The 1,108,552-nt window shown below is 42.1% G+C and overlaps 1 protein-coding gene, 6 long non-coding RNA genes and 1 other non-coding gene across 10 annotated transcripts in view; 5 read left to right on the top strand and 3 right to left on the bottom strand.

Annotated features, from left to right (window-relative positions):
* Nucleotides 1-6,012, top strand: part of LOC138737553 (uncharacterized) — a 31,572-nt gene extending 25,560 nt beyond the window's left edge. The window contains exon 3 of the long non-coding RNA XR_011341019.1: nucleotides 5,882-6,012. This is a non-coding gene — a long non-coding RNA (uncharacterized lncRNA). The remainder of the gene's footprint in view (nucleotides 1-5,881) is intronic.
* Nucleotides 6,013-123,859: 117,847 nt separating this feature from the next.
* LOC138736323 (uncharacterized) lies at nucleotides 123,860-132,094 on the bottom strand. The gene is made up of 3 exons (XR_011340232.1): nucleotides 132,028-132,094; nucleotides 131,203-131,320; nucleotides 123,860-124,169 (listed from the first exon to the last, which is right to left on the bottom strand). It is a non-coding gene; the product is annotated as an uncharacterized lncRNA (long non-coding RNA).
* Nucleotides 132,095-133,771: 1,677 nt separating this feature from the next.
* Nucleotides 133,772-856,075, top strand: LOC138737314 (glutamate receptor ionotropic, delta-1-like). Its single transcript, XM_069888067.1, has 16 exons — nucleotides 133,772-133,901; nucleotides 134,656-134,811; nucleotides 440,275-440,559; nucleotides 523,148-523,353; nucleotides 710,767-710,820; nucleotides 732,122-732,295; nucleotides 737,338-737,499; nucleotides 745,766-745,885; nucleotides 784,196-784,297; nucleotides 785,221-785,418; nucleotides 794,494-794,824; nucleotides 805,079-805,217; nucleotides 843,551-843,746; nucleotides 847,166-847,332; nucleotides 853,492-853,732; nucleotides 855,494-856,075. Exons 1-16 carry the CDS (start codon nucleotides 133,772-133,774, stop codon nucleotides 855,920-855,922), a joined length of 3,090 nt encoding a protein of 1,029 aa, XP_069744168.1. The 3' UTR covers nucleotides 855,923-856,075.
* Nucleotides 613,698-621,478, bottom strand: LOC138737551 (uncharacterized). The gene is made up of 3 exons (XR_011341015.1): nucleotides 621,207-621,478; nucleotides 617,551-617,726; nucleotides 613,698-613,886 (listed from the first exon to the last, which is right to left on the bottom strand). It is a non-coding gene; the product is annotated as an uncharacterized lncRNA (long non-coding RNA).
* Nucleotides 695,007-695,112, top strand: LOC138737801 (U6 spliceosomal RNA). Its single transcript, XR_011341243.1, has one exon. It is a non-coding gene; the product is annotated as a U6 spliceosomal RNA (small nuclear RNA).
* Nucleotides 812,380-834,299, bottom strand: LOC138737552 (uncharacterized). Of its 3 annotated transcripts, XR_011341016.1 has the most exons (5): nucleotides 834,228-834,266; nucleotides 832,756-832,884; nucleotides 821,331-821,385; nucleotides 818,725-818,882; nucleotides 812,380-813,142 (listed from the first exon to the last, which is right to left on the bottom strand). It is a non-coding gene; the product is annotated as an uncharacterized lncRNA (long non-coding RNA). The 3 variants fall into 3 exon arrangements; XR_011341017.1 differs by lacking the exon at nucleotides 832,756-832,884 and having other exon boundaries at nucleotides 834,228-834,299; XR_011341018.1 differs by lacking the exons at nucleotides 832,756-832,884; nucleotides 834,228-834,266 and adding an exon at nucleotides 821,887-821,936.
* Nucleotides 856,076-870,902: 14,827 nt separating the features above from the next.
* On the top strand, nucleotides 870,903-877,477 carry LOC138736322 (uncharacterized). Its single transcript, XR_011340231.1, has 2 exons — nucleotides 870,903-871,565; nucleotides 876,101-877,477. It is a non-coding gene; the product is annotated as an uncharacterized lncRNA (long non-coding RNA).
* Nucleotides 877,478-1,003,277: 125,800 nt separating this feature from the next.
* On the top strand, nucleotides 1,003,278-1,011,532 carry LOC138737550 (uncharacterized). The gene is made up of 3 exons (XR_011341014.1): nucleotides 1,003,278-1,003,501; nucleotides 1,008,766-1,008,963; nucleotides 1,011,233-1,011,532. It is a non-coding gene; the product is annotated as an uncharacterized lncRNA (long non-coding RNA).
* The last annotated feature ends 97,020 nt before the right edge of the window (nucleotides 1,011,533-1,108,552 follow it).

The following is a 1,108,552-nucleotide window of genomic DNA, read 5'->3' as shown; positions in this document are numbered from 1 at the left end:
GATCAGGCTTTTATTTGGCTGGAGGTTCAGGCCAGAGCTGTTCAAAACCTTTCTTCCTCTGTCACCCCTCAACTGGAGCCATCAACAGTGCTTTGCTCTGTGGGCAATGCTGGACCTCACTGCAACCATGATGGAGCCGCCATAATGGAGCCAACATGAGGCTTTCACCAAGGATGCCAGGGTCTGCGGTGTGGGGGGGGGGTGTGATGGAGTGTAACATGGGTCTTTTTCTGCCCACTTGTGGTAATCCAATGTCACAATTTCTGCTCCTTGTCTGATGTTTGTGCAATTCTTGGGACCAAACTCTCCCAGACTATTGGCCAGACTTAAAAAGGTGTTCACAGCTAGACCTCACAATAATGAAAACATCAGAAAAGGAGTAGCAGCTGGCCATCAAGCCTGCAATAAGATCATGGTTGATCTGCCCATGGACTCAGCTCCTCTTACCTGACTTTTATCCAAAACATTAATTCCCCTACTTAAATAATCCCTATGTCATAGATGCATTATGATTAGTAAGGGATTACTTAAGATGGTATGTGAGTGGAAAGAAAAGGTTTGAAAACTATTGCTCTTGGAAGAGCAGTTCTTCCCCATCTCCATCATAAATCTATTTCCTGAATTGAGACTGTGTCCTTGTTCTAGTCTCACCTACAGGTGGAAATAACTTTCCTGCCTCCATCTTATAAAAACAAAATTTTGTAAAGGTTAGATAAGAACTTCTGTCATTCTTTTGGGTTCCCATATGACTCAATCTCTCCTCATTGGGTGACCTCATCTCTAGAATCAACTTGGTGAGCCTTCAAAGCCAGTAATTTTTTTTTCAATGAAAGAGATTAGAACTGCATGCAGTACTCCAGTTGGATGGCATTAAATATCTTGCAACTCTCCACCTGGATGGCATTATGCTTGGAACTCTCCAGCCAAATGGCATTAACATCAACTTCTCCAATTTCTGCTAGCCTACTCTCCACTTTTCCTTCCTTTCCTTCCCCTGTCTTCTTTCCCTCAGCCCTTGACTCCCTTCCCTCTCTATTCACTTCGCCACCCCTTCTCCCTCTGCTTGGTGCTGTGCCCTCCCTCCCTTCTCTACCTTTTACCTCCTGATCTTGAGACTGCTCCTCCTCCACTCCTCCCCTCTTTACTGTTTTTTTTGGATGCCTGTTGACATTTTTCCATAGCTTGATGGAGGGCTGAAGCCCAAAACATCAGTTATGAATCATTATCTTTGGTATATAAAGTACAGGTACACCTTTTGATCTGCTGAGTTTCTCCAGTATTGTCCTTACTTCAGGTGCAGCCTCTTCAATACTCTACAGTTGCAGCAGATGCTCCCTGCTCTTAAATTGATTCTCTTGAGCAATTAAAAAAAATATAAAAATACACCGGTGTAACTCAGCAGGTCACATAATCAACGTTTTGTGCCTAACCCTTTCTTCAAGACCATAACTTTATTTCTGGTCACCTCATTGGAGAAAGGAGGTGAAAGATGTGGAGAGAGTGAAGAGATTTATCAGGATGTTGTCTGGATTGCAAGACAAGGTTAACAGAGCTAGGGATTTTCTCTGGAATAAAGAAGGATGAAAGAAGACTTGATAAAGGTCTACAGTATTCTATATAGCGCCATTTTCCATGGGGGTAAGTAGCAAACACCAGAGGACATCTGTACAAGGTGTGGGGAAGAAAGTTTAAGGGAGATGTTGGGGTTAGGCTTTCTATTTATATAGAGAGTAGAGGGTGCCTGGAATGCATTACCTGGGTGGTGGAGGAGGCTGGACACAAAAGGGAAATTTAGAAATCTGAGATGCAGGAAAAATGGAGGGTTATGGGTGTGAGGTAGGGAAGATTTTTTTGTTGAGTAGGTTTATACAGGATGACAAAACATAATGGGCTGAAGGGCCTGCAATGTTCTGTATATCTTTATGGATGCAACGCGACCTGTGGAGTTCTTCTAGTTTTATTGGTGGTTTTATTTTTCTCAAGGAATTTCCTGTGTGGGACCTCCTCAACAAGTTTACTAAAATCCATCTAGAAATCAAACACAAAAGAAATTGTCTGACTATTTCCACTGAGAAGCGCACACAAGATTTTAAACTATTTGCCAATTATCATCCAGAAAGCAGCCACATATGTCCAACAGAACAATACCATCAGCCCCATTCCTTTCTGCTTATTCCTATGTAGTTGTTTAATCTATTCCCCCCTGACTTGTCCATTGATTCCTTCTTTCTTCCTTCCTTTGCCACTTACCTACACCAGGGGTGATTTACAATACAACTGAATCTACCTTTCTTTGTGTTCACCCACCACAACCAGTCCTCATCTCTGCTTCCTCTCTCTTCCCCAGACGTGTTTCAGGAATTGGTTGTAGTTCAGAGGGACAGGAAGCACCTGAATGATGCACCTGAACACATCAGAATAGAAAATATATCTCCAAACTGTTGAACAAAATATTAAACTTCATCAACACATTAAACGTTATCACTGCTCACAAAACCAGGTGGAATTTGTATTAAAATTAATCAAGAGAATATTAATTAGCTAATGGGTGAAAAGCCATGTCCCATGAATCTAGCAGTTACCCCACATACTAGAATTCAGGATTCATTATTTTTACCATAATATTTGGGTCCTAACATGTAGTGATTGAGTACAGGTTTCCAGACAGCTGGGCATTGGATCACTTTATGTTGCTGGCATCGTGAAATCTATTGGGAATCCAATACACTGCCTTTTCTTTCACTCAGTGCATTTCATGTTGCCTGCTGTTGTGAGTGAGAAAGCAGGCTTGGTAGGTCTCAAAGGCAAGGACACTGGACACAGTTTTTGTAGTGAAGAATCTTATTTACAGAAGGAAAGTGTGGGGAAATGGTAACAGATGCAGCGCACACAGTTTACAGCAGCTGTGGGAAAGTAATATTGGCAGTGAAACATGTACAATTAATAATGAATGTGGGAAAAATAGCATGGGAACAAAATATACACATGCACACAAAATATGAACTGGTGCAAAGTGTGTTCAAGGAAAAATCACTATGATGCCCACCACTCCTTGACTCGGTGCTATAAGAGACACTAATGCTCCCAACCCTTTTAAACAGTGCACACCTTACCAATGGTTTCTCCAGTGTCCTTCCACATTTCTAGGCCTGGAGTAAATTGGGCAAGCTGGCAAAGAGGGAGAACAAAGAACACATGGCACCTTTATAGTGCTGGAGGGTCCAGCCCAGATCATTTGCAGGAATATATGGCTTAGTGTCAGGAGAGTTAATCCAATTACAACAGCCAATGGCCCAAGGCTAAGTAAAGACAGGCTGGAGAGTCTGGTCCAGGTAATTTACATGGTACCAATGGCAAGGTGTGCTGTAATGGGTGGAGCAGAACCAAACCTTGATTAGCAGCTGGTGTGTCCTCCAACTAGGTAGGGTGCAGTGCTGTCACGTGACAGCCACAATCCTTCCAAATTCTCCTGCATTAATCCATTGGGAGTCTGGTGCGCTTCCTGCATTTTTCATCGATCACTGCATTTTATTTAACCACTGAGATAACTAAAGGCACTTCCAGATGGCCACAATACCCGACCGTAAAACCACACATTATACTCCTGTGCAGTTGATTTGTGGCCATCTGAAATGGGAGAAGCCAGCCAAGAGGTCTACTCACTTGACCCTTCTTCAGGAGGTATAATATCCTGCTTGGAGTATCCTCTTTTGCAGCTGAAAGCAGCCGGGCTGCCAGGGGGTGGGCTGATGACATTGTGGTGATGTTGTCAGCCATTGACTCTTGGTTCGGGGGAGGCAACGGCAGCACAAGTTGGGAGGGCGAGGGGAAGGCAACGGCAGCATGAGTCAGGCAGGCGAGGGGGGGGCACTGGCAGTGTGAGTCCGGAGGGTGAGGGGGAGACAACAGCAGCATAAGTTGGCCGGGCGAGGAGGAAGCACCTGCAGTGGAAGACCGGCAGCGGGAGTCGAGTCATTTGTCAATCATGCCTTGACGTGCTATAAATAACATCAAGGCAGTGTAGGCGGGACTAGGCCATAGTAGCTTTCACTACTAAACTATCAGTCAGCTGGCACATTCAAGTACCAGAAAGGCGTTCACTCCATGGCCACCAAAACGTGCCAGCTGAACTCTGCTAGCCGCGCTTACTGGTGCATAATCTTCTTGGGATCACCTAAAAGCAACTTAAGACAGATCTGTGAATCCATGTAATCTAAAGGGAAATCAACACAGGCTGAAACTTTGCATGCTTAATATGGAGTCCAAATTCCCTTTGTTACCTTTTCATTGTTAAGTTACTGAAATCTAGCTAGCTTCCACTGGTTGATGGATGCTTGATTTTTGTTGAACTCTTTTGTGTTTGGTAGAGATATGATTTTACCTGAAATGACTAAATTTGAGACTTTTCTTGTGAAGGTACCAGAGAAGGGTTATATTTCATCTATGTATCAAATATTACAGGATGGTATGGATAAAAAGGGTTGGGATAGATCTAAAAGTAAATGGGAAGCGGATACTGGTTTTATTTTTTTCGAATATGATTGGTTAGATATCTGTAATGACAGTGTAACTAGATTGATAAATGCACGTTATGCAATGATTAACTACAATTTTTTACATCAATTATATTTAACACCTGAAAAATTAAAAAAGTATAGTTTTCATGAATCAGATTTGTGTTTTAGATGTGATACGATTGGAACTTTTTTTCATGCCGTTTGGTCATGTATACATATACAATCTTTTTGGAAGAAAATTCAATCGTTTTTAGAATATCTGTATAAGATTAAAATAATTTTAGATTCAACAGTATTTTTATTGGGTAGTTTACAACCTCTGAAAGGTTTGGGATTAGATAAGTTTCAGCTTGCTTTTGTATATTTAGCTTTATCTGTAGCAAAAAATGTACTGCTAGTACGTGGAAAGATACAAATGTGATTGATATTAATAGATGGCATAATGAGATGAAATATTGTTTAATAATGGAAAAAATTATGTATGTTTCGCATGATAATTATAATTTTTTAAATAAGTGGTTATATTCAGAATATTTACATTTCAATTTACATTGATTAGATCTTAATATGTATATTTAATTTTTATGTAATATTTTTTCTTTTTTCTTTCTTTATGGCTCTCCTTAGGAGAGTTGGCTGAAGGTGGGGGGTTCTTTTCTTTTCTCTTTTTTTTCTATGTATAAAAAATAACATTCATGTTTATGGTTAATTGTTGTATATGTCATTTGTTTTTTGAATGAATAAATAAAGTTTTTTAAAAATTCAACCTTCTAAAATGCATAATTTCATGTTTATCCAATTGAACTCCATCTATCACTTTTCTGCCCATCCTGTTTTAACCCACGACAACCTTTCACACTATTTTCAACAGAGCTGAAATCTTCGTGATGTGAATCTTCGTGTCATCTGCAAACTTACTGACTTATCCTTCCACCTCTTTGTCCTCATTTATAAAAATAACAATGTGGAGGGGTCTCAGAACAGATTGCTACAAAGCTCTGCTAGCCACTGACCTCCAGAAGAATAAGTTCCATCCATGACTATCCTCTTCAATCTACAGGCAAATTAATTCTGAATCCACACAACTATGATTCCATGCGTCACGACTTTCTGAATGAGTCTCTCATCAGGGACCTTCTCAAATGCTTTCAAAATCCATATTCATCACATCAACTGCCCTACCTTCATAAACTTCTTTTGTCACTTACTCTGAAAACTCAATTAGGCCCACCAGGTAAGGTTTTTCCCTCAAAAAGCTCTGCTGATTGTCCCTGAGAAGATAGTTGTCTTCAGCTCGAGACTACACTAACAAAGTTCCTCTTCCAATTCCACTAGTACTCATGATTACTGTTACTTTTCTACAGATTTTATGGATGATTCCTTGCATACAACGACTACCATTGATTTCACCACTGTGGACTGAGGTGGTAGGAGGTCATTCCTATCACTGACATCTCTGTGGAGACTGGCGTGAGGGCTTTTGTGGATCGTCGACTTCATGGTGAGCTGAATGAAATGAGTGAGTGTATTCTTTGTTTGTAAGCTGTGGTAAATCGGTGCAAGATGTAGTATGCTAACCTGACTTTTAGTTAGCTATCCTCTATCCACAAAAATACATTACTTTTATGAGCTCTTGCAATATTTAGGTGGCTTGATATCAAATTCATATCTAATTCTCTCTGTAAATCCAATTACAGCACCTAATGGCTTGAATACACCTGGGATTGTCTGATCTCGGAAGCTAAGCGGGCTTAGGACTGGTCAATACTTGGAGGGGAGACGGCCTAGGAAAACTAGGCGCTGTAGGTTTCTATGAGGGGCGCTGTAGGTTTCTATGAGGGGCGCTGTAGGTTTCTATGAGGGGCGCTGTAGGTTTCTATGAGGGGCGCTGTAGGTTTCTATGAGGGGCGCTGTAGGTTTCTATGAGGGGCGCTGTAGGTTTCTATGAGGGGTGCTGTAGAAAGTGGTGACTCTCTGCCTTACGGTAGACAAAAGTTTAAAAAAAAACTCGTTACATTCTAAATGCGGTATTACATGACAATGGAACAATCTTTAAAAACATCACATCTACATATTCCCCTTTGTCTACTCTGCTCACTTACATCTTCAAAGAACATGATTTTCTTTCAGTAAAACAATGAAATTCCTTGATTGACTTTCTAACTGTCAGAGAACTACTCCTTATGATAAGTTTGTCTGATGCCAGATGTCTAACTGGCTTATTGGTGCTCTATGTCTCCCTCTTCTGTGAACAGTGACATTACATCAGTGGCTTTCCAATCTGCCAAAATATTTTCCAAATCTAGGGAATTTCGGAAGGTCACAACAACCAGCGTCACTACTATCTCTGCAGCCTTTTCTTTTAAGAAACTAAGATCTAGTTCCATCAGGTCCAGAGGATTCATTGGCTTTTGTTCTCATTTCTCCTCAGTAGGACTGAAGTAAAATATGAAAGTCTGCAGACACTATGGTTGAAGTAAAAATACTATGCTGGAGAAACTCAACAAGTCATATAGCATACTTGATATAGCAAAGATAAAGGTACATAACCAATATTTCGTGCTTGAGCCCTTCATCAAGGTATGGACAAAATGAACAATGTGGTGGGGATAGGGGGAGGAACACGGTCCTAGAGGCAGGAAGAAATAGGTGGTTAAGGAATAAGGGACGGAAGGCACTGTATGGAAAAAATGTCTGCAGGTGCCCAAACAATGGGGCCGTGCTCCTCCCCCTTCCCTCTTCTCTTCCCCCCCCCCCTCCACATGATTTTGTCAAGCTGTTATAGAACCATGGAACTATAAGAACACTACAGCACAGAAGCAGGCCTTTCTTGGCTGTGCTGAGCTATTATTCTGCCTAGTCCAATTGACCTTCACCCAGACCATATCTCTCCCATCCAGATACCTGTCTAAATTTTTCTTCAAAGTCAAAATTCAACCTGCAGTTACCTATTCAGCTGGCAGCTCATTCCACATTTGCACCACTCTGGGTGAAGAAGTTTTCCCTTGTATTTCCCCTAAACATTTTCTCCTTTCACCCTTAACCCATTCCCTCTGGTTTGTATCTCACTTAATCTCAGTGGAAAAAGCCTCCTTGCATTTATCCTATCTATGCCCATCGTAATTTGTATATCTCATTCTTCTACACTGCAGGGAATAGTCTGAATCTTACAGTCAAATGTGGCACAGGTCGTTGGGGATGCAGCTGAGATCATAGCAGCCACATCCCTATTGACAGGTAAACAATTAGCATTTGCAGTTTTCAAGAGTGCAAACTGAGACAGATGTCAACAGCTACTGAAAGATGATCAACTCAAACCAATATGTTCTTGCTCTGAAATGTGCTGGTGTTCCAGTATGAAGTGTGCACACAGTGGAATATTATTGATTGGCACATTCCAAAGTGCACGATCACATGCTAAGGCACACACTGAATCTTGACACACCATTGCAAAGGCCCCATGTGTCAAGCCATGATCTAAAGATCTATTGCAGTGGTTCTGATGAGCAATCAAGTGACTCCACGAGGCAATAGATTGGAGTAGAAAGGCTTTTATTAGCTTAGACATTAGCTGGGGCTCAGAGAGCATCTGGCCTGGATCTGAGCAGGAAGTGATCTGGGGTCAAGGTCTTGGGTTGGGATCTTTATTAGAGAATCTCCTGGGAGGGGTCAGAGGGAAGGAAGGGGTAGTCCAGGACCGTAAATACAGTTATTACAGTGGTGTAATACCTCATACCACCACATTCAACCCTTCTTTTAAATGAAAGTCCCTCAGGATGAAGGTGGGTTCTACCTTTATTTACAATTGTTTTGAGAATCATGTACAATTTACAAATTCAGTTTCTCAGGTGGCTTTCTGCTCCTGGTGGAGCGCCACAAGGACTGCTGGAAATCCGTCCTTCTGTTGAGTGTCCCACCTTGAAGGATCTGGTGGTGTAGTGGACGTTGCCGATGGTACCTCTGTTGCGGTGGCGGGTTATGGTGTCACTGGTGCTGGTACAGGAAAGAATATAGATGGTGGTTCATTCTTCACCTCATTGACCAACAGGTGTGTCTTATGGGGTCGCACAAACCTATACAGCAATACTGGCAACATGGTCCCCAATGCCAATCTCCTAGGGAATGATAACATTTTTTTGTGGGGAATTGCATTAGTTACTATGCACACAGGTTGCACACAGGGCTTCAGGGACCCAAGAGGAGTGTCCTCCAGATTGCGCCGTTCTCTTGTTCCACCTGACCATTCCTGCAGGTTGTGGTCCTACTGGTGGCTATGCTCCTGGTCAGGAGGTACTACCACAACTCTTCACTTAGAAAGAGGGGCCCCTGTCACTGTGAATGTAAGCAGGATATCCAAACAAGGTGAAGTTCTGTAGGGCTTTGACCATGGGTGTGGTCATATCCGGACAGTGAATGGTGAAAGGGTATCACAAAAACTCGTCCATTACTGTCAGGAAGTGGGCATTGTGATTCGTGGACAGTGGGGGCTCTCGAAGACTTTACTTACACATTCGAAGGGTTGGGTGGCCTTAATTAGTTGAGCCCTGTTTGGTCGGTAGAAGTGCGGCTTGCATTCTGCACAGACCGAGCAGTTCAGAGTCGGCTCTCTGACCTCCTCAACTGTATCGGGGAGGTTGCAGGTCTTCACTAGATGGTCCATCCTGGTAACCCTGGGGTGACAGAAGCTCTCATGAACGGCTTGCAGTCTGTCCATTTGTGCAATGGGGCATGTTCCCCGGGACAGGGCAGTGGTCGGCTTGTTGAGCTTCCCGGGCTGGTATTTGATCTGGTAGTTGTATGTGGACAATTCTGTGCACCACTCAAGATCATGTTGCTTTTGATTTCCCCCCCCCCTGCCTTTTATTATTAAATATAAATGCTACAGCTTGTTGGACTGTTAGTAGGGTGAGGGGTCTACCGGCTAGATCGTGTTTCTAATGGCACACAGCTTCCACTATGGTTTGGGTTTCCTTTTCTATGGACACATTTCAGAGTTCTGAACCTTGCAATGTCTGGGAGAAAAATGCCACCAGCCTGCCTGCTTGGTTTAGCATGGCGGCCAGTGCTATATCCAAGGCATCACTTTCCACCTGGAAAGGAATAGATTCATCAATGGCCTACATTTTTGCCTTGGAAATCTCACTTGATGCTCTCAAATGCTCTCTGGGCCTCTGCAGAGGGAGGGAAGGTGACTATATTTACTAGTGATCAGGCTTTGTCCATGTAATTGGGTACCCTCTGTGCATAGTATGAGAAAAATCCCAAACAGCACTTTAATGTCTTAAGAGTCTGCGGCATCTGGAGTTCCAGTAGTGGGAGCATCTGCTCAGGGTCCAAGGCAGTGACACCCTTTTCCACCCTAATATTACCAATTTAGTAATGTGGAAGAGACACATTTTCTGATTGTATGTCAAATTCAGGGCTTTAACAGTGGCTAGGAATCTATTGAAGTTGGCATCATCCTCCTTCTGGTTTTGACTGCAGATGATGTTATCCAAATAGGGAAAAATCATTCACCATATGGTCCATTTCCCTCTGAGACCTGAATACACCATTGGTTAGGCTGAATGGCACCCAGAGGAATTGGTAGAGGCAGCCATTGGCCTCGTAGGAAGTGCATTGGCAGTCCTCTGGGCAGATAGGGATCTGATGATGCACTGACTTCAGGTCAGTGGTGAAGAAGACCTGGTAATGGGTGATCTCATTCACCATGTCAGCTATATGGGACAGGGGGTAGGCATCTAGCAAGGTGAACTGGTTGATAGTCTGGCTGTAATCTTATCACCTTCTTGTGATTTTTTTCCCCTGTTCTTCACCACCACCTGTGCCCTCCAAGGGCTGTTGCTGGACTCAATTACTTGTTCAGCCAGAAGCCGCTTCACTTCAGCTTTAATGAATGCCCTGTCCCCTGAGCTATACCTCCAGCTTTTAGTAGCTACGGAGGTTTTCAAACAGAGTGAGGGAGGGGGGAATGTGCAGAGTGGACAGCCCACATGTCTGGGGCATGTCTGAGGGTGGAACTTCTTTAAACTGTTCCCTTTGTACTGTTAGCGAAGGGAAGGGCCTGTCAAATTGCATCACCATGCTCTCATCTGGCACTGAAAATCCAGATCCAGTATTATTGGTGCGCAGAGGTGAGAAATCACCAATAATTTAAAACTTTTATATTCAACTCCCTGGACCTTAAGGGTCACCAAACAGTAACTTTTAATGCAAGTAGTGTGAGACTTTTCTGCCAAGGAGATGTAGTAATCAATGGGATATTCAGTAAGGGAGAGCTTTTGGACAAGGCTTCCACTGGTAAATCTCTCCGTGCTCCCCATGTTGAACAGACAACTCACCTATTCCTCGTTCATCTCCATGCTCATCATCGACCTGGCCAGCTAATGGGGTCTGTCCTGATCGAGTTGGATGGAGGCCAAAGTCAGCTCTTCGCTGGATTCGCTGTCGCTGCTGCTGCCATTTGGAGTAGAAGGTGGGTGCCCTTGGGATCTTGAAGATAGCCACTGCTGTGGCTTGCACATATTGTGGACTGGAAGAGAAGTTAGACGTGACATCTCCTAAGTACAGTCGCAAGATGGCCACACCCTGCCGATGTATGAAGGTATTACCAGAATTGGAGCTGGAAGTGATGTTCATCTTCCTGGAAGTGGGGTCCTTGGGTATGGCTGCTCCCACCCCAGCTGCTCATAGCACAGTGGGAAGTGTTTTTGGAGTGGCACACTTTGGCATAGTGCCCTTTCTGCAATTCGAGCAGACCACACCCCAGGCTGGGTAGTTCTGGCAGGGATGCTTCCCCTGGCCGCAGTAGTGGCACTTGGTTGTATGGCAGCAGCCATGATTTGGGAGTCTCTCCATGGCACCACACATGCATCGCGTGGTGGTTGAGGCATAGGGTTCCATGCTCTTCTGGGCCGATTTGAGCGCTTGCGCCAGCTTCAAGGTCTCCGTGAGTGTCAATTCTTCAGTCTCCAGGATTCGCTCCCGGATGTGACAATACCAAAGTCCAGTGAACATCCCAGCTCTCTGGAGCTCATCCTGGTTCACAGCTGTTACCAGTCAACACCCATGGTTTCTTACCAGGTCTTGCATCGCTCTGGTGTTATCATTGATGGATTCAATAATCTCCTGTTTCCTGGTCTTCAGGAGGTAGCGTGAGTGTAGGTTGTTTAGCTTCATCGCCCCTTAATAATTGGGGGTTAATACATCTCTGACGATCCTGTCGGCTCTGTGCCCAAGCGACGAGAACAACAGTCTGAATTTCTAGAGGTTGCTCGGTTTCTCATGCAGTCCAGCAAGCCACGTTGCCACCTTTTGAATCGGAGGGAGGCCTCAAGTTCTTCGGGTCGAAGTCCAACTTCTCCACCCTGATGCCATAGGTAGTCTGTGGATTACTTCAGGTGGTATCGGAATGGAAATTTGAAAGGTTGAGAACCACTGGTCCTGTGCAACTGGGCCAGGGCTCTGTGTAACGTTTGGGAGTGAGAACTGGCATCCTATTGTAAGGCTTTGTACCATAAATTACGATAATTCAAATTAATAGATTGTATAACTATATTATGAATAAACTATTCTTAAAATGCATTTATTCAATATCTTCAATATAAAAAAATCCTTTAAGCCTTTTTTACTGGTAGATTATCAAATTAAATTTCACAGTAAACCATACAAAGCAAATTGAAAATAGAGGAAGAAGGTTGGTATTAAAAAGATTCTTAATGGAAGGGAGAGATACTGAGGAGATGGACTGCAGACAAGAGGCCAAGGAAGCAGGTCACAGTGGAGATGTCATGATTGTACTGTGGAGATGAGCAATGGATCACAGAGAGAGTGCGGAACCAAAGGAGGTTGTGGAATTGAGATGGATGAAGTCACAAAGGACTTCTGAAAGCAGGCTGAGAATGTAAAAATCAAATCATTTGGACACCGTGATGTAGATAATGTATGTAACCACATGCAAGTTTCCAGGCTGAGCAATGATTTTTCTCCTGCCACAAGCTCACCTGGAGTTCTGATCTGAAAGATAATTTAAAAAAAAAACGAAGCCCTGGAATCATTCAGCATGTCGGGGAATCTGCAGAGAGAGAGAAGTGGGGTTAACGATTCAGCTTCACATCCTTACATCAGAAATTGAGTTACATGTGCACCAGTGTTCATGCTGGAATTTGGGAGCTGCTGAGCTTCTGGGCAGTGATCTGCCACAAAATGAGATTGTTTTCTAAAAATAAACTTCATTTACAATAAATTGCAGTATATGCAAAAAAGAAACCTTTCAGTCTTTTCATACCTTTGTCATATTCATACATTTCCATCAATGTACTTTGTTACATTCTTTCTGTATTTAGATCACAAGATATAGGAGTAGAAGTAGGCCCATCAAATCTGCTCCATCTTTCTGTCATGAGCTAATCCATTCTCCTACTCAGCCCCACTCCATGGCCTTCTCCAGTAACCTTTGATACTCTGACTAATCAAATAACTGTCAACCTCTGCCTTAAACACACCCAACAACCTTGTTTCCACAGCCACCTGTGGCAATGTTCCACAGACTCATGACCCTCTAGCCAAAGAAATGTTTCTGATTGATACCTATCTATCTTGAAAGTGTGCCCTCTTGTTCTGGACTCCCCTACCATGGGAAATATTGCCCCATCAACTCTGACCAGGTCTTTCAGTATTCAAAATCTCTGTGTCTCTCCTCCCCACCACCCTCACTCCAATCCTTCTGTACTCCAATGAGTACAGTCCAGGAACTGACAAAGGTTCCTCATATGCTAACCCTTTTATTCCTGGTATCATTCGTGTAAGACTTCTCTGAACTGTACACAGTATTCCAAGTGAGGTCTCACCAGTGCCCCTTTGAGTCTCAACATTACATCCATGCTCTTACACACTATTCCTCTAGAAATGAATGCCAACATTGCATTTGCCTTCTTCACCATTGACTCAAACTGAAGGTTAACCTTTAGAGTATCCTGCACAAGGACTCTCAAGTTCCTTTGCACCTCTGAATTTTGATTTTTCTTTTCCCCCATCTAAATAATAGTCTGCCCATCTATTTCTTGTACTGCACATCTTATGGCAACTTGTCATTACTGCCCCCTGTTGTTCCTCAATGTCCAAAAATGGAAGTGCTCTAGACTAGTGGTTTTCAAACTTTTTTATTTCCACTCACTTACCACCTTAAGTAATCCCTATGCCATACGTGCTCTGTGATTAGTAAGGATTACTTAAAATGGTAAGTGAGTGGAAAGAAAATGTTTGAATAGTACCTAATTGACTCATTATGTGCATGGTTTCATAACTCCAAAGGAAATGGCCAATGACAAATTTTCTCAAGCAAAATATTTCAGTAAGAATTGGGTCTAGAGCAGTGGTTCTCAATCTTTTTTTCCATTCACCTACCACTTTAAGTAATCTCTTACTAATCACATAGTGCCTATGGGATAGTTCAATGGCACTCAACCTTTTCCTTTCCACTCACATACCACTTTAATTGGTGCTCTATTGGTGCTCTGTGATTAGTAAGGGATTGATTAAGATGGTCTGTGAGTGGGAAGGGAAAGTTAAGAATTACTGCTGTAGACCCAATTGTTATTGAAATAGTTTGCTTGAGAAAATTTGTCATTGGCCCATTTTCTTTGGAGCTATGAAACCGTGCATATAGCAATTCAATTAGGTATGATTAAAACAGTGGTTTTCAACCGTTTTCTTTCCACCCACAAACCATCTTAAGCAATTTCTTACTAATCACAGAGCACCAATGGCATAGGGAATACTTAGTGGTATGAGAGTGGAAAGAAAAAGGTTGAGAACCTCTGGCATAGTCAGATGTTGTACTGGCTGTAGTCTTCTGCTGAGAGTACAGTCTTGATGGTAAAGTTGCATGCTTAGGAAGTGTAATAATTGTACTATAGCATATGGTCCTCACTGCAGCTATTGGGGAGAATGAATATTTACAGTGGTAATTTATATTAAATGGTGATCTGCATTGTCAAGCCTCTTGAGGCCTGAAAGGTGACTACATATCCAGGTAAGTCGAAAATATCCCATCTCAATCCATCTTTGAGTATGGACCAGTTGAGCTTTGGGTCACTGGTTACGTCCCATTGAAACTGGAATAACTAGCAAAGGGAATTGCATTGTTGAATGTAGTCATTCCCTGGTATGTTGTGGCATAACTGGGACTTGCCACTTGCTACTGAAATGTTGTCTTCATCTTGTCATTAAGCTATAGATTGCTCTGATTGCAGAGGAATGGAGGATGGAATTTAACATTGCACACATCTCTTTAATGGGATGCCAAATGAAAATGGTCAAAAGACCAATAGATAATCCTGAGTGAAACACAAATGTCTAAACGTTGTGATTGTAGTAAAACACAGAAATATTGGAGTAACTCAGCCGGTCTCGCAGCATCCAAAGGAGTTAAAGATATTACTGACTTTAAGAGCCTGACCCCTTCTTCAAGGAATAAGCAAAGAACAGGAAAGCGTAAGAATAAAGAAGCTGAAAGCCGGCAGGGGGAGGAGTCCAGACCAATAAAAGATGTTAATTGGATGATAAGAGGAGAGGTGAGAATTGATTTTGGCTCTGAAAGGAGACCGAGGGTAAAGGGAGACATAGCAAGGGAAGAGGTGTCAGGGAAAAAAAGGGGTGAGTAATATAACAGAAGTCAGAGAAGTTGATGTTAATGTCATCTGATTGGAGGATGTCCAGATGGAAGATGAGGTGTTGTTCCTCCAATTTGTGGGTGGTCTCAGTCCAGCAGTGCATCAGACCACAGATAAATACGTCAGCAAGGGAATAGGATGGGGATTTGAAATGAGTGGCCACTGGGAGATCCATGTTAGATTCTCCTGAGCAGCCATCAAATGTCTTTCCCTAGTTGTGCCAAGGTTTCTCCAGCCAGCTCAGAATCCAAGAAATGTTCCAGCCCAAAATATTGATCGTTGTTTCTCTCCCATTGATACTATTTGACTCGCTGAGTTCTTCTGGCAGGTTATTTCAGAATCTCTGCATCTTCAAGATCCAAACTGGAGTGAAGCAAGTCATCTTTCATCCTGAGAGACTGGAAAAAGACTCTTAGAGCAGGGGTAGCCAAATATTTTTGGTGGTGAGGCACAAGCCTAAAAATATAAGAAGTCATGGGGCCAAACAATATTAAACCCAACAGTTACACTGCAACAAGAATGGGGCTTAGACCCAAAAACCCCTGTGTCATTGAAAATTAATCTTCTATCAAAATAACAATATGGCACTACTGAACAGTTTAACTGCTGACATTGCAATAGTTTATTGATGTGCTCACGTATTATAATAGGAATTTCTGTATCTATTGTTCTATAATTTAATTTTTTTTTAAATTTCGACATACAGCACTTTTACAAGCCAATTTGGCTCTGAGTCCATGCTGCCCAACGAATACAATAAAACTCTTTAAAACTCTCATTCAAAAAGCAAATTAGATCAAATTTGAACCATGCCATTTAATTCCTTTATTTGGTATTTCTCAAGAAGATATTATTGACTTCAACTCAAAAGTGAATTTTAGCTTTTACTTATCTGATATCCAGATGGGCAATTATGATGAAATGGAAAGGTAACACTTCACCCACCGATATTCAATGGTTACATGATATTGTCTTTCCTAAGCTTAGAAAAAAAGCAGATACAGTATTAAAAAGTTTAATTTTCATTAGACGTGGTGCCTATTCATGGATTACTATCACAATTTAAAGAATTAAGATGTTTGGATGCTCTGGAGATGTGTTGTCTGGTTTCTGTAAGTTGTTATTGGATTCACATGTTTACTATTTATACAAGTTAACCTTGTTTAGAGGGAGGGAAAAATAAAAAGATTTTTAAAAAATCAGTGCAAAATAAAAGGATAGGTGCGAAATAAGAACAGGAGAAAAGATCATTGGACCCAGTGGTCTCCAAAATTCATCCAAAACTCTGTGAATACAGTTCATGGCCCAAATGTCTACCATTATAATTATGATACAATCTTAAATCTGTAGATAGGCTATTAAAGATTTTAAAAAATCAATCAAACATACTTCCCTTTCTGTGAAACAGTATTCATTTACCCTGTCTGAAATTTTCAGCACTCCTTTAATTTCTGTCTTTTCTGTTCTGTCATGTTTAATCAACTGAGTTAAACATTTTTTGTTTTAACTGAGGTTAGCATCTTAATCAATGAGCAACATTTTAACGGTTAGTGTAGTAGTTGTTCAAAATGGCAACAACATCTAGTGTTGAAACTAAAAAGTGCAATGTACATACAGAGCAATTTATGGTTAGAGGCGTTGCTGTAAAGCAGTGGTTCCTAACCTTTTACTTTCCACTCACATCCCACTTTAAGTATTCCCTATGCCATAAGTGTTCTGTGATTAATAAGGGATTGCTTAAGGTGGGATGTGGGTGGAAAGAAAAAGTTTGGAAACCACTGTTTTAATCATTACAAATTCGTTATGTGCACAGTTTCATGACTCCAAAGGAAATGGGCCAATGACAATTTTTCTCAAGCAAAATATTTCAGTAATAATTGGGTTGAGAGCAGTGATTCTCAATCTTCCGTTCCCACTCACATCCCACCTGAAGCAATCACTTACTAATCACAGAAAACTTATGGTGTAGGTAATAGTTAAAGTGGTATGTGAATAGAAAGCAAAAGGCTGGGAATAACTGCTCTAAATGGATATATTCCATTTTATTTTTAAAATTCACCCTGGTCCACTTAAAAATAGGCAATGGACCACAGCTGACCCTGTGGCCATAGTTTGGCCACCCCTGCTCTAGGAGCACTGCCGAATTGTGAGTTGACCCTTCCACGTGGAAAGAACTAGCTGCTGATGGCATTTCTACCACGAGAGGAACAACTGAGCTGTGATTTCACTCTTGCCATGGGGGAGCGAGCAGGTTGTGATTTGAGTTTTGCCACTGGGGAGGAGTTGGTGTTGAGCCCTGATCTCAGCAGAGAGTATTTCATGGAGGCACAGCTCTTTCCCACAGGTGTTATAATTTGAGACAGGAAGCCATTGGTGGGGGAGGCTAGAACTGGGGGACATTGCCTCAAGATTCAAGGTAATTGAATTAGGACAGATATGAGGAGGAACTGCTTTTCTCTGAAGGTGGTGATCTATGGAATACACTGCCTATTGAAGCAGTGGAGGTGACCTCAGTAAATATATTTGACAGGGTTGGATAAATTTTTACATGGCAGAGGAATTAAGGGATTTGGGGAAAAGACAGGTAGGTGGGGATGTCCATCATCAGATCAGCCATAATTTAATTGAATGGCAGTGCAGGCTTGATGGGCAGAATGGCCTCCCCTGCTCCTATTTCTTATATTCTGTCAAAGGTGTAGGAGTGAAAACCACCTTTTAAGAAAAAAAATAACACAAAAGTAAAAGCAATTTTGGAGCAAAAAAACAAGCTGCTGGAGGAACTCGATGCATGGAGCAGCTTCGAAGGAGTTTTTCAGGTGTTTTAGGGAGATACCAAAAAAGTGTAAAGTGAGGGAAAGACATTGACAAGCCTTGAAAATGAGTTGGCCCTTGTGGTGGAACACACCATGATAATTCTGGAGGGGACCTCACTGAACTGCTCAGGCTGGCCTGCCTCTGACCTGGTAACGTCCCCATAGTTTCCCAATAAAGGCTGATAGCCCGAGTCTCCTCCTTCAATACCTGCCTTGGATCTGGGCAAGAAGCATGGAGTTATGTGCTGGAGATTTAGGATATTAAAGCCTTTAATCACTTAGTTTGTGTCTGCTTGTGGTTATTGATTGCGCTACAGGCCTCAAGTCGAGATGATTGAATATTGGAGCCAGAGACTGCTCGACCCCTGATGAATGCAACAGGACACGGTCCCATGTGGTCAGCGCCCTAGAAGGAAACGCGACGTGAACAGGCTCATGATGGTTTTTGTAAAGCCAAGATACAATATATTTCAATCAGTGGGTTCATTAAAGAATTGATAGTGGTACATCTCTTCATATTTAGACAAGTTTTCAAACCAAGCTGGCAGTACTACTACAGACACAAGTTGGAATCTGTGAAATGGAACTTTCTGGAATGGGTGATCCTGCCAACTTCACTATTCCTTGTTTGAAAGGAATTGATGCCATCCATGGAATATATGGAAACAAAATGGTTCTTTTCCAGAGGGAAAGTCACCATTAAAACTGATCATCTTCTTCCACTGATGGAGGCTGTTGTAGATTAACCCCAAGCAGCATCGCTCTCTGCAAGCAGCATTCCTGTTAGAGGTGCATAAATCAACACAGTGCCTTATGTTGCCAAGCTGCTGGTCTCTGCCATTTGGACAATAGTCAAGTTTATTATTATCCGATGGTACAAGTCCAACCTAATGATACAGTGTTCTCTGCTCCTCTGTGCAAAACACGCAGACTCGCAACCAGACACTGCACACGTGCAGACAAAAAAAATACATGCAGGACAAATATTCATAAATACAAATAAATAAATACTGTTTTGTGAATATGAGAGTCTTGGATGGTCAGTGTGAGCAGTTCCTTTGGTTCAGAATTATCACTACCCGTGGGAAGAAGCTGTTCCTCAGCCTGAGACTCCTGTATCTCTTTTCCGACAGGAGCATTTGAAAGATGTAGTGTGCAGGGTGGAAGGAGTCCTCAATTCTTTCTTTAAAAAAATTTTTTTTTAAAAATTTCAAAATACAGCACAGTAACAGGCCATTTTGGCTCATGAGTCCATGCTGCCCAATTTACACCCCATTAACCTACACCTCCGATACATTTCAAACGATGGGAGGAAACTGACAGGAGCAACTGAAAGATGCTGTGTGAGGGGTGGAAGGACTCATCAATGATTTTATGCGCTGCCTTCAAACAATGATCCCGGTAGTTCACATCGATGGGAGAGATCGGCCTGCCTCCTATCCCCTCACCTTCAAGTGAATTGAGCATACCGAGTTACCAGGAGATGCTTCAAACATAATTCAATTTCCATCACTTTCCTGGAATCTAAGTTTCTTCACCACTATTACTGATAGTTATTCCAGATTAATTTGATCAATTGATTTCAAACTTTCCACTTGATTTATGGGGACGTGAGGTTGACATTATGAGATTAGACCTTGGTGCTACCAAAAGCAAAGAACTGCAGATTCTGAAAATCTGAAATGAAAAGGCCAAATGTTTGAGATACTCAGCATCTGTTGTGGGAGAAACTGGGTGAATGCTTCAGTTTGAATACCTGATGAAACATTAATTGTTTCTTTACGGAAGTAAAAACATATAGAATTGTTGGAGGAACTCGTAGCATCCATAGGACAATCACAGCATCTGCAGACTTTCATGTTTCACTCTTATTTCTTTACAATGCTGCCTGACCTTGGATTGCCTGTCCTTTCATGGTTCTTTATTCCAGGCAGCTTTATTTTATTTCATTGTCTGAGGGTCAAAATCATGTGATCTCCAATTAAACACTGAGCAATGCCCAGAGTTCGATGAGATGCATTAACACTGCAGATGGTGGTCTTCAATTACTCTTGAATTTGGAACGGTATTTTTTTTGTGTGGATTTGATTTGTTGCAGCTGAACAGACAATTTGTTTTATTAAAACAGAAAGAACTGCAGTAATATCCATTCAATTAAATTAAAAATGACAATTAATTCAGTAAGAAATATAGATAATAACTATTCACAGTTACCATAGTGCATGAAACAAGGTAGCATTATAATCATGTAGGCAGGCCTTTTTGTGTTGTCAGAGCAGTCCATGATTAATGCAACAAGGGGAGGCTCAAGAACCTGAGAGCTGTTGAAAAAAATTGTTCTGAAATCAAGAAGAGCTGCTTTTCAGGCTTCTGTACCTTCCTTCTTCCTGAAGGTAGCAGCGAGAGCATGTCATGATGTTGGCTGCCTTCTGGGGGCAGCACCTCACATAAATGGCTTCAGTGGACGGGAGGTCAGAGTCTGTGACCTTCAGCTTTCCCGGGGACTCAAATTACCAAAGCAGACAGTGATGCAACCAATACTTTTATACTTTTTAAAAAGTGCACTTGGAAAAGTTTGATAGTCACTCACGACATGCCAAATAATTCTCAGATCTCTGAGAAAGAAGAATTGGATTGCTGAGGAAATTTCTGATATAGCACTTGAATGAAGTAAAATAAATTAAATGTTCTTGGTCAGTGATAGTCAGACTAGGCTCCTGAGCTGCATGTGGTTCTTTAATTTGCAGCCTGTGACTCTTCAGGCCTGTGTTGCTCCTCCTGCCACTCTGCTCACCCCCACCAACATTTTATTCAGGCACCGCCTACATGTTGCTCATACCTTGAAGGGCTCAAGCCCAAAACATTGGTTATGTATCTTTATCTTTGCTATATGAAGGACAGTGACCTGGTGAGCTTTTCCAGTATTGTGTTTTTACTTCACCTCAGATGTCTGCAGACTTTCGTGTTTCATTTGATGCTTCAAGTCTTATGCACTCGAAAGGCATTTTTAGAGTGAACTATTTTCACTTTTGTGGTGGTACACCACTGGCCTACTGCAGGGGGCAACTTCTGTACCTGCAGGAGTGTAAGGGGGACAGGACAACAACTGGCCAGCTGTCAATCAATCGACCTGTATGGATCAAGCCCCACCCGGTCAGATGTCAATCACCCTTGCGCTGGCCTCCGAAGTCTGACTCAGAGTTACTGCAGCAACAGCCAGCCTAGCTCTGTGGAAGTCTTTGCTGATTAAAGCCTGTTGTACCTTGTGTGTGTCTGGTTCTGTCTAACAGCACACCACAATTCAATCAACAAAAACTTTTTCCCATGGAAAAACTCCTGAGCGCAGGGAGCCTCGAAGTTGACTCACGCCACCCGGAAGCCCAGACATGCTTCGAGATCTGGAGGCACGCTGTTGAAAGCAATCAGAGAGGTGGACGCAGACAGCATCTTGGATTTCGATCAGAAGCTCGTTCTACTCTGATTAAAGCTGGGTCCCCACGCTTTCCAGGCAACCAAAGACTGCTCCAAGTACAAAGAAGCAATGGACATTCTTGAGACCTTGTACAAGCTCCCCATGAATGCAGTCTTTGCAAGGTACCTACTCAATACCCAAGCCCAGCAACCCAGGGAGAAAGTGGAGTCTTACCTGGGACACCTGCGAGAGTTGGCCCGACTGTGTCGAGCTGAACCCGGGGTAGGCACAGAGGAGGCCGAGAGGCTGATTCAGGATGCCTTTGTCCGAGGGCTACACTCGAGGGCCATCTGGCGGAAGCTGCTGGAAGATGGCATGTACGACCTGGCCAAGACTGTGGAAGTGGTCCAAACCCTGGAAGCTGCATCCCTGCACATCGAAGCCTTCGATTCCAGGCTCCCTCATGGCCGCCTCACACTGCAGCTGCAGCTCTAGACCAAGCTGGGAAAGAGAACATGAACAAATGTGCTATCTTTCTGCCCAGCTAAATATGTCTGATTAACACTCAAGGATTCAATGATTCAATAATTAAAAAAAAATTCAAAGCAATAGGCAAAATCAATTTTCATTCCAAAGCACTAAGTACTTCGAATTTCTATCTGAGGCACAGAACCTATCCTCAGCGTTTGACTCACTCACTCACTCAGTGTGTGTCTATGCCTCTGTCTGTGTATGTGTGTCGGGGTGGAATGTAATGCAGTTCCCCTGCTGATTGCAAATGTTGCTCCATTATCATATAACCATTGATGTAGGTTAATGTGCTCTCCAAGATAAATCCCCATCTGACCTAGCTGCAGGGGTAGCAGAGATGGTGGGAAGCTTTTCTTACTTCCAGAGGCTTGATCATTTCCTTATGGTGCAACTGTCTGCTTTTATTAGTTCTGTCAAGAAAGTGACAGAACCTACATGCATTTAGTTCATGTCATCTCATCAGTTCACGATGCGATTTCTGGTCAGTTAAGTAACCTGATTGGTTTGCTTGCTGCTTCCGGTCAGCCTGTGTATCAGGTCAAGTCAACATTTGAAGTTCATATTTAAAGATTAATGGCTAATGGGCAGCACGGTGAGTGTAGCGGTTAGCGCAAGGCTGTTATAGCGCTAGCAAACTGGGTTCAAATCCAGTGTTGTCTGTACGTTCCCCTGTGTCTGTATGGATTTCCTCTGGTTGCTCAGGTTTCCTCCCACGGTTCAAAACATACAGGCGTTGTAGGTTAATTTAGAGTAATTGGGCTAGTGGGTCAAAAGGGCCTATTATGTGCTGTATGTCAAAATTCAACAGATCTTCAAATTTTATTTTAAAAATCCAATCATAAATTCAGATATAGGTTTTGATCATGTGACTTAGAACTCCCCCCCCCCCCCCCCCCCCAAGCTGAGAGTGCGTCTCTGACAACAGTTTGTTGACTTTCACAGGAAGTGCAGCCTTTGAAGAAAGTTCATGAGTCCTGTTCGTGGATTTTGGAGGAAGTTGGTGCAGGATTGGTGTACTGTGCGCCTTTAAAGGCAGAGAGCGAAAGGCGTGGTTTAAGTTGATTTCCGCTAGACAAAATACTTTGTGGACTTCTCTGTCCTCTTTCAATAACTTTTATAAAGCTTTGGAAACTGATCTAGGAAGGCAAGGGCATAGAGCTTCTACAGCACAGGCCCACCAATATGGGATTATTTCTATCCTCCTGTGCTGTCTGTGTGGTATTTTCACGCTCTGTGACCACGTGGGTTTTAGTGTTCATACCAATGACACACAGGTTGATGGGTTAATTATCCACTGTAAATTACCCTTAATGTGTAGCCATGTGGTAGAATCTAATGGGAATGTAGTGAATCACAGAAGTCTGCAGATGCTGTGATTGTAATAAAAACACACAGTAAATGCTGGAAGAACGTTGAGTCCTCCCCCTCCCCCCTCTCTCAAGAATCCTGTTTGTTCTTTCCTCTCTCTCTGCTTGTAAAAACTTCATCAACACTTGAGCACGGACTTTCCATTTGCAAAGTTCTTTCCCAAAGCAGTTCCGTTGTCTTTGTAAAATCATTGGTGTTTGCGTCTCTGGCTTCAGCAAAGATCTTGCCTTTTTAATGAGATGTGAAGTGTAAGTATTTGTTTGTGAAGTGACCTACCCTAAACCCCCCGCTCCCAAATGATCTCTTTTAAAGACATGTTTTTATATATAGTACTTAATATAACCCGTAACAGTGGCCACTGGGAGATCTACTCTACTGGAGCGTCAGGGCTGAGATGCTCAATGAAAATTAAATGGAACTAGTGTAGAAAGCTGATTGTGCACACTTGGTCAGCCAAATAGCCTGTTTTTTTTTTAAGCTGTAGGATGCTCTGACAGATCATCATTTAGAATGTGACATCACTTAGTATCTGCAATATGCCCAATCAACCAGCTGAACTGCAGTAGATCAATCACAAGATTTTAATTAGTTTTGTACTTTTTAAAATTGAAACACTGTAGAATCTATCATAAATGAGTTCCAGAACATTGCATGTTCAGTGTTCAAGAGAAACCTGGTTTGTGTTTGAAATCCAAAGTTAACATGCACTATGACAGCTTGTAAAAGTTATTTTAAAAGGAAAATTGCTGTATTTGTCAGGTTGTTGTAATGTATGTATTTTCCACATTGTACTGACAATAACCACACCAGCAGTGTGAGTATAAGAGAGCTTTAATAAACTAATATGTACACTAAGAGGTCTTGTCTCTCTGCAAGACGAACCTGGAAGGCTAGACTGTAGTTCTGGACTGCTTGATAGACAAGGTCACCAGGATGACTCCTGGTGGCCGAGTAGTGTAATTACATATCACCACACACCATTCAAGAAAGTAGCTCTCATGAGTGAAGTGGTAGTTGATTGGTGAAGATCCCTCCAACAACAGACTGTCATCACAGATAACCTGGTGGATTTCTCTCCTTCAGAGTTAGAAATGTTATCCTTGATGACAGGAAGATTCGCCAACTCCACATTGCGCAAGGCTTTCGCTGTTGTTTCGCAGAGCTCCCTCAGGCTCGGAAGCAACATGTAAGCAAGTGGATTTAGTCACTGCTTTCTGTGTGCAACAGTGCAGTGTGCACTTTGGACATTTCCTTTTGCAGGCGCTCTGTCTCATTGCACTGCAGCTGGCTCCCAAATATAAAATGCTAAAAATCACTGAAACTGACCCTACCAGGTCCTCCTCTTAGCTAGCTCCAGTAAATCTGGCAAATGTATTCTTGATCCTGGCTGGATAAGGTGCATCTGTCCAGAGTCAGCCAGCAAAATGCTTTCAATTTTGAAAATTGAATTTGTTTATTAAATAATTATACTAATTTGATTAGAAATTGTGCCTCACTGCAAACTGTGCTGAAGTTACACTGCTGCAAAGCAAGGCTTAAGCACCTCCTCACATCTCAAAGCCTTTCAAAGAGAGCTCAGGTGCAATTGTATCTGGGTGACTTCACCTTGGGTTTGGCGCAGGTTTATTGTTTTAAATTCCATCTTTTTATGCAGAAATTCAGCACAAATTAGCAACATTTGTTTGCAGCTGATGCCTCGTTAGAGGAATCGGAAAGGATGATAAATACTTGTGTTTGGGTAGGTTTGTGTAAAGAAATGACAAATGCAATTTAGCAGGTTACTGGACGTGAAGAAATTGACATAAGAACTTCATAAAATGGCTGTATGGGAGCTAGGGTCTTAATACATTCAACAGCAATCAACTGATAACACAGGACAATGAAGAATTTGCTTTCTGAGCACTTTTGGGTGTTCTATTGAAGTTCTGTGAGTCAAACACATCTAATTTTAATATGCAAATTTACCAATGCAATTGGCTTTTTTTAAGCTGGAATTTTTTCTTAGAAATACAAGATACTACAGATGCTGGAATTCGCAACAAAAATCAATTCCTTGGAGGGTCTCAATGGGTTGAGCAGCATTGATGGAAGCAAAAATTGTTTCAGGTTGGAACCATTCATCAATTGTGTTTTTAGTTGAATGGTACGCTTCAATTACCCTGCACAACAAAGATTCTTCTTCCTGAGCACTTTTGGGATTTTTGGGCTGCTGGTCATGAAAATCACCTTAAAATTTTCCTATCACATACCAATATTTTTAGATATAACTTGTTTTTTGAGATTTCCTGTCCTATTTTAAGTCTCCTTCAAGCCTACAAAACCACAAAGTGCAGCGTGTCATTGAAAATTCATTTTCTGCATTCGCACTCGGACATCTACCTTGTAGTCAGTGACGAACATGGTGATAGGTTTCACTAGGATATTGGGACCATGATAAAGCAGTAATAGAACAACTGGAATCCATCAGTGGTGGGCGACTATTGTTGGACACTGACACAAGAGGCATCAGATGCTGAGTACAAATGAAAATCAGTGGCAAAACATTTTTAGGACTGTTGATTTAATGCAATTTGTCAGCATCATTAAGCAATTAAATGTGCTAAATTAAATAAATATTAATGTAATGTTTCTCCAACTTTCTAAGTGATACAGCAAATCTGAAATTATCTTTGTATTCATCTTGACGTTGTCTGTCATAATTCACAATATTTTTCAGGAAGCAAATCTCTTAGGGGGAAAGAAAATTGTTGTTCAGTGTAATAGTGCCAAACCAAAGGCCACAAGTGAGTAAGGTATAACTCAGAAAGTAAGTTTAATCTTATCAATTATAACCTGAGTTCATGACCAGAAAAAATTATACCATTGAGGAGGTCCATGATAACCATATAACCATATAACCACTTACAGCACAGAACAGGCCAGTTCGACCCTACTAGTCCATGCCGCAGCAAATCCCCACCCTCCTAGTCCCACTGACCAGCACCCAGTCCATACCCCTCTAGTCCCCTCCTATCCATGTAACGATCCAGTCTTTCCTTAAATGTAACCAATGATCCCACCTCGACCATGTCTGCCGGAAGCTCATTCCACATCCCCACCACCCCCTGCGTAAAGAAATTTCCCCTCATGTTCCCCTTATAATTTTTCCCCTTATAATTTTCCCCCTTCAATCTTAAACCATGTCCTCTAGTTTGAATCTCCCCCTTTCTTAATTGAAAAAGCGTATCCACATTTACTCTGTCTGTCCCTTTTAAAATCTTAAACACCTCTATCAAGTCCCCTCTCAATCTTCTACGCTCAAGAGAAAAAAGCCCCAGTCTGCACAACCTTTCCCTGTAACATTCTCGTGAACCTTCTCTGTACTCTCTCTATTTTGTTTATATCTTTCCCATAATTTGGTGACCAAAACTGTACACAGTACTCCAAATTTGGCCTCACCAATGCCTTGTACAATTTCATCATAACCTCCCTACTCTTGAATTCAATACTCCGATTTATGAAGGCCAACATTCCAAATGCCTTCTTCACCACACCATCTACCTGAGTATCAGCCTTGAGGGTACTATTTACCATAACTCCTAAATCCCTTTGTTGCTCTGCACTCCTCAATTGTCTACCATTCAATGTATATGACCTATTTAAATTTGCCTTTCCAAAATGTAGCACCTCACATTTATCTGTATTAAATTCCATCAGCCATTTCTCAGCCCACACCTCCAGCCTTCCTAAATCACCTTTTAATCTACGGTAATCTACCTCACTGTCCACAACACCACCAATCTTTGTGTCATCCGCAAACTTGCTTATCCAATTCTCCACCCCTACATCCAGATCGTTAATATATATAACAAATAATAGTGGACCCAGGACCGAATCCTGAGGAACTCCACTAGTCACCGGCCTCCAATTGGACAAACAATTTTCTACCACTACTCTCTGACACCTCCCATCCAACCACTGCTGAATCCATTTCACTACCTCTTTATTTATACCTAATGCCTCCACCTTTTTTCCTAACCTCCTGTGGGGAACTTTGTCAAAAGCTTTACTAAAGTCCAAATAGACAACATCCACAACTTTCCCTTCATCAACCTTTTTTGTAACCCCCTTGAAGAACTCAATCAGGTTTGTCAAGCATGATCTACCCCTGACAAAACCATGCTGATTACTCCCTGTACCTCCAAAAATTTGTAAATAGCATCCCTCAGAACACTTTCCATCAACTTGCCCACCACAGACGTCAGACTTACAGGCCTATAATTCCCAGGTTTGCATTTGGACCCTTTCTTAAACAGGAACCACATGCACCACCCTCCAATCCTTTGGCACCACCCCCGTGGCCAGTGACATCCTAAATATCTCTGTTAATGGCCCCACTAACTGTCCACTAGCCTCCCTGAGTGTCCTAGGGAATATTTTGTCCGGTCCGGGAGATTTATCCACCTTTATCTTTTCTAACACAGCCATCACTATCTCCTCAGTTATCCTTATATGCTTCATGACCTCCCCACTATTTTTCTTTACTTCAACTGGTTCAACATTTTTTTCCCTAGTGAATACCGAGGCAAAGAAATCATTCAAAAAAGATGATGATGGAGATTGCTTTTCTGAGCCAGTGGGAAGTTGGGGGGAGAGAGAGAGTAGGATTTGCGTAGTGATCCAGCCTGTGTACACAACTCTCCGTAGTTTCTTGTGATCTAGGGTGGAGCAGTTGCTGCCCAGTGCAATGATGCACCTTGACTGGATGCTGCTTTCAAGGGAGCACCTGTAGAAGTTGATGAGGAATGCAGGTGACGTGCCGAATTTCATCAGGCTTCCAAGGAAGTAGAGGCATTAGCTCATTTTCTGGGCAACCGCATTGAAACAGGTGGACCCGTTTGGAGATGTTTACTTTGAGGAATTTAAACCAATCTGCAACCTCTACCTCAGTGTTGTTGATGTGAAAAGAGGCAAGAGATATGATGGCAGCTGGGAATTTAAATTCAAATTAAATAAATCTAAAATTAAAGTACCCAGAATCAATAACGTTAACCATTCTCACCTTTGTTCTGTCTGCATCAGTGCCATGGGTTTTCCAGTGATCTTCCAACCATTTAAATCTGTGCTCCACTTTCTCGCTGGCATGTCTGCAATGGCCTTATGCATTACCAAACCAAGGCTGCCTGTAAATTGGAGGAGCAACCTCTAATACTCCGTCTGGGCACTCTCAACTGGACGGCATTAACATTGACCTCCTGTTTCTGCTAGACCACTCCATGTTCTTCTCTCTTCCTCATCCCTCTGTCTCCTTTCCTCCAGCTCCCTACCCTCTCCATTCAGAGCCATCCCCTGTTTGCTGGTGTACCCACCCTCCCTCATCCACTATTACCTCATCTTTGGGACTCTTCCCTTCCCCACTCTCTGCCCCACCATTTTATTCTGCCGCTGCCTACATGTTGCTCATACTTTCATGAAGGGCTCAGGCCTGAAATTTTGGTTACATTTCTTTATCTTTGCTATTTAAAGTTTGACCTGTTGAGTTTCTCCAGGACTGTGCTTTTACTTCATTCACGACTTCTGTAGACTTTCTTGTTTTACTACATTAGCCATAAAATTACTGGATGTCTTAGGACTCAGCTAGTTAATTAATGTCCTTCAGCCAGGGAAATATTTTTGTCCCTGCATAATCTGGTCCACTTGTTCTCCAGACCCACCACTGCGATTGGGTGGAAACTGCCTCAACAGGTTTGGAAAAATGGGGAGAAGCAATAAAAATGCTCACACCTAACAGCTGATACTCCCAAAATTACAAACTTGCTCACTGGATCAATACAGTGATTTTACGCCAATTTTATGATGCGCGATTTAAAACATCAACCTGCTAAACCAAAGGCAAGAATCACTGCAGGCATGGAGTATATTACATTAGCAACAAATGCATACTCAGTGTGATAAATATTTACACAGTGAAGAACATTGGGTAATTTATAACAATTCATTTTGGTCAACCTCAGAAGCTGAGTGATTAATCATATTGTACTCATGGCCTGCAGCTATTTATAATACTTGGAGGATTTTTCCAATTGAAAAAAAGTCATTATTTGTGCAGTTTTTAATAATCACTTTGGTTTACTTTTCTTATATCATTCATCAGTGAAAATCCATCATTAATGTACATCATTATTGTAAGAATGTACAGCCCAAGCCAAATTTCATCTAGTTTACCTGTTGTACACAGCCCATGATGGGCTTTAAAGTAATGGCCACTCTTAGTTCAGGTAATTCCAGAGAATTACATTGAGCCGATGACATGTGCTGCCTCCACCCAAAACCGATCTTCTCCCGAAGAGGAGCGATATCTTCTCAATTATTAGAATTGTGACAGGAGGAGAAAATAACAGGAATCCAGCTCAATTTTGTAGATAGGTTCATTCTATTATTTATTGTTAGCTTCACCTGCCTTTAGTTTTTGTTTGTTTATTTGTCATCCAATTGTAACAGTCTTTCTTCTTTGGCTTGGCTTCGCGGACGAAGATTTATGGAGGGGGTAAAAGTCCACGTCAGCTGCAGGCTCGTTTGTGGCTGACAAGTCCGATGCGGGACAGGCAGACACGGTTGCAGCGGCTGCAGGGGAAAATTGGTTGGTTGGGGTTGGGTGTTGGGTTTTTCATCCTTTGCCTTTTGTCAGTGAGGTGGGCTCTGCGGTCTTCTTCAAAGGAGGTTGCTGCCCGGCAAACTGTGAGGTGCCAAGATGCACGGTTTGAGGCGATATCAGCCCACTGGCGGTGGTCAATGTGGCAGGCACCAAGAGATTTCTTTAGGCAGTCCTTGTACCTTTTCTTTGGTGCACCTTTGACACGGTGGCCAGTGGAGAGCTCGCCATATAACACGATCTTGGGAAGGCGATGGTCCTCCATTCTGGAGACGTGACCCACCCAGCGCAGCTGGATCTTCAGCAGCGTGGACTCGATGCTGTCGACCTCTGCCATCTCGAGTACTTCGACGTTAGGGATGAAAGCGCTCCAATGGATGTTGAGGATGGAGCGGAGACAATGCTGGTGGAAGCGTTCTAGGAGCCGAAGGTGATGCCGGTAGAGGACCCAGCGTTCTCCAGTCCAAAATCAGTGAAATCACACACAAAGATATAACTTGACTGAATTCTATACAGTAATATAACATAACAGAACTGGCCGGGTGGCAATGGCATAGTTTTTCAATGTTTGTTCCCTGTCCAACGTCCTGAAGAACGATCCGCAGAATGTGAGGATCTTCGGAGTGGTTTAGATCAGGGTGGGACTGATCAACTTGGGGTTCTGGGCCCCCTTGTATGACAGAGCCCCCTACCTCCTTGCCCTGGCAGGCTGGGGGTCTGTTTGTCATCTCTGGGACTCTGACGATGCTGAACGTGGATACTCCAGAAAAATAATATTCCTGATCTCCACCTTCCTGGCTCGCTCTACGTGGCATTAGCCCCGTTTCTGTTCCTGATCCTCCTATTCTTGTATGCATTATTGACCTGATCGTTGCTCTTATTGTTTCCATCATCAAGAAGAAATCAGGACAGATATACCAACTCCAGCACATAGTTGAAACCCCGGTGTCCCAGGATCCTGGACAGGGATGGGGTCTGCCCCACAAACCCCAGAGGGATGGTCATTGCTGGGGGTGTGGGGTCGGTCGGAGTTAGAACCAGGTCCCAGGAAGGACATTCTTTCACCCCATCCCCAGCCGCTGGACCCCATCCCACATTAAACGTTCATTGATCACTCAAAAAAATCAATCATATGCACAGAACCTATATAGTGTATCCTATATACTGACTTATATACATATATAAAAATAAATATTAATAAATGGTAGAGTCACTGGGATTTGTTTCAGCAGTTTCACTGCCTATGGGAAGAAGTTGTTCCTCAGCTTGGTGAATCTGGCTCTAATACTTCTGTATCTCTTTCTTAACAGGAGTAGCTGGAAGATGCTGCTAGTGAGATGGTAGGCACCCTGACAGATTTTTCAAGCTCTTTAAGTAATGATCCTGGTAAATCGCATCGATAGGGGAGGGAGATATCTGTGATCATCTCTGCTGCTTTTATGGTCCTGTAGATTGACCTCCAATAATGATGATTTACAGCAATGGTTTTCAAACTGCCCTCCTTAACTCACACTCCACCTTAAGCAATCCCGATGCCATAAGTGTTCTGTGATTTACTTAAGATGATATGTGAGTGGGAAGAAAAAGTTTGAAAACCAGTGTTTTAATCGTACCTAATTGACTCGTTATGTGCATGGTTTCATAACTCCAAAGGAAATGGGCCAATGACAATTTTTCTCAAGCAAAATATTTCAGTAACAATTGGGTCTGGAGCAGTGGTTCTCAACCTTCCCTTCCCACTCACATACCACCTTAAGCAATCCCTTACTATTCACAGACCACTTATGGCATAAGGATTGCATGTGAGTTTTTTTATTTATAATTTTTTATTTTTCACACTGAACCATATCAACTAAAATATGTACAAACATTTCTCATTAAATATACACGGTGGCATTTTCCCCCTTTCCCCCCTTCAATAAATATTCAACATATACAATACAATAAAACCATAAAACAATGTCTTCACACAAAGGAAAATCAAACAAGAAAAATGTGTCATCTACTTTTACACACCAAATCAAATAGTTTTGTCTTATCATTTTAGGGGATGGAGGTCTGAGGCAAGCTCTCTCTGTTATGTTCCATGTATGGTACCCAAATTTGTTCAAACAATGTGACTTTATTTTTAAAATTATATGTTATTTTTTCCAATGGAATACATTTATTCATTTCCATGTACCATTGCTGTATTCTCAGGCTCTCTTCCATTTTCCAAGTTGACATTTTACATTTTTTTGCTCCTGCTAAGGCTATCATAATGAAATTTTTTGCGCTTTATCCAATTTGAGGCCTAATTCCTTACTTCTTATGTTACTTAAAAGAAAGATCTCTGGATGTTTTGTAATTTTATTTAATATCTGATTTAGTTTTTGCCAAAACGTATTCACTTATGTACATGCCCAAATTGCATGTACTGTTGTTCCCATTTCCTTCTTACAGCAAAAACACCTATCTGATAATGTTGGATCCCATTCTTTTAACTTTTGAGGAATGATATATAATCTGTGTAACCAATTATACTGTATCATCCATAAGCTAGTGTTTTCTGTATACTTCATAGCTCCAGAACATAACTTTTCCCATGCTTCATTTTTTATCTTTATGTTTCAGTCCTTTTCCCACTTTTGTTTGTGTTTATTTCATCATTTTCCTTATCTTCCAGCTTAATGTACATGTTTGTTATAAATCTTTTAATTATCATTGTGTCTGTAATCACATATTCGAAGCTGCTTCCTTCTGGTAATCTCAATCTGTTTCCCAATTTATCCTTTAAATAAGCTTTCAGTTGATGATATGCAAACATTGTACCGTGAGCTATTCCATATTTGTCCTTCAACTGTTCAAATGCTAATAAATTATTTCCCAAAAAACAATTTTCTATTCTTTTAATTGTTTTTCTCTCCCATTCTCCAAAGGGAAGATTATCTATTGTAAAAAGGGATTAGTGGGTTTTGTGTCAATAACAATATTGGTATTTGGTAATTTGTTTTTTCCTTTCTACATGGATGATCTTCCATATATTAAGTAAATGATGCAATACTGGTGAGCTTTTATATTGCACCAGCTTTTCATCCCATTTATAAAGTATATGTTCCGGTACCATCTCTCCTATTTTATCTAGTTCTATCTTAGTTCATTCAGGTTTTTCTCTCGTCTGGTAAAATTCTGATAAATACCTTAATTGTGCAGCTCTATAATAACTTCTGAAGTTTGGTAACTGCAAACCACCTTGGTTATATCTCTCTATTAATTTATCTTGCACTTACCTCAGTTTCACCCCCGCCCCCCCCACCCCCCTTTCCACAAGAATTTCCTTATTATTCTCTTTAGTTCATCAAAGAATTTCTCTGTTAAGGGAATTTTAACATTTGAAATAAGTATTGTATCCTTGGGAACACATTTTAATGCAGTTCACCCTCCCTATGCATGTTAGCAGTAATTCTTTCCAATGTTCTAAGTCTTCCTGCAATTTCTTTATTAATGGCTGATAATTTAGTTTGTACAAGTGACTTAAGTTATTATCTAACCTGATACCTAGGTATTGAATTGCTTGTGTTTGCCATTTAAATGGTGATTCTTTTTAAAATTCTGTATAGTCTGCGTTACTCATTGGCATCACTTCACTTTTATTTGCGTTGACCTTGTACCCCGATATTTCTCCATATTCCTTCAATTTCTTATGTAATTCTTTTATTGATATCTCTGGTTCTGTTAGGTATGCTATGATGTCATTTGCAGACGATGCAGAGTCTGGAAAAACAATCACCTGAAGAAACACACAAAGATCAGCGTGTACAGAGCTGTTGTCATACCCACGCTCCTGTTCGGCTCTGAATCATGGGTCCTCTACCGGCATCACCTATGGCTCCTAGAACGCTTCCATCAGCGGTGTCTCCGCTCCATCCTCAACATTCATTGGAATGACTTCATCACCAACATCGAAGTACTCGAGCTGGCAGAATCCGCAAGCATCGAATCCACGCTGCTGAAGACCCAACTGTGCTGGGTGGGACACGTCTCCAGACCATCGCCTTCCCAAGATCGTGTTATATGGTGAGCTCTCCACTGGCCACCGAGACAGAGGTGCACCAAAGAAGAGGTAAAATAAATCTCTTGGTGCCTGCCACATTGACCACCGCCAGTGGGCTGATATCGCCTCCAACCATGCATCCTGGCGCCTCACAGTTCGGCGGGCAGCAACCTCCTTTGAAGAAGACCGCAGAGCCCACCTCACTGACAAAAGACAAAGGAGGAAAAACCCAACACCCAACCCCAACCCCAACCAACCAATTTTCCCTTGCAACCACTGCAACCGTGCCTGCCTGTCCCGCATCAGACTTGTCAGTCACCAACGAGCCTGCAGCAGACGTGGACATACCCCTCCATCAATCTTCATCCGCGAAGCCAAGCCAAAGATTTGCAAATAAACTGATTTTATACTCCTTCTCCTTTATTTTTATCCCTTTGATTTTATTTTCTATTCTTATCAGCTCTGCCAATGGTTCTATTGCTAAGGCGAACAATAAGGGGGATAGTGGACATCCCTGCCTAGTTGATCTACTTAATTTGAATTGGTTCATTACATATCTATTTACTACAACCTTTGCCAATAGTCCATTATATAATGCTTTAATCCAATTAATGTATTTTTCTGGTAGATTGAACTTCTGTAATACTTTAAATAAGTAGTTCCACTCTATCCTGTTAAAGGCTTTTTCTGTGTCTAAGGCAATAGCCACCGTTAGTTTTTTATTTCCTTGAGCTGCATGAATTAGATTAATAAGTTTACTGACATTATCCGCTGTTTGTCTTTTCTTAATAAATCCAGTTTCATCTTGTTTTACTATTTTTGGTACACAATCGGCCAATCTGTTTGCTAATAATTTTGCTATTATCTTATAATCTGAGTTAAGTAGAGATATTGGTCTATGTGATGCTGGTATTAATGGATCCTTCCTCGTCTTTGGTATTACTATAATTATTGCTGTCTTACATAAGTCTGCCAAGTTTTGTGTTTCTTCTACCTGATTCATTATTTCCAGGATAGGAGGAATTAATAACTCTCTAAATGTTTTATAGAATTCAATTGGGAATCCTTCCTCTCCTGGCGTTATATTGTTCGGCAGCTTTTTTAATATATCCTGTATTTTCTCTAATTCAAATGGTTTTATCAGTTTGTTTTGTTCCTCTTGCAATTTTGCCAGTTCAATTTTAGCTAAAAATTCTTCTATTTTATCACCTTTCCCTTCATTCTCAGTTTGGTATAATTGTTCATAAATTCTTTAAAGTTCTCATTAATCTCTGTTGGGTTATATGTGATTTTTGTCCTTTTTCCTTGATGCCAATACAGTTCTTTTAGCTTGTTTTGTTTTAAGTTGCCAGGCCAATATTTTGTGCTTTTTCTCCCAATTCGTAATACTTTTGCTTTGTTTTCATCATGTTCTTCTCCACCTTGTACGTTTGTAATGTTTCGTATTTTGTTTTTTGTCCGCCAATTCTCTTTTTCTTTATATCGTCCCTTTTCACTAGTTCCTTTTCTATACTTGCTATCTCCCTTTCCAACTGTTCTATTTCCCGATTGTAATCCTTTTCTATTTACCGATTGTAATCCTTTTTCTATTTCCCAATTGTAATCCTTTTTCTATTTCTCGCTTGTAATCCTTTTTCATCTTAGTTACATAACTTATTATCTGTTCTCTAATGAAAGCTTTCATTGCATCCCATAGTATAAATTTATCTTTCACTGATTCTGTTTTTATTTATTTCAAAATATGTTTTAATTTGGCATTCAATAAACTTTCTAAATTCCTGCCTTTTAAGTAGCATGGAGTTTAACCTCCATCTATATATTCTTGGTGGGATGTCTTCCAGTTCTATTGCGAATAACAGGGTGAATGATCTGAAAGTAATCTAGCTTTATACTCAGTTTTCCTGACTCTCCCTTGAATATGAGCCGACAACAAAAACACATCAATCCTTGAGTATGTTTTATGCCTACTTGAGTAATATGAATATTCCTTCTCTTTTTGGTGCTGCCTCCTCCATATATCCATAAGTTTCATTTCCTGCATTGATTTAACCATAAATTTGGCGACTGTATTCTTTTTGCTTGTCTTTTGTCCAGTTTTATCCAACAATCAATCGAAATTAAGATTAAAATCCCCTCCTATCAATATATTTCCTTGTGTGTCTGTAATCTTCAAAAAAATATCCTACATAAACTTTTGATCCTTATAATTAGGTGCATATATATTGAGCAAATTCCAAAGTTCTGAGCATATCTGACACTTTATCATTACATACCTCTCTGCTGGATCTATTATTTCCTCCTCTATTTTCACTGGTACATTTTTGTTAACTAATATGGCTACACCTCTATCTTTTGAATTATATGATGCTGCCGCTATGTGTCCTACCCAGTCTCTTTAATTTGTTATCTTCCACTTCAGTTAGATGCGTTTCCTGCACAAATGCTATATCTATTTTTTCATTTTAAAGTAAATTTAGTAGCATCTTCCTTTTAATCTGGTTATATGTTCCATTAATGTTTATACTCATATAGTTTAATGTGGCCATCTCATATCTTGGTTACATCTCTTTTCCGCCTCCAAGCTACCTCCATCCCCCCTTTTCCCATTTTTATCTTTTAGTTTTCCCTTTTTAAACTCAATATATGACAACACATTTAAAACATAAAATACTCCAACAATTCCCACACCCAATAACACCTTAACCCCAAATGCTCCCCCCCCCCCTCTGAGTTGCCTCTTATCCTTTGCCGGGCAACCACAACTCCCCTTTCCATTTGGTTTGCGATTTTGCTCGCAAGCGTCAACTGATTTTGCAATGACGGTTATTCTCTCCCACTCCCCCCCCCCCAGCCCCCCCGAAAACACTTTTTAAAAAATACAGATAACAAAGCTCTTTCTTTTTCCCCTTCTTCCTTCCTTCCCTTCTTTTTTTCCATCTTTAGTTCTTTACATATACATTATTTTTACATCTTTATATATACTTTATTGCCATTCTTCTTTCTTTTTACATCTCTTCATTTCTTTTTCTGTCCTCCAAACGTTCTGTGAATTCTTGTGCTGTTTTGCTCCCCAGGTATAAATATTTTAAGTACGGCTGGATGTCTTAACATGAATTTATAACCTTTTTTCCATAAAATCGTTTTCACCGTATTAAATTCCTTCCTCTTTGAGTTCAAGACTTGTGTCTGGGTAAAAAAATATTTTTTGTCCCTTTTATTTCAATGGCTTATTTTCTTCTCTAACTTTATTCCTTGCCCTCTCCAGTATATTTTCTCTTGTCATGTATCTTAAAAATTTTACTAAGATGGATCTTGGTTTTTGATGTGTCTGCGGTTTTTGTGCTAGTGCTCTGTGTGCCCTTTCTATTTCCATTTCTTCATGCAATTCTGTCATTCCCGAAGCCTTCGGAATCCATCCTTTTATAAATTCCTTCATGCCTGCACCGCCTTCATCTTCTTCAGGCCCACTGTTTTTATGTTGTTTCGCCTACTATAATTTTCCAACATATCAATTTTCTGAGATAACAACTCATTTGTCTCTTTAATTTTTTGTCACTTTCTTCCAATTTTTCTCTTAAATCATTTACTTACAATTCTCCAGCAGTTTCCCGCTCCTCCGCATTTTCTACTCTTTTCCCTATTTCTGTCATGATCAGTTCTAAACTTTGCATTTTATCTTCTGCTCTTTTCATTTTTCTTTTAATTGCACTAAATTCTAATGATAACCATTCTTTTAATGATCTCATTTGTTCTTCAAAAAAGGGTTTATCTATATTCTGTCCCTCTGTTTTACCTTCTATTTCCCTCTGAAGATCTTGGCTGCCTTCTTCCTCTTCTTCTGTGTCTGTACTTGTGTTTGTGTCTTCTTCTTCTCTTCTTTGTATCTGTGTCTCTTCTGTTTTTCCTCATGAACTATGTCTTTGTTGGGCCTCCTTCTTGCTGTTGCTGTCTGTCGGGCCTCCAGTTGTTGATCCTCTTGTTGTCGGTCACCCTGCTGTCGTTCTCCCTCATCCGACTCCTCACTCCTTTCCTCACCATTATTTTTATCCTCCAGCTCAGCGCCCTGACGCCAGGCATCCCTCAGCTGGTTGTGTCGTAACTGCCCGCTCCTCGGCTGAGCCCCCCTCCCGCCAGTGTTCACTTTTTCCTTTGATTGCGCACTTTTGTTTCTCAATGAGAACCACTTTGAGATCTTCAGTCTGAGCATTTCTCCCTTGGCAGCTTCCAACTGCAAATCAGCAAGCAGTAAGGAAACCGCTGCTGCTACTCTTGTAAGCCACATGTTACCATGGAGATGCAGACCTCAACTGAACTTGTTTCTCTTCTTTAATGATTATACATTGACAATTTTATTAGTTATTACAATAAACAGTGATAATGCTTAGATTTATGCATTGCATCAATAATTTTCAAAGTAAATGGATTGCATACCATACCAACAACTTTCCCAGAATAGCTGTGTGTTGGATGACTAGATAATGATGGATAAATGAATCACAACAGGAAACATGCATTAGAATTATAATGTGCCATTATCCTCCATTAGCTTAGTCTGGGGCAAGTTTCCTATAAAACCTGTGTTCCTAATTACAGTGATTGTAGAGTTGGTGTCAACTGGTGTGTACAGGTGTACCCTGCTTTATGAAACTAGTGCTTTCCTGGAGAACATTTTGTAAGCTGAAATGGTGTAAAGCGAAGAAGTGATTACCATTGATTTGTAGGGGAAAAATTTTTGAGTGTTCCTAGACCCAAAAAATAACCTACCAGATCATACCAAATAACATCTAAAATAACATTAACATTTATTAAAAGCAGGAATGATATAAATACATAGCCTATAAATAGAAATAATATATGTACAGAGTAGGTAAGCTGAATCTTCAGAGAATGGGGTGGTGGATGGTATTGGGGAAGGAGCTGCTCGGGGTGTGCACGCAGCCTCTATTATGGCTTGCTACTTTCGCCACGTTTTTTTTGTCAAAGCAAAATTGCTTTCGTAAAAGTGAACACCGGTTTCTTCATGAAAGTCAATTTGTGTAAAGCAAGTATTCGTAAAGCAGGGTTTACCTGTACCAGATTTACATGCATGAATGAGTGCAACCTTGCAAGGGGAAAGCAACATTTAAAGGGGGATCAATCTGGACTGCAACATATACATTTCCGCATTTTTTCCAACTAGTCCTGGAAATCAATTTGAGAGGGTTGGAAGCTTGCAGACATTCATGACAGAATCCTGAGTGGCTTACACCTCAGTGGGTCAGATGGAGAAATGAGAATAATAAGAACCATTCAGGTCCGTATTGATTTGACAGTAGGACATTTAAAACCAGAAATAACATGAAAGTGACACAGGTGGTCAGACAGGGGAAAAGAAGACTCTTTCCATTGATAACACTGGACAATGAAGATTTTGCTTCCTGAACACTTTATGTATTCTGGATTTTTGGCTGCTGGTCACGAAAATCACCTTAAAATTTTCCTATCATCTACCATCTTTTTAGATATGACATTTTTTTTTACGATTTTCTGTCATATTTTTAACATGCTTCAAGCATAAAGTGCAACTTGTCATTGAATTCATTTTCTGCTTTCACATTTGGACTTCTTCCCTGCTGCTCTTGGTACAGTCAGTGACGAACATGGCGAAAGGTGTCACCAGTACATTGCGACCATGGAATAGTGCAACTTGTTAGTTGCTGACACAAGAGGCATCAGATGCTGAGTACAAATGAAATTCCGCTGCAAAACATTTTTAGGTCAGTTGAACTAACACAATGTGTCAGCATCATTATGCGATTAAACATGCTAAATTCAAGAAAAGTTAATGTTTCTCCACCTTCCTACATGATACTGCAAATCTGAAATAATTTTCATGTTCAGCTTTAAGTTGTTTATCATGACCCCAAATTTTTTTTTCAGTAAGCAAACTTTAAAAAAAAATTGTGCTGTGTCATTTCACACATGACTTCCCGCTGTTTATCCTGCTTTTTCAGGCAACAATCACTCGTGAGCAAATGACTTTTCACACTGTCACTCACTTGTCCCTACTGCAATACTCTCACCCTTATCACAATGTTATGATGTATTGATTGTTGTCAGCTCAATGACAACAACCTTGCACTCAATGTCAGCAAAACCAAGGAGATGATTGTGGCCTTCATGAGGAAGTCAGGGGTACATGACCCAGTTCTCATCGAGGGCTCAGTAGTGGAGAGGGTCAAGAACTTCAAATTCCTGGGTGTGAACATCCCTGAGGATTAGTCATGGAAACTCTATATTGATGCAATCACAAAGAAGGTTCTCCAGCAGCTATACTTTGTGTGGTGTTGGAGGATATTTGGTATGTCGCCGAAGACTCTCGTAAACTTCTACTGGTGAACTGTGGAAAGTATTCTGGCTGGATCCAACACTGCCTGGTACAGAGGTATCAATGCTCAGGACAAGAATAAATTCCAGAGGGTGTTAATGTGGCCAGTGACACCAGATTTAACTCCATTGAGGACATTTACATGAGGCAGTGACTTAAAAGAGCAGCCTCCATCCTCAAAGCCCCCCACCATCCAGGCCATGCCTTCTTCATTTTACTACCATTGGGAAAAAGGTACGGGAACCTAAAGATGAGCCCTCAATGGCACAAGGACAGTTTCTTCCCCACTGCTCAGATTCCTGAATAACCAATGAACCAGACACTGCCTTACTTTTTGTGCATTATAATTATTACTATTTTTCTAATAATGTCTTAAGGTAGTTATAATATAAATATTTGCTTATGACACTGCCACAAAACACTCAATTTCATGTCAAACATTCTGATACCAAGCAGATTACCAATCATCAAAACCAAAGAACCAACTAATTATTTGTCAGTATACTGAGTGCCTCTCTTACATGTACAGGTGTTCTGACTGGATTGGTCGTAACTCAAAATGTGTCCATTTCACTGTACCCATTTTATTGTTTGTCAACTACAACATGATGACCACTAAAGCCAGCTCTCACAAGAGGTTGGCCACCCATGCCATAGGTGCTATTTTCCATAGGTAGGCCCCTACTTTCACCCAAAAGTGTAATTTTTATATTCACATATTTTTTCTTTAGTTTTTGGTATTTTTTGGTTGTAGGTATGGATGGTCATAAGTTACATAAATCGTAAATCAGGGATTACCTATACTTGTCCTTTTTGTTTTTTTACACACTGGATCCCTAATCCTATCATCAGCTGCTATCTCTGCTACCTACTTATCAAGAAAGAGCTATAGGTGCCACAAGACTGGCACCACCAGTCTCGCTGCTCACTCTCCATTGTTAGACACCTCAACTATAAACTCAATCAGGGACTCATTTAAGGACTCTTACTTTTGCATTTTATTTTTTTTCTCTCTGTATTGCACACTCAGTTTATTGAAATTTCTTTATCTGTTCACTTTATTTGTTACATATATACAATGTGTATGGTTTTGGTATTAACATTTGGTGATAATTCTGCCTCACTCACAGGAAAAAGGATCTCAGGGTATGTATGTGATGTATGTACTCTGACAATAAATCTAATCTATCCAATCCCGCTGAAATGTTCCCATTGCACATCTGGCTGACTCCCTCACCTTCCACAGGATCTGCCCTTCCTATCATGCGGTAACCAGGACTTCACACAATATTTTAGTTGTCACCTAACTAAAGTTTTATATTGTATGTCCATGTCCTCCATGTACTGTCAAACCCAAACTACCCATATATTGGAGGAGCAACACCTCACTCTCCAGCCTGAGACATTAACATCAACTTCTCCTGTGTCTGCTAGCCACTCCCTGTTCTCCCTATCATGTATCTGTCTTATTTCCTCTACCTTTCCATTCCTTTCCCTCTCCATTCACTCTCCATCCCTCCTCCCCCTGTTTGCTGGTGTGCCCTCCCTCCCTCATCCACCTATTACCTTCTACCTTTAGAACCATGCTCCTCCTCTCTACCCCCCCCCCTCACCCTGACAATTTTGTTTGGACATCTGCTGACATTTTGTCTTGATGAAGGGGTTGGTTATGTATCTTTATCTTTGCTATATAAATTCAGGTTCGTAGACCATTACCACATGTCTAAATTTTAAAAATTTATAAAATTTAAAACATAAGAAATTCAACAGTGGGCAGAAGGACTATACTGACCTGCTGAGTTTCTCCAGCATTGTTTTTATTTCAATTGTGGTGTCTGCAGATTCTTGTGTTTACATTAAAGTTTTATAAAGTTGTTCAGAACACATTGCTCATGTATTCTGTGCTCCAGCTTAGCGTTCCATATATCTTCACCATATTAACTACCTTTGCCATTACCTTAAATATTTTGTTGTACTATTGGTTGTAAAAATGTCATTGCTGCAATGAGGTTGATGCCTCTATAAATACTACACTGTAGGCTGATGGGAATGTCTTGGACATAGAGTGTGCAGTCAGGGCTGAGTAATGTGTAACATTCACAGTGGAGAATTCATATAAATGCATGCAAGTCGAGCAGAAAATTCAGTTACTTCAGTTCTGTGGAGTTTTATCTTTGATTATTTTTCACTTTTTGGGGATGATATTCAATCGGCAGAATATTGGCAGAATTTCTCCAAGCATGATCACGGACAATTGGATTGAATTACTTGTAATGCCCTATCATTTTCACAATGAACTTTTCATTTTTTGGATCAGTGAAACTGTTTCAAAGCACTGAATTCATCTAATTTCTGGCTGACAGAAATGACAACAGCCTGACCCCAATACCATTGAGGTTTAACCTAAACCATCAAGGAAGTGGAATCTGGAGTGAAAGTTCCCTTTGCCCACTGATCACCTTCTTATCCCTTTTAAATTTTAAATTTAAATTATTTAAAAAAGAAATTAAACATACAGCATGATAACAGGCCCTTTTGGCCATGAGCCCGTGTCACCCAATCACACCCAATTGACCTACAACCCCCATAAGTTTTGAGGGGTGGGAGGAAACTGAAGCACATTTAAAACTGGAGCACAGGAGCAACTAAAGTTTTTTTTTAAAAAAAGGTTATTGAATATCCAAGTTCAATTTGGGTGGGGTTTTGTAGGAAGGGGTGCTCCTCTGTCTTGATTTACCTTGGCAGTTTCAGCAAGTTTTGTTGGGATGGCGTGGACAAGGAACTGCACTGAATTTGGTAAGTGGCTTACAGCAGCAGCTCAGCTTGAGTGAGGGAGGAAATTAATGTTTAGGCTGTTGAAAGGGGTGAGAATCCAGCAGGATGCTTTGACCTGGGTAATGTTGAAATTCTTGAGAGTTGCTAGAGCTTTATTCATTCCAGTGAATGTCGATGGTGGAAAGGCTTTTGGGTCTCGGGTTAAGTCCATTTGAGTTTCTGGTCAATTATAACGTCTGCGATATCTTCAAATAGCACTCCAATTAATCCTACTTCTTTACCAGAAGAATCTTGATTTAAAAAAAAATTTAGTTTTGTCTTCAATTCTCTTTCAATACTTGAATTTTTCCAATTTTTTTTTCAGATACTTATGTTGACAATTATTCAAAAATTGGTTGTTATCCAAACTTTTTTCGGCGACAACATGACGTCACAAGTTGACTTTTTTTTCACCGACATGTCATGTGGGGCTCTGACTCTGTTGGTGCCAGTTTGGTAACAGCAGAGCTCAGAACCAGCTGGGAAGACAGATGCTGAATGTCTGGATATCAGCTCAGAGAAGATGAGGTGTCAAGGATTGGTAGCAACTGTGGGGAGATGTCGGGGATCGACGCCAGTGGTGGGGAGGTGCTGGAGTTTGGCAACGGTGGTGGCCATATCTCGGGGATCTACATTTATTTGGTAAGCAGAGCTCACTTTTTTTGGGTAAGAATTAAATATTATTTCATGCTTGAAAAGCCTTCCATTGTTTTTTGTTGTTTAACCACTGATACAAGTAATTCTGCTGATGCTACTGAGCTGTTTAAAGCCATTATTCAGTTACCCTAAAAATCCAGTTAACCATAAAATGTCTAGTCCCAAGCTTTTTGGATAACCGAAACTGTACGTACAACTTTACAGGTAGAAACAATTCCTTGTGAAAATACATGATTGCTTTTCTTATGATATAAACGATATATTAATTTCTTCACTGGTAGAGACCATTCAGCCTATGATGTTCTTGCAGGCTATTTGAAGAGCAATCTAGTCAGCGTGGTTAGCTAGTGGTTAGCACAATGCTGTTACAGCACCAGCGATCAGGACCAGGGTTTGAATCCCGCACTATCTGTAAGGATATCTCCCCATGCTTTTGTGGGTTCCCCCCCCCCCCCCCCGGGGCTCCGATTTATTATACTGGGGGATGTAGGTTAATTGGATATAATTGAGTGAAACAGGCTCGAGGGCCAAAAAGGCCTGTAACTGTGCTGTATGTTTAAAACAATAAAAAGGTCAGTCCAGCTCCTCTGTTATTCTCCTTTAGCATTATAACTGTGCATCCAATATGATGATGATCATAAGTTTGTTGTGTGACAGTATATAGATAAGTTTTTGGGAGGCAGGTTTGTTAGTGTAGGTCACATACAAACACTTCAACACAGATCTTATTTAAAATACTGGAGCTCTGCTAATGCTAGATATGTTGGGGCCTCAGAGCCTTTCCAATAGCTTTGGAGAGTGCACAAGAGACTTCACTAATGGAGTGTTTACAAAAGGCAACAAATGAAAGAGCTTGTCAATGCCACATTCTGTCTGCAGTAGAACTTGCTGTTCTCAGAGAGTCATGTGGTTTTGCAAGCAGAGAGAGTCAAAGAGGCTTTCTTTTTCTCTCTCTCTCTCTCTCTCCCTCTCTCTCTCTGTGTATGTGTGTGTATGTGTGTGTGTGTGAGAGAAAGAGAGACACACACAGACACACACACACAGATCAGTTCTACAGTGTTACAGTCAGCAGCAGCAACTGGGACTGGAACAGGACAAGCTGGCAAGCTTGTGGAAAACCCCATTTGGAAGATGGGTTGTGAATGATTAATTCAGCCTGGTCAAAGCCCTTGTGGTTCATGCAAGAGGACTGGCTGTCTAATGTTTCACTTGGAATAAGAGAAACAAAAAAGCACTCTGTGGTGACCTGAAAGAAGGTGGTTATCATCGGGAGAAACCTGAGGGGGCAAGTTTCTTTGGCAAGACGCTGAAGTAGCTGATGGAAGTAAATCAGTTCGTGTCCTGGAACAACAGATCTCTCTCTGAAAACCAAAAGAACCTTCCTGAGTGGTAACCATTTACCTTTCAAGCACCAAAGCCTGGTGAACGTTATAAATGTTAAATTTTGAGCACAGTATAAGCATTTCCAGCCACCAGTGAACTTGGAGGATTGAGAAGTGAGATTGGACCGTGAACCAAATAACTTTTCTGAACTTGTACGTACACTACATATACATGCACTTAGAATTAGAAGGGGGTTAAATTAAGTTAAATAAGTTAGTGATAAGTTAAAGTTTGATTCTATTTTCATGTTTTAAGATAATTAAAAGCAACTTTTGTTTAAGTAACCATTTGTCTTTGTGAATATTGTTGCTGGGTTTTGGGGTCCCCTGGGCTCATAACAGTTGTCACACACATTGTATAATGTACAAATGTACCAAAATTCTTACTTGCTGCTTCCTGTAAAGAAAAACTGTAATAATGAGCTACGTAAAGAAAACCTATAGTAGTAACCTATTATAATTTCCTTTTGAAATTCCCTTTGGAAATCACTTTTGGCAATGTTTTTTCCCCCAACAGTATAGGCATGAATTTATCACTCATTCCTGTAATTTTCCTCATTTCCACTCTGTTTGTCCTTTGTCTTAAATGTATGGTCCTTGAACTGCTCAGTGGAGGGAACAGCCTTCTTCAATTAATCTCTAAATCGACCATGACCCTTTGCACCTCTATCAAATCCCACCCAACCTTTTGGATTTAAAAAAATAATTTATCATAAAATTTGCTGTCATTTGATGCTTGATCTGGGAAAATAATTGGTTCTATGTCATGTACAACTTTGACCACATCCATTACATTTTTCACTGCCCATTTCTGCTTTAACGATAACCAACCCTATTAAAAGAAATCTCTGCCTTTTACAATGTCCAACACTCCCAATACCATGACGGTAATTCTTGCCAATGCCTTGATATCCTTCCATATGTGTGCTGCACACATTTAGATAGAATGCTCCTTCTGGAATCTCACTGGTAATTGATTTAAAAAAATTCCTTGCTTTTGTATTTTATGCCTCTGTTTATAATGCCAAGGAGCCTATATACTCTTGAAGGCGCCCAACCAACTTATCCTGTCATCTTCATTGACTGTGTATTATCCTCTAAATCTCTTTGCTCTGACATTGTCTCAGAATTGTATGATTTATTTTTTTTATTCTGCTCATACTCCCAAATGTATCACTTCACACTTCTCTACATTAAATTTCATCTGCCATGAGTCTTTCTGATTCACTTTTTCATTTCACAGATATCTTGTATCTTCCTGACACCACTCTCCAGGGAACATCACAATGTGGTTTTCTTCAACTGAAAAATATTCATTTTCCCTCTACTATTTGCTCTTGAGTCCATAGTTAATTTCATATGCTTACAAGCCCCCTTATCCATCATTTTACAAAAATCCATTCTGTAGTGTTTTTAATCAAATAACATTTAAATGCCCATCTCAGAATCAGAATTTATTGTGATGAACAAGTCATAAAATTCATTGTTTTGCAGTACTATATCATAGTGTAAACATTTGTATTATAGCCATCTTACAACATTACTATAAAATAAAAATAACAGTGAACAAAAAGTTCATTGATTATTCAGGAATTTGATGGGAGCAGAGAAGAAGTTGTTCTTGTGCCATTGAGGGTATGTCTTTAGGCTCCTGTACCTTTTTCTTGATGGTAGCAGAGTGAAGAGGGCATGGCCTGGGTGGTGGGGGTCTTTGAGGATAGAGACTGCTTTTTTAAGACACGCCTCATGTGGATGTCCTCGATGGAGTGAAGTCTGGTGCCTATGATGTCACAGGCTGAGTTAACAATCCTCTGGAGTTTCTTCTTGTCCTGAGAGTTGGTGCCTCCATACCAGTCAGAATGTTCTCCATCAGAATTTTCAGTGAAATACCAAATCTCCTCAAGCACCTCACAATTTCATCATTGTGAAGGCTCCAGGACAAATCCTCAGAGATGTTCACACCCAGGAATTAAGCTCTTGATCCTCTCTACACTACTGAGCCCTTGACAATGACTGGGTCTTGTTTCCCTGACTTCCTCCTGAAGTCCACAATCATCTCCTTAGTTTTGGTGATGCAGAGCACAAGGTGGTTGTTATTAGACCACTCAACGAGCTGATCTATCTCCCTCCTGTACGCTTTCTCATTGCTGTTTGTGATTCTACCAATAACTGTAGTGACATCAGCACACTTGTAGATAGCATTGGAATTGAGCCTGGCCGCACAGTCATAGGTATATAATGAGTAGAGCAGTGGGCTTAGCACACATACTTGGGGTGCACCTGTGTTGATAATCAGTGAGAAAACGCTGTTTTCAATTTGTACTGACTGTTGCAGAGGTGGGTACAGAGGCCTCTTGATCTTGTAGCTTCTTCACCAGCACTGAGGGAATAATGGTATTGAAGGCCAATCTGTAATTGATGAAGAGCGCCGTATGTATGAATTGCTGTTTTTGTGGTGATCCAGAGCTGAGTGGAGAGCCAGCAATATTGCATCTGCTGTGGAGCTATTGAAATGATAGTGAATTGCAGCGGGTCCAGATCTTTGCTTAGGTATGTATTAATTATTGGCTTGACCAGCCTCTCAAAGGATTTTGTTACATTAAAATTTAATACTACTGGGCAGTAGTCATTGAGGCAGCTCACACTACTCTTCTATTGCTTCATCAGAACCCTAATCAAATTCATTAGATATTATTTTCCTTTAACAGCGACCCTGCTTCTCCATTATTAACTAGTGTTGCCAAGTGACATTTCACTACATCTCAAAGGCTTCCCATCGCCATCGTTATGCTGGGGGGGGGGGGGGGGTGGTGGGAGGATCTGCAATTGAAAGGCTTGACTTCTCCCCACTTTTTGTTCAAGGATAATTGCTTTTGACCACCAGGACACAAACCGTCCTAGCATCTTGCCCCCACTCTTTGAAATAGAGTAAAATCCCAACTATCTGGAATTCAAGCAACCGGTAACCCAAACCAACAGGCAAAAATAAAATTGAAGGAATAAATAAATAAAATAAGATACATAAGAATAAATTATTATAAATTAATGCAAGTTTAAAATTGTAAAAATACATTTCTCTGAAGCAACACACAACCCTTTGCTGAATTAAAAGACGTAAAGTCTGCAGACCCTGTGATTGTGTTTTTACTTCTCAATGGTGGAGAAACTCAGCAGGTCACACTGTGTAATGTTTTGTCCACGCCTTTTAATGAACCCCAAAACGTTTATGTATCTTTGCTACATGAAGAACACTGATAAAGATACATTACCAACATTTCAGATTTGAATCGTTCATAAATGTGAAGCTGTGAGCAAATATTCAGCTTGCTGAATGCCCTGGTCGTGACCTGCATGCAGAAGCTGTTTGAATAAAGTTGTTTGAATAAAAAGGCATTGCCCAGGATGAAGAGCTGGCCAATGCCACTTGCCTATTGGACGACTCTCCCAAAGTGTCTCCCTATCCCTGCCTAGTAAGAGTTATTATCTTTTATTAGTGTATTATTAGTAAGGCTTTCTCTGTAAACTTGGGGGGGGGGTGGGTAATTATGATGGCGGCACGGTTAGTGTAGCGGCTAGTGCAACGCTGTCACAGCGCCAATAACCGTGGTTCAATTTTAAATTTTGTAAGTTACAGGAATTACTTAATTAAAGTAAACTTTGCATAATTAAGGACCACAATGCTGATTTTTTTTTCAAATTACATTTTATGCTGTCTTTTATCTTTTAAGCTGTTTATTCTTAATGCAGGTGTATTAGGCATTGTTAGAGTTTGTCTCAGTCAACCAGAAGATTTGCATATCTGGCATTTGCAATCCCTGTAGGTTCCGGATACCAGGGATTTGACTGAACTGCACTTCTACTTGGTTTAAACCCATGCAATTTTTCTACCACTTTATTTGCTATGACATTATTTTCAAAGTACAACCTCAGCAATGTCTTCTGTTTGCACTCCAGTATCAAACAAGCACTCCACTGTTTGTGTTTGTTAAATATCTTTTTATTTTTTTAACCTGTGGTAACCTTCGTGTAGCACCTTGCTGTAGTTAATGAAATACGGAGGTGCAGTGACTTTATTACTGGCACGGTATATCCAACATTCTCTTTTAAATCAGCTTTCCAGCAGCTGTTGTGTCCTGGAACTTCCAGCATATTCTTTTGTTTCCTGCACTCTTTCCAGTTGCCCAAGATTGACTTCTAACGAGATGGCTCAGAAAGCCTTGTGAAACTTGTGTGACCTTGATCACCACCTAAATGCAGAACTTCTGTTCAACTCTTCCCTGCTACTTTGCACACAGTTGGCTATTTACTTCTCCAGTTCTGATGAATTTAACTGTTAATTGTTTGCTGACGCTGCATGATTCACTGAGTATTTTTTAAATCATAGTACTCTTATGGTTCAGATGGGGGCTATTCACCCCATCTATGGCAGCTCTCAGTGCAGTCCCATCCATCTTCTCCCCTTCCCCACTTTTTCCCATCGACCCTCCTCTTTCTTCAACCCACCTGTAACTCAGAACAATTTACAGAGGGCCATTAATCTTCCAATCTGTGCATTTTTTATAGCGATGTTGTAAGATGGTTATAATATGAATATTTGCACTAATGATGCTGCCATGAAACACAATTCCATGACAATAAATTATGATTATGATCATTAGACAGGGCATCGAGGGTCACGGAGAGAAGGCTGGGGAGTTGGGGGAATGGATCATTTCATGATAGAATGGTGGAGCAGACTCGATGGGCCAATTGGCCTACTTCTGCTCTTATATCTTGTTATCATTGGGAAATGGGAAGAAAGCAGAGCACCTTCAGGGTCACAGGAAGAAAGTGCAGCCTCCACACTTTCTCCAAAAGAAAGTGGACACGGCAGCAGAAGTCAGGATTGTTGATCCTGTGACCCACTGTTCCACTCCTATATTTCCACCATCTTTCTAATTTATCATCAGTATATTATATGACATCAAATACAACTGAGATTCTTTTTCTGCTAGCCAGGAATTACCACTTATTGGTAGTGCAAAGAAAACTGCACGATGTACATATGTAAACATATAAAGAAATGTAAACAAACTGCAATATAGAGAGGAAAGAAAACAAAGTGTAAAAGTAAGAGTTAAATGAGTCTCTAATTTGTTGTTGAAGAGTCTGATTGTAGAAGGGTAGCAGCTGTTCCTGAACATAGTAGTGTGAGTCTTGAGGCATCTATAACTCTTTCGTGATGGTAGCAGCGAGAACAGAAAGTCTGTTGGGTGGTGTGGATCCTCGATGATTGCTGCTGTTCTCCAATGGCAGCGTTCCCTGTTCATCTCGATGGTGGGGAGGGTTTGCCTATGACGTCCTGAGCTATGGCCACCAGCTTTTGCAGGGTTTTCTGCTCAGAGGAATTAGTGTTCCCACACCAGACTGTGATGTAGCTGTTTAGCACTTTCCACAACATATCTGTAGAAATTTGCTAGGGTTTCCAATGTCATACCAAACCTCCGCAAACCCCTGAGGAAGTAGATATGCTGGCGTGCTTTCTTCACAATGCCATTAGTGCCATTTACAACTATTCTTGCTTTCACATCATGGTGCCAATGCTTGGAGTGATGTCTCAACTCTCAAATTGATTGATACTTTAAAATAAAATCGATTCCTCTACCTTGACAAATATCTTAACCAAATAAAATGAGGAACAATTTTAAAATATTGGATAAAGTAATATCTTTTCCTCTAAAATTAAACCATGTAACCTCCAAGTTTCAATGTCACTGAACAAAGTTAATTCAGGGTTCCTCCTGAATCAGAATTAAAATTTATTGTTGTGAAAATATCACAAAATTTGTTGTTTTGTGGCAGCATTAGGTGCAAATATTCATTACAGGTGCCAATATTAAAGCTATGTTCAGTAAAAATAAAAGACAAGAATGTGAGGTAGTGTCTCTGGGTCATTGTCCATTTTGAAATCTGATGGCAGAGGGGAAGAAGCTGTTTTTGTGTCACTGGGTGCTCATCTTCAAACTGTTGGATCTCCTTCCTCATAGTAGCAGGGTGAAGAGGGCATGGCCTGGGTGGTGGGGGTCCTTCAGGATAGAGGCTACTTTCTTAAGATACCACCTCTTGTAGATGTCCTCGATGGAGTGAAGACTGACGCCCATGAGTGAGTTCACAACCCTCTATTCTTTTTCTGTCCTGTGCATTGACACTTCCATACAAGACCATGATCCAGACTAGACAGTGATGCAACCAGTCAGAATGCTTTCCACAGTACACCTGTAGAAGTTTGCCCTTGACCATTTGTGGTGATATTCATTCAAATAGATAAAATAATGTAAACTTTTAAAATATTCAAAAATAGGCTTGTGGTTCATCACTACATGTGCATCTTTTTAAAACAGACCTACTTATAAATAACTGTTAAATATTTACCTAAAATACACATTTTATTCAGACAGCTCAAAGTATTTTTTCCTCACAAGATGTTTTAGCTTGAAAAATTGAGTTTAAAACTAAAGGATAACCAATATGTGTGGTTATGGGTACTAAAAATATCCCCATTGGGCAATATTTAGTGTCTGACTCTTTGAATAACATTACAGATGTGTTGAGAAGAGAGGCCAAGATTTCACTTGTAACATTGATACTTTGAAGAATAGTTTATCAATGTACAGAAAACCCTCTGGTATCCAAAATTCAAGGAACTGACAAAAAATAAAAAATAAAACAAATTAAAACATATTAGAATAAAATAATGTCAAATACAAACTTTTAAAATTGTAAAAGTAAATGTTTTCTGAAGTAACAAATAAACCTTTGGTGAAGATGGGAGCAAATATTAAGCCAGCAGAGGGTCTGAGTCATGCTTTGCATGTAGCAGCTGTTTGAATAAAGTTTATGTGAAGTGCTGGTTGATGCCACTTGCTGTTGGGGTCACTCTTAAAGTGTCTCTTGCTTATTAAGAGTTGCCCCAGTCAGAGGGTTTATCTGTAAACTTAGGGCGGTGTCATGATAATGAATATGTATGAGATGTACCGGAAGTCATGTGGTATGAGAGGGAGATAAGAGCACAAGCAGGAGAACAAAGGAAACTGGAAAATAAAGACACTGAGAAGTTTACCTAATAAAACTTGTGTTGGATGTTTTATTAACATCACATTTCGGGCCACAAATGTGACATTGGCGACGAGGATGAAAGAAGCTTGAAGAAAATTAAAGACCAAACAAGATTACAGAAAACTTCAAGGTGATAAGAAATTTTCTCTTTGACTCAGTACTTTTGGGGCTGGAATATTTCCTCATGGCTGCGGCAGACGGTGACTTTCTAACATGTAGTGGAATTGCTCATTTTGACCCAATGGGTGATGCAAGCACTGTAAGTGTGAAGTGGAAGGCATGGCTGGAAGAATTTGAATCCTACGCCGACAGTCGTGGCCTATTTCTAGATACCGGTACAGTTGAACTAAAAGCGCAGAGAAGGGCGTTACTTCTTTTCACTGCTGGACCCGCAGTTCGGGAAACGTTTAAGGCACTTTTGAATACTGAAAGAAAGGATGAGTACCGGAAAGCGGTAGATGCATTAAATGCACACTATGTAGTGACACCGAATGCTACATTTCAATGCCATTTGTTTCGGAGAACGAGACAAGAAGATGGCCAGACAATTGCTCAGTACGTGATGAGACTACGCCAGCTAGCTGTTGGATGCAATTACATGCCAGCTGATTTGGACAACCAATTATTGGATCAAGTCGTACAGCACTGCAGATCAGATAAACTCAGAAGACGTCTACTGGAAAGAGGGAGTGAGTTGGAACTCACCGATGCTTTAGCCATTGCTGCTGCATTAGAGGCTGTTGAAGGGCAACTTCATACCATGACCCTGAAAGACAATTCAAGCCAGCAAATTAAGAGGCTCTCACATCGCCATAACCAGCCAAGATATACGTCGACACAGGACGTGGAATGTTATAGATGTGGAAACCGAGGTCACTTTGGAAAAGACCCATATTGCCCGGCCAAAGGCAAAGTTTGCAGAAAGTGTGGAGGTAAGGACCACTTTGCAAAGAAGTGCAAAAGCAAGTCCAATGCAGACCAGAAGAGGAAGAGTACAACTTCCAAAGGCAAAGCCTGGGGGAAAGGAAAGTATCCTGGAAAGAAAGATACCATTCGCCAGATAGACGATGACGATGATGATACCCAGGAGGAACAGAGTTGTTACCAATTTACGTTGAATGAAGTACATCATGAGAAGGTCCCAGTGATCATTGGTGGAGTGACAGTGCAGGTCATTGTAGACTCAGGCAGTGACAGTAATGTGATTGATCGACATTTATAGGAGAAGTTGAAAAGGAAAAAGATCATCTGTACCTCAAAGAAGTGTTCCAAGAAACTGTATCCATACACAGCAACCAAGCCATTGCAGACCATTGGATGTTTTACTGCAACTGTTGAAGCTGGAGATAAGTACACCGAAGCAGAGTTTATGGTCATAGAAGAGAGGGGAGAACCATTGCTGAGTAGAAGCACAGCGCAAGACCTGGCAATACTTCATATTGGAGCTTGTGTCAATTCAATTCAGTCATATGAGGATATGAAGCAAGAATTCCCCGCAGTCTTCCAAGGAGTAGGAAAGCTGAAAGGTCGACAATTGAAGCTAGCGGTAGATGAAACGGTCAAACCCAAGGCACAACCAATGCGCCGAACTCCGTTTGGACTTCGTGGGAAAATCGAAGCCAAAATTAAAGAATTGATCGAACAAGACATTATTGAACCGGTGGAACATTCGACACAATGGGTCAGTCCCGTAGTGATTGTGCCCAAACCAAAGGGTGACATAAGACTATGCGTTGACATGAGAATGGCCAATGAAGCTATAATTAGAGAACGACACCCTATACCAACAGTGGAGGAAATACTTCAAGAACTAACTACCAGCAAGGTATTCTCAAAAATTGATCTGAAATGGGGCTATCATCAATTAGAGCTGGATCCAGGTTCCCGAGATGTAACAACATTTGTGACTCACTGTGGATTGTATCGTTACAAGAGACTATCATTTGGAATTAATGCAGCTTCGGAGATCTACCAGTATGAAATCCATCGAGTGATTCAAGGCATTCCTGGAGTTGCCAACATTTCTGACGACATCATAGTCCATGCACCAATGAAGGAAGAGCATGACAAACGGTTGAGGCGTGTACTATCTAGACTACAGGAGGCAGGCCTTACTGTGAATGGAAACAAGTGCCAGTTCGGTGTGTCAGAAATGGACTTCATGGGACACAGACTTACATGGGAAGGATTAAACCCTGCAGAGGCCAAGGTGAAAGCTATTGCAGAGGCACGTGCACCTCAGAACGCAACAGAGGTGAGGAGTTTCCTAAGATTGGTCAATTTTTGTGCAAAGTTCATTCCTAATTTCGCTACAGTGGCAGAACCACTAAGGAAACTAACCAGGAAAGGTGTACCATTTCATTTTGGATCTGAGCAGAAGAAAGCGTTCACAGCGCTGAAGCAAAGCCTGACAGATGCAAAAACTCTTGGATATTACGATCCGGCGGCATCAACCAAAGTCATAGCGGATGTCAGCCCGGTTGGTTTAGGAGCCGTGTTGGTCCAGATGCATGATGGAGGACCAAGAATCATTGCCTATGCCAGCAGATCGTTATCAGATGTGGAGAGAAGATACTCTCAGACAGAGAAAGAAGCACTCGGACTTGTATGGGCCTGTGAGAGGTTCCATGCATATTTAAACGGCATTGAATTTGAACTCATCACAGATCATAAGCCATTAGAGGTGATCTATGCACCAGATCCAAACCACGTGCCAGAATAGAGAGATGGGTACTCAGACTACAACCCTACAAATATAAAGTAATCCACATTGCAGGGAAAACAAACATTGCAGATCCGCTGTCCAGATTGGTGAAGGATGGTGGTCCACATTCCAAGTCAGAATTGGGAACAGAAGCAGAGAGCTTTGTACGCTTCGTAGCTATTCAGTCGACACCGAAAGCTGTGACTACGAAGGAAGTCGAGAGAGAATCCGAACGTGATCCAGAACTCATGGAAGTAAGAGAATGCATACAGAGTGGACAATGGGACAAGTGTACTCACAAGGCTTACATTCCCATTAGAGACGAACTTTGTTGCATCGGACAGTGTGTATTAAGAGGTTGCAGATTGGTGATACCACAAAGATTGAGACCGAAGATCGTATCCTTAGCGCATGAAGGACACCTAGGTATTGTTGGTACCAAGCAAAACCTCAGGACCAAGGTATGGTGGCCAGGTTGTGATAAAGACGCAGAGAAATTTGTTAAAACTTGTCACGAATGTCAAATCACAAGTAGGAGTAATCCGCCAGAACCGATCCGGAGTACGCAACTCCCGACAGGACCATGGATCGACGTAGCTGTTGATTTTCTTGGACCTTTACCGACGGGTGAATCAATTATGGTAGTGATAGATTACTACAGCAGATACTATGAGTACGTGGTGTTGAAGTCCACAACCACTGAAAAAACAATACAAGCGTTAGCAGAGATATTCGCAAGATATGGATTACCTGTTACGTTATACTCTGACAATGGTCCACAATTCATTTCAGAGACATTTGCGGAATACATGAGGACCACAGGTATCCACCATCATAAAGTAACTCCGAAATGGCCGCAAGCCAACGGAGAAGTAGAGAGACAAAATCAATCCATTGAAAAACGATTGAGGATTGCACACGCAGAAGGACAAAATTGGCGAGAAGCATTGCTATCTTATGTGGCTGTCTATCGAGTAACGCCTCATGCAACCACTGGAAAAAGTCCTGCAGAAGCATTTTTTGGGAGAAACATCCGCACAAAAATGCCAGAAATAAAGGAAATCCGAGACGACCAGGAGATGAGGGACCACGATGCTGAAAAGAAAGGTGCAGCAAAGCTGTACACAGATTCGAAACATGGAGCCAAGTACTCAGACATCATGCCAGGAGATAATGTTCTAGTGAAGCACGAAACTGGTGGTAAGCTAGACACACCTTATTACCATCAACCCTATACTGTCGTATCCAGAAGTGGCAGTATTGTGACAGTCAAGTCTCCGACTGGAGTCCTGTATAAAAGAAATGTATCAGGTGTAAAAAGGTACCAGTCCAGAGATACATCGAGCGAAGAGGTTGAAAGGCCAATACGAGATGCTGAAACTGAGAGACCCGATGATGTTCCAGAGGCAGTTACCAGCACTCCTGATGAAGTGACTAGAGCGCCAGAAACACCCGAAACCGTGGCGAGCAGTATTTCCGACGCTGTGAGTGAACAACCGAGAAGCGACGACAATATCACAGGCAGGCCAAAACGAAACCGGAAAGCGCCCAAACGATACGAAGACTTTGTGCCATAGTTTTAATAAGAACTTTGGGACAGTATTTAATCTTATATCATAAAGTGCATGTAGTAGTGCTAGGAAGTAAACTTTATGTAGTTGAGTTATAGTATTACCATTAGTTACGATGTTTGTAGGTTTCCGAGGGATATTGGTAAGTGAAGGTAAAGTTTATTTCTGATTAAAGGAGGGATGTCATGATAATAAATATGTATGAGATGTACCGGAAGTCATGTGGTATGAGAGGGAGATAAGAGCACATGCAGGAGAACAAAGGAAACTGGAAAATAAAGACACTGAGAAGTTTACCTAATAAAACTTGTGTTGGATGTTTTATTAACTTCACATTTCGGGCCACAAATGTGACAGGCGGGGGGATTAATTAGCTATAATGTAATTGTTAGTCTTTTGGGCAGCTCTGTGGAGGGAGAGGAACCTGCATATGCAGCAATGGTTAAATGTTTTAAAGGAATGTGATTGAAAATAAAATGCTTTAAGGTTTATATATTCAGGCAATTGAAGTTTGTTCTGTGTAGGTACAGTAGAGTATTTTTGTCTTTTAAATTGTTTGTTCTTAATGCAGATGTATTAGTTAGGCATTATAAGAGCAAGTCTCAAGCAAACGGAAAATATACCTAACCGGCATCTAAACCAATCACCATTGGTGCCGGATACCAGGGATTTCACTGTTCTTGAATTATTAATTTGAGATCACAGTGGTCTTGCACAAACTGTATGATGTCTCTCCAAAATCGTATTTAAATTATAAATGCATGGAAACTATAATGTCAGGTTCATTAGTAAATTGATAAACTTCTTATAAAATGTATAACATCGCAAAACTACATTAAATATTAGTCAAAAACTTAGCATGTGGTGACCTCTGTGCAATTAGCTATTGGATCACTTATTTGTTTGTCACAGAAATTATTGACAGCCATTGTGTTATAAAGGTATTCAGATCCTTGAGCAGGACGAGTGGTTGAACAATCAATCTCGACAATCCTGGAATGCTACAGACTCTAATGGCTCTTATGCTATCTGTCTCACATCACTATAGCCTTTGATGGAATCAGTTTTACACACTCAATTCTCACTGAACTCTATCCATTCAAGGGCCCTTTCGAGTTACTAGTTTCCTCTTGGATGCCTTTTGCTGGCTCAAATTCTGTTCATTCAGGGGTTCCCCAGACTCCTTTTCCATATCAATGGCTTCTGCTCACCACTAACGTGTTATTGATGACTTCACTGCATGACTGCTCATAAAATCGAGGTCCGCCACTCCACAGTGGCTGAAGCACTTCATCTGAGTTAAAACACCTCACTGGTTCTGAGATTCTCACATCACATTGTTTATTTCCATGGTCAGAAATAGCAAGTGGTAATAATGGACTCCAGCAAGATTTTACGAGTAGCCTTGAAAATTCATCAGCCAACTTATTGCAATAACTTGAAGATGCAAAATATTTCAATCAAAAAGCTTGGGTCAATAAGAGAACACAGTTAGGAACACTTGATGGATTGGAAGCTGAAGTAATCATGATGTGTAAGCATACAGTATCTTGGTGCAAGGTGCTGACCGAAATATTAGTGTTGCTTCTTGGTGAGGTGTCAACATGCCTGATTTTGAACATTTTACTGAGGTGTAACAGCACTGATTTACCACAGCTTGCAAACAAATAAAGAATACACTCATTCGTTTCTTTCAGCACACCGTGAAGTTGACTTTTTTTTTATTATTCTCTTGACACATTGCATCTTCAACTCCCCAAACACAATCCAGCTAAACACCTCTGACCTTCTCATTGGCTCACTGCCATATGGATGATCCTGATACTCTTCTCCCGATGAAGATAAGTACGCAACCGCGACAGACCACCCCCTTCAGCCTCTGAGCCATGCAAGGAAGTGACTGGAACTGTCCCGGTACGTAACGGTCTGGAGGGCTGACTGTTTGGCTGACCTCATACAATAGTGCAAGACAGGCGATGCACGGGCTTGACTGGTAAGGGTGCGACGTAGAATGTGGGCCATCAATATACGCTGGCTTCAACTTGTGGATGGAAACTTCGTCAGCTTTTTCATTTTAATTTAGATGGTACTGTGAACTCAAGGGGTCACCATTTGCCGTGGCGGTGAAATCAATGGCGGTAGTCAGCCATGGAATTCACTTATCATCAGATGTGCTGTATGTCTAATGAAAATTGTAGGATGAAGTCCAAGTGCCGAATCTCTCTGGGCAAGTAGAGATGTTTGCTTGTTATCAGTATGCGTAAGAGGTTGATAGTCTGTATAAATAGTGAAAGGACGACCTTCCAATGAAAGGTGGAAATGTTTCACTGTGAGATAGATGGCCAGGAGTTCCCAATCAAATGTATTATACTTTGCATGAGCTGGTGACAGCTTGGTTGAAAAAAAAATGGCAGAGGTTCCTATTACCCATGGACTCGTTGTTCTAAACTGCTCCCACAGCACTGAGAGATGCAACTGTGGTAAGAGAGGGCACGGCGTTAGGCTTTTGATGTACAAGCATCCGTGGCATTTGCAAACGCACTTCACATTAATGAAAATGCACACAGCATCATCTCCCAAAGTTAATGATCTTTAAGAAACTTAGTAAGCTGCGGTAAACCAGTGTCGTTACAAGGGTTATATTAATGAATATGGAGCAACAGGAAATAGACACGGAATGGAAATTTGTGGATAGGAAGTTACTTGCTAGGGTCTCTCTCATTCTGTAATTGCTGTATATGATTCTCTTCTCATTCCTTCCAGTTGAAATTACTTCTTGAAATGAGTATTAAATGATGTAGCAATTACCAGAACCAGGGCTACACATTTCTATCTGTCTACAAACGTCATTGTGACATGTGGAATAAAACATTTTGATAACTTGGCTGATTGTCATCAGTGGGATTAAAAACATCACAAATTAGAATGTTTGAATAATACATGCTGTTCATGAATACATGCATGCACACATATTGAAATTTGAGGTAGTTAAATGTTTTTCTTTGCCAATGTTTAATTATTTTGCAGTTTTCCAATTGCAATTTGCTTATAATGTTAATTGCCAAAGAGAAGGAACAGTTCTAAAACCATGAGGATGTGTTTGGGAAATTACAGACATCTGATACCTTTCTCAGGATGAGGAATATCAGAGCCAGCTCCACCAGGCTGAGGAACAGCTTCTTCCCACGGGCAGTGAGAATGGTGAACGATCAAAGGAACTGCTTACACTGACCATCTGACACTCTCATGATCATGAAACAATATTTATTTATTTGTATAGATGAACTACTTGTCCTGCACATGTATTGTTTGTCTGTATGTGTGTTATGTCTGGTTGTGTGTCTGGGTTTTGCACCGAGGACCAGAGAACGCTATTCGTCGTGTACAATCAGATGACAATAAATTTGACTTTCTCAATGTGCTTTTACATCATACGAACTGGAAACTGCTGAATATTATCTCGAGGGAAGGAATTTGATGACCAAAACCTGGAATAAATAAGAGGAGGTGAATATCATAATGCATCTTTCAAATTTTAAATTTAAATTTAGGCATACAGAACAGTTACAGGCCCTTTCAGCCAATGAGCCCTTGCTGCTCATTTTCACCCAATTGACCTACAACCCCGATATTCTCTGAATGGTTAGATGACACCAGAGTGCCTGGAGGAAACCCATGCAGACATGGAGAGAACGTGCAAACTCCTTACAGACAGCATCTGATGTGAATTCCAGTTACTGGTGCTGTAACAGCATTGTGCTAACCATCACGTTAAATGTGCCCCCTTTAATTCTATCTTATAAGGCAGAATTAAAACAACAATAACATCATTAAAATAGTGTAGTCCTGATACAGCCAATAAGGTAGGCATTGACTTTTCCTTTGAAAAGGGTCTGATCATTTTCCAATGAGAAACGATATATTGCCATTGATGAGCATTCTAGCTGCTGCCATTGATGAGAAACTTAAGTGGACCATGTAATGATAGTGGTAGTGATAATTTTGACCACTAGAGGGAGTTGGAGACAAATTGTTGCAGCTAGGAGTAGATTCAAAATGGATGCTTCCACGAGGTCGTGAGTTCCATAGCTAATAAAGTATAGTTGTTTTATTACAATAAAAGAAACATCATAGACAAGTCATGTAATTCTCAGAGTGGATATTCTGGTGGGCTCCTGCATGTTTTGCCAGTCATTTCCCCATTTGTAAGATGAAAGCCAGTGGTGGGGAAGAATGCTTGCTATTTCAAATTCAAAATAAAGCTAAAGATTTGGGAAATCTAAAATAAAAACAGAAAATTCTGCAAATGCCAGCAGATCAAGCTGTATCTCTGGGAAGAAAAGTGGCATATTTTTCAGTTTGAAGAACCTTTGTCAGAGTCCTTCCCAGTTAAGGCAAAGTGTTTTCAACCTGGAACATTAAATCTTCCCACGGTAGAGGATTTTCAGCAATTTTTGAAAGATCTCCACTTACCTGGATGTGTGCAGCTTCAACAGTGCTCAACAAGCTCAGTATGGGGGTTGATGGTCACCTTATCCAAACATTCACTCCTCCCAGTAGATAACCTTTACAATAGCCATTCTCAGCCTTTATCATTTCGCTATGGGGTCCTTAGGACTCTACTCAAAGTTTATGGGCCTCCTTCCTTGTGAAGCAGTCAAAAACATAAAAAAATACGAGCAGAAGTAGGCCTTCTGATCCATCAAGACAACTCGACTATTGTATAAATACATATTCAACTTTGTCTTAAATATATTTACTGAGGTTGTCTCCACTGCTTTAATGGGCATCGGATTCTGCAGATTCACCACCTCTAGGAAAAACAGTTCCTCCTCATCTCTGTCCTAAATCTACTACCCTGAATCTTGAGTCTATGTCCCATAGTTCTAGTCTCCCCCACCAATGGGAACAACTTTATTATCTATCCCTTTCATAATTTCATACATTTCCATATGATCCCCTCTCATTCTTCTAAATTCCAGCCAGTACAGTCCCAGATGACTCAATCTGTCCTCATAGACTAACCACCTCATCTCTGGAATCAAGCTGGTGAACCTCTTCTGGACTGCTTCCAAAGCCAGTACACCCTTCCCCAAGAAAGGAGACCAGAACTGCTCATAATATTCCAGGTGCTGCCTCACCAGTACAATCTTTCTACTCCTAACAATGATGGCCAACATTCCTTCTTGATAGCCTGCTGCACCTGCAAATTAACCTGCACAAACCCTCCAAGTCATTTTTCTGTTCTTCTCTCCAACCGACCTCACACAAAACACAAAAAGAAAAATTTGCTCCATGAGGGTAAGACGGAACAAGGCTTTTACTTCAATGTGCTGTGTCCCCAGAATGGCTGTTTTACAAATTGCACTGGCAAAATTGCTGTACCTCCCAAATGCTTAGGGGAAATGGGAAGGGGGATAATGGAAGCAGTATCTCCTCTAATTTTCCTTCCAGTATATGTGCCATCCTGACTTGGATGGTAAGTATCTGATCCCACATCATGCCTGGTTCAAGATCTCAGAGTTGTCTGTCCATCAGCACTGTTGGAATGATTCACAATGGCTCATCACCACTTATCAAGGGCAATGAGTTGGGGGAAATAAATATTGACATTTCCAGCAGTGTCCCCACCCCATGAAATAACAAAAAGCAGATGTAATAGAACGATACAGCAAAAAAGATGAAATAACAAATTATAGGACATAGGTTAGTAATAATGAGTGATAAATAAATTGTCAGTATTAGTCAGTAATAATTTCACAATATTAAGGAGTCACAAATGGCTCACTGAGTCCACAGTGACGACCAACACTAATCTCATTTTCCAGACTTTGGTCTGCTACATTCTGAGCCTTGGTGATTCAAATCTTTATCTGATAACCTTGTCCAGATTCATCGGAAAGAATCAGGGAAAGCCCTGGAAAGTCAATCTTATCCTCTCTCATACCTCCATAAGTGGTGGGGCCCAGGGTACCGAATAGAGACGTAAAACCAGAAAAAAGCCCCAGGTGAGCTGTGATTTACAACTCAGGCCAAAAGTCTCTTCCATATTTTTTTATGAGAGGAGCAGTGTTGACACATCGTATTCAACGGATCTTATCAAAGATTGTGATGAAAAATACTCAATGTGGTTTTACGTTACTATTTGGTACCCTGGGCCCCGCCACTTATGGAGGTATGAGAGAGGTTAAGATAGACTTTCCAGGGCTTTCCCTGATTCTTTCCTATGAATAAGGTGGATAAGGTAAAGATTTGAACCAACGTGGTAAGGATGGTGTAAAGGGTGGTGGTGAAAGAAGATGTTTGAGGACCAGGGATTTAGGGAACAGTTGGATGCTTCAAATGGAGTTACACCAAGGTTAATTTACTGAAAGTTCAATTTGACTGAAAAGGCTTCCTCATCTGCCCTGAGGTACGATCCACCTTCTAGTCCTAATGAGAATGAATAACCTTAGGTAAATGTATTCAGAAAAAATATTAATGTCTTTAATATGATTGTATATCACAAAGTGAGTATGTCAACAGATGTGATTTATGTAGCACATTGAGCTGCATAATAACTCACTCACAATGAGAGGCACACCTGAACTATTCGATCAGCATTATAATCGGAATGTAAATCAGATGAATACAGCTAACCTTAACATATCCTTGATTATTTTCCATCATCTGTGGCGATTTTATTACAATACTTTTACTCACTGTACAAGATTGTAAATCTTACTCAGAACCACTGTTTTTAGAGTACCGGTAATTGTTTTTTTTTGCTTTAAGATTTCTAGCTACTGTACAGCTGTGATATGTACCTGAGCCTCACCATCAAGTCTGGAAACAGGCAGGGTGGCTTACTCCTCTCCTGACACATTTGTGTGATGCACAAAGGCCTTTCCAGAATCCATTGTGAAGGATGAGGGCAGAAGAAGTGTGACTTTACCTCGTAGGGGACACAATCCAATCAAAGTCTCACTCTGCACACAGGATGGAGACAAGGCTCAAGACTGGCTGAAGGAGAACCAGGTTTCAGAACTGGGATAAGAGAGTGTGCCAAGGGCACTGAAGGGTTCCTGCTCATGTTGGAGGCTCAGATCTGGAACTTGGACTGCTGATGGTCTGGACTGGATTTCTGCTGATGGCAAAAGCAACTTTGGAATAATATCACACTGTCTTTATTACATGACGATAAATTGAATCTTGAATAATACCACAAGTCCAAAGGATTAAAGAGCAGAAATAGGTTTTTCAGCCTGAGTCTGCCCTGCCATTTAATCAAGAGCTGATCCATTTTCCCACCCATCCCCACTGCCGGCCCTCTCACCATAACCTTTAATGCCCTGGCTAATCAAGAACCTATCAATCTCTGCCTTCAATGCCCCAAATATCCTGGCCTCCTCAGCTGTCCGTGGCAACAAATATAGATTTGCCACCCTTTCGTGAAAGAAATGACTCCACATCTCTGTTTTAAGCAGACGCCCTTCAATCCTGAATTGTGAAAAGTAAAGTGAATGCACTGCATTGCGTGCAAGGTCGTGAGCTCTTTGTGGCTGGGCTAAATATCACTGTTTTTCACATTCTAGTTTCATCAGATGTTAGCTCTGTCCTTTAGTGTGAAAGTACTCTCTCACCCACTACTCAGTGTACTGAATTTATGTTGACAGCAACAATACTGCTGCCTTTTCACCAAGGTTTTTCAAGGTGTCCAGTAAAATGTGCATGGATTGCTCTCCTTTAATGCAATCAAATAAAACCTGAATATGAAAAAAAATGCAGATGCTGGATATCTGAATTAAAACCAAAATTTGCTGGGAGAGTTCAGCAGTGTAGGTCACATCTTTGGAAAGAGAAACAATCGACATTTCAGGTCAGTGACCCTGAGATTTTCCTGTAATCAGGCCTGATATGTTTTTAAGTTGCAACCATGTACAGTAAGATACCCATTATCTGAAATTCAAACAACTGGCAGCCTCAAGCAACATGCAAGCTTAAGCAAGCGGAAAGTTCACTTATCCAGCATCTATCAATCCCTATAGGTGCTGGATACCTGGGGTTTTACTGTAGTTAATTTCCAAGTAATTATAGGCTGGAGAGCCTGATGCCTGTAGTAGGTAAATTGTTAGAAGGAGTTCTGAGAAACAGGATATATGGGTATTCGGACAGTCATGGACTGACTAAGGACCGTCAACATGGCTTTGAGCGTGGTAGGTCACATTTAACGAAAGGTAGAAATTTTCGAGGAGTTTACCAAGAACAATGTAGGAAAGGCTGTGAATTTTGTCCACATGAACTTTAGTAAAGCCTGTGACAAGATCCCACATGGGAGGTTAGTTCAGAAGGTTATGACACTAGATATCCATGGAGAGGTTGTAAACTGAATTTGTAATTGGTTGTGTGGGAGAAAACAGTGGTAGTGGATGGTTACTTCTCATACTGGAGGCCTGAGACAAGTGGTGTGCCTCAGGGACTATTGTTGTTTGTTGTATATATTATCAATGATCTGAATGATAATATGATAAATTGCATCAGCAAGTTTGCTGATGACACAAAGATAGGAGGCGTTGTGGACAGTGAGGAAGATTTTCAAAGCTTGCAGAGGGTTCTGGACCAGCTGGGAGAATGGGCCAAAAAATGGCAGATGGAGTTAATGCAGACAAGTGTGAGGTGATGCATTTTGGAAGGGCAAACTAAGGTAGGACATCTCTTTGGCTTGACTTCGCGGACGAAGATTTATGGAGGGGGTAAAAGGTCCACGTCAGCTGCAGGCTCGTTTGTGGCTGACAAGTCCGATGCGGGACAGGCAGACACGGTTGCAGTGGCTGCAGGGGAAAAATGGTTGGTTGGGGTTGGGTGTTGGGTTTTTCCTCCTTTGCCTTTTGTCAGTGAGGTGGGCTCTGCGGTCTTCTTCAAAGGAGGTTGCTGCCCGCCAAAGAGTGAGGCGCCAAGATGCACGGTTGGAGGCGATATCAGCCCACTGGCGGTGGTCAATGTGGCAGGCACCAAGAGATTTCTTTAGGCAGTCCTTGTACCTTTTCTTTGGTGCACCTCTGTCACGGTGGCCAGTGGAGAGCTCGCCATATAACACGATCTTGGGAAGGCGATGGTCCTCCATTCTGGAGACGTGACCCACCCAGCGCAGCTGGATCTTCAGCAGCGTGGACTCGATGCTGTAGACCTCTGCCATCTCGAGTACTTCGACGTTAGGGATGAAAGCGCTCCAATGGATGTTGAGGATGGAGCGGAGACAACGCTGGTGGAAGCGTTCTAGGAGCCGTAGGTGATGCCGGTAGAGGACCCATGATTCGGAGCCGAACAGGAGTGTGGGTATGACAACGGCTCTGTATACGCTTATCTTTGTGAGGTTTTTCAGTTGGTTGTTTTTCCAGACTCTTTTGTGAAGTCTTCCAAAGGCGCTATTTGCCTTGGCGAGTCTGTTGTCTATCTCATTGTCGATCCTTGCATCTGATGATATGGTGCAGCCGAGATAGGTAAACTGGTTGACCGTTTTGAGTTTTGTGTGCCCGATGGAGATGTGGGGGGGCTGGTAGTCATGGTGGGGAGCTGGCTGATGGAGGACCTCAGTTTTCTTCAGGCTGACTTCCAGGCCAAACACTTTGGCAGTTTCCGCAAAGCAGGACGTCAAGCGCTGAAGAGCTGGCTCTGAATGGGCAACTAAAGCGGCATCGTCTGCAAAGAGTAGTTCACGGACAAGTTTCTCTTGTGTCTTGGTGTGAGCTTGCAGGCGCCTCAGATTGAAGAGACTGCCATCCGTGCGGTACCGGATGTAAACAGCGTCTTCATTGTTGGGGTCTTTCATGGCTTGGTTCAGCATCATGCTGAAGAAGGTTGAAAAGAGGGTTGGTGCGAGAACACAGCCTTGCTTCACGCCATTGTTAATGGAGAAGGGTTCAGAGAGCTCATTGCTGTATCTGACCTGACCTTGTTGGTTTTCGTGCAGTTGGATAATCATGTTGAGGAACTTTGGGGGACATCCGATGCGCTCTAGTATTTGCCAAAGTCCTTTCCTGCTCACGATGTCGAAGGCTTTGGTGAGGTCAACAAAGATGATATAGAGTCCTTTGTTTTGTTCTCTGCACTTTTCTTGGAGCAGTCTGAGGGCAAAGACCATGTCAGTAGTTCTTCTGTTTGCGCGAAAGCCGCACTGTGATTCTGGGAGAATATTCTCGGCGACACTAGGTATTATTCTATTTAGTAGAATCCTAGCGAAGATTTTGCCTGCAATGGAGAGCAGCGTGATTCCCCTGTAGTTTGAGCAATCTGATTTCTCACCTTTGTTTTTGTACAGGGTGATGATGGTGGCATCACGAAGGTCCTGAGGTAGTTTTCCTTGGTCCCAACAAAGCTTGAAGAACTCATGCAGTTTGGCATGCAGAGTTTTGCCGCCAGCCTTCCAGACCTCTGTGGGGATTCCATCCATACCTGCTGCTTTGCCACTTTTCAGTTGTTCGATTGCCTTATATGTCTCATCCTGGGTGAGGGCCTCATCCAGCTCTAGCCTTAGGGGCTGTTGAGGGAGCTGGAGCAGGGCGGAATCTTGGACTGAGCGGTTGGCACTGAAAAGAGATTGGAAGTGTTCTGACCATCGGTTGAGGATGGAGATCTTGTCGCTGAGGAGGACTTTGCCGTCTGAGCTGCGCAGCAGGCTTTGGGCTTGGGGTGAGGGGCCGTACACAGCCTTTAGAGCCTCGTAGAAACCCCTGAAGTCGCCAATGTCCGCGCTGAGCTGGGTTCGTTTGGCGAGGCTAGTCCACCACTCATTTTGGATCTCCCGGAGTTTGCGCTGAAGATGGCTGCATGCGCGACGGAAGGCTTGTTTCTTCTCTGGACAGGACATACACAGCATATAATAGGGCACTGAGGAGTGTAGAGGAGCAGAGCAATCTGTGAATACAAATACATTATTCTCTGAAGGTGGCAAGGCATGTAGACAGTATTGTAAAGAAAGCTTTTGGCATTTTAGCCTTTATAAATCAAAGTGTTATATACAGAGGAAACTTGGGACTATTTTATGCTGGAGCATGAACACTGGAAGACTGTAAGAGCCATATCACACTTGAGTGGTGAGCATGCTCAGTGTGTCAGTATATCAATACATAACCAGTAACCTGAGATGTGAGTAAAGGTTTGTGCTCTAAACGTACAAGCTTTCCTTAGTGTTTATTAAGACCTCCGATGGTACAATCAAGGACATAACATGGTGGCAGTAGTGGGATTGATAGAAACCTACACCATATAGAAAAAATTCCCTATAAACCAAAATAAACATGAAGAGAAGGAGACAAAGAAAAAGCACCATTGCCTGACGACCAGAGCAGGAGAAGAAAATGGCCGCAGCAGCAGCAACAACATTACGTTCAGTCATGGACGGGGAAGCTGACGACGTCATAGAGGCTTTTAAAAAGTTCAAGCAGAAGTGCAACCTGGCTTTCAAAAGAGATAGAAGGGTCGATGCCATAAAGCGCATGCAGAGAAAGTCGCAGACATCTGAGAACTGCAGGGGGTGCGGCAGAATATACCCCTTCGATGACTGCAAGAAATGCCCTGCATATTGTTCGAAGTGCAGGACCTGTGGGAAGGTCAATCACTGGGAAAAGATGTGTAGGTCTGACATGAAAAGAGAGAGAAACCAAGAATACAGAAGGAAAGTACACCACGTCGAGGGAAGTGACAGCAGTGACTCCGATTCACTGACACTCGGCATCGAAACAATACTCCTCCTTCAGATGTCCAAGAAAGGGAAGGGAGAAAAAAATGAATTGCTCACCACGATCCATGTAAAAAAAAGATCAGAAACAAACCAAAAATGTTCAACTTGAAAATAAAGTTGGATACAGGATTACAAAGCAATGTCCTCCCACTTAGACTCTACCGCCAGATGTTCCCCAAGCACAAAAAGAATGGGTACCCGGAGGAAGGCATACTAGAAGCTGTAAATGTCATGCTCACAGCCTATGGTGGCCCTGTGATTAAACAACTCGGAAAAGTCCAAATAAAAGGCAAACATAAAGGAAAGAGCATCATATGCACATTTTTTGTGGTTGACGCCAATGGACCATCAATCCTAGACCTGAATAGTTGTCAGAAGTTACAGCTAATCTCTGTAAACAATGAGATCAGAGAGAAGAAAATGTCCAAGAGGATCAATTCCGACACCTCGCTTGAGCAACACCCTCCAATCACAAACAAGACCGAGCTCATGGACATGTACCTTGAATGGTTTGATGACATAGTCAGGTGCTTTGGGAACTTTGAATTCCACATTGCTATAGACCCAAAATACAAACCAATAATCGATGCTCCACAGAAGGTGCCAATAGAGCTGAAACAAAAGCTAAAACAGGAACTAGAAAAAATGGAAGAAAAATTAGTAATACCAAAAGTAGTAGAGCCAGCTGACTGGGTAAATTCTATAGTAGTAAAAGAAAAACTGAATGGCCACCTAAGAATATGTCTGGACCCCAAAGACTTAAACCAACCAATCAAAAGAGGGCACTATCCAGTACCAATGCTGGAAGACATCACTTCTGAACTACCGGGATATAAAATCTTCAGTAAGCTAGATGCCAAGAATAGGTACAGGAATGTGAAGCTGGATGAAGAATCGACACTGCTAACAACATTCACCACTCCATTCAGCCGGTACAAGTTCCTGCACCTACCTTTTGGCCTAAAGGTGAGCCAAGACATCTTCCAGGAAAAGATGGATGAGACCTACAGGGGATGCAAGGGCGCTGTCGGCATCACAGATGACATCCAGATCTTTGGCAGAGACGGGAAAACCCATGATCTCCACCTACATGAGGCCATGGAGAGGACAAGAGGGGCTGGCATCAAACTCAGTGCAGACAAATGCATCATTAAGATGGAGGAGTGCCAGTTCTTCAGAATGGTGGACACACCTGAAGGGGTCAGGCCAAACCCAGAGATGATAACAGCCATTGCTGAAATGGACCACCCAAAGGACATAAAGGAACTAAAAAGCTTCCTTGGCCTGATCCAATAAATGAGTTCCTTCATCCCACACATGTAAGACCACACAGCCAACCTCAGAGAGTTGCTGAAAGAGGATGTGGAGTTTCAGTGGTCACCATCGCATCAGCGAAATTTCGACAAGCTAAAGGAAGTGGTCTGCAGAGAAGTAGAACTGAGCTACTATGACAGAAAAAAAACCTCACATTACAAGTAGGCGCTTCCATCAGAGGCCGTGGGGCAGCACTGGTGCAGGAAGGAAAACCGATAGCCTTTGCTTCAAAAGCCCTGACAACAGCAGAGACCCGATAGGCCAAGATCGAAAGGGAGCTGTTGGCAGTCGAATATGGATGCGAAAAATTCCACAAATTCCTCTATTGGAGACAGTTCGTGGTAGAGAGTGATCATCGCCCACTGGAACGCATCCAGAAAAAGAATCTCAGCAAGGCACCAGCCAGAATACAGAGGCTACTCCTCCAGCTCCAATGTTATGACTTTACCTTGAAGTATAGGCCAGGGAAAGAAATGTTGCTTGCTGATGCTTTGTCACGTCTTTCCCCAAATGAAAAATACGAAATGAAAGACATGGAAATCAAGATAGATCACCTCGTCAGGCTAACCAATAACAAACTAAACCTAATTAAAGAAGAAACCACAAAGGATGAAAGCTGCAGCTGCTCTCCCAACAGGCAATACACGGATGGCCAGAAAGGATAAAACAGGTACATCCTACAATATGTCAGCATTGGTCTGTCAGGGACGACATATCCTTGGAGAACAGTGTACTACTGGCAGGGTCTCGGCTGATAATACCAGAGACTATGAAAAAACATTCCCCAGAAAATACACCAAGGCCACATGGGAATGGAGAAATCAGACAGAGCAAAGTCAGCAATTTATTGGATAGGGATGTATAAGGACCTTGAAAACATGGTGGCTACATGTCTGGCATGCCAGAAATACAGAACAAAAGGAAGAGATGATACCCACAGAAATACCCGCCAGGCCATGGCACACAGTAGGAGCAGACCTGTTCACAGAAAACCAAGAATGGTATCTGATTGTGTCCTGCTACTACTCCAAATTCCCCTTCATCAGGAAAGTGAAAGACCTGAAAGCACCAACCATCACTGCTACAGTACGTGCACTCTTCACAGAACAGGGGATACCCAAACAAGTGATATGTGACAATGGGATCCAATTCTCATCGTGTGAATTCAGAGAAATGGCTGCAGAGTATGGGTTCACCATCACAACTTCATCACCACATTACCCCAAGGGCCATGGATTAATTGAGGAGCATGTGCAGACAATTAAACACACTCTCACAAAGTGTCGAGAGACAAAGGGAGATCTCTATCTCGCTCTTTTGTCACTGTGAGCAACACCCTTGAGGGCCGACATGAAATCCCTGGTAGAGCTTCTGAATGGCAGAAAGTACAAGACACTCTCTTCTTCACTCTTTGGCTTGGCTTCGCGGACGAAGATTTATGGAGGGGGTAAAAAGTCCACGTCAGCTGCAGGCTCGTTTGTGGCTGACAAGTCCGATGCGGGACAGGCAGACACGATTGCAGCGGTTGCAAGGGAAAATTGGTTGGTTGGGGTTGGGTGTTGGGTTTTTCCTCCTTTGCCTTTTGTCAGTGAGGTGGGCTCTGCGGTCTTCTTCAAAGGAGGTTGCTGCCCGCCAAACTGTGAGGCGCCAAGATGCACGGTTTGAGGCGTTATCAGCCCACTGGCGGTGGTCAATGTGGCAGGCACCAAGAGATTTCTTTAGGCAGTCCTTGTACCTTTTCTTTGGTGCACCTCTGTCACGGTGGCCAGTGGAGAGCTCGCCATATAACACGATCTTGGGAAGGCGATGGTCCTCCATTCTGGAGACGTGACCCATCCAGCGCAGCTGGATCTTCAGCAGCGTGGACTCGATGCTGTCGACCTCTGCCATCTCGAGTACTTCGACGTTAGGGGTGTAAGCGCTCCAATGGATGTTGAGGATGGAGCGGAGACAACGCTGGTGGAAGCGTTCTAGGAGCCGTAGGTGGTGCCGGTAGAGGACCCATGATTCGGAGCCGAACAGGAGTGTGGGTATGACAACGGATCTGTATACGCTTATCTTTGTGAGGTTTTTCAGTTGGTTGTTTTTCCAGACTCTTTTGTGTAGTCTTCCAAAGGCGCTATTTGCCTTGGCGAGTCTGTTGTCTATCTCATTGTCGATCCTTGCATCTGATGAAATGGTGCAGCCGAGATAGGTAAACTGGTTGACCGTTTTGAGTTTTGTGTGCCCGATGGAGATGTGGGGGGGCTGGTAGTCATGATGGGGAGCTGGCTGAGTTTTCTTCAGGCTGACTTCCAGGCCAAACATTTTGGCAGTTTCCGCAAAGCAGGACGTCAAGCGCTGAAGAGCTGGCTCTGAATGGGCAACTAAAGCGGCATCATCTGCAAAGAGTAGTTCACGGACAAGTTTCTCTTGTGTCTTGGTGTGAGCTTGCAGGCGCCTCAGATTGAAGAGACTGCCATCCGTGCGGTACCGGATGACAACCCTGCAAGCAAAATCCATCCACCAGACGACCAAGAGGAAACAAGAAGAAAGTTGACTAACATACAAGAGGAAAGTCGTCAACTTTATAATAAACATGCATAATTACTACTGGAACTCTTCCAAGGGCAGCATGCGCATGTTCAAGAGCCAGTGATAAAAACCTGGAGCCCAGCAAAGATTGTCAGAGAAGCTGAGACACCAAGGTCATACGTTATTTTTTTTTAAATATATTTTTTTTATTGTCCATATCAACCAAAGTATATACAAACTTTTCTCATTAAATATACACAGTGGCATTTTCTCCATTTTTTCCCCCTACCCTCGCTCCCCCCTTCCCACCCCCCTCCAAAACCAATAAATATTCAACGTATACAACACAATAAAACCATGAAACAATGTCTTCACACAATGAAAAATAAACAAGAAAAATGTGTCATCTGCTTTTATACACTGAATCAAGTTGTTTTGTCTTCTTATCATTTTAGGGGGTGGGGGTCTGAGGCAAGCCCTCTCTGTTATGTTCCATGTATGGTTCCCAAATTTGTTCAAATAATGTGACTTTATTTTTTTAATTATATGTTATTTTTTTCCAATGGAATACATTTATTCATTTCCATGTACCATTGCTGTACTCTCAGGCTCTCTTCCATTTTCCAAGTTGACATTATACATTTTTTTGCTACTGCTAAGGCTATCATAATAAATCTTTTTTGCCCTTTATCCAATTTGAGGCCCAATTCCTTACTTCTTATGTTACTTAAAAGAAAGATCTCTGGATTTTTTGGTATGTTATTTTTTGTGATTTTATTTAATATCTGATTTAGATCTTCCCTAAACATTTTCACTTTTGTACAGGCCCAAATTGCATGTACTGTTGTTCCTATTTCCTTCTTACAGCAAAAACATCTATCTGATAATGTTGGATCCCATTCTTTTAACTTTTGAGGTGTGATATATAACCTGAGTAACCAATTATACTGTATCATGCGTAACCTGTGTTTATTGTATTCTTCATAGTTCCAGACATCATCATTATTATCACCTTAGAGTACAAATTCCATAGCTTGATGACAACAAATGGGTAGGGTAATGAAGAAGGCATTTGCTATATTGTCTTCATAAGCCTGAGCACAAGAGTGGGGATGTTATGTTGTAGTTGTACAAAATATTGAGTAGGCCACTCTTGGAGTATTGTGTTCAGTTCTGGTTGCCCAGCAAAAGTAGTAGTAGACAGAAAATATTTTACCTGGAGGTCAGTGAATAGTGGAGCTCCTTGGGGATCTGTTCTGGGATCCAGAAGGTTGGAGAAGTTGTGGAGTGCTGAAGCTTGTGGTAGGTTACAAAAGGATGTAGAAAGGATGCAGAGTTGGGCAGAAAAATGGCAAATTAAATTCAATCCATACAAGTGTGAGGTGATGAACTTTGGAAGGTCAAACCAAAAAGCTGAGTACAGGGTTAATGGTCAGATATTTAACCACATGGAGGAACAGAGGGATCTAGGGGTCCAAGTACATACATATCTCAAGGTTGCTGCCGCCACCAGAGGCCCGAGGACCAGCTGCCGCCCGGGGGGGGCCCCGAGGTCCTGCCTGAGTCCGCCTGAGGTAACGGCCGCATCGCAGGGAGAAACAGCCAGTCGAGACCGGGCCTACCCGCACCGCTGCCCGAGCACCGAACACAGGCCGCCGTCGCCAAGCAAACCCCGGCAGCCCGCACAGCCCAACCGTTGGCAGGCGAGCCCCGGGCCGGGAGTGGTCAATGAGAACTGTTTAGTGTATTTCAGAGTTAAATACACACCTCAAAAACCAAGTCTAAACACTAACAACTGTGAACTCCATTGCAGAGTTCTCTCCAGTCTTAAAAAAATTTTCGACTACAACTTTTCTTTCTGATCCTCAACCAATGCTGCATCCATCCCCTTTACTCGGCCGCGGCAGGAGTAAACGCACGCAGGCCGATTCCAGGGCGCACCACTCCATAACTGGGGACAGTGGTCGTAGATCTCCAGAAATGGTTCGACCTAAAAGGGGATACAGGCCTCTTCAGCCCAGTTAAGCAACCTGCATAGGAGAAAGTCACTCCGATATAAAACCTACGACCCAAGGACCTCGCTGCCACGTCCCAGCTTGCTTGGCCACGGCACACGAACCATGGGTATAAAGGGTGGGGCCAGTACTGCGCACACTGCACTCCACCTAAAAGCTCCTTTGCGCAGGCCCGAGGACAGGTCCACGTCTTCCCCCTCAAAAGCAGACGTGGACATACCCCTCCATAAATCTTCGTCCATGAAGCCAAGCCAAAGAAGAAAGAAGAAAGTTATGTTCCAGAACATAACTTTTCCCTTGCTTCATTTTTTATCTTTGCTTAAATCCTTTTCCCATTTTTGTTTAGGTTTATAGCTTATTTCATCATTTTCCTTATCTTGCAGCTTAATGTACATGTTCATTATAAATCTTTTAATTATCATTGTGTCTGTAATCACATATTCAAAGCTGCTTCCTTCTGGTGATCTCAGTCTGTTTCCCAATTTATCCTTTAATTAAGATTTCAGTTGATGATATGCAAACATTGTACCATGAGTTATTCCATATTTGTACTTCAACTTTTCAAATGTTAATAAATTATTTCCCAAAAAACAATTTTCAATTCTTTTGATTTCTTTTCACTTCCATTCTCTAAAGGAAAGGTTATCTATTGTAAAAGGGATTAGTGGGTTTTGTGTCAATAACAATTTTGATATTTGGTAATTCATTTTTTTCCTTTCTATGTGGATCTTCTTCCATATATTAAGTAAATGATGCAATACTGGTGAGCTTTTATATTGCACCAGCTTTGCATCCCACTTATAAAGTATATGTTCCATTACCTTCTCCCCTATTTGATCAAGTTCTATCTTAGTCCAGTCTGGTTTTTCCCTTGTCTGGTAAAAATCTGATAAATACCTTAATTGTGCAGCTCTATAACAATTTTTAAAGTTTGGTAACTGCAAACCACCTTGGTTATACCTCTCTGTTAATTTATCTAACACTACCCTTGGTTTCCCCCCTTTCCAAAAGAATTTCCTTATTATTCTCTTTAGTTCATTGAAGAACTTCTCTGTTAAGGGAATTGGCAGCAATTGAAATAGGTATTGTATCCTTGGGAAGACATTCATTTTAATCAAATTAACACTCCCTATCAATGTTAGCGGTAATTCTTTCCAATGTTCTAAGTCTTCCTGCAATTTCTTTATTAGTGGCTGATAATTTAGTTTGTACAAGTGGCTTAAGTTATTATCTAACCTAATACCTAGGCATTGGATTGCTTGTACTTGCCATTTAAATGGTGATTCTTTTTTAAATTCTGTATGATCCGTGTTACTCATTAGCATCATTTCATTTTTATTTGCATTGATCTTGTACCCCGATATTTCTCCATACTCCTTCAATTTCTTATGTAATTCTTTTATTGATATTTCTGGTTCTGTTAGGTATACTATGATGTCATCTGCAAATAAGCTGATTTTATATTCCTTCTTTTTTTTATCTCTTTTATTTTATTTTCTGTTCTTATCAGTTCTGCCAATGGTTCTATTGCTAAGGCGAACAATAAGGGGGATAATGGACATCCCTGTCTAGTTGACCTACTTAATTTAAATTAGCTTGATACATATCCATTTACTGTTACCTTTGCCAATGGTCCATTATATAATGCTTTAATCCAATTAATATATTTTTCTGGAAGATTGAACCTCTGTAATACTTTAAATAAATAGTTCCATTCTACTCTGTCAAAGATTTTTTCTGCGTCTAAAGCAATAGCCACTGTTGGCTTCTTATTTCCTTGAACTGCATGAATTAGATTAATAAGTTTACAGACATTATCTGCTGTTCGTCTTTTCTTAATAGATCCAGTTTGATCTTGTTTTACTTTTTTAGGTACACAATCGGCCAATCTGTTTCCTAATAATTTTGCTATTATCTTATAATCTGAGTTAAGTAGAGATATTGGTCTATATGATGCTGGTGTTAATGGATCCTTCCTCATCTTTGATATTACTGTAATTATTGCTGTCTTACATGAGTCTGGCAAGTTTTGTGTTTCTTCTACCTGATTCATTATTTCCAGGATAGGAGGAATTAATAACTCTCTAAATGTTTTATAGAATTCAATTGGGAATCCATCCTCGCCTGGTGTTTTATTGTTCGGCAGCTTTTTTAATATATCCTATACTTACTCTATTTCAAATGATTTTATCAGTTTGTTTTGTTCCTCTTGCAATCTTGCCAGTTCAATTTTAGCTAAAAACTCTTCTATTTTATCATCTTTCCCCTCGTTCTCAGTTTGGTATAATTGTTCATAACATTCCTTAAAGTTCTCATTAATCTCTGTTGGATTATATGTAATTTGTTTGTCCTTTTTCCTTGATGCCAATACAGTTCTTTTAGCTTGTTCTGTTTTAAGTTGCCAGACTAATATTTTATGTGTTTTTTCTCCCAGTTCGTAATACTTTTGTTTTGTTTTCATTATGTTCTTCTCCACCTTGTATGTTTGTAATGTTTTTGTCCACCAATTCTCTCTTTTTCATTATATCATCCCTTTTTACTAGTTCCTTTTCTGTACTTACTACCTCCCTTTCAAACTGCTCTATTTCCCAATTGTAGTCCTTTTTCATTTTAGTTACATAACTTATTATCTGCCCTTTAATGAAGGCTTTCATTGTGTCCCATAATATAAATTTGTCATTCACTGATTACATGTTTATTTCAAAATATGTTTTAATTTGGCGTTCAATAAACTCTCTAAATTTCTGCCTTTTAAGTAGCATGGGGTTTAACCTCCATCTTTCTCTTCTTGCTGGGATGTCCTCCAGTTCTATTGCTAATAACAGGGGTGAATGATCAAATAGTAATCTAGCTTTATACTCAGTTTTCCTAACTCTCCCTTGAATATGGGCTGACAACAAAAACATATCAATCCTTGAGTATGTTTTATGCCGACTCGAATAATATGAATATTCCTTCTCTCTTGGGTGCTGCCTCCTCCATATATCCATAAGTTTCATTTCCTGCATTGATTTGACCATACATTTGGCGACTTTATTCTTTTTGCTTGTATTTTGTCCAGTTTTATCCAACATTGGATCCAAGTTAAGGTTAAAATCCCCTCCTATCAATATATTTCCTTGTGTATCTACAATCTTCAAAAAAATATCCTGCATAAACTTTTGATTCTCCTCATTAGGAACATATATATTGAGCAAATTCAAAAATTCTGAGTATATCTGACACTTTTATCATTACATACCTCCCTGCTGGATATATTATTTCCTCCTCTATTTTGATTGGTACATTTTAATTAAATAGCTACACCGCTATCTTTTGAATTATATGATGCTGCCGCTACGTGTCCTACCCAGTCTCTCTTTAATTTGTTAAGTTCCACTTCAGTTAGGTGCGTTTCCTGCACAAATGGTATATCTATTTTTTTCTTTTTTCAGTAAATTTAATAGGCTCTTCCTTTTAATTTGGTTATATATTCCATTAATGTTTATAGTCATATAGTTCAATGTGGCCATCTCATATCTTGTTTACACCTTATTTCTGCTTCCTCACCACCTCCATCCCCCTTTTCCCTATTTTCATCTCTCAGTTTTCCCTTTTTAAACTCAATGTATGACAACACATTTAAAACATAAAATACTCCAACAACTCCCACATCCAATATTACCTTAACCCCAAATGCGCCCCCCCCCTCTCTGAGTTGCCCCTTATCCCTTGCCGGGCAACCGCAACTCCCCTTTCCATTTGGATTGCGATCTTGTTGGCAAGCATGAACTGATTTCGCAGTGATGGTTATTCTCTCCCCCCCCAACCCCCAATAAAACACTTTTTTTTACACATATAACAAAGCTCTCCCTTTTCTTCCCCCTTACTTCCTTCCTTCCCTTCTCTTTTCCTTCTTTAGTTCTTTACATATAGATTGTTTTTTACATCTTCATATATACTTTATTGCCGTTCTTCATTCTTATTACATCTCTTCATCTCTCCTTCGGTCCTGCAAATGCTCTGCAAATTCTTGTGCTTCCTCTGGATCCGAGAACAGTCTGTTTTGCTCCTCGTGGATAAATATTTTAAGCACAGCTGGATCTTAACATGAATTTATAACCTTTTTTCCATAGGATCGATTTTGCTGTATTAAACCCCTTCCTCTTCTTTAAGAGTTCAAAACTTATGTCTGGGTAAAAAAATATTTTTTGTTCCTTGTATTGCAATGGTTTATTATCTTCTCTAATTTTATTCCTTGCTCTCTCCAGTATATTTTCTCTTGTCGTATATCTCAAAAAATTTACTAAGATGGATCTTGGTTTTTGATGTATCTGTGGTTTCGGAGCTAATGCTCTGTGTGTCCTTTCTATTTCCATTTCTTCATGCATTTCTGTCGTTCCCAGGACCTTCGGGATCCATCCTTTTATAAATTCCTTCATATCTGTGCCTTTTTCATCTTCCTACAGGCCCACTATTTTTATGTTGTTTCGCCTACTATAATTTTCCAACGTATCAATTTTCTGAGATAACAATTCTTGTGTCTCTTTAATTTTTTTGTCACTTTCTTCCAATTTTCCTCTTAACTCATTTACTTCCATTTTTACAGCCATTTCTCGTTCTTCCACATTTTCTACTCTTTTCCCCATTTCTGTCATGACTAGTTCTAATCTTTGCATTTTTTAGATCTTAATCTTCTGTTCTTTTCATTTTTCTTTTAATTGCACTAAATTCTAATGACAACCATTTTTTTTAATGCTCTCATTTGTTGTTGAAAAAAAGCTTTATTTATATTCTGTCCATCTGTTTTACCTTCTAATTTTCTGTGAAGATCTTGGTATTCTTCTTCCTCTTCTTCTGTGTCTGTACCTGTGTTTTTGTTTTTTTCTTCTCTTCTTTGTATCTGTGTCTCTTCTGATTTTCCTGATGAGTTGCTTGTATCACTTTGCCGGGCCTCTTCTTGCTGGTCCTCTTGCTGTTGGTCCTCTTCTTCTGAGTTGCTCACCTGTCAGGCCTCCTGCTGTTGCTCCTCTTGCCGTTCACCCCATCAACTTTCTTTCTCGCCTGGTACTTCACTCCCTCTCCTGCCGCCTTCCTCATTTTCCAGCTGAGAGCCTTGGTGTCGGGCGTCTCTCGGCTGGTCACGCCTTGGTTGCCCACTTTTTGGCTGAGCCCCTCTCCCGTCGGTGTTTTCTTTTACCTTAGGTTGCGCAGTTGCGCACTTTTGTTTGGCTCAGAGAGCCAATTTTGCAGTCCACTGGTCAGGGGGTCGCGACTCAGCAGGGCCGACACCAACCTCAGAGAACGGGCATTCTTTGCTACCACAGCTCTCTGTTCTTTCGTACAGGTAAGGCCTTCTTTCTTTTCCGGTGACTTTTCTTTTTTTTTCCATGGTTTTTACTTTTTCCTTCTTGGGTGCCATCTTCTTTCTCTTCTCTGCAACTTTATCTTTTATGTCTTATGTTTTATATTTGTTGAACTTTGTCTTTTCATGACTTTTCTTCTCAACCAACAACACCATAATGACTGAACAGCAAGCAACAGGAGAACCAAGGCAAACAACACCACCACCCACAAGCATACTAGCACCACTGAACGAAACAGACGCCACAAGGAAGAGAAGCAAAATCCTACCACCAGTGCGATTTCTCTGAAAAGAATATAGAACTGCATTTGTGTCATTAGAATAAATAATTCTTAATGGTAAGTGAGGGAAAAGAAACAGTAACAATTTATTTTTAAGAAATTTTAATAAATAATTTAACTTTTTATAAATTTTTTTAAGAAGGAGAGATGTTATATACAGAGGAAACTTGGGACTATTTTCTGCTGGAGCATGAACACTGCAAGAATATTAGAGCTGCATCACACTTGAGTGGTGAGCATGCTCAGTGAGACACATTGTGAAAGCCACATCACACTTAGTGGTGAGCATGCTCAGTGTGACCAGTCACCTGATGTGAGTAAAAATTTGTGCTTCTAAACTTACCAGCTTTTCTTAGTGTTTATTAAGACCTCTGATAGTGCAACCGAGGACATAACACAAAGTGTTGAGTTTAGGAGTTGGGATGTTATGTTGAAATTGTTTGAGACATCGGTGCGGTGGTACACCACTGGCCTACTGCAGGGGGCAACCTCTGTACCTGCAGGAGTGTAAGGGGACAGGACAACATCTGGCTGGCTGTCAATCAGTCGTCCTGAATGGATTAAGCCCCACCCGGTCGGGTGTCAATCACCCTTCAGGATATAAGCCTGCGCCGGCCTCCCGAGGCCTCACACAGAGTTGCTGCAGCCACAGCCAGCCTGGCTCTGTGGAGGATTTGTGGATTAAAGCCTGTTGTACAGTCTTTAACTTGTGTGTGTCTGATTCTGTCTAACAGCGCACCACAGTCGGTGAGGCCACATTTGGAATATTGTGTGCAGTTCTGGTTGCCAAATTATAGGAAGGATAGCAATAAGATTGAAAGAGTGTGGAGAAGATTTACTCAGATATTGCTGGGTCTTCAGGAAAAGATTAAACAGGTTAGGACTTTATTCTTTGGAGTGAATAAAAATGAAGGGAGATTTGATACAGGTTTACAAGATTATGAAAGGTATAGACAGAGTGGATGCGAGTAAGTATTTTCCACTTGGATTGGGGAAGATAGATATGAGGTCATAGTTTTAAGCAGAAAAGGGAAACGATTAAAGGGAACATTGGGGGAAGTTCTTCACTCAGAGAGTGGTGGGAGTGTAGAATATGCTGCCATGTGATGTGAATACAGGCTGAATCATGTGTTTTAAGAATAAATTGGATAGATTCATGGATGGGAGAGGTCTGGAGGGTGGTGGAATGGAAGGAGGTCAGTGAAGCTAATGAGATCATGGTCTGAACAGACTAGAGGAGCTGAATGGCCTGTTTTCTGTGCTGTAGCATTCTATAGAGAGTGCAGTTTGGTCAATAATTTAGAATGGAACAGGGCTACCCCTTTGATCATAACTCCAAAGCTCTCAATATATCAAAGGAAATAGAACAACTTGTGACCCGGATGGTGTGATCGCATTGCTGAAACATTGATATTTAACTTACTCGATGTTTTACTATATAATTTATTTCTGAAGTATCTTGGAGTGGCTGAACTAATTGTAGGTCACCAAACACAACATGAATCTTCTGCAGGAATGCTGGCACTTCTCTTGGCAGTGCAAGCAGAATTTTGACATTCCCAAATGAATGTAGAGATTTTGAACGTTCACACAACTGCTCTCTGAGGATTTGCTGATTCCAATGAACTTGCTGGCTCATTGTGTGTAATGTGCACAGATTCCCTTGTACCTATCTGTAGGACTGATGAAGGCTTCACCTGTTTGCAGCAAAGATGAATAGATCTAAGGCAATTTCATGTAAAAATTGGCTTGCATATAGAAAGCAGAGAGTAGTAGTGGATGGCACATATTCTGCTTGGAGGTCAGTGACTAGTGGAGTTCTGCAGGGATCTATACTGGGACCCTTGCTCTTTGTAAAAATTACAAATAAACTTTGATGAAGGGCTCAGCCCCAAAACGTTGGTTATAAATATATCTATAATTTTTTTTAGTTTAGACATACAGTGTGGTAATAGGCCATTTTGGTCCATGAGTCATGCTGCCCAGTTTACACCCCATTAACCTTCATCCCCAGTACATTTTGAACAGTGGGAGGAAACCAGAGCTCCTGGGTAAACCCACGCAGACACAGGGAGAACGTACAAACTCTTTACAGACAGCATGGGATTTGAACCCCAGTCTGGTCCTGATCACTGGCGCTGTAAACACATTGCACTAACTGTTATGCCAACCGTGCCTCCCATGGATGCTGTAGGACCTGCTGAGTTTCTCCAGCACTTCTTTGTATTAATTTTAAACACTCAGAACACATTTTCTTTTCTATTTTTAGTCAAAATCATAAAATAGCACCCACTTCAATCTAGGAATTGTAAAAACTATAATAAATGAAGCAAATAAGAAACTAATTTCCCTTTATATGTTACCCTTGTGTGCTGTCAAAGTTCTAAAGCATTTTCTTTTTGAGAACTCTTATGTACAGAAACACTTCTGCAGCAGCTTGGAAATAACTGGACGAAGGAAATGGCCAGTTCATTTTATTTGGTCGTCATATCTATTGGCTTCCAAAAACAGAACAAGAACTTGCAACAAGAGCAGGCAGCTGGTTCTCTTCTACCTAATGCATTGCCTGTGGAATGCACAACCACACACCCCTTGGTGCAGTTCCAGCCTATAGGTTGAGTATCTTACTTAAACACATCACCCTTTGGGCCTTCCTGGCCCTGGAAGGAATAGTTCTCATCCCTGGTCTTCATTCAGTGTTAACATGAGGTACATGTCCTTTCCTGTGGCTTCACTGAGTTGCCTCATCATTTTTGGGTTCACCACACTTGTTCCACTAGTATCGGAACGTTTTCATGGCGATAACGGTTGGTAACAGGCTCTTTCAGTCCACGAGCCCATGCTGCTCAATTACACCCAATTGACCTACAGCACTGGAACATTTTTTAAGGGTGGGAGGAAACATACGTGAAGAACATACAAACACCTTATAGACAGCGTGGGACTCGATCCCTGCTCACTGGCTGTCATAGCGCTGCACTCCGTGCTGCCCTTTGAGCAACTGGACTTGTTTTGAATTCATCTCATCTAGAATAGTGGGTATTCTACACAATATGACGAATTATATCCTTAGTATGTCAAGAGAATTTTGTCTCCACGTGGGTTGTGTGATGGTTACCTTTACAAATCACTTTGTAGTGAAGTTGGATTACCCCCAGTGCTGCACAAAACCGTGGAAAGCCATGTTGCAGTGAGATCATTGTGTGAATTAGATAGATTGAATAATCCTGCAAAAACTTGGCAAATGGAGTTTCACATGGATTAGTGTGAGGTCATCCAGATTTTAATGAGGAGAAATTGGTTGGATTTGGTGTGCTTTCAGATTGGATTAAGATTCAGGAAGGGACTTAAAGTGAAGTCACTCAACATGAGAGGTAAACGGCTGAAGTAGAATCAGAAGGGGGCAGAATTATTTCACTAAAACCTTCACTCACTTGAACTGTTTACATTATTCTGAGATGTTAACTAGGTCCAGCCTAATGATCATGTTCAGGAAGATACTGGCAATTAAATACAACATGCTCCAAGAACACTGCCAGTCAATTTCTGTTTCTCATATGGCTCATTGATGAGATCATTCCAGTGGGAACGCCACATGGATGATTCATTTATAGGTCAACTTTTGTGATGGAAATTCTGCCAAGCTTGGCTGGCATGATGGTGGAGTCCAGTGCTGAGGAATTGCTTGAATTAATTAGCACAGCGTCACTTTAGAGGACTGGAGTTCCCAGAGACTCAATGATGAATTGCCCAGGAAGAAGGTTCATTATGTCCAGTCTTGAGAATGTTGTACCAGTATTGAGTTCATTGACAGCAATGCAAGTCATTCATTGATTAATTACATTTACATATTGTTTTCAGTCTATAACTGAATATCCTCAAAGTCAGAAAATGATTTCATTGTTATTAAATGTCTACATTTTGCAAAACATGCATTGTAGAATGATCCAAGTTCAGGTGCCAGTTTAGCTTTGAATTTTCCAGGCTCTGTGAAGTAAATACTAACCAAGTACTTTTAGTGATTGTATCTTTCTTTGGCTTGGCTTCGTGGACGAAGATTTATGGAGGGGGTAAATGTCCACGTCAGCTGCAGGCTCATTTGTGGCTGACAAGTCCGATGCGGGACAGGCAGACATGGTTGCAGTGGTTGCAGGGGAAAATTGGTTGATTGGGGTTGGGTGTTGGGTTTTTCCTCCTTTGCCTTTTGTCAGTGAGGTGGGCTCTGCGGTCTTCTTCAAAGGAGGTTGCTGCCCGCCGAACTGTGAGGCGCCAAGATGCACGGTTTGAGGCGAGATCAGCCCACTGGCCGTGGTCAATGTGGCAGGCACCAAGAGATTTCTTTAGGCAGTCCTTGTACCTTTTCTTTGGTGCACCTCTGTCACGGTGGCCAGTGGAGAGCACACCATATAACACGATCTTGGGAAGGCGATGGTCCTCCATTCTGGAGACGTGACCCACCCAGCGCAGCAGGATCTTCAGCAGCGTGGACTCGATGCTGTCGGCCTCTGCATATTGCTGTGTGAATATGGCTTCACTTCTACCAGCAATCCCAGTTTATGTAGAATTCAATAAGAAATAACAAGTACTGAACTTGTTTTACAACGTAAATCACACCCAATTGAAGAAATCAAAATATATTTATCTTCTCTAAAATAATAGGTATTTTATCTTTAAAGATCAGTGGAAATGATTGTGAAATAAGAATCCAACATAAAACTCAAGTGCTAACAGCCTTCAGTAACTGCAACCTTTACAGTAAATGAATCCAAATTAATGAAATTCTTTCTTGTCTTTAAAGCTTATGTTCAAATCCTAAAGTGGTCAGGTACAATTCCATACTTAAAGAAAGGATCCAAGTGAATAAATTAATCAATAAGGGAGTCTATCGATTATTCCAATCACTGGGATGTGGACTCTTCATGGCATTAAAAGTGAAGACGTGTCAAGAATAATGCTAGCCAGCTGGCCTATTGAGGTCAAAAGTTAAATGAATAGTCCCATTAGCTTTCTTATATTAATGGTGCTTTAATGAAGCACTTTACCACCAATGATGCAACAACATTAAGAAGAGGTCTTTGCAAAAATCTAGCTCTATAAAATTCAGACTCGTGAGTGAGGACTGCAAGGACATTTGTAAAACAAAGCTACAGTGGAAGTCCAAAAATCCGGATGTCAGAAATCCGAACCAAGTCAAGCCACCTTCATTTATCATTGATATGGCTCACATGGTAAAGAAGAGATAGTATTTCTCCAGGACCATGGAGAGTATTTACATAAATACAAGTTAGAATAGTTAAACACATTGAAATATTAAAAATATTAAGATGCATACTGTAAAAGTCCAAAGTACATTATCTACATATGTTCTAGGAATCCAGGATCCTGATGGCTTGGGTGAAATCCCAATCAGAGAAGCTGGACTTTCCAAAAACTCTCAAACTTTTAAAATTTAGCAGGATCTTGTCTGCATGCACACATAGATAAATGACACAGGTGCATCGTGGCAACAAGTGACCATGCTTGTTGACTTTATTTTTCTGTAAACCTGCTCATTTTGATAAATGAAACATGCTGTATTTGCTAATGAATAAACTAACAAAATTCACCTGTTCGTCTCTTTATTCCTCCTTAAATTTGAATTTTAAAAGTACTGCCCGAGAGTCCAGAAAATCCGAGCAGTCTGGATTTTTGGACTTCTGCTGTATTTGTTAGGGAAAATTGAACCAGTTGCCTCTCAATTTACATCCTTTACTTTTTTATTGGCTTGATCATAGAATTATCATTGATAACATAAATAGGATTCTTGTCCATGTCTTGCTGAATTGTTTGCCAGGATTTGCGAATAATACTCTTTAGAAAAGTGGTTTTCAAACTACCGCCCCTAAACCCACATTCCACCTGAAGCAATCCCGATGCCATAAGTGCTCTGTGATTGGTAAAGGATTGCCTAAAATGGAGTGTGAGTGGGAAGGGAAGGTTGAGAACCACTGCTCTTGATCGATTTACTGAAATATTTTGCGAGAAAAATGGTCATTGGTCCATTTCCTTTGGAGTTATGAAACGGTGCACATAACGAGTCCATGAGGTACGGTTAAAACAGTGGTTTTCAAACTTTTTCTTCCCACTCACATCCCACCTTAAGCAAACCCTGACTAATCACAGAGCACTTATGGCATAGCGATTGCTTGAGGAGGAATGTGAGTTTAGGGGGGGCAGTTTGAAACCCACTGCTTTAGAAGATACTCCTGGTTTACGTTTTTATCCTGGACTGAGATTGCTGCTGTTGGCAACTCATAGTTTTTCAGTCCCCTTCTTGCCATTTTTTAAAATTTCACTCCCCAGGGCATCAATTTTAAATTCATTTGTAATCTTGCAGCAATGAAAGATGAGAAAGAGAAGAAGAGAGGAATGAAACTGAAGGGAAATCACTATGATGCTGGTCTTCTTGTGGAGCCTTGATGCCAGCTGGGATGCAGTGCTGCTGGAACTCACCAGAGTACCGCTCTGGCTCCTCATGGGGCTGCTCCGGCACCACATTGCTCTGGGCAGTGGCGGCCTCCCCCTGCACCCACCCCGCACTCCCCACCCTGGCTGAGCTCTATTCTGGACATACAAGGTACCTGTTTCTTCCACAACCAATCTTCCACATTGATCGTCCTACCATTCACTCTCCATTATACAATGGCAAATAGAACATAGGACCTCCTTGTCGCCATTTTTGAATAACTTTGGCACCTAAAAATTTAGCACTGCATCCCTGGATGCCAGTGCCTGGATTCAAAACTGAATTTTTCTTTTCAACCACTTGCTGTTAATCAAAGAGTGTTAGCATGAGAAGGGTTTTTAATCCAGTGCTGTCTGGAAGGAGTTTGCATGTTTTCCCTGTGACCTGTCTGGGTTAGCTGATCTAACCATCTGAGATGACTATCTGAGGAATGCAAGACCCTTTGGAAAACCGACATCACTCTGGGAGAGGAATTTTTTGCTTGTTCTAGATTTGTATGATCAACTCACTATGAACGTAAGCATTACTGTTAGTGAATGGCCAGTCGAATCACAGATGCAATATTCACGTAGCGTGTATACTTCAGTCTCAAGCAAAATAAAACTGTCTGGGATGTTTAATGGTAAAAAGCTTTTAGATTAATGCTTTGGTCTTTTATCCTGACACAGAATATTTTCATGCTACATTAGCAAATCTTGCATTTCAGGCTTTTGTGGGAGCACATTCAGAATGAGTGGGCTGGTTGTGATAACAGGGAGATCTGTCTGAGACAAGAGCAAATTTAGAATGTGTTTTAAATAACCTACTGACAAATGTAATGCCTCAGTTTGGGAGCTTATCACTTATTATCGGCTTTGCAGTGGTAAAATGTGCTGCGGGTTGAAAAGATCAGACAGTGCTGTGCCACGACAAAATAAGTCTGATTGCCATTTTCCCATTTACTGTGTAATGTGCAGGTTGAAAGTAGATAAAAGCAGTAAAAATGCATGAGGAATGCCTAAAGACTCCAAGGTTTAATCCTGATTTCAGGAGCTATGTGGAGTTTCCCTGTGACTGCTCGAGATCAGATGTGGAGAGGGTGAGCAAATTTAAATTCCTGGGGTTCACTAACTCGGAGGACTTTCTTGGATCCATCATACTCATGTCGACAAGAAGAAAGCATGTCAGCATATCGACTTAGACAGGAATATGCGGAAGTTCAGCATGATATCAAAATCCTTGGCAAATTTCTACAAACGTGTAATGTAAAGTGTCCTGACCAGCTGCATCATGGCCTTGTATGGAGACACCAATACCCCTGAGCGGAAAGCTCTGCAAAAGGAAATGGACATAGCCCAGCATATCACAGGCAAAACTACCATTAAGAAAATCTACTTGGAATGCTGCCATCAGAGAGCAGCAGCAGTTATCAAGAGGCCCTTTCAAATTGCCTTGCAAAACAGGGCTAACCGGGCAATTTAATAGGTTGAAGGCCCAGGTAAAGGGCTATTTTAAAGGGCTGAACTGGGCAGGCCCGGTCAAAATCTACCCTGGTCCCACGCCTACCTCGGAGGTGGTCAGGGAACCTAGTAAAACTTACCTGGGTGTCCTCCACCTATTTGAAAGGGGAAATGGCTCACCCGGTTACTCTGGAATTTTAAACAGAAAGGGAACCGGAAGAACACAGAACAGGGGATTCTCTGTGGCTGCATAACACGTCACTCACCACGTCATTGCAGGGGTGGGATTCCCCCTTAAAAATCTGGGTTAGCGATTTAACACGTAGGTTAGGCTGCTATTCCCACTAACCAGTAATCTTGCCCAGGTCCCAGGAGAGCTACCTGGGTGCTGCAATTTGAATGCGCCTAAGGATTCACACTACCCAGGGCATGCCCTGTTGTCATTGATGCCATCAGGAAAGAAGTATAGGTACCACAAGACTCATACAAGTCTTGCTACCCCTCCACCATCAGACTCCTCAATGACAATTTCAATCAGAGAATCATTTAATGCCCCAGGTTGCACATTATTTATTAGTGAATATTTATTTTTCTCTATATTGCATAGTCAGTTTGTTTACATTTATTTCTTTGCATACATATCCTACTTTTCTTTTTCAATCTTTTTATTGATTTTATAATAATAAAACATAAATATGTATATGAAATACAGAATAAGTACAGAAAGTAATACTGTATGCAAAGCTATTATAATCAGTACCCATATCACTGATCACTTCTAAAAACTAAATTAAAGAATGATATGAAATATTTTATTCTAACATATAATATCTATCCCCACTACCTAGACCAGAATTGTATGGTGAAGATTATTATTCTGTCTTGGTCTCTCCGACCGAGTTGGACATTAAAAATCTAATAGAGGAACTAAAGAAGCGGGGGCTGGTCTGCCTGTAGGGGTTGAATTTTAAACAGCTCGCCCAGAGCCTGAGTCGAGGCAGTCAGTTAGTTAGTGGCACTCTTGTTGTGGGTGCGGAGCCACTGGGCTGGATCACTGGGTGATATTGAGAGGCCAGTGAGGTGGCCTCTCAGTCAATCACAGTGGTGCCCACTAGAGTGCCACTAATTACTTAAGAGTGTGGTTCTGGACAGTCTCTCGGGTGAGTGAACTGCTTTTCAACCTGCCCCCTCCCCAATCATCCTCGATTCCTCCACCTTCCCACCAAGCTATTAGATTTTTAACATCCAATTCAGTAAAGACTGAACAATTGGATGTTAAAAATCTAATAGTTTGGTGGGAAGGTGGAGGATCATCCATTCGCAATCATCGCACACAAGGGACACATCACACGCTGTAATTCCACAAAAAAATGCAAATTTTCGTCATGATGCTGGCAGCCCACCACCACCAGTTCCAAGAAACCACCATGTTCGTGTCACCCCAGCCATGGCACAATGCCAACTTTGGCCATGCCCTCAGAACCACAGGCTTCTAGTACCACGATGAATATTAAAAGTTTTAGATCATTGAAAATTGGTAAGAATGGAAGCTGTCAGACAAATATAATAGCTTAACCTATATAGTGAAGCCAGATACAAATATTTCCACTCAACCCAGTCAAAAGCATTCTCCGCATCTAAAGAAATAACACATTCCAGAACTGCAGTGGAAGGTGGATATATAATATTCAATAACCAACATATATTAAAGTGTAAGTTACAATTTTTAATAAAACCCATCTGGTTTTCTGAAATTATAGATGGCATGATATTCTCTAATCTATGGGCTAAAATTTTAACATCTACATTTAATAAAGAATTTGGCCTATAAAAAGCAGAATTAAACAGGTCTTTGTTCTTTTGTGCAATTACAGAGATAGAGGTTTCATAAAATGTCATTAACAATTTGCTTATTTAAAAGAGTCAGAAAGGACAGAGCTTAAGTATGGTGCATGTACATAAGAAAATGCCTTGAAAACCTCCCCAGGGAATCCATCAGAGCCAGGTGCTTCCACAGATTGTAAGGAAAAAAAAATGCCTTCACTATCTCATCTTGTGATCTAGCATCATCTGACCGCTTTTGATTATCTGAAGATAATGTTGGAATATTAAACTGATCTAAAAAGCTATTCATTAAACTGCTATCATTAGGAAATTCAAAAGTATACAATTTAGAATAAATGTAGGAGGATGAGTTGTCTAAGATAGGGCCAAACCAGCAATTAAAGTCTCCCCCCAGCACAATGGAATATACACTCAAATCAGGCAAAAAAGAAAACAAATGTTCAAAAAATCCTAGATCATCAATTTTAGGAACATAGACATTGGTGAAAACCACTACTTTATACAATATGCCTGATAAGATCACAAAACAACTATTAGTAACAGACACAGCATTATGCTGGTCCATAAGAATCAACACCCCTGACTTTAGCCTGAAATGATGAATCCTTCCCTCTCCACTGTCTGATAAGCCACAAATTATCACCACATCAAACATGTGTTTCCTGCAAACATATAAATAGCCTTAAACTTTTTAATGTGTGGAAATATTTTGCTTCTTCTTACAAGATGGTTAAGACCATTAATATTCCAACTAATTAAGTTAATAACTTTATTCTTTTTCTCAAATTAATAATAAAAGTTGTTCTAAAAACACACACACAAATTCTGATTGGCTAACATTAGCAGAGGAATCAAAGTAAGCCATAAAGGACTAAGATAAACATGTCTTTGAAAGGCCAGTAGAACTCCCAAAGAAATTCCAATCCTCCCCCCCCACTCACCACCCAAAACCAGAAAGTTGTCCTAATGGAGGGCAACATTCTATAAACAAACTGATCTAACTCCCAATCTTCCTACTAGCATAGCTTCAATTCTAATGTAATCTTGTTAGTACTTCCAAACTAAACAAACAGACTGCTTTGCACAACCAAAGAAATCCAAGGACAATTTATGACCTTTTGAAATTCTTCCATAAATACTGAACACTACTTAAATGTCCTTCACCTAAAAAATTATTACCACTTATATTATTATCGAAACAGCAAAGAAATACTTAAAAACTGTATTGATTTTAAAGGGAACTTAAAAGGAAGTTATCAGACAGTGTAGACAAATACATTTTGCACTTTGAACTGAGTGGATTCCCTTTAGATATCCTGTTTCCTTCCACATTCCAAATACGTGCTAATTTGGAGGTTAATTTTCCACTCCAAGTTGCCCTTTGTGTGTTTTTAAGTAGTATAAACAGTTGAAAGTGTTGGGAGAAGAAAAAGATGGGATTAATGTAGGAGTGGTGTTAATATTAAAGAGCATTGCTTTGCTCTTCTGGTTAACTCTGGAGGAGCCTGATGCCAGCTCTTAAGTCTGCAGACTGATTGTATGTCTGAACAGAAGGCAGTAGAAAAAATGAATGGGCAAACTATTTTCTAAATGGTGAGAAAACTGAAAATTGGGAGTCCTCGTGCAGGATAGCCTGAAGCATGTGAGTTGGTGGTGAAGAAGGCAAATGCAATTCAAGAGAAATAGAATATAGCAACAGGGATGTGGTATTGAGGCTTTATAACACACTGGCGAGACCATACTTGGAATATTGTGAGCAGTTTAGGGCTCCTCATTTAAGAAAGGATGTGCTGATGTTGGAGAGGGTTAGGAGGAGGTTTCCAGGGATAATTCCAGGAATGAAAGGGTGTTTGACGGTCTTGGCCTGGACTTGTTTGAATTTAGGAGAATGAGGGGGGATCTCATTGACACATTTTGAATTTTGATAGAGGAGAGGAGGAGTCTAGGACAAGAGGGAGCAACTTTAGGATAAAAGGGTGTCCACTTAAAACAGAAGCCTCTTTCACACTGGCACTTGAACTAGTAATTAACTACCAAATTACCAGTTCACCTGCCAGGGTGAAATTCTCTTGAACCTGTGAGGGGGTGGGGGGGATGAGTTCCAAATCGACCTGGGAATTAACCGCTGCATGCAGAGGCATTCCTTTAACCAGAGGGTGGAAAATCTGTGGGTTATGTTGCCACAGGCTGTTGTGGAGGCCAAGTCATAGGTGTATTTATGTTAGAGATTGTTAGGTTCTTGATTAGTCAGAGCATCAAAGGCCGGGCAGTGTGGGGCAAGGAGGGAAAATAGATCAGCTCATGATTAAATGGTGGGGCAGACTCGATGGGCTGACTCGCCTATTTTTGCACCAATGTTTATGGGCTTCTCATTCTCTTTGTACAGGGAGGCTTTAATCTAAGTGCCTCTACTGCTGGGCAATGTCACCCTTCTGCCTTCGCCCTTCATTATGAATTCAGGAAAGACCTTGATGCAGCACACAAATCAGTCAGGGGACAACAAAAAACCATGCCTTTCTCCAGACTTGATGGGGAAGCTGTTTCCAATCCATTGCTTTGATCTCCACTATGGATGTCCATGGAGAGGAGTTGATTCCAGTTAATTCCCTTCCATAAGCCTACAATGGAGAGTGCCCCCATCAAGTAAATTAAATTTAATTTTTAAAAATTAGGACATACAGCACGGTAACAGTTCATTTTGGCCCATGAGTCTATGCTGGTCAATTTACACCCAATTAACCTACACCCCCAGTACGTTTTGAATTGTGGGAGAAAACCAGAGCCCTCAGGGAAAACCCATACAGACATGGGGAAAATGTAAAACCTCTTACAGACAGCGCAAAATTCAAACCCTGATTGCTGCCACTGTAAAGGCATTGCACTAATCGCTACACCAACCGTGTGTGATATCCTATCCAAGACCTCCTCATAGTCTAAGCTAACCAGACATGTGTTCACCTTCCTGCTCTGCACTTGGGTGATGGGTATTTCTGAGCAGCGCAAGGCTGTTGAAGATTTTTGTTCAATCTTGTTATTCGATGGCTTGCAGTGTGGAAGCAGTAGGATGCATCATCAGGCATGTCCTTGTTCAAGTTCATGCTGTGAGTGGCTTTGATTATAGGGAGTCAGATGATAGTGTAGCCAAGTTAAATGCTAAAAGAGATTCCTGTAATTGTTGCAGCAATTTTGTTTGTGAATTAAGTGAATCACTTGAAAGCGATATTAATTACTGTCTACAAGTGATTTTTCATGGGTCCTCCTAGTTTTTTGACATGAAAGAACAGATAAGTGGAAGCTATCTGTAGTGAAGATGTTAAAACTACAGTACAGATTTTCCAGCTTATTGTGATTCAGGCAGATGTGGAGTCAAAAATGAAGCAGCCACATTCCACTGAAAGCTAATCCATTCAAACTGTGTTTGGACTGTGATTCTGTGTGGTTTAATCCCTTTTATTAGATGAAAGTCTCATTTAACGTGTATGCCATATCAAGGGATTTACATCAAGTGAAGTCAAGTTTATTGTCAACTGATTGTACATGTACAACCCAACAAAACAGCATTCCCCGGTCCTCAGTGCAAAACACACAAGCAGACATAACATACTTACAGACAAACGATACATATGCAGGACAAGTATTCATATATAGAAATAAATATTGTTTTGTGAATATGAGAGTCTCAGATAGTTAGTGTGAGCAGTTCCTTTGGTCGTTCAGCATTCTCACTGCCCATGGGAAGAAGCTGTTCCTCAGCCTGGTGGTGTTGACTCTGTATCTCTTTCCCGACGGGAGCAACTGAAAGATGCTGTGTGCAGGGTGGAAGGGAGTCTTCAATAATTTTGTTTGCCATTTCCGGAATAACGTTGATGAAGGGAAGGGAGATTCCAATGATCCTCTCTGCCACTCTTACAGTCTTGTGGATTGAGTATCGATCCATTTTTCTACAGCAAGAATACCACTCTGAAGCAGCCGGCAGGACTCTCTCAAAAGAGCTATAGAATGTTAACATAATGGTGGCAGATAGTCTTGCCCAGTACATGTAGCCATACATAGAGAGTTTGACCTGCCAGCCATTCATTCTCTTCGTTTCAATTACGTGTTGTTTAGCTACATGGATAATTCAAATAAGAAAGCCTTTTGAAATTATTTAACATTTATTTTCCTGGATCAGATCATGAATGAATTGTTTATGTTAAGTAATGAGCAGCCGAATCATTGTTCACAGAAAAACCAACCTTCATTAACAAAGGAAAACCACAGTCACCATTTTTCATTTCGACACAAACTGCATGAGGACATTTCATTAGGAGCTCTGGTATTGTGGATAGCTTCTGAGAGGATAAAGACATCATTCAGTTATGTAAGAAATGGAATCATGAATTCCTTGAAATTTACAGAAAGAAAGCATGCAATTGACCTATTAAGACCATGCTGGTTGATACACAGGACAATGAGGATTTTGCTTCCTGAACAGTTTGGGGTGTATTTTATAGATTTTGGGTTGTTGATCATGAAAATCAACTTAAAAATTTCCTATCAAGTACCATTTTTTTACATTTTTGTGATTTCCTGTCATATTTTAAATCTACTTCAAGGATACAAAACCATGAAGGGCAACATGTCATTGAAAATTAATTTTCTTCATTCGCACTTGGACGTTTCCCCTGCCGATCCTGGTGCAGCCAGTGACGAACATGGTGAAAGGTTTCACCAGGACATTGCAACCATGGAAAAGCAGTATCAGGTCAACAAGAATCTATCAATGCTGGACGACTATTGTTGGACACTGACCTGAGAGGCATCAGATGCTGTGTACAAATGAAAATCAGCGACAAAACATTTTTAGGTCAGTTGAACTAATGCAATGTGTTGGCATCATCATTCAATTAAACATGCAAAATTCAATAAAAGTGAATTTAATGTTTCTCCAGCTTCCTATGTGATTCAGCAAATCTGAAATGATCTTTGTGTTAAGATTGAAGTTGTCTATCATAATCCCAAGTTTTTTTTTTCAGGAAGCAAACCTTTTGTAAAAAATTCTGTTGTCCAGCTTAATTGCAAGTTTTTAGATTGCTCCTTCTCCCAATTCTTGCTTTGTATCCTTGTAGACTGCAGCTCTGTTTCAGTGATATGTACTGTATTTGTGCTTAACCTTTCAAAAGTGGTTTTTAGACATTTCTTCTTTGGCTTGGCTTCGCGGACGAAGATTTATGGAGGGGTAATGTCCACGTCAGCTGCAGGCTCGTTTGTGGCTGACAAGTCCGATGCGGGACAGGCAGACACGGATGCAGCGGTTGCAGGGGAAAATTGGTTGGTTGGGGTTGGGTGTTCAGGCCTACAAGCCTGTGCCATCCAAGTACACCAATTAATCTACAACTCCTGTACAATTTTGAAAATGGGAGGAAATTCGAGTCCCGGAGACTCACAGAGAATGTATAACCTCCTGACAGGCAGACTTAGATTCAAAATGGGGTCTCTTGCGCTGTAATGTTGTTGCACTAACTGCTACGCTAACCGTGTCACCCCATTATTCAACCATTTTGTCTTCCTGATCATTGGGATGTAAAGCTGTGGAGAGTTTCAAAAAGTCTGAATCAATGCTTCTCAAATTATTACCGTATTTGACAGCATATACACTGACATATAGGACACCCCCCCCCCCCCACCCCATTTTAGCGTGAGATTTCAGGAAAATTTTGTTTTGGTGTATTTACCTTTACTCACCTCGATGGAAACCCTCCAGACTTGCATGGCCGAGACACCGAAGCCTCCTTGCACACGAGCAACAGCAGCAGCATCCGCCTGTTGCTGCAGGCTGTTCCCCCCCCACTGTACAAATACCGATTGATTGAGAGGCACACCGGGACCTGTAGGCATGCCAGGGTGGAAGGAGAGAAGCCAGGGCAATGGGCAGGGCCCACCGTCACAGGGACACCAGGCTTGCTTTTAGTGGATGCTGGGCCTCAGTGATCAGGTTCCACTCTAATCCTTTGTTTGACAAGTACGGCCCCCTGACCAGATTGAATGAGGCAGGGGTGTGGGTGGGAATGAGCGGGTGACCTATTGAGCCAAGCTGGACAGGCCACTTGCTCATTGTTACCCACCCCCACACCTCATTCAATTTGTATGGGAGCTGTGCTTATTGATCAAAATCTGATCATTGAGGCCCGGTGCTCCCCTCAAAGCACAGAGCATGAGCGAGAAAGCAAGTGGGAGGGAGGGAGAGAGTAAGCAGGCGAGATCGAGCGAGCGGGCCTTCTCACTGGGGGAAGTGAGTGGCAGCAGTGACTCCGGAAAGCACGGGCCACCTAAGGTAAGGTGGTCCACGAAGCTGCGTGCCCATTTCTTGGACAGCTGCAACATCTCTGCGGGTTTCTTGAAGGTTGGTGAGTCATTTGGGTGCTTTCCTCCGGTTGCCATCTTGCAGAGGAAAGCCTCCACTATGTTTGTATTTCGGTGGTCAAAATGGCGGCACCATTTGTCATCTTCATATATAGGTCCCAGGGTGGTTTTTGAGGCAATTTTTTGGGGAAAAAAGGAGTCCTATATTCCATCAATTACGGTAACTTACAAGTGATTTAGATGACTAATTGTCCCATTATCTTTATTCTGATAATGGCTACCACCCACAGATTTTTTTTCCATCTTAATTAATCTGCAAATCACATCTATTTCTCTTGGAACTGATCCTTAATTTAATGCACATTTTGGTCTATGCTCCAAATCACTAATAGAATGATTTTATTCCTCAATTTTTCATCTGGCAATATCATAAACTTGGCATGCTCATCCCGGTTTTTTCCCTCCAATTATTTGACCACTTGCTCATAACTTTCTGATGGGAATGGCAGCTTGAGTACAAGATAATCCCAGGATCTTGTTCAAATGGCTAATGTTGATGTGTAGATCTCAACCAGCCATTCTCACCCTTTTATGGCCAAGACTCCCTTAGGACTCTGCTCAAAGTTTATGAGTCCCCCTTCTCTGTAAAGCAGTCATTTAATTTGTTTATTCTGTACTTCCCTCTGACTTAGGTCATAAAATACATTAAAAAAATTCACAAGTCTCATTTAACGTGTATGCCATATCAAGGGATTTACATCAAGTGAAGTCAAGTTTATTGTCAACTGATTGTAAAAATCCACAGCCGCCCCCCTTAAATGCGTTGTGCCCCGCCTCCCCCATTGAGAATGGTTGATCTCAGCCATGACATTTGCATTTAGGTAGAGCAGTCATTCCCAAAGTGGGTGGTGCTAACCCCCCTGGGTGCGCTGGAAAGGTCCAAAAGGGTGGTGAGGAAAAAGGGGGGCGTTCCAAACCTTCAGTCTTGTTATTATTCACTCTGCTGCAAAGTTTATTGAAGAAACCAATGCAATAATTTTCTGGCATTGCAGTCTCCAGAAGGGAGACTTACTGTGGCCAGACTCGGAGTGGCAAAATAAGTGGCCATAAGGAGGTCATGCGAGAGCTGGCCTCTGTGGCTGCCATCTTGCACTGGCATCGCTAATCACTCCACCTCTCAGCACCACCGGCAACACCCATCCCCCCCTCAGCACCACCACCCCCCCCCTCACTCAGTTCCATTGTATGGTGGGGGGCACTAGGGATGTGGGAGCCAAAGGGTGGCAGCCCAAAAAAAAAGGTCAGACTCAGGGTCAGAGGAGACAGTGAGTCAGTGCCTGGTGTCGGGTGAGAGGAGGAGGAGGAGCCAAGAGACAGCGTCAGAGGGTGAGTAGAATAAATAGATGGACTTACTAATTTGGTTAGTCCAATCTATATGTAAATTCGAGCTGGGAGTCGAAGGAGGAGAAGCTCGGAGAGAGTGATGTGGAGGTAAGCAGTTAAATACAAGGGCTTACTGGGGCTTGGGCCTACTCAAATCAGGCTGGGAGTCTGAGGAGGCAGCAGCTGGAGTTTGAGCTGTGAGTCAGAGGAGTAGGAGCTTGGAGAGAGTGACTGGGTTAATTGGTCAAAGGTTAATTGGTCAAGGTTAATTGGTCAAGGGGCCAGTAAAAGGAGTAAAAGGGGAGGGAGCGGCCAGCGAGGAGCGGTGCACTGAGTGAGTGGGGCACTGAAGGAGTGGGACTTCCAACCTTTGGCTCAACAGGCTTAGGCAAAAGCAGGCGAGGAGAAAGGTAAGTGGCATTATTTTAGCTCAGTCATGCCTATGGGGTTAGTGCTTTGTACTGGATGTCAGATGTGGGAACCATGGGTGAGTCCCACCCTCCCAAATAGCCTCATCTGCATCAGGTGCACCGAGATGCAGTTCCTTAAGGACCGAGTTGGGGAACTGGAGCTGCAACTTGAGGACCTACGGCTGGTAAGGGAGAGTGAGGAGTTGATAGATTCAACTTTCAGGGACATAGTTACCCCAAGACCAGGTAAGTGGGTAACTGTCAGGGGTGGGAAGAAAAATACCAGGAAAATGGAGAGCACACCTGTGAATATCCCTCTCAGTAACAGGTATATTTTGTTGGATGCTGTTGAGGGAGATGACCTGACAGAAGCTGGCAGCAGTGACCAGGTTGCTGGCACTGAGCCTGGCATGGTGGACCAAAAGGTAAAGAGGAACGCAGTGGTCATTGGGGACTCCATTGTCAGAAATACAGACAGGAGATTCTATGAGCCAGATAGGTATGCCCGCATGGTGTGCTGCCTCCCTGGTGCAAGGGTGCGGGATATCTCAAATTGGGTCCAGGGTATTCTAAAAGGGGAAGGCGAACAGCCTGATGTCTTGGTACATGTGGGTACCAATGACATAGATAAAAAGGAGGAAGTACTGAAAAAGGATTACAGAGAGCTAGGACAGAAACTAAGAAATAGGACAGCCAGGGTTGTAATCTCTGGTTTGCAACCTGTGCCAAGTGCAACTGAGGACAAAAATGGAAGGTTAAGAAAAATGAATGTGTGGCTGAGGGGCTGGTGTAAAGGACAGGGTTTTGGCTTCTTGGATCATTGGGATCTCTTTTGGGGAAGGCATGACCTATACAAGAAGGATGGGTTACACCTAAACCCAAAAGGGGTCAATATATTGGCAGCTAGGTTTGGTACAGCTGTCGGGTGCAGTTTAAACTAATTTGGCAGGGGGGTGGAAACCTGTATGATAGGGCAAAGTACAGAAAAGATAAAACAGGAAAAGTTAGGTTAGGTAGCGAAAGTAAAAAATCAGAAAGAGCAAGGAGGGTAAAAAAAGCAAATCTGAAGGCTTTATATCTTAATGCAAGAAGCATTCGGAACAAGGTAGATGAATTAGCTGTGGAAATTGAGATAAACAAATATGATTTGATTGGGATTACAGAAACATGCTGCAGGGTGGGCAAGCCTGGGAACTTAACATCCCGGGGTATACAATATTTAGGAGGGATCGGCAAGAAAGAAAAGAGGGTGGGGTAGAATTGATGGTTAGAGAAGGGAGCGACACGATTGACAGGAAGGATATTAACTCAGAAGATGCGGAATCTATATGGGTAGAACTGAGGAATAGCAAGGGGTGGAAAAAGTTAGTGGGGGTGGTATATAAGCCTCCAAATAGTAGTATAGAGGTGAGGGAAGGCATTAAAAGAGAAATTAGAAAAGCGTGCAATAAGGGAACAGCTGTCATCATGGGAGACTTTAATTTGCATATAGATTGGACTAGTCAAATTGGTAAAAATACAGAGGAGGAGGAATTCCTTGAATGTTTACGGGACGGTTATCTAGACCAATATGTCAAGGAACCAACTCGGGAGCAGGCCATTTTAGATTGGGTATTATGCAATGATAAGGGGGTAATCAGCAATCTTGTTGTGCGAGGCCCTTTGGGTAGGAGCGATCACAATATTATCGAATTCTCACTCGACATGGAGAGTGATGAAATTAAAACTGAGACCAAGGTCCTGAATTTAAATAAAGGGAATTATGATGGTATGAGACGGGAGTTGAGTAAGATTGATTGGGTGGTGTTTATGGGGGAGTTGACTGTGGATGGACAGTGGAAAGCATTCACAGATCTAATGGAGAAATTGCAAAAATCGTTTATACCGGTTTGGCATAAAAATAAACCAAAAAAGGTGACTCAACCGTGGATAACAAGGGAAATTAGAGATAGCATTGGGTCCAAAGAGAGAGCACATCCATTGGCCAAAAAAAGTACCGCAACCAAAGACTGGGAGCAGTTCAAGATGCACCATAGGAGGACAAAGGGATTAATCAAGAGAGCAAAAATAAATTCGAAAGTAAGCTTGCGGCAAATATAAAAACCAACTGCAAAAGCTTTTATAAATATGTCAAGAGGAAAAGATTGGTGAAATCCAGAGTAAGTCCTTTGCAGTCGGAATCAGGGGAATATATAATGGGGAATAAGGAAATGGCAGACCAATTAAATTCTTACTTTAGTTCTGTTTTTACAAGAGAGGATACAAATAACCTCCCAAGGATGTTGGGAAACATAGAGACTAATGCAAGGGAGGAACTGAAAGAAATCAGTATCTCTAAGGACATGGTCTTGGGGAAATTGATGGGATTGAAGTCAGATAAATCCCAAGGGCCTGATAATCTACATCCTAGGGTACTCAAGGAAGTGGCCATTCAGATAGCAGATGCTTTAAGAATTATTTTCCAGAACTCGATAGACTCAGGATCAGTACCCATGGATTGGAGGGTAGCTAATGTTACCCCACTATTTAAAAAGGGGGGTAGAGAAAAAGCGGGGAATTATCGGCCTGTGAGCCTTACATCAGTAGTGGGCAAAATGATGGAATCCATTATTAAGGATGTAATAGCGGAGCATATGACTAGCAGAGAAGGGATCGGACGGAGTCAACATGGATTTACAAAAGATAAATCGTGCTTGAAAAATCTATTGGAATTCTTTGAGGTGGTGACAGGTAAAATAGATGGGGGAGAGCCAGTGGATGTGGTGTACCTGGACTTCCAAAAGGCCTTCGATAAGGTCCCGCATAAACGACTGGCTTCCAAAATCAAGGCTCATGGGATTGGGGGCAAAGTATTGATGTGGATTGAGAACTGGCTGGCAGGTAGAAGACAGAGAGTTGGGATAAATGGCTCGTTCTGAGTGGCAGGCGGTGACCAGTGGGGTACCACAGGGATCTGTACTGGGACCCCAGCTGTTCACAATTTACATTAATGATCTGGATGAGGGGATTGGATGTAATATCTCCAAATTTGCAGATGACACTAAGCTAGGAGGGGTTGTGTGCACGGAAGAGGGGGTCAGGAAGCTCCAGTGTGATTTGGATAAATTGAGGGACTGGGCAGATACATGGCAAATGCACTACAATGTGGATAAATGTGAGGTTATCCACTTTGGTAATACAAACCGGAGGGCAGATTACTATTTGAATGCCAATAGATTAAGAGATGGGGAAGTGCAGAGAGACCTAGGGGTACTTGTACATCAGTCTCTGAAGGTGAGCATCCAGGTACAGCAGGCGGTTAAAAAGGCAAATGGTATGTTGGCCTTCATATCAAGAGGGTTTGTGTATAGGAACAAGGATTCCTTACTGCAGCTGTACAGGGCCTTAGTGAGACCCCACCTGGAGTATTGTGTGCAGTTTTGGTCACCTTATCTAAGGAAGGATGTTCTTGCAATGGAGGGAGTGCAGAGGCGATTCACCAGGCTGATACCTGGAATGGCAAGAATGACTTATGAGGAAAGATTGCACAAATTGGGATTGTACTCGCTGGAGTTTAGAAGATTGAGAGGGGATCTCATAGAGACATATAAAATTCTGGCGGGACTGGACAGAGTGGATGCAGATGGGATGTTTCCAATGACGGGAAAATCCAGAACCCGGGGCCATGGTTTGAGGATAATAGGCAAACCATTTAGGACCGAGATGAGGAGGAATTTCTTTACCCAGAGGGTGGTGAATCTGTGGAATTCATTGCCACAGAGGGCAGTAGAGGCAGGTTCATTAAATCTATTTAAGAGGGAATTAGATCTATTTCTTCAGTATAAGGGTATTAAAGGTTACGGAGAGAAGGCAGGGACGGGGTACTGAACTTTAAGATCAGCCATGATCTCGTTGAATGGCGGAGCAGGCTCGAAGGGTCGAATGACCTACTCCTGCTCCTATCTTCTATATTTCTAAGACGTTTGGGAAGCACTGAGCTAGAGTTTGGCCAAGAACTTTGTTCACACAATTCCCCATAAAGACATGTCATTGATGACCTCCACCTATAACCTCTCTTTTGTTGGTCTGTGCGATTCAGATGCCTGCCTGCATTTTGCTCATACCTTGATGAAGGACTCAGCCCGAATCATTGGTCACTCTTTACTTTCTATAGATGCTGCGTGACCTGTTGAGTTTCTCCAGCATATTTGTGTATTGGACTCGACCCCAGATATTGCAGACTTTCTTGTTATACTGACATTGATGGAGGTGGCTTTAACCAAATGTGGACATTTCTGGGTGGTCTAGCCCCATACAGGAAGTCACAGACTTCTACCTTTATCCACCCACCCCTGTGACAGAACAAGGCCAGAGTTCCTCTGGTCCTCACTTTCCTACCCACCAGTCTCACAGCTGACACATTATCCTCCTACACTTCTGCCAACTTCAGTGCAATCCCACCACCAGCTACATCTACCCCTCTCCACCCCTCTCCACTTTTTACAGGAATCAATGTCTCCAAGACTCCAGAAGTCACTCTTCCCTCCTCACCCACCTTTCCACCCCCTCAGGCACTTCCCATTGAAACATTCTTCCTGGGTCTTCCTTTGGAGAATTTTGTATGCTTCAATTAGATCTCTTTTTCTTCTAAGCTGTAGCTGATGGAGGCCTCGCCTAGTCTGTGTCTCCTTGTTTGACAGAATGCCTCTCATTGAAACCAATCTTATAAATTTCCCCTCTATTGCAACTATATCCTTCTTTTGGTAAGGGAACTGTATTCCAAGAGGATTTCATCAAAGCTCTATGTTCTCTTGTACTCAAATCCTCTATCAATAAAGGACAACATATCAAGGCCATTTATTGTCACATATAGCAAAATGCAGTGATAAAATTTGTTTTATGAGCATCCCATATATGGAATATACAGTACAGAAGTGCACAGTTAAAGAAAGAGATTAGTTGGTACAGAGCAAAGACATTGAACTATTATGAGGATCATTCACAAGTCTGACAACAGCAGGAAAGAGACTTGAATCAGGAGCTGTGCGATCTCATGCCAATTGCTTTCCACCTAAATGTTATCTTTCAGTGCACAATAACCTTGTCCCTTGGTATAAATCTTTCCCTATCTCTCACCATTTTAAAAGAACTGAGTATTATTTTTACTTAAGTGGCAGAACCCACATTTTTTAACATCGCATTCCAAATGTTCTTACTTAATTTTCTCACCTCACATTCCCATTTAATGCAATTAATATTTTATTTGATTTTATAAACATTGCCAACAATTATGTTTTACCATCAGTTATATTTACATCTTTTACTGTTGTACATCTTGCTCCTCTGACACATTTATCTTTAAGTAATGAATTCAAATATTTAGTATATTGCAATGAGATATTCTGTTTGCATTGCTGTCAAGTTTCACTTGGCCCTACTGTTGGGTCTGATTCACAATTAGTTAGGCCGCCACAGTTAGTGTTGCGGTTAGCACAATACTATTACAGCAGCAGTGACCCAGCTTCATATATCAGTGCTGTCTTTAAGTAGTTTGTACATTCTCCCAGTGCCTGCATGGGTTTTCCTCAAGTGCTCCGATTTTCTCCCACTTTCCAAAATGTACAGGGTTGGAGGTTAATTTGGGTGTCATTGGGTTCCACAGGTTTAAATAGCTGGAATCAGCATCTACTGTGATGTAAAATAATTCTTTATAAAAATTTTAAAATCTGTACCACATGATCGAAGCCAGAAGTTTTTTGCTGCCCACCTCTCCAATGGGGGCATCAAAATGAGTTCCTTCCAAGGGAATGGAATCATTCCATCGCAAAGTTCGAAGAAGATAAAAATTCAGAAGGAAGGATGTAAACACCCCCTTTAAGGGAAGCTGACACGAATTAATTGATCCCATTTCTCACTGACACTTGTGTCATCTAGCAACGCACACAACTATTTTTACATAGCCATTAACAAATTTTTTTTTAGAAACACAAGCAGGTAATCTTATAAATGCAAATGGCATTTTTGGCTCTTTAAAAACCACCTTGGCTTGAATCCCTCATGGTATTAAGTTATTTGATTAAAAATAGATTTCACTCCTCAGACATACTGAACCAATTACCATATATTTTGGCATGTACATTGACCGGTGTATATGTAAACCCCCACTTTTTCAGCCTCATTTTAAGGGTTTTATGGTCTATCCGGTGTATATCGACCCCAATTTTCTGGCTGCCTGAGGTACCCCATTGACTGGTGTATAGTTGACCCCCAAAGCCTGAGATGGGCCATTGATCGACGTATATGTTGATCCCCATAGATCACGCTGATTGATCTGCTGGGTATTGGCTGGAGGTGATTGCTATCATGGAGGGTCCATCGACATAATGCAGCACGTGATGAAAATGTGAAGCGAGCTTTTTTTTAAAAATTTTTTTTCACACCATAAATCACATTAGCCATGCTACACACTTTTTCTTTTTCACACATATACAGTGACTTTTTCACCCCCCCTCCCTCCTCCAAAGCCACCCCCCCACCCACCCCCCCTCCCATCCATTTTAGGTATACAATCTAGATTACATTAAACCAGTCAGATAATGTTGTCATTCAACAAAAATACACCAGAGTTTCTACTGAGTCCATTCTTTTCTTTCCTTCTCCTTCCATCAACTTAGGCAATGATTGTCCCCGGTAGGTTTTCGCTATTGTATTTAGTGTAAGGCTCCCATATTTGTTCGAATATTTCAATATTATTTCTTAAACTATATGTAATTTTTTCTAATGGAATACAATATACCATTGTTGTATTTTCAGATTATCTTCCAATTTCCAGGTTGACATAATACATTTTTTTGCTACGGCTAGGGCTATCTTAACAAATCTTTTTTGTGCATCCTCCAAATCAATTCCAAATTCTTTGTTTTTTATGTTACTTAGGAGAAAGATCTCTGGATTCTTTGGTATATTGCTTTCTGTTATTTTATTTAATATCTGATTGAGATCTTCACAAAATTTTTCTACTTTCTCACATGTCCAGATTGCATGAATTGTTGTTCCCATTTCTTTTTTACATTGAAAACATCTATCAGATACTGTTGGGTCCCATTTATTTAACTTTGAGGTGTAATGTATAGTCTGTGTAGCCAGTTATATTGTATCATACGTAGCCTCGTATTTATTGTATTTCTCATCGTTCCAGAACATAATTTCTCCCATGTTTCCTTTTTTATCTTTATATTTAAATCTTGTTCCCATTTTTGTTTAGTTTTACCATTTGTTTCCTCATTCTCTTTTTCTTGCAGTTTAATATACATATTTGTTATAAATCTTTTGATTAACATTGTATCTGTAATCACATATTCAAGGTTACTTCCCTCTGGCAAACTCAAATTGCTTCCTAATTTATCTTTCAAGTAGGATCTCGGTTGGTAATATGCCAGCGCTGTATCTCCAGTTATATTGTACTTATCTCTCATTTGTTCAAAGGATAAGAATCTACTTCCTGAAAAACAATTCTCTATTCTTTTAATCCCTTTTTTTCCCATTCTCTAAAGGAAAGGTTATCTATTGTAAAAGGGAGTAACTTATTTTGCGTCAATATTAGTTTTGCTAATTGATAATTTGTTTTATTTCTTTCTACATGAATCTTCTTCCAAATATTGAGGAGATGATGTAATACTGGAGAAGTTCTATGTTGTACCAATTTTTCATCCCATTTATATAATATGTGTTCAGGTATCTTTTCCCCTATTTTATCTAATTCTAATCTCGTCCAGTCTGGTTTTTCCCTTGTTTGATAAAAATCTGATAGGTATCTTAATTGTGCAGCTCTATAATAATTTTTAAAGTTTGGCAATTGTAAGCCTCCTTGTTTATACCATTCTGTTAATTTATCCAGTGCTATCCTCAGTTTCACCCCTCTCCATAAAAATTTCCTTATTATTTTCTTTAACTCTTTGAAGAATTTTTCTGTCAGTTGTATTGGCAATGCCTGAAATAAGTATAATATCCTTGGAAAAATGTTCATTTTAATACAGTTTATCCTTCCTATTAGAGTTAGTGGTAGATCTTTCCAATGCTCTAAATCGTCCTGTAATTTTTTCATTAGTGGATAATAATTGAGTTTGTATAATTGGCCGAGATTTTTGTTTATTTGTACACCTAGGTATCTTATTGCCTGCATTTGCCATCTAAATGGAGATTCCTTCTTAAATTTTGAGAAATCCGCATTATTCATAGGCATTGCTTCACTTTTATTTACGTTTATCTTGTAACCCGACACTTCCCCATATTCCTTCAATTTCTTATATAATTATTTTATTGATAGTTCTGGTTCTGTTAAGTACACTATAACATCATCCGCAAATAGACTGATTTTATATTCCTTGTCTTTTATTTTTATTCCTTTTATATTATTATCTATTCTTATCAATTCTGCTAGTGGTTCTATAGCTAACGCAAACAATAAAGGTGATAGTGGGCATCCCTGCCGCGTTGACCTGCTTAAGTTAAATTGTTTTGATACATGTCCATTTACTGTCACTTTCGGTAACGGTCCCTTATATAATGCTTTAATCCAATTAATATACTTCTCCAGTAAACTGAATTTTTGCAATACTTTGAACAAATAATTCCATTCTACTCTGTCGAAGGCCTTCTCTGCGTCTAAAGCAACTGCTACTGCAGGTGCTTATTTCCTTCTACTGCATGAATTAAGTTAATAAATTTACAAATATTGTCTGTTGTGCGTCTTTTTTTGATAAATCCAGTTTGGTCTAAATTTACCATTTTCGGTACCTGCTGTGCTAATCTGTTTGCTAATAGTTTAGCTATTATCTTATAATCTGTGTTTAGTAAAGATATTGGTCTATATGACGCTGGTGAGAGTGGATCTTTCCCTTGTTTTAGTATTACTGTAATTATTGCTGTTTTACATGAATCTGGTAAGCTTTGTGTTTCATCAATCTGGTTGATTACATCCAGGAGGGGCGGAATTAATAAGTCTTTAAATGTTTTGTAGAATTCTATTGGGAGTCCATCCTCTCATGGTGTCTTATTATTTGGTAATTTTTTTATTATCTCTTGTATTTCTACTGTTCCAAATGGTTCTGTTAATTTATTTTGTTCCTCTATTTGTAGTTTTGGTAGTTCAATTTTAGTCAAAAATTCATCTATTTTCCCTTCTTTCCCTTCGTTTTCAGTTCGGTATAATTGTTCATAGAATTCTCTAGTTTTCCTTAATTTCTTTTGGATTATATGTAATTTGTTTGTCTTTTTTCCTTGATGCCAATACCATTTTCTTAGCTTGTTCTGTCTTAAGCTGCCATGGTAGGATTTTGTGCGTTTTTTCACCCAGTTCATAATATTTCTGTTTTGTCTTCATTATATTCTTCTCTACCTTATATGTTTGTAATGTTTCATATTTTATTTTTTTATCCGCCAATTCTCTTCTTTTAGTTGTATCTTCCTTCATTGCTAATTTTTTTTCTATATTTACTATTTCCCTTTCCAACTGCTCTGTTTCCTGATTATAGTCCTTCTTCATCTTGGTTACATAACTTATTATTTGCCCTCTAATGAATGCTTTCATTGCATCCCATAGTATAAACTTATCTTCCACTGATTCCGTATTTACTTCAAAATACATTTTTAATTGTTTTTCAATAAATTCTCTAAAATCCTGCCTTTTAAATAGCATGGGGTTTAATCTCCATCTATACATTCTTGGAGGGATGTCCTCTAGCTTTACTGTCAATATTAAGGGAATATTAATATTCTAGCTTTATATTCTGTTTTTCTTACTCTATCTTGCATACTAGCTGATAACAAAAATAGGTCTATTCTTGAGTATGTTTTATGTCTAGCCGAGTAATATGAATATTCCTTTTCTTTTGGGTTTTGTTTCCTCCATATATCCAAAAGTTGCATTTCTTGCATTGATTTAATTATAAATTTGGTTACTTTGTTCTTTCTGTTAATTTTTTTCCCAGTTTTATCCATATTTGAATCCAAATTCAGGTTGAAATCCCCTCCTATTAGTATGTTCCCTTGCGTATTAGCTACCTTCAAAAAGATATCTTGCATAAACTTTTGATCTTCTTCATTAGGTGAATATACATTAAGTAGATTCCAAAACTCCGAATATATCTGACATTTTATCATTACATATCTCCCTGCTGGATCTATTATTTCCTCTTCTATTTTAAATGACACATTTTTACTAATTAATATAGCCACTCCTCTTGCTTTTGAATTATACGATGCTGCTGTTACATGTCCTACCCAATCTCTCTTTAATTTCTTGTGCTCCAATTCAGTTAAGTGTGTTTCTTGGACAAATGCTATATCAATTTTTTTCTTTTTTCAGTAATGTGAAGCGAGCTTTAAGTTGAAAGTGATAGAAGTGGCAAAGAAAACCAACAACTGGGCTGCTGCAAGAAAATTTGATGTGCCTAAGAAGTTGGTTAGAGATTGGAGGAAGAAAAAAGAGACTTTAAGAAAAATACCCAAAAGGCAATGTTCTTTGAGAAAATGAATCACTTGTTGGCCAGAGTTGAAAAATCAGGCTGCAGAATGGGTACGTGAACAGAGGCCAGATTGCAACATAGTCAACCCGAAATAAAATCAGAATTTTAGCCCTGCAGTAGGCCAAGTCGCACCCATACGTCAAAGATGATTTTGAGGCTACAGTAGGCTGATGCAATCGATTCATGAAAAATCTGGAATTACACCAAGAAACAAACATTGCACAAAAACTACCAAAAGATCTTTTTTTTAAAAAACTTTATTTATTCGTTCAAAATACAAATAGTAGATAACATATACAACAATTAACCATAAACATGAACATTATTTATATATATATATATATATATATATATATATATAGAAAAGAAAAAAAAGAAAAGAAAAGAACCACCCCCCCTTCAGCCAGCTCTCCTAAGGAGAGCCATAAAGAAAAAAAATTAAAGAAAAATTGAACATACATATCAAGATCTAATCAACGTAAATTAAAATGTAAATATTCTGAATATAACAACCACTTATTAATAAAAAACCTGTAATTATTACACAAAACATATGTAATTTTTCCATTATTAAACAATATTTCATCTCGTTATACCATCTATTAATATCATTTTTATTTGTATCTTTCCATGTACTAGCAATACATTTTTTCACTACAGATAAAGCTAAATATACAAAAGCAAGTTGAAATTTATCTAATCCCAAACCTTTCAGAGGTTGCAAACTGCCCAGTAAAAATACTATCGGATCTAAAGGTATTTTAATCTTATACAGGTATTCTAAAAACAATTGAATTTTCTTCCAAAAAGATTATATATATATATATATATATATATATATATACATACCAAAAAAAGTTTCAACAGAATTACCACATCTAAAACACAAATCTGATTCATGAAAACCATACTTTTTAAATTGTTCAGGTGTTATGTATAATTGACGTAGAAAATTATAATTAATCATTGCATAACGTGCAATTATCGATCTAGTTACACTATCATGACAGATATCTAACCAATCATCCTTGGAAAAAATAAAACCAAATATCCGCTTCCCATTTACTTTTGGATTTATCCCAACCCTTTTTATCCATAACATCCTGAAGTATTTGATACATAGATAAAATATAATCCTTCTCTGGTACTTTCATAAGAAAAGTCTCAAATTTTGTCATTTCAGGTAAAATCATATCTCTACCAAACGTATGTAAAAAGCAACATCAGTTTTCATTTTCTTAATATATGCCAAGACTCACTTACACTTAATCGGACTGTTTAAACCTCGAACATTAAAAGTAGCAAACCTCAACTTTGACATATTATTATTACTAAATACCAATAATATCTTAATATGAAAACTCAAATCAATGTATATAGGCCCTGCAATAGGAAAAAAAGTCACAAATTAAAAGCTAACTAAAATGAAAATAAAAAGAAATAAAGAAAAAAAATCCCCCCCCCAAAAAAACTACCAAAAGGTAGTAATCCCTAAACAAAAATTGGGTGTGGGTCACCCACCAGTGGTTGATGACTAGTAGAACTTAGAGAAAATCTCTCCCTCCCCAGCCGAACAAAGAATAACATCAAAATAACATAAAAAGTAAAATAAGAATAGGAAAATTCTTCTATTCATCCAAGAGATTCCAAACTCGGAGATCCCATTTCAAAATAAGTTGGACCCCTTCCATTCCTGTTTTTCCCATTTCTGCCATTTCTTCCGTTTCCAGAACAACCAGATTTTTCTTTAGCAGACAATGGTGGACTACGTCTTTGTCCTCGTATATCTGGCAATGAATCAACAAAAATCATTGCTTCACGATCATTCTCAAAAAACCGAGATTGATAGTCTCCATAAAACACCTTCAACACTGCCGGGTAGCGAAAAGTAGACTTATAACCTTTATGCCACAAGACTTCTTTAATTGGATTAGATTGACGTCAATGTTGAATGACCTCTTGACTCAAATCAGGATTTAAAAAAACTCTGCTATTCTGAATCAATAACGGAGTTTGTCGTCGTCTCGCATTTTGCACTGCTAGTCGAAGTATTGCTTCTCTGTCCAAATAATTCAAACATCGAATTATTACAGGTCTCGGTGGTTGACCAGGTAAACGTGTTCTTCTTGAAGCTCTATGAGCTATTTCTAATACCAAGCCTCCAGAAAAAAAATTCTTGCCCTAATACTTGGGGGATCCAGTCTTTAAAAAAACAAAGAGGATCTTGTCCTTCCATACCTTCGGGCAAACCAACGATTTTCACATTATTCCTTCTGCTTTGATTCTCCAAGTAGTCTATTTTCCTCTCTAACTCCTTCTCATGTTCTCGCAATTCTATAACTAATTTTTCAACCTTCAACACTTTTTCTGTGTTAGAAACCACTTGCTGTTTACATTCCAAAAAAGCAGACTGAATTTTTTTTAAATCTTCACAAGATGCTTCCACATGTGTTTTAACTGTATTCAATTTTGAACTTATATTAGCATTCATTTGGGCCATCTCATTCAGTAAAGGTTGAATGACAGCGTTTAACTGCATACATTGTAGCTCAGAAAAGCTCAGCCCTGCTTTCTCTGACGTAGTGGCAGAACCAGGTAACTGCAGTTCCTGCTGCAACTCAACAAAAGGCATTTTAGAGGTTTTACTGCGGGTCTGGACTCCCAACGACGGCATCCTCAGGGGGTCGCCGCTGTTCTCCCCCAGCAGCTCATTGTGTTTTTGCAAAGTCACAGAGGAAATTGAAATCTTCAGGTTGGAGTGCTGCCTGAAGCATTTCAGGCAATGAAGTCGTCCTCCCAGTGCTATCCTTCACTTGGTGAGTAGTAGACATTTTTTTTTCAGCTCCCACAGGCAATCTTTGTAGTTTAGGCACTGAAGAAATTAAACCTGAGGCTGTAGCAAGTTGTTTAGGCCCCAAATCTTCAGTACTTCGAAAATGTAACTTCTGCACTTGAGGTTTAATCTTTTTACCATTAATGGCTGTAATAATTTCTTAATACTAAAATTTAAGAAGTTTAAACTTGAAAACAAAGGGTTAAAAAATGGGTACTTAAAAGTCCGGCCAGAGAGGTCAAGATTACATGTTTAGACTCTACGCCATCTTGCCACGCCCCCCCCAGAAGATCTTGATGATAAAGTTTCATCAGTTTATTATAAGGAACTAGCAGAAACATCAATTTGCACTGGCAAATATTGGAAAGATGGATGAAACCCCCATGAATTTTGACATGATAGGCAATAGGACAGTGGAATGGAAAGGGATTCAAACTGTGCAAACCAGAAGTACAGGCCACGAAAGGACCAGGTTTACCGTGGTGTTATCATGTATGGCCAATGGGTCAAGGTTAAGACCCATGGTAATCTTTAAACACAAAATTAAACTGAAAATAAAATTCCCTGCAGGTATTTTGTACCTTTTCATGAAAAGGATGGATGGATGAAAATGGTGTAAAACTATGGATAGACAATGTTTGGAACAGGTGGTTTACGCAGAGAACGGAGTTTTCAAAGTTACGGGTGTCAGGGTCTGGGAGCCTCTGATCATGTGTTCTTTTACTGCATCCAGAACAATAGAGGTGGGTGGTGCTGTGTATATTTAAACAGCACCAGTGGGGGGGGGGGGGGTGAATTTCTAACTTATTACTAATTATGTATTAATTAATGGTATGGCTAAATTCATTATTACTTTTTCTTTTTATACTTCAATTTCAAGAGAAGTTGAGAGGAATTTGGAAGTAAAGATTTTAATTATTGGAGGAGATTTATAGTTTGGGCAGATTCAAAGGGAGTAAAAGTACTTCTGGGGTAATCCTCACTTTCTTTTTTTTCTTTTGCTATATCTATTCTAGCCTTTTTATTTCCCACTTCCTTTTTCAGGGTAGGCAGATGGGGGTGGGTGGATTAAATACAATGTAATATGATATGTATTTCTTTGGCTTGGCTTCGCAGACGAAGATTTATGGAGGGGTAATGTCCACGTCAGCTGCAGGCTCGTTTGTGGCTGACAAGTCCTAAAATATTCATAGAGAACAGAATTTTCTGGTCTGGGGTAGGTTTTTAGCCACTTAACTAAGGCTAAAAGTAGATTAGCACTAAATAATACTTACATGGTGGTTATGCTGGGGGGTGGGGGGGGGGGTTGACATCTATATTGCGACCTCTTGATGTCTTTTTGAACAAGCCATTCAAAGATCGTGTGCATGTAGAAAGGACTACATGGATGTCGGGAGCAGAAAAGTCGGTTAAAAAAGGTGGGGTGGTGTGTGCTGCATCACTTGATGTGCTGTGTAACTTTGTGCTCAAGGCATGGGATAAAGTGAAAGTAGAGACTGTGATCAAATCATTTAAATGTTGATGGCATGAAAGATGATTTATTGTACAACACTAATGATGGAGCTGAAGTCACCTCATCAGATACAGACTGAGACCCATATGATGACTGTTTAAACAGAGAGAGTATGGATGTGCTTGCCGCCATCTTTGCTACAGCCAATAACAGTGAATGATTTTGAAGGGTTCTAAATGTGTTGTTTTCAGACAATGATTGGGATTTTGAAAGGTGCAAATTTGTGTTGTTGTTTTCAATGAAAATCTGTCACAGTCAGGGTATTTTTTTTGGGGTTTCTCAAGGGTCGACTTATTCGCCAAATCGGTTTTTCAAGGGTTGACTTATACACCAGATCAGTGCAGATTGGATTTTGAGTTGAACTTAGGATCTCAAAAGTATATCTGGTGTATAAGTCAACCCCCATTTATGAGAGTTTTTTTTGGGTTTCACAACTCGACTTGTACGCCAAAATATACAATAGTTAAAAATTTGTATACATGTAGGCAGTTTTTTGTGTAATGTAATAGGCAAGTACAGTACATTCATTCTGAAGTACAGTATTTTCATTCTGAACAGAAAGTTCAACAGCTACTTGTTAACATCAACTCTTGGACCACTATCAAATTAAGAAATCCTCATGTCACGCATGGAAATATCCTATTACTTTTCTTAGATTCTGCCAAGTACAACACTGAAGAAGAACAATTACTGTATATATGAGTGTAATAGTTGATGCCATGTAAATGTCAGCCACCTGTTTTTTTGGCCCTGGCCGCCCACCCATCCAAGCTCCTGATGCCCCGAAAGTGGACTTACCACCCAGTCCCCGCTGCCCACTCACCTATCCAAGCTCCCGAAGCCTCAAGTGACATAGGGCCTTCTGCAATCAAAAGTAGTATGCATGTAATAGTTGACTCCCTAAAAATTGGTTCACAAAATTCAACTATTACACACATGTAAATGGCAACACATTGGATCTATTTCGAGTCATTGTAGAATAATGGAATCAGTTCCAAAGCCCCATGTTTATTGTCCTTGAATGTCTACTTTACCTTCAAACATTTAAAGGTAATTTTTAAATTTAGACATTCAGCACGGTTACAGGCCATTTCAGCCCAAGACCCCATTCTTTTTTTTTTTTGGCTTGGCATCGCGGACGAAAATTTATGGAGGGGTAATATCCAAGTCAGCTGCAGGCTCGTTTGTGGCTGACAAGTCCGATGTGGGATCGGCAGACACGGTTGCAGTGATTGCAAGGGAAAATTGGTTGGTTGGGGTTGGGTGTTGGGTTTTTCCTCCTTTGTCTTTTGTCAGTAAGGTGGGCTCTGCGGTCTACTTCAAAGGAGGTTGTTGCCCGCCGAACTGTGAGGCGCCAAGATGTACGGTTTGAGGCGATGTCAGCCCACTGGCGGTGGTCAATGTGGCAGGCACCAAGAGATTTATTTAGGTAGTCCTTGTACCTCTACTTTGGTGCACCTCTGTCTCAGTGGCCAGTGGAGAGCTCGCCATAGAACACGAACTTGGGAAGGCGATGGTCCTCCATTCTGGAGACGTGACCTACCCAGCGCAGTTTGATCTTCAGCAGCGTGGATTCAATGCTGTCGGCCTCTACCATCTTGAGTACTTCGATGTTGGAGATGAAGTCGCTCCAATGAACGTTGAGGATGGAGCGGAAACAACGCTGGTGGAAGCGTTCTAGGAGCCGTAGGTGATGCCGGTAGAGGACCCATGATTCGGAGCCAAACAGGAGTGTGGATATGACAATGGCTCTGTATACGCTAATCTTTGTGAGGTTTTTCAGTTGGTTATTTTTCCAGACTCTTTTGTGTAGTCTTCCAAAGGCGCTATTTGCCTTGGCGAGTCTGTTGTCTATCTCGTTGTTGATCCTTGCATCCGATGAAATGGTGCAGCCGAGATAGGTAAACTGGTTGACCGTTTTGAGTTTTGTGTGCCCGATGGAGATGTGGCGGGGATGGTAGTCATGGTGGGGAGCTGGCTGATGGAGGACCTCAGTTTTCTTCAGGCTGACTTCCAGGCCAAACATTTTGGCAGTTTCCGCAAAACAGGACATCAAGCGCTGAAGAGCTGGTTCTGAATGGGCAACTAAAGCGGCATCATCTGCAAAGAGTAATTCACGGACAAGTTTCTCTTGTGTCTTGGTGTGAGCTTGCAGGCGCCTCAGATTGAAGAGACTGCCAACCATGTGGTACCTGATGTAAACAGCGTCTTCATTGTTGAGGTCTTTCATGGCTTGGTTCAGCATCATGCTGAAGAAGATTGAAAAGAGGGTTGGTGCCTTGCTTCATGCCATTGTTAATGGAGAAGGGTTCAGAGAGCTCATTGCTGTATCTGACCCGACTTTGTTGGTTTTCGTGCAGTTGGATAACCATGTTGAGGAACTTTGGGGGGCATCCGAGGCGCTCTAGTATTTGCCAAAGCCCTTTCCTGCTCACGGTGTCAAAGGTTTTGGTGAGGTCAACAAAGGTGATGTAGAGTCCTTTGTTTTGTTCTCTGCACTTTTCTTGGAGCTGTATGAGGGCAAAGACCATGTCAGTAGTTCCTCTCTTTGCGCGAAAGCTGCACTGTGATTCTGGGAGAATATTCTCGGCGACACTAGGTATTATTCTATTTAGGAGAATCCTCGTGAAGATATTGCCTGCAATGGAGAGCAGCGTGATTCCCCTGTAGTTTGAGCAGTCTGATTTCTCGCCTTTGTTTTTGTACAGGATGATGAAGGTCCTGAGGCATCACGAAGGTCCTGAGGCTGTTTTCCTTGGTCCCAACAAAGCTTGAAAAACTCATGCAGCTTGACATGCAGAGTTTTGCTGCCAGCCTTCAAGACCTCTGGGGGAATTCCATCCATACCTGCTGCTTTGCCACTTTTCAGTTGTTCGATTGCCTTATATGTCTCATCCTGGGTGAGGACCTCATCCAGCTCTAGCCTTAGGGGCTGTTGAGGGAGCTGGAGCAGGGCGGAATCTTGGACTGAGCGGTTGGCACTGAAAAGAGATTGGAAGTGTTCTGACCATCGGTTGAGGATGGAGATCTTGTCACTGAGGAGGAGTTTGCCGTCTGAGCTGCGCAGCGGGCTTTGGACGGGGTGAGGGGCCGTACACAGCCTTTAGAGCCTCATAGAAACCCCTGAAGTCGCCAATGTCCGCGCTGAGCTGGGTTTGCTTGGCGAGGCTAGTCCACCACTCATTTTGGATCTCCCGGAATTTGCGCTGAAGATGGCTGCATGCGCGACGGAAGGTTTGTTTCTTCTCTGGACAGGACGGCTTTGTAAGGTGAGCCTGGTGGGCAGCTCGCTTCTTTGCCAGCAGCTCCTGGATTTCCTGGCTGCTTTCGTCGAACCAGTCCTTGTTTTTCCTGGAGGAGAAGCCCAATACCTCTTCAGTGGATTGCAGTATGGTAGTCTTCAGCTGATCCCAGAGGGTTTCAGGGGACGAGTCCGTGAGGCGGATTGCATCCTCGAGCTTTGCTTTGAGGTTTGCCTGGAAGTTTCCTCTCACTTCGTCTGACTGCAGGTTTCCAACATTGAACCTCTTTCTGGGGGCTTTACTGTTCCTGGGCTTTGGCTTGAAGTGAAGGTTGAGCTTGCAGCGAACCAGCCGGTGGTCAGTGTGGCATTCCGCGCTGGGCATGACCCTGGTGTGGAGCACATCTCGTTTGTCACTTTCTCGCACCAGGATGTAGTCCAGGAGGTGCCAGTGTTTGGATCGGGGATGCATCCAGGTAGTCTTAAGGTACCGGATGTACCACTTTAAGTAATCCCTATGCCATTAGATGCTCTGTGATTAGAAAGGGATTACTTAAGGTGGCATGTGAGTGGGAAGGTTTAGAATCATTGCTCTAGACCCAATTGTACTGAAATATTTTGCTTGAGAAATATTGTCATTGGCCCATTATCTTTGGAGTTATGAAACTGTGGAGATAGTGTGTCAATTAGGTATGATTAAAACAATGATTTTCAAACTTTTTCTTTCCAGTCACTTACCACCTTAAGCAATCCCTTACTAATCACAGGACATAGGGATTACTTAAGGTGGTGTGCGAGTGGAAAGAAAAAGTTTGAAAACCACTGATTTATTCATTTAATTCCCAGAAAAAAATTCTTATTTAATTCAAAGACTGCACCTTCTCAGCATTATTGAAGTCTTTCTCAACTCTTGTTCATGAATCGACCACATTCACTATTCCTTCACTTAGCCCGAACTACCTGTTGTGCACCTGCAGACCATTGCTGGTGCTGGTGGTGATGGGGGGAGCTGGAAAACTTGAGCCCCTTACCAGTCCACAAATGGCATTTTTCTTTTCCTTTGGTGGGAAATTTTTCTGGACTTTAGAAGGAAGTAAATGAGGGCAGAGGACAGAGAAAGGAGAAAATATTTTGGAATTGAGAAGTACAGTATAGCAATTGCTGGTAAACTGGGACAAAGGGGAACGTTAGAAGCCTTGCAGATGAGGAAGCAGGCTGTGGAACGAGAAGAACTGGGGGAGTGTGAAAAGCTGATCACCTTTCATTGAACTGAAAATGTACAAAAAAAACCTGCAAATGCAGGAAATCTGAAGCCAAACAGGAAATGATTGAAATACTCAGCAGATCAAGCAGTATCTGTGAACAAAATATTTCACATTTTAGGTCATATAGGGGTGTCTCCCTTCTGTTACCATTGCCCAACCTGCTGAATATGATCGTTGGTGGATGGCAAATGGTGACAAGATTTCTATCCTTGTTCTGAGTGAAGAGAAAGTGAGAGCAGAGGTGAAGGAAATGGAACGGAATGCAGTTTAGAGACTTGTAAAACTACAATGCAGGTAAAGCTGCATAGTAAGACATAGCACTGAACATGATGCCTAAATTAAACCTCTGCTGCTTGCACATGATACATATTCCTTTATTCCCTGCATATTGTGTTAATGTAGGAGCCACTAGGGCCATATCTGCTCATTTCCTTTAAACGTTCTATCCCTCTCTAAATTCATGTGTTATTTTTAAGAACATAGGACATCGAATATTACAGCAGAGAACAGGCCCTTCGGCCCATGATGTTATGCCAACCAATAGCAACCTATTCAACAAATTAAAACTTCTCTACCTCACACCCATAACCCTCTTTTTTTTGTATCCATGTTCTGGTGTAAATGCCTCTATTGTGCCAGCCTCTACAACCATCCCTGGAAAAGCATTCCAAGACTCCGCTTTTGCATTTTTTTGGTAATATTTTATTTATCATTTTAAATATAGATAACAATCAATAACCATACAAAATACAAGATATCAAGAAAACCTATCCCTGGGATGAAGGGGTTGACTTATGATGAAAGATTAAATCCTCTAGAATTGTATTCGCTCGAGTTCAGAAGAATGAGAGGAGATCTTATAGAAACATATAGGATTATGAAGGGTATGGATAGGATAGATGTAGGAAGGTTTTTTGAGCTGGCCAGGGAAACTAAAATGAGAGGACACAGTCTCAAGATTCAGGGGAGTAGATTTAGGACAGAGATGAGGAAAAATAGTTTTTCCCAGAGAGTAGTGAATGTTTGGAATTCTCTAACCAGGGAAGTGGTTGAGGCTTCTTCATTAAACATATTTAAAATTTGGTTAGATAAATTTTTACATGATAGAGGAATTAGGGGATATGGGGAGAAGGCAGGTAGGTGGAGTTAGGTCATAAATTAGATCAGCCATGATCGTATTGAATAGCGGAGCAGGCTCGATGGGCCATTTTTGGCCTACTCCTGTTCCTACTTCCTATGTTCCACCCTCACCCCTCTGCATGTCTAATTAAACATGGGAAAGAATTAAGAAAATGAAGCAGAAAAATCCCATCGTTAGTGCATGCAGTAAAACACATAGAGACATGATGGTATCACAATGGTGTGAGGGCGATCCGGCTGCGACTAGGGATGATTTGGCTGATCTGGCTGGCTAGGCTATGGGTCTTCCCTCACAGCTCCATGTGTGTCCCTCCTGAAGCTCAGCGCTCAGTTGCAGAGGATGGCCCCCTAGAAGAGGACCACTCTGCCGGTCTAGGGTACATGATGTAGCTACTCCCCTGCTAGATGCCACTTCTTTCTTTGAAAAAAACTTAGCACTGTCACCTTCCCTAAACTTTCTACCCCTCACTTTCTTCCTCTGATGTTTGCTGCCTTATCTATGTCCACCTTATCTCTGCCTCTTGTAAACTTGTAGACCTCTATTAAGTCACCTCTTATCCTTCTTCACTCCAAAAAGAAAATCCATAGGTCTATCTCATCGGACACATTCTCTTATCCAGGCATCATCCTCGTAAATCTCCTCTGCTCCCTCTCCATAAGTTCCACATTTTCCCAGTAATTTGGTAGCCAGAACTGAACACATTATTCTAAGTATGATCTAATCAAAGTTTAAAAGAGCTGCAACATTACTTTGGATTTCAGTTTTGCTAACTAGCCTTTTAAATAGGACTTTATCGAATGCCTTCCAAAAGATATACGCTCATTTTATTCCCATTATCAATCTTCTTTATTACCTTATCAAAATGCCAATCAATATATTCAAACAAGAATTTTCTTTAATGGGTCTGTGTTTCTTTAATAATTCAGAGTTCAGTGCCTATTCATTTTGTTGCTGATCATTTCTGAAAATCTGCCTCCCTCCAAACCCTGCCCTTGGATTTCATGCATTGATTACCTTTCTGATCACTTGTCAACCCCACATCTATTATACTCCTCCTTACTCCTGCAGATAGGTGACTTTTATGTTCCCTGATATCCTAACCAGTTCTTTTCTCAAATTCTCAAATTGTTTATATTTTATCTCAACATCCTCCTACTCTGCCCCCTTCTACATTCTGCCTGGTTCTCAAACTCCTTTCTCCACTCCACCCTGCACCCTACAATAGTTCATCCCCCTGGAGGCCTTTGTGCACCACCTTTCCTTCCTGTGAAGATGGATTGAACATTGCCAAATTTGATTCCTTTTCATGTTTGGCCTTTTAAGAGATTGGGAGGCTCAGTTTACATATGTTGCTCGATATCTGTGTTTGTATATGTTAACTGTTGCTAATGCAATCCCCAGCCCTTTTATCATTCTTATGTTTATTAATCCAAAACTTAATAAAAATACTGAAAAAGAAAAGATTGGACATTGCTAAGTAATGTCCTTTCTTTCAAAAGATGCCCATTGTTTGATTACAGTTTTGCAAATTGTTCATTCTTAATTTCTTCAATTAAGAAGCTCTACTCAAAAATAAGATACCAAAAGATCCAGAAATTTTTCTGTTAAACAACATAAAAGACAAAGTATTAGGCCTAAAATTAGACAGGACTCAAAAAAAAATTATTATGATTGTACTTGCAGCAGCAAAAAAATGCATAATGACAATTTGGAAAACGGAAGCAACCTTAAGAATACAACAATGGTCCATAGAAATGAACAAATGTATTCCATTAGAACAAAATACCTACGATCTAAAAGACAAATATACTTTATTTGAACAAATTTGGAAACCATACATATAGTATACTAGAAACCACCAATTTCAGACCTCCATCTCTTAAAATGATAAACGACAAATACGAAAATATTTAAATATAGAATTTTTGAAGAAGCTCTACTCCAGGTTACTCCTGGCCTGTGGAAGGATTTAATCCATTCAATCCACAGATTGTACAGAGGGTAAGTGAACGATTAGGAAATAGAAACAGGCCTTAAGTGGAGGCACCAGAGATCACAGACTCTAGAATCTAGAACAAAAAAAACTGCTGGAGGAACTCGATTCATTGAGCAGCATCTTTGGAGGTTGGGGGAGGATAGGGGTGTCAATGTTTCAGGGTGTTACCCTGAATCAGAATCTCGATCCAGACCATCGAGTGCCAGCCACTGGGTTTGAATTCAGCACTGTCTGTAAAGAGTTTGTATCTTCTCCCCATGTCTGTGTGGGCTTCCTCCGGGTGCTCCTGTTTCCTCCCACCCTTCAAAACATACCGGGGTTTGTAGGTCAATTGGGTCTATTTGGGCAGCAGGGACATGTGAGCTGAAGGGGCCTGTTACTGTGCTGTAGGTCTACATTTAAATACATTTAAATTTAAAATGCAAAATTCCTTCTGCTCCACCCATGGATGCTGCTCAACTTGCTGGTGCTTCCAGTAATTTTTCTTTTGCTTGAATTATATTGGTGTTTTACTGCTACTCACCATGATGAGAAAACAGTATAACCAACAACATATAGGGGGCAGCACAGTTAGCGTAACGCCTTTATAGCGCCAGTGATTGGGACCCGGGTTTGAATCCCATGCTGTCTGTCAGGAGTTAGTATGTTCTTCCTGAGTCTGTGTGGGTTCTGCCCACTGTTCAAAAGGTACTGGGGGGGAGGGGTAGGTTAATTGGATGCAAATTGGGCAGCATGGACTTGTGGTCCGAATTGGCCTGTTACCATGCTGTATGTCATGCATGCTCTCTATAGATGAACAAGCAATGAGAAGCTGGAAGGACTCAGCAGGTTGGGCAACATTCATGGTGAGGTATAGACAGTCAGTGTTTTGCCTTGGAGTGCATTTTTCAAGACGAGAATGGAAGGGGAAACATCAAGCATAGTTCCTCTAGCTCTTTATATGTTTTAGTTTTAGGCAACTTATCAAAGAGATTATGATGGTGCTGGTTGTGAGATCCAAGCTAGATGGTGGGTTGAACTTCAATGACCATGCTTTGATCTCATGAGCACACCCATTACACCTCACATCAACTATTCTCAGGGCTGTCTGGGTGATTAATGCTGGGAAACAGAAAGGTAGTTTTACTGTAGAAATGTACTGTTTAAAAACTGGATGGAAACTCTGCAAATAGATTTGACAGATAGGAGACGGGTCTTTTTCTCTTTTGGATGAATCCATGCCTAACTGCTACTATCTCAACATCTCCAACGCACCACTGCATCTTTGCCACTGTTTCCTCTTGTTACTTAGAAGGTTCATTGTGATGCAATTATAAAGCTGCACATTCACAAGTCAGTAATCTCAGAATGTAATTTTTTCAGCCACTCACTGTAGATCTCGCCAGCAGGTGGTTTAAAAAACACTGCAACACCGGAATTTAGGATGGGTGAGTTTGGATGTTTCATGGGGTGCATGAAGCATCTTTCTCAATAGTCTGGCTGGTTGAACTCATTTTTCAGTTGAATGGAGCTCCAATCAATATTGGGGAATATTGTTCCTTTTGTGTGAATCTATGCACTGTGTGAGATAACTCAAAATGAATGAGCTTGTGGCTAGAATGCAGAGGGGTTGGTGGAACAAAGGGGAACAAATTGCTGCTCTGTTCACTATCCACCCACGACTGGGTGTCTCAATAAGAGAATAAGATCATCTACAAATTCGCTGACGCTACTATGGTAGTGGGTTGCACAAAAAGGGGCGATGATCAGCATTCAAGAGGGAGATTTAAAACTTGGCCGCATTGCGGACCCATCAACAAGCTTGCACTCAATGTCACCCAAACCAAGGAGCTGATTGTTGAATTTGGGAAGGGAAGACCAGAGTTGTACCATCCAGTGATCATTGGGGGGATCAGAGGTGGAGAGGATGAGAAAATTTAAATTTTTGAGAATCACTATTTCGCAAGATCTTTCCTGAACCCAACACCCTAATGACATCATGAAGGAAAAAAAAGTAATTGTCTCTACTTCTTCAGGAGTTTGCAGAGATTTATAGGACATTGGATACACTGGCAAATTTCAACTGAAATTGTAAAGTGTAAAGTGTACTGACAGCTGCATTACAATCTGGTATTGGGAAAACAATATCTCCAAGTGCAAAGCCCTCCAAAAGATAGCAGACACAGCCCAGGACATCACAGGCAAAACCCTCCCCACTATTGAGAACACGTACAGGGAACACTGCCGTCGGAGAGCAGCAGCAATCATCAAGGATCTGCACCACCCAGCACACATTCTGTCCTCACTGCTACCATCAGGAAAGAGGTACGGGTGCCACAAGGCTCGCACCACCAGGTTCAGGAACAGCTGCTACTCCTCCACCAATCGACTTCTCAACGACAAAATTAAGGACTTCTTTTTCATTTTTTGCTGTATTGTTTGCACTGTTTTTTTATTCACGGTGTAGGTGTGTTCCAGTCTTGTGTAGTTTTGTCTTGTTTTGTCTGGTGTAAGAATGGCATAGTCTTGTGTTTTTTACGTTGTTTTTCTGTAATCTCGTGATATGTAGATAGCATTATGGTTTGGAGGAATGTTATTTAGTTTATTATGGGTACTGTTTTACAGTCTGGCCTTAAGTGACAATAAAGGCATTGTATCGTATTTTATTTAAGGACTCTTACTTTTGCACTTTGATTTCTTCCTCTCCGTATTTCACAGTCAGTTTAGGCTTTTTCAGGTTCATTCTATGCTAAGAATGCACCTGAAGAAGTAGAAGCATCCCTTTAAATTCCCGTTCAGGTGGCAGCTTTTAAAGCGCAATGCTGGCCACCTGAAGGACACAGCTGCACAGGATGCGGCTCTGAGCACCCTCCGGCTCCTGCCCAGTGTCAGCAGTTCTTTAACGTCTTTAACATCCGCTTTCAGCCAGCTGCATTCAGGTGGCTGGGGGAGCCACTGAGCTGAGCTGATTATCACTCTAGGAGGAGGGTTACATAGCGCGTCTCAAGAGTGCCTCCTGCACATTCAGGTGGCCTCAAAACAGCTGCATATTGCCTTAACATGCGGCTTTACATACGGGGCAATTGGCCACCTGAAAGTGCCTTTGGTTTACATTTCTTTCTTTGTTTACATGAATATGTTGAGCACAGTCATTGCACTGCTATTAAGTGGTGATTCTGCTTCACCCACAGGAAAAATGAATGTCAGAATTGACTGTGATATCATGTATGTATTCTGACAATAAATCTGAATCACAGCGGGGAGAAAGTCAGGGCTGGACGAACATGGACTGAGAACAAGGGAAGCAAAGTTTTCGGCTATTGAATTATCACCCGGTTACTGGAGAGGATGAGTTGGTTTTGAACATTTAAATCATGGTCACAAAACCAAACCACGTTCTAATTTTCTTTGTGGATGGCCTTACCCTTTTAGGATTCTATTTCTGTCTCTTTATAAGAACATTAATTTGGCCCTTTTGGAAGTTTTAATTAATGTAGTTTTCTTCTAATATTCCTGAATCCAGATGCTTGAAGACCGAAACTGGTGAATGGTAGGAATGTAATCTTTGCTGTTGACTTAAACTCCGAGCAACTTGCAACATTTGCAAATCACTGAACTGGGCAGAATGTGCAATGCTGCTTCATTTAATGAATCTATCATCCTGGTTATAGTAAGATCAGTTAATGTCACTGCAAAAGGTTCATTAATCAGTTTCTGATCATCAATTATTCTGTCTCTATCGAGTATAAATTAGATTGCTGAAAATATAAACAGCACCTCGATATTCACTTTCAATTCGGCTGTGAGTAGAAGCTTTCGATCCTGGCAAGTGCAATTTGAACACGTTTGATTCAGGTCATGGTGAAGTGAAGACATCCTCAGAGTTTCTTGGGGTGATCTGGTTTCTTCCCACATCCCAAAGACATGCGGTTTGCCCTCCGTAAATTACCCTGTATGTATGTTAATACAATAAAACTTCCGGTATCGAGAGTTCAAGCAATTGGCAGCCTCAAGCAACTACAAAAAAAATCAAAGAAAATAAATAAAATTAATAAGAATAAAATATTAGGTAACAATACATAAGTTTAAAATTGTAAAAGTAAATGTTATCTGAAGTAACACATCAAGCTTTGGTAAAGATGGGAGCAAATATTCAGCCAGTGGAGTGCCTTGGTGGTGCATTGCTCATAGCAGCTAGAGTGTAATGTATGGAAATTATTTTTGCTTTTTATCAAACTTAGCCTGCCCTGAAAATGTTTAATGGAACATTTTTGATTAATAAGTGCTGGAAATACTCAGCAGGTCAGGATGCATTGTAGGAAAAAGTTGTGAAGATTATCATCCGATTGCACAAGTACAACCTGACAAAACACCGTTCTCTGGTGCTCACAACACAGACACACAACACATATGCGGGATTAGTATTCATATATACAAATAAATATTGTTTCATAAATATGAGAGTCTCAAATGGTCAGTGTGAGCAATTCCTTTGGTCATTCAGCATTCTCACTGCGCTTGGGAAGAAGCTATTCCTCAACCTGGTGGTGTTGGCTCCGATACTCCTGTATCTCTTTTCCGATGGGAGCAGCTGAAAGATGCTGTGTGTGGGGTGGAAGGAGTCCTCAATGATTTTGCGTGCCCTCTTCGAGCAACGATCCCAGTTGATCGTGTTGAGTGGGAGTTGAAGTTTCCAGTGATCCTCTCTGCCAACCTTACGCTCCTTTGGATTAACATCTGATTTATTTCTATGCCGCATCCACACCGCATGGTAATGTAGCCGGCCAGGACAATCTTGATAGAGCTCCCGTAAAATATTGATATAATGGTGGTCAGTTGCCTTGCCCGATTGGTCTTCTCAGCAAGTACATTCACTGTTGTGCCTTCCTGACAAGTGAGGAGATGTGTGCCAGGATAGGTCACTAATTAAGTTGACTCCAAGGAACTTGGCACTTTCTACTCTCTCCACTATAGTTATATATGTGTAGTGGAAGGGTCGTCTGGTCCTCCTGAAGTCCATGATCATCTCCTTCGACTTGTCCATGTTGAGACTCAGGTTGTGAAATATGAAAGTCTGCAGATGTTGTGTTTACAGAAAAAAACATTGAAGTGCTGGAAGAACTCAGCAGATCTTGTAATGTCCATAGAAGGAGAAGATGAAAAACTGGCGTTCTTCAAGGTTTAAGATTTTTTTAATCAGAATCAGGAAGGAGATAAGAGATGTGTATTCTGCAGAAATGCTGACGTGGAAGGGGATGCCTTTGATTGGGTGAAACCAAGGGTTTAGCTGTAGACAAATGTATCTGGTTACTGAGTGGATGGGAGTAGTTTGTGAGTGAGAACAGATACAAAAGAATGTAGGAGTTGTGAAATGCAGAGCAGGAGGACATGCCTGGAAGGTCACAGTTTATTTGTTATCCAACTCAATCCATACCTGCCTTGAGTGAGTGATGGAACAGCATAGAGAAAGGTTTACATTTCACTTAATCCATCGTGTACTTATCCAGATTTTTAAATGGAATAGTGCAGAATGAAATTGACTCTTTTCAGACTATTTTGACCTGATAGTGTTTGATGGGGCAATGCAGAAGGACACTTTCTGGGCTTCAAATCCATGCTATACCTTACCTGAGAGTAATTGATTGGACTGCGGAGAAAGTAACTTACATTTTATAAGCATAGTTAATGCTGGCACCGATTTCCCCAGCACTGATGCCCCTCATTTAGGATGGGAAAAAGACATTGAAGATGAGATGAATCTTTCCAAAAAAGGACCCAAGATAGTTGAGTGTGCAGATGGAATTAAATGAAATTAGGAATTTATCTCTATACTTTATTTTGATAAATGAATAATAAAAATGGGACAAAATGGCACTGATAAACTTTTAATTGGATTTGCAAAGCAGAGCTGAGGTATTGTAAAAATATGTGACTATGAGTTTTCTCAAGTGTCTCTGGAATCCTACAATATACTTAATACCTCTACAAATAACTATAATTTCCTGATAGCTGGTCTTAATAGATTTGTAACTAACAGTGGAATTAAGGTTTTTTTTAACCTGCCCAATGAAATTTGTTTTGTAGTTGAAGAACATTAATTGCTTTCTGAGGTCATGCGTCAATATGTGAAGAATTTATATTTCTATAGCGTTCTGCAACACATCTCATACAAATTATTGTTGTAATTGTTTTATACATGACATAATTAGATATATAGTGAATCTGTTTCTGCTGATTTGATTTGAAGAGAACATATGATGTAACTTGCATTTTATTCAGTCATAGGATCTATATTATGCATATGAATTGTGAAAAATGCATGCAGAGCCCTGAGTGTGATGTCTTCTTTACTGCAGGAGCATTTAATGAAATGCCCATCCGCTGGGACCATTTTGTTTGACATCGAGAGTTGGGCTTGAACCTACAGATTCAAGATTGAGACGTTAACAGGTGACCATTTTTAATTTTCACACGGTGCTGAAGTAATGGCCGTCTATAGGAACTGCAGATGCTGGAATCTTGAGCAAATGATTCGAAGCTGGAGGAACTCAGCAGGCAAGTCAACATCCATGGGTAGAAATGGTCAGTCAATGTTTTGGGTCCCAAGCATTTATTAAAACTGACCAATTCTTTTCATGGAGGCTGGCTGATCAATCAAGTTCCTCAGCATTTCATTGTTCATCAATAGCTGTCTCTGTTGTCTAGCCTGATCACAATTGTTTGCCCCATTGGAAGGCAACAGATGAAATACTGCTTTAAAGGATATTTGAGGATCTCCCTGCACAAGCCATGCAGTTACAGCATATCTGTCTCTACGCACCTGAGGCAACATTAATTAGACCATTTGAAATTCCAGTGGAAATATACTCACAGGACATACCATAAATATTTGTGTATAATGCGTTCCGTGTATAATGCTACCACACCCCCCCCCCCCCCATTTTTGAGGGGAAAAATTTTACCCTCACCCACCTGAGATCTTTCTGGCCGCCTGCCCTCCTGAGTCACGCTACCGTCTCTCACCTGCCTGAGTCACGCTGCCGTTTCTCACGACCCCCCCTCTCCTTATCTGCCCAAGTCACGCTGCCGACTACCGCTCGCCTGCCCAGCCGCATGAGTTGCATTGCTGACTACTGCTCGCCTGGCCGCCTGAGTCATGCTGGGGTCTACCGCTCGCCCGGCCACCCAAGTTGCGCTGCCAACTACTGCTCACCCGCCCGGCCACCCGAGTCACACTGTGAGTTGCAGAAATTTTAAAAAATTTACTCTCGTGTATAATGCGACACCCCCCCCCCCTATTTTTGAGGGGGAAAAGGGGGAAATTTTTTCACATTATACTCAAATATTTATGGTAATCACAATAAGACATATCACACAAGAATCTTCAACTAGTTGTATTTGGGAAATGCCTGAGTAGAATATTCATTGCAGTTAATTTAGTTTTGTAGTTGAACATGCACTGCAAAAGATTCATACTGCCTTACACTGATATGAAAACAAAGGCAAGGTGCCAGAGGCAGGATACTGCTTTGTTGAAGCTGACTTGGTTTGCTTGTGCCAGAAATATACCTTTACATCGGTCAGGCTGGATTTGAGTACATAAATGTCCTGAGGTATGACTGCTTGGATCACCAGGTTTAGCTTTTGATGTATCTCCTTTATAAATCCTTGCAAATATCTGTTGACAATGTAAAGAAGCCCATGAATATATTCACATTATAGCCAGAGGGGTTAAGACCAAAAGGTTTAGTTGGGTTCTTACTTATACTGTTTAACTGCTGACTGGGCTATCCTGACTGTTTTTTTTCCAGAGATCAGTCACCTCAGAGAATGTTAACTGTCGAATCCATTCATCTGAGCATTGTACTTTATATTGAAAGTCATTGATGTACAAGATTAATATTTTTCTCTCCATGGATACTGCTTGGCCTGCTGAGTGTTTCTAGTTGTATTTCAGATTTCAAACACATGCTGCATTTCGCATTGTAGACTTAAAAGATGCCAAGATCCAATGAACCTTGCAAAAATATGCAAACCAGATGTAGAATTTATAATAAATTAAAATTCCACTCAGCACCAGGCCTACACAGAATCTCATTCTGATTTTCTCAAGAATTATCTTCAACTGCTGATCCCAGCTATTATAGGAGGAAATTTAATAATTTTTCTCTACTCTAAATTGATTTAAATTAAGTATAGTACAGGGATAAACAGAATAAAGGAATTGAAGCTAAAAAGCGGCATTAAATTAAATTTAAAATGTACATTTTCCCTGACTTCACCTGTTGGTTAAGTGTCTGGTGAAGTAGGTGAGAGGATTATGGTGAGACAGGGTGTTGCAGCAGAGATTGTTGGACAGCTGACAGGAATAGATCCTTTAAATAATTCCCATTCCCAAACTGCTTCCACACAGATCCAATCATGACTGGACAAGTCTTTCATGCTGCTAAATTGGGTAGAATCTGGCCAATAATGGACCATTGCTATTGCACCTGTCCAGCAGCCAGTGTCTGAGACACAAAAGCCTGGAGATGCCAGCATTAGATCTACCCCGGCATTAATCATGGCTTGCCGCTCCATGCCATGCATCCTTCTTATGGTTCCATGCCAGATCATCAGAGATGCCCTCCTTCTTCATACAATGTAGATTTCCCTCAACTACCATCACCTCACCTGCATATCCTTCATTATTTGCACATGTATCCTGGCCCCTTCTGTTGCCACACACAAGGATAGGATTCCCTTTGTCCTCACCAACCCCCACCATCCTCTGTGTTCACCATATTCTCCTCTGACATTTCCCCCACTGATTATGTGATCCCACCACCAGACACATATTCCCCTCTCTTTCTCTCCCCACATTCTCCAGGGATTGCTCCCTCCATGACTCCTCCCTCCCCATCAATAATCCCCTTGGGACCTACCCCTGCAACAGCAGAAGATGCTCCACACGTACCCATTCCTCCTCCCTCATCACCATTTGGGACCCAAAACAGTCCCGAGTTAAGTGATATTTCACTAGTGAATCTGCAGGGGTCATCTACTCCTGTTGTGGTCTCCTCTACTTTGAAGAGGAGACTGGGAGACAGTTTTGTTCAGCACCTCGTCTCTGTTCGCTGGAATAGTGTGGATCTTTCAATGACCACCCCATTTCAATTCCCCATCCCATTCTCTTGCTGACATGTCTGTCCATGGTCTCATGCTCTCTCAGACTGAGATAACTCTCACGTTGATAGAACAACATCGCATCTTCTGTCCGAGCACCCTCCAACTGGATGGCGTTAACATCAACTTCTCCAGTTTCTATTAAACCCCCCTTCTTCTTCCTCCTGTCACCTCCCCCCCAGCTCTGTCTCTCTTCCCTCCATCCCTTTTCCCTCTGTCTCATTTCACAGAACCAAAATCGATTTTCACCTCTTATCATATCCAATTAACACCATTTGGCGGTGGTCTGGACTCCTCCCCCTGCCATTCTTAAGTCTTTATTCAGGTTTTTTGCTTATATCTTGGAGAAGGATATCTTTACTTGCCAATGGATGCTGCGAGACCAGCTGAGTTCATTCAACATTTCTGAGTGTTTTTCATTTTTACAGCTACCTACACTGCCCAATGAAGCAGTGGAGGCTGCCTTATGCAACTTAAGAATCAGATGGGTAGATTTTTGAATAATGGGGCAACAGGCAGGTCGGTGGAGTCCTTGGCTAGATCAGCCATGATCTTATTGAATGGCTCGATGGGCCAGATGGCCAACTCCTGCTCCTATTTTTGATGATCCTATTTAAGCAGTTTTCCATATTCTCGCAACCTCCGGCAAAATATCCAGCAGATTACTTCCATTGGGAAAAGCTCATTAAAAGCACAAACTCTGAATTTCAGATTCAGATTTATTGTCAGAGTACATAGGTGAGATCGCATACAACCCTGAGATTCTTTTTCCTGCGGGCGAGGTGGAATTATCACTTATTGGCAGTACAAAAAAAAGACTCAACTGTACACAAGTAAACAAATAAGGAAATGGAAACAAATTGACTGTGTGATACAGAGGGAAAAAAGTGCAAAAGTAATATTCCTTAAAGAAGTTCTTGATTGAGTTTGCTGGTTGAGGAGTCCATGGTGGAGGGGCAGTGGCTGTTCCTGAACCTGGTGGTGCATGTCTTGTGGAACCCGACACCTCTCCTCATGGTAACAGCTAGAGCAGAGGGCGTGTTGGGTGATATGGGTCCTTGATGATTGCTGCTGCTCTCCAATTCCCTGTTGATGTATTCAGTTGTGGGAAGGGTTTTGCCTGCTATGTCCTGAGCTGTGTCCACTCCCTTTTGCAGGGCTTTTCGCTCTGGGGCATTGATGCAGCAGGTCAGCACACTTTCCACCACACCTCTGTTGAAATTTGGCAGCGTTTCCAATGTCCTGTCAAACCTCCGCAAACTCCTGAGGAAATCAAGGCGCTGATGTGCTTTCTTCGCGACGCCATTAGCACTGGGTGGAGGAAAGATCCCCGAGATGGTGACTCCCTGCAGAAACTGTAATATACCAATGAGCTGGAGAAACTCAGCAGGTTACACAGCATCAAAGATCTGCTGAGTTTCTCCAGCTCATTTGTGCATTTAGCCTTTCTTGGTGTCATGTTTGATATTTTAAATCCAATGTAATAGGTCAGAACGAGCCACACCGTCAGCTGATAATCTCTTACATGATTTAACATCCATGTCCTATGTCGTCTCCTCCTGACCTTGACCTCATGGAAACCTTTCAAGTGTCCCCATCCACTGAGGGCGCCGTCAGTGCATTAGCAATGATCATTCTTTGCTGCCGGATGGTTTACCAGATTCCTCAATTTAATGCAGCTCCCTCCATTCTCCCAGCATTTTAGCACGTTATTAAAGCACATTCTCGATCTCTTGATGGACTTAAAGGCCTTCCTACAAAGTGAGAGTCTTTCTCCAAAAGAATTTGCCCCTCTTCTTCAATTGTCTCAATTTTCGTTTTTGAAGTTTCTCTCCTCCCCCCCAGCATTAAAATAATATTGGCCCCTGAGAACGCCACGTCCTACCTGGGTAGGCTCATCAGCGCCCTTAGTCTCACGGCCTTTTCTCAACACACACCAAGAAATTGACATGATTAATGCTGATGTTTCCATGACATTCCGCAACGCATCCACGCCAGTGAAGCTGGAGGAAGACAATTTCAAATTCACAACAGACTTTCAAAGCGGCCAGGCGGCGAAACCTTCTATTTACAAACATTTCCCAGCACCGAACAATTCCGACTGCCGAACTTTTGGTTGGCAAGTTTGTGGCCCATCCCTCGAGTTCCACTGGAAAGCATAATCACCGGACGTTTGGTGATGCTTGGGTCCCACACATCTCCCAATATCAGAGACACACAACAAATACCGCGATGTTGTTTGTATGTGAGACTGACAGCAGTACTCTCTCCCTCTCTTACTGGTGAATACAGTTTCCAACCACTGACTCGTCCCTCTCTCTCTCTTTCTCATACACACACCCCCCCCCCTCCACCGCCCCGAGATAGGATTCAGCGTTACACTCATGAATCACCGCAGAGGGTCGGTGGCGGCGGTCACACAGTCCCTTCCACTCACCCATCTGTTACTCAGACATTCCCTCTCCCCTCCCCAACCATAAATCAAACTTGCAGGGCATCCAGAGGCCGTCCGCCCCAGGTCTAATGTGGGGAACGGGGCAGAACGCACCCCCTCCTCAAAGTGCCACCTCCTTCTCACCGTTAACACTTCAGACCCCGAATGGACCAAATACCTCCCGTGTAAAGCCTTCTGTTTTCTGACACGAACTCCGGGAGAACCCTGGAAAGATGTTCGACTGGAAATCCCAGAAATAACAGATCAGACCCTCACCCCCGGCTCCTAATCGTCTGTCTCTCCCCTCCAGTGACTCGCTCTTTAATCTGTCTCCATCTCTCCGTGTAGTTCTATGTCGACACACAAACGCACACACACAAACACACACTGCAATCACGTGGCACAGAGACACCTCCGCAATTTGGATGTTATGTCCGGGAGCTGGTGGCTAGAAGCGCCGGCTCCTCGCACTTTGCCTTTTCTCTTTGCCCCCCTCTCGCCCACTTTGTGTCTCCCTCCTGGTTATTAATGATCGCGGTCGTACTGTGTGTGTATGTGTGTTGCGTGCGCGCGTATCCGGGGTGGGGGTGCTTTAGGATTTTACCCGAGTCGGCTGATGCGCAAAGGAAAAAATGGAAGTTCTACCCCTGTGCCTGTTAGCCGCCTTGTCTTGGATTTTTGGAAGCGATTTAGTGCGAGCAGATTCCATCATCCACATTGGTAAGAAGCCGGCGACATAATAAGCAGTTGCCTGTATTGTGACTGGGTCGATGGGTTGGAGACTGAGGGTTCCGAGTCGCAGGGGAAGGTGGGGAGGGGTAAAGAGATGGGGTCGGGGTGGTGATGGTGGAGAGGAACTGTATTCGCCGCAGACCCGGCGGGAGCTGGAAGGCGGTGGGATTGTGGCTGCATCTGGCATCCGCGCCCCAGCGATCGGCGGCGGGGTGGGCAGCGAGCCGGAGCTCAGTGCTGGAATGCAGAGCGCGCACCTCCAAAACCTCGCCAGGCCAGACTCCGAACCCAACAAACTTTCCGCCCCCGAGCGCCGGCTCGGGTGCTTCGAGACCAGTGCCTGACTGAGCCATCGTTAGACTTAGACAGCTTCGCCCGCAAACGCCATGGAAAAGTTTAAGGAGATCCTTCCCTGTCTTCATTTTCACCCCGACCCCCTTTCATCTATATTCCCAATATTACCGTCCCACTCATTCCCACCCCATCCCAATCGCTCGAACTGTAGCCCACTCGTTCTCCCCTTACTTCACCCTCCCCATGGGATTATCCCCCCCCCCCCTCTCCGCCAGCGACTGCGGCCTTTCTCCGAGGGTTCCCGATGCGTTACAACAAAATCGAACGGTGGACCCAAGCGGGCGAAACCGGAGCTCGGCTCCAGCGACCTGTAGCCCGCCACTCTACAGTTGCTTTTCGCCGGTTTACAGAATGTCAGCTTAAACGCCAGGAGCAAACGGGCCACAGAAACCAGCGACCGAGCCATCCGCCACAGAACGGGGCTTGAGGGTGCTCTCCCCCGAGACGGCAATGCTGCAGTTGCTGACAATACTCCTTGCGGAGTGCAGACAGACACCTGTACATTGCAGGCTTCCCGGGCTTTGGACAGCAAAATCATTTTGTGCCACTGCAATCGGCCTGAGCCATTCACCTCCCAGCTGAAGATAAATAAAACATCCTTATTTTTTTGCTTGTAAGAGAGTTAGCGATCATACACATAGTCAGATAGAATTAAGGTGTATGTACAAGATTCACTTGTAAGTAAAGGCACCGATGTAGATTTGCTCTCTCTCACACACACACTTTGCGGACAACAGGGATCTCTCGAATGGGGATCCAATTCAGTAACAATCCCACGGATGGAAATTCAAAAGACTCAAATAATATGCAAATATATAACTGCATCCAAACAACTTCTGCCGTTGTACTGGTGGATTTTATTTCTTTTTACCTCCCAGTCAATCTTTAAAAATCAGTCGTCTATTTTTCAATCTAGTGTAGAAACCTGGTGCGCATGAGACCCTGGTACTACTGTACACTGGCGAGGTCTGCGCCAGATTTTGATTTACAGGCCTGGAGTTGCAGGATTCATTGCACAAGCCTTGGAATCCTCGAACACCAGATTTCACAGGATATGTCGAGTTGTACCTTATGGGGTTGATGGTCACGATGGAATGTCACCTGTTTTACTTTAATGGGAAGTGAAATCAGTCGGGCAACAAGTTTAGTCTAAATAAAACCACAAGGCTGGAGAAACTCAGCAGGTCACACCGTGTCCTTCATGGAGCAAGCATAAAGACAGATAAACAACGTTTCGGGTTTGAGCCCTTCATTAAGGTGTGGACAAAACATTGAGTTTCTCCAGCCTTGTGGTTTTACTTCAATCACGGTATCTGCAGACTTTCTTGTTTTACCCCCAACAGGTTCATTCGTTTAATAATCACTTTGTCACGCGTTAGTAACTTTTTTTCTCGCTGAAAATTATTTATTGGATTAAACCGCTGCAAGAATCTTCAATGCAGTCTTCAATGTAATGTCATAGACCACTGATATATACTTTCCTTAACAATAGTGTGACATTGCATCCGGAGAGACTAATTTGCGGGTTTACTAAGCATATGATGATGTGCTAATGTTTTTTTTAATTGTTTTAAACATTTTTCGTCCTAAGCTTCTGGTGGAGTGACTGAGTGCTGAGCAGTACCTGGGCATTCTTTCCCAGGCCTGGGCGGACAGTTCCCTGGTGCTGAAATCATTCTCAGTCAATCCCCAATGTTGGGGATTCCCAACGCCCGCTTCCCAATGCCCAAGCCGCACTCCCCACCCTTAAACTCTTTCAATTTCGGAAAGCAAGGCCTGTAACTGGACCCCTCGTCTGCGTTTACCCCCACCCCGCAGGTGCGATTTTTGAAGAGAGTGCGGCGAAGGACGACGAGGTTTTCCAGCTGGCCGTCTCCGACCTCAGTCTCAATGACGACATTCTGCAAAGCGAGAAAATAACCTACTCTATCAAATTCGTGGAGGCGAACAATCCCTTCCAGACTGTGCAGGAAGGTAGGTGCACGAGAAAATCATCCAAATAAAGCTTCCCCACTCGCACCCCTGCCTGGCCCACGTACCGAAAACTACAAACACAACTGCAAGCATTTTAATTGTTCGCCCTTCTCTCATTGTCCTCATCCATGGGAACTGGTGAGTGAGGGGATCTCTCCTCTGCGGACGCGGCCAGAGGTGGGCGCTGTTTGACAAGGAATGGAAGGGTATTTGGCGGGGAGGTGGGGAGAACGATGGGTGACATCCTCAGTGGTTGTCCTGCAGTGACGCAGGGTTTCCAAATGTGACCCCCTGAAGCCTTTTGCAGGAAATGCCTTTCGCGCCCCCCCCCCCCCAAGAGAACTCGTGCACCACAAGCGCCGAGGGAACCTGTGGGTGCCAGTGGATCTGGTGCGTTTCACTCTCGGACGGATTATTGCGCGCTTCACGCCTTCCTGCCTTGTTCGGCATTGCATTCAAACTAATAATCCTGGAGAGGTTGAGAAACCCCCACCCCCCACAGATGATCTGCACATACTGGGTCGTGTCCAGCTTTGCAGTTACACTGGCAGCTGAGGCTGGAAAACCCGAGAGTAGCTGGAAGAAGAGTTGCCCATTTGGATCCCCTCCCCTGTGGTGTACTCACTTTTACCCTGGGATTACCCATGCCCGTGAATACTAAGCGGATGTGCCTTCCAAACCTAAACTCATGATAGATTTTGAGCAGTGGATTATTGTTACTTAACTCGTGAGGCGTATTAATCACGGTGTGTGGGCAGTTGCCTTACGGAGGTGGGGGGGGGCATTGACGCTAAATTTAATTTAATTCTGCGGGGTTTGCTTAATTACACGATAAAGCAATCGTGTCAGAGACCGAGTTGGCAGAACCAGCAGATTGGACTGCAGCGTCAACACCATGTTTGCGGGAGGAATTGCTTGATTACTGGACATTCGTCAGAACCACACCGCGCTGATAAAGGTCATGCTGGTCTCCATTCCTCTTCTGTGATGGTTCCCCACCACTCTCAATTCATTGGTCTAACTTTTTGGGGGGGGGGGCGTGGAGTGTTGTTGATGAACTTACAGCATTTTCTACGTGTTTTAGGAAGAGACAGTTGACAAGGTAGTGGTCCCCACCAAGTTTAAATTGCATGGGATAGCCGGAAAAGTTGCTCCACTTAATATTCGTTGCAAAGAGGCCATTTGCCTCTTCCTTGCCAGCATCAAAAGGCATCTCCAGACCTTCTGCTTTCAACGATCTCCCCAGAATCTGTTGCACTATTAAACTCTCTCTCTCTGGCCAGAAGGAATCCTTGACATCGGTGCTGAACTAATTTTAGCCGATTGTCCTTTCATTTTATTCTGCTGCAAGGTTTTAATATTACAGTTCGATTAACACTCATGAGAATCAATTTTAAATGATTCAGCACGCCTGGATGGTTACACCAGAAATAGCAATAGATTTCTGTGACAGGAAATTCTTGTCTTTGCAACGGTTCTTGGGAAGTGTGGCACTGCTGACCGAACTTTTTAATAAATAACATCAACAATGAGCTGAGAAAATGTACTTATTTACCCCTGTTTTGATCTGTTTCCAAGAATATATTTGCAGATGTAGAAAATTCAGGTTCCACATGCATTAATGTTTACAATTAATTTTCATTCTTTGAATCATTTTTCACGATCTTATAGTGATAGATTTATAATGTCTCCCATGTGTCAGATCAACAAAATGGAACCATAGAGAATGTTGTTGGCAGTGATTTCAATATAATATTTTAAAAATGTTAATTTATTGCTGTTTGCTGGTCAAGTTCAGATCTGGAATAAATTAATAATAAGACTTGGAAATAGTTTTTCATTGTCTTGGCCTAGATGGTCCCTTGCAAGGGTTTTAACTGTTCTTTTTCAGATATGAGAGAAGTTTATCTTGAACCCTTGCTTGGTTAGAGATAATCCACATGCAGAAATATAGGATGGTACATACAGGCAAGAGAAAGCAAAATAACTCGTGAGGATATCAAAATCCTTACTGCTAAACAAGTTCTGAATTTCACCTGCATCCACCTCATGAATCTGGTGGGTGCAGGTGAAATTCAGAACTTGTTTAGCAGTAAGGATTTTGAAATCCTCACGAGTTATTTTGCTTAATCTTAATGGTAAAATTGGAAAAATGTATTATTTGATACATTGCTATAAATAATTTTTATGAAGTATTTGTAATTAATATTTTAATTTAAGAACTGGAAAGAGTAATCTTTTCACCAGGAAGAGGAAAGCATAGTGACAGAGAGGAAGGGAGGTGAAACCTTTGAGTGAAAAGGTAACATTGATATAATGATTGACAAACTCCAATGTTTTCAGGAGGCATCTTAAATGTGACTGTTCCAAATTTTGATGACCATTTCTTTGTCATACATCCATCCAAATAAGATTGTTTAATTCATAAATAATTATTCTTCCATAAGTGAGCTGAACTAATTTGTTGCTTGCTCATGTTCTGTGCTTTGCTTCCAAGAACCTGATTCTGAGAATACATTTGCAAAGACCTTTAAACTCAGAATCTTGCCAATGGCAAAAAAAAAATTAGGTTGAATGTGATCATTAATGTTCATTAATGCTTGAAAAATTCCTCATTTTTTTTCTATAGATATACGGTGCCCTTCATGTCAGTGCATCAGTTGATTTTTGGTTTACATGATGCCCTATTAATGAATATTTGGGGCCAGTCTCTGTATCCAATTTGACATCAGATCATCTGAAGTGAAGATGAGTGTGAAATACAGATTGAGCTTTTTGCCTGCTGCATGTTAACATGGCAGTCCTGGTTAGTTTGAGGTTTATGCCCTTGATTGTCTGCATTCTTAATGTTTATTTCATCACAAGTGGTGGATTGGGCTCATTTGCTCCACCACAGGGAAGGATTGGAAACCAGTTAAGTCCTTCCAAATCTATTGGCAAACATGTACAGCTTTCAGAGAAGGATTGCTGCAGATTCTGTTCATGTGCTCTGTACCAGTGGAAATGTATACCTCGTGATGATCGTTTAAAAAGTTTGATATGTCTTCAGATATGATTCAGTTCAGGTAATTCAAGAAAGCTTGGGTCATTTCAGTGATGAGCTGCAGGGAGTTCAGATACAGAAAGTACAGAGAGAGTGTCGAGTTCAGATGGAAATATTTATCTAAACCATCTCCATCGAGTTATTTGGTCAAGGCACATGTAAGGATATTTTACAATTAGTCAATCAGAGACCAAATGAAAGAAAGCAAATGGTTCCTCAATGGGATCAGTATTGTCATGTCCTTGAAGCTCACAGCATGTACATATTCTGTACAAGCTAAAGTGGTAAAAGCCTGTCGCCGGGGTTCAAGTTAAATGAGTTTATAGCCAGTCACAGTATGAGTTCACACTAAAAAAAAATTCAAAGTTGACTCAACATTTGCAATCTTTCTTTGAGCTTCTATTGTGATACACAGTGTGAAAAATGAAATATTATTAGTACAATTCTACTTAGTGTTCCTTTCATGAGTTAACATGAAAAAGCATTCTTCCTCTGATAGTGAGTGAGAAAGTACTGTTACGAGCCCAGAAGACCCCAAAACCCAGCAGCAATAGATATTCACCAAGACAAAGTTACTTAAACAAAACTTGTTTTTAATTATCTTTAAACATGAAAATAAAATCAAACTTTAATTTATCACTATTAACTTATTTAACCTAACTTAACCCCCTTCTAATCAGAAAAGTTTTTTGGTTCACAGTCCAATCTCACTTCTCATTCCTCCAAGTTCACTGGTTGCAGAAAACTCTTATGCTGTGCACAGAATTTAACATTTATTAATTTCACCAGGTTTGAAAGATAAATAGTTATCACTCAGGAAGGTTCTTGTCAGTTTTCAGAGAGAGATCCAGGACATCCATAACTGATGTACTTTTATCAGCCACTCCAGTGTCTTGCTGACAAAACTTGCCCCTTCAGGGTTCTCCAAATGATAACCTCTTTTTTTCCAGTCACCACAGAGTTCCATTTTGTTTCTCTGTTTCCAAGTGAAACGTTAGACAGCCAGTCCTCTCCTTTTGCATGAACCACAAGGACTTTGAGCAGGTTGTCTTTCAAATGGGCTTTCCATAAGCTTGCCAGCTTATCCTGTTCCAGTCCCAGCTATTTCTGCTGGCTGTAACACTGTACAAGTGATCTTACTCTCTCTCTCTCTCTCTCTCTCTCTCTCTCTCTCTCTCTGAGAAAGCCTGTTTGACTCTCTCTGCTTGCAAAACCACATGACCCTCCTAGAACAAAAAGCTCTCTTCCAGAAAATCTGCAGCTCTAGCAAGATCTTTCATCTGTTGCTTTTTGTAAGTAACAATCCATTAGTGAAGTCCCTTGAGCACTCTTCAAAGCTCTTGCAAAAGCTCTGAGGCCCTGATATGTCTAGCATTGGGCAGAGCTCCAGTATTTCAGAGAAGATCTGTTTTAAAGTGCTTGTATGTGACGTTTATCTCTCAAAAACATATCTATATATTCTGTCACAGTACCCATGCTTTCCATAATGACAATGGAATACCAGCCAACAACAAAAAAAATGACGAATGGTTTCCACCTGAAACAACTTTTTCTCCCACCATCAGTGCTCAATCCATCGAGACCCTCCAGCAGATTGTTTTTTTTTTCGCTCCATATTCCAGCATGCGCAAACTCTATAATATAAACATTCGAGCATAGAAAAAAAGACCCAATTAGGCTGGTAAATTTGCATATGAAACTTAGGTACTGTTTGACTCCAAACAGAACTTCAAACCTTGTCAATAATGTTTGTTTCCATCCTTTGAGTATAATCTGTTTATGCCCTGGCCTCAACCACACCATCAGTTCATCTTTGTTCACCTAAAGACTTAATTTCCCAGTTGGCTTCACAATCTATAGCAAAATCCACTTCTGCTATCTCTTGCATGTGTACATCTATTTCTGAAGACCTTCAATGGGTTTTGATTTTTTTTTAGGGCATCACAGTTTGTAGCCAAACTCCTCTCCAGGATAATAATTTCATCCTTCTCTTTAGAATTCCATAGATTCTGGAATGTTCCCAGTGTTCAGCATGGTGGCAAATGTATCATGACCATTGAAAAAGAACAAAGAATGAAAATAGGAACTAGTCATTTTAATATCAACTCTCAGAAAGTTGCACACATATGTAATTCAGAATAGGGTTGCAGAGCAGTTAGAAATTCATAACAGAATACAATCTCGATATGTGGAGCCCATTGAGTCATGATTGTGGATGCACTGTGGGGAGTGTCAAGTTTCAAAATGGAAATTAGGTGGTTTGTATAAAAAGGTTGTTACAGTTGTTCCTGACACCTGAGTTACAGTGAGATTGCTCTGTATTATTAGCACCCTGGGTACTAATACCTCACTGACAAAAGGCAAAGGAGGAAAAACCCAACCCCAACCCACCAATTTTCCCCTGCAACCGCTGCAATCGTGTCTGCCTGTCCCGCATCGGACTTGTCAGCCACAAACGAGCCTGCAGCTGACGTGGACTTTTTACCCCCTCCATAAATCTTCGTCCGCGAAGCCAAGCCAAAGAGAAAAAAATTAGGCAGAGTCATGGACCCATAGAACATTACAGAATAGAAACATGCCCTTCAACCCTTCTACTATGTACTGAACTATCATTCTGCCTAGTCCCACTCATCTGTACCCAGCCCATATCTCTCCATTCCCCTCCCATCCACGTATCTGCCCAAATTTTTTTTAAATATTAAAATTGTTTCCACATTCACCACTTCAGCTGGCAACTTGTTCGACTCTCCCACTACTCTCTGCGTGAAGAAGTTTCCCCTAATGTTCCCCCTAAACTTTTCCCCTTTCACCCTTGACCCATGTCGTCTGGTTTGTATCTCACCTACCCTCTGTGCAAAAAGCCTACCTACATTTAATCTGTCTATACCCCTCATAATTTGAAATACCTTCATTCAATATTGCCTCATTCTTCTACACTCCATGGAATAAAGTCCTAATCTGTTTCACATTTGTTAACATTTTTTGATGATACAAACTTAATGTGGGCAAACGGGATTCATGTAGGTAAGCAAAATGGTCGTCGTGGATGTGGTGAATGGAAGGGCCTACCTGTGTGCTGTATAACTCTTTGACTGTTTTAAGATAAAGTAGGTTCGACAAATCTCGCCATTCTAAAAATAATCAAAACTAATGGAGTAGATGAGGGGAAACCAGAGGATATAGCATCTCTTGCTTTTTAACATATTTGTTACCCAATCAAAAATATTTTAAAAAATCTGTATGTGCCACAATTACTGGCCCCTCTCACCAACCCTGCTGGTTTAATCTTTAATGGGCCTAAAAGGTTATTATATTACACAGGAGATCATGGGATATGGGAAGACATTGGGATAGGTATGTGGATAGGAAAGAAGGATGTGTTCCAAATGGAGGAGGCAAATGAGACAAGTTGGGTCAAGGAGTCTGTTTCTGTTCTATGGAACTCTTATCATGCTTTAGAGGTTCGAAGGATTCATTAGAGGACAGGGAACAAAGAGTATTAATTTATAATAATTTACATTGTAGAGATTAGTAGTGGAGCACCACAGTGATCTGTACTCATTCACAATTTATACAAATGACTCAGATAGAAAGATACACTAAAGATACACTCTCACCATCCAAAGAAAATAATAGGCCACTGTGATAGAACAGATCTATCACCAATGTACATAGTGTATATAGTTACTGTATCTAGACTGTGCTTACAGCGATTGGCTGAGAGCTAAGCCACGCCTATTGTCTGGGCATTAAAGGGTTGTGTCCCTAGTCAGGTCGGATCATTCTGGACTGGTCGGCCACCTGTGAAGAGCTCCTGTCTTTTGCTAATAAAAGCCTTGGTTTGGATCAACAAGTCTTTGGTTCTTTTGACGAGCTCTACAGCCACTTAGTTCCTCATGCCTTCTCTACCTCTCATTATGATTACGCCCCAGACCTCAACTCCTTTTCTGTGCCAGTTCCTCAAAGCCCTTCATTCCCTGATTATCCAAAAGAAAAAAAAAACATTTTAGGATGTCAGAAGAATGGTAAAATCCTGATTTGTTGAGTAAGTAGCCAACAATGCAGCAGATGGAGTTGAAAGTCGAAAAAATGAGGTTATTTATAAGGAAGAACAAGAATGAAGTGTATTATTTAAAATGAATGTATGTTGTGCAGAAGATTCATGGTGTCCTTGTATCTGAAACATTGGAAACCCTTAAGCAGATGCAGCAAGCAATTCAAATGGCAAATCTTATGTTTGGCTTTATAAGTTGAGGTACAAGTAAGTTTTTCTTTAACTGTGTAGGATTGTTTCCTGGTCTCCGGTCACAAAGGATAGCCAACTTGTATCGGGTTGGTGCATCACAGCATCATTAGTTTGATTCCTCGAGCGAGAATTGTCTTTTATGGAGGGAGTTTGTAAAATGATCATTGGGAATTTGAAGATTGAAAAATTATCTTATCAAAGTAAATAAAATCTTGAAAAAGATGCTGAGAAATGACCTCTTTTAAAGAATTTGGAGCGAGGAAGTGTAGTCGTGGGAAGAGCAGTTGGAGATTTGGGACCAAGGGGAGATGAAACTTTTTAACTCATTAATCTTTTGAATTCACTTTTCCAAAGGACCTTAGATTCTCCCTTTAGATTTTATTCAGGATTTCAGATAGTGGAGTTTTAGATAAAGGCGAATCAAGGGTTTTGGGATCGGAAGAGCATCAGACATGATCATTTGAAGGGTAGATGAGGATCATAAGGTCTTTTACAGTCCTTTTCTGTCTTGTCTCAACTTGGATCTTTGCTCTTTGAACTCTGATGTTTTGTCACTAGTTCACTCAACCTTTCTTGGAGCATTGGTGACAAGCACTGTAGTTATCTCACATTTCCAAATGTGTTCACTCATCAGATCCTTCCTGCTTTTTCTCCACATTTATTCTTTACACTTGATACTTTTTTTAACCTTCTCTCGAGACACATTAATCTACCTACTGTGCCTTCAAGGTCAGTGAAGGCGATCTTTGTCCAGAAGTAAAGATAGTACCACATTAAGTTGTAGAGCTGCATTATGATACTTTCCCTTTTCTAGTTAACCATTACTTATCAGACAACTATAATCCTGAATAAGATTCTGTAGCTTCAATCAGCCAGGGATGGGAAGAATCATTTGGATCTGTTTGGATCAATATCAAAGTTTGTATTTCCTTTATGAAATAAGCCAGACAGCAAGAAGAACCTCTACTAACATTTCCTCTAATTCCTGCTTAGGATAATAGCTTCCTGTAAATTTCCATTGAGTGTTTTTTATTCAAGACCCATGTTCTCAAGTCTGATTATTACAAAAGTACAACCTGACGAAACAGCGTTCTCCAGTCCTCGGTGGAAAACACAGAGACATAACACACATACAGACAGACAATACATATGCAGGACAAGCATTCATATCAGCAAATAAATAAATATTGCTTCAGAAATATGAGAGTCTCAAATGGTCAGTGTGAGCAGTTCATTTGGTCATTCAACATTCTCACTGTCCCTGGGAAGAAGCTATTCCTCAGCCTGGTGGCGCTGGTTCTGATACCCTTGCCCGACAGGAGCAGTTGAAAAATGCTATGTGCGGGATGGGAGGGGATCCTCAATGATTTTGCGCACCCTCTTCAGACAATGATATCCGATAGATCACGTTGATGTGGGGAGAGGTTTGTAAAGGGAGGTGAATAAATGTGAGGTGTTATTACCAACCGTGTTCTAACAATAGCTTCCTATTAACTGCTTTGGATTTCACTGTACTTCTCATTGTTTGTTGGGATGTGATGATGGCAATATTATTTGCTTTGTTTAATATTGGTTTGGTATAATAGATTCTGTTGAACTCAGACAATATTTCTTTGAGATTCTTATTGCAACGCGGATGCTGCATTATTTAATGTCACATAAAAGAAGCCATTAAGCAGCTGTTGAAATTCTCTTGAGTTGGCTGCTTGGACATGCCTATACCAGGCAGGCAATCATTAGGCTTTTACATTCAGTGATACTTGTCTTTTGCAAGGAAAACTGTAGGCGATAACCTTAATATATCCAGCACAACACAAGTAGAATGACATTGTCTTCCTACAGAGATAATAGGACTCTGAATAAATCTTTTTTAAAATTTCAAACGGACTGTGTTTTTGATATCGTGGAGATTGTTGCTGTCACATTAACGTGTAAAGTGAATAATCAGAGAGTAAATTGGTGCGTCATAAAGGAATACTTCGCCCACATTAACAAAGCTGCTTCTTTCCCCAGTGTAAGATTAATTTTATCATACCCTGTTTCTGCTGCATAACCATTGACATTTAAGGTATCTATTCACTTCCATCTTGATACCTTTCAGTATCCCTGAATCAATAGGCCTTTGGGGACAACAGCTCACTTTTCACCACCCAACATATCAAAATTGCTTCCTGATGTCTTTTCTGCCTTTGGTTTTGATATTATAATAAAACCCCTAGTATCTGGCACCATTGAGGATTGGTAGATGTCGCATAAGTGAATTTACCAGTTGCTTGAGATTGTGTGTTGCGTGTATGGTGATCTGACTGCTAGGGATGCCAATTTTAAACTTGCATATTTTTTACCTATTTATTTTCTGCAGTATTTTTGCCAGTTGCTTGAGGTTTCTGGTTGCTTGATTCTGGATAACTGGAATTTTATTGTACATTAAATCATTCATGATTCATTTATTCAAAGCAATCACTTCTGTCTAAAAAGGTATTTTGCCAACTTGAACATCTCAGTTTATTATTCCTTAATCTTTACACAAGCTACATTAGTCTAATAATTTAACCCCATAAGCATGGGTATCTTTCAGGTGATTCCACCCTATAACTCTTCCATAGCCTTCTGGAGGGTTGAGTCCTGAACCAAAACGTCTGCCAGTGTCCATATACTTTCCCCTTTTCTGGCAATTAATTGTCGGTGAGACATTGAGCTGTAGCCATGCCTTAGATCATTAAGCTAAATGTAGGGAGACTCCGTTGATCCTCTGGCTATGCCATGGTCCTGTTGATTGAACTCTGACCCATTTCTCTGCAGCAACTGTACCAACTGTGATGCACCTGGCCGGGATGTTCTCAATATACAACTCCTATTAATGTTGAAATGATGGCAGCCCATACACGTAGTCGTAGACATAGACATAGAACGTTCCAGCACATGAACAGGCACGTAATGTCTGCGCCAAACATATTGCCAAGTTCAACTTAATCTTCTCTGCCTGAACATGATTTATATCCCTTCACTCCCCCCATATTCATGTATCTGTCTCAAAGCCTCTTAAGTGCCAAATGCTTCATTTTAAATGGCAGCTACGATCCAACATTTAATGCTAACAAAACTATAATATAAAAATGTTAAACATTTACAGTTCACTAACACTGTAATAGCATTTAAATAAATAATTGACTTGCTTAATAACCTGAAAAGCTGGTGTAACCAATTATGATGAGGAATGAATAATATTACAACATTACTGTCAATATAGAAGGATCAGATATTAATGTTTGGCAATGTTGAATACTGAATTGATACTAGATCCAATTAAGGGATGTTTTTATCAACCAATCATCCATGTTTTGACCATGCAACATCCTTATTGAGTCCGCGAGCAGACCGTCCCCTTACTTTGTATTAGTTCTGACATGTAAGATTGAAGTACACCATGAGTAGGAGCCATTGGTGCCCAGTTAGTGCAAGTTATTGATATTCAGTGGACTCACTTCCATCCAAAGGGAGCAAAAGTGATTGGCATCCAGATGGCGAGAGATTCTCTGGGACCTCGTGGATGTGTGTCACTGGAATCCATGGCAGATATTTATTTTGACCAGAATATTCACATAAATATTGTGGCTGCAAGAGAAAGTCGTAGGTTAGGCATTAAATCAGAATCAAAATTTATTGTCACGAAATTGTTTTGAGGTGTTATCACCATCTTACAAAATAAATAAAAATAGCACCACAAAAAGGAAAAGTCAAAGTGAGGCAGTGTCTGTGGTTCATTGCTCTTTCAGGAATCTCATGGCAGCAGGGAAGAAGCTGTCCTTGTGTCGCTGGGTGCTCATCTTCAGGCTCCTGCACCTTTTTCCCCCCTGAAGGTACCAGAGTGAAGAGGGTGTGGCCTAGGTGGTGGGGATAGAGGCTGATTTCTTAAGACACCGCCTCTTGTAGATGTCCTTGATGGAGTGAGGACTGGTGCCCATGATGTTGCTGGGCTCTAATGCATTTTCTTGTCCTGAGCATTGGCTCCTCCATACCAGACAGCTGTGCAACCAGCCAGAATGCTCTCCACGCTACACCTGTAAAAGTTTTTGAGAGTCCTCGGTGACACATCTCGTGGCTTGACTCTTTTTACGGCAAGTCAGGTGTATGACCATTTGTTTCAGATGGCTGCTTCGGTGCAGCCTCAATGCCACTCAAGAAGTTCAGTTCATCCATTATCCAAAGTGTTCATCCACTTCACACTGGAAGAGTGCAGATGTTCCATGTACCACCTAGAAAATGCATGCAGCATCACAGGAAACCTTGTTCAATAGCACTGCCACCACTAAAAAGGTGAAAGGAAATGGCCTGTGAGATATCACAGCCTCTGTGAGTTCCCCTCCAAGTCTTCATGACATATCATTGTTGTTGCAACACCTCACTCAACAACACTCTCCAAGATTATTGAGGAGATTTGTGGGCACTAGTGATACTGCCATCCAGTGGGTGTGAAGGTGAACAGAGGCAGGGGGAGGTAACCAGAGTTTACTGCACCTTCCAGTCAGGTAATATCAGAGCAGCAAATGCTTTGGAAATGGACATTGGTGCAATTGCATAGAACATACAGGCTATCTTCCCAAAATTGTTGGGGCAGATTTTCATACACTGCCGAATCCCCTCTACCCATCTCATCTCACCATTTGGAAGACATTTTATATCTTTTGTGTACTTATTTCTATCTTAAAGCATCTATGCTATGGATTCCAATGTCTTCCTGTAGTACTGATTTTTTTGTTGGTTCGGACACAACTTCACCACTTTGGAATACAAACTAATGGAAAAAAAAATCCATTTGCATTTTTATTGCTTTGATAACCTTTGATGTTGTTTATAATAATTTGTTTACTTGTACTCCTGCTTCCCTTTGCTTTTCTGTAAAATGTAGTTTTTATTTCCAGAGTTGTTTCTATTGGCTTGTGTTTTCAAATCCCAGTGTAGAAATTTTCAATGGTTTCTTGAAGTGAGTGGAATGCAAACTGTGAATGCAAAGGGCTGGGAGATGTCATTGTGGTTTAGGCCAAGCAGTTTATTCATCATTTCAGCCCCTTTTCCACTGGCATCCCAAGAAATTGACTGTGTAGTGTCCCAGGATAGGAAGCCCTTTGTGCCATTTCCACTGGGCCATCCTTAACTGGGACACTAATTGCTTTTTCACTGAACACAACTCATCCCCAGGGATCATAGTGTTTTATTTTCAAATGGAAATGGGTGGCTTTCTGCTGTCCCTTTTCCACTGCTTTTATCAGCATGCCGGTGTCAGCAAACACTGGCGATATGAGTTGGGGTTCGAGATGGTTAATCTCCTGTGTGAAATGATGTCATTTGATATCAGCGTTTGGACAGTGTTCCTATTCCACTGGACCCTGCACCAGTAAATTCCCCGTTAATTCTTAGGACAGGGTGCCAGTGGAAAAGGGGCTTTAGCTTCAATTATTTAAATTTTGGGCAAATTTAACTATCTTCCCAATGCATGTGCTTAAAATATCTACCCTTACTAACATACCTCACTATCTCACGCAGTGATTTTTTTAAAATGAAGGAACTAGTTAAACTGTTGCAGTAGGATTTCCTTGATACTGCTTGTAAAATAATTTGATACAATTCTTTCCAAAAGTTCTTTAAATTTGTTTCTGTTACAAAAAGTGGATTTTTCATGTTATAAGCATCGTTATTATGTTCTCTCTTGTCTTATTGGCAGCAAGTATTAAAAAATCTTCGAATATCAATCATTGGGCACTGTCGATTGTTTCAATTAGATTAACAGAGAACCCATTGAAGTTCAATTTCTCCAGCACATTCGCCCCGTAATAATATGCTACTTCATGGATGTGCATGAATAAAGAGTGCCAATTTCTCTTTGGTCTGTCCTTGCACTCCAGTAGCCAGAGCTAGGAAGAATTTTCACCCAATACCTTGCTGAAAATGAGTTATTCAGACTTGGTACCTTGGTATTCAAGTCATTGCTTGTGTTTTTTATATATATGGGTGGCATCTCAGAGATTGAAAGCTGAGTGCATTTTGACATTGCTGCAGGTAATGGATTGTTTGAAGCTCAGGTCAATAGTTCTGCTGGAAGCAAAATTAGCCTCCGGCTGTAGTCATTCTGGAGGGTTAAATTACAAACTAAAAATCATCGATGTGTGCATGCAAAGAATATTCTTTACAGAAAATTCTGCTTGATCAATGGATATTCTTCTGAATTCCAAAATATCTGTGGTATGAAAGACTACTGATATGGTTTGACCAACTGTGTCTTCTCCCAGAGGTACCAACAAACCAAAATTTACAATGTACAATGTATAAATAAATCTGTTTGAATATGTGAGAAGAGTGGTGCAGGTTTGCAAGCCTGCTGCCTGACTTTTGAATATTACATTTTGAAAAGGGCCATTTGAGACTCACTCCCTTCACTAGATCCAGTGAGAACTTTTCTGAGAATTGAATGACCCACAGACACTTGCTTCCCACCCCCGCCCCCCTTCTGCTGTTGATCATTTGTTTTTTTTCTCTCCTTCGCTTAAGCAGGTGCTGGCTGATCTTGTTTGTGAAGTTGTAAGGGTAAGGCTTGAGCATTTTGGCCATGAGAGGACAGAGGTGATGGATGCTATTAAGTTATTCAGTAGGAAATGTCGTCCTTGCTCCTATTTCCATCTTGTAAATTCATATAAACGATGATAAGACTTATAGGTAATCTCCCCAATTGTGTTGAAATCCCAACAGTGTTTCACTGTTTTAGATTAATTTCCTATATGTCTTTGTGCACCTTGCACTGGTGAGAGACAAACTGTAGCCTCGTGTTCCCTCCAACGACCCTCACCACCACCCATAAGCCCCATAAACCACCAGCCACAAGCCCCCACCAACAACCTTTACCACCATCAACCATAACCAGTGGATCTAAATCTGAAAGATTTGCAATTTTAGGTTTGATTAACATGAATGATGAACTAAAGTTATAATGACCAGCTGCTATTACTTTGAAAGATTGGCAAAACTGGTTATGTGTGATGAACAGGTTGCGAATCAATGATTCTTATGCCATTGAGATGTCCCAACAAGCAGAAAGTTGAATAAAGTAAAATCCTGGGTAAAGTTAAACACAGTTTAATTGGAATTTATGGGTTGGAATTCTGCTTTTTCTACATTTTTAAGGAATAATCAGGTTATTAACCTCGACTTTGAATAAATAGTTATGACAGCTATAATCTTCAGATGAAGTAGGGTTTGAAACTGGAATAATTCAGGCGTGATTATTAAGTTATAGTCTTTCATCATTATGTTATTTTAACATTTACAATTTACTATCAAATCCTGGCAGTTTGTAAAAGGTCTACTGCTTGAGACACAGCTGGAGGTTAGAAAACCAAAATATTACAGCAACAATAGTGCATGCCGTCATTTCAATGTGATTTTTGGAGAGGCATTTCCCATTACATATGTGAATATGGACATTGCAAAATATTGGTACACAAATAAATGAAGCACAACACTGAGAAGAAATAATTTGTGGGTGGGATGTGTGCATGAATATTATTTTTAAAAATTGTCATGTAGGTAAGTGTGAAAATATAGAATTGCATCACAGGTGGAGTAATATACATACAATGTATTCTTCTGATGTTCAAATACAGCTATCTTTCCTATGTTCCTTCCCGATAAGATGACAAACACTAAAACACAAGCCAAGATTCAAGGTGCGAGCACATTACATGTTTGGTAAGGGACATCAGTGATTGATAGTAAATTTTCAGCTGTTGATCAGAATAGCCTGGAATAACAGCCTTTTTAATTTCTGAGCTTTGAAACTTTTTGTTGAAGAGATAGATATTGTTCAAAGTTCAGATTTATTGCCTGAGTACAGACATGACATCACATACAACACTGAAATTCTTTTTCTGCAGGCCAATGTTTAGTAATCTGTATACCAGTAATTGTAAACTATATTTAAAGAAAGAACTGTAAACAAAGAGACTGTGCAAATGTAAAGGTAGGAATAAATATACAGCAGTGGTTTTCTTTTCACTCACATACCACTTTAAGTAATTCCTATGCCAGAGGTGCTCTGTGATTAGTAAGGGATTGTTAAGGTGGTATGTGAGTGGAAAGAAAAAGTTTGAAAACCATTGTTTTAATCATCTGTAATTGACTCGTTATGTGCACGGTTTCATAACTCCAAAGGAAATGGGCCTTTTCTCAATTGATAATGATAATTTTTCTCAAGCAAAATATTTCAGTGACAATTGTGTTTAGAGCGGTGATTCTCAACCTTTTTTCTCCACTCACACATGCCACAGGTGCTCTGTGATTATTAAGGGATTACTTAAGGTGGTATGTGGGTGGAAAGAAAAAGTTTGAAAAACCACTGATATACAATAATAAATAAATAGCAATAATGAGATCTTAAATTAGTCTTTTAATGAATTTGTTGTTCAAGAATCTGAAACTGGTAGGTACCACACCTTGCAGAGCGAGAGGCCGAAGATATCTGTGAGTGGCCTAGCTAGTAGGCTAGCACAGGCTTTCAGTGCATTCCCATGTATCAGAGAAAGATATAAACATGCTAAGGGAGACATAACTTCAAAGGAAAATATGGAAATCAATCAGAAAGGCACAAAATGCTGTCAACAAATGAAAATCAAAACACTGCAAATGCTGGAAACAACAGATCAGGACGTATCAAGATATAGATTTGAAATGTTCGCTGTTTCTCTTTCCACAGGTGCTGTCTGTCCTTCTGAATGTTTCCAGCATTTTCAGTTTTCACTTCAATGATTTTCACATTTTGGAAACATTTTGAAAGAGAAATTTCCCCACTCATTAAATCAATGTAGAAAAGGTTACTACAACAGGAAATAGGCAAGCTGAGGTGCGGTGATTCGCCGTTAAAGCATCCCCTGTTTCCTGGGGGTGCTTGTTTTGTATTTGTCAATTCATAAGTAATAATTCTGCACAGAAAAAAAAGTCAACCCTGGCTGAATTACAGGAATATGATTGGATTTAATGTGTGTTGAAAGCAATGTAAAGGCCTCTCTGCTGAGTCATTCACAGAGAAGCCTTAGGTAAGGAGGAGAGTATTAGCAGCAATTTAATTGTATAGCAGGAAGACCAGCCTATTCCGTAATTGTGTGTTGCATTGTATTTCCCAACTAAATTAACTTGCGCTTTGATGAACTGGGTTTCTAACGGTAGCAATTTGTGAAGCAATCAATAAGTCTTTTTATTGGAACAATTGAGATAAGAAGAAGAGATTCTGCATTTGTAAATGAGGGACATTACATGAAATGGTAATTTATTTAGTGACTAAGTTGAAACACAGGCTTTTTCCTCTGGAGTGCCAGTCAATAATTTGTTCCTGTACTTAAGCTGAATATAAATTATTATTGTGCTGGGGGGTGTAGCTATTAATAAAATCATGGGTGGGGGTCACTTTTGTATTTCCATCCAAGTGGTTGTGGATGGAGGGGGGAATATTGAGGAGGATTAACATTTACTGAAGAGCCACTATGGATCAGGAAAGGCTGTGGGTAGTGGCGTTCATCCCAAGATTTAGTGAACATAAGAAATAGGAGCAAGAGTAGGCCATTCTGCCCATCGAGCCTGTTCCACCATTCAATTAGATCATGCCGGATTTAATGATAGGCTCAACTCCTTTTACCTGCCTTTTCCCCATTTCCCTTAATTCCCCTACTATGTAAAAATCTGTCAAATCTTGTCTTAAATACATTGACTGAGATCATCCCCATTGCTTCAATCAATGGGCAGCAAATTCCATAGATTTACTACCCTCTGGGGAAAAAAGTTCCTCCTCAAATCCATCCTAAATCTATTACCCTGAATCTTGAGGCAATGTCCCCAGTTCCAGTCTCCTCCTCTGGAACTCTCTTTGGATGGAGTGTTTAATAGAGGTCCTGCTTACTCTGTTGGGTGTAGGTCAAAGATTCTATGACAATGCTTGAAGAAGTCCAATATGGCTGACTGATGATTAACACTTACTAAAGTTCTTTCTTTTCAACAAACTTCGACCTGCCTGCAGATAATCCTCTTCGTGAAGTTGTGTGTGTACCAGGGCTGGTGCTACCATTGGAATGAATTTCAAAGAATTAGCAACAAAACCTTTGATAGCAACACATGCATAATTTGGGGAAATGGAAGCTGCCTCATGCACTGTTGGAGCTCCTCTGTATCACGAATGATGTGGTTCTGACTAATGCACTATAAGCACGTGTGTTAGTCTAACAAGGCGGAGGGAGGAAGTGATACAGCGCATGTCGAACATTACATGAGGTCTTGCACTCACCATTCATTCCAGTCAGCTACCACCGTCCCCCCCCACCCACGCTCAGCTCGGCCTAGGGGGCAAAATAGTCTGGGACCGGTTCTGTGTGCACCAGCTCTGGCCGAACATGCTCTTCCCCAAACACACCACACTGCTTTGCCTTCACTCCCTTTCGTGCTCCTTCGCCCTTCCCTGTGTATCACCATTATTGGCACCACACAACTCTTAGGGGTGTTTTTTCACTCTGATTTTTTTTTTTACATGTCTAATATATAAACATGATTGCTGTGTATTTGTAATTAATGTCTTCAATTTCCTCCAGCACCATTCTTACTTTAATAAGAATTTAAATAAGATTTATAAGAAATATGTGGAATCATATTTGTAAAGAAATTAATGCAAAGAGACATCCCCTTGGAATGAATTGCAAAGAATTAGCAGAAGAACCTTTGATAACAACATGTATAATTTGGGGAAATGGGAAAAGCTCTCACCCTATTTTAACCAACAGAATATTTCACTATATTTTGAAACAATTGGATATCCACCCTTTACCATTGCACATTTTCTTTGATATGAAAGTTTCTGAAAAGTTTGGAAAGTGTTTTGAAAGTAATGAGTGAAATAAAATTGGTCTGTGAAACAGCATCAAAAGTTCAACAAGAGGATTCTTACTGAAAGCATATTACCAGATTTTGCTTTCATACAGACACTGTTGGAAAATGAAATACATTACACTGAGTGTTTATCGAAGATGTCAATTCCACAATTTAAGAAGGACTTAAATTCATCAAAACCACTGGAAATATATTGGCTCGGCCATTAAGACCATGAGTCCTCAATAGAGTTAGTCTCAATGTAGAATCAGTACACCCATTTAATTTATTTACCACCATGATAAAACTCAAACTTCTTGAGGCAGTTTTCAAAAAAAAAAAATTACTTTCGCCTTTAAGGTTAGATATTAAGCTTGTACTCATGGTTTCAGATTCTGATTTCTGATTTATTCTCAGAGGACATACCTGACATCACATACAACACTGAGATTCTTTTTCCTGCGGGCCAGGCAGAATTACCACTTATTGGTAAAGCAAAAAAAAACGGACTCAATGTACAAATGTAAACGAATAAAGAAATAGAAACAAACTGACCATGCAATACAGAGAGGAAAAAAAATCAATAAAGTGCAAATGTATGAGTCCCTCAATGAGTCCATGATTGAGTTTGTTGTTGATATGTCTTCATGATGACGGCTGATCATCATCAAGAGGCACTTGTACCTCTTTCCTGATTGTAGCAGCGAGAATCGAGCGTGTGTTAGGTGGTGAGAATCCTTGATGATTGCTGCTGGTCTCCGACAGCAGCGCTCCCTGTACATTCTTGATGTTGAGGAGGGTTTTGCCTATGATGTCCTGGACTGTTGTCCACAGCCTATTGCAGGGCTTTCCACTCCGGGGTGTCGGTGTCCCCATACCAGGCAGTGATGCAGCCGGTCAGCACACTCTCCACCATACATCTATAGAAATTTGCCAGGGTTTCTGATGTATTGAACCTCCGCAGACTCCTGAGGAAGTAGAGGCGCTGGCGTGATGCCATGCTTTGGGTCCAGGAAAGATCCTCTGAGATAATGGCTCCCGAAAACTTAAATTTTCTCATCCTATGAAAGTTCAATCCTGTTCACTCTTAACTTGATGAATAGTTTTCTGTCAACTTCCTTGAATGGCCTGACGCAAGGTTGTGCCCTCTTGTTGCAGATGAACCATTCACAGAAAAAGAATTTCTTTCAAACTATCCTATCAATTCCTTAAATCTTGGATCAAACCAGCCCTCGAATTTTTCAGTATTCCATGAAAACCCTGGTTAGGTAATCTTTTTCAATATTTTTGCTGGATTTTACAGAAAGAGTACATAACAAGAAGCATTAATTCAAGGTAATATATAAAAAAACAATATACAGAAAAAACATTATATAAGAAAAATAAAATTATTATATGTAAACTCAATCTCATAACAGTCAAACAGAAAAAAGTAGCAAACATTTAAACAATTACAACATTTGGCTAATTGAAAAAGATTTTTAAAAAGTAACTATTATACTGTCTTACAAATTCTACTTTCCCTTCTGAAGTGATCAGGTAAGTACATATAATTTCACTACCATTAAAAGAAACCACAAGCCCACAAAACAAGATCTAAGTGATCTTACAAATTATGAAAATAATTAATAAAGGACCCCATCAACTTAGAAAATTTAAAACAATTACGATAGAAGAACATTCGATTTTTTTTTTTTTTTTTTCCCCCCCCCCCCCCAAAGTTAGGCATGCCATCATATCAGATCGCCATTGAGTATAAGTAAGGGACAGCATCTTTCTATCTCATCAGTATTGAGCGTCCAGTAATAAGGGAGGCAAAAGAGACTACATGGGTTTGAGACATAGTTAAATTCAAATCAATTATCTTAGTTGATCCAAAAAGGGCAATTATAGGATTAGTTATCAGATTCACATTGAAAACTAAAGATAAAGTACAAAAGATATCTTTCCAAAAAGTGGGAAGAGAGGAACAAAACCAAAACATATGTAACAAAGTACCTTCTTCAGTCTTACTCCTATCCTCAATTTCTCCCTTTTAGATAGCCTTACATTGCAGTTTCAGGAATTGTTCATGAGGCTAATGTGGGAGCCAGGGACTCTGCCCGATGTCTAACAGGGTGGTGAATGGGTCATTTGGGAGGTTGGACCCTGATTCCACCATTTAGATTGGGATTTTCTGTGTTCCTCATGAATGGGACTCGAGGTTCTCAAAATCTTTTGGAAGGCATTTTGACCAGGTGAGTTACACTTACTTGAAGGCTTTGTGAATGTCCCTGAATCTTCACTGCCTGTCTGGTAGTCTCTTCCCATGAGAGTGCTCAAAGTGAACTGCCTACTATCTAGAGTCAGAAGACCTTTTTCCACTGCATCCCAATTAATTGGCCGTGTAGTATCGTGGTTAAAGAAGCTGTTTTTGCTGTTTCCACAGGGCCATTTTTAACCAGGACACAAACTGCTTTCCCACTGACCGCAGGTCATCCCTGGGGATAGGAGAGTTTACCTTCAACAATAGTCTTGGGATGCAACTTGTCCTTTTTCCACTGGTTTAATCGGCACGCCAAGGATGTGAGTAGGGGTCAAGGCTGTCAATCCCCGGCGTGATTAGACGTCATTTGACACCGACATGCTGATCGTTTCCCTTTTCCACTGGACCCTTAACTGGTAAATTGGCCATCAATTCCTGGGACAAGACTCCATATCTGAGACTTTCATATTTACCAAACAATATTTATTTATTTGTATATAGGAATACTTGTCCTGCATATGTATTCTTTGATTGTATGTTTGGTTATGTGCATGTTTTGCGCCGAGGATTGGAGAACGTTGTATCATCGGGTTGTACTTGTGCAATCGGATGAGAGTAAACTTGACGAGACTTGAGCACAGGTCAGATATGCAGATGACGTGGCTTTTCTTTTGAGGCCAGTTGAGTGCAGTTTGGGCAGCAATCCCATGGGTGTTGTCATGGAAGAGGTTGCTTGGCTGGTGGATTTAAGGATTTTACAAAGGCGTTGTGCTTTAGCTGAAAGTATTCCATGAGATAGGAGTCCACTGGAGTGCAAGGAGGATTCTGTCTACTTCCAACACCATTATCAGTTAGCACATGGCTTTATAATTTCATGTCTGTCCACAGCAACAGCAAGATTAATAATTTGCTGTGGGAATTGTAGGCCATGGATTGCCCGTGGATTCATGGTACAGTCTGCACTCTACTCGAATTTACCATTAATTTTTGCAGATAGTTATTTTTGTGATCTGTATTCATGAGCCTACTATTTTTAAGACTTTTTATTTACTCAGTTAATCTAACATGATCTCGATAATTATATGTTCCTATCTGTATTAAGCCACTATTCTTTATGCCATTAGCAAAACATTAATTTCTGGATTTTTTGTTTTGATACTTAAATTATTAATTTGGTAATTGTTGACATTTGTGGAACATTGATCTATTCAGATATAGGTTCTAGCTACTTTAATATTTATTTGAACTACACTCTCTGATGGGGTTCTTCCGTAAGACTGTATGGATTAGGAGATAATGAATTCCCTGTGATTCAGATAGATATTGTTCAAAGTTCAAATTTATTGTCAGTGTACATACATGACATCACATGCAATCCTAAGATACTTTATCCTGTGGACCAGGCAGAATTTCTACTTATCGGTAACCATAAACTGTACTCAAGAAAAAAAGATACTTATACAAAACAGAGAAATGTAAACAATACAGAAAAAAAAAATTCTGTAATAAATAATGTGATAATGTAATAAATGAGTCTCTGAGTCTATTGTTTTGGAGTCTAATGGTGGAGGGGTAGCAAATGTTCCTGAACTTGCTGGTGCAAATCTTGTGACACATACACATCTTTCCTGATGGCAGCAGCGAGAATAGAGCTTGTGCTGGGTGGTGAGGGTGATGATTGCTGCTGCTCTCCGATAGCAGTGGTTCATGTAAATTTTCTCGATGGTGTGGAGAGTTTTGCTTGTGATGCACTGGGTTACATCTACCAGCTTTTGCAGGGCTTTCCCTTCTGAGGGATCCCCATCAGTGTTCCCTCTCATTTTTAGCAGTCAGCGTGTGCAAAAATCTTACATTGTGCAAATTTTTTTTCCCCGTGACAAAAGCATGGGTGCACTGAGTGCTTGTGCAAATGTAAACTTGGAATTGCCTATCTCTCATGGCTAATAAAACAATATTGGCATGTTTTAATATAAAACAAGTATGATTACATTCGATGAAGGTACAAATTTAGTTAAAATTTTATTCTGTACTTTGAACTACTTGGTTCAGTTTGTGCGCATATTAATTTCTTTTGTGCGCTGGTTGAAGAATGGGTGTGTGCACGCACACAGCTTAGAGGCCGTGATGTAGGCGGTCAGCACACTTTTCACTCCACCTCTTTGACATCAGAAACCTTGGCAAACTTCCATTTCAAACTCCTGAGGAAGTAGGGGCACTGATGTGCTTGCTTCATAATGATATTCATACATTGGGTCCATGAAAGCCGCAATGGAATAGTGACACCCCCCCCCCCCCCAACCCCAGGAATTTAAAGTTTCTCACCCTCTCCCCCTCTGATCCCCCAGTGATCACTGGATTGTACACATCTGTGTAGGATTATTGTTGATAGACTTGACTTTATAGATGCATGTTGATCTCTCTATTCAACTCAAATATACCAAAGTCTGTTAATGTGTTCACAGTTACAGATTCATTTTAACTACAGCTGATGATTGTGTGTATCATTTTCTGATTTCCTTTCTCACCCTTCTTATATAATGGACATTACTTAATTAAAGAAACATTTCCCGGAAAGTCATGACTGAACCATCCACAATTCCTTGCCAACTTTTGTCAGAGCTCTTGAGTTGAAAGCAAACTTGGGGATCTTTCAGTTTGGGACAATTACTCAATATAATACTGTTTACATCCTTAGCTTCAATTTATTGAGGATTCAGTAATAATGACCCTGAAAATAAGAACTATTATTCTCTTCTTTCACTATATGACAGAAAAAATACAGAAATTCAATTGGGGAGTCAGAGAATGAGAAATGCATACACTCTGCCGGTGACGATAAAGACTGGGTAGCCAGTTGGTTTGCAGCAATTCGATAACTGATTTAATGGTGGACCCATACTGGCATTACCAAGTTTAAGGCATTGTAAGGCATTCACTTGGTGTTCTTCTTCCTGACAAAACTGGTGTGAGAAAAGAAAATTCTCTGAGGCACTAACTTCATGGGAGTAGTGGGGAAAAGAGGCCTCAAGTTGGGCAAGAAGGAGAGTTGGTGCAGGAGCCAGTGCTGACAAGTTAGTATGGGAGTCTGGGTGAAGACTAGACAAGGATTTGCGGGGTGGAGGGGGGGGTGGTGGTCGTGTTGTGCATTGAGTGGTGGAGAGATTGGTGTGTGATTTATTATGCTGGGAGCTGTGTGATCCTATAAGATTATAAGGAATAGGAGCAGAAATAGGCTATTCAGCCCATTGGGTCTATCAATCGTGAGCATATCCCACTCAGACTCACTGCCCACCCTTCTCCCCAGAACCTTTGATGACCTGGCTAATCCTGCTTCAGGAGGTTTGGATGGGTGGTTGGAGAGAGTTAAAGGGTATAGGCAGTATAGAGGTCAGGAGAAAGAGACAGGTAAAGAGGATCCACCTGAATCGATTTCTAGTACCTGACTGGAACCTGTTAAAATAGAACCCCAATGAGTAGTGATGAGGCAGACTCACATCCAGCTTCTACCTGAATGCCCATGCAGATGCAGACAGGTGTAGCTCATCATGGGGCACCAGTGAGAGTAATCGAGATGCTACATCCGTTCGAGGGTCAGATGCAGAGAGCATCAGAAAGGGAAAGGCCGTGCAAAATCATCAAGGATCCCTTCCACCCCACACACAACATCTTTCCAATGCTCCTGATGGGGAAGAGATCCAGGAGGATCAGACCCAGCTCCACCAGGCTGAGGACCAGCTTCTTCCCACGGGCAGTGAGAATGCTGAACGGCCAAAGGATCTGCTCACACTGACCATCTGAACCTCTCATATTTACAAAGCAATATTTTTTAAATTATTTTTATCTATGAATACTTATTGTTTGTCTGTATGTGTGTTATGCCTGGTTGCATGTCTGCATGTTTTGTACTGTTTCGTTGGGTTGTACTTGTGCAATCAGATGACAATAAACTTGACTTGATTTGAAATCCTCATGATCTACACAGTAAGAAATTGATTTTCAAATATGATTCAATTCCATAATGCTCCAATATCATGGTGAAACTGACTGAGGTTCTAGATTTGTGGCAGCACGGTTGCCGCCACGCCTTCACAGCAGCAGCAATCAGGACTGGGGTTCAATCCCCACGTTTTCTGTAAGGAGTTTGTACATTCTCCCCATGTCTGCGTGGGTTTTCTCCTGGGGGCTCCAGTTTCCTCCCACCATTCGAAACGTACTGGGGCAATGTTCATGATCACACTCCATTGCCACCTCCTCCCATTGTCCTCATCAACCATTTTCTTTCTTCCTGTGACACTCTCCTCAATGATTCCCTGTGGTATTAGTTCCCATTCCAACCTCTCACGAGGTAAAGAACTTTTTTTTTCTCTCCATCAGATTTAAACACACTGTCTTATGTTAGTTGGGCCAATTTCTGGTTTCACCTGCATCAAACACTTACTTCCTCTGAGATGCTGCCATCAGCTTATCTCATCTTCATTTTTTCTAAACAACAAAATTGTTCGACCTTTTCTGATTATAATCTCTCAGTTCTGTGATGATCCTGGCAATTTTTATTGCATTTCCTCGTCTACTTTTAATAATGTGTTCGAAATTCTTTGCAGTATTGCCATTTCACTTGCCAAGATTTGATATAATTTAGATGGACTTACCTACTTTACAATTCCGTTACTTTAGAGTTGAACTCAGAATGCTTTGATTAATTATCATTATTGTCTTCTTTAATGTGTCCCTACTTTCAGTATTATTGTGAATCTGTGTCTCCACATATTGATTTCCTCTTTAATTTTCCTGATAAAATGTACCCTTATGCATCGAGTTGTCAGGAAGTTCACTTGCCAATTCATTCCAGGAGACTATTAACATCAGCTGAATGTTAAAATATATTTACAGCACTGTCGAAGCTGCTTCCAGCCATTTAAACCTGTGCCACCTGATTGCATCCAAATTAACCTGCAACCCTGTATGTTTAGGAAAGCAGACAGACAGGGGGAGAACATATAAACTTCTTTCAGTCAGTGCCGGATTTGAATTGCATTGCACTTTGCTGCTCTGCAAAGCATCCTGCCCCTTGCACTATTGAAGTTTTCTTCAGCATTAATACAAGTAACGGAATTGAAAAGTAGGTAAGTCCATCTAAATTATATCAAATCTTGGCAAGTGAAATGGCAATACTGCAAAGAATTTCGAACACATTATGAAAAGTAGACGAGAAAATGCAATAAAAATTGCCAGGATTATCACAGAACTGAGAGATTATAATCAGAAAAGTTCGAACCATTTTGTTGTTTGAGGCAAAACTTGAATTTGCATTTCAATTTTTAATTTTTAAACATTTTATTTCTATTTTCTTTTTTTTCTTTGGCTTGGCTTCGCGGACGAAGATTTATGGAGGGGGTAAAAAGTCCACGTCAGCTGCAGACTCGTTTGTGGCTGACAAGTCCGATGCGGGACAGGCAGACACGATTGCAGCGGTTGCAGGGAAAAATTGGTTGGTTGGGGATGGGTGTTGGGTTTTTCCTCCTTTGCCTTTTGTCAGTGAGGTAGGCTCTGCGGTCTTCTTCAAAGGAGGTTGCTGCCCGCCAAACTGTGAGGCGCCAAGATGCACGGTTTGAGGCGACATCAGCCCACTGGCGGTGGTCAATGTGGCAGGCACCAAGAGATTTCTTTAGGCAGTCCTTGTACCTTTTCTTTGGTGCACCTCTGTCACGGTGGCCAGTGGAGAGCTCGCCATATAACACGATCTTGGGAAGGCGATGGTCCTCCATTCTGGAGACGTGACCCATCCAGCGCAGCTGGATCTTCAGCAGCGTGGACTCGATGCTGTCGACCTCTGCCATCTCGAGTACTTCGACGTTAGGGATGTAAGCGCTCCAATGGATGTTGAGGATGGAGCGGAGACAACGCTGGTGGAAGCGTTCTAGGAGCCGTAGGTGGTGCCGGTAGAGGACCCATGATTCGGAGCCGAACAGGAGTGTGGGTATGACAACGGCTCTGTATACGCTTATCTTTGTGAGGTTTTTCAGTTGGTTGTTTTTCCAGACTCTTTTGTGTAGTCTTCCAAAGGCGCTATTTGCCTTGGCGAGTCTGTTGTCTATCTCATTGTCGATCCTTGCATCTGATGAAATGGTGCAGCCGAGATAGGTAAACTGGTTGACCGTTTTGAGTTTTGTGTGCCCGATGGAGATGTGGGGGGGCTGGTAATCATGGTGGGGAGCTGGCTGATGGAGGACCTCAGTTTTCTTCAGGCTGACTTCCAGGCCAAACATTTTGGCAGTTTCCGCAAAGCAGGACGTCAAGCGCTGAAGAGCTGGCTGAACAGCAAGACTCCAGCCAAATTTCCTGTGGAGTATAACTTTTAATCCTCTTTCCATAATGCATAACTATATTTAACAGTTGCGCTGTATTTTCAGTTTCTTCGCCAGCTTGCAATCATTTTTTCTCCTTGAAGAATCTGGTCACGAATGGTCTCCACTTGAACAGGTTGATGGAGGGTTTGGGTGAGGGGGTCATTAAAGTTTGGGTTGGCGAGCATGTTTGGGAATTGGGGAAGTGGGGAAACATTCAGGCACAGTTTGGCTTTGCTTAACTCTGTGCATTACTGAGGTTCCCCTTGTTGCCTGACATCCTGTGTCTTCAATGCCTGGTATAATTCTGAGCCTCTCTATTCTGATGATTTCTCACCAAGGAGAGCTGTAAGCCTTGTGTGGAGGAAAATCTGAACACAAAGGGTTAAGGGTTCACCCATAAGTTACTTACAAGAACATACAAGAGTCGGTTACCATACTGCTTAAGTGGAGTCAGGGAACCTCAAGGTTGTGATTTATCTGCAGACATGATAAGCTTTGGAATTCTGTGAAACAATGATTAAATTATTGCCAAATGTTGACAACGATAAACTATTGTCAGATTGACCGCAACAGGAAGCCTACATGCAGGAAGGCATTGTATAGAAACTCTGTTAAAACTGGCTGTGAGCAGAGGAAGCTCAGGCTGGGTGCTGGGCATGCTCTCCAAGATATCTTGCTAATAAAACTCTTCCGAAGCGTTACCCTGGTGTTGATAGTTGATTCTTTCTCCGGAATAGCTTGTCACTGAATATTTGACTTTGGGATCACATGACAGCTCCATATTCCCTCATTGGCACTGTGGTGAGCAGAGGAGAACCCCAGCTAATGGCCTTAGGACTCTGGAGACTGGTGGTAGTCTTCGAACCAATCTTCTGACACAACCAAAACAGACAATGCTCTTTGGGGCTTCCATCCTCTGACCCGTGAACGAGAGGCTGGAATAGGTCCCTCTTGGTCCTAAAACCAGTTTTACATTTCAATGTGATCAAGGTTTACCTATGCTGGCTTCAGACCCTTTTCTGTGTCAGATCCATGCAGCTATCAATTCCCTGTTTATCCAACAACTTATAACTTCAAAAGATTTCCATGATATTCAAACATATCTCAATCATATATATCCTTACTTAACTTTAGATGTACAGCACGGTAACAGGCCCTTGAGCCCTTGCCATCCAATTACACTCAATTGACCTGCAATTCGGAACATTTTGAAGGGTGGGAGGACACCGGAGCATCTGGAGGAAACCCATGCAGACATGGGGAGAACATACAAACTCTTTAAAGACAGTGCTGGATTCGAACTTGGGCCACTGGCGCTGTAACACCATTGCGGTAATGGCTATGCTAAACATGCCTCCCCTGGCAAAAGACATACCAGATTTGAAGGTGGTGAGAGAAGGTTCACCAGGTTAATTCTGTAGATGAAAGGGTTAGCCTTTGAGGAGAGACTGATTTGCCTGGTTCTATACCAGCTGCAATTCAGGAGAGAGGTTCTTATAGAAATATATAAAGTAATAAAAGGGGTAGAAAAAAAGTAGGAAAGTTGTTTCCACTGGGGTGAAACTGGAACCAGGTGATGCAGCCTTGGAGGAATAGATTTTGGAATGGAGATTAGGAGGAAATGCTTTTCCCAGAGTAGTGAATATGTGAAATTCTCTGCTCAAGGAAGCAGTGGATGTTGCATCATTAAATATTTTTATGATACAGATTTTTGCCCAGTTGGATAATTAAAGGTTATGGAGAATGGGCAGATAGGTGGAGCTAAGTCTAAATCAGCCGTGATCTTATTAAATGATGGAGCAGGCTCGACGAGTCAGATGGTCTACTTGTACTCTTATTTCTTATACCCTTGGTTTCATCCATTGCCAGCCTGAGGCCAAATGTAAGCTTGAGGAACAACATTTAATGTTCCTCCTGGGCAGCCTGGAACCCAAAGGCATGAATGTCAGCAAAATCTGGAAATGCAGTGATTGAAGTCAAAATTCTGTTGCTGAGAAACTCAGCAGGTCAAACTGAATTTTATTCAGCAAAGATAATGACATATAACCAAAATTTCAGGCTTGAGCCCTTAATCAAGGTATGAGCAACATGTAAGCAAGCATCTGAATAAAATGGGGGTGGGTGAAGGGGAAGGAGCCCAGGCCTACAGGCAAGAGTTTTTAGGTGTGTAAGAGAGGAGGGCCTACCAGCAAACACGGGCAGGGTTTTTTTCTCCCAATTGTAGATGAACCCCAGCCTGATCCATTACCACTGTTTGTATCTTTCCTTTACCTTCTCCTCTTCAACCTCTCAACCCACACCCCCTCCATGGACTCCTCCCCTTACCCACCTCTCATCACCTTAGTCCTTCCTCAGTCCAACTCCCCCCTTTCCACTTTAGTCTTGGCAAAGGTTTCTGACCTGAAAAGTTGACTATTTCCCTGCATGGATACTCCCTGACCTGTTGACTCCCACCACTTCTTATTGTTTGCTCCTGTGCCAAGATTCGTATTGAAAAGAACAAGCCTCAACAGCCCATCCCTCCAACATCATTAATTCCATTAGCTTTACACTGGACTGTAAATGCGAGTTAAGGGATCATTTGCTGCAGTGAGATTCTGTTGTTCTAGACTCCGTGACTTTTATTAACAACCCCAGAGTAGAGTATGATTCATTTTATTGCTATATTACTTGTTTACATAGAGGGATTATTTTTGGTTTCATGGTTTTGCTTTTGGAAAATAAATGTAATATAATTGTTCAGAATTTCTGTAATTTGCAAATACAGGGTGATTTTATGTGGTTTCTGTCACTGATGGACGGGGCTGCAGGAAGGCATTATAGGATAATTTTTTGGGGGAACAGCATTTATTATAGAGGATGAGCATTTTTAAATTCCTGGGAGACACTATCTCAGAGGACCTGTCCGAGACCCAAAATACAAATGCCATCATGAAGAAACCACGTCAACTGTCTCTTCTTCCTCAGGAATTTGCAGAGGTTCAGTATGACATTGGAAACCCTGGCAAATTTCTACAGATTTGTGGCAGATAGTGTGCTGACCAGCTGCATCACGGTCTGGCGCTAATACTTCTGAGTGAAAAGCCCTGCAAAAGGTGGTGGCAAAACGCTTCCCACCATCGAGAAAATCATGGAATGCTGCCATCAGAGAACAGCAGCAATCATCAAGGAGCCACACCACCTAGAACATGCTCTCTTCTTGCTGTTGCCATCAGGAAAGAGGTACAGGTGCCACAAGACTTGTCCTACCTACCAGGTTAAGGAACAGCTACTATCCCTCTACTATCAGACTCCTAAACAGTAAATTCATCATTTATCAATGAATAATTATTGTCTGTATTGCACAATTTGTTGGAACTTCCTTCTTGATTACATTTGCATATGTATCTTGAGTACAGTTTTTTTTTGCTCAACAGGTAGAAATTCTGCCTTGGCTACAAGTGAAAGAATCTCAGGGTTGTATGTGATATTGTGTATGTACTCTGACAATAAATCTGAACTTTGAACTTTATTACTGGTTAGAAATTAGAGAATTGGACTTTTTCTGGAGTTAAAATGACTTGAAGGATCAGAAAATATAAATCTCTGTGAGAGTAATGGGAACATGTGACTTTGAAGATATGTTTAGCAATTTGTCTGCAGTGGCAACTGGACTTCAGAATGATTCGTGAGACTGATTAATGGATCCAAGTTCATACACTGAGCACACAGATTTGAGCGTGTTAGATTAAACTGGATAAATCCATCTGGATTTGGACATTGCTTTAATTAACACCTATGTTAAAGAGCTGCTATGTTGTGAGAATGCTATTGCCAACCAGAGTGGGGATGATTGGATAATTTCCCCATCATTTGAGCTGGATGACCACACTGCTTTCAGTAAATGAGATTGATTTAATGACGTGATCTGTGTGTAACTATTTTACACTCACTGCATTTCCCCAAAGAACTACTTTGCTTTATTGGAAGAACTTGCAGTAGATTCTACCTTTTTCCGCACATTAAATAGACAGTTTTCTGAGTAAATTGACTGCTTTACAACTCTGCTGTACATTGCTTGTTGTAGTGTGGTCGATAAAATCTCTGGTGTTCAGATGAAATGTAACAGACTGGGAACATTTTTATTCCAACTGAGAAACGGACCAAAAACCACTTAAAATGTTCCTCTTGCAACACCAGAGATCTGTGCAGCTATTTATAACAAACCCTGAAATTTCCAGTGAGGATACCTATTTGAAATTAGCAGCCAAATAAATTCTTTCCTTAAACATTTGTGCAAAGGTATGCAGTAATTGTTTACATAACAGATCTTAAATCGAGTGGGAGACTTTCATCAATAAAAAGTGTGGAATGAATGTTGTAGCAAATGTCCATGAAATATGATTTAAAACACCCTAAATGATTGCACTGTCTATATGCATAGGATATACTTTGAAGCACTGCACTACTAATCAGGAAATAATATGAATTAAAAGTGACAGCCAATCAGTGGATCGTCTGATGAGTACCCTAGAATCAGTTTTAATGAAGCAGATAAGAAACACTGAAACACTGGCATTTTACTGATTAGTTGAGGCCCAAAAGATGCTGTCTCAGGAATAAAATGTCATTTATCACTGAAAATTATGTCCAAAATGCAGTTTCTGGACAATCTATGAAATTCAATTAAATAAATCTATTTGAAATAAAAATATTTAATTAGTGACAATGGCCGTAATATTGCTGAATTATTGGAAAAATCCATGCTTCTCCACAAAGCTTTGGGAGGGAAACCTACTGGCCATTGAGTAATTCCAGGCATCTTATTGACTCTTAATTCCTTGGGCATTTTTATAGAGCAATCCATTACATTGGACAACAAATGTTTTTAAAAAGTTTTGCTTTCTGAAAAAAATGGGGATTACGATAGACAGATTCAAACTGAATGCAAAGATAATTTCAGATTTGCTGTATCATGAAGGAAGTAGGAGAAATATTAAATTAACTTTTATTGAATTTAGAATGTTTAATCCCATAATGTACTGTACCTCTGAACCAAGCTCTCAGGTTGACTGCACATGTTGCACAACAAATATGAGGAGCCCAGGGTCTGTCCTAGTCACCAATTTTACACACAAATCTTGAGCCTTAAGCATATACTCTCCACAAACGTTACAGCTGTTGTGACATTGACAAGACATTTCTGTTGTACTGAATCTTCTTGAAGGCCATCAATGCTATTGTTAAGTACACTGACTATGTGATAGACTGAAGAACATGTGTATCAACATGCATTTAATCTATATCAATGTAATGGGCAACATCTGTACATGTGAGCTGCTTTTTTAGTCTGTCTGCATCTATCGTGACCAAGCATGGCCAGGTCTAAGGCAATATTTGCATCGCACCTGACTGAGTGCTTGGACTGACCAAAACACTTGCTTTGAGGGGAATATACCAGTAGACTTAAAACGTGATAGGAATTCACAAAAATAGGTTATATATTTAAAAAAAGGTACATGATGGAAAAGTTTTAGGGTGATTTTTGTGATCAGAAGACAAAAAACCATAAAATACACCAAAAGTGTTCAGGAAGCAAAATCTTTGTTGTCCAGTGTTACCTGCAATTCAAAGTTCTTGATTTGTGAATTTGACAAACTTTTTTTTACCAAAATTGCTGAAAGAATTGGAATGTACATTGGTACCCGTGATGATGGTCTCGCATATACTTCAGGGATTCGGTTGAGCTGAGGTGCTGAGTGTTTATGTCACATAACTCCCTGTGACAACATCAGACAAAGGACAACGCTATATTGTGGCTCAGCGAGACTCCTGCTTTTTCAGAAAGCTCCTGTCAACAATGATTCTGATTTTTTAATGTTTTTTTTGGGGACATGGATGCCACTGTGCCCAGCATTTATTTCCAATAGATGGGTGATTGAGTTCAATAGTCATGAGATAATCTTGACCTTCTATAAAATCCTGTGCCGAACATAAATTGAATATTGTGTTTAGTTCTGGTCACCTCATTACATAAAGATATGGAAACTTTGGAGAGGGGTCAGAGGAGATTTAAAAGGACGTTGCCTGGATTGGAGAACCTATCTTATGAGGTAAGGTTAATGGAGTGAGGGTTTTTTCCTTTGAAGCAAAGAAGGATGAGAGGTGTCTTAATAGAGGTCTCTAAGATTGTGAGAGGCAAAGATCAAGTGGACAGCCAGCAGCATTATTTTTTCCCAGGGCAAGAGTAATGAAAACCAGAGAACATCCATCTTTTTAAGAAGCTGGGCACATGGTCTCTGCCTCAGGGCTTCTCCCCTTCTCTGTGCAAAAGGTATCAAGAAAAGAACATGCTGTCTCCAAAGCCTGCTGCTAGTTCACAGTCACTTTCCAAAATCTGCAGGCTTTTGCTAAGTCTGGTCTCTTAAAGACACAAAAAAAAGAACTGGAAAATGGGGGAGGGGGGGTTGGGGGAGGTGGAAACTTCACAAAGAGATAATTCACGGCAGTCACTTAACCATATCTTGAGAAATGGGAGTAAACCAGAGCATCTGGTGGGTTTTCATGGAGAGGATGTGCAAATTCCACACCAGCATCATCCAACATCAGGATCAAACCCAGGTCCCTGGAGCTGAGACCACAGTCATCTTCTCCAACACCATTCTGCTCTATATGTCAAGAAGCATGTTTTTTTTAAAAAAAACACCTGGGATCCTTATGATTAAAAAAAAATGGACATTATTTTACATTCTTTATGTATCACTGATTAAATCTCTGCTGGTATTGAGCTTTGGAAGGTTCTCAGCAACTTAAGAAGGGATACAGTGTGGTAACAGAGATGCAAGATTCATTTGTGCACAGAAAAATTATATTTCCAGGGGTGGGAGGATTGGTATCCATTTGGAAAAGAAGGAAGAGGAACAGAATATCTTTATCATTTGACTTGTAATGATCTGAAATATGCTGCCTGCAAGGACACTAGAACCAAATTACTTCAAAAGAGGTAGGGTGAATGCTTGAAGGGGATTATTTTTGTGTTCTGTGAGGAAAGAGCAACAAGATAGATACATTAATAAACTAGTACACTAAAACCCCTGGTATCCGGCATCTATGGGGATTGATAGATGCTGGATATGTGAATTTTCCAGTTGCTTGAGATTGTGTGTTGAGTGATTGGCGAATTAATGGCAAGGCGCACCAATTTTAAACAATAATTGTATCTATCTATTTATTTATTTATTTATTTTGCCAGTTGCTTCATGATGCCACTTGCTTGAATTTTGGATAATTCAAGACTGAGATAAAAGTAAATTCAAGATCTGCTGCACTAGTTGCAGAAATTAAATTCGGATAAATACATGGAGTAAAAGAATGTGGCAGTATTATTGGCCATGTAGCAACTGGATTGTGATTCAGATTGTCTCTGATTTCTTTTAAGAAGGAAATATGTGGTCTTTTCCTGGTCTGGTCCAGAGTACCTTTGTATGTCTTAAATTTCAGCACATCGAAAGGAGAATGTTTAATGTTCATTAAAGTGTACAGGAATGGGCCATGACTATGATGACCAACATATCGATCTAATTCATCCCATCTGCCTTCACGTGCCCCTGCATCTGTCTAAATGCCTCTTGAATATTTCCGTGTAGCTGCTTCTCCCACCTCTCCTGCCAGTGCATTCCAGGCACCTCTGTGTAGAACAACGTCTTACACATCTCTTTTAAACTTCTCTTTACCTTCAAGCGATGGCCTCTGGTAACTGACATTTCCACCCTGGGAAAAAGACACTAAATATCTACCCCGTCTCTGCCTCTTGAGATTTCATATACTTCCATCAGATGATCCCTCAGCCTTCAATGCTCCGGTGAAAATGTTCCAATTTCAGATTTATTGTTAGAGTACACACATGACATCACATACAACCCTGAGACTCTTTTACCCTGTGGCCGCGGCACAATTACCACTAACTGGTAGTGCAAAAAATAAAACTGTAAGCAGATAATGAATGTAAACAAACTGACTGTTCAATACATAGAGAACAAAAAGAAAAATCAATAAAGTGCACAAATAAGAGTCGTTAAATGAGACTCTGATTGAGTTTGTCATTGAGGAGTCTGATGGTGGAGGGGTAGTAGCTGTTCCTGAACCTGGTGGTGCGAATCTTGAGGCACCTGTACCTCTTTCCTGATGGCAGCGGCGAGAACAGAGCATGTGCTGGCTGGTGTGGATCCTTGATTACTGCTGCTCCCCAATGGCAACGTTCCCTGTAGATGTACTCAGTAGTGAAAAGGGTTTTGCCTGTGATGTTCTGGGCTGTGTCAACTACATTTTGCAGGGTTTTACGCTCAGGGATATTGGTGACCCCATTACTAGACTGTGGTGCAGCCGGTCAGTACAATTTCCATCACACCTTTGTAGAAATTTTCCAAGATTTCTGGTATCATATCAAACCATAAACTCCTGAAGAAATGATCCAGTTGGTCAGATCTCTTATTTCTAATGCTCTCTAATCAAGGCAACATCTGGTAAACCTCTTCTGCCACCTCTCTAAAGCTCTCTAATCAAGGCAACATCCTGGTAAACCTCTCCTGCCTCCTCTCTAAAGCTCGCTAATCAAGGCAACATCCTGGTAAACCTCTCCTGCCACCTCTCTAAAGCTCTCTAATCAAGGCAACATCCTGGTAAACCTCTTCTGCCACCTCTCTAAAGCTCTCTAATCAAGGCAACATCCTGGTAAACCTCTTCTGCCACCTCTCTAAAGCTTTCACATCCTTCCCAATGCGACCTAACTAAAGATTTATACAGTGCCGTGTCTTGCTAATTTTTTTTTTATATACTGATGAGGACAAGGATGCTATACTTCTTTACCAACCTATCCACCTATGGTGTTACTTTCAGGGAGCTATGGAAATGAATCCCAAGAATCGAATACCTATCCTGGTCCAAAGAGTCTCACTGTGACCACACTCTCTTCTCCCTCTACTCTTGAGCAGGAGTTACATGGCTAACAAACACAAACTTCCAGATTCAAGGACAGGTTCTTTCCCATTGTTATCCATCATTTTTGAATGAACCTCTCAAAAGATGATGCTCCCATGCAGTGTTTAACTGAATTTCTGCTTTAACCTGCTGTTGTGTGAGCAAAAGCAAGTTTGATGGGCCCAAAGAGCAGCGAGTGTGAACACAGGCTGTTTATAACAGTGATCTCTTAAGTGTACTACATGCCAGCTCCCCACCCTTTGTCAGTGCACACCTTGCCAATGACTCTCCAGTGTCGCCCACATGTGGCCGGCTTTATCATGCAATCGGCTGGAGTGGGTGAGGTGCTTAAAGGGGCCAGTGGTCAGGTGTGTGCTAATCTGTGGGCAGAGTTTGACATTGATTGGCAGGTGAAAGGCCCACCGTTAGGATCACATGACACATGTAATCCTCGGTATTATAGCTGCTCTCCATCCTTGTATCTGTTTAACTGTACTTTTTTTTCGATCTGCATTTTTTTGTAACACTCACTTTGTTTCATTACTGCATCACCTACTGTACTTAAGTTCAGGGTGACTTGCCTGGATAGATGGTGAATCAAAGCTTTTCACTGTATTTTGGTACACATCTAGAAGCAATTCACAGTTCAATAGTGCATCTATTATTTGTATTCCCTTTTGTCCGGCTCACACTAGAGCCTCATATCTTACTGTCTTGACTGCAATAACTTTGGGCACTTTGTGGTATCTAATCCACATCACGTAGGAAAGCCTAAAGGAAGTGAAATTGGAAAAGCTCACTTGGTTCATGAGAGAATGCTTTGATATTGAGATGAAGGCAGTGTGCAACAGTGTAGGAGTTCTAATCTATTAATTCATGTGGTGTAAGCACAGAAAGCCTAGAGCATTTGGTGTTGATGTGGAATGTGGAAACATGCTTAATTCTTTGACTCTCACTTTGACAAACACACAATTCTTTTTTGTCAGGGGGAGTTGCAAGGAAATTAAGCAGCTGAAGACTTTGGATCAATCTCTATCCTTGATTATATTAGTTCTTCTCACCCTCCTACTGGCACATTATGCAGTGTATTTTCATAGCTGTAATTTTTCTGCTGATTAATGTTAATTAAAGTGTGTTATTTATGGAAACAGTAATTTGCTGTTGTATTCTGCAAGCAGAGGTTGGTGGCTGAATGCAGTCTGAGTGTGCAGGAATTAGTTGAAAATTAATACCAGGCAGCATTGCCTGATCTCGATATGCCTTTAGTTAAATTTAAATTTGAACATACAGCATGGTAATAGGCCCTTTTGGACTATGTGCCCATGCCGCCCAATTACACCCGATTGATCTAGAACCCCCGGCATGTTTTGAAAGGTGGGAGGAAACTGGAGCACCCGGAGGAGACCCATGCAGACACGGGAAGAATGTACAATTTTCCACCTTTCTATGGATTTCCACATTTTTAAAATTGATTTTCTATGCTTTTAAAATGATATCCATGTTTTTTCACCCACTTACCAGTAATGGTGAGATCTGCATTGAAAATATCGTAGTGAAGTAGAGGCAAGAGGATATCGCTCTGTACACAGATTAACAACAGACAATAGCACGGCACTGGGCTCAAAGCAATGGTATTAGTCCTGCATTTTGTTCAATGTTACCCATCACATGTTCCCGCTGAAACTAATTTTTAAAAATCAAGCCTGACATTACTAACCCTCGATGGCAGCTCACTGTGTTTGTTCCTCATATAGTCTCACGTACAAATCTCCTGTATGTTTCCAACCATGTGGTCCTACATTAAGGACTCCTTCCCCATCCTCCGCCCACCTACCCCAGGAGCAACTAGTCTAGGAATTCACAGCAACTCAGCAGCGCTGAGTGGTGGAAGCTTGGGCTACCAAGCCTGTCAAGGAGCCCAGCGACCTGGTCGGTAGCCCGGAGATAAATGAGCCACTTGGTAAGAAGGCTCACTTGGCCGGACTTTGGCCCATTTGGATGGGGGTGGAGAAAGTAAATGAAAGATGATGTTGCTAACTGAAACATAAATTGCAATCCTGTTATCACGTCCTCTTTAATTTCTATACCAAGTTAATCAATGATGGAATAATTTTATATAATCGCTATTCTTCAAGGTGGGAGAGAGCGCAGTGGTTCTCAACCTTTTTCTTACCACTTTAAGTATTCCCTATGCCATCGGTGCTCTGTGATTAGTAAGGGATTGCTTAAGGTGGTGTGTGAGTGGGAGGGGAAAGTTGAGAATCACTGCTCACTTTAACCCAATTGTTACTGAAATAATTACTGCCAAATGTTACTGCCAAAAGCCCATTTCCTTTGGAGTTATGAAACCGTGCACATACAGAGTCAATGAGGGGTAATTAAAACAGTGGAAGGTGAGGAGATATTTCAGGAATTGCTGGAGCAATTCCAGCGGTGAAAGCCCAAGGGCTCGGAATGGAAAGGGGAATTATTTTGTGTTCAAGTGCATTGGAGTTTCTTCTCACAGAAAGTGGCAAACTTTTGGAATCTCTCTCCATTGGAGGATTATGGAGGCTTGATGTCTGGAGGGATTCTCTTTTGCTTCTCTTTCTCCTATTGTAAGGGGCATTGGGCACTGCTCATGGTGACCTCTTTGCCTTAAGGCAGACAAACATTAAGGTATATCATATATGTGTAATGGCACTGATTTACCACTGTTTGTCATGTGTTCCTTTAGCCGTGAATGATTCTCATATTCAAACATATGTTCAGAGGTCACTCATGTTGGATTTCAGTCTCAAGAAACTCTATCGATGGCTTTTCACGGTTGTAAACATGGCAAATTCCATTTTTGGAGCCGATTTCTTCTCACATTTTTCTTTGTTGGCGAATTTGAAAAATTGCTATGTCGTGGACTGCAGCTCTTGTATGCAAATGAGCTGCATTCGACTACCCTCCAATATTGTCAGCCACCTGATGAGCCTTCAACCTGGCTCCTGCCCTTTCTGAGCCTTGCTCAAGGGTTTCTCTCACCACATGACTCCATCGTATTGTCACACAGACATTCTTTGGCTTGGCTTCGCGGACGAAGATTTATGGAGGGGTAAAGTCCACGACAGCTGCAGGCTCGTTTGTGGCTGGTAAGTCCGATGTGGGACAGGCAGACACGGTTGCAGCGGTTGCAAGGGAAAATTGGTTGGTTCGGGTTGTGTGTTGGGTTTTTCCTCCTTTGTCCTTTGACAGTGAGGTGGGCTCTGCGGTCTTCTTCAAAGGAGGTTGCTGCCCGCCAAACTGTGAGGCGCAAAGATGCATGGTTTGAGGCGAGATCAGCCCACTGGCGGTGGTCAATGTGGCAGGCACCAAGAGCTTTCTTTAGGCAGTCCTTGTACCTCTTCTTTGGTGCACCTCTGTCTCGGTGGCCAGTGGAGAGCTCACCATATAACACAATCTAGGGAAGGCGATGGCCCTCCATTCTGGAGACGTGACCTACCCAGCGCAGTTTGATCTTCAGCAGTGTGGATTCGATGCTGTCGGCCTCTGCCATCTCGAGTACTTCGATGTTGGAGATGAAGTCGCTCCAATGAATGCTGAGGATGGAGTAGAGACAATGCTGGTGGAAGCGTTCTAGGAGCTGTAGGTGATGCCGGTAAAGGACCCATGATTCGGACCCGAACAGGAGTGTGGGTATGACAACGGCTTTGTATACGCTAATCTTTGTGAAGTTTTTCAGTTGGTTGTTTTTCCAGACTCTTTTGTGTAGTCTTCCAAAGGCGCTATTTGCCTTGGCGAGTCTGTTGTCTATCTCGTTGTCGATCCTTGCATCCGATGAAATGGTGCAGCCGAGATAGGTAAACTGGTTGACCGTTTTGAGTTTTGTGTGCCCGATGGAGATGTGGGGGGGCTGGTAGTCATGCTGGGGAGCTGGCTGATGGAGAACCTCAGTTTTCTTCAGGCTGACTTCCAGGCCAAACATTTTGGCAGTTTTCGCAAAACAGGACGTCAAGCGCTGAAGAGCTGGCTCTGAATGGGCAACTAAAGTGGCATCGTCTGCAAAAAGTAGTTCACGGACAAGTTGCTCTTGTGTCTTGGTGTGAGCTTGCAGGTGCCTCACATTGAAGAGACTGCCATCCGTGCGGTACCGGATGTAAACAGCGTCTTCATTGTTGAGATCTTTCATGGCTTGTTTCAGCATCATGCTGAAGAAGATTGAAAAGAGGGTTGGTGCGAGAACACAGCCTTGCATCACGCCATTGTTTATGGAGAAGGGTTCAGAGAGCTCATTGCTCTATCTGACCCGACCTTGTTGGTTTTCGTGCGGTTGGATAACCATGTTGAGGAACTTTGGGGGGCATCCGAGGCGCTCTAGTATTTTCCAAAGTCCTTTTCTACTCTCGATGTTGAAGGCTTTGGTGAGGTCAACAAAGGTGATGTAGAGTCCTTTGTTTTGTTCTCTGCACTTTTCTTGGAGCTGTCTGAGGGCAAAGACCATGTCAGTAGTTCCTCTGTTTGCGCAAAAGCCGCACTGTGATTCTGGGAGAACATTTTCGGCGACACTAGGTATTATTCTATTTAGGAGAATCCTAGCGAAGATTTTGCTTGCAATGGAGAGCAGCGTGATTTCCCTGTAGTTTGAGCAGTCTGATTTCTCGCCTTTGTTTTTGTACAGGATGATGATGATGGCATCACGAAGATCCTGAGGCAGCTTTCCTTGGTCCCAGCAGAGCTTGAAAAACTCATGCAGTTTGGCATGCAGAGTTTTGCCGCCAGCCTTCCAGACCTCTGGGGGGGATTCCATCCATACCTGCTGCTTTGCCACTTTTCAGTTGTTCAATTGCCTTATATGTCTCTTCCCGGGTGAGGACCTCATCCAGCTCTAGCCTTAAGGGCTGTTGAGGGAGCTGGAGCAGGGCGGAATCTTGGACTGAGCGGTTGGCACTGAAAAGAGATTGGAAGTGTTCTGACCATCGGTTGAGGATGGAGATCTTGTCGCTGAGGAGGACCTTTCAGTCTGAGCTGCGCAGCGGGCTTTGGATGGGGTGAGGGGCCGTACACAGCCTTTAGAGCCTCGTAAAAACCCCTGAAGTCACCAATGTCCGCGTTGATCTGGGTTCGTTTGGCGAGGCTAGTCCACCACTCATTTTGAATCTCCCAGAGTTTGCGCTGAAGATGGCTGCATGCGCGACGGAAGGCTCGTTTCTTCTCTGGCCAGGACGGCTTTGCAAGATGAGCCTGGTGGGCAGCTCACTTCTTTGCCAGCAGCTCCTGGATTTCCTGGTTGTTTTCGTCAAACCAATCCTTGTTTTTCCTGGAGTAGAAGCCCAGTACCTCTTCAGTGGATTGCAGTATGGCAGTCTTCAGCTGATCCCAGAGGGTTTCAGGGGACGAGTCCGTGAGGCCGATTGCACCCTCGAGCTTTGCTTTGAGGTTTGCCTGGAAGTTTCCTCTCACTTCGTCTGACTGCAAGTTTCCAACATTGAACCTCTTTCTGGGGCTTTACTGTTCCTGGACTTTGGCTTGAAATGAAGGTTGCAGCGAACCAGCCGGTGGTCAGTGTGGCATTCCGCGCTGGGCATGACCCTTGTGTGGAGCACATCTCGTTTGTCTCTTTCTCGTACCAGGACGTAGTCCAGGAGGTGCCAGTGTTTGGATCAGGGATGCATCCAGGTAGTCTTCAGGCTGTCCCTCTGCTGAAAAAGGGTGTTTGTAATGACAAGCCGCGGTTCTGCGCAGAGCTCCAACAGGAGGCGCCCGTTGTCATTGCACTTGCCGACACCATGCTTGCCCAGGATTCCTGGCCAGGTTTCTGAATCTTTGCCGACGCGAGCGTTGAAGTCGCCAAGGATGACAACCTTGTCGGCTGTAGGGGTGCATTGAATGAGGTTGCGCAGATCAGTGTAGAACTTGTCCTTTTCTGCTGGTTCTGCCTGGAGGGTTGGAGCTTAGACACTGATGAGGGTGATGCGATGCTTGTTTTGAAAGGGGGGTCGCATGGACATGATCTGGTCCGAGTGGCCTGTCGGGAGGTTTTTGAGTTTGGAGGCAATGAAGTTCTTGACCATGAAGCCTACACCAGATGGGCGTCGTTCATCCATAGGCTTGCTAGACCAGTGGAGTGTATAGCCTGCGCCGTGTTCTTGGAGGCTGCCTACATCTGCAAGGCGGACTTCACTGAGAGCGGTTATGTCTGAGGAGTTCATGTGCGATGAGGGCAGACCGACTTTCAGGTCGGTGGCTGTCAGCTTTGTCTAGCATGGTTCTGATGTTCCAGCATGCTAGCTCGAGTTTGTGAGCATCTTTTGAGGGGGAGGACATGGAGGGGGAGGACGTGGACCTGTCCTCGGGCCTGCGCATAGAAGCTTTTAGGTGGAGTGCAGTGTGCGCAGTACTGGCCCCACCCTTTACACCCATGGTTCGTGTGCCGTGGCCAAGCAAGCTGGGACGTGGCAGCGAGGTCCTTGGGTCGTAGGTTTTATATCGGAGTGGCCTTCTCCTATGCAGGTTTCTTACCCGGGCTGGAGGGGCCTGCCTCCCCTCCTAGGTCGGACCATACCTGGTCGCAAATCACCTGTGGACATGGCCTAGGTAAGTTTAATTGGGTTCTCTAACTACCTCTGAGGTAGGTCAGGGACCCGGTTGGATTCTGACAGGGTTGACCGAGTCACACCCTTTCTTTCTGCTGTGTAGCTGGGGTGTAAAATGTAAAAAGCGAGGTGGAGCCGGCGGCCCCGGCCTCGGTCGAGCGAAGCAGGCGGAGGCCCCGGTCCAGGCAGAAAGAAGGAGGCAGTGGCCCCGGCCTCAGTCCGAGCAGAAGCGTTCATATGTAAACTTGATAGTATTAGCCTTTGCTAAGTTTCCCCATTCCCAAATGTATTGTTTTAGTTGGCATTAGCTGTTAGATTATGCAGGTCCCAGCTGCTTGATGGTCCGATCAACATACAGTAATCCACCATATAGAGACTTTGGGTTCTCTGGTGGTAGCACAGGCTCGTAGATTACCCCTGGACCATCAAAATCATTAAATCAGCTTACCATCCACAGGCCAACAGCCTCATTGAGCATTTCCATCAACCAGGCAGCATTAACAGCAGGTGGTGATGCATCTACGTGGAACGAACCTTTGTCCATGGTCCTCCTTGGAGTGGGTACTGCCATTAAGGCAGATCTTGGATGTTCAGTGGCAGAGCTAGTATATGGCAATACATTAACTATGTCTGGAGAGTTAATGAACCTGAGTTCAAGCACAACGCTCTATGATCTGGCTAGTGAGATTGATCGTTTTCAGGAAAACATGAGATTACGCCAACCTACTCCTATGCAGCAGGTGTCACTGTAGTATATGTGCTGAATGATTTACTACACTGTACTCGTGATCCTCTTGCTTGATGCTGTTTGCAAACCACTTTAGCCCATTTATGATGGTTCTTTTCAGATCTTACGACACCACCGAAGACTTTTGTCTTCATCAGGAATGGAAAAGCTGACATGGTTTCCATCAACAGGTTAAAGCCGGTGTATATCAATGGTCTATGTTCTGCGTCGGATCCAGGGTCAGAGGGCCGGTTTAACCCTTGCCAGTCAGACTGTACATCACCTGTCTTGCACTATCATACGAGATTGGGCCAAACTGTCAGCCCTCCAGACTGTAACGGGACAATTCCAATCAGTCACCTCCTTGCATGGCTCAGAGGCTGAAGGGGGGGGGAGGTGGGGCATTGTCACTGTCGCATGCTTACCTTCGTCATGAGGAGGAGAGTGAAAGTGTCAGGATCACCCGTGTGTTTGTGTGGCCATGTAACACCGGTGTGGACCTGGGAGAGTGGGGAGCAGAGACTCGGTGCTGCTCCTCAGGGCCCAACCACCCAAAGTAATGTCAATGGCTTCATATAGGCTTTAAATGGCCTATTAAAGGAGCCAAATGTGTTTTAATAAAAATCCTGCAACCTCAGGGTCTGTGCCCGAAATGGCAACGCTCGTGCTCGGCACCAGCTATGATGGGTTGCACATTCCCAGGAGCAGCAAAATGACGCAGGCCACCACAAATAGGGAGAAACAGTATCCTCCCTCCCCCCCCCCCACTGAGAGGAAAAAGTAGATAAGACACCCAAACAGGAAGGAGGCTACAAGGGGCTCAGAGTTTGAAGGGCCCACACAGGCTGCAAGCTGCTAGAGACTAGTTCATGTGATTCGTGAGGATGCTGAGGCTCCCTAATCCTGTTGGAGGTTTGGATCTGGCACTCGGGTTGCCAATGGATCGAACAGGGATCTGTGCATTTGCAGCGGCTTTGGGAGTGCCGGAGGCAAATCCATGGGCATTTGGTGTCTCTGAAAGGATTTTGTTTCTCTTTCACTTTCTGTAAGGAGCACTGGGTCATACTAACGGCAACTCTTTGCCTTTCGACAGGCAAAAGAAAATTTTGTGTAATACATTTTCTGTATCAGCCATCGTTATATTGAATGTCAAGGCAAAAGCCTCAGGGGCAAAGGAGCCAACCTATATTTTTATGTTCTTGTAACTGAAAGTTTACGGCCCCCCCCCACCCCACCCCATGCTTCCCCTTTCTCCTCTCCATTCTCTGTCTCCTTTCATGCAGACATGATCAATTCAATCTAGTCCTTTAACACATCCAATTAACGCCTTTTGTTGGTCTGGATTCCTCCCCTCTTGTTTGGATTCTGAGACTTTCCGATATCTCCCGCTTCTGATTTTTCCTTGAAAAAGGGCTCAGGCCCGAAACGTCGGCAATGTATCTTTGTCTCCGATAGATGCTGAATAGCATTTTGGTGTGTTCAAATTCAGATGAAGGGTCCTCATTTCCAAATGTTGACTCTGTTCCTCTCTGCACAGATGCTGCCGAACCTGCTGAGTGTTGCCAACATGATGGGTTTTTTTTTGTTTTGCATTTCCGTCATCAGCAAACTTTCCATTCCAATTAGAAGATAGTTATTTGGTAAAGCTTAAAATGAAGAGAAGAATTAGTTTAAGCCCTCCCTGATCCTTCAGCTGAATTAAGAATGAGGAAAATATAATTAACTCACTTTGCATGCTTGGAGCTAAAATACTAATGCAGATTAGGCAACAGGTCTGTTGACATGTTGTAATTTACATGTTTGAAATAACAGTTTAGTTCAGTAACAGTACCCTCATTACTGCCCCAGCACATAATTAGACATGCACCTGAAGTGCTCTCAGGATATAATTACACTGTTCTTTGCATTGAAAGTAAAACAGGACTAGATTCCCTGGAATTATTGACCAACAAGCAAGGGAATTCAGGCAAATAAAATGATTGAAGATAAAGAACGGCTGATACCTGGACAGCCACTCTGAATGCTGGGGGAACGAGAACAGAGCTTGATCATTTTTGAACACACAAGACCACATAACAAAGATGGGTCTGGAGTCACTTTGGTCAGAAGTAATAAGGACAGCCAATTTCTTCCTTTTATTAATTTAAACATACAGCACGGTAACAGGCCCTTCCAGCTCACGAGTCCATGCCCCTCAGTTGCACCCAATTAAATGACAAACCTGGTTCATTTTGAAGGGTGGGAAGCAACCAGAGAACTAGAAGGAAACCCACACAGACACATGGAGAATATACAAACTCCTCACAGACAGGTACGGACCCTGGCGCTGTAACAGCGTTGCACAAACCACTATGGTGACCATGCCACCCATTCCCGTGGACATTAAGGATTGTATTTCAGATCAATCTTACTTTATTAAATATGTTATATAACTCCAGAATTTAAATTCAGATGGGATTTGATTTTGGATGACACCTCAAGAGTGGAGCCACCTTGGCCCCAAGAAAGAGAGGGAAATGAATTGATTGATTGATTGCAATGATTTCCAAACACAATTCCAGACTAATTCACAATTTGGTGGAAGATGCTGAGTTAAATTCATAAATTACTCATGTAAACAGTAGTCATAAAAGAGACAATTTACTACACAGATAAAAGTCAGCTCAATGACTAGGTCTACCAATTGTTTGTTCCAAGAATCTCAAACTAATCCTACTTTCCCAAAGCATTTATCAGTCCCAAATTAATCCCACCACTGCACACCAACCTCAGAATTCTGAACTAGTCCCAAATTAATCCCACTGCCCCAGTCTAACCTTGGAGTGTTGAACAGGTCCCAAACTAATGCCACAACCTTATTCTAATCTCAGATGTTCTAATGCATTATTCTAATGCTCTGTTTTCACTCTACAACACATGCCGGCTGAAAAAATAAAGAATTTGGATGTAAAATAAGGAAATTGATGAACAGAATGCTGAAGGAGCAATTTCATAGAGTATTTTTTCAAGATAATTTGATCACATACTGAGAGCCAGGCTGATTTCCCTTAACATTTCAGCTATTAATTTTATAACAGCTCCAGTCCCAAGCAACACTGTCACCTTCGATCCTTAGTACTGCTAAACATTACATATTTACCTACAACCAGTCAAGACCTACAAACCATTTGCAATGAATTCTTGTCATTGAAGTAGGCAAATGATGCAAAATTGTTGTCTAGGGATAAGCAATGTTATGAAATGTGTTCAGCCCATTACAGGGACTTTTCATTTCCACTTCTGTAAATTCATTCTGCTTTGTCCCTGCCTTTCTTCATATACTGCTGGAATTCTTGGCCAATTTCTCAATTCCCATTCTTCACAATGGCAGCCCAGTGAGTGGGTGGCATGGTTGGCCTAGCAGTTAGAGTAAAGCCTTTACAGCGCCAGCTCAGGACCAGGGTTCAAAACCTGTGCTGACTGTAATGAGTTTGTACATTCCCCGTGCCTGAGTGGGTTTTCTCTGGGTGCTCCGGTTTCCTCCCACCATTCAAAACATACTGAGGTTTATAGGTTAATTGGGTGGCGCGGACTCATGGGCTGAAATTGCCTTTTACTGTTGCTGTATGTCTAAATTAAAATTATAAACAAATATGGTACAGGCTGCAAAATCTCAACAGGCCAGGCAGCATCTGAGGAAAGAGTTGACTTTTTAGGTCTGCGCTTTTGTCTTCATCGTGAACTTGACATTGTGTCCTGCTAGTGTAACTGAGTTTCAGTTCCTCCTTTCATCCCAGACTTGAAGAGCTCATCGTCATGCTGATCTATCTACTGTATATACTCGTATAATAGTTGAGTTCTGTGGACCAAATTTTGGGAGGGGAGGGTGGGTCATAATTTTGACCAGGGTAAGTTCAAGGCATCAGGATCTAAGGACAGGGTGGTAAGTCTGAATTTGGGGCATTGGGAGGTCAGATGGGTGGCCGGGGCCAAGGAGAGAGTCTGTGGCCAGGGAATTGGAAGCTCGGATGGGTGGGCGACCAGAGTGAGGGTCTGTGGTTGTGAGGTTGTGAATTCGGATGGGCTGATGATTGAGGTGAGGATTCGCAGATGGGCTGTTGGAAGCTCGGATGGGCAGGTGGCCAAGGCAAGGCTTCATAGTCAAGGCTTTGGGAGCTTGGATGGATGGGTGCCCAGGGCCAAAAATGTGGAGGGGATCCACTTTTATGTGGGTCATACAGTAAACATGATTTTTGGGACAAAAAAAAGAGGGTTGACAATGAGATGGAATTGACTTTTATACAAGCATATACGGTATCGCTGTAGTCTCCAGTTCTGGAACACTTATATATCAATCCTTCTCCAATGCTGTCTCTGATTGCTTCATTATTGATGGCCTTGTTTTCACCTGTCAAGATCCCAAACTCTATGGTCCTGCCACAATGCATTCATTTGTAGTGCATGAAAGCAGAGGAGCTTTTCCCATGTAAAAGGATGGTCTGGGCTGTGTCTGTGTTCCTATAATTACCCTGGAGCAATAAAACAGATACATACCACAGGGAACACACCTTTAACTTCAGCCTCATTTGAGCAGGTATCTGTGGTAAGTAAGAGATCCATCCTATTGGTTTGCGGCTGAAACATAGCAGGAGTGCTCATTAGTGTAATTGGCAATCTTTAAGAAAACTATTTACTGCTACGCATGGACACACATTTCCAGACATCCATTGATCAGGGCCTCACAATCCTCCCTGGGTTGCTGTCTCCTTTGGTGAGGTTGGAAGGAACCTGGTTGAAGTGATTAAAAGTGGAAGAGATTGTACAGAGCTTGTTTAACCTTGTGAAGAGGGAATCTGCATCCCTGCAACCAGCTGAAAATTAACATCAGAGGACTGCAGTTAAAATAACAGTGTCATGTGCTGAGCTCCCATTCTTGTGACTAACTGAAGAGGTGGGAGATGGAAAATGTTATTGCTTATGCTCAACACAAGATTTCAATGGTTCAGGAAAAAAGTAGGTAATGTATCAGATGTGCAAAATGAACAATCCAAACCTGGACTGATGATAGACCATGAAATTGGAATTCCAAGTCTTTGAAATTATTATCCTAAATCTGACAATTGCACTGTTGTAACTTCCACTGTTGATGACCTATCATCTCCATTGGGCTCTCTGGGGTTGTCTAGAAATGATGGGTTTTCTCTTTGAACTGCTGCAGGTGACGAAGTGTTTGGGTGTCCATGGTGTATGGAAAAGAATTTGAGGACATTGCTCAATGATGGTGAAGGAACAGTAAGATGTCTGACTCATAATAGGCACACAAAACTCAAAACGGTCAACCAGTTTACCTATTTCAGCTGCACCATTTCATCGGATGCAAGGATCGACAACGAGATAGACAACAGACTCACCAAGGCAAATAGCGCCTTTGGAAGACTACACAAGAGTCTGGAAAAACAACCAACTGAAAAACCTCACAAAGATCAGCATATACAGAGCCGTTGTCATACCCACACTCCTGTTCAGTTCCGAATCATGGGTCCTCTACCGGCATCACCTACGGCTCCTAGAACGCTTCCACCAGCATTGTCTCCGCTCCATCTTCAACATTCATTGGAGCGACTTCATCCCTAACATCGAAGTACTCGAGCTGGCAGAGGCTGACAGCATCGAATCCATGCTGCTGAAGATCCAACTGTGCTGGGTAGGTCACGTCTCCAGAATGGAGGACCATCGCCTTCCCAAGATCGTGTTATATGGCGAGCTCTCCAGTGGCCACCGTGACAGAGGTGCACCAAAGAAGAGGTACAAGGACTGTCTAAAGAAATCTCTTGGTGCCTGCCACATTGACCACCGCCAGTGGGCTGATATCGCCTCAAACCGTGCATCTTGGCACCTCACAGTTCGGCGGGCAGCAACCTCCTTTGAAGAAGATCGCAGAGCCGGAGATGGAGAAGTACTCGAGATGGCAGAGGCCGACAGCATCGAATCCACGCTGCTGAAGATCCAACTGCGCTGGGTAGGTCACGTCTCCAGAATGGAGGACCATGGCCTTCCCAAGATCGTGTTATATGGCGAGCTCTCCACTGGCCACCGAGACAGAGGTGCACCAAAGAAGAGGTACAAGGACTGCCTAAAGAAATCTCTTGGTGACTGCCGCATTGACCACCGCCAGTGGCTGATCTCGCCTCAAACCGTGCATCTTGGTGCCTCACAGTTCGGCGGGCAGCAACCTCCTTTGAAGAAGACCGCAGAGCCCACTTCACTGACAAAAGACAAAGGAGGAAAAACCCAACACCCAACCCCAATCAACCAATTTTCCCTTGCAACCGCTGCAGCCGTGCCTGCCTGTCCCTCATCGGACTTGTCAGCCACAAACGAGCCTGCAGCTGACGTGGATATTTACCCCTCCATATATGTTCGTCTGCGAAGCCAAGCCAAAGAAAGAAGAATAGTGTGTAACTTGTGGTGGAGATTGGATGTGATGAGCTAACTCTCCTTTGCAACAAACATTCTGACTTGATTATTTGTCAGTAAATGGAGAAGACACAGGGAAAATTAAATAGATATTTGACTGATAAATGGCACGCCAGGGGAGCTAGCCACTCCCTCACAGTATCGGGGATCAATGTCCTATCCTTCCCTCGGGTGCCACTTCTGTGGAGTTTCCATGTTCTCCCTGCGGCCATACCTGTGGTGCACCCGTTACCCTCCACAAGACAAATACATTCAGGATGGTAGGTTAATTGACATTTGTAAATTATCATGAAGAAAGCGTGTCAATGTCTCTATTTCTTCAGGAGTTTGCGGAGGTTTGGTATGACAAATTTCTACAGAGGTGTGGTGGAAAGTGTGCTGACCAGTTGCATCATGGTCTGGTACGGGGACACCAATATCCCTGAACATAAAGCCCTGCAAAAGGTTGTAGACACAGCCCAGGACATCAAAGGCAAAACCCTCCCCACCATCAAGAACATCTACAGGAACACTGGTGTCAGAGAGCAGCAGCAATCATCAAGGATCCATATCACCCAACACATGCTCTATTGCTGCTGCTACCATCAGGAAAGAAGTATAGATGTCTGGGGTTGAACACTGTAATACATGCATTGTATTGGTTGGCATGCCCCCGATAACTCCTCTCCCTCAGGGTTCATAATAAAGGTGGTACTGCCCAATCCTCTCCCTCAGTTCTGCCTTGGAATTGAGCCAACAGCATGTAAGATATGCCTGTAAGTTTATAGTGAATAAAGCCTATTAATCTCGAGTTGTGGCCTGTCAGCTCTAATTATGAGCATTACAATGCCACAAGACTTCACACCATCAGGTTCAGGACAGCTGCTACCCCTCCACCATCAGACTCCTCAACAGCAAACTCAATCAGGGACTCATTTAAGGACTCTTGCATATTTTTCTCTCTTATTGCACAGTCATTTATTTACATTTCTTTATTTGTTTGCATGTGTACGCTTGCATGTGTTTTATTTTGCACTACCATTAAGTGGTAATTCTGCCTCACCCACAGGAAAAAGAATCTTCAGGTTACATATGATGTACTCTGACAATAAATCTAAAATCTAGATTGACCCATGTGTGTGAGTGAGTGGTGCAATCTAAGGCTTGTTGATGAGAATGAAGGGAGAATATGAAGAATTGCTGAGAATGTCGGGAGATACAGATAATTTTTTAAAAGGGGATTAATGTACAAAGGTGATTGGTGTGGACTTGATGGGGTTAAGGGGCTGATTCCATTAATGCAGATTTTCTCTAACAGTGGGCATTTGTTAATTGAATCATTTATCATTGACTGAAGGTATCCCACATATTTGGTTGTGCCCACCTAACAACACATCTCTACCAGTTACAAGGCCTCTGATTGCTTCCCCCTTCCCTCATGTCGCTCATTTAGATCTTTCAAGGTGGATCAAATCAGGCAAAGTTCTGAGGGAGAAGTAACACATTTAAAAATCACTAGTTTTCTGCAAAAGTCTTTGCTCTGTGGCAGATAAGATTCTTAGGATGCACACTTCTGCTTTAAGGGAGTAGAGATGAGGCAGAATGTGCTGAGATTTAGAAAGCACAAACGGAGATCACCCCTGGTAAATACAATAGATGAAGCAATCGGATTTCAATAGTTGGCATACAGGGATTGAGCCTTCAGAGAGACCACTTGCAAATTTTGCATTCCACAGCAAAATTTAATTCCACTGATGCAAATTGTGAAATCAAAACATAGATTATGAAGACTGGTGATCGAAAAAAAAAATCATACCACGCATGAGGTATTTGACCAGAAAGAAAACAATCAGATTAACTGGTGTGTGGTCGATGTGAAGCTGTACAAGAGATGTGTAAAAAGCAAACTCCAACTAAGCATACCAAAATGCAAGCACCGTTTTGTCCAGGTCAGCTGTATTTCTGTGCATTGTGTATCATTAGGAGCATTGATTGCAGAAGAGGTTCTTTAACCTGAGAACGAGGGGCCTTATCCTTCATAGAGGGTGTGGATGGAGGCTCTTGTTAGATCTTAGGTGGGCTCAACAAGAGGAGCTGACCTCCAGTGCTGTCTGTGTGGGGGTTGTAGTCTCCCAGCAATTGTGTGGGTTTCCCCAAGTCCTCCGGTGGCCGCCCATGTCCCAAAAAAATACATTGGTGGTGAATTGGCCTCTGTATGTTGATCCCAGAGCGGAAGTGAGTGGTAGAATTTGAGGGGAGCTGATTGAAATGTGAAGGGAGGAGGGGTGAATAAAATAGGATCATTGTAAATGGATGCTCAATGGCTAGCATGGGCAGAGGATACTACTCCTGTTTCATGCTACGTAACTATGACTCGCAGATAGCAATGTATGAGGAGGCTCGGACAATCACATCAGCTATGTAGAGTCTTCTTGATCTCTTGTTTGTTATACAATGTTGGTAATTGTATTAATGAACACAACCCTCAACTTCCACTCTTTCAGAATGTGCCAGGGAGGCTTTTCAAGACCCAAATGGATGTCTGTTGTGAGTGTAATAATGTACCCTTTTCTGTGCATGTGGCTAGCCAGAATGAGATGATAGGTGGGTTTGCAGCTCTTAGTGGATTGCAGTGACAATGGGGAACAGTCAAATGTATTTAGTCATACAGCGCAGTAACGGGGCGGTGTATGGGACCAGTCACTCACAGGGTGGGATGATGCCCCGTCCCAGGATAGCAGCACCCATGACGACCAAACTGCTGAGTAGTCATCAGGGTTCTGGAGGGCCACCTCCAGCGTCTCTGTAAAGTTTGTTCACCCACTTTATCTGAGCTATCATGGGTACATTCGCTGACTGGAAATTATGTTGGATTGTGTAAACCATCCATTGTGGGGGACAATGGAAGAAAAGATGTTTAAATCTTTAAAGCAGTATTCTCCTCAAAGGTTCAGAGTTTGAACCAGTGGAAGACTGAGGTAAATAAATCACTGGAATTTTTGATAGATTTTGTAGCTGGACAATCATTCCACAGAAGAGAATATATTGAATTTCATTCACAAAATTGATGGTCTAATTTCAAAATATGGTTTGATATGAGTGTTTAAGGTTTTATTGAAGTGTTTCATGGAAAAATGACTGCAACCATCCATGAAAAAGTAAATCATAATTTATGTATTCATTCACCAGTCCAAAATGAGGGTCCTGGGTGGACAGTTATCTCCGTGAAAGAATTGAGAAATCCAATTGTAGCACAAAGAATGAAAGATTTGATGATTCACACTGATCCAGTGATCTTTTGCTTCTCTTTCTCCTATTGTTAAGGGTGCCAGACCATGCTCATGGCAGCACTTGCAAAAGTTAAAGAATGTTGCATTTTGTATGTATTATTACTTGACAAAAGAAACCTTGCACCTTGGGGAAAAAAAAACCCACAATTGTCAATAAAGTAGAAGAAATGAAGGCTGGCAGAATGGGAATCAAGTCAAATAACGGGACATGTAATTTGAGTCATTAATAACCAATTAATGAATTCAGCAGTTGTCCAAATAGTAAACTTAATTTTTATGAGCTAATTGAGTTGACTAAGAAGTATTACCTTTGGAAGGACACAACTAGAATCTAGAAATGGATGAAGTCATTGAAAACATGGATGTTAAAAAGGAAATCTAATCTTCCGATGAATGAATTAGTTGCATGTTCTTCTAATTGTGCAGTTACATAATTTATAATTTTAGACTTTATTTCTGTGTTGGATGTGGGTGTTGGTGGCAAGGCCAGCATTTATTGGCTATCTCTGTTTGCCCTTGAGAAGATGGTGCACTCTCAAAGACGTATCAGGTCCAGAGTTCATGGATTTTGTCCAGAGATGATGAAGGTGGAGTGAGATATCAGTACGATGTTGTTAAATGTGAAGTGATTCACTTTGGAAAGAAAAGTGAAAGATCAGGAGATTATTTAAATGGCAAGTGATTGCAGCATGCTGCTGTCCAGAAGGACCTGGTAGTGGTTGCGCATGAATTGTAAAAGGTTGGTTTGGTGCAGCAGGTGATCAAGAAGGCAAATGGAACAGAGAGGATAAGCTACAGCTGTACAAGGTACTGGTGAGGCCACATCTGGAGTACTGCCCACAGTTCTGGTCGCCTAACGTGAGGAAGGATTTGCTTGCTTTTGAGGTGGTCAAGAGGAGATTCACCAGGTTGATTCCAGAGGTAAGAATGTTAGCCTTTGAGGAAAACTGAGTTGACTGGGACTGTACTTACTGGAATTTAGAAGAATGAGAGGGGATCATAGAGAAACATATAAAATTGTGAAAGGCTCAAATAAGATTGAGGTAGGTAAGTTATATCCATTGGTGGGGGAGATTAGAACGAGGGGACATAGACTCAAGATGCAGGGTCATAGATTTAGGACAGAGATGAGGAGGAACTTCTTTTCTCAGTGGGTGGTGAATCTATAGAATTTTCTGCCCATTGAAGCAATGGAGGCAACCTCAGTAAATATACTTAAGACAAGGTTGCATAGATTTTTACGTAGAAGGGGAATTAAAAGATATGGGAAAAAAGGGAGAAAGGTGAAGATGAACCTATCATCAGATCAGGCATGATCTCACTGTATGGTGTGCAGGCTCAATGGGCCTTTTAGTCTATTCCTGCTCCTATTTCTTATGTGCTTATATTTTCAAGGCCACTTGATATTGAAGGTGAACCACCTGCTCCTGCTCCTGCTGCCCCGGCCCTACTTTATGACACAAGTTGCGAATTTGGAAGAAGATGCCATCGTGGTCTTAAGGATCACCCTCTGTGGTCCACATTGTGGCTACAGAGTGCTGGAAGTGAACACTTAACAGATTGTGGGGAGAGGTGCAATCAACCAGACTGCTTTCCCTTGGAGTGGAACTGAGATTTGCTGGCAGACAGCTAGATGGAGTCTCTGCCATCATACTCCAGAGAAACTAGAAAGGATTTGGGGAATCACAATTGAGGCAGTCATCATGGGGGATACTCAGCCTTTAACCTTTGATCCCACATTACCAGTAATGACCTCTTGTCCAGATGAGGATTCAGAGATGAGACTATTAAGGGTAGCTAATTCGACTCTACCTTTTTGAAAGTGAATATTGCCTGAGACCAGTTTGGTATGACTGTCACTTATGCCACTTTATGGCCCATTTGGGTTGTTCTAGTCTTAATTTTTTAATTTAGTAATTGGGACAAGAACAGGCCATTTTGGCGCATGAGCCCATTTTGCCCAATTGTGCTACAACCCCCCCCCCAGTACATTCTGAAGACTCCGGAGCCCCCAAGGAGAATCTACACAAACACAGAGAGAACAGACAGCGTGAGATTCGAACCCCGGTCACGATCGTTGGCGCCGTAACAGCGTCACGCTAACTGCTACACCAACCTTATTGTGAGCAGGAATGGACAGTTACATTATTTAAGGAACTGAACGTTGCAATCATTACTGAACAAACACAGATGTGACATTATGATGGAAGAGTATTCGCCAGCACAGCTGGAGATGGATGGGCCAAGGACGCTGCCTTCAGGAATTGATGTTGTGATGTCCTGATGCTGAGATGATTGCTTGCCAGTGACCAAAGCCATCTTCCTTTGTGCAAGCTGCAAATTCAAGCCACAGTGAGTTTTTCCTTTGGATCTCATTGACTTGCACGGCCTTTTGATGCTTCTTGTGGTGAAATGCTACTGTAGCAGCACTACAAGTTCCAGCAAACAGGCTGCCAAACATCATGATGCCACGACACAGTGACAACATTGAGGGCACGCGATGCGGGGTTTTTAAAAAGGTTGGACGCATCTGTAAAGTAAACAATTTTGTTTGAACTTCCTCTCAATTATGACTCGTAACTCTCTCCTCTCGAATTACTCACTGCGACATCAGGGCTACACTACCTTGATATTGAGAGCTTCTTCTCAAGAGCTGAGAATGCTGAATGACCAAAGGAACTGCTCACACTAACCATCTGAGACTCTCATAATCATGAAACAATATTTATTTGTAGATATGAATACTTGTTTTGCATATGCATTGTTTGTCTGTATGTGTGCTGCATGTTTTGCACCGAGGACCAGAGAGCGCTATTTCGTTGGGTTGTACTTGTGCAATCATATGATAATGTATTTGACTTGACCCTAAGCATTAATCCTCTCCAGTAGTTATGCACTGTAGCTGCAAGGTGTACCATCTACACAATTCATCACACTTACTCACACAGGTACTACAACAGCATCTCCTAAATCCACAACATTTATCACCAACTTGATAAAGGCAGTAGGAAGACAATGTTCCCTTCCAAGGTGCATACCAACATGTCTTGGAAATAATTTCCCCTTCCTTTATCATTGCTGGAAATAAACCCTGGAATTCTCTCCCAGGAATTTAAATCTGGATAAATTTAGACTTACAGCACGGAAACAGACTCTTCCGACCCACACGCCCAGGCCCCCCAAGCACCCCAATTAACCAACAAACCCTTTTCATTTTGAAGGAAACCAGTGCCCCCAGAAGAAACCCATGCAGACATGAGGAGAACATACAAACTCCTTGCAGACTGCGCCAGATTTTAACCCGTGTCTCTGGCATTTTAACAGCATTGCTCTAATTGCTGCACTAACTGTGCCACCCCTAAGAAAGACTACATGAAGATCTTTTTCAAGTTGTAGAGCAAAGACTATTGTTAACATCCATTTTATCGGTGTGGCCTACACCAGGCATTCTCAATGGGGGGTCACAGCACATTTAAGTAAAAGCTTTGTTTTCTTTACACCTCAAGCAACAAGTATTTTTTAAAATCTTTTTTATATAATCGGTAGGTAAAAAGTTGGAAGAAACCAATCCTTGACTGCAGATGGGGGACCCATAAGTTTTGAGCAGAATCCTAGGGGGTGCCATAGCTGAAAAAAGGTTCAGAATAGCTGACCTACATAAATCTATAAGGAGGAGAAGGAGGTGACACAGTTATGAAAAACTCTATTAAAATTGGGCAGAGTGTACCAGCAAGATGTTGCACTAATAATGGACGTGGAGTTACTAATGAGTGGTTCGGAATTGTATGTGAAGATACCAGTATCATTGCCATTAATTCAGTGGCTGGGAGCCCATTTAGTAATTGGGTTTATGATGGGCATCATGCCGTGATTGATGACATATTGTGTAAAGGTTTGGCTGGTTATCTGAATACATATTGCCAACTTTCTAAAAAAAACCTCCAGAAACAGTTGGAAGCTAAAGTCTATCCCATGTGATCTGTGGATACAACTCCAGATTGCCTTCTGTTCTTTATTCCAGCTTTCCACGCCAAAAGGTGCTGCAATTAGCATTGTTTCTGAGCATCTAATGCTTTACATGTAGGCAAGGATGAAGCAGCAATAAAACATGGAGAGTATTAAAATTGGAAGAGAGCTTTTTTTGCAAATGGCAAAATCTGGGTAATCGATTGTGATTCTAAAGTAGTCCATGTTAAGGTTCAACCTTGACGATTGTGCAATTATTTGTAAAATTTATTTCTCTGGAAAGTGCAGCACGGTTAGCGTGGTGGTTAGTGCAACACTATTACAGCGCCAGCAACTCGGGTTCGAATCTGGCACTGTCTGTAAGGAATTTGTACGTTCTCCCTGTGCCTGTGTGGATTTCCACTGAGTGCTACGGTTTTGTCCCACCATTCATTCTGGGGGTGTAATTGGGTGGCATGGGTTCATGGGCTGAAGAGCCTGTATGTCTAAATTAACTGAAAAATAGAAGTCATATTGTGACTTGGATATTCAGTCTTCCTGAAGAACAAAATGAGTTATTTCAAGTTTTGGAAAGTGCTCATATGAGATATCAAAAAATGCATAAGAAGTCATATCAAATCATTTATAAATGCAGGTACCTGAATGTGAACCATGTGTATAGGAAAGATCTCAGAAGGTTGAACTTATTGTTTAATGTTCAGGATGTTGGGCAAGAGGAAGATCCTTATATGGGTTCAATCCTTTGAACCTTCTTCCTCATGGTGAATGGAGATCCCTCTGCACTCTGTCCACACGCAAGGTCTTGGAACGAAAAAGTCAACCATCTCTTTGCCTCAATAAGTGCTGCTTGACCAGCCATTTTTCCAGCAGTTTGGTCATTTTCATAACCTTCCTCAGGAGAAGATGAACAATTGCCAATGAACCTATTAGGACATTGATGGAATGGGGAAGAAAAACATTGGAATTTCATATTAGTCAAGACAGGTCTTTATTTCCATTGGGATGTATAAGGCTGAAATTGGGTTCGATGTGAAACTGGGTGAATTGAATTTAAAAATATTGTAGGAAAAGTAATTAAAAATCAATTTAGACTCGCCTACATAATCATGTGTCGGTCAATTGGTATAAAGGCTGTATTTCATCAGGGCGTTAGTTTTTAGAGAGGAAGTGTTTCTGAAACAAAACAGCAGCAGATGGGATATTATGAACTTTGAAATATAATGGATGAGGTGTGAAACAATGTGGGTCTGGTATCCTAGTCAGAATATCAGTCTGAAACTGGTTTATCAGTATTAAGCCATCATGGGAAGTGTGTAGTGTGAAGAAATAGAGCAATTGCAAAGCCTGATTAACCAGTTGAATACAATGTGCATTCAGATTAAACCAGATTTAAATATCCACCTTCTGGAATTAAGAACAGTACAACTCCGATTATCTGAAATGGTCTGGACCTGACCTATTTCAGATAAACGATATTTTCGGATAACTGGTCATTTTTTAAAGACAGCCCAGTAGCAACAGCAAATCACTTGGAACAGTGTTTAAACAAAAAGGGAAGGCTTTTAAAGCATTAAATAATGTTTAATTCTCACAAAAAAAAAACCTGAACAAAATAAGATAAATCCCACACCAAAAACTCGAAATTCTACTCGAAGTTTTTTCAAAGTTCCAAAATCTTTTTCAACCTGTGACATCAGATTGGCTGTGAAAAGAGATTTCTGATTGTTTCGGATATCCTCCTTTATCCAAAATTTTTTGGAGACTAAATGACATCATTTTGGCTTTGAAATTTTTTGGTTAAATGGGGATTTCCCCAGGTTCTCCACCTTCCGTGCATCTTCCGAAACAGAGGGGTTGCAGGTTAATTGGGTGTAATTGGGCTCGAGCCTGCAGCTGACGTGGACATTACCCCTCCATCAATCTTCGTCCGCGAAGCCAAAGAAAAGAATTGGGCTATTTGAATCCCAGAACACATTCTCCACTTGGCTGTTGTGGTGTTGAATAAAGTAAAAAAAAATAATTGCAATGAGATCTAATTGCATTTCTGTTTAATTGGCCTCTCAGTTGTTTTATTTACTGTTTCGTCAATCATGATTCACCATGGTTCTATTCCCAAAGAGACTGACCTTTTCTTTTCTCGAACATTGAGGGTCTTTTTTTTAACCAGAATCCCTCGACAAGGCTTCATTTTACCTCACTCCAGAATTACGCTTGCAGTCAAATAATGCTTGTTTTTATTGTTACCACTGTCAAATGTAATGACTATCTGACAAGAATGCTGAAATTAAAAGATACTTTAGTCAACTATCCAGTTCATTGCATTTCAGCATTAATTGGATCACTTATGATTTCTGGGAGGGTAATTTTATGCCCCAGTTGCAGTTCAATGGTTCTACAAGTGGCCACAGTGGAGTCATGTTGGCAAAGCTGGTTATAAATTACTTCAGGGACTCTTTCAGAAATAATAATTTGATGAGGCCATTTATCATCAATAATCCTACAGCTACTCCACTTTTTTTTCACCATTCTCTCTCCACTTTATTCATCTCCCTGCAATGTTCACTGTTGATTTGTCCCCGTACATTCCAGTTGATTTTTGCCTTCATTTGTGAAGAGAAGACGTGGAGATACAGGCCTGTCCATTGGAATTCTATCTACTTTACATTCTAATATCGTGGCATTTAACTTGAGACTGGTCATAAATATTGCATAATTTAATATTTTATTTTATCCTGAATGACATTGTAGCTTTTGGTGTGCCCATTTAAAAATTATTTTGCCCATCGAAGGAAAGGATTTGTCAGCAGTGATGTTTGCACCAATGCTTCTGCCTTCGGAAGCAGGGAGGCTCTGACTCGTACATAAGCAAAAAGTGAAACACGAAAGTATGCAGATGCTGTGCTTGTGGTAAAAACACAGAAATGCTGGAAGAACTCAGCAGGTCTCACAGCGTCCATAGGAGGTAAATATATATTACTGATGTTTTGTACATAGCATAAAACTATTAATCACACTGGACAACAATTTTTTTCAGAAGGTTTGCTTCCTGAAAAAACATTTGGGATTATGATAGACAACTTCAAGCTGAACACAAAGATAATTTCAGAGTTGGTTTAACATCCAAGAAGTTGGAGAAATGGTAAATAACTTTTATTGAATTTTGCATTAGCTTATAGTTGGCACAAATGTAATAGCTGTTGCGACTTGACAAGAGATTTTGATCTTCCTGAAGACAATAATGCTATTGTTAAGTGCTATGAGGCTTTTTCAGGTGCATTCTCCGGTAAGAATGCACCTGAAGAAGCAGAAGCGGCCCTTTAAATTGCTGCTCAGGTGGCAGCGTTTAATGCGCAATGTTGGCCACCTGAAGGACACAGCTGCACAGGATGTGGCTCTGAGCACATTCGGCTCCTGCCCAGTGTCAGCTGGGATCAGCAGCCTGACCCTTTAGCATCTGCTTTCAGCCAGCTGCATTCAGGTGGCTGGGGGAGCCACTGAGCTCAGCAGATTATCTCTCTGAGGAGGGTTATGTAGCACGCCTCAAGAGCACCTCCTGCACACTCAGGTGGCCTCAAAACAGCCACATATTGCTTAAACATGTGGCTTTACATGAGGGGCAATTGGGCACCTGAAAGTGCCTATTGATTGAAGAACATATGCATCAATGTGCGTTCAATCTAAATAAATGTAATGCACAGTATCTGTATATGTGAGCTGCTTTTATAGCCTGTCTGCATATATCCTGACTAAGCATGCCCCAGCCTAAGACAACATTTGCATAGCATCTGCACTGAGTGCATGCCCAAGCATGCTTGAACTGACCCAAACCGCTTGCTTTGTGGGCAATGTTTGAATAGACTCAAAATATGACAAAACCACAAAATACTTCTTATTTGAAAAAAATGTGATAGGAAAGGTTTCTGGTGATTTTCGTGATCAACAGCCCAAAATCCATAAAATGCATCCAAAAGTGGTCTGGAAACACAATCTTAGTTGTTCAGTGTAATTACAAAGGCACCCATCACACTGAGTAACCTGTATGCAGATTTTGCAAAGTGCATGCTTAAGGTTTGGTGCATCTGTTTTATGTGGCTATTACTGATTGTTGTAGCTATAACAGCCTTAAGATTGTTTTGTATGATGTGGCTACTGACATTGCAGCACTCCCTCTGTACTGCACACAAACAGCTATGGTGAAGGTATCTTGCTGATGACTGCAAGGGTCTTCTGTGAATTAATTCCTTCAGTATGAGTATGATGTGTGGGGTGCCTGTAATGAGATTGAGATTGGTGGTTGGATCTGGTTATAGAAAGGCAGCTGAGCATCTGATTCATGGCACTCACAAGATCCATATCTTCCGGCCCAAAACATCAGTAATATACCTTTACCTCCTATGGATGCTGTCAGACCGGCTGAGTTCCTCCACCATTTCTGTGTGTTTTTACTACAATCACAGCATCTGCAGACTTTCATGTTTCACTCACCAGATCAATCCCATTCTTTGAATGTGTTTCACTTATTTCACCGTCAATGGTGTGATTATATTGCAATATCAACTAGAATTGCTGAACTCAATATTGTACAGTTAACTGAAAGATTAAGAGAAAGTAAATCGCACAAAGAAAGCAGATATGTAAATCTAGCAATCCAGATTATTTTAAAGACATGGTGAATGAATTTGAATCCCTCTGCAGAGGACTCCAGTGCCAGCTGGTCAACCAGAGGGCAAATAAAACTGACACAAGTAGAAATTTATTTTTAATTATTTAGACGTACAGCACTGTAACAGGCCATTTCGACCCATGAGTCCGTGCCGCCAAATTTACCTACACCTCAGTATGTTTTTGAACGGTGGTAGGAAACAAGCCCCCGGAGAACCCTGGTCCAGGCCCAATCACTGGCACTGTAAAAACTCCTGACCTGATTTGAACCTGAGTCGCTGATGGTGTAACAGCGTTGCGACAACCATTACACTAAACCGTGCTGCCACTAGTTTTTCATCAGTTTTGTTGCAGAATAATTTGATCAAATTGAGTTAAAAGTGTAAATGTTTTCCCATCCTTCTATTTCAATCCAGGCAGTTGTTTTATTCTTTGAGTGAGTTTTAAACGTCAATAAAATTAACAGCTAATTAATCGGAAGATGTTCTTCAAGCTCGGAAAGGGGCATTTCATTAAGAGATGGATTTGAAATTTGGGACACTCTCTTGGGATCGGTGTTAAAAAGGTGATGATGATGGCAGGGTGTCTGCCAGTGCTTCACTTCCCAATATGTCATCAGTGAAACCTTGCTTAGACTAGGTGACTGCCTTGCAGAGCACTCGGATTCTGTCCTCAATGCTGCCCTGAGCTCCCAGTTACATGTCATTACAAGTCCTTTTCCCACTCCAACCTGTATGTGCTTGATCTTCTCCATTCGCAGGGTGAGGCTTAATCCAAACCAAGCCAATGCACATGATATTCTGACTGAACAGTTTACAGCCACTGGTCTGAACAAAGAATTGTCCAATTTCAGGTATCCCTTGCTACCTCTGTTTCCCTCTTTTTCTCCTTCTGATCTGGCTCTCCCATTTTTTTGTTCCTTTTCTCACAAGTCCCCATGGAGGAGGATTTGGAATTAAACCTGGAGAACATCTTCCTTCTGAGCATATGTCACTGCGTGAGGATCTCTGGTGGATCAGAATTGACAGCACATAACTCATGCTTGGGGATTGATAATGGAGGACTCAAGATATTGACTGGTTTAAAGAAACACAAGAACTACAGATGCAGGAATTTTGAGTGAACAAAGAAAGAGTGGAAGGACTCAGTGGGTCAGGCAGCATCCATGGAGAGAAATAATCAGTCTCAATGCAATACACAGAAGCGCTGGAGAAACTCAACAGATCATGCAGCATCCATAGGAAGTAAAGGCTGACTAACATTTCAGGCTTGAGCCCTTTGTCAAGGTATGATGACACCTCACCCACCTTCACTTGTCCAGTATCCTATCACAGGGCAGTAACATGAGTGTAGTGGTTAGTGCGATGCTATTACAGCCCCAGTAACCCAGGTTTAAATCAGCACTGCCTGTAAGGAGTTTGTACATTCTCCCCATGTCTGTGTGGGTTTCCTCCGGGCATTCCAGTTCTAAAATGTACAGGGGATAACCATATAACCATTTAACCACTTACAGCACAGAACAGGCCAGTTTGGCCCTACTAGTCCATGCCACAACAAATCTCCACCCTCCTAGTCCCAATGCCAGCACACGGTCCATACCCCTCCAGTCCTCTCCTCTCCATGTAACTATCCAGTCTTTCCTTAAATGTAACCAATGAACCCGCCTCAACCACGTCTGCTGGAAGCTCATTCCACATCCCTACCACCCTTTGCGTAAAGAAATGTCCCCTCATGTTCCCCTTATAATTTTCCCCCTTCACTCTTAAATCATGCCCTCTAGTTTGAATCTCCCCCACTCTTAATTGAAAAAGCCTATCCACATTTACTCTGTCTGTCCCTTTTAAAATCTTAAACTCTATCAAGTCCCCTCTCAATCTTCTACGCTCCAGAGAAAAAAGCCCTAGTCTGCACAACCTTTCCCTGTAACTCAAACCTTGAAATCCTGTCAACATTCTCGTGAACCTTCTCTGCACTCTCTCTATTTTGTTTATATCTTTCCTATAATTTGGGGACCAAAACTGTACACAGTACTCCAAATTTGGCCTCACCAATGCCTTGTACAATTTCATCATAACCTCCCTACTCTTGAATTCAATACTCCGATTTATGAAGGCCAACATTCCAAATGCCTTCTTCACCACACCATCTACCTGAGTATCAGCCTTGAGGGTACTATTTACCATAACTCCAAAATCCCTTTGTTGCTCTGCACTCCTCAATTGTCTACCATTCAATGTATATGACCTATTTAAATTTGCCTTTCCAAAATGTAGCACCTCACATTTATCTGTATTAAATTCCATCAGCCATTTCTCAGCCCACACCTCCAGCCTTCCTAAATCACCTTTTAATCTACGGTAATCTTCCTCACTGTCCACATCACCACCAATCTTTGTGTCATCCGCAAACTTGCTTATCCAATTCTCCACCCCTACTTCCAGATCGTTAATATATATAACAAACAATAGTGGACCCAGGACCGATCCCTGAGGTCACCGGCCTCCAACTGGACAAACAATTTTCCACCACTACTGTCTGACACCTCCCATCCAACCATTGCTGAATCCATTGCACAACCTCCTTATTTATACCTAATACCTCCACCTTTTTTCCTAACCTCCTGTGGGGAACTTTGTCAAAAGCTTTACTAAAGTCTAAATAGACAACATCCACAGCTTTCCCTTCATCAACCTTTTTTGTAACCCCCTCGAAAAACTCAATCAGGTTTGTCAAGCATGATCTACCCCTGACAAAACCATGCTGATTACTCCCTATCAATCCTTGTACCTCCAAATATTTGTAAATACCATCCCTCAGAACACTTTCCATCAACTTGCCCACCACAGACGTCAGACTCATGGGCCTATAATGTAGGTTAACTGGGCAGCATGGGCTTGTGGGTCAGAAGTGCCTGTTACCATGCTGAATGCATGTCTCTAGACCCCTCTACAGCTCTCCCCCCCCACCCCCACCATAAGCTTTCTACTCTATTTCCCACACCAGTTTTGACAAAAGGTTCTAACCCAAATGCTGACTCATGATTTTTTTTCTCTCCCTCACTTTGTGTTGTTTTAGAGTGGGATACAGATGATCACAGGGCACAATTCCTTTGCGAGCTCTCTTTCTTGAGGACTGGGCTATCTTGCATATAACTCCAAGCATTTCATGTACCTCAGTGAACAAGTCAGTGTTTGTCTATGCAGGGATCAATTCACTGTCTTTGCTTGCAGTCTGATCTCACGAGTAATCAAGCCTCATACTCTGACATTCTTTTTTGCTGCTGCCAAACAGGTACTTCATTTAAAAAATGACAATAGCATACATTAAAATAAATTAAAATGAGATCATAAATACCAGAAATAGATAATAAATATTCATAGTTACCATCATGTAAGAAAAAAGTTGGTATTGTAACAGTAAAAACAAGTCATTGTTGGGTTGGAGTAGTAAATATTTAGTGCAGAAAGGAGAGGTTCAGGGGCTTGATCAATGCTCTATAATTGCTTCTGGGATATGTGTGCATGTGTTAAATCACAGGTTTGGGGAAGATAGCAAGATCTTTCAGAGATCTTTACCATAGCCTGAAAGCCTTTGGCCATACTAGGCTGAAAACGCCCAATCTCGTCTGATCCCAGATGCTAAGCAAGTTCAGGCCAGGTCAGTACTTGGATGGGAGACCAGCTAACCAGGTGCCATATTGGCATCATCTGTAAGGAGTTTGTACGCTCCCCTCGTGTCTACATTGGTTTCCTCCCACTCTCCATAAAACATTCAAAGAAAGAATGAATCTGTGAATTGATAAGTGATCAGCCGATCCTAAATCTCTCAGCTGTTTTAAGACTGACATCTTTTTTAATTCTGATTATGTTTTTTGACTGACTCCCACCCTATGCAGCTTTATGCCCACCTCTTCACTCTGTCTGCAGAATCATAGATACATGTTTCAACAACTATAGCTGCTTATATTTATATGGCATCTTTAATGCAATAATATTTCTCAAGGCAGCTCCCAGTAGTACAACTAAGGGATCTTTGAAATGGTGACCGAAAGCTGAGCGAAAGGTTTTTAAGGAAGTTCTGAAGGAAAAAAAGATCAGAGGTGAAAGACAAAAGTCAGTCTTTCTGACAATCCTAATACCTGCACCACACAGTTGAACATTTACGCTGTAAGCACTCGTAATTCGGAAAATAAATGGCAGAAAGGGTTGCCGTTTATGAAAATAATTTGCGGTGGACCATCTTAATATGTATTTGATTTTCTCCAGTTTAATAAAGAAAATTATATCCTTAACCCAATAGTTGAACACCTATCAAACTTCCAATGCAATAAAATGAGACGCTTGGCTAATAAAGATCTAAATGCCATTACATCTGTCTGCAGAGAATTTATGGAGTTGTCAGAGATTCCAAATATTGCAGTCGATGGGCAGGGTTAACTTTAAGTATTTTGGATGATGTGCTAGAGACTCCACTCCAGAACCCCTGTAGTTTGGAGCTCTGATAGAACATGTGGAAGGGGAGCCATTACACCTAATTGCATTTGTCCTCTACTTCTGGATAAATGGCTGACCATTTGGATTGAGAAATGTGAACCCTAAATAGCATCTTAAACTGATAAGTCCCAACCAAGCCCAGGCGGTGGCAGAGCGGATTCTATCCATCGCCTCTTCCTGCGGTTCCTCCTCAATTTTCATTTCCGATTCTTGCTTCCATTCTAACTTTATTTCAGAAAGTTAACGTCTTTTGATTGACAGAATAGCATGATAATTTTTTTTTTAATTATCCCTCTCACTCCTGGATTAACTAATACTACTAGATCTGCCCAGGATTATTTGGAAGGTAACTGATTGTTCAGCTTATTTCTTGAAGAATGGCTCAGGCTCTAAATGTCAGCGATATATCTTTGTCTTCTATGGATGCTGAAAGTCCGGTTGAGTTCCTCCAGCATTTCAATGTGTATTTACTACAATCACAGCATCTGCACTGATTATTTAAACTGGTTGTTTCATCCAGTGGTTCTCAATCTTTTTCCATTCACATGTCACCTTAAGTAATCCTATAACATAGGTGCTCTGTGGTTAGTAAGGGATTTCTTAACGTGATATGTGAGTAGAAAAAGGTTGAGAACCACTGGTTTAGTTAGTAACATTCTGATGATACGGACCACAAAGGTGTCAGGGTGGTCAGGGAGTGGGGGACTCTGCGTGTATATCTGAGGGTGTATGTAAATATTCATGTATATGTGTGTTGGTTTTTCAGTTTAAAAAAAAAAGGGGCACAATGTGCATTTGTATCTTCTTTGGCTTGGCTTCGCAGACGAAGATTTATGGAGGGGGTAAATGTCCACGTCAGCTGCAGGCTCATTTGTGGCTGACAAGTCCGATGCGGGACAGGCAGACACGGTTGCAGCGGTTGCAGGGGAAAATTGGTTGGTTGGGGTTGGGTGTTGGGTTTTTCCTCCTTTGCCTTTTGTCAGTGAGGTGGGCTCTGCGGTCTTCTTCAAAGGAGGTTGCTGCCCGCCGAACTGTGAGGTGCCAAGATGCACGGTTTGAGGCGATATCAGCCCACTGGCGGTGGTCAATGTGGCAGGCACCAAGAGATTTCTTTAGGCAGTCCTTGTACCTTTTCTTTGGTGCACCTCTGTCACAGTGGCCAGTAGAGAGCTCGCCATATAACACGATCTTGGGAAGGCGATGGTCCTCCATTCTGGAGACGTGACCCACCCAGCGCAGCTGGATCTTCAGCAGCATGGACTCGATGCTGTCGACCTCTGCCATCTCGAGTACTTCGACGTTAGGGATGAAAGCGCTCCAATGAATGTTGAGGATGGAGTGGAGACAACGCTGGTGGAATCTGTAATTAACAACATGTTTTTCCACTCACATACCACTTTACACAAGATCGCAAGATAAAGGAACTGAAGTAGGCCATTCAGCCCATCAAAGTCTGCTTTGTAAATCCACTCTGAGGTAAACTTGTATCTAATTCCAAATTCTGGCCTTTTCTCCATATCCCTGGATACATTGACTAATTAAATATCTATCAATCTCCCCCAATGATCAGGCTTTCACATCTGTATGTGGCAACAAATTCCCCAAATCCACGACCCTCTGGCTAAAGATATTACCCCTCTGTTTTAAATGAGTACCTTCTAATTCTAAGATGGTGCCCTCTTGTCCTGGATTTATCCACCAAGAGAAATATGTTATTCATATCTACTCTAGCCAATCCTTTCAGCATTCAAAATGTTGCTGCAAGATCCCCTCTCATTCTTCTATACCCCAATGAATACAGTCCAAGAAGCGCTAAACGTTCCTCATATGTTAGCCCTTGCATTCCGGAATCATCCTAGTAAACTTCTCTGTACTCCCTCCAACATTATTACATCCCTTCTAAGATAGGAGGCCCAAATGAGAACCACTGCTCTAGGGCCAATCGTTACTGAGATATTTTGCTTGAGAAAATTTGTCATTGGCCCATTTCCTTTGGAGTTATGAAACCATGCACATAATGAGTCAATTAGGTACGATTAAAACCGTGGGTTTCAAACATTTTTTCCATACTCACATACCATCTTTTAGTAAGTAATCCCTTACTAATCACAGTGCACCTATGGCATAGGGATACTTAAGGTGGTATGTGAGTGGAAAGAAAAAGTTTGAAAACGGTGAATGATTTAGAAGGGAAATTAGGAAGATCTTTTCCAGGGAAACAGTGTAGGGAATCGGGAACTAACTGAAATTAACTAGAGGCTCATCACTTGTTGCATTAAGAACCAGTAGAACACAAAGTGCAGGAAGATGGAATTATTCTTGATGGCTCTTTTTAATTTTATATCAAGCTTTATAAGAAAGTTCCAGATTGGAGCGTTTTTACATTCAAGCAAGGCAAAGACCATTTAAAAAAATAGTCATAAATAGCCGTTCAGCAACCTCATCAGAACACTCTAGACTGAACAGAACAATCAACCTTGACTGGGTTAGTCATTAAATTTACGCTTTTTAAATTAAATTTTAAAAATTTAAATAGCACAGTAACAGGCCATTTCGGCCCACAAGTCTGTGCCACCCAATTTACACCCCAATAACCTACATTTTGAATGGTGGAAGGAAACTGGAGCCACTGAGGAAAACCCATGCAGAAACGGGGAGAATGTACAAACTCCTTACAGACAACGAGGGGTTTGAAACCGGTTCTGCTCCCGATCCCTAGCGCTGTAAAGGCGTTGTGCTAACTGCTATGCCACTGATCCAACTTTTTTTGAACAATGTTCGAGTTGTTTTGATTCTTAATTACTTTTCATTGGACATGAAGACTAAAAGTTTCTTTGCATGTGCATGCTGTAAATTTACGATTTGGTCACAGTTCCTTATTAGCTCAGCAGGATTGCAGTTCACCTCTCTTGATTGTTGGAAACTCCCAAAGTTGAGACATTACTTGGGATAGGGAACCACTGAAAGTGGATTTACTGTTCCTTACTTTAACAAATCTCGTGCTTAGAATGTTAGATGCAAGAATGTAAGAAATTGGGTTAGAATTAGCCCATACTTCCACCACATCCTGTCATTCAATAGGATTACGAATGACACTCAACCATAGTTTCCCACTTCATCGCCTATATTCCTCGCAAAGCGCAAACCTCTGGGGGAACTTAGCAGCCTGAGCAGCATCAGGGGGAGAAAAAGAATTGTCAGCGTTTAAGTCAGAATCTTACATCAAGTTCCCCAGATCCCTTGATATCCTTTCATGTCAAGAATTAATTGATCATTGTTTTGTATAAAAGCAGCAAAGGAGGAATTACAGTCCTCCCATGTCCACATTCCAAATCCATGGAAAAGCTTTCATCCAGGCTTATTCCAGTCTTTTGCTGGAGGAAGGAGATCTATTTTGTTCACCCCTCTGAGAATCTTATACTTTATTTTTTAACTCTGGGATCACCAAAACGAATCAGGAGTCAGACACAGAAAGTGAGACGAGATTGAGGCCCAGCATTGGAGAAATTTTCATTCAGCAAATGATTAATCAAGTGTTTTCCTGCCCCCTGGGCATGAATATCCTTTCTCCTTTCAGTGCCTTGTTATTGCAAACTACAGTAATGTCCAAGACTTTTGCTGAAACAGTTTATATTTTTTGCTGAAGGATCATATGCTGGAAGTGAATAAGAATTGGGGCTTCAGGGGAGTGCAGTCAAGGTAATTGAGAGTTGGGGCATCAGAAGAATAGGGATATCATGTAATTTGGCCATTTTAGAGCTGGAGCATCAGGGCTCTGGAGGGTCAGTCGGGGACATTGGAGGGTCAGATGATTGTTCTTGAAGGGCATTCCAGATAAGGTTTGAACTTGACCCATTTCAGAGTTGAGGATAAGACTGATAAATGGTTCATTATGAGGAGGTGGATGAAAGATAGTAAATATGAAAATAAATCTGCTGGGATCCCAGTTGTCACTTTTGATGGTTGCTCCTCGGACAAATTGGACAAATTTCATAGACAATGTTTCAAAAGAAGTAATTGTATCGGAAATATTAATTCTGAATTTGCCTCAAACAAGAGAAGATGTCAAACTTATAAAATGACACAGAATATTGCAGGAAATGTCCATTTTTGTGTTTTGCTCATTGTGTTAATTTTCAGCTGTGTCATTCTGATATAAACAATGTTCAAGTTTCAGATTGATTGTCAGAGGACATACATGACATCACATACAACCCTGAGATTCTTTTTCCTGCCGGCGAGGCAGAATCACCACTTACCAGCAGTGCAAAAAAAACTCAACATACACATGTAAACAAATAAAGAAATGTAAACAAACTGACTGTGCAATACAGAGAAAAAAAATATCAGCCATGTGCAATAGTAAGAGTCCTTGCATGAGTCCCTGATTGATTTTGCTATTGAGGATTATAATGGAGGACAGGTAGCAGCTGTGGCTGAACCTGGTGGTGCAAGTCTTGTGGCACTTATACCTCTTTCCTGATGGTAGCAGCAAGAACGGAGCATCTGCTGGGTGATATGGATCTTTGATGATTGCTGCTGCTCTCCGATGGCAGTGTTCCATGCAGATGGTCTCAATGGTGAGGAAGGGTTTGCTTGTGATGTCCTGGGCTGTGTCCACTACCTTTTGCAGGGCTTTACACTCAAGGGTATTGGTGTCCCCAGCCAGTCAACTCACTTTCCACCACACACCTGTAGAAATTTACCAGGGTTTCTGATGCCATACCAAACCTTCACAAATTCCTGAGGAAGTAGCAGTGCTAATGTGCTTTCTTCATGATGCCATTACAGGTAGACCCTGACTTATGATGGGGTTCAGTTCTGATACTTACATTGTAAGTCAAAATTATCATAAGTTGAAACAATACACATTCTACCATTTAAAAAAAGAACTTATTTAAATGCAGAAAACCTTTATTCAAAAGCCATCTGAGAAGTACATTACTGCAATGAACACAGCTGAAAGCTCAGATGTGCGGGCGTCTGTGGAGTCAGGAGTTAGTATGTGTGGTGGCCTTGACATTGGGAGCTCAGATGTGCAGGTGGCCGTGGCATTGGGATTAGTATGCACAGGCGTCCATGGAGTCAGGATGAATATGCACGGGCGGCCTGGGCGTCGGGAGCTTGGATGTGCGGGCGGCCATTGCTTCAGGAGTTAGTACGCGTGGGCGGCCAGGACATCATAAGTGCGGATAAACATTGAAAACAGAAATCAAAAGTACGGATCCTGACCACTGTAACTTTGAAATATCATGAGTCAGTCAGAACATCGTAAGTTGGGATCTACCTGTAGTGTGTTGGGTCCAGGAAAGATTGTCCAAGATAGTCAATGCCAAGAATTTAAATTTGCTCACCCTCTCCACCTCTGATCCCCCAATAATTACTGAATCATACACCTCTGGTACGATTTTCCCTTCCGGAAGTTTCTTGTCATGAGTATATAAAAACAAAATTGTAGCGGGAAAGGTTATTTTTCAAGCAGATCAGCTAAACTAAAGATCTCATGATTAACACGTTAGACTCGGTACCAAAGTGGGGAGTTACAGAATGAGAACATTTACTATCGTGGAAATTCTATGCTGCACACTCAAGTTTTGAAACTTCAATCTTCTGTCCTTCCTAACAAATTGATTTTTCAGTAAACATGGATACATTACACCTGATCCATTCATCAATTTATCTCTGTAGATCATTAATAGCTGAATCTTCAGTTCTGATTTTTGTGGCATCTTACTAGTGACAATCTGCCAGACTATAAATGACCCATTCATTCAGTTCTACTTTTATTTTCTGTCCTTTACTTAATCCTCTATCCTTGCCAGCACATTGCCACTCTGAGATTTTATTGCTAAAACATTTTTGCATTATACTATCAAATGCTTTTATGAGTACAGGTTTATTTTATTCACTTTTGTCCCATTTCTAATTTCAAATTGTGTTATTCTAAATATCTTGGTAACATTTCCATAATATGAGGTTCCATGAACTTCCTGACAATTGATAACACACTAATTGGTTTGAATTTTCCTCTCTCCCTTCATTTTTTGATCACGAGGTTAAACGTGGTCCCTCCCAATTTTCTGGAACTGCTCCAGATTCCAGGCAATCCTGGAAGATCACAGTGAATTAATCCACCGTTTCTGCAGGCAGCCTCTTTCAGAACCCCAGTGTTTGCCATATGGTCCTAAAGGGATGTGTCAAAGTTTCATTCCAATAAATTTTCTGAACATTAGTTTCAGTGCCCCTGAATTTGAGTGTGTTTGTTGTTTCTTCTGCTGAGAGAACAGATGAACCCTGCTCTTTTCATATTTTAATTTCTTCCATCTCCGCCTTTTAAGGATAACTTTGTTGGTTCGCCACATCTTCTGAAAGCTCTTGCAATGTTTATTTATTTCTGGATCGCATATTTCACAAGTTATTTCATTCCTGGTTGCCAATTTTTCAGCAATTTTGCCAGAGTCCAAAACTCTCTCAATTCTCGTGGTTTCTGCTCCTTCATCCAAGAGTAGGATTCCTTTAACCCTAACCCTTAACCTTTTAGTTAGTATGGGTTTTTTTTACATGGAGATGTTATGTAATTTATGTTTAGAACTTTTCAATTTTCTTAAATATTGATTTTCTCCTGTTTTCCCTCGTAAATTAATTTTCCAATCTGCCTTACCCATTCTCACTTCAAAATCCAAGGTATTGATTTTATCTTTAATTCTCTGCATAAATGTATCGTTCTTAAATTCAATTGAAATTTCATCACTCGAGATAAGTATTTCCTGGTTGATACTGTGGTAGGAGATTAATAATTAATCCCATCTCATTACACACACAAAAATTTAAATCTGTAAGCACCATGATTCAAAACTCTAAGGAGTCTAAATCCATTCATGAATCATTCCCCAAAGCAACATTTGCTATTTTGATTTGTTCAATTTACACAAAGATCAAAGTTCACCATGACATTACGTGGATGTAAGAATTTCTGATTACTGGATGAATAATCATTTATGCCGATGTTGTGGGTCTTATAATCCAATCCCACCAGTGTCCTGTCATATCCTTTATTTTGATTCATTATCTCTTGGTGGTGCAAATCAAGTTTGCTCTCCATTATTGTCCTTCGTTATGGGAACTATAACCTGCCACCATGAACCACCTTGTATCTCCAATTCTCCACTGCGTTTACCCTGAATGATTAGTTCCCAACCTTTATCACCACTGATCGGGATTGCTGGTGTTTTGATTAAATAAAACCTTCAGACCACTCATCTGTTCTGGCTTTCTTGATCTGACCTGATCCAGTATGACTAATCATCTGCCTGACTTAAAAATCCACTTTAATCTGCAAGGTGCGCCAAAGAATATCTTGGTTGTGCATTGGCACCAATTGTCCAAGGTATGGAGCACTGACATATTACCCTTGCACAAGGGTAAACCACTTCCTTCAAGGGCGGAGCTTGTGCAGGATAAAGGCGCTGATCTGAGATCTCAATGAAGAGACGGCCTCTGGTTGGAGGGAAGGAGATACGGTGGGTAGGTAGAGGTGGAGGAGATGTTTTGTTGAAGGTCAGCTGCCAGCAATTGGTGATGTGGTAGTCTGTAGTTGCTCATTAGGGTTTCTGCATCGGGGGGGGGGGGGGGGTAAAATCTGGTCAGTATTGGTTGTTGTTGAGTTGGGGATTGAGAGGCATTTTAAGGAGGGTAATGTCAGTTAGGTACATAAATAAAAGCAGTATTTTCCCTTGAATACTCTATTCTCATGACACTTGCATGGTATGAACAACAGCAAAGTACACAGACATTCTCCTGTTAATCTCATTATCCAAGCATAAGAGAATTATTGGTTAATTATGCCAACTAATCGCCATCCAAAACAGGCTCAGACTGAGCCGAGAAGTGATGAAGTGTTTTGGGAAACCTATTTAACTTTCCCATTTCTTGCAAACGTGATCTAGTCAACACATCATGTGTCAAGGATCCCTGGATACTAGTTTATGAGAAAAAAAACTCTGTTAATTTAATTAATGTTTTCTTCTTCTATTGTGTCTCTTGATAGCCTTTTTGCATGGATTGATCATACAATGAGATGTTGTTTCTGTAGATCCATTTTGATTTTCACCCCTTTCAAGCAGTTAATTTACTGTTTCTCCAATTTCCTAAGGTGAAATAGTTTCCCAGGAGTGATGTTGTCTGGTCCCTTTAGAATTCCTAAAATCAGCTGCCATTTTATTTCTCAACCCTTTGTTTTGTTTTGGAAGGTAAATGTCCATTGAAAATTGCCCCTTGTGTGTTGCTAGGTGGTAGAAACTTAGTGGCATTGATGGGAAGAATGGGAGACAGGGAAAATGAGTGAGAAGCCTTGGTCGCGATTGCCGAAATGGCCTCTTTTTATGTTGGAAGAAAATATGAAACAGGGAGATAAGAATATTAGTTGCTCACCAGAATCCAATTCCAACAGTTCTCAATCACTCCAGTAGATTTTTTCAAAAGCTGCCGACGTCCCCCTGGTACTCAGAATTGTGTATTGTTCCATTTGCTACAACAATTGACAAAGTCAGGTGATTACCTTAATATTGACCTTTCACAGAATTCCAACATCGGATTTACTTTGCTCATTGCATTCCTGTAATAGCTTCAATTTACTGTCAGCCAGGACTCCTAGATATCTCATTTTCCACACATAATGGATTAAACCTGTTGGAGTCCAATCTGTGAGGCTGAACGTTGAAGTCCCCAGCACCATCTGACGTGGATTCCATTGAAATGGCTGCTGGGAATAATAGGATAGTCAGCATTAACCTCGACTTCTCTGGTTTCTGCTGGCCTACTCCCCATTCTCCCTGTCTTCCCTATCCCTCAGTCTCCTTTCCTCCAGCTCTTCATCCCTTCCTCTCTCCATTCTCCTCTTCCTGCTTGCTGGTGTGACTTCCCTCCCTTGATCACCTATTACCTCCTGCCTCTGGAACTGTATTTTCCCCCTGCCCCTCCCCCCCCCTGCCCCCACCAGTTTGTTTGGGCACCTGCCTACATTTTGTTCATACCCTGATGAAGGGCTCACCCAAAATGTTGGTTATGTATCTTTATCTTTGCGACATAAAGTACGGTGTTTGACCTGCTAAGTTTCTTCTGCACGTGGTTTCACTTTTACCATGATTGATTTCTTTGTTTCCTTCAGTTTCTGCACTGTAAACACAGAATATTTATTTAAGATCTCACCATTTTCCTCTGGCTCCAGACATAGATGACCTATTCTTTCCTTTGTTACTCTTATGCTCTTGGGATTCTCCTTTACCTGATCTGCCAAAGCTCCCTCATGTTCTCCTGCTGCCCACACGATTTCCTTCTGAAGAGTACTCCTACATCTTCTGCACTCTTTAAGGGATTTGTGTGACCCCAGCCACCTACACCTGACATATGCATCCTTTTTCTTGACAAAAGCCTTAATATCCCTCAATAAGCCTATGAGTTCACTCATCTCCACATGTGGTGGGTGGCTTATTACACTTAGCAAATCCTGCACGTTATAGTACTATTAATAGTTTTTTTTGCCTCAAGTGAAACACTTTGCATTTCTCTACACTGAATTCAATCTTGTTTCTGCACAGATCTTGTGACTTCATATTCTCCTGTTCAACTTTTCAATGATGAGCACTTAATTAGATTTCCATCATCTTTATATTTAGCAGCAGTTAACTTCACCCAGGAATCTTTGCACTCAGTGTCACCAAGGAGCTGATTGTTGACTTCAGGAAAGGAAAGCCAGAGGTGTACAATCCAATGATCTTTGGGGATCAGAGTTCGAGAGGGTGAGCAAATTTAAATTCTTGGGAGTCACTATTTTGGAAGATTTTTCCTGGACCCAACACACCAAAGGAATCATGAAGAAAGCACGTCAGTGCCTCTACTTCCTCAGGCGTTTCCTCAGAGGTTTGATATGATACCAAAATGCTGGCAAATTTATACAGAGGTGTGGTGCAAAGTGTGCTGACCGGCTGCATCACCGACTGGTATGGGAATACTAATACCCCTAAGCATAAAGCCCTCTAAAAGGTAGTGGATTCAGATCTGGACATCACAGGCAAAACCATCTCCACTACTGAGTACATCTACAGGGAACACTGCAGTCAATGAGGAGCAACAAACATTAAAGACCCACACCACCCAGCACTACCTCTGTCTCACTGCTGCCATCAGAAAAGAGGTATAGGTGCCGGAAGACTCACACCACCAGGTTCAGGAAGAGCTGCTACCCTTCCAACATCAGATTCCTCAACAACAAACTCAATCAGAGACTCATTGAAGAGTCTCTTACTTGTGAACTTTATTAATTTTCTTTTCATTCTCTCTGTAATGCACAGTCAGTTTGTTTACATCTGTTAACTTTTTTCAGTTCATTTGTTTACATGTTTGTGCTGTGTGCATTTTTTTTGCCAATTAGTGGTAATTCTGCCGCGCCTGCAGGGAAAAAACGAATCTCAGGGTTGTAAGTGATGCCATGTATATTTTGAAATTTTGATACATCAGCTGGTGCCCAATACTTGCCAGTCGAGGTCTTACCTATAGAGGTTTTTTGGGAGGTTCTGCTGGCCAGTAGGATAAATTAAAAAAATTTTGCACATTCTTTTACAATGTGAAAGGGGGCTATTCATATGGAATACTCAGAAGTACTGGATAAACACAACAGGTTATGTAGTATCTATAGAAAGTAAGGGGTAACATTGTTTTGGGCCTGAGCTCTTTAAGTACAAATTCAAGTTTATTATCATCTGATTGCATAAGTGCAGCTCGGAGAAACCGTGTTCTCTAGCCAATGCAGGCACACAATCAGGCATAATACACATACAGACAAACCAAGGTATGAGCAAAAAGTAGGCCTGAATCTAATTCATCACTGGACAATGAACATTTTTCTTCCTGAACACTTTTGGGTGTATTTTATGAATTTTAAACTGCTGATCACAAAAATCACCTTAAAATTTTCCTATCACGTACCATGTTTTTTTAAAGATATAACCCATTTTTGTGATTTCTCATCATATTTAAGTCAGGGGTGGCCAATCTTTTTATTTAAAATTTTTAATTTAGACATTCAGCACGGTAACAGGCCATTTCATCCCATGAGTCCATGCCACCCAATTAACCTTCACCCCCAGCATGGACTCGTGGGCCAAAATAGCCTGTAACCGTGCTGTATGTCTATTTAAAAAAAATAAAAATTAAAAGGTTGGTACCCCTGTTTTAAGTCTACATCAAGGATATAAAACCATGAAGTGCAATGTCATTAAAAAATTATTTTCTGGATTTGCACTTGGACATTTTCCTTGCTGATCTCGTTGCAGTCAGTGACAACTGTGGTGAAGGGTTTCACCAGCACATTGTGACCATTGAAAAGCGGTATCAGGGCAACTGGAATCCATCAATCTTGCACAATGACATGAGAGACATCAGATGCTGAGAACAAACAAAAATCAGCGGCAAAGCACTTTTAAGTCAGTTGAACTCATGCAATGTGTCGGCATTATTCTGTGATTTAAATATGCTAAATTTATTAACAGTTAATTTACTGCTTCTCCAATTTCCTAAGTTATACAGCAAATCTGTAAGTATCTTTGCGTTCAACTTGAAGTTGTCTATCATAATCCCCATTTTTTTTCAGGAAGCAAACCTTTTGAAAAATTTTGTTGTCGAGTGATCAGACAGCCTCATTGAGTTCCCTACAACATATTTCCTATCACAAACCTGGCGACTCTCCTACCCAGCCAGCCACACCAAGGGTAATTTACAGTGGCCAGTGAGCTATCAACCAGCTTGCCTCTGGGATGTGGGCAGACGCTGGAGCACATGGGGAAATCGTAAGTAGTCACAAGGAGAATGTACACTGCACACAGAAGCAGAAACTCTTGAGGTCAGGATCAAACTGAACCACCGGACCAGTGAAACAGTGGCATGATCTGCTGTGCCATTGTACACTCAATCTCAATTAAGTCGACAAAAATAACCAGCATTTATTATCACAAATATGCCTCTTTTCATTTTGTTTCCTTTCCTTCAAGTTTTGTCAAAGCAACAGAGCAAAAGAGTTCATGTTAACAAAACATTGATTGCGATATAACCTTTGGGTTTGGCTGTGAATCTTCAATCTGTAAATATTTTCAGTGACTTGGAAATGTCAAAGGCTGAATGTTTATAAATGCCTGAAGAAGGGTAATCCTGTACTGTGCAAATAACTGATTGTTTATAATCTATTTGTTGTAGATGGGCTGTCTCAATATTGAGATATATAATAGGAAACAATCACAATGGACATTGATTGCCAATAAAGAACTGATTAGGATTATAACTGCCTTGTAAACTGGTGATTTTCTGGTGTCAGGAGTGTTTGCAACTGTGTCAGTCATTAGACTGGCACAAGCTGTGCTTGGTTTGACAGCCTCTGGTTAAATCATTACTGACTGCCAACTAATGACCGGAGGAGCAATATCCTCCCATTTTAGAGCATGTTCACTTCTTCAACTCCCCCAACTCTCCTGCTTTACCTGTAATTAAAATTGGCCAGTCAAACTTTGAAAAGTGTATTTTTACAGCTTATTACTGCAAGGATTCACACTGGCAGCACCAGGTCAATGATGGGAACAAGGGCAGTGTCGCCATCACGTGTGGGAGAAGGAGCAAATTGGGCAGTGCAGGGGTAGAATAGAGGAGGGCAGGCTGGGAGTTTTTGGGATATTGGTGGAAAGCAGAGAATAAATAACTCAAGGTTGTTTGCTGTACTGAATAATATTAATCCTTTTTCCTGCAGTGGGAGTTTAGAAGTTCCTATGAACTCTTTATTGAAGTTTGCAATGATACAAAAATTAAACAATACAATTGTATATTGAAATACAAATAACAAGAAAAAAAATACTCCTGTTAATTCAAAACCCTGACCATTATATAAGGTTGTAAAAAGAAACTGACGTGCGGGTATCAAGTGGAAACAACCTGGAAATAGACAGTATAAAGTTTATAAAAACCCTAAAACTTTAAATTGTAGTCATGGTCCATAAAGGGCCCCAGGTCTTGAGGAAATTAGTATTTGATTCTTTAATGGCATTTCTATTTTTTTTCTAAACTTAAACAATATCATTTAACCATTGTGTGTGGGCAGGTGGAGTGTTATCTTTCCATTTAATCAAAATTGCACGTCTAGCTATCAGTGAAATAAAAGATAAAATTTTATTTTGAGTTAAGTCAATAAAACATCATCATTTTGAAATGATCCGAAAAGAGTAGTTAAAGGGGAAGGTCCCAATTTAACCTTAAGAATCACTGATAATGTTTGAAAAATATTTTCTTACAAACATCTAATTGTAGATAGACCCTATCTATTTATTATTTAAGCAGAGAAATACCGTATATACTCATAATAGTCGAGTTTGGGGACCAATTTTTGGGTCAAATTTGGGGGATGGCCTTTTACACAGGGCATACTTTTGATCATGGAAAGTACCTGCATCGTTCAAGGCTTCATGGGCTCGGATGGCTGGGACTGAGTGAAAATCTGCATTCAGATTCAGGGCATCGGGAGCCCGGATGGGCAGACAGCTGAGGTGAGGATCCGCAGTCAGGGCGATGGGAGCTCCGTTGGGTGGGTAACCAGGGCAAGGATGCAGCTGGGGTGTCAGATGCTGGATGGGTGAATGTCTGGGGCGAGGATCCACAGTAAGAGCATTGGGACTCAGATGGACAGACGACCAAGGCGATGGTCCTTAGTTGTGGCATCGGGAGCTCGGCTGTGCGGGTGGCCGAGATTATGATTCATGGCTGGGCGTTGGGAGCTCAGATGGGTGGGCGGCCCGAGTGAGGATCTATGGTAGGGGCATCGAGAGCTCGGATGGACAGGCGAGGGTCTATATTCAGAGCATCTGTGGTTAGAGCACCAAGAGCTCAGTTGGGCACTCAGTTGGGCACTCAGTCAGAGACATAAAATAGGTGGGGGGGGGGCAACTTTTACATTATTATACAAGTATATACGATATTTTACAAGGCAGTTTCTGCTTCTCTATTTAATTTCCAATTATTTGCTGGGAAATCCCTCATCCAACCCCTTGTCTCCCTGAATATGATCTCACTTTAGTCTTGGAGTCGCCTCTTTGCTTTCTGAATTCTCACCAAGCATGAAACTCCCATTTGCATGGATCCTATATTAATCCTATTTTTCATTCATCACATATTTCATCAACTCCCTCCAGATTCCACGACCCATCTACACACAAGGGGAAATGGGCAATGGACAGTGGCCAATTAACTTTGTAATTCACATGTTTTTGGAATAGGGGTGGATTAATATTTATAATAACTTGATGGATCTAAAAATATGTTCAGAGAGGGGAATCAAGAATGAACAGGAATGAGAGTTAAAAATATCAATTCCAGATGAAGACTGGGAATCCATGCTTGATCTGATAAATAATATCTCATTCTGTGCATGACATTTGTTTATTACAATTTAAAATGGTACATAGAATATGTAGGAACTATTTCATTTCTGACAAATGTAAAATCTTTGAGATCTCTCTGATTCATATGTTTTGAGAATTTCCAAAACTAAAAGAATTTTGGGAACAATTTTTCCAAACTTTATCAGGGAGTCTTTGGATTAAATTGGAACCGTGCCCTTTTATTGCTTCATTTGGATATTCTCCAGAGGAACTCGATTCAAAACAGAACAGCAGCTTTTACTTCATTGACAGCCAGACGAGCAATTTTGATAACAAGGAAAGGGTACGGGCCATTGTCTTGCTTGAGTTTGGAGAAAATTGGATATAACATTAAAGAGTAAGGGGCAGGGTTTTAAGTTTCTGGATAACTGGGACCTTTTTTGGGGGAGATGTGACCTGTACAGTAAGGACGGGTTACACTTAAATCCCAGGGGGACCAGAATCCTGGCAGAGGTATTTGCTAGGGCTACTCAGGATCCTTTAAACTAGAATGGTTGGGGGGAGGGAACAAAATAGTACAGAGCAGAAAGGAGAAGGTTAGAATGCAAACAAAGAAGGTTTGTAGTAAGTATTTGAATATGGATGGGCAGGTGATAGAGAAGGGAAATGCTCTGGAAGAAGATGAAGGGCAATTGGCAGGAAAAGTAAATAATGTTGTTATTAAAGATGAGGGAAAACAGGGATTAAAAATTGGGAAATCTCTGAAATTCATATATTTTAATGCCAGGAGTATTGTAAAAAAGGTGGATGAGCTGAAGGTGTGGATTGATACTTGGAAGTATGATGTGGTAGCGATTAGTGAGACATGGTTGCAGGAGGGATGTGATTGGCAACTGAATATCCCTGGGTTTCGTTGTTTTAGGTGTGATAGAGTCGGAGGGGCAAGAGGAGGTGGGGTTGCATTGCTTGTCAGGGAAAATATTACAGCGGTGCCTAGGAAGGATAGATTAGAGGGCACATCCACGGAGGCTATTTGGGTGGAACTGAGGAGTAGGAAAGGAGAGGTTACACTTGTAGCGGTGTATTATAGACCACCCGGAGGGGACCGAGACCTAGAGGAGCAAATCTGTAGGGAGATAGTAGATATTTGTGATAGTACAGGGTTGTAATTATGGGAGATTTTAATTTTCCACATATAGATTGGGAAACACATTCTGTGAAAGGACTGGATGGGTTAGAGTTTGTGAAATGTGTGCAAGATAGTTTTTTACAACAATATGTAGAGGTGCTGACCAGAGAAGGAGCAGTGTTAGATCTACTGTTGGCAAATGGGATGGGTCAAGTGACGGAGGTTAGTGTTGGCGAGCACTTCGGGTCCAGTGATCATAATGCCATCAGCTTCAATGTCATTATGGAAAGAGAGAAATCAGGGCCAAGGATTGAGGTTTTTGATTGGGGAAAAGCTAGATTTGAGGAGATGCAAAAGGACTTGCAGGGTGTGCATTGGGACAATTTGTTTTATGGGCAAGATGTAGTAGAGAGATGGAAGTCTTTTAAAGATCAGATTTTGAGAGTGCAAAAGCTTTATGTTCCTGTTAGGTTAAAAGGAGGGGCAAAAGGTTTGAGAGAGCCGTGGTTTTCAAGGAATATTGGAAACTTGGTTCAAAGAAAAAGGGAGGCGTACATTAGATATAAGAAGCATGGAGTTAAGGAGATGTTTGAAAGATACATTGAATGTAAGAGGAATCTTAAGAGAGGAATTAGGAAAGCTAAAAGAAGGTACGAGAAAACTATGGCAAGCAGGGTGAAAACTAATCCAAAAGAGTTCTACAAATATGTTAATGGTAAGAGGAAAGCTAGAGACAAAATTGGTCCCTTAGAAAATCAGAGCGGAAAACTGTGTGTGGAGCCTAGAGAAATGGGGGAGATATTGAACAGTTTCTTTTCTTCGGTATTCACTAAGGAGAAGGATATTGGGAGATGTGAGATAAAAAAAGCAAATTGGGTAAATATGGGGAATATAGAGATTACAAAAGGTGTAGTTTTAAGGCTTTTGAAGAATATAAAGGTGGATAAGTGTCCGGGACCAGACGGGATCTTCCCCAGGACATGGAGAGAAGTGAAGGAGGAAATAGCAGAGGCTCTGGCGGTAATTTTCCAAATGTCATTAGATATGGGGATAGTGCCGGAGGATTGGCGCATTGCGCATGTGGTTCCGTTATTTAAAAAGGGTTCAAGTAGGAAGCCTGGCAACTATCGGCCTGTAAGTTTGACGTCTGTGGTAGGTAAATTAATGGAGAAAATTCTTAGAGATAGTACTTATAAACATCTGGATAGACAGGGTCTGATCAGGAGCACTCAACATGGATTTGTGGGAGGAAGGTCATGTTTGACCAATCTGATTGAATTTTTTGAAGAGGTGACTAGGAATGTGGATGAGGGTAGCGCAGTGGATGTTGTCTATATGGACTTCAGTAAGGCCTTCGATAAGGTACCACATGGAAGGTTAGTTAGGAAGGTGCAGTCTTTAGGTATAAATTTTAAGATAGTCAAATGGATTGAACATTGGCTGAAAGGGAGAGGCCAGAGAGTGGTAGTGGATAATTGTCTGTCAGGTTGGAGGCCAGTGACCAGTGGTGTGCCTCAAGGATCTGTATTAGGCCCATTGTTGTTCGTTATATACATTAATGATCTAGATGATGGGGTGGTGAATTGGATTAGTAAATATGCAGACGATACTAAGATAGGTGGAATAGTGGATAATGAAGAAGGTTTTCAAGGATTGCAGAGGGATTTGGGCTGCTTAGAAAAGTGGGCTGAAAAATGGCAGATGGAATTTAATGCTGATAAGTGTGAGGTGCTTCATTTTGGTAAGAAGAATCAGAATAGGACATACGTGGTAAATGGGAGAGCATTGAGGAATACAGAAGAGCAGAAAGATTTAGGAGTGATGGTACATCGTTCCCTGAAGGTAGAAACTCACGTGAATAGAGTGGTGAAGAAGGCTTTTAGTATGCTGGCCTTTATCAATCATTGCATGGAATATAGGAGTTGGGAGGTGATGTTGAGATTGTATAAGACGTTGGTGCGGCCTAATTTGGAGTTCTGTGTGCAGTTCTGGTCGCCTAATTATAGGAAGGATATAAACAGAGTGGAGAGAGTGCAGAGAAGGTTTACCAGAATGTTACCTGGGTTTAAGCATCTAAAGTATAGGGAGAGATTGGACAGATTAGGTCTTTATTCTTTGGAGCGTAGAAGGTTGAGAGGGGATTTGATAGAAGTATTTAAGATTATGAAAGGGATAGACAGAATGGATGTGGATAGACTATTTCCGTTAAGAGGAGGAAAGATTAAAACAAGAGGACATGAGTTAAGAATTAAGGGGCAGAGGTTTAGAGGTAACATGAGGGGGAACTTCTTTACTCAGAGAGTGGTAGCCGTGTGGAATGATCTTCCGGGAGAAATAGTGACGGCGGAGTCAATTGTATTATTTAAGAAAAGGTTGGACAGGTATATGGATGAGAAGAAGATGGAGGGTTATGGGCATTGTGCAGGGAGGTGGGACTAGAAAGGGGTGTTTGGTTCGGTGCGGACTAGAAGGGCCTAATGGCCTGTTTCCGTGCTGTAATTGTTATGTTATGCTATGAGATCAAGATAGAATTTGACAAGATATGGGGTTCATTTAGAGACTACTATTGTAATTCGAATACATAGGTTGGGGTGCTCAGAGGGTTTGCTGTCTGATGTCCTGGAGTTGAGACTTGACTCTTTACATACTATTCATTGGTTGTATTTGGTCCCTTATAAATTTACTAAATTCAGGATTTTTTAACAATGAAGTTACTATTCACTGGTGACCGCGTTTAGTGGGAGGGGTCGGAGTAGAATGCGGGGGATGGGGGTTCTTCTTTCCCTTTCTCTTCTCTTTATAAGTAGGATATCAGTCCAATTAGGTAACCAACAATTTTATGAAGATTTCATCAGGGAATTTTCATTTTACTCGAGCATTGTGTACAAGACAATGTATAAATCACTTTTGATTCATATTCTGTATTGCATTATATAAAAGTAATGTAACTAATATGAGGACAACATACAACATATACTATTTCTACCAAATCAATAAAAATATTTTAAAAATAAAAGAAATAGAGGTGGAAACTGGAGCACCTGGCGGAATCCTAAGAAGTCACAGAGAGAACCTGCAGACTATAAACAGAGAGCACTTGAGGTCAAAGTTAAATTTAGACATACAGCACTGTAACAGGCCCTTTCGGCCCATAAGCCCAATTACACCCAAATAACCTACAAACCCAGTACGTTTTGAATCATGGGAGGAAACTGGAGAGGACATGCAGACTCCTTACAGACAGCACTGGATTTGAACCCCGGTCACTGGTGCTGTAACAGCGTTGCGCTAACCATGCCACCCCGGTTGAACCCAATACTTTGGCACTCTTCCCAAAAAGGACAGGAATCATTCCGATCTTTCTTGTGCAAAAGCTTCTGGATAGAAGTAAAACAGTCAGTGGTGGAGGAACTCAGCTGGTCTTGCATAGTATACAGAACAGTACAACACGGTACAGGCCCTTTGACCCTACCTACCACATAACCCTCCACCTTAAATTCCTCCATATGCTTCTCTAGTCGTCTTTTGAAATTCACCAATGTACCTGCCTCCAGGTAGTGCATTCCACCCACCAACCACTCTCTGGGTAAAAATAATATCTTCCTTGAACTTCCCACCTTGCCCTCTTGTAATGAGCAGTGGTGCCCTGGGAGGGAGGCGCTGGATGGAAACCCTCAGTGGTGACATTTCTTCTCTGAGGAAACCATTTCCAGTTGCTCCGTGCAACATGACCTGTCAACCCTGTAATCATTGCATAGCATTGACAGTCCTCTCAATGTTGTGTTTGGCAGACTTCTAACCCAACTTCTGTCGAAGATTTGCTGTAATTTTCTTGCTTTGCTGTTTCTATTTTTGTCAAAGTTTGCAACCGACTTTTTGGTTTTTCTTATCGTCGTCATTTGCAGCACTCTCAAATTGTTGCATTTTAGTCTTTTATAACTCTCTTTATTTCTACTAATAAAATGCATGAAAATTCACCTCCCAGAAGTAAATTTTTATCCTGCTGCACAGTTATAAAGATGACGTTTAGGAGAGCATCACAAATCAAAGAAAGGACAATTTTCTCCCTCATGGCTGCAGAGAAACGACCTTTTGTATCAGAATCAGGATTTACTGTCATGAACAAGTCACGGAATTTGATGTTTAGAGGCAGCATCAGAGTGAAAATGTTCATATTATATGATAAAAAATTAAAATAATAGTGAACAAAAACTAAGGCAGTGTGTGGTACAATAATTAACCAGAAATCTGATGACAGCAGGGAAGAAACTGTCCTTGTGTCGCCAGGTGCTCATCTTAAGGCTCCTGTACCTTTTTCCCGATGGTAACAGAGTGAAACGGGCATGGCCTGGGTGATGGGGGGGTGTCCTTGAGGATAGAGGCTGCTTTTTTAAGACACCGCCTCATGTAAATGTCCTCAATGGAGTGGTCTGGTGCCTGTGATGTCACCACCAAGGTAACACCCCTCTGGAGTTTATTCTTGTCCTGAGAGTTGGCTCCTCCATTCCAGGCAGTGATGCAGCCAGCCAGAATGCTGTCCACGGTACACCTGTCAATGTTTATGAGAGTCTTTGGTGACATATCGAATCTCCTAAGACACCTCACTAAATTATCAGTGCTGGTGAGCCTTCTTTGTGATTGCATCAATGTGGAGGCTCCAGGACAGATCCTCGGAGATGTTGATACCCAGGAATTTGAAGTGCTTGACTCTCTCCCCTACTGAACCCTCGATGACTGGGCTGTGTTATCCTAACTTCTTCCTGAAGTCCACAGTAATCCCCTTGATTTTCCTGACATTGAGTGGAAGGTTGTAGTCATTACACCATTCAGCGAGCTGATTTATCTCCCTCCTATATGCTTCCTCATTGCCATTTGTGATTCTGCCAACAACTGTGGTGTCATCGCCAAACTTGTAGATTCATACTGACTGTTGTCTTCCAATGAGCAAGTCAATGATCCAGTTATGGTGGGGGGGGGGGGGGGGGGGGATGGTGTAGGTACAGAGGCCTAGAGTTTGTGGCTTCTTCATCAGCACTGAGGGAATAATGGTATTGAAGGCCCAGCTGTAGTCAATGAAGAGCAGCCGTATGTATGAGTTGCTGTTTTCAAGGTGGTCTAGAGCTGAGTGGAGAGCCAGTGATATTGCATCTGTTGTGGAGTGATTATGACAATAAGTGAATTGCAGTGGGTCCAGATCTTTACGTAGGTACTTGTTAATTCTGGTCTCTCCAAGTATTGAATCACAGTAGAAGTTAGTGCTATGGGGTGGTTGTAATGGAGGCAGCAGGGAAGAAGCTGTCTTTGTGTCACCGGGTACTCGTCACACTCTCCCATTCTTCTGATGATTCACTTCATTAAAGCTTGCTGTAGGTTTGTTTATTTTTAAATTTATCATTCAAAAAATGTAGACGTACTGCACAGTAACAAGCCCGTCGGTCCACGAGCCCATGCCGCCCAATTACACCCGATTGACCTCCAACCCCTGTGCATTTTTGAAGGGGGTAGGGAACTGGAGGAAACCTACACAGACACGGGAAGAACATAGAAACTCCTTACAGTCAGCAGCGGATTTGTACCCCTATTGAAGATGGAAGATTGTGTGCTGGCACAGTGATCAGCACTGTGGCCTCACAGAGCCAGAGACCAGCATTCAACCCCGACATCTGTCACTACCTGTGCAAAGTTTGCATGCATTCCCCATGACTAATTCAGGTTGCTGCAGTTTCCTCCCACATTCCATGGACATACTGTTGGGTAGGTAGGTTGGCAACAGTAAACTCTTCCAAATGTAGGGGGGTGGCAGGAGAATTAGAGAGGAATGGATTAAAACCATTGTTTTAATTGTACCTGATTGACTTGTAAAGTGCTCCGTTTCATAACTCTAAAGGAAATATTCGAGTAACAATTGGGTCTAGAGCAGTGATTCTCAACCTTTCCTTCCCACTCACATCCCACCTTAAGCAATTCTTACTAATCAGAGATCACCGATGGCATAGAGATTACTTAAAATGGTATGTGTGGTGGTACACCACCGGCCTGCTGCAGTGGGCATCCTCTGTACCTGCAGGAGTGTAAGGGGACAGGCTGCCAATCAGTCGGCTTGAATAGATCAAGCCCCACCCGGTCAGGTGTCAATCACCCTCCGAGGATGTAAGCCTGTGCCGGCCTCCCGAGGCCTCATATTGAGTTGCTGCAGCCACAGCCAGCCTGGATCTGTGGAGGATTTGTGGATTACAGCCTGTTGTACAGTCTTTACCTTGTGTGTGTCTGATTATGTCTAACAGTGCACCACAGTATGTGAGTGGAAAGAAACAGGTTGAGAACCACAGGCCTAACCTCTCCCTGCTGACCAGGTTGCCTGCCTGACCTTGTCCCATTAGACTGTGTTTGGCCCAAATAAGCTCTAAATAATTTCCATGCATTATAGTCATTCTCCCTGGTTCGACAACTTTCTCTGGCAGTTTGTACCTCCAGCTCCAAGTGAAAAGGTGCCCATCAAGTATATTTTAAACCTTCCCATTCTCACCTGAAACGACTCATTTTGGACTCCACTACTCTGGGGAAAAGACTTTACCTTCATCATTTTGTATCCCTCTCTGAGGAGAAAGGTCAGGGCATTTCTTCATAAATGTTATGGAATGAATGCTTTATCACATCTCCATCGTCCCCGCGACTCATTACAATTCCAATTTTCACCTTATCTTGATGAATATATCCAGATGAATACATGTCATTAACGCAGAGATGTGGTCCTGAATCTGCGGAAAATATACCCAGACTTCTCAATTTTTTTAGACGTACAGCATGGTAACTGGCCTTTTCGGCCCAAGAGCTAGTGCTGCCCAATTACACCCAATTGACCTACAATCCCTGGTATGTTTTGAATGGTGGGAGGAAACCAGAGGACCCGGAGGAAACCTACACAGACAAGGGGAGAACATACAATCTCCTTACTGAAAGAGCTAGTTTTGAACCCCCGCCGCTGGTGTTGTAACAGCTTTGCTCTAACCACTGTGCTGCCCTTTTATCTGATTTGGATATGTATCTATTCCTCTTTGCTTTTTGAAGACCAAGTCCTTTTATACCACCCTGCAATGAAGTTGCCTCATCAAAGGACATTATCAAATTTGTCAGACTGTCTGATTTGTCTTTAATAGCTCCCTCATAATGGCTCCTTGTATATCTAGTATGTATTTCTTACTGAGGTGTGTGTATGAGGTCCCGTTCTCTGAATGAATTTAGCCATAAATGGAGTGGGAGATATCAGAAGGAATGTATTTTGCTTTGCTCTATCTTACCATGAGCTCTCCCAGCAACCTCTAGTTTTGTCTGTTGCCAGAATCGGGCGGCTTTTTTTAGTCCTATTGCTTTACCTGTATATTACATCTGGGAGATTGACAGTAAGTTCAGGTTTGGCCAAATTTGTCTCCTTCATCCTGCTGGCAGAATGTGGATTTATGAACCCATAATTCCAATAATGCTGGATTTAGCCGCATAAACCATCTCTCACAGCTGTTTTAAACTCAGTGTTTGCAGCTCAAGGACGACCTCTTAAATTCTTCTCAAGTCAAGTCAAAGTTAATTGTCACCTGATTACACAAGTACAGCCCGACGATAAAGTGTTCTCCGGTCCTCAGTGTAGAACACACAGACACACATCCAAATATACCACTCATACAGACAAACAATACATACCCAGAAAAAGAATTCATAGATACAAATAAATAAATTTTTTTTTGTGAATATGAGAGTCTCGGATGGTTAGTGTAATCAGTTCCTTTGGTCGTTCAGCATTCTCACTGCCTGTGGGAATAAGCTGTTCCTCAGCCTGTGCTAAAAGATGCTGTGCGCAGGGTGGAAGGGTTCCTCATTGGTGGAAGGGGCCCTCTTCAGACAATTATCCCAGTAGATCACATCGATGGGGGTGGGGGAAAGCAGACTCCAGTGATCCTCTCTGTCACTTTTGTGGATTGACCTCTGATCCATTTCTCTGCACACTGTGATGCAGCTGGCCAGGACACACATGATAGAAGGGTGACATAATGATGGCCAGTAACCTTGCCCGCTTCACTCTTCTTAAGAAGTGCAATTACTGTTGCATTTTCCTGACAAGTGAGGAGATTTGAGTGTCCAGAATAAGTCACTGGTTAAGTGATCTATCATGGTACAGAAAGCTTTGGAGAGTTCAGCTTCTGGTTTGCTTTTCAGCATTTTTCTGCACTGATTCAAACAGGTTTATCACACTTTAAAATCTCAAGAGGACAAAAGAGAAAAACTGAAAGCCAAAAAACCGCTGATGCTGAAATAAAAGTTGGAAATTCAGGAACACCCAGCCAACCGAATAGCAAACATTGACTGATTGGAATGAAACAAGAAAGTCTGCAGTCGCTGAGATTGTAGCAAGTGCTGGAGAAACTCAGTAGGTCTCACAGCATCCATAGGAGGGAACGTTTTGGGGCTGAGCTCTTTGTCAAGGTATGAGTGAAAAGCAGGGAGGTTAGATGTGTCCAAAAGGCCTGCATTTTGTACCTTTTCTTCCTCCTCTGTATGCTCACATCCTCATCTACAGTGGTGCAGTTAGTCAAGCCTCTTCCTCGGAGCACCATCAACTGCTGCCTTGGAAAAGTTTCCAAAATATTAAAAGGCTCATCACACCCCTTCACCCCAACCCCATCTCGAAGAACCATCAGATCAAAAGACACTTTCCTGCCATTTTTGGACTCCTGAATAAACCTCACATGAGTAAAATCATATGACCTTTGCTTCGTATCAACTGATCTCTCTCTGTAACTTAAGCCTTGGCTAAATTTGTCTCCTTTATCCTTGAGGCAGAGTGTGGATGTATGGACCCATAATTTTTTTAATTTTAAAAAATTTAGACATACATCTTGGTAACAGGCCCTCCCTGCCCATGAGCCTGTGCCATTCAATTACATCCAATTGACCTAAACCCTCCCCCCATATATTTTTGCAGTGGGAGGAAATCAGAGTACCCGGAGGAAATCCATGCCAACATGGGGAGAAGATTCAAACTCCTTACAGACAGTGCAGGATTTGAACCCTGGTCCCTATTGCTGGCACTGTAACAGTATTGCGCTAACCACTATGCCATCTGTGCTGCCCTTAAAAATCCTTAGATTTAAATTTATTGTCAAAGTACATACATTACATCTCGTACAACCCTGAGATTCTTTTTTTTTCTGTAAGCGAGGCAAAAAAACTGAACACAGTGTACACATGTAAACAAATAGACAAATGTGAATGGTGACTGTGATTGAGTTTGTTGTTGAGGAGTCTGATGGTGGAGGGGTAGCAGCTGTTGCATTTATACCTTTTTTCTGGAGGTAGCAGCAACAAAAGAGCGTGTGCTGGGTGGTGTGGATCCTTGATGATTGCTGCTGCCCTCTGATGGCAGCATTCCCTGTAGATGTTCTTTTTTTTATTAAACTTTATTTATTTGAAGAATCATTAATAGTAATATAGAATACATTCCATTAAGAGAATTTTATATGAATATATAAAAAAAAAAGAAAAAAAAATTAAATCAAATCCCCACCCTCCCCACCCCATCAGCCAGCTCTCTTAAGGAGAGCTAAAAATATATAAAAAGAAACTAAAAGTATTTAATAAATCAAAATATATCTAAATGCATATATTCCAAATATGGTAACCACTTATTAACAAAAAAAGAATAATTGTCATGCAGATTCTATATATTTTTTTCCATAACAATACAAGTTTTCAATTCATTATGCCATCACATTATATTAATCACTATATTATCTTTCCATGTACTTGCTACACATTTTCGAGCTAGAGACAATGCTAAATATATAAATGCAATTTGAAATTTATCCAACCTTTATCCCTTTAAAGGAATTATATAACACATTAAACAAATAGATGGATCTAATGGTAACTTAAAATTATATAATTTTTCCAAAATTAACTTCATTTCATCCCAGAATGGTTGTACATGCACACAAGACCAAACAGCATGTAAAAAAGTTCCAGAACATACACCAGATCTAAAACAAGAATTCGAATTGCTAAAACCATATTTTTTCAATTTCTCTGGGGTTAAATACAATTGATGTAAAAAATTATAATTAACCATTCCATACCGCACATTTGTCAGTTTAGTAACACTATCATGACACGTAACTGCCCAGTAGTCCTCAGGAAAAACAAAAGCTAAATCATTTTCCCATTTAAGCTTAGACTTCTCCCATTCCAACTTATCCATATTGTCTTGTAATACATGGTATATAACAGAAATATAACCCCTTCCTCAACCTCCTTTGAAGAAGACCGCAGAGCCCACCTCACTGACAAAAGACAAAGGAGGAAAAACCCAACACCCAACCCCAACCAACCAATTTTCCCCTGCAACCGCTGCAATCGTGTCTGCCTGTCCCGCATCGGACTTGTCAGCCACAAACGAGCCTGCAGCTGTCGTGGACATTTACCCCTCCATAAATCTTCGTCCGCGAAGCCAAGCCAAAGAGAAGAAGAGACATGGTATATAACAGAAATATAACCCCTTTTTGTTATAGAAGAAATCAAAGACTTGGATTCCATCAATACATGTAAAATCATCTCTCTGCCATCCATATTTTTCACTGAAGCTCAAAGTTCATAATAAACAAATAAAGAATTTTCAGCAATATCAAAAAGCTCTTTCAATTGATTAAAAGAAAGAAATTGTCCTTCTACAAAACAATCCTGTAATGTTTTTATACCCTTAAAATCTCAACTCTTTAAATGACTATTAAACATTGAAAAAGAAATAAGCTGATTATTATGTAATGGAGTTAAAATTGACAATTTACCTTTTGATCCTAAAATCTTATTTTTTTTAATCCATAGTTTTAATAGATGTTTTAATATCGGCATATTATATTCCCTCAACAGATTTACATTCCATCAAAATATAAATTGATACACCTCGATTTCAGAAATACAAGCCATCTCAACTTTAGCCCAACTCGAGGGCTGGTCCAAATCCATCAGTCTACTAATAAATTTCAACTGGCTGCTTCATAATAATTTTGAAAATGAGGTAATTGAAGCCCACCTAATGCATACTTCCAAGTAAGTTTATATAATGCTACCCGTGGCAGTTTACCTTTCCATAAAAATTTTCTCATAACTTTATTTAAATCCTGAAAGAAACGCTTTGAAAGAGAACACGGTATTGATTGAAATAAATATTGAATACGAGGAAAAATATTCATCTTAATACAGTTAACTTGACCAATTAAAGTTAACAGAAGATCTTTCCACTGAATTAAATCTCCTAAGTAACATAAAAAACAAAGAATTTGGAATTGATTTGGAGGATGCACAAAAAAGATTTGTTAAGATAGCCCTAGCCGTAGCAAAAAAATGTATTATGTCAACCTGGAAATTGGAAGATAATTTGAAAATACAACAATGGTATATAGAAATGAATAAATGTATTCCATTAGAAAAAATAACATATAGTTTAATAAATAATATTGACATATTCGAACAAGTATGGGAGCCTTACATTAAATACAAGAGCGAAAACCTACCGGGGACAAACATTACCTAAGTTGATGGAAGGAGAAGGAAAGAAAAGAATGGACTCTGTAGAATTTCTGGTGTATTTTTGTTGAATGACAACATTGTCTGACTGAATTAATGCAACCTAGATTGTATACCTAAAATGGATGAGGGGGGGGGGTGGTGGGGGGGTGGCTTTGGAGGAGGGAGGGGGGGGGAGAAAAAGTCACTGTAAATGTGTGAAAAAGAAAAAGTGTATATCATGGCTAATGTGATTTATGGTGTGAAAAATAAAAAAATTTAAAAAAAAAATCTTTTTTAATAATGGAACATAATTTAACTTGTATAATGATTGATGCTCAGTATTTACAATTATTCCTAAATATTTAATTTTATCAGACCATTTCAGTTTTATAATATTTTTATACTCTGAATAATCTCCTTCTCCGACTAGCAAAATTTCACTCTTGTCCCAGTTAACTTTATATCCAGATAATGTTCCATATTGTAATAAACATTCCCGCAAATTTGGCAATGATTGTTCTGGGTTTGTTAAATATATCAAAACATCATCTGCAAATAAATTAATCTTATACACTTCATCCATAACTCTCATCCCTCTTATCTGTTCATTCTGCCTTATTGTTTGAGTTAACGGATCAATAGCCAATGCAAACAGAGCTGGACAATGGACAACCTTGTCGAGTTGAACGCATCAATTTAAACGATGATGAAACTTGACCATTTGTCACCACCCTAGCAGTCGGGTTCATATATAAAGCTTTAACCCAACCAATAAAAAAGGGCCAAATTTAAACTTCTCCAATACTTTAAATTTAAAAAATCCCATTCGACCCTATCAAAGGCTTTTTCCGCGTCAAGCGCAACCACCATTGGATTGTTGGGTTGCTGTCGATATGCATTGACCAAACTGATCAATCAAAGAATATTATCTGAAGCATTTCTATTTTTAATAAAACCTGTTTGATCAACATGTATCAATTTAGGTAAATACTTAGATTTTTTTTAGTATTGGCTCATTTACAAGGAAGGGTATTTCAGGCAGCATATAAAAGCGGGATTATATCAGATCATTCTTTATTATTTTTTTCTTATGTAAGTTCAGAAGTCGTACGTTCATCTTATAGCTGTAGATTTAACACAATGTTGTTGAAAAAAAAGAGTTCATTATCTTTGTTAAAGAACAGATTACTTTTTTTGTCTGAAAATGCTAATTCAGTAAAATGTCATTTTGTGTTATTGGACCGTTAAGAGCTTATTTAAGAGGACAGATTATTAGCTATACCACGAAAGTTAAGAAGCAGTATATGGCAGAAAGTTTAGAATTAGAAAAGCAAATTGATGAATTGGAGAAAGAATTTCAGAAGGAAGTGACAGAAGATTAAAAAAAAAGTGGCTTTGACTAAATTGAAATTGTGTTATAATACGTTGCAGACTTATCAATTTGAATGTTTAATTAATCAATCTAAGCAGCGTTATTATGAGTTGGGTGAGAGGGCACATAAGGTACTTGCATGGCAGTTAAAAAAGGAACACGTTTCACGGATTATTAATGCTGTAAAAAAGAATTCAACAATTACCTATAAACCTCAGGAAATTAATGACCAGTTTTATTCATTTTATAAAAAATTATATACTTCTGAGGGGAAACAGGATAGTGGTTCTATTGATTCTTATTTATCCAAGTTAATGTTCTTAGCATTAGAAGAGGAGGATGTTATGGACCTGGAAGCTCCGTTTACAGAATTAGAGATTAAGGCGGCTATGTTGGAAATGCCAGGTGAAGATGGATTTTCGGTGGAATTTTATAAAACTTTTTATGAAGATTTATCTTCGGTGTTTGAGGAGGTATTACAACAAGTGACTGAACAGCATGAGTTACCAGAATCTTGCTCTAGTGCTTTAATTACTGTAATCCCGAAAAAAGATAGAGACCCGTTGAAAGTGGAATATGGACTTATTTCTTTATTGAATGTTGATTATAAAATTATAGCAAAAGTGTTAGCAAATCAACCTGAAGATGTTCTTGATGGTGGGGAAGGTTTTACCTGTGATGTCTTGGGCTTTCTGCTCTGGGGTATTGGTGCCCCCATACCAGACCATGATGCAGCCGGTCAGCACTCTTTCCAACACATCCGTAGAAATTTGCCAGGTTTTCTGATGCCATAATGGTGCACTATGCACACACACGTTGCAAACTCCGTGGCCTTCTGAGGCTGTGTCTCATGGTGGTTTGGGATTTGAACTGACACATTAAGGAAGTGCATTCCTTTTCCCTCCTAATTTACCCTCCATTTTCTGTCTTCCCCTCATCCCAATGGCAGAATGCACAGTGGAGAGTGTATTTAAAGGCCATTGACTTGTTTCGCTGCAGTCCTTGGAAATGGCACGGCAGTGTGTTCTGCACATTACTGCCAAGGTGAGACATACAGATGATGTGATAACACAGTAGTTGGGTGGGAAGCATACCAGCCATTATTTGAAGGTATATGTTGACTCTATAGCATTACCTCCACTGGAATGATGGCATTGAGAGCACCACGAAATCCAATTTCCTGGCAATTTTTTTCTCAGAGAGAGCTGATGAAAATATCACTGCAGGCAAATTTTGCGAGCAGCATTGTTGTGACATTATTTACTCCAAAACAAGTATTAGGAGAAATGGAAAAAAAATGAGGAAAGGAATTTCCATCAGTCGTCTGAAATTTCACTCAGATCTGTGTGTAAAATCGTCCTGTTCCTGGGGAACTGATTTACAAACTCCACAACAACATTTTTTCAGAGTTGTTCATGGTATTACAGTAAAACCTCTGGTACAGGTATTCGGCATCTATAAATGTATTTTACGGTTGCTTGAGACTTACTTTTACAATGCCTAATTAATACACCTACATTAAGAATGAACAGTTTAAAAGACAAAAGACAAAATTGCTCTTCTGTATATGCACTGAACAAACTTCACTTGCATGAATATATAAACCTTAAAGCATTTTACTTTATTTTCAATCACATTCATTGAAAGCATTTAACCATCGCTACAGCTGCAGATTCCTCCTCCTCCATAGAGCCAAACGATAACATTATAAATAATTAACCTACCCAAACCCCCGTCCCCATCCCCTAAGTTTACAGATAAATCCTCTGACCGGGGCGATGCTTACTAAGCAGGGATAAGGAGACATTTTAAGAGAGTCACCCCAACAGCGAGCAGCATCAAACCAGCTCTTCATCCTGGGCGAGGCCATTTTACAACTTTATTCAAACAGCTGCTACGAATAAAGGACAAACAAGGCACTCTGATGGCTGAATATTTGCTCCCATCTTCACCAAAAGTTTATGTGCAACTTCAGAGAATATATATTCTTTACAATTTTAAACTTCACGTATTTTACCTATTATTTTAATATTATTTATGTTAATTTTTAAAATGTACTTTTTTTCTTGTAGCTTGAGGCTGTCAGTTGCTTGAATTCCATATTCCAGGGATTTTATTATATTTTTAGCATTGATGGAATCAAGGTGGTTACTGCAGGAAAGTGATACTTTAACTTGTTATGATCTTACTGAACAATAGGGAAAACAAGAATGGGCTTCTATGGACACGATGATGTTACCAATGTATTTCTGGCCCTAGGACTTTAAATACTGATCAATAATAATAAACTTAAAATTATTGTCAGAGTAAACACAGTGTTATACAGGAGAGACAATCATCGGAGTTTGTAGCATTGCTGAAACAAGAAAATAAAACTCCAATTTTACTTCGGAGATGACATTACGAAGAAGACAAAATTAGATTAATCTATCTTGACATTTATCTTTGCAGTTTCTCTACACAATGATAACTCAATGAATTTCCCTGAAGTGCAGAAATAGTTGATATGGGAGAAAATAGAGCAATAATCCAGTCCCCCGCAGCATTCAATAAATGGCAATGAAATGCATGGCTGGTGAAGTTATTTGTGTTGGTATTAATGAGGGATGGTTGTTGCTCAGAGTACTGAGACAAGTCTCCTTTGCTTTGAATAATCCTGTGGGGTCTTTCATACTCTTCTGAGGCATTGAAGATGGCTTGCTTTTACCTCTGGTGCTGTGGAGTCTGAAGAGACCCATGAGGTTGGATTGAGAGCAACAGAATCTTTCACTGATGGTGTAGATGGTAGCCTGCTGGGTGGGTGTTCTACAGCTTACACAGTGATCCATATATCCAGGACATCTTCATACTCTGGCCTGATGCTTCCAAATGTTCCTTAACTTCGAGTGCTCACTAGCCAGTGATTTACAGTAGCTAACGAGGAAGTTGCAATTTTTCTAGAAGGCTTTGAACACATCCATGAATGTTTTTCTTATCTACTCATTCCTCCTCTCCTTCAGATTCACATCAGATTCAGATTTATTGTTGGAGGACATAGATGGTACATACGTTTTCCTGTGTGTGAGACAGAATTACCACTTACTGGGCAGAGCAAAAATAAAACTGACTCAATGTGCACCTGTAAACAAATAAAGAAATGTAAACAAACTGTGTAAAACAGAGATAGAAAAAAAATCAATAAGAGTCCTTAAATAAATCCCTGATTGAGTTTGTTGTTAAGGAATTTGATGGTGGAGGAGTAGCAGCTCTTCCTGAACCTGATGGTGCGTGTTTTGGGGCCCCTATACCTCTTTCCTGATGGTAGCAGCAAGAACGGAGCCTGTGCTGGGTGGTGTGGATCCTTGATGATTGCTGCTGTTCTCAGATGCAGATGTTCTCGATGGTGAGGAGGGTTTTGCCTGCAGTGTCCTGGGCTGTGTCCACTACCTTTTGCAGGGCTTTACACTCAGCGGTATTGGTGTCCCCAGTCCAGACTGTGATGCATCTGGTCAGCACACTTTCCACCACACATTTGTAGAAATTTGAAAGGGTTTCCGATGTCATACCAAACCTCTGCAAACTCCTTCCTTATCACTTGCACTGTTTTCTGCAGCCAAACGCAGAGTCACACCTCTCCTTTCAGATCCCGTGCATTCCTTCGAGGTGAGGCAGAGATTCACACGCTCCTCATATCTGGTCTTCTGCATTTGGTGCTTGCAATGTTGGCCTCCTCTACACCAAGCGTAGACAAAATAACTGTTTTGTAGTGCACCTGAACTCTGTCAGCAGTGGCCATCTGGAGCAAATGGTTGTATGACATTTTAACTCTCCTTCCCACTCCTACAACCACCCTCCATGCTTTGCTTTCTTCAGCACAGAGTAGAAGGGCTGAAGGGCCTGTTTCTGTGCTGTAATGTTCTATGGTTCTATTGTTCAGCACTTCTATATAAAGGCCACATGCAACCTAAGAACAGAATCTTATGTCCCTCTTGGATAGCTCACAACCTAACAATCGGAACACTAAATTTTCTAGCTAATTCCTGGAGTTTTTCTCCCACACACAACCATTCCACCATTTGGTTTTCATCTCTCTGTAACTGAATTCTGGATTTCATAATGGTAAGACCACAATCTGTCCGGGTCAGCAGCAGAATGTTGAGTACCGTCACACTGAGTACTGGCACACCTCAGTGCTGTGTGTACAGCCCACTCCTGTTCATTCCCCTGACCCATCACTGCATCACCAGATCCAGCTCCAAAAGCGTCATCAAGTTTACAGATGATACAACAGTAGTTCGCCTCTTCAGCAACAACGATGAGTCGCATTACACAGAAGAGATGGAAGATCTTGTGATATGATATGAGAGTAATGACTTGAGTCTCAATAGGGACAAAAGAAGGAAATGATCTTGGACTTCAGGAGGACCAGGAACAACCTCCCTCCACTACACATCAACAACTATGTAGTAGAGAGTGTGGAGAGCATCAAGTTCCTTGGAGTTCACTTAATTAGTGACCTATTGTAGACACTCAACATCTCCTCACTTGTCAGGAAGGTGCAACAGTGACTTCCCTACTTGAGAAAACTGAAGTGGGCACCATCATGTCAACCTTTTCCAGGACTTCTATCGCAAGCATCCTGGTGGGCTGCATCATAGTCTGGTATGGTTTCTGCAGAGAAGTGGATTGGAGGACAATCCACAGGACCAAAAGAGTGGCAGAGAGGATCACTGGAGTCTATCCCACCTCCCCATTGATGGGATCTACTGGAATTGTTGCCTGAAGAGGGTGTGCAAAATAATTGAGGACCCCTCCCACCCTGCACACAGCATCTTTCAGCTGCTCCCTTCAGGGAAGAGATCCAGGAGGATCAGAGCCAGCACCACCAGGCTGAGGAGCAGCTTCTTCCCACAGGCAGAGAGAATGTTGAACAACCAAAGGAACGGCTCACACTGACCCTCCGAACCTCTCATATTTATGAAACAACATTTATTCATTTATTTGTGTATCTGAATACTTGTCCTGCATGTTCTTGTCTGTCTGTATGTGTGTTATGTCTGGATGTGTGTCTGCGTGATTTGCACTGGGGATCAGAGAACGCTGTTTTGTTGGGTTGTACTTGTATAATCAGATGGCAATTAACCTGACTTAATCTCCCTATTGTTGGACTTTCCTTTCCTTACCACATCTGGAATATATGGGCAATCTGTTACTCTTCGTCCTCAAGGAGGACCTAGATCTGAAATGTTAGCCTTCAGCCTTTGCTCCACAGTTGCTGCACAACACACCGAGTATCTCCAATGTTCAGTTGATGCTCCAGATTCCAGCAGCTGCAGTCTCTTGCGCCTTGATCCTTCATGTACTGCTGCAGGAATAGAAGGACAGTGGGTGAGAGGGGAGTGTTGTCTGAGGTGAGACACCATCTGGCTGGAGACAGAGGGTGTGGAGCTTGCCGGAAATGGAAATCCAAGTCAATCCTCACATCACCATTTCTCCAGGAGTCACATTCCAGAGTGGTATTTCTGAACTGGTGTCTCTGGCTCGCTTCAGGCCATCCACGATGAAATGGTGACAAATATTACTGACACATTTTTAAAAAAAAAGAGTTGTATTTAAAACAAGGTTGAGGACAAAAGGAAGGAAAAGATTTGGCATCAAAAATTTCTAGCCAAGCAAAACAAATCCTGTTGGTGGGTTTGGAACAGGACTCGAGCCTGCCAGCCTCCCACCTCGACCTGTGGTCTGTGGGTTTGTTAGATGTGGTCCGCAGCAAGTAAGGGAACATTTGAAAAAATCCGTGGTTTTAAAAATGGTTGAGAAGCACTGCTGTGAGGATTGCAGTGAAATCAAATGCCATTACAAATCACTGGCTGATCACACAGCACGTTGGTTGAAACTCCCTCGGGTTTGCCTCAGGAAGCAAGATTATCCTGCAGGTCATTATTGTGATCAAAACATAGCACTGGAGAAACTCAGCAGGTCAAACAGAGTACTTTATATAGCAAAGTATGAGCAAAATGTAGACAGGCCCCTCCCCCCCCCCAAGTAAAATGGCAGTGGGGAGGAGCCAAGCCCACAGGCAGGAGGAAATAGGTGGATCAGGGAGTGAGGGCACACCAGCAAACATGCGGCATGGGGAGGGAAGGGGTTGGAAAGGTGGAGGAAGGAGACAGAGGGATGGGGAAGAGATTAGTAGTTGCCAGGTTATTTAGATTGGGCTGTAAGGTGCACAGTGGCTTCCATGGGGAACCTGCTGACACAAGAAGACCCTGCCTTGGAAAAGAAAATTCTCAGAAGTGAGTTGCTCTCACCCGAATATGATTAGCAGGACATATGTCTAAAATGCTGCAAGTTGTGGCTTCATGGGGAAACTGGAATTCTCCGACCTGAGGTAAGGATGGTAGCCATAGCAACGCAATAAAGGTAGTTAGTCTTCTCCCTTCATTTGTTTTCATGTGCCATGAAAGGAATTGCACATCATTCTATTTGTGCTTTAGCAGAAATAAATTCTCATCTTGTAGAAGTGTTTTCTGTCATCTGGATAATGGTGGCGACTTGCTGTGTCAGTCAATTACTCGAATAGTGTGGGACAAGCTGCTGAGGTGCTAGTCTGCATTACATCTTCAATAGCACTATCTGCAGTGCGCCCCCATTAACACTCTTCCATATTGATTGGCTGATATTCCACTTCAGACTGTAATTTGGAATGCTCTGCAAGATTGATTGTTCCTCCACATTGAGGCATGTTTTGGTTTTCTGCTTATTGAAGACTGACTCAAATATCCCAGTGCTCCCCAGTCCTCTTCAAAATTAATGGACCATCTGTCAAACATTGAGAGGGTTTCAGAACCACACAGATTTTGAAAACCTTTTTCCGTTTTTGGAAATTGATTGGTGTGAGATTTTGAAAGAATTATTTTCTGTTTTGATCTTTGAAACTTGCTTTCCAAGATCTAACAGCTCAGTGGAAGATTAGAAAAAGATCATGTTTGTCCACCTTTTAGAGGGATTCTCGGCCAATTGGGGGCTAAAATCTTGTTATCTTGGACAATCACCTTCTTATTGAGGCAGCACGGTTGGCGTAACGGTTAGTGCAATACCTTTACAACACCAGCGATTGGGACTGAGGTTTGAATTCCTGTCTGCTTGGGTTTTCCCTGGGGCCACCGTTCAAAACCTACTGGGGGTGTAGGTTAATTGGATGCAAACGGGGCAGAATGGACTTGTGGGCCAAAATGCTGCATGTCTAAATAAAAAAAATATTAAAAAGAAAGCTCAAGTAATTTATGGCCATCATGAATTTTGAAAACTCACCTTGTCCATGAACAGTGTTCAGGGAAGAAAATATCTGAGCTTTCTATTCTGCCCTTGTCTGATTTGAGACTTGGAACCAACATCTAATTATCCACTGAAATGGCCATTCCATTGTATCGGATTCAGGTAGGTGATTTTTCACCTTTTCAACAGCACTTGAGGATGGGCAACAGAATGCACATCCACCTCCCCACCATCAAGAAAATCTACATGAAACGCTGTCGTCGAAGAGCAACATCAGTTATCTAGGGTCTGCACTACCCAGGACATGCTCTGTTCTCACTGCTGCCACAGAAAGGAGCTGCAGGTGTCACAGGACTTATACCACCAGGTTCAGGAATCTTCCTACCCCGCAAATATCAGACTCCCAAAGAATAGACATACAGAGACTCATTAAAGACTCATGTTTTACTTATTATATTTATACCCAGTGGTGTCACTAGGGTTGGTGTCACCCAGTGCTGGGTATTTTACCCAGAGGTAACTCATGGTGTCACACCCCCCCCCCCCCCCATATAGACCTCCTCCTGCAGCAAGTATAAAAACACCAGCAGCAATGAAAACAACAGCGCATGCTTGTAGCTCATGCAGACGAAACCATCACATGATTCAAAGCATCGTCATAATTGGGGAATAATGACAGCTCTGACTAGAGCATATTAGAAGTTTCAAAAGGTAAATGAGCATGGAGTTTTAGCCTTGTGGGTATATTGATACATGTAAGCTGGGCCTACAAAAAGTGTTTTTTTTGTTTTAACTAACTACAGGGATATTTTTATTAAAAATTAATACATTTCTAGTGAAACACTCTTGAAAATGTTATAGACAGTCATTTTGGTGTCACCCCTCTGATGGTGTCACCAGGTACAGACCACACCTCCCACATTCCCCATGTGACACCAGTGTTTATACCCACATCTGCATTTGCACAGACGGTTCTTTCTTTTCACAGCACAGTTTACAGTTTCTGGTAATAGAAATTCTGCCTAACCCACAGGAAAAGAATCTCATGTATGTACACTGTCAATAAATTTGAACTTTGATTTTTAAAGTCAGAAATTCATCAAAACCCCAGAGCTTTGAATTGAGATAGTCACTGAAGAGGGCCGGAATGGATGTAACACCCAATACAATACCTAAACTCCAGCTGCAGTGAAATATCACTTGTCTCTTCACCTCATTGACTCCCAAAAGCAATAACCAGAGATTAAAAGGGAAATGGGTGCTTCTCATAAATTGCTGAATTAACAGTGAAGGTTTGGAATAGATCCTCTTCTGAATATAGAAAGTAATGAAAATCCACGTTTATTCAACATTCATCCAAATGTAACTAAACATGTTTTGCAGACCGAAGCAAATTTTACAAGTTAATAGCATAAAGTGTCAAACTGCACACGTTTCGATATCTATGATTAAATTGGAAAATGCTTTCTGAGATCAGTTACATGCAATGAGGAGAAAATGGTCCCCTCTATCCATTGTGAATATTGAAGGTGTGCACTGATCCTGACTGATGGGATTCCCATCGATGATTCCTCTTTGGCTGATTTGGGCATGAATCTGCACCTGCAATTTGGAGCTTCTCAGACCAACGCAACAGGATTTTAATTGATGGCTTTGGCTCTGCAATTTTCTTCTGTCACAATCTGAGCAGATGATGAACCTTTATTGGTTACTTGCAGGTGAGGCAGACACTTTCGCTTTCATGCTGAATGAACCAATTAGCTGATGCATTAATCAACTGCAATGCTAACATAACCCCAGCCCCAGATAGTCTGCCTCCAACTGTTCAAGATATTTTTAGTGATACAGCGCGTTAAGTGACGCTTTTGCCACCCAAATTCACCAATTCACTTACAAACCCTGTGCATTGTTTGAACGGTGGGAGGAAACTGGAGCACCCACTTAAGACACAGGGAGAACGTACATACTCCTTACAGATAGTGCTGAATCTGAACCCAAAGCTGTAAATGAATCACTCGGCAACTCTGAAGTACAGTACAATGTGATGTAAGCTCACTGGTTAACTCAAGTACATTATGTGGTTGCTCCTTGGAACTCTAGTCAGGCATTTCTGATCATATTGTACTGCCATGTCAAATAATCAGTGTGCAGAATTAACATGGAGTGGTACAATTCTTCGTTAATTGAGCGAGCATTGCTTGGAGAACCTTGGGGCACAATTTTACCTTTCACAATAATTGGTGTTTCAATGTTTAAGAAAAAGATGGGACAGATGGGTTTAGGGGGATTTGGGCCAAATGCAGGTTGGTAGGACTCGTGTTGGCAAGTTGGGCTGAAGAGTCTTGTTTCCATAATATGTGACCGTTTACCAGGACCACATATTTCCTGCTCTCAATTCCCTGCGTCAGTGTAATTTAATGAATCTCTCAAACTGTTGCCAGTGGCCTGCAGTTTGCTGCACAATTCTCTCATTGACTGCTAATTCAGAGAGCTCCAATTATTGATTACAAGCTCTTTGCTCTGCTAGTTCTCCACATAACTGTTACCCTAGATATTCCTGTACTGTTCCTGTTGGATGTGCTGCTGGAGCTGAGAGTGCAGGTCATGTGGGTGAATACATCCAGGAAGAAGGGGTCGCTGCTGCAGGCACTATCCTCAGATATATCTTCTTTTTTCCTGAATTGTGGCTTCTTCTCAATAAAGTGGACAGAGCCCTGGATTGCATTTAATCTGCTTCATGAAGTTTACATCTTGTCCCTTTCCTCTCCTGAGCCAAACTGAATTTCACTGGTCCTTAACTTCCATATCATAGCCTCTACATCCAAATGTATCACCTTTTGCAATTTTTATCAGCTCCAACACAATTCCACCATCAAACCTATACCAAAAAACCCCTGGGTTTCTGGCACTTATGGGGATTGGTAGATGCCAAATAAGTGAGTTTTCTGGTTGCTTGAGACTCACTCTTACAATGCTGAACTGCATTGGTCTTTTTAAAGACCAAAAATTCTGTATTGTACTTATACTGAACAAATTTCATTTGCATGAACAAAAACTTTAAAGAATTTAACTTTATTTTCAGTCATATTCTTTGAAAATATTTAACCATTGCTGCATCTCCACAGAGCCAGTGAAAAACAACTAACTCACCCCCCTTCCCCAAGATAAAACCTTATTAATATACTTAATAATATACTAAGAAAGATCAAGACTCTTACTAAACAGGGAGCCAATGGCGAGCAGCTTCAATCAGACCTTTCTTCTGGATGACGCCATTTTATTCAAACACAACTTTATTCAAACAGCTGCCTTGAGAAAAGCATGATCAAGGCCCTCTGCTGGCTGAATATTTGCTCCCATCTTCACCAAAGGTGTACGTGTTACTTCAGAGAACACTTGCTTTTACAATTTTAAATCTTTATTTAAATTTTTATTCTTATTTATTTTAATTTATTTATTTCCTCAATTTGCTTGGGGTTGCTGGTTGCTTGAATTCTGGATAATGGGTATTTTACTGTATTCCCATTTTGAAAGGATCATTCCCCTTGTGACTCCCTGCTCCACTTTTCTGTCCCACCTATGACTTGCTCCCCATGGTATGGCACTATCTGCAGGATGTGAAATACCCCCTCCCCTCCCCCATTCACCTCTTTCCCTCCAATCATCCTACAATGCTCTGTCTCCACCGTAACCTTACATATTGCTATTCCTGCAAATAAACAGAGGGGGGAAAAAAACCTTCTGAATGTTGGAGGTGTTGTGAATACTGTAGAAGGTTGTCGTAGGTAACAGTGAGATATAGACAGCATGCAGAGTTGGGCAGAAAAGTGGCAGATGGAGTTTAATCTGGAAAAGGGTGAAGTGATACACTTTGGAAGATCTAACTTGTACATGGCTAATGGCAGAATTATTATCAGTGTGGAAGAACAGCGATATCTTGGGGTCCAAGTGAATAGATCCCTCAAGGTTGGCACACAAGTTGGTAAAGAAGTTGTATGAAGTGTTGGGATTGAATTCAAGAGCTGTGAGGTAATGCTGCAACTATAGAACTAGAAAACTCTGGTTAGACCATTCTTGGAGTATTGTATTCGGTTCTGGTCCCCTCATTATTAGGAAAGATGTGCAAACTATAGAAGGGGTGCAGAAGAGATTTACCAGGGTGCTGCTTAGATTGGAGAACACATCCTATGAAGAAAGGTTGAGTGAGATAAGGTTTTACTCTTTGGAGCGATGGAGGGATGAGGAACAACTTAATAGAGGTGTACAAGATTATGAAAGGGTGGGCAGCCAGCATTTATTTCCCATTATCAGAAGACATCTGTGGAGGAATGTTTAGGGGTGACATCAGAGATAGGTCTTCGAGAGTGGTGTGTGCCTGGAATGCATGCATGGTGGATGGGGGAGGGGAGCTGGTGGTGGTGGAGCCTGATATAATAGGGACATTTAAAAGACACTTAGATAGGCACATGGATGTAAGAAAGTGGAGGGTTGTGGGCTTTGAGGGCAGAAGAGTTGAAGTAGGTTTACATATATTGTGGGCTGAGGGGCCTGTGCTGTTCTGTGTGATACTGTTCTATGTTCTATATATCATACCAAATACTATTGTTTTTATCAACTCCTGTATGAAATGCTGTCGAAGGAAGCTTTGGGCATTCCAAATAAATTAAAATTTAGAAATACCATATGTTTCAGCATATAAGTTAACCATCAGATATTGGGTCCCCATTTTCAACCTCATTTTCATGGTTTTATCATATATACCCCACCAAAATTATTGACTGAGCTGTTGGGTGTTGCTAGAAGGTGATTGTTATCATGGAGCCTCCAGCAAAACGACGAAAGTATGAAGTGAGTTTTAAGTTAAAAGTAATAGAAGTGGCGAAGAAATCCCAGTTGGGTTCCTTTTTGTGTTTCGAGTTGTCTTATACGCCGAATCTACATCAAATGTTTTTTGAGTTGAATTTAAGGTTTCATTTTTACATCTGGTGTATAAGTCGACCCCTGATTTTTGTGTGTTTTTTGAGGTTTTCAACTTGTACGCCAAAATACGTGGTACATTTTAGAATAACAGAGCCTTCTGGACCATTAACCCATGCCACTCAAGTACACCGATTAACCTATAATCCCCATATATTTTTGAAAGGTGGGAGGAAACTGGAGCATCCAGATATAACCCACCCAGACATAGGGAGAATGTACAAGCTTCTTCCAGACAGCGCTGGATTTGAACCCGAGTTGCTACTGCTGTAACTAAAATGAACATGTTTTGCTTTACTGAGATTAAAATTAAAATCTGTGTTTGAGCTGTAAGAGCAAGAGCTAGATTAGGACTTGGGTCTAGAAGCAAGTCCAGTTTCTGGGTGCACAGCTCACATTGCCGCCTGGTATTAAAAGCATGACCAACCCTTACCAACTCTGGATATCATACTGGGAATTAATCTGCTGCAAACAATCCTTGGAGATAGGTCCCAGGACTATTTTGAAAAACTGCTTTTCTTTGTTATTTTTAAATATTGGAAATGGGATAACTGGATACAGAATTTTGTTGCTTTTGTTTTGAATGCATTGATCTGAAATTTGAACAAGCCATGTGGAGAAAAATCTTTGAGTCTGCACGTTACTTTCCAAACTTATTCTGAAATGAGTTTGTTTTTCCATATCACCTCAAGATTAGAAAATAATCACAAAGCATCCACCTCTTTCCCATTTCTCTTCCTGGCCATAGTTTTTATTTAGACATGCAGCATGGTTACAGGCCATTTAGGCCCATGAGTCCGTGCCGCCCAATTTACACCCCATTAACCTACACCCCGGTACATTTTGAACTGTGGGAGGAAACTGGAGCCCCCGGAGAAAACTCACGCAGACACAGGGAGAACATACAAACTCCTTAGAGGCAGCGCGGGATTTAAATCCCGGTCCAGTCCCGATTGCTGGCATTGTAAAGGCATTGCACTAATGGCTATGCCAACAGTGCCGCCCCTAATGTGCAGAGAAATGGCTTCATACGTCTAAACAGAGCTGATATCACTATTGTGTATTGACAGTTGTTCCTTCATCGATTCATGCCTCTGGTTCATCATTCGGGCAATTGGTTTAACTGATTGAGACTGTCAGCTGATGATAACACACTGTGCTTGACACTCTAACCTTGCCTGAACCTTTAGTGGGAAGTTATGTAATCTGTATGCCGGACAAGTGCATACCCAAGCAGCTCCTTTTTTGGGGAACTCTGCTGGTAGACACTCATATGGAGAGCAGAAGAAACATTACAAAGACACTCTAAAGGCACTGAAAATCACTTGAAATGGTCACGACTATCTGGGAAGCACTGGTCAAAACCGCCCTATCCACACGGGCTGTCAAGCTTATGAAGCAAGGCCCACTGCCGAAGCACCACATAAACACATGCTACCAAGTCCAGAGCCATCAGCGCCACAACTGCAGGGCCTACACATGTCTGTTCAACATGTGTCAGGACATTCTAGGCCTAAATTGGCTTGATCAGTCATCTTCAGACACACCGCTCCCAGTCTTAAAGTGACTATGGTGTAGAGGTCTTCATCGACAACGATGGATGAATGACAGTCCAAAATAGTTCTCTGGGATGCTGAAAAAATGGAAATTAGCACAAAGGTACAGCTGGTAATAAAGAAGGAAAAATGAATGTTAGTGCCTATTGCAAGTCAGATGGAATATATCCATGTGTATAAAAAAGGGAAAAGTCTTCCTCAGACATATAGTTTTGGGCTCCTTTATAAGAAAAGATGATCTTGCTTGGATGCTGTGCAGAGAAGTTTTGTGCAATTAATTCTTGCGATGTTGCATGAAGAATGATCGGGAAGATTAGGCCTATACGCATTGCTGTTAAAAACAAGAGGTGATCTTATCGGAACATTTTTGATTGTGAAGGAGATTGACAGGGAGGATGATGACATGTTTCCCCTGGTGTGGGGTGTCTGGAACCCAAATGGAAAGTTACTTATTTGAGATAGAGATGAGGAAAAATACAACTGCCTTATAGGGTTGTGAAATTTGACAGTGGCCTATCCCTGGGAACTGTAGTGAAGGCAGTGAAAAGCACTATTTTGTGCACTATCCAGTAAAGTCACTCCATACTTATGTACACGAAAGGTAAAGGTTCTATTATTGTCATGTAATGCTACATTTTGAATGTAACATACATGAAATTCTTTAACTTTGTCGACCATAAGGAAAACAGGGAGTCACCATTTTGTCAAGCGCCCCTCCCAGCAAGGAACAAACTCGCAGTCCGTGGTTTGCAAGACCAATGCTCTAACCACTGAGCTATTGAAACCTCACTATGTTGTGCAATTAAAAAAAATATGTCGGGTCTGGTGTTACAGTAAGTGCAAGATATTGTGTTACAAGGGCAAGGGCAGGATACAGAGGAAGGTAGGGTTAAACAGTGCAAGGTCAAGATTAAAAAAATATTTTTGTCATAGATAGGAATCCATGGTTATGTGTGTCAGACAGAAAACAGAAAATAAGTAAAGATCAGCACATCCACGGCCATCGAACAATGATATGACCTGTACCTGCTCTTATCTTTTGTGTTTTTAGAGGTAGATATAATATAACTCAGATTAGTAAGCCTTTCCATGTTCCCTCAATCTATTATAGCTTATCTGGACATTATCACATTGCTGTCGTGGAACATTGCCACGTGGAGATTGGATACCACATTTTGTCCATCGCATCAGTGACGACTTTTTGAAAATATTTTGCTGGCTGAAAGAATTGCATGCTGCCCTAAAATCATAAAGGATCATGTAAATGTAACTTAAAAATGACCTAGTTACGGATTAAAAAAAACCTCCCCCTTGATTGTCTGACCCTTTTAAATGTTTAAATAAGTGTGAAACTGAAGGTTTTCCCTTCTTCAGGATGAAGAAATGAACAGGGGCCCTTCTCTCAATGGTTAGCGTAGCGGAGAGTGCAACACTATTTCAGTGCCAGCGGCCCAGGTTCAAATCTGGCCCTGTCAGTAAGGAGTTTGTACGTTCTTCCCGAGTCTGTGTGGGGTGCCCCGGTTCCCTTCTGCTCTCAAAAACCCGCGGGGTTGTAGGTTAATTTGGGTGTAAATGTGCAGCACAGGTTTAAATGGCTGGAATAGGCTTCTACTGTATTGTAAATACATTTTATAATTAATAGTTTAATTAATTGTGTTGACTTTAGCTTGCTTTCCATTCATGAGATTGCGTCAGATGGTTGCATCTTTTGCTGCATGAGTGGTGGAAGCACAACAGCTTCATTATAACTACGTCATGGAATAAAACACTTGGCCCTCTGGTCATTGGTACTTTAGTTGAAACTTGATCACAGGATAAACTTTGTCAATGAATGCCAATGGGAATGGTGAAGCAGACGCGATGTACTGATGACCTATGTTCCGTTGTTGATCCCCTTTATCTTTTGGTCAGATTGGTGCCAGAATCAAAACTGGATCTGCACTGTCTGTAAGGGGTTTGTACGTTCCCCCAGTGTCTGCATGGGTTTTCTCCAGAGGCTCTGATTTCCTCCCACCCTTCCAAAACCTACCGGGTGAGTAAGTTAATTGGGCAACGTGGACTCGTGGGCCAAAATGGCCAGTTACTGTGCTGTGTGTCTAATAAATAAATAAATAGAAATGAATGGGTGCAGCTTCAGGGGCTGAGGCATTGGTGGAGTATGGGCCAGATCAAAAGCCCCTCCTGCCCCCTCTCTCTCTTTCTTTGACAGCAGTTGTGGACATTGGCCAGCTGTACCTATTAGAACTCTTGGGAAAGGATAGTTGCTTTATAAAGAAACCTATCAATTTATTTAAAAGGAATTCCAGCTCTCCACCACGCTCTACTCACATCTTCTTCTAATGAGATAGTTCTTTGAAATTGAGGATGATTTATTTCCTCTCTAGAACAGTGGGTTCTAAGATGAATGATGGGGACATATTGGAAACTGCAGACTCTTTCACTTGCATCTGCTTCTCTGGTGATCATTGATGTCTCTGCACGTTCATCCCTGTGCTGTTCATAAGTGACAAATGGACAGATCAATGGCAAACTGAGCCGAAATGCAAAGGAGAAGAGATATTCAATTACCTATCATCTTCCCCATCCTGTCTCTTTCTTCTTTTCCTTCTTTCCAAACGAAAGACAGAAAACAGGACCTTTCAAGACAGGTGGGAGGCGAACTCTGACCCCAGAGTTTGATGAACTTGCATCTAAGAAGAGATGCCATGTATCTGGTTTAGACCCAGGTGCATCAGAGTAAATCACAGTGTAGCAAGCTAAGCTTGGATTCATATTTTCTTTGGTTAACTTTGGACTGTTCATAGTTGAAAGATTGGATTTTCATTGAAGCAAGTTGTTATTTTTTTGACTTGTTGGCTTGTGAAAAAAAATACATTTAAAAGGAGCTTAAAGGCTATAAAGAAATATTATTTATTGAATATTTTATTTCTCATTTGTTAATGCTTCTTCTGGAAAGAGTTTAACCAAAACTATTATTAAACATTTATTTTAATAAGAAAAAGTTTAACATTACATATGTTGAAAGAAGAGAAAACATGCAGATGTTGTTGAAAATTATCAATAAATATTTAGTTTGGCCCACGACTTAGTCCAAGTTTTTAATTTTGGCCCTCTGTGAATTTGAGTTTGACACCCCTGGACTAAAGGAACTACTCATACTGACCACCTGAGTCTCTCATATTTTTGGAGCAATATTTATTTATTTATTTGTATATATGACTACTTAGCCTGCATGTATAATGTTTGTCTGTGTGTGTGTGTAGGTTATGTTTGGATGTGTGTCTGCGCGATTTGCACTGAGGACCGGAGAACGCTGTTTTGTTGGGCTTCTTTTGTACAATCAGATGACAATAAACTTGACTTGACTTGAAACCATGGGGAAATCTGGAGCCACACAGGAGACTGCAGATGCTGGATTCTGCACGTAAACACAGTTTGCTGTAGGAATTGAGCAGGACAAGCGTCAGTGCTGAAACGTCAACCATTCTTTCCCTCCCACTGATGCTGCTTGACGGAAATGTCTGGAATCAGCTTCCTGTGTGCTGTAAATTAAAAAAAAAAATTAGGTCATTCCACCTGGCATCTCAGGATCTGCCACCTGAGGCTGAGTTTCCCCTCAAAGATTGCCCCATCGTGCAAGGCAGATGATGAAACAGGGCTCCCAACATTTTGTTAACTTTACCTTCAGTGCGTCTGCTAGACTAGAAAGAAGATTGTCCTTGAGACATGGACATTCTAGAGCAGAATTTGGACCCTTCATCCGTCTGGTTGTGTAAGTCCAAGGTGATGCCTTATATCCGCGTTTCTATGCTGCCCATTGCAGAATGACCAACTAACATCGTCGTCTCTTGCCACAGAGTTATTTTACTAATAGAACTCTGCCTGTGTCCAGCGCTTTAACATTCTTTATTCCTTCATTTCAATAAAAAAGATTCATGAGGAGTTTTCTCTAAGTATTCCACTTTCACTACCCTGTACAGAGGAGCGAATCCAATTCCATTATTTTTATCACATCACTTAGCTCAGTTGATGGTAAGTTAACCAGGCATTCACACTGAGCTTCACCACTGCTGTGGATTCTGATCAACAAAAGCATGAAAAGTTACTGTTGTTAACAACTTGATTTTCCAATAAAACCCAATAGAGAAAACACAGAATCTTACCTTTCATGTTCGCTCTTGGATGTTTCAACACTTCTCTCATTCTACCTTGAAAGTATTCCAGGATATTTAGTGACCCTATGAATTTTCAGTGCCATGGAAATGTGCACTTCAGTGTGTAAATTATGACAGTCTAATTGACTGTGAGGCAAGTGTTTTAGTCCACATTTGAATTTCTGGGGAAACATCATTCTAATTATGCTTTCTCTGAGACACTTCCATATGTTAATGCTAAAACAGGATTGGATAAGAAGGGCTCAAGCCCAAAATGTAGGTTTTGTATCTTTATCTCTGCTATATAGAGTATACTGTTTGACCTACTGAGTTTCTCCAGCATCGTATTTTAAATTCAACCACAGCATCCGCAGACTCTACTGGATAAGAGAGCCATTCAACATCAAAATCATGGAACACTTTACAGCTGGAGACTCTATTTTTCAGTGCTTCTTGTGGAGGTGAAAGATAAAGTTGTCCGCAATACTTGATTCGTTATTTGATCAAAAGAGGAGCTGCTTTATTTTTGTTGTTGTTGATTTTATTAGAAATGTTGTGGTTTCATCTCGAGTATCCACCTCTCTTTGGAAGCAATGCAGCAGGCAGGCAGCAGTGAGAGATTAAACACGGAGCAGTTTCATGTTACACATACAAATTGGATTAGTGTCATTGTCAAAAGAATTTATTTGGCACCTTGGCTTCATTATTACATTCACCTCTGCAAGGCATCTTCTCCCATTGTGTATTCATCCTCGATCTAGACTCCTTTGTAATCTCAGTCAATGGTAAAAACGTCTTTTGCATATATACCCTGCAGAAATGTTAATATATTTTTCTCTGCCTTTCTACTGTGCTTTAAAATATCTTATAAGTATCTTTGTTGGAGGAATCTCCTGGAAATATCAGGGAATCACATGGTTATATCATGGAAGGAAATCATTTGTTCCATCAGTGCTATGCTAGCCCTATGTAAGAACAATCTAGTTAGAGTCCTTCTCTCTGTAATCGAGCAAATTCTTTCCCTTTTTCGATTTCAGATTTATTGTCAGAGTACATACGTGACATCACAAACAATCATGAAATTCTTTTTCCTGCAGGCGAGACAGATTACCACTTATTAAAAATAACCTGACTCAATGTACAGATGTAAACAAATAAAGAAATTGAACAAACTGACTGTGCAATAAAGAGAGGAAAAAAATCAATAAAGTATGTTATGATCTGTACGTAACGAGCGGCAATAGATAATGAACCAGACAGTGTTTAATTTTAAAACACCAATTTTGATTCTGACTCTTAAACTATAATCTTAATTCTTAAACTATCCTTAACACTAAATATCTCCCCAACTATGCGCAGGTGTACTAGTGTGTGTGTGTGTGTTTGTGAACGCCATTACAGTCCAAGCCAAAATCTAGAAAGTTACTTCAAAGATCAGTTCTTTTAAATTCACTGTTGAAGCGTAGGGCTTTGAAATTTGATGCCCAGAATTAATGTTGAATTGATGGGTAAACTGAAGTTACATCTGTTACAGATTCACGAATTCTCCTTGCGTTGCCTTTGAAGAAATGTCCATCCACACGAGCTGTGGTCATAACCCTGCTGGTCCTTTTGTAGGTGAGGCTCAAACTGGGCGACCTCCACGAAGCTTCCAAGACCCTGGCACCAGTCTCTCCAGGTGACCCTCATTGTTGGTCACAATCAAAATGAAGAACTTTGCTTCCACCGAAAAGGCCCAGTCATTTACAGAGCATGCTTTGCTCTGAATTCCACAAAATGACTGGCCACAAACTGCTATCTCTCCAGCAGCCAGAATGGTTCTTCCATGCAAAATCACAATGTCTTTACAAATGCTTTGAATCTGGAACAGACTGTGACAAATCTTCCCTCAGTTCTTCCAATGTATCAAATTGTTGCTGGGCTGTGATTTGTGTTGTGATGGTGCTTGTGTTAAATATGACCATTCAGTTCCTCCTATCTATACTATCAGTGATCATCTTATTTTACTAAAACAGGAGCTTGTAATGTGCAAAGTGAGAGTCCTTAAATGAGTCCCTGATTGAGTTGGTTGTGGAGGAGTCAGACAGTGGAGGGGTAACAGCTGTTCCTGAACCTAGTGGTGTGGCACCAATACCTCTTTCCTGGTGGTAGCAGCGAAAACAGAATGTGTGCTGGGTGATGTGGATCCTTGATGGTTGCTGCTGCTCTCCGACAGCAGCATTCCCTGCAGATATTCTTGTTGGTGGGGAGGGGTTTACCCGTGATATCCACATTCTTTTGAACACTGCAATTGCTTCCAAAGGTCTTCTAGCAATGCATTTCAGATACTAATGACTTAGTATGTGTTGAAATATAAAAATATTTTTTCATGTCCCTTTAAGGTTCTTTTGCCAATCATCCTCATGCTGAGATCCATCTACCTTGGGAAACATGTCTTTCCATCCACTCTATCTTTCCCTTTCACAGATTTGAATGCCTATAACAGATACCCTCACGGCCTTCTTTGCAACATGGAAAACAATGCTACTGCATATCCAAAGTTAACCTGATAATTAAACTTACATGATACATGAATTATTTTGGCAACATTAATCATTTTAACAAATCACTTTTTCACTCTCTTTAAAAGGTTTACTTCCTTCCTGAAGCATCAGGACACAGTTTTAAATTTAGTCATACAGCATAATAACAGGCCCTTTAGGCCCACGAGCCTGTACCTCCCAATTAACCTACAACCACCATGCATTTTGAAGGGTAGGATGAAATGGGATAATGTATAAACTCTTTAAAGGCAGCATGGGGTTGAACCCTGTTGCTGGCCTTGTAACAGTGTTGAGCTCACCGCTACGCTAACTAGCGTCCTATTGTGACCAGAATTGTATTATACAAAATTGAATTGACTGCTTTTCCCTTGTGTTCTCTCCATTCATAATGTCCCAGATCCTGTATGTTTTTTAATCCTTTAATCTGCTTTGTCACCTATTTCAATTGATGTTTATGATCATCTGACTCCATAGGTTCAACCCATCCAAATAGCACCTACTTCTGGATCCATTTGTTCAGTTTTCATTCATTTTACTCATGCTTATTACCAGAATATAATTATTGAACATATATTTCCAGGAATAAATTTCTTCTGCCACCTATCTCCACATTTCTCCAGCCTATTACAATCCACCTCACATCATACGGTTGCCAAAATTTGTGCCCTCTGAAGGTTTGGAAATTGTGCCTCGCATACCATGCAGCATATCCCTCGTGATAGGGGGCAGCATGGTTAGCATAGGTGTTACAGCACCAGAGACCTGGGTTCGAATCCCACGCTGTCTGTAGGCTCTTCCCGTGTCTGTGTGGGTTTCCTCCAGGTGCTCCTGCTGCCCTTCAAAACATACCAGGGTTGTTGGTTAATTGGGCAACACAGGCTCATAGGCTGGAAGGGCCTGTTATCATGATGTATGACTAAATCTAAATTTAATTTACTGTAGGTCAAGAGAAACAACTGTTCCTGGGCACTCCCAACTACTCAGTTTCCTATTTATTAGCAAATATTATCTTCCTGGTCCTATAAACTCCTTTACTTTGTGAACTTCAGTCTCATGACAAACACCTATTGAAAGCCTATGTATGTTGCATCCACTAGATTTTCCTCACTGACCCTCTCCACAACTAAAATTTCTATTAAGCCACGATTTGCCTTTAACAAATCCATGCTGATTCTCACCTGTCCAAGTGACTGGTAAGTATCACTGATTTTTGCTTTGAAAGCTTTTCCTATTGGGTCTCTGTAGGACATGTGACTTTTTCCAGCTGCCTCACCCCATGACTTTTTTTTTGTTAAGTGTGACTATATTTAAAGCTTGCTGGAACAATGCAGGCTTTCCTGAAATACTGAGTGACTTCAGTGTTCTTGGGATTTTCCAGTACTATGTTGAGGAATCAGATCATCTAACTTTATCTCATCAAGAGTTGGCAAAGTGTTCATTTGCATAGGATTCCTGTTCTGAAGTTTCAGCTGAACAAAAGGTACAGTTCATTTTTTTTCTTATTGTAAGACCTTTAATGAACAATAGAATACTACAGCATAGAAAATAGGCCCTATGGCTCTTTTAGTCTGTGCTGAACTATTAATCTGCCTAGTCCCACTGACCTACACCCAGTCCATTGGCCTCCATACCACTCCCATTCATGCACCTGTCCAAATTTTTCTTCAGTGTTAAAATTAAGCCTGTAGTCACTGCTTCTCCTGGCACCTCATTTCACACTCCCATTACTCTGTGTAAACTGCTCCCCTTTCACCTTTAATCTATGCTCTCTGGCTTGTACCTCATCTATCATCAATGGGGATAAAAAGTGTGGCTGTATTTACTTTATCCATACCCCTCATTATTTTGTATACCTCTATCAAATTTTCCCTCATTCTTCTCTAAATTAATTAATTTATTGAAACTGTCTTTTTATAAAGTTAACAATTTTCACTTTATGATGTTTTAAATTTATAAATTTAGATGTACAGTAACAGGCCATTTTGTCCCATGCTGCCCAATTAGCCTACAACTTTCGTATGTTTCGAAGGGTGGGAGGAAACTGGACTCCCTGGGGGAAACTCACACAGATGTGGGAAGAACATATAAACTTCTTGTGGACAGTGCAGGATTCAAACCATGGCCCCAATCGCTGGTGCTATAACAACATTGCGATTACCATGGTACTAACAATGCCACCCCATCTTCATTCAAAAGAACTGAGTAATATGAAATGTGCCAATCACAAATATGGTCTAAACCAGGTGCTGGTAGGATTTGAGTGTTAGAAATATTGACTTTTGGAATTGGTAAGTAAATTTATGCAGCATTTTATTACATTCTCAAACACCCAATGAAATACATTTTGAAGAATGGCAACTGTTGTGATAGAGCCAAATGAGAGGGCCATTTTGTTACATGGAAATGAATGTCTGGATAACACTTTTTCCCAGCAGCTGTTGGGGTGGAATGTTGACCAGGAGATCAAGACACTCCTTTGAGATCTTGCAATAGAGATGTAAAATGTTTTGTCTGTACATAGTGGGAACTTTTCAAACCCATGAGTGTGGGGACTTCAGGAAAGGTGGTGAGAAAGGTTGGTGGGGGGTTCCTGTATGAGTAAAAGGTGGCAGGTGTGAAATTTGTATTGACTAGTTGATGTCAACTGTCAAGAACCCACAGAATTGGATGGAGCCCAAGTGTGATTACAATTGGAAAAGACTAGGGAAGTGGATTGGAACTATCCATCTGTTAATTCAACAATTCCAACTTTATCTCCAATTTTGGCATTAAATACATGGTGCACAGGTTTCTCAAACTCTTGAAAGCTGGTGAGTGACACTGAAAACTGCAGAGTGGGATTTCACCGAGGTTGATTCATCACATGCACGGGGAGATCCCCCGGTTGCTTCCTTCCAGGGGATGCGAGTGTTGAAGTTCCGCTAAACGATAGTGCGTCCTCACTTCCTCAGAATCGTGAGCTGTCTCAAAACTAATACGCTCAAGACTTGAAGTATTCATATGGCTCTGGCAAACCTCTCAGCAGTGAGCCACATTGACACGTATAAATTCCCTCTGTTCAGAGCACCTCTCAGATTTTAGATTTTGCAGCCTTTTTGACTGTTGTTCAGTGATGTTTGCCTGCCTTAAATCCTTTGAAAGGTGAATGCTTCACAATTTCTACAGTCCTTGTCATTTCTCAACGCCTTGAGATTGACATTAATTAAGATGATCATTATTCTTGATAATTGAGCAAAATCTATAATGGATGTCAAACTGACAAATGTAACAATTAAACTAGAATCCTGTCTAAGAAATATTTGCAAGTGTTCTTTCTATACAGTGTTTCCAAAGCAGTGAATCATTTAAGTATTTTTAACAATGGACCATCTAACTAGCACTAGTTTGTATTCAAAGGAATCTATTGCTTTCCATATCGTTTCTACATCTCCACATTTTTCTGTTTTGGTCATACCTTGATGAAAGGCTCAAACTCCAATGCTATCTACAAGTTTTCCGATGGCAGAATCACAAATGACAATGAGGAAGTGTGCAGGAGATGGATCAGCTCTTTGAGTGGCATCACATCAACAAACTTGCGCTCATTGTTATCAAAACCAAGGAGATAATTGTGAACTTCAGGAGGGAGTCAGGGGAACATAACCCCAATTCCAATTGAGGGATGAATGGAGAAGGTCAAGAGCTTCAAATTCTTGGGTGTCAAGATCTTTGAACATCTGTCCTGGAACTGCCATATTGATGCAATCATAAAGAAGGCTTGCCAGTGTCTGAGGAGATTCAGTATGTCACTGAAGACTTGAAAATTTCTACATTCTAGCTGATTGCATCACTGTTTGGTCCAGAGGCAGGAAAATGGTTCAGCATGGACTAGAAGGGTTGAAGGGGCCTGCTTTTGTGCTGTAATGGTCTATGGTTCTTAATAGGTTATATCTATAAAACGGTTCCCAATAGAAAATATTTAAGGTGATTTTTATGATCAGCTGCCCAAAATCCATAAAATACACCTAGAAGGGTTCAGAAGCAAAATTTTCACTGTTCACTGTTCTTGACAAGGTCAAAAGCCATCCTGACTCCATTTCTCCCAACCTGAGAACTGATTTTTTTTTGGTTCAGTGCTCTGGAGGACTTTGAAATAATCCTGGATTGTATTACTGTGTAAAGCTATGGCTTACTGGACACTTCAGCTATCGGGAAATAGTTGCAGAAAATAAGAGGTCATTTTGAGTAATCTTTGATGTGCTTGTAAAACAACATATTTCAGTAACTATTAAATATCTATTTTTCCATTTGGCCTTATAGGATGGGCAGAGAAAGTGGCAAATGAAATACAATGTTGGAAAAAGCATGATAATGCACTATGGTGGAAGAAATAAATGAGCAGATTAGTTTTCAAATGGGGAAGAAATTGAAACTTTCTAGATGCAAAGGGACTTGAGCGTCCTTGTGCAGGATAGCCTGTTGATAAACTTGCAGGTGGAGCCTATAGTGAAATGCTGGCATTCATTTCATAGAATGTAAAAGCACAGATGTGTGATTGAGACTTTATCAAGCACTGGTGAGACCTCATTTGGAGTACTGTGAGCAGTTTTGGACTTCTTTAAGAAAGGATGTGCTGACATGAGAGAGGGTTCAGAGGAGATTCACAAGGATGATTCCCTGAATGGCAGGGTTATTGTATGAGGAATGTTTAATGGCTCTTGGCTTGTACCTATTGGAATTTAGGAGCATGATGGGGATCTCATTGTAACATTTTGAATGTTGAAAAACATGGAGAGAGTAGATGTAGAAAGGTGGTTTCCCATTGTTATGTCCTCGTTTGTACCATCGGAGGGTTTAATAAACACTCGGAGAAGCTTGTAAGTTTACAGCACAAATTTTACTCACATCTCAGGCTGCCGGTCATGTATGAATACACTGTTGCACTGAGCATGCTCACCACGCAGTGTGACATGGCTCTTACAATGTGTCTCACTGAGCATGCTCACCACTCAAGTGTGATGTGGCTCTTGCAGTGCTCCTGCTCCAGCATAAAATAGTCCCAAGTTTCCACTGTATTTAACACCCAGGGTGGGAGAGGTTAGGACGAGAGGACACAACTTGAAAGGGGTCTGCTTCGAACAGAGATGGGTATAATTTCTTCAATGAATCTGGAATTTGTTGCCACAGGTAGTTGTGGAGCCCAAGTCATTTGGTGTATTTAAGACCGATATTGATTAGTTCTTGATTAGCCAGGGCATCAAAGTTTATGGGGAGAAGCTTGGGCAGTGGGCCCGAGTGGGCAAAATGAATCGGCTCATGATTAAAAAGTGGGGAAGACTTGATGGGCTGAATAGCCTGTTTCTGCTCCTATGTCTTGTGTCTTATGATTTTATAAGCCAAGGAAATCACCTTGAACAAAACACTTGTAGGGTGTGTTTGCTTTCTCAAGGTTACATCTTCAATCTCAAGTCAAGTCACTTATTTATCGTTCATACCATGCCTGTACGGTAAAGATGGAATGGCATTTCTCCAGAACTATGGAGCATATTTACATAAATATAAGTTAGAATAGAAGTTAAATACATTAAAATAATAAAATGTTAAGTATACAATAAAAGTCCATGGTACTCTATTCACAAATGTTCTGGGAATTTAGGAGCCTGATGTCTTTGGGGGGGGGGGGGGTAGCTGTTGCCCAATCTGGACACAAATGCCTGAGTGCTGCGGTACCTCCAACCAGACGGCAGAAGGGAGAACAGTTTACGTGAGGGATGTGAGGAGTCCTTCACAATGTTTATTGCCCATCGGGTGTTATAGACGTCTTTCGTGGAAGGATGAGAGCCCCCAATGATCTTTTATGCTGACTTCAGTGTCCTCTGCAGGGTCTTGTGGCCTGAGGTGGTACAGCTTCCAATCCAGGATGGAGGGTGGAAAATGAACTTTCCTCATCCTTCGCAGGAAGTAGAGGTACTGCTGGGCTTTGTCTATGGATCTGGTGTGAAGGGACCACGTAAGACTCTCCGCCAAGTGCACTCTCAGGAACTTGATACTCTTGACAAACTCAATGGTGGAGCCATCAATGGTTAGTGGAGCATGATCTCCCCGGGCCTTCCTGAAGTCAACAACCATCTCTTTTGTTTTATTAATGTTCAGATCCAGGTTGTTGGCTCTTCCCCAGTCTGTTAGCGACTGCCCCTCCTCTCTGTACCTGACTCCTCATTCTTACTGATCAGGCCCACCACAGTCATATCATCAGTGAACTTGGTGATGTGGTTCAAGCTGTGTTCAGTTGCACAGTTGTGGATCATCAGAGTGAATAGTAGTGGACTAAACATGCAGCCCTGTGGGCCTCCTGTGCTCAGTGTGATGGTGTTGGAGGTGCTGTTATCGATCTGGACTGCCTGAGGTTTACCCAATAGGAAGTTGAGAATTCAATTGCAGAGGGAGGTGTTTAGACTCAGCAGGCTCAACTTCCTTATCAGGTGCTATGGTGTGATTGGGTTCAATGCTGAGCTGAATTCGATAAACAGCATTAGAACATCAGAGTCCTTGTTTTCCAGGTGGGTAAGTGCGAGATGGAGGGCGGTGGTGATGGTATAGTCTATAGAGTTGTTTGGTCTGTATGCAAACTGCAGGGGGTCTAGTGACGGGGCAGAAGGAGCTTGATGTGCCCCGTGACATGCCTCTCTAAGCACTTCATGATGATGGACATGGGTGTGATAGGGCAGTAGTCATTGAGGCACGACACTGACTACTTCTTAGGCATGGGGACAATCTTTAGCAGGAGATGAGGTTTGTGGTTTCTGCCACCAGATTTCTAATCTAATCATTTATTTGGGAGCAAGATGTCTGTTCTGCATGAACTTCTAAGCCTTTTATATTCTTGTGGTTCCCATGTGGTAAGTGCTCTGATCAGTTTCTTTGATTCAAAGAATCTCCTTGGACTCGGTCTGTCCTGATTTTGCTCACTGTTCAGGTTATTAAAGCTCGATACTTTCCTGCTGTTGTCACTTTACTCACTCTGCTACATATCAATGGACTCGCAAGCAAACTTGGACTTTGGGTGCCTGTGCCCACCCGTGAACAATTTAGAGCATGGTGAATGCCAGTGTTGTAATTCACATCCTGCCAGTTTTGGCTTGAAACCTTATCCCTATTCTCTGCCTCCTAACCAGGATGCATTCATCAATAATAATGATGTCCTTCTATTATTTTTAATATTCCCTTCAATAAACTAATCAAATACCCTCTGGAATGGCAATTAAATTTCACCAACAGATACTTCCAATCTATCAATTTAATGAACTGAGCTAGCACTGTACTTGTGCTCACACCACCTCCCTCACCACCATTTGGGACCCCAAACAGTCCTTCCTGGTGAAGCAACACTTCACATGAGAATCTGCAGGAGTCGTCTACCGTACCCCGTGCTCCTCCTCTACATCAGAGAGGCTGGACGCCGGCTGGGAGATGACTTTGCTGAGCACCTTTGCTCTGTTTGCATCAATGACAGGAACCTTCCAGGAGCCAATCACTTCAATTCTGCACCCCACTCCCGTGCCGACGTGTCTGTCCATGGACTCGTACTTTCAGAGCAAGTCCACGTGTAAATTGGAGGAGCAATACTTAACATTCCATCAGGGCACTCTCCAACAGGATGGCATTATCATCAACTTCAGTTTCTGCTAGCCCACTCCCAATTCTCCCTGTCCTGTTAACTTCCTTCCTCCAGCTCTGCATCCTCCTCCTTTGTCATTCCCTTGCCTCCTCCTGTTTTCTCAGGCCCACCCTTCCTCCCTTATGCACCTATTACCTCTTGCCTGTGGGACTGTGCTTCTCCCCCTTCCCCACCCCCACCATTTTATTCCGGTGCCTGCTTATATTGTGCTCATACCTTGATGAAGGGCTCAGGCCCAAAATGTTATATATCTTTATCTTTGCTTTATAAAGTACACTGAATGAGCTGCTGAGATTCTCCGGCATTGTTTTTTTTTTAACTGCAATCACCGTCTTCAGACCTTCACGTTTCTCTCTAATAACATCCTTTACAGATCTATGCTCACTCTCTTTTGCTCTCCCGAGTTCAAATTAATCCAAAAACTCAGTTACTCCATCTTAAATAGAATTCTAGTTTGTTTTCTGCTGACAGACCAATGGACATTTAATTTAACTCTTCTTAAATAAAAGAATTATATTAATATTCTTCATTTGATGAGGGCATTTTCTGTACTGGGACAATTTTACAAAGATTCCTACTTCTCGCTAACTTTGGGCAATTGATCCGGAGAACAACTTCAGTCTCATTCCCATTTATAGCCTATTAGATTGAGTGACATCCTTTTGGTTTATTTTTAGATTCCATGCTGGTAAGACTGATATAAAGTAATTATTTACTTTAGACTGTTATTTGCAGGTTCACAGGTACAATACCAGGAGGAAAATCCAATTAAGATCAATGATCAGGTGTGAAGGATTCACGAGGAGTACATTTCGGAAACAGACCATTTAACTCACCGCATCCAACTAGACAATCTGATCCATCCCATCTTCCAGCACTCTTTAAGGTAGAGCTAGCAGACTGAATGTGGGCAGATTTAAGGGGAGAAGGTACAGACTTCATTGGTGGGGTGTTTAATGTCTGTAAAGAGAGCAAAATTGAAGGAGACCAATTTTGGAAGGAAGTGATTATATTTCAGATTTATTGGTATGAAAAATACGTGATGTCATACACAACCCTGAGATTCTTTCTCCTGTGGGTGAGGCAGAATTACCATTTATTGGTAGTGCAAGGAAAAACCTGTACTCAACATGCACATGTAAAAAAAAATAAAGAAATCTAAACTGTGCAATATAGAGAGAAAAAAAATCAGTGCAGGGTGGTGTGAGTCTTGAGGCACCTAAACCTCTTTCTGGTTAGTAGCAGTGAGAAGAGAGCATGTGCTGGGTGGTGTGGATCCTTGATGATTGCTGTTACTCTCCGACAGCAGCTTTCCCTGGAGATGTTCTCGATGGTGGGGAGGGTTTTGCCTGCGGTGTTCTGGGCTGTGTCCGCTACCTTTTGGAGGTCTTTACTCTCGGGTGTGGGTTCCCATACCAGACCATGATGCAGCCAGTCAGCACACTTCCCACCACACATCTGTAGAAATTTGCCAGGGTTTCTGATGTCATACCGAATCTCTGCAAACTCTTGAGGAAATAAAGACGCCGACGTGCTTTCTTCACGATGCATTTGTATGTTGGGTCCAGGAAAGATGCTCTGAGATAATGACTCCAAAGAACTTAAATTTGCTCACCCTCTCCACCTCTGATCACCCAATGATCATGGGGATTTCCCTTCCTGAAATTGATAGCTTCTTGGTTTTGGTGACATTGAGTGTGAGGTTGTTGTTCAGCTTGACTCCCTCCTGTGTACTGACTCATCGCCTCTTTTTAGGAACTTGAAACCCAGAGTAGAGCCTGGAACTTATAAATTTGGGAAGAGAGGTGTTTCTGTGGGACTTGTATGTCCATTTGAATTCTGAATGCTAATGACCTGTAAGTTGGATATCAGTGAACATTAGTGGTTTTCAAACTGCCCCTAAACTTTAATTCCATTTTAAGCAATCCCTATACCATAAGGGCTCTGTGATTAGTCAGGGATTGCTTAAGGTGGTATGTGAGTGGAAAGAAAGTTTGAAAACCACTGTTTTAATTGTACCAAATTGACTTATGTGCACGGTTCCATAACTCTAAAGGAAATGGGCCGATGGCAAAATTTCTCAAGCAAAATATTCCAGTATCCATTGGGTCAAGAGCAGTGGTTCTCAACCTTCCCTTCCCACTCATATACCACTTTATGTAATCCCTGACTAATCACAGAGCACTTATGGCATAGGGATTACTTAAGGTGGAATGTGAGTTTGGGGGCAGTTTGAAAACCACTGGTGTAGATCAAATGGCAAAGTTATGATTATTCAATGGGTGGTGTGAGTTAGACATAGACAGCAGAGTTTTGAATGAGTTGGTATTTGTAGATTCAGAGGTGCAAGGTAGCCCAGGAGAATCTTCAAATAATTAGATGCAGTCTGCAAAGGTACAACTGAAGATTTGAACAGCTCCCAGCCTGCTCCCCACCCTTCCCAATCCGTCTGCATGATGGTGAGATATTGATCAGCACGAGCAGAGTAGTGACTGATGGAATTTAATCTTGATAAGAGCAAAACTATATTCCTTGAGAGTTCAAGTGCAGTTTAGACATGCACAGTGAATGGCAGGAACTGGGGGACTGTTAAGGGACTGGGTTTGAGGCTAAAGATCTCCCAGCGCTGGCAGGGAGGGTTGTAAAGAAAGCAAAGTGGACACTTGCGTTCATTAGCTGGGGCACAGGATAAATTTATGCTGCAGTTTGTAGAACATGGGTAAGGTCACATCTGGAATAATGTGATCAAAACCAAGCACCATGGAATACAAAGGACACAAGTGTTCTGAAAGGGGCGATTCACCCCTTGTTGCTTGGAAGGAATAGCGTGCCTCAATTCAGAGAATGTGGTTGATTTGGAGAACGCTGAGGGTAGAATCTGATAAGGATGCACAAAATTATGAAGAACGGCAGGTTTGACATGAGTGTACTGATACCCAATGCAGAGATATCTATCTACAAAGGGAATAGGTTTAAAGCAAGGAGTTAAGAGGTTTAGTAAGGAATGAAGAAAGCTTTTTTCCCACCCGGGGTTAGTTGAAGTTCGGAACACAGTCTGAGACGGTGATGGAGACAGACTATTGCAACATTTAAATAGAGAAGCACTTCAATTTCCAAGTCAGAACAAGCATTGGTGAATGGATTTGGCATCGATGGATACTTGATACCAGAAATTAAAGGGTTAGCATATGAGGAATGATGGTCAGCTCTTGGACTGAACTTGTTGGAGTCCAGAAGGATGAGGGGGAACCTTGTAGAGTGTTAGGTCTGCTTTGTTCATGAATGAGTGAGACAAACACCAGGCTGAGTCGAAATCAGGGTTCTTTGTTCTTTATTACCGGATTGTAACACTTGCGACTAAACATGTTAGTCGGAGAATGCATTCTGCCGTTATCAGCAAAATGGTGATTTTTTATACCCTTGGATACATGCTTAGAACATCATCATATCATTACTTGTCCAATGACTAAAACTGTTGCTATCCTTTCCCTGCTAGCTTCCTGCCTCTCAATCCATCAATGTCTCTCTTATCTTGTAAGTACAAGGATGCATTTACATCTTGTTACAGCCCTGTACAGGGCAGGGTAACTCCTTACACATTCCCATCTCATGATGTTTTACCTTACAAGAGGCATTTTGAATGCTGAAAGACCTGGACAAAGTAGATGTGGCAAATGTTTCCCATGGTAGGGGATTCTAGGACAAGAGAAGGGAGTTGAGTATGTTTAAGGCAGGGATTGACGGGTATTTGAGTAGTTAGGGCATCAAGGGTTTCAGGGAGAAAGCTGGTAAGTGGGGCTTAGTGGGAGGGTGGATTAACTCATGATTAGAGTGGCAGAGCAGACTCAATGGGCCTACGTTTGCTCCTATATCTTGTGATAGAGAGACAGATGTCTGAAGGCCCTGTTTTTGTGCTGTATGATTTAATGACTCCTGTAGTTAAGATAAACACAATTAGTTGCTGAAGTTCTGACCTGACTGAGTATTGTTAGGTCTGCTTTGTTCATGAATGAGTGAGACAAACACCAGACTGAGTCGAAATCGGGGTTCTTTGTTCTTTATTACCGGATTGTAACACTTGCGACTAACAATGTTAGTCGGAGAATGCATTCTGCCGTTATCAGCAAAATGGTGATTTTTTATACCCTTGGATACATGCTTAGAACATCATCATATCATTACTTGTCCAATGACTAAAACTGTTGCTATCCTTTCCCTGCTAGCTTCCTGCCTCTCAATCCATCAATGTCTCTCTTATCTTGTAAGTACAAGGATGCATTCACATCTTGTTACAGCCCTGTACAGGGCAGGGTAACTCCTTACACATTCCCATCTCATGATGTTTTACCTTACAGTATGCACCATTCTCTGGAGTGGTAATGGAGATAGACTTGCTGTTAAAGTCAGCCTGTGCAGTGAGAAAACAAACAGCAGAATCAATTTGGTGTACAACAGTTTATTTATTTCACCCTGGTAACGCTAGTGGGAGTGAGGGGGAAAGAGTTCAGTGACTTATTCTCTACACTGATCCCCACATTCAAAGCTTCAGAGTGTTCACCAGAGTCTTTTGGCGGGGGTCTTTTTGCATGAGACCCTACAAGTTTCACACAAGTTTTCACACATCTGGTGGTTTTGTGTTTATATCAACACGTGGTGTCTGCAAACAGCTAGAAAAGGCATCAGGGTGTCCTCTTTAGTTTGTATATCTTTGCTTACATTCTTGTGGTAGTTACTATCTCACAACAGTACAGAAAAGGCAATTATATTCCCACCATCTTACAGTGGCGACAACTGTATTTTCTCACCTAATGCATTAACCCTTTAAGCATTCGTAAAACATTCTTTGTATTATTACAAAGAGACCCTTGAGGTAGAAGCTGTGTGCAGGTGCATGGCCGTGAGTAACATTTATTGGATGACTTCCCAGAGAACAAAATTCAATTAGGTGGAAGTGTGGTTTTTAATTAATTAGAATATAATCAAAGGCTTGCTTTCACTTTTGCTCCAATCGTGCACTGCAGCATTTTAATTAAGGGTATTGCACTGAGAACTGTAACAGCATTATTACGTTCTTTCACTTCATAATCGGACATATCCTACCCATAATTCATCCATGGTTTAGTGACTGGGATTGGAATCGTTCTTCAGGCAGTGGGCTGGGATATCATGAAAGCATGAGTGTGCCCTCGAGCTGTCCTGATGCAGTCAAGGTCACGGTGGTTCTGTATTCTTTAGCTGCAGGTTCCAACCGCAGACATTTTTCACTGCTATGCCAAGGAAGTCACTTGGAATTACTGCTGCGGAAAAGCGGAGTTCAAATGCTTGCCTCTCTGAGGTCAGCTGCAAGTTGTGTGTTGACTTGTGAGATTGCAGGCTTTTCTACTGCAAAGCTTTGAGAATCCAATCTGATAGCATACGCACATATTTTGGAGATGGAGGTTTATTTGCTAGACCTCGCAGGCCAAGGACAATTGAATACTGGCTTTGCCAGGCGATGAAGTTGCATTGTTAAGAAGCAGGCACCCTGTGTGACCCTGCTGCAGCTGGCACAGTGGACTTGCCATGCAAGGCAGCTCACAAATGCTGTATTAACAAGTGACAGTGTAAAAATACAATTCAATTATTATTGCTGAGTACTCAGCCCTTCATATCCAGGGGGGTTAACATTGAGCAGAAACTCAACTGGATCCGCCTCTTTAATACTAAAAGCAGTCAGAGAACGAGTTTCCTACAGTGAGTGAATCATCTGAGGTACCCCAAAGGCACGAGAATTTGCAAGGCATGGGTCAGTAATGTAAGGGAACATTCTCCACATGCTTGGATGATCACAGTATGAGCAACAGGCCAGGACAAAACCCCCCTCACCATCGAGCACATCGATTGGGAACGCTGCCATCAGAGAGCAGCAGCAATCAAGGATCTACACCACCCAGCACACGCTCAGTTCTCGCTGCTGCCATCAGGAAAGAGGTGTAGGTTCCACAAGACTCGCACCACCAGGTTCAGGAACAGCTGCTACCACTCCACCCTCAGACTCCTCAACAGCAAATTCAATCAGGGACTTATTTAAGGACTCATTCTGTCTGTGTCTCTGTGTGCCTCTCTCAGCTTGCTTATATTTTCTTTAAATGTGTAATTTTTTGGGACTGCCAATAAGTAATAGTTCTGCCTCGGTCACTGTGATAGTACAGGATACTATCACTAATATATATATTTACATATAACTATTATGATTGGCTGAGAGCCATAGCCACGCCTACTGGTAGGTCATAAAGGGCTGCTCCATGTCAGTCTGGACTGATCGACCTCGATGTAATACGCTCCAGTCTTTTGCTAATAAAAGCCTTGGTTTGAGCCAACAGGTCTTTGAGTCATTCAACACGCAACAGTCACAGGAAAATAATCTTGGGGTTTTATGTGACGGTCATGGAATTAACTTTTCAGGAGGTGAAAGAGCTGTTGATCAAGTGGCTGCTTTGTCCTGGATGGTGTGAATTTTTTTAAACTTTATTTATTTCTTCAAAATACAGATAATAAGTAACATGTATAACAATAAACTAAACATGCACGATATATTATATATAATACAAAAAAAGAAAAAAAAAGAAAGAAAAAAGAAACCCCCTTTCAGCCAACTCTCCTGAGTGCCATAAAGAGAAAAAATAAAGAAAAATTAAGCATACATATTAAGATCCAATCAATGTAAATCAAAATGTAAATATTCTGAATATAACAACCACTTATTAATAAAAAATTATAGTTATCACGCAAAACATGTGATTTTTTTCCATTATTAAACAATATCTCATCTCATTATGCCATCTATTAATATCAATCATATTTGTATCTTCCCATGTACTAGCAATACATTTTTTCGCTACAGATAATGCTAAATATACAAAAGCAAGTTGAAATTTATCTAATCCCAGACCTTTCAAAGGTTGCAAACTACCCAATAAAAATGCTGTCGGATCTAAGGTATCTTGTATAGGTATTCCAGAAACAATTGTACATTCTTCCAAAAAGATTGCATGTATATACATGACCAAACCACATGAAAAAAAGTTCCAACAGTGTTACCACATCTAAAACACAAACCATATTTTTTTAGCTTTTCAGGTGTTGAGTATAATTGATGTAAAAAATTATAATTAATCATTGCATAACGTGCATTTATCAGTCTAGTTACACTATCATAACAGATATCTGACCAATCATCCTCGGAAAAAATAAAACCAATTTCCGCTTCCCATTTACCTTTAGATTTATCCCAACCCTTTTTATCCATACCATCCTGTAATATTTGATACATAAATGAAATATAACCCTTCTCTGGTACCTTCATAAGAAAAGTCTCAAATTTAGTAATTTCAGGTAAAATCATATCTCTACCAAACACATGCTTTGCCAAAGATCGAATTTGATAATAAAGAAACAAAGAATTCTTATCAATACCATAACTGTCCCTCATCTGATCAAAAGATAAAAATTTACCTTCTTTAAAACAATCTCCCAAATTTTCCACATCTTTAAATCTCCAATGTAATAAACTTTGATTATTATTGAGAAAGAAATAAGTTAATTGTTATACAACAGAGTCAAGGCTGACAATTCACCACTAGAACCTATCATTTTCTTTTTCTTTGTCCATAACTTCATTAAATATTTTAGTATAGGCACATTATGTTGCTGTAACAAATTTACATTCCATCTAAACAAAAATTGATGTATTTCAAATTCAAAAATGTTTGCCATCTCAATTTTGGCCCAACTAGGGGGCCATTCCAAATCCATCAATGAACTAATAAATTTAAGTTGGGCTGCTTCATAATAATTTTGAAAATGTGGTAAATGTAGTCCCCCTAGGTCACATTTCCAAGTTCATTTATTCAAGGCTACTCTTGAAAATTTACCTCTCCATAAAAACTCCCTAACCATTTTATTCAAATCTCGAAAAATAATATAAAGAAAATACGGAATAGATTGAAATAAATATTGTATATGTGGAAAAATATTCATCTTAATTGTATTTATTCTACCCAATAAATTAATAGGTAAATATTTCCATTTAATCAAATCAGTTTTAATTTTTTTATTAACGGAACATAATTTAATTTATATAAAGATTGATAATTGACATCCATGATTATACCCAAATACTTAATTCGATCCGTCCATTTCAAATTAAGAATGTTTTTATAAGATGAATAATCTCCTTCACTCACCGGTAATATCTCGCTTTTTTCCCCAATTAACTTTATATCCAGAAAGACGTCCATATTGCATCAAACACTCCTTCAAATGCAAAAGTGATTGAGCTGGATTTGTTAGATACACCAATACATCATAAGCAAATAAATTAATTTTATACTCCTCATCTAAAACTCTCATACCCTGTATCTGTGTATTCTGTCTTATCAACTGTGCCAAAGGTTCGATCATTAACGCAAACAAAGCTGGTGATAAAGGACAACCTTGACGAGTAGATCAGGTCAGTTTAAACGATTCTGAAATCAAACCATTCGTCAGTACTCTAGCTACCGGTTTACTATATAAAGCTTTAATCCAACCAATAAAAAAATGGACCAAACTTGTATATCTCCAAAACTTTGAACAGAAAATTCCACTCAACTCTATCAAACACTTTTTCGGCATCTAAAGCTATCACCATCGGATGGTCTGAAGATTGTCGAAATCTATTAATCAAACTAAGCACATGTAGAATATTATCCGAGGCATATCTATTCTTTATGAATCCTGTTTGATCCATATGAATCAACTTGGGTAAAAACTTAGCCAATCTATTCGCTAAAATTTTAGCTATAATTTTATAATCTACATTCAACAACAAAATCGGTCAATATGAAGATACTTTCAAAAGATCTCTATCTTTCTTTGGAATTACTGTAATTAAAGCACTAGAACAAGACTCAGGCAATTCATAATGGTCTCCAACCTGACATAGTACATCTCCAAACACTGTAGAGAGGTCATCATAAAAAAATTTATAAAATTCAACCGAAAATCCATCATCACCAGGTGATTTATCATTCGGCATTTCCATCATAGCCATTTTAATTTCCAAGTCAGTAAATGGTGCTTCCAACTCCTGTATATCTACATCCTCTAATGTCGGGTAAGTTCATCTGTGATTAAAGATCAATCGATCTGTTTTCTTGTTTTCCATCATATATATATATATATATAAAACTTTTTATAAAATGAACAAAATTCATCATTAATCTCACGAGGTTTATACGTACTAATGCAAATTCCATCTAACAGCATTAATAGTCCTTCAAACCTGTTCCTACTTTAATTGCCATGCCAATACCTTATGTGCTTTCTCTTCCCATTCATAATTTTGTTGTTTAGTCCTGTTAATCATACACTCAAATTGATAAGATTGCAAAGTATTATATTCCAGTTCCAACCTAGACAATTCTATTTTCTGATCTTCTGTAACATCTCTCTGAAACTCCTTTTCTAACTCACTAATCCATTTCTCTCACTCAAGACTCTGATTTAATCAATTCTTTTTTATTTTAGAAGTATAACTAATTATTTGTCCTCTCAAATGAGCTTTCATAGCGTCCCATACTACAAATTTACTGTGAACAGAATTAGAATTTTCTTTCAAAAATAAATTAATTTGTTCTTTCAAAAAAATCAATAAATTCCATATTTCTTTAACATTATATTAAACCTCCAACAATAAGCCACTTGAACTTTCTCAGAAGTTATATATGTAAAGTATAACAAAGAATGATCTGAAATCACCCTGCTTTTATATTCCGCTTGTTGTATTTTCCCCTGTAAATGTGCCGATACTAAAAACAAAGTCAATCCTTGAAAACGACTCATGTCTAGCTGAATAAAAGGAGAAATCCTTCTCTGTCGGATTAAGACATCTCCAAATATCCACTAAATTGAGATCTTTCATCAACGCTTGAACCTGAACTGCCATTTTAGATTTCTTAACCTTCTTTGGGAACTTATCTAATAAAGGTTCCAAAACACAATTAAAATCACCACCAACAAAAACATTCTCATTAGCCTGACCCAGATATAAAAATGCATCCGAGATAAATGTTTCATCATCTTCATTTGGGGCATAAATATGCTGCAATTCACTAAAAATCTTACAATTTAATTTAAGAATACATCCTGCCTTTTCCTCCATTGATTGTAATTCAAAAGATAAATTTTTGTGTATCAAAATTGCTACACCTTTAGCCCTGGTGTTAAATGAAGAAGAATATACATGCCCTACCCAATCCCTCTTCAATTTCATACTTTCCTTGGCATTCAGATGTGTTTCTCGTTTAAAAAAAAAGTGAGATCAATTTTCATTTTCTTAATATACGCCAAAATGTGTTTACGCTTAATCGGAGTGTTTAAACCTCGAACATTAAAAGTAGCAAACTTTAACTTTGACATATCTACTAATATTACTAAGAACTAATAATATCTATATATAAAAACTCAAAACAATGTAAATAGGCCCTCCAGTAGGAGAAAAAGAAACCACAAATTGAAGACTAAATAAAATGAAAATAAAAAAATAGAAAAAAAGATAAAGTAAAAAAATAAACAAAAAAAACTACCAAAAGGTAGTAATCCCTAAACCAAACTTGGGTGTGGATCACCCACCAGTGGCTGATGACTAATAGAACATAGAGCAAATCTCTCCCTCCCCAGCCAAAAAAAGAATAACAACAAGATATCATAATGACATAAAAATAAAGTAAGAATAAGAAAGTTCTTCTATTCATCCAAGAGATTCCAAACTTGGTGACCCCATTTCAAGAGAAGTTAGACTCTTTCCATTCCCATTTCTACCATTTCTTCCATTTCCAGAACAACAAGATTTTTCTTTAGGGGACTATGGTGGACTGCGTCTTTGTCCTCTTACATCTGGCAATGAATCAGCAAAAATCATTGCTTCACGCTCATTCTCAAAAAACTGAGATTGAAAGTCTCCACAAAACACCTTCAACACTGCTGGATAGCGAAAAGTAGACTTGTAGCCTTTATGCCACAAAACTTCTTTAACTGGATTAAATCGAAGCTGACGCTGAATAACCTCTTGACTCAAATCGGAATAGAAAAAAACTCTACTATTCTGAATCATTAACGGAGCTTGTCGTTGTCTCTCATTTTGCACTGCTAAACTAAGTTTTGTTTCTCTGTGTAAATAATTCAAGCATCGAATTATCACAGGTCTCAGTGATTGACCAGGCAGAGGTCTTCTTCGTAAGGCTCTATGAGCTCTTTCCAATACCAAGCCTCCAGAGAAAAATTCTTGCCCCAATATTTATGTGATCCATTCTGAAAAAAAAAACAAAGAGGATCTTGTCCTTCTCTACCTTCCGGCAAACCAACGATTTTCACATTATTCCTTCTACTTTGATTCTCCAAATAATCTACTTTCCTCTCTAACTCCTTCTCACATTCTCGCAATTCTTTAACGGATTTTTCCACCTCCATCACTTTTTCTATATTAGAGGCCACTTACTGTTTACATTCCAAAAAAGCAGACTGAAATTTTTTTTAAATCTTCAGAAAATGCTTCCACACGTGCATTAACTGTAGTGAATTCTGACCTCATACTATCTTTCATTTGAGCCAATTCTTGCATTATCGGCTGAGTAACAGTACTTAACAGGTTAAATTGTAATTCAGAAAGACTCAACCCTGCTTTCTTTAACATAGTGTCAGAACTAGATAACTGCAGCTCCTGCTACAGCACAACAGCAGGCATTTTAACAGACTTACTACGAGTTTGAACTCCCAGCGACGGCACCCCGATTTACTCAGGGGGTTGATGCTGATCTCCCCCCACAACTCGCTGTTGTTTCAAGAACTCACGGAGAAAACCGAGCTCTTCAGGTTGGAGTACTGCCTGAGTGGTTTCAAACAATGGAGTCATTTTCCTGCGAGCTCCTTCTGTTAAAGTTGGCAGGCTGCCAGAATCAGGATCCACTTCTTGGGAACACGCACCTTCCTCCTGAGAACGGTAATTCCAGCGATATCCTTCTCCTGGTTAATAGTAGTCATTTTTTTTCAGCTCCCACAGGCAATCTTTGTGACTTAGGCACAGAAAAAAATCAAATCTGAAGCTGTAGCAGGCTTTTTAAGCCCTAAATCTTCAACACTCCGAAAATGTTGTTTCTTCTGCACTTGAGGTTTAATCTTTTTACCATTAATGGGCATAACAGTTCCTTGATACTTTAAACTAAGTTTTTAAAAAAAGTTTAAACTTAAAAACAAAAAGTTAAAAACGGGTTCTTAAAAGTCTGGCCAGGGAGGTCGAGATTACACGTCTAGACTCTACGCCATCTTGCCACGTCCCCCCTGGATGGTGAGAACTTGTTGAACATTGCTTCAACAGCACTCAACCATAACCATTAATATCCCCTACTGTGTAAAACATCTATCCAGCCTTTTAAATCTATTCACTGAGGTTGCCTCCCTTACCTCAATGGGAGTGATTTCCATAGATTCACCACCTTCTGGGGAAAGTAGTTCCTCCTCATCTCTGTTTTGAATCTATTCAACTTAACCGTGAGGCTTTGTCCTCTGAGTGGAGAGCATTCCCTCTTTCTCCCAACTCCAACAGCTCCTCCTAAATCTGTGACCTCTGTAACTGAGTTCAGGCATTTGGGTCTTATTTCTCTTGGCAGAGGATTACACAGGGTCCCCTGGGAGTGACAGAAATTGTTGATGGTTCCTGGATTTGTGTCAATAATTGCCCAGGTCCTGGGAGTTACAGACATCATAAGAAGGCCATGGTTTTGTCACTGATTAGAAGGGAGTCCCTGCATGTGTGTCAGTGATCCAAGGTGGTCCCCAGGTGTACGACAGATCACAAGGGGTCCCTGGCAACTTGATGAGTACTTGAATACCTTCTCCCTACCCCCCCCCCCCCAAGCCTGTTCTCTTCTGATAATTATTTACTGACACAAAGTTTACAAATACTGTAATACTTAGAATCACAGCATTTACTGCAAAGGAATTTTCATATTGCCTGATTCAATCTCACAGCATTCCCACCTACACACATCAATTGCATACTTGTTCCAGACATTGTTTAGCTGTTTCAGAGTTGTGGCTTGAAATGTTTTTTCCAATGCTCTGTGCAATTATAATAATACAAAAATAAAATTACAACTGACAGTTACATTTTGATTAGACCAGTTATCCGGATAACTCAGTTCGCTGGATGCATCCAGAATTGGACATTTTGGTGAAAAAAGGCTTTTGTAGCCCTTTGGACATTTTGACGTCCACAGTTTGGCACTAGCCCAGCTCCCCGGCCCACACGGCCATTTTATCGCAAAAGCTTGTCAAAAGCTTGTCAGCATTCTTGTCAAAAGCTGTGTTAACGACTCCTCAGAGAGAGACAATAGTTATAATTAGTGGTTGCAGTGAGTTGCTTGGAGAAAGGTGTAGAGCTTGTCGAAAGAATCAAAGACTTTTTGATCCAAACCAAGGCTTTTATTAGCAAAAGACAGGAGCTCTTCACAGGTGGCTGACCAGTCCAGAATGATCCGACCTGGCTAGGGACACAACCCTTTAAGGCCCAGACAGTAGGCGTGGCTTAGCTCTCAGCCAATCGCTGTAAGTACAGTCTAGATACTGTAACTATATACACTATATACATTGGTGATAGATCTGTACTATCACAAAAGGTTAGATTAATTTTTAATAAACAATTTTTAATCATTTAATTAAGTTTTACAACTAGATTAACAATAAATATATTGCTAGAATTTACCAAATATAAGCTACAACAAGCTCTTGTTTGCTGGGGGAGTAGCTTCCTGGAGGGGAGGGGGTTTCTGCAATGCAGGGTGTTCTGGCAGAGTGGTGGGGCAGAGTTGGCCAGTTGACAGTGAGTGGGGCAGCAGGACTAAAGGTCCAGTGCCAAACCGTGGGTATCAAACTTTCCTGGACCCCAATGCAACTGGCACAAAATAGTGGAAAGAGGGTGAATACATGGAGACCTGTAGTCTGTCCTGCAGACACCACCTTGCAGCTAAATCAGACTGCCACTTGGTCATGAAAGGAGGATCATAACATGTGGGAGCAGAGGTAGGCTATTTGGCCACTCCCCTGTCGTCTCCCCATCATATTTGATTCAGATACCTATCAATCTCTGCCTTCAATACACCCAACAGTCTGGCCACCACAGCCGCCTGTGGCAGCAAACTCAAGGTTCACCACTGACTGGTAAAGAAATTCCTTCCCATCTGTTTTAAATGGGCACCCTGCAATCCTGTAGCTGTGCCCTCTTGTGGGTTGCACAGTTAGTGTAGCGGTTAGCGCAGCGCCATTATCTCACCAGCAACCAGATTTTGAATTTGGCGCGGTCTGTACGATCTCCCCATGTCTGCGTGCATTTTCCCCGGGTGCTCTGCTTTCTTCCCACCCCCCAAAAAATATGGGTTTATACGGTGATATTGTGGCACAGATTTAAAGAGCCAAAATTTATGTCTTACAGTGTAGTAATTTTTTTTAAAAAGAACTCTTGCTATGTGGAGGTTGAACTATTAAATTTTAATTGCAGAAATCAGCTGAAGCTTCAGGAGATTTTTTGCATTTTTTATTGAATTTTCTCAAAAAGGATGTGCATTATAGTGCAAATTATAACAAAGAAATATTTGGGATTTCCTTAGATCCTCTGCAAGGAAAATCCAAAGTACCAGTAATTGTTTTTCTCATCTCACCATAAGGTTGATCATTCATCTCTTTTACAAAAGGGGTCTGTCTCACACTGATCTTGCTAACCTGTCACCATAGTCTCATTGGATCATTTAATTGGGAAGGGGTGGAATGTTTACCAAGTGCCGAACATCCATTTGTTAATTGCAACCTAATGGATGGGGTCTCTCCAGGACATTGTATTTCAGCCTTTAATAGAGAGTGCTGAATCTTTGCTTCCAGCAGTTGGCTTCTAGTCCCCAAGTTGCCCTTGTAGGATGGTAATTTTTACTTCACTGTTAACAAACGGCAGGCATGGTTACAGTGTCAACGACCCTGGTTTGAATCTGGCACTGTCTGTAAAGAGTTTGTACGTTCTCCCTGTGTCTGCGTGGGTTTCCTCCGGGTGCTCAGGTTTCCTCCCACCCTTCAAAATGTGTGGAAGTTGTCGGTCAATTGGGTGGCACAGGCTTGTAGGCAGAAAGGGCCTGTTACTGTGCTGTATATCTAAATAAATAAATCCATAAGTTCAATCATGGGCCAAGTTGCAACCTTGTAATATCCAACAAGGTCTGGATGAGAACCAGAGGCGAGTTCTCTGTATTTAGTGACTGTTTATAAAAAGCCTCACTGTTTCTGGAATCATTAGAACTCGTTATAGAGACGTAACTTTCAAATTAATTTTGGTTCCACCGACTTGGTCTGATCACAATTTTGTGCAGTGTATTGGGAGTAATTTAACAGAGAAAAAGAGGATTAACAATGCAGAAAATGACATGACAATTTTTGAGAAACAAAATAAATATTTTATTTCCATAGTAAATACAAGGAATAGCACAAGAACTATTCTCAAACAATCGGTCTAAGTGTATGTGCCATATGTTCAATTTGTACCCCTGGACTTTCACATTCTGACTTGAATTTGGCTCTGTTAAAACTATTTTAAATTTAGACATACAGCACAGTGACAGGCCCTTCTGGCCCACGAGCCCGTGCCATCCAAACATCCCAATCATTTTGAAGGATGGGTGGAAACTAGAGCACCTGAAGGAAACCCACACAAACAGGGGAGAAACGTACAAACTCCTTATAAATTGCTCTGGATTTGAACCCAGATCTCTGGTGCTATAATAATGTTGCACTGATGTATTATCTGGCTATTGAATTAATAGAATAAAATGTGTGCCAGTGACTGGTGTCTCTCAGGACTGATTTTTTTTAACCTCCCAGCTGTATCATGTTCATCATATTTGATTTTGAGGCCTTAACATTAGTGAAGGACTAGCAGTGAGGTTTGTCTGCACCTTCTGAAGTTAAAGCAGTATTTGCCAACCTATTTAGCCAAAGGTGTTTCTGCCCTGAGGTCTGCTTGGATCAGAATAAGAAAGAATGGTGTCAGAGGTAAAACAATAGGGCAAAATACCCTGCACAAGAACTGGAAATGATTAGCAGGTCAGACAGAGCCTGTGGAGAAAAAGGACCAAGACGTGGCAGGTATGAAATTCCCCTGAGCGTACATGGCAGTACAGTTATAACAACTACTATCCATAAAAGCCACTTGGAGGCTCGGTAGGGCTCTTGTTTGTGACGTGTTTTGATTGATTAACCATGAAGTCCAGATGAGTTTTAAATGGTTTATTTGTTAACACACAAAAGACTTGTAGCAATCTATAATAATGTGATGTTCCAATAATAGTCAATAATAACTGTTGTAACAATCTTATTTAATGTTCTATGAAACATTTAAAAAATATATCGACAGTAACAAAAAATATTCGCGCCTCACTCATCCTCCAAATTTTTAACCCACCTCCCCAGTTGGCAGACGAATGAACTATGGAGTTGCGCCCGAACTCCTGCGTATGCGCCAACTGCCCTCGGTGTGCAAAATCCAACACACTTGCGGGATGCATCATGGCCCTAGAAAATGGCAATGTTGACCTCAGGGTGCCGCCGAAGCCTGCAACAAATCCAAGAAAGGAATATCGAGTACTTTTGGCTCCTACAACAGTGGTGCAGTAGTTAATGTTGCCTCAGACTTCAGGGTCCTGGGATTGATCCTCAAAAAAACATAGAAACATAGAAGATAGGAGCACGAGTAGGTCATTCGACCCTTCGAGCCTGCTCCGCCATTCAACGAGATCATGGCTGATTTTAAAGTTCAGTACCCCGTCCCCGCCTTCTCTCCGTAACCTTTAATACCCTTATACTGAAGAAATAGATCTTATTCCCTCTTAAATATATTTAATGAACCTGCCTCTACTGCCCTCTGTGGCAATAAATTCCACAGATTCACCACCCTCTGGGTAAAGAAATTCCTCCTCATCTCGGTCCTAAATGGTTTGCCTATTATCCTCAAACCATGGGCCCGGGTTCTGGATTTTCCCATCATTGTAAACATCCCATCTGCATCCATTCTGTCCAGTCCTGCCAGAATTTTATAGGTCTCTATGAGATCCCCTCTCAATCTTCTAAACTCCTGCAAGTACAATCCCAATTTGCGCAATCTTTCCTCATAAGTCATTCCTGCCATTCCAGGTATCAGCCTTGTGAATCGCCTCTGCACTCCCTCCATTGCAAGAACATCCTTCCTTAGATAAGGTGACCAAAACTGCACACAATACTCCAGGTGGGGTCTCACCAAGGCCCTGTACAGCTGCAGTAAGGTATCCTTGTTCCTATACTCAAACCCTCTTGATATGAAGGCCAACATACCATTTGCCTTTTTAACCGCCTGCTACACCTGCATGCTCAACTTCAGAGACTGATGTACAAGTACCCCTAGGTCTCTCTGCACTTCCCCATCTCTTAATCCATTGCCATTCAAATAGTAATCTGCCCTCCGGTTTGTATTACCAAAGTGGATAACCTCACATTTATCCACATTGTAGTGCAATTGCCATGTATCTGCTCAGTCCCTCAATTTATCCAAATCACACTGGAGCTTCCTGACCCCCTCTTCTGTGCACACAACCCCTCCTAGCTTAGTGTCATCTGCAAATTTGGAGATATTACATCCAATCCCCTCATCCAGATCATTAATGTAAACTGTGAACAGCTGGGGTCCCAGTACAGATCCCTGTGGTACCCCACTGGTCACCGCCTGCCACTCAGAAAACGAGCCATTTATCCCAACTCTCTGTCTTCTACCTGCCAGCCAGTTCTCAATCCACATCAATACTTTGTCCCCAATCCCATGAGCCTTGATTTTGGAAGCCAGTCGTTTATGCAGGACCTTATCAAAGGCCTTTTGGAAGTCCAGGTACACCACATCCACTGGCTCTCCCCCATCTATTTTACCTGTCACCATCTCAAAGAATTCCAATAGATTTGTCAAGCACGATTTACCTCTTGTAAATCCATGTTGACTCCGTCCGATCCCTTCTCTGCTAGTCATATGCTCCGCTATTACATCCTTAATAATGGATTCCATCATTTTGTCCACTACTGATGTAAGGCTCACAGGCCTATAATTCCCCGCTTTTTCTCTACCCCCCTTTTTAAGTAGTGGGGTAACATTAGCTACCCTCCAATCCATGGGTACTGATCCTGAGTCTATCGAGTTCTGGAAAATAATTCTTAAAGCATCTGCTATCTGAATGGCCACTTCCTTGAGTACCCTAGGATGTAGATAATCAGGCCCTTGGGATTATCTGCCTTCAATCCCATCAATTTCCCCAAGACCATGTCCTTAGAGATACTGATTTCTTTCAGTTCCTCCCTTGCATTAGTCTCTGTTTCCCAACATCCTTGGGAGGTTATTTGTATCCTCTCTTGTAAAAACAGAACTCAAGTAAGAATTTAATTTGTAGGCAATTTCCTTATTCCCCATTATATATTCCCCTGTTTCCGAATGCAAAGGACCTACTCTGGATTTCACCAATCTTTTCCTCTTGACATATTTATAAAAGCTTTTGCAGTCGGTTTTTATATTTGCCGCAAGCTTACTTTCGTAATTTATTTTTGCTCTCTTGATTAATCCCTTTGTCCTCCTTTGCTGCATCTTGAACTGCTCCCAGTCTTCGGTTGCGGTACTTTTTTTGGCCAATTGATATGCTCTCTCTTTGGACCCAATGCTCTCTCTAATTTCCCTTGTTATCCATGGTTGAGTCACCTTTTTTGGTTTATTTTTATGCCAAACCGGTATAAACGATTTTTGTAATTTCTCCATTAGATCTGTGAATGCTTTCCATTGTCTATCCACAGTCAACTCCCCCATAAACACCACCCAATCAATCTTACTCAACTCCCGTCTCATACCATCATAATTCCCTTTATTTAAATTCAGGACCTTGGTCTCAGTTTTAATTTCATCACTCTCCACGTCGAGTGAGAATTCGATTATATTGTGATCGCTCCGACCCAAAGGGCCTCGCACAAGATTGCTGATTAGCCCCTTATCATTGCATAATACCCAATCTAAAATGGCCTGCTCCCGAGTTGGTTCCTCGACATATTGGTCTAGATAACCGACCCATAAATGTTCAAGGAATTCCTCCTCTGTATTTTTTCCAATTTGGGTCCTCGAGCTGAGTATTCACACTCTCTCCTGTTGCTGCATTGTACCACTGGGTTATCCACATCCGCGAGGAACCCATGCAGGCTACGGAGCCTGTCTCGAGTCTTGCTGAAGGGGTAACCTGTATTGGAGCCAGGATGCAAGAGGGCACCAAGGGTGCTGGAGACACCCAGATCATGTCAGAGGTTTGCATCTGGAGCTTGGGTCGCTGATGGTTTGGACTGGAGTCTGTGCGACTGCAGAGGCTGTGGGAGTGCTGGAGGTGAATCCATGGAATTTAGTAGGTGGGGGGGGAGGGAGGAGACTCTCTTTGCCTCTCTTTCTCTGACTGTAAGGGGCACTGGGCAATTTCTGTTGATAGCAAATCTTTATCTGACTTGTGGTAGACTGAAGGAAATGTATAATATCATTTTTTCTATTATTACATGACAATAAAATCTTGAATCCCAAAACCATGTTGGTAGTTTAATTTGGTGTAAATTGCACCTTTTTGTAGGGTAGTGACTGCAAGAATCAAGAGGGAGTTGATGGGCAACTGAGAGGGAAGAAGTTCTAGAGGTACCAGGAAAAAAGATGGGGTTGCTATTCATGGACCTGATGGGTTGAATGGCCTCTTTCTACATTGTTTTTAAAAAAATACAAGACATGAGCAGAGAGGAATGACTTCTGATGAAATTGAAAGTGAGTGGTGGACTACAAAACAGAAGGAAGTTTCTTCAGTTTTCAAGCTGATTCAAGCATGATTGATCTGTGACTTAACTTCAAATCGCTAGATGCAAGGATTAATAAAATACTGAACTATCAGTTTGTACTGGGGATGGAGTTAGAAAATTGTCAACTTTTAAGTTCTTGAAGCAGATGTAATATTGTTATATACTTCATTCAACTGTGAATATTTATAATTTTGACTCCCTTTTATATCCTTTTGTCTCTCTGATTACTTGTTGTAATGCATGTTTTGCAAACTAGGGAAGATGCAGGGACTTTATTGCATCTGCATTGTACTTGCTGTATATACTTGTGTAATAGGCGATTTTTTTTAAATTTAAATCCCCCCCCCCTTTAATAGTTGACCTTGGCCCAATAATCATGTTTTCTGTATAACCAGTGTAACAATTGATTTCTGCCCCCCCCCTTATTTTTGGCCCCGACTGCCTGCCCAACTGAGGCCCTGACTCCAGACCTTTTCTCTGCTGCCCAACTATTTGAGCTCCTGACGCTCTGACTGTGGTTCCTTGTCTCGGCTGCCCGCCCGCCCACTTGTGCTCCCGATGCCCCAAACACAGACTTACTACCTGGTTCCAATCATCCGAGCTCCCGATGGCTTGAATGATTCAGGTACTTACAGTGATCAAAAGTATGACCCATATAAAAGTCGACATGCCCAAATTCGATATGTTAAATTGGTTCTTAAAAAACTCTACATCATATATACTCATGTAATAGTAAATAGACATGAATGAAATTTATTGTTATATATAAAATGCAGGAAAGCATTGGTAAGAATTTGCTATACTCCTTGATTGAGGAAGCTATTTAGCCCAAAGCATCCCGACTTGACCAGGCCCTTTGCAGTAGCATTGCTTTGAACAATGTTATGGAATGGCACTTGCAGAACAGAACAAGCCTCCCACTCAGATCTGGCAGCAAAGCCCCTCCTCCAGCTAAACCAGCTGTCAGTTTTTTTAAAAATAGTTTTGAATGTCTCTGACTCAATGGGGAGCCTGAGGCTGATGTACAATTGAGAAATTACCAGGAGGTTTGAAACTTCTTTATGTTCCGAACACATTCATTAAGAGATACAGGCGATTATGTTCCCTTGAAAAGATTGGATTCTTGGTTTTAACAACAATGAAGTAAGAGGGCGAGTTTGCTAAGCATGTTCGAAGCTTTAAACAAAATGGACATTTCTTACACCTTTGAACTGCATTAAATGCCTCTATGAGAAGGCTCTTGATCCTGTAATTACTATATCAATTCTTCTGTGCACAAAATTTTAGACAAAGCAATATCAGCTGTCAGTGCCATTATATTTTCTGTAACCCTCACTATGGTTACCTCTCTTTGTCTGATTTATATAGATTCTGGCACTCGTTTGATTTTTTTTCCTTTGGTCACTATTTAGCCTTTGCCCACAGGGTTCCTGCCTTGTATACTTTGTTCTAACTGACTCTCAGATCTCCTCTTCTGTGAGATGGATGAAACGAGGGTAATGTGGACTCAGTACAACAGGATGAAATGGGTATGTCAGTGGGCACTTTACTTGAGTGCCACTCTAGTCTTTCCATGACTGAAACTACGGGCACGTTTACTATCGTTCATTTTACAAGATCAAACTTGTCAATATCCACTCCAGTTTTTATAACGGCATCAAAGTAAGCTAAGTAACTATTATTCTGCCAAGATGAAGTTCAGTCCAACCAGCATTGTCATTCATCGAGGATCAATGCATGTTTTCTCCTGTTAATTAGCATTTACAAGATATAGGAGCAGATGTAGCCCAAATGACCTGTCGAGTCTGCTCCACCATTCTAATCATGAGCCAATCCGCCCCCCCCCCCCACTCTTGCCTTTCTCCCCATCACTCTTGATGCCCTGACTGATCAAATACCTACCAACCTCTGCCTTAAATACACCTCTCTTCCATAGTCACCTGTGGCAACATTACACAGACTCGTGGCCCTCTGGCTAAAGAAATTTCTCCACCTCTTTTTTAAAATTGTTGCCCATTTATCATGAAGTTATGCCTCTTGTCCTAGAATCCCCTACCATGATGGGGGGGGGGGGGTGGTGGAAAGAAAAGAAATCTTTGTCACATTTATCCAGGATTCTAAATGGCTCTGAACTCCCTCTCCCCCCCCCTCACCCCACCCCCATCCAAAGAGTGCAGTCCAAGAGTCAACAAATGTTCCTTATATGCTAACCTTTTCATTCCTGGTATAATTCTAGTAAATCTTCTCTGAATATTCTCCAAAGCCAGCACATCTTTTCTCAATTAAGGAGCCCAAAACAATCAATCTGCACTTCAGTGAAAGGTTTTATTTAATGTTTGCTTAACTGGGTTTTGCTCCTTGTGAGAGGGTGGGGAAATGCATTGAACTTCTAACACAACTTGACCTGATCAAACTCTCTGTATTGTAGACCATGCAAGGCAATTGTTCTCCACCTTAAAATTGGTGGGCAAAGAGACATTGAAAGTGAGCCACTTGCCATGGAATTGGCACTTGTGTCAATCCAACAATTGGATTAAATCACTGGTGATCAGAGATCAGTGAACTGGATCTGCACCAACACCTAATGGCCAGCATTGGTCAGAGCATCTCTTCCTTCCTCCTCCATCCTCCAAACATCAGGAACCAAGCCAGATCATTCCTTGGGTCAATAATTGAGAGACTTGCTATTTAACAGCTTCTCGCACAATGAAGGTTTATTTGAACCAGTGTCCGAATTTATCGTCGTGAACATATTGTGAAATTCATTGTTTTGTGGAAACATTACAGTGCAAATATCGCTATATAAATTTAGACATACAGCACGGTAACAGGCCACTTTGGCCCACGAGTCCGTGTCACTCAATTTACATCTTGTTAACCTACACCCCCCAATACATTTTGAATGGTGGGAGGAAACTGAAGCCCCCAGAGAAAACCCACACATATGGGGAGAACATAAAAACTCCTTACAGCATTGGGTTTGGACCCCTGTCTGGTACCAATTGCTGGCGCTGTCAAGGCATTCCGCTACACTAACTGTACAGCCCTCAAATAGATTTGCATTTCATAGTGCAAGAAAATAAGTGAAAGTGAGATGCAGCCTGATGACAGGGGAAGAAGCTGTCCTTGTTCCATGGAGTGCTTGTCACCAGGCTCTTGTACCTTTCTGATGGTAGCAGTGTGAAGAGGGCATGGCCTGGGGGCTGGGGGTCTTTGAGGATAGAGACTGGTTTCTTAAGACATTACCTCTTGTAAATTTCCTCAATAGAGTGAAGTCTGGTACCTGTGATGCAGCTGGTCGAGTTATTAACTCTCTGGAGATTTTTTTCCTATGCATTGGCACCTCCATATCAGACAGTAATACAACCAGACAAAATGCTCTTCACGGTGCACCTGTAGAAATTTTCGCAGCTCTTTGATGATGTATTAAATCTCCTCAAATTCCTCATGAAGTATAGCTGCTTTTTTTCATGATTGCATTGACATAAAGGCTCCAGGACAGATCCTCAGAGTTTGGCACCCAGGAATTTGAAATTCTTGATCCTCTCCATGGCTGAACCCTTGATTAGGACTGGGTTGTGTTCTCCTGATTTCCTCCTGAAGTCCACAATCATCTCCTTGGTTTTGCTCATGATGAGCACAAGGTTGTTTTGGTGACACTACTCAACTAACTGATCTATCTCCCTCCTGTATGCTTCCTCATTGGCATCTGTAATTCTGCCGATGACATTGGTGTCATCGGCAAATTTGGAGACGGCCTTTGAATTATGCCTAACCACAATTTTCAAGTCAGTCATGGCTGTAGAATGAGTAGAGCAGTGGGCCAAGCGTGCATTTTTGAGGTGGGCCTCTGTTGATCAGAGTGAGGTGACACTGTTTCCAATTTGTACTGACTGATCTTCTGATGAAGTCCAGGATCCAGTTGCCTCTCCAATCCAGCCCCTCCGTTAACTGGGAGAGAAAAATAAACTGTTGGAGAAACTCAACAGGTCAAGCAGCATCTGGGGTGGGGGGAAGAAATTATCGGCAACTTGAATCGAGACCTTGCACTTGAGCCCAGGTAATGATTAGTTGCCAATTTGCAAATCCTTGGGTGCTTGTAAGGTCTTGAATCTGGGTGGAGTTCATTTTTTGTGATTGGCTTTCCTTAAAGGCTTTTGACAGCTGAAGATGTAACAAGGATGTAAAAATGTGTCAGAACTGCACCTCATATATAAATTTTCCTGAACTTCCACAGTGGTTGCAGAAGCCTTCTCTCTTCCCCGCTCCATCTCTCCACTCTCCCACCCATCTATCAACAACAATTTCCACCCCTATCCCCAATTTGTGTCCTCAGTGTCCTGGTCTCTCCTTCAGCTGCACATCACTTGCTTGAATTTGCAGAAATTTTCAAGTCAGTATTAGAATTCTTTTGCCTTTCTATCCTTGATCCCATGCTGCTTTTAACACTAATATAGATTTTTAAATGCATTTGAGTGGTTGGGAATGCTCTTGAATTGATGTGTCACAAGTTAACAGGATTCTTGATTTTAAAGCTTGTGCCCTGTTTTAAAAAAAAATATAGGCTGGTGACCAGGAGGGTGAAGATTCGGAATTGTCAATGAGTTAACATTGGTTTAAAGGAGCTAGATTGGAAACACAAGTCTGCAGATACTGTGGTTGAAGTAAAAACACAATGCTGTGGCAACGCAGCAGGTCAATCAGGGATAAAGATAAAAATACATCATTGACGTTTTGGGCTTGAGTTAGCCTGATTTTCTGTCTGGCCACTCTCCAGCCAAATGGCATTAACTGACTTCCCAGTTTTTGCTGACCTGCTCTCCTCTTCTCCCCCCTCTTCTCTTCAAGCTCTCCTCCCCTCCCTTCCCTCTCTATTCACTTAGTCATTCCTACTCCTATTGCATCCTGCTATCCTCACCCCCCCTTCTCCAGCTAACACCTCCTGCCTTGCAACCGTGCCTCCCCCTACTCTTGTTTGAACACCTATCGACATTTTTCCATACCTTGATGAAGGGCTCAAGCCTGGAACATCAGTTATGTATATTGACCTTTGCTGTATAAAGGGCACTGCTTGACCTGCTGAGTTTCTCCAGCATTGTGTTTACAAAGGAGCTGAACCTGTTGGAGGGAAGAGGCAGATATGGCCTGAGGGAAGAGGTAGGGTCACTGGGAATGTAAAGAGGGAGGAAACAGTGGAGGAGCATTTTGGTGAGAGTGACCGCGATTCCCTTAGCTTCAGCATAGTACGGAATAGGAGTAAAAACAGAGTGGGAAAGGGCTAATTATGAAGGGATGAGGCAGGAACTACCAAGAGGAAACTGGAAACAGTTGTTCAATGGTGAAAGAACAGAAGTAATGTGGAGGAATTTTTGGGTCCACTTGTGCCAGATTCAGGATAGGTTGGTCCCAATGGGACAAGGAAAAGGTGGTAGGAAAACAGAACTGGTTGACAAAGCAGGTGAGGCAGCTGGTCAAGAGGAAGAAAGAAGCAGACATTAGATATAGGCAGCAGGAAACAGGAAGGGCTTATCACCAGTATCTGGTAGCCGGGAAGGAACTGAAGGACTTGGGAGAGCTCAAAGGGGGCATGAGAAGGCCTTGGCATATAGAATTAAGGAGATCCCCAAGGTGTCACATGCATATGTGAAGAAGAGAAGGATGACGAGAATGAAGGTGGGGCTGATAAAGGAGGCAACATGTGCCTGGAGGTGGAGGAGGTTGGGGAGGACCAAAATGAATACTTAGCTTTAATATTTACAAGACCTGATCAGAGTGAAGTCAAAATAGAATAGATAAAGGAAGAGGAAGCATTGGATCTTCTTAAAAACATCAAGATTGCTAATTCCCTGGGGGTGGACACAATATACCCCAGCTTGCTGTGGGAAGTAAGAGAAGAGATAGCTGGTGGAGTAGCTATGATCTTTGAGTTCTCTTTGGGTCGGGATTGGAGAATGGCAAATGTAGTCTCTTTTTAAAAACAAAAAAAGAAATGGGGAGAATCCTGGGAGTTAAAGACCCCTGAGTCTTGCATCAGTGGGGTGCAAACTATTGGAAAGTATCTGAGCATTTGGAGAAGTACAGTCTACTCAAGGATAGTCAGCATAGCTTTGTGAAGGGAAGGTCAGGCCTTGCGAGACGAATTGAGTTTCTTTAGGAAGTATCAAAATGAGAGTGGAATAGTGGATCTGGTCTACATGGATTTTAGCAAGGCATTTGACAAAGTCCCCATATGAGAGACTCATCCAGAAAGTCATGAGGTATGGGATCGGTGGAAACTTGGCTGTGTGGATAAAAAAAATTGGCTTACAGGAAGAAAGCAGAGAGTAGTAGTGGAAGGAAGGTATTCTGCTTGGAGGTTGGTGACTGGTGGAATGCCACATAGATCTGTTCTTGGTTAAAAGAGGATATAGTTAAGATGGAGAGATGGGCGGGAAAAGTCGCAGATGGATTTTAATCTGGATGTGTTTAGGAAGGACAAACAAGAAGGCTAAGTACAGGGTTAATGGTTGGTTGCTTAAGAGTGGAATCTTGGGGTTCAAATGCATCCCTCAAGGTCTAGTGAAGAAGGCCTAGGGGATGCTGAGCTTCATTAAATGGGGGACTGAGCGCAGGATTTGAGAGGTAATATTGCAACTCTATAAATCTCTGGTAAGACCACACAGAGGATTGTATGGGAGCTTGGTGATAGCTTGGTGATTCACCAAGATAGCTTGGTGAATAGATAGGGAAGAGGTTAGAGAGCTGAAGGAAAGAAGACGGGGAAGGGAAGAGATGGAGAAAAGAGAATAGGTTAGTATGGAGAAGGTGCAGAGGAAATTTACCAGGATATTTTCTGGATTGTAAAATGAGTCTTATGAGGCAAAATGAGCAGAGCTGGGAATTTTTTCTTTGGCGTGTAGAAGGATGAGAGGAGACTTAATAGAAGGTAAAGGGAAGAAAGTTTGGGGGAGACATCAGGGGTAAGTTTTTTTAAAAAGAGTTGTGGGTGCCTGGAATGCATTGCCAGGGATGGTGGTGGAGGCCAAAACATTAGGGGCATTTAAGAGACTCTTAGGCAAGGCACATGGATGGAGGGAAAATGAAGGATTATGAGGTAGGGAGGGATTAGTACTTTTCATTTAGGAATGTATTGGTTGGCACAACACCAAGGGCAGAAGGGCCTGGACTGTGCTGAAGTGTTCTATGCTCTTTAAAAGGATAGGTAGCCTGAAATTATTGGGGAAGACCTGAAGATATATAAACTGGGGATGGCGACTAGGAAGCAGCCGACGGAGAGCAGAAAGAATGGTCATAAGGTGCTGATGGAGCTGGATCCCCGCAGCTCCAGCAGATTGGGTTCGATGGTGTTCTCCAGTGCTGCCCGTGTGGAGTTTGCACATTCTCCATGTGACCACGTGGGCTTCCTCCAGAACCTTCCACGTTCAGAATAAAAAGGCGTCAATTTAAAACGGATCCCGAAACTGAGATGCTGAAACATTTCTTCAGTCAGAGGAACTTGTTGCTGCAGGTGGCTGTGGCTGATTTAAGGCAGGGATTGACAAGTCATTGATAAGTCAGGGAGGGAATTGATGGCTTTGGGGAGAAATCCAGTGAGTGGGGCTGAGTGGGGAGATGGATCAGCTCATGATAAGAATGGTAGAGAAGACTCAATGGGCCTACTTCTACTCTTCTATCTTGTAATTCTAAAGATGTGCAGATTAATTGGCCACTTTAACTTTGCCCTCCTTGTGAGTGTAGTCCAGGTGAGTTGATGTGAATTTGGTGAGTTTTTAGAAATATGCCCTCCTTGTTTGGCAGAGTGGGCTAAAGGGCTAGTTTCCATTCTGTAATATAATTGGAGAAATGAACCAGTCTGAGAAAGCGGGGGAGGGAACTGAATAAAAGAGGGAAGCAGGAGACTCAAAATTTGCCTGAATTTGAACAGTTGGAATTTATGTGAAAGCTCCATTTGGTGTTTGGAAGGAGGCAACATTATGCAGAGGGCATCCTTGATTGCACTGCCCACAGCACGAGGAGCAAATCAAAATAAGATTACAATTTTGTGTATGCTTGAACTGTAGCTCCAGGCAAGACAACGGCAAATATTCAAAGCCTGTACTATCACCAAAGGGGATTTTTGTTCTTCTGAGGTTCTAATTAGGATGCAGGAAATAAGCACCTCTTTCTGGCTGCTGTGCAGTGCGAGTCGCATTTTGACGAATCCTCCGTTCACTGGAGGATTTAAAGAAATAAACATCCTTTTTGTATAATTAGCTGCCAACATTAATTGAGAACACACACATATCCTGATAATTTTTCTTCAGGAGTAGCTCACGTTTGATATTAGCAGCAGGCAATGCTAAGTATAATTTAATACAATAAAAGTATCTCCAAATACTTCTTAACACCTTTCGAGAAGATGCAAGGCTGTGCTTTTAAGATTACTGCAAGATCCAGTTGTGCTGATAGTTCTTCGTTGGGAATGCCAGATTATAAAGAAAACAGCCCAGGGCATTATTATTCTAAGCTTCTCGTTAATGAAGCTTTGGTGGCTCTGTTGGTTAAGGGCCTAAGCAATAATCAATGAAGCCTTGCCCTGTACTCATGGCTTCATTATGCTTTCAAACTTGAGCAGGGCTGGCTCTTATTCCTTGTGAAATCAAGGTACCTAAACAGAGAAACATTCTATTTAACAGAATTGTCAACTTTAATTGGAAAAGGAGTAAAACACAAAAATCTGCAGACACAGTGGTTGAAGTAAAAACACAACAATGGAGAAACACAGCAGGTCAAACAGTGTCCTTTATAAAGCAAGGATAAAGATGCATAATGTTTCGGACTTGAGCCCTTCAAGGTACAGAAAAATGTCAGCAGGTGTCCGAATAAAAAGGGGAGGGAGGGGAATGGGGAGGAGCACAGTCCCAAAGATAGGAGGTAATAGGTGGAGAAGGGATAGCACAGCAGCAAGCTGGGGAAGAGAGATAGCTTGGTGAATAGATAGGGAAGAGGTTAGAGAGCTGAAGGAAAGAAGACAGGGGGAAGGGAAGAGATGGAGAAAAGAGAATAGGTTAGCAGAAGCTGGAGAAGTCTGTTAATGCCACCTGGCTGGTGAGTGCCCTGACGGAAGAGTGTTATTCCTCCAATTTACGGGTGGGCTTGGATAATAAATGAAACTACATGAGTATGGGTCTTAGGCAGAAGTGAAATAATTGACCACTGGGAGATCCCAGTTGCTGATGCGGACAGAGCAAAGATGCTCAGCGAACTGATGTTCCAGTCTGCGCCCAGTTTCTCCAATGTAGAGAAGGCCATGGGAGAACTAGGTGCAGTAGACGTGGTGAGGGAGGAGATGGGCACACATTTTGCACTTTCTGTGCCCATGGGAAAGTGCCGGGGGGGGTGGAGCAGCATGATTAGTGGGGAGGGATGAGGGCCCATGGGAGTCGCACAGAGCAGTCCTTATTGGAAGAAGGCGAGGGGATGATGAATCTGGTAGTGGGATCATGTTGTAAGATCCGGAAATAGTGATGGTGGAGTGACATTTAACTTTCTTAAAAATGTAGACATACAGCACAGTAACAGGCCCTTACGGCCCACGAACCTATGCTGTCCAATTACACCCAATTGACCTACACCTGCAGTTCATTTGTTTTGAAGGGTAGGAGGAAACCCAGTCAAACGCCTTACAGACACCGTAGGATTGAAACTCTGGTTGCTGGCGCTGTAATAGTGTTTCACTAACTGTGCCACCACATTATCTGTTCTCACTTCTCACAAGTCTTAAAAGTGGAGAAGCATTGTAGAAATAGTGTGTCAACAGTTCAGGAGCCGAGCAGCAGATATGAATGCGTGTTCAATTCACCTGTTTTTGTTGAGATGTTAATGCTATCCATACCACTGCCTACTTTATAGTCTGGAGGCACAAGAATCCGGAACATCCATGTGGGGTGAAGGGAGGATGCCCCTTGGGATTTTTCACATATGACCCTGCAATAAAAGGAAAGGATGGCCAGACCAACTCATAACCTGAATTTGTAAAGCGAGCACAAATCTATTCAAAACCTTCATTAAAAATAGCAGTAGAGAAATACTTGCATGAACACAGGCAACATTCTTCCACTCTTCCCGGCGACATTAATTCCAAGCTCGTGCTTCAGACTGAGTAGTTATAGATTAGGATGAAGTACTGAGATTAGTTCTTTGCTACATCACCTTAACACAAGCATTTGCCTCCCAGGCCAGTTTAATTCAGTTAAAGATAAGATGTACTTGAATCATTTATCAGAGGACAAGCTTGAGAGGGATGAATTTAAGGACACAAAAGATTCATAATTGTACATCTAATAGCTGCTTAGGGATTTTATAAGATACATCTGAGAAATACATGGCAGAGGAAGCAATCATTTAAACTAGTGTACCTTTTGCAAATTTTTTGGTCCCAATTAGTTGCACTCTCTGCTCTTTCCTCTTAGCTTTACAATTTTTTTCCTTCATAAATACAGTAGAAATCCTCATTAACTGGAATTGAAGTGAAGAGTAGCCTCAAGCAACCAGGAAGTTCATTTATTCGGTATCTACCAATCCCCTTGCCAGATACTGGGGTTTTTTTTTACTGTACAGGTAGTCCTCAACTTACAACCGTGTTCTGTTCTGACCGACCAGTTGTATCTTGAAATGGATCAAGTTTTAAATTCATTATCTGTTTTATTGTTCATCAAATAGAACCATAGAACACTATAAGCAAAGGAAACAGGCCATTTGGCCCCTCTCAACTGTGCTGACCATTATTCTGCTAGTCCCATTGATCAGCTTTCATAGCCCTCCAGATCTCTTCCATCCATGTATCTATCCAATTTATTCTTAAAACTCAAGATGGAGTCTGCATTCACCACATCAGATGGCATCTCATTCCACATTCCCACCACTCTTTGAGTGAAGAACTTTCCCCAAATGTTTCCACCTAAACCTTTCCCCTTTCAGCTTGAAACTATTACCTCCTGTATTTATCTTCCTGAATCTATGTGGGGGAAAAAAACCTACTTGCATCCATTCTGTCTATACCTCTCATAAACCTCGACACCACATGGCTGCCACCAAGGCCAGTTCTCACAGGAGATTGGGCACCCTGCCATAGGTGCTATTTTCCATAGCTAGACTCCTAAAAGCATAATTTTTATATTTACATTTTTCTTAGTGTTTTTTTTTTTCGGTTGTATGTACCCAAGATGGCCCTAAGTCACATAGGCTGTAAGTCAGGGACTAGCTTTATGCATTCTTCATCATGAAAGTTATTAAATCTGTATCAATTGTCTTCCACTCATGTACAAGGAAAGGTTCTTTGAAATTTCTTCCAGCTATTTGAAACTTGCACCTCTAGTTTTCTGGAGTAAAACTGGAAAGTCTGCAGGCACGTTGATTGAAGTAAAAGCACCATGCTGAAGAAACTTAGCAGATCAGTGTAATGTATATTTCTTTCTTTGGCTTGGCTTCGCGGACGAAGATTTATGGAGGGGGTAAAGGTCCACGTCAGCTGCAGGCTCAATTGTGGCTGACAAGTCCGATGCGGGACAGGCAGACACGGTTGCAGCGGTTGCATGGGAAAATTGGTTGGTTGGTTGGGGTTGGGTGTTGGGTTTTTCCTCCTTTGTCTTTTGTCAGTGAGGTGGGCTCTGCGGTCTTCTTCAAAGGAGGTTGCTGCCCGCCAAACTGTGAGGCACCAAGATGCACGGTTTGAGGCGATATCAGCCCACTGTCGGTGGTCAATGTGGCAGGCACCAAGAGATTTCTTTAGGCAGTCCTTGTATCTCTTCTTTGGTGCATCTCTGTCACGGTGGCCAGTGGAGAGCTGGCCATATAACACGATCTTGGGAAGGCGATGGTCCTCCATTCTGGAGACGTGACCCACCCAGCGCAGCTGGATCTTCAGCAGCGTGGACTCGATGCTGTCAGCCTCTGCCATCTCGAGTATTTCGATGTTAGGTATGAAGTCGCTCCAATGAATTTTGAGGATGGAGCAGAGACAACGCTGGTGGAAGCGTTCTAGGAGCTGTAGGTGATGCCGGTAGAGGACCCATGATTCGGAGCCGAACAGGAGTGTGGGTATGACAACAGCTCTGTATACGCTAATCTTTGTGAGGTTTTTCAGTTGGTTGTTTTTCCAGACTCTTTTGTGTAGTCTTCCAAAGGTGCTATTTGCCTTGGAGAGTCTGTTGTCTATCTCGTTGTCGATCCTTGCATCTGATGAAATGGTGCAGCCGAGATAGGGAAACTGGTTGACCGTTTTGAGTTTTGTGTGCCCGATAGAGATGTGGGGGGGCTGGTAGTCATGGTGGGGAGCTGGCTGATGGAGGACCTCAGTTTTCTTCAGGCTGACTTCCAGGCCAAACATTTTGGCAGTTTCCACAAAACAGGACATCAAGCGCTGAAGAGCTGGCTCTGAATGGGCAACTAAAGCGGCATCGTCTGCAAAGAGTAGTTCACGGACAAGTTTCTCTTGTGTCTTGGTGTGAGCTTGCAGGCGCCTCAGATTGAAGAGACTGCCATCCGTGCGGTACCGGATGTAAACAGCATCTTCATTGTTGAGGTCTTTCATGGCTTGGTTCAGCATCATGCTGAAGAAGATTGAAAAGAGGGTTGGTGCGAGAACACAGCCTTGCTTCACGCCATTGCTAATGGAGATGGGTTCAGAGAGCTCATTGCTGTACCTGACCCGACCTTGTTGGTTTTCGTGCGGTTGGATAATCATGTTGAGGAACTTTGGGGGGCATCCGATGCGCTCTAGTATTTGCCAAAGCCCTTTCCTGCTCACGGTGTCGAAGACTTTGGTGAGGTCAACAAAGGTGATGTAGAGTCCTTTGTTTTGTTCTCTGCACTTTTCTTGGAGCTGTCTGAGGGTAAAGACCACGTCAGTAGTTCCTCTCTTTGCGCGAAAGCCGCACGGTGATTCTGGGAGAATATTCTCGGTGACACTAGGTATTATTCTATTTAGGAGAATCCTAGCGAAGATTTTGCCTGCAATGGAGAGCAGCGTGATTCCCCTGTAGTTTGAGCAGTCTGATTTCTCGCCTTTGTTTTTGTACAGGGTGATGATGATGGCATCACGAAGGTCCTGAGGCAGTTTTCCTTGGTCCCAACAAAGCTTGAAGAACTCATGCAGTTTGACATGCAGAGTTTTGCTGCCAGTCTTCCAGACCTCTGGGGGGGATTCCATCCATACCTGCTGCTTTGCCACTTTTCAGTTGTTCAATTGCCTTATGTGTCTCATCCTGGGTGAGGACCTCATCCAGCTCTAGCCTTAGGGGCTGTTGAGGGATCTGGAGCAGGGCGGAATCTTGGACTGAGCGGTTGGCACTGAATAGAGATTGGAAGTGTTCTGACCATCGGTTGAGGATGGAGATCTTGTCGCTGAGGAGGACTTTGCCGTCTGAGCTGCGCAGCGGGCTTTGGACTTGGGGTGAGGGGCCGTACACAGCCTTTAGAGCCTCGTAGAAACCCCTGAAGTCGCCAATGTCCGCGCTGAGCTGGGTTTGCTTGGCGAGGCTAGTCCACCACTCATTTTGGATCTCCCGGAGTTTGCGCTGAAGATGGCTGCATGTGCGACGGAAGGCTTGTTTCTTCTCTGGATAGGACGGCTTTGTAAGGTGAGCCTGGTGGGCAGCTCGCTTCTTTGCCAGCAGCTCCTGGATTTCCTGGCTGTTATCGTCGAACCAGTCCTTGTTTTTCCTGGAGGAGAAGCCCAGTACCTCTTCAGTGGATTGCAGTATGGTAGACTTCAGCTGATCCCAGAGGGTTTCATATATATATATATATATATATATATATATATATAGCAATGATAAAGATACATAACCAATGTTTCAGGCTTGAGACCTTCATCAAGGAATAAGCAAAATGTAGGCAAGTGCCTGAACATAATATGGGGAAGCGGCAGGGCCTGCATACTCTTTCTTCATTCCTTGATGAAGGTCTCAAGCCCAAAATATTGGTATGTAAGTTTATCTTTGTTACATAAAATGTGCTTCTTGACCTGCTCAGTTTCTCCAACTTTGTATTGTAACCCCTAGGTTTCTGGTCTACCCGGAAGTTTCAATGCTTTTGTTCCCCAGATCTACTATCTCTCGACTTTATCAAATCTCCCTTTTATCTGTAAGGCAAGCATTGCCTCTCTTTACAAGAATGTTGTTCCCCCATCCTTGGGCAGTCTGTTGCATTCTCAACACATTTCCCAGGGATGGCATTCGTTCTAAAGTGTACGAAAAGAAGAACTTGGTCAAGAAAATCAAACTGTGAAACTCGGGTGAAAATTTATATAGAATGGCACCATTACGAGGTATTGGTCAGGATTGATATTCAGTTCGAGACCTTCATAATTAAATACATTACAGCAAAGTTCCCAGAACTCAAAGATTAGGTGAGTTCAGCAATGAGATGCTAGCCTTTAAATAAATGGTGGCCTTTACATTGTCTGGCTTTAGAAAATCCCCATTTTCGAAATGTGAATTCACAAGTCTTGCTTCATTTTTACCAGGACACAAGCGTATGGGAGAAACTCAGCAGGTCGTGCAACATCCTTTTATTTCCTCTAGCATATTTGTGTATTACACTCAATTCTCGGATCTGAAGATTTCTTGTTTCCCTTCATTTTTAGTGTGAGGTTGTAATTACAAATCAAATAAGTGCAATCTGAATCCGTTAAATCTGTATGAAACAGACAGGAAAATATTGTATCTGGAGCACATGCAAGGTTTACATGTAATTATAATGTTCAACACCACCTGTGTCCTTCACAACATCTTGGTTTTTTACCCAGCAAATCATTACAGATGTAGGAAACCAGAATATTGACTTCATTTATTTATCTATTTATTATTTATAAGTTTAGACATTAACACATTAACAAGCCATTTCAGCTCACGAGTCCATGTCCAGTTTACACCACATTAACCCACTCCCACAGTATGTTTTGAATGTGGGAGGAAATCAGAGCCACCAGAGAAAACCCATGCAGAAATGGGGAGAACAACTCCTTATAGACAGTGCGGGATTTGAGGTCCAGACCTGATCTCTGGTGCTGTAAAGGCATTGCGCTAACCACCTCACCAACTGTGGTGCATTGAATGCCACTATAAAACATCATGGGGATACACCACTCGTCTGCAGATGCTGGAATCTGAAGCTAAAAACAAACTGCTCCAGGAACTCGATGGGGGAAGGGGTGGTGGAGCAGCATCGTATGAGAAAAGGAATGGTCAACTTTGCGGGACAGTACACTTCATCAAAATTTGTGAACAATAGATCGCCCAGTGGCCATCCATTTCAAATCTGTACCCCAATCCCATGCTGACATGTGTCCCATGACGTGCACTGTCCAACCACAGCGATCCGTAAATTGGAGGAGCAACACCTGATGTTCTGTCTGAGCACTCTCCAACCAGATGGCATTAACATTGATTTCTCCAGTTTCTGCTAGACTGCCCCCTGTTCTCCCTCTCTTCCCCATCCCTCTGTCTTTCTTCCTCCAGCTCTCCATTCACAGCCATTCCCCCTCCCCACATTTCCCTTATCTACCTATTACCTCTTGCCTGTACTCCTCCCCACCACCATTTTGGTTGGACGCCTGCCAACATTTTTCCATACCTTGAAGGGCTCAAGCTAGAAACATTGGTTATGTGTCTATCTTTGCTCTGTTTGACCTGCTGAGTTTCTCCAGCATTGTTTTTGCTGCAACCATGACGTCTGCAGACTTTCAAGTTCTACTGAGTTCAATATTTTGTGAATTAATCTTTATAAAGAAAAATCCTGATATTAAAATTTAAGTGCAAACTGTTGCATTTTATAAAATTATGCAGATTAGAAAGTTGTACGTTAGTAACTGGAGTTAGTGTGGTTTATCTACTCACAAGTCAACTCGATAACGAGTATTTCTTCCATATCTCAGGCTTTAGATGGAGCACCTGTTGTTATTCTTCCTTCTTTCTCTGACCCCTTGCTGTCTGATGTTCAAAGTGTTGCCACATGTTGCCAAGTCGATGGTCCTTCCTCACTTAAATGTCAATCCTTTCTGGACATCCCGTGCAAATGCAGATTTGAAAGCAGCACTGACTCAAAAGCAGGATCCAAGTAATTTGCATCCTTGCAATTTTCTGTGAAACAACCAGCTAGATATCCTCTCCAAACACTTCTCTCAATATTCAGCACTTGCTCTCTGACTGATTTAGCATTCATTTTAAAATAGAAATCCAAATTCATTGGGCGAAGACTTTAAACTGAAAAGGAAACAGTCCCATATAGAAAGTGAAACACGAAAGTCTGCAGACATTGTGATTGTTATAAAAACTCAAATGTGGAGAAACAGCAGGTCTCATAGCATCCGAGATAAAGATAGATAACCAACACTTGGGGTCCGAACCCTTCAGGGTACAAAGGACTCTGACCCGAAATGTCACTGAACATCTTTACCTCCTCTGGACACAGCATGATCTGTTGATTTTTCTCTAACATTTGTATTTTTAGACTATATATAAAAACCGATTATGTTGAAATACTGCAGCACTTGCTGGATGGGTGTGTCACACAATCATGTTTTTCCTGTTGTCCTTTGTCTTGATTTTAATTTTTTTAAAAATGTAGACATACAGAACAGTTATGGGCCCTTTTGGCCCATGCTGCCTTATTAACCCACAACCGCCATATGTTTTGAACAGTTGGAGGAAACCGGAGCACTCGGAGAAAACCCACATAGACACTGGGAGGACGTACAAGCTCATTACAGACAGTGCCGGATTTGAACCCAGGTTTCTGTCAGTATAAATGCTTTGCTCAACTGCTACACTAAATGAGGCTCCCCCTCCCCCCAGCCCCAACTCGAACCTTGCCACACCTGTTTCTGCTTTAGGGCTTAGTAAGAGAGGACGAAGAATGTTTGGGAGGACAGAGCTCAGAAGATCCTCACATATCCTATAAAATACTGTCTGCAGAAGCAGTGGGGATGAAATTTCCCTTCAGTTGTGCATATTTAGTGTGAGTATCAGCCCCAGGTTGACATCAGTGGATGGGTGGTGGAGGGTTGAGGACTGTCGGTTTCCAATAGTCCCACTTTCACTTTGTACGAACCACCAAAGACGAATTAAATTCCAGTCGGAACATTGCTTGTGGCTCACTGACCTGTCTGACTCCGCTGTTTCCAGGGAGAGGAGCTATTGTAGAGCTTGTGACTATTTATTGCAAAAGGCTTTTGGAGACCATAAGCATGCAATTCTATTAATGTCGCCTTATCTGATCTGTTGCTCCATACTTTCTCTGCCAATCATTCCCTGGAGTCATCCGCCAACTGAGTTGAAGGACATTTATATTTGTACTTCATATTTCTGTACAGATGGAATCCTGTGCCTTTCAATTGAAGGTTCATACTTAGCTCTGACCACCTAATCTCATCAGCAGGAATCTACTCTTGTATAACACCTTTAATAGTTGAAGACTCTTCCATTATTTTATCAGGTAAAGTCTGACTGACCCATGGATAGGGGTTTTAAGGTCGATAAGTAAAGGTTATGCCAAAACTGGAAGTGCTGGAACAATTCAAAAGCCAGACAGAATCCACTGTAAATGAGTTAAAATTCTAGGTCAGTAACATTATATCAGAGGTTTTGTGGGGTGGAAAGTTTTAAGGAGCACTTTGAGGGGGGGGTGGAAAATAAGGAGGGCATGCAAGCTTTAGGTCTTGGACAACAGAAGGCACGGGGAACAAATTGGGGCTAATCAAGGGGCTATAATTGGAGAAGTGCGGATATCACAGTGTGAGAGGGCCGGAGCAGGTTACAGTAATGGGGAGGGCCATGAAGAGGTTTAAACATGAGGGGAACAATGCTAATATCATAGCCAGTTGGTGAAGCCAATGTGTTCTGGGGTGACAGGTAAATGGCATTCCAAACCTGGCAGCAGGGTATTGGAGGCTGAGGGAGGATCAGACTTGTCAGGACTGCAGTGGAGTGGTGTCATCAAAGGGCAAAAGGTGGAATAAAAGTCTGAACCTGGGAAACAGTCTGTCCCTACCCCATTCAAGGATAAGAAGTTCTCTTATTGTTTCTGCTTGCCAGATGTTATTTTTGGATGCAATTATTTGTAAAAAGTTTGAAATAAGCATTCACTGTAGGGATAAATTGCCTTTCTTTCAGCTGGTCATGAAGTCAGATTAAGATTTCAGATTTGTTGTCAGAGTACATATGTGATATCACATACAGCCCTGAGATTCTTTTAGTGCAGGTGAGGCAGAATTACTATTTATTGGTAGTGCAAAAAACCTGACTCAACGTACACATGTAAACTAATGTAAACAAACTGCAATGTATAGGGAGAAAAAATAATGAAGTGCAAAAGTAAGAGCCCTTAAACAAGTTTGTTGGTGGAGGGGTAGCAGCTGTTCCTGAACTGGATGTGCAAGTTTCATGGCCCCTGTACCTCTTTCTTAATGGTAGCACAAGAACAGACCCTGTGATTGCTCTCCGACGACAGTGTTCCCTGTAGTTGTTCTTGATGGTGGGGTGGGTTTTGCCTGTCATGTTCTGGGCTGAGTCCACTATCTTTTGTAGGGCTTTCGGGTCTTGGTGATGTAGCCGGGTAACACTGGAAACCAGAGAACTCCCTCAACTCCCTGGGTGGGGTTCTATCGATGACTGTTGCAGGCTTCTGAACGTGTATGCTGTTCATTACTAGTTAGGAGCTGTAATAAATCTGCGGTAGTAGTAAATATGGGAGAAAAATGCTGTCATCTATTATTTAGCTATTTAGCAACCAGTTGCCTGGAGAGATTTTGAAAGATTGAGAAAGCATGGTAATTAAAGCAGTGTTTGCAGAAAATATGAATGAATCTGTGTTGCTTGGAGCTATTACAAGGACCCCATGCAGTTATCAAACATTGGAGATTTGCATTCTGACTTTGCATTCTGGTCTGAAAGAAATTCACATGTATTTATGATGCTGGGAGCATTTCCCTCACCCATTCCAAATAAAGGCTGGTGTAAAACACAAAAGTCCGCAGACACCTTGATTGAAGTAAAAACATAACGCTGGAGAAACTCAGCAGGTCAAACCATCTACTTTATGTAGCAAAGATAAAGATACAAATCCAATGTTTTGCGCTTGAGCCCTTCATCAAGGTATAAGCAAAATGTAGGCACGGGCCTGAACAAAATGGCGGGGGAAGAGCACAGTCCCACAGGCAGGAGGGAAGGCACACCAACAAGCAGGGGGAGGGGGGATGGTTCTGTGAATGGAGAGGGAAGGGGGTGGAGAGCTGGAGGAAAGAAGACAAAGGGATTGAAAAGGAAGGAAGAATGGGGAGTGGTCTAACAGAAACCAGAGTCATCAGCGTTAATGCCATCTGTTTGGAGAGCGCCCAGATGGAAACTGTGTTGCTCCCCCAATTTACAGATGGTCTTAATTTGACAGTAAATGAGACCATGGACAGCCGTGTCAAATGTGGGAGTGGGGCACAGAATTGAAATGGTTGGCCAATGGGTGATCCTTTGATGCAGACAGAACAAAACAGCTCATTGAAGTGATCGCCAAGTTCCTCAGGAGTCAAACTACAAATGCTTTGCCATTATATTTAAATGCTCTGACTGAGGTGCAACTGTGCTACTTCTTCCCCCCCCCACCCCCCACCATTTTGTGTGGAGCACCCACCTATTTTTTGTCCGCACCTTGATGAAGAACTCAAGCCTGAAACATTGGTTGTGTACCTTTACCTTTGCTACATAAGGACACTGTTTGACCTGCTGAGTTTCTCCAGCATTTTTTGTTTTTACTTCAACCACAGTGTCCACAGATTTTTGTGATTTACTTTTCATTGGAGATTCTATTCAACAAAGCTAATTTTTATGATTTACAATAAACACCCTTTTCCGTAGGTTGGTTTTTAGTGGATTCTGAAATGATAAATATTGCAATTTACCAATGTATTTTGATATTGATTTGTGAGCAAGGACCAGTGTGTCTGATGTCTGTTTGGGAACACCTAGAATTTCCCTGGGGATTCCACTGATCTCCTGGTACAACTCCAATGAACAACTGATGGGCCACTACAAGCTGGTTTTGCTGAGTTTCAGCTGATTCTGCATGCCTTTCATTTCCCATGGAAGGTTGAGAAATCTCTGCCCATTCCAGACCCCCAAGCAGTAATTAGTGTTCCTTCGGATCACACACGGCAGTGCAGGCTGCAGCAGTACGTGAGGTAGCACTGGTTGGTTTGGTGGAGACCAGGAAATTGCCCCCATGAGATTACATAGGATATTTTTTTTTAAAAATTGGTTTGCTTTCTGAAATAAAAATGTGGATTATGATAGATGACTTAAGCTGAACCCAAAGATTTGCTGTATCATGTGGGAAGTTGGAGAAACATTAAACATGCTGAATTCAATAAAAGTTAATTTAATGATGCTGACACATTGCATTAGTTCAACTGACCTAAAATGTTTTGCCGCTAATTTTCACTTGTACTCAGCGCCTGATGCCTCTCAGGTAAGTGTCCAACAATAGTCGGCCAGCATTGCTGGATTCCAGTTGCCCTGATATTGCTTTTCCATGATCGCAATGTCCTTGTGAAACCTTTCACCATGTTTGTCACTGACTGCACCAAGATCAGCAGGGAAGACACCCAAATGCATTTGCAGAAAATGAATTTTCAACGACACTCTGCACTTCATGGTTTTGTACCCTTGAAATAATTTAAAATATGACAGGAAATCACAAAAATAGGTTGTATCAATTTTAAAAAAGGTATTTGATAGGAAAATTTTGAGGCTATTTTTGCGATCAGCAGCTCAAAATCCATTGAAACACACCCAAAAGTGTCCAGGAAACAGCATCTTCATTGTCCAGTGTTATCTACCATTGGACTTTGGGGGGAAAAAAAATTGAAGCTCTGAAGAAATAAATCCTCCATTCAAATGAGGAACTTTATTAAAACCTTGAAAAATACACCTTGCTGGAATCCCGGTCCAATGCCTGCTTAAAGTGGAGAAGGGGCATACAAGGTGATCCTGCACACCTGGTATTCATGTTTCTGGTCAGCACAGAAGCACATCTCCTGAAAAATACACCCACGCTCTCTGGCATCTCCTGCTTCATCTAAGAAGCGTCTTTGGGTCCCATTTTAGTCCCTGAACCAATGGAATCAGAATGGAAGCAATTAATCTCCAATGCTGAGGGACTGCCTTGGAAAAGGGAAGGAAAAATGTTCTCGTGCAGAATGTCCAGGCAATGATTGATTACAGCAGCCGCACTCAATCTTGTTTGGCTGTGTCCCCAGCCCCAGGACTTTGCCCAATGTTTATGGGCCCCTTACCTGTGAAACAGTCAAGTTTTGGTTTCTTCTGTATTTCTCTCAACATGAAAAAATAATTAAGTTGTGTGAGATGAAAACGAGCTTTTACTAAAATGTTCTGTGGCCCCCAGGGTGGATTGTAGGGCCCCTGTTAAGAATGGTATAAATATTGACTCATTGTTTCCTTCAAGTAGGAAACTTTAAGTTGCTTGTAGATCTCCAGCCTAATAGAATATCAGATGACTGAGTGGTTCCCTCTTTTAGTGAATGCCACATACTGTTATTGTGGATTTGTTTACCTGCATGCACCATTGGGCAATTGAAGTAATATTGATGTTCCAAACTTGTGGATAAATTCAATGTGGCACTGTTTTGCACTGCCAGAAAGAAATTTCAGTGCTAAACAGTATTTAAATCATGGATTATGATGTAGTGGGAAGCCATTCATTCAGTCTTTCTGTGACTTGGGCCTTGTTCAGGCAGAAGAAATTTTATTTAATTTGGTGTCATTAGGGTGGAACGGTTGGCATAGCGGTTAGCACAACACCATTAGAGTGCCAGTGATCAGGACTAGGATTTGAGTCCAATGCTGTGTGTAAGGAGTTTGTACTTTTCCCCCTGTGTCTGCTTGGGCCTTCCCCTGGGGCTCCAGTTTCCTCCCACCATTCAAAATGTACCATGGGTGTAGGTTAGTAGGGTGTAAATTGGCTGGCACAGGCTCATGGACCAAAATGGTCTGTTATGGTGCTGTCTGTCCAAATTTTTTTTCAAATTTAAATTTTTAAAAATTTAATGTGCAGCACACTCAGGGCTGAAGAACCTTCTGTGTGCTTCTATGTCCTTACTATCTAAAAGTAGAACTTGTTGGTTTTCATCAATTTCTGGCACATTGTAGATTATAGAGCGTCAGGGAATTGAATGTGTTGAGGGATCTTGTCCTCCAAACCCCAAACAGTCCTCAGATGAAGCCATCTTCCTTAGTTTCCTCACATCCTTCCACCAAGGAACAAATCTTTCCTGTTCATCTAGGCCTTTCACTCTCAATGCCCCCACCAAACTCCTGGCAGTCTCCTTTGTTCCACAGGTAACAAGGCTAAACCAAGTCAATTGCTTCTCTAACTATAATTTTTCAGTCTTGGCAGCAACCTTGTAAAGCTCCCTCAGGTCCTTCCTGTGGTGTGGTAATGAGAAGGATACACTATAATACATTATATGACAGGTCTCTCCATGGTGTCATGTACTGTCAAACCCAGGCCAACTGTAAATTGGAGGAGCAGCACCAAATATTGCATCTGGGCACTCTCCAATCAGATGGGGGTTAACGTCAACTTCTTCTGCTAGCCTACTCCCTGCTCTACTTCTGCTCCCCACTCCTCTGACCTCTTTCCACCCCTTCTCCATTCTCGCCCTGCCCCTCCCTGGTGTCTGTTACATTATCTTTACTATAGAAAGTCCACTGTTTCCCCTGTGGAGTTTCTCCAGCTTTGTGTTTTTACTTTAACCACGGTGTCTGCAGACTTTTGTGTTTTACTTGAGGATATGCTACAATCTAGCAATGGCCTAACTATGATTTAGTGAAGTTCAATGACAACTATCCTGATGTTGTATTCTTTGCATTAAAGTAAATATTATTTAATTGCCTCATCTATTTGCCATTCCCACTCTCAGGCCACCTTTCAAGAATCCTCCATTTGTTAGCGTTGCACCTTTAAATTGAGTATTCCCTCACTTCATGTATCCTTGCCTGTACAATTCCTCCTCGTTCTCTAGACAAACTTCCAGTTGACACCTTTGAGCAGTTAACCATTGTAGAGGTCCTGGAGAACATCCATTAATATTGATGAGTTCCTAAGCAGCCTCCGTGTAATATTTACACACCTGACGAATCTTGAGCAGTATTTGCATGCATCTTGGGATCTGACCATTAATAGTCATATACAGCTGAGTTACAACATTCATGTGAGGAGTCCCTTGTCAATAATCATACACATTTGGGGAACCTTCAGTGAATATTTATACACATTTTGGAAATATTATGTGAACATTTACACTCACCTGAGGAATTTTGGATAATATTTGGAGCTCCATTAAATATACACATCTTGGGGAGGGGGGGGGGGTGTGGCAAGATGTTGTAGAGGGAAGATGTGCAGTTCCACCTTTCCCCAGTTAGACTTATAAATACCCGATTTTAAAACCTGTAAAAGTGGTTAAAAATAGTTTTTACAGACTTTGGAATAACGGAGGATTGAAATAGCTACAAAAGTGAAGAAATCAAAAACTCAGTTACAAAAGAAATGATCTTATAAAAGTGTTGAAGAATTGAGGACTACCTACCAAGTTGAAGCCACGGAGTCATTGACTGGAGTTCCCAAGCCTCAAAGGACCCCTGCTTGGCTGAGTATTACACCGGCTCCGATCGCGTGTCCGCAAAATAGCGCCGGTTCTGTGATGAGCTTGACCGGCCCTGACTCGAGCCCCCAGGCATGCGGGCAGATCGTCTGAGCTGGGACAGACTCGCAAACCTGCAGTAATGCCTGTTAGAATAATGGAGCATTGGAAGTTGCACCTGTGCAGTCGGTCACTCTTCCGGGCATGCGCGGTGCGTCACGAGATCGAGAATTACTAGAGAAGGTGTGGGCTGTGGGGGAGCCTGAAAGACGGCGGGCTGACGACTGGTATCCAGACCTGCAGACACACTGGAAGAAGAACCATTGTGCCAGAAGAGGAAGAGAGCCCAGGGCTATTGGAATCAACACAAGAAGAATATATGGGGACTGGGACTAGAGAAGGTGGGCCTCAAGGGGAAGTGATGGAACCTTGTGATAACAATATTGGAAGGGATTGCTCATCAAATGAAAAACGTCAATGCAGGTGTCTACTCAGATAAATCAAGGATTTAAGGAAGTGAAAACTAAAATGAATAATATGTGTGAAGAGATGACTTCTATGAAGAAAGATACGACTGTAGTTAAAAGTGATGTTAGATGTATAAAAACAGTGGACACTGTACAGGATGATTTTTTTAAAATCGAAGCTTTTTTGAATGTAAGAATCAAGTGGATCATAATAGAGAAAAAAAATGGAAAAAGTGGAGAATTGTTTCGTGGATTTGGAATTACAGCAGAAGGAGTTATTGAAGAAGATTATTTCTTCAAACTTGATTCTCTAATGAATCAATGTTAAAATTGTAGGTCTTCCAGAAGATGTGGAAGGTTCAGATCCAGTAAAGTTTTTAAAGAAATGGATTCCTGAGGTACTGGGCAATGAATTTTTTCCGGGTGGTCTGGAGCTACACTGAGCCCATAGAGCGTTGAGGGAAAAACAGTTTCCAGGTCAACCACCGTGGCAGTTTTGATTCGTTGTTTGAAATATCAGGACAGAGAAATGATATTACGAGTTGCGGTGCAGAAGGTGAGGCAAAGTCAGATTCCAATGATGGTTCAAAATAATGGTGTGTTTTTATGCTGATTTGAGTCAAGAAATAATTAGAAGGCGCCGAGAATTTAATTCAACTAGAAGTATTGTGGCGAAAGGGTTATAAATTCGCTTTTCATTACCCGGCTGTATTGAAAGATTTTTATGGGAATTTTCAATCTCAATTTTTTGAAAATTACCATGATGCATTAATTTTTGCTAATCCGTTGCCAGATTTGCGAGGAAGTGGACAGTTGCCATTAACGTCGCCTAAAAGGAGGGTAAATGGGAATGGGAAACATGGAAAGAAGGGAAAGAAAGTTGAATTGACGCAAAGTCTTCTTGATATTGAAGACCTGGAACAATCATTGGGACTGGAATCCTTGGGTTGAATATATTTGATTAATTAGAAAGGGGAGCAATTTTATAGTAGAGTGAAATTTATTATTAAAAAAATGTCTAATTTGAGCTTTTCAACTTTTAATGTTCAGGGATTGAATAATCCCATTAAGCATAAACAAGTATTGGCTTACATAAAGAAAATGAAAGTTGATATTGCTTTTTTGCAAGAGACACGTTTGACTGAAAAAGAACATTTGAAATTGGAGAGAGTGGTTTGGTCATGTTTTCTTTTAATTCTAAGGCAAGAGGTGTAGTGATTTTAATTCATAAGAAATGACCGTTTGAATTGAAATCATTTGAAGTAAATGGTGGGAGGGTTCTGATGGTGAAATGTAACATTTATGCTGAATCATGGACCTTATTAAATATCTACGCACCTAATGGAGATGATGAACGGTTCATGTCAGAGGCTTTTTTACTGTTAAATCAAGCCAATTAAAATATTCTAATTGGGGAAGATTTGAATTGTGTTTTAGATCTTTTATTGGATAGATCTCTGAAAAGTATAAGGAAATCAAAGATAGCAATACAAATAGAAGATCTGATGAAAGATTTGAATTTGGTTGATATTTCTTCTTCTTTGGCTTGGCTTCGCGGACGAAGATTTATGGAGGGGGTAAAAGTCCACGTCTGCTGCAGGCTCGTTTGTGGCTGACAAGTCCGATGCGGGACAGGCAGACACGGTTGCAGCGGCTGCAGGGGAAAATTGGTTGGTTGGGTGTTGGGTTTATCCTCCTTTGCCTTTTGTCAGTGAGGTGGGCTCTGCGGTCTTCAAAGGAGGCTGCTGCCCGCCAAACTGTGAGGCGCCAAGATGCACGGTTTGAGGCGATATCAGCCCACTGGCAGTGGTCAATGTGGCAGGCACCAAGAGATTTCTTTAGGCAGTCCTTGTACCTTTTCTTTGGTGCACCTCTGTCATGGTGGCCAGTGGAGAGCTGGCCATATAACACGATCTTGGGAAGGCGATGGTCCTCCATTCTGGAGACATGACCCACCCAGCGCAGCTGGATCTTCAGCAGCGTGGACTCGATGCTGTCGACCTCTGCCATCTCGAGTACTTCGACGTTAGGGATGAAAGCGCTCCAATGGATGTTGAGGATGGAGCGGAGACAACGCTGGTGGAAGCGTTCTAGGAGCTGTAGGTTGATATTTGGAGAAGAGTAAATCCTACAGAGAAAGACTTCTTTTCATTCATCTAAACATGATTCATTTTCTAGAATTTTTGGTATCGGCACATTTACAAGGTAGAGTATTACAGGCTGAATATAAAAGTCAGGTTGTATCGGATCACTTTTTTTCTTGTGCAAGTCCAGAAGTGGTGCAATTGTCTTATAAATGGAGGTTTAATACAATGCTACTGAGGAAACCAGAGTTTATTAATTTTAAGGAACAGATTGCTTTATTCTTGGCAGAGAATATTCATTCAGTATGTTGTAATTTTGTACTGTGGGATGCTTTGAAAGCATATTTGCTTGGGCAAATTATTAGTTACACTATGAACGTTTAAAAAAACAATATGTGCCAGTAAGTTTAACATTGGAGAAACAAATTACTGAGTTGGAAAAGTAATTTCAGAAAGATGTTACAGTAGATTAAAAAGCTGTTTTAACGAAGTTGAAACTACGTTATAATACATTACAAACTTACCAGTATGGGTGTTTACCAATCTAAGCAAATTTATTATGAACAGGGTGAGAGCTCATAAGGTATTAGCATGGCAATTTAAAATGGAACAGACATCGCAAATTATTAGTGCTGTTAAAAAGAATTCAATAATTACCTATAAACCTCAGGAAATTAACGATCAGTTTTATTCATTTTATCAAAAATTATATACTTCTGAGGGAAAGCAGGACGTTGGTTCTATTGAATCTCATTTATCTAAATTAAAATTACCTGTTTTGGGGGAGGAAAAGGTTAAGAAATTGGAAGCTCCATTTACAGATTTTGAGATTAAAGAAGCTATACAGGAGATGCCGAATGGAAAGTCGCAAGGGGATGATGGATTTTCAGCTGAATTTTATAAAGTATTTTATGAAGATTTATCCTCTGTATTTGTAGATGTATTGCAGTAAATAACTGAGGATCAGTTGTTAGCGGAATCTTGTTCGAGTGCAATAATTACTGTGATTCCAAAGAAAGCTAGGGATCCGCTAAAAGTATCTTTGCAAAGGGCTATTTCTTTATTGAATGTAGATTATAAAATTATAGTGAAAGTGTTAGCGAATAGACTTGCTAAATATTTACCTCAGTTGATGCATATAGATCAAGCAGGTTCTATTAAGAATAGAAATGTGTCTGACAATATCCTTAGATTGATAAGATTGGTCAATGCATCTAGACAGCAACCCAATCACTGGTTGCACTGGATGCAAAAAATGATTTTGATAGGTTCAGAGAAGTTTAATTTTGGCCCTTGTTTTATTGGTTAGGTTAAGGCTCTATATACAAATCCAATTGCTAGGGTGGTGACAAATGGTCAAACTTCTTTACCATTTAAATTAATGCCATCGACCCGGCTAGGTTGTCCATTATCACCAGCCTTGTTTGCATGGGCTATCGAATCATTAGCTCAGACAATATGACAGAATGATAAGATTAAAGGGATGAGAATTGTGGATGATGAATATAAGATTAACTTATTTGCAGATGATATGTAGTGTATTTGATGGAACCGGAACAATCTTTGAAATATTTGCAAGATTGTTTGAAATTTGGAGAGTTATCTGGATATAAGATAAACTGGGATAAGACTGAAATATTGCCAGTTGGGGAAGGAGATTATTCAGAATATAAAAATATTATAAAATTAAAGTGGTCAGATAGAATTAAATATCTAGGAGTAATAGTAAATGCAGATGATCAATCTTTATATAAATTAAATTATGTTCCTTTATTAAAAAGGATTAAAATGGATTTGATTAAATGAAATTGTATTAAAATGAATATTTTTCCTCGAATCCAATACCATGTTTACTTTCAAAGGGTTTTTTCCAGGATTTGAATAGAGGTGCAGAAATTTTTATGGAAGGGAAAATTAGTACGAGTAGCCTTGCAAAAACTTGCATTGAAATATGCATTTGGTGGACTTCATTTACCTCATTTTCAAAATTATTATGAAGCAGCTCAGTTGAAATTTACTAGTAGATTGATGGATGTAGACCAACCCCCAAGTTGGGCCAAGGTGGAAATGGCTTGTATTTCTGAAGTTGAGGTACACCAGTTTATATTTAAGTGAATTTATTGTGGGAATGTAATATGCCAGTATTAAAACATTTGTTAAAGATATGGGTTAAAAGAAATATGGTTTTAGGATCGAAGGGTAAATTATCAATTCAAACCCCATTATTTTCATAATCAGCTTATTTCGTTTTCAATGTTCAATAATCATTTAAAGAGATGGAATTTTCAGGGTATAAAGATAGTTCAGGACTGTTTTGAAGAAGGCCAATTTCTTTCTCTTAATCAATTGAGGGAGAAATTTGATATACCTCCAAATTCTTTATTTGTGTATTATCAACTTGGAGGTTTGATAAAAGATAATTATGGTAAAGAGATTAATTTGAATGAGGGAGCTCCAAGTTAATTATATACATCAAGGGAACCCTCAGTTGATATTTACATACTCTTGGGGATCCACAGATGATATTTACTCACACCAAGGTAATAGTCCTAGATGTCTGGGGAACTCTTGATGAATATGTGCAGAAAGCTGAAGAACACCCTGTTTCATGCTGATCAACTGTTCCACAATTCTGGTGAGGATTAATCAATGCTGCATGCACCAGAAAAGCCCCAATTCATATTTTTGCACTTTTGGAAAATGTTTGAGCCCAAGAAATCATTGTCATTTCATCCTTGCTGATTTCTTGACATATCTGGGACCCCCACCCCTATCTGTAGATACCCACAAATCTTCAGGGAACCTCTGAAAATGTGGGAGTGCTTCCGGGATAACTCCTCAAATGTGCAGACCTTCTCCTAAAACATTCAGACAAACTCCAGCTACTTGGAGTTGCCAATAAGGTTAAGGGCAGCAGACTGATAGTTGCTGGGTTGCAGTGGTTCCCATGGAGATGCAAGCAAGATCTGGAATAAATGAATTAGTGTTTCTGGAATGGCTTGGCAAAGAATGAATGAGAACAGGCAGTTTGTGATTTACACAGAGGCTGATGAGGATTATTTAAACAACAAACTAATTGAAAAACAAAAAAATCTAATCAGTGTTTATCTAGGAATAGATGGTGCAACTTCATAGCTCTTAGACAGTGCTTCTCATTTAATGAAGCATATTTCATTATATGATAAACGAGTTCTGGAAGCAGTAATATTGATAGGCAGTTGCCTTTAGGGAAGTGTCTGATCTCTGGGATCTGTTGGAATTCTGGGTTCAGCTGCAGCATTGCTCAGGTCATGCTGGCACAGAGGCCAATTCCTGTCCATCGCTCTCGGCTGCTTTGGCCCAAGTCACCTGGCAGGGAGACTGTAGTGAGGGTGCAGATGCTCCAGGTCAAATCGGCCACAGACACTGCCAGTCTCATCATCTTTGTACATCTGAACTATCTTCTTCAACTAATATGGCGATGTTGTTCCCAGTGCAATGCTTGTTTAAAGCAGAGTATGGGGTGCTGCTCTACTTAAAATAGTCTGAGTTACGATTTTTCAAAATGACGATGTTTCAAATCTGTACTTTCAATTTTGAATTCAGATCTGTTCCTGCGCTTGTGATATGCAGTATGCTACTCTCTTGCGATGCTGGGCAATGCTTCAAACATTCTTCATGCCCAGTTTACTGGTAGCTGTATACATTAATGTTTTTTCACTGTGTGGAATAAAGGTATTTAAAAAAAAATATATTATTTTTTGACTTCTGATGGATTTGCTGGATTGTTACCCCACCATAAGTTGAGGAGCACCTCATTAGTTAATTTATTTATGAAATTTGACCATCCATCCTGTTTCTAAATTTAAAGATACAGCAAGGTAACAGGATCTTCTGGGCCATGGGCCTGTGCCATCCAATTACACCAATTAGCCTACAAACCTGTACACTTTTTTGGAGGGTGGAAAGAGTCCCTAGAGAATATCCAGAACATGCAGACTCCTTAAAGACAGCACCAGATTATAAACCGGGGTCACTGGCACTGTAATAACATTGCCCTAACTGCTATGCTAACCATGCTGCCCACTTCCTGATTTAATTTTGATGACAACGACCTGTCTCCAGGAAATCGTACAACTAAAAACATACTGAAATGCTGGAGGATCTCGGTCAGTCTTGCAGCGTCCATAAGAAATAAGGATATAGGGCCAACGTTTCAGGCCTGAGGCCTTCTAGGAATAAGTAAAGATTGCTGCAAGGCTGGTTGAGTTCTTCCAGCATTTTAGTGTGTTCTCACTACAATCACAGTGTATGCAGACTTTCATGTTTCACTCGTATAAGCAACTGTCTCCACCAATCTTTATGACACATTTTTGTAATGGGCTTGATGCACATTCCCTTGCTGAATGTCCGCCCTGTCAGACTGAAACCACCTTCAAATTGGCCTCCTCTTCTGACTGGGCACTGTCCAACTGGATGGCATTAATAGTGACTTCTTTGGCTTTCATTATCTCCCCCTACATCTGTTTTTCCCTTCCCTGTCTTCTTTTGCACACATGATAAATTCTCACCTCTATTGTATCCAATTAACATGTTGGTCTGGATTCCCCCCACCCCACCCCTGCCAAATTCTGAGATGTCCTGCTTCTGGCTCATTCTTGCTTATTCCTTGAAGGGCTCAGGCCTGAAATGTCAGCAATATATCTTTGCTTTTTATGGATGCTGAAAGACTGGCTAAGTTCCTTCAGCATCTCATTGATATCGCATGTCCATCTGTACCCTCGGTTTTTTATCTTTATTTCTTAGATTCCTTTCTTGCCTCAATGTTTCCCCATAGGGGTTATGTAGGATTCTTGGACGCAGAGTATAGTGTGCAACTATGTAGGACACTTAGCCACTTGCCACACACTACATTAAGTACTACCAAACCTGAGCAGACAATAAAGACCTGAATGAAAGTAACAGTTACCAGTAAACGTAAGAATGCGATAGACTTGTGTAATATAGGAAGATGCTCTTTGACTCAGCAATTCTATCAAGCATCTATTTGCAGTGTTGACACCAGAAAGTGGGTTGTATTTTCCAATTTCAGGCAACCCCAACCCTGATCCAGTTCCATTTTTCCATGGCCTGTTCCCATCCTCTGAGCCCACTGCACTACTTGCTTTCAACTCACACCTTCTCCTCCCAAATCTTTGCACTGCCTCACTGCTCCCACCTTCATCTGTCCTGTATCCTATTACCTCTTGGCCCCTTCCTAGACCTCTCCCCCTTATGCTTGCCTCCTTCCCACCTCAGTCTCGATGAAGGTTCTTGACCCAAAATATTCTCATTCTCTTTCTCCCCCACCTCACCCCTGCTTGACCCACTGAGTCTCTCCAGCTTCTCAAGGTCTGCTGCCCTGTTTCCAGTTTTATTTTGCACACATTCCCATCAACTCTTGTCTGATTCTGCTGCTCACCTACATGCCTGGGGAAATTAAGTGACCAGTTAACCTGCACATCTTCGGGATGTTGAAGGAATCTAGAGCATGTGGAAGCCCAGCAAGTATTACAGCTCCTTCCTGTTTTTTAAACTTCCTGCTGCCTTCGACTCGTGCCCATTTACTCCCCCCACCCCACCCCGCCTCTGAATTTACATACACAAATACACCACACTGTTTTCCCACTTTGAAAGTGATGAGAATGATCACTTTTCCCAGCTGTACTCGATCTTTCAGGTTCAGGACTGTTAAATGGATTCCGTTCTTGGTTTGATCTCTTCAGTAGGATGCTTGTTTCTGATGTTATCCCCACTCTGCAAGTGAAAAACGTGCAACCTTTTAGCTTGAGTCACTCCTTTTCTGTGAGTCTTGGTTGAATTAGGGTGTGAATGTGATAAATATGAGCAGGTTCAGGTCATCATCTCGAGCCTGAACCAAAGCATTTAGAGTTGTCTTAGCCCAGTGACATTTTTGGTTGAACAGGATGGAATTCCCTTGTGTTCTTAGCTGCCATTTTAATGGAACTCACAGTCCTACAGACCAATTCAAATGTAAGACTGTCACAGAACTTTCAGTTGCTTCATTTGGTCCTTGGGCCACACATGTACCTCTCTGTCCAATTGGTAAACTTTGATGTTGTCTCATGCTTTCCCCAGCTTTGGACGATGTACATCAAATTTATCTAGAAACGTGTCAATTGAGGTATTCTGACCTCTGAAATCCCTCTGCATAATGAGCATTCTGACATTCACTGGCAACTTTGTAAGTGAGTGTGCAGGAGATTTTGGAACGGATTTTTCCATTATTGTCTTCCATTCCTTGACTGCACTAGTCAACGCCTATGCTTTACAGCGCTACCTTCTAGTTCTGGGATTTTGCTGGCTATGCAGAATATCTCCATCTTCTCCATATAGCAGGAGAACAACTAATACACTGTTACATGAACGCATCCCTCCACCTATCTCTACCTCATTCACCTTGTCCAAATTCCTATCATCCCCTCATAAGCTCCTTTACTTGCCCTCTCTTCCCTCCCCCTTTGATATCTCCCCTTTCTACTTTAGACTCGATAAAGAGATCCATATTCCTTGACCCTCCATGTTGATGCAAACATGCTGAAGGCTCACCAGCAGCTGTAATTTGTGAGGAGTTGGAGGAGATTCAGTCTGTCACCAAAGACACTCAAACTCTTCTACAGGCGGACTGTGGAGAGCATTTTGCCTGGTTCCATCACTTGTCTTCTTTGGCTTGGCTTCGCGGACGAAGATTTATGGAGGGGGTAAATGTCCACGTCAGCTGCAGGCTCGTTTGTGGCTGACAAGTCCGATGCGGGACAGGCAGACATGGTTGCAGCGGTTGCAGGGGAAAATTGGTTGGTTGGGGTTGGGTGTTGGGATTTTCCTCCTTTGCCTTTTGTCAGTGAGGTGGGCTCTGCGGTCTTCTTCAAAGGAGGTTTGCTGCCCGCCGAACTGTGAGGCTCCAAGATGCTTGGTTTGAGGCGATATCAGGCCACTGGCGGTGATCAATGTGGCAGGCACCAAGAGATTTCTTTAGGCAGTCCTTGTAGGGAAGGCGATGGTCCTCCATTCTGGAGACGTGACCCACCCAGTGCAGCTGGATCTTCAGCAGCGTGGACTCCAGCATCGAGACAGCATCGAGTATCTCAAAACAGGTGGACTGTGGAGAGCATTTTGCCTGGTTCCATCACTTGTACAAAGGTGCTAAAGCTCAAGGCAAAAGAAATCTCCAGAAGGTTGTTGACTCTGCCTGTGACATCATGGGCACCAGTCTTCACTCCATTGAGGACATTGAGAAGAGGTGGTGTCTAAAGAAAGCAGCCTCTATCTTCAAGAACCCCCCAGGCCATGCCCTCTTCACTCTGCTACCATCGGGATAAAAGTGCTCAGTGACAAAAGAACAGCTTCTTCCCCATCTGCCATCAGATTCCTGAATCCACAATGATCTACAGACGCTGCCTTGCTGTCTTTTTCTTGCACTATTATTATTTTATAAGATGGTTTACATAAATGTTTGCATTGCGATGCTGGCCTCAAAACAAGGACTATCGTGACAGGTTCATGACAATAAATTCTGATTCAGTCCAAAAACCTATGAGCCCCTCCCCAGTTTCTTTCTTCATCCTCTTCCCCCCCCCCCCCTCCCTTGATATTGCCCCTTCTTCCTTTAGTCTCAATAAAGGGATCCAGCCTGAAACATTGACTGTCCATTTCTACCCATGGATACTACCTGACCCATTGAGTCATTCCAGCTTCTCGTGACCTGTTGTACGTGAAACTATCCACTTGAGCTTCCATTTTTCTATTTTCTGCCAATGTGGTGCCTGTGGTGCACCAGCCTCCTGTGTATTTGCTCTTTTACTGCCAGTTCATTCCACAAAGTGACCCCCTTTTTGCTTTAATTTGACCACAACTTGACTGGTACAGGTCTTAGACTATTAAAGTCCAACAAGCAAAAACCTCTAATTCTCTGAGCTCTAGTAAAACGCTAAAGTCTGCAGACATCGTGGTTGAAGTAAACACAATGCTGGAGCAAGTCAGAAGGTAAAACTATGTACTTTGTTAGCAGAGATAAAGATACATAACCAATATTTTGGAATCACTACAGCACTAGCATTAGGCCAACTAGGCAGCTGCCTAGGTTGCATACCTCAGAGGAGTGGTGTTGAAGAGAGATTCCATCAGCTCTGGCATAAATGACGTGGTTCTGACTAACGCGGTATAAGCATGTGTTAGTCTGGTAAGGCAGAGGGAGGAAGTGGTATGATGCACATCGAATATCGCATCAGGTATTATGCCCACTGCTCAACCCAATCAGCAGTAGCACCCCCTCCCCTTACGTGTCAGCCTGGCCTAGAGGGCAAAATAGACTGGCACAGGTTCTGACTCTGACCTGTTGAGTTTCTCCAGCATTGTATTTTTACTTCGTTCTCTGGCTCTCTCACCTCTGATGCTCGGCACCCATGCTGAATGGATTTACACAGGCTGCAGAGTGAAATTGAACTTTCATGGTTGATTTTCTGCTTTTTGTTGCTTTTATCCTCAGCCCTGAGCTTGTATTGTGCCCACAAGGTGAGAACTCTGTCCTTGAATGTGCAATGTTTCCTTTTTGATTTATTTTTTTTATCACAGTTGCCAATTGTAATTTATCTGAAGCTAGATCTTGGATACCACTGGAGTAATAACTTCAGAACACAAGAACTTTATTTTTTCCAAGGGCAAGAAACTTTGCACAAAGTCCTTGCCTCATATAGACATGAGATGATGTCACAGCATCCCATGACTTATCCGCAGTGGTTCTGATTTTCAAGATTCTCTTTTCCCCTCCTATCCAACTTTCTTGTATATGACTTTGATCAGGTCCATTAAACAGGTTGTTCTCAGTTGTTTGTGTTTGAAACTCTGCAGGAAAGATGGCAGTGAATATTTACTATGGTGTTGCCAGGACTTGAACGGAGTTGTAGAGAAAGGTTAAACAAGACCTAATTCCCTGGAGTGTAGAAGAATGAGGGGAAATTTAAGTGCTCCCCTACTTACAATGATCTGACTTAGGATTTTTCAAAGTTATGATGGTTCGAATCCGTACTTTCAATTTCAAATTCCAATCTGTTCCCCTTCTTGCGATATGTGGTACGCTACTCTCTTGCGATGCTGGGCAATGGCATCAGAAGAGAATGAAATTTGATGCCCAGTGCATGGTGATGTTTTTTTCAGTGTGAAATGAAGGTATTCAACATTTAATTATTTTTTAAAAATGGTAGGTGCAGGATTCTTTTTCGACTTGCAATTTTTTCGACTCACATTGGGTTTTCTGGAAAACAATTGGAGGAGCACCTGCAGATACAAACAAGATTTAAAGATAGAGGAAATGCAAGCAGACAAAAAGTAGAGGACTTGGGTTAAGTGTGAAAGGTAAAATGTTTAAAGGGGAAAATTGGGGGAAATTTCTTTGTGCACAGAGTGGTGAGAATGAGCTGCCATGTGAACTGGTAAATCCAGGATCAATTTTGACATTTAAAAATTTGGATTAATCTGTCAGTGTATGGAGGGCTATGCCCAGGTGCAGATCAATGGGACTTGGTGGAATCATAGTTTGGCACAGTCGAGATGGGCCAAAAGGCCTGTTTCTGTGCTACTGTTTTCTATGGTTGTTTTGAGAGATTTTTTTTCCACCACAGCTGCTGTATCTTGTTATCAGACATCCTTCTAACATGCCCTGCCCATCTGATCTGTTCTTTCAATTGTATGTAGATGCTGAGGAGGTTTGTCAGGGACAGAATCTGAGGGTCTAGAATCTGGTTTTACCACTTGATGTGAAGCATGCTGAGCAGACAGCTTTTATGTGGAAGTAGTTAAACTGTCTGGCAGGTCTGCTGTACACCTTCCGGATCTCATAGGCATAGAGTTCAGATTAGAGATTTATTGTCAGAGTACATACAGCTCGTGCAAACCTGATACTCTTTTTTTTCCCTGTGGATGAGGCAAAATGACCACTTATTGGTAGTATAACATATCAATGTACATGTAAACAAATAAATAAATGCAAAGAAACTGCAATACAGAGGAAAAAGTCAAAGTGCAAAAGCATAAGAGTCCTTAAATGAGTCCCTGATAGTTTGTTGTTGAGTCTGATGGTGGAGGGGTGGCTGTTCCTGAATCTGGTGGTGTGAGTCTTGACTCCCCATTACCTCTTTCCTGATGGCAGCAGCGAGAACAGAGCACATGCTGGGTGATGCAGATCCTTGATGATTGCTGCTGCTCTCCAATGCCTGTGATCCCTGTAGGTGTTCTTGATGGTGGGGAGGGTTTTGCCTGTGATGCCCTGAGCTGAGTCCACTACTTTTTGGAGGGATATCTGTACCAGGCTGTGATGTAGCCAGTCAGCACACACTTTCCACCATACATCTGTAGAAATTTGCCAGAGTTTCTGATGTCATTACCAAACCTCTGCAATCTACTGAGGAAGCAGAGGTGCTGATGTTTTTATGCCGATTGGAACGTGTACTGAGATGCGGTGGTAAGGTTTCCTTTGCATGCTATTCATCATTTCTATCCATGCAGAATAAACAATACAGAGTCAGGGGCTTCAATCAGCTCTGTTTGAATGGACTGAGGGCAATACTCGTGTTAGGTTCGTTCAGCAGTCTGGTCACAGGAAAGAAACTGCCTTTGAATCTGGTGGTGCGTAATTTCACTCTTTAACTCTTCTGGAGGAGGGAGAAGAGTTGTAGCCAGGGTAGGATGAGTCCTTTTGTGTGTTGGCTGCTCTTCCGAGGCTTTGGGAGGTGCAGAAGTTGGAGTTGATGGAGGGAAGGAAGGTTCGTGTGATGGTCTGAGCTGTGTTTGCAATTCTGTTTGGTTCTGTGATGGCCTCTGTTTTCTTTGTGCTAATTGTGAGGATGAAGGTGCTACAGGTACTGATAAATCTGTTCAAGTTCTCCTGTAAATCAGCTTCTGAGCTTCCATTGAGATTCGAGTCATCAGCAAAGAAGAAGTCATTCAAGGTAGTTGATCATATTTTGATTTTGGCTGAGAGTTGCCTTAAAGTTTAAAAAAAAGGTCTGTCTTGTTTCTAGTGTTGATTCCATCTTCTTTATCAGGCAAAACATCAGACAGCATTGCAGAGAATATCATCAAACACTGCTGGGAAGGACACCACCTCAACATCACACCACTGATGATCGGAAATGGGTCTGATGGCAGTCATACCATCATGGAGTGTTTGGACGATTGTGATGAACTTTTCAGGCCACCACATTTGCCTGAGGTCTCTGACGGCATCCAAGGCTTCAGTGAGATCAACAAGCTGCAAATTTGGTTTGGGCACTTCTCTCCGGGTTATCTTGCTGTGAACATCATGACCACTGTCTTGTACCTTGCATGGAAACCACTTTGGCTTTCTGGAAGTCGGACTCCCTCAATGACAGTGATCAGTCTTAACAACAGCATTTTTACCAGCAGTGGAGAGTAAAGAGATTCCTCTGTGGTTCCACTTGTTGATAAGTTCCCTCAAGAGAGAGGCTCATCTCTGCCTACCTCCCCTAATTCCCCTACTACATAAACTCCTATCCAACCTTGCCTTAAATATACTTACTAAGGTTGCCTCCACTGCTTCAATTGGCAGTGAATTCTATAAATTCACCACCCTCTGGGGAAAAGCAGTTCCTCTTCATCTCTGTTCTAAATTAACCACCCTGAATCTTGAGGCTATGTCCCTTAGTTCTGGTCTCCCCCTCCAATGCAAACAACTTACCTACTTCAATTTTATCTATGCCTTTAATAATTTTGTTTCTAAGATCTCTTCTTATTCTTCTAAACTCCAGCAAGTAGTCCCAGACGACTCAATCTCTCCTCATCTTTGTCAGATACAAGTTGAGGTAGTTGATCGTACTATTAAGTAACAACATATTTGTAAACAAGTACCATCGGGTGTCATAATCTATTGGATGTCATGCTCATCTTCACCACTGACTATTTATGGAATACTGAACCCTTTTGGCTTTCACGTCTCCATCATATTCCTTCAGGAATCAACAGATGATGGACAGTCAGATCTTATTATTGAGAAATGCAACTGTTTTTGTAAAACAACTGACTCAGCACTGAAATGCACCATCTCAGGATGACACAACTGTCATCCTTACAAGGAAATTGGTATAATATGAATGTCTAGAATGCTTGTTTGGAATACATCTCAGGAGGGCAAGGATTTTTGGATGATTTATCACAGATACAAACAACACTAATGAACAGATGAATGCTAAATGACAAAATAAAATCATTATATTAAACAATGATCAAATGCAGATTGTAATTTTTTAGAACTTACTGCTTTGTTAAGTTCATAAATCTTTGACTTTATTAGAACATGCAGGGTTGTTTGTGTACCTGTCAATCAAGTCAAGGTGGAAACACCATTGCAAATCGCATTTAATCTTTTCTCCTTCCTCTGCCCTGTACACTTATTTCTAGTGTTCCTCCCACCCCTTAGTGGTGACCATCTCTGGGCTGTGGGTCCCTAAACACTAGTTGACTCTATGCCCTCTCCAGTGCCTATTCTATGAGTCTGGAAAGTTTGGAGCAGAGAAGTCTTTCAAGTTCATTATTATCTGATTGTACACAGACAACCCGATGAAACAGTGCATCTCCAGGCCATGGTGCATGAATATGATGAGCAGACCACATGCCTCACGCCAACTCGTGTTATACAAAATGCACTTCTGTGCATTTGCAAAACATCACATGAATTTACATCAGCTGATTTCATCCCTTCACACAAATCTTTTTGCTTTCAAATATTCATTATTCTGGTCGCATCGTGGACTTGCATCCTTCTCAAATTTCACTACTTAATGTCCTCATGATCTTTTAAGGTTACCATTCCCATCTTCAGCTCTCTGGGCCCTATGTCTTCCAAATTCATTTAAAAGACATTAAAGTTTAGACATACAGCACAGTCACAGGCCCTTTCATCTCACGAGCCCGTGCCGCCCAATTAACATACAGCCCCTATACGTTTTGAAGGGAAACTGGAGCATTCAGAGAAAACCCACGCAGGCATGGGGGAAAAGATATAAACTCCTTACAGACGGTGCTGGATTCAAACTCTGGTCGCTGGTGCTGCAACAGCATCACACTAACTGTGCCGCCCCACTACATAAGCTTACCTCATAAACATCTGTCTCTGGTGGATATTGCAAATGGTTCTAAGGCCTCAGTACTCACTCCCACTCCTTCAACTCTGCTGAATTTATCTCGCATCTGAAGAATCCAATCCTTGAGTTGTCTATCCCACCTTAAAGAAGGGAAACGTAAAAGAGGTGGACAACAGAAAAGATTCAATCATCTTAAAATCCAACATGAAGAAATATAACATTGACCTCAGTAATTGGGGAAACCAATGCCTAGGACAGGAAACTGGCAAACCATCATCTGAGAAGGAACAGATGTGCAAAACTAAGAGAAAAAAGAATGAATGGAAAGGGAGGCAGCAACAATCAAAGCCCAATCTGCCACCTGGAACAACCTGTCCTGAATGCGGAAGATCATTCAAAGCCAAGATTGGACTTGGAAACCACTTGAGAGCCCATAAATAGATCAACGGAACAAAGTCCATCATCCTCAACCTCGAGGGGTGGCCACGACGACAACAACTAATCACAGCACTTATGGCATAAGGATTACTTAAGGTGAAATGTGAGTTAAAGGGGGGAGTTTGAAAACTACTGACAAACCTTTAAAGGGGAGCTTTAAACAGAAGTTTGCAGAGATATGGGAAAAGTGTGGACTTACTGGATGGCAGTATATTCTTTTGGAGGGCAAAATGGCCTCCTCCCATGATGTTCTGAATTATGTTGCTGTGATCTCCTCAAAAGGAAATCACAGCGAAGAAAACTTTCTGGCTGTGGTAACCCTTCTAATGCAGATCTGAAAGTGCTTGGCATTGTGCCCAGACTGAGATATTAGACATAAGTAATGTGTTTTTTTTTTTGAACCACTTATTTAATGTGTGCATAACCATGACACCTGATTTCCCCTCTGCTTATGTAAAGACATCAAAGATTGTGCCTTGGAAAAGAAGAAATTAAGGCACAAGAGGTTAATTAGCTTCCAGTTTGATATGGAGAATTTTGCTTTAATTATTTTCCTTGATATTGTGGAGAGGGGGTATAATTAATCTTTTTTTATTTCCCTGTACTCTCCTCTTGGTCACCTTTTGCCCTGCAGAGGCAGGCAGAGAATATCCTCAAAGCAAGAAGGTGTACTCAAAAGAAGCTGAATCCTCTTCCTGCTGTGAGCTAGCAGAGGCAAGATGCACAGGTGATGTTTCGCTTTGGCGGATAGCTCTTTGATGTCCCTGCTATAGAATAAATTGTCACGTTCTAATTAGGATCAATCAGTAATATGAATGAGCCCTTTTGGCCAATGAGCAGCTTCCTTTGTTCAGCAACACGTTGCCTCTTGTCAAGTGAAATTTAAGTGTGAGTGCTTGACAATGCCTCTTAGTTGTGGCTGATAAATCATTATGACAGGTAGTACATTTTCCTCTCAACCACGCATCATGAGGAAACCGTGCACGTTGCAACATCAGATTTCCAACAGCTACCAATTCATCCAAAGTTCTGAACCAATTCTAGGGGTCTGATGCCATCAATAGCTAAAGGGAGTTGAACCTCACGGGATTTCAGTTATGCCAATGGACTGTTGATGGTTCTGATATTGTTCTTCCGACTGCATTGCCAAGCTCAAGAGAATCACCAGCCCGATTAAAATGGGAAGACGGTTTGTTCCTGGCTTCGAGCAAAAGGCGATCAACTGTTCCTTCTGGGACTGGGATCTTGCCATGTGTAAAAATATTTGCCAAAGGGAGCATTTTGTGTCGTGCACTAATGATGTACTCAGAACTGCAGACAGTTTCCAGTAGTCGGGGAGTCACAAACTAGATAGAACTCAGACCATGAAAACTTGTAATTACAGAGAGCTCCTGAACTGGAATTCAGTTCCAAGAATAACTCAAAAGGTTGGATAGGCAGATAATGAAAAATAAAGAAGTCTGTGAACTTGGCAAGTATTATTTTCCTGCAAGGAGAAGAAATGAGGGAAAGGATTACAGAAAAAAAATAATCAGGTTAGGACTTTATTCCCTGGAGTGTAGAAGAATGAGGGGAGATGTGATTGAGGTGTTTAAAATTTAGAGGGATTGACAGAGTAAATGGAAATGTTTTTTTGAACCGAGTGTAGGTGAGATAAAAACCAGAGGACATGGGTTAAGGGTGAAAGAGGAAAAATTTGGGGAGAACATAAGGGGAAACTACTTCACACAGTGGTGGAAGTGTGGAACGAGCTTCAAGCTGCTGAATGCAAGCTCAATTTTAACATTCAAGGAGAATTTGGACAGGTACCTAGATGGGAGAGGTATGAAGGGCTATGGCCAGAGTACAGCTCAGTGGGACTGGACAGAAAAAAATGGATTGGCACACACTAGAAGGGCCAAAGGGCCTGTTTCTGTGCAATAATGTTCTATGATTGCTGGGGCCAATTGAACTTTGTCCTTTACAATTCTGTTTCATTTGAAAGCCAATTGGAAGAATGTTTCCCAGCTCCTCCTTGAAGAAGGTTCTTCTTCAGAACCCAAGAACCTCTAAATTATTTTTGCAACTAATATTATAAAAGAGACAAAGACAACTTGTTAGGTGAACTAGAACATAGAATATTACAGCACAGTACAAGCCCTTTGGCCCTTGATGTTGTGCTGACCTATATAATGTACCTACCAGAAAAAAGACTAAACCCTTCCTACCTTATACCCTTTATTTTTCTTCCATTCATATGCCTGTCTAAGAGTTTCTCAAATACCCCTATTGTTCCAGCCTCCACCACCATCCCTGGGCAAGGCATTCCAGGCACCCAATACTTTTATATAAAAAAAAAACTTACCCCTGATGTCTCCCCTAAACTTTCCCGCCTTCACTTTCTACAGATGGCCTCTGGTATTTGCTACTCCTGCCTTGGGAAAAAGATGCTGGCTGACCATCTTGTCTATACCTCTCATAATCTGGTAGACCTCTATTAAGTCGCCACTCATCCTTGTCGATCTCTTTCTGGAGATACCAGATAGACGAGCATTGGCCAGTGTTCCAGAAGATTTCCCTCCTTTTGCAATTTTCACATTTGCTTATGACACCAGAGACCATTTGGCTCATAGATTCTGTGCAGTCATTCCATTCCCCATTAATCTCTCTTGCATGCATATCAGTGGTTCTGAATTTTCTACCACAATTTGCTATAAGCAATCAAACTACCGACGAATGTATCTTCTTTAAAAAGTTATGTGCTGTTTTCAGATTAAACATTGACAATTGAACTTAACACACCCTGTTCCACTGCTTTTCCTATCACCTTTTGGGTAGGATACATTCCTTACAGAAGTTGACAGAAATCTCCCTATACTAAATCTGTGATTGCTCACATCCCCTTTCCATCCTGTTCTGAGCTCTAGCTCATTGGAGACAGGAGCGAAGGTCTCAAAACTAAGGAGGGTGTACGTGGAGTTTGTTCAGATGAAGATTTCACTACTAGTCCGCAAGGTTACACAATTATGTGAATGGTTTCTGCCCCTTCTGTATAAAAGACCAGCCTCTGAGGTATGATCATGTTGAATGATGAGCTGAAGTCCATGAATAGCCTGATGTTTGAGGCATCGTTCTCTAGGTAGATCAGAATGGAGTCAGATATGGACACAATGACAGAAATGATGCCGATTGTTTTGATGTAAGAAAAAAGCTGTGGTTTTTTTTGCAGTTATTTCAAAGACAATAAATAAACCAAGAACCTGCACACATTTACTTGCTAACTCATTCATTGAGATTTACCGAGAGCTGAGGACCTGTCACAGACACTTGGTCTGGGTGTGTTGTCACCTTCAGTGTAGCTGGAGCTGTGATTGCTGTCTGCAACATCTTCTGGGTTTGTAAGATCACATGTTTTGCTTTTTGCAAAATCAGAATTCTTAGCACATACTTATGCCATTTAGCCCATCAGGTCATGTCCTCTATCTCTGTAGCTTGAAAAGCCTTATTCATAAAGTAAGAAGCAGATCAAATTAAGCCTGTTCATTAACATCATGGTTGACCCAAACATGGGCTCAACACCTCCTTAGAATGCCCTCCACACCTATTAATTCCCTTGTAGCCTGTCAATCTTCTCGTGTTGCCATATTCACAGTTCTCTGAGAGTTGCATAGCCTTCCGAGGGAGAATTTCTGGCTACTGTCCATCTCAATTGAGTGATCTCTTATTCCCTGGTTCCAGACAAGCCAACAAGAGGAAAAATCCACTCAGATCAGTCTCTCTCAAATCTTGTTTCTCGTAAGCACATTAGTTATCCTTCTAACTCCATTGAGCATAATCTCAATTTTGTTCATCTCCCTTTAATATGTCAATTGCTTTAATTAACCCAAAGAAATTTCTCTGCATTGCTTCCCAAGTCTTGTTGATCTAGGTGAATCAAGCTCCATGTACAGTATTCCAAGTGCAATCTCAGCAGCAAGTTTAGGCACCCTTGCAATAATTTTTTAAAATTTAGACATAGAGCAGTTCAGTCCACAAGTTTGTGCTGCCCAATTAACTTACCCTCCAGTATATTTTTAATGGTAGGAGGAAACTGGAGCCCATGGGGAGTACAGACAAACTCCTTACAGACAGCGCGGGACTCAAACCTCAGCCCAGACCCAATCGCTGGCACTGTAAAGGCATTGTGCTAACTGTGCTGTCTGAAAGGCCACTATTCCAACAGCCTTCCTAATTATGGACAGAATGTATACTTTGTTTCATGTATGAGGACTCCAAGTTCCCTTTGTACATAGAGATAGATGATGCGGATAGGCCTACCTTTTCTCTTGCCCTTTCTTCCGTCTCCTTAACGAGCCAAGCCACACTTGTTTTGCATCATTGCCAGCTTTGACTTCAGTACCACTTGTCTCTTCATCCAAGTTATCAAAAGAGATAGATGATTCCAGCACTGATTCTTGGAGGTGCCTATTAGTTACTGGTTGCCAATTTGAAAATGAGCTTCTTTTTTCCTGATGGCAAGACAGAGTGCTGGAGAAACATCAGCAGGTCACAAAAAGTTCAGATTTATTGTCAAGAGTACATCCATGACATCACACACAATCATGAGATTCGTTATCCTGAGGGCTAGGCAGAATTTCTGCATATTAGTAGTGCAAACTGTCCTCAAGAAATGTAAACAAAGAAATTTAAATAAACTGCAATACAGAAAATAAATATTCAATTGTAGGTAATATGCAAAATGAGTCTTTAATAGGAAGTAAAGGGTAAACCAACTTTTTGAGCCCTGAGCCTGAGTCCTGCTCCTTCCTCACTCCTTACCTCTCCTCTTTCTTTCCCCCACCCCCCACTTTTATTCAGGCACCTGCATGCTTTTTGCTCGTACCTTGACGAATGGCTCAGGTCTGAAGCTTTGATTACTTTTAGTTCCAATAGACTGCATGACTTGCTGAGTTTCTCCAGCACTTTTTTTTGCACTGTACAGCAATCACAAGGCTCTTTCAGGTAACCAGAATACCCCGATGTAAAGCCGCATATTCTACCCCTATGCGGCTCTCGGGGAACCCACCCAGGTCCCTCTGAGGTACACTTTCCAACCCTCCTCTGGGAGGGATAATCGCTGGAGCACTGAAGTCCCCCTTGGCACCTGAATGCAGCTGCCTGAAAGTGGCTGCTAAGGGGTGGGCTGATGACATTACAGTGACAAATTTAGAAACACAATGTGCAGGCTATTGCAAGTTCTGAACACTGAGAAAGGCTGAAGCCATCAGTATTCCTCTTGCCTGCTCCGGGTCCACCACAATCCTGTGTTCCTTCTGCTTCTCCTGTGTCGTGCCTCAAATGACGTCACGTCAGTGGGCGGGAGCACAGCTACAGTGGACAGGAACCGGAATGCTCTCCAAGGCGCCTCCCATGCAGCTGGGAGGCGCCACCTGAACGACATTTCCAAAGCTCTGCATCTACTTCTGCAGCTGCATTCTTGGCGGAATGTCCTGTTTAATTCTGATTATCCTGATTCTGTTTTTTGTAGCTTGCCAGATCCCTATCCATGCAAAAATATTACCACCCCACTCTCAATCTCGTACATTCCAATTTACTTAGTTCTCTCTCTCATTTCCCCTTGCACTTCCCACATTTGGTTTGCAAAATCATTTATAATTAGTATTTCTTAGTAGAACCTACTGGACAAGCTCATAAATAAACTAGAAAAGCATTTTTTTTTAAAAAAGGATGGGAATTAAAGGAACAAGTAAAAGGCAGTTGGATCTTGACCTGTCTCATCACACAAGATCGTGGCTGGTTTCTGCCCATCACCAGGACCCCATATCGAATACATTCAGTTAAACATCTCAAGTTTGAAATGAACAATTGATCAACCATCATTTACCTTTTAAGGAAAAGAGACAAAGATTTCTGCAGTCATTTGTAAGGAGAAGTGGTGTGCAACTTCATTCCTGAAAGGCTTGGCTTTGAGACCTGGACCCTAGTCCTCAGCTTCCTGACTAATGAGAATACCCCTTAATATCAAGTCATCTCTTAAAGTTTTCAAATTCTGGTAAATCAAGGCTTCCAGGCCAATATATCCTTCCTAAGGGTACTCATCTTATTCTAAATGTAAACTCATTGGGACTTCCAGTCGCTTTTGCATTGTGTAATATCGTATTTTAGATTTATATGCTTGTCCATGATGTTTTAATGTCCAAGTATACTGTACATGGATCCTGAAGACTCCTTGCACATCTTAAATCTGAAGGTTTGTTTAACCACCTCCATGTTCAGTTAACTTGAGCAAGTTGAGTGTTTTTGTTTGAATCACAGATTAAATCTACTTGCATTTTTTTAAACTTCAGGAGTAGTTTTAATGCTTTATGCCCTTCCACGCTTCCCTGTACTTCTTCATCTTCTCTCCCAGTTGATCACCAAGTTGCAGCTACATTTTAACGTGGAAGAACACCACAAAAGATTGGGTTGGGGATCAGGAGCAGAGGTCTGAGGCAACAGAGGCAATATTGGGAAATGTTTTTAGAAAAGATTATGAAGATAGGGAGTAGTCGTTGATAGATCTAAGACATAAAAACTCAGCAAATGTCTGGTTAACGTTTAGTCCTGGGAGTGTTAACACCTGGTTAGGTTGAGGAATGCTAGTCTTAGTATTGACAAAGGTACAGAATACCCCGATGTAAAGCCGCATATTCTACCCCTATGCGGCTCTCGGGGAACCCACCCAGGTCCCTCTGAGGTACACTTTCCAACCCTCCTCTGGGAGGGATAATCGCTGGAGCACTGAAGTCCCCCTTGGCACCTGAATGCAGCTGCCTGAAAGTGGCTGCTAAGGGGTGGGCCACTGTGAATATTAATGATTTGGCAAGACTAAAGGTGATTATGAAGAACAATTCCTTATTTGGCAAAGATAGTAATAGACTATTGACCATTAGGTAAGGGACATGACCTGATGTATCAAATCCTAAAACTTCCTAAGAAACATGGACATGTGGAAAAAGAATTGTGAAGTCTATTCAAATGTTCTGGAAAGCTTGAATTTTATTTGTATAAATATGCAATTTGCAGCAGACTCCCTTGTCAAGAGACTAGTTGCATGTGGCATTGCATCTTACTGTAACAGTTCTCATGCTTTGCAAAGCAACAATAAATTGAAATTTGTATCCTCATTTGTGTTCATTTGTCAGTAATCTCAGGTCCATTTTCACAAGGTCTACCTGCTTTTGAGACTTCAAGTGGTAGCTAAGGCCCTTCTGTAACTTCATCCTGACTGAAGCATCATGCTGGAACTCTCATTGAAATAAACTGAGGATCCTTCAAGTAAACATTCAGCAGGAATTGGTTTCCACTGTATCAGTGACATCATGATAAGGCAATCAAAGGAATTTTCTTGGAATCATTAGTAGCTAATAAGTTTTAATCTTTTTTATGAAAGAATTGTGCTCTACAAATCCAAAAACATTGTTTACATGTTTGGAGACATAGGATTCAGGGGTCTGAAGCTAAACACAATCTTCCAGAGGAACTCAAGTGGGTTGAGCGGCATCAGTGGGAGAGAGTCTTGTCGAAGGGCTCTGACCCCAAACATTGACCATTCCTTTTCTCCCACTGATGCCGCTCAACCTGCTAAATTCCTCCAGCAGATTGTGTTTCGCTTGTCTACGCATTTATCTGGATGTCCAGTTTTATTCTCATGCTATCAGGTTTTATTGAGCAGAATTATCCTTCTCTCACAGCCTATGATCCCTTACTGTTGCATCTTCAGGATGTCAGTTGAAAGGTTATGCCTGTATTGAATAACCCAAGGATCTAGATGAGCAATGAGGCAATTATTGATCAGTTTGGTTGGTGAGGGAGTCTTGTGCTGTTTGAACCAATGATATGCAGTGTATGTAAAATGCCAGAACCAATAAAGTTATCACATGGAGAGTCAACATTAGTTTGCAGCAGTGGGTACGGAGAGAGTACGATGCAGCTGCCTTGTCCTTTTGCCTCTACAGTCTGCATTTGAATTCAGCCAAGCCAGTTTTGCTTCGTTAATGTGTTCAATGTCTGCACCTTTGGTCAAGTTTTTGCTCAGTTTATGACTGACATGTAGCTTGGAGTCAAGCTCGAGAATGATTGATAGGAAACCAGATAATCTTTGTGGCCTGTTTATATAAGATTGCAGATGACACATTTTCTTGGAGCAGTGTAAGTGTTTTACCTGACTGTCACATCAAACCTGTCTCAGTTAGCAGTCTGGCTTTCCTGACACTGTCATGATGCCTGAAGTTAAGTTTCCTTCAAATACCACTGGAAGTAAGTGTATGTTGACAAGGTATATTATGACATTCAGTAGGGTTTTGGCTCGCAGGTAAAGCAACATTTAAAAAAAAATGTGAGAAGAGTGAAGGGAATTCTGACAGGGGCAGAAAAGTGTTGGTTTCTGAGGAATTGATGGGAAATATGTAGTGGAAACAAAGTTTAATGCAGGGAAAGTTGTTAAAAGAAGATGTGCAGTTGTAAACTGGAGACACCACAAAGGAACTAAAACCTTCAGTCAACTTTTTGTCAGAAATTTGCATCATTTATAATCTAGGTTGTCAAGTTAAGTTTATTGTCATTTTATTGTATATGTACACCCCAACGAAAGTGACATAAAGACAAATCAGAATTTATTGACATGAACAAGTCATTAAATTTGTTATTGGCAACATCACAATGCAAACATTAATATAAAACTTTATAAAAAGTATATAAAAATAATCCACAAAAAGTCAAAGCAAGGCAGTGTCTTTGGTCCATTGATCATCAGGAATCTGATGGGAGCCGGGAAGAAGCTGTCCTTGTCTTCAGTCTCCTGTACCTTTTCCCCCATGGTTGCAGAGTGAAGAGGGCATGGCCTGAGTGGTGGGGGTCCTTGAGGATAGAGGCTGCTTTTTAAAGGTAGATGTCTTGATGGAGTGAAGTCTGATGCCTATGATGTCACAGGTCAAGTTAACAACCCTCTAGATTTTTCTTGCCTTGGTCATTAGTGCCTCTGAACCAGACAGTGATGCAACAAGCCAGAAGGCTCTGCACTGCACACCTGTAGAAGTTTTTGAGAGGCTTTGTGAGGTGTTTGAGGCAATTTGGTATGTCACCAAAGTATAGCCACTGGTGGTTATTTTTGTGAATGCATGGACATGGAGGCTCCAGGACAAATCCTCAGTGACGTCGACACCCAGGAACTATAAATATGCAGGACAAATATTTTATCTATGCAAATAAATAAATTAATATTGTACATACAAGAGTCTCGAGTGGTTAATCAATTTCAAATGTGGGGAGCAGCTCATTGTTCCAACTACGTTTGTTTTGCGCTCCATTGAGCTCTTCATTTTCTTCTCTGTGTACTTCTGAGGATTTTCCCAGAGGCCCTGAATGAACCAGTGCCTCTCCTGTTAAGCCTACTGCAGATACACAATAGAAGTTTCACACCTCTTTATTTTTCTCCAAAAGATCACACATCTGTCCTTATCTATCACTGTGTTGTGTTCAGATTGGGTTTGATGGGTTCAAAGAGAATAGCTGAGGTTATGAACAAACAGTGGTCTTTATTTTTGCACTGAGGAACTCACAAAAGGGCACACATTCACAGAATAGCCAGGAAGAATAACTACACATGGGTACAAATAAATTGCTGTTAAACATTCTCTTCCTTTTTCAATATTTTGATTAACATTGAAATTTCACATTCAAAAATACAGACACATGTTAAAAGTCAAAAAGATACATCACACTTAAATCAGAGGTAAAACACAGGATTCTGTTGACACTGTGGTTAAGTGGAAAAAAAACACACAAATGCTGGGGAAACTCAGCAGGTCAAACAGTGCTTTTATATAGTAAAGATAAAGATACATAAAGATACATCACTAACATTGATGTACCTAAATCTACTACCAAGAAAGAAGCTGTTTGGCCAAAAAAAGGACAATTTTTATCCAAGTGAAAAATTCTCATTAGTCATAATTTCTACCTTTGTAATAAAAGATTATAAAAGTAATTCAAAATGGTCCCCACAGTGTTTGAAAATTTACATTCAAATCATAAATTTAAACATGACATGAATGTCCTGTAGCTATTGAGTCCCTTCATCTGAGCAACACCGCCCGCCTAGCCATAAGAGAAATAAGAGCTACTAAATATAGCTCAGATGCTGTTAAAGTTATATCATTCCAACAATACCAAATCTGACATTTATGATATGTTGATCGGAATAAGAGCGGCTCCTTCAGATAAAATTTTTAAAAGCCTAGGAACAGACAGAACCTACGGCTTTTAATTTCTGAAGAAACTTGGAATTTAATTTTCAAATTGGTTAATACTTAATCTTTATGTGCCCACCTCTCCCTCCTACAATTTAAAGTAGTCCATCGGGCTCACATGTCTAAAGTCAATCTATCACATTTTTATGGAGATGTATCTCTTCATTGTGATAAATGCAACAATGGAGATGCTTCATAAATACATATGTTCTGGACATGTCAGAGCCTTTAGAAATATTGGAACAAAGTATTTCAAACTTTCTCAGCACTTTTTAAAGTTAATTTTAAATCTAATGCCTTAACTGCTAAATATTCTCAAACCCCCCCCATTGGGAACACAAGGATTAAACACACAATACCCACCACCCCTCTCTAACTCTAGCAATCACAGCACATGAATAAACAGTAAATTAATTATATCTAACAAATATATCAAATGAACCTGGTCTTCAGCATCACCCACTGCTCAGGGTCCAGGAAGGGCTCATGTTTGGAGTTCAGTGATGGTCTCCATGCACCAGCAAAAAGACAGACCAGAGAAGCTCCTTCTGCTGCTCTTTCAATGCAGGGCTTGTCCACATGACGTGCGTCAGCCTCACCTGTGATCAGATCTAACTATTGATTATCACCTGGAGGACCAATCTCACGTCAGCTGCAAGGGTCAATGACACATCAGGCTCACAGGTGGCAGACCTAACCCTTGATTGGCAAGTGAGGTGACTTTGGACTAGGCTTCAGTTGGAGAGGACACATAATCCTCCACAATTCACACTATCCTCAGTGAAGAAGTGTTGACTGGATAAAATTAAGCAGGGAAGCATGCCATCGCTGTGATTGTAGTGTAATGAATAAAAGTACTGGAGAAACTCAAGTCTGGCGAATCGAGGCTAACCCACAAATTGGAGGAAAAGCACCTCATATCCTGCCTGGGCATTCTCCAACCAGATGTATTTAACATTGACTTCTCCAGTTTCTATTACACCCTGTCTCTCTCTCTCTCTCTCCCCTATGCAAGACTGGCTGAGTTCCTTTAGCATTTCTGTGTGTTTCTCCCACAAGAGCAAACATCTCCTCTGCAGCCATTCACTAAGGACCATTTTTTTTGGTAGATATACATGGGTTGGCACAACATTGTGGGTCGAATGGCTTGTACTGTGCTATAATGTTCTATTTCATGTTTCAGTCCCTTTCTAGAAGATCTTCCTTGCATAAAACAATAAACTGACTTTGCCTGTGAAGAAAGGACGATGTGATTTTTAGAGTCATTCTTTTGCCAAAAGAATGTAGAGTATTATCAGGCTTTTTTAAAAAAAAACACAACCAAACCAGAGAGATAGCTGGGTATCTGATGATTGAATACAACAAGCGTCTCAAAAGAAATTAAAACTTGAAATGGATGTTTCATCATCTACAGTTCTGAGAGAGAAAAAAAAATGGTTTAAGATTGGAGCCTTTCCAAGCAAAGGAATTTAAAAGCTTCACTCAGCTCTTTGTGAGCTCCCACTTCATTTACGATGCAGACTCTGTTCATCAATTTTAAATTTGGGAAGCAGCCACAATCTCATTGTGCTGTCCGCTAAAGGTACGACACTGCTTCTCCTCTGTTCCTCCTGATTACGTCTCTCATTTTTTTCGCAGCTTACCTCCTGGCAGACGTGAATCAATCTGTGCCCCACGTATGTAGCCAACACTACCACAGAATAATTCCAACATTAACCTTTTGACTGAAATGATTGATGGGTACATTGGAACATGCTGTTTGCACAAGCTACCTTGGTGTTGAGGTTGAATGCTTGGTGCTTGTGCTGTTGTCAGGCACTCTTTGTGTCAATGTCCTTGGTTGGCTTACACCCTTCATTAGAGATTCAGGATTCATTGCATGACGTGGCGTTTGTAACAGCTCAAATCACATCATCAAGTTTGCTGACAACATGAGTGTGGTAGGCCTAATTAATAAGAATGACGAGTCAGTGTACAGAGATGAGGTGCTGTCACTAATGGACTGGTGCACAGCCAACGGCCTGTATCTGATCATTAAAGAAAACAAGAGATGGTTGTCGACCTCAAGAGGGCCCGGAGGAACCACGCTGTGCTGACCATTAATGGCTCCACTGCTGGCTTCATCAAGAATGTCAAGTTCCTTGGAATGCATTTGGGAGAGAATCTCACCTGGTCCCTTGACACCAGCTCCAAGAAAGCCTAGCAGCGCCTCTACTTCCTGCGAAGGGTGAGGGAAGTTCATCTCCCACTCTCCATCCTCACTACATTCTACAGAGGATGTATAAAGAGCATCCTTTGCAACTGCATCACTGCCTGGTTTGGAAGGTGTACCTCCTCTTACCCCATGACCCTTCAGAGGATAGTAAATTCAGAGGAAAAGATCATTGGGGGCTCTCTTCCTACCACGAAGGATATTTACAACACTCAATGCAGGCAAAAGGGCAATAAACATTGTGAAGGTCTCCACACACCCCTCATGTAAACTGTTCTCCTTGATGTTTAATATCTGGTTTCTTTCCTGCGATCAGCAGCCTTTGCTGTAATGTTCACTTTACATTTTTTTTCATAAGCACATGTACAGATACCAACTCTGAATGTTACAGATGATTTTAAATAATCAGATACTTTGGTTAAGAAGGCTCTATTTCAGCAATTGTCATGAATTTGTGGAATATTGCTTGGTGCTCATAGTTTGAATTGTTGACAAGTGTTTGGCATCTTGGAGTGAAGCACAAAAGTATGAAGATGTTGTGATTGTAGTAAAAACACAGAAATGCTGGAGGTCTCACAGGTATATTAATGACATTTGGGCCTGAGCCCTTCCTCCTGAGTTCCTCCTGCATTTCTGTGTTTGGCATCTTGGCACTGACGGAAGTTTGGGTCTTTGAGTAGAACCCATTGCATGTCAGGCTTGAGTGAGGTCTTCCTAAATTACGTCAAAACCTTGGGTATTTACCAAATAGACTTAGAGCCACTGCCCCTCCTTCCTCCACTCCCAAATTCCTGCCATTGGGCATCATAGGGCATGTGGAGCAGAATCGAGTCCAAGTTAAGTATGCAGTCCACAGATCAGAACATTTGGAAGATGGTTGCTTTCCTTGTGAAGTTTATGACTCACTCTGGAGAACTCGGTCGTGAAATCCAAGGAGATGGTCAAAAAAAGTACCTAGAAAATGCTGTGATCTCTGTGGCCAGAATTCGATTCTAACTGTACAGTCAAATCCAGAAGAAGTTCCCTCCCTGAACTCAAAACTAACTTGCTGTCATATTTTTTTCCAAATCTGACCAAGGATTGTCAACTCTGTTCCTCTTTCCATAGATTCTGCCTGACACATTGAGTTTTTACATCACTTTAAGGTCGAGACCATTATTTCAAATCTGGCATGAGCAGTCTTGAACTTATGACTTCTCAACAAGCTCATTAAAATGGCAACTGACTTTACTGATTCCTGAAAAAGGATGATCTTATGCTCTGTGTGGATAGTCTGTGGCAGTTTTGTGTGATCTGCCTACCATATTTATTTCATATTCTACTGTAAAATTCTGTCAGGAGAAGGGGGTGGGGTGGAATAAAGAAGTGAAAGTAGTGAGCAATTTGATTGGGGCTTGTATCCTGAGTGTCAAAGTTCACGAACAGTAAAACCCCCAATATTGGCAACTATGGGGATTGGGAGATGTCGGATAAGTGAATATACCAGTTGCTTGAGAACGTGGATTGATGAACAATCCGATCCAGGGTGCCAATCTTAAGCTTTCGTATTTTTTACCTATTTATTTTCCACTTTTATTTTACTGGTTGCCTGAATAATGAGGATAATGAGGATTTTACTATGAAAGAAATGACACAGCATATCATGGAGTCATTTAGCACAGAAGCAGGTCATTCAGCTCAGCAAGTGCACGTGCTCCAGTTCACAATTACCCTATACTTGTTCCATTTATTCCCCACATTACAGTCAACTCCTTAGTATTCTACCACTCACCTACAAACTAGAGGGAATTTACAGTTGCCAATTAACCTTTCAACTCCCACATGCAATTGAAGTCCGATATCTGAACTGCTTGGGGATTGGGTGGATCCAGATTTTGCAGATTCTTGGGGAGGACTTTGAAAATTGAAATTTAAGGAGGAATAAAGAAGCGATGAACAGGTAAATGTTGATAGTTTATTAATGAGCAAAAACAGCACACTTCATTTATCAAAATGAGCAGTTTAAAAAAAAAAGTCAACAAGCATCTGTGGCATGTTCGCATGCACGCACGCAAAAGGCTGCTAAATTTAAGAAGTTTCAGAGTTTACGAAAAGTCCAGATTCTCGGATGATTCGGATTTAAACACTTCTACTGTATAGTGACGTGGAACCAGTTTTAACCAGGAAACCTGTGCTGTCACAGAAAGAACGTGCAGACTCCACACAGACAGCAGTGGAGGCCGGGTTGAATCCAGGTCTTGGGGATTACAAGCAGCAGCACTGCCTCCTACACTGTTCTGCAGGCTACCCCCAATTTATTTTGTTACAGATCTCATGGTCATGGTGCCATTGTCCTGGGAGTTAGGGACAATGAGGGAGCTTCAGTATTCTGTGAAAAAATTTGAGAATCTAATGGAATATCATTGAAACTGAAAAGCTTAAGAAGTGAGAAAGAACAAGCCCATTGGCATTTGAAAGAGGAAGCTGGAAATGAGATTTGAGAAAGGTTAAATGGAGCAGTAATATAATAGAAAATGTGAACTAATTAGGGATATTCACAGATAGAAGAGTTGAAGAGGTTACAATATAAAGTAAGAAGAAGCACTTGGGTTTTGTCAGGAATCATATGGATAGAAATGAAGACAGCTGAAATAGTAGAGGGTAGAGAATTATTTGTCTATAAAATAGCATAAAGCTGGAGTTGAGAGATAAGTTGCTGCATTGTATCCCTTTCAACAATGCAGAGTGGTGAGAGAGAGCGGGGAAGGATGTTACTGCAACCAGATCCCAATCAGACTTCATAAAAAGTAAAGTGGAAGACGGGTGATACCATGTAAATGAAATAGGGTTGTCTTAAAAATGTTTGGGTGCGCTTAAAACAAAAAGAGAGGGTGGATTGTGTTCATTGGGGGCCTTGAGACTTCAGTGTGCTGAGGTTCTTTGGAAATATTATGGAAGCTCCGAATATTATTTAAATGGCAAGTGATTGCAGCGTGCTGCCATGCAGAAGGACTTGGGAGTGCTTGTGCATAAATCGCAAAAGGTTGGTTTGTGGTTCAGCTGGCTATCAAGAAGGCAAATGGAATGTTGGCCTTCATTGTGAAGGAGATTGAATTTAAGAGCAGAGAGGTTATGCTACATCTGTAGAAGGTAATGATGAGGACGTATCTGAAGTAACGCGTGCAGTTCTGGTCTCCATATTTGAGGAAGGATGTACTGGCTTTGGAGGAGGTTCACCAGGTTGATTCCAGAGATGAGAGATTTGGCCTTTGAGGAGAAATTTAATCGTCTGGGACTGTACTTGCTGGAATTTAGAAGAATAAGAGAAACATAAAAAATTATGAAAGGTAGAGATAAGTAAGTTATTTACATTGGTAGGGGAGAACAGAACCAGGGAACCTAGCCTCAAGATACAGAGATGAGGAGGAACTGCTTTTCCCAGAAGGTGGTGAATCTATGGAATTCGCTGCCCATTGAAGCAGTGGAGGCAACCTCAGTAAATATGTTTAAGACAAGGATGGGTAGATTTTTTTTACATTGTGAGGAATATGGGGAAAAGGCAGGTCGATTCAAAAGAATTTATCAGCCATGATCTCATTGAATGGCAGAGCTGACTCGATGGGCAGAATGGCCTCTCCTGCTGCTAATATGTTCACATGTAAAATTAACATAGAGCACGCCTCAAAACAAAGTTAATTTAAGTTATTTGTGAATTTATATAGAATTATTCAATAACACTCCCCCTGGGCTCTGCTCAGATCACCAGATAATTTGATTTAAAAAAAAATAAAATTTCCTTTTAAATTACAGGAGGAGATTGTATTCTCTAGATATGGATATGAAGCGTGCAAATAAATAATAAGGTTAGCATCAGTTGGAGAATCTATTTTTGAAATTATCTTGAGTGATCCAGGGAATAAGCACTTAAATAAAATAATTGGTTAAAGGAGGCAGAGAAGTTTATTCGAAAAGTTAATGAGCTAAATTTCAGAGAAATTTTGATAAGGTTCTAAAGTGATGTACATTAACTGCGTTGAATAGGAAATTGTTGGATAATGGTAAAGTGATGTGTGTGAATAGGGTCTTTCATAAGCTCTCAGTGATAGATTCTAGCATAACATTGTATTTTACAATATATTATTATCAAGGAAATCATATCTTGTTGTAAGATTGTTCCAAATAATCAAAGCAAATAATAAGGACCCAAGAAACAAGGCTGAGGAAGATTAAGACGCTATAGGATATTGAACCAGTAGGTGGCAGTTGTGGTTCTGTATAGTTGTTGGATTATGTTAGAGCTGTTACCTTGGCCAAGCAGGAACTGCCACCATACACCAACTCCAGCCATGCCAGAAATGCAACTACACAGGAACTGCTTCCATGGAGTGACACCAACCATGCAGGAACTGCTACCTTGCAGCAAAAGCGACCATGTAAGGACTGCTACCATGAAGGGACTGCAACCATGCAGGAACCATTACCATACAAGGTTTACCATCATGCAGAAAATGCTACCATGAGGCTACAGACAGAGAAGAAGCGAGCAGGCAGCTTGGAAGTGGTTGCAGACAAAGACATGTCAGATAATGAGGGATTTAAATGCAAGGACCTGTGCCTTAAATCTGAAACTGATATTCTAATGCTGAGTTTGTGGCACCTTTAATCAAGTAGCCAGCCAACTTTGCCTGGATCCTCTAGCACAGAAAGGTCACAGTCACAACAGGACTAAGTTGCTGGTAAAAGAATCAAACAAATTAGCATCTGAAGTAGATCATATCCCATAACATTGAACAAGCTAAGGACAGCAGAGAAATAAGCTCTATAAATATGCAAAAGTTCCTTTTGTTTTGAAATTATATCCAGAAATACAAATGAAAAAGGCAGATACTGAATTCCCATCAGGAATTCACAGTTTATCATGGCTAATGTGATTTATGGTGTGAAAAAAAAATTTAAAAAAAAAGGAATTCACAGTTGACATTTGTAACTTTAAGGTGATACTTGTTTGTCAAAGGTCTGGGTTGAGACGTAAGAAAGGATTGGATGGAGAGGAATCGCTTTCTTTAGATTAGGGGAGGCTGAGAGAAGTTTAATTGATGTCACCAGAAAAACCTCCATTGAAGCAGAGGTGAGGAGATTTTTTTTTCATCTGGGAATTGAAAGGAGAGGATAGTGATGTGGAACTCACTGCCTTAGTCCCCAAACCTACTCACCAAGTTCCTAAGAAAGTACAATCCACGATCGAGTGAAAGGTGGGGTAAGAGAATGGGATTGGTCTACCTTTAGCTGCATGGCCAAATTGATGCTGGAATTGTGTACAATTCTTTGATTTCTATGACTGTCACTGTCAGCTAGTGACTTGAGCTTTGAGCCTGCTTACATAAAGCACCTTGCTCAGTGGTTCTATCGGCTTCATTTGCTGAAGGACCTTCTCTCCAACACCGAGTTACTATCTCCTGGTAATAGATTACATTGGGCAATGAAGAATTTGCTTCCTGAACACTTTTATGGATTTTTGGCTGCTGATCACAAAAATCGCCTTAAAATTTTCCTATCACATACTATTCTCTTGGCAACTACAGAGCACCAAACTACATCCAGCTGATTGACAATATTCTTCAAGCATACAAAACCATGACGTGCAACACATCATTAAAAATTAATTTTACACATTCACACTTGGACTTCCAACATAGAACAGGGAACATAACAGCACTGTATAAGCCTTTCAGCCCTCAATGTGGTGCTAACCTATATATTCATACCAAACAAAAAACTAAACCCTTTCAATCTCAAGACCCTCTATTTTTCTTCCATCCGTGTGCCTGTCCAAGAGTTGAGAGGTTATGCTACATCTGTACAAGATAATGATGAGGACGTATCTGAAGTAGCGTGTGCAGTTCTGGTCTCCATATTTGAGGAAGGATGTACTGGCTTTGGAGGACGTTCACCAGGTTGAGTTCAGAGATGAGAGAGTTGGCCTTTGAGGAGAAATTTAATCGTCTGGGACTGTACTTGCTGGAATTTAGCAGAATAAGAGAAACATTAAAAATTATGAAAGGTAGAGGTAAGTAAGTTATTTTGATGTCCCTAATGTTTCAGCCTCCACCATCATCTCTGGCAAGGCATTCCAGACACCCACAACTCTGTGTGAAAAACTTACCCGTGATGTCGCCCCTAAACTTTTTCTCCCTTCACTTTGTAGAAATGTCCATTGGTGTTTGCTATTTTTGCCCTGGGGAAAAAAGGTGCTGGCTGTCCAACTTATCTATGACTCTCAGAATCTTGTAGACCCTGATTAAGTCTCCCCTCTGTTCTTCCCTGCTGATCTAGGACTTGGTGAAAGGTTTCACCAGGACATTGCAACCGTGGAAAAGCAGAATCAGGACAACTGGGATCTGTCAATGCTGGCTGACTATTGTTGGACACAGACATGAGAGGCATCAGATGCTGAGTACAAATGGAAATCAACAGCAAAACATTTTTATGTCAGTTGAACTAACGCAATGTGTCAGTATCATTATGTGATTAAACATGCTGAATTCAAAGTTAATTTAATGTTTCTACAACTTCTTATGTGATACAGCATATCTGAAATTATCTTTGTGTTCAGCTTGAAGTTTTCTATTATAATCCTTTTTTTTCAGAAAGCAAACCTTTTGAAAAAAATTTGTTGTCCAGTGCTATTGTGTCTTCTTCTATTGCTGAAGATGGCATAGTGTCCATGCAATGAACTGGGCGACTCTGGGCCTCAGCAGAATGGGTGAATGAAACCATTTGCCTTCTGTAATCTGACCAACAAGAGGCTGACCAGCATTAACATGTAAACCAAATGCAGAATTCATTACACCATCTGGCAAAGATTTTGTACTTTTTCGTGTCTGATGTCAGTGGGTGAGAAAACCTCAGCAAGCAGAATAAGTGGATGAAATGTAAGAGAAGCAGAAGTAATAAACCGGCCTATTTGAGTGCTGCCTTTGTTCTGATGCAACGGTCTACCATTGGTTTCTATCCATCTCCGAAGGCTTGCCTTGTTTATTAATGTGGAGTGGGATGATAAAAAAAACTTAGAGCAGAGTACTGTTGATTTCTTATCCCCAAACGGACAGATATTGAATGATGTCTGTTGAACTGAGGAGTTCAAATCTGTGAAATTAAAATCCTAAATTTGGGTGGCATGTTTAGTTTAACATTTAGCGCAATGCTGTTACAGCAATTGGGACCAGAGTTCGAATCCCATATTGTCTGTTAGGAGTTTGTACGTTCTCCCTGTGTCTGCGTGGGTTTTCCCTGGGTGCTCCAGTTTCCTCCAATCATCTAAAAAAATTCCAAAAGTGAAGGTCACTTGCATATAATTGGGTGGCACAGGAGCTGTATGTGAAATAATAGGTTAGAAATTCCAGGCAAGACTCCACAACTATATTAAATATAATGTGTGTGTGTGTGTGTGTGTGTGTGTGTGTGTGTGTGTGTGTGTGTGTGTGTGTGTGTGTGTGTGTGATATATATATCCACGCTGCTGAAGATCAAACTGCGCTGGGTCGGTCATGTCTCCAGAATGGAGGACCATCGCCTTCCCAAGATCGTGTTATATGGTGAGCTCTCCACTGGCCACCGAGACAGAGGTGCACCAAAAAAGAGGTACAAGGACTGCCTAAAGAAATCTCTTGGTGCCTGCCATATTGACCACCGCCAGTGGGCTGATATCGCCTCAAACCGTGCCTCTTGGCGCCTCACAGTTTGGCGGGCAGCAACCTCCTTTGAAGAAGACCGCAGAGCCCACCTCACTGACAAAAGACAAAGGAGGAAAAACCCAACACCCAACCCCAACCAACCAATTTTCTCTTGCAACCGCTGCATCTGTGTCTGCCTGTCCCGCATCGGACTTGTCAGCCACAAACGAGCCTGCAGCTGACGTGGACATTACCCCTCCATTAATCTTTGTCCGTGAAGTCAAGCCAAAGATGTATATATACATATATGTATATATATGTATAAATATACATGTATATAAAATTATTTTTCATTTATTGTGTGGGAGCCCTTTTTTGGGGGCCTTAGTTCAGCTACACCATGGTAAATCCAGCACTGGAAAAATCTCTGTGGGGCCCCCTTCCCTTGGTGCCCTAAGCACGTGCTTATTTTACTTAACAGTTAATCCAGGTCTGACTTTAAGGCTTGCTAGAGGTATTGGCTCCAGGAGATAAGCAGTTACTCAGCTCACTAAGCCACCTTATTTCACTGGAACCAAGCTGTGGACTTCCTGGAGTTCTGCTGTTTTGTTCTTTTATTTCAGGAAGGTATCAGTTCACTTTGTTGCATCTCACAGGACCCATTGCTTCCCTCCAACACCAGCAAGGTTTGTAGCCTGTTTTGCCCACCGCTTCCCCTCCAACTACACTTCCAAGCAAGATGGTTGATCACTAACTACTCAGCCAAGTCCGAGTCTGAGATGTTTTGACATTGGGGTTCACAGTCCACTGTTGCTTAGACACAATGCACTGTTAAAATCTACTGAATGCGGAATATTTCTTCCATATCAATTTGTCAACATATTCCTGAAGTGAACCTAAGAAACGGGAGCAGGAGTAGGCCGTTCGGCCCATCAAGCTAGCTCTGCCATTCAGAGATCATGGCTGATCTGATGGTAGGCGCATCTCCACCTACCTGCCTTTTCCCCATATTGCTTGATTCCCCTGCTATGTAAAAGGCGATCAAACCTTGTCTTAAAATATATTTTCTGAGGCATCCTCTTCTGCTTCAATGGGCAGCAAATTCCACAGATTCACCACCCTCTGGGGAAAGCAGTTCCTCCTTATCACTGTCCTAAAAGGCCTCAATGAAATAATTTTGGGTTACTAGGTTTTACTGAGCTTTATACGTGAATTTGTTTTGTATGATTTTGTAGCAAGTGAAGCAATGTTGTGTGTCTCAGAAGAGCTGATTTCCTTGCATGGTGATGAGCACCTATCTGTAAGAAGCATCAGGTTTCAGATTTATTGTCAGAGTGCATCACAAACAACCCCGAAATTCATTTTTCTGCGGGCGAAGCCGAATTACCACTTATTGGTAGTATAGTTAGAGTAGAGCAACGGGACTAGGGTTTGAATCCCGTGTTGTCTGTAAGGAGTTTGTACCTTCTCCCCATGCCCGCGTGGGTTTCCTCCCACCATTCAAAACGTATCGGGGCTTGTAGGTCAATTAGGTGTAATTGGGCGGCACAGGCTCATGGGCCAAAAGGGCCTATTACCGGGCTGTAGATCTAAATTAAAAAAATTTAAAACGTGCACATGTAAACAAATGAAGAGATGTAAACAAACTGCATTACAGAGAGAGAGGGAAAAAATCAATAAAGTGTAAAAGTAAGAGTCCTTAAATGAGTCCCTGATTGAGTGTGTCGTTGAGGAGTCTGATGGTAGAGGGGAAGCAGCGGTTCCAGAACTTGGTGGTGCGAGTCTTGTGGCATCGGTACCTCTTTCCTTATGGTAGCAGCGAGAACAGAGCGTGTGCTGGGTGGTGTAGATCCTTGATGATCGCTCCTGCTCTCTGATGGCAGCGTTCCCTGTAGATGTTCTCGATGGTGGGGAGGGCCTTGCCTGTGATGTTCTTGAAATATACTCGATGATTCAGGTACATTGAGGAAAGAAAGAACATTGGCCCCTGCTACAATCTGTTGCTCAAGTCACAAGGAATACAGCAGGCAGGTGAATGGCATCCTTCCTCAATTCTGGGCAACATTTCTTTCATTTTGAGTAGGAAATTCCTTTGGTAGAATGATCTGAATTCCTGCAGGCACTGAACCCTAATGGTTTCGACAATACAATCTAGTCAACACAAGATAAAATGGGAAAATGGGATTAATGGTATTGCTGGATGCACAGTTCTCCACACTGAACATGGGGTGGAACAAAGTTGCACTCATTACTACACCGCAACATCCCCAGAAGGAAACCTAACTCCTGACTTCCTGCTAAAAAAAAATTGAGTTCTAGAAACTTCAGAATCAGAATTTATTGTCATGAACAAATCATGAAATTTGGTGTTTGCTGCAGCATCAGAGTGAAAACATTCATAATATAATCATCTTACGACAATACTATAAAAAAATTAAAATAATAGTGCACGAAAAGTAAGGCAGTGTCTTTAGTTGATTGATTATTCAGGAATCTGATGGCAGCGGGGAAGAAGCTATCCTTGTTTCGCTGAGTGCTCGTCTTTAGGCTCCTGTACCTTTTCCCTGATGGTCGCAGAGTGAAAGGGGCACGGCCTGGTTGGTGGGGGTCTTTGAGGACAAAGGCTGCTTTTTTAAGACACCATCTCATGTAGATGCCCTCGATGGAGTGAAGTCTGGTGTCTGTCATGTTGCAGTTCGAGTTAACAACCCTCTGGAGTTTATTCTTGTGCTGAGAGTTGACGCCTCCGTACCAGGCAGTGATGCAGCCAGCCAAAAAGCACACCACAGTACACCTGAAGAAGTGACATACCAAATCTTCTCAGACACCTCACAAAGTATAGCCACTCGCGAGCCTTCTTTGTGATTTCATCCACACCTCCCTCAAATAATGTCAACAATAGTGAAATGATAAAGAAATAATTTTTATTCAATGTGCTTTTCAACTTCATTCAATGTGCTTTTCAACTTCAGTGATCTAAAAATCAACTTTTGTTCACAGAAAGACCAGCTTTCCTCTGAAATCACTTTTCTTGAAGGGCTGTTTGTATGCATAGGTCTCACTTAGATCAGGACCTCCTGTGACCTCCAGTGCTGCCTCAAGTACATGGTTTGCCTTTGGAAATTTAGATCAGTCACTCTCCACTTGGTAGTCTCGGGATCAGTGCAGACGGCTGAAGCAGATCTTTGCCCCATCTCATGGCTTGCTGCTCAGTGCTGCTTGAGGGTGGTTAAGCTTTGCCATGAAATATCATTTACTGAAGAGCAGGCAGGATGGCATTGAGATTAGTCTGTATTGCACATTTCCCCAGAGTGCACCCAATCATGCACTGCTCACACAACACGTGACCCCACGTTACAGGGAGAGGGTTTAAAATTGAAATTTATGTGCAGCTCAGTTGAAGCCAATTCTAGCCCTTTAGTTGATACGGTCAGTGTAATGGTTAGCGCAACGCTGTGGCAGTGCTAGCAGCTCAGGTTCGAATCTGGCACTGTCTGTAAGGAGTTTGTACATTCTCTCTGTGTCAGTTTGCATCTCCTCTGGGCGCTCCAGCTTCCTCCCACCTTCCAAAAATGTACTAGGGTTGTAGATAAATTGGATGTAATTGGGTGGCACTGGTTTGTGGGCGAGAAGGGCCTGTTTAAAGTTGATTTAATTTAAATCCATGCTGACCAATTTTATCCAAATTATCCAACAACCCTCGTACATCTTGGAGCTTGGAGGAAACAGGAACACCTGGACGGAACTGGAGGATTGCGCTAACTGTACTGCTCATTCTGTGAGAATGGGCAGCTTCGTGATTTTCCATCTGCACATGTATCCAGCAATGAGTTTAAAGAAAACAATGCTTATTTATTTACTTCCTTGCACGTGAATGACACAAGAATAAATGTTATTCCATCTCTCACAATTCTGGTGAGTGATTTGTTAATGGTGTCAGGATGAATTTGTGTTACACAAATGGCCATAATGCTGGGGTTCTGCAGTATCCTTACAGCCTACCCCGTACCAGGAATAAATGACAATCCTTCTGGTCTCCATGCCCTACTTGCTCAAAGGAGAAACTTCATGCAGGTGGTCTTCACAATGGTGTAAAGGTCCTTCTGATTCCCTTGGGATCATCCTTTCACCCCCCCCTCATCAATGCAACATGTTGTCTTGAAGCAGAATCATTCTCCAGTCACTGGAAGAATGCTACTTTAATGTGTTTATGTCTCTAATGGCTGTTGCCAAGGTTATAACATTCAGACTAAATACCAGTGGCTGCAAGATCTTGTGGCAGAAAGGTGCTGGGCAGCATTGTGACATGAATGCTGCTGTTCCACTATTCCAGTAACATGGGTTTGATCCTGAACACCAGAGCTGGAGTTTTCATGCCTTCCCTGGATATTTAATTTAGACCCAATGCTAACCGTGCTGCCTCTACACTAACCGAGTTGCTCCCATGCTAACTGTGCTGCCAAATGCTAACCGTGTCACCCCTCCGCTAAATGTGTTGCTCCAACACTAACCGTGCCACCCCTACACTGTGTTGTCCCAACGCTAAACATGCCGCACCAACAGTAATCGTGCCACCCCTACACTGTGTTGTCCCAACGCAAGCTATGCTGCCCCAATGCTATCTGTGCCACCCCTACGCTGTGTCACCCCAGTGTTATCTGTGCCACCCCATACATTAATTGTCCATTCCCTACTGTGGTGCTTCACTGCTAACTGTACTGCCTCAATGCCAACTGTGCCTCCCCTACATTAACCATGCTGCCCTTACACAAACTGTGCCAGCCATACTTTGGTTCCCCCTCCCCACATCCCAAAATTTTCAGGTTGGTAGATTTTTTGGCTTCTACATAATACCATCTACTTACCAACCTGTAAGTTTAGGTAGGTGGTAGGAGATTCTGCATGGAATTAACATAGATATGAGAGACATTCAGCTTCAGAGAATCATGGAGGAGAATGGGATTGCTGAGATACTCTGTAATAAGCTCGAAGCACTAAATAGTTTCCTTGTATGATATATAGAGATACAAGAAATGAAGAGAGCCACAATATACTCACACTGACACTGAGCAGCATAATGCAGAGAAACTCAACACGCTTCCTGTGTGAAACCCGTCATGGAAGATCATAATATTTATGGGATTTAGCATTAGGCTTCACCAGCAGTTCATTAAAAGTAGTCAAGCTATTTCTTCACCAAGAAGCTTTAGCAGCAGTACAGCTGTAGCAGTGATTGTAGACAAACAACATATAACAGGGACAAATAGCCTTGGGACAGGAAATTGGCCAATGACCATTTTTCTCAAGCAAAATATTTCAGTAATAATTGGGTCTAGAGCAGTGGTTCTCAATCTTCCCTTCCCACTCACATCCCACCTTAAACAATCCCTTACTAATCACATGGCACCGATGGCATAGGGACTACTTAAGGTAGGTTGTGAGTGGAAAGAAAAAGTTTAAACCTTACACAATCAAGCACCTGCCCAAATGTCTTTTCAATGTCCAAATGATGCCTTCTGCTGCTCACTCAGCCTGCTCACTCCATCTGTTTGGAAGGTCCCCCTCTTCCCTTTTAAATCCTCCTTCCCTCATCTTGAAGCTGCGCCTTCTAGTTGTAGATTTGTCTACCCTGGGGAAATGACTGTGTCCACTTTATCTCTGACCCCCTTGATATTCCACTCTAAAGTTACCTTATAGCTTCCTGCATTCCTGGAAAAACAGTTCCAGCCCATCACGTCATTAGCTCCAACCCTTCAGACCTGGTAGCATCCTTGTGAATCTTTTCTGTTTTAATGTCATTCTTCCCCTAGTAGCGCAACCAAAATTGTCCACAGTCATCTAAATGTGACCTTAGCAATATCATACAGTCGTAACATAATGTCCCAACTCCTGTACTCCATGACCTGACTAATGAAGGCCTCCTTCACAACCCCGATGAATGGCAATGATCTCATCTCAATCTATTGGTTCCCAAGGAGCTTTGAGGTCCTTTTCTTTCTTTCACCTTCTCTCCCCCTCTGCTTCCATCTCGCCTTCCTTCTCTTTAATATTTTAGACCTACAGCACGGTAGCAGACCCTTTCAAGGCCATTGATATTTGAGGAAAAACTTGTTTGATGAAGCCCCTGCCTGGTGTGGTCTGGTAAGCTTAAAGTGTAGTTCCCCCCTCAGCCTCTGTTTTCCTTAGGGCCCTAGGTGCTGGCCATATCATGCTTCAGTGAAGTTCATGTTGCGATGTTGACTTGCATTGTATTTATGTATCTGAATCTTCTTATCAATCCTCATTGTAAAGAGTCCTAGGTGGTTAAGTTAATCCAGGGGCCTCCAAAAGTTTTAGACCATCGACCCCTTCATGGAATCCTTGCTCCCTCATGGACCCCAGGCATGGAATCTCCCCAGCAGGAGGGGTAGGGGGGGAGTGGCGGCACTGGATGAACGGCCGGGTTGGGCACTACCAAAAGTACAAAGAACACTTACCTCTTTTTTCTACGCTCTGTCCATCCTCCTGTTCGCTTGCAACTTATTAAAAGGCCAAAGCCAACTACATGGTGGCCACCAAGGCCCTCTTCCGCGAGAGGCTGGCCACCACTGCCATAGGCACTATTTGTTGTTTATATGCCCCTGCTTTTCCCTGAAAATTTTCAATCGACCCCTCCCCCTGGGTTTTATCGATCCCCTTTCGACTCCCTGACATTTATCGACCCTTTTGATAGTCCCATCAACCCCCAGGGGTCGACATCGACCACTTTGGGGACCCACGAGTTAATCCCTATTACGTGCAGAATGAGTAATACAGTAAAACCCCTTTTATCTGGAATTCAAACAATTGGTAGCAAATAAATCTCAGAAAAAAGGTTTAAAATTGACGTACCTCACTGGTAGTTTGCCAGTCATGCAACTTGCAATCTCAAGCAACCAGAAAATTCACTTAACCGTCATCTACCAATCTCCATGGGTGCCATATACCAGTTTTACTGTATATCTGAATGAGAAGCGGAGCGCATCGAGTAGGTGTCAGGCAATGTGCGTGCCTTGAAGCCAAAGGTCCAAATGGCTGCAGACCAGTAGTAGAGATAGCAGTCAGGCCCCTGTACACTCATCTTTCAGTTTTGCTTAGAAGCCAAGGTGATCAATAATGGCGATGATTGATACAGACTCTTCACTGCTGAGAGCAAACCCTCCTGTGCAAACAATCTCGGAGAACATTTCCTGAGGACCTGTAGCCATGACAACAGCACCTCTGTGAAGGAGCTTCATGCACTCTGTGGTAAATGGGCACTGTGCAGTAAGATGTACACCCAAAAGATACAAAAAGGATTAAAAAAAATGTTTTACTTGCAAAGTACTGGTCTGAGAGAGAGAGGGAGTTAATGATATGTTGTAGAGCACATCTAGAGCAAAAAGTGTCCACCAAGAATAGAACTCAGGATTATAGACTCTGCATGATAGTGACTGCCTCCATCCCACAACCTGATAGAACCCCTTCCAATGAGGAACCTGCTGGCTTTAGAATCACTTGACATTGACACTGCCCGATGCAAATTATAATGAAGGATCAATGGTTGCCATGGATCCACTTTGCAATAGTCTTGACCGTGGATACCCTGCTTGTTGTGAAATGTGCATGGATCAGACACAGACATAAACCATCACTGATCCTTCCCCTCGTAAAATCTGCCCGCGATGGAGCCCTGTCAATTTAGTCCCAGCCTGAATGTGAATTTGTCTAGTGTGGTGCTCACCAGATTAAAACTTGCATGTTTTAGAATTCGCAGGAAATAGATTATGTCAACATAGACCCACTCTTTTACAGTGTTGGCCTGGTGGAGCCTTGTCTACCCGAGAGTCAATTTTGGAACCTGCCCCCACTTGTGATAAATGATAAGCTTGTGTTTTAGGGTATTGTTGGATCTTTAAATTACCTAGTCACTGAAGTGCAGAAGGAGTCATCCTGAACATTGTGGCCAGCAGAGAGGTGCAGCAAGTAGAACTGGGTTCACTCCTGCTCTTGGGTTCTGTCTGTGTAGAGTTTGCAGGTTCTCCCTGTGAGTGCATGCTTTCCTCCAGGTGCTCCAGTTTCCTCCCACATCACAAAGAATGTGCAGTTAATTAATTGGCCAGTGTAAATTGCCCCAAATCTATAGGTGAGCAGTAGAATTTAAGTTGATGGGTATGTGGGGAGAATCAAATGGGATGATTGTAAATGGCTGCTTGATGTTGGCATGGCTACAGTGAGCCCGGTGCGGACTCTGCAGACTTTGACTCTCCCTGACCCTTCCTTTTTCTATTAAGCAGGTGCTGTTTATTCTTGAGCTGTGGTTTTCAAACTTTTTCTTTCCACTCACATATCACCTTAAGTAACCCCCATGCCATCGGTGCTCTGTGACTAGTAAGGGATTGCTTAAGGTGGTATGTGAATGGAAAGAAAAAGTTTGAAAACCACTGTTTTAATCATACCTCATTGACTCATTATGTGCACTATTTCAGGGCTCCAAAGGAAATGGGCCAATGGCAATTTTTCTCAAGCAAAATATTTCATTAAAAATTGGGCCTCGAGCAGTGATTTTCAACCTTCCCTTCCCACTCACATTCCACCTTAAGCAATCCCTTACTAATCACAGAGCGCTTTTGGCATAGGGATTACTTAAAGTGGTCTGTGAGTGGAAAGAAAAAGGTTGAAAAATCACTGTTTGAGAGCAAGCCAGTTCATTCCAATCTTAGGATCTTTCTTTTCAGCCATGTAAACATTTGTTGTCCTTTTTCACTTCCTTCTTGAAAGCTGTGACCATCTAATTTTGTCACGATTGGTTCTTTACTCTTCAGTTCACGGCCTTTTAACCATCCTCTAGTTTACTTTAAATGTTCAGTTTTGATTCTATTAGATCTGGGGGTTCATCATTAGCCAAGGAACCTTAGCTGTCCACCTTAACGGCGAAACATGAAAGAAGTAATTTCCTTGTCTGAGAGTTCAGCTTTTGCTTTGCATTGGTTTTCACGACCCAGTTCCATATTTTGAGCTTGAGTCTATGCTGGGACTCAAATCAATGTACATTCTAGCTCAAAGATGGTTCATTCTTATCCGAATCAAGTTTGGCTAGATGTATCTAACCTGGATTAGGCAAACCAAGTAGATCTGAACTGGGCCAACCAAATCGGGGAACGGGATTTAACAGAGAAAAAGATAAAACACACCATGTATCAAAGATAAAATGGGAAGTTTACATTGGAGTCAGTGTTCCTGCATTAGTTTATAAGGAATTTAAAATTTTTACTTTCAACAATACAGCATGGTGGAAGGCCCTTCTGGCCCATAAGCTGACAACCCCAGAACACCCAGAGAAAATCCACGCAGGTCACGAGGACAAGGTACCAACTCCTTACAGACAGTGCCAGATTTGAACCAGGATCTTTAGCGCTGTAGTAGTGTTGCACTAAACGTGTCGCCCTGACTGTCTCTTCACAGGGTACCAGATCCTCTGCTCGTGTTCACAGCTCTATGGGAGACAGGTGCTAAAGAAAGTGGGGCAAAGCACCGCAATGACTTTGAATGTAGCTCTGAGAATGAGGAGTGATGTTATTCAACCATGCAAGCTGCTCAGAGCGCTTGTCAGGGCAGCTGCAGAGGTATTCCCATTCAACTCAACCAAGGGGGACCCTCAATTACAAAATAAGTGTCCTGTCATTGAAAACTGATGTGTGTCGAAAATTTCCTCTTGCATGCTGGTAAATCTTTGGAATGTTCTGCTCCCAGGGGTGGATCATTAGAAATCTTCAAGATGGAGATAGACAAATAGTTGAAAGACCAAGGAGATGATGGTTATGGGGAGCACACATAGAAAAGGAGTTGAAACTGGGATAGATCAAACATGATATTATTGAATGGCAGGGTTAGCTTGGGGGGGGGTTGTGGGGGGGTGCTGTTGCTCACTCCTGCTCTCATTTTCTTGTGTTCTTATACTCTGTGGAATTCACAATAAAAAAAATCCAAGTATATTTAAACCTGCAATAATTTGTGTTCCTGGGTATAAATAGAACATTTCCATCTTGAAAGCTGGCTTGGATTTTCTAATATCTAGTATTTACACCATAGAGGCTAACAAAACTTGCAACATTAAAAAAAATTCTGAAGATATTTGAGCTATAATTTTGCAGACTTATTATACTAATGAGCATCAAGACCTTTAAATCAGTGAGCTTAATGTCAACTGTTCCTCTGTGATGTGAACAGAATTAATCATAGGTCAGGGCTAACATTCTTTATCAGTCTCTGCCGTTCGAGAGGATTAACTCATTCATTGATATTCACCCAGTTCTGAGAGTTTGGGTATTTAAAGACCACCAGTACAGAGATGGATCACCCAGTCTTGCACCCTGCAGTACAGATATTAACTGTGTGGAGAATCTCAGTGGCCAGCCTGAGGAACATGTGCTGTGATGTCCTAGAGATGAAATTATTGACCTCCAGCAACCACTGCTGCGATAAAGATGGTTATTGTCATGTACATTTTACAATGCGCATTTGCACAGAGGTTCTCACTTGGTTTCCTGGTGACTTCAGTCACTTTGGAAACCTTTACATAGGCTGTGGTTATATGGTTAGACTTGTATCCAGTCTGAACAGTTTTCTGGGAAATAAGGAAAGGGCCACTCAGTTCAATAATGACTATGTATTTTGCTGGTTCAAAGAACTATGAAAGAATCCTGAAAAAGGGCTCGGAACAGGGTTACATTTCACACTCTATTCATTTTGATATTGCTGCTCTAATTTCACAATGGTGAATTTTATGTAACAATATTAAATTTATACCCAAGTTTGCTTATTTACCACCAACTCAGTTATCATTAGTTTGAATAGTCAAGTGGGTGTTGATCTTTTCAAGTACATAATGTTAGGGGAAGCATGAGAGAGAGAGAGTTGCAGTGACAAACAAACATTGCTTGGTTGAAAGATGATGGAACTCCTGAACAAGATCATCAGGATGTGTGCCCCTTAAACTTAAATTAATTTGGACATACACCATGGTAACAGGCCATTTCGGCCCACGAGTCCGTGCTGCCCAATTTATACCCAATTAACCTACATCCCCGGTATGTTTTGAACGGTGGGAGGAAACAGGAGCCCCTGGTGAAAACCCACAGAGACACGGGGAGAATGTACAAACTCCTTGCAGACAGCATGGGGTACAAACCATTGTAACGATCGCTGATACTGTAAAAGCATTGCGCAAACTGCTATGCCAACTGCACACTTCCTGGCAAATTTGCTCCAGTGACTCTTGGGTGACTATATACTAAGGAAATCAAGAGATGTGGGGTTAGTGTGGGAGGTGTTGAAGTGGTTGATCAGTCAGATATCTTTTGAATGGTACAGCAAGCATTAGATGGTGAATAGCCTTTTACTTTTATTCATTTTCCTACTCTTTCAACATTGCAAGGTCTTTTTATTCTTGTATCTGTCATGTAATAATAATTCTCGTTTCTATGTTTTAAAATGTGTTTCCTATCTGCACTGTATTAATTACACTGGACAATGAAGATTTGTTTCTTGAACACTTTTGGGTGTGTTTTATGGATTTTGGGCTGCATATATTGTTTTATAGATACAACCTATTTTTGTGAGTTCCTGTCATATTTTAAATCTAATTCAAGGATACAAAACCATGGCGCAGCGTGTCATTGAAAATTAATTTTCTGCATTCGCACTTGGACGTCTTCCCTGCTAATCCTGGAGCAGTCAGTGATGGACACGGTGATACGCTTCACCAGGACATTGCGACCATGGAAAAGATTCAGTTGGGCAACTGGCATCCATCAATGCTGGCCAACTATTGTTGGACACCGACACGAGAGGCATCAGAAGCTGAATCAGAGGAAAAATATTTTTAGGTCTGTTGAACTAACACAATGTGTTAGCGTCATGATGGATTAAACATGCTAAATTCAATAAAAGTTAATTTAATGTTTCTCCAACTTCCTACGCGATACAGAAAATCTGAAATTATCTTTGTGCTCAGCTTGAAGTTGTCTATCATAATTCCCTTTTTTATCAGGAAGCAAACATTTTGGGGAAAAAAAAATTGTTGTCCGGCATTATTTAAAGCTAACCTTAAAACCAGTGGTTGCCATGGAGATGGAGGATTGGAATGCAAAACCAAATATGCTTTGAGAACAGAAAGATTTGAGTAGCAGGCAGGTTTGAGTAACGAGCAGTATTCCCGTCTGGAATGTAGTGAGGCACCTTGCTTTCCCATTTGCACTTCTGTCTGGAATCAGAAGGTGGAATGTCATGACCCAAGGTTCTTGCTGATAATCTGTATCTCTCTTTCAGCCCACATGGAGTTAACTCATGCGATTGCCAGCAGTAGCTCTTATCACTGATAGTCAGATTGCAGTAGGCAACAGCTTGTAAAGTTGGTGTCAGATGAACACTGAAGTGGGTTGTCTCATCTGGGTAGGCGTGACTACATGTGCTGTCAGTCTTTCGCGGCAGGATTCTAATTGTTCATAGTTTAGAAGAAGCAATGTTGATTGCAGGTTGAGAGGAGAATCCTTCAAATTTTTCACAAAAATTTGAAATTGAGTCAACAAAGGCTTTTTTAAGCAGAGCTTTTTGACATTCTGTTTTGTGTGTGCGTGTGAGCACCTGCGTGTGCATTTATTTTTGTTCATGGATGCATGTGTTCACATTTCCAATTTATGGTAGATTTATTTTCCATACATACATGACATCAGATACAACCCTGGCATTCTTTTTTCTACAAGCGAGGCAGAATAACCATTTATTGGAGGTCCAGAAAAAAACTGTACACACCGTACACAATTACAATAGTTTTTGGATCTAGTTGCATCAGTCAGGAACTAGACAGGCTGCTCCCAGTCATGCCTCAAGCTTACATCAGTGAGCCATTTTCTGCGTACAATGCGCTCACCATGACATCAGTTAGTTTGCAAGCCACAGTTTGAGTGTTTGTTGGAGAAATTAATCTACAGGATTCTGAGGAAATTAGTAAATCAGTAAGTATGATTCTGAGGAAATGAATCCATGTGATTCTGAGCTATGCCAATTGGTTGGTACCCATGACCCAACTTGTTTATAAGAATGGTGCATTCATTCCCAGCAATGGATAATTTATCGGGGGTCTCTCTGAGTAGGTCCTGGCCCAGTACTGAAAACCCAAGAAAGGTGGGTTCTTTCTGACAGATTTACTTGTCCTCTTATTTCCTGTCCTCCTTCCCACTAATCCCACCATCAACCTGTTACAATGTCCAAACTGACAATCATCCAACAGGCTCAACATATCCATCCATCAGTTCACCAGTATCAGTGTCCTGTTGGCCAATGCGACCATGCCCTCCCACCCCACCAAAAGCACAATGAAGTCTATCAACTCCAACCAAATGATGGCTGGACTCAACTCTGCAGACATCATCAGTCATCTGACCCTTGACCCCATGCCCAGATTCTGACCTTAGACATTCCTCTGATTGAATCAGTTTCAGATTTATTGTAAGAGTATAGGTGGTCCTCTACTGTTAACCTATGCGACTTACGACCATCCATACATACGACTGATTTAAAAAATACTGTATAAATTTAAAAAAATATATGTAAATATAAAAATTACACATCAGGTCCCGGGGATCCAGGGGCTGTTTATTTTGATGGACCAACATGGCAGCAGCCACGGGCCAGGAGGGTGCCGAATGTGTTCTATTTTTTGGACTCGAAGCAGAGATGGGTCTAGTGTTTGAGGTGGGAGGTGTGAGCGCAGGCCAGGTGGTGGTGGACAATGTGTCTTTTCAGTGTGGACGAAGTGCCATGGCTCCTATTTAAGAATACGTCGGCCCGAAGTAACATAAGTCCGATTATGTCCATTTCGAGATCTGACCAGTCGGTCAGAACAGATCTTGGACTTATGTCGGGGACCAGCTATATATAAATGACACCACAAACAACCCTGAGAATTTTTTTACCTGCAAGTGTGGCAGAATTGGTAGTTAAAAAAATTGTAACCAATCTACATGTAAAGAAATAATAAAATGTAACAAAATGTGAAATTCAGAGGGAAAAAATATCAATGAAGAGTCCTTAAAATGAATCCCTGATTGAGTTTGTCGTTAGGAGTCTGATGGTGCAGGGGGAGCAGCTGTACCTGAACCTGGTGGGGTGAGTCTTGTGGCACCTACACCTCTTTCTGATGGCAGCAGCGAGAACAGTGTGTGTGCTGGATGGTGTGGATCCTTGATGATTGCTGCTGCTCTCTGACGGTAGTGTTCCCTATAGATGTTCTCGATAGTGGGGAAGGTTTGTATTGGGCTGTGTCCACTTTCTTTACAGGGCTTTATGCTCAGGGGCATTGGTGTTCCCATGCCAGTCTGTGATGCATCCGGTCATACCAAATGTCATACCAAAGCTTTGCAGGTGAAGGATGGGGCCTTACCCACCCCCCCCCCCCTCAAACCTCTGTTAGCTGGCAGGAGCGCACTGAAGGAGCTGTTTATTGACCACCCATGTCTCAAGTGGTCAGTAGCTCTCTGTGCACCCTCTCCTACAGGCATGCTTTGTGTCCAGTTTTGAGCAGATTGCTGTTACTGTGCACATTTGCTGTGCATTTTGAACTCGTGCACTGCAAGACTGAGACCACCCACAAATTGGAGGTACAGTACTTCATCTTCCATCTGGGGACCTCCAACTGGCCAGCATTAAGATCGACTTCTCTGGTTCCCATTAAACCAACCCCCATCTTCCACCTGTCACCTTTCCCCAAGCTCTGTCGCTCGCTCTCTCCCTCTCTCTCCACTTTCCCTCTGGATTCCTTCACAGAGCCAAAATAAATTCTCAACTTTCCTCTGATCATATCTAATTGCCACATTTTGTGGATCTGGATTCCTCCCCCTGCCATTCTTCAATCTTTATTCAGATGCCTTCCTGTTCTTTTCTTAGACCTTGAAGGGCTCAGGACTGAAATGTCAGAAATATATCTTTAACTCCGAGGGCGCTGCGGGACCAACTGAGGTCCTCCAGCATTTCTGTGTTTTTGCTATAATCACAGCGTCTGCAGACTTTCATGTTTCTCTCATTTTGGGGTCTATCTATTATGTCGCCAGCCACTATTGGTATTCACGGGCTGTGAAGAACTGGGTGCAGCTGCCTAAATATTTATGGACCGCCAACAGTGGACAGACTGGAGAGGGCGGGAGATGCAATCAGTGAGTTACACAGTAAGGTTCCAGCAGCACTCAGCATGCAGCCCACGAAGAGCTCAGCATTCATCTGGGAGACTGCTTTGCCCTGCGTTTGTTCCCTTCCCTTTGTGAATGCTCTCTGAAGGCAGCTTCCCTGATATTTTAACCCTTCCTTTTATCCTCTGAGTCCCATCTTACACCGACCGGCATGCTTCAAGTCCAATTGCCTCCTTCATGTTACAGAGCTTCTGTTGATGCTGGCAGAGCAGACTCCATGCTGTGTCTTTCTCCGCCTCTGGGTGTGTACTTGAAACCTCTGTCTCTTATTCATGATGTGGGATAATTAAGCAGAACCACATTATCTGATGAAATGTTAGCCCTCACTCTCCCCCTTGCTATTCCTCAACCCCCTATTGTCTCACTCTTCACTTACTAATGAGTCCCATTCATAGCTTGAATATTGTAGAGAATATTTAACCATGTGATGTTGCCATGGTAATGTGTCTTGCAAGGATGCATGTTTACACTCAGGTGAGAGACATTCTTCATCATCATTCCAGTAATAGTTTTGTTTTGAATTCTTAGTTATATATTGCTGGCTCCTTAATGTAGCACAGTTGAGGGAGTCAGTACAGAAGCTCTCATTGCACATCTACTAAAGAGGTAAAGATATGCTCCTTATTACCCAGTTAAAATATCAGGTTATATACAAGGTAAAAGCATCCTCCGTCTCATTGCACATCTGTTATCGAACCCTCTCCACCTCTGATTCCCCACTGGATCGTACACCTCTGGTTTTCCCTTTCTCAAGACCACAATCAGCTCCTTGCTCTCGGTGACATTTGTTGTTGGCACATCATGCAGCCAAGTTTTCAATCCTCAGCAGGCTGACTCATTGCCTCTTTTTATACAGCCCACTACCGTGGTATCATATAACAAACGCAGGGCACAGAAACAGGCCAGTTCGGCTCTTCTAGTCCATGCTGAACACCTTCTCCCACCTAGACCCATTGACCTGCCACATAACCCTCCAGACCTCTCTCATCTACATACCAACTTATCCTCAAATATTAAAATTGAAACCGCATCTACCACTTTGGCTGGAAGCACGTTCCATACTCCCACCACCCTCTGTGTGAAGAAATTCCCCCTAAACTTTTCCCCTTCATTCTCTTGTTTGAATCTCCCCGACACTCAACGGAAAAAGCCTGTCCACATTGACTTTATTTGTTCCCCTTATAATTTTAAATACCTCTATCAAATCACCCCTCAATCTTCTATGCTCCAGGGAATAAAGTCCCAACCTGCTCAATCTTTCCCTGTAACTCAAACCCTGAAACCCAGGCAACGTTCCTGTAAATCTCCTCTGCACTCTCTCTATTCTGTTTATATCCTTCCATAATTCGCCAACCAAATATTCCTAATTTGACCTCACCAATGCCTTATACAATTTTAACATGACTTCCCAAGTGAATTTGTTGATGGCATTATTGTCGAAGTGTAAAGTAAGTAAACCAGAGGTGGTTAAGTACGCAGCCTGGTGGTGCCCCAGTACCGATGGAGATTGTGGAGAAAATTTCCTCTAACAGGCCGTGCCACCCAATTAACCTACAACCTCCCAAATATTTTTAAAGGGTGGGAGGAAACCAGAGCACCCGGAGGACATCCACGCAGACACCGGGAGAACATACAAACTCCTTACAGACAGCACCGGATTCGAACCAAAGTCATTGATGCTGCAATAGCGTTGCGCTGACCACTAGGCTAACCATCCTGTCCTTTATGATAACTGTTCTGGCCTTGGTTCTTACCAGTCCTCACTGATTGGGATTTGGAGGTGAGGAAATCCAAGATTCAATGACAATTCATAAAAATTAAATGTATTCATAATAACAGAAAACCGTTTAAAGATTTTCTTATCCTTAGTGTCATATCCATACATTTCCATCAATGTACATTGTTACGTACATTCTCTAATTAGCACCATTGCCACCACTGTTGCACCTTCTCATTTCTCCCCTCTCTGTTGTTTAAGTCTCAGCCCCTCACATTTCTCACAGAACAGCTCACTTCGAAAGTGACAGCAGGACATTCATGCAATAAAGCCAATTGCAGCTGCAATTTAAAAGCTGGGTCTTATGAAAAAAGATTTGGCTTGCAAATATAATCAGAGCAAAAGCTATTCCGATGTTGGTTTGCAAGCACAGAAAAGCTTCTCAATATTTCAGCTATCAACTACTGCCCCCCCCGCCCTTGTCAGAGATAGCTGGTTATTAATAAATGATGACTTGCAGTCTGCAGCTGTGAATGCTGATCCCAAAATCAGCAATAGACACACAGACAGGCTCAGTGTTTGGATTGTATTAGTTATCTACCGTAATTGGCTCGATGTGACCCACTCATAAGTCCTAATCAACGGGCTTCATATGCAGCAACTCAATAATCTATAATTATCTTTAGTTAATCTGGTTTGCTTGATTCATGTTTTACATGCTAAGTAACCCACAAACAATAATGATACAAGTGCTAAACTGTTCTTTCACGCTCTTGAGCAGTCAGAAAATCTGCAGGGACCCACATTGCAAACCTTTTTTCTCTGTCATCCTTCCATCCTGTACTGCTCTATCAATCCAGACAAGTGCTTCTAGATACTCAGTGAAGCAGGGAAGTCTGTGATTTTAGCAAAAACACACAGTAAATGCTGGAGAACTCAGTCTGCGCTCAGTCTGAGACCACTTCAGAAGAGACTTCACTAAGCACCTCGGCTCTGTCCGCTTCAACAGTGCGGATCTCCCAATGGCCACCCATTTCAATTCCCCACCCCATTACCTTCTGACATGTCTGTCTATGGTCTCATGCACAACTGGACTGAGTCCATCTGTAAAATGGAGGAATGACACCTCATTCTCCACCTGGGTATCCTCCAACCAGATGGCATGAACATCGACTGTTCTCTCTCTCTCCTTTTCCCTTTATCCTTGCGCAAAACCAAAATCAATTCTTTCCTCTTATATCCAATTAAACAGCTTTAGTTTGTTGGTCTGAATTCTTCCCACTCCCACTCTTCCCCCTTCCTCTCCCAGTCTTTATTAAGATGCCTACCTGCACTTTGCGTATACCTTGAAGAAGGGCTCAGGCCCGAAACGCCAGTAATATATCTTTGACTCCTCATGGATGATGCACGACCGGCTGAGTTCCTCCAGCATTTCTGTGTGTTTTTACTTCTATAATCTAGATCCTCAAATTGGATTTCTTTTAGATTTGTAATCCTTGCCTTCAACCTTGACATTTGACTCCTCCAGTTCAGAATCGATAGATCCAGTTTCCTTTCAATATAGATATTGACGATGATTTACTTTATTGGAATTGTTCCAGTAAACCAGCAATGAAGTGCAATCACCATCGACCGGGTTTTAAAAAAAAGTGCTGTATACATGACAATAAAACATGTGCAATTAAAACCAACAGCAATACTGTTCTCCAACAAACTATTAAAAAGTACAAATTTTACAATGTGAGTGCTGTACCACTCAGCACCGTGATTCAGTCTCCAACATAGTCACAGCCTCATGAAAAAAAAAGCTCTTCTCGAGCCTACTGGTGCACGATCGAAGGCTCCTGTAACGTCTGCCCGATGGGAGAAGAGGGATTGGGGCGGGTTGCATCTTTGATAATGTTTCATGCCCTGCTCAGACATCGTTCCCTATAGATGTTTTCGATGGGAGGCAATTGTTGCCCATGGTAGACTGAGTCCACCTGCAAATTGCACTCTGCCTTGTATGGGCAGCTTAGTTGCTGTTAGCTTTGAACTTGAACAGGACTATTAAGTTGTCATCACTTTGAAGAAGTGAAGGACAGGCATAAGTATTTGCATGGCCATTCCTGCAGTGGTCTTGTAGTGCACCTCAGGTATATCATTTGCTATTTGCTTCTAAAACTTTTGACAGACACTTGCAGTTTGATTGGAAGCAGTGGTCATTAACCCTTTTTTCTACCTCTCTGTTGTGACACTGACCAGCATTTTATCCAATTCCAAATTGTCGACTTGTACATCGGAAGGGCAGTTATAGCAACTCTGACCTGGTTCAGGTCTCTCCACTCCTCCAATCGGTTCCCTCCCACAGCATGAAAACTCATTGATGGGACTTCAAACTGCATTGATGACTGGGGCTAAACCAGAATGAAGAGCAATGCTACAAAGGATTTCTCATCTGATATGTTGGCCTAATTCAGGTTCAAAAGCTGGCAGAACAAACTCTTCATGTGAGAGCAAAGATATTGGAGTCTCAAGAAATGAGATGACTAAATAAATATGATTGACGAGATTGTAAAATGGAACAGCCAACCATTCTAAGGAAGGACTTGAGTGTCTATAATTGTTTTTTAAAATTTAGTCATTCAGCATGGTAACAGGCACATCTTGCCAACGAGTCTGTGCCGCCCAATTGCACTCAATTAACCTACAACCCCCGTATGTTTTGAAGGGTGGGAGGAAACCCAAACAGACACATGGAGAATGTGCAAATTCCTGACAGACAGCGTCGGATTCAATCCCGAGTCACCTGCACTTTAATAGCGACAAAATTAACTGCTGTGCAAACTGGGCTACGCATGTGTTCTCAATGCACTTCCCTATCAATAGAGTGATGTTGAAGTCAAGACACTGTTGTAATGTCAGTAACACAGCAGATTTTTATTATGTGTACAAACATGACATCACATACAACCCTAAGATCCTTTTTCCTGCAGGCAAGCAAGAATTATGACTAATTGGTAGTGCAATAAAAATAATTGGACACAGTGCAGGCAACGAATGTAAACAAACTGTGCAATACGGAGAGAATAAAAAAGAAAAATCAATTCAATGTACAAGTAAGAGTACTTAAATGAGTCTCTGATTGAGTTTGTTGTTGAGGAGTCTGATGGTGGAGGGGTAGCAGCTGGTGGTGTGAGTCTTGTGGCACTGATACCCCTTTCCTGATGGCAGTAGCAAGTATAGAAACTTTTCACAAATAATTTTTTAAAAATATTTTATTTAAGATTCCATACATATATTAATATTAAGATACAAAGATTAATAATCATATAACCATATCAAATCAATTATATATGATGTTTTATACCCCCAAAAAACCCCACCAACTCCCTCCCTCCAAAATAACCCATAAAAACAAAAATAAAGAAAGAATGAGACTTGGTTACCAAAATGTCAGTGCCATTCAGTTAATTTTAGCCCTATTAGTATTGTTTAATTATTCTAGGGAGTTAACGAGTTTTCTTGTGGTTTAAGGAAAACCTTTCATAAATTTATACCTACAGTAAGTAAATATGGCCTCCAACATTTCAAAGAAATATCATTTATTCCTTAAACTGTATATAATCTTCTCAAGAGGTATACAACTATATATTTCCCCTTGCCATCTTTCCAAACCTAAATGAGAATCCAATTTCCATGCCACTGCTGTAAATTTTCTTGCAACTGCTCATGGAATTTTCACAAGCTTCTTTTGATAAAAATTCTATTTCAATTTTGGTCTTATCGCTGAAATATTACCAAAAAGAACATTGGATCTTGTGGAAGTTTAACTCCCGAGACTTGTTCCAAAAATGTTTCTAGTTCTATCCAAAATGGTCCATGATGTAGAATGCAAAAAAGTACTAATCTCTTGGCCACATCTAAAATAGTTATCTGATAAATCTGACTTCAGTCTGTTTAATTTTTGTGGGGTGAGATATAATTGATGTAAAAATTTACATTGAACCAATCTGTATCTAACTTTTGTCATTCTACCATAACATAATTCCAACCAATTTTTTTCCACAATACTAATATTTAAATCTATTTTCCATCTCTGTCTCTCTGTCAAGATTTACAAATTCTCTGCTTTTGAGTTCCATTTTGCAATAATATATACATGCCTGAAATAAATTTGTTAATAGATCTATTGCAAATCAAAGTTTCTATTTCACTCCTTTTAGGCAATAATATTGCTGGACTCAATTTATCTCGTAAATATGCTTTTTTTAATTTGATAATTTAAAAATTGTATTATTTTGTATTCCATATTTATTTTTAATTGATCAAATGACATTAAATTTCCTCCTTCATAACAATCTTCTAAGTTTCTAATTCCCTTTGAAAACCAAATATTCAAAAGTCGATTATTCTTTGTAAATTAAATAAGCCTTTTTTTGATTCAAAGGCATTTTAGAAAACATAGGATTCCAATTTTGATATTTACCTTATTCTCTCTTCTCTTTCTCTTTGGCTTGGCTTCGCGGACGAAGATTTATGGAGGGGGTAAAAGTCCACGTCAGCTGCAGGCTCGTTTGTGGACGATCAAATGCTTTAACAAATGGAGTTTCCCTGTCTCCGGATATGAATCTCGATTCCATTTATATCTAAAATCTTCTGGTGTCTTCTTTCCTATTTTTTCCATCTCTATCTTAATCCATGCTGGTTTCTCTCCCTCTTCAAAAAATGAAGAGTGAAATCTCATTTGTGTTGCTTTATAATAATTCTTAACATTTGGGAAGTTGTCGACCTCATAATTCAAATTTCCATGTTAATTTTTCTAACGAAACCCTTGACATCTTGCCCTGCTTTCCACAAATAAGTTGTAGCAAATTAAGGACAGCAGGGAGAAGTTGCCCACTTGAATGAATGCCAACACAACTCTGTAATATCCACCTGAGAGAACCACTTTCATGATCTGCAACACTTGTTTTGCTGGGTCTAAGACCAAGTGCGTGTCATATGATAGGCTTCACTGAGTTGGTCCATAATTAATCCCATTCCAATACCTGGTCCCCAACTGGTTGCTGCAGGTCTGTCAGCCTGATCTTGGAAAGTGCGACAGCCTGCTGCTTACATCCAAAAGTTAACGCGATGTAGTCGTATCCTTTTGACCATTGCTTGAAGTACTCCCATGTGAAGCATTGACGAGATTGTTAATAATTTGTTAATTTGTTAAGTGTGTGTTTGTAGCATGCTCTCATTAATTTCTGCATTTGAACCCAGCTTGTTCCTGAGTTCCAAGGCAACCTCTGATGAATTCTGCTTATTCTCTTTTGTGCTTCCTGGTAAGTCTTATTTCCATCATCAGTAATTTTCTCACGTTTTCACTACTGAGAGGTCAACTCTGTTCTCTGGAAGGCAAAAAGTGGAGTCCAAGACCTATTGAGTAGGGAAGCAGAGGACTCTCAGAACTAAATTACTCAGGGGAAGAAAGGAAGAATAAATAATCTGAAACTCTCACTCTGATATTAAAGTTACATTGATGACTTCCAGCCTTCTTTCAAGGGGCTTTTTAATGAAAGTTTTACAAGAATCAATATTTTAAGTTTGTTTTTGAATCAGAAATTATTTTTTTGGGAAAGGCAGCATTTTTTTTATCCATCGAATACCTTTCAATACCTTGAATACTAAAGATTCTCATATTCATGGAACAATATTTATTTATTTTGATGAAATACCTGTCCTGCATTTGTATTGTTTTGTCTGTGTGTGTTATATCTGGTTGTGTGTCTGCATGTTTTGCACCGAGGACCGGAGAATGCTGTTGCATCAAGTTGTACTTGTACAATTTGATGGCAATACACTTGACTTGACCTTTCGGGGAAGTTTTGGACAGCACTATTACCGTAGCTATTAGTACAGCATCGAGTCCACGCTGCTGAAGATCCAGCTGCGCTGGGTGGGTCACGTCTCCAGAATGGAGGACCATCGCCTTCCCAAGATCGTGTTATATGGCGAGCTCTCCACTGGCCACCGTGACAGAGGTGCACCAAAGAAAAGGTACAAGGACTGCCTAAAGAAATCTCTTGGTGCCTGCCACATTGACCACCGCCAGTGGGCTGATATCGCCTCAAACCGTGCATCTTGGCGCCTCACAGTTTGGCGGGCAGCAACCTCCTTTGAAGAAGACCGCAGAGCCCACCTCACTGACAAAAGGCAAAGGAGGAAAAACCCAACACCCAACCCCAACCAACCAATTTTCCCCTGCAGCCGCTGCACCCGTGTCTGCCTGTCCCGCATCGGACTTGTCAGCCACAAACGAGCCTGCAGCTGACGTGGACTTTTACCCCCTCCATAAATCTTCGTCCGTGAAGCCAAGCCAAAGAAAGAAGAAAGTACAACATTTATTACAGCACCAGTGACCCTAGTTTGAGCCCAACATTGTCTCCCGCGACCTGCGTGGGTTTCCTCCAGGTTCACGTTCCAAAGATGTACGCGTTAGTGGGCAAATTGATCACATGGCTGTAATAGGGAGGTGTAGTCTCATGGGCCAGGAGAGCCTATTACCACGCTGTACAAGTGCAATCGACATGGTGAAGCCACTCATAACCATGTTGCTTGTGTGGACTTTTGGGATTGTGATCCAGTGACAATGAAGGGATGGTGATGAATTTTCCAGTGGCTAATTCAGAGGGAAAGCTGCAGGTGGTAGTGTTCTCGGACATGGAGTGCTCCAGGTTTCCCGGTGTGGAAGGTGCTGTGGAAAAAGTTTAGAATTATATGTGGATGTGACATGCTGAAATCACTGTACACTTCTCTGCCACCTGCTGCCATTGTGTCATATTGCAAATAATTCTCACTTCAACTCGTGTTCTGAAGGTGCTTCCAACCAGCAAGTACAACCAGTCCTCGGTGCAAAACACGCAGACACATGGCCAGACATAACACACATGCAGACAAACAATACATATGCAGGACTAGTACTCATGTGCACGATTAAATAAATCGATATTATTTCATCAACATGAAAGTTTTGGATGGTTGGTGTGAGTAGTTCCTTTGGTCGTTCAGCATTCTCACTGCCCATAGGAACAAGGTATTCCTTAGGCTGGTGGTCCTGGCTCTGATCCTCCTGCATCTCTTCCCTGATAGGACCAGCTGAAATTTGCTGTGTGCTGGGTGGAAGGGGTCCTCAATGATTTTGCACGCCCTATTCAGACAACGATCCCAGTAGATCATGTCGAAGGGAGATTCCAGTGATCTTCTTTGCCACTCTTACGGTCCTCTGTAATGACCTGTGATCCATTTCTCTTCCGCAACTGTACTGCACTGTGATATAGCCAGCCAGGACGCTCTCAATAGAGCTCCTGGAGAAGGTTGGCATAATGGTGGCCGGTAGCATTGCTTGCTTCAGTCTTCTCAGGAAGTGCAGATGCTGTTGTGCCTTTCTGACAAGAGAGGAGATGTTGCCAACGACAGGTCACTAATGAAGTGAATTCCAAGAAACTTGTGCTTTTCCCTCTCTCCACTACAGAGTTTTTGATGTGTATTGGAGGGTTGTCATTCCTTGTCCTCGAACATCTCCTTTGACTTGTCCATATTGAGACTCAGGTTCTTATTTATGCACTATATCACGAGGTTTTTCACCTCTTCCTTGTGGTGCGACTCATCGTTGTCGCTGATGAGGCCGACTACTGTTGTGTCATCTGCAAACTTGAGGACGATGTGGGAGCTGGTTCTGCCGATGCAGTCGTGGGTCAGTAGAGTGAATAGGAGCGGGCTGAGCACACAGTCCTGAGGTGCACCATGCTCAGCATGACAGCGCTTAACTTTCTGTTAACAACCCAGACAGATGGTTGTCTTTCCGTTAAGACGTTCGGGATCCAGTTACAAAGGGAAAGACTTAACACTCCTCCCTTTAACTGGATTCTTGACATCTTAATGGCAAAGGCCAGAATCCCTAACTTTCTGAGGAAAATATTCTGTTACCCGAAAGGTGTAAAGAGTGATAAGACACATTACGGAATTCCTGACCTCCAAACTTTACTTGTCACTGTTGTATTTACATGTCCAGATATATTTCTGGTCCCAGTTGATGTTAAACTTGGGGAGATTTGGTCATTATCACCCAACAGTAAGTACGAGGGAAGTGGTGAAATTCAATTGGTCTAGGATAGCTCTTTTGGCAAATTTAAAGTGACACTGAGCTTTCCCGGTTTTGCAAATTTGAAAAGTAGATAGGAATAACAAATAGAAATGAATGGTATGCAGCCTAGGAGTGAAACTGCCCATTTCTGCCCTAATAATAGAGGGAAGACAATTGATGAAGCTGCGACAACTGCAGGAGGCTACAATACTGCTCTGCTGAAGAATCTAAAGCAGAGATATCCTGCAGTGATTGTATCTCGCCCACCCCATAACCACACTGAGTGGAGGTACTGGGAAAGTGTAGGGGCTGCATGACTCTGTACTGAAGCCAGGCTGTGTACACTGAAGTCCCCTGTTCACGAGCGGCAACAAGCCCTTGTAGAGCACAGTCTCTCTCCCACACGAAAAGCAAAGAGGAATATGCTTGATATACTCAGCAAGTTAACATACACAATGAAAGAAATAGTCAAAATTTTAGATTGATCACTCTTTATTAAAATGGGCAAATAAACATAAACACCAATCGCAGCAGCACTAAGACCAAACCATCAATTCTGGGCCAACTCTCAGACCGTTAACCCAGGTCTCAAACCATCAAATCTGGGCCAACTCTCAGACCGTTAACCCAGGTCTCAAACCATCAAATCTGGGCCAACTCTCAGACCGTTAACCCAGGTCTCAAACCATCAATTCTGGGCCAACTCTCAGACCGTTAACCCAGGTCTCAAACCATCAAGTCTGTGCCAACTCTCAGACCGTTAACCCAGGTCTCAAACCATCAATTCTGGGCCAACTCTCAGACCGTTAACCCAGGTCTCAAACCATCAATTCTGTGCCAGCACTCAGACTGTTAACCCATGTCTCAAACCATCAATTCTGGGCCAACTCTCAGACCATTAACCCAGGTCTCAAACCATCAATTCTGTGCCAGCACTCGGACTGTTAACCCATGTCTCAAACCATCAAGTCTGTGCCAGCACTCAGGTCATTAACCCAGGTCTCAAACAATCAATTCTGGGCCAACTCTCAGACCGTTAACCCAGTTCTCAAACCATCAAGTCTGTGCCAGCACTCAGACTGTTAACCCAGGTCTCAAACCATCAATTCTGGACCAACTCTCAGACTGTTAACCCAGTTCTCAAACCATCAAGTCTGTGCAAGCACTCAGACCGTTAACCCAGGTCTCAAACCATCAATTCTGGGCCAACTCTCAGACCGTTAACCCAGGTCTCAAACCATCAAGTATGTGCCAGCACTTAGACCGTTAACCCAGGTCTCAAACCATCAATTCTGTGCCAGCACTCAGACTGTTAACCCATGTCTCAAACCATCAAGTCTGTGCCAGCACTCAGGTCATTAACCCAGGTCTCAAACAATCAATTCTGGGCCAACTCTCAGACCGTTAACCCAGTTCTCAAATCATCAAGTCTGTGCCAGCACTCAGACCATTAACCCAGGTCTCAAACCATCAATTCTGGGCCAACTCTCAGACTGTTAACCCATGTCTCAAACCATCAAGTCTGTTCCAGCACTCAGGCCATTAACCAGGTCTCAAACAATCAATTCTGGGCCAACTCTCAGACCATTAACCCAGTTCTCAAACCATCAAGTCTGTACTAGCACTCAGACCGTTAACCCAGGTCTCAAACCATCAATTCTGGGCCAACTCTCAGACCGTTAACCCAGGTCTCAAACCATCAAGTATGTGCCAGCACTTAGACCATTAACACAGGTCTCAAACCATCAAGTCTGTGCCAGCACTCAGACCGTTAACCAGGTCTCAAACCATCAATTCTGGGCCAACTCTCAGACCATTAACACAGGTCTCAAACCATCAAGTCTGTGCCAGCACTCAGACCGTTAACCAGGTCTCAAACCATCAATTCTGGGCCAACTCTCAGACCGTTAACCCAGGTCTCAAACCATCAAGTCTGGGCCAACTCTCAGACCGTTAACCCAGGTCTCAAACTATCAATTCTGTGCTAGTACTTAGACCCTTAACCAAGGTCTCGTGCCAGCACTTAGACCATTAACCAAAGTCTCAAGCCATTAAGTCTATGCCAGCAATTAGACCATTAACCTAGCTCTCAAACCATCAAGTCTTTGCCAGCACTTAGACCATTAACACAGGTCTCAAACCATCAAGTCTGTGCCAGCACTCAGACTGTTAACCAGGTCTCAAACCATTAATTCTGGGCCAAATCGCAGACCGTAAACCCAGGCCTCAAACCATCAAGTCTGTGCTAGCTCTCAGATGTTTGTCTGTTCCAGCCCTCGGAGAAGTCCGATCCCCTAATTATTTTCTTTTAACCTATCTGCTTATCTACCTATCATATATCTTACCTACCTACCTATAACCTACCTATCATGCTTGCCAATCCATCCAATTTTTCATTCTTGCAGCTACACTCGCAATAATTAATAGTCAATCAATCAACCAACCAGCATGTCTTTTGCTTGGCTTCGAAACATTCACACATATTCATCTCATCCTGTTTACCCCTCCTCTCTTCTTTTTATCCTTCACCCTTCTTGTTATCCCTCCCTTTTGTTACCTCTTCCCCTTCCTGTTATACCCTCTTGTTATTCCTCTTCCTCTTGTTACCCTTCTCCCTTGTTTTCTCTTGGCCATTTGCAATATCTCCTATATTCTCCAGACCTCCCTCCTTCATCCCTCTCCACCCTTCCTTTTGCCACTAAAACCCTCCTGCTTTGCATCCTTTCACAGACTCCTCCCAACTTTCTCTTCATGGAAATGATCTTCCTCCAGTGATTTCCAGTTCTGGTGAAAAACCTTCCTGTTTTAGAAAAGTGAGTATTCCTAGGGCTTTATTTTAGATTTCCAGCAGTGCAGCATTTTACTTGTGGATCATCCCATGGCAGCACTAATGGGTAGTTCCGAGAGAGTGAATGGCAAATAGTTTCGGAATGGATCTGAATTGATACTTGGAAACTATAATTTAAACTTTTTTTTCTTGAGTTGACAAGTGAAAATCCGTCATTCGGAAAAATGAACAGAACTGGAGCAGTTAGCCTAGTACTGGTGTGCAATTTCCCCTCTGGGGGCATCTCTTCCTTCACAGTTGTAATAAAGGTTTCCCCAAGGAACAAAATAAAACAATCTTTTCCATTTGCAGCGATGGAGTCTCTAATACTACTCTGGAATCGTATGTTTGAAGGAAAGAGCAGAATCATCATTGCTTTTAAGATTCAGCCCCCGATGTACATTACAGTTTGACCCAAACTGCAGGAAACAGAGTAAATGGCTTCTTGCTTAACTTAACATGGGAAACAGAAGCCGGCAAAAGTCTGTAGTGTCATGCACACCCCCTGTGGGTGCATATTAAGATTATGCCTTGTTTGTCTGTTTTGCGATGTCCAGGTCAAATCATTTGTCATCTGATTGCACAAGTACAACCCGACGAGCATTCTCTGGTTCTCTGTGCAAAACACACAGACATACAACCAGACATAACACCCATACAAAGATACACTTGCAGGACAAGTATTCATATCTACAAATAAATAAAAATTGTTTCATGAATATGAGTGGTTCGTGTGAGCAGTTCCTTTGGTCGTCCAGCATTCTCACTGCCCGTGGGAAGAAGCTGTTCCTCAGCCTGGTGGTGCTCTCCACGACAGAGTTGTTGATGTGTTGTGAAGTGTGGTCATTTCTGGCAGGGCCGGATTAAGGCCAACTGATGTCCTAAACACAGCTCAACAATGGTTCCCTCTTGACCCTACATTGTCTAACTGACAAGACATTAAGACTCAATAAGTGCTGAATGTCAAATAATAGATTAAAAATTCTGTTTTCTTCCAGGACAGACCCCACAATAATATTAAATATAACCTGTGCTATATGTTTTTATTTATTTATTATGGGAGGGGGGCTGTAATGATATGAATTGTACATAGTCATTGGCTGGTAAAGGCACGAGCTGGCCCACCCCTGATGATACTCTCCCCTGGACTCCTCCCCTGTGGCCTAGGCCATAAAGGTCAGGCCACTTCTCCCTAGCTTGGATCCGGACCAGCTCAAGTCTTCTGTACAATAAAGCCTACCGTTCCCCTCAGTCTTTGTCTTTGTGGTTATTGGGGAAACTGGTAGTGCCCCTCAATTTATTGTACAGAAAATTTTAACGTCTCTAGTAATGGAGCAGTTGCTGCACCCCGATTGGCTAGACGTGGATCCCCAAGTCCCTGGTGCGTCAGAACTCTTCGAACAGTGGATCAGTTATTTTAACAACTTCCTTGAGGCCGCTGCTGGAGTGGTCGACTTGGAAGAGAAGAGGCTGAAGGTTCTACAGGCAAGAGTCAGCCAGAGGGCTTTCCCAGGCCATCAGAAGCTGCGCAACCTATACCAAGGCGATGGCTGACCTATGGGTGCTATACAAGCCCAAAATCAACGCGATCTACTCCTGCTACCTCCTGGCATCTAATAAAATGCTGTGGGGGCCTAGTTCAGCTGCATCATGGTAAACCTGGCACTGGAAAAATCTCTGTGGTGCCCCCTTCCCTTGGTGCCCTGAGCACATGCTTATTTTGCTTAATGGTTAATCCAGGCCTGGTTCCTGGTCTTCCTGAAATCCTCAATAATCTCCTTTGCCTTGTCCATGTTGACAACCAGGTTGCTACTGTCGCACTATAATCACTAGATTTTCCACCTCTCTGTTGTGAGACTCATCTCTGTTTGAAGGATAAGTATTCACCTGAAATGACGATAACTTCCAAGCTGCTTGAGACAGTAGTAGACGTTAGGCAGAGGCCATTCAGCCTCTCGAGTCTGGTTTACTGTTCAGTAGGATCATGGTCTTTTCCATCAGCCTTGCTTTGTTGCACTGACCCTACCTCCTTCAATTGACACAGTTTGTGTAGCAGTTAGTGCAACCCTATTTCAGCACCAGGGGCACAGGTTCGAATCCGCCGCTGTCTCTAAGGAGTTTATGTGCTCCCTACGTCCTGTGAATGGTTTCATCTGGGTGCTGTAGTTTCCACCCACCCTCCAAAATGTGGATTAATTGGATGTAATTGGCTTGCACATGTCTCAATATCTGGACTCAGCTTCTATTGTGTTGTTAAAAGAGAAATTCCTTGTATCTAAAAAAAATATTGGTCTGCCTTAAATAGACTTGGTGACTGATCCTCTATCGCTGTCATGGAAGAGAACTCCAAACAATTCTCTCTCATTGAAGAAATAGGGGCATATAACTGAAAAACCAAGTCTTTTCCCCAATGAGACTATGTCGACCATCAGTCAATCATTTACATTCATTCTCTACTGACCCATCATTATTCCCACTTTCCCATCAATGTTCCCCATTCCACTTCTCTCCGAACCGCCGCGGGTAATTTGCATTGGCCATTTAACTGACCTACCTGCATGTCTTTGGGATACGAGAGGATACTTGAGCACCCAGAGGTTACTGATCTGTCACGTGCAAACTGCCCACGTGGTGGTTGAGATCAGGATGAAAGCTGGCTTGCTGAAATTGTGAGGTAGCAAGGCTGCCTGCTGCACCACTTTGCTGCTTCGTTTCTTCCTGGTTCAAAATAAGTGATCATTGATTCTGATACTTCTGCAAGGGAACCTCATGATCTGAACTCTGGACGATCTGGGACATGAAAATGTCCCTCACAAAACATTCCCTGCTTAGCCAGATGTCCTCTTAGAAGTAATCCATCCATCTTTCATCATCACTGAGTTCAAATACAATAAAACCCCTAGTACCCAGAATTCCAGCAATCGGCAGCCTGAAGCAGCCAACAAAAAAGTCAAGGAAAATAAATAGGTAAAAACTACTCAAGTTTAAAATTGGCTCGCCTCTTCATTGCCACCATGCAATCTCAAGCAACCGGAAAATACACTGATCTGGCATCTACCAATCCCCATAGGTGCTGGATACTGGGGGTTTCACTGTACTGTAATTCCCTGCAGAGCTGAACAGTGGAAGTAATCCACCAGCTGGATTACAGTAGTCCTCATCACCATCTTCTCAACAGAAGTTAAAGAAGCACATTAAATTCACCCTGCCAGCAACTTACATAACCTGAAAATTAATTTTAAAATATAGTGCCTCAGCTCCAGTTTCAGAAACACAAAATCTTCCCCACCCTCAATTTGGTTCACAGAATCAGTTTTCTGCCCTCTATATCAGCCACTGTGTGGTTTTCTTTTTCTGAATGAGATCGCCATTGTGCTTCCCATTGCACCTTAAAATTCAAGGCATTCCAATTCAACTGTGCCTGCTTTGAAGAGGACCATAACTGTCTAAGCTGAGTTAGAATCCAATCCTTTGGGTATTTTATGCATCGAGCTGTCCAATTCCTATTCTTCTGGAATTAAAATGAATGAGTCATTTCAATATTATTGTGTGTTATTTAATTGTAACTATGATAATATTGTGGAATAGGCTGAAAGACAAAAGTCCAGATGCCACAAATATTTTGCCCCTTGAGCTAGCTATTTGAAAATATAAATGAAAGGAAGCCTTATATTTACCAATTCCCCATAGACTGTCATTGTTCAGTGACAAGGAATAAGGTCATAATGGTAAGTGAATTCTCTCTCTTTCTTCTCCTCCATTATTCTGCTGGAGGTTCAACAATTCATGTTCACAATTACTTTCCATTCCATCTTTGAGAATCCTGGGCCTGAGCTTTGTATTCATTCATAAGCTGTGGCTGGTTGCTGGCTTGGCCAACTCCTACCCACAATCACCTTGAAATGAGGGCCTCAGTTGACGACTGCAGAGCATGGTTGTGAGTTCACCACGCCACTACAGCTCGTGTCTCCATGAATTAAGCAATGACCTCCCTCTTTCTTTCTCTCACTCTCACTTGCAAAGTTTGAAACCCCTCTCTCACCCTGGTCGATGTTAAGGAGTACAAAGTGCTTCCATTTATCTGTTGGCACTTTGCAACTCGGTGATCTGAATGTGGTGCATTATTCTAGGAAATCGATTTAAGATTTAATTGTTAATTGTGAAAGCATACGTTTTTCACACAAATAAAGACTTAAAAGGGGCATGCATCGAGTGAAGGTAGGTGCAAGGAGTGGATGGGATTGATACGTAGAGTGGAACGGTAGATACTGTGTGGAGTGAAGCGGTAGAGATGTGGAGTGGGGCAGTAAAGGTTATCAAATAGATGTTCAGATTGACAATCATTAAACCTGTTAACCAACTGTGGAACTTAAGTTAATAACTTGAAATTTACAAAGCACCTAGTCATTAAAAATGAAGTAGTGATGTCCACAAAACTATTGCATTGTCAAAAGAAAACGTTTGACTATTATTTCCTTCCAGGAAAAGAACTGTCTTATTATTGCCCAGTCTCTCATTCTGTAACTGCAAATTATGAATGTGATCGACTCTGAAATGGCCAAACAAACCACTCAGTTTAGAAATGCCAGCTTTTCCAATTATAAAGAAATTAAATAACAAATGCCAAGCGTTTAATCACTGCATGTTGCAACATCTTTTCGATTGCTCACTTAGTTTCTTCTCAAATGTATATGTAAAATCAGTCTGTAACAAAGATTTTACCTGTTTTGAGTTTGATTAGGTTATTTAGTGCATGCCTTTCTTTGAAATGCCCTAAAAAATTCATATCTCATTTTGTTTACCACATCTCCCTGGTAAATATCAATGGGAAATAATAATTTGATGCCCTGCATCAAAGTTGTGATACCATCATGCTTGTAGTTGTGTAAATTAGAACCAGGCCCTTTGGCCCTAAGTCTAGGCCTGCCATCAAAGTCTTTGATTCAAGATTCCTTCAGTATCAGGAAATGTAATATTACCTGAAATGTCCTTCTGCCTGCCATAAGGCAGACAAAGTGTCACCATTAGTATTGCCTGGCGCCCCTTACAGTAAGAAATTCCCCTTGACACTGTGTCTTTGAAGGGACCCTCTTTTGCTTCTCTTTCCCTTACTGGAAGAGGCACAGGCAAAAGGAAATTTCATGTAATATTTCAGGTTGAAAACCCTTATCTGAAATGTTTGGGTCCAGATATTTTTTGGTTTTTTTCAGATTTTGGAACAGCAACATCAGCAGAATGCCTGTATCAGCGATTAAACAACAACAGTAAACAACGTGACACACAGTAAATAACTCGAGAGGCTGAGACTGAGCCCCTGACCTCTGGTCTTTTATTCACAATGGACAAGGACCTCATCCTGTGCTGTGACCCGGGTTTTCTGGGGAAGGGTCAGGATGTTGGAGGCTTTATACAAGGTCAAAAGAGCGAAGGGTCGCAGGTACAGTCAGAGAATGGGGTGGAACCAGGTAATCAGGAGAACAGCAGTTCACCACACAACGGCAGGCTTTTTGAGCGCCGACAGGATGCCACAAGTGGAAAATTCATATGAAATAATGTTTAGTTCTTTCCAAAAAAAAGAGATCTCTGCTTACAAGGGGTATTTGCTTGCCTTTTTGACATTTTCAGCCACGTATATCTTTGTAGCACAGAGCTCTGATGTTATCAAACTGGTGCCAACAGAGCATCCAAACTGAACGTGGACAAGTCAGCTGTTGAATTTTTCTTCAACTTGTGATGTTATGTGGGCACTAAAATAAAATTTGGAGTTTTGGATATTCGGATAAAAGCCCATAGAGGGAGCTGAAGGTGGTTTTAATTGAAAATCCAACAACCACGGGTCTGCTCCCAAAATGGCTGCACCTATTCATCGGCAGCAGCCACAAAGGGCTATAGACTCCGGGGAAGTGGAGGACTGGAGTAGGGCACCACAGGAAGATCACATACTGAGAAGGAGGAGACGGCCCGCGGGGAAGGTGACCTTGGAGGCGAACCAGTGAGGGGGCTCTGTGGCTGGGGGAACAGTGCATGTGGCGGGCTGCTGGCGACTCAAGGCAAGGAACCCGTGGAAGCTGCGGGCCACTGCTGGAGACTACTGTCAGGAGACGCAAAGCTGGAGACTGGCCCAAACTGGCTGGAGGGGTACCAGGTATTGGAAGCGGGATGCAAGGAGGTGCCGAGGGCGTTGAAGGGATCCTAACAGTGTCGGAGGTTCTGATCTGGAGCTCGGGTCACCAATTGTTTGGCCTGTGTGTGGCTCTGGAGGCAGTGGAAGCGCTGGAGACAAATCTACAGACACTCGGTGACTCTGGGGGGGGGGGGGGGTCTCTCTTTTGCTTCTCTCTCTCTGACTTTGACTGGAAGAGTCACTTAGGCAATTCCTGCTGGTGGCGAATCTGTCTGCCTTGCAACAGGCAAAAAGAAATTTCATACAATGTTACACTGTTTTATTACTATAACAATAAATTGAATCATGAACCTTGAGGATGCTTGACCTGTATAACCTGACAATAAAGGAATCTTGAATCAAAGACTTTGATGACAAGCCGACTCAATGGGCTGATTGACATGACTCTAAGTATGATGCTATTACAACTTTAGAGAGATTTCCAAATCATTATTTCCCATTGATCCATTGATATTTACTAAGAAGATGCGTATTTCTATTTTTACATCTGTGGTGTGGCCCTGTTCTCTTCCCATCTTATATTGATGTATAATTTACAGATGAATAGTAAAACTAAATTACTATTTTCATTTTGTGTCCTTAACGATTAATTTTATTGTTTGTAGTGAGAAGCGTGGAAGGAATGAAACACACAAACAAGAGGTCAAAGTTGAAAACTGATTTATTACACCGCCAGTTCTGCTTATGTTCTCTCCCTGCTGCTGATGGCAGGAGTGACGTCACAGCAGTGCCGGTCTTGGATTGGGCGGTGTTCTCGCTGTTGCTCGTTGTTTTACACTGTGCAGGTCGTCACCTGGGATGAAGGTCGTTGACCCCTGCACGGTCGTCGTGTTCATTGCCCATCTTGTGTACTGGGTCGGGTCCCGGTTAGCGGGCAGCTACAAGTTTCCTTTGACTTTCCTAATTTGTGTTTTCTTACAATTCTCCTTATCCTTCTGTATTCTCTCCAGTCACACTGTTATCAAATAGCTCCCTTATCCCCATTGTGTATTCTTTATAGAATTGTTTAGATGACATCCTCTTGAGCAGAATGAAACATGAACTGAAAGGTGGTAGCAGATTCATCGAGGTAGTAGATTCATTGAGTAAGACAATCAGGGCTGCAAGTGAGATCAAAGGTTCAACAGGTTCCCTTTATTGTCATGTAATAATACAAAAAATGTAATATACAGTGAGGCCCCCAAATCAGGATTTTGAGCCCGATGTTCCAGCGCCTGTCGGGGGCACAAAGCCCCAGCTCTTGCTGAGAGCCCAATGGCCCAGTTCCTACCAGGAGCCCGACACCCCCACTCCTGCCAGGGACCCAATGCTCCACTCCTGCTGGGGGCCCAACACTCCTGCTCTTGCCAGGAGCTCGATGCCATCGCTCCCTTTTGGGATCACTTGCTTGCTTAATTTACCTCTGTATAATCATGGACTTGAGCATGGACAGATTTTGGTATCCGCAGAGGTCCTGGAACCAATCCCCAGTGAGTACAGAGGGCCTACTGTAATCAGCATGAGTCCAGTGACTCATCGCATTATATCTGAATTTGTGCTACATTGGGGCATGTAAAATCAGGATTTCACTGTACATGATGTGCTATAAAAGCAAGCAACAAGTGATCATGAGCATTGCCCAGTGCCCCAACAACAAGAGAAGCAAAAGAGAGTCCCTTCAGATACTCTGAGTATCCTTGGATTTTCCTCTAACACTCTCCCAGCCTGTACAGCTTCAATTCCTTTTCAACCCCAGGTTGAGAATCAAAACCTGCAATACAATCAGGAAGCTTTCAATGCCCGAGGCCCTTCAGAGCCCTTCTTGCCTTCAGTGCCCTCTTGAATGCTGGTTCCCATGAGACAATCTCCAGCAGTCTGTAGCCTGGTATGAGTCCTTCGACCGCAAGTCGCCAGCAGCCCACAGCCTGTGTAGGGTAGGCCCATGGAGTGAAATGAGGTGAGTCCATCGAGTTAGATGGTTGGTACTTCGAATGCGGTGGTTGATATTTGGCCTAAGATGGATGCTGCCTTCCTTGAAATAATGGGCATCTTGCATGAGGTGAGTGGCAAATGAATTTAGATGTACGTAGATGGAGTAAATTGATGGAATTAGGGAGTTGCTACAGCCATTAAAATTGGAGGTATGACAAATTAAATTACGGGTACATGGTTTATAGTGGGGGGGGCAGAGAGTGCTTGAAGTAGGTGCTTTGTGGTGAGAATGAAATGGTTGGTTCTTGCAATACCGGGTGGCACAGCACCTTTACAGTGCCAGCGATCAGCTCTTGAGTTCGAATCCTGCGCGGTCTTTAAGGAGTTTGTATGTTCCCTTTGTGTCTGCGTGGATTATCCCCAGGGGTTCCAGTTTCCTCCCACCATTCAAAACATACTGGGGGTGTAGGATCATTGGATGTAAATTGGACACGGATTTGTGGGCCAAAATGTCCTGTTACCATGCTGTATGTCTAAATTTTTACAAAATTAAAATAAGGTTGTATGTAAAATATTTAAATCTATAAGATAGTTGGTGCATCTCATAAACACATCTTTCTTATTATTAAAAAGAGCAAATGAGAATGAAAATGCTCTTCTAAATTATCGCTCCCTATTGGGCATCTCCTTGACTACCCCTTAATTGCGCAGCTAAACCTTCTTTATTCTTTTGCTGTAGTAATGGATTCACCTTTCTTCCTCACTAAACCTTTCTGACTCCAGAGATCATGCAATTCACATCCATGGGCTTTCTACCAGTATCAGTACTGAACTTTCATGACCTCCGACTACTTATACCTTCGCAATTACTGATAGATCCGTGGGGTTGCGGTCGGTACATGGCATGAGAAGGTTGATACATCCAGAGAAATGGTGGGTACTTTGACAAAGGTGGTTGGTACACAGTTGGTTGATTGCAGGTACCTAGGGCATGATGTGCTGGTCGAGAGAATGCTGTAAAGTGGCAAATCTTATGGAGTGAGCTAGTTAGTGTACCCCGTGGGATGGTAGGAATGCAGAATGAAGTACGGTAATATGCATTAAGGAAAAAATGTGAGGTCATTGAGGTATGAGAAATAAGGTGTACCCAGTGAGTGAGTTCATCACTAGAGTGAGGAGGTTGGCATGTAGTTTGTGTTCCAGTGGTTCATAAATGTGGTGCAATTCATTTTGTAAAATATGGAGCCCATCTTTACAAACTATTGGTATTAGAATTTAAATGAATCTTGAACATACCAATAAGTCTCTATAAATATATATATATATGTTTAAAAACTATCAGAAAGTGAAGTCCTCCTGTTGTGGTTTTCTTGTCCCTCTTCTCTTTTAGTTTGTAGGGTGTGGGGGATTAATAGGAGGATTTTCTTTTTTATAAAATACCACATCCATTTTGATTAAGTTTGAGATATTGTAATATGTTTGCTAAGTGAATTTTATTTTAAAAATGTGTGGTGGAATGGTAAGCATTATAATCTGGATTTGGATATAAATTACTTGGCAGAAGGTGGTGTGATTAGCATATTTGCAGATGAGATACAAATTAATGGAATTCAGAGATAGTTAAGAAGTTATCCAAGGATCAACAGGAAAGTTAGGTGGAGCAATAGCAGATAGAATTTAATCTGGAAAGATACATAGTAATCCACTGTGCAAACTCAAGTTCTGCAAGGACAGTTCAGATTTGTTGTCAGACTACACACATTACATCCTATACAACCCTGAGATTCCTTTTCCCTGTAGGCGTGGCAGAATTACCACTAATTGGTAGTGCAAAAAATAAACTGTACACAGTGTTAAACATGTAAATAAATAAAGAACTGTAAGCAGATAATGAATGAAAACAAATTGTGCAATACAGAGGGAACAAAGAAAATCAATAAAATGCACAAGTAGGAGTTCTTAGATGAGTCCCTGATTGAGTTTGTCGTTGAGGAGTCTGATGGTGGAGGGGGAGCTGCTGTTCCTGAACCTGGTGATGCGAGTCTGTGGTACCGAGACCTCTTTCTTGAGGGCAGCAGCAAGAACAGAGCATGTGCTGGGTGGTGAGGGTTTTTGGTGATTGCTGCTGCCCTCCGACGGCAGCGTTCCCTATAGATGCACTCAATAGTGGGGAGTGTTTTGCCTGTGATATCCTGGGCTGTGCCAACTACCTTTTGGAGGGCTTTACGCTCAGGGGTATTGGTGTCCCCACACCAGACCGCGATGCAGCCGGTCAGCACACTTCCCACCACACCTCTGTAGAGATGTTGAGTAAGTTGCAGGAACATTGGAAGTGTTGATGAGAGCAAGTCCATAGCATTCTGAAAGTGGCAACATGGATGGATAGGATCGCTAAGAAGTCATTTGCTGTGTTTTGCTTCATAGGCCGAGACATTGAGAGTAAGCATTGCAATACCATATTGTGATTTGACCACATGTTTGATTATCATGTTCGGTTCTGGTCACCCCACAACGGGTAGGATATGGCAGCAATGGAAAGAGTGCTGAAGAAATTTGTCAGATCTTTTCTGGAATGAAGGACTATAGTTATCTGGAGAAATTAAGAAGGCTGGGTTTTCTTCTCTTTGGAATGTAAGAGATGATCATGTAAACTTGTGGAGGTTTCTAAAACTAAGAGGGAAATAGTAAGATAGATAATAAGTGAAAGGGGAGAAGCTTAAAGGGGAAAGTGTTCCACAAAGAAGATGGTGAAAAGGCTGGAACAGGCTGCCAAAAGAGATTTTGGAGAGATACAATTGCAACATCGAACATCAATCACTACAGTGTAAAATGCATTTGGGCCGATACTTGGATATGAAGGGAACAGAGAGATATGGTCTAATGTGGGCAAATGGGATTTGCACAGACAGTAATCATGGATATCTCGGGTGGGGAAGTCTGAAAGGCCCATTTCTGTCCTACACTAATCTATAATTCTGATTGGAGATTTTTGTCAAGTTTGATATTAATTTGGTCGTCCTTTCTCTCTTATTTGTTATCCAAATTAAGCTGATATTTTCTTTACCCCAGATTTCTTTCTCTATTCATTCTGCCTTGTCAATGGCCTGTCCAGTTTTTGGGCCCAAAGTGGAAGTAATAAGAAAGTTCTGAAAATCAAAAACTACCAATGTTGGGAAATAGAACATTCTTGATTTACTTTTTGATTTTAAACGTTCTCATAGAGATGCAATATCAACTATTTATCATAATATGATCATCAAGCTTCATTAGCTTTGAAGATTGGGAAGCCAGACCATTGGGTAACTTTTAAAGAGCAATTAAAGGTAACTAAAAAGGCAATAAGGGGAGAGAAGATGAGGTAGAATGGGAAGACAGCCAAGAATATAAAGGAGGATAGTAAAAGCTTCTTTAGGTATGTGAAGAGGAAAAAAATTAGTTAAGATCAAAGTTGGGCCCTTGAAGCCAGAAACGGGTGAAATTATTATGGGGAACAAGGCAGATGAGTTGAACAGATACTTTGGATCTGTCTTCACTAGGGAAGACACAATCTCCCAGATGTAATAGTGGACAGCGGATCTGGGGTAACGGAGGGACTGAAGCCTGATGAATCCCAAGGGCCTGATGGTCTGAGTCCAGTTGGATGTGGCTCTAGAAATCGTGGATACATTGGTAATCATTTTCCAATGTTCTCCAGATTCAAGATCAGTTCCTGCAGTTTGCAAAGTAGCTAATGTTGTCCCACTTTTTAAGAAAGGAAGGAGAGAGAAAACAGTGAATTATAGACAGCCTGACATCAGTGGTGGGGAAGATGCTGGAGTCAATTTTAAAGGCTGAAATACCGGCACATTTGGATAGGAGTAACAGGATCGGTCCGAGTTAACATGGATTTATGAAGGGGTAATCATTCTAATCTTCTGGAATTAATTGAGGATGTAACTATGAAAATGGACAAAGAAGAGCCATTGGATGTAGTGACCTTTCAGAAAGTCTTTGATAAGGTCCCATGTAGGAGATTATTGGCCAAAATTAAAGCACATGGTATTGGGAGTAGGGATTAACAGGTACTTTTCAGAATGGCAGGCAGTGCTGGGACCACAGCTATACATTAATGATTTAGATGAAGGGATTAAAAGTAACATTAGCAAATTTGCAGATTACACAAAACTGGGTGGCCGTGTGAAATGCGAGTGGATGTTATGAGAATGCAGGGTGACTCGAACAGGTTGGGTGAGTGGACAGACACAGTTTAATGTGGATAAATATGAGGTTACTGAAAGTAAGCATGCAGGTACAGCAGGCATGTTGGCCTTCATAATAAGGGGAGTTGAGTATAGAAGCAAAGAGGTCCTTCTGCAGTTGTACTGGGCTCTGGTGCATTGTCTGCAGCTTTGGTCCCAAAGTTTGAGGAAGAACATTCTTGGTATTGAGGGAGTGCAGTGTAGGTTCGTGAAGGCGACAGGGCCCGGACGGAAGATGAGGGGCTGTTCTTCAAGCTTATGCTTGGTCGCATTTTAACAACATATGAAATGGAAAGGTCGGTGTGAGTCCGAATGAGAAGCAAGTGGCAGGCAACAGGGAGCTCTGAATCACCCCTATGAACTGTCCACAGCTGCTCTGTGAAGCAATCAACTACATAGGACGTTTACACAGAGAACACTAAACACTGGGAACAAAATTGGAAGAGAAAAGTGCTGTTCATTCACCAATGACCTGGTGCTAGTGCCAAACTGAAGAAAGCAGGCAAATGAGATGATGAATTTTTGTACTCTTAATCTATGGGGAGGAGCTGGAAAAGGAATTGGCCCTTTGAGAAATACAGTCAATTACAAGAAATGTTATCTTCAATTGGATATCAGAGAATAACAGACTAATAAAAGGAGAACAGATGGGTTCTCTGCTGAGGAGTAACGAAAATCCTTGTCCATTTGAGTTGAGTGAAAGGTTTGTTAGGAGCAAAAATAATTGTATACCTTGTAGGAGATTGGAAATTCACCTGCACAAGGTCAATTGGGAATAATCGATGCTGAATGAACTGGATTCACTGAAACAGTTGCCGACAGAGTTCAATTAATATCTCAGAGGACTTTGGGAAGAAGGCTAAATACAAAACATTTGTCAAACATTTAATAATTGTGGGGCTACTTAGAACAAGATGACATGCCTTAAAATTGACCCAGGAGGCATGATATCAAGAAGTATTTCTTCACTCAGAGGATTTTGGAAATTTGTAACACACTTCCCCAAGAACTGCTGAGACTGAGAGCAATGGGGAGCCCACTGTTAATTGAACATCTCAATGGGCAGGTGAAGAGATTTGTCAGAGAGCAAGCAGGTGATAGAAAAGCATCCAGAGGAGATTTTTTGGCTGGAACTGAGGACTAAGAGGGGATTTGAAGCCTGTAACATGAATTATTTTGTACATAATGACAAAAAGCAGGCTATTTGACCCATTGGATCCATGCCTGTTTCCCAGGGGAGGAGCCCCTGATGAAGGGCCCAGGTTTGAAACTTTGGTCACCCTTTACTTCCTGTGGATGCTGCATGACCTGCTGAGTTTCTCCAGCACATTTACATATTGCACTTGACCCCAACACCTGCATACATTCTTGTTTAATCCCGTTGATCCCATTGCCCCTCATCTTATTTTCCAGTACCCTGCAAGTTATTCTCTCTCACACACCCATTGTCTCCCACTTTTTGATTCCTTCTGCCATTAACTGACACAAATGGGTTTTTACAGTGGCCGAGTGACCCACCAGGTTGCCACTGGGATCTGCAGCACCCAGGGGAAACCCAGCACCCACAAACTGTGCACAGACAGCAGCTGAGGACTGAGCACCTGGAACTAAATGGCCACAGTGCCAAATGAAACACCATTATGCTCACTATTATCTGTTGGCAAATTATCCATATTGGAAGGAAAAGATTATTTAAATGGAAAGCTATTGCAGCCTGCTGCCATGCAGAAGGTCTTGGGAATGCTTGTGTACCTGAATCGCAAGGGTTGGTTTGCAGGTGCAGCAGGCGATCAAGCAGGCAAATGGAATATTGGCCTTCATTGCTAGAGGGGTAGAATTTAAAAGCAGGAATGTTATGCTGGAACTGTACAAGGCCAGATCTGGAGCACTGCATGTAGTCCTGGTCTTCTTACTCAAGGAAGGATGTACTGGCTTTGGGGGCGATGCAGAGGTGATTCATCAGGTTGATTCCAGAGATGAGAGAGTGAGCCTATGAGGAGAGGTTGAGTTGTCTGTACTTGCTGGAATTTAGTAGAATGGGAGGGGATCTTATAGAATTATGAAATTATGAAAGGCATCAATAATAGAGGAACTGTAGGTAAGTTGTTTCCATCGGCAGGGAGACTAGAATTAGGGGACATAAGCCTCATGGTCCAGGGTAGTAGATTTAGGACAGCGATGAGGAGAAACTGCTTTGCCCAGAGGGTGGTGTATCTATAGAATTCACTGCCCATTGAAGCAGTCACTGGAGGCTCCCTCAGTAAATATATTTAAGAAAGGTTGGTTAGATATTTACACAGTAGGAGAATTAAGGGATTATGGGAAAAAGGCAAGTAGATTGAGATGAGCCTATCATCAGATCAGCCATGAATGGTGGAGCAGGCTTGACAGGCCAAATGGCCAACTCTTGCTCCAATCCCTTACGATATTATGTTCTATATGTAGTTTGGGTTAGGCAGAATTTACTAATTCAAACTAGCAAGGCTAGAGGCAATTTAGTTTTAGCAGACAACAATAATTTTGATAACAATTGGGAAAAGGGATAAGCAGGTTGAATGCAATTGAAGTCGATTCCTGCAGCAACATGATCTAGAAGTAGCAAGGAGGCAGCTGAGATTTGATTTAGCAGTGATTAATGAGCCAGGCAGTCAATGGTAAAGGCACACATATCTAATAATGTTGATAATATCAAGTTCAATATTAATTTCTGAAAGAAGAAATTTAACAAAGTTACCAAGATTCTAGATTTAATTATGGGATCAGGCGGAGAATGACAAAAGCAAACTGGTCCGATTTTTATCCTGTAAATCTACCAATGAAGAGTGGGAGATGTTCGAAGAGAACTTAGCATAATGCAGTAATGTAGCCCCTTGGGTAGACTGGTTTACTGATAAATATAACAGCCAACGTCAATCCAAGAATTGAGAGATAATGTGAAACAACGGAATACTGAAATGAGCAAGGAATGCAATTATCTCAAGGGTTGAGACTGATAAACAATGACAAAGGAAGATGGCTAAATATCCAAAGAGAAACATGAAAAGAAATTTGCTGAGAATAGCATGATGAAATAAAAACCTTGACATTTCCTTTGAATAAAAAATCCGCCAAGAAAAGGTTTCCATCACAAATAGAATTGGTGGGCTTGCATAATAAATTTGTGCCAGTCTTTCCAATTGAGCTAAAGGCAAGTATTCAAGACATGGTGCAAATTTTAAAAAGTAACAGCCACAAAAGACTAATGTCTCGGGGAGCTGATTGTTGACTCAGATGATTGATTTTAAAGGTGATGAAATTCGACATAATCTTCCAAAGTTCTCTCGGTTCAATAATTTTCCCTGTAGATTGGAAAGTTGCAAATGCAACTCTTATATAAGGTGAACTGGAGATAAAGAACAATAGGAAATGATACATCTGTTTTTTTAGCATCTGTTGTGGGGAAGTTATTGGAATCTATAATTAAAGACTGAATACAGAAAAACTTGGAACTTATTCAAGGGTGGATTTGCAAAAACTCATTTTTTTTAAGTCTAATTTAATTTGGATATAAATAAAATGATGGACCCAGGGTTATCAGTAGAAGTATTTATAAGGACTTCTGGAAAAGAACTACCGGTAAGCAGGAAATTGGTTAAGAAATAAAAGTCAGAATACAATTAGACTGCAGCCATTCTTAAATTGGAAGGAACTGATGGGCAGTGTCTCTCAAGGATCTATTCTAGGGTCTCAGATCCAAGATTACTGGTGCAACATTAACTGCTACTGCTTTAAGCAGTGTAGATAGGAACATAAGATAACTAACAGAAAATGATAAATTAAGTTTTTCTCTTTTTTGAATATTTGACATTGAGGAGAAATGGAGAATATTGTTCTTTACATTATAATGTTACACATTGTAGTATGTACTGCAATATATTTATTTTACTGTTTGATTCTGTATTCTATTCTCGTCATGTATTGTTTACTATAAAATGTTTAACAAAAAGATTGAAAAAGAAAGCTAAATTAAGTGAGAAGACAAAATGATGTTGGAAGCATTTTAAAATGGATAAATGAGATTTTCCACACTGGAACAGTCAAAGATTGATTTAATGGTGAAAAAAAATCAATATATTGAGGTCCAAAGAGATATAGGGTTAATGAACAGAGATTACTAAAACATTTAGCTTGAAAAGTAAGCAAAATGGCGCGTAGAAAGCCAGTTTTCAGAACTAGTAGATTAGAATAAATGGGGATAGAATGTTTTATCTGGTTCGTTCGTAACTGGGGGTCTCTGGGATGAAATAATTGACTCACCTTCTCCAGGAAGCTCAAAGTTTAGATTATGAAGAGATATTACACCCACAAACTTATGTCAAAAATATGATTTTCTTTTTGTTGTTTTATAATAAAAATTAAGGCAATTGGAAGGCAATATTGTCTGCTGGTGGGGAGTTTTGAACATGAAGATGCAAACCATGGAATGAGAACCAACCCATTTAGGAGAAAAGTTGGAACATTTGTTTTAAACACAGAGGGTGGTAGAACTCTCTCACAAGACCAGTGGATGAAAGCTCAATTGCCATCTGAAATCTGTGGATTGTTAAATACAATAGGGGGAAGGGCCCCTGTATATCAAGGCAGGTCATCCTTGATCTTATTGAATGTGGGACTAGTCCTGTGGGGTGTCACCTTTCCCTATCAGGGATGGCAAAGTCTTTACCACTGAGTCCAGGAACAGGCGGTGAAACATGGAAGCTGCAGATGGTGGAGTTTTTAGCAGACAAAGAATTTCTGGGGGAACTCAACAGGTCGGACAGCAACTATGGATAGAAATGTCAGTCAACGAGATGGGTCTGAACCCGTTATCGTCTAGGTTAAATTGCAGATATACAAGGGGAAAGAAAGTGAGATAGGTGCCTTGAGTAATATAGGACAGAAAGTGTGGGAGGTGGAGAGATACCAGAAAAATAGAGGGAGAAATTATTAGTAAAAGACACAGGAAAGGGAAAGTTAGAGAATGTAGACAAGAGATGGAAACAGTAGAATCATATGGGGTTGGGGTTCTTTCAATAATGCTCTGATAAAATTAATATGATTTCACTTTGCTACTTTGATGTGATAATGAAGAAACATTTCTATACCAACTTTCTTGACCAGCCATGAAGCTTTCCCTCAGCATGCTGCCAGAAATACCTCCAAAAATGAAGCACGTCCCCAGAGAAGGATGGTATTAGTTCCAGAAGACAACTCACCATCACCTTCTTGAGTGTGTAGTTAAGGACGATCAAGAATTGCTGACCTTGCCAACATTGTCCTGATCTTGTAAATTAATTTCCTACAAAGCTGCATTAATTTACGGAAATGCAGTTCTATCTCATTGCTGTGTGCAGTATGCTCTCAGTACCACAGTGACTATGTCTCCAACAATGGAGTGCTCCCGGGTAGTACACCAACATGTAAGCATCAATATAGGACAAGGATCACAGATTCTGATCAGTAGATTTATTAGACTGTAATAAACTTGAATGCTAGGATATTTTGCACATTTGAAATCCTCAATCAAGAGATCAGAGGGCCCTGGGGACTCTGCTTGGGTCTCTCTTCCTTCATTACATTGTATAATGGAAGGGCTCAGACCTGAAACATCAGTAATATATCTTTACCTCCTATGGACGTTGCAAGACTGACTGAGTTCCTCCAGCATTTCTGTGTGTTTTTATAACTTTCTATAACAATAGCAGAGTACAGTTACTTTGAATCTGTTGGGATTTACTGTGTGGCTAGGGACATGTGAAGTAAACAGATCTATCCTCAAAAGGGAGAATGATTCCTTTTCTGTCTCAGCATAGTTGGGGGGAGTGACCTTCAGCAATATTCTGGGGATGATTGGTGGGTTGATCTGTAGTGTTTTTGAGAATTAATCGAGCAGGTTGCAAAGAAATCTCGGCTTTCGGCTTGATTTCAGAAGCAGATTTCTGGTGTGTGATAAAAGCAGTCTTTGATAACAGTTGGGGGGTGGGGGGGGGGGGTAAGTAAATAGCCAGAAGTTGTTTCTGTAAAACTACCATGAAAGATGGGAATTTCCAAGTCTCTTTGTTGGGTGATGGAACCCAATCCTTTCACACTGAGCACCTTGGCAGGATGAAAGTCTGGCTCAAAGTTAGGTGTGAATGAAAATATAACACTTCTCTTTCTCAGAATAACTAGCTCTGCCATAATTGCACCCTTCAGCCAGGATAGGAGACTGCTGTTTACACACCTTTTTTAGAATACTCTACAGCAGCTCCTCAATCTGCATAAAGAAATCCCTCCCAATAAAGAGCTCTCACAGCTCTTAGATTGCAAGCATTGTCTGAACTGAAATATAAGGACACAAACCACACCATATTTGTTTCTTATGAAGGTCAAGAGCAGCCATTCTCAACAGCACCCCCTGGGGGCCACAGTGCATTTAAGGTGGGCCACGGACATATCAGAAAAGATTATTTTTGTTTTTTATGTCATCGGTAGAAAGAAACCAACTAAACTTGACTGCTTCACATGGAAAGGGGCCCTTAAACTTTGACCAGAGTCTTAAGGGGGCTATAACCAAAAGAAAGGTTAAGAATAGCTGGTTTAATGATTTGAGACAGCTGTAGAAATATGCACCAAGTGGCCTCTGAAGACACAGAGAAACAAAACTGAGCGCTGTTTGAAAATAGCAAGTAGTTTAGAAACGCTGGAAATAATGCATATTGCAGAAGCTGAAGGAATCAACCTTGAATGCTAAAAACGATCAACTTTGACTCTGGCTTTCTTTCATTGGATGGTCCGTATTAAGTATGATTTTTACACAGAAATAAAGGAAAAACTCTGTAAAAAAAATTTGCACGCTTAACCTCCGGAGTGGTCGTTTTCCAGCCCTTTGACACTGCCTTCCTGTGTTGCGGTGTTTGCCGGAAGGTGAATGTTGTATTCATTAGCCTAGTTTCTTATGGTCAATTTAGACTGCAGCCGCTCTGTGAAAATGTGTATGGGGTCTTGCTGGAAAAATTACAGGATGAAATAAATTCCGTCAGGACATTTTTACACTCCCAGCGGAGCAGAAAACTCAGCGGCCGTGTAAAAGTGCCTAAGGATTCATTCCATGGGATTTACATGATAACCACTTTGGTTGTGTGGCCAAACAAAATCTCGTATAAAATATGTAACCCCTGCCACTCATCTCACCTAGAATCAAGCCATCACCAGGAGCAGAGGAAATAATCTGTGGAAAGAGAAATTATTTTAACAAGAGTTCCTTTATCAGAACCTTAATATGAAGGGTTTTTTAAAAAAATTACTTGCCTGCTCTTCGTTCTGATAACATGCCAGATTGTAAGACAGAGATGTGTGTCCATGAGCTTGTTTGCATGGGACATGTTTGTGTGTGAGCTACATACATAATTGTGTGTATAGCACATTTGTGTACAGTGCCCTCCATAATGTTTGGGGAAAAAAAATGTTTTCCTTTATATGCCCCTGTGCTCCACAGTTTTAAATTTGTCATCAAACAATTCACATGCAATTAAAGTGTACATTCCAGAGTTTATTCAAAGTGATTTGTATACATTTTGGTTTGACCATGTAGAAATTACCGGATTTTTTATTCATAGTCCCCTCATTTTAGGGCACCATAATATTTGGGACATTTGACTTCATAGGTGTTTAGGAGTACTCAGCTATGTTTAATTGCTTCATTGGTGCAGGTATAAGAGAGTTAGGCTTGTTCTAATAATCCTCTGTATTGGGTCTGATACTTTGAGACCACATCACATAATTATGCTACCAGACAGGACGCTCTCAACTGTGTTCCTGAAAAATATTCTCAAGATAAGGCTGGTTGCCTTTCCCTCCTCAGCCTCCATAAGAAGCATAAGGTCAGTCAGAGTCCTCCAGTCTCCTGTGTGCAGATTTCAACTATGTAAAACATCCGAGCATTCAAAGTGTATTGCAGTCCTCATCAATCTGTTGATCAGAAGTTGTGACCATTGAGGCTTCCTGAGGATATAACAGATCTCAACAGCGATTTCTATCTAAAGGCTGCACCTGGCAATTGGATTCAGGTGACTCAGGCAGTTGGAAATCAGCAGGAAACTAATTGGACAATAGAAATCAAGTGATCATGTGATACAGGGTGGTATTACTTCACTTCAAGTCAGCAGTTTAGGGGGATGATGCCATTGACTGGAGCTCCACACAGAACATGCAGCGGTGAGTAGGAAATTTACAACTAATTAGTTTTTTTCTTCCTTTAAGGAGGTGTTTTGAGGCCAGAACAGGTTGTCCCTTATAAGCATGCCAAGGAACTTGGTATTCTCCACTCTCCTAATGATGGAACCATTGATGTCCAATGAAGAACGGTCCAACTTCATCTTCCTGAAGTCCACAATCTTCTTTGCCTTGTCCACATTGAAGCTCAGGTTGTTGTTCTTGTACTATTTCAGAGGTTGTGCAGAAATTAAACATCTTCCGTTTAATTATTTTCAAAAATTCAGTGTCACCAACATCAGGATGAGATTTACCAGAGCAGAGTTGAGGAAGTGATATATCATATGATTTAAGGGCACGTCAAGATTTGAAATTACAGGGAGAAAGAAAATAGCATTTCATAAAACTTGTTCTGAACTAACTTTTGTGCTGAATTCAAACGAAATTAAGAGCTGGTGAAAATGATGAAATCTTGCAGTGTTTGTTAACTGATATTGAAGAGAAAGTGAGAGGCCATAATTCACTCTGTCTTGGAGATAATTTCAATTTATACTCTGTCTGTGTACTGAATAACAGAGACTAAAAGACTTTACAGAGTGAGGTGTTTGGTGTCATGGAAATATAAGAAACAGAATGAGATCCCAAGGACAGAAATTGTGTTTATATTTAAAAAAAAAGTATTCTAATGTTGTTACTTGGAGATGAAATAATTTTAGATTAATTGTAAGCTGAAGTAGAGTGAATAGGAGGGAGGTCTTTCTGATAGCTGAAGGATCACAATACAGAAGAAGCACAGCTGGAACCATAAAATGCTACAGCACAAAAAACTGGCCATTTGGCCCTTCTAGTCTATGCTGACCATCATTTTGCTAGTCCCACTGACCTGCTTTCATTTTATAAACCCTCCAGACCTCTCCCATCTATGCATCTGTCAAATTTATTCTTAAAACACAAGATTGAGCCTGCATTCACCATATCAGACAGCAGCTTATTCCCCATTCCCACCACTCTCTGAGTGAAGAACTTCCCCTATACCTTTCCCCCTTTAGCTTAAAGCTATGTCCTCTTGTATTTATTCCCCACAATCTAAGTGGGGGGGAAAAGCCTACTTGCATCCACTCTGTCTATAACTCTCATAATTTTGTAAACCTCTATTAAATCTCCCCTCATTCTTCTTTGCTCCAAGGAATAAAGTCCTAACCTGTTTAACCTTTCCCTGTAACTCAATTCCTGAAGACCCAGCAACATCCTAGTAAATCTTCTCTGCACTCATTCAATCTTATTGATATCCTTCCTGTAGTTAGATAACCAGAATGGCCCACAATATTCCAAATTTGGCCTCACCAATGTCTTAAACAACAACATAACATCCTAACTCCTATACTCAATACTTTGATTTCTAAAGGCTAAGATGCCAAAAACTTTCTTTATGTGGCAGGTCATAGGGGATGGATGGAAAACTCACTTAATTTAGAGAGTGATGGGGGTGGGGGGGGGGGGGTCCTAAAAGGGTCTTAGTGGCAGAAACTCTCCCCACATGTAAAATGTGGTTGGACGTGCACTGGAAGCTGCAGGGCTGCAAGTCAGGTGCTTGGAAAATGGGTGCTTTCTCTTGACGGGGAAAACTGCCATTCCTGTACATTTAATGTGGTTCTATCAGTGACCTGATATCGTCTCAAACCGTGCATCTTGGCGCCTCACAGTTTGGCGGGCAGCAATCTCCTTTGAAGAAGACCGTAGAGCCTACCTCACTGACAAAAGACAAAAGAGGAAAAACCCAACACCCAACCCCAACCAACCAATTTTCCCTTGCAACCGTGTCTGCCTGTCCTGCATCAGACTTGTCAGCCACAAATGAGCCTGCAGCTGACGTGGATATTACCCCTCCATAAATCTTCGTCCGCGAAGCCATGCCAAAGATCAGTGACCTGAGGAGTCTGAGGAAAACTTCCTTCCTCTGAAAACAGGGCCCATGATTCTGCTTGCCTGAAAGAACAGCTGGGGACTTGCTGCAGTGTTTTATATAAACCACAGCACCTCTCACAGCCCAGCTCTCCCTCCAAAATATCAGTCTGTTTAATGTTCCAAAGACCTACAGGATTAAGGTTGCATGGATTTAAATAGGTGGTGTGGACCAGAATGGCTGTATCTCTGTAAAGAAAATAAATAAATGAACCTGTCCTTTGACTTACAAACACTAATGCACCCAGGTTATTCTGTGGAATTTTGCTATGAGAATTGGTAGATGTCGGATAAGTGAATTTTCTGGTTGCTTGAGATTGTGCGTTGTGTGGATTGTCAAACTTAATGGTGAGGTGTGCTAATTTTAAACTTCTGTTATTTTTACCAATTTATATTCTGCAATTTTAACATTTAATTTTTATTTTGTTGCCTGTTGCTTGGGTTTGAAGATTACTTAAATTCTGGATAAAGAAGGTTTTATTACACTGTATTAGCTTGTGTGGTCTCTGCTTGCTCTTTCTGGAAATGTGCACTTCACTGTATTTGATGCAGTCTGCCCAATCTTAGTCTTTTAGCAATCCATGCTAACCTAATCAGGTTTGGCATTGTCTATGTACACAGTTTGAAGTTTTACCCTGCTTGCCCATGTGGCATCAGGAATCGATAGAAAGAAACTTCAATGGTCCCTGAGCAACTTGTCACTCTGAGTGCAGAAATTTCTCTTCATCTCAATCTGAAATGGCTTAATTCATAAGGCTGAGATTCTAACCCTGGGCGGCACGGTTAGCCTAGCAGTTAGTGCAATGCTGGTACTGAGCCAGTGACGGGGGTTTGAACCTGGTGCTGTCTGAAAGGAGTTTGCATGTTCTTGTGCCTGTGGGTTTCTTCTGGGGTGGGGGTTGTTCTGGTTTCTTGCTACCCTTAAAAATGTACAAGGGTTGTAGGTCATTTGGGTGTAATTGGGCAGCAGCACCAACTCATGGACCAAAAGGGCTGGTTACCATGCTGTATGTGTAAATAAAGGTAAATTACATGAATTCCAGTCGTGAGAAACATCCTATCAGCATCTACTGTGTCAAACTTAATACTAATTGAGCTTGCAGCGAACCAGCCGGTGGTCAGTGTGCATTCCATGCTGGGCATGACCCTGGTGTGGAGCACATCTCATTTGTCTCTTTCTCACACCAGGACATAGTCCAGGAGGTGCCAGTGTTTGGATCGGGGATGCATCCAGGTAGTCTTCAGGCTGTCCCTCTGCTGAAAAAGGGTGTTTGTAATGACAAGCTGCTGTCCTGTGCAGAGCTCCAACAGGAGGCGCCCGTTGTCGTTGCACTTGCTGACACCATGCTTGCCCAGGATTCCTGGCCAGGTTTCTGAGTCTTTGCCGACGTGAGCGTTGAAGTCGCCAAGGATGACAACCTTGTCGGCTTTAGGGATGTGTTGAATGAGGTCGCGCAGATCATTGTCGAACTTGTCCTTTTCTGCTGGTTCCGCCTGGAGGGTTGGAGCATAGACGCTGATGAGGGTGATGTGACGCTTGATTCGAAGGGGGAGTCGCATCGCATGGACATGATACGGTCCGAGTGGCCTGTCTGGAGGTTTTCGAGTTTGGAGGCAATGGAGTTTTTGACCATGAAGCCTACACCAGATAGGCGTCGTTCATCCATAGGCTTGCCAGACAGTAGAGTGTGTACCCCGCGCCACGTTCTTGGAGGCTGCCTACATCTGCAAGGCAGACTTCACTGAGAGCGGCTATGTCGATGTCAAGTCTGAGGAGTTCATGTGCGAGGAGGGCAGACCGACGTTCAGGTCGGTGGCTGTCAGCCTTGTTTAGCATGGTTCTGATGTTCCAGCATGCTAGCTTGAGTTTGTGAGCATCTTTTGAGGGGGAGGACATGGACATGTCCTCGGGCCTGCGCAAAGGAGCTTTTAGGTGGAGTGCAGTGTGCGCAGTACCGGCCCCACCCTTTACACCCATGGTTTGTGTGCCGTGGCCAAGCAAGCTGGGATGTGGCAGCGAGGTCCTTGGGTCGTAGGTTTTATATCGGAGTGGCCTTCTCCTATGTAGGTTTCTTACCCGGGCTGGAGGGGCCTGCCTCCCCTCCTAGGTCGGACCATACCTGGTCAGAAATCACCTGTGGACATGGCCTAGGTAAGTTTAATTGGGTTCTCTAACTACCTCTGAGGTAGGTCAGGGACCTGGTTGGATTCTGACGGGGTTGACCGAGTCACACCCTTTCTTACTGCTGTGTAACTGGGGTGTAAAATGCCCGGATTGGGGCTGCCGCCGTCTACCTTCTGCTCGGACTGGGGCTGGGGCCGCCGCCTTCCCTGTGCCTGGACCAGGGGCCGCCGCCTCCTTCTTTCTGCTTGGACCGGGGCCTCCACCTGCTTCACTCTACCGAGGCCGGGGCCGCTGCCTCCCCCTTGCTTTTGCCCGGATCGGGGCCGCCGCCACCTACCTTCTGCTCGGACTGGGGCCGGGTCCGCCGCCGCCTTCCCTGTGCCCGGACCAGTGCCGCCCCCTCCTTCTTTCTGCCTGGTCTGGGGCCTCCGCCTGCTTCGCTCTACTGAGGCCGGGGCCGCCGCCTCCCCCTCTCTAATTCTATAGGCTTCAATTAAATCCCTCTCATTCTTCTACCGCCAGTCATTAATCCTAATTTTCTTCTGCCAGATCTACTTCCATCCTTTCGATGTTGTCCCTCCTTCAATTTAGAAATTCTACTTTAGATTCCTTCTTGTTTGTTTTCAAATCCTCTCAAAATCTAGGAAATGATGTTTAGTGTTTTTCATCTTAATCTTGAGCACTCTCATGCCAGTGGTTTTCAAACTTTCTTTCCACTCACATCACTCCTGAAGTAATTCCTATGCTTTTGGTTCTCTGTGCTTAGTAAGGGATTGCTTAAGGTGGTAAAGGAAAAGTTTGAAAACCACTGTTATAATCGGACCTAATTGATTCTGTTATGTGCACAGGGAATAGCTCAATGACAATTTTTCTCAAGCAAATTATTTCAGTAACAATTGGATCACTCACATACCACCTTAATTAATCCTTTACTAATCACTGACTACTTGTGGCACAGGAATCATCTACAATGGTATGTGAGTGGAAAGGAAAAGTTAGAAAGTCACTGCTCTAGAATAATAATTAGCAATGTTTTACTTCCTTGTTGAGCCAAAGATGCAATGACAAAAGAAGTTCTAGTGAGCACACTTTAAACGATCTGACCCTTGGTAGATCACTGAGGAGCTGTTGTATTAAAAGGAAAGAAATACATTTGGAAAGATCAAGGTTATGAGGGGTTTGCAACCTAGAGCAGATCAGCCATGATCCTATTGATTGGCGGGGCCAATCCTATTTTCTTATGTTGACACTTTCTTTGCTCTGTCGTGATCCCAAACACCAGAGGGTTAATTGAATTTAAACTTATGAAAGTAAATATTGTGTAAATTCAAAAGACGTTGGCTTCCAAATAATCCTGAAGCATCACGACAGGTCGGTGCACCAGGAGTGCAAGGCAACATTGTTAAACCTATGGTACAGCAGAGTCCATTACAGTTTGCACTGCTGTATGAACATTTTACTTCAGAGGCCGAAAGCATTGATTGATCTCCCTCTCACTTTCTCTTTGATGCTCCACACTAGAGAGTCTTCTGGCTTCTAAAGATAAAAATAAATTCCTTTGAGGATGAGAATTGAAGCAAGAATATCAAAGCAAGAATATCATTTTGATGTGGAGCAAAAGTGCGGACTCTCAATATTCCTGGCGGCAGTGGGCCTTACTCAATTTAATGGTCTTTTACATCCTTAAGGCAATGAGGAGCTATAGGTTGGAATGGAGTTGGTAGGTACATGACCATCTTTACAATCTTTATGTCCAGTTCAAGAACTTTGGAGCAAATTGGTTCTTGATTAAAGGACTCCAGTTGGACTCTAGCGTGGAGCATTTCTGGAGTGAGACCCTGGTTCCCTCAGAGTATAAATCCAGGACCACTCCACATCTTTCCTCCTCAAACCAAGAAACACATGGCTCTTTCTGGCACATGGCAGACAATAGGTTCCCAGTTGTTCCAGATGTTATCAGACTTTACCTCTGCTGAAGTTGAAATCAAAGTCATACACTCTTACCCATCCCATTAACCTTGTCAATGTTTGAATGCCTTAAGCACAGTTTCTGCATTTAACTTGTAACTCTGGCTTGTAATGTAACCATGTCGACATGGTACATCAACCCATCCCAGGAAAGATGGTTTTTCCCAGAGAGTAGTGAATGTTTGGAATTCTCTAACCAGGGAAGTGGTTGAGGCTGCCTCATTAAACATATTTAAAATTTGGTTAGATAAATCTTTACATGATAGAGGATTAGGGGATATGGGGAGAAGGCAGATAGGTGGAGTTAGGTCATAAATTAGATCAGCCATGATCGTATTGAATGGCGGAGCAGGCTTGATGGGCCATTTTTGGCCTACTCCTGTTCCTACTTCCAATGTTCCTATGTATGTTCCTATGTATGTTCCTATGAAAGCCTGGGCCCCTTGAGGGACCAGGGATTCACTCCAGAAATGATTCGCTCTTCTGAGCCCAGCAGAATTAATCCATACCAATATGCTTTCACTATTATAAGGCTGGCCAAGTGGTCACTTAACGTGTAACCTCCCCTAGCTGAGGCAGCCTAGATCAATGGGATCGTGAGATCACGTTGAGTGCTCGACACAAACTCAGTGGAGAATTGTTCGAGATAAACTCCTGCTTCAAAATGGACGACGTCTCTTATGAACCTTGTGCTCATTTCGTCAATGATAGCTTGCCATTCATCAAACAATGCAGATGGTCCTTGTGAAGCAGCTGCTTTATAGCCTCGGATCTTAACTAATGAGCCCTTGTAATATGAAAGGGGTGGGGGGAAATGGTGGAATTTGATTGCCAGCACATGCCACAAGCATATTTTAAACTAAGCTTAATTTTTAAAATAATTTTTTTTCTTTTTTTTTAAATTTTTTTATTTTTCACACCATAAATCACATTAGCCATGATACACACTTTTTCTTTTTCACACATATACAGTGACTTTTTCTCCCCCCCCTCCCTCCTCCCAAGCCACCCCCCACCCCCCCCTCCTCTCATCCATTTTAGGTATACAATCTAGGTTGCATTAAACCAGTCAGACAATGTTGTCATTCAACAAAAATACACCAGAAATTCTCCTGAGTCCATTCTTTTCTTTCCTTCTCACTTCACTCCTTAATTTTTGTTTGGAACCTTAATTTGTTCTGCAACCTCAATGGATCTTTAAAGATGTAGTATCAAGTCACACTGGGGTTTGGAAGTTCGGCCATACAATGAAGGGATGGTTCAGGGCAAGATTGTAATATGTAATATATCATACAAAAAAAATGTTCAAGGAACACTGATTTGAACAGCAACTAATGGGTGGAGTGGGGGATAAGTTGTCAGTTTTCAGTTGAGAACCTGCATTAATACTGAGGGGATAGTCAGTTTGAAGAAGAGAGTAGGAGACTGGCAACAGGTGATTGGTGAATTGGTGAATGGAGGAGTGGTGAAGGATGATAGACAGATGAAACCAGGTGGGTAATGGACACAGGGAGTTGAGTGGCAGGTAGAACCAGACAAGGAACCAAAGGGCAGATTGAATTGAAGGAGAAGGGGTAGGAAGGGGAGTGTGAAGATGAGGAGATTGTTATGGGGGCACATGGTGGAATTAGAAAAGTAAAGGATGATTGGGAGAACTGTTAAGGGAGAGATGGGCAACTGGAATTGGAGGGAGGAGAGGATGTGGTGGATGAAATGTGTGGGAGTAGGGAGTTGGAAGGAGGAGGGGAAGCCTGATAATTGGGGACCTGATGGTATGGAAAAGGGGACAAAATGGGAGGGCAGATGTGGATCAGGAGAGATGGAGAAAGAGGGACCAACTCAGAAGTAAGGCTTATCTGAAAATTCAACATCCATACCATTGGGTTCTAGACTGTCCAGGCATAACATGAAGCTTTGTTCCTCTGGTTTACTTTGAGCCTTCTCCTGGAAGTGGAGAATGCTGACGATATGGTAAAAGAACACATAGATGAATCTGGTAGTTCAGCATGGCCATTGTGGAAGAGTGCATGTGTTCTGCAAACCTACACTTAGGCTCTCGCCAATGCAGAAGAGGTCATGTTGGCAGCAGTTGTCTCTTTGAATCTTTTCCCAACTTCTGCTGCCTCTCAACTCCATCCCCATCCTTACCTGGCTCCATCTCCAGGGTCCCTCACCTCTCCTAGGTCCACCCATCACCAACCATCCCCTTTCTCACCTTTCCCCTTCTCCATGCTGGTTTTCCACCCTCTCTGCCCTCAGCCCTGATGCCAGGTTTTCACCTGAAATGTGAACAATTCCTTTCTCCTCCCAACCCCCACTGCAGATGTTGCTGGACCCCACTGAGATCCAACAACACTCTGATTTTTTTTTTTCTGCAGTTTCCAACATTTGCAGTTTCTTGTTTCTAAATATTGTCCAGTAAAAATATGGGATGCATTCATTTCATCACTAATCATTTGTGAGCAAGACTTTCAAGTTCTGTCTATTCCTATGCAATCGTGACATGATTTGACAATGTGCTTCTAGATGACAGAGAATGGATTTCCATGGAAACATTACATTAATTCTGATGGCAAATGAAGCCATTGACTTTTGAGATGGTCATTTGCTTAAAGTGATGGAATTGTTCATACATTTTCATTCTTCAATGACTAAGGCAGCGATTTGAATACTTTCATAATCCATATGTTGGCATTTCAGGAAAGATTTAGGATGACTGTTGAGAGGCTCTTAAAAATGAAGCAATAATCGCTCAACTACAGATGTATGCTCAAGTTAACACTCTATGTAACTAATGGGCTGATGCACAAGTGACTCCTGTGTTTTCCAGATGGTCCTGCTCATAGAGTCATTGGAAGATGCAGCTCAGAAGTAGGAGCTTCTCTCCACTGGGGCGATGACTATCAAATCCCTTTTTGTATTAATCCTGCAGTCATCCTATTTTATTCAACTCTCCCCTTGATTCTACCAATAGCAGCAATCTACCATCATTAATTAAGTGACAAGCAAGAAGTGGTGTGGTGCACTTGGTGAAGGTCTTGTGGTATCAGAGATTGGGATTGAACCAAGATTACTGGAGTCAACTCTCTTGATCTGTCACTATGCTGGCCCCCCAAGACCCTTCAAAACTTTCTCCCCTGCTGGTGGCGTTCCTCAAAATCCTGGCACTGCATGTTTCGATGGCTGTGAACAAAGCTTGAGAGCCTGTCTACGTCCCTTTTTTTTTTGCTGGCTTGGCTGAGTTCATTCTATCTCCTGTAATCAGATGATCAACTTTTTAATGAATCCTTGATGTGGGGATCTTCACTGAGTCAGGATTAGCATTTAATTGGTATGGAGTGACAGGGGTAATGGCAGGCCTGGTATGGTCAAGATCAAGATGCATTTTATTGTCATGTAATAAGACAAAGAAATGTAATATACATGATGTACTTCAACTTTTACCTGCCTGTATGTGTATTGTTTCAAATTCTCCTTTAGAATAGTTCTGGCTTAACTTTTGCGGTGTAATGTATAGTCTGTGTAACCAATTATATTGTATCATACGTAGCCTCGTATTTATTGTATTTCTCATCGTTCCAGAACATAATTTCTCCCATGTTTCCTTTTTTATCTTTATATTTAAATCTTGTTCCCATTTTTGTTTAGTTTTACCATTTGTTTCCTCATTCTCCTTTTCTTGCAGTTTAATATACATATTTGTTATAAATCTCTTGATTAACATTGTATCTGTAATCACATATTCAAGGTTACTTCCCTCTGGTAAACTCAAATTGCTTCCTAATTTATCCTTCAAGTAGGATCTCAGTTGGTAATATGCCAGCGCTGTATCTCCAGTTATATTGTACTTATCTCTCATTTGTTCAAAGGATAAGAATCTACTTCCTGAAAAACAATTTTCTATTCTTTTAATCCCTTTTTTTTCCCCATTCTCTAAAGGAAAGGTTATCTATTGTAAAAGGGAGTAGCTTATTTTGCGTCAATATTAGTTTTGGTAATTGATAATTTGGTAATTGATAAATAAATGGGACCCAACAGTATCTGATAGATGTTTTCGATGTTTATATATTAAAAAAAAAAATGGGAACAACAATTCATGCAATCTGGACATGTGAGAGAGTAGAAAAATTTTGGGATGATCTCAATCAGATATTAAATAAAATAACAGAAAACAATATACCAAAGAATCCAGAGATCTTTCTCCTAAGTAACATAAAAAACAAAGAATTTGGAATTGATTTGGGGGATGCACAAAAAAGATTTGTTAAGATAGCCGTAGCAAAAAAATCTATTATGTCAACCTGGAAATTGGAAGATAATTTGAAAATACAACAATGGTATATAGAAATGAATAAATGTATTCCATTAGAAAAAATAACATATAGTTTAAGAAATAATATTGAAATATTCAAACAAATATGGGAGCCTTATATTAAATACAATAGCGAAAACCTACCGGGGACAAACATTACCTAAGTTGATGGAAGGAGAAGGAAAGAAAAGAATGGACTCAGTAGAATTTCTGGTGTATTTTTGTTGAATGACAACATTGTCTGACTGGTTTAATGCAACCTAGATTGTATACCTAAAATGGATGAGATGGTGGGGGGGTGGCCTGGGAGGAGGGAGGAGGAGGGGAGAAAAAGTCACTGTATATGTGTGAAAAAGAAAAAGTATATATCATGGCTAATGTGATTTATGGTGTGAAAAATAAAAAAATTTAAAAAAAAAAAAAGAATAGTTCTGGCTTGGTGGCATGGCTGACGTAGAGGTTAGCACAGTGCCTTTACAGCACCAGCAACAGGGACTGCAGCTTGAATCCTGTGCTGTCTGCATGGAGTTTGTATGTTCTCCCTGTGCCTGTGTGGGTTTTCCCCAAGGGCTCAGATTTCCTCCCAACGTTCAAAACTTACGGTGGGGGGGGGGGTTTAGGTTAATTGGGTGTAAATTGGGCAGCACTGACTCGTGGGCCGAAATGGACGGTTATCATGATGTGTCCTGTGTATCTAAAAATTCTGAGGATGCGGTCTTTGTGTGTCTGCACGTCCATTCTGCCTTCTTCCCAATCTTGCTTTGTTTCCTATGTTGCCAAACCTGAAGCCCACTGTTAACAAGTGTCATAAATGATGTGCACACAGAGGCAGTATTAAATTATTTAATCAATGGAATATTTATTCAACTCAGTTTTAACAACCTTCAAACACATTGAGCAGACTCCAGAGAGGTTCAGAGTTGTTTTTTGCTGCAACCACGGTGTCTGTAGACTTTCGTGTTTTATTTTTGTTTTACAACACGTTTCCAGTTCTGATTTTTTGATCTGAAATATTAACTTTGTTTCTCCTTCTGCAGATTCTAACTCGCTGCATGAAACCAGAATTGTCTGTTTTTATTCTGACTTCCAAAGCCTGCATTTATTAAATTTTCTAAGGCTTGCATTCTAGTTTAGTTGAATCTTCCTTTTAAAGGTATTGGAGAGGTGACTTTAAACACGCCTTTTTCATGATGGCCACAAGGTGGACAATTTGTGGATCTGAGAGCTTTGACGTGTCATTGGCAAGTGGTAACTTTTTACACTAATTGATGACATTAGGTGCTTGACTGATGATGGGAGACATGAGAGTGAGTGTGTATTTCAATTGGAATTGGTGGTCAGGTTTCACAATTTAAACAGTTTCTCTCAAAAATGGTCACAACTATAGACCAATAACAGCTTAAAGCAATTTTCAGTCATAAAACTGATTTAAAAAAAAAAAAAAATCAATCCGTGCGATTCAAGTCAAGATGTAAACGATTGCAGAAACCACCCCATCATTGGACACTCTCATCCCGGACTCTGCCACACTGAACAAAGCCTCGTGCACTGGCAGTCTTTGTAAAGATCAGATGGCGTCCAGACTGTCGGTGTTGTTCAGGATTTAAGCCTTCAGAAATCATTAGATCAAGGGAGCATGACCAGCAGAGTCCCCACGTTAGCTCCAGGCAAGATTGCACTTTAGATTGGGAGAAGTGCGAGTTTATTGTGTTCTTCAATAATAGAAGATGGTTAGTGCGAGCAGTTCCTCTGGTTGTTCCACATTCTAATGGCCAGCAGAAAGAAACTCTTCCTCAGACTGGAGGTGATGACTCTGATGCTCGTGTCTCTTTCCCATAGGAGCCACTGAGAGATGCTGTGTGCGGGGAGGAAAGGGTCCTCGATGATTTTATCATTGATGATCCCAGTTGATCATGCCGGTGGGGGAGGGGAAAAGAGACAGACTATGCCAGCCTTTGGTCCTGTGCATCGACCGCGAATATATTTCTCTGCAGCAACTGTGATCTCAGTAGAGCTCCTGCAGAAGGTTGGCATGATGGTGACTGGTAGCCTGTCTTCTCAGGAAGTACAGTCACTGACAAGAGAGGCTGTGTGTTCATGTTAGGTCACTAGTTAAGTGAACTCCAAGAATCGGTGGTCTGGTTCACCTTGATAGGCTGTTTTGCAATTTCCCCCAACTTCAGTTGGATTCCATGATCAGAGACAACTTCCATTCCCCATCATTATTTGCGAAGACCTTTCCCTTCACATTCCATCTTCAACAACCACTCCCTTTGTCATGGCACATTACCTGCACAACCAAAGGAAAATGTTCACATTTTCAAAGATCAAATTTATTGTCAGAATGCATACATGATAGCACATACTTATTCTGCAGGTCGGGCAGAATTTCTAATTACCAGTAACTGTAAAGGAAATACAAAACCTATTCTTTCAGCCTTCCTGTCCCAGCTTCCAGGAATACTATGTCCTTCCTGGTAAAGCAGTGATTTGCTTGTACTTTTCCCAATGAAAGGTCGGTATGTGATGTACTCACAATGTGTCCTCTATCAATGCAGAAACCCGATGAAAATGGCAGTGGTGTGGAGCACCTGTTGTTCTGTCCATGAAATGATCCCAAACTTCCAGATTCCTGCCATGTTAATTTTCCATCCCACTTTTGATCTGACCTGTCTGCCTGTGCCTTCCTGCCCTGTGATGACAAAGTTCAGTGTGTGTTTGATGAGCATTGCATTTGGGCAAACTGCAGCCTTCCAGAATCAATACAATATTTAACAGCTTCAGGTATCCCAGTTTCTCAGAACTGGCTAATTGGTTGTTCTAGTATGGCAAGAGCTGCCAGGTACATCCTACAGCTCTGCAATTCAGTTTTTAATTTGTTTGTTTGTGTTCTGTATCTCCAACTGTACCCATTAGCCTATCAACCAGCCAACTTCAGCAGCTTACCTCCTCACCATCCCTGGCCTCACCCTATCAGAGATATTCCACATATCCTTCTCTGCAATTGATAACTAACTCAAGATACCTTGATGAGGAGCTCAAGCTGGAAATGTTGGTTATGTACCTTTTTCTTTGCAATATAAAGGACGCTGTTTGACCAGCTGAGTTTCTCCAGCGTTGTTTTTACTGTAACCACGGTGTCTGCAGACTTTCGTGTTTTATTTTTGCTTTACAACATGTTTCCAGTTCTGATTTTTTGATCTGAAATATTAACTTTGTTTCTCCTTCTGCAGATTCTAACTCACTGCATGAAACCAGAATTGTCTTGTTTTTATTCTGACTTTCAAAGCCTGCATTTATTTTTAATTTTCATTAAGGCTTACGTTCTATCTCTGAAGTTCACGATATTTACTATGTTCAGCGCTACGGAGAGGAATGAACTTGTAAACAGTCATCTTTAGTCTGTGATTATGTAATCATTGAGTGTCTCTTTAGGATCACGTTCATTTAATGAAATCAAAATACTTTAAATATAACACAGTTGGGAGAACTAGGCTATGATATTCAGGGAAATGTCAAAGCAATTTAGATTGAATTTATCCCTGAGCTCTCATCCTTTTCTTCCTGTCCGATCTAACTACACAGCCAGATGGAGAGCTTATCCTTTCTGGCAGAACTGCAGGGCACAGCAGGAAGTAGAATCCACCTTCCAGTGGAGAACACTTAAACTCCATCTGCTTCCAGATCCCTGAGGTGGGAATGTTTATTAAATAGCTCCATTAGCAACTTGTCATTTTACTTAAGTGCCACACTGACCTGTAACTTAAGATTGCCTTGGGATGCCATCACAATCCAAATGGAAGTAGCAGACTCCATGTTTTTCCAATCACTCATTAGAGAGTTGAGTTAGTAATGCAAGGGTGATATTAGGAAGCCAAATGTGTCCCATTTTTTGAAATCTCAGCACCTAAGGCAGTGATGTGAATTCAGCCCCTTAGAATAATTTAATTAAAAGGTGGAGTAAATGTGCCTAAAATTATTTTGGTGCATGCTGTAAAATTTCAATGTGTATTTTCCATTGAAGTCCTAACTATGGGGAAATTGCATTGTGTGATCATCTCGGTGCATTTAACATGGGGCATCAACATAGAACATTATGCACAGTAAAGGCCCTTCTGCCCATGATGTTGTACTGACCTAGGTAAAACTACCAAGAAAAACATAACCCTCCCTACCTTATAACCCTATATTTTTATTTCATCCATGTGCTGTGTAGGACTCTCTTAAATCTGCCTAATGTTTCAACTTCCACCACCATCTCTGGCAATGCTTTCCAGGCACCCACAACTCTATGGGGGTGGGGGAGAAGGAGAGAACCTACCTCTGATGTTTCCCCTAAACTTTCCTCCCTTCACTTTGTACTGATGTCATCTGATGTTTTTGCTATCCCACTGTGGGGGGAGAAAAAGGTGCTGGCTGTCTACTTTATCTATGCCTCTCGTAATCTTGTAGACCACGATTAAGTAACTTCTCACCTTTTCTCCAAAGAGAATAGCCCCAGCTCTGCTAAATTTGCCTCATGAGACATATTTACCATCCAGACAAAATCCTGGTAAATCTCCTCTGCACCCCTCCATAGCTTCCACATTCCTTCCTGTAATGATATGAGTCGTGACCAGAACTGAACACAATATTCTTAAGTGTACTCTCACCAGAGATTGATCCAGTTGCAATATTACCTCATGACTCCTGAACTCCGTCCCCTGACTCATGAAGCCTAGCATATCATAGACCTTCTTAACTATCCTGTAGACCTGTGTGGCACCGTTGATAGATATATGGATTTGAATATCAAAGTACCTCTGTAAAGTATCCTAACATTAAGCATGTACTCTGCCTTCATTGGACTTTCCAAAATGCATCACCTCATACTTGTCCAGATTGAACACCATCTGCCACTTTTCCACCCAACTCTGCATCTTGTCTTTTTTCTTGTTGCTGGCCTTCAACAACCTTCGGTACTATCCACAACAGCTCCAACCTTCGGATCATCACAGACTTACTGACCCATCCCTCTGCATCCTACCATCTGTCTCATTGGGGCAAACCTATCCAGAACCCTGCACAAGTGGTCCCTAAATATCCCCCACATTACTTCTGTGCTTACTCCTGAGAATATTTGTTCCCAATTTACTCTCCCTTGTACCTGCCTCATTCTATCATAATTAGCCCTTCCCCAATTAAACACTTGCCCATTTTGTATGCTCTTATCCTTGTCCATAACGATGCTAAAACTTGTAACAGCACTGATTTACCACAGCTTTATTATATCACTTCGACTCCCCAAACACCACCCAGCCAAACTTCTCTGACCATCTCATTGGCCCACTGCCACAGGGTGATCCTGAATGCTCTCACTCTCCTCCTGCATCTGGGATCCATCACCCATATACTGATGCTTAATACACCTATGGATGCGTGCTATTTCTCCCGCCCGTCACTTCGTTTATCAACGGTGGCCAGCATTGCTCCCTATTAGGGGAAGTAAGGAGTTGCGGTCACTATCACTGGAATGCTCCCACACTGAGAGGTCTGTCAACTAACCAGGTTCATTACCCAGTACTAGATTCAGTATGGCCTCCTCTGGTCGGTGAGTCCACATTCTGTGTCAGGAATTTTTCTTGGACACATCTGATGAATTCTACCCTATCTATCCCTCTTGCAGTAAGGAGGTGCCAGTCAATATTTTGGAAACCGAAGTCTCCCATAACAACCACCTGTTAATTTCTGCACTCTTCCAAAATCTGGGTACATATCTGTTCCTCAGTTCCCAAGGGCCTTTTGACCATTGTCAATAAAGCGATAGCTCCCTTCTGATTTCCACTCACACCGACTTGCTCTCTCTGCAGTGTCCTTCCTTTCTGTGGCTTTGGTACTATCCCTGAGCAGTAATGCCACTCCTCTCCCTCTTGAACCTCAATCCTACCCCTTTTAAAAGTCCTAAATCCAAGTACCTGCATCAGCCAATCCTGTCTTTGCATTAGCCAAGTCTCTGTATGCCCACCACGTCAAAATTCCATGTGTGATCCATGCTGTAAGTTCATCTTTATTCCTAATGCTGCTTGCATTGAAATAGAAAATTTCAAGCCCTAAAACAGACTACATTAACATTTGGTTTCTTCCCCTGATTGTCCCCTCACAAACCCACAACACATTGCATCATGCTTTTCACCTTCTGCTCTGTTTTCTCTCCCCTCACATTCTGTTTCCAACCCCCTGCTAAACTAGTTTAAACCCTCCCCAACAGCTCGAGCAAACCTGTCCACCAGGATATTGGTCCCCCCTCCAGTTCAGGTGCAGCGCGTGCGGAAGTAAGGGTCTGTCTTGTTTAGATCAATGCTGATTATTTCACTAATAATACTTTATGAAGCCTTCCGTGTGCCAGGTTGCCTTGTGGAGGAGACAGGTGGCAGATCCCCAAGGACAGTGGGGGGCCCAGGACATGAGTTGATGGCAATGACTGCCTCGCTGATAAAATTCCACGCGCCCTAATTTCTCCAAAACTGTGTGATTTGCGAGAATTTGTGAAACCGAAATTGTAAAAAATTACCTGGGATGGTGGGAAAGACGCGTTATAGGTTAACTTTCCTGCAAGCCCATCATGTGTCCAAAAAAAAATCGTAAGTAGAAATGGAATGCTGCACTGTAGCGGCAGCTACACTGCTACTGAAAGAACACACAACCAGACGGGTTGAGTGCAGTGAGCAGAAAACTGGTTTATTGCTGGCTGCCGCGGTGGACTTGTACTCCAGCCTGTACCTGGCTGAGAACTGCGCTGGGGGACGCCGATGTCACTCAGACGTTATGTGGTCCCCCAGCGTGGGCTTCTGAGCCCGGTGCTAAGAAGAGGAGGAAGCCCCCAATGGCGCCATTTTGGCTGGCTTCTCTGCCACGTGGATTACAAGTGGGTCTGGTTCACCTGCCTAGTGGCATGCTGCCACACAGCTTTCTCCCCCCCCCCCCCCACCCAGAACCGGCGCCAATGTCCTTTTTAGCTGGGTACCCTTGCTTCTTTGGCTGGGCCACAATCACTGGTTTGATGGGATCGAGGTGAGCCGGCTTTAGCCAGTCCACAGTAAATAGCTTGCGCCTGCCACCAATGTCCTGCATGAACATGGACCTTGAACACTGGACAACCCTGTACTGCCCCTCGTAAGGTCTCTGCAGAAGTGCCATGGGTGGGCCCCTCTGAATAAAAACATACTCTGCAGAGTGCAGCTCGCTGGGGACGCAAGATGGCCGTGTGCTGTGTCTGGGCGGTGGTGGGGGTGCGAAGGAGTCCAAGTGGGCCCGGAGGTGGGGAAGCAGCTCGTGCAGCTACCGCTGAGGGTTGTGAGGCACATTGATGAACTCACCAGGCAGTACCAGTGGTGCACCGTAGACCAGCTCAGCTGATGACGCCTGCAGATAGTCCTTGGGTGTGGAGCAGATGCCCAGAAGCACCCAAGGGAGCTTGTCCACCCAGTCAGGACCGGTAAGTCAGGCATAAGTGCCGACTTAAAGTGGTGGTGCAGAAGCTCGACCAGTCCATTGGCCTGCGGGTGATAGGCCGTGGTGTGGTGTAGCTCTATCCCCAACCTGTGGGTGTGCTGTGCCCAGAGCGCAGAGGTGAAATGGGCACCCCGATCACTGGTGAGGTGATTCAGAACGCGGAACCGAGTGACCCAACCGTGAAACAGCACTCGGGAGCAGGAGTCCGTGAAGGTGTCTGGCATCGGGATTGCCTCGAGCCAATAAGAGGTACAGTCTACCACTGAACAGGTAACTGTTGCCTTGGGAAACTGGTAAGGTCCCGACTATGTCCACTTGAATGTGGCTGAACCGTTCCCACACGTGCTCGAACTCTTGCACGGGTGCCCTGGTGTGCCTGTGCACCTTGGACATCTGGCAATGGGTGCATGTTCTGGCCCAGCCCACAATATGCTTCTCCAGCCTATGCCAGACGAACTGCTCTGCCACCATACGGACCGTGGACCTGATGGATGGGTTCGAAAGATTGTGGATGTGATGGAAGACTTACCTGCGCCACTGTTGGGGAACCATTGGCCACGGGATGCCCATGCAGACATCACACAAAACGGTGCCTTTGCTGTTAGAAGTCGGGAGGTCTCTGAACCACAGGCCCATGATGGCAGTCCTGAAGACTCACGTCTCCTCGTTGGACTTCTGGTCCCTGGCAAGCTGGTCAAAGTCAAGGCCAGGTGTCAGCACACAGATGGGCGATCGTGAGAGTGCATAAGCGACCATGTTGTCCTTCCCCACCTTGTGCCAAACGTCTGTGGTAAACTCCGACACGAAGGAGAGCTGGCAGGCTGACCAGGGATCCTTTGCCATTGCGAGCACCTGAGTGAAGGGTTTATGGTCAGTGAAGATGGTAAAAATCCTCCCCTCCAAGAAATAGCAGAAATGCTGCATCGCCAGATACATGCCCAGTAGCTCACGGTCAAAGGTGCTATACTTGTGCTCTAGTGGGCAGAGATGCCGGCTAAAGAATGCCAGTGGCTTTCATTGTCCAATCACCTGCTACTCCAGGATGGCACCATATGCAGGTTAGTGTGCAGGTGGGTGAGCATGGTAGCCTTCGAGAGGGTGTCCTTGGTGGCCTTGAATGCACTGCAGGCCTCTGGGGTCCAGGTGAGCGTTTTGTGCTTGGCTGTGATGAGGGCGAATAGCAGCTGCATGATGCATGTGGCTCCTGTGATGAATCGATTATAGAAGTTGACCATACCCACGAACTCCTGCAGCCCCTTGAGTTTGTCTGGGCGTGGGAACTCCTTGATAGCGGCAACTTTCATAGTAGCGGGCGTGGCTCCTTCGGTCACGATGACATGGCATGGGCTTTTTCCCGCACTGGCACTTGGCTTTGTTGATGGTGAGGCTGAAGTCAGCCAGCCGGGAGAAGGTGGGCCTTGTGTTGCGCCTGATCCTTGCTGGCAATGAGGATGTTGTTCAAGTAAATGAAGACAAAATCCAGGTCCCTGCCCACTGAGTCCATGAGGTGCTGGAAGGTCTGAGTGGCGTTCTTTAACCTGAACAGCATGCGAAGGAATTTGAACAAGCCGAAGGGGGTGATCATGGCCGTCTTGGGTATGTCCTCAGGGTGCACCAGGTCAACCTTGGAGAAAACCCTCACACCATCCAGGTTGGCTGTAAAGTCCTGGATGTGAGGAATGGGGTAACGGTCAGGAACTGTCACCTCGTTGAGCCGTCGATAGTCTCCACAAGGGCACCAGCCACCAGAGGCTTTCGTGACCAGGTGGAGCAGCGAGGCCCACGGGTTGTCGGACCGCCGAATGATCCCCAGCTCCAGCAGATGCAAAAACTCTTCCTTCACCATCTGGAACTTGTCACGCGGGAGTGGCATGCCTTTGCATGAACTGGTGGATTCTGGTTGGGATGTGGTGGAACACCCCGTGGCACAGTGAGGCAGTGGAGAACTGTGGCCTGAGGAGGGCCGGGAACTCATCCAGGATTTTCTGGAACTTTTCTCTGGGCGTGATGATTGTGGCCATCTGCAGTTGCTCTTTGTGGGAGGCGTCGAGGTGAATGGCCTGGAAAGTCCAGGTGTCTATCAGGCACCTACCTCGAATGTCCACCAGTAGGCCATGGGCGAGGAGGAAGTCGGCACCCAGGATGGCGGTTGGAAGGGACGAGACGGTGAACCTCCACGAAAACTTTTGCCGACCAATCTGGAAGTGAACTGTCTTGTTCCCATACGTCCAGATCTCTGTTGCGTTGGCCGCATGGAGGGGAGGTCCTTGAGGTCAGTTCTTGGACTCTATGGCCATGGCCAGGATGACGCTGATCTGGGCCCCAGTGTTGACGAGGAACCGCCGGCCGCTGACTGAGTCTTGCAGGTAGAGGAGGTTGTGTCCTTGGCCAGTTGCTGCCACTGCCATTAACAGCAGCCAGCCTGCTAGTTTCCCTGGAACAATCAGGGCTGATGACACTTCCTAGCCTTGGCTCTCCAGCGCTGGTGGTAGAAGCAGAGGCCCGAGCAGATGCTGTGCCCCCGGTTATGTTCTTGGTGGCCCCTGCAGGGGCCGGGTGTTCTACCACAGCACTAGGGGAAGGCTTGGCGTGGTCATGCCCATGCCTCCTGACCTGCTGGACCGCTGAGCCCTTCGGGAATCGCTCGAGCCATAGCACTTGGGCCTTCTAAGCAACCTTCCTCAAGTCGGTAAAGCTCTCTTGGGCCAGTAATGGCCGGATGTCGTCTGGCAGATGGTCATGGAAAATTCGCTCAGAGTGGGCAGTTGGTGTGATTACCCATGCGCGTGAGCATCTCATACATCAGCTTCACCGGGGACCCGTCCCCCAAGGCATCAAGGTGCAGCATCCGAGCGGCACGCTGACACCTGGATTGTCTGAGGGATCTGGTGAGCACTCGCTTGATGGTCCCGTATTTGTCTTTGGTGGGCGGGTGCTGAACGAGGTGCAGCACACATTTGGTGGTGGCCCGGTCCAGGGCGACGACCACATGGTAGAATTTGGTTGTGTTGGATGAAATCTGGCAGAGATGAAACTGAGTCTCTGCGTGGCCGAATCAGGTCTCCGGCTCCTGAACCCACAAGTCAGTCAGCTTGACGGCTATAGCACTGATCCCAGCTTCGCTCATGTTGGGTTCAAAGATGTTTGAACCAGTCTGGGTCACCAATTGTAGTGCTACACTACTATTGAAAGAACACACAAGCAGACGGATTGAGCTCAATGAGCAGAAAACTGGTTTATTGCTGGCTGCTGGTCTGAATTTCTACTCCCAAACCAGACCTGGCTGAGAACTGCAGTGGGGGCGCCAACGTCACTCAGGCATCACGTGGTTCCCCAGCGTGGGCTTCTGAGCCCGGTGCTGAGAAGGGGAAACCCCGATGGTGCCATTTTGGCCTGCTGCCCCGCTGCGTGGATTACAAGCGGGGCCGGTTCACCTACCTAGTGGCATGCCACCACAGCACCACCATTTTTTAGAATTAAATTTTTGAATCTTTATTCCACACTGTATAAACCATTAACGTACACAGCTAAAATCACACTGGGCAGGAAGAATGTTTGAAGCATTGAACTAAAATGAATTGATGGATGGTGGAGACGCTAAACAACAAGGTCGTCATTTTGACTCGTCACATGTTCGCTACAGAGACTGCGAGCGTGGTTGAGTCAGCATTGTGTATGTATACTGTATATGAAATGTATGTAGATTAATAGATTACATACATACATGTAATCCAGATGGCCACAAAATTCCAATCACACAAAAACAATCATTTATCATCCCCTGTTGCCTTCCTATGGATGCTGCCATGTGCATGACCTGCTTAGTTTCTCCAGCATATTTGTGTATTGCACTTGACTCCAGCATCTGCAGACTTGTTTATTAGTTTTGAATCTAATTTGCCAATATACTTTGGAACCTTGTCAAAAATGTTCCTGAAGTCCAGATGGATGACATCCCATCCATACACTTGTGAAAAATCAGTCAAATTGTTCAGACAGGATCTCCCACAAAGAAAGCCATACTGACTTACTTTGAATAATCCCTGCCTTTCCAAGTGTAAATTAATCCCTTTTCTTTTTTTTTTTTTTTTGCCCCATAACTGCCCTACCAATGATGTTCAATTTGTAGGCCTCTATTTACTTGGCATATCTTTTGCTGCCCTTCTAGAATAAAGGTGCCGTATTCACGGTCCTCCAAGCACTTGACACATGAGTGCTGAACATGAGTCAGGCCTCATTCCCTCATCGTCTATAACAGCCTAGAAACCATTTCATCAGGCCCTGAAAATCTAGCCATCTCTAAGACACCTTGTATCCCCTCCTTTGGAAGTCATGATAAATATGTAGAGATGAAAGTGGTTCTCGTGTTTTATTGTCGTCATTATCTTGAAAGATCCCGCAGCACCTACTCAGAGTTCTGAAAGTAAGACAAATCCCTTTTAGTGTCCCATTGTATTAAACTAAGACTACATCTCTCTAATCTCAAACTGCGCGTAGATGTTTTAATAGCTTTAAGTTGATAATGTATACCAATCCAAGTCGTCTGTCTAATAACAATAAAATAAAGATAAAAACTATAAACACTTCAAAATTAGTGGAGAGAAATAAAAATGGGAGTAGAAAGAGCATTCTTTATTTTATTGTGATTCAAGTGACTGTGTCTACGATGGGTCTTGCTTCAGGGCTTCGTATATGAAGCTAATAACAACTGTTTAGTCTCTTTTCTCATGGTCTTATTCGAAAGATCCAAGTCAATTGACTTCAAACCCCCACAAAATTTCATTAAGGACACATGCCTCCATGAAAATGCATTTCTACTTGTCAAATTCTAAAGGGATTTGTTTTTAATTTCTGAAACATGTAAGGTGTTTGTCCATGAGAATCAGATTTTTTTTTAGTTTCTGATTTTCTTATTCTAATTTGATTGTTGTAATTACTACTTTCATTCCCTTTCTCTCCTTGTTCAAGGGAATTTTGTACTGGTGCCACAAATTAAAGCAATTTTGCCTCAATCTTTGTATAATTGCAATAGGTTGTGGGTTCAAGTCTTGGCAGGGTGCAATCATTCATCTGAGATAGATTGCAGGAGATTAAAGAAGAAAGAATTGTATTTATGTCGCACATTATAATGTCTTTTGGGACGCGTCACATTCAAAGTGTTGTTTAGTAGGCAAATAAGCTCCCAAAAACAGCAAGCAGATACATTTTCAAAGTATCTATTTGTACTCAGGACTATTTATTATTGTATCAGGAGAGCTGTGTTATTTTTGGGGAATGCTCAGGAAATTCCTGATGTCTACTTGCATGTGCACCTCATTTCAAGGGACTTCGTAGTGTTTTGAGATGTTGCTAGGTTAGTGAGTTTAAGTTTGGGCATGATACCATGGGCAAGTCTGCTGGACTTGCAGCAGATTTCTGGACCTTTGATCTGGAGGTAGGACCTGTTTCCACAAGGTTAGTTCAGAAATTAAAATTTGAAAAACACTGGGCAATGAAGATTTTGCTTCCTGAACAAAATGAACTGGAAACAAGTTTGGGAATTAGGGTCAGAGACTGGAAAGGAATTTTCAGGATGGAATAGGACAGTGGTTCTCAAAAAAATTTCTTTCTTCTCACACACCACTTGAAGTAATGGGGTGGCCAACCTTTTAATTTTTAATTTAGACTTGCAGCACATTAACAGGCCATTTTAAGCCAAGAGTCCATGCCGCCCAATTGACCTTATTCCCCGGTACATACTCGTGGGCCAAAATGGCTTATTACCATGCTGTATGTCTAAATTAAAAAGTTGGCCACCCCTGCCCTATGCCATCAGTACTCTGTGATTAGAAAAGGAGCATTTAAGGTGGTATGAGTGAAAAGGAAAAGTCTGAGAGCCACTGGAATAGAGCATGCAGTCAGGGTATGATGAGGCAAATGACCAGGGTGATGTGCTGATGGAGATCGCACTCTCCATTGATGCATTGATGTGGTAGAGGCTTTTGGATAACTGGTTGAGGGGAGAGAATGACTGTGACCTTGGTGGAACTAGTGCTGGGGGTTCAGGATATTGGAGGATATTAACACTGAGGTGTTGGAGAATCCATGACTGTTGAGAGCTTGTAGGATGAATGAGTCAGGTCCTGAGCATTGTGGGATCTGGAGTGAGATTGCTGGGTGAAGAAGGTGAGTCGAGTGTCACATTGGAGGTTGACAAGTGATCAAAGTGATGGCCATGTAATGGTTGCCAACCCAACACTATTTGAGTAAAACATGGTTGTTTGAGGAATGACCAATGAAACATGCTCCCAGGACAACATTGTCCAAATTCCCCCACAATCCTGCAAAGTGAGTGACCCACCAGATGTGATTCCTGCGAGGAAGCCTTGAACAGATTTTGGGTGTGACATTATTGTACTTTATTTGTGGGACATCAATTATCAGTCCTATAACTCTGCAAATATACTGTTATTCAGTGACTTTCTTGTCTACTGTATTGCTATATAGAATGTAGTTTATCTTTGTGTTTGAATAATGTTCATTAACCATTTCATCTGAACTCGATATTATCTGAATTCTTGATGTGTTCTGGCCATGAACTGCTCTCCAAAGTATCTTCTATCTTGTAAAATATCTGGCTGTATCTTGAGGCAGTACTGGGAGGATCGATTGAGTATCTCGAGGCAGTGAGCTGTTTATTTCAGTACCTCAGTTGCATACTGTTAGGTCTGCTTTGTTCATGAATGAGTGAGACAAACACCAGGCTGAGTCGAAATCAGGGTTCTTTGTTCTTTATTACCGGATTGTAACACTTGCAACTAACCATGTTAGTCGGAGAATGCATTCTGCCGTTATCAGCAAAATGGTGATTTTTTATACCCTTGGATACATGCTTAGAACATCATCATATCATTACTTGTCCAATGACTAAAACTGTTGCTATCCTTTCCCTGCTAGCTTCCTGCCTCTCAATCCATCAATGTCTCTCTTATCTTGTAAGTACAAGGATGCATTCACATCTTGTTACAGCCCTGTACAGGGTAACTCCTTACACATTCCCATCTCATGATGTTTTACCTTACAATACCAATGTTCAATGCTTTATAGTGGTAAAGTACAACTTATTTGGTGGCCTCTGAGTGAGTGAATGCAGTGAAAATTGTCCAGTCAGTCTGATTGGTACAGTGATGCAAACCAGATGCAGACTGGGAGATCGCTTTCTTGAGCACTTTGGCTCTGTATTCTGCAATAACATGAATTTCCCAGTGGCCACTTGCTTCAATTTCCCATCTTGTTGCCTGGTTGCTATGTCTGTCCATGGTCTCATGCCCTGGCAGACTGAGACCACCTCCAAATTGCTGGAAAAAGGGCCTCATCTTCAATCTGGTCACCTTTCAAGTGGCTGGTATTAACAACACTACCATGCCCCCCTCCCCACCCCTGGCATCATCTTCCCCATGTCTTAGTTCATTCGTCTCTCAATCTCTCATTCTTCTCTCGCTCGCGCACTTGCGCTCTCGTTCGTCTCTTGTCTTTTTTTCCCTCTGTCTCCTCACACAGAACCAACATTAGACCTGAAACATCAGTAATATATCTTTGCCTCCAATGGGCGCTGCAAGACCAGCTGAATTCCTCCAGCATTTTTGTATGTTTTTACAGTGATGCAGAAAGCAAATCTGCTTGCTCACAGTGTTCCATTGACCCAGGTTCAATACTAACCTCAGTTGCTGTCCGTGTTTATATGTTCCCCCAGTGCTCTGCTTTCCTCTCCATCCCAAAGATGTTCAGGTTGGTGGGTTAATTGTCCACTGTAAATTTCCCCTAGTATGTGGATGTATTGTACAGGTAAAGGGGAGTTGAATGGAAGTGGGGCTGATAAAGTGGGATGACTGATTACACAGGACATGAAAACTTTGCTTCCTGAACACTTTTGGGTGCATTTTATGGATTTTCTGCTGCTGATCATGAAAATCACCTTAAAATTTTCATGTCATGTGCCACTTTTTAGATATAACCTATTTTTGTGGTTTCCTGTCTTATTTTGTCTACTTCAAGCTTACAAATGTCATTGAAAATTCATTTTTGGCATTCGCACTTGTCTTCTTCCCTGCTGATCCTGGTGCAGTCAGCATTGAGCATGATTAAAGGTTTCACCAGGACATTGCGACCATGGAAAAGCGGTATCAGGGCAATTGGAATCTATCAATGCCGGCCGACTATTGTTGGACACTGATGCAAGAGGCATCAGATGCTGAGTACAAATGAAAATCAGTGGCAAAGCATCAGTAGTTCAGTTGAACTAACACAATGTGTCAGCATTAATATGAGATTACACAGGCTAAACTCAATGTTTCTCCAACATCCTACGTGATGCAGCAAATCGGAAATGATCTTTGTGTTCAGCTTGAAATTGTCTATCATAATCCTCAATTTATTTTCAGGAAGCCATCCTTTTGTTGGGGGGGGGGGGCAGGGGAAAGAAACCAATTGTTGTCCAATATTATGTGTGCTTGCTGGTCAGTCCAGAGTGGGCTGAAGGGCCACTTTTAACAATATGCAGTTCTATGAATATGCAGTTCGAAGGCATATTGTGCCATGAACTGAAATGCAGAATTCTGCTTGCTGTTCCTAGTATTTTGCCCCTAATTTGAAGATGCGCACACCTGTAAGGAATTAACTCTTATTTGCATTCCACTTTTGTTAAACTACTTCTATATCCCAATAAGATGGACAAAAATACAACATTGGCAACACATTCACTTTGCTATCTTCATAAATTTTGCTCCCAATTTCAAAGGATATTAAAAGATTACTGCCAAACATTATTAACTAGCACCCGCAGGATTTAAACCCTCTTAGGCTCTTTTAAATTAATCTGGCTCCTCACTTTGGTACTCAGTCCAATACAAGTAAACTGAGAGTATGAGATGTCACAATAGCTATTACAATTTGTTCTACATGCATATAATAGCAAAGAAAATCACTTCACTGTGCACGGGAGATGTGGAATAAAAGTTTGATTATTGACTCTTGTGGCTAGTAGTGTAAATTAATTTTCTGTTTTTATTTTGGGTGAACAAAATGAGATTTTTCAGTTGTCTCAGTAACTCGGGGACAACATCATTGGTCAGATTGAACTGCCAGTGTCCTTGTTCCAAAATTTAAATCCAGTGAATAATGAAGGACCAGAGCCATATTTTTGAGTCAGAAGGGTGGATGACTTTGAGGGAAACTTCTGGACAGTTGTGCATCTCATCATTTCCTCCCTTGTGCTTCTGGATTGGTGACTAGCGAGCCATTGTCACAGTCACCCGGGGCTGTGGTTCTTGACCTTTTTTCACCCACAGAGCAGGTGAACTATTCCCTTACTTCCCATGGACCACCCATAGCAAGAGCACTGACCTCCACTTGAAGGGGGAAATTGGTGAGCTCAAGCTCTTCCCTGTCCACCAATGGGATATTTGTTCTGCTCTTGCAAGGAAACATTCTGAGAATTTTTGCATTTTTTTTGTCTTTGTATCTACAAGCTTCTTTCTGTTAAAACCAGAAAGCCTGCAGATGTTGGGTTCCAGTGCAATACACAAATGTGCTGCAGAAAGTCAGCCACAGGGAGTAAAGGGTTACCAAGGTTTTGGGCCTGGGCCCTTCATCAGGAATATGACTAATCTAACCGCAGTGCACTTTGTAGGTGGGACGCACTGTATGTCAGTGGTGGGGTAGATGGATGAAGTGGCAGTTGAGCAGAAAGCTCAGCTTGAATGGTATAGAAGTTATTAGCTTTTATTAAAGCAGTATACCTTTAGGCAAATGGAGCATATTCCTTTACGATCTTCATTAGTAGCATAGATGATTGAAAGGCTCTTGGGTGAAAAAACATGTCATAGGATACTCTTGCAATATTTATGTGGCTGGGCCAGTTATTTTCTAATCAGTTTATCATGTGCATTGCAGATGTGCACCAAAATATTTGCTTGCTGCAACCCTGCAGGAAATTTTTTTAAGATCTACAGTAGTTGACTTAATTGAATTGAGAGAGAAAATGGATATTCACTGTTATCCTCGTACAGCAGACCATTTGTGGTATTGGGGCAGTCTGCGATCCGTGTAACAAGGGGAGGTTCAAAAGCCTGATGTGTATTGGAAAGAAACTGTTCTTGAACCTGGAGGTGCTGAGCCCAGATTGATTGTTTCACCTTGGTTGGGAAATGGGATGGATTTATTGCAGTTCAGGAATAGTTTAATTACAGAATCGACCAGTTACAGTTCACAAGCCTTCACAAGATCCACTGCCGTGTTTTGTGAAGCAACCGAATTTTGGAGTGAAGACTAATTTTTTGAAGCCCTGACTTTGTGATGGGGCATTCCGAAGGAGACATCCAAGGATTGTGCAGTTGACATTTCTGATTGAAATTAGTGACGATGGCTGTGCCTTTGACACAATACTACAGCACAGTACAGGCCCTTCACCCTTGAGGTGGTGCCAACCTATATATTCCTACCACAAAATAACTCTTTCCCACCTCATAAGCCTCTATTTTTCTTTTGTCCACGTGCCTAAGAGTTTCTTAAATGTCCCTAATGTTTCAGACTCCACCACCATCCCTGGCAAAGTGTTCCAGGCACAATCTATGTATTTTTTAAAAAAAAAACTTGCCGCTGATGTCTCCACTAAACTTTCCTCCCCTTCATTTGATGTTCTCTGGTGTTTGCTCTTCCTACCCTGGGATAAAGATGCTGGCTGTCCACCCTATCTATACCTCCTAGAATCTTGTTGACCTTGTCAACATGTGCTTGGCTCCACTGAATATAGGGTTGTGGTCAGAGACTCTCCCCTCCTCCATGTTACCTGTTTAATTGTCTACCAACATTCATGATGGAATGTGGCATAATTGGGCAGGCTTTTTCTGATCCATTGAATGAGGTTTTGCTCAGCTTTGCCAACTGCACTTAGTTCAGGACCATGCATTTATAGCTTCTAAAGTTTAAACCTCATCTTTGCACTTAGTACAGACTCAGGGCATGATCCACCCTTCTCCTGACTTGCTGGTTATGGTAGAGAGAGGGATATGCTGGAAACTAGGTTACAGGTTGTGGTGGAATGCAATTCCTTGATACACACGTGGCATTAAGCTGAAGTGTTTTTGAAATTTTCAATAATTATTTCCAGATGGAGTCACAACATGGGACAACATACCCATTCATTCATTCACATAGGATTTTGGCATCGTTCTCACTTCATTAAATACAGCTTCCAATGAAACCGGATCGGTGGATGGGCTTTGATAGCACCTGTTGATAGCTCACCCTCCCATACAGAATAAGAATCAGAATTTATTGTAACAAATGTCACGGAATTTGTTATTTTGTGGAGGCATTGTTGTAAATTTCACTTTTTAAAAAAAAAATAAGTTAGTGGAAAAGGTGAGGTGTCTGTGGTTCATTGTCCATTCAGAAATTTGATGGTGGAGGGAAAGAAGCTGTTGTAACATTAGATGTTGGGTCTTCAGGTTCATTAGAGATCTTCTGCTGTGATCAAGGCTGAATCTACTCTAACTTGGTGGTACTTAAGGTGGTAGGTGAGTGGAAAAAATGTTGAGAACCACTGTTCTAAAGTGAGGATTAAAGCACTCCACCCACAACATCATCCCTCACTGAAACTTTAAGCACTCAATTAACTCTTTAACAGGCAGAGAGGGCCAGTACAGGATTCCGGAGAAGCTGGTGGCAAACAGAGTGCCCACTGACAGGGAAAATTGTTCTCAACCTTCCCCCCCCCCCCCCCCCACTCACATACAACATTAATTAATCCTTTATTAACCATAGGTTCTCTATGGTTAGCAAGGGATTTCTGAAGGTAGTGAGTGAAAAAAGATGTAAAACTACTGTTTTAAATGGATTTTACCTATGAATTGGTTTATTACAGGGGAGACTCTCTGTCGGCAAATGGTGTGGGGGCTGGTGGAGGGAGGATGTAGTTGTCTAGTATTTTGAGTTGATAGAAGGTGAATGTGTTCGCTCTTGCATCTTGAGCTATCTAGCGAGATGATGATGATGCTACTTGACACCTGTAGCAGAGGGCTTGATGACCAGCTCCATACCCCTGCCCCATGTTGCCATAAAGAATCATGCCTTGAGAGAAAATTTCATCCACATTAGAATCCACCCAGTGATCATGAGGACCTAGGTTCCAGCATCCTCTTCACACTCTCCTCAGCTCTGCAGCCTGTGAGATGTGGGGACTGTCCCTTCAAGGTCTGGAACCCAATGTGTTGAATGAGGATCTGAATAGATTTGATGGAGATGACAGCACACATTGTTTCCCTTCTTCGAAGTGCTGCCTTGTGAAACCACACATAGTGTAACTGAAAGCCACAATCCTTTTGCATCACCATGAATCAGTGCCACAAAACAAATTTTTCTTATTTCCATTAACAAGTCTTTTGCCAAACTCTCTGTTTCCAATGCTACGCAATGACTTTTCCACAGCTTTCCAAACCATGCTTTCCTCTCTACATCCCTCAATCATCCCTCTCTGATAACATAGTTTTGCAATTTAATCAAAATTACTGGTTGGTCCTTCGAATATCGTTTTATTTTGAGGTCATATTTATGATTCACTTTTATCAAAGCCTTTCAACATTTTACAAAGCAGTAGAGATTAAATCAATGAAGTCTTTGGATTTTAATTCTTTCAATTTTGCAGTATTGAAACTTTCAAGATTGTGTATTCAGCTGTTGCATTGAAAATGTATGTTATCAGTATAGGTTGCTTTTTACATTCCATTCCACTGTGTATAGGTTGGACAGCTATTCTGAAGGCAAAGGTAATTTATTTAATTGATATTTCAAAGATCCAGCCACAATAGCATGGATCTCCCAGTAGCCTCACATTTCTCCATCCCATTCCCTTGCTGACATGTCTATCCATGGTCTCATGCACTGCCAGATTGAGACCACCCATAATTGGAGGAGCAATCTTCCGACTGGGCATTCACCAACCGGATGGCAGTAATATAGAGTTCTCTGGTTTTTGTTTAAACCCCTCTCCCCAGCCCCGTTCTTCCTCTGTCATCTCTCTATTACTGTCTCCTTTTGCACAGGCATGATAAATTCACACCTTTTGTTGGTCTGGATTCCTCCCCCAATGTTTGAATTCTGACACTTTCTGGTCTATCCTGCTTCTGCCTCTTCTGATTTTCTTCCCCCCGCCCCCTGAAGGGGGCTCAGGCCCGAAACGTCAGCAATATATCTTTGTCTCCTGAAAAGAACGGCTGAGATCCCCCAGCATTTGTGTGTTTACTTCAATCGCAGCGTCTGCAGCCGATCGTGTTTCACTCCAGTTTCAAGTTGTACAGTCTTGTTGGAATAGTGGGATAGAAGATCAATTTATCTGTTTTTAACTGGGAGAAAATTCCTGTGATCAGGGCATTTCATCAGCAGCGTTAAAAGACCTTATTTCAGTGATCTGTAGAGAGGAGCCACATCTGTGTTTGTATCACCTTGTGAGGTGCTTCCTTGATCACTGTGACCTGATTCAAGTCATGCCTTGCAGCTCTATGTGCTCATTGTTATGCAAACTGCCTTTCATCACGAGCATTTACCAACTGTTCCATGGAAAGTTTTGTAATTTTCACTTGATGATACACCTTCATTTAAGCCACCCCTGAGAGAGACAGGAACTTGAATCCAAAAAAAGTTTCTGCAGGTAGTTAAACCCCAAGATACCAAACAATGAAGTAAGAGCCATTAGGCTTCAGAGTAGCAATGTAATTCTGTGCAAGTATATTTGCCCTCAGACAGCTCCAAGAAAAGTGCAGAGAACAAAACAAAGGACTCTACATCACCTTTGTTGACCTCACCAAAGCCTTCGACACCGTGAGCAGGAAAGGGCTTTGGCAAATACTAGAGCGCATCGGATGTCCCCCAAAGTTCCTCAACATGATTATCCAACTGCACGAAAACCAACAAGGTCGGGTCAGATACAGCAATGAGCTCTCTGAACCCTTCTCCATTAACAATGGCGTGAAGCAAGGCTGTGTTCTCGCACCAACCCTCTTTTCAATCTTCTTCAGCATGATGCTGAACCAAGCCATGAAAGACCCCAACAATGAAGACGCTGTTTACATCCGGTACCGCACGGATGGCAGTCGCTTCAATCTGAGGCGCCTGCAAGCTCACACCAAGACACAAGAGAAACTTGTCTGTGAACTACTCTTTGCAGACGATGCCACTTTAGTTGCCCATTCAGAGCCAGCTCTTCAGCGCTTGACGTCCTGCTTTGCGGAAACTGCCAAAATGTTTGGCCTGGAAGTAAGCCTGAAGAAAACTGAGGTCCTCCATCAGCCAGCTCCCCACCATGACTACCAGCCCCCCCACATCTCCATCGGGCACACAGAACTCAAAACGGTCAACCAGGTTACCTATCTCGGCTGCACCATTTCATCGGATGCAAGGATCGACAATGAGATAGACATCAGACTCGCCAAGGCAAATAGCGCCTTTGGAAGACTACACAAAAGAGTCTGGAAAAACAACCAACTGAAAAACCTCACAAAGATAAGCGTATACAGAGCCGTTGTCATACCCACACTCCTGTTCGGCTCCGAATCATGGGTCCTCTACCGGCATCACCTACGGCTCCTAGAGCGCTTCCACCAGCGTTGTCTCCGCTCCATCCTCAGCATCCATTGGAGCGCTTTCATCCCTAACGTCGAAGTACTCGAGATGGCAGAGGTCGACAGCATCGAGTCCACGCTGCTGAAGATCCAGCTGCGCTGGATGGGTCACGTCTCCAGAATGGAGGACCATCGCCTTCCCAAGATCGTGTTATATGGCGAGCTCTCCACTGGCCACCGTGACAGAGGTGCACCAAAGAAAAGGTACAAGGACTGCCTAAAGAAATCTCTTGGTGCCTGCCACATTGACCACCGCCAGTGGGCTGATATCGCCTCAAACCGTGCATCTTGGCGCCTCACAGTTTGGCGGGCAGCAACCTCCTTTGAAGAAGACCGCAGAACCCACCTCACTGACAAAAGGCAAAGGAGGAAAAACCCAACACCCAACCCCAACCAACCAATTTTCCCCTGCAGCCGCTGCAACCGTGTCTGCCTGTCCCGCATCGGACTTGTCAGCCACAAACGAGCCTGCAGCTGACGTGGACTTTTACCCCCCTCCATAAATCTTCGTCCGCGAAACCAAGCCAAAGAATATCCTACCAGCCTGACTCTGAGCCAACAAGCCTCATGTGACAAGAAGCCTGGGGCAAGATTGGATAAATGCAGCTGATGTTTTGTACAGCTCTGTGCTAATAGAATGGTCTGGAAAGGCTGATGGGCTCCTCTTTTCCAATGTACCATCCTTGTTGGTCATTATACAGCAAATGGATTTACTCCACTCAGGAAACGGGAGGAAGGGAAGCAATGCTGGAGCATTAATGCTTTGCACACAGTCTCACAGATGTTTAACTGTTTATTATTGAGTGTGATGTATGAATGGGCACTAGAGGCAACAGATTGTATACCTCCCCACTACATAAACAGGCTTGTGTGGGCATCAAAGAAGACGTTTAAAATTGATAGATCCTTGATGCTTTTCCGCATCACAAGTTGCTTCCTTTTCATTTTGTTGCATTGATTTTCCTGCACGGTTTTTAAGTTGAATTTGTTGGTCTTATTTCAACTTCCTTCACAGCAAAGTCTTTTAAAAATCAGAGGGTATCGTGTCAAGGTGAGGGGAAAAAATTAAAAGGACCTGGTGGGCAACTCACCCAGAGGATGATAGTTTTGTGGAACTTCTTGCTGGAATAAGCTAGAGAGGCTGGCACAATTAGAGCATTTAAAAGATATTTAGACAGGTACGTGGTTTAGAGATGGTTTTGAGACAGATGAGCTAAATGCAGTGTTAACACTCAAAGGGAATGAACAGTGAATTATTAATGTGACTAATTGGAGGGCATAAGACTTTCTTGATAAAGTATCCAGAATTTAAGCAACTGGCAACAAGCAACTGGCAAAATGATTTCAGAAAATAAATAGTTTTTTAAAAAAAAACACCAGCGTTTAAAACTGCCATGCCTCGCCATTAGTTTGTCAATCATGTAGCAAGAAATCTCAAGCAACCAGAAAATATACATATCCAGCATCTACCAATCCCCTGCCGGACAGCAGGGTTTTTTTTACTTTGCCTGGTTTAGTCAACTGAGCAAATAACCATGAATCTACTGCAACAATGAACCAATCAGAATGAAACCGTCTGTTGTCAGTGATTATAAATGATTAAACTTTTTCAAACTGCAGCAAAGTTCCAATGAGAGGGAAGGATATGATTTACTTGCATTCTGCTCAATAAATGCAGTCACTTGTCAACTAGTTGTCGAAAGCCAAGAATGCTGTTTATTTGCTGCCTTCCTCCAGGCGGAGAATCAGACAGATACAAAACTGGCCATTCACCACCCATCCTTCCTTAATGCCAGATTTTGTTTCCCTCCCCCCACCCTCATCAACTCAGATTCTGCAGGGACAATTTAAATTAATTTTTAAAGCTTGGGCATACAGCACGGTAACGGTCCATTTCGCCCCATTAATCTATACCGCTCAAAGGCACCCAATTGACATACAACCCCCTGTAAGTTTAGAAGGGTGGGAGGAAACTGGGGCCCCCGGAGGAAAGCCAATGTGCAAACTCCATACAGCAACGCAGGAGTCAAACCTCATCTAGATTGCATTGTGTTAACTGCTACGCTAACTGTGCTACTCATTTACAGCAGTCAATGGACATACAGACCTGTTTGTCCTGGATGTGGGAAGAAACTGGAGCATCTGGGAAAATCCATGCTTGTTTTCAGCAACATTTATTGTGCCTGCTGGCAATGTTTGGAAAAAGTAAAGTATTATTTGTCTTCTCTCCCAAAGTTTCTTCCTCTGTGCCATAACAAGATTCTTCAGCAGGCAACCCCTTTACTTTCAGCAGAAATTAAAAATCCTGGAAGCACTGAACAGGGCAGGCAGCGTCAGCAGGGCAGGGAACACAGTCGATCTTTTGGGTCAAGGATCCATCAGCAGACTTGGAAAGGTGAGAGAAGACAGCAGAGGGACAAGCAGGGCTGTCAGTGATGGGGTATGGCCTTCATTTTTCATTGTCAGGTTTCCATGCATCACATACAGGCTGATTGCTCCTGGCATCACCAAAGCAAGGGCACAGCTTAAAATCTGGAAGAGAAGAATAAAATTAATTAGCTAGACATAGCAGTTATTTCATTCCATAACCTCGCCTAAATGCTCAATGGCTACCTCATCCCCTCTTGGGAGAAGTTCTCAAACTTGGTCTATGTTTAGCCAACATAGGACTTCATTACCCTCGGGGAGGGTTTGTCTTGGCTCCTCTGAGGATGTGTTTGGAAAGTGGAGGGGTTAATGCTCTTCAATGCAACATATGGTCCATGGCACCCAGCACATGGTCTGTTCTCACTGCTCCCATTAGGAAAGAGGTACAGATGCCACAAGACTCACACCACCAGGTTCAGGAACAACTACTACCCTCCATCAGACTCCTCCACAACAAACTCAATCAGGGACTTGTTTAAGGACTCTTCTATTTGCATTTTATTGATTTTTTTTTCTCTGTGTTGCATTTTTTCTTGTTTACATGTGTATATTGTGAATAGTATTCATAAATAAGTGGTAATTTTGCTTGCCTGCAGGAAAAATGTCAGGATTGTATGTGTTTTTCTGACAATAAATCTGAATCTAACACTCCTGAGCTTTCTTTATGCATCGGCAGGTGTGTGAAGAGATTTGATATTAATAAAGCACACCTCTGCGTGTGCATCTGTCTGTGTTTGTGTGGATGCAGGCACGTACATCTTGGCAAATACGTGTTTGCATGATGGATGTTTGGCAACATGTTTTTGACCTTACAGTACAAGTGAAGGGGAGAAATAGGAATGTAGTTGAATGTGAAAATGCCACGTAACCACGTCGATGCTGGGGGGGGGGGGTGCTATTTGCGGGCATTGACCCTCCCCCAAAATGAGGTATTGCAACCCCCTTCTCCCCCCCCCCCCCCCCCACCTGCCTGCAGCCATTGTTCCCCCAAATGAGGTCCCCAACCCACTGCACTAGTGTCTGGTGTCACTAATCTCCATGCAATATAACCAGTGTATTTGTCTGTTACGTCGAAGGGAAAGAGGATGGCGGCACACAGAGGGAGCTCATAGTAGGTAACACTGCCACCCCACAGCTGTTACCCTGATGCTGACTTGCTCTGACATCAACCCTGCAAGTTACTCAGGAATCGGAGACATTACCTAGCAGCAAAAGTTGAAATGCACCAAAGCTACTACAGTTAACAGGGATTCTTCTTCCTGCATTGGGGATGGTACTGGTTGTATGCTGCACCCACTGAAGCTGTTGAACAGATTTTCTACAGTTAATCGTCAAGATTGCTCTGACAGCCAGTCCTCCTCTCCCACTGCATCAGAGAGCCAACAGCACGGTCAGTTCAGAGCAAGATTTATTTTATTGTCAATAATTTAAAAAAAAAAGTAATGTGCACAAAATCTACTTTTGCCCTCTCTACGGCAAACAAGTCACCATTCTCATCGCCCAGTGCTCCTAACAATAGGAGAATGAAAAGCAAAAGAGTCTCAGAGACTGAGTGTTCAGTGCTCCCAGAGCCTCACAAACTCCTGTACAATCAGTAGTCCAGATCCAAACCTCTAAGATCAGTGCCCGAGGCCCTTCGGGAGCCTTTCTTGCCCTGAACACCCTCTCGGATCCCAGTCCAATACCCTGTTCCCAGGAGCCAGACTCCAGCAGCCCGCAGTTTCACTAAAGTGCAAATCCAAAGCTGAAAATCATAGTTATCTGTCACAGAAATAAAATTTTAGCCCATCAGCTCCATGCCTACTCGTTTTCCTCTGTACAGTAATTTCTTTTGTCTGATGGAATTGAGGTTCATGAGGATGATTTGAGAAATGGAAGGGTTATAATATGAGAAGCATTTGACAGCTCTTGGCCTGTATTAATGAGAATTTAGGGGAATGAGGGAGATGTCATTGAAACAGTTCGAATCTTGAAAGACATGGAGAGATTAGATGTAGAAAGGTTGCTTCCCATGGTGGGAGAGTCTAGGACAAGAGGACAAAGTTGAGTAGACCAAGATAGAGATTTATAGATTAATTAGCCAGGACATCAAAGGTTTTGGGTATTACCCTTGTACCCCAGCCCTTTTGCCACCTTAAATGCTTGCTGAATCTGCATGCTAACCTGAAATGATTCTAGTTTAAAAACACTCTGAAGGCTAACATTTAATAATCTAATACCTTTTAAATGATTGACTCTTCTTCATTTCTACCTCCTCAGTGGGGAACCTAGTGTTATCTTCGTTAATATTCGTCTGCTGTTTCTCCCCATTCACTTCCTCAGAATGTAATGACATGATCAGCATTGGTTGCTTCAACTAAATCAGCCAGGCTATGCCCTCTTTCATACAGCTCTCATAGGGTAAAAGGAAGGGAGGAGCCTGAAGACAACCTCCCAGTGGCACAAAGACAGCTTCTTCCCCTCTGCCATCAGATTTCTGAACAATGTCTCGCTTTCTCCTTTTATCTTGCACTGTTTATTTTTGAAATTTAATTTATAGCAGTATTTGCAATGAAATGCCGCAAAACAGCAAGGTTCGTGACGTGTTCATGACAGCAAATTCTGATCATGGCTGAGGACCAGCATAAATCCCTGACATTGGCCAGTTTGAAAGGCCCATCTTCTACATTTCACTTTGCATCAGTTTACCAATCCAAAACAACCCTTAATCCTGGAGCCCTTCCCATGCCCCCAGTTACCTTTGATGAATTGCCTTTTTGAACGCATTAAGGAAATCCAAATGCACTATTTCTACCTGCAATCCCTTATCTTCTACCTCAAAAATGCTCATCATTTTTTTCTGTATGATTTTCCTTTCTTGAAATCATGTTGAGTCTTCCTAATTGTGTTGTGTGAGTCTAAGTGTTCTGTTGACACTCAATAGATTCCAGCTTTATTATGTCAGCTAATTAGGGTGCAGTTTCCGTGTTTTCTCATATTTATGTTTGATGTACTGTTTTCCAATTTCCAAGGAATAACGATCAATCCACAATCCACTCACTCTCTGGAACATCCTCTTTAGAATCCTGAGTTGCAAACCATCAGGGCCAAAATATTTGTCACCTATCGATCTCCTTCATGTATCTGATACTTTATCTCTCGCCTTCCTTGTGATATTATTTCTTTAAGTTCCTCCTTGTCTTTGGCTCCATGGTTACCAGTATATTTTGCATACTTTGTGTCTTTTTCTGCAAAGACCGATTCAAAATATTTGTTTAACTTCCCTGCTACTTCCCTGTTTCCTGTTATTAATTACCCTGTCTCAGCCTCCAAGAAACCAGCTGTTGCTCTTTCTCCTAATGTTCTTGCAGAAGCTTCACAATCTGTTTTCGTGTATCTTGATAATCAAGATGCCAGTGTTGGTGCTACCGAATTGCTCAGCAAAAGGAGGTGTAAGGCGCTCCTTCCGTCCGATCGCCCACAGGTCATCAATGGGCAAGGTGTAGTAGGCTCCCAATCAGGGTCACGTGAAGCCATGGATTGTGGATGGTTTTTACAAGCAGTTTCTACAAGTTGGAATTTATGGTTGTGAAACTAAAAACGCAGGGCAGATGAATCTGCTGATCAATGGACAGGGTCACCTGCCCAGTAGGAAAATGCAACTGAAGGCGGCAATGGAGAACCACTTCAGTGTTTTTCCTTTGTATAATCATGAACTAAGGACTCAGCTCAAAGATGGAGCCTTCACTGAAGGAGAACAGGGGAGGCATCAACTACAATTCGGAGGGTCAGAGATGGTGACAAATTGTGAGATATGATTGCCCACACCGAACTGCAAGGCACCTAAATGACTATAATAAACACTCATTTTTATTTTCTCCATCTCTGGCAACATTCTTTTTGCTCTTTCCCTTCTCTATTTGTTACATCCATCACAGAGCGGTGCAGTTGCCTATGCGGGTTTGATCCTGACCTCCAGGTTGTCTGTTTAGAGTTTGCATGTTCTCCCTGCAGCCAGGTGCCCCCCTCCTGGGTGCTGTAGTTACCTTCCACAACCCAAAGATGTGTGGGTTGGTTAATTGTTCCTCGTGTGTGGTAGATTTGATGGATATGTGGGGAGAATAGGTCAGAGGAAAAATTTAATGGGGAATGGAATTCCAGTGTCAACTTGAGCCAAATGGCTTTTTAAAATTTTTGCTTTAAATTTAGAGATTCAGCATGGTAACAACCCCTTCTGGTCCATGAGCCCACATCACCCAAATATACTCATGTGACTAATTCTCCTACTAACCCTGTACATCTTTGGAATGTTGGAAGGAAGTGGAAGAAACCTATGCAGACACAGGGAGAATGTACAAACAGCACGGTCGCTGGTGCTGTAATAAATAGCATTTTACTAGCCATGTCACCCTTAAGCATGCTGCCTGTACACACACTTGCTGCCCTTAACCTAACCATGCTGCTTCTTTGACAAGGACCTACGTGAAAGTTGGTCAATGAGGTTCAGTCGCTTGGTGTTCGGGATGAGGCATTGTTTTCGTGAGAAGCCAGAGAGTGATAGTAGATGGTTACCTATCTGACTGGAACCCTCAAAGATCAGTACTGGGTCCATGTTGTTTGCAATTTATTATCAGTGATCTGGATGATAATGTGGTAAAACTGGATCAGCAAGTTTGCAGATGACATTAAGATTGGGAGTGTAGTGGACACAGAAGAAGGTCTCAAAGCTTCCAGTGGGATCTGGACCAACTGGAAAAAATGGGATGAAAAATGGCAGATGGAATTTAATGTGGGCCAGTATGAGGTGTTGCCCTTTGGAAGACTAACTAAGTAAACTGGAGGGTATTGAGGAGTGTAGTAGAACATGGGGATCTTGAAATACAGATGGATAATTCACTGAAAATGGCTTCATAGGCTCATAAAGAGAGGTAGTGGCACATTATCCTTCAGAAATTTATTTGTTTTTAATTGTGTAAAGATGTTCTGGTGAAGTTGTATAAGACATTGGTGAGACCAAATTAGGAGTATTGTGTGCAGTTTTAGTCAGTTCATTAGAGGAAAATTTTCAATAAGATTGAAAGAGTGCAGATTTGGCGAGGCGTGCAATTTTGCTTAAATGGAAGGATGCTGCTCCGCCCACTCGCAGTCAATGGTGGGGATATTTCCTGTCTGGATATAGAAAAGATCCAGTATTCAGTTAGTAATTCAAGGATAAAATTTCAGATGTTGTGGTGGTCACTCATGTCTCACTTTTCCACCTTATAATTTTTCAGTAATATTTGTCTGACCTATATCTTTAATTCTTTTTTTCTCTCTTGGCTTTTATTTTCACGCTAAGTACATATAACATCGTACAATGGTAGTAAAGGAAAGGGCTGTGATTTTTTTTCATTTTTCTCTATCCTTTTTTCTTTTTTCGAATATTATATACTACCTGGGCTATGATTTATGGATGTGTTTTTGAATTTGTACATTTGTTTCGATGTACTGATTTATTTAATAGCCATGTATAACACTTCATAATGAACTTTCATTGTATTTTTAAATTTGTATTATTTAAAATGAATAAAAATAATTTGGAAAAGAAAGAAAGAACTTGCAAGAATGTTGCCAGGAGTGGAGTTATAAGGTTGAATAAGTTAGGACATTATTCCCTGGAGCGTCAGAATAAAGGGAGATTTGATGGGGGTATACAAAATTAAGGGGCACAGATAGAATAAATGCAAACAGGCTTATTTCCACTGAGGTTAGATGATAAAAGGCTAGAGGACTTGGCTGAAGGTGAAATGGTTCAAGGGATTCATTGGGGGGAGCTTTTTCACGCAGAGAGTGGTAAGAGCGTGGAACAAGCTGCTGGCTGGATTGATAAATGCAGATTCTGTTCTGATGTGTAAGAAAAATTTGGATAGCTACCTGGATGGTTCGGGTGCTGGTCAATGGAGATTGCCGGAATAATAGTTTGGCACAGACTAAATAGGCTGAAGGGTCCTTTTCTGTGGTGTAATGATCTATGGTTCTGTAGTTCCATGCCATGTAGAAATATGAACATCCTTTTTCTTTCAAATATCCCTTGAAACAGATGAGGCATTCTTTTTCTCTCTCACGTGGGTGTTCATCTTCAGAATTCTCTTGCGGCAAGGTAGTGGAAGCAGAAACTTCAAGGTAGAGGTGGATAGATGCTTGATAAGGGGGCAAAAGCATTCTGTAGGTTGTAAGGAACATGGAGCTGATTTTGCAATCAGATTAACTTTGTGTGGGCGGAGAGACCTAGTCCTGCTCTTCATTTATATGTTTGCATGCATGTCTATTGGTCTTAACTTGCTATGGCAATTTTGTTTTTTTTCTACCATGGTTTTGCCAACTTGAAAAGAGATGAATGAAAAAGAATTGAATTTCATGTAATGGGAGGCAGTGAAAAACTTTGCATGCTATCAAGATAAGTCAACCTCCGCACAATGCAGCAGGTTGCACAAGTGTAAAAACTTGGTGTGACAATAAGTGCAGGTTATGCTGTTCAGTTAAACAGTGCAGACAATTTTATACTAGTGAAAGGTCTATTTAAGACATTCCTGAGATCATCCACATTGGTAGAAAAGCAGAACATTGCATGACAAATGAACGCTGGTGGTCAAAAAGATCTAGGGATCTTTTTAAATTTGGACATTCAGCGTGATAACAGACCATTTCGCCCCACAAGTCTGTGCCATCCAATTTACACCCCATTAATCTACACCCTGCTACGTTTTGAATGGTGGGAGGAAATTAGAAACATCGGATAAAACCAATGCAGGCACTGGGAGAACATCCTTACAGACAGCGTAGGTAGCGAATCCTGGTCTGTTCTCAATTGCTGGATGTGTAAAGCTGTTGTGCTAACCGTGTTTTGGTCCACAAAACATCAAAAGCTGGCAAACAAATATAGCATTTGATTGGCAGACAAATGGAATTATTGGCTTGTAAGCCAAGGAGATGGAATCCAAGGGCTGGAAATTCTTGCTGAAACTTTGCAGGTCTTTGCGAGATTTGAGCTGAGAGCACATATTTACTCTTTTCAGTTAAGGAAGGAAAGGTGTGCTTCTATTGGAGTCAGTGCAAGAAGATGTCTTCCGTTGGGAAGAGATGCTTGCCTTATTTGGAAATGTTAATTAGATTGGACTTAATCTCTCAAGAATTTCAACAAATGAAAGGTGATCTTACTGAGAAGTAACAGGTTGACAGGGTAGCTGCTGTGAATATGGTTCCCTTGGTGGGAGTATCTATGAGAGGGAGTACTGTCTTCGAAAAAACATATAATTTAAGGTTGATCTGAAGTAGTTCTTGTCGTAGTTTGTGAAATGTTGCCGCTATCTTCTCAGAGAATCATTGCTTATTCAAATTCAAGTTAACGTATCATACAATTTCAACCCGACACAACACAGACAATCAATACATAAAGTACTTGTATACAAATATTAAAATAATTAAATATTATTTAAAATAAATGAATCATGGAAGGTTTATACGAGCAGTTCACTAGTTGTTCAGCATTCTCACTGCCCGTGGGAAGAAGCTGTTTCTCAGCCTGGTGGTGCTGGCTCTGATCCCCCCATAATCTCTTCCCCGACAGGAGCAGCTCAAGGGGTCTTCAATGATTTTTGTGTACCTTCTTTAGGTAATGATCCTGTTAAATCCCATCAATGGGGAAAAGTGAGATTTCAGTGATCCTCTCTGCCACTCTTATGGTCCTGTGGATTAACCTCTGATCTGATATTCTACAGTATTTTGGATTTTAATAACATGGGCAATGGAGGTCAGATAGCATGAAATTAAGACCAGCCAAGACATTAAATAGAACATTACAGCACAGTGCAGACCCTTTGCCCACTCAATGTTGTGCCGACCTATATATTCCGACCAAAACAAACCCACTTCTGCCTCATAACTTTCTGCTTTTCTTTCATCCATGTACCTGTCTAAAAATCTCTAAAAGCCCCTAGTGTTTCAGCCTCCTCCAACAACCCCACTCAAGGTATTCCAGGCACCCACAACTCTTGTGTTTTTTTTTTAAAAGTACCTCTTGTGTCTCCCCTAGACTTTTCTCCTTTCCCTTTGTAGAGATATTTCCTGGTGTTTGCTATTCCTGCCCTTGGAAAAAGGTGCTCGCTATCCACCTCATCTATGCCTCTCAGAATCTTGTAGACTTGATAGAGCAGATTCGAGGTATATGTGGTTTGCTTTTCCTGGTCAATATTCTCTCCTGAAGGCTTTCTCAGGGTGCCTATACTCAAGGAACTGTACACAAATGAAAATGAAATGTCCACCTATGTCGCCATCCTTCACAAAAATGGTGTCGGGGATCCAGGTGTGGGGACACAATGTTCCAGAAGCAGAAGCTATAGTTGGGAATGAGAGGAAATCTTAGAGAAACATTTAAAGTTATGAAAGTCATAGATAAGATAGAGGTAGGTCAGTTGTTTCCATTGATTGGGGGGTGGGGGGGGGGGGAAGAAACCAGAACTAGGGGACATTGCCTCAAGATTCAGGGTAGTAGATTTAGGATGGAGATGAGGACCTGCTTTTCCCAGAGGGTGGTGTATCTGTGGAATTTTCTACCCCCAATGAAGCAGTGGCGGCCACCTCAGTAAATATAATTAAGCCAAGGTTAGGTAGATTTTTTAAAGGTTATGGAGGGGGGGAAAGGCAGGCAGGTTGAGATGACCCAATCATCAGATCAGTTGTTGAATGACAGAGTGGGCTAGATGACCTACTCCAGCTCCTATTTCTTGTTTGGGAACATGAAAAATCTAAAATCTTACCTCTAAAACCCCTTGGCTTCACATAAATGCACATCTCTAAGTTGTGCCCATGGCTATAACATCTCCAGCCCATCTTTATCTGAATGAGTGAGTACAAGAGTATTTCTGAAAGGATATGCGATTGTCCTTAATTAAATTAAAGCTATAAAATTAAATTGTCTAAGATTTGAGAGGCTACAATAGGAGATTCCTTTTTATATCTGTCATTTGCACTCCATCAGAGGTCATAAAAAGAGCAGAAGGAACCTATACATGGACATTTAATTTGTGAATGGAATTCCGGTAAGCTTCAGTTTAAATCCAGACTGGATAATGTCAGATAACCTTTCTTGAAGGACTTCAGCAAATCAAATGAGTTCTTCTCCCAATTGCCATGCTGGGATTTGAACTCTCAAGTTGTAGACTGTTGGTGATTAGAGGCGAGAAACCCACATGGGCTAGGGGCTGCTGGGGACTGCAGCCAAGGAACTCACACCAGGCCGATGAAGACTGGCTGATGGGGTACCAGGTATCGGAACCGGGATGAGAGAGGGTGCCAAGGGCATTGAGGGCTTCCTGATTGTGTTAAAGATTGGGTTGCCGATGGTTTGGACTGGTGTCTGTGTGATTGGAGAGGCAGCAGGAATGGTGGAGGAAAATTCGCGGACACTCAGTGACTCTGATGGCACTCACTTTTGTTTCTCTTTCTCTGACTGTAAGAGGTGCTCGACAATTCCTGCTGATGGCGAATCTGTCTTATGGTACACAAAAGCAAATTTTGAGTAATATTACACCTGTTTATTGCTTGATAAATAAAGGAATCTTGAATAGTTCTGAATCACAAGAGGAAATAGACCGCAGAAGGTGGAATCTGGAACAAAGGACAAAACAGTCAAGCAGCATTGGGGAAAGCCAAAAGGTGCAAGTCATCACTTTGGGTTAAGACGCAGCAGCAGGACTGAGAGGGAAGATGTATTGTGTCACGGACGTAGGCCAAATGCAGGCAAATGGGACTAGCTTGGCTTGACAATTTGGTTAGCCTAGAAAAGTTGTGCTGAAGAGCCTGCTTCCATGCTGTAAAGCACTGACTCTTGTGGTGCGTTGTTGGACAGAATCAGAAACACAAGGTAAAAACTGTACAACATACTTAAATCAAAAGACATCCATAGAGCAGGGCTGGCTGTGGCTGCTGTAAACTCTGAGTGAGTCTTCGGGAGGCTGGCTCAGGCTTGTATCCCAGAGGGTGATTGACACCCGACCAGGTGGGGCTTGATCCATTCAGGTCAGCTGATTGACAGCCAGCCAGGTGTTGTCCTGTCCCCTATACTCTCCTGCAGGTACAGAGGTTGCCCCCTGCAGTAGGCCAGTGGTGTACCACCACAACTCTAAAGGTTCCAGTCCTTAGAGTTGTCTGGAAGGTGATTTCTTTGGAGTCAGAAATGCTTGTATTCTGAGGCTACCCATTTTGTATCAGTTTGGTATGGGGACACCAATATCCCTGTCCGTAAAGCCCTCCAAAAGTTAGTGGATACGGTCCTGCACGTGCTCTGTTCTTGCTGCTGCCATCAGGAAAAAGGTCTAGGTACCACAAGACTCTTATCTCCAGGTTCAGGAACAGCTGCTACCTCTCCACCAACAGACTCCTCAATGACAAACTCCATCAGGGACTCATTTAAGGATTCTTACTTGTGCACTTTATTGATTTTTCTCTCTGTATTCCCAGTTAGTTTGTTTACATTCATTACTTGTTTATAGTTTGTTTTTTAAATATTTACACTGTACAGTTTTTTTTTGCAGTACTAATTAGTGGTAAATCTACCTGGCCCACAGGAAAAAATAATCTGTTGTATGTGATGTTATGTACGTACTCTGACAATAAATCTGAAATCTATAAGCACTTGCTATAATTTTTTCATTAAACCGTTACCCTAAAAATTATCCAAATACTAAATGTCTGTGAGGAGATGGTCTGTTCTTCCCATGTCTGCATGGGTTTCCTCAGGGCACTGTGGTTTCCCGCCACATTCCAAAGATGTATGGGGTTGGAAGCTTAGTCACATGGTGAGCTCTAAATTAAATTTTAAAAATTAAATATATGGGAGAATTTACATGAGGTTGGGTTTTCATAAGTCAGGTCATTCATAACATGAGGAGTGCCTGTAGTTCTGAAGTTAGTCCCCATTGTAGTAAGGTTTAGCAGCACAGTGGGCTGTGTACATCCTGACGCCCAGCTCACAGTGGATAGTTAATGCCTTTCTCCACATTTCATTGAGAAGCATTCATTGCAATTCTGAAGGATGCTCCAACATTTTATGAAAAGACCCAATGACTCACTGTAATTTATTATCATTATGTAACATGCAATGTGATTTCACTTTCAGCCTCTCTCCTGCTGTTTCACTGGCTTGGTCACCTCTAACAAATTCAGCTCTGATTAATGCAGAAGATCACTGGAAGATGATGTTGGGGAGAGGCACTTTATAGTTAAAAATTTCCATTTCACAATGCACTTGAAACCCAAGTTGAACTGTTTATCTATTCATCTCTGCTCTGCTTTTGTGATAGACTTAATTATTTCAAAGGCCAGGAGAGAAAAAAATATAAGAATTGCAATATAAAATGTTTATTCTTTATATTATCAATGATTAAAAAATGAGTTATTTGGTTGAGTAGCATATTAACCCAGAGCATTTTTTCATCATTCGAGAAAGAACTCCAGTTGATTGTCGCACAGAAGAGCACAAGTTGCAAACATCCAGTGTCAGCATGGACTGTGCATCTCAGTATTGTGTGACTTTATGGCTATGACCTGTGTACATGGAGCAGTTTTTCTTTGGTAAAAATGCAGGCAGTTGCATGATTGGACATGCTGTCTGATCCAGTGTTTTATTTTTGGAGATAATTACGCCTTATTCGAATGTCAAGCAGTTGATTGTTTCTCATTAGTGGCTTCGTCAGAGCAAGCCTCAGTAAAATGGTCAGTGTATTTGATATTCAGCCCCTCAAGTTTACTCCACCATCCAGCGGGATCAACGTTGATCGGCAAGCTCACCACATGTCCCAGTCTTTGCTCCATGCCTTTTAGTTGACAAAGCAAATACCAATCTTCTCATTAAAATTTATGCACAGACATCATTTGGATTGTGGCTTTAACACACTGTCCAATTTATTCTTGGGTTGACAGAACATTGTGTTGCAGTGTGTGATTTGTGCATGTTGTTCACCATTGGTGTGACGGCATATTTTATTGCAATGTGTGATTTTTTACGTGTTGTTCACACTTCGAGTGACTGCACACAGGATTGCAGTGTGATTTCTGCATGTGTCATTGATTGTGGCTGGTTATCTCTACTTGTGTACACTTGGAATGATTGTACATTAGATGGTAGTTGGCAACTTCTAGACACGTCTCTGATTTGATTGTGATGGAATGATGGGGAGCTCTTTCTGTGCAGAAGGTCAATGATTTAGTGCCCAACTGATCTCTGTGGCCGTATTAGAAAATGTTCTGGAGGATGCAATGTTCTCACCTCCCAGATCAAGATGTGAGCTTGATTTTCTTTCATGCGATCTATCCATGGGTTATGAATGGATGTTCTGATGGGAGTTTCTGTTGTTAGGGTGGGATCCTTTGAAGCAAAAGCATGTTGGCAAATATGGCAGCCAATGAGATGAGTAACATTAAACTATTTTTGTGGCTTCAGTTGGTGGAGTGAGGGAAGAGGTGACCTAATGGAGGAACAAGTCTGACAACTCACTGTCCAAGCAATGAGGATGACACATTTTCCCCATGGTGTTTATTCAAGTTTATTTGTCATCTGATTGTACCAGCAGAACCCGACAAAACAGAGTTCTCTGGTTCATGATGCAGAACAGTGCAATCACAGACAAAACGTGCAGTCAAATGATACATATATATGGTACATGTATTAAAATAAATCGGATTTATAAATAGTGAAGTCATGGAGAGTTGTTTTAACAGTCACTGCCTGTAGGCAGAAGGTGTTCCTCAGCCTGATGGTTCAGCCTCTAATACTTGTGTATCTTTTTCCCGATGGGAGAAGCTGGAGGATGAAAGGAGTAATGTTGAACCTGAGTGTCTCTCTCCTGCATAGTCAGGACCCTGAGCATCAATCCAACAGGCTGCGTGACACCATTTAATTGTCTTCGGTAACCAGACCAATGCCCTTCCATAATAACCCCTGGTCTTGGCCCAAGTTCTCAATATTTTTTTTCCACTCACATAACACCTTAAGTAATCCCTCATTAACCATGGTTACCTATGCCATAGGTGCTCTGTTTAAGGTGGTATGTGAGTGGAAAAAGAAAAGTTGAGAACCACGGTTCTAGACTCGCATGAAGGGAAGGTCTGAAATGGTCAATGAGTTGTCTGAAGGCTGAGGAAGTTGACAGCAACAGGCCCATACATAGAACCTTGGGATGTTACCCTGTGAACTGTTGATGTGTCACTCAGGACACAGCGACTTTCAAAGTTGGAACTCAATTGCCATTGAGGTTACAGAATTGTCAGACGGGTGTCACAAATAGCCATTGATGCAACAGATTATTAGACTAGTGTCATGAATCATGAGTAGACAATACTTAAATTCTCTTTTTTTGTAGAATAATTTTTCATTGATGTTGCTGCTTGAATAATTACCCTCTAATGTGTAGCTGCAATAAATGACAATTTGTTAAAAATCAACCCTTAGGAAATGGGAAATTGAACAAATGAAAACTGTTTTATAAGCTGTTCTGACAAATGTGTTTTAGAGTTCCATTTAAATTAATAAAGTAAAGTATACTTGCCTCATCTATAATTTAAAAAAACAAACAAAATCTCCTCTTGTAGTTTGGACTGTGTTATTTCTACGTTGTTTATACACATGGAGAGTTGACAAGAAAAACCCACCTTCTGCTCTTTTCAATTATGGATCCAGTTTAACGTGTATTTGGGACTTCCTCAACCAAACTTCTGCTGACTCGATGGTAAGCTAAATATCCATTGAGATTCTGCAATAAATTGGCCACATCACTGAAATAGACTTGAGGTCAGGGAGAAGACGGCATTGTGATCAATAACCAATCAGTCCTCCTGATCGAATGTTCTTTCAACCTTTTCCCATCCACATTAATTTGCCTCAGTCATTACCCTGGAAAGGGAATTCCACAGCCCTGCGACACACTGTAAACAACCTTTTCCCACTCTTTTCTAAATCTCCATTGGTTTCATCATGTATCAACCTCATTTGTGTTGCTCCAGCCACTGGGAGAAGTCTGCTCTGACCTCTCCCATCTTTTGATGGTTTTGATATTTATTGATATTTCATTGAGATGCACATCATAAAATCTTTGGCCCAAACTCTGCCCACCCCACCATAGTGGAACGCTGTGCTCCATTCCTGACATCCTCTTCTTTCGATGATCCGACTTAGTTTTTCAAAGCTATGATGTCAATATCTATGTTTCTCGAGAGCAACACAGAAGGTATGTTGCACCTTCTGAGCTGAACTCCGGGTTCAGCTATTGTAGCAGGCAGCTCAAAGACTCCGCTGTAATGTATTTTATATGGATTTAATTGTCGTAAATATAAGTGACACCAGTGACAGGTTGGTTAATGCCTCAAATTCTCGTCAACTGTTTTCCTTCAAGTTCAAATTATTTTCGCAAAATCAGACAACTGAATACAGATCAATGAATGTGTGACTCTCGACGGGAAGCTGCAGATGAGTGGTTTGCCACTATTTGGGGAGGACCTCCCCCCCCCCGCCCCCCAAGCAGATGAATAGAAAGCAGTAAGGCACGCAGCATTGACACTGGAATTTTCCTGTTCACAAATGGAGACTGTTAGTGGTATTGGCTCTATTGTCTATTCCATTTAAAGCTTATAATTTAAATCATTACGTACTTGGTGATGCAGTGTGTGTACTTACTGGAAGACCTCTGTTTTACAGTGTAGACTTCAAGTGAGGTTGGGCTAGAGGGTAGCAGATGTCCTGATTGAAACTTGCATTCCATTTAAAATTGTTATTAATATTTAAGTAATCAAGCAGAAAGGAATTTTGAAGCAGTAGACCCTTCATGGTCTGAATACAACAGGAGGTTAGATGTGAAGGCAGCAACACATCCCCTTCACTGGTGGAAAGACACAATGTTGACATAGGAGGCTCCAATATGGACATGGAATAGATAATGGAATTTAACACAGAAGTAGGACATCAATATATCCATCAATGTCCATATACAAACATGTTTTGCTATAAAAGGAAACTTATGAAAGTCTTTATTGTGGGTATCTGAAGAATTTATGGGATGAGCTTCAAGAGTAGGTCATACATGGGTCAGGACTGACTCAACAACACTCATTCAGAGACTCATTTAAGGATTCTTACTTGTGCACTTGATTTTTTTTCTCTCTGTATTGTACAGTTTGTTCACATTTCTTTACTTGTTTATACGTATCTTCTTGAGTACAGTTTTTTTTGCCAATAAGTGGTAATTCTGCCTGGCCCACAGGACAAAATCTCAGGGTTGTGTGTGACATCCTGTGTGTACTCTGACAATTAATCTAAACTTTCAACTTTAAAATCCAAACTTTATTGCAGTAATTACTTTACGAAGGTAAATGAGCTGTTAATCCTGCAATTAAGGATGAATTAATTCAATATATTCTTGCTCACTTGCAATTGGCCACTGGTGGGATGATATTGAGAGATGTCACCAGAGAAAAGCCATAAAGCCAACACCATATGAATGTTTGAAGTCTTAAGATATTCATATGCATATCTTTGTTCCTGATATTTTAACACACATGAATCTGTTAATTTAAACCTTGTTCCTATATTATAAAAGCAATCATTATGTGAAATTTGGTAAATATTAATAATTGCGTGGCATTATAGCATGGCATTTTTGATATAAAATATCAGTCTGTCACTTATAGCATCCCTGTGTGGAGTAAAGTCTTCTGAATCACCCTCTTTAACATACTGCTTGCATGTATTTAATTATCAGGTCACCAGAGAGTTGGAGAGTTTATGAAATTACCTTCTCAATAATTTATTCCAAATCATTTCTGTCATTGCGACACTTTACTTTGGCTGTGGGTAGGTGGATTGGAGGCAGAGAGCGCAATAAATTAATTACTATTTTAATTACAGTTAAACGTTTTGCTCCTGTTGTAGCACGAAGTTTGTAGACAATTTGACTCCCCCTAATGAGCTCAGTACTCCTTTCATTGCACATGCTCCACACATAGTAATGGAATAATGTCTCATAACGTGCTGTTAAGTGAGAGAGCCAAGCATGGCATTTAAGTGATCTAATGCACAGCAGCAGTATCAACCTCAGGAAGGATGTCAGGACTCCGGAGACAGTGCTGGCCAGTTCACCAGAGTTAAGGATATCACAGAAGAAAATCAGGAATGAAAGCAGAGGGCATTGTAGGATCACGCAGACAGAGAAATTTTTTCCTCTGGCAAGTTAGCAGAAAACAGATTTAAAATGGATTGCAAAAGAACTGGAAGGAATTTTTTTTCATTGAATTTTTTAAAAAAATTTAGACATACAGCCCTTTTGTGGCCAATTACACCCAATTGACCTACAATCCCAGTACATTTTGAGTGGTGGGAGGATACTGGATCACCTGAAGGAAACCCACGCAGACGTAGAGAGAACATACAAGCATGTTACAGACAGTGCTGGATTCGAACTCCGTTGCTGTAATAGAATTGCGCTAACTGCAACCCTAACTGTGCGGCCCAAATTCTTCTTCAGTTTTGGTGGCTGTTGGGAAAACTGTCTGAAGTTGTGGGGGCATTCAAATCCAGAGAAAAATGTGAAAGGCAACTGAATATGTGCTTGGAAATAAAAACCGTTTTGAAGAAAAAAAAAAGTTCTAGCACTAAATTAGAAAATTCTTTTAAAGAATCAACATAAGCACCACAGATGAAATGAATTGCTTTCATGTTGTAATTAATGATCATTGAAATGGGACTTGTGGAGATCAGAATAAAACAGGATGCAATGTCGCAAAGGTAAATGTTGTTGAACTCTTCTTCAAACAAACAGGATAATTAAACACATTTTCAAGTAATAGGCAATGCCAAGGATCCTCACAGACTGAGTGATGGAGGCCCAACATAAATTGTCTATCATTAAATTACTCCTGGATGGGAAACACGTCTGCAGAAGTAAAAACACAATGGTTGAAGTAAAAACACAATGCTGGTCAAAGTGTCCTTTATATAGCAAGGGTGGGACAAGCAAAATATTTCAGTGACAATTGGGTCTAAAGCAGTGGTTCTCAACATTCCCTTCCCACTCACATTCCACCTAAAGCAATTCATATGCCATAAGTGCTCTGTGATTCGAAAGGGATTACTTAAAGTGGTATTTGAGTGGGAAGGGAAGGATGAGAACCACTGCTTTAGACCCAATTGTTACTGAAAAATTGTCATTGGTCCATTTCCTTTGGAGTTACGAAACCATGCACATAACGAGTCAATGAGGTACGATTAAAACAGTGGTTTTCAAACTCTTTTTTTCCACCCACATCCCACCTTAAGCAATCCCTTACGAATCACAGATCACAGAGCACTTACGGCATAGGGAATACTTACAGCTAAGTGAGCTCCCAGCTCCCAATGTGAGTTGTTTTAAAAGCAAAAGGTTGCCCACCCCTGGTATATAGCAATGGTGAAGATGCATAACCAATGTTTTGGCCTCGTGCGCTTCATCAAGGTGAAGGGCTCAAGCCCTAAACATTGGTTATGTCCCTTTTACCTTTGCTCTATAAGGTGCACTATTTGATCAGCTGAGTTTCTCCAGCATCATTTTTAATTCCTCTATCAACTGAGGAGCCAACTAAGGGTCAGCCTTAATAGTGAGACGAGAATCACTTATGGATCAGATCGGGTAATGATAACAGATTAAAGTGAACCAGATGGGTTTTGTCTGGCGATCAGTGGTTTCACAGTCACCATAACTGATACCTATCTCTTCAACATTCAGAGAGATGTACTCAGTTGATCCTGAATGCTGTCATGGATGTCGTTCATGAACTTGAGCTAGCAAAGAAAAGGATTTGTTTCATATTGCCTTGGTCAATATTTATCATTCAGTCTTCATCCCTGCCCTTCGAAATTACTTCAAAGACTGTAAAGGACTTGAAATCTTCTCACCATATGAACAGGGTCTTTCTGAAACTGCACATTTCTTGCAAATTTCCAATATGTTCAATTTCCAACAAACACTGGATGGGCAAAGTTGTTTCCCATGGTAGGGGAGCATACGACAAGAGGGCACAACTTTCGGATAGAATGGCATCTATTTAAAACCAAGATGAAGAAAAGATTCTTTAGCCAGAAGCTCGTAAGTCTACAGAACTTATCACAGGTGGCTGTGAGAGCGAGGTCATTGAGTGTATTTAAGGCAGAGATTGATAGGTATTTGATTAGTCAGCGCATTGCGGGGAGAAAGTCGGGGGGTGGAGCTGAAAGGGAGGATGGATCAGCTCCATGATTAGAATGGCGGAGCAGACTAAATGAGCTGATCATCCTACTTCTGCTCCTGTATCTTATGTTCTTGTGATAGTAAGTTTCAGTATGGATTGATTCAGAGTAAAACCTTCCTCTCCATTGTCTACCTTCTACTGTAGGAGGGGAAATCTCCTTCTATCTATCAGATACCCCTAGGACAGATACAATGCAGAATCTTCTTTGGCTTGGCTTCACGGACGAAGATTTATGGAGGGGGTAAAAAGTCCACGTCAGCTGCAGGCTCGTTTGTGGCTGACAAGTCCGATGCGGGACAGGCAGAATAAATGCAGAGTAAATCTCCTAACTATGTCAAACAGTCTCTTGGTAGATTTAGCATGGGAAGATTCGAGATGAATCTGCCTCTGCATCATCCTATTCAGCTCATTTTGGGCAGGTGCATCTTCAGGTTGGTTGCAGAATAAAGCTCCCCTTACAGAGTAATTTCTTTCTACAGAAATGAAAGAACTGTGGTTTCAGCTCATCTAATTAATACATCAGATCGACGTTTTTATTTCTCCTTTCGGTTTCATGAAGTCGTGGATTTTCTGGTCCATTTTTCACCAGGAATCTGGGCAGGCAGCAGAGTTTAGGGATTTGCATTAATTCTGGGCGGCAATAAACTAATGGCGAAAGGGAAGAGGTAAATGCAATGAAGGAGACTTTTACAATGAAGGAGCTCATCACCTTAGCTCCTCCATTACAGGAAATACCACACGCACCTATGCCTCCTCCTGACCCATCATTCGAGGCCTCAAACAGCCATTCCAAGTGAAGCTACACTTTATTTGGGAATCTGCAGGTTTCACCAACTGCATCTAGTGTTCCCGTTGTGGCTGTTTCTCAATTGGAGAGACTGGACACAGACTGGGAGCTCACTTAGCTGTGCACCTTCGCTCTGTCCGCATCAATGATGGATCTCCCAGTGGGCAGTCATTTAGATTCTACGCCCCACTCCCGTGCTGACATGTCTGTCCATGGCCTCGTGTAATGTCACCTGTAAATTTGTGAAGATTCTACTATTTCATCTGGGTACTCTCCAACCAGATGGCATTAACATGGACTCCAGTTTCCTGCTGGACTACTTCCTGTTCTCCCTCCCTTCCTATCCCGCTGGCTCCCTTCCTCCAGTTCTCCACCTCCTTCCCTCCATGCACAGAGCCATCCCTCTCCTCCTGCTTGCTGCTGTGCCCTCTTAGCCACCTATTATCTCCTGTCCATGGAATAGTGCTCCACCCCTGCCCCTCTCTCCCACCATTTTGTTCAGGCCCCTGCCTACATTTTCTTTCATATGTTGAAGGGTTCAAACCCAAAACATTGGTTATGTATCTTTTTTGCTGCATAAAATACACCGTTTGACCTTCTGAGTTTCAACAGCATTGTGTTTTTACTGTGTTGCATTCTTGGAGATTAATCCTCTTTTTCTTTCCATTGACAGCATGTGACCTGATGACTCAAGGGATCCTTGCGCTGGTATCCTCCACTGGCTGTCCTTCTGCCAGTGCTCTCCAGTCGCTCACAGATACCATGCACATTCCACACCTCTTTGTCCAGCGCAGCAACGGCGGCTCTCCCCGCACGGCTTGCCAGCTCACTCACAACCCCAACCTCGATGAGTACACGCTGCCTGCCAGACCTCTTATCAGAATTGGCGACGTCATGCTTCGACTGGTCAATGAGCTCCGATGGCAGAAGTTCATCGTTTTCTACGACAGCAACTACGGTGAGTGACACGCGAAAGGAATGTTGTGGACAGCAAGTTTTCAATGCTTGCAGAGGGATCTGGCCCAGCTGGAAAAATGATCTGAAAAATGGCGGATGGATTTTAATGCAGACAAATGTGAGGTGTTGAATTTTGGAAGGTCAAACCGAGAAAGGACGTAAATGGTAACTGTTAGGGCACTGAGGAGTGCAATAGAACCAAGGGATCTGGGAACACAGACGCATGATTACCTGAAAGTGGCACCAGCAGTAGATATGGTTGTAAAGAGAGCTTTTGGCATATTGGCCTTTATAAATCCTATATTGAGTATAGGAGTTGGGATGTTATAGTAAAATTGTATAAGACATTGGTGAGGCCAAATTTGGAGTATTGTATGCAGTTTTGGTCACCTAACTACAAAAAAGATAACCGGTGCAAAGAAAATTTCCTGGGATGTTGCCTGGACTTCAGGAACTGAGTTACAGGGAAAGGTTTTGGATGCCTCATTGATTCCCATGTTGTGGTCTTGCCTTTAGTGTAGAAAAAATTTGGAAAGACCTCTTTCAAACTTTATCGGTGATTCTCAAGGTCAAGCTCTCCAAGAGCTCAGTGGTTAGAGCACTGGTCTTGTAAACCAGGGGTCACGAGTTCGTTCCCTCGCTGGGGCCTCATTTCTGTCAGGGGTGCTGGACAGAGTGGCAACTCTCTGTCTTCCTTACAATAGACAAAGTCAAGCAATTTCATGTACATTGCATTCTAAATGTAGTATTATTTGACAATAATGAATACTTTACTAAATTAGAACCTTGTAACCTCATTGCTTGATTCAGGTCATCTCAAGATGTTTTACTGACTCCAACTCAAAACCAAATGTTACCTTTTACTTCATTGGTAGCTAGATGTGCAATTTTGATCAAATGGAAAGACAATACTCCACCTATATATATATATTTTTTTTTTAATATTTATATATATTTATATTTATTTATATTTATATTTATTTATATTTATATTTATTTATATTTATATTTATTTATATTTATATTTATTTATATTTATATTTATTTATATTTATATTTATTTATATTTATATTTATTTATATTTATATTTATATTTATTTACATATATATATATATCACATACACAGTGGTGATATTATGTCTTATCTAAGTCTAGAAAAAATTAGATTTGCAACTGGGAAAGGTTAGACAGGTTAGTCCTTTATTCCCTGGGGCATAGAAGAATGAGGGGAGATTTGATAGAGGTATATAAAATTGAGGGGTCCAGACAGAGTAAATGTAGGTAGGCTTTTTCCACTGAGGGTGTCAGATAGAAACCAGACGGCTTGGGTTAAGGGTGAACGGAGAAAGGTTTAGAGGGAAAATTTGGGAGAACTACTTCACACAGAGGGTGGTGGGAGTGTGGAACCAGCTGCCAGCTGAAGTGGTGAATGTGGGGTGAATTTTAATTTTTAAGAAGAATTTGGGCAGGGTACATGGATTGGAGTGGTATGGAGGGCTATGGTTGGGGTCAGTGGGATTAGGGAGCATAATAGTTCGGCAAAGAATAGAAGGGACAAAGGGCCTGTTTCTCAGCTGTATTGTTCTATGATATTCCACATCCTGTGTGAGGGACAGGTCTAGAGCAACCACTCTCAAGTAGAGCATCAAGGCCCCCCTGGGGGCCACAGCACATTTGGGGGGGGGGGGTGTCCATAGTCTGAAATCATTAAAAAAATTTATGTAGTTGGTAGGAGAGAAGTACAAAAGAAACCAACTAAATCTGATGGCTTCACAAGAAATAGGGCCCATAAACTTTTGAGCAGAGTCCTAAGCGGCCCATAGCTGAAAGAATGGTTGAGAGGGCTGGTCTAGAGAATGTGGTTAGTCATTTCCCTTTGGAACAGCAATGTCTCCAATCAACAACCCACATCCATGCAGCAAGATCTATTCCAGCAGTTCAATTTCAACAGCTCGGTTTGCAGCTGTCCTTAGCAGCCCACCTGAGGTTGCTCCAAAGCAAACTCAAATAGAGCTGCAAAAACGAAACTTTTAATCACTTTGCCAAGTGTGAGAACTCTGTTACAGCAAGATGCTCTGTCACGAGCTGCTAACTTACTACAAAGGAGAATTACCTGTGGCTTACAAAAATCACCTCATTTATAGTTTCAGATCTCTAGTTTCTGGAACATTCGAACTGATTGCTCCATATAAGTATGTATTCCTTAAAATATGGGTAGCATGGTTAGTGTAGAGGTAGCACAATGCTGTTACAGCACCAGCGACTAGGACTTGGGTTCGAACCCCATGCTGTCAGTCAGGTTGTTTGTATGTTTTATCCGTTTCTCCGTGGTTTTTCCCCATGGGTTTTGGTTTCCTCCCACCATTCAAAACCTGGGGATTAAAGGTCAATTGGGCAACAGGAGAGTTGGGATTTGTTAGTTAATCTCACATCACCCTACCAAATAAGGAGCTTCTCAAGCTGATAACAAGAAAGGAATGCAGCCCACAAATGCAATCCCCCCTTTTCCCTTAGTCACGATTTTAAAACTTATTTTTTTATTATATTCTAAAATCTACGCGCCTACTGCAAATGTCTTGCAAGTTTGAGGACTCTGATGCAAGACTGAAAAAAATCTCAGCACAGAATGTGAGGCAGCTTTTTTGGGCAGGCCCGAATGAGGGTCATGGCACTTGCACATTTGGATCTTGTGTTGCGCAGAATGCCACACTGGTGAGGGTACTGGCATCTCTGTGCTTGAACACTTACAGGAGGTAAGTAATGATGCCAACTGCAGTGCATTGCTCACTTGTTTCCAGCACTGGGGCACGGAGCACAAGGCACCAGTTAAAGCCTGAGCATGGAGCCAACAGCGAGGAATTGTGCTCCGAGTGCCACTTGAAGGGCCCATCCTCCGCTGATAGATTAGTTACTGTTTGCTTTCTTCTTGATGTGTGATTTTAGGAGATGTGGGAGCTTTTCCAAATCTGTTCAAGGTATAATAAATTCCGAATACCAAGAACAAAAGGATCTAATTCAAAAGCAAAAATAAGTTGTGCGATTGATAGCAAGGAAGAAAAGCAAGTTGATAGCAGTGTCCTAATGATTTGACAACACAAATATCAAAGGACATCTGTTTCAGTTGAGTGAGGGGAAGTTTAGGGGAGATGTCAGAAGTAAGTTTGTTTTTTGCCCAGACAGTGGGTGGGTGCCTGGAATGCAATACTAAGGATACTGGTAGTAGCTGGGACATTCAAAAGACTCTCAGATAGGCAAGTGGATGCTGGAAAAATTAGATTGTTCTGGTGTCGGTTTACATCGGTCAGCACGGTATGGTGGACTTGCGTAAAAACACAATGCTGGAGAAACTCCGTAGGCCAAGTAATGTCCTTTATAGAGCAAAGATAAAGATACATAACCAACATTTCGGGCTTGAGCCCCTCATCAAGGTGTGAACAAAATGTAGGCAGGCATCCAAACAAAAGTGTGGGGGTTGGGGGGGGGGAAGTTGTGGTCACAAAGGCAGAAGGTGATATACTGACTTTTCAGGCTTGAGCATGGGCTTAAGGGCATGTACTGTGCTGTAATTCAAGTCACCTTTATTTATCGTTCATACCATGCTTGCACAGTAAAGATGAGAGAACATTTCTCCAGGATCATGGGGCCTGAGCTCAACAAAAGTTCTTTCACTATTAATAAATTACATTAAATGTTCAACACTTTATTAGAAAATAGGCTGTGTGTTAGATGATTTTGCCCAATTGAAGGCTATGGTAAGTGTTCTGAGCACATTTAAGGCAGGCTAGGCTATGATGTTCAGTAGGTGCAGTACTGTATTCTTTCTCAACTTATGATGGGTTTATTGGAATGTAACCCCATTGTCGGTCGAGGATTACATTCTATGATGTCACCATAAAATAAATGGTTTACCTTTGGAGCTTTCGCCTGCTGAGGACCATTGGAGGCCCTGAACATCCTGGTCTCAATACCTGGTTCCCACGAGACATTTTCTGTCGTGAGCCACTGAACCCATCGCAGGTCCGCTGCTGTAGTTACTTACCCTGCAGGGTCTTCCCAGGCTTCTCTTTCTCAGCGTGGGGCAATGTCTTGCACTGGTGTCCTGAGCTGGTCTGCTGATCCCCTGGAGATCTGGGCGTTTCCATATTAGGCACAGACCTCCAATGTTTAAACAACACTCTGCACCATGAGCTCATTACCCCTGGGATAAACATTTACAAAAGGTTGCTGAGGTAGCCCAAATATCTTAAATTATTGGAGTAAATCATGAAAAGGTCTGCAGACACAATGCTGGAGAAACTCAACAGTGTACTTTATATAGCAAAGATAAAGATACGCAACCAAAGTTTCGGGCAAAACGTTTAACTATTAAATGTTAATCCTTAAACTATAGCCTTGGGATTAGTAGCAATAAAATGCTGCAGTCTAAGTAATTTAAGGGGAATTGGGCAAGAAGCTGGCAAAAATCTGAAGCAGAGAATTGGCTGTTAAATGTGGTTGGTATTTGTAAAGCCATGTATAGGTTTGATTTGTAATTATCTGCTTGCTTGACAGCATCAATTTTATCATTCAGAGAATTGCTGAAACCTCATTACAAAATTTAATTTTGAACACAGTTTTGTTCCATGCTGGGGTTGTGCTGGATTTTTGAAGGCACTGTCTTTTCAAAAAGATATTAAAATGTTCGCAGTATGACCCAGTGTGACTGTTGATCAAGACCTCACACACCAACTGCGACAAACCACAACCCGCAGATTATAGTTAGGAACTCAACCCATTCACGGAAGATACCCAAGTACATTGAATGGTTTTTCACTGGCACATTTTCCTCCCCCTTGGCAGGAAATAAATTGAGTCACGAATGACAGGAGTTGAGTTCTGGTCAACTCATTACAGGAAAGGTGTGGAAGCTATGGAGAGGGCGCAGAGGAAATTTACCAGCATGTGGCTTGGATTGGAAAATATGACTTGTGTGGCAAAGATAGCAGAGCTAGGGCTTCTCTCTTTAGAGTAGAGGTGAATTAATAGAGATACACGAGATTATGAGAGGCATAGATAAGTAGACAGCCAGCACCTTTTTCCCAGGGCAGGAGTAGCAAACACCAGAGGACATCCCTACAAAGTGAAAGAAGGAAACTTTAGAGGAGACATCAGGGGTAAGTTTATTTTTAGAGTTGTGGGTGCCTCGAATGCATTGCCGCAGATGGTGGTGAAGGTTTAAACAAAAGGGACATTTTAGAGAGACTGGCACATGGATGAAAGAAAAACAGGGTTATGGAGGATTAGTTTTTTTTAATAGGTATATATGGGGTGGCACAACATTGTGGGCCGAAGGGCCTGTAATGTGCTGCAATGGTGTATATTCTATGTACCGCATGTAAATAGGGCACTCAGTCCACACTGTGTACCGAGCACTCAGACTCATTGTATTTTCCCCACATTTCCATCAACTCCTCTCTGTATTCTTCTACTCACCCCATGTCCATTGGCCAATTCACCTACCAACCCATCAGAGGAAACCTGGGGGGTTTGGGGGGGGGGGATGTAGGAAGCTCATGCAGTTACAGGGAGGACGTGCAAACTCACTCGAGGCAGCAGCTGCACTGGCAGCACTGAGAGGGGAGCTGCAGGAGAGCAATTGTCAGGATACCTGTTGCCGAGGTAGCAGCCGGCAGAAGGACGATAAACGGTGAAATCAACAGCATCTTGACTCATCATCCTGCTTCATAACACCACTCTCGTTGTTTCATGACTTTAACGCCGCAGACAGTGTTACTATGCAACACCTCCTTACCTGGGTGACTATTTCAGCTGTAAATCAGCCTGGGCAGTACAGGAGCAGCAATAGGCGGTGATAATGTAAGCACGGTCACCACCTTCCCATTCACAAGTGTAGGAATCTCTGTGATCGAGGGCAGAGCCTTTTTGTTTGTCACCTGGTGCACGTCCTGCAGCCAAACCAAGGAGATAGTGTAGGTGTTAGCTCCCATGTCCTATTGCCAAGAAGTAAGTGGTGCATTTTGATGTCACAGATTGTAGAAAATGGATCTCACATATGCATGTGTATAGCTAGAAGCATGCTCAATGTCCATTAACAGAGGGATCCACCACTGAGGTGGAGCCCATCTTGTCTGGTTTCAGCAGATGACCAGATTGCTCTGGCACTAGACCCCACGGTCACACGATTTTAAAATAAACCACTATCAGCTCTTTTAACAGGCCTTTTAAAGCCCATACGGAGACGATGGCAGTCAGACTGAGCAGTAGAATTTTGCAGGGGAGTACTGTATCTCTGCTCCTTGTCCAGAATGAATGCCTGGGGCTTCACAGGGCATGAACCTCCTACCCTGTCTCAGAAAGATTATTGACCAATTTCCTTCCATCCCAGTGCACCACTTTGTGTAAGCCAGATGGAGGATACTCCCTCTCAACATCCACCCTGTCAATCTCCTTTGCAATGCTGTATGATCTCATGCGATCTCATCTCTCAGAACCTCACCGAATAAATGCCTGAGATAAACACCTGTGCGATAGTCCACACTGATGCCATCATAGCATGCAATACTCCAGATGTAGTGTCACTAAACCCTGAACAATAGCAGCTGGACCATAAGTCATAGGAGCGGATTAAGCCTTTCAGCCCATCAAGTACACACCACTATTTCACGATGGCTGATTTATTATCCTTTTCAACCCCATTCTCTTGCTTTCTCCTTGTAGCCCTCGGTTCCCTACCTAATCAAGAACCCATCTACCTCTGTTTTAAATATACCAAATGACAGCCTCCCCAGCTGTCTGTAGCAATGAATTCCACTAATTCACCATACTTTGAATCAAGAAACTCCTCCTCATCTCTGTTCTGAAGGAACATATTTGTGTTCTGAGTCTGTGCCCTCTGGTCCCAGACTCCCCACAGGAAACCACCTCTCCATGCCACGTCCATCATTCTATCCAGTCCTTTCAGTTTTTGATTGGTTTCAATGAGATCCCCCACCTCATTCTTCTAAACTTCAGCCAGAACAGTCCCAGAGCCATTCAAATGTTCCTAATATGATGACCCTTTCATTCCAGGGGAATGATTCTCGGGAACCCTTTCCGATGCCAACAGTCCTGGCAATGGAGTCATTGTTTCCACGTGCTCTGCTCTATCAGAATCCACGTGGCACCGTGTCTATCATTTTGACCTCTTGGTTACTCTGTTTCTTCAAGATTCATTATTTTATTGTCATGTAATAAAACAGAAAATGTGATGTTGCGTGAAATTTTTTTTAGCCTTCTGTAAGGCAGACAAAGAGAAGTAATTTCTCAGCACCCCTTACATGCAGAGAAGGAAAAGCAAAAGCCAGTCCCTTCAGAGTCGGTGTCCATGGATTTTCCACCAGTGCTCCCGCAGCCCCACAAACTCCAGACCAAACCATTGGCAACCCAAGGTTCAAATCCAACCCACTGACATAACCAGGAAACCTTCAGCGCCCTCGAGAGTGCATCCCAATTCCAATTCCCCTTCAGCCAATCTCCAGCAGTCAGCAGCCTGACAAGAATCCCTTGACCGCAGTTGCCCACAGCTTGCATGGGTACCTCGCCTCAAATCGCCAAAAGCCACCCGCCTGTGTGCTCTTCAGCAACTGAGCATCTCGCTTGTCCGCCTCTGTGATCACCATCCCATGGGTTGTCTCCTCTGTTTCTCCATCTCACAGAGGGTGTTCTCCCTGTTTTCTGGTGCCCTGCTTCCCTCATGGAACCCCTCATGGCCGCTGCCATACACGGGTTCTGCCATCTTGGGCCTAGACCACACGGTCACAGGATTTTAAAATAAACCACCATCAGCACTTTTAACGGGTCTTTTAAAGTCCATAAGGAGACTATGGCAATCAGACTGAGCAGTAGAATTCCGCAGGGGAGTGCTGTATCTCCGCTCCTTGCTCTCCATGGTTGCACCAGTGGCAATGCTGCTGTTATAGAAGCTCCAACGGTGCTGCCATTTAGTTTTTTTGGGCTGATAAGCAGTTGGCACCCTGATCTCCTGCAAGATGTGGACATGATGGCTCAAAAGTGAAGTTCCCAGCCATTATCCTGTGTGGCTCACTACCTCTGGGAGTTGAGGGAATGGAATCCCTGTTCACACAGGAGGGGTAAATACTGATGCCCACAGGGTGGTGATACCAAGCACCATGGAAAAAATCTTCACAGCGCAGCTCCATCTTCTCCCCACCTATGGAAGTATTTAGTTTGTGGGGAAGCCTGAAATCCCTCACCACCTTCCAAAATTTTCTACAACTTGCAGCATGTATGGAGAGCAGCAACTACAGTGCAGCCAGCAACAGGTGAAAACGTCAGATGGTTCCTTCAAATGACATGGGGAGATGAGGCATTTCTGTTGGCCCATGCACCTTCTGCCCTGCAGGAGAGAGCACTTGAGTTTTGAGAGGGCACTCGTTCGAAGAGAAAAATGCCCTGAGCCTAATTGGCTATGATGGGCTGCCTGCTCTGCATGGTCTCAATGAGTGTTGCACACTAGTGCCCTGACTGCAAGTGGCAGGAGAGGGCATACACCTTAGGCTCCAGTTTCTCACTCCAGTTGCACCCGTGGCATTCAACAAATAGCAGCCATCGTTGTGCTGACTGTTGTTGATGTTGGCAGCTGGCGGTGGTGCATGTATTGCATTGATTTTACATACAATTCCTCTCTGTCCTTGAAGCAAAGCCAGAATTCTGGCAACTGCTCAGCTAACTGCAGTTAATTCCCTTCTGAGAGCATTGATATTCACCTCATGCCAACTGAATCTCTTCAGTGCTGGAAACAGTCCAGTAAAATGTCTGGAAAAGCTGAAATAGGCCTACAAGAGTGGAGGTGTTGTTCAGGGGCACATCGGTGTGCGGAGGGAGGCAACACGGAAATGAACTGGAATAGGTCATCCAAGCCTTTTTGCAGTTCGATCATGGTCTCTTCATTTTATCGGCCTACTGTAGTCCAATAAAGCAGAATAGCTTTACCTATCAATGTCGGTATAGAAATTTTCAATTCTGCTTTCAACAGTGCAACCATACAGCAGAACTCACTCACCCACCAATAACCAACTCATAAATGCATAATTTGAAACAATTACTCTGGACCATGTAGATTTTGATTCCCAAGCACTTTTAGGTGTATTTTATGGATTTTGGGCTGCTGATCACGAAAATCACCTTAAAGTTTTCCTATCATCTACAGTTTTTTAGATACAACCTATTTTTGTGATTTCCTGTCATATTTTAAGCCAACTTCAGGCACACAAAACCATGAAGAGCAACATGTCATTGAAAATTTTTGCACTTGGACTCCCTGCCTGCTGATCTTGGTGCAGCCAGTGACTAACATGGTGAAAGGTTTCACCAGGACATCGCAACCGTGAAAAAGCGATATCAGGGCAAGCTGGCCGACTATTGTTGGACACCGACAAGAGACGCATCAGATGCTGAGTACAAACGAAAATCAGCAAAACATTTTTGGGTCAGTTGAAGAAACACAATGCGTCAACATATTTAAATCAATAAAAGTTAATTTAATATTTCTTCAACTTCCTATGTGATGCAGCAAATCTGTAATTATCTTTGTGTTCAGCTTGAAGTTGTCTATCATGAACCCCAATTTTTTTCAGGAAGTAAATCTAATGAAAAATATTGCTGTCCATTATCCCAAGAGTAAAGGCACCACTGCCTTCCCTAGACATCAATGCAGTGTTGGACAGAGTGGTGCAATTGAGGGAAACTAATACTGGGGACATACTTTACTCAAAGGAAGATGGTTGCTGAGAACTGATCATTCCAGAGTGAGGATATCGTTGCAGGAAATCCTCAAGGCAGCTTCAGCCCTTCTTCAATATGCATCCATCCAGTGCGAGCTCAGACATATGATGTTCTCTAGGTTCATACAATATTTTAATTCTATTTGCAGTGATTTTGAAAAATGAGCAGCCCATATGTACATGCAACAAGATCAAGACCCATTCAGGTGGCAAGTAGTCAAAACACCGAAATGCTGGAGGAACTCAGCTGGTCACGCAGCGTCCATAGGAGGTAAAGATATATTACGACATTTCGAACCTGAGCCTTTCTTCAATGTATGAGCAAAAAAGGTGGCACCAGAATAAAGACTGAAGTCTGGCAGATGCTGCCATTACAGATGCTGGAGGAACTCAGCCAGTCTTCTTTGCTCCATTTCTGCCCCTCTCTCTCTCCCCCCTTTTCCCTCTGTCTCCTTTCACAGAGCCAAAATCAATGGTCACCTCTCCTCTTGTATTCAATTAACAACTTTTGACTTTTGGACTGGACTTTTCCCCCTTTGCTCTGGCACCTTCCTGTTTTTGCTTGTACATTGAGGAAGGGCTCAAGCCCAAAATGTTGGTAATATATCTTTACCTTCAATGGATGCTGCGAGACCTGCTGAGCTCCTCCAACCTCTCTGTATTTTGACTACAATCACAGCATCTGCAGAGTTTTGTCTTGTGGTAAGTAATACCAGCACTGCAAATTGACAATCAGTAAGCATCTTCAAAAGCAGAGAGTCCAACCATAAAATGCTCCAGCACAGAAAACAGGCCATTTGGTTCCTCTAGTCTGTGCCGACTGTCATCTCCCTAGTCCCACTGACTTCCCATTCCATAACCCTCCAGACCTCTCCCATCCATGTACCTATCCAATTTATTCTTATAACACGATCGAGCCTGCATTCACTACATCAGATGGCAGCTCATTCCACACTCTGAGTGATCTTCCCCCTAATTATCCCCCAAACCTTTCCCCTTCATCTGAAAACTATGACCTTGTATTTATCTCCCCCAATCTAAGTGGAAAAAGCCTACTCACATCCACTCTGTCTATACCTCTCAAAATCTTGTAAATCTCTATCAAATCTTCCCTCATTTTTCTTTGCTCCAAGGAGAAACTGTTTATTCTTTCTCTGAAACTCAACTTCTGGAGACCCAGCAGCATCCTAGTATATCTTCTCTGCACTCTTTCAAATTTATTCATATCCTTCCTGTAATTAGGTGCCTAGAACTGTACACAATATTCCAACTTCAACATAACATCCCAACTCCGATACTCAATACTTTGATTTATAAAGGCTAAGATGCCTAAAGCTTTCTTTACAACCCTGTCCACCTGTGACGCCACCATTAGGGAACATTTCTGTATTCCCAGATCTCCCTGCTCTTCTGCACTCCTCAGTGCCCTATCATTAACTGTATATTGCCTACCTTGCTTTTCCCTTCCAAAATGGATCACCTCACACTTGTCTGCATTGAACACCATCTGCCATTTTTGGTCCATTCTCCCAGCTGGTCCAAATCCCTCTGCAAGCTTTGAAAAACTTCCTCGCTGTCCACAATGGCTCCTATCTTTGTGTCATCAGCGAACTTGGTGATCCAATTCACCACATTATCATCCAGATCATTGATATAGACAACCAACAACATGGATCCCTGGGGCACACCTCTAATCATGGGCCTCCAGTCCGAGAAGCAACCATCCACTACCACCCTCTGTTTTCTCCTACACAGCCAATTTTGAATCCAGTTTACAACCTCTCCTTGAACACCTAGTGTTATAACCTTCTGAACTAACCTCCCTTTTTGGACCACGTCAAAGGCTTGACTAAAGTCCATGCAGACAACATCCACAGCGCTCCACTCATCTACCTTACTGGCAATCTCCTCGCAAAACGACAAGATTTGTTAACGCGACCTACCACGCACAAACCCATGCTGACAAATACCTATATATCCTGTCTGTCAGAACATCTTCCAATAACTTGCCCATTACTGATGTCAGGCTCACCGGCCTATAATTACCCGATTTATTTTATTGGAGCCCTGGTTTAAACCATAGGACAACATGAGCTACCTTCCAATCCTCTTGACACCTCACCCATAGCTAAGGATATTTTGAATATATCAGCCAGGTCCCCTGAAATTTCTACACTAGTCTCCCTCAAGGTCTGAGGGAATATCTTATCTGTCCCAGGTGATTTACCTACCTGTATTTGCTGTAAGGCAGCAAGAATCTCTTCCTCAATCTCCATCTGTTTCATGACCCTTTCTGTTTGTTTCTTTCCTTATGCACTTTGCCAGTTTCCTGAGTAAATACTGATTCAAAAAGACTATTTAAGATCTCCCCCAATCCAAGAGGCTCCTCACATAATTTGCCACTCTGATCCTATAGGAGACCAATTTTGTCCCTTGCTCTCCTTTTAATATGCTCATAGAGACCCTTCAGGTTTACCTTCGCATTATCTGTCAGAGGAACCTCGTATCTTTTTGCCTTCCTGATTTTTCATAAGTATTTTCTTGCTTTTTTTTTGTACTCTTCAAGTACCTCATTAGCTCCTTGAGCCTATTCTTGTCATTCTTAACAAGATCGCCAATATTCCTTGAAAACCAGGGTTCCCCATGCCTTGTAGCTTTGCCTTTAGTTCTAACAGGAACATGCAAACTTTGCACTCTCAAGATTTCCCCCTTGAAGGCCATTCACTTAATTAACACACCCTTGCCATAAAACCACATACCCCAATCCACTCTTTCTACATCATTTCCACAAAACTTGCCTTCCTCCAATTTAGAATCCCAACATGAGGACCTTTTCCATAATTAACTTGAAGCTAATGACATTTTGATTACTTGATCAAAAATGTTAACCTACACATACATATTACCTGACCCGTGTTCCCTAATAGGAGATCAAGCACTGCCCTCTCTCATTGGCATCTCTATGTATTGATTTAGACAACTTTCCTGAACACATTTTGCAAACTCCAAGCCACCCAATCCTCTTAGGGTATGAGAGTCCCAGTCAATATTTAAGAACTTAAAATCTCACTTCTGGTATTTGATGATATTGCTATTGCTGGGCCTCCAATCGTTAGCATTCCTGAGGTTAGCATTGACCTGAAACTCAATGAGGTCAAGCACATATTGTAAGTTATTGTAAGGGTAGGAGCAGTCAGAGGCTGTGTGAGATGTCATTTGACCGTATTGAGTACAAGTCTCAAGAAAGTTAACAGTAAACGGAACAACTTTACAGCATCGGCAATAGAGTTTCGAGTCCAGCACTGTCTAGAAAGAGTTTGTACATTCTTCCCATGTCTATGTGGGTTTCCTTCAGGTGCTGTGGTTTCCTCCCACCATTGAAAAATGTACCGGAAGTTGTGGAGTGTAAACTAATTGGACAGCATGGACTCGTGGGGCGAAAGGGCCTGTAACTGTTCTGCATGTCTTACACATTTTCCTGGAATTTAAAAAAAATCAATTTATGACTCATTTACACCTTTAACATTCATTCCTTCCTTCACCACCAGTCGAAAGATACAAAATAAACCTTGAAACAATATTGGGGCCCATTGAACCATCATTAAAAACTGCTACATTACCTGCATTGATGGTATAATACAAGATCCAGGTTATTATGGTTTATAACTGCAATTAACCATTCAAGGAAACAAAAAAAAAAATGGTTTCAGCATATCCAGACTCTCTAGATAATAAAGATTGAGAGCTCTGGACTGCATCCTGGAAGAAATTATATTGACAATATACACTCACGTTCAAGTTCGTGTACCTAGATACAATAATAATTTTCACTTTGCAAGCAGTCCAGGAGGTCAACCCAAACATAGTACTGTATTTTTTTTTAAAAAGTACATTTCCCATATCCAAAATTCTGAATTCTGAAAAGGTCCAAAACACCAAACTTTTCAAAAGTTGAAAGAAATTTATCAGCCGACTTTCTCATTTGGGCACTGATGCTTTGTTGGCACCATTCTAATGACAACAGAGCTCTCGTGTGCTGTACAAAAATATAGTTGCAAATGGCAAAAGGACTGCAGATAGCCCTATGGATGTTGGCGTTTGGTGCTACATTTATCTTATTTTGAAAGCAGAGTTTTTTTTGGTATGCATTAAACATTATTTCATGCTCAAAGCCTAGTTGTTTAACAGCTGATACATATTCTGCTGTTTAAAGCCATTGTTCCATTAACTGACAAAACCCAATAACCGATAAACATCCTGTCCTAACTATTTTGGATACGGGGAAACATACTATAAAAGCATATGGATACTGCGTGACCCGCTGAGTTCCTCCAGCTATTTTATGTGCAGAGTTACAAAGGGATATCAGTTGGAATAGAGCAAAGGCCACGTTAATTCGCCGGGGCGAGGTTTGTTTCGGAGTCTGATAATGATGGGAAGGAAGCTGTCTTTGAATCTGGTGGTGCGTGATGAATCTTCTTCCTGACGGGAGGAGTTTGCTGGTGTGGGATGAGTTATTTAATATGTTAGCTGCTTTTCTGTGAGGCAGCAAGAAGTGTGGATGGTGATTTGGGGGTGGGGGGGGAGGGGGTGGTCTGAGCTGTGGATGACACCTCGGCAGAGTCACTGCCACAAGACCCAGCCTCCTGTTATTCTTTAATGTTTAATCTCCAATTAAATTTTTTTTTTAACATTCAGTAATAGTACCACATAGTTTCATATTGTTGTCTGTAGGGCATAACCGTGCTATCATGAGATGTTACCATGGCAATGCCATCTGACTGGAGCTCCTTTTATTTAGCTGATCACTTACACAAACCACAAAGCAGTCTGTGTATTTTGCTCTGGATCTCTTAAACGTGAGATTGTATTGAACTTGTTCCGAGCAGCTCTGTCACTGCTAACCTGCGCCACAGGCCCTTTCTTGTTAGCCAAGGCCACACTCGATGCCACAGCTTCAGTTCCCAGAGAGCAGATTCTGGATCCCATCATTCCTTTGCCTAAGAACGGAAGGTGTTGGATGTTGGAGAATGGGCCTTGCTTCATCAATGTGAACTCAGGCCCTTGAAAGCAGAGCATTGTGAAGAAATATACAAATATCACAATCTCCTTTGTTGATGTGTTCTTTTAGAAATGTTGCCCATGGTGCAACATTCTACAACTTTAAAAAAAAAATTTGATGTAGAGCATGGTAACGGGCCCTTTCGGCCCACGAACCTGTTCCGACCAATTACACCCAATTGATCTACAACCCCTGTGCATTTTGGAGGAAACCAGAGCACCTGGAAGAAACCCATGCAGACACAGGGAGAATGTAGTCCTTTCTGTCTGCAGCAGATTTGAACCATGATCACTGGCACTGAAACAGTGTTGTACTAACCGGCCCACCCCAAATTTGAGAACAAAATTCTGTTACCATGGTCTTTGATTTTTTTTTTGTTCTATAATTTCTGTATGAAGAGAGGAGATAAAGGCAGGCCAAGGTGAAATAGTTTTCAGTACACGTGAAAATGTTTCTACTCTGAAGTTATGTGAGGTAATTCTGTGCCTCCATTTCTCATTAATGCTTCTGCTAATTAATCTGAGTTCAGTGCCAAGGCATTGCACGTTGCTGCCCCCAGTGGAATGGCCAGGAATAGCTCTGCCCTGGCAAGTGCAGCCTTTGGTGGTGTTCCTGGCTCCCTTTTCACTCCACTTATCCAAGCTGGGCTGTCTTGACACTGGCCAAGGTCCACGAACACAAAACAAAAGTGCCCTTGTGCTGCACAGACAACTGAGCCTTTGCAAGCTCATTCGACAGGACTGTGCAGTTCATTCACTTAACACCTGGGATGATTCCATTGAAAGCCTTACTGTACACTTCAACCAGTTTGAATGCGCAGGGGTGTGTATGTGTATCTGTGACTGAGGTTATGTCTGTGTGTTTATGCATGTCTGGATGTATGTGTGTCAGCAAGTGTGAATGTGTGTCATGTGTATATCCCTGCAGGTGCGAGTGAGCATGTGTTTGTATATCTGTATGTTTGTGTCTGAGTGTCTGCTATGTGCAAATGTGTGTTGGTTTATGTATGCCTAGGAGTATGTCCAAGGGCCTATGTATGAATGTGTGCGCACATGTACAAATGCATGTTTACTTGTACGTTTGTCATTAGTATGCTCTATTTAACAATCAAGCTGGTGCAGGAGTAATTTTTAGAAGGGTCAGAGTTTGTACGTCCCCTGCGTAAGGTTTCCTTCCCATGGAAGGCCCACTGTTATATCATCTCATTCTTTGCTGCAGTATCATGCCACACTTGTGCACTTCCTGGTTTCAGACATGCACTGTCAGCTTTGGGCTCTTGGTTCTGGCAACCCATATGGTATTGAGACCACCTGTTAACTGCCACCCTCCACCCTTCCCCCCGCCCCCCCCATGCCTGGTGGTTTGCTCTTTCTGCAGCTGGTACTGATGTGATGCCATTTCACAGCTGCCCTGCTTCATAGAGTTCACTGGATCATGGAGGCAATCCCAACAGCAGGCATGCATACATACTCTTCCCATTTTATTCTCCCCACATTCCCATCGACTTCTTCGGTGGTCGATCCCTACGTGGCCAAGTCAATGCGGAACATTCCCTTGGGAGGGAATATCTCATGACCCAATGTAACATGGTTCAATTCACAGAGCTGTGTGTGTGTGTGTGTGTGTGTGTGGTTCAATTAAGTGTGAGCCTCCGGTAACTGCAGAACGAGACATGATAGAATCTGTCTGCTGAGATTAAATAAATTGACAATCAGATTGCATCGTGTCTGTCTGAAGAAGTGATAAACTAGGTTGAAGATTAGAACTTTACAAAGTTATTCTAGTATTTCTTTAGTTTTTAACCAATCTTTGAGATTGCATTCTTCCACTCACCCACTGTGGCGCCATCTCTCTTCAACCCAAGATGGCAATGAGGCAGGGAGAAGCTCCTTGAGTGCAGAGACATGTTTGTCCTCTCCATGGGTGCTGACCGGGAGGAGTGTCCAGTTTATCATCTTGGGCCTTTTGATTTCTACCCCTCTGTGTCACCATGACGCAGTGTCAGATGAACTTGCTATCTGCCATTCTGTGAGACACTCCCTGGTTCTGATCTCCATCCTGCCTCTGACTTCAAATGTCTACTGTATGCATTTGGGTAATAGTCGAATATTTTTTACTAATTTTTTGGGTCAAATTTTGGGGGGGTGGGGGAGGTGGGTTCATGTGTTATACATTTGACCACGTAAGAAACTGCGTTGTTCAAAACTTTGGGAGCTTGGATAGCCAGGGCTGGACGGAAAGTCCGTGTTTGAGGCATCGGCAGCTCAGATTGGGGGGGTGGTGGCTGAAGTGAGGATCTGCATTTGGGGTGTCGGGATGGGTAAGTGGCCAGGGCCTAGGAGAGAGTCTGTGGCCTGGATGTTGGGAGCTTGGATGGGTATACAACCAGGGCGAGGATCTGTGGTTGGGGCATTGGGGCCTCCGGTGGTCGAGGCATTGGGAGCTCAGATGGGCAAGTGATCAGTGTGTCAGAAGCTTGGATGAATGGGAGGTTCGGGCCAAAAAACGGGGGTGGGGGGGTCGACTTCATGGATCATACGTAAAATATGCGAATTTTTTTTTAAACTTTACATTTTCTCACTTTATTTTTTTTGAATATTTTATATTAGTTTTCACCGATTAGCAAAATCCAATAAACAAAGCAACTCATGCACATATGCATACCCAAAGTTCACATTGGTCCCAACAGCCCCCCACTTACCACAGCAAATACATTCCAAAAACCTATCTTGGTCCCACTCCTCATGGGGCACACGACCCCTACTGAGACCTGTAATGAAAAGAAATCACAATGGCAACGTCATTCAAAGAAAACACTAAAAAGAAAAGAAGCTCAAAAGAAAATGAAGGACCTGAATAGAAAAGGGCAGGTGCGTCGTCTGTACCAAAGTCCTGTTCACTTTCTCACTTCATTGATTGAAGCCACCCACAAACTATGACATTCCTTCCCCTGAATATCCCATGACTCAGACTTGGATGTGGAGAGAGCAGAAGGTTTCATATGCCAACATTGTAACTGAACCCACTCCATTTTAAAACCTATTTTAATCCTCAATCTATTTTACACTTCTCTGTGCCTCAACTGTGAGGAGATGTTCATCAACCATAAGGTGGTGCTCACCATGCGTGAGGTGGTGTTTCGTATCCATGAAGTGGACTTGAGCACATTAACTATTTAGAAATGTGTGTCTATGATGCCTGTGTGGCAGGATTGGTTTCACCTGGGATTGTTAGTGACAGTTCATACCACTACAATGACAGGATTAAGCGATTAGAATGCCCATGATTTGCAGTAGTGCTACTGAACACAGCAGTGTCCATCATTCTCCTTTACAGCAAGCATCCCTAAACCCCTCCTCAACTTCTCTAAATTTCATTGTTTCTCGCCCTGCTGGAATCAAGTAGCCAGATCGAGTGATCCCTCCTCTGAATGGTCGTGAGAATCAGTGTCGTCCTCCATGGTTGGGTCTCTTGTTGATGATAGGATTGGGACTGGATTCCCAGAGGGTGATCCCTCTCTTCTGGCAGAGAGACAGCTGTGGATATTCAAATTGCAATGCACACTTGCTAGAGAGACCCAGATCACACAGCATCCGTAGAAAGTCAACACCTTTATTTATCGTTCATACCATGCTCGCAAGGTAAAGACGAGATAGCATTTCCAGGACCATGAAGCATATTTACACGATCCACATATCTCTGGGAATTCAGGAGCCTGATGGCTTGGGGTGAAGAAACTGTGGCCCAATCTGGTCGTAAGGGCCCTAGTGCTGAGGTACCTCCTACCAGATGGCAGAAGGGAGAACAGTTTACATTGTGGAGTCCTTCACAATGTTTATTGCCTTTCACCTGCATTGAGCGCTGTAGATGTCGTTTATGGTAGGAAGAGAGCCCCCCGCCCCCCCCACTGATAGTTTGCGCTGACTTCACCATCCTCTGCAGGGTCATGTGGTCTGAGGTGGTACAGCTTCCAAACCAGATGGTGATCCAGTTGCACATGATACTCTGAATACATCCACTGTAGAATGTAGTGAGGATGGTGGGTGGGAGATGAACTTTCTTCAGTCTTTGCAGCAAGTGGAGGCACCTGCTGGGATTTCTTGGTTATGGAGCTGGTGTTAAGGGACCAGGTGAGATTCTCTGCCAAGGCTGCTCCAAGAAACTTGATACTCATGACGAGCCATCAGTGGGTTTCAGCTTCCTCATGGTTAAAATCTTTGCCGCGATATGTAGAGAAATCACCTTGACCAAAGTGAAGCCCCCATGGTACTGCTGCATAACTGGGTTTTGTAGGAACATTTTAATGGTATCTAGAGACCAAAACAGATGAAAAGGCATTGGATTTTAATTAAGACTTTCCATGGTCTGTCAATCATCCTGCCTGTCACCCAGATATCATCTCCTGCAGTGTGTACACAGCTGTAAGTGGCCCACTGTTGGGCTTCACATTGTAATTGTTTAATTATTCTCCAGAGAGGTCAGGCCAGCATTATAACAAGCTGTCAGTGCAGGGCCAGTGAGATGGTACTGACTCCTAAACTGGCTTAAAGAGCTCCCTCCTTCCTTGCACATCTTCCTTTTGCCATTCGTCCGCCTCAGCACCTCCTTTATCTTAGGCCGTTCATTAGGGTTGTGGATGGCTCACTTTCACTCCATTTTTGAAGAGCAGGAGATGCCTGTAAGTGATGTAGAATGGGCGCTGCACACCAGCTACCACACAGCCTTAAGACGGTGCTGGGCTGAGTGGCAGTGAAGATCAAGACCACTGGAGGCTCAAAGTTAGCGCACTTGCTTACACAGAGATGCACACACTCTGACAAATGCTTATCATCTTGCATGAACCCCTTTTCTTGGCTTGTGTGCATTCTGAATTTTCTTCCCCTTTCTCACTGGGTACATCATAGTCAAAGTTCAGATTTATTGTCAGTACAAACATGACAGCACATACAACCCTAAGATTCTTTTTCCTGCGGGCCAGGCAGCATCACCACTTATCAGTGGGGCAAAAAGCTGTACTCAAAAAAATATATGTTTACAGAAGAGAGAAATGTAAACAAAGAAAGAAATGCAAGAAAACTGTGATAAGGAGAAATACAAAGAAGACTGTAATATGGCAATCACAAAGAAGGCTCGCCACCGGCTATTCTTTGCGAGGTGTCTGAGGAGATTTGGTATGTCACCGAAGTCTCTCGTAAACCTCCTCAGGTGTACTTGGGAGAACATTCTGGCTGGTCGCATCACTGCCTGGTCTGGAGACACCAACTCTCAGGGGAAGAGGGTTTTACCTCAGCCTGTGACATTACAGGCACCAGACTTCACTCCATCGAGGACATGCACATCAGGTGGTGTCTTTAAAAAAAAGCAACCTCTATCCTCAGCCCCCCACCACCAAGGCCATGCCCTCTTCACTCTGCTGGCATTGGGGAAAAGGGTACAGGAGCCTAAAGGCGAGCACTCAGCGGTACAAGGACAGCTTTTTCCCCTCCACCATCAAATTCCTGAATGATCAGTGAACCAGATACTGCCTTAATTTTTGTGCACTATTTTATGATAGTAATGTCTTAAGATGGTTATAATTTGAACCTTTGCACTTTGATGTTGCCATAAAACACCAAATTTCATGACTTGTTCAAGAAATCCTGATTCTGAATAAAAAATATTCAGTAATAAATAATGTGCAAACTAAAAGTCCTTAAATAAGTTCCTGACTGGGCTTGTTGTTTAGGAGGATAGCAACTGTTCCTAAACCTGGTTGTCTGAGTCTTGTGGGACGTATACCTCTTCCCCGATGGCAGCAGCAAGAACAGTGTGTGTGCAGGGTGGTGGGTGATTGCTGCTGCTCTCTGATGGCAGTGCTTCATGTAGATTTGATCCATGGTGGGGAGAATTTTGCCTGAGATATACTGGCCTGTGTCCACTAGCATTTGCAGGGCTTTCCACTCAGAGGCACTAGAACTCCCATACCAGGCCATGATGGAGGGTGATCCTCCTGCAATGCCAGTATGTCTCCCTCTTCATTCAACTTTTCTTCCTTCTCATTTCCCCTGCTCCCCCATCATCTCCCAGCTTCCAGCAGCTACCCTCTTAAGGCGAAGGACCCTCCATGACCACTGCCACCTCTCCCCACAACCTAGCCCGTCCAGACCATGCTCAGCAGCCGCCTCACTCAAAGCCTCCAGCCTGGCCAGGAATCCCTTGGCAAAAGCCTTCAGCCACTGACATGGAGCTGCCCACTCCAGCAGATTGTGGTTGCCTGAGTCCGAGTGCATGGCTTCTTGCACACTGAAGCCAGATCTTTCCTTCAGGAAAGAGACCACAAGACTCACACTCGTGATTGCTGCTGAACGACTATATAAATATAATTTTTTGTTTCACCTTTCAAGCAACTTCATTTGCTTCGAGGTACAGTGATTTTTTTTGTCAATTGGCTGATATTTGTGCACAGCAGGATGCCAAAATCAACATACAACTGGATACAAGCTTATCTGCTCTCTCCAAATGGTTTTTAAGGGAGTGACATCAGCCAGCGAACTCAGCACTTTCAACAGTACAGCGGATTATTTAATCGCCAAAAGGCACTTGCTGTGGTGGAGTTTGTAAAGCTTCAGCAACCTGCTTTCGACCTCTGGGTCTGCTTCTCTCTACGTCTGTGAGTGGTTTGGTTTGCTCCCACATTCTGGAGTGCTCAGTTAATTCAGCACTAAAAATAGCCGCCTGGGTGTCGGTGAGTGGTTGAGTTTGTGGGGAGAATGCAATAGGTTTCGCGTGAATCGGTGTTTGATTGTCAGCAGGGTAGGGTGAGCTACCAAGTCCTTTTTATTTTGAACACACAGCCCGATAACGGGCCCTTCCAGCCAGCCCATGAGCCCACCACCCCAAATACACTGTTGAACCTCCAATCCTTGTAAGATTTTGAAGGGTGGCATGAAACTGGAGCACCCTTAGAAATCACAGGGAGGAAGAACAAGCTCCATACAGACAGCGCTGTATTCAAACCTGGGTTCCTGGCGCTGTAACAGGACTGCACTAACAGTGCTGCCCAAAATGACAGCTCCCATAATAATGAAGCAGAAACCCAGAATTGCTTGAGAGCAAGTGTGCTTTGGTGAATCAGGTTGAGATTCTTCCCTCTTCTTTTTAAATTATTGTTATTGATTTTTTTAATACAGAACTTCTACAGATAATATAATTCAATAAAATAATCTGTATAATTACACAAAATTGATAAAGCATTCAGTATAACAAAAACATACATGTTGTAAATCATCGATAATTAGTATTAAAACTGCTATATATAACAAAAACTAATACCAAAAAAATTTAAAAAAAGAAAAACTCAAAACCCCTAACAGAGTTATCAGATGTTTTATAAAATTAATATTAAAAGAAAAACAAAGGTAGAAAAAAAACATGAAAAATACGAGTCGGATAATTTAATTTTTAAGTAAGAAAGGAAGTTATGAATGATCCCATAACATCTGAAATCTATCTGAATTATTAATTGAATAATGAATCTTTTCCATATTCAAACAAGACACAATGTCACGCAACCACTGATCATGAGTAGGTGGGGCAGCATCTTTCTATCTCAGTAAAATCGCTCGCCTCGCCAACAGAAGGGCAAAAGAGATAGCGCGACTCTGAACCAGAAACCCAGAAGAATCATTCCCTCCCATTGTGCCAGAGAGGGCCATCAAGGGATTCATCCCTCTTGAATTCCAACTGTTTTTTTAACAGTTTGAAAACATATTATTTCCTCTTGTAATTGAATCCTTTTCCTTTAGTTCACAGGATGTGGATATTGCATTTATTGCCCATCCCTAATTGCTCCTTAACTGTAAAAGCAGTTGAGAATGATCTTTGTTGGCTCTGTAGTCATGTAAAGACCAGAGTGGGTGAGGACTAGAGATTTTCTCCCATAACTGAACTGGGTGTATTTTAAACACTAATGGTTTCTTACCTGTTGGCCTGTACTTCTCCCGCTTCCTCCCTCTCTCCTTTCCTAACCCTCCTCCCTCACCTTTATTATACAGGGGCTTTCCTATTTTTTTTCTGAAAGGGCTCAGGCCTGAAAAATTAGTTACCCTTCACTTCCTATAGATGCTGCATCTCCTACTTGGTTTCTCCAGAAGGTTTGTTTATTTCACTTAATCCCACCATCGAACCATAGAACATTACTGCTCAGAAATGTATCTCTCACTGTGTGAAGAAGTTCCTCCTAAACAATTCCCCTTTCACCCTTAATGCATGTCCTTTGGTTTGTATTTCACCTACCCTCAGTCAAAAAAGCCTGCTGACATTTATTGTACATATTCCCCCTCATAATTTTAAATACCTCTTTCAAATCTCTCCTCATTCTTCTACGTTCCAGGGAATAAAGTCCTAACCTGTTAACCTTTCCCTGTAACTCAGTTCCTGAAGTCTGGCAACATCCTCATAAATGTTCTCTGCCCTCTTTCTATCTAATTGATATATTTCCTGTAGTTAGGTGACTAAATTTGCACACATTACTCCAAATTTGGCCTCGCCAATGTTTTAAACAACTTTAACATAACATTCCAACTCAGTACTTTGATTTATGAAGGCCAAGATGCCAAAAGCTCTCTTTACAACTCTATCTACATGTGATGCCACTTTCAGACTTTATTGTTCACATCCACTGATTTCCTTGCTCTGCCACTGAGACTAATATTACTCTAGGTCAATGGTTTTCAAACTGCCCCCCCCCCCTTAAACTCACATTCCACCTTAAGATATCCCTATGTCATAAGTGTTCTGTGATTAGTAAATGAATATGAGTGGAAAGAAAACATTTGAAAACCACTGTTTTAATCATTCCTCATTGACTCATATGTTCATATGTGCACGGTTTCATAACTCCAAAGGAAATGGGTCAATGACAATTTTTCTCACGCAAATTATTTCAGTATCAATTGGGTCTAGAGCAGTGGTTCTCAACCTTCCCTTCCTATTCACATCCTACCTTAAACAATCCCTTACTAATCACAGAGCATATGGCATAGGGATTGAATAAAGTGGAATGTGAGTTTAGGGGGGCAGTTTGAAAACCACTGCTGTAGATTCTATATTTTATTTAGCCACCTGAATTTAAATTTCTCATCTGCTGTTATGGGATTTGAACTCGTGTCACTTGATCAATTATCCATAACTTCCTGTTGCGCGACCAGTAACTAAACCGCTGTGGCCTCTGCTGTGTATTGATCTGGATGCAGTGGGTGTGTAGAGATGAAGCCTGCATTGCTTTCACAGGTCTGAGTGCAGCCTCAGATTGATCTGCTATCATTTCAAACAGACCTTGCATCTGTTTACTGAGCTGAACCTGCATGAAAATATTATTCTTTTCAGCAGTAAATCTGAACAAATAGACAGGCACAGATTTGTACCGCACCAGCTCCACACTTTTTAAAATCCAGTCAGAATGCACAATGTAATGAGCAAGCAATCATCTACTATCAAACTGAAAGCAAAGAGACTTCCTATAAAAATGTAAAGTCATAGAATGTCATCGGCATACACATTACACTGGCCCTTGACCTATCCACTCTCATGGGAGATCTTAGATTGGAGCCTGTGGGGATCGAGCAGTAATCTCAAAACAGAATTTGCTTAATCGTTCTGGCTTAGTGTATGCTGAGCTATCGTTTGCTTAATATTGCCTCAGAGAAATACAACACAAAATAAGCCCTTTGGCATATTGAATCTTGCCAACAATACTGCGCGTACACTTAGCTGTCTGGTGCCTATCTGAAAATCTGCTTAATAGTTTTGTAATTAGTTCACGAGTGTTGTGAATATTAGTATTTTTCAGCACTCCAAATGATTGCTGTAAATCTAAAAGAAGACGAGTTTTTACCTCTGTCCAGAGGGATAGAAGTTTAAAAAGTCATGGACCCAGAGGGTCACAGAGCATTGTCCACAGTATTCCATTGGTGGCCTTGCTCATTGTCTTAATCTTTGCATTCAGTACCCTATTCAGTATGCCAAATGCATCCTGTCCATGTGTGTCACTACTTTCAAGAAAATATGTGCCTGTTCTGTAGATCTCTTGTATTCTTAAACATACCCAGGGCCCTGACATTTACTGTGTAAGTCCTATCCTTGTCTGACTCCCCAAATTGCAGAACCTCATACTTGTCAGAATTAAATTCCATTTGCCACCCCTTGGCCCCATCTTCCCATCTGATCTAGATCCTGTTGTAAACTTAGGCATCCTTCCCCACTCACCATTACACCACCAATTTTGGTATTATGTGCACATTTACTAATCATATTCACTACATTGTAAATGATTTGGATGACAAACAGTAGACTTAGCACCCAACCCGGTGGCCACCACTAGTCAAAGGCCTCCAATCAGAAAAGCAACCATGCACTACAACCCTTTGAATCCAATTGACCAGCTCACCTTCGATCCCATGTGAGGATCACAAGGATGATTCCAGGAATTAAATGATTATCAATGAAACATTTCAAATGTTGAAAGGCCTGGACAGAGTGGATGTTGAAAGGTTGTTTGCCATAGTGGGTTTAGGACAAGAGGGTACAACTTCAGGATTGAAGGGTGTCCACTTTGAACAGAGTTGTGGAGGACGTTTTTCAGCTAGAGGGTGGTAAATCTATGGAATATGTTGCCGCAGGCACCTGTGGTGGCCGGGTCTTTGGGTGTATTTAAGACAGAGGTTGATGGGCATTAAAAGTTATGGGGTTAAGGCCGAGCAGTGGGGCTGAGTTGGGAAATGGATCATCTCATGATGGTGCCACAAACTCAATGGGCTGAGTAGCCTATTTCTGCTCCTGTGTCTAATGGTCTTATGATCTAACTTTCCAGACTAATTTGCCTAATTTGTTGGGCCTTGTCAAAGGCAATGCTAAATCTAGATAGACAAAATCCACTGGAAGCACTCTGAAATGCTGGTGGAACACAGCCAGGCTCTTCAGCATCAAAAGGAGACAAAGGTATATCGCCGACGTTCTGGGAGCAGGGCTTTGTCTTTGTCTCCTATAGATGCTGAAAAGAGCGGTTGAGTTCCTCCAGCATTTTGGGGCATTTACACAGGATCTACCTATTGTATTTCATACAACATCTACTGCCCTGCCCTCACCAATCCTTTGTCACCTTTTTGAAAAACAATTTCCTGTGCACAAACCCTTCCCAGTCCAATTTTTGATTATGGAGGCCCAGTAATGTCGAGTAAGTTGGAGCTCTAATGACATACATTTTTTTATCAGCACCATTCGCTCTGCTGCCTCTGACAAACCAGGTATTCAAGAGCTTGAATCCTGATTGTCCACAGTGAACTCCTCACCAGCGGACAACCTAATCAGAGGTGAGGGGAACAGCAGAAAGAAAATCATTTGTTTTGTGTTAATTGGATAATTGTGCCACCAAAGGGAATGGAAATGCAAAAGGACGGTGTAAACTTCACAGAATATGATTGCCAAATTGAGAAGAAGCAAACATAACGGTTTGCTATGCTTCCTGCAGAGGCTGCATTCAAATGAGGAGAGTGGTGTAAATATTGGCACATGCAAAACAATGCTGAGGGGTAACATTTTGTAATTATCATACTGATACTTGCCACTGTCAAGTACCCTCTTGGCAGTTTGAATAGGTGGATCTCATGTTGTTTAGATTCAGAAATAGCCAAGATCTCCAATGTGGAGGGAAAAAATATAATTATATGCAGTAACTTGTGAGTTCCAAGTTCTTGGCTTTGCTGTCAGATTTTCTTAATTAAATTAACCATATTTATGCAATAGTAGCAGATCCACTCTATTCTAAACAGTCACCATATGCTTGGCATGTAATATAGTTCAAGAACAAAATAATGTAGTCACTAAAAATAAGTTTAAAAAAAGGCCTGCACTACTCAGCAGGACAGGCAACATCCATGAAGAAAGAAACAGAGACTATTGACACTTTTTCTGCTCCACAGTCACTGTCTAACCAACTGGGTATTTCTATTTTTTTTCTGGTCAGCTACTATTTGTTGTCATGTAATAAAACAGAAATGTAATATTACATGAAATTGTCTTTAGTTTGTCATAAGGCAGACAGTGTTCCCTCTAAGCTGTGCATGCACCCACAACGGACAGTGTGTGCGTGCACACTTGCACAAATGTGCGCGGAGCGATTTCCTTTGTGACCCTGCACAACCGCAGTTTAGAGGGAACACTGTAGCCAAAGATGGGCCATTAGCATTGCTCAGCACCCCCTTGGAGTCAGAGAAAGCAAGAGTCCCCCAGAGTCATCAAGTCCCCCCCACCCTCCTGCAGCTCTTGTAGTCACACAGGATTCCAGTTTAGTTCAAATGATTGACAACCTGAGCCCAGATCCAAACCTCCAAAACGATGAGGAAGCCTTCAGGGCCCAGGGCCTCTTAGGAAGCCCTCCTTGCCCTCAGCATCCTTTTGAAACCTAGTTATAACACTCGGCTCCCACAAACCAGTCTCCTGCATCCTGTGTGGGATCGTCGCCTAAAAGTCACCAATAGCACACCGCCTTGTCCTTCAGCCACTGCCACTGTGGTCCACCATCCTATTTTTATTTGTTTGTGTAGTGCCTGAGGATATTTTCAGAGAGACAATATTTTGAATATATAAATACAAATTGCACCAGATCTTCTAAGTGGAAATGAAATGAGTAGGTGTGTCTGAAGTTGTCAATTATGAGCCTGCTTAACTGGGCCCATTGTGTGAAAATCTGGCAAGCCTGCCTGCTGAGCATAGAACATAGTGGGTGGCACGGTTAGCACAACTCTGATACACCGCCAGTGACCCGGGTCCAAATCCAGCACTGCCTGTAAGGAACTTGTACGTTCTTCCCGTGTCTGTGTGGATTTACTTCCACCGTTCAAATGTACCGGGGATGTAGATCAATTGGATGTAATTGGGCAGCTCCACGGGCTCATGGGCCGAGAGGGCATGTTACCATGCTGTATGTCTAAATTAAAATTAAACATAGAACAAATGCAGACCCTTCAGCCCACAGTGTTATGGCAACCCATTTCAAAAGAACTAAACCTTCCCTACCTCATAGCCCTTTAGTTTTCTTTCATCCATGTCCCTATTTAAGAGTCTCTTGAATGCCCCTGTCGTTCCAGCCTCCATCACCATATCTCCAGGCACCCACAATACTCTGTATTCAAAACTTACCCCTGATGTCTCCTCTAAACTTTCCTCCCTTTGTTGTGTGCAGATGTCCTCTGGTGTTTGCTACTCTGGCCCTGGGAAAAAGGTGCTGACTGTCCACTTTATCTATGCCTCTTATAATCTTGTGCATCTCTATTAAGTCACTTCTCATCCTTAATCTCTCCAAAGAGAAAAGCCCCAGCTCTGCTAACCTTACCTCATAAGATTTATTTTCCCATCCTGACCACATCCTGGTAAATCTCATCTGTACCCTCTCCACAGCTGCCACATATTTCCTCTAATGAGGTGGCCAGAACTGGACACAATATTCTAAGTGTGGTCTCACCAGAGGTTTATGGAGCTGCAACATTTCCTCATGAATCCTGAACTCAATCCCCCAATTAATGAAACCCATCATATCATAGGCCTTCTTATCTGGCCTATCAACCTGCAAGGTGACCTTGGGAGATGTATGGATTTGGACCCCAAGGTTCCTCTCTCCTTCTACACTAAGTATCCTCCCATTGACACATACTCTGCCTTCCACTTTGACCTACTAGAAATGCATCATCCCATATTTATCCAGATTGAACTCAATCTGCCAGTTTTTCACCGAACTCCACATCCTGTCGATATTCTGTTGTAACCTACGACAACCTTTAACACTAACCTCCAACCTTCATATCATCTCCAAACTTACTGATCTATCTCTGTACTTTAAAAATCACAAAGGGCAGGGGTCCCAGAATAGATTCCTTCGGTCCTCTGTTCATCACTGACCTCCAGGCAGAATACTTCCCATCCATTACCACTCTTTGCTTTCTGGAGGCAAACCAATCTTGAACCCTTGCAGCCTTGGGACAAACACAGAAGGTCTAGCGGACGGTACTAAAGCACTCTCACAGATGGATGGTCCATGGTAAAGGATCCATTCTTGTCACATAATACTTTTGTCCATCATCAGGCAGACAGAGTGTTTCCACTTTTTTCCAGTGAGAAATTACCAATTCTAATTCTGCCCAATCTGCTGAATGTTTCCAACTTTCTAGCAGAGCTTATGTAAAATAATATGGTGGTTTGTTTTCACTGATAAAGCAAGAATGTGATTCACCCAGGTAATTGGGCAGGGAATACTGGGATTGGGATTTTACTTTTTAAAAAAAAAGAATCAAAATTCACTTAAAAATTATCAGTTTGACTGAGATTTGGATCTCAAAAGTGTGGAACATTTCAGAAGTAATATTCAGCTTTAGTTAATAATGCAGGGCACATTACATCAAACATTTATATCATTCCTACATTTAAACATTTACAGAGATGTTGAAATATTGTTAATTAGTAGCAGCAATAGATTCTTATTAAATTCCTGTTAATTATTAACAGATTTACCATAAAATGTTTTAGTATGAGGTATTTCAGGAAATATCAAGTGCTTTTTGGTCATGAATTAAACATGAGAGAGATAGTTGAAGCTTTCGCTCATCCAGCCCTATGCCTTGGAAATAGGCCCTTCAAGGCCCTGCTGCTTATCAAGCTCCCATTTGCATGGGATTACATTTTATTACCGCTGCTTCACCCCTGATTCAGATTGGGAGGCAAAGCACTGTTGCCAGTTAATAATCTAGATACCATGAGATGGGGTGGGGAGAGAATTGGAGCACTTGGAGGAAATCTGTGCGGTTCTATGGAGTGCATGCAAACTCTACTCCACAGGTTGGTGGAGCTGCAAGGTTGCAGATTGGCCAGCGCTTGCCACCAGGCTGCCCTCATACTTGGTTGCAAATCATTGTGCTTCCAGGACAGTTAGGCTGCACAATGCTGAGCAACTGACACGAAAATCCTCGGTTTCCTGCTTAAAACTATAAATGAGTGGAGGTGAAAAACCTCATTTAAAAATTGAAAGATAATTAAACCGATGGAATTGAGGTACTCAGGACACAAGAAAAGGCAGAAATCCCCAGTCTTCCATGGGCTGATTGCTGTTCCTGCCAGCATGGCAGCATCAAACTTCTGAAGATCCCTAGCACTGGGAATACAATTAATTTCATTTGTGAAGATCCTTCAGGGGGGAGTAAACATGCAAGGAGATTATATATTTTTTTCACATTTAATTATGTTGCTTGAAATGTATTTAATTGTTTTTAATTGTTCCTTGTATCCTATTAAAAAAAATTTCAAAGTGTTTTCAAAATGTAGTTGTCAAAGACATTCAGTCAAAGTCAAGGAGTTCTACAGCATGGAAACAGGTTGTTCAGCCAACTTGTCCAGGATGTCAACCTTTGCCTCCGTTTGGCCCATATCCCTCTCAACAATTTTGATTTATATTCCTGTCCTTTAATGCCTTCTTTAATTCCTTTGCTTCTCAAGCTGAGCAAGGCTCTGATACAGCACCAGTCTGCCTCAAGAGCTGGGAAATGGAATCCTGGGGGAAGATGGTGACTAGTCTACAAAGTGGGAGCCAAGCACTGAAGTTTTAGGCTGATAACCTTACAAGAAATGTCCACAAGTGGGAGCTACAGTGCATTCACCTGTCAACTCATATACCTGGGTCTTCCTGGATCCCACCGCACACAAACACCCTCCTCCCCACCATTGAGAACATCTACGGGAAACACTGCTGTTGGAGATCAGCAGCAAACATCAAGGATCCTCATCACCCACCACATACACAGTTCTCACTGGTGCCATCAGGAAAGAGGTATTGGTGCCACAAGACTTGCACCACCAGGTTCAGGAACAGCTGCCCTCCCTCCACCATCAACAACAAACTCAATCAGGGACTCATTTCAGGACTTGAGCTTTTGCAATTTATTGATTTATTTTCTCTCCACTGCACAGTCAATTTGCTTACATTTCTTTATCTGCTTACTTGCATACTGTTTTTTCACTGTCAGTACGTGGTAATTCTGCCTTACCTGCGGGCAAAGTAATCTCAGGGATGTATGTGATGTCATCTATGTACTCTGACAATAAATCTGAAACGTGTACACACACACACACACACACACACACACACACACACACACACACACACACACACACACACACACACACACACATCAAAGGAAATTATGTTACATAGAACATATTAGAGCCAAAAATTGCATTATTTTCCCCAAATTACCTGGCAGGGTGGAAGTGTATGTACCCATACACTCCTGAGTTACTGATTTATTTTTGTTCAGTCACAGGATTGTGGACATTATTGTCAGTGCATTATCCATTTCCAACTTCCCTGGATTGAGGAAACAGTTAAGAGGTAGATCACATGTGAGCAGGTCACGAGTGTGTTTTTTTTTACCCTCACAAGCCATCTGGTAGTTTCTTGGCTTCTGCTACTGACATTGGCCCTTTATTTACTTAAACTCCAGAATTTGTTGATGTACTTAAATTTAACTTCCCCACTGCTATGGTGGGATTTGAATTCATTCCTCTGGATCAATGGGCCAGAAGTCTGGCTGCCAGCCCAGTAACTCTGCTCCCAAATCCCATTGTTGTGCAGCATGAGTCATCTATTGACTGGATGGTTGAAATTTCCCAGCATTAAAGAAAATTTAGTCATAATGATCACAGGAGATTAATCGAACCATAAGCAGTCCTTTAAGTGCAAAACAGCTGCAACTGTTTTTGCCATGCCTTGGAAGAGAAATTTAATTTGAGATAGCATGTACTTTTGCATTGTTGGGTTGCCTGTGTTATACACGCTCTCACAATCTTCCACCGACAGGCTTAGAATCACCTGAGATGCTCTGACCTAAGTAGTTCATGTGGCCTACCAACTGCTGGGGCACTTCATCTCTAATCACTACCTGGATAAATGAAAGTCGCTGGCTTCTTCCTCTTTGCACGATCTCTGCCCGTCTGTGCCAAAAGAACAAGCATGCCTAAAGCAGGGGGCGTGAATTTCAGCCACCCCTCATTATGTTGATTTTGATCACATGCTGTAAATCAATGAAGACACTGGCCAATTAAAAGGCAGACCTTAATGGTTGGATCTGGCTCAGAGCAGCCACGATGTCTCTTCGTTTCAATTACTTGCTTGGGATCGTCTTTGATCTTGCTGCTTTTCGAAGCTGCTGCCCGGAGCACTCATTTACTCACACAATGTTTTGCATTATTTAAGTCAGCTTATTGCAAGAGACTGAATGATATCTGCAATTACTATCAGTTGGTTGGAAGGTGCATGAACAGGGCTGCAATGGGCATAGTACATCTGAAATTAAAACTGCTGCTTGCACGTGATTCTTGTCTCACTACTCCCGACTTATTCTAGGGAAAATGTCTCGTATCTGTGAAGCTAAAGAGATCAGTGTGACGATCTGCTTGTTTATCGGTCCATTTGGTCTATCCTAGCATCAATGAAAAATAATTCAGCTTCCAGAGCCAGTCTTTTTATTCCCTCCATGTCTCACTCCAAGAGGCTTATGATGGGCCAGGGAAAAGGTGGGGGTGAGAGAGAGAGAGAGAGAGCAGGGATAGGTAAGTTGTTTCCATTGGAAGGGTGGACCAGAACTTGGGGACATAGACTCAAGATTCAGGGTAGTAGATTTAGGACGGAGATGAGGAGGAACTGCTTTTCCCAGAGGGTGGTGAATCTGTGGAATTTGCTGCCCATTGAAGCAGTGGAGGCGACCTCAGTAAATATATTTAAGACAAGGTTGGATAGTAGGGGAATTAAGGGATGTGGGGAAAAGACTGGTAGGTGGAGATGAGACTATCATCAGATCAGCAATGGCAGAACAAGCTCATGTTCTTATGGAAGGCTTATAGCTTGAAGCACAGGTCCAAAACATCGGTAATTTATCTTCCAGGGGACGCTGCAATACTGTCTGAGTTCCTCCAGCATTTCTGTGTTTTTTTTTTAAATCATGGGACTGAACTAGTGTTTCATTAGATTCTGAAAATCAAAGAAGTGCAGATGCTAAAAAACTGAGCTAGCATAAACTGGATGGGCAGAATGGCCCCTTCCTCTGCTGAAAGGAAATATGGAAATTAGGTTTGTGTTCTAATCTTGTCACTTTCTGAATTGGGTGAGAATTTCCTGGTCGCATTGTAACCCTCACCTCCACTGAGAATCCGTCCCACCAGCAAACTCCTGCAGTGCCCATGTTGCAGATGCTGTAATTCAGAGCAAAAGTCAAACTGCTGGAGGAAAGCTGCAGCTAACACATCATCTGTGGAAGCCAAGAGAAAGTTGGCGATTTGGGTCAAGACCCTAGTTCAGTGCATCCTCCTGACGAAGGAACTCCACCCAAAATGTTGGAATGTCTTCCACCACAGATGCTGCCCGACCCACTGAGTTCCTCCAGCAGGTCTTTTTTCAAAAAACATCATCTCCTTTGACCAGTAAAGTGAATCTGAGAAGCAGACGAGTAAGAGATGAAGTAATATTGCCTCTTGGGTGAAAATCAGGCTAGTGTCAGAGTTGAAATGAATGTCGCGGGATATGGAACAAAGCATGATGCGGAGAGGTTTGTAATGCTTAGGGAAGTGGTAAATCAGGTCAAATTTATAACCTGAGACTGCATGCATTTTAATTTATTCTCTGTACGTGGGTGTATATTGTAAAACCAGTGTTTATTTTTCTTCCTGTTAGGGATTGAGAAGAGGGTGTTTGGAGGATTGGGGGGTGCCAATCGATGCGTTTTTACCATGGGCTAATTATAGATGTGAAGGATGTCTCACTGGTACCCGGTGCAGTGACAGTAACAGTCAGCAATCGTGGTGGTTATTGTATTGGAGACCAGGGAGCCAGAAGCCCCCTGCCGAACCCACAAGAAAGCTCGTGCTCAGTCCATAGGGGTTGGTGCTGTTGGCAGTCCTCCCGAAAATGTGGACAAAAACTGAGGCAGAATGAAGCTTGCAGCAACTCACATGTCAATGTGTCAGCTGTAAGTAGAGGACCTGAAAGTTGGTGCACCATAGCACAGGAGTTGGTTTAGTATGAAAAGTTGGCCTATGGGTTCCATGTATTTAGGCCCAGAGTTTTAAATTTTTTTAAAAACTTTATTTATTCTTTCAAAAAACAAATAATGTATGACATATACAGCAATTAAACATGAACATGAATGGTTTTTTTATATAGAAAAACAAGAAAAGAACCCCCCCCCCCTTCAGCCAACTCTCTAAAGGAGAGCCATAAATAAAGAAAAAAGAAAGAATATTTAAAAAATGTTAAATATACATATTAAAATCTAATCAATATAAATTGAAGTGTAAATATTCCGAGTATAACAGCCACTTACTAATAAAAAAATTATAATTATCATGCAAAACATATGTAATTTTTTCCATTATTAAACAATATTTCATCTCATTATGCCATCTATTAATATCAATCATATTTGTATCTTTCCACGTACTAGCAATACATTTTTTCGCTACGGATAAAGCTAAATATACAAAAGCAAGCTGGAATTTATCTAATCCCCAGCCTTTCAGAGGTTGCAAACTACCCAATAAAAATACTGTTGGATCTAAAATTATTTTAATCTTATCTTTCTTCTTTGGCTTGGCTTCGCGGACGAAGATTTATGGAGGGCTATGTTCACGTCTACTGCAGGCTTGTTGGTGACTGACAAGTCCGATGCGGGATAGGCAGGCACGGTTGCAGCGGTTGCAAGGGAAAATAGGTTGGTTGGGTGTTGGGTTTTTCCTCCTTTGTCTTTTGTCAGTGAGGTGGGCTCTGCGGTCTTCAAAGGAGGTTGCTGGCTGCCAAACTGTGAGGTGCCAAGATGCATGGTTGGAGGCGATATCAGCCCACTGGTGGTGGTCAATGTGGCAGGCACCAAGAGATTTCTTTAGGCAGTCCTTGTACCTTTTCTTTGGTGCACCTCTGTCTCAGTGGCCAGTGGAGAGCTCGCCATATAACACGATCTTGGGAATGCGATGGTCCTCCATTCTGGAGATGGGACCCACCTAGCGCAGTTGGGTCTTCAGCAGTGTGGATTCAATGCTTGCGGACTCTGCCAGCTTGAGTAATTCAATGTTGGTGATGAAGTCACTCCAATGAATGTTGAGGATGGAGCAGAGACAGCGCTGATGGAAGCGTTCTAGGAGCCGTAGGTGATGCCAGTAGAGGACCCATGATTCGGAGCCGAACAGGAGTGTAGGTATGACAACGGCTCTGTACACGCTCATCTTTGTGTGTTTCTTCAGGTGGTTGTTTTTCCAGACTCTTTTGTGTAGTCTTCCAAAGGCAGTATTTGCCTTGGCGAGTCTGTTGTCTATCTCGTTGTCGATCCTTGCATCAGATGAAATGATGCAGCCGAGGTAGGTAAACTAGTTGACTGTTTTGAGTTCTGTGTGCCTGATGGAGATTTGGGGGGGCTGGTAGTCTTGGTGGGGAGCTGGCTGATGGAGGACCTCAGTTTTCTTCAGGCTGACTTCCAGGCCTAACATTTTGGCAGTTTCCGCAAAACAGGATGTCATGCGCTGGAGAGCTGGCTCTGAATGGGAAACTAAAGCGGCATCATCTGCAAAGAGTAGTTCACAAACAAGTTGCGCTTGTGTCTTGGTGTGAGCTTGCAGGAGCCTCAGATGGAAGATATCTTATGCAGATATTTTAAAAATGATTGAATTTTCTTCCAAAAAGATTGCCTATGTATACATGACCAAACAGCATGAAAAAAAGTTCCAACCGTGTCACCCCATCTAAAATACAAATCTGATTCATTAAAACCTTATTTTTTAAAATTTTCAGGTGTCAAATATAATTGATGTAAAAAGTTGTAATTAATCATTGCATAATGTGCATTTATCAATCTAGTTACACTATCATAACAGATATCTAACCAATCCTCTTCAGAAAAAATAAAACCAATATCCACTTCCCATTTAATTTTAGATCTATCCCACCCTTTTTATCCATACCATCCTGTAATATTTGATACATAAATGAAATATAACCCTTCTCTGGAACCTACATAAGTCTCAAATTTAGTCATTTTAGGTAAAATCATATCTCTACCAAACATACATTTTACCAAAGATCGAATTTGATAATAAAGAAATGAAGAATTCTTATCAATACCAAAATCTTTCCTCATCTGATTAAAAGACAAAAACTTACCCTCTTTAAAACAATCTCCCAAATTTTTCACACCTTTAAATCTCCAATGCAATAAACTTTGATTATGTATTGAAAAAGAAATAAGTTGATTATTATACAACGGAGTCAAAGCCAACAATTTACCCCTAGAACCTATCATTTTATTTTTCTTTATCTATAACTTCATTAAATGTTTTCGTATAGGCACATTATATTGTTGTAACAAATTTATATTCCACCTAAACAAAAATTGATGTATTTCAAATTCAGAAATACTTGCCATCTCAATTTTAGCCCAACTAGGAGTCCGTACCAAATCCATCAATGAACTAATAAATTTAAGTTGGGCTGCCTCATAATAATTTTGAAAATGTGGTAAACGTAGTCCCCCTAACTCATATTTCCAAGTTAATTTATTCAAAGTTACTCTCAAAAATTTACCCCTCCATAAAATCTCCCTAACCATTTTATTTAAATCTCGAAAAAAAAATTATCAATTAAATATGGAATAGATTGAAACAAATATTGTATACACGGAAAGATATTCATCTTAATTGTATTTATCCTTCCCATTAAATTAATAGGTAAATCTTTCCATTTAATCAAATCAGTTTTAATTTTTTTCATTAACGGAGCATAATTTAATTTATATAAAGATTGATAATTAACTTTCAAAATTATACCCAAATATTTAATTCAATCAGTCCACTTCAAATTAATAATATTCTTATAAACTGAATAATCTCCTTCACTTACCGGTAATATTTCACTTTTTTCCCAATTAACTATATCCAGAAAGACATCCATGTAGTATTAAACAATCCTTCAAAGTGACTGAGCTGGGTTTATTAAATACACCGATACATCATCAGCAAATAAATTAATTTTATATTCCTCATCTAAAACTTTCATACCTTGTATCTGTGTATTTTGTCATTAACTGTGCTAAAGGTTCAATCACTAATGCAAACAAAACTGGTGATAAAGAACAAACATAATAACATAACAATTACAGCACGGAAACAGGCCATTAGGCCCTTCTAGTCCGCACCTAACCAAACACCCCTTTCTAGTCCCACCTCCCTGCACAATGCCCATAACCCTCCATCTTCTTCTCATCCATATACCTGTCCAACCTTTTCTTAAATAATACAATTGACTCCGCCGCCACTATTTCTCCCGGAAGATCATTCCACACGGCTACCACTCTCTGAGTAAAGAAGTTCCCCCTCATGTTACCTCTAAACCTCTGCCCCTTAATTCTTAACTCATGTCCTCTTGTTTTAATCTTTCCTCCTCTTAACGGAAATAGTCTATCCACATCCACTCTGTCTATCCCTTTCATAATCTTAAATACTTCTATCAAATCCCCTCTCAACCTTCTACGCTCCAAAGAATAAAGACCTAATCTGTCCAATCTCTCCCTATACTCTAGATGCTTAAACCCAGGTAACATTCTGGTAAACCTTCTCTGCACTCTCTCCACTCCGTTTATATCCTTCCTATAATTAGGCGACCAGAACTGCACACAGAACTCCAAATTAGGCCGCACCAACGTCTTATACAATCTCAACATCACCTCCCAACTCCTATATTCCATGCAATGATTGATAAAGGCCAGCATACTAAAAGCCTTCTTCACCACCCTATTCACGTGAGTTTCTACCTTCAGGGAACGATGTACTGTCACTCCTAAATCTTTCTCCTCTTCTGTATTCCTCAATGCTCTCCCGTTTACCACGTATGTCCTATTCTGATTCTTCTTACTAAAATGAAGCACCTCACACTTATCAGCATTAAATTCCATCTGCCATTTTTCAGCCCACTTTTCTAAGCAGCCCAAATCCCTCTGCAATCCTTGAAAACCTTCTTCATTATCCACTATTCCACCTATCTTAGTATCGTCTGCATATTTACTAATCCAATTCACCACCCCATCATCTAGATCATTAATGTATATAACGAACAACAATGGGCCCAATACAGATCCTTGAGGCACACCACTGGTCACCGGCCTCCAACCTGACAGACAATTATCCACTACCACTTTCTGGCCTCTCCCTTTCAGCCAATGTTCAATCCATTTGACTATCTTAAAATTTATACCTAAAGACTGCACCTTCCTAACTAACCTTCCATGTGGTACCTTATCGAAGGCCTTACTGAAGTCCATATAGACAACATCCACTGCGCTACCCTCATCCACATTCCTAGTCACCTCTTCAAAAAATTCAATCAGATTGGTCAAACATGACCTTCCTCCCACAAATCCATGTTGAGTGCTCCTGATCAGACCCTGTCTATCCAGATGTTTATAAGTACTATCTCTAAGAATTTTCTCCATTAATTTACCTACCACAGACGTCAAACTTACAGGCCGATAGTTGCCAGGTTTCCTCCTTGAACCCTTTTTAAATAACGGAACCACATGCGCAATGCGCCAATCCTCCGGCACTATCCCCATATCTAATGACATTTGGAAAATTACCGCCAGAGGCTCTGCTATTTCCTCCTTCACTTCTCTCAATGTCCTGGGGAAGATCCCGTCTGGTCCCGGACACTTATCCACCTTTATATTCTTCAAAAGCCTTAAAACTACACCTTTTGTAATCTCTATATTCCCCATATTTACCCAATTTGCTTTTTTTATCTCACATCTCCCAATATCCTTCTCCTTAGTGAATACTTAAGAAAAGAAACTGTTCAATATCTCCCCCATTTCTCTAGGCTCCACACACAGTTTTCCGCTCTGATTTTCTAAGGGACCAATTTTGTCTCTAGCTTTCCCCTTACCATTAACATATTTGTAGAACTCTTTTGGATTAGTTTTCACTTGATGAGTTGATAGAGTAAATTTAAAAGGTTCCGAAATCAAACCATTCATCAATACTCCAGCTACCAGTTTACTATATAGAGCCCTAATCCAACCAATTAAAGAAGAACCAAACTTAAATTTCTCCAAAACGTTAAACAAAAAATTCCATTCAACTTTATCAAATGTTTTTTCTGCATCTAAGGATATCACCATCGGATGATCTAAAGATCTTCGAAATCTATTAATTAAACTTCTTTTTTCTTTTCTTCTTTGGCTTGGCTTCGCGGACGAAGATTTATGGAGGGGGTAAAAAGTCCACGTCAGCTGCAGGCTCGTTTGTGGCTGACAAGTCCGATGCGGGACAGGCAGACACGATTGCAGCGGTTGCAAGGGAAAATTGGTTGGTTGGGGTTGGATGTTGGGTTTTTCCTCCTTTGCCTTTTGTCAGTGAGGTGGGCTCTGCGGTCTTCTTCAAAGGAGGTTGCTGCCCGCCAAACTGTGAGGCGCCAAGATGCACGGTTTGAGGCGTTATCAGCCCACTGGCGGTGGTCAATGTGGCAGGCACCAAGAGATTTCTTTAGGCAGTCCTTGTACCTTTTCTTTGGTGCACCTCTGTCACGGTGGCCAGTGGAGAGCTCGCCATATAACACGATCTTGGGAAGGCGATGGTCCTCCATTCTTGAGGCGTGACCCATCCAGCGCAGCTGGATTTTCAGCAGTGTGGACTCGATGCTGTCGACCTCTGCCATCTCGAGTACTTCGACGTTAGGGGTGTAAGCGCTCCAATGGATGTTGAGGATGGAGCGGAGACAACGCTGGTGGAAGCGTTCTAGGAGCCGTAGGTGGTGCCGGTAGAGGACCCATGATTCGGAGCCGAACAGGAGTGTGGGTATGACAACGGCTCTGTATACGCTTATCTTTGTGAGGTTTTTCAGTTGGTTGTTTTTCCAGACTCTTTTGTGTAGTCTTCCAAAGGTGCTATTTGCCTTGGCGAGTCTGTTGTCTATCTCCTTGTCGATCCTTGCATCTGATGAAATGGTGCAGCCGAGATAGGTAAACTGGTTGACCGTTTTGAGTTTTGTGTGCCCGATGGAGATGTGGGGGGGATGGTAGTCATGGTGGGGAGCTGGCTGATGGAGGACCTCAGTTTTCTTCAGGCTGACTTCCAGGCCAAACATTTTGGCAGTTTCCGCAAAGCAGGACGTCAAGCGCTGAAGAGCTGGCTCTGAATGGGCATCTAAAGCGGCATCGTCTGCAAAGAGTAGTTCACGGACAAGTTTCTCTTGTGTTTTGGTGTGAGCTTGCAGGCGCCTCAGATTGAAGAGACTGCCATCCGTGCGGTACCGGATGTAAACAGCGTCTTCATTGTTGGGGTCTTTCATGGCTTGGTTCAGCATCATGCTGAAGAAGATTGAAAAGAGGGTTGGTGCCAGAACACAGCCTTGCTTCACGCCATTGTTAATGGAGAAGGGTTCAGAGAGCTCATTGCTGTATCTGACCCGACCTTGTTGGTTTTCGTGCAGTTGGATAATCATGTTGAGGAACTTTGGGGGACATCCGATGCGCTCTAGTATTTGCCAAAGCCCTTTCCTGCTCACGGTGTCGAAGGCTTTGGTGAGGTCAACAAAGGTGATGTAGAGTCCTTTGTTTTGTTCTCTGCACTTTACTTGGAGCTGTCTGAGGGCAAAGACCATGTCAGAGGTTCCTCTGTTTGCGCGAAAGCCGCACTGTGATTCTGGGAGAATATTCTCGGCGACACTAGGTATTATTCTATTTAGTAGAATCCTAGCGAAGATTTTGCCTGCAATGGAGAGCAACGTGATTCCCCTGTAGTTTGAGCAGTCTGATTTCTCGCCTTTGTTTTTGTACAGGGTGATGATGGTGGCATCACGAAGATCCTGAGGCAGTTTACCTTGGTCCCAACAAAGCTTGAAAAACTCATGCAGTTTGGCATGCAGAGTTTTGCCGCCAGCCTTCCAGACTTCTGGGGGGATTCCATCCATACCTGCTGCTTTGCCACTTTTCAGTTGTTCGATTGCCTTATATGTCTCATCCAGGGTGGGAACCTCATCCAGCTCTAGCCTTAGGGGCTGTTGAGGGAGCTGGAGCAGGGCGGAATCTTGGACTGAGCGGTTGGCACTGAAAAGAGATTGGAAGTGTTCTGACCATCGGTTGAGGATGGAGATCTTGTCGCTGAGGAGGACTTTGCCGTCTGAGCTGCGCAGCGGGCTTTGGACTTGGGGTGAGGGGCCGTACACAGCCTTTAGAGCCTCGTAGAAACCCCTGAAGTCGCCAATGTCCGCGCTGAGCTGGGTTCGTTTGGCGAGGCTAGTCCACCACTCATTTTGGATCTCCCGGAGTTTGCGCTGAAGATGGCTGCATGTGCAACGGAAGGCTTGTTTCTTCTCTGGACAGGACGGCTTAATCATTAATTAAACTAATCACGCGCAAAATGTTATCTGACACATATCTATTCTTTATAAAACCTGTTTGGCTAAATTTTTACCAAAGTTGATTCATATTGATCAATCTATTCGCTAATATTTTAGCTATTATTTTATAATCTACATTTAACAACGAAATTGGTCTATATGAAATTACTTTCAAAGGATTTCTATTTTTTTGGGATTACTGTAATTAAAGCACTAGAACAAAACTCAGGTAATTCATAATGTTCTCCAACTTTATGTAATACATCCCCAAACCCTGTAGATAAATCATCATAAAATTTTTATAAAATTCAACCGAAAATCCATCATGCCCAGGCGATTTACTGTTCGGCATTTCCAGCATAGCCATTTTAATTTCCAAATCAGTAAATGGTTCTTCTAACTCCTGTATATCTCCATCCTCTAATATCGGTAAATTCAACTGTGATTTTAAAAAAAGATCAATCGATCCAGTTTCCTGTTTTCCTTCAGATGTATATAACTTTTTATAAAATCAATAAAATTCATCATTAATCTCATGAGGTTTATAAGTAATAAGAGAATTCCATCTAACAGCATTAATAGTCCTCGATATCTGTTCTTTCTTTAATTGCCACGCCAATACCTTATGTGCTTTCTCTCCCCATTTGTAATACCGTTGTTTAGTCCTATTAATCACACTTTCAAATTGATAAGATTGCAATTGATGATATTTCAATTTCAGCCTAGATAATTCTATTTTCTGATCAACATCTGAAGGCATCTTTCTGAAATTCCTTTTCTAACTCATTGATCTGTTTCTCTAATTCAAGACTCTGATTTAATTGATTTTTTATTTTTGAGGTATAACTAATTATTTGTCTTCTCAAATAAGCTTTCATAGCATCCCATAATACAAACTTACTTTGAACAGATTTAGAGTTTTCTTTCAAAATAAATTCATTTGTTTTTTCAAAAAATCAATAAATTCCATATATTTTAACAACATTGTATTAAATCTCCAATGATAAGCTATTTGAATTTTCTCAGAAGCCTCATATGTAAAATATAACAGAGAATTATCTGAAATCACCCTACTTTTATATTCTGTTTGTTGTATTTTCCTTTGTAAATGTGCTGATACTAAAAAGAAGTCAATCCTTGAAAATGATTCATGTCTAGATGAATAAAAGGAAAAATCTTTCTCTGTCGGATTAAGACATCTCCAAATATCCACTAAATTAAGATCTTTCATCAATGCTTGAACCTGAACTGCCATCTTAGATTTCTTAACTTTCTTTGGAGATTTAGCTAATAAAAGTTCCAAAACACAATTAAAATCACCACCAACTAAAATATTATCATTAGCCTGACCCAAACATAAAAATGCATCCGAAATAAATACTTCATCATCTGCATTTGAGGCATAAATATTAAGTAAAGTCCAAAATTCACTAAAAATCTTACAATTCAATTTAAGAATACATCCTGCTTTTTCCTCCATTGATTGTAATTCAAAAAATAAATTTTTATGTATCAAAATTGCTACACCTTTAGCTCTAGAATTAAATGAAGAAGAATATACATGCCCAACCCAGCCCCTTTTTAATTTCATACTTTCCTTCACATTCAAATGTCTTTCTTGTAAAAAGGCAATATCAATTTTCATTTTCTTAATATATGGCAAGACTCACTCATGTTTAATCGTACTATTTAATCCTCGAACATTAAAAGTAGCAAACCTCAACTTCGACATATCTACTATTATTACTAAATACCAATAATATCTTTATATAAAAACTCAAATCAATGTGTATAGGCCCTCCAATTAAAAAAATCACAAATTAAAAACTAAAAAAAATTTTAAAAATAGAAAGAAAAAAATAATAAAGAAAAAAAAAAGAAACACCCCCCAAAAAAATCCTACCAAAAGGTAGTAATCCCTAAACAAAAATTGGGTGTGTGTCACCCACCAGTGGCTGATGACTAGTAAAGAACTTAGTGCAAATCTCTCCCTCCCCAGCCAAACAGTCAGGAACATCAAAATATCATAATAACAAAAGAAAAAAGAGAATTAGAAAATTCTTCTTTTCATCCAGAAGATTCCAATCTCGAAGATCCCATTTCAGGAGGTTGACTCTTTCCATTCCCGTTTTTTCCATTTCTGCCATTTCTTCTGTTTCCAGAGCAACCAGATTTTTCTCTCTGAGATAATGGTGGACTACGTCTTTGTCCACTTATATCTGGCAATGAATCAGCAAAAATCATTGCTTCACGATCAGTTTCAAAAAACCGAGATTGATAGTCTCCATAAAACACCTTTAACACTGCAGGGTAATGAAAAGTAGACTTATAACCTTTACGCCACAAAACTTCTTTAACTGGATTGAATCGACGTCGACGTTGAATGACCTCTTGACTCAGATCAGGATTTTTAAAAACTCTGCTATTCTGAATCAATAATGGGGTTTGTCGTTGTCTTGCATTTTGTACTGCAAGTCGAAGTATTGCTTCTCTATCTAAATAACTCAAACATCGAATTATTACCAGTCTCAGTGGTTGACCAGCTGAGGAATTTCTTTTTAAAGCTCTATGGGCTCTTTCCAGTGCCAATCCCCCAGAGAAAAATTCTTGCCCTAATATTTGCGGAATCCAGTCTTTAAAGAAACGAAGAGGATCTTGCCCTTCTATACCTTCTGCTAAACCAACCATTTTCACATTATTCCTTCTGCTTTGATTCTCCAAATAATCTATTTTTCTTTCTAGCTCCCTCTCATGTTCTCCTAATTCTATGACTGATTTTTCCACCTTTAACACTTTTTCCAAAAAAGCAGTCTGAAATTTTTAAAATTCTTCATAAGATGCATCCACACGTGTCTTAACCATATTTAATTCTGAACTTATTCCAGCATTCATATGAACCATTTCATTCATTTGAGATGTCAACAAAGGTTTTATAACATCTTGAATAATTGCATTCAATTACTTACACTGTAAGTCAGTAAAGCTCAGCTCTGCTCTCTCTGACATAGAGGCAGAACAAGGTAACTGCAGCTCCTGCTGCAACTCAACAGAAGGCATTTTAAAAGTTTTACTGCGAGTCTGGACTCCCAGTGACGGCACCCCGACTTCCTCAGGGGGTCACTGCTGGTCTCCCCCTGTATCTCGTTCTTTTTTCATCAATTCAGAAAGAAAAACGATTTCTTCAGATTGAAATGCTACCTGATGCATTTCCAACAATGTCTTCCTGCGTGCTCCCTCCATCGAAATCGAAAGGCTTTCCAAATTGGGGTCCACTTCTTGGGAACATGCACCTTCTTCTGGAGAATGGGTAATTCCAGCACCATCCTTCATTTGGTGAGCAATAGATTTTTTTTTCAGCCCCCACAGGCGATCTTTGGGGTTTAAACAATGAAGAGATTGACCCTGGGGCTGTATCAAGTCATCTAGGCCCCAAATCTTCAGCACTTCGAAAATGTAACTTATGAACTTGAGGTTTAGTCTTTTTACCATTAGTGGCCATAATAATTCCTTAATACTTTAAACTAAAATTTAAAAAGTTTAAACTTGAAAACAAAGGGTTAAAAAATGGATATTTAAAAGTCTGGCCAGAGAGGTCGAGATTGCACATCCAGACTCTACGCCAGCTTGCCACAGCCCCCTGCCCAGAGTCTTAAATATAAAAAATAGAGAAAAGAGTGCATTTTCAACCAATCATATAATTGAACTTCCATGAACAGGCATAAACGCACTGTTCTCTCTCAAAAATACACACTCGCTCACACACATGCACACACACTCACATGCATGTATGAATACACACATGGACACAAAATCACATGCATAAACACATGTGCACACTCACATGCACACACACATACAAAATCACATGCACATATGGACTCTCACACACAAACACAATCATATGCAGACACATATACATGCACTCAAACTTCCCCACACTGTCTTGCAATCATACACACCCTCAAACTCTCATGTGTTCGCATGCTCAAACTTTCTTGGACATGTGTGCATATCACACATATAGTAACATAAATGTGTATGTGCTGACACATGCATAGTCAAGTCTCACAAGCTGAAACTCTCTTTCACGTACCCTGACTCAATTACAGACTGAAACTCCACACACACACACACACACACACCCACCCACTTTCCAGGCCACTACTATTCTGATGGAGACTCGTGACTTTTCTCATGAACAAATTTTAATCAGAACTTGTAATTCATTCATGCAGTAACCTCTCCAAATATTACTTCATTAGTTGATAAAAGGAGTGTCTGTTAGAATCAGATCAAAATGGTTCATTTTTTGGGAAGAATAAGGGGGCCCCTTGCTGCTTGTATACTGAGTCTAAATTGGGTAGAGAAGCAAAGAAATCTGGGGGAAACATCATCAAATCAGTAAAAGAACCAGAGCTGAAAATTGAGGCCTTAAAAAGCACAAAAAAAATGAGTTGCTGACAGAATTCAGGCATCATCTGTGGAAGCAAAAGTTTCAGGTCAAATCTTTGCATCAGGACTTGCGGAGCGGAGGTGGGGGGGGGGAGTGGGGGATAACCAGAATGAAGAGATGAGAAGAAGGCGTGAATCAGGAGCTGCCAAGTAACGGATAGATCCAGGTAAGGAACCAAGGGATGGAGGGGAGATAGTGACAAGGATCAGTTGAGACAACAATGGGCTTTAAATTGTGGAAAGTGATAGTCGAACCAGATCGGGGAGGGAGGGATGACGGTTGGAGAAGCAGTTAGCACAATGCCTTTAGAGCGCCAGCATTTGGGACCCAACTGGACCAGGGTTCGAATCCCGCACAGACTGTACATTCTCCTGGGATTTCTCCGGGGCTATGGTTTCCTCCCACCCTTCAAAAAACAGACTGGGGGTGTAGGTTGATAGGGTGTAAAATGGGTAGTGTGGGCTGAATTGGTCTGTTACTGTGCTGTAAATCTAAATTTTTAAAAATTAAACAGTGGGGGAAAGGGATAGGGGACTTAATAGATTGAGTGTATGGGTGGAAGATGGCAAAGAACCTGGGTACCAGGGGCAGTAGGGTGTCTGAGTGCATCTGTAGTTTTCTGTGTCTTCAAAACACAAACTAAGAAGCAGGGATCACTTACTGAGGGCTAGAATTGAAAAGCAAATGTTTGTCATGAACTATTGATGTTTAGACCACACTGGGAGAACAGTGAGCAGTTTTGATGCCCGTATTTTTTTAAAAAATGAAATGGAAAAGGTGCAAAATATAGATTTACAGGAATTGAAGGTTTATATTTATCAGAAAACGATGCATGGACTGTGGTTCTTCTCTGGAAAATCTGACTGACATCTTTTAAACATTTACAGAGTTGATCTAGAGGAGAAGATGTTTCTATATGCAGGAGATCTAAAACTAGAAATGACATCAGAACTAGTTAGTAATGAACCCAAGAGGGAATATCCTGCCGAGATTGAATCAGTCGTGGGCTGCTGTGTACAAATATAGGAGACAGTTCTTTAGTTTTAGCGATAATTAGATGAGGGAACGAACTGGCATGATGAGTCTATCTGCCAAATAACATTGAAATGAGGAGGTGCAGTGTCCATGAATTTTTTTTTAAGGGTAGATGCAGATAGTTTTTGATAAACTAATGTACCACAGGAATTGATGTCATAATTGAGTCAGTCACAGTTAATTAAATGGCAGAGCAGTCTCAATGGGCGTTTGTAAGTTGTTATGAGGAAGTTGAATAAGTACATTAAAGGAAGAGAGGAATTGAGGAATATGTTGATCATGGGATGGCTCAGATGGAGCATTAAACAGACCATTTACGAGTTGCTTTTGTGTATCCGCGATACACAAAAAAGCCCCAACTCTGATCTCTCTGTCATGTCCCAGTTCCAAGCCTTGATCACAAAACTAATTTTCCTGATCCTATCTTTGATCGCTGCAGCATCACCGTCCCCACACCCACAACCCTTCGCCAACTCCAATCTCTGTCCGCTCTACAGATTGCGGGTCCTTATATTAGACACTGACTCGGTCTTCACCTGTGATCCCCAGCCTGAACCAACAGGGAGATCGCATTGAAAATAATATCTGAGGTTGGCAGGGATATAATTGAATTGCTCATACTGCCCTTTATGCAATCCAACTATCATGTGACTCTTTAGTCTTTTGTGCCCTCTCTTTTTGAATCTCACAGACTTAGAAATAAAGCACACACATTTACACACTCACATGCATGCGTACTCACATATTCAGTTTATTAACCAAACACACCCATTTATTATTCACAAACACCTCTCCCTTATTCAAATAGAATCCAGAGTTAGGTGAGCTTTCCTGCAGTGTTGCTGGCTTTAATCTGGCGCTAGCTTCAACTGATTGGCTGAGGTCAGACCAAACCAGCTGAATCTCCAAGAGCGTGGAGCTGTCTGTGCCAGATTATCAGCTCTGAATGATAAATTCTTCGAACATTGCATTCATAGTGAGAGGGTCACACTACTCTCAGGAATCACAGTTAACGCAGCACTGTTGTAGCTGGCACTGTCTATAAGGAGTTGGTACGTTCTTCCCGTGTCTGCATGGGTTTCCTCCAGGTGCTCTGGTTAACTCCCATGCTTCAAAACGTACAGGCGTTTCTGGCTTAGTTGGGTGTACTGGGGAGGCATGGGCTCTGGGCTGAAAGGGCCTGTTTATCATTCTATATGTCTAAATCTTGGTTCTGAAGTTTATGTCGATACTATTAGTCAAATTTAAAAATGACTTTCTTTATGTTTGATGGACTTTCAATTACATTTTGTTGCATTGGATTTTTTCCTACATTCTGTAGTCAATATCACGAAGCGAATCTTCCAAACCGTCCTTATTAATCACAAGGGGTTCTGGATCGCTAATTTGTGGAGAACTCAACCCTCATCACATACTCTTGAATATTTAAAAAAACATTTATTCATGCATGAGGGTAAACAGAAACACCTCTTAACCAAACCCAAATGACCTCATCCATAACCGTTAAGGTATTCTTTGACATCTTATTTAAAATCAATGTGTAATATAATTGAGATAATTGGTATTCAGCAACTATGGAATTGGTAGATGCCAGATAAATGTATTTTATGGTTGCTTGACTTGTGCACCTGCATTAAGATTAAACAGTTTAACAAACAAAAGACAAACCTACTATACTGTACACTGAACAAACTCCACTTGCATGAATATGTAAACCTTAAAGCATTATGCTTTATTTTCAGTCACCTTTAACCGTCGCTGCATCTGCAGGTTTCTCCCCTTCCACAGAGCCGCCTGAAAGATGAACAATAACGTTATATTTTGGATTTTAGATTTATTGTCAGAGAACATGCGTGACATCACATACAACCCTGAGTTTCTGTTTCCTGCCGGCGAGGCAGAATCACCACTTATTGGGAATGCAATAAAAATCAGAGTCAACTAACACATATAAACAAAAATAGGATTGTAAACAAACCGAATGCTATACAGAGAGAGGAAAAAAAATCACTAAAGTGTAAAAGTAAGAGTCTTTAAATAAGTAAAGACACAATGTTGGAGAAGCTCAGCACGTTAGCAGTCTCCTTTATATAGCAAAGGTAAAAATACAGAACCGACGTTTTGGGCTTGAGCCCTTCATCAAGGTATGGAAGGATGTCAGCTGGTGTTTGGATAAAATGGGAGAGGTGAAAGGTGGAGAAGGAAGGGAGGGGACAGCAGTGATCAAGAGGAGGAAGGATGGTTGGGTGAGTGTAGGGGGAAGGGGGAAGTGGAAAAACATGATGTTAATGGCAGATGGTATAAACATCGACTTTTCTGGTTTCTGCTAATATCCATTTCAATTCTCCATCCTATTCCTTTACCAACATGTCTGTCCACGGTCTCATGCCCTGCCAGACTGAAACTACCCATAAATTTCAGGAATAACACCTCGTCTTCTGACTGGGCACCTTCCAACCAGATGGCATTAATATCTGGCTTTCGTTAAACTCTCCCACCCCACCCCTCTTGTCTCTGTCCCCTTTCACACAGATGATATATGCTCACATAGTCCCTTATCCCATCGAAACATCTTTTGTTGGGCTGGATTCCTCCACCATTGTTTGAATTCTGATATTTCTGATATTTTTTTCCCTTGAAGGGCTCAAGCACAAAACGCCGCCAGTGTATCTTTGTCTCCTATAGATGGTGAAAAGACAAGCTGAGTTCCTCTAGCATTTCAGTGTGTCACAGCATCTGCAGCCTATTGTGCTTCACTCTGATTACATACTAAAGATGGTTTGTACACGTGGTTGAGGAAGGACATTTCCTCCAGTGCAAGTTTGATGGAGCAGAATCGGGCCTTGTTATCTTTTGGATGAGATTCGTCTGCTCTTCCTACATTCCTGCTTTGAATAGAAGCTCATGATATGCGCAGGCCAATATTTATCCCTGTACCTACATAATTATATTTGAGACAGAGGGATTAGGCCAGGCCCAAGATTCCTCCCACAAATACAGTCCAGGTTGGTCAGGAAGATGAGCTTGTGAAGAAAGTGGATTTGAAAACAATATGGATACTTCACTACTTTTATGTTGAGTTCCGATCTCACCTGGACTACTGTATTCAGCTTTGTTACTCTTACCTAGTTAAGGGTACCCTTGCCATTGAAGGGGGCTATTAGCTGTTACCAACCAATAAATTGGCGGTTCAATGAACGGTTTTAAAATACCGGTAGACCTGTTCATACTGGACCTTGTTTAATCGGTTCTCTATGCCCTTTAACATTCACCACCCAGCATCGCAGAGCAAATGGGCGCCTATCCTCTAGCGGTGACGTCCTGCATACCTCTGTCCCGTCCACACTGGGTGAACCGGTACGCCGATTCAAACACCACCTCCCTAGGCGGGTCATCCCTAGGGCGATTTGACCGCTTCATACCAGATCATGAGTTTTCACAATGATACATTAAATGGTAGACTTTAGCGTAGTAATTAACCACCAGTGTGAAAAAGGCTAATGACTCACCTTATTTTGGTCTATAAGGAGAGACTGAGTAGACCAGGCTTGCATTCTATGGAGTACAGAAAACAAAACCGGATCTCATTGATCTTTAAGGATTATCCATGATAAGAGAGGAGAGTCCCTGCAGATGCTGGGTCAAGGCCAACACACAATAGTGTTGGATAAATTCAGCAGGTCAAGCAGCAAAATAGGAAGTAAAGGATAACCAAATTTAGGCCCTGAGCCTTTCCAGTATGAGCAAAGATTAGCCAAGGCCTGAATAAGAGAGGAGGGAGAAAGGAGGAGCAGCTCTGGGTAACAAGTAGGAGGTCATAAGTGGATACAGGTGAGACGGAAGGAGAGAAAAAAAAGCTGAGGTGATAGGAGGAGGGGAGCTCTCTGAATGGAGAGGGAAGAGAAGGGGGTGGGAAGCTAGAGGAACGGAAGCAAATGGATAGGGAAAGGGAGACACTTCAGAGAGGGGTTTAATGGAAATTCAAGGTCGATCTGTCTGGTGGGAGAGTGCCTGGATAGAATATAAGGTGTTGGTTCTCCAGTTCACTTCACGGATGTTTCCCTTGCAGAGGACTGACGTCTATAGCTTGAGAATAAGGGGCTGCCCATTTTGGATTGAGATGAAGAGAACTGACTTCATGTCGAGGGAGGGTGATGATCCTTTGGAATTCTCTATCTCAGACACTGAGGAGAAATAATCATTGATTACATTTTGAACAGAAATTGATAGATTTCTGGACATAAAGGGAATTAATGGATCTGGTAATGGCACAAGAAAATAGCTTTGCAGTGGTAATTCAGCCATTATTGATCATTGGGACTGCAGACTCTAAGGACCAAACCCTGTCCTTCAATCTTATTTCCTAAAGTCACATAATCTTCCAAGGTTGGGGCCCATTTGAATGGGGGTCATTGACATTTGCACTGTGGACTCAATGTTCCTTTATTGACGTGTAATAAAACAGTGCATTATTACATGAAATTTGGTATAGTCTGTCGTAAAGCAGAATGCCTCTTATAGTCAGAAAAAGAAAAGCAAAAGGATCCTCTCAGAATGATGGAGTGAGCATGGATTTGCTTCCAGTACTTCCGCAGGCATACAGAGTCCAGTCCAAACCATCATCAGCCCGAGCTCCAGATTCGAGCGTCCGAGATGATCAGGAGACCTTCAATGCCTTCAGCACCCTCTCATGTACTGCTTCCTATACCTAGTATCCCTTTAGCCAGTCTCCATCAGTCCGCAGCCTGGTGTAAATTCCAGTCACCAGCAGCCCTAGGCCTGGGTTTTCTTCACTCACAGAACCCCTCACTAGTCTGCTGCCATGGTCACCCTCTCGTGGATCATCTCCTCTGCTTCCCCTTCTCAAATGGGGGATGATCTATGTTTTGTGGTGTCCTGCGCCAGTCCTCTACTTCCCCAGAGTTTGCAACCCATCGTGGCTGCTGCCGATCAGAGGTGCCACCATCTTGGGCCAGACCCTATAGTCGCGGTATTTTCAAATATAACCACCGTCGGCTCCATTAGCAGGCCATTTAAAGCCTGCTCAGAGGCAACGGCAGTCAGATTGGGCGGTTGGACCCTGCAGGAGCACTGTCTCTGCTCCCTGCTCTCCGCAGATCCTAAATGAATTAATGAGGAAGTTATAAAACAATTGAAATTGTCTGAATGTGAACTTAACCGACTGTCAGAGCTCATTAATTAATTTGACAAGGAATTAAGTAATTGCTTGTCAAAAAAATAATAAAGCATTGATATTTGAAGCCTGCGAATCAGGTTAGCTTTGGAGAGAAAGCCCAGCAAGGACGAGAGAGGACCTGTAAGTCATGGCTCCAAAACAGGCCCGTTGTCCCATACATCTGCCCTGACTATTAACCATCCATTTACTCCAGCCATTCTCAACCTTTTCCGGCGATGCAACACCCCCCACCCCCCGACTCTGTTCAAAGTTTATGGGCCCTTTCCATGTGGATTGCTTCACAGGTACTGCCTCAGCTTTTCAGTCATGAATGAAGTCCTCCGGTCACTGACTACATTTAAAAAAAATGATATGTGAGGTAAAAAGAAAACAAGGCTTTTTTCTTGAATATGCTGTGGCCTCTGGGTGTAGGACCTCTGAGAATTGCTGGTTTATACTAAACCTACATTAATTTCCACTATTTTTATATCCCCATATAATCTGATTTTGGTATTGTGGATATGAATCTAGAATTTATTTTTGGAGTAGTTTATTTATCATTTTTCAGGTTCAGACTCAAGGATTTACAACTCTGTCATCAACAATAATTACAGATCTATGCCATTAACAAATTATCCTTGTCTAATCCATACAAGTTTTTGATCAAATCCAAACCTAATGTGGTGCGCTGTCGGTCAGAAACCAAAAGACTGTACAACAGGCTTTACTCGACGTAAACTTCTACAGAGCCACCAGTGAGATTGTGCTACTGTAAGCTCTGAGAGTGACTTCGAAGGGCTGGCTCAGGCTTGTATCCTGGAGGATGATCGATACCGGACCGGGTGGGGCTTGGTCCATTCAGGTCAGTGATTGACAGCCGGCCAGGTATTGTCCCCATGCTCTTCTGCAGGTACAGAGGTTTCCCTCTGCAGTAGGCCAGTGGTGTACCACCACACCTAATAGCCCTTGCTCTTTCTCCTTCCCCCACCTCATACCCTAAACATCAAACACTCAACACATAGACCGAAAAACCAAAGAAAAAGAAAACAAAAATTAGACACTAAAACATCCATAACATGGGAGTAAATTATATTGGGGAGCTATGGGTCTGGCCCAGTGCGGCCAAGAATCGGGTGAGGCTGGACTGAGGTGGACCCCCAAAAAAAATTGGGGAGGGGTTGAGGTGAGAACCTAGGAAATGTTTAATGCTGTAGATTATTCTACCTGTATTTGAAAATCCTATAAAGGCCGAGTCTTCTGGCGTTTTGTTTGTGGGTCAGATTTCTCAGTGTAATACTGTGGGTTAGTGTCACCATAACCCTACTGTCTTGACCCCTGGCATGTTCTTGCCATATTTAACTCAACACATTTTGCAATGATCTCAGACCAAACATATATAGGCAATGTAAGCAGCGCTCTTCCAGTTCCACAAGACAGTTCCTGCTTGATCAATGAATGAGAGGGAGAATGCTTTCAGGGATTCAGAGGAATCTGGGCAGGTTGATGAGGATAAGTGCCCAGAGGAAACATGTTCTTTATCTGAGGAGTTTTCTCAGTGAGAAAGTTGCCAATTCCTGTACCCTGAGGGAGCTTGAGGTGCAGGGGGATCCTCAAGATTGCCGAAGCTGAAATCTTGAGCAAGTAAAACAATTGCTGGAGGAACTCAGCAGGTTAGACAGCATCCACAGATGGTCAATGTTTCAGGATGAATCTCTGTAAAGGGTCCAAACCCAACACAATGACTGACCAATTCTGCCCATGGATGTTTCTGACTCGAGGAGTTCCTCCAACAATTCTTTCTTTGCGGGGAAATCCCCATGCCTACTCTGCCTTCTCTTTTAGTCTAGAGCAGTGGTTCTCAAACTTTTTCTTTCCACTCACATACCACTTTAAGTAATCCCTATGCCATAAGTGCTCTGTGATTAGTAAGGGATTGCTTAAGGTGGTTTGTGGGTGGAAAGATGTTTGAAACCCAATGTTTTAATCGTAACTAATTGACTCATTATGTACACGGTTTCATAACTCCAAAGGAAATGGCCAATGACAATTTTTCTCAAGCAAAATATTTCAGTAACAATTGGGTCTCAAGCAGTGATTCTCAGCCTTCCCTTCCCTCTCATACCACCTTAATCAATCCCTTACCAATCACAGTACTGATGGCATAGGGATTACCTACAGTGGTACGTGAGTGGGAAGTAAAAGATTGAGAACCACTCGTCTAAAGGAAGAAGACTTCCTGAGCATGGCTCTTCAACCACAAACTCAGTCAGGGGCTTATTTAAGGACTCTTGCAATTTATTGATTTTTTTTTCTCTCTCTCTCTATATTTATACAGCCAGCTTGTTAACATTTCCTTATTTGTTTACTCGTGTACGTTGAGTCAGGTTTTTTGCACTACCAATAAGTGGTCATTCTGTCTCGCCTGCAGGAAAAAGAATCTCAGGGATGTATGTGATGTCATGTCTGACAATAAATCTGAATCTGAAAATCAGAAAGAGCAGTTTGGAATGAGTTTGAAACTGGAAAGACCCAAATTTTGAACCCCATCAGTCAAGCAGTCCATCATTTTGTTTGGACATCTGCCTACATTTTGTTGATACCCTGACCTGAAACATTGGTTATGTATCTTTATCTTTGCTACATGATGCATGATCAATTACCACAAAAGACTGAGGTTGTGAAACTTTATTGAATATAGACTAGAGCAGCAACCAACCTCAATGACTGATCATGGCAGGAAGAGTGGGGTATATGCAAAGGGGTGATGGGAGGCGTGTCCAACTGGCAGTAGCCAATTACTGAATAACAGTGGTTTATCATTCACCCCTCCTTTTTAAGAAGAGCCCTGCGGGGTGAGAGAAAACAAAACAAAATAAATATATACACATAAACATATTATATATGTTAAGTCTGTCAGGGGGGTCTCCTCTGCCACAGTAAATGACATGGTAATGATTGGGGTGCTGCCGTGGTGCTCTGGGCAGCTTGTATGTTTGGTCTGTTGTCACCAGTTACAGTTTGCAAGGGGGAAGGGACAGGAGGAGGGAGTGTGGTGCTGATGCATCATGGGTGACAACAGTTGCTGGGGATGGAGTGTGGTCAGCAGCAGGTTGAGGGACCCCCAAGATGGCAATAGGAGGGGAGTGTCTGTATGTGGTCAATCCCAGCCAGAATGGCATCCGATGGTGCCAGAATTTGGGCGGAGACTGTGTCCACACGCCCATTAGTGAAGGTTACATAGGCATACTGGGGATTTGTGAAGAAGAGGCAGACCCTCTCGACCAGTGTCATGCTTCTGAAGTAGGACCGGTTCCAGGAAGGTCAGCCAGGCAAGCAGCATAGTCCCTGATGTAGACTTCCTAGGGAAGGCAAACATGCGTTCATGAAGCTTATTGTTAGTGGCTAAACATAAGAATGACCGCACGGAGTGGAGTGTGTCTGGGAGGACCTCATCAATGGGAGATGAGGAGGCCCGTGACCTTCAGGCTGAGGCATTCTCCCTTTCCTCCTGCCCATTCCCTCAGGGATTGTAGCTGGTGGTCCTGCTCATGGTGATGCACCGGGCCAGCAGGTACTGCCACAGCTTGTCAGTCATGAATGAAGTCCTCCGGTCACTGTGGATGAAACAGGGAATCCCAAAGAGTGTGAAAACATTGCGGAGAGCCTCAATGACTGTCGAGTGGTCATGTCCGGGCAGGGAATGGCAAAAGGGAACTGAGAATACTCATCGACAATAGTGAGGAAGTAGACACCCTGTTTTGAGGAAGGGAGAGGTCAGGTCCCCTGAAGTTGATGCTCAGGTGTGTCCAGCCATCAGTAGCCAATCACAGTATATCCTACATTGTTTGACCTGTTTAGTTTCTCCGGCATTGTGTTTTTCAGACAAGCAATCCAGATGAGTGTAAGGCAATGTTTGGTTTGTCACGGATTTCAATGAGGAGAAAATGTGTTACTTGCTTCTTTTAAAAAAAAACTCCACAGTTTCAGAGAAGTGTATTGAGTGAAGTCTGTATTGTTCTGTAAGAAGGCCTTCAGGCCCAAATTGCTGGTTATATATCTTCGCCTCCTATGGACAATGCAAGACCTGTTGAGTTTCTCCAGAACTTTTGTATTTATTACAATCATTTGAGTACCCTGGGAGGATGCAATGGAGGAGCTTATGGTACACTGAGTTTATGGCTGATGTGCTGGAAGGCAAAGGTCCGACCAGTTGAAGTAGGCTGCAAAGGTTTTATAGCCACATCAACATCAAGGCTACTCCGGGAGTTGGGAGTGCGAGGAAAGATAAACTGACAAGCAGTCAAATATCTCTCCAGAGCTGCTGAAGAGGGTAGTCAGTGGCTCTGGATGAGGAGAAAGGGTTCCATCTGGGCCCCCAAGTGAGTGAATGGCATCTAGAGTGTGAGCCCATGGGTCACTGTCATGGGTCTATCAGTGAAACACTGAGGAAGGAGGGTGCCCTCTTGATAACCCAGAAGATGCCACCATTCACTTGGCTACCCCGCAGTCGAGGCTGCAAGTCTCAGGAGTGCAGAATCAGAATTTATTGTCATGAAGTTCAGTGTTTTGTGGCAACATCATAGAGCAAATATTCATATTATAATCATCTTATTAAAAATATAAAAATAATAGTGCACAAAAAGTAAGGCAGTGTCTTTTCATTGATTATTGTGGAATCTATTGGCAGTAGGGAAGAAGCTGTCCTTGTGCCGCTCTTGAGGCTCCTGTACCTATTTCTTGATGGTAGCAGAGTGAAGAGGGCATGGCCTGGGTGGTGGGAGGGGGGGTCTTTGAGGAGAGATGCTGCTTTTTGAAGTCACCGCCTCATGTAGATGTCCTCGATGGAGTGAAGTCTGGTGCCTGTGATGTCGCATGCCGAGTTAACAACCTTCTTGAGCTTATTCTTGTCGTGAGTGTTGATGCTTGTTCTCTACAGTACACCTGTAGAAGTTTACAAGAGTCTTCGCTGACACAACAAATCTCCTCAAGCACCTTACATAGTATAGCCACTGGCGAGCTGCCTTTGTGATTGCATCAACATGGGGGCTCGAGGACAGATCCTCAGAGATGTTGACATCCAGGAATTTGAAGTTCTTGGCCCTCTCCTCTACTGAACCCTGTGGTGTCATGTTTCACCTGACTTCCTCCTGAAGTCCACAGTCATTTCCTTGGTTTGCTGACATCGAACGCAAGGTTGTTGTCGTTACACCATTCAACAAGCTGACCTATCTCCCTCCTGTAAGTTTCCTCATTGCCGTTTGTAATTCTGCTGACATCTGTGATGTCGTCAGCAAACTTGCAGATAGCTTTGGAATTGTGCCTGGCCTCACAGTGTATATTTGGGGTGTATAATGAGTTGAGCAATGAGAGATATTAACATCTAGTCCCACATGACAAACAAGCACAGGTTCTGCAGAATTTCTTGTTCCACTCCTGTGGGTGAGAAAGTTCTTTTGCAGATCAGTGAAGTTGATGGTCACTTTGGAGACATATGGTGCAAGTTCCATTACCTGCTGACATCTTTGGGGGAGTTTAATTTGCCAGTGCAAACTCATCACCCAGTTCAAGAGTGAAATTTCCTGACAGACACAAGAATCCTTAAAATATTGCTTTAACCCAGGTGACACTGATTTTCTGCTAAATGGTGTTGTTATTGTTGAGTTGTACAAAGAAATTTCAAGGTGATTTAAGTACCTCTTCGTTTGAGACTGCAATGTTGCGTTAAGACCCCTAAGGACTTGAAAACTATCAGCAATAGAAATTCACCAAAACTTAAACAAAATTGGTTTTATTTTCTTAATACAGAATAATAAGATCAGTATTTAACTTATCACTATTAAGTCTAAGCATGTGGTTATCTACTGTTCACTTCTCCAAGTTCACTGGTATCAGGCAGTTTTCAGTACTGTGCACAGAATTAAACCGTCATTCATCAGGCTCTGGTGCCTTAACTTAAGTTGTTTCCAGTCAGGAAGGTCTTTGGTGGGTGCAGAGAGATGTTTGTTGTTTGTTGGACCCGCAATCAGCAGCCAGCGTCTTTCTGAAGAAACGTGTCTTCTTCCAGGTGACCACGAAGAGTTCTTTTCCCTTGTTTCAGAAGTTACACAACAACCAGCCAATACAGAGATTTTGAATAGGGTGAACTGGGAACTCTATCTGTCTTGAAATGGGCTCTTTAGCAGGCTTTTCACTTGCCAGCCGTTCACTGACTGCTGCAGCTTTTATCTCCCTCCTCTCGTTTTTTTTGTTTGTTTTTAAAATGTGATGTTTGCTGGTGAAAAGTGACCTAACCTTATTTTCCCTTTTGTAACATGTATTTTGTTAATCTATTCCATTAGAGTAGGACCCCAGTATTCACCTGGAAAGACAGAAAGAGACCAATTTGATATCTCTTGTCTCACGGACAACATGTCTGCAGTAAATGCAATGTTGTTACTGCTCTGAAGCATTTTTCCATCTTGTAACTTTATGTTGGGTTTCGAGTCTCACATGAAAACTTTAGCAATCTATTTCTCAGTATGTGGCACTCAGGGGCAGTCCGTTTTCTCCAATTGCCCGAAAGAAGGTGATAGTGAGCTGTCTTCTTCTCGAATTGACTTTGGAGGTTATTCAGTCCTTTGATTCGATGCTGTCTCTAAGCCCATTGCCACCACTCACCACTCCCATTCATCAACATGTTTCTTGGTGACCTCTTCTCCTTTTCATGTCGACCAACTCTATTGCAATTCTACTACCACCCATTTACACACCAGTGGACTGTCGCCAAGTCGACACCCAACCTGCGCAGCTCTTGAGGAAACCCATGGAGCAATTGAGAGCACATCCAAAGTTTGTGCTGAACTCAGGTCACTGGAGCCGTGAGGCAGCCATACCATTTCTCTGCTCCAAATTGTTGAATTGCTGAAACCACCCCACCCCCCCACCCCCGTGAAGGCACTTCCACAAGTTAGTGAGTTCAGGATTTAGACCCAGCAACAATGCACCATCATTGATATATACCCAAGTCAGAGTAATGTACGACTTGGAGAGAAATCCTGTGGATGATGTACTATGTGCCCTTGTCTCCCTTGGTTGAGGAAGTCTGAGATTTGGGAGTCATTGTTGGAGTAAACACACATAGGAAGTAGGACAGGAGTAGGCCAAAAATGGCCCATCGAGCCTGCTCCGCCATTCAATACGCTCATGGCTGATCTAATTTATGACCTAACTCCACCTACCTGCCTTTTCCCCATATCCCCTAATTCCTCTATCATGTAAAATATGAGGAACATCTGCCAATCAATTGCCCTCACAGCAGAGCACATCATCACTCGACAATTGTGGTTGCAAACTCATCAGCCATTTGACCGGGCCCTAGACTTTATACTGTTGTGTGGAGATGATTAGTTCAGATGAAAGCCTGTTCACTTTTAGAAGAAAACATTCCACAGACGATGCCACAGCCTTTCCTCTTCGCTCCATTCTGACCTATCTGGAGAATGATGCCTCGTTCACAGGCTGCTGCTCTTTGGTTTTCAGCTTTCCATTCAATATGATCATTCTCCATGGTTAGTGGAGAAGCTGCCTTTACTGGGACACAACACCCCTCTCTGTAGTCTGTCCAGGTCAGTGGCAGAATGCCAACCACATCACTCTGAGCACCGGCGCACTTCAAGACTGTGTCATCAGTCTGCTCTTGTTCACATCACTAACCCACAAGTGCATGGCCAGATCCAGCTCCAACAGGGTCATCAAGTTTGCAGATGACACGACAGCAGTTGGCCTCATCAGCCACAGCAATGAGTTGCACTACAGAGAAGAGGTGCAAAATCTCGTGATATGGAGCAGGAACAACCTGAGTCTCAATGTGGACAAGACAAAGGAGATGAGCGTGGACTTCAGGAGGACCAGGAATGGCCACCCTCAACTACACATCCACAACTCTTCAGTGGAGAGAGTGGAGAGCATCAAGTTCCTTGGAATTCATTTAATCAGAATTCCGTGTGGCAGGGAAAGGGCTGTATGTATGCATGCAGCATTCATGGAGGGGTTTCTCTGCAATGCAGAATTCTGGGAGGGCAGGTGTGCCATCACGCGCGCGCTCTCTCTCTCCTCTCTCTCTGTGACTTTCACATGGTCTTTATAAATTGTGTGCCTACGTGTTTTATTGTCGCCACCTCTTTCCCATGATCCTTTATAAATTTATAAGGGTTTATATAAGGTGGCACAACAACAGGGGCTGAAGGGCTCATACTGTGCTGAACATAAAGCTTAATTATGTTATAATTAGGAATGATTACTTTTGTTTAAACACAAGATCATAATACATTGATCAGGATTTAGCTAATTGAAGACAAAGTTTATACCTTTTTAATCTTTTGTTCACCTCACATTCCTGCACTCACATAAAAACATCATCAACTTGTCACTACTTTGTCCCTGGATAGTCCATGTCCCTTTCACACTGGCCTAATTGGCATACAGGCATCAGATGACCCTGAGGATGATGCACCCTACCTAGGCGGTCCATCCCTGGAGTGATTTGATGCCTGCGTGCTGATCCACTAGCATTCAGACTGGGCCTTTAACCAGTGTCTTGGCCATTAATTACTAGGATAAGGTGGCAGTGTGAAAGTAGCTATGGACATAATATCTACTCACTTGTCAGAAAGGCACTTCAGCAACTGCTCTTTCTGAGAAGATTGAAGTGGGCAAGGTTACTGGCCGCCACCATGTCAACCTTCTACAGGAGCTCTATTGAGAATGTCCTGGCTGGCTGCATCACAGTGCGGTATGGTTGGTGCAGAGAAGTGGATCAGAGGCCAATCCACGGGACTAAAAGAGTGGCAGAGAGGATCCCTGGAGTCTTCCTCAATCCCCATTGACTTGATCTACTGGGATTGTTGTATCAAGAGGACAGGCAAAATCACTGAGGACCTCTTCCACCCAGCGCACAGCACCTTTCAGCTGCTCCCAATGGGAAAGAGATCCAGGAGTATCAGAGCCAGCACCACCAGGCTGAGGAACAGCTTCTTCCAACAGGTAGTGAGAATGCTGAGCGACCAAAGGAACTGCTCACACTAACTATCCGAGACCCTCATATTTATGAAACAATATTTATTTAGTTATTTGTATGTATGAACACTTGTCCTGCCTATATATTGTTTGTCTGTATCTGTCTTGTGTCTGTGTGTTTTGTACTGAGGATCAGTTGGGCTGCACTTGTGCAATCAAATGAGAATAATCAAGGTAAAACATGAAAATCTGCAGACACCATGATGGAAGTAAAACCCAATGCTGGAGAAACTCAGCAGCTCAGTGCATTTTATACAGCAAAGCTAAAGATACAGAACCAATGTTTTTGGCGAGCCCTTCATCGTATTATGAAAAAATATAGGCAGGTGCCCGACCAAAATGGTGGGGGGAGGGGGCAGCGGGAGGAGCACAGTCCCACAGGCAGGAGGTAATAGGTGGATGAGGGAGGGAGGTCACACCAGCAAGCAGAGGGAGGAGGGGTGGCTCTGTGAATGGAGAAGGAAAGGGGTTGGAGAGCTGGAGGAAAGAAGACAAAGGGAAAGGGAAGGGAGGGGAGGGAGAATGTAGAAGGAAAGGGGTTGGAAAGCTGGAGGAAAGAAGACAAAGGGAAAGGGAAGGGAGGGGAGGGAGAATGGAGAGCAGGCCAGCAGAAACCAGAGAGGTCAATGTTAATGCCTTCCCATTGGAGAGTGCCCAGATGGAAAATTAAGTGGTCTTATGGTGGTCTTGCTGGAGCAGTTCACGAGGCCAAGGACAGACATATCAGCATGAGAGTGGGGTGTAAAATTGAAGTGGTTGTTCACTGGGAGATCCCTGACATTGATGCAGACAGAGCGAAGGTGCTCAGCTTGTCTTGACTTGAAAGATCACACAGTGCCTGACCTTCAGAGTATTTTCAGCAACTTTCACCTTTCCTGCATCCGATGAATCTACTTCAACATTGCTTATATAACACCTTTGATGCCTGAGTTAGCATTGATGAGAGTTATGACGTGTTAATACAAAGCATGGTATATAGACCAATGATCACTTTGAGAATAATGTGAACCACCGCAAATGCTGGAGCAATTTTATTTTGCTTTAGATCTTTCTTGGAACAGGAGCCACGATGTAAAGCAAAAGTCACGATGTTGAAAGGATTGAATGCAAACTGACATTTGATTGGAATGATTAATTATAACATGAAAAAGACAGGTTTCAATTTTGGTTTAATTGTCATTTTTTTTGTGTGGTGAACAGAATGTGGAAAGCGTGACTAACTTGTGAAAAAAAATCACCGTGCATCAAAGAATTCAAGCTGGGGAGAGCTGAACAAAATAGAAACTGTTCTTGTCAGACACTTTCTGAAACCACTCAATGAATAACTTGAAAAGATGACCTGGGGGATTTACAACATTGAAGGTTTTCTGCCTGGGGATGTATAGCTAAGATTACTCTTCATTACCCAGGAATCACATTTTTTTTAAGAGAGATACAGTAGAGTAATAGACCCCTCCAGCCCTCGAGCTCACGCTACCCAAATACAACCATGTGATTGATTAACCTCCCAACCCTGTATGTCTTTGGAATGTGGAGGAAACCCGAGGACCCAGAGGAAACTCACCCAGTCATCGGAAGAACATACAAGCTCCTTACAGATCGTGGTATATTCCAACCCAAGGTCGCTGGCACTGTTATTGTGTTGAACTATCGGCTACACTTACCACGCTGCCCATTGTCGGGATCTCTCTCTCTCTCTCTCACCATCTCTCTTCCTCTCTCACTCATTTTCTCTGTCTTCTACTCTCTCTCTTCACCCTCTCCCTCTCTCTCCTCACCCTTTCCCTCTCTATCCCCCCCTCCCTCTTTCTCTCTCCTTTTATCCATTCCCTGCACTGCTTCCTATCGATCTGCAAATCAACAGCCTTGATCACAAAATGAAGTTTGCAACAGTAACTTACTGTAGGGCCAAATGAAGCTAAGAGGCTCAGGAGACAGGAAGAGAGCTCAAAACTACCAGAAGAAGCAATAGAAATGGGTACAATTTGGAAAAAAAGAGCATTTGGATAGGATAGGGGTAGGAAAAGTCCAGAAGGATATGGGCCAAATGCAGGTAAATGGAATTAGCCAAGAATGCCAACTTGGATGGAATGGAGAGGGGGGTTGGGCTGAAGGGTCTGTGCTGATTGGCTGCATGTTACCAAGTTATGTGATTGATACGAAGAACACACCAGATGTGGGAAAGGAGCCGAATGAGACAGTGGACAAAAACAGAGACATATTTGAGCTGTTTGAGCATGAGGCTATCTTTGGACTTGGGTGCAGTGCCCCTTTACCCTCTGTATTGCCCCTTTACACTCTGTATTGCCCCAAACCTGATATTTCTCTGCGTTTATTCATTACTGGAGACCATTAATAAGCTAAAGTAAGCATCCAGCTCTGGACCCAGTCCTGACGGCTTTGTCTATGGGTGAGTGAAGTTCTTATTCCCTCCCAGAGAGTCACCATTGAAGAGAAAGAGAGTCAGAGTTGTGGGGCTGATGGGTTCAAGGAGCTTGGGGATGAAAGAAATGACTGCATTGGAGTCGTTGACTTGGCAGCAAGGAAATCACTTGTGTTGCCTGGAGAAATCCTGTCAAGGTTTGAGAATTATACTCAGACTTGAGATTCTAACCAGTGCCATGAGCAACATACGTGTTTCATTTTCTATATTTTTATTTCCTTTATAAGTTGCTTCATTGATTCCACATTATTATCCATCATATTTTTTTTTTAACCTTCAGGCTGTTATTGTTCCAATCCCTGACCTAGCTTACCAAACACAAAAATGTGAATTGTATTTAGCCCTAATGTACTAAGAGAAGATCTTAAGATCCCTAAAATATCAATTAAAGACCAGGAAGTGAGGTTGGATGATGTTGGTTAAGTGGCTGGATCGATGGGAATATTCTTCTGCTTCTAAACCTATAGACCATGGAACATTACCAGCAGAGTAAAGGTCCTTCAGCTCACGAAGATATGCCAACGTATATTTACCCAAAAAAACCCTGAACTCTCCCGACCTCATAACCCTCTATTTTACTTCCATCCAGATGCCTGTCTAAGAGTCTCTTAAAGCCCCCTATTGTTCCAGCCTCCACCAGCATTCCTGGCAAATGCATTCCAGGCACCCAGAACTCTGTGATTTAAAAAGAAATTGTACCCCTGATGTCTTCCCTAAACCTTCCTCCCTTTACTTTGTACAGATATCCTCTGGTGATGGGTACCGGCTGTCCATCTTATCTCTTCCTCTCATAATCTTGTAGACCTCTATTAAGTTACCTCTCACCCATCTTTGCTGCAAAGAGAAAACCCTAGCTCTGCTAACCTTGCCTCGTAAGGCATATTTTCCAAATCCAGGTAACATAGGGTTCCACATCTTTCCTGTAATGAGATGTATGACATGGAACCTTGTGCACATATCCCAGGCCTCCGTTTTGGATCGAGTCTGAAAGGAAGCTCAACTGACAGTCTAGTGTCCTTTCAGTTCTTCCCCACCCCTCTGGCAACACCCATCAGTCGAAGTTCCAGAATTCCACTCAGGTCTGGGATGATAATTCTTCATCCAGGGAGGAATCTTTGGAATTGTATTCTGCAGAAGAGCAATGAAAGCTCAGTTGCTGAGCACATTCAAGACCGATTGTTCGATTTTTGGATACTAAGAGAATGAGGGGATGGCAGTTAGCATAAGTGGCAAATATTTCGGGGATGAATGATATGGGGGAAGTCCAGAGGATTGGAAAATATCAAAAGTTGTGCTCTTCGATGTCATCAGAGCAGGTTGAAAAAAAGCAGATAATAAATATTTGATGAAAGGTTTGAGTGCAAAAGTTTCACTACATGAGGGAGCGCGATTAGCATCAAGGTAGAACAGTTAGTGTAGAGGCAGAACAGTTAGCGTAGAGGCGGCACGATTAGCGTAGGGGCAGCATGGTTAGTGTAGGGGTGGCACAGTTAGTGTAAGGGCAACACGGTTAGTATAGAGGCAATGTGGTTAGCGTAGAGGTGGCACAGTTAGTGTAGGGGCACAGTTGGCATAGAGGTGGCATGCTTAGCGTAGAGTCTGCACGGTCAGCACAGAGGCAGCTCAGTCACCGTAGAGTCGGCACAGTTAGCGTAGAGGCAGCATGGTTAACTTAGTCAGTATGGTTATTGTAGAGGCAGCACCGTTAGCGTAGGGGCGGCACCATTAGTGTAGGGGCAGCGTGGTTAACATAGATGCAATATGGTTAGTGAAGAGGTGACACTGTTAATGTAGGGGGTCACAGTCAGCATAGAGGCAATGCGGTTAGCCTAGGGCAGCATGGTTAGCGTAGAGGCAGCATGGTTAATGTAGAGGTTGCGTGGTTAACAGAGTCAGCACGGTTAGCGTAGGGGTGGCACAGTTAGCATAGGGGTGGCATGGTTAACAAAGTCAGTATGGTTTGCGTAGGGGTGGCACGGTTAGCGTAGGGGCAGCACAGTTAACAGAGTCGGTATGGTTAGTGTAGGGGCGGCATGGTTAAAATAGCGGTGAGCACAACATTTTTACAGCACCAGTGATTAGTACTGGGGTTCAAATCTTGCGCTGTCTGTAAGGAGTTTGTAGGTTCTACCCATGTCTGCATGGGTTTCCTTTGGTTGCTTTGGTTTTCTCCGACCATTCAAAATGTACCGGGGGTTGTCGTTCAATTGACTCTGATTTGGCAGCACGGGCTCATAGGCCGAAAGGCCCTGTAACTATGCAACAATTTAAAATCTTTAAATTTAAAAAAATTTAAATCAAGCCTTTAGTAAACATAGGATTAGACTACAATTTGGGTATTCATCCATTTCATGTACTGTATGAGGGAAGGTCTGTAAAGACCTCGAGAAGAGATAGCTTGATGATGCACCAGTGAGTGGCATTACCTCACAGCTCCAGTGACCCAGGCTCAACTCTGACCAGATGCTCTCTGTATGGAGTTTGCAAGTTCTCCCTGTGATAATCCATCAAATACTCCTGAATCCTCCAACATCCCAGAAGTCAGGCTCGGGGTTAATTGGTCACTATATTGGGCCACTAGGCCTCCCCTTAGTGAATCAGATTTTATTGTCTTCAATATGTCACAAAATTCATTGATTTGTGGCAGCATTCCAGTGCAAATTTTGCTCTAAAATTAGAGTTAAAAATAAATGAGTGCAAAAATAAGAGAAAGTGAGGTACCATCTGTGGATCAAAATATGTAAGTCAAGAATCTATCCTTGTGCCCCTGAGTGCTCGTCTTCAGGCTCCTGAACCTCCTTGCTGATGGTAGCAGTGAAGAAGGCATGGCTTGAGTGGTGAGGGTTCTTGAGGATAATGGATGCTTTCTTAAGACACCTCCTCTTGTAGATGCCCTCAGTGGATTGGAGGGTGATGCCCGTGGCGGTGCTAGCCCAGTTCACAGCTTTCTTTAGTTTTTCTTCTTGTGTTTTCTTGTCCTGTGTAGAGCACGTTGAAAGAACCAAAGACTTATTGATCCAAACCAAGGCTTTTATTAACTAAAAGACTGGAGCATATCACATGTAGGTCGACCAGTCCAGAATGACCTGGTCTGGCTAGGAGCGACCCTTTAAGATCTGCCAGTAGGTGTGGCTATACTCTCAGCCAATCACAGTCATCCTATACTACAATCTGTACATATACACATTGGTGATAGAATCTGTACTATCACATCCTGTGCATTAGCAAGTGAAGGTAAGTGGGAGAAAGAATGAAAGGACTATTGGTTGGTGCATGAGAGAAACTCAGTTACAAGGCCACAGGGAAAAAAATGGTGAGAGGAGTGCGAGTGGAGTTGTTCTGCTAGGAGCTAGCATGCATAAAATGGGGTGAGTGACCTTGTTGTTGCAGTGTTGTTGTAGGTTTGTGGCCCATTGAGATGGTTCCAGGAGTAAGCTTTCAGCTCCAATGTTCAACTTTCTTGAAGGCGGAGAGAAGATGTGATTAAAGTATTCAAAACCATGAGATAGAGGAAAAGAACAATGGAGGATAAAGATATAAAGTGATTGCCAAAAGATTTGTGGGTGACGTTAAAAATATTAATAAAGGTTGTGATCCGGAGGGTGGTCGGAGCATGTTTAATTGCTAATTTTAAATAAAACTTTGATAAATATCTGAAAGTAAAACAGATCTTCAGTGCTATGAGGAGTGAAATGAAGAGTTGGATTGACAAAATAACCCAGCAGATTATTGATGGGCTGAATCACCTCCTTCAGCAGTGTAAAGATCCCATTGTGTATCATGAGGGTGAATCACATATGTTTATAGCCAGTAGATGTGGCCATTTAGGTCTCATTGAGGCCTTGGTCAAAATCCTCCAATAACGCTGGGGCGCCAGATAAAGATGGCATTAACATTGACCTCTGATTTCTGCTAGACCACTCCTCATTATCCCTCTCTTCCCCATCTTCTTTCCTCCAGCTCACCACCCCCTTCTCCTTTTACAGTCACCCTCCTGTCTGCTGGTGTGCCCTCTCTCCTTTTTCCACCTCTTGCCTCCTGCCTGTGGGACTGTGCTCCTTCCACTGCCCCTACCCTGTTCCCCCATCATTTTGTTCAGACTCCTATCTATATTTTGTTCATACCTTGATGAAGGGCTCAAGCCCAAATTTTGGCTATATATGAAGTACACTGTGTTGGCCTGCTGAATTTCTCCAGCATTATGTTTTTCATTCATTCACGGTGTCCGCAGAGTTTTGTGTTTTACACCAAAAAGAAAGGAAATTTTCAATTAGCTTATATCTAGTTGGTTGAATGGCAGAATCCAGGGAAGTAAAAAAAAACACCACAAAATGTCAAAGGAACTCAGGTTGGGCAGCAATATTTCATCAATTTTTTATCTCTAAACCTGAAAGAGAATCCAAGGACGTATCCCAATGGATTCTCATCATTCTGCAGAAAGTTACTGGAAAGAATCCAAAGGGTCTGTCCTTCTGGATTCCATTGGTTTAATTTCTATGGTCAGGGGGGTCACTAATTCATTGCCAGAAATGTGAATCAAGTGGACATGGTTGAGGTCAGCACAGTGTCAGGGACAAAAGAATTGGAATATATGTGGAACTAGGCTGAGAGCAGTCCAATGAAATTCGAGCAGAGAAGTGCAAAGCATTTCACAAGGAATCAAGAGACTTCAGGGGATTATTGCAGTTAAACTGGAAATTCTATGGGTGGAAAGTGTGGGACATCTAGTAAAAGGACAAAATGCTGGAGAAGGCTCAGCAGGTCAAATAGGGTCTTTTAGGTAAAGTCTTGATCGTTTGAAGAAGGAAAAATTCTAATTTTCAGAACAATATTTCTGAGACTTTCCAAAGGGAACTCTGGCCTGCATCAGCTCAGCTTCCTTCTGTTGGCATTGGAGGGATTTTGAATTAAATATAAAGTGGTGTAATGTAAGAGGGCTTCACATCTTAGTTGTGGGAAGAACTGATTCTCAAGAGGTTGTTTATGTTGAAAGGCTCAAGGAGATCAACACACTGCTAACTCACAGACTAACCTTTGAAATATGGAAATGTTGGTTCATGAGGAGGCCACATATTCCTATGTTGTTTAGCTCAGGCTGATTTTAAATTTAAATGTAGACATCCAGCACAGTAACAGACTTTTCCAGCCCATGGCACTTACCACTCAATTAATCTACAGCTCCCAGTACATTCTTGAAGGGTGGATGGAAACTGGAACACCCGGAGGAAAGCCACGCAGACACGGGGAGAATTGTGCCTGATTTACACGGTTGTTTCGTGGGATTCACACTCAAGTCACTGGGTCTCTAACAGCCGGTAGCCATGCTGTGATGGTTCTCCATAATTGCAATTGTCATAGTGAGGATTTGTGTCATTTGTGAAAACAAGATCTTCTACAAAGGAAATTGGAGTTCCTTTGCTGTCCTCTAGAAAAGCATTATCTACTCCATTGGGTCCATCTAACTCAAATAAAGGGATACAATGCAATGTGGGAGCCCTGAACCTCTTAATTTCTAATATCAGAAAAAAAACCTGTAAATTGATTCAATCATTTAAACTGTTCCACAAGGGCTGAATAATAAGATGAAACAAACACTGGAGAATGGAGATTATGCAGCGGTTCGGAGTGACAAGGCATGTAAGTAGCTGGAGAAGGATGAATTGGATTTTGTATTGGGTCTCACTTGGGTTTGGCTGGTAAGTCTAGACGACATTGATATTGAAGGTCGGTGAGGAATTTGAAGAGATTTGGTATGCCTCAGGTGTACCGTGGAGAGCATTCTGGCTGGTTGCATCGATGTCTGGTATGCAGGAGCCAATGCTCTGCATAAGAAGAAAAGCTCCAGAGGGTTGTTAACTCAGTCTGTGGCATCAGTCTTCACTTCATCGAGGACATCTACAAGAGGCAATGTCTTAAGAAAGCAGCCTCTATCCTTAAGGACCTCCTCCATCCAGACCATGCCCTCTTTACTCTGCTACCATCGGGGAAAGGCAGAGGAACCTGAAGACGAGCCCTCAGCTACTTCCCCGCTGCCATCAGATTCCTGAATGATCAATGAACCACAGACGCTGCCTTACTTTGATTTTATCTTGGTTTCTATAAACGTTGACACTGTGATCCTGCCGCAAAACAACAAATTTCGTGGCATGTTCTGATTGTTTCTGAAATTCAGAGTGACTATTAGGGAGGAAGGGAGAGAAGGTGGAATGGCAGAAATGTAGTGGCATAGTGCCATAACTTATATTTGACATGTATTCAGTGTGCTGAATCCTGCACAAGGATTACCTTCAAAAATCCAAGTTGGAGTTTCCATCTATTAACAACAAGCTCTGGAGGCTCTGATAGCTCAGTGGTTAGAGCACTGGTCTCGCTGGGCCCTCATTTCTGAGAGGGGCACTGGACAAAGTGTCTTCTTTACGGGACAGAGTTAAAGAATTTCATGTATATTAAGTAAAAGAATAATGGTACCTTTATCCTGGTGATAGACAAATTCAGATATACTTCTATCCAATATCAGCAAATGCCAAATTCACCTGAAGCCTAAATCATTGATCATTATCATTAACAGAACAGCAGACTTGGAAATAAATTATCCTCCTTGACGCAATGTTTTGTTTTCCACTCCATTATTTGTTTTAAATGCAAATTTCTGAACTCCATCTAATCCCATTCTTATTCCAAAGTGTGTTTGCATTCTCTGGCTATATTTAAATAATGATCATCAAATATGCTGTCTCCTGAAATGTTTCCTGAGTTCTCCTCCAGCCCTGGATGAATGTAACTACTTCATAAAGTTGGATGCCAGGAAAATTAACTGCTCCTCTCTCATTGTGGAAGCATCAGGTGGTGATACTGAAGCTGCAGGTATACAGGGACACAGTCCCTCTTTCTCTAACTGCTTAACAATGCTTCATAGGCCCGCACCAACCAAAATAATCCCTATTTAAAAAGGAAAATTGCCAATCCAGCTTTTCTAACTCCTTTCAAGTCTCACACAGAGACAGAAGTAGATTTTCACACACACCTGTTGAGAAGCTTTCAGACCACTGACTTGTTCTAAAGAACAGGAAATAGGCTTGAAATAAAGAATGTCTGTTCCATTTCCGATACCTACTCGTTAAATTTTAAAATAGTACATTTTTAAGAGGAGAATTTCAACCAAGTTTAAACATATTTCAAACTAAGTAGTAGTGTTGTATTTTAATGTGGGGTGGGATTTGCTAAATCTTTATTTAGATGTTTGTCAGGCACCTGCCTACCTTGATGAAGGGCTCATGCCTGAAACGTTGGTTATGTATCTTTATCTTTCCTATACACTGTTTGATCTGCTGAGTTTCTCCAGCGTTGTGCTTTTACTTCAATTTTCTTTTGTTTTTCCCTCTGTACACTCTCTTCCTCTCTTTCCTTTCTCACAAGCTATCACCAAAGACATGCCCGGTTCCTTGAATGGGTGTCCATCTTTATTTTTAACTCCAGAGTTTCAGTGCCAATGCTTCCACAAAGTATCAGAGTTGAATCAAGTCCTCATGGTATCATATGATGCCTGACTATACTTACCCCTTGTCCTCCTTCTGGATATATGGCTACATTGTATGAGAATGCATATTTCCACTTCCATTGTGGGCCATGGTAACAATCACACTGGACAACAATTTTTTTTCAAACAGAAAAAAACTTGGGTATTATGATAGACAATTCAAGCTGAACACAAAGATAATTTCAGATTTGCTGTATCGGGTAGGCAGTTGGAGAAACATTATAAGAACTTTTGTTGAATTTAGCATGTTTAATCACAAATTGATGCTGACACATTGTGTTAGTTCAACTGACCCAAGCTCTCAGGTTGACTGCAAAAGTTGCAAAACAAAAGCGAGCAGCCTTGGTCGCCAATTTTACAACCAAAGTGGAGCTCATAGGCTTTCTTAATGAGCACAGTCATTGAGCCTTAAGGTATACTGACCACAAATAGACCAGAATATATTGCAGCTGTTGCAACATTGACAAGACACTTCTAATGTCAAGAATTTTCCTGAACAGAATCAATGCTATTGTTAAGTCCACTCACTATGCTATTGCCAGAAGAACATGTGCATCAACATGCATTCAATTTCTATCAATGTAATGCACAGCATCTGTATATGTGAGCTGCTTTTAAATAAAGCCTGACTGCATCTATCCTGACTAACCATGCCCTGGCCTAAGACAATATTTGCGTAGCCCCTTCAGTGAGTGCATGCCCAGGCATTCTTGGACTGACCAATAGAGCTTGCTTTGTGGACAATATACTAGTAGACAAAATAAGTTAAATCTGAGAAAAGGTATGTGATAGGACAATTTTAAGGTGACTTTCGTGATCAGCAGCCCAAAATCCATATAATACACCCAAAAGTGTTCAGGAAGCAAAATCTTCATTGTCCAGTGTCATCAGTCAGCTGAAGGATGGTCAGGCTCTAAGTGGCCTAGTCTGCTATTTGCTGCATCTGTCAGGTGAACCTCTGGATTCTAATTCCACTTTCATTGGCCGTTTGTTACCTGTCTCGTATATTCCCTATTTTGGTTGAAGAATGAATTGGCAAACCCTCTCTGCCTGCTGAATGGTTACAAAATTCCATTTGGTACTTTTAGTTTTGCAAATTTTAGTTATCAATCAAAATAAGGCAGACAAAGATTCTGGATACTGGGGATTTTCACTTATTGTCTGATTGTGGTATGAGGGACTCGCTGCTGACCCGTGCTAAACCTCTCATTATTTTACATGCAGTTCGGGAAGCAGTGAGGGCAATTATGGGACGAGAAGTGGGTGATCTTATGTATTGAACTCATAACAAAGGGTGTGGGTTCTCACTTTCTCATTTCAAACACCTGAAAGGTTTGGAGTTGTGCGTTTCAATGATAAGGACTTGAAACTGGCAGCATTCCTCACCCCGGAGCTCTCCTGTCTTGAATTTATTTTGATTCTTCTGAATGCCTATTTTATTAATGCCTGCATCAGGATCTGTGCTGGGAATCATTCAAGTACCTCTTGTGCAATACCAATCAATTTCTTGTGGACTAAATCTTGCCCAGCTCATTTAATGCCTAGGCAACAGATGCTAAGTAGTTTCTCCAGTTGTGGCAGACCATTACACTTGGCACAATCTCTTTCTATCCATGTTAAAAGACATTTAGATGAGTAATTGGATAGGAACGGCTCAAAGGGATGTGGGCTGAACACATTTTAAATAAAAAAGAATTTGGACATACTGCATGGTCATGGGGCCTTTTTGGCTCACGAGCCTATGCCACCCAATTGACCTGCATTTTGAAGGGTGGGAGGAAATTGGAACATCCGGAGAAGCCCCATGCAGACACGGGGAGAATGTACAAGCTCCTGACACAGTGCTGGATTCGAACCTGAGTCGCTGGTGCTGTAATAGCATTGCACTAACTACGCTGCACCCACGCTAACTGTGCAGCCCCAAAAGAGGCAAATACGGCCAACTTGTGTAGACCTCTTGGTGGCTGTGGGCACTAGGCCAAAGGACCTGTTTCCAGGCTGTAAACCTCTGACACCACGGTTCTATTATTTCTCTTTATGTGTTATTCGCACATTTGAGTATCTGCACAGCCCTCACTTTCTCCTTGTTACTGACTTCTGGCTGCAATCCTTCTTATTAGGATGTTATTTTTATCATTGTTCTTTACATTCCTTTTAATTGACAACTACAATTTCCTTGTAAAATGTGAAATGATAAACAAAGTGAGCACTAATAATGGGAAAGTTTATCTGCTTGGATCCATCATAACTTTCCAAATACAGCATATGTACTTCCTAGAGCATGGCATTGAAAGCAGTCAAACTGCCTTCATGCAATGTAGAGCTCTCGGTGTAAGTCCAGGTCATCTGGTGGAATGCCTCAACACTAGTGCTCATTAACAAGCCCCAGGACTTGGGCTGACTGGTGTTGAGAGGAGGCCATGTCAGATCCTTCCTGTACAACCAGAACATCACCCACAATGCACTTTGTCCCTGAGATGACTGCAGTGGAGTGGAGACAGTCACCCACTAAGAGTTAGATGAGAAGGATGTAAGGGTCCTTATCACGATTCATCCCCGGCAGCAGTATTCCAGGGGACACTCTGACCTACAGGCTGTTCCCAGGGACGCACACAGAATTCGACATCTAGAACTGCTGGAAGACCATCAACCTGGTGAAAAATGCCCAAAACCTGCTGGTCTTTCAGCACACAAAGATATTGGGGAGTCTGGCACATTCCAGACTGTAGAAGTACATGCTGAGGGATGCACTGAGGCTCGGTGCAGCCAATACGAGGGCACTGTGGGGAAAAGAAAACAGTCTAGAGTCCTCCCATTACAGAGCATTGAGGGGCTGAGACTGAGGGGAAGTTGCTCAAACAACAGAGCAGGGAGAGGCAACAAGGTGCCACAGTGGTGGTAATGCTGTAAATCAAGTCAAATGTAACAATGCACAGTGACAGGGATGTATGGATCTGACAGTAAGAGTGGGAACAGACCCTGAACGGTTTTCCATTTGTAAATAATTTATTGTGAATAAAGTCTATTTTGGGTTGAAAAAAATTATAATCAGCATTATTGGAATCACATGATGGGTCTTTCCCCAGCAGTTGGTTCTGAGGAAGAGATAGAACAAGAGAATGCGACTGTAACCAAGAATGAAATTCATATAGATCTAACTTGGAAATCTGGGATTCAAACTCAACCTCGTAAGCAGTGGAGGTTGCATAGACCTTCCAATCTGTCCTACAATTTCATAAGGTCATGGCTGATCTGACTGTAACTTCAATTCCACCTTCCACAGTAACCTTATCCCCCTTTCTTATAAAACATACAAATGCTATTTACAAGAGAGGGTGTCTCGAGAAAGCAATCTCCATCCTCAACGACTCCCACTGCCCAGGTCATGCCCTCTTCTCACTGCCACGACGGGAAGGAGATACAGGAGCCTGAAGATGAACGAACATCCAATGGTTCAAAAACCGCTTCTTCCCCTCCGCTATCGCGTTTTCAGATGGACAGTTAACCACAGGCATGACCTCGCTTTTTCTTTTGTACTTATTCATATTTTTTTATCTGTAATTTGTAGCAAATTTTTGCAGCTGTAATGTTGCCTCAAAACAATGAAATTCGTGACATGTTCATGACAAGAAAATTCTGATTCCAATTCTCCTCTTCCCACTGCCCTTCGAAAAAGAGAGTTGCAACCCTCAGAGAAAATTTTTCATCATCTCTGCGTGACCCCTCATTTTTAAACATTAACCCCTGGTTCTAGCTCCTTTCACTCCCTCTCCACATTCACCCGTCAAGACTCCTCAGGGTCTTCTATGTTTCAATCAAGTCATCTTCAACTCTTCTCAGCTTCAGCAAGGACAAGCCGGGGCTATCCAATCTTTTCTCCCTCGACAACCTGCCCATTCCAAGTCTTAAACCTTCTCTGAATTGCTTCCAACACATCTGTCGGTGGCAAGTGTATTCGGCAGATGCTCCTCAAATGCCGCTGATTAAAGGATGATCTTGTGCCTCTGAAGGGATTTGAACTGTAAAAGTATCAGTTGTTTGCAAATGTCAAATTCTTAAAGGTCAGTGCCCATTGATATAAAACAGGCGAGACTGAGCTGCAGGCTTTGCAACAGATGTCCTCCAAAATATCTGAGTACATTTTCAGGTGATCCGGATGAATGGGCAGAGATTGTCCGAAGCACTTTAAACCCCTTGACATCAAGGACTGTGTGGGCAGATTGAGCACAAATCGTGCCATCAGAGCGTACAGTGGAGTCAGAAAAGGCAGCCGTTCACATTTACTGTCTGTGCGGGGTCAGGTCTGATCAGCTCATCTTTGAACACCAGGGTTAGTCACCCTGCAGACTGCAAAATAGATATGTAGATTTACTCTGTTAACTTATGTTTAGAAAAGTTATAGTCAAGAGAAAAAGTAACTTCAATTTCTTACAAGAACAGTCAAACGGGTATACAGCCTTCACTACTCATTGCATTAAATAATAATAGAAGCAGAATTTATTTTATTTACTTCCAGCTATGATTCTTATTGTGAAGGAGCTATTTCTGGCCATTGAAACACATCCCGCCCAATTACACCCTGACCAATTCCATATGTTTTTGAAGTGTGGGAGAAAACCAGAGAACTGCGCAGTCCTCGAGGAGAACATACAAACTCTTTATGGGCAACTCCGGATTTGAACCTGAGTAAATAAAAAAAAATTAGACATACATCACGTTAACAGGACATTTCAATCCACAAGTCCATGCTGTCCAATTTACACCCAGTTGACCTACATCCCCAGTACGTTTTGAACGGTAGGAGGAAACTGAAGCCCTTGGGGAAACCCACGGAGAATGTCCAAACTCCTTACAGATAGCGTTGGATTCGAACCCGATCACTGATGCTGCAATGGCGTTGAACTAACTGCTATGCCAACCATACTGCCCATCATTTAATTGTAAAGCATGTGAGCTGGCCATTCAGCCCACCAATGCTATGCTGACTATCAAGCATCTATTTGCACGAATCCCATTTTATTCACTTTCCATTCCTCTTTGGAAAGCATAAAAGAGTTTCAGGTGAAAATGCTTTACCTACTTTCTGATACATTCTCTGGCCCATGGCACATGCTCACACTCCTGGTTATAGTTCAAGTTTATTGCCACTTTTTTCCAAGCTACAGTGAGAAAGCTTATTTAGTGTGCAATCCAGCCCATCAACTTGTACATGGTGCAACAATGAAAGAACTATATTGGAGTGCAGAGTTACAGACAGAGGCCAGCTGTCACTGAGCAAGGGCTACATTACTGGGGTGTGGTTTGTTCAGCAGGACAAAATGGAGCTCATCATTCCTTGCGATCACTGCCGGAGCTAATGTAACAGCAGAGTGGCTACTGTTGCGGGCCAGCGAAGAACAAAGTCTCAGCGCTCCCAGGCAGGGTACAACTGTTGCGTCCGACTGCGGTCAGCTCTGTACAGGCTTTTGAAGGAGACGATGGTGGTTTATTTTAAAATCCTGTGACTGTGGGGTCTGGGCCCAAGATGGCAGCGTCTATGATCGGCCGCGGCCACGAGGGGTTGCAGCTTCCAGGGAAGCTGAGGACTGGTGTAGGGCATCAGAAAACAGGAAGACCACCCCTGCTGTTTGAGAAGGAGAAGCAGAGGAGATGACCCTATGGGACGGTGTCCAGGGCGACAGACCAGTGAGGGCCTCTGAGGCTGAAGAACAGATAGGTGACGGGCCGTTAGTGACGTGGGGCAAGGAACCCACGCAGGCTGTGAGCTGCTGGTGACTGCAGTCAAGGGACTCGCGAAAGGATGATGGAGGCTTCCCAATCACGTTAAAGGTATGCATCTGGAGCTCAGGTTGCTGATGGTCTGGACTGAATTCTGTGTGGCTGCGGAGCACTGGAGATGAAGCCACGGTCACTCAGTGACTCTGGGGGGACTGTTTCGCTGCAGCATCATCAGTGGGTGTCATTTGTGCCGCCCTAGGCTCCGATTGGCCCTTTCTTGATCTGTTGCTGGTGATTGGCTGGCAGAGCCCATTTTGCAGCAGCCTATGGGAATGGGCGGCTGACACCTCGCGCAGCCCACTCGATTGCCGTGTTTGAACGGCATCTTCTGTGTCGGCCTGCGGTGATGGCTGCGGCGCTACAAGATAACTTTTTTTGTTTCATTACATGACAATAAAATAATCTTGAAGGTTGAAGTGGAAGCTGTTGTGCCTGTTGGCTGTGATATTCCTCACAATGGCCAGCATCCCTGAAACATAAAAATCAGATTGCATCTTACTCCAGCATTTCATATTATAAAAGGAAAAGGTATGGTTAAAAAGAAAGGTGAATACATTCAATTTTTCCTAATTTTTTTAAAAATGTACATGAATAGGAAATACTGGAAGCATTTGTTGTCTTTTAAGGGAGAAGGTGTGTCCTTATTTAATTAGATGTGTAAATGGATCAAGAATGATTGCCGTCCAGGCACCAGATGGGATTAACATGAACTTCTCCAGTTTCCTTTAGCACCACTCTCCCCTGTCCATCTTGTTCTTTATCCCACCTTTCCTTCTGCTCCCCTCCTTTTCTCTCCCTCTCTCTCTTTCCCTATCCCTCTCCTTTTTTCTAGTTCTGCATTCACGGAGCTACCCACCTGTCCCAATCAATCCTCACCTTTTCTCTCCACCTCCCCTCTCCTAGTCCACATATGACCTTCTGCCTGTTGGCCTGGTGCCTCCCCCCCCCATCTCACTGCACCTTTTTCCCTCCTCCCCCACCTTTCCATTCAGACACCTGCCTGCTTTTTGCTCATACATTGATGAAGGGCTCAGGCCCGAAATGTTGGTGATGAAACTTTGCTTCCTTTGGATGTTGTGGGACTTGCTGAGTTTCTCCAACACCTTTGTCTATTTTCAACAACGATTCTTCGAGCTAACCATCTTCCTGTTTTCCTTGTTTCATTTGAGACACAAGACACTAACATCTGGAGGACGTATCTCTGGAGCAGTGGTTCTCAAAGTTTTCTTTCCACACGCATACCACCTTAAGTAATCCCTTACTTACAGAGCACCTATGGCATCCTATGATGCTCTGTGGTTAGTAAGGGATTATTTAAGGTGGTATGTGAGTGGAAAGAAAAAGGTTGAGAACCACTGTTCTCGGAGAAAATCCCGCATCCTTTTGTTTTAAAAATCAATTTTTAAAAATATTTATGATTTTCCAAACTTGAACTCAATTTTAACAGTATCAGCATTGATTTCAATTTGCAATTATCCATTTTGTACAGTTTTCTGCAGAGTTCAAGCTCTTTTCATCTCCCTCCCTTCCCATCCCCCATATTTAACACAACACTTAACTAACCACAGTTACACACAACATTCAAAGCCGCTTTCAGGTGGCATAGCTGGGAGAATGTGGCTGCAGAGCTGGCTGTGGGCAGCACTGAAGGCACTGTTTTTGCACCTGAAAGGGCCGTAGTGAGAAAATGCGCCGTGGAGCAAACGCCGGCTCATGCCGACTGTGGCCGTAGATCTGCCCACTTTCAGGTGCCTAGGGGGAGCGCTCGAAAGCGGAGAATACACCTACCCGAGGAGGGTTGGGTAAGTACTCCTCGGGTCAGGGTTCTCCACTTTCAGGTGGCCTCCCAATAGCCACATTTGGGTATTTTAGGCAGCTTTACATTGGGGTATTCTGGCCACCTGAAAGCTGCTCAAGACACTCACAACAAAGGTATAAGACATATATCAGGCTTTTACAGGCTTGTCATGACACAGTGGCCAGTGCTCAGGCTGTTTTATTCTCCTGACTTTTCCTGGATGGGATGGAACCCCTCCTAGCCCCCCACCAATTGAGGGGATAGTCGGGGAAGGTAGGGGCGGTGAGGTGCGATGGTCCACACTGTAATTGTTCTCCTATGGAATTTAAGTATGGTTACCAAATTTTCAAAAAGATGTTAGACTTTTTTCTTAAGTTGTAAGTAATTTCTCCAATGCTCAGGCAGGAGTTGGATTTCCAGGTAACTGCCATGCTCTTCCTGGCCACTGACAATGTGATCATTATGAATTGGATTTGAAATTTGGACAGGTTCATTGTAAGCCTGATGTCCATTATGTTTCCCAGCAGGAACAAATCTGGGTCCTGTGGGGATTCTTTACCAAATATCAATTTTCTTTTGTTTGTTTTGTCTTTCTCATGAGTACTGGATAGACTTTGTTGAATTTTTTTAAAAAACAGATAATTCCCATGTTGTGTAACACTGAAACAGGACTGAAAAAAACCAATGGTGGTTTGATGATCTGGTTACTGTGCAGATAATAAAGTCTGAATACTTGGATCATCTCGAGCTCCCCAGCTCTCCTTTCAACTTTGTGTGGCCTGGTGGGTGTTGAGTGGTGTGACTCAAGATTCCTGAATATGTATGAATGAGCTCCTTCCATTGCATTCAGAAAGTATAACATTTTAAAAGCATCATTGAATAGTACTAATGGAGCATTATGCTCAGGCGAAGGAAAGGCAGGCGCAAATAAACTTTCCATTAGTAGAGCTCTTGCACAATGACGACTCTTGTCAGCGTTGTTCAGCCTGAAGCCATTTCAAGTTCATTTTAAAATAACATTGGGCCACAATGTGGCAGGCAAAAATCCTCCAAGTCAGTGTTAAAATGTTCAGATGTCAAAGGCGAACCGCTGACCAAATCAAGTTCGTTTATTTGTCATCTGATTGTACAAATGCAACCTGTTGAAACAGCATTCTCAGGTCCTCAATGCAAAACATTGCAGACTTAGCACACATAAAACAATAAATATGCACAGTATGTATGTACAATTATTAAAATAAATATTATTATTAAATGCGTTTGAATGAGCAGTTCATCAGCCATTCAGCATCCTCACTGCCTGTGGGAAGAAACTGTTCCTCAGACTGGAGGTTCTGAACCCTCTTTAGACAATGATTCCATTAAATCACGTCAATGGGGAGGGGGAGGGGGAGGGAGACCCCAGTAATCCTTTCTGCCACTCTCATATGGCCTTAAATCTAATGCTCTCGAGCGACAGTACCACACCTAGATGGCCTTAAATCTGATGCTCTCGAGCGACAGTACCACACCTAGATGGCCTTTATATGGCCTTAAATATGATGCCCTCGAGCAACAGTACCACACCTACATGGCCTTTATATGGCCTTAAATCTGATGCTCTCTAGCGACAGTACCACACCTGGATGGTCTTTATATGGCCTTAAATCTGATGCTCTCTAGCGACAGAACCACACCTGGAAGGTCTTTATATGGTCTTAAATCTGATGTACTCTAGTGACAGTACCACACCTAGATGGTCTTTATATGGCCTTAAATCTGATGCTCTCTGGCGACAGTATCACACCTAGATCCAGCTGATCAGGATCAGGATGCTCTTGATCGAACTCCTGTAGAAGGTTGAAAGGGTAGGGGCCAGCAACCTTGCCCACCTCATTCTTCTAGACATGTGAGGAAATGTGGCATGTCCAGGGTAGGTCACTTCTGAAGTGGACTCAGAGGAACTTGGGACTCTATTCTCTCCACTACTGAGCTAATAATGTGTAGTGGAGGCACACAAAATAATAGCACAGTTTCTAATTCAGTTACTTCAGGGCCAATGGATATTGAACTATAGGGGGACTAGAAATCATATCAATCCATGCATGTTATTGGAAAGAAAGCATTTTTTTTGGTATGTGCCTGATTGCTTCGTAAGCTCATGATGATGTTTTGAACCTGACCTGTCTGAGACAGTATTTATTCACCATGGTCCCTGTTGGTTCTTCATGTTGCAAGCAATGAGAAGCTGGAGAAACTCAGTAGGTCAGGCAGCGTCCATGACGAGAAATGCTCAGTCAGTGTTTCAAGTCGGGAAGGGGTGGTGTGTCCGACCCAAAATTCTGACCGACCATTTCTGACCCATTGCGATCCTCCAAGTTCTCATTGTGTGCAACATCTGTGGGAATTTATGTTTCTGCAACAAGCTGCTTTCTCCAATGGATTTGCTTCTTGAGGGAGCCAATTTGCAACCTGCTCGCCTGTCCTTTATAAATGTATGATGAATGTTTCAAGCAATCAGTACTGGCCAGTCACAGGGGAGGGAAGTCTACAGTGGTGGGAGGTTTTCAGTCTGATAATGATGCCACATCATTCAAGGACCTATTTGGAATGAATCGTTTTGCAGGAAATCTGTGTGGGTAACCTGCTGGTCCCTTTTAACAGAAGCTGCTCACGGTCAAGTGCCATTGCTTGAGATGATATTTTGTGATCAGCAGGAAGCAGTGATGAAAGGACGTGGGGAAATAATATGAAAAAAGTTCAACAACAATGGAGAAGAACAGACACCCGGCCTAGAGATATTTTTACCACTGAATAAAGAAACGTAACAATCTAAATACCCACTGTGAGTTAACTAGCTGCAGAACAATTTAATTCTGTGGAAAAATCCACCTTAAACTGTTAGGAAACATAACCTGTCTTTTTCTAACTGTTGTATATCACTTCATTCTCCAAGTTCTGAATTCCCAATGGTTTCTCTTTCCCTCGATGACCTATTCTCTTTTAATCATTCATTTTTCATATCTTTCTGACTTCATCCATGTATTCTCATATCTCACACACACACACTCTCACATGCACACTCACATGCACACTCACCTGCACACTCACATGCACACGTACACACAAACATTCACACGCATGTGCACATGTGCCCACACACAGATAGACTGACACACACATACATACACCACACACCCACTCACACAGATTGGCACGCACTCGCACAGACTGACATGTGGATGCGCACACAGGCGGACGCTCACACTCACTCTTGCCCATTATTTTCTTTTCCTCACCTTCTCTCCCTCTTTCCTTGAACCATTCTCAATGATTCCTCCTCCATTCTCAGTGATAGAGAATTCAAACTATTCACAGTTTGGAAATAGTGAATAAATACTGATTCAGCTAAGTCAGCTTCAGAGCATTTTTATGAACATGAAAGCAGTGGGCACATTCTCAAATATTCTTTCTTTACAACAACATGCATGAATTTATATGATTTCTTGTTCCCCTCTGTTCGATATCCATTGGCCCTAGTGTGACTGAATAGGAAAGAGTGCTACCATTTGGTCAGCAGTTTGACATTGACATCTGAGCATTTTAACACTGTCTTGGAGGATTTTTGCCTGCCACGTAGTGGTCCAATATTATTTTTAAATGGTTCAAATTGCGCCAATTAACAGACAAGAGAGTAGCGAGAGTTCATTGTGTGAGAGCTCTCCTAAGGGAAAGTGTTTTTGTGCCTGCCTCCCCTTCGCATGAGTATGACGCCAAATAAGTCAAAAAGAAATCCTCTGTATCTTGCAAAGGATGTCTAAAGAGGTGTCACTAGCCATGTAAATGAAGTGAGGGTGGGACATCCATCTTATGAATATGAATTATCCATCTTATGATTGACGATAAAGAGCATATTGACGATCAGTAATATAATCAAACGACGAAGAGCCGGGCACTACTCACCAGCCATTTCACCAGTTTTTTTTTCCATTTGTGTTGCTTGTGGTCCTGACCAATATTCTCTTGCAATTGTGTTGCCAGATATTCGAGGGCTGCAAGGGTTCCTGGATCAAGCGTCTCGCCAAGGGTTAGATGTGTCTTTGCAGAGGATTGACCAGAACATCAGTCGGATCTTTGCTAGTCTCTTCACCACAATGAAAACTGAGGACCTGAACCGGTATCGGGACACTCTGCGTCGAGCCATTCTTCTGCTGAGCCCACGGGGAGCTCAGACGTTCATTAATGAGGTTAGTGACCATCGCAGATCCATGAAGGTGTTGAGAAACATATCCAAGTTCCAACTCAGAATTATTTGAGTTCCTGATTTTAATTGTTGTTCTCCCCTGTGTTTTAAGTCGCAAAAGGTTGGTTTGTGGGTGCAACAGGCGACCAAGAAGGCAAATGGAATGTTGGCCTTCATTGCTGGATGGATTGAATTTAGGAGCAGGGAGGTTGTGCTACAACTGTACAAGATACTGATGAGACCACATCTGGAGGACTGCGTGCAATTCTAGTCTCCCTACTTGAGGAAGGATGTACTGGCTTTAGAGGTGGTGCAGAGAAGGTTCACCAGGTTGATTTCAGAGATGAAGGGTTAGCCTATAAGGAGAGATTGAATCGTCTGGGACTGTACTCTCTGGAGGTTAGAGGAATAAGAAGGAATCTTATAGAAACATATAAAATTATGAAAGGCATAGATAAGGTAGGTAAGTTGCTTCCATTGGTGGGGGAGACCAGAATGAGGGGATATAGCCTCAAGATTCAGTGTGATAAATTTAGGACAAAGTTAAGGAGGAACTGCTTTTCCCAGAGGTGGTAAATCTATGGAATTCACTGCCCTTTGAAACAGTGGAAGTGACCTCAGTAGATATATTTCAGACAAGTTTGGATATGTTTTTACAAAGTAGGGGAATTAAGGGATATGGGGAAAAGGCAGGTAGGTGAAGGGAAGCCTATTGTCAGATCAGCCATGATCTCATTGAATGGTGGAGCGGGCTCGACAGGCTGGATAGCCGACTCCTGCTCCTAATTTTTATGTTCTTATATCTCTCCTGCTCTTTCAATTTAAGAGGTTTCCAATTTAGCAATTCCAAAATCAAGTAAACCAGTCATCCTATTTGTACTGCCCACTGCCAGGAGTCAGCACAAACCCTTCAGAAGTTTTGGCTTTCAAAATGTGTCACTTGGAGTCCAATAACTTCATATTTTTCACCAGACAGAGCATTTGTTTCAGTTCTTTTCTGTCTTTTATTTTAATGACACATAAATACAATAATGGGTGTTATAAACAGTTGACTCTGACCAGGGTATATGTGTCACTGAGTTTCCAGTTAATGCCAGTGCAGAGAACTATGGAGGTGAGAACAGGAGGGGCCACAGTAGATCTTTGATCATCACCTCAGCTCAAGGTGCAGGAATGGGTAAAGAAGTCCTTGTTGGTAATGACTTGAGAGGAAAGACTAGAACCAGTAGACACTGAAGAAGTAGTGTTGGAAGACAGTGGTATGGTCGTCTGTGTCAAATAAAATAATCATGAAAAATGAAGTTTTCTGGCCACAGACCATTTGTCTCAGTGAACAGGGCAGTTCAACAGAGGCCACAGTCTGAAGGGAGATGTTCAACATGTTGTGGGGAAGAAGTGAACCACCATTTTGGAAGCAGTCGGCCATGATAAATTTGAAGGAGAAGATAGTGATGGAGTAAAGTTGGAATTATTGTTAGATCCTAATTGGACATCTTTGCAAAAATGAGCAGTCATTATCCATTGGACATTGAGCTGAACATGAGGTAGACTGCAGTTGGCAGGATAAAGCTATTCGCATAATGCCGTTAATGAGGAGCCACGGGATCTTTAACTAGAGCAATATTTCTTAAACATATCCTGAGGAACTCCTGCACAAATGTCCCAGGGCAAAGCTCTTCACTTCTGTGAGTTATAGTGCAAGATTAGAGATCTTTTACATGATTCCCAACACTTAATTTTACTGGGACACCTTGACACTGCATTTGACAAATTGTACTTTGATGTCAAGGGCTAACACTCCCCACTCCTCTGAAATTCAGTGATTTAGTCAACATTTGAATCAAGGCAGCAATAAGTACTCCTGATAAAATCTAAACCAAGCATCGAAAAGAAAAATGACTTGCTTTACCAGAAGATATTTCGCATATCTCTGAACCTCCTGAAATACTTCCGAAGCCAATTAGGTATTTTGGAACTTTTGAAATGCAGGAAGTGTGGCAAAATCTCTCACACAGCAAGCTTGCATGCATAATTCAGTAAAATCCCCATTATTCAGAATACAAGCAACTGGCAGCCTCAAGCAACCGGCAAAAAGAAATCATGGAAAGTTTAAAATTTGTGCACGTCTGGTTAGTTCGTCAATTATGCAATGCACAATCTCAAGCAACTGGAAAATACACTCATCTGGTATATACGAATACCCATAGGTGGCAAATACCTGAGGTTTTACTGTAATAGAGTGCATCCATCCAGCAGAAGGGCTTGGAGCCAGAAGAGACTGCAGATGAAGAAATCTGAATAAAAAAAATGAGCTACTGGTCAGGTAGCATCTGTGGAGGCAGATGGATGAATCGGTGGTTCAGGTTGAGACCCTGCTTCAGAACTGAGAATGTAAAGGGAAGGATAGCCATTAGAAGGAGAACAAGGGGAGGGATGTCGGGCAATAGGTGGATCCAGATGAGCAGAAGTTGATGGGCAGGGGAGGCTGGAGATAGCGACGAGGTTGAGAAGTGATCAGTGGAGACATCAAAATGCTTTATATGATGGAATCTGATGGACCATACTTCAGATCAAGGCAGCACGGTCAGCGTAGCAGTTAGTGCAATGCTGTCACGGGACCAGCTGCAGGACCTGGGCTGTCTGTAAGGAGTTTGTACCTTCTCCCCATGTCTGCGTGAGCTTTCTCCTGATGCTCTGGCTTTCACCCACTATTCAAAACGTATCAGGGGTTGTAGCTTAATTGGGTGTAATTGGGCGGACTGGGCTCGTGTCTGTTACAGTGCTGTATGTCTAAATTTAAAATTAAAAAAATTCCATAATCTGCAGTCCTTTGTTGTCTCCCTCCATCTTCCCATTGGCTATATCTGCCCTTCAACCCCGCCTCACCTGGATCCATCTTTCATGTCTTCCCCCCAACTCTTCAGTTGATGCTGGGCCTCGATCCAAAGCGTCGGCCATCCCTCTGCCTTGCGTCTGATTCGCTGATGTCCTCCTGCAGCTTGTTTTATTGCTTGTTGAGCATCTAATCCGAAAGACAAAGCAGTGCTGGAGATCTTGTGCTTAATTCTCACTCCAGAGCCCTCCAGCTCTAAAGCAAGTGCACGGCCAACTGAGGCACAGCTGACACTTCATTTGTAAGCGCCGCTTGAGAGTGGTGCCACTGACACCTTCTATCACTTCGCTGATGACAGAGACAAGGCCGATGAGGAGGTAATTGGAAAGGCTGGATCTTGCTGCCACCAGAAGATTGCTTCACTCCAGTAGACGTCCCCTGTCTCCCAGATTAGCTGCTGTCGTGCCAGCAGATTATTTTCTTCAGTATTTTGTGTTTCCAGTCAAGAGAATGGATTCCCTCCAGAAAATGATATTGATTCCTCTGTCTTTCACCGCAGTCAGCTAAATTTGTTTGTACAATCCGATTGATTCCTGCATCTGTCACTGTGAATTCGACTGATTGTCATAACCCAGTGTAGTTGGGATTGTTTCTCGACCAGTAAAGTTAAAGACTGCACTGTCTCTCAATTTTGTCTGTCTGTTATTGACAGTGGTGTGACTAAGATCGGTTCCATTGAAGCTGACTGGTTTGTCATTGTCTGAGCATCATAGAACCATGAGTCATACCAGGGACACCAGATCTTCACTGACTAGCAACCATTCATCTACTCTAATCCCAATTACCAGGACTTGAACCACGGCCTTCATTTTTCACACTGCCAACCGTCCTTGGAAGCGGGTAAACTTACTGGAATTCGGGAGCCTTTCCCACCGCACCATTATTTTCGTGCTTCATCAGCAACCTGGGATTTTAAGGGGGGGGGGGTCCTGCCTCTAGTGGTGCTTTCATACTGCCAGAAGGTGATTAGTGAGTTAACTCTGCTGGGCTCTGACAATTGCCCCCACCAAGTGTCAGAGCCTGGTGGAATTTAACTCGCCCTGCTAGGTTGGGACGTTTCACACCCCGCAATTACCGGGTACGGGCCCTCTAAATCACCTGGTTCAACCACATTTAATCGCGTCAGGTATACGTGTCACAAGACTCACACCGCCAGGTTCAGGAACAGCTGCTACCCCTCCACCATCAAACTCCTCAAGGACAAACTCAGTCAAGGACTCATTTAAGGACTCTTAGTTTGCAGATTATTTATTACTGAATATTCGTTTTCTGCACGTGCACAGTCAGTTTGTTTAAATTTCTTTGCTCAGCATACATGTCTTTCTTCTTGATTTATGGTTACGGATAATTATAAATTCTGCCTGACTTACTGAAAAAAGAATCTCAGGGTTGCATGTGATGTCACGTCTGTACTCTGGCCACAAATCTGATCTTTGAACTTTAAACTCTGAGGTGAGTGATAGGACCGTGTAACACACAGGCAACATGGGCAGCAAGTATGTCTTCTTTATTTAAATTTCTTGTCAATAGCCACGAAGCTGAGTGAAATGGAGCAGTCAACAGCTGCTTTATGTTCATATTGATAAATAGTTGGATTATCGTTGCTGTCAGTGGACTGTGTAATCTTTGCTCTTCAGAAGATCAGTCTTCTCCATATTTCACCTGCGTGCATTCCTAATGGTAATGTTGTTTGTGTTATGTATGTCCTTGGCTGACATGATCCTAACTGTAATCCTGTCACAGCAAGGCTTTATGGAGTTGAAATATTCAGTGCTTGATGACTTGCTATGTGTTTTCCCTTTTGTATGTGAGTTTATATTTTAAACTCAATATAAAAATATTTAAAAGAGAAAGAAATATTCCTTTGCTTCTGATCCAATAGCTTTTCCCAACTTTACATCCCAAAGTCATTCACTTGATCAGAGCTCCTGCTTTGCATGTATATGATGTTAATACTGTCATAATTGTATGTACAAGATCTAATGTTTTATCATGTTTATTTAAAATTCAAGGGTCAAGGTTTCTTTTATTGTCAAGTAATACTACAAAAAATGTTAGATACACAATAAACTTCAACTTTTGTCTGCCGAAAAGATTGCCATTGGCATTGCTTTCCCCCTGCAATAATAGAAGAAAGAGAGTCCATTAAATGTCTGTGAATTCACCTCCACTACTCCCACAGTCTCACAGACTCCTGTTCCAACTGACAAGGTGAGGAAACTTTCGGCACCCGAGTCACTTTCTCTCCCTCAGCACCCGCTCGAATCCCGGTTCCAATACCTGGCTCCGATGAGCCAGCGGTCCACAGCCCGCATGGGTCCCCCGATTGCAAGTCACCAATGACCCATGGCCAGTGTAGGTCCTTCAGTCACTGGTGATCACCTTCCCTGTCGGGTCATCGGCCAGGCTTCTCCCTCTCAGCACGGGGTGTCCTCTCATTCCTGGTGCCCTGCGCTGGTCCGCTGCCTCCCTGGAATCTGAAGCCACCACTCATGGAACACTGCCCATCTTGAGTACAGACATCCGTGATGGCAGGATGTTTTAAAAAAATCTACTGTCAGCTTCTCTAACAGGCTGCTAAAAGCCCGTATGGAGCTGTGGGTATCATGACCAGTCAGACTAAATAATCTATTTTTTAAGAATATAGAATAAATGTTCTCATTTTTAAACCTACCGGTAAATTTGTCACACAATGCTCAGTTTCTCAATGACAGTATCACAACAGATCGTGGAATTCCAGTAATGCAATTTGTCACCCTATAAACGTAGGTCTCCAATTCTCTTGAAGAGACCTTAATGTGACAGCATCCTTTAGAAAGGGAGGAAGCAATTGACCAAGATATTACGGGAATTTGGATCCCGACTGTGGTCCATGAGCATGACCGGAGCTAGGGCTGTGGTCCGGGGATCAGGAGCGCGGAGAGGTTTGCAGCCAGATCTGGAGTCTGGAGTGACTGTATCATTTCCCATTCCCTTTAAACTCACTGGATTCAATATTAAATGTAACAGGTGAAAAGATGAAATAAAGATGTGCTTGAATATTAACTGGAGTATCATCCAATAGTCCAGAAAATTAGCTCATCTGGCAACACCAAAATTCCAAATGAGGTAGATCATTGGACGTTTACTGTAGTCTTGTTTGGTCTCAGCTGACCTTTGATTTCTATGATCTTTGTTGATGGATCTCTCCGCTCATTGAAGAGAATCTGCCAACCTTTACGTGGTTGGGCCTGCCTGTGACTCCAAACCAAACCATGTCAATTACCTCCTCTTTTCGGGAGCCATTTTGGATGGACAATAAATGCTAATATTGCCTTGAAATCTACAACCCATGAATCACTTTGATTTTTGACCCCCATTGGGCAAACAGGTGTGAGTCACTCTTTTAAGATTGCTCTCTTTCATTCTCCTGTGACTTCATTTTGAGTGGGAGCACTTTCACCCACACTCTTAGTGTTGTTTGCCATGAAGAACATTTCCATTCATTCCACAGTTAGCAAAGTTCTCATAAAAGACAAGGTTCCATACTGTCAGTGTGGGTCCAATTTGCATCTTGCAATGTGCCTCCTGTCACAATTGCAGAGACTTTATTTTCCAAAAATAAACTTTATTCATAGAGAAAAAATATATATATTCAAGTACAGTGCATGGTTCTCTTTTATAGTCACAGTGTGGTTCAGACTGTACGTTCAATGTGTTCTCGGCTCTACACATTGGGAGCGTTTGCATATTTTGTATACTATTTCCATCAATGTAGCCTCTTTATGATATTGCAAGTTGTTGAGAGGTTTCTATTTTGAGCATGGAATTAGGAGATATGGGGAGAAGGCAGGTAGGTGGAGTTAGGTCATAAATTAGATCAGCCATGATCTTATTGAATGGCGGAGCAGGCTTGATGGGCCATTTTTGGCCTACTCCTGTTCCTGCTTCCTATGTTCCTAACGTCAAATGGTATGAGGCCCCTAGACTACTGTCCTTCCCCACAAAGCTTTTGGAAGGTAGGAGTGGGAAATCAAGACTCGTCACATTTCAGATTTGTCAGAGTATATCCATAACATCACATACAACCCTGAGATTTTTTTTACTGGAGGTGAGGCAGAATTACCACTTATTGGTAGTGCAAAAATGGACACATGTAAACAAGTAAAGAACTGTAAACAAACTGTGCAATACAGAGAGAAATAAAAACAATAAAGTGCACAAGTAAGAGTCCTTAAATGAGTTTGTCGTTGAGGAGTCTGATGGTGGAGGGGAAGCAGCTGTTCCTGACCCTGGTGGTGTGAGTCTTGTCTCACCTATATCTCTTTTCTCATAACAGCTGGGTGGTGTGGATCCTCGATGATTGTTGCTTCTCTCCAATGGCACCGTTCCCTGTAGATGTTCTCAATAGTGGGGAGGGTTTTTCCCGCGATGTTCTAGGGTATGTCCACTACCTTTAGGGGGTCTTTGCACTCAGGGGTATTGGTGTCCCCATACCAGGCCATGATGTAGCCGGTCAGCATACATCTATAGAAATTGGCCAGGGTTTCTGATGTCATACCAATCCTCTGCAAACTCCTGAGGAGGTAGAGGCACTGATGTACTTTCTCCCAAGAACTTAAATTTCCTCACCTACTTCACCTCTCATTCCCCCAATCATCACTGGATCTTACACCTCCAGTTTTCCCTTCCTGAAGACAACAACCCATGAATCAAGTGCAAGTTGGTTTAAGAATCGGTTCCATGAGGAAACCAAAGTGAGTGATCGAGGACTTCAGCGCAGTGCTGACCTGAAACGTTGGTTACCCTTTGCTTCAAGCACTTTTGTGGGTTGCACTATGATCACAGTCTTTCTTATTTTTGGGTGACATTGAGTGCAAAACATCTGCCTCTCTATTTCCCATTCCCAGGACTGACTCCGATATTAAATATTCAATCCCTGGAGCTGCACTGTGTATTAGTAACTGTGTGCTCAGACTGAAAGCCCATTAGTTTCAAGGATTTGGGTCCTACCCTAGTCTAAAGACAGCTTAGCTTAGTTTCCCAAAGTTCTCAGCTTGCATTTCTATCAGTTCCCAATTCTCATGAGGAAACCTAACATGACGTCATCCTTTAGAAAAGAATTGGCTGAAGTGTTAAGTGGCCAGTCAGTCAATCAATCGCTGTGGTCAAACAAGAAAGTCAGCAAATGTCGGGGTCAAGTACAATGTATGCTGGATACAACATTTCAGGCCTGGGTCCTTCGTCAGGTACAAGAGAAAAAGGAAGGTGCCTGTCTGTTTTTGCTTCGACCTGACGAAGGGCCCAGGCCTGAAATGTGAATTATCCTTTGCTTCTCATGGATGCGACATGACCTGATGAGCATTTCCAGCATGTTTGTAAATTGCAGTCAGGCATTGTGTTGGTTAAGCTTTAGCCAATATATGGAGAAGCACAAGTTAATCAAGGACTAATGGCGAGAAAAGATTATGACTGATTAACTTGACTGAATATTATGAGAGGACATCGCATGGTCCCACTCAGTCATTTCCTCAGCAAGTTAAAGGCCCGGTGGGTGGGGGGAAGAGTGCAAGTAGGTTTAAGAATCGGATCCATGAGGAAAGCAAAGTGAGTGATCAAGGACAGTGCTGAGCTGAAACGTTGGTTACCCTTTGTTTCAACTGGGTTGCACTACAATCACAGTGTCTGCAGACTTTCTTGTTCAGCACTGACACTCTTTTGGGTTATAATTAAATAACCTGGGCCAAAATGTGCGGACGATGATTGCAAAGCTTCCTCACTCTATGGAATTTGCTGCCCATTGAAGCAATGGAGGCAAACCTCAGTAAATATATTTAAGACAAGGGAATTAAGGGATATGGGGAAAAGTCAGGTAGGTGGAGATGAGCCTGTCATCGGATCAGCCATGATTTTATAGAATGGCAGAGTGGGCTTGACCGGCCGAATGTCCTACTCCCATTCCTATTTCTTATGTTCTGATTATAACAAAGCTCTCTGCATGATTGGTAGTTAGGAAGAAAGTTGTAAGTTCCAGGATGGTGTCAATTAATTAGTTAAGGGGGCACTTTTCTCTTCCATTATGCAAAATGATGGCGGCGCTGCTGGAACTGCAGTAGCGGCAATGCTGCCTCCTGTGTGGACCTGCAGGAAGCAAGGGAGCAGAGTTGCAGTGCTCCCGCGAGGTCTAGCCACCCATACAACTACCGTCAGCTCCTCACGAGCTTTGAATGGCCTGTTGGGGGAGCCGATGGTGGTTTTATTTAAAATCCTGCGACAGCGGGTCTGCACCCAAGATGGCGGCACCCATTAATCGGCAGCATCCACAAGGGGCTGAAGACTCCAGGGAAGTGGAGGATTGGAGCAGGCACCAGAGGATGGGAAGATCGTTGTCCCCTCCAGTCTGAGAAGGAGAAGCAGAGGAGATGAGCTGCAGGGACAGTGACCATGGCGGCAGACCTGCGAGGGGACTTTGCGGGCTGCTGGTGACTCGAGGCGAGGGCCCCGTGGAAGCTGTGGGCAGCTGGACACTGCTGTCAGGAGACTCAAGCCAGGCTGCGGACTGATGGAAACTGGCCAGAGGAGCACCAGGTATCGGAACCTGGATGTGAGGAGGTGCTAAAGGGTTCCTGACTGTGTCAGAGGTTTGGATCTGGAGCTCGGGTTGCCGATAGTTTGGGCTGGACTCTGTGTGGCTGTGAAACACTGGAAGTAAATCTACAGACGCTCGGTGACTCTGGGGGGACTTTCTTTTGCTTCTCTTTTTCTGACTGTAAGTCTGACTGTAAGAGGCACTTAGGCAAATCCTACCAGTCGCGAATCTGTCTGCTTTGCAGCAGGCAAAAGGAAATTTCATGTAATATGACTGTGATAGTACAGATTCTATCACCAATGTGTACAGCATCGAGTCCACGCTGCTGAAGATCCAGCTGCGCTGGATGGGTCACATCTCCAGAATGGAGGACCATCGCCTTCCCAAGATCGTGTTATATGGCGAGCTCTCCACTGGCCACCGTGACAGAGGTGCACCAAAGAAAAGGTACAAGGATTGCCTAAAGAAATCTCTTGGTGCCTGCCACATTGACCACCGCCAGTGGGCTGATAACGCCTCAAACCGTGCATCTTGGCGCCTCACAGTTTGGCGGGCAGCAACCTCCTTTGAAGAAGACCGCAGAGCCCACCTCACTGACAAAAGGCAAAGGAGGAAAAACCCAACACCCAACCCCAACCAACCAATTTTCCCTTGCAACCGCTGCAATCGTGTCTGCCTGTCCCGCATCGGACTTGTCAGCCACAAACGAGCCTGCAGCTGACGTGGACATTTACCCCCTCCATAAATCTTCGTCCGCGAAGCCAAGCCAAAGAAAGAGTGTAGGATGACTGTGATTGGCTGAGAGTGTAGCCACGCCTACTGGCAGGTCTTAAAGGATTGCTCCTAGCCAGACCAGGTCATTCTGGACTGGTCGACCTACATGTGATATGCTCCAGTCTTTTAGTTAATAAAAGCCTTGGTTTGGATCAACAAGTCTTTGGTTCTTTCAACGCACTCTACAATGACACTGTTTTTATTGCTAAGATAATAAATTGAATCTTGAATCCTGAAATTGAAAAGGGGCGAATGGAGTTCAGTCCAGGGAAGTGTCAAGTAATGCATTTTCAATGATTAATGGTTGCATATGAAGTCTTGAGGAACAGCGGGATTGTGGAGTTCATCTCCGCAGATCCCCGAAGGTAGCAGGACAGATAGATCAGACCATTTAAGAAGGTGTCTGCAATAATAGTTTTCACTAGCTGAGGCACTGAACAAAAGAAAAGAAAAATCATGTTGAACATGAGCAGGCCCATGGCGAGAGTACTGTGTAGTGTTTTATCATCACCATACAGGAAGGCGGTTGGAGTAGCAGAGTGAGTATAGATTTATAAGGAGGTTAACAGGGCAAGGGAATTATAAGGAGAGATTGACCAGGTTGGGATTTTCACCTTTGCAACAAAGAAACATAAGGAGAATTTAATTGGGCTGTACTTAATTGTAGGAGTCTAGAACACGGTGAACTGAAAAGGCTCATTTGCCTTGGAAGATGGATATAAGGTAATTGCTTGAATTAGCGAGGAGCTGGGAAAATTATTTTTCCACAAAAGACCAGTGTTGGTCTGGAACACGTTGCCTAAAAGTGTCAGGCTGGCAGCAGATTGCATCAGATTTTAAAAGTTCCTGGATGAGTACTTGAGAGTTATAACCTGCATTGTTACAGACTGAACGGTGAAGTGAGAGCTTTAGTTTTCATTGGGCATGAAGGCAGTCGGCTTAAATGATCTTTTGTGCTGTAAATTCCTGTGGCTGCAAAAATGTGATTGAAATGATTGGCATCATAATATCTACACCCTGGTGCATTATAGAGCAAAATTACTTCATATTTATTTACCATCAATAAATATTCCTTAATGTATTTAGAGTGTTAAGGTACGGTTTCATTTTTTTCAGCTGAAAATGGATTTATCATAAAATGAAAGTATTGTAATGTGTTCAGACCTCCATTTGTGTCTGACATGATTCCAAATCACAGAAGCTCTTGACGATAAATAGCTCAATTCAGAGGATTTCTTGTTCCTGGAGTGCCAAATATCAAGACTAACTGCTCTGACGTTACAACAGTTCCTTGCGGCCTAATTTTGCAACCCCAAACCAAGCTTATCCTAAGCTTATCTGTCAGTGTAAACATCTATTCGTGAGTGAGAATTTGAGTGTGTGTGTGTGTGTGTGTGTGTGTGTGTGTCTGAGACAGGGAATCTGTGCCTGAGCAATTGGTCTCTTATTGAATATGTGAAGTGTGAATACAGTAAGCCCTTGAACATTTTGTTCATCACCATTTCATTATGAAGTTGATGAGGAAAAAATACAAGATGAAAAACCGTGCCACACTTTATCGTTTGGGTTTGAACCAAATGCTGGCAGGTGCCTGCTTCTTACAATGAGTGAAACACGAAAGTCTGCAGGCGCTGTGATGCAGTAAAAACACACCAAAATGCTGGAGGAACTCAGCCGGTCTTTCAGCGTCCATGGGAGGTAAAGACATATTGCCGACATTTAGGGCCTGAGCCCTTCCTCGAGGAATGAGCAAAGAATGAAATCTCAGAAGACAGACCATGTTGGCTGGGAGCTGGAAATCCAGTCGTGAATTAGATATAATAAGGGGAGAGGTGAGAATTGATGTGTCTGTGCAGAAAGAGACACAGAGAGAAACAGAGCTGGGGCAATAGCATGGCTCTCCCAGTGGCCACCCATTTTAATTCCTCATCCTACCACTTTGATGACATGTCTGCCCAGGCACTGCCAGACTGAGACCACCCGCAAATTGGAGGAACACTACTTCATCTTCCAATCAGATGGCATTAATATTGACCTCTAGCTTTCAATAAACCCCATCCCCCCACTTCTTCCCCCGTCACCTTCCCCTAGCTCTTTTTCTTTCTCTCCCTTTTTTTCCTGAGTCTTTTCGTAAAGACTTAATCAATTCTCATCTCTCCCCTTATCATATCCAATTAACAACTTTTGTTGGTCTGGGTTCCTCCCCCAGCCGGCCTAGATTTCCTGCTTTAGCGCATTCTGCATATTCCTTGAAGAAGGCCTGAAATTTCAGCAGAATATCTTTGGTGGACACTGTTGGACCGGCTGAGTTTCTCCAGCATTTCGTTGTGCTTTTGTTGCCCCTTACAATTTTTGCTTTTCAAACATTTATTCCTTGTCTTATTCTTGTTGCAATGAGCACTAAACGTGTGCTGAGCACCCCTGCTGACTGTGACCACAAAAACAGAAAAATTAATGATCACGACCAAGTTGCTTCTCTGCCCTTCAGTGATGATGGTCACTACGGGATCTCAGCAGCCTCCCTCAATCCCCCCCACCAGCCACCACCACTACGACCACCGTCCCTCACTGATTCACCAAACTTGATTAAATCATTTTTATTTGTTTTATATAACTGTATAGTACACATTTATTTCAATGTTTAATATTAGAAATGTTTTGGGTCATTATTTACAAGTTTAGTGTCGTTTTGGGACCAGAAATAAACTGTAGGAACTTAACTCCTGTTTTTATAATTGACCCTATGGTGAAATTGGTTTTGTTTAACCTTGTTTCACTTAAAGTAGCACTTTCCAAGAACGTATTAACAACATTAAGTGAGGACCTGCTGTATGCATTTATGTAAGTGTGCATACTGTATACATGTGAGCATGTGCAGGCGAGCGTGTGTGTGTGTGTGTGTGTGTGTGTGTGTGTATATACATGTTTGTGTGAGAAAGAGAGAGTGTGAGAGATTATGTGTTTAGACACTTAAAATGCACAATTCAGTTCAGGCCAGGATGGTACTGATATATAATCAAGATAGGATAAGCATTTGAAAAATCGATCCGGAAGCATGCATGTTTGTATGAATGTAAAACAAACATTGTGTGGGGTGAGTGTGAGTGCCCATTTACACATTAAGGTCCACCGTGCCTTCAGGATGACGACAACTGAAGACACTAGTGTCATTGTAATATTATTTGTGCTGCCGTAACATGATAGCTGATTCTCGTGCCGTATATGTAAGTGCACAGAGAGAGAGCGAGAGGGGGATAGCCTTGTATAATCAGTTCCCCTGATTGCTACCACACTTACAAAACTTTCCTTCAGGTAACCGCATCCTTGCGCCTCATCCCAAGCAACATCGTTAAGGCTTTTCTATGAATCAGAAGTTAAACGCTTCCCTTGTCCACTGATTATAACTAATGTTATCATCACTTGTCAGCCTGTAAGTGTCGAATGAACATTTGAGACCATCACCACTCTGGAGTTGTTATGGCAGAAAGGGAAGTGAAACCACCAAAATTACAGCTAAAGCACCCTTTCCGAGAGGAAAGACCCACCGAGCTGCCTAGTTGGGCACCTCGGCTCTGTCCGCCACAAGAGTGTGAATCTCCCAGTGGCCACCAATTTCGATTCTCCATCCCAATCCTTTACCGACATGTCTGTCCATGTCTCATGTGCTGCCAGACTGAAACCACCCATAAATTGGAGGAACACCAGCTCATCTTCTGACTGGGTTCCCTCCAACCGATTACATTAATATCGACTTCTCTGGCTTCTGTTAAACCCATCCCCTTGCTTCCCCTGTCGTCTCTCCTATTCATACAGACGTGAGAAATTTTACCTAGTCCCTTATCATAACGTTTAGTTGGTCTGGATTCCTACCCCATTGTTTGCATTCTGAGACTTTCAAATATATCCAGCTTTTGGCTTTTCTGATTTTTATTTTCCTTGAAGAAGGGCTCAGGCCCAAAACGTTGGCATGTGCATTGAAGAGGAAAGAAAAATTTGGGGAGAAATATCCTCGCCTTTTAAAGGGCCACTCTGGCATCTCCACTTCGGAACAGGAGGGTGACACTTCTCCTGTGGAAGAGGATGATGGAAATGAAGAAGAAATGACAAGTTCAGAAGAAGGAAGATCTAAAGGCAAGAAAAAGACTTTTAAAAAGAAAATGGATAAAATTGAAGTTAAAATTGATAGACTTTCTGATGCATTGGAGAGTAATTGTAAACTTTTAACTGTAAAATTGGAGCAAGTTAGAATGGATATGACTAAATTGACAAAGCGTTGATAAAGTGGAAGAGAAAATTCAAGATGTGTGTGAAGAAGTCCAACTTATTGAAGAAAGGACAAATCTAAATGAAGATACAATGACTGGTTTGATTTCTATGAATGATCAATCGCTTGAGAAAGTTGATAGTTTGGAAAATTAAGGAAAAGGAATAATCTTAAAATTGAGGTGATGTCAGAAGGTGAAGAAGGTCGAAGCGTGATCTTTGTCTCCTATAGATGCTGAATAGACCACCTGAGTTCCTCCAGCATTTTGGTGTCCTTTAATATAATCACAGCTTCTGCAGCCCGATCGTGTTTCACTCTGTCTAGTCCTTTCATCAAACTCCCTTCAGCTTTCACAAGTGCATTAGGGGAAAGATATGATGACTAATTAGTGGTGCACATTGATGGCTTGGGGATAATATAAATTTGTATTGAAGAGGAAACTGTACTGATATCGATTCAAACAAGATTTATTAAAATCTGTTTGATGGCAGAATTGTTGCAGTTAAACTGACATCTGCTTCCTGAATGATGTTTCCCATTATCAGTTTTAAGTCGAATATTATCTCTCTGTAGTTGATGACTGTTTGTTGGTTGAATCTAAAGTTGACCACTTTCAGATTTCAGATTTATTTATGACATCACATAGAACCCTGAGATTCTTTTTCATAAGGGCGAGGCAGACTCTTGTTGGTAATGCAAAAAACATTACGCAATGTATCCATGTAAACAAATAAAGAAATGAAACAAACTGTGCAATACATGGGGGGGGGGGGAAATCAATAGAGTGCAAAAGTAATAATCCTTAAATGTTTCCCTGATAAGAGTTTGTTGTTGAGAAGTCTAATAGTGGAGGGGTAGCAGCTTTTCTTTTTCTTAAATTGAGACATACAGCATGGTAACAGGTCATTTCAACCCTCAAGCCCTTGCCGCACAATTTACACCGAATTAACCTACACCCCCGCTACATTTCAAGCGGTAGGAGGAAACCAGAGCCTCCGGGAGAAACCCCATGCAGACACAAAGAACATGCAAACTCTTTAGAGACAGCGCAGGATTCGAACCATGGTCTCAATCACTGGTGCTGTAAAGGGCTGCACTAACCGCTATGCCAACCATACCGCCCAAAACCTGGTGGTGCGAGTCTTGTGGCACCAATACCGCTTCCCTGATGGCAGCAGCAAGAACAGAGCATGTGCTGTGTGGTGTGGATCCTTGATGATTGCTGCTGCCCTCTGGTGGCAGTGTTCCCTCTAGATGATCTGGATGGTGGGGAAGGTTTTGCCTGTGATGTTCTGGGCTGTGTCCACTTCCTTTCTGCAGGGATTTCCGTTCAGGGGTATTAGTGTCTCCATACCAGTTTGGCTTCAAAATTCTGGAGAAGAATCTTGTTGTAATTGTGTACAGTGCCCTTTAATTACCATGCAAGGATCGACAACGAGATAGACAACAGACTCGCCAAGGCAAATAGCGCCTTTGGAAGACTACACAAAAGAGTCTGGAAAAATAACCAACTGAAAAACCTCACAAAGATAAGCGTATACAGAGCCGTTGTCATACCCACACTCCTGTTCGGCTCCGAATCATGGGTCCTCTACCGGCATCACCTACGGCTCCTAGAACGCTTCCACCAGCGTTGTCTCCGCTCCATCCTCAACATTCATTGGAGCGACTTCATCCTAACATCGAAGTACTCAAGATGGCAGAGGCTGACAGCATCGAATCCACGCTGTTGAAGATCCAACACCCAACCCCAACCAACAAATTTTCCCCTGCAACCGCTGCAACCGTGTCTGCCTGGCCCACATCGGACTTGTCAGCCACAAACGAACCTGCAGCTGATGTGGACATTTACCCCTGCATAAATCTTCGTCCGCAAAGCCAAGCCAAAGAAGAAAGGACGATCCAAAACTTAAAAATTTCACCTGAAAATCAGGGTCAACCTACACAAAGGGTATAAAATTCTTACCTTGATAATGAAGTCGCAACACCAATTCCATCTTCCTGCCAGCTCTGATGCAATGTCACCTATGCCCCATTATTTGCAAAGTCTCGGTGCTCCTCCGCGAGGTCCATCCACCCGGTCCGATTGCTGTCGGCTCTGTACAGGTTTTAAATGGCCTCTTACAGGAGCCGACAGGTTTATTTTAAAATATTCAAATAAAATTTAAACCTTTAAAAGATTATTTGTTCTTAAGATATTGTGATTTTCTTTTAAGAGCATCCACTGGTCAGCGGTATGTGCCAGATTTAGGTCGTCTTGTACAAAGGCTCAAAGCCAACATTTTAGGTGGAAATTCTGGGGTTGTCCTATACATGAGTTGACTCATACAACAGCATATACAGTACTAACGATAATCTTAAACAATAGCCATAGACCAAGATCTGGGAAGAGGGATTAACAGAGGCTATCCATTTTTGGCTGTCATCAACCCAACAGGCTGATTGGCTACCTTGTGTGCTGCAACTTTCTACAATTGCCCGATTTCTGTACCAGCAACATCTCAATAAATCTAGCCTTGCTGATTCTCAGTGGCTGTTAATTTTTTTTGCTCTGATATTTGCACTGATTGACCTTTCAACTCATTTATTAAAACAATAGAATTGGCCTCACACTTGTCTGCCATCACTGTATGTCCACTCATGTGGCTTCTAGGTATTTTTACACCCATCAATTTAACCAGTGCAAAGCATAACCATCTGCAGTTGTTCATTATAGTTTCATAATTCCTGTAACAAACGTTGATTAGTTCCTCATGAGTTCATCGTTTACAAATGACACTTAACTCCAGAAGTGCGACAGTGCTGGCACATAAAACGAGGTTTATTTCGATCACAGTCTGGACTACAGCTAAAATGGGATTTGTGAACAAACAAAGAGATTAAAATTTGGCATGCTGGAGTCAGTGTTGGGATTCATGGTGGATCCCCTTACATTTTCTGGACTTGGGAAGCATCTTTAATTGATATTTTTATTGTCACATGTACTGAGATACAAAGAAAGGCTTTGTTTTGAGTGTCGTCTCGTGCTTCAGTGCACCAGGTACTGCAATAATAAAACAAAATAACAAGGAGTAATGTTGCAGTAAGTCATAAGGTTCTGAGATAGAGTTTTATGTTGTCTACGTTGTGTTGGCACCTGGTTTTGCTGACTCTTTAAAATTTGTGTGTCGTGCCATCTTTCCTCAGCCAATGTGCATTTAAATCTTTCACAAAATGAGAGGCTAAATTATCCAGCAGGAAACATTGGCCTGAGCCTCTGATTGAATTTGTATCTTAAACCTTTCTGTCTGCGGTCGAAGATTGTGGACATTAATTTGGTTCCAAATGAAAATGGTGGGGAGAGCTTGCTCTCAGAAGATTTTAAAAAAGCTGGCTTTCTGCAAAACAAAAATCCTGTGTTTACTCTTCCTTTCACTGGAATGTTTTGTTGCAGAACAATAATTGTGTTAAAGGTTCTGATGATGGGTAAAAGTACTTTTATGAATGACGTGGGCAGACCATGTGGTATGCCTATTGCTGTGGTCAGAGTTAGTTATGAATAAATTGCCTTCCCATATCTTTTGTTTCAGATTTATTTTTCATTACTAAGTACAGGGAGGCCATTTGTCTCAACTGAGTCACGATTCAAGATTCCTTTATTATCATGTAATAGTTCAGACCATGTAATATTATACAAATTTGCCTTCTGCCTGCCTTAAGGCAGACAGAGACGCGCCATTAGTGTTGTTCAGTGCCTCTTAAAGTATGAGAGTCCATGCCAGTGGTTCGCAACATTTTTTTCTCATGGTTGGCGTAGCGGTTAGTTCAAACCTCTACAGCGCCAGCGATTGGGACTAGTATTCGAATCCCGCACTGTCTATAAGGAATTTGTATGTTCTCCCTGTGTCTGTGAGCGTTTTCCCCAGGGAGCTCTGGTTTCCTTCCACCGTTCGAAACGTACCGGGGCTTTTGGTTAATTGGGTACCATGGACTTGTGGGCCAAAATGGCCTGTTACCATCCAATGCCATAGGTGCCCTATGTTTAGTAAGGGATTACTTAAGGTGATATGTGAATGGAAAAAAGGGGTTGAGAACCACTGGTCTACGCCAATCTCTCAAAAATGGATTGGATCAGTCAGATTCAGTGTCTTTGAGGGGATTGCAGCGATAGGCAGTGAGGAGATTCAAAAGTCTCACCTCAGCTGAGCATTGATCAAAGGCATGCTCAACTCATGAACACCAGCAAAGATGAGTCATCAGCTGCAGCTCTAATGAAGCCTCATGAAAATTACAAAAGTATGGCTACCACATCTGGAGCATTGAGAGATGTTGGATGCACAGTTGGTGTAGTGACACTCCTGACCACTAGAAGTTCTTTAAAAAACAACTATAGTTTATTAGCTATAGACTGAAGACTATGTGGAGACATCCATCTTGAATCCAACCCAAGCTGCCACAAATTCATCTCCACCTCCCTCTAGTGGTCAGGATTGCCACTAGCACTCTATCACTCCAGTTGGCTCTTCTAATGGGGAAGCTAGACAGGTGAGGGGGGATACACTAGAATTTGAAATTAGTTTATACAACATGTGTCAGGATTAAAAGGCTGATTAAATTGCTGAATGTGAGACCTTTCTGTGAAGAATTAAGTCAGGTTAGGTCAATCAATGCAACAAGCTGTAAAGATTGAGGAAAGATTAAATAGTTGAAGGAATACACCAGCAGGAGAGTGTGATTCTGATACTTCCACAACAGAGTCAGGAACATCAACAAAAATGTTGGCAAATATAACCAAAAGAGAATATAGAGAGCATTCTTTGAATGCCAGGGTCTTGCAGTGCTGCCTGCCAGCGAGAATTGGACACGTGTCACTGTGGGGGAGTGAGAATTGGACATGTATGACACTGTGGGGAGTGAGGATTGGATCATATGTGAAACTGAAGGGCAGCAAGGACTGGGACGTGTAACTAGGGGAGAAGGATTATTCATGTGTGTAACTGGGGGAGCGAGGATTGGTCACGTATGTTACTGAGGGCCAGCAAGGACTGGTCACGTATGTCACTGAGGGGGAGCAAGGATTGGACATGTGCCTCACTGAGGGGGACCGAGGAATGGTTGTTTGTGTCAATAAGGGGGAGTGAGGATTGAACATGTGTGTCACTGAGGGGGAGCAAAGATTGGGCACATACGACACTGTGGGGCAGCAAGACAGACTGATGTAGTGTTATGATGGCAGTAAGATGGTGGTGGTAGTTACTGAAGCAGCTCCAGAGGCCAATATACGGTTGTGAAATAAGCCTGGAAAGAAAGGTACCAAGTGGACCAGGTGAGATGTCCCAATGTGCTCTCTGAGCAGTCTGAAACCAGAGTACTACTGATTTCTCAGAATATTCACAATTCTTGAAATTAAGCTGATTGGGGGGGGGGGGGGGTGGGGGAGAATCTGGTTTGGAGAAGTCAGGCCACTGTGTGAGACAGCTGGACTGTTGTAGAAGTTCACAGATAGCATACCAAGGCAGAAGACATAGTAGCTGTTGCCTGGTGACTGCATCCGCCTGTGTGATGCAGTTGTAGAAGGTGAGAGTTTGGGTGTAATGTGGAAAGGCTCGTGTTAAAGTCTGGCTGCACTATAATAAAACAAACAGCAGAAACAATTAAGCATACAACAGTTTCTTTATTTAACCTTGGTAGTGCTAGTGGGAGTGAGGGGGTGATAAAAGAAAGAGTTTAGTCACTCATTCTCTGATCCCCCACTGAAAGCATTGGAGTGTTCATCGTTTTTTTTGTACACCTTTGGGCAGGGGGTCTGCGTGAGACCCTTACAAGTGTCACATACCTGCCAATTTTGTGTTTACAATTACATGGGCCCCTGTGGTGTCTAAAAACATCTGGGAAAAGTCAGGGTGTCTTTTACTCAAGGTGCATTGATATTCTTGTCAATTTACTCTCTCACAGGGAAGGTCATGTTAAGAAGGCAATTATATTCCAACCATCTTACTGGCAGCTACTGTATTTTCTCACCTAATTCATTAAACATTTTTAAGCATATTTGATAAACTTTTTCTTTTACACTCTGAGTACAGAGGCTTGCTTTGTTCACAGAGTCAATGTATGACCTGAATGGAGCATTGATTGTGCAGTATGCAGGAAGCCAGGAGGCGGCTCAAGAGCATTATAGTCCTTTGAGAGATGTTTCAGTTCGCAAGGACTTAATGAAGTCACCTCAGACAAAATAACCAGTACACCTCGGCATGGCTGTCCATGGAAAATTACGAGCACTGAAGACACTTCAAAGAGGGAAGGTCAGTTCAGGTGTCTTTATGACTTCAAACATGGATACAAGAAAAGAGAGGAGGTCTGGGGTCCACAGGGATTTAGTGTGCAAGTCCAGAACATGAATGCAAAGCCATAAAGGTAGAAAACCTTGGAGACATAAAGATGAAGAGCCTTCAGAAACAGCCAAATTTGAATTTGTTTCAGCTAAGTTCATGACATCAAAGGAAGTACCAAATTCAATGTATTTTGAATTGATACATCATGTATTTTATAATGTATTGTGGCAAATTAAACTAACTTCAGATGCCGAAAACCTGAAATGAATACAGAAAATGATGAAAACATTTGACACCTCAAGCAGGTTTTGCGGAAAGAAAGCTTTAGCAGTTCAGGGTGGATGAACAGCTTTAATCAGGGCTGTAGCCGTTACTGTAATAGTTGGCAAGTTATTTATTTATGGATACTAACCTCTTCTGAGGAGAACATACAGTAGGAAGATGAGGGTTTATGTATCTTTAACGGTGAGAATTCATGTTGTGTGACTCTCAGAATCAATTTATTGTCATGAACAGGTGTTGCAAAATGTGTTGTGTCAGCATTATAGGTGAAAAATATTGCTATAAATTATTTTAAAATAACAAATAATTAATGTAAAAGAGGAGAAAAGTGAGGTAGTGTCTGTGGTTCAATGGCATTCAGAAATCTGATGGCAGAGGGGAAGAAGCTGTTTATGTATCATTAGGTGTTCATCTTCAGGCTTCTGTACCTCCTTCCGTTTTTTTTAAATTTTATTTTAAATTTGTATCAAATTCAGGCAATTAATCATTCATCTAACAATATAATAAAAATCGACATGCAATGATAACTCCTTCCTGATGGTAGCATGGCCTGGGTGGTGGGGGTCCTTGAGTTCAGAATAGGTTTCACAGGTTCAAAGAGGATCAAGGTTGGACATGTATTATGAACAAACAGTGGTCTTTTTTATAAACGGGAGAATTCAGAAAAAGGGCACACACAGTCAGACTAATGTACACAGCACACAGGCACAGTATACCAAGAAACAAGGGTTTAACCTGTTCAGCACCAACCACCCACAAACATGGTACACTGAGAAATGAGGGTTTAATTCCTTCAGCACCCACAGGCACAGTATACTGAGAAATGAGAGTTTACTTTGTTCAACATCCACCACCCACAGGCATGGTATATCACAGAACAAAAAAATAAGTACATACACACAAATTTGGGATCTGGGATGAGGCCATTGCAGTTGGCACCCTGGAGCTGCCTACAGCCTAGACTTCAGGAATGATTTGAAGGCAGCAGAAAACAATGAGAGAGACAGAAATGGAATGTGCTGTGTTTTCAATGCAGCTTCAGTCCACGTGACTTGCAAGGACCAATTGTGCATCTCACCTGTGGACAGATCTAAGTATTGATTGGCATCTGGAGGACCAATCATGCATCAGCCTCACTGGTAGGCAGATCTAAACTTTGGTTAGCAAATGAGGTGACTTCTGATGAGGTGCCAGCCGGAGAGGTCACATGACCCTCCACAATCCACACTACACCGACTCTTGTAGATGGATATTGATTGTCTTCAATGAGGAATAGTCTGCAAACTTCTGTTCTTTGCCTTAGTGAGCATCAGCACACCATGCTATGCTTACTTTGAATTGACAGCCAAGGAATTAGATTGTGCAGCACTGTTTAGTTCAGCTGAACGTGAAATGTCCTCAGTTGCTCAGGAAACTGGACTGGACAGCCTCCAGTGTTGGGAGCACGTGGACCTGATTCAATTTCCTCATCAGTCTTACATCAAATTACTTCAGCCTGGAAACTGGATTACACCTGCCTTGGGCACTCAACTGTGCTGCTGTTTGACTGAATTGTGAGCCACCAAAAAAAATCACAAAGTTGGGACATTCTTATTTTCCATTTAGTGCCTATATCTAAAGTTTTCATGCACAATTGGCAGGATCTTGCTAAGCTTGTGGATGACTCCACAACTGCTAGGAAAGAAGTCAGCCCTGGTAATGAGTCACAGAGAGGGCATGGCAATGAGGGAAAATGGAGGTGGGGAGGAGGAGGGAGGAAACAGAACTCTGGCCTCTTTGTGAAGACCACTCAAGTGATCCACAGGACAGTGAATCCAAATGTCCCCCAAGTCACCACGAAGAAAGGGATCAAGTTCAAATAAAATCAAGTTCAGATTTATTGTCAAAGTACGTACCTGACATCACATACAACCCTGAGATTTGTTTTCCTACGGGCCAGGCAGAATTTCTACTTATCGCTAGTGTAAACTGTACTCAAGAAAAAGATGTGTATGCAAAGGAGAGAAATATAAACAAACTGTGCAATACAGATCAAATAAATATTGAGTAATAAATTATGTGTAAAGTAAGAGGTTCTTAAATGAGTTTCTTGTGGCATGATCAATAACCAACCACAAGCAGACACGAAACGAGTGAACAACAGCTTTAATATCCAGAAATATCAGGCACATAGCTACATGCTGCTGGCCTAGATCCAAGGCTGATATGGAGGGAAGAGACTAGGACTATTGGCCTTTACTGGGAATCTATTGGTAGGACTTAGTGTCTGAGGCGGGCCACCTGTCCTGTCTAATGAGGTCACACCTGCACTACCGTGTTCCACCACATCTCTGTTTGAGTTTGCTGTTTAGGATTTTTATGTTGGAGGGATAGTAAGTGTTCCTAAACCTGATGATACGAGTCTTATGGCTCCTTCTCCTCTTTCCTGATGGTAGTGACAAGACAGAACATGTCCTGGGTGGTGTGAATCCTTGATTCACCTGAGAATCAGCTGCTCTCCGGTGGCAGTGTTTCCTGTAGAATTTCTCAAATGTGGCCATGTTCTGTTGTGTCTCCCCATTGTAACTAGTGGCTCGATTTATATATCTTTGTTAATTAGTGTGCTGCACATGCTCATCTGGTGTGAGGCAGCAGGTACTGTTTGTTTTAACCATCACTGTACCATTGGGAGTTGTGATCATCAGTAGTTAACTCGTATCCAGTTTTCAGATTAGATGGCGTGCATGTGTGCGTCCTGTTGCGTATTTCTCCCGTGTGTAAGTAAGGTTGTAAGTAAGCATCGAGTCCACGCTGCTGAAGATCCAGCTGCGCTGGATGGGTCACGTCTCCAGAATGGAGGACCATCGCCTTCCCAAGATCGTGTTATATGGCGAGCTCTCCACTGGCCACCGTGACAGAGGTGCACCAAAGAAAAGGTACAAGGACTGCCTAAAGAAATCTCTTGGTGCCTGCCACATTGACCACCGCCAGTGGGCTGATAACGCCTCAAACCGTGCATCTTGGCGCCTCACAGTTTGGCGAGCAGCAACCTCCTTTGAAGAAGACCGCAGAGCCCACCTCACTGACAAAAGGCAAAGGAGGAAAAACCCAACACCCAACCCCAACCAACCAATTTTCCCTTGCAACCGCTGCAATCGTGTCTGCCTGTCCCGCATCGGACTTGTCAGCCACAAACGAGCCTGCAGCTGACGTGGACTTTTTACCCCCTCCATAAATCTTCGTCCGCGAAGCCAAGACAAAGAAAAAAAAAAAAAATAAGGTTGATAGTTCGATACTAATTTGTGTCCAGGAATCCCATTCTTTGAGCCCTTCAAACTTGTTTGCTCATCACAGCCCTCACCTCAGGACTGCAGCAGTGCAAGAAGGCAACTTCCCACCACCTTTCAAAGGCCAGTTAAGCACAGACAATTCCATACCAGCTCACATCCTTTGAATTAATTTTTTTTTAATGCACCATTTATGCATAAGCAGGTACAAACAGCTCCAGTTTCGGGGTTTTTAAAAATCCTAACAAATGACTTATGGAAGAATTAGGGGAAATTTGATCGAGGTATACAAAATTCTGTGAGGTATGGAGAGAGTAAATGCAAGCAGGACTTTTCCACTGAGTTGTGAATGCAGGCTCATTTTTAACATTGAAGAGAAATCTGGATATGCACTTGAATGGGAGGGGTATGGAGGGCTATGGTCTGGCTACAGATCAATGGGATGAGTTAAAATAATAGTTTGGCACAGACTAGATGGGTAAAGGGCCCATTCTAAGTTGGACCACATTACCCTGGGAACTATATCATTATAATTCAATGCTGCACTGGAACCTCACTCAGGTAACTAATATACTTACTTTTCCATCTTTAAGGTCCATCTCTTCCCCCATCTGCACTAAAATAGCTTTAGGGTCTCAATTCAATGAATCAGGTGAGTACCCCACAGATCTGGACATTATTCCGCTCTCCTGGGATAGATTGTACCCACTAGTAGGCAACAGTATATATTTTCCACCAAACCCAATTGCATTAACAGTCCCACTGTGGCTGTGATTAATATTGTATTGTGTCTTCATTCAACAGCTCAACATGTAGACATGGCAAATTGGTGAAGAGTATGATATATCACGTTTAGATATCTTGTGATGTGCTTGACAACATTGGTAGATAAACAGTTTCATCGGGGAACATGGTCCTTATCTGTAACCAGTAAAGGACTTATCTTCCAGTGTTTGTTGAGAGCAATTCATCATATTTAATTCCCTGCATTTTTGTCTGCTAAAGTGTTTTTGCTGAGATTTTTCCAGTCTGCAGTCAATTCCCCATCGTAATGTACTGACAGGTTCCCATGAAGGAACAATCAAGGAACATCCTGTTGCCAAACTAATGTCTCTTTTGATAGCCATTTCTCGTGACATCTTCTCCCACATAATGAGCAGACATTCTGTGCTTCCAATCTGCCACATCTTTTCCCTTGCTCAGTCAGTCCATTGTCATTGATCGGCCTTTAGCGTTTCTTGGTGCAAGCTCTGTATGGCTGGGTTCTGGTTACTTCTTAATTTTAAAGTTGTAGGTGTTGATATTTGAGTAAGATAGTGTACTCATATTTCCTTACAGGAGGTTCTTTGATGTTGATGAGTTTATTGTTACATCTTTGTGCAATGTGCATATGCAACACTTTTAATTGCTGCAGATACTTTGAGCAAATAAAACAACTGCAGGAGCCCATTGAGTCTCTGCTGGATCTCATCATGGGACTATTTCTCTGTAATCTATTCTCCCCTATACCCATCAATACCTCCTCTCACCAACAACTCAAGGGGTAATCTAATGCAGCCAATTAACCAATGCATGTTTGAAATGTGGAAGGAAACCAGAGAGCCCCATCCATTCACAGGAAGCATGTGCTCAGAATCAGAACTTATTGCCATGACACCAGAAACCCTGGCAAACATCTACAGATGTGTGGTGGAAAGTGTGCTGACTGGCTGCATCTGGGGATTGATCTGGGGACACAATGCCCCTGAGCGTAAAGCATTCCATAAGGTAGTGGACACAGCCCAGGACATCACAGGCAAAACCCTCCCCATTATCGAGACCGTCTACAGGGAACGCTGCCGTCAGAGAGCAGCAGTGATCATTAAAGATCCAAACCACTCAGCACACACTCTATTCTCTCTGCTGCCATCAGGAAAGAGGTCTAGGTGTCACAAGACTCGCTTGCACCAGGTTCAGGAACAGCTCCTCCCCCTTCACCACCATACTCTTCAACATCAAACTCAAAGGACTCATGTGCATTTTATGATTTAAAAAAAAATTCTCTCTGTATTGTACAGTCAGTTTGTTTACATGTGTTATCTGTTTATAGTTATTTGTTTACACGTGTACACCGTGTACAGGTTTTTTTGCACTATGCCTCGCCTGCAGGAAAAAGTTTAGTATTCTATGTGTTGTAATATATATACTCTGACAATAAATCTGAAATCTGAACATGTCATGAAATTTGTGGTTTTGTGGCAGCATCACAGTGCAAACATTTATATAAACCACCTTACAAAATAAATAAGAATAAACAAAAGGAAATGACAAAGTAAGGTAGTACTTTGTATAATTGTCCATTCAGGAAGCTGATGGCAGAGGGAAGAAGCTGTTCGTGTGCCTTTGAGTGCTCATCTTCAGGCTCCTGTACCTTTTTCCTGATGGTACAGAGTGAAGAGGGCATGGCCTGGGTGGTGGAGGTCCTTGGGGATAGAGACACCACCTCTTGTAGATGTCCCTGATGGACCTGGTGTCACAGACTGTTGGCAAGCCTCTGGAGACTTTTTTCTTGTACTGAGCATTCTCCACTATCTTCACACAGACAGCATTGGAGATGAGGATTGAGCCTAGGTCACTGGTGCTATGAGGCAGACACTCTACTAGCTCCACCTCTATGCTACTGTAGCCTTGATATCCTGGCTTCATTGGAACCCATTCCTATTCTGACCAGGCCAAGTGCTTGGGTGGAGGCTGGCATGTTTGGAGGTAGTCTGGGTGACTGAATAACATGGTGAGTGAGAGGTTTGAAGGTCAGGGGACATTCATTAAAGGCCAGAGACATCTGCCAACTATCAGGCAACCTGCAATTGCATTCGTTAAGGGAAAGAGTTAGAGGCCTGGTCCTAGTGAGTCAAGGATCCAAATGAGAAGTGATCAACCTCCATCGGATATGAGAGCGCAACCACCATCAAACTCCTTTCTTACCAGCCATTCGCCCTTGGCTACCTTGTTAATTACTTTGTCATTCATTATTCCCATCATGCAAAACCATTGATCATCTCCTGCAGAACTCTGAATATTGATATTCAGGACGTGAGATCAGTTTCTTTTTAAAGATTAAATGGGTCAGAGTTATCTCTTTTCTGTTGGATGAATGCATACAATTCAATCATTGAGAGTTATGAATTGTGGAATTTATCCTTTACTCCATGAAGTACTCTGTTCACAATGAGGACATCCAAATAATTTACTTGAATCACTGATGTGAGTAGACTGCAGACTATTTCCATAATTACGAACATCTCTGTTGATGTGGTACCTGCTTTCTCTCAATGACATTGCAATATTAACTTATATTTGCCTGTCCTTAGCCCCCAGTGAGCACAGTTTGGAATGAGTCAACGTTCAAAGTTCAGATTTATTGTCAGAGTGCATACATGACACCACATATAACCCTGAGATTCTTTTTCCTGTGGATGAGGCAAAATTACCACTTATTGTAGTGCAAAAAATTGGACTAAGAAGTACTTGGAAACAAAGTGATTTTGCAATAAGGAGAGGAAAAAATCTATAAAGTGCAAGAGTCCTTAAATGAATCCCTGATTGAGTTTGTTGTTGAGGAGTCTGATGGTGGAGGGGAAGCAGCTGTTTCTAAATCTGGTGGTGTGAGTTTTATGGCACCTATACCTCTTTCCAGATGGTAGCAACTAGAATAGAGTGTGTACTGGGTGGTGTGAATCCTTGATGATTCCTGCTGTTCTCTGTCGGCAGCGTTCCCTGTAGATGTTCTTAATGGTGGGGAGAGGTTGGCTTGAGAAGTCCTGGGCTGCGTCCACTACCTTTTGAAGCTCTTTACACTTGGGGCATTGGTGTCCCCATACCAGAACGTGATGCAGCCGTCAGCACACTTTCCAACATACATCTGCAGAAATTTGCCAGGGTTTACAATGACATACCATTTCTCGGCAAACTCCTGAGGAAGTAGAGATGCAGACGTGCTTTCTTCACATGCTATCAATATGTTGGGTCCAGGAAAGATCCTCCGAGAATGTGACTCCTAATAACTCAAATTTGCTCATCCTCTCTACCTCTGATCCCCCAATGATCATTGGATCGTGCACCTCTGGTTTTCTCTTCCTCCTGCGAACAAATTAAAACCAGATGATGTCGCCAAGTGTAATAACCTGGTGTTCACTGAGCTGTGCTTTATTCTGCAGTAGGGTGGCCAGATGTGCAGTTTTAGGCCAGACAGTCTGGTTTTTGAGCCCTCTGTCCAGCGCCACCTTGAGCTGGATGTTAATTTGCCCTACACCGCTAAATGGAGGACAAATTAAGGGGCAGAAAGGGCACTTACCTATGTGGTGCCCTGGGGTCCATAGGCTGTGCACAGCCATGTCTTTTTCTCACGTCATCACTGTTTCCCAATTCAAGCCCTTCTTCCTTGATAACAGGTGGACTCGCGGCTGTAGGCCTGACACACTGCGAGACGCAGCAGAACAAGTGCACAAGCCTGCTGCGTGATGTGCCTTGATTGATAACAGACCGGGCCAATGGGGAGATGGCAGTGGCAAGGGAGAGATTGCGACCATTCACAAGGGCAGAGGAGACGGGAGGTGCTGAGCGGCAATGGCAAGTGGGTAAAGGAGGTACAATGTCCTGCGTCCATCCATCTGGTGTGCGTCCGGAGCTGATGTCCACAGCACCTGATGTGTGCCCAGAGCTGTAACACGCAACCCAGACTGAGTGCCTGGGGTAGGTGCCCACTGTTGCCAATGGGTGCTTGGGGTAGGTGCCTGCTGATGCCAATGGGTGCCTTTGGTGAGTGCCTGCTACTGCCAGTGGGTGCCCAGACAGCGTGCCCTGGGCTGTCACTTGGTGCCTGTGGCTGCCAGCATGTGCCTGAAGAGGTGCTGGGGTGGATCCCGAAGCGGTTTACTATTGGTCCCTTTACCATTAATCTTTCCTATCCCCCACCTCCACCCTGCTGAGTGAGTTTCTGTTGCTCACCCTGCATGTTCTCCATTTGGAAAGTGGGAAATGGCCACCCTATTCTCTGAATAAAGTAAATTATTTGGTGACACCAAATTTTTGTCATTTTAATTTTAGTTTCAGTGTCAATCAAGTCGTGGATGAAAGGTGATGTGTCAGCAGAATTCACCTCATCGATTGCTTCCCTATTCACCAGTTCACCCTAATAAAATTCACTGCGATCCCTTGCAGGTGAAATTCAAATATTGATGATGATATTGGGATCAGCATTAAGTTTCTTTTTAAAGATGAAGTGACTAAGAATTATGTGGATGGCACGGGTGGCACATGCTGGCAATGCCTTGACAGTGCCAAAGATCGGGACCGGAATTCGAATCCCGTGCTGCCTGTAACGAGTTTGTACGTTCTCCTCGTGTCTGTGTGGATTTTCCTGGGGGGGCTCCGGTTTCACCCCACCGTTCGAAACATACTGGGGTTGTAGGTTAATTGGGTGTAAATTGGACTTATGGGCCAAAATGGCCTGTTACCATGCTGTACGTTTTTAAAAAAAATTAAATTAAAAAATATTCTGCCTGACTATTTTGCTCCATTGAGCAAATCTACTGCATTGTCTCAGCAAGTTAATTGATGTAGCTGTACGTCATGGTCCAGAGATGATCTGAGCTGAAACCAAATATCCCAGCGGTCTGCTCAGCTGCATAAGCATAATGACTCAGATGGAACCCATGTATACATTTCTTGCTCTTCCAACCTGATCTACATTCTGACATTAGATTGAGTCAGATTGGCATTCACTCTTGAGAGAGATTTTCCAAGCAATCCTTCATCCACCCCCGAGAGCAGATGTCAATAACTGGCTGTGGCATCAGGTCCATAGTAAAAGCTATATCCAATCCTCAGCATGATTCCTCATTCACTCCCTATCTGGATAACTCAACCCAGCAATGAAATTGCATCAGACTTGTTCGAGCACCTGCCTACATTTTGTTCACACCTTGTTAAAGGGCTCAAGACTGAAATGTTGATTAAGTATCTTTATCTTTGCTGTATAAAGTAACCTGTTTGACCTGCTGAGTTTCAAGTCGTCACCTTTATTTATCGCTCGTACCATGCTCGCACAGTAAAGATGAGATCGTGTTTCTCCAGGACCACGGAGCATATTTACATAAATATAAGTGAGAATAGAAGTTAAACACATTGAAATATTAAAATATAAAGACATATACAGTAAAAGTCCACAGTACACTATCCACCTATGTTCTGAGAATTCAGGAGCCTGAATCTGAACGAGGGCCCGAGCGCTACAGTACTTACTACCAGGTGGCAGAAGGGAGAACAGTTTACGTAAGGGGTGTGGGGATTCCTTCACAATGTTTATTGCCTTTCGCCTATATTGAGTGTTGTAGATGTCCTTCATGGTAGGAAGAGAACCCCCAATAATCTTTTCCGCTGACTTCACCATCCTCTGCAGGTTCAAGGAGGTACAGCTTCCAAACTGCGGTGATGCAGTTGCACAGGATGCTCTCGATACATCCTCTGTAGAATGTAATGAAAATGGAGGGTGGGAGATGAACTTTCCTCAGCCTTTGCAGGAAGTAGAGGCGCTGCTGGGCTTTCCTGGCGATGGAGCTGGTTTTAAGGGACCAGATGAGATTCTCCGCCAAGTGCACTCTTGACGACCTCAGTGGTGGAGCCATCAATGCCAGCAGAGTGTGATCCCCCAGGCCCTCCTGAAGTCGATGACCATCTCTTTTGTTTTATTAATGTTCAGATCCAGGCGACTGCACCTCCTCTCAGGAGTCCCTGACTCCTCATTCTTACTAATAAGGCCCACCACAGTCATGTCATCAGCGAACTTGATAATCTGGTTCAAGCTGTGTTTAGCTGCACGTCTTGGAACTACTGTTACCGATCTGGACTACTTGAGGTCTTCTCGACAGGAAGTCAAGAATCCAATTACAGAAGGAGGTGTTTAGACGCAGCAGGCTCAATGTCCTTATCAGATACTGAGATTGTGTTGAATGCTGAGATGAAGTGTTGAATGCTGAGATGAAGTCAATAAACAGCATTCGGACATACGAGTCCTTATTTTCCAGGTGGGCAAGGACTAGATAGAGGGCAATGGCATTGTCTGTAGAGCGCTTGGACAATGGCATTGTCTGTAGAGCTATGTGAACTTCAGGGGATCCAGTGACGGGGGCAGCAGGAGCTGATGCACCCCGTGATGAGCCTCTTGAAGCACTTCATGATGATGGTTATGCGTGCGACAGGGCGGAAATCATTGAGACAGGACACAGACGACTTCTTCAGCATGGGAACAACGGTGGTGGCTTTGAAGCATGTAGGGACCACAGCGCTTCTCAGGGAGATGTTAAAGTTGTCACTGAGAACATCTGCTAACTTCCACTGAACACTGCTGGGAACATTATCCAGTCCAGCAGCTTTTCGTGGGTAGACTTTGCCTCAATCTTTCTTCACATTGGCCACTGCAAGACTCAGCACCTGATCATTTGGAGGAGAGTTTCTCCGGCATTGTGTTTTTGCTACTTCTTTTATTTGTGTTGCCTGTTCAATGTAGTCAGATTAGTTACAAATTCCTTCAAAGATGTTCATTCAGAATAAGGCAGTTTTACTTTCTAACTCAGTGAGCAACAGTTGTTTTGTGACATCATTTGGATAATTCCTATCTGGAGGAGGTACTAGACAACTGGAAAATGGAGTGACACCCAGTGGCCCTGGGCAGACTGATGCCTGTATACATTGGGGGAATCGAAAAGTGGGCTGCACTGCTGAATTTACAGTGCTTGCAGCTGGTTGGACACTGACATGAGAGGCATCAGATGCTGAGCACAAACGAAAATCAACAGCAAAACATTTTTAGGTGGTTGAACTAATGCAAAGAGTCAGCATCGTGTTGCGATTAAACATGGTAAATTCAATAAAAGTTAATTTAATGTTTCTTTAACTTCCTACATGATGCAACAAATCTGAAATTATCTTTGTGTTCAGCTTTAAGTTGTCTATCATAGTCACCAATTTCAGGAAGCAAAACTTTTGAAAACATTTTGTTGTCCAGTGTTATTATTAGAGTCTCAATACAGCAGCAGTGTCATCTGGATGTCAACTAATTCACCTTGCTATGAAAAGCAGAATTAATTATTTTTAAAATATTGTATAATGCTGCAGTTACATTGGCTAAATTGACACCTTCCACAATGTATTTCATTGTTTCACACCATGAGCAGCAAGTGACATGTCATGGAACAGTCAGGTAAACACTAGCAGAAAAGGATTGAGGAATATGTCAATGGAGACCTAATAATAAAAATTTACATGCCAAAGTAATCTTTTTCCTGTCACAGAGGTGTCTGGAACAAGAGGGCATTGTTATAAGGAAAGGTGTACAGTATGGTATCAGGCCCTTCCAACCTATAAGACCATGCAGTCCAAATGCACCCAATTAACCTACAACCCCCTTGCTTTTTTGGAGGGTGGGGCGAAACTGGAGCAGCTGGAGGAAATCCATATGGTCATGGGGAGAACGTACAAACACGTTACAATCAGCGGTGGATTCAAACCTGGGTCACTGGTGCTTTTACAGCGTTGCGCTAACCACTGTACTAACTCCGGATTTTTTTCCACCTGGTGGCTGGTTTGAATCTTGAACAACTTTACTGAGATAATGAAGGAGGTAGAGACTCCTAGAATATTAAAGACGTACCTAAAGGTTTTCAAACTGCCCCCTCAACTCACATTCCACCTTAAGCAATTCCTAAGCCATAAATGCTCTGTGATTAGTAAAGGATTGTGTAAGGTGGGATGTGAGTGGAAAGGGAAAGTTGAGAACTACTGCTCTAGAACCAATTGTTAATGAAATATTTCACTTGAGAAAATTTGTCCTTGGCCCATTTTCTTTGGAGTTATGAAACCATGCACATAACGAGTCAATTAGGTACAATTAAAACAATGATTTTCAAATGTTTTCTTACTACTCTCATACCACCTTAGTAATCACAGAGGATTGCTTAAGGTGGAATATAAATTTAGGGGAGCAATTTGAAAACCACTGATCTAAATGATCACTTGAATATTCAGAGGCCAGAAGACCATGGAGCAAGAGCTGGTAGATGGGATTTATATCGGTGGGTCTGATGGGTCCTTGTCATTGGCATGGTGTGCTGTTTGACTGTCTGGGTGGGTGGGGCGGGGGGGGGGGGGGGGAAAGGAGGCATGCAACAGGCGGAAATAGACGTGTGATCACTATGCCTTCCATATAGTGGCTGTCTTCCTTCTCCACTCTAACACGATCAAGGATTCCGCCGTTCTTTTTCTCTCACTAATGCTACCTGTAATATGGAAGAACTGTGCGCAGACACCCAACGGATGAAATTCAGGTAAGGGATCTTCAAGTTATGCCAAACTCCAGATTGCAGGAAAGAGCTGGTCATCACAGCAACCAAGATAAACACAATAAGGTCACTGAAGGGGTGATTTCACTTGAGTTAAATACCAGTCTAGCATCCAGAGGCAAAATATTTGAACTGTAAATATGTGTTCCGCTCCCATGATAGTTGTTGGAATGTTTAAATTCTGCACAGGTAGATTGGCGGCGGAGCTGGGGTTCAGATCACTGTATATTTCCTACCCCCTTTAAACTCACTGGGTTCAGCTGAAAATTTACATTTTAATTTGATTTAAACGTACAGCACAGTAACAAGCCCTTTCGGCCCACGAGTCTGTGCCACCAAATTAACCTACAACCCCCTTACATTTTTGATGAGTAGGAGAAAACCAAAGAATACGGCAGAAACTCATGCAGACATGGGGAAAACGTACACACTCCTTGCAGACGATGCTGGATTCAAACTCAGGTTGCTGAAGGTGTAATAACATTGCACTAGCCATAAATGTGCGACATGCAAAAAAAAATGAAAAAGATGTATGTTGGCATATTACAAGGAGGAACATCCAATAGTCTGGGAAATCCTGCTAGTCTGGCCCCTCTAAGTGGCTGCATTAACAGAGTTCTTCACATCCAACTGTAACCAATGGCTGGCATTTTAGTAGCTCAGCTGCCAGAGTAGGATTTGTATTGACTCCAGAGTCTTCAGCACATTGCTATTCCTTCCTGCCCACAGCTGAACATTTTCGAGACAGCACATGTGGCAAATGTTGGAGAGGACATGTGACCTTGGAACTGAAATTGATTTATGAATTTCACCTTGTTCAGAGGAAGAACAGTGATTTACAGAGGAGTGTTCACTGGCCATTAATTTAATTGACTGAATCAATTTATATGAACACAGTATTTCCAACAGATGAGGATATGAGGAGCAAGATGACAAATGCAATGAATTTCAATGCATTGTATAGCACAAGAAGTCTGGTTACTCCCTTTATGGATATTCAAGTGAGACAACCTTCCACAGTCAAAGGAAGAACAGGGGTACAGATTAGAAATGAGCAATAATGTTCTCCAAGTAACCATGGAGGATGAATTATAGATGTTGTTACCTTCCCTTTGTGCTGAGTCCTTGTCTTTTATTTGACAAGCAATATAGCTTGAGAGTTATTTATATTCAGGTTTTTTTTCCGATGGATATTTGGCTTTTAATCAGTTGGATAATTGAGTTTATGCACTGAATGACTTTGGCTGTTCATGACATTTAGAAACAGAGGGAGTTTATGATGCAGAAGAAGGCCATTCTATGATAGGCGAAGAGGAGCTTCCCATTCTAATCCCATATTCTAAATCTGTGGTCCCTCGGAGATACCAAATATCATTTAAAGTTTAAGTGAGATGAGGGGTTCTGCTTCTTCCATCCTGTCAGGCAGAATCAGCCATTTTCAGAAGGGTCCTTCCCATTCTTCCAGATAAGGTGGCATAGTTGGCATAACACTGATATAGTGCCAGCGACCGGGGTTCTAATCCCATACTGTCTTTAAGAAGTTTGTATGATCTCTCCGTGTCTGCGTGGGTTTTCCCTGGGGGCTCCGGTTTTCTCCCACCTTTAAAACGTACCGAGTGTCGTAGATGCAATTGGGAAGCACAGGCTCATGGGGTGTTACAGGGCTGTATGGTAACGTAAAAAAAATAAATCACCAACATCCACGAATTCTCCTCCAAACTTCTTTAGATCTATGGCGTGTGGCGGTGGCCGCTCTACTGAGGGAAATTGGTTCTCTCTATTTACTCAACTAAGCCCCTCATAACTTAATACACCTCAACTAAGCATTCCCTCAGCCTTCTCAGGTTTCACACAGGAAACAGGTCTTGTTTTTCTCATCTTCCACATGGCTAAACTTTCCCATTCCTGGAAGCATTCTCATAAATGTCAGGTGAATCCTTACAGTATCATGTTGCCCAGTATTGGACAGAGACTCTTTACGTTATGACAAGGTTCCATTCCTGAGAACTGTATTTGATCTGAACTGACCGAAAATTGGAATTAAGCAAACAGTGGTGTTGTAGAGGATCGCAGAGACTTCACCCACCTGGCCATGTCACCAGTGTACGTCAAACAGATGATGTTAATGACAGTTAAGTCTTGGCATCCAATAGTGTTCTCCCCCCCCTCCCCAGTTGACAAATAGGTCCCTGTACTCCCCCTGCTGAGTGAATTTATGAGTGTTCCACTGGGCCCTCTAATACCTCCCTCTAACATTCATTCTGGCACCGACCCTGTCTGGGAAGCTGGACGTTTGTCTGTATCAATATGCAACGTGAGCTACATGGCAGATGCCCTTGTGCGAGACTAGCTGCATGTGGCAATGCATCATGCTGTAATGGATTTTAATTTAGACAGACAGGGTAGTATCAGGCCATTTCAGCCCACAAGCCCGTGCCATCCAATGAACCTGCAACTTCTGGTATATTTTCAGGAGAAAACCGGAGTCCTCGGGGAAAACCCACGCAGACACGGAGAAAACGTACAAACTCCTTAAGCACGGGATTCGAATCTGAATGCTGGTGCAGTAACAGCATTGTGTTAACCACTATTCTAACCGTTCCTCCCATTCCTGCAAAGTTCTCACACTTTGCAAAAGAACAATAAAGCACAGTGAAATTTGTAGCCGTATTTGCATTGATTTGTCAAGTAATATCAGGTTAAATTTCACAAGAGGACCCTGTGTTGTGTTTGATAGCTCTCTAACTATGACACTCTTGTGTCTGTCACATCTCAGATCCAACACAAGTTTTAGAACATGTAAGGTCACCTCCCAAATACCCACTGCCACCACTTTGTCTCACATCTGCTGTGGCAGTAATCACAGGCATCTTTGCTCTCTCTCAATATGATGAATGCAATAAATTTATGTACTTCCCCCATTTTTATCTCCATAAACATAAACATCCAAAATTCTGCAACTATCAACCCATTTGAAGTAAAAAAGAGAAAAAAAATGGAAATGAATTGTGTTTTTTCTCTATTTTCTATCTGCAAAAACAGTGTTGATTTACTTTGTGATTGCACTATGAATAGTGGAGGTGGATGGAATGAGTCATCACATGAATCTGTCGCTCGTCCCATCACTGACATTATTTATTGTGTAAGCTGGTGCCCATAAAATCACTTCAAAATGTTAGCTTGTACACCCGTGACAAATTGCAAAAACGAAAAGTTTGATTTGCTGTGTTACGGGAAGTTTAGCGAGGCCGAGGAGTTTCACACTGAGGGGGCTGGATGGGGTTGGGGGGAGGGTAGAATTGTTGAGGGTGGTCTGGAGCAGGTCAGGAAATGGCTGGAACATCCACTTGGAGAGGATTTTTTAAAAATTTTCCAAGGATAAGTAAAAGGAGGTAAATATTAGGGACTGGATTTCTGTGAACATTTCTGATCACTGGCATTAACTTTAATTAATGGATACATCTGCTTAATATGCTGGGGACATGACATAAATAGTTAATCCTCCAATTAGGAGAATGCCTGTGAATTTCTGAATAACGTATCTGACAAAAGGACCTCATCAATTTTAATAATTCAGTCCCTTTAAATTGGAGCACAATTTAAAAGGACCACATCGCAAGTGAATGATGTGGTGCCTTTAAATTGTAACATAGCACCCCTCAGAAAATATTGACATTGGTTAGATCTTGATGGGTCTTGACGGATTGGATGTGGATAGGAGACAGACTCTTATAGAGAAATTCAGAACCAGAGGTGGGGTCACGTTTTAAAAATAACAACCGCCCATTGAAAATAGAGATAGACTGGGAGGGGGGGCATTTAAATTATTTTCTTCAAAGAAGCAAAGTATTTGAATATTTTTAAGGAAGAGGCGAGTAGGTCCTTCTAATTTAATTTAGTTTAAGAGGTACAGCACGGTAACAGGCCCTTCCAGTCCACGAATCCATGCGGATCAAATAAACCCAAGTGACCAATAAATCTTCTCACCCTGTACATTGTTGGAATGTGGGAGGAAACCATTGCACACGGAAGAAACCCACATGGACATTGAGAGAACGTACAAACTCCATTCAGTCAGCATCAGATTCAAACCTGGGTCACTGGCACTGTACTAGCGTTGCACGAACCGCTACCCTTGATAAGGGGGTGGAAGGGTGCTGGTGGGCATGTGGAGCTGAAGCCATGATCTAATTAGTCAAGATCTTATTGAAATGGCAGAGCTGTGAAGTTTATTTGTGTGAACAAATTCAGGTATAGGGTTGTCGATTTAATGGGTCGATCCGCCTGCAGTTTAAAAGGTGCTTCCGGTATCTTTGCCCCAGTAATTGCACCTGGGTCCCAGAAAGGCTACTCAGGTGCTGCCTTTTCAAAGAGCCTATTGTTTCATACCATGAACAGAAACTGAGAGCAAGTGACATATGGAAAAGTCAGATAAACACGAGCAGAAAGGGATTGAGGAATTTATATATGTTTTGTGTTTTTAACCATATAACAATTACAGCACGGAAACAGGCCAATTTGGCCCTTCTAGTCCGCACTGATCCAAGTACCCTCCTCTAATCCCACTTACCAGCACTCTGCCCATATCCCTCTACACCCCTCCCATCCATATACTTATCCAACTCTTTCTTAAATGACAAAATTGACCTTGCCTCCACCACCTTTCCTGGAAGCCCATTCCACACAGTAACCGCTCTCTGAGTAAAGTTCTCCCTCATGTTACTCCTAAACCTTTGCCCATCAACTCTCAACCCATGACCTCTTGTATCCATCTCTCCTACTCTCAATGGGAAAAGCCTTTCCACATCAACTCTATCTATCCCTCTCATTATCTTAAACACCTCTATCAAATCCCCTCTCAGCCTTCTACGTTCCAAGGAATAAAGACCTAATTTGCTCAATCTTTCCTTGTATTCCAGATGCTGAAACCCAGGCAACATTTTTGTAAATCTTCTCTGCACTCTCTCTATCTTGTTAATATCCTTCCTATAAATCGGTAACCAGAACTGCACACACTACTCTAAATTTGGCCTCACCAATGCCTTGTACAGTTTCATCATTACTTCCCAACTTCTATATTCTATGAACTGATTTATATAGGCAAGCATACTAAAGGCCTTCTTCACCACCCTATCCACATGCGCTCCTACCTTCAGGAACAATGCACCGTTATTCCTAGATTTTTCTGCTCCACTGCATTCTTCAATGCCCTCCCATTTTCCACATATGTCTTGCTTTGATTATTTCTAAAATGAAGCACCTCAAACTTATCAGCATTAAACTCCATCAGCCATCTTTCAGCCCACTCCTCTAAGCAGTCTAAATCCCTCTGCAATCTTTGAAAACCCTCTTCATCATCCACAATTCCCCCTATTTTAGTATAATCTGCATATTTACTAATCCAATTTACCACCCCATCCTCCAGATTATTAATATATATGACAAACAGCAACGGTCCCAATACTGAACCCTGAGTTCACCGACCTCCATCCTGACAAACAATTATCTACTACTACTCTCTGACACCTTCCTTCCAGCCACTGTTGAATCCATTTGACTATTTCCAAATTAATACCCAGGGACTTAGCCATCCTAACTAACCTCCCATGTGGAACCTTATTGAAGGCCTTACTGAAGTCCATATAGACAACATCCACTGCTCTACCCTCATCAACATTCCTAGTCACCTCTTCAAAAAATTCAACAAGATTGGTCAAACACGACCTTTCACGCACAAATCCGTGTTGTGTCCCTGATCAGACCCTGTCCCTCCATATACTTATATATACTCTCTCTAAGGATGCTTCCCATCAATTTACTTACCACAGACGTCAAACTTACAGGCCGATAATTGCTAGACTTGCTCCTCGAACCCTTTTTAAACAAAGGAACCACATGCACAACACACCAATCCTCCGGCACTATACCCGTCTCTAATGACATTTGAAAAATCACTGCCAGACCCTCTGCTATTTCCTCACTAACTTATCTCAAGGTCCTGAAGAAAATCCTATCAGGACCTGGAGACTTATCCACCTTTATATGTTTCAAAAGCTCCAGTACTACCTCTTTCTTAATCACTATAGTCTCCATATATACCCCCTTTGCTTCCTTTACCCTGCACAGTTCAATATCCTTCTCCTCAGTAAATACTGAAGAAAAGAAATTGTTCAAGACCTCACCGTCTCTTTTGGCTCCACACACATTTGTCCTTTCAGATTCTCTATTGGACCAATTTTATCTCTCACTTTCCTTTTGCTATTTACATATTTGTAGAAACCCTTTGGATTTATTTTCACCCTGCTTGCTATAGCCACCTCATACCTTTTAGCTTTTCTAATTTCTTTCTTAAGATTCTTTTTACATTCAATATAGTACCCAAACATCTTTTTTCCCTGTTTCTTATATTTATTGTAGTACTCCCTCTTTTTTTGGACCAAGTTTCCAATATCCCTTGAGAACCATGGCTCTCTCAAACTTTTGACCTTACCTTTCAACCTAACAGGTATATAAAGATTTTATACTCTTAAAATCTCTCCTTTAAAAGACCTCCATTTATCTATTACACCCTTTCCAGAAAACAAATTGTCCCAATACACCCCTCGTAAATCCTTTCGGATCTCCTCAAACCTGGAAGGACTTGAAGTTAAACGAATGTTTATTAATTTATTTATTATTGGTCGGCCTTCAGTTCGAAGAAGACACATTGTTGCGCAGTTCATCTGTGGACACGAAGGTGACTGCAGTCCCAGTCTGGAAGTGCAAAATCTAGCACAAAGGGGCTTTGGAAGTTTCTTGTTGTAATAACCGTGCCCACTGCACTGCAATGTCGTTTACAGCCTTCCACCAATTGATTAATGATTTTTAATTGAACATTCTCTGTAAAGTAGAGCACTTTAATTTTTGCATTCATTGTAAAAAGGAAATATTTGTCAGATAAACTGAGCAGAGATACTGAGATGAGAAAAAACTAAAGCATTGTGCACCTCAAGACAAACTGCAATTGAAAGCATTGGATCAAGTCATCAAACTATTGAGGATGACGGCGTCATTACTTTTGTCAAAATAACGGAAGCTGGCAATTTCACCTTGAGGGTTGCACTGAGGCTAGTATCTACACAATGACCATGTTGGACAGAAAGGTGCAAGGCTGGAAAGGAAATGCACACTGACTCAATCTCTATCACTCATGGTCCCAGAGACTTAAAAAAGGAATGACTTCTGATAGTTAAAATAATTACCACTAGATTCATGAATGTAAATTAATGACATGCACATCTTAAGAAAAAAAAGTTGTTTGAAGTTGGATTTTGGCTTACTATTCTTGGATGTAAAATAAATGCCGTAACATCTCTTATTCTATTTATTTAGCTATTTTGATTGGAACAATATGATTATAAAAGATGTAAAGGTCAGAATTAATGGTTGATGAGTCTCCAAAATACTTCAGCCTGAATGCAATGCCATTATACTAGCTTTCCTTTGAGAAAGGTCAGGTACTTAGATGTCACTGTTGACAGGGCTTTTCAGAGATTACATTTAAATACATCTTTGATGGCTATAAAATCATTTCAATTTTACCCCAGAATAACAACAATGTCCCTGGCTCTGTTAGAAATCAAATCAAAATGGTGAAAGGGCCAGAATTTTATTAATTCTTAGGATATGATCTCTGAACTAACCTATCAAGCTCAAGTAACCATCAATTAAAGGAATCAGCACTTTCCCAAAATGCCTTAGTAAGGCATTCCATTTAAGTGAACACCAAAAATGCTATCTCATTGCTTCTTACTGGCTACCATTTTACTCAAACAATAGATCTAACATAATAGGCTACAACAATATCTGATCGATATCTGTGAGGCTGGTTGATGAAGGAGCCACCTGTTAAATAGCTATTGCCACTGTCTGGAGATCATCCAAACCAACAGAGCCAGGCTACAGTGAATGGAACTGATTATCATATCCTCTTCTCCTTTACCACTTATGCATCATTCTCCTCTTCTTCATTGTCATCTTCTTTGCTGTTCTCTTCTTCTTCATCATTGACCTCTCCTTTCATTGCTGTTGTCCAACTGAGGACCCATGAGGATGGGTTCTGCTGACTCATTACTGCAATGTTCAGTCAGCAGCAGGTGACTACAAAGGTCGCCTTGATGAGTCTGCTGCTCTTGGAGCAGTGTCCACCGGGTTCTTTGTGATATAGCTAAGCTACAGTGCTTAAAGAACAAAGATCATTGAGGCTGTCCATCCCATGATTCGAGGATCTGACTTATTAGAATCTCTGGATTATTTGTGCTGAACATGAGAAAGACGTGATTCAGGAAGAATTGGAGGTAAAGCAAACCTTCCACAGGAGTTTGTGGAGGTTTGGTATGAAATTAAAAACCTAGGCAAACTTCTACAGATGTGTAGTGGAAATTGTGTAGACTGGCTGAATGAAGCCTGGAATGGAGGCACCAATACCCAAAAGGTAGTGGACACAGCCCAGTCAAGCACAGCCAAAAGACCAAACCACCCCCCCCTCCCCTGAGAAAATCTACAGGGAATGTTGCCATCAGGGAGCAGCAGCAATCATCAAAGATCCACACCACCCAGCACATGCTCTGTTCTCACATCAGGAAAGAGGTATCCGTGCCACAAGACTTGTACAACACGTTCAGGAACAATGGCCTCCTCTTCACCATCAGACTCCTAAACAACAAAAACATTTAAGGACTACATTATTTATGATGGAATATTTTCTGTTTAGCACCTTCAGTTTGTTTACATTCCCTCCTTGTTTACATTTCCCTCTTTTGTATACATATTTTTTCTTGAGTACAGGTATTGAACAATGCATGTGGCACATTAGGGTTACTGATAAGTAGAAATTCTGCCTGTCCATCAGGAAAAAGAATCCTGGGGCTGGATGTGATGTCTTGTATAAACTCTGACAATAAATCTGAACTTTTAACATTAAACAAGAATTCTACACGAGTGCAGCCTAAATGTTGAAGCATCTGTATGCACCCTTCCTCATCTCCCTCGCCCAAAGTCTCTGAATATCGAGTAGCAATGATCTTTGTCCTAGGTGGCTTTCTGGGGTGAAACACTGCATTTAGCTGGCTTGTTTTTTTGTTAAAAAAAGGCAATTTTTCATTTTACAATGACGACCTACCAGGCGGATTCCGCGGTGGCTGCCCACCACCATGACGTCAAATTTATGCGCTGAGAAGGGAAAGCGGCTTATACTCGAAAATGGCAACCCAAGAGCAGGTAAGAGCACTAGTGGAGATCTGCACAAGTGGTCTTGGGACTCAGGCAGACCTCCTGCTCAATGTAATAGCCTCTATTAACCATTTGGGTTGGGGCTGACGGCATCAACCCTCCTCTTTGTAGCCACTTTCAGCGGCATTCCTTTTATGGAGGAGGTGGAGCAACTTGGCTCCACCTCTAAGTGAACTCCCCCCAAGGCTGATGGAAGCTGGAGCGAGTTCGAGCAGTCAGTCTGCCTTCGGACCTTTTATGGAAATGTGCAGCGATGTAAAGATGAAGAATCTCTGACTTTGCATTCACTTTTTTTGCTCTATAAAAGGGCCTATGTAGTGTGATCAGCGGCAAGCAGTGATCTGCGCAATAGGCTGCAGGTGATTTATGTGGCAGTATCCTTGACCTCAGCAAAGGAGGAAAAACCCAACACCCAACCCCAACCAACCAATTTTCCCCTGCAACCGCTGCAACCGTGTCTGTCTGTCCCGCATCGGACTTGTCAGCCACAAACGAGCCTGCAGCTGACGTGGACATTTACCCCCTCCATAAATCTTCATCCGCGAAGCCAAGCCAAAGAAAAGAAAGAAAGAAGATCCTTGACCTCAGCAGTCAGAGTGATCAAGGCACGGGTTCATACTGTGGTTGACAGCTTATAGGTCACAGAGCTTTGAGAAGCTTGCCTTGGTGGAACTTGAGTAGGCATTGTCTCCCGGAGATACGAGTGTGGGTCTTTGACTGTGACCTTTTCAGTACCTCTTTGAGGCTCCTGTCTGTTCTGGAACATTTGATCCAGTTCCAGTTCTTCCTGTGCTTTCATCGATATTGTAATTAATTCAATGTACAGTATTGTACATTGAAGTACCTGTTAGTCTGAAGCAAGTAAGAAATTTGGTGCATTGAACAATGCATGTGGCAATGAATTCAGTATTATTTATCATCAGAGATTCTGTTAAAATGACATTGCATGAGAACTGAAATCATTTGATGTGTAATAGCAGGGAAGGCAGGCTATCAATGCAAGAGCAACTGGCTTTGGAAAATACCTGATCACATATCTAAAGTGAAGTGATCACTTCAATCAGGACAAGTTTATTGTCATCTGATTGCACAACTACAACACGACAAACTGGTCCTCAGTGTAAACATGCAGACACACAAGCAGACATAGCACACATACAGACAGGACAAGTCAGAATCAGAATCAAGATTTTTTTTGGTCATAAACAAGTCATGAAATTCAGTGTTTTGTGGCAGCGTCGTAGTGCAAACTTACATATGATAACCATCTTATAACCTTACTGTAAAAAAAATAACAATTATAGTGCCCGAAAAGTGAGACAGAGTTGGTTCATTGATCATTCTGGAATCTGATGACAGCGGGGAGGAAGCTGTCCTTGTGTTGCTGGGTGCCTTTAGGCTCCTGTACCCTTTTCTCCGATGGTAGCAGAGTGAAGAGGGCATAGTCTGGGTGGTGAGGGTCTTTGATAAAGGCTACTTTTTTGTTGATGTCCTTGATGGAGTGGTTTGGTGCCTGTGACGTTGCAGGCCGAGTTAACAACCCTTCTGGAGATTATTTTTGTACTGAGAGTTGGCATCTCCACACCAGACAGCAATGCAACCAGCCAGAATGCTCTCCACAGTACACCTGTTGAAGTTTACAAGTCTTCGTGACGTATTGAATCTCCTCACAAGGTATAGCCGCTGGCGACCCTTCTCTGTGATTGCATCAATATGGAGGCTCCAGGACAGATTTTCAGAGACATTGAAACCCAGGAATTAATTTGAAGTTCTTGACCCCTCTCCACTACTGAGCCCTCGATGAGGACTGGGGTCGTGTTCCTCTGACTTCCTCCTGAAGTCAACAATCATCTCCTTGATTTTCCTGATGTTGAGCACAAGGTTGTTGTTGTTACGCCATTCAATGAGCTGATCTACCTCCCTCCTGTACGCTTCCTCATTGCTGTTTGTGATTCTGCCGACAACTGTGGTGTCATCGGCAAACTCGTAGATGGCATTGGAATTGTGCCTGGCCACAGAGTCATGGGTGTCTATTGATTAGAGCAGTGGGCCAAGCTTGCATCCTTGGTGTGTGCCTGTGTTGATGATCAATGAGAGGAGATGTTATTTCTAATTTGTACTGACTGTGGTCTTCCGATGAGTTGCAGAGAGGGGGGCACATAATCAGTTGCAGAGAGGGGGGCACATAATCAGTTGCAGAGAGAGGGGCACATAATCAGTTGCAGAGAGGGGGGCACATAATCAGGCTTGTGCTCATCATGAAAATTTTATTTAAAAGTTTTCCAAAATATAACAATCAAATATTAATATCAAATCTATTACATGATGATGTAAACCCCCAACCCCCTCCCCATTAAACTAACCCCAAAAGGAAAAGAAGAAAGAAAAAAAAGAAATGAAATAAATAAGAAAACATAAGAAAAGTAAGAAACTAGAATAGAAACCTGGTTGCTGCAAGTTTTCGCTTACCACACGGAATTAATCGTTTAGAACTTTTAATATCTTCAAGGAAGTTAATAAAGTTTGAAGCTTAAAGAAAAGATCTATATATTAATTCCCTCAATTCTTAAGTGCAGGCGCCAACTTTTTTAAAAAAAAACATCTACTTTTTTCTCAAATTATAAGTGATCTAATGCATTCCACTGCTCCATACCCAAATGGGGATCTGATTTCCATGTCACTGCTATACATTTTCTTGCTACTGCTGAAGCAATCTTTAAAAATTGTTTTTGATGTGTAGATAATTTCAGTTTTGGTCTTATCCTCTTAATATTACCTAATAAAAATGGAGTTTGTGGAAATTTAATTCCTATGACCCATTCTAAATAAAATGCCAAATATGACCAAAAGTGTTTCACTTTGGAGCAAGACCAAGTAGAATGTAAAAAAAAAAGTATTTACCTCCTGACCACATATAAAACACTGATTAGATAAATCTGATTTTAATTTATTGAGCTCTTTTGGAGTAAGATACAACTGATGTAAAAAAAAATTGTATTGACCTGACCAATATCTAACATTTATAGCATTTGTCACACTGTCCTGACACAACTCTGACCAATTTACTTCATCAATATTAACATTTAAATCTGTCTCTCAATGTTGTTTGGACTTATGTGTCCCTGTTTAATAGTTCCCTTCTGCAATAAAGTATACATAGCCAAAGAAAATTCTAAAGATATCTACTACGTATCAATATTTTAACATCACCACATTTCGTTAATGACATTGTTGAACCCAGTTTATCTCTCAAATAAGCCAGTAATCGGATAGTAACAAAGAAGGGTATTATTTTGTATCCCATATTTATTTTTTAATGGGTCAAAAGTTATAAAACTTCTTCCTACTTGGCATCTTTTTATCTAATTCTTTTCCAAATCCAAACATTTAAGAATTGATGATCTATTGAAAATGGAATAAGTCGGTTTTGCTTCAGAATCATTTTAGATCGGACTCCTCGTTCCAATTTAGATCGGACTCCTCGTTCCAATTTAGATCGGACTCCTCGTTCCAATTTAGATCGGACTCCTCGTTCCAATTTAGATCGGACTCCTCGTTCCAATTTAGATCGGACTCCTCATTCCAATTTAGATCGGATTTCTCGTTCCAATTTAGATCGGACTCCTCGTTCCAATTTAGATCGGACTCCTCGTTCCAATTTAGATCGGACTCCTCGTTCCAATTTAGATCGGACTCCTCGTTCCAATTTAGATCGGACTCCTCGTTCCAATTTAGATCGGACTCCTCGTTCCAATTTAGATCGGACTCCTCGTTCCAATTTAGATCGGACTCCTCGTTCCAATTTAGATCGGACTCCTCGTTCCAATTTTGTAATTTACTTTATTCCAGAAACTAATCAAATGCTTCAGCGAGGACCCATTTTCTAATGTAAGAGGGAGCACAATGGATTTTTCTGTGGGGCTGCTGTCGAGTCATTTCTGACAAGGTTTTTGAAAAGACCATTTTGAAAAGGTCAGCAGTCTTGACCCTACCAGAAAGTTCCAACAGAGTTTAATGCGATGGAGATGTGGATTTTGGTAGATGGAGATGTGGATTTTGGTAGATGGAGATGTGGATTTTGGTAGATGGAGATGTGGATTTTGGTAGATGGAGATGTAGATTTGAAAATCAATCTTTGATTACCAGTGAGCCTAAAAATAAACCAGTGGAAATGTATTGAATCTTGGATGGATCCTTTAAATCCATGTTTGCTCAGTGTTAGCCTCTTGTGCCAAAGCTCTGTTGAAGAGAGGTTGAAGATGATGATGATGAGAAAGTGTTCCTGGCCGGAGGCTCTCTCTCCTCACCTGAAAACGTATACCTTTCAGGCTGAGCAAAGACTGTAGTTCTGTACTTTTGCATTAATCTCCCACATCTGCAGCTTCTAATCACTTATAGCTTTTAACCTGCTGCCACTGGTGTGGACCTGGTGCTCTGAAGGGTTCAACCACCCAGTCTTAATGCCAACGGCTCCATATAAGCTTTAAATACCTTGTTAAAGGAGCTGACGGGGTCTTATCTTAAAATCTTGCACCCACGAGGTCTGTGCCGAAGATGGCGGTGCCTGTGCTCAGCAGTGGCTATCAGGGGTTGCAGACTCTGGGGGAGCAGCAGACCAGGGATAGTCTCCAGAAATAGGGAGAACACTGCCCCCTGCCCCCGTTCAAAAAGGAAAACAGTGGAGATGACCCTTCAGGACAGTGACCACTGCAGCGGACCAGCAAGGGACTTGGCAGCTGAGAATTTCAGATTATCCGATTGCAGATAATCGGAGTTGTACTGGACTAACTTTTATTTTACTAAAACTGTACAACTGAACCAGTGAGGTATCCAAACAGGTTTGTGAAAGTCTCCCTTAAAAATGGGGATCTTCGATTGGATACAGGGGAAACTCAACAGGTCCTTGCAGCATCCATCAGAAGTCAAAAGTAATCAATGTTTCAGGACTGAGGCCTTCTTCAAGATAAGAGCAAAAAGCAGGCAGGTCCCTAAATAAAATGGTAGGGGGGAGAGGGGGTAAGAGGAAAGGAGAGGAGGGAGGAAGGAATAGGAAGGGGGAGGAGCACAGGCTAAACATTACAAAACCCTAGGTAGGAGGGTAGAAGAGAAAAGAGCTGAGAAGTGATAGGAGGAGGACAGGGTAACTCTCAGATAGAAGAAGGAAGGGAAGGTGTAGGAGGTTGGAGGAAAATAGAGGGATAGGGAAAGAGAGATATGGGGGAGGTGAACAGAAATCGAGAAGTCGATGTTAATGCTGCTGGTTGGAGAGTTCCCATATGAAATGGTAGAAGGGGTTTGGTACTATTGGGTGTTCACCCTAAGGCTCCTGTACTTCCTTCCAGATGGTCACAGTAAGAGCAGGGCATGGCCTGAGTGGTGGGCATCCTTGCGGATAGAGGCTGCTTTTTCTTGAGACACCACCTCTTGTAGTGGCCTCGATGGGGTGTAGACTGATGCCCATGGCGCCACTGGCTGAGTTCATAATTCCTCTCTGTAGTCTTTTCCTGTGCTGTGCATTGGCACCACCATACCACACAGTGATGCCATTGGTCAGAATGCTCCCCACACTCTGCAACTCAGAATTACAGTGCTTGTTCCAAGTCTGATCTCTGACACATTTTATAGTCATTGTTCTCTGCTTCATAAGGATTGGTAGATGCTGGATAAGAGAATTTCCTGATTGCTTGAGATTGCGTGTTGCATGAGTGAAGCTGCATTCTCAAGAAGGAAAAACCTTGATGACATCCTCGTTTCTCTGACATTGATTGGGTGACCTGCTGAATGCTTCCAATGTTTGTGGCTTGAAAGAGGCTCTGTTAGCCTTGCAGCTATCTGTACATTGAGGTGTTCATAGTCTGCCCTCATGAGGCATTTCTCCTTGTAGAGATCTCTGTGCTGTAGCTCTGGGAGGTCTCTCCGGCCCCCTTTGAACCACAAACGTACTTCTTGCAGCCACTGTTCACCAATCCCAATCCGCCAGGGCTTTTCTGATTCCCTGGGAGGACCCTCCAACTCCCCCCTCATGTCACTTCAGCTTCCATTAACGAAGCACCCACCGTCTTCTGTAACTAGAGAGTGCTGCTTGTCTTGTGGTGTGCCCCAGGATCTGCTTGGCGAGGTCACAGCTGTGTCTTGCAATAGATCAATAGAAAATGCAGTTTGACGCAATGGAGCATTACAAGGTTCTCTGATCCTCGGAAGATTGGCATCTTCACAGGGCACGTACAAACAGGGCATGGAGGGGCAACACAGTTCGTGTAGGAGTTGGCATGATGCTATTTCAGCGCCAGCCACCCAGGTTCGAATCCAACACTGTCTGCAAGGAACTTGTACTTTCTCCCCTTACCTGCATGGGTTTCCTTTGCTCTGGGTGCTCCAGTTTCCTCCCACCTTTCAAAACGTATGGGGAACGTCAGCCGGAAGGGCCTGCCTCTGAGCTGTTTGTACAGTAAAATCCCTGTTGTCTGGAATTCAAGCTACCAGCAAAAAAAAATTGCAGAAAATAAATGGGTCGAAATATGGAAGTTTAAAATCAGCAAGCCTCACTATTAGTTCCTCATTCATGCAACACGTAATCTCAAGCAACCAGGAAATTCACTTATCCGGCATCTACCAATCCCCAGAGATGCCAGTTCGCAGGGATTTTACAATGTAAACAACATTACAGCGACACCCAGTGCTGTCTTAACGCTATTTAAGTGTAATAAAAACAGATTCTTGCCCTAAATCTGATGATTACCAAGAACTTTTAAAAAAAAAACTTGAATGCATAAAGATTGCATTGAGAATCCTGTTTTACTGGCGGCTATCTCTGGCGTGCAGATTCACTAAGGGCAGTTTTGTTTTGGTCGCTCATTGCACAGTCCTATTGATGGAAACAAAAACCAAATAAGATGTGAAAACACAGCCAGGGGACTGATCCCCAAGGTGAATTACACCCCTTTGTTATACAACTGCGTGTGGATTTCTGTGCTGCTTTCCAATTTGATGTGACAGACTGTGCTCATTATTTGTGCTTGCAATGGTTGGAAATGTGCAGCCACTATGACAACAGCATTATTCATACTTCATGGTTGTTTGACTCCACTTTGCTACTTGTTTTAGTGTCTCAATCATCCTTATAAAGCAATGATGGCTGGGCGATGGAAAGGGCAGGGAAGATATTCGCCAAGACGATAAGAGAAATGAGAGTCTTTAAACAAAGGAAGACTAGGAATTGCATCTTTTTTCAATGGAACAGCTCAAAGTTAAGATCGATTTTGAAACCTGGAGATTTGATGCACTAAATTGTAAAACAAAAGATAATTTCTGTTGCATGCTCAATCCATAACAAAAATATATAAATGGAAGATCATCCACAAGGATTTTGTTTTGAACAATTTTTTTCCAACCAGAGACAAGTGCCCTATGAAGAGAATAGATAAATAATTCAAAGTTTAATATTTAAGATTGCAGTAGACAGCTCTCTGGACCTAGGGATTTCTTTCTGTTTTCTAAAATGCTGTGATTTTTTTGTAAAGTTGTATTGCTGAGACCAAACTTTGTTGCATGGATTTTGCTAGAGAGCTTTGACTGAGCTTCGCAAATCAAATTATTTCTGTGGTCCAAATGCATTTAGAGGTCCAATAATGTATTTCAGAAAGATTTTTTCAGTGTCCTGGCCAATATTGTTTCCTCAACATCAACTGTCACAGACTAATGTGGCATTCATTAAATTGCTGGTGGGGTCTAATATGCACAGCTTACTGCTCATGGTTCTTTAGGGGGAACCAGCCATTATTCTTCAAAGTCATTCACTGTATAAGAACCGGTTATGAGATGTTTTTGATGCTGGTTGTGCAATCCACCATTGTGCTTCCCACCTTTCAGACACCAAATCATGATTCCTTTTCCAAAACTTCAAAGGACATTGCAATCGTCAGATGTATGCACAGTGGGGGAAAAACGCATTTGTGAGGCGCCTTTCATGTCTTGAGGATTTTCCAAACCCTTTACAGAAATATGGAATATTTTTCTTTACTGAGCAAGGATCGCTAGGGGTTGGCTCTCCCATCCATTGCCTCTTCCCATTCCAAATTCTCTTGCAATCTCCTTTTCTTGAGTCATTTAGGGTTTTTAGACTACAGGCATGTAACAGCACGATCAAGGAATTTTGCCACTACATGGACAGTCTAAAAAGGAATGTGCAGGAATTTTGAGTCAATTCCTGCACCATGATTTATGCTGCAGTACTCTTTCAAATTTTTGGAGGTAGGCTGCAGTGTAAATTGTACCAGAAAAATTTGTTGATGGTCATCCACTTGACTGCATGTCCAACCACTGGGACTGTTGCACTCAGTTTCTTTGGCTTGGCTTCGCGGACGAAGATTTATGGAGGGGTAATGTCCATGTCAGCTGCAGGCTCGTTTGTGGCTGACAAGTCCGATGCGGTACTCGCAGTCTAAAAAGCCATCCAGTATGAATGACTGCAGTAATTATGTTAATTTTTTTCAACGAATTTTCCTGACATTGCAGTCTAAAAGAACATTTTTTATTATATGGCTTCTATCCTGCTCTCCCCCTGTCAATTCTGTTGGTTACTCATGATAAAGAAAGAAAGGAGGGACTAATAATACGGAAAGAACAGTCTTGCAGAGAGCAGTGGCATGGTTAGTGTAACCATTTGCATGACACCGTTACAGGACCAGCGAGCCAGGTTGAAATCCAATGCTCTCTGTAAGGAGTTTATACGTTCTCCTGTGTCCACGTGGATTTCTCATGGTGCTCCAGTTTCCTCCCATTGTTCAAAACGTACCAAGGGTGTAGGTCAATTGGGTGTTATTGGGGCAAAAAGACCTGTTACCGTGCTGCATGTCTGTATGTTTAAAAGAAGCATAGAGATTAGAATAACACCTCATACACCATTAGCCTTTCTTATTGGTACATTATTTTCACCAACATTTGCATAAATCTTTATTGCTATTCCTCTTTTATACTCATGTTTATAAACGTAAAATGCCATTGGCTTACTGGGTATGGATTTGTCAGTGTGTCCTTCCATTCTTTGAGAATATTAAGGTTGCTATCTCTGACTGGACGTTATCAGATGCAAACACTTGCTAATCCCCTGTAGGAACTTATGAATCCCAGTGTCATTTTACCAGTTTCTTATCACATTTTCCCTCTGGCCATGCTGCATGCTGCTTGCTGCCGGGTGCTGACTGCTGTTTGCATGTCACTTATAACCATATAACCATTTACAGAGCGGAAACAGGCCATGTTGGCCTTTCGAGTCCGCACCGGTTCACTGATTTTGTGCGCCCTCTTCAGGCATTGGTCCCGGTAGATGCAGCAGAAAAATGTGAACACCTCCCTTCCCCATTCTTCCCCTACCCTCAACTATGACCTTGCTAATTTACAAAATCATCAGGACAGGTCAAACTAAATTCAGCTCCATGTTTCTCACAGAGCATGTCATCCCTTCATCCTTGAAGGGATGAGCTTTGCTATCGTGACAAGCTGAACTAATAGGAATAGGAACATTGATATCCTTGAGCAAAATGCCCTGCAAAAGGTAGTTGAAACAGCCCAAGACGTCACAGGCCCAGCCATCGAGAACATTACCGACGGAGAGCAGCAGCAATCATCAAGGATCCTCACCGCCCAGCACGCACTGTGTTCTCACTGCTAACATCAGAAACAGATGCTACAAGACTCACACCACTAGGTTCAGGAACAGCTGCTCCCCCTCCAGCATCAGGCTCCTCAACAACAAACTCAATTAGGGACTCATTTAAGGACTATTACTTGTACACTTTATTGTTTTTTTCTCTCTGTATTGCACAGTCAATTTGTTTACATTTCTTTATTTGTTTACATGTGTACATTTTTTTGCACTGCCAGTGGGAGTTCTGCCTCACCTACAAGAAGAAGAGTCTTAGGGCTGTATGTGATGTCACATATGTACTCTGACAATCAATCTAAAATCTGAGATCTAATGGAAGAGTGATCTGTGCTCACTTTAATTCTGGTCCTTACTGTCTGGGTCACCATCACACATCTCCTCTCACTGTACAGGTTGGGGTTTTTTTTAAGAAGTCAATCAACATTGGGAACAGCAGAATCAGGTTACCCATTCTGTTTTTCTTCTCTCTGTGGAAAAGTTTCTGCTCTACTTTCAGAAATGCTGGGATCAGCAATTCTAAATATGAGTGGAGAAGAGGTTTGGGATGTCAGGATTTCCCCCCTTCTCTGAATATACATCTGAATACACACATATCTGTGTATATGTGGTGTGCAGAGAAACATCTGATATCAAGCATCTACCAATACCCGTAGGTTTTCAAAACAAGTTTTCTAGTTGCTTGAGGCTGAGTGTTGCATGAAGGAGACCTAATGGCGAGGTGCACCGATTTTAAACTTTGATATGTTTTACCCATTTATTTTCCATGATTTTTTTTAATGGCTGATTGGTTGAGGTTTCCAGTGAATTCCGAATATCAGGGATTGGTAATATGTACCTTTTTGTCTGAAGCAAGTAAACATTTCAGTGCATGTATATACATTGCACAATACATATGACAATTAAAATTAAATGTGTGACAATTTTTAATTTTTTTTTTGCCTTCGAACAAAACTGCTTGGCTGCAGGAAATGCATTATAAAATGGATGCACATTTTCTGCAGGTTGTCTACTTTTGATCCCTTACACAACTTAACAGGATGAAAGACACCAGTATTGGATCGAACCAAATAAACTTTCTTGTTCACACCAGCCCATCTGCATGCTCCAGAACTTCATATCAATATTAGAGATCATGTTTTTTAAAGATTTGCTCTCTGAAATAATAGCAGAAAAAATTAAGTGGTCATTCACAATTGATTGGGAATGGCTGCTACATTTTGTCCCTGTGATAAAAATCGTTATACATGTAAGGGAATTGACTGTGTGAAGGATTTTGATATGTGACAAATTGATAGATTGATGCAAAAAAAAATCTAGCATTGTAAAGGCCAAAGAATTGTAAGGTTTGAGACGAGTCCAAGTTGCATTGAAGTTTGTAGTGCAATTCATTATTGAAAAATGTTTGTGCATTTTTAACGTAACCTCAGCCTTGTTACACTCTAATGAGACCATGTGCCAATAATTAACAGAATCTCAACTCTATTGGGAATTTGTGAGTCCTCACGCCCAATGAATTCCAATTAGAGTTGTGAAAATCTCGATAAAACCCAAAGCGGAATCATTAAACATTCGGTATTTACGAAGACTGTAGTTCCCTAGTTTTCTTGAGGATATTTATTGATACAATATTTATTTACCTTTGCAACAAGATATGATTGTGTTGTGTGGGAAGGGAAAAGTTTGGTAGGTTCAAAGAGCAAACTGAACACAGGATGAATGTTTATTAAAACACACATCAGGGGAACACAACAGGGATTATGTACACTAGTTCTTTCAATCACACAACACAGTATAATCAATCACATCAGACTTAACACTATTGATACTAACAACTGCTTACACTCATACACAGTACAATCTACTCACATCGGGATTAGCACTACTGATACCAGCAAGTGGGTACGGACTCATAACAACCCAGGATTACAATATGCTACCCACTGTTTCTTTTCTAACGTGGGCATGGCTCCAATGCTATCTGACAGCCTCGATCCTTGCCTAGTGCACACCTTACCAATGACTCCTCCAGCGTTGTTCACAGTTCGCGACCTGGAGTGGAGCAAGCAGTGTTCATCTCAAGGACTGAAGAGCAAAAGAGAAAGAGCTACTCCACATGGTGGACTTTATAGGACAGTAAACTGGAGGGATCGGCCCAGGTAATCACTACGAGATTGAAGAGGGGCAATAGTCAGGTGTGCACTGATGGGTGGGTGGGGCCAACCTTGAATGGCAGGTGAGGCAACTTCCGACGAGGTTCTAGCCGGAGAGGCCACTTGACTTTCCACCATCCACACTCCCACAGGTTTCAGGAGGAGAGGCTGTATCTCTGCCAGGGTTGCTACGTTTTTCCTTAGCTTCCTATACCATCTGAGGATACACTTGATTAGGCCCCGTTGATTTATATCTCTTAATGTGTTTTAATACCTCCAATTTTGATAACCTAGATTCTCTTCAGGACATTATTTACTTTCCCAGTTCCCTAACCTCTATGTCTTTGTCCATGGTATATGCAGATGAGGAATACTCATTTATGACCTCACTCATCTCCTGTGGTTCCACATGTAGACAACCTTGTTGATTTTAAAGGACCCTATTCTTTCCCCAGATGCTGTTTTGTCCTTATTATCCTTGTAGAATCTCTTGGAATTTTCCTTAACCTTACCTGGCACATACCCCTTCTCAGCCCTCCTTATTAACCTCTCCAGTGAAGCTTTTACTGCTTAAAGGACATATATACCTTTTTCTTGACCAGATCCTCAACATCTCTGCTTCTCCAGGTTTCCCTGATCTTTCCAGCCTTGCCCTTCATTCAAAAAGGAATATGCTTCCCCAGAAAACTCCCTACTTTTTCTCAGAATCGAAATTTATTGTCATCAACATGTCACAAAATTTGTTGATTTGGGGCAGCATTACAAGTGTTGCTATAAATTACGTTTCAAAATAAATAGTGCAAAAAAAGAGGAAGTGAGGTAGTGTCTGTGGTTTATTGTCCATTCAAATATCTGACGGCAGAGGGGAAGAAGCTGTCCTTGTACCACTGGGTGTTCGTCTTCAGTCTCCTGTATCTCCTTTCTAATGGTAGTGGAGTTACCACCGGGCTATGCACTCTTAAGGGTCCTTGAGGATAGAGGATGCTTTCTTAAAACACCACCTCTTGTGGATGTCCTTGATGGAGTGAATTCTGATGCCGAGTTAACAACTCTCTGGCATTTTTCCTGTCCTATGCATTGGCCCCTCCATATCAACGGGAGTGCCCAGTTAAACCTTGTAACATCCTGCCTAATGCGATCAAAATTAGCCTTGCTCCAATTAAGGTCTTTAACGTTTACCAGAGCTAATTTAACATTAATGGAGTTACGGTCACTGGGCCCAAAATGACATCTCAGCCATTGCCCTGTCATGTTTCCCAAGAGGGGGGTACAGGGCTGCACTCACTCCATTTGGACCATATTCATTCTCTTGGAAGCATTTAATAAATTCTGCCCCATCCTGCCCTGTGAACTGTAAGAATCACTGTCAATATGAGGAAGGTTGAAATCACTTACTATTAAGATCTTTTAATTTTTACAGCTGTCTGTGATGTCCAAACATATTTATTCCTCTAATTCCTATTGATTACTGCAGGATCTATAACACAGCTCCATCAAATTAACCAGCCTTCCTTATTTCTAAAAATTCATATCACATCACAGGACAATCCCTCAAGACTATCATCTTTTAGTACCACGGTGATGGCCTCCTTAATCAAAAACACAACACGTCCCACTGTCTCAATCTCAGCTGAGGATCTATATCCACCCCGCAGCACTGAGCTGCCAGTCTTGGCCATCTCTCAGCCACATTTCCACCATGGCTGAAGTTAAAGACGAAAGTCTGCAGATATTGTGATTGAAGTAAAAACACGCAGAAATGCTGGAGGAACTCAGTAGGTTTCGTAGCATCCTTAGGAGGAAAAGATATATTACTGATGTTTCGGGCCTGAGCCTTCCTTCGTTGAAGGTCGATAATAAGGACGCTGCATTTCCGACATTTATTTTCAGGCAACAGCTGCCGCACACCCACTCTTCCTTCAGAAGAGAAAGAAAACAGTTCTTCTTCTTCTTCCCTCTTATACTTCTGTTAATTTAAATTTAAGTTTAGACCTACAGCACAGTAACAGGCCCTTTCAGCCTACCTGTCCCTGCTGCCCAATTACACCCATTTGACCTACAACCCCCGGTATGTTTTGAAGGGTGGGAGGTAACCGGAGCACCTGGAAGAAGCCCATGCAGACAAGTGGAGAGCGTACAAACTCATTACAGACAGTGCCGGATTCGAACTGGCGCTGTAATAACATTGGGCTGCCCCTTAGTTTAGATCAATACCCTCGCTTTTTGTTCTCCCAAGTAAAGGGAGAGAAGTTCTTCTAACTTATTCTATCCTGATCCTTCAACACAAAAGTAAGGCCACCTCAGTCCGTGTTATTCCAAAGAAAACCGCCTCATCCAATCCAGTCATTCCATGCAGCTGTGATTTTTCTATTCCTGGAAATGTGCTCATAAATCTCCTCTGCATCCTTTCCAGTGCAGTCACATCCTCCTTCTAATGGAGTAGGGGGAGTGGGAGTTAGTTCTCAAACTGCAGCTCACTAGTCCATGTGGTTGAGGGAAAATGACCAGCTCAGGGAATAAGATCAAGATCAGAAACATGGATTGAGACAACCTTTTTAAGCAAAACCCCTCCAAATGAGGCTAAGGGGTTTTATAGATTTGTTAATTGCCTGAGGAAAGAAATACTGAAATAAACCATTCAAGAACAGAGGGGTTAGAAGTTAAATCAGTTTCCATATAGGGTACTTCTTTACCATAATGTTAACACTCATCTTCAATGATAACTGAAAATTTAAAAAACTGCATGTTAGAAACTGAAATATAGGCCGGAGAAGGGGTGGCATGGTTAATATAGTGGGTGGTACAGTTAGCATAGGGTCAGCAAGGTTTGCATAGGGGCAGGCATAGTTAGCGTAGGGGTGGTACGGTTAGTGTAGGGGTCGTACGGTTAGTGTAGGGGACTGCATGGTTTTGTAGGGAGTGGTGCAGTTAGTGTAGGGTGGCACAGTTAGTGCAAAGCTGTTACAGTGCCAGAGACTGGGGCTCGTGTCTGGCATTGTCTGAAAGGAGTTTGTATGTTCTCCCTGTGTCTCTTTAGCTTTCCTCTGGATGCTCTGGTTTCCTCCCACCCTTTAAGATGTACTGAGAGTTGTAGGGTAATTAGGTGGCTCGGGCTCGTGAGCCATAAGGATCTGTTATCATTTTTTTTTAATTTTAATAGATGCTGTACACACTCTACAAATCAGGCAAAGAGAAACCGTTAACATTTCAGGTTGAAAACCCTTTATCCAAACTGACAAAGACCTGACAATCCTTAACTCTTCCCACTTGTGGCACGTCATTAAACCTGCTGAAGGTTTCCAGTACTACCTGCTTTTTATTCAGGTGATTTTGCAACGAGGGTTTAGGCTTAATATTGGGCTCCGGAAACACCAGTTGGACTCTGCAGCCTACTCAGTTGTGAGTCAGAGTTGAGCCCTACGATGCTAGATCTTTTTCTTTTCTTTGGCTTGGCTTCGCGGACAAAGATTTATGGAGGGGGTAAAAGTCCACGTCAGCTGCAGGCCCGTTTGTGGCTGACAAGTCCGATGCGGGACAGGCAGGTATAGTTGCAGCGGTTGCAAGGAAAAATTGGTTGGTTGGGGTTGGGTGTTGGGTTTTTCCTCCTCTCCTTTGCCTTTTGTCAGTGAGGTGGGCTCTGCGGTCTTCTTCAAAGGAGGTTGCTGCCCGCCGAACTGTGAGGTGCCAAGATGCATGGTTTGAGGCGATATCAGCCCACTGGCGGTGGTCAATGTGGCAGGCACCAAGAGCTTTCTTTAGGCAGTCCTTGTACCTCTTCTTTGGTGCACCTCTGTCTCGGTGGCCAGTGGAGAGCTCGCCATATAACACGATCTTGGGAAGGCGATGGTCCTCCATTCTGGAGACGTGACCCATCCAGCGCATGCTAGATCTAGACTACAAGTATTCCCAGTGTGCAAAGCAATTTGTTTGCCTGGGCCTCCTTGCCTGATATTAATCGGCCCATCCTTTGATCCAGCTTGCCTTCAGCACGGATGATGGGAAGCAGTCCTACCTCAGGATCTGAAAGTGCAGTTCAAAGTTCCAGACTGACTGACTGTTATGTATTACCGAAGGACTGCTGTGTTGCAGGAGGTCCCATATTGAAACTTTGAACTGAGATCGCATCTGCACACTCAGCAGGGTTATTAAAAACTCCCATGACATGAACTGGCACCATCTGTCAGAGTCATCCTGAAGTCTGTTTAAAAACTATTGGGCCTCACACTGTAAACGGGCATTTCAGTCTTCAAACACCAAGACTATTTTAATAGAAATCAAGCCTTGCGTTTCTGCTGAATCTTTCATGGCTTTTTGGCAGATAGAATTAGGTCGAGAGTGACCCATGATGTTGACGGCAGGCGATTCTTCATTGATACTGTATTTGGATGTCAAGTGTTTGTGGTTTGATTCTGCAGCTGCAAGCTAGTGGAATGTTAGTGAATCTCTTGTCAAAAGTAAGAGAGGTTTAATGGGTGTTATCTAAACTCTTTCTGTCCTGACTTCAGTCTCCTGAACATGCTATAACTTTCCAGTGGAAGCAAATCATTTCACACATCCCTGCCAGATAACTGAAATGCCAATTTCATGACATCCTGTTTGCCACAGAGTCTATTTTAGAGAAATATGAATGAATAGGATCAGAGCTTGTCATTACCTGAAGGCAAAATATTGTTCCCAGAATGCAGTGCGAGGACTAGGAATGTGAAAGGGTTAACCGATTTGCAGCTGTCAATAGTGTCTTTGTCAACTTACCCCATTACGCCCTCAGACACAATTTACCCCTTTTGTGAAGTTTCACTCATGATACCTGCAGCTGTGAGTGGCCACAGAAATATCCAATTAATCCAGAGACTAGGGACTGTGGATGCTGGGATCAGATGGGGAATAAAACCCAACCTGCTGGAAGTCTTGATCACAAGATATAGGAGCAGAAGTAGGCCCCCATCGAGTCCGCTCTGCCATTCTAATCATGAGCTGATCCATCCTCCCACTCCCTGACTCTCTTCTCTTAATCCTTGATGCCCTGACTCATGAAATACCTGTCAATCTCTGCCTTAAATACACCCAACGATCTCGCTTTCACAACCACCTGTTGCCAACAAGTTCCACAGACTCACGATCCTCTGGCTAAAGCAATAGTTCCGCATCTCTGTTTAAAATTGATGCCCTTTTATCCTGAAGTTGTGTTCTCTCATCCCTTCCCCATTAAGCATTCAAAATATCTCTGAGGTTCCCCCTCATCCTTCTGGACTCCATCGAGTCCAGTCCTCGAGCTGACGATCATTCCTCATATGCTAACCCTTTCATTCCTGGTATCATTCTAGTAAATCTTCTCTAAACTCTCTCCAACACCAGCATGTCTTTTCTCAAGTAAGGCACCCACCACCGTATGCAGCAATTCAAGTGCAATCTCACCAGTATTTATAGTCTCAACATTACATCCCTGCTTTTATATGCTATTACTGTAGAAATGAATATTAATATTGCATTCACCTTCTTCGCCACTGACTCAACCTGGAGGTAAACCTTTAGTTGGTGAAGGGATTGAGCCTTAAACATCAATCCTTCCCACCCCCACCCCCCCTCCCCAGCACTAACATGATGCTGCTTGGCCTGCTGAGATCCGCCAGTAGATTGCATTTTTTATCGGCAAATAATTCATTTCCCAAAATGATCTGCTGTTTGATATGAAGAGCCTTCCACCCAAACATCAACCGAGACATCATTGTTCTGAACCTTTCCCCTTGGGTATTGATTTTGATGGCATTTTTGAACTGATAGTCAGAACTACCTGATCAATTGTCTGCACAACATTCACTACATGGTGAGTTTCATTTAACTGTACCCAAGAAAACGGCAGTGTGTTTTTGGCAAGAACAAGCTAAGTCATTTAGTGTCTGTGAAAAGCTTTTATGGGGATTTGATTTCTCTTACCTGCAACACTGGTCTGAAAAAAAATATACATCTCTCTCTCTCCCTCTCTCTCTCTCTCTCTCTCTCCCTCCCCCCCCACTCTCTCTCTCTCCCCCCCCCTCTCTCTCTCTCCCCCCCTCTCTCCCCTCCTCTCTCCCCACTCTCTCCCCTCTCTCTCTCCCTATAGATAGAGAGATAGTATGTGAGATAAAACTGGTCAGGCTACCATCAAAGTAATAAGGGCCCCTTGCATTTGGAATCTGGTATCAACAGCAATTAAGTTTTCATGCCACATCAATATTAATTGAAAGGAGCTTAAACTTTAGTTCATCAAATACCCAACAGCATCAAAAATACTGTAGGTATGTAATTACAGTTGATCCAAGTATCTGTGACCAATAAATAGTTGGCATTGTGTTCTTGTAATTTGGATCCCACACCTTCAGAGAACTTGGATTCTGCACAGTTAACGCAATGCTATTACAGTTCCAGTGACTCTGGTTCAAATCTGGCACTATCTACAGATTTTGTAAGGAACAACACCTCATCTTCCATCTGAGAACACTCCAATTGGATGGCATTAACATGGACTGTTTTGGTTTCTGTTAACCACCCCCACCCCCATCAGCTTTCTCCCAGCTGTTTCTCTCTCTCTCTCCCCCCACCCTTTTCCCTCTGTCTCCTTTCAAAGAGCCAAAATCAAGTCTCACCTCTCCTGTTATTGTATACAATTAGCACCTTTTTATTGGCCTGGACTCCTCCCCCTGCTGGTCTGGTCATTATTTTAATGCCTTCCTGTTCTTTGCTTATTTCTTGAAGATGGTCTCAGGCCCGAAACTTCAGCAATATATATCTTTGCCTCTGGTGAATGCTGCAAGACCGGCTGAGTTCCTCCAGCATTTCTGTGTGTTTTTACTACAATCACAGCATCTGCAGACTTTAGTGTTTCACAAGGAGTTCTTTCCATGACATGTGGATTTCCTCCGGGTACCCCAGTTTCCTCCCACCCTCAGAAAATGCACAGGGTTGGTGAGTTAATTGGTGTATTTGGCGGCTCAGACTCATGGGTCGTGAAGTAACACAGAAGTTAAATTTAAAAATTAACTACCCTAGCGTCGCTATCTTCTTTGGTGATGGAAATAATAAAGAATTAAAAAGGGACTGCACCAAAAGCTAACTTGAAAGATAAATTAATTGACAAGTCCTGTGGATGTGTTTCACTCCAGAGGATAAATGTTAGCCCAATCAGTCCACATTTCAGTCCTCCCATGACAACCACCTGCAAGGCATAAAATGGATGTTGTTTTTCCTTCAATCGGCAATATTCTGGGATTTATTTTCTCCCTGATCTTTGCATTTTGTCCTGACCTCCCTTTACTGCCTGCATGCTATACTGTGAATGATTTAAATCAGTGGTTCTCAACCTTTTTCTTTCCACTCACATACCACTTTAAGTAATCCTTATGCCATCAGTGCTCTGTGATGAGGAAGGGATTGCTTAAGGTGGTCTGTGAGTGGGAATAGAAGGTTGAAAATCACTACTCCAGACCCAATTGTTACTGAAATATTTTGCTTGAGAAAAATTGTTATTGGCCCATTCCCTTTGGAGTTATGAAACCGTGAACATAACGAATCAATTAGGTACGATTAAAACAGTGGTTCTCAACCTTTTTCTTTCCACTCACTTACCACCTTAAGAAAAACCTAACTAACCACAGAGCACCTATGGTATAGGGATTACTTAACGTGGTAGGTGAGTGGAAAGAAAAAGGTTTGAAGACCATTGATTCTAGTTAATTAGAATATAAGAATGAATGGATGGGAAAAAAGTGACAGAATGTACTCAAGAATATGATTTCCACAGCTGCGTATAGTCGCATCAGGCACACAAGTCACTCATCCCCTTGAAAGACTATTCATCATTCACTAACACAGTCATCAAAACGTATGAAACAGCAGGGCCACCCCTCCAGCTGTTTTCTACATGAGGAGTTTGGAAGAGAGCTCTTCTATGTGTTCAATGTGTCACAATGGGCAACTTTGATGAATCTGAGATCTATGATTAAAAATATTTCTCATGTTGTAAAAATTTTCAAAATATAATCCTTCTTCAATCATTTTTATTGGTTTTTATAATAAATCAGTACAATGAAAAAAGAGAACGAAACTGAAAATACGATATCACATATCGTATTTTGTGTATATATATAAAATTTCAAACAGTATAAACTCAGTTTCCCCCCTCCCCCTCCACTGCACTGGATGAAGACAGAAAGACCATATAACATCTACCATATAACAATATACAGTACGGAAACAGGCCATATCGGCCCTTCTAGTCCGCAATGATTTACGTGAAACTCCACTAGTTTCACCTACCCACTCCCATGCCCATAACCCTCCAGGTTATGCTACCGGTACAGGTCCATCACTTCTAATCTAGAAAACCAAGGTGTGAGGGTGGGAAACCCTGGCTCTGTATGTGATTTAAGATGGACTGTAAGGTCTCTTGTATCACCAGTCCTGTCACAACCTCTCACCCAGGTCATCAAAAAATATTTTATATATAAATATTTAAAAAAAAAAAAATATATATATATATATATATATATATATATATATTTGGTCTTTGGCTTGGCTTCGCGGACGAAGATTTATAGAGGGGTAAATGTCCACGTCAGCTGCAGGCTCGTTTGTGGCTGACACGGTTGCAGCGGTTGCAGGGGAAAATTGGTTGGTTGGGGTTGGGTGTTGGGTTTTTCCTCCTTTGTCTTTTGTCAGTGAGGTGGGCTCTGCGGTCTTCTTCAAAGGAGGTTGCTGCCCGCCGAACTGTGAGGCGCCAAGATGCACGGTTTGAGGCGATATCAGCCCACTGGCGGTGGTCAATGTGGCAGGCACCAAGAGATTTCTTTAGGCAGTCCTTGTACCTCTTCTTTGGTGCAACTCTGACACGATGGCCAGTGGAGTGCTCGCCATATAACACGATCTTGGGAAGGCGATGGTCCTCCATTCTGGAGACATGACCTACCCAGTGCAGTTGGATCTTCAACAGCGTGGATTCGATGTTGTCGGCCTCTGCCATCTTGAATACTTCAATGTTAGGGATGAAGTCGCTCCAATGAATGTTGAGGATGGAGCGAAGACAACGCTGGTGGAAGCGTTCTAGGAGCTGTAGGTAATGCCGGTAGAGGACCCATGATTCGGAGCCGAACAGGAGTGTGGGTATGACAACGGCTCTGTATACGCTTATCTTTGTGAGGTTTTTCAGTTGGTTGTTTTTCCAGATTCTTTTGTGTAGTCTTCCAAAGGCGCTATTTGCCTTGGCGAGTCTGTTGTCTATACAGCAATGAGCTCTCTGAACCCTTCTCCATTAACAATACCGTGAAGCAAGGCTTCGTTCTCACACCAACCCTCTTTTCAATCTTCTTCAGCATGATGCTGAAACAAGCCATGAAAGACCTCAACAATGAAGACGCTGTTTACATCTGGTACCGCACGGATAGCAGTCTCTTCAATCTGAGGCGCCTGCAAGCTCACACCAAGACACAAGAGCAACTTGTCCGTGAACTACTCTTTGCAGACGATGCCGCTTTAGTTGCCCATTCAGAGCCAACTCTTCAACGCTTGATGTCCTGTTTTGCGGAAACTGCCAAAATGTTTGGCCTGGAAGTCAGCCTGAAGAAAACTGAGGTCCTCTATCAGCCAGCTCCCCACCATGACTACCAGCCCCCCTACATCTCCATTGGGCACACAAAAATCAAAACGGTCAACCATATAAAAACCCTAACTTACTCTATTGAAAAAAGAAAACTAACAAAAAAAAACTGAGCAGCTTATCAAAATTTGATCCTTGATATAATTTCTTTTGGACTGGCTAATGGTTGTCACTGATGCATTCTTTAGAAGGGATGAGTTATTTTCAACAGATGGGACTTGCAATTGATAATGGATCAGAATAGAGAGGGCTCAGAGAACACAGCTGATGGTCAGGCCCATCCATGACCAGAAAAGGCCGCAAATGCACAGTCCTGAGTGCCATTTTCAGGATACCAGGAACTACCAACACCTCAAACAAGAACAAACAAGTTGTGGACAGCGAAGAGGGCTTTCAAAGCTTGCAGAGTGATTTGAACCAACTGGAAAAATGGGCCAGAAAATGGCAGATGGAATTTAATGCAGGCAAGTGTGTTGCATTTTGGAAGAATAAACAAAGGTAGGACATACATAGTAAATGGAAGGGCACTGAAGATGGCAGAGGAACCAAGGGATCTGGAAATACAGATACATAATTCCCTAAAAGTAGCGTCACAAGTCGATTGTAAAGAAAGCTTTTGGCCTTCATAAATCAAAGTATTGAGTACAGAAGTTGGGATGTTATATAAGACATTGGTGAGGCTAACTTTGGGGTATTGTGTGCAGCTCTGGTTGACAAATTGCAGGAAGGATATCAGTAAGATCAAAAGAGTGCAGAGAAGAGTTACTAGGATGTCTTTAAGAGTTAAAGAGGGAAAGATTACACTGGTTAGAATTTTATTCCCTAGAGCATAGAAGAATGAGCGGAGATTTAGGGTAAAAAGTTTAGTGGGAACAAGAGGGGGATCTTCTTCACTCAGAGTGTGATAAAGATCTCCAACCCTAAAGGTCAACTGTCCATTTCTCCTCATGATAGAACCTTCAAATTTGAATAAAAATGCCCATTCCTCCCTGGCATCATGTTTGATAGAATTCCTTCATTGCTTCCATTAAAAGGGTAGGGAAAGGAACTTCATACAAGTTTATGTAGCACTAGCGAGATGGGACAATCAGTATCAACCCTCTTCATTGTATTGCCTCATGTTTGTCCCAAAAATTAATTCTGATGATATCCTTCATTTGGGTTCAGTGGAAAACAATTTACAAGTTGAAAATGGCACAAGCTATTCGGAAAGTCTTGATTATTAGAAGAGGGAGATCAGTTAACCGTTAACAGATCATTGTGTGAATTCAGTCCAAGGATTTAATCTAACGACACAGCGGCACTGAAGATATTACCGTGCTCACTGCTCCAGTGACCTGAGTTTGATTCTGACACTGATACCATCTGTTCAGAAAATGCACAATTTCTCCCTGGCCAAGAGAGTTTCCCCAATGTGATTCTGATTCTTCCTACTTTCCAGAAACAAATTAGTTGGTTTGTTAATTGACGACTATAAATTAGTCCTGGTGTAAGTGGATGGTAGGAGAACCAGGAGGTGGAAATGGACATGAAAAACAGAGCGGGTTAAAGGGAAATAAATGGGGGAATGAGATAATGGCAATGGCCCAAGAACCAACATAGACTCAATGGGCCAAATGGCCTCCTTTGATGTCATATAGAATCTTTGGCTTGGCTTCGCGGACAAAGATTTATGGAGGGGGTAAAAGTCCACGTCAGCTGCAGGCTCGTTTGTGGCTGACAAGTCCGATGCGGGACAGGCAGACACGGTTGCAGCGGTTGCAGGGGAAAATTGGTGGGTTGGGGTTGGGTGTTGGGTTTTTCCTCCTTTGCCTTTTGTCAGTGAGGTGGGCTCTGCGGTCTTCTTCAAAGGAGGTTGCTTCCCGCCAAACTGTGAGGCGCCAAGATGCACGGTTTGAGGCGATATCAGCCGACTGGCAGTGGTCAATGTGGCAGGCACCAGGAGATTTCTTTAGGCAGTCCTTGTACCTTTTCTTTGGTGCACCTCTGTCAAGGTGGTCAGTGGAGAGCTCGCCATATAACACGATCTTGGGAAGGCGATGGTCCTCCATCCTGGAGACGTCACCCACCCAGCGCAGCTGGATCTTCAGCAGCATGGACTCAATGCTGTCGACCTCTGCCATCTCGAGTACTTCGATGTTAGGGATGAAGGCGCTCCAATGAATGTTGAGGATGGAGCGGAGACAACGCTGGTGGAAGCGTTCTAGGAGCCGTAGGTGATGCCGGTAGAGGACCCATCATTCGGAGCCAAACAGGAGTGTGGGTATGACAACGGCTCTGTATACACTCATCTTTGTGAGGTTTTTCAGTTGGTTGTTTTTCCAGACTCTTTTGTGTAGTCTTCCAAAGGCGCTATTTGCCTTGGCGAGTCTGTTGTCTATCTCGTTGTCGATCCTTGCATCCGATGAAATGGTGCAGCCGAGGTAGGTAAACTGGTTGACCGTTTTGAGTTTTGTGAGCCCGATGGAGATGTGGGGGGGCCAACTTGTCTGTTCTCACAAAGAAACTCTTACTGTTGTCCTTTAATTTTAGGCCAGCATTTTGAGTTTTTCACGACTTAACAATTTTCATATGGACTACTATTAATTGCAAGGCTGGAGTGCATTTCACAAAGTCTTTGTTGCAGATGTGTTATTATGGTTTTAATATTTGCTGTTCTTTTGATGAGTACTGGGAGGTTTGTAGTATAAACAAAAACGGTCACTTACCCTGGCTGGGTTTTAATCTTTGGAATCTTGTAAGAAAACTAAATCTGAAAGTTGGTTCAATTAATTGATTTGGATAAATGTCATGTCCATAAAATTTACAACCCTTCTAACCAAGATACAAGATGATTTAGACTGGAGGCTGTTCATTACTACAATAATAGTGCCTTTAGCTACAGGTACAGGAGCTATTCTTTCCTTTCTGAATGGAAAATGTGCAATTTGACATTTCATATTTTTCTTTGTCATTCTTCCAATGGAGAAATTGAAGACAGAGTCCAAATGACCAGGCTCTCCTGCTCACTGTTGGAGAAGGGCTGGACACCATGTTGGACGGCTGTGTTGTCCACATTTGTGTTGAGCCTAAGTAGAATAGGTGGGAAGTTGAGACCTGGTGATGTTTCTACTCATTAAGCGCTTTCAAGCAGGGAAAACACCTGTTTAAAGGCAGAGGTTCTTCACCCTTGCACCTAAAGATGTACCTTTCTGAAAGCACCATGGCCGGCTCCAAGGCACTGATTCCAACCCTTCTTGGGGGAGGATAATTGGCCCACAACCCACCTCCCCACTCACCCCTCTCCCTTCATGACCCCCTCAAGGCAGGGGCAGTGGGCAGGAGCCATCACTGGGGGCCATCGGGGCAGCGGGGACCAGTGGAGCAGCAGGAGCTGTCAGCGGGGATGTTGGGTCAGCGAGAGCGGCGGGGCAGTGGGAACCATCGGAGGCACAGGCTGTCACAGCCTCACCTGGCCGCTTCAGCCTTCGGGGCTGCTCTCTTTGGCTCAAAATGCGGCAGAACAATGGTCGTCTTCCCGACCCATCACCTCCCACACAGCTGGAACAGTGCCATGTATTTTTGACAGGTGGCGCTACAGCACCAGTTGCCCTGCCTCCGTCTGGCTCCCAAGGGCTCCCAATATGAATGAGATGCTGGAGCAACCTTTTAGGGCTGCTGTCTGAGAAGAAAGTTTTAAGTTTTAGATCTCTTGTAGCCAGCCTCCAGGCGGAGGCCTGACATGAAATGGCCTATTGAGTAAGGCTGTGTATCTGTCCTTGTGATGGACTGGAGAGGTACAGGGCTGTCTGCACTACAAAATATTTTTTTTATTTAAATGTAGTTTTTCTTTTTATATTTAAAATTAGACGTACACCATGGTAACGGACCTTTCTGGCCCACTGAGCCCATACTGGCCAAATACACCAATTAACCCACAAACTTTGCACGTCTTTGAAGGGTGGCAGGAAACTAGAACACCCAGAGCAAACCCTTGCAGACACAGGGAGAACATACAAACTCCTTACAGATAGCGCTGGATTCGAACCCACTTCACTGGTGTTGTAATAGTGTTGCTGCATGATTGATGAATGGTAAATGAAATAAAAGACGTATTTTTATGATAAAAAGAAAATTGCTGGAAAAACTCTACAGGTCAAGCAACATCTTTGAAATGAGAAGCAGTTAAATTTTCAGGTTGGAAACCATTCGTTTTTTCATTTTATATTTAAGTAACTCCTTTTGTTTGTGTCTATAGTTTGCAGTGCCTAAATCAGAACAGCCATGGTTGAAGTCCTACTCTGGAGACCAAAACTCATTCACTCTCCAATGCTATTCAAAGGGAAATTGCACTTTCTGAGTTAGTGCCTTCTGTTAAACCAAAGCTCTGCTGGTTCTCTCACAGGAGTGTGTTAAATATTGTATAGAACTGGCTTGAAGAACTGTGTGAAAATTAGCCTTGATGTTTTGGACAATATTGATCTCTTAATCAACATAACTGAAACACAGATTATCCACTGCAATTACAGCACTGTTTAGGGAACTTGCTTTGTACATTTTTAGCTGCCCATGTGTCCCACAATTCAAGCACTGAAAGGCCTTGGGATAGCATCAATAATTGGAGATAGGCAGATTAGAAGAGTAAAGTATATTTTGGTTTATCCAAATGTGAGCTACCTTGTTAAGGTAAGAAAGCAAATAGATGAACATTGATATAAATCGATAGCTAACAAAAGGCACTAAGCAATCATTTTCATATTTCTCCGTGACACAGAGAAGGCCATTTCAGCCCATCAGATCTATAGCAGCTTACAGAGGAAACCCATTCCCCAGTTCTTTTCCATGAAACCTATTCTCTTTGCATTCTTGTCAACACGCCATAGATTCTGTCATCCCCCTAAACATTAGACCAATGTTACAGTGGCTAATCCACCTACGAAACTTCATGTCTTTGGGATGTGGGAGAAAAGTATTGCACTCAGAGTAAACCCACACTGTCAAAGGGAGAATTTCCAAACTCTACCCAGGCAGCATCCGAGGTCAGGATTGAACCCACGTCACCAAAGCTGTGAGGCAGTGGTTTCATTAGCTGTACCGCTGCACTGTCCCTGGCTGTAACAAATTCCTTTCTGAAATTATCTCTCACTATTTGTCCTTAATCTAAGAAGTTTTCCTTCTGGTAAATGTCCTTTTGTTGAATGAGTCCATGAGATTTGCTTTTGGTAGTTAAATACTCATTGTGGTTCAAATGTGTTAGTTTAGTTGCTTTGCTGCCTGTTAATGATTGAATCGGTGAGGTAATTGACAGTCTGGCCTTTCTTGTGACAAATGAGTCATTGTAACAAATTAAGAAAGGTTAAGTTCAAAGTTTAGATTTATTGTCAGAATACATACATGACATCACATCCAAACTTGAGAATCTAATTCATGCATTGACTTTGTTGTTGAGAAGTCTGATGGTGGAGGGGTAGAACCTGGTGGTGCAAGTCTTATGGCACCTGTACCTCTTTCCTGATGGTATCAGTGAGAACAGAGCCCGTGCGGGGTGGTGTGGATCTCCGACGTCATGTAGATGTCCCTGTAGATGTTCTCGGAGGTGAGGAGAGTTTTGCTTGTGATGTACTTGGATGTGTCAACTACCTTTTACAGGGTATTGGTACCCCCCTCCCACCCCCCCCCCCCCCCCCACACACACAACAGGCCATGTTGCAGCTGGTCAGCACACTTTCCACTACAGTACTTATCTGTAGAAGTTTGCCGATGACATACCAAACTCCTGAGGAAGTCAAGGTGCTGATGTGCTTTCTTCATAGTGGCAGTAATGCTAGGTTAATAATCTTGGCATTATATTTAAATTAACATTGAAATTAATGTTCAGGATATGACACTATCTACAACCATTGAACAGTGAGCCAATTTATTGAAACAACATAGTTCATGAAGTAAAGTTATTCATAGAATTAAATCACATATTGAAACTTGAAACTAGACAGAACACCATGTCTATTCTTATTCATTGACACAGAATTCAATTTATTTCACTTTCCCATTACTTTTCTCCACTTTGTATGCAGTATGTTTTGCCGCCAGCCTTTCAGACCTCTGGGGGGATTCCATCCATACCTGCTGCTTTGCCACTTTTCAGTTGTTCGATTAACTTATATGTCTCATCCTGGGTGAGGACCTCATCCAGCTCTAGCCTTAGGGGCTGTTGAGGGAGCTGGAGCAGGGCGGAATCTTGGACTGAGTGGTTGGCACTGAAAAGAGATTGGAAGTGTTCTGACCATCGGTTGAGGATGGAGATCTTGTCGCTGAGGAGGACTTTGCCGTCTGAGCTGCGCAGCGGGCTTTGGACTTGGGGTGAGGGGCCGTACACAGCCTTTAGAGCCTCGTAGAAACCCCTGAAGTCGCCAATGTCCGCGCTGAGCTGGGTTTGTTTGGCGAGGCTAGTCCACCACTCATTTCGGATCTTCCGGAGTTTGCGCTGAAGATGGCTGCATGCGCGACGGAATGCTTGTTTCTTCTCTGGACAGGACGGCTTTGTAAGGTGAGCCTGGTGGGCAGCTCGCTTCTTTGCCAGCAGCTCCTGGATTTCCTGGCTGTTTTCGTCGAACCAGTCCTTGTTTTTCCTGGAGGAGAATCCCAGTACCTCTTCAGTGGATTGCAGTATGGTAGTCTTCAACTGATCCCAGAGGGTTTCAGGGGATGGGTCCGTGAGGCGGATTGCATCGTCGAGCTTTGCTTTGAGGTTTGCCTGGAAGTTTCCTCTCGCTTCGTCTGACTGCAGGTTTCCAACATTGAACCTCTTTCTGGGGGCTTTACTGTTCCTGGGCTTTGGCTTGAAGTGAAGGTTGAGCTTGCAGCGAACCAGCCGGTGGTCAGTGTGGCATTCCGCGCTGGGCATGACTCTGGTGTGGAACACATCTCGTTTGTCACTTTCTCGCACCAGGATGTAGTCCAGGAGGTGCCAGTGTTTGGATCGGGGATGCGAGTTTTTCAAGCTTTGTTGGGACCAAGGAAAACTGCCTCAGGACCTTCGTGATGCCACCATCATCACCCTGTACAAAAACAAAGGCGAGAAATCAGACTGCTCAAACTACAGGGGAATCACGCTGCTCTCCATTGCAGGCAAAATCTTCGCTAGGATTCTCCTTAATAGACTAATACCTAGTGTCAGCGAAAATATTCTCCCAGAATCACAGTGCGGCTTTCGCGCAAACAGAGGAACTACTGCCATGGTCTTTGCCCTCAGACAGCTCCAAGAAAAGTGCAGAGAACAAAACGAAGGACTCTACATCACCTTTGTTGACCTCACCAAAGCCTTCGACACCGTGAGCAGGAAAGGGCTTTGGCAAATACTAGAGCGCATCGGATGCCCCCCAAAGTTCCTCAACATGATTATCCAACTGCACGAAAACCAACAAGGTCGGGTCAGATACAGCAATGAGCTCTCTGAACCCTTCTCCATTAACAATGGCGTGAAGCAAGGCTGTGTTCTCGCACCAACCCTCTTTTCAATCTTCTTCAGCATGATGCTGAACCAGGCCATGAAAGACCTCAACAATGAAGACGCTGTTTACATCCGGTACCACACGGATGGCAGTCTCTTCAATCTGAGGCGCCTGCAAGCTCACACCAAGACACAAGAGAAACTTGTCCGTGAACTACTCTTTGCAGACGATGCCGCTTTAGTTGCCCATTCAGAGCCAGCTCTTCAGCGCTTGACGTCCTGTTTTGCGGAAACTGCCAAAATGTTTGGCCTGGAAGTCAGCCTGAAGAAAACTGAGGTCCTCCATCAGCCAGCTCCCCACCATGACTACCAGCCCCCCCCACATCTCCATCGGGCACACAAAACTCAAAACGGTCAACCAGGTTACCTATCTCGGCTGCACCATTTCATCAGATGCAAGGATCGACAATGAGATAGACAACAGACTCGCCAAGGCAAATAGCGCCTTTGGAAGACTACACAAAAGTGTCTGGAAAAACAACCAACTGAAAAACCTCACAAAGATAAGCGTATACAGAGCCGTTGTCATACCCACACTCCTGTTCGGCTACGAATCATGGGTCCTCTACCAGCATCACCTACGGCTCCTAGAACGCTTCCACCAGCATTGTCTCCGCTCCATCCTCAACATTCATTGGAGCGCTTTCATCCCTAACGTCGAAGTACTCGAGATGGCAGAGGTCGACAGCATCGAGTCCACGCTGCTGAAGATCCAGCTGCGCTGGGTGGGTCACGTCTCCAGAATGGAGGACCATCGCCTTCCCAAGATCGTGTTATATGGCGAGCTCTCCACTGGCCACCGTGACAGAGGTGCACCAAAGAAAAGGTACAAGGACTGCCTAAAGAAATCTCCTGGTGCCTGCCACATTGACCACCGCCAGTGGGCTGATAACGCCTCAAACCGTGCATCTTGGTGCCTCACAGTTTGGCGGGCAGCAACCTCCTTTGAAGAAGACCGCAGAGCCCACCTCACTGACAAAAGGCAAAGGAGGAAAAACCCAACACCCAACCCCAACCAACCAATTTTCCACTGCAACTGCTGCAACCGTGTCTGCCTGTCCCGCATCGGACTTGTCAGCCACAAACGAGCCTGCAGCTGACGTGGACATTTACCCCCTCCATCAATCTTCGTCCGCGAAACCAAGCCAAAGAAGAAGAAGAAAGAAGAAGATGCAGTATGTACATTATCTGCTTCCATCAGGTATTTATGCAGTGGATTCCCAAATGTAATTGCTCAACATATTTTAAAAAATCTCTCACTGGTGCTCTTTTTTTTCAAATCCATCTTCCATGATTATCGGTTGTGAATTTGTGATATGCAGGTGGAATCAATTTTACCTAATTGATCAGTTCAATCCTCCTTGTGATCTTGAACAGCTCCATTAACCTTGTCTGGAAGAAAACAACCCCATTTTCCTCCAAGTCCTTGGAATTTGGCCACGGACAAGCAATAATCTTGTTGAATATTGTAACAAGTGAAAAAGGTAAAACGGGCTTACTATCCCACCACGGTAACTGGACTCCCCGTCTCTGGGACTGTTCTGGTGAATCTCTCCAAGGCTAACATCAGTAGTAGTAGGAAAATTAGAGCCGTTGTCATACCCACACTCCTGTTCGGCTCCGAATCATGGGTCCTCTGCCGGCATCACGTACGGCTCCTAGAACGCTTCCATCAGCGTTGTCTCCGCTCCATCCTCAACATTCATTGGAGCAACTTCATCACCGACATCAAAGTACTCGAGATGGCAGAGGCCAACAGCATCGAATCCACGCTGCTGAAGATCAAACTGCGCTGGGTAGGTCACATCTCCAGAATGGAGGACCATCGCCTTCCCAAGATCGTGTTATATGGCGAGCTCTCCACTCGCCACCGAGACAGAGGTGCACCAAAGAAGAGGTACAATGACTACTTAAAGAAATCTCTTGGCGCCTGCCACATTGACCACCGCCAGTGGGCTGATATCGCCAACAACTGTGCATCTTGGCGCCTCACAGTTCGGCGGGCAGCAACCTCCTTTGAAGAAGACCGCAGAGCCCACCTCACTGACAAAAGATAAAGGAGGAAAATCCCAACACCCAACCCCAACCAACCAATTTTCCCTTGCAACCGCTGCAACCGTGCCTTCCTGTCCCACATCGGACTTGTCAATCACCAACGAGCCTGCAGCAGACGTGGACATACCCCTCCATAAATCTTCATCCGCGAAGCCAAGCCAAAGAAAAGAATAGAAAAAAAATCTGAAGGATGGGATTAATGATCAGATGGAAAAGCAGACGCTAGCCAGAGACATCCAATGTGATTTAATCAAAGCACATAGATTCTGATTAATGTGACTGAAGTTTTTGAAAAGGTAGCAAAGTGAATTAATTAGGGCAGTGTTGGAGGTTAACATGGACTCAATGAAGACATTTGTCTAACTCTCACTGAGCCAAAATGTCAAGGTTCATGCAATGCAGAATGTATTGTTAAATTGGATACCAAATTGGCTTGGCAGGAAGAGACAGTCTTTACGTTTGAATGCCGATATTCCACTGGGATCGGTACTGGGCCCCTTTGCAGTTTCTAATATTCATGAATGGTTTGGATGTGGATGATGGAAGAAGGATTATTCAAGTTTACTGATGACATCAAGGTTGATGGAATTGTTTATGGTTGTTGTAGAGCACTGCCTTGAAGAACTGTGTGAAAATTAGCCTTGATGTTTTGGACAATATTGATCTCTTAATCAACATAACTGAAACACAGATTATCTACTGCAATTACAGCACTGTTTAGGAAACTTATTTTGTACATTTTTGGCTGCCCATGTGTCCCATAATTCAACAATGAAAGGCCTTGGGATATCATCAATAATTCGATAGAGGCAGATTAGAAGGGAAAGTATATTTCAGTGAATGACCTTGTTAATGTAAGAAAGCAAATAGATGAACATTGATATAAATTGATAGCTAACCAAAGGCACTAAGCAATCATTTTCATATTTCTCCGTGACACAGGGGAGGCCATTTCAGCTCACAGCGGAATCCCATTCCCCAGTACTTTTTCGTGGTGTGGATGGTGTGGAAGTGTACGGTACAGGAGGGGGGGGGAGATAGATCAGCTCTTTGAGTGGTGTCACACCAACAGCCTTGCACTCAACATTAGCAAAATCAAGGAGATGATTGTGGACTTCAGGAGAAAGGAGAAAGTCAAGGGAATATGATCCAGTTCTCATCAAGGACTCAGTAGTGGAGAAGGTCAAATTCCTGGGTGTCAACATCTCCGAGGATCTGTCCTGGAGACTCCACGTTGATGTAATAACAAAGAAGGCTCGGCAGCAGCTATATTTTTTGAGATTTGGTATGTCACCGAAGACTCTTGAAAACTTCAGCAGGTGACATTGGAGAGCATTCTGGCTGGTTGCATCACTGCCTGGTATGGAGGCGCCAACTCTCAGGTCAAGAAAAAACTCCCAGAGAGTTGTTAACTTGGCCTGTGACATCACAGGTGCCAGGCTTCACTCCATCAAGGCCATCTACATGAGACGGTTTCTGAAAAGAGCAGCCTCTATCGTCAAAGACCCCGACCACCCAGGCCATGCCTTCTTCACTCTGCTACCATCAGGGTAAAGGTACAGGAGCCTAAAGACAAGTGCTCAAGGACAGCTTCTTCTCCACTCCCATCAGATTCCTGAATAAAGATACTGCCTTACTTTTTGTGCACTATTATTTTTTTTATATAATTATTGTTGTAAGATGGTTCATATTCTGAATACTTGCCCTGTGATGTTGCTGCAAAACTCTGAATTTCATGACAATAAATTCCAATTCTATGTCTAATTCCGGTAATCTTGGGTTACAAGGTGATGCTGATGTGTTAATGAAATAGCAGGTGGAGTTTCAGATAAATTATATATTTAGGGAGTACTAGTGAGGCCAGGACATACGCAATGAATGGTAGGGTCTTGGGGATATTGAGGTACAGAGGTTTATGAGTCCAAAGATCTTTGAATAACATGGTTAAGAAAGCACATCGGATCCTGGGCGAATTGGGCAAGACATGGACTACTGGAGGAGAGATGTTAAGCTCCAACTTTCCACAACATTGGTTAAACCTCTGATGACATCCTGTCACCACACTGCAGCAAGGATTTGAAAGCACTAATTGTGACAATAATTTTGTGTTCACCAAAGTACAAATCCAAATGTATTTTTGAGATTGTGAGTTGAGGATCAAACATTCTTGAAAAACAAAGGGTTCAGTACTTGTTACCTTTGTCAAATGGTTTGATTTACATGGTCTCAACTAAAACAAAGTGCATTTTTAGAGTGCCTATAACAGTGGTTCTCAACCTTTTTCTTTCTACTCGCATACGACTTTTAAGTAATCCCGATGCCATAGTGCTCTGTGCTTAGTAAGGGATTGCTTAAGGTGGTGTGTGGGTGCAAAGATAAAGTTTGAAACCCACTGTTTTAGTCGTACCTCATTGACTCATTATGTGCACGGTTTCAAAATGCCAAAGGAAATGGGCCATTGACAATTTTTCTCAAGCGAAATATCTCAGTAACAATTGGGTCAAGAACAGTGATTCTCAACCTTCCCTTCCCACTCACATCCCACCTTAACCGATCCCTTACTAATCACAGAGCACCAATGGCATAGGGATTACTTAAAAGTGGGATGTGAGTGGAAAGAAAAATGTTGAGAACCACTGGTAAAAATATAAGGAGTCTCTGAAGGTTCACAGAAGAATAATGAGGCAAGCCTTTCAAGGAGAGTGATCAGATGACCAATTTTTTTCTTTTCCTCCACTGTACTGACAAACCATCTGACAATTTAGAGCAAGCGAGAGGGTCATAGAGGAGGTGGTTGAAATAGAGGTGGGTGTTGTCAATCTTCAAGTGAAAACTCAGGCTTTTTTTTTGCTCTACAAGGTTATGGAACTTCATCCTCAGAAAACCTTTCTATCTTCTTGTGATTGCTGGTTTGACTCGAAGCAGTTGGTGTACTATTCCAACAATTCACTTTGAACTCATGGAGCTAGCTGAGGGAATAATGCCATCCTTTCGTGAACCTAGAATCCGGAGCACAATTAAGTAGGACTGTTGGACATTGAATATCCTCCTTTCACAGGAGTGATGAATCTTGTCTTTGGCATGACCTCTTTATACAGAAAACTGTGAGGCTTATTTCTAATATCCATGAATGATTTGGATGTGGATGTTGGAGTCAGGAGGGTAATCCTGTATTGGTGCATGAGGCTGGACTTGCTATCTCGTGCAAAATTAGATTGAAAGATGGAGAAATTGTTGAAAAAGTAGTGGACACAGCCCAGGACTTCACAGGCAAAATCTCGCCACCATCGAGAAAACCTACAGGGAACGCTGCCGTCGGAGAACAGCAGCAATCATCATGGATCCACACCACCCAGCACATGCTCTGTTCTTGTTGCTGCCCTCAGGAAAGAGGTGTGGATGCCTCAAGACTTGTATCATCAGGTTCAGGAATAGTTGCTACCCCTGCACCATCAGACTCCTCAATGACAAACTCAATCAGAGTCGCATTAAATGATTCTTGCTTTGCATATTATTCATTACTGAATTTTTTTGTATTGCACAATCAGTCTGTTTACATTTCTTCCTTTGTTGACATTTATCTTTTTTGCCTACGTATCTTTCTTGAGTTAAAACACAATGCTGGAGAAACTCAGCAGGTCAAAAAGTGTGCTTTATCTTTGGCTTGGCTTCGCGGACGAAGATTTATGGAGGGGGTTAAAAGTCCACGTCAGCTTCAGGCTCGTTTGTGGCTGACAAGTCCGATGCGGGACAGGCAGACACAGTTGCAGCGGTTGCAGGGGAAAATTGGTTGGTTGGGGTTGGGTGTTGGGTTTTTCCTCCTTTGCCTTTTGTCAGTGAGGTGGGCTCTGCGGTCTTCTTCAAAGGAGGTTGCTGCCCGCCAAACTGTGAGGCGCCAAGATGCACGGTTTGAGGCGTTATCAGCCCACTGGCGGTGGTCAATGTGGCAGGCACCAAGAGATTTCTTTAGGCAATCCTTGTACCTTTTCTTTGGTGCACCTCTGTCACGGTGGCCAGTGGAGAGCTCGCCATATAACACGATCTTGGGAAGGCAATGGTCCTCCATTTTGGAGACGTGACCCATCCAGCGCAGCTGGATCTTCAGCAGCATGGACTCGATGCTGTCGACCTCTGCCATCTCGAGTACTTCGACGTTAGGGATGAAAGCGCTCCAATGGATGTTGAGGATGGAGCGGAGACAACGCTGGTGGAAGCTTTCTAGGAGCCGTAGGTGGTGCCGGTAGAGGACCCATGATTCGGAGCCGAACAGGAGTGTGGGTATGACAACGGCTCTGTATACGCTTATCTTTGTGAGGTTTTTCAGTTGGTTGTTTTTCCAGACTCTTTTGTGTAGTCTTCCAAAGGCGCTATTTGCCTTGGCGAGTCTGTTGTCTATCTCATTGTCGATCCTTGCATCTGATGAAATGGTGCAGCCGAGATAGGTAAACTGGTTGACCGTTTTGAGTTTTGTGTGCCCGATGGAGATGTGCGGGGGCTGGTAGTCATGGTGGGGAGTTGGCTGATGGAGGACCTCAGATACAAAACCAACATTTCAGGTATGAGCCTGCATCAGGGTGTACAGCTTTTTAAATTTTTATTAAATTAAATCAGACATACAGCACTGTAACAGGCCAATTCGTCCTCATTTAATCCCATTAACCTACACTGCAGTATGTTTTTGAAGGGTGGGAGGAAACCGGAGCCCCTGGAGAAAACCCATGCAGATGCGGGGAGAACATACAAACTCCTTACAAACAGTGCTGAATTTGAACCCAGGTCCAGTCCTGATCACCGGCACTATAAAGGCGTTGCACTTACCGCTACACCAACCGTGCCACCCATACCTTTTCTGCCTGGCCTGTGGAAAAGAGAATCTCAGGGTTGTATGTGATGTCATACATGAACTCTGACAATAAATCTGAACTTTGATATAGAAATAGGCTGGGTAAAAATGACAAGAATTATTTGATCTACGAACCATCAATACCAGTATTGCCTCGCTGTTCCCATTAGGTAATTTGTCTGTGGTAGTCAACAGGCACACCTAATATGTAACATGCAAACAGGAAATGAATATGAAACTTACTGCCATTATGTTTTCTCCTGCTGTCTGCACACCACAGAACCTAAATGAGGAATTGTTCATTTTCATTAGAACCGAGGGCCCTCAGTAACACTGTGTCCTGCTGCTTGTGACATTATCTCCCTCTGTGAGTTTCTGGTGAATGTGTTATTCATCTCTGTGAACTTCTTGCCTGTTCTGTTCACAAGTGGCTGCAGTATTGTAAAATGTGTTCCGCTCAAAGCTTGCTGTACTAGGTCTTTTGCTGAATCCAAATGGAGATTTGTGAAACCTGGAGAAATTTGTAAGTCCACAATGTATCATCTTTTGAGTTTTGTTCAAAGACCTTGCAATGCTTCTTATCTGTTAATAGGATTGTCAGTTTGACCAGGATTGAATGAAATAATAATGAGGTTTGTAATGGAGTCACATTCTGAGACCCTGGAATGTATAGTTCAGTGATATTTGAATGTTTGCTACGATTGACCTATGATAAGAAAACACATCATACAAAATTACATTTTTGATTTAGAAAATAACCAATCATAGAAAAACATTCATCCATAAGAAATTTCAATGTTTGTTTTAAACTACAGTATTTCCAAAATAAATAAATCAGTTCATTCTCAAGATTTCCAGTAATCAGGTTTGGGAATCTCAGCTGATTTCTACCGCTGCAGTTGAATGGGGACCCTATGTCGACACATCAGCTAGAGAGAGATCACAACTCCTGAATTCATCGATCCCTTACTGGCCCCTTGAGAGATAGACACATAGATAGATTAAGAGAGTGGGCAAGGGGTCTGGCAGATGGAGTACAATGTTGATAAATGTGAGGTTATCCACTTTGGAAAGAAAAATGGAAGATCAGATTGTAATCAGAATATTATTTAAATGGAAAGAGGTTACAGTGTGTTACGATGCAAAAGGACTTGGGAGTACTTGTACATGAATCGCAAAAGGTTGATTTGCAGGTGCAGCAGGTGATCAAGAAGGCAAATGGAATGTTGGCCTTCATTGCTCGAGGGATGGAATTTAAGACCGGGAGGATATGTTTGCAACTGTGCAAGATTCTGGTGAGGCTGCATCTGGAGTATTGAGTACAGTCCTGGTCTCCCTACTTGAGAAAGGATGTACTGGCTTTGGAGGCGGTGCAGAGGAGGTTCGCCAGGTTGATTCCAGAGATGAGGGTATTAGCCTATGAGGAGTAATTGATTTGTCTGGGACTGCACTCGCTGGAATTCAGAAGGATGAGCGAGGATCTTATAGAAACGTATAAAATTATGAAAGGCATAGATAAGATAGAGGTTGGTAAGTTGTTTCCATTGGTGAGAGGGACCAGAATTAGGGGGACATAGCCTCAAGATTCAAGGACAAGGAGGAAAACTGCTTTTCCCAGAGGGTGGAATTCACTACCTATTGAAGCAGCGGAGGCTGCCTCAGTAAATATATTTAGAGACATGGTTGGATAGATTTTTACATAGTAGGGGAATTAAGGGATATGGGGAAAAGGCAGATGGGTCGCGATGAGCCTATCATCAGATCAACCATGATCTCATGGAAGGCAGACCAGGCTCAACAGGCCGGATGGCCACCTTCTGCTCCTATTTCTTATGTTCCTATTTTCTTATGGCCCATCTCACCCTCCCCACACTCTTATTTATACTGGTTATCAGCCTTCTCATCAAACAGCCGATGAAGGGTTTGGACCCAAAAAGTCAACAAAATCGACCCAAAAAAGGCGGCACAGTTAGCACAATGCTGTTACACAGCCAGCGACCAGAACCAGGATTCAAATCTCGCACTATCTGCAAGGAGTTTGTACGTTCTCCCAGTTTCCTCCACGAGGCTCTGGTTTCTGCCAACTGTTCAACCTGCTGAGTTCCTCTTGCAATATTATACTTTGCCCCTGATTCCAGCATCCACAATTTCTTTAATCTGTCATTAGTGAGTTATTCTGTTTACCAAGGTCTTGGCAATGCTTTGTGGGAAAGGAACCAAATACACAGAGTGTAAAATTGCCAACTGTTATCACTCGTGACTGATGTCACTAATTTTCGAGAACAAATTTACACAGTGATTTCCAAGATCAAGGAGGAAAATGCATTTTTCAGCTGATGCTCTGTTAGATCAAGGTATACTTATTTGCACATCAATTTATCTACATCAAACAATAACTTTCTCAAATTAACACAAATATTTTAAAGATCAACATTCATTACAAGATTTGGTTTGATCGGTTTTGCCTCCTTACTTTATACAGTGGCAGTAAGTCAAACATTTGACCTCCATCTGCAGCATTCCTGAGAATTTTATGCCGGACTCAGTATTAAACTATTAAAGACCAAGCTCCCTGGAGTAATGGTTACAACATTGGGTTTCTGGGTTCAAGGAATCCCAATCTGACATATTCATAACATTTCTGGGGTATTTTTAGCTGTTTGTTTTATTCGTCTTTCACTAAGAGATCCACAGTTTACCAGTAAACCGCACTTCCTCGAAAAGCCTGCATATATGGCACCTGTCTATTCACAGGCTTTGATCGTACTTCCAACTCCACTTGTATCTTTCCCTCTCACCTTTGATTTTCTAATTTCGTGTCCCCTCATTTGTGCAATCTTGGACACTGCTTTTTCTTATTTAATCTTTTGGTTTTCTCTGAACGACGCCCACACCATGGCCACCTTCCCGTTAATACTGTCTCTGATGTCTCCACTGTCAGACTACTTCCTTCATGTTACTCACCATCAGCACTCCACAGTTCTATCAGAGCTTTCTAACCATGGAGTTTTCTTCCGAGACCATCTCTTTGCGCAATTAGTCACACAAGTCGAGTAAGCGACGTTATGGAAGCGGCATGTTTAATCTTGCAACACCACTCTGTTACAGCCCCAGCGTTTGGGACTGGGGTTTAATTCCGCTGTCTGTAAGGAGTTTGTATATTCTCCCCATGTCTGCATGGGTTTTATCCCACCATGCAAAACTTACTGGGAGCCGCAGGTCAACTGGGTGTAATCAGGCGGCACAGGTTCTTGAACAAAAAGGGACTGTTATTGTACTGTATATATATATATATGTATGTATTTATATATATATATATATATATATATATATGTATGTATATATATATATCCATACCTGCTGCTTTGCCACTTTTCAGTTGTTCGATTGCCTTATATGTCTCATCCAGGGTGGGAACCTCATCCAGCTCTAGCCTTAGGGGCTGTTGAGGGAGCTGGAGCAGGGCGGAATCTTGGACTGAGCGGTTGGTACTGAAAAGAGATTGGAAGTGTTCTGACCATCGGTTGAGGATGGAGATCTTGTCGCTGAGGAGGACTTTGCCGTCTGAGCTGCGCAGCGGGCTTTGGACTTGGGGTGAGGGGCCGTACACAGCCTTTAGAGCCTCGTAGAAACCCCTGAAGTCGCCAATGTCCGCGCTGAGCTGTGTTCGTTTGGCGAGGCTAGTCCACCACTCATTTTGGATCTCCCGGAGTTTGCGCTGAAGATGGCTGCATGCGCGACGGAAGGCTTGTTTCTTCTCTGGACAGGACGGCTTTGTAAGGTGAGCCTGGTGGGCAGCTCGCTTCTTTGCCAGCAGCTCCTGGATTTCCTGGCTGTTTTCGTCAAACCAGTCTGGAAGGCTGGCGGCAAAACTCTGCATGCCAAACTGCATGAGTTTTTCAAGCTTTGTTGGGACCAAGGTAAACTGCCTCAGGATCTTCGTGATGCCACCATCATCACCCTGTACAAAAACAAAGGCGAGAAATCAGACTGCTCAAACTACAGGGGAATCACGTTGCTCTCCATTGCAGGCAAAATCTTCGCTAGGATTCTACTAAATAGAATAATACCTAGTGTCGCTGAGAATATTCTCCCAGAATCACAGTGCGGCTTTCGCGCTAACAGAGGAACCACTGACATGGTCTTTGCCCTCAGACAGCTCCAAGAAAAGTGTAGAGAACAAAACAAAGGACTCTACATCACCTTTGTTGACCTCACCAAAGCCTTCGACACCGTGAGCAGGAAAGGGCTTTGGCAAATACTGGAGCGCATCGGATGTCCCCCAAAGTTCCTCAACATGATTGTCCAACTGCACGAAAACCAACAAGGTCGGGTCAGATACAGCAATGAGCTCTCTGAACCCTTCTCCATTAACAATGGCGTGAAGCAAGGCTGTGTTCTCGCACCAACCCTCTTTTCAATCTTCTTCAGCATGATGCTGAGCCAAGCCATGAAGGACCCCAACAATGAAGACGCTGTTTACATCCGGTACCGCACGGATGGCAGTCTCTTCAATCTGAGGCGCCTGCAAGCTCACACCAAGACACAAGAGAAACTTGTCCGTGAACTACTCTTTGCAGATGATGCCGCTTTAGTTGCCCATTCAGAGCCAGCTCTTCAGCGCTTGACGTCCTGCTTTGCGGAAACTGCCAAAATGTTTGGCCTGGAAGTCAGCCTGAAGAAAACTGAGGTCCTCCATCAGCCAGCTCCCCACCATGACTACCAGCCCCCCCACATCTCCATCGGGCACACAAAACTCAAAACGGTCAACCAGTTTACCTATCTCGGCTGCACCATTTCATCAGATGCAAGGATCGACAATGAGATAGACAACAGACTCGCCAAGGCAAATAGCGCCTTTGGAAGACTACACAAAAGAGTCTGGAAAAACAACCAACTGAAAAACCTCACAAAGATAAGCGTATACAGAGCCGTTGTCATACCCACACTCCTGTTCGGCTCCGAATCATGGGTCCTCTACCGGCACCACCTACGGCTCCTAGAACGCTTCCACCAGCGTTGTCTCCGCTCCATTCTCAACATCCATTGGAGCGCTCACACCCCTAACGTCGAGGTACTCGAGATGGCAGAGGTCGACAGCATCGAGTCCACGCTGCTGAAGATCCAGCTGCGCTGGATGGGTCACGTCTCCAGAATGGAGGACCATCGCCTTCCCAAGATCGTATTATATGGCGAGCTCTCCACTGGCCACCGTGACAGAGGTGCACCAAAGAAAAGGTACAAGGACTGCCTAAAGAAATCTCTTGGTGCCTGCCACATTGACCACCGCCAGTGGGCTGATAACGCCTCAAACCGTGCATCTTGGCGCCTCACAGTTTGGCGGGCAGCAGCCTCCTTTGAAGAAGACCGCAGAGCCCACCTCACTGACAAAAGGCAAAGGAGGAAAAACCCAACACCCAACCCCAACCAACCAATTTTCCCTTGCAACCGCTGCAATCGTGTCTGCCTGTCCCGCATCGGACTGGTCAGCCACAAACGAGCCTGCAGCTGACGTGGACTTTTTACCCCCTCCATAAATCTTCGTCCGCGAAGCCAAGCCAAAGAAAAAAAAAAATATATATATATATATATATATATATATGTATGTGTATATATATATATGTGTGTATGTATATATATATATTTATGTATGTATATATATATGTATATATATTTATATATATATATATATGTGTGTGTATATATATATATATATATATATATATATACACACTGTATACTGAATTGTACTATATTTAACTATGATCAGGATTTGCAAATCCTGAAAGCTAGTTTTTGGCAGGTATTGTTTTCTGTCCATTGGATACTCTTCTTCATTCAATGACTGAAACCTGTAGACAGTAATTCACATGGCATCAGGGAGCTGATGGTATCAAGTGGCATTACAAATCCATGTAGAGTAAAGCTGGTGTTGACGAGAGGATATTCCAGATGCTGCAGCCACTTGCTGGCACAGAGCAGAGACCTTGCTTCTCCTGGGAACTTCTCTCTCCCAGGAGGCCAAGAGGTCCACAGAAAAAATCACAGTGGAAGACAAAAAGATACGGCTGTGGAGATGAATTTGGAGCACACTGGTTTCAGTCCAAACCATCAACAACCCAAGCACTAGATCTAAACCTGACACGATGAATGAAAAAGGCGGCGGTGCTGTTAACGCCACCACCACTGCTGGTGTAGCCCTGAGAGCGTGGAGACGTGACATTCTTCTGTTGGGTTGAACCACCCAGTCCTAATGCTGGTGGCTCTCTCTTAACTATCTTTCACTTAATTTTGATTATAAAGCAATTGTGGAGTGTTCAGTGTAAATAACAGATTAAATCATTAAAAAACATACAGAAATCATTAGACAGATCCACAATTCATAAACAATTAATGATTTTATCCCGATTAAAGAGAAATCCAAACCCCATCCCTACTTTATCAATGTTGTATGATAATAAGTGTACTTAATACTTAAAATGAAAACATAGAGATAAAAAGTCAAGCATTATATCATATTAAAGACGAAGAAAATGATTCTTAAATGGGCCCCACAGCATTTGGAATCTTATGCTTGAATTATTAATTGAATAATGAATCTTTACCAACATGGCATGATATCTCTCAGCCACTGAGCATGAGTGGGCAGGGCAGCATCCCTCCAACAAAGTAATATTGCTCGCCAAGCCAAAAGAGAAGAAGGGATAGAGTTGGACATTTAATCGAAGTCAAAAGAACATCATCCCGTTGTTCCAAACAGAGCAACCATAGGATTTGGTTCTATATTTATGTTAACAATTAAAGATAAAATATGGAAGACATCTCTCCAGTATTTTTCCAGACTAGGGCAAGTCCAGAGCATATAAATTAAAGAAGCCTCTCCTTTCTCACATCTATTGCAACAAGAATTTATATCTGGATTAAAAACGTGATAATTTAACTTTAAATTGTAGGTAACAATGGTGAGCACATGAGTTAATGACCAACTTAAGAATTAAATCCCAAACTTCCATCTGATATGGAAAGGTTTAAATCCTCCCCAGGCATTTTTAATTTTAAATAATGGGGCCTGTCTTAAACTTATCATAAATTAGAGATATTAAACAGGAAGGCTGCAAACCAAAAATCTCATCCACCAAGTCCGCATTAGGACCATACAGGCTTTAGATCAGGTGACGGAGGTTTTAAGCTAAAATCCAGCAACCACGGGTCTCTGCCCAAGATGGCAGCACCTGTGCTCAGCAGCGGCCTCGAGGGGTTGCAGACCCCAGGGGTCAGTGGACAACCGTAGGGCAGCGGAAACGGGGAGAACACTCATCTGCGCCCCCCCCCTCCCCCACCCTGCTGAGAAGGATAGGCAGAGGAGAGGCTGTACAGGACAGTGACCACAGTGGCGGACCAGCGAGGGGCTCAGCAGCTGAGGGGCCCAAAAAGGCTGCGGTCGACATGCAGTCAGGGGAACCTCAATGGTCTGCAGGCTACGGGCGACTGGCTCTGGAAACCAGAAATCAGAGCAGGAATTTGAGAGGATGCTGAGGGCAAGAAGAGCTCTGAAAAGGCTTGGACACTGAAGGCATCAGAGGATTGGATCTGGAACTCAGGTTGCCAATGGATTGAACAGGTGTCTGTGTGGTTCAAAGGCTGTGGGAGCGCTGGAAACGAATCCACGAACACTCAGTGACTCTGAAGGAACTCTCTTTTTCTTTTGATCTCTTACTGTAAGGGGGTCCGGTCGACACTTCAAGATTTAAGATTAAGATAAAACAGAAAATGTGATATTACACAAAATCGAAAGGCAAAGATTTGCGATCAGCAAAAATTGCCCAATGCCCCTTCCAGCCAGAGAAAAAGAAGCAAGATGCATCCCCATTCACCCACGCCCCCCTCCCCCGAGTCACTGAGTGTTCATGGCTTCCCCTCCAGTGTTCCTGCAGCTTCCTCAGCCACACAGCCTTCAGTCTAAACATCAGTAACCTGAGCTCAAGATCCAAGCCTGACATGATCAGGAAGCCTCCAGCACCCTCGCATCCAGATTCCAATTCCTGGTACCCCTTCAGCCAGACTTCACACTTGATCTTAGCCAAACGGCTGAGAAGCGACCCCCTTCAGCCATTCTTGAGTTTGTTTTTGGCAGTCCACAGCCTGGTGTGAGTCCCCTTGACTGGACCCTCAACCTGTGTGGGTTCTGTCGGACTCTGGCTTTACCTTACCCTTAATTTAGTCTATGTGTCGTCTGAGTCCAGCGTGTTCGTTAAATGAATTGATAGGAGAAGGTATTCGGTTCAACAATCAGTTTATTACACAGCACAAGAATAAAGCTTAACAGAGCTCTGGTTCAGTCGTTAGTTCATAGGTTACCTGCACAGTGAGCTATTCCCCAAGACTGACCTCTACTGTCCAGTCTCTACAGTTAATATAGCTCAACCTTATCATACAGAACAAAAATTGGCTTCCTTTGCTAGATTTCTTGCATAAGATTTATCAGAAGTAATTTCCTGCTCTGCAGATATCTGGGGTGTAGAGCTCCCATCTTAATCCTCAAGGCCAGAATATCCTGTTGTTTTGATCAGAAATCAATTCGTACCCAAGATATTTCTAAGTATTTCTTTGTTCTCATCTGGCCATATTCTTCTGTTCTACTCAACACCTCCTTCTGTCTTAGCCTTCTAACTGAGTTAGTTTCCATTCTCTTTGTTTCTGACAATCTCTGTCAGGATTCTCTTTGTTCTTGTCTGGCCATCCTCTCCTGTGCTCATCAACACCTCCTTTTGCTATTCCTACTAAATTGTTTCATACATATTCTCTCTTTTGTATTTTGGGAGCAGGCAATTCTAAACCTACTGTAATCAGCCAACTTTGCTACATACTGTGGCTGCCCCTTACTTACATTACTCTTTCCCTTCACCATGAGGTAAATATTAAATTGTTACATAGTTCTGGATTCATGTATACAAACTGAATAGTACATAAGCATATATTCTACATATTTTCTATGATTAATTAACCCCTAGGTTCCAACAGTTCCTTGCCTTGAATCATCAATAATCCATCGCCCATGTGCTCTTCAGCCGCAAGTCCCCTCACTGGTCCGCTGCCAAGGCCACCGTCCCATGGGTCATCTCCTCTGCTTCTCCTTTTCAAACAGGGATGTGCTCACGCCCATATACTGGTGCCCTGAGATCCCTAATGGCCACTGCTGAGCACAGGCGCTGCCATCTTCGTCCCAGCCCCCATAGTCACAGGATTTTAAAGAAACTGCCGTCAGCTCCTTTAACAGGCTGACTAAAGACCGCTCAGAGTTGACAACAGTTGGACTGGGTGGTTGGACATAGCAGGGGGAGCACTGAGACTTCACTTCCCATTTTATTTTACGTCAGGCAGAAGGAAATTTTGTGCAATACGACAATAAAGGAGGTGGATGCAACATAATGAGGTGGATGCTTCAGATTATTTTGTTCCAAATCAAAGAAACACATCCCTGTTTCAATTATCTTTTTCTCACTTAATGAGGTATTCCCATCTTCACTAAGGCATGGGGCAAGCTTGCTGAAAAGCATCTTATCAAATTGACACAGGGGATATCTTATTTGCAGTCTCTTTTGCAAATTGTCAGATAATTCCTTGTAGCTGATAGTTTAATATCAAATTTATTATTCTTATCCATTTTTTTGAGTATTCCATGGAATGATAGCAAAATGAATTACTGACCTTGTCATTTTCAAAACGAGTACAAAGGTGTACATGTATTTATGTACTCTGCTTCCTTTCATTGCTGCAAGATGCCCCAAAACATTTTACAGTGAACAGACCACATTTGAAGTGTAACCTCTTTAATTATGTAGAAAGCCTGACAAGCAAAACAAATCCTCCCCAATTGCAAAGCTTATAATTAGCAGTTAATTGGCAGCAATGTTTTGAGAGGTTGGTCATGGCCAGAATTAACTTGAGTGAAACATGAAAATGTGCAGACGCTGTGATTGTTGTAAAGACTCACAGAGTTGCTGGAGGAACTCAGCCGGTCTCACAGCAACTAGAGGAGGTAAAGATATATCACTGATGTTTCAGGCCTGAGCTCTTCTTCAAGGTATAAGCAAAGAACAGGAAGGCCAGAATAAAGAGACTGATGGCTGGCCGGGGGGAGGAGTCCAGACCAACAAAAGGTGTTAATTAGATACAATAAGAGAAGAGGTAAAAATTGATTTTGGCTCTGTGAAAGGAGACAGAGGGAAAAGGGAGACCGAGCTGAGACAGGGGAAAGAAGGGGCGGGGGGGGGGGGTGGTGTAGTTTAACAGAAACCGGAGAAATCGATCTTAATGCCATCAGGTTGGAGAGTGTCCATTAGGAAATTGAGATGTTGTTCCTCTAATTTATCAGTTGTCTCAGTCTGGCAATGCTTGAGATCATGGACAGACATGTCAGCAAGGGAATGGGTCAGGGAATTGAATTGGGTGGCACTGGGAGATCCATGATATTGCAGTGAACATGACAATAAACCTGATTCTGATTAATTTGCTTTAAATAATAATGTTAATTGAAGGACAAATATTAGCTAGGTCACCAGGAATTACTCTTCTTCGAAATAGTACTGGATATTTAGCTTCCCCCTGAGAAATCGAACATAAGATCTTGTCAGAAATGTAGCACTTGACCTCAGAGCTGCATTGAAGTTTCAGCCTGAATTTACAGCAAGTCTTTGGGAAAGGAGTTTCACCTTCCAGTGAAAAGTTGTTAGCCAAAAGGCCAAGTTGAGCATTTTGTAATGCAATGAGTTGGAGTCAATGACTCTTTCTTCTGCACTTACTGTCAACCTTGATGTCCAACAGTAAGTGGTTTGGTTTCGATTGGATTACCGATGTGGCATATCAGCAAAATTCAAGCACACAGTGATGTTACAGGCAAACCTTCTATTGATGGAAACCACTAGAAGGTAGTGATTCATCCGTTGCTATGTATAGTCAAACAGGAGCCAAATGTGGCTATTCAGGAAATGTAGCAAATCAAGCAGCTGATTGACACGAGGAACTGCCACATTCATGCACATAAAACCATGTGTGGTATTCATTTAGCCATGATGTTTTACTTATGTTTGGGACAAAGACACTTTTTTATTTTATTTGACCCTATGCCACACAATTTTAAATTTGTAATCAAATAATTCACATCTTGGCGCCTCACAGTTCGGCAGGCAGCAACCTCCTTTGAAGAAGACCGCAGAGCCCACCTCACTAACAAAAGACAAAGGAGGAAAAACCCAACACCCAACCCCAACCAACCAATTTTCCCTTGCAACCGCTGCAACCGTGTCTGCCTGTCCCGCATCGGACTTGTCAGCCACAAACGAGCCTGCAGCTGACGAGGACATTACCCCTCCCTTAATCTTCGTCCGCGAAGCCAAGCCAAAGAAGAAAAAAAGAGTTACAGTGCGTATCATAGATTTTACTCAATATTATTTGGTTTGACTGTGCACAAATTGAAACACATTTTATACATCGTTCCCTCATTTCAGGGCACCAACATGTTTAGGACCTTTGGCTTCACAGGTGTTTGAGAGTGCTCAGATATGTTTAATTGGTGCATGAGTGCAGGTATAAGAGAGCTAAGGTTGTTTCTAAGATTTTGATCACCTTTAAAGTCTGTAGTTCCCATTTTTGAACACAAGGACCAGAGTTGTGCCAATGGAAGTCAAAGTAGCCATTGTGAGGCTGAAAAAACAAGAATAAAACAATAAGAGACATTGTCCAAACCTTAGGATCAACAATATCAACATTTTGAACATCATTAAGAAGAAAGAACATTCTGGTGAACTCTTCTCATCTCTCCACCTCTCCCAACTTCATTTGTGCAGTATCCTCTCACCTCGCACCCCCCCCCCCTTTTATTTGCCATCTTCCCTTCCCAATATAATCTCAAACAAGGTTCACAATCTGAAATTCTGACTGTCCATTTCTTTCCATATACGTTGCCTGAACTTCCCATCATTCATCATTCAATCAATCTGCAGTTCTTGCATTCTCTCGTGAGATAAGGATTAATCACTGCTCAAAGTTTAAGGTTTTATTGAGTTTTATCAAGTTCATTCAGCAATTGTTAATGATTCATTGACAATTTTTGATTATCCAGGCATTTTTTGGGTTGCAAGCACCACACCTTCTTTCAACTAATAGATGACAGAAATTGGATTGTTGGCTTTCACATTTGCAGGAAGAATATCCTTGAAGATGCCATGGAAAATCAGAGCTAATTGGAGGCACCATGTTAGGGATTTTTTTTTTTTAAACCAGTTTCTTGCTATTGCAGTAACTTGATTGATTTTCCTGCTCTGATGTTGCATTTGTTGCGAAAAGGAAGGCCTGCTGTTCACTGAGTGTTGTTATAATTGACAATTTGTAAAACTATAAGCAAACCTGAATGTTCTTTGTTCATTGAAGTGCAATGGATTGATTCTGTGTGCCAATGAATGTGCTGCAATAGGCAAAGAAACTCGATTGAAAGGCAAAACTGGGCAGGTATTTGAGGGTCAAAGACAAAATGATCAAGTCAATAGAGCAAGGGGAATTGTGGAACTGTTTTCAGAGGTTCTACTTGACACTGAAAGGACACTACACATTTGTACATTGGCTGGAGAATACTCATTTCCTTGAGACATAGGTTGGGAGCTGTTGTGTTCACAATAGGTTTGACAAGTTCAAAGAGAATTAAGGCTGGTCATATGTTATTAACAAATAGTGGGCTTGATTTACACACACTCACCCAGACCTACCCCGAATTATACACATATAACTTCACATCCGGTGCAAATAAATCATTGCTTAACATTCTGTACTCCCGATTGGGAATACAAGGGTTAAACACACAATGCCTACCGTGCTTCTCTATCTCTAGCAACCACAGCACACTAATAAACAGCAAATTAATTACAACTAACAAGTATATGAAATGAACCTGTCTCCAGTATCACCTGTAGCTTGGGATCCAGGATGGGCCCATTGCAGTCAAAGGTATCTATGCAGCAGCGAGAAAGGTGCAGGGGGGGAGAGAAAGAAAGAAGGAAAAGACAGACTCCACGTGCTGCTTTTTCAATACAGGGCCCATCCACATGACATGCGAGGACCAATTACATGTCAGCTGCAAGGGCCAAACAAGCATCAGCCTTTTGGCAGAAGTGACTTCCGACTAGGTTCCAGCCAGAGATGTCACATTACTCTCCACAATCCACACTCCCACCAGGTTCCAGATGCAGAGATCACATGACCCTCCACAATCCACATCACAGGAGGAGACTCTATTAGATGACTGTTAAAAGCAACCTCATTCTGTTAATTTCAATGAAAGAGCATCATTATGCTCTTCTGAACTCTTCTCCATACAGTGTGGGAAAACCTTCTCCAGAGTAATTTTGAGAAATCAGTGAATAGACAAAAGTTTATTTTGATGAAGTTGTCACAAGTTGATTTGAGGAGCACTTTTGAACTGTGCCTAACAGCCACAGGGATCAGTAATGGGGATGAGCACATGATAAGTGTTGCTAATGTTACAGAGTCCAGAGGACCCCAAAAACCAGCAGCATTAGATAAGCTCCACAACACAGGGTAACTTAAATAAAAGTAGTTTTTAATTATATTTGCTCAAGAAAACATAATTAAACATTAACTTATTACTTAACCTACTGACTTAACCTACCTAACCTACTTAATCCCCCCTCTAATACTAAGCGCGGGTGTGTGCAATGTATATTTAAGATTAGAAAAGTTATTTGGATTACAGTCCAATTTCACTGGTTGCAGGCAATTCTTGTAATGTGCACAGAAGTTAACATCAACAAAGTTCACCAGGCTTTGGTATTTAACAGGAGGGTTCTTGCTGGTTTTCAGAGAGAGATTGCTTTTCCAAGACATCTGCAACTGATCCATTCTCAATCAGTCTTGCTGACGAAACTTGCCCCCTTCAGGGTTCTCCAGATGATCCTCTTTCTTTCAGGTCACCTTTTAGACCGCCAGCCTTCTCCTTTGACCAGACAGTCTATCAAAGTTTGCTAGCTTTCCCTCTGGAACTCCTCTCTCTGTTTCACATCCTCCCTCTGTGAGAGCTGCTGAATGCTGCTGCTTTGTTGCTCCTCTGCAAAAGTTCTGCAAATATTCTGTGATTTAAAATGTGTGTGTATGTCTGTGTGTGTGCAAGCTACCCTAGCAATTCATCCAAAGCCAGCTCAAAATACTCTGTCACACTAAATTCTTTCATTGAGGTCACCAGTGATTCCCAATATATTACCTCTGACCACAAGATCCAATTACCATGTTTACTAGTTGAGCTGCATTATTATATAGCTGTGAAAGTCTGCAGACATTGAGATTGTAGTAAAAGCACAGGAATGCTGGAGAAATTCAGCCAGTCTCACAGCATCCACAGGAGGTGAGATATATAACTGATGCATTGGGCCTGAGCCCTTTTTCAAGGTATGGAAAAACCAGTCAGTGTCTGAATAAAAGAAATGGCAGGGGGAGGAGTGCAGACAAAAGGTGATCATTGGATATGGAGAAAAGGCCAGGAGAGAGAAGAGGTGAGAATTGAAAGGGGGGAGGGAGTTAGAGTCAACACAGAGCTGACAGAAAGATGACAGAGGGAAAAGGGGAGAGAGAGGGACAGGAAAGGAGACATGGGGCTGGGGAGTCCAATGGAAACCAGAGGTCAAGTGTTAATGTTGGAGGATGCCCAGGCAAGATAAGAGGTGTTGTTTCTCTAATCTGCGCACAAAAGAAAATAATGTGTGCACAAAAGATCAAATCTTAACTAAATTCATTACTTCATTGAATAGAATCATATTGTATTATATTAATGGTTGTACACTGACAAAAGGCAAAGGAGGAAAAACCCAACACCCAACCCCAACCAACCAATTTTCCCCTGCAGCCGCTGCAACCGTGTCTCCCTGTCCCGCATCGGACTTGTCAGCCACAAACGAGCCTGCAGCTGACGTGGACTTTTACCCCCTCCATAAATCTTCGTCCGCGAAGCCAAGCCAAAGAAGACAAAGAGAACATATATTGTATTATATTAGCGCATGTCAATACAATTTTATTAGCCACGAAGATCAAGGTTCAATCTCATTGTCATGAAATAAAAACGGTGTCATATTACACAAAATTGCTTTTGCCTGCTGTAAGACAGACAGGTTCACCATCGGCTGAAATTGCTTGAAGCACCTCAGCAAGAGAGTTCCCCATGTGTTCGTGGATTCAGCGCCAGCATTCCCGCAGCCTTTGCAGCCACAGTCCAAACCATACCAACCCAAGCTCCAGATCCGAACCTCCGACATGATCAGGAACCCTTCAGCGCCCTCAGCACCCCCTCACACCCCAGTTCCAATACCTGGTATCCTGTCAGCCAGTCTCCAACAGTCCACAGCCTGGAGTGAGTCCCTTGATCGCAATCGCTGGCAACCCGCTGCCTCCGTGGGTTCCTTGCCTTGACTTACCAGCAGTCGCTTCTCCTTCCCAGGCAGGGAGTGGTCTCCCCGTTTTCTGATGCCCTGCGCCACTCCTCTGCTGGAGAGAGGAGACATAGGCTGGGCCAAAATGATCTTGAAACAATTTCAAGTTGACATTTGCACAAGCATTCAGTGCTCACCTACTTTTGTCACAGGAAAAAATTTGCATAACATACTATTTTTGCGCACACTGACTCCTAAAATTAGAGGGAAATTTGTCTGCGGCTGGCCCCAGACCCTGCCATTATTTTTATTTAGGTGCTACCTGGTTTTTGTCATAACTTGAAGAAGCGGTCAGCCTGAAACATCAGTAATATATCTTTACCTCCTCTGGGCAGTATGAGACCTGTTGAGTTACTCCAGCACGTATGTGTTTTTAATTACAATATTTAATAATCTTGTGATGAAAGGTGGCAGGGGTGCAGAGTGATTGAGGGGGGTGGGGTAATCCTTGGAAACATTGGGCTCTCTTTTGGGATTGTTTCCTGACAGGTTACAGCACACCTTCCATTTTATTCATTCATTTTCTTCCATCCACCCTTCCTTCTGGCTCTACATACAACATTCTACTGGAAGCTGATTTATATTTCTCCTCGTACTTTGGTCGAGACGAACACTGGAGACCTTTGGTCATTCACTATCGTGACAAAATTCTCAGCCAGCAGCAGAAAGCAAAGCAGGTTTCACTCGCCATTGAGTCAAGGAATGCAGCATGGTTAGGGTAGCAGTTAGCGCAACGCTGTTACAGCACCAGCGACCCGGATTCGCATCCCGTGCTGTCTGTAGGAGTTTGTACATACTCCTTATGTCTGCATGGGTTTCCTCCGGGTGCTCCATTTTCCTCCTGTTGTTCAGAACTTACCGGGGGTGTCAAGGACTCGTAGGCCGGAAGGGCCTTTTACAGTGCTGTATTTCTAACTCAGCAGGTCAAATAGTGGACTTTATACAGCAAAGACAAAAATACATAACCAACGTTTCGGGCTTGATCCTTTCATCAAAATGTCGGCAGGTGTCTAATCCAATGAGTAGGGGTATTGAATGAGCTATTTTCATGCAATTGGATGGAGAATAGTGCCATGAATTTTATGTTCTTTGCATTGGGCCATGAGGTTTATTATATTCACCTTGACAGTCTGATTTAACATTGCAAGAAGCTCCACCATTACAGATTTCTTTTCACAGAGCCTACCCCTGCTCTTATTTCTCATGGTAGATTATGCAACACCTGGGGAGGCAGATATGTGATTCATTCCTTCAGAATAGATCAGTGTATAACACATCCCCTCTCCCCTTTCACACTGCCAAATAACATGTTTGACCATCCCCTCTCCCCTTTCACACTGCCAAATAACGTGTTTGAACAAGTGGGTCACTTCCTGGCAGTGTGAATGCTCCCAAACAGGTGTGGGGAGGGGGGGTGGTGGGGGGGTTTAAAATCAACCAGGCTCTGATACTTGATAGGGGGCTGTATTAGAGCCCAGCCGAGTTGACTCGGCTACAGTGTGAATGGCCAACCTGCTCAATTGGGTATCATTAGTGATGTTAGTGCCTGCATGTGTGCGTCAGTCTGGTAGTTTTAATATCAGTGCAGTTGTACTTCACTGGGTGGCCAATGGGGCTGTCAGCGTGTGGCCAGTGGAGCTGTCATGGTGGCCAGTAAGGCTGTCAAAGGGAGGCCAACGGGGTTGTCAGCTCACTGCCGGTGGGGCTGTCACAGGGCGGCCGGCTGGCGGGGCTGTCAGCACACACCCGCAGAGGTGACAGAGGGTGGCCGGTGGGGCTGTCATAGGGCGGGCGGCTGGCGGGGCTGTCAGCGCTCAGCTGGTGGAGCAGTAAATCATATCAAGATTACTTATAATACCTAATACAATGTAAATACTATGTAAATAGTTGTTATCTTCTATTGTTTTGGGAATAATGACAAGCTGGTCTGTGGGTTTGTCCTAAGTTTGAACAGCCTGAAGCCCATTGCAGTAGATTTTCCCATGGTCTTTTATACATTGATCGCGTGTGTGCTTTATTCCCGCTACGATTTCACTGCCCTGCGAGTACGTAATAACTCACTCGTGACGTTACTACTGGAGGGATCCCCCATCCCCTTAGATCCATGATATCCACGAGGGACTTCATGGTGCAGTGTGAATGGCTCTTCCAGTACAGTAACACAGGTCGTTTACTCACCTATTTAGTGAGTTGCCAGTGTGAAAGCTCTGGGAGCTTTTCCTTTTGACTGAACCATCGAGGGAAGCTGAGAGACCAGCTGAGTCCTCATGCCACATATCCCATTGTTGGTGAGGATGTCTGTTCACCAGCTCCCTGGCTTAGGAAACTGCTGGCAAACAGTGTGGAACACAAAAGCCTGCAGATGTTGTGATTGTCGTAAAACATACAGAGTTGCTGGGGGATCTCAGTCAGTCTTGCAGCGTTTGTAGGAGGGAGGTAAGGATATATCACCGACGTTTCAGGCCTGAGCCCTTCTTCAAGGAATAAGCAAAGAACAGGAAGATGTCAGAATGAAGAGACTGAACACTGACTGGGAGGGGGGGTGGGTGTGGAGGAGTCCAGTTCAACAAAAGGTGTGAATATGATAAGAGGAGATGAAAATTGATTCTGCCTCTGTGAAAGGAGACAGAGGGAAAAGGGAGACAGAGCTAGGGGTAAAAGCAACAAGGGGAAGAAGAAGAAGGGGAGTGGTTTGTTGGAAACCAGAGAAGTTGATGTTAACGTCATCCAGATGGAGGATGGCCAGATGGAAAATGAGTTGTTGATCCTCCAATTTGTACGAGGTCTCAGTCGGCAGTGCATGAGGCCATGGACAGACATGTCAGCAAGGGAATGGGACAAAGAATTGAAATGGGTGGCCACTGGGAGATCTGCAATATTGTAGTGCTTAACCAAGTGACCTCCCAGTCTGTTCCAGTCTCTCTGATGTAGAGGAGACTACAACGGGAGTACCAGATACAGAAAATGACCCCTGCAGATTCAAAAGTTGAATGTTGAATCACTTGGATAGACTCTTTGTAGCCCCGAATGGTGATTGGGTTGGGTGGGGGGGGGTGCCTTTGGGCACAAGTGGAGCATCTCCTACTGAATTAACTTGCACCGAGGAAAGAAATGGAGTCACTACAATTTGCCTGCTGCCACCATCGTTCCACAGCAGATGCCATCTCGCCGGCTCTCCTCTCAACCTTCACCTGCACATCTGTCAAATGATACATATCAGTGGGAAAAATTATTTGATTTTTTTTCTCATTCACAAAACTTTTAAATGGTGCAAACCAGAACCTAATCGTTGTTGGAACTCAGACCCCTGTGCTGAGATACCTATGATTTCCCATGTATGTATAGTCAAAAAATGGTAACCAGCAAAGCTCTGAAGTGCACTGTTGAAAATGCCTGAGAGTTTCTGAATGACTTTGAACAACTTAAGTGAGCCATTTGATCATCTTAGGGGAGAGGAGATTGCAAACAAACTACTGTAGGTCTCATACTTGAAATATACCAAGTAGGTTGGCAGTAAATTTATAAAGCTACATACCAGCCGACTTGTGGGCAGGTCTGTCACAAAAGCTGTTAAGGTGGTGTTGCTTCTTCCCAGGAGAAGGTATGCAATTCATCTATGTACACTTGTATTACATCAGATTTCATTCATACTGCACTTGTTATAAATTAATCCTTCAAATTGATAAATGGGTAGAAAAGTGCAATTTAGCAAATTCGATCAGAGTGTAAAGACATTTTACCGTGTAAATAATTTGTTATGCAGGTTTTGTTTCAATGGGGATTAAGACTAAAACAGCACCCTGAAGAATTCTTGAAGCAAAATGAACCATGATCATATTTCCTTTGTTCTCCAGATACAAATCCTTTTGACAAAAGAAAATAAATGTTTCCATGGTTACAGCAGGGATCACTTTGGTCCACAGCAGTTGTGAACAATTTTAGGTGTTTTCTGCCGCTTATTTTCAGCAAGAACAATTTTTCAGTATTTTGTGAACTGTGTAAATGGATAGCTCCTTCACCAAGGCATGAAGACTGTCTGGCTTTCCACTGTACAGTCTGATTTTATAATATTCAGACTGAAAGCAGTATCAGTCATAAAGATTCTTTCATTAACGGCACAGAGATAAGTGTGCTTGTGTGTGTAGAGTATGTGTTTAAATCCATGTCTGATGCTTCAGGTTTAGAAAAGATAGGTCAGGTAGTTCAGACCAAAAATGGGAGGTGTGCTCAGGCTGCCAGTGGAAGTCACATTAACAAGGGATTGTGAGTAAATCCAATCATCAGGTGCTAATCACCAGGAGTGCCCGAGCCTGCCCCATATTGTCAGTATCAAATAACCTTCCAATCTTAAAAAAACAAGGTTGCAATTCTGCGCAAGTAGTCATATCTCAATGTGATGTGAGACATGCACCGTGTATTGTGTTTTTTCCCTCTCTCTGTAGTAAATCAGCAGCTCTATCTTTCCGATTTTGTCCAACACAAACATCATCCTGATTGGTCTGGAACCTTGATAACATTTATAAAAGTACAAAGACCAAGGAATATAAATGATCAGAGGCGACAGCTCTTGAAAATCTGAAAAGCAAACTGAAAATGCCACAAGCATTCAGCATCTGACCAGAGAGTCTTAGTTGATATTTCAGTCTTGTAATCTCAAATTGAATTGTTTATTGTCAAATATACCTAACATATATAGCCTTGTCCCTCCACTCCGTCCTGTCCCATCCTAATGATGCCTTATTCACCAGGCTGCTGTTCATTGACTTCAACTCGGCATTTAATACGATAATTCCCCAGAGGCTGGTGGAGAAGCTGTCCTTGATGGGACTCAACACCCCTCTCTATAACTGGCTTCTGGACTTCCTAACAGAAAGACAACAGCAGCTGTTGACCTCGTCAGCCACAACAATGAGTCTCACCACAGAGAAGGGGTGGAAAGTCATGTGAATTGTGCAAGAATAACAACCTGGACAAGACAAAAAGAACGATTGTGAACTTCAGGAGGACCAGGGACGACCACCCTCCATTGTACATTGATAGCTCATTAGTGGAGAGAGTGGAGAGCACCAGGTTTATTGGCATCCACTGAAGAAGTTACCTCTCCTGGACACACAACATCTTGTCAGGAAGGCACAACAGCAACTGCACTTCCTGAGAAGACTGAGACAAGCAAGAGGCCACCATCCTCCCAACTGCTGCACCACAGTGTGGTACGGTTGCTGTAGAGCACTGGATCGGAGGTCAATTCTCAGGGCATAAGTGCAGCAGAGAGGATCACTGGGGTCTCCTTCCTGTCCCCACCAGGCCTCAATCAACATAATCTACCAGGATTATTGTCAGTGAAGGCTCCTACCACCCAGCACATAGCGTCTTCCACCTACTCGTGTCCGGAAAGAGATACAGGAGGATCAGAGCCAGAGCGACAAAGATGAGGAACAGCTTCTTCCCAAGGGCAGTGAGACTGTTGAACGACCGATGAACTGCTCATACAAACCCTCCATGACTTTATTATCATTCAACAATAATATTTATTTATATATATATCCATACTGTGCATATGTATACTTTGTGTATACTTAAGCTAAATGTTGTCAAAATCAATAAAATCGTTGATCACTCCATCCAGTTTCTTAAATTAAGAAGTTCTGCTTCATTGCATTCACTGATGGCAAATTAATATTGGGAGAAGGACAATGAGAACCACTTTTATATTTTATAGCACCAGACTGTGCAGCAGTGATGGCAAGTGATGGCAATATGTATGTTGTCTTTTTGTGTGTTTGCAATGTTTTGCACCGAGGATTGGAGAGCACAGTTTCATCAGCTTGTACTTGCACAACTGGATGACAAATAAACTTGAACATGAACTTGATTTTTTTTGTTTTTGTTTTGAGTGTTTTGAGCAGGAAAGTCAACCCAAACTTAAGTACTGGAGGTCATGCATAAAGAAAATAAAAATGCAGAATGTTAAGAAGTGTCGGGTATAGGGTTAAGAGGACAAAGAAGACAGAGAGAAGAGTTAAAACAGTGCAAAGGGATCATATTTTATCAAAGAGTTTCCATTGAAGGGCCTGGTAACAGCAGAAGGGCCTGGTAACAGCCTTTGAATCTGGAGGCTCATGTTTTAAAGCTCTAAGAACATAGAACACTGCTGAACAGTACAGGCCCTTCAGCCCTTGATGTTGTGCCGACCTCATAACTCTCCATTTTTCTTTCATCCATCTGCCTGTCTCTTAAATGTCCCTAATGTTTCACCCTCCAACACCAACCCTGGCAATAGGCACACCAGGCACCCACAACACCTTGTGGAAAGAAAACTTACCCCTAAACTTTCCTCCCTTCATTTTGGTGTTTGCTATTCCTGCCCAAGGAAAGAGGGCTGGCTGTCTACCTTGTCTATGCCTTTCAGAATTTATCGTCTTTTGTCCCTTTTTTTCCTGACAGATGGTAGAGACAGGCAAATGTGACTGAAAAGGGATGGTTTCTTTAGTGTTGGCAGCTTTTCTGAGACAGTGGGAGGTATAAATGGAATTAATGGATGGAAGAGAGTTCGCTTGATGGCTTGTGCTGCATTCACAACCCTCTGAAGTTTCTTGTGGTCTAGGGCAGAGCAGTTGCCGTACCATGCTCATTCATCCGGACAGGTATTCTAGCTATAAAGGTTTGAGACATTGGGGATATACTGAATCGCTTTGGCTTCTGAAGAAGTAGAGTCATCTGTGTACTTTCTTGACAGCAGGTGATGATGATATTTCATTCACAAAACTTTGAAGCCCTCCACCATCGTTTGTGAAGACAATGACATGTGTCCCACCACACACATCCCCACATTTTCCTGAAGTCAACAACCAACTCCTCCATTGTGCACATGTTGAGGGAGAGGTTATTGTCCCCACACCGTTCTCTCTCTCTCTCCTTCCTGTACCCCATCTTGTCGTTGATGGAGATCTATCCTTTGACAAGAGTTTCATCTGCAAACTTGTAATTGATTGTGTTAATTCCTCAGTGCACTCACACTTCAAGCTGAACACAAAAATAATCTCAGATGTTGTAGGAAGTTGGAGAAACTTTATTGAATTTAACACATTTAATCACGTCATGATACGGCCACATGATTATCATTAGTTCAAGTGTCCTCAACTGTTATCTTCTGATATTCATTTGTACTCCACATCTGAGGCCTCTCATGTCAGTTTCCGACAATAGTCGGCCAGCATTGATGGATTCCATTTATCCTGATCCCGCTTTTCCATGGTCACAATGTCCTGGTGAAACATTCCATCATGTTGGTCACTGACTGCACCAAGATCAGCAGGGAAGATGTCCAAGTGCATGTCCAGAAAATAAATTTTTAATGACGTTGCACTTTGTGGTTTTGTTTGCTTGCAGCAAATTGTCAATCAGCTGGATGTAGTTTGGTGCTCTGTAGTTGCATACAGAAGAGATAGATCAGCTTGTTGAATGGTATAATTACAAAAACCTTGCACTCAACGTCAGCAAAACCAAGGAGATGATTGTGGGCTTCAGGAGGACCTTAGGAGAACAAGGCTTGCCAGCAGGGAGGTGTCTGAGGAGACTTGGTATGTCACCGAAGACTCCCGTAAACTTCTACAGGTGTACTGCAGAGAGCATTCTGACTGGTTGCCTGGTATGGAGGTGCCAACTCTCAGGACAAGAATCAACTCCAGAGGGGTGTTGCCGGCCTGTGACATCACAGGCACCAGACTTCACTCCATCGAGGACATCGACATGAGACGTTACGTTAAAAAAACAGCCTCTTTCTTCAAAGACCCCCACCTTCCAGGCCATGCCCTTTTCACTCTGCTACCATCGGGGAAAAGATACAGGAGCCTAAAGACAAGCACTCAGCAGGGCAAGGACAGCTTCTTCCCCGCTGCCATCAGATTCCTGAATAATCATTGAACCACAGACACGGCCTCACTTTTTGTGCGCTATTATTTTTATTTTTTTATTGATGGTTGTAATATGAACATTTGCACTATGATTGCTGCTGCCAAACACTGAACATCATAACTTCTTCATGATAATCAACTCTGATTCTATTTTTAGCCCAACTAGGAGTCCGTACCAAATCCATCAATGAACTGATAAATTTAAGTTGGGCTGCCTCATAATAATTTTGAAGATGTGATAAACGTAGTCCCCCTAACTCATATTTCCAAGTTAATTTATTCAAAGCTACTCTCGAAAATTTACCTCTCCATAAAAACTCCCTAACCATTTTATTTAAATCTCGTAAAAAAATTTTAACAAGTAAATACGGAATAGATTGAAACAAATATTGTATACGCGGAAAGATATTCATCTTAATTGTATTTATCCTTTCCATTTAATCAAATCCGTTTTAATTTTTTTCATTAACAGAGCATAATTTAATTTATATAAAGATTGTTAATTAACATTCAAAATTATACCCAGATATTTAATTCGATCAGTCCACTTCAGATTAATAATATTTTTATAAACTGAATAATCTCCTTCACTTACTGGTAATATTTCACTTTTTTCCCAATTAACTTTATATCCAGAAAGACATCCATATTGTATTAAACACTCCTTCAAATGCAAAAGTGACTGAGCTGGATTTTTTGAAATACATCATTTTTTGTTTAGGTGGAATATAAATTTGTTACAACAATATAATGTGCCTATACTAAAACATTTAATTAAGTTATGGATAAAGAAAAATAAAATGATAGGCTCGAGGGGTAAATTATTGGCTTTGACTCTGTTGTATAATAATTAACATTTCTTTTTCAATACATAATCGAAGTTAATTACATTGGAGATTTAAAGGTGTGAAAAATTTGGGAGATTGTTTTAAAGAGGGTAAGTTTTTATCTTTTAATCAGATGAGGGAAGATTTTGGTGTTGATAAGAATTCTTTATTTCTTTATTATCAAATTCGATCTTTGGTAAAATGTATGTTTGGTAGAGATATGATTTTACCTAAAATGACTAAATTTGAGACTTAGGAAGGTACCAGAGAAGGGTTATATTTCATTTATGTATCAAATATTACAGGATGGTATGGATAAAAAGGGTTGGGATAGATCTAAAATTAAATGGGAAGTGGATATTGGTTTTATTTTTTCTGAAGAGGATTGGTTAGATATCTGTTATGATAGTGTAACTAGATTGATAAATGCACGTTATGCAATGATTAATTACAACTTTTTACATCAATTATATTTGACACCTGAAAAATTAAAAAATATATGGTTTTCATGAATCAGATTTGTGTTTTAGATGTGGTGACACGGTTGGAACTTTTTTTCATGCAGTTTGGTTATGTATACATATACAATCTTTTTGGAAGAAAATTCAATCATTTTTAGAATAGCTGTATAAGATTAAAATAGTTTTAGATCCAACAGTATTTTTATTGGGTAGTTTGCAACCTCTGAAAGGTTTGGGATTAAATTCCAGCTTGCTTTTGTATATTTAGCTTTATCCGTAGCGACAAAATATATTGCTAGTACGTGGAAAGACACAAATATGATTGATATTAATAGATGGCATAATGAGATGAGATATTGTTTAATAATGGAAAAAAATCACATATGTTTTGCATGATAATTATAATTTTTTTATTAATAAGTGGCTGTTATATTCAGAATATTTACATTTCAATTTATTTTGATTAGATTTTAAAATGTACATTTAACTTTTTTTAAATATTTTCTTTTTTTCTTTTTTTAAGGCTCTCCTAAGGAGAGTTGGCTGAAAGGGGGGGGGGGGGGGTTCTTTTTTTCTCTATATATATATTTAGAAAAAAAGTTAATGTTCATGTTTAATTGCTGTATATGTCATATTATTTGTTTTTTGAACGAATAAATAAAGTTTAAAAATAAATAAATTCTGATTCTGATATTCTAGCAGACTTGAAATGTGACAGGAAATCACAAAAATAGTGTCTAAAATACAGTGCACAATAGTAAATTTTTAAGGTGATTTTTGTGATCAGCAGCCCAAAATTCATAAAATACACCCAAAAGTGTTTAGGAAGCAAGATCTTTGGTGTCCAGGACAATTAGCCTGGTTGAAGGGGGGAGGGGGGGGCGGTTGGTGAGCAGATGGGGTAATGACAATAAAGGGAGAATAAACATTACTAGCTGTCAAATGATAAATAAAACAATTTGGCATATAAAGGAGGAAGTTCTGTGGCAGTGGTGAATATATGCATCTAAAACCATCCCCACAGTGAAATTTGTGCATTTAACTACTGTAGATTCCCTGATGCCTGCCTGTTCTTTGCTGTTAATTTGATTGCTAGCTGTGAGTTATTCACTTTCCCGCATTGTGCTTTGTGTTTGAAATAATTAAAATAACCATAGACTATTGTGCATTAGCAATTATACACACAGGGTCTAATTGTAATATGGGTCATACTCCTTTCGTGGAGGAATTTGCATGCAGGCAATTGGGATTTGAAGCCTGTAATCAGAGAACAAAACATTTTAATTACTCTTAAATTAAAGCTTAAATATGAAAATGTTGTGACAACCCATTAAATAAATCAATATCAGATTTTTTTGTCTGACAAATAGACCAGTAACCCTTTTTTCTGACACTGTCATTTGCTTCAAAAGAAATAAACCCTTGGATGAAGCAACATTAGCTTCAACAAAGGTTTGTGGGGCTCGGCTGGTGGGCTTGTGAGTTGACCCATTGAATCAGCAAAATCCACTGATCTCGACTGATTCAAAACTTGCTTACCGCACATTGGGTTGGGAAAGCGGGAATGTTGGTGTTTACTGGGAGTGGGGCTTGTACTTACATGGATATTGCCAAAACATTCAGAATGTTTCCATCTACAGGGACCATCCTTTAGTTAGTTCATAGGAGACACCAAGGAGCATTAATTGCAGGGATTCTCTCACAATGAGTCAGTTCATGAATGTGTGTTCCTGTTTATGTTTTGGTATTTATCAGGTTTGTGATGGGAAATGGATATGAAAACAAACTCTTTTCCCAGTTGCCTTCAGGAGCCTGAAGACCAGCACCTCTAGGTTCAAGAATAGTTTATTTCCGACAGCTATCAGACTCTTGAAACTCCCCAGGCCCTTTGCGATAGAGCTCCTGTGGATAGTTGACAGGATGACGGCCGGTAGCCTTGCCCACCTCAGTTTTCTGAGGAAGTGCATTCGCTGTTATGCCTCCTGGCAAGTGAGGAGATGTGTGTTCAGGATAGGTCACTTGTTAAGTGAACTCTGATGAACTTGGTGATCTCCACTGTTGAGCTACTACTATGTAATAAAGGGTGATTGTCCCTGGTCCTCCTAAAGTCATCGACTGCTGTGGTCACAGAGGACTGTTGCACTATGTGTACTGTGAATACAGGTACTTCCCGACTTATGACCACAATTGGGACCAAAGGATTGGTTGTATCTTGAAATGGCCGCAAGTTGGAATTTTACCTGCGCACGTGGAGTACCCAAGTCTTAAAACAAAATTTTTAATCAAATGTTTTTTTTCATCGTAGATTTGATGATAACAACTTAAAGCTTCCTGAATTTGTGAATTTTTCCACATTCTGGTCCATTCTTATCTTGTCAGTCAGTGTCCTGCTCTCCGTAGGCTGGGCACGGCCATCTTGATTCCTGTGCACATGTGCAAATCTTTGGTTGGCACATGCAAAGTGGGTTCGTGTATTGGAGTTTGGTTGGTGTATGCGCTAAACGCACCCTTAACACTCGCACATGCGCCAACCGAACTCCAATACGCAAACCCACCACGCATGTGCCAACCGTAGCCTCGAACATGCGCACAGGAATCAAGATAGCCACACCCAGCCTATGGACCTTGTGACACCGACTAAGAAGTTAAGTACACACTCTGACATGCCCTGTATCCCTGTTATAGTTTGTCAAATACAACATAATCCATGTAAATTTTATATTTTTTCTTTATATTTTTTAAACATTTTCGGTCATATGTGTGGATGGACATAAATCACCTAGGTCACAAGTCAGGGAGTATTATCTATCTTATATTTATTGTCTCAATTTAATTCAATTCATTTACGTTTGGAACTTTTCTTCACAAGTACTTCGTCAGCTGCAGCAAGTAAGAAATTTGGAACAGATGTGCATTGTGCCATGTGTATTATCATGTGTAATAAACTCATTATAATTTTGTCAAATTGTTTAGGATTGTCTTAATTTCATCTCTGTGACTATCTGCAATTTATGATTTGAATTTCCTTAGTATTTGGTTTGGATGGGGCATATATTGCCATATATCTGTGGAAATGTCACAAGACAGATGGCAGAATAGGCTTTTCTTTGCCTTTTATACTGACTTTGCCAGGCATTCCAAAGGGAATTAATGTTAATTGTTTTTGATTTATTTCTGGAATGATACCATACCTCAGTTGAGTGTTCTTCCCATTGGTTTGCTGTTGAGCTCTTATTTGATAGAGGGTTGATGCAGGTTAAAGGCACAGACCGATTGGATGAGTTTAAAGCATTTGTTGCTATTAAAAATTAGACATTTTCCTTTTCCATTCCTTGATTTGAGTGACTTTATCAAATATTAATGTACGTCCCAGAATGTCATCTCTTGCGCTGGCAGATTTGTAAAGGATGGGTCATATGAGTCATAAAGGAATAATCTATATGCTTTTTAAAAAAAATTAAATGTACATCATGATAACAGGCCATTTCGGCCCACGAGTCAAAGCCACCCCAAATTAGACCCAATTAACCTTCACTCCCAGTATGTTTTTGAATGGTGGGAGGAAACCAGAGTCCCCGGGGAAAACCCACACAGGCACAGAGAGAGAACATATTTCAACCCCAGTCCTGATTGCTGGCGCTGTAAAGGCTTGGCGCTAACTGCTACGCCAACTGTGCTGCCCAACCATTCTGCTGCAGTTCACAATTCATTCAAGAGGTCGCCCAAACTCCATACTCAAGCAGAGGAGGCAGGTGAGACATGCCCTTCCCTTTGCTCTTTTCTCCCTCCTCCCTCCTCTTTATTCAGGTGTCTGCCTGACAAAGGGCCCAGGCCTGAAATGTTGGTTACCCTTTACTTACTATGGATGCCGCGTGACCTGCTAAGTTTCTCCAGCATGTTTGTGTATTACATTCAATGGCTCAGAGGAGCAGGGAGAATGAATTCAATGATTTGCCTGCATTGCAGACTTCCACAAAGTGCAGTAATTCATAGAAATCATCCTTGTCCATACAGAGACTTCAATGTCCAGGAATTGAAGGCTGTAATCCTGGAGTACCTTCATGGTTATTTTGCACAAATGACATGCACACTCTGTTCTTCAGCAACCTGTCCAGATTTCTCTGGCCCAGTCTTGAACACCCCAGCTCCCTCACATTGTAGAGCATCCATTTTTTTAAACATTTAGACATTTCAGCCCTCGAGCCCGTGCCATCCGATTTAGACCTAATTAGATCCTGTTGCATTTCAAATGGTGGGATGAAACTGGAGCCCACGGGGGAAACTCGCTCATAAACAGGGAGAATGTACGAACTCCTTACAGCGCGAGGTTCGAATTCCAGTCCCGATCACTGCTGTGGCAAAGGCGTTTTATGAGGGTAGAGCTCATTGCACGTGTGTGGTGTATTCGAGCTAGAGGAAGTTTTTGACAAGTTTCCACACAAGGGATTAATGTGCAGAATTAAAACCTGTGATTGGGGAAATGCGCTGATGTGGAGAGGGAGCTGTTTGCCAGACAAGGATCAGAATAAATGGGTCCTTCCCTTCGAGAGATGCACCACAACGATTCACAATACATATTAATGATTTGGATAAAGACATTCAAAGTACTGTCCGCAAATCTTTGAATGAAACAAAGCTGGGTGGAAGTGCAAACTGTGTGGTGGATGTAGAGAGGCTCCAGTGTGATTTGCATCAGTTGAGTGAGTAATTGAATGCATGGCCCGTGAAGTATAATGTGGATCAATATGCAGTTATCCACGATGGTGGCAAAAAGAGGAAGGCAAATTATAATTGAATGACAATTGATATAGAAAAGGGGAGGAGAAATGAGACCTATGTGCTGTGTAGCAGTTGATGAAAGAAAGCATGCAATTCCAGTGAGTAATTATGAAGGCAAGTGGTAGGCTGGCCTTTTATATCGAGAGGAATTGAGTAGAGGGTTCCGGATGTCTTCTTGCAGTTATACAGGGCCTTGCAGTTATACACTTTGAATATTGGATGTAGTTTTGGTCACTTTATCTGACAAAGGATGTTCTTATGATGGAGGAAGTGTTATAAAGTTTCACCAGATTGATTTATGTTTGATTGCATTTCTGTTCAGGAGTTGAGAAGAATGAGAGAAGACCTCATTGAAAGAGAAGACCTCATTGAAAGATAAACACCAGATGAGATTGGACAGGCCAGAAGCTGGAAATTATATTTCCTTTGCCAGGGAAATGTGAGGATGTGGAGAAGCGATTTAGGACAGAGATGAGGATGAAAAAACCTCTCTTGGCCCAGAGACAGATGGGACAGTGGCCTCCACCTCCACATGATGGAGTGGCCTTCTCCACTGCGGGGAACTGTGGCCTTCTCCTCCATGGTACAGTGTGGCCTTCTCCACCACGGGATTGTGGTGAAGCAAGCAGACACCAAACACAGAAAAGACTGTCTTTTTCTTTTTTCTTTAGCTTGGCTTCGCGGACGAAGATTTATGGAGGGGGTAAAAGTCCACGTCAGCTGCAGGCTCGTTTGTGGCTGACAAGTCCGATGCGGGACAGGCAGACACGGTTGCAGCGGCTGCAGGGGAAAATTGGTTGGTTGGGGTTGGGTGTTGGGTTTTTCCTCCTTTGCCTTTTGTCAGTGAGGTGGGCTCTGCGGTCTTCTTCAAAGGAGGTTGCTGCCCGCCAAACTGTGAGGCGCCAAGATGCACGGTTTGAGGCGTTATTAGCCCACTGGTGGTGGTCAATGTGGCAGGCACCAGGAGATTTCTTTAGGCAGTCCTTGAACCTTTTCTTTGGTGCACCTCTGTCACGGTGGCCAGTGGAGAGCTCGCCATATAACACAATCTTGGGAAGGCGATGGTCCTCCATTCTGGAGATGTGACCCATCCAGCGCAGCTGGATCTTCAGCAGTGTGGACTCGATGCTGTCGACCTCTGCCATCTCGAGTACTTCGACGTTAGGGATGAAAGCGCTCCAATGGATGTTGAGGATGGAGCGGAGACAACGCTTGTGGAAGCGTTCTAGGAGCCGTAGGTGATGCCGGTAGAGGACCCATGATTCGGAGCCGAACAGGAGTGTGGGTATGACAACGGCTCTGTATACGCTTATCTTTGTGAGGTTTTTCAGTTGGTTGTTTTTCCAGACTCTTTTGTGTAGTCTTCCAAAGGCGCTATTTGCCTTGGCGAGTCTGTTGTCTATCTCATTGTCGATCCTTGCATCTGATGAAATGGTGCAGCCGAGATAGGTAAACTGGTTGACCATTTTGAGTTTTGTGTGCCCGATGGAGATGTGGGGGGGCTGGTAGTCATGGTGGGGAGCTGGCTGATGGAGGACCTCAGTTTTCTTCAGGCTGACTTCCAGGCCAAACATTTTGGCAGTTTCCGCAAAGCAGGATGTCAAGCGCTGAAGAGCTGGCTCTGAATGGGCAACTAAAGCGGCATCGTCTGCAAAGAGTAGTTCACGGACAAGTTTCTCTTGTGTCTTGGTGTGAGGCGAGAAATCAGACTGCTCAAACTACAGGGGAATCACGTTGCTCTCCATTGCAGGCAAAATCTTCGCTAGGATTCTACTAAATAGAATAATACCTAGTGTCGCCGAGAATATTCTCCCAGAATCACAGTGCGGCTTTCGCGCAAACAGAGGAACTACTGACATGGTCTTTGCCCTCAGACAGCTCCAAGAAAAGTGCAGAGAACAAAACAAAGGACTCTACATCACCTTTGTTGACCTCACCAAAGCCTTCGACACCGTGAGCAGGAAAGGGCTTTGGCAAATACTAGAGCGCATCGGATGTCCCCCAAAGTTCCTCAACATGATTATCCAACTGCACGAAAACCAACAAGGTCGGGTCAGATACAGCAATGAGCTCTCTGAACCCTTCTCCATTAACAATGGCGTGAAGCAAGGCTGTGTTCTCGCACCAACCCTCTTTTCAATCTTCTTCAGCATGATGCTGAACCAAGCCATGAAAGACCCCAACAATGAAGACGCTGTTTACATCCGGTACCGCACGGATGGCAGTCTCTTCAATCTGAGGCGCCTGCAAGCTCACACAGAAAAGACTACTACAGACTTTAATCCACAAACTCAAGTAGCTTTGATAGCTTCAAGTGTGACTGGCCCGGGAGGGGCAGGCTCAAGTCTATATATAGGTCGATGATTGACAGCTGGCCAGGTGGTGTCAGCCTCCCTGGTGGTCTTCCTGCAGGTACAGAGGTCGCCCCCTGCAGTAGGTTAGTGGGCACGCAGCTCAGTGCTGTGGTTGCATCACCACGGGGAGCTGTGGCCTTCTCCACCACGGGGAGCTGAGGAGACCAAATCATTAGAGTGGTTTAAGGAGTGAAATATGATTTTTCTGGCTAAAGAAATTGAGAGATATGACAAGTAAAAAGAAGAGGGGATTAAATGTGGATGATCAACCATGATTGTATTGAATAGTGGAATGGTTTGAAAGAGTGCCTTCTTCTGCTCTTTTCTGTTTCTGAGAGAGTGAAGCTTCCTCTTTAAGTGTCATCCCTGCTGTGTTATCTACTGGGAGCTGTGAAAATACATGAATAGGGAACACCATGCTGAAACTGGCAATGTCATTTTAATCCAGGGACAGCTTTGAATCCTGACAACAATGCTGTGTGAACCTCAGTACTGATGTTCTCACCATTCATGTGATTTTCACAAAGAGCTTTCGGGTGACCCACCGTGCCGTGCTAATGCTAAATTGAAAGTCAGTGAACAATTACTGGGCTGTAGACGTTGTGTCTCAGTGTTTTGTATTTTGGCTTTTTTTTATCTGTTGCCGTGACTGCCTCTTGTACTCACTTGTGAGTATGAGATGTGCAGGATGCCCTTAAACGTTTAACAAAATTATCTGGCTGCAGAACAATTCCCACTTTAATTCTTGCAGCAAAGAGATGAGGTAAATCAGATCTGCTGTTGGAATATGAGATTGTGTGGAACAAAAGTGTCTGGACACCAAATGGCATTTCAGCGATTTAATGTTGGTCCACGGAGTGAAACATAAAAGTTTGCAGGTGCTAAGGTTGTAGCAAAAACACACACAAATGCTGGAAGACTTAGCCAGTCTTGCTGCGCCCATAGGAGTCAAAGATGTATATTGCCGACATTTCAGGTCTGAGCCCTTCTTCGAGGAAAGTATAAGCAAAACACAGGAAAGGCAAGAAGAGAGACTGGGAGAGGATTCCAGACCAACAAAAGGTATTAATTGGATTTGATAAAGGGAAAGGTGAGAATTGATTTTGGCTGAGTGAAAGGAGACAGAGAGAAAAGGGAGAGAAACGGAGCTGGGGAAAGGGGAAAGGATGGGGGTGGACAGGGGAAGAAGTTGTGGAGGGGTGGGTAACAAAATCCAGAGAAGTAAATGTTCATGCTATCCAGTTGGAGGGTCCCCAGACAGAGGATGAAGTGTTGTTCCACCATTATTCAGGCGGTCTCAGTCTGACAGTGCACGAGACCATGGAAGCAAAGGAATGGGATGGGGTATTGAAATGGGTGGCTACTGGGAGATCCACACTATTGCAGCAGACAGAGCCGAGGTGCTCAACAAAGTGATCTCCCAGTCTATGCCCAGTCTCTTTTATATAGAAGAGACCCAAACTCCAGGCACGCCAACTTTTCTATTAATTTGCCTGGGGCAGATTTGCCCCTATCTGCATGAAAAAAAGTTTCTGCTTGTCAATCCTGAGTGGCTGACTTCTTGTTCTGAAAAGATTCAAGATTTTTTTATTGCCATGTAATAAAACAGAAAATGTGATATTGCACAAAATTTACTTTAGTCTACCGTAAGGCAAACAATGTTTTGCCATCAGCAGAAATTGCCCAGAGCACCTCTTACAGCCAAAGAGAAAATGAGAGTCCCCCAGAGTCACTGAGTGTCCATGGATTCGACTCCAGCTCTCCTGCAACTGCACAGACTCCAGTCCATGCCTTCAGCAACTCGAGCTCCAGATGCAAACATCTGACACAAACATGAAGCCTCCAGATTTCTCAGCACCCGACCGTATCCCTGTTCCAATACCTGGTACCCCTTCAGCCAGTCTCCAGCCTGGTGCGAGTGCCTCGACCACAGTTGCCAGCAGCCCACAGCTTTGAGTCACCAACAGCCCACCGCTTGTGTGTTTCCTCAGCCTCAGGAGCCCCCTCACTGGTCCGCCGCTGTGATTGCTGTCCTCTGCTTCTCCTTCTCAAGAGGAGTGGGGTGGTCTCCCTATTTACTGTGCCCTGTGCCAGTCCTCTTCTTCCTCGGAGTCTGCAACCCCTCGTGGCCTCTGCCGATCATAGGCGCCCCCATCTTTGGCGCAGACCCTGCGGTCGCAGGATTTAAAAATAAACCACCATCAGCTCTTTTAACAGCAGTCCTAACTGAAGGCTGTTGGACCAGCCGGTTGGACCCCGCAGGGGAGCAAAAGCCAGCTCTAGATTTTCCAATCTAAGAAAACAGCCTCTTGACTCCCAAGCCTGTAAATCCCATCTCAATATTTTCTAAACTCTTTCACCCTGGGGCACCTGTGAATCTGTACCAAGACAAATGTGTTTTTTCATTCTTTTGTCTGGAGAATATTCACAGATTGTTTTGTAATTTTCAAACTAAACTTTGTTTGTGATTAAAAATATATAGACAAAGGAAACCATGGTAAAGTTCTTTACGTTCTTGGAGTCATTTACTCCATGCCTTCAGGTTTTGGACATAGCAATGTTAACACTTCTCTTTTCTACATTGCCATTTAAGTGGTCTCCTGGGGTAATACATCCTTAAGTTGTTTTGAGGGGAACCCCCATTAGACTGGACTCGTCAATGCCCTGTAGTCGAAGGCCCCTGGGCTGTGGCCCCAAATCTTCACAAGTTGCTCCAAATAAGGCTTCTCCAAAGCAGAAAAGCTTCTGAAGCCCTGAAATTCTATCCTTAAACCTTTGCAATCTCACCACTGATCAAGCACTGGCCACCAATCTTAATTGGTGCAATGCCTTATGATGTTTTACTCTGTTAGGAACTGTAGAAATAAAGTTATTTTGTTAATTATAGCAGCTTATAATCACTGGAAATACACTGGAAGACCATAAGACATAGAACATGGGAGCAGAAAACAGTTATTCAGCCCATGGAGTCTACCCTGCCATTTTATTGTGCCATCCACTGTAAGACCATAAGACATAGAACATGGGAGCAGAAAACAGCTATTCAGCCCATTGAGTCTGCCCTGCCATTTTATTGTGCCATCCACTGTAAGACCATAAGACATAGAACATGGGAGCAGAAAACAGTTATTCAGCCCATGGAGTCTACCCTGCCATTTTATTGTGCCATCCACTGTAAGACCATAAGACATATAACATGGAAGCAGAAAACAGTTATTCAGCCCATTGAGTCTACCCTGCCATTTTATTGTGCCATCCACTGTAAGACCATAAGACATAGAACATGGGAGCAGAAAACAGTTATTCAGCCCTTTGAGTCTGCCCTGCCATTTTATTGTGCCATCCACTGTAAGACCATAAGACATAGAACATGGGAGCAGAAAACAGTTATTCAGCCCATTGAGTCTGCCCTGCCATTTTATTGTGTCATCCACTGTAAGACCATAAGACATAGAACATGGGAGCAGAAAACAGTTATTCAGCCCATGGAGTCTACCCTGCCATTTTATTGTGCCATCCACTGTAAGACCATAAGACATAGAACATGGGAGCAGAATGGGAGCCCATTGAGTCTGTCCTGCCATTTAATTGTGAAATGTACTTCATGTAAGGATCATTACTCCTTGCCTCCTATTTTTCAGGATCTGCAAGTTGCTGGTGAGGCCAGCATTTACTGCTCGTTGCTAATTGTCCACGAGAAGGTCATGGGGAGCTCCTTCTTGCACTATTCCATTTGTTCCGGTGAAAGTAGGGGTGAGGGAGAGATTCAGGATATAGAGCCAGTGATGTTAAGGGGATGGAAATGTATTTCCAAACAAGGAGCGTCACAGCATTTTACAGCACAGAAACCTATCCTTTGGCCCAGTGGTATCTCGCTGATGCTGATACTTCCACTCACACCCTGTCATTGTATATCCTAGAGATCCAGGCTGTAGGTTTGGAAGACCATTTTATTACCTGATGGCCACAGTCCGAGATAGCACTGGACAACCATTTTTTATCAAAAAGCTTGCTTCCTGAAAAGGAATTGCAAATTGTGAAAGGCAATTCCAAGCTGAACAAAAGGATAATTTCAGATATGCTGTATCACTTAGGAAGTTGGAGAAGTATTAAACTAACTTCTATTGAATTTAGCATCACATCACGATGCTGAGAACTAACTGAAAATGTTTGCCGCTAATTTTCGTTTGTACTCAGCATCGGAGGCCTCTTGTGTCAGTGTCTAACAAAAGTTGGCCAGCATTGATGGATTTCCATTGATGGTCACAATGTCCTGGTGAAGCCTTTCACCATGTTCGTCACTGACTGGACCAAGATCAGCAGGGAATGAAGAAAATGAATTTTCACTGACACGTTTCACTTCATGGTTGTGTATGCTTGAAGTAGACTTAAAATATGACAGGAAATCCCAAAAATAGGTTACATCTAATAAAATGTACGTGATAGGAAGATTTTAAGGTGATATTCAGTGATAATCCATAAAATACATCCAAAAGTTTTTAGGAAGCAAATTCTTTGTTGGGTAGTGTTATTATTCCAGTCAGTAAAGCTCAAAGTTAGTTATTATTTGAATTGAGAAGTGATACTGTATTTCTAAAGATGCAGTATAATAGTGTGCATTATCTTTGAAATAACTCTCACAAAATGTTGAAGGAATGTAATCAAATTTGTGATGACTTGTTCTGAACAAAGGTTTTGTATATCAACTGCAGTTTATGTTTCACCAATCCTAAGTTGATTACAAAAATAGACTGGCAAGTGTTGAGGCCATGGTTCAGTGATTAAAACTGGTGCTCTCACCTGCATTCATTTCACAGTTCCATCTTTCTCCTTCAGAAACCATTTCAGGCGTGAGTGAAAAAACAAATTTTCAGGAGGAAGGCGATTACGTGTTACCACTTAAAAGATCAGCCTGAATCTAATTGTCCCCTAAAACAATTGCCTCCCCCAAATCTGAGTGATTATCGTATTTGATGGTGTATTCCCCCCCATTTCAGTGGGGAATATTAAGATTTTTTTTTAGCGTATTTATAGGTAAGCATTTAAAACTTGGACAAAACATGCAACTAATACAGGAAAAATCTTTTTAATAATAATACTGCTGTAGTTAACAAAAGAAAACAAAGCATCTTAGCTATTAGCAGAAAACATTTTATAAGAGAACAAGCTACCAATATGGTTAAACAGAAGCACAATATGAAGATTGGAAAACACCGGTGTTCTGTAACAAAAACTCTTAATCATCTTCAAAGCCTGTAAATTCATCACCATCAATCATCATGATCAATGCCCAAAAACTTTTCACTGATGCTCGTATCACTGTCTTCAAGTGCCATCGTCTTCAGTGCCATCAAGGGCTTTACTAATTCCACACTTATTAATAGCTTTCTCAATAATTTCATTGACGTCCCCCCACCAAGCGAGGTGCTATGCCTCCCCACATGGTCATGCCCATTTCCGTCAGACCTACACCCACCCCCTTCGGCGTCACTAGCGTGTAAGTATCACTAGCGGCTAATGATGCTTGGTGCCATAAAAGCTGCACTCTCGGTAACAGCCCCCACCTCCGCTGAGCGAGCGTATGAGCCATTTTAATGCCGATGCTCTTCTCTGTCATTCGTTCTGGCACCGACACTGCATTTTTGTGCACAACAGGCCAGAACCACTGTATATCATGTCTTTTCATGACCAGTGGTTTTTAGCCCTTTCAACACTCACAGTTTTGTTGGATGTTGTATCAAATGTTACTGGAACTTCATCCACATTCCCTATTTGGCCCAGTTCAAAACAAGATTTTTTCTGCATTTATTACAAATTTATGAAATTCTAATATTTTGTCTTCATAATCCGCTGGCATTTTCTGTGCAATGGATGTTTTTGTTTGCATTGGTAAGCTGTGCTTGTTCATGAACTGGTAACACCAACCTTCCGTTCCTGCAAAACCTTGTTCTTCTCCTAATCTCATTAATGATCATTTTGGTAGAAACACATATCCCTGAATTCCTCTCATTTATCACCCAGTTTTTTTCCCCCATTTATCACCCACTTTTAGTTTGTATCCAATAGTATAGTTTGAGCACTTTCCTCCTGAAGCCATCTTGAGGGTAAAATCTCCCACTGCTATCACCATGCGTTTGTATTTTGGCACGCAATGAAAGATGGCGGTCGTGCCAGTGACCGCGCAGCAATGATCATCCCTGTCGGCATTACTCACCATTATCATCCTAATTTCAACTTCGCATGTAAGACTTGGGGGATATTTTTGAGCCATTTTTTTTGGGTCTTACATGTTGTCAAATAACTTTCATTACCTGTTTCTCTCATTGTAATTGTAGTGTTAGTTCAAGTATCCTGACATGAATCACAGGGATGCATAGAAAACAAGATTTGTTTTACAGAAAGTGCATGAACATCCTCACTGCCATGGTGAGCAGTATTTTGTGCAATGCTGTTACAGCGGCAACTGACTAAGGAGTTTGTGCATTCTTCCCGAGTCTGCATGGGTTTCCTCCGGTTTCTTCCCACCATTCAAAAATGTATCTAGTTGCAGATTAATTGGGTGTCATTGGGCGGCACAGTCTCATGGGCTGAAAGGGCCTGTTACCATGCTTTATGTCTAAACTTGTATGATTTTGTGTAGGAATATCTGGGCATTACTCTTGCTGCAATATTGAGCACTAAGAATGTTGACTAACACCTTCCAGCAGAGATGGAAGGTGTCATATTGGCCAAATCATGTGCTCTGGTTTATGGCAATATGACAGTGGGCATCTGTACACACTGGTGTATGCAGTATGATTCATCAGGCCAGTCGTCTGACTGTTGTGTGACCTCAACGAATGACGAGATGTTTGCGTACAACAGGGTTGAAGGGACAACAGACGCTTGGAATTTCATCATCCAGACCCCAGTGGATCTGATCCACTCTCTGTCCACAGACTGGTCATTGAATCTGCCATCAGGAGCTGCTGTGAGGTCATGGGTCAGGCAATGATAAACTTTGGGCAGGTGTGGTATGAACAGAGAAAAATGTAGGCTTTTTTTTGCCAACAATAGACTTCATTCACAATAAATTATTTACAAAAGGGAAAAGCATTCAAAGTCTCTTCCCACCCTTAGTTTTGTCAATACATTTCCATCACTCTACATTGTTCCATTCATTTCTATTTACCCCATTTGCATCTTGTTGCTTCTCCCCTCTGTGTTGTCTGAGGGGCTTCCCCTCTCTCTCAACCCCTCCATGCCCAGTAATGGGTGGAGTCTAGAGTCTAGACTGTGGTCCCTCCCCACAGCACTTTGCGCTGGCTAGACCAAGCCTCACTGCATCCCTCAGCACGTACTCCTGCAGTCTGGAATGTGCCAGTCGGCAGCATTCCCTCACCCGCATCTTCGTGTGCTGAAAGACCAAGAGGCTTTGGGCAGACCAAAGTGTGTCTTTGACTGAGTTGATGGTCTTTCAGCAGTTCTGGATGCATCCCCTGTCACACTGCTGCTGGGGGATGAATCGTAACAAGGACCCTCGCATTCTTCTCCACGCACTTGTAGCGAATCTACATTCTACAGAGGTGTGCAACTGTCTCCTGTCCACTGTAATCATCTTAGGGACAAGATACATTGTGGGTGTTGTACAGGAAGGAAGGATCTCATCTCACCACCAGCCAGGCCAAGTCCTGGTGCTTATTCATGAGCATTGGTGATGAGGCATTCTGCCAGAACCAGTTACAGAGGCAATGGTGACACCGAAATCCTTGAGTGTAAAGCTCTGCATAGGGTAGTGGACACAGCCCAGGACATCACGGGTAAAACTCTCCCCACCATTGAGAACATCTACAGGGAACACTGCTGTCAGAGACCAGCAGCAATCATCAAGGATCCATACCACCCAGCACACACTCTATCCTCACTGCTATTGCCACAAGACACACACCCCCAGGTTCAGGAATAGCTGCTCCCCCTCCACCATCAGACTCCTCAACGACAAACTCAGAGGCTCACTTAAGGACATTATTAATTTTTTTCATCTCTGTATTGCACAGTGAGTTTGTTTACATCGCCTTATTTGTTTACATGTATATATTGTGTACACTTTTTTGCACTACCAATACGTGGTAATTCTGCCGCGCCCAGAGGAAAATGAATCTCAGGGTTGTATGAGATATCATATATTTACTCTGACAATCGAAGTACTCGAGATGGCAGAGGCCGACAGCATCGAATCCACGCTGCTGAAGATCCAACTGCGCTGGGTAGATCATGTCTCCAGAATGGAGGACCATCGCCTTCCCAAGATCGTGTTATATGGCGAGCTCTCCACTGGCCACCGAGACAGAAGTGCACCAAAGAAGAGGTACAAGGACTGCCTAAAGAAATCTCTTGGTGTCTGCCACATTGACCACCGCCAGTGGGCTGATATCGCCTCCAACCGTGCATCTTGGTGCCTCACAGTTCGGCGGGCAGCATCCTCCTTTGAAGAAGACTGCAGAGCCCACCTCACTGACAAAAGACAAAGGAGGAAAAACCCAACACCCAACCCCAACCCACCAATTTTCCCTTGCAACCGCTGCAACCGTGTCTGCCTGTCCCGCATCGGACTTGTCAGCCACAAACGAGCCTGCAGCTGACGTGGACATTACCCCTCCCTAAATCTTCATCCGCGAAGCTAAGCCAAAGAGACTCTGACAATAAATCTGAAATCTGACAGCAGAAGGGAATCAAAATAGGGGACGGGATGGAGGTAGTCAACAAAGCAGCTTGTTTCATAGAATTGTAGGATGGGGAGTCAATTCGGATGCTTTCCTTTATTCCTGACCTCTTGAAGCATTGGATTGCCTTTCTGCATGTCAATGAAGACCAATTGTTCCAATCAGATTACCCCAGGGCACATATTAACTGTGCTCCCAATTATTTGTGATTGGAATTCCTTAAGCTTGTTTTTAGGACATATCAGCACCCCTGAGGCAAGGCCAGGCCGATGGGACACGAGGGAAGACACATCACTCAATTGGAATGCTTTGCTGTTCTCTCTCAGTTACAGCGCATATTTATCAATATTAGCCCGGAAGGCAACAAATGAAACTGTGTGCATCTAATGTAACAGCCACAAGTGATTTAGTTATTCAGCAGTTTATGTAATTTTTCATTAGTAATTAACCATATTTTCGAGGTGCACCATTTTCTAACCAGTTATCTAACCAACTGTTTCCTTGGACAGAAATGTCTCATCATCAGGTATGCCTTGAAGTATCATTGTGCATTGGACAAAGCTCCCAGTGTCTCCCCCCCCCCACCCCCAACTTCACTCCCAGTTTCCCCCAACTTCACTCCCAGTTGCCCCCAACTTCACTCCCAGTTTCCCCCAACTTCACTCCCAGTTCTCCCCACATGACCTCATTCCCAGCACCCCCCTGCCCCAACCTTGCTCCAAGAGTGCCCCCTGGCCAACCACAGCCAGTACTCCCCCTGCCCTGACCTTTCTCCCAGATTTCCCCCTGCCCTGACTGCACTCCCAGAGTGTCCTTTGCCTTGAGCTCACTCCCAGAGTGTCCTTTCCCTTGAGCTCACTTCCAAAGTTACCCCCTGAACTATCCAGAGTGCCCAATACCCCTGACCTCACTCCCAATGCCTCCTCTACTCCAAACTTCACTTCTAGAGTGACCTCGACCTCACTCCTGGAGTGATCCCCTGTGTGGACATGATATCCCTGCTGCCCACCTGCCCTAGCTGAGCATGTGAGTGCCCTCATGTTGGAGCAGCCTTTCCCAGACAGTTAGGCTTCAATTCTGAGCCCTGTTCAGCATGGGAACAGGCCTTTCGGTCCTTCCAGAGTGTCTTAACAATCAAGCACTCATTCATTTCAAATCCTGAACTCATCTCATTTCATCATCCCCACATTCCCATCAACACTCCCCAGATCCTACCACTCACCCACAGACTTGGGACAATTAATCAATTAACCAGCATCCTGCATGTCTTTGGGATCTGGATAGAAACTGGAGCACTGAGGGAAATCCACATATTCATGGGGAAAACATGCAAACTCCACACAGTAATCCCAGAGAGCCAGGCTTGAACCTAGGCCACTGGAGCTGTGAGGATGCAGCTCCACAGGCTGTTACAGAGTGCTGCCCAAGTACCCCCACCAGCCTCCACATCCAACATACCCTCCACCATCATTTCCGTCACCTACAATGTGATCCCACCACTAGACGCATCTTCCACTCTCCTGCCCTCTCTGTCTTCCACAGGGATCGCTCCCTCTATGATTCCCTTGTCCATTTCTCCCTACCCACCAATTGCCCTCTTGACTGCAGGAGATGCTCCACTTGCACCCACACCTCCCCCTTCATCACCATTTGTGGGCCGAACAGTCCTTCCAAGTGAAGCAACACTTCACTTGTGAATCTGCAGGAGTCATCTACTGCAGCTGGTGCTCTCGCTGTGGGATCCTCTACTTCGGAGTGACTAGATGCAGACAGGCACTTTGCTCTGTCAACCTCAATAGCATGGATCTCCCAGTGTTCACCCATTTCAATTCCCTGCCCCATTCCCTTGCTGTATATCAACAGTCTCATGCACTGCCAGACTGAGACCACCTCATCTTCCATCTGGGCACCCTTCAACCAGGTGGCATTATCATCGATTTCTCCAGTTTCCTTAACCCCGCCCCACCATCTTCTCTCTGTGTCCTTTCCCCAGCTCTGTCTCAATCTCTCTGTCTGTCTTTCTTTCTCTCTCTCTCTCTCTCTTGCCTTTTCCCTCTGTCTCCTTTCACAGAGCCAAAATCAATTCTCACCTGTCCTCCTATCATATTCAACTAACACCTTTTGTCTGTGGGCCTGTATTCCTCCTCCTCCCATTCTTCCTCCAGCCTTTAATTCAGATGCTGAGAGATCGGTGAAGTTCCTCCAGCATTTCTGTGTTTTGACCATATTTAAATTTAGACAAACAGGCCATTTCGGCCCACGAGTCGGTGCCGCCCAATTTTACCCAGTAAACCTACAAACTCCGGTATATTTCATGGGAGGAAACTGGACCCTCTGGGGAAAATCCACACAGACACGGGGAGAACATGCAAACTCCTTAAGGACAGCACGGGATTCATACCCCGGTCCCGATTGCTTTACTGTAAAGGTGTTGCTCATCCAGATCAGGTCAAATTCAAGTTTATTGTTATCTGACTGTACATATACATTTCTCCCAACCACGGTGCACACACATAATTCACCACATGTAATAATTGTACACACGCACTATAATTATTAATATATATAAATTATTCCAAGATATTTATATTGTATATTTGTATATAAATATATATGTGTGCATATATATTTGTATCTATCCATCTATATATACAATATACATATAAATATTTTGAAATAGTTTACATGGTTACAGGATACCGTTCATCAAACTCACCCTGCAGGAAGAAACTGTTCCCCAGCCTGGTAATCCTGATTTTGATGAGCATGTACTTCCTTCCTGAGAATAGTGGGTCAAAGATACCGTGAGCTCAATGGAAAGGGTCCTCAATAATTTTCTGAGTTCTATTTAAGGAACAGTCTCGGTGAATGTTGTCAATAGAGGAAAAAAAGACCCCAGAGATCTTATCAGCCATTTTGATGATGATCTGTATTGACTTCCTGTCCGATGCTTTGCAGCTATCACACTGGGCAATGATGCAGTCTGGAAGGATGTGCTCAGTCGTGCTCCTGCATAATGTGGTCAGGATGGGGGCTGGTAGTTTTGTTCTCCTCAAACTTAACAAGTTTCACCTTCCAGACTAATGAGGGGATGTTGTAAGTCCAGGAAAGGTCATCCTTGAAATGCACACAAGGAACTTCTGTTCTAATGGATGAAGGTGAGAGAAAATCCACAAAAGAACAGCCATGTTAATCTGTTCTCGCCTTCAATGTCTGTGGCAGTAGAATGCCTTAAGGATCTCCTTTAAGGTGCGTGCCAATTTCAACAATGCTCTACACATGACCAACAGCAAAATGCTTTCAGCCTTTGCATTCAGTTTAGCAACCACTCACCCAGGCTGTTCAAGCAATCTTCACACAAGCAGGGACATTCACACAGAGGACCAGGGCGGAACATTCAACCAAATCATCTACAGTTTACAACATTTTCACCTGGGTGTGAAATAGACAGGAAAGCTATAGCCTTGACTATGCACTCTGTCCTGACCCTCGAGAGCAGTGGTTCGCAACCAGTGGGCCATGGGTCATCCGGTAAAGGCACGCAACCGCTTTGAAGTGGAAGCAGGTCACCAACAGAACCAAGGATGTCCTTTCCTTTGGCTTGGCTTCGCGGATGAAGATTTATGGAGGGGTAATGTCCACGTCAGCTGCAAGCTCGTTTGTGACTGACAAGTCTGATGCAGGACAGGCAGACACGGTTGCAGCGGTTGCAAGGGAAAATTGGTTGGTTGGGGTTGGGTGTTGGGTTTTTCCTCCTTTGTCTTTTATCAGTGAGGTGGGCTCTGCGGTCTTCTTCAAAGAAGGTTGCTGCCCACCGAACTGTGAGGCGCCAAGATGCACGGTTTGAGGCGATATCAGCCCACTGACGGTAGTCAATGTGGCAGGCACCAAGAGATTTCTTTAGGCAGTCCTTGTACCTCTTCTTTGGTGCACCTCTGTCTCGGTGGCCAGTGGAGAGCTCACCATATAACACGATCTTGGGAAGGCGATGGTCCTCCATTCTGGAGACGTGATCTACCCAGCGCAGTTGGATCTTCAGCAGCGTGGATTCGATGCTGTCGGCCTCTGCCATCTCGAGTACTTTGATGTTGGTGATGAAGTCGCCCCAATGAATGTTGAGGATGGAACGGAAACAATGCTGGTGAAAGCGTTCTAGGAGCCATAGGTGATGCTGGTAGAGGACCCATGATTCGGAGCCAAACAGGAGTGTGGGTATGACAACGGCTCTGTATACGCTAATCTTTGTGAGGTTTTTCAGTTGGTTGTTTTTCCAGACTCTTTTGTGTAGTCTTCCAAAGGCACTATTTGCCTTGGCGAGTCTGTTGTCTATCTCTTTGTCGATCCTTGCGTCCGATGAAATGGTGCAGCCGAGATAGGTAAATTGGTTGACCGTTTTGACTTTCCTTGAAGAAGCCATTGATGTGTATTGGAGAGTGGTCGACTTTATCCTCTTGAAGCCCACAATGATCTTCTTTGTCTTGTCTACATTAAGACTCAGGTTGCTGTTCCCGCACCATTTTATGAGCCTCCCAACCTCTTCCTTGCAAGCCAATTCATCATTGTTATTAAGGAGGCCAACTACCGTTGGATCATCCACAAAATGATGATTCTGTTGAAACTGAATCTGGCAGTGCAGTCGTGGGTCAGCAACACAAACAGTAGCAGGCTGAGCACACAGCCCTGAGGTGCGCCAGTGCTGAGCATGATGGGGCTTGAGTGTTTGCTGCCCACCTGGACTGACAGTGGTCTTTCAGTGAAGATGTCAAGAATCCAGTTGCAGAGAGGGGTCCAGCAAGGACCATCTATCCACCAGCCTCTAAGGTATGATCATGTTGATCGCTGAGTTGGAGGATGAGGCATCGTTCTCGAGAGCAATGGTTCTCAACCTTTTTCAGTCTAAGGCCCACCTGGCTTCCAGCCTAACGTGCCGTGACTCATTCGTGGCAATGACTGACATCTTTTCAAATAAAAAGGCAGCTCTGTAAGAAACACATCTTCATTTAATTTAAAGACTGCAAGCAAAATCAAAGCTCAAGCCACTTTAATGAGACTCAAAGTTTCTTTGCCAGTTTCCACATCCTTGGGTCTGTTGGAGACCTGCTTCCACTTCAAAGCGGTTGCGTGCCTTTACCGGATGACCCATGGCCCACTGGTTGCAAACCACTGCTCTCGAGGGTCAGGACGGAGTGCATAGTCAAGGCTATAGCTTTCCTGTCTATTTCACACCCAGGTGCAAATGTTGTAAACTGTAGGTGATTTGGTTGAATGTTCTGCCCTGGTCCTCTGTGCGCATGTCCCTGCTTGTGTGAAGATTGCTTGAACAACCTGGGTGAGTGGCTGCTAAACTGAATGCAAAGGCTGAAAGCATTTTGCTGTTGGTCATGTGTAGAGCATTGTTGAAATTGGCACGCACCTTATAGGAGATCCTTAAGGCATTCTACTGCCACAGACATTGAAGGCGAGAACAGATTAACATGGCTGTTCCTTTGTGGATTTTCTCTCACCTTCATCCATCAGAACAGACGCGTGTTAGTGAAAGAGGGTGTTAACATTGCATTTCGGGAACTGGCTCTTCCTGAGTGAATTTTTATTTGGGAAATTTGTGTCCCTTTCTCTGTATTTCAATGCCAGAATAATTAAGAGTTGACACAGCTCAGTGAGATGATTTACTGATACGATGAATGTAAATTAAAATTGTAAATTTCTAACGCTTCTCAAATAATCTGGCTCATGACAAAATGATTGCATGCTCTCTTGCTTTGATGTGCTGTCCCTTAAGATCCTTGAACACATAACACGGTAATCCAAGTGCATTAGTCCTTGGTGCTTGTAAACTGGTGAGATAATTGCTGATACCCAGAAGAAGGGCTCAGGCCTGAAATGTTGGTAATGTATCTCAGAGGTCTGTATGTGGCTTTCACAGTGCAGTAGCGCTCAGAATTTCTTCCTCCTAATGCATCGATGTTCAATATTGTGACAAATGTAATATTTAACATACAAAGAAACAATAAATGTGAATTAGACTAATCTAGTCAGGGAGAAGTACAGTGTGGAAACAGACCCTGTGAACCTCTGACTTCACAGCAACCTTCGTGCACTATTTTACAATCGTGTGCAATTTGTTTTGAGGAGATAAACGGGATAGACGGGGAGTAGCAATGCATGTGTGCACTTGGACTTTCAAAAGGCCTTCGACAAGGTGTCACGTGTGAGGATTGTTACAAGCCCAGAGGACCCCAAAACCCAGCAGCAATAGGTATTCACGAAGACAAATAGTTACTTAAACAAAAGTTGCTTTTAATTATTTTTAAACATGAAAATTGGATCAAACTTTAACTTGTTACTTTTAACTTAACCCCCTTATAATTCTAAGCACATGTGTATATAATGTGTGTGCAAGTTTAGACAAGTTCTTTGATTCACAGTTCAATCTCACTTCTCACTCCTCCAATTTTACTGGTTGCAGGCAATTCTTATACCGTGCACAGAATTTAACATTTATAAAGTTCACCAGGCTTTGGTGCTTGAAAGGTAAATGGTTACCGGTCAGGAAGGTTTTTGTCGGTTTTCAGAGAGAAGTTTGTTGCTCATTGGACACCCACAACTGATTCCTTCTGAACAGCCACTTCAGTGTCTTGCCGAAGAAACTTGCCCCATCAGGGTTTTCCAGATGATAACCTCTTTCTTTCAGATCACCACAGAGTTCATTTTTGTTCCCTTATTTCAAGTGAAACATTATACAGCCAGTCCTCTCCTCTTGTATGGACCACAAGGGGTTTGACCAGGCTGAATGAAGAACTCACAACCCATCTTCAAAACGAAGGTTCTCCACAAGCTTGCCAGCTTGTCCTGTTCCAGTCCCAGCTGCTGCACTGTAGAACTCAATTCTCTCTCTCTCTCCCTCTCTCTTTCTCCCTCTCTCGCTCTCTCTCTCTCTCTCTCAGAGAAAACCACATGACCCTTTTAGAACAGCCAACTGCACCCAGACAGACTGTGGCACTGGACCTAATCTTCAAGTCTGTTCATCTGTTGCTTTCCAAAACAATAATCCATTACTCCACAGCATGTCCAATTAACACATCCTTATAGGCATTCTTCAAAGTTTTTCCAAAGGCCTTGGAGCCTGGACTGTCTGGCTTGAGCAGAACTCTGGCATTTTAAATGAGATCTGTTTTGAAGTGTTTGTATCTGTGCATGACCTAATCAAAAACCCCACAATCTATCTCCTTTAAAACATATCTATATACAATATAAAACATAACATAATCCATCACAGGCTGCTTTAATAATTTGGAATTACAGGAAGGATATATTGATAGCACATTGGTTAATAGGCTGGAAACAGAATGGGAAATAAAGAGATCCTATTCAGGTTGGTTGCCTATTATGAGTGATGTTCTGCAGGGCTCAGTGTTGGGGCTCCTTATTTTTTTGCTTTTGGCAACATTTGCAGATGACACCAAAATGGGTGGTAGAGCTGGTGGTGCTGAGGACACAGAAAGGCTGCAGAGAGACTTGGATAGATGAAGAGAAAGAGATGGCAGAGTGAAATACAATGTTGGGAAGTGCACAGTCACATGCTGTGGTTCAAGAAATAGATGGGCAGACTATTATTTAGATGGGGAGAAAATTTAAAGTTCAGAGGTACAAAGGGACTTGGGAATCCTTGTGCAGGATACCCTAAGGATTGACCTCCAGGCTGAGTCAGCAGTGAAGGAGGCGAATGCAATGTTGGCATTCATTTTAAGGGGAATAGCAGACAAGATCAGGGATGTAATGTTGAGACTCTATAAGCTGCTGGTGAGTCCACACTTCAAGTACTGGGCACCTTATTTGAGAAATGATGTGCTAGCATTGGAGACAGTTCGGAAACGATTTACTAGAACGATACCAGGAATGAAAGGGTTAGCACATGATGAATGATTGTTGGATCTTGGACTGTTCTCGCTGGAGTTCAGAAGGATGGGGTGGACCTCATAGAGACATTTTGAATGCTTAAAGGCCTGGATGGAGTAGATGTTGCAAAGTTATTTCCCATGGTGGGGGAGTTTAGGACAAGAGGACACAATTTCAGGATAAAAGGGCATCAATTTAAAACAGAAATGTGGAGAAATTTCTTTAGCCAGAGGGTGGTGAGTCTGTGGAACTTCTTGCCACAGGCACCAGTGGGAGTGAGGTCAGTGGGTGTATTTAAGACAGAAATTGACAGTTATTTGATTAGTCAGTGTATCAATGGTTACGGGGAGTAGGCCAGGGAGTGGGGCTGAGTGATAAGGATCACCTCATGATTAAATAGCAGAGCAAACACAGTGGGCTGATTGGCCTACTTCTGCTCTTATATCTAGTGATCTTGTGATTTCACTAATCCTACCCAAGCCCATTTTATTCTCCTTGCATCCACATCAACCTGCCCCAGATTCTACCACTCGCCTGCATGCCAGGGAAAATTTCGAGTGGCCAATGAATCTACTGACCCACTCGACACCATGGGACATTGGAGGAAACTGGTGCACCAATGGAAAGCCACGCATTCACTCGGAGAGTGTGCAAACCCCACATAGACAGTACTGGGTCACTGGAGGTGTGAGGTAGCACCTTTACTGGCTGCACCACTGTTTCTTTGGGGGTGCCCCTTAGTCAAGTGTACAATGATATGACAGCAAGAGCACTTGAGCAATGTATTGTGTTGCAGCAATGATCCTGTGTTGCTTTAAGGCAAGAATGAAGAATAATCAAAACATGTAGGAAATGAATTTTAAACGTTTAAATTGAAATTACTTTCACAATTTGTAGATTATGACCCCATAGTTATTATTAGTAGTGCATTCCTTAACTTGGCCAGCAACCTTCATAGCGTGGGGTTTGATTATGAGTTTAGGAATATGTGATTTATTTTCTCTTCTTTTACTTTTTTCAATTTAATAACGTGTTCATTTGAACCTTGTTTATTGTTACTTGATACATAAATTGATATTAACTGACTTTATTATTAGTACCATATGTTCCTATATATTTTGCATATATTAAAACCAATAAAAAGATTGAAAAGTCCTTCCACCCCACGAGCCCGTGCCGCCCAATTACACCCAATTGACCTACAACCCCAGTCCGATTTGGTAGAAAACTGGAACAGCCGGAGAAAACACTCACAGACACGGGGAGAACGTACAAACTCCTTACAAACAGCGCCAGGTTGCTGGAGCTGTATCCACTTTGTTCTGAGGCAGAAATTTAACAGAGCAATAAAATCAGTTGCTATGAATTAGAGCAGAGTTTCACTGCCGACAGTGGAGTGAAGTGTAATGGGTGCCCCATTTTATATGCCCATTTTGAGCTGCTCTTCAAGGTCAGTTTCTATCCCAACATACTTAAAGTTGAACAATCCAGCTCAGGTTAGATGCCTGCAAGGGGACAGATCTGTAGAGCTGGAGAGAAAGGGCAAGAAATTATGAAAGGGGAGTTGTGAAAATGAATAATTGGTGTTAGTAATACCAAAAAAATCTTGCAGAGTAATTGGATGGGACGATGCTCATCAATTACAATGATTATGATCTTGTACATCCAAGAAAGTTCCACTGCTTAAATATGGTATGACTCAAAATATAAGTCAAGTTTATTGCCATCTGATTGCACAAGTACAACCTGACTAAACCATGTTCTCAGATCCTCGGTGCAAAACACAGAGGCTCACAACCAGACATAACACACATACAAACAATACATAAGCAAGACAAGTATTCATAGATACAAATAAATATTGTTTTGTATATAAGAGAGTCTTGGAGGGTCAGTGTGAGCAGTTCCTTTGGTCGTTTAGCATCCTCACTGCCCGTGGGAAGAAGCTACTTCTCAGCCTGGTGATGCTGGCTCTGATCCTCCTGTATATTTTTCCTGATGGGAGCAGCTGAAAGATACTATGGACAGGGTGGAAGGGGTCCTAAATGATTTTGTGTGCCCTCTTCAGAAGACCATCATCCTGCTAGATTATGTCAATTGTGGGGGAGAGTGAGGGAAACTCCAGTGATCCTCTCGGCCTCACTTATGGTCCTGTGGATTGACCTCCGACTCAATTCTCTGCAGTAACCGTACCGCACTGTGATGCAGCCGTCCAGGACGCTCTTGATAGATCTCCTGCAGAAGGTTGACGTGATGGTGGCTGGGAGCCTCGCCCGCTTCTGTCAACAGCGGCTGTTGTGCCTTCCTGACGAGTGGGGAGATGTTGAGTTAAAAGTAAAGCCATAGAACCTAGAGGGAGAAATAAACAGCTACCCTTGCTATGTATAATTCAGAAGGGACTTTCATTCTTTTCCTATTTTTCCAAGATGGCGCAGGAGCGTAGTGGCTCTTTGCAAGCCTTTGCCACATAAAAGAAGATTTTCACTTTATCGTCGTGCATGTGACAATGCATTCCTTTCACAGCATCCAGAAAGGGCAAATCATTTTCAAGCACCCTTCATACAGTGAATAAAGATGCTAATTAATATTCTGAATGATTGCTTACTCCCAGGATTGAGAAGAGCCCATGTGAGTCCTGCTCGCATGCAATCACTGCTCAAGTAAAATTAATAACTTTCACATAAATGAGATGCAAGCCCTTGGATAGGATTTGAGTAAATACATTTCATGACAATATTAGCGTTTATCCCCAAGTATGAAAGACAAGTGAGGAGATACGCAGAGCTGTGACAATTATTATGATCGAATCACCAGTCATTGGAAGAAAGCACCAGTTAATAAACTGCTTGTAATGACGATCATTATCAAACAAGGCAATAAACCAAATACTTGCTACTGTAGACACATTAGTCTTCAATCCCATATAATTTTCAAGGCACTTAATAGGAAGAAGCAATAAAGACTACCTGTCAATTATGAACTAATTTTTAACGGTCAACAAGGATAGTCAATAATGGGAGAAGAAAGTGAAAATTCAAATTAAATGAAAGTTCCAACAAATATACCTCAAATTCCAGCAGCCATTCGTATGGAAAAGAGCGGCTTGATTCACGTAGTGGTTAGCGCCACATGGTTACAGTGCCATTGATGGGGATTTGAAGCCCGCACTGTCTGTAAGGGGACTTTGTACATTCTCCCCATGTCTGAGTGCGTTTCCTCTAGGTGCTCCGATTTCCTTCTACCCTTCAAAATGTACTGCGATTATAGTTGAATTGGGTGTAATTGGGCTCATAGGCCTGAAGGGCCTATTAACCTGCTGTATGTCTATATAAAAAAATAGTTAACAAACTGAAGGAAACAGGTCAAATGGGTGAAAAAAATTATTTTTAAATTTAAATTTAGACAAACAGCACAAAATAACATGCCATTTCGGCCAACAAATCCGTGCCGCCCAATTTACACCCAATTAACCTACACCCCCCCAGTACGTTTCAAACGGTTGGAGGAAACTGGAGCCTCCAGGGAAAACCCACACAGACACAGGGAGAATGTACCAGCTCCATATAGACAGCACAGGATTTGATCCCTGGTCTCGATCGCTGGCGCTCTAAAGGCATTGTGCTAATGGCTACACAACTGTACCACCCCTAATTGTTATTGCCAGTAAGGTCACCATTTGCAAGAAGGTAATGTCAAAATCTGGTCCATTTACCCCACGAGTTGGCTCCATTCATTTGCACATAACGTAAGAAATAGGAGCAGGAGTCGGCCATCTAGCCTGTCGAGCCTGTTACACCATTTAATTAGATCATGGCTGATCTGATGATGACTACCTGCCTTTTCCCCATATCCTTAATTCCCCTACCATCCAAGCTTGTCTTAAGTATATTTACTGTGGTGGCCTCCGTTGCTTCAATGGGCAGGAAATTGCATGGATTCACCATCTTCTGGTACAAGTAGTTCCTCCTCCTCTCCATCCTAAATGTACATCCTTGAATCTCAAGATTCAAGATTCCTTTATTGTCATGGTCATGTCTTAAAAACAGTGTAATATCAGCAGAAATTACTGGATGCCTCTTACAGTCAGAGAGTCCCCAGGAGTCGCTGAGTGTTTGTGGATTCACCTCCAGCACTCCCACAGCCTCTCCAGCCACACAGACTCCACTCCAAATCGTCAACAATCTGAACCTCCAACACGATTAGGTATCTTTCAGCGCCCTCAGCACCCTCGCGCATCCTGCTTTCGATTCCTGGTACCCCTTCAGTCAGTCTCGAGCGTGTCTCCAGCAGTCCGCACACTGGTGTGAATCCTTTGACCACGGTCACCAGCGGCCCACAGCCTGTGTGGGTTCTTCACCTCAAGTCGCCAACAGCTTGTGTGCTCTTCAGCTGCAGAGCCTCTCACTGGTCTGCCACTGTGGTCACTGTACCGTAGGTCATCTTTCTGATTTAATTAGTATTCGCTGTTGCAGAATTTTAAATAAAACCACTGTTGGCTCTTTAACAGGCTGTTTAAAGCCTGTACAGAGCTGACTGCAGTCAGACTGGGTAGTTGGACCCCATGAGGCAATGCTCTGTCTCCGGTCCCCGCGGGTCTGCACCAGTGGTAACGCTGCCGTCACAGCAGCTCCAGTGGTGCTGCCTTTAATTTTTTTTGAGGCTATGTCCCCTAGTCCTAGAGCAGATGAAGATGCTTCCACAGTGCTGCTGGCTGGGTTAGCGGTTCGTGGATTTAGATCTGGCAATGGTGATATACCGACAATAGATTTCCAAATCAGATGGGGTGCACCTGGCAGCTGCGTGTGTTCGGGGTGCACCTGGCAGCTGTGTGTGTTCACATGTGCTGCTGTCCTCTCCCGTCTCGGTGGTGCAAGAGATGGAGTTGGGAGCTGCATTCCAAATAGTTATGATGTGCTGGTATGAATGTTTATGGTGAGGGCCAGTAACGCCGAGTGCTTTGATCTGCATGACGTTGAGGTTCTTTGCTGTTGGAGCAGAATTCATCCAGGGAAGTGGAGAACGTTTGATCTAATTCCACACATGCATCTTGTGAATGGTAGCTAGATTCTGGATTTATTTGTCAAGGGATATTTAGCCTCTGATCTGCTATCTGCTCTTGTATTTGTTTGGCTGGTCCAATTGAGTTTCTGGTCAGTGGTGACTCCAAGATGTCGACAATAATAATGCGCTGTCTGCTGAGTGTAGCTAATTGGACTCTCCCTTGATACAGGTGACCATTGTCTAGTACCAGTGTGATGTTAATGTTATTTACAGTGAAACACGAAAGTCTGCAAATGCTGTGATTGTATCAAAATACAGAAATACTCGAAGAACTCAGCCGGTCTCGCAGTGTCCATAGGAGGTAAAGATATATAACTGAAATTTCAGGCCTGGGCAAGATATGTGAAAAAAGATAGGCTGGCGAAGGCGTACAGACAAAAGGTGTTATGATAAGAAGAAAGATAAGAATTAATTTTGATTCTACGAAAGGAGACAGGAAAAAGGGAAGAGAGAGGAACAGAACTAGAGGAAAGGAGATGGTGGGAAGAAGATGGATTTCTAATTGAAACTGGAGAAGTCGATGCTAATGCAATCCAGTTAGAGGGTATTCAGAACGGAAGATGAGGTGTTGTTTCTCCAATTTACAGGTGGTCTCAGTCTGTCTGTGCATGAGACCATGGAGAGGCATATTAGAAAGGGAATGGAATGTGGAATTGAAAGGGGTACCAGGGAAGTCAATGCTATTGTGGCAGACAGAGCCGAGGTGCTCAACGAAGTGATCTCCCAGTCTGCACCTGGCATATTACTTGTTGCAAATCAGCCCCCACCTGAATATTGCCCAGGTCTACTATATGCAAGCATGGGCTCAGAAACTTTGTACCGTCATCACCGAACATCTCCACTCCAACCTCTTGATGCAAGAAAGTCATTGATGAACTCCTGCATTGACATCCTGGGTCTGGGATGATTGAGCTCCAACAGCTGCAAACTTCATCCTTTTTGTGAAGTTTGACCAGCTATAGGAGAGATTTGTTGGTAATGCACATTCAATTCCGATTTACCAGGCCCTTGATGGGTTCATTCAGCCAGTCACTATCACTTTAATCTATTGGGCTAAGATCTGGAGCCAACCTGAAACTAATTAAAGGCTCTATTCTTTCTTAACCTATCACCATTTTTCATGCAAACTAAAAGCAACATCTTTCAGGAAAGTGACCATGGAATAGTATGAGGTTGTTTGGTGTTCTTGTCCAGAGGCAAGAATTTCATTCCAATTCAAGACAGCTTTATGCTTAATCTCCCTGCATTTCAACTTGACACAAGATATAAACTACTTGTATTTAAAATGCCATTGCTTTATTAATCTAACTTTATTGTAAATGGAATGTATAATTTATAGCACAAAGTGTGACTGCTTCTCCAAAGAAAGAAAAAGTATAGCTCAAATAAAAGTGGAAAAAAATCTTCTCACAAGAAAAGCCAAAAAAAGACTGACAGTTGTCTTAATTTATTCTGCTATCAGTTTGGGATGGTAAACATTTAGACAGAGCACGGTTGGCATAGAGGTTAACACAACACCTTTACAGCGCCAGTGATCAGGACCAGGACGAAGACAATATTTGCATAGCACCTGTACTGAGGGCATGCCCAGGCCTGCTTGGACCAACCAAAATAGCCTGCTTTGTGGGCAATATGCTAGTAAACTTAAAATATGACAGGAAATCAGAGAGTATATCTTGAAAAAAAAACAGTTCACAATAGGAAACATTTAAGGTGATTTTCATGATCAGTAGTACAAAATCCATAAAGTACAGCTAAAAGTGTTCAGGAAGCAAATTCTTCATTGTCCAGTGTCACCTGTGGCCCTAGTAACCTGTGTCTTATATCTCAGCAACCTTGGCCTAAAGAACACAAGATAATAGGAGAGGTAGCAGGTCTCCTGCCCCTCAGGCTATGGCTGAATGGCCTCAGATCTCGTGCCTCAACTCCTCTTTATTTCTCCATTGCCGTTAGTTCCCCAGTTCAGTAAAACCACTGATAAGGCAGCACCTATGGAGATTGATAGACACCGGATAAGTGAATTGCTTGAGATTGGTTGTTGCACGATTGGCAAACTAATGGTCAATTTAAACATGCATTTTTACCTCCTTCTGCGATATTTTTGCTGGGTGTTTGAGGCTGCCAATTGCTTGAATTCTGGATAACAATGGTTTTACTTATTTTAAACCTCTTTTAAATACTCCAAATGATTCAACATCTCAATGATTCAACATCTCCAATTCTCAATGGGTAGGAAGGTTCAGAGATCCATCAGCCTTCACAAGAAGGTGAGGAGACAGGCAATAGAGGTAGGGCTGTGAGCAAATGGGCTGAAAGCATCTCCTCACCTGTGCTTAGATGGCAGTGCCTGTGCTGGGCAGCGTACCATGAAGGGTTGCAGACTCTGGGGAAGCAGTGGACTGGTAGAGAACCAAAAACAGGGAGACCACCCCCATTTTCCCCCATCCCCCCCCTTTAGAGGAGAAAGACAAGAGACCATCCTACAAGAAGGTAACAACGGCAGCAAACAAGGGGCTCAGCGGCTTCGGGCTGCTGGAAAGTGGCCCATAGTAACCAGGTTTTGGAACTTGAGAGAGTGCTGAGGGCAGGAAGGGCTCCCGAAGGGCCTCAGGCGCTGAAGGCTTCCTGATCATATCGGTAGTTTGGATCAGGAGCTCAGGTTGCCAGTGGTTTGAGCAGGAGTCTGTATTGCTGCAGGAGCGCTGGAGGCGAATCTATGACACTCAGTGTCCCTGAAGGAACTCTCTTTTGCTTCTCTTTCTCCTATTGCTAGGGGCTCATGGTGACACTTTGTTTACCTTAAGGCAGGCAAAACTTGAAGTATATCATGTATATTACATTTTTAAAGTATCATTACTTCATAATAAAAGGAACTTATGAACCTTTGAGATAATGGGGTTGTTTCACAATTGCAACTTCAAATGCTGGATGGGAACATCAGATTCAGCACAATGAGATGACGTGTAACATTGGCTTTATTTGTTCCAGGATTGCTTCACTCTCTTCCCCACTCCTAGAATTTCTCTGACCAGCCATTTTCACCACCTCTCATGAAAGCACTATTTGGCTCTGGCATTCTGACAGTGATTTCAAAGCCAGTTCTAAATTAATCAAAGTTTTCATTCATAGTCTCATGACGTGAGCTATTTCGTTAACTCAATCGTGAAAATATTTGACATATCCAGTTCTTTGTCCTGTGTGGTGGATTTAATGTGCTAATCGATGACGTGGTGACAGTAATAATGGATGTACATTTGACTCTGCCTCTGAGTCATTTGATGAAAGACCCCCCCTTACTTTCTTGGGCTGGACAAGAACTTTGCTGAAGATTTGAATTTTTTCAACTGAAGCATTTAATTTGCATGCAAAGTAGGGGGATTGTCCTGATGGGAATGCATTGCAAAACAATACCACAATCTCATGGCACATAGACAGTGCAGTATCAATCACCAAGTCACAAGGCATATGATAGGAAGTGTGATTAACTCTGGGCAACCAATCATAGTTTCTGGGCAGATGACATCTATTTATTTGTATATATGAATACATCCTCCATATGTATTATTAGTCTTTAAGTGTGGTTTGTCTGTTTGTGTGTGTGCTTTGGACTGAGGACCAGAGAACACTGTTTCATCAGGTTGTACTTGTGCAATCAGGTGACAATAAACTTGACTTGACATCGACTACTCTGGTTTCCATTCGCCCCTCTTCCCTTTCTATCCCTATTTTTCCTTTCCTCCAGCTCTGCATTTATAGAGCCATCCCCTCCCCTGATCAACTCTAACCTGTCCTGTTGTACAGTGTTTTGAGTTTTATGCCTGCTTGCTGCTACCACAACGCACCACAATTTATTCCAGTGAAAGTCTGAACACCAGTCCATGCCTTGGTGGCTCTCCATGTGATTGGCTCAGAAGGGGTCGGCTCAGGCTTATATTCAGGTCAGCTGATTGACAGCCGGCCAGGTGGAGTCAGCCCCTTAGGTGGTCTTCCTGCAGGTACAGAGATCACCCCCTGCAGTCGGCTGGTGGTTGTATAACCGCAAGCATGTGACGAAATATTTTTGGATAACTGAGAATTTCAGTTCGTTGGTGTTCGGATAATCAGAAGTTTACTGTACCATGAAGAAGGGCCTGAAGAATCAGTTATATACCTTTACCTCCTATGGACACTGTGAAACCGACTGAGTTCCTCCAGCATTTCTGTGTCATTACTAACTACAATCACAGCGACTGCTGTCTTTCACATTTCACTTCCTTAGGGACATATCCAGAGGCAAAAGATTACCACCTGCATGTTATGATCTGGCCTGTATTGTTACCCTCTGACCAGGGACCATCATTTTCTGACTGGGTAATCAATGCTCTCTGAATGGTGACAGCCATTCTTTGACCAATGGGTGGCATTCTCTGGCCAGCACACTGGCTGTTGATCAGTGTTCCAACATCTGACCCGTAATCATCACTCTGATTGGTGATCGATGCTCCACATTCCATGCCCTAGAGTGGACTTAAGCAAAGTGCCTCTATTTGTGACAACATTGCTAAAATGTTCCATTTATGCACCCACAATAGCCTAGAAATCCTTTCACAGCACTAACAAGTTAGTGAAGTACTACTGATGATCATTTTGCAAAGTAAAATGCTTGAAAATCATAATACTTATATTTTAGTCCCACAATAATCTTCCATTCAGCTTGCCAGCAGAGACGTCCTTGACAATCTTTTAATAACTCTACTGATGGAAATGACATTTTAAATAATGCTAAATAATTTGTGCTTCAGTTTACTGCACTCCCATGAGACACAAAGAGTCAGGATGTCATTGTCTATACAATTTTGATCACCATTCTACTTAGCAAGGATGGTTAACATCAAGTGTCAATGTTAGGGGAAATGGTGTGGAATGTGGGCAACTGTTAACTTAGGTCCAACATGGAACTTGTTCTCATTTTAAAATAGTGCATTCACTAATTTTCAGTTTGTCAATGAGGTGGTAGGGTTAGGGTCTAGGTTAGCACAACACTATTGGAGCGCCAGTGACCAGATCTAAATCCAGCAATGTCTGTATGGAGTTTGTATGTTCTCTTCATTTCTGCGTGGTTTTCCAACAGGTGCTCTAGTTTCCTTCCATATTCCAAAGATGTGTTGGGCTAGAAGGTGAACTGGTCACATGGGCTTATTTGGGTAGCACAGGCCTATCGGACCCGTGAACATGCTGTATCTCTAAAATTTAAAAAAATTACCTAAACTGGTTGCATTTTGGAAGGACAAACCAAGGTAGGACATACACAGTAAACAGAAGGGCATTGAGGAGTGTGGAGGAATAAAGGGATCTGGGAATTCAGATACATAATTCCCTGAAAGTGACATCATGGGTAAGCATGGTTGTGAAGAAAGCTTTTTGGCATATTGGCCTTCATAAATCAAAGTAATGAATATAAGAGTTGGGGGAATTATGGTAAAATTGTATAAGACATTTGTGAGACCAAATTTGGGGTACTGTCTGCTGTTCTGGTCGCCTAACTACAGGAAGGATATCAGTAAGATTGAAAGAGTGCAGAGAAGATGTACTAGGATGCTGCCGGGTCTTCAGGAGTTGAGTTACAGGGAAAGATTAAACAGGTTAGGAATTTATTCCTTGGAGCGTAGAAGAATGAGGAGAGATTTAATAGAGATGTTCAAAATTATGAAGGGTATAGAGTAAATGCGAGTAGGCTCTTTCCACTTAGATTAGGAGCGATAAATAGAAGAGGACATAGCTTTAGGGTGAAAGGGGAAAGATTTAAGGGGAACAATAGGTGGAACATTTTTACTCAGAATGGTGGGACATGGTAAATGTGGGCTCACTCTTAAGTTTTAACAATAGATACATGGATGAGAGAGGTCTGGAGGGTTATAGAATGGGTACAGGTCAGGACTTTTTCAGCACAGACTAGAAGGGCTGAATGGCCTGTTTTCTGTGCTGTAGTGTTCTGTAGTTCTATGGTTTATTGTCGGTCCCCGAGGATTGAAAAATAACCTGCTTCAACTCCAGTTATGTGAGTTCTGAGGTGACAAATGAGGCTGATGAGGGAGCTGCAGACTCTTCCATTGATTGGGGAGGAGGTGGTTGGTGGGATGGGGACTTGGGTTGTTATGACGTGGCTACTCATGCAGGACTTCGATGTATTCTGATACATAAACGTGAGTGTCTCAAAACCATCCCAAATATTCTTTCTCCACTGGAGTAATAATGCAATTGAATTCAAACGAGTCAACGGGGTCTCTAGATTTCTTCAAGATACTTTGAGCAAATCCTTGAATCTTTCTCTCTGCATACTTGGTAATCTCTTCCAGGACAGAACGTGGAATAGGGTCTCTTTAAAGAGCAAACAATGAGAAGACAGATGCAAATTCTTGCCGATTCCAGATGTATGGATTTTGTGTTTCTATCCATTTGAAGAGTCTGTTGTCAGGCTCACAAGCAATGTAGCCTCTCAGGATGGTCAGCGTGTGTAATCATGGGGTAAAACATGAATGTCTGCAGATACTGTGAATCAGCAAAAACACAACGCTGGAGAATCTCAACAGGTCTCCAAGTGCACTTCATGTAGCAAAGAAAAAAATACATAACCAACGTTTAAGGCCTGAGCCCTTCACCAAAGTATGAACAAAATGTAGGCAGGCACCTGAACAAAATGGTGGCATGGGAAGGGGCACAATCGTTAAGGCAGCAGGGGGAATAAGGGAGGGAGGGCACACCAGCAAACAAGGTGAGGGGGATGGCTCAGTGAATGGAGGGCTGGAGGAAAGGGGACAAGAGGGGAGTAGACTAGCAGAAATGGGAGAAGTCGATGTTAATGTCATCCTTTTGGAGAGTGCCCAGACAGAAAATTAGGTGTCGCTCCTCCAATTTACAGAACTTGGAGTTACTGTGGCGTATAGGAGCAGAAATAGACTGAAATTCAGCTGATCATCTGCCCCATTATTTAATCATGAGCTGATCCATTTTCCCACTCAGCACCACTGCCCGGCCTTCTCCCCATAACTTTTGATGCTCTGGCTAATCGAGAACTTATCAATCTCTGCATTAAATACACCCTTTCCAGTGAAATTGGTGAATTTTGGAGAGACAGCATTAATGAAATTTGCAGTGATCTCTGATACTGTAGAACATCATAACTCCGAAAGTGAATGGCTTCATTTTCATTGTCATATGATCATCTGAAAGTTCTTGTTTAATCTGTTCAATGTACTCCAGTTCCATTTTCTAAAAATTGCAGATGCTGGCAATCAGAAAGAAAAGAAGTTTCACCAATAACATATTGTCAGAGCTTTGGTCTTAACCTAAAATGTGAGGTCAGTTCCACTTTCTACAGATGCACTCCGTCCTGCTTAATATGTCCAAACATTTTCTTGTACTTTCCAATATTATATCCCCACCATTAAAATTCTGTGGATCACCACAGACCAAAAAAGCACGAATCCTGCAGATCCCCATCTTTGGGCCCTGCGTGCTCCGGGGAGCTTCCTCCTCCCAGCCTTTCTATCGGTGAGGTCTGCTCACTTGCTTGGACCATTTGAGCTGTTACAACACTCCCGAAGCTACTGTCAACCAGACTAAGGAATGAAACACAAAAATCTGCAGACACTGATTGTAGTAAAAACACAGAGAAATGCTGGAGGAACTCAGCAGGTCATGCAGCGTCCATAGGATGTAAAGGGGTGTGTGTGTGTGTATGTATTCCTCTCAAGCTCTACGACCATCTACTCACGCAGACTCAACCTACTGCCCTCCTGCCTGTGTAGCTATGCACCTCCCCCACCACCATTTTGTTCCTCCATCTGCCTATATTTTGCTTGTACCTTGATGAAAGGCTCAAACCTGAAACGTTGGTTGTAAATCATTCTTTGCTATCTAAAGGACACTGTTTGACCTGCTGAGTTTCTCCAGCGTTGTGTTTCAATCACACTGTCTGCAGACTCATGTTTTACCCCTAAAAATATATAACCATTATTTTTAGCTTGAGGCCTTTGTCGATGCATATTTGTAATACATACTTTGAAGAAGGACTCCAGGTGGAAATATCGGTCAGATACCGTTAACCTCCTGTGGACACTGCAAGACCGGCTGTGTTCCACCAGCAATACTGTGTTTTTACACCAACCAGATTAAGTAACCTGGTTTATGAACCAAATGCAAGCAAATGGGATGAGCCCAAAGTCCCAACTTGGTCAACATGGATGAAAAGGGCCAAAAGGCCTGTTCCATGCTGCATGACTTGATAACTCTAAGATTTGCTGATTAGTAGCTTTTCCGTCACCTGAAGCATCTGTTTCCTCTGCCGCTGGTGTACAATATCTGCAATGTACAGTGCCCATTGTATGCAGTGCCAAATTTGCCAAGCCTTTAAAAGTACATTTCACAGACCCATCACTTCTACCATGTGGAAAACCAACCCTAGTTTGGAAGCATGTTAACATAGGTGCTGTGTGACCAATGCCTTCACCTGTGCTCTGTCCATCATTGATTTTTATGCTTGCTACCTTCCCGTTCGATTCCAAGATACACATCACATTGACTTGGAAACCTATCATTCTTTCTTTCTCATCATTGGGGTAAAATCTTGGAAGTCATGGCCCAACAGCTAGCTTCAACACATTGACTGTAAGAATAGATTAATGCACCTCTGCTTTACAGGCTGAAAGAGTCAGAATCTAAATGCTGGTGTTTGCATTGAATAAAACAAGATATTGATCTGAATCTCATGGACTTGCTGATAAAGCAAGTTAATGACATTGATACCAATGTAGTTTTCAATTGGCAATGAATTCTCACCATGAAAATGGTTTAGAGAGACATACAGGTTAATTAAAGGTCTGGGAAATCAGGTCTATGGAGCAAGTGAGGTGAATCTCAGTTTCTGAAATGCAATAATTGGACAAGATTAAATCACAGACTGATGTGGAGAAGTAGTTTGTAAATGGAGGTAACATTTGTTCTTGACATGAGGTGCAAATTGCACTGCATGTAATTTGTCTTTTTTCTCTTATTAGTTTACTCTCTCTTTCGATCCATTTACCCATTCTTTTCCTTTGTTACGACTTCAGGGCAATAAGGTTAGTGTAACAGGTAGCGCAATGCTGTTACAGCGCCAGCGACCAGGGTTTGAATCCCATGATGTGGGTCTGTAAGGAGTTTGTACATTCTCCCCATGCCTGTGTGGGTTTCCTTCGGGTACTCCACTTTCCTCCCACCCTTCAAAACGTACCGGGGTATTTGGGCAGCATGGACGTGGGCCAGAAGGACCTGTTACTGTGCTGAATGTTTAAAATTTGTGCACAGTTTTGGTCTCTTCCATTGTACCATCTGTCCCACTGGTCATTCTGACTTGTCTATTATCTCCCTATGATCTTCAGTCCGTGGGATGGCACCCCTCCACACCTCCCCACCATTTTGATGGCGTGCCTGCCCACTTTTTGTTGACAAAGGGCTCAAGCCTGAAACGTTGGTGATGTATCTATATCTTTGCTATATAATGTAAACTGTTTGACCTGCTGGGCTTCTCCAGCATCTGCTGACGTTGATATTTTACTTCTGGCTTGCTCAGGGTGGCACGGTTAACAACGCTGTTACAGCACCAGGGACTGGACCGGGCTGTCTGTAAGGAGTGTCTGCGTGGGTTTTCCCGGGGCCTCTGAAAACCTAATGGGGGTTGTAGGTCAACTGAGTGTAATTAGGCGGCTCAGGTTCGTGGGCCAGAAGGGCCTATTACCTTGCTGTATGCCTAAACTTAAAATTCCTCATCAGTACTTTTGTGTGCTTGACCTCAATAACCTTGAAGGGACCTCGCACCTCTCAGCACTCATTTTGAGTCCTCTTCAATCCTCATCTGAGTCGTTTGGCCAAAAGAAAATAATCAGCCAACCGGTGTCCAGATGTGGAAAGTTGTTTAAAATGCATGAAGACTGCTTCAGTTCTATTTCATTTGATGTGGCATTGATATTTCCATCATTACAACAATTGCTTTCCGATGATTATGCTCAGAAATGTTATTTCACTTTCAAATCTGTTTATTAACTTCTTCAAAATGGAAATGCAAATGTACAATAAGGTTTTGAAATTGAATATGGATAAAGGAAAAGGAGGTGAGAATTGGAATCAGTCAGAATACAAGGGAGTGTGGCACCAATGGACTGCAGGTGGAATGAAAGTAGCATTGTATACAGCGTGTAGGCGAATGAAACCAGCCTGGGCAAATGTATCAAGCTTCATCTGTGGACTAAATGTGTGTAGCAATCAGTACTGAATTACAAATGGACTTCAAAAAATTGTGGCATCTTGTTATCACTGTTGAGCATAGTGAGATGTCAGATTCATTCCCTTTTAACATCCTTCAGGTGAACTGCAGAATTAAAAGCAAGTATAGAGGCCATTCAGCACAACACATGTGCTCTTCCATTTAATCAGATTAGAGCTGATCCATTATCACTGTGTTACTTTCCTGCACTAACCCTGTGTTTGCCAAACATATTGATGTACAAAGCAATGCACCTCAGCCTCAACATCCCTTTTGGATGGAGAATTCCAGAAATCTTACCTTTGGTTCTCATAAACACGATGCTGGAGAAACTCAGCAGGTACTTAAAAGAGCAAGGATAAAGATACATAACCAGCATTTCATGCTGTAGCCCTTCAACAAGGTCGGGACAGAATGTGGTCAGGTGCCCTAACAAAATGGTTGGGGGGTGGGGGTGGGAAGTGGGTTGGAGTGGCACAGTCTCACAGGAAGGAGATAGTAGGTGGATACTGTGATCAACCTGCCATCATTATTTATTTCAAAGATATTGCCTGCTTTTATTTTTGTCTGAACTCATGTCCAGCCTGCTTAATTGATTAATCATATGACAAATCTATCCCAGAAATCAATGTGGTGAATCATTTTTTTTTATTTCTTCTCATGCAACGACAGGTATATCCTCTCTCAGGTAGGGAGATATTTATTGCAATCTCACAGAGACCCTATATAATTAATGCAAGGTATCTTTACTCATGTATGCAAATATTCTTGCAATGAACATACCATCGGTGTCCTAGCTGCACAATATATTTGTTTATTATCTCATGCGATTCATATCTAAGGATGTTTTGGATAGTGTGAGGCCAGGGTTTCCATAGTGATAAATTGCAGACGATGACTTCTGATTGGATGCTTGTGTTCAGGGAATTTGGTATTGTTCTGCAAGAGGAGCAAGATAAAAATAATTTACCATAAAAATACAACAAGTAATTAGGAAGGCAAATAAAATTTTGACCTTGGCTGCAGAGGGAAGGGTTGGAAGCATGAACCTTTCAAAACACTTCATCACTGTTTATGTGTGCGCCACTGGTTGATAGTCATTCAGGTGGGTTACCACACTCTTCCTGGCCACTGGTACCAAGATGCTGAGAATATACTGATTGGATGATTTAATCCAAATTGGATTTGTTCTGATTATTGAAAACAAGATGTACCTGAGCAATTAACACATTTTTAGGCACATCCCTATGTTTTAGCTGTACTAGGGATGCAGCTCGTTCCAGAGCACAAAGGCTACAATGTCATCCCACAGATAAATCTGGTGTCCTCAGCCACTTCTTGATTCCTTTTGGACTAAAATGAACTGATATCTATGAGGTTGAGGAACTCAGGACAGAGCTACACGGGTGACCAAAAATAGTTCTGAATGATTCTGCTTTTTTCCTTCTTATTCCCACTTCAAATGTACCCGATGTCTCAACACCTCTGAGATGTCACAAGCTCAGACACAATGAGCTTTGTATCAGTTTAGTTCTAACACCAGCAACATGCATCTTCCTTCAATGGGAAGCCTCCTTGCCTCTGAGATCAGAGGTTCAAGACTCATTCCAGTGCCTTGACGACACTGGAATGAGTCTGATTCTCCAAAGCTATTCTGGGTGTTTGCCATAGTATTGGCAGTTCCCTGAGAGGCAAAAAGTGAGGCCTTGGTGGTTTTCTAGGCAGATGCAAAAACATCCTGTGATGTCATTTGATTAACATACATTGACAATGCTTCTAATCAACATCATTAAAATTCTTAAAATCATTATTTTAGTGGGAGGAAACCCACGCAGACATGGGGAAAATGTACAAACTCCTTACAGGCAGTGCCAGATTTGAACCCTGTAATAATACAGCGCTGTATTAATGCGGCGCTGTAATAATGCTGCGCTGTAATAATGCGGTGCTAACCATGCCGCCGAACTTATGTTCAATGAGTTTCCATCTGAAATTCTCAAAGAAAAATGTCAGAAACCTGGTGATGCATTGAACCTGAGGGTCATTCTGATATGTGGGTCATTGACTGGAAAGCTTTGTGAAGAGGACAGTAAGATGACAACTGGGTTGTCGTGTGGGACTGTGAGACAGTGACAGGGTGTCCTGTGAAGATGGTGGGATAGTGATAGGAGTGCCCTCTGGAGACAGTGGAATGGTGACTGAAGTGTTTTTGTGGAATTGTATGTAGCATATTTGGAAAGTGATGGCGTGTTCTGCATGCTGGATACAACAGTGTCATCCTGCTAGATGTTACCATGTGCATCTGGCAAAGAATTGGTTTGGACACCACTGCCATAAGAAAAGAGGCATAGAGGTGAGATGAGAAAGAGATTGACCAAAGAATTAAAAAATTAGTGTAAGCCAATGGCTCTCAACCTTTTACTCCTGCCCACATACCACCTTTAACAACAACAGAGTACCTATGTTATCGAATGCCATCAGTGCTCTGTGGTTAGTAAGGGATTATTAAGGAGGTATGTGAGTGGAAAAAAAAAGGTTGAAACCACTGTTCTAGGCCAATTAGCTTCATGTCTGTAGTCAGGAAAATGCCTGAAGCTATCTTTGAAGAAGATATTGGGATATCAATTGTTCCATCAGACAGAGGCAGCATGGATTCAAGAAGGGCACGTCATGTTTGACAAAAATAATGGAGATCTTTGAGGACATATTAAGTTCAGTTGAATGTTGAGTACTTGGATTCCCAAAAGATGTTAAATAAGTTGTCACATAAAAGACATATCCAAAATATCCTGAATCAAAATATATATTTTCAGTCAATCAAGGAAGAGACTTGAATTGTTTATTATATTTTCATAAAATCCTAAACCACTTCACTTTAAACAGTTAAATTTGGTCTCAATATCGTCTTCTCCACTCAGTAGAAGTAGATTCTGGGCATGTCCCACAACCTTTCAATCAACAGCACCTTTCGTAGACCCCTTAAACCAGGGGTGTCAAACTCAAATTCACGGAGGGCCAAAATTAAAAACTTGGACTAAGTCGAGGGCCGAACTAAATATTTATTGAAAATTTTCAACAACATCTGCATGTTTTCTCTTCTTTCAACATATGTAATGTTAAACTTTTTCTTATTAAAATAAATGTTTAATAATATTTTTGGATAAACTCTTTCCAGAAGAAGCATTAACAAATGAGAAATAAAATATTCAATAAATAATATTTCTCTATAGAGGATTTGTCAAATGTTGCTAGTGTGCTGTCGAATAGTAAAATCTGAGGGCTATTGAGAATGTGGGAGAATAACATGATTCCTGAAACAATCAAATGGGTGACTGATTGTCCATTGGTACAGATATCCTTTGATTTACACACTTTTCAAGTTTTATGCCTAATGAGCTTGTATCCTGGTGCAAGACCATTTTTAACCAGGAATATATTTATCACTGTGACATGAAATTATTGGAAGATCGTTTTATCCTGAGATTAAAGTTCATAATCCTTACTCAGGCCTGTGTGCGGGAGGGCGGGGTTTGCGGGTGATCGGGTTGGACAACGACAGTGCGGGGGCATCGGCTCTCGCTGCAGGGCGGCATCTCGGCGGATCAGCGGCCCCATCACCGTGAGTCGCGGGTCGGCCTGCGGCAGGGAGGGGGAGTGGGTAATGGTCCTGGCGAGGTCAGGCCCCCCCTGAGTTTATGCCGGACCCCCCTTGACCTGCTGAGTTTTTCCCGGACCTCCCTTAACCTGCTGAGTTTCTCCCAGACCCCCCCTTGACCTGCTGAGTTTCTCCCGGACCTCCCTTGATCTGCTGAATTTCTCCCAGACCCCCCTTGACCTGTTGAGTTTCTCCCAGACCCCCTCCCCTTGACCTTCTGAGTTTCTCCTGGACCCCTCCCCCTTGACCTGCTGAGTTTCTCTCGGACCCCCCTTTGACCTGCTGAGTTTCTCCCGGATCCCCCTTTGACGTGCTGAGTTTCTCCTTGATCCCCCTTTGACTGCTGAGTTTCTCCCGGACCCCCCTTGACCTGCTGAGTTTCTCCCGGACCTCCCTTGACCTGCTGAGTTTCTCCTGGACCCCCCTTGACCTGCTGAGTTTCTCCTGGACCCCCTTTTCTTTCCGTGCCGGTGTTCCAGGACCTTTCCAGGGCAGTCTCCACGCTCAGGACCGCGCTGGGATCCCGGTCAGCGGTGGAGGAGCAGGTGAGCGCGGCTAATCCCGATCCAGCCCACGCCATTCCCGAGATTGGCGGGGAGTTCCACCCTACCTGCCCGACCAGCCTCACTCTCCACGTGTACTCCGAGCACCCGCCGCTGGTCCGGTGGGAAGGTGCAGGGCGGCTGGCGGCCGGCGCCCCCATCGCCCGGCGGGGAGCCTCAATCTTCCCTCCGGCGTCCCGACTCCATCTGCAGCTCCAAGAAACGGTGTGCCACTGGGGTTCCGGGCGCTGGGAAGCGGCCTTGGCTTCCCCTGACACCGGCCAGGCCGCGCTGCGGTGGGGGAGGTGGGCGGGGGGACACGACAGCGTGTTTATAAAACCACCCACCACTACTTTTCAAGGACCAGGATTTTTCTCTCTCTCTCTCTCACCCTGGGACACAGCGGTTACTGTGCATGCGCTATACTGGCGCGGCGGCCAGCGGGCCACCTCTAATACATTTTTGATATGATCTTGCGGGCAAAATATAATTATATTGGCCCGCGGGCCAGAGTTTGACATGTGTGCCTTAAACGGTCAATGTGACATTATATGCCCTTTAACTGCTACATTATCTAGTCTCACCATAACAGAGTTATTTCCTGAGTTCCACCCCTACCCTTCCCCCACCTTTTCGACTGTCTAAAACTAATGTGTTTCCTCTCCTTCCTGTATTGACGAAGGATCCCAAAACTGAAACACTAACAATTTCAATTTCCTCGGATGTTGCCTAACCCATTCAGAGGTTCCAGCACCTTTATGAAAATGTATTTTTAAAAAATTTAGACATTCAGCACGGTAACAAAGCCCTTCTGGCTCACCAGCCCATGCTGCCCACTTACACCCATCTACACCCCTGTACCTTTTCTTTTGGAAGGTGGTAGAAAACTGGAACACTCAGAAGAAACCCTCTCAGAATATACAAACTCCTTATAGACAGCGCCAAATATGAACCCAAGCGGCTGGTGCTGTGATTATGTTCTGGTAACAGTTACTTTCATTTTTTAAAAATTTCAGACTTCCAACATCTGGTGCTTTTTGAATTTCTACTTTTATCTATCTCTTGCACAGAGATATTCCGTAGTTAGCAAATGAGTTGAACAACCAATTGGCCTTTTATTTGATGGCTTTGGTTGAGACCAGTGTGTCGGCAAGGGCTCAGGAGCGCCTCTTTGAATTTTGCTGTGCAATCTGACCCTAGCAGGGAGACAAGGGTATGATCTAACTCTTCTCAGTTCCTGATACCAACAGTGCGGGCCAAGATGACATGTTCAACATTCTGTCTTGGCCAACTGAGAACAGATGGGAGTGGTGTGCTGTTCAAACCAAGTTGAATGAAAGAACCGAGAGCGAGTTCACAGTATCACACTTCATCTCTGATTCCTAAATGACTGATGATACTGGTCTGAGACCTGATGAGTCCAAATTTGTCCCTAAGGGGTAATTGATGGGACGTGGAATGTTTCACTCAAGTGATGGCTTAATGTTATTTAAACCTAACCACTTGTGGGGAGTTGCACAACCCATGTCTCACTGAGTTTTCAGTGTTCAATTAATCATATTGTACTCCCTGATTGCAGTTCATTATTTGGTAAACGGTGAGGGATGTTCAAGTCAGACAGTCAGTGTGGACACAGGGCCAAAGGTCTTGTTTTAGTGTTGTCTGACTTTGTGATTCTACAAATCGAGGACAGAATTCTTGGGCAAATGTTGATGAAGTTGTGAGTGTTTTTTGCAAGAAGATATGTTGATGTAATAGTGGCACGATTAGCATCGGGTTTAGCAGAACGTAACAACAGCACCAGTGCCCCCCAGGTTTAAATCTGACACTGTAAGCACTGTAAGTCTCCTTGTGGCCTGCGTGGGTTTCCTCCAGGTATTTTTGTTTCTTCCCACCTTCCAAACACCTACAGAGTTTGTAGGTCAATTGAATATAATTGGGCAGCATGGATATTCAATGGCCGGAATTAGCTTCTACTGTTTGTAAATAAATAAGTTTAAACATTTAAATTTAAGATGTAATGTGATTGCAGTTTTTCCAGTTTATGTGAAATTTTGGTGATGTGTGACAAGTGGTTCCAGCTCCAGGGAACACTGTGAGGAAACAGGTTGCCAATGGGAACAATTTTACTAATAGACAATCGAAACCGGAGGATGAGAAGTGGTAAACTGCCACTGGGTATAGTGTCGATTGGATTGCACAGGGGATAAGGAATGTTCTGAACAGGGATACTGGATATTTTAGTTGGAGCATAAAGGATAAGATGACATTTAAGAAAGGGTTTTACAATTCTGAAGGATTTTGGGAAACAAAGCAGGATTTTCCCTCTGGGTACCAACTCAGACGATCAACTTTAAAGTGTTATCTGGAGTGAAGAAAGGCTGTGGGGACTTTACATTCCCAGAATGTTGGTGGAGTGATGAATGTACTGCCACTGGGAAGAAAAGACAATTGCATATTTGCAGGAAAATGTAATCACCATTGAACTAATGCCATGGGGGCCTGTAGTTCAGGGCCTCTTCAGGGCTACAAGCCAGCTTTCCTGGCGAGCCAAAAAGCAATTCAGCAGCTCTCTGTTCTCTCTCACCAGTGTTGCAGAGGACGTGTGGTGGAGTAGGTGAATATTATTGAGCATCTTTCCTCTTTGTGCTGCCCTTCCAGGTCTGGCAGTCTTGCCTCTTCTGGCCAACAGTGTAGTGTAGAACTCGTCGAAAGAATCAAAGACTTGTTGATCCAAACCAAGGCTTTTATTAGCAAAAGACGGGAGCTCTTCACAGGTGGCCGACCAGTACGGAATGATCCGACCTGGCTAGGGACACAACCCTTTAAGGCCCAGAAAGTAGGCGTGGATTAGCTCTCAGCCAATCGCTGTAAGCACAGTAACTATATACTGTAACTATATACACTATATACATTGGTGATAGATCTGTACTATCACATTCACCCCTTCTTGGAGAACTGACCCTGGGAAAAAAACACGAGGGAGAGAATGAAAGGAAGGGGTAGGTTAAAGACTGTAGCGGTCAGGGGGTCTGACCATCCGGCGTGACCGCCGTGGTGCCGGGATTGGGGTCGCTGGAGTGGTATCGCCAGCGGGCTCGTCGGGTGCGACCGCTCCTTCGCTCAATTCCCCAGTCATGTTGTCGGCAGGGTGGCCCGGGTCGTTGGGGTGCTGTTGGTCCTTCTGTTGCGGCACAGGGCCTGGGGAATAAAGAGTTGGGGAAGGTTGGGTTGGGGGGTTTGCTGGGTCTACCGCATCCTGAGCTAGGTCCTGCACCGAAACAGTGTCCTCACGCTCGTCTGGGAACTCAACGTAGGCGTAATGCGGGTTTGCGTGGAGTAGAGTCACTCGGTCGACCAAGGGGTCATTCTTTGAGTGCCAGACGTGGCGTCGCAAAAGGACGAGGCCAGGGACGGTGAGCCATGCCGGTACAGTGGTTCCTGATTCCTGGATGTTCTCGTAGACTCTTAAGGACACCATAGACAGCAATGCTGTTAGACGCTGGTTATCCTCCTCTACCTGAATGAATCTCAGGAAGTTTTCAAAGTTCAGCAGCCAGAACTTAAAGGCTTTGAAGGCTGTAGCTGACTGTGGGTCGATATCAAGTTTTTCTTGCCAAGTTAAACGCTCCATCCCTTTCAAAAAAAAATTCTTTTTGCTAATAAAATTGTAGAGCTCGTCGAAAGAATCAAAGACTTGTTGATCCAAACCAAGGCTTTTATTAGCAAAAGACAGGAGCTCTTCACAGGTGGTCGACCAGTCCGGAATGATAAGACCTGGCTAGGGACACAACCCTTTAAGGCCCAGACAGTAGGCGTGGCTTAGCTCTCAGCCAATCGCTGTAAGCACAGTCTAGATACTGTAACTATATACACTATATACATTGGTGATAGATCTGTACTATCACATGTAGTAAATACAGAAGTGGGAACCCTACCCACCCGTGGAACTATAATTCCAAAATAGTAGTCAATGCATTAAGTTGCAATCTAATGTCCAGTGTAATTGACAAAGTCTTGAAAATATCTGTTCAAAACTTCTCCAATACAGAGCAAGATCAAAACATAATCACTTGTGATTTACATCTATCGCCCATAGGACTAATATTTGGAAAAATATGGGCCAATTTATCTTTCGACATATGAACCCGATGTACCACTTTAAACTGAATCAATGCATGTCGGGCACATAATGAAGAGGTATTAACCATTCCAAAAATCTTTTCCCAAAGTTCCTCTGGCAGAAGTGACTGAAGTTCCAATTCCCAAGCTCCTCTAATTTTATCATTAAAGATCAATGACAATTTTAATAAATTATTGTAAATATTACCTCTTAAACCCTTATGGTAAGGATTCAAATGAAAAAGAGTATCAACCAAATCAGATTGATATGATAATAGCTTATTCAAAAAACTTCTAACTTGGAAATATGAAAAAAATGACTTGGATATATTGTATGTGTTAGATATATAAAAAGACATTCAACATTCATCTATAAACAGATCTTAAAAATAGACAGTCTCTTTGCTTTTCCAAAATGAAAAGGCTTGAGATTCCTTTATCCTGCAGGCACGGCTGAATTACCACTAATGGGTAGTGCGAAAAAAAAACTGTACACAGAGTAAACATGTAAACAAAGAACTGTAAATGGATAATGAATGTAAACAGACTGTGCCATACAGAGATTACAAAAGAAAATCAGAGTGCACATGTAAGAGTCCTTAAATGAGTCTTCGAGGAGTCTGATGGTACAGTTGTTCCTGAACCTCGTGGTGCGAGTCTTGTGGCACCTAGACCTCTTTCCTGATGGCAGCAGCTAGAACTGAGCATGTGCTAGGTGGTGTGGGTCTTTGATGATTGCTGCTGCCATCCGACGGCAATGATCCCTGAAGATGTACTCAACCTTGGGGAGGGTCTTGCCTGTGATGTCCTGGGCTGTATTCACTACATTTTGGAAAGCTTTATGCCCCGGGGTATTCGTGTTCCCCGACCAGACCATGATGCAGCCGGTCAGCACACTTTTCACCACACCTCTGTAGACATTTGCTCGTGTTTCTGGTGTCATTCCAAAGCTCTGCAAACTCTTGAGAAAGTAGAGGCGCTGATGTGCTTTCTTCATGATGCCATTAGTGTGTTGGGTCCAGGAAAGATCCTCAGAGATAGCGACTCCCAAGAACCTAAATTTGCTCACCCTCTCCATCTTTGATTTCCCAATGATCATTTCGGCCAAGTTTTCAATCTCCATCCTGTATGCTGACTCATTTCCTTCCTCTATACTGTGATATCATCGACAAATTTGCGGATGGTGTTATTGTTGTATCAAGCTCCTCAGTTGTAGGTGTAAAGTGAGTAGAGCAGGGGGCTGTGGTGCTCCGGTATTGATGGAGATTGTGGAGAAGAAGTTCTTCCCAGTCTTCACTGATTGTGGTCTGGAGGTGAGGAAATCCATGATCCAATTACACCTTTGGGTGTTAACTCTCAGGTCTTGGAGTATTCTGATCAGTTTTAGGGGGATGATGGTGTTAAATGCTGAACTGTAGTCGGTAAAGAGGATCCTGATGCATATTATTTTTGTTTTCACCATCTACCTTCCTCTTGGCAGCAGGGAATTTCTGGGATGTGGATTCTAGGAAAGCCTGTTTTTCATAATTAGTTTACAGGAAAAACAGGAGTCACTCCCTCCAACCCCAAGTACCAGTGGGGTGAGGGGAATGACTTTGAGGATAGAATCTACCGTGAAATATTGGCGATTTACTATCTGATTGGAATGGCAATGAATGAGGGATGAACTTGAGATTAATTCTTTACTTAATATGTCGTCATTTATAGAAAATCTCCTGGAAATATTTTATTTGTTGTTGCAAGAGATGAGTTTTTAAAACAAAAAAAAATAATTAACTCCCAAATGGCTAATGAAAATGTTCAATGAAGTTAAGCTGAGGTTCCTTCAATTTGTGTTTAAAAACTGTTGGTCTTGTTCACTGGAAAATTAGAAAAATCACCTAATTACATGTCAACTATCAAAATTCCCTGTGGTGTCTTGAAAATAAATCTTGTACCTTCATAATTTGTACCTCTCCCTTCTTCATATATTATACAAGAGGGCATAAAATTTTAAAGCCAGTTCCCTCTTTTTTCAGTTTGTAGCTTTTGTTTTGAAGCTGTTGGTCATCACTTGCTAGTTTTTTGCCATAGCCAACTGGAAACCCATCTTAAGCCTCCACTGAGACAAAATCACCATCGCTTCAGAGCCAAAGGGTAGATCATGGGATCGAAAAGTAAAAACAAAATAAAATTAGAAAACGCTTCAATTACTCAGTAGATCAGACAGTATCTGTGGGGTGATATTTCTTTCTCCCTGTCTGACCAGATAGAAAGATTTTGTCCTTACCACAGCTATCCCTGAACGCAATAAACAACATACAGGCAAAACCTATCTGGAGGTAATAAATTTGTTGGTGTTTTATATGGTGGTTGTTCTTCACTTACATTTTCTTAACAGACTATTGGAAGGGAAGAATTATATTATTTCTATTGCTTCTACACATAGAACATTACAGCACAGTACAAGCCATTCGGCCCTGATGTTGTGCCAACCTTTTATATTCCTACAAAAAAAAAACTAAACCTTTCCTAGCTCGTAACCCTCTCTTTTTTCTTTCATTCATGTGCCTGTCTAAAAGTCTCTATAATGTCCCTGATGTTTCAGCCTCCACCACCATCCCTGAAAAGGCATTCCAGGCACAAACAACACTGTAAACTTTCCTCCTTTTACTTTCTATAGATGTTTCCTGGTGTTTGCTATTCCTGTCCTGGGAAGAAGGTACTGGCTGTCCACCGTATCTATGTCTCTTGTGGATAGAGGTATCTAAAACTGGATGCAGTAGGTTTAAGGTAAAGAGTAAGTAATTTAGAGGAGATTTAACATTTTAAATTTAGGCATAGATCTCAGTAACAGGCCCTTCTGGCCCACAACCCCATGCCACCAAATTACACCCAATTAATTTACAACCCACATACCTTTGGAAGGGTGGGAGGAAACCAGAGCATCTGGAGGAAACCCACACAGACACGGGAAGAAGGTACAAAGTCCATACAAAGACAGCGCTGGATTTGAACCTGGGTTGCTGTTACCATAATAGGGTTGCACTAACTGTGCTGCCCCTACATTAACCATACCGCCCCAATGCTAACCGTGCCCCCCCCCTGAGGATTTGAGAATTTCTTTTTACCCAATGAGTTGTTTGAAGGAACTGCTTGAATGAGGGAGGTACTCTCACAATTTTTAATTATCTTGACCAGCACTTGAATCCTCAAGTCATTGAAGACAATAGACCAGGTAGGGATTTGAACATTGTGAATGTCATGGATACAGTCAGCCAAAGGGCCTGTTTCTGTGCTCCTCTAAGAGATCATTGGAAAACAGAAAGCAATAAAATTTTCTGCTCCCATAGATAGCTATTCAGACCCTTTTTCAGCTCCGGCCCCCTGGGACTCAGCTCAAAGTTTATGGGCCTCCGTGCTAGTGAAGCAATCAAGGTTTGGTTTCTTCCATACTTCGCTCCTACCGACGACATTAAAAAAAATTTTAATATTTATGTTACGTGAGGTGCTTTCACTTAAATGTACTGTGGACCACAGGAACTGATGTAGAGGCCTGGGGAGAATGGCCATTTTAACTTGTGCACATGCAAGAGTAGGTACACCAGAGGACAGCACTCAAAGGACCTGATTCAGAGTTGTACCCAACCATGAAAAGCCCATTTAGTGCTGACTCCTGGGTAAATGGTTTGCATAAATGAAATACTTTATTCTGTCTGGTGTACAAAATTAATCTGAGTTGATTAAGAAGATAGATCACGGTGAGGTCAGATAATAGTTATCTGTGGCGCGCTGTTAGCCAGAATCAGACACACACAAGGTAAAAGAATGTATAACAGGCTTTAATCCACAAAGACTTCCACAGAGCCAGGCTGACTGTAGCTGCAATAACTCTGAGTGAGCTTTGGGAGGCCGGCACAGGCTTATATCCTGGAGGGTGGGTGATTTGCACCTGACCGGGTGGGGTTGATCCCTTCAGGCCGACTGATTGACAGCCGGCCAGGTGTTGTCCTGTCCCCTTACCTTCCTGCAGGTACAGAGGTTGCCCCCTGCAGTAGGCCGGTGGTGTACCACCACATTTACCCCTTCTTTAAAATTGTCCCAGGTGGGGCAGTAATAAGAAATCACCACCCACTATATACATACAATTTTTACAGGTTGAGATGATCCGGCGGCCGCCGGGGTCTCTGTGACCGCCATAGGACTGGCTCTTCTTCACTGGTCAGAGAGGAAGTGTGGGGACTGGTGGCATGGGTCTGTGTGGCTAGTGTGGTGCTGCGCGGAGGGGTGGGCCAGGGTCGACGAATGAGAGTCATATTGGATGGGTGGGGGGCCGGGTTCATCCCCCAAGGCTGAAGCAGGCCCCTGGTGGTCAAGGAGGTCCTGCGCACCCCATAGCTGCCTGGGGACGGGGATGTATGCCCGGTCAGCGTCATCCTGGGCTGTAGAGTGGCGTGGTGTGGTGGGTGCTCCTGCTGGTGCCAGGTCCCTGGTTGAGACGGTGTCCTCCCTGCCTCTGCTGAACCTAATGTAGGCGTAGTTATGGTTTGCATGTAGGAGAAAGACCTGCTCGACCAGGGCTTGTGTGGCCGTACATGCTTACACAGGAGCACTGGTCCCGGGGACGTGAGCCATGCTGGGAGTAACATTCCCATCACCGACCTCCTGGGGAATTGAGAACAGATATTCTTGAGGGGTCTCGTTGGTAGCTGTGCATGGGCAGGGCGTCCTGCCAGTACTCAACGGTTGACCCTTTCAACCTGAGAGCCAGGAGGACGGCCTTCCAGACCACCCCGTTCTCACGTTCCACTTGCTCATTGCCTCTCGGGTTATAACTCATGATGCAACTGGCCGCGATGCCCCTCATCGTCGGGTACTGGCACAGGTCATCACTCATGAAATTAGACCCCTGGTCACTGTGGATGAAGACGGGGTCGCCAAACATGGTGAAAATCTGCCCCAGGGCCCTGATGATGGTGGCCATGGAGGTGTCCAGGCAAGGGATAGTGAAGAGAAGCATGAGTACTTGTCCACTACTGTGAGAAAGTAGACGTTTCGGTTTGTGGAATGTAGGGGCCCTTTGAAGTCCATGCCGAGACGCTCGAAAGGCCGAGTAGCCTTGACAACATTGGCCTGGTGCGGGCGGAAGAAGCAGGGTTTACACTCTGCACAGACCCGACAGGCCTCGGACATATCCCTGACGTCCCTGATGGTGGACTTAATGAAATGGTACAACCTGGTGACATCCGGATGGCAGAGGGACTCATGCAATGCCTGCAGCCTTTCGTCATGCGTAGACGCGCAGGTGCGAGAGAGGGCATCGGGAGAGTCATTAAACTTCCCGGGACGGTACTGGATGTCGTAGCTGTAGGTTGCCAGCTCGACTGTCCAGCGCAGGATCTTGTCGTTCTTGATCTTGCTCTTGTGGGTAGTGTTAAACATGAACGCCACAGCCTGCTGGTCCGTGAGGAGGGTGAATCTCCTGCCGGCCAGGTAATGGTGCCAGTGGCGGACTGCTTCCACAATCGCCTGGGCCTCCTTTTCAATGGCGGAGTGCCCTAGCTTGGAGCCATGGAAGGTCCTGGAGAGGGTAGTAGCGAGGGTCACCTCGGAGGCATCGCTCTCCACCTGGAAGAGGGAGTCCTTATCCAAAGCCTGCATCATGGCATCTGCGATATCTTGCCTGATGTGGGTGAAGGCTGCCTGAGCCTTGGGTGGGAGGGGAAAAGTTGTAGCTTGGGCCAGTGGGCGGACCTTGTCCGAGAAGCGAGGGACCCTCTGCGAGTAATAAGAGAACAGGCCAAGGCACCTGCATGGGGGGGAGGGGTAACTCCATTAATGGGTGCATCCTTTCTGGATCTGGGCCGATGACTCCATGGGCCACGATATACCCCAGGATAGCGAGGCGGGTGGTGCAAAACACACACTTCTCCTTGTTGTAAGTGAGGTTCAGTTCCCCGGCCGTCTGGAGGTATTTCTCCAGGTTAGCATCGTAGTCCTGCTTGTCACGGCTGCAGATAGTGACGTTATCCAGGTATGGGAATGTTGCCTTCAGCTTGTGCCAGTTTACCATGCGATCCATCTCCCACTGGAAAACAGAGACCCCATTCATGACCCCAAAGGGAACTCGGCAGAACTGGTACAGGCACCCTACACCTCAAAGGCGGTGTAGGGCTTGTCCTTCAGGTGTATGGGGATTTGGTGATACACTGACTTCAGATTAATCGTGGAGAAAACCCAGTAGCGGGCTATCTCGTTGACCATGTCGGCAATCTTCGGCAAGGGGTAGGCATCCAGCTGGGTGTAATGGTTAATGGTCTGGCTGTAATCCACGACCATCCACTGCTTACTTCCCCCTTTGACCACCAGGACTTGGGCTCTCCAAGGGCTGTTTCTGGGCTCTATGACGCCTTCCGCCAGGAGTCGCCGCACCTCCACCTTGATGTCTCTGTCCGCGGCGCAATAGCGCATACTTCTGGCAGTGATTGGGTTGCAGCCTAGCGCAAGATGTAGGAAGAGCGCCAGTGGGGTGATGCGCAGTGTGGAGAGGCCGCAGGTTGGCCGGGACTGGTAGGTTGGCGTGCTGTGTAATGTGAGTGGAGGTTGGGGCCCCCCAAAGGCAAGGGTGACACTCTGCAGGTGGCACTGGAAATCTAGGCCCAGGAGGAGTGGGGTGCAGAGATTGGGCATGACCAGAAGCCTGAACCCAATGTAAGTCTCCCCTCCCACAGTTATATCGGCCGAGCAGTGCCCGAGGGTACCAATAATCTTATCATTGGCGGTGAGAGCGATCGAGCAGATGGTGGGGTGGACTTTTAATCCCAGGGAGTGGGCCACGCTTGAGTGAATGAAGCTCTCAATGCTGCTACTGTCAAATAGGCTCTTCGTTACCTGCCCGTTGACTTGCACGTCCATCATCGAGCGCCCGAGGTCGTGAGGGATGTCCCTGGTCAGCATGGTGGCAGCTAGGACCGTCTCGGAGTCGGAGTCGTCGCTCTCCGGCTATGCACAGTGATTTATGGCTTCCGGAGACCTGGGGAGCATTGGTAGGGCAGCCTAGTCATCGCCCGTGTTGACCACATCGACATCGGTCGTGGGGTGCAGCGTGCGGTAGCCGATGGCATCCGGAGGTGTGGGGAGGGGGAGCATTGGTAGGCCGGCCTGGTCATCGCCCGTGTTGACCACATTGTTCTCAATGTTGTCAGGGGCTCTCCGTGTCGGCCACTGCCTGGCCCAGATGGCGGCGGCACGTGGGGGCCCGCTGCATAGCTGGCCTCTTTCCCCGGCCGTGTCCGTTGTACCGGGGGAAGTGACATCATCATGGCTGGTGGCAGTGACGTCGTTCCGTCAGCTGGAAGTGACGTCACGCCATGAGCCGGAAGTGATCTCGCTGTAGTTCTTGGCATGCGGCACTGGCGAAGGCGGGAGTTGGTGCAGGTGCTCGGGGCACATGCTGCCAGTCGCCAGCTGGGCCAGATGTTGCACTGTCGAAGTTGGGGAAGACGGAAGTCGTCACGGGGACAATGGCACTGCCTGGCAAGCGCACGTTGGAGGTCCGCATGGGAGGTCATAGAGGGCCGCTGAGCTGCCAGCAAGTTTTGAAAGGCACACTTTTGCAAAGTGGCCTTTCTTGCCTCAACGGGAACAATACTGGGTCCTAGCTGGGCAGTTTTGGCGCGATCTTCGATCTGACTCACACCAGGACCCACAGTACTTACAGGGGCGCCGGGCGCCTGCCACAGCGATGTTCTCCTCCCTAGCTTGGTCTGGGGCTGCAGCTGCAGTGTGAGAGGGACATAAGGGAGCCTGGGGGAACGTGGAATCGAAGGCTTCGATGTGCAGGGCTGCTGCTTCCAGGGTCTTGATCAGGGTGTAGATATTGTCTTCCAGTAGCTTCTGCCGGATGGCCCTCAGGCATAGCCCTTGAATGAAGGCATCCTGGATCAGCCTTTTGACCTCCTCTGCACCTACCCCGGGTTCAGCCAGACTCGGTCGGGCCAACTCTCGCAAGTGTCCCTGGTAAGACTCAACCGTCTCCCCGGATTGCTGGGCTCGGGTGTTGAGGAGGTACCTTACACAGACCGCATTCATGGGGGGCTTGTACATCTTTTCGAGAGTGTCCATTGCACTCTTGAACGTGGAGCAGCCTTTGGTTGCCTGGAAGGCGTGGGGACCCACCTTTGACCAGAGAAGGACCAACCTCTTCCAATCTGAGTCCAGGATGCCGCCTTCGTGTGCCTCGATGATTGCCTCGACCGCGTGTTGCCAGATCTCAAAGCGTGTCTTGGCTTCCGAGTGGTGTGGGTCGACTTCGAGGCTTCCTGCGCACCTGAGTTTTTCCATGGCAGCCGTGGGAAAATTTGTGGATTAAATTGCTGTTGGCCAGAATCAGACACACACAAAGTAAAATCTGTACAACAGGCTTTAATCCACAAAGACTTCCACAGAGCCAGGCTGTCTGTAGCTGCAGTAACTCTGAGTGAGCTTCGGGAGGCCGGCGCAGGCTTATATCCCAGAGGGTGATTGGCACCCGACCGGGTGGGGTTTGATCCCTTCAGGCCGACTGATTGACAGCCGGCCAGGTGTTGTCCTGTCCCCTTACCTTCCTGCAGGTACAGAGGTTGCCCCCTGCAGTAGGCCAGTGGTGCACCACCACATTATCAAAGCAATGAGAACAAATTGAATGGCGGACTATTGGGCCATTTCCTGTTTATTGGCAGGCAGATGTAGCTAGTTATCCAGCATTCTATATATATAGCTGCAAACGCCTGCAATGAATATTCAATGAATATCCAGTAATTACTGGGATATATTCTGATCATCAGCTGCTGAGAGGAGCTTTATAATTAGAATGGATGAGAGAGGATCAATAAAACACATTGAGAACACTGTTACCCTCCAGGTAACCGTTACCCTCCCAGTGGGAGGAAACCAGACCCCCTGAGGAAAACCCATGCAGTCACAGGGAGAACTTACAAAATCCTTACAGACAGCGCAGGATTTGAACCCCAGCCCTGATCGCTGGCGCTGTAACAGGAATGCAACCATGCTGTCCTGTTCATCAATCTCATAGCCTGCAGGAAGAAGCCATTTCCCAGCTGACAGTCCTGATTTTGAGGCTCCTCTCCCACCAACTTGATGCAGTGGGTCAAAGATGCTGTCTGCTCGATGGAAAGGGTTGTGCACAATTCTTTGAGCCCTATTGAAGCAACGCATCCGGTAAATGTCGTCATTACAGGAAAGGAAGTCCTCCATGATCTTCTTGTGCATTTTGATGATACTCTGTATTGATTTCCAGTCCAATGCTTTAAACGCAAGAATGCAGCCGGACAAGGCACTCTCAATTGTGCTTCTGTAAAAGGTTGTCAAGATGGGGGATGTTCAATTTCAAACCATAATGCTGTGTAAAATTGACTTTTTTTAAAAAGATGTGACCTGCAGCAATGAGAAGAATACAAACCATATATATAACCATATAACCATTTACGGAGCGGAAACAAGCCATGTTGGCCTTTCGAGACCGCACCGGTTCACTGATTTTGTGTGCCCTCTTCAGGCAGTGGTCCCGGTAGATCACATCAATGGGGGAGGGGGTGAAGGGAGATCTAGCACTATCCTCGGTTTCCCCCCCCCCTTTCCATAAGAATTTCCTTATTATTTTCTTTAGCTCCTTGAAGAATTTCTCTGTTAGGTGAATTGTCTTAAATATCTTATTTATAGGTTTAAAGCCACAAAAAAATTCATTCATTTTACAATAGAAGCACTTGGTTTGCATCAAACTGTTTCATGTAAGATCTTTTCTGTTCATCTTGGAAGTAAAGGCTGAAATGTGAAAAAGGACACACTAATATGCAATAAATTTTGTGAAATTTATCATTCAAAAATTGCAATTAAAAATATCCAATGGAAATATCCTTAGCGGTTTGATTTCGGATTGTTCCTTGGGTTTAACCATTAGGGAGAGGGAGCGTGTCTGGGGGAAATTGGATGCCCTAGCAAAGGAGAGCCATAGAAACAACATAAAAATACTGAAGGAGGACACCAAGGGGGAAAACCCCTGTGAACGTCTTTCAGAGCTGGATCCTTAAAGTGCTGGGCAAAGATATACGGGAGAAAGGGTGGAAATGGGGAGGGCACACCAGTGCCGTCTCTATCTCCACCTACTTGCTCCTTTGATTCAAGATCCAAGATTTCTTTATTGTCATGTAATAGTACAGGACATATAATATTACACAAAATTGCCTTCTGCCAATTTCCATCTCAGTAACTGGTCTCGGTCCCCTGGGAAAGGTCATAGGTGTAATCCATCCTATCTTCAATCGATCTCTCGACATGCTGGCCCAGCGTGGACCACGTTTGGTTTCCTGAACCAGATGCGCACGTAGATGGCAACAGGATAATTGTGGCATTGGTGATGCTTGTCTGTCACCCTCAGCACCCCCCCACCCCCTGCCTCGGAAATCTGTGTATGTCAGTGTCATGTTCTGCCAGACAAAATGGAAGATTATTATAACAGTTATTATTATGAGAAATTTTCAAGTAAAGTCAAGTTCATTAACATCTGATTGCACAAGTGCAACCGACAAAATAACATTCTTCAATCCTTGGTACAAAACATGCAGACACACAATCAGACATAGCAGACAAACCATACATATGCAGGACTAGTATTCAGAAAGATAAATAAATAAAGATTGATTCGTAACTATGAAAGACTCAGGTGGTGAGCAGTTCCTTTGGTCGTTCAGCATTCTCCCTGCCCATGAGAAGAAGCTCTTCCTCAGCCTGGTGGTGCTGGCTCTGACACTCCTGTAGCTCTTCCCCAACGGGAGCAGCTGAAAGATGCTGTGTGCAGGGTGGAAGGGGTCTTCAATGATTTTGCGCGCGCTCTTCAGACAATGACCCCAGTAGGTAATGTCGATTGTGGGGAGGGAGACTCCTGTGATCCTCTCTGCCACTCTTACGGTCCTGTGGATTGACCTCCGATCCATTTCTCTGCAGCAAGTGTACCACACTGTCGTGCAGCCGGCCATGATACTCTCAATAGAGTTGATGTAGAAGGCTGATATGATGATGGACGGTAACCTTGCTCGCATCAGTCTTCTCAGGAAGTGCGGTTGCTATTGCATCTTCCTGACAAGTGAGGAGATGTGTGTCCATGAAAGGTCACTTGTTAAGTGGACTCCAAGGAACTTCGTGCTTTCTAATCTCTCCACTACAGAGTTACTAAAGTGCAGTGGAGGGTGGTCATTCTTGATCCTCCTAAAGTCCACAATCATCTCTTTCATATTGTCCAAGTTGGGACTCAGGTGGTTACTCAAACACCATGTCACGAGATTTTCCACCTCTTCTCTGTAGTGTAACTTGTCATGGTTGTTGACGAGACCAACTACTGCTGAAACTTGAGCTCAACTTCAAAAGTTTCTTGCAGCTTATTGCTAAGTTCCTGAGCAATTATAGTGAGGGGTATTTAGCTTTGACCCTGTTTTCTTCCTAGATTTTGAGACCCATCTGGCCCTAGCACCCCATCACTTGGCTGGTCACTTCAAAGAGAAGAGGTTCCAGTCACCCAGATGCCGAATGACTCTTGTTTCAGTTCGTTAATGATCTTGAGTCCAGCTCCGATTAGTCGCAATTGCACAAGTCTGTAAACCGACTGCTAGTAAAGGACAGATGTGGTACACCAGCCTGAGTGCCTGAAGCCATTGCCCCTCTGACACCCTTGTCTTTCTCGATAGTCACTGATCATGATTGAGACTGATGAGAGGGGTCAGCCCTGCCTGCCTTTAGATCTGTATCAGAAAGATCACCCTCATTGGCACCTTGTTTCCTCTGTCCATGTGGAGGCGAGGTATCATATTACACTGGACAACACATTTTTTCAAAAGGTTTGGTTCCTGAAAGGAAATTGGGGTTTATGATTGACAGCTTGAAGAAGAAAACAAGGACAATTTCAGATTTGCTCTATCACATAGGAAGTTGCAGAAACATTAACTGTACTTTTATTGAATTTTGCATTAAGCGTACTCATAACAAATGTAACAGAATGTATCGCAGCTTTTGCGACATTGACAAGACATTTATGCTGAATCAAATCTTCCTGAGGACAATAAATGCTATTGTAAAGTACACCCTCTATGCTATTTGCTGAAGGACATGTGCATCAATCTATAGTCAATGCAACACATGTGTGAGCTGCTTTTATTAGCCCAATTAAGCATGCCCAGGCTTGACAATATTTGCATATAGCACCTGCACTAAGTGCATGCCCAGGGATGCTTGGACTGACCAAAACAACTTGCTTTGTGGGCCATGTACTAGAAGACTTAAAATATGACAGGGAATCAGAAATAGGTTATATCTTTAAAAAAAGTATGTGATAGGAAATTTTTACTGTATTTTTCTTGATCAGCAGTCCAAATTCCATAAAATGCACCCAAATGTGTTCAGAAGAAAAAACTTCATTCTCCAGTGATATTGACCCCATCCTGCATCTGAGATAAACTGCCAAAGGTTTCCTCCTTGTTCAAGCTGATGATGGAGGAAGTAACCAGTTTGCCTGTGTGCAGCATGAGGTTGGGTGTAATCCTCCTGCTCGGCAGAACACTGAGAGGTGCAAACTGTTGACAACAGCCTCAGTCCTGCCGCAAGCTATGAGCATTCATCACCTTCAAGCTGATGAGGGCCAAGTGCATCTCTACCAGTAAGAAGTTGTTCCCCAGATTCCTGCTGGTCCTGGACAGTCGGATACAATTTGTCCAAAGTCAGGATTGATCCATATCCCCTCCTTATTGTCCTCTGGGACCTTCCTGAGAAAGGTCCTGGAGATCAACGAGAAAGCATGAAATGTTCAGAAACTGTGCTGACTGTCCATAAAATAACTCCTAAACCACAAACTATCATGCCATGGTTATCTTAAGTGTCCTGTCAGACCTGTGGGGAGCAGTGTCCATCCCTGTTTATCCTTAATAAGAATAATGCAGCAGTTTTCCGCTGTACGTGATTTTGGGGCACATGGTTGCCACTGGAAGATATCATCTCGGTGAATGAAGTCGTAAGGCACAGCTGAAGCAAACTAGGCAACTACCCAGTTTCACTGCCCCCAACCCCCTTCCCTAAGGATTTTGACTGAATGGTGTACTAACTTCGCATTCAATATCACCCAAACCAAGGAACTGATGGTGGACTTTAGGAGGGGAAAACCAAAGGTGTACAATCCAGTGATCATTTGCGGATAAGAGGTGGAGAGGGTGAGGAGATTTAAATTCCTGGGATCACTATCTCAGACATCCTTTCTGGAACCCAACACTCCAAGGTCATCATGAAGATAGCACGTCAGCACCTCTACGACCTCAGGAGTTTATGGAGGTTCATTATGATATCACAAGCCTTAGCAAACTTGTACAGATGTGTAGTGGAAAATGAGCTGACTGGCTGGATCATGGTCTGGTATGGGGAGGGGGGAGGGACCAATACCTCTGGCTGGAAAGCCCTGCAAAAGCTAGTGGACACAGCCAAGTATGTCACAGGCAAAACTCTCCCTACCAACGCTGCCGTTGGAGAGCAGCAACAATCATCGAGGATCCACACCACCCAGGACATGCTATGTTCTTGCTGCTGACATCAGCAAAGAGGTGTGAATTTCACAAGACTTGTATCACTGGGTTCAGGAACAGCTGTTACCCCTCCACCATCAGTCCCGTAAACAAAAAACTCAATCAGGGACTCATTTAAGGATTCTTTTTTTCACATTATTTTTTACTGATTTTTTTTTGTGTATTGCACAGTCAGTTTGTTTAAATTTCTCTCCTTTATATACATATCCTTCCTTGAGTCCAGTTTTTTGCACTGCCAGTAAGTAGAAATTTTGCCTGGCCTGCAGGAAAAAGGATTGTATGTGATTCATGTATTTACTCTGACACTTTGAACTTTGTTCAGTAGATCCATGGGAGGGAGTACCATGTGATGCCAGCTCTCGCCTCCTTCACTCTGCTAATAATGCACAGGACACCACAACCTGTTGCTTGGATATTGATTGTTCCATTGGTGGGACTCTTGAGAATGCCTGAGTGGCGTCTCTGTGCTGAAGAGGTCCTCTCCACAGAGCCCTCACCACCAGATGCCAATGAATTGCAAGATAGTACTCCCATGTTACTTCCCTTCAATGAATTTTAAAACAATCCTTTGAGCAGAAGTTTGTCCAAAAGAAATAGCTGCATCAGACATATGCAGAAGAGGATAATAATGATCATTGATCAGATATGCAGGGGTATATAATGCTACGTGATTTGACGATGTATTCCCAGAACTGATTTCCATGCATGCTCTCTTTAGTTTCCAGTGAACAAGTGTTGGATACATTGTTATCCCGAACTCATGAGTTTGCAACTAGAATGCATCTGCATGACAATAAACCAAGAAAGATAAGGTTGGTTGTCCCCAGATGCTTGACAGACTTTGCTTCCATCTCTCACCTTCTTTGTCATCTTTTAAAACTTGTTTTCCCTCTAACTTAACCTCATCAACCTGAAATGTCAGCGTTGTTTATTTGCCAGTATCCTCCTGGCTGACCTTTATCCCAATCTCTGGTGTGCTTGCCTGAGTTTGGACCATCATCCCAATGTCTGACTGCTGTCTCCAGTGTTATCACCTTATTCTCCACCTTCTGATTAGCTCAGACTCTCCCCCCTTCCCCCTCCTACCCCCCCCCCCCCACCCCACAACCTCCCAGTCTGATCCTTCTGAACCTAACCCTTTGGTCTCTGGCCATTTTTAACCTTTCATAATATATTCTCTGGACTTGGTCCATGGGTGAACTACTGGTCTAGTATGAACCAGGTGGTGGTTGGTTAAACCAGTCTCAGAAAACTGGGGCATGGAGTATATACGCTTGTTGGTAGTCCCAGATAACTCTTTCTAATACTGGTAAGGTTCTCCAGTCTAGAATTCCCTTCCTAAGCCTCTCTGATTTTGTGATTCCCTTCTTTCTTTCCTCAAAACCTGTCATTTTCACCAAGTATTTTGCTCAATGACTCCAATATCTATTATATGTATCGTACAGTCATACAGCACAGAAACAGGGTTCATTAGCCCAACAAGTCCACACCAACCATCAACTTACATTAATCATAAACCAATCTCATTTTATTGTCTCCATATGGAGTAAAACATGAAAGTCTGCACGCTGTGATTGTAGTAAAAACACAGAATGTACATCTTTATCTCCAATGGATGTGAGACCTGCTGAGTTCCTCTAGCTTTTCTGTGTTTTTACTGTTGTCTCCCCATTCCAATCAATTCTCCCCAGATTCTGCCACACACAAGGGGCCACTTCCATTCGCTGATTAGTCTCCTATCCTGCATGTTTTTGAATGTGGGAAGATTCCGGATCACTTGGTGGTTACAAAAAGAACATGCAAACTCCACACAGACAGCACCATAGTTCAGAGATGAACCTGGAGCTGTGATGCAGCCTTGTCATTGTGTCACCTCCTAAATAGTTCGCCATTGTTCATGCTCAGGTGAGGTACCTATTAGTGCGACACTATTACACGGCCAGTAACCCAGATTCGAATCCGATGCTGTCAATGAAGAGTTTGCACATTCTCCCCATGTTTGTGTGGGTTTCTTCTGGTTGCTCTGGTTTTGTCCCACCATCTAAAATGTACAGGGTTGTAGATTATTTGGGTGTAATTGGGCGGCACAGTTTTAAATGGCCTGAATTGGCTTCTACTGTCCTGTAAATAACATTTTAAAAATAATCTAAATTTAAAGCTTGGTCTTAAAAAGAAATTGCTGCTGTTATGTTACCTAGTGATTGATAATGTGTTTATTCTGTGCTGTGGAATCATTTTGTTGTGAGACAGTTCCAAGCACTAATGTTCACCTAATCTGTCTGTGTCAGTTTCGCAAGTCTAGCTTTTTGGAGTAAAAATAAATTCCAGAGAAATATTTATGGATTAAAACTATTTTTGTAAAGCAGTTATTGCACGTTCTTCCACTTGCTGATAGGCTGAATACATATTGTGAACCCTACAATTTCTTATGCTTCCACTGAGACACCTATTTTATAAATGTTGTTCTGAAGGTTGTAGCCATTTTGGATGGATGCAGATGGCCTGTGAATTGTTCGCAGAACCATAGATCATTACAGCAGAGAAATCAGGACTTTTGGCCCTTCAAGTCTGTGCCAAACTATGATTTTGCATTGTTCCACTGACTGCACCCAGTTCATATCTGTCGTGACCCCTCTCAACTATGTACCTTCTTGAAAGTTAACATTGAGCACGCATTCACCATTTCAGCTCATTGCACACTCCCACTACACTCAGTATGAAGAAATTTCCCTCTAATGTTAAACTTTTCCCTTTTCACCCCTAACCCATATCCTCTGGTTTGTATCTCACCTCACCTCAGTGAAAAAATCCGACTCCATTAAAAAAAAAGCATCATCTGGCATTTTTATAACACTGTTTTTCTCATATACATTTATAATGTTCTACTGAGTATTATCTTGTCGTCGCACTGTGTCATAGCAAGAGAAAGAAGGAGTCTGACTTGAGTGGTGTCCAGCTGGAAAACTTTACTTATTCACGCATGCGTGCATTTTAAACGATCCTCCCAGGAACCCCCGCGTGCCACAGGGCGGAAATGACATTACTTTCCAGGCCGCGGTTCGCCTGCAAACAGAGCTCTCCCGGTTACTGATGTCACCCACGACTTTCTGAGCTGGATTGAACCGCGCTTAGGCGAGTAGCCACAATCTGATATTTCTGAAGCTTCTCCAAGGAACTTGTGTCAATATGATGACTGTGACATCTCGCATTTAATTTTCACACTGTGCTAGTTTAATTCTTTGGCTTGGCTTCGCGGATGAAGATTTATGGAGGGGGTAAAAGTACACGTCAGCTGCAGGCTCGTTTGTGGCTGACAAGTCCGATGCGGGACAGGCAGACACGGTTGCAGCGGCTGCAGGGGAAAAATGGTGGGTTGGGTGTTGGGTTTTTCCTCCTTTGCCTTTTGTCAGTGAGGTGGGCTCTGCGGTCTTGTTCAAAGGAGGTTGCTGCCCGCCGAACTGTGAGGCGCCAAGATGCACGGTTGGAGGCGATATCAGCCCACTGGCGGTGGTCAATGTGGCAGGCACCAAGAGATTTCTTTAGGCAGTCCTTGTACCTTTTCTTTGGTGCACCTCTGTCACGGTGGCCAGTGGAGAGCTCGCCATATAACACGATCTTGGGAAGGCGATGGTCCTCCATTCTGGAGACGTGACCCACCCAGCGCAGCTGGATCTTCAGCAGCGTGGACTCGATGCTGTCGACCTCTGCCATCTCGAGTACTTCGACGTTAGGGATGAAAGCGCTCCAATGGATGTTGAGGATGGAGCGGAGACAACGCTGGTGGAAGCGTTCTAGGAGCCGTAGGTGATGCCGGTAGAGGACCCATGATTCGGAGCCGAACAGGAGTGTGGGTATGACAACGGCTCTGTATACGCTTATCTTTGTGAGGTTTTTCAGTTGGTTGTTTTTCCAGACTCTTTTGTGTAGTCTTCCAAAGGCGCTATTTGCCTTGGCGAGTCTGTTGTCTATCTCATTGTCGATCCTTGCATCTGATGATATGGTGCAGCTGGTTTAATTACTGAATATGGCCAAAGGCTATTTCAACTTTATATTAAAAAAATGCTCGACTAATGAAGTATTGTGGTTGCTTTGGTTTCAAAGCGCAATCAGTGTGAAATGGCAACAGGATAAGTTTTAATTTATTCCTGAGCTAGGCTGGCGGTAGATTATAAATGTAATCCGCTGTAATGAATGTAGGGCTCCAGTAGATTTCTTGTGTGAAACTCGGACTTTGACTTTCTACGAAGAAAAACACGAAAGTCTGCAAGTGCTGAGATTATTGTGAAAGCACAGATGCTGGAGGAACTCAGCAGGTTTTGGAGCGTCCATAGGCTTCGAGAAATGCCGAGTTCCTTCAGCATTTCTGTGTTTTCACTGACTTTTGATGCAGATTGAATTCAAGTAAGCCAGCTGTACAGAAATAAAGGAAATACACACGCCTAACCTTTTATCCGGGATTCCGAAAATCGGCAACCTCCAAAAACTGGCTCCTATTTCGGTAGATGACATCTGCTCATCAAATGTGGTTTTTACACATAAGTAACATTAATTTCCTGTAAAAATTCTCTGTTTTCAGATGGATCCCCCAAAGTCCCCTGTCCCCCTCTCCACCACTGTGGGTCCCCTCTCTTACCTTTGGTGGAAAGGTGATTCTCAAAACCCCCCCCACCCCAGCACCCATTGTGTTTTCACTCATGAACAATGAACTCTTTGTGAACACTTTTTTCAGTGAGTTGTGTGTGTGTGTGTGTGTGTGTGTGTGTGTGAGAGAGAGAGAGAGAGAGAGAAAGGGAGATCATATTTTATCAGTTTCAAGATGTTTTCTTCTTCAGTTTTCTCTCTACATGAGTCAACATTTCCATTCACTTTGATGGTTGTTCTCAGGATGTGGGAGAAATAAGCAAGCTGCATTAATTACCTATCCTCAGTTGTCTTTGCTACAATTACATTTACTGCCTCTTCAGAAGAAATTAAGATTCAATCAGGTATTGTGGAGTGGAATAATGTAGAATCTCCCTATCTTTATTGTCCAACTGATTAATTAGCAGATTTGCCTTAGAGGTCCTGTGCCATCTAATGACTGGCAATTCAGGAGTCCCTGCACACCCTGGAGTGGTGTAATTGAGCCTAACCACTTCTATTAAAGGGCATGTGACTATTACACATAAAATAAGAGCACCAGCAATACACAGCTATGGAATCATTCACCTGATATTCAGCCTCCCTCTATCCATCAAAGGAAAGGTATGACATTGGGATAAGAGGCACGATCACGTGTAAAGATCTGGGCAGTTTAGTGAATGCGTTTGTCGATGCCGTAGACTTGGGAAGAGAAGGAAGTACAAATGATGGAATTGTGCTTCATACCCCAATGGCTAAACTTCAGAGATTCTCTTTCTCCTGCATGGCATTCGATTGCTTTTTATTAACCTAGGTATAGGTAGTAAAGGTTTCCTTGTTTTTACCAAGAGCTACATTAAGACTGAAAGTCATGGAAGAAAAAAATCAAATCCGATCAATATTCAATGGTGCTAAGCTACCATTGCTTTGGTTCACATCTACTAATGTTCAGGGTTATTACTTAGTTGTTTTTGCAGCTCAGATAGATCTGACAGACCTTCTGTTAATATTGCTTGTTTAACATGCTGAGAGCCCATGGGTATTCTCTTTGCATGAAAGCCCTGGTGTGCTACTTCATAAGAAAGACAGTTATATTACACTTAGCATTCCATTAAGGAAAATAAGGAACTAATCTGAAGAGCACAGTCTTCTTTGATGTGCCTTGCTTTAATGTTTTCCCATTTATCTGAAGCCTGGGCTGAAGTATCTTTTGATTAGGCATCGTCCCTGTTCAATATGTTGATTTGTTCTGGTTTGATTTGTCAGCTGACGCGTTGTGTAAGCCTGTGAGAACTTGAACACGAATGTGGTTTGTTTTTAATTTTTATAAATTTAAAACCACAAAAGTGGCACGTATTTTACAGTCATACAAGTCCATATCAAATACATGGTATAGATAAGAAAAGAATGAAAGAGAAAGACCTCCCCCCCCCTTATAAAGCTCCCGCCTTTCCCCCTATATCCCTCTACAAAGCAAAAATGAATGGGACAAGAGATCTCCTTAGTATAAATCTGATATACAGAGCCCTTTATGAGAAAGGGTAAAAACACAAAATGCTGGAGAAACTCAGCAAGTCAAACAGTGTCCTTCATGCATCAAAGGCAGAGATGCATAACTGATGTTTTGGGCTTGAGCCCTTCATCAAAATAAAATTTTCAAAAAACAAAATATATCCACTGGCGAGCCTTCTGGCTGGTTGCATCACTGCCTGGTATGTTATCTGGAAACTAACTAAACATAACTTCTAAATTCATATCCAAACCATTAATATACACTATACAACTTGTATAAATGGTCCCAGAACTGATCCTTGTGGTACACTGAGAATGTCAGTTTTAATGTAGAAAAAAGGTAGAAAAGAAGAGAATATTCCATTCCATGTGTTGATGATTCAACCAAGTTAAAGCTGGTTGTGAAGAACATCAGCAGGACAGAGGTTCAAATCCCACACTGTCTGTAAGGAGTTTGGACGTTCTCCCTGTGTCTGCATGGGTTTTCCCCAGGGGCTCCAGTTTCCTCCCACCATTTGAAATGTAGTGTGGGTTGTAGGTCATTTGAGTGTAATTGGGCAGTGTGGGTTCATGGGCAGAAATGGCCTGTACCATGCTGTATGCCTCTTTTTTTTAAAGAATCAACAATTCCATATTTGGAAAAGACAGAAAAAGACTATGGGCAAAGAACACACTTAAGTATAACAAATCTTAAGAAGCTTCTAAGAAACACGTACTTGCATTGAAAAATCTGTTGGAATGTTCTGGAAAGCTGGCAATTTGTCTGTATAAACATACCACTTATGTGGTGAGATTAGCTACATATGGCAGTGCCTCTTGCTGTAACAGAGATTTCACGCTTTGAAAAGCAACAATAAAGTATTTGGCAGCCACGTGTGCGTTTGTTTGTCATGTATTTGGAGCACTTTAAGAAGACCTCTGGTCATAAGTTTAAGCTGGTTGTGTTAGTGCATTTCAAAAGCATCCTCTGATCTTGGAAACTTTCATGTGGTGTGGGGAAACAGAAATGTAAAGTGAGTGCTCACTTCAGCAGCACATATACAAAATTGGAACGAAACAGAGAAGATTAGCATGGCCCCTGTGCAAGGATGACACGCAAATTCATGAAGAGTTCCATATTTTAAAACAAATATATAATATAGAAATGTGAGGTGATTTGTCAGTTGTGATATGTGATTCAAGATGATTTTATTGTCATGTAATAAAACAGAAAATGTGTCAGTACACAAAATTTCTTTTAGTCTATAGTAAGGCAGACAAAGATTCCCTATCAGCAGAAATTGCCCAGTGCCCCTTACACCCAGAGAAAGAGAAGCAAATGAGAGCCCCCCAGAGTCACTAAGTGTCCATGGATTCACCTCCAGTGCTCCTGCAACCTCCACAGCTGCACAACCTTCAGTCCAGACCATCGGCAATCCAGGTCACCAAATCACTTGAAAGTTTACACTGATGCACGCCTCCGACATGATCAGGGGGCCTCCAGTACCCTCTCTTGTTCCAGTTATGATGCCTCATGCCCCATCAGCCCAGAGCCTGGTGTGAGTCTTAGACCACAGTCACTAGTAACCAGCATCCTCCATGGGGTCCTCACCTCAGGTCACCCAACACCCCACCACCTGTGTGACATTCAAACTCAGAGCCCCTCGTTGGTCCGCCACCATGGTCATCATCCTGTGGGTTGCCTTCTATGCTTCTTTTTCTCAAGTGGGTGTTGGTCTCCCGGTGACTGGCGCAGGGCACCAGAAACTTCCCCGGAGTCTGCACTCCCTCGTGGCTGCTGCCGATCACAGGTGCCGTCATCTTTGGCCAGAATGTGCTGTCGCAGGATTCAAAATTAGCCACTGTTGGCTCCATTCAAACTCAGAGCCCCTCGTTGGTCCGCCACCATGGTCATCATCCTGTGGGTTGCCTTCTATGCTTCTTTTTCTCAAGTGGGTGTTGGTCTCCCGGTGACTGGCGCAGGGCACCAGAAACTTCCCCGGAGTCTGCACTCCCTCGTGGCTGCTGCCGATCACAGGTGCCGTCATCTTTGACCAGAATGTGCTGTCGCAGGATTCAAAATTAGCCACTGTTGGCTCCTTTAGCAAGCTGATTAAAGCCTGTACAGAAATGACAGCAGTCAGATTGAATGACTGGACCCCACGGGGGAGCACTGCAACTTCACTCCCTGCAATCTGCTGGTCTGCACCAGCGGCAACTCTGCTATTACAGGAGTGCCACCACTTACTCTCTCTTGGTAAAAAAGATTCCCTCTTAGCCTCTTCCTACTTATTCCAAAGGTATTCTCTCTCATTTTTGACAGCCTTATTTTGTGCAGAACATCCCTGTTATCTACCCAGTCTATGCCCCTCATAATTTTGTGTAATTGAAGTGGTGGTATAAATGCCTTATGGATGTTGAGGATGGAGCGGAGACAACGCTGGTGGAAGCGTTCTAGGAGACGCTGCTGAAGATCCAGCTGCGCTGGATGGGTCACGTCTCCAGAATGGAGGACCATCGCCTTCCCAAGATCGTATTATATGGCGAGCTCTCCACTGGCCACCGTGACAGAGGTGCACCAAAGAAAAGGTACAAGGACTGCCTAAAGAAATCTCTTGGTGCCTGCCACATTGACCACCGCCAGTGGGCTGATAACGCCTCAAACCGTGCATCTTGGCGCCTCACAGTTTGGCAGGCAGCAGCCTCCTTTGAAGAAGACCGCAGAGCCCACCTCACTGACAAAAGGCAAAGGAGGAAAAACCCAACACCCAACCCCAACCAACCAATTTTCCCTTGCAACCGCTGCAATCGTGTCTGCCTGTCCCGCATCGGACTGGTCAGCCACAAACGAGCCTGCAGCTGACGTGGACTTTTTACCCCCTCCATAAATCTTCGTCCGCGAAGCCAAGCCAAAGAAGAGAAAAGAAATAAATGCCTTATCCATGATGTGAGTGAATGTGCTCCTTGCAAAGCTCAGAGAAGATGCTTTGTGGACTGCCAATGGGGCCTCATAATGTAGAGCCTGTGATTTACATGCTTGGCCATTTGATTTGATGGAAAGCATGATTGACCTAAATATTTTGGAGCAGATCCTAGAAGTAAAATGGACAGCTGGGTACAGCAGGAGGTAAATATGCAAAAATGTTGGGATTGATGGCAAAGCATTCCTAAATAATGATAGAAGAGAAATAATGACAGCACTGGTCCAAATTTAGGAAAGATTCATGGCCAGAATATTAATGAGAAATGGTCAGGGACAGAAACAAGAATTAATCCCAATGTTTATGTTCGATTAGAAAGTAATCTAAAGGTTTAAAGAAACATAGAAGATTGCAGTTCAGCTCAGGCCCTTCGGCGCTTGAAGTTGTGGTGACCAAAATTAACCCTCCCAGCCTCATTAACCTTTATTTTTCTTTCATCCATGTGGCTGCCTAAGGGTATTATCTGTATATTTTTTGCATTCAAACGATATTGAGTTACTTTGGGGTTTGGGAACAGTTATTTCTTTCTTTTATATTAACCGTTTAAGATTTCTGACTGAGGGAATTCAATATATTCTGGTTTAGGATTGCATTATCAATGAATTTTTTCAAAACATTTAGACATATATCACTGTAACGGGCCAATTCGATCCTATGAGTCCAAGCTGCCCAATTTACACCCATTAACCTACACCCCCAGTACGTCTTACGTTAATTATTGTATTCATATCATGAGCATAGTTTTAAAGTTTCAATTTTAATATCCACACAATGTTTGAAACAATCTCTCCTCTTGTTTATTGTTTATTATTTTCCACATCCTCCCACTCTATTTTCTGAGTCTGAGAGAGCAGATTTCCCACAGAAAAAATGGAACCAGGCGTGCACCATCTATTTCTCCTGCCTGCTCTGCCAGTCCATCAGGTCATGGCGATCTTGTAGCGGCGGCTACACTGCTAACTGAAGGATCGCACAACCAGACGGGTTGAGTTCAGTGAGCAAAACTGATTTATTGCAGGCTGCCTGGCTGGTCTTATACTTCCAGCCCACACCTGACTGAGAACCGCGCTAGGGGGCCCCGAAGTCACCAGGGTGTCACGTGGGTCCGCCGAGCGCGGGCTTCTGAGCCCGGTGCCGAGGTCGGGAGGAAATCCCCGACGGCGCCATTTTGGCCGGCTGCCCCGCCGCATGCGTGACAAACGGAGCCGGTTCACCTGCCTAATGGTGTACCGCCACACAGCCCCCCCCCCCCCCCCAGAACCGGTGTCAATGTCCTTTTTTTTGCCAGGTGGCCTCGCTTCTTAAATTGGGCCACAACTACTGGTTCGGTGGGGTCGAGGTGGGCTGGCTTTAACCTGTCCACCGTAAACAGTTCCCTCTTACCACTGATATCCAGTGTGAAAGTGGATCCTAAATGCTGGATGACTTTGTATAGCCCTTCATATGGTCTTTGTAGAGATGCTGTGAATGGGCCCCGCCTGATAGAAATGTAATCTGCGGAGTACAGCTCGCTGGGGACATAAGAGGCCTGTGTGCCATGTCTGGGCAGCAGTGGAGGGTGAAGGAGTCCAACTGGACCCGGAGGTGGGAAAGAAGACTGTGCGGTGACTGCTGGGGGTTGTGAGGTGCGTTTGCAAACTCATCGGATAGGGTTAGTGGTGCACCGTAGACCAGCTCGGCTGATGATGTCTGTAGGTCTTCTTTGGGTGTCAAGCGGATGCCCAGGAGCACCCAAGGCAACTCATCCACCCAGTCAGGGCCAGTGAGGCGGGCCATAAGTGCTGACTTAAGGTGGCGGTGCAATCGCTCAACTAGCCCATTGGCCTGTGGGTGATGGGCCGTGGTGTGATGTAGCTCGATCCCCAGCCTGTTGGCGAGCTGTGCCCAGCGCGCAGAGGTGAACTGGGCACCACGATCACTGGTGAAGTGGTTCGGGACGCCGAACCGGGCAAACTAACATTCAAAAGCACTCGGGAGCAGGAGTCCGTGGAGGCATCTGACATCGGGATCACCTTGGGCCAATGAGTAGTGCGGTCTACCACTGCGAAAAGGTAACTTTACCTCGGGAAATGGGCAAGGGTCTGACGATGTCCACATGTATGTGGCTGAACTGTTCCAAGACGTGTTAGAAATCTTGTTCGGGCACTCTGGTGTACCTGTGTACCTTGGAAAGCTGACAATGGGTGCAGGTTCTGGCCCATTCCACAATCTGCTTCCGAAGCCCATGCCAGACAAAACATTCTGCCACCATATGGACCATGGAGCTGATGGAATGGTGGGAAAGGTCATGGATATGGTGGAAGACTTGCCTGCGCCACTGCTGGGGAACCGCTGGTCACGGGTTGCCCATGGAGACATTGCACAGGACGGTGCCCTCACCACGCAGAGTCGGGAGGTCCTGCAACTGCAGGCCCATGATGGCAGTCCTGAAGGCCCGTGTCTCCTCATCGGACATCTGGTCCAGGGCGAGTTGGTCGAAGTCGATGCCTGGTGACAGCGCACAAATGGCCAGTTGTGAGAGTGCGTCAGCGACCAGTTGTCTTTCCCCGCCTTGTGCCGAATGTCAGTGGTGAACTCCGACACGAAGGAGAGGTGATGCTGTTGGTGGGCGGACCAGGGATCTCTTGCCATAGTGAGCGCCTGAGTGAGGGGTTTGTAGTTGATAAAAATGGTGAAAGGCCTCCCCTCCAAGAAATAGTGGAATACTTGATGCACCGCCAGGTACATGCCCAGCAACTCACGATCGAAAGTGCTATACTTGCTCTCTGCCGGGCGAATGAGTTGGCTAAAGAATACCAGTGGTTTGCACTGTACATTCACCTGCTGCTCCAGGATGGCGCCGACGACTGCGGCAGAGGCATCGACCGAGAGTGCCATATGCAGGTTGGTGCATGGGTGGATGAGCAGGGTAGCCTTCACGAGGCATCTTTCGTGGCTTCGAATGCCCTGGAGTCCAGGTGAGTGTCTTGTCTTTGGCCGCGATGAGGGCGAAGTGCGGCTGCATGATGCGTGCAGTGCCTGGAATGAATCGATTATAGAAATTGACCATATCCAGGAACTCCTGTAGCATCTTGAGGTTGTCCGGGCATGGGAACTCCCTGACTGCAGCGACCTTCATAGCAGCAGGTGTAGCTCCTTTGGCCATAATGGTATGGCCCAGGAACTACACGGACTCTTTCCCAAACCGGCACTTGGCCGGATTAATCGTGAGACTTGTGTTGTGCCCAGTCTCTGCTGGCGACAAGGATGTCATCCAGGTAAATGAATACGAAATTCAAATCCCTGCCCACTGTGTCCATGAGGCACTGTAAGGTCTGGGCGGCATTCTTCAGCCCGAACAGCATGCGAAGGAACTCGAACAAGTCGAAGGGGGTGATGATGACCGTCTTGGGTACATCCTCGGGGTGAACCAGGATTTGGTGATACCCACGCACCAGGTTGACCTTGGAGAAAACCCTCGCAACATGCAGATTGGCCATAAAGTCCTGGATGTGAGCGATCGGGTAACGGTCAGGTACCGTGATGTTGTTAAGCCGTCGATAATCTCCACAAGGGAACCAGCCACCGGAGCTTTTCGGGACCAGGTGGAGTGGTGAAGCCCAAGGACTGTGGGAGCATCGAATGATCCCCAGCTCCTGCAGATGCGAGAACTCTTCCTTCACTATCTGGAGCTTGTCCGGTGGGAGCCAGCGTGCCTTGGCGTGGACTGGCATGCCTTGGGTGTGGATGTAATGAAATACCCCATGGCGTAGTGAGGCGGCAGAGAACTGCAGCTTGAGGAGGGATGGGAACTCATCCAGGATACGCTGAAACTCGTCCTTGGGTTTGCTGACTTTGGCCATCTGCGGCTGTTCTGTGCGGGAAATGTTGAGGCAAACAGATTGGAAGGTTCGGGCATCTACCAGTCACCTACCTTGAATGTCGACCAGGAGTCCGTGGGCGAGGAGGAAGTCGACACCCAGGATCGCAGTTGGAAAGGATGAAACTTCCACGAGAACTTCTGCTGGCTGATCTGGAAGTGGATGGTCTTGCCTCATACATCTGAATCTCCGTCAAATTGGCTGCATGGAGGGGAGATCCTCGAGGCCGGTTCCGGGACTCAATGGCTGTGGCTGGGATGATGCTGATCTGGGCCCTGGTGTCGACGAGGAAGCGTTGGCCGCTGACTGAATCCCGCAGGTAGAGAAGGCTGTGTTCTTGGCCAGCCGCCATAGTCATTAACAGTGGCCGACCTGCTCGTTAGCCTGGAACGAGCAGGGCTGACGACACTTCTGAGCCTTGGCTCCCCAGTGCTGGTGGAAGAAGCAAAGGCCTGAAGTGGATGACTTGCTTCTGGCTATGCTCTTTGAGGCCCCTGCAGGGGCTGGGTGTTCCACCGCAATGCTAGAGGAAGGCTTGGTGTGATCATGCCCATGGCTCGTAACCTGCTGGACTGCTGAGCCCTCTGGGAATCGATCGAGCCATAGCTCCTGAGCCTTTTGAGTGGCCTTCCTCGGGTCGACAAAGTTCTCCTGGGACAGTAACAGCCGGATGACTTCAGGAAGATGGTCGAGAAAGATGCGCTCGAAGAGTGGGCAGTTTGTGTAACCGCCCATGAGCGCGAGCATCTCGTCCATCAACTCAATTGGAGTTCTGTCCCCTAAGGCGTCAAGGCGCAGCATCCAAGCGGCACGCTGGCACCTGGAGAGGCCAAGGGAGTCAGTGAGCACCCACTAGATGGTCCTGTACTTATCTTCTGTGGGTGGGTGCTGACTGAGGTGCAGCACTCGTTTGGCGGTGGCCTGGTCCAGGGCAGTGACCACATGGTAAAGCTTGGTCGAATCCGATGAAATCTGGTGGAGGTGAAACTGAGCCTCTGCGTGGCTGAACCAGGTCTCCGGCTCCTGAACCCAGAAGTCAGGAAGCTTGATGGCTATAGCATTGATCGAAGGGTCATTCATGTTGGGTTCAAAGACGTTTGAACCTGTCGGGGTCACCAATTGTAGCGGCAGCTACACTGCTAACTGAAGGATCACACAACCAGACGGGTTGAGTTCAGTGAGCAAAACTGATTTATTGCAGGCTGCCTAGCTGGTCTTGTACTCCCAGCCCCCGGACCTGGCTGAGAACCGCGCTGGGGGGCCTCGACGTCACCAGGGGCGTCACGTAGGCCCTCAAGCATGAAGCCCAGTGCCAAGGTTGGGAGGAAACCCCCGACGGCGCCACTTTGGCCGGCTGCCCCACCGTGTGGGTGGCAAATGGGGCTGGTTCGCCTGCCTAATAACGTACCGCCACAACCTTTCACTTTGTATGCATACAAAGGCTTCAGGAAGTAGAAGTCTGGAGGGACTTTGAAAATTATATGGTAGCCAGGAAGGAACATGAACGAAGAGCATGCAAGAAGGACTTGACAAGTAGGATTAAGGAAAATCCTAAGGTGTTCTGTGCATAGGTGAAGAACAGAAGGATGACTGGTGTGAAGGAAGGGCTTCTTAAGAATGAAGAAGAGAATGTGCCTGGGTACAGAAGAGGTATGTGAGGTCCTAAATGAATACTTTTGTGTTCACCAGAGAGAGAGAGAATGATCATTGTGACCGCTGTAGAGAACAGGCTTGTGGGCTTGAGCATATCGACGTTAAGGAAGAGGAAGTGCTGGCTCTTCTTCAAAATATCTAGATTCCTAAGTCCCCAGGACTGGATGAGATATACCCCAGGTTACAACAGGAAGCGAGGGAAGAGATTGCTGGGACATTGGCAATGATCTTTGTGTCCTCCCTAGCCACAAGGGAGGTACCGGAAAATTGGAGAATGGCAAATATAGTCTCCTTGTTTAAAAAGGATAATAGGGAGAATCCTGAGAATTAAAGATGTCAATGATGAGCAAACTGTTAGAAACAATTCTTAGGGACAGGATTTACGAGCATTTAGAGAAGTATAATCTTCTTGGGGATAGTCTGAATGGCTTTGTGAGTGGCAGGTCATGTCTCATAAGGCCTAATTGAGTTTTTGATGAGGAAGTTGCTCAAGGAAGGGCAGTTGATGCATGTATGTGGATTTTAACAAGGTCCCCATGATCAACTCAGTCAGAAAGTCATGGGACATGGATCCTTGGATTCAGAATTGGCTTGCCTGCAGAAAACAGATGGTAAATGAAACATATTCTGCCTCCAGGTCAGTAACTAGTGGAGTTCTGCAGGGATCTGTTCTGGGACCCCTGCTCTGTGTGATATTTTACATATATATATAAATGACTGGGACGAAGAATTGGATGGATGGGTCAAGTTTACAGATGACTCTAAGATTGGAGGTGTGGTGGATAGTGTTGAAGGTTGTAAGTTACAACTGGCTATAAGCAAGATGCAAAGTTTAGCGGAGAAATGGCAGATGGTAAGTGTGAAATGATGCATTTTGGAAGGTCGAAGTTGAAGGCGAAATACATGGTGAATGGATTCTTAACAGTGTGGAAGAACAAAGGAACCTTGGGGTTCAAATCTTTAGATCTCGGTTGCCATGCAGATTGATAGGGTAGTTAAGAGGTTTATGGTGTGCTGGCCTTCATTCATTAAGGGATTGAGTTCAAGAGTCATGAGGTGATGTTGTAGCTCTGTAATATTGTGTTTGGTTCTGGTTGCTTCATTATAGAAAGGATGTGGAACCTTTGGAGAGGATGCAAAGGATGTTGCCTAGAGTGGAGAGTAGTGGCAGCGCTAAAGGGTGTTGGTGGCAGAACTGAGAGGGGACGGGGGGTGGCAGTGACACTTAGAGGAGAGTGGTGGCAGCTCTGGTGGCGTGGGGGGTTGGTGGCGGTGTTGAGAGGGCGGTAGTGATGCCAATACAACATGGTAGCCACCAAGACCAGCTCTCGCGAGAATGCCTTGTTGCCTTGTATGTTGCTCTCTACTGCCACCCCGAGTCTGGGCACAAAATTACTGCACTGGCTTCTTCATTAAAATTTGTAGCAGACTGAATAATAGCAAGACTGAAGGTTCGGATGTCCCTTTTTCCCTCACTGCCCCCTTTGATCTTTCCACCGCCCATAGAGGGGCAGCAGAGCTCACTTTGGAAATCACTAGTTTATATCATCTTCGGCCGAACATCACAGGCACAACATTGTACGCTGAAGGTGCTGTGCTGTTATGTTCTCTATTTAAATACCGCATTCTGCAATAATTCCCTCACACTTGATATCTTTAATATCTAAAAATCTGTCAACCTCTGTCTTGAATACACTCAGCAAATGAACCTCCAAAGATCTCTTGTGTTAAGAATTTCAAGAATACACCATCCCTTGGCTGTATTTATTTTTCATATTTGCCCTGAATGACTAATAACTAATTTTAAAATTATTCTGATCATTCCATCCATCCTGTCATTATTTTGTTTCCCATTCTCATTCTTATATACTAGATGACGCAGACACATTTTGTTTAAACTTTCCTCATATAACAATTGTTCCTTCCCAGGAATCAATCGGTTGAATCTTCAGGACACTCCCCTTATTGCAAATGAACCTTTCCATGGGAGAAGATCAGGCCAGTCCAAAATAGTGTAGAAGCAGTCTCACAGAATCTGATATAATTGGAACAAGAAGTCTTCCCTCTTGTTCTCAAATTGTCTTGCAATAACGGCCAACATGCCATCTGGTTCCTTAATTGCTGGCTTATCCTGCTTGTTAACCTCCAGTGATACCCAAGTCCCTCTGAGCTCAAGCATATTTCACCCTCTCACCATTTTAATCTTTTTCTCAACCCTAGTGGCTGATCTAAATGTAATTTACAACAAGGTAGAAGCCAATTGTGGCCATTGAAACCAGCCAATTACACCTAAGTAACCTACAACCCTGTACATTTTGGATCCTGTTCTGCCCTGTTCTTGCCGTTCACTTAGCGTGTCCACGACATCCTGCTTCCTCCTCGCAATTGACAATGCCACCTCACTGGAAAATTTGGATAGATCACACTGATATGGATTGTGAACTGCTTCAGCCCCAGGACCAAGCTCTGTTCCAAATGTCCATTTTCTCTCCATTTGCCACGATCAGTCCTCAACCCACACCAGTATGTTACCCTGAATAGCGGGCCCTCCCTCAAATTCCGCCAATTTTAAAAAAATCAGCAGATTTATAAAATCATCATAAGTTCATGTTGACTTTGCCCAATCCTATTATTAAAGGCAGTCCCTAGGTTACAAAAGAGTTCAGTTACCTGGGTCTGTCCATAAGTCGGATTTGTACGCAAGGCGGAACAGGTAATTACAGTTTTTATTTAGCGTTCGTGAGGTAACATTATGCACATAACCTGGGGACTGCCCATTCCTGAGTGCCCTGTTTCCACTTCCTCAGTAACTGATTGCATTACTTTCCTGACTATTAACCTCTGCTTTCTCTCCAATTCCTTAAATAGCCCAGTTACATTTGCTGCTTTCCAATTCTAGAGTGAAATGACTTTTGGAAGCTGCCAACCAGTGCACTGCCTCTCTCTGTTGTCACTTATTTCAAAAGCCTGAGGAGTAGGTTGTCAGGTCCTCATGTTTTATTGCCGTATGAGAGGCATAGTCAGAATCTTAATCCCAGGGTAAAAGTGTCACATTCCAAAGGTCATGCATTTCAGTGAGATGGGAAAAATTTAAAGGAGGTACCTGGGCCATTTTTCTTTTGCCATACAGTGACTGGTACCTGAGCAGGCTGCCAGGGGCAGTGGTGGAAGCAGATATAATTGAAGAAGCTGTTAGATAGACATGTGATAGGGAATGGGAGGGGGGGGTGGCGTGGCGTGGGATATGTGCAGGCAGAAAAAAATTAGTTTAATTTGACAGGGTTCAGTTCTTTTTATTGTCACATAATAATACATTAAAATGTATTAAAAAATATACATGAGATACTTTTAACTTTTTTCTGCTGTAAAGCAAAGAGTCACGATGGGACTGGCGCCCCTAACAATCAGAGAAAGAGCACCAAAGAAAGTCCCTTCAGACTCATTGAGTGTTCATGGGTTTACCTCCAGCAGTTACAGACCCCTGTTCGATTCAATGGCACCCGAGCTCTAAATCCAAACCTCCAACACAACTAGGAAACTTTCACCGCCCGAAGCCCTTTGGGAACCCTTCTTGCCCTCAGCATCCTCTCGAGACCTGGTTCCTATGAGCCAGTCTCCAGCAGCCTGCATCCCCCATGGGTCCCCCCGACCACAAGTCACCTGCAGTCTGTGTGGGTTCCTCGGCCACAGAGCCCCTTGCTGGTCTGCTGCTGCTGGAAGCACTGTCCTGTAGGGTGGTCTTCTCTGATTCCCCTGCACAACAGTGGGTGCTCTCCCTCATTTCTGCAACCCCTAGTGGCCACTGACAGGCATCTTGGGCACAGACCTCTTGGTTTGATGATTTTACTTACACATGCTGTCAGTTCCTTTCTTTTCTTTGGCTTGGCTTCGCGGACGAAGATTTATGGAGGGGGTAAATGTCCACGTCAGCTGCAGGCTCGTTTGTGGATGACAAGTCCGATGAGGGACAGGCAGACACGGTTGCAGCGGTTGCAGGGGAAAATTGGTTGGTTGGGGTTGGGTATTGGGTTTTTCCTCCTTTGCCTTTTGTCAGTGAGGTGGGCTCTGCGGTCTTCTTCAAAGGAGGTTGCTGCCCGCCAAACTGTGAGGCGCCAAGATGCACGGTTTGAGGCGATATCAGCCCACTGGCGGTGGTCAATGTGGCAGGCACCAAGAGATTTCTTTAGGCAGTCCTTGTACCTTTTCTTTGGTGCACCTCTGTCACGGTGGCCAGTGGAGAGCTCGCCATATAACACGATCTTGGGAAGGCGATGGTCCTTCATTCTGGAGACGTGACCCATCCAGCGCAGCTGGATCTTCAGCAGCGTGGACTCGATGCTGTCGACCTCTGCCATCTTGAGTACTTCGACGTTAGGGATGAAAGCGCTCCAATGAATGTTGAGGATGGAGCGGAGACAACGCTGATGGAAGCGTTCTAGGAGCCGTAGGTGATGCCTGTAGAGGACCCATGATTCGGAGCCAAACAGGAGTGTGGGTATGACAACGGCTCTGTATACGCTTATCTTTGTGAGGTTTTTCAGTTGGTTGTTTTTCCAGACTCTTTTGTGTAGTCTTCCAAAGGCGCTATTTGCCTTGGCGAGTCTGTTGTCTATCTCATTGTCGATCCTTGCATCTGATGAAATGGTGCAGCCGAGATAGGTAAACTGGTTGACCGTTTTGGGTTTTGTGTGCCCAATGGAGATGTGGGGGGGGGGGGGGGGGGGCTGGTAGTCATGGTGGGGAGCTGGCTGATGGAGGACCTCAGTTTTCTTCAGGCTGACTTCCAGGCCAAACATTTTGGCAGTTTCCGCAAAACAGGACGTCAAGCGCTGAAGAGCTGGCTCTGAATGGGCAACTAAAGCGGCATCGTCTGCAAAGAGTAGTTCACGGACAAGTTGCTCTTGTGTCTTGGTGTGAGCTTGCAGGCGCCTCAGATTGAAGAGACTGCCATCCGTGCGGTACCGGATGTAAACAGCGTCTTCATTGTTGAGATCTTTCATGGCTTGGTTCAGCATCATGCTGAAGAAGATTGAAAAGAGGGTTGGTGCGAGAACACAGCCTTGCTTCACGCCATTGTTAATGGAGAAGGGTTCAGAGAGCTCATTGCTGTATCTGACCCGACCTTGTTGGTTTACGTGCAGTTGGATAACCATGTTGAGGAACTTTGGGGGGCATCCGATGCACTCTAGTATTTGCCAAAGCCCTTTCCTGCTCACAGTGTCGAAGGCTTTGGTGAGGTCAACAAAGGTGATGTAGAGTCTTTTGTTTTGTTCTCTGCATGTCAGTAGTTCCTCTGTTTGTGCGAAAGCCACACTGTGGTTCTGCGAGAATATTCTTGGCGACACTAGGTATTATTCTATTTAGGAGAATCCTAGCGAAGATTTTGCCTGCAGGAGAGGCTGTTAAAAGCCTGTATGGAGCTGCCAGCATTAGGACTGGGCAGTTAAACCATTCACCATTCATGGTAAAAGACAGATCTCTTGATACGAGTGGAATACAACAGGTGCAGAGAAACTCAATAAATTAGCATCAATTAAAAAAAAATGACCACTTGGAAATTAATGGAATGGAACATCAATAGAATCAGAATTTATTGTCATGAACATGTCAGTACATTTGCTGTTTTGCATCAGAGTGCAAACATTTATATAAACCAAGATAAAGTCAAAGTAAGGCAGTGTCTGTGGATCATTGATCATTCAGGAATCTGATGGCAGAGGGGAAGAAGCTGTCCTTGTGCTGCTGAGGGCTTGTCTTCAGGCTCCTGCACCTTTTCCTCGATGGTAGCAGAGTGAAGAGGGCGTGGCTTGGGAGGTGGGGATCCTTAAGGATAGAGACCATTTTCTTAAGAGACCTCTTGTGGATGTCCTGCATGGAGTGAAGTCTGGTGACTGTGGTGTTGCAGGCTGAGTTAACACCCTCTGGAGTTTTTTTATTGACTGAGCATTGACACCAGACAGTGATGGAACCAGCCAGAATGCTCTCCACAGCACACCTGAGCTGTGTCTCTGCTCCCTGCTTTCCTGTTACAGCAGCTCCGGAAGCTCTGCCATTTTGTTACGGCAAGAGTCTGTTCCTATCCTGTATTGTTTAGCAAATTGAGTGGTGTCACAACAATAACCTTGCACTCAACATCAGCAAAACCAAAGAGATGATTGTGGACTTTAGGAGGAAATCAGTCGAAGAACCAGTCCTCATCGAGGGCTCAGTAGTGGAGAGGGTCAAGAACTTCAAATTCCTGGGTCCCAACATCTCCTACGATCTGTCCCGGAGCCTCCATGTTGATACAACCACAAAGAAGGCTCAACAGTGGCTTTACTTTGAGAGAAGCTTGAGAAGATTTGGTGTCACCGAAGACTCTCAAACTTCTACGGGTGTACTGTAGAGAGCATTCTGGCTGGTTCCATCACTGTCTGGTGTCAATGCTCAGTCAATAAAAAACTCCAGAGGGTGTTAATTCAACCTGCGACACCACGGGCACCAGACTTCACTCCATGGAGGACATCTACAAGAGGTGTCTTAAGAAAATAGCCTCTATCCTTAAGGACCCCCACCACCCAGGCCATGCCCTCTTCATTCTGCTACCATTGAGGAAAAAGTGCAGGAGCCTGAAGACGAGCCCTCAGCGGCACAAGGACAGCTTCTTCCCCGCCCCCATCAGATTCTTGAATGATCAATGAACCACAGACACTGCCTTACTTTGACTTTATCTTGGTTTATATAAATGTTTACACTCTGATGCAAAACAGCAAATGTACTGACATGTTCATGACAATAAATTCTGATTCTATTGTATGTTCCATTCCATTAATTTCCCAGGGGTCATTTTTTTAATTGATGCTAATTTATTGAGTTTCTCTGCACCTCGAATCAAGAGATCTGTCTTTTTCCATGAAGACAGACATAAAGTATTTATTTCATTTCTCTACCATTTCTTTGTCTCTGAATATACTTTCTGCTGTCTCAAACTATATTTTTTAAAACTACTGACTAATCGTCTCGCTATGTGCGCGGTTTCATAACTCAAAAAGAAATGAGCCAATGACAATTTTTCTCAAGCAAAGTATTTAAGTAACATTTGGGTCTGGAGCAGTGGTTTTCGACCTTTTTGTCCCACTCACATCCCACCTTAAGCAATCCCTTACTAATCACAGAGCACCTATGGCATAGGGATTGCTTAAGGTGGGATGTGAGTGGAAAGAAAAAGGTTGAAAATCACTGGTGCAGTATCTGAGTTGCAGGCAGCACTGATCGCACCTTCATTCCCACCGAACCTGCATGTATAAATATAATTTATGAATTTCTAGGATTGTTTAATAGCCTCACTGCCGTGGGAAGAAGCAGTTTCCCAGCCTGGCAGTCCTGGTTTTTATGCTCCTGTACCTCTTCCTTGAAGGTAGTGTCTCAAAGATACTGCAGGCTGGATGGTAAAGATGCTTAATAATTCTCCTATCCTTCTTTAACCACTTCTCCCTGTAGATATCGTGGATAGAGGGAAGGAAGACCCCAGTGATCTCAGCAGTTCTAATCCCCCGTCGTACTGACCTCTGATCTGATGCCTTACCACACTGGATTGCAGCCAGCCAGGTCACTCTCTATTGTGCTCCTGTAGAATGTTGGTCTGCCTCAAATTCCTGAGGAAATTTACCATTCGTAATGGGTGGCATCAGTTGGAAAACAGAAATTAAGATGTTAATTATCACAAAACATCGGGGAAATTAAAAGAAGAAATCCAACTCCCTTGAACCTGGTCAACTCATGACTGCATCCGTGATGTGGTTGATTCTTAATCTCGAAAGGGAAACATTGGGTGAGCAATAAATAATTTCAAATAAATGTCACCCAGAACAAAAGGAAATATGTGCACCATGGTCCAGAGATTCGCTGTTTCATCAGGTTTTTAATTATTTTTAATTAACCTACAAACCCCACATCTATTTGAAGGGTGAAAGGAAATTGGAGCTCCCAGAAGAAACCCCCACGGACACGGGGAGAATGTACAAGCTCCTTACAGACGGTTCTGGATTCAAAAGCAGGGCAGTGGCACTGTAACAATGTTAACGCTACTCCAACCGCGGCATCCATGGTGGTATATGTTCAGTTAGTTGATAATGAACTTGAAAAAAGAAGAAAATAACTCTTTCAAACAGAAATAATTATTCAATCAATGACACTTTTTCGCAGAACAAGATATTTTGCTACTTCTGACATATTTTAAAAGTTTATGCCATCAGTAGAAGTTTCCGCACTTTGGTCAAACATCTGCTTTATTTATATCAATTTGTTTCTTGTGTTTTGTTTCAGGCAGTAGAAACAAACTTGGCCTCAAAGGACAGCCACTGGATCTTTGTAAACGAGGTAAGTTCAAAACCACAATCTCAAATTCTCGCAACATAAGGATTTTATAGTGTTGGAGCTGAGGATATAGTGTTATGCAATGTGAAATTTAGCTCTTCAACAGAATTAGGAGTAATTTGGTGTTTTCCACATAACCATTTACAGCACAGAAACAGGCCAGATTGTCTCTACTAGTCCGTGCCAAACATCATCTCCCACCTAGTCCCACTGACCTGCATTTGGCCCATAACCCTCCACACCTCTCCTGTCCATATACCTATCCAACCTATCCTTGAATATTAACATTGATCTCACTTCTACCACCACTGCCGGAAGTTCATTCCGTACTCATACCACCCTCAGTGTGAAGAAATTCCCCCTTATGTTTCCCTTTTACTCTCTATCATCTCCTCTTGTTTGAATCTCCCCCCCCCCTTCTCAGTGGAAAAATCCTGTTCACATTGACTCTATCTGTCCCCCTTATCATTTTGAATACTTCTATCAAATCACCCCTCAATCTTCTACATTCCAGAAAATAAAGTCCCAGCCTGCACAACCTTTCCCTGTAACTCAAACCCTGAAACCCCGGAAACATTCTCGTAAACCCCCTCTGCACTCTCTCCATACTATTTATATCCTTCCCGTAATTTAGTGACCAAAACTGCACCCGACATTCCAAATTTGGCCTCACCAATTTCTTATACAATTTCAACATAGCATCCCAACTCCTGTGTTCTATACCTTGTTTTATGAAAGCCAGCCACTAAATGCCTTCTTCACCACATGTGATTCAACTTTCAGAGAATTATGTACCATGACTCCCAAATCCCTTTGTTCCACTGCACTCCTCAATTGTCTACCATTTAACATACATGTCCTATTTTGATTAGTCCTACCAAAATGTAGCACCTCACAACTGTCCTATATCAACCTGTAAGCTTTGATAATCTTCCTTTCTCACTGACAACAACACCGCCAGCCTTTGTAACATCTGCAAATTTACTTATCCAATTTGCCACCATATCATATATGGCAAACAGCAGTGGACCCAGTACTGATCCTTGAGGCATTCCACTCGACACTGGCCTCCAATTTGATAAACAATTTTCTACCATGACTCTCTGGCATCTCCCATCCAACTATTGTTGAATACATACATAACAAACTCTACCCCATCCAGCCCTCTAACTGTAGGGGTGTCCCAGTTAATGTTTGGAAAGTTGAAATCTCCCACAGCTACCACCTTGCGTTTATTACACACATATGCAATCTCCTTACAAATTTGCTCCTCTAGTTCGCAGATGATTTCTAGTGCTTTTGCAGAATGGTCTTTCAAACTCATGGGTATTCTCACTGCACGAGGCAAGGCTGACATATATTGCTAAATTTTTGAGTGCATCAGGTCATTGGTTGAAATGTCAGTGTGTGGAGGTATTGGTTGCCAATTTAGGGATTCTTCTATGATGTCAGCAGGTATCGGAGACAACAAAAAAATGGAAAGAACAGTTGATGTTTAAAGTCAAAGACCCTTTGCCTCTGTTTTGCTTCCACAAGATTTTTTTTTTCCATTCCCGTACGCTGAGACTTTCAAATTCCTTTGTGTCTTCACTCAGCCAAAGTTTGACCAAATTTGAACACAGCTTCCCATTTTGTGATCTGCTGCCGAACCTGGTTACTTATCTTGATTTAATCCGGTTAGCATCTTATACCATGGAACTTTGCAGCCCAATGTTGTCCCTTGGAGTGAAGATGGGACTGTGAAGCCAAGGAACCTTGAGTTGATGTAAGCTGCAAGCAATGCCAGTGGTGAATGCTCTTTCTGCTACTTATTGACATTGTTATCCTATTGTTAACAAATGGACAAAAATACTTAAAACAGCAAACACAGTATTTTTTTTAGCTCATTAAATATTCATCACTAAAATTTCAGTGTTGTAGTACGATGCAGTAATTGTGCTCTGTGCCTGAACCGTGTTCAACACTTCAAGCTCTACTTTGGTACTTAGCGCATATGCTGGTGACATTTAGTGTGACCCCCTTGGTTATGTGCCAACTTCTACCTGGATGGTATTGCAGGGCTAATTATCAGACTAATTGCAGGGTTGAACAACTGAAAAATGCTTCAATGAGTACAAAGCAAATGATAAATAGACCAAATGGAATAATTCAATTGAGGCATTATTCTCCTTTTCAGAGACCCTCAAAAAATGATGGGGAATGCAATTTTATTTCTCCTTCGAAGCAGTTTGATTACAAAGTATGTCAAATGTGCAAGTGTTAAGTTGCCTTAATGAAAACTGACTGATTGCAGTGTCTCCTAACAGCAGTACACTATTTACCTCCCCCTGCATTACACAGTAAACAGATCAACAGAATATCACAGCTTCCAATCAAGAGAGTGGACAACAGCAATTTGAAGAATCAATGACATACATAAGAAGAGATTTATTTTCAAATACTGTTTTTTTTTGTAGAAAACATTTCATTCTTTTGCTTTTTGCATGAGTTATGTAGCATTCACCTGTTTTGTGTCCAGATAAAAAAAATTAATAATCCTGAGCTTTAGACAACAGTGCATCAACAGCACCAGGACAGCTTCTCCCCCTGTGCCGTCATATTTCTGAATGGGCAACGAACCCCAGGCACTATCTCACTTTCTCGTATTTATACAATGGTATATTTATTTTTAAGTGTAATTTTATGGCAATATTTATACTGTAACTCTGCAGCAAAGCCACAAATTCTCATGATAAGGTTATGACAATAAATTTTTATTTTATTTTTTAAATTTAGACACGCAACATGGTATCTGACCCTTTCGGCCCACGAGTCCGTGCCACCCAATTACACACAATTGACCTACAAACCCTGGTACGTTTTGAACGGTGGGAGGAAACTGGAGCACCCAGAGGAATCCCACACAAACATTGGGAGAGACAGCATGACATTTGAACCCCAGTCCCAATCGCTGGCGCTGTAACAGCATTGCATTAAATGTTTCTGATTCTAACAGAGATTGGTCTAGTCCAGTGCTGTATCTAACTGCAGCACATAGAACAGCAGTGAATGATGCCGCTGTGCACCACCAGTAATCTGGGTTCGATCCTAACTTTGGTGCTGTCTCTATGGAGTTTGCCTATTCTCCTTGTGACCATCTGGGTTTTCTCCCACATTCCAAAAATGTGCTGGTTCATTACATGTCTGCTCTGAATTTCCCCGAGTGTCAATCATTGGTTGGAGAATTAGGAAAAGAGCAGGTGAGAGAGAATATGCAATGGGGAATAGGGCTGAACAAAAGATACCATAGGAAGGAAGTGATTGCACTGGAGAGGGGTCAGAGGTGATCCAACAGGATATGGTCTGGGGTGGAAGAGCTCAGCTCTGAGGAGGGACTGGATTGGCATGGTTTATGTCTATTAAGACAAAGGAGACTGAAGCCAAGGAACCACTTGGGGCAGCTTCGGCACCTCCTTGTCGCGGTTTTTGGTGATCTCTGGCACTTAAAAAAAAATCAGCACTGCACCCCTGGCTGAGGTGATGGGATGGGGCAGCTCCTGAGTCTGATAAAAGTCCACCACATTATGAAGGCCAAAGATAGGATAGATTGTGAGAATCTTTTCCCCATAATGCAACTTTACAAATCCTCGGTGAGACCACACTTAGAGTATTGTGTTCAGTTCTGGTCACTTCATTAGAGGGAGGGCCTGAAAGGTCTGGAGAGGGGAGAGAGGAGATTTACCAGGATGTTACCTGGCTTGAAAAATAAATTCTGGTAACAGGAAAGATGTGATTGCATTGGAGATGGTGAAGATGACAAGACTGTTGACAGGCCTGGAAAATCTGGCAACGAGGATAGATCAGATCGGCTAGGGTTGGGTGTTTTTGGATCAGCAGAGGCTCAGGGAGATTTAACTGAGATTTTTACAGTTACGAGACACTCAGGATAAGTAAATAGGAAGGAATTGACGGCAGGGTTAGCATGACACTATTATAAGTGCAAGCCATCCAGGTTCCCAACCGACAGCACTGTAAGGAGTCTGTACTCTCTCCCCATGTCTGTGTGGGTTTCCTCTGGGTGCTCCAATTTCCTCTCACCCTTCAAAACATACGGGGAATGTAGGTCACTTGGATGCAATTGGGGCAACATAGACTTGTGGGCTGGAAAGGCCTGTTACCATGCTGCTGTCCAAATTAAAATTAAATTAAGTTAAAATAAAAAATAAATTAAACTCAACGGAGCTATCAAAGGGGAGATAATAAATGCTTTTATCCAGAAGATGTAGGGACCCAAGTGTTAAGTGGAGGCAAAAATTCTCACCACATTTAAAAAATGTGTTTTTGAAGATATCTCAATTTACAGGGTTCCAATAAGGAACTGGAAGGTGGAATTAGGTTGCGCCACCTGCTCTTGTACAGGCAGGACATGATGGGTGGAGAGTTGTAAATTGTATTTGAGTCCATGAAGTCCCTCTTCAGAGACAACATCTTCATTTTGACTCCCTCGACCCTCATCTTCTTTCTCTTAATATTTAATCTTCACCTGAATTTTATTTTCATTTCTTCCAGGCCTGTTTTCAGATATTGCACTGACATTGTTATCATCAAAGTTCACACTGTTTAAAATCTTGCACTGGAAGTAGACACCAATAAAATCAATTTTTGGGGCCACACTTATTCCTTCTTCTAGAAACAGATGAAGTTGCAATATGCCAACTGTTGATTTATTTCTTTCTACCCTAACCTCTCTAACAATTCTCAGAAACTTGTCAAAAATTATTTCTATCAGAAATCATTTCTCTGCAGTATTATACATCTTCTCCCTTCTCTCTGCACAATCTCTTGGATATGGCGTTCAATAAACTTCTCCAATATATGATCACACAATGGGTCTATTGTCTAGTTCACACTAACTACGTCTTACTAAAAATGTAGTAAATAGTTTTCTGGATGTACTCAGCCAGTTGATGTTCCTGTAATTGCTACAAATATTGTCTCCATTTTGTAAATTAGTACCATAATTTTCACAGCCTTCAAGCACTTACTGTTCATTGTGAGTTTTCTTAAATTGTCACTCGATCATTTTCACAGTTTATTCCATCCCCACTGAAGATTTCTGAGTTATGTTTTCACAACTCAGACCTCACATCTCTCTCAAACTAACATTAAGAGTAGAAAAATTTTGGGAAGATCTCAATCAGATATTAAATAAAATAACAGAAAACAATATACCAAAGAATCCAGAGATCTTTCTCCTAAGTAACATAAAAAACAAAGAATTTGGAATTGATTTGGAGGATGCACAAAAAAGATTTGTTAAGATAGCCCTAGCCGTAGCAAAAAAATGTATTATGTCAACCTGGAAATTGGAAGATAATTTGAAAATACAACAATGGTATATAGAAATGAATAAATGTATTCCATTAGAAAAAATAACATATAGTTTAAGAAATAATATTGAAATATTTGAACAAATATGGGAGCCCTACATTAAATACAATAGCGAAAACCTACCGGGGACAAACATTACCTAAGTTGATGGAAGGAGAAGGAAAGAAAAGAATGGACTCAGTAGAATTTCTGGTGTATTTTTGTTGAATGACAACATTGTCTGACGGGTTTAATGCAACCTAGATTGTATACCTAAAATGGATGAGGGGGGGGGGGTGGGTTGGGAGGAGGGAGAGGGGGGGAGAAAAAGTCACTGTATATGTGTGAAAAAGAAAAAGTGTATATCATGGCTAATGTGATTTATGGTGTGAAAAATAAAAAATTTAAAAAAAAATTCTTTTAAGGAAAGATATCGTCTTAGATATACTCAGCAGGATGGAGCACTGCTGTGATGAGTGAAGGGTACCAAAATCTTGACCTTGTGTAACACGGTTAGTGCAAAGCTGTTACAGCGCTGGCAACCTGGGACCTAATCCGGCGCTGTTTATGTCTATGTGGGTTTGTTTCTGTTTCCTCTCACCTTTCAAGAATGTAGGTTGATTGGGTGGCAGGAGCTTGTGGCCTAGAAGGACCTGTTACCGTGCTGTCAGCCTAAAATTTTTTAAAAAGATAATAAAAATTTGAAAGAATCCCTGCAGTCACAAGAGGTATTCAGCACTCCCTCAGAATGAGCGAAATAACAGGAGGTGGCCATGGAAAAATAATAAATATAGGAAGAGAGATCCTTTCTGGATTTATGGGAACTAGGGTTTGTTGAATTAATTCACAGAACATAGATTCTGCTGGGCTGTTGATGTTAAACATGAGAAGGCATGAGAGATAGGAGGCAATGTTCTACAGTGGATTCAAGATTGGCTACTCACAAACAAAGTTGTATCAAGATGGCAGAGGACACTGGGGAAATAGAGAAAGTATCAATGATGAGCAATTGCGGAGGAGTCACGTGATGGAGTAGTGGCCGGACGGAGAACTCCAGCCCTCTCCAGAAAAGTCGGGAAAAACAAGAGAAAATACAAAGGCACAGAAATAAAAGTTAAAGAAAAGTGAGTATAAAGGTGGAAAGAAGATGGAGACAAAAGAAGAAAAATCAAAATCAACGGTAAGAAGAGAGGAAGAGAAGACAACGGAGGAAAAAGGTGAAGGCCTTACCTGTCCGAAGAGGCCCGCTGTGGAGAGAAGAGCCCGCTTCCTCAGGTCGGTAGAAAAAGAACTACAACAATGGCTCGCAGAGCAGATTAAAAGTACGCAACCGCGCATGAAAAAAAACACACAGACGGGAGGGGGGACCAGCTGGGGAGTCGATCTCCACAGCCGGCAACGACAGCTGCAGAACACCTGCAGCAAGAAGAGACTACAGAAGACAATAGAAACAAGAAAGAAGAGAAGGAAAGGGCAACAAAGAAACAACAGATGGCCAACCCAGAGGAAGAAGAAGAGGAAGAATACAGTGAAATAGATGAAGGGAAAGGCAAGGTAAATGATATACTTTCTCTTGATAGAGGATACATGGAGTTATTTAAAGAATGGCAAACACAGGAATTCAATGATTTAAGAAGAAGAATAAACAACACAGAAGAGAAAGTGAATAAAATAGATATGACCTTAACAGAAATGGGAAAGAAAATGGACAAGATGGAAGAGCGGGCAGTAGCAGCAGAAATGGAGGTAGAAGACTTAAAAAAGAAATTGGAGGAATCTAATAAAAAAACTAAAGAGACACAAGAACTACTAGCTCAAAAAATAGATATAATGGAAAATTATAACAGAAGAAATAACATAAAGATAGTGGGCCTTAAGGAAGATGAAGAAGGCAAGAATATGAGGGAGTTTATAAAAGAGTGGATCCCTAAGACCCTAGGATGTCCAGAACTACAGCAAGAAATGGAAATAGAAAGGGCACATAGAGCATTGGCCTCTAAACCACAACCACAACAAAAACCAAGATCTATTGTAGTAAAATTCCTAAGATATACTACAAGAGAAAAGGTACTGGAGAAGACAATGGAAAAAGTAAGAGAGGGCAACAAACCACTGGAGTATAAAGGGCAAAAAATCTTCATTTATCCAGATATAAGTTTTGAACTCCTAAAGAAGAGAAAAGAGTTCAATACAGCAAAGGCGATTTTATGGAAGAAAGGGTATAAATTTATACTGAAGCATCCTGCGGTATTGAAAATATTTATTCCAGGACAACAAAACAGACTATTCTCGGATCCAGAAGAAGCACGAAAATTTGCAGAACAATTACAAAAATAGACTGAGGGATGAAGACGGGTAATGAGAGTAAAAATGATCACGATTGATATGTATGTGGGTAAAGACAAAAATAGACTGAGGGATGAAGACGGGTAATGAGGGTAAAAATGACCACGATTGATATGTATGCGGGTAAAGAGGTATAAGAGTGAATAGAGACAATGTGCATACGTGAATGTATCTGTAATTAGAGGAAAATATAGATAGTATAGACAAGAATTAATAAGGGAAGGTAATGGAATAGAGAGAATAAGGAGGGAATTAAAAGAGTGACCTTTGTGACATATGAAAAGTGAAATCTTTTCTGGGGGGGGCTGGGTGGGGGAAAATAGCGGTCACTGCAAAATCAGTTGATGCTTGCGAGTGGATTCGCAAATCCAAATGGAGAGGGGAGATGTGGTTGTCCGACAAGGGATAAAGGACAACTCAGGAGGGGAAGGGGAGATTGGGGATAAAGAAGATAGAAATAGGAGAATAAGGAAAATGTTGGATGTTGTAGGAATGTTGTCTTGTAAAGAGTTGAAAATAAGAAAACAGAAATGGAAAAGGAGGAAAGGTAATGATGGAAAAACGGAAAGAGAAGATAAACAAAATATAAAATGGCTACGCTGAACTATATGACTTTAAATATTAATGGAATACATAACCAAATTAAAAGGAAGAAACTACTAAATTTACTGAAAAAGGAAAAAATAGATATAGCATTTGTCCAAGAAACACACTTAACTGAATTGGAGCACAAGAAATTAAAGAGAGATTGGGTAGGACATGTAACAGCAGCATCATATAATTCAAAAGCAAGAGGAGTGGCTATATTAATTAGCAAAAATGTGCCATTTAAAATAGAAGAGGAAATAATAGATCCAGCAGGGAGATATGTTATGATAAAATGTCAGATATATTCAGAGCTTTGGAATCTACTTAATATATATTCACCTAACGAAGAAGATCAAAAGTTTATGCAAGATATCTTTTTGAAGGTAGCTAATACGCAAGGGAACATACTAATAGGAGGGGATTTCAATCTGAATTTGGATCCAAATATGGATAAAACGGGGAAAAAAATTAACAGGAAGAACAAAGTAACCAAATTTATAATTAAATCAATGCAAGAAATGAAACTTGTGGACATATGGAGGAAACAAAACCCAAAAGAAAAGGAATACTCATACTACTCGACTAGACATAAAACATACTCAAGAATAGACCTATTTTTGTTATCAGCTAGTATGCAGGATAGAGTAAGAAAAACAGAATATAAAGCGAGAATGCTATCGGACCATTCACCCTTAATACTGACAGTAAAGCTAGAGGACATCCCTCCAAGAATGTATAGATGGAGATTAAACCCCATGCTACTTAAAAGACAGGATTTTAGAGAATTTATTGAAAAACAATTAAAAATGTATTTTGAAGTAAATACGGAATCAGTGGAAGATAAGTTTATACTATGGGACGCAATGAAAGCATTCATTAGAGGGCAAATAATAAGTTATGTAACCAAGATGAAGAAGGACTATAATCAGGAAACAGAGCAGTTGGAAAGGGAAATAGTAAACATAGAAAAAAAATTAGCAATGAAGGAAGATACAACCAAAAGAAGAGAATTGGGGGATAAAAAAATAAAATATGAAACATTACAAACATATAAGATGGAGAAGAATATAATGAAGACAAAACAGAAATATTATGAACTAGGTGAAAAAACACACAAAATCTTAGCATGGCAGCTTAAGACAGAGCAAACTAAGAAAATGGTATTGGCAACAAGGAAAAAAGACAAACAAATTACATATAATCCAAAAGAAATTAAGGAAAACTTCAGAGAATTCTATGAACAATTATACCGAACTGAAAACGAAGGGAAAGAAGGGAAAATAGATGAATTTTTGACTAAAATTAAACTACCAAAACTACAAATAGAGGAACAAAATAAATTAACAGAACCATTTGGAACAGTAGAAATACAAGAGATAATAAAAAAATTACCAAATAATAAGACACCAGGAGAGGATGGACTCCCAATAGAATTCTACAAAACATTTAAAGACCTATTAATACCGCCCCTCCTGGATGTAATCAACCAGATTGATGAGACACAAAACTTACCAGATTCATGTAAAACAGCAATAATTACAGTGATACTAAAACAAGGGAAAGATCCACTCTCACCAGCGTCATATAGACCAATATCTTTGCTAAACACAGATTATAAGATAATAGCTAAACTATTAGCAAACAGATTAGCAGAACAGGTACCGAAAATGGTAAATTTAGACCAAACTGGATTTATCAAAAAAAGACGCACAACAGACAATATTTGTAAATTTATTAACTTAATTCATGCAGTAGAAGGAAATAAAGCACCTGCAGTAGCAGTTGCTTTAGACGCAGAGAAGGCCTTCGACAGAGTAGAATGGAATTATTTGTTCAAAGTATTGCAAAAATTCAGTTTACTGGAGAAGTATATAATTGGATTAAAGCATTATATAAGGGACCGTTAGCGAAAGTGACAGTAAATGGACATGTATCAAAGCAATTTAACTTAAGCAGGTCAACGCGGCAGGGATGCCCACTATCACCGTTATTGTTTGCGCTAGCTATAGAACCACTAGCAGAATTGATAAGAATAGATAATAATATAAAAGGAATTAAAATAAAAGACAGGGAATATAAAATCAGTCTATTTGCGGATGATGTGATAGTGTACTTAACAGAACCAGAACTATCAATAAAAGAATTATATAAGAAATTGAAGGAATATGGAGAAGTGTCGGGATACAAGATAAACATAAATAAAAGTGAAGCAATGCCTATGAATAACGCGGATTTCTCAAAATTTAAGAAGGAATCCCCATTCAGATGGCAAATGCAGGCAATAAGATACCTAGGTGTACAAATAAACAAAAATCTAGGCCAATTATATAAACTCAATTACAATCCACTAATGAAAAAAATTACAGGACGATTTAGAGCATTGGAAAGAGCTACCACTAACACTGATAGGAAGGATAAACTGTATTAAAATGAACATTTTTCCAAGGATACTATACTTATTTCAGGCATTGCCAATACAACTGACAGAAAAATTCTTCAAAGAGTTAAAGAAAATAATAAGGAAATTTTTATGGAGAGGGGGGAAACCGAGGATAGCACTAGATAAATTAACAGAATGGTATAAACAAGGAGGCTTACAATTGCCAAACTTCAAAAATTATTATAGAGCCGCACAATTAAGATACCTATCAGATTTTTATCAAACAAGGGAAAAACCAGACTGGACGAGATTAGAATTAGATAAAATAGGGGAAAAGATACCTGAACACATATTATATAAATGGGACGAAAAATTGGTACAACATAGAACTTCTCCAGTATTACACCATCTCCTCAATATATGGAAGAAGATTCATGTAGAAAGAAATAAAACAAATTATCAATTACCAAAACTAATATTGACGCAAAATAAGCTACTCCCTTTTACAATAGACAACCTTTCCTTTAGAAAATGGGAAAAAAAAGGGATTAAAAGAATAGAAAATTGTTTTTCAGGAAGTAGATTCTTATCCTTTGAACAAATGAGAGATAAGTACAATATAACTGGAGATACAGCGCTGGCATATTACCAACTGAGATCCTACTTGAAAGATAAATTAGGAAGCAATTTGAGTTTACCAGAGGGAAGTAACCTTGAATATGTGATTACAGATACAATGTTAATCAAAAGATTTATAACAAATATGTATATTAAACTGCAAGAAAAGGAGAATGAGGAAACAAATGGTAAAACTAAACAAAAATGGGAACAAGATTTAAATATAAAGATAAAAAAGGAAACATGGGAGAAATTATGTTCTGGAACAATGAGAAATACAATAAATACGAGGCTACGTATGATACAATATAATTGGTTACACAGACTATACATTACACCGCAAAAGTTAAATAAATGGGACCCAACAGTATCTGATAGATGTTTTCAATGTAAAAAAGAAAGGGGAACAACAATTCATGCAATCTGGACATGTGAGAGAGTAGAAAAATTTTGGGATGATCTCAATCAGATATTAAATAAAATAACAGAAAACAATATACCAAAGAATCCAGAGATCTTTCTCCTAAGTAACATAAAAAATAAAGAATTTGGAATTGACTTGGAGGATGCACAAAAAAGATTTGTTAAGATAGCCCTAGCCGTAGCAAAAAAATGTATTATGTCAACCTGGAAATTGGAAGATAATTTGAAAATACAACAATGGTATATAGAAATGAATAATTCCATTAGAAAAAATAACATATAGTTTAAGAAATAATATTGAAATATTCGAACAAGTATGGGAGCCTTACATTAAATACAATAGCGAAAACCTACCGGGAACAAACATTACCTAAGTTGATGGAAGGAGAAGAAAAGAAAAGAATGGACTCAGTAGAATTTCTGGTGTATTTTTGTTGAATGACAACATTGTCTGACTGGCTTAATGCAACCTAGATTGTATACCTAAAGTGGATGAGAGGGGGGGGGGTGGGGGGGGTGGCTTGGGAGGAGGGAGGGGGGGGAGAAAAAGTCACTGTATATGTGTGAAAAAGAAAAAGTGTATATCATGGCTAACGTGATTTATGGTGTGAAAAATAAAAAATTTAAAAAAAAATGATGAGCAATTGCTGTTCATTGTGCATGGACAGGTTTCCTACACCAATGAGTCTTAACCATATTTTTTCCCCCACTCACATGCCACCTTAAGCAAATCCCCGACTAACCACTGGTTCTCTGTAGTTAGTCAGGGATTGCTTAAGTTGATATGCGAGTGGGAAAAAAATATGGTTGAGAACCACTGTCCGAGGTTACATCACTTCATTTTGAGTGTATTTTTATACATACTCACCTCGGCCTGGTTCACATATCACATGGGGTCCCTGTTCCTCCCCAATATCTTAACTCGAGCTTCTCCACTACACTTAACCAGTCTCGATAAAGGGCTTCATCTCAAAAGGGCGAAACGATTAGCGTAGCGGTTGGCGCTGACTGCAGTAACAGTGGGTTCAAATCCTATGCTGTCCATAAAGAGTTTGTACATTCTCCACATGTCTGCGTGGATTTCCTCCCACCTTTTAAACGTAGCAGTGGTTGGATTTTGGATTTGGTATAATTTGGACGGAAGGGCCCGTTACTGTGCTGTATGTCTAATTTTAAATTCTAAATGTCAACATTTTTAATTTACTTTTAAATTATTAAGCATTCTTTGTCTCCTGCTGAAGCTGCTTGGCCGATTGGGGTTTTCTTTTTCAATTACAACAAGGTAGAAACTGATTCCGGCCATTGACACCCATGTCGTCCAATTAACCTATAATTCTCCCACCTTCCAATGTATGTTTTGGAGGATGGGAGGAAACCAGAGCACCCAGGGAAAACCCATGCAGGTCACAGGGGGAACTAGCCCTAACCCTCATTGGAGAACTAGCCCTAACCCTCATTGGGGAATTCCTCCATCACATTGTGCTTACTTCAGATTCCAGCATCTGCTATCTCGTATGTGAGGCCATGCAGTGGTTCTCATCCTTCTTTTCCACTCACATACTACCTTAAGTAACCACACAGCATCTATGGCATAGGATGCCATAAGTGCTCTGTGGTTAGTAAGGATTATTTAAGGTGGAATGTGAGTAGAAATTAAAAAGGTTGAGAACCGCCAGTTTAGTGGGTCGTCTTTGAGCTCTTGTCTAGAGAGGAGGCAGCCACCTGCTGCCATGCATGAACACTGCAGCAGCATGCTCGGACTTCCAAAGCAACAAACAAGAAAGGAACTGGAGCATGTAATTTTACTGAAGAAAAAAATTCCTGCTGGTCTTTGCTGCTAAGATTGCTGATGGAATGGTGCCAGTGGTATCTACTGAGGCATATAAGTGTTGACAAAAAGAACTCCCTGTTTAAACTCTGTGGAGTTTGGAAGGTATTCAAAGAGCCCACAAGCAGGCCCAAAGCTACCCAATCAGTCTCCAATTTTATGCAGCGTATCGTAAAGGAATGAACAGCGGTCATCGAGGTGCAAATTGAAAATGCTCAGCAAGTAAATAAGTAAGTGAAGCTAAAGAAAAAGCAAAGTGCCTTTAAATAGATCCAAAGGCAGCAAGCTAAAACAAGCGATTCTTGACAATCGAGTGAGTAGTTAGCAAGGGTCACAGATTGTACTAAATATCTCCCATCTCTTCCATCAGATTAGCCAATGTCCCATCAACTTCAAGTTTATTATAATCTGACTGCACATATATATCTAGATCAGTTATTTTCAAACTTCCCCCTAAACTCACATTCTACCTTAAGCAATTCCTATGCCATAGGTGCTCTGTGATTAGTAAAGGATTGCTTGGTATGTGAGTGGTAAGAATGGACTCGTTATGTGCAGGGTTTCATATCTCCAAAGGAAATGGGCCAATGACAATTTTTCTCAAGCAAAATATTTCAGTAACAATTGGGTCTGGAGCAGTGGTTCTCAACCTTCCCTTCCCACTCACATCCCACCTTAAGCAATCCCTTACTATTCACTTATGGCATAGGGATTGTTTAAGGTGGAATGTGAGTTTGGGGTGGGGGGGGGGTATTTTGAAAACCACTGATTAAGATGAAACCACATTTGTCCGGACCATGAAGAACACACATATACACAGCACATAATAAGCACAAGTACAGTATATATAGTAATATAATATAAAATAAAGATATATAAATATATTGAGTTACAGGATACCATTTTACAATTTCATAGCCTGCGGGAAGAACCTGCAGTACAGTTTGCGTAGCAGTTAGTGCAACCTTGTTACAGCGCCAGTGTCCAGGGTTTGACTCTGGCGTTGTCCGAGATTGTACAATACATCACTTCATTTGGAGTCTGTTTTTGTGGATATTCACCTCGACCTGATTCACCAATAATATGGGGTCCCTATCCCACCCAGATTTCTTTACTCTACTACACTTAACCAGTCTCAATAAAGGGTTTCATCTCAAAAGGGCAACACGGTTAGCGTAAAGGTTAGCGTGATGCTGTAACTGCGCCAGTGACGGGAGTCCAATTCTGGTGCTGTCTCTAAGGAGTTTGTATGTTCTCCCCATGTCTCCGTTGGTTTTTTCCAGGTGCTCTGGTTTCCTCCCACCCTCCAAAAACATGTGTCGGGGTTGTAGGTCAATAGGATGTAATTGGGTGGCACAGGCTAAAGGGCCGAAAGGGCCTGATACTGTGCTGTATGTCTAAATTTTTTAAATCAAGAAAGATGCTATTTCCCAGCCTGGCAGTCCTGATTTTGATGCTCCTCTACATCCTTCTTGATGGTAGTAGCCCAAGCCACGACATGCTCAGGTAGAATGGGTGAGGACAAGTTCAACTCACGTTCCTGCAAGGTACCACTTCACATACATTTCCATTTATTCATCTACCCCAAGTGAATTTCATTTTATAGATTTCAAATTTATTGTCAGAGTACATACATGACATCACATACAACATTAAGATTATTTTTCCTATGGACAAGGCAGAATTGTCACCTATAGGTTGTGCAAAAAGAAAAACTGTATACAACATACACATGCAAACAAATAAACAGATAAAAAATGTAAACACACCAACTGTGCAATACAGAGAAAAAAATCAATAAAGTGCACAAATATGAATCCGTAAATGAGTCCCTGATTGAAATTGTTGTTGAGGAGTCTAATGGTGGAGGAGGCAGCTGGTGGTGCGAGTCTTGTGGCACCTACATCTCTTTCCTGATGGCAGCAATGAGAACAGAGCATGTGCTGGGTTGTGTGGATCCTTGATGATTGCTGCTGCTCTCCGACAGCAGCGTTCCCTGTAGATGTTCTTGACTGTGGGGAGAGTTTTTTGCCTGTGATGTCCTGGGCTGTGTCCACTACCTTTTGGAGAGTTTTATGCTCAGGGATATTAGTATCCCCATTCCAGATCGTGTTGCAACCAGTCTGCACACTTCCCACCACACATCTGTAGAAATTTGCCAGGATTTCTGGTGTCATAACTGAGCCTCCGCAAACTCCTGTGGAAGTAGAGGCGCTGACGTGCTTTCTTCACAATGCCAGGAAAGATCCTCCAAGGTAGTGACTCTCAAGAACTTAAATTTGCATGTGAAGGTCGAGTGCTAACAGATCCAGTTTGAAGGCTATCATGTTTATTCAACTCAATACTGTATCAACAACTTAAAGGAAACAGAAAAAAGAGTCAGACTTATATTCATCAGCTTTTTAATCATATCTCTCCAAAGGGTTTAGAAGTGCTTCACACACAGAAGGCTTTTTCACATGACCGTATACAAGTGGGTTAACCAGGCTATTTACATGGTTACCTACCCAGGAATCGTGCAGTGTGAAAAGGTCGGATCTGGCAAGGCTGGTCAGAATTGACCAGGGTCCGAGATTTGGGTGGGGAGTACTCTTGGAGCCCAGCTGAGTTCACCCTTCTGGTGGTGTGAAAGCACAAATTACTTGTCAGGTAAGCTTTGCGACATCAGCGCCTGCATGTATGCGTCACATAGGCGTCCGCAAATATGCGGTCTTGTTCCTCCACTATTGGCAACATACATTTGACAACTGTGTTTACACTAGTTGCTTGCTTTGTAATTGAGGTACAGAGTTGCAGGGCCATTACAACTGTATGGTGGGACTTCCTGTGAGTGTGTAACACTCATCGTTGGGGGCGGGACCCCTTTTAAAATGCTCAGATGGCGATTTACCAGGATGTGGTGTGAAAATCCCTGGAGGTTCAGCCTTCCTGGGAACTTTACCCAGGTCCTGGGAGGATTGACTAGATTTGGCTGTGTGAAAAGGCCCAGTCATTACTTTTCAATATCACAAGGGAAATTATTTTTAATTCTTCCTGTTTTCATACACTGCTTCTTGTTTGATTTTCATTAAATTTAGGCATACAGTACAGTAACAGGTCATTTAGGCCCATGAGCCCGTTCTGCCCAATTACACCCAATTAATCTGCAACCCTCTGGTACATTTTGAATGATGGGAGGAAATGGAGCACCTGGAGGAAACCCTCGCCAACACAGGGAGAACATACCAATTCCTTACAGACAGCGTGGGATTCAAACCTTGTCTCAAATCGCTGGCACAGTAAGAGCATTGTACTAACTGCTACATCAGCCATTTTGCCTCTCATGCCGACATTCATTCTAATTTCATAAGCAATTTTTTAAAAAAGATTTTCATTTAATTTGCTGCATGATAGCCATAGCAGTTAACGTAATGCTGTTACCGCACCAGCGATCGAGACTGGGGTTCAAATCCTGTGCTCTCTGTAAGGAATTTGTACGTTCTCCCTGTGTCTTTATGGGCTTTCCCCAGGGCTACGGTTACCTTTCACCGTTCAAAATGTACCGAGGGATGGAGGTTAATCTTGTGTAATTGGGTGGCACAGGCTTGTGGGCCGAAAGGACCTGTTACCGTGCTGTATATATATCTAAAAAAATGTTTCATTTCATCTTTACATCCATTTTTGTGCAGAATGGGATTGTTGCTGGCAAAGACAGAATTTATTGCCCCTCGCTAATTGCTCTTGGGTAGAGGGTTGTCTTGATTCTGAGGCTGTTAATGCTGATATTGAATACATAGTACTTAGATTTTATATTGAAATATTGAGACCACTGCTCTTTATTGTTTACCCTGCAACTTAGAGACCTTGCCTGAGCACATCACACAAATTAGCATTGTCAGTATAAGACCTTTTCAATGTGTGATGGTTTACTATGGACTAGTGAAGTGTAAACATCTAATGAATATTAGGAATTCGATACATCTGTTCTGCTTCATGCAGGACTCTTGGTACTGGTGTAGCAAGAAGATAATATTGGGACATTGACTACCAGCAATAATTGAGTTAAATGATGTTTTATCCCATCAGAGCATTGTATTAATGCTGGGGTAATCCATTTCACAGACAGAAATTTGCATTAACATTTCCAAATGAACATCAAATCTACTGATGCCCTATTAATCCTGAATTGTACAAGAGGCCACATAATCGATCCTAATTGTTCAATTTCTTCACCGGTTTAATACCATGTGTTCTAATTAATTTCCTGATTATAATCATAATCAATAATGTATTTAAAGCGAATTTGATCTTCTCCATGTTGAACAGGAGCTTTAACCACCCACATTAGGAGTGGAAGAGTAAGCGAGCAGCTAGTTTTCTAATGAGGTTTTATTTTTAAAGAAAAGCTAGACAAATGTGTAATTGATTGAACAGAACAACAAGCGAAGTAGAAAGATGTACCTTGTTAATATGTCAATGAATTTATACAGTATGTAGGGACGTTTTCCATACTAGCGAATTGCGTTTGTATTAGACATTCAAAAACCAGTATCCGAGTTGTGTGTGAAGAGGATTTGAACCATTTGCTGTTTAATGTAAGCTGAACATATCCTCCTCCGTCATTTTTGCCATCTACTATGTGATCCCACCACCAGGCACACGTTCCACCCTCCTCCCCTCTCTGCCTTCTGTAGGAACTGCTCCCTTGTCCACTCCTCCCTCCCCACCAATCGTCCCCTTGGGACCTACCGTGTGGCCAGAGAAGGTGCTCCACTTCCACCCACACCTCCTCCCTCACTATGACATTCAGGACCCCAAACACTCCTTCAAAGTGAAGCAACATTTCACTTGTGAATCTGCAGAGGTCATCTACTGCATCTGGTGCTCATCTTCATCAGAGAGACTGGGTGCAGACTGGGAGATTGCTTCATTGAGCACCTCTACTCTGTCCGCCGCAATAGCATGGATCTCCCCGTGGCCACCCATTTCAATTCCCTATCCCATTCCATTGCTAACATGTCTGTCCATGGTCTCATGCACTGCCAGGCTGAAATAACTCTCACATTGATAGAACAACACCATATCTTCCATCTGGGCACCCTCCAACTGGATGGCATTAACCGACTTCTCCGGTTGGGAGGGTAAACCCCCCTCCCCAAACCCTCCCATCTTTGTCGCCCTGTCTCCTCTAGTTCTCTCTCTCTCTCTCTCTCTCTCTCTTCCCTTTTCCTTCTGTCTTGTTTCACAGAGCTAAAATCTGTCTCCTTTCCTTTTATCATGTCCAATTAACACCTTTTGCTTTTTGGTCTGGACTCGTCCCCCTCCCATTCTTCCCCTTTCCCTCCTAGCCTGCTTTATGCTTATACCTTGAAGAAGGGCACAGACCCAAAACATCTTTCCCTCCTGTGGAAGCTGCGAGACCGGCTGGGTTCCTCCAGAATTTACTGTGTTTTTACAGCTGTCATTAGAACCCGTTGTATTAATTATCCAGTTACCATTTAAATGATCTAATCAAACCTGTCTCAGTAACTACATGATAAAACATCCTGTTTGAATAACCTTTCCTATGGAATTTGCATGAAAATGTGGTAAATTGGATCAGCAAGTTTTCATGTCATAAAGATTGGATGCATGGGCAGCAAGGCAGACTTTCAAAGCTTGCAAAGGGATCTGAACCAGCTGGAAAAGTGGACTGAAAAATGTCAGATGGAATTTAAGGCAAACAAGTGTGAGGTGTTGTGGGCTCACTTTTAACATACAAGAAGAATGTGGACAGGGAGGGGGAGGAAAGGGGTGCTACGGATGGTGCAGGTTGGTGGGACTAGGCAGAATAATATTTGGGCACAAAGTAAAAGGGCCTGTTTGTGCGCTGTAATGTTCTATGGTTCCCTGTTTCTATGGAAAGAGAAACTTCCTTTTTAGTGATTTTTCAGGTATGGTTACAGTAATGACGAGGTTCTGCTGCTGAACAGGTAATTCGGTGGCATTGACTATTAATGCTGAGAAAGCAAAATTACATTGTACTTTTGGAACTTCAAAAGAAATCCGAAAAATCTGCTCTGGTGCATCCACGAGAGATAGCAGAGGCTATAATCAGGAGTGACCTGGAGTCAGCAGGAGTGACCCGGAGTCAGCAGGAGTGACCCGGAGTCAGCAGGAGTGACCCGGAGTCAGCAGGAGTGACTCAGTGCTTCAAGCAGCATCAGTGGGGAATGATGGAATGGTCAGTGTATCAGGCCATGATGATGGATTATGATTTCTAAAAAAAAAACTGGATCAGATTCAGAGGCAAATTACTGTTGCCTCATCTAGCCCAGCATGTGATTCTAGACTTTCACTAACTTTTGCAGAAATTGCTTCATTGTATTAAAGTATAACAGTGTTCTCCGAAGAAGACCCAAGAAGGGACTAGAAATGAAAGTGGCTTTGAAATGATGCTCACTCACTTTTTAGGACACTAGTGGGAAGACTGAAGAGGAGAATTTTGAAGAATTAATCTCAGTGCTAACATCGCTAAGTAATCTCAGGGTATGTAAGAAATGGGGCATTTCTGACCTGTAAGGAGACATGAAAGTAAGCCAACAATATTCCTTGCTTTTCAGCAAGTTGTCCCCCAGAAGGCACTTTCTTATTTTATTCATATGAAAATTCATAGCATTTACACAAGTGCATATTTCAGACTTTTAAAAAAATACTAGAAAAGTACTCAGCATTTTTGCATGATCCAGCCATCAGCTTAATAACATGCATCTTTCCAGAACATACATCAATAATTTGATTGTTGAAGCAAGTCCCTTTAAACTTTAGATCAATGGATGGCATCTGCTTCTTTAATAACTAGTGTGAGCGTTGGTATTTAAAAATCACAGCAGGTTCTTGCATCGATGGCTTTGGCTTTCATTTATTAAAAGCTGTGGGGTGTCTGTTCTCAGCCGTGGCTGGAATGACTCCATAAACCAGTGAGCTAACTCTGAGACACGTCAGACTGGGGGCTCTGATAGAATATGGAAGTTCCAGCCTTGTCCACCTCTCACCTTCGGCCTGTGGGCCTCCCCTTCCACCATTTTGTTCAGGCACTTGCCTTCATTTTGCTCAGACCTTGATGAAGGGCTGAACCCCAAAACGTTGGTTATGTATCTGTCGTATAGAGTACACTGTTTGACCTGCTGAGTCTCTTTAGCATTGTGTTTGCTTTTTTCCCCGTTAACTAACCTCTGATCCTACAGCGGCCAATTATCTTAACAGCCTTTTTGTCCTAAGGAGGCAACCGAAGCACACAGGGGGATCCCACCCAGTCTCAAGGAGAACATGCAAACTCCACAGTTCCAGAGGCTGTGAGGCAGTGGCTCTACTAGATGGCCCTCTGTGCCTGTACACAATTGCTTCCTGTGCTGCCTAGGAGATTGTTATATTCATTCAGATGGAGTTCACTATATTTTCTAGATACAGTAAAATCCCTATTATCCAGGATTCAAGCAACCTGGCAAAAATAAAATCGTGGACAATAAATAGGCAAAAATAACAAAAGTTTAAAATTAGTTCCCCTAATGGTCATCAGTACACCAATCACACCACACACAGTCTCAATCAATCAGAATATTCATTTATTCGACTTCTGCCAATCCTCAAAAGTGCCAGATACCGGGAGCTTTAGTGTATTAAGGGGATAATGGAGGATAGATGAGTCAAGGCTTTGATGAATGGTGGAGCAGGCTGAAAGCAACAGATGATCTACTTCTCCTCCTGATACTGGCATTCTAATTTATTGTATTGTACCATTTTGTAATTAACAGGAAATCAGTGACGCGGAGATTCTAGAGCTCGTTCACAGTGCATTGGGCCGTATGACAGTGGTGAGGCAGATCTTCCCCACCTCCAAGGACCCAAACCGCAGGTGTATGAGAAACAACCATCGCATTTCCTCTCTGCTGTGCGACCCACAGGAGGGCTACTTGCAAACACTCCAGGTCTGTAAGTGACAGATGTGCATAAACCTTGTGTAGGTGTCTGCTTGGGAATGTTTCATTCAAAGAGTTGCAATAATATAGTGGAGATCCATTGGATTGAGATGTCTGATAATATTAATAATTGGTTTCTGCGTCACTGTGCGAAATCCAGAAACATGTTGCGAGCATTTGACTGAGGTGCCAGTGATTGTTCTGTGAGGGGGTAGATGATGAATGGAGACTGCTATATGGAAAGATGACATGGTCTATCATATGTGAAGTGTCAGTATCTATCAGGTTTTTGTCTTAAGAGGAGGTGATAGCATCTGTCACACAGATAAGTGACTGATATCTGTAAATGAAGATATTAACAATCTTGGTAGATGCATTAACATGAAGAGTAGAAATTAAAATTAAATTTTAAATGTTAAATCATAAATTCTTCATTGATCCATCAATGAACAGGAATTTTATTAATGCATTTTATATGATGCCTTGAGGATCAGCCAGGTTATCTTTTTGTATCATTTTGTCATGCTGTTAAGATTGTGGTCTTGCACCTCATCTCAGTCTGATTGTGAAGCAGAACCCTGTATTCAGGGAAGCCGATTCTCCTGCCTTGTGACCCTGGAATCCAGCAGCTTTGTGGAAAATGAAACCTATTTGGTCTTTTGAAGTGATTTAAAATTAAACGATTGGAATGTTATATTGTGCACATCATCATATTCACTCGGTTGTGCTCACACTCACACACTAAAACAGGGCTGGGCAACTTACAGCCTGCAGGCTGGATTCAAATTTATCTGGGCTGGAACCTGAGTGAAATTACCACACGCACCAGTCCATACTGGATAGAGTCTGTGGGCCGCATGTGTCCCACCATCCAAATTTATACGGCACCCACCCCATCCAGCACTGCCACCGCCACGCCATCCCCACCCTGTTGAGCACCACTGCGACACCCCCCCCATCCCCTGGTCCACTGTTCAACTACTGACACACTATCCAACCCACAAATGATAAAAGGTTGCCTGCCCCTGCACTAAAAGATATATTGCTCTCATACAAATGTATGCTAATACATTGACAGGCATATGTTTGCATGTTCATGCACATACTTCTACATGCATGCGCGCGCACACACAGTGTGGTATAGCGCAAAAACAGGCATGTGGCCCATCTCATCCATGCTAACCAGTTTGTCCATCCAAACTAATCCCATTTACCCGCATTTAGCCCATATCCCTCCAAGTCTTTCCTATCCATGTACCTGTGTAAATGTTTTTTCAATGTTCCAATTGAACCCACCTCTCCCGCTTAGTCTGGAAGCTCATTCCATATTCTACCACTCTGTGTGAAAAAAAAAAATTCTGACAGATCCCCTGTAAATCTAAACCCATGTTCCCTTATTTTGGATTCCCAGCACTGGGGAAATGACTGTGATCTTATCCATGCCTTTCATGACGTGCTTCCTTCCCTCCCAAATAAAAGGTCTGAGCCTATTCAGCATCTCCTGGTAACACCTTTGTGAATCTTTTCATAGAATCATACAACACTGCAGCACGGTACATGCCCTTCAGCCCTCAATATTGTGACACCCTATATATTCCTACCAAAAAATCCTAATCCCTCCCTTCCTCGTAACCCTCTATTTTTCTTCCATCGTCTGTTAAATGCCCCTATTGTTCCAGTCTCCACCACCATTCCAGGCACCCACAACTCTCTGCGTAAAAATAAAACACCCCTGATGTCTCCCTACATTCTCACCCTTTCCAGCTTGAAAATATCCTTCACACAGCTGGATGACCAGAGCTGCCCAAAATGCACCAAATGTGGTCTCAGCAATGTTTTGTGGAGCTCTTACATGAGGTCTCACTTTGCCGAGTATAGGCCAAACACCTTCTTTACCACCCTGTCTCATGCAACTGTACAGTTGTAGTGTTGTACAGTACAAAAACAGGCCATCACTTTCAAGGAAATATGCACCTGTGTCAAAGTAAAAGCACAATGCTGGAGAAACTCAACAGATCAAAGACTGGACTTTAGGTAGCAAAGACAAGGACACATAACCAACGTTTCAGGCTTGAGCCCTTCATCAACGTAGGGGGCAGGGGGTGGAGCATGGTCCCACAGGAGGTAATGGGCGGATAAGGGTAGGAGGGGAACCAGCAAACAAAGGGAGGGGAGATGACTCTGTGAACGGAAAGGGAAGGGGAGGGGAGTGGAGAGCTGAAGGAAAGAAAGCAGAGGGCAGGGAAGAGAGGGAGAACCTGTATCCCCAGGTCTTTGTGTTCTCAACCATGCTCCAGAGTTCTCCCTTCAGTCTTTGAAAATACAACACCTCACACTTGCCTGAGTTAAATTTCATCATCCATTCCTTGGCCCACTTCCCCTGTTAATCCAGAATACCTTCAGTTCCTGAAAGCTAGCTGTTACTCAGTTATTGGATTGCACAATAGTAGTGGTCACAATGACATTCTTCCCAGAAGTCTATCGGTGGTGGGTTAATAAGTCAATGTGAAATGGACTGGTGAGCCTCTCCGTTGATCACATCAATGCATGATAGTGTGTGGATTCATTTTTGTCTTTGGGGATGTTAGGGTTTTGGTGAATTGGTGTGTCCATGATTTGTAAGAGGTTCAGTGGTTGAGGAGAGCAGGGATTATCAATGATGGGGAAGATATCAGTGATTGATCCAAGACTGATGTAGGGAGTCTGAGCTCTCAATGAGTTTGGGAGAGTCAGAGATTTGTGGGTGAAGGCTTTGGATGGGTGAAAAGATCCGATGAGGGGCATGCATTTTTGTATGGCAGCTACGCACTGTTGGGGATGAAAGCCTGAAACTAATTAAGATTTTAGATTTCAGATTTATTGCCAGAGTACATGCATGACATCACATCCAACCCTGTGACCCTTGGTTCTGCGGGTGAGGCAGAATTACTACTTATTGGTACTGCTAAAAAAAAAGTACTCAACATGCACATGCACATGTAAACAAATAAAGAAATGTAAACAGATAATGAATGTAAGCAAACTAACTGTGCAGTACAGAGAGATAAAAAATCAATAAAATGCAAAAGAAAGAGTCCTTAAATAAATCCCTGATTGAATTTGTTGTTGAGGAGTCTGATGGTGGGTGGGGGGGGGGGGGGCTGTGGGGAGTAGCAGCTGTTCCTGAACCTGGTGGTGCAAGTCTTTCCTGATGGTAGCAGCGAGAACAGAGTGTTTGCTGGGTGGTGGGGATCCTTGATTATTGCTCTGACAATATAGATGTTCTCGATGGTGGGGAGGGGAGGATTTTGCCTGTGATGTCCTGCGCTGTGTCCAGTACCCTTTGGAGGGTTTTATGCTCAGGGGTATTAGTATCCCCATTCCAGATCATGTTGCAACCAGTCAGCACACTTCCCATCACACATCTGTATAAATTTGCCAGGGTTTCTGGTGTCATACCAAACCTCCGCAAGCACCTGAAGAAACTTCCTGTAAGTTGGGTTGACACAGAACAAACAGGATGTGCTGTGTGTGATTGTGTGACATTACCTCTTCTGGCTGAAGTCACGCATCATTGCTGCACACCTCAGACAGAAATTGACACCATTTTGCAGAATGGGATGATTTGAGCTGGAAAATTGTGTATCTGAGAAATAGTGATTTTTCTCTGCATGCTCTGTAAAAGGCAGGGCTGCACAATTCAACATCTCAGCATCTCTCTTGAAAAGATACTCAAATGGTACAGTCTACTCATCCTCAGTTAGAACCGAGTGCAACCATTACAGTTAATATTTAAATACAGATAACAACTGTCACTGCATTTCTTTCATTTAAAGAATAGAAGCTGTGTCCTTTGATAAGAGACAAGTACATACTTGCACTGGATGATTTCAATGAACTAGTTGACAGGTTGGTGATAGACATCTAGTTTCTTTGTCACCTCCTTCACTTATTGATGTATAAGGGTAATGAAAGCTTATTGGAGACTCATTCCCAGCCCTGCCACTTCACCACAGCTGCCAGAAACTTTAATTTTTATACAAATAAATCTTTGGCTGATCCTTGCGGAAAGGTGACCTACTGGGATCTGAGCAGACGACCCATTCCAATCTGATCATTGGATTCACTCAAATCAAACCTCCCTCGAGTCTTCAGAACAGCCACAAGGGATGGCCAGCTTTCAGTCTTGTGTCATTGTTTCAGAAATGTTTTCCATTTCTTTTGTATTCAGCTCCAAACTGACAACCTTATTTGCCAGCAGTAGCAAGATGGGAACTGGATTCATTCACTTGTGGGGAGCTGAATAGAACTGGGAACCAGCAAGCACATCTGCAAAGCTAAACCCATTTCACCCACCTAATGGAATCTGCCTCCATGAGGTCGTGGGAATCTTATCCTTCTCCCAATAATCCCAGGTGATTGCTATAATGAGAACAATTGTCAGTCATGTCTCTGTTGAAGAAGATTTCAGTATTTGTAGGAGCTTGCAGGCTCCGCTACCATCACCCACTCCTCAGGCGAAGTGAACACAACGTCACCTCAGAGAATATAAATGGTGACAATGCTGGGGGGAAGGATGGTCATGTTATTCCATTGCTGTAGATTGCACGTGACCAAATATTGATGCATCATCACACTTTGCCCATTAATTGACAGTCTCTGATAGTGTGGTCGATGAGGAAGTGAGCAGGATTTCTATCGCTACCTCAAGTAGGAGGCAAGAATCATTGAGCAGCAAACCCGTAACAACCAACCAGTGGATTAAACTTGGCCTGCATTCTGTCTCCTGACCGCAAAGTGATGTTGATGCAGGAAGATGAGAAAATGAATGAATTTGACTGTAATGCTTATTCTTTCAAGAAGAACAACTTTATGTGGGTTCTTCTTGAAAGAACAAGCATAATAGTGACAGAAAAATGAATCAAATTTTTTGAGTCTAATGAGTGAAAAGCTCTGTTCCTGTTACCTCTGTCTCTAGTTAATAAACATCCAAACTGGGTGCATTTAGAATTAGGAATTGCCAAAATCTGATGCTTCTGAGTAATTGTGATTGTACTCTCTTTGCGCTACAGATATCCAACCTTTACCTGTATGATAGTGTCCTGTTATTAGCTGGAGCCTTCCACAGAAAACTAGAGGATCGGAAGTGGCACAGCATGGCAAGTCTGAACTGCATGAGGAAGTCCACCAAGTCTTGGAATGGGGGAAGATCCATGCTGGACACTATTCGGAATGTAAGTGAAGCAGAAAATGTGGGACTGTGGGAAATGCACAGTAGTTAGCTGGGTATTGGGAACTGCAGGGACATCTGTTCCTATGGCTGCAAATGGTACCATCGTGGGCTGCGATCAGGACCAGGGTTTGAATTCCACGCTGTTTGTTAGGAGTTTTTCCTGTCACCTAATTGTTTCCTCTCACTGTTCGAAACATATCGGGGTGTAAATTGGGCAGAACGGACTCGTGGACCGAAATGGCCTGTTACCATGCTGTACGTCTATATCTAAAATTTAAAATTTCTTTTCATTTCCTGAATGACATGACTGATCTGGCTGTGGACTCAGCTCCACCACCCTGCCTTTCCCTCAAAACTTTTAATTTCCTGTCTGTGTAAAAATCTATCTTACTAGGCACTTTCAGGTGGCCAAAATACCCGGATGTAAAGCCACATATTCTACCCCTATGCGGCTGTTGGGAGGCCACCTGAAAGTTTAGGAGATGCCTGTGAGGTGCACTTTCTAACCCTCCTCTGGGAGGGATAATCGCCCTAGAAGTCTCCCTAGACACCTGAATGCAGACCCCTGAAAGCAGCTGCTAAGCGGTTGATCATCGGTTGGCGAGCACCTGACAGCCCTCCTCCCCTCTGCCCCTGCCTCCCGGCGCGGGGCGTCAGGGCTGGGGGAGCCGGCATGGGACGTCAGGGCTGGAGTGGCCAGCATGAGATGTCAGGGCTGGAATGGTTGGTGCGGGACGTCAGGGCTAGAGCGGCCGGCGCTGGCCGTCCCAGCACTGACATCCTGAAGGGACAGGAGCTGGAGTGTGCTCCGCGGTGCCTCCCGTGCAGCTGTCCCTTTCAGATGGCCAGCGCTGCGCTTTTAGCGCTGCCACCTGAATGACCATTCCACAGGTCTGAATCCGCTTCTGCAAGTGCATTCTTGGCAGAGAATTCACCCGAAAGCAGTAAATGTGTCTTTAATGAGCCAGCCTCTTCTGCTTCTTTGAGAGGAGAATTCCACAGATTCACTGCTCTCTAGGAAAAGCAGCTCCTCCTCATCTCCGTCATAAATCTACTCTCACGAACCTTGAGGTTATGTCCCCTGGTTCTGGTCTCACCTACGAGTGGAAACAACTTTTCTTCCTCTATCGTATCTATCCCTTTCATAATTTTATGTTTCATTCTTCGCATTCCTCTGAATTCCCTCAAGTATTACCCCTCCACTCTTCTCTGAAACTCCTTGGGGAATGTATGAAGAAGTACAGTCTCCATCCAGTTGAGTCACTGTGTGCACCATCTCAATGGTAAAAGGCTGTTTGCTTCTTGGTGCCGAGGAAATGAGGAAATAGAATTCAGCACTACTTTGAGAACTAGACTGCTGAAGCCACATCAGACAAAAGCCCCTTTCACACCACCAATTATGTGGGTCAAATCAGGTAATTTAGCAGGTTCATGGTGGAAACGTCCCAACTGGGCATGGTGAGTTGAAAACAACTGGGTTCTGACTCTTGGTGGGTGTAGCCCAGCTGCATTAACTCACTAATCGTCTTCTGGCAGTGATAGAGGACAATTTGCTTCACCAGGCACCATTAATGACATCACCACCTGCGTGCTTATGTCACAGTGGTGGGAAGGAGGTCAGTGTAGTCTGCAGAGAGGAAGAAAAGTGAACTCTTGTGTTTGTAAATGTGAAGTCTAGTTCCAGTGCAGTTTTCAGTGGTAGAATAAGGATTTTAGTTCTAGTGAGTACGTAACGCATCACTCGCGACGTCGCTGCTGGAAGCAGGACCCTCCCTTAAAATCCCAACTTCCTGATGAACCAAATAATTCATGGTGGAGTGGGAAAGGCTCCCACGGAGCAACATGGCCAGTGAGTTTACCTGCTTCCTAGGAGGGTTAGGTGTGTGAAAGGAGTGTCACCTATTGTTAATTCTGTGGTGATCCAGTTAAAATCTCAATAACATTGAGTCACTGTGCTGTGATGAAGACTTGCCTATCCAAAAGGTGGTTGGTGTTTACATAATACAATTTGATAAGAGTTGCTTTGTTGCTGCGCTGCAGTTAGCAATGTGGAGGAATTGTCTTTTACTGCATCGGCTGCGTCATCACCAGTTGTAGAAAGGGTGGATCCATCAGTAATTTGGAAGGGCATGCTTGTTCAGAGACAGCAGTGTAGTTTGTTGCACCATGTCATTTCCTTTCGTGGCAAGTTACATGGACTGTGTAAGGTAAAACATCATGAGATGGGAATGTGTAAGGAGTTACCCTGTACAGGGCTGTAACAAGAAGGGGAGGTGTCCTTGTACTCCTGTTAGGTAAAACATCATGAGATGGGAATGTGCAGGGCTGTAACAAGATGTGAATGCATCCTTGTACTTATAAGATAAGAGAGACATTGATGGATTGAGAGGCAGGAAGCTAGCAGGGAAAGGATAGCAACAGTTTTAGTCATTGGACAAGTAATGATATGATGATGTTCTAAGCACATATCCAAGGGTATAAAAAATCACCATTTTGCTGATAACGGCAGAATGCATTCTCCGACTAACATGGTTAGTCGTAAGTGTTACAATCCGGTAATAAAGAACAAAGAACCCTGATTTCGACTCAGCCTGGTGTTTGTCTCACTCATTCATGAACAAAGCAGACCTAACAACTGTAACACTGATAAACTATTCAAATGTTAAATGGTGGCACCACACTGAAATTTTCACAATAATTCTTTGCAATTTTTAGATTTTGTTGTGGATATCTGACACTGTCTGTGAGGAGTTTGTACATTCTCCCCTTGTCTGTGTGGGTTTCCTCCCACCTTTAAAATAATCGGGGGTTGAGGGTTAATTGGGCGGCACGGGCTCGTGGCCTGTTACCGCACTGTAGGTCTAAATTTAATATTTAAATTTTAAATAATAACGCCAAGGAAACTCTCGGCCAAATGACCCTCAATATCTTCTTCAATCGCTTCCTGCTCATTTCCCATTCAATCTCACCTCTCAATTTTCCTCAATTCCTCATCGTCCTCTTTGATCTCCATCAATCAGGATGATTCACTATGATTCAGATCCTCTACCATTAATCTTATCACATTGTACAATATATACCCCCAATTTTATTATATCCATGCCCCTTCAGAACATCCCTCTCAATCGTCCACAGCAATATTGTTTTCTTTATTAATCTATATTAAATCGGAAGCAGAATTATTTCTCTGCTGCGTCCCTCCTTCAATGTCCACCCTGATACCATCTAACTGGGAACTTTCCCTTCACTCATTTCCTTCACTTTTTATGCTTCTCCTCAGAATCTCCATAAGTACAGATAAGTCAATTAGTTTACTTTAAGTTGTTTTCTAATCAAGAAGAAAAAAAATCATTCTTCAGTTTTTTTTTAAAATTTGGACCTACGGCCCTGTAACAGGCCATTTTGGCCCACGTGTCCGTGTCGCCCAATTTACACCCAATTAACCTACACCCCCCCTCCTCCAGTACATTTCGAATGATGGGAGGAAACTGGAGCCCCTGGAGAAAAACCTTCGTAGACACAGGGAGAATGTACAAACTCCGTCCAGACAATGCGGGATTTGAACCCGGTCCCGATTGTTGATGGTGTAAAGATGTTATGCTAATTTATAAGAGAATTTCATACTTCTTTATTTAATATGAAGCTGATTTCTTGCCAAGACACAGAAAACTCGAATGCAAATATCAGCTCAAAATTCAAATTTATTGTCAGAGTGCATTATATGACATCACAAGTCTGAAATTCTTTTCCTGCAGACCAGGCAGAATTATCACTTATTGGTCGTGCAAAAAAACTATACTCAAGAAAATACGTACAGATGCAACAAAGAGAGAAATGTAAACCAACTGACTGCAATACAGAGAAAAAAATCAATGAAGTGCAAAAGGAAAAGTCCTTAAATGAACCTCTGATTGAGTTTGTTGTTGAGGAGTCTGATGGTGAAAGGGTAGCAGCTGTTCCTGGACACGGTTCCCTCTAACCTGTGCATGTGTGTGCGCGCACATATTTTGCAACCAGCGCACAAAGGCAATTAATGCGCACACAAAAGGTTAGCGACCCAAAATAAAATCAAATCTTAACTAAATATCATACTCTGTAGAATTCAATCATACTTATATTATATTAAAATATGCCAATATAGTTTTATTAGCCATGAAAGATAAACTGGGCCAAAATGATCTTGAAACAATTCCAAGTTTACATTTTGCCCGAGCACTCAGTGTGCACAGGCTTTTGTCACAGAAAAAAAAATGCACAACGTAAGATTTTTGCCCACACTGACAACTAAAAATCAGAGGGAACATTGCTCCATAACCTGAATCTTGCGGCACCTATACCTCTTTCCTGATGATCCATTAAGATACATTATAAGGAAGACACACTTGCTTTAGAAACACAAAAGCTGCAGATGTTGGAATCTTGAGCAAGCAAAGGATTGTTGAGCACAGTTTTTTTTTTGCACGACCAATAAGAGATAATTCTGCCTCACCTGCAGGAAAAAGAGAATCTCAGGGTTGTGTGTAATGTCACGTTCGCACTCTGACAATAAATCTGAATCTGATTGCTGGAGGAACTCAGCAGGTCAGGCAATATCCAGGGGAAGAAGTGGTCAGTCATCACCACAGGTCAGGATCCCTTATTGAGACAAACATAGAATAGGTAAAATAATAGGTTAAAAGGGGCAAAGAAGGCGGTGGGGGAGGGGGGGGGGGAGGTACCCAGAGGTGATAGGTCAGAAGGTGTGATATGGAGAAACAGGTAGAGAGAGTAAATCCACCAGGAAGGGGCAGGCAGAGAAAGAGATCAAGGCTCACAGTTCCTTTTATTGTCACGGAATAATACATAAAAATTTAATATGCATGATATACTTCAACTCTCGTCTGCCGTAAGGCAAAGAATCGCATGAATATGCCCAGCGCCCCTAACAAAAAGAGAAAGAGATGAAAAAGAGAGCCCCTTTTCTGCCTCATTAAATAATTTGCATGTTAAACCCAAATGACTTCTAATGTAATCAGCCAGTGGAACTGCTGGACAAATTTCATCTCTGCTTGCTTCCCTTGTGATTTTTGTTACATATGAGAGAATCGTCAGAAATGGAATTCTCCACTGATCTTTATCTAAATGTGTGTGTTTACACAACAGTTATGAAGCAGGTTGATGAATGAAATGTATTTAAAAATCAGGTGAAACATGGAAGTCTCCAGATTAGAGAAAAAGCGCACAGTAAGTGCTGAAGGAGCTCACAGTCTATGTCCAGTGTCTCCTTTAGATCGGGAAGGTTGGGAGATTGCTTTGTTAAACACCTCCACTCTGTTCACTGCAATAGCGTAGATCTCCCAGTTGCTATCCACGTCAATTCCCCATCCTGTTCCCTTGCTGACTTTTCTGCCTACGGTGTCATGTACCGTCAAACCAAGGCCACTCTTAAATTGATGAGCAACACCTAATTTTCCAATGGGACACTCTCCAACTGGAAGCCATTAACATCAACTTCTCCAGTTTCCATATAATACAAATCCCAAACCACCCCCCCAACTCCTATTTTTGACCCCTGTCTCCTTTTAATTCCCTTAATTCCTCTCTTTTTCTCTTCCCTTTTCCCTCTCTCCTTTCACAAAGCCAAAACCAATTCTAACCTTTCCTCTCATCACATCCAATCAACACCTTTTGTCTGTTGTTCTGGACTCCTCTCAGTGGCGGATTAACTACCATCTGGACCCCTAGGCTGAGCTTTAGTAAGGCTCTCCCCTGCCCCCTCCTTTGTTGAATTGAATAAAGTGACATTAAGTTACATTAAATAACATATTAGGGGTCTACAAAGTGGTCAATATTGACCCCTGAGGGTCAAAAGGGGGTTGATAAATGCCTGGGGGGGGGGAATTTTGGGGTTGAAAAAATTGTAGAGCCCGACGTCCCCACTCCTGCCGGGCCCCCATCGTTCCGGGCCCCGAGGCTTAAGCCTACTCAGTCTCAATTTTGAGACCAATTCCAAGTGGAAAAATAGATTCAACAAAAGTTCTGGAGATAAATGAGGAGAGGGTTTTAACTTTTAAAGTCTTGTAAAGTGTGTGGTTTGTCTGTTGTGCTCTTTCACAAATACAACAGCTTTTGGGAAACAAATCAGACTGTAAATGACAGATTTTATGTGTGATCACAGATGGTTGGACAGTAAGCCATACAGGCACTTTGGTGCAGTTGTTACCAATGTGTCCTCATAATCATGCAAATAGTTTATCAGCCAGTGCCAAGTACTATTTCAGCCATGAATGAATCAGAACGTATTGCTTGCTGTGAAGACTAACTTCAGGAAATTCCAATATTCTGTGACATTTTTGGAAATAGATACAAAAGCACATCCCACTGCCTCAACAGCCAGCAGATAAAATAATTAAACCTATTTTTATTGTGCAAATCGGATATATAAAATAAGGATTAAAACTGGGGATAGTGGGGAGTGGAGACACAGTGCTTGTCCACAAGGTACAACTTCCCCGTTCTAATGCCAACGGCTCTATGCAGGCTTTAAACAGCCTGTTAAAGGAGCTTATGGTGTTTGTAAGTAAAATCCTCCAACCGTGGGGTTTGTGGCCAAGATGGTAGTGCCTCAAGGGGTGGAAGACACTGGGGGAGCAGTGGTCTGGCTTCAGGCACCAGAAATGGGGAAAAGCACCACCCATTGAGAAGGAGAAGTATAGAAAATGACCCTACGGCATGCTCGCCTTCAATGGTCAGGGCATTGAGTATAAGAGTAAGTCATGTGGCAGCCATATAAACCTGGGTGAGGCTGCACTTGGAATATAGTGTGCAAAAAAAAAAGTCTTCGGTGGCTTTCTGTGGGCTGCATAGCCCCCTTGCCCACTAGCTTTGAATTCTGGTCTTCCTATTGCAGGAAGAATGTGGTGGCATAGGAAAGGGCGAGGAAGGATTTACCAGGATGCTGTCTGGAATGGAGGATATGAGCTGTGAGGAGCTCAAACTTTTGGCTTGTTTTCTCTGGAGTGTTAGAGTCTGAGGGGAGACTTGATAACATTTATATGAAAACATGGATAAGGTGGACAGAATCTTTTCCCCAGGGTGAAAATGAAAATGTAACATCACTCAGGACATGTATTTAAAGTGAAGGGGTAAGTTTAAAGGAGATGTGTTGGGCAGGTGTTTTACATAGAGGATGGTAGGAACCTGGAATTGGGAGCCAGGGATAATTTTTAACTTTTTAAAAAGCATACAGCACTGAAGAAGGCTATTTCAGCCCATGAAATTCATAACGCCCAATTTCACCCAATTAACCTCCCAACACCTGTACATTTTTAAGACAAAGCTGGAGAAACTCTACAGGTCAAACCAGGTCCTTAATATAGCAAAGGTAAAAATACATAACCAACGTTTTGAGCTTGAGCCCTTCATTGAGGTTTGGAAAAATGCTGGCAGGCATCCAAACAAAAGACTGGGGGGGGGGGTGGAGGGAAATGGGAGGTCGCAAAGGCAGGAGGTGATAGGAGGAGAAGGGAGGGAGGGGACAACTGCGATCAAGGGGGGGAGGGATGGCTGGGGGAAGGGAAAGTGAGGGAGGAGAAATGGGAAGGGGAGAGCAGGTTAGCAGAAACTGATGTTAATGCCATCTGACTGGAGGGCGCCCAGACGGAAAATCGGGTGTTGTTCCTCCTATTTGCGGGTGGTCTTGGTGGGTTAGTACATAAGGCCATGGATGGATAGATATCTATCTCCTCCTGCCTTTGCAACCACACCTCTCTTCCTTCCCCCCCCCCCCCCCCCCACACACACTTTTGTTTGGATGCCTGCCGACATTTTTTCACCTTGATGAAGGGTTCAAGCCCGAAACATTGGTGTGTATTTTTACCTTTGCTGCATAAAGGACACTGCTTGACCTGCTGAGTTTCTCCAGCATTGTGTTTTTCCCTATAGAGAGCAGTGAATTCGAACCCAGATCATTGGTACTTTTAATAGTCTGTGCTAGTGCTGGAAGCAAATATGATTGTGGTATTTGAATGGCTGCTGGATATGTGCAGGGATATGTATCATGTGCAAACAGCAGCATTTCGGTGTGATTTGGACTATGTTCTCTGTAGACGAGGAGCTGAAGGGACAATGTTCTATGTTCCATGATTCATTGTGCTAAAGATGATGTGAAAAACATATGGTGTTGAGGATCAGTTCAGAGAATGAGGGTCTTCGATTGGGTGGAGTAAAATCTGTATGAGGTTGGACATATTCATTAGTGACCTGTTGTCTCCTCCTCTTCACTTTAGGGCCAAATTACTGGTCTGACTGGAAGCTTGGCTTTTGCAGATGGTATATCTAACACCAATATTAATTTCGAGATCCTTGGCACCAGTTACAGTGAAACATTTGGAAAAGATGTTCGAAGGGTAAGTACCGATTTCTCTTTCTCCTCTTTTGTCTGAAAACTACTGGTTGGAACGATGTATAAAGCAAATAAACTCTAAACCATAAATTAGATTCTGAAATGGCAGGCATCAGCCGGTATTGTCTCTCTCTTTTCTTTGGCTTGGCTTCGCAGATGAAGATTTATGGAGGGGTATGTCCACGTCTGCTGCAGGCTCGTTGGTGACTGACAAGTCCGATGCGGGACAGGCAGGGACGGTTGCAGCGGCTGTAAGGGAAAAAATTGGTGGGTTGTGGTTGGGTGTTGAGTTTTTCCTCCTTTGTCTTTTGTCAGTGAAGTGGGCTCTGCGGTCTTCTTCAAAGGAGGTTGCTGCCCGCCGAACTGTGAGGCGCCAAGATGCATGGTTTGAGGTGATATCAGCCCACTGGCAGTGGTCAATGTTAAGCCTCTTGAAAATTAATTGGTATAGGTTAAGGTGAGATGGGAAACTTTTAAGAGGGGCATAAAAGGCATCTTTTAACTCAGAGGGTTAACAAGCTACCAGAAGAAATAGCAGAAATGGGCACAATAACAACATTTAAAAGAATGACACTCAATTACACGGTTGGTATAGCATTTAGTGCAACGCCTTTACAGTGCCAGCAATCAGGACCAGGGTACGAATCCCACTCTGTATGGAGTTTATACATTCTCCCTGTATCTGTATGATTTTCCTGCGGGGTCCGGTTTCCTCCCACCCTTCAAAATGTACTGAGGGTTGTAGGTCAATGGGGCGGCACAGACTCGTGGGCCGAAATGGCCTGTTACTGGGTTATACGTCTAAATTTAAAAGAAAATTAAATAAACCACATTTGGACAAATATATGGATGGGAAGGGCAGAGAAGGATATGGACCCAATGCATTCAAACAGGATTGGCTCCAGCATGCCATCTTGGTCGGCATTGACGAGTTGGGCTGAAGAGCCTGTTCCAAGCTGTTTGACTGGAACTAATATGAAATGAATGATTGATGTTTCCCAGGATTTTGATAAGAAAGCTATACAGCATACTGTAAGCTAATAAATAATGGTTCTGAAGAAATACCTCTTCACTTTAGAAGGACATTTGTACTGCTCAGAATCACTTAAGTTGCTGGAGAAATCAGAACTAGGTTTAAGGGTCAGACCATTTAGAGTTTTATATGTTAGGTTTGTAGTTGTTGGCATTTTGTTTTAATCGTCTTTTTAAAGTCACATTCTGGAGGGCTTTGAGCAGCAATGTGGCCAAATGGCCAATTGACATAGTTTCAGCCGCATAATTAATGGTTGAAGTAAGGTGAAGAATTGCTTTGATTACCGGTAATAGTGGACTTCATCAAAACATCAATGTATTGAAAGGTACTACTGCTGAATCCTTTGCCTGTTTGTCTCTCTGTGGTCCTCCTTACTATAGACACTAGCCATTTTTATGCCGGGATCCCGCAATACTGCCGTAAAGAAGACCCATCACTTTGCTTTTTCCCACTGAACCCAACAACCCCAGCATAATGCTGCCCAAGTGAGTCATTTTTTACCAAACATGCCGGCATTCCGGAAGCAAAAGAGGGGTGACATGTAACATAACAGGGTCAGCACCGGGTGTCTCATCCCTTTCCCGTCCTGGCCCTGCCTCCCAGCTCGCCCTTTTTATACAGACGTCGATTTGGCGCTATGACTACCTTTGCTGCTGGCTTAAAGGTGGGATTACAATGTCCCCCCCCCATTCCGCGTTTGTACCTTTTACATAGAACGGCATGGGGCAATAAAGGTGCAATATTCCCGCCTTGAAGAGGCTGTGTCACAGGGGCTTGTGTAAAAGGGACTAATGTCACATTGAAATACATCAGAAGAATTGTACTCAGAATTTTCCTTCTCCTATCTGCAAAATATATACCAAAATATAATTAAATTTAAATTTAGACATCCAGCACAATAACTGGCCCTTCTGGCCCATGAATGCCCCCCCCCCCACCACCCCCTCACGATACACCAATTAAACTACAAACTCTGTACATTTTTTTGAGAGGAAGCTGGATCACCAAAAGAAGAACACAGTCAAGGGGAGAATGTACAAACTCCTTACGGAGAGCGTTGGATTCGAACCTATGTCACTGGTACTGTAATAGCATTGCTCTGCCGCTCTTGGAGCTGGGTCATGTGCCATTGGAATATAGAAATGATCACAGAGGTTAATATGGCAAAGTTCAGTAAATAACCTTGTTTGTGAGGCATACTTAGGATTCAATCAATAATCATGAGGATTTCTCTGCTATGATTCCCTGATTCATATTATAGGCCCAAAATTGATATTAAGATTCAGACTCAGCAAGTGAAATTCAGATGTATGATTGCAGATGTGAATAGAAGCTTCATACAATGATTCTTGGTTTTAATGCAAAAATTAATCCATCTATTTTTAAATGAGATGATGTTTTTGCTAGACTGTAGAACGGAAAAAGTCATGGAAACACATTGACCACTTATTGATTGTCCTCCCCTTGCATTCAAATATGTCTGACCCTTTCATTTCAAATCCATTTTCACCCATCTCACAAAGCACCATGGGCTGAGGTATCAGTGCGAGTGAAACATGAAGGGCTGCAGACGTTGTGATTTTAGTAAAAACACAAAAAATGCTTAAGGAACTCAATAGGTCCATAGGAGGTAAAGATATAGTACCAACGTTGTCCATGATCTTGTGCACTGCCAGACTAAGGCCACCTACAAATAGGAGGAACAACACTTCATATTCCATCTGCACAACTAACATCGACTTCTCTGGTTTCTAATAGGCAACACCCCACCCCCCCCCCACCTCATGTTTCCTTCCCTCCCTGTAGCTCTGTCCATCTCTTTTCCTTTATTCCTCTGTCTCTGCATTCACAGAGCCAACCCCCTTCCCCCTATCAATTCTCACCTTTCCTCTCTCCTGGCCTCTTCTCTTCATCTGTTGGTCTGCACTCCTCCCACCGCCATTACTTTTATTCAGACGCTGCCAGCTTTTTCCAAACCTTGAAGAGGGGCTCAGGGCCGAAACATTGGTAATATATATTAGAACATAGAACAATACAGCACAGAACAGGCCCTTTGGCCCTCTATATTGTGCTAACCCATATATTCCTTAAAAAAGCAAAGTACTGAACCCTCCCTACCCTCTTCCTTAATCTCCACATTGTCCAACACAAAAGCCTGTTTTATTTCGACCTCAACGCTGATCAAGGGCAGCAGTGATTGGGACCGGGGTCCGAATCCCATGCTGTCTGTAAGGATTCTGTATATACTTGCCGTGTCTGCGTGACTCTGGTTTCCTCCCACCTTTCAACACATATGGGATGTGTAGGTAGATTGGGTGTAAATTTGGCAGCATGGACTTGTGGGCTGAAATAGCCTGTTACTGTGGTGTATATCTAAATTTAAAATTTCTCTTGTGAATACTGAAGCAAAGTGTTAATTTACAACCTTCCCAATCTACTCCACCTCCAGGTGCATGTTGCCTCCTTTATGCTTTAGTGGCCCCAATTTCATTCTTGTCATCCTTCTGTTCTTCTCACACACATAGAACACCTTGGGGTTCTCCTTAATCCTACATGCCAAGGCCTCCTCATGCCCCCTTTCTGAAGTTCCTTCCTGCCTATCATATACTTCTCATGACCCCTCCTGTTTCCTGCTTCCTATATCTAATGACAAGCTGCCTCACCTGTTTCATCAACCACGGTTCCCTATTCCTACCATTGTTTCCCTGTCCCAATGGGACAAGCCTAGCATGAACCCAGCAAAAGTGATCCCTAAATTTCTTCCACATTAGTTCTGTGCTTTCACCATTGAAATTTACTCTTGCTTGTTCCTGCCTCATTAGCCCTTCCCCAATTTAACACTTTCCAATTTTGGCTGCATTTATCTTTTTCCATTGCTGTGCTAAAGCTCAGGGAGTTGTGGTCACTCTCATCATAATGTTTTCCCACCGAGAGGTCCCCCATCTGACCAGGTTCATTACCCATTGGCCGGTCCACATACTGTGTCAGGAATCCTTCTTGATCACACCCAACAAATTCAGTCCCATCTATCCATCTTGAGGTGCCAGTCAATATGAGGGAAGTTGAAATCACCCATAACTACAACCCTGTATTTCCTGCACCATTCCAAAATCTGCCTGCTTATCTGCTCCTCAGTGTCCTGAGGGCTACTTGGGGGCCTATAGACTACTCCCAGCACAGTGATTGCTCCCTTCCTATTCCTGACTTCCACCCACCCCGACTCGGTGAACACTTGCTCTACATTCTCCTCTCTTTCTAAAGCCCTAATACTATCCTTGACCAGTAATTTTACACCACCCCTTACCTCCCATCCCATTCCTTTTAAAACACCTAAACCCCAGTACCTGAATCAGCCAACCCTGCCCTTCCTCCAGCCAAGCATGGAAGTTCCATGTACTGTTCCGTGGTCGAAGTTCATCCCCTTCATTCCTAATGTAACCTCCTATGGATGCTGTGAGACCGCTGAGTTTCTATTGTGTTTTTAGCTGAAGCATCTATGCTCTCTGTGACAATGGTCATGCATTCCAGGCAGATGGAAGTCATCTTCATTGTCATTCCATCCTAAATCATCATAAAAATATTCACAATTCAGGAAGGACGACGTGTTCTCGGAGAGGGTGTTGTGAAGATTGAGTAGAATGGGACAATGGCCTGACTGATGAAGAGACTGCAGACGTGGGGTGTGTGTGTGGGTCTCCATAGAGTAGAGAAGGTTAAGATGAAATTTAATGGAAGTGTTCAAAATGATTTCGATTACTCGTATAAGAAGAAATAGTTGCCACTGATCACCTAATTACAGGAAAGACGTGGAAGCTATGGAGGGAGCGTAGATGAGATTTTTCAACATTGAAAACGATGCCTTACGAGCTATGGAGCGATAAAGGATGAAAGGTGACTTGATAAATCATGAAGGCACCTTCTCCCCAGGGCAGGAGTAGCAAATACCAGAGGACATATGTACAAAATGAAGAGGGGTAAGTTTAAGGGAGACATCAGGGATACATTTTTTACATAGAGACTTGTGGGTGCCTAGAATGCATTGCCAGGGGTGGTGGTGGAGGCTGGAACAATGAGGCGCATGAATGAAAGAAAAATAGAGGGTTATGAAATGGGGAGGGTTTAGATTTTTTTTGGTAGGGTATATGGGTCAGCTCAACATCATAGGTGAAGGGCCTGTACTATAATGTTCTATGTTGGGAGAAAGCTAGTAACAGGAAAAGTGAGGAGAATCTTATTTTCACCTGGAGGAGTTGTGATTCGAAAGGGGGATTAAGCAGGTTGTTAGTTACTTTTAAACATCCATTTCATATATTCTGGATAAGGAAATCTTTCCAGGAATAGGGAAAAAGAGGAGGAGACAGGAACTAATTTGAAAGCTCGTCGCAAACATGACATCATTAAGTTGAATGGGAAAGTTTACAGATGCTGTGATCGCTGTGCAATACAAAAGAGTGCTGGAGAAACTCAGAGGGTCACATTGACCTGCTGAGTTTCTCAAGCACTTTTGCATATTGCACACAAAGAACACTTCATGTAGTGCTAGAGCATTCTGGGATTGCAGCTGCATCCTCAGCTCCCTTCTCCTTCAAATGTCCTTGCCGACTAAGTAAGACGACCCTGTGCGCTATTGTTAGGAAGCATCATGTGAGAAGAATATATTTTGAACTCTGAAGCTTGGTGTTGGATCCAATCAGATCAACTGCACTCGATTGTTGTTAAAGTGAACCTGAAGGAGCTTGAAAGCGAACACAAACACAGCTGCCAGACCAAATGTTTAATCACTTGGCAAAGCATGAGAACTCCATTACAGCAAGAAGCACTGCCACGAATGACTAGCCTCACCCCAAGAGAGTGGCTTACAAATCATATATTTATAAAGTCAGAACCCTTAGGTGGCTAGAACATTTGAACAGACTGCTGCATACAAGTACATATTTCTTTGAATTCTTGGGGTTCTTGAATCAGGGTCGTGTCCCTTACCCAATGCTTAATAGTCTTTTAGTACCTTGCCCAATAAAGAGGTCCTTATCAGCTCTAGAAGGTAACAAATAAGAAAGGAATCCAGCTCGCATTCCAGTCAACATTTTAAAACTTACATTCTCATTCCCTCCTTTTATCATTCCATGATAGATTATAGTTGACTACTGGTGAGATGGTGAAAAAAAAGTTTACTAAAGCAACATATAAATGTCTTTGCAAGAAGAAAGCTAACAAAATGATAAATCTTTTTCATTCAGTGTGTACTAAACCATTGCCCAATAGAATCGGCGTAATAATTATGCATGTCAGCCCCGATATCTACTTGTCTCCATCTTGTCTCATGTGGTCCACTAAGTTAGTAATATTTGCAGAGTTGTCTGGCCTATAATCCACATGTACCCTGACAGTCCAACTCCATCCGATTCTGAATTGCCAATGCTCCCTTGGCAACCATTTCAGCAGACAGCTCCCTCAATGCATCCTCTGTGGCTTAGAACCTGTTCACCGTGTCATTAGCCAGCTGTTCCAAAACCAAAGCCTGGTAGATGAATTCCTTCGATGCTTTACCTGTACTGTAGAAGGGGAACAGGATCATAAAGACTTGCTCCACTGTAGAAATTCCACGTTTGTTTCTGCACCTCCCAGGCCAGGCTAAATGGTCTTCTAACTGTTACACGTGATGGATATAGGGGACTACATACCTGAAGTTGTATGAAGTAAAACACGAAAATATGCAGACAAATATGTTGAAGTTAAAACACAACGCTGGAGAAACTCAGGAGGTCAAACAGTGTACTTTGTATATCAAAGATATAGATACATAACCAACGTTTCAGGCTTGAGCCCTTCATTAAGGTATGGAAAAATGTCGGCAGGCATCCGAGCAAAAGAGTAAGGGGGAAGGTGTGGTCACAAAAGCAGGAGGTGATTAGTGGAGAAGGGAGGGAGGGGACAGCAGCAATCAAGGGGAGGAGAGATGGGTAGATGAAGGAGGGGGGAAGGGGAAGAGGAGAGAAGGTTAGCAGAAACTGGAGAAGTTGATGTTAATGCTATCTGGTTGGAGAGTGCCCAGAGGGAAAATCAGGTGTTGTTCCTCCAATTTGTGGGTGGTCTTGGCGTGACATAAGGCCATGAACAGACATGTGAGGGTGATGTAGAAATGAAGTGGTTGGCTAATGGGAGGTCCCTGTCACTGGGGCGGACGGAACGAAGGCACTCAGAGAAGCGATCTCCCAATCTGTGCCTAGTCTCTCTGATGTAACATGACTCTGTCCAGTTTACCGGCTGCCAAATAAGTCCTTTTAAGCTCTAGCTGATACCAAGAAAGAAGGAAAATTTATATTCCCGTCATGCACCCAGTCAGCCACCCATTACACAACCATCTTTACACAGTGTGTCGATTTTACACATGAAGGTGCTGCTTTATGTTTGCTCATTGTACATACAGCTACTCTTCCTCTCTGTTCAGTTCATTAATAGTCATCTGAAATAATATTGCCCTTTTTATTTCCATGTGAATTGAGATTCTTGATCTTTTAATTATGGGTTCTTAATGCAAAATTGCCAATAACGTCCCAGATTGGAAACCAAATCCTTAATCTTCTGTTGAAGACAGTTAATGCATAAAGTGGGATTTGTCATTTTGGCAGTGACAAGGTTTTTATTGAGTTTGTGAGATAATATCTCATATGAGAAGTCTTTCTTAAGCCTTCCCTAACATCCTTGACTGAATATTTGTCGAGTTCTTTGAGGTGGGATTACATGTGCTTCTATAATGCTGGTTTTTAAAATTACACAGAACAATTGCAGGGCACCACGGTTAGTGTAATGGTTAGTGCAACGCTGTTACAGCGCCAGCGATCGGGGCTGGGATTCGAATTCCATGCTGTCTGTAAGGAATTTATATGCTCTTCCTGTGTTTGTGTGAGTTTTTTCTGGGGGGTCCAGTTTCCTCCCACCCTTCAAAAATGTACTGGTTGTAGGTTAATTGGGTGTAATTGGGTGGCTCTGCCTCATGGCCCAAAAGAGCCTCTATGTTTAACTTTTATTGAAATTTCATTTGAAACTTCATTAGGTGCTTCATCCACTGGATAATAAGCCTGAGCCTCAAAGCTCCCATGTTTAATGGTTGCCATTAAAAAATTGACTATTATTTCAGCACTGAATCTGGAATCCTGCAAGAAATGCACCAAACCTGCCTCTCAGTCCCAAAACAAGGCAAGTTCAAGCTCTGTGAACTCCTTTGAAGCCCCATTAGCTACTCAAGGTTCCCCAGTATTCGAAGGATTACCTACAAAGGTCAAAGGTACACACAGGGCTGCCCTTTAGCAAGCCCCAGAGAAGATTAAAATTTGCCATGATCCTTTGTAGATTTTTTTTCCCACTTAAAGCACAATTTCAAATCCATTAATCAATCCAGTTCAAATACAAACAATTTTGGAATGCATTTCTGATTGAGACCAGTCTAAATCCAATTGTTTCAGTTTGCTGTGTATACTTGTGTAATAGTCGATCCCATACCAAAGTTGACTCCCCTTTTTTGGCCCAAAAATCGCCTGTTTTCCGCATATCCCATGTAAAAGTCAATCCTCATCGCCTGCTTTTGTCCTCGGCCACCCATCCACTGGAGCTCCCAATGCCCCAAATGTAGACATACCACTCGGCCCCAGCCATCTGAGCTCCCAACACCTTGAACAATGTAGGTACTTACCGCAGTCAAAAATAGTATCCATGTAAAAGTTGATCCCCCCCACCCCCCAAATTTTACCTGAAATATTGGTCACCAAAACTTGCCTATTACCTGGATAAATACGCAATATGTAATTGAAAGAGATGCTGTATGTCGTACTCTACTGGGTAAGGAAATAGAGCAACTGATAGGAGAGAGTTCTCATTTACTCCAAATATTATGAAAACGTTTATAGAAAATATTGTTCAGTATGATTAGCTGAGCGGAATCCAACAAGTCTAAATTATTTTAGTTGATAAAACCCCAAAATCGCATTCCCTACACCTGGACAAGTTGGGATTCTCCCTGCAATGATCACAGAGAAACGCTGACAATTCTTTTTTGTCACTGATGCTATTCAACCCACTGGAGTCCTCCAACAAGTTGTATATATCTAGCTATGTATCTATATCTAACATCTATCTATCCTTTTCACAGCGTCGGTTTACAGGAGGGTTCCTGGGAAAAGGATGGCCCAGGAATTTCACACTGCTGTGAAAGCCCCGTGACATCAGCGTTTGCATGCTGCATCACATAGGCAATTAAAATTAAAATATCCCTACCTCCTGAAACAGCAGGCTGTGTCAGCACGTCACAACAGCAACACGATGCAGGATGAATGGCCATCCTCGTTAACCATAATTCCTCACTCACCTGGATTTCCAGGAGCGGTTCCAGCTGTGTGAGGGTTTATGGGAAACAAAGTTGGCCATTCATCCAGCATTGTATCTCCATCATGATGAGCTGAAGCATGGTGGGGGAGTTCAGGGCGCAAGCCAGCGTCTGCTGAGTGGGAGGGGGAAGGGAGCTAGTGAGCGGGTGGGTGGGTGAGCGATCGACGGACGGATGGAGGTGAGGGTGAACTTACTCTTACTCGTGTGAGTGTGTAACTCATCACCGGTTGAGGGTGGGGCCCCCTAAATTGCCAAGTAGGGTAAATTCCCAAGAATTTGGACTGCAGTGTGATAGGCCCAGGAGGTCATGAATTCCCAGGAATTTCACTGGGATGAAGTAGGGTCACCTGCAGTGTGAAAACAGCTAGTAAAATTCCTGGTATATGGAATTCAAGCGACTGGCAGCTTCAAGCAACCGGCAAAAAAAAATTTGAGGAAAATAAATAGATAAAAATTTGGTGCTCCTTGCCTTTAGTTCGCCAATCAAGCAACCACAAAATCTCAAGCAATCGGAAAATACACTTATCTGGCATCTACAAATCCTTCTCTGTGTGTGTGTGTGTGTGTGTGTGTGTGTGTGTGTGTGTGTGTGTGTGTGTGTGTGTGTGTGTGTGCGTAAATATATACTGGTTTTTTTTCTGTGGCCTCTGTCAGCCGTGGTTGTCCATGGGTACTGCGTATCTGGTGGTCATTGTGGAATGGTCTCTTCAGGGCACAAGCCAGGGCAGAGTTGATATGGAGATCTGCCTGTTGTCCATGCAGTGGGAACCCTCCCCCACCACATGCTAATGGCAGGTCCAAAGGAACGATGAAAGTCAATTCATTTTGGTGTCAGTTGCATCAAAGGAGTTGCCGTGCTTTTGCTGGAGTTTTCCTCAAGGTTTACTCCCAAAGCCATTCCTGTGAGCGGGTAGAGCCACAAGTCAGCAGAGATTTGAAATTGGAGTTTTCCCTCTCCTAGATGAGTTACCATCCATGGTTAACGAGCCCCATCTGCCCAGAGCAGTTGGCTTCAAGGCGCCAGTGCCCCGCATTTGCCCCTTCTCTTATCAGTGAGGATAGCTCCGCTGGGCGCAAAAACTATGTCACATGTGAAGGCCAGGAGTTGGGCTTGGTTGTCAGAGGCTGTTTGGCATGAAGAGCCATGAAGAGCATTTGTGCAGCAATGAGAACTCGTCCCCACTACCACCATTTGGAACCAATTTTCCCTTGCAACCGCTGCAACTGTGTCTGCCTGTCCCGCATTGGACTTGTCAGCCACAAACGAGCCTGCAGCGTCCGTGGACATTACCCCTCCATAAATCTTCGTCCGTGAAGCCAAGCCAAAGAAGATATATATATATATATATGTACACACACGCATAACGCACACACATCTCTCTCTCTCTCTCCCTCTCTCTCTCTCTCTATATATATATATACACACACATAACACATATATATACTGTAAATGTACAGTATATCTATAGAGAGAAAGCTATATATATCTTGATAGATAGATCTAGATATAGATGGAGATGCATGTAGATAGCACTCTCTCACTCTTGCTCTTTCTATATATATATATATATATATGTATATTTATATATATATACAAAATAGCTGTGTGTATGTATATTGAGAGAGAGAGAGATACATAGAGTTTACTGTGATGTGGTCTCAATTTCATAGAGTATTTCAATTTCCTTGAGAGTACTTGATACAGGTGTTAGTTTGCACTCGCTTTCTCCAGTGTATACCAACAGTGGAGGAAAAGTGTGCAACCTGTCAGCCCATTAGATGAGTGATTGATGCTTTGAGGCGCCCAGACCAATTTCCCCATGAGTGCATTTTCACCTTTTAATGTCATGGTGATCGTGTTGGGATCCAGTCCAGGTAATATTTGTAAACGGATCCAATTACAAGAATCCAGTAATGCCTTTGAATTGGGCCACAACACAGGTTGCAAACTGTGAAGTGCAGTGCACAAGTGAGAGGACCAAGTGCACCAGTATCTATCCCCACTTCTTCATTTGATCTCAAGGCACTCTCTTTTGCTTCTCTTTCTCTTATTGTTAGGGGCGCCAGGCTATGTTCATGGAGTGACTCTTTGTTTGCCTTACGGGAGGCAAAAGTTGAAGTGTATCATGTCCATTACATTTTTATGTATTAATCTGTGACCATAAAAGGAACCTTAAACCTTCAACCTGGATCTCTGTGGCAAATGCACTGCTGCCAATGTCTGACTTGGAGACTCACGAAGGAGATGTCATCAGCAAATCCCTTCAGAATGCACATTGCCTAGCTAGCAAATTTCCCAAGCGGAGCTGATGGCTTTTAAGCGAAAGATCAGAGACTTTGAATTGAACAGCTCCTTTTGTGTTTTAGTTTCTGTCATATCTGGAAATTGGTGTGCATTTCCAGAAGTCATTTGTGTCAGAGGAGTAAAAAAAAATGTCTAGTGTGAAACGAATAAATGAAGCAGCTCACAGAGCCGACATCTTATTAGCTCAGAAACCTACATGAGCCTTTGTGCTCCCTGGTCAGTCCCTTGGAGCAATTACTACAGCAACCAACAGTGTAAAGCAACCTTATAGAGTGCTGCCAGGCATCAATTAATGACTTGCCTGACTCACAGTGAACTCAAACGGCAGCGAATGAGATTAAATTTGTGCTTCAACTCCACCATGGATCTGTTTTTCGACAGTGAAAACACTTTGGAAGCAAACTCTCTCTGAGTATTTGCACAACTTGGACCTATGTATTCTTGCTGATTACATTGGACAATGAGGATTTAGCTTTCTGAACACTTTTGGGTGTATTTCTATGCATTTTGGCTGCTGATCACACAAAATTTCCTTAAAATGTCCCTATTGTACCTTATTTTTGCAATTTCCTGTCATACTTCAAGCTACAAAGCCATGAAGGGCAACATGTCATTGACAATTTTTTTTTCTGAATTCGCCCTTGGACGTCTTCCCTGCTGATCTTGGTGCAGTCATCGACGAACATGGTGAAAGGTGACCATGGAAAAACAGTATCAGGGCAACTGGAATCTATCAACATTGGCCGACTATTGTTGAACACTGACATGAGAGGCATCAGATGCTGAGTCAAGTCTCCTTTATTTATCGTTCATATGATGCTTACACATAAAGATGAGATAGTGTTTCTCCAGGGCCATGGAGCATATTTACATAAATATAAGTTAGAATAGAAGTTCATCACATTGAAATATAAAAATATTAAAACATATACAGTGAAAATCCACTGTACAGTATCCACATATGTTCTGGGAATTCAGGAGCCTGATGGCTTGGGGAAAAGAAAACTGTTGCCCAATCTGGACATAATGACCTGAGTGCTATGGTACCTCCTACCAGATACCAGAAGGGAGAACAGTTTATATAAGGGGTGTGGGGAGACCTTGACAATATTTATTGCCTTTCACCTGTTTTGAGTGTAAATGTCCTTCATGGTAGAAAAAGAGTCCCCAATGATCTTTTCCGCTGACTTACAATCCAAGGTGGGACAGCTTCCAAACCAGGCGGTGATACAGTTGCACAGGATGCTCTCAATACACCCTCTGTAGAATGTAGTAAGGATGGGAGGTGGGAGATAGACTTTCCTCAGCCTTTGCAGGAAGTAGAGGTGCGGCTGGGGCTTTCTTGCCTACGGAGCTGGTGTTAGGGGACCAGGTGAGAAGCTCCAAGGAGCTTCATACTCTTGATGACCTCAACGGTGGAGTCACCAGTGGTCAGCACAGCGTGGTTTGCTCCTACCCCCCAACCCCCCCCACCCCCCCCCCCCCCCCCCCGGGCACTCCTGAATTTGACAACCATCTCTTTTGTGTTTATTAATGTCCAAATTCATGTTATTGGCTCTGCCCCAGTCTGTTTGCGACTGCACCTCATCTCTGTATGCTGACTCTCCTTGTTCCTACTAATAAGGCCCACCACAGTCATGTTGTCAGTGAACTTTGAGCTGTTTATAGCTGCCCAGTCACAGGTCAGCAGAATAAACAGCAGTGGACTAAGCACGCAGCCCTAGGGGCCCCTGTGCTCAGTGTGATGTTATTGGAAGTGTTGTTATCGATCCGGACTGCTTGAGGCCTCCCCGACAGGAAGTTGAGAATCCAATTACAGAGGAAGGTTTTTAGACCCAGCAAGCTCAACATCCTTATCAGGTACTGAGGTATGATTGTGTTGAATGCCAAGCTGAAGTCAATAAACAGATTTGGACATAACAGTCCTTATTTTGCAGGTGGGTGAGGACTAGATGGAGGATGGTGGTAATGGCATTGTCTGTAGAGCGGTTGGATCTGTATGCAAACTGCAGGGGGTCCAGTGATGGGGGCAGCAGGAGCTTGATGTGCCCCATGACGAGCCCCTTGAAGCACTTCATGACGATGGATAAGAGCGTGACAGGGCAGTAGTCAAAAATCAGCAGCGAAACATTTTGAAGTCAGTTGAACTAACACAATGTGTCAGCATTATCATGTGATTAAACAGGCTGAATTCAATACAAGTTGACTTAATGTCTCTCCAACCTCCTACGTGACAGAGCAAATCTGAAATGATCTTTGTGTTTAGTTTGGCGTTGTCTATCATAATTCCAAATGTTTTGTCAGGAACCAAAGCTTTTGAAATAAAAAAGTCGGTTGTCCAATGCTACTTCTGCCAACGAAAAACATTTTGAGATATTACCAAGAGAATCAGCGTCCTGGTTTTTGGATGAATGAGGAATAATGGAAGGTTGGGAATTAGATCTTGTAAACATAGGTCAAGGTTGAGGGGAAAGAAGGGGATCTGAGGGGTGAATTTAGAATACTGAATGAATTAGAATTAGATCTTGTGTACCTAGGTCGAGCAGGTAATAAAAAGAAGTCTGAGATATATTGCTGATGTTTCACATCTGATCCCTTCTTCAAGGAGTCCTTCTTCTTTCCTTGAAGATGTGCTCAGGCCCGAAACGTCGGCCATATATCTTTGCTTTTTATGGATGCTGAATAAACCGGCTGGGTTCCTCCAGTATTTCTGTGTTTTTACTGCAATCACAGCGTCTGCAGACTTTTGTGTTTCACTAAGTTGTGGGAGAAAGAGGGTGGTCTTGGGGGTAACATTTTCATACATTGTGTGAGCTACCAAAGGATATGGTGGAGCTAAATTGGTGGTGTGATTAGCACAATCCTATTACAGCACCATTGATCTGGATTTGGATTTGGCGCACTTTGTACTTCCTTCCCATATCTGCGTGGATTTCATCCATGTAGTCGATTTCTTCCCACCACACAAAACATACATGGGTTGGAGGTTAAAATGGGTGTATTTTGGCAGCAAGGGCATTTGGACATATAAATGGATATGTCAAGTTTATTGTCATCTGATTGTACAAGTTCAACCTGATGAAACGATGTTCTCCAGGCCTCGGTGCAAAACATGCAGACACACAACTAGGCATAACACAAGTACTTCATCAATAAAACAAATAAAAACATTTTGTTTCATGAATATGTGGGTTGAATGGTAGAAAACAGAAGGTGGTAGTGACTCGTGGTGTACCTCAGAGATCCTTATTGGGACCATTGTTGTTTGTTGTCTATATCAGTGACCTAGATAATAATGTGGTAAATTGGATCAACAACTTTGCTGATGACACAAAGATAGAAAGCATCATGGATAGAGATTTTCAAAGTTTGCAGAGTGATCTGGACCAGCTGGGAGAATGGGCCAAAAAAATGACAAATGGAGTTTAATGAAGACAAGTGTGAGGTGATGCATTTTGGAAGGGCAAACCAAGGGAGGAGGTGTACAGTTAATGATAGGGCACTGAGGAGTACAAAGGAGCAGAGAGATCTGGGAATACAGATATATTGTTCCCTGAAGGTGGCGTCGCATGTGGACGTGGTTGTAAAGAAAGCTTTTGGTACCTTAGCCTTTATAAATCAAACTATTGAGTATAGGAGTTGGGATATTATATTGAAGTTGGAATATTGTGTGTAGTTCTGGTCACCTAGCTACAGGAAGGATATCAGTAAGATTGAAAGAATGCAGAGAAGATTTTATAGGATGTTGCCAGGTCTTCAGGAGTTGAGTTACAGGGCAAGATTAAACAGGTTAGGACTTTATTCCTTGGAACGAAGAAGAATGAAGGGAGATTTGAGAGGTCTATGAGAGGTATAGACAGAGTGGATGTGAATAGGCTTTTTGCACAGATTGGGAAAGATAAATACGAGAGTCATAGTTTTAAGATGAAGAGGGCAAGGTTTAGGATGACACTTAAGGGGAGTTCTTCACTCAGAGAGTGGTGGGAGTGTGGAATGAGCTGCCATCTGATGTGGTGAATGTGAGCTTGATCGCGTGTTCTAAGAATAAATTGGTTAGGTACATGGATGGGGGAGGCCTGGAGGAAAACTGTAAGGGAGAGCTGAGATACAAAGCATGGTTGGAACATCTGAGATTGTACTTTGGATGCAGGATGGATACATTTCCTTTCGAGCCTGTTCACCCTTTCAGCAATGCCTTCCGTCAGCAAGTGTGTGAGCAAGGAGAAAATCTCATTGCCTTTGCAGACATGCAGAGTTCCAGAAAGTGTGCGAGCTGTTTGCAGATGCCCCAATGTCTCTTGATTTGGAAACTGTTCCTTTAGATTCCGAATGCACACCTCTCTGCTATTTGAGCAAGAGAAACCAAAGAATTTTGGATCATTTGGTCTTAACATCTGTTGTCAGGCAATTTATGATTAAGTAGAGACTAACTGAATTCTTTGAAAGCTGTCAGTTGACCGGAGAGATCAAGGTGGATTTATGAGGTGATATCTGGAAAGCATGACTGAAAATGTTTAAGAAGTAGAAGAAAGGCAGGGGTGTAGTTACTTCTTTTTTTTCTTTTCTTTGGCTTGGCTTCGCGGACGAAGATTTATGGAGGGGTATGTCCACGTCTGCTGCAGGCTCGTTGGTGACTGACAAGTCCGATACGGGACAGGCAGGCACGGTTGCAGCGGTTGCAAGGAAAAATTGGTGGGCTGGGGTATGATTGTGGATTTTTCCTCCTTTGTCTTTTGTCAGTGAGGTGGGCTCTGCGGTCTTCTTCAAAGGAGGTTGCTGCCCGCCGAACTGTGAGGTGCCAAGATGCACAGTTGGAGGCGATATCAGCCCACTGGCAGTGGTCAATGTGGCAGGCACCGAGATTTCTTTAAGCAGTCCTTGTACCTCTTCTTTGGTGCACCTCTGTCTCGGTGGCCAGTGGAGAGCTCGCCATATAACACGATCTTGGGAAGGCGATGGTCCTCCATTCTGGAGACGTGACCCACCCAGCGCAGTTGGGTCTTCAGCAGCATGGATTCGATGCTTGCGGACTCTGCCAGCTCGAGTACTTCAATGTTGGTGATGAAGTCACTCCAATGAATGTTGAGGATGGAGCGGAGACAGCGCTGATGGAAGCGTTCTAGGAGCCGTAGGTGATGCCGGTAGAGGACACATGATTCAGAGCCGAACAGGAGCGTGGGTATGACAATGGCTCTGTACATGCTGATCTTTGTGTGTTTCTTCAGGTGGTTGTTTTTCCAGACTCTTTTGTGTAGTCTTCCAAAGGCGCTATTTGCCTTGGCGAGTCTGTTGTCTATCTCGTTGTCGATCCTTGCCTCAGATGAAATGGTGTAGCCGAGGTAGGTAAACTGGTTGACCGTTTTGAGTTCTGTGTGCCCGATGGGGATGTGTGTGGGGGGGTGGGGGTAGTTACATGCTTATATGGGCTTCCACAGACAGTTGATAAAATCCTTCATGAGAGAATATTAAGTAAGGTTTATAGCTCTGAAACAAAAGATAATTTATTGGCCTTGTGGAAAAATTGCCTGAATTGCAAAAACAGAGTTGGGATAATCAGCATGTAATCAAGTTGATCTGCTGTGTCCCAAGAGGATATTGGGAGGGGGGGGGGGGAGTGGGGGGTTGTAACTTCTCACTATACTATAACCTGTTTATAGTTTAGAGCAGCTATCCTCAACCTTTATTTTGGCTATGGCCACCTTAGAACTCTGTTCAAAGTTTATGGACCTCCTTCCCTGTGAAGCAGTCAAGGTTAGTTGGTTCCTTCGGTACTTCTGTCCTACTGACTACATAAAAAAGTTAACAACTACTTGATGATTTCAATCCGTGGCCCCCTCCCCCCTTAAATGAGATGTAGCCATATGACCAACCCCCCACCCCCCCACCCCCACCATTGAGAATGGCTGGTTTAGAGTATGATAAATCATGTCAAGAAGCCTTCAACTTATTAAGTCCACACTGTCTGTGGTGACCACGGTCAAGGTATTCGCACCAGGCTGCGCACTGCCAGAGGCTGGCTCAAAACCGGCTGAAGGGGTACCAAGTAGCAGAAAAGAGATGCGAGAGGGTGCTGTCGGCTTTGATCAAGTCAGAAGTCTGGATCTGGAACCCAGGTTGCCAATTGTTTGGACTGAAGGCTCTGTGGCTGTGGAGGCTGCAGGAGCGCAGGGGGTGAATCCATGGACACTCAGTGTCTCTGGGGTGGGGGTTGGATGGACTCCCTTTTCCTTCTCTTTCACTGACTGTAAGGGGTGCTAGACAATTTCTGTCTTACGGTAGACTCAAGGAAATTTTGTGTAATATCACGTTTTCTGTTTTATGACGTGACAATAAAAGAATCGACTCTCGATTCCCATCACCCCATACTTTTCCTATAGCTTTGTGATTTTTCCTCCTATCGATTGAATTCGTTTGAAAAAGAGTTTGCAATTTGCTTCGACCATTACTACAGGCGTGTATTCTCGCTTGTGCTTTCTCTCTGCATGAGAACATTTTTCCCCTGTCACCTCAGTCTTTTGGCCAGTCATTTGAAATCTAATCTCTCGGCTTCCCCTGATTATGTTACCATTTGAAACTACAGTGCAACTCTGATTATCTGCAATCGGATTATCCAAATTCCTCAGTATCCAAATTTTTTTGGACCCGGAAGTGACATCTGTTTGGCTCCCAAAAAAATTTGGATAATTGAGGATTTCAAAATGATCAGAAATCCTCATTTATCTGAAAAATGTCAAAGCTGAAATAACGTCATTTCACCTCTGAAAATTTTCTGATATCTGAAGATATCAGAAACAATCAGAAATGTTACCAGACAATTTTTTCAGGGCCGAAATGATGTCACCGGTTGAAAATTTTTTAAAACCCAACATGCTCATGTGCGTCTCTGAGACGCCATTTTGATTCCAATGGAGCACTTGAGGGGTTTTCAATGGCAAAGAGGTCTGTAGTTGGCACTGTGGATGTCACTGAAAATAAAAAGAGGAAGTGTTTATATCTGTCCATACAACAGAAAGTGAAGCTGCTGTTTTTCGGCAAGAATTAAACATTACCTCGTGCTTAAAAAGCCTTCTTTTGTTGTTTGTGGCTGTTTAAACACTGATACAAGTGATTTGCTGTTGTTTCTTAAAAAATGACCACTTGTCCGAAAATATAATTTATCCTAAATAGGCCCGGTCCTGACCATTTTGGATAATCAAAGTTGTACTGTATTTTAATGAGGTCATATTGTCTAAACCTTTCATGCTTTGAATGTCTCTGAAAACCTTAGGATAACAGTCTAATCAGACCATTCAACTGATGGCATCGAGCCCAGGACCATTCTCGTAAATCTTTGTTGCACTTGGGGACTTCATTTTAGATTGTGCAGTGACTAAAATTGAATGCAAATTGGTCATTAGTGTTTCATTTTAGTTCAAATATAATTGCAAGACTGAAATAAGGAGAAAACTTTTCATTTGGTGGTTTTGGGATAAATGGAGTTCTCCACAGTAGACGCTGGATCCTTGTGTATTCCTGACAGAGAGATTTCCACACTACCCCTAACACACTCTGTTCTTGCCGCCACCATCAGGAGAGAGGTATCGGTGCCACAAAACTCACACCAAGAGGTTCAGGTACAGCTGCTACCCCTCCACTATCAGACTCCTCAATGACAAACTCAATCAGGGACTCATTTAAGGACCCTTAATTTTGCACTCCATTGTTTATTTCTCTCTCTATGTCACACAGTATGTTCACATTTCTTTATTTCACATGTAAATTATGTAGTTTTTTTTTGCAACTGTTACTGGCATCACATTACCATGCTCGTACCACCCTCTGTGTGAAAAACCACTTACATCCTCCCGTCCCCATGCTTATTCCTAAGCACCTTAAAAATATGCCCCTTGCATTAGCTATTTCATCCCTGGGAAAAAAGCCTCTGGCCATCTGCATGATCAATGTCTCTCATCATATTATGCACATCTATCTAGCCAGCCCTCATTTTTATGATTCCATATACAGTAAAAGCCCTGGTTTCCGGCACCTCTGGGGATTGGAAGATGCCAGATAAGTGTATTTTCTGGTTGCCTGAGACTTATTCTTACAATGCTTGACTCATGCAACTACATTAAGAATAAACAGTTTAACAAAAAAGACAAACCTTCTACACTATACTAACACTGAACAAAATTAACTTGCTCGAATATATAAACCTTAAAGTATTTTACTTTATCTTCAGTCACATTCTTTGAAAATGTTTAACCGTCACTGCATCTGCAGGTTGCTCCCCTCTACGGAGCCGCCTAAAAGACAAACAATAACATTATAGATAATTAACGTCCCTTCCCCCAAGTTTACAGATAAAGCCTTTAACCAGGGTGACTTTTACCAAGTAGGAATAAGAAGACACTTTAAATGAGTCACCCCAACAGCGAGCGGTATCAACCCACTCTTTATCCTGGATAACATCATTGCTGTTTCACATAACTTTATTCACACAGCTGCCACGAACAAAGCACGACCAAGACACCCTGCTGGCTGAATATTTGCTCCCATCTTCAACAGTTTATGGTTACTTCAGACAACATTTGCTTTCACAATTTTAAACTTGCTTATTTTGTTCTTATTTATTTTAATTTTTCTTATTTATTTTCCTCGATTTTTTTTGCCGGTTGCTTGAGGTTGCCAGTTGCTAGAATGCCAGATACCAAGGGTTTCATTGTACCGGTACTTTCAGTTTGCCCATGACTCGAAGTTTGTTGACTGAGAAAGCAAAACTGGCAAATTTTGAAGCCTCACAAAATTAGAATACCATCAGCCTTACTTTCCTACAATGGTCCTTTCCTGTATTGCTACTAAGCAAAAAAGAACCAAAGAACACTAAAGTCCAGGAATGGGCCTTGATTTTCAGAGGAAAACCAATGGAGAGATTCCAGAATCAAGAAATGTGGTCCCTGAAATTTAGGAGAGAAATGTGTATTTTCTTTAATGCTTTCAAGATTTGAAGAGAAACTAATAAATTGGATAGAAATAATTTCTATGAGTTTGAGAGTTTGGAATTATAAAACATTATCTAAGAATTTGAGGCTGTGTACCACATCAAGAGGGTGATAATAATTTGGAGCTCTCTTCCACAATTATGTTAATTACTGACCTGAGATTGATAGATTTCAATTATCTGAAGTTACTGAAGGATTCACAAATCAGCCATACTCTCATTTAACATCTTAATTTGCTTGAGGCACAGAGAAAGCCTCTTTATGGTGTCCTTGTGTACAGTGCCTTAGTTGACTCCTGGACAATTATTTCCTCCATCAATAAAAGGGCCAGTCATTACCATGGCACCTCCGATCATGGGGAGTTCCATCCATAACACAGGAGGGGGGCAGTGAAATTACCTTTATCCACAGGCACGTTTCACCTTGTCAGAAGCAAAAAAGACAGATTTTATGGACATGAACATTTAAAGAAACCTTTTCCAGTATTTTTAGTCCATCCTTGAACTTAATCGCTCCAAGAATGTAGAGCATTGTGTGTGAATGTTAGGGCTCTGCAAATATGAGAAACAAAGCTTGAAGATGATGGTGTCTGGGAGATAAATTAGAATTATTCCAAGATTATAGAATTTCAGTCACATAAAGAGAATGATATTGTTTTCCATAGAACAGAGTAGGCTTGGAGGCAATTTAATTAATCTGTTTAGATCCAATAAGTAAAGGGAAGTTGCTTTAATGGGTGAGGCGCTAGGTACCAGATGACATTAGGACACTGATGTTCAATCTGAAACAACCTGAGATAAAAGCTCATTTACAATGAGTCTTTGAGGTCTGGGAGTCACATCCCGATAGGTGATGGATTCAGATCCACCATACAATGCTTAATGTTATTGTGATATAGGACAATCAAAATGGCAGGTTGAGGATGAAGGGAGGGAAGGAAAGTGGTGGCACAGAAGTGAGAGGAGGCAAGAGGAAGGGAAAGGGGGATAGTGTGGAGGGGATCAGAAGAAAGTGGTGAGATTGATGGGGCAGGGGAGAAAGATAGTGGGGGAAAGCGATGGGAAGGGCAAGACATGCAGAGGAGACTGGTGGAGGGAGGGGAGGGGGTGAAGGGGAGAGGTTGGGGGAATAAGAGTGGTGGCAAGAGCTGGAAGAGTGATGGGAGAGGAATAGTGGAGAAGGGATGGAGAGCAAGGTGGAGGAAAGGAATGAGTGATGGCGATGCTGAAGTGTCGTCGGGTGAGGCGGCAGAGAGTTGGAAGCAAGCAGTGTGATGAGAAATGAGGGAGAGGGGTTGGGAAAGGGAGGGTGGGAGGGAAGTTGTGGGGAAACGAGAGTGGAGAAAAGGGGTGGAGAAAGTTGGGTGAGGTGCAAAATTCACAGCCTGATTGGCGGGGAAAGTGAGAGGGAGAGATGAGAAAGCATAAGGTGGCTGATGAAGGCAGTGAGAGGGATGGGGGGTGGGGGGGAGACAGAGAGAGAAAGAGAGAGAGAAAAAGAGATCTTGAATATATTCTGGTCAACATCCTGAACTGGAACATTACGCATGTCATTATTTTCTTATTTTATTAATTGATAGATGCTTTTGACCAAAGTTGAACTGTATGTTCCATGTTCTAACTCTGAAGCCAAATTTGTTACAGCGAAGCTAATGGAAAGCACATTTAGTTTACTTTTTCTCAATGTGCAATCTTATCCCCAGGATGTAACCCCTTCATAAATGTAATGGCAGCATGTCTCCAATACTTTATATGCTGCTGTGTATTTAAATTTAGTAGGGGTGTAAATCAACCTTCTCGAGCTTCACTAAAACCCTTCTTGTTTAATCTCAGACAATGGCCAGTGTTCATAGGAAGAACAGCTGTAGAAGTTGCAAGGTTTATGCCAAAGTCCTATAAGATAACAGCCATAGCAAACTAAATGTTGTTTTGTGATTTTGCAGAGTCCCTAACATTCGCGCACAATGCTCTACATTCCTTTTCAAATTGGTTATTAATTCAGAGTCACTTGGAATTACTTTTCACTGTGCTACATGAGATTTTTGTAAACAGTTGGCTGTGCGCTCTCAATTCACTGAGGTACATTTGACAGGGAAATTACCTTCTGTAAAAGGAATGTGTTTGTGAGGTCCCAGTGGTCTGGGATAATAATGAAATCCCTGTGTTGGAAGTGAACAAAACACTTTGATTTATTGCCAAAGACTACTAGTGAGTGAAGACTGAGCTGGGGAAAGTTATAAGAGACAATGTGGAAATGCAGAAAAGCAAGTGTTTTACTGGCTGTGTCTCCAAATAGAGAAATCTGCCATTTGACTGATCTTGAAGATGATTTGGGGCAGCAGTTAGAACCATAGAACTCGACACACAGAATAAGGCCCTTCAACCCATCTAATCCATGCTGAACTATTATTCTGCCTAGTCCTATTGACCTGTACCCAGACCATAGACCCCCTTACCCCTCTCATCCATGTACCTATCCAAATTTTTCTTAAAGGTCAAAATTTAGCTCACATTCACCAATCAGTTCATACACTCTGCATGAAAAAGATTCCCAGAACAGAATATAGAACATAGAAATCTTTGGCTCAGGATAGGTTCATCAGCCCACAGTGTGTGCCAACCTAATAATCTAATCAAACAATTGCCTAGAATTTCGCCACTCATGCATAACCCTCCATTTTGCTCAGTTTCATGTCAGAGCTCTCCAACAGTTTCTTAAAAGATCTATTGCACCTGCCTTCACCACCGTTGCTGCCAGTGTATTCCGTGCACCCACCCATCGGTGCACTTCAGAGGGCAGCTCCGTCACCGTATTGGGGCCACTCCTGGCAGCTCTGGCACCTCCTTGTCACCGTTTTTGGTAAGCTCCAACACCTAAAAATAATTAGCACTGCACCCCTGACCTCACCACTATGTGAATGTTTCACCTTTCACCCATGTCCTCTAGTCCTTGTCAGTGGAAAAAGCCAGCTTGCGTTTACTCTATACCCTTCATAATTTTTTTATACCTCTGTTAAATCTCTCCTCATTTTCTACACTTCAGGGAATAAACTTTCCCTCTGATCCAGTTCCTTGTAAACTTTCTCTGCACTCTTTCAAACTTATTGTTATCTTTCCTGTAGTTAGGTGACCATAAGTGAAAACAATACTCCAAATTTGGCCTCTTATGCAACTTCTCCATAACTTCTCAACACACTTAGTACTTTGATATACGAAGGACAACATGCCAAAAGCTCTCTTTATGACCCTATCTATCTGTGATGCCACTTTGAGAGAATTATGTATCTGTATTGCCAGCTCCCTCTGTTCTTCTGCACTCCCCAATGCCAGTTATATCACATAGTCATCTGAATCAAATATAGTTACAGCACTGCCAGTGGAATATTGTGGTAGGAACTCAAATTTATCTTAGTGATGTACTAAAGAGATTGAGTGATGACTGGAAGGAAAAGGAAGAAACTGGCTTTACCATTTATGGGGAAAATAAATGAAGAAAAACAACTTTTTTTCTTTTCCCTGTCCTGCTAACTCATCATTCCAAGGTAAATTCAAGATGTTACCATTGCTCAGTGATGGCACAGGGGTGTATCGGGTAGAGCTACTGCCTCACATGTTCAGTCCTGACCTTGCTGCTGTGTATGTGGAATTTATACAGTTTTTTTAACCAATAGCTATTGAACCTCCACCCACTCCACTAACCCTAAACTACTCTAGGACAACCAACAGATCAGACTGCACTACTGAAATGCCACTTTTGTTTATTCTTGCACTAATTTATCAATGCTTTCATTTTTGTTATCTACTTTTCTGTCCTGGCATGCTTTTACACCATTGTTTTTGGTGCAAGTTATGTATCTATTTGGCTGCATTCGTTCATTGCACATGAATATGATAATAAACTCATCTCATCCCATCTGTGATCGCATGGGTTTCCTCCCAGAATTCTCCCCACAGCCCAAAGATGTGCAGGGTGACTGGTTCATTGGTCCTTGGTGTGTAGGCAAATGAGAGAATCTGAGGGCAGCTCAGAAGGGGAGGAAGTTGGGAGAATGAAATGGGCTTGTGCGTTTGATGGAGCATGGACTTCACAAGGTAAAGAAACATAAGCAGGCCATTCGACCCATCAAGTCTGCTCCGCCACTCTACCATGAGCTAAACCATTCTCACATCTAGTTCCATATCTCTTGATACCCTGACCAATTAGATACCTATCAATCTCCTGCTTACACTCCCCCAATGATCCGGCCTCCACAGCAGTTTGTGGCAACGGATTCCACAAATCCACGACCCTCTGGCTAAAGAAATTTCTCCTCATCTCTGTTTTAAATGGGTCCCCTTGAATTCTAAGACCGTGCCCTCTTGTCATGGACTCACCCACCAAGGGAAATGTCTTGATGTGCCAAGAGCTCAATTCCATGTTGCACATCTCTATGATTCGACATGCTAATGCTTTGTGTACTGCCTTTATCTCCAACTGAATAAATAGATGGTTGAAGTGCTTCAGGGTTGTTGCTTTATATGATGCAGAGGCCTTTTGGCCCAGTGAATCCATAGATTCAAGAGTCCTTCATTGTCATATAATAGGATAGGACATGTAATTCAAGAAATTGGCTTCTGGCTGCCATAAAGCAGACAAAGAGTTGTTATTATCATTGCCCAGTGTCCATTATAGTATGAGAGAAAGAAGCAAAAGAGTGTCCTTTCAGAGTCACTCAGTGTCCATGGATTCACCTCCAGCATTCCCACAGCCTCCGCAGCCACACGGACTCCGGTTCGATTCATCGGCCACCTGACCTTCAGATCCAAACTGATCAGGAAGGGCTCAGCAGTGTCTGAGGCCCCTTCGGGAGCCCTTCCTACCATCAGCATCCTCTTGAATCCCAGTTCCAATTCCCATGAGCCAATCAACAGCAGCCCATGTGGGCCCCCTTGACCGCAAGTCATATGCAGCCTGTGTGGGCCCCTCACTGGCTTGTTGCCATGGTCATCTTCCCTTTAGAGTCATCTCTTTCTAATGAGGTGTGTTCTTCCTATTTCTGGACCGGCCCACTGCTCCCCTAGAGTCTGCTATTCCTTGTGGCCACTGCTGAGTGCTGGGGGGAATAGCCTAGCGGGGACGAGTCGTGGGGGCCAGGTCTCTGGCACAGGGGCTGCCCCTGAGGTTCAAAAGGGAAGGAGGGATAAGAACAGGATACTTGTAGTTGGGGACTCATTAGTCAGAGGGACAGATAGAAGGTTTGTGGGACGAGATCGGGGATCCAGGTTGCTCTGTTGCCTCCCTGGTGGCAGGGTCAGGGATATCTCTGATCGAGTTCATAGCATTCTGCAAGGGGAAGGAGAACAGCAGAAGTCGTGGTCCATGTGGGGACCAATGACTTAGTTAGAAGTGGGGATGAGGTCCTGAAATAGGATTGTGTGGAATTAGGTAGGAAGTTAGAAAACAGGACTTCCAAGGTAGTAATCTCTGGATTGCTGCCGGTGCCATGCGCTAGTGAGGGCAGAAATAGGAGGATGAATGCGTGGCTAAAGATATGGTGCAGGGGGTAAGGGATAAGATTTCTGGATCATTGGGATCTCTTCTGGGGAAGGTCGGACCTGTACAAAAGGGACAGACTCCACTTGAACTGGAGGGGGACCAATGTGCTGGCAAGCAGATTTGCTAGAGCTGTGGGGGAAGGTTTAAACTAGTTTGGCAGGGGGGTGAGGAACAGAGTGTGAGAGCAGTGTCAAAGGAGAATGGCCACCTAGATAGGAATAATAACGATAACAAAGGTAGGATGGAGATTAGGGTAAAAGGTAGAAAAGAGAATATAAGTGAGGGTCATTCTCTGAAATGCATATATTTTAATGCAAGAAGCATAGTGAACAAGGTAGATGAGCTTAGAGCATGGACAGATACTTGGGGTCATGATATTGTGGCAATTAGTGAGACCTGGCTACAGGAGGGGCAGGACTGGCAACTTAATATTCCAGGATACATTTGTTTTAGATGTGATAGATCAGGGGGTAAAAAAGGGGGAGGAGTTGCTCTGCTTGTTAAGGAGGACATTACTGCCATGAGGTGGCAGGATGGTCTGGTGGGATCGTCCAGTGAGGCTGTTTGGGTGGAATTGAGGGGTGAAGGAGGCATGAGGGTGCTAATAGGGGTGTATTACAGACCACAAAATGGGCCAAGAAAATTAGAGGAACAAATTTGTAGGGAGATAATGTATATGTGCGAGAATCATAAGGTAGTGATCATGGGAGATTTTAACTTCCCTCATTGATTGGGATACCCATACAGTTAGAGGGCTGGATGGGCTAGAGTTCGTTAAATGTGTTCAAGATTGTTTTCTAAATCAATTAGTAGAAGAACCGACTCGGGACGGTGTAATACTGGATCTCCTGTTAGGGAACGAGCTAGGTCAGGTATCGGACATTAATGTTGGAGAACAAATTGGGTCTAGTGATCATAACTCTGTTAGTTTTAGGGCAGTTTTAGGGAAGAGCAAGGAGGGGCCTAAAGTTGAGGTACTGGATTGGAGAAGAGCAAATTTCAAAGGAATGAGAAGGGATTTGGGGAGTATTGAGTGGGACAGGATATTTTCAGGTAAGGATGTAAATGAAAACTGGAGGATATTCAAAAAAGAAATTTTGAGGGTACAGAGTAGATATGTCCCAGTGAGGATCAAAGGAAAGGCTGGAAGTCATAGGGACGCTTGGTTTAAGAGGAATATTGGAAATTTGGTTAGGAGAAAAAGGGAGGTGTACAAGAGGTATAAAGAACAGGGAGCTCAGAATTTGAAGGAGGACTACAAGGAGTGTAGAAGGAATCTTAAGAAAGAAATTAGAAAGGCCAAAAAAAGGCACGAAGAGGCTTTGGCAGACAGAGTAAAAATAAATCCAAAGGGTTTCTATAGGTACATTAAAAGTAAAAGATTAGTGAGGGATAAAATTGGACCCCTTGTAGATAGCAAGGGTAGGCTGAGTGAGAAGTCAGAGGAAATGGGGGAAATTTTGAATGATTTCTTTGCCTTGGTATTCACTAGGGAAAAAAATTATTGAACCAGTTGAAGTAAAGAAAAATAGTGGGGAGGTCATGAAGCATATAAGGATAACCGAGGAGGTAGTGATGGCTATGTTGAAAAAGATAAAGGTGGATAAATCTCCAGGACCGGACAAAATATTCCCAAGGACACTCAGGAAGGCTTGTGGACAGAAAGTGGAGCCATTAACAGAGATATTTAGGATGTCACTGGCCACGGGGGTAGTGCCAAAGGATTGGAGGGTGGCGCATGTTGTTCCGCTGTTTACGAAAGGGTCCAAATGTAAACCTGGGAATTAGAGGACTGTGAGTCTGACGTCTGTGGTGGGCAAGTTGATGGAAAGTGTTCTGAAGGATGATATTTATAAATATTTGGAGGTACAGTGATTGATAGGGAGTAATCAGCATGGTTTGGTCAGGGGTAGATCATGCTTGACAAACCTGATTGAGTTTTTCGAGGGGGTTACAAAAAAGGTTGATGAAGGGAAAGCTGTGGATGTTGTCTATTTAGACTTTAGTGAAGCTTTTGACAAAGTTCCCCACAGGGGGTTAGGAAAAAAGGTGGAGGCATTAGGTATAAATAAGGAGGTAGTGAAATGGATTCAGCAATGGTTGGATGGGAGGTGTCAGAGTAGTGGTAGAAAATTGGTTGTCCAATTGGAAGCCGGTGACTAGTGGAGTTCCTCAGGGATCGGTCCTGGGTCCACTATTGTTTGTTATATATATTAACGATCTGGAATTAGGGGTGGAGAATTGGATAAGCAAGTTTGCGGATGATACAAAGATTGGTGGTGTTGTGGACAGTGAGGAAGATTACCATAGATTAAAAGGTGATTTAGGAAGGCTGGAGGTGTGGGCTGAGAAATGGCTGATGGAATTTAATACGTATACGTGTGAGGTGTTACATTTTGGAAAGGCAAATCTAAATAGGTCATATGCATTAAATGGTAGGCTATTGAGATGTGCAGAGCAACAAAGGGATTTAGGAGTGATGGTAAATATATCCTCAAGGCTGATACTCAGGTAGATGGTGTGGTGAAGAAGGCATTTGAATGTTGGCCTTCATAAATCGGAGTATTGAATTCAAGAGTAGGGAGGTTATGATGAAATTGTACAAGGCATTGGTGAGGCCAAATTTGGAGTACTGTGTACAGTTTTGGTCACCAAATTATAGGAAAGATATAAACAAAATAGAGAGAGTGCAGAGAAGGTTCACGAGAATGTTGACAGGATTTCAAGGTTTGAGTTGCAGGGAAAGGTTGTGCAGACTGGGGCTTTTTTCTCTGGAGCGTAGAAGATTGAGGGGGGACTTGATAGAGATGTTTAAGATTTTAAAAGGGACAGACAGAGTAAATGTGGATAGGCTTTTTCAATTAAGAGTGGGGGAGATTCAAACTAGAGGGCATGGTTTAAGATTGAAGGGGGAAAATTATAAAGGGAACATGAGGGGAAATGTCTTTACGCAAAGGGTGGTAGGGATGTGGAATGAGCTTCCGGCAGACGTGGTCGAGGCGGGATCATTTGTTACATTTAAGGAAAGACTGGATCGTTACATGGAGAGGAGAGGACTGGAGGAGTATGGACCGGGTGCTGGTCAGAGGGACTAGGAGGGTGGGGATTTGTTACGGCATGGACTAGTAGGGACGAACTGGCCTGTTCTGTGCTGTAAGTGGTTATATATGGTGTCGCCACCTTGGGCATAGACCTCTGTGATTGCAGGATTTTATTTATATACACAGTTGACTTGTTTACACAAAGTGATCAGGATTTGGAAGTATAGTATCAGGGGAGGAGTGTAGATTTGATTGTGTCTTCAGAAGGAGGGGGATAAATTTCAGAGAGAAATCACAGGACTTTCAAAATAGGCACGGGAGCAGGACTGGCTGGATCAGGTATGGGCTCAATGGGCCAAATGGCCTCTTTCCAGTCTGTATCTTTAATTCTGGTAAGCTCATAAACTCTTGATGAAGTATTGGAATGGAAATGAATTGGCACTGCCCTACGGTTTTCTGGAATTATTTCCAGGAAATTTCAAGGACAGGATTAAAAGAGTTTAAATTAAACTAAAAGAAATTGGAAGAAGCCAAGCTTGAGAGTGAAAGTTAGTGAAAGGACAGTGGAGTTTCTTTGAGTGGTTGTGACAAGAAAATTGAAAGGAAAATCACACCTGTCCTATTAATTTTGTATTGAGTCAAAACGTTTGACAGCATGGAAACTTCACCCAAACATATTGTCTACCCAAACACGTCCCATTTGCCCAAATTTGGCCATATCCCTCCAAACCTTTCCTATCCATGAACCTATCCAAATGTCTATGAAATGATTATTTTTAAATTTTATATTTTTTGTACTTATAGCTCAGTTGAAGCCTAGCCAGCTATTTAAACCCGCGCTGCCCAAAGACACCCAAATTAACCTACAACCTCCAAACCTTGATGAAGGGCTCAAGCCCGAAACATTGATTATGTGGTTTTATCTTTGCTATATAAAGTACACTGCTCGATCTGCGGAGTTTCTCCAGCGTCGTGATTTTAACCTTCAACCCCGGATCTCTTGGAGGGTGAGAGAAAACCAGAGGCAATTAAGCTTCCTCTGGCAGCTCATGTCATATCCCCACCACCATCTGTGTGAAATGTGTTATACAGAGGTAATTAATAAAAGAACCAAAATTCAATCCGGTCTGAACCATTATTACCAAAATGCCATTTAGTCAGGTTGCAATGTGGAGGGAAAACGCTGCTGTTTAACTGCTGGCAGCAAATTTTCCAATCAGGGAAAGCTGGTGTAGCTGCCGGAGCTGCTGCCTCACAGCTCCAGAGACTTGGAAACAAAATTCTCTGTGGATTTTTGTGCATTCTCTTTATGACTGCTTGAGTTTCTTCTGGGTACTCTAGTTTTCTCCCATATTCCAGGTTGATTCAAGATGCCTTTATTGTCATGTAATAAAACAGATGAAATTGACTTTAGTCTGCCATAAGGCAGAAAAAGATTTGTCATCAGTAGAAATTGCAAAAGAGAGTCCTTCCAGAGTCACTGGGTGTCCGCAGGTTCACCTTCAGTACTCCCTTCCGTAGCCCCTGCAGCCACACAGACCCCTGTCGTCAGCAAACCCGAGCTCCAGATCAGAGCCGCCGACACGATCAGGAAGCCTCCGGCACCCTCAGCACCCCCTCACATCCCGGTTCCGACACCTGGCACCCTTTCAGCCAGTCTTGAGTCGGTCTCTGGCAATCCGCAGCTTGGCATGAGTCATTTGACTGCAACCGCCAGCAGCCCGCAGCCTGCTTAGGTTCCACGCCTCGAGTCGCCCAATAGCCTGTGTGTTCTTCAGCTGTGAAGGCCCTCACTGGTCTGTTGCCGTGCCAACATCCCAAAGGTTGTCTCTTCTCCTTCTCAAACGGGGAGGATGGGTGTCTGTTCTCCCCAATTTCTGGTGCCCTGTGCTAGTCCTCTGCTTCCACAGAGTCTGCAACCCCACGAACACGCTACTGTCATCTTGGGCCCAGATGCTATATGTCTGTGACAATCTCCGTCAATTGGTCTGCGCAGTACCTAACCAGGTATGTTGTCTGATCCTACTGCCTTGAGTGAGTTCACCTTGGATAGGCTTCTCCTTACCTCAACCGCGGCTCTGCAGGGACCCCATTTGTTCATCGGCGGGGGGGGGGGGGGGGGAGGGGTGGCAGCTAGAATGCTAATGTCCAAAGGAACTTCTCACACTAACCACCTGAGACTCTCATATTAACAAAACAATATTTCTTTCTTTGTATCTATGAATGCTTGTCCTGCATATGTGTTATTTGTCTGTATGTGTGTTATGTCTGCATGTTTTGCACTGAGGACCGATGAACACTTTTTTGTTGGGTTGTACTTGTACAATCAGATGACAATAAACTTGACTTGAGCTTTCACCCTGTTCTTCTCATCAAACCGTGCATAGGTGTTCAGTCTGACAGAAGGGAGACTTGTCAATAGCGGTCAGATTCTTGCTGCAAAAGTCTTGAAGAAGATTGCCTGATTCCTGACGCCTAAGCTTTCCTATTCAGAAGCTCTCTGTATCTCCAGAGATGACATAAATTTACAATTGGGTAATTAGAAGTAAAAAAATAGAGGCAAAGCAAACAATACCCGAATTAAAGTGAAAGAAAATTCTTCAGAGACGTGGGCCAGATTCTCTTGAGTTGGACTCAACACAAATAAAAGATGTTCAGAATTCTGAGTGCAATTCAACAACTGCATATTAAACTCGACAAATTTAGCATTCCATCCCTGGCTATTCCGGCTTAGATTAATTACTTAAGTTTAAAGTAAAGTTTACATTGTCAGTACAGCTCTTGAATGTTTATTTTGAATGTTTACAAAGAGTTTATTCACATGAATTTATTTCCAAGTTGGCCCTCTGATTCTTTTGCACGGACTCTTCATATTTCAGTGAAGGACTCTGCTTTCAGACTGACGTGTCGAGCGATTTGTAGGAAGTGTTTTTTTAATCCAAGTACACAAGATAGCACGAGCACAGAAAGGTCACCTCTCCCCCCAGCACCGCTCACCTCAAATCTGTCCTACCATTCAACATGATCATGGCTGATCTGCCTCAATTCCTTTCCCCTGTTCAAAATACCCTCCCCTATTTAGATAGGCACACATTTCAGTAAATTCCATTAATTGGCATAGCGGTTAGTGCAATGCCTTTACAGCGCTGTCTGTAATGAGCTTGTACTTTTTCCCCACATCTGTTTGGGTTTTCCACTGGGGGGATTTGCTTTCCTCCCACCATTCAAAACAAAGTGGGGGTGTAAGTTAATTGGGTGTAAATTGGATGGTACAGACTCATGGGCCAAAATAGCCTGTTTCTGTTCTGTTTGTCTACATTTGAAAAAAAGACTCAACTTCCTTAGAGGTGGGGAATTTGCTGCATGTTTCCTTCTTTTGTGAAATGTACATATGCTGGCAAGACCAGGATTTATTGCTAATGCCTAATTACTCGAGAAGGCATCCTTGAGCCACACTCTTGACCTGTTGCATTTTGTATGATGAAGGTGATCCCAGAGTTCTGTCGGGTAGAAAGTATGACCAAAGGACAATGACGTGCTATTAAGGCAGGATGATGTATGACTTGGAGGGAAGATTACAGGTGTTTCATGTACATGCAGCCTTTATCCTTCTACTCCATCACAGACTTGGCATCATTTTAATTTTTTAAATTTAATTTAGAGATGCAGCGTGGTAATTAGGCAAGTCAAATATTAAAGTGCAAAAGTAAGAATCCTTAAAATGAGTCCATGACTGAGTTGGTTGTTGAGGAGTCTGATGGTGGAGGGGTAGCAGCTGTTCTTGAACTTGGTGGTACGAGTCTTGTAGCACTGATACCACTTTCCTAATGGTAGAAGCGAGAATAGAGCGTGTGCTGGGTGGTGTGGATAATTGCTGCAGCTCTCCGACAGCAGCGTTCCCTGTAGATGGTTTCAATGGTGGGCAGGGTTTTGCCTGTGATGCCATGGGCTGCGTCCCTTACCTTTTGCAGGGCTATACGCTCGGGGGTATTGGTGTCCCCATACCACACTGTGATGTAGCCGGTCAACACACTCTCCACCACATATCTGTAGAAATTTGCCAGGTTTTCTGATATCGTACCAATCCTCCACAAACTCCTGAGGAAGTAGAGGTGCTGACGTGCTTTCTTCACGATTCCATTAGTGTGCTGGGTCCAGGAGAGATCCTCCAAGATAGTGACTCCCAAGAACACTGTGGTTTCAGAGATGAGGGCTAGAGATCTGTGTGCCACATTATCACATTGAGCATCACTGGCCATACTCTGTAAATGTAACTATAGATTTAGATATTTTTGAATTCTTGAATTCTGTTCAGGTCACATAATGCTGCCAATTCCCAGTTTGATCAACACAAACACAAAGCAGATTAATACATTTAGGGCTGTAAGATGAGATCGGAGTGATCGGCGTGGTTTAGCTATATCTGTAGGTTTTTTTTTAAGTTTTTTTTTAAGTTTTTTTAAATTCAGATTTGTTTTTTCTTCTTTTTTGGGGTTTTTTTTTCTCTTTTTTCATATATTGTTATTAATTATATCTTTTTTTTAGAGATAGTTCACACCCTAAACTGATCAAAAAAATTTTTTATGATATATTTTTATTCTGTAATATTATTGTTTAATATCTCTGTATTAATTCATTACTTACTATGTATTTTTTATATCTCTTTGAACTGTATGTGTTTATAAATTATAATAATAATAAAAAGATTGAAAAAGAAAAGATTAATACATTTAACAGCAGTAAATAATTCAACACTGACATGAATTATTTATTCTTGTACAATTGACCAGCAGCTTCCAATCACCTGTAGTAGTTGGCTGATGAACATCCTGGATTGTTATCTGTTGAAAACAGGAGCTCTTTACTGTCTAAACACCATTAAAAGCTGTCTACAATTGAGAGAAATTTTGCTACAATTTACACAAACTGCAATTCAGATGTGAAGTTTTTTTTAGATTCACTGTTAAGGACCAATATTTTATTTTTTTGCATGCCAAAACTGTATCAAAACAACAAACCTTTAAAAATGATCATTCTCTTTGCATGCAGGAGTTTTTAAAAATATTTTTGGGGGATGTGGCAATCCTTTAATTCGATGTGAGAAGAGGGTAGTGACTCATTTTGACATTACTGAAGGCCCTTGGGTAAAGATGCTCCACTAATGCTTTGGGATTGTGTTACAAGATTTATATCCAGTGTTGGACAAAGGAAGAATAAAAAATTCCAAGTTCAGAAACACTCTGTGGAGCACCTTATCTATGTTGAAAGAATTGTCATTAATTCGGGCTAGAACTCATAGATTGTTGTTCCAGATATCTCTGTCTGAAGTGTCCGGTATGCCTACAGTTTTGAGGGTTTGAGCATTCTCAGAGGTACAGTTCTGAAGGAGCGCAGCATTGCAGGAAGTGCAGTTCGGAGGGAGTGCAGCATTGCAGGAGGTGCAGTTCCGAGGGAGTGCGGCTTTGCAGGAGGTGCAGGTCCGAGGGAGTGTGGCATTGCAGGAGGTGCAGTACTGAAGGAGCGCTGCATTGCTGGAGGTGCAGTTCCGAGGGAGCGCTGCATTGCAGGAGGTGCAGTTCTGTGTGAGCGCTGCATTGCAGGAGGTGCAGTTACGAGGGAGCATGGCATTGAAGGAGGTGCAGTTCTGAGGGAGCACTGCATTGCAGGAGATACAGTTCTGAGGGAGCATTGCATTGCAGGAGGTGCAGTTACGAGGGAGCACGGCATTGAAGGAGGTGCAGTTCTGAGCGAGCGCTGCATTGCAGGAGGTGCAGTTACAAGGGAGCACGGCATTGAAGGAGGTGCAGTTCTGAGGGAGCGCTGCATTGCAGGAGGTACAGTTCTGAGGGAGCACTGCATTGCAGGAGGTACAGTTCCGATGGAGCGCTGCATTGCAGGAGGTGCAGTTCGAAGGGAGCGCTGCATTTCTGAAGGTGCAGTTCTGAGGGAGCACTGCAGTGCAGGAGCTGCAGTTCTGAGGGAGTGCAGCATTGCAGGAGGTACAGATCCGAGGGAGCGCTGCATTGCAGGAGATGCAATTCCAAGGGAGCGCTGCATTGCAGGATGTGCAGTTCTGAGGGAGCGCTGAATTGGAAGTGGTACAGTTCTGAGGGAGCGCTGCATTGCAGCAGGTACTGTTCCGAGGGAGCGTTGCATCGCAGGAGGTGCAGTTCAGAGGGAGCGCTGCATTGGAAGAGGTGCAGTTCTGAAGGAGCGCTGCATTGCTGGAGGTGCAGTTCCGAGGGAGCGCTGCATTGCAGGAGATGCAATTCCAAGGGAGCGCTGCATTGCAGGACGTGCAGTTCTGAGGGAGCGCTGAATTGGAAGTGGTACAGTTCTGAGGGAGCGCTGCATTGCAGCAGGTACTGTTCCGAGGGAGCGTTGCATCGCAGGAGGTGCAGTTCAGAGGGAGCGCTGCATTGGAAGAGGTGCAGTTCTGAAGGAGTGCTGCATTGCTGGAGGTGCAGTTCCGAGGGAGCGCTGCATTGCAGGAGGTGCAGTTCTGTGCGAGCGCTGCATTGCATGAGGTGCAGTTACGAGGGAGCACAGCATTGAAGGAGGTGCAGTTCTGAGGGAGTGCTGCATTGCAGGAGGTACAGTTCTGATGGAGCGCTGCATTGCAGGAGGTACAGTTCCGATGGAGTGCTGCATCGCAGGAGGTGCATTTCCAAGGGTGCACTGCATTGCAGGAGGTGCAGTTCCGAGGAAGCGCTGCATTGGAAGAGGTACAGTTCTGATGGAGTGCTGCATTGCAGGAGATGCAGTTCTGAGGGAGCGCTGCATTGCAGGAGGTGCAGTTCTGAGGGAGCGCTGCATGGCAGGAGGTGCAGTTCTGAGGGAAGCGCTGCATTGCAGGATGTGCAGTTCTGAGGGAGCGCTGAATTGGAAGTGGTGCAGTTCTGAGGGAGTGCTGCATTGCAGGAGGTACTGTTCCGATGGAGCGCTGCATTGCAAGAGGTGCAGTTCAGAGGGAGTGCTGCATTGGAAGAGGTACAGTTCTGATGGAGTGCTGCATTGCAGGAGGTGCAGTTCTGAAGGAGTGCTGCATTGCAGGAGGTGCAGTTCTGAAGGAGCGCTGCATTGCAGGAGGTGCAGTTCTGAGGAAGCGCTGCATTGCAGGAGGTGCAGTTCTGAGCGAGCGCTGCATTGCATGAGGTGCAGTTACGAGGGAGCACAGCATTGAAGGAGGTGCAGTTCTGAGGGAGCGCTGCATTGCAGGAGGTACAGTTCTGATGGAGCACTGCATTGCAGGAGGTATAGTTCCGATGGAGCGTTGCATTTCAGGAGTTGCAGTTCTGAGGGCACGCTGCATTGCAGGAGGTGCAGTTCCGAGGAAGCGCTGCATTGGAAGAGGTACAGTTCTGATGGAGCGCTGCATTGCAGGAGATGCAGTTCTGAGGGAGCGCTGCATTGCAGGAGGAGCAGTTCTGAGGGAGCGCTGCATTGCAGGAGGTGCAGTTCTGTGCGAGCGCTGCATTGCAGGAGGTACAGTTATGAGGGAGCACGGCATTGAAGGAAGTGCAGTTCTGATGGAGCGCTGCATTGCAGGAGGTGCAGTTCAGAGGGAATGCTGCTTTGTCAGAGGGAGAATACTGAAAAATTGTTCCAGTGTTTACCCTAAGCAAGGTCACAGAATATAGATACCATGAATTGGAAAAGAAAGGTACAGTTAAATGGGGATGTTCCAAAGACAGAGCTCAGGTTTTCTTTGGCTTGGCTTCGCGTACGAAGATTTATGGAGGGGTAATGTCCACGTCAGCTGCAGGCTCGTTTGTGGCTGACAAGTCCGATGCGGGACAGGCAGACACCGTTGAAGCGGTTGCAAGGGAAAATTGGTTGGTTGGGGTTGGGTGTTGGGTTTTTTCTCCTTTGTCTTTTGTCAGTGAGGTGGGCTCTGCGGTCTTCTTCAAAAGAGGTTGCTGCCCGCCGAACTGTGAGGCGCCAAGATGCACGGTTTGAGGCGATATCAGTCCACTGGCGGTGGTCAATGTGGCAGGCACCAAGAGATTTCTTTAGGCAGTCCTTGTACCTCTTCTTTGGTGCACCTCTGTCTCAGTGGCCAGTGGAGAGCTCGCCATATAACACGATCTTGGGAAGGCGATGGTCCTCCATTCTGGAGACATGACCTATCCAGGTAATTCCAGTAAATTAGCTCACGAAGGGACTGGAGATGATGATCTGAATAAGACAGGTGGCAGTAGGTGAGTTTGTGATGCAGAAGATGTGAGTCTCAATTCAAGGTGGTTAAATCCCAAAGCAGTGGTCACATAGAGCAGGGCAGAGTGGGTGTGGAGAATGCAGGGAGTTTGACATGGACTGACTAATTCTGCCAATGTAGCAGTCCTGTTTATGCGGTCAGTCATAAAACAAGTGCACACACCTGTAAAACTAATCTTGCTCACAACGACTGAGCTATCTCCATGGCATTGAGCTGCCAACTTCATCAGGGGTCAATTCACGAGAACTTACATCCAGCAATTTCAACATTTTATAGCTGATATTCTAAAACTTTTACATAGAATAGTTGGTAGATTTAAGTAGTACCAGACATGCAATGACTAGTATTTAAAAGCTCAGAAATAATTGGTTTTAATTTTAATGTTTTGAGAGAATTTGTGCCACATAAACATTTTGAGATGTCTCAGAATAATAAAGGATGTGTTTTTTTTTTGTTTAATGCCCTGGTACGTTATATAACTTTCCATTCAGCTGCTGATAGCAAACCGAGGAACAAACAGCTCGATGGACTGTAAGAATATTTTGGTCCATGTGTCAATCAAATTATGGAACGTCTTATTCAGTGTGGTCGCATGCCTTGAGTGTAGTTTGACAATCGATGGAGTGGATGGATCTGAGTCTGGCACAATTTCAACTCACAATCTTTACTGAGGATTTATGTCAATCATTCATTTGTCTCACAAGACCAAATCTGCTACAATAAGGTGTAATAAAGGGTTTGGTATTTCTCCACAGCCTCACTCTCAGAAAACTGGCACTGATTCATTCCTTAATTGTTTCCTCCTTCTCTCCCCTACAGTTGGCCGTATGGGATCCAGTGATGGGTCTAAACGGGAGCCTCCAGGAGCGACGCTTGGAAAGCGACATGCAAGGAGTCATCCTGAAAGTGGTCACCATTCTGGTAAACGGAAACCTCCACATTGGCGTGCCGAGCATCTGAGATCATTCCCATCCAGGTCCACACTGCCTCACAGATCGAACGCTCCCATCAACCTTACCCCACCGCCGCAGCACAACATTCTATCACTCCCATTATACCTATCACTCCATTTACTCCAGTACAGCTTTCTCATTACCCACATTCTGGCCAAGTTCCAATGACTTAAGAAGTCCTCTATGAGAGCCTTTTCCAAGGTTTTACACCATCTCAGCCCACTGGCGGTGGTCAATGTGGCAGGCACCAAGAGATTTCTTTAGGCAGTCCTTGCACCTTTTCTTTGGTGCACCTCTGTATCGGTGGCCGGTAGAGAGCTCGCCATAGAACACGATCTTGGGAAGGCGATGATCCTCTATTCTGGAGACATGACCTACCAATTTAATTTCCCTCACCTGCATTTCCTCCAGGTTGACCTCTTAAATAGGCCCTCCAGCCCTGACTATTCTATAACACCCATTTCCATCTCTATGTTGCAACCTTGTGTAAACAATCTCCTTTCGTCCCTCTGCTATTTTTAATTTGTCCTTCCTCAGTCTCCACTGTTCACCCCCCACCCCCACCAGAGATTAACAGTAAACCTGGTCACCAAATGATAATTTGCATAATTCCCCAAGGATCGCTAACTCATTGACACAGTGCAAATTTTCCAAAAACAATCCAACAATCCATTTAAACTACTAAGGCAGAAATGAGATGTAAATATTGGCTACTAATGCAGTGAAGATGATGACACTTTTTAAAAAGGATGTTTCCAGTGAACCATCGTCAAGTGGTAGGCCAAGCCCTAGACATAGCTCTTTCCTAGTTTGAAGGTGTTACTGTTTCGTGCTGCCTGTCTGCTCCTCATGTGTCTGTGCGTGTGCATGTGCACCTATGTATGTTCACAGGAGGAACCCTTTGTCATGGTTGCTGAAAACATCTTGGGACAACCAAAGCGCTACAAAGGGTTTTCCATTGACGTCCTGGATGCCCTCGCAAAGAGTCTTGGATTTAAGTATGAGATCTACCAAGCCATTGATCATAAATATGGTAGTCAACTTCCCAATGGGTCTTGGAATGGAATGATCGGAGATCTCATTAATAAGGTGAGTATTCCTTTATTAACTCAACTTGAATTCAAGAATTGAATTTTGCTGAACAATGGACAACAATTTTTTTCTAAAGGTTTGCTTCCTGAAAAGAAATTGGGGATTATAATTACAACTTCAAACTGAATGCAAAGATAATTTCAGATTTGTTGTATCATTTAGGAAGTTGGAGAAACATTAACTTATTGAATTTAACACGTTTAATCGCACCAGGATGCTAACAGGTTGCGTTAGTTCCACTGACCTAAAATGTTTTGCCGCTGATTTTAGTTTGTACTCAGCATCTGATGCCTCTCGAGTCAGTGTCCAACAATAGTCGGCAACCAGTTGCCCTGATACCATTTTCCCATGGTCATAATGTCCTGGTGAAACCTTTCACCATGTTCGTCGACGACTGCACCAAGTTCAGCAGGGAAAAAAATCCAAATGTGAATCCAGAAAATGAATGTTGCACTTTGTGTTTTTGTATTCTTGAAGTAGACTTAAAATATGACAGGAAATCATGAAAATAGATTACATCTAAAAAATGGTACATGATTGGAAAATGTTAAGGTGATTTTCATCGTCAGAAGCCTAAAATCCATAAAATGCACCCAAAAGTGTTCATTGTCCAGTGCTATTTTCATTTAGATCTAAGAATGATGGGGTCATCATGCTTGTACAACATGGGTCGATCTGAGCAAGTGATGTAGATTGGGACTTCATTGTAGTTTTGTGAATGGATGGGGATTGCCGAAGATTCACTAAACAGAAACATTGCAAATGAAAGGTTGAAAAGCAATACACGGGGAGCTTTTTACTGCTGGAAGCCTTGTGCAGTCAAAGATGTAGTACTGTTGGAGGAGCAGTACTGAGGGAGTTCCACAAAGTCAAAGGACAGTAGCAAGGAACTACCTTCTGAGGTACTGACCTTCAGGTAAGTTAGTAACATTCGTTCAGACCTCCTGTGCTATGTTATAAAAAGAAAAGAGAAGAATCACAATCATCAATCCTACCCGATTACTGACACCAAAAATAAATTATATGGCAGTTTGTTGTGTCCTTCCTCTACGCCATGAGAAGGCCATATTTGTCCTTGAATCATAATGGTGTGGCGGGTCACCACTGCAATAAAGAACACAAGAGATGCCATAAGCAAACTAATAGCGTTATTACAGTCGTTTAAAATATCTGAGATTTGCACGCTCCCTGCATCACATGGCTCTTGGAAATGGCGCAGATTGCAGAAGCCTTAGCGTCATTAGTCCCTTGGAAACTCCCGGGAACTCTTGGGCCTGTGGAGACCCGTGATCCGAAGCTCAGGTGAGATAGGTCGTGGCATGGTCAGCCACAATGTTTTTAATATGGAAGGAGGCTACTCTATCCCTGTATGAAATTGGATGAGACTAAACAGAGAACAAAAATCATGTGTGCAGCAATCTCAGCAAAGTTGGGCATTTTCTTGACAAGTATTGAACTAGAAAGAATTTATTTCAGCAAACAGCTTCTCAAAGAGGAATGATGCATATTCAATAAAAAAAACATAAATTATTTATGATACAACATTAATCACTGTCTCTAGATTACCAATGTGGAATCATGGAAGAAGATTCTGGGAAATTTTGCATCATATGAATCAGGTGCTGGAACTAGTTCCTTTCCCAACATCTGATTTCTTTGTAAGAGTTTTCAGGAATGGAAGTGATGGAATCATTGCTGTTGTAATTTATCAACAGAAGGTCAATATTAAAGTCGCAAATCAACATTATTCAATGATGGGAAATGTCGGCCTTTAGCATTTTTATCACATTTTTGTTTCCGTTTCCTTTGAGAAAGAGTTTACATCTCTCCTTTTTCCTGTCTTTTGCACATTTGCATTAGTCAAGTTTATTGTCATTTTATTGCACAAGTACAACCCAATGAAACAGTGTTCTCCAGTCTTTGGTGTAAAGCATGCAGGCACACAGCCAGACATAACTGACAAACAGACAAATAATATATATACAGGACAAGCATTCAGTCAAACAAACAAATAAATAAATAATTTCGTAAGTATGAGAATCTCGGATGGCTAGGGTGAGCAGTTCCCTTGGTCGTTCAGCATTCTCACTTCCTGTGGGAAGAAGCTGTTCCTCAGCCTGGTGGTGCTGGCTCTGATCCTCCTGTATCCCTTTCCTGATGGGAGCAGCTGAAAGATGCTGTGGACAGGGTGCGAGGGGTCCTCCATGATTTTGCACGTCCTCTTCAGTCAACCCAAGCATTACAGATGAACCCAGGCATGAAAGTTGGATAGATCATTTGCTGAATCCTCTCTGTTAACCATCAAGTGATTTGGTCCAAGGATTGCTTATCTTCCATTCTCATGGAGAAAATGGGAGTCTTCTCCTGTGGGGTGAGGTACAAGGGATGCACTGCCCAAAAACTTCCTTGTTAATGAGAAATTGGTGCTCCCCATCCAGATGCACAGTAGCCTAATCTTGGATGTGAGCAATCGGAATTAATGCGACAAGTTAAACAGAAATATGATTGATTATTGTCAAATAATTTATTTTAATGGAGCGGGAGGAAGAATTTCATACCAATATGTTGAGCATTTACACATTAATGTCCCACAGCTTAAATTGAAGGCTACTATTCATTATAACAAGATTTTCTTCATCAAATTGCTTGAAACCAGATTGTTTAAATTCATGGCCAGCCTCTAATCATCTGCTCTCCAGAATTTCTGATGTCATATGGTTAATGAACCAACCAAATGAGATTTTCAGAAAAGAGAATATTTTAGGCAACCAAGAATGTGATTGTCGAGCATGAACACGGTGATCAGTAACAAGGAATGGACCCAAAGCAAATTCCTCTTAATGATGGAGTCCTGAAGTAAAACTGTTGGTATTCTGAATTATGACTAAAACCCACATTTCAGAATCAGAATTTATTGTCATGAACATGTCGCAAAATGTGTTGTTTTGCAACAGTATCACAAAGCAAACATTTATATAAACCACCTTACAAAATGTATAAAAATAGTGCAAGAAAAAGTCAAAATGAGGCAGTGTCTGTGGTTTGTTGTTCATTCAGGAATCCAATGGCAGCGGGGAAGAAGCTTGTCACTGAGTGCTCGTCTTCAGGTCCCAGTACCTTTTTCCCATTGGTGGCAGAATGAAGAGGGCATAGCCTGGGTGGTGGGGGTCCCTGTAGATTGAGGCTGCTTTCTTAAGACACTACCTCTTGTAGATGGCCTCGATGGAGTGAACACTGTGATGTTGCAGGCAGAGTTACCAACCCTCTGGAATTTTCTTCTGTCTGAATGTTGGCATCTATGCACCAGGCAGTGATGCAACCAGCCAGAATGCTCTCCACGGTACACCTGTGGAGATTTTCATGAGTCTTCACTGACATAGTGAATCTCATGAAACTCCTCACGAAGTATAGCAGCTGGTGAGCCTTTATCATGATTGCATCGACATGGAGACGCCAGGACAAATCCTGAGAATTTGAAGTTATTGACCCTCCTCACTGCTAAGCCCACAAGCAATCGATGAGGACTGGTTCATGTTCAGAGTTCCTCCTGAAGTCCACAATTATCTCCTTGAGTGCAAGGTGGTTGTTGTGAAACCTCTCAACTAGCTGATTTATCTCCCTCCTGTACACTTCCTCGTTGCAATATGTGATTCTGCTGACAACTGTGGTGTCATTGGCAAATATGTAGTTACCATTGGAATTGTGCCTGGCCACACAGTCATGGGTGTCGAGTGAGTAGAGCACGCATCTTTGAGGTGCACCCTTGTTGATCGTCAGTGAGGAGGGGAGGTTGCTTCCAATTCATACTGACTGTTGTCTTCCGATGAGGAAGTGAAGCATCTATTTGCCGAGGGGAGTGCAGAGGCCTAGGATTTGGAGCTTGTTGGCCAGCACTGATGGAATTATGGTGTTGAAGTTTGGCGGTTTCCCAATTGGTCGTCTATGGGTTTGTTAGAAGAGGTCCAAGGTTAATGGAGGAATACTTAAGGTGGTCTATGGGTAACAAAATAGGTTGAGAACCATTGTCCTTGAGGCATTTCGCTGCAACTTGAACCACACTGAGAAATAGCAAATGTTGATCAAAGAGGTGGTATAATGGGCAGTGTTTCAATGGAAAGGGGGATGAAGAGTTTGAAGGACACTCAGTTTAGCGTCTAGGCAAATGAAGCTGCAGCTGCCAATGAGATGTTGTACAGGTACAGAATCCATTATCCGGACATCTAAAATCCGGAAAACTCCAAAAACCAGCATTTTTTTTCCTGGTGCTGGTACAGCAGAGGGAGAGAGAGAGAGACAGACAGCAGCGCAACTCAGGTGGGAGAATGGGGAGAGAGAGACAGCAGTGCAACTCGGGTGGGCGAGGGGGAGAGAGACAGCAGCGTGACTCGGGTGGGCAGTGGGAAGGAGAGAGAGAGACAGCAGCGCGACTCGGGTGGGCAGGGGAGGAGATAGAGAGAGACAGCAGCGTGACGGGTTGGCGGGGGGAGGGAGAGAGATGGCAGCGCGACTCAGGTGGGCAAGGGGGGAGAGCGAGAGACGGCAGCGCGACTCAGGTGGGAGAATGGGGAGAGAGAGACAGCAGTGCAACTCGGGTGGGCAGGGGGGAGGAGAGAGAGACAGCAGCGCGACTCGGGTGGGCGGGGAGGAGATAGAGAGAGACAGCAACGTGACGGGTGGGCGTGGGGACTCAGGCGGGGGGAGGAGAGAGAGAGAGAGAGATGGCAGCGCGACTCAGGTGGGCAAGGGGGGAGAGAGAGATGGCAGCGCGACTCAAGTGGGAGAATGGGAAGAGAGAGACAGCAGTGCAATTCGGGTGGGCGAGGGGGAGAGAGACAGCAGCGTGACTCGGGTGGGCAGGGGGGAGGAGAGAGAGAGACAGCAGCGCGACTCGGGTGGGCGTGGAGGAGATAGAGAGAGACAGCAGCGCGACGGGTGGGCGGGGGGACTCGGGCAGGGGGAGGAGAGAGAGAGAGAGAGAGAGATGGCAGCGCGACTCAGGTGGGCAAGGGGGGAGAGAGAGAGACGGCAGCGCGAATGGAAGGGGGTGGATACAGCAGCACAATTCAGGTGGGCTTAAATCGGGAGCACCTGGCTTTTGTTCTGAAATCCAGAAAAATCCAAAATTCGAAACACACTGTCCCCCCAAGGGTTCAGGATAAAGGATTGTGTACCTGTAATTGCTGTCAGAGTTAATCTGGAACCTTGTCATTCAATAATTCACAAGACAAAAACTTGTAGGATTGGAAAGGGGAGGAAATGAGTCTGTGGAGCGAGCTGTTACAAAGGGGAGAATTTCAGACCAACGCAATGGACTATATTTTCTAAACTGGCAGAACTATGATTTCAAAGTGGATTTATGGTGATCCCATGAATAGTTTTAGAACCATAGCACAGAAACAAGCCCTTCTAATTGGTGCTGAACTATTATTCTGCCTAGACCCACTGACCTAAAACCATACTCCACCCATCCATGTACCTGCCAAATCCTTCTTAAATATCAAAATTGGACTATATTCACCAATTCAGCTGGCAGCTCGTTCCACATTCCCACTCGTCTCTGTGTGAAGAAGTTCCCCCTATTGTTCTCTTCAAACTTTTCCCATTTCACCCTTAACTATTGTCCTTTAGTTTTTAATCTCACCTAACCTCAGTAGAAAAAGCCAGCTTGCACTTGTTCTGTCTATACCCATCACTGGTGATGTTTAATTTTTTAAAAAATGTCGACATACAGCATGATAACAGGATCTTTCAGCCCATGAAAACAGGATCTTTCAGCCCACGAGCCCATGCTCCCCAAATACCCCAATTTAACCTACAACTCACATACATCCTGAAGGGTAAAGAGGAAGCCAGAGCTCCCAGAGTAAACCCATGCAGATATGGGGAGAATGTACAAATTCCTTACAGACAGTGCTGAATTTTAACCCGGGTCGCTCGCACTGTAACAGCATTGCACTATTCGCCACACTAACCTACTGCTAATCGTGCTGCCAACTCCAAAGCTTTAATGCTTTCCAAACCCCTTATTAAATGATTGGTTTATATTTTGTTCTGGCATCTTGTTTGTTTAATGCAATGGTTCTCAACCTTTTTCTTTCCACTCACATGCGACTCTAAGTAATCCCTATCCTATCAGTGCTCTGTGATTAACAAGGGATTGCTGAAGATGGTATTTGAGTGGGAAGGGAAGGTTGAGAATCACTGCTCTAGACCTAATTGTGACTGAAATATTTTGCTTGAGAAAAATTGTCAATGGCCCATTTCCTTTGGAGTTATGAAACCATGCACATAATGAGTCAATGAGGTACGATTAAAACAGAGGTTTTCAAACTTTTTCTTTCCACCCACACACCACCTTAAACAATCTCTTACTAATCACAGAGCACCACTTAAAGTGATATGTGAGTGGAAAGAAAAAGGTTGAGAACCACTGGTTTAATGCAATTCTTTTAAGTGCCTGTTTTTATATGACTGTCAGTTTTATTCAAATTGTATTTGCTTCTCCAAATGGCACTGTCATTGGCATCTATTCCAATCATTCCTTGATTCCCTTCTGCTCTTGCTAGGTAGATTCTTGGCATAAAAATATCTAGAGATTGCAACCATTTTCACATACTCAGGGCTATTAGGTCCATGGATATGCCAGGTCAAGGAATTAACCCAGCAACAACATTTAGTGCACTCTACAGAGGAGAGAATTACTTCTTCATGCAGCTCAGTCAACTGAGGATAAACATCACCTGAAACTACTAATGAGATTATTCCTTTACAATCACTCAAACTGGAACTCAGGTTTGAAATTAGACTTCTAGCAACTTAAAAGTTTAGAAGGCAGATGGGATGCTGGGTTTCAATAGTTTGGGGGATTGAGAGGTCAAGTTGTAACTCTACAAATTTCTGATGAGACCACACTTAGTATTGTGTTCAGTACTGGTCACCTCATTATAGGAACAATATGGAAGCTATGGAGAAGGTGCAAAGGAGATTTACCAGGATGTTGCCTGGATTGGAAAATAAATCTTATGAAGAGGTCAGCAAAGCTGGGACTTTTCTCTTTGGAGTGTAGAAGAATGAGAGGAGACAATCGAGGTCCACAAGAATCTGAGAGGCATAGATAAAGTTGACAGTCAGTGCCAATTTCCCCATGGCAGGAGTAGCAAACACCAGAGGACTTTTGTACACAGAAAAGGGTTGAAAGTTTCGGGAAGATATCAAAGGTAAGTTTTTTTTTACATAGAGATGCCTTGTCAGGGGTGGTGGTGGAGGATGAAACCTTAGGGGCATTTATGACAAACACATGGAGGAAAGAATAGAGGGTTATGAGTTAGGAAGGATTTTGTGGGGTTTTATTTGTTAAGAATATATGTCAGCACATCGAGGCCCTAAGGGCTATTGTGCTGTAGTGTCCTATGTTCTAAAAGGAAAACTGGAAAGTAGGGGAACGACTCATTTAGTCGCTGTTACGAGGTGAAGTTTCAACTTCCAGGATTTATTTCAATATTCTCAACATATCTTGGCTCTTCTCCAGGAGAGAAGTGAAATGACAAACTTTAGACTGAAGCTGAGTGAATGATACGAGTTGTATACCAAAAAATGATGTTGTTGGGGCATCAGCAGATTGATAGGGTAATTGAGGAAAGTTCCTTCCCACTTATAAAAATGTCAGAACATCAATGAAGTTGAACAAACCAGGAAATATTCCAGTGTAAGGATTTGTAGTAATATGGAAGGCAATTTACCAAGATGGTGAGAGATAGTGAAGATTTAAAACAGAAATAACTGATTTTAGATTTCAGATTAATTGACAGAGTACATACATAACATCATATAAACCCTGAGATTCCTTTTCCCGTGGGTGAGGCAGAATTACCACTTATTGGTAGTGCAAAAATAAAATATATAAAAAGTACAAATAAAGAACTGTAAACAGATTACAAAATGTAATAAAACTGTGCAGTACAGAGATAATTTTAAAAAATAATAACGTGCACAAGTCCTTAAATGAGTCCCTGATTGAGTTTGTCGTAGAGGAGTCTTATGGTGCAAGCAGGGGTGGCAGCTGTTCTTGAACCTGGTGGTGCGAGTCTTGTAGCACCGACACCTCTTTCACTATGGTAGTAGTGAGAACCGAGCTTGTGCTGGGTAGTGCAGATCCTTGAGGACTGCTGCTCCTCTCCGATGGCATTGTTCCCAATAGATGTTCTCGATGGTGGGAAGGGTTTTGCCTGTGCTATCCTGGGCTGTGTCCACTGCCTTTTGGAGGGTTTTATGCTCAGGGGTATTGGTGTCCCCACACCAGACCGTGATGCAACCAGTCAGCACATTTACCACCATTTATCTGTAGAAATTTGTCAGGGTTTCTGGTGTCAAACCAAACCTCTGCAAACTCCTGAGGATGTAGAGATGCTGAGATGATTTGTGCCTGATGCTAATAGTTTGTTGGGTCCAGGAAAGATCGTCTGAGATGGTGGCTCCCATTAACTTAAATTTGCTCACCCTCTCCATCTCTGATTTCCCCCCATTATCATTGGACCATATACTCCTGGCTTTCCCTTCCTGAAGTCAACTATCAGCTCCTTGCTTTTAGAGACACTGAGTGAGAGGTTATTGTTGCTGCACTGTTCAGCCACGTTTTCAATCTCCCTCCTGTATGCTGACGCATCCCCTTCCTTTATACAACCCATGGTATTGTCGGCAAATTTGTAGATGGTGTTATTGTTGTACCAAACAGTCGTAGGTGTAAAGAATGCAGCCCTGTGCTGATGGAGATTGTGGAGGAGATGTTCTTACCAATCCTCACTGATTGTGGTCTGAAGGTGAGTAAATCCAGGATCCAACTACACAGTGGGATGTGGCATCCAAGGTCTTGGAGTTTGCTGATCAGTTTTGAGGGGATGATGGTGTTAAACAGTGGAAATGCAAAAAAAAAATAGGAGTGGAAGAAGGAAGATTAATTGGGATGCAATGGCTGGTTGAAAATCATTGCAGTTCCACCAAGTTCAATTAGGGGACTTGGTCTTGCTCAATTCCTCATGTCAGATTACTAATTGTTACTTGTCCCTCTGTTCACAGAAAGCTGACATCACAGTGGCAGCAATAACCATCACTCCTGAGAGAGAGAAAGTCGTAGACTTCAGCAAGCGCTACATGGATTATTCGATTGGAATCCTCCTGAAGAAACCAGAAGAAAAGATTGACATCCTCTCAGTTTTTGCTCCGTTTGACCTTGCAGTGTGGGCCTGTGTTGCTGCTGCTATCCCATTGGTGGGGTTCCTGATCTTTGTGCTCAATCGGGTGCAGTTTGTCCGAACTCAGACTCCAACCCACCCTCAGAATCCACCCTCCACCTCCAGCACTCTTCATGCTGCTATCTGGCTTGTCTATGGAGCATTTGTTCGGCAAGGTAACTCACAAACGTCTCGTTACTGAGAAACAAATGGAGAGAATGACCCATTTGCATGCACTTTGGGAACCAGCTTGTGGGTCTGATTGTGAAGTAAGAACTACAGTGCATGTATAAGAGAGAGGGACCTAAAGGGAAGGAGAGTGAGTGGGAAGATAGTTGTGCATCTTTATTCACCCTTCGGGGCAGTGGATACTGAATTTTAATGTACAGCTCTTGGGGAGGTAACTTTTGGGATTCTGGCATCAGGCAGGAACACGTTGAAGAGCACTCCTCTGATTAAAAACACAATGCTGGAGAAACTCAGCAGGTCAAACAGTAGCAAAGATAAAGATACGTAATTAGTGTTTCAGGCTTGAGCCCTTCATCAAGGCAAGTGCCCGAACAAAATGGTGGAGCAGGATAAGGGAGGGCACATCAGCAAGAATGGGGGGTGGAGGGACAGCATTGTGAATGGCGTGGAGAGCTGGAGGAAAGAAGACAAAGAGAAAGGGAAGAGAGAGAGAGAGAGAGAGAACGGAGTGTAGGCCAGCAGAAACTGGAGAAGTCTATGTTAATACTGTCATGATAATGAATATGCATGAGATGTATTCACCTGACCGGAAGTCACATGGTATGAGAGAGGAAGAAGAGCGCGAAATGGAGGAACAATGAAAGCTGGAGAATAAAGACACGGAGATGTTTAACTGGTAAAACTTGCGTTATTAGTGTTATTAACTTCACATTTCGGGCCACAAATGTGACATTGGCGACGAGGATTAAAACAACAACATTTTGGAACTTTAATGTGATAAGAATTTTGATCTTTGATTCGGTGGCTTTGGGCTGGAAAAAGTTTCCTCATGGCAGGCACAGAAGCTGACTTTCTAACACTTCGAGGTGTTCCTCATTTTGACCCGACGGGTGATGCAAGCACTGTAAGTGTGAAGTGGAAGGCATGGCTGGAAGAATTTGAAGCCTACGCCGACAGTGGTGGCCTATTTCTCGATAGCGGTACGGTGGAACAAAAAGCGCAGAGGAGGGCGTTACTTCTTTTCACCGCAGGACCCGCAGTTCGGGAAACTTTTAAGACACTTTTGAATACAGGAAGGAAGGATGAATACCGGAAAGCGGTCGATGCATTGAATGCACACTATGTAGTGACACCGAATGCTACATTTCAATGCCATTTGTTTCGGAGAACGAAACAAGAAGATGGACAAACAATTGCTCAGTACGTGATGAGATTGCGCCAGCTGGCTGTTGGATGCAATTACATGGCAGCTGATTTGGACAACCAATTATTGGATCAAGTCGTGCAGGACTGCAGATCAGACAAGCTCAGGAGACGTCTACTGGAAAATGGGAGTGAGTTGAAGCTCACCGATGCTTTAACAATAGCTGCTGCATTAGAGGCTGTGGAGGGGCAATTTCATACCATGACCCTGAAGGACAACTCAAGCCAGCAAGTTAAGAGGCTCTCGCATCGCCAGAACCAGCCAAGATATACGTCGACTCATGACGTGGAGTGTTATCGATGTGGAAACAGAGGTCATTTTGGAAAAGACCCATGCTGCCCAGCAAAAGGCAAAGTTTGCAGAAAGTGCGGAGGTAAGGACCACTTTGCAAAGAAGTGCAAAAGCAAGTCCAATGCAGACCAGAAGGGGAAGAGCACAGCTTCCAAAGGCAAAGCTTGGGGGAAAGGAAAGTATCCAGGAAAGAAAGACACTATTCGTCATATAGACGGTGACCCAGAAAGTGACGATGATGATAATAACCAGGATGGACAGAGATATTATCAATTTACATTGAATGATGTACATCATGAGAAGGTCCCAGTGATCATTGGTGGTGTGACAGTTCAGGTCATTGTAGACTCAGGCAGTGACAGTAATGTAATTGATCGACATTTGTGGGAGAAATTGAAAAGGAAAAAGATCATCTGTACCTCAAAGAAGAGCTCCAAGAAACTGTATCCATACACAGCAACCAAGCCATTGCAGACCATTGGATGTTTTACTGCAACTGTTGAAGCTGGTGATAAGTACACCGAAGCAGAGTTTGTTGTCATCGATGAGAGGGGAGAACCATTGCTGAGTAGACGCACAGCGCAAGACCTGGCAATACTTCATATTGGAGCTTGTGTCAATTCAGTTCAGTCGTACGAGGATATGAAGCAAGAATTCCCCGCAGTCTTCCAAGGAGTAGGAAAGCTGAAAGATCGACAACTAAAGCTAGCGGTGGACGAAACGGTCAAACCCAAGGCGCAACCAGTGCGCAGAACTCCGTTTGGACTTCGTGGGAAAGTCGAAGCCAAAATTAAAGAGTTGATCGAGCAAGACATTATTGAACCGGTGGAACATTCAACACAATGGGTCAGCCCAGTAGTGATTGTGCCCAAACCAAATGGTGACATAAGACTGTGTGTTGATATGAGGATGGCCAATGAAGCTATAATTCGAGAACGACATCCTATACCAACAGTGGAGGAAATACTTCAAGAGTTAACTACCAGTAAGATATTCTCAAAAATTGATTTAAAATGGGGCTATCATCAATTAGAGCTGGACCCAGAATCCCGAGACGTAACAACATTTGTGACTCACTTTGGATTGTACCGATACAAGAGACTATCGTTCGGCATTAATGCAGCTTCTGAGATCTACCAGTATGAAATCCATCGAGTGATTCAAGGCATTCCTGGAGTTGCCAACATTTCTGATGACATCATAGTCCATGTACCTACAAAGGAAGAGCATGACAGACGGTTGAGGCGTGTACTATCTAGACTACAGGAGGCAGGCCTTACCGTGAATGGAAACAAGTGCCAGTTCGGTGTGTCAGAAATGGACTTCATGGGACACAGACTTACACGGGAAGGACTAAACCCAGCAGAGGCCAAGGTGAAGGCTATTGCAGATGCACGTGCACCCCAGAACGCAACGGAGGTGAGGAGTTTCCTGGGATTGGTCAATTATTGCGCAAAGTTCATCCCTAATTTTGCTACAGTGGCAGAACCAGTAAGGAAACTAACCAGGAAAGGTGTACCATTTCATTTTGGATCGGAGCAGAAGAAAGCGTTCACAGCGCTGAAGCAAAGTCTGACTGATGCTGATACTCTTGGATATTATGATCCGGCTGCACCAACCAAAGTCATAGCGGATGCTAGTCCCGTTGGTTTAGGAGCCGTGTTGGTCCAGATACATGATGTAAGACCAAGAATCATTGCCTACGCCAGCAGATCGTTGTCAGATGTGGAAAGAAGATATTCTCAGACAGAGAAAGAAGCACTCGGACTTGTATGGGCCTGTGAGAGGTTCCATGCATATTTGTATGGCATTGAATTTGAACTCATCACAGATCATAAGCCATTAGAGGTGATCTATGCCGCTAGATCCAAACCGTGTGCCAGAATAGAGCGATGGGTACTCCGACTCCAACCCTACAAATATAAAGTAGTTCACATTGCGGGAAAGCAAACATTGCTGATCCGCTGTCCAGATTGGTGAAGGATGGATGCCCACAATCCAAGTCAGAATTGGGGACAGAAGCAGAGAGCTTTGTACACTTCGTAGCTATTCAGTCGACACCGAAAGCTGTGACCACGAAGGAAGTCGAGAGAGAGTCTGAACATGACCCAGAACTCATGGAAGTGAGAGAATGTATCCAGAGTGGACAATGGGACAAGTGTACTCACAAGGCTTACATTCCCATTAGAGACGAACTTTGTTGCATCGGACAGTGTGTATTGAGAGGTTGTAGATTGGTGATACCACAGAGGTTGAGACCGAAGATCGTATCCTTAGCGCATGAAGGACAACTAGGTATTGTTGGTACCAAGCAAAACCTCAGGAGTAAAGTATGGTGGCCAGGTTGTGATAAAGACGCAGAGAAATTCGTCAAAACTTGCCATGGATGTCAAATCACAAGTAGGAGTAATCCTCCAGAGCCGATCCGGAGTACGCAACTCCCGACAGGACCGTGGATCGACGTAGCCGTTGATTTTCTTGGACCTTTACCGACTGGTGAATCAATCATGGTAGTGATAGATTACTACAGCAGATACTATGAGTATGCTGTGATGAGGTCCACGACCACTGAAAAAACAATACAAGCATTGGCGAGATCTTCGCGAGATATGGATTACCTGTTACGCTATACTCTGACAATGGTCCACAATTCATTTCAGAGACATTTGCTGAATACATGAGGACCACAGGTATCCACCATCATAAAGTAACTCCGAAATGGCCGCAAGCCAACGGGGAAGTAGAGAGACAAAATCAGTCCATTGAAAAACGATTACGGATTGCTCACGTAGAAGGACAAAATTGGCGAGAAGCATTGCTATCTTATGTGGCTGTCTATCGGACAACGCCTCATGCAACCACAGGATAAAGTCCTGCAGAAGCATTTTTTGGGAGAAAAATCCGCACAAAAATGCCCGAAATAAAGGAAATCTGGGACGACCAGGAGATGAGGGACCACGATGCTGAAAAGAAAGGAGCAGCAAAGCTGTACACAGACTCGAGACGTGGAGCCAGGTACTCAGACATCATGCCTGGAGATAATGTTCTGGTGAGGCATGAGAATGGTGGTAAGCTAGACACACCTTATTACCATCAACCCTACACTGTCGTATCCAGAAGTGGCAGTATGGTAACAGTCAAGACGCCGGCTGGAGTCCTGTACAAAAGAAATGTGTCAGGTGTAAAAAGGTACCAGTCCAGAGAGACATCGAGCGAGGAGGTTGAAAGTCCAATGCGAGATGCTCAACCTGAGAGACCAGATGATGTTCCCGAGGCGGTTACCAGCATTCCTGATGAAGTGACTAGAGGGCCAGAAGCACCCGAGGCCGTGGCGAGCAGTGTTTCCGACGCTGAGAGTGAACAACCGAGTAGCAACGATAGTATCGCAGGAAGGCCGAAAAGAGACAGGAAAGCACCTAAACGATACGAAGACTTTGTGCCGTATTTCTAATTGTGCCCGCATTATCACAAAAGGGAAAGTTTGTGACGGTTGGAATGATAAAAGAACATTGGGACAGTGATTTGATCATATATCAAAGTGCGTGTATGAGTGCTGTATGTAGTACATTACATTTTAGTTAGTTGAGTTATTGTATTACAGTTAGTTACGACATGTTCATGTTACATTGTGTGTAGAAGTAGTTTGAACTTGTTTGTTTGTTTGTTAGACACTGTTTGTCGGTTCCGAGGGATATTGTTAAGGTGACGGTGTTTACATTTCAACATTAAGGTGTAAAGTTTATTTCTGGTAAAAGGAGGGATGTCATGATAATGAATATGCATGAGATGTATTCACCTGACCGGAAGTCACATGGTATGAGAGAGGGAGAAGAGCGCTAAATGGAGGAACAATGAAAGCTGGAGAATAAAGACACGGAGATGTTTAACTGGTAAAACTTGCGTTATTAGTGTTATTAACTTCACATTTCGGGCCACAAATGTGACAAATACCATCCAGGTGGAGAGTGCCCAGATGGAAAATTGTATTGCACCTTTAATGTATGGGTGGTCTTGGATGGGATAGTACAAGAGGCCATGAACAGACAAGTCAATGTGGGAGTTGGGCATGGAATTGAAGTGGTTGGCCACTGGGATATCCCAGTCACTGGCACAGACAGTGCCAAGGTGCTCAGTGAAGCGATCTCCCAGTCTGCGTTCAGTCTCTCCTATGTAGAGAAAGCCACAACGGATGCAGTAGATAACTCTTACGGATGCACAAGTAAATCCTTTACTTGAAAGGACTGTTTGGGGGCCTGAATGGTGGTGAGGGAGGAGAATTTTTTTATTAAATGGTGGAAATGATTTGAGGGACTGAATACCTTAATTGAGCACCTGTTTATTATGTTCTCATGCATGGGAATAGGGAAAGAAAAATTTTTATAAAAGTACTGTCTGATTGAACAACGTAGCTTTATTAATTAAACACCTAAAGTACAAAAAGCCCAAGGCCAACACCTAGAAAACATTATTGAAGCTATTAGATAGACCTTGCAATTAAGTAAAAGCCCTGGACCACAGGAATACTAAACAATGCAAAATGGTACTTTGAAGATTGAATAATTTCCTGGATTGAGATGGGCTCCTGAAGGCACTCCATTGAAAATTCTCTAATTCCCGGTGACATCAGGAGTAAATTTTTAATTTTTTTTAGACAAACTGCATGGTAACAGGCCATTTCAGTTCATGAGCCAATGCCGCCCAATTTACACCACCCCCCCCATATGTTTGGAAGGGTGCGAGGAAACCCACACAGACATGGGGAGAACATACAAACTCCTTACAGACAGCACCGGATTCTAAACCTGGTCCTGATCGCTGGCACTGTAAAGTCATTGTGCTAACCGCTACGCCACCCGTGCTACTGAGGCAAGTACCACTGTTATGTGGAGAAAACACTGGCAGAGTACAATTGACTGGGCTGGTGAATAAGCAATGCAGTGGTCTCCCTAGACAACAAACATTCTGCCAACTATTTCTCTCAATTCTTGATAAATTTATGGAGAACACAAGGAGCTGGCTGTTACTTTCATCCACGAAGTGGATCTTTTATTTATGAATTTTAGAACAGCGAGAAATACTTTTATTTGAATGCTGTGCTCTAAGAATTTGGACCTTGGCTTTGCATTCTGAGTTCTTCCAGACAGGGAGAGAGAGGAGACAAGTATCCCTACAAAGGAATAGAGCGTCACAGTTCTCCCCCTCAGCAAATCGACCTTGCACCCTTTAACATTGGCCTTTAAAGTGTACAGGTAGACCCCGACTTACGATGGGGTTCAATTCCGCAACACCCATCATAAGATGAATTGATCATGTCAGGGTGTACCCGTGCAGGTAGTTTTCTGAGCTGCTCCTGCAGGGAGCCCCCAACGGCGGCGGGAGGCCAACATCTCCTCTCCTACCGGGAATCTGAGATGGTCCCTGGTAACTAGAGGCAGTAGCATCACTTTGCAACCTACTTTGTGATTTGGAACACATGCGCAGATTGCTGTCACTCTCTCTCCATTCTCTCTCCCCCTCCCCAACGATGGAAATCTGCATGCATTCCAAATTGCCTTTTTTAAAAGGTATTAGGTCTAACAAAGCATGTTTCCTTGAGGTCACTACAAGAGGAGGACCGAAGTGATGACGTTTAGGGGGTGGAGGGAAGCGATCTATGTGCCGATCTACATGCGTTGATTGGACAGAGCATTTCCTTCAGTGAAGGAAAAACAGCTACGTTGAGTTACCTTTATTCAAAGCAGATTCAGATCATGGTAACCTTGAAATACCATAAACCTGAACATCATAAGTCAGGTCCTAACTGTGGAAATGAGGCAACAGGATGCTCATTATCGAGAGTCCACTTGACTTTGGCTTTTGCTGTGGTGCCTGTTTGTACACCAGGCTAGTTAAGCTGGATCTTTAAAAGCCTTTCATGCTGAATATTTTGATCTCAAATAGAGGAAAGCTGCTTCTTCTGGCAAGGGAATCAATAATCAAAGGTTGAATATTTTAAATCATTGACCTAAGAGCTAGAAAGGAGGTCAGGAAATAGTTTTCCACTCAGAAAGTTGCTGAGATGTGAAACATGCCCTCTATGAGGATGTCGGAAGCTGACTCTGTAATATTCAAAGGCACCAGATGATTAGAGATCACAGGGTAATGGGTGTGCGGGGGATTTTCTCTCCAGTCACAAGTTGAAGCATGGCTGGTTGAGCATCCTCCTTGCATTCTGAAATCAAATGATTGGTTGGTTTTGTTCTCATTTTTAAAATATAATTTACGGCAGTATACTCCAGTCTTGAGGAGATCACATATTAAAGGTTCAGGATTACTTCCAATTTGCCAAGATCTATACTTTCACACTGAAGTCGAGAAATTATGACCTGTGCCACAAAGTGTTGAGTCCTGATTTTTTTTTAAATCAGGTCTCCCTTTAGACACAGTGATGGAAAACTTGATGCTTTTCTGAATGAGGACCCTTTCCAACAACTCCTTTTGCTATAAATTAATTTTTGTGTTTATTTTCTTTTCAGCCCATATTTAATTGTCAACAGGAGATAATCTGTGATGAGATGAATTATAGGTTATTTAATTATTTGCCATTATGGGTTTCACTGATCAGAACGAGTGGAGAATTGAATGCTGTTTAAATTCACAATCCTAAGGCAGTGACAGATAGCAGCTAACACTAATTTACATGAATGCGTCTTATTAAAATAGTATAAATCCCTTTTTCAAAGGCAAATCAGCCAGATTTTGATAAGATCAGTCTACTTTGCAATGATCATAACTGGTGGATATAAATGAGTGACTATGTCACCAGTGTATCTAATTTGTGTTTTGTGAATTTCGCTAAAGTTTTCAGAAGTACAGAATTGTACATTTTGAGTCATTCATCGAAAATTGTCTCCAAGTTCCATAAAATGGAATTGTGTTTAAAATAATGTGCAATAGAACAATACACAGCAGTACCCCACTGGCACATGGTACGATGCTCATTACAAGAGTGTAATACTTGTATTTACTGTGGATATATTGTACTGGTCCAGTATCCTGGTACATACTGCTCATACACTATACTGGTCAACCCTGCTCGTACACGACGCTAGCACAGTAAGCTGGTACATGCTGATGGTGCACTATTTTAGCGCACATTGCTGGTACACCACTGGAGCACACTGCTTGTATTTATTTTGTGTAGGTACAGCACAGTAACAGACCCTTCTAGTCTTCACACTGCTTGGGCACGTTACTGGAATAGCATCCTGGATTGTGCTCAAGGAACACGGTATTAATACACAATGCTAGTGTACACTATAGACAGGAAAAATTCAGAATCAGAATTTATTGGCGTGAACAAGTCACGAAATTTGTTGTTTTACAACAGCATCGCAAACATTAATATCAGCCACCTTATAAAATAAGGTGCAACGTCTGACTGGGGTTCGCCATATTATGTTTTGCAGCAGGATTGGCGTAGTTCGACACTGTTACAGCGCCAGCAACTGAGACAGGGGTTTGAATCCAATGCTGGCTGTAGGGAGTTTGTACGTTCTCCCTGTGTCTGTGTGGGCTTCTCCTGGGGTCTTCAGTTTCCTCCCACCATTCGAAATGTGCCAGGGGTGTAGGTTAATTGGGTGTAAATTTTGGCTGAAATGGCCTGTTACTGTGCTGTATGCCTAAATTTTAAATAAAAATGTTGCAAGAAAAAGTCAGCCAGCCATAATTTGAATGGCCAATCAGACTTGATGGGCAGAATGGCCTTATTCTGGTCCAAAGTCTCATGGTCTTATTTCTATTTGAGGGGGACTTTTTCCCTCATATTGGCTAGCAGCAAAATGCTGGGATTCATGATAAAGGATGTGATAACGGGGGATTAATCAATCATTGAGGGATTATTCAGAGTCCATTTAGTTTTATGAATGAAATCATTTGCCAAATGAGGTTGTAGTACAAACCTGGATATTCAAAAGACATTTGAGAAAAATACTTCATGAAAGTTGGTAACATAAAGTGAGGGCTCATGGGTTTGGGGAAAATGCATTGCGTAACTAGAGGATATGTTGAAGAAATGAACGAAGGGTGGGAATAAACAGCATTTTTTCAGGGATGCATACTGTCACTGTGGGACTGCCACAGAGACTGGTAAACAGGCCTTCGGTTAAATTAGTGACCGCGATGAGAAGAGAGAGATGTCCCCTCCACGTTTGGACAGAGCCAGGTCAGACTGAGTTGTGGGGAAAACACAGAGGATGTCATGTGATAAAGACAGTTTAAGAATGGACAAGATTAGAAGACAAGATTTTTTGAGATTTTTACAGCCCGGTAATCGGCCCTTTCGGCCTGTGCCACCCAGTTACACTCAATTGACTTACACCCCCAGTACGTTTTGGAAGGGTGGGAGGAAACCCACGCGGACACGGGAAGAACGTACAAACTCCTTACAGACAGCATTGGATTCAAACCCCTGTCCCAGTTGCTGGCACTGTAACAGTGTCAAACTAACCACAACACCAATCCTGCTACAAAACATAATATAGCAAAATAAGAGTCAAGATGAGATTTTTTTTCTTCTGATATTTTAAATCATTCCTATTTTCTACCTCAGGCTGGGATGTTCCAACAGAGTCTGTACTTGAGGGTGGGATTTGGGTGCTAAGGGAATCAATGAATAAGAGATCAGCCATGATCTTAGAGAATGATGCAGCCCTTCTGTTTGACGTGTTCTTGTGATCTCAGGTGTACGTTAATGTTTTGGTTACAGGTGGAGATTCACCCATGAACTCGTTTGCTTTGCGGATTGTGATGGGCAGCTGGTGGCTTTTCACTCTCATTGTGTGTTCTTCATACACTGCCAACCTGGCTGCGTTCCTGACTGTATCCAGAATGGACAACTCCATCCAGTAAGTGATCTCAGCGGAAGCTACCAGATAGAAAAGCACAAAGCATTGTGTTGTTTTCATTTTAAGAAACATTTTGCTTCTCTGGCACAGTCGAAGCTGTTCACTGCTCTCTCTTTGCAGTCTTTAATGTCTGTTTATTAATCTGACCTATCAGAATTAATCTCAAATGGAAGAGGATTGTAGTCGTAACATCTGCAGCATTAAAATTGCCTTGTCATTTAAACATCATCGATCGCTATCTTCAGACCATAATTCCTGTTCAGAGCTGAGCTTTCAACTGCGTTCTTCTGTTTATAATTCACTTGAATCATTACTTTTTAAAAAATTTGAATATGTAACAACTTCAAGTTGAAGCTTATTGTCAGGTATACCTGGTACATCCACTCTTGTTCATAAGGAATCCATTGAGGGGTAGTCCCCTTGTAATGTTCCTTCTCATTTTTAGTAGTGTGCGCAAATATTAAATGTTGTGCAAATTTTATTCCTGTGACCAAAGTATGTGTACACTGAATGCTTGTGCAAATGTAAACTTGAAATTGTTTCAAGATCATTTTGGCCCAGCCTATCTCTTATGGCTAATAAAACTGTATTGGCAGGTTTGAATCTAATACAAGTATGATTGCATTTTACAAAGTATAGTTATTACTACATTATTTTAGGTAACTAATCTTTTGTGCGTACATTAATTTCCTTTGTGCGCTCGTTGCAAAATGTGTGTGCACAGCTTAGAGGGAATAGTGCTTAAAAAAGGTAATGGGGGAATCCTGGGAATTTTTGACCAGTGGTGTTCAAGCTATTGGAGAGGATTCTTAAGCTCAGGATTTCTGAGCATTTTGGAGAAGTGCAGTTTACTCAGGGATAGTCAGCATGGCTTTGTGAGGGGGAAGGTCATGCCTCACGAGTTTAATTGAGCTTTTTTGAGGAGGCAACAAAAGACATTGATCAGGGCAGGGTGTTAAATACGATGTATATGGATTTTAGTTAGGCTTTTGACATCATTTTTCCTCCCCACCCCGAGACTCGTTCAGAAAGACATGAAGTATGGGATTGATGGAATCTTGGCTGTGTGGATTCAGAATTGGCTTGCCTGTAGAAAGCAGACAGTAGCAGTGCACAGAAAGTATTCTGCCTGGAGGTCAGTGACCTGTGGAGTTCTGCAGGAATCTTTTCTGGGATCCCTGCTCTTTGTGATTTTTATAAACAATATGAATGAAGCAGTAGAAGGATGGGTCAGTAAGTTTGCAGATTTTACGAAGGTTGGAGGAGTTGTGGAAAGTGTTGAGGGTTGTCATAGGTTACAAAAGGATATAGACAGGATGCAGAGTTGGGTGGAAAAGTGGCAGATGGAGTTCAATCCAGATAAGTGTGATGTGATGCATTTTGGAAGGTCAAACAGAAGGCTGAGTACAGGGTTAATGGTCAGTGTGGAGGGACAGAGGGACCTTGGGGTCCAAATCCATACATCTCTAAAGGTTGCCGCACAGGTTGATAGGATAGTTTAGGAGGCCTATGGGTTGGTGGGCTTCATTAGTCGGACGATTAAGTTCAAGAGTTGAGAGTCATGTTGCAAATCTACAAATGTCTGGTGAGAGCACATTTAGAATTTTGTGTTCAGTTATGGTCAGCTCATTTTAGGAAAGATGTGGAAGCTATGGGGAGGGTGCAGAGGAGATTTACCAGGATGTATCCTGGATTGGGAAACAAGTCTTATGAGGTAAGGTTAGCAGAGCTGGGGCTTTTCTCTTCAGAGCAAAGAAAGATTAGAGAAGACGATAGAGGTCCACAAGATTCTGAGAGGTATAGAAAAGGTGGACAGCCAGCGCCTTTTTCCCAGGACAGGAGTAGCAAATACCAGGGGACATCTGTACAAAGTGAAGAGAAGAAAGTTTATGGGTGTTGTTTTTTTTTACACAGAGAGTTGTGGGTTCCTGGGATGCCTTGTCAGGGGTGGTTATGGAAACTGAAATATGAGAGGCTTTTAAGAGAATCTTAGACATGCACACGGAAGAAAGAAAGGTTACAAGGTCGCAAGATTTGTTTTTGGTAGGAATATATAGGTCAGCACAACCTCGAGGGTCGATGGGCCTGTATTGTGTTGCAGTGTTCTGTGTTCTCTCATGCACAGAGGGCAGCAAGAGCACATTATCCATGTGGTAAACAGTATGTAGCAGGGACAGCATGGGAAAATTATTGAGGTTTGTTCAGGAGCCTGGTGGCTGCGAGGACAAAACTATCTTGGAACTTGTTGGTGCATAATTTCACATTCCTGAGTCTTCTCCCCAATGGGAGGAGGGGAAGAGAGTGGGGCCAGGGCAGTGTAGACTCTTCAGTGTGTTGTCTGCCCATCCAAGGGAGCAGGAAATGTAGATGGAACTGATGAATTTGATGGAGTTAGTGATAATATTGCTACACATATAAGAATTGGAAATGAGAAACTTGCTCCTTTCCCGTCCCATCTCAGACTGATAGAAGAAGGGTCTCCCAGGAACACTGAGGTCTCGAGTAAACATAGCTCTAGTCAGTTTGGCAATATTCATTTTTATCACAGCAGTTTAATAAATCTGCATTTCAGAAAACCTTTTCTGTGAATTCAAGTATGGTTCCAAATTACATAAATCATGAATGAACGTACCTTTTCCAGAAATGAATGAAGAATGTTAACCTTATTTACAGGCATGCCTGTTCTGGTCGGCTGTTGGATTGTGATGTATATTGTGCCTTGGGGAATGCTTGAGGCAAAGTCTAGCTCATTCATATAATCCTTTTAAGTTTCAGACACTGTGACATTCAAAGGATGGTAAGAGCACTTTATAGCAGAGACAACGTCCAGGTTTGTGCTAAACTAGCCATCAATGGAATATTACATCCCGGGCCTTCCGTAACTGATGAATAATTTGTATGTTTCTTCCTTCCATGAAAATAGCTGATTAGTATTGTACCCTAACTCCACTTGTCGCTGATCAATAAGGATAGGAGTCCACTCTGTTACTGCACCTAATAGCCTGAATATGCCTGGGATTGCATGATTTCAGAAGCGAAGCAGGAACAGGGCTGGTCAGTTCTTGGAGGGGAGACTGCCAGATGCTGTAGGTTTCTGTGAGGGGTGCTGGACAAAGTGGCAACTCTCTAGCTGCCTTATGGTAGACAAAAGTTAAAGAATGTCATGCATGTTACATCTTAAATATACTATGTAACAATAATGGAACCTTTACCTGTACTGCTGGAGCCTGGTCATTCGATTAGGTCATGGCTGAGCTGATAGCTGGTCTTAACCCATTTTTCTTGCCTCACCTGCCATGACCCCCTGATTTATCTTATTGCAACAATCTGTTTCTCTTGGAAAGACAAATGCCAGAAGACATCTGTTTAAGGTGAGCAGAGGAAAGTTAAGAGGATCGTCCAAGGTATGTTTTTTTTTTCCACACAGAGAGTGGCGGGTACCTGGAGTGCATTGCCAAGGGTAGTGGCAGCGGCTGGAAAAATAGGGACTTAGATAGGCACGTGGATGGAAGGTCGGTAAAGGAATGTGCATGTGAGGTAGGTAAAGATTAGATTGTTGTGGAGTAGGTTTATATTGGTCAGCACATTGTGGGCTTAAAGGCCTGTGCTGTAATGGTCAATATTCTATTTAGTTTCTCTCTCCCTTTTGCCCCCTATTTCTTCTACTTCCAGCATCCTTTTAGTGTTTTCACTATGAGACCAGGTGTGATATATTTGTTTAAGATTGCTGACATTTCCTTCTCCCAAAGTTACTAATTCCCATATCAATTAGCAAAGGACCAGTATTTACTTTTGATGGTTTCTTCAGTTTTACTTTCTTGTAAAAATTCTTGCCATCTTTATTTTTTTTTTCTCAGTCGATTATCAAATCTGTTTATACACATTTTTTTTAAGTTGGCCTTCGCGAACTCAAACTGGTGCAATAACTTAAAATGTTTAAGTTTAGACATACAGCACAGTAACAGGCCCATGTGTCCATGGCGCCCAATTTACACCCCATTAACCTACACCCCTGGCACATTTTGAATGGTGGGAGGAAACTGTAGACCCCGGGGAAAACCCACGCAGACACGGGGAGAACGCATAAACACCTTACAGACAGCACGGTCCGGTCCTGATCGCTGGCGCTGTAAAGGAGTTGCACTAACCGCCACGCCAACCGTGCGGCCTACTGGTGAACACAAAAACAAATCTGTGTCTTTTGGTCTAATTCCATTTTTTCAGTCTGTATCATATCGTGATCCCTTTTGGCCAGAGGACTAATCACGAATATCATTAATTACTCAGGACAGGGTCAAAAATTGTCTGGATAACTACATTCAATGTATTCCTTGAACTCCTTCCCAAGGCTTCTTAACCAACTTGATTTGGACAATCAATATGAAGATTAAAGTTACCTATGTGTAATGCATCAATTCTTGATCACAATTATGCCCAAATGCATTGCAATTTATAAGGACTGCAAACTCCTCCTCCCACTGATTTCTTCAGTCCACCCAAACTTCTCTATTTCCAGACTTCCCCTTGTCTCCCCACTAACTCTTCACGAACAGGCAGCCCACATGCTTTACCTTATTCACTATCCTCCTGAAATGTTTAATCCCCTGGATTATTAATTCCTCAGTCAGTCATATTCTAGCCATTGGTGTATATTACAGCCTTTTTAATCGCTGGTTTGTGCTATTGATTCATATACATTTTGGGATGTTTCGTGCATTCAGATAAAGAACTTCCAATTTTGATTTTTTTAACCATCCTCCCTACTTTGACTCTATTTGAACCTATTAAGGGCGTCACGGTTAGCGGAATGCATTGGTTTTCAAAATATTTCTTTCCACTCACATAACACTAAGTAATCCCTATGCCATAGGAGCTCTGTGAAAGAGTGAGGGATTACTTAAGGTGATCTGTGATTGGAAATAAAAGAAGTTGAAAACCACTGTTTAATCGTATTTACTTGACTCGTTATGTGCACGGTATCATAACTCCAAAGGAAATGGGCCAATGACAATTTTTCTCAAGCAAAATATTTCAGTAACAATTGGGTCTAGAGCAGTGGTTCACATCCTTTTTTTTCCCCACTCACAAACCAAATCCCTTTCTAATCAGAGAGCACCTACAGCATAGGGATTGCTTAAGGTGGTATGTGAGTGGGAAGAAAAAGGTTGCAAACAATTGGCGTAGCAGTTAGCCCCACTCTATTAAGAGCACCAGCAGTCCGGGTTCAAATCGAGCGCTGCCTGCAAGGAGTGTGAGTTTTCTCTGAATGCTCCCATTTCCTCCCACCCTCCAAAATGTACAGGGTTGGCAGGTAGGTTAATTGGGTGTAATTGTGCAGCATGTTTCATGGGTTAGAAGGGCTTTCTACTCTGTTATAACATTAAAGCGAAAATTTAAATTACTACTGCATTGCGTGTCTGCAGTGCTCCCACTTATTAAGCATTGTTCTACTCTGTTCTTATTCTTTATCGAGAACTTCTCCTTACCTGAACTCTACACTCACTATTTAGAACCATAGAATGCCACCACACAGAAAACAGGCCATTCGTCCCCTTTAGTCTGTGGCAACCATCACCTCTTTAGTCCCACTGACCTTCTCCCATTCCATAAACCCTTCAACCTCTACCATCTATGTACCTATCCAATTTATTCTTAAAAACACACGATCGAGCCCACATTCACCACATCAGACAGCAGCTCATTCCACACTCCCACCACTCTCTGAGTGAAGATCTTCCCACTAAACCTTTCCCCTTTCAGTTTAAAATTATGACCTCTCATATTTATCTCCCCCAATCTGTGCAAAAAGCCTATTTGCATCCATTCCGTAAATACATCTCAACATCTTGTAAGCCTTGATCATATCTCCCCTCATACTTCTTTGCTCCAAGGAATAATCCTAACCTAGTTTAAAGCTTGTCTGCATTCTAGTTATTCAATTCACCAAGACACTCATCCCATCCTCTTGCAGATAAAACCAGTCTCAATGGTTCTGGTCTGAAACACTAAAGACTGCAGATGCTGTGATTGTAGTAAGAACACAGAAATGCTGGTGGAACTCAGTACATCTCACACCATCCGCAGGAGGTAAAGATACATTTACTGAAGTTTCGGTCCTGATCCCATCTTCAACATTGAAGACAACTCAGGTCCGAAATGTCGGTAATATATCTTTACCTCCGATGGATGCTGCGAGACTGACCGAGTTCCTCCAGCAAAGGCTCTAGTGTTAAGTCTCATTTACTTACAGTAAAACTCCTGGTGTCCACCATCTATGGGAATTGGGAGATGCCAGATAAGTGAATTTTCCAGTTGCTTGAGATTGCACTAACAATGAGGGACCAATTTTACCCCCTTTTTTTTTTTTACCTTTTTTTCCATTATTTCTTTGCCGGTTGCTAGAATTCCAGATAACAGGGCTTTTTACTATGTTTGGGTTTGTACTGACATTTTGCCTGAGTTAGATTATTGAGCTCAGGGAACTATAATTGGCCCAGAACTAGATTTTAATTTAAGTGCTGTTTGGAGTTGTTTGCTAATATTGTTTTGCATAGATAAATTATATTTCTTAAATACCAACCTTCAACTTGATTGTGAGTATTCAGACAGAATTTAGAGTTCCTCTACATGAATTACTAAAATTATCCTGCAGCCATAGCAACCAATTAGAAATCAATGGCTCCTTTTCTTTTGACTGAACCTTCAGTTGATTTTGTGTGAGGTTTATAATCTCCATTCCCAAGGAAAGATATTTTGGGAATGCAAAATAAAAGGTTTCATTGCATGGACTCTTTGGATGAGAGGATTGTGATGAGAGAGGAGTAGGGTCAGTCCATATTTGTTTGAATTTGGAAGTAGCCATGGCAATAGGATTGACCTTTATCAACTACGTAAAGGCATCATAAGATGGAGCTTTGACTCTGTTTGAGTTCTGCGATTTCCACATCAGTAACTTTGACAGGAAGCAGAACCTATGAACATTCTAATTCTAACAAAAGAAAACACACTATGTGTCAGGTTTGTATCATACACAAGTTCAGGTTCAAGTTTATTTTCATCTGACTGTACATATACAACCAGACAAAACTGTTTCTGTGGACCTCAGTGCATGCACATTCAGACTCAAAACTCAGCACAAAATAACACATACGATCTTGGCATATTGCGAAAATTTTATTTATACTATTGTAGATGGAGTATTTCACTTCAGAATTTATTGTCATGAACAAGTCATGAAATTTGGGGTTTTGTTGCAGGATCATAGTGCAAACATTCATACTCTAACCATCTTACAACATTATTCTTTTAAATAAAAATAATAGAGCACAAAAAGTAAGGCAGTGTCTTTGGTTTATCGATTATTCAGGAATTTGATGGCAGAGGGGAAGAAGCTGACCTTGTGCCGCTGAGTGCTCATCTTTAGGCTCTGAAACCTTTTTCGCGATGGGCAGTGGAGGATAGAGGCTGCTTTTTGAAGACACTGCCTCATGTCAATGTCCTTGACAGAGTGAAGTCTGGCTCCTGTGATGTTGCAGCCTGAGTTAACAACCCTTGAGTTTATTCTTGTCCTGAGAATTGGCCATACCAGGAAGAGATACAACTAGCCAGAATGCTCTCCACGATACACCTGTAGAAATTTATGAGAGTCTACGGTGACGAACCTGTGTAGCTGCAGCAAGTCCAAATTTTGGTGCATCTGTACATTGTTCTTGTATGGAAAGGATAGGCTCTCATTTAATATCCACATGTCTGACTTTAATTCATTTTGAGTGTATGTCAGTGAGCACAAAGAAACCATTCTTCTTGTTTTGGCAGAAGTTGATATAGACCCATTGGAAAAAGCCGTTTCCATGGTTTTGTATGGTGTTTCTTTGAATTGCAGGCAAAGAGTGATCATCGAGCCGACTTTCTCCATTTTTTTTGCCCTAAAAACAAACCAAAAAGATTATTAATTGAAGTTGGGAAGTAATCCTAAAACACATTTTTATATTTTACTTCCTTCCAAGTATTTGGTGTAGAATCTCTGGTGACATTGGTCATCATTGTTCTTTCTCTGGGTAGAAATTGAGTATGAAGACGCTCCCTAGCAGATCGTCGGATCTATTATTGAGGCTTCCTTGTCAATCATCCATGAAGCAATGGAAGTGACATCATTGGAGTGTGTGACGGCTGGTCACAAAGTGCATTGTGAGTTTGGCCTGTTGATCTCCGTCCAGAGCACAACAAGCGAGCTAATGGTTTCCCAACACTGAATGTTGTGGAGAGAGCTGGGTGGAGGCCAGGTTGGTGACATCCCATCTTTTCTTCTTTCCGCCCACTGTCCTGAAACAGTTGGATGTGTCTGAGAAGCTCCTCTTGTATTTGATCAAAAGGAGCACACACAGACTTGAGAACATTTATTTTTGTGTATCAAAAATATGTTTCACGTATGGTATGGAGATAGTAAATTCAAATTCCACACATTTTCTTACAGTGTGTCATTTAAACAATTAGGCCAAAGAAGTGTTTGAAAGGCTGGCACACACAGACCAGTGCCCTGGTGGAGACAGGATGCCAGACTGTGTTCCTTTACCACCCCTCCCCCATCTTCATCCTCCTGTTTCCTTCCCCAGCTCTCTCTCTTCCCTCTTCTTTCTCTCCCTCTTTTTTCACAGAGCCAAAATAATTTATTCACCTTTCCTCCCATCGAATCCAATTAACACCTTTTTGGTTATTGGTCCGGGCTCCTCCTTCTCCCATTCTTCCCGCTCAATCCCTCGTATTTAATTAAGATGCTTGCATGATTTTTGCTTATTACCTTGAAGAAGGGCTCAGGCCCAAAGTGTCAGGAGTATATCCTTGCCTCCTACGGATGCTATGAGTCTGGCTGAGATCCTCCTGGCCACTAGAGGGAGTCAGAGACATTTGTTGGCAGCTTGAGTTGGATTCAAGATGGATGCCTCCACACAGTCATGTTTTTTTCATTCGGTGTTTTTGCTTCATAACTGAACATACTTCACATGTATTCCTGCAGCTTGGAATGTGCCAGTCGATAGCATTGGTTTACTGACATTCCCTAATTGTGGAATATATTGGGTGAGATGAGAAACAAGTGTGCACTTGCTCCAGATCCTGTCCCATCAGGTGACGACCATTCTGTTACCTCACACTAAAGTCTCAGTCAGCACATGATCAGGCTCTGGAATACATCAAGTCCTGTGGTTGGGGAGAGAGCATATGTCTTCAGTTTCAAGCTAACACAAGATGCATGGAACTGAAGACAAAAGTGGAACCTTGAGATTGATCCCATTCTCAGAAAAATCCAGAATCGGAAGTATGCAAAGATCTCAAACAAAAAATCTGTGATTCTGCTATCAGAAGGATAAAAGGATAAGGAGCAGAAGTGGGGGCCAGGGATTAATTCTAACTATGATAGATTCCCCTGAGACCTCTCTCTGTTGAATTCTGTTCTGGCTTTCTCTACCCATTGAGGTGTTATTGGTGGAAAGGTAACACGCATTGAGATTTCTCCATTCAAGTCTTCAACCATTTTAAACCAGAGTCGGGATGTGCATCAAAATGACAGCTCTGGACTCATTAGAGCTTTTCACACTGCCAAATGTAGGCAACCCTCCTGGGACCTGGGTGAAGTTTCCGGGAAGGCTGCACCTCCTTGACTTTTCACACCACAACCCAACATACTTGGAAAATCAGCAACCAGGCATTTTAAGGGGGGAGGGTCATGCCCCCAGTGATGACGTCGCAAGTGACGGGTTATGCACTCACAGGAAGTCCCACCGGAACCCGCCTGTATAAATCCAACACTGAAGAACTCTTTAACACAAAGTTAAATTGTGCAACAGAATCAGCAGGTTACAACTAATATATAAAAAGTCAATTATTTATTCCCCTGCCAGATGCCTGCGTGTTATTGGTAGTGAGAACGTGCACTGCTTTCGATGTTTCTTACAACAAAGTGGGCAAATCCTTATCCTTGATGTAACCAAAGCTATGAGCTTCATGTTACAATCACAAGGGTGATGATGAAGGGCTATGGTAGGGGTGGGATTGGTGGAGCAAATCTCTCATATAATGGCTTTGAAATAATATAATAACATGTTGAAGGTGCTTTCCGGAGCCGCAGTTTACATTTTGAGGCTGTAGTTAAGGCTCAAACTTGGTTTAACTTTTGTCGCCAACCAGGGATTGACTGAGTAGCTTCGAAAGAACTATTATAAGATATTAAAATGTGGGGACCTACAGGGGCCGTAAGATTTCCAGCATTGCCACGTCATTCTGTGATTGTCAGGCTTTGCCGTTATGGGCCTTTTAAATATTAATTACTTAAAATCACTTATTTGAACACTTTTAAACTAAAATAGACAATCACTTGCGAAAACCTACATGCGTCTGCATGTACAGTTAAGGTATTGAGGGGGGGTTTGAAAGAACATTACAAGATGGAGTTACTAGTCAGCGGGATCTTGGCTGGCTTCTTTTGAACCAAAAAAAAAATGACAAGGTCTCAGTTTAGGTATTTCTGGTAATTGCAGTAGATGGTGCTGCATAGAGACCTTGTTATTGCATTAATAAAGAGGACAGATAGTTGAAATATTATGCATTGCATAATGTTAAGCTTTCTTCAGTCTGCTAACCCTCATTGGGCATAATGTGCCCTCCCAGATGGGCATAATGTGCCCTCCCAGATGGGCATAATGTGCCCTCCCAGATGGGCATAATGTGCCCTCCCAGATGGGCATAATGTGCCCTCCCAGATGGGCATAATGTGCCCTCCCAGATGGGCATAATGTGCCCTCCCAGATGCATCAGTAGCATTTTTTTCTAGACTTGGTTATTTATACATAAATTAAATTTTAATGTCAACTTAAAATGCCAGGGAACTGAATAATGATGATGAAAAGTAATAGTTTAATTCATAAATTGTGCCTTTTGCATGAAAAGCCAAGGTTGCAAAATCCTCAAAGAAAAGGCGTATCGCATGTGACAATGCCTTCCCGGCAAGCCATTATTCCCGGGTAGGGAACGGCAGTGGGAAAAGGCCCACTGAGTGTTTGCTTGCATCAACAGCCATTCATTCCCTCATCTCCTGCTGAGTCTTCTTCCCAATGGGAGGAGGGGAAGAGAGTGGGGCCAGGGCAGTGTAGACCCCTCAGTGTGTTGCCTGCCCATCCTAGGGAGCAGGGAATGTAGATGGAACTGATGAATTTGATGGAGTTGGTGATAATATTGCTACACAAATAAGAATTGGAAATGAGAAACTTGCTCCTTTCCTGTCCCATCTCAGACTGGTAAAAGAAGGGTCTCCCAGGAACACTGAGGTCACGAGTAAACCCTCATCATTAACAGCCATTTCCTGCTCAGCCTTTCATGAACTGTGAACCTGCTGTGAGTAAGTGTTTAAGGACACTTAGGATTTTTTGTTTTGCAATCATTGCTTGTTGATAAGGTCTTTATTACTAAGGCATTATCTTTCGTTCGATTTCCTTCTGTTGTGTGTACCCAATGCACATCTCTGCTTTGGCGTTCAATCTAATGACATTCCCTCAATGCTGGTGCTGTGTTAGTTCTACTCTCTCAAACTGGAATTTCAATTATGCCCTCATCTGCAGTCCATCATGTGCAGTCATGGCTGAATCTTCCCTCTGCTCTGAATTTCCAACCACCAGAGGTATTTAATTTGCTTTCAGAATGAAATGTGCATACTTCTGACCTCCCCAGGACACTGGGAGAATTGATCCATTAAACTATCGACTCAAAAAGGAGTGAAGCTGAGCCCTGCGGCACTGGATGGAATATCAAAACTTGTCAAAACTCACTGAGCTGAGACAACAAGATCACACATAATTGTTTGGGCGCTTGAAGATTTCTTTTTAATTTTCCAGATCATTAAGATTTCAAATACCCCTTTTATTTTTAATGTCCTCACAGTTTGTGCCCTCTTACCAGAATAAGAGAGTTTCAGCGTGGTTCATGAAGATATCAAGGTCCTAGGCTTGCCTATCCTGCATTATGTGCACTTTGCAAGGCAACGGGTACCTCGAGTCCAACCAGGGAGAATTTAAATTTGACCAGGAATTCACTGACAACATAATTAATTCCAGATCTCGAAGGGATTTCACAGGAATGATTGTCAGATGACCAAAGGTTTCTCCAGCATTTTTGTGTAATCTTTTTTAAAGCAAAACCTGCCCAGCATAGGTACTTGTCAATCCGGGGAGTCGATTGTTTACAGTACCATTGCTGGAAACCACATTTCTAACACTAAGGAGGAGCTGCCCAGAAATCACCTACAGGGAAGAATTGTGTCTGAATTCAATATTAGATTTGGATTACAGGAGGGGTCCATCACAGGCCAACGAGGTCCAGAGCTGTGGCAGTGAGAGGGCACGTTACTGCTGATATCTTGGCATCATGGGAGCAGTCGAGAGCCACAGTCAATGCTGTTTTGTTGTTAGATTTATTTGATTGTGTGGAGATCAAGACGAGTGAGAACAGAGCTATGACAACGGGGTTTGCATGTGAGAAGTGAACTATATATACCCATGTCAAGATTAAACAACAACATTTTAACAACATTTTATATAGTTTTGAGTAACTTATTTTGGTGCTATCTACTTTGTGAATTATAAGTGAAAAAGTCATTACCCAGAATTTGGTTCTACTGATTCAAAGGAGACTGATTCTGCAAAATAATAGCTTATTTTGCTCATTAGATGCAATTGAAATTGAAAAAGGTAACACTTGGCTGAAGAGGCCACCCACCTTGTGAGATAAACAGGATGGTCAACATTGGGTTTGGCAGATCTAAGCAGGTGACATCAAAATCTGGATGTTAAAAGAATACTGCAAAATGAGTTTGTTGGAAGGTGATTGAAATCAATGCAGGTGCAATTCTCAGAGAGGAAGGTCTAGAATGATGAACAAGCTCGACTAAAAATGTACTGAGCATTTGCTCAATCAATTGTCAGAGTACGGAATAGGTCAACGATAACATTCTGTGACTAAAATACAGAAAGACAGCATTTGTACATTCCTGTAAAACAAAACTGGGGATATTCAATGCAGACAGAGTTGATGGAGGAGTTCAACAGGTCAGACAGCATCCGAGGGTAGAAATGATCAGTCAACGTACAGGTATTTACTCTTCAGTTTAAATTGCAAGACAAGAGGGCAACTGCTGTTGTATTTGCGAGCTTCCATCAAGGGAAGATAAAAGGACAACAAGTTCTGCGATGGCACTGACACTTAAGTCTGCAGCAACAATAACAAGTCATCCCTCAGGAGGATGGATTGACTGAAACAATGATTTGCGGTTTTTGCACACTCCCTGACCAACAGCAGTGTCAAAACCTGTTACTGTATAACCTAGTTCAGCTGTTGGTCTGGACTTCTCCACCTCCCATTCTTCCCCTTTTCTCTCTCTATGCTTTATTCAGATGCCTTCCTGGTTTTTTGCTTCTATCTTGAGGAAGGGCTCAGGCCCGAAATGCTAGTAATATATTTTTACCTCTATGGAGGCTGTGAGACCGGCCGAGTTACTCCAGCATTTCTGTGTGTTTTTAGTTCAACTTCCATTCTTCCAATTGCAGCAAGAGTGATGTACTCAGAAGCTGGATAGATTGTCCATTTGGATGCAGAGAGTGAGTCAACAGGGCCAGGCAGCATCTGTGGAGAGGGGAGTGGAGTACATGTTACAGGTTACCAGAATTCAGGATCTTGAGCCTAGCCATGTTAGAAGAATGATAGTCAGACAAAAACAGACCCTTCAGCCCATCTATGCTTATCTACACTAATCACATTTTCCAGTTTTTTGCACACACCCTTCTATTTCTTTTTTATTCATATACCTGCCTCTTCAACCTACTTCTAGAAGCTTGTTCCATAAAATACAACCCTATATATGGAAAACCTTGCTCATTGATATCTCTTTAAATGGGTCCCCTATCCTTTCATTTTAGTTTTGGAAAATGACAGCGACTTTCGACCCATCAATCCCCCGTATCGATTTATCAACTTTGCTAAACATTTGTAACCTCAGCCGCCTGCACTCCATTGAGAACACTCCCAACCTATCCAATCTCTTCTTGATGTCCTCCATTCCTGGTGACTCCCTTCTAGTTCTACCACATCCTTTTGACGATGTAGTGTTCGGAACTGCACACAGCATTTCAAGAGGTGTCAAACAAACAATCCTGGTTAATAAAGCATGAAACCAACCAAGTAATGTCATTTCAGGCCTCCCCTTAATCTGAAACATCAGCAATTCTAGATGAAGACTAAGATGTTAAAAAAAAACCCTCTTTGTATCTCCTAAATAGAGTATATAGCAGCAGATGTATATTGACCTTAATAGAACAAAATTTTGGAAACTGACTACAATGAAACTTCGTTAGAACGCGATTGATTAATCCACAGAATCGCTTATAGCGCGGGTGTCTGTGGACCCCAAACATTGATTTTAGGATGCCAGGCTCTCAGTGGCTAACAGCCACAAACTCAAAAATTGACTCGTGACTCTGGATGGATATGTTAATATGTGGAGTTTAAAGGTCTTATTATAGGGTTTGAGTCACAGTATTCTGTTCTCCTGCTTCCTGAATCGTGGCATCTATTCCGCGACTTGGCTGCAATAAAGTATGAAATTTTGGACCCCAATTATCACTTTCTAATGAGGTTTTACTGTATTTTGAAATTTCAAGGCTCCTTTTTATTGTCACATAATACATTAAAATGTAACATACATGACGTACTTTTAACTTTTGCCTGCCATGGGGTGGGACAATGTCTTTACAGTGCCAATGTTCAGGACATGAGCTTGAATCCCACGCTGACTGTAATGAATTTACTTGTACGTTCTCCCCCGGGAACTCTGGTTTTCTCCCACCCTTCAAAACATACTGAGGGTGTAGGTAAATTGGGCAGCATGGACTCGTGGGCTGAAATGGCCTGTTACCAGAGCCTCTTTTAAATCGCAGCACCTGGGTAGCAAGTGCTGATGTCACCGGAATAAACGGGTCAGCCATTTTCCTGTTCAAATCACCTATGGACGCAACCTAAGTAAATTTAACTGGGTTTCCTGACTTCCTCTGAGATAGGTCAGGGACCCAGTTGGATTCTGACGAGGTTGACCAGGCAGCGCAATTGCCCAGTTAACCCAATTTTACACAGCAGTTTGAAAGGGCCTTGTGTTGTATGTCTAAATTTAAAAATTTTAATTTAAACTGAGTATTGCTCAGCACCCCTTACAGTACAAGAGAAAGTGAAGTGAAAGAGAGTGCCTTTGAAAGGAACTCTCGAGTGTCTGTGGATTTGCCTCCACTATGTCCACAGTCTCATAGACTGATACATAGACCCCTGTTTGATTAATTGGCAACATGTCCCCCAGATATTTCTCTCTTTCTTCCTCTCACTCCCTATCTCTCTTTTTAATCCCTCCTTTTCCCCTTTTAGCTCTGGCACACCGCACGTCCCATCGCTTAATTCACTCTGGTGCAGGTGTGCTCTGGCCTTCTCTGGCACATCCCGTCACATCAAGCACTGGTGTACTCTGGTGCACCCCCCACCATGGCACTTGCTCTTGCATTTTGGGTAGTCATACACATCTCTCTCACCACTGTAACACTCTTGCATGCTCAAGCACTTTTGCCTCCCCCCTTTTTTAAAAAAAAACTTTATATTTATTGACTATCTGTATATTATAAGAATAACATAAAACAATACAAAATATTCCCCCCCTCTTCTAATAGCTATCCCTGAAAAAAGGATCTCTCTCACTCATCTCCATCCAGGAAAAAAATGTATTTCTAATCCCGTATATTTCAAATACAGATTCCCCATTTTATTAAAAAATTATTACACCAATTATAAGTTATCTTTTCCAATTGAATACAATTTCATTTTTCCAAATATTGCCTCTGCCAATACTAAATGAATAAATCCAATTTGAAATTTCTCTAATTTTAAAATCAAAGTCAATGTCGTATTGTATCCACACAAAAATAATAATGGATCATGTGGAAGTTTAAATTTAAATAAACCTTTCAAAAACTCCATAATCTTATACCAAAAAGGTTTCACTTTTCGCAAAATCATACTAAATGTAAAAGAACCAACCTCTTTTCCTCATCATAAACACAGATCTGAAGATCTAAATCCATACTTCTTTAATCTGAGGAATTAAATACAACTGATGTAAAAAAGTTATAATGAACTAAACTTTATCTCACATTTATTAATTTAATCATACTATCCTCACACATCCATTCCTCCTGAGATATTGGAATAGATAAATCATTCTCCCATTTATTTTTTGTTTTATACAAATCTGGTTTAGTCATCTTCTGTTGCAAAAAGAATACATTTTTGAAATAAAACTTCTTTTACCACTATCAGTAAGTAAAGATTCAAACGTAGTATGTTTAGGTAATTTCAACTCACGTCCAAAATTATCTAATGTCAAAGCATGTAATTAATAATGTGCAAACAGTGTATTTGACACAATTCCAAATTTTTCCTTAAGTCTATTAAATGACAAAAATTATCCAGCCTCAAAACAATCTCTCACCAGTTTAATACCTTTCTGATCCCAAGATCTCAAATAATGAGATCTTATTCACCGAAAAAGGAAACAATTTATTCTGATATAATGGATTCCTAGCTGAAATCTTACCTTTAGTTCTAATATTTTGATTCCTATTGTACATTTCCATTAAATGTTTTAACACAGGCAAATTATAATTCTGTAAAAGATGAGGATGGCATTTGTATATAAATTGATTTACATTTCATTCAAAAATCTGAGACAATTCAACTTTAGCCCATATTGGAAGTTGATCAGTATCAAACATTCTATTAATAAATTTTAACTGAGCTGCCCCATAATAATTCTGAAAATGTGGTAATTGCAATCTCCCTAAAGCACATTTCCATGTCAGTTTTTGTAGCAATACTCTTGCTAATTTATCTTTCCATAAAAATAATCCTATTGAAGCATTTAATTCTTTAAAAAATGTATTTGTAGCATATAAGGATTAGATTGAAACAAGTACTGTATATGGGGAAAAATATTCATTTTAATACAATTCGCACATCCTATCAAGGTTACTGGTAAATCTTTCCATCTATTTAAATCAAATTTAATAGTATTTAATAAAAATATATAATTTAAATCATATAAATGTTGATAATCAATATCAACAACTATTCCCAAATATTTAATCTTTTCTGACCGTCGAAATTGTGTTTTCTGTTTACAATCTGAAAAATAATCATTTAACAAAGGCAATGTTTCACTTTTCTCCCAATTCACCATAGTGCTCCAATCGTGCTTGAAGGAATCCCAAAGATTGCTTAAAATGTGTTAAATATATTAAAACATCACCTGCAAATAAACTAATTTTACATTCATCTAAACCTACTTTAATATTACTGTCTTTTCTAATCACTTGAGCCAATGGCTCTATTACTAAAGCAAATAAGGCTGATGATAAAGGACATCCTTGCCTAGTCGATCTAGACAACATAAATGAAGATGATATTTGTCCATTTGACACCACCCTGGCTGATGAATTTTTATATAAAACCTTCACCCAACCAATTTTTCTAGAACTTTAAATAAATTTAAAAAATCCACTCCACTCTATTAAAAGCTTTCTCAGCGTCTAAAGCTACTATCATGGGTTGGTTGGGTTGCTTTCTAGAAATATTAAAGAAATTAATTTAACATTATCCACAGAATATCAATTCTCAATAAACCCAGTCTGATCTACTGAACCAACTGTGGAAGATATTTAGCTAATCTATAGCCTCTACCTTATAGTCTACATTTAATAGAGAAATCGGTCGATATGATCCAACTTTCAATGGATCTCTTTTGGAATAACCATAATTAATGCTTTTGGAAAAGAACCAGTTTCTGTAACCTGTTTCAAAACTTCCATAAAGGAAGCAATGAATCATGAAATTTATTTATAAAATTCTGAAGTAACACCATCCTCGCCTGGCGATTTCCCACCTGGCATAGCTTGTAATGCTTCTTTAATTTGCAATTCAGTAAAAAAATTATCCAACTCCCTCATCTTTAATGTCAGTAAGTCCAAGAATGTATCAATTCAATCATTATCCTGCACCACCCCAGAAGTATATAAATCTTGATAAAATAAACAAAATTTATCATTAATCTCCTGGGGTTTATAGGTAAAAATCAATAACAACATTTATAGTCCTAGAAACCTGTTCTGTCTTCAACTGCCATGCTAAAACTTTATGGCCACGTTCACCTAACTCATTATAATGCTGTTTAGATCTTTGTAACAACTTCTCAAATTTATAAGTTTTTAAAGTATTACAACATAATTTTAATTTAGTCAGATAGACTTTTCTATCTTCCGTCGAATTTCATTGTACCTCCTTTCCTAAATTATCAATTTCCTTCTCCAAGTTTTGACTCTCTACCAAATATTGTTTCTTACTTTTAGTCAAGTAACTAATCATCTGTCCCCTTAAATACACTTTTAAAGCAGGTTCTGCTTTGTCCAGAATCTTCATTTATTTGTAAAAAAGTGTTAATGTGATCCCTAATATATTCAAAAATTTGGGATGCTTCAACAGCATCGTATTGAATCTCCATCGGTATGTAGTTTCTGCACATTCAGAACCTACACAAGAAATTAATAATAAAGAATGATCAGACAAAATCCTACTTTTATATTCGGCTACCTTGTAATTGTGCTGATACTAAAAATAAATCAATTATTTTTTTTAAATATATTTTTAATAAATAAATTCTTGAAAAAGATTCATGTCTAGCTGAGTAAAAAGTCATTCACTGTTGGATTTAATCCCCTCCAAATCTCTACCAAATTCAATTCTTTAATTATGATTGACAACTGATTAGCCATCGTAGCTCTCTTCAAAGTTTTTGGAGATTTATCCAATAAAGGATCCAAACAACAATTAAAATCACCACCCACCAAAACATTCTCATTCACCCGATTTAAATTTTAAAAAAAGTTTCCACTACAAACCCTTCATCATCCACATTAGGTGCATAAACATTCATCTGAAAATTTTTTGCCGTTTACAACCAGTACTCTACCTGCTGATGCAAAAACTGAATCTAATGTAAATGATATTTTTTTAATGTATCAAAATAGCCACACCTCTTGCTTTAAAATTAAAAGATGCTATAACATGCCCTACACAATCTCTTTTCAAGTTCTGATGTTCTTTTTCAGTCAAATGCATTTCTTGTAGAAAAGCAATATCAATCTTCATCTTAATTTAACCCTGGTTTCCTTTTAATTGTATTATTAAGCCCATTAACATTAAAAGTTGCAAAATTTAACTTGGCCATATTTCCTTATATCATGCCCAGAATGGCACCTCACACAGCTTCTACAATTAAGAAACTCCTTAAAACAAGAAAAATTCACCAAAAAAATAGAAAGAAAGGAAAAATACAAAAGAATCCCCTTCCCCCAAGGAAAAAAAAACTATAAAAATAGTGTTCTATCCCCCTCAATTACATGGGTGTGGCTAACGACTTCCAAAGTACCACCTCCCCCCCAAACTGAACTCTATTTAAAAAAAACACGAAATTCATGTTTGACATGCTGATTCCAATATTCAATTAATTTGATCATCAATGTCAATCAGTTGTTGTGTCTTCAATGCTTCCTCCCATTCTTCACCCCAGAAAGCATCTCTGGTGGTTGAGACAGTAGGTCTTGACTTGACCTATTATCTGGCAAGGAATTAGCAAAAATTAGGGCATCATGATCATTATCAAAAAACTGAGAAAGATAATTCCAATAAAACAACTTCAATACCACAAGATACCGAAAAGCAAATTTATATCCCTTCTTCCATAGTACCGTTTTAGCAGAGTTAAATTCTTTACACCACTTAATTATTTCTTGAGTTAAATCAGCATTAAAAAACACTCTGATACTCTTAACCATTAAAGGCCCCTGATTTTTCCTGGCATTTTGCACAGCAAGATACAAAATCATCTCACGATCTTGATAACGCAAACAACAAATAAGAACCAACTACAGGGGTTGGCCTGGTAATGTTTTTTTCCCTCATCACTCCATGTGCTCTATCTCACTCCAGTCCATCCAGAAAAACATTCACCCCCAACACCTCAGCGATCCACTTCTGAAAAAACTTTACTGGTTCTGGTCCTTCATTATCTTCTGGAAGCCCCACAATCTTAATATTATTGTGCTGGCTTTGATTTTCAAAAGAATCTATCTTCTTCAACAACTCCTTCTTCTGAATTTCCCAGCCAGTAAAAGAATCTTCAATTTGATCCACTCTTTCCTTATACTGATCAACTTGATCTTTACAGAAAAAGAAAGCTTCTTCTTATCTTGAACATTATCAACAGCCTTCAAACATTTATTAACATCAATTTTAACAGTTGAAATTTCACCACTTATATCATTCATTTTTCCTTTCATATCAGCAAATTGTTCTTTAACAGCAGCAAAACCATGATTCACTTGCAAAGCCAAATTTTCCATTTGTTTAGCAAGGTCAATTAAAACTGGATTTGTTACATCAATTCCTATTTCAGTAGACAAAGACTTTGAAGCTTGAGGACTACCCTCCATCAAACTTGCAGCCTCCAACAAGGCTGGAGTTTCTTCCTCTTCCGACAAAACGACACTTTGGCTACCCGGAACTCCCCCCAAGGCTAACCTAGTTGGCTTGGCATAGGCCGAGTCCCCCGCAGTCCGAGCCCGTTCCAATAATGTGCGCATCTTCTGCCACATGTACGCATGTATCCCCGCGCAACACTTTCTCCTGATCAGGAGGTAAACCAAATTGAACGTTGGCACCATCTTGCGAATCAGACCACAAGACAGGTTCAACTTGCCGATCGACGTCCTCTGAGGCTTGGATAATGCTTCAGTCGGACTCCTGAGGCTCCTTCTGTGAGGTAGGCCGAATTTCTTCCATACTTCCAGCTTGTTTAAATAGTTTTTAAAAAAACTATTTGTCCTTTAATTTTCTTCATTGCTGCTGTAATAAGTACTTTACCAACTTTTTAGCACTTTAAAAAATTTATCAAATACTTATAAATCAGCCTTTGAACAGTTCAGTCGGGGAGAGTTGTCATCCCACTTTTTCCTCCTACGTCATCTTGCCTCTCTCTCCATAAGAGCCAATCTCTGTAGTCCTGCTTGGTTTATTTTACATTGTTCAGCCACTGAGGCTGAGAGACTTTAAGGAGCTCCTTGTATTTATTTGCGCAACAGTTTTGAAAGCAGTGGTTTGTGAGTCATGTAGTCAATGCAACACTTCCCATGAGAGGGGTTCCAGTTGATAGAAGAACAGGTTCAAATGAACGAGTATTGGGAAATATTTTGTGTTCCTCCTGAGAAAATTGACTGGGCCTGGATTTAAATTCTTATTCAAAGGGCAGCATCTATAGAAGTGAGATGGCTCCCTCTGATCTGCACTGGACAATGGAGGAGAAGAATACCTTTAATCAAAATGTCAAATCTCATTATTTATTGGGCAGCAATGATCCTGGCCTCCTAAAGGACTTGCTTCTCTTTACTGTAAGGGGCATTGGAGAACACTAATGGAGACTCTTTGCCTGCCTTAGAGCAGGCAGAAGGCAATTTCATGTAATATTACACATTCTGTACGATTATATGACAATAAAGGAAGCTTGAATCCTAAATGTTTCTGAACCTGGAATGCCAACAGGGTACTGGAAACATGCCATGAATGCTATCTCCACAAAACCTGCAGACTGGCATCAGCCCAATATCCCCAGCTCAGAGGGTCCAACTAGTGTTCCATGATAGGCATTAACATCAACTTCTCTGGTTTCCATTAAACCCTTTCCTTTCCCTCAGCTCTGTCTGTCTCCTTTCACAGAGCAGAAACCAACTCTCACTTCTCCTCTTGATGTACCAATTAACTTTTTGACTTCAGTCCATATTCTGAAGCTTTCCTGTTCTTTGCTTATCCCTTGAAGAGGAGTTCGGGCCCAAAACATCAGTAATATATCTTTATATCCTACGAGACTGAGTGAGTTCCTCAAGTATTTCAGATTTATTGTCAGAGTACATTCATCACATACCACCCTGAGATTCTTTTTCTGCGGGTGAGGCAGAATTATTATTTATTGATAATGCAACAAAAAAAAACTCAATACATGTAAACTGATAATGAATGTAAACAAATTGAGCAATACAGAGTTTAAAAGATCAATAAAATGTAAAACTAAGAGTCCTTAAATGAATCCCTGATTGAGTTTGTGGTTCACAATAGACAATAGGAGCTGGAGTAGGCCCTTCGGCCCGTCAAGCCAGCACCGCCATTTTACAGATCATGGATGATCAGTACCCCTTTCCAGCCTTATCCCCATAACCCTTAACTCCTTTGCCCACTAGAGTCTTATCTAACTCTCTTTTGAACATAATCAGCGAATCTGCCTCTGCCACCCTCTGTGGCAGAGTATTCCACAGATTCACACTTCTCTGGGTAAAAAAATGTTTTCTCATCTCCGTCCTAAAGGGCCTACCCTGTATTCTTAAACTATGCCCTCTAGTCCTCGTCTCCCCCATCATTGGGAACAAGTAATCCGACTTCACCCTGTCTATCCCCCTGATGATTTTGTATACCTCAATCATGTCCCCTCTCATCCTTCTAAACTCCATTGGATACAAGTCCAGTTTTTCTAGCCTTTCAGCATATGTCAACCCCGCCATCCCTGGAACTAACCTTGTAAATCTGCGCTGCACACCCTCTATAGCTAGTATGTCCTTCCTCAAAATTGGAGACCAGAACTGGACGCAATTCTCCAGGTGGGGTCTCACCAGGGCCCTGTACAACTGCAGAAGGGCGTCTCTGTTCCTATACTCCAATCCCCTCTTTATGAAAGCCAACATGCCATTTACCTTCTTCACAGCTTTCTGAACCTGCATGCTAGTCTTCAGTGACCAGTGAACAAGTACTCCCAGATCCATTTGCTCCTCCCCACTCCCTAGCTTGTCTCCATTTAAATAGGAGTCTAATGGTGGAGGGGGAGCAGCTGTTCCTGAACCAGGTGCTGTGTGTCTTGTGACACCTAGACCTCTTTCCAGTAGAGGAACAGAGCGTGTGCTGGATGGAGTGGATCCTTGATAATTGCTGCTGCTCTCCGATGTGGGGAGGGGTTTGCCTGTTTCCTTTTGCACGGTATTGGTGTCCCCATACTAGAGCGTGGTGCAGCCACACATCTGTAGAAATTTGCCAGGTTTTGGATGTTGTACCAAACCTCCGCAAACTCTTGACCAAGTAGAGAGGCTGACGTGCTTTCTCATGCTGCACATTTCTGTGTGTTTTTACAACAATCACAGCATCTGAAAACTTGTGTTTCATTCTGTGATGATAGACAGCCAGTGTTATTTGCATCCCCAGCACAAGATACCCAAAAAATAGACATTTTCTTCCAAATTCTACTGTGGGAAGAGATTCAGGGATGTGCTCAAAATTCTAGTTCTGAGGAATCTCCTGGTTTTTAACCAACTCAAGGGAGGAGAGAGTATTCAAGATGGTATGATTTAGACTGAAGCCAGGCATTGGGAGCATGTAAAACCCTTGGAGATGACAAAAGGATACACCACCTCACAAGCTACCCATCCACTTGTTCGATCAGTCATCCATTGTCCTAGCTGATGGAGACCTATGGTCCCCATCCAAGTTGTCCCTGATTTCCAGAGAATGTCAAATAAGAACAAGCTTGTATTGAGCTTGTGTTGAGCTTCATCCCTCAATCCCAAGACAAAAGCTACTCAGTCAAATCCAAAAGAATACAGTTTATTTAATTGATTTTGCTGATCAAAATGTCACAGCCATTAAAGGTGACTTTTTAATTCCACCTGGATCCTGCTGACTTCCAATCACACAAACAATTGTTCACATCCCCTTGTCTTTGCTATCTTAATGACCTCTCTGGTTTGGCTGACTTGCCTTTGTGCAGTGTTTCTAAATAACATGCAACTGATTACACTAACAGCTATTGCACAGTGAAAAAAAACACTTCAACGAAGAATTAGTTACACGTCATATCAGTTCTGCAGCATCTTCCCCAGGTAATTGCAAAACTAAAGATCCTTATCATAGGTTTAAAAAAGCAATAGTCCAAGAATGGTTTCCATATTAGTTGCAAAATATTTTAACCCTCAGCAAAATGACTCAATATCCCTTCTTCAAGTTCAAGGTTACTATGTACATACAATGTACATATGCAATTTGACAAAACACACTCTCTCCAGATCATGGTGCATGCACAAAAACACACAGTAAACAGAACACATGAAATAAATGTATAGTCATATTTGGGATGACTTTCATGGCTACAGGATTATGTTCACCAGGCTCACAGTCTGCAAAAAGAAGCTATTCCCCAGCCTGGCAGTCCTGATTTTGATGCTCTTGTACCTTCATCTTGATGGCAGTGGGTTGAAGATACTGTACACTGGACAATCACAGCTATTTACACAAACTAAAATCAACAGTTTTATCTGATACTGTTCAGACCGCTCTTCTCAGACTCACTCCACATGGATTTTAGTAAGGCATTTGATAAGGTTCCCCATGAGAGACTCATCCAGAGGCATGGGATCAGTAGAATCTTGGCTGTGTGAATTTTTTTTAAAAATTGGCTTGTAAGAAGAAAGCAGAGAGTAGAAATGGAAGGAAAGTATTCCGCCTGGAGGTTGGTGACTCGTAGAGTGCAGCAGTGGGATGAAAGACCCTGTTACCATGCTGTGCACCTAAAATTTAAACGAAACCCAGTTTCTGATCCCTGTGCCATTACTGAGACCTTTGACATCTGAGCTAGACATTTGTCCACAAGCCTACGCTGTAATCCCAGACCCAGCCTCAATAATAGGCTTCAGCTAAAAATGTAACCATTCTTTTTCTCCAACTAATGCTGGTCCACTTGCTAAGTTCCTCCAGTAGAGGTGTTTACCTTCAGCAGACCCCTGCTCCCAGAGAGACCTTTTATGTAGCCAACATATACCCCCCCAGATCCAGACCCCTGAATCTAGACCCAGAGCTCTCCCATGCCCCTATAACCAAACTCTGTCTTGACACAGACATGTGCACCTGGTCCCAGGTTTAGTTGCCACCTAGGATAAAATGACTAATATGAAACATAAAAATTGCTTGTAAATATGTGTGCTATGTCTACTTGTGTTTACACTGGGGACAGAAATATGCTATTTCGACCAGTTATACTTATGCAGTACAATTGGATGATAATAACAATAAACGAACATTGAATAATTGTTTGATCCTCATCTGAAGGCTGGGTACATGGTTAATGTTCGGATACATAACAGTGTGGAAGGATCGAGGGATCTTGGGGTCCAAATCTATACATCGCTCAAGGTGGCCATGCAGGTTGATATGATAGTTCAGAAGGCCTATAGGATGCTAGGCATCAATAGTCAGGGGTTTGAGTTCAAGAGTTGAGATGTCATGTTGTAACTTTATAAATCTCTGGTGAGACCACACAGAATATTGTGTTCAGTTCTGGTCACCTCATTACAGGAAGGATGTGGAAGCTATGGGGAGGATGCAGAGGAGATTTACCGGGACGTTGCCTGGTTTGGAAAATAAGTCTTATAAAGAGCTAGGTTCTTTTTTCCCTCTTTGAAGCGAAGAATGATGTGAGTGACTTAATAAAGGTTTATAAGATTCTGAGAGCGTAAATAAGTTAGACAGCCAATGCCTATTTTCCAAGGGAGAGAGTAGCAAACACCAGAGGACACCTGTACAAAGTGAAGGGAGGAAAGCTTAGGTGCAAGTTATTTACACAGAGAATTGTGGGTGCCTGGAATGCTTTGGCAGGGGTGGTGGTACATGCTGAAACGTTAGGGGCATTTAAGGGAATCTTAGACTCCCATGGATGAAAGAAAAATAAAGGGTTACAAAATAGGAACGGTTTTGTGGTTTTTGAAGGCTGATGGGCCTGTACTCTTCTAGTGTGTTCTATGTTCTCATACCTCACTCTAATTGTATATTACCTCTAATCATGCCACACAGTAACTAGTGTACACCATCTACAAAATGCCCTTTGGAGAGTTACCTTGCCTAATCTGACATCCCAAACTTCAACCTTTACCACCTATGGCCTCTTGGTTGTTCACTCATATTCCTCCCCCTCCTTCCCTCCTCTTGCTCCCTTTGTATTCAGTTGCCTGCCTGCTTTTTGTTCGTACCTAAATGAAGGGCTCAGGCCCAAAATGTCGGTTATATATCTCGGCCTCCTATGGATGTTACAGGATCTGCTGAATTTCTCTTGCAGGTTTGTATATTTACTAAAATCACAGCGTCTGCAAACTTTCATGTCTCATTCCACCAGGAAGGACAAGGGTTTAAGGCAGGGGTGTCAAAATCAAATTCACAGAGGGCGAAACTTAAAAACTTGGACCAAGTAGTGGGCCAAACTAAATATTTATTGAAAATTTTCAACAACGTCTGCATGTTTTCTCTTTTTTCAACATATGTAATGTTAAATTTTTTCTTATTAAAATAAATGTTTAGTAATAGTTTTGGTTAAACTCTTTCCAGAAGAAGCATTAACAAATGAGAAATAAAATATTCAATAAATAATATTTCTCTATAGCCTTTAAGTTCCTTTTAAATGTATATTTTTTCAAAAGCCAACAAGTCAAAAAAAAACTTGCTTCAATGAAAATCCAATCTTTCAACTATGAACAGTCCAAAGTTAACCAAAGAAAATATTAATCCAAGCTTAGCTTGCTACACTGTGATTTACTCTGATGCACCTGGGTCTAAGCCGGCGCCAACGCATTTGCAAAGCATTCTGGGATTTGTAGTATTAGATGTCCATGCGCTATACTGGCGCCAGCGGGCCAACTCTAATAAATATTTGATATGATCTTGCGGGCCAAATATAGTTATATCACGGGCCAAATATAATTATATCACGGGCCAAATGTGGCCCACGGGCCTGAGTTTGACATGTGTGGTTTAAGGGATACAGCAACACTCCAACCAGGATGTCCTCCAAATTTGAACAACATCCAAATTTGGAAACTTAATGCTGTAGATTTTTCGTTACTGGGTCTAACTCCTGGAGCTATTCAAGGAGGAAGCTTACTACCTTCACAAGGGCATTAAAGGATTTTCTTGGCAATAATGACTAAGCACAAAAAAATTGTCCAAAAAAATATAGATCTTGTCTTTTTAATCACTATTCATATAATTTATGTGGCACGGTTAGAGTAAGGGCAGAACGGTTAACCTATGGGTGGCAGTGTAGCTGCTTGTGCAACACAGTTATAGCGCAGGCAATCGGGGTTTGAATCCCGTGCTGTCTGTAAGGAGTTTATACGTTCTCCCCATGTCTGCATGGGCTTCTTTCAGGCACTTCAGTTTCCTCCTGCTGTTCATAAACAGACCGGGGTTGTAAGTCAATTGGGTGGCACTGGCCCACTAGCTGGAAGGGCCTGTTACCATAATGTATGTGTAAATTAAAATTTTAAATTCAATTTACCTCCTCCAGCCCAAGAATCAATTTTGTGATCCTTTATTGCATGATTTTGATCCCGTTATTTCTTCTTGGTTAGGGAGATCAGAAGCAGAAGCAAATGCAATAGACTAGATGTGGTCTCACCTGGGACCTCTATAATTGGATTTTGGAATTAAATTCTCTTGCAATGAAGACCAACATATAATTTGACTTTGCTAAAGCCTTGCTATTCCTGCATGTTAATTTTGTTTTGTGACTCATGCACAAAAGTACCCAAGTCTTCTGAATCCAACACTTTTCAATCACTCATAGTTTAGAAACTATACAGATTTTATCCACCAAAATAGATGCCCTCATCTTTCCACGCTACATTTCACTTGACATGTCGTCACCCATTGCCTATCCATTACCCATAACCCATCTGCACTTTTTTTAAAATTAAAAACCACTCATCACTGCCACCTCCTTGTGTCAACAAGCAGACATGGATACATCACACTTCATTTACACCAAAGCACTGGAGAAACTCAGCAGGTCCAGCAGCATCTGGAGGAGGCAAAGGAATGTGGACCAATGTTTCAGGGAAGAGTCCTTCATCAAGGAACCTTGTCGTACCATTATGAATAGCTCAGGACCAAACATTATATCTTTGCTGGGGGAGCTGCTGAGTTTATCCAGCATTTCTGTGTATTTACTTCAATCGCTCTGTCTGCTGATTTTCTTGTTTCTTGCTCTCCTCATCCAAATAATTGTAAACCGCTGGCACCAGAACACTAACCACCACAGACCTTTTTTTGTTTTTTTATTAATCAATTATTTACTCACAATCCACACCAGTATATTAGTTTTAATTGTATGAACTCTAATTTTACTTTATGAAAACAGAGCACATCCATTCTAATAAAGGACATTTATTGATAGCTTTTTAAAAAGTTCAAGGGCATCACAACCCTTTTGATTTATGCAAGTTACCAACAAAACCTTTAACGGATTTGTTGAACCTAATTTTCCTTTACCTCACCCACATTGACCCTGCCCAATTGTTTTCTCAATGCCTGCTGCAACTACTTTAATAATAGATTCAAGCGTTTCCCCTACGACTGACGTCAAACTAACTGGGTTCCAGTCCTCAGTTTCCTCTCTCGCTCCTTTCTTAAACAGTACGATTAATTGGCTATCTACCAGTCTGATTTGTGAACCAAGCACTAACCTTCCATTGTATAACTTAGAAGCTATCATTTAATTCTTTAAAAACTAGCTGTATTATTCCTTCATGCTCACATCTTTTAATGCTATTTGCCAGCCTTCTATTGCCAATTCATGCCTCATACCTCTGTGACCTTGGTTTCAGATTTAACAACATCTTGATCAAATTGCTGATGGCCCTTAACTACAGTACCATATTATTAATTAACCCTCACTTATTGCACAATACCAAAATAATCTGTTACATTATTATTTACTCAAAATACTAATTTAGAAAAACCACTTCTTACACATTTCATATATCGGCCCTGCTCAATATGATAGCTAATTGGATTTTCCCCACTCGAAATGTAAACTCCTCCATGATTATTGTATTTCCATTATGACATGCACCTCTTATATCCTGCTTTATCTTACATTACCATGACTACTTGGTACATATACAACTCCCAATTATGTTTTCTGACAGTTCGCGTTTATCTGCTTCCGATTAATTGATTTTCCTTCTTGATTTTCCTAGCAATGATCAGTTTCCCATTGGTTTTATCCCTCTTCTTTGCTATCAGTGCCTCTTCTGCTTTTCCATTTGCCATCTCATCTAAACATTATGTATTCTGGAATACCTAACCCATTAGCTTCTTAATGGTTGTTAGATCATATCTGTTCTCTTATATTTGAGTCATATATGCTTGTGTGGCATCTTATAAAGAGGGATTCATTTTTAAAATAATTTTTCCCTGCTCTGGTTTTGATTGAAGGGATACTATCCCTATCTTACTACCCCCTTCTTCAGGGTGGCATGGTTGGTGTAGTGGTTAGCGTAAGGATCGAACAGCATCAGCAATCAGGACTGGGGTTCGAATCGCGCTCTGTCTCTAAGGATTTGTACGTTGTCCCTGTGTCCACATGGGTTTTCTCCCACTCTTCAAAACATACCAGAGTTGTAGGTCAAATTGGGTGTGCGACCTAAAAAAATATTAATGTTTGATGTTTCCCTCACCAAAAGAGTTTCGTATCACCTCTGCCCCCATTCCCCATGCATTTGGGTTAAAGTTTTGTCTTCACCCCTAATTAAAGGTGATAGTTCCAGTCTGATTAAAGTGAAGCTGTACAGAACGTTCCCAAATACTGGTACCAGTGCCCCATGAATTGAAACCCAGTTAAACCATTAATCTTCGGGCCAGCTCTCATGCCAAAGTGTATGTGATTCAGGCCATATTTTCCTTGTATTTTTTTTTAATTTGCACTTCCTTTGGAAGAATGTCCTTCTTTGTGCTATTGATCCATTCAGAGAAGGGTCTGGGTAGGAGGAGTAGACTGGGAATTTGTTAATGGGACTGGATCTTGAGCCTGTCCTCTGTGTTATTGAGGTTCTTGTGTGTTGCTGGAGGTGCTGGCAACTGCTGGAATACCAGGAGTTGACTTCAGCTGCAACATACCCTCTCTGCCCTGTTTTTGTGATTACATTATTTCAGTGTCTGTTTTAGATAGGTTTCCAGACAATGCTGAATCAGAGATGATAATGCTATTGAATGTCTTGGGTTTCCCACAGGAGATTAGGAAAAAAGGTGGAGGCATTAGGTATAAATAAGGAGGTAGTGAAATGGATTCAGCAGTGGTTGGATGGGAGGTGTCAGAGAGTAGTGGTAGAAAATTGTTTGTCAAATTGGAGGCCAATGACTAGTGGAGTTCCTCAGGGATCTGTCCTGGGTCCACTATTGTTTGTTAGATATATATATTAACGATCTGGAAGAAGGGGTGGTAAATTGGATAAGTAAGTTTGCAGATGATACAAAGATTGGTGGTATTGTGGACAGTGAGGAAGATTACCGTAACTTACAAAGAGATATAGAAGAGCTAGAGGAGTGGGCTGATGGAATTTAATACGGATAAGTGTGAAGTGTTGCATTTTGGAAAGGCAAATCTAAATAGGTCATATACATTGAATGGTAGACAATTGAGGAGTGCAGAGCAACAAAGGGATTTTGGAGTTATGGTAAATAGTACCCTCAAAATTGATACTCAGGTAGATAGAGTGGTGAAGAAGGCATTTGAAATGTTGGCCTTCATAAATCTGAGTATTGAATTCAAGAGTTGGGATGTTATGATGAAATTGTACAAAGCATTGGTGAGGCCAAGTTTGGAGTACTGTGTACAGTTTTGGTCACCGAATTATAGGAAGGATATAAACAAAATAAAGAGAGTGTAGAGAAGGTTCACGAGAATGTTGACAAGATGTCAGGGTTTGAGTTACAGAGAAAGGTTGAGCAGCCTGGGGCTTTTTTTCTCTGGAGCGTAGAAGATTGAGGGGGGATTTGATGGAGGTGTTCAAGATTTTAAAAGGGACAGAGAGAGTCAACGTGGATAGGCTTTTTCAATTAAGAGTGGGGGATATTCAAACCAGAGGCCATGGTTTGAGATTGCAGGGGGAAAATTATAAGGGGAACATGAGGGGAAATTTCTTCACGCAAAGGGTGGTTGGGATGTGGAATAAGCTTCCGGCAGAGGTGGTTGAAGCAAGGACGTTATTTACATTTAAGAAAAGACTGGATAATTACATGGAGGGGAGAGGATTGGAGGGGTGTAGACCAGGTGCTGGTCAGTGGGACTAGGAGAGTGGAGATTTGTTCCGGCATGGACTAGTAGGGCCAAACTGGCCTGTTCTGTGCTGTATATGGTTATATGTTGAAGGTGCTTCAGAGAAGGAGACTTGATAGCTTGAATAGATTCAAGAGCAATAGCAATAGGATTTTAAAATGTCAAGGAATCTGGGAATAGTGCTGAGGGAAAAGATCAGCCATGATCCCACTGAAAAGGGATGCAATTCAAGGGTTGCTCCTGCTTCTTAAATACAAACTAAAAGCATTGTCTGTTCATAGAGAGGCATACAGCATGGAAACAGGCTAATTGGCCAAATGTGCCCAAAATGTCCCACCTGCTCAGGTCCCGCTTGTCCACGTTTGGCCCACATCCCTCTAAACCTATCCTGTCCATGTATCTGCCCAATTTATTTCTTAAACATTGCAACATTACCTGTTTCAGCCACCTCTTCCGACAGCTCATTCCATGCACCCACCTTCTGTGTAAAAAGGTTTCCTCTCAGCATCCTGTTAAATCAGAATCAGAATTTATTGTCATGAACATGTCACAAAATTTGTTGTTGTACAGCATCATCACAGTCCAAACATTTATATAAAGCATCTTACAAAATAAATAAAAATAATTCAAGAAAAAGACAAAGGGAGGCAGTGTCTGTGATTCATTGCTTATTTAGAAATCTGATGACAGCGGGGAAGAGGCTGTCCTTGTGGCGCTGGGTGCTCACCAGGCTTCTGTACCTTTTTCCCCCATTGGTGGCAGAATGAAGAGGGCATGGCCTGGGTGGTGGGGGTTCATTGTCTGGAAACCTATCTAAAACAGACATTGAAATAATGTAATCACAAAAGCAGGGTAGGGAGGGTATGTTGCAGCTTAAGTCAACTCCTGGTATTCCAAGATCTTCCCGCAATCTATGTCACATGTGATGGAATATTTTCTTTGTCTCTGGAGGTTGTACCTCCACCAACACACAAGAACCTCAGTAACACCTAGGACAGGCTCAAGATAGAGGATAGAGGCTGCTTTCTTGAGACACTGCCTCTTGTAGATGTCCTCAACGGAGTGAAGACTGGTGCCCATGATGTCGCTGGCCAAGTTAACAACTCTGCGAGATTTTTTGTGTCCTGAGAGTGTAGGCACCTCCATACCAGGCACTGATGGAACCAGCCAGAATGCTGTCTATGGAACACCTGTAGAAGCTTTTGAATCTTCAGTGACATACCGAATCTTCTCAAACTCCTTGCATTAAAGTGAAGGTTCCAGGATAGATCCTCAGAGATGTTGACACCCAGGAATTTGAAATGTTTAACCCCTTCCTCTGCTGACCCCAGAATGAGGACTGGCTCATGTTCTCCTTATTTCCTCCTGAAGTCCACAATCAGCTCCTTAGTTTTACTAATGTTGATTGCAGGGTTATTGTTGTGACACCACTCAGCGAGCTGATCTGTCTCCCTCCTGTATGCTTCCTTATTGCCATCTGTGATTCTGCCACCAACCGTGATGTCATCAGCAAATTTGTAGGAGGCATTTGAATTGTGTCTGGCCACACAATCCCTCCTCACATTAAACCTATGTCCTCTGGTGACTGATTCCCCTGCTCCCCTATATAAGACTCTCTGCAGTTATCCAATCTATTCCTTTCATAATTTTGTACATCTCTCTCAAAGCACTCCACAGAAAAGATCCCTGACCTACTCAACCTCTCCCTATATCTCAAGCCCTTGAGTCCTGACAACATCATCATAAAATACTGGAAATGTATCACTGGTCTGTTATCGTCACTGAGTGATAATGCTGGTCCTCCTCCTCAACAGAACACCTGCTCCCAGAGCACAATGTTTCAAGAAGAAGGCTCACCACCCACTTCTAAAGTCCAGTATAGGATTGACAATAAATACTGACCTTGCCAATAGATGCACAGCTTCTAATCCAGATTCCCAGTCACACACTCTGTCTCTCCATATTCAGTCCTCTCTTCCCAGGCACCTACTATAAGAATTCAGGCAATCATTTAGGCAGACATCTGTTCTCACACACAGCAGACCCCCTGCCTCAAGACAGAGATCTCTGTCCCCAGGCCCAGATATCCATTCCTGGATTCAGAGTCCTGCCCCTAGTCTCAATCCCCTTTTCCCATACTAAGGAGCTATTCCTCAGATCTTGTCTCCTCTGCCCAGAGCAAAACAACTTCACCAAACCCAGTCATCTATTTCAGATCAAGGTAATGGAATATTGGTCTTCATTGCTGGAGGGAGTGAATTTAGGAGCTGAAACTGTACAAAGTACAGATGAGGCTGCATCTGAAGTATTGCATGCAGTGCCTATCTCCTTACTTGGAGGCAATGCAGAGGAGATTCACCAAGCTGATTCCAAAGATGATTGTGTAACCCTATGAGGAGAGATTGAGTCTTCTGGGAATGTACCATCTGGAATTTAGAAGAATAAGAATGGATCTTATAAAAACATAAAATTATGCAAGATATGGATAATATAGAGGTGGGTAAGTTGTTTCCATTCGTAGGGGACAACACCTTAAGATTCAGGGTAGTAGATTTAGGACAGAGATGAGGAGGAACTGCTTTTTCCAGAGGGTGGATGGAATTTTCTGCTTAATAAGCAGTGGAGGCTAACTCAGTAAATATATTTAAAACAAGATGGGATAGATTTTTACATAGAAGGGAAATTAAGGGATATGGGGAAAAGGAAGGTAGGTGGAGATAAGCCTATCATCAGACCAACCATGATTTCATTTAATGGCAGAGTAGGCTCGACAGGCTGGATGGACTACTCTTGCTCTCATTTCTTTTGTTATTATGTTCTTAATATTCCCAGACAGCAAGATATTGTATTGTCTGTATTTGAGACTCAGACACTAATCAGCTGACCCAAACATCAGTTTTAAGATCAAAATTGCTCTCCTCAGACTTGGATCCCTTTTGCCCAGTCTCAAACACACACTTTGATAACCCTGTCCATAAATACTGATGCCCTTCTTCAGATCCCTGTCCTTTGCACCAAATACTTGTCTACTCCCCTGACCCCAACCCCGACCATGATCTCTTTCTCTTTGTCCCCAGATCAAGAGTCAAAAGACTGGACATTAGATGATCTGAAGAATACACAAGAACTGATCACAGAAGTTGTTTGGCTAAAGTATACGAGATGTGATGAATGAATTGCACTTCAATCAACTGATTGATGAGTTAATTCTATGGATGAAATCACAATTAAAATCGGCTCTTCCCTGAGTGCTTGCTGTCTCTAAAACAGTTATTGAAAATGCATTAAAATTACAAGATGGAAAGATTAATTTATTTCCATCGCAAGCATTGTTAAAAACCAAATAGATTTCAAAATATTTCTCTCTGTTTGTCATATCTCGCTTTTCAATTCCTGCAATAATTCTGGGCCCTTTGTTTCTGAATGGCTTTATGAATTCTCTCATTCATCTCTAATTATCTCATTCTGCCTACTTTCTCTTCCCAGACTACTCAATCTCTCCTTGTGGCTAACCCCCTCCTCTCTAAACTCTTCTGCACCACCTCTAAAACCAGTAGATCCTTCCTCAAGTAAGGAGACCAGAACTGCACACAGTACTCCAGATGCAGCCTCACCAGTACCTTGAACTGCATCATCTCCCTGCTCCTAAATTTAATCCTTCTAGCAATGAAGGCCAATATTCCATTTCCCTTGATCTTAAATAGATGGTTTGCTTTGCTCTGAGCAGAGAAGACCAGATTTGAGGACTGGCTCCTTGGCATGAGTAAATGGGTTTGGGAATAGTGGACTGTGTTAAGGAATATTAATATACACTTCCCCACCTGTGGTGATATAACCACTACACTGGCCGCACTCCTACAAGCTTACTGCAGGGGGGGCAACCACTGTACCTGCAGGTAGGCAATTTGGGAGGCTGATGTCACCTACTCACTGTCAATCACCAGCCCATATATATAGACTTGTGCTGGCCCCTTTGGGAGTCAGTCAAGCATGTGGAGCCAGGAAAGTATAGAGACCTTGGGTGTATGAGTTTAAGCAGATTAAAGCCTGTTAGTAGTCTACAAACCTTTTGTCTGAATTCTTTGTACAGCAGCACTCACGCCACCCCACACTCTCCCTTCCTCCTCGTCCCTGCCATGAGGATGACTCCACTTCACTGCCTCTGTTGTTAACAGGTTTCTGTGAAATCTGGCTCGTACATTGTCACATCATATTGATAGAATGTTTCCTCTGCTTTTCTTGAAAACAAAATAATTAGAGAAACAATAATGAATAGAATGGACTCTGCCCTCTGTGTGTAGGTGAAGCAAATAAACTGGTAATAAATTTCTATTGATACTTCTCTTTCCATTAAATCATACCAACAGATGTTCATAATTGCATCTGTGAGGCTTGTAATTTGACGTGAGACATATCCAAAGCCCAGTTCTGAAACAGCAAGAAAGATGTTCACTATGGACAGGTGGGGCCAGGTGAGGAGTGAGGCATAGAGTTGAGGGAAATTGGGAGTGAATGACAAATTAAGATGTAACAAGGAGATATCCTGCAGAGTGCAGGACAGTGGGGAGTTACTGATTGGAACAAATTATGGGGCAAGGAGGAGAGAATCAACCAGAATATTTGGCAAAAGGAAGTGAACAGATCAAGTGTGGGGAATTATTGAATGTGTGCTGGAATAGAAAGTGAAACAATAAGGTGTGGCATTGGGGAGTGAACCAGAGAGTGAAGGCATTGGATGAATGGAATCAAGTAAAGTTCATTGTCATCTGATTGCACAAATACAACTTGATGAAACAGTATTCTTCGATCCTCGGTGCAAAATACGCAGACACACACTGGATAAGTATTCAGATTATACAAATAAATAAATATTGTTTTGTGAATATGGAAGTCTTGGATGGTTAGTGTGGGCAGTTCCTTTGGTCGTTCAGCATTTTCCCTGCTCCTGGGAAGAAGGTGTTCCTCAGCCTGGTGGTGCAGGCTCTGATACTCTTGCATCTCTTTCCCAATGGGAGCTGGAAGGGGGTCCTCAATGATTTTGCACAACCTCTTCAGACAACAATCCCAGTCGATCACGTGGGGGTGGGAGGAGGACTCCAGTAATTCTCTCTCTCCCTTTTATGGTCCTGGATTGACCTCTGATCCATTTCCCTGCAGCAACCATGCCAGACTGTAATGCAGCCAGCAAAGACACTCTCGATAGAGCTCCTGCAGATGGTTGACATAATGGTGCTGTCTTTAAGGAGTTTGTACGTTCTCTACATGGAAGCATAGGTTTTTTCCAGGGGCTCCGGTTTCCTCCCACTTGGGGTGTAGGTTATTTGGGTGTAAATTAGGTGGCATCGAGTCGTGGACCATGCTGTATTTAAAATTTAACTTCTTGAAAGGGCAAGCATCTTCTGGACTGGTTCTGGCTTGAGGTCGCAGGGGATGATGCCAGCCAGCCCCGCAGGGATGTTGGGCAATGTCTAGGTTTTATACTGCATCTCACTCTCAGCCTAGTGTAGTCTCCATGCCATTGGCTACCTCATCATCAACCTGTGCAGGCTTCAGGCTACTGTTATTTACACATGCAAGGCCCAAAAACTGGATCAGGAATGCCCCTTGGTTGTTCTTTCCCACAGATCTCCTGTTCACTATTTTGAGTGTCACTGTTGTCTGGCAGGTGCCTGAAAAAGACATAGCTAAACTTCCACAAGTGGATTTCACGCCTGGTGTCATATTGTGCTACTTTGCCACACATTTATGAACCATGGTCTATTAATCTTAATGGTTCATTCTCCATGCTGCCTTGCTGCCCCCATGTCACTCTCTATCTCCCAGAAATTAGAAAATAATGGATTTCATTACAACGGTGGCATTACAATTCACACTTTCCACACAAGCTACAACTTCAAGAACAGTTTGCATAATATTCTCACAGATAGTGGCCACAAAGGAATTAGAAGATTAGTTAGTGTTGCTGACTAGCTCAGTTTATCTTTCATAATTCCTTGACAAATACCCATGCAATGAATATATGCAAACATAAAAATAAGGAAAGGAATTACCAATTCAAATTGACCAGATGAAGCTGGGGAGCAGGACTCTTGACAGTTCAGTATTCATTGATGTTGGCTGAAATCAAGATGATGTGTGTGGACAGAACTCCAGCCTTCTGTTCTCATCCAATGTCAGATCCTTGACTTCATTCTCATACTACAACAATCTGTTTTAAAACTGGACAGTTGTTCAGAGTTACGCAAAATAATAATCACTGACATCAAGCAACAGGGAAGCAAGATCAGGAGCTTGATTGAATAATTGAACATGTCGGGAGTAGCAAATGTGCATGGAGCATTCAGCTTTGATTAGAATTCAGGGAATATCAATAAGGAAGTTTATTAAACATGATTCAAATGCATATTTACTGGGGATGGAATAGCATTTAACACAGTCACGGGGAGAGGGTTAGGATAAATGGATTTAGCTGAAAGTTGCGCATATTTCACTCAAAAGTCAAAATTAAGATGGGGGGAGGGGGTTGGTGATGAAGCAGTTAATGTCAGCAGTTCCTTTGGTCGTTCATCATTCTCACTGCCCGAGGGAAGAAGCTGCCTGGTGGTGCTGGCTCTGATCCTCCTTCCCCAATGGGAGCAAATGAAACATGCTGTGTGAAAGTGGTCCTCATTGATTTTGCATGCCCTCTGCAGACAACAATCCCAGTAGATCACATCGATTGGGGGTGGGGGGGGGGGGGGGAAGGGAGACTCTAGTGATCCCGCCTGCCACTTATGGTGCTGTGGATTGACCTCTGATCTATTTTTCTGCAGCAATCATTGCATTCTGTGATGCAGCTGGCCAGGACACTCTTGATAGAACTTGTATAAAATTTGACATAATGTGGCCAGTCGAATTTGAGTTCATTTGTATTATTAAAGTTGATTTCTCCTCAGTCACATTTTCTGGAATCAATTGTGGCCTGTGAGAAATACACTCCAGACCATTGTCTCATCATCCCTACATTCACCAACAGCTCCTTCCAAGATCTGGCGAAGCAGTCTGATTTATCGTACGGCACGGTGAAGGACTCCTCCGTCTATGAGTACTTTCAGGCAAAAGGCACTAATCCCTTGGAGCAGGACAGTACCTACGCTGAACTCTGGAGAACCATCAGTAAAAACAACGGAGCAGAAAACTGTGTGGCAGCTGCTCACGAGGGCATCGAGAAGGTAAACTCTGCACCGGTATTCTGAAGCACAACAGAATGTTCACCTATGTACTTTGTCAGAGCAAATCTCCCTTCCCTCTCGTGCCAGTTCACCTTGTTAACCCTGCAGTTAAGACCATTTACAGTACTCAACTTCTCCTGCAGCTGCCTTGACAGACTAATTAGAATCATTCCAGGGTGCCAGTGACCTGCTACTTAGAAAGGGTTGTACTGCTTAGAGCAAAAAAATATTTTGACAGGGAAGCCCAGAAGTATGAATAGTTGAAATGGGGGAAAAAAATAAGGACAGACCCTTTTGCAGAGGTAGGATGATTGATTTCCAAAGGTCTGATGGTAGGAAACTGGAGGAAGATCAAGAGGACAGATGAGAAAAGTTAGTTAACCAAGTGCTGGTGTAATCTGGGATTGCATGGTTTGAAAGAGAGGTGGGAGTTGATTCATGGAGAACTTCCAGTAGCAAGTTGTTAGGGAAAGAACATAACAATGCAATCAAAGTGAGAAAGAAAGGGGCCCCACAGTTAACGTAGCAGTTAGTGTAATGCTATTACAGCACTAATGACTGGGGCTTGAACCCGACGCTGTCTGTAAGGAGTTTGTATGTTCTCCCTGTGTCGGCATGGATTTCCTCTGGATGCTTCCGGTTTCCTCCCACTGTTCAAAAATGTACTAGTGGTTGTAGGTTAATTGGGTGTAATTTGGCCAAAGTCGAGGAAAGATTCAATATTTTAGACTGATTAGAACTTCTTATTTTGTCCTCTCCAGTGTGATTCTGCCAGAGGGAGATTTTACTCACTTCAAACTGAATTAACCAATCCTCCTCCTTTCTGTTAGAGTAGTTTGGGGCACATCATTCAGACAAAGTCGGCCCTCATTTCAAGCAAAACCTCACTGCTTTAAGCCAATTTCTAACCAGCATGAACTAAGCATTCCCCTTCCAACATCACCAGGGGAGTCCAGGAAGGTGTTAGAGGAAACCGGCACATTGATCGGACAGATCCATCTGAAAGGAGACATTTTGCTGAATGAAGCATTCGTTTATCAGCTAGTGCCGTGAATCAATGGATACAACCAGTGGTAAACTTACTTTAAAGTTCATAGCCACAGTTGGTGTGCAATGCTGATAGTGAACTTGCCTTCATGATTCTCTCTATTTCATACTCTATAATGCATGAAGAGTGACTTTTGACATGGAGTTCGGTTGGAGTCAGGAATGCACCTCTGGAAGTTTGCTGGTAGCAGGTTCCATGCCTTTGAGGGATCCAGATAAATGAACGATAGAGAAAAGTTTGCAAGGGTGCGGAGAAAGTGCTGATCCATAGAGTAGGCACAGACATGATGGGCTGAGCAACCCCTTCCGTGCTGGTGAATAGGTTAGAAGGTTCATTTCAAAATGACTGGCATCATTACTGTATATACTTGTGCTATCGTTGATACCATGTATTAGTTGACACCCCTCCTTTTTTTTTGGCCTAAAAATCACGCATTTTATTATGACCCATATAAAAGTTGACCCCTTTTTTTTTGGCCACAACTGCCTGCTCATCTGAGCTCCTGACCCCGTCTGTGGATCCTCACCTCAGCTGCTTGCTCATTCAAGCGCCCGATGCCACGACTGTGATCCTCGCCCCGACTGCCGGCCTGCCTGAACTCCTGACACCTCAACCATGGATCCTCACCTCAGCCACCCATCTGAGCTCCTGACACGCCAAACGTGGATTCACCATCCAGTCCCGGCCATCTGAGCTCCTGACACCTCGAACAATGCATGTAGTAACTGTGGCCAAAAGTATGATCTGTGTAAAAGTCTCCAAATTTAATGCAAAAAAATTTGACAATGACAGGAGTATACAATGAAGTCCATAATGTTTGGGACAAAGACATTTTTCCTTTATTTGTTCCTGTGCTCCACATTTTAAAATTTGTAATCAAATGATACATATGGAATTAAAGTGCACATTCCATATTTTATTTCAGGTCATTTATATACATTTTAATTTGACCATGTGGAAATTACAGTCCCCTCATTTCAGGGCACAATAATGTCTGAGACATTTGGCTTCACAGGTGTTATCATTACTCAGGTATGTTTAATTGGTTCATTGGTGCAGGCATAAGACAGCTAGGCTTACTTCTAAGATTTTGATCCTATTTGGAGTCTGTACTTGCCATTTTTTGGCATGAGGATCAGATTTGTGCCAGTGTAAGTCAAAGAAGTTGTTCTGAGGCTGAAGAAGAAGAAGAATAAAACAGTAAGAGACATCACCCAAACCTTAGAATTACCAAAATCTACTGTTTGGAATATCATTAAGAATAAAGACCGCACTAGTGAGCTCAGTAATCGCAAAGGAACTGGTGTTGTAGGAGAACATACAACCCTGGGAATCTTTTTTCCTGCAGGCAAGGTAGAATTACCATTTATTGGTAGACCAAAAAAAAAATGTAAACTGACTGTAGAATACAGAGGAAAACATATCAATAAAGTGCAAAAGTAAGAGTCCTTAAATGAGTCCCTAATTGAGTTTGTTGTTGAGGAGTCTGATGGTGGAGGGGTAGTAGGTGTTCCCAAACCTGGTGGTGAGAGTCTTGAGGCACCTGGACCTCTTTTCTGATGGTAGCAGCGAGAGCAGAGCGTGTAAGGGGTGGTGTGGATCCTTGATGATTACTGCTGCTCTCTGACAGCAGCGTTCCCCGTAGATGTTCTCCAGGGTAGGGAGGATTTTGCTTGTGATGTCCTGGTCTGTGTCCACTAACTTTTGCAGGGCTTTACGCTCAGGGGTATTGGTGTCCCCCATACCAGTCCAGGATTAGACCATTACATTTTAACTGATTGACTAGAAATATTTGTCTTCCTTCCCCAAGGGGATAAAGAACTTTGGCCTGGGAGTGGATAAACCACAAGCCCATTGTGGTCTCACGGGAGTACTGCACAATCTTCCCTGTGTCATCTAAATAGCTTCTCTAGCCTTCCTAAAGCAGAATCCCAATCCTTCCAACTCAGCTCATTCATCGCTTGTCTCGTGTCCGATGAAACTGAAGGAATGTTTAGGAAATAATATAGTAGGTAAATTCCCCTTTGCAATACAGAGTGGTATTAATTTTTAATACTTTAATAATGGACTGGTATGATCTAATTAAATGCAGCAAATCTCTTCCGAGGTCTTCATGTTTGAGCGAATTTCATTAGTCCCTCTAAATGACTGTAGTTTATATATAACGTTCCCTTGAATCAGCGTCGCAGGAAACAGAGCAGGCTCATTTGAAGATGGAATAATCCTCTGTACTTTGTATTTAATTTCTCCTGATAGATTCTCTTTAATCCCTCCCTTTTGGCATCAGGTACGGCTGTAGTAATGCTCAAGTTTCATTATTCTACCACAGAATGATCTGGTAATCATCACTGAATTGTTTCTCTGCCCACAGGTAAAGACGGGGACGTATGCATTCCTGTGGGATATGGCTGTGGTAGAATACACGGCACTGACTGATGATGACTGTTCTATGACGGTGGTTGGGAACAGTGTCAGCAGCAAAGGATATGGGATTGCATTGCAACATGGAAGTCCCTATAGGGACCTCTTCTCCCAGAGGTAAGGAAAACAACCATGTATTATCAAACAAGTGATGTGGAGTCTCTATAAAGCCTCACTTGGAGTACTGGGTACAGATTTGGGCACGAGTTCAAAGATTTACTAGAATTATTCCAGGAATTAAAGTGTAAGTATATGAGGAATCATTGTTGGCTCTTGAACTGTACAGAAGGATGAGGGGAGACCTCCGAGATATTTCGAATGCTGGAAGGCCTGGATGGAGTAGATGTGGCCAGGATGTTTCCCATGGTAGGGGAGTCTAGGACAAGAGGGCACAACTTCAGGATAAAAGGGCGTCAATTTAAAACAGATGCAGATACATTTCTTTAGTCAGAGGGTTCTGAGTCTGTGGATCTTGTTGCTACCGACGACTGCAGAAGCGAGGTCGTTGGACGTATTTAAGGCAGAGATTGGCAGGTATTTGATTAGTCGGGCTATTGGGTTGCAGGGAGAAAGCCAGGAAGTGGGTCTGAGTGGGAGGATGGAGGAGCAGACTCAATGGGCCTACTTCTGCTCCTACATCTCGTGATCTTGTGAAGGGTGGCTCAGTCAATGTTTCTACGATGCCTAAAATTTCTCAAAGTCTTGATTTGTCTCCAAACCACAAGCTTAAAATATTCTACTTTCTTATTGTGGAAAGTGACTCTAACTTACCCATTCAGCCGTTAAATTAAAGATCAAATTTATTGTCAGAGTACATGCATGACATCACGTGCAACCCTAAGATTCTTTGTCCTGTGGGCTAGGCAGAATTTCTACTTATCAATAACTCTAAACTGTAGTCGAAAAAAAAAAGGTATGCAAAGGAGAGCAACAAACAAAGAAAGAAATGCAAATAAATTGACTGTGAAATACAAAAATAAATAATGTGCTAAGCAAGTCTCCTTGTATGAGTCTCTGATTGAGACTGATGATTAGGAGAATGATGGTGGAGAGGTAACAACTGTTTCTGAACCTTTAGTGCAAGCTACTTAATAGTAGAATAAGACTGGACTCCATTAATTGGTCTCAATCCCCGCCCCCACTCCTTTTATCTCTTCATTGTACAAATGGGGCTGGCAAGTTGGAACGTTCTCACCCACCTCCGCAGCACCTAAGAACTATTAAGCATGTCATGGATGATTTGTGTGAGCTTATAAGCTCCTTTAAACATCAAATTTCAATATCTCTCTCCCCGGAACCCAGCAAGGCAGCAAATTTGGGTAAACATTTTCCAAGTACAGGAGGCCCCCAGGTTACCAACAAGATTCCTAGGTCTGTCTTTTAGTCGAATTTGTAGGCAAGTCGATTAAAATCATTGAAAAGGCTTCAAGCCTTTTCTTGCACTGAAGTACAGGCATATTACACTAATTTTGATCGTCAACAGCAACGTGATCCACCTTAAAATGGCAGACAGCATTCTCCTTCCTTGAGCCGACAAACTGCTGAAGCCAGGCCTAGTTTGTTTTCAAGTACGAGTTGACTGCAAGTCAGATGTTTGTAACCCTGGAACATCTCCCTTCCACCCTCCAAAAAAGTACAGGGAAATGGGGTCTGATTGGGTGGTTCCGGTCTCAATGGCTGGAATCAGATTCGACCATGTTGTAAATAAAAAAAACGATAAGTATTATCACTTCAATGCTTATTTAAGCAATAAATTCCTCTCATGAGGAAATATTGTCTGTGCTGAGTGATAAATAACCCATCCATACATTTTCAGGGATTTATTCCACTAGATTCACCGTCTGACCTGCCTAATTGTAGAATCAATTGCCATTCACATTGTATCGTTTATAAAATATGTTTGCAGAGTATTTTCCATTGATAGAGAAGATAAACTGCATTTGATGGTCATGATTAAAGATTTGCTGTTAACCAAGATTAAATGAAGAACCAATATTATTTTAGGCCAGACAGTTCAACCTCTGAACGAACTCTCCACAGACATCTTGCCTTAGGATTGATGGCTGGTAAAATGCAGGAGTCGATGGGATGGGGCCTTTAAGTGTGCACATTATTACAGTCAGGTACAGAAAATACACAGATTTTGAGTGCAGGGACGAGAAATGGATAACCCAAACAGCAGTTTGAATGGAGCATCAGTTGGTCACTGGGCAGGTCAAGGATAAGATTGCCAGGGTGTGAACAGAGTGTAGCTGAGGTAAGGATTACTGGGGATGGTTGGCCTGTTGATTTATGTCAGGGTTGGGTTGGGGGGGGTGGGGAGATAAATGAATGATTTTTGGACAGGGGGAAGATGAGGTGTTGCATTTCAATAGGCTAAACTATGAAGTGGCAGGGCCCTTTGAGGGTGTCGTAGAAAGGAGATCCAAGGATGCAGGTTCATATTTTCCTGAAGCTGTAGCCTACACTTACAGGTATAAATGACTTGAGGTGTGAACTGGTTAGAAGGTGATTTGGGGTGAGGTTGATGGATTTGAGCCAATGGTTATAGGGAGCTGGGCTCATGATATGGAGTTGGGCAGATGACTTGAAGGAGTAACTTGGGATGTGAATTGATGATTTGAGGGGTCTGAGCTGATGACTTGGGGGGATTGGTCTGATGATCAGAAGGAATGTCAGGCAAATGTTTGGGGAGAGGGTACTATGAGGAGATCATACTTTTGACTGGTATGGAGACAAGCAAGTGAAGAATGAGGACATCTTGAAGAAGTTCGGGCAAGTGATTGGAAGGGGTGAGGTAATAATGTTAAATGATAACCATTTATGTTCATTTGACATCTTTCTGTTGTTCTGGAATGTCCTCATACTAGCACAATCTATACATGCAAGTGTTGGCATCAGTTTTTGTTTTGATTAAAAATTTTCCCCCAAGCACATATATATGGAATCCCCTCAAATGCAAGTAACACAACAGATATGCAAAGACCTGGTCAGCTGTGTGAAGCTGGGAGCAGTTCCAGCATCAGGTTTCTCAAAGGCGTTCTGGTCTCAGAGAGAACGCTGAGCTCCAAGGGTTAAATTATAACTTATAAGTATTAGAGAACGATGACCTGCATTCCCTCAAATTTAGTTAGGCAATCTGACTGGAGTTTAAAAAGTATTAAGGACAGTGAACACAGCAGATGTTGCCCAGGACCAACAGCACAATTGAAAGATTAGAGGCATGTATTATGTTCGAAATATGCAGAGAATGGTGAAATTTGCATTTTCTTCAGAAACAGGTGATTATCCTTGGCTCATTGTGAATCTTAAACTTGAAATTAATGTTTTCTAGACCAAAAAGGGAAGGTGTATGGGGGAGGGGGGGAGGGAGAGAGATGAGTCACGGATCAATTGTGATTGGGAGATTTAATGGAATAAAACACAAAAGTCTGCAAATGCTGTAATTGTAGTAAAAACACAAATGCTGGAGGAACTCAGCAGGTCCTGCAGCATTCAGAGGAGGTAAAGATATATAACCCGAGCCCTTCAAGGTCTGAACAAAAAGCAGTCGGGGGCCTGAATAAAAAGGCTGAAGGGAAGAAAGGGCAGGGGGAGGTGCACAGGCAAAAGGTCATAATTGGACACAGATGGGAGAACAGGAGAGAAAAGGTGAGAGTTGATCAGGAGAGAGGAGTGGTTCTGTGAATACAGAGCTGGAGGTGAGAGGGATAGGAATAGAAGAAGAGATAAAATGCTAGTAGACATCGCAATAGATGAAGGGTAGAGATGGGGAGAGGGCCTTACTGGAACCAGAGAAACTGACATCAATGTCACCTAGTTGGAGGGTGCCCAGATGGAACTGTTCCAACAATTTGCAGGTGGCCTCAGTCTGGCAGTGCATGAGAGCATGGAATACTTCGGCATGAGAGTGGGGCAGGGAATTAAAATGGGTAGCCACTGGGAGATCCCCACTATTGCAATGGACAGAGGTAAAATGCACATTGAAGCAATCTCCCAGTCAGCGTCCAGTCTCTCTGATGTAGAGGAGACCACAACAGCATTGCTCCCTCAAAAGGGGTATTGTGACCCTCCCCCACACATTCAAGGCCATGGTCCTCCTAAATGAGATATTGTAAACCCCCTTCATGACCCCAGACCCATTCACGCCCCCAATTAGGATCAGACCCACCCCCGCTCCCCCCACATCACTGGCCACTAGCGATGTTTAACACACACTAGTGATTCTCCACAATATAAGCAGTACATCGCTAAGTCAGAGAGATGGGGAACAATCATGTTCGGCAGGTAGGCACTACCACCAACATCCCCCCAACCTCACTGAGCAATTTTTCAAACATTGGACTATGCCCCCCCCCCCCACCATTATCCTAATGCCCCCCGCTAAGACTCATTCTGGATGCAGCAGATGATCCCTGCAGGTTCACAAGTGAAGTGTTGCTTCACTTCAAAGGACAATTTGGGGCCCTAAATAATTTAATGACCTACTCCTGTTCTGTTGCCATGCCTTCTGTGGTGGACTCTTGGCTATAAATGGGGAGGAATATGTAAATCTGTAGTATGAGGACTGACTGTGGTCAAAACACAAAGCCAAAGTAGTTGGTACAAGAATTAGAATTGTTACTTCAGAGAAGCTGATCTATCCCCTTGTGGACTCGTACTGCTACTATAGGGTCATTGGAGCTTTAGCAGAATACCAGTCTATGTCCTGACAAAATTCACACCCTGTTGTTCTGACGCGAGGGTGAATTTTCATGACACTATCACAACCTCAGAACTACCCTAATGCTCTTTAGCCATTGAAATATTCCATGAATACTTCAGGTATCTGGATCAGCTGGAAAAATGTTCTGAAAAATGGCAGATTGAACTTAATGCAGACAAGTGTGAGGTGTTGCATTTAGGAAGGACAAACCTAAGTAGGATACATAATTGATATGGCGCTGAGGAATGCGGTGGAGCAGAGGGATCTGGGAATAATTCCCTGAAAGTGGCACCATCATGTTGTAAAGAGAGCTTTTGATAATTTGGCTTTCATAAATTGAAGTATTATGTATAGGAGTTGGGATGTTATGGTAAAGTTGCACAAGACATTAGTGAGGCCATATTTGGATAATTGTGTGCAGTTATGATCACCTAACGAAAGATATCAATAAGATTGAAATTGCTGAGAAGATTTACTAAGATGTTGCTGGAACTTCAGGAACTGTGTTAAAGGGAAAGGTTAAACAGGTGTAGGGGAGATTTGATGGAGGTATTCAAGATTATGAGGGTATCGACAGTATTCTTCACTGAGGTTGGGTGAAATGCAGATCAGAGGACTGAGGTTAAGGGTGAAAGGGAAACATTAAGGGAACCTTTTCACATGGAGCAGTGGGAGTGTGGAACGAGCTGCCAGCTGAGGTGGTGAATGCAGGCTCAATTATAACATATAATTTGGACAGCTATATGCTTGGGAGGGGTATGAAGGGTTATGGACTGTGTGAAGGTCAGTGGAAGGAGGCAGAATAAAATAGTTCGGCACAGACTAGAAGGCCTGTTTTCTGTGCTGTAATTTTCTATGGTTCGATGAAAACTCATGTCGTATAGCAAACCCACAGCCAAGATACACAAAGCAAGTCCCACAGACATCTCAGTGATAATGAGTAGATCATCTGATAATAATATGATATACATGGTGCAATGGACAAATGCACCGAAATTCTTGCTTGTTGTAGCCGAGGAGATACTTTATAAAACATAACAACTACAATGGTAAATTAAATTAAAAAGAAATAATAAATCAAATAAAGATAGATAACTGTGATTACAATGCAATACACAAAATGCTGGAGAAACTCTGCAGGTCACGCAGTATATTTTGACGAAGGCCTCAAGCCTGAAAATTTGATTACTCTACTAACTATCGATGTAATATTCATAGTCACCAACATGCATTGCAAAAATGCAACTTTCTAATGGTCCAGATCGTCAGTCCTTGATTGGTGTAACAAGGGGAGGTTCTTAATGAAACTCATTGAACGATGAATATTGATCAGGCTTTGCTGCTCTTCAAGTTAATATTGTCATTTGATTGCACAAGTACAACCTGATGAAAGTGTTCTCCAGTCCTTTTTGTGATCAGCAACCCAAAATCTATAAAACATACCCAATGGTGTTCAGTAAGCCAAATCTTCATTGTCCTGTGTGATTGGTGCAAGTTCTCATGTTCTGCTGTAGTTTATGAGCAGTGGGAATCTGAGTCTTTCCAACTAATTTTTGTTGTGCTATTTCTAGGATTCTGGAGCTGCAGGATAGTGGGGATCTGGATGTGTTTAAGCAGAAATGGTGGCCGAAGATGGGTCGATGTAATCTGAAGGGTCTGCCCGGTGGCCAGCCAGATGGACAGGCTCTCAAGCTGCAGAGCTTTGCTGGTGTTTTCTGCATCTTGGCAGCAGGACTTCTCCTTGCCTGCCTTGTAGCAGCTTTAGAAATATGGTGGAACAGCAATCGATGCCATCAGCAAACACCCAAGGAGGTAACTTTCACTGGCTAGGTTTGCAGGGAGAGTGAGTTGTGGGGTGGAACAATAGAGAAACACCAAAGCTACAGAAACTGTAATCTTAAGCAGTCAAAGAATTGTTGGAGAAACTCAACAGGTCAGATGATACCTGTCGATAGAAATTATCAGTCAACATCTCAAGTCGGAACACTTGATCAAAACCCTTAATAGAGTGCCCAGGCCCGAGACATTGACTGACCATTTCTACCCATGGATTCTGTCTGACATGTTGAGTTTCTTTGTCAAGTCATGACATGGTTTGGAATACCTAAGAATTTAATGAAGTCCCTGTCATTCAGTAAGTCTATGGCTGATCCAGTCTTAGCCTCATCATTGCTTTTCTGCTCTCTCCCCATACTTTTCAACTCCCTTGTATGTTAAATGTCTGCTGGTCTCTGGACATATAGAGAAAACCTCTCTACAATTCTTTGTTTGCTCCATCTCAATCATATACAATGACACCACCTCTGCAGCTCTCTGCAGTAAAGAATTCAAAATCTCATGATCTTCTGGGAAGATGCTGTTGCACTGACACCCTCCTTCTGAATCTTACATGTTTCAATGTCCACGTTCCATCGTCCAATACCCTAACAATTATAGGCACAGTTAATTCAATCCCTTTGGCCCAGGAACCCTTTCTGTACTGCCTGCAATGCCCATATGTCCTTGCTTACATTTTAAATTTAATTTTTTAAAATTTAGACATACCGCACAGTAACAGGCCCTTTCGACTCGTACTGCCCAACTATACCCAGTACATTTTGAAGTCTGGAAGAAACCCATCCGGGCACAAGGAGAAATTCCTTACAGAAAGCACTGGATTCAAACCCCTATCACTGGTGCTGTAGCAGTGTTGCATTAACTGCTAGGCTAATCACGCCAACATTTACAAGATAAAATTTGTATGAAATCTTATCAGCATCCTGTGCAATTGCATTAAGCTTTACTTCACAGGCTTTACAATGTTATACTTTATACGCCTTACAATTGTCAACTCCCACTCACCCTACTAATTATATGATAACCCTGCAAACTAACTTTTGTCTTTTTTATCCCAACATTTTTTCATCTTGATTTAAATAATAATTTACATACTTGTTCTTCAGAATATCACATTTTCCCACATTATATGCCATTCCAACTTCTTTTTGCTCACCTTCTATCTATATCTTTGCAGGCTCCTGCAACCTTTTTTCAACTCTCTTGGTGTTGTCTATTCATGCACTCAGTCCCTTGCATGAAGTCACCAATTTCAGTTGTAAATTCTTGACCCCAGGCCTGATTTCTGTGACACCCGGCCAGTTACTGATTGCTAATCTGAAAATATATCAAGTCTCACTGTTCATGTCTTTCTTCAAAGAGACACGGTTAGTGACGTAATAACAGTGCCAGTGACCTGGGTTTGAATCCAGTACTGTCAGGAATTTGTACATTCTCCCCATGTCCTGTGTGGGTTTTCCCTGGGTTCTCCAGCTTCCTCCCACCCTGCAAAATGTATGGGATTGTAGGTTAATTGGGTATAATCTGTGGCTCAGCTCTCAATGGACAGTATTGGCTTCTTCCATGGGGTAAATAAAATGTAAATTCTCATCCCTTCCTTCTCCCTGTTTACTATCTCCATCTCTCCTCTCGCTTCATTGTTCTCCTCCCGCCCTTTCTTGCCCTATCTCTTCTCTCACCTCCATCATGCTCTATTCTCACCTTCCTTTTACAGCCTAATAATTGTTTCTTGTTCAGGATAAAGAAGTGAACCTGGAACAGGTGCATCACCGCATGGACAGTCTGATGGACAATGACATGGCCCACAAGCAGATCTCGGCCGCCTCCATCGAGATCTCGGCACTAGACATCGGCAGCATGCAGACAAGCCAGGGCATGGAGCCCGTCCGGGATTACCAGAACACCCAAATCTCAGTCAGCACTTTTTTACCAGAACAGTCCCATGGTACAAGTAGGAAGCTCTCCTCCCTGGCCAGCACCAACCTGTCGCTGCCTCTCAGCAGTTCAGCCACACTGCCGTCCATACAGTGCAAGCACCGATCACCAAATGGAGGACTCTTCCGCCAAAGCCCAGTCAAGGCACCAATCCCCATGTCATTCCAGTCAGTGTCAGGCCCTGGGGGGCTCCCGGAAGCTATGGAACCCTCCCACGGGACCTCCATATAACTTTGAACGCCGCATGGCAACATTTTTAATATAAAAAATTTACAAAAAAAATCTAGCATTTTCATGTAAATACTTGTAAATAATTCAAGAATGAAGTGGGGTAAAGTGTATTTTGAATATTCTCAATTTTTGAAGTCAGTAGATCATGTATGAATGGCTTTGTAAATTTTGTTCTATACAAATAAAAAGCAGATTACTTGTGATGGTTATTGGGGGTGTACAAGGGCTTTTCTTTTTCTGTTCATCAAGCTGTTTAACGTTTTTGTTCCTGATTTCTAGTTCTTTATAAATTGCTAAATTCCCCCTTGCCATTCCATTTCCACCATCCAAAAAGTTCACAGACATCGCTAGTTGGAAATAAGAGCAGGAATAGGCAATTCGGCCCATCGATCCTACTTCGCTATTCAATAAGAACATATCTGATCTGATGATAGGCTCACCTTCAGCTATCTGCCTTTTTCTCTTTTCCCTCAATTCCCCTACAATTCAAAAATCTATCCAATCTTGTCTTAAATATGTTGACTGAGGTAGCTTCCATTGCTTCAGTGGGTAAAAAGGGCAGAAACTAACTGCTCTTTGACACAAAATAAAAGAACTGTGTGTTTGGTTGGGTGATGATCAAAGAGAGGTATTGACACCCCTCTGAGAAATGTCAGCAGGTAGATTCATGTCTCTTTAATGCTGTTTCAATAGCTTCATAAAAAGTCATCATGGACAATTCTATTCAGATTTACAGGTATTCCCTGACTTACCACCTACAGTCAAATGTATATACGACTGAAAAACATATATAAAAATTATGCTTTTATGGTGAAAGTCAGGGCCTATTTATGGAAAATAACACCTCTCATGAAGCATTGGCAGGGGTGGCCAACCTCTCGTGAGAGATGGCCTTGTAGGCTGCCATGTTTTATTTGATGAATGAATACGCGAATACAGCAAGTTTCCGACATCCGTTCATTCAAGATACGACCAGTCGGCCAGAACAGAACACGGACGTAAATTGAAGAATACCCGTATTCCATTTTTGAGAATTGCTTTTGGTTCACCAGGGATACTTCCGCTCTTACACCACTTGCTGTGCCTTGAGTGGAATGTCGTGAGCCCAAGGTAATATTAAATTTTTAAACTTGGACATACAGCTCAGTAACAACCCCTTTTGGCCCGTACCACCCAATTACACCCAATTGTCCTCCAATCCCCAGTATGGTTTTGGATGGTGGGAGAAAACCAGAGCACCCAGAGGAAGCCCACGGAGACACAGGGAGAACGTGCAAACTGCTATGTTAACCCTGCCGCTCGATTAGATGCACTCACATTTAAAGACCCCATCAAATAGAATATGCAGGGACACACATTTCTGTCCGGAAGAGCAGTATCAGCAGTGGGATGTGTGTCACTGTCGACGGATTGACAGCTTCTCAGGTGTGTCTGTGAATGTGAAGTTCACTGTCTTCTTCCATGTGCTTTCACCCAGCCATTCCCTATTCTTACTGCACACTACAGCATTAAAGTGATCACTGATGTGCCTCACTTCAGGCAGAGAGCCTTTCTGTACCCCAGCAGTGAGGATGATGTAGATTACTGGGCATGCAAATTTCCAACGCTGTCCAACATGGATCTTCACTCATACAATCACGCAGCACAGCAAACTGAAACAAGCATCCATTTACACAAACTTTACACTCACCAGGTTTTGCATTCTTCCCCATGTTCCCCATGATTCTGCCACACACCAGTAATCTCCCAATCCACATTAGGTTAACCGGAGGACCTGAAGATAACCCATGCAGTCACAGGGAGAGCATACAATCTCCACACAAACAGCATCCAAGGTCAAGATTGGAGGTGGGTGGCAGGATCTGTGGGGGAACAGGTCCATGGGCTGTGCCAATATGCTTCCTATTCCCTATCTGTCACTGAATGACTCATTGCCACAAACCCACCTTAAGTGAAGTTTGCCCCAGGATTCATGAGCACTGAGGAGCATCACTGGGTAAATGCTTTGGGTGAAAGATTTACTTCACAAAATCCATGAAGACCACCTAATAGTTCACCCACAATAGCTCTGACCAACCCATGGAGGTGGCTTGAGATGAAAGGCCTGATATGCAAGCAGTCATGCATGATCAACATCCTTGTACGACTCCCTCATTCAAATGGAGTTTACTTGACTAGACATCTTTAGCAAGCAGCACTACTCCAAGTAAGGGATCTTCACAATGAGGGATACCTGTTACTTATATTGCTTTTAAGTGATCCACTCCCTCTGAGAATAGGTACAAGAAGAGCACGGCACAACCAAGGCTCTAATGGAAAACAGCTTCAATATTCTACTTGTCTCCACCTATCTGGGGACATAGTGCACCACATTCAAGGCTTCCCAAGGTCACCTCTCATGCCTGAGGCACAGTACATAGAGGTGTACCAGCAGACCATGCTCGCATGTTTTTACTATGCTAGCAGGGTATGAATGATAAATAAAGGTGACTTGACTTGAGGAGGAAGGCATGGAGATCTGGCATTGAAAGTGTTGACCTGTTCTCATCATGCAGTTCAACACAGATAAAAGGCAAGGTCTCTTCTTTCAGAAGCAATTTAATGAGACTCACTGAACGATCAAACAAGATAGCCGTCACCTCTGAAAATAAACCTCATCTTAATATTTATCAATGTCAATAAGCCTACAGAGAGAAAATATTCCTGAAACAAGGAGGGAGAAAATCCACTCTCTTGCTCACACCCTAGGGATCGAGAGCACTCCAAATGCACCATTTGACTGTCATTGGTGTATCATTCTGCTGCCTCATGGGCCACAAAGCTCTCTTCAGCACAATCTGCACATGGATTTATGGGAACTGAGGAGCAACATCCGTTTGCAGCAAATACCTTGGCTGAAAGAGTTGTCCAACAAAATCCATGAAGGGTGTGAAATAGTTGACCCCCAACAGCACTCATCATTGGAGATGTTGCCTCAAAACCACAACACGTTTCCATTAAGGGGTCCTAACCAATTGCCCAAATACACGTACTTGGGCCCAGAAGCAGCCTCACAGAGATCTAACATTGTATTTGAAATCTTCTTCAGTTTTCTCAAGGTAATTGTTGTCAATGAGTTGCGGTCTACTTTTGATCCATGTTCAGTCACAGAGATTAATAGAAGATTTTCACCAATCCAATGAATCTCTGGGGAAATTATTCCCTTGGAGTCTTGCCTTTGTGTCAGTACAATTAACTTGAACCAGCATTCAGAGTAGCAGCATGGTGTTCGCTTTTTATTATAGATACAACCTTGAAATAAATCTAAACTTTGAACAAGAAGGGAACAAAAACTGGCCAAAAAATTAATGGTCATCACAGGTGCACCTCAAGGATGTGTGCTTAGCCCACTGCTATACATCTAGGACAAATTTACCAAGAAACCACAGTTGTCGGTAGAATCACAAATGGCAATGAGGAAGCGTACAGGAGGTAGATAGAATAGCTCGTTGAATGGTGTCACCCCAGCAACCTTGTGCTCAACATTAGTAAAACCAAGGAGATGATCGTGGACTTCAGGAGGAAGACAGGAGAACATGGTCCAGTCCTCTTATGCACTAGCAAACTGAAACCACCTGCAAATTGTAGGAACCACACCTCGTCTTTGAGTACTCTCCAACCAGATGCAATTAACATCAATTTCTCCACTTTTCCCCAACTCTGCTTCTGTCTCTTTGTCTGCCTCTCCCTCTTTCTCACCCTTTAATCATTTGTTACAAACCAACAACCCTTTTAATTTTGTTTGGGACTAAAGGGACTTTGTTACCACTAACACCAGAACAGCAATGGAAAATTCACCAGACAATGGTACATTCAAAATAATAGCTTTAAACTAATATTCCTTACTTCTCTAAATTTATCCCCACTATGCGAAAGTGTAAACCTATGTGTGTGCGATTTTCTGAAAATTCAATTTTTGAAACTTCAGCATCATTTTTGGTCTTGCTTGAAGGTCTTAAATTTTCAGTTCAGAAATAATTATAAAGCACTTTTAAATCTCACATCTCCAGGCCTCAATAAGCTTTCAATAAGCTCGAGATGTTCTTTAAATAGAAATGACCATCTTCTGAGCCACAAATTTATCTCCTATGAAAAGGATAAACTTCCTGTCTTTCCGGGAGAGCAAATGGATAATAATTGTCTTTCCAGGAGGTCTACTTTTCTTCTCCTGAATGAAGATTTTGGAATCTGTTTTCCAAACAATGAGACTCTCCTCTTTACTTTAACGAGACAGTCAGAAGTAGCTTCTCTTTTGAAATCTACTTATTCTGTCTCTCTCCCCCCCCCCCCCCACCGCCCCCCCCTCCCCCAATTCACCCTTAGAAATAACACATAACAGTCCCTTATTCTGGTTACTGTAATTCAACCCTGTCTTCCACAAGGTTCCAACTCTTGTATATCTCAACACAAGATGTTGACTTCTGTGAACTGATCCAAAAATGTCTCAATTTGATAATGCATTTCTCCAAATCATGTGACAGTGACATCATCAACAAGGTTAGTCCCAATTCTTGGAAACCACTTGACCATCAGTTTTATTTTGACCAACTTCTGGCCTTTTGAAAACCACTCCACATCCATAACAACCTCTGACCTCATCAAGAGGCTTAAGTGGTTTAGTTTAAAAAAAAACAGATGGCTTCCTTCTGAGGTTCTTATTGAGTACTTAGACACCTCAGTTTTTAATAAAGCAAACACTCCATTGTTTTTGAATAATTAAGACCCACTTCGGATCCATTAGCTCAGTCTTTCTAGATGCTGCGAATCCGAGAATGAACCCTCTCTTCTCTGAGCACAATGGTTCTCTGTAAATGTACTGTGATCTGTGTAACCAACCCACAACCCTGTAACCAACCCACAACTTAACCTAAGACATATTTATAAGAAATATAGGTTAAAATTAACCTAACATTAATATTAACACAGGTCCATTACAAAGATAAATAATTTAGCACCTCATTATAGCTCCATTTACTCATCCAACTTTACTTTAATATATTTATCATAACGTGCAGCTCCAATCTTTCCTTTTCCAACCTCAGAGACTCCTTATTTAAATAATTCAGAATGGTGAAATGACCACCAGCCAACTACAGGGGACAATCTCTGCACCTGCAGGAAGACCATCTAAGGGCGGACTCCACCTGGCCAGCAGTCAATCAGCTGACCCGAATATAGACCTGAGCAGGCCCCTCCTGAGCCAGTCACAAGGGAGCCACTGAAGCATGAACGAGGGTGTACAGACTTTTAGCTGAATAAAGCCTATTGTACAGTCTTTTGAGTTTTGAACTTGCTTGCTGCTACCACAGTGCATCACAATTTATTCAGATAAAAATTTAAAGAATGACTATGGAGAAGTTCCTGTCAATCAGGAGCCTGGAGATCGACCCTCAATACCTGGAAGCCCAAGCACACTTCGAGATCTGGAGGCACACGATTGAGGTGATCATCCAAACGCAGTTGGAGGTGATCAACATGAACCAGAAGTGACTCATGGTGCTCCACTCAAAGCTGGGCCCCCGAGCCTTCCAAGCCATTAAGGACTGCACTGACTACGAACTGGCGATGGGCGTCCTGGAGGCCATGTACAACCCCCAACGATCATGGTCTATGCCAGGTACTTGCTCAGCATCCGGTCTCAGCAGCCAGGTGAGACGGAAGATGCCTACCTGGGGGCCCTGCGAGAGATAGCCCGCCCGTGTCTGACTGAGACCAGGGTGTCCGAAGGGGAGGTGGAGCGATTGATCCGAGATGCCTGCGTGAGAGGGCTGTGCATAAGGAGCACCCAGCAGAATCTGCTGGAAGAAAACATCGCTTCGCTTACCAGGACTATGAAGGTGGTCCGTTCCCTGGAAGCTGCAGATCTCCATGATTACGTCTTCGACTCCCGACTCCCCCAACACCCATTATGGCTGATGCAGATGACTGCGTAGGTGAAAGGCTATCACTGCTGCCGGCACCCTGCACCACTGTAAGTAATGTGGGTCCCAGTGTGGGTTAGACAGGCGATCCAGCAAAGGAGTGCCGCGGCCATCCACGACCAGCTGGTAGCCCCCCTTAACATCGCCACGGGCGAGGACCAGGCAACACCATAAACTCACCCCACCACTCCCGCTGCACCGTCGATGTCACTTCCGGCCCAGCCACCGACTGGCACTGCTGCAGTGAGCTCACCCCGGGTCCTTCCATTTTATCCTGGGCGGCTTCCAGGACTGCCAACATCACTTCCACCAGTATGGGAGACGTCACTTATGCCGGTATGGATGGTGTCACCACCTGCCCTCCAGACAACGGGGATACCTGACCATGCTGACGCCACGTGTGCCCGCAGGGTGCTGCCATCTCGGGCCATTCGGGACCTGACAGCATATCGGCGGGACGACATGGCCAAATTGCCCACCCGACGCAGCCCATGCCTGAAAAGGAAACTGCTGGCCACTACTCACCTCATCCAATGGGGAGCAGTGACTTGGACCCTGAGATGGTCCTAGCATCTACCACCCTAAAAAGGGACATTACTCATGGACTCTCACGCTCAGTGATGGTCATCACTGTCAACAGGAAGGTAATAAAATGCTTGTTCGATAGCGGTAGCACTGAGAGCTTCATACACCTGAATGTGGCCTGGGCATTAAGGCTCAAAATCTACCCCAAGAACTATGCTATAGCCTTCGCAGCCCAGGATCGCTCCTTCACAGCCCTCAGGCGCTACTCAGTGGATCTGACCATGGGGTAGGGGGGAGGGGGGAGCATGCAATGGGTTCAGACTCCTGGTTATGCCCAAACTTTGTGCCCCTGTCCTCTTCGGGCTGGACTTCCAGTGCCACCTCCAAAGCCTCACCCTTGCTTTTGATGGGCCCCTCCCCCATTCACACTCCACAGCGTGCAGTCCTATGACTGCCCCCAGTCCATCTGCAGCCTCCCCATGCTATGGATAACCCCACCCCACCCCCTGCCATCTTCAACTACCTTATGCAGACTTCAAGCCCATAGCTGCCAGGAGTAGGCGCTAATGGACAGCTGATCGGGCCTTCATTAAGGCAGAAGTAAGGCAGCTTCTGGCGGAAGGTGTCATTGAACCCAGCACAAGTTCCTGGAGAGCCCAAGTCCTGGTGGTCAAAGGGAGCTGCAAACCGAGGATGGTCATCGTTTACAGCTAGACCATAAACCGGTACACACAGCTGGATGCCTACCCCTACCCAGAAAAGCCAATATGGTCAACAAGATAGCCCATTATAAGGTCTTCTCGACAATTGACCTAAAGTCAGGCTACCACCAGCTCCTTATCCATAAAAGAGTTAAGCCCTATACCACCTTTGAGGCAGAGTGGGCACCTCTACCAGTTCCGCCGAGTTCCGTTTGGGGTCACTAATGGGGTATATGTTTTTCAGCAGGAGATGGACCGCATGGTAGACCAGCACAACCTAAGAGTGACCATCCCGTACTTGGACAATGTCACCATCTGCTCCCATGACCAGCAGGACCACGATGACAACCTGGAGAGATTTCTCCGGAGAGCCAAAGAGCTGAACCTCACAACAGAGAAGTGCGTGTTCAGCACCACCCACTTCGCTATTCTAGGGTACATCGTGGAACATGGTGTGATTGGTCCCAACCCATTAATGAAACCGCCCCTCCCCCACATGCTCAAGGCCCTCCGCAGATGCCTTGGGCTCTTTTCCTATTACTCTCAGTAGGTCCCCTGTTTCTCAGCCAAGGTCCGCTCACTGGCCCAGGCCACCACCTTTCCCCATCCCCCCCCCCACCACCCCCCGAGATGCAGGCAGCTTTTGCACACATCAGGCAGGACATCGCTGATGCCACGATGCAAGCTGTGGACGAGGACACCCCATTCCAGGTGGAGTGGGATGCCTCTGATGTTTCCCTCGCCGCCACCCTCAACCAAAAGGGGCAACCTGTGGCCTTCTTCTCCAGGACCCTCCACTGTTCCAAACTAGGTCACTCCGCCATTGAAAAGGAGGCCCAGGTGATCATGGAAGCAATCCATCAGTGGCACCATTACTTGGCAGGCAGGAGGTTCACCCTCCTCACCGACCAGAGTGCAGTGGCCTTCATATTCAGCACCACCCATAAGGGCAAGATCAAGAACGATAAGATCTTGCGCTGGAGAGTCGAGCTGGCCTCGTTCAGCTATGGCATCCAGTACAGACTGGGGAAGTTCAACAACTCTCCCGACGCCCTGTCCTGGACCTGCGCGGTGGTGCAGGCCGACCAACTGCAGGCACTACTGGATTCCCTCTGCCACCCAGGCATCACATACCTGTACCATTTTATCAAGTCCCGGAAACTCCACTTTACTGTCCAAGACGTCTGGACCATGACTGAGTCATGCAGGATCTGTAAGGAGTGCAAACCATGCTACTTCCGCCCACCACAGGCCCACGTTATCAAGGCCACTTGGCTCTTCGAACAGCTTAGTATTCACTTCAAGGGCCCCCTGCCTTTCATGAACAAGAACATCTACTTCCACATGGTCATAGGCGAATACTCCCATTTTCCCTTCGCCATCCTTTTCCCGGATACCTCCACAGCCACCATTATCAGGGCTCTGACACAGATTTTCACCATGTTCAGCTACCCGACATTCATCCACAGTGATCGGGGGTCCAGCTTCATGAGTGATGACCTGCGCCAGCACCTGGTGACGCGAGGCATTGTGACTAGTCGCATGACTAGTTACAACCTGAGGGGCAACAGGCAGGAGGAGCGCAAAAATGGGGTGATCTGGAAGGCAGTCCTCTTGGCCCTGAGGTCCAAAGACTGGTCAGTTGACTTCTGGCAATATGTCCTCCCCGAGGCACTCCATGCCATTAGGTCGCTCTTTTGCACGGCTACAAATCAAACCCCTGCGAATGCCTTTTCTCATTCCCCAGGAAATCGGCGACTGGAATCTCACTCCCAGTGTGGCTTACATCTCCGGGGCCGGTGCTCCTATGCAAACATGTGCGGACCCACAAGGCCAACTCACTGGTCAAGCAGGTGCTCCTCCTTCACGCCAACCACAACTATGCCTACATCAGGTACCCCAGTGGCTGTGAGGACACCGTCTTGATCAGGGATCTCGCACCGGCAGGGGCACCAACCCCCCTAACATCATGACTACCCGACCCAACTTCCTCACCATGGGTACTCTTGGCACACCCAGCATCCGAGAGCTGAACCACTCCTACTCCTACTCCTGCTGATTCACGCCTACTTGGCCACATCCCCACTGACAAGCGCGCAAACACACCTCGCTGACCTCACCGGTGCCTGCTCCGACCACGTTGGACCCTGCCAGCCCTCAGGCAGCAACTACACCCTCGCTGACCTTTGACTAAGAGCCAACCCTGCGACGGTCACAGAGGCTCCGACGGCCGCCGGACTGCCTAAACTTATAAATAATTTGTAAATATCACCCGGCACCATTACTCAGCCCCCACCACACCCTCCCAGGACAATTTTAAGAAGGGAGTGAATGTGGTGATATGACCACCAGCCTACTGCAGGGGGCAATCTCTGTACCTGCAGGAAGACCATCTAAGGGCTGTCAATCAGCCGACCCGAATATAGACCTGAGACAGCCCCTCCTGAGCCAGTCACATGGGAACCACCAAAGTATGAATTGGTGTTCAGACTTTTATCTGAATAAAGCCTGTTGTACGGTCTTTTGACTTTTGTGTTGGCTTGCTGCTACCTCAGGGCATCATAGCTGGTCCAGCAACTGCAGTGGGAAGAGAAATAACAGGACCCTTCAACAGAATTAGGAGAGGCTCTTAGATCTGTTCCTCTTTCCATAATTGCTGCCTGATCTGATGAGTGATCCAGCATTTTCTGTTTTATTTCAGATTTCCCACCTCTGCATTTTTTTTAATGTTTCACTTAAGTTGTATTCTCTACATCACTGGAAAAACAGTCCACCTTGATTATAGTAGGTTTCTCAAGCTGTACATCGAATCCACGCTGCTGAAGATCCAACTGCGCTGGGTAGGTCACGTCTACAGAATGGAGGACCATTGCCTTCCCAAGATCGTGTTATATGGCGAGCTCTCCACTGGCCACCGTGATAGAGTTGCACCAAAGAAGGGGTACAAGGACTGCCTAAAGAAATCTCTTGGTGCCTGCCACATTGACCACCGCCAGTGGGCTGATCTCGCCTCCAACCGTGCATCTTGGCGCCTCACAGTTCGGCAGGCAGCAACTTCCTTTGAAGAAGACCCCAGAGCCCACCTCACTGACAAAAGACAAAGGAGGAAAAACCCAAGATCCAACCCCAACCAACCAATTTTCCCTTGCAACCGCTGCAACTGTGTCTGCCTGTCCTGCATCGGACTTGTCAGCCACAAACGAGCCAGCAGCTGACGTGGACATTACCCCTCCCTAAATCTTCGTCCGCGAAGCCAAGCCAAAGAGAAGAGAGGACATGATGTTAGTAATTTGGAATTATGTTTTATAATATGTAGTGAATGACTTTTAAGTTCCCACAGGTCCATGATATGGAATTCATTGAGATGGTACACAGATTTTTTTTCCAGGGTCACCATTAAGTATGGCTTTTCATACAAGATTACAATAGTCATGTGTATCCCATGTTGGCTGTGAAATAATTTGAAACAAGCTGCAGCCATGACAAGCATTATATAAATGCAGTAAAAACACAATTCTGGAGAAACTCCACAGGTCAAACAGTGCACTTTATGTAGCAAAGATAAAGATACATAACCAAGTAAATCACGAATGTCTTTCGACTCCGTGATTGAAGTAAAAACACAAAAAGTCAGCAAATTAAGGCATCAGGAGCTCCGGTGAGTAGGGGGTCAGGGCCTGGGTTGGAGTGGGTGGCTGTGGTGTCAGTTTGACCTGCTGAGTTTCTCCAGCATTGTTTTTTTGCTTCAATCATGGCGTATGTACTTTTGTGTTTTATTCATAAAGCAAATGTAAGTCTTTCTTCTGTTGAAATATGAATGGAAGCAGTTCACAATCCCCTCCTGTACTGCACTGTCACCCATCTCAAATCTGTCAGTGATGGGTTACTGTAATTGGTTTTGAAAGTTCAAGATTAATCAATAATCCAGTTAAATTACTGCAGCATGAAGTGTGAATTAAAATAAATGACTCAACTTCTAAACTGCTGCCCTTTGAAGTTCATGTCAGGGATGTGCAAACCTATCTGACTGGAAAAGTGCAGAATACGAACAATTGGTGAAGAAACTCAGCAGGACATTCAAGTCAAGTCAACCTTTATTTGTCGTTCATACCGTGCTCGCACGGTAAAGACGAGATAGCACTTCTCCAGGACCACGGAGCAGATTAACATAAATATGTTAAAATAGTTAAAATATTAAGACGTATACAGCAAAATTCCACAGTACACTATCCACATATGTTCTGGGAATTCAGGAGCCTGAGGACTTGGCGGGGGAGTGGGGGGGGGGGGTGGAGAGCTGTTGCCCAATCTGCATGTAAAGGCCCAAGTGCTATGGTACCTCCAACCAGGTGGCAGAAGGGAGAACAGTTTACATGAGGCGTGTGTGGAGTCCTTCACAATGATTATTGCTTTCTGTGAGCATCGACTGCTGAACATGTCCGTCGTGGTAGGAAGAGAGCCCCCAATGATCTTTTCCACTGACTTCACCATCCTCTACAGGGTTTGCAGTCTGAGGAGGTACAGTTTCCAAACCAGGCAGTGAAGCAGTTGCACAGGATGCTCTCGAAGTTGAGGCGCTGCAGAGCTTTCTTGGCTGTGGAGCTGGTTTTAAGGGACCAGGTGAGATCCTCCACCAGGTGCACACCAAGGAACTTGATACTCTTGACGACCTCAGTGGTTGAGCCGTCAGTAGTCCATAACCTCAACTACAGAGCCGTCAAAACATCCATAGGAAGTAAAATGGTTCAGGTCTGAGCCTTCAGTCAGGAGCCCCAAAAATCAGGCTGGTGCCTGATTAAAAAGGTGGAGGGGTGGGGAGAGGGGAGAATGAAAGCATAGCCATGCTTAGACTTTCTACAGGTGAACCATTGATAGCATACAGGAGCTGCTCTGTGCAGGGTTGGATGAAGTTAACATAAGGTGGTGAATGAAGCTCAGAATATAACATAAATTGCCTTCTCCTCTATGGAGTCCATCTCCATGTTCAATGCCAAAGAAAGGCAATCAACATACTGAAGAGCTAATCACACCCCAGACACACTTCTTTCCATTGCTTCTTTAAATCGGTGACACTGGATGCAGATTAGGGTATTGCTTCACTGTTCTGTCTGCTGCAATAGCAAAAACCTCGCAGTTGCCAGTCACTTCAATTTCTCTTCCCATTGCCACACTGATATGTCCATCAGTGGCCTCATGTACATGATTCATGTATGACTAGGTTGAGGCTGCACATAAAAAGGAGAAACAGGGCCTTTATTCTACCTTGGCAGTCTCCAACCAGACACTATCAATATCAACCTCCAATTTCCAGCAGTCCCCTTTTATTTCCCCTCCCCCAAATCCTACTCTGTATCCCAGAAATACTCTGAATTTCTCTAATCTCTCTAGTCCCACTCCTCCCTCTCTTCCCCTCCCCCAGTCTGCCTTCTTTCCTGTCAACCACACCCTTCGCTTCCTTCCTCCTTTCTCAGCCCTCTGCCCCTTCCGCTTCTTTCTGAGCCCTACTAAGACGAGGACCAACCACAAATTGGAGGTACAACACCTCATTTTCCATCTTGACAACCTCCAACTGGGTGGCATTAACATCGACTTCTCTAGTTTCCATTAAACCCCGTCACCCCTTCTTCTTAACCCTGTTGCTTTTCCCCCAGTGGTCTCTATCTCTCTCTCTCTCTCCCTCTCCCTCTCGCGCTCTCTCTCTTCCCTTTTCTCTCTGTCCCCTTTCACAGTGCCAAACTCCTCTTTTCATATCCACAACACCTTTTGTTAGTCTGGATCCTTTCCTGGCCCCTCTTCAGTTTCTTTATTCTGATACCTTCCTGTTCTTTGCTTATTCCTTGAAGAAGGGCTCAGGCCCCAAGCGTTGGTGATACATATCTTTACCTCCTACAGTCGCTGCGAGACCGGCTGAGTACCTCCAGCATTTCTGTGTGTATTGACTACACTTACAGCATCTGCAGAATTTCGTGTTTCACCCCTGTCACCTACCAGCCCATGCACCTCCCTCCCTCCACCATTTATTTGGGTATCCACCTGGTTATCACTCTTCCCAATGAAGGGATTTTGCCTGAAAATGACAATTGCCAATTGCTTTCCATGGATATTGCTTGACCTGTTGAGTTCTTCCATCATCTTGTCAGTCAGAATGGAGCAAGGACAACATTATTTGACTCATGTGAGGTTTGTTCATGAGACTAATAACAGGGGGGAGAGAAACTGTCCTTGAATCTCATAGGGCATGATTTTGCACTCATGAGACTTCTTGCTGGTTGCCTTTCTGAGGCACCCAGGCAGAGTAGATGAACTCGGTGGAAGGGAAGGAAGCGAGTGTGATGGTCTGAGCTGCGTTCATAACTTTGCTGTTTCTTGCAGACTTGGGTAAAGCAGTTCTCGTACCACACAGAGATGCATCCTGACAGGATCCTTTTTTGGCTTTTCAAAATATTTTATTGATTTTAATAAAGACCTTATACAAACAAAAAGGGTAAGATGGTATGGACAGTTACATAACTTAAATAAGATATTCCATATATCACTAACATACCATATATTTTGGCGTATGTCGACCAGCAGATAGGTCGACCCCCTTTTATAGCCTCATTTTAATGGTTTTACGTTACATCTAGCGACCTTATTTTTCGGACTCTCTGGGCCTTCCAGGATCAACCCACATTTTTTAAAATACCCCAATCGCAAGTAACAAAGCTGTAAATTAAGTAAGTAAAAAAAAACATTGGCCTACCAAGCAGGAGCGGCGATGTCCTCATGCTCTAGGCAGGATCAGAAACTTCGGCCTACCAGGCAGGAGCGGCGATGTCCTCATGATCTAGGCAGGATCAGAAACTTCGGCCTACCAGGCAGGAGTGGCGATGTCCTCATGCTCTAGGCAGGATCAGAAACTTCGGCCTACCAGGCAGGAGTGGCGATGGGCCATGGAGTTGGAGTGCCCACAACTTGCTCCCAGTGGGAGCAGGAACCTCAGCCTACAAGGCAGGAGAGACAATGGCAACATCAGGGTCCCAGGTAGGAACGGTTATGTCAGTGCCCAGTGGTGGGCAAGTGTCGGGATGGGGACGCACTTCCAGCATTGACTTAATTCGCTGAATTGATGTCAATCTGTTTTTTTTAAGTGAATTTAAAGTCTCAGAAGTATAAGTCGACCCTCAATCTCCACCCTGGTCTTTGAGAATTTTTTTAGGGTGTCACGACTTGACATATACACCGAAATATACAGTACATAAATTGAACATAATATCCATAATTCATATTATAAATAGTATATACTTTTTTTTGGAAAAAAAACTAATAATATAAAAAAAAGAGGAAAAAAAGAAAATAGAAGAGGAGAAAAACTCAAACCCCTTCAAACAACAAAGGACAACATTCATCTTCTTTTATAGGGTATATTACACTGTCTTTTTTCCCCCTCCCCTCTCAACCAACCCCAAAATCATAAATCAACAAACACATACTATTTACAAAAGAAAATCATTGCTTGACTTTGTGAACGAAGGTTTAGGAAGGGGGCTGTCCACGTCTTCTGCAGGCTCACTGGTGCCTGAGGAGGCCAATGCGGGACAGACAGTTGCCACAGCAGTTGCAAGGGGAATTCTGTTCCGTGTTTGGTGCTGCTGTGTTATGGTTCTTCCTCCATCTCCTTTTGTCCTCAAGGTCAGCCCGGCGTGTGTTCTCAAAGGTGGACATAAACTAGTGAACAGTGTGTCACCAGGCCATGCAATCGGGGGCTAAATCAGACCACTGGAGATGATCAATGTGGCAGGCACCAAGGTGTTATATATATAGAATTTAGGTTAAAATGGCTTAAGTTAAAATGTGATGATTAATCATAAAAGGGGAAGCCAGAATAGACAGGGAGCTTACCATAAAAGTTCAGCTGGACAATGTTATAACAAACAGAGATCTTTCATGGTCACAAAGAGACATGTAGGAGCCAAAGATTGATAAAAGAGTGAAAAACAGAATTTAGTGTGTGCAGAGTTCGTAGTGTACTTGACTAACATGATAATTACAAATGCAAGTGTACTTAGAATGATTTTGCAAAAACTAACCAATTAAAACAGTGTTAAAGAGGAGGGGAAGGACAAGCAAAAAAGGTATAAAAATCAATGCACTGTATGTATCGGGGCTTAACTGGTGAGAAGCCAGTTGAGTCCAACTCTGCAGACTTGTAAATAAAGCTTGTCGTGTCATCAGTTTTAAAGAGACTCATGTGTGAGAAGTTTTATTTCTGACAAATGGGGGCTCGTCCGGGATCTACACTCCAGCCGTGGGGGGAGGCGAGAAGAGGGACATCGGAGGTGGTGCACCCCGCTGAGTTCAGCGGCTCCTAGTCCCTTGCTCGTCGCTTCGGGCGGCCTGAGCGAGTGGTATCCAGACAAGGTGACACGACAAGACGGAGAGGAGAAGGGTGACGGTTCAATCCCTGAGAAGACACCGGTAAGTGACGACTTACGATTGTGGTGTGGGGATTGGGTAACAGGTGTAACGGGATACACCTGTTAGGATAAAAAAAAAAACCTAACGTAATAGATCAGGTATAGAGCTTTTGTCGTGGCGTGAGGACCCTGTCGTGGGACTCTAGGATAGACCCCAGGGAAACCTCGGCGGTAACCGAAGGAGGGACAGCACCTCCGACGAAGTGCCGAGAAGAGAGGGGTCGACCCCAGAGAAACCTCAGCGGTAACCGAAGGAGGGACAGTACCTCCGACGAGGCGTCTGAGAAGAAGGGAGTAGGGTCCAGAACGAGAGGGTCCTCAGCAACGATAAACGGATCTAGGTGGGAAAATGGGAGGATCAAAATCTAAGGGCTCGTCTGAAAATTCAGGACAATTCCTGGGAGTTCCCCTTGACAGCCCTTTGGGGAGAATGTTTGAAAATTGGGCTAGTAAAAGATATCGAGACAAAAACAAGAAAAAGATGGTTCAATATTGTCTCCTTTGGTCGAAACAACCTATTAAAGGTTCCTCGGTCTGGTGGCCGAAATTTGGATCTGATGAGGATTGGGTTAGACAAGCATTAAACATATATGTAAATTCGAGACCAAAGGTGAATCAAGAAGAGTCAGCATATGCATTTTGTTGGGTTCCCTGGCCAGGATCCTTAACAAAATGTTTTAAATTGAGGGTAGCGGGAGAAAAGAAGTGGGAACCTCTGGACAACCTTCCCCCTCCTTATATTCCCCCGGTGCCTACTGCGCCCGAGGAAAGCTCATTACCGGAGGGGAAAGGTGATGAATCTGATTGCCCCGAAAGGGGCCGGGAAAAAATGAATGAATTAAGGGAGTCGGACCCTAAACTTCCACCGGTAAACCGACCCTGGACAAGATCCCAGACTGGTCCAGGACCATCAAAGTTTTCAGTAAGCCTAAATCCCCTGAGGGAAGTTCCTATGGGAGGACCGGGAGGGGGAACGGGATATGTGAATGTTCCCCTAACTAGTACAGAGTTGCGGGGATTTAAGAAAGAAATGAAAAAGTTATTGGAAGATCCTATAGGACTGGCCGAACAGCTCGACCAATTCCTGGGACCAAACACATATACGTGGGAAGAGATGCAGGCAATAATGGGAACATTATTCTCACCCCAGGAGAGGCAGATGATTCGACGGGCTGCCCTCCTCATGTGGGAATATGAACAACCTGGGGACTCCAGACCCCATGAACAAAAATATCCCTTAAATGAACCCAGGTGGGACAAACGAACACCCGAGGGATTGGCAAGTATGAAACAATATAGAGAGTAGACAATTAAAGGGATACGGGAGGCTGTGCCAAAGGGTCACAATTTCACCAAGGCATTTGGGAACCACCAGGGGAAAGACGAGTCCCCTACTGATTTTTTGGAGAGGGTGAGAAAGAATGTCCAACAGTATGCGGGCGTGGACCCTAGTACACCAATGGGTGAACAGCTTATTCGAATTGAATTTGTTTCCAAATCATGGCAGGACATTAGAAAGAAACTAGAAAAGGAGGAGGACTGGAGCGAAAAACCCCTAAGCGACCTGTTAAAAAAGGCGCAAAAAGTATATGCGCAGAGAGAAGAAGAAGATCAAAAGAGGGCGACAAAGGTTATGGTACAGACTATCCGACAGATGAATGCCGAATCCAGAGGGGAAAGAAAACAAAACCTTCCTCTAAACAATCCAAGATATCCAAGAGAGGGAAGACCCCGGAGGTTCGTTAAGTGCTATTACTGCAATGAGGAAGGACACTTTAAGAGGGAATGCCCCCGATACAAGAGGGAATTGCGTGCCCTCGAACTTATGGAAGAAGATTAGGGGGGTCAGGGGTTCCAAATGTTGGGGACCAAGTATAAGAGGGAACCCCTGGTAAAACTAAAAATTGGTCCCAAGGGAGAAGAGGTGGTGTTTATGGTGGACACAGGAGCGGAACGAAGTAGTGTAATAACTGTGCCAATCGGGACTGAACCTGTAAAAAGTAATTTGAAAATTTCTGGGATAGAAGGGGCTCCCAGAATGGTATCAATAATTCCCCAAGTAACAGTGAAACTGGAAGAAAGAGAAGGGGTACAAGACCTCTTGTTGTTACCGTCGGCTGGATTTAACCTCCTAGGAAGGGACTTACAGGCTCCCCTAGGTTTGGGTGCTCTCCCTGTGGACGGAGAAGTGCGAGTCCACCTCTGTGCTCTAAAGGAAGAGGATGAATGGCAGATTGACGAGAGAGTCTGGTATAAGGAGGGAAATCGAGGAGGTCTGGACATCCCACCTTTACATGTCACATTAATACCAGGTCATCAGCCGGTAAGGAAACGTCAGTATCCTATTTCTTTGGAAGGGAGAAAAGGGCTACAGCCGGTAATTGAGACTCTAATACGAGACGGACTATTAGAAGAATGCATGTCACCTTATAACACCCCTATACTCCCAGTGAAAAAGTCAGATGGATCCTATCGCCTAGTTCAGGATCTAAGAAGTTTGAATGCTATTGTTCAGACCCGCCACCCAGTGGTGCCTAATCCCTATACTATTATGAGTCGGATTCCCCCAGACCATGAGTGGTTTAGTGTTATCGACTTGAAGGATGCCTTCTGGGACATGTCCATTAGAAGAGGAAAGTAGAGATATGTTCACGTTTGAATGGGAAAATCCATGGACAGGTAGACGGAGACAGCTTCGGTGGACTGTATTGCCCCAAGGGTTCACTGAATCTCCGAACCTGTTTGGACAAATGCTAGAACAAATCCTGGCGGACTATCCACAATCTGATGATTCCCAACTAATGCAGTATGTGGATGATTTACTATTATCAGGACCCAAGGAACAAGAAATGAGGGGAGATACAATTAGACTCTTGAATTATCTGGGGAAAAAGGGTCTACGGGTGTCCAGGAACAAGTTACAGTTCGTTGAGAGAACTGTGGTATATCTGGGACACCAGATAAGTAAAGGACAGAAACAGATTACCCCTGAACGGATTGTGGGAATCACTAGAATGCCGTTACCCCGTAATAAGAAGGAAATAAGACAATTCCTGGGACTCTTAGGTTACTGTAGGTTATGGATAGAGGACTACTCAGCGTTGGTGAAGTTTATGTATGAAAAGCTGACAAATGAAAATGAATATCCATTGAAATGGACCCAGGAGGAGGAGGGATGGTTTGAGGACTTGAAGCATCGCCTGACACGAGCCCCGGTACTCACTCTGCCCTCTTTAAAACAGCCCTTCCAGCTATTTGTCACTCATAACCAAGGAACAGCTGTGGGGGTTTTAACACAGGAAAAAGGCGGTCAGCGACACCCAGTGGCTTTCCTTTCCAAAATGAATACTGGCAAAGAAAACTGGAACGATTTACACTGATTCCAAATACGCATACGGGGTAGTGCATACCTTTGGTAAGATCTGGAAGGAGCGTGGTCTAATTACATCAAGAGGAAAGGAATTGGCACACGAACAGATGATTACTCTGACTTTAGAAGCCTTGACATTACCCCAGGAAATAGCAGTGGTCTACATACCAGGCCATCAGAGGGGAGATACCCCGACAGCAATTGGAAACAGACTGGCTGATGAAGAAGTCAAAAGGGCAACCATGCAACAAGAAGTCCGTTTGCTGACCTTAATCCCAATAAGACAAGGCATAAAGAAGGCTCCCATTTTCACTGCTAAGGAAGAAAAGGACATGGCTCAGCTGGGCGCAAGCCAGCTGCCTGATGGAACATGGAAGACACCAGATGGAAGAATGGTTCTAAATAAAGAAATAACTCGCAATATTTTAAAACACCTGCATCATCAGAGCCACTGGGGCACCCAAGCCTTATGTGACACAGTGCTTCGAGAATATGTGTGTAAGGGAATCTACACCTTGGCCCAACAGGAGGTGCAGAACTGTCACCTATGCACAAAAATTAATAAAAAGGTAATGAGGACAGGGACCATGGGAGGTTAACCATTAGCCATACGCCCTTTTCAAAGTATCCAGATCGACTTCACAGAGTTACCTCAAGTCCAAAGATGGAAGTATCTGTTGGTGGTAATAGATCACTTTACCCGATGGGTGGAAGCCTTCCCAACAGTAAATGCTACAGCCTCTACAGTAGCTCGCCTCCTCCTAGAGCAGATAATCCCCAGATATGGTATAATGGATTCTATAGACTCAGACAGGGGTCCACATTTTTGTTCAAAAATCCAGCAATTGATTTGTAATGCATTACAGGTCTCTTGGAAATTGCATACCCCTTGGCATCCATAAAGCTCAGGGAGGGTTGAACGTATGAATGGAACCCTAAAAATGCAATTGACAAAATTAATGGTGGAAACTAAAATGCCTTAGATCAAGTGTCTGCCCTGGCTTTATTAAGAATTCGTACTGCCCCACGAAAAGATGTAGGGTTGTCCACTTATGAAATGATGTTTGGGCTTCCCTTCTGGAGTACAGTTGAGGGGTGTCCCACCTTGGGGGAAGGGGATATATTTGTTAGGAACTATTTACAGGCACTGTCACGCTCTCTTACAGATTTACGAAAGAGAGGACTATTGGCACAAACACCGCCTCTAGACTTTTCTTTACACAAAGTGGAACCAGGAGACTGGATTCTCATCAAGACCTGGAAAACTGAAAAACTCCAGCCCCAGTGGGAAGGCCCATACCAAGTTCTCTTAACTACAGAGGCTGCAGCACGAACAAGAGAGAAGGGGTGGACGCACGCATCCAGATTTAAGGGACCTGTAGAGGCGCCTCAGGACCCTGATACGAACTCAGATTGGACTTGTGTTCCTGGAGAAAAACCTCTTACCTTGCGATTTCGCAGAAAGACTTGATTCACAATGTTATTGTTATGTTCTTTGATTTTTCTTAGTTTGCCTATGTCTTTATCAGGTGTGAAATGTAAGAAATGCAGAGACACAGTGGTCCTGTTTCAGGACCACACTTGGGGAAGAAAGGAGGGTAATTTTATTTCCCATACCTCAGTTCCTGAGAAATGCTGGGCAGAAAATACCACCCAACATCCATATACCCCTTGTGTGGAAAAAGAAGGAAATAATATGGGTCATTATATACAGATTCCTAATACCACTCCTTTCCCTCTTAACGGTTGGAAGGGTGACTCAGGCCCACCATGCCCTGATGGACTCTGGTTTTGCATACACCAGCGTACTGTTCCAATGAGAAGTTCCACTCCACACTCGAAAGTGCCTGCCCCTTTAAGACAGCCGGACTTAGTTCGAGTCCATCCAAATAACCATGAAAGTTTCGGTCACGCAGTTGGGGAAGATAACCTTTTTGTTGATCTTGCAACTAGAATTGCAGGAACTTTTAATGTAACCAATTGTTGGGTCTGCGGGGGTCCACTTCAGCACGAGATTAATTTATCATGAAACGTTTCTCTTCCCCGAGTTAAAATCCCCATTCATATATATATAATACACACATTTTAAAGAGAGAAAGGGGTGGATTGTTATATATAGGGAATTTAGGTTAAAATGGCTTAAGTTAAAATGTGATGATTAATCATAAAAGGGGAAGCCAGAATAGACAGGGAGCTTACCATAAAAGTTCAGCTGGACAATGTTATAACAAACAGAGATCTTTCATGGTCACAAAGAGACATGTAGGAGCCAAAGATTGATAAAAGAGTGAAAAACAGAATTTAGTGTGTGCAGAGTTCGTAGTGTACTTGACTAACATGATAATTACAAATGCAAGTGTACTTAGAATGATTTTGCAAAAACTAACCAATTAAAACAGTGTTAAAGAGGAGGGGAAGGACAAGCAAAAAAGGTATAAAAATCAATGCACTGTATGTATCGGGGCTTAACTGGTGAGAAGCCAGTTGAGTCCAACTCTGCAGACTTGTAAATAAAGCTTGTCGTGTCATCAGTTTTAAAGAGACTCATGTGTGAGAAGTTTTATTTCTGACACAAGGGATTTCTTCAGAGACTCCTGTACCTCTTTTTTTGAGCTCCTCTGTCACGGTGGCCAGTGGAGAGTTCGCCATACAGTGCAGTCTTGGGCTAAAGAAAAATAAAGCATCACAGAAATAATCCAAAGATAATATAAGCCAAGATACCCAAGCAATCTAAAGTACACAGAAAAAAAACAAAACATAAAAAGACAATACAAAAAAAAACTTGGGGGCATGTTGACTGGGTGTTGGTGTACTTTCAAGCTCATTGCACAATCTAGGCATCTATGCAGCAGAGAGCAGTCGCAAAGGCAGGCGTACAGCACAGGAACAAAGACTTTGGTCCAGAAAGGACTAACTCAAACAATCCCCCATTCATGTCTCCACTCATTTATATCAACTCTCAGCTAAAGTTAAAACTCATCTAACCACTAAGGAGAATAATGGTAGCTATTTATTCAACCAACCTGCATGTCTCTGGGATGTGAGAGAAAATTGAAGCACCCAGAGATAAAAATCATGCAAAAGGAACAAATACCACCCAGACTGCAACAGAGGTCAGGTTTGAACCAGGCTGCTGGAGCTGGAAGCAACTCCAACTGTAATGGACAATGATTTTGCTTCCTGAACACATTTGAGAGTATTTTATGTATTTTCAGATTTCAGACTTCAGATTTATTGTCAGAGTACATACATAACATCACCTCCTTCAGGAGAAAGTCAGGGGAACACAACTCAGTCCTCATCAAGGACTCAGTAGTGGAGAAGGCCAAGAATTCTGAGGATCTGTCCTGGAGCCTCCATGTTGATGCAATCACAAAGAAGGCTCACCAGTGGCTACACATTGTGAGCTGTCTAAGAAGATTTAGTATGTCACCGAAGACTCTTATAAACTACTACAGGTGTACTGCAGAGAGCATTCTGGCTCGTTGCCTGGTACGGAGGTGCCAACTCTCAGGACAAGAATAAACTCCAGAGGGTTGTTAACCTGGCCTGTGACTTCACAGGCCACTCCATCAAGGACATCTACATGAAGTGGTGTCTTAAAAGCAGCCTCTATCCTCAAAGTCCCCCACCACCCAGGCCATGCCCTCTTCACTCTGCTACCGTCGGGAAACAGTTACAGGAGCCTGAAGACAAGTACTCAGTCCCCTCGCCATCAGATTCCTGAATAATCAGTGAACCAAAGACACTGCCTCACTTTTCATGCACTGTTATAAATAGTAATTATAGCAACCGATCCAATAAATAGTTGCTTGAAGGCTAAGCGAGACATTTATTAGTGATATGTTTTCAATTAGTTTCAGTACAAGTCTAGATATATTTAAATTCTTTATTTAAACACATAAACTTAAAATGATCTTCTTTAATGTTGACATGAAATATTCATAAATAACATCTGCTCGGATGCTCTGTGAAACAGAGTGTTTACGGTCAACTAAAGTTATGGCGATCTCACTCACCCTTTATCTATGTTGCTCCCATGTTTAATAATATGTTACTAAGCTCTGGATTCATGCTCTGCCCCACCGTGCATGCTCCTACCCAACCGTACTGTGCATGTTCCTGGAACCGCACAAGCGCATAATAACAAAGATGGCCATGGAAAGTAAAACTAACCCAGGATATCTCCGATGACCATGCAGGGACCAATGGGATGCCAACCTAACAAGGTAATTATATTCTTTACACATTTTTGCACTTTTGGCCCCTACAAAACTGGCACCTAATAAATATTATTAGACATAATGTCTTAAATAATAATTACACTGTAATACAAATAACATAAAATATATAACATTTAAATTTTGCATGGATCTTCTTTCTTCTTCCTTTATAAGAGCAGAGGTTACCAGCACATAGCCTAGAAAAAGAGTGATCGTTACCACTCTGGATCAATAAAGTCTGTAAACAACAAAATAAAGTCAGAGTGTATTTATAAAAGTTGTTACAGAATAAGTTTATATATTTATAGGATAAAATATATCTTAAGGGATAAGGTTAGAATGTGGGGGTTTATGTTCTACAAGAGTCATTAACATTTCACAAAAGACATCTCATTTGAAATGCAAGAGCTATGCCTAATTATAGACTTTAAGTCTACAGTGACTTTACAGAAACCATAAAGAATGCCTGTGAAGATTTCACAAGTAGGTGTTAATTGGACTGATGCTGTAGAACTAAAATGGACTATTGTCTTTAAAGGAACAACATGTTTGAACAGATGTTCAGGCTCAGAAACTGATTAATCTTTTATTGCTAAACTGGTGCCAGCGATCCAAATTTCTGGTTAAAGTCTGATGTTCTAAGAGGGGTCATGTGGTTTTACAAACAGAAATAAAAACTTGCCTTTCTTTGGAGAGAAAGGGAGATTGTCAGTTTCGTGTTGAAGACTGCAAGTTTGCAGACCTGCTGCAAGATCTCATTTCAAGATGGTTTTTGAGTTCCGAGTTCAACCTATTATAAATATCTGTAGTCAATTACAAAGACTTTGGCTGGTTACTGTGTTTCTCCTGGAATAGGGGAAAAATAAGAACTCTTTGTGGTAACCTGGAAGAAGAGGTTATCATTTGGAAAAACCCATAAGGAAGCAAGTTTCTCTGGCAAGACACAGAAGTGGCTGATTGAAGGAGATCAGTTTGTATGTGTCGAACAAACAAAAAATCTCTCTCTCTCTGAAACCAACAGTGGTAACAACTTAAGTTAAAGCACTAGAGCCTGGTGAAGATCATAAATGTTAAATTCTGTGCACAGCATGGAAAATTGCCTGATCCCAGTGAACTCAGAGAAAAGTGAATGATTGGACAGTGAAACAAAGAACTTTCCTGAACACATAAACATTATGTACACATGCGCTTAGAATTAAAAGGGGGTTAAGTTGGATTAAGTTAAAGATTGATCATATTCTTATGTATGGAGAAAATAAAAAAACATTTTTGTGTAAGTAACCATTGTCTTGGTGAATTTCTATTGTTGCTGGTTTTTGGAATTCTTTGGGCTAGTAACAAGTTGGGGGGGGGGGTTCTTGCTCTTGGCTTGTATAGGCATTATTGAGAATGTGCAGTTATCAACATCGGCCCCAGTAAGACCACTTGTCTGAACCGAGGCTATAACACTGTTTTCTTACGTTTCCTTTGTCTCTGTTTGCTCCTTTTCCAATTCCTTGTTCCCTTGATGGATATGCAGTATTTTAGGATGCTTCAAATCACATATGTTACAACTAAGTTGCTTCTTGCAGTTTTCACTGATGTGCCCTTTACGCCAAAACATATTTCATTTTCCTTTAAAAAAGCAATTTTCTCTTTGTGTTCTTTCTTTTCCAACCGTAAACACATTTCCAAAGTGTGTTCACCTTTACAGAACAAATAGCTCTTCTCAGAAGGCAAACTCTCTTTTTCCTTTGTTACTTTATCTTTTTCTTCATTCATAACTGACACAGTAGCAAAAATACTCCCTTTCAAATTTTGAACGAGACTGTGAGTTAGATCTCCTTACATCTTTGCTGCCTATTGAAGTATATCTACTATTTTCATATATCTGTTTCACCTGCCATTCTAGGAAATCTACCAAATGCTCTAAGGTACCACTTTGATTGTAATTTTTCTGGAAATCACAAGCTATTTTTCTCCATCTATCCCATATCCAATTTATCCAGGCACTTCACAAATACTGTCGATAATTTCCATGGCATTACAACATCCTCTTAAAAAGAGAGTGTATTCTTGTAAAACCTTTCCTTCATTTGGTTTTGTTGATGACCATTTAAAAGTCTTATCCATATAAAGCAAAGGCAATTCATTGTTTGTAACCAAAAATCTTCTCTAGTAAATATTTAGCTTTTTTCAATCCTCCATCCAAAGATATATGTTGACAACTCTTTGCAAGATCCTTTGGCCGTCCTTCTGTGTACATTTCCAAAAAAATAAAGACAATCTTCAAGGTCTTGACACTTGTTTTCAATATTGTGTCTAAAAGATTTCATGAGCGTTAACTACAGAAATGGGTCTTCTTCAAAAGTTTGAATCTCCTTGAGCAAAGAAATGAGAGACTGTAGCGGGATCAATGATGCTGAGTCCAACTGAATATCAGCAGCAAAATATTTTTAGGCCAGTTGAACTAATGCAATGTGTCAGCGTCATTATGCAATTAAACATGCTCAATTCAATAAAATTTAATTTAATGTTTCTCCAACGTCCTATGTGAATCTGGAAATCTAAAATTATATTTGTGTTCAGCTTGAAGATGTCTATCATAATCCCCAGTTTCTCTTCAGGAAGCAAACCTTTTGGTAAAATTTGTTGTCTCGTGCTCTCAATGCAAATACCATTGACTGGTGATCATACACAAGTACATCTACTGTGATCATAATACATTAGGTAAACCAAGAATTTACTGGTGATCATATGCACTCAGTATGCTAATAAGTCAACAAATGTGAAAGATGTAAATGATTAATAATTTGTTGCAGGAGACAGGTTTTGTTTTGACATCTGGGTGAAATTAGTCAAGAACTGGGAGCACGTTCAATCTTAGCTCTGAAGACAAAATTGTAGATTGACAGGCCATTAGTTCATTATATTCTTGCAATTGGCAGGATACAGAACTGAAGGAGATCAGAATGATGGCTGAATAATAAACAGACTTACTCTAAGCTACTGTTCTTTCCACTGAACACTTTATTGCCAAAACTTTGCACTCCAACAGCAGCCAGAGAGGATCTGTGAAAATGTTCTGCGTCGGTGGATGTCTTAGATACCAATTCCTCTCCTTGGTGCTGCCTTCAAATCAACTCCCACACTAACATGGCGCCAAGCATTCATTTTTATTTCCAAATTCTATTTATAACCCAGTGTTTAGTTTACCGGCAACTCCAGCAAGCCTCTCCATGTTTTGCTTGCATTGTTCATAATTTTAAAATAATTTAAACTCCTTTCAGCCCACAAGCCCGTGCCGTCCAATTACACCCGATTGACCTACAACCCCCACTACGTTTTGAAGGGTGAAAGTAAACCGGAGTCCCTGGGGAAAACCCATGCAGACAGAGGGAGAACGTAAAACCTCCTGACAGACAGCATGGGATTCGAAACCCAGTCCCGACCGCTGGGGCTGACACAGTGAGGCGTTAACTGCTACACCAACCATGCTGCCCTGTTCATTGACTTAACGTTCCAATAAATAATAAAAACAATACAGTCGACACTTGGAATGAAATTGAATAGTTTAAAAGGAATGTAATTAAAAGGACAGATGATATGTAAGCATCATGCAGATTATTGGAATTCTATTCTACATGGTGACTTTTAAATGGTTTGAGACAATACTCTTGGGGGAATATTTAAGCAAGTTTCACGGCGATCCCATCCACAGTCAGGCCAGATTACTGTCGCTTCTGCAATCTTGTTATCACAACACGGCTTTCCCTCTGGAAGATCCTTGCACCATACTGATCTGGAGACTGCTCTGGTCGACAGAGGGCTCAAGGCTGAAGAATGGACAGAGATCATTTGCAGCAGACTCTGATGAGACAAGCAGCTCAAGTCCATCTTGTCCATAGATACTGATGAGCCGATGATGCGCTAAACCCTCCTGTTCACACTTTGTTCTAAATTTTTAATGCCTGAGATATTCTGCTTCATGTAGATTTTGAATCAGACAGCAGCACTCCGGCTTTTGAGTTGGGAAATGATGGGCTCTGATCCCACTGTAGAATCTGAGCACATCATCTTTTATTTCTAATATTTCAGTGCACTTTTGTGCCAAAATGTCAGAGGAGCCACCTATGATAGAGACTATATCTATCTTCTTGGGACAATGAGAAAGAACTTCATCATTCACCAATCTCGCTATTGTTTGTTGCAATTGCTGTGTCTTGTTTCACTGCTCTGCTGAGGGCTACGAATCTCTAGACATGCTACAACTATGAAAGGCAAGGCAAATGGATTGTTTGGCTTGCTGCCTTTTTAATCAAAGTTCAGATTTATTGTCAGAGTATATACATGACATCAAATACAACCCTGAGATTCTTTTTCCTATGGACAAGGCAGAATTACTACTTATTTTTAGTGCCAAAATCTGTACTCAAGAAGATACATGCAAACAAATAAAGAAATCTAAGCAAACTGACTGTTCAATAAAGAGAGAAAAAAATCAGTAAAGTGCAAAAGTAAAAGTCCTTTCAATGAGTCTCTGACTGAGTTGTCATTGAGGAATCTGATGGTGGAGCAGTAGCAGCCCTGGTGGTGCAAGTCCTACTTCTTTCCTGATGGAAGCAGTGAGAACAGCGCGTGTGCTGGGTGGTGTGGTTCCTTGATGATGGCTGCTGCTCTCCGACGGCAGCGTTCTCTCTAGATGTTCTCAAAGATGCGGAGGGTTGCTGGCGCTGTAACAGTGGCGCGTTACCTCTATGGCATTTTATTCAATATTTCACTGCCTTCCAAGTCTTCCTCTAATTTCCTGCGGTTTCGATTCAACATTCAGGTCCACCACTTCATCCCAAATGAGTTACTGTCCCAGTGTTGAGCATAAAAGGCTCCGTCTCTCTTCAATGCCTTGACTTTCCTGAAGTGCAGTCCAGTGTTTGCTCAATAATCTGCCAACTGAACAGTGGTTTTCTATTTAACATTCTTCAGAACGGGATTCACTGCAGGCTGGCTGTGGTGTTTGAACAGTAACTGAATTATGTCAGATTCAGCAAGTTTATTGATGATATTTCCTTTTGGGATTTAATTTCTCTCACTGATACGCACGGACAGTTGAAATTGATGAATGGGAATATGTCTCAGACAGCTAATTATTTCCCTTCATTTGACTGTTTACACAAACTTGACGCTATTGAAATTCATAAGCCTGAATCTCAGCAATCTATTCAATAGTATCTGAATGTCCTTCCACACAATTAATAAGGGTAACAAAACCAACATTCACTCAGCGTATTCACAGAACCTCCAGGAGTCAGCGGTAAATCCCAGGCAATTCCATGCAATTGTGGTTTCATTTTTGGTGTATTCCTGTGATCCTCTCATTGTCCACACTGAATTCCTGTTCTTCCAGCATTATTCCCAGTCAGCAGCCATGTCATCCTGGCTCTATTTCCTGGCACTGTTAATGTGATGTTAAAGTGTGCTACTTCCAATGGGAACCCTGTGATCCTGACACAATTCCCACGCCAATCTATAATTCAGACATTCTTGGGAATTGTCCCTGTGAGCCCTGCAAAATGTATAAAACTTAATTCATCAAAGTTTCAGAAAGGTTGGAAAGAGTGTAATCCAGTGGTTCTCAACTTTTTACTTTTCCACTCACATACCACTTTAAGTAATCCCTTACTAGCCACAGCACATCTATGGCATTCTATGCTAAAGGAGCCCTGTGGTTAGTGAGTGATTACTTAAGGTGTTGTTTGAGTGGTTATAAAAAGGATGACAACTGGCCTAATCAGTTTAGCCTTCTCTCATTTACTCACTTAGGTGGCAGACAATGCTGATAAGGTGGATGACTTGAGCACCATGGTTGGCATAGTAGTTAGCTCAACATCTTTAGAGTGCCAGAGATTGGGACCGGGGTTTGAATCCTGCACTGTCTTCAAGTTTATTCGTTTTCCCTGGTAGTTTTGGTTTCCTCCCACTGTTTGAAACCTACCAGGAATGTAGGTTAATTGAGTGTAAATCGGGCAGCACAGACTTGTTGGCTGAAATTGCCTGTATGTCTAAATTTTTAAAAATTTAAATTTAAAATTCAGATTTCAGATTTATTGTCAGAGTCCACACATGACATTACAGACAACCCTGATTTTTATTTCCCAGCAGTCAAGTCAGAGATCAGCATCTATTGGCCATGCAATAAAAAACTGACTCAACATACACATGCAAACAAATAAAGAAAAGTAAACAAACTGTCTGAGCAATACAGAGGGAAAAATTCAATAAAGTGCAAAAGTTATAGTCTTTAAGTGAGTCCCTGATTGAGTATGAGAACAGAGCGTGTGCAGTGGAGTGTGGATGATTGCTGCGGCTCGCCAATGGCAGTGTTCTCTGTGTTTATTCTAAATAGTAAGCAGGGATATAACTCTAATGTCCTGGGTCGTATCCACTATCTTTTGCATGGCTCAGGGGGAATTGGTGTTCCCATCACCAAGATGTTTGGGAAAAATAAAAAAATTTAAAAAAACCAAGATGTTTGGGAATTGGAGCACTGGACCTCATGTGTGCTCGCCAAGATGATGAGCTGGTACTGAGCCTGGGTTTCATGGGAGGTTAGGAAGGCCTCAGGAAGTCTGCCTGGTAAATATGGGAGGTTGGGGGGGGGGGGGCAGAGACCTGAGGACATTTGCACTGAGGCTGGCAGTGTAGATCTCAGGGGCTTGGGCTGATGCTGAGGTGAGTCATGCTGGCAAGTTTGTGCTGGACAAGGTATGGGGAGGGGGGGTTGCCCTGGTGATCTGATTGAGAATCCCCATGTCTTATCCTCAGCCTGCATGTTCAGACCAACTTCCTCACTTGACTGCATTGTTGAACATTCATCAGCAGATTCCATTCTGTCTCAGGTTTTGCCTCCCAGGTTTATTCCCAAGGTTCCACCTGCATCACTTTGATTGGCTCAAATAATCCCTGTATCTGCCTCTTTCTTTTTCTTTATCTGGGCTTTCAGGGATGGCCCTCCTCCTCCTTGCCCACTTCCCTCATGGACTTACATTCCCATTTTCACTCGTTACTATGGGTCCTCCATGGCACATTCCATCACTCTGTTATAAATTCCTGGATTCGATCTTCCACAATGCCATCACTGTGATGCGGTAAACAGCATCCAGGGCAATGGGAAGTGGACTGCACTGGCATTGGACTCTGGTATTAGGTTTAAAAACCTCATTCCCCCTTTAGACTTATATATAGGAGTGGAAGTAGGCCCATCGAGTCTGCTCCGGCATTCTAATCATGAGCTGATCCATCCTCCCACTCAGCCCCACTCCCCTTCTTTCTCTCCGTAGCCCTTGATGCCCTGACTAATCAAATGCCTGTCAATCTCTGCCTTAAAATCACTCACCAACCTTTCTTCCACAGTCGCTTGTGGCAACAAGTTCCACAGACTCTTGACCCTCCGGCTGAAGAAATGTCTCCACATCTCTGTTTTAAATTGACGCCTTTTGATGATAAAGTTGTGCTTGCTTGTCTGACTCTCCTCTGCCATGGGAAACAACCATGCCACATCTACCCTGTCCAGGCCTTTCAGTGTTCAAAATGTCTCTGTGAAGCCCCCCCCTCATCCATCTGTACTCCAATGAGTACAGTCCAAGAGCTGACAAATCTTACTCATACGCTAATATTTTCATTCCTGGTATCATTCTAGCAAATTTTATCTGAGCCCTCTACAATGCCAGCACATTCTTTCTCAGATAAAGTACCTAAAACTGTACACAGTACTCAAAGTGAGATCACACCAGTGCTTTATAGAGTCTCAATATTATATCCCTGCTCTTGTATTCTAGAAATGAATGGCAACATTGCATTTGCTTTCACCACTGAATTAAACGGGAAGTTCACCTTTAGGATATCCTTCACGAGGACTCCCATGTCCCTCTGCACCTCGGAATTTTTAATTTTTTTCCCCATCTAAAAAATACTCTGCCTGTCTATTCCTTCTACCAAACTATAACATTGTGTTTCATCTGCCACCTCTGCTCATTCTCCTAATCTATCCAAGTCTCTCTGTTCCTCCCCAGAAACAGCACAGTTGGCATACAGCGCCAGCAATCGAGATCAGAACGGGGTTCAAATCCTGCGCTGTCTCCCCGTGTTTGCATGGGTTTTCTCCAGGGGCTCCGGCTTCCTCCCACCATTCAAAAATATACTTGAGGTGTAGGTTAAAGGGATGTAAATTGGGCGGCACGGACTCGTACACTCACACTGCAAGAGGCTTCTCCGCAAGCTGCATTTTGCAGTGAATGTAGTTTGAGCTATTTAGAGCATTGAGAGAACTGGCACAAAGAGAGTGGCGCATTACAGTTAATTGTGATTTGTTTCTACTCTCTCTTCCAGGTCTTTTGTATCTTTTAGGGTCAGGATCAAGGACCATTGATCCGCATAATGACTATAACTATGAAGCAAACTCTTTAAGCTGCACAGAACTATTGTGTCTAGTTTATGGATCTAATCTCTTTGAGATCCTGCTCTAAATCCTCTCATTCCATGAAATGTGAGGTCACGTCATGGTGTGAAAAGGACCAGAAAAATATATCAACCTAAAAGTTTTTTTCTATTTGAGCACTGAATCAATTTTACAGGTATAAATCCCATGTCATTCCCAGGAACTGCACTCTGCTTCGATCTCTGTCATGAGTGGATGCAGGCCAGTGCTGCAGACTCTCAGAAGACATTTATTAACAAAATTACTTCTTTGTTAATTGGGTGGTAGTTCCAATTAGTGATAGTCCTATATTATGACAAGTTCATAATAATAAATTCTGATCCTGATTTTGATTTAATCAAAGGGTGGAGAGCCTCGTGATTAAATATTTGCCTATTGGGACCCTATAGTCAACAATTACTCACCGTTATCACTCCTGTATTCTTTTTATGCTAATTACATCTAAATTCTTTTTTTTTTGATTCAGCAAATTACAGTCTATATTCCGAATGCAAGCAGATACTATTGCAAAAATGTCTTCTCCTAAACCTCCCAATGATGTAAGGCTCACCAGTAATGTTCCCTCTAATTTTTAGTAGTCACTGTGCACAAAAAAAAGCTTATGTTGTGCAAATCTTTTTTCCTGTGACAAAAGGATGTGAGCACTGAGTGCTTGTGCAAATGTAAACTTGGAATTGTTTCAAGTAATTTTGGCCCAGCCTATCACTCATAGCTAATAAACCTGTCTTGGTATGTTTCAATAAAATACCAATATGAATGTGCTCTACGAAGTAATGTATTTAGTTAAGATTTTATTCTCTATTTTGTTTGGTTTGTGCACACATTAATTTCCGTTGTGCGCTAGTTGAAAACCATGTGCACGCACGCATACGCACAGAGCTTAGAGGAAACAGGGCTCATCAGCCTATAACTTCCTGATTTACCTTTTATTGCCCTTTCCTTTGTGCTCTCCTTCCCTCCTTTTCATTGCTTGTTAAAGCTTGGTTTATTTCTAACATTTTGCCATACTCACTAAAGGTTCATCAACCCGACACTGCCACAGAGAAAATGTTCCCCCACGCATTCCACTATTACCCAGTCCAACAACCTACTGAATGGCTCCATGCAGGCTTTAAACAGCCTGATAAAGGAGGCAATGGTGGTTTAGTTTAAAATCCAATGACCACAAGGTCTAGGCCCCAGATGTTGGCACCTGTGTTCGGCAACAGCCATGGAAGGTTTCAAACTCTGGGGAACCAGAAGACTGGGGAAGGGCACCAGAAAATGGGGAAAATACCTCCATTTGAGAAGCAAAGGAGACAAACCTATGGGACGGTGTCCATGGCAGTGGACCAATGAGGGGTTCTGCAGCTGAAGAACACACATGCGGCAGGTTGTCGGTGGCGCGAGGCCAGGAACCCAAGCAGGCTGTGGGTTGCTGGAGACTGGCTCGAGAACGATTGAAGGGGTACCAGGTGTCAGAACTGGGATGTGCAAGGATGCCGTGTTCATTGAAGGCTTCCTGATCGTGTCGGATGTTTGGATCTGGAGCTTGGGTTGCTGATGTTTTGGACTGAAGTCTTTGTGGCTGCAGAGGCACTGTGGGGGAGGAGGGGGAACACTCTCTTTTGCTGCTCTTTCTCTGACTGGGGTACTGGACATTTTCTGCTGATGGCGAATATTTGTCTGTTTAAGGAAGACTAAAGTCAATTTTGTGTGGTATTACACCTTGTTTTATTGTATGGCATTGAAAGAATCTCGAATCTTGTAAATCTGTGGGTATAATTTTCAAATAAGAACATAAGTGAGGATATGACGAAGAGTGAGACAAACATAAGATGTAGATGAGTCAAAGGTAATGGGGAACAGGATTGAAAATTAAATTGAATTTAACTGGATCGTAAATCATCAATAAATGTTTGAATGGCAAAGCAGGTTCATGATCTAACTCTAACTCATGAGATATAGTCCTGCTCCTGGATCCAAGCTCATATAAAACCACGGGTCAGATGTTGCCCTGATTTGGCCTACTGTCTGTAAACTTACTATTCGGTGCCCCATGGGGCCATTTTGATCAACACCTGGCTCTGTTGACGGCAGTGAGTAGGTTCAAGCACCAGAATGTCCTCATTGCTGTCAAAGGCCTTTGAAATACTTCTAAATCTCCCTCAAAAAATATTTCAAAGGAAATAAAACATTTAAAAGAAAATAAAAGCGTTGAGCATATTTGTTGTGAAAAGAAAATTAAAAGTCAAATAAAAAGAAAATGTTCTTGCTCTTTCCGAAGAAAGTAAGTAAAGTGCTCAAATGAATGGACCATGAATGCCACAACCATCAGGAGAAGAGCATCAAGATAGAGAACTCTCTCAAAGATGCTCTCTAATTTCCAGAGTATTCCCAGTGACTTTTCAGTGTTTATTCAGTGTCACTATTGTCCACAGCACATGCTCACTATCCTCCCAATTCAATCCGAATCACCCCGTCACCCTGGCTTGGCTCTCTGCACGCCCTCTCCATGCTGTTCTTTGCCCTACTACAAGCTCTTGGTCTTACTCTCAGCTCTTGCACCACGTTTAAATTTAGGCACCACAGCACCGTAACAGATGTTTCAGTTCATGAGCTCAAGCTGCCCAACTATACCCGATTAATCCACAACCCAGTACGTGTTGAAGGGTGGGAGGAAACCGGAGAACATTCAAACTCCTTACAATGTCGGATTCGAACACGGGTTGTTGGCAGAGTTGTGCTAACCATGCCAAATTTGAAGGCAGCTTTCAGTGAGCAAGATAGATCGAGCACCGATTTCTTTCAAAATTATCGCTTGCCACAAAAGTAAATCAATATCACTCAACATCCTGCATGAGCAATGACAGACTCGTGTGGCTTGTGAACAAAATTAATAGTTAAGCTTTGTTATTTTATTTCCAGCAAACTATTGATTAAATAATTTCTCATTAAAAATCACATGATGAATTTGAAAGAATATGAAGTATATACATCAGGGTGTCATTGGCAAATGGGAAATTAAATCCTGACACAAGTTTACAACTTCAAGAACCTTAGATCATGGGGAATATTTGATGGGAAATGTGAAATAGACATAAAAGCAAGAATACCAATGGCAAGAACAGTGTTTATAGCAATGAGAAACATCCTAATGAACAAGAAAATAGCAATTGACATCTGTCTTAAAACTCTCAGCTGCTACATTCTTCCTATACTGATGTATGGCTGTGAGTCGTGGACCATCACAAATGCAATGGAACAAAGAATCAATGCAGCAGAGGTGTGGTTTCCCAGAAGAATGCCGTGTATACCGTATACAAACACGATAACAAACGAAGTTTTACAGAGAACGAAAACAAAACATACATGATTTAAAGGAATCAGAAAACAGCAATCAAAATTCTTTGGACACGTCATGCAAAGAGATACATTAGAACATTTAGTTACAACTGGAAGGCTGGAAGGAAAAAGAAGCCGACGCAGAGAATGATAATGAGAGATGGATTAACATCATGGTTAGAAACAGGAGCGGCAACAACTTCCTTCTGGAGGGTCAGAGACCATGATGGATGGAGAGAACCTGAACGAATAAACATCAGGGTATCACAGGGATGAAGTTAGTAGAGCTGATGCCTCAAAGCCCCATCATCCTGGGTTCAAACCTAACCTCTATGGCTATCATTGTGAAGTCCGCATGTTCTGCCTGTGACTCTGTGGGTTTCCCTTGGGTGCTCCAGTTTCTTCCCACGTGGTCTGGCCAAATAAATGGCAGGTAACACAAAGATTGGAGATGAAGTGTGCAGCGAGAAAGGCTTTCAAAGCTTGCAGAGGGATCTGGACCAGCTTGAAAAATGGGCTGCGAAATGGCAAATGGAATTCAATGCAGAGAAATGTAAAGTGCTGCATTTTGGAAGGATTAACAAAGGTTGGATATGGTAAACAGTAGAGTACTAAGGAATGTGGTGGAACAGAGGGATCTAAGAATTCAGCTACATAATTCCCTGAAAGTGACGTCACAGGAAGATATGATTGTAAAGAGAGCTTTTGGCACATTAGTCTTCATAAATCAAAAGTATTAAGTATAGGAGTTGGGATGTCATGGTAAAGTTGTGTAAGACATTGGTGAGGCTAAATTTGGAATACAACTAGTTCTCGACTTCCAACCTACACAAGTTACGACCACCCACATATACAACTGAAATTATAAAAAACGCATCTGCCATGTGCACAGTCGCCATTCTGTAGGCCCACTAGAAACATGGCAAGCAAGAGGAAAAGCACATCCCTTGCTGATAGATCTGCTAAGAGACTGAGGAAAACCATAACTTTGGAGGTAAAAATGAAAGTCATTAACCAACAAGGTTCAAATGTTGGTAATCTTTATTAAAACAACTTTACAGGTACATATTTTGTATGAAATGTACTGTACATATGTTGAGATTCTTCATTAAAGGTTCATTTGTTAAAAATCTTTTTTAAAAATTGCTTTAAGACCTCGTTAAGCCATGCGCAGTGGGGTGAATCTGACTTATGTCCAATCCTTCAGCTCCAATTACAGTCATATGTCGGGAACTACCTTCATTGAGTGCAGTTTTGGTCATCTAATTACAGAAAATATATCAATAAGACTGAAATAGTGCAGAGAAAATTTATTAGGATGTTTCAGGGTATCAATAGAGTAAATGCAAATATGTTTTTCCACTGAGAGTAGGTGAGATACAAACCATTGGACATGGGTTAAGGGTGAAAGAGGAGAAGTTTAGCAGGACTATTAGGGGGAACTTCTTCACACAGAGATTAATGGGAGTGTGGATCGATCTGCCAGGTGAAGTGGTGAATGTGGGCTCAATTTTAATATTTAAGAAAAATTGGACAGGTACGTGGATGGAAGAGGTATGGAGGGGCATGGAATGAGTGCAGGTCAATGAGAGTAGGCAGAATAATTGTTCGGCACAGAATAGAAGGGCCTGTTTTCTGTGCTGTAATGTTCTAAGGTTCTACGGCAGCAGTAAATTGTCCCTAGGGTGTAAATGAGGAGTGGAATCTGTGGGAGTTAATGGATCGGTTTGATTAGACTAAATAAATGCTTGATAATTGTTATCGTCTCATGAATAAAAAGCATATCTTATATCAGGAAACAATTTGCACAGTGAATTATTCTATTACCCGACAGAGTCATTAAACTTCAAAATAAAAGATTAGTACTTTCATGAAATCAACCCCAGTAGATGACCAGGTCCAATTCTCTCCTCCTACTCTTTATCTGTTTATATTCAAGTGTTCACTCCATTCAGCAAATGAGAACAATATCCCTGTCTGAATCTTTTTAATAAATCTCTTGTTACAGTTAATAAACAGCTCACAATGCTGGGTCATATAACACTGACATTGGACATACGCTGAGAAATGGGAGAGAATGGAAATATATTTATGACATTAACTGGAGATTGGACATAACTCCAAACAGAAAGAGCATCGTAAAGCTTGCTGGCTAAAAGCAAGCAATTCTTCGGTAGATCCAAACATCTGGCTTTCATTTCCAACATCTGGCTCACCACCTGACAAAGAATTTTGCATGGTTTTCATTCTGATTCCTATAATTTACTGATAAGTTTACTGCTGCTGTCAAAACTCAGGAAATAATCTTAAGAACGAATAATTGAGTTTCAGACTATTGCCCATGTGCACTAAAGTGTGTGTGTTTTTTTTAGAAAATAAAATTAAAGTTTCTTCTGGACTTTGCAGTCAAAACCAAGCCTGGAGTGCAGTATTTGTGGGACCTTGAGCTGCCAGTGAAAAAACAAAGGAATACACACCTCAAACAAGTTTAAAACCTGATATAATTTAGGGAATAACTAACCCTCTTTTTCATGGCAATATTGAAAGCCAACTGCACCCCTGAATGAGCTACTTTATCATTGAATGGTACAGAGCCTTCACGTCCTCCCCACAGAAGTTTGTTTGATCTCTTTCCTACAGACCTTGCTCTCGTCAAGTCAAGTCAAATTTATTATCATCGGATTGTACATGTACCAACCGAAGGAACAGTGTTCTCCTGTCCTCATTGCAAAAACATGCAGACACACAACCAGATATAACACACATACAGAGGACAATACATACGCAGGACAAGTATTCACATATACAAATAAATAAATGCTGTTTCATGAATATGAGAGCCTCAGATGGTCAGTGTGAGCAGTTCCTTTGGTCATTCAGCATTTTCACTGCCTGTGGGAAGAAGCTGCTTAGCCTGTGGTATTGGCTCTGATACTGTAATTCTGTATTTCATTCCCAACGGGAGCAGCTGAAAGATGGAGTGGAAGGGCTCTTCAATGATTTTGCACGCTCTCTTCAGACAATGATCCCGGTAGATCATGTCGATGGGGGGGGGGGGGATGGAGACTCCTGTGATCCTCTCTGTCACTCTTATGGTCCTGTGGATTGGCCTCCGATCCATTATTCTCTGCAGCAACCCTACCACACTGTGATGCAGCTGGCCAGGACATTCTCAATAGAGCTCATGTAGAAGGTTGAGATGATGGAATCCAGTAGCTTGCTCGCTTCAGTCTTTTCAAGAAGAGCTGTTGCTTTTGTGCCTTCACAGAGAGGATGGTTCCTCAGACATTACAGTACCACACTCCTTCAAAGTCAACAGCACTCCTCAGTATTGTGCAGAATGGTTGGTCAGATCATGTGACCACAGGCCTTGGGTTTGTCTTGAACCTTGACCCTTTGTGTGAACAACGAGGTGGACAATTTTACGTCCTTCCGTAACTTCTGTTCAAACCAGCTAATGTCAAAGTCTCTGGACGCTGTGGTACACACATACAGTAAAGTGGAGTCCCTGAAAACACCTGTTCCCCAGCGGTACAATATGCTGAAAGTTTTTTTTACCATCGGCTCCTATTTAGAGTTTGTTTCTCAGTGGTCAATTCTATAAATAACAGTTGTTTGTAGCCCAGAATGATCCCAGCCTCCAATAGACAAGAAAAAAGTGTGACAATTTTCAACAGTTTCCCAATTAAAGCAACACTTCTCTTTCCTGTACAATTTTTGATAGTCTCTGTACTTTGATAACCAATTCAATGAAATCTTACTGGTGTCACCATCTGTCCAGCAATACCAGAGACTGTTCAGAATGTCCTGAAGAAGAGGTTGGACAGATGGAACCCACTGTGATCAGACACTAAAAGATTAATCACTTTGCACAGTTTGAAATGTTATTCATGAAATTGACTCTGCTCTTGGGCTATGTTTCAAGCCTGGGTTCATCAGTCATGCACAAAACTGACAACTGTTGATTTCAAATCAGGACCAGTATTGGGAGAATGAGAGAGGTTATGTCCATAATTCTATAGACAGCTGCATCCTTGGCCTTGCAATGAAGCCAAAAACTTGTATTTCTTAAACAGGCTCAGCACATCCCAGAGCAAATCTACTGGCAATGAAGGAACATTTTGCCACAGGAAACACAGGAGCCAACCTGTGCATAGCAAGTTCCAATGAACAGCTTTGCCATGATGTACAAATGTGACAGAAGGATTGATATGAACCACTGATCCCTGGGCAAATTTCCTGCTAATCAGAACTAATAAGAACATAAGAAATAGAAGCAGGAATAGGCCATCTGGATGGTAGAGCTTGCTCCGCCATTCAATGGCTGATCTAATGAAAGGCTCATCTCCACCTACCTGTCTTTCCCCCATATCCCTTAATTCCCTTTCTATTTAATTGTTATCGTCTCATGAATAAAAAGCATATCTTATATCAGGAAACAATTTGTCTTAAATGTATTTACTGAAGTAACCTCCACTGTTTCAATGGGCAGCGAATTCCATAGATTCACCCCCTCTTGGAAAAGCAGGTCCTCCTAATCTCTGTCCTGAATCTACTACTCTGGATTTTGAGGCTATATCCCTTAGTTCTAGTCTCCCCACCAATGGAAACAACTTACCTACCTCTAACTTATCTATGCCTTTCTATAAGATCCCCCATTATTCTCCTAAATTCCAGCCAGTCCCAGATGACTCAATCTCTCCTCATAGACTAATGCCCTCATCTCTGCAATCAACCTGGTAAAGCTCTGCTGCACCCCCTCCAAAGCCAATATATCGTTCCTCAAGTAAGGAGACCAGAGATGCACATAGTACTCCAGATGTGGCCTTACAAATTTTGGCATTCTCTCTGGTGGTCCTGCCAGAAGGATATAACTGATGAAGTACTGCTCTATTAGAGAAATGGTCCTGTGATAGTATTGTCTTGCCAAAGAAAACTTTGGTGAGAATACAATGAGTCCTTTACAGTCAGGTCAGAGGAGCCCTTAAAAAGGATCACATTAGCAGAGGAGCAGTAATGAGTGAGCTCAGTGGTAAGCGCACTCTGTGGTATATTGATTAGATAGATAATAAATATTCTCAGTTACCCTTGTGCAAAAGAAAGCATTTGCAATGGTGCAGACTATTGTAGTGTTAGAGTAGTCTTTGACTAGTACAACAAGGGGAGAGTTTGATACTGTTTGAAAGAAATTGTTCATGGACTTAGAAGTGCTGTTCTTTGAGCTTCTATGCCTTCTGCCTGAAGGCAGCAGTGAGAAGAGGTTGAGAATCCTTTAGGATGTTGGCTGCCTTCTTGAGAAAATGAGCAGGCTCTGAATACTGATTTGGAAACATAAGGAAATGTATGTATTTGAGATCGTTAAAAATCTCTAATCTGTAGATGATGAAAAAAATTGAGTATTTGGTAGACCATATTTAACTGAAAGTTGTTCAAAAGAAATGAGGTTCCCCTCAACAAATAAACCTTTAAAACATTTAATGCCCAACCTATACCATTCTTTAAAAGTTACGTCATGAAAGGTTTAAAGGAATAATTAGAAAAAAAAGGACTAAAAAGAGTTAATCTTATTAAACCAATATGTTTTCTAAATTGTACCCAGATCCTCAAAATATGTTTAACCACTGGATTATTAGTTAATTTATTTAAAGATATAGGAAGTGAAATCCAAGAAGAGAAATTAAAGAAAATTTTGTAGCAGAATTAGATTCCAAAGAGGCCCATATTGGACAGTCCTCACGGTTAATCTTGTGGAACACAAGATTGACTGCCTAATAATTAAACCTAAAGTTTGGCAAGGCTAAACCTCCATTCTTTTAAGTTTAAATTGATGTAATTAAGAATTGAATTTATGTAATTTTTAATTTAGAACCTTCTTTAATATTTCAATATCTAACATTTATGATATGTCATTGGGAATAAGAGAGCCTCCCTCAGATAAAATTAAAAAAGCCTGGGAATAAGACCTACAGCTTTTCATTTCTGAAGAAACTAGGAATGTAATTTTCAAATTGGTTAATACCTCTTCTTTATGTGCCCACCACTCCCTCCTACAATTTAAAGTAGTCCATTGGGCTCACATGTCTAAAGTCAAACAATGTATTTCATCATTGTGATAAATGAAACAATGGAGATGCTTCATTAATTCCTTTGTTTTGGGAATGTCAAAGTTTTAAGAAATATCAGAACAAAGTATTCCAAACTTTCTCTGCACTTTTTAATGTTAATTTTAAACCTAAAGTCTTCATGCCTTATTTGGTATTATTGGCGAGAGCGAAATAACTTTAATAGTATCTGAGCTACATGTATTAGCTTTTATTTCTCTTATGGCTAGACAAGCAGTGTTGCTTTGATGAAGGGACACAGTCCCACTTGCACATGCTCAATGGCTACATGTTTAAACTTAGAGAAGATTAGATGTTCAATTTCTGATTTGAAAGTAAATTTTCAAACACTGTGGGAACCTTTTACGAATTACTTTTATAATATTTGATTTGTTATGAAGGTAGAAGTGTTGACTAATGAGGTAATTTATCACCCTGATAAGAATTCTCTATTCCTTTCATTTTTGGCCAAACAGCTTCTTCCTTGGTAGTGGGTTTAGATTTTCTTTTTTTTATAAAAATATCAATACAATATAATCTGTTTGATTAAAATGTGGGGTACATTGGATGAAATTATGTGATTTAAGTGTAACGCACCATCAATAACTCCAAAAGAGTAGCAGTTATTTGTGATAGCACGGATTCTATCACCAATGTGTATATATATAGATTGTAGTGTAGGGCACGCAAAACTCAAAACGGTCAACCAGTTTACCTATCGTGAGATAGACAACAGACTCGCCAAGGCAAATAGCGCCTTTGGAAGACTACACAAAAGAGTCTGGAAAAACAACCAACTGAAAAACAGAGGCGTTGTCATACCCACACTCCTGTTCGGCTCTGAATCATGGGTCCTCTACCGGCATCACCTACGGCTCCTAGAACGCTTCCACCAGCGTTGTCTCCGCTCCATCCTCAACATCCATTGGAGCGCTTTCATCCCTAACGTCGAAGTACTCGAGATGGCAGAGGCCGACAGCATCGAATCCACGCTGCTGAAGATCCAACTGCGCTGGGTAGGTCACGTCTCCAGAATGGAGGACCATCGCCTTCCCAAGATCGTGTTATATGGCGAGCTCTCCACTGGCCACCGAGACAGAGGTGCACCAAAGAAGAGGTACAAGGACTGCCTAAAGAAATCTCTTGGTGCCTGCCACATTAACCACCGCCAGTGGGCTGATATCACCTCAAACCATGCATCTTGGCGCCTCACAGTTCGGCGGGCAGCATCCTCCTTTGAAGAAGACTGCAGAGCCCACCTCACTGACAAAAGACAAAGGAGGAAAAACCCAACACCAACACCAACCAACCAATTTTCCCTTGCAACCGCTGCAACCGTGTCTGCCTGTCCCGTATTGGACTTGTCAGCCACAAACGAGCCTGCAGCTGACGTGGACATTACCCCTCCATAAATCTTCGACCGTGAAGCCAAGCCAAAGAAAGAAAAGAAAGTGTAGGATGACTGTGATTGGCTGAGAGTGTAGCCACGCCTACTGGTAGGTCTTAAAAGGTTGCTCCTAGCCAGACCAGGTCATTCTGGACTGGTCGACCTACAAGTGATATGCTCCAGTCTTCTAGTTAATAAAAGCCTTGGTTTGGATCAACAAGCCTTTGATTCTTTCGACGCGCTCTACATTATTTAAAACTGACAGGCAATAGAACGGAGGCACATCCATGCTTGTCAACTCTCCTTAACTGGGGAGGGGGCTGTGGGACAGTCACCTTTATTCAGGAGTCTGTAGGAGGAGCCACAGGTACAGTCAGCCAAAGGGTGCATCCAGACAGCTAATCATACATACAACAGTTTACCTCAAAGTGTATTGAATCTTTTTTACTTTTAACATATATCTGTGTGTACTCTGTATTTTTGATTTGTGAAATTTCAATCTTAATAAAAATATTGGAAAAGAAAACATAAGGAGGTTATTTTATTGATGAATATCTGACAGAGAGTCAAAGATGTTCCATCAAAGAAGGAATTTGAAGATTATTTCATGCCAGAGCCATTTGAAATAGAGAGTTAGAAGTTTGGCACGAGCAATCAACAAGCAAGAGCTATCGTCGGTGGCTAGCATTGCATTAAAGGATTTGTCTAGACTTTGCAAATTTAGTGAATACTTAAATCATATGCTGGAGGATAGATTTATGCTGGTTTTAGCAATGAATGGATTTAGTCCAAATTGTTAAGCACACAAAGTATTACATTTGGTCTGGGTTGCAAAATCGCAATCTCAATGGAAATGGCTGCAAAAAAATGTCAAGGAATTAATCCTTGACCAAGCACAGGCATGACCGTAGCCTATAATCAGAAAGCAGCAGTGAAAGCTCAATGTGTGAAACAAGATTTGCTTCACCTGAGTGCAACTAACACAAATTCTTGCTGCGGATGCAATGGCAACCATTTGGTACACAGCTTTCTCAGGTGGTGATACTTATTTGAGTCAGAAGAAAGAGATTTAAGACTTACATCATGGTAAAAGACCCTTTTGGCCCAAAAGTCCATGCCACCCAAATACCCCCATTTGACCTACAACCCCCAGTATATTTCAAATGGGGAAAACCCTCACAGACGGGGAGATTGTATAAACTCCTTACAGACAGCATGAATTTCGAACCCTGGTCCTGATCGCTGGCGCTGTTAACAGCGTTGTGCTAACCATTATGCAAACCATTTTAATGTTCCAACCCAGAGCAATTAACCAGAATAATGCTATCAATACTATCCCTGGTTTTGGAGTCGACAATTAAGAGGTTATAGTCTCAAAATAAGAGATATGTCACTAAATATTGAAATAAGAGGATACATCTTCCTGAAAAAAAATCCTTGGAATTCTCTACTCAAGATAATTGTTTAAGTTAGGTAAATGACATTATTCAGACAGAAATCAATAGATTTCTTGATACTAGAAGAGTCATCAGATATGGGGGTAGGATAGTATTGAGGTCAAAGATCATGAGGTCAAAGATCAGCGATGATCTTATTGAATGGTGGAGCAGCCTACCCTTGTGGCTATTTCATATCCTTCATGAATGTTATAGTAAAGCTAAGGGTAGGCAAATTTCTCCACAGCACATAGGCATCTTTCATCTGACAACAGGGCCTTGTTATAATGGATGAGATCATTGTTACTAGGTTGTGAATAAGTTGAATGGCATATCATTTAAAGAATTCTGTGTTTCTCAAAATGACCATTTTTTTCTCATTCTTAATGGAGAAGAATTCCAAGGTGGATGAGGAGAAGTTAATCCTGGGTCCATAGCAGGTGAAGTTAATGGAGCAGGTCAGGTGAATGGTCCAAAAACTCTGAGATGGATGTATCACAGAAAAAAATGAGCTGAAGCAATTCAGCTGAAGATAAGCTCTACAGTCTGGCAGTTTTTGCAAGAAAAAAATTGCAATATTGATTTGGGGAAAACTGCTAACATCATTAAATTGCTCCCCCTGAAATCTCCATTGCTGCAGGGTTGTATTTTGCCATCGTTCACACTAACATAAGAAATGCAGCCTCAAAATCTGAGCTTTATTCATTTTGATTTCCTTTCCTTTCCTGGACCCAACACACGAATGTTATCATGAAGAAAGCACGTCAGTGCCTCCACTTCCTCAGGGGTTTGCAGAGGTTTGGTATGACCTCAAAAACTTTGGTAAATTTCCACAAAATCATGTTTGTTTGCTTTAAAAAAAAAACTGTGGTGGACAGCTTGCTGACCGGCTGCATCGCAGCCTGTTATGGGGGCACCAATCTCTCTGAGTGGAAAGCTGTGGAGGAAGCCCAGTACATCACAGTCAAAACCCTCCCCGCCATCGAGAAAATATACATGGAGCGCTGCCATTGGAGAGCAGCAGCAATCATCATGAACATGCTCCGTTCTCGCTGCTGCCATCAGGAAAGAAGTGTAGGGGGCACTAAATTCATAACACTAGAATCAGGAACAGTGGCTACCCCTCCAGTATCAGACTCCTAAATAGCAAATTCAATCAATTAAGTGCTCTTACTTTGCACATTATTTGTATTGCACAGTCAGTTTTCTTACATTTATTTTGTTTATATTAATTTCTTTTGGACACATATCTTTTATTGAGTACAGATTTTTGCACTACCAATAAATAGAAATTCTGCCTAGCACTCAGGCAAAAGAATCTCAGGGTTGTATGTGATGTCATGTATGCACTCGGACAATAAATCTGAATTTTGAACTTTGACCCAGAAGTTTCACCTGTGGATCTGAGCCTTCACTAATCCCTTTCACAGCACCAATTATTCATCTCAAGCCTCACACCCAATCTGCACCCATTGTTTTTACCTCTACCCATCTCGCTCAATCTTTGACTCTGTCTGTCAATCAATGAATGGGTAAGAGGAGACAGAAATTTATTTTCCTATGTCAACAATTTAGCAGCAATTTATAAGTCTGCTACATCACTCTGGCTCTCTTTGTTCCAGCAACATTAAAGAAAACTGCACAACATTAAAACCTTTGATGCTTATAAATCCATAGGCAATAGTAACAGAACATTCTTGGTAACTTGACGAATAGTGATTTAAATGATCAAGAGGCGTTTGCTAACACTAACTCTATCCTGGACTGATAAAGGCATTTCATTGCTTCACTGCTCTGTTCTGCATCAGGACGAAACAAATTAATTTAAAATGCGGCTTGAGGCTGATATATTTCAAATGATGTAGAGCCAGGCCTTATTACTTGTGTTATTTGATTGGAACAAACCCAGTTGTATTTAACTGAAAAATGTCCCAACAAGCAGATTACACTGGACATTGAAGATTTTTCTTCCTGAACACTTCTGGTATATTTTGTGGATTTTGGCCTGCTGATCACAAATTTACCTCATGTACCATTTTTTAGATATGACCTATTTTTGTGATTTCCTGTCGTATTTTCTTTTCTTTGGCTTGGCTTCGTGGACGAAGATTTATGGAGGGGGTAAATTTCCACGACAGCTGCAGGCTCGTTTGTGGCTGACAAGTCCGATGCGGACAGGCAGACACGGTTGCAGCGGTTGCAAGGGAAAATTGGTTGGTTGGGGTTGGGTGTTGGGTTTTTCCTCCTTTGCCTTTTGTCAGTGAGGTGGGCTCTGCGGTCTTCTTCAAAGGAGGCTGCTGCCCGCCAAACTGTGAGGCGCCAAGATGCACGGTTTGAGGCGTTATCAGCCCACTGGCGGTGGTCAATGTGGCAGGCACCAAGAGATTTTAAATCTACTTCAAGCATACAAAACCGTGAAGTGCAGCGTATCATTGAAAATTTATTTTCTGGATTCGCTCTTAGACTTCTTCCCAGCTAATCTTGGTGTAGTCAGGTACGAACATGGTGAAAGGTTTCGCTTTTCAAGCGAGCGTAGAAAAGCGGTATTGGGGCAACTGGGATGCATCAATGCTGGCCGACTATTTTTGGACACTGGCACGAGAGGCATCAGATGCTGAGTACAAATGAAAATCAGCAGCAAAACATTTTTAGGTCAGTTGAACTAATGCAATGAGTCAACATCGTGTTGCGATTAAACCTGCTAAATTCAATAAAAGTTAATTTAATGTTTCTCTAACTTCCTACATGATACAGTAAATCTGAAATTATCTTTATGCTCAGATTGAAGATGTCCATCATAATCCCAAATTTCCTTTCTGGAAGCAAACCTTTTGAAAAAATGTTGTTGTCCAGGTTTATTGTGTAAAAGATCATGAAAAACTGCACCAACTGGAATCTTGAGCAAACAACGAGAAACTGGAGAGTCTCAATGGGTCAGTCAGCATGCATTTCTCTCCACAGATGCTACCTGATTTCCTGACTCCCTCCAGCTTCTTGTTGTTTGAAGCTCATTATTGTGTCGGCTACTGGGGGTTGGGTGTTCTGCATACTTATCAATAATTTCCACCACACGTAATTGTTTATAATTGACCAGGAGAAAAAGGACCCTAGAAAGCTAACAAAATAAATAGAGATGTATTCCCATGAAACAACAAAGTCTGCAGACATTGTAATTGCATAAATACACAAAAGTGCTGGAGAAACTCAACAGGTCCCACATCATCCGGGAGAAGCAAAAATAAACGTTTCTGGCCTGAGCCCTTCATCAGGTTAGGAGCAAAAAGGAGACAGGAGACTGAATGAAAGGTTGGGGGAGGAACAAAGAAGGGGCAGTGGGAGGAGCACAATTCGACAGCCAAGAGACCATAGGTGGAATAGGAGAGGAGGGCAGGAAAGAAAAGATCGAGGAAGGAAGTAGCTCTTAAATGTGGAACTTGGAGAAAGGAAACAGAGAGATGGGGGGAAGAGAAAGAGAGACAAGGAGTGGGGAACTGGAGGAAAGAAAACATAGGGTTAAGGAATGAGAGATCCAGAGAGGGGTGGGGTGAGGCCTTACATAAACCGAAGAAGTTAATGCCATCTGGTTGGAGGGTGCTGAGAGAAAATATGAGGTATTGTACCTGCAATTTGGGCAGTGCTTGAGACCATGGACAAACATATCGGCATGAGAATGGGGTTGGGAACAGAAATGGGTAGCCACTGGGAGAAATGTATTCCCACAAGTTCTTGCAATGTGGCCTTTTAAACCACATATGGTTCAGTATTCCAATGGCATATGTTTCCCTGCATTGCTTCAGAGCAGTGTACTTATCACTCTGCACACTGTTGTGTGAAACTTGTTTTTGTTTACCTGCTGATTTCTCTGCTCGGGTAATTTTCAGTGAATAGCCAAAGGTCAAATTGAGAAATCCATTGCCTCTGAATCTGGTCATCAGTGTTTCTTCCCACTAACTTGTTCTTTAGCATTTGAGGGAGGGCATTGCTATAATTTGAGTCTTGCAATAACTTGCTCATTTCAATACATGCACAGATGTGTTTTCGTAATTATCAGACAAACTTAACCTCTTCCAATTACATGCTCAGCATTGGGTCAAAGTGATCCCTCAATGAATCTGCCAATTCCTTTAATATTTTACTGCTGGGTTTCTCTGGGCACAGGTTTTTTTTATCATATCGGGGCTGCCATTACACTGACCTCTTTTTATGCTCTTCATTGATGTTATTTGCAAGTAAATAATTCCAATAGGATTCCTCTCCTGTCTGTGTCTGAGAATCAATGTGCCTATAGTGGACAGTTTCCATTCACTGTCATTCTTTTTTTTTAAAGCAAATGGTTCTCTTGACTTCTTATTATTCTCAGACATTTTTAATTGGAAAAAGGGCATCTCTGATCCATCTGATTTTGAGAAAAATGTTCCTCATCATCAATATGTTATATCATAATATATAAATATGGTGGAGAATGTGTTTCGCCCTTTGCGAAATTTGGCTAGCAGAGAGATTTTGGGAATGTATCTTCGGGAAATCTATTTATTTTCTGCAAACAATATTGCATAACGGCATTTGTGAAAGATGAAACAGTGATACAAGACAAGCCCCAAACAGAAGGAGAAATTCATATCAGTCAGCTCGTTAAGTGTTGACATGATGTCCTCTGCCTATAAATCCAACGATCATTGAACTCCCATTCTGATGAAGTACAGGTGTTAGAAATGGCAAATTATGAAGCTAGGTGCCATAGGCTGGACCACAATGTTCCTGGTTGTGTATCCAGGTTAATTTTGCAATGGTGAATGTCACCATTGTGAGGAATTCTCAACCATTTTCTGCATCATTCCTCCTAAAATTCACGACCTCCTGCCTTTCACTGCACCTCATCTCATACCTCTTTGGGAAAAAATTCCTACATCATTCAGAACTCACTACTTTTATTAAACTTCATGAGCAGGATTTGAGGGAAAGCCAGCATTTAGTGTCCAATCCCCAACTGCCATTTGTTTGAATGACTAAGCTGCTTACACAGCGTTGGTCGGTAGGGTGTCTTGAGATTTAGAGCCTGCAATTTTAAAGAACTTGCAATATATTTCAGAATCAGAATTATTGTCACAAAACTTGTTGTTTTGCAGCAGTAGTATTGTGCATTGCAGGTACAAAATTGCTATAAATTACATTTCCATAAATACACTAGTTTAGAAAATAAATTAGTGCAAAAGAAGAAAAGAAAGAGTGGGGGTTGTGTGGGTGGGGTGGTGCTGGTGGGAGGATGGTGGCAGGGGGTGATAGTGCCACGACCATGACGCATACCAAATAATTTAAAATTCATTATACATTTTTATTTTGTTTTTAACATAAAAACACAAGGAATTTAAGTAAGATACAGTTTTAAAGGAAATACATAATTTGAAAGCCAAGGAGAAATAAAAACCTTCAGGGCTCCCCCTGAGCACCCATCAGTGCATCACAGGAGACTGACCAGTGTCCATACATTTCAAAAAGGTGCCACTCCCCCTGCACTCACCTCCCCCTTCAACTACATCATTAGGTCTGACGTCTGTGGTGGGCAAGTTGATGGAAAGTGTTCTGAGGGATGCTATTTACAAATTTTTGGAGGTACAAGGATTGATAGGGAGTAATCAGCATCGTTTTGTCACTGGTAGATCATGCTTGACAAACCTGATTGAGTTCTTCGAGGGGGTTACAAAAAAGATTGATGAAGGGAAAGCTGTGGATGTTGTCTATTTGGACTTTAGTAAAGCTTTTGACAAAGTTCCCCACAGGAGGTTAGGAAAAAAGGTGGAGGCATTAAGTATAAATAAGGAGGTAATGAAATGGATTCAGCAGTGGTTGGATGGAAGGTGTCAGAGAGTAGTGGTAGAAAATTGTTTGTCCAATTGGAGGCCGGTGACTAGTGGAGTTCCTCAGGGTTCAGTCCTGGGTCCACTATTATTTGTTATATATATTAACGATCTGGATGTAGGGGTAGAGAATTAGATAAGCAAGTTTGCGGATGACACAAAGATTGGTGGTGTTGTGGACAGTGAGGTAGATTACCGTAGATTAAAAGGTGATTTAGGAAGGCTGGATGTGTGGGCTGAGAAATGGCTGATGGAATTTAATACAGATAAATGTGAGGTGCTACATTTTGGAAAGGCAAATTTAAATAGGTCATATACATTGAATGGTAGACAATTGAGGAGTGCAGAGCAACAAAGGGATTTTGGAGTTATGGTAAATAGTACCCTCAAGGCTGATACTCAGGTAGATGGTGGGGTGAAGAAGGCATTTGGAATGTTGGCCTTCATAAATCGGAGTATTGAATTCAAGAGTAGGGAGGTTATGATGAAATTGTACAAGGCATTGGTGAGGCCAAATTTGGAGTACTGTGTACAGCTTTGGTCACCAAATTATAGGAAAGATATAAACAAAATAGAGAGAGTGCAGAGAAGGTTCACGAGAATGTTGACAGGATTTCAGGGTCTGAGTTACAGGGAAAGGTTGTGCAGACGTGGGCTTTTTTCTCTGGAGCGTAGAAGATTGAGAGGGGACTTGATGGAGGTGTTTAAGATTTTAAAAGGGACAGACAGAGTAAATGTGGATAGGCTTTTTCAATTAAGAAAGGGGGAGATTCAAACTAGAGGACATGGTTTAAAATTGAAGGGGGAAAATTATAAGGGGAACGTGAGGGGAAATTTCTTTACGCAGAGGGTGGTGGGGATGTGGAATGAGCTTCCGGCAGACGTGGTCGAGGCGGGATCATTGGTTACATTTAAGGAAAGACTGGTTCGTTACATGGATAGGAGGGGACTAGAGGGGTATGGACCGGGTGCTGGTCAGTGGGACTAGGAGGGTGGGGATTTGCTACGGCATGGACTAGTAGGGCCGAACTGGCCTGTTCTGTGCTGTAAGTGGTTATATGGTTATATGGTTATATGGACAGTAGCACGGTTAGCGTTACGCTGTTAACAGCGCCAATAACTAGGGTTCGCATTTAAATTGAAATTTTCCTGCTACCATCAGGAAAAAGAAGGTTCATGAACCTGAAGGCGAGCCCTCAGTGGCACCAGGACAGGTGCCATCCGCTCTGCCATCAGATTCCTGAATGATTGCACTATTAATGCACTATTTTTATTTTTATTTTTATGAGTTTATATAAATGTTTGCCCTGTGACGCTGCTACAAAACAACAAATTTTGTGACATGTCCATGACAATAAATTCTGATTCTGTAAAGTGAATGTTACATAATTAAATACTCCAATACTGATTTTTTTTTTCAAATTACATCTTGTGCTGTCTCATGTTTTTTAAACTCTTTATTCTTAATGCAGGTGCATTAGTTTGGCTTTGTAAGAGTGTGTCTCAGGCATCCGGAAAATTTGCATATCTGGCAATCCACAGAGATGGCGGATACTGGGGTTTTACTGTTTATGGAAGTACAATTTACCAATGCACTGAAGTTGTTGCTTTGCTACACAGGTCCATAAAATGCAACAGAATCAATGAATATAAATGAAATTACTACAAAGAGAAAGGTAATAAATACAAAAAGATAGATAAATATTCACATTTCTAGGTTACCTCATAACATTATTTGTATAATTAAACTTCAGACACAAAATTCTATGAGGACTTTCGTTCCACTCTGTGTTTATCTTGTTCATATAATTTAGAGTACTTAAGCTCTCAAGTGCAAGCTGACAGAGACCAAGTCGCTTAATACTCTGAATATTGAAGCACCCCATAAGATTCAAGACTTCAATGAAACATGCTGTAAAATTGCAAATTCCCAAAGGTAAGTACTGTGAAGACTTAATGCCAAAGAAGGAAGTGAAAATCAACCAAAAACTTCTTACATAATCTGACTCCTTAAACAATGACTGAAAGACATGGTAATCAAACAGCAGTGGCAATAAAACAACAAAGGTAATGCATTCAGTGAGTCTTCGGCTTATTTTGGGGGATATTGACGTCACTCAGGCTCTTGTGGTGTCAAACACAAAAACGCAGATGCTGTTTGTCATCAAAACACAGAAATGCTGGAGGAACTCAGCCAGTCTCGCAGCGTTCATGGAAGATAAAGATATTTTACCGATGTTTCGGGCCTGAAACCTTCTTCAAGGTGCGAGTGAAAATATTCAAAGGCTGGGGAAAGAAAGGGGGAAGAATAGGATGGGGTCCAAATCAATAGACAAAAGTTATCAATTGGATATGATAAGGGGAAAGGTGAGAATTGATTTTGGCCTGAGAAAGGACTTGGGGTTGGGGGGGGGGGAGAAAGGGAGAGAGAGTTAGAGCTAGAGGAAAGAAGACAGGGGAATGAAGATGGGAGGGGGTTTTCAATGAAAACAGTGAAGTCAACATTAATACCATCTGGTTGGAGGGTGCCCAGACAGAAGTTGAGGATATCGTTTCCTTGAGACGGTGCCATTGAAGTGTTTATAGACAGGGCCTTGATTGAACATCTGAGCAGTACAGAACCCTCCATTTTGCACCGATTCTATTGCCTGAATGATAGTAGTCAATTATCTAATGGAAGAGTGGTACAGCTCATAGAGGTCCTGTGATCTCAGTTCAATTCTGACCTCTAGTTCTGTCTGTGTGGAGTTTGCATGTTTTCACTGTAAATGCATGGATTTCCTCTGCTGCTCTGGTTTTCTTTTTTTTCAAATTTTATTTAAAAATAGAAAAACATAACATACAGTCTAGTAATAATCAAAAATTAATTTTACAAAGATATATAAAAAATAAACAAAAACTCAAAAAACCAGAAAAATAAAAAAATAAAATAAAAAAAACAGAAATATTTTTAAAAAAATTTAAAACCCCAATCCCACCCTCCCACTCCTTCATCCAGCTCCCTAAAAGGGGAACCAAAAATATAAATTATATTTATAAAATAATTATAAATGTTAAGAACAATTCAAAGTATATCTAAGTGCATATATTCCAAATATGGAGGCCATTTACTAACAAAAAAGGAATAATTATCATGTAAATTATAGGTAATTTTTTCCATAACAATACAAGCTTTCAATTCAATGTGCCAACATAGTATATTGATCTCTTTATTGTCTTTCCAAGTACTAGCAACACATTTACACACAACTGATAACACCAAACGTACAAAAGCAATTTGAATTTTATCCAAACCCAATCCTCTCAACAAAATCAAATTACGCAACAAGAAAATCGTTGGGTCTCATGGTAATGTAAAGTTATACAGTTTTTCCAAAACTACTTTAATTCCTTGCCAGAAAGGTTGAACTTTAATTCAAGTCCAAACAGCATGTAAAAAAGTTCCAATACATGAATCACATCTAAAACATGAGTCTGATTACTAAACCCATATTTTTTCAGTTTCTCTGGAGTCAAATATAATTGATGCAAAAAATTATAATTAACCATTCCATATCTTACATTAGTCAATTTAATTACATTATCCTGACACATATCCGCCCAATCATCTTCAGGAAAAATAAACACTAAATCACTCTCCCATTTAAGTTCAGATTTTTCCCAATCCGGCTTATACATATTATCTTGTAACGCATTATACATAACCGAAATATAACCCTCCTTTGGTACAGAGGAAATCAAAGACTCAAATGTCGACAAAGTAGGTAAATTCATCTCTCTACCATAATTATCCTTTACCAAGACTCTAAGTTGGTAATACACAAAGAAAGAATTTACAGATATATCAAATCTCTCTCTCAATTGAAAACAATCCTGTATTGTCTTTATACTCTTAGAATCCCAACTCTTTAAATAATTATTAAACATTGAAAAAGAAATAAGCTGGTTATTATACAATGGAGTTAAAATTGATAATTTATCTTTTGATACCAAAACCCTATTTTTTAAAATCCAGATCTTTAGCAAATGTTTCAATACCGGCATATTATGTTCCTGTAACAAATTCAAATTCCAACAAAATATAAATTCATGTACCTCAACCTCAGAAATACATGCCATTTTCACCTTAGCCCAGCTAGGAGATTGATCTAGATCCATCAACCTACTAATAAACTTCAACTGGGCCATTTCATAATAATTTTGAAGATGTGGTAACTGAAGTCCACCTAATGCATATTTCTATATAAGTTTATACAATGCCATTCGAGCTAATTTACCTTTCCATAAAAACTCCCGCACTGCCTTATTTAAATCCTGAAAAAAGACCCTTTGAAAGTAAACAAGGTATTGAGTGAAATAAATATTGAATATGGGGGGGGGGGGGGGTGGGGAATATTCATTTTAATACAATTGACCCTACCATTCAAAGTTCATGGAAAATCTTTTCACTTAGTCAAATCAACTTTAATCTGTTTTAACATAGGCACATAATTTATCTGATACAATGACTGATAATTAATGTCTGCAAACACACCTAAATATTTAATTTTATTTGTCCACCTTAATTTTGTAAGTTTTAAATTCTGAATATTTCTCCTATTCCAACAGGTAAAATTTCACTTTTATCCCAAATAACTTTATATCCTGACAATTCCCCAAATTTCAACAAACACTCTTGTAACTGCTTCAATGACCATTCCAGTTCTGTCAAATATATCAATACATCATCTGCAAATAAATTAATCTTATATTCTTCATTCATAACCTTCATCCCTCTAATTTCATCATTTTATCTAATAGTCTGAGTTAACAGTTCAATAGCCAACACAAATAAGGCTGGTGACAATGGACAGCCCTGCCGAGTTGAACGAGTCAACCTAAATGGTAAAGAAATCTAACCATTTGTCACCACCCTAGCAATCGGGTTTGTATATTAAGCTTTAACCCAACCAATAAAAAAGGGCTGAATTTAAACTTTTCTAACACCTTAAATAAAAAAATCCCACTCAACCCAATCAAAAGCCTTTTCTGCATCTAATGCAACCACCATAGGATGGTTAGGCTGCTTTCGGTATGCATTGACCAAAATTATTAATCAAACAATATTATCTGATGCATTTCTGTTCTTAATAAGACCTGTTTGATCAATATATATCAACTTAGGTAAGTATGTAGAAAGTCTATTAGCTAATACTTTTGCTATAATTTTATAATCTACATTTAATAAAGAAATAGGTCTATATGAAGACACTTTTAATGGATCTCTATCTTTTTTTTGGAATAACAATTAATAAAGCAATTAATAAAAACAAGATTCCGGCAACTTCTATTCTTCAGTAACTTGTTATAACACATCTCCAAATACATTAGATAAATCATCATTAAAAAATTAATAAAATTCTACAGGAAATCCATCATCCCCTGGGGGCTTTCCATTTGGCATTTCCTGTATAGCTTCCTTGATTTCAAAATCTGTAAATAGAGATTCCAATTCCTGAATATCTTTCTCATCTAATACCAGTAACCTTAAATAAGATTTATAAAATTAGATAAATAAGATTCAATAGAACCATTATCCTGCTTCCCCTCAGAAGCATATAATATTTGATAGAATGAATAAAACTGATCATTAATTTCCTGAGGCTTATAAGTAATTATTGAATTCTTTTTAATGGCATTAATAGTCTGAGATGCCTGTTCAGCTTTTAATTGCCAAGCAAGTACCTTGTGAGCTCTTTCTCCCAACTCATAATAATGCTGTTTAGATCAATTAATTAAATGCTCAAACTGATAAGTTTGTGAAGTATTATAGCGTAATTTCAATTTCACTAAGGCAAATTTTTTGTATTCAGTCACATCCTTCTGAAAGTCTTTCTCTAACTCAGCAATCTGATTTTCCAACATTAAACTTTCTGCCATATATTGTTTCTTAACTTTCGTAGAATAACTAATAACCTGTCCCCTCAAATAAGCTTTAACGCATCCCATACTACAAAATGTCTATCCACAGAATTAATATTCCCAGTCAAAAATAAAGAGATATGCTCTTTTTAAAAAAGTAACAAACTCTGTTTTTTTCAATAACATTGCATTAAACCTCCATCTCTACGACGAATGTACCACTTCTGAACTTTCACAGGAAAAAAATGATAATGAATGGTCTGATAGAACTCTACTTTTATATTCAGCTTGCAGTGCTCTTCCCTGTAGGTGTGCTGATACCAAAAAGAAATCAATTCTGGAAAACGAATCATGTCGTGATGAATAAAAAGAAAAATCTTTCTCTGTAGGATTAACCTTTCTCCAAATATCTACCAGATTTAAATCTTTCATCAACACATTGATTTGTATTGCCATCTTTGATTTTATTATACTCTTCAGGTTTCTGTCCAATAGAGGTTCCAAAATACAATTAAAATCTCCCCAACTAAAATATTTTCATTAGCTTGAGTTAACAGTAAAAAAAGCTTCTGAAATAAACCATTCATTATCTATCTGGGTGGAGTTTGCATGTTTTTCTGCTCTTACTTGTGCATCCCCTAATTCCCACCACGAATGCTACCTCTTGGTAAATTAATTGTCTGTTATGGATTATACTTAGTGTAGAGGTGAATGGCAGATCTGGAGGGGATGGGGGGGTTGAAAGGAATCTGGAAAATATAATGGGATCAGTTTTTGATCAGCCTATTGGGGCAGACTTAGTAGGCCAAGGGCCTGTTTCTGTATAACTCTGTGGTGCATCAAACGGAGTCAGTAAGAAACCAAATCACAGAATCTCGGAAATAAAGCAGCAAAGATAAAGAAAATTTTTCACAACGTTGGATGTCCTGATAGATAATGGGAGACACACTATTCAATGCTGATGAACTTAAGAATATGTGTGTTCATTTTGTCAGAATATCACAGCAACATCACATATGCATTATGATGTCATTGCACTTTTTTCTATAATTGCATTCCATTCATTGCATTACCACACCACCATAATGTCTTTCTCATACTTGTGTTGCACTGTGACAGCATCCCACCTACCCTGATGCATTGGTACCTAGAGAATCATTTAACTTTAGCAGAGACTGGGGTCAGTCTTATTTGAGCAGGGATAAAAGCACAGTTGGCGTAGCGGTTGGCACAAGCCCAGCAATCGGGACTGGACCAGAATTTGAATCCCACACTCTCTTCTCCCAGTGTCTGCATGGCTTTCTTCGGGGGCTCTGGTTTCCTCCCACTCTTCAAAAACATACCATGGTGTAAATTTATGGGGTGTAACTTGGGGAGCACAGGCTTGTCGACCAAATTGGCCTGTAACAGTGCTGCATGTCTAATTTTTAAAAAATGATCACTGTCTAAGTAACGGCTGCCTCACCCACCTCTCTACTATTTGGTTTGCTTTGAACTTCTGATCTGTGTTTTGAAGTATTTTTCTTTGAATCAAGGGGGTTACAATGAATTTACCCCTGCTGTATGGGTATCAGTGACATTAGCAGAGTGCTGATTGGTCAGCCTTGTGGTGGGGTGTCGGGAGTGGGGGGGAGTGGTGGTGGTGGCTGTCCAACAGAACAATTACTCATGATCACCTGGTGAAGAGAAAGCAGCATGCTGACTGCTACGATCACAAGAAATAGGAGCAGAAGTTAGCCCATCGCGTCTGCTCCACCATTCTAATCCTGAGCTGATCCATCCTCTGTCTCAACCCCACTCCGCAGCCTTCTCCTTGTAACCCTTGATACCCTGACTAATCAAATACCTGTCAACCTCTGCCTTCAGTACTCTACTAAATAGAGCATGGTGAATGGAGGCAAATTATGTTATTGTGTGAGGAACAAATTCAGTGGGTCTGAGTTTAGACACAGATCGGATGAAATAACAGCCTTTATTTGCCCACGAGGGAAACTTACCACAGGGAATTACAATCACTCAGACACTCACACAGAGTACACAATCACATCAGACACAAGTAATATCTATAAATTGCATTAGATATAGATGTACTACAGGTACGTGCCACTTAACGTCCATTTAGGCAACATCCCTGGTCCCATAAATATTCAGTTACCATGAGCAAATCTGCTGCAATTTAGAAAAAGCAATTTGTAGCTATAGGAAATTATAGACTGTATACCCACACTGATCCCACTGCCCCGCTCTCTGCCCACAACCCTGGTCAGTCCCCACAATGATCCCACTGACACCTGTGAGACTATTGGTTAATAATCTTTATCTTTGCTATATAAAATACACCATTTGACCTGTTGAGTTTCTCCAGCATTGTGTTTTTACCTCAACCACAGTGTCTGCAGACTTTCATGTTTTTCCCACGTGGGGCGGCACAGTTGGCATAGCGGTTAGCGCAATGCTGCTGCAGCACCAGTGACCAGGGTTCGAGTCCCACGCTGTCTGTAAGGAGTTTGTATCCTCTCCCTGTGTCTGCGTGGGTTTCCTCCCGCCATTTGAAAAGTAGGTTAATTATGTCTAATTGTGCAGGACGGGATCGTGGGCCAAAATGGCTGCTTTTCAGGAGCCGAGCAATAATTAGAGGAACTTTTTCCCACAGGGGTAATAGATAATGGGTGGTAAAAATGGTGCTAGTGGCAGCAGTTCAGATAAACTGGAACTGTGAACAGCTGACATTCCTGCAGAGTATCTGACCCACTGCTTTACCGAGCTCTGCTTGCTCAGCGTGCACCTAGTTCATCCATCTGTGCCAGTGGATGAGGAAGGAACATTAACTCTCCTCCCACCACATCAGAGGCAAAACACTTGTGTGATCATTATGGCACAATGGATGACTAAAAACCCACACTGCTCTGTGTGTGCTGATGTGCAACGTGAAAATGTGTTGCATGGGATAAGACCATTTTTTTACGTTAACAAGTTGAATTTTATTTTCTTATAGCTGAATACCAGGGTTCAAATCGATTGCAAATAAGCTGCTTAAGTTAAATTTTAATTTTTTTAAAATTTAGACATACAGCATGCTACAGGCCATTTCAGCCCACGAGACCATGCCACCCAATTAACACACAATTAACCTACAACACCCAGTATGTTTTGAAGGATAGGAGGAAATCAGAACCACCCAGGAAAAACCCATGTAGACACAGAGAGAACATGCAAACTCCTTACAAATAGCAAATGATTTGAACCCTGGTCCCGATCACTGGCACTGTAAAGACATTGCACTAACCATTATGCCAAGCATTCTGTCCAGAGATGCAAACTAGATCAAATGAACCAGCCTTTCTTTTAAAATTATATTTATGACCCATTCCCTTCAGAGTTTAAAAATGGCACAAAACCTATCTTTCTTCTTTCTTTGGCTTGGCTTCGCGGACGAAGATTTAAGGAGGGGTAATGTCCACGTCAGCTGCAGGCTCGTTTGTGGCTGACAAGTCTGATGTGGGACAGGCAGACATGGTTGCAGCGGTTGCAAGGGAAAATTGGTGGGTTGGGGATGGTGTTGGGTTTTTCCTCCTTTGTCTTTTGTCAGTGAGGTGGGCTCTGCGGTCTTCCTCAAAGGAGGTTGCTGCCCGCCGAACTGTGAGGCGCCAAGATGCACGGTTGGAGGCGATATCAGCCCACTGGCGGTAGTCAATGTGGCAGGCACCAAGAGATTTCTTTAGGCAGTCCTTGTACCTCTTCTTTGGTGCACCTCTGTCTCGGTGGCCAGTGGAGAATTCGCCATATAACATGATCTTGGGAAGGCGATGGTCCTCCATTCTGGAGACGTGACCTACCCAGCGCAGTTTGATTTTCTGCAGCATGGATTCGATGCTGTCGGACTCTGCCATCTCGAGTACTTCGATGTTGGAGATGAAGTCAGTCCAATGAATGTTGAGGATGGAGCGGAGACAACGCTGGTGGAAGCGTTCTAGGAGCCGTAGGTGATGCCGGTAGAGGACCCATGATTCGGAGCCGAACAGGAGTGTGGGTATGACAACGGCTCTGTATACGCTAATCTTTGTGAGGTTTTTCAGTTGGTTGTTTTTCCAGACTCTTTTGTGTAGTCTTCCAAAGGCGCTATTTGCCTTGGCGAGTCTGTTGTCTATCTCGTTGTCGATCCTTGCATCCGATGAAATGGTGCAGCCGAGATAGGTAAACTGGTTGACTGTTTTGAGTTTTGTGTGCCCGATGGAGATGTGGGGGGGCTGATAGTCATGGTGGGGAGCTGGCTGATGGAGGACCTCAGTTTTCTTCAGGCTGACTTCCAGGCCAAACATTGTCACTTTAAACCCACAACCTTTGGTAAATAAACCCTTTCCCTTTCTACCTCAAAAAAAGTCATGTGAAATCTGTACAGTTTTTGGTGAAGGATTTATCCAGAACTACATGCAGTATAAGACTTTGAGATGGTGACTATTATCGAGCAAGGGAATCTTCAATACATTACATTAAACAATAAAACCTTTTTTTAGGAAAATAAATCAGAATTCAAGAGAAAAACTATTCATTGCAACACAATATTATGTAACTTTTCATTCTCCAGGAGGCTATGTTTCCTGTCAACTATTTTAAATATGTTTTTTTTGTTCTACAAACTTCAAGCAATTCATAACTTCAGCTATGAAGCTTCCATCATGTATCCAAATTTTTCTAGTTCAGCTCATACTGGATTAAAAAGTGATGAAAAATGTACCTTGAATGACTCCCCTCAACTTGCCTCCATTCACCTTAAACAGATATCCTCTGGCATTTGCACCTTTCCAAGATAAAGCGTAACAAGAGAAATCAGGGGGTCATGGCAGATGAGCCAGAAAAATGGGCTGAGGTCAGCTATTAGCTCAGCCATTACCTTATTGTATGACCAGGCTCCAGCAGTAGGATATCTGACTCCTATCCTTATTGCTCAGCGACAAGTTGAGTTAGGGTAAAATACTCATCAGCCATTTTCACGGAGGTAATATTAGTTTACCACCAAACTGGAGGCTATCTCTCTGCTGAAAAGTGCTCTTTCCACCCTTTGAATGTCACAGTGTCTGGAATTTAGATGGATTACACAAGTTAGCTCGACTCTGGCAAATTTCTACACAGGTGTGATGGAAAGTGTGCTGACCGGCTGGACACCAATACCCCTGAGTGTAAAGCCCTCCAAAACATAATGGACAAAACCCAGGTCATTTCAGGTAAAACCCTCCCCACTAATCAGTACATCTACAGGGAATACTGCATCGGAGGGCAGCAGCAATCATCAAAGACCCACCAAGTACACACTCTGTTCTTGCTGCTGCCATCAGGAAAGTGGTATAGGTGCCACAAGCTCTATTCCCTCTAAGCTGTGTGCACGTTTGGCATCCAGTGCACAAAGGAAATTAAGGTGCGCGCAAAATACGCATTGATGTTTTATTTAATGGAACAACAAACTGAACAAAGTAGTTCAAAGTATAGAATAAAATCTTAACTAAATGCATTACTTTGTAGAATGCCATCATACCTGTATTGTATTGAAACATGCCAATGCAGTTTTATTAGCCATGAGAGAAAGCCTGTGCCAAAATTATTTTGAAACAATTTCAAGTTTATGTTTGCACAAGCATTCAGTGCTCACATACTTATGTAGCAGGAAAAAAAATTTGCACAACCTAAGATTTTTTTGCGCACACTGACTACTAAAAATTGACGGGACATTGGCCACAAGACTTGCATCGCCAGGTTTAGGAATAGATTCTTCCACTCCACCAACAACAAACTGAATCTGAGACTCATTAAATGACTCTTACTTCACACATTATTTATTACTAAATATTTATTTTCTGGATTGATCAGTCAGTTTGTTTACATTTCTGTCTTTTGTATCTATCTTTTATTGAGTACAGTTTGCTTTTGCACTCCTGATAAGAAGAAATTCTGCCTGGCATGCAGGAAAAGAATTTCAGAATTGCATTGATATATGTACTTTGACAATAAACCTGAACTTTGAACTGTTAAGATGCCAGCATCTCTTGTGTTTCCATGTTCACTTGGAGCTACAGAGCTTTATCACAAGGCCTTAAGCTCGTGAGCTTAATGATTTATCACTGTTAATGATTTTCTGTTGCAGAATGATCTAAACCCCAAAGGCTTATCTTGAATTAGAATATTATAAAAATGCTCTAATGCCAGGTATTTAACCTGGGTTATTAACTCTCTTTGCCTGCCGACAGCTCTGCCAGGCCTGCTAGATATTTCTAGTACGCTATCTCTCTCTCTCTCTCTCTCTCTTTTAACCTCGGATTTCACTACTTTCCTCGGCTGTTAGGGCGTGACAGATGCCAAAATCAGCTGCTCCCCACAGCCATGAGATGCTCTCATTCAAGAATTTGGCATCTTCACCACTTCTGACACCTGCTTGTGTCAAAAAGCTCAGCAGGAGTTGCAAGAGCATAGAATCTGGGAGTGAGTTCCAAAATACTTTACTGCCAGAACACTTGCCTTTCCACGAGCTTAGATGCAGAGTGAGATACCACAAAAACTGCGGAATGCACTGATTTTGCTGAGGTTTCATTCTCTGCTTAAACAATCCAGTGTGTCTTCAACGCAACCTCCTTAGAAAAACAACCATTAATCCCTTTGCCCTCAATCCAATCAATCTGCCTTTCTTCTCTGCAGTAGCACACTATAGCACAGTACAGGACCTTCGGCCCTATGTATTCCTACCAAAAAAATATCCTTCCAACCTCCTAATCCTCTATTTTTTTTCATCCGTGTGCCTGTCTAAGAGTTTCTTAAATGCCCTTAATGTTTCAGCCTCTACTACCGCCCCTGGCAAGGCATTCCAGACACCCATAACTCTGTGTAAAAAAACTTACCCCTGATGTCTCCTCTAAACTTTCCTCTCTTCTCTTTGTGCAGATGCCCTCTGGTGTTTGCTAAACCCACCCAGGGGAAAAAAAGCTCTGGCTGTCTACTTTACCTATGCCTCTCAGAATCTTGTAGATCTCTATGAAGTCACCTCTCATCCTTCTACACTCCAAATAGAAAAGCCCTAGCTCTGTTTACCATGCCTCATAAGACTTATTTTCCAATCCCAGTAAATCTCCTCTGTACCCTCTCTTGTAACCTCTCAAATCTATGCCCATATTGCCCAGAATTGCCTGTTTAAATCCTTCTAATTAGCTTTCACTCCCCGTGCAGTCATACTGAAAGGACTTGGATGAGGTGCCTGATGATATCGTGTGTCTCTTCTAATCTCTCGTCCCTGATATCCCTCAACCTTCCTGCATCATTTTGAGTCCACTCCCATACTCACATTGTCTGTCTATGGCCTCATGCACTATTCCTCCAAGACCACCCGTAAATTGGAGGAACAACACCTGATTTTCCTTCAGGGCACTCTCCAGCTGGATAGCATTAATGTTGACTTCTCTGATTTCTGCTAACCTGCTCTCCATTCTCCCTCCCTTCCCTTCTGGTTTTAGTTTCCTCAGCTCTCCAGCCCCTTTCCTCTCTATTCACTTAACCATCCCTGCTTGCTGCTGTGATCTCCCTCCCTTCTCCACCATGCTCCTTCCCGCCTTACCTGGCCCCCTTACCTGCCAACATCTTTTCATACCTGGATGAAAGGCTCCAGCCCTGAAACGTCATTTACGTATCTTTATCCTTTGCTATATAAAGGGCATTGTTTGACCTGCTGAGTTTCTCCAGCAAATTTTTACTTCAACTACGGTGTCTACAGTCTTTTGTGTTTTAAACTAGATGAAGGGTTCAGACCTGAAATATTGTTCGTTCCTTTCCTCCTAGAAATGTTTTCTTCTAGCAAATTGCTTTTTGCATTTTGAACAGATTGGCCCCCAGCCATCTTCCTCAGAATCTCTGCACCACCACCACCACGAATGAGGTGGTTTTGAGAAGTAAGATCCTATGGAAGGGACAAACTCGTGAAATATAAAAGCACAAACAAGTACCCATATAAATGAGAACTTCCCAGCTTGAGAAGTAAAATGGTTCTGTCTTGTTAACTCGGGCCTTGAATGAAAGACAAGAGGGCAGACACAGTTAGCATTAGCAGTTAATACAATGCTATTACAGTGCCAGTGACCGAGGTTCGTATCCACCACTGTCTGTAGGGAGTTTATACATTCTCTCTGTATCTGTACGGGTTTCCTCTAACCTTCCAAAAATGTATGGGGTTTGTCGTTTAATTGGTGTATTTGGGTGGCAAGGGCTCGTGGTCTGAAAAGGCCTGTTACCATGATGTATGTCTAAATTAAAGTAATTAAAATAAAATGAATAACTAACATGTTTCCTGATCTAGGGTAACAACAAAGAAAGTCTTTAGAAGAATGGAAGAAAAATTATACTAAAGAAGGGCTGTGGAGGACATTGATAGTGATAATCTGGGAATACTACCGCATAAGAAATAGAATTAGACTGGAGCTCAGAAGAGGCTACAATCCCCATTGGCATGAGCTGGGCAGTTATTCTCACACAGATAGAATGTTAGTCTTGTGACTTAATTACACAAATGTGAAGTTATTGAGAATTCATTGTACGCAGGCATGCCGAAGTAAGCTGGGTGCTAATGAAGACTAAGTTGCGCTAAGACTTGATTTAGGGCTGCCATTCTCAACCATTTTTGGCTATGGCCCCCTTAGGACTGCTCAAAATTTATGGGCTTCCTTCCTTGTGAAGCAGTCAAGTTTAGCTCTGTACTTCACTCCTGACTATATAAAGAACATTGTAAAAAATTACAATTTCAATCCGTGCCCCTCTTAAATATGCAGTGGCCCCTGGGGGGGAGGTCACCATTGAGAATGGCTCATTTAAAGCCTATTTGGTTGGCAATTCAGTAGATATCCTATGGAGGCAAGGTGGAATTGATACAAAGGTTTTGAGCAAGCTCATATGTGTGCATCCATGTGTTTTGTGTACATGCGTGTGTGTGTGCGTGTGCATGTGTGTGAGTGTGTCTGCATGTGTATGAGTGTATGTGTGTGTATGTATGTGGGTGAATGTGTATGTGCCCCTGTGTGTGTGTGTGCATGTGCATGCGTGTGAGTGTGTCTGCATCTGTATGAGTGTATGTGTGTGAATGTGTGTGTACGTATGCGGGTGTATGTGTATGTGCTCCTGGGCCTGTGCGCGTGTGCACGCGCGCACACTTGAGTGCATGCAAGCATGCTAGGCTCACTCAGATACATGTCTCCGATCATCTTTGAAATTGGAGGAAGACCTTCTCTGTTAAGTCCATGTGGGAGATGGTGTCAGCAACGACATCACATTTACAAGGACTCAAATAAAGGCATTTTCTGCTCTGGAGTGCAAGCAAGACATTCTAAGTCGAGGGTTTCTCTGAGATGAAAATCGCTCAAAGTTTTTTGGAATTTTATTCTTCTTAAATGGATTTAATAAAGACAAGTTGTTGGTGGTGACAATACTCAGTGAGTCATCAGCTGGGAGGAAAGAAACGGAGTTAACCTTTCAGATCAATTACCTTTTTTTTATCAGAGCTGCCATCATCCACTTGGTTTCGGAGTTTTCCTGGCTGTTTCCTTTGTGTAATTTGGCAGTACCATACTACCATATTTGGAGTGTTTACCACCAGTCACATTTCATTATTGCTACAATGTACCTGACTCAATGACTACATACTGGGCAGAGGCCTCAAACTCAAGGCATGCGAAATCAAACCACATCAAATACACTGGTTAACAAGTTTTTTCAAAAACATATAATAGACAACTTTAAGCTGAACACAAAGATCATTTCAAATTTACTGTATTACGTAGTAAGTTGGAGAAACATTAAATTAACTTTTATTGAATTTAACATCTTTAAACACAAAATGATACTGACACATTGCGTTAGTTCAAATGACCCAAACCTGTTTTGCGGCTGATTTTCATTGGTACTCAGCTTCTGATGCCGCTCATATCAGTGTCCAACAATAGTCAGCCAGCACTGATAGATTCCAGTTGCCATGATACTGCTTTTCCGTGGTCACCATGTTTGAAACTAACTGCACTGATTGCAAATGCAGAAAAGGAATTTTCAATAATATGTTGCACCTTGTGCTTTTGTATGTGTAAAACAGACTTAACATGTGACAAGAAATCACGAAAATATGTTATATCTAAAAAAAACCGGTATGTTATAGGAAAATTTTAAGGTGATTTTTTTTGTGATCGGCAGCCTAAAATCCATAAAATACATTGGGAATTGTTCAGGCAGCAAAATCTTCGTTGCCTCATGATATCAGAGGAAAACGCATCATTGATATTAATTTCAAAGCAATCGCTAAAATTACATTCATATCCACACAGGGGACAGACAGGCACACCCAAGTACAAATTCATGTGCAAGTGCTATCCCTCCACCATCAGACTCCTCAATCAGGGACTCATGTAAGGACTCTTACTTTATCTCTCTGTGTTGCAGAGAGATATGTACATCGTATGTACATTGAGTACTAATTTGTTTTCCACTACCAATAAATAAGTACCTCGACCACAGGGAAAAAAAAATCTCAGGGTTGTATGTGATGTTTAAGTTTGAACTCTGTCAATAAATCTGAAATCTGAGGATACACACACATTCTTCACACACCTATCTATATCCCACCCTCTCTTAATGCCCCTCACCCACCATTAGCATTGCACACCAAAAGGTCAACCTGGAAAAAGTGGGATGAAGGGCCCTTTCCCCTGCTGTATGACTCTCTGACTCTACACCTTCTAACACGAAGCATGTCGCTCATCACTCCCTGCTCCCTCTGCAGAACATTACAGCCCAGAAAACAGGGCCCTTCAGCCCTTCTAGTCTGGGCAGAACTTTTCTTCTGCCTCGTGCCACTGACCTGCAGCCAGTCCATATCCTTCCCATCCATGATAAGAAGTGATTTGCTCTACATTTCTTGTTCAGGCCAATGGAGTGATAAAAGGAGCAGGGTGATTTCAACTGCATTTCCCTGGACATTCAAAACTGCCACAAAACTGCTTCATTTATAATTAATACTCCAGTGGATTCATGTCAGAATGGATATTCTGATTAGATGCTTCATATAACAGAACTGATCGTAAACTCCTCCGACTGCTGCTTTGATATTAATTAACTTGTGAATACCGTCTTCCCTGGACTGTTGAAGCAGCTCTATGGAAATCAGGCAGGGGAGAGGGGCTGACACCAACAGTTGAGATAAAGGTGCGGGAGTTTCCACCACACAGTGTGGCTCCATGTCAGTAGTCTCGTAACGATGTTGTCAGTGGTACTTTTAGCAAGACTCTAAGCAGGTAGAACAAAACCCATGTTACAGATCTAAAATAATACATCTTCAGGGAGGGGGCCTCTACATTATCCAGATGGTGAAAAAGATGGGAGTGAGAGACAACTCACAGCAGAAATGTGTTTGTCCAGTGATCGGCCTCTCTATGTTATCAGCTTTGCTGGAGTGACGCCCATGGAGAAAAAAGATATAAGAAATAATGATTTATTTCAGACATTTAAACAGGCATACAATCTACAATTTCAAGCTTCAAGTTCTTAGCCTCTCAAAGGTAAATACTCTATAATTTAATCTATCAGACATTGTACAAAAAACAAAAATCACATTGCAGTATACATTCCAATTGCCTCCAATTAGTTTCAAATTGAATTATATCAAAGAATGGAAAAGGAGGGAAACAATGTAGTTCAAAATGCATTTGCAATAAAAATCACTTTTAATATATTAGATAGGCTATCGTACATCATTTTAATAATACTGGAGTAAACTCATGGTGCAATCTGCAGCCTACATAAACTATTAATAAAAATGGTAAGTAGATGGTAATAGATGGCTGGAAATGAATTGCAACTGAGTAATGTAAGCAAAGGGTTGTCTTGGCATGTATCATGAATAATGGGTGTGTGTGACTGATTGCAAGGTTAGAATCTGATTCAGAGCAGGACATATTAAACCTACAACAATCTACAGCTGGGAGTGAATGTCAGGGCTCAGTGAGTTTGATGTGACGTGTGCACATCAGCAGAACAGAATTGTTGAGAAGACTGGTTGCTTTTTCCCCTTTATATGTTTCTACTCTGTAAAGGTTGGAAGTGGCTCAAAGAACTAAGATTCAAGATTCCTTTGTTGTCATGTAATAAAATAGGTGTAACATTACACAAAATTTGCTTTCGTCTGCCATAAGGCAGAAAGGGGTTCACCATCAGCAGAAATTGCCTCTTTTGGGCACTGGGAAACCTGGGGTCTTCATCACAATCCACTGCAATTTGGGCCATAATCTGATCCAGATGGGAGGAGGCAGGAAACATCTCCACCTTTTACTGGGATCGGATGAAGGGGAAATGACATTCATCCTGTGAGGATCTCCAGGAGAAAGGAAACTATGTAAAATGAAAGAAAGGGTTTGATGGTCTGCAAATTGTGGTTGGTTTAATCTTGCTTCTAGACTGGCTTCCATCATTGAAATCACAAAACTGCACCTGCTGGAAATCTGCAATAAAAACAGAAAATGTTTGAACTGCATGGCAGGTCAATCAGCCTCTGTGGAAAGAAAAAAATGGGGTAGTGGTAGGTAGAACATAGGGTCTACCTGGACCCACAACACCTCCTCATTAGTCAGGAAGGTGCAGCAGCGCCTACAATTCCTAAGGAGGTTGAGAATGGAAAAGCCACCTGTCTCCGTTTGACATTTTACAGCACAATTGAGTGTCCTGTCCATTTGCATCATTGTGTGGTAAAGTATCAGACTGGAAAGCAATATGGAAGGGAAGTTATTTCCAATTGACATTTATCACATATAGGATCGATATGAGAATAAAAGCGATGGAGTTTATCTTTAGACATATGAGCTCTATGAACAACTTTAAACTGTATTAGTGAATGTTTTGCACATAGAGAAGAAGAGTTTACCAGTCGCAGAATTTTATTCCAATTTTCATTAGAAATATGAAGGTTGAGTTCTCTTTCCCAATCATTTTTAAACTTTTCAAAAGTCCCAGAATTTATTTTTGTAATTATATTATATAATTTAGATATCACACCTTTTGGAGGGAATTTTGAATATAGTATATCCTCTAAAACAGTCGTAGTCTCCCGATTGGGAAAAGAGGGTAAAGTCGAAACTAAGAAACTCCTAATCTGCAAATATCGAAAGAAATGAGATCGAGGTAAATCATATTTCATGGATAATTGTTCAAATGACATGAAAGAGCTATCCAAGAATAAATCCGAAAAGCATGTTATACCTTTAACTTTCCAGAGTAAATAAGCTTGATCAATTAGAGAGGGATGAAAAAGGAAATTTAGTACAATAGGAGTTTCCAAGATAAAATGACTTAGGCCAAAAAATCTCCGGAATTGAAACCATATACGTAGTGTATGTTTAGCCATTGGATTATCAATTTGTTTATATAATTTAGTAAGAGTAAAAGGGAGAGCAGCTCCCAAAATAGAGCTTCCCTTACACATATGTTTTGGTCCTGTCCCTCTTTACAGAATTATTGGAAGGAAATTTTTTCCATTATATCTACTGTTTTGAATATTGATTTACAACCACATCCCATTACTGCAATTTTTGGATTACCTATGATAGATTTGACTTATTTATCTCTTCCTGCGGATCGTATGATTGCTTTTCTTACACTAATGGCTAGAAGATCTATACTATTAAATTGGAAAGAGGTAAATCCTCCCACTGTTTTCCAATGGTTTACCCAAACCATACTATGTTTAAATTTAGAGAAAATTAGAAACTCTGTCTATGAATCCCCTTCTAAGTTTGAGTTAACCTGGCGACCATTTATTCAATATTTTCATTTGTGGTGAGTTGATCTGGCTCTGTTTTCTTTCTATGATTATATATGATAATTGGGCTGTAAGATGAGATCGGAGTGATCAGCGTGGTTTAGCTATATCTGTAGGTTTTTTTTTAAGTTTTTTTTAAATTCAGATTTGTTTTTTCTTCTTTTTTGGGGTTTTTTTTCTCTTTTTTCATATATTGTTATTAATTATATCTTTTTTTTAGAGATAGTTCACACCCTAAACTGATCAAAAAAAATTTTTTATGATATATTTTTATTCTGTAATATTATTGTTTAATATCTCTGTATTAATTCATTACTTACTATGTATTTTTTTAATATCTCTTTGAACTGTATGTGTTTATAAATTATAATAATAATAAAAAGATTGAAAAAGAAAGGAAAGCAATATGGAAGATCATTAAAATGGCCAAGAAGAACATTGGGGTCTCCCTTTCCTCTAGAGATGACATTCACCGAGACCATTGCTTAAAAAGGCTGAAATAATAATTGCGAATCCCTACTAACCATCACACAGTATCTTTGGCCTACTACCATCAGGAAGGAGGAACAGGAGCATCAAGATTAGGACTGCCACACTCGGAAATAAATAATTTATTTCCGCAGGTTGACAAATGGATCTTTCATGAAAGAAATTATTTCAGAATATTTATACGTTGATTTTATACAGTATTGTAATTCTATGTATGTACAAATGTGATTATTATATAACTGCATGAGAAATGTATTATGTGTGTTTATGTGTGCACTGTGGTCCAGACAAATACTGTTTCATCTGATTGCATATGTACAGTCAAGTGATAATAAACGAGAACTTGAAGTTGGACTCTAATCTTTGTCTTGGTCCTGAAACGTTGACTGGCCACTTCTACCCATGGATGCTGCCTGACCCACTGAGTTCCTCCAGCATCTCGCTGCTTTGCTTAATGATCCCAGCATCTGCAGGATTTGTTTCACTTTCCTTAATAGGGTGGCCATTAAGTTACCATGGGGGGATAAGATGTGGATTAAACCATCTGGTTGACTAATGAGGAAAGTTAGAGTGAGAAAGAAACAAAGGAACATGTAAAAGCTGGAAAATGCTGGTCAGCAGAAAAAGAAACTATTATAGAATGTTAACTGGCCATTTCTGATTTAAAAAAAAAACCAAGAGAGCAGGTTTCTGGAAATACAGTAGAAGTCCGAAATCTGGACTGCTCAGGGATTAAGTTAGTCCAGATCGAAATCCAGACTGCTCGGGGATTGGGTCAGTCCAGATTCTTGGATTTTATGGATTCTTGGGCCGTACTTTTAAAATTCAAATTTAAAGATAAATAAAGAAGAAATAAGCAGGTAAATTTTGTTAGTTTATTCATTAGCAAATACAGCACGCTTCATTTATCAAAACGAGCAGTTTTAAAGAATATAATTGACACCTGACAAAAATGTAAACATAATTTTTCCCTATAAAAAAAGTACATAATGCTTGAAATTATGTATAAAAATGAACATTGTAAATGAAAAATACAGTATACAAATGAATTTATTTTTGATAAGATTATCGTTGCTTGTTGCTGCTGTGCATCTGTAATACTTGCACGCACACCAAAGCACGCTAAATTTAAAAAGTTTTGAGAGTTTTCGCAAAGTCAGGATTATCAGGTAGTCTGGGTTTATGGCATCCGGCATTTTTGGACCTCGACTATAGCTATATTTGACATTATGACCCAAGAGCTGTAAACATGGCCCTGATGGAAGAGGAGGTACAGTTCCTCAAGCTTATGTTGGGCCCCATTGCAACAGTGCAGGTCGTCACGGAGAGTGGGAAGGAGAGAAAAGATTTTAAAAAGGTGTAACTGATAGCTCAGGTTCACTACCACACACTGCACGAAGATGATTTGCAAAGCGGTCACCCATTTTACATTTTGTTCATATGAAATAGGAGCTATACAAGCCATACAGTCTGCTCCATCATTTTCTCAGATCTGGCTGTGGTCTGCGATGTAGAGGAGGCTACATCCTTCTGTCGGATTTGAGGAGGAGTTCTTGCTTCAGGCCTTTTCCAATTTATTTTCCAGTGCATGGACATGTGCAATCTGGCTGTTTTCACTACTCATACAAAACACTGAACTTTTATTGAGTTAAACATAAAAATCTGCAAACACTGTCATTGTTGTTTACACCATAACGCTGGAGAAATTCACCAAGTCACGCAGCCTTCTTTATGCAGCAAAGATAAAGATACCATAACCAACGTTTTGGGCCTGAGACTGAATAAAGTGGGAGGAGGGGTGGTGGAGGAGTTCAGGGCCACAGGCAAGGGGTGATAGGTAGATAAGGGAAAAAAAGGCTGAAGTGATAGGGGGAGTGGATAGCTCTCTGAAATGAGGAGGTGGGAGGAATTGATTGGAGTATGGAGGGTTCTGGAAGTCAGAGGGGGAGGTGGTGGGTTGGGAAGGTCAGAGGGTGGAGGTGGCAGTTACGGGAGGTCAGAGAAAGGAGGTGGAAATTGGGGGATATCAGAGGGGAGATGATAAGGTCTGAGGGCTTGGGGGGAGTTGAGGGTGCTTTGCAACCAAAAAACTTGTGCACAGTAAGCTTCCACAGAATGCAATAAGTAAATATTCTCTATTTTGATGCAGGTTAACAATCAAATCAGGTTTATTCTTGAGGAGCCAGTGTAACCTTCTCCTGCAATAACATTTTTAAAAATGTAGCCATATGACATGGTAACAGGCACTTTCCATCCCGCAAGCCCATGCCGCCCATTCACACCCAATTAATCTACAATCCCTCTACGGTTTTTGAAGGAAGGGAGGAAACCTGGAGGAAATCACGCAACCACGGGGAGAACATACATATTGCGCTGGATTCAAATCTGGGACGCTGAGGTAGCGCACTAACTGCTACCGTGCTGCTCTGAAAGTCGACACATCTGACCACGTAGAATTCCCTCGCTACTCCACTATTGCTTCAACCATTATTTTAGGCTCAGCTCTCTTGAGTCCGTCTCAAAACCATAATACTCTGCCTCAGAATTCAAAGTGATACCAACTAAAGCCTTCCTGGTATGATTTGAAGGAAAAATTCTTGGTTGAATCAGGTCCTAGTCTGCTCTCCTGTGAATGGTCTCTGTATCTCAGCTCTCTGCTCTTTATAGCTTCCAATTCTGGCATCTCATGGATGCACTCTAACTCTTCTCAGTCATACCAACATCCTGTCTCCAACAGGGAACCCACACTGCCCCACCATCTTGAACTGTAGCTTAAATCAATAATTGACGCAATTCTATCATAAAACTTCAATGTGTTTTTTTTAATGTTTTATCTAACCATATAAAGATTTATGATACTGTCAAAGTCTTTTGCTGTTGAGCAAGGTCGACAAGCACCCAGGTGGGTGAATGTGCCATTAAGATATCGAGTCACGCTCTTCACCCCTTGCCTTTGAAATAAAGTTACCACATCAGCTTAAACTGAAATGTAAGCAATGGCAATGCAGCCCAATAAACTAAGCAGGACTTGAGATGAGGAACCTTCATGTGCATCAGGCAGATCGATGAAGTGAATGGTGGGGGATTATGGGATTTATGCACAAGATCTGACATAAATCGAGACTAATTGGTCAAGACTGAGGTGATGAAAACAACTGATTTAAAGGCTTACAATGTTTGAATCTCTCCCTCTGATCAATAGGTCCATCACCAAGGCTGAAAGGTACTGGGTGAGGCTGTTATTTTTGCTCATGTCACAACCAAGACCTCCTGTCATTAATCTAAAGCCATTCTGTCAAACAGCTGCTTTCATCACCCCCTGAATTTCACTGTAGTCTCAGAAGCCTGCTATTAAAGTGCTACCCCTTTGCTTTTGTTACTTCCCACTGAGGATAACTTTGGAGGATAGTATTTCCCAAAGCTCAGTAGTTAAAGCACTGATCTCGTAAACCAGGGGTCATGAGTTAGTTCCTTGCTGGGGCCTCATTTCTGTGAGGGGTGCTTGATAAAATGGTGACTCTCTGTCTTCCTTATGGTAAGCAAAGTTAAAGAATTTCATGTATGTTACATGCTAAATGTAGTATTAATCGACAATAATGGAACATTTACCTTTTTCTTTCATCCTTCTGTTTACCAACCACATTGTAATTGGAGGAGCAACACCTAATTTTCTTTCCGGGCACTCTCCAATCGGGTGGCATTAACATCAACTTCTCTGGTGTCTGCTAGCCTCTCCCTGTTTTCCCTCTCTCCCTTATCCTTCTGTCTCCTTTCCTCCAGATCTCTACTCCTTTCCCTCTCCATTCACAGAGCCACCCCCCTCCCCTATTTGCCCGTGTGCCCTCCCTCCCTAATCCACCTATTAACTCTTGCATGTGGGCTTCCCCTGCCCCTCCCTCCCCACCATTTTGTTCAGATGCCTGTCTACATTTTGTTCAACCCTAGATGAAGTACTCAGGCTCTCTGCAGCCAGATGGGATTTGTGGGTGGGACATTTTGCTCAGTGAGGGCAAGTATTAGGACTCTCACAGATTTCAGTAGTGAATTAAGAAAAATCTTGCATTCATTGTGAGGTGGGAATGTGGAACTTGTTATTGAGTGAAGTCATATTTAAAGAGAGTCTGTCCAAGCAATTGTGGGAGATGTGAATGCAGGGTTACAGCAACAGATTTAAATGAGGAAAGAGAGAAAGACAAATGCAGTGGCCTCTTTTGTGCAATATAATTGTATGTAAATTAGCTAAAGTAAACTGTAATGCAATACACACAAGTGATAGCAACAGGTCTACAATGGATGTCAGCTCACTGGCTCTACACAAAGCCTTGGAACACCTGGAAAGCATCAGGATGCTCTTTATTGACTACAGTTCAGCATTTACACTATCATCCCTTCAAAACTGATCAGCAAACTCCAAGACCTGGACTCAACACCCCACTGGATTTCCTCACCACCAGACTACCATCAGCGAGGATTGGTAAGTCCACAATCTCCATCAGTACCGGAGCACCACAGGGATTCTTAGGCCCCTGCTCTACTCACTTTGCACCTATAATTGGGTAGCTCAGTACAACAATAACAACATCTACAAATTTGCTGACGATACCCCGGTAGTGGATTGTATTAAAAGATAGAAAACCTGGCTGAATGGTGCATCAATAACAACAAGGAGCTTACTGTTGACTTCAGGAAGGGAAAACCAGGGGGACTCATGTGATGGAGTAGTGGCCGGTCGAGTTGAACTAGCCCTCTCCAGAAAAAAAGTTTGGAAAAGACAAGGCTCAACGGATACAAAACTCAAGAAATAGAAGATAAAGTTACATAGAAGAACAAGAAGATGGCACCCAAGAAAGAGAAAGAATAATGGGAAAAAAAAGAAGAAAAATCACCAGAGAAGTAAGAAGAAGGCCTTTCCTGCACGAAGGAGCAGGGAGTTATGGTGGTGAAGAGCAGCCGATCTCCAAGGTTGGTGAGTGCCCTGAGAAGTCGCGACCTCCCGACCGGTGGACTCCAAAAATTGCTCTCGGAGCCAAACAAAAGTGCACAACTGCGCATGCACGAGGAGTCGCGCAACCAAAGGAAAAAATGAACACCGGCAGGAGGGGATCTCAGCCAAGGAGCGGGCAGGTACAACACGAACAGCTGAGGGACATCTGGCCTCAGGGCGCTCAGCTGGAGGATAAAAACAATGGAGAGGAAAGGAGCGAGGAGCCGGATGAAGAAGAACGAAAGCAGGGTAACAGACAACAAGAGAATCAACAGCAGGAGGCCCAGCAAGAGGAGGCCAGAAAAAGACATAGAAGTAATTCATCAGGTAAAACAGAAGAGACACAGATACAACGAAGAGAAGAAGAAGAAACAAACACAGGTACAGACACAGAAGAAGAGGAAGAAGGTGGCCAAAATCTTCACAGAGAAATGGAAGGTAAAACAGATGGACCCATTTTTAAGATATAGATAAACCCTTTTTTGAAGAACAAATGAGAGCATTAAAAGAATGGTTATCATTAGAATTTAGTGCAATTAAAAGGAAAATGAAAAGAGCAGAAGACAAAATGCAAAGTTTAGAATGGGTCATGACAGAAATAGGGAAAAGAGTAGATAATGTGGAAGAGCGGGAAACGGTTGTAGAAATGGAAGTAAATGACTTAAGAGAAAAATTGGAAGGAAGTGACAAAAAATTAAAGAGACACAAGAGTTGTTATCTCAGAAAAATGATATGTTGGAAAACTATAGTAGGCGAAACAACATAAAAATAGTGGGCCTGAAGGAAGCACAGACATTAAGGAATTTATAAAAGGATGATCCTGAAGGCTTTGAGAACAACAGAATTACATGCAGAAATGGAAATAGGAAGGGTACAGAGAGCACGAGCTCCGAAACTGCAGACACATCAAAAACATTAAGATATACGACAAGAGAAAATATACTGGAACAGGCAAGGAACAAAGTTAGAGAAGATAATAAGCCGTTGGAATATAAGGGACAAAAAATATTTTTTTTACCCAGCCATAAGTTTTGGACTCTTAAAGAAGAGGAAGGAATTTAATATAGCGAAAACGATTTTATGGAAAAAAGGTTATAAATTTATGTTAAGACATCCAGCCATACTTACAATATTTATACGTGGGGAGCAAAACAGACTGTTCTCGGATCCGGAGGAAGCACAAGAATTCGCAGAGCGTTTGCAGGACAGAAGAAGAGATGAAGAGATGTAACAAGAAAGAAGACCGGTGATAAAGTATATATAAAGATGTAAAAATAATGTATATGTAAATAACTAAAGATGGAAAAGAGAAGGGAAGGAAGGAAGAAGGGGGGGAAAAGAAAGAGCTTTGTTATATGTATGAAAAAAAGTGATTTCTGGGGGGGGGCTGGGAGGGAGAGAATAACCGTCACTGTTTGCAAGCAAGATCGCAAACCAAATGGAAAGGGGAGTTGTGGTTGCCTGGCAAGGGATAAGAGGCAACGCAGATAAGGGGGGGTTCATTTGGGTTTAAGGTGTTATTGGGTATGGGAATTGTTGGAGTATTTTATGCTTTAAATGTGTTGTCATACATTGAGTTTAAAAAGGGAAAATTAAAGATAAAAAGGGGGAGAAAGGGGATGGAGGTGGCAAGGAGGCGGTAAAGAGGTAAACAAGATATAAGATGGCCACGTTGAACTATATAACTATAAACGTTAATGGAATACATAACCAAATTAAAAGGAAGAGGCTACTGAAAAAGCATTTGTGCAGGAAACACACCTAACTGAAGTGGAACATAACAAATTAAAGAAAGACTGGGTAGGACACGTACCGGCAGCATCATATAATTCAAAAGATAGAGGTGTAGCTATTTAATTAATTAAAATGTACCAATCAAAATAGAGGAGGAAATAATAGATCCAGCAGGGAGGTATGTAATGATAAAGTGCCAGATATACTCAGAATTTTGGAATTTGCTCAATATATATTTGCGCCTAATGAGGAGGATCAAAAGTTTATGCAGGATATTTTTTTGAAGATTGCAGATACACAAGGAAATATATTGATAGGAGGGGATTTTACCCTTAATTTGGATCCAATGTTGGATAAAACAGGACAAAAGACAAGCAAAAAGAATAAAGTAGCCAAATTTATGGTTAAATTAATGCAGGAAATGAAACTTATGGATATATGAGGAGACAACACCCAAAAAAGAAGGAATATTTATATTATTCAAGTAGGCATAAAACATACTCAAGGATTGATATGTTTTTGTTGTCAACCCATATTCAAGGAAGAGTTAGGAAAACTGAGTATAAAGCTAGACTACTTTCAGATCATTCACCCCTGTTATTAGCAATAGAACTGGAGGACATCCACCAAAAGCATATAGATGGAGGTTAAACTCCATGCTACTTAAAAGGCAGGAATTTAAAGAGTTCATTGAACACCAAATTAAAACATATTTTAAAATAAACACAGAATCGGTGAAAGATAAATTTATACTATGGGATACAATGAAAGCTTACATTAGAGGGCAGATAAAAAGTTATGTAACTAAGATGATAATAGATTACAATCAGGAAATAGAGAAACTGGAAAGGGAGATAGCATGTATAGAAAAGGAACTAGTCAAAAGGGACGATATAAAGAAAAAGAGAGAATTGACAGCCAAAAAAATAAAATACAAAACATTACAAAGTACAAGGTGGAGAAGAACATAATGCAAACAAAGCAAAAGTATTATGAATTGGGAGAAAAAAACACGTAAAATATTGGCCTGGCAACTTAAAACAGAACAAGCTAAAAGAACTGTATTTGCATCAAGGAAAAAGGACAAACAAATCACATATAACCCAACAGAAATTAATGAAAACTTTAAGGAATTTTATCAACAATTATATCAAACTGAGTTGAGATGATAAAATAGAGGCATTTTTAGCTAAAATTGAACTGCTGAAATTGCAAGAACAAAACAAACTGATAAAACTATTTGAAATAGAGGAAATACAGAATATATTTTAAAAAGCTGCTGAACAATAAAACACTAGGAGAGGATGGATTTCCAATAGAATTTTATAAAACATTTAAAGAGTTATTAATTCCTCCTCTCCTGGAAGTAATGAATCAGGTAGAAGAAACACAAAACTTGCCAGATTCATGTAAGACAGTAGTAATTACAGTAATACAAAGAAGGGGAAGGATCCATTACCACCAGCATCAAATAGACCAATATCTCTATTTAATTCAGATTATAAGATAATAGTTGAAATTATTAGCAAATAGACTGGTCGACTGTGTACCAAAAATAGTTAAACAAGATCAAACTGGATTTATTAAGAAAAGACAAACAGCGGATAATATCTGTAAACTTATTAATCTAATTCATGCAGCTCAAGGAAATAAGAAACCATTGGTAGCTGTTGCCTTATATGCAGAAAAAGCCTTTGACAGGGTAGAGTGGAACTACTTATTTAAGGTATTACAGAAGTTCAATCTGCCAGAAAAATATATTAATTGGGTTAAAGCATTGTATAATGGACCATTGGCAAAGGCAGTAGTAAATGGATATGTATTGAACCAATTCAAATTAAGTAGATCAACTAGGCAGGGATGTCCATTATCCCCTCATTGTTCGCCTTAGCAATAGAACCATTGGCAGAGCTGATAAGAATAGAAAACAAAACAAAAGGGATAAAAATAAAGGAGAAAGAGTATAAAATCAGTTTATTTGCAGATGACTTCATAGTATACCTAACAGAACCAGAGATATCAATTAAAAACTACATGAAATTGAAGGAATATGGAGAAATAAAGGTCAACACAAAAAAAGTGAAGTGATGCCAATGAGTAATGCAGATTACACAGAACTTAAAAAAGAATCACCATTTAAATGGCAAGTACAAGCAATTCGATACCTAGGAATAAGGTTAGATAATAACTTAAGCCACTTGTACAAACTAAATTATCAACCACTAATAAAGAAAGTGCAGGAAGATTTAGAACATTGGAAAGAACTACTGCTAAAGTTGATAGGGAGGGTGAACTGCATTAAAATGAATATGTTCCCAAGGATACAATACTTATTTCAAATGTTACCAATTCCCTTAACAGAGAATGAACTAAAGAGAATAATAAGGAAATTCTTGTGGAAAGGTGGGGGGGGGGGGGGGGAACTGAGGTAAGTGCAAGATAAATTAACAGAGAGGTATAACCAAGGTGGTTTGCAGTTACCAAACTTCGGAAATTATTATAGAGCTGCATAATTAAGGTATTTATCCGATTTTTATCAGACAAGAGAAAAACCTGACTGGACTAAGATAGAACTAGATAAAATAGGGGAGACGGTACCGGAACATATACTTTATAAGGGGAATGAAAAGCTGGTGCAATATAAAAGCTCACCAGTATTGCATCATTTACTTAATACATGGAAGAAGATCCACTTCGAAAGGAAAAAAAAACGAATTACCAAATAACAAAATTATTATTGATGCAAAATCCACTAATCCCTTTTACAATAGATAAACTTTCCTTTAGAGAATGGGAGAGAAAAGGAATCAAAAGAATAGAAAATTGATTTTTGGGAAATTATTTATTAACATTTGAACAGTTGAAGGACAAATATGGAATAACTCACAGTACAGTGTTTGCATACCATCAACTGAAAGCTTATTTAAAGGATAAATTGGGAAACAGATTGAGATTACCAGAATATGTGATTACAGATACAATGATAATTAAAAGATTTATAACAAATATGTCCATTAAGCTGGAAGGTAAAGAAAATGAGGAAATAAGCTATAAACCTAAACAAAAGTGGGAAAAGGATTTAAACATAAAGATAAAAAATGAAGCATGGGAAAAGTTATGTTCTGGAACTATGAAGAATACAATAAGCACAAGGTTACGCATGATACAGTATAATTGGTTACACAGGGTATAATCACTCCTCAAAAATTAAAAGAATGGGATCCAACATTATCAGATAGATGTTTTCGCTATAAGAAGGAAATGGGAACAACAGTACTTGCAATTTGTGCATGTATGAAAGTGAATACGTTTTGGGAAGAACTAAATCAGATAATAAATAAAATCACAAAAAAATAACATACCAAAAAATCCAGAGATCTTCCTTTTAAGTAACATAAGAAATAAAGAATTAGGCCTCAAATTGGATAAAGTGCAAAAAAGATTTATTATGATAGCCTTAGCAATAGCAAAAAAATGTATAATGTCAACTTGGAAAATGGAAGAGAGCCTGAGAGTACATGGAAATGAATAAATGTATTCCATTGGAATAAATTACATATAATTTAAAGAATAAAGTCACATTGTTCAAACAAATTTGGTAACCAATACATGGAACATAACAGAGAGAGCTTGCCTCGGACCTCCATACCCTAAAATGATAAGAAGACAAAACTATTTGATTTAGTGCATAAAAGTAGATGACACATTTTTCTGGTTTGTTTTTCCTTTGTGTGAAGACATTGTTTTATGGTTTTATTGTATTGTGTATGTTGAATATTTATTGGTTTTGGAGGGGGTGGGAAGTGGGGAGGGAGGGAAGGGGGGAAAAAAGGGGGAAAATGCCATTGTGTATATTTAATGAGAAACGTTTGTACATATTTTGGTTGTTATGGTTCACAGGGTGAAAATTAAAAAAGTATTTTTAAAAAAAGGAAGGGAAAACCAGAGGTATACAATTCAGTGATCATTGGGGATCAGAGCTGGAAAGGGTGAGCAAATTTAAGTTCTTAGGAGTCACTATCTCGGAGGCTCTTTCCTGGACCCAATACATGAAGAAAACATATCAGCGCCTTTACTTCCTCAGGAGCTTGTGGAGGTTTGGACCAAAGTTGGTCTCCTGCCCTGGAACAGAAACCATGGCAAATTCTGGAAAATGTGCTGATTGGCTGCAGTACAGTCTCATATGGAGACACCAATACCCCTGATCATAAAGTCCTCCAAAAGGTAGTGGACACAGCCCAGGATGACACAGGTGAAACCCTCTTTGCCATCAAAAACATCTACAGGGAACACTGCCATCAGAGAGCAGCAGCAGTCATCAAGGATCCACACCATCCAGCACAAGCTCTGTTCTCACTGCTACCATCAGGAAAGAGGTATAAATATCACAAGAGTCGCACCACCAGGTTCAGGAACAGCTGCTACCCCTACACCATCAGACTCCTCGACAACAAACTCAATCAAGGACTTACTTAAGGACTCTTACTTTTGCACTTTATTGATTTTTAAAAATTCTATTGCAGTCATTTTGTTTATATTTTGTTATATGTTTACAGTTCTTTATTTGTTTCGATGTGTACATTGAGTATAGTTATTTTTGCACCACCAATAAGTGGTAATTCTACCTGGCCCATAGGACACAAAATCTGAGGGTAGTATGTAATGTCATGCATGTACTCTGACAATAAATCTGAAATCTGGTGCTTGAGAAACTCACCATGTCTTGTTGTATCTATAAGAAGTAAAGGGTAATCAACATTTTAGGCTTCAGCTCTGTACTCCTCCCACTCTCCTTTCTTCTCTCTTCTCTCTTCTCTTCTCCATCACCTACCTTTGCATTCAGGTTCTACCTTCATCATGCCTTGACAAAGAGCTCAGGCCTGAAACGTTAGGTGTCTTTTACTTCCCATAGATGCTGCATGAACTGCTGAGTTTCTCCAGCACTTTTGTGTTTTCCACTAAAATCATAGTGACTACTTGTTGAGCAGCAAACAATTCTTCTCGGCTTTGGTGTGCTTGTAAATGGCTCTGGGCACCCGACATTTTCCATCAAACTGGCTCCATTTTTAATTATTAAAGTGGTGTCCACTAACCCACTCAAAGATGAAATAAAGGCATAGGTTTCTTCTGACACCACTAAGATTTCTTACAGAAATGTCAGTCTTGCTCTGAAGAGTGATGGAGTGTGGATGAAACACTCACACTATAATGATTAATGACCACCTCCACCATGCACTCTGCTGTGGGTTTACTGTATTTCGACCTTGAACCACGACCCTTTAAATCCTCCCATGGCAATCGGTTCCAAGAGGTGAATTCTGACATAATGACTGAAAATGAAAGGTCTTGTACTGTTGATATGGCAGGAAACTTCTCCCGATTAAACAAAAGTGGCTGAAAAATCTCAGCATGTTGAAAGCTCCCATCCTGGTACTTGCAGGTGGTCCAGAAGATAATTCATGAACTTATTAAAGATCACTCAAGATATTCTTTGTTAGATTGAAATTCAGTGTCTGCTGCATTTGCTATCACATCAATCTGCTTTCTAACATTCTTCTAATATTGTGGGCCATGCAAAGGAAATGATGAACTCTTGAGGGAGATTTTGATCTGACAGTGTTCTTTACATTGTATTTGTATTCATCCAAAGATGAAGTATGTTGCTCTTAGTCCTTCTAAGTACTTTGACTAATAACCTTGCAAGTGTTTGTGCCCAGATACTTTATATTTTCGGCAAACCAGTGAACATAGATGACAGTACAAGTGCAAATTTATTCACACACACACACACACACACACACACACACACACGCTCTCCCCCCACCCCCCCCCCACCGCCACCCACACACACACAAACACGCACAACACAATATCAGTTCAATTTATCCAAGTTTCAATCAGTATCAGTTACACTTGTAGCTGGTCACAGGTATCTTTGAGGCCCTCCCAGACTCTGGGGTCCTTTGGTCTTCACTGAAGTTGGTCTCCTGCCTTGGGTCATGTCGGAGGCATCTTTACTCTCGTCATTGGAGACCTCAAACTGAGCCATCACTGGCTGTGATCCTCCTACTTCACGAATTGCTGTTGAAGTTCTTCACTGCTGACCCCAAGGCAGAGTTGTTGCTCTTCATCTGATTTGCTGGTGTTTACTTATATCCCTCTAAAAACTTCTATCGGGTTGACAAATTGGTTGGCATGATGAGAGAGCCACTGTTATTCACTGTTGGTCACAAAGTGTCATGAGTTTTGGGAGAAGTTCTAAATGCAACCCCCCAAGTGAAATAGGGGTGGAAAACTGAGGCTCCATCCACTTAGCTTCTCTCATCTTTTTCTCCGCCTGGACTGAGATATTCAATTGCTGATCAAAAGGTCCATAGGTGGTCAATAGCACCCATTCATCTCAAGTACCTCAGATCTATGTGCTCATCTCTGAATCTCTGGCCCAGCTTGCATCACAGAATGGAACATCCACAAAGGTAAAGTCAGCTTGGCCAACCTTCCCATGATTCCCAGCGTTCTGTTCTGGGAGTCCTTGACCACAAGTACATGAGACTTGAGCTGAGAGGATGGAAGAGAAAGCTAGGGAGATGTCAATTCAAGTCAAGTTTATGATCATCTGATTGCACAAGTGTAGTGTGGATTGTGAAGGGTTATGTAACATGTCTGGAACCTGGTGGGAATGTGGACTGTGGAAGATCATGTGACCTCTCCATCTAGAAACTGGATTGTGATGATAAAGTGGCCTCTCAGACTGGAACCTAATCAGAAGGTTGGATTCTGCTCACCCATTAGTGCCCACCTGACTATTGGCCCCTCTAATCACCTAGTGATTACATGGAGTCAATCCTCTAGCTTACTGTACTGTAAAGTCCACCACATGGAGCAGCTCTTTCTCTTCTGCTCTTTGGTCCTGAGACAAACCCTGCTCCACTCCAGGTAGTCGCAATGGATGAGTAATGCTAGAGCAATGCTGCAAGATGTGCACTACATAGGGATCCGGGCTGTTAGATAACATTGGAGCCTTGCCCACATTAGGCAAGGAACAGTGGGGAGTGTATTGTAATTCTTGATTGTTATGTCTGTACACAGTTGCTAGTGTCGGTAGTGTTTAAGTCTAATGTGACTGATTATACTGTGTTTGTATGAGTGTAAGCAGTAGCTAATATCGGTCGTGTTAAATCCGATGTGACTGATTATAACGTGTTGTGTGGTTGAGAGTACTAATGTGCGTTATCCCTGTTGCAATCCCCTTACGTGTATGTTAATGAATACCCATCCTGTGTTCACCCTGTGTCCAGACGTGTTGCTCTTTGAACCTACCAAACTTTTCCCTTCCACACAAAAACAAGTACAACTAGTTGAAACAGCGTTCTCCAGTCCTTGGTACAAAACATGCAGACACACAACCAGAAAAAACACACATGCAAACTAACAATAATGTGGAGTAAAAGTATTCATTTATAAATAAGTAAATAATATTTCATGTATATGAGAGTCTTGGTCATTTTTGTGAGCAGTCCCTTTGGTCGTTCAGCATTCTCACTGCCCGTCAACTATTCCTCAGCCTAGTGGAGCCTGCCTCTGATCCTCCTGTATCTCGTTCCCCACAGGAGCAGCTGAAAGATACTGTGTACAGGGTGAAAGGAGTCCTCAATGATTTTGTGTGCCTTCTTCAGATAATAATTCTGATATATCACATTGATGGTGGGGAAGGGAGATCCTCTCTACCACTCTTATGGTCCTGTGGATTGACCTCAGATCCATTTCTCTACAGCAACTGTACGACACTGTGGTGCAGCCGGCCAGGATGCTCTCGAGAGATCTCCTATTGAAGGTTGACAGAATGTAGCCTTGCCCGTTTCAGTCTTCTCAGGAAGTGGAGTCACTGTTTGTATGTGTATCAAAGTTCAGAGCTAAATGTTGTTGCTCGAAAGTATGTCTGAAGGGTTGAGAAGGTTTGGTCAGAAAGTGTCATTAACTATACAAAATTGGATTTCAGAAAATTTCCTTTGTAATCCCAACATTAATGACACTTCAGAACTGATGGATTGGTTGACCAGGAATATGTTGCTGAAGAAATAAAATGTTTTCCATTGCATTAATACCTACACGATTATGTCAACCTTCTATTATTATCCACCATTGTGTCAACCATCTATGGGAGCTCTATTGAGAGGGTCCTGGCCAGCTGCATCATAGTGTGGTATGATTGCTTCAGAGAAATGGATTGGAGGACAATCCACAGGACCAGAAGAGTGGCAGAGAGGATCACTGGAGTCTTCCCTTCCCCATCGACGTGATCTACCAGGATCGTTGTCTGAAGAAGGTGCACAAAATCCACCCTGCACACAGCATCTTTCAGGTGCTCCTGTTGGGAAAGAGATCCAGGAATATCAGAGCCAGCACCACCAGGCTGAGGAACAGCTTCTTCCCACGGGCAATGAGAATGCTGAACGACCAAAGGAACGGCTCACACTAGCCATCTGAGACTCTCATCTTCATGAAACACTATTTATTTATTTGTTTGTTTGTATAGGTGAATACTTGTCTTGCATATGTATTGTTTGTCTGTAAGTGTGTTATGTCTGGTTGTGCGTCTGTGTGTTTTGCACTGAGGATTGGAGAATGCTGTTTCACTGGGTTGTACATGTGCAATCAGATGACAATAAACTTGACTTAATATTTCCCAATTTCTGGCAATAACACTGTGTGAGGCGGACACAATTTTTGAGACAAACGAGCTGCAATCCACCACTTTATTGAAAGCTGTAATTCACAGTCATCTCAGTAACTGTGAGTACTAAATCAAAAGCTGAACCTACTGCTGTTAATGTCTCAGAGGGTCCAAGTAATGGCCAGTAGCATTGTAGCCATTACTGACAATTCTACTTACTGCAAATAGTGGGAAATAGGGAGAGCCATAGAAATAGAGAACCAAAGAACATTACAGCATAGAAACAGGCTCTTCAACCCATCTAGTCTGTGATGATCTATTACTCTGCATGGTGCCACTGACCTGCACTGTCCATAGCCCTCTGTACCCTCCCATCCATGTACCTGTCCAAATTCTTCTTAAATGTTCAAATTATGTGTACATTTACCACTTCAGCTGGGAGCTTGTTCCACACTCCTCTGCGTGAAGAAGTTGCCCCATATGTTTCCCCTAAACCAGTAGTTTTCAAACTGCCCTCCTAAACTCACATTCGACTTTAAGCAATCCCTATGCCATAAGTACTCTGTGATTAGTAAGGGATTACTTAAACTGGTATGTGAGTGGAAATAAAAAGGTTTGATAACCAATGTTTTAATTGTACATAATTGACTCGTTATGTGCACGGTTTCATAACTCCAAAGGAAATGAGCAATGACAATTTATCTCAAGCAAAATATCTCAGTAACAATTGGGTTTAGAGCAGTGGTTCTCAACCTTCCCATCCAACTCATATACCACCTTAAGCAATCCCTTCCTAATCACAGAGCACTTATGGCATAGGGATTGCTTAAGGCAGAATGTGAGTTTGGGGGGCAGTTCGAAAACAACTGTACTAAACTTTTCCTCTTTCACCCTTAATCTTCTTGTTTGTATCTCACGTATCCTCAGTGGATGAAGCCTACTTACATGATGGTATGAAGTTCTCTAATTACTAGGGAGGAGAGGGAGAACCATCAGAAAAGGGGAGACAGGAAAAAGGAGGGGGCGGGTTTCACAAACACGCTGGTTTGGGGGAGAGAAGGAAGGTACCATCGATTTACAAGATGGAAATTTAATAGATGGACTCTCAATGGAGAAGGGGTTCCATGGGTCCAATCAATCTCCCATATCATTCAGCAGTGGGGGAGCCTACAGTTGCAGAGCTCGAGCCCCCAGCTGCCTGGCCTCCGTCACACCCCCTCGATCCCTGGTCCCAATTCCCCAAAGCCATTGAAGTGCAGGGCTGGGACCACTGGGAGCTGGCATGAACCTGTTAAGCCTCCTTTTGCATCAAGATTCAAGATTATTTTATTATCATTTAATAAAACAGAAAATGTAATAACACGCAGAATTTAATTTAGTCTACTGTAAGGAAGCCAAAGATTCTCCATCAGCAGAAATTGCCCGGCGCCCTTCACTGTCAGAGAAAGAGAACCAAAGGAGAGTCACCCTCCCAGAGTCCCTGAGTGTCCATGGAGTCGCCTCCAGCTCTCCCGCAGCCTCCGCAGCTACACAGCCTCCAGTCCGAACCATCGGCACCCCAATCTCCAGATTCAAACCTCATAATAAAAAAACTGAAGTGGCTGATGGGGTACCAATCAAGCGGGCTGCTTTATCGTGGATGGTCTAAACCTTTTTGAGGCTTGTTGGAACTGCATGAATACCCAGCCCATGAAGTGCTCTTGTAGCCACAATATCTATATGGCTGGTAGTGGCGAAGGGCTGTCATTGCTGACCCTCAGCATCTAACCAGTGGGGCACTTGGGTTTTGAATGTCAGCAGGCTTCTAGTTAGCAATGGTCATTATCTGGCATTTTGGTGACAGCAATGTTACCAACCCAATGTTTCAGACCATACCTTCATGCTGCCTGGATCTTGCTGCCTCCAGGCACGGACTATTTCATCTGCCGAGAGGTCGCAATGGAATCGAACAATGTGCAATCACCCTTTCTGCCCTTAAGACACTTGTGAATGAAGCAGCTGCAGGTTGTAAATGCCCCGATCCTCATTCACAGAGAAGTGCCTCAGAGCTTGAGAGGCCAGTCATCAATCTTGGTCTGCAGGCCTGTGCAAATGATTGGGGCCCCGCTGTGAGTCAAGGTCTCAGTCTAGATGACTGAAAACAGAATCAGAATCAAAATCAGAATTTATTGTCATGAACATCATGGTGCAAAATTGTGATAAATTACTTACAAAAAAATTACTGAGAAAGTGAGGTAGTGTCTGTGGTTCACTGTCCATTCGGGAATCTGATGACAGAGGGGAAGAAGCTGTCCTCGTACTGATGAGTGTTTGTCTTCAGGCTCCCATACCTCCTTCTTGATGGTAGCAGAGTGAAGAGGGCATGTCCTGGGTGGTGGGGTCCTAGAGGATAGAGAGGTTGCTTCCTTCAGACACTACCTCACTTCAATGGACTGAAGACTGAGGCCCATGATATCAAAGGCCAAGTTAACAACTTTCTGGATTTTTTTTCCTGTCTTCTGCATTAGTACCTCCATTCCAGACAGTGATGCAACCAGATGCTAGCACTGGGATCACCACAGGCAGGTGATAGGCAATCAGGTCTCTGTGCCTGTGTCGACTCTCTGTAAGTACTGTGACAGAACTGTGACCCACTCCCCTTCTTTTTCCCCACAGTCGAGTCATGATTTACTCCTCTATTTAGTTGATTTTCTCTTGGATCTGCTTCCACCACCATTTCAGATAGCACAGCCCAAAACTTAACAGCCTGCCCAGAAAAAATACTTTCCTCTAGTTCTTTAGCCATTTATTTAAATTCTATCTAATTTAGTCACCAACCATCCTACCACTATTCAAACCTTCATGTTTTAAACACCTAGATCAATATATTCCAGTGATGAGGACATTGGGTAGAGATAAGGTCTGATGTTCTACCATCGCTAAATCAGGAACACAACTTCACAAATACGGTTAAAGGATAAAGTCTGCAGATGCTGGGCCTTGAGTGCAATATGTCGGAGACACTCAGCAGGTTACACAACATCCGTAAGAAGTAAAGGATCCGAGTTCAGTCAATTAGTGACAGCTATATACGCAGCGGGATGAATGTGAAGAGGATTCTACAAGATTAGAGCAAGATGCCAGTAGAAATAATTATCCTCACCTCGCCTTTAGCAGCAGTGAAAGGCACTCTGATATGAATTCTCCCTGATTATTCATCCATTCAACAGCTCACCCTGTCGGACAAGTTGATTACTACTTGTGGGGGCTTGCTGTGCCTTTTAATGAGTGCTGCGTTTGTCTAATTGATTCATTTTAAAGTGATTCAATCTTTCTGAGCATCTCTTGAGGATCCAGCGAATTGTACCAAGGCTATCTTGTCCATGTTTACAAAAATGCATCGGGGTGCCTTTTCTCACAAGGCACTGATGAAGGTCGGAAAAGTGTATCCATCCAGTCAAGTTTAACAATGCACATACAGGACATTCATATATACAAATAAATAAATAAATAAATAGACAGACATTCAACGTCTCTCTCAAAGAAAATGGTTTCCGAGATTACAGAGAATGGAAATTGAGCAATTTTCCACTCTTGGAATAATTTCACAAAGTTAGTTTGGGGAAGAATAACAAACTAAATTTTACACTGACAGTGGAAGGGATGTAGTCTGATGTGAATTATATCCTTTCACTGAAACGAACACAGTTTTGCAGCAACAGTGGAGATGATTGAAGACTGCAACATGTCAACAGATACACAGTCAGCCAAACACATCTCGGGAAAGTAAAGCTTGAGTGGTTTCTGAATCTCAAGGGACTTGTGAATTCAATTACCATCACAAATTCTACCCTGAATAAATACAGAATCACTTATTTTAGTTTTCGACTTTTCTTTTACTTAAACCCACCCCCCCCCCAAATAAAATCACACATGAGCTGTTACACAAAATGATGAAAAAAATTGTTGGTGACATTGATGACACATTGCAGTGCATAAGACGTGCGATGGCATTAGGGAACATTCTACTTAATCACTTGGATCTAAACTGTTCAATGGAGGGGAATCTTAATATCTTCATAGGGACATCATTAGCACCCAGCTTTTATACTTCATTCCTCAAGAACCAAACCATCCTTTAATACCTTATCAACCTAAGCTGCTGCTTTTACTGATCTATTTATCTGCAGTCTCACATCCGTGGTTCATCTCCCCCATTTAGTCTCTTATTTTCCAAAGAGGAAGTGCTTATTTAATGAGCCTTTTGCACTTTGCTGCATTGAGTTTTATTTCTCATTTATCCATTTACCTTTCCAGCCTGTTTGTGTTTCCTTGTGTCTTGCTGCAGTGTCATTATTAGCTCAAACCTACAGCAGAGGCAAACAGAGGAATTTTAATTCTTTCCCCGTTTCTCATAGAATTGGCCACAGGCCATTTCCCCCCATGTTTATACCAACCATGTTACTAATACTAATCCCATACTAATCTGATATTCTCTTTGGCTTGGCTTCGTGGACGAAGATTTATGGAGGGGGGTAAATGTCCACGTCAGCTGCAGGCTCGTTTTTGGCTGACAAGTCCGATGCGGGACAGGCAGACACGGTTGCAGCGGTTGCAGGGAAAAATTGGTTGGTTGGGGTTGGGTGTTGGGTTTTTCCTCCTTTGCCTTTTGTCAGTGAGGTGGGCTCTGCGGTCTTCTTCAAAGGAGGTTGCTGCCCGCCGAACTGTGAGGCGCCAAGATGCACGGTTTGAGGCGATATCAGTATTTTAAACCAATCTTACCCTCACCTCGCCCACCTTATTCTCACTGCATTTCCTTCACTTTCCCCCGGATACAACCAGTCACCTACATTCCAGGAGCTGTTTACAAGGGCCATTTAAAGTACTGATCTGCATGTCTTTGGGAGGTGGGAAGAAATGGGGAACTAATGATTCCCAGGCACAGCATGCAAACTCCACAGAAACAGCACAAAGATAGGGATTGAACCTGTTTTTTGATGCTGTGAGGCAGTGGCTATAGCAGCAATGTCAGGAGGTTGCAGAGGTTTAGCATTACATCAGAAACCCTAGCAAATTTCACAGATGCGTGGTGTAAAGTGCGCTGACCATCTGCATCACAGTTTGGTGTGATGGCATCAATGCCCCTGAGCATAAAATGCTACAAAAAAAATAATGGACAAAGCCCAGGACATCACGGGTAAAAATCTTCTCCACCTTCGAGAACATCTACAGGGAATGCTGCAATCGGAGAGCACCAGCAATCATCAAGGATCCACACCACCCAGCACACACTCTGTTCTCACTGCTACCATCAGGAAAAAGGTATAAGTGCCACAAGACTTGCACCACCAGTTTCAGGAACAGCTACTCCCCCTCCATCATCAGACTCCTCAATGACAAACTCAACCAGGGGCTTATTTAAGGACTCTTACTTTTGCACTTTATTGATTTTTTTTCTCTATTTGTTTACATTTCTTTATTTGTTTACATACGTATGCTGAGTCAATTTTTTTTTTGCACTGCCAAGAGGTAGTAATTCTGCCTTAACTGCAGAAAAAAAGTCTCAGGATTGTATGTGATGCCATGTATGTACTTTGACAATAAATCTGAAATCTGAATGTCATTGTTCCGTCCCACTCCCTCCCTCTGAACCTTTTTTTTATCCCCTCTCTTTTCTTTAACTCTCTCTCTCTCTCTCTCTCTCTCTCTCTCTCTCTCTCTCTCTCTCTCTCTCCCTATGCATGGTTTGACTTCAATTCCTTTTTGATTATTTATCCGATGCTCGTCCAACCTCTTGTTAAGGGAGTTCACTGTTGGTCCTATAAGTCAGTGTCCTGGTAGACCCTTCATCCACACCTCTCAGACATCCAACTGCACCCCAACACAGCTGATATGAGCAGAACCCCATCAGAAACTAGCCTCTTCTCGTTATAAAATATGTCTCTGCTTCAGAAGTTCCAGTGGAAATAAAACTTCCATTTGCTTGACATGAGAGGGCAACTTTCTTGTGCTGAGACCAAAACAAAGAAATGAAGGCATCTGAAGTTCAATGAATCCCCAAGAGCTCCACAGCCAGTCCAATTGAAAGCCAGTCGATTTTATTTCCAAGTTCAACGCTCTCCACATTAGTATCCCAACCACATGGACACATAAACACACAAAAAACAAGCAATACTAGGTTTCTGCTTCACTCGCACCTGCTCAGCCATTCAATACTCCTGGTTGATCTTTGACTCCATGTCGATTTTCTCGTAATTCCAATACCTTCTGATTTGCTTTATGTCCAATGTCAATTGAACTCAACACTGTATACATTCAAATACCAGGCACATACAGCCCTTCGAAATTGAGATTACAAAGATTTTTTTGTGGCATACACAGTCCCCTCCATGATGTTTGGGACAAAGACATTTTTTTTCCTTTATTTGCCCCTGTACAAGATTGCACTGCAAGATGCAAACCATGGCAAGGTGGTATGCTTTTAATCTTGGGCAATTCCTTTACGCCTCCACACTTTGCTCTTGCCATCACTCTGATACAGGTTAATCTTTGTCTCTCCTGACCACAAGACCTTTTTCCAGAATTTCGAAGGCTCTTTTAAATCCTTCTTGGCAAAATATAATCTGGCCACCCTTTCTGCAACTAACTAATGATTTGCATTTTGCAGTGTAGCCTTTGTATTTCTGTTCATGACGTGTTCCGCAGACAGCCGTCATTGACACATCCACACCTGCCTGCTGAAGAGTTTCTGATCTGTCGGGCATATGTTTAGCGATTTTTCCTCATTATGCTGAGAAATCTTCTGTCATCAGCAGAGGAGATCTTCCTTAGAATATCAGTCCTTTTGTGATTACTCTACTCACCAGTACGCTTTTTCTTCATAATGATGTTCCATTCTGTTGATTTTGGTGATCTTAAGGTTTGGGCAATGTTTCTTGCTGTTTTATTCTTGTTTTTCAGCCTCATAATGGCTTCTTTGATTTTCTTTGGCACAACTCTGGTCATCATGTTGAAAAATAGCAACTACAGACTCCAAAGGGGATCAAAGGCTTAGAAGCCAGCCAAGCTCTCTTCAACCTGCATCAATGAAGCAATTAAGCATACCTGAGTGATCACAACCACCTGTGAAGCCAAATGTCTCAAACTTTATGCTACCCAAAAATGAGGGGACTATGTCTAAAAAGTGCTGTAATTTCTACATGGTTAAACCAAAATGTATATAAATCAACTTGAATAATATCTGGAACGTGCACTGAATGGTTTGATTACAGAGTTAAAACTGTGGAGCACAGGGGCAAATAAAGGGAAAAAGTGACTTTGTCCCAAACATTATGGAGGGTCAATGTATGGTTGGCGTCATGCTCAGAAATGTAGCACGCTGTAGAACTCCACCTCAGGTAGAATAAGCATTAAGTTTGGGTTTCTTTGGAATAGTGATGGTGTGGTCTTCCATACCATCTAAATCCACCTCTCGCCAACTTTAAAATGTATGCACGACATTGTTCCTTTCAAATCTAGCTATCCTTATTTACTCCATAAAGAAGCACACTTTTTTAAAGTTTTAAATGTTAACCTGCAGAATGAAATCACAGTTGACTTTAGTACTGCAATTTCCATTCAATCCATGAGGTGAAAGGAATCTCTTAGGTGTGATTGGGCGTGGATGATTCTGACAAATGAAGAAACTTGTAATGTTCTGCTCAGGAACAAAAATTGACTAGTCTTCTTTTTAATCACTTTGTTTAAAAGGAGTAATGCTCAAAATAATTAACTCTCCTTGGCTGGGTTAATTGCTTTGTTTCTGATCTGTAATGAAATCCCTGGAACATTTTCCTTGGTGAAATGAGATGGGACTTGGTAACATCTACACCCATTGCTCAGATTAATTGACAAATGCTGAGTTCAAAGAACAGGTCACACAGCTCATGAATACCAGTTCTATATAGGCATATTGCCCAAATTCTAACATGACCTCTTCTCCTTGATGTTTGGACCAGCGAAAAAATACTTCCACACCTCCTTGTCAGGATCTATGCTTGGTCACAGTAATTTTAATTCTGGTGCACCATTAATTTCTACTTGCGTAATGGCTCAGAGGGTAGTTCTCTTCTTCTCTGAATCAAGAGATAATAAGTTCATACTCCATTTCACAGCCTTGTAGAGTCATGCAGTTCCACAGCATGGAAACAAACTTCTAGGCCCATCTTGGCCATGCCAACCAAAAGTCAGACAGTGTCCATCTAAACCTTGTGATACATGAAAGTCTTCAGATGTTGTGATTGTAGTAAAAACATACTGAAATGTTGGAGGAACTCCGCCGGTGTTTTCATTGTCTATAGGAGACAAAGATCCATTGCCAACATTTCAGGCCTGAGCCCTTCTTCAAGGAATAAGCAGAATAAGCAAGAAACAGAAAATCTCAGAATTTAAACAATGGGGGAGGAATCCAACACCACAAAAGGTGTTAGTTGGCTGTGTTAAGGGTTGAGGTAAGAATTTATCATGTTTGTATGAAATGAGTCGGAATGGAGAGACGATTAAAATTAAAATTTAAAATTTGAATTTTTTTTAAAAATTGGAAGTGAACTTGGTGTGATCATCAGAAAGCATTGACAGAATTCCTGTCTGCCTTCTGCCTTCCTGCTTGTAAAAGATCCCATGGTACTCTTCTGAAGAATGTTAGAGAAGGCTAATGGAAAACTGGATTTTGTATCTTGAAGACTAATATATAATAAGGCTAAACAAAACCTGATTCCACACCAGGAATATCATAAAGGCTGCACACATTGGAAATTATAGATTTTCTTAGACACAGGAACTGTCCCAGGAAGGAGGAAGGAGGTGTCGGTGCCACAAGACTCGCACCACCAGGTTCAGGAATAGCTGCTCCCCCTCCACCATCAGACTTCTCAATGACAAACTCAATTAGCGACTCATTTAAGGATTCTAACTTTTTGTACTTCATTGATTTTTTTTCTCTCTGCATTTTACAGTCAGTTTGTTTGCATTTCTTTATTTGTTTACATGTGTATGTTGAGTTTTTTTTTGCACTGCTAGTAAGTGGTCCCTTGCAACCGCTGCAATCGTGTCTGCCTGTCCCGCATCGGACTGGTCAGCCACAAACGAGCCTGCAGCTGACGTGGACTTTTTACCCCCTCCATAAATCTTCGTCCGCGAAGCCAAGCCAAAGAAAAAAGAAGTAAGTGGTAATTCTGCCTCGCCTGCAGGAAAAAGAAATCTCAGGGTTTTATGTCACATCTATTCTCATCCTTTTGGTCAATTATATAATCCCATTTACCTGCATTAAATTCATGCACTCTGTCAATCAATCTGGAATCCGAAATCTGAATCTGAAATCAGAACTTGGACAGAATGATTCCTGAGCTTTGTTTAAAGGGATAAAAGAAACAGGAGTTTATTTCCTTGGATGTTACAGGATTGGGCATAGGGACAGGTAATTAAAGATCCAATTGTTCAGGTAACATTTCTGCAGAGAGGCTAACAGGAATTTTGAATTTTGTGTTGAAAATAGCAATTTAATATTAAGCTAATAGTTAATGCAAAAATGACTTTTTTTAACAAAAAGAATTCAGGAACATTGGCAAAGATGAGTGGACAGTGTTAAGGCTACTCTTTTTTTCTTTGGCTTGGCTTCGCGGACGAAGATTTATGGAGGGGGTAAATGTCCACGTCAGCTGCAGGCTCGTTTGTGGCTGACAAGTCCGATGTGGGACAGGCAGACACGGTTGCAGCGGTTGCAGGGGAAAATTGGTTGGTTGGGGTTGGGTGTTGGGTTTTTCCTCCTTTGTCTTTTGTCAGTGAGGTGGGCTCTGCGGTCTTCTTCAAAGGAGGTTGCTGCCCGCCGAACTGTGAGGCGCCAAGATTCACAGTTGGAGGCGATATCAGCCTACTGGCGGTGGTCAATGTGGCAGGCACCAAGAGATTTCTTTAAGCAGTCCTTGTACCTCTTCTTTGGTGCACCTCTGTCTCGGTGGCCAATGGAGAGCTCGCCAGATAACACGATCTTGGGAAGGCGATGGTCCTCCATTCTGGAGATGTGACCCACCCAGCGCAGCTGGGTCTTCAGCAGCGTGGATTTGATGCTTGCGGATTCTGCCAGCTCGAGTACTTCGATGTTGGTGATGAAGTCATTCCAGTGAATGTTGAGGATGGAGCGGAGACAACGCTGGTGGAAGCGTTCTAGGAGCTGTAGGTGATGCTGGTAGAGGATGCATGATTCGGAGCCGAACAGGAGTGTGGGTATGACAAAGGCTCTGTACACGCTTATCTTTGTGTGTTTCTTCAGGTGATTGTTTTTCCAGACTCTTTTGTGTAGTCTTCCAAAGGCGCTATTTGCCTTGGCGAGTCTGTATCTATCTCTTTGTCGATCCTTGCATCAGATGAAATGGTGCAGCCGAGGTACTTTGTTCCAATGTACTTTGTAGTTAAAGGTCTGTACTATTTGCATTATTCAGGCCTGGGGCAGATGGGGAAACAATCCAAATACAATTTACAGCAGGTCAGGTCATTGACTTGCAGTCTATGCAGATTCTCACTGAGCTTAATCACAACTGCATCACATGAAGGGACATTTTCCTCATGAAAATTCCCAATTAGTCACTGATTTCATTTCCTCTCCTTTTTATTCCAGTTTTGGACTTTTCTGTTGACATATTCTGCAGATTCTGTGGCATGGTTAGCGAGGAGGTTAATGCACCACTGTTCAAGCACCAGCCACTGGAGTTCGAATCCTACACTGTCTATAAGGACTTTGTACCTTCTCCCAGTATCTGCTTGAGTTTCCTCCAGGTGCTCTGGTCTCCTCCCATTGGTCAAAAGCATACCAGGGGCGGAAATATAATTTTTTTCATTAATTTAGGCATACAGCACGGTAACAGGCCCTTTCAGCCCATGAGTCTGTGTCACTCAATTTACATCCCATTAACCCACTCCCCCAATACATTTTGAATGGTGGGAGGAAGCCGGAGCCACCAGAGAAAACCCAATCCTGGTCTGATCCTGATTGCTGCCATAGTAAAGGCATTGTGCTAACCACTACACCAACCATGCCTCATGTAATCAATTGGGTGGCAGGGGCTCGTGGGCTGAAAGGGCCTGATACTGTGCTGATGTGGACACCCAGGAATTTGAAGTTCATAACCCTTTTCACTAATGATCCCTCGATAAGGACTGGTTTGTGTTCTCTTGATTACTTGAATGAAGTCCTTAGTTTTGCTAACGTTGAGTGTAAAGTTGTTGATGAGACTATTGAGTTGTGTGGTATAGAAACGGGTCCTTCGACCCATCACATCTATTCTCATCCTTTTGGTCAATTATATAATCCCATTTACCTGCATTAAATTCATGCCCCTTTCTGCCCTGTGTATTTAATATCTGATTAAATGCCTCTCTAGCATAGTGATTGTATCTGATTTCACTACCTTCACTGTCTGTGTAAAAAAATTCCCCTCAGATCCCACTCATTTTACATCTATAGTCTCCTGTTTTGATGCTCCTGCCATGGAGAAAGGGTTTTGGCCACCCTTTCTATGCCTCTCATTATTTTATATCCCTCTATCAGGTCATCCAAGATAAATAAGCCCAGCCAATGCAATATCGATGGGAATCTCCTCTGCACTCTCTCCAGCACAACCATATATTTCCTATACTATGAGAGCCAGAAAGACACACAATACTCCAAGCACACTCAAACCAATGTTTTGTAAATTTGCAACATGACATCCCAATTCTAATATTCCATGCACTGACCAATGAATGCAAACATGCCTTCTTCTCTATACTACCTCCCATGTTGACACTTTCAGTAAACTATAGGCTCTCTGTTGAACATCTGTTCAACATTCATAATGGTCTTTCATTAACTGGGGTGGCACAGTTAGTGCAACGGTTAGCACAAAGCTCTTACGGTGTCAGGAATGCAGGTTCGAATCTGGCGCTATCGGTGAAGAGTTTGTATATTCTCCTGTGTCTGCGTAGGTTTTCCCAGGTGCTCTGGTTTCCTGCCACCCTCCAAAATGCATGGGGTTGTAGGTTAATTTGTGTAATTGGGTGGCACAGGCTTAAATTTACCATGCTGTAAATCAAATTATAAAATTTTAAATATAAAAATTTAAATATTTATGTCCTATCCTATCCTATTTGACTACCCATAATGCATCACCTTGCACTTTTAAGGATTAAATTCAATTCCTCTATGCACCTGTACAGGTTGCACCCGCCCCAGATTATAGGGATGAAGGTGTGAACAGCAAGGGCATCAGAACATCAGAGAGAGCTGGAGTTACCTGCTGGAGAAGAGGTTGGGGATAACCTTAGGCCATGGTTGGACTTGTATAGGAAATAAGAAGGACAACTTAAAATCATGATGTATCAACATGAGGGAGGATACAGGTTTTGAACTTCAAAGTGATGGATTAGTTAAACCTGCTCCTCTTTAATTCGAAGAGCAGTAGGGGTTGCATTGTTTGTGAAAACCAAGTACAACTGATGTAATTTACATTGTTATGCCCCAACAAGCACCAACTGATTTTGAGCAAATTGCATCCAACTTGCATTGAGCCACAATGATATGTAAGACCTGGGGTGATGGTAGCACTCCACATATCCCACTCATTAGATACACAACTTTTAACTCAATGTGATCATGAGGGACCATAAAAATGATATAGTACATGACAGAATTTCTTCGCCACTCACCTCATTTCTCAAGTTCAATCCCTCAAAACCTTGCTCATGCTAAGAGGTTATTTGACCCTATTTTGATGTAGGTATTGTTTTGGTATTTTACCTGCTAGCTGCTGGAGATTGGCTTGTGGGAACCAGGTATCAAAGCCGGGATTTGAGAGGGTGCTGAGAGCAAGAAAAGCTCCTGAATGGCCTTGGGCGCTGGAGGTTTGGATCTGAAGTTCGAGTTGCCAATGAATTGTGCATCTGCAGAGGCTGCGGGAGCGCTGGAGGCTAATCCATGAACACTTTGATGACGCCTGCATCCCTTATAAAAGCTTTCACACTGGTCCCTTAATCAGTAGACTGGCATTAATTACTGGGACAAGGTGCCAGTGTGAAAGGAGCTATTGACTCTGAAAGGACTCTCTTTTGCTTCTCATTCTTACTGTAAGGGGCACCAAGTGACACTAATGCCTACTTGGTCTGCCTTTAATAAGGCAGAAGGAAATGTTGTGCATCATTACATGTTCTGTATTATGACAATAAAGGAATTTTGAAATTTTATTTTTTTTCCTTTTGTATCGGAAAGAAATAAAGCATTTCACACAAAGTTTTATCTGAACTGAACACGAAAGATTAAATATTGAGTCACTTTTTATGAAAAGGTAGAGGGGTAAGAAGTATAGTATATAGGAATATCTTTGTGAGGTTTTTCAGTTGGTTGTTTTTCCAGACTCTTCTGTGTAGTCTTCCAAAGGCGCTGTTTGCCTTGGCGAGTCTGTTGTCGATCCTTGCATCCGATGAAATGGTGCAGCCGAGATAGGTAAACTGGTTGACCGTTTTGAGTTTTGTGTGCCCGATGGAGATGTGGGGGGACTGGTAGTCATGGTGGGGAGCTGGCTGATGGAGGACCTCAGTTTTCTTCAGGCTGACTTCCAGGCCAAACATCTTGGCAGTTTCCACAAAACAGGATGTCAAGCGCTGAAGAGCTGGCTCTGAATGGGCAACTAAAGCGGCATTGTCTGCAAAGAGTAGTTCACGGACAAGTTGCTCTTGTGTCTTGGTGTGAGCTTGCAGCTGCCTCAGATTGAAGAGACTGCCATCCGTGCGGTATACAGAGCCGTTGTCATACCCACACTCCTGTTCGGCTCCGAATCATGGATTCTCTACCGGCATCACCTACGGCTCCTAGAACGCTTCCACCAGCGTTGTCTCCGCTCCATCTTCAACATTCATTGGAGCGACTTCATCACCAACATTGAAGTACTCGAGATGGCAGAGGCCGACAGCATCGAATCCACACTACTGAAGATCAAACTGCGCTGGGTAGGTCACATCTCCAGAATGGAGGACCATCGCCTTCCAAGATCATGTTATATGGTGAGCTCTCCACTGGCCATCGAGACAGAGGTGCACCAAAGAAGAGGTACAAGGACTGCCTAAAGAAATCTCAGTGCCTGCTACATTGACCACCGCCAGTGGGCTGATATCGCCTCAAACCGTGCATTTTACCGCAGAGCCCACCTCACTGACAAAGACAAAGGAGGAAAAACCCAACACCCAACCCCAACCAACCAATTTTCCCTTGCAACCACTGCAACCGTGTCTGCCTGTCCCGCATCGGACTTGTCAGCCACAAACGAGCCTGCAGCTGACGTGGACATTACCCCTCCATTAATCTTCGTCTGCGAAGCCAAGCCAAAGAAGAAGAAAGAAGATGATATAGGAACATAGGAAGTAGGAACAGGAGAAGGCCAAAAATGGCCCATCAAGCCTGCTCCGCCATTCAATACGATCATGGCTGATCTAATTTATGACCTAACTCCACCTACCTGCCTTCTCCCCATATCCCCTAATTCCTCTCTCATGTAAAAATTTATCTAACCGAATTTTAAATATGTTTAATGAGGCAGCCTCAACCACTTCCCTGGTTAGAGAATTCCAAACATTCACTACTCTCTGGGAAAAACTATTTTTCCTCATCTCTGTCCTAAATCTACTCCCCTGAATCTTGAGACTGTGTCCTCTTGTTTTAGTTTCCCCGGCCAGCTCAAAAAACCTTCCTACATCTATCCTAACCATACCCTTCATAATCCTATATTTTTCTATAAGATCTCCTCTCATTCTTCTGAACTTAAGTGAATACAATCCTGGACGATTTAATCTTTCATCATAAGTCAACCCCTTCATCCCAGGGATCAACCTAGTAAACCTCCTCTGGACCGTCTCCAAAGCCAGTATATCCTTCCTCAAATATGGAGACCAGAACTGGACACAGTACTCCAGGGCGGTCTCACCAGTACCTTATACAGTTGCAACATTACCTCCCTACTCCTCAATTCAATTCCTCTAGCGATGAAGGCCAACATTCCATTTGCCTTCTTAATAACCTGCTGCACCTACAACCTAACTTTTTGCAATTCATGCATAAGCACTCCCGAGTCCCTCTGCACGACAGCATGCTGTAGTTTATCACCCTTTAAATAATATTCAGCTCTTTTATTTTTCTTTCCAAAGTGGATAACCTCACACTTACTAACATTGTACTCCATCTGCCAGACCTTTGCCCACTCATCCAGCTTAACTATATCCCTCTGCAGACTCTCCATATCCTCATTACAATTTGCTCTTCCACTCAATTTGGTGTCATCCGCAAACTTGGCTACATCACATTTTGTCCCCTCCTCCAAGTCATCAATGTAAATGATGAACAGTTGTGGGCCTAACACTGACCCCTGCGGCACCCCACTTACCACTCTCTGCCAACCTGAAAAACTCCCACTTATCCCGACTCTCTGCCTCCTGTCAGACAACCAATTTTCAATCCAGGCCAATATACTTCCCTGGACTCCACCTTCCTGTAACTTACTGATAAATCTCTTTAATTCTGTGATTATGTGTATTCCAATACAAGACATGGCCATTGGGTCCAATTTATCAATGGCAAAACATGAAACTGCATGTATTGATGTCCGAATTGATTGGCAGTGGTTGTGAAGTTTGTCCCAATTTGTTCAAAATTTATATATGACCCTGAAAAAGGTCTTTATCGCTGAATTGAAAGAAGTGCTTTGTGTGCTAATCAATGTGGATTCCTGGAGTTGGTCTTAGTTGAAATGCTGGAGGAACTCAGCTGGTCTTGCAGCGTCCATAGAAGATAAAGGTATATTGCTGATGTTTCGTGCCTGAGCCCTTCTTCAAGGAATAAGCAAAGAATGTTGAAGCATATGTGAAGCTTATTTTCTGGCATTAATGCAGACCACCCAGAAGTTGGATGTGGGGAGTGTTGAGTGCACATGCATTGATCTCCTGTCCTCATCTCAAGACAAAAAAAATTAACTTGTTTTCAGAGCTTTCAAAAGCAAAAAAGTGCCTTTTAGCTTCTGGTCTTATGGTTATTGCTTTAAGAAGCAAATTAGGATGTGGTGAAATTACAATGTTGAAGGGGTATTTTGATGGACACATTAATAGAAAATGGCAAGCAAGCAAACATTTTGAAAAATATTTGGTCTAGTGTAATCTATTAACAAAAATTTTTCAGTTTCTGAGCAATGTCATGAATGTAACAAAAAGATATTTAATTTGTGATCAGTAAACTTTCATTGCTGTTGAACCAACAGCATCCAGGAGTTAACCTGTGTTTCATACCCTTGGTTCTGAAGCAGAGGTCAATTTTAAGGGAAGGATCTCTAAGGTATCCTGCACAGATGTATCTTTGGATTTATTTAATGTTTATCAGTACAGGCTTGAGGTTTTGCTTTAATTTATCCACATAGTCACCTATTAACCCCCTCCCCCCCCCCTCAACGCTTGTTAATGCTGACCATAAAGAAAAGTTGAACAGGTTGTGACCAGAAGTCTTGAATCAGAACTCATTATGCAGAACGGATGAACCAGAATTTATGAACCAATAGTCCAATGGGAAACTTAATGACCGGATCTCATAAACCACAGATTATTAACAGGAACATATTAACCACAACTCATTAACTAGAACTAACGAACCAAAAGCTGTACAGGCAACCTGTATACCAAAACAAAAAAAGTCATTTTTCATTGGGATTGGCTGAGGAGGTAACCTTTGGGGACTCAGTCGGACTGCATTATGTGTCAGCCTGGGTGTGGGGTGCGATCGCCCCTCAACTAGAGTTCAGTGGGCACCATGTCCCTCTGTAATGCAGGATTTATTCATGCTGCAGAGACGTGAGCATTGATCCATTAAATCAACTCAACACACTCATGGCATCATGAAGAAAGCACATCAGTGCCTTTATTTCCTCAGGAATTTGCAGAGGTTCGATACGACATCGGAAATATTGGCAAATTTCTGCAAATGTGTGGTGAAAAGTGTCCTGGTCAACTGTATCAGTCTCTGGTATGGAGACACCAATACCCCTGAGCGTAAACCCATACGAAAGAGAGTGGACAGTGCCCAGAACATCACAGGAAAAACCATCCCCACCATCAAGAACATTTACAGAAAGCAGCAGCAATCATCAGGGATCCACACCATTCAGCACATGCTCTGTTCTTGCTGCTACCATCAGGAAAGAGGTATAGATGCTACAAATTTCATACCACTAGGTTCAGGATCAGCTGCTACCCCTCCACCTTCAAACTCCTCAACAACAAACTCAATCAGGGACTCACTTAAGGACACTTACATTTTAACTTTATTATTTTTTTCTCTCTGTATTGCACAGTCACTTTGTTTACATTTCTTTATCTGTTTACACGTAACTTCTTGAGTACAGTTTATTTTGCATTACCAATAAGTGATAATTCTGCCTCACCTGTGATGTCATGTATGTTCTCTGACAATAAACATTTTTATGGAAAGGAAAACTGAGAAGCTTATAACATTGCACTTGTTTGAAGATAAACAAAATATTTTTTTTCGTAATCTCCCTGCCAATATTTATGGAATATCTAGAACATAGAAATTTACAGCACAGCACAGGCCTCTTCAGCCCACAATGTTGTGCCGACCTAAGAACCTACTCTAACAACCGCCTCTAATATCCTTCCATCGTAGCCCTCCATTTTCATCAGTGCCACATACCCATCTGATAGTCTCTTAAAAGATCTTTTTGTACCTGCCTGCACCACTCTTGCCATGCACTGATCACTCTCTCTCTCTATGAAAAACTTGTATATCCCTATACTTACTCCCAAGCACCTTAAATCTATGCCCCCTCATGTTAGCCATTCTAGCCCAGGGTAAACGCCTCTGGCCATCCATATCATCATCTTATACACCTCTATCAGGTCACCCCTCATCCTCCATCACTCCAAGGAGAAAATACCAAGTTCACTCAACCTATCAACTCAACCTATCAGTTAGCATTGGGGGTGATATGGTTAGCATAGTCTTACAATGGCAGCAACCAGAGTTCAAATATGGCGCTGTCTGTAAGGAATTTGTATGTTCTCCCTGTATCCGCGTGGGTTTCCTCCAGGTGCTCCAGTTTCCTCCCACCCTACAAAACAAATTGGGGTTGTAGGTCAATTGCATTTAATGGGGCAGCGCGGGCTCGTGGAATGAAAAGAACCTTTTATTGTGCTGTATATCTAAATGTCTATCTTTCTAAGGCATCCTCTCTAATCCAGGCAGTATCCTTATCAATCTCCTCCATACCCTCTCTGCAACATAAACATCCTTTTATGTAGGGAGGTAACCAGAACTGAACACAGTATTCCAAGTGTGATCTTTAATTTATCCCTCAACAAGGAGATGATCCCATTGCTAGAAAGTGAGAGTCGCTGGTGCTCAAATTTGCTGCTGTTTATTTTTCAATCGACTTCCTCAGTTGTGAGGAATTTTGGAAAGTCGAAGGCCTTGAAAGAGGATTTTTTAACAATTCTTTAACACAGAGCAGTGACATTTAGAAACGATCAGGAGATTTACAGCTCCTTTTGGGGATCTAGCGGTGCTGACTGCTGAGTAAACACTGAAGGGACTGACTGCATAAGTAAGATCAGGAAGATTAACGAGGAGTTTGTCCACAGCCAAGACACTCGGTGTGGCCAGGAAGCCTGCTGCACCCTGCTGGTTCCTAATGAAACCACAAGGGCACTTCCAGATTCAGATAAGCAAATACTTTTGCAGAATAATCTTCATGCTTCTGCAATTCTGTTGCAGAGTTAGAGCTGGGTTAGGGATCGAGCCAATTCCTGGAACCCCTTTGCTGCTCCCTAGATCTCTTTTTTTCCTGAAGTAGAGGGCCGTAATATACTTGATTTAGCCAAACACTTTAGCTATCAGGAATAAATATTGTGTTGCCTAGGTGATTAGAAGCTTTAGAATTTCATGTCTTCTGAATGTTAAAGAGGCATTTAATTAATTTCTTGTGAAGTATTAATACTTCATGTGTAAAATATTAATTATTAATTAATGACTATTAACACAGGAAGAAGCTGTGTTTACTGAATGTTGAGTGTTAAGAATTGCTTTTGTAAAACAGATGATTAATCCTTTTTCTATAGATGTCAGGCTAATGTATAAACAGGATAAAGGTGTCTAAATTTGGGTGATCCAGCTGTGTGTGAGGTCACATTTGGATATCTCATTGTCAAGTGGGTAGCATAGTTAGTGGAGCACTTAGCGCAATGCTGTTGCAGCACCAGCAATTGTAACCAGGGTTCGAATCCCATGCTGTCTATACGAAGTTTGTACATTCTCCCCGTGTCTGTGTGGGTTTTCCCTGGGGTCTCTGGTTTCCTTCCACCCTTAAAAACAAACCAGGAGTTGTAAGGCAAGTGGGTGTAATTGGGCAGCAAAAGGACCTATTACCGTGCAGTATGCCTAAATTTAAAAAATTTTAAATTAAAAAAGTAAACACTAAGAGAACACACTCATATTTATTCAGAGGAAAATCATTCATTCACTTCTCTTTTAAAATTTATGGGCCCATTTTCTACCACAGTGCCAATTCCAAATAAATGTGAAAGTCACAGGAATTGAACTAGATCCTAAAGAGAGCTGTCAAAAGCACGATGGGCTGAATAGCTTTTCTGTGATGCAAGGATGGATGACTTTACAGCTGAAGTGTTCATTAATGGGGAACAAAAATCAAAAAGCACAATGCTGGAGAAACTCAGCTGGTCAAACAGTGTACTTTATAGAGCAAAGATAGATACCTAACCATTTCAGGCTTGAGCCCTTCATCAAATTATTTAAAAAATGTAGGCAAGTGCCTGAACAAATTGGTGGTGGAGGGGCCAGGGGAGGAGCATAGTCCCAAAGCAAGAGGTAATAGGTGGATGAGGGAGGGAGGCCACAACAGCAATCAGGGGGATGGCTGTGTGAATGGAAAGGGAAGGGGGTGGAGAGCTGGAGAAAAGGAGACAAAGTGAAAGGGAAGGGAGGGAGAACAGAGAGTAGGGTAGCAGAAAAGTCAATGTTAATGCCATCCAGTTGGAGAGTGCCTAGATGGAAAATCAAGCGTTGTTCCTCCAATTTACGGTGATCTTGTTGGAATAGTTCTTGAGCCATGGACAGAAAAGTGAGCATGGTACAGACTTGAAGTGGTTAGCCATTGGTAGTTAACAGTGGTTATGGCCATAGAGCCATAGAACAGAAACAGACCCCTTCACCCCTTCTAGTCTGTGCCAAAGCATTTTTTTCCTAGTCCCACTGACCTGCACCCAGTCCAGAGCCCTCCATACCTCTCCTATCCACATATCTGTTCAAATTCTTAAATGTTAAAACTGAACCTGCATTCACCACCTCAGCTGGAAGCTTGTTCCACACCTCCACCACTCTGTGTGAAGAAGTTTCCCATCATGTTCCCCCTAAACCTTTCCTCTTTCACTCTTAACCCATGTCCTCTGGTTGTATCTTACCGAACCTCAGTGGAAAAATCCTATCTATATTCCTCTTTCTATCCCCCTCACAATTTTAAATATATCCATAAAATCTTCTCTCATTCTTCTCCACTCCAGAGAATAAAGACTTAACCTGTTTAACCTTTCCCTGTAACTCGGATCCTGAATGCCAGGCAACATCCTAGTAAAACTTCTCTGCACACTTTCTATCTTATTGATATCTTTCTTATAGTTACATGGCTAAAATTGTATGCAATACTCCAAATTTGGCCTCACCAAAGTTTTAAGCAATATTTCCATAATGTCCCAACTTCTATACACAGTACTTTGAATTATGAAATGCCAAAAGCTCTCTTTACAAACCTATCCACCTGTGATGGCACTTTCAGTGAATTATGTATCTTTTTTTTCCCAGATCTCTTTGTTCTACCACATTCCTGAGTGCCCAATATTTTTTTCAAACTTTATTTATTTGTTCAAAAAACAAATGGTACATAACATACACAACAATTAACCATAAACATGAATGTTATTTTTTTATATATATAGAGAAAAAAAGAAAAGAAAAGAACCCCCCCCCCCCTTCAGCCAACTCTTCTAAGGAGAGCCATAAAGAAAGAAAAAGGAAAAAATATTAAAGAAAAATTAAATATACATATTAAGATCTAATCAATGTAAATTGAAATGTAAATATTCTGAGTATAACAACCACGTATTAATTAAAAAATTATAATGATCACGCGAAACATACGTAATTTTGTCCATTATTAAACAATATCTCATCTCATTATGCCATCTATTAATATCAATCATATTTGTATCTTTCCACGTACTAGCAATACATTTTTTCGCTACAGATAAAGCTAAATATACAAAAGCAAGCTGAAACTTATCTAATTCCAAGCCTTTCAGAGGTTGCAAACTACCCCATAAAAATACTGTCGGATCTAAAAGTATTTTAATCTTATACAGGTATTCTAAAAACAATTGAATTTTCTTCCAAAAAGATTGTATATTTATACATGACCAGACAACATGAAAAAATGTTCCAATAGAATTACCACATCTAAAACACAAATCTGATTCATGAAAACCATATTTTTTTAAATTTTTCAGGTGTTAAGTATAATTGATGTAAAAAATTATAGTTAATCATTGCATAACGTGCATTTATCAATCTAGTTACAATATCATAACAGATATCTAACCAATCATCTTCAGAAAAAATAAAACCAGTATCCGCTTCCCATTTACTTTTAGATCTATCCCACCCTTTTTATCCATACCATCCTGTAATATTTGATACATAGATGAAATATAACCCTTCTCTCTAATTTCGGGTAAAATCATATCTCTACCAAACATACATCTTACCAAAGATCAAATTTGATAATAGAGAAACAAAGAGTTCTTATCAATACCAAAACTGTCCCTCATCTGATTAAAAGATAAAAATTTACTCTCTTTAAAACAATCTCCCAAATTTTTCACACCTTTAAATCTCCAATGCAATAAACTTTGATTATGTATTGAAAAAGAAATAAGTTGATTATTATACAACGGAGTCAAAGCCGATAATTCACCCCTAGAGCCTATCATTTTATTTTTCTTTATCCATAACTTCATTAGATGTTTTAGAATAGGCCCATTATACTGCTGTAACAAATTTATATTCTATCTAAACAAAAATTGATGTATTTCAAATTCAGAAATATTTGCCATCTCAATTTTGGCCCAACAAGGAGGCTGTACCAAATCCATCAATGAACTAATAAATTTAAGTTGGGCTGCTTCATAATAATTTTGAAAATGTTGTAAACGTAATCCCCCTAACTCATATTTCCAAGTTAATTTATTCAAAGCTACTATCGAAAATTTACCTCTCCATAAAAACTCCCTAACCATTTTATTCAAATCTCGAAAAATATATTATCAAGTAAATACAGAATAGATTGAAATAAATATTGTATACACGGAAAAATATTCATCTTAATTGTATTTATCCTACCCAATAAATTAATAAGTAAATCTTTCCATTTAATCAAATCAGTTTTAATTATTTTTATTAACAAAACATAATTTAATTTATATAAAGATTGATAATTAACATTCAAAATTATACCCAAATATTTAATTCAATCAGTCCATTTCAAATTAATAATATTCTTATAAACTGAATAATCTCCTTCACTTACCGGTAATATTTCACTTTTTCCCCAATTAACTTTATATCCAGAAAGACATCCATATTGTATTAAACACTCCTTCAAGTGCAAAAGTGACTAAGCTGGGTTTGTTAAATACACCAAGACATCATCAGCAAATAAATTAATTTTATACTCCTCATCTAAAACTTTCATACCTTGTATCTGTGTATTTTATCTTATCAGCTGTGCTAAAGGTTCAATCACTAACGCAAACAAAGCTGGTGATAAAGGACAACCTTGATGAGTTGATCGAGTCAATTTAAAAGGTTCCGAAATCAAGCCATTCGTCAATACTCTAGCTACCAGTTTACTATATAGAGCCTTAATCCAACCAATAAAGAAAGGATCAAACTTAAATTTCTCCAAAACTTTAAACAAAAAATTCCATTCAACTCTATCAAATGCTTTTTCTGCATCTAAAGATATCACCATCAGGTGATCTGAAGATTGTCGAAACTATTAATCAAACTAATCACGCGCAGAATATTATCTGAAGCATATCTATTCTTTATAAAACCTGTTTGATCAATATGAATCAACTTAGGTAAAAATTTAGCTAATCTATTCGCTAATATTTTAGCTATTATTTTATAATCTACATTTAACAACGAAATTGGTCTATATGAAGATACTTTCAAAGGATCTCTATCTTTTTTTGGGATTACTGTAATTAAAGCACGAGAACAAGACTCAGGTAATTCATAATGTTCTCCAACTAGACGTAATACATCCCCAAACACTATAGATAAATCATCATAAAAAATTTTATAAAATTCAACTGAAAATCCATTATCACCAGGCGATTTACCGTTTGGCATTTCCAACATAGCCATTTTAATTTCCGAATCAGTAAATGGTCATTCTAACTCCTGTATATCTGCATCCTCTAATATCGGTAAATTCAACTGTGATTAAAAAAAAGTTTCTTGTTTTCCTTCAGATGTATATAACTTTTTATAAAATGAACAAAATTCATCATTAATCTCACGAGGTTTATAAGTAATAAGAGAATTCCATCTAACAGCATTAATAGTCCTCGAAATCTGTTATTTCTTTAATTGCCACACCAATACCTTATGTGCTTTCTCTCCCCATTCATAATACCGTTGTTTAGTCCTATTAATCACACATTCAAATTGATAAGATTGCAAAGTATTATATTTCAATTTCAACCTAGATAATTCTATTTTCTGATCTTCTGCAGCATCTTTCTGGAATTCCTTTTCTAACACATTAATCTGTTTCTCTAATTCAAGACTCAGATTTAATCGATTATTTTTTATTTTAGAAGTATAACTAATTATTTTTCTTCTCAAATAAGCTTTCATAGCATCCCATAATACAAACTTACTTTGAACAGAATTAGAATTTTCTTTAAAAAAAATTAATTTGTTTTTTTCAAAAAATCAATAAATTCCGTATTTTTTAACAACATTATATTAAACCTCCAACGATAGGCCACTTGGATTTTCTCAGAAGTTGCATATGTAAAATATAACAAAGAATAATCTGAATTCACCCTACTTTTATATTCTGCTTGTTGTAATTTCCCTTGTAAGTGTGCCGATACTAAAAAGAAGTCAATCCTTGAAAACGATTCATGTCTAGATGAATAAAAGGAGAAATCTTTCTCTGTCGGATTAAGACATCTCCAAATATCCACTAAATTAACATCTTTCATCAATGCTTGAACCTAAACTGCCATCTTAGATTTCTTAACTTTCTTCAGAGATTTATCTAATAAAGGTTCCAAAACACAATTAAAATCACCACCAACTAAAATATTATCATTAGCCTGACCCAAATATAAAAATGCATCTGAAATAAATATTTCATCATCTACATTTGGGGCATAAATATTAAGTAAAGTCCAAAATTCACTAAAAATCTTACAATTCAATTTAAAAATACATCCTGCCTTTTCCTCCATTGATTATAATTCAAAAGATAGATTTTTATGTATCAAGATTGCTACGTCTTTAGCCCTAGAATTAAATGAAGAAGAATATACATGCCCAACCCGGTCCCTCTTTAATTTCATACTTTCCTTCACATTCAAATGTGTTTCTTGTAAAAAAGCAACATCAGTTTTTTCATTTTCTTAATATACGCCAAGACTCACTTACGCTTAATCAGACTGTTTAATCCTCGAACATTAAAAGTAGCAAACCTCAACTTTGACATATCTACTATTATTACTAAATACCAATAATATCTTTATTTGAAAACTCAAATCAACGTATATAGGCCCTTCAATAGGAGAACAAAATCACAAATTAAAAGCTAACTAAAATAAAAATAAAAAAATAATGAATAAAAAACAAAATCCCCCCCCCAAAAAAAAACTACCAAAAGGTAGTAATCCCTAAAAAAAAACTGGGTGTGAGTCACCCACCAGTGGCTGATGACTAATAAAGAACTTAGAGCAAATCTCTCTCTCCCCAGCCAAACAATGAATAACATCAAAATATCATAATAACAAAAAAATAGAGTAAGAAAATGAAAATTCTTCTATTCATCCAAGAGATTCCAATCTCAAAGATCCCATTTCAGAAGAAGTTGGACTCTTTCCATTCCCATTTTTCCCATTTCTGCCATTTCTTCTGTTTCCAGAACAACCAGATTTTTCTTTAAGAGATAATGGTGGACTACGTCTTTGTCCTCTTATATCTGGCAATGAATCAGCAAAAATCATTGCTTCATGATCATTCTCAAAAAACTGAAATTGATAGTCTCCATAAAACACCTTCAACACTGCCGGGTAGCGAAAAGTAGATTTATAACCTTTACGCCACAAAACTTCTTTAACTGGATTAAATTGATGTCAACGTTGAATGACCTCTTGACTCAAATCAGAATTTTAAAAAACTCTGCTATTATGAATCAATGACGGAGTTTGTCGTTGTCTCGCATTTTGCACTGCTATTTGAAGTATTGATTCTCTGTCCAAATAATTCAAACATCGAATTGTTACCGGTCTCGGTGGTTGACCAGCTAAAGGTGTTCTTCTTAAAGCTCTTTGGGCTCTTTCCAGTACCAAGCCTCCAGAAAAAAATTCTTACCCTAATACTTGTGGGATCCAGTCTTTAAAAAAATGAAGAGGATCTTGTCCTTCCATACCTTCTGGCAAACCAACGATTTTCACATTATTCCTTCTACTTTGATTCTCCAAGTAGTAGTCTATTTTCCTCTCTAACTCCTTCTTTTGTTCTCCCAATTCTATGACTGATTTTTCAACCTTCAACACTTTTTCTGTGTTAGAAGCCACTTGCTGTTTACAGTCCAAAAAAAGCAGTCTGAAATTTTTTAAATTCTTCATAAGATGCATCCACACGTGCTTTAACTGTATTCAATTCTGAACTTATACTAGTATTCATTTCAACCTTCTCATTCATTAGAAGTTGAATGACTGCATTTAATTGCATACACTGTAAATCAGAAAAGATCAGCCCTGCTTTCTCTGACGTAGTGGCAGAATCAGGTAACTGCAGCTCCTGCTGCAACTCAACAAAAGGCATTTTAAAAGTTTTACTGCGGGTCTGGACTCCCAGCGACGGCACCCCGACTTCCTCGGGTGTCACCGCTGGTCTCCCCCCACATCTCGCTTTTTCACAAAATCATGAAGGAAAGCGATATCTTCAGGTTGAAATGCTTCCTGATGCATTTCCAACAATGGAGTCGTCTTCCTGTGTGCTCCCTCCGTTAAAATCGAAAGGCTTTCCAAATCGGGATCCACTTCTTGGGAACACGCACCTTCTTCCAGAGAACGGGTAATTCCAGCGCCATCCTTCACTTGGTGAGTAGTAGACATTTTTTTTCAGCTCCCACAGGCAGTCTTTGAGGTTTAGACACTGAAGAAATTAAACCTGAAGCTATATCAAGTTGCCAAGGCCCCAAATCTTCAGCACTTCGAAAATGTAACTTCTTCTGCACTTGAGGTTTAATCTTTTTACCATTAATGGCCATAATAGTTCCTTAATACTTACTAAAATTTAAAAAGTTTAAACTTGAAAACAAAGGGTTAAAAAACGGGTACTTAAAAGTCTGGCCAGAGAGGTCGAGATTACGTGTCTAGACTCTACGCCATCTTGCCACCACCCTCCTCAGTGCCCAATATTTACCGTGTATGTCCTTCCTTGGTTTGTCCTTTCAAAATGCAACCTCTCACACTTGTCTGCATTAAATTCCATCTGCCATTTTTTCATCCCATTTTTCCAGCTGGTCCAGATCCCTTTGCATGCTTTGAAAGCTGTATATATTTGAAAAGGAAAATGTATGTATCTTGGTCAATGTGGTTTATGGTGTGACAAATAAAAAATTTAAAAAAAAGAAAACCTTCTTCTCTGTTAACAACACTTCAACCTTAGTGTCATCTGCAAATTTGCTGATCCAATTCACCACATTATCATCTAGATCAATGATATAGATAACAAGCTACAATGGTCCCAGGACTGATCCCTGAAGCACACCACTAGTCACAGGCCTCCAATCTGAGAGGCAATCACCCACCTCTGACTTCTCCTGTCTAGCCATTGTCTAATCCAGTTCACTACTTCACCATGAATACCTAGCACCTGAATCTCCCTAACCAACCTTCCATGTGGGACCTTGACAAAGGCCCTACTAAAGTCCATGTAGACAACATCCACAGCCTTTCTTTTGTCAATTTTTGTGGTCACCTATACTTCTCCATAAATAACTTGAAACTAATGGCATTATAATTATTGGAACTAAAATTTTACCCACACATACTTCTGTCACCTGTCCTGTCTTGTTCCCTAAAAGGAGATCATTGTCTCTAGTTAGTACCTCTATATATAGATTTTGAAAACTTTCCTGAACACATTTGACAAACTCCAAGCCATCCAGTCCTTTTACAGTATAGGAGTCCCAGTTAATATGTGGAAAATTATTATCCCCTATTATCACAACCTTAAGTTTCCTGTAGCTGTCTGCTTTCTTGCTACAGATTTGCTCGTCTAAATCTCGTTGACTATTGGATGGTCTATAATAGAACCCATGAGCGTGGTCATAACTTTCCTGTTTCTCAGCTTCACCCATATAACCTCAGTGCATAAGCCCTCTGGTCTGTCCAGCCTGACTACAGGTTTGATATTTTCCCTGAAGAGCAATGCCACTCCTCCCCATTTCATTCCCCCTCCCTCCCATTCTATTGTGTCTAAAGCATTGGAGGCCCAGAACATTGAGCTGCCATTCTTTCCCCTCCGACAACCAAGTTTCACTAATGGCCACATTGTCATAATCCCAGGAGCCAATTCACCCTCTAAAATTGCCAGTCTTTCCTACAATACTCCTTGCATTGAAATAGATACACCTGAGAACACTTACACCACGTTTAACCAGTTGACTTCTAACAGGGCATGCAATTTTAACATCATATTTACCCTCCATGCTCTAAGCTCATCTTTCTTTCCTACAATACTCCTTTCATTGTAATAGATGAACTTCAGAAAATTTTCACCATGTACAACCCATTGACTTGTAATGATGCATGCAATTTTCACATCATCTTTTCCCTCCTCCAATCCTCTATCTGCTCTGGCACTCTGGTTCCCATCCCCCTGCAAATTTAGTTTAAACCCACAAGCAGCACTAGCAAACCTTCCCGCAAGGATATTAGTCCCCCTCCAGTTCAGATGCAAACCGTCCTGTCAGAACAGGCCCCACCTCCCTTGGAAGAGAGCCCAATGATCCAGAATCCTGAAGCCCTCCCTCCTGTACCACGTCTTTAGCCCCGTGTTAAGCTGCATTATCCTCCTATTTCTAACCTGAGATTTCACTCCTGAGATCACAAACCTGGAGGTCCTGTCCTTCAACCTAGCGCCTAACTCCCTGATCTCTCCTTGCAGGACCTACACTGGTCATTGATCCCTATATGAATCACAACATCTGGCTGCTCATCCTCCTTCCATGAACTCGATCTAAGATATCTCACACCTTGACCACCAGGGAGGCAACATACCATCCAGGGTACTCGATCTCTTCTACAGAACCTCTTATCTGTCCCCCTAACTATGGAATCCCCTATCACTACCTCTTCTCCTCCCTTCTCTTGTTAGCCACAGGAGCAGACTCTGTACCAGATATCTGATTGCCATGGCTTGTCCCAGATAGGTCATTCCCCCAACAATATCCAAAATTGTATACTTGTTATTGGGAGGAACAGCCAGAGGGGCTGCCTGCCTGTTCCTTTTCCATCTCCTGTCACCCATCTCCATCCTCCTGCCTCCTAGGTGTGATAGTACCCCTATAGCTCCTGTCTATCACCCCCTCTGCCTCTCGAATGATCCAGTTCATTCAACTCCAGCTCCATTCCTTAGCTTGGTTTGTCAGGAACTGTAGCTACATGCACTTCTTGCAGATGAAGTCCTCACGGATCCTGCTGGCTTCCCTGACAATACGCATTCTGCAAGAGGAGCATTCTCCTGCCTTGGCCACATTTCCATTGTTTATGACCGGAGGAACAAAATATATGAGATATAAAACCTGCCCTTACCTATCCCTTCCTACTGAATACTTTTTGTTCCTTGAAAAGGTTGGCCTTTTCTTTTTTCAACTCCTACTATCAGGGTTAATGGAAAATATTGATTAAAATATTGCTCCCTCCGACTCCTAGTATAAGGTGAGCTGAATTAATTTAATTCACTGTGAGCTAAATTAATTTAATTCAGTGTTGTCCCTTGTAATACTGATAATGAGGCTTCAAATCACACCTTTGTATAAATGTCTCCTGCTTATTTTACAAATACTGCCTTTATTTTTCAGAAAAATCAGAAGCACCAGAATTTATTGTCATAAACATGTCACAAAATTCATTGTTCGGTAGCAGTATTGCAGTGCAAATATTGCTATAAATTACATTTTAAAAATATATAAATAGTGCAAGAAAATTGGATAAAGTGAGATAGTGTCTGTGGTTCATTGTTTCTTCAGAAATCTGATGGCAGAGGGGAAGAAGCTGTCCTTGTGTCATTGAGTGGTTGCCTTCAAGCTCCTGTACCTGTTTCCCAATGGTAGTAGTGTGAAGCAATCATAGCCTGGATGGTGGGGGTCCCTGAGGATAGAAGCTGCTTTCTCAAGACACTGCCTTTTGTAGAAATCCTTGATGGAGTGAAGACCGGTGTCCGTGATGTCGCAGGCTGAGTTAACAAACCTTTGGAGTTTTTCTTGTCCTAAGCACTGGCACCTCCGTACCAGACTGAGATGCAACCAGCCAGAATGCTCTCCACGGTACACCTGAGAGTTTTCGAGAGTTTTTGGTAACATACCGAATCTCCTCAAACTCCTCACAAAGGGTTAGCTGCTGGTGAACCTTTATTGTGATCGCATCAACATGGAGGATTCAGGTCCTCAGAGATGTTAACACCAGGAATTTGAAGTTCTTGACCCTCTTCACTGTTGACCCCTCAGTGAGGACTGTGTATTCCACATGAACCTAATCAATGAATGTCTTCCCATATATGACATGAAATCAAAGCAGATCGCAGTGAAACAGAAAAGGGCACAGTTCTACATAAGGTCATCAAGAATCTGAATAAGAATGGCCTTGAGGTGAACGTCAGCCACACTACAACATCAGAGCTTATGTGGGTGTTGTCAGAAAGAGCAAAATTATCATTCCTCAATCACTGTGACAAGAGGTGCTGAAAAGGATGCATGAGGGGCACCTTGGAATGGAAAAATGCAAGAGGAGGGCCAGAATTGCTGTTCATTGGCCAGAGGTTAAATGCTGACATTTTCAGGATGGTTTCCAGCTGTGAGACCTGTTTGAAACATCACACAAAACAAATAAAGGAACCTATGATAATAACTTACTTACCAGAAGAACCATGTGGGACTGATCTGTTCCACATGGATGGATATAATTACTTGCTGGTTATTGACTATCTATTGAACTATCCATAGACAGCGCTGCTTCCTAATATTTTTGCTGCTTGTGTGATCAAATTTATGAAATCTATCTTTGCAAAACATTAAATTCCTCAAATTGTTTACAGTGACAATGGATCATGCTACAATTGTAGAGAATTCCAGAACTTTGCAGAAATGTATGATTTTCAACATGTGACTTCAAGTCCTCTACATCCACAGTCAAATAGTAAAGCAGAAAAAGAAGTTCACATAGTTAAACAGTTGCTCAATAAAGCACTATACAGTGGTTCAGGTCCGAATCTAGCTCCATTGTGTTGTATAGCTTTGCCACTTTAACATGGCATGTCACCCGTTCAGCTTTTGATGGGACGTAGACTACACACCACACTTCCCTACTCTGCAGAGCAAACCAAGGACAGAGATATTGAAAATGGAAATAAAAGCATCTGCAATGGAGACAAAGGCAAATTATGACAAGTCAGCAAGAAACTTAGGGCCGCTGGCACAACATGACACAGTGAGACACAGAGATTCCAACAGTTGGGACAAAAAGGCCACTGGTCTGGAGGAAGTAAATCCATGATCCTCCACTGTCAGAACTGAGGATGGTCAAATTCTGAGGAGGAATCAAAAGAGCCTGCTGAAAACACAAGAGATGCTGCAGGAACAGGCAAATGCAGAAGATCCAGCCTGCACAGTAACAGAGGAAACACCACGAGTGCTAGACAGAGGACCAGCATAGCCGACACAAGCACCTGTTTTAAGACAATCTACACGTTTTCAAAGCACCTGACAGACTGAATCTCTAAAAGAAAATGAACTGCATACGTAAAAAAAGTTTGTGCTGTTGATGTGTTAATGTTTCTGTTGAACTTTTAATTGAAATTAATACTGTATTAGTGTGCCATGTTTTTAGATTAAACATCTCAAGGAAAAGGGATGTAGCCATGTAGTCAGAGATTAGTTTGTGGCAGCTCATTGGATTCAAAATGGATGCCTCCACACCATCCTGAGTTCTATAGCTAATGAAATATATGTAGTTGTTTTAAAACAACCCAAGTTTCTTTAATGCAATAAAAAGAAGCATCACAGTCTGGTTCACATTCTCCTGATTTCCTCCTGAAGTCCACAATCAGCTGTTTGGTCCTGCTAACATTGAGAACAAGGTTGTCGTTGTGACACCACTCAACCAGCTGATCTATCTCCCTCCTGTACACTTCTTCTGGAATTGTTAACCAGGAGAGATCTGGTGAATAAAATTCTGAGGGGTATTGATTGAGTAAATGAAAACAGGCATTCTCCACTGAGGGGAGGTGAGACAAGAACTCGTGAACATAGATTAAGGGTGACGTAAAATGTTTAAAGGGATCATTAGGGGGTACTTCTTTATGCAGAGATTAGTGAGAGTGTGGAGCACACTGATAGCTAAAGTAGTGAATGCAGGCTCGATTTTGACATTTAAGAAACACGTGTAGGCGCATGGTTATGGTTCAGGTGCAGGTCAATGGAACAAGGCAGAATAATAGTTTGACACAGACTGGATGGGCCAAAGGACCTGGTTCTGTGCTGTAGTGTTCTATGGTTCCTTGGGGTACTAATCAGTACAACCATACACATTTGTGTGGCGCTGCTCGTGGGGCATTCTAAACACAAATATTTCACAGCAACATGATCTTTGTGGCACATCAGAGAATCAGTGATTAATGAAACATGAATTGTCTAAGCAAATGACAACTGGGTAAAATTCATTTTTTTCTGTATGTTTTCAAAGATAAATTAGTGACCAATAAAACCAAGGGAGCCTTGCTGTGGAGGAGAGACACTGAAGCAATGAGGTCTGGGATACCAAAGGGAAACGGAAACCTCCAAAAAAATTCAAACTGAGTCTCTCAGTTTATTTCACTGAATTATTCTGCTCAGTCTATTTTTACATTGCTTGATGTAAAAGTGAAATTGAAATGCATAACAGGTGCTGGTGAAGCAACGTAGGCAATTCAACAGAAAATAATCTCTTTAATTGCACCTAATGTAAAATATAATAGTGAATCATGAGATCATCGCAAATGGGGATATTAAAGTGTTCTGTTGGAACAGTACTGTGCTAGGCACACTGATGGGATATTACAGTGTGCTGAAGATATTGCGGTGTGCAGGACAACACCGGTGGTGGTAATACTGGGAGGTGACGTGCAGTGATGGAAATACTACAGTGGAATTCCCAACTGCTGAAGAACAGTGAGTCGGGATATTACAGTGATGGAGATGGGGGTATAAAAATGTGCTGAAACAACGGTGCTGGAAATATTACAGTGCCTTGATCCCAGTGATGGGATCATTGCAGACTGCTAACACACCATCAAGGTGATTTTATTGTGTGCTGCAGCAGTTATAGGGGATAGTGATAGCAAGGTTTTGACTCCTTTACAGAATTCTCACATTGAATCAGCGATGGAATATTAATGTGTGCTAACAGATACAGTTGAAGATATTGCAGTGAAGTAACACACACTGAAGATATTACATGGTACTCAATTGAGGGATTTGAGAGAATGCTGATGAGTCTCAGGCGCTGAAGGCTAGCTACCTCATCGTGTCAGAGGTTTGGATCTGGAGCTCGGGTTACCAATGGTTTGAACTGGAGTCTGTGCATTTGCAGAGGCTGTGGGAAGGCTGGAGGTGAATCCATGGGCACTCAGCGTCTCTGAAGGGACTGAAACACAAAAGTCTGAAGAAGCTGTGATTGTAGTGAAAACACAAAAGTGCTGGAGGAACTCAGCCGGTCTCGCAATGTCCATTGGAGGTAAATATATATAGCCGGTGTTTCGGGCCTGAGCCAAAGGATTCTCTTTTGCTTCTCTTTCTCCTATTGTTAGGGGTTTTGGTCAATGCTCATGGCAACTCTTTGTTTGCCTTACACTTAACAGCACAACGCTGTTACAGCACCAGTGGCTGGGGTTCAAATCTAGCGTTGTCTGTAAGGAGTTTTTACGTTCTCCCCGTGTCTGCATGGGTTTCCTCCAGGCACTCCAGTTTCCATCCACCTATCAAAACGGGGTTATAGGTCAATTGGGTGTAATTGGATGGCATGGGACCAAGGGTTGAAAGGGCCTGTTATTGTGCTATATGACTAAATTTAAATTTAAAGTTGAAGTATATTTTGTACATTATATTTTTTAATGTATTATTACGTGGCAATAAAAGGAACCTTTGCAATGGAGGAGATATTTCAGTATGTCAACATGATAACAACAAAAATGGAATACGGTGCCAAAGAAAAATTATTTGAGATATTATTGCAATCAATATATTACAGTATGCTGCTCATTGCTGAAAGAGGAGGCAATACAACACAAATGTAGCAATGCAAGAGATATCAGGGAGCTATGACCGCAGAGTGATATTGCAATAGATTTGGGGATATTTCAGTTCTGAAACAATAATGATGGAGATATTAAAGTTTGCTGAAAAAAAACATAATGGAGGTATTACAGCACTTTGATATAACAGTGATGAGATGATCGTCCACTGAAATAAGTCGTAAAGAAATGACAGCTAACAAGTGGAATAGATATCAGTATGTTGGCACACTGATAGGGATATTACAGTGTGCTGTTGTAACCAAGATATTAGTGTGTGCTGAAACAATTGTGATGGATATATTCTAGTGAAACATAACAGATATGGAGATAAAATGATGTGCCAGTGGGAGTATTACAATGAGGTGCTATAGAGGTAAGCGTGATGTTACAGTGTAGTGAAAGACAGTGATGGATATATCACCTTGGGAAGAATGATGAAGATATTAGAAACACAGAAAATAGGAGCTCTTTAGACCTGGTCGAAAATTCAATATGAATGATTGATGATCCATTTCACTTCCTTCTCTCCATTACCTTTTATCCTTTGACATTATCAGGCACCTGCCTATTTTTTGCTCAAACTTTGATGAAGGGCTCAGGCCTAAAACATTGGTTATCTTTTAATTATTTCTTTTTAAATTTTAACTTTAGACATAGAGCACGATAATGGGCCATTTCAGCCCACAAGTCCACGCTGTCCAAATTTTCGCCCAATTAAACTACACTTCCTGTATACACTTCAAATGGTGGGAGGAAACCTGAGCACCCGGAGAAAACCCATGCAGACATTGGGAGAATGTATAAACTCCTTACAGACAGCAAAGGAATTGAACCCTCGTCCCAATCACTGGCACTATAAAGATGTTGTGCTTACTGCTACGCCAACCGTGCCACCCTATCAACACTGGATGACCTCCTGAGTTTCTTCAGCACATTTGTGTATTGTACTCGGCCCTAGCGTCTACACGCTGTTTAAATTTATATTTCCTTATTGAACATTTTTAATTGGCTTGATCTCCACTGCCTTCATCACCAGCTGAGAGAACAAATTTCTTCTGATCTTGGTTCCCTGTGGCCATTTCCTAAGGCTGTCGTTCATATAATCTCTGGCTGTAAGCCTTATCTTCCCTGTATCTAGTTTATCTGCTCCTGCGAGGAGCTTATTCATTTCCATAAGATATCCTCTATTTCCATAAGATATCCTCTCATTCTTTTGTATTTAGTGAATGTAAGCCTAACTGACCAGCTCCTTCATGTGCCAGATTTTCCATGCCAAAATCAGACTAGTGAACTTTTATCCCCTTGTCTTCTCCTCTCTGCCTTCTGTAGAGATCTCTTCTTCTCTGACTCCATTGTCCACTCCTCCACCAATTGCACCCAAGGCACCTATCCCTATGAACACAAGAAATGCTATACCTGTATCCACATTTCCTTGGGGCTCCAAACAGTCCTTCCAAGTGAAGCAACACTTCACCTGGAAATCTGCAGGGGTCATCTACTGCATCCATTGCTCCCGTTGTGGTCTCCTCTACATCAGAGAGACTGGATGTGGTCCGCAAGATTGCTTCATTCAGCACCTTTGCTTTGTCCATCGCAATAGCGGGGATCTCCCAAAGGCAATTCATTTCAAATTCCCCTTAAAAACTTTCATTTTAAACCTATGCACTCTGCTCTGGGTAAAAGACTGTGATTCTTCACCTTACCTATGGACAACATTATCTTACATACCTCTGCAAAGACACCCCTACTGCTAAGCAGAAGAAATAAAAATGCCATTCTATCCAGTCTCTCCTATAATTGAAACCCTACTATCCCAATAATATTCTAGTGAATCTTTTCTACTCTCTCTCTCTCTCTCTCTCTCTCTCTCTCTCTCCTCTCTCTCTCTCTAGCCTAATCACATGTTTCTTGTATCTAGGTGACTAGAACTGCACACAGCATTCAAAGTGTGGTCTCACCAATGTTTTGTATAACTGTTATAACGTGGTGTTGATGTTGCAGAATCATTCAGAAAAAGGAAGTGTAAAGCGTTCCTTCTGTCTGGTAGCCTACAGGTCATTCTTGCAAGGTGTAGTACCTGTTTAGCCTCTCAATCAGGGTCACGTGAAGCCATGGATTGCAGATGGTGGATGGTTTTTAAAGGCACATTCTACAAATTGGAATTGATGGTTGTAAAACTAAAAGCACTGGGCAGATGAATCTGCTGATCAATGGCCAGGGTTACCCTTCAGTATGGACACTGCAACTGAAGAAGGCAATGGGAAACCACTTCAGTAACTTTCCCTTGTATAATCATGAACTCAACATTGACTACTGTCTCAGGTCAAAAATGGAGCCTTCACCGAAGGAGAACAGGTACGTAACAACTACAATTCAGAGGGTCCGAGATCATGACGGATGGAGAGACATGATGGCCTACGCCAACCGGTAAGGCATGTAAATGAAATTAATAAGATATCCCAGCTCTTGTACTCAATGTCACAGCTAATGAAGTCAAGCATGCACTATGCCTCCTTCATTACTCTGACCACTGACATTGCTCCTTTCAGGGAACTATGTGATTGTATTCCTTGATATCTCTGTTTAACAACACTCTCAAACAACACTTTACTGTGCACATCCTGGTGTGATTTACCAGAACACATCACTTCCTGCACATTCATTTGCCCAATTGCCCAGTTGAGTTCTGGATAGCAGGAGCAGAGGAATATAAGACAATGTGGCCCATAGATAAGATGAAGGATCGTCATCTTTTCCCCCAGAGCAGGGGTCTAAAACTAGAGGACATAGTTTTAAGTTAAAACTTTTTAATGGGATCTAAGAGACAATTTTTCATACAGAGGGGGTTAGATATTTGGAACGAAGTACCAGAGGCGGGTTCAGTTACAATATTTTGAAAACATTCAGACAGTTGCAGTATTAGTGATGTGGATATTACACATACGATGTGCTGACAACAGAGTTGGGGGTATTACAATGTGCCACTACAAAAATAATAAAGATACTGTGGTGAAACTCAGTGATGGAGGGGTCACCTTGAGATGCCAAAACACAAGGTGATATCACACTTTGACAAAATGTGGCTATGGATATATTACTGCCAACTTTCACAACGTTTAAGTGAGCTAATAATGTCCTAAAACAACAGTTATGGAGATATTACAGAGTTCTGACACACAACATTGAGGTTAGAAGATAAAGCTGAAACTACTGTGATAAAGACATTACAATAAGCTTCTGTCACATTTTAGTGGATATCACAGTATGCAGAAAGAATCTGACACATGTCAAACTCAGGCCCGCGGGCCAAATTTGGCCCGTAATATAATTATATTTGGCCCGCAAGCTCATATCAAATATGTATTAGAGCTGGCCCGCTGGCTGCCGCGCCAGTATAGCGCATGCACAGCTAATACTACAAATCCCAGAATGCTTTGCAAATGCGTTGGCGCCGGCCCGTCAGCCCGCTAATCTCCCCCACCTCCTCTGTTTACTTCCATTAGCATCTGCGACCTGTCGCCCAACTCACGTGTAATAAACCCCTTACGAAAAATGGCCAAACCAAAGACAGAAAACAGGACCTTTCAAGACAGGTGGGAGGCAGACTATATGTTCATCATTTTAAAAGACAAACCTGTTTGTCATTGAAGCAAGTTGTTATTTTTTTGACTTGTTGGCTTGTGAAAAAAAATACATTTAAAAGGAGCTTAAAGGCTATAGAGAAATATTATTTATTGAATATTTTATTTCTCATTTGTTAATGCTTCTTCTGGACAGAGTTTAACCAAAACTATTATTAAACATTTATTTCAATAAGAAAAAGTTTAACATTACATATGTTGAAAGAAGAGAAAACATGCAGACGTTGTTGAAAATTTTCAATAAATATTTAGTTTGGCCCATGACTTAGTCCAAGTTTTTAATTTTGGCCCTCTGTGAATTTGAGTTTGACACCCCTGGGCTAACCCCACTTTACACGATTAATTCGTCCAAATTTTTACTTGTGCAAGATGAATTTTCATTAAGCGATTAATAGAATCAATGGAAATAATAACAATGAATCCTTGTCCTTTCAGATTGTCCATCAAGAGTTATAAAAATGTTTCAAAAACAACTTTTGGCTGTTGTTAATAAAAATAATTATATTTTTCATTTATTTCATAATGACATCATAACTAAACTCATTCTTAGAAAAATATTTGTCTGCACAGGTAGTGAATTTATTTCTGATTTTACAGTTTCCGCTATCTAATGATCGCTTTTTCTAAATTGCTGCAGACTTCCGTGCTTCTTTCCATGTTAGGATCGACATTTAGATAAAAATCTTTGGCAGCTTCAACAAGTTCAAATCCTTTTTGAAAATTTCTGGGAATTTTGCAGAGGCATTTTTATCAGTGCTTCCCCTGTAATTCTTCCATTGTGTAATCCTATTCGAAGTTTAAAGCAGTCAAACCAACTTAAACTTCCAGCAAAAGTTTCCATATCCCCTTGAAATTTATTTTATATAAGCATTGAAAAGATGTTTTTGGCTTTGGCTTGAATGTTTTTTTTTTGTGCAAAGTGGTATTGGCTTTTGATTACAATCTTCAATCCAAAGATGAAGTAACTGTCCCATTTCAATCATTAATGGACTTCTGTTTCGAATAATTTGCGCTTAGATAAACTGATGTAACTTTACCTTGTTCTTTACATTCATGCTTATTTTGCGCTTAGAGAAACTGATGCAACTCTACCTTGTTCTTTATAGTCATGCTTTTGCACTTGACTTGATTCACTTGAACAGTAACAGGTGTTACTTAAATTGTGCGTACCATTGACGCATCATAGCCCAGATTGTGTCTGATTTTCACATTGCTGTCTTGGGTAAACTTATACCTCTCATTTTGTTCATTTTAGATTGGTCACAATGTTTGAGCTACCGAAAGAAAATAGACACACACACCGAGAGCAGTTCAGTTTATACAAATGTTTATTACTAATTCAAAAGCTGATTTCACACTACAATATGCAAGCCCTTCCCAACTATACTTATCAATGCTTGGACTGGTCCCAATTGCCGAAACGAGGCAACGACTGCACACTTGTAGTAGGTTGTCAGGGCGCCGGTAGCAGCTTCTCCACCTCCCCCGACCGGGACGTTGCTCGGACTCTGGCTGTTCTTCCTTCTTGACAAGGGGTGTTCCCACCCCTCGGAGAGTCTAAACTTCAGCAGCAGGACCACAGGCTTATATACCCCAAAAACAATTAATCATGCGCCTACTCCTTCTAACATTTGTCAGTCAAAATCAAAACTGAACATAATATTCTACAATTTAGAAGATTAATTATTATGGAACCAGGATGTTATGATTTCCTGGTTTATCTCGTAGATACAAAGACTTATTAAAACTTCTTGAGCAAGACAGGTTGTGACCAATTCGTCAATTTCAGAGTGTTGCATTTGACAACTGCTTTCCCCGGGCCTCACAGTGGAATTCCATTTCAAAGTGTATCTTCAGATAAATCCCCATGGCTGAGTTTAATTACATCTGCTAGTTCTGAAAGTAAGGTGACCTGAGTGTGGACCCAGTGTCGTCAGTTCCACATAAGCAAAAAGCATCTGGGCACATGGTTTTAATCCTCCATTACAATTGCCTCATGTTGTTTAATAACTTCAAGTTTTTTTTTCTGAAGTAATTGCTTTTCTTTTACTTTTAATATCACACTCAGATTCTTTTCCACATTTTCTTTTATTTAATAGGGGGCACACACTCACACTGAGTCATTTGTGCATATATGATTTAGGGCCGTTCACGTGATCTCCTTCTAACTCGAGTCTTACAAAAATTTCCAGAGATCTTGCAGTAACTGAATAATTACAGGTGTAAAACAGGAAATGGTTACAGTTTTCCAATTCGTGTTGATTAAAGTGTGTATAGCAGGGATTGCCTATAGTGCTATTCTACAGCAGTGATGGATATATCACAGGGAATCGATGATGGAGATGTGTAAACAATAGTGAAAAGACATTATACTGAGCTTTCACAGCAGAATGGAGATATAACAGTGCGCAGCAAAGTGTACTGGGGATATTATAGTATGCTATTGAAGATCATTCTGTATTCTAACAGAGTGGTGGGGCATTACACTGTGCTGGCACAGAGTGATGGGGTATTACAGTGTGATGACACAGAGTGATGGGGTATTAGTGTGTGATGACACAGAGTGATGGGGTATTACAGTGTGCTGACCCACTGTGATGGGACATTACAGTGTATGGACACAACAGCACTAGTGATTTCTGATGCACAGTCGAGGAGCTATATCCCCGTGCAGGCAGAAAACAATGATGATATTATTTAAGCGCACAACATGACTGAGGATATTAACGTTTGCTGATAGCAATTTTATACTGTACTGAAACACTAATTATGATATTACCGTGTTATGGCACAGTTACAGTGGGATGCCACTGCAGTGATTTACAGCCTGACATGAAAAGTCATGGATACATTTGTGTACTGAAACAGAAGTAGAAAACTGCAGCATGTAATCACAGTGTGCTGACACAGGTAAATGAGGTATTACAGTCTCCTAAAATAATGGCAATGAGGATATCGCAGGGTTTTTGCCCCACAGCAGTGGATATTGCAGTGTGGTGTTGCAAAGCCATGGAGATTTGACCATGTACTACATTAGGTGTGTTATGATTATTTCAGTGTGCAGGGGTAACATTGTGGATTGCTGCAACAGTGAGGTTGTAATCACACTGCTGTGCTGGGGATAATAGTGTTAAAGTACTACTGCGGTGGTTAATTTACATTGTGATGATAAGAGGGTACAGTAGATTTTAATCCTTTCTTTATCCTGCTGAGGTTTGAACTTGCTCTATTTTGTTCTCTCTCTATTCATCCTCTCTGAATGTTGCGCTCTCCCATTTCTCCGCAGCTCTAGAAATCTGCCTCTGATAGGAGGTGATGGTCCATACTAGCTATTTTGATCTTTGTTTCATAGAGTACAAGAGCAGAGATGTGATGTTGAGGCTTTATAAGGTACTGGTGATACCTCACGGAGTACTGTGAGCAGTTTTTGTCTCCTCATTTATGGTGGAAAGTTTGCTGACGGCTGCATCACGGTCTGGTATGGGGACACCAATACCCCTGAGTGTAAAACCCTGCAAAAGGTAATGGACACGGCCATGGACATCACTGGGAAAACCCTCACCATCATCTACAGGCAACGCTGCCTTCAGAGAGCAGCAGCAATCATCAAGGATCCCCACCACCTAGCACACACTCTGTTCTAGCTGCTACCATCAGGAAAGAGGTGTTGGTGCCACAAGACTTGTATCACCAGGTTCAGGAACAGCCACTACTCCTCCTCCATCAGACTCCTTAACAACAAACCCAATCAGGGACTTATTTAAGGACTCTGACACTTTATTTTGTTCACTCTGTATTCCTCTGCAGTTTGTTTACATTTCTTGATTTGCTTACAAGCGTACATTGGTTATAGTTACTTTTGCACTGCCAATAAGTGGTAATTCTGCCTCACCCATAGGAAAAAGAAGCTCAGGGTTACACGAGATGTCATGTATGACCTCTGACAATAAATCTGAAATCTTTCATTTGAAATCTGTACCTGATCAAAACCTCTTGGATTTTGTTCAAGATGAAAAATTGATTGAGCCAGAGGAGATTCTCCCCATCAAGTTGAATATTGATTTCAATTAATTACTTACTGAAAATCTCCAAGTTCTCTTCCGTCTGACCACTGGTCTGCTGCCTCTCTACGTACTGACTAGCCCATTACATATTTTCAGCAGTTTATTTATTTTACAATGATAGGGAAAAGGAATATTTCTGGTTATGAACTACGTCTGCAGATATTCACTGACTGGCTACAAAACGCAGCAAACTGAAAGCAGTGGATTATATTCAGAAAGGTACCCATTTTATTAAGACCTGATGCTTTGATCTACACTTAGATGCTCTTGAAAGATATTCTGACAAAGTCGCCTTTGTTGAATTGATGTGTGATTAGCAAAAAGCCAATATGTTTACATTTCATTCTGGCACCAATCCTAAACTCGGTCTCTCTTTTGCTGTCCTGCTCTGGTGAATGAGAGATAGAAGATGAAGTCTTCGGCTCTTTTTTCATTTACTGCTGATTCCGTTGGTGCATCTGTGGTTCTCTCAGCTCTGTCCTCAGCGAATGAACATTTCTTTAACAGTAAACACCATCAAAGCATTCAGCCACACACGTACGTTAGGCCTTGAATAAATGTCAAACGGCTTTTGTTTAATCTAGGTGTGTTTATGAAGATGCCGAAGGATTAGAGTGACTGGAAGAAATTAAATCTCTTTCACCTTGGGTTATTATTCCCAGACCTCCAGTAAAAGTGACTGATCTGCAGCTTATGGAGAGATCCAGCTCATGGGATCAACAATATAATCTTGTTTTATATGTAAAACCTTCAAATCATAGCATTGCGTCATGCTGAAATCCCAAAGCACTGAATTTATTTCCAAACTTAAAAATAATGCGACTTTTTATTCTGCCAGACACTGACTGCATTTACAGTGGCCCAGGTTTATATGGGGAGGTCTTGTCGGCTACCTTTGGCAGCTAAAACTGTCCCAGAGTCCACTGGGTGGGTTCTGAATGATGGCATGCCCTTTCTTATTGTAACCACCAGAGAAAAACAGGCTGGAATCTGGTCCATCCGTGCTGACCATCTATTGCCAATTCAGAATCAGAATTTATTGTCATGAACATGCGGCACGGTTGGCGGAGCAGGTCAGCACTTACAGTGCCAGCGATCAGGACCAGGTTGGAATCCTGTGCTGTCTGTAAGGGGTTGGTATATTTTTCCCGTGACTGCGTGGGTTTTCCCCAGGGGCTCCAGTTTCCTCCCACCCTACAAAATTTACTAGGGTTAATTGGATGTAAATTGGGCCGCACAGACTCGTGGGCCAAAATGGCCTGTTAGCATGCTGCATGTTTAATTTAAATTTAATTTAAAATCTCAATTTTATTTTAAAAAATGTCACAAAATCCAGTGTTTCGCAGCAGCATCACATTTACATAAACCACCTTACAAAATAAATAAAAAGCCTAAGTATGGCAATGTCTGTGGTTCATTGTTCATTCAGGAATTTAAAGACGGAGGGGAAGAAGCTGTCCCTGTGTTGCTGAGTGCTAATCTCCAGGCTCCTGTACCTTTTTTCCCAGATGGTAGCAAAGTTAAGGGGTCCTTGAGGATCGACGCTGCTTTATAAGACACCAGCTCTTGTAGATGTTCTCAATGGAGTGAAAACAACCCTCTTGAGTTTTTTCTTGTCCTGAGAGTTGGCGCCTCCATATCAGGCAGTGATGCAACAAGCCAAAAGGCTCTCCACAGTACACCTGTAGAAGTTTACGAGACTCTTTAGTGGAGTACTGAATTGCCTCAGATACCTCACAGAGTATAGCAATGGGCAAGCCTTCTTTGTGATTGTATTGACACGGAGTCTCCAGGACAGAGATGTTGACACCCAGGAATTTGAATTTACACTAATCCTACATTAATCCCGTTATTTTTATTCTCCTGACATCCTTATCAAGTCAACCAAAATTCTAACATGGGACAGCTTACATTGGCCAGTTAAGCAACTAACCCACGCATTTTTGGGGTATGAGTGGAAACTCATTTGACCACAGGGAGAATATGCAAGCTCCACAGTGTGCCCCTGAGATCAGGATTCAACCCAGACCTCAGGTGTTGCAAGGCAACTGATCAACGAGCTGTGACACACGACAGTAATCAAGACATCTGCACCTCTTGAGAATTCTGAAGCGGGTAAGGCTACCTGCCACTATTATGTAAGCTTTCTGCAGGAGCTCAATCGAGAGTGTCCTGGCCAGCTGCATCAGAGTGTGGTACAGTTGCTGCAGAGAAATGGATCAATGGTCAATCCACAGGATCATATGAGTAGCGGAGAGGATCACTGGAGTCTCCCTCCCTGCCATCAATGTGATCTACCAGGGTCATTGTCTGAAGAGCGTGTGCAAAATTATTGAGGACCCCTTCCACCCCGCACACAGCATCTTTCAGCTGCTCCCATCAGGGAAATGATACAAGGGTATCACAGCCAGAACCAGGAGGCTGTGGAACAACTTCTTCCCATGGTCAGTGAGGCAGCTGAACAACTGAATGAACTGTTCATACTAACCATTCAAGACAATATTTATTTATTTTTATATATGTATATATGTAATGCACATGTATCATTTGTTTATATCTGTGTTATGATGTGTGTCTGCATGTTTTTGCCCCAAGGACTGGAGAAGGCTGTTTCATCAGGTTGTATTTGTACAATTGAATGACTTGAACTTGAGCTTGAGTTTAAAGCATGGGACACTAATTGTGGCCCTTGCTACATTCTGACAGGAGAGGCTGAGAGTTAATATCTCACATGAGATGCTGAGTAGAGAATTAGGGTCTGATAGCAAATGCAAAACTTGCCTGAATCTGACGTTCCAATAAATTGAGGAAACCTCTCCTCATCCTGGATTTAGTGTTGTGTTTGTGGGTTGCATCTCTCTGCCCCCCTCTTTTCTTCCTGGGGTACGTAATGCTCATTTAAATCTTTTAATTTAATTTATATACAGCATGGTATAAGCCAAATTCCAGCCATTTCAAACCCTGCTCCCCAATTTGACCCAAATTAACCTACAACACACTGTGCAATTTTTGAGGGTGGGAGGAAACTGGAGCACCCGGAGGAACCCCACGCAGACACTGGAAAAACGTATAAACTCCTTTCGGCCAGTGCCAGATTCGAACCCATATTACTGGCGCTCCAACAGTGGCAGACTAATCACTATGCTAACCACGTATCGCCCAAATGCTGCTGTTGCTCTGTTAATATTGCACTTGTTCCAGCCACTGCAGTTCATTCTTTTGTTGGTTCAGTACCATTTCCCGGGGCTACAGCTCCTACTGGTGCAGATTCTGATCCCGCTGATAGAGCTTCTGTTCCTGATGGTTCAACATGCTGCAGCTCCTCCTTGTTCTGCTGGTATTTTATCATTGCTGCTAGTCCTGGGCACCTTCTCCTGCTGATCTGATTCCTGTTATTGGTGCTTCTCCTATTCTTGCTATTGTCGGCCTGTTCCTACTTCTGATCTCCAGTCTACACCTTCTCCCGATGACACAAGAACATAAGAAATAGGAGCAGGAGTGTGTCTCAGGCAATCGGAACATTTGCATATCTGACATCCTCAATCCCCATAGGTGCCATATACCAAGGGATTTTATTGCACTGTGTCTGCCAAAGTCTGATCAGGTGTCTCAGTTGTTGAAAATTTAGAGTGAGTGTGTGATAATTTCACCTGGTCAGGTCTGAGAGTTGGATTGAGGATGTGAGGATTAGTAGTTAATATTGTTTGAAATAATTGAGCACTGAGAGGAGAGAGATCATTAGTAATGGGTTGTTCTTGCCTGGCGCAGCCTCATTTCCATCTGGCACACAGTCCTTTTAGGCAGATTACAGAGTAAATAATCCAGCTCTGATTAATGTGCAGCCACAAAGCAAAATTTAGGGAACCAGTCAGTCAGTGAACAGCCTGTTGTCAGTCGACAAGATAACCGCAGTACTCGGCTCCATTTCAGCTTGGATTCAGAAGCAGTAGGCCTAATTTTGAGGCTTTTTTTTCCCTTTCCAACAACACTGTGGCCTGATATTCCCCATCTTCGAGCATAAAAACATTCTCCTGCCTTGCTTCCCTATTTTACCCAGCCATACAGCACAGAAACAAACCACGGTTAGCATAATAGGTATGTTCTCCCTGTGTCTGAGTGGGTTTTCCCCAGGGAGTCGGGTTTCTTCCTGCAGTTCAAATTGTACTGGGGATTGTAAATCAATTAGGTTTAATTGGTCAGCACAGGCTTGTGACCGGAAGAGCCCATTGCAATGCTGTATGTCTACATTTTTTTTTAAATTGTAACATTTAGTCAACTAAGTCCACAACAACCATTCTACAGCAAAACTATTAAATTCTTTCATACTTCTCACAACTTCCCCCAGATTCTACCACTAACCTGAACCTCTGGCAATGATCTTTGAATCATCAGTGGGGACTGGAGAGGTTCTGGAGGATTGGAGGGTTGCAGATGTTGTTCCTTTATTCAAGAAAGGGAATAGAGATAGCCCGGGAAATTATAGACCAATGAGTCTTACTTCAGAGGTTGGTAAATTGGTGGAGAAGATCCTGAGAGGCAAGATTTATGAACATTTGGAGTGGTGTAATGTGATTAGGAATAGACAACATGGTTTTGTCAAGGGCAGATCTTGCCTTAACAAACCTGATTGAATTTTTTGAGGATGTGACTAAACTCAATGATGAAGGATGAGTGGTTGATGTAATATACAGTACAACTCCGATTATCCGAAATGGTCAGGACTGGGCCTATTTCGGCTAAACTTTTTTTTCAGAGAATTGGTCATTTTTTAAAAAACAGTCCAATAGCAACATAAAATCACTTGTGGCAATGTTCAAACATCAAGGCAAGGCTTTTAAGTATTGAAATAATATTAATTCTCACCCAAAAAAATGCTGGCCTCTGCCAATCATCGACACCTCCTCACTGAGGCCCTGCTCGTACCGGGAGCCCAAGAGTCCTTCTCCTGCCTGGAGCTTGAGGTCCCTGCTGCCACCGGGAGACTGAGATTCACTACTGCCACCACTGGGAGCCAGAGGTCCACTACTGCCGCCACTGGGAGCCTGACATCCCCAGTCAGTTGGGCTCTGAAAAGATTTTGGACAAATGAGGATTTCTGATTTGTTTCAGATATCATCATTTATCTGAATTTTTAAAAAACATTTCACTAACTGAGGATTTCTGAGAACTCGATTTCAGATAATCAGAGTTGACCTATATATGGATTTCAGCAAGGCATTTACAAGGTACCTCATGCAAGGCTTATTGAGAAAGTAAAGAGGCAAGGGATCTGGAACTGGCTTGCCCACAGAAGGCAAAAGGTTGTTGTAGACGGGTCATATTCTGTGTGGAGGTTGGAGATCACTGATGTTCCTTGGAGATATGTTCTGGGACCCTTACTCTGTTATTTTTAATAAATATACTGGATGAGTTAGTGGAGGGATGGAACAAAGATTGGGGGTGTTGTGGATAGTGTGGAGGGCTGTCAGAGGTCACAGTGGGACATTAATAGGATTAAAAACTAGGCTGAGAAGTGGCAGATGGAGTTCAACCCAGGTAAGTGTGAAGTATCAGAGGGATCTTGGGGTTTTAGTCCAAAACAGCTGTGCAGGCTGATTCTGTGGTTAAGAAGGCCTTCATTAATCGTAAAATTGAATTTAGGAGCCGGGAGGTAATGTTGCAGGTATATAGGATCCTGGTCAACCCCACTTGGGGTACTGTGCTCACTTCTGGTCGCCTCACTTCTGCAAGGATGTGGAAGCCATAGAAAGGGTTCAGAGGAGATTTACAAGGATGTTTCCTGGTTTAAGGAGGATGCTTTATGAAAACAGGTTGAGTGAACTCGGCTTTTTCTCCTTGGAGAAGCGGAAGATGAGAGGTGTCCTGATAGAGGTGCTTAAGATGATGAGAGGCATTGATTGTGCAGATAGTCAGAGGCTTTTTTCCCCAGGACTGAAATGATGTTCACAAGAGGACACAGGTTTGCGTTGGTGGGGAGTAGGTACAGAGGAGATGTCAGGAGTAATTTTTTTACACTGAGAGTGGTGAAGTAGTGGAGGTGGATACGTTAAGGACCTTTAAGCAACTTTAGTTAGGTACATGGAGCTTCGAAAAATAGAGGGCTATGGGAAAACCTAGTAAGGTAGGGATATGTTCAGCACAAATTTGTGGGCCAAATGGCTGGTATTGTGTTGTAGGTTCTCTATGTTCTTTGTTTTTTTCTATGCATTAGGGAAAAGAAATTAGAGTAATTATTTAACCTACCATCTGTATGCATTTGGGATGTTCAAGTTCAAGTTTATCATCATCTGTTTGAATATATACAAATTGATGAAAAAGCTTCACTGCAGACCATGGTGCATACATAAAAGCAGACAATACACAGTACATAAAGATCACTTAAATTACCAAAATAAATATATAGGAATATTTGGGATGATTGTCGCAGTTACAGGATACTGTTTATCAGTCTCACCGCCTACAGGAGGAAGCTATTTCCCAGCCTAGCAGTTCTGACTTTGATGGTCCTATAAAAACACAAAGCCGGGGAATCTCTGCAGGTCAGACAGCATGCTTTTATTGCAAAGATAAAGATTTATAATCATCGTTTCAGGCTTGAACCCTTCATCAAGGTATCATAACAACTAAAATACCTGCTTTAAGAATAAACAGTTTAAAAGACAGCGCAAAATGTAAAGTAATTTGAAAAAAAATTAGCATTGTGGTCCTTAATTATGTAAAGTTCACTTTAATCAGGTAATTCCCGTAACTTACAAAATTTAAATTCCAATTTCAGATTCAGATTTTCATATTATGACTTATTGTCAGAGTACATACATGACATCACATATAACCCTGAGATTCTTTTACCTTAGGCCACACAGAATTACCACTTTTTGGTTGCGCTAAAAAAACTGTACTCAACGTCAACATATAAATAATTAAAGAAATGTAAACAACTGACTGTGCAATACAGAAAAAAATAAGTGCCAAACTAAGAGTCCTTAAATGAATCTCTGATTGAGTTTGTTGTTGAGGAGTCTGATGGTGGAGAGGGAGCAGCTGTTCCTGAACCACCAGGTTCAGGAACCTGGAGTTTTGTGGCACCGACACCTCTTTCCTGGAGGTAGCAATGAGAACAGAGTGTGTGCTGGGTGGTGTGGATCCTTGATGATTGCTGCTGCTCTCCGAAGGCAGCATTAGCTGTAGATGTTCTTGATAGTGGGGAGAGTTTTGCCCATGATGTCCTGGGCTATGTCCACTACCTTTTCCAGGACTTTACACTTGGGGGTATTGATGTCCCCATACTAGACTGTGATACACACCTCAAAAACCAATAGTCTAAACACTAACAACTGTGAACTCCATTGCAGAGTTCTCTCCAGTCTTAAAAAAATTCTACTAGAACTTTTCTTTCTGATCCTCAACCAATGCTGCATCCCCTTTACTCGGCCGCGGCAGGAGTAAACGCACGCAGGCCGATTCCAGGGCGCATCACTCCATAACTGTGGACAGCGGTCGTAGATCTCCAGAAATAATTCAACCTAAAAGGGGAGGCAGGCCTCTTCAGCCTGGTTAAGCAACCTGCATAGGAGAAGGTCACTCCAATATAAAACCTACGACCCAAGGTCCTCGCTGCCACGTCCCAGCTTGCTTGGCCACGGCACGCAAACCATGGGTGTAAAAGGTGGGGCCAGTACTGCGCACATTGCACTCCACCTAAAAGCTCCTTTGCGCAGGCCCGAGGACAGGTCCACGTCCTCCCCCTCAAAAGATACACACAAACTCAAGCTAGCATGCTGGAACATCAGAACCATGCTAGACAAGGCTGACAGCCACCGACCTGAACGTTGGTCTGCCCTCATCGCACATTAACTCCTCAGACTCGACATTGACATAGCCACTCTCAGCGAAGTCCGCCTTGCAGATGTGATGCAGCCAGTCAGCACACTTTCCACTCCAGATCTGTAAAAATTTACCAGAAGTTCGATACTACAAACTTCTGAGGAAGTAGAGGTGCTGACATGCTTTTATTACTATGCATTAGTGTGTTGGGTCCAGGAAAGATCCTCTGAGATAGTGACCAATAAGAACTTAATTTGCTCATCCTCTCCACCTCTGATTCCCCAATAATCACTGGATCATATACATCTGGTTTTCCCTTCCTGAAGTCAACAATCAGCTCCTTGTTTAGTGTCATTTTTTTGGTGTACCATTCAGTCAAGTTTTCAATCTCCCTCCTGTATGCTGACCCATCATCTTTCTTTATGCAACCCACTACTGTGGTTTCCACAGCGAATTAGTAGATGGTGTTGTCGCACCAAGCCACATAGTCATAGGTGTAGAGCGAATAGAGCAAGTGTCTAAAAACACAGCCCTGTGGTGCTCCAGTACTGACGGAGATTGCGGAGGAGATGTTTTTCCCAATACTCACTGACTGTGATCTGTAGGTGAGAAATTCAAGGATCCAATTGCACAGTAGGGTGTTGAGACCCAGGTGTTGGGAGTTTGCTGATCACTTTTGAGGATATGATGATGTTAAATGCTAAAATCTAGTCAATAAAAAGCATCCTGATGTCCAGGTGTTCCCTGACCTTTTTGAAGAGCAAATGAGATGGCATCTACCGTAGACCTGTTGCTACAATAGCAATTTTGAACCGATCCATATTGGCGCTCAAACAGAAGCTGATATGCCTTTTAAAATACCTCATCACTGTTGAGGTGAGTACCACTGATCAATAGTCATTTAGGCACACTCTTCTTGGACACCGTATAATTGACGCCTGTTTAAAACAGGTTGTTACCATGCCCCGCCGGAATGAGATGTTGATGCTATCCATGAATACGTTGGTAGGTAAGTCAGCACAGAATTTTAATACTCGGCTGGGTACTCATCTGGACTGGATGCTTTCCACGGATTCAGTCGTCTGAAATCAGCCCACATGTCATCCTCAGATACGGACAGGAGAGAATCATCAGGGGATATGTGGTGTGCAGCGGTAGTCATTTTTGTTCTCGTGGTCAAATTGGACATAGAAGGCATTGAATTCGTCTGGGAGTAAAGCTTTGCCATCTTCCACTGCATCAGATTTTGTTTTGTTGCACATTATGTCATTTAGGCCCGACCACATCTGTCAGGTATCCCTCGTGGTTTCCATTTTTGCCTGGAAACTCATCTTCACCTGGGACATGGCTTTCTGCAGGTCACACCTGCTCCTTCTGTAGTGATCTGGATCTCCAGTCTTAAATGTCTGTGATCTAGTTCTCAGCAGGTTCCGTATTTCATTGTTCATCCAGGGTTTTTGGTTGGGGAATTCGAACCCCAGTTGCTGGTGCTCTAACAGCTTTGCGCTAACCGTGCTACCATCATAATTAATCCCCTACCTCCCCCAAGTGTACAGATAAAGCCATACTAATATATTTAATAATAATAATAATATATTTAATAATAATAATATAGATAAAGATGCTTACTAGGCAGGGAAAGGGAGACACTTTGGGAGAGTCATCCCAGCAGCGAGCGGCATTGGTCAGTTCTTCATCCTGGCTGCTGCCATTTTATTCAAACACAAGTTTATTCAAACAGCTGCTGCAGGCAGGGCGTGACCGGGGCGCACCACTGGGTGAATGTTTGCTCCCATCATCGAGGGGCTGTGTGTTGCTTCGGAGAGCATTTACTTTTACAATTTTAAGCTTTTATTTAAATTTTTATTTATTCTTTTTTATTTACTCAATTTTTTTTTTCAGTTGCTTGGGGTTGCCGGATACCAGGGATTTTATTCTGTTTATATCAGACAACAGTTCATCACACTCAGAGAAATACATCAGAAACATTTAGCAGTCCAAGAATCTAACCTGTAATCCAGAGAGGTTATCTAAAATATCACTGGCAGTTTAATAGTTGGAACTCAATTTAGAGAAACAGGAAATAAAAAGGCTTGATAAAAGTATTAGCTTCAGTATTGTCATAAAATCTACTTTACTTATGTTAGGCAGGAAATTAAATCTGTCATTCTTACTCAGTCTGTGGCTATTCTCGAGAGGTACAGAAATGTGGGCATCTCTTAACGGCTCCTGACATTGGTTACCAGTGAGAAACACCAAAGTCTGCAGATGCTGCAGAAATGCCGAAATGAAGAAATGCTGGTGGAACTCAGCCAGTCTCGCACATCCATAAGGAGGTAAAGATTTAGGCCTGAGCCCTTCTTCAAGGTATAAGCAAAGAACAGGAAAGCATCAGAATAAAGACAGAAGAATGACAAGGGGAAAAGTCCAGACCAACAAAAGCTGTTAATCGGATATGATAAGAGATAAGGTGAAAATTGATTTTGCCTCTGTGAAAGAAGGCAGAGGGGAAAGGGGAGAGAGGGGGGAGAAGTGTGTGTGTGTGTGTGTGTGTGTGTGTGTGTGTGTGTGTGTGTGTGTGTGTGTGTGTGTGTGTGTGTGTGTGTGTGTGTGTGTGTGTGTGTGTGTGTGTGTGTGTGTGTGTGAGAGAGAGAGAGAGAGAGAGAGAGAGAGCGTTGGGGGAAAGCCAATGGGGGAAGAAGGGGTAGCAGGGATTTAAAGGAAACCAAAGAAGTCAAAGTTAATGCCATCTAATTGGAGGGTGCCAAGACGAAAGATGAGGTATTGTTCCTCCAACTTGAGGGTGGTCTCAGTCTGGCAGTTCGTGGGACCATGGACAGACATGTTGGCAAGTGAATGGGGCAGGGAATGGTAGCTTAATTGCAGGCAATTAAGAATAGGAAATAAATGTCTCTCTCTAATGTCTACATCTCTTGAATTAGTATGAATCAAGTGAAGTTAATAATTTTCTTTCATTTTTGTTGGCATCAGTGGGAGTCCCATTATTTGGTGTCCAAACTTCGTTATCTTGGAGAAATGGTGGAGAGTTATCCTCTGGTATAGGGGTGCTGTGTTCAAGAATAGGTTCGATGGGTTCAAAGAGAATCAAGGTTGGATGCCTGTTATCAACAAACAGCGGCTTTATTTATGCACAGGAGAATTCACAAACGGGCCCACACTCACACAGGCTAATGTACACTGCACACAGGCACAGAGTACCAAGAAATGAGGGTTTAACTCCTTCAGCACCCATCACCCACCAACATAAATATACTGCATAACTAACAAATGCATACAAATGAATCTGATCTCGTTTCACCATTGCTCAGAATTCAGAACAGGGCCATTGAATTGGCCCTCTGGACCTGCCCGTGATTTGCAGCCTGGAGTTCAGCAATGGTCACAACTAATGAAGACATACACAGCAATAATACACAAATGTCCTTGACATTTTAACAGAAGTTACGATCTCAGTGAGAAAGTGGTTTAGGAAGTGCGTCAGTGGGAAATTACACAGTACTTTATTGATAGCATTCTTTAGCCACTGCACACCAGTAGTGAAGGAGTGAATGTTATAATTTCTTGATAGTTCTGAGCTTCTTAAATGCTGCTATTTTTTTTAAATTAGACCTACAGCACAGTAATGGCCCCTTTTGGGCCACAAGCCCATGCTGCATAATTGCACCCAATTGACCTACAACCCCAGAACATTTTGAATGGTGGGTGGAAACCAGACCTGGAGGAAACCCATGCAGACACAGAGAGAACATACAAACACCTTACAGACAGTGCTGGATTCGAACCCAAGTCGCTGGTGCTGGAACAGCATTGCGCTAACAACTACGCTAACCATGCCACCCAACCCTAGGAGTTGGAGTGATACATCCACCAAAGTGGATTGCATTTCCATGACACTGTTCATAACTTAAAGAAGGTGAATGGACATTGGGACATTCTGAGATGAGTCATTTGTCAAACTATAATCGAACCAGGACAGCCTTCTAACTGCATTAGTTCTAAACATAGGGACAGAAGAAACAGGAGCAAGCCATCCCACCATTCAAAATGTACCGGGGTTATAGGTCAATTGGATGTAATTGGGCACCACGGGCTCATGGACCGAAACGGCCTGCTATGGGGCTGTATGCCTAAATCAGTGATTTTCAAACTGCCCCCTAAATTCGCATTCCACCTTAAGCAATCCCTATGACATAAGTGAATTGTGATTAGTAAGGGATTTCTTAAGGTAGCATATGAATGGAAAGAAAAAGGTTTGAAAACCACTGTTTAAATTGTACCTAATTGATTCGTTATATGCACATTTTCATAACTCCAAAGGAAATGGGTCAATGGCAAGTTTTTGCAAGCAAAATATTTCACTAACAATTGGGTCTAGAGCAGTGATTCTCAACCTTCCCTTCCCACTCACATCCCACCTTAAGTAATCCTAATCACAGAGCACTTATGGCATAAGGATTGTTTAAAATGGAATGTGAGTTTAGGGGGGCAGTTTGAAAAACTACCAGTCTAAATTGAATTTTTTTTTTAATTTCAGTCGTGCAGTCTTGGGACTATTCCAACACCAGCCTTCAGTGCTATTTTAATACTGTCCCTTTGATAATGTGGCTATCTCTGAAAAATGATAAAGAAAGGATAATGTAATACTTCTTAGAGATAAATTTACACACATTCCCCTATCGAATTAGAATCTCCATGTTACTAAATCTTGGTAGGGTCATTGCGGTCCAAATTTTTCCCTTTGTAGATAGCAGAAGAATGTTCTCTTACACAAATCGTATTTGTTCCTCAACTGCTTGAATGACATGAGCTGCCTTTGTTTGTAGCAATCCTTGATTCACCTGATCCCCTTCTAGCACCAGGTATCCAGTTGTTCTGGGTCAAAGGCATTTTGGGAGATAACCCCACCTTCAATCCATTGATTTATTCTTTGCCACATCTGAAGTATGTGATTTAGTATAGGGTTACCCACTTTCTGTAAAAATAACATATTCGTTAAGGTGTGGCAACCTTACTTGAAATATATTGGCACTCAGATTAGTTCCCCCCCACCTTCGAAATAGGGGTACTGTAGCAATCCAGTGCAAAGAAGTGGAACACGCCTCAGGTAATGTGTTGCTTTCAGTCTCATTTTGAATTTTTTTACTTTCTTTTTAATTTAATTTAATTGTATCAATATCATTTAATTTACTGTCAGTTGTACAAAGGTAGGAGGGTGGGGAGGTGGAGGGGATAAATACAGACTCTGTATGTTACTTGAATGGTTAAAAAAAAGATTATATGGTCTGTTTGAATTTTATGAGTCTATAAAAATTAAAATAAAATGTTCAAAAAAAAAAGAAAGACTCCTTCATTCTACTGCGCTTTCACCATGTACACATGGTGATGTAGTCCCTGAGTGGCACTGAATCATTGCTGCCTCCCCATGTGCATGCGTACTGATCGTTCAAAAGTAAATCATTCCTGAAGTTTTGCTTCTTTAGATAGTAAGACCTCTTGGTGCTGTCCTGAAAGTTCTCTCCCTATACTGCTCTGCTGCCCCACCATGACACCTGCCCAACAGTTTAGTATTCCCACAATATTGGGCGGCTCAGTTAATCACACAAATGGGGTTTGCCTTTATACTATCTCCATCAAATTCTTTCTGCATACTGTCATATCCACTAAAATGTGACGGAAGCTTACTGTAATGTCTTTATCACAATAGTTTCAGCTGTTACAGTGCTAGTGACCCGGGTTCGAATCCAGGGCTCTCTGTTAGGAGTTTGTACATTCTCCCCTATCTGCGTGGGTTTCCTCCAGGTGTTTCAGTTTCCTCAAACCTTTCAAAACATACGGAATGGTAGATCAATTGGGAGTAAGTGGGCGTCATGGGCGGGGAAGGCCTGCTACTGTGCTATATGTCTACATTTATAATTTAATACCTGTACTGCCGTTTAACATACACAGTCCTTTTTCAATCCTGTCCTTACAGTGGAACGTTCCTCCAGAACCTTCTTTCTTTGGCTTGGCTTCGCGGACAAAGATTCATGGAGGGGTATGTCCACGTCTGCTGCAGACTCGTTGGTGACTGACAAGTCCGATGCGGGACAGGCAGGCACGGTTGCAGCGGTTGCAAGGGAAAATTGGTGGGTTGGGGTTGGGTGTTGGATTTTTCCTCCTTTGCCTTTTGTCAGTGAGGTGGGCTCTGCGGTCTTCTTCAAAGGACATTGCTGCCTGCCGAACTGTGAGGCGCCAAGATGCATGGTTTGAGGTGATATCAGCCCACTGGCGGTGGTCAATGTGGCAGGCACCAAGAGATTTCTTTAGGCAGTCCTTGTACCTCTTCTTTGGTGCACCTCTGTCACGGTGGCCAGTGGGGAGCGCGCCATATAACACGATCTTGGGAAGGCGATGGTCCTCCATTCTGGAGACGTGACCCACCCAGCGCAGTTGGATCTTCAGCAGCATGGATTCGATGCTTGCGGACTCTGCCAGCTCGAGTATTTCGATGTTGGTGATGAAGTCATTACAATGAATGTTGAGGGTGGAGCAGAGACAGCGCTGATGGAAGCGTTCTAGGAGCCGTAGGTGATGCCGGTAGAGGACCCATGATTCAGAGCCGAACAGGAGCGTGGGTACGACATCAGCTCTGTACACGCTGATCTTTGTGTGTTTCTTCAGGTGGTTGTTTTTCCAGACTCTTTTGTGTAGCCTTCCAAAGGCGCTATTTGCCTTGGCGAGTCTGTTGTCTATCTCTTTGCAAAAAAGAACCTACCTCCTGAAAGAACAACACTTCTGAAGGTGCATTCAACGTATCACAATCTCAGCACCACTCTCCAACATCGCAACAATCCCACCGGAAAGTGCAGCATTTCCCCAGTGCTGCTTCTCCCAAGATGCAGCACAGACTTGGTACAGCTGGACCAACAATGCAGTGCTGCAGTGGAGTGCAGCTTGGATCCTGAAACTGGGTTTCATTCCAGGAGCAGGCAGTTCAATGAGTTGAACTCTTCAAAAAATCTTCTCAGCTCCCCTTCCATTATACTCAGCAGTGAGATTTGAGTGTGAGCATGTGCATTCAGTACAGAAAGGTGTTCAGATTCATTGTTCTCACATCAGAAGTGAATGTCGAAAGCTGTTCTATCTGTTGTTATACTTCAGTGTCTATGATGGATCATTCTAATCACACGTACATTTTTAAGCAGCAGATTTAAAAATAGGCACATATTGATGTACCAGCTAATCAGCTGAATATATTACCCTCATTTATGACACCATTCCCAAGAACAGTTCCAAATCAGCTTTGCATTTCATTAAGCAACAATACCATGCCATGCAGATCAGTATGCTCACTGTGGTTTGGAACAGAGGTATAATAGTTGGAAAAAGAGGGTGATTGTCTCCATCCTCCTCAAGTTTTACATGTCGATGTTAGTGTAAAGTTAATTACCACTGATGTTTATGCAAATCATCTCATTAATATGCATAACTATGCAAATAACGTTCAATATATTTAGATTCCATCCTCTTTCCTATTCCCTGCATGTCTCTGCATAATTATTGATACAGTTTAGCAGATATTATTTCCAGATGATTAAATAAAGCTAATCATAATGTAGATTTACACTTAATTCACATTTAACATTATGATTATATTTCACCGTGCAATTTGCAAAGAAGAAGCTGGCAGTTGTAGCTTCCTAACAAGACAAGGCTTCTGACACAAGCAATCTCAAAACAGAATGTCAAAACTATTCTTCCATCAAAGGATTTTACCATTCACGAAGCAAGGAACATCGATGATGATAAGTTTATTGTCATAGACATAAGTACAGTGTACTGATGCACCAAAATTCTTTCTTACTTCTGCCAAACAGGTACATACGGTACATCGACTATGAGAGTTAAAATTTAATTATTGCTATTTATCAAGACAGAAAAAGAGAGAATAAGTTTGAAAAGATAAATAAATATGTTTCACAATTGTAGTTAGTGCAAGAAAAATGCGACATTTCAGTGTGCAGACAGATCTTTTGGTGGTGCTAGAGTGGTTTACGATTCTAATTAGCGCAGTATGGGTGGTTCAGGAGCCTGATAGCTGTTGGAAAAAATATAGGACTACTACGCAAAGGTAGTAGTAGTATATGGTTTCCTATAAATGCTCCAGAGGTTAACTGGCTACTGTAAATTACTCCTTAATATAATTACTAATCAAAATGAAAAGTTTGTGAGCATGTCTTATATTAGTGGTAAGGAAGCTGTTGAAGAAGACCCTGAGAGATAGGATTTACAAGCATGTAGAGAAGCATAGGAATGATTAGGAATAGTCAGCAAGGCTGTGTCAAGGGAAGGTCATGTCTCGTGAGCCTGAATGAAGTCTTTGAGAATATAGATTTCAATTTATTGCCTTTTCTTTTAATACCAGTCATATATAGCATCTGGCAATGTGGTTAGGATAGGGACTGGAGTTTTTTTCCTCTACTATTTTTTTCTTCCCTCCTTTTTTTGCATTATTAGGATTTTTTTCTAAAAAGGTATATATATTATTTAGAATATGAATTATGTATATGATTTACAATTTATATAGGTTAGTAATATATAGAATATTTTATTTACTTTATGTAACTATTCATACTATCTTATTGAATTCTTCCCTTTTTGTTTGCATGTTCTTTATTAAAATAAATAAAAATATTCTAAAAAGAAAGATTTATTGTAAGAGTACATACATGACATCACTACAACCTTGAGATTCTTTTGTTCTGTGGTCGAGGCAGAATTACCACTTAATGGCAGTGCAAAAAAAAAAAATTACACAGCATATTCATGTAAACAAAGAACTGTGAACAGATAACGAATGTAAAAAATACTGACTGAGCAATATAGAGTAGTGGATCTCAACCTTTTTCTTTCCATTCACATACCACTTTAAGCTCTGACTAGTAAGGGATTGCTTAAGGTAGTATGTGGGTGGAAAGAAAAAGTTTGAAAACCACTGTTTTAATTGTCCCTCATTGACTAGTTATGTGCACAGTTTCATAACTCTAAAAGGAAATGGGCCAACGACAATTTTTCTCAAGCAAACTATTTCAGTAAAAATTGGGTCTAGAGCAGTGGTTCTCAACCTTCCTTTCCCACTCACATGCCACCTTAAGCAATCCTTTACTAATCACAGAGCGCCGATGCCATAGGGATTACTTAAAGTGATATGTGAGTGGAAAGAAAAAGGTTGAGAACCATTGATATAGAGAAAATTTTTAAAAATCAATAAAGTGCAAAATTAAGAGTCCTTAAATGAGTCCCTGATTGAGTTTATTGTTGAGGAGTCTGATGGTGGAGGGGTAGCAACTGTTCCTGAACACGGTGGTGAGAGTCTTTTGGACCCATACCTCTTTTCTGATGGTAGCAGCGAGAACAGGGCATGTGCTGGGTGATGTGGATCCTTGATGATTGCTGCTGCTCTCCAATGGTAGCGTTACCTGTAGATGTTCTTGATAGTGGAGGGTTTTGCCTGTGATGTCATGAACTGTGTCCACTACTTTTTGGAGGACTTTATGCTCAGGGCTATTGGAGTCCCCACACCAGATCATGTTGCAGTCGATCAGCACACTTTTCACCCCACATCTGTAGAAATTTGCAAGGGTTTCAAACCTCTGCAAATTCCTAAGGAAGTAGAACAAAGTATAACAATGCCTCCAAGTGTCATCTGCAAACTTGCTGATCCGATTTACCACATTATCATCCAGAGCATTGATATAGATAACAAACAACAATGGTCCCAGCACTAGAGGTACACCACTAGTCTGAGAAGCAATCATCCACCACTACTCTCTGGCTTCTCCCATTCAGCCATAGATTTAAGGTGCTTGGCAGTAAGCACAGGGGAGATGTAAGAGGTAAGTTTTTCCACACAAAGAGAGGTGGGTGCACAGAATGTGCTGTCAGAAATGGTGGTGGAAGCAGGAACAATAGGATATTTTAAACGACTATTGGATAGGTACAAGGAATGGAGAAAAATGGAGGGTCATGTAGTAGGACATTCCTAGGTAGTTGTTAGTGAAGTTTATTAGATCAACACAACATTACTGGATGAAGGCCTGTATTGTGCTGCAGCTTTCCATGTTTTTATGTTAAAGAGAATACATTGAATAGCTACAGGGAAATAAACTGAAGAATGGTACTAACAGGATTGTTCTGTTGGGAAATGGCATGGACTTGATGGATGGAGTGGCCTCATTCTGTGTTGTTATTATACAATTTATTTTTGACAGGTTTAAGGATTCCAAGCTTATTGCAATATCCTGGTGAATAAACCACTAATTTCCAGACTTACATTGCATTTCTTCAAGGCCTATAAATAGTTCTAATCTATTACAGCTCCAGTTATTCAATTCACGAGCATTTTGATCCCAAGCCAATTCCAAAGGAACAGCTCCCTCTTTCCCCAATTGTTGTACTAACATTCTGTAAACACAAAGCCTACTCAGTTCTTTCAGCCCAGCTTTAATCCTTTGGACTCTATGTCCCTGTTTACAGGGACTATCAACAAGCACATATACTTTGTGTCCCTGTTTTCCAGGACTGGTTTTATACTCACTAGCTGGTCTGTACTGGTGTTTGTACCCATGGACCCAGACCGGAGTATATATCATGAAAGATTAAAAACGGCCACAGTCTCAAGGGTTAATCTTTCCGATATATGACTCTTCTACCCTTAAGCCACCATGTGCATTGCTGAGGTAGTAATCTAGAGACGATTCCCTTTGTGGTTCTGATTTGGATCCAGCTGCCCACACTGCTTCCGCAGAAGCCTTTTTTGTTCTAGATTCTAAACTGATCACTTCACATGGTTGTTTCCCTCCTAAACTCTTCATGCTTCTAGAAGTTTCTACCACTCTTACATTGAACAGGTAACACATACTTCAGGCCTCAAACTCACAGAATTCATCAGCTTTCCTTTCCCTATCACTTTCACACCCTTTCCTCCAATTGGAAAATGAACCCAAACCATGTGCTTATTGGCAGCTTGCCCATGGATGATGCAATTTCTGCACTCATCAACATGTTTGCCTAAATGACTATCAACTTGTGGCACTCACATCTTTGAAAGGCTGGTATTGAAGCACATCAGCTCCTGTCTGAAGGGTGACATGAATCAATTCCTGTTCATCTATCGTAGCACAGGTCTATGACAGAGGCCATCTCACTGGCTTTACACAAAGACCTGGAACACCTGGGGAGCAAAGATGCAGACATCAAGAAGCTCTTTATTGACTGTAGTTTGACATTTAGCACCACTATCCCCTCAAAATTTATCACCAAACTCCAAGATCTAGGACTCCACTCCCCACTGTGTAATTGGATCCTTAATTTTCTCACCTCCAGATCACAATCAGTGAGGATTGGTAAGAATATCGCCTCCATAATCTCCATCAGTACCAGAGCATCACAGCGTTGCACTCTTAGTCCCCTGCTCGACTAGCTTTACACCGATGGCTGTGTGGCATGATACGAAAACAACACCATCCACAAATTCACTACCAAGGTAGTAGGCTGTATGAAAAGGGGCACTGAGTCAGCATACAGGATGGAGAATGAAAACTTCGCTGAAAGCTGCACCAACAACAATCTCTCACTCAATGTCACCAAATCAAGGAGCTGATTGTTGACTTCAGGAAGGGAAAACCAGAGGTGTATGATACAGTGATCATTGGAAGGATCAAAGGTGAACAATGTGAGTCCATTCAAATTCTTGGGAGTTACCATCTCGGAGGATCTTTCCTGGACCCAACACACTAATGGCATCATGATAAAACACACCAGCATCTCTTCTTCCTCAAGAGTTTTCAAGAGGTTTTGTATGACATCGAAAACCCTGGCAAATTTTTACAGATGTGTGGTGAAAAGTGAGCTGACTGGTTGCATCACAGTCTGTTATGGAGATACCAATATCCCTGAGAGTAAAGCCCTGCAAAAGATAGTGGACACAGCCTAGGACATCACAGGCAAAATCGTTCCCATCATCGAGAACATCTACAGGGTACGCTGCCATCAGAGAGCAGCAGCAATCATCAATGATCCACATCATCCAGCATATGCTCTCTCTCACTCCTGCCATCAGGAAAGAGGGTATTAGTGCCACAAGACACACAGCACCAGGTTCTGGAACAGCTGCTACCCCTCCACCATCAGACTCCTCAACATTAAACTCAATCAATGACTTCTTTAAGGACTCTTGCTTTACACTTTATTGATTCTTTTCTCTCTGTATCGAACAGTCAGTTTATTTAGATTTCTTTATTTGTTTGCATTTCTATGATGAATACAATTTATTTTGCACTATCAATAAGGTCATTCTGCCTCACCTTCAGATAAAAGAATGCCAGGGTTGTTTGTGATGTCATGTATGCACTCTGACAATAAATCTGAAATCTGAGGTTGGAAGCATTGCTCATTAGACAAATACTGGGGCCAAGTCTCCTCCAATACTATGTCTGGATCTATCCCACTCTGCATCACAGAGGGATGGTACTACCTCCTGCCAAACCCTTCCCCATCATCACCTGTTTGACAAGGTATCTCATGGCAGGCTGATTCAGTTGGTACAGGTGCACAGAATCCTCAGTGACTCAATGGCTTGAATATGAAATGCGCCATTCCAATGACTTGGATGTATTCGTAGTTGGGTGAGTTAGTAAGTTTGCAAATGATGCAAAAATTGGTGGAGTTGTGGTGACTATAGAGGGCTATCAAAGAATACAACATGACATAGACAATGTGAGCCTCTTATCCAATTAGAGACCTATCCAGTGTGTGATCTTTTACTCCCATGCCTCAGCCTCCACTCCAGAATATGACCCTCATCTTCAGCATATGTCTCTCCCCTCTAGTGTACCCTAGGATGACAAGAATAGAAGAAGGGTATTCAGCTCATCATCCATCATGAGCTGATTCAGTCTCCCACTCCCCTGCTTTCTCCCCATAACCTTTGATACCCTAACTATTCAGATACAGTACCTATCAATCTCTGCCTTAAATACATCCAATGAGCTTGTCTCCACAGCCACCCATTAAAGCCTAAAATTACAACCCTGATTTTGTATCTTATTTCTCTAAATATGAATGCAAACTTAATCAACCTGGAGGTTTATCTTTAGGTATCCTGGACATTTCCAAGTCCTTTTGCACCTCCAAATTTTGAATTTTCTCCCCATTCAAATCGTCCTTTTATTCCTTCTACCAAAGAATATTTTGCAACACTGTATTTCATTTGCACCTCTCTGACTATTCTCCTAATCTATCTCTCTGCAGATGCTCCATGTCTTTCTCACTGTCTGCCCCTCCACCTATCTTTATATCATCTGCAAACTTAGCCACAAAGCCATTTAATCCTCAATTCAAATCATTAACATATAGCGTCAAAAGAAGTAGCCCAATGCTGACCTCTGCAATGGTAACTGGAAGCCAACCAGAACAGGATCCCTTTATTCCATTCTTTTTCCTGCATCAGCCAATGTCGTGCCCATGCTAGTATCTTTCCTGTAATTCCATGGGCTCTTTGAAGCACCCTCATGTGGGGCACCTTGTCAAAGTCCTATGTTGTATGACCCACCCTGACTGCACACTTTCCCCTCTGGTAATCACCTCCTTTCAATCTGAGTAACCCCTAGCTTGCTGTGCTTGATCTCACTCTAACTCCAAGAGGATATTTGTGACTTAGCTCCTGAATAAGAGTGCTGAAGTCATGTTGCAGAATAATTCATCGAGTCATTTCTGTCCTGTTTAACAGATGCATTTCTCTCCGTTAGCATTTCTCATTTGTTACATTCCTGAGGAAAAATCAGATATCTGCTTGCACTAACAATGCATTATTCTCCTGATGGTCACATGAACTATCAGAGAAATGTGGCTGAGCTCTAAACCAGTATTCATGCAATCAAACACAGGATAACAAAGAATCATACTGAAATCCTGTTTGCAAAACTTTATTCAGTCAGAGGTACTGTAAATCCATACCTAACTGAAGCAATTTGATGAGTCAGCTGTGCTCTTCCTGTATTTATAGCTATAGGAATAGGTGAGGCAATCACCAGCAGGATCATTTTGATCTCTACTTGTCTGTGAACAATGATATAAGAATCTTGCCAAATCCTGTATTTTTCATATGTAATGCAGCAGTATCAATAATCTTAATTTGACATAAGTAGAGCGCATCAAAAGAATCAAAGGCTTGTTGATCCAAACCAAGGCTTTTATTAGCTAGAAGACTAGAGCGTATCACATGTAGGTCGACCAGTCCAGAATGACCTGGTCTGGCTAGGAGCAGCCATTTAAGACCTGCCAGTAGGCGTGGCTACACTCTCAGCCAATCACAGTCATCCTACACCACCATCTGTACATTGGTGATAGAATCTGTACTATCACAACATAAAACAACCCAAGGTAATCCAGGAGGGTAACAATGGAATCATACCACTTTAAAAAATGTTTAAAAGTCAATATTTTAAGAAAGGTCTTAAAGGAGGAAAAAAAGCTGAAGAGGTGTAAAGGTTAATAAAGGGATTTCTAGAGCTTGGCTGCCAATAGTGGAGCAATTAATTTAAAGATGTCGAAGAAGGTCTGAGTATATGTGGTCAAGAACTCCATGGTGCAGAGACATTGACATTGCTCAACTTTCTCTTACTTAGCGGATGCTACAGCAACAGCATTTGTGAGGAGTTTGTACGTTCTTCCTGTATCTGTATGGGTTTCGTTTGGTGCTCCAGTTTCATCCTACCGTCCAAAACGTTCCAGGGGTGTTGGTCATTTGGTGACATTGAGCAGCATGGGCTCATGGGCCAGAAAGGCCTGTGACTGTGCTGTATGTCTAAATATAAAATATATTGAATTATAAAACATCCTGAAGTGGCAAGAAGCCTTTTGAAAAGGCCCAAGTCTCAGCTGACTCTGTGGGCTCCAAGCGTAAGTCAGAGACGGGCTTCTCCTCCACCTTACTCCTCGACCTGGGGAACTTCTCCACACAGAGAGTGGTGGGGATGTGGAACAAGCTTTCAGCTGAAGGCAGGCTCAGTTTTAACATTTTTAAGAGGAATTTGCACAGGTACATGGATGGGTGAGGGATGGAGGGCTATGGACTGGGTGCTGGTCAGTGGGATTAGGCAAAATAAAATGGTCCAGCACAAACTAGAAAGACTGAAGAGGCCTGTTTCTGTGTTGTAATGTTCTATGGCTCTATAAATATTTTGACATGGTGAGCACAATGTTAATACAGTGCCAGTAACCTGGGAAAAACCCAACACCCAACCCCAACCAACCAATTTTCCCCTGCAGCCGCTGCAACCGTGTCTGCCTGTCCCGCATCGGACTTGTCAGCCACAAACGAGCCTGCAGCTGACGTGGACTTTTACCCCCTCCATAAATCTTCGTCCGCGAAGCCAAGCCAAAGAAAGAAACCTGGGTTTGAATCTAGCACTGTCTGTAAAGAGTTTGTAAGTTCTCCCCGTATTTGCATGGGTTTCCTCCCATTCTTCAAAAACGTAAAGAGTTAAAAGGTTAATTGGTGTATCTGGAGGGAGGCACAGGCTCATGGGCTGGTAGAGCCTGCTACTGTGCTCTATGTCTAAATCTAAACTTTAAAAATATATATTAAAGATTGCAATTTTGAAAGCATTCAAGGAAGTCTGACAGAAATAAATCATTTTAAATGCTAAGATCTGAGCCACATTACTGAGCCAGGCAGGGCAAGCAGTTCAACTGCATTGTTATACAAAAGCAAGCTCCCGTGGATTTTGGCAATCTTTAATTAGAAAATGCTGAAAACAGGTCGGGCAATGTCTATGGAGAGAGAAAGAAAGATAATGTTTCTGGTTATGATTTTCCATCAGGGATGGGAACAGTGAGAAATAGATATTTCAAAATGCAGAGAAAGGGGAAGAGGAGGGTAGAACAAGTGAGAAGTACTGGGATTGGATAAAAGGCCAAAGGATCAAAGAATGCAAAGGGTAATGTTGCAAGGTGGAAGAAGGTGGAAATGGGAACAGCGTTCTACCCTATCACAACCCTTCCTCCCTCTCCCAAGACCCCTGTCTCCCCTCTTTTCCCACTTTTTAAATTTTAAATTTAAATTCTAAATTTGGACATACAGAACAGGAACCATTCTGCTATTCCTTGAAGAAGGGCTCAGGCCCGTGACATCGACAATATAACTTTGTCTCCTATAGACATTGAAAAAAACGGTCTGAGTTCCTCCTGCATTTCAGTGTGTTTTTATTACAATCAGAGTGTCTGCAGACTTTCGTGTTTCACTTGCTATAGCACAGGAACAGGCCCTTCTGACCCTTGAGCCCCTACTGCCCAATTACTCCCAATTAACTTACAACCCCTGTAGGTTTTGAAGGGTGGCATGAAACTGGAGCACCCAGGGAAAACCACACAGGCATGGGAAGAACGTACAAACTGCTCACAGACAATGCTGGGATCAAATACAGGTTGCTAGTGGTGTAACAGTGTTGCACTAACCACCACACTAACCGAGCCACCCTAAAGAAGGGCCAAGTTCTCATTCTAGGTGAAGCAACAGCTCGTTGTATCTGGTGAGCTCCTGTGTATTGGAAAGGCAAGATGCAGATTGGGTTGTACTTTGTGGAATAGTCTTGAGAACGGGGCCCTGAGGTTCCAGACACCTATCACTTTAACTTGCCTCACCCACTCGGATCCCCTCTGTCTTAAAATCCCTATACAATTTGAAAAAAACTCGAGGAACTGCATCTCTTCTTCCCACCAGCAATGTTCCCACGCCAAGTTCAGCACTAACAGATATCAAGTGTTTTTATTTCCAGCATTCATTCCATATTTGTTCAGTAATTTCAGACACCTAGGGCAGCACAGTTAGAAGGACGGCACAGTTAGTGTAGTGGTTACTGCAACACTGTTGCAGCACCAATGATGGGTTCGAATCTGATGTTGTCTGTAAGGAGTTTGTACATTCTCCCCATGCCTGCGTTGGCTTCCTCCAGGCACTCCAGTTTCCTCCCACCCTTCAAAACATATCGGGGTTGTAGGTTAATTGGATGTAATTGGGCAGCATGGCCTCATGCTATGTTATTGTGCTGTATGTCTCTGTCTATTCTTCTTCCAAATCATCTTTTGTTCCTGTAAGGTAAAACATCATGAGATGGGAATGTGTAAGGAGTTACCCTGTACAGGGCTGTAACAAGATGTGAATGCATCCTTGTACTTACAAGATAAGAGAGACATTGATGGATTGAGAGGCAGGAAGCTAGCAGGGAAAGGATAGCAACAGTTTTAGTCATTGGACAAGTAATGATATGATGATGTTCTAAGCATGTATCCAAGGGTATAAAAAATCACCATTTTGCTGATAACGGCAGAATGCATTCTCCGACTAACATGGTTAGTTGCAAGTGTTACAATCCGGTAATAAAGAACAAAGAACCCTGATTTCGACTCAGCCTGGTGTTTGTCTCACTCATTCATGAACAAAGCAGACCTAACATTCCCTGAAATTTTCTGCAGTCTTAATCCATCATGATTGGATACAAGACAGACGAGTTGTTATCTCATCTCTTCTGTCCTCTATCCATCCAATCATGAAACTTCTTTTTGTTCCTTTCCTCCTCAGTCCTTTTCCCTAAATCCCAAAGTTCGCTCTTTCTCAATCCTATTTTTCTCCCGGAGGATGCTGCCTGAACTGTTGAATATTTCCATCATTTTCTGCCTTTAATATAGTATAACTATTCCCTGCAGAGACAGGAATAAATGATGGCTGAACAATACTCCCAGGCCAATAAAAGTGGATGCAGGTTGAATATTCCCTGTCTTGTTAATACTCTATGGAAGGATGTGAATGATTGAGAACCATTGTGAGCAGCAATTTTGGAAATGCATGATCACAAGTGTCAATGTGATTAATCTGCAGCATTTTTTTTAGTGAGCTTGATGCAGTCTCAGTGCCTCAAGGAAAGCGAAGTGATATCTGTAGCAGTGAAGGAGCAACTAGCCATCTGCCTGATGAATAACGGCTATTGCAGTCAGGAACACCTGATCCTTCTGACTCAGCACCCACATCACCAGTGGATCACAAGACCTGCTCTGCAGAATGCTCCAACACCAACAATCAGGGCAAGTGGTCAGTGTGATCTCCGCACCTTCCTGTATAACCTCAGTTTATTCTCAGAAAATACGGAAGTTTAAACTTAATGGAGAACTTAAAATAGCTCTGTTTTAAGTGCGACCACTTAATTTCCATTGACTGCTGGAACACAACATAAAAAGCAATTGAATGATGACAATAATTAAGTTCAAAGGATTTTCTGTATAACAATAGCTATTTTTTTCAAAATATATTTATTGAGCACCTAAAACAACTTACTGGTAGTTCACATTATACAGGATGTATATTATGCCCCCTGTTTTCACAGAAAGACCAACAAACATATACATTCTGTAGCCTTCATAACGTTTGGAACAAAGACACTTTTTTTTTCCTTTATTTGCCCCTGTGCTCCACAGTATTAAATTTGTAATCAAACATTTCACATTTAATTAAGGTGCACATTCCAGATGATTTGCATACATTTTGGTTTGACCATGTAAAAATTACAGCACTTTTTTTAAAATAGAAGTCTTCTGCAGACAGTAGTTATTGACATAACCACACCTGCCTCCTGAAGAGTGTTTTTAATCTGTTGGACATATGTTTGGGGATTTTTCTTCATTATGATGAAAATTCTTCTGTCATCAACAGTAGAGGTCTTCCTTGGAATACCAGTCCATAGAACAGGTGTTCAAAGTTTTAATGATCTCTTTATTCGAGATAATTTTGCCTCCTTTTGAACAATTATCAGTAAATTCAATCTTTCCAATAGACAATTTTTTAGATATTTACAAATTAGACATTTTGTTCAGTTTAAACTTCTGTATTTTCTGCTAATTTCCAACACTAATATTCTTGATCAGTTTTTAATTTACAGTTTTATTTTCATGGTGGATTAACATCATGTATTTATAATAATTTATTGGATTTAAATTCAACTCCCATAGCAGGGATCAAGAGCAATTGGGAACAAGATTTGAACTTAACATTCTCAGATGAAGATTGGTTCTCTTAAATTGATTAATGATTCCTCATTGTGTGCAAGACATTGCTTATTACAATTTAAGGTGGTCTGCAGAACTTATGTGTTCAAACTTAAATGATCTCATTTTTATGTAGATATTGATCCACCATGTGAGAAAATTACAATTTTTGATGCTTCCCTGATCCATACGATTTGCGAGTGCCCAAATTTAGAGAGATTCTGGAAAGACATTTTCAAAACTTTATAAACGATTCTTAAGATTAATTTAGAACCTTGCCCATTAATTGCTTTGTTTGGCTTTTCTTGTGATTCAGATAAACTTATCTTGGTGTCTCGGGAAAAAGTTTTCGCTTTTACCATGTTAATAGCCAGATGAGCAATTTTATTGAAATGAAAATATTCATCCCTTACTCATATACAGTGGTTAAATGACATAATGTCCTATTTAAGTTTAGAGAAAATTAGATTTAATATTAAAGCTAGAATGTTTCAATTTATGAAATTGTGGGGACCATTCTTAGAATTTTTTTTTATAATTGAAGAATTAGCAATTATTGTATGTTCTGGTCATTCATTGCCTGTTCTCCAAGGGTCGCCAGTGGTTCCACATTATTGGAGTTAGCTTTAGTTTCTAGGATTTTTTCTTTATTTTATACGTTATTTCAATTAAAAAAAAATGGTTTGACATAGTTGAGTATTCACAATACCTGAGTATTCACAATTCAATGAAATGTTTTTGAGGAGGTGGTAGGCTGAATTATGTTCATGTATTCCATTTGAGAAAATAACTTAGAATCTATGTAATAAATATAATTTTTTCTTGAAAGTATGGAGTTCATATTTCCAGCATGTTGGTTTGAAGGTGTAAGAGACTCTTGGGGGCCCATCCCGCTGGTAACCCTTAACTCCATTGTTATATATATTGAATTAATAATTGTTTCTGACATTCTCCTTGTTTCTTTTTTTTTCATTCTTTTTTAATTATTTTAAGATTAAAATGTTTAAATAAAATGTAAAAAACAGTTTTTGAGGCATTGCAAGCATTGATGTAGTTTTATCTTCTTTGTTTTCCATTGGGTTTTTTTGTGCATGTTTACTTGTATACAAATTAATTATTATGTAATTGTCAATCTTGTATTTATGCTTATATGTTAAACTTAATAAAAATATTTTAAAAAGAAAAAGAAAGGAAAACCAGTCCCTTTATGATTACTGAGCTCATCAGTATGCTCCTTCTTCTTAACGATGTTCCAAACTATTGATTTTGGTAATCCTAAGATTTGGGCAATGTCTTACTGTTTTATTCTTGTTTTTCAGCCTTGTAATGGCTTCATTGACTTTCATTGGCACAACTCTGGTCCTCATGTTGTAAAAAATGGCAACTGCAGACTGCAAAGGTGATCAAAAGCTTAGAAGCAAGCTTTGCTCTCTTATACCTTCACCAATGAAGCAATTAAACATACCTGAGTATTCACAAGCACCTGTGAAGCCAAATGTCCCAAATATTATGGAGACCTGAAATGAGTGGACTATGTATAATAAATGCTGTAATTTCTACATGGTCAAACCAAAATGTGGACAAATCATCTTGAATAAAGTCTGAAATGTGCATTTTAATTACAGGTGAATTGTTTGATTACAAATTTAAAATTGTGGAGCACAGGGGCAAATAAAGGAAACAAAATTGCCTTTCTCCCAAACATTATGGAGGGCATTGTATGTTCACATACACTCTCAGATACATGCCTGGACCCTCCACTCTCTGACAACCTTGGTATTTTTACTGACAGTATCATCGGTATATTATCAATTGTACTAGTGCAACCATTTCACAATTTAATATTTACTTCATAAGCACACATAATGAACAGAAATAATGCATAAAAGGTTGCCATTTATGAAAAGAATTTTCCAGTGGACACTCTTAATTGGTATTTGATTTTTTTCCAGTTTAATAAAGGAACTAATGTCCTTAATCCATTGTGTAATAGAAGGGCACCTATCTGACTTCCAGTACAAGACTAGACATGTGGCTAAGAAGGATACCTGTAGAGAATTTAGGGAGTTGTCGGAGATTCCAAATACTGCAGTCAATTATGTTAATTTCAGTCAATTTAATTATGTTAATTAAATTGTTTGTTTTTAAATCCCAGCTCTCTCACCTTTGTTTTTATTTGATTTGTAACACTATCCTGTGGTGCATTAATACTGATCTCTCTTAACCTAATACAATGTCAGAAGAGGCACTTGCTTGTACACTCCAAACAGTGAGCTTGTCCTCATCTTCTCTTAATCTTCCATCACCCGCCATTGAAGACACAATGCATTGACCAATGTTACCCCTCAACATTTTTCAACCCTTCCTTCCCTCCCTTTAGCTCTCTGGGACTTTTACGGTGTCTGTGATAATCCTTGCTCTCCAACACTCTGTGAGTATATTCCTAATGAAAAGGATCATTCTTTAAGCCATTTTAACTAAATTAAAATATTATTTACTCAAAATGAATAGTGTACTGTTTCAAAGATTAGGTAATCATGTACAAGGGGTGTAGGTATTATGGATGTAATTGGGCGACACAGGCTCATGGGCTATCATGCTCTATGTCTAAAAAAAGTGTAGCAACAGCACTGATACAAGTACTGACATCAAAGGTTCAAAGGTCCCTTTTATTGGCATGTAATATACATGATATACTTCAACTTTTGTCTGTGTAAGGCAAACAAAGAGTTGCCATAAGTATTGCTCGGTGCCCCTAACAATAGGAGAAAGAGAAGCAAAAGAGTTCGTGGATTCACCCTTGTAATGTTGCAAACCAGCATCAATAGAAATTCACCAAGAGACTGTTATTGCTTTTCATTTAAAACTATATTTATTTATTTATAACTACTCGTAATATAACATCTTAATTAAATTTACCCAACTATGCGCGAATATATGTGTGTGAAAGAGAGAGAGATACCCAAACCAATACAGCTTAGGCACAATTCTGAGAAGTTATTCCCAAAGTTCAGTCTTAGAAATCCTGTCTTGAAACTGACACATTTAAACTGATGCCCAAAAGTAATCACTTAGGAGGTGGGAGAGACTAAATGGACTGCTGGAAACTCATGAATCCTTGTTGAGTTTCTTGCTGAAAAATATCCTTTCAGACGAACATTGTCACAACTCCCCTTGTTCTTGCCCAAGGGAAATGAAATGTCTGACTCCAAAAACCCAGACATGGGTCTGTTGAAATGACCATCACCTTGGTCACGATTCAATGCAGCAATTCTCCTGCTTCCAGATACAGGTCAATCAAAGTGACCTTTCCTTTGGTCACGGTGACAGGAAGAAGCAGCAGAATTGTCCATTTCACAGAGTCACTCCACCTCCAAGTTCATCAGATGGCTGGTCAATAATGAAAAAAAATCCTGTTTCTTTAAGTGTCCAGTCACATGACTATCTCACCACCTGCATTCCTGGATAAACATAGAAACATAGAAGATAGGAGCAGGAGTAGGTCATTCGACCCTTCGAGCCTGCTCCGCCATTCAACGAGATCATGGCTGATCTTAAAGTTCAGTACCCCGCCCCCGCCTTCTCTCCGTAACCTTTAATACCCTTATACTGAAGAAATATATCTAATTCCCTCTTAAATATATTTAGTGAACCTGCCTCTACTGCCCTCTGTGGCAATGAATTCCACAGATTCACCACCCTCTGGGTAAAGAAATTCCTCCTCATCTCGGTCCTAAATGGTTTGCCTATTACCCTCAAACCATGGCCCCGGGTTCTGGATTTTCCCATCATTGGAAACATCCCATCTGCATCCATTCTGTCTAGTCCCGCCAGAATTTTATATGTCTCTATGAGATCCCCTCTCAATCTTCTAAACTCCAGGGAGTACAATCCCAATTTGCGCAATATTTCCTCATAAGTCATTCCTGCCATTCCAGGTATCAGCCTGGTGAATCGCCTCTGCACTCCCTCCATTGCAAGAACATCCTTCCTTAGATAAGGTGACCAAAACTGCACACAATACTCCAGGTGGGGTCTCACCAAGGCCCTGTACAGCTGCAGTAAGGTATCCTTGTTCCTATACTCAAACCCTCTTGATATGAAGGCCAACATACCATTTGCCTTTTTAACCGCCTGCTGTACCTGCATGCTCGCCTTCAGAGACTGATGTACAAGTACCCCTAGGTCTCTCTGCACTTCCCCATCTCTTAATCTATTGCCATTCAAATAGTAATCTGCCCTCCGGTTTGTATTACCAAAGTGGATAACCTCACATTTATCCACATTGTAGTGCATTTGCCATGTATCTGTCCAGTCCCTCAATTTATCCAAATCACACTGGAGCTTCCTGACCCCATCTTCCGTGCACACAACCCCTCCTAGCTTAGTGTCATCTGCAAATTTGGAGATATTACATCCAATCCCCTCATCCAGATCATTAATGTAAATTGTGAACAGCTGGGGTCCCAGTACAGATCCCTGTGGCACCCCACTGGTCACCGCCTGCCACTCAGAAAACGAGCCATTTATCCCAACTCTCTGTCTTCTACCTGCCAGCCAGTTCTCAATCCACATCAATACTTTGCCCCCAATGGTCCAAGAAGCCAAAACCCTGTCCTTTATACCAGCCCCTCAGCCACACATTCATTTTTCTTAACCTTCCATTTTTGTCCTCAGTTGCATTTGACACAGGTAGCAATCCAGAGATCACCACCCTGGCTGTCCTATTTCTTAGTTTCTGTCCTAGTTCTCTGTAATCCTTTTTCAGTACTTCCTCCTTTTTATCTATGTTATTGGTACCCACATGTACCAAGACATCAGGCTGTTCGCCTTCCCCTTTTAGAATACCCTGGACCCGATTTGAGATATCCCGCACCCTTGAACCAGGGAGGCAGCACACCATGCGGGCATACCTATCTGGCTTACAGAATCTCCTGTCTGTATTTCTGACAATGGAGTCCCCAATGACCACTGCATTCCTCTTTACCTTTTGGTCCACCATGCCAGGCTCAGTGCCAGCGACCTGGTCACTGCTGCCAGCTTCTGTCAGGTCATCTCCCTCAACAGCATCCAACAAAATATACCTGTTACTGAGAGGGATATTCACAGGTGTGCTCTCCATTTTCCTGGTATTTTTCTTCCCACCCCTGACAGTTACCCACTTACCTGACACATCTGGTCTTGGGGTAACTATATCCCTGAAAGTTGAATCTATCAACTCCTCACTCTCCCTTACCAGCTGTAGGTCCTCAAGTTGCAGCTCAAGAGTATCAACTTTGGGTATAATCTGTACTTGATTGTGCCATCCACAACTGTAAATGGTTGCAGCCTGTACTAACCCTTAAAGTTACTGTCACACTAAATGAAACTGTAGCTCGCAATAATCTCCAGCACTCCCGCAGCCTTTGCAGCCACACAGATTCCTGCTCAAACCTTCAGCAACCCGAGCTCCAGATCCAAACACCAATACAATCAGGACCCCAGGCCCTTCTTCTTGCCCTCATCACACTCTTGAATCCCAGTTCCAATACCTGGTTCCCTTGAGCCAGTCTCCAGCTTCCTATGTGAATCCTTTGACCAACCACCCACAGCCTGTGTGGGTCCTTCAGCTGCTGAGTCCCTGGCTGCTCTGCACTGTGGGGTATGAGGTTAAACAGGAAAGTCCATGTTTGCTGGGATTGAGTGCAATACATAAACATCCTGGAGAAACTCAGCAGGTCACACACTATCCATAGCAAGTAAAGGGCGATGAATGTGTTGGGCTTGGGCTCTTATAACCATATAACAATTACAGTACTGAAACAGGCCATCTTGTCCCCTATAGTCCATACCGATTTAAGTGATCTCTTCTAGTCTCACTTACCTGCACCCTGCCCATAACCCTCCAATCTCCTCACATCCATGTACCTATCCAACATTTTCTTAAATGACAAAATTGACCTTGCTGCAACCACCTGTTCCAGAGGGTCATTCCACTCAACCACCACTCTCTGAGTGAAGGAGCTCCCTCTCAAGTTACTTCTAAACTTTTTCCCCCTAACCCTTAACTTGTGACCCCTTGTTCCAATCTCACCTACCCTCAAGGGGAAGACCCTATTCACATCTACTCTATCTATCCCCCTCATAATTTTAAAAACCTCTATCAAATCCCCCCTCAACCTTCTACACTCCAATGAATAAAGACTCAGTCTACTCAATCTTTCTTTGTATTCAACTTGGTGCAGGAAATGGTCTGCCTTAAACCACAAGAAGTTGCAGAGAGTTGTGAATGCAGCTCAAGCCATCACACAAGCCAACCTCACCTCCACTGACAACATCTACACTTCCCACTGTCTCTGAAAAGCAACCATCATATTAAAAGACCCAACCCACTGTCGTAACTCTCTCTTTCTCTCCAATCGGGAACAAGAAACATGAGGCTGAGAACACCAACCTCTAGATTCTTCCCCATTTTTATTAGATCATAGAATTCAGTAAAATTTCATTCATAAAACTTCAATTAGTGAAACTAGTAAAAGAGTTTAAGAAGATTTGGTATGTTGTCAAAGACATTTGCAAATTTTTACAGGTGTATCATGGAGAGTATTGTGACTGGTTACATCACTGTCTGGTATGGAGGTGCCAATGCACAGGACACTCCATCAAAGACATCTACAAAAGGCCATGTCTTAACAAAGCAGTCTCTATCCTCAAAGAATCTCATGTCCTCTTCACACTGCCACCATTGGAAAAAAGGTACAGGAGGCTGAGGACGAGGACCCAGCGGCACCTTCTTCCCCTTTGCCATCAGATTCCTGGATGGATAATGAACCACAAACATGACCTCAAGTTCTCTTATTTTTCCACAGGTTTCTTCATTTTTAAATGTAATTTTATAGTAATATTTGCACGGCAATGTGGCCACAAAACAACAAATTTTGTGGAATGTTCATGATAATAAATTCTGATTCTAAATTGCTGCCCTTGCACCATTTTTAATTGGACGCCTTCTCTGTAACAATATATCTGTACTTTGGTCTTATTTAGCAGGATGTACTCAAGGATGGGTTGATTTGCATGTATAGTAGAAAGTTTTCACTGTATCATGGCACACATCACAATAAATAATTTAATTCTATTCAAAAATCTGCCCAGAACAATAGCAGATCTTTCTCTCTCAAACCGTTGTCAGAGCAAGAGGAATGCAGGAAACCAGCAATCATGATGTCATCGATTATATTAATCTTACATACAGACATATAGCACAGTAACAGGCCCTTTCAGCCCACGAGCCCAAGCCATCTAATTTTCCAACGTACATTTTGAACAGTAGGAGGAAACCAGAGCATTTGGAAGAAATCCACAAAAACACTGGGAGAACATACAAACTCCGTTCAGACTTCATATCTTGATGGGTCACACAGCAAAGTAGGGAACAGGCATAATTTTTAATTCAAATTCAAAATTTTAAATAAAATTGGAACAGAGATTGAATAGGCAAGAAGCCAACATACCTTAAAAGAACAATATGTAATAATAAGTCTCTTGCATTTTGAAATATTCCAACCATCATGCACAAAATTAGATTTTTAGGACACAATAAATTTCTATGCAATAATCCTGGTTCTGAACTTCAAATAAAACTCTCTTAAAGATGGATCAGGGAGTAAAATTTATGGATATTTTACAAGTTGATAGCTACCCTACAACTCTGGAAATTCAAGGATGGTCCTTAATTTTGCAAAGTACCTGTCCTGGTGCAACAAGTAAGAATTTCAGTGCAGATGTACATTGTACAACGTATATGACAATAAACTCATTAATCATAGAATTCTGTTGGAGAAGACTGAGGACTGTGCAGCCTTTGGATGATCATCAGCCCATCTAAGTCCATGCCCACCTATCTGCACCAATCACACACACAAGTTCCAAACTGTACTGTGCCTTGACTATACCCTTGAGTCATGTTCAAGTGTGCAGAGGTATAATGAGGGGCAATGATAAAGGGTGGAGTGAAACAAGCAAATACAGACATGGTAATAACACAAAAGAAGGACAAGCTGCAGATAAGGCTGAAGCTGGGGTGTTGTCAGAGATGGAAGCAGACAATTAAGTATAAATGCTAAATTAGACTTAAATTCAAGCTCAAATATTAAAACATTTGTCAAATCGAGCTGCTGGTCCAGCACATGCTCGTTGCTTCCAGAATAAATATTTTGTGATATTATCTATTCAATCTGTAAAAATCAGGAGGATTTCCTCTTTCTGAAGCAGGTTTAAACTCTATCAATAGGTTCCCTCTATCCCCAACCTGGAACTAAGCTTAGAAAAAACACTATTTGATTAGCTATAAAAGATGGAAGTATTTTATACATCTGAGGACTGTCTCTCAGCCCTGAGTAACATTTAGCTCCTATTACAGTGGGAGGTGTCATTATGAAAGGCAGCCTGTGTTTTCCTGCTGACACTCTAAGCGAATCATATCAGTCAACACCACAATTTTCTCCCCCACAAATCTCACTCCAGACTGATTTAATGATTCATAATCATGGACGTTATGTTAAAAAAAATTACTGACAAAATTAATGATGCCTTTTGGGATCTTTGCCATCTATATGACCGAGTGACATTGAGCGCAGAGATTAATCCAAAACCATCCTATTACCCAGAGTGAGAAAATTAACCAGCTTTTGTTTTCTGTGCCCGTAAGCAATTTAACAGCAAGGAGTGTGACAAGATCAGGGCAGGGCTTGAGATATTGTCACATAAAGCCAACTGTGGTTTATTATATGCAGCCCATTCATCACAAAGAGTTCCTCTTACTAACCAAGTGATTTATTCCCTTCAATAAATGGTTCCCAAGTTGCTATTTTTCCATCCCAGTTGTTACATCAGTTTGTGCATTTTTTTGATGCCTCTGTAAGTAATAAGAGAGCAGCCGAGAAATGAGGCGGCAAACCTCCCAAACCCATGACCTCATGAGTAAAAACACAAAGGTTTGCAGACACGGTGATTGAAATAAAAACACAATGCCGGAGAAACTCAATAGGCCAATCAGTGTACTTTATATAGCAAAGATAAAGATACATAGGCAACGTTTCAGGCTTGAGCTCTTCGCAAATTCAGTGGGAGAAGCTGAGAGAGCAGCAGTCAATGCTATGCAGGTACTCAAGATCCTTGGGGGAGCCAAAATAGGAGGCCTGGAATCGAAACTGGAAGTCACGAGGCACAAGATGGGAGCGGAGGCAAGTACCAAGGAAGGCAACATGACTGTGGAAGTGAGTCTGGTTACAAAGCCTGAGAGCAGCAGGGATTAGAGATGGGGAGCAGTGAGAGAGATTCGTCAAAGCTGTGCAAGTACTTGGATGAAAAGCTCAAGTCTGAAATGTTGGTTATCAATCGTTACCTTTGCTATATCAAGTACGCTGTTTGACCTGCTGACCTTCTCCGGCTTTGTGTTTTTACTACGACCTCACGACCTCCACTAGTATCAGTAAGATACCAAATGCTTATTCTCCTCCAGGCCACTCCTGACTTGAAAAGAGGTCGCCAGCAATTCATTGCCACTGGGACCAAATCTTGAAACTTCAAACTCAGCACCATACTAATCTTCAACACAGATTAAAGAAAGCAGCTCAGCACATCTTCTCAGGGGACATCCGTGACTGACAGTGCATGCCGTTCACACCAATGACACCCACATCACTCAAAATAAAAAATGCAAATTAAATATAGATGTGTTAAATTCTGCAGTTGGTGGAACAGCTAGCACAGTTTTTAGCACAATGTTGTTACAGGGCCAGCAACCCTGGAATGTTACACCCAATCACACCTACAACCCTGGAACGTTACACCCAATCACACCTACAACCCTGGAACATTACACCCAATCACACCTACAACCCTGGAACGTTACACCCAATCACACCTACAACCCTGGAACGTTACACCCAATCACACCTACAACCCTGGAACGTTACACCCAATCACACCTACAACCCTGGAACGTTACACCCAATCACACCTACAACCCTGGAACGTTACACCCAATCACACCTACAACCCTGGAATGTTACACCCAATCACACCTACAACCCTGGAATGTTTTGAAGGGTGGAAGGAAACTTGAGCGCCCAGAGGAAACCCATGCAGACACAGGTGAACGTATAAACTCCTTACAGACAGTGCCGGATTCAAACCAAGGTCACTGGCTCTGTAAAAGCATTGCGTTAACCACTACACTATCCGTGCCTCCCTTGGATTGACATGGACTGATTAAGAATAGTTAACAGCTTTGGGAGTGGTGAGTCATGTCTAATCAATATTATGACTTTTTCTAGGAGGTTATCAGGAAGAATGATGAAGAAAAGGCTGTGCATGTTGTCTATATGACTTTAGTAGGGCCTTTGACAAGGTCCCGCATGGGAAGTTGGTCAAGAAAGTTCAGTTGCTCAGTGTTCGGGATGAGGTAGTTAATTGGATTAGATGTTGGCCTTGAGGGAGTAGCTAGAGAGTGGTAGTGGAGGATGCCTCACTTACTGGAGGCCTGTAACTAGCAGTGTGCCTCAAAGATTGATGCTGGGATCGATGCTTGTCATCATTGATCTGGATGCTAATGTGGTAAATTGGATCAGTAAATTTGCAAGATTGGGGATTTAGTGGACAGTGAGGAAACCGCTCAAAGATGGAATTTAATGCAGACAATCATGAGGTGTTGCACTGAGTGGAAAATGGTAGGGAACTACTGAGTGTGATAGAACAGAGGGAATAAATCCCTGCAAGTGGTGCTACAAGTAGATAGGATTGTAAAGATAGCTTATTGCCATTCATTAATCAAATTATTGAATACAGAAGCTGGGATCTTATTTTGAACTTATATAAGGCATTGGTGAGCCTAAATATGGAGTCACTTATCTGTAAGAAATATATCAATAAGATTGAAAGGGGAGGCAGAGAAAATTTACAGGATGTTGGTAGCTCTCGAAGAGCTGAGTTATGGTGGCTATGGTCCAAATGTAGGTCAATGGGGCTTGGCAGAATAAATAGTTTGGCACAGACTAGATGGGCCAAAAGGCCTGTTTCTATGTTGTAGTGTTCTTTTTTTAATAGCTCTGATTGCTGGAAATACCCACTGATTTCCTCTCACATCTCAAAGAGTGGCAGGTTGGCAGATTAATTGCCCACTCTAAATGATGCCTTAGTGAATGGCAGAATCAATGGGGAGATGTGGGGAGAATAAAAAATGGGTTAAGTATAAAATTAGAGTAAATGTGTTCTTCATACGCAGAGCGGATTTAGTGGGTTGTTGGGGAAAGTCGGTTAATTTATCACATGGGTGTATTTAGGTGGCACAGGCTCGTGGACCAGAAGAGCCTGTTCCTGTGCTGTACCTCTAAATTTAAATTTACTGGCCCTATATGTTTTTGGAACGTGGGAGAAAACTGGAGCACCTGGAGGAAACCAACACTAATATAAGGAGAATGTACAAACTCCTTATTGACAACTCTGGATTCAAACCCAGTCACTGGCACTGTAAAATAGTGTTGTTCTAATTGCTACGCCAACCATGGTGTGTGTGTGTGTGTGTGTGTGTGTGTGTGTGTGTGTGTGTGTGTGTGTGTGTGTGTGTGTGTGTGTGTGTGTGTGTGTGTGTGTGTGTGTGTGTGTGTGTGTGTGTGTGTGTGTGTGTGCGTGCGCGCGCGCTCACGTGAATGCAGTGGTATAATGTGTGTGTTAGAAGTGTGAATGAGTGGTGCTGAGTGCATGTAAGTGGACCATGAAAGCAAGTGGTGCATGTATGGTAGGCAGTGGGAATTGTGTGTACGTGAGCATAGGTGCTTGTCAAGTGGATGCATGCAAAATGCTTGCATGTGCACAATCCAAGTGTGTGTTAATCTGGAGGCCGTCCAAAACAGGGCCTTTTGTCAATCGTTAGTTGAGAAGTAGGCCTTTCTGTCTCAAGCAGAGTGTATAGGAAACAACTAGGCATGATAGGGATATTTTTTCTTCTTTTCTTTGGCTTGGCTTCGCGGACGAAGATTTATGGAGGGGGTAAAAAAAGTCCACGTCAGCTGCAGGCTCGTTTGTGGCTGACCAGTCCGATGCGGGACAGGCAGACACGATTGCAGCGGTTGCAAGGGAAAATTGGTTGGTTGGGGTTGGGTGTTGGGTTTTTCCTCCTTTGCCTTTTGTCAGTGAGGTGGGCTCTGCGGTCTTCTTCAAAGGAGGCTGCTGCCCGCCAAACTGTGAGGCGCCAAGATGCACGGTTTGAGGCGTTATCAGCCCACTGGCGGTGGTCAATGTGGCAGGCACCAAGAGATTTCTTTAGGCAGTCCTTGTACCTTTTCTTTGGTGCACCTCTGTCACGGTGGCCAGTGGAGAGCTCGCCATATAATACGATCTTGGGAAGGCGATGGTCCTCCATTCTGGAGACGTGACCCATCCAGCGCAGCTGGATCTTCAGCAGCGTGGACTCGATGCTGTCGACCTCTGCCATCTCGAGTACCTCGACGTTAGGGGTGTGAGCGCTCCAATGGATGTTGAGGATGGAGCGGAGACAACGCTGGTGGAAGCGTTCTAGGAGCCGTAGGTGGTGCCGGTAGAGGACCCATGATTCGGAGCCGAACAGGAGTGTGGGTATGACAACTGCTCTGTATACGCTTATAAGCGTATACAGAGCAGTTGTCATACCCACACTCCTGTTCGGATAGGGATATACCTTTGTACCATACCCCCAATGACTTGGCGAAGTCATTGGGTGTATTTAAGGCTGAGATTGATAGGTTCTTGATTAGCCAGGGCTTCAAAGGTTATGGGGAGAAGATCGGGCAATGGGGCTGAGTAAGAAAATGGATCCGCTCATAATGAAATAGCAGGCCAGACTCAATAGTCTGAATAGCCTATTTGTTCTCTTATGACATGATCTTATACCACTCGGTTGCAGTTCCAGATGTGAAACTGAGGCTGAGTTTGAACAACCTCTTGCTAAGTGTGAGGCTGGAAACGAATCATTCTCCTGAAATAAACTGGAAGATTTATTTATCTCAGTTTGACTGTCATAATAATGCACTTAGATATCAATAAAAGCTGCATCCAGGAAAAGATAAAGGATATCAATTAAGGTGATCATAGAGGTAGCTTGTGAATCTCATTTTAAATCTTTTAATTAATTGGGAGAGACTACTGGATATTTCCATTGCATCTCTTAAATAGTTTTTAATCACACATTCAAATGTCAAATTATAATTGGGTCCAAGATTGTAACCAATTCATTTTTTTTTAATGTTAAAGGATAGATCAATGTATCTGACACTGAACAGGTATCTTCAGCATTTGTAATGACCCACAAAATTGAGAGAAAGCGAAGGTTTCCATTTAAACACTATCTTATCGCATCTCAAAATAAAAACTGTTTCATGTTCAAGGAAGTAATTTGGAGCCTGGAGACTGTTGTTATGTAGTCGAATATAACAGCAGTTTTATGCAGGATATGAATCCACTAACAGCAATAACCTCAGTTGTTCCATGAGAAATTTTGACTGGTGGAGTGAAGGAAGCCATCAGTGTGTTACTGGTATGTTCCCCAAAGGTCCAAAGGGCATCACAGCAACTGCCAACAGCAATATTCCGTCACATATTACAGTAATTATACTTGTCATGGAACACACAGCTTTTCGACCTGACAGTTCAGTCCTCCTTCAATAATGAAACATGCTAATATTACCTCCAACATGCCACAAATCCTCAGTATTGCCCCTTTTGCCAAGGAATAACCCTACAACACAGCCCTTTGGGAAGTTTCCACACACTCATGACTGACCTTCTTACAGTTTGGCTCTGCAGGGCACCAGAATCCGGTAGAGCATCCCCCATTCAGAAGAAGAAGCAGAGGAAGAGATCCTACAGGATGGTGACCACAGTGGCAGACTCAGCAAGGACAAATACAGGCTGTGGGCGATGCGGTCAGGGACCCACAAAGGCTCACGGGAACCATGTATTGGAACTGGGATTCGAGAGGGTGCTGAGGGCAAGAAGGTTTCCTGAGGGGCTCTGGGTGTGGAAGACTCCCAAACAGGAGACTGTGCAGCTGTAGAGGTTGCAGGATTCATGGACTCTGAAGGGACTCTTTTATTCCTTCTCGTTCTCTCTTAATGTAAGGGGCACGGGGCGACACTAATGGCGACTCTTTGTCTGCCTTACGACAGACAGAAGACAATTTTGTGTAATATTACATGTTTTGTAATATTACATAGCATTAATGGAATCTGGAACCTAATAATATTGATTCCTTGAGCACTGCCCTTCCATCAATGCAGCTGCCCCTCTGACAGTACTGATCTTTTGCCATTACGATACAGTAATCCCTCCTTACTACCTCTCAGTCAGTTCCCCTTCAATTGCCACTCCTCCAACAATGCAACAAGCCTTCACTACTGACCTTCTAACAAGAAGTGGCCCTGTTTTGTACAACCTCCAGATTTACGTACACTCAGATGTGCACATGCAAGCACCTATGTTCACGTACACACAATCACACTACATGCACCACTCACTTCCATGGTCCATTTACATGCACTCAGGCACCACTCATTCCCACTTCCAACACACTCATTGTACCCCTGCGCACGCACACTGGGTGTATGAGGGTGGGTGTGGGGGTGGGGTCTGTGTCTACATGCATGTGTTTATATACAGTATAAGAGAGTGAGATGTAGAGAGAGAGCTAGTGTGACAAGCTGCCATTTCAGGGTTGTTGAACTTCAAGTTAGAAAAGGAGATTCCATCACATTCTTGACTTGCATTCTAATCCTGGTAGAAAGTTGTTAGGAGTTGAGTCACTCACCATAATTACCCAGCCGCATAGCAGAATATTTATATTTTCTCCCTCTTTTCCACATCACTCTGTCCCTTTCCTCCAGCTCTACTTCCCTCCATTCCCCTACCCCCCCCATCCCCCCATTTGTTTGCTGGTGTATCCTCCCTCTTATCCACCTATTACCTCCTGCCTGTGGGCCTGTGCACTTCACCCTGACTCCCCTCCCCACCACTTTATCTACATTTACCTCATACCTTGATGAAGGCCTCAAACCCGAAACATTGGTTATGCATCTTTATCTTTGCTGCATAAAGTACATGGTTTGACCTGCTGAGTTTCTCCAACATTGTGTTTGAACTTCAGTCATGGTGTCTGCAGACTTTTGCATTTTACTTTGATCTATATGGCTCATTCAGTCGACTAGCTAGTCAAAAGTGACATTCCCAGGATGTTGATGATGGCAAAATCAGCTTGATGTTAACCGCAGGCCTCAAATGCAGTCGAACTGCATTCCCTAGTTACCTGGGAATTCTGGGACTAGTCAGCGAGAACTTAATAATGCTGGATCTGGTTAGGAAAATCTGTCAATGGTGGTGGCACATTAAAGTTACCCACCTGTTCCCTTTTAAAAGAGAGTACTGTTGTCTACTTTCTAGAATGTTAACACTTTCCTGCAAATGCAAGCTTTGTATTCCTACTGTGACATTGGGGGAATCTTAATTCCAAGTCCCACAATCTTTGCAAAGAAAACCATGTGACTGGCAATCAGATATGCAATGAAAGAAGTTACTGGCACGGTGAGACTGTGGCTCAGGGCATGCCCCGATCAGGTGTCCTTCTTCACCAGAGTCCCATGGATTGGTGCTCACATCCTGTCCTCTCCAGAAAACATCATAGATATTTTGATCAATTAATTAAGCAATCTTAAGCAATTTCTATGATAAGCAAAATAACTTTCAATTTCACGAAGGGAGCAGCAAAATGTCGTTGATGTTAATGTTCCCATTTACTGTAGGAATTGATTCAAATATGATTTGATGGCTTGTCTCCTTAGAACATCGGTTTAAAACTACAAATGTTCCTAATCAAACTCCCACCTCAGGTAATGGTATGACTGAGATCAAACCTCCACCTAGTTATCAATAAGAGCAGAACTCTATTCGATATCCAGTGCAGTTTCAAACTCCAAACTTCAACAGATGCCTTGATTGTTGATGGTGAGGTCACATTCTCTGGCAGTCGAATCCCCTCCACCATTTATCATTCATTGTTTGATATCTTCCACAGCTTTCTGCCTTTCAATCTTTGCTTCCAAAAGGAGTGCTTCTGAATACTTGTGTCAACAGTGTCACAAACTCAATGGGGCGTGAAACAGCACTAATCAATAGAGTGCCATTAGCAATGTGACACAAACACCTCTCTCATTCATCTGCCCTCTACCTAGACTGCAAAAGAAATCAACTTCGCCACTCTGGAAAGACAAATCCATATTATTTGTCAATGTCTACATTTCACCCGATATCATGAACCATTAACACTTTCAGTCTCAGCAGTCTAACAATGCCAGGGAGAAAATGGCAAAACAGATGATCATTTTCAGTAATGTTATTTTTAAATAAGCTCTTCAATCCTGAAGTACAATCCTTTAATTCCATTCGAGCTCAGTAAAGTCGTCATGTTTTGCCTTAGTATCTCAACTCCCTGCCTTCGTTCTCAATGTCTGAGTACGATGTTATCTATTTTATATATAGAGATTTCCCCTGCTATCCTAAATTAGAATGTTCCAATGAAATGGTGCAAAATGAAGTAGTAATTACTATTAATTTCTATGCGAACATTTTTTGAGCATTTCCAGGCCCAAAATATAACCTACAAAATAAAACCTAAAATAAGATCAACATATAGTAAAAGCAGGAATTATGCAATAAATACACAGCCTATATAAAGTAGAAATAATGCATGTACAGTGTAGTTTCACTTACCAGAATCTGGAAGACGGCGAGTGCGCTGGAAGGCTAAGAGGTGGTGATGGTGATGAAGCTATGGCAACTTGATGCTGAGATGCTGAGTAGAGTCCCCGGGGAAGGAGCTTGGTGGCACGATTCCCGCTGCCACTATAACGCTCACTGCACCAAAGCTGAACATTATTTTCGCCTTTTCTCGTAAAAGTGAAAATCCTCTTTGGATTTCTTTTGGTTAGGGAAAACAGGTACTAACATAGGTCTTTCGTAAAAGCAAAGTGGTGTAATGTGAAGTTTCAAAAAGTGGGGAATACCTGTATCTCCTTGAAGGCATCTCAGGAGGCCCTTCTCTTCTGCAAGTTCTTCACTCACACCTGTGCAAAAAGTCTCACTCGATCCCCATTCCACGGTTTCACTCACTCCTTACATTTAGGTCTCACTCACATCCTTGCAGTACAAGGGTTTCATGTTGTCTTGCTATCGGGTCTCAATGCGGAGGCTTCCCTTTGTCTCTGTGCACAGGTCTCAGCCACACATGTAGGAACTTAGCTCATATACGAGGGATTTTGTCACTTTGGTCAATCCACAGGACCATCAGAGAGGATCACAGGAATCTCCTTCCCTCCCCCTTCATTGACATGATCTACCAGGATCATTGACTGAAGAGGGCATGCAAAATCGTTGAGAAACTTTTCCACTCTGCACACAGCATCCTGTTGGCAAAGAGATACAGGAGGATCAGAGCCAGCACCACCAGGCTGAGGAACAGCTTCTTTCCACGGGCAGTGAGAATGCTGAACAACCAAAGGAGCTGCTCACACTAACCATCTGAGATTCTCATAGTCATGAAGCAATATTTATTTATTTATGAGCATATATGAATACTTGTTCTGCAAATATATTGTCTGTCTGTATGTGTGTTATGTCTGGTTGTATGTCTGCGTGTTTTGCACTGAGGACTAGAGAACGCTGTTTCGTTAGGTTGTACTTGTGCAATCAGATGACAATAAATGTGACTTGAGTTGAAGAGGACTTCACTCATGACCTCTAGTCAGAAGTTCACTCTGTCTTTATATGAAGCTCTCCCTTGTGTCTCCTGCACACCATCTCACACAATCTTTAGTCCTTATAAAGAAACCTTAACACAAACTCCCAGCAGGTTACTTGGTCCCAGTTCCCAGAATCACAGACAAATCAAATTTGTACCATTCCCTCAGGAACCACTCCCATGTAATATAAAAATCAAGAATTAGAATTAATTTCCATGTTCAGTGGGCACAAGAGAATGGGATATATACAAGATTCTTTTATTACATTTTCTCTCTTATTGCAATATTACACAAAATCTCCTTCTGTCAGTTAGCGCAATGCTTTTACAAAGCTAGCAATCCAGCTTTAAATGCGACACTGTTAAGGAGTTTAGTTTTCCTCCAGGTGCTCTGGTTTCCTCCCACCCTTGAAAACATAGTGAGGTTGTAGATTAAATGGGGTTAAATGGGAGACACAAGCTCATGGGCCAGATGGGCCTGTTACCATGCTGAATATCTAAATTTATAACGGTGCCCCAATTATACCCACATAGATTCTTAAATTTTTATCACCACATTGCCTGGCTGGCCAGCCTCCTGGGGAGAACTTTTCACCAATTTTACAATTCTGGAAATTACTGTGGTTTATCTCTTTAATCCCATGTTGTTTTCTCTCCATTCTTTTGTCAATCCCACCAAAGGTTCCCTTCAAGAAAAAAAAAAGATCTTGGCTCAAAACCCCCTGAAAGACTATGACACCTCAATAACCATTATGCAATGAGATCCAAAGGTTACAGTTTGGTCAGTTACATGATGAGATACAGAAACGGAAGAAATCAGCTTCACTCGAAGCAGTACAGTGGTTCCAGGACTAAACAGATCAAGGTTGATGACACCAACAATATGGAGAAATATTAACGTTGTGCTGCAGACCTGAACTAAAAGCACAAGTGCTCAGCAAACAGGCAGGAGGTACTCAGAGTTCATATTTCAGGTCAGTTCCAACACCATGGCAGTGGCATGAAATATTAACCATGTTTCTTTCATTATAGATGCTGCCTGGCCTGCTGGATATTTCCAGCATCACACAGAGTCCATACAGAACATGTACATGAATTTTAAAATCTATTTGATCGTTCATCAGTCAAAACACCATCTCTGCTAACTTTGCATCAGGCCATGCTTGTAGTTTTTTTAGGTAAATGTTGTGGAGATCAAAACAAGTCACCTTTATTTATTGTTCATACCATGCTCGCATGGTAAAAGCGACACAACATTTCTCCAGGACCATAGAACATATTTACATAAATATAAGATAGAAGTTCAACTCATAAAATATTAAAATGTATATTGGAAGAATCCACGGTACCAAGGTATTCTATGCACATATGTTTTGGGAATTCAGGAGTCTGATGGCCTGGGAGAAAAAAACTCTTGCCCAATCTGGACGTAAGGGACCGAGTGCTGCATTCGCTCCTACTAGATGGTAGAAGGTTGAATCGTTTACTTGTGGGGTCTGTGGAGTCTGATCCGGACTGCCTGAGGTCTCCCCGACAGGAAGTCGAGAACCCAATTGCAGAGGGAGGTATTTAGACTCAGTGGGTTCAACTTTCTTATCAGTTACTGTGGTATGATTGTGTTGAATGCTAAGCTGAAGAGAATAAACAGCATTTGAATATGTGAGTCCTTGTTTTCCAGGTGGGTGAGAGCAAGATGGAGGGCTGTGGCAATGGCATTGCATTGCATAGGGGTTTAGTGCCGAGGGCAGCAGGAGCTTGATGTGCCTCATTGTGGTGTGCTGTTAGCCAGAATCAGACACACACAAAGATAAAGACTATACAATAGGCTTTAATCCACAAAGACTTCCACAGAGCTCTGAGTGAGGCCTCTGGAGGCTGGTGCAGACTTATATCCCGGAGGATGGTTGACACCCGTCTGGGTGGGGCTTGATCCATTCAGGCCGATTGATTGACAGCCAGCCAGATGTTGTCCTGTCCCATTACACTCCTGCAGGTACAGAGGTTGCCCCCTGCAGTAGGCTGGTGGTGTACCACCACATTCACCCCCTTCTTTAAAATTGTCCCAAAGGGGGGGCAGTAACAAGAAAATGCACCCATTATATACATACAATATTTACAGGTTGAGACGATCTGGTGGCTGCTGGGGTCTCTGTGACCATTGTCGGACTGGCACCTGGTCACTGGTCAGAGGGGAAGTGGGGGGGGGCTGACGGCAGGGGTCTGTGTGGCTGGTGTGGACGTATGAGGGTCGTATTGGATGGGTGAGGTGACAGGTTTGTCTCCCAAGGCTGAGGCGGGCCCCTGGTGGTCAAGGAGGTCCTGCGAGCCCCATAGCTGCCTGGGGACGGGAATGTATGCCCGGTCAGTGTCGTCCTGGGTTGGAGGGTGGCATGGTGTGGTGGGTGCTCCTGCTAGTGCCACGTCCCTGGTTGAGACGGTGTCCTCCCTGCCACTGCTGAACCTAACGTAGGCTTAGTTATGGTTTGCAAGAAGGAGGAAAACCTGCTCGACTAGGGGTTCGGCCTTGTGTGTCCGTACATGCTTACGCAGAAGCACCAGTCATGGGGGCGTGAGCCATGCTGGGAGGGACATTCCAGTCGTCGACCTCCTGGGGAATGAGATCAGACGTTCACGAGGGGTCTCATTGGTAGCTGTGCTTAGCAGCGACCAAATTGCATGGAGCGCTTCGAGCAGGGCGTCCTGCCAGTACTCAACAGCCCACCCTTTCCACCTGAGAGCCAGGAGGACTCCCTTCCAGACCACCCTGTTCTCGCGTTCCACTTGCCCATTGCTTCTCGGGTTATAGCTCGTCATGCAATTGGTTGTGATGCCCCTCGCCGTCAGGTACTGGCGCAGCTCGTCACTCATGAAACTAGACCATCAGTTGCTGTGGATGAAGGCAGGGTAGCCAAACATGGTGAAAATATGCCCCAGGGCCCTGATGACAGTGGCTGTGGAGGTGTCCGGGCAAGGAATAGCGAAAGGGAAGTGTGAGTACTCGTCCACTACCGTGAGGAAGTAGACATTTCAGTTCGTGGAAGGCAGGGGCCCTTTGAAGTCCATGCCGAGATGCTTGAAAGGCCGAGTAGCCTTTACCACATGGGCCTGGTGGAAGTGGAAGCAGGGTCTGCAGTCCGCGCAGACCCGACAGGCCTCGGTCATGTCCCTGATGTCCCTGATAGTGTACAGCAGGTTTCGGGATTTAATAAAATAGTACAACCTGGTGACACCTGGATGGCAGATGGACTCATGCAATACCTGCAGCCTGTCGTCGTGCATAGATGCGCAGGTGCAAGAGAGGGCATCGGGGGAGTCGTTAAATTTCCCAGGGCGGTACTGGATGTCATAGCTGTAGGTGGACAGCTCGACTTTCCAGCGAAGATCTTGCCGTTCTTGATCTTGCTGTTCTTGATCTTGCTCTTTGTGGGTAGTGTTAAACATGAGCGCCACGGCCCGCTGGTCTGTGAGGTGGGTAAATCTCATGCCGGCCAGGTAGTGGAGCCAGTGGTGGACCTCTTCCACAATTGCCTGAGTCTCCTTTTCAATGGCGGAGTGCCCTAGCTCGGAGCTGTGCCGAGTCCTGGAGAAGAAAACGACGGGGCGCCCCCCCCCCCCCTTGGGCCACCTCGGAAGCATCGCTCTCCACCTGTAAGGGGGAGTCCTCATCCACAGCCTGCATCGTGATGTCCGCGATGTCTTGCCTGATGAGGATGAAGGCTGCCCACGCCTCAGGTGGGAGAGGAAAAGTTGTGGCTTGGGCCAGTGGGTGGACCTTGTCCGAGAAGTGGGGAACCCACTGTGAGTAATAAGAGAACAGGCCCAGGCACCTGAGGTGGGCCTTTAGCATGGGGAAGAGAGGTAACTCCATTAATGTCGCATCCATTCTGGATCTGGGCCAATGTAACCCAGGATGGCAAGGTGGGTGGTGCTAAACACACACTTCTCCTTGTTGTAAATGAGTTTCAGCTCCAAGGTTAGCATCGTGGTCCTGTTGGTCATGGCTGCAGATAGTGACATTATCCAGATACGGGAACGTTGCCTTCAGCTTGTGCCGGTCTACCATGCGATCCATCTCCCGCCCGTTCATGACTCCAAAGGGAACTCGGCGGAACTGGTACAGGAGCCTGTCTGCCTCAAAGGTGGTGAAGGGATGGTCCTTCAGGTGGATGGGAATTTGATGATACGCCGACCTCAAGTCAATTGTGGAGAAAACCCGGTAGCGGGCTATCTCATTGACCATGTCGGCAATCCTCGGCAGGGGGTAGGCATCCAGCTGGGTGTACCGATTAATGGTCTGGCTAATGGATGTCTGACCATCCTTGGCTTACTTCCCCCATTTCCCACCAGGACTTGGGCTCTCCATGGGCTGTTACTGGGCTCTATGATGCCTTCTGCCAGGAGTCGCTGCACCTCCACCTTGATGAAGTCTCTGTCTGCAGCGCAATAGCGCCTACTTCAGGCGGCTATGGGTTTGCAACCTAGTGCAAGATGTGGGAAGAGCGCCGGTGGGGTGATGTGCAGTATGGAGAGGCCACAGGTTGGCCGGGGCTGGTAGGTTGTCGTGTTGTGTAATGTGAGTGGAGGTTGGGGCCCCCCAAAGGCAAGGGTGACACTCTGCAGGTGGCACTGGAAATCTAGGCCCAGGAGGTGTGGGCATGACCAGGAGCCTGAACCCTGTGTAAGTCTCCCCTCCCACAGTTAAATCAGCCGAGCAGCATCCATGGGTACCAACAGTTTTATCCTTGGGGGCGAGGACGATCGAGCAGGTGGTGGGGTGGACTGTTAATCTCAGAGAGTGGGCCACACTCAGGTGAATGAAGCTCTTGGTGCTGCCACTGTCGAACAGATACTTTATTACCTGCCCGTTGACTTGCACGTCCATTATCGAGTGCCCAAGGTCGTGGGGGATGTCCCTGGTCAGCGTGGTGACGGCCATGACCCTCTTGGAGCTGGAGTAGTTGCTCTCCGGCTGTGCACAGTGATTTATGGCTTCTGGAAACATGGGGAGCGTCGCTAGGGCGGTCTGGTCATAACCCATGTTGACCACATTAACATCGGTCAAGTGGCATGGTGTGCGGTAACCAATGGCATCCAGAGGCGTGGGGAACATCGGAAGGGCGGCCTAGTCATCGCCCGTGTTGAACACGTTAATGTTGGTCACTGGGTGCGGTGTGCAGCAGGCAATAGCAACCAGAGGTGTGGGGAGCATCGGTAGGGCAGCCTTGTCATCGACCGTGTTGACTGCATCATTCTCAAGATCGTTGGGGGCCCTCCGTGTCAGCCGCTGCCTGACCCAAGATGGTGGCGGCATGTGGGGGCCTGCTGCGTGTCCGTTGCACTGGTGCAGGAGCTCAGGGTACGTGCTGCAACTGTCGCTGGCGAGGCCATATGTTGCACGGTCGAAGTCAGGGAAGGCGGAAGTCGTCGCGGGGACAATGGCACTGCCCAGCACACGCACGTGGGGGGGTGTCTGCAGGGGAGGTCATAGAGGACCACTGAGTTGCCGGCAGGTCTTGAGAGGCACACTTTTGTAAAGTGCCCTTTCTTGCCGCATCGGAAACAATACTGGTTCCTAGCTGGGCAGTTATGGCGCGATCGTCGATCTGACCCACATCAGGACCCACAGTACTTACAGGGGCACCGGGCACCTGCCGCAGCGACGTTCTCCTCCCCAGCTCGGTCTGGGGATGCAGCTGCAGTGTGAGAGGGCCATGAGGGAGCCTGGGGGTACCTGGAATCAAAGGCTTTGATGTGCAGGGATGCTGCTTTCAGGGTTTGGACCACTTCCACGTCTTGGTTAGGGCATAGATGTTGTCTTCCAGCAGCTTCTGCCGATGGCCCTCAAGTGTAGCCCTCGGACGAAGGTGTCCTGGATCAGCCTTTCGACCTGCTACCCCGGGTTCAGCCAGATACAGTCGGTCCAACTCTAGCAAGTGTCCCAGGTAAGACTCAGCCGCCTCACTGGGTTGCTGGGCTCGGGTTTGTGAAAGTACCTTGCACAGACCGCATTCATGGGGGGCTTGTACAAGTTTTAAGAGTTTCCATTGTGCTCTTATACGTGGAGCAGCCTTTGGTTGCCTGGAAGGTGTGAGGACCCAGTTTAGTCCAGAATAAGACCAACCTCTTCCAATCTGAGTCCAGGATGCTGCCTTCGTGTGCCTCAATGATTGCCTTGACCATGTGCTGCCAAATCTCGAAGCGTGTCTAGGCTTCCATCCGGGTGGTGTGGGTCGACTTCGAGCCTCCCTGCACACAGGAGTTTTTCCATGGCAGCCATGGGAAAATTTTGTGGATTAAATTGTGGTGCGCTGTTAGCCAGAATCAGACACACAAAGGTAAAGACTGTACAACAGGTTTTAATCCACAAAGACTTCCACAGAGCCAGGCTGGCTGTAGCTGCAGCAACTCTGAGTGAGGCCTCGGGAGGCCGGCGCAGGCTTACATCCCGGAGGGTGATTGACACCCGACTGGGTGGGGCTTGATTCATTCAGGCTGATTGATTGACAGCCGGCCAGGTGTTGTCCTGTCCGCTTACACTCCTGCAGGTACAGAGGTTTCCCCCTGCAGTAGGCCGGTGGTGTACCACCACACTCATGTCGAGCCTCTCGAAGCACTTCATGACATTGGGCGTTAATCATTATAGAGCAGGAAATAGACAACTTCTTCGGCACGAGGACAATAGTGGCGGCTTTGAGGTTCATTTGGACCACGGCCCTTCTCAGGGAAATGTTAAAGATGTTAATAAGAATATCTGCTAGTTGAGCCACACATCCCCTTAGCGCTCTGCCAGGGATGTTATCTGGTCCAGGACGTTATCCCATCCTTTGTTGATATTCAGCAGTCCCTTCTCCATGGGTGCCTGTCTTGCTGTAAATGTTAAGAACTCTGGAATAAGTATTTTGGTTATCACCTCTCATACAGGAGCCATTCTCTTCCCTTAGATTCAGCTTGGAACTATCATCTCTGGCTTCTTTCACATTTCAGTCTACATTGTGGCCCAACTCCAGTGATTCAGGGGTCATTACAGATCCCAAACATTACTCAAAACAGAATCATGTTCTTACGTTGATCCATCCCTCAGCCATCAACAACAAATAAATTGATGGTTTAAAAAAAAGACCTCCGACAGGTCAAGCCGACCTGAAGAACTTTGTAACCCAATGCACATCAGTGCAAAGCATTCAATTTCCCTGCAGCAGGTTCCAACAAATACAAAGTGACAAAAATAGATAATGGATTTTAATGATATATCCGAAGAGATAAAAGTTTCCCTGGTCTCCAATTATATTTATTTCCATCTTCATCAAAGTAATGGGACAGAAGAGCATTTTGGAAATTAAATCGCTTGTTGTGACTGATTGGTGGTCAATCCACAGGACATTAATAGGGCAGAGAGGATCACTGGAGTCTCCTTCCCCCATCAATTGACATGATCTTTCAGGATCGTTGTCTGAAGAGGGCAGACAAAATTGTTGAGGACTCCTTCCGCCCACCCCACAGCATCTTTCAGCTGCTCCCATGGGGGAATAGATACAAGTATCAGAGCCAGCCCCACCAGGCTGAAGAACGGCTTCTTCCCTCAGGTAGTGAGAATGTTGAATGACCAAAGGACCTGCTCACACTGACTATCCGAGACTCTCATATTCACAAAACACTATTTATTTATTTGTATCTATGAATACTTATCCTGCATATGTATATTGATTGTCTGAATGTCTGGTTGAGTGTCTGCATGCTTTTCACCGAGGACCGGAGAACGCTACCTTGTCATGTTACACTTGTGCAATCAGATGACAATAAACGATGACTTGGCAGTTGGCCATTCCCTCAGAACCCTTCCTCTGCTGGTATTTGCACCCATCTCTGGAGTCGGGTGTGACCTCAAGGTCTTCTGACATGGCAGCAAGAGTTCCAGCCACTCGGCCATATCTGACATGGATAATTTATATAAACCATTTTATATAATGTCGTATTCAATCATCAGTAAATGGACACATCAACAGCCTCTGCCTGCTAGTTCAAGCTCCATACTTCTTTTTATCTTGTCTTTGTAGTGAATGTTCAGTGTTCAAAACAGCTAGATAGTGAGACTCTCTTTAATACTGTATAAATTATTTCTGCAATTTCAGCTGCTTTTACTTAAACAACATAGATTATTCTTTAATACAAATTCAATGCCAGCATTACACCTTTATGAATATTTATGGAGCAGATTTTTTTTCCAACAGTCTCCTACTCATGGCCTATGTGATTTGTGTCAGCGCAGAACTTCAAACATATTCTGCAGTTGGAAAAGATTGAGAATTTTGAAGGACTTCAAAGAAGTATTTGGAATCTTTCAGTCAACGTTGGAACGAGACACCCTGGGATTTAACCATTCTTGCAACCTTACTGGCTGCATAGAAAGGACTCCTTAGATGACACAGTATTTGGTGGTTTAATGTTTATCCGCACCTATATTTCTTTCTTGATGGTAGAAATGAGATTGAGCGTGTGTTGGGTGGTGTGGATCCTTGATGATTGCTGGTGCTCTCCGACAACAGTGTTCCCTGTAGATGTTCTCGATGGTGGGAAGGGTTTTGCCTGTGATGTCCTGGTCTGTATCCATTACCTTTTGCAGGGCTTTAAGCTCAGGGATAATGGTGTTCCAATACCAGACTGTGATGCAATCACTAAAATAACCTTACTTGTGAACTACTTGAAATCTTTGGCATAACATTTCTGAAGATATTAAAGTACAAATGCAATCACTGACATGAATTTTAAAAAAGCCCTAAGAACAGAGTAGCTTGGAAATGTAGATTTAACCCCAAGAACATTACATTGAGCCATGTGGTTTCAAGACTTCGTTTTCCACATATTCAATGGGTATTTCAATTATTTTTGAGGAACAATTTGAAATCTAGCATTGTAATTTTGAAGTTTAATTTTCCAGCTCATTCCCAGGATCACCAATTGTTCTCAGTTCTTGTAACAAATACATTAATCACAGTGCATGTGTAAACACAGCATATTTATACTGCTGTTTGGCTATTGACAACATCTTCCCTGCCATCAGCCCCATAATCAAGAAGGACAAAGACTACAGGTGAATGGAAACACGAAGGTGTCCTCCACATCACACATCTTCCTGATGTACATCATACTTCCTCCATTGTCATTGGGTAGATATCAGGAACCTCCATCCAAGAGCACTGTGGGAAAACTTTCACCATCCACAAAAACTGAAATGGCCCCAAAACACACCTCATCTCTACCTTCTCAAGTGCAGTCACCAAAATGCAATATCAAATTATCCCACCCCCCCAAAAAAAATGGATAAATGAATAAAAGACAAGTTCAAACAATCATCAGTATGTGATTGGGCTTGTTAGTGGTTGCTATATAAGTGTGGGTGAATTTGTGATTGCATGTCGGATGCATGCAGTTGAGAGTGCCTGCATTCCTTTGTGTGGGTGCATGTGTGTTGACCCAGCCCTTGATTGAACTGAAGGTCATGATGGGAGAACTAAGGTACAGTGCCAAATAGTGCATATTAGCCTGCATCGCATGTCCACTATGTTGGGTATGGTGGTATGAGTTGGGTTGGGTTGAGTATGAGTCCATCTACAGGGAATGCTGCCATCAGAGGACAGCAGTAATCATCATAAACTCACACCACCCAGCACAAGCTCTGTTCTCGCTGCTGACATCAGGAAAGAGGTCTAGGTGCCACAAGACTCACACCACTCAGTTCAGAGTCTGCTAACCCTCCACCATCAGACTCCTCAATGACAATCTCAATCAGAGACTCACTTAAAGACTCGTGCTGATTTTCTTCTGTTCTCTCTGTATTGCACAGTTTGTTTACATTCATTTCTGTTTTACAGTTCTTTTAATTGTTTACATGTTTGCTCTGTGTATAGTTTATTTTTTGCACTATAAAATAGTTTAAATTCTGCCATGTCCTCTGGAAAAAGAATCTCGGGGCTATATGTGATGTCATGTACGTACTCTAACAATAAGTTTGAAATCTGATCCAGTGGTTATGACTAGTATCCAGAATCTGGATCCTTAACTCAAAGAGTTGAGTTCAAATCCTACACCACCAGGGTAATGATTCCAAAAGTGAATCTGGAATTTTTAGAGAAGTGTTTCTCACTAACAATAACCATAAAAAGACTGAATTCTCATGAAAACCCATTAAGTTTACAGATATCCTGCAGGAAAGGAAAGAAATCTGCCATTCTTTCTTGGCTATGACTGTACATCCATGGACACTCAGACTCTGGGGGACTCTTTTGCTTTTCTTTCTCTCTAACTGAAAGGGAAATGTCTCCTGATGGTGAATCTTTGTCTGCCTTATGGTAGACTAAAGGAAATTTTGTGTAATATTGCATTTTCTGTTTTATTACATGACAATAAAAGAATCTTGAATCTTGAACATAGCTCCAGAGCCATCAGCGTTATTTTAACTACCTGAGTTTAGGGCAATGGTTCTCAATCTTTTTTCCCCATTCACATACCACCTTAAGTAATCCCTTACTAATCACAGAGCACCCTGCCATAGGTGCTCTATGGTGAGTTGGGGATTACTTAAGGTGGTCTTATCCGTGGATTGTCACCTTGCCGTGGTGGAGAAGATTGTGTGGTCCTGATATCCCGAGAGTGATGTCGTCTGGAGCTGTGCTTCTGGTAGGGCCACCCATGGCAGTAAAGTCAAGGGTGAGGTCCCTGATAATCCAACAAAGACTCCAACGGTGGAACAGGCGAATGAAGTTACTTCGAACTTGATGGCTGTGAAGGCGGATGAAGGCTGCAACAAATCCATCAGCTCCAACCATCGGGGTTTTCATGCCATTGGAATTAGTTAATTGGTTTGTGAAATATTGTGTACTTCTTGAAGTGCAACATCAAGTACACGTTAAACAAATACAGGCACAGGCACCTTTGCTCGGTGGGCCACTTTCCAAGATTGGATTCATAAGCCACTTAAGAGCCCATATGAGCGAAGACCATCATCCTCAATCTTGAGGGATAGCCATGACTTAAGGTGGTATGGGAGTGACGAAAAAAAAGGTTGCGAACCATTGGTTTAGAGGGCAACTTGAGATGCAATTAAAGGCTCTCATTGACAAGCAACATCCGCATTCTGGAACAAACAAATGAAAGTAAGAAACCAGGACATCAGACATTGATGGATAATAAAAGTTACCCCCTGATACAAATGGCAGGGCTGAGTGAAGATCATGACAGAACTACACAAAACAAAATAAGAGCACCTTCAAGAGTACTTGGCTGAATATGTCGGCGCAGCAGGAAACACATCAAGGCGATAGATCTGTGTGAGTTAATTTCAATTCAGCAGAGACAAAAAGATTTGTATATTGTGACTGCATTCTGAACATCCAAACTGTCAGTATTTGGAAACAAAAATAAAGTTTGGTACCCTGTTTCAATTCAGACATAAAAATGTGACCTCTTCAATAAGGAGGGGGCTGTTTCTAATTCTTGTCTATTCTCCCTTTCTAATTCACGTCAGCCCTTGGATCACGGTTCTCCTGGTTTTCAGTCTTTTTCACATGATGTTGATTCACATCACATGGCAGATGTTGGATGAGCTTGTCATTTTGTGCAGTTATTAAGATCTCCTTTTGTTGATTCCCATACAACGCCAACTGTGAAATGTTAGCCTGTTCCATTACGTGAGCAAATCTGTCCATTAATTCTCGTCTGCAACTCTTGGTTTTCACCACCACTTCAAGATGTTTAAGCAGGCAATGCTGTGTTTTGCCAGGTCGCATGGAGAACCTGTAGCATCATTCAAGAGATGACGGTTTGTACGATGCTCTAGCTTATAGATTTTCTTCAACTAAGAGGGTGAGGGGTGAATTGTCAAGCTTGAGAAAATTATGAGGGGCAGAGGTTGGAGAGGTAGTCACTATCTTCTTCACAGAGAAGGGATTTTTAAAAATAGCATAGGTTAAAAGTGAGAGGGAAAGATTTTAAAAGGGGAATTGATGGGTAAATTTTTCATACAGGGAGTGGAGAGTATATGAATGAGCTGAGGAGGTAAAATAATATTTAAAAGTCTTTTGGACAGATTCATGGATAGGAGATGTTTAGAGGGACATGGGGCAAATAGAATTGGAATGAATGTGTGTCCCGCTAGGCATGATCGAGTTGGTCTGTAGAGCCTATTTCAGTACTGTTTTAATTCTATGCATTCTTGAAACTAAGGACATGCATGGGGAAAGCATGCAATGGGACACTGCCCTTTCTACTCATCATCTAGCTAAGTTTAAAGTGGTGAAATGGGAGGCCATGTACTTTGGTAAGTAAAATTGAAAGGCAGATTACACTGGACAATAGATTTTTTTTCAAAAGGTTGGCCTCCTAAAAAAAATAATTGGGATTATGATAGACAACTTCAAGCTGAACATTGAGATAATTTCAGGTTTGCTGCGTCACCAGAGTCGGCATTAGAACAAATCTAAACAGGGGGCTTTAGGGTAGCCATGGTGGGGGGGGGGGCATTGATTTTACAGCGGTGTCGAATGTGAGGGGAGGGGGTGTAGTGCAGTAACGTCAGACCAGGTTGGGAGGTAATGGTGGCTGCGTAAGACCGGGTGGGTGGGGGGCTCAATAACTCGGGCATGGCCCACCAATGCCAGCATGATGCTGACCCTGTATATAACATGTAGGAAGTTGAAGAAACAATAAATTTACTTTATGAATTAAGCATGTCTAATTGCATAATGATGCCGACAGATTGAGTCCATGACAAGAGGGCATGGTCTTACAATTCGAGGGGACCCATTTAAAACAGAGATGAGGCAAAATTTCTTTAGCCAGAAGGTCATTGCCACGTACAGCTGTGGAGTCCCAATCATTGGGAGAGTTTAAGGAGGAGATTGATAGATATCTAATTAGTCAGGGTATGAAGGGATATGGGGAAAAGGCTGGAAAATGGAATGAGATGTAAGAGTGGTTTAGCTCATGGTGGAGTGGTGGAGCAGACTCGATGGGCCAAATGGCCTATTCTGTTACTTTATCTTGTTATGATGATAGCTCAACAGACCTAAAAATGTTCTGCCACTGATTTTCATTTGCACTCAGTATCTGACACCTCTTGTGACAGTGTCCAACAATAGTTGGTCAGCATTGCACCAAGATCCACAGGGAGGACGTCCAAGTGTGAACACAGAAACAGAATTTTCAATGACACATTGCACTTCATGTTTTGTATGTGTGAAGCATGTTAAAAATATCAGGAAATCACAAAAATAGGTAATATCTAAAAACCCAATACATGATAGGAATTTTTTAAGGTGATTTTCACGATCAGCAATCTAAAATCCATAATGTAAACCCAAAAAATATTCAGGAAGCAAAATCTTCATTAGTCCAGTGTTATCCAAATGGAGAGAGACTGAAATTGAGTGAAATACCAAAGGAACAAAAAAAACTAATGAGCAGATCAACACGGCGTTAAGAAGGCAAGCAGAATTTTGGCCTTTATTGCAAAGGAAATTGAATTTAAAAATTAAAAAAATCCTTTGTTGCATTTATACAAGGTGTTCGTGAGAGCACATCTGAAATATTGCATATAATTTTGGTCCCTTTGCCAAAAAGAAAGATATAGTAATGTCAGGACATTCACGAGGCTAATTCCTGGGATGGGAAGTTTGACAGACCAAGAGAGGGGAGCTGTAATCCTTGGAATGTAGAATGTAGAAGCACGAGACCTGACCTTATTCAAACATGTAGGATCCTAAGGGGGCTTGACAGGTCGATGTTGCCATGTTTTGACTTGGTAAAGAGTCTCGAACAAGAGGACAGAGCAACAAGATAAGGGGATGGTAATTTAAAAACAAGGTGGATTGAAATTTTTTTTTCATGCATAAGTGGTGAATCTACAAAAGCTCCCGACATAAGATCCTCATGATTATAATTGTATATTTAACTAATATTGAAATTGCTTCTCCTCTCCTAACCTCTACATCCCAAGCTCTCATGTTCTATGAACCTTATTAAGCTTCTGCTTATGTCTTCCCATCAAAATCCAGATCCTGAGAATGATGAAGAAGAAGAAAAACTATCAATGGAAATATTCAGTCTGTCAGGCAGTGTCTGTGGTGAGATAAACAGAATTAATAACCAGCGTCAGAGGTCAATCCACAGGAGCATAAGAGTGGCAAAGAAGATCACTGGAGTCTTCCTCACCAAGTTTTGATGTGATCTGCTGGGAATGCTGCCTGAAGAGGTCGCACAAAATTGTTACGAACCCCTTCCACCCCACACACAGTATCTTTCAACTTCTCCCACTGGGGAAGAGATACGAGGATCAGAGCCAGCTCCACCAGGCTGAGGAACAGCCTCTTCCCACAGGCAGTGAAAATGCTGAAAGACCAAAGGAACTGCTCACACTGACTCTCCGAGACTCTCATATTCACGAAGAAACATTTATTTATTTATTTGTCCTGCATTTGTATTGTTTGTCTGTATGAGTGTTATGGCTGGTTGTGTGTCTGCATGTTTTGCACTGAGGACCGGAGAACACGGTTTCATCATGTTGTACTTGAACAATCAGATAATAAATTTGACTTTTAATTCACCATCAGAATGTAAAATTATTATAAAGAAAATAAATCAGTAACATACAAGAAGCCTTGAAGAAGAGCTAAGGCCCAAAATATCAGTTACCTCCTATGGACACTGCAAAACAGGCTGAGTTCCTCCAGCATTTCTGTTTTTACTACAATTGTAGCATCTGCAGATAGCCATTCTCAACCTTTTCTGGCTCTGGCCTCCTGAGGATTCTGCTCAAAGTTTTTGAGCCCACCTTTGCGGTGAAGCAGTCAAGATTTTGTTTCTTCTGTGCTTCTCTCCTACGGACTATATAATAAAAAAAACATGAAAAAATATTCACATTACTCGAGGTGAAAAGAAGACGAGGCTTTTAGTTAAATGTGCTGTGGATCCAGGGCACCCATTGAAAATGGCTGGACCAGAATATTTCACTACATGTATTGGTCAACTCACAAATAATTGATTTATGAATATTTTTGCTGCAACTCTATTGATGCTTTGGGCTACATTTCTTCAATTTATAAAATTATTAATCACAATAGCAAATAATGAACTAGTTGTGATGTTTCTTTAATTATAATAAAGAAACTTGGGTTTGTTTAAAAAAACTAACATATATTTCAGCATATAAGTTGAGTCATGTAACCATAAAAAAAATTCTCATAAAGGAGGGGTCGACTTATATGCCAGATATACTTGAGATTTAAAATTCACCAAAAAGAAACAAATTGAAGTTGATTCAGCATATAAGTTGATGCTGGAAGCATGTCCCCACTGTTGCCTCTCCCCTATACCTTCCCATGGCTGGGTGCTGTCATAACCGCTCCTACCTGTGATCCTGAGGTTGCCATCGCCACTGCTGACTGGTAGGCCAAGATTTTTTTTAACTTACTTAATTTACAACTTTGTTCCTTGCAATTGGGGTGTTTTAAAACATTTTGGCAGACAGCCCGGAAAATGGGGGTCGACTTTTATTCTGGATATAACATAAAACTATTAAAATGAGGCTAAAAAAGGGGTGGTCAACCTCTTTGCTGGTCGACTTATATGCCGAAATATGCAGTATATTTATGAGCTAGAACACACACAATCAAGACCTCATGGAAGCATCCATTTTGAATACAACAGCTCATCTCCCAACTCCCCCTAGTGGTCAGGATTAGCACTAGCTCTCTATCAGAACACTAGTCTCCAATACTTAGTTCCAAAATTTGCAAAGGACATTTCACCTCACATTTTCAGTTTACAAAATTTTGTGAAATAAAGCATTTTATAGGATTGCAACCCATCTGTAAATCAAAGAATGGTTGCAGTTCATTGTACATGAATCAATTTCCAAAGTGCTGCACCAGCCATATCCTGGAGAGTGAATTTTCACCAACATTTGAAAACAGGATAAATTGAGAAGGATATTTGAAAAAAAAGGGCATGTGATTCTTTTCCAGTACATAAAAGTGCTGGAGAAACTCAGCAGGTCATGTAACATTTTGGAAGTAAAGCATAACCAATGTTCCTGGTCTGATCCCTTAACCTAATTTAATTCAGACATAATAGGCCATTCCGACCCACAAGCCCATGCCGTCCAATTACAACTCTGGTATGTTTTGAAGGGTGTGAGGAAACCGGAGCACCGAAGGAAACAGGGAGAAGGTACAAACATGTTGCAGATAGTGCCAGATTCCAACCCTGTCACTGGTGTTGTAATAGTGTTACTTTGTCAAGGTATGAACAAAAAGCAGGCAGGTGTCTGAACAAAAAAGGAGGGGTGGAGGAGAGGAAACTAAGTGCAAGGGGAGGAGCACAAGCTAACTCATCATAGGTGGATATGGGTGGGAGGGTGTAATGGAAGATTCTAACTGTTTTTTTTAATTTTGCAGCCTTTGCTTCTGGAAGGCTGAGAACCTGCTTGTTTTTAGAATCAGCAGACATAAGCTAAATTCCACCGAGGGGCCAGAGATGCAGTTATCTGAAGAAAGGACATCTGTGTACCAAGAACATTTAATCTTCCTGCTTGTTTTGGTCACAGACTGTCAGAGGCCTAGCCTTGATGCAAAATAAACCATTGTATTCAAAGTGATAAGCTGAAAATTATGTTATTCGTTAGAAGCCTAGCATGCTAGCTTGCTCGCTTATCTTTCTTGCTGTGCTGGAAATAGGTGCTTGGGTAAGCAGGTTTTTGGATAATATAAGCCATGGTCCCGCTGCTGAAGTTTGAGACTCTCCGAGAGGTGGCAACATCTCTCAGCAAGAAGAAGAACTTCTAGAGTCCAGCCAACGTCCTGGTTGGGGGAGGTGAAGCTGCTACCGGCGCCCTGACAACCTACTACAAGTGTGCAGTGGTTGCCTCGCTTCGGCAGTTGGGACCAGTCCAAGTGTTGATAAATATAGTTGGGAAGGGCTTACATATTGTAGTGTGAAATCAGCTTTTGAATTTGTAATAAACATTTGTATAATCTGAACTGCTCTCGGTGTGTGTGTCTATTTTCTTTTGGTAGCTCAAACACTGTGACCAATCTAAAACGAACAAAGTGAGAGGTACAAGTTTACACAAGACAGAGGGTAGAAGAGAAAAAAAAATGAGGTGATGGGAAGAGGATAGCTGTTGTGATTCCTTTATTTGTTGCAAGAGGAATAAAACCAAAAGCAAAGAAACTGTGTAATGGAGTTTCATAGGGCAAAGAAAAAGAGATGACTCATGGAATTGTTTTCCAGCATTTATTTTCTCCCTGGAGAAGGCAAAAGGGCAACCATTTCTTTCTGGTTTTTCATCCCTTCTGCACCTTTGCTCCTTTAGCAATGTAACCAGCAGTGTGAGGAACAGGAAGGGAGGAGCTTAGGAGGTGTGCACTGCAAAAATCATTATTAAAATAATTCACAAATACAGAATTGGGAATAAAAATTATAAAAATGCATTTTTAACTTTGTTACAACTACTAAAACGTAATGAAAAATAAAACACTGCATTGGCCTGAGACTTAGGGTGACCATTTCCAAATTTCCAAAAAGGAGGAAATGGTGAAAGGTATATTCTCTCTCTCTCTCTCTCTCTCTCTCTCTCTCTCTCTCTCTCTCTCTCTCTCTCTCTCATATACCCACACACATACATCAAAAAAATTATATATTTTTATAAAATTTAAACCATATTGCAAAAACAACAAATGCAAACATACTGTGTGTATATGTCAACCTAAGACCATCTCTTCCATTTGGAATGTTGAAGTCTGTTGACTGAACTTGGACCTCATGATTTGGAGACATAATGGCCTTGGAGAAGATTCAGAGGAGATTTTACAAAAGGTTGCTAGGGTTGAGGGCATCAGTTATTTGGAGACTGGAGCTGGGATTGTATCCTTAGAATTGCCAAAGGAATTAGAGAGGAGAAAGGTTTGATTGCAATATTTTGTTGTAATCCAGAAGTTTCTGCCTTACAGATCAGAGGATGTAAATTCAACAGGGATTTCAAAAGGAAAATTGGATTAATAATTTAAGTTCGGGGGGTGGGGAGAAGAGAGCTACAGGAAAAGAGCAGAGAATAATGCAGTCTGATTGTTTACATTTCTTTATTTGTTTACATTCATATATATCTTCTTGAGTACAGTTTTTTTTCACAACCATTAAGTGGTAATTCTGCCTCATGGTTGTATGTGATGTCATGTATGTACACTTACAATAAATATGAACTTTGAATTTTAAATCGTCCTCTCAAAGAGTAGGCAACGATATGAAGGGCCAAAAGACCTCCTATTGTGTCATCACCCTCAAAGTTTAGAGGTCTGGAAGTGTTATAGGCAACAGGAAACCACTGGTATTTTTCTCTTGTATAATCATGATCTCAACATCGACTACGGTCTCAGCTTTCGCTGAAGAAGAAAGGGGAGAAAACGACTATAATTCAGAGGGTCAGAAATCCTGACGGATGGAGAGACATGATCATCTATAACAAACGGCAAGGCACCTCAATGGATGAATATAAATGAACCCTCTTTTTTGGTTCTTTGACCTTACACTGCAACTGTGTCATAAAACATATCAGTTATTTCTGCCAGATGCTTCTATTCTGATAGTTATCAATGAGTTCTATTGCAATCTGCTGGAGCTTTCAATATTTCAGTCAGGCTGAATACTCCATGGTTTACTTCTGTTCTGTGGCTTGATTTGCAATTCACTGAAATTGATTGTCACTTGCATTGCAACACACTGATTGTGTTAAAAAATAATGGCACTGACTAGCCAGAATTTCCCTAGTCTGTAAACGTTGTTTATTTCCAAGGGAGCTTTTCTGCCGCTTTAATTTTTAGCCACTACTCCATTTGAGCTGTGAAATAGATGAATGACATAATTATCACTGCCTGTTATTGGCTCCTTACCACACAGTGGAGAGATTCAACACCCCAGGTTTCTGCACTTCCATTGTTTGTTTCTACAGACTCCATATATTTCAGGAAGCCATATATTGGTGATTGCATCCAAGGATGGTTTAGTTTACAAATTCTGCCCTTGCTACATTTATTATTCCACTGCAAGAAAAGAATTGCTGGAGGAGCTCAGCAGGTGAGGCAACATCCATGAGTAGAAATGGTAAATCAACATTTTGCTTCTGAACCCTTCATCAGTCTTGATCAAGGATTCAGATCTGAAATGTTGACTGACCATTTCTACCTGTGGATGCTATCTGACCTGCTGAGTTCCTCCAGCAATTCTTTCTTTGTTCAAGATTCCAGAAACTTGTGCTTCTTTTTTTCACTGTTCTCATTGCTGGTTAAAATCTTTCCATGGTTTTGTCATTTATCTAATCATCTTTAAGAGCTGTGAGTGAAGACAGAGGAAGTAGATGAGGAAGGGGAAGGAGAAGATGACTGGTGCTTGAGGTATCTTGAGGTTTCAGGCTGAGACGAGGGAGCAAAGCTTTTATCTGTGATGCTCTGACTAAGAGAGGATAATCGTAAGTGGTACCGGCTCACTGAACAGGGTGACAGAGGACAGGCTTTCAATGGTGGTGACCTCAGGAGCGTTCTACAGTCACACAGTAGTCATCTCAGTACATTGGCCTGTTAAAGGAACTGATGCTGGTTTGTTTTAAAATCCCTCGAACACAGGTTTTTACCCAAGATGGCAGCAACGATGATCAGCAGTGGCCACGGGGAGTTGCAGAAAGCGGAGGATTGGCGCAGAGTACTAGAAAATGGGGAGACTACCCCTCCATTGGAGAAGAAGAAACAGAGAAGACACCCATCGGATGGTGACCACAGAGACCACAGCAGCAACCTAGTGAGGGACTCAGAGACTGAAGACACACAGGAGGCGGGCTTTGGTGACTCAAGGTGAGGAACTGCAGGCTGCTGGTGACCGGGGTCAAAAGACTCACAACAGGTTGCAGACTGCTACAGACTGGCTCAAGATTGCTGAAGGGGTACCAGGTATCAGAACCAGGATGTAAGCAGGTGCTGGAGGCTTCCTGATCATGTCAGAGATGGAAATCTGGACCTTGAGTCAGAGGTGTGTTTCTGAAGCTCAGGTTGCCAATAGTCTGGACTGAAGGCTGTGCAGCTGTGGAGGCTGCGGGAGAGCTGGAGGTGAATCCATGGACACTCAATGACTCTGGGGGAACATTCTTTTGCTTCTCTTTCTCTGGCTGTAAGGGGTGCTGGGAATTTTGCTGATAACAAATCTTTATCTGCTTTATGGTAGGCTAAAGGAAATTTCCTGAAATATCACGTTTTTTGTTTTATCTTAAAATAATCTTGAAATTTTTGAAAAAAAACATTCCATTTGTAGTTAGGTTCATTGGGTGTTTGGTCCAGGATACATTAGAGGATCTTTGGATACTGCCTTGGATGAGAGATGGGGCCCACAATTAAGTCATTTTGACAGGAGTTGGCGAGTAGGGAAGTGTGAGATATGGAGTTTGAAGATTGTGCAATAGCTCCAAAGGACAAAGAGGTTATAACTGTTTAAGGATTGGAAGATAAGGAGGAGGGCAATTTTTGGAGAAGCCACCATTGACAATATTGGCTGAAACTGCAGTGAAAGAGGAAAATGTAATAGCCCCAAATGTTTAGAGGGAGTGTGATCAAAGAAATGGAGGAATTAATCTTGCTGTTGAGAAGCATAGGTCAAGGACTAAGTGCAGGAATGGCATGGGCCAGGAAAGAATCTCCCACTCTCACTGTGTTTTTGGCAGTCCAGTCCAGTCCAGTCTAGTCTACTGACCTTGCTTTTCTCATTTTACAGTGAACTTAATTACATTACAAGTCATTGGCACCTTCTCTGTTCTCAAGCCATTTCTCACAGGGGTATCGAAACAGAAACTGCCTCCTCCTTTCAACTGAGGTCATTTGTTTCTGAAAAATGCAGGTCAGATACTTTACCAGACAAACTAATGAAACAAGAATGAAAACTAAATGAAAGGGATCGTGAAGAAGACGCCCCCCCCCCACCCCCCCCCCCCCACCGCCCCAAGATTCATTTACTATTTTTTTTCCAGTTCCATCTGCTTTGCCTGCATTTGGGGTAGATTTAAATAAAACATCAAATCCAGCAATGTAGAATTGCTGTTTTTTGTAAAATTGTAGAATTTCATTATACTGTTTCTTCCAATCTACTCATGCACTGATTATTCATAAGGGAGAAAGCTCCTTCCACAAAAACTGTTACTCTCAAATGCACAGTGATTTTATAATTTGATTATCCTGTTTGTAGAACATATGAGGAACTGAATATAGTCTCACTTCACTGCTAACATAGCATCTGTGTGGTTCTCAAAATAACCACATTATCTATAAATATAGTCGTGTAATCCTAAGACTGTAAAATGATCCAGCACAAAATCAAGACATTTGTCCTTGATAATCTTTGCCAGGGTAATGATTCACAAAGTACTTTTTCTATTTTCATTAACCCTATAAAGCTTCCAGAAGCTTGTATGTGTCACACTCATCCACAGTCACACATGCATGCACACATGCACGCCTGCACAGACTGACGCATACACATGCACACTGACACATACATGTGCGCGCACACATCCACACAAACACACATGTATGTATACACACACACACACACACACATACATTTCAAAGCAGAAACAAAAAGGTAAAGTTGAGGTGAAAGGAAGGAGTTTTAAAGAGCATTTGAGTGGAAATTCTTTTCCCCTACAAAGAGAAATTGATACTTGGAATATGTTACCAGGAGAGTCAGTGAAATCAGATTTAATCTCTACATTTAAGACATTTAGATAAAAGCTTAAATATTTAAGGCAAACGGTAGTGTAGGTAGGCAATGAGGTCAACACAGATGCAATGGACTGAAAAGCCTACTCTGCGCTCCATGACACTCTGACTCAAGGACAAAGAATAAAAGAGCAACAAGAGTTGAACTTTTGGAATAAAATAGATTTCTCATTTACATTAAAGCTTTATCTGTGACCTTACAAGAGATTGTGGATGGAAAGGACAAGAGCTTGCTGATAATTTTAAATTTAAATTTAAATTTTAGACTTAAAGCATGGTAACTGGCCATTTTGGCCCACATTTCTGTGCTGCCCAATTTACACCCAATTAACCTATAACCCCTGGTACATTTTGAATGGAGGGAGGAAACCGGAGACCCCTGGGAAAACTCATACAGACATGGGAATAACATACAAACTCCTTTCAGACAGCGTGGGATTCAAACCCTGGTTCTGATCGCTGGAGCTGTAAAGGTTGCATTAACAGTTGTGCCAACCATGCCACTGTGTGTGTGTGTGTGTGTGTGTGTGTGTGTGTGTGTGTGTGTGTGTGTGTGTGTGTGTGTGTGTGTGTGTGTGTGTGTGTGTGTGTGTGTGTGTGTGTGTGTGTGTGTGTGTGTGATTCACAATCCGCACACCTAAAGTAGAAGGGCCTAGCCCACAAACAGCTGGAATGAAGACCTTAACCACAACTGTGTCCTTATGTAAGAATTATTGGCTCCATCCTACAGCTCACCATTCTAATCAGGGTCATTCACCACAAAAGCACTTGAAGTTCAATAGGCCATATGCCAACTAAGAAATGGCCTTGGAGAAGATGGTACCCCACCTGAAGTTCTAAATACTTGTCGGGATAAACCACAATCCAGAATTTCATCTCCCATACTTTGAAAAGGGGGACATGCCAAGGAGGAGTCACCCCGGGAATGAGGGGGACATGCCAAAGAGGCCTTAGATGAGACATAATTGTGAACATCTTGAATGGAAACAAATCCATTATTGCCATGGCTACAGAAAGGTATACCTACTGACTTACACGCAAAGGGTTCTCAAAGCTATCCCACAGCAAATAATCTAATTCAGTTTGTTTCATCTTTAAGAATGGAGACAAATGCAAATACTGTAACTACTGAGGGTTTGCCTATTGTCTGCCCCAGGAAAAGTCACCACAAATCAAGTCATTTCAAGTTTATGTCATCTGATTGCGCAAGTACAACCTGACAAAACAGTGTTTTCCAGTCCTTGGTGCTAAACATGCAGACACACAACCAGATATAACACACATACAGAGGACAATACATATACAGGACAAGTATTCAAATATACAAATAAATAAATGCTGTTTCATGAATATGAGAGCCTCAGATGGTTAGTGTGAGCAGTTCCTTTGGTCGTTCGCCAAAGGAAGAAGCTGTTTTTTAGCCTGGTGGTACTGGCTCTGAAATTCCTGTATCTCTTTTCCAATGGGAGGAGCTGAAAGATGCTGTGTGCAAGGTAGAAGGGGTCCTCAATTGTTTTGCGCATCCTCTTCAGACAACGATCTCAGTAGATCACGTTGGTGGGGGGTGGGAGGGAGACTCCAGTGATTCTCTCTGCAACTCATGGTCCTGTGGATTGACCTCCGATCCATTTCTCTGCAGCAACCGTGCCACCCTGTAATGCTGCTGGCCAGGACACTCTTGATAGAAGACATGGGTCCTCCTCAACCATTTCCTTCCTTTTACCAAGGAGCTATTGAATTGCAAGTGGTTAGCCTTACCAGCTCACAGCCCCTTTGGCCTGCATTCAATCCTGACTTTGGATAGCTGTTTGTCTTCTGTTCATGCTCTCTGTGAACCTATGGATTTCCTGGCTCCATAGAGAAAGCAATTCTCAGTGCAACCCATGTTGTTTGCTTACTTAACACCAGACATCAAATGTAGATGCTCAAGTCTAAAGCCATTTTCATAGAGGAAATTATTGAAAGTCTCTTTGAAAAGGTGCATTATCTCAGCCACCTTTGGAATCTTCCTCAAAAATGACCATACAATCAAAATGAAGAAGTAGCATGTGTACTGGCATTGAGAACATTCCATTTGTTTGGAGTGCAGAGAATCCCAGTGAAAACGGCACAAGGAATGGACTACCCATCAGCCCACCCCATCATGCACAACCTATTGCAAAATCTGAGGGTACTGCATCATTCTCAACATCCACCTCTAGATCCAGAGAACTGAAGCAGAGGCAAGTCACTCCTACCATCTGAGAGTGACAAAGATGTCCCCCAATTCACCCTGACAAAAGTTAACTTGATTCCATTTTGCGCAGCCCATTCATTGTGTCTACAGCCTGGGTGTTTCTCAGACTGTGCCTGTTCTGTCTACTTTGAAACCCATTTCCCACCCCCTCCCCCACTCCACCGACAGAGCCACATTTCTGAAACACTGAACATTTTGTTTCTTTATCATAGTCACTCAGTGTAAGCAGTTTGTGTGTCACAATCATCTCCACATCTTACAAGCAAATTCAACACTACGTGAGGTGAGGGCTGATGGCAATAGAAAAAAAATTCAAATGAAAGAAGGTCATTGTAGGATGTTACTTTCAACGCATTCAGAGTACAGCTGCATTGGAAATATAACAAGTGAGAAAAGGGCAAGCAAGGTGGCTTGTCTTATAATGATCTGAATTTCTTGCCCAACAAACTCAAATAAAAAATTGTCTTGTAGTTCAGAATTCATATGCAAGCTATTGTATGATGAAATAAAGGACCCAAAATGATATGCAACCTGTTCCATTTACATTAAATTTCAGCTGCCTAGAATGACAAGAATATTAAACCATATGTTTGAGAAATTCTGATTGAAAGCTTACCTAGTCTTAACAGGCAGAAATTATTTTAGTACAGTGTATAATTACTGGCTTTATCCTTAGAAAATGCAATTAAAAGATGTCTGGCAATCACATCTAAAATTGTAATTCTAATGAGTGCTGGCAAAGCACACGCAAACGTCACCCATACGGCCATTCAAAGGCAGAGAGTGAGAGAGCAGGGGTGGTGCTGAGGAATTGGAGGATTAGGGAGATGTGATCTCAAGATCCAGTGGCAAACTATCATCTGTGGCTTTGAAGGATTTGCACGCAGGATTTAAAGGGATAGACGGATAATGTCAACATTTACTGATTAAACCAAACTAGCCAGAGGAAACTGTGAGGAGGTTCTATGCGCGCACATGCACGCATGCGCACACACACACACGCATTTCCAAATGCCTGATTTTTACTGATTGTGCAAACAAATACACAATCAAATTGGAAGCACAAAATAAACACATTGTTGGTTTTAGAGGGGAAAAATGCATGAAAGTGAGCTCCCTCCATGTAATGACAGAACAAGATGACATGTTGTTTCATGGAAGCATTTTAGAATTTTACAATAGGTAGAAGAAAAAGCCAGGTGGTAAATATTCCAAACCGACAAAATAGCAAGTGATACTGAAGCAGAAAGAAAACTGACAAAGTGAAAGGATCAGAAAGGAAATCTTTAATTAGGAAAAAGTATTTAAACAAATTACATCATCCCTTGAGAGAAAGCGACTGCAAAGAGCACTGGCGCAGAGAAGATAAAGCTTGGTGTGCTAACATGGTGCTCATTCAAAGAAAATAGTGCAATTGGATAAATTTGTAAGAATATGTGAAAACACACATCTACAGATGCACATGCACACACATGCAGGTATGCACAGACGCATACATGCACATACACACATATACACAAACATTATTGGTAATTCTCAATTTAAAACTGGAACCTGACTCTTTAATAGCTCATTTTGGAACACTCCAAGATGATGATGTTTTACTAACTTCAATTTAATGTTGCATTCTATCTTTTTCTTCATGCAATTTTGATTAATTGGATTTTTGAATGGAAGGGGTTTAGAAATTATTTCTTTTTTTTTTGTTATATTTTATTGTACCTCTGAATTTCTACATAGGATCATTATTGTAACTTCTTTCTCTAGTCTTGTAGCATATTTCATAACTGTTGTTCAATTTTTTATTGTAAAAATATCAATAAAAATATTTTTAAAAGAAAGAAAATGTGCGGCCCATTTTTTCATTTGCTTCATTAACTCATTTATGGATCTTGGGAGAATATTGGCTCTGGAGCAAATCTGACAAAGTTTGAGCAATTTTTTTATTCATTCTCAGATTAACCAGCCTTGCTTAACACCAGTCTGCCCTGAGATTGTGCCTGCTGTGGTTCCATTGGTTAAGATCATCAAGGAGCAGATATGGGATGTAGAAAAATTCCTGTGGGCAACTAAATTCAAGAAGGAAGCTCACAATTTCTCTCAATTGATGGTCAATGACTTTTAGTGCTTGTTGTTCCCTACATTTCATTTTCATTGTCTCCCGGTAAAGACCATGCCCATTGTATAGAATCCAGTGTGATTCAGGGAGCATCTCATCAGCCATCAGGAAGCAGCAGCTGAGGAGGCCAGGTAATGGCTTCCCTTGTGGCACGCAGCAACAAGAATGACTGGGTGTATCCCATTCTTGAAGATGACTATGGTATCCTTGAGGTCCACCGGCACATTTGCTTCTCGACAGAGTGGGAGATGAGGTTGTGACTGAGGTTCCTCTCTACCAAGTTCTAAAACATCTACCCCTGAAACTTTGTTTTTTTGTTGGTGTATGGTCTTGTGTCAATCTCAGGTGGCCATGAGGCTGAGTACATTATCAGGGACATTGCCACAGTTCAGAAATTCTTTGAAGTGTAGCTTCTACGGGACATTGACTCCCTCTCTATCCTTGTTCTTCATCTCCATTTTTGATTTTCATTGGGGTGGGTCCATGGCTAAGTGTGCTGTGTGTACCTTTGACAGTATTGAAGAATTCATATATGTCATTTGTATACAAAGACATGTACATACAGCAGTAACAGGCCACCAATACAGCCCACAAGCCCATGCCACTCAAATACGTCAATTCACCTACAATGTTTCTGCAATTAGATAATGAGTTAATTTTAATTTAATTTTTAATTTAAAAAATAATTTAGACATTCAGCACGGTAACAGGTCCTTAGGACCCCAAGCAGCACTGACAAGTGAGAGCTCCTCTCCACTCATTTTTAATTAGAAGTTCAGGACGACATAGGTATCCTAGGAAATTATTCCTGTGCCCTCCACGAAAGATGTCACTAGTGACATAAACACAGAATGTGAGAAACAGGGAGCAGAGGATAAAAAGTCAAGTTCAAACCTTCAGGTCAATAACATCATCAGAAAGTTCATGTGTCTCTTTTCTACAAAATCAAAGTTAAAGCTTAAGAATCAAGGCCCAATTCGAGTTTCAGTTAGCGTGACACTGTTACAGCGCCAGTGACATGGGTTCGAATCAGACACTCTCTGCAAGGTGGTTGTACCTTCTCCTCGTGTCTGTGTGGGTTTCCTTCAGGCACTCTGGTTTCATCCCACCCTTCAAAACGTTCAGGCCTTGTAAGTTAATTTGGGTATTTGGGCGACAGGGGCTCGTAGGCCAGAAGGGCCTATTACTGTGTTTTGCCACTAGATTTTAAAAAAAAACATAGGGCCCACCAGAAAACAAAATGATGTCATACAGAAAGTGATAGAGATTTGGAACCTACTGCCTTTAAGAAGACTGAACACAAATTCAACAGATGCAGTATAAAAGAAAGGGAATTGGATAAATTCATGACAGAAAATAATTTGCTTGGTTATGAAGAGCACATGAGATTAACTGGATGGTTCAATTCAAAGTGCTCGTGCAGGTTTGCCAGAACAATGTGGGATTCTTGTCCCAGGAAATGGGAGACAAATAAGCCACTCAATTTCCTGACCTGAAATAACCCTCCACCCCCAGCTGAAACCAATCCACAAGCGGCTAAAGCATACAGATCCTCATGCACTCTCTGTTAGATACTTTAACATCATTCTAATTCTTCCTAAATTAGATATGCAAGCAGCAGATTGGACTGGCTGAGATCACATCATGACAATTGGACCATGTCTACTCAGAGAGCTGTTGAAATATTCAATCATGCTAAGAGTAGATTGCTCAAAGCTAAAAAAAAATAATGAAACAAAGTTATCATATTGCAACCCTTTTCCTGTTAAGCGGCATCACTACAGAGAATAAGTTTGTTGTACTCTGACTCGTTCTATCAGATTGTAAGATAACTTTTCCATAACTTTTTGTCAACCGCCTGTTGTCACTAGTTAATATTTCATTTCAGATTTATTGTCAGAGGACATACATGACATCACATACAACCCTGAGATTCTGTTTCCTGCAGGTGAGGCAGAACTACCTCTTATTGGTAATGCATAAAAAAACTGTGCTCAACATTCACATGCAAACAAATGAAGAAATGTAAACAAACTGATTGTGTAATAGAGTGGAAAAAAACAAAAAAGTGCAAGAGTCCTTAAATGAGTCCCTGATTGAGTTTGTTGTTGAGGAGTCTGATGGTGGAGGGGGAGCAGCTATTCCTGAAACTGGTGGTGTGAGTCTTGGCACCTATACCTCTTTCTTGATGGTAGTAGTGAGAACAAAGCGCAAGCTGGGTGGTGTGGATCCTTAATGATTGCTGGTACTCTCCAACGGCAGCATTCCCTGAAGATTTTCTCGATGGTCAGAAGGGTTTTGCCTGGACTGTGTGTAACACCTTTTGCAGGGCTTTAAGTTCAGGGGTATTGGTGTCCACATACCAGTTCTTGATCCAGCTGATCAGCACAGTTTCCACCACACATCTGTAGAGGTTTGCCACAGTTTCTGATGACATTCCAAATCTCCACAACCTCCTGAGGAAGTAGAGGCACTGATGTGCTTTCTTCACACTGCCATTAGTGTGTTTTGTTCTGGTAAGATCCTTAGAGATAGCAACTTCAAAGAACTTAAATTTGTTCACCCTCTCCACTTCTGCTCCCCAATGATCACTGGTTTTCCCTTCTTGAAGTCAACAATCAGCTCCTTGGTTTTGTTGACATTGAGTATGAGGTTGTTGTTGCTTAACCATTTGTCTTGGGTAAACTTGTACCTTTGTTCGTTTTAGATTGGTCACAGTGTTTGAGCTACCGAAAGAAAATAGACACACACACCGAGAGCGGTTCAGTTTATACAAATGTTTATTACAAATTCAAAAGCTGATTTCAAACTACAATATGCTAGCCCTTCCCAACTATACTTATCAATGCCTGGACTGGTCCCAACTGCCGAAGCGAGGCAACGACCGCACACTTGTAGTAGGTTGTCGGGGCACCGGTAGCAGCTTCTCCACCTCCCCTGACCGGGACGTTGGCTGGACTCTAGAAGATCTTCTTGCTGAGAGATGTGCCATCTCTCAGAGAGTCTCAAACTTCAGCAGCAGGACCATGGCTTATATTACCCAAAAACTGTTTACCCAAGCACTTGTTCCCAGCACAGTAAGAAAGATAAGCGAGCAAGCTAGCGTGCTAGGCTTCTATCGAATAACATAATTTTCAGCTTATCACTTTGAATGCAATGGTTTATTTTGCATCAAGGCTAGGCCTCTGACAGTCTGTGACCAAAACAAGCAGGAAGATTAAATGTTCTTGGTACACAGATGTCCTTTCGTCAGATAACTGCATCTCTGGCTCCTCAGCGGAATTTAGCTTATGTCTGCTGATTCTAAAACACAAGCAGGTTCTCAGCCTTGCAGAAGCAAAGGCTGCAAAAGTAAAAAACACGGTGTACATCTTCCATTACATTACACCATTCAGCCAAGTTTTCAATCTCCCTCCTGTATGGGGACTCATTTTGCCTCTTTTTTATACAACCCACTACTGCAGTATCGTCAGTGAATTTTTTTTTTACACATTCAACAAAGTTATAGGCCATTTCAGCCCACAAGTCCGTGCCATCCACTTTATACTCAATTAATCTACAACCCCTCGTATGTTTCAAATGGTGGGAGGAAACCGGAGTCCATGGGATAAACCCATGCAGACACAGGGAGAACATACAAATTCCTTTCAGACAGCACCGATCCCGATTGCAGGTACTGTAAAGGTGTTGTGCTAACCACCATGCCAGCTGTGCCCCCTTGTGATTTTGTAGATGTTGTTTGACTGAGCCACACAGTCATAGGTGTAAAGCGAGTAGAGTAGGGGGCTAACAACACAGCCCTGTGGGGCTCTGGTACTGATGGAGATTGTGAAGGAGTTGTTCTTACCAATCCTAATTGTGGTTTGGAGGTGAGGAAATCTAAGATCCAATTGCTTAGTGGGATGTTGAGTCCGAGGTCTTGGGAGTCTTCTGATCAGTTTTGAGGGGATAATGATGTTAAATGCCTAACTGTAGTCAATAAAGAGCATCCTGATTCATGCATCTTTGCTGTCCAGATAATCTCCCAGGTAATTCGGCTGCACAATTATGTGAAATTTTAAGCCTCAAGGGTCCATTATGTTTTGTGCAGACGATGTTAAAATTCTCTGTACTGGAGTCAACTCAAAGATTCCAAAGATATGAAGCTCTCATGTGTAGACCTCGAATGGTAAGTGGATTCAAGTCAAGTCGAGCAAATCAATTTCAGAAAAGAGCCTGACAGATAGGTTTACATAAGAAACCTGGGTCAACAAGTTTCATTCTGGTGGTCTAATGACTACAGGGACTAGTGTATGGTCTAGTCCAGTACACCAAGATTTTGAAGGAAATTCATCACTGTGCCTTCATCATTTTTGGATATAAATGATAAATGACCTTCTCCAACCTGAAATCACAGCTTGAGCCTCTTCACAGCAGTTGTTCGACCCACCATGTCTCAAAAGCAATTAAAAATTGGAATTAAGTACTAGCCCACATCTCAATAAAAGAAGAAACACTTATAGTCCTGTGGATTGACCTCCAATCCATTTCTCTAAAGCAATTGTGATTACTCTGTGATTCAGCCAGCCAGGACGCTCTTAATAGAGATTATTCAGAAGGTTGGCCGTTAGCCTTGCCCACTTCAGTCTTCTCAGGGAGTGCAGTTCCTGTTGCAACTTCCTTACAAGTGAGGAGATGTGTATCCATGATAGGTGGACTTTTTAAGTGGACTCCAAGGAACTTGGGGCTCTCTACTCTCTCCATTACATTGCAGTAGAGGGTGGTCATTCTGAGACCTCTTGAACTCCATGATCATATCCTTCGTCTTGTCCACGTTGAGACTCAGGTTGTTATTCTCGCACCATTTCATGAGATTTCCAATCTCTTCTCTGTAGTGCAACTCATTGTTGTTGTTGAAAGAGAAGGAGCTGCCGCCTGTGGTTGCCCCACCTGGTGAAATGTGTTCTGACACCAGACATGGCCGGTTGCCTGGGGAAGCTCTAGTGTCACACTGTGCAATATCTTGGTGGGACAGGTGAGCCTTGTTGTCGCTTCTGATGCTAGTACAGTCTGGCACTACAAATCAATTCTTAGCTCCTTGGCTCCATCAAAGAATGTTTCTTCAGAAGCAGAAATATTACAAAGCTAAAGGTAGCTGCCGATAAAGTAATAATTTTGTGAATAAATGCTGGAGGATATCTTTCAGTTCCCTGTGTCTTACAATCAGTTTATATTCAGCTGTCACAAGGAATATGTTGTTATATGGCTGAAATTCTAATTATATGAGTGCTTAGGGGAGCCTGAATCTCACATGTAAGCCATTCAGCCCTTCAAACATGCACCACCATTCAATTGATCATGACTGATCATATGACTTCCGTATCCCAATTTATTTTAGATTTTTTTAAAATTTAGACATACACCACGGTAACAGGCCATGTCAGCCCACGAGTCCATGCTATTTACACCCCATTAACCTTCAGCCCTGGTACGTTTTGAATGGTGGGAGGAAACCGAAGCCCCTGGAGAAAACCTACCAAATCCTTACAGACAGCGCGGGGTTCAAACCCCAGACTGGTCCCGCTAACCGCTATGCCAACCGTGCCTCCTACTCCTGCTTTCACTCTCTATCCCTTGATCCTTTTACCCAAAAGGACAGATTATCAAGTTTATTGTCATCTCATTGCACAAGTACAACCTAACGAAACAGAGTTCTCCAGTCCTTGGTGCAAAACACATAGACGCACAACCAGACATAACACACATACAAAACAAACAATACATATGCAGGATAAGTATTCACCTATACAAATAAATAAATAAATATGAGAGTCTTGGATGGTTAATGTGAGTAATTCCTTTGGTCGTTCAGTGTTCTCACTACCTGTGAGAAGAAACTGTTCCTCAGCCTGGTGGTGCTGGCTATGATACTCCTGCTTCTCCTTCCTAACGGGAGCAACTGAAAAATGCTGTGTGAAAGATAGAAGATGATTGTGTGCTCACTCTTCAGACAACGATCCTAGTAGATCACGTCAATGGGTGGATGGGGAGGGAGAGAAGAGGAATATTATAATTCAGTGTGAAACTGAAAGAATTTATGTACAGGCTAGATTGGGCCAGGGATGCAGATTGGCACCCTGAACTGCCCTGGAAAATCTGGGTGTTCAGAATAATTTAGTGAATCCAATGCAAATTAACAGCCTTATTTCCAGCATCTGCTATTTTCTTTCCCATTGCTTTTTTGTTTTTAAATTGTTTTCTAACAGATTTATTCATCCTTCTTGCTGGGATTTGAAAGTATTGCATAGTAAAATTTGATTTTCACAGGGATACAGCATGGATTTTAGCTTAGATCCTTTTTAAACCAGAGCCATCAACCTCAAATTTAAAATTATTAACTCAGCTTGCACCAACTGCTATTTGTAATGGCGACTTTCACATATCTCTACTTAAGTGAAGAAGGGATTCCTAACTTTTCTCATGAATGGGCTACCTCTGGATGTTTTACCTTCTTGTCTTACAATATCGATTTTGTAATAAAATCAGAAAATGCTGGGAATGCTCTTGAGGGTGGAGACTCCATAAATGTATAAAGTAATGATATAACCAGGGATCCATATGTCTGTGACAAAACATCTTTATGCTTCAGACTGCTAACTACAAAGGCTAACTTTAACACTTCCATTTGTTAATACAAAAGCAAGAAACAGTAGGCACATTTAATTTGAACTTAAAATCAATAATAAAGATTAAAGGTTCAAGGTTCCATTATTGTCATGTAATATTACATTTAGAATTACAGTACATGAAATCCTTAACTTTGTCAACCGTAAGGAAGAATGCCCCTCACAGTTGCTAGAAATATGAGGAGCAGGGGCAGTATCAATAGATGCTTCAGTGCAATGACATTTCATCAGAAATGAGAAAAACAGACACAGCAGTTATCGCCACACTGTAACAGCACCAATGACCCGAACTCGAAACAGGCACTGTCTGTAAGGAGTTTGTACGTTCTCCTCATGACTGCAGGCATTTCCTCCATGTGCTCCACTGTCGTCCCATTGTTCAAAAGTGTTTGAGGGTTGTGTGTTAATTGAGTGTAATTAAGCAGCATGGACTTGTATGCTGGAAGGGCCTGTTGCCGTGCTGAGTGTTTATATTTTTAAATTTAAAACTGGGCAAGTTTCAAGATGCAGATCAAAGAGGCAAAGAGAAGGGAAAAAAAAAGGAAAGGATGAATGGCAGAATATTATTCCATGGCAAAATAGTGATGGAAAGGAGTTTTTAAGGGACATGTATTATTGGGAGGAAGTGTAAGTAAAGTAAAATTCCAATGTGTGATGGTTCTTCTATTACAATAAAAAAACTTAGTAAATAAATCTGGCAACTAGATTTATTAACTAAGCAAACAGCACAAAGGACAGAACATAATGTGGAGACATCCATCTTAAATCTACCCAAGATCCAACAGCATTCCCAAGATGCCACAGCATTCCCCCAGATGCTACACACTCCATCTCTGACTCCTCCTGGTGGTTGCACTCTATCACTACATTCCCTTTCCTTGAGATGTTTAATCAAACATGACACATTAATTCAGCATTCTTTCAATTTAAAGTTCAACATAAATGTAACATGAACATCAGCTGCACAAACTTTTAAGTATGCAGTTCTTTTTCTTTTATAGATTCAGTCTGTCAGGTGCTTTGACAACTCATGTGGATCTTCTTAACACTTTGTGTTAGCTCTGCTGGTCCACTACTGTCTAGCATGGGTGGTGGTTCCTCTTTTTCTATGCTGGCTGAATCCTCTGCATTTTTCTGTTCCTGCAATATTTCTGACGTTTTCAGCAAGCTTCTTCGATCCCTCATCTGTTCTGAGTAGGATCTTGGATTTACTTCTCCCAGAACAGTAGCCTTTTTGTCCCAAGTGTTGGAACCTGAGTCTCACTGTGTCATGTTATGCCAGTGGCCCTAAGCTTCTCACTGACTTGTCATAGTTTGCCTTTTTTTTGCGTTCGACATCTCTGTTCTTGTTTGGGCCTTCAGAGTAGGGAATTGTGGTGTGTAGTCTAGATCAATCAGAAGCTCACTGGGTGACATGCCATGTTCAAGTGGCAAAGCTCTACAACTCAATAGAGCTAGATACGGATCTAAGCCGCTGTCTAGTGCTTTCTTCAGCAACTGTTTAACTATGTGAACTCCTTTCTTTGCTTTGCCGTTTGACTGTAGATGCAGAGGGCTTGAAGTCACATGTCAAAAATCATACATTTCTGCAAAGTTCTGGAATTCTCTACAACTGCAGCATCGTTCATTGTCACTGTAGACAATTTGAGGAATTCCGTGTCTTGCAAAGATCGATTTCATATATTGAATCACACAAGCAGCAGACATGCTAGGAAGAAATGTAATCTCTAGATAGTTCAACAGATAATCAATAACCAGCAAGTCACTATTTACATCTATGTGGAACACATCAGTCCTAATTTTCTACCATGGTTCTGCTGATAAATAAATTATTATCATAGGTTCCTTTGTCTGCTTTGTGTGATGTTTCAATCAGGTCTCATTTATCCCTGCTCAATAAACAGCAGTTCTGGCCCTCCTATTGCATTTTTCAATTCCAAGGTGCTCCTCATGCACCCTTTTCAGCACCTCTTGTCACAGTGATTGACAATTCTGCTCTGAATAGCAGGCCATTGACAAAACTCAGCTCAGCTCTGATGTTGTAGTGTGGCTGACATTCACCTCTAGGCCATTCTTCATTCAGATCCTTGATGACCTTCTGTAGAACTGTGTCCTTTTCTGTTTCAGCTGCGATCTGCTTGGATTTCATGTCAGATACAGGAAGAGATTAAGTGATCAGATTCACATGGAGATTCACCTCTGTCTCTGGAACTGGAAGAGATTAAGTGATCAGATTCACATGGAGATTCACATCTGTCTCTGGAACTCTCATCATGTGCTTCACTCTTCATTGTTGCCCTGGATAACACATCAGCTAACACAACAATTTTCCCTGATGTGTACACCAGTTCAAAGTCATAACATTGTAGTTTCATCATCAGTCTTTAGATTCTCAGTAACATTTCTTGATTATTGCTATTAATGGTTGTCTCTGTCATGAATGCTGGTAGACCATACACATAACTATGGAATTTCTCGAGTCCATAGGCCAGACTTAGACACTCTTTCTTAATCTGTGCATATCGACATTCAGATGTTCTCATCGTCCTTGATGTGTATGCTTCTGGCCTCCAATCTTCTATAGCCTGAAGTAGTAAGACACCTATTCCATCTTTTTAAGCGTTTGTGGATACTATTGTCTTTCTGGATGCATCAAAGAATGTCAAAAGTACTAGTTCTGTAGTTAGAATAGTCTTTAGTCGTCCCCATTCTTCTTCGTGGTTGTCTGTCCACTAGAATTCACATTTGTCCTGAAACAACTTCCTCAGGTACATTGTTTTGGAAGACAAGTTTAGTATGCATTTACTAATGAAACTGATCATTCCCAGCACTCTCAATGTGCCTTTTTTGTCAGTGGGTTTGGGCATCTCTAAAATTGCTTTCATCTTTCTCTTATCTGGGTCTATGCCTGCCTCTGACAATTTATCTCCCCAAAAGGTGATTTCCTTCGCACCAAACTGACATTTTTCTCTGTTTAGCTTTAATCCATCTTTCTGGATGCATTGTAGCACTTTGATGAGCCTTGTGTTGTTTGTGTGTGGATCCCCATAATGTCATCCATGTATACACATACCCCATTTATGACTTCTATGATGTGCTCCATTGTCCTGTGAAATATTTCTGGAGCTGAGAAAATTCCAAAAGGCATCCTCAGACAGGAGTATCAGCCAGACGGTATATTAAATGTACAGGATTTTATGCTATCATTGAGCAGTTTTATTTGCTAGAAGCCCTGGGATGCATCCAATTTAATGAAAAACTTGCACTGCCAGTCTCACTTGTAATTTCATCCCTGGTTGGAATCTGATAATGTTCCCTCTTTATATTGACCATTTAAGTCTTCTGGGTCCATGCACACACATAGGTCACCGTTCTTCTTTTTGACAGACACCATTGAATTCACCCATTCTGTGGACTCCTCCACTTTCTTTTTGACCCCTAGTGCTGTCATTCAGTCAAGTTCCTGCTTGAGTTTATCTTTTACTGGCGCTGGAACCCACATCCGGGCATTCCCTACTGGCTGTGTGTCCTCTTTTAATTGTATCTTATTGGTGGATGGTAGAACACCAAACCACTTGAAGGTGTTGGGAAATTGATCCAGTATTTCCTCTATGCTGTTCTGCGCATGGTCACTGTTCATGTGATTCACCCTCTTGACTAGTTTTAAGTTTTCACATTTTGTCACCAAGCAGTGACTAATGACCATTTGGGACGACTGTGAGCCTGAGGTGGTGCTTTTTATCTTTAACTTTCACCTTGAGTTTACATGTACCTTTCATCTTGATGCTCTGTCCATTGTATGCTTTGAGCAGTACAGGATTTGCATGGATGTGTGGCTTTATCTTCATTGCCTTGATGTCACGCACACAGATCAAATTGACTTTTGCCCTTGTCCAGCTTGAAAGGAATATTTATTCCATTTGTATGCAATGACACCATCCATTTACTCTGCTCAACACGGTTCACTTCCTGCACTATCATGCCCACAAATAGTGCATCACTGAGAACAGTTTCTTCTATAGTGTGTACACTTTTACATGTCTTGTTTCCCTTTGGAAAAACATTGCTTTGCATAATGATTGTTCCCTTTGCACTTATTACAGACTTTCCCATAAGATGGGTGTTGCTTTTGCAGATATTTAGTGTTACAATTGAATGTCTCTCTATCTCTTTGTGGTTCCTGTATCTCACTTTTTGTTGGTGTGTGTGACCAGACACTGTGGCTAACAACTATCCCTTAATTTTTACTGGCTTTTGCATGATCACCAAACGGTTTTGCCTGCTACAGAGCTAATTCACCGGCGTGCCATATTTTCACAGTTCCAGCTAAGGTAAGCTCTGTTTCTCGCAGCAACCTCTCTCTCATTTTCTTATCATTAATTCCTAACACAATTTGATCATGGATCATTGAATCTTGCAGCAATCTAAAATTACACGTTCTTACTTTTAATTTTGTCAGTTAAAAAAGTATCAAAGCTCTCTCCCTGCAACTGCATATGTGAGCAAAACACAAACTTCTCGAAGGTTTCATTTTTCTTTGGTGAACAGTGTTCATCAAACATCTTGATAACGTTGTCGAATTTTGTCTGGTCTTCTTCCTCAGCAAAAACAAGTGTGTTGAAAAGCTCCAGTGCTTGAGGTCCCACTACAGTAAGAGGCAGTGCAAGCTTCCGTGTATTTGGTTCGCTATCGATTCCAGTCACTTGCAGGTAAAGCAGAAACCTTTGCTTAAACAGCTTTCACTCGTGGTCGATATTTCTGGACCAATTTACAGCTTTTTTTTTAATTTTTATTTTTCACACTATAAACCATACTGACCAAAATACATACAGACATTTTTCTCTTGAATATATACAGTGTCATTTTCTCTCCTTTTTCCCCCCTCCCTTTTAATGTATCTTATAGATTGAACCAATTTACAGCTTTTAGGAGCTTTTAAACCCTGCATAGTTTATCTGCTGATCAACTGTTACTCACTATGCACTGTTTTTTTTCTTCTTTCACTCCTGTACATAGCACAATTTGACTGTTTCTTCCATTCCTGGCTGTTCCATCCATCGCAATAAATAAATTTGGGTTCTTTTTAAAACAATTAGATTTATTAACTAAGCAAACAGCACAAAGGACAGAACATACACATGGCAGACCCATGTGGAGGCATCAATCTTGAATCTACTTAAGACACAACAGCATTCCCCAGATGCTACACACTGTGTCTGACACCTCCTAGTGGTAGCAGTCTATCATTACAAAATCTATAATGGAACATGGAATTAGCGCAAGAAATCCAAAATAAAATCCAAAATAAAAATGCCAGAATGCTAATTACCAAGGTTGTTTTGGACTTAGTTAGAACAGAGCAGGTGGCTGTGATAGCAGAGGTCAGAGAAGGAGTGAAATGCAAGAATTAAAATGACAGTCAGTGGAAATGTGGGTGTCAGCCTTTGAGACTGAACAACTCTGCAAAGTGGTCACCCAATATTTCAATGTATATATGGCCACATTGTCTCCGCTCCATCCTCAACATTCATCGGAGCGACTTCATCACCAACATCGAAGTACTCGAGATGGCAGAGGCCGACAGCATCGAATCCACGCTGCTGAAGATCCAACTGCGCTGGGTAGGTCACGTCTCCAGAATGGAGGACCATCGCTTTCCCAAGATCGTGTTATATGGCGAGCTCTCCACTGGCCACCGTGACAGAGGTGCACCAAAGAAGAGGTACAAGGACTGCCTAAAGAAATCTCTTGGTGTTTGCCACATTGACCACCACCAGTGGGCTGATATCACCTCAAACCGTGCATCTTGGCGCCTCACAGTTCGACGGGCAGCAACCTCCTTTGAAGAAGACCGCAGAGCCCACCTCACTGACAAAAGACAAAGGAGGAAAAACCCAACACCCAACCCCAACCCACCAATTTTCCCTTGCAACCGCTGCAACCATGTCTGCCTGTCCCGCATCGGACTTGTCAGCCACAAACGAGCCTGCAGCTGACGTGGACATTACCCCTCCATAAATCTTTGTCCGCGAAGCCAAGCCAAAGAAAAAATATGGCCACATTGTCAGCCAGGAACACAGAAATTAAATTGAAAAGTAGTCCAAATAAATCATTTCTTGACAGGAAGTGTTTGGGTGGATTAAAAGACAGGAACATCTACACTAGGGGTGGGCAACTTTTTTTAAAACTCACATTCCACTTTAAATATTCCTATTCCATAAGTGCTCTGTGATTGGTAAGGGATCACTTAAGATGGTATGTGAGTGGGAAGGGAAGGTTGAGAACCATTACTCCAGACCCAATTGTTACCGAAATATTTTATTGAGAAAAATTGTCATTAGCCCATTTCCTTTGGACTTTTTAACACGTCAATTAGGTTCGATTAAAACAGTGGTTTTCAAGCTTTTTCTTTCCATTCACATACCATCTTAAGTGATCCCTTTCCAATCATAGAGCTCTTATGGAATGGGAATTCTTAAGATGGAATGTGAGTTTTAAAACTACACTCATCTGCATTCATGGCCTGAAACATCTTTAGACCACCAGTAATCCAATCTTCTCATTATTTCAATACTTTGATTGATCTATTTGTTGCTGCAAAGTGCATGGCCTTATACTTAACAGGATTAAAATCCATCTGCCACCCATTTAACCTATCAATGTCTCTCTGTAATTTTATGCTCCCATACACACTAATTACCTATGCTACCAATCTTTAGGAATCAGATGGCTTGGATCTAACACTGTCATGAATAAATGCATTGAAGAGATGGTCCTAATGAGAGTTCATTTTCGCCATCTCAGGCATTTCAAGAGCTACTTCTATGTTTTGATCTCTACTCTCTATCTATTCTCCTAGTTTTCAATCATTTAATTTTATTTATTTTATTTAACAGCTTCTTTTGAGAAACTCCATCAAATACCTACTAGATATTTGAAAAGACCAATTCTCTCAACATTTCCGCCTGTTCTCTATGTTGGCAACTTTCTAAAGAAAATGCAATCAAGTTTATTACACATGACCTAGCCTAATAAATGCTTCCTGGCTCTCTCTCTCTAATCAGCTTAAATTTCTTTAGATGCACAGTCACTTTGTCCTTAATTATACATTCCAATAACTTCTCACAGCAGCTGTTAAGACTAACAGGTCTATAATTTCTTGCTTTCTCTCTCTTGCCTTTCATGAAGAGTAGCAGATGGAAGAGAAGACAGTAGCATTAGCAAATCACAAGGGCAGCAGAGATCCGACATCACCATCCGTTACACTTTATTCAATAGTTAAGAGATTTCTGTTGCTTGACTTGAAGGATTCATTAAATTGCAACATTTCCCATTGAGGCCCAGAGCTTAGCAGACATCAGAAGTAAACCAAGATAATGAAATTACTGCAAATGCTCCACAGAAAATCAGAACACACTGCAGACTTCAGAAGTAACAAAGTGCTTACACTCAACAAATTAACCTTCTTATCCATTTATTTGTGCTCCAATTGGCATTATCCTTTGTTTGGGAGAATATGCTCGGCATATATTACCTTACATCTCATTTCCCTTAGGTCAGGGGCATGTCCTTGGCAGCAAGGGTTTTCGAACGTTTCAAGATGATGCAAATCGTTCCATAATTACAAGGCTCTAAGTCCCAGAATCTGCAGTGCTTGAGAAAAGTTATCTCTGGACTATTGGGTGAAATTGGACAGCATGGGCTTGTGGGTCGAAAGGGCCTGTTACCATCCTGAATAAATGTCTAAATATCTATGTCTTGCTTGTGTCATTCCCTCAATGATCCATTGGATCAAAAGTCTACCTTCCGCCATTATTGGGTGGTTCTGAACTGTGAGAAGCTTGAGAGGGAACTGTGTAAGCGGCTGGTGCTACCATTAAGCCAATTAGGTAGCCGCCTAGGGCGCAGACCTCAGAGGGGCCCTGTTGAAGAGTGCAAATTGTGCCCCACAGTTCAGGTATGTCGAGGGGAGGGTTCAGCATCAACATTGGGAACTCCAGTGTGCACCCGTAGGCTGACTGCTGAAGGGAAGGTTTGGCTTTGAAAGCTCCAGTGTGAGCCCGTAGACCGACTGCTGAGGAGAGAGTTTGGCCTTTGGAGTCAGGTGCTGGGAGCTCCGGACACCTGACTCCAAACCCTCCCATCGGCCTACCACATTCAATGCCCAAGTCATGACTCTGAACCCTTCCCTGTCCCCTCGGCCTACCACATACGCACATCGGAGTCTGGTGAGTGTGTGAGGTAGTAGGCCCAGGTGGGAGCTTGAATTGTTGGGAGCTCAGGTGTGCGGGTTTAGGTTGACTGCCGAGGGGATGGTTCAGCCTTTGGAGTCAGGCGTCAGGAACTCAGACTAGCTAGTTTCTAAAAGCAGATTCATAGATGAGAAATAAAAATATATAAATTCTTTAAAGAAACCAACTCAGCAATTGCTCCATGCTATCTTTTGTCCTTATATTTTGTTTATCCTAGTTGTCAAAGTTTCATAAAACATGAAAACTTCAAAAGGCAAACAAACAGAAAAGCAGAAATTCTGTGTGTAAAGCCATACTGAAATTATATAGTTACATTTTGCTCAGGGTTCTCTATCAATGTATTGCAAGTTCTCACAGTCGTTATGTGTAATATGGAGATACCATTCTTCCAGGCAGTTCTTAAAGAGATGTAATCAACTTTATTATTGCTATAGTTGATGCTGTCTCACAGTGGTGCAATTAATAGAGCTACTACCTCACAACTCCAGCAATCTGGCTTCTGCCCTGAGCTCTGCCCCTGTCTGTGTGCAGTTTGCACATTCCCCCTGTGACCATGTGAGGTTCCTCTCGTTGCTTCAATATCCTCTTGAATCTCAAAGATGTGGACAGGTAGATTATTGCCCATTGCTGTAGTGTGTAAGTGAGTTGTAGAATCTGGGGAAAGGATAGAAATGTAGGAAAATTTAAAAAATGAATAGCATAGATTTGTAAAAATGGTTACCGGAAAGTGAGAGCAAACTTGATGGGCCAAAGGGACGTTTTCATACTGCATCATTCTTGTGGAAGAAAATGGACATTGGAAGGTATGTTGACTTAAAGGCTTGTGAAGTAAAAGGTTTTAATGTTGTGTTGCCCTTTGCAGAAGTATGCTTTCCACCGAATGCCCTTTAGTTCAAAATGATTTGTGTGCCAAAATATTTTCTTTTGTACTTGAGAAAGATAATCAAAGATCAATGTATTACTTATTCTTGCAATTTAAAATAAATTTAGCAGCTTCATGTTTTGTGTTTTTCACTTTTTCCTCAAACTATCTTTTTGAAAATGAAAGTTGACAATTTTTTTTGCGGAGGTGCAAGTAGTTGGCCTTGCCTAGGGCACAAAATAGTCTGGCACTGGCCCTGTCTGTGTTAGGTGAGGCAGAAGTAAGGATGGTGAGAGAGCACACCCTGCTCTCAAAGTGGGAGAACAATATTTTCACATGGCTAAGACTGCTTTAGTCAGCTGTCAAGGTTGTTGAAAGCACTAAATGTTTCTGACATTCAAAAACATTTGAATAGATTGAATAATTTTGTCTTTAATACCTAATGCATTCAATATCATTAAAGACTATTGAAACCATTAAAATGTTATAAAATATTAATTTTTAAAATTAATATAACATTTTATAAAATAAGTACTTAACACATATAAACCTTTTAAAATTAAAGAATTTGACATTAATCTACAAGTCCAGATATTTCCCCTAATCCCTCACATTGCAATCAAAGATAAACAGGCCCTTTGTCGATTCCTCACTGCCGTTGGTGAGAACTTACTGCATTGTCAAAATGCAGGGAAATGTCAAAATAAATATGGGGAAGTTGAAATGCCCTTGCAGTTTTGGTTTTATTAGATGTATTGAACTCAGAATTAGTGTCAAGTTTAATTGTGTTATATTTGGGAACAGATTTAGACACTGTTCATTGCAAAGTTTATCTTGAAAATGTGCTGTAATAATTTGTACTCCTCCCAAATTTACCTGAGCAAATGATCTCCAGAAATTGTTGCAAGAGCCATTTAGACCAAGAGAGGGAATTGTATAGGTTCTTATGCACAGCCTTGTCAGCATGTTCACTTGCAATACATTGATCATTTGGTTCCCTGTGTCAGGATTCTATTATTTTATTTTAGATAAAAACAGATGTGCATTTAAACATGATGAAGTTATTGCCACCTTGCTTCTCTCTCTCTCTCTTGCTCTCTTTCTCACAGGGAATAATTTCATTCATTAATGGAATATGAGCTTCACTGGAAATCCTGACATTTACTACTTTCCTAATTACTTGAGCTGGTGATTAGACTGCTGTTCCATGGCAGAGGTTCTACCTTTCCCTCTCTCTGTTAGGACGGTTGGGATAGAACAGCCTTCACATCTGGGACCTCCATTTCGATTCAGCCTAAATCTTCAAATTCGTGACATTTCTCCATGTGGTTTCCTTTACTGCTCAGAGTAATTGTGGTTCCCCGATTGTAAATGGGTGCAAAAGTTATTTTACAAAATAAATCTAGTCCTGTACCATTGTTAACCGGAGCACCAAGCCCTCTGCAGTAAACATGACACCTCAATCTTAGATTGGGTGACATAAATGACCTGGTCCTTGATCGTTCATTAAATACCACATCAGCTGCACAGCAGGATCTAAATCAATAAACTTCCCTCAGATGTCTGCATAATGAAAATTGTTCCTGTATCAAGCTGTTAGGTTTCAATCCCACTCTATCTATAGATTTATATTACATACAAAATAAGCACAATTGTCTGGAAAACCTTTACCCAAATCTGAAGCATTAATTCAAAACCAGTCTTTTACTTGAATTGAATATTGATTTGCACAGTAACTTTACTGAAAGAAAGGAAACTTCAGCATAAATCAATCGAAAGCTTAAGTAAACCAATCATCAGTGGTGTACAATCCAAGATGACACCTCATCGATATCTATTACTTGAACTCAGCCAGTGCAGCTGCAGAATCACTGTATTAGCTTCAAGCCTTTGAGATGGGGTTGGGAGGATTGGAAGGAAGAATGGGTAGTGATGGTGAGGAGGGAAATGTAGATAAAATTGGTCTAGGTTTCTGTTCCTATTTACGATCTCTAAACCCTGGCATTTAACAGCAAGGGTATGGATCAGTGCATAAATATATTGAGCTGTGGGATCCTAAGAGCTGGTAAGTACATCCAGGGGTAACAGGTACTGGGTAAAGCTCCTGGTGAGTGCACCCTAACCTTTAATCCCACTATGGAATGACAACAGTGAATCTTCCCAATATACTCTGGCTACAAAATCCAACACTGTTTCCCAACAGGGAATAGAAAACTGTAGGAGCAGCTGAAAGCTGCTGTGTGGGATAGTAGGGCCCTCAACAATTTTGTGTGCCATCTTCAGACAACGATCACATCGATGGGGGTGATGGGGGGTAGGGAGATCCAGGTGATCCTCTCTGCCACTATTATGATCATGTGGATTGACATACGATACAAATCTCTATAGCTACGGTACCACACTGTGATCATTGTCTCCCAACATCCCCAGTGCTCATCTCTTTATATGCTGAAAGCCTCTCCCTTTCTATCTTGCCACTTGCTTTCAGAACCTTCTTTGGTGGCACGGTTGACCTAGTGGTTAGAGCAACACCTTTAAACTCCAGCAATTGGGACAGGGGTCCAAATCCCATGCTGGCTGCAAGGAGTTGACATTCTCCTTGTGTCTATGTAGGTTTTCCCTGGGGCCTCCAGTTTCTTCTCACCCTTTAAAATGTACCAGGGGGTGTAGGTCAATTGGTTGTAAATTGAGTGGCGCGAACTCGTGGGCCGAAATGGGCTGTTACTGTGCTGTATGTCTAAATTTAAGAATCTAGTCCAAAGGAAGATCAACATCATTTATGTGTTTTGAATGTGATTTTCACATTCACCATCCTAAATATTATGTACATCCAATACAGGCATACTTTTATAGCCTTGCATATACTATTAGATTCACAGAAGTATTTTACCAGCCTGTCCCATATCAGTAACCTCAAAAGACAAGTTTGGCAGGCATTAGGGCACCTCATCTCCGGTTCACTCCATGTTGCACACAATTCAGATGGAAGATTTCCATACTTCATCACTGGGTCTAAGTCTTGGATCTCCTCACCCAAATATATGGTAGAGTGACCTCACCACCTGGACTATAATGGTTCATGCAGGTAGTCACCAACACCTTCTCAAAAGTATTTAGTGAAAGATATTGCTGCTGGCCTTGCCAAAGAGTCTTCTGTCACAAAAGTAAATAAAAGACTAAACAGGGAAATACAGTAAAATCCCTACTATCTGGAATTCAAGCAACTAGAAGCCTCAAGCAACTGGCAAAAAAAAATGATGGAAAATAAATGTGTAAAAATACAAAAGTTTAAAATGATCACACCTCACCATTAGTTCTTCATTCGTCCAACATGCAATCTCAAACAACCAGGAAATTCACTTATCCAGTATCTACCAAACCCCAAAGGTGCCAGGTTCCAGGAAAGTTATTGTATATCCATCAAGGTATCAACATAGATGAATTAAATGCTGAATTCTCAAAGCAACTTTATCCCCAGAAGCTGAATGTAGGTTGATGACATAAGGCACTGCAATGGTTTAGTGCACTGACCAAGCCCTGCATGGTCTTGATTGTGTGAAATGACCACAGTCCAACATGAGGGCAGTTTCTCAGTCAACAAAGAAACCAATAGAAGGTTCATTTGAGCACAGAGACATTGAGGCAAATAGCAATATCCCACTGGGACACAACAGGGCACGCCTTTTGATCAAAGAAAACAAGTCAGAGACTCCTAACCAATATCTCTGATGGGGTCAGAAGGCCATTGTTTCTTCCTGAAAACAGAAGTTAACATGTCTACACTTCTCTTTGCCAAGCATTTAAGTTGAGCAAGAGTTAAGTCTGTATTGGAACTGGGTAGGGTGAACCATCACCAATGAGCCTCAAAGAACTTGAGAACTTGATTATGGTAGCTTGCATCTTTGATTGGACATATGGATCTGGCTCTAGCTGTTCCCTAGTAACAATCACCTTGGTGATCAAAAAGATTTTTAAGCCATTCCCAAAAGTGAAGAAATTTACCTAATCTAATAAGAATGGCTTAATAAACACATTTTGCTGTAACCTCTTTAACAAGATCAGTGGTGTGAGCTCATTAATCCTGCCCAGGTTAAAGATGTGACTTCATATTAATTAAATGTGAGGTTTTTTTGCACTCGTCACAAGAAGAATCTATCCTAAGATTGTTCTGTGATCATAGAGATACAAACTGCTGAGTCTGGAATCTTCCATTCATGATGGAAAGGAGAAATATTCCAGACCAGAATTTTGTAGAGATTAAAGCACTGCTCTTAAATTTAAAAAAAAAAAATTTAGGCATACGAGCCCATGCCACCCAAATATACCCAATGAACCTACATCGCTGGTACATTTGGAACAGTGGGAGGAAACCAGAGCACCTGGACAAAACCCACTTAAGACACAGGGAGAATGTGTAACCTCCTTACAGACGACATCGGGTTCAAACCCCGGTATCAGTTGCTGGCTCTATAACACTGTTGTACTGACCATACCACTCCGAAGGACAGTTCAACATGGAAAAAGCCTTGGAAATCATGGCAATCAATAACCTTAATATCCAGATATATATTCTCCTCTCTTTTGAATAACTTCACTAACTAAGCCTCCACAATCTTCCAAGATGGACAATTCTAAAAATACATCACCCTCTGCACCAAAAGCATCTCCACTTTTCAGGTTGTTTATGCCAAACCCTTATTCCAGATTGTAACCTGGTTTTAGACTCCTCAACTACGAGAAACTCTCTTCTCACATCCTTCCTGTAGAATCCTGTAAGTTTCAATGAGACTCCTTCTCCTTCTGCTAAACTCTGGAGAACACATTCCTGGAAGACTCAATCTCTCCTCATAACAATCTGACATCTAGACTTGTGAATCTTCATTTCGCTCCCTCTTGTTTTTTACGTAACATGACTAAAATTGCACACAATTCTCCAAGGCCTTGAAACATTTATAGCAGGATGCTGAAACAAAAACAGGAAAATTCTGAAAACACCAGCAGGTCAGGCTGCATCTGTCCGCCACAGATGTGGCTTGATCTGTTGAGTTACCAATTTTACATAACAAATATGTATAACCAATGTTTCGGGCTTGAGCCCTTCATCAAGGTATGAGCAAATCGTACTGCTATAAACAAATAGTGGTTCTTATTTATGCATGGGAATCCACAGAAGGGCACACGCTCACACAGACTAACCCAGAATGATATACAAATAACTACACATAAATCTCTGCAAAACATTCTCAACTCCCGATTGGAAAGACAAGGGTTAAACACACAATGTCCATCCACCCACAGGCACAGCACATTCATGAACAATCAATTAATTGCACACTAACAAGCTTATCCAATGAACCTGGTTTCCAGCATCAACCTCAGCTCAGGATCTGAGATGTACCCATTGCAGTTGGCCCTCCAGTGCCCACCCATGACCAGCAGCCTGGACTTCAGTAGGCAGCACCAAAAGAGGACAAGCAGGCTCCACTTATGGCTTTTCAATGCAGGACCCATTCACCGGACCTGCTTGGACCAATAACGTGTCAACCTCACAGGTGAAGTGACTTCTGACTAGGTTCCAGCTGAAGAGATCACATGACCCTCAACAATCCACATTCCGACCTGGTTCCAGGCAGAGGTCATATGACCCACCATAATCCACACTACATACTGTGATGAAGGGCTCAAGCCCAAAACGTTAGTTACGCATCTTTGCTATTTAAATAACACTGTTTGACCTGCTGAATTTCTTCAGCATTGAGTTTTTACTTGAGTTACCAACATTTTCTGTTTTTATTTCAGATTGCCAGTATCTGCCATTTTATTTTGATTACCAGTTAGACCTATTTTCTGCACATATTGCTGTTCTGCTGCTACTGTCAGGCATTCACGCACGTCTTGCAAGCTGGCAGAAGCACCTGTTTTAAATCGTCACATCACGTAAGTATTATCAAACTGCTAAATTGGGCAAATCAAGTTAGAACATTTTTAAAGGTAATAACATGACTTATTATTGAGACTTAAACAAGTGCACATTAGATACACAGATTACTGACATTATTACCTTATAGCACTTAATGTGAACTAAAGAGCCTTTGCAATGGTGATTTGTGGAGACTGGAATTTGAATACAGGGAGCAGAAATGTTTGAGATCGCCTCCAGGCTAAAATGATCGACAGACTTCAATCATTATTCACTGGAAATATATTAAAATTGTGGAATATTAGGATTCATTTTTAATCCATGGGAAATGAAGAATGTGTCAAAGGTCAGTATTGTAGTTGAAGTCACTCAGAGCTGGGAGTCATAGATTTAACAGACCTTTATCCAATACAAACAGAGCTCGACACTTAAGGTCAGAAAGTACAGGGGGGGTCGCCAATTCACTGCAACCACTATTCAGTTGGGAGTTTTACCATTGATGAGTACACTGATGACTTGGTGAACAGTGAGCTCTGAGTGGCGGTCTTTCATGAAATGGTGTGACACATTGAAGGCCACCAGCTGCTGTAATGTAGGAAACATGATCAATCATTTACTGACCATTTCTCTCCATGGATTTCCATTAAGACCCTTCGGTTTCACATTGTTTGTTCAAGTTTCCTGCACAGACATCAGGCTGTTGGCGACCCGAGGCGAGGAACCCACGCAGGCTGCAGCTGCTGGTGACTGAAGTCAAAGGATTTACACCAGGCTGCAAACTGCTGGCCACTGGCTTGAGATTGAGCAGTGCCAGGTATCAGAACCAGGATGCAAGAGGGTGCCGAGGGCGCTGAAGAGCTCCTGATCATGTCGGTGGTTCGGATCTGAAACTTTGGTTGCCAATAGTTTGGACTAAAGTCTGTGTGGTTGCAGAAGCTGTGGGAGGGCTAGAATCCATCAACACTTGGTAACTCTGGGGGACTCTCTTGCTTCTCTTTTTCTGACTGTAAGACGCAATTTCTGCTGATAGCGAATGTGCTTACCTTACAGCAGACCAAAGCAAATTTTGTGTAATATTTACACCTGTTTTATCTCATGACAATAAAGGAAAACTTGAATCTGCCAATAAGGATCAAGCTCCTGGAAAACAACAACATGTGGTGCACATAATGGCAGCAGTGAACTGGCCCCGCTTGTCATGCACTGTCAGTAGGGCAGCTGCAGCAAAGATGGCATCATGGGTCCATCTCTTCCAGTGCAGACCGGAGTGCGAGTATGCGCTTATGTCAGTGTGATGTAAGTTTCGAGACATAAGGAAGCAGGCTTGGAACAACTTTAAAGGCGGCAGTGCAAACTTCAAAGTAAATTACTTGTGCTAAATGAGCTGACAGCCTGCTGTCTCAGTTCTTTCACTGCGTTTGCACACAACATGCTACAAACATGGCAATAATCAGATTATCTGTTTTAGTTATGTTTATTGAGGGATAAATATTGACCAGCATACCAACAGAAAAATCTTGTTTTATTCATCTTTCAGGGATCTGGGCATTGTAGGTTTTATTGTCCATCCCACATTGCCCTTAAGAAGTTGATGGCAAGTGCCATGATATCAGCTATATCCACTTAAAAGAGCAATCTGAACCTTGGTTGAAGATCTCAAGAGGAAAATGGAACCTCTGGACAGTGAAGCCCACCCTACTTCTCACAGACATCCACAAAACTGAAGGGTAAAATAAGTTTATTTGCCTCATTATACCCAGTACAATGAGCAGGGTTCTTTTGTGAACAGTGTGACAGGTTATCTCTAACATTCACACAGCCATGTGAAGAGCACAATTTTTAGAATATAGAGTTACAATGAAAATAAAAATAATTTTAACCAAGCAAACCAGTATGAAAGCACTGTAAAAACACAATGCTAAAGAAACTCAGCAGGTCACAAGTATTCTTTATATAGCAAAGATAAAAATACATAACCAACCTTTTTGGGCTTGAGCCCTTCATCAAAGTATAGAAAAATGTCAGCTCATGTCTGAATAAGAAGGTAAGAAGTGAGGCATGGGGGAAGGAGCATGGTTGCAAAGGCAGGAGGTAATATGTGGAGAGGGGAGGGAGGGCACAGCTGCAAGATGGGGGAGCAGAGATGGCTAGGTGAATAGAGAGGGAAGGGGTGGAGAGCTAAAAGAAAGAAGACAGGGAAGGAAAAAGAAATGGAAGGAGAACAGGTTAGCGGACACTGGAGAAGTTGAGGTTAATGCCATCCAGTTGGAGAGAACCCAGACGAAAAATCAGGTGATGCTCCTCCAATTTACGGATGGTCTTTGTGGGATGGTATGAGACTATGGACAGACATGTGAGTATGGGAGTGTCTTGGTGGGATGGTACATGATAGCACTGAAGTAGTGATCAACAATATCCTTAATTTTAGGAAAATAAAACATGCAAAAAAATCCTGCCTGAGATATCTCAGTCCACTTCAAAACCCCTTTCACCTTCCTTTGACGATCTCACAATCAATCTATCATTTCCCACTCCAGCCTCAAATATTTTCCAAGAAGCCTTCAGTTGAAAAATTACATAAAACTCTTCCAAAAAGATGTAATATTATTGCTGATAGTATATTATTGATAAATTACTTTTGTAATTTACAACTGTAAATGATGCAAGATAACATAGAAAATTATTACATAGGTAACTACAATAATTTCCCACTTGTGCACCAGCTCCCTTTAGTATGTAATCTAAGGTGTTACTTATGGTTGGAGGCTGTGCTATTGTCTCCAGCATTTAACTTGCGATGTATTATTTTGTAGCTGTGTGATCTCATTATAAGGCTACCAAGTATTAATTACTCTAAGTAAATAGGACCCTTTGGTCACATAAAGGCTAATTATGATTGTCTACGTTTAAAGCACCAATGGATTTTGAGAATCCTCAATGTTTCTCAATGGGGAGCAGCTAGATTATAATCAATAAAAGGAAAATGGGTTCAGTAATCTTTCAATGTTTTTGGTGGCTTCCAGTCAGCTAAAAAGGGAAATTTGGATTTAGTCGAGCAAAAACTTCTGATAAAATGGTTCAGAATCAAGTGACCATTTCTGTGCTAAGTGATTCTTCCTTTGGGACAATCAGATGCAGCTTGGACCTCCAGAATTGGTGGCAAGGGTGGGGGAGGGCATTCACGGGCATTTCCCCTCCAAACAAGGTATTGTGACTCCCTTCCATGACCCCAGACCACTGTAAGACCAGTTCACTCCCCCGACTATGATCAGACCCACCTCCACCTGCATCATTAGTGTCACTAGAATGTGTCAAGCGTCACTAGTTGCTAGCAATCCTTGATGCATGCTAGAGACTCTCCACGTAATATAAGCAGTGCGTTCATCTGCTACGTTGGAGGGATGGAAGATGTTTGACAGGTAGGCACTACTACCTGCAACTCCCACCACCCCGCAGAGAGAGTTTTCAAGCATTAGACTGTGCTCCCCCACCTGGTTACCCTATTGCCTACTGCTAAGACTCATTGTAGCACCATCCCTGTGGACCTCTCAAGTTTATTGTCATCTGATTCAACAAGTACAATGAAACAGCATTCTCTGGTCCTCGATGCAAAACACAAAGACACACAACCAAACTTAATACACATACAAACAAACAAAGCATGGCCGCCTTCTTTACTCAGAGAGTGGTAGCTGTGTGGAATGATCTTCCGGGAGAAATAGTGGCGGCGGAGTCAATTGTATTATTTAAGAAAAGGTTGGACAGGTATATGGATGAGAAGAAGATGGAGGGTTATGGGCATTGTGCAGGGAGGTGGGATTAGAAAGGGGTGTTTGGTTCGGTGCGGACTAGAAGGGCCTAATGGCCTGTTTCCGTGCTGTAATTGTTATGTTATGTTATATGTTATGTTAAGTCTCAGATGGTTAGTGTAAGCAGTTCCTTTGGTCATTCAACATTTTCACTGGCCATCAGAAGAACCTGGTTCTCAGCTAGCACCTCCTCTATCTCTTTCCCGACAGTAGTTGAAAGATGTTGTATGCAGGGTGGCAGGGGTCATTAAGGATTTTGTGCACGCTCTTCAGACAATGATCATTGTAGATCACATCAATGGGGGGGGGGGGGGAGACTCCCGTGATCTTGTCTGCTAATCTTATGATCCTGTGGATTGACCTCCTATCCATTTCTCTGCAGCAACTGTACCACACTGTGATGCAGCCAGCCAGGACACTCTTGCTCTTGATAGGGCTCCTTAGAAGGTTGACATGATAGTGGCCAGTGGCCTTGCTCGCTGTTGCACCTTCCTGACAAGTGAAGAGATGTTGTGTGCCCATGAGAGGTCACTAATTAAGTGAATTCCAAGACAATTTGGTGCTTTCTATTTTCTCCACTCGAGAGGTATTGATATGTAGTGGAGGATGGTTGTTCCTGGTCCACCTGAAGTCCATGATCATCTCCTTCATCTTGTCCACAAATATCCTTGCTCCACATTCCAGTATCAGGAGCCTCAGGTTGTTACTCTTGCACCATATCAGAATATTTTCCACCTTTTCTCTGTTGTGCAAATCATCACTGTTGCTGATGAGGTCAACTACTGTGGTGTTATCTGTCTCATGTGCCTGGATATTCCAGATATGCCACAGACACTCCATGTGTTTCCAAAAGCATGCCTAATATCCTTTGCATTTTAACTAAATTATAATCTGAGATATTGTTAAACATGAGTCAATAGCTCCCAAGAACTACATTCTCAACAAAGTCCCAGACCCTTATTCACCACCCCCTTAAATTGCATTTCTTTCCCAGATCCATATCCCAACACATAATGTCATACCCATAAAATCACCATTGAAAGTTACCACAACATGCTCAGTAGGTCCAGTAGCACCAGTGTAGAAGGAAATAGTTAATGTTTTGGGTTGACGATCTTACTTCTAGAAGAAGGAGACATAGCCTCAAGATCAGGGGTAGAAGATTTAGGATGGAGATGTGGAGGAACTACTATTCCCAGAGGGGGTGAATCTGCAGAATTTGCTCTCCATGGAAGCAGTAGAGGCTAAAGAAAATATACTTAAGACAAGGTTGGATAGATTTTTACATAGTATGGAAATTAAAGGATATGGGGAAAGGCAGCTAGGTGGACATGAGCCTATCATCAGATCAGCCATGTTACTGAATGGTGGAGCAGGCTCAATGGGCCAGATGGCCGACTTCTACTCCTATTTCTTATGCTCTTATGTACATTAGAACTTTTAGCTGCTTGAATGAAAGACGTTGGACCTGAAATGTTTATTATGTTCCTGTCACCACAGTTGCTGCCCAACTTGCTGAGTATTCGGTTTCTATTTCAAATTTCTGCTATCAGCAGATTTTGCTTTTCTGGCAGCATACCTCCGATAGGAGGACTAAGGGACCTCTGCTTTAAAGCTATTGTTCTCAGTTCTAAATGAAGTCTGTATGGCAAGAATTCAGTGCTTCAATCAGGAATCTCTTGCTTGACACTGAAAATTAATCATAGCATCGCAAGTTTGGTGCCCTGCATTTTTACCAAAGGTTATTAGAAGTTTTATGTTGAACACCCATGCAGTAGCCAAGAGGCTCCTTTTACTGGAATGTGGAGCAAGGATATTTGGAAACACAACACAAGAGGTTCCTGATACTGGAATGTGGAGCAAGGATATTTGGAAACACAAGAGGTTCCTGATACTGGAATGTGGAGCAAGGATATTTGGAAACACAAGAGGTTCCTGATACTGGAATGTGGAGCAAGGATATTTGGAAACACAAGAGGTTCCTGATACTGGAATGTGGAGCAAGGATATTTGGAAACACAAGAGGTTCCCGATACTGGAATGTGGAGCAAGGATATTTGGAAACACAAGAGGTTCCCGATACTGGAATGTGGAGCAAGGATATTTGGAAACACAAGAGGTTCCTGATACTGGAATGTGGAGCAAGGATATTTGAAAGATGCAGCTAACATTGTGAATTCTGTCACCCAGGATCTGAGGCTTTGGGCTGAAGTCTTACCAGATTGTTCATATTATCTTCCTTACCACATGCCACAATATTGAACAATATAAACAGCATTTACTAATAGTTCACATTGCTACATTACACAAATGGAGCATATTCACAAATAACCACCTCAGTAATTGTAACATCAACGTCAATTATAGTTCCCTGGCCAAAACTCATCCACATCATATAAGTGTCAGGAAACCATTATTTCTATAATATTAATCACATTGGGCCAAAACAAGCACCAATTTGAAATGAAACCATTTGCCTCTTCATCAGCTCACCCTGTTCCTCAATTACATCTCCTGGGATGTTCATTCTTATCATTTCTCTGAAGATTCTCAAGCAGATAACCGCCTGAATTGAATCTATGTTTGCTTGTAACTATGGCGACAGAATTTGGAGAAACTGTGCAGCATATTCATCTCACTTTGGTCTGTCATTTCTTCCTTACGATTGCAACTAACCTTCACTGATGTGAACTGAGCCACAAGTCAGCTAATTCTTAACCATCTCTTAGCATGCAGCAGTAAGGCTATTACAGCTCCTGCAAACAGGGCTTTTATGTTCTCCCTGTGCCTGCATGGGTTTCCACCAGGTGCTGTTTCCTCCCACCCTTCAAAACATATGGGAATTGTAAGTTAATTGGGGTACAGGCAGTCCCCTTGTTACAAACATTCGACTTGTGGACAACTCGAAATTATGAACTGACTGTTCCCCCAATTCATGCGTGTGCATAATGTCACCTTCCAGTATGCAAGACATCAAAGGAACAAGAGTAAGTGTTAACTTTTAATCATGATTTTTTTTTCTTTCTTTGCATAGAGAGGTAAAATAAATACTATCAACATTTGACTGACGCTAAAAATGCTAAATAAGTACAGTATGCACCTGTTCCGACTTACCTACAAATTCAAATTAAAGTCAGACTTAGGAACGGGAACTCATTCATCATCTGGGAACTGCCTGTATTTGGGCAGTATGGCTTGTGGGCTGGAAGGGCGTGTTACTGTGCAGTATGTCTAAATTTAAAATTTAATGCAGCTATCTTTCCTGATTCCAACATTGCATTTATCTGGGACAACTGTCTCACAGCTTGAAGGAGACAGATTCAATGGATGCTTTGAATTCCATGGCAACCATAGCAAAATTAGTGTTTCCAAGTTCACATTTATTCTTCAAAATGATTGCATTTGTTTGACTTCATTCAAAATTATAAGATTCTGCAATTCACCAACCTGGAACCTAGTACCTTGTTGTGTTTCTCAATGTGGAACTGTCATTCCTGTTAGACAGATACTTTAGATGTGAAGGTAATTCTTAGAGCCCATGGGACACCAGGAGAACAGAACAGCATGAGATACATTACATTCATTGGCAACATGGGAAATGCTGACACCAGTACTACCAGATTGACTAATCAATCAAAACCCACACAACTTAAGCCAGTACCCAATTCATCAATAATCTCACCATATAATCCATCATGTAAAATTGTAAAACTGTCCATATTGGTAAGAAAAATGAAAAGGATGCATATTATCTAAATACTGAGTGTTTGCAGATCGCTGCAATGCAAAGACTTTCTGAGAGGGATCTGATGCACAAAAGGCTGGCACACAGGCATAGAAAGTGCAGTAAAACCCCCTGGTATCCGGCATCTATAGGAATTGGTAGATGACGGAGAAGTGAATTTTCCAATTGCTTTTGATTGCGTGTTACGTGATCGGCAAACTAACGACAGGGCACGCCAATTTTAATCTTCCGCATTTTTAACCTATTTATTTTCACAATTTTTTTTCCGGTTGCTTGAATTCTGGATAACAGGGAATTAACATAATTAGAAAAACAAACAGAAAATTATTGTTGTTTTTGTTGGTGGATAATTGCATTGCATTTTATGATGCACTTTCGAGCAACAGCCTCACCACATATTGGACCAATGCAATGTGATAAGTCAAGACCTAGACAGCAAACAGCTGCTCAACAGTGATGGGTGCAGATTTGCAAACAATTTGTAGTCATTGGCCATATCCCCCACAACAGCATTAGAAGCTTTATAGTGCAAGCAATTGAATGCTCCTCAAGGCTTCCTGAAAATGAGTCATTCAACCTGGAATTTTAAGTGAAAGGCAATAATTCACATCTCCCTGGGTCATGTCTAGATGAAGCTGCAAATGAGAGGCTGTTATCCAGTTCTGTTCTTTTTAACATTTAAAAGCTATCAGTGAAATAGAATGAGTGCACTCTCAACATGAGTGGGCAATTAAAATGTCAGATGTTTGAAAACATTGCATTGTGTTCAGATAAAATGATGTACACAAGACTGAATTTGATCACAAATTTCATATAGATAGAAGTTTATCATTGTTCCTTTAGTTTCACATTTTTTTCAAGTACCATTTAGAGTAACGATTCCCAAAGAAGGCGGCGCCACCCCCCTGGAGGCAGTAGAAAAATCCAAGGGGGGACGATGAGGACAAAGGGGGAAGTGGGTAAAAAGAGGGCAGAAACAAATCTGCTGGGAAATCTGGTCACAATCCTACTGCAGTGGAGTGGAGCATTACCATTCACTAGCTGCTTTCAGCAGGCATTGATGAATGCATGCAGGGCCTTGGTGTGACCTGAAGGAGGTGCCAATGAGGGTTGGCCCAAACCGTGCCCTTTGTGGACGGATCACATCCATCGACCACCCAGAAGGCGAATATCACATTGATCTGGTCGTAAGTTAGCCCTCCATTCTTTTCTACTTTCCGGGCCCAAATATGCACGGCTCTCTCTAAGTACTCCAGCCCTTCCAGTAGTCTCCCTCACTATCTTACCAACCGCTGGACAGATTAAAGACAATCCCATTCAGATAGCCAGTGGCAACAAGGTGTCCTGCCAATGCAGTGGTAATCCGGAACCGTCACAGCCATGGTCACCCTCCCTCATTTAGTCCAGTAACTAGAGTCCAGTCACTAAGGGCCTTAATCACATCCTTTACCTTATGCCACTCTGCCTGTGATTGTAAATCCCATTGCAGCATGGAGGGGCCCATCACCCAGACAGCAGCTTCTTCTGGGCACAAAGGGATGTGCTACCCTCCACACCCTCAGTCAGCTTCCTGACTGTATAACCCAGCCAGATACCTGCTTCCAATGGTGTATGCTTATGCCATTTCCAACTGTGTCCCAGATCCAGAAATATGGCCATAGCTAAAACCATAGCTAGCCATACATTGACCAGCCTGCACACTAGCTGCGTGCCTTTGTTCTCTCTGGTCCAGGTTTCCCCATCAGGGAGAAATGTTGCAGCAAGATCATGGGTGATCTTGTGTTCCTTTCATCACGAGGCTTTGTGTCAATGTTGCAGGAAGATGCTAGCAGCCAAATGATCCCTCTATGGCTCCCCTTACATCCTGTGAACTCCAATTATTTGAGGAGAGACACAAGATGGTGGCCAATCTCCTCCCCTTACAAGTCCACATTATCTGGCCATTCCACCGGCTTTCAATGCTCTTCCAGCATGCTGGCCAGACTGCCGAACCCAGCAGTATCTTTGATCAACCATGATACTTTCTCCCCTGTACACATGGGGCCCTTCATTTTAGCCTTTTGCCAGAACATTGCTCCCACCCAATTGCCTGGTTGTTTTTCTTTGAAATGGATGATTCAGCCCTGCAATATTCTATGACAAGATCTTAATACCTTTAGCCATCTGAGAAATTAGGTCAATGATACAAAAATTTTAAGTGATGGCATGCCCAATAATAAATAGCCAAAACAGCCTTTCAAAAAAACCTAATACTAAACTAACAAACTGCAACCACCCCCCCCCCCCCCCCACCCCACCAACCCACTGCTCATGGCAGCAGCTCACAAACAAAATGATTTTCCCCAAAACTCACTGCTGGCAATTATTCCAGAATTATACATAAAAGATAAGGAAGCTCAGACAGCTGCAAAACTACTGTGCCTACTTGAAAGAAAATATTAATATTCCCAAGGATTCAGTAATTATTAACTGAAAACATTAGTTAACACATAAAGGAAAAGAATAACGAGGTGAACTTCTCTTTTTTTTAAATAGCAAGAATAAATAGTTAAAAAAAGGGAAGACTACTTTTTTGTACATACTTTATACAAAAAGAAATTTCTCAAAGGAATTAAAGAAAAATATACATCTTATAAAACATTAGTTTATATTCATCTCAAAGTAAGCAAAAAATGAAAACCTGAGTTCTCGTATCAAAAAGAGATTAAAAAAAAAAGAAAAGAGTCAATAAGTACACGTTTTACTCATCCACCGAAACTGGAAGATCATCTTTCAGAAAATCTGCCACAGTCTTTGGAGAAAGTAACAACTTCTTGGTATTGTCCAGTAAAGTGATTCTCAGTCTAGCTGAGAAGCACAATGATGGTTTTAAGCCGGCATTATAAAGCTGGGATGTGACTTCTTTATATGTAGATTGATCTTTCAGGCAGGTAGTCATCCATGATCCAAGTGTTGGGACTCTCTTAGAAGCTGATCTTTGATCTGGAATCAGTGTAAGACAGAGAATGACTAAGTGAGGCTTCATACCAGGCGCAGGTTTAGATGTGAACGATTGGTGTGCTCTGTTGACTTCAGGGAGAGTTGGCAACAGATCTTGTCCAAAAACCTAGCGGAGAAATCCACAAAGAATTCAGGAAGCTGCCATAATTCGGTTCCCTCATCTAAGCTAATGGTTCTCAAATTACTTCTGCTTCTTGCTTCTAAGTCTGCGACCTTCTTCAACAATAAGTCATTATTTTTTTTAGTTTCAGATTATCGCTTTGTACATCATCCAGCAGGGAATTATGAACTTCAACTTTTTTTTCTCGTTTCTTAATTTTGGAGTCATGTTCCTTGATGAAATCTTATAATTTGCCCAAATTTTCAGCAACTTGAGCAAGAGAACTTGCACATCTTTTGAGTCCTTTTGAAATTCTTTCACATCTTTACTCAAGTCCTTAATTTATTTCATCATAGAGGCAAAATCTTCTGAAGTAGAGGCTTCTTCTTCCTTTTTACCAGCTTTAGCTCCATGAATAGATGTCATATTGTATAAATGTAAAATAAATTGAGGAAGGAAAATAACTAAAATGAAGAAAGAACTCCACATTAAGGAAAAAGTAGATTAAGGGAGCTGAAAAGGAGCAGCTGTAACAGCATGTCACCCCCATGCACCACCAGCAGGGAACGCCTTTTATTTACACCATTTTTTTTAAATATTAAAAAATTATATATAAAACAAACCTGTGATATTAACCAATAATTGATTAATGTGACTTTATCTGAGTGTACCAATGTTGCTAATTCAGAGACCATCTTGGAAAAGGACTATTCAGGTCATCATGTTCCTACACTTTGAAGGAACTTCCCCTTGCAAATTTTTGTTCTATAGTACTGTAAATATTAACTTTTTAAATATTTATCATACTCCCCTGTTTATAGTTACCATTCAATTAGCTTCCACCACTCTTTAAGGCAGTGTATTCCAGACTGTAATAATATGATTGCTATTTTGCCATTTAATCAGAGAGTCTATTCTTCACCTGGCAGAGAGATGAGAGGTGAGGAGGGAATGAAGCCTCAGATCCCATTTCCAATTTACATTTTTTTTAAAAGAGATACAGCACAGTAACAGCCCTTCTGGTCCACAAACCTGTGCTGCCAAAATACACCCGTTTCCAATTCACTTATTGATTCTGTTTGTCTTTGCAACGTGGGAGGAAAACAGAGCACCCGGAGGAAACCCACGCAGGCTGAGGTGTGGTGCTTTCCGCTGGCATGTACCATTCTACAGGTTTACATAGTGAGGGATGTGGTGGATGTGAAGGCTCTGTGGGGAAGGACCACAGTGCTCCCATTACCGGGCATTGAAGGGCTGAGTCTGAGGGGAAGCCCCTCAAACAACAGGGGGGGGGGGGAATAATGACAGGGTGCCACATGGTACAAATAGAAATGAATGTAAAAATGTACAGTGATGGAAAAGTATGGATACGAAACCAAGGGTGGGAGAGACTTTGAACAGTTTTCCTTTGTAAATAATTTATTGGGAATAAAGTCTATTTTTATTTGTTTTAAAAGTGATACTCCCCAATAAGGATGAGTGCTTCCAAATCTTATATGTGTGGCGGGCAACTTTACTGAAATACCAGGCCAAGCCTGATGTCCATGGATCTGTCCCCAAGTTAGAACCTCCAGAAAGCAAACAAACAAAATAAACCATCAAAACTGAATTGAAAGCAGAGAAAGAGTCAGGCAGACACATTTGCTGAGCCTCATAGTCTCCATGGCAACCATCAAATCTCTGCTGTTGTGGAGGATATGACAAATATTATCTTTTCCATGCTGCTCAGAAGACAAATGACATTTTCTTTGAACAATGTTCACTAATCATTTTATTTCCAAATGATGGTGACGTCATGTCACTCCACTGATTAAATAAAGCTCATTGGTAATAATTGTGTGTGTGTGTGTGTGTGTGTGTGTGTGTGTGTGTGTGTGTGTGTGTGTGTGTGTGTGTGTGTGTGTGTGTGTGTGTGTGTGTGTGTTTGAATGCAAGCACACACATATCAGTATGTGGTTTTGATGCTTTACATCCACACGAGTCGTAATGTGCTTCTGAGTCCATTTGTTCCTTCTTTACATTTTGCATGTTTGTTTGTGCAAGATTTATGCCTCCACGTAGTGGGTTTGTGTTTTTACCTGTGTTTGTTGTAAATCTGTGTGCATTCATGTGTATGTGTGTACATGCACACACGTATTGTGTCTGTGATGTTTTGGATATCAGGTGGAGGGTGTAATAGAGAAATAACTAGATGCAAGATGGCAGTGGATTAATCCTGGACACGGTGAGAGGACAAGAGTTAAACACTGCTCTATGATTGACCATGGAAAGATTAGGAAAAACAAAGAGTTATATTCCCTTGTCACTTCCACTTAATTATACATTGCATAATACCCTGCAAGATATTGTGTAGCATTTAATTGTGGCTTTTTAATATTCTTTTTAAATGTGCATAGCAGAGTTTCATTTGTAGAAATCTCAACTGTCAACAAATGTCTGGAGAACTGGCTGGATAAATCTTCAAATACTGCCAGTACATAGCTTCTTATCATTCTACAACAGGCTGGCATGGTTAACATAGCAGTTAGTACAACACTGTTATAGCACCGGCAATCGGGTCAGGTGTTCGAATCCCACGCTGTCTGTAAGGAGTTTGTATGTTCTCCCATGTCTGCATGGGTTTCCTCTGGGGGCTCCAGTTTCCTCCCACCATTCAAAACGTGCCGGGGTAGTTGGGTGTAAATTGGGCGGCACAAACTCGTGGGCCTGTTACTGTGTTGTATGTCTACATTTAATACATTTAAAAGCAGGACTTCCTGGAGGGTCATTGTTTGATATCTTTCTATTCCCTTAATCCCAAATTCCATGGACACAGGGGTTGGAATTTGCTTTAGCATTATAGTGCTTTAACTCCTTGAACAACCAAAACTGAAAACCCAGCAGTCAATAATAGTTTACAAACAGCACTAGCCTCATTTATGTAGCACTGTTAATTGTTCCCAGACACATCACCATAGAAGAAGGTGGCAAGGCAAATGAAGAGAGAGAGAGAGAAGTAAAAGTTTTACCAGGAAGATTCACAGAGGAATGAGGTTGATGGAGAGATCGAGGATCATCAAGAGGGAGCACCCAGCAGCAAGGAGAGAGGTAACAGGTTGTGGAGAAAAGGGAGAGTGATGTGCATGGTGTTTTAGGTATGATCAGTCTGAACCTTTTGGTTCCTGCTGTTTTATAGAACCACACCCTGAATTAGGTTATCAAAATTTACATTTGGTACCAGACACTGGTCAACAGCCAATGTGATATGCTGTGAGTCCTGGAGATGGTCAAGATCTTATGCCATGGAAGGTGGAGTTTGTCATTCTTTACACACACCACAGTGAACAGCAGCCAAATCCGTTCACATGCATCACCTACTTATTGCAGCTCTACCCCTGAACCTGAAATGACCTTAGTCCTGAAAGCAAGGCGATGTAAGTAAACATATTTCCCGTAAATTATCAGGTATCTTATTGGATGTGAGATGCACCATTACAGCTGGGAAATAGAAATATTTTGGGGCAATAGCAGAATCTTGTTTGACAAGGGTGGCACAGTTGGTGTAGTGGTTAGTGCCATACTTTTACAGTGCCAGTGATTGGGCCTGGACCAGGGTTCGAATCCCGCGCTGTCTGTAAGGAGTTTGTACATTCTCCCCATGTCTGTGTGGCTTTTCTCCAGGGGATCTGGTTTCCTCCCACCGTTCGAAACGTATGAAGGTTAATGGGGTGCAAATTGGGTGGCACAGGCTCATCAGCTGAAATGGTCTGTCACCATACAATACATCTAAATTTGTTTTAAAAATCAATTTGCACTTGCCACGACACAAGGCGATTCAACTCATCATGTCCATGCTAATCCCCAACAGAGCCAACTCATTAGTTACATTCCCTTTCCTTTTCCCCTTGTACTCCTGCAACTTAACTTTCTCTTGCCTGCCTCAACTACCAGGGCGAACATGTTTTGCACACTGCATTTCCCTCAACATTGCTTGTGGATGGATGGAACCGACACTTCAATTCACCTCGACCACTGGATGGAGATGCTGTGGATATTCCCTGCGACATACAGCAGGGAAAATCCCTTCAATAAAATCTGTCACCTTTCTTGAGCATTGATTTCAATCAATTGGTTGAATGATGAGAGGAGAGATGAGAACATTTCTTTCAGCCCTAAAAGCACTGGAGGTTTGGAACCCTTTTGTCTGAATGGGATATGCAGGCAAAAACCTTCATCACATTTTAAAAAGAATATGCTGTTAACTGCAGGGCTAAATTCCTTGTGCCCTTAGATTGCAGCACCGTCAATGGGCCAAATGGCCTCCTTGTGTAATATAAATTGTCATCAATCCAATATTGTTAACATATTTTTTTTAACTCAGGCTAGAAAGAAAGCAGCAGCTTTCAAGATTAACAAGATCCTATCCCTTTACAAGTTCATTTTCTAAACTGCTTAACTTCAGTGACATTATTTTTTAAAAATTTAGACATACAGCACAGTAACAGGCTCTTTCAGCCCAAGAATGTACAAATATGCCTCAAAAAAATCTTGCTTGCATGAAACAGAAATTATTTTCATGGCAATTTCTGAATTTAGTCATTAGGTTTGATCATATTTCTTGTCTGGTGAAAGGACTATTATGTAGTTGAGTAGTTTTCAAATGGCTCCGCAAAACTCATATTTCATCTTAAGAAATCCCTATACCATTGGTGCTCTGTGTAATAAGAGATTGCTTAAGGTGGTAGGTGAGTGGAAAGAAAAAGTTTGAAAACCACTGCTTTAATCGTACCTCATTGACTTGTTATGTGCACGGTTTTATAACTCCAAAGGAAATGGGCCAATGGCAATTTTTCTCAAGCAAAATATTTCAGTAACAATAGAGTCCAGAGCAGTGATTCTCAGCCATTTTTTCCTACTCACATCCCACCTTAAATAATCCCGTCCTAATAACAGGACCACATATGGCTTAAGAATTACATATGGCGGAATGTGAGTTTCGGAGGGGGGCGGAGTTTGAAAACCACTGATCTAGTTAAAAAACAATGGGTTGTGAAGGGGGCCTTATACAGCATTAACAAAGATTACAAATATTGCATCAAAATTGGAAAAGAGAAGTGAAAACCAATATAAAGTCGGACCTGTGAATGAAAGCTATTTCCTTTACCCATTATAAATTCCCATTCTAAGTCCCAAGGCATAAAGCAGTCTGCAGCCTGAAATAGGGATTATTTCATCAGATGAAGGATAAGAGGAAAAAAATAATAATTCACTCATATCTGGTTTTGTAAAGCCCGTGTGATGCTTACTGGTGACTCCTGCACGTACTGTGCTTTCTTGGTAAACATCAATTATGTTTATCTATCTCATTGTGTAGACTCTTGGTACTATACATCTCTTGTCTCTTTCTCTCACTCTTCTCAGACATTTCCTGTAATGACCAGTATGACCTTGGTGCCAATTATATTACTTTTGCCCAGCTCGTGTTCAATTTACTAATTTATTTTCCAAACTGCTTAACTTCAGTGACATTTTTTTTTAATTTAGACATACAGCACAGTAACAGGCTCTTTCAGCCCAAGACTCTGTGCTGCCCAATCATACCCAATTGACTTACAAACCCCAGTACATTTTGAATGGTGGGAGGACAACGGAGCACCTGGAGGAAACCCATGCAAACACTGGGAGAATGTACAAACTCCTAATAGGCAGCTCCGGATTCAAACCCTGGTCCCAGTTGCTGGCGTTGTAACAGTGTTGCACTAACCGTGTCGCTCATCTTCTGTACATGAAAAATAATCAACGTCTCATAAAAAATCTCTGAAAGTCACACTGTCCCTTGGCCACTCAGAATCAGAGTCAAATTTATTGTCATGAACATGTCACGAAATTCATTGTTTTGTGGTAGCATCACTGGTGAAAATACTGCTGAAATTACATTTTTAAATAAATAAATTAGTGCAAAAAGGAGAGATACCAGGAATGAAAGGGTTAGTATACGAGGAATGTTTGCTGGCTCTTGGTCTGTACTCGTTGGAGAACAGAAGGATGAAGGGGGACCTCATAGTGGCATTTCGAATGTTGAAAGGCCTGGACAGGGTAGATGTGGAAAGAATGTTTCCCATGCTAGAGGAATCTAAGACAAGAGGGCACAACTTCAAGATAAAAAGGCATTTAAAACAGGAAAAAATTCTATAGTCAGAGGGTCATGAGTCTGTGGAAATTGTTGCCAAAGATGGCTGTGGAAGCAAGATTATTGGGTATATATACACACATGCACACACAATGTTTGCATTTGTTGTTTTTGCAGTACCATTAAATTAAATATACGGTAATATATGGTAACCTATGACCATGTCCTCCTTTGGAATGGCCTCCCTAGCTCATCATTAAAATGGCAGGCAGACTCGATGGGCCGAAGGGCCTAATTCTGTTCCATGTCTTGTGATCTTGTGAAGCCACTAATATCACAAGCCTTTCTTTTCCTGGCCATGGCAAGAAGCACATAAGTCAGCGAACCCATGCAGCAAGGAATTCAGCCAGTGTCGAATCACACTCTGGTGGAAGAGAGGCCAGTTCAAAGAGAATTCACTGCATTTTATTCACTTCTATAAGGTGCTAGCAGTTCAGAGAATACAAATCTTTGCATACATCGACTGGGGGATACCACTGCAGCACAAACATCATTTTGTTGCATCCCCTTTCAAATCAGAAAAGATTTCCACTCCTGCTCCACCGACTGTGTTGTGTCCACAGGAAGTGAATCAGAGTCACAGAATAGATACAGCACAGGAACAGGCCATTTGGCCGATCACTTCTGTGCCAACTCCAAGCTATATCCAACTACAGCTAGTCTCACAATCACATTAAAAAAGGCCCATTTTCCATCAAATTTCAACTGCTCACCCACATTCATCCTCTGCTTTCCTGTGTTTGAGTTTGTATCCATTACCCCGAGCAGCTGCAATGGGACTGGTGGAAACCTGCTGATTTTCAGTGGAAGAAATCATTCTGAAAGGCAACCGAGAAGTTTTAGAGGTGTGTGATCCTCAGCTGGCTTTGAAGGCACAGCTGAGCACCGCACTTTCGAGCTACAACACCATTTCTGCTGGTAAGGAGGCACCATTAATAAAGCATATTTTGAATATTTGGCACAAATTGAACAATTTAATTGGATCAAGAGAAAAAAAACTCCAAAAACAGCCTTGATTCAAAATAGATTAATTCCTTTAACAATGGATGATTTAATTCTACATGCCTGATTCCGTAAATGGTTCAGATATGTGGAAGATTGTTATGTGCAAGGGCAATTAATGTCTTATGACTCCAAACTTTTTAACCAATCTCACATCTGCAAACTTCCTTTCATCCCACCTGTTCCGTAACTAACTGCCTAAATCTGACCAAGCCCTTTCAAACTCGCTGAGCTTGAAATATGAGTCGATTAACCTCCTTTTTAATATTCTTATTGTTTCATCAAATTAATGTTCCATAGGTACATAACAATAAAATAAAGCATTAACAAATCTCATATAAGCAATAAAAATAGTATTTAAATCTGTTACATTAAAAAGATTACAAAGAAAAACACTATGCTTAAGTATCTAATTCAATTAGTTATTAAATTAGCCTATTAACCTCCACATCAAATTTCTTTGTCATTTCCAATGCCCCCATTTTGTTTTAAAGTTTAGGCAGAAATAAGAAGCAGAATATTCGGGGCAATAACATTTTTCCGGAAGAATGTAATTAAGTAAAAGATCCCTGTGGGAGTGTTAGAATTTTGAGAGGCTCAAAATGGTTTCAATGGTTTGAAGACAGAATCCATATAAACAGAGGTAAAGAATAGGAGAATTGTAAACTTCACCAGAGAATTGTAGGAGGTTATTGACATTTACAGAGAGATCCAGAATCAGATCAATAACTGAGAGTGATTTCAAACCTCAGAAAGAAAACACAGACAGAAATATGGTCCGAAGAGCCAAAATTCCTCTGAACGAAGGTATTCAAGGAAATAAAGCCAAAACAATATAATTCAACAAGATTATCTGGTGTGGTTGCTACTAATTTTTGTAATTTCTTTATATAAAACTAAAACTTTTTTATAACTTTTTAAATATTTTTTTTGATAAAATAATTTATTTTTTAAAGTTTTAAGAAATTTTAAATGTATGTATAAAATAATAATTTCAATGTTATTGACATTGTTATATATTTTTATTTTAAAATATAAAATATTAATATATAATAAAATAATAAAAAGGGTGGCATAGTTGGGGGCAGAGTACAATGTTTTTACAGCACTAGCGATCAGGACTAGGGTTCGAATCCCACATTGTCTGTAAGGAGTTTGTACATTTTTCCCGTGTCCGCATCTAAAGATACTACGTATTCTGAAATCTTAGATGAAGCAGAATAGATGACATTTTCATTTAGTCTTTGAACATTAAAATGTGAGTATTGCTGTTTAAAGAATCCAGTTTGATATTTTGCAATAATCTGAGGAAGAATATTTTCTCATCTGTTAGCTAAACTTTGATGTTGGAGGTCAATAGAATAATTTAATAGGCTCATTAAATTATATATTTAGTATAGTGTTTTTCTTTTTAATGTTACAGGCTTCAGAACTATTTGTATTGCTATGCAAGATTTGTTAATACTTTATTTTATCGTTATACACCTATGAAACATTTATTTGATAAACCAATAAAAATATTGAAAAGCAGGTTAATCGATTCATATTTCAAGCTCAGCGAGTCAGATTTAGGCAGTTGGTTACACACAGTACAGATGGGACGAAAGGAAGTTTACAGATGTGAGATTGGTTAAAGAGTTTGGAGTCATGACAAGGTGTTGGTGGTGTTTTACAATGGATGAGGGACCCACAGTTAAATGTCATAATCTCCAATTTATCTTTTTAAATCTGCAGGAGTATAACATTAAAATTTGTCCACTCTCTCCCACATGATGTAATATGCTTACTAATGTAAGATTCGAATCAAAAGAGATTCAAGATTCAATTTAAAGTTTTTAAATATATATATAAAGAATATTTTAATTTTAATAAAATAAAAACAAAATGAACTCTCTAGAAGTTTGCTGTGCCAATATTGAGAGATGCTCTTCATTCATTATACTTAAAAAGAACATAGTGTAAACCACTTTAAGAATATCTTGAGGTCATAGTTGGTTTCCTAAGAATTTCATCCTCTCCTTTGTTAAGAAACATGAAAATGCGAACCTCTGGATTCAAGAACAATCTCTGCCCTGCTGTTTTCAGACTCTAAATAGATCTATCCATTGGCAGAAGAAGATGCCCATGCACTTTTTAACTGTGCATTTACTCTTTCCCCAATCCTGTTTTTGTAACTATATCTGTAACACTGCACCTTATGCTTTTGATATATTGTTGTACCTAAGTATGATTTGACTTGGCTGAGTACCATGCAAAAGAAAGCTTTTCACAGGATCTCAGTACAGCTTCAAATAAACAATTCAACTTAATTAAATAATTTCAACTTTTCAGTCTTGGTGGCAGAGTGTGGTTTCATGAGGAGGGCATAGTGAAAACATTGATGAATTTAATTGTCATACATATTGTACAATATATGTTTGCCCCAGACTTCTTACTTGCTGCAGTTGAACAGGCACTGGTAAAGAAAGACTATGATAATAAACTAATTAAATTAAAAGAGACAATAAGCACATTGAATAGATATAAATATTCACAGTAATTCTAGCACAAAAATGTGACTTGCCATAGTATTAGGTTGTAGCGCTATCGATCAACCATATTAGACAGAGTTGTGATTAATAGGCTCTAATCACCTTAAGACATCAACACATCTCACATGTTGCTGGCCCGGTTCCAAGGCAGGTACTGAGAGAGAAGTTTGGGTGTAACAGCCTTTATGGGATTTCCAGAAGGGTGGAGTCACAGGTTCAGGGGGCTGGGCCAGCTCGCACAATACAAACAAGGTGCTCCTATTTTTCCATCTGTTTTCATTTGTGTGGGACTGTCACTTAAAGAGAACAGATTTAACAAAAGTCTGCAAGCTTTGGAATATCTATGAAAATGACTGCAGGCTAAAGACACCATGTTCCTAAATTGGTATATCTGAAGGGGCCTGGAAAACCCAGATGTAGAGACCATGTGACCAACAGATTAAGAATGCATACAGAACTTTTTCAGAGGCCATTTTAAGGAGATAGCACAGGAGCTCTTGGAAGAAATATTGTGCAGGATTAGCCTCATATGTGGTATTAGAAATCTGCCTGATTTCCTCCTGTCTACTATAGAGGAATGAGAATACCACTGTGATCAAAAGAATGAAGGTCTTTTTGTTTTGCTAACCCATGGAAAGGGGAGGTGCGAGCCTGGCTATGTTTTCTACTCTGCAGCTTTCTGTGTTCCCGTGTTCTTGAATCACCCACGGAAAAGGTTCTGAAGGCAGAAGGAATACTGCACTTGGATAGTGACCAGAGTGAGAGTCACAAGTTCAGCTGGCCCACGAAAATGGTTCTGGAAGCTTTGTGAGCATCACTTGCTTCATGTCCTCTATACCAAAGAAGAGGGGAGTTTTGGTTGGCACCTGTCTAAAAAGAGCATTTCACTGAAAGGACCTCAACAAGGGTTTTGTGAGTTAATCAACATTCTGTCACCTCCAATCTCTTTCACCCACTTCACAAACTGCTAATTTCATCTGAAGCCTGCGTATCACATCCGTCTAAGGCCTGCATCTCATCCACCTAAGGCCTGCACCTCATCCATCTAAAGCCTACGTGTCGCATCCATTTTAAGCCTACGTGTCAACACTGAATTTCCAAAATTTAACTGGGAACAGCCTTTCGAGAACTGTGCCTTGAGCTGTGGTGGCTTGGTGTATTACACACACACACACACACACACACACACACACACACACACACACACACACACACACACACACACACACACACACACACACACACACACACACACACACACACACACACACACCAGTATATTCACGCATAGTTAGTGGTTATGTTAGATAAGTGTAGATAAGTTTTAGTTAAGTGTAAATTTAAAATGTTGTATCATTGTTGATTAATAATTAAAATATAATTTTAAATATAACACCTTCTAGATTGCTTCTGTTTGGTATGTAACAATAGTGCAGACAGTCCTTTGATGATGTTGGATCTGTCAATGGTTAGTGAACAAAGAGGAGGTTCAAGAGTCTGATAGCTGTTGTAAAGAATCTGTTCTTGAACCCAGAGATGCTGTCTTCAGGCTTCTGAATCTTTTGCCTGGAGACAGCAGTGAGAAGAGGAGGTCCTTTATGATTATGGCTGCTTTCTTGAGCCAACGCCTCACATAGATTTTTGCAGTGGGTGGGAGGTGCGAGCCTGGCTATGTTTTCTACTCTGCAGCTTTCTGTGTTCCCGTGTTCTTGAATCACCAAACCAGGCTGTGATGCAACCGATCAGTATACTTTCCGTTGGGCATCTGTCAAAGTTTGGTATATCCTATTTGAAGTGATTTGCTGTTGTAACCTTGAACTACAGAAGGTTGGGGAGCAGGAATCTATTAAAGACGTAACATTCAACACTGCATGCTTTTCGATTGGACCTGAAGCTTGAAATTAAAATGTATTGCTTTACTGAGTTGACACCCCATCAGTAGCATTTTGTGTTTTGACACAGATTTCCAGTGGCGATGGCGATGAAAGATCAGAGATTCTGTTCATTAAGGTCTAAAGAGCGTTCAGGATGTATTAACAACTACATAGACTAGCTTTGGGATGGCAATACTAAGTTAAAGATGCTAAATAAATGTGCCTATTTCACAGCCAAATATCAAATTTTTATCCTGCAACCTCAAATTTTTTATCTGATTATCTTCTTCTTTGGCTTGGCTTCGCGGACGAAGATTTATGGAGGGGGTAAAAGTCCACGTCAGCTGCAGGCTCGTTTGTGGCTGACAAGTCCGATGCGGCTGCAGGGGAAAATTGGTTAGTTGGGGTTGGGTGTTGGGTTTTTCCTCCTTTGCCTTTTGTCAGTGAGGTGGGCTCTGCGGTCTTCTTCAAAGGAGGTTGCTGCCCGCCAAACTGTGAGGCGCCAAGATGCACGGTTTGAGGCGATATCAGCCCACTGGCGGTGGTCAATGTGGCAGGCACCAAGAGATTTCTTTAGGCAGTCCTTGTACCTTTTCTTTGGTGCACCTCTGTCACAGTGGCCAGTGGAGAGCTCGCCATATAACACGATCTTGGGAAGGCGATGGTCCTCCATTCTGGAGACGTGACCCACCCAGCACAGCTGGATCTTCAGCAGCGTGGACTCGATGCTGTCGACCTCTGCCATCTCGAATACTTCGACGTTAGGGATGAAAGCGCTCCAATGAATGTAGAGGATGGAGCGGAGACAACGCTGGTGGAAGCGTTCTAGGAGCCGTAGGTGATGCCGGTAGAGGACCCATGATTCGGAGCCGAACAGGAGTGTGGGTATGACAACAGCTCTGTATACGCTTATCTTTGTGAGGTTTTTCAGTTGGTTGTTTTTCCAGACTCTTTTGTGTAGTCTTCCAAAGGCGCTATTTGCCTTGGCGAGTCTGTTGTCTATCTCATTGTCGATCCTTGCATCTGATGAAATGGTGCAGCCGAGATAGGTAAACTGGTTGAGTTTTGTGAGCCCGATGGAGATGTGGGGTGGCTGGTAGTCATGGTGGGGAGCTGGCTGATGGAGGACCTCAGTTTTCTTCAGGCTGACTTCCAGGCCAAACACTTTGGCAGTTTCCGCAAAGCAGGACGTCAAGCGCTGAAGAGCTGGCTCTGAATGGGCAACTAAAGCGGCATCGTCTGCAAAGAGTAGTTCACGGACAAGTTTCTCTTGTGTCTTGGTGTGAGCTTGCAGGCGCCTCAGATTGAAGAGACTGCCATCTGTGCGGTACCGGATGTAAACAGTGTCTTCATTGTTGGGGTCTAGATCCAGATTAAATTGGAACAACCTCCTGGTATGTCACTCAAGCTTTCAAAAATTTTGTCTGGTTGCATCACTATCTGGAAGGAAAGTTCCAATCCTCAGGACAAGAAAAAACTCCAGAGGGTTGTTAGCCTGTGACATCTCAGGTACCAGACTTCACTCCATCAATGACATCTACAAGAGGTGGTGTCTTAAGAAATTGGCATCTACCTTCAAGGACCCCCACCACCCAGGCCACACCCTCTTCACTCAGCTACCATCGAGGAAAAGGTGCAGGAGCCTGAAGACGAGCCCTCAGCAGCACAAGGACAGCTTCTTCCCCTCTGCCATCAGATTTCTGAATGGACAATGAACCACAGAAACTGCCTCACTTTGACTGTATGTGCACTATTTTTATTTATTTTTGTAAGGTGGTTTATATAAATGTTTGCCTTGAGATGTTGCTGCAATACCACAAATTTCGTGGTACATTCATAACAATAAATTCTGATTCTAGTTATGCGAGCTCAGAGGCTAAGTAGCATTACCTCATCCAGAGCTTAGAGCAAAATGGAAAGGGCAACACTAATCTCATAGTTAGTAAAGATGTGGTCTATTGTCCAATCCTGACTTCGGGTGCTATCTGGATGGAACTTGCAGAAAGCACTGGTTTTTTCTATCCCCTAAAAATGTGCAAGTTGGGAGGTGAATTGATCTCTGGAAATTGTCCAATTGTTTAAGTGAGTGGTAGAACACAAGGGAGTTGAAGGGAAATTTAAATAGAATTTGCGTAAATTTGGGTGATCGACACTGACACAGTGGGCTGAACCATGACTCTAAAACCACTTGCATAGTTATTTACTATCATTAATTTGGTAAAGCCATCCCAAAGCATTGAGCAGAATGAGCCACTTGAGAAGATGAAAAAAAATAACGAAAATCTTTGTCAAAGAGGTGCATTTCAAAGAGTATTTTTAAAGGAAAAGTTTTGGAAAAGCATCACAAAGGCTAGGATGTTAGACATCGGTGCCCACAGTTAGCTTTTGAAATGAGCAAGAAGTCAAGATTGGAATGACACAGTGATCTTGGAGGGGAATAGGGAGGAAAAGGATTGCAGAGATAGGAGGTGCAAGGCCGGATTTTGACTGAAGGCTGTTGCTGCAGAGGCTGCAGAAGCACTGGACACTGGAGGGGCTCACTTTTGCTTCTCTTTCTCCGACTGTAAGGGGAGTTAGGCGATTTCTGCCCATAGCAAATATTTGACTGCCTTACGGGAGGATAAAGGAAATTTCATGTAATATTACCAGTACAGTTTATGACAGTAAAATAATTTTGAATCTTGGAGAGATTGGAAAAGGAGGTTTTGTTAAATGGACCAATCAGTGTAAGCTGGAGAGCACAGACAATGAGTCAACATAACTTGGTATGTGAAGCACGGAAGTCTGCAGATACTGTGACTGTAGTAAAAAAAAACAAAATGCTGGAGGAACTCAGCCAGTCTTTCAGCATCCATAGGAGACAAAGATATATTGCCGACATTTCAGGCCTGAGCCTTCAAGGAATAAGCCTTGGTATGTGTTCAGAAAAGAGCACTAAAATTTGAAATGATTTCAAGTTTAAAGAGAGAGAAGTAGGGAGGATGGCCAAGAGCACTGTACATTAGTCAAGCCTAGAGATTTTTTAAAAAACCATGGAAACAGAAGTGCTGAGGCAGAGACAAAGTCAGCCAATGTTACTTCATTCATGCCCTGTCTGAGTCACCAGAATAACAATGGGCTATGCAGACTTTGGCCTGAATGACAATGGAGTTTTTAGCCAATTGCAAAGCACAATTGTGTCAAGGAGAGTTTTGTACAACACTCAAATCCTCAACAAACATATACAAGAATAAATAGACTTTCAATATCAGTCAATAACTATTGATCCACAGCAGCTGGAGTCTTTCTCGGAGCTGTTAATTTTGTGACTAATCTTAATGCTGCTCCTTCAAAATGATTCAGTAAGAAAAGCATCAAAACAAGCAACCCAGAAGAGATCTTTCATTATATTGAGATGGTGTTGGCTCTATTATCATTGAATCTAATTCCTTTCACCCCAGATAATACCTACTGCATTTAATCCTTTGGCCTACGGCCATTTTTAACTTTTTATCATATATTCTCCAGACTGGATCTATGGGTAAACCTTTAAAGGGTTAAAGCACAGTACAAACCAGCAGGTGATTTTGTATAAAGCCAGCTCCGACAAACAGGGACACGGAGTCATGTGCTTACTGGTAGTCCAGGAAAACCAGGACACTGAGTCCAAAGCGTTAAAAAATCCTCTCATTTATTTGCTGGAATTTTTTTTCAAATTATTCATTTTTCTGTGTTCCCTGGTTCCTAACTGCCCTGCCATTGCAACAGATTAATCCCAAAATTACATCAACAGCATCCTTTATTGTGTTGAATGCATCAAATCTCATTTCAACCTGCTGTACTCTGAAGAGAATATCCCCAGCTTCACTGGGATCATCCATCGTTCCCAGTTAAATTCTGGTAAAGAGGATAATGCACTTTCAAGATGAAAGTGATACAGATTTTTAATTATTAGAAGCTTATACTACTACACCATCAGAGGTGCCATCTTGCTGAAAGTTTAAATTGAGCCTATGTTCACTCTTTTGGCCAGATGCAAAGGATCCCATTATATAGAGTAAAATTCCCCATTATCCAAATTCAAGCAAACAGCAGCCTCAAATTTCAGATTTATTGTCAGAGTACATACATGGCATCACATACAAACCTGAGAAACTTTTCCTGCGGGTGATGCAGAATTACCACCAATTAGTAGTGCAAAAAAAAGTTACACGGTGTAAATATGTAAACAAACAAATAGCTGTAAACAGATTACGAATGTACACAACTGACTGTGCAATACAGAGAGAACAAAAAGAAAATCAATAAAGTGCACAAATAAAAAAAATGTGGAAAATAGTTACCGGTAGGTAAAAAATACGAAAGTTTAAAATTGGTAGTCCTTGCTAATCCACATAACATGCAATCTCAAGTAACCGGCAAATTCAATTAATTGGCATCTACCAATTTCACCCCACCCCCCCAAAACCACACAATAGGTGCCAGATATCAGGGAGTTTTATTGTATTTGGAAAAGCTAACCTCATTTTCACTTAATCTGAATAGTGGTCACATCAACAAGTAAAATCTGTGATTTCCCCAAAATGAAACATTGTCAAAAGGCAATGCATCAAGGTACGGTGCAGTCCAGATCCTCTTCTGACCCACCGTCTCCTTATTTTGTAGTCATCCCAATCCTTTTAATGAGCATATACAGCAGGGAGGAACATAACCCCTTCGCACTTTAAAAAAGCATCACAGGCTGGATTTTTCCTTGATGAATACTCATACTCCTGATAAATAGCAGCACATGAAATGAAAAAAAATATCCAAAAATTGTAGATGCTGGAAGATTGAAATTAAAAAGAAGCAACAGTTTTTGAAAGACAATCAGTTAACATTTCAGATCAAAGACTCTGGAATGGGAAACGAGAGAAAACAAGATAATTTTAAGTAGCAGAGAGGGTACAGAGGGATGAATACCTTACTCCATCAGATATATTGCCTGTGGTCCTTTCATGTACCTTCAGCCTGTTACATTCACAGATTCTGCCTGCCTTGCTGAGTGACATTACTTTGGTCCAATAGCTCAGTCATCTCAGGGTCAAAATCCCATTGCTTCTCCACTGAACACACCAGAAAGTTGTGTTTAGTGGCACCCTCCGTATTGCTTGAACAATGCTCAGCTCTGCAGCACAAGCAGAGGGAGGAATGAGCACCTGGGAACCCGGGAACGGCACCTGGGAACCGTCAGTGAAGAGAGAATAGGGAATGAGCACCTGCGAATCGTCAGTGGAGAGAGAATGGGGAATGAGCACTTGGGGACCGTCAGTGAAGAGAGAATGGGGAATGAGCACTTGGGAACCGTCAGTGAAGAGAGTATGGGGAATGAGCACCTGGGAACTGTCAGTGAAGAGAGAATGGGGAATGAGCACTTGGGAACCATCAGTGGAGAGAGAATGGGGAATGAGCACCTGGGAACCATTAGTGGAGAGAGAATGGGGAATGAGCACCTGGGAATTGTCAATGGAGAGGGAATGGGGAATGAGCACCTGGGGACTGTCAGTGAAGAGAGAATAGGGAATGAGCACCTGGGAACCGTCAGTGAAGAGAGAATGGGGAATGAGCACCTAGGAACCGTCAGTGGAGAGAGAATGGTGAATGAGCATCTGGGAACCGTTAGTGGAGAGAGAATGTGGAATGAGCACCTGGGAATCGTCAGTGGAGCGGGAATGGGGAATGAGCACCTGGGAACTGTCAGTGAAGAGAGAATGGGGAATGAGCACTTGGGAACCGTCAGTGAAGAGAGAATGGGGAATGAGCACGTGGGAACCGTCAGTGAAGAGAGAATGGGGAATGAGTACCTAGGAACCGTCAGTGGAGAGAGAATAGGAAATGAGCACCTGGGAACCGTCAGTGAAGAGAGAATGGGGAATGAGCACCTAGGAACCGTCAGTGGAGAGAAAATGGGGAATGAGCACCTAGGAACCGTCAGTGGAGAGAGAATGGGGAATTAGCACCTGGGAACTGTCAGTGAAGAGAGAATGGGGAATGAGCACCTAGGAACCGTCAGTGGAGAGAAAATGGGGAATGAGCACCTGGGAACCGTCAGTGGAGAGAGAATGGGGAATGAGCACCTAGGAACCGTCAGTGGAGAGAAAATGGGGAATGAGCACCTGGGAACCGTCAGTGGAGAGAGAATGGGGAATGAGCACCTGGGAATTGTCAGTGGAGAGAGAATGGGGAATGAGCACCTGGGAATCGTCAGTGGAGAGAGAATGGGGAATGAGCACCTGGGAACTGTCAGTGAAGAGAGAATGGGGAATGAGCACCTAGGAACCGTCAGTGGAGAGAAAATGGGGAATGTGCACCTGGGAATCGTCAGTGGAGAGAGAATGGGGAATGAGCACCTGGGAATCGTCAGTGGAGAGAGAATGGGGAATGAGCACCTAGGAACCGTCAGTGGAGAGAAAATGGGGAATGAGCACCTGGGAACCGTCAGTGGAGAGAGAATGGGGAATGAGCACCTGGGAATCGTCAGTGGAGAGAGAATGGGGAATGAGCACCTGGGAACCGTCAGTGGAGAGAGAATGGTGAATGAGCACCTGGGAACCGTCAGTGGAGAGAGAATGGGGAATGAGCATGATACACATTCATTTCAAAACCATTTTTTTTAGGCATAAAGCACAGCAAAAGACCCTTTCTGATCACGAGCCTGTGCCATCCAATTACACCAATGAACCTCCAATCCCGGTACATTCTTGAACGATGGGAGCAAATCAGGGCAACCAGTTGAAGCCCATGCAGAAATGGGGAGAAGGTACAATTTCCTTCCACACAGCACCAGCTTCGAACCTGAGTCGCAGGGGCTGTAATAGCATTGTGCTAACTGCTAAACTAACCATGTTGCGATCCTTTAGCAGATGTTTCTCTTTCCAGTTATCTCTTCACAAGGATTAAATTTGAATTTCTGCCCATGTTAACTAATCAAACCACCAGATCTCAAAATAATTGACAAAGCACTGTGTACTTTCCCTCCGATATGGAGGTTACGATAACAATATTCTGATTGCTTATACAAGAAAGACAGGACATTTGGTTCATACATTTGAATTACAGTACAACTCTGATTAACCGAAATAGGATTCACTGAAATCCTCAGTGATCAAAATTTTCCAAAAATTTCGAATAAATGAGGATATCCAAAACAAATGTAACTCAATTTTTCTGGAGCCTAACTGACTGGCGACAGCAGCAGATTCAGGCTCCTGGCATGAGCGGGGCCTCAGTGGGGAAGTGTTGGTGATGGCCAGTACTTTTTTTGGTGAGAATTAAACATTAAAAGTCTTACCTTATGGTTTGTTGTTGTTTCAACACTGTTACAAGTGATTTGCTGTTGCTACTGGGCTGTTTGCAAAAAAAATGACCAGTTCTCCAGAAAAAACTGTTTACCTGAAATAGGCCTGGTCATGACTATATTGGATAATTGGAGTTGTACTGTAATTTATGCCAAGCTATTGCATGAAGTCACTTTAAGCTCTCAAAGGAAGATTTTGTCTTGTTGCAGCTCCCATTCAATTAGAAGCAATCTGAGTTTATTTTTACAATCCAACAACCACCTGTTTAACTAGCATCATTTAGGAAGGAAAACCTATGGCTCCAGATTGGAGACATCGACCAATGCTCTATCTCCACAGGTGCTGCCCAGTGGTGTAGCCAGGTTCTAAAGTTAGGGGAGCAAACACATAAAAATAGCGCCATGAGACATGCCAGATGGTGAATCAGGTGGTTGAAAGGTGCGCTGCACTGATTTTTCAGTGGCACCAACATCAGAATGGGGTAGGGGGGCCACTTTTGAAAAATGTAGTCTGCACGCAGTTTCTCCCCCCCCTCCCCCCCACCACTAGTTACGCCACTGGTGCTGCCTGACCTAATGAGTCCCTCCAGCAGTTTGTCTATTGCTCCAGATTTCATTATCTGCAGTCCCGTGTGTCTCTTTTGGGAAGGAAATTTGTTGTGCTTAGCATCTAATTTATATGTGATTGTCGACCCACCATGAAGTCACAGAATCACTTATGACTTGGCTTTGCGAACAAACATTTAGAAAGGATTGCAGACATGGGCATGTCCTTCGAGCCTGCACAATGGATATTTTAGATGAAGTGTGAACAGTACTGACACCACCCTTTAAACCCAGGGTTTATCTGCCATGGCCCAGCACACTGGGACGGTGACAGCCAGATCCTTGGGTCATAGGTTATGCTGGAGTGTCCTCCTCCTAGATGGATGCCTGACAAGGCTAACGAGCCTCATGTGCCCAGGTTTAAAATGTTTTCTTTCTTTTAGGCTGGCTGCCAACCAAGGCTAACGAGCCCAGCCTACCCATCCAGTTATACCACCAGACACTCTGTCATGCCATGAAAACGTAGGACACCAACAGAAAGGTGTTGCTACAGACACAGTAATGTAGGAGAGGCCATTTGCAGTGACTTCCTGTCTGGTAAACTGCACCAAGAAAGGAGAGGCACCAAGAAAGGAGAGGCAATGTATTAAGAATGTACTTTCCCTGGGTGAGTGGGACATCAGGCCCAGATCTGAACAGGGCCTCCCCCCCCCCCGCCATCCACAGAATCATACAACTCGTTAAAAGGCTCTTTGGTCAATGAGTCCATTCCAACCATCATACAGTAATCCCATTTTATTCTCTCCACATTCCCAGGGACACCCACAGATTTTACCACTGACCTATACACCAGGAGCAACTTATTATCCACTTGTATACCAACTCACATGACTTTAGGGTGTGGAAGAAAGCTGGTGCACCCAGAGGAAACCTGAGAATATGCAAACTCCACACAGAGAACACTGTAGGACAGGAATGTACCTGGGTAAGTGGTGCTATGATGCAGCAACTCTATTGGCTGTTTTTTCCTGGTGGATATATGCAGGGCAACCAGTGAAGGGTATTAAAATTAGAATCAGAATTTATTGGCATTAACATATGATGAAATTCATTGTTTTGCGCCAGCTTCATAATGCAAATAGTGCTATTAATTACATTTCAAAAATAATCAAATAGTGCAGGGAGGTAGTGTCTGTGGTTCATTGTCCATTCAGAAATCTGATGACAGTGGGGAAGAAGCTGTCCTTGAGCTGCTGTACATTTTTCCCAATGGCAGCAGAGTGAAGAGGGCATGACCTGGGTGGAGGGGTCCTTGAGGTTAAAGGCTAGTTTCTTCAGACACCACCTCATAGATGTTCTCGAATGTCAATGGACAACTCTCAGGAGGATTTTCCTGTCCTGCACATTGGTACCACCATACCAGAGAGTGATGCATCTAGACAGAATGTTCTCCACAGTACATCTGTAGAAATTTTTGAGAGGAAAAGCAGGCCAATCCATATCTCCCAGGCTCTATTAAAAATGTCAGGATTTATAATACAGTGAAACCCCTGGTATCCAGAATTCAAGCAATAGCCACCCTTAAGCAATTGGCAAACAAAAGGAAAGTAAATTTAAAAAATTTAAATAATAAAAATAAAATAATAGATAAAATAAGTAAGTTTAAAATGTAAAAGTTCTCTGAAGTAACATGTAAACCTTCAGTGAAAATGGGAACAAATATCCAGCCAGTGGAGTGCCTTGCTCGTGCATTGTTTATAGCAGCTGTTTGAATAAAGTTGTGTGAAACAGCAATGGCAATGCCCTGGATGAAGAGCTGTTTGATGCAACTCACTATTGAGATGACTCTCTTAAAGTTTCTCCTTATCCCTGTTTAATAAGAGTCACTCCAGTCAGAGGCTTTATTTGTAAACTTGGGGGAGGGGAGTTAATTATCTATAATGTTATTGATCGTCTTTAGGTTGGCTCCATAGAGGGGGAGGAACCTGCAGATGCAGTGACAGTTAAATGTTTTATAAGTATGCAACTGAAAGTAAAGTAAAATTCTTTAAGGTTTTATATATTTATGCAGGTGAAGTTTGTTCAGTCTAAGTACAGTATAGTATTTTTGTCTTTAAAACTGTTTATTCTTGATGCAAGTGTATTAGTTGGGCATTGTCAGAGAGAGTCACAAGCAACCGGAAAATACCCTTATCTGGCACCTATAAATCCCCATAGGTACTGGATAGCAGGGGTTTTGCTGTATCATCATGTTAAATATGAGCAAAAAAATCAATAAATGTAAACCTGGGTATAAGTTCTCACTAAAAGCAGCAGCAGACTTCAAGCATGACTGATATATCTCCCTACTCTGTCAGATTTCACTCTGATTTGTGGTTACTGGGTCAATTAGTCACTCAGCTACCATTGAGCATCATCCTAAGCATGATTAGAACCAGCAAGCACTGCAGGGATTCTGGGGATTAGATGTAATGGGTACTGACTTCCTCGTACTGTACATGCATGAACTGAAAAATAGCAGAGGAAAAAATGAGAGCAAAAAAAATCAGAGCGCAGAAATGCATTTGTAGTTACAGACATTCACCATATTACAAGAGACTCCTAATCTTAGTTTGCCAGCTGTTTCGGGCCTGAAGGACCCCGAAACCCGGCAGCAATAGGGATTCACCAAGACAAGTATTTACTTAAACAAAAGTTGTTTTTAGTTATCTTTAAACATAAAAACAGAATCAAACTTTAACTTATATCTATTAACTTAACTAACCCAACTTAACCCCCTTCTAATTCTAAGTGCACGCGTATGTAATGTGTGTGTAAATTTAAGAAAAGTTCTTTGGTACACAGTTCAATCTCACGTTTCATTCTTCCAAGTTCACTGGTTGCAGGCA

Source organism: Narcine bancroftii, chromosome 6 (genome assembly GCF_036971445.1).
Source record: "Narcine bancroftii isolate sNarBan1 chromosome 6, sNarBan1.hap1, whole genome shotgun sequence".
Lineage (NCBI taxonomy): Eukaryota > Metazoa > Chordata > Chondrichthyes > Torpediniformes > Narcinidae > Narcine > Narcine bancroftii.
Note: the sequence above shows the minus strand (reverse complement) of the source record. Positions and strands in the feature narration are given on the sequence as shown.

What these genes read in the sequence shown, in the direction of transcription:
- LOC138737314 (XM_069888067.1), top strand. Translation starts at nt 133,772, where the DNA reads ATGAGACCCTGGTACTACTGTACACTGGCGAGGTCTGCGCCAGATTTT. An exon ending in GCTACTTGCAAACACTCCAG is followed by an intron (nt 732,296 to 737,337) that starts GTCTGTAAGTGA and finishes TTTGCGCTACAG; the next exon opens with ATATCCAACCTTTACCTGTA. An exon ending in TGGAGCATTTGTTCGGCAAG is followed by an intron (nt 794,825 to 805,078) that starts GTAACTCACAAA and finishes TTTTGGTTACAG; the next exon opens with GTGGAGATTCACCCATGAAC.